Source organism: Crinia signifera, chromosome 5, assembly GCF_055691185.1.
Source record: "Crinia signifera chromosome 5, ASM5569118v1, whole genome shotgun sequence".
Classification (NCBI taxonomy): Eukaryota; Metazoa; Chordata; class Amphibia; order Anura; family Myobatrachidae; genus Crinia; species Crinia signifera.
Window position 1 is genome coordinate 30052683 of NC_139221.1, and position 1153433 is coordinate 31206115.

General features: G+C 46.2%; 10 protein-coding genes, 1 long non-coding RNA gene and 1 pseudogene across 64 annotated transcripts; 3 read left to right on the forward strand and 9 right to left on the reverse strand.

Annotated features, from left to right (window-relative positions):
- The first annotated feature begins 120808 nt into the window (after nucleotides 1-120808).
- LRP12 (LDL receptor related protein 12) lies at nucleotides 120809-173919 on the forward strand. Of its 2 annotated transcripts, none has more exons than XM_083186882.1 (8): nucleotides 120809-120859; nucleotides 127820-127900; nucleotides 153106-153162; nucleotides 158973-159108; nucleotides 160726-160928; nucleotides 162499-163591; nucleotides 165192-165324; nucleotides 166471-173919. In XM_083186882.1, the coding sequence occupies exons 2-8, from the start codon at nucleotides 127831-127833 to the stop codon at nucleotides 167344-167346; spliced, it is 2568 nt and encodes an 855-aa protein (XP_083043008.1). In that variant the 5' UTR covers nucleotides 120809-120859; nucleotides 127820-127830; the 3' UTR covers nucleotides 167347-173919. The 2 variants fall into 2 exon arrangements, with proteins under 2 accessions (XP_083043008.1, XP_083043007.1); XM_083186881.1 differs by lacking the exon at nucleotides 120809-120859 and adding an exon at nucleotides 120901-121227.
- An 11711-nt stretch (nucleotides 173920-185630) lies between these two features.
- DPYS (dihydropyrimidinase) lies at nucleotides 185631-262428 on the forward strand. 2 transcript variants are annotated; one of them, XM_083186884.1, is made up of 10 exons: nucleotides 185631-185954; nucleotides 222789-222947; nucleotides 223371-223550; nucleotides 225528-225717; nucleotides 229380-229536; nucleotides 232386-232527; nucleotides 233184-233326; nucleotides 255842-256049; nucleotides 256289-256372; nucleotides 261063-262428. In XM_083186884.1, exons 1-9 carry the CDS (start codon nucleotides 185700-185702, stop codon nucleotides 256349-256351), a joined length of 1497 nt encoding a protein of 498 aa, XP_083043010.1. In that variant the 5' UTR covers nucleotides 185631-185699; the 3' UTR covers nucleotides 256352-256372; nucleotides 261063-262428. The 2 variants fall into 2 exon arrangements, with proteins under 2 accessions (XP_083043010.1, XP_083043009.1); XM_083186883.1 differs by lacking the exon at nucleotides 185631-185954 and adding an exon at nucleotides 213845-214242.
- A 3415-nt stretch (nucleotides 262429-265843) lies between these two features.
- DCSTAMP (dendrocyte expressed seven transmembrane protein) lies at nucleotides 265844-277125 on the reverse strand. The gene is made up of 3 exons (XM_083186885.1): nucleotides 275776-277125; nucleotides 269174-269512; nucleotides 265844-266290 (listed from the first exon to the last, which is right to left on the reverse strand). Exons 1-3 carry the CDS (start codon nucleotides 276823-276825, stop codon nucleotides 266246-266248), a joined length of 1434 nt encoding a protein of 477 aa, XP_083043011.1. The 5' UTR covers nucleotides 276826-277125; the 3' UTR covers nucleotides 265844-266245.
- A 13899-nt stretch (nucleotides 277126-291024) lies between these two features.
- On the reverse strand, nucleotides 291025-849100 carry RIMS2 (regulating synaptic membrane exocytosis 2). Of its 50 annotated transcripts, none has more exons than XM_083186888.1 (41): nucleotides 848508-849100; nucleotides 792476-792508; nucleotides 791972-792058; nucleotides 751040-751250; nucleotides 739465-739476; nucleotides 678555-678868; nucleotides 586131-587044; nucleotides 537622-537830; nucleotides 530325-530444; nucleotides 520027-520126; nucleotides 514134-514257; nucleotides 512113-512159; nucleotides 510921-511033; nucleotides 502548-502595; nucleotides 491820-491950; nucleotides 489180-489351; nucleotides 482372-482525; nucleotides 478271-478297; nucleotides 476189-476257; nucleotides 474686-474839; nucleotides 472876-472989; nucleotides 467978-468043; nucleotides 466194-466301; nucleotides 459627-459692; nucleotides 455684-455746; nucleotides 445326-445505; nucleotides 442975-443084; nucleotides 438402-438434; nucleotides 429459-429506; nucleotides 412124-412213; nucleotides 406649-406681; nucleotides 400895-400930; nucleotides 393532-393638; nucleotides 380854-381026; nucleotides 378714-379001; nucleotides 357776-357993; nucleotides 300474-300615; nucleotides 299648-299760; nucleotides 298527-298628; nucleotides 296403-296542; nucleotides 291025-294420 (listed from the first exon to the last, which is right to left on the reverse strand). In XM_083186888.1, the coding sequence occupies exons 1-41, from the start codon at nucleotides 848669-848671 to the stop codon at nucleotides 294202-294204; spliced, it is 5652 nt and encodes a 1883-aa protein (XP_083043014.1). In that variant the 5' UTR covers nucleotides 848672-849100; the 3' UTR covers nucleotides 291025-294201. The 50 variants fall into 50 exon arrangements, with proteins under 50 accessions (XP_083043014.1, XP_083043012.1, XP_083043030.1 ...); XM_083186886.1 differs by having other exon boundaries at nucleotides 472876-472992; nucleotides 848508-849099; XM_083186904.1 differs by lacking the exon at nucleotides 537622-537830 and adding an exon at nucleotides 537985-538049 and having other exon boundaries at nucleotides 472876-472992; nucleotides 848508-849098.
- Nucleotides 727030-727165, reverse strand: LOC146006095 (U2 spliceosomal RNA; annotated as a pseudogene).
- A 29866-nt stretch (nucleotides 849101-878966) lies between the features above and the next one.
- Nucleotides 878967-899732, reverse strand: DCAF13 (DDB1 and CUL4 associated factor 13). Of its 2 annotated transcripts, none has more exons than XM_083186939.1 (11): nucleotides 899405-899732; nucleotides 896496-896695; nucleotides 895373-895480; nucleotides 893398-893487; nucleotides 891322-891477; nucleotides 891006-891083; nucleotides 889642-889724; nucleotides 887532-887696; nucleotides 887302-887437; nucleotides 879987-880150; nucleotides 878967-879303 (listed from the first exon to the last, which is right to left on the reverse strand). In XM_083186939.1, the coding sequence occupies exons 1-11, from the start codon at nucleotides 899472-899474 to the stop codon at nucleotides 879216-879218; spliced, it is 1338 nt and encodes a 445-aa protein (XP_083043065.1). In that variant the 5' UTR covers nucleotides 899475-899732; the 3' UTR covers nucleotides 878967-879215. The 2 variants fall into 2 exon arrangements, with proteins under 2 accessions (XP_083043065.1, XP_083043066.1); XM_083186940.1 differs by lacking the exon at nucleotides 899405-899732 and adding an exon at nucleotides 898979-899124 and having other exon boundaries at nucleotides 878968-879303.
- Nucleotides 899733-899823: 91 nt separating this feature from the next.
- On the forward strand, nucleotides 899824-909067 carry SLC25A32 (solute carrier family 25 member 32). The gene is made up of 7 exons (XM_083186941.1): nucleotides 899824-900083; nucleotides 901523-901673; nucleotides 902369-902454; nucleotides 903945-904105; nucleotides 904202-904315; nucleotides 906007-906152; nucleotides 908585-909067. The coding sequence occupies exons 1-7, from the start codon at nucleotides 899915-899917 to the stop codon at nucleotides 908721-908723; spliced, it is 966 nt and encodes a 321-aa protein (XP_083043067.1). The 5' UTR covers nucleotides 899824-899914; the 3' UTR covers nucleotides 908724-909067.
- Nucleotides 909068-913530: 4463 nt separating this feature from the next.
- On the reverse strand, nucleotides 913531-928786 carry LOC146079408 (sorting nexin-31-like). Its single transcript, XM_083186199.1, has 5 exons — nucleotides 928583-928786; nucleotides 917329-917412; nucleotides 916158-916235; nucleotides 916003-916053; nucleotides 913531-913716 (listed from the first exon to the last, which is right to left on the reverse strand). Exons 1-5 carry the CDS (start codon nucleotides 928775-928777, stop codon nucleotides 913639-913641), a joined length of 486 nt encoding a protein of 161 aa, XP_083042325.1. The 5' UTR covers nucleotides 928778-928786; the 3' UTR covers nucleotides 913531-913638.
- Nucleotides 928787-931342: 2556 nt separating this feature from the next.
- On the reverse strand, nucleotides 931343-949092 carry LOC146005681 (sorting nexin-31-like). Its single transcript, XM_083145106.1, has 9 exons — nucleotides 948962-949092; nucleotides 945413-945487; nucleotides 944132-944246; nucleotides 941678-941742; nucleotides 940797-940907; nucleotides 939762-939852; nucleotides 939485-939572; nucleotides 937662-937731; nucleotides 931343-931477 (listed from the first exon to the last, which is right to left on the reverse strand). The coding sequence occupies exons 1-9, from the start codon at nucleotides 949019-949021 to the stop codon at nucleotides 931343-931345; spliced, it is 810 nt and encodes a 269-aa protein (XP_083001232.1). The 5' UTR covers nucleotides 949022-949092.
- Nucleotides 949093-957136: 8044 nt separating this feature from the next.
- Nucleotides 957137-989999, reverse strand: CTHRC1 (collagen triple helix repeat containing 1). 2 transcript variants are annotated; one of them, XM_083186201.1, is made up of 4 exons: nucleotides 979941-980192; nucleotides 973585-973806; nucleotides 969326-969542; nucleotides 957137-957591 (listed from the first exon to the last, which is right to left on the reverse strand). In XM_083186201.1, the coding sequence occupies exons 1-4, from the start codon at nucleotides 980013-980015 to the stop codon at nucleotides 957449-957451; spliced, it is 657 nt and encodes a 218-aa protein (XP_083042327.1). In that variant the 5' UTR covers nucleotides 980016-980192; the 3' UTR covers nucleotides 957137-957448. The 2 variants fall into 2 exon arrangements, with proteins under 2 accessions (XP_083042327.1, XP_083042326.1); XM_083186200.1 differs by lacking the exon at nucleotides 979941-980192 and adding an exon at nucleotides 989775-989999 and having other exon boundaries at nucleotides 957139-957591.
- A 26560-nt stretch (nucleotides 990000-1016559) lies between these two features.
- Nucleotides 1016560-1072999, reverse strand: FZD6 (frizzled class receptor 6). The gene is made up of 7 exons (XM_083186942.1): nucleotides 1072814-1072999; nucleotides 1057822-1058190; nucleotides 1027989-1028185; nucleotides 1026846-1027851; nucleotides 1023768-1023916; nucleotides 1020340-1020780; nucleotides 1016560-1017265 (listed from the first exon to the last, which is right to left on the reverse strand). The coding sequence occupies exons 2-7, from the start codon at nucleotides 1058023-1058025 to the stop codon at nucleotides 1017142-1017144; spliced, it is 2121 nt and encodes a 706-aa protein (XP_083043068.1). The 5' UTR covers nucleotides 1058026-1058190; nucleotides 1072814-1072999; the 3' UTR covers nucleotides 1016560-1017141.
- Nucleotides 1073000-1123763: 50764 nt separating this feature from the next.
- Nucleotides 1123764-1149738, reverse strand: LOC146079411 (uncharacterized). The gene is made up of 3 exons (XR_014474516.1): nucleotides 1149557-1149738; nucleotides 1128831-1128936; nucleotides 1123764-1124008 (listed from the first exon to the last, which is right to left on the reverse strand). It is a non-coding gene; the product is annotated as an uncharacterized LOC146079411 (long non-coding RNA).
- Nucleotides 1149739-1153433: the final 3695 nt, after the last annotated feature.

Genomic DNA, 1153433 nt, shown 5'->3' on the forward strand with positions numbered 1-1153433 from the left:
AAAGTGAAGGATGTAGTTGTGCGCGTGCCGAAGGCGCGCTCCGGAAAATGGGGTGTGGCCACTCAACAGGGGACGTGTCCTTGAGTGTAGTGTACAACACCATATACAACTTCTACACATTATGCAACAAAATACTAGACCCCATTATACTTGCCCCTTACACATGATGCCAAATGGAATGAGCCAAAATTCACATAATGCCATATGGATTGTGTCAAAATTCACATCAAGCCACACGGATTGAGCCAAAATTCGCATAATGCCACATGGATTGAGCCAAAATTCAAATAGTGCCACATGGATTGTGTCAAAATTCACATAATGCCACACGGATTGAGCCAAAGTTTACATAATAACACACGGATTGAGCCAAAATTCACATAATGCCAAATGGATTGAGCCAAAATAAACATAATGCCATATGGATTCTGTCAAAATTCACATAATGCCACATGGATTGAGCCAAAATTTACATAATGCCACACGGATTGAGACAAAATTCACATAATGCCACACATATTGAGCCAAAATTCACATAATGCCACACGGATTGTGCCAAAATTCACATAATGCCACACGGATTGAGCCAAAATTCACATAATGCCACACGGATTGAGCCATAATTCACATAATGCCACACAGATTAAGCCAAAATTCACAATACGTTTCATAAACAGGAACATTTTCCACCAAAGGCGCGCATTAAACATTTACACCATAATGTCCATTACACGTTAAGTTACACGCCATTATGTCCATTATGTATTATGTCAAACACCATAATGCCTATTAAAAATTATGCTACATAAGTGCTGCTTATCTACATGCTCATTGCCAAGGGTTCCATGTTTATTGCCAGAGGTTCCATGCTCATTGCCATGTGGGATTACATGCTCATTGCCAAGGGGAATACATGCTTGCGGTAAATGGGGGACAGCCGCCAGGCAGAAGTGATGGCCACTGACAGTGGCAGAGCCTGGCTGTATTCAGAGCACTGCAGGTCCCGGCTATTTGAAATAATACCCCTTTCACACCAGAAAATGCATTCCCAGGTTGGCCCTTTTAAACCAGCCTAGTCCCTGCATTTTCTGGTGTGAGTGGGAGAGAAAACACCCCCCCCCCCCCCTCCTTTAACCAGTTATCTTATTTAACCGGCTATATCTTCGGAACCAACTGATCCATTTACATGAGACAAGTATCATATTGAAGAACTTTTGAGTGGGCTTTGAATGTTTTTGGTCCAGTGAAACTGGAACGTTTGGTTCCAGAGTAATCTGCCCTCAAAGAACAAGAACAGCCATGAAATTACATTTCAAAAATAAAAAAATTAGTTTACACGTAATATCTCTGGAACCGATTGACCGATATGGACCAGCCTGGTATCATATTGAAGGCCCAGCGATTTGGAATTGAATGAGATGCCAGGGGGCGAACTGGCAGCCGTCAGAACCGGGTGGGGGTCGGAATTGACGGGTCCCATATTATCCTATGGGGAAAAAATGTTACAGCTTTGCCAGGCGATATCTCTGGTTCCCGGGGGGCACGTGCCCGGGTGCCCCCCCCCCCCTGAATCCGCCACTGTATATATATATATATATCTTGACAAAGGTCCTAGAGGTGGACCGAAACGTCGACCGCACAAATGTCTGCCATGCTGCCTGATTAAAAAAAATTTTTACTGCAAGACTGGTGAGTGACTCCTGCTACATACTCGTGTATATATATATATATATATATATATATATATATAATGTATATATTGGATGATGACATGGCATACTTGCATACCGTCCCAGAATGGTTGGGAGGCTCCCGAAAAATGGGTCCCCATCCAGGCCCCCCGGAATGTTGGGCAAGTCTCCCACTGCTCCCTGTTAAAACGGAATTTGTGGGTCTGCAAAAACCACTATTGGTCAACACGGCACAGGTTAACACCTTTAAATAAGTCGACATAGTGAGGTCGACAGGGATAAAAGTTCGACACGCGTCTTAGGTCAACATGGGAAATGTCAACATGGAAAAGGTCACATGAGGTTGTCACGTTTCTTGTGTCTATACTGACTTACGTCGACATGGACACCGTATCAGTGTATTTTGTCCTCTCGCCTTCTAACCATGTCGGCTATAAAACTTTAAACATGCCACGAGTTTCTGTGCCAACATGAAGATGTCCATTACCCAGCCACACTGTATATGGCTACCACGCAGCCTGCAACATGGCAGTTAGATGCTGATTGGCTGGCACATTATCTCCACCTACTTTCCAAGGCTTAGTACATCATCCCCTATACGTCATTTTTTTTTGCCCAAAAAAGTATGGTAAGGTTTGAGGGCAATACCAAACTTCCAATGCCCTTATTGCTAACCAGCTGATTCTCTCTCAATGGATTCCATCATCTGAGAACCCAACTGTAAGAACAAGGCAACAGCCTTGTTCATAAAGTTGAATGAATAGAACTGAGCCGGGGTAAAGAAAGGGGGGTCGGTAGGGTTCATCAAGACACAATAAACCTTTCGAAGGTTTATGGCCAGACTAGACATCTGGCATTTCTGACTAATGCCAGGAGGACCAATGGCCTGTTGTGTCATTACAGCAGTTTGATGGAGTGGAGCAGCAGCCCCACCTAGAGGTGCTCTGCTCATCCTGCATGTTTAGATAGGGTTGTGCCAAGAGACAACAACCCCATGATTAATGGCACAGCCCCTTGATGCGCATCCACGCCACTGGTATGCCAATCCCCCTTTTCGGTGGGCAGAAACACTGCTAAAGTTAGCTTTCAGCCCCAGTTCATGCCTGTGAAGGCACCACCTCTTGTTTCTTTAGACAGAAGAGCATTGTTTTCATTTCTTTACTAAACAAAATCATTCCACGCAAAGGTTTCATTAGGTGTTTCGCCAAGACAGAACTAATTGCCGTTCGCGCTTATTGTAGTCATTATTTTCTGTTTTCTCACTTCTTCGCTAGGGCTTTCTTCTTTTGAACTTCTGTATGGAAGGCATTCAAGAGGGTTCGTTAGTTGTCGCTAAAGCAAAATGTGCCAGGGAATAGTGTCATCCTATATGTCATAATAAAACACGCAATAACATACATTTAATTTTCTCTTTTTTTACTGAAAACTTTTTATGGATGTTCCTTCCTTTAGGCTTCTTGGTTCCAGAATTATTAAAAACACAGACACACACAAGTAAAACCGGGGATTCTGACTTTATGTTAACAAGCATTGGGTTGGCCAACCATTATTGGGTAACATTCATTAAATCGATGTGCACAATAGGTTGACACAAGCAAAAGGTTGGCACTTTATTGGTCAGCATTTAATAAGGTCAATGTGAGTTTTTACAATTGTTTTTTTTCTTTCTTTTTTTTAATTTTTCATATTTTACCATCCACGTGGCCTACAATTGGGAATGGGCAAAGATGCCAAGCAAAGAGAGGCACCTTTGGGGTCCCCCCCCCCAAAAAAATAATATTAAAGAAATGCATGTTGACTATTTCTTGTGTCGACCCGCTCAGATGTTTCCCGGCTCTGTGCACCACTCCGGCCACTGCACCTCTGCACCTCTCCAGCCATTGCACCAACCGCACATAAGTAAACCTGTGGGGCGGTCAGTTCGGGGGAGGGTTATGCAATTTGTTTAAATTTATTGCATACATGTTAGGATGTACAATAGTACCGTCAGGCACTCATGTGTACACAGGGGAAACAATTAATGGTACTTGTGTATTATCACGGCGCCCACTACTCCATTTGCGTAGAGGGCTATTCAGGGTAGTGAAATCGCATTGCATCGCATTGCATGCCATATTGTATGGCACACGATGCGATGCGATTTTCCTATGTAATGTATTCACCGCTCTGTGTCAGTGAATCCTTTAAAAAGATAGGATGCGATAATACATGTTACATAATACACGTCTCCACGTCGCCACGCTTCGGGCTCAGTGGCTTGCTGCGCTCACCACACTATATAAAATCAACTCCACGCCGATGTGGATAGTGAGGGTATGAAAAGGTCGTTCGGACGCGTACCGCCGCCGCTCGCCACGCTTCGGGATCACGTCGATACTGGGGGGGGGGGCGGCATTAATAAATGACATTATATGTCATTTAATGCTATAGTACATTAAATGCCATTATAAGCATCAAAATCGCATTGCATCACATCGCATGCCACACCATAACGGCATGCAATGCGATGCGATTTCACTACGTTTGCGTACACAAGTACCCAATTAGTAAAAATGGTAATTTATTAAGACAAACCAGTTACTAAATATCAAACAACATTAATATTAATAATTGCATGCATGCAGATATCAAACAAACACAAAAAAATAAAAGATATATATATCCGTGTCTCTGCTCCCGCCACAGCAAGTGGTAATGGTAAAGATGTTGAAATCGATAGCCGCAGTTGTCATACATAACTTGCACTGATACCACTTCTACCTACTAACATCTACCCATGTGTCTTACAGCTTAAGGTGGTCAAATCCCCTAGGCGCCACATTGTCTTGCTTGTTTAAGTATCCTCTATTTGGAGTGCACTGGGGTAATTTATTCATGCACATGAGAGGACAACAATGGGTACAACCAGGCCATGAGGTTCAGAGGGGCTCTAAGGGTCAGGGGGTCCCAAATAAAGTAAAATAAAATTAGCAAGCGGCACAAATATTCCCATACCCCCGCTTGGCACTTACCCCATCATTTGGTCTGGTCCTGGCGGTCAGTGCTGCTTTGCTGTTCTGGCTCTTCCCTGTGTATCTCTGATGCCACCACCACGGGGGAGCATTCCAGCATAAAAAACCAACCTGTTGACACTGACAGTCAGTCACTGACAGCCGTGGGAGAAGCAGCCAGCAACCACACCTCTTCCTCACTACAGCCATCGGCACCACTGTCCACCTCCAGCCCCGTTCGGACACTGCACCCCTCACCCAGTAGACAATCAGCGGTGGACATGTGGGGGGTCTCCTTGCCCCAAAGCGGCCCCTCCCCCCCCGAACCCATACCCTCGCTCACCTGTCGCCATGCTCGGTGGGAGAGGTGCGTCAGCCGCCCCGCTGCTGCCGCCGCCCGTCCCTCTGCACCGTCTCCATGCTACTTCTGCTTTCCCGGGTTCCCAGAAAACGCCTGACTCCCCGCCCACATGACAGACCGGTGCACCAATCCGCGCAGCCTGGTACCCGGTGCCGACCAATCCCAGCGTGCCTGTCAGGGCCAAGGGGGGGTCGCAGGAAGCAGAGAATCGAGAGAATCTATCTGCTGCAGCCTGCACCCTGCGCTGATTTGAACTTCCGGAACGGCGTTCCTGGTGATGTAATTTTTCAACTGAACTTCAGGAACTGCGTTCCGGACCGTTCCCCCTGAAAAATAGCCCTGTATATAATAAAATAAACAATGAAAGTCTAGAATTAATTATATGATATTATACCGCCCGGGGGAGGGGTAACTGTCGGCCAGTGGAGTTAGGCTCTTGTGAGTAATTCTATATAGATGTTAGGATGGCACAATAAGATACAGTAATTATGGGCCAGCATTATTATTTTCAATGTTGATGCAGACACCATTGTTTAGCAACTTCTGAGTTTCCTCTCTGGCAATTTAATTCTATTTTATATACTATATACCCCTGCAGAACAGTGGGGTCCCTTGACGGGGGCTGCAGGCTTAAATGCATTGATCAATTCATGAACCAAATCTCCACTATTTATTATCAGTTAATTTAGTGTGTGCAGAGCCCATCCAATGTCTGTTTAAACAATGTGGTCACAAGCCATAGGGCACCCCAAAACTAGGAAAGGTGAGTGCCGATGTTAAGTGTATATATTATATACTATATATATATTATTTTAGCAGAAACATTCTGAATTTATTCTTAATTTAAATATAGTAAAGTTAGTTTAATAAGCCTTGTGCTCAAGTATAATAATATTTTTGCCATATAAGGGTGCACCACTTGTACCCATTACTATTCATTAAGCCAGAGGTTCCCAAACGTGGTCCTCAAGGCACCCCAACAGTCGAGTTATTAAGTATATCCATGCTTGGCCACAGGTGACTTAATTAGTCACTCAGTCAGTCTGATTTAACCATCTGTGCTGAGCCATGGATATACCTAAAACCTGGACCATTGGGGTGCCTTGAGGACCGTGTTTGGGAACCTCTACCTTAAGCAATGACCACTGTTTAGCAGCTTATAAATTCCCTCTCTAGCTTTGATCTTACAGTATTTTTTGATACACTGTATACAGTCCTTTATTACAAATAAAACATTGCTGCATTGATCATGAATTTAAATACTGCAAAATTAGTTTGATTGATTCATAATGCCTTATATGATCAAGTATATGTTTGCCATACAAGAGGCATCACTTGTACCCATTACTCTTCCTCATGCAATGATCATTATTTAAAAGTATCTAGCTTTGCTCTCTAGCTTTAACCTTATCAACTAGCTCTGCCTAAACTTGATATACTTCCAATACAATCTCTTGACATGAACAGGATAGGACATCAAGGGCAAATTCAGAACACGTTGACATCATTTTGTTCATTACTTTATAGCAATGCTTGTAATGTGTTTTTAACGGGAATAACATTTTTGTTTTAAGCAAACATCAATAAACAAAATGTACAGGAAAATTACACTGGTGTCAGTGGGGCCCGAACAACTTTAAGTGCATAGTGCACGAGAATCAGAATTTTTTCACGGCACCCCTAGGACCCAAAAAATATATATAAAGTAAGTAGATTGTGTTTATATGTACTTCTTAGGAACAGTTATGTGTTAAAGGGCAGAATTTTCTTCTGTTTGTACCCATATTTTATGATTGGCAGCCACCAGCACTGGTTTTGTCCATAAATAATTGATCGTAAATAATTTGAATTGGTTCCGGACCAATAACCCGTGGCAACCCTGCAAGTGTCCCAAGGCACCCCAGGGAGCCACGGCACACAGTTTGGGAACCACTGGCATAGTGTATACCTCAATATGAAATTAGTTTTATGGGGTATTTAACATAAAATGTGTCAGTGTTCCGATTGAAGCCATCTCAGTGAAGAGGTTTGTAGTGAAGTGATAACTACACTATTGGTTTATTCCGCTTGCTGCTCACATGTGCAGAACACATACTGTATGTCAGGGGTCCTCAAACTATTTTGCTCTGATGACCGCATCAGACAATAAAAATAATGACAGGACACCAGCAAGTTACTGCAGAAGGTCATCACATGACATGTGTAGTCAGCAGACAGCACATACATGGCAGCATTGTGGAGGCACAGAGTGATGGGCGGAGTCTAATATACCATAACCCATCACATCACACGTGTAGTCAGCAGACAGCACATACATGGCAGCATTGTGGAGGCACAGAGTGATGGGAGGAGTCTAAAATGACAGACAATTCAACAGATTATTCAGACTCCTTGAATAACTGACTGAGATGACAAAAATCATCAGCCAGATGGCCAGCAACATGGAGTCAAGACCCCATGCTGAGTAGGTCAGGACCCACTTAGGGGTCAGGACCCACAGTTTGAGAACCACTGTTGTATGTGATTACCTTGAGTGAAGGTGAATGGAGGCTGCTGGGGGAAGGATTAGAAGATCCCTCTCCAACAATACTCTTCCTTTAGTGTTAGAACAGCTGAGGCCATATGAAGATCAGGGTCTATCTAAGCTTTCTGGGCTTTGTAAATTGGCAGGATCACAGGTCCCTTTGAGAATAATAGGGACTGCGATCAGCTAGCAGCTGCACCCCTTGCACCCACAGTAGCCACACCACTGGAGCATACATCTATACAGACAGATCTGCATTAAGAGCCAAATGGGCCAGGGGCTTTAAATGTTCAAGGGACTATTGTATGTAGCAGAGGAGCTGTGACCGATGATGTGGGGACATGGGCAGTACCATGAGGGTGTTACATCCTCTAAATTATCAGCCACAATGTCTCCAAAAATATGTAAAAATATAAAAATTGCATCTCATTTTGGTGGGAAAATAGAAATACAATTTTTATACTTATGATTTATGGCCATTGACCATTTAACCAACTGGTGGCTGTCTTCATCATACTGGTATGATGATGGGGCGTATCTTTCTGTGGATGCCTGGAAAATAATCTACCCCATTTTTATCTTGGCCCTGTGTAATAGTGATGTGTCAAAAAGAAAAGCAGCAGTAGCAACTGCACTGACTCTGGAAGTCTCTGATTTTTGCTAAACAACTATGGGGGAGATGTATCAAGCTTTGGAAATTGGTAAAATGGAAAAGTTGGGCCAATGACCAGCATGGACGTGCGAGCGTGTAAGATGCTCATGCATCCCCATCTTGGTGAATGGCGCACCAAGACAGGACACTCTGGAGCACTGATTGGTTGAATAACCCTGGGTCCATCTGTATTTACATTGTTTACCATTAGAATTATGATGCCTATCTTGGACCTAAGAAATTTTCCATTGATGGAAAGAACTTCTGATCATATACAAAATGACGACCTAGACATGGGCTGAAAATAAGAAAAAGTAAAGCGGGTTTTGTTACCATTTTGTCCCAAAATAAAAAATAACTTTAAAAAGTCTGCAACTTTTTTTTTTTTGAGTGGCTGTTACAAGACAGAAGAGATAATCTTCCAGAGCTTATTTTATATGATCTAAAAACTTTCAAATTATTTTTTTTTCTTTTAAATTGTCATAAAATGCGCTTTCTTCCAGGCCTCATTATAACTTGTGCTCTAGAGACTCATTATCTACTTCGGTTATCGTAACATCATTAGGAGCTCAGATATTACGGAGTGAGGGGGGGGAAGAAGAGAGTACTGTTTTTACATGTTCCTTCGTAAAATTGGAGTAAGTACTTTTAACGTGAAATAATTTGATAAAATGGTGTTTCTGTCCCGCTTTGCAAATGCAAATTACAATAAGGGAATCTTAAAAAATATACTTTGTTGCATCACATTACTTAGTAATTAATTGTTGTTACAAGATAGGTGCATTTTATGCACAAAATCATATTTTGTTTAATGGAAACCTAACCTTAATTACTTTTTAGATAGCGTGCTCTGTTAATGGCCTCCTGCATTTAAATGAATGACTAACTTTAATTTATTAAACAATGGTTTATATCTTCTGTTTTATTATCTTGCCCAGGTTTTTACCTGTGGTTATTATAGGGTAATTCCATGGAACAGAAGCAAATGTTTAAAAATGTAGTGAAATAATCAAGATAATATATGTTGATGTAGACATATAATTACAACAAATGTATGAATCCCTGCAGGACTCCCCCCCATCATTTCATTATCCTCATTTTATTAGATTCATTTTATTCCTTATTTATTTATTTATTTTTTTACAGGATTGGAGTAACCAAATGAGATTGTACAAATGGGAAAAAACTTTTTATAATTGCAATACTTAACATGAAATAGATGACAAAATCCAAGACAAGTAGTTTTTGTGGTTCTCCAAAGAAAAGTCTGCAGCAATTCTATGTATTTATAGTTATAGAAGATGCCAGAACTTTTCTAAAGATTTGCTTCATTTATAACATAAATTGGCTTAAGCAAGGGCAGTATAATGGGAATGGGGGTGCTCAAGGTGTTGGGCAGTTAGGGGAGCAAAGAAGGTGGTGGTAGTAAGTAAGCACCCAAGCCTGGGATTTCCGGGAGCGGTCCAACAGTCGGGATTCCGACGGTCAGTATATCGACATTGAAATCCCAACTGTCGGTACTGTTATGATACCCAGGGAAAAACAAAACATGGTCTGGATGACAAGACTGTGGTTGGTGGATACCAGTCTGTACAGTGCCACTGTGACCAAGGAGGTAAGGCCACAGAGGCACCTGAGCCTACCCTGACTCTGTTACCACTCTCTGAAGTCATTTAGCACCTGCAGGTTATTGTCTTCAAATCAAAATTACCCCCTTTCCGGTGGTATTCAGGCTTACAAGGTACCAACAGAGACAGGGTTAAAGTAAGAGAAAACCTGACTTGCAAAACACAAGAGACAAAACCAGGCTCAAAATAATAACGAAAACCAGATATGAGCAGTTCTGGTTTGAATAACATTAAAAAAAACAAGATCTAGCGGCCAACCGCTAATATGCGACACTGTCGGGATAATGTAATATGATAACGTACAAACAAAAATGTGCAGCTTCTGCCGCAGAGCGCAATAAGAATGTAATAAAATAATAATACAAAAGAAAGGTGGCTTCTGCCGCCATGTGCAATGTATACCGGAGTATACAGCACGGGACCAGAATTCCGAAAGGTAGCAGGCTGGACAAACTGGAAAGCAAGCTGTTAGGCTGGAGCACGACCTCTCAAACTTGATGAAGGATAACACGATCTCACAGACTGGAAACAGGATACACAATTGCAGAGACTGGATTCAGAAGCCAGGGGCTGGTAACAAGGCTTCAGGAAGCCATTACCGGTGGGGATGGGCTCACAGGAAACTCCTTATATGTGAGAGTCCACCAACCACTGTAGCAAATGCCTAACTGCGTAAGTAAAGCAGCGAGCCTCAGTCTCTTATTATCCGAGCAGCTCCTGACCGGTGCTCTTACAGGGAGGCGAGCACATCCAAGCCCCTTGCGAGATCGGTGGCTCGCTGTGCTCGCCACAGGTTCTATTCTCCCTCTATGGGGGTTGTGAACCCCCACGATGGAGAATAACCCTTGTAAGTTGGGCATTTAACAGTTGGGATTCCAATATCGGTATACTGACCATCAGAATCCCAACTGTTGCGAGGTCATCTGGCACCCGGATTTCCAGGGAGGCAAAAAAAGTTGTTGTAGCAATGTTCACTTTTTATTAACAATGTATAGACCCCTGTAATGTTGGCACCACACTTACTGCTATCTACTGATCCAGTGAAAATGATCTGGACACTGACAAATAAACACACTTGCATCGATGATGAGGCTTCTTTAATAAAGCGGCACTTTAATAGAGGGGGGGGGGCTTGTGTGCAGACTCTTCTCCGCACTGCCGTAGACTCTGGCATTCTGCCACGGTGTTCTGTGCATGCACAAGTCTCCGGAAACATGCCCCCCCCCCCCCCACCATACAATGGAGACTAAATTTGGTACTGCACTTTCGATTTTCACTGTGAATGCAGCAGCAGGCATGGGACTCCGGAGAGGTAAAGAGGTAAGTATTACAACATGGGTGCGGTGTGGGTCCCCCCTGGGATCAGGAGCCTGTGTACACTGCACACATTGCACCCAATATGCTTCTTATCCCTAATAACTTTTTTGCTACATGTAAATCTCTTCTTGAACCTCCCAAACCATCCACTACAACAACCATCAAAGTGCAAGATATAGCTTCTTACTTAAAGGACAAGGTTAATAAAATACAACATAAAATGTAACTTTTTCTGGTTCAATAACCGGTTCAATACCTTGGCTGCACTTGCTCATCATTTGAAGCCACAGAGATAAAGTATCTAATCTCTTCTTATCTTCCTACACTACAACCTGCGCACGTTATCCTATATCCTTACATATCAGCCATTCCCTGTTTCTTGTGGTCATCCCAGCATTAACTATAATCCATAATCTGCCTCTGTCACACTCTTATTCAAATACAGAAACAATTCTGCACCAAACCCTCTCTCTCTGGTCACCATCCCATCTACAATATCCCTTGCGCCAAAATACATACAGAGGTCTACCAACACTCACCTTCAGCCTGAATTACAGGGCCCACTGCGGTCCAGCTTTCATGCTAACACTCCATTGAGAGTTCACTTATTTAGGTGATCAATGATTTATTCACCACTAAATCTAAGGGTGATTATTCACTTGTCATTTCTTTGGATTTTTCTGCAGCATTTGACTCGTAACCACTTTTTTCTCATACAAACACAATATTCTCACCGTCTTTAAGACACTGCTCTATCCTAGTTCTCACCCGACTCAACCAATCGTTTTACAGTGTAGGGGGGGGTTCAGTGAAGTAAAAGCTTACTCCTGTTGCCGGAAGATTCGTCCTATTTTACATTACATAGGGAAGACGTAAAAGAATTATGGATTATTTTAAATCTTAAAGATGTACTAAGTCTTGAAAAGTGATAAACAGAAGCATGGCGAGCGCATCGCTATGTTTCAGTGTCCATGTCGACAAAAAAAAAAGAAAAACCCCATGTTGACCTTTTGACAGTCGACATTCCCCATGTCGACCTAATGATTGTGTCAACCTAATGACCCTGTCGACCTAACCTATGTCAACCTTCAGTCATGTTGACATTCCTGCATGTCGACCTTGAGTCATGTCGACCTTAATGCATGTCGACGTAGTGGTGTCGAGTGTCGACCAAATGCTTGTTGTCGATCTACTTGCTGTCTCCTGTCTACCCAATGATCCATACCCTGTGTACCCAGCATCAGACCACTATGATTGTTGCCAAGTTCAGATTCATTTGACCTAAAATAGTTAACTACGTCACTTAAGGAATCACAGAAAAATCAGGTCCAGCAAACACAGACTTTGCACACATACTGTAAGCAAACAACACAGCATCAATGACAGATTTCCTCCCGAGAAGACACCAGTGGCGAAATCAGGGGGGGTGGGCACCCGGGCACGTGCCCCCCTGTCATTTTATTTTGTAGCTGAGGACCAGGGCTTTCCAACGAGCCCAGCCCTGTGTCTCTAGCCCCCCAGGAACCGGAGATATCACCTGGCAAAGCTGTAACGTTTTTTCCCCATAGGATAATATGGGACCCGTCGATTCCGACCCCCACCCGGTTCCGACGGCTACCAGTTCCCCCCCTGGCATTGCAGAAACGTGTGGTTGATCTCATTCAATTCCAAATCGCTGGGCGTTCAATATGATACCAGGCTGGTCCATATCGGTCAATCGGTTCCAGAGATATTGGGGCAGATGTATTAAGCCTTAACAAGAGATAAATGCAAGGGTGATGAGGAGAGATAAACGTCCAGCCAATCAGCTCCTTACTGACTTTTTTCAAACACAGCCTGTAACATGGCAGTTGGCAGCTGATTGGCTGGACGTTTTCTCTCCTTATCACCCTTGGATTTATCTCTTGTTAAAGCTTAATACATCTACCCCAATGGGTGTAAACCAATTTTTTTATTTTTGAAATGTAATTTCATGGCTGTTCATGTTGTTTGAGGGCAGATTACTCTGGAACCAAACGTTCCAGTTTCACTGGACCAAAATCATTCAAAGCCTACTCAAAAGTTCTTAAATATGATACTTGTCTCATGTAAATGGGTCAGTTGGTTCCGAAGATATAGCCGGTTGAATGAGATAACTGGTTAAAGGGGGGAGGGGTGGTTTTCTCTCCCCCTCACACCAGAAAATGCAGGGACTAGGCTGGTGTTAAAGGGGCCAACCTGGTAATGCCTTTTCTGGTGTGGGTATTATTTCAAATAGCCAGGACCTGTAGTGCTCTGAATACAGCCAGGCTCTGCCACTGTCAGTGGCTATCACTTCTGCCTGGCGGCTGTCCACCATTAACCACGAGCATGTATTTCCCCTTGGCAATGAGCATGTAATCCCACATGGCAACGAGCATGGAACTTCTGGCAATGAGCATGGAACCCTTGGCAATGAGCATGTAGATAAGCAGCACTTACGTAGCATCATTTTTAATAGGCATTATGGTGTTTGGCATAATACATAATGGACATAATGGCGTGTAACTTAACGTGTAATGGACATTATGGTGTAAATGTTTAATGCACGCCTTTGGTGGACAATGTCACTGTTTATGAAGCATATTGTGAATTTTGGCTCAATCCGTGTGGCATTATATGAATTTTGTCTCAATCTGTGTGGCATTACTGTATGTGAATTTTGGCTTAATTCGTGTGGCATTATGTGTCTTATGATGTAATGTGAATTTTGGCTCATTCCATTTGGCATCATGTGTAAGGGGCAAGTATAATGGGGTCTATTTTTTGTTGCATAATGTGTAGAAGTTGTATATGGTGTTGTACACTACACCCAAGGACACTACTGTTGAGGGGCCACACCCCCTATTCCGGAGTGTGCACAATTACATCCTTCACTTTTGTCGCCATGGTGGGCCTGCGTACTTTAAATGCCAGGGCCTATTTTTAATCCCATTCCCACCCTCTGTCTGACACTCTCTTAGCATGTACACTGGCACCACTAACACCACCCCTCCCCCACCTAAACCCTCTTTTATCATGGTGCCCCCCCTGTCATTTTATCCTGGATCTGCCCCTGGAAGACACTAAAATATAACAGGTTATCACGTGCACAGCGTCAATTGGGAATGAAGAATATTACATAGTGTATGTGGTTAGACCAGCACGAAATCCAGTGCTACAGACTGAAGATGTTTGCAAAGTCTGAATACTGATTGACATGCTCAGTATGATAGGAGAATCTGTCAGGTGAATTAACGCTCATTCCTCTGATCTGTACACATTCCGTCGTAGGGTACTTGGTAATAAGCTTCTTTTAAGATCCCTGAGTAAGCACTGATGATAGCATCTAGAGTATGTAGCACTCAGTCCTCTTAGAATACTGTCCTAATGCTTCTTTCCTTTCCTGTCAGTTTAATCATATCTTAATGCTTTGATAATGCATTCCTTTACATAGCTGCGAAATATTAATTTCACTATTTCAACTAACGTTTTCCGTATGTTAATTTCTGTTCCACTTCACAAGTGGGGACGTACGGCAGCAAAGGGCTTATTTTCTGTGTGTTCCCTAAATGATGTCATATGTAAATGTAACGGATCTTTTGAAAAGAATGTGTAAAAATAGAGCGTTGTTTGGTGTATGATACACGTTTTTTTTCCCTGTATTTTGCTTATGTTTTACTTTATTCATTTATTTGTATATTTAGTCTTCAAAGTCTTTCCCATGCCTTGAACACTTCAAGAGCTGGATGAAGACGTACAGTATGTGGTTTCCCTTCAGTTTCAATGCAACGTTAATTTGTCGAAACCAACTGTTTAATAAAGAGGACTCGGCAGGAATAATTAATTATATATCAAATTATTAAAATAGAAGCTGAACAATAAGGTTTGCTAATATTGTATTTTGTTCCGATCCATGGACCATGAAAATATTTGCAATTCAGCACCCCTAAAAGACATCATGGCTCTTATTCTGGTTCATTCGCAAAGCCAAATTCCTACTCAAATGGAGAAAACCATGTGCACTGCAGGTGAGAGAGTTAGATTTGGGTGGGGTTTTACTGCAAAGTGAGATCTACATTGCATCTACATCTACAGTATATTGCAGTGTAAAAATAAAGCAGTCAGTATTTACCCTGCACAGAAACAAAATAACTCGCCCAAATCTAAATCTCTCTGCACATGTTACATCTGCCTCCCCTGCATTGCACATGGTTTTGTCCATTTGAGAAGGAATTTGCCTTTGTGAGTGAACCAGAATAAGGGCCTATGACCCAGGGGCAAACGCAGGATTTTCAGAAGGGGGTTTCCAGAGGGGCAGAGCAAAGCACAGAGATGAACACTTAGGTGACCCAGTATATGCTGGGTCAGTTAAAGTATTATAGATAGACCAAGTGTATATAAATAATAATAATAATAATATATATATATATATATAAAAATATATATACATAACAGCAGCATAGACCCCTGGGCATAGCAATGTATTGGGGCCCCTACCTATCCTCCAGCGGTAGGGGTAGGGGGTGCTATGAGCGGAAGCTTTGATGTCCTGCGGGTGGTAGGGGGGTATTATATCAACCGCTCAGCATGTAGGGCTCAGTAATTTCCACTAATTACCCCTTTACTGCACAGATGGTGGGAGATGAGGTGGGAGAAGGGGGTATTGGGCTGAATGAAGGGGTCCCAATACATAACTTCCAGGGTGGTAGAGGATGTTTAATACGCAGAGGAGGGGTGTATAGTGGAGTGGGCTTATTATTCATAATTTTCTGGTGAGGACAGCTTGCTTGACTGCAGATATCTCCAGTTCCAGTAACTAGATTTATTAGCTTTTAATGGAATTAAAAACTAGATAATCCCACGTACCAAATAGTATTGGGGACTAGGGTATCAGATATCAGGAGGCAGAGCAATCTGCCAACGAGTATATAAAACTACATACCAGGTGTGTGGATCTGGAGCAGTAACTAGCTGCTGGAAGGCTGATATCTCTGGTTCTGGAAAGAGTAGAGACAAGCTACTAGTGTCCATCAAGGGGGGAGAGTCTCAGCTTTTGGAATATACCCTCAGACAAACTCTAAGTCAGGCAGAAACTGAAATATCTGACTGGGGAGAGCAATTAACAGGTTTGGATGGGGAACACTGCTTTGAAGTCAGATATCTCCGGTTCCCAAGGCCCGATTTTTAAAATTCTTGTACCCATGGAAAGAGGGGACCCTCAGCTTTTAGACTAGGGCCCTCAGATTCCTGGGGGGGTTTCTGGGTACTCGGAAACCCCCCCTGCGTGCGCTACTGTGACCAGAGACGTTAGTTCCTCCCAGTCGCCACGAGGCAAGATATAATTTAGTGCTCCTCTCCCCATAAAAAAGGTGTGACAATGGCAAATGGGTAAGAGTCAGACTCACAAGATTCAGCTGTTCCTATGGAGGGAATCTTGACAGGGGTCAGATAAGTTAACATCTTCCCACTGCACCCCCTAACCCTCCCTGCAGACTAAACCTTAAACTACCCGCTAGTGTCTAACCCCGTAACATGCCGTCAATGCCTAACCCGGCGACAGACTGACCCTAATCTTCCCTTCTAAGAACCTAACCCTAACTCTTCCTCCATGTAGCTTAACCCTAACCTCTTCCACCCTGCACCCTAACCATAACTACACCCCCAAAGTGCCTAAACCTAACTCCCTCCTTTCTCGGCCTAAAAGAGAGCAGAATTCTGCCCATCTCACAGTTTCTGAGGTGATCAGGATTGGGTCGTAGGCAGTGCTTAAAATGGTCCTGGTGAGGTAGTGGAACTCTCTTCCCCAGGGGTAACATGCTCCGTGCCAGGGGCAACATGCATAGTGTCAAGGGTAGCATGCACAGGGCCAGGGTTTAAATGCACTATGCTAGAAGTTAAATGCACAATGCCAGGGGTAAAAATTTTCCCCAAAAAATGTAACAGTGTAATGTGGGCTAGATGAAATGAGGGAGATTGCTAGACTAATGAGGGAGAGAGGGAGATTGCTGCTATGTCAGGGAGTCTCCTGCAGAATGCAGGAGGGGAGGTAACTATGATGTAACAGTGTAATGTGGGCTAGGTGACATTAGGGAGATTGCTAGTCTAATGAGGGAGAGAGGGAGATTGCTGCTATATCAGGGAGTCTCCTGCAGAATGCAGGAGGGGAGGTAACTATGATGTAACAGTGTAATGTGGGCTAGGTAACATGAGGGAGATTGCTAGACTAATGAGGGAGAGATGGAGATTGCTGCTATGTCAGGGAGTCTCCTGCAGAATGCAGGAGGGGAGGTAACTATGATGTAACAGTGTAATGTGGGCTAGGTGACATGAGGGAGATTGCTAGACTAATGAGGGAGAGAGGGAGATTGCTGCTATGTCAGGGAGTCTCCTGCAGAATGCAGATGGGGAGGTAACTATGATGTAACAGTGTAATGTGGGCTAGGTGACATGAGGGAGATTTCTAGACTAATGAGGGAGAGAGGGAGATTGCTGCTATATCAGGGAGTCTCCTGCAGAATGCAGGAGGGGAGGTAACTATGATGCTACGTGCCAGGAGTTAAATGTATGGCACCAGGACTTACAAGAACTGCACACTCATAGGTATAGAAGTCTCCATCTCTGTGGGCTCATGCTTGGGTTCATACCAGGGGTTGATAGTTGTTAAGGAGACAGCCGGGCAGTGCGGTGGAAACCCGGCTGTCTCAGTTCCTTTAGTCTGTGACACCGCTATGTCTGTCCCTGCCTGCAGCTTTTCTATAAAAGAGACAGCCAGGGAGAGTGATGTAAACCCGGCTGTCTTTCTTGTCTGTCCCCACCAGCAACTCTGCTGCATGGCACAGGTATATAAAATGTCACGGCCTGGCAGCCAATCAGGTAGCGGCAGTTCCGATTGGCTCGCGAGTCACAAGCTGCCTGATTGGCTACCGGGCCGTGAGCCGTCCCCGTCGCACCATTTTAAATAGCCCAACAAAATGATTTCCCAAGGGATATGTCAGGAGCACTGGTAGCACTATAACTATACACTGCTGCTGCCGCTTTTATCAAAGGTGTGTACTTTGAATTAGGCAATAAAGGGGGAGGGATAGCAACAACGGCCAAGGTCGTTAATGCTAATTAAAGAGGCGCAGCTGTGTTTAGTTGAAATTAATACATAGATAATTGCATTTCAATATATAGATTTATTAAAAAGCATTAATTTATAATAAACATATTTTTAGAAGTGCACTTCATAATAAAAGATAAAAAAGACAGACAAGACATACAACATTTAACACATACAAGCTGGCAATAATTATTAGTATGGAGGCTTAGAAATTGGCCCAGAATTCTTTAGGCATCACATTTTTATTTAAGGCTGTGATTTTATATATAACGGGGGAAATTTACTAAGAATATGAATACAAAAAATCATATTCTTAATACGAATCAATACGGCTGCATACAGCTGTTTCAACCGTATGCAAAGTCGTGTTCTGGAGGGGAATTTACAAAGCAGTCAAATACGACTGCTTTGTAACCCTCCGATGGTGTAAGGATTCGTATTAGCGGCCGTATATACGGCTGCTAATACAAATTCCTACAGGCAGTCTGCACGGATCAGTCAGATCCGTGCAGGCTGCAGCGTGTAAAAAATAAATAGAAAAACAAATAAATAATGTAACCAGCACCAGGCTGAAAGAGTCGGGCCGGTAATAAAAAATCAGGAAACCCGACAAATAGGGGTTCCCAGATTTTTTAAAACCAGCCCCAGGTTCCAGGGGCTGGTTCCCAAAATACGGTGGACAAAATGAATTGGGGTCCCCCCGTATCTTAAGAACCAGCCCCAGACCAAACCAGCCAGCAGGGTAATGCCACAGCCGGGGGGAGACTTGGTCAGACAGTCAGCCTGGCCAGGGGCCCTGGGGGAGTGGGCCCCCCCCCAATAAAGGGGTCCCCCACTCCAGGACTTACCTGACCAGGCTGAAGCCTGGTGCTGTCCTCGATGCCCCTGGGCAAATGTAAAAAAAAAGAATAAACTATTGTGTAATACCGTGGAACTATGAGTCCCAGCAATCCTCCCCCGCAAGCTGGGACTTGGAGAACCACAAGTCCCAGCATGCGGGTCATTAAAGGGCCCGCTGGCACTTGTAGTTCCACAGTATGAAAAATAGTCAAATAAATACTCACTGACACATGAAAAATAAAACTTTATTACATCCAAAGCCCACACATACTGATACTTACCTATCTTGATCCCATCGGTAGGTCCCGGGGTCCGGGGCTCCATGGTCCAGGATCCGGTGCCTTGGTTCCTGGGTTCGGGGCTGCAGAGTCCGGGGTCCGGGGCCTTGGTTCCGGGGCTGGTCCGGGGCTCCAGGGCTGAAGAGTCCGGGGTCCAGGATCCGAAGAAATCCATTTGGGGACCTGTGGAAGGAAATCCTACTCACCCAGGTCCTCTGGCGAAGATCCCGTCTTCTTCTCTCCGCCGTAGTCCAAGTCGCGCATCACCCTGCTCGGACTGAGGAGAGACGCAGAGAACATTCATCTTCCGCACCTCTCCTCCGAATGATTCTATTGGCTGCCTAGCGGCCAATCAGGAGACGACTTTCTCGGCTCCTGATTGGCCGCTAGGCGGCCAATAGAATCCTTTGGGCTACCGCATACATACTTTTTTCGCTTCTTACAGTTAAGAAGCGTTCTAGCGCAGCACTTTCCAGGTCAATCTCCATCATTCGGCGAATCCCCGATTAAATTAATATTGAGATCAAACAATAGCAACAAACTAGTGTCCAGACTATACCGTACCCTGGGCAAAAAGAAATACGAGGATGGGCTGAGCGCGCTGAGAGAGAAATTGGAGACAGATGTTGGGACCTTGAGGGACAAAGAATGGACAGTGGCAAAGACATTGGTAGCGAAAGCCACAAATGCCCTCCGTACCCAACAGATACAAATCTATATACTCCATAGAGCATATATATCAGCTACAACACTATCCAAGTTCGCTGGCAGAGCATCTCCTCCCGGGTACCCTCATACACCTACTGTGGGAATGTGGGGTAGTAGCAGAATTCTGGGGGAGAGTTACTCAAACCATTGTCGATACTGGCTTCTCGAAGGAAGTCTTCATTGGTGATGGCATGTGAGGGTACAGTGATGATATGCTGCTGGTGCAGTATTAGTTGTAACACACTGGCCACAGTTTTTGTGGCCACACCCATGAAACGCCAGGTGCCTACCCCTAAACGGCCCCTGCCTGTCAATCAGGCAGCGAGTGCCCTCCTTTTTGTCCCCATAATGACACATTTACAATATATTCACACCCAGTCCTTAAAAAACACGAAATTTCATTATGCGCACTAAAAATATATTAGCATATCTCTCTTTGGGTCAACACGTTTTTTTTCCCCCAGTTTAATGTGAATTACATGCATATAATCTGTTCTATACTATTCTATACTATTTCTGTGTATGTGTCTGTGCACTGTACAAGACGATCATTGTCTTAGCATAATTTATGTTAAGCTCACAAGACGAACATGCTTGGTAGAAGGTTTGTGGCCGCCTTTGAAGTCCTAGAAGGATTATTACAAAAGAAACAGCTTTGTCTGCATAAAGTAGGATTGGCGGAGGTTCACCTTTGATGTTTGGTTCATGAAAACCATTTACCTTAATGTCTAGAACATTAATATACACATCGAAGAGAAATGGGGCCAAGATGAAATCATGCTCGATCTCCGTCTTATTGAAGCAAAGTGTGACTCTGTCGTACTTACACCAATTACTTCCCGAGGGGCTTTGCAGAAGTTCTCCGCACAAAACACCTGTTATTCTCATTTTTTAAGGAAATTGATTGGACCAACCAATTACAAGTTGTATTTTCCCATTACAAAATGCAATGTGTTTATTAAATGCTGGAACCCAAGGATCGTTTGCAGAAATATTTAATGAAGTACAAGCGGTACAAACTGTATGGGGAGAGAGAGGATGGGGGGGGGGGTTCCAGTAGAAAAAAAACTGTTACACACATACATATAGACATAAACCATTTATTTTAGAAATTGTTACAGCAATAGCATGTAATATCTTTCAATCTACAATAATCCATCATATCACAATTTTACCTTTGTCGTTCACTTTGGAATTAATTCTGCTAGTAATTGTGATTAGTTTGGGACAATTATTTTTATAATTATTATTGTTATTATTATTTTTTTAACGAACATCAACCTATTTATGTTATAAGCACATTTTGTTGGCCAGTGGTATATGCAGCACTGTGCTGCCCCCATTAAAATAAATGACTGTATTCCTTTTGAATATCTTTCTTGGTGCATTTTGTTTATCAACTGTCAGCTGAAAAATGAACGCTGAGGTTCTTACGTGTGTCCAGTGTTTGATCAAAACTGCAATGTGTAATGCGGGCAGGCTTAAGGCCCGTACGCACTGGGCGACTTTGAGATGAAAGCGGGTCACTCACCGTATTAGCTGCTTTCAGGTCAAAAGCCGCCCTGGGCACAGATGAGTGGTGAGTGGCAGGGCCGGCGCTACCACTAGGCAGCCTTAGGCATTTGCCTAGGGCGCCGGCCACTGGAGGGCGGAAGTTGGAGCAGCTGTCCACCCTCCACCCCCTTCGCCGCCGCATCGCCCATCGCGCCCCTGTGCAGTGACTCGCCAGGCTGGGTGAGTCCGCAAGCAGAGCATCCCCCCCCCCCTTGTAGCAGCCGCCTGACACCCCCCTCCCCCGGCTACTGTGTAGCACAGTAGCCAGGTCCGACGTACGCCCGGCACCCCCCCCCCCCCCTTCTCCGAGGACCGGGTGAGCGCCGGGGCGCCCCCACGCCTGGGGCGCTCCGGTGCCTTGCACCGGCCCTGGTGAGTGGTAATGCGCACTCCTGCCTCATCGCCGGTCTCCGCCACTCATCTGCTGGTATTACCAGCAGATGAGTGACTGGGTGGACAACTTTCCATAGCATCCTGCTATGGAAAGTTGTCCTCACCCCCAAAAAATAGCTTGGACAGGTAGAAATTGTTCAGTGTGTATGCACTTAGTGGTTTTCAGCCCAGTGATTTTCCCAATCTGCTTACACGCTGGGAAAAAAATCGCCCAGTGTGTATGCGCCTTTACCATGATGATCAGGATCAAAATGTGATCAAGCTGCACATGTGATCTTCTCAATGAGATTAAGGGTAATAAAAATACTGGTGGGTATAAAACTGCCAGGGAATACAACTGACCTGTACACTGGAAAGGCCCATGATACAATTCCATTTTGCAGATGTAGCCAGCCTCAGTGTGCCCGCCAGTGAGACATATCCCTAGCGGGGCGTGGCCAGCAGACGGGGACATGCGAACGGGGGCTTGTGGCCTGCAGATGGGGACACATGAGCATCTCACATGCTTGCGCGTCCCATTGCCGAGAATGTGGCGCACAAATGTTTCATGCGCATCCCATTCTGGTGTACAGTGCGGGGCCGGAGCATGCTGGAGGGGGATGGCAGATGTTGATCAGATTGCTGGAAGTCGCTCTAACGAGAGCGAGGGGCCTCTGGGAGGCAAGCACACCACCATGTGCCGTGTATACAAAGTGCAGCACTAGCCACTGCACACCATGACACAGGACCGCCCAGGCCAGCACACTGCAGGGCTACACCCCCTCCCCAAATGGCATGCCCCCTCACGAGGCCACACCTCCCTGAGCACCCTCCAGCAAAAACACAAATCGGCACCACTGATGGGGAGTAAGTGCAACACACATACTTAATCCCCATAATCCCCCACACCCCTTAGTGGTATAAGGGGTGTGGCGGATTATGGGGATTAAGTATGTGTGTTATAAGGGGTGTGGGGGGTTTAAATTGGATTATGCAATATGCTACTGGGTCAGAGGAGGAACTAACAGCAGTGCAGCCGGTGCATTGCTTCAAGGCCCACCGCTAGGGCACATGGTTTTGTCCATCTAAGAAGGAATTTGTCAGAAAGAGTGAACCAAAATAACCCCCTAAATCCCGCCTTACACAAGTACAGTGATTTGTGCTTTCATTTCCACCAAGCAAATAGTTAAAAGTTCAACTATAAAAAGTAATCTTAATTGAAATAAAAAAAGCATTTTTTATTCACATCCCTCTACTATTACTCTATTATTGTCATTTGGATGGTGGGCACACCCGTTTTCCCCTAAAATATATATATTTTTTTGGTACTTGTTTCCTAGAACGGCCACAATCGTGAGTGATCGTGGCTCTTAATTAAGGGACACGATCCTCACGATGTGGCCGATTTTTTACAATTTTTTCCCTTTGAATGACAGAAATCGGGTCAATCGGTCGGTCGCGACCAATTAAAATCGGCCGCGATGCGACCGACCGATTCACCCGATTTTTCCATAGACTTCAATGTTAAAAAATCTTTTAACATTGAAATCGGGAGGATCGCGTCGGTCTTGTGCCATTATAATGGCACAAGATTAGATGGACTTGATTAAGTCCATCTCACATAGGGAAAAATGATAAAAAAGGTGAAATGGGCCAATATGACCCATTTCACATTTTTTATGTGCCCGCCATGACCCCACGCTAGACGTCAACCCGAAGCGTGGCGAGCGCAGCGAGCCCGCGAAGGGGCGGCGGTACGCGTCCTCCGACCTTTTCATTCCCCTACTATCCACGTCGGCGTGGAGTTGAGAATATATAGTGTGGCGAGCGCAGCGAGCCACCGAGCCCGAAGCGTGGCGAGCGCAGCGAGCCCCGCGAGGGGACGCGTATACCTGTGAAGTTATACGCGTCCCCTCGCGGGGCTCGCTGCGCTCGCCACGCTTCGGGCTCGGTGGCTCGCTGCGCTCGCCACACTATATATTCTCAACTCCACGCCGACGTGGTTAGTAGGGGAATGAAAAGGTCGGAGGACGCGCACCGCCGCCCCTCGCGGGCTCGCTGCGCTCGCCACGCTTCGGGTTGACGTCTATCGTGGGGTCTAGCCCACTTAGTAACATTTGGGGGGGCAATTGAAAAAAATCGGGTGAAAAAAAAAAAAAATCGGGTGAAAAATCGGTCGGTCGGATCGGTCGCATCGCATGCAACCAAATCGCATGCGATGCGATCGATCCGATTTTTTATCTTCCGACCACACCGATCTAAATCGTTGTGGCCGTGCTAGGAAACAAGTACCATTTTTTTACTTTACTAAATATAGATGCAGTGATATTTCTTCCGTCTGCGCCTTTACTATGCAGCCGCAAATTGGGGAGGATTCGGACCGGCTTGTACATGTCCGAATTCTGGGCTAATGCACATGTGCAAAACCCCCGCAGCGAGCGCCACCGGGAAAATTTTCATTCGCCAAGGCGCTTGCTGGCAGGATGGGCATGCAGCGTTTCATGGGTGTGCCCACAAAAACGGTGGGCGTGCACATAGAAACGATGGGCGGATCTCAGCTAACACAGGCGTGCCCCTGCCTGCTCGGGGCGGACAGATGATGTCACATGAAATCAGAGCCCGCCCGCCAATTCTCAGAAGACTGGGCAGCTGAAAGTCCTGGCTTACTTTTAGCTGCGATGGTGATAGTGCAAATGGCCATCGATAGTAGCATGCTATGTGAAGATTTTAACTATCGATGGCCATTCGCTTTATTTGACTGACTGGCCCGTGAGCCAGTTAGAACCTTGGGGCAGGGCTTTACGGGTGTCTGAGGAGGAGCTATTATCAGCGCCCCAGCCCCTCGGCTAAGTAAACAAAAAAAATATTCGGTTAATCTTTGCCAACGATGGAGGGAACCCATCTGGTTCTCCCCCATCAATGGCAAAACTATTCTACATCGGTCATAAGCCATTGATGATTTTAAATCAGCGATGACCAATGGCCATCCCTACCTAGTCATAATAAAAGGCAGGGATATACAAAGCAGCAAGGCAAAGTGCACCACAGCCTGAGGCTTATGGGGCACACACACGGGGCAACTTCAGCCCCATGTTAAGTGAGGTAGGTTAGCACAGATTACTCAGCGCACAACTAGTCAGATCACTTAGAAATAACCACTGGATCGCCCCGGGTGCACACCCCATTAGACGCAGTGTGATCAATGAGATTGTAATTTTTGATGTTCCCATATGCGCCAATGTGTTTGTATTTTCCTGTGGGGGCCTGTGTACGTCCGAATTTTCTATCAGTGTTGATGTGTTTTATTATTTTCCTGTTGGGGCATTTGTGCTTTTTTATGGTGGCGTATGTGCTTTATTATTTTTCAATCTGTGCCAATATGTGTCTTTTTACCTACAATGGGGTTAGTGATGCATTACAGTGTATGGTGTAATGTGTAAGGGGCACTACAGTGTATGGCGTAATGTGTAAGGCGCACTACAGTGTATGGCGTAATGTGTAAAGGGCACTACAGTGTATGGCGTAATGTGTAAGGGGCACTACAGTGTATAGCATAATGTGTAAGGGGCACTACAGTGTATGGCATAATGTGTAAGGGGCACTACAGTGTATGGCAATGTGTAAGGGGCCCTACAGTGTATGGCGTAATGTGTAAGGGGCACTACAGTGTATGGCTTAATGTGTAAGGGGCACTACAGTGTATTGCGTAATGTGTAAGGGGCACTACAGTGTATTGCGTAATGTGTAAGGGGCACTACAGTGTATTGCGTAATGTGTAAGGGGCACTACAGTGTATGGCGTAATGTGTAAGGGGCACTACAGTGTATGGCGTAATGTGTAAGAAGTACTACAGTGTATGGCGTAATGTGTAAGGGGCACTACAGTGTATGGCATAATGTGTAAGGGGCACTACAGTGTATGGCGTAACGTGTAAGGGGCACTACAGTGTATGGCGTAATGTGTAAGGGGCACTACAGTGTATGGCGTAATGTGTAAGGGGCACTACAGTGTATGGCTTAATGTGTAAGGGGCACTACAGTGTATTGCGTAATGTGTAAGGGGCACTACAGTGTATGGGGTAATGTGTAAGGTGCACTACAGTGTATGGCGTAATGTTTAAGGGGCACTACAGTGTATTGCGTAATGTGTAAGGGGCACTACAGTGTATGGCGTAATGTGTAAGGGGCACTACAGTGTATGGCGTAATGTGTAAGAAGTACTACAGTGTATGGCGTAATGTGTAAGGGGCACTACAGTGTATGGCATAATGTGCAAGGTGCACTACAGTGTATGGCGTAATGTGTAAGGGGCACTACAGTGTATGGCGTAATGTGTAAGGGGCACTACAGTGTATGGCGTAATGTGTAAGGGGCACTACAGTGTATGGCTTAATGTGTAAGGGGCACTACAGTGTATTGCGTAATGTGTAAGGGGCACTACAGTGTATGGCGTAATGTGTAAGGTGCACTACAGTGTATGGCGTAATGTGTAAGGGGCACTACAGTGTATTGCGTAATGTGTAAGGGGCACTACAGTGCATGGCGTAATGTGTAAGAAGTACTACAGTGTATGGCGTAATGTGTAAGAAGTACTACAGTGTATGGCGTAATGTGTAAGAAGTACTACAGTGTATGGCGTAATGTGTAAGGGGCATTACATTGTGTGGAGTAATATGTACTAGGCATTACGGTGTGTGGTGTAATGTGTAAGAGGTATTTGGGGGGGGGGGCACCACAAATTATTTTGGCAAGGGGGGGTCAAAATTTAGTGTTACGCCACTGTGTAGCTGTACACATACATTCGCACAGCAAGCACATTGGTTTGCCAGGCGGGATTGCACTGTAGCGGCGTGTGACGGCTTAACTGAACCCTGCCCGCTGCAAATTCATGCCCATGTGATCAGGTCTGAGCCAGACTCATTAAGTAACATCGTACAGGGTCAGTGACAATATGAAAAGTAAAACCCCCCAACAAACGCTAAGTGAGTATTCCATTTTTATAATATTTTCTTAATGACATAGTAAAGTTCCTTAAATATTAAGGTTCAAGTTCAAGTTACTGACCCATAAGAAGTCTATACTTCATCCTAGAATTTTTTACTTAAAAGTAACATTTTAGATATTTTTGTAGTCTTTATTATTCCCATTCAGATAATCACCCGGTCGTCATATACCCCAATTATTCCAAATATCTTATTCATCTCTATCCTGTAATATTTGCAGCACCCACTGAGGAACACTAAGAACTCTGTAAAAACAACATGTACAATATTGTGTTTTTGTTGACTCACGTTGTACGGTTGTGCCCATTAAACACCCGGGCATGAATTTACCAGCGAATTCTACATGTGCCTATCAGGGAAGAACAGAATTCATGTGCTACAGGGCAAGGCAAGGGATTGAGTCATATCACCGCAGAACACACAAGACAGCAATCTAACTTATATTATCAACTCATTTCAGTGCTTGGCACAATACCAGTAGCATTACCGCATGCAAACAATGTCATTATTACCAAACGTATCATGCACCATTTAATAAATGTCCCTGATTACAACCTCCGCCTCTCTTAATGAACACTGGGAGTTGTATTCCAGCAAAGTGGGGGTTGTACGGTATTACGGGAGTCAGAGCGAGGCAGAAAAACTTCCACTGTTTCAAACAAATCTTTCCCATGTGTGAGGACTTGTAGTATTAACTCTGTTGCAGAAAACTTGGCTACTTGGGAGTCCAACAAGATTTGGACACATAATATAAGATACACATATAACAACCAGCAGTAGCACAATAAATGCCAAGCCTTGTTGTTTTAGGCAGGGACAGATCAATATATATATTTTTTTAAGTTGCTGTCAGATCCTAAATATGTAGTGGCATTTTAATGGATAACAGTGATCTAATATATTGACTACATTGATAATGGCAGATATTGTTTGGCCTAAACCATAACCTATCCCTAGAGAGAGAGTGCACACTCAGAGACAACCACACTCTGGGCCTTATTCAGACTGGATCGCAATGCGCATTTTTTTCTATAATGGGCAAAAAAATGCTGCACTGCAGGCGAGGCAGATGCAGCAGGTGCAGAGAGAGTTAGATTTGGGTGGGGTGTGTTCAAACTGAAATCTAAATTGCAGTATAAGAATAAAGCAGCCAGTATTTGCCCTGCACAGAAACAAAATAACTCAGCCAAATGTAACTTTCTCTGCGCATGTTACATCTGCCCCACCTGCACTTTGTTGTACCCAGCACACCCCTCTCAGCACCCCTTACAACTACATAAACTATGCATATTCCTCCTAGATATACTTATGGATCCAACAATAGATAAGTTACAGTAGTTAAAAGTTACAATCTCGTAAAGAAATAAAAAACTAACCAATCAGCTTCTAGCTGTCATTTTTTTTTAACAATAGCTAGAAGCTGATTGGTCGGTACTTTACCTTTTTATCTCTATCTCTAAAATGTTAGTGCAGCAATTCTACTGTGTTGAACGACAAAAAGCCTTGTATGGGATCGGGTTATTACATGTAAATCAATTCAGATTAGGGATGCCAATCCCAGGGTATTTCTTCAATCCTGGGATTCCCGGGATCCTGGGTTTGGCCTCCTTAATTAAAAAAAAACAATCCCCCCAAAACTTGCCGCCCCGCGGGTGGGAGCGGTGTTGTGTTCGGGAGCAGCAGTGGGGGGTGCGGCCAGCAAGCTGCGCAGTGTGACCTCTGATTACATCACGCTGCGCAGAGCCGCACAGCCAGAGACTGGAGCAGCCGGGCAGCGTCTGAAAGGGTGCTTAGTTGCTGCCCGGCAGTAGACTGCACATGTGTAATCTAATCCTGTAATCCCGGAATTGGAGATGCCAATCCCGGGATCCCAATAATCCCGATCCCTGGATTGGCCACCCTACTTCAGATGAAAGGTGCAGGAGATTAAACATGCACAGATAATACAGTAGTAACATAAAAGCTCTGAAACAAAAGAAAAAGTTCCAACAACGCACTGGGGCCCATCCGTGAATGCCCGTGTAGTTTAATGCAAAGTTATGTCATTATTTCTAATTTTAGTATAACAAAGATGTAAATCCCCTGCACAAGCCACTGGCGATTTGTAAGTTCCTTATTTACTGCTTTTCATCAGGGCCGGCTCTACCATTAGGCAGCTGCCTAGGGTGCCAGGATCTGTGGGGGGGGCACCAAGTCTGTCTATCAAAAAATTCAAGGATGTCTATGAGGATCTTTGTTGTATTTAATGCAGGTGACGGCTGTGGAACTTCTAAGACCTCACCTCCATACTTTCCCTTGAGCCTCCTGGGGACTTTCCCACTTTCCCGGGGTGCTGGGTGGACCACCCCTTTTTTGTCTGCCTCCCTGCTATTCTGGAATGTTAGGCAAGTATGCCTTAAGGGTTTGGTATTGGTGGCGGTATGGGTAGGGGGGGGGGGGCGCAGTAGACTGAAGTTTCGCCTAGGGTGCTGGTTAATATTAATATTCGCTAAATGCATGTAACTTGCTTAGGCATTTAACAGTCGGGCATACCTTCTACTTATGCCCAGTTGTGTTGGGATGGCAGATGACTTCAGTACACCTTTTACGTATCCCTATACCTGCTGCAAGTTCCAGAGATGATGATTATAACTGTTGCATTTTTTGTACTTATAATATGTGCAACTCAAAATACAGCTTCAGAAACGGAATTACATGAATGCATTTTTCCATATACACCTATATATTCAAAACTGGCAAATAAAACGTATGCATTTGATGACTAGATCAAAGGTATACACAAATAAAATATTTACATTCATAAACAATAAATACGGGGATTACATTGACTCTACATAAATGCCCTGAAAAATATCTGAAAGTACATATGACATATAAAGATCCACGATTAAATACATGAGGGATTCTAATTTACAAAGAGAAGTCACAGTGAAGTTTATCAACTCAAGGTCCCCATCTAGTGGTCACAATTAAATATGGCACGCATATTAAAAAGTCATGGATAATTAGCAGTTTATAGCAAAATAAATTAATAAGAGTAATTGAAAGGTGAAATATTTAATATTAAAATAAATTAATGCAAGCTCTCAATGATAATAAGACCTATTCTCGTGCCTGAATGCCAAATAAAAAAAAAGTCTTGTTTCATAAAATGTAATTTTTCAAAATGCTTACAACAGAGATAAAATCCTAGGGGTACTGTATATTTACTAAAGGTCGATTTTAGGTGGGGGTTTTTTGGCCAATGGTAAATCTTAAAATTGATCTTAAATGATGTTGGGCTTCCAGGTCTAGAACACACATTTACGACATTTAAAAATGGTTTATTTTAATCAATTAGATATCAATCAACATCAACAAAAATCGACTTTTAGAAAATATAGCCCCTAAAATCTAACAACATGGTGATAATGTACAAAATATTAACAATACAATATTAAGTTCCAAAACGTGTGTCAGCGTGCACCACTCCAGCGTGCCAGATATTCCGTGCGTCATCAGACGTCACCCGTGATCCAGCTTGCTGAGAACACAGTGGGCCATCAGAAACGACCCTTAACCCAGCAACACTTTTGTGTACAGCTTACCCATCATCAGCGGCTTCCGGCTTGTACCGTACCGTCCGGAGTACAGTACCTGGACAAACATGGGACTAATAACAAATTCAAACTCAGAAATAAACACACATTAGGACTCCCTGTTACAGTAGAAAAGAATGTCCATATACCGTACTTGATATTCATGTCTAAGATATAATTATTGTCTCATATAAAGTTATGATTTAACAATATAAATGTTGAAACAGATCATGCATATATCTATTTTATCTTAGCATCTGCTTATCATATTATAACAAGGAACGAAGCAGATCCATCACCAACTGAGCATCATCTTGTCACACCAGGGGGCTGAGTCGACGAGACTGAGACCTCTGGTGGGGACCTGGACCGATACCTGAACCGGGGAGGTTGGAGAGGACCCTTGCGCATGGACTGCGCGACAGTGCACCCGGAGCCAATAAGTAGTCAGAGGTAAAATACAACCGAGTTTATTTAGCAGATGGTTGTAATATAACAGGCAGTAAAGTATGCAGGGATAATGACACAGTTCATGCAGATTGCAATACTTTACAGACAGATGAGAAATGGTATCGATGGTGGAACATCGGATCCGGATATCGGATGTGGAAACTGTGGGTCCGGAATGACGGACGGAAGGTCTGGAAGCTTGACTGTGGGTCCGGAATGACGGACGGAAGCTTGAGCTGGAGATCCGGAATATCGGACTACAGGTGATGTGGGAACATCGATGGTTGGTGATGATACTGGAGCATCGAAGGACCAGAGTCCCGGAGCTAGGCTTAGTCGCTGGGCTGTAGAGGCAGGATCACAGGCGATGGAATAACCTGGACTTCACAGGAGATGGAATAACCTGGAATACACTGCAGCATGGAAGACAACACCAGCAGAGAATACACTTGCACGGAGACAAGGACAGCTGACCATACACAGGAGACAACTGAAGCACTAGCAATGGTTCTGAGAGCTCCCAGCATACTTATCCCCACTGGGTGGCCAGGATTGGCCGAGGAAGTATGACAGGGAGATCAGAACCAACAGGATTGGACAGCACAGACATGTGACTGGAAAGAACATGGCAGCCCCCATGTCTGCTATGGCGGGAAAGTGTGTTTGTGCACACCATGCTGGATACTGGGAGCAATGGCGGCGGACAGGTGGATTGCCGTGCACTGGGGACTGTCACTGGGAGACAAGACGCCGGCAGAGATGACGTCTGGACTGCAAGCTGAACCTGCGGAGGCACTTAGCCGGTAAGAAAGTCTGTCTGACAGCTCGGATCGTGACAGCACCCCCCCCTTTAAGGGTGGCCCCAGGACACCTTTTAGGCATGCGGGGAAACTTGGAGTGGAACGCCCGGATGAGTCTGGGAGCATGGACATCGATGGCATTAGTCCATGATCGTTCTTCAGGGCCGTAGCCCTTCCAATCGATCAAATACTGCAGACGACCATATCGGATGCGAGAGTCCAAGATTTTACTGACCTCATATTCTGTTCCACGCTAGGTGCAAACCTTAGGAGCCTTGGGGAGCTTGGAATGAAAGCGATTCAGAACCAGCGGCTTGAGCAGCGAAATGTGGAATGTAGCTGGCACTTTCAAATAGGGCGGCAACTTGAGCTTGTAAGCTACAGGATTGACGACTCGCTCAACTGGAAAAGGACCAATATATCGGGGAGCGAACTTCATCGATGGCACTCTCAATCGGAGATTCTTGGTTGACAACCAGACACGATCTCCTGGACGGAGGGCTGGCACAGCTCTGCGTTTTCTGTCGGCAAATTTTTTGTACCTGCTTGAAGCCTTCAGGAGTGAAGAACGAATGAGCTTCCAGGATTTGACGAATTGCCGGATGGTCGTGTCGACCGCTGGAACAGAGGACACAGGTTGCAGAGTGAAGTCAGGAACTCGAGGATGAAACCCATAGTTGGCAAGAAATGGAGTGACATTTGATGAAGAATGATATTGGTTATTATGGCAGAACTCTGCCCATGGAAGGAGTTGAGCCCAGTCATCTTGGGAAGAAGAGACATATGTGCGGAGAAATGCTTCAAGGTCCTGATTCACCCTCTCCGTTTGGCCATTGGTTTGAGGGTGGTAGGCTGTGGAAAACTTTAGTTTGATTTGAAGCAGGGAGCACAGGCTTCGCCAGAATTTGACTACGAATTGGACTCCTCTATCGGAGATGATTTCAAGAAGCAGTCCATGAAGCTTGAATATCTCTTTGATGAAGAGCTGGGACAGCTTGGAAGCTGATGGAAGACCGGTGAGGGGAACAAAGTGAGCCATCTTGGTGAACCGGTCAACAATCACCCAGATGGTGGTGAACTTGTCAGACTCTGGAAGATCAGTTACAAAGTCCATAGAAATATGCGTCCAAGGACGATGTGGCACTGACAGTGGCATCAATTGCCCAGGAGGAGACTGACGACTGGTCTTGTGCTGAGCACATTTAGCACAAGAGGATACAAAGTCCTGTACATCCTGTTTGAGGGACGGCCACCAGTAGGACCTGGTGATAAACTCGTAAGTTTTCTGAATGCCTGCATGGCCAGCGAATTTTGAAGAATGCGCCCAACAAAGCAACTTCTTTCTTAGAGCTGGCTTTACAAATCTTTTCCCAGTAGGGGGCGTGAGATTAGAAACTCCCGTTGCGGAGAAGGCCACTGGATCAATAATGAAGTGTTGATGTGTGGACTTAGACTCACTATCTTGCTCCCATGAGCGGGAAAGGGCATCAGCTTTTCGGTTTTGTGTCCCTGGACAGAATGACAGCTTGAAACGAAACCTGGAAAAGAAAAGTGTCCATCTGGCTTGACGGGGGTTTAAACATTGAGCAGACTTGAGATACAGAAGATTCTTGTGGTCTGTGATAATTGTGATCTCATAGACAGCGCCCTCTAAAAGATATCTCCATTCTTCTAATGCCAACTTGATGGCGAGAAGCTCTTGGTCACCGATGGCATAATTACGCTCTGCAGGCAGGAACTTACGGGAGTAGAACCCACAGGGATGAAGACGTCCATCGGGCGCTTTCTGCGAGAGGACTGCCCCAACACCCACGGAGGAGGCATCAACCTCGAGAATAAAGGGCAAGGTGGTATCAGGTTGTCTTAAAACAGGAGCTGAAGTGAACCTCTGCTTCAACAGATGGAAGGCTTCGATGGCTTCTGCCGGCCACTTCGCTGGATTAGACCCCTTTTTCGTTAAGGCAGTGATGGGAGCCACAATAGAAGAGAAGTTACGAATGAATTTTCTGTAATAATTGGCAAAACCCAGGAAACGTTGAATACCTTTCAGCGAAGAGGGAATTGGCCAATCTTGAATGGCCTGCAGTTTTCCTGGGTCCATTTGAAGACCAGAACCAGAGACAATGTACCCTAGGAAGGGTATAGACTTCACCTCGAAGACACACTTCTCCAGTTTACAGTAGAGATGATTTGCTCGCAGCCGGGACAGGACCTCTTTGACCCAATAACGATGTTCTGTGATGTTATTGGCGTAGATTAAAATGTCATCGAGATATACAACTACATGTCGATACAGAATGTCCCGAAAAATCTCATTGACATAGTGCTGGAACACGGCTGGGGCATTGCTGAGCCCGAAGGGCATGACGAGGTACTCATAGTGGCCGTCTCTGGTATTAAACGCCGTCTTCCACTCGTCGCCCTCTCGTATGCGGATGAGATTATATGCACCCCTCAGGTCGAGTTTCGTGAAGATGGTTGCAACGCTGACACGGTCAAACAGCTCGGTAATGAGGGGTAACGGATATCGGTTCTTTACTGTGATGTCATTGAGGCCGCGATAATCAATGCAGGGACGTAGGCCTCCATCCTTCTTCTTTACGAAGAAGAATCCTGCGCCAGCAGGAGAAGTCGAAGGACGGATGAATCCCTTTGCCAGATTTTCCTTGATGTAATCGGTCATGGCTTGAGTCTCTGGAAGAGAGAGAGGATAGGTTCTACCTCTGGGTGGTTCTTTGCCTGGGATGAGGTCGATAGGGCAATCCCACGGTCTGTGAGGAGGTAGGACGTCAGCGCCAGACTTGCTGAATACATCTGAGTACTCTTGGTAGGGAAGAGGCGGAAGGTCTGCTGCATCGGCTGAAGAATGACGAGCTGGGAGTACCTTTTGGAGACAGGTACCGGAGCAGGAAGGATCCCAGGAAAGGATTTCAGATGTCTTCCAATCAAGACGAGGATTGTGAAGACGGAGCCAGGGTAAACCCAGAACCAGAGCATGAGTGGCTCGGGGTAAAACCAGGAAGGACAAAAGTTCAGTGTGCAGGACTCCCACTTTCACTGTAAGTGGCAAAGTTCTGCGGGAGACTGTCGCATCAGGAATCCTACTGCCATCCACAGCAGTAAGGAAGACAGTCTTGGGAAGACTTTCAGTGGGCAACCCCCACTTGCGGACCAGTTCTGCAGTAACAAAGTTGCCAGCGGCACCGGAATCAAGAAGTGCGGAGACAGTCTTGAAATGCTGACCAACTTGTAGGGAAACTGGAAGGATGCAATCAGTTGCTGATGGAGAAGACTTAATTACTCCTAGCCTACCCTTTCCTTGACGGGCTAGGAGGAGGAGTTTTCCTGACGCTTTGGGCATGCAGAAATTTGATGTGCAGGATCGGCACAATACAGACAGAGCTGTGCCAACCGACGACGTCGACGTTCTCCTGGAGACAAACGGAAACGGTTTATCTCCATTGGTTCTTCTTTGGAATGGACCGCAGGAGCAGTAGATAAAGAAGGCGGAGGAGTGGGCACTTTAACTGGAGCGCTCTTGTGACGTTCTACAGCCCTTTCTCGAAAGCGTAGGTCAACTTTGATACATAAAGATATAAGGTCACTTAGACCTGAAGGTAAGTCTCTGGTAGCGAGTTCATCCTTAATACGGTCGGATAGACCATGCCAGAAAGCTGCGTATAAGGCCCCATCACACCAGGAGAGTTCAGACGCCAGAATCTGGAACTGGACCAGATATTGCCCGACGGAGCGGGATCCCTGTCTGAGACGGAGGAGTTCAGTGGAGGCAGATGCTGATCGCCCAGGCTCATCGAAGATACGCCGGAATGTTGACACGAAGTCCTTGTAGTTGGACAGGATGGCATCAGATCTTTCCCATAAGGGAGACGCCCATTCTAACGCTGCTCCACACAGGAGGGAGATGATGTAGGCGATCTTGACCCTTTCAGTAGGGAAGTTGCTGGGTTGCAGCTCGAAGTGAATCTCACACTGATTGAGAAAACCTCGACAGGTCTTGGGGTTCCCATCATACTTGGTGGGGACAGACAGATGAAGGCGCGGTGCAGCAGCCATTACAGGAGGATGAACTGGACTTGGAAGTTCTCTGACAGGCTCAGGGCCACTGAGAGTGGTCTGTAGCTTATCCAGCCGGGAAGACAGATCTTGCAGACAATGAATCACTTGGCTCTGCGCAGCCTCTTGCTGATCCAAGCGAACAGCCAGTTGCTGTACAGGGCTGGGTGGAGATGCTTGGTTTGCGGCTGGATCCATTTGGCTAGTGCTTACTGTCACACCAGGGGGCTGAGTCGACGAGACTGAGACCTCTGGTGGGGACCTGGACCGGTACCTGAACCGGGGAGGTTGGAGAGGACCCTTGCGCATGGACTGCGCGACAGTGCACCCGGAGCCAATAAGTAGTCAGAGGTAAAATACAACCGAGTTTATTTAGCAGATGGTTGTAATATAACAGGCAGTAAAGTATGCAGGGATAATGACACAGTTCATGCAGATTGCAATACTTTACAGACAGATGAGAAATGGTATCGATGGTGGAACATCGGATCCGGATATCGGATGTGGAAACTGTGGGTCCGGAATGACGGACGGAAGGTCTGGAAGCTTGACTGTGGGTCCGGAATGACGGACGGAAGCTTGAGCTGGAGATCCGGAATATCGGACTACAGGTGATGTGGGAACATCGATGGTTGGTGATGATGCTGGAGCATCGAAGGACCAGAGTCCCGGAGCTAGGCTTAGTCGCTGGGCTGTAGAGGCAGGATCACAGGCGATGGAATAACCTGGACTTCACAGGAGATGGAATAACCTGGAATACACTGCAGCATGGAAGACAACACCAGCAGAGAATACACTTGCACGGAGACAAGGACAGCTGACCATACACAGGAGACAACTGAAGCACTAGCAATGGTTCTGAGAGCTCCCAGCATACTTATCCCCACTGGGTGGCCAGGATTGGCCGAGGAAGTATGACAGGGAGATCAGAACCAACAGGATTGGACAGCACAGACATGTGACTGGAAAGAACATGGCAGCCCCCATGTCTGCTATGGCGGGAAAGTGTGTTTGTGCACACCATGCTGGATACTGGGAGCAATGGCGGCGGACAGGTGGATTGCCGTGCACTGGGGACTGTCATTGGGAGACAAGACGCCGGCAGAGATGACGTCTGGACCGCAAGCTGAACCTGCGGAGGCACTTAGCCAGTAAAAAAGTCTGTCTGACAGCTCGGATCGTGACACATCTTCTACCGTAGCCAGGGCCCTCGCTACCCACTCAGCAGCTCCTGCAAAGCAGGGAGGCGCCTTGCTGAAAAGGCGCTGTCTCCTTCCCTGCTCTGCTAAAGCTGCCTTAGCCCTCACTGTCACTGCCTCCTGCACGCTGCCCGCAGCACCTGTCTGACAGCGGGCAGGCGGCAGTATAAACAGCTGCTCCCTGCACCGCAAGTACACACAGCCTACATGCCGCCTGCAGTGCCTGTCATTGCGTCAGCTGTCAATCAAATGATGAACAGGCAGCAGCGCCGCCTCCCCTTCCTTCCCTCTTCTCAGTGTGCTGTGCCAGTGCCATTGTCAGTCCTCAACACTCCGCCTCCTCTATCTCCTCCCCTTTTCTTCCATCTCCTCCTTCTCTCCCCTGCTTTCCCCCTCAGTCACGACAGGGGTGTAATGGCGTCCTCAGCCTCCTGCCTGCCTAGGCAGATAGAAGAGGAGGGACTGCACAAGAGTTAAACAACAAAAGAACAGGGAGTCTTTTATTATACATGTTTATAACAATTTTTTTAATAATTGTAGATTTTTTATATTAATTTAGACACTTTTTAAATAATGGGCTGGGTTATGTGCCTAAAGGTGGGCATACACGCTGCAATAGCAGCGTGCTATGCGATGTGCGCTAGCGTGGGCATCACACAGTACAAAAAGTACGTGCTTCACATACTTTTTGTACTGCTTTCGGATTGCATCGCACACACATTGCATGCATGCCATGCGATGCGATCTAGCCCATAACGTATGTGATTCTCACAGCATGTATGGGCACCTTTAGTGCCTGCAACATTTTGCGGACACAGCACTGAGATGGTGTATGCATACATGTACATGCACCCGAGATCCTCCATAGGATCGCATGTTGCATACGCCCCCACAATTGGGCTGCAGCTTGTTGCAATGGCAATGTGAAAGGGCGCAAAATTTATGGTTTGCAGGAAGGCGCCGGACACCCTAGCACCGGCCCTGACCGTAGCATTCATTACTGTATGATCATAATCGTTATTTATTTGTCAATGGGATCTTGTCACAATAACGCTTCAATATAGCATATCGCTATATAACCATATCCAAATACAAAACTCTAGTTTTTAGGAAAAGACTCACTAACTAATCATTGTCATTGTTAGTCTTATTCAAAGTACAGTTGCCATTTTGGTTTTCTAGAAAGCAAGTTAAACTACAATTTAAGTGTCCAGTCCCCGAATCCATTGTATTTTACATTGCAATAATAAGCGGCCACATTCCCCTCCGCACCTGAGTGGGGGGGGACATGGTCCACCAATTTATATCAAAGTTGAGCTAGGTAATGTCCCGACTGTTTAAAGTGCCGGGCAACGGGTTGGTCAACCTCCTTACCCAAATTTGCAAGGAGGATGTCATACTTATGTAGAGATGCTCTTTCCCAAAAGCTGTAGATGGTCTTGCCAACATAGGCCAGACCACAGGGGCATTTACTTCCTGAGTGAGGATGAGTGATGTAAGGGCCCATTTCTAGATGGTTACACGTTGTGCATCCAACACATTTATAACAGCCCGGTCTTTTACTTAAAAAGTGGCTCCGTGTTTTAGGGTTCACATTTGTCACATCATTTTTAACAAGCAGTTAGTCAAGATTTCAACATCTTTTCTGGCAATGTAGAAGCCTGGTCCATTGTAACGACTTCAGGTGAGGGTCATTTTGAATGATCGCCAAAATTGTTTGGCTACTCTCGAAATTGAAGGACTTGCCGTAGAATATTGTGTCACAAAAGGTAATATGTCCTCCTGTGTGTTGTTGTTTTTGTTTTGGATAAGACATTGTCTTCTCGGGATTGACACCGCTTTTATTTTTGATGCCTTCAAGTCCCGTTTTTCATAGTCCCGTTGGATCAATTGTATTATTGAGTCATCCATCTGGGACTGAAGCTAGATCCTCGTTGCTTGTAATCCTTTGTACCCTAAGAAACTGAGAAAATGGCAGACTACATTTCATTGCTACTGGGTGAAATAAGGAGGCATGTAAAAAAGTATTTTTATCAGTTGGTTTGTTGTAAATAGAAGTAAACAGGACACCTTCTTTTTGTGTAATACATACGTCCAGGTACTGTATCTCTGCATAGCTACAGGTATATGGAAATGTAATTGTCGAGTCTATCTTATTCACCTCACTCATTATACCCTCGGAATCTTCTTTGGATCCTGCCCAAAGTAACAATATATTGTCTATATAACGACAAAATAGTCCTATGCAGGGCCGGTGCTAAGGTACGGACGGTGTAATGGTTAGCATTACTGCCTCACAGCGCTGAGGTCATGGGTTCGATCCCCACCATGGCCCTAACTGTGCAGAGTTTGTATATTCTCCCTGTACTTGCGTGGGTTTCCTCCGGGTACTCCGGTTTCCTCCCACAATCCAAAAATATACTGGTAGGCTAATTGACTCCCAACAAAATTAAGCCTAGAATGTCTGTGTGTGCGTGTACATGTGGGGAATATAGATTGTAAGCTCCACTGGGGCAGGGACTGATGTGAATGTTCAAATATCCTCTGTAAAGTGCTGCGGAATATGTATGCGCTATATAAGAAACTGTTAATAAATAATAAATAAATAAATAAGGTGTTCGGCACCCCCTGCAAACTATAAATTTACACCCTCCCACACTCTACAAAGAGACAACGCATGCTAGAAAAAAGGGTGTATAATGCCCATAGTAGTATTGCCTTATACACATAATATGGCCAGTAGCAGCAGGGCTGTAACTAGATATTTTGTTGCCTTCTACCAGAAAAGTTATTGGTGCCCACACACACAAACAAAATAGGGACAGTGTGTGCCGAAGGCGTGTGCCAAAAATGTACACTTTAATGCCTATTACGCATTATGCCACGCAATGTAATGCTTATTGCACATTGGTCCACTGCTGTAATGCCCATTACACATTATGTCACACACTGTAACGCCCATTAGCCACATACAACGTAATGCCCATTGCACATTATGCACACACTGTAATGTCCATTACACATCATGCCACACATCATTATGCTTTTTAGACATTATAACACATCATAATGCCTATTCCATATTATTCCATATAAGTGCCACTTACCTACATGCTTGTTGCCAGGAGTTATCATTGCCAGGGGTTTCTTGCTTGATAATGTAGTCTTACTTTTTGCTGTGACTGTCCATAAGCTCTTATAGTCCTAATATATGGTTCAAAACGTCCAACGATATTTCTCAGGCAGTTATCTCCGTATAGAACATGCAAAATAAAAGTATAAACAAACAATGTGTAATTTTGTCTGGTACAGTCTTATAATAAGGGTGGTCCCCAGGGATGGAAAATCTTGTATATATTCTTTTCCTCCTTTTCCCACCAGTGCCTGTTCCAACCGATAGTTTTTATAGGTTCACCACGTGTCCCCCAGTCAATGATGTTCTTACATGTATGCTTACATGTAATCTACACCTTCTACCCACATCAAGGTTTCTTTCAGTGAAAGTTGTGCGTACTTGTATGCTTACTTTCACAATGCTTGACTACTCCTATCACGGTTTCTTTAGATGGACATCTCAGACACGGTACAGGTCCAACAAATATTTTATTGGTAAAAAAAAAAGAGTATTTTTCTCCTTTCTCTATAAAATATAACAATCCACAACAATGAAATAAAAAATGGAAAACCTGGACCACTCCACCTGATACTTTCACTGGGAGTTTCCCTGATGTTGTTTAGAGGCCTCGAGAAGCTCACCGGTTCCAGCAGTCAGGGGGTAGAACCAGGGTCCAAAGGTAAAAAAGAGGTAGCAACACCGCACCAACGCGTTTCGACTCTGAGGTCTTTATCAAGGTGGTGTTGTCTTAATGAACCCTCCCATTGGGGGTGGGAGTGGGGTGGGTATCAATACATAACATCTTTCTATACATCAAATCATCAATACATAACATCTTTCTATACATCAAATCATCAATACATAACATCTTTCTATACATCAAATCTTCAATACATAACATCTTTCTATACATCAAATCATCAATACATAACATCTTTCTATACATCAAATCATCAATACATAACATCTGTCTATACATCAAATCTGTTGTTTATACTTTTATTTTGCATGTTCTATACGGAGATAACTGCCTGAGAAATATCGTTGGACGTTTTGAACCATATATTAGGACTATAAGAGCTTATGGACAGTCACAGCAAAAAGTAAGACTACATTATCCTGTATCATACAGTTGGGCGCTTTATCCCATTCATTTCTTTTTCACTGTTCAAATTTTACTGGGAAGGTAACTCCCAGTGAGGTTAAGCGCAGCCCTCTTTTTGCGCCAAAGATTATATTGCTGTATATTTTGTACTGTTTCTTGCTTGATGCCAGGGGTTTCTTGCTACTTGCCACGGGGATTACATGCTCGTTCCAAGGGGGATTACATGTTCGTTGCCATGGGGGATTATATGTTTGTTGTCATGGGTATTACATGTTCATTGCCATGGGGGATAACATGCCTAGGGGGGATTACATGCTTGTTGCCCAGGGGGATTAAATGCTTGTTGCCCAGAGGTAGGTACCCAGCACTACCAGAGTCCACTCTTCCAGGTAGCGCTGGGCACCCTGACAGATGTGTATATGGGGGGGGGAGGGGGAGGAGAGTGTGAGAAAGTAAGAGGAACCTGTGTGGGTATGGAGTGAAGTAGATGGGGCATGTGAATAGAGAGAAATCAGCAGAATCGGCAGAAGAGAACCTGTGTAGGGAGGGGAAAAGGAAGGGGGGATGTTGTGGATAGGGGAGAGGGTGTATGAGGAGTAAGTAAAATAGAAAGGGGAACCTGTGGGGCTGGGGGGGTGTGAGCTGCGGGAGTGAGCGGGTGCCATGGATGGGGAGGGAGGGGTGAGGAGAGAGTGAGCACGGGAAGGCTATGTTGGGAGTGGGGGGGCACGTGGATGAGAGGGGGTGTATGAGGAGTAATTAAAATAGAAAGGGGAACCTGTGTGTGGAGGGGCTGGGGGGGGGTGTGAGCAGGGGGAGGGAGTGGGTGCCATGGGTGTGAGGAGAGAGTGAGCAGGGGAAGGTATCCTGTGGGGGAGGGGCAGAGGGGGCTGCAGATGGGAAAGGGGGATGTGTGCAGGAGAAGGGAACCTGTGTGGAGAGGGGGGATGGGAGGTGCCATGGATCAGGGAGGGGGTGCCGTGGATGTGGGAGGGGGATGTGAGAAGAGAGTGAGCAGGGGTAGAGCAGCCTGAGTGGGGTGGGGGGGCGGATGAGAGAGGGGGGATGTGAGCAGGAGAAGGGAATCTGTGTGGGGGGTGCCATGGATGGGGGCCAGGGGTGCTGTGGATTGGGGAAGGGGACAGGGTGGTGTGGATGGAGGAGGGGGGCACGGATGGGGAAGGGGAGAAAGTAAATTAAAGACCCTGTAAAATAAATAAAGTCTGCATATAGAGCTTACCCTGTTCTGAGGCTCTGCTGCGTGGTGCTGGACATGCTGAACTGATGAGGGGACCGGTGCCTGGAGGAGCTTCCTGTTGTACATCAGCAGCACAGGCTCCTCAAATCTGCTGAGACTCTGTAGCTGCTGGTGGCGCGCTGTGTGAAGCGCTTGGTAAGTGATGTGTTATTGTGGGCAGGGCCACCTCCTTCCTATAGGCTCATAGTGGCTATAATTGAAAGCCCCGACCCCGTTAACTTAATTCCGGAGTTGGACATGGGCAGTGCACTGTATATATACATGGGGGGCTGCATTTCAACGTGCGGGGCAGCGGGATAATTGGGTAAAAAGCAGGAGCTTGGGCAAGTCTGACACAGCAGAGTCACAGCGCAGGGAGAGCACCTACACAGCCTGGCACCTCCCTGTTTGCAGGCTCTGCTTAGCGGGTAGCACCGGACCTGGTCCTTTTTTCAGTTTTGGAATCTACAATAACAGCTTGCGCTCAACTTCAAATATATGTGAGTTTGCAAATGCAGGGGCAACATTGCTTCCCATGGCACATCCATGAGTTTGTTTATAATGTGCACGATCAAAGTTTTTAAAGTCTGTTCCAGCAGCAAAAGAAAAAAATAAATTTCGAGGCCCTTGTAATTCTCATTGTCGGTTAATAGTTGTTTGACAGCTGACAGGCCTTTCTCGTGCAGTATATTCGTATAGAGCAATACCACATCTATACAACTCAGCAGATAATTATTCTTAACTGGTTCCATACCTTCTAATTATTAATAATTCAGTGGTGGCCTTCAAAAATGTCTGTTGACTTGCCACCGCTGGTTGGTAACCAGTAATCCAAATATTTGTCCATGGTGTTAAATAAGGAGTCATGAGCAGAAATTATCGGACGACCCGGAGGGCACACCAGATCTTTGTGTACCTTGGGTAATGAGCATAAGAGAGGCATTATTGGGTATTCCACTAGTAATGATTCCATTGTTTTGATGATTCCTTTTTACTCCCTCTTGTAAAATGCCCGCTATTTCTTTTTTATATCTCGGTGTCGGGTCACATGCTAGTTTTTTTATATACTTTTGTATACAGAATTCACTTTTGTAGTTTTCTATATATAACGATGGCTCCACCTTTATCTGCCATCATTATGACTATTTTGACATTATCTTTCAAATTTTTCAAGGCCACCATTTCTTCTTTGGACATATTATTAATCGTCGTACTGTCAGTTTTAACTTCTTCTATAATTATATTTTTCAAAGACCAAGAATAGGTTTTTATGGCAGGATTGAGACTTAAGGGATCAAATGTTGATTTCTTCCTGAATGGGTGCCCCAATTTAGGAGTTTCCTTTGGATTATTCTGGTTTGAAAAATACTGTTCTAATTTTAGATTGCGTTGATCCCTAGAAACCTCCACCCTCCAATCCAATTCTTTAAATTTATTGATTGGCAAAAATGTTAGCCCCTTGTTAAGGACCTTTTTCTCCATCTCAATTATCACATGTGAAGAGAGATTGATGACAAGATCTAGCGGCGGTAAGTGGGCTTTGATTTCCCTTGTTGTTTGGCCTCCTCTTCACGTACGGGTTATTTTCCTTCTGCGCCAGGCATATCTTGAGTTGTCAAAACAAATATGTAATATATGTAATTAAATGCCCCTGTGGTCTGGCCTATGTCGACAAGACCATCTACTGCTTTAGGGAAAGAGCAGCTCAACATAGGTTTACCTTCCTTCTTGTAATTTTGTGTAAGGAGGTTGAACAACCCATTGCACTGCACTTTAAACAGTCGGAACATTCCCTAGCTCAACTTCGATATAAATTGGTTTACCATGTCCCCCCACTCAGGAGAGGAGGGGACCGTGGCCGTTTATTATTGTAACGTGAAATACAGTGGATTCAGAGATGGGACATTGTTGCCCCTCGAGGACTGAATTAAATTTGTAGTTTAACTTGCTTTCTATAAAACCTAGTAGTAGAATGGCGCCTATGTAATATGTTTTAAACAAAAAACAAAAAAGTTCATATGTAATGGTCCGAACTTCAGTGAAGTAAAGAGAAATGTTCATCCAACAGATATAATTATTTAATTCTACAATGAGTTGACAGGAAATACAGCAAAATGGAAATGTCCCAATGCATTTCGTCTAAAGAGAAATAGTAGCAAATCTACAAATGTAAACATTGTTTCATTACAAAATATTAGAACACAATACATACTTCACAACAGACCAATAATACTAAATATATAAAAAACTGGAAAAATTTATGAGGAAAGAACATAAAAAAAGATGGTGGTGGTGAGCTGAACATTGGCATTGAAGAAAGGGTGAGGGGTACTGTCATGCGCTTCAAACCAGGTGGTTCTGATTTGCTAAGAGGTAGTCCAATAAAGTCTTTCCATAAGAATATTTTTCTTCCAAAACACAACCCTGTGTAAAAGGTGGCCGCTATGTTCTCCATATAGGCGTTGTTGTCTAGTCTCAAAGAATAGGGTAGTGGTGCCGCACTCTGCCCCTATAGTCTTTTTTGCTGGTGTGATGTATATGAACAAATGATGACTGGAAACTCTGGTCTATTTTGAAGAATATTGTAACTTTACTGAGTAAAGTTACAATATTCTTCAAAATAGACCAGAGTTTCCAGTCATCATTTGTTCATATACATCACACCAGCAAAAAGGACTATAGGGGCAGAGCGCGGCACCACTACCCTCTTCTGCATCTATCAAAACTAGCCATGCCAGGTCAAACGGCTGGTGTCGCCGCTAGCACCGAACAAAGCACAGTGCGCAGGTTACCCCCAAGTATCTATAGTCTCAAAGAATGTTTACTAGGAAAAGAAGTGACAAACAGCACTCTCTAGTGTAATAGGTAAGTATCCACACTTTATGGATATTGGTAATGTGCGTACCGTATTTAAGTGGTTTCTGTGCTCATAAAATAAGTGGTTTTTGAATCCTTTATCCTCGTGGTTACCAGGATGCTACCCGGATATATAGATTAGGCCTCTTATGGCAACTTTCCACAAGTTCACAATAGTGGTCCAAATGCAAGTGCCACGTGGTGTCATAAAAAAGAAAACTCCAATTAAAATTAAATAGTGGAGTTTATTAAAGTGCATAAGTGAAAATAAAAATAGCTTACATGAATAAAGTGCTGCAGTAGAAACAGGCTGCTCTCAACGCGTTTCGTCACTCACGCCCTATTACATGGGCTGGACATCATCAGGAGGATTCAGTATTGAATCCCGGCGGTCGGGATCCCGGCGTTCAGAATCCCGACGCCGGAATCCCGACAGCCAAAATCCCGACAAGGGGGGGACGTGGATCGCCCCCCCTTGCGGGCTCGCTGCACTCGCCACGCAGCGGGCACGGTGCCTCGCTACGCTCGGCACACTAATTTATTCTCCCTCCAGGGGTGTCGTGGACACCCCAGGTGGGAGAATGTGTCGGGATTTCGGCGGTCGGGATTCCGGCATCGGGATTCTGAACGCCGGGATCCCGACCGCCGGGATTTTAACTGCATCCCCATCAGGAGGGTATAGTGACATATTCCAAAGATGGCTTATTTATAGTGTAGTCAATTAGATGGTCAAACCATGTATGGGACTTCCAGGTCCCGTAATTAGTATGCAATAGCGCATGCGCGAGATTCGTATAATCTCGCGTGTCTCCTAGTACTAAGACCAGGGAAAATGCGCATGCGCAAGATATTAAATAACCTGTCGCGTAAACATAGAGACCATTATCCGTCTTTAATTTCAATTGCGCATGCGCGATTTTCATACTATCGCGTAAGTACGGATGGAGCTTTAGTTACTGACAATGCTCATGTGCAAGATCGCGGGTAAAGACCTCGCGTACATAACACCATTTATTAGTGAACTTCAAGACTGCACACGTGTACATTTGTTTCTAACTCATATGTCCGTATGGGGAATTAAGACAGAGATTTTATATGTACGGGATTAGGGATCATACTGTAGTGTCACGATATTTCCTCTATATCCCTTATCATATAGTGGCCATCTTTTTGGAGTTTATGTGACCAGATATACAACTTAAATAGATTTGAATTATTATTCTGTAGGTCTTTATCTATTATTTTGACTACACTATAAATACACATATATAATATAAGAGTACATTACATGATTTAAATAATATTCTATGAAAGATGTAAAATATACAGACATTTAAATATTATGGGTACATATGAAATTATACTGCAATAATTTACACTTAAAACATTATAAATAAGATACAAAGTAAAAATAATCAAAAGAACATGTATACATGTAACAAGGTATATCATATATCATAGGGGGTTATTTTGGTTCACTCTTTCTGACAAATTCCTTCTTAGATGGACAAAACCATGTGCACTGCAGGTGGGGCAGATGTTACTTGTGCAGAGAGAATAATTTGGGTGGGGGTTTTACTTCAAAGTGAGATATATATTGCAGTGTAAAAATAAAGCAGCCAGTATTTACCCTGCACAGAAACAAAATAACTCACCCAAATCTAATTCTCTCTGCACAAGTTACATCTGCCCCCCTGCAGTGCACATGGTTTTGTCCATCTAAGAAGGATTTTGTCAAGAGTGAGCTAGAATGATGGGCCTCATACATCAGCAATCACAATTAATGGATTTCCAGATCCAGGGATTTTTTGGCCAGATAAATGGATTTTACAATCTATCTGACTTTGCCCACACATTACAGATTAATTTCAGTGATCGGCAGATTTTTCCATCTAAAGACTACATCTTCATATCTGGAAATTGCCCAATCAATTGCTGTTCATAATGTAAATAGATGAAGAAGACGAATTGGGAATGCCCACACATATAAAAAAGATCTGCAGATAATACCAGATTATTAAACATGTTTAAAAACCTGATTAAGCAATCGATTGACGATTTTGATTGGGATTGCCAAAAGGGGGAGCCCACACATCTAAAATTAATTGTGGCAATCATCTCCATATCTGAAAATTGTCACAATTAATTGCTGATGTATGGGGCCCTTCAGGCCCATAGTTTGGGCTTTACAGAAAGGACTAATTTAACCCAAGCGGGACCATGGTGTTTAAAGTGAAAATCCAAAACATCTCTTTCTCTGTGAAAGCAACTTTTCGAGATCACCCCTCTCGGACCTAATTTCACATATTCAAGTGCAAATGAGCAGGATTACAATTGTGAGCTTTTAAAAAATGTTTAGGTACAGAATGATTCCCTAATTTGCTCTTCATAGCTCTAATGTGCTCCTGGATTCTCAGTTTTACATTTATTTTGGTTTTTCCAATGTATTTAAGTTTACGTGAGCACTCTAATTGGTAAATAACCCAAGTAGTCATAGCATATATATATATATATATATATATATATATATATATATATAGATAGATAGATAGATAGATAGATAGATAGATAGATAGATAGATAGATACACATACATACATAAAGTGTTCCCGCTAGGCTGTTTTAGCGGGGCGCTGCGCCCTGCCCGATTTTTAAAGGGCAAAATGCGCCCTGCCTCTCTAGCAGCACCCCGCTAAAACAGCATAGGCCAGCCCTCTGAGATGTACTCGGCTTGAAAAGTGATAAAATGAATAGCGATAAAGCACCAATCAATCAACTATTACCTGCCACGTTACAGGCTGGGTTTGAAAAATGACAGGTAGGAGCTGTTTGTTTATCACTCTCCATCAGTAGCGTTCTTATTTGTTCAGCTCACTATTTAAAAACAAAAAAAGTTTTAAAAAAATGATGATTTTTCCGTTTATGGCAATAAATGATTGTAAAACAAATTATGCTTCATTATTACAGGTTGAGTATCCCGTATCCGTGTATCCATTATCCGAATTATTCCAAAAAACTTGGTTTTTGGAATAATTCGAATTTTTCTTTTTTACCCCCCTTACCCTCTTTTCATACTTACCAAGTCCCAGGGCGTCCACAGCAGGCCTCCGGCATCTTCTCCAGGGCCTCCAGCGGTCCCAGGAATGCATTGCGCGAGTGTGCGCGTGTGCCAGTGACGTCACCGATACATGCGCACACCCGCGCAATGCATTCCTGGGACCGCTGGAGACCCAGAGAAGATGCCGGAGGCCTGCTGCTGACGCCCGGGGACTGCGTGGATGCCGAGGGACCACCGGACACCATCAGGGGACAGCTAAGTAAGCCTAAAAAAAATTATTCTAAAAACCGAAAAAATCCCCTATACGGAATGCTTGTGGTCCCGAGCATTTCGGATAAGGGATACTCAACCTGTATCAAATTACCCCTTTTTTCAAAGCAAGCCGATGATCCGTCTAAAAGATCTGGGTCTTTTCACGAATTGATCACTTGATCCTAGCTCTTTTTAGTGACCCGTTTTTCCCCATCTCCATTTGGGAAATAGTCTAATTATTAAAAGCGTTAGTAAAATTGGTAATTTATAAAATGGCTATATGATTAATTTAAGGTTAATCTGTTAATGGTGTTATGTACATCAAAAAAAGCCCAAAACAGTACTTTGCTATAGTGAAGTGAACTTGTTATTAATGAAATGTGTGTCATGGCCAGAGGAGACACCTGTTCCTCTGTTCCTGATAAATAAAAGGGTACTTGTGTATTTTGGCGGCGCCCCCGATGTCCGTCGTACGATGAACGGATCGCATCGCATGCCATGCACCCGATGGCATGCGATGCGACGCGATTTTGCCCCCCTATACGATTAAAAATCGTATAAGCACCCTAAACGGTGCTTTTGAGCACCCTAATGGGTGCTTACAATGTTAAATGCACCCCCACGGCACCCCCCCCACTATAAACGTGAACCCGAAGCGTGGCGAGCGCAGCGCGCCCGCGAGGGGCGGCGGTACGCGTCCTACGGCCTTTTCATACCCCCACTATCCACGTCGGCGTGGAGTTGAGAATAGAATAGTGTGGCGAGCGCAGCGAGCCACCGAGCCCGAAGCGTGGCGAGCGGACGCGGATACCTTCACAGGTAAACGCGTCCCTTCGCGGGCTTCACAGGTATCCGCGTCCCCTCGCCACACTTCGGGCTCGGTGGCTCGCTGCGCTCGCCACACTATTCTATTCTCGACTCCACGCCGACGTGGATAGTGGGGGTATGAAAAGGTCATAGGACGCGTACCGCATTTCGGATAAGGGATACTCAACCTGTATCAAATTACCCCTTTTTTCAAAGCAAGCCGATGATCCGTCTAAAAGATCTGGGTCTTTTCACGAATTGATCACTTGATCCTAGCTCTTTTTAGTGACCCGTTTTTCCCCATCTCCATTTGGGAAATGTCCGTCGTACGATGAACGGATCGCATCGCATCGCATGCCATGCACCCGATGGCATGCGATGCGATGCGACGCGATTTTGCCCCCCTATACGATTAAAAATCGTATAAGCACCCTAAACGGTGCTTTTGAGCACCCTAATGGGTGCTTACAATGTTAAATGCACCCCCACGCCACCCCCCCACTATAAACGTGAACCCGAAGCGTGGCGAGCGCAGCGCGCCCGCGAGGGGCGGCGGTACGCGTCCTACGGCCTTTTCATACCCCCACTATCCACGTCAGCGTGGAGTTGAGAATAGAATAGTGTGGCGAGAGCAGCGAGCCACCGAGCCCGAAGCGTGGCGAGGGGCCGCGGATACCTTCACAGGTAAACGCGTCCCTTCGCGGGCTTCACAGGTATCCGCGTCCCCTCGCGGGGCGCGCTGCGCTCGCCACACTTCGGGCTCGGTGGCTCGCTGCGCTCGCCACACTATTCTATTCTCGACTCCACGCCGACGTGGATAGTGGGGGTATGAAAAGGTCATACCACGCGTACCGCCGCCCTCGCGGGCTCGCTGCGCTCGCCACGCTTCGGGTTCATGTTTATAGTGGGGGGGTGGCATGGGGGTGCATTTAACATTGTAAGCACCCATTAGGGTGCCTAACATTGTATAAGCACCCATTAGGGTGCTTATACAATGTTTAATCGCATCGCATCGTATGGCATTGTATGCCATGTACAATGGCATACAATTTCAAAATTGTATGCCATCGTGCACTATCGTACGATATCGCGTCGCATCGCATACCATCGTATGCGTTATGGTATGCGATGCGATGGGCGCCGCCAAAATACACAAGTACCAATAAAAGTGCCAATACAGGTTGGCTCAATAATCTGCGAATTTGCACGGCGGCAATTATCTTTACACTGTGCATGCGTACGGTTCGCAGTATACGATTGACATGAAGTAGGCGCACACGATGACTTGTGCTCAGAGTTTGATGGTGATTCTGTTATGATGGGTTTTGGACAAATTCACACAGCTGCAAATGGATGTGTAGGACAGCGATAACATTGATTCGCAAGGCGCGATATCACTCTAGCGTGGTGATGTCTTAATTGAATACTGTTTGTGCAAATTTGAGGCTGTGCGATCAGGCCTGAATGACCCCAATAGCCACTGAGTTGCAGCTAGCCAGTGGCTGATCTGACTGGGCAAAGGCCTCAGCGCTCCGCAGACGAACTGTCAGAACTGGCTTTATTTAATTCTTTATTGTAATCATTAATACTGCTTATGCGGTACACAGGGGTAGGGTGTTCCTGCAACCATTTTTTTTTTTTTAAATGACTCGAGAACCGGTTAAAAGGAATTCTAAAAATACATGTTGTGCTGGCTGCGATCTCCTGCTGCCTGTCTCAGCATTTTCCTAACCTCACCCTTTCTCCTAACTTCCTTTCTTTATCTCTTAGGGACATATAGCTGTAGATGATAGAGGTTTCCCACTGACTTGTGGCCTTCGTCTACTCCTCTCCATCCTTTCATGAGCAATAAAGAGTAAAGCAAACGAGCAGGACCTTCACTCCGGTGATTTTACACAGGAACGCCACGGGAAAATTGCAGCTCTGCAAACTGAACTTCAATTGACGCTTCCACCAAGAAGAATAATCTTTAAATGTTTCTGCAAGGAGTAGATTAGCTGTGACATTGGAGGAAGAGAATGTGAGTCATTAGCATTAATTGCCTATTAATTTACACTGATTACAGATCACCCTCAGATAGGAATGACTATCATACCAGAAAGGCCATCATATTTTGAAATGTATTGCTCGGGAAATTATTGCAAGGCCATATACACGGAATGGAATAGACAGCACATTTAATACTAAGAAAATTGGGATATTCTACATTTGGGGCTTATGTATGCAATTAGATTTTTATTTTCGTTAAAGAGCAAAAAAAGGGAGCAAACGGAAAAAACGACACGATTATTCTGGTTGATTTGCAAAGCTGCGAATCCACCAATCCATGCCTTGCGAATGGTGGTCCGGACACCACCCATTCGCAAGGGAGGTTCGCTCGCAGGGCCTGTGAATGGATGTTACACAGTATCCATTCGCAGCCTTGGGGGATCCTTCCACACCATTCGATGGTCCGCAACCATCGAATGATGGTGAAGGTGCACGCATATAAAAAAGTGACTCTCAAGTCACTTATATATGCTTGGACGCTCGGGAGGAAGTGGTTGGGCAGCTGACATCCGGTGATGGCAGCTGACCGCACCATTGGCCCATTAGCAAGAGAACACCCAGCATTCTCATGGGAATGCCCATGAAACGCTGGGCGTTCCCATATGCAAATGAACCGGCCCACCACCCCACGCCCCTCTTAGTAGATTGTGATTAGCTAAAAGTTCTTTAATCTAAGGGTCACGTGATGCGGCGCAAGACGCCTGAAGGGATCTCGCCACCCTTACCGCCTATACCGGCAATCAGCGGAGGGTGGAGGATCCCCCAGGCGTCCCAAACCACATTGGGACATTATTTTAACTCCAATAGGGAGAAGCTTTACAATTTACAATTTATTATCTACCCTTTGTACCTCCTATTTCCAGGTCACGTGACCCTTAGTTTAAAGACCTTCTTTCTTCTGTATTTTTACTATATGCCTCCAAAATTGTCCTCTAACGGTTTATACTGCCTCCTATACTGTTAGCTAATCACAATCTACTCATTTTAAGACGGTTCTCTTATTATAATTGAGTATATATTTGTTTGATATGTTCACCAATGCACAGGTGTACTAATTTAGCAATCAAACTGCTGCTATTTATACTGAGCATTGACTCTCAGTCAGGGCTGGCGCTACCATAAGGCAGCTTTAGGCAGCTGCCTGGAGCGCCGGCCACTGGAGGGCGCTCTTTGCTCAGTGGGCACTTCCAACAGCAGCCTCCTGCCCGACCTCACGCCCCCATAGAGTATAATTGGGGCTGGGGAAGGATGGGGCAGAGGCGCGGGCGCTCTGCACTTATTTCTAATCATTGTGCCGAACATCTGTCTAGCGCACCGCCTGCCCCCCCCCCCCCCCTCCTGCCGCTGTGGCCGCCGGTTACCAGTCTTCACTGCACTCTGCTTCCACTGCCCGGAAGTGTTTGTAAGGGGGGAGGGGGGCATGCGGCTTTTACCTAGGGTGCCAAGAAACCTAGCACCGGCCCTGCTCTCTAAGGATGGGACATCGAAAGAAAACATCGGTCAAATGATGTTTTTCAACATTGGTTGCAAAACATCATTTAGACCTAAACATTGGTACTGTGAACCCGATGTTAACCGATGTTTCGATATTTTTTTTAAATAAACTGGTTACCAAAGCATATAATACACTAATAAGCTTCTGAAATGATAAATAATCCCTCTATTAAGTTTTTCTTGTTGGGGTGGGTGCAGTTGCACTCTCAAATCCACCACTTAAGTATAAAAGATGCAACATTGCCAACATCAAACATATGAGCAACCCTAGTGTTGCTTAGAATAACCATCAGAACAAAGACGCTGGAGCCAGTGCAACTGCAAATTAATGTTTGAAACACGTCTGCATTTGACAAACCAGCCCCCACCCACCCCCCCTCAAATAGAAACTACTGTACCTGTCACTCAGTTTCTGCGTCAGCTGTAAGTCACTGCACATTTGCAGTGTGACTGACATTGCATTTCAAAGAAATAAACTGTGCAAATGTCTGCATCCACAACTGAATCAGGCCCTTTGTAAGGTGCTGTGATATGCTTGCTGCATAATAATAAATCAATTGGTAGATTGTAAGCTTGTGAGCAGGGCCCTCATACCTTTGACTGACTGTAAATACCCAGTTTGTTGTATCACTGTCTCCTATTGTAAAGCGCAAGTGAATATGCTGCGCTATATAGGAAACTATTAATAAATAAATAAATATGAAGGGAGTTCACCACAATGTCACTACTAGTGACTATCGTACTATACTGTTCATTCTAGCACCCACTATCTTTGAAAACCCATGCAGTTCCTCTTCCCTGCCTGGGGTGTCGCTGTCTGCTGTAGTGCTTCTAGCACAGTGTGGTCTGTATATCAGCACTGATATGCAAACCAGACCTGTGCTAGAAACACCACAGCAGACAGCGACAGTGACTCACTAACAGCACCAGTTGCAGTGAGGCAGGGGTGGGGCTGTCCTGTGTGCTGCTGCTGAATGGCTGGCCAGACTGTCTTTCACTGTCAGCTACCACCCACAGCAGCAGCACACAGCCACACACACATATGAAAGCCCAGCCAGCAGTGATATTGTCATGTTTGTTAATGTTTTTTTATCAGTCTCTTAAGTTTTTAATGAATATAAATCAAGGAGAGAGTGAGCTGGCTGCAAAGCATTGAAAGCAGCACACATTGACACACAAAAGAAAAAACATTGGAAGATTGAGAAAAACATTGGGGGAAAAATCTAGCGATGTAGATGAAACATTGGATCCTCAACATTGCAGGGTTAAACATCGAACATTGGAACCATAAATCCGATGTTACCGATGAAACATCATATGATTACCCATCCCTACTGCTCTCAGTCCACACTTGCTCCTGAGGAAGCCGGACACATAATATCCGGGGAAACGCTTTGAGCATATTTCCAAGACTTTTTACATTCTTCCATCCATTCAGTGTGACCAGTCCACTCTCCCACCGACGTCCTGTTTGCCTGATTTATCTGGACCGCATATTCTATGGGATACCTGCACTACTCCTAAATGGTTCCAGTATAAAGGAGAAAAACGCCAAATAGGGAGGCCTGAGTCCTTGAAAAAATAGGACAACCTTGGACATTGTCATCACCCACTTCTGGACATTCACAATATACCAGAAAATTTCAAACGGACGGTAATATTCATAACTCTTAATCATTTCAAATAAGCCATACAATATGGAGATCTCAATGCTATGCCTAATATTCCTGTGATATTTTACAATTGATTGCTAAATTTTTTATATCTTATTTTATATTTTATTATTGGGAGGGAGGGTAATTGGGAGGTAGGGGGAGGCAAGTGCGTGCGGACGGGCGTGCATGGGGGGGGTGCCTTTGTCCCCAACATTTCTAATGGCGGCCCTGCCACCAAGTGACTGCCCGCTTACTTACCACCCACGGGTTCATAGATACACATTGGGCCTTATTCTGGTTGGCTCGCAAAACAGCTCACTGCTTTGTGAGCCATGTAGCGCTGCCCGCCCCCGTTACACGCTGAATTTTCCCTCAGCACTGTAAATCCATAAACATCCATTTGCAAGCTTGTGTGTGGGCCCGGAATCATTTGATGGCAACAGCCGCCTCCGTTCGTATGGGGACGCCCAGCGTTTTCGTGTGTATGCCCAGGAATGCATGCAAATGCCCCTGCCTCCTGCACGCCCCTCCCCCCATGGTGCAAGTCTCTGAGGGCGCCCGCAGAGAAGACATGCGCTTATTTGCTTATGCACGTGAGAAGATCTTTACCATTGAACTCCCTGTACGACCGCACGAGAGAGTTCGTTAATCTGAATCACCCCCATTAAACGGCTGCATAGCTGACAACATCCAACTCCAGCATACCGGTAACTATCTTACAAATCAGGAGCATAGCGCTCGGCTCGGGACTATGTCCAGTGATCTGTGTGTGTATCTGTAATATTATTCACTTTATGTGTTTTAATTATTTATATTACCGTGTTCTCACTGCGAGTGGGAACTACATGGCTTTTACCCGGAATTAAAATGCCGGGGACTGCAGGGACGGACCCCCGTTCTCACTGCAAGGCAAATTCCTGGGTGAAGAAGTTCTACCCGGTAATTTGCCTTTTAACACGGGTTTTTATGCAGTGTCTGCATATCCGGATCTCAAACATGGGTAAAAAGAAGGGTTTTACCCGTGTATGAGATCCGGGTATGCAACCTGTTCACACTGCAAAAAATTCCGCGTTAAAAGGCAAATTTCCGGGTCGACATGCTAAACCCGGGAATTTGCCTGCAGTGAGAACGGGGTATATGTGTGATAACAATAATTATCATACTGATTAATTGCGCTCACTTATATATATCTATGACATGAAAAAAGGTCAACATGACACTTTTGGGTGTCTGTCGACATAGGTCAACACGGACGCCATATAAGTGTACCGCATCCCCCCGCATGGCTGGACTATTATATTCCCCCTCCATGTCCACTGGGATGGTAACGTATAAACAAGTACTTTTTTGTTTTATTTTTTTAAACGTGTAAACCCCATGTGGACCCTTTTCATGTCAACCTTTTGCGTGTGTCGACATGGCTTGTGCTGACCTTTAACCCTGTCGACCCAACGTATGTCAACTTTTTTTGTGTGCTGACCTATGGCGTATCGACCAATAGTGGTCGACGTAATGCTTGTGGACTTAGACAGTGTCGGCCTGGGGTACATTTCCAAAGATGGGAGTTCTGTTGAAGGTGGGATGTTGCCCATAGCAACCAATCAGATTCTAGTATCTTCTCTAGAAGGTGCTAAATAAATAAGCAGTAGAATCTGATTGGTTGCCATGGACAACATCCCATCTTAGTAAATTGACCCCATAGAGTGTAAGGGGATACAGGGATAACAATCCTGAAATACTAGCACAAGGTAAGACTGCCATAATGGGCCTGATTCAGGCTGGCTCGCTAGGCCGCATACATTCACTGCCTAGCGAGCACATTCACCCCGACCCCCCTGAATGGCCGCCCTCTCCCCGGCACCCGAATCCCTTAAGTAGCATGTGAGGGGATTTGTTCGCAAGTGGCCGCTAGAAGGAGAAATCATTTGATGGTCACTCGCCATCGGAGGATTCCTCCTACCTTCGGTCAGTCTACATTGACCATAAAATTCGTACCTGGCCGAATGGTTCCGAATCGGGCCCAATATGTATAGAAACATTATTTACTTAACTGCAGAAGACAAGTCTGTCAGTAGTAACCAATTTCCCAGAATCCAGCGCCACCTGCTGCCCATCAGCGGTAACTCACCCACCAGACAGATCTCAATAACTACTTTATCTCTCTGCATTCCTTACATAGCTTCTTCAGTCTGAACTGAATTGATTGATTCCCCCTGGTCTCAGAGATTAATACTAACTTTGGCCAGCAGGTGGCAGTCATACATAAGGATGGTGCAAACTAGAATGCACTGTATGTTCTTCATTATAGAATTGATGGACATCTAATAACACAACTTAAATGGTCATGTGTTGTATTTGATCTTATGGTTTATGGTCTATGAATAGGAATGCTTGTCTCCATTCAACCAAGAAACACATAAATAACATAAGTGCAGAATGGATCAATGATTTAGTATTGTTTGAAAGGGGCCAAATTTGGCTCCGTTTCAGATGGTGGTCTACGCATGCGCGATTGTGCAGCCCCCCTGTGCGAATGCCTTTGGTGATATTACCCTCGCCATGGCGAGTGCACGGGTAGGGAGGGGGCGGTATCAGGGAAACCCCAGAATTTTATTGGCCTCCCTATAAAAATGCCGGTGTTCCCCTGGGAACACAGGCGTGTCAGTGCTTTTTCAGGGGACAGTCAGCTGGCGTCACATGACTTCAGCTTGCGCCCCTTTTGGGCTAGGTGACATGAGGGAGATTGCTAGACTAATGAGGGAGAGAGGGAGATTGCTGCTATGTCAGGGAGTCTCCTGCAGAATGCAGGAGGGGAGGTAACTATGATGTAACAGTGTAATGTGGGCTAGGTGACATGAGGGAGATTGCTAGAATAATGAGGGAGAGAAGGAGATTGCTGCTATGTCAGGGAGTCTCCTGCAGAATGCAGGAGGGGAGGTAACTATGATATAACAGTGTAATGTGGGCTAGGTGACATGAGGGAGATTGCTAGAATAATGAGGGAGAGAGGGAGATTGCTGCTATTTCAGGGAGTCTCCAGCAGAATGCAGGAGGTGAGGTAACTATGATGTAACAGTGTAATGTGGGCTAGGTGACATGAGGGAGATTGGTAGACTAATGAGGGAGAGAGGGAGATTGCTGCTATGTCAGGGAGTCTCCTGCAGAATGCAGGAGGTGAGGTAACTATGATGTAACAGTGTAATGTGGGCTAGGTGACATGAGGGAGATTGCTAGACTAATAAGGGAGAGAGGGAGATTGCTGTTATGTCAGGGAGTCTCCTGCAGAATGCAGGAGGGGAGGTAACTATGATGTAACAGTGTAATGTGGGCTAGGTGACATGAGGGAGATTGCTAGAATAATGAGGGAGAGAAGGAGATTGCTGCTATGTCAGGGAGTCTCCTGCAGAATGCAGGAGGGGAGGTAACTATGATGTAACAGTGTAATGTGGGCTAGGTGACATGAGGGAGATTGCTAGACTAATGAGGGAGAGAGGGAGATTACTGCTATGTCAGGGAGTCTCCTGCAGAATGGAGGAGGGGCGGTAACTATGATGTAACAGTGTAATGTGGGCTAGGTGACATGAGGGAGATTGCTAGACTAATGAGGGAGAGAGGGAGATTGCTGCTATGTCAGGGAGTCTCCTGCAGAATGCAGGAGGTGAGGTAACAATGGTGTCACAGTGTAATGTGGGCTAAGTGACATGAGGGAGATTGCTAGACTAATGAGGGGGAAAGGGAGATTGCTGCTATGTCAGGGAGTCTCCTGCAGAATGGAGGAGGGGAGGTAACTATGATGTAACAGTGTAATGTGGGCTAGGTGACATGAGGGAGATTGCTAGACTAATGAGGGAGAGAGGGAGATTACTGCTATGTCAGGGAGTCTCCTGCAGAATGCAGGAGGTGAGGTAACAATGGTGTCACAGTGTAATGTGGGCTAAGTGACATGAGGGAGATTGCTAGACTAATGAGGGGGAAAGGGAGATTGCTGCTATGTCAGGGAGTCTCCTGCAGAATGGAGGAGGGGAGGTAACTATGATGTAACAGTGTAATGTGGGCTAGGTGACATGAGGGAGATTGCTAGACTAATGAGGGAGAGAGGGAGATTACTGCTATGTCAGGGAGTCTCCTGCAGAATGCAGGAGGTGAGGTAACAATGGTGTCACAGTGTAATGTGGGCTAAGTGACATGAGGGAGATTGCTAGACTAATGAGGGGGAAAGGGAGATTGCTGCTATGTCAGGGAGTCTCCTGCAGAATGGAGGAGGGGAGGTAACTATGATGTAACAGTGTAATGTGGGCTAGGTGACATGAGGGAGATTGCTAGACTAATGAGGGAGAGAGGGAGATTACTGCTATGTCAGGGAGTATCCTGCAGAATGGAGGAGGGGCGGTAACTATGCTTTTCAGCGATCTGCGGATTAAATAAAAAGTCAGTTCAGGGAGAGAAACGATTTGATGGTCGGCGACAATGGAATGAATTCTCTCCCCTTTGGCCACTCGGGAGAGGGTGTGTTCTCGTACACATCCCCTCGCCTGCTAGCAAAGGGATGTGGGCAGCACAGCCGGTGTGTGGGGGTTGGCCGTTCGTGAGGGCTGCACTCACCTGTTCGCTAGTGTATGCAGCCTAGCTAACAGGTCTGAATTAGACCCCACTCAGCAGGTGCACAGGTGCACTCATTACTCACTGACACACAGGCAAAGCTAATTATTTTGTTTGCAATTCTGTGTGTTTATACCTCTCATATTATAGAAAGTACTTGATAGCTGCTAGCTAGAAGATAATTGGTTGCTGATAGCAACTTTTCCACTCCTCCATTTGACTGTTTACAAAGTTTGATACATTTCTCCCTTAAGCTAGGTACACACTAGACCAAAGGTTCTCAAAGTCGGTCCTCAGGACCCCACACACTGCATGTTTTGCAGGTCTCCTCATAGAATCACAAGTGAAATAATTAGCTCCACCTGTGGCTCTTTTAAAATGTGTCAGCGAGTAATGCGTGCACCCGTCGGGTGACCTGGAAAACGTGAACTGGGTTTGGTCCTGAGTACCGAGTTTGAGAACCACTGCACTAGACAATGTGTAGTGATTGGATCTGGCATCGGTAAAATGCATGCATAGCCGATGTCAGCAGCGACAGAGCGGTGGCGGTGGAAAGGGACGGACTGGCTCACCGAATCGTCCCTGGCATTTGGCAGGGTTGCCTACCTGATACCCCTTTCACACTGCAGCTCTATCGGTAAATTGACATTTTTTTAGCCTTTTAAAACAGGTAGAGCTGCAGTGCGAAATCTCCAGGGTGCTTTAACCGATAACAAATACCAGTATTTGTTAAACGGTTAAAAAGCAGTCAAAAAACAGGGTTGGGGGTATGGGGGGAGGTCAGTCGCACTGGAACTATATATTCAATACTGTGATATGATGTTGGAGGACCCTCAAAAATGTTTATGTTGGTGGTTTCCACTCTGTTAATTTCACGAGGGTGTGCTACCACTGGACACAAGGAGAATTTAATCAAGGAAAAGGAAAGAAAATGTCTCTATGTGGTGCACTTCAAGATACAAATATAGTTAAAATATAACCTTTATTTCATTTTTATAAAAGACAACGGTGCGAAATATTGACAAACAGATAACAAACATAAGACACGGACAGTGTGATAAAAAAGGATAAATGTTTATCCTTGTTCAGTGTGGCCCAATTCCCCTGATGACCCCTTATGGGTGTATATGGGTGCTGCTGTGGCACTGCTGGCAGACAAATGGACACTTTAAATATATGAGTGCTCAACACTTCTGTTCCAAAGTCTGTCAACTGCTGATTGGTGTCCTATTAGCTTATCCGATACTGTCTCATATGTAGGGGATTGTCGCTCAGCCCTAATATAGAATACTGCTGCTCGAATCCCACCAGAATCTGGTGAGTCGGGATGTGATATTGGTATCACTCCCTGATCCTGCTGGGGGAGGATAGCACAAATCAGTCACTAGAGTGGTATAGTTACTGGTTATACAGATATAAATTGTACTTAAATATTGCCATTGCCACTCTTGCTATTAGTGTGTGTGGGGGCTGGGCGCCTGCCCGGTAAGTGAGAGTTGGCCAGAACTGCCACTTCTGTGCCAATCTCTCACTGCAGCCGGGAGGTATGTATAGAGGCAGTGGCTGAACAGAACGGAGCTTGTATAGACAGGCGGCGTGTAGATAGCACCGCCGTCTGTCTCCCGTCTGCTCCGAAGTAAGGCACAGAGCTACGTAGGCAGCGGCGTGTAGGTAGCAGCGCCGTCTGTCTCACGCCTGCTCTGTGATGTGGAAAGCGGCGGTGCAGACGTCTTACACCGCGGCTTCAGACGGGCGTGCGATCCCAGTGGAAACTGGCGTACGCTCGCCCTGACATCGGCAGCCAGGACACAGATCAGTAAATATAACAATATAAATGGGGATGGGAAGAGGGGAGTCAAACACACTGATTTTCTAGGTTAAAATACAGTGTCCTACCTGTTTCAGAGCCGTTTTGTGGCAGTGTGAACAGCTCTATTTCTATGGCTTGAAACGTGTCCCTTGGGGGTTAAACGGGTTGAATGTGTGAATGGTATTAAATGCTTTTTAAAACCGTTTTCACCTGCAATGTGAAAGGTCTTAAGGCTCAGACCCGTTTTAAAGTCCCATTTAAGAATACCGGGTCTTTACCAGTGTCGGATCTAGACTTCTCTTCTAGGGGGGGGGGGGTTACTGTTTAAACTTGACCCTCCCTTTCCCATTCATGACTCCTCCCATTGTAAGACTGTCCCCCCCTAATAATAATAATAATAATAATAAAACAATAACCAGCAGCAGGACAGTGCACACACAAGGGAGCTCCAGGCTGTGGCTGCTCCCGCTCATCAGGCGACTTCATCCTGAAACCGGGCACACAATGGGCACACACCTACCGTGTGCCCGCCGGGAAGTGCTGCAGACACAGCCCACCCCACACTGTCTGTGAGCAATCAGGGTGGCAAACCACCTAATTTACATCCCACCAGCCAATAGGACGGCAGGATGGTGAGAGAAAGCCACGCTATATCAGCTACTGGGTGAGAGAGGCGGCGTCATCATCTCCCCATCATCACTACAATCATTACTTAGTCGGTGCGGGTGCAGATGCAGGCAGCAGTGAGGAGTATACCCCTCGCCCCCTGCAGTGATTCCACCGCCTCATTCGCCCCCCCCTCAAATCCGCCCCTGGTCTTTACCCAATTCTGCAGCATCACCCTCTCCTCCAGGGAGAAAATGCTCTGTTCCTGGACTTCCCTGGTACTGTAGGATTGCCATCACCTGTGGTGACACCTTTCTTATCAATGACCTAGCTCCCCACAGGTGATGGCAATCATACATTACCAGGAACAGAGCATTTTCTCCCTGAAGAAGAGGGTCAGGTAGGCAACCCTGGCATTTGGGCATGAGTGCGCTGCCTATGCCTAAGTCTCTCCTGGACTCAATCGTTGCACAGAGAGAGTCACCGGACCTGTCGCAAGTCTGTGCGCCGATCGGGATGCGGAGCCTCCACATTGATGTAAAAAATTGGCCCGTCTGGCCATCACCCCACTGGCATTTGCCAGAAGTGACCTGAGTCCTTAACCATACCTCCTAACTGTCCTACATTGGGACAGGAACCCCCGCTGCTCTGCTCTGTGAGGTGTAGCTATTGATCACTGAAAAAAAACATCTCTTCAGTGCAGGGATGCGCAGTCGCTGGAGGAGTGCTGGCCACGCCCCCCACCCAAGGCCAAGCCGGCCTCTTAGCTCCTCCCCTTATCAGTGACAAAAGTTGGAAAGTATGCCTTAACACTTTAGAAAACTTCAGCAACATTCGCTGAAATACAACACAAACCTATTTTGAGTGTGCAGTATTTGGGCATTTCCATGTTGTCTTTTCTATTACCCATAAAATGCTGTAAAACCCAGAGTGAATCTCCCGACTAACCATAACGCGTTCTGTCATCATGATTATCTCTTCCGCCCTAATATGTTACAATAGACCCATTTCTGTACACTCCCATCTAGGGACCGGAGTCAACGAGTCATTTACAAGCTCATTTGTCAACTAATGTACTATTTTCATGAAAGTGTCATTTAAACCTCTTCAGACCATTTAGTGCCACCCGCGTCTGAGTTATGAATAGTATTCACGTGTGCGTCTCTCCAAAGTAATTACCCTGTTCTGTCTGCTATTAAATATTGTGTTAGGCAGCGACAAGTGAAGGAATCCATTTAGAATGCCAACGGGACAGAAAAATAGAATTACGCAGATACATAATTGTGTATAAATAAAAGAAAAACAGGTCACAGAAGAATTGTTTACACAATGTTCTGTTTGCTCCGTCATTCGGAGTTTGCCGTTACGCGACATGGATGATTTATTTGAGATTTGGAATTTAAAACAATACACTACCCAGTAGTAAGTAATGGTGTTGTTGGTGTGTTTAGGGGTGTGGCCAGCGATACTGTAGCATACTGTACAGTACTGCATTTATCATACAGTAAAGTACTTCTTGGACTATATTACTGTACTGCATTTGACTGGAGACCTGCACAATGGCGATTTTCAAAAGTGACATCCGGTGGACGTATGAAAGAATTACACTCATCAGCACCACCAAACACCACACTAGCCACGTTGCATAATGCTTCGCTACCAAGGATTAAAGTGAGGGGGAACGGAGTGGAACTGAGTTCCACCTCTACCACAGACTTGAACAGTAATTTGAAGCGGCTTCTTTTCTGGCACGGCGTATGTGATGTCATGCCATCACCGACACTGCAGTGTGGATGGAATTGTGCTCAGGCTGCCATAGGTAGGCTAGATGAGTGCGGCTTTATCTGTAATTTGCTGTGCATGTGGATCTGGTTCTGCTTTATAGATCTACAGTCTCTGGATGGGCAGTCAATAGTTCTACCCCAAAAAGTCCACATGCAAAGGTCAACAGGGTCAAAACTTTGACATACAACAGGTTGACTGGGTCAAAATGTTGACTTCCCTCAACCATTCTGGGCTGAGCTCCATGGAGATGGCTACATCCAATCAGAGCTGAGCTCAACCCTAATTGGTTGAGGGGAGTCCCAGTGACTGACGTCCCTCTTGGATTTCCCTCAGTATTGTAGAAGAGCATCTTGTGAGTATACAAACTCTACAAGTCCAGGGTTCACGTGGCTCGTTTTTTTTAACCCCCTAGACAAGAGGACCAACCAACGGAGACCCGGGGGGAGGTGTATGTATTTTTGCATGTGTGAATGTATTTATTAAATTAAATCTCTACTTTTCAGGGTGTCAATGTGTATTTATTTTAACATTGGTCATGCCGCCGGACTACAAGCTCCAGTGGGTTCTTTAATGCCGTAAATGCTGGGATTTGTGGTTCTCCATGTCCCTGCATGAGGGGGGGGGGTCTTGCTTGGACTTGTAGTTCGACAGCACATCCCAATGTTGTTGGTTTAAAAAAAAGAATTACAAAATAACTTCAACACTGGACGAGGGAAGCCTGGGGGGGTAGCCACTCTCTCAGGAACCGTCGAGGGCTGACCAGCTACAGCGATAATGCTTCGCCTGGGGATCTTGGCTAAAAAGTGTTCCCCAGGCTGTGTTATTACACAGCTAGCTGTTGGAGCCCTGTGCTGGTTCCAAAAAATGGGGGACCCCCATTTCTTTTGTCCCCAGCATTTTTGGAACAAGGACCAATCCTTTTTTTCTTTTTTTCACTTTTTACACTTTTTTTGGACAGAACCATGCACAGATCCCACTGACTTGAGCATGGATTTGGTGTACTCACCTGCAGGTCTATTTTTCTGTCGGTTTTTGGTAATGTTTAGGGTGCGATTTGAAAAATTATACCCTATTACATTTGCGATTTGGATGTTTTCAATGTGAAAATATCTGGATGCGATTTTCGAACTGCGATTTTTTAACCCCAAATCGTACATGTGAGATTTTCAGTAAACGTGCGGTTTTTGCAGTTTTTGACTTAAAAAAATTGCACATTCTTAAAAATTGTATCCATACAGTATCTAGTGTATAAAAAAGACCAATGTGTACATTAATGTCCAGTGTCATTGTAAGGTTCTTCTGCAGTTCCCCCAGACTCCTGCACGTGCCCCAGAGTGCAGAGTGTCAGATTGTAGAATGCATCTGGACCCCCCCCCCCCCCCCTCTAGAATTCCTGTTTGCCACTGGGACAGGTGTCAATTAGCTCACAGACAATGTAGACAGTCAATGTCAAAAGATCGACATACATTAGCTCAACAGTGACAAAAGGTTGACATATGTTTTTCAGGGTTTTTGGCGTCAATGTTGACACGTCAGCACGTGGACTCAAATTCCACATGGCTGGGAAAGCTTGAAACAAAAAAATGTAAAAACTGATGTTGACCTTTTAATGTGTTGTCCATTGTCACAACGACCTTCTGCTTGTGTCGATCTTTTGTCAATGTCGACCTTGTGCATGTTGATCTTTTGGTGTCAACCTATCTGGGGGGTACTAGGGGTACACTTGTCCCGGGCCCTACCGCACTGTAAAGGGGGGAGGGCCCGGCCGCTTTACCTGATTGAAACAGGGTGCCGCCAGCACTACCCGGAAGTGCGGATTCCGGGAGCGCTGGCGTTCAGTGCGCACCCCTCTGAAATGAGCAAGTAAGTAACCTTGCAGCGAGCATGCATTTCCCCATGGAAACGAGCAAGTAAGTCCCCTGGCAATGAGCATGTAACTCCCCCTGTCAACAAGCATTTAATCATGAAACCACTGGCAACAAGCAGGAACCCATGGTAAAGAGCATATAATCCCCTGGCAATGTAACCTCCTCCCGTGGCAAGGAGCATGTAACCCCAAGGCAACAAGATGTAACCCCTGGCAATGGGCATATAATCCCTGGCATCAACCATGAAATCCCTGGTAACAAGCATGTAACTCCTGACAAAGAGCATGTAGGTAAGTGGCAGTTATGTGGCATAAATTAATTGGCATTACGTGAGTGGCATAATATTTGAAAGGCTTTATGTTGTGTGGTATAATGTGCAATATGTGTTATGGTATGTGGCATAATATGAAATAGGCATTACGGCATGTTGTATAATATGTAACGGGCATTACGTTGTGAGATGCATTATGGTGTGTGGTGTAATATGTAATGGGCATTACTGTGTGGCTTAATATGTAATGGGCATTACGGTGTACTGTATAGTATGTAATGGGCATTACGGTGTACTGTATAATATGTAATGGGTATTACGTGTGGGATGCATTATAGTGTGTGGTGTAATATGTAATGGGCATTACGGTGTGGCTTAATATGTAATGGGCATTACGGTGTACTGTATAATATGTAATGGGCATTGCAGTGTGTGACAATGGGCCTTATTCTGGTTGGAGCGGCCGGGCCGTACGCGTACGTCCCGGGATTTTTTATGATCTGCGCATGCGTACATTCGCTAATGCGCAGGCGCGAACACTCCACAACGCTTACGGACGGGTCTCTACGTGCGAAAAAAACTATACGCGAGTGTACGGGCATAGGGGGCGGCATAGGGGCGTGAAGAGGGGAGCGGCCGAAATAATGAGGGAAAATGGGCGTAAATATGGGCGTACACGGGGGTGTGCACCAAAAATGAGCGGTGCTACTACCGCACGATCGACTAAGGCACCGTTCATTTCGGACACAAAACAGGCGGCCGCCAACCGCCATCTCAAACCACCCCTACAGATACAGCATGCCAGCGTGCGCCTGGGTTTGCTAATTTACGCTGATTACTACTCAAACACTAAAGGTGCGTACACACGGGGAGATATATTGCTAGCAATATATTGCTAGCAATATATTGCTGAGCAATATATTGCTTAGTGTTTCCTTTTCAACAAGCGACCAGAGATGGTCGCTGTTGAAAACGAACCTCTGCTCGGGGTGCCGCCGAGGTAATTAGCTGGTTGCAGGAGCAAGCTCCTGCGACCAGCGATTACAATGGGGCAGAAAACGGGAGCGCGCACTGGGGATTTATCGCCGGGGCACACTCCCAATCACTGGCAATATGGTCGCCTGCGACCATATTCCCAGCGATTATCGCCCCCGTGTGTACACAGCAATACACCTGAATGTAATAAGCAATGCTGCAGTCTATTAAGTCCAAACCATGATTTCACTACCTGCAAGCCACACACAGCACTCAAACACATTGGAAGCTTATCTTTCTATACTTCTCGACATTTAAAGGTTTGTTTAATTTAAGGTAAGAATCTTTGTAAGACCTGCTTATATATGCTAAGGTAGCTATTTGCTAAACAGTTAGACACATTCACTACGTGCTTTCATAGACTTTACACAGTAGCACACTCAATCTACACATGTCGACATGTGTCAACGTGTTCACTCTATTACAAACATAGATTTTGTATTTATGATACAATAACATAAACCACATCTAACACCTACAAAGGATGTTTCAGCAATGTTTTAAGCCCATGCCCACTATTTTGCACACAATCTTTGTCAGAGGCGTAACTAGATCTTTGCGGGCCCCATAGCAAAATTTTAAAAGGGGCCCCCCCAACCTTTATCACTACAAGAAAAAGAGAGAAAGGAGATAGTAAGAGAGAATAAAAAAGACAGTATCTTTGTCGAAAAAGATGGAATGAGAGAGAGACAGTGTTAGAGAGAGAAAAATACAGGAACAAGAGAGAGGGAGAAAGAGCGAGCAGCGGGTAAAGGTATAAATGGACAGATAGACGCGGAAGGCATGGACAGACCTATGGATGGACAGATAATCATATGGGGGCATAGATGGACAGACTGGATGGGCATAGACAGATTGAAAGACAAAATGGGCGGGCATAGACAGACAGACAGACTGATGGAAGGAGCATAGACGGATAGATGGGAGGGAGCATAGATGAACAGATTAGAGGGGGCATAGATGGACAGAAGGAGCATAGAAAGATGGACGGGGCAAAGACGTAGGAACAGGAGGGGGACTGACAAAAGAACCATAGACAGATATATGGACAGGAAAGGGCATAGAAAGACAGACAGATGGAAGGAGCATAGACAGATGGATGGAAGGGACATAGATGGGTGGGTGGATGGGAGGGGACATAAATGGGTGGAATGGCAGGATTGGGTACAGAAGGACAGATAAATAGACAGAGCACTTTAGTTTACACAAATCACCAGGCAGTTTCCGCAGAGACTCCATACAGCACTTATTATTGCAGCCTCACCAGCAGCCCTCGGCACAGGCCAGACACCCCCTCCTCCAGACTGGCCCACCTTGATGCAGCTTCTCCCCCTCTCCTTCTTCTCTGGCTCCACCGGCAGCAGCGTCTATCCATTCATCCGCCTTTGCCCTGCAGTGCAGCCTCCACTCCCCCGCTGCCGCAGGAGCTTCTCTCATCTCCGCTTCTCTGGCTCTCTAGTGGAGCAGCCTCTATATCTCCCCTCCTGCTTCAGCAACCGTCTCCACTCCGCACACTGTCAGGCGCCTGCTGTAACAGGGAAAGCAGGGGCGTGTGGCTGCCAGTCAGCCGCGCACCGCTGACGCTGCTTCCGGTTCTGAATTGTGGTGGATCCGTCCTCCTATGCTTTCGTCTTCCACCCTCCTCACCTGGCGTGCGGTAGCAATATAGAGGGTGCAGGGGATGTAGAGGGTGCAGGGGATTGCCTCGGGCCCCCCAAGCTGCCGGGCCCCATAGCAACTGCATCCCCTGCACCCTCTATAGTTACGCCACTGATCTTTGTATAGTACCCAAAATACAGAACTGTACCACTATCTGATCTGCTATGAATTGGATTTGACTACACTCTGGATGTAAGATGCCACCAATCACATTATTGCACTCACATCTCTCTAACAAAGGATTCCTACATCTGCTTATGACACTGTAAAATCATATATATTTAAACACTTATACATGTTTCTTCACAAGCAATTTTATCATGTTTGGCCGATTCACACATCTTTTTTTAGGGAGGACACATATGCATTCCTACACAAATGTACCTTTTGACCCTTGTTTGTCTGCCTCACCCACTCCATGAGGAAAGCATTGTTCTGGACCTGCTTTTACCTACTACTGTAGGAGCTACCTCACCTGCACACAAACTGCTTTCTCACCTATTAAGTTGCTCTGCACATGTGCTGACACAAACTAATTAGCAGGGAAAAGTTGGATAGGAAGATGGGAATGACCATGGAGAGGGTTACACATGGGAAACTTCGACCACACTTCAACAAATGTTAAAAAATACCCTGGTCAGTAAGTACACATAAATCTAGTATTTGTTTCACACAAGAAATTACACATACTGTACAACAATTTTGTTTTAATTGGTAAAATAAATTTATTTGCTGTTCAGCATCACAGCTTAGTAGACACTTTCATGTCATAAATCAAATAAACAAATAAAATAGACACAAAAATAAAAAAAACAGCCAGAACAAGAGGTTGCATATCTCCAAACATGTGTTACCCTGCAAATGCAATGGTGAAAGAAATGGGGACACCAGAATACGTACTGCAACAACCAGGGTGAATACTAAGCAAGATACACACAACCAAAAATTTATCCTGCATTTGTAGAGGTCAAAATAAGAACTTTAATGCCCATGGCACGAAAATGGATAGATGGCCAACTCAGGAAGTGGATGTCCAGTGCAATTTAAACATTTGGGGTCCAACCACAGAGGAAGTGAACCAGGTCTCATTATTTGGGCCCTTTTCTCCCCCTTTTAGATGGGGCCTTGGGGACAGGGGCCTTTGGCTCAGATGGCTTGCGGCGTCTTCCCCTAGTGGACACAGGAGGGTCAGCAGAGGTGGAAGGTTGGGGAGCAGCTTGGGGTGGGCCAGCAGATGGGGGATTGTCCCTTAGGGACCTGGCGGTGGTCAGCAGCTCCGCAAGAATTTCATTCTGGCGGCTGAGGTGTTGGCCAATGCTTTGCATGCCAGCCGCACGAGTGTCATTCATGCGGTTCAAGGCCTCACACTGCTGCCTGTTTGTGGCCTTCCACTCCGCCAGAAATTCCCCAACCTGCTGCTGACGGATCGCAGCATCCACCCCTTGCTGCTCGATCCTCTCTAGCATCACCATCACGCTCTCATCCCATGTCTCCTGGGGCTGGGGGTGTCGTCTTGGTGGAGGCTGGACCACTCGCTCCACCTGTGGCTCTGCAGAGGAAGATGCTGCCGGTACATCCTGGGTTTCTGCTTCTGCTAGGATAATAATTGAAAAAAATGTCACCATCACATACGCACTAAAAAATATCTTTCAAAATACAATGCATTACTGTGACTTACCATCAAAAGCAGCATCAAAGACCTCCGCCGGGAGCTCACTGTCCATATTGGAGATCCCCCTGACCTCGCCCACATCAATGACGTCCAAGGCGTCCTGCTCCAGGGGGGTATACTCCAAAGTATCGGGCATAGGACCTCTCCCGGTGGACATGCTGTGGTTGTACCGGTCAGTCATCTTCTTCTTCAGTGTACTTTTGAAGTCGGTCCACCTACAAGTTTAAAAATACAAATATCACCATGAGATATGTGCACCACTGTGCTAGTGAACATCATGACTACGTGACATTTCCTAGTGTGGGTGATCTTATGTTTTAAAGCCATATGTGTCCCACACACACATGAATGTCTCCATTAGGAGGCATTTCAGTGTCTCATCTCATTCATTAGGCCACTAAATGCACATACATAGATCACTATGCAGAAATGACATCATCCATGGCCAAATTAGTCACCTCCACCTGTTGTCAAACTACACATTCCACCATAGCTTGACAATGTGGTTATTATGGAGTAATTTAACTATGGGATGGCATACTGGGATGTGTAGTTTCTCACCAGCTACATGTGCACAGTTTGGTCATTCTTGTTTCAGTAGCATCATATGGAACATGTTACAACAACTCTTTCAAAAACACACTTTCTCTTGTCCCATCACATACTTCACATGAGCAGAACTGTGCCCATAACCTCACATCACACCAATGGTGCATGTTTCATATATCAATGTGGGTTATTAGACATGGTTGTGTTCACATGTGACATTGAAGTGTAGCACTATTTACAAACACACCTTTCTATTATTCTCAAAACATACATGTAACATATGTACACACATATGACATTATCAGGGGGACAAAGACCAGGGCTATTGTTCAGCAGGCTCCAGCAGGAACTGAGGCCCTTATTCTAGTTCACTCTTTCTGACCAAATATTTCTTAGATGGACAAAACCATGTGCACTGCAGGTGAGGCAGGTGTAAAACCCCACCCAAATCTGATTATCTCTGCACAAGTAACACCTGCCTCACCTGCAGTGCACATGGTTTTTTCCATCTAAGAAATATTTTGTCCGAGTGAACTAGAATAAGGGCCTCAGTTCCTGCTGGAGCCTGCTGAAAAATAGCCCTGACAAACACACTAACCTTTTCTTCACCACTAGCCAATCTCTGACCACTGGTGACACCTGGTTCCCTTCCTCTGTGATCTTGTCCCAAAGCTTTCTCCTTGCACTGGCACCCGGCTTCCTGGTTGGCAATTCTATCCATTTGCGTGCCCTGGGCACTAAGATTCTTAATTCTGCCTCTACAAATGCAGGGTTTCTCTTTCTGGTGGTAGCATCCTGCTCAGTCCTCACCCTCGATGTTGCAGCCTGTTTTCTGGTGGCCCCAGTTCTCTCACCATGCACCTGCTGGGTCACACCTGTTTGGAGAGATGCAACCTCTTGTTCTGGCTGGTTGCTTGGCCCTTGTGGAGCTGGTGGAGGTTGAACAGGGCCTGTTACTGAGGGGCCCGCTTGGTCTTGCAGGCTACTCCTCTCTTGGGCCCTCCTTCTCCGCTCCTGTTCCCTCTTGTTCAATGCTTCAAGCAGGGATTGTGCTGTAGCTCTCTGTAGAGCGTCCTCAGCTGCGGAATCGTCTGAACTAGACATGTTTGCAGCAATTGTGGCCTGCATCTGACTGAATATTTATATGTTAATCTCCCGCCATGAACAAGGGGGCGTATACTTTTCCCCGCAATCTAGTTGCTCATTTACGCCGATATTTCCCGCCGATAATTGCCGCTTAAATTACGCAGGTCTCAACGCACCTGATCAATCACCTGTATATGCACATACACAGGTTGTGGAGCATTGTGTGCTACATCGTGAAATGTGTGCACCTGTCATTCCAATGATGAGTGTTGTCAGCTGATATCTGTTGGAGTTCGTGTATGCTTTGTGAGTCACATTTCAAAACATCACGTTATAATGCTTTCCTTACATATGTAATGAGTATGAAATTGTCATACACCAACATGTTGCATTGTGCCCCTTTAAGCAGCGTATTTATAAGTAGACGGTTGCGTGTATTATTTTCCGCACACTGTATATACAGTACGTCTCTCCATGGAAAACGGTGTATTGTGCACCCCTTTTACCAGCGTATTTATAAGTAGACGGTTGCGTGTATTATTTTCCGCACACTGTATATACAGTACGTCTCTCCATGGAAAACGGTGTATTGTGCCCCCCTTTAAGCAGCGTATTTATAAGTAGACGGTTGCGTGTATTATTTTCCGCACACTGTATATACAGTACGTCTCTCCATGGAAAACGGTGTATTGTGCCCCCCTTTAAGCAGCGTATTTCTAAGTAGACGGTTGCGTGTATTATTTTTCGCACACTGTATATACAGTTCCTCTCTATACATTGAATGCATGCTGTTGGTTTTGGTCTGTGTATATCGGAACGGTCCGCGTAAGTTTCTATTCGCATCCAGTTTGTTAATGTAAGAAGGATTAATAAAGTTAATACCAAACAAACAATTTTTTAGACCAATCAGCAAGCACCAAAAGTGATATATGTACCTGCAATTATTAACTGCGCCATTGCCACTATGACTTCAACCAGGGCTAGGCCGTTTTCGACCCAGGAGCTGTTGGCCTTGGTTGAGGTCATGGACCGTCACCTGGGGCCCAGGGGCCCATATGTCTCAAATATGGACAAGCGGCGGGCGTATACTGCTGCCCGCCGCCTAATATACTCCACAACCGGCGTCCGCAGAAGCCTGGGGCAAGTTGAGCGGCGCTGGTCTGACCTGCGCCGGCGGCAGCCAGTGTTGCTTTGCACACTTCGCCGCCATATTGCCCGATGTAAGTTTTTATTACTAGTATGTCTGCGTTTTTTTGCAAATGTTTTCTGTACTTTTTATAAATATGTTCCTGAGTATGTGGGTGTATATGGGGTGTATATGGGTGTATAGGGGGTGTAATGGGTCAAGCTGGGGCCCACACAATTTCCCCATCCCCTTCCCCCACCCCCTCCCCAACCCCCACCCCCACCCCCTCCCCTACCCCCACCCACACCCCTACCCCCACCCACACCCCTACCCCTACCCCCTCCCCACCCCATTTCCAACCCCCCTACACCTCTCCACCACCCACCCCCAAACCTCTCCAATCCCCACTCACACCCACTAGCAGCATCCAAAGGCCAATCCCATCCACCTTGCTCCTGACCCCCCCAACCACCGCACACCCAACCAGCGGCGACCAGGATGGCTCAAGTAGCCAGAAGTAAATAATGTGTCTAATGTTTACCTACACATTTCTACACATAAACAATCACAACAACCACATATGTGTATCCAAAATCAACATTAGTTACAACATATCACTGCAGGGCGACCATGAGGTGTGGCCTGTCCTTCTCCAGGAACAAGGGTCCCCTTGGTGGTTTTTTGGAGTGTGGCCATGCCTCACCCCTTGAATAATTGACATAACAGTACATCCAATGAGATATCCGACATTAGTGGTGTTGTAGTTATGTGGCTCCAGGTGTTGGGTAACTCCAGTTCCCAGCATGATGTGCAACATAAATGTAGAGATTGTTTTGTTCATAGTGTGTGAGGCCATGCGGATGCATGCTTTACAAACATAGCTGTAGGCCTATAATTTGTACAGCAATGTCCTAAATTTAAAATAGTAAGGAGTGCTTAAGCCGCAACAATGTCATAACCCTTAAATAGCACAGCCTAATTGTGAGGTTAGAGGACAGTCCCCCAAAACCAAACTACCAATTGGGATACAGCATACATTCATCCAAGAAGGAGTAATTTAATTAATGTTATTTACTATGTAGAGTATGTGTGTGTTAACATATTATTTTTTAGTACTGTGTTTACAGCAGACCCATCTTCAATGTAGTTTAAAAATGTATGTGGCCTTCACACATAACTCACAACTTTTTATTATGTACAAATACAACAAACATTTGTGTATGTTATATATTAATTTTTGTTTTTTATCCCTTCACTACAGACACTGAACAGCACCAGGATGATGTTGGCGAAGTTATGCGGGAGATTTTTTTAACCCTGCTCTATTTAAATATTTTGTTTGCCCGATTGGAGGCCCTACTTTAATCCCCCCGCCCCCCTTCAGTTTTGTTACAATAAAAGTTTATGTACAGTTAGAAGTTGCCTGTGTTGTTAATCATAAATATGTTTCATGGTTTGTAAGGGCAGGTACATACAGATGTGTAATGTCAGTTATATTTGTAATTTGAGGTGAGGGGTAACCATTGATGTGTGAATTTGTGTGTTTTTGAGTTAAAGAACACATAGTGAAAATGCATGAATGTTTAATGTTGTTAGATTAAAACATCACACATAACATCAGGGTAGGTATACATGTTACACATTTTGGACAAACTAATTATGGACATAATTTAGTACATATACAGAAACACCAACATAACTTGATTTAAAAGTAACAGCAATATGGGGACACATAGATAGTGATTAAAATGCCACATTAGAACATAACAAATATACATGTAATGAGGGTTAAAATGTTGTTTTATTAGGGTCTTTATTAAGGTAGACAATTGAGTTAATAGAAAACAATAATTGAATAACAATTAGAATAATTAATTAATTGTCTGATTTGTAGTTGAAAGGCAAGATTTGCAGGTCCATATATGTGAAGGGTATGCCAGCTTACACGGACGTACGCTCACTCTCACGAGCGGTGACATAAGCTGAGTTTTCCATTTAAAACAATAGGGACCCGTCCGTGCAAGCTGGCGTACGCTCAGATCTCCGCAAGAAGGCGGTGGGAAGACGGACGAGAGACATCTGTAAATGGCGGCGTACGCTCAGTTGTACGCCAGTTGTCGGAGTGTAAGGGCTGGCCCGTCCGTGTACGTTGGCGTACGCTCATTTGTACGCCACTCACCTTCTACGTTGTTTCTGCCCGTACGTATGCGACTGATTTGTGGGTGGACTTAACCCCAACGGCCGCGTACTGCTAGCGTACGTTAATAGTGAACGTACGCACGTTTGGCCGCACCGATCAGAATAACCTCCAATGTGTAATCGGCATTACGTGTGCAATGTGTCTATGGGGCTCTACTACTACTACTATCATAATACTAATATGCGGCGTATCTTTAAAAAGTACATGGCAAGACTCGTGCCCCATCCCCCTCTGCTGTCATTTAGGTTTTTTGTTAAAAAATTTAAATTGATCGCGCCATCAGTGAGGTGCCCAAGCTATTGATTGTCTATCTAGACATTGTGTAGCCATCCAAATAACAGATAAAGGTGCAGTTTATGTTACTTTTATATAGGAACATATACTGATAATTCCACCAGAGGGAGTTCTTGCAATGTAGCTAGCTAGGTTTAGCACAAATGACAGGTGAGCTGTGTCTGCGGTCGATAGGTCGACAGTCAATAAGTCGACCACTGTTGGTTGATACATGAAAAAGTTGACATGCATTAGGATGACGTGGTCAAAAAGTGGACACAGGCAATATGTTAACATGGTAAAAATCGACATAAGTTTTTAATTTTTCTTTTAAAAAAAGGCAGTTTTTCATACATAACTATCCACGGGGACATAGAGGGAGAATATAAAAGTGTGCCGAGCGTAGCAAGCCATGCGAGGGGAACGTGGAAAACGCATGCCGACCTTTTCCATGTCGAACTATTACTTGTGTAGACCTTTTGACTAGTGGCGTAACTATAAATTTTGCTCCCCCCTGCCAAAATAGTATCTGGCGCCCCCCCCCCCCCCCCCCATAATGCTGCTTACACCATCATTTCACGTACACTGTATGCCACACACCGTAATGCCACTTACACTATACTCCACACACATAATGCCACTTACACTGTACACCACACACTGTAATGCCACTTACACTGTATGCCACACACTGTAATGCCACTTACACTGTACGCCACACACTGTAATGCCACTTACACTGTACGCCACACACTGTAATGCCACTTACACTGTATGCCACACACATAATGCCACTTACACTGTATGCCACACAACGTAATGCCACTTACATTGTACACCACACCGTAATACCATTTAAACTGTACGCCACACACCATAATGCCACTTACACTGTACGCCACACACCATAATGCCACTTACACTGTATACCACACACATAATGCCACTTACATTGTACACCACACACAATGCCACTTACACTGTATGCCACACACCGTAATGCCACTTACACTGTACGCCACACACATAATGCCACTTACACTGTACACCACACACATAATGCCACTTACACTGTACGCCACACACCGTAATGCCACTTACAATGTACGCCACACACATGCCACTTACACTACACACCTTACATGCACCTTACACTGTACGCTAGACATAAGGTAACACTTAATAGATGTCAGGCAGTAAGTCACCATGGGGAGAAGGAGCAGAACCCTCATAGGCGTGCGCAGCACATTTTATTAGGGGGTGCACCACCTATTGTGCATGTCTAACAACACCCATTGGGTGCGTCTAACACCACCAATCAGCTGTCTACCATCATCTATTGGCACTCACTACAATATAAAAGTCTCTCAGCCACAACATAATCTCCGGCCTATTTCAGTCAGTTTTTAATCTTCTTCTTACTCTCTGTAACAGTTCATGCAAATAAAGTCAAAAACATATATGGATGACACAGGTATGTAGTAATATGACAATGGTCTAGTACAAATAACAATGCAAAACACACATAATTGAATGATGGGTGCTTCTTTTAATAGAATACAGTTCTAAAAAGCAAAAGTCTTTGGTAAAAGGTATTGCTGGTTGCTAGCGACAGGGAGGTGTTTATAAGGGGGGGCACAGCATTAGGGGGTGCCTGTGCACCCCTAACACTCCATGTGCGCACGCCTATGAGAACCCTCCCCACATCCACACAGACCCTCCCCAGTGCTTTACCAATAAAAAAATTGTGCTTACCTGCATTCTTCAAATGTGTGGCGCTGTACATGGTCTTGTGTTGGTCTTGCAGAAAACAGCCATGACAGCCATGGAGGGGGGGAGGGGAGGCATGGGTACACATAAGGACATAGCAGAGCTGCAGAGGTACAGATGGGGAAAGCAACAGAGGAACACATGGGGGGTCAGAGGTAGAGATGGCAAAGGGACACACATGGGGTGGAAAGGACACACATGGGGTGGGCAGGAGCAAGGGCACACATATGATGGACAGGGGCACACATGGGGTGGGTAGGGGCACACATGGGGTGGGCAGGGGCACACATGGGGTGGGCAGGAGCAAGGGCACACATATGATGGACAGGGACACACATGGGGTGGGCAGGGGCACACATAGGGTGGGATGGACACACATTAGGTGGGCAGGAGCAAGGGCACACATATGATAGGCAGGGGCACACATGGGGTAGGCAGGAGCAAGGGCACACATATGATGGACAGGGACACACATGGGTGGGTAGGGGCACACATGGGGTGGGTAGGGGCACACATGGGATGGGCAGGGGCACACATGGGATGGGCAGGGGCACACATGGGGTGGACAGGGGCACACATGGGGTGGGCAGGGGCACACATGGGGTGGACAGGGACACACATGGGGTGGACAGGGACACACATGGGGTGGGCAGGAGCAAGCTGCACACATATGGCGAACAGGGGCATACATGGGATGGGTAGGGGCACACATGGGGTGGACAGGGACACACATGGGTGGGCAGGGGCACACATGGGGTGGGATGGACACACATGGGGTAGGCAGGAGCAAGGGCACACATATGATGGACTGTGGACAGGGACACACATGGGGTGGGTAGGGGCACACATGGGGTGGACAGGGACACACATGGGGTGGGCAGGGGCACACATGGGGTGGGCAGGGGCACACATGGGGTGGGCAGGGGCACACATGGGGTAGGATGGACACACATGGGGTGGGCCGGAGCAAGGGCACACATATGGTGGACAGGGGCACACATGGGGTGGGTAGGGGCACACATGGGGTGGGCAGGGCACAGCTAGGGGCAGTGGCACAGCTAGGGATAGAATCTAGACTTACAGTAAGCAGGGGAGGAAAGCAGCAGAACTGAGAAGCTGTAGCAGGAGATCTGGGGGCGGAGCAACACGTACAGGAAGCTTCTGAGCTGCTGCTGGGACTGGAGGTTTAAGTGCGTAAGTGTGAGACTCTAGAGTGGGGGAGGGAAGGTATACAACCTGCCAGAGAGGGGGCAACTCTGATTATAACAGCCTCGAGGTTACACTGCAGCAGTGGGGAGCCTGTGTGTGTTTACCTGAGGGGGAGAGGACCGGCCAGGGGGATCGCGCTGCAGAGCTTTCTTCTCCACTGCTGTAGCTTACTGCTGCCTGTCAGCTGTTTGACAAGAGCAGCAGGGACAGCGCTTGTCCAGGTCATTGCCTTCCTGCACTGCAGAGCGTGCTGAGCAGCCAGCGCCAGCTCTGTGTGCAGTCAGTGACCTTTCTTCAGTTCTCAGTGCGCCCAGCAGGCGCTGGCTCCTCCAAGCCATGGCGGGGGCTGCCACAGCATAGCTACGCCCCTGACTGCGATATTGGCAGACTATCCTTCAACCCAGGTGGGTGATTGCTAGTTTCAAATAACAAGGAGTTCCTATCGGTACTCTTTCGGAACAAAGTGCTGCCCAGTTGGTTATTGGTTTTAAAGATTGTGACATCCAAAAAGTTAATTGATTGTGGCTCAATTTGGCCCGTAAACCTAACAGTGGTGGGTAGATTGTTCAACTCATCAACCATCTCATCAAACTCCTGTGTGGTTCCGCTCCATAACAAAAAAATATCATCTATAAAACGTTTAAAGTAAATAATGTGTTTGCCATATGAAGGCAAAATGTGTGTCTGTTCTTACCCATGCATAAATGTATTTGCATAGGATGGAGCTATGTTGGAGCCCATCGCGGTCCCCGTCCGCTGTACATAGTACTGTCCGTCAAACATAAAGTGATTATGCGACAAAATGAGTTCCAGCAGTTCAATAATGAACTCAACGGGGGGATCGCGATGGGCTCCAACTGTTAAAAGCTCACGTACTGCCCTACATACACCACCATGGGGAATGATGGTGTACAAGGCACACACATCAAGGGTGGCCAAGTACACATCAGGTCCTATCTCAGGGATCTGGCCCAGTTTTTGTAAGAAGTCTCGAGTATCTTTAAGAAACGTGGGTATCAAAGGCATGAGTTTTTGTAAGAACCCATCAATGAACACCGCCAAAGGTTGCAACAAGGACCCTCTCCACGAGATGATGGGACACCCGGGGGGATTCTCGAGGGTCTTGTGCACCTCTGGCAGTGTATATATAGTGGGACAGATTGGAAAATCAACAGTAACGTATTTGGCCAGCCCCTCTGTAATCCACTAATTTTGCAGAGCTCTTAAGATGGTAACATCAATCCGCCTTTTAATGCGGGGTATGGGATTCGCCAGACAGTGTTCATAGCTGTCATGATCCGCTAACTGTCTGTGAATCTCCTGGTCGTATGCTGTCTTGTTTTGCAACACAATTGAGCCCCCTTTATCTGCTGAGTAGATTATCAGCTCTGGGTTGGCTCTCAGTGTAGTGATGGCTTGTCGTTGGGCCGGTGACAAATTGCTAAAATGCTTATCATGTTTAGAAGTGCAAACATCATTATGTACTAGTCGTTGGTAAGTACGTATGCTAGCATTTGTCGAGGGGGGATCGAACAGGCTAGGTCTAAGCAGAGATTTGGTGACTACAGGATCGCTGTTATTGGTTTTGTTGGAAAAGAATTCCCTCAGGCGCATTTTGCGGCCGAATTTATAATGGTCCACTTCAAAATAAAGCTATTGTGGCATGCCGAAGGCACGAATGACAATCCCAATGATAGAAGGGAAGTTTTGCCTGGTGTAAGGGTGTGATCCGACAAATTAAATATTAGGTTGGACCCTTCCTGCCTTTTTGTCTTGTGTCCACCCCTCCTCCGATGGGGCCTGAACCTCTTCCTCGGCCGCGTCCGGACGGCGGCACTGCAGCCTGACCTAAAAAACCACCACCTGTGTTTTGGGTACCAGAGTCTGAGTCTGAATGTGACAAACCAGAATCAAAATTCCGTCCTGGTCTATTGCGGAAGAACCTAGGGTTACGTGGCCCTCTCTTACCTCTAGATTCCCCAGTAAGCCAGCGATACACCTGATGATTGGTGTAATCGTTGGTGACGGTCTGTAATTTGTTGCGTTTAAATGCAATTCATTCATCACGGAAGGTATGTACCTTCCCAATTTTTCGAACCAATTTTCACTTTTGTCAGTGCGCAAGACAGGAATACTGTTTTTGTCAAATAATGTAATTTCTTCTCTAATTTTGACAAGCTCAGTACCCACTTCTTCGATTACGAGGAGGATGAGGTCCAGCGAACATTTATTCAGGACACCACACCATTTGCTACAAAATGTGGCATTAGTTCTGCCAATGGTGGGTACGTTAGAAACCCGGAACCCACGTGGGATCTTTTTGGTCCTGTGATATTCTGTTAAGAACTGTCCGTGTGCTGTCAATTCGACCTCCCTCTTGCGTAATTGAAGAATTTTGTGGAATAAATCAATGGGCTTTTCAGTGGGCAATTTACCAAAGTCTAAATGATCAAAGTACACCTTATCGGCGTCATCATCCGTAAGGGAAATTAGTGTATTTTCAGCAGCATAGAGCAACCCTTCATCAAATGCAATCGGCTGTCCCTGGGACATAACCAGACTTTGTTCTACACAAACACACTGAAATTGTGAGTCGGAACCAATATAAAGGCTATGATCGCACAAACAATCAAAAAAGTGTTTTAAAAAAACTGGTAAACAACTGTGGAACAGATCTAACTGTTCTCATAGATGTAAATAACAGAAAAAAATAGAAAAACTAGTAGGACTGGAAAACCATGTGGCCAATCCTATCCAGAAATATTAGTCCCACAATGGGTTCCAGGGTAAAAAACCAAACTGTGTGCTGTCAGGTCAAAGAGTCACGTATTATTCAAATAGTGATAGTGATGGGTGTCCAATCAGATAATCCGACCTATAATGGATCAGAGAACCATAAACATGTAGAGATAAGATCGCACTCCAACCAACAAAGAACATCTCCTAGGGTGTCATCCAGAACCAAAGTCCACGTATATATAAAAAAAAAAAAAAAGGACGCACTCTCCAGTATTTTAAATGCAATATATATATATATATATATATATATCATTAACTGAGGTGCTCAGGGAAAATTAACTATTTAACATCAACTGCACCAGGGAGCATAGACAGTCAGCGTGCTTGGATTACTATAAGTACATGGTCACCGTCCATAGGACATGAATCTCAGAATGCGTTCTAAGTAATCGAGTAATCTGGATGCTATTTCTGGAAAATATTACAAAAGTAACTGAAAGTGCACCAACGTATATAGCCATGCGCATAGACTAACTGGAAGTGCACCAACATATATGGCCATGCGCATAGACTAACTGGAAGTGCACCAACGTATATAGCCATGCGCATAGACTAACTGGAAGTGCACCAACGTATATAGCCATGCGCATAGACTAACTGGAAGTGGACCAACGTATATGGCCATGCGCATAGACTAACTGGAATTGGACCAACGTATATAGCCATGCGCATAGACTAACTGGAAGAGGACCAACGTATATGGCCATGCGCATAGACTAACTGGCATTGCACCAACGTATATAGCCATGCGCATAGACTAACTGGAAGTGCACCAACGTATATAGCCATGCGCATAGACTAACTGGAAGTGCACCAACGTATATAGCCATGCGCATAGACTAACTGGAAGTGCACCAACGTATATAGCCATGCGCATAGACTAACTGGAAGTGGACCAACGTATATGGCCATGTGCATAGACTAACTGGAAGTGCACCAATGTATATAGCCATGCGCATAGACTAACTGGAAGTGCACCAACATATATGGCCATGCGCATAGACTAACTGGAAGTGGACCAACATATATGGCCATGCGCATAGACTAACTGGAATTGCACCAACGTATATAGCCATGCGCATAGACTAACTGGAAGTGGACCAACGTATATGGCCATGCGCATAGACTAACTGGAATTGCACCAACCGTATATAGCCATGCGCATAGACTAACTGGAAGTACATCACCGTATATGGCCATGCGCATAGCCGAACTGGAAGTGCACCAACATATATGACCATGCGCATAGACTAACTGGAAGTGCACCAATGTATATGGCCATGCGCATAGACTAACTTTAAGTGCACCAACGTATATGGCCATGCGCATAGACTAACTGGAAGTGCACCAACGTATATGGCCATGCAAATAGACTAACTGGAAGTGCACCAACGTATATGGCCATGCACATAGACTAACTGGAAGTACACCAACGTATATGGCCATGCGCATAGACTAACAAGAAGTACATCACCGTATATGGCCATGCAAATAGACTAACTGGAAATGGACCAACGTATATGGCCATGCGCATAGACTAACTGGAAGTAGACCAATGTATATGGCCATGCGCATAGACTAACTGGAAGTGCACCAACGTATATGGCCATGCACATAGACTTTGCACAAGAGTTGGTATTTACGTTTTGCATGGGTTATTTAGCTAAAATAACTTTAAAGCATTAAAGTAAATTGTTTCTATATACACAACAGTAAATGCATAGCCTACTATTGAAGTTTGTTTAAGGGTCACCCTCAAGGTGGTAACTTAGCTGGTACATTACATTTACCTAGTAACAATGTTAGGGTAAGCTTTAGATTGTAGCAAGTATAGAATATTAGCATTCTTACATTTTTATGATTTATATCCTTCTGTGTCCTGTGTTATCGCTGTATTTTTGTGCTTACAAATGCAGAAAGAGTAGAAGCGTTCCTAATAAATAAATAGATTTTTTTAAATATATTTATTGTGAGATTTACTAAGTTGAGTTTGGGAAACCACCTGCCTCTCTGCTGTGGGCATGCAAAGTCGGGGAGAAGCCCCAGGAATCATACTGTACCAGTCAGTTCTCCAAAACACACGTACCCTACTAGGAGGGGGTTGCTACAATTATATAGCAGGGGACTGGCTGAATCACATCATCGGACCTCCTTAGACCTCCCACATGTGCTCTTCAAGTGGGTGGCGGAAGGGGGCTGCGCCGATATGAGAGACTTGCCCACCTTTCCGGGGTGCTGAGAGTGGCATCCAATTTTCAAGACCATCCCTGTCTTTCTGGGAGGGTAGGAAAGCATGCCAGGATGCTCATGAATTACATATGTTTTGTGGCTGGCTGACTTCAAGCTGGCATTGCACCTGTTTTAATCGGGTGCCGGACGGGTTCCCGACAGTCGGGATCCCGACAGTCGTTTACCCGACGTTGGGATCCCGACTGTCAAAATGCCGACAGCCGGGTGCCCGACGGCCACTCGCTATTTTCCCTCGTGGGGGTCCACGATCCCCATAGAGGGAGAATAGAATCGGTGTCGAGCGTAGCGAGCCACCGCGCCCACAGCGTGGCAAGCGCAGCGAGCCCGCAAGGGGATTTTTTGCGTTCGCCATGCTGTCTGACTCCAGGCAGTCGGGATCCCGATGTCGGGATAATGACTGTCGGGATCCCGACTGTCGGAGTCCTATACCACACCCGTTTTAATCAGCCACAGAACCTGTGTAATTCATGAGCATCTTGGTTTAACGGTATGGTAAGGTACTCCTATTTTATTACATATTCTGTGTTTTTCTGTAGAGTACATATATTAGTTGAATATTGAAGTATATCACTAGTACATATTGCATTACAGCATGCTGCGCACCGTGGTAAGCACTGCCCCCAGTCACTTTTTAAACTATAAGATGATTGGTTTCAATAAAATAAAGTCATGTGACATTGCATTGTGATGGCAATACATGCTGGAATAGATTGCATCCTTGATTGCTTTACCCACTTTGTGGAGCGTATGTAATTACATTGAACAGTTACTAAATGGAAGTATATGGGGAGGATGCACAGTACGGTGGGGAGATGGGTAAAGAAGTGGGATACGGTCATTATGTTTACATCAACTAGGTTGACAAGCATTGGATCGACACAACTAGGTCGACATGCAGCAAGGTCGACATGGGTCTAGGTAAACATAGGTCTAGGTCGACATGACATTAGGTCGACACAAGCATTAGGTCGACATGGGCTAGGTCGACAGTCAAAAGGTCGACATGGGGTTTTTCACTGTTTTTTGAGCCGACGTGCCAGCAGGCAGTATTTCATGCCCTACCATCCACTAGGGCGTGGTGGGAGAATAAAATAGTGTGCCGAGCGTAGCAAGGCACCGTGCCCAAAGCATAGCGAGCGAAGCGGTGCACTTCAAACTGTGTCCATGTCGACTGGTTGTCTATCACTCTCCATTTTATCACTTTTTGAAGCTTTATACATCTGGCCCTGTATATAGTCACACGCACTCCAATAGCGGTTTGCAAGTAGTGTGCGCATATAACCAGCGCTGATACCACGAGGAGGCCTGAAAGCTGCTGGGAAGGTCTCAGAACATACCTCGCCATGATACTTTCCTCAAAGGGTTACAATGGATTACCCCGGTTTCCCATGGTATTAGCCATTCCACCATTATCCCCAAATTAAGCTCATTAAATTGGGGATAATGGGCACTAATTTGCCTGATTAGGAGATGTATCTCTGTTATCTCCTACATTAGTGTTTTCTTAATAGCAGGGGTGCAAACAGGTGCCTAAACCGTGCTGATATGGCTGTTGGTGACTCTCCACTTCATACTGTAAATTGATGCCTTTGACAATCAGTTTGCATGACGGGGCTGTGCTCATTGGCTAAAATAAATTTTTTCCCCTGGAAATGAGACACATTTAATTCTCGTTTATTTACTCATAAGTGTAGGGGGCAACAAGCCATTGTGTCAGAAGAGTAGGGGGGCAACAAGCCATTGTGTCAGAAGAGTAGGGGGCAACAAGCCATTATGTCAGAAGAGTAGGGGGGCAACAAGCCATTGTGTCAGAAGAGTAGGGGGGCAACAAGCCATTATGTCAGAAGAGTAGGGGGGCAACAAGCCATTGTGTCAGAAGAGTAGGGAGCAACAAGCCATTATGTCAGAAGAGTAGGGGGGCAACAAGCCATTATGTCAGAAGAGTAGGGGGGCAACAAGCCATTGTGTCAGAAGAGTAGGGGGGCAACAAGCCATTATGTCAGAAGAGTAGGGGGGCAACAAGTCATTATGTCAGAAGAGTAGGGGGGCAACAAGCCATTGTGTCTGAAGAGTAGGGGGGCAACAAGTCATTATGTCAGAAGAGTAGGGGGGCAACAAGCCATTGTGTCAGAAGAGTAGGGGGGCAACAAGCCATTATGTCAGAAGAGTAGGGGGGCAACAAGCCATTGTGTCAGAAGAGTAGGGGGGCAACAAGCCATTATGTCAGAAGAGTAGGGGGGCAACAAGTCATTATGTCAGAAGAGTAGGGGGGCAACAAGCCATTGTGTCAGAAGAGTAAGGGGGCAACAAGCCATTATGTCAGAAGAGTAGGGGGGCAACAAGCCATTGTGTCAGAAGAGTAGGGGGCAACAAGCCATTGTGTCAGAAGAGTAAGGGGGCAACAAGCCATTGTGTCAGAAGAGTAGCGGGGGGCAACAAGTCATTATGTCAGAAGAGTAGGGGGGCAACAAGCCATTGTGTCAGAAGAGTAGGGGGGCAACAAGCCATTATGTCAGAAGAGTAGGGGGGCAACAAGCCATTATGTCAGAAGAGTAGGGAGGCAACAAGCCATTAAGTCAGAAGAGTAGGGGGCAACAAGTCATTATGTCAGAAGAGTAGGGGGGGGGGCCAAAAAAAACATTAAGTCAGAACAGTAGGGGGGCAACAAGCCATTAAGTCAGAACAGTAGGGGGGCAACAAACCATTAAGTCAGAACAGTAGGGGGCAACAAGTCATTAAGTCATGAGAATATGGGGGCAACAAGCCATTAAGTCAGAAGAGTAGGGGGGCAACAAGCCACTATGTCAGAAGAGTAGGGGGGCAACAAGTCATTATGTCCGAAGAGTAGGGGGTAACAAGCCACTATGTCAGAAGAGTAGGGGGGCAACAAGTCATTATGTCTGAAGAGAAGAGGGGCAACAAGCCATTATGTCAGAAGAGTAGGGGGGCAACAAGCCATTATGTCAGAAGAGTAGGGAGGCAACAAGCCATTAAGTCAGAAGAGTAGGGGGCAACAAGTCATTATGTCAGAAGAGTAGGGGGGGGGCAAAAAAAACATTAAGTCAGAACAGTAGGGGGGCAACAAGCCATTAAGTCAGAACAGTAGGGGGGCAACAAACCATTAAGTCAGAACAGTAGGGGGCAACAAGTCATTAAGTCATGAGAATATGGGGGCAACAAGCCATTAAGTCAGAAGAGTAGGGGGGCAACAAGCCACTATGTCAGAAGAGTAGGGGGGCAACAAGTCATTATGTCCGAAGAGTAGGGGGTAACAAGCCACTATGTCAGAAGAGTAGGGGGGCAACAAGTCATTATGTCTGAAGAGAAGAGGGGCAACAAGCCATTATGTCAGAAGAGTAGGGGGGCAACAAGTCATTATGTCAGAAGAGTAGGGGGCAACAAGTCATTATGTCAGAAGAGTAGGGGGCAACAAGTCATTATGTCAGAAGAGTAGGGGGCAACAACTCATTATGTCAGAAGAGTAGGGGGGCAACAAGTCATTATGTCAGAAGAGTAAGGGGGCAACAAGCCATTATGTCAGAAGAGTAGGGGGGCAACAAGCCATTATGTCAGAAGAGTAGGGGGCAACAAGTCATTAAGTCAGAAGAGTAGGGGGGCAACAAACCATTAAGTCAGAACAGTAGGGGGCAACAAGTCATTAAGTCATGAGAATATGGGGGCAACAAGCCATTAAGTCAGAAAAGTAGGGGGGCAACAAGCCACTATGTCAGAAGAGTAGGGGGGCAACAAGTCATTATGTCCGAAGAGTAGGGGGTAACAAGCCACTATGTCAGAAGAGTAGGGGGGCAACAAGTCATTATGTCCGAAGAGTAGGGGGGCAACAAGCCATTATGTCAGAAGAGTAGGGGGGCAACAAGCCATTATGTCAGAAGAGTAGGGGGGCAACAAGTCATTATGTCAGAAGAGTAGGGGGGCAACAAGTCATTATGTCAGAAGAGTAGGGGGGCAACAACTCATTATGTCAGAAGAGTAGGGGGGCAACAAGCCATTATGTCAGAAGAGTAGGGGGGCAACAAGTCATTATGTCAGAAGAGTAGGGGGGCAACAAGTCATTGTGTCAGAAGAGTAGGGGGGCAACAAGTCATTGTGTCAGAAGAGTAGGGGGGTAACAAGCCATTATGTCAGAAGAGAAGGGGTCAACAAGCCATTAAGTCAGAACAGTAGGGGGTAACAAGCCATTATGTCAGAAGAGTAGGGGGTAACAAGCCACTATGTCAGAAAAGTAGGGGGACAACAAGTCATTATGTCCGAAGAGTAGGGGGGCAACAAGCCATTATGTCAGAAGAGTAGGGGGGACATAAAGCAATTAAGTCAGAAGAGTAGGGGGGCAACAAGCCATGAAGTCAGAACAGTAGAGGGTAACAAGTCATTATGTCAGAAGTAGTTAAGGCCGAAAAAGTACATAGTAATGTATCTGTGTAACTATGTATGTATGTTTTTTGTTTGTATTCTTCAGCAGCCAGGTTCCGTGCTCACTCCGCTCGGCTCTCAGCGTCCTGACTCCTCCGTCTTACATGTGGGGGGTATGCAAACATACATTTGATGCATCCCACCTTATGTATGTTTGCATACCCCCCACTCTCCAGCCATTTTGGGTTCAGTGCCATCTGATGAACAAAGGTAAAGAGAGAATGGTCCCACTTGCTGTATGGTTGAGGCTGCGGCCCCTCAGGTTCTGTCGTGGCGCATGCATTGTGGGATGCATAGACAGACTGATTGCATCGTCCGCTAGGGCCTGCATGCTGTTCTCGCCTCCAAAAAAATCTGCCTTCATATTAGGCCTGCATTATTTCCAGGTCATACAGCACAGAACATGAGAATGAACATCTCAGCTGAGTTGCCACGCTGACTAGGACAGGTCAGGGATGGTCCCCAGAGAGTCTCAGCGTGGTCACACAATGCCGCTCCAGTTACTATGCTCTGCAGGATTCTAGTACAGTTACAGCAGAATGCACCCACAGTCACTAACAACAATATAGTGTTGTGTAAACAGCAATAACACTGCAGCCTCTCTGTACTAATCATTGTGCAATGCTCTGTGTCTGTATTCTCAGCTGGAGAAGGGTTTACTGTATCATAATAAAGAACTCACTGTTCCATGCCATGCACCACAACAAAATACAAACAAAACCCCAGGCTTCCCCTGACCTAGGGGCCCATTTATCATTCTATATTTGCGGCTAAATCCCCCAAAACACCGGTTTTCAGGGTTTAGCCGCAAATATTAAGTAACCCCCGAATGTATCAGGAGGGACCAAAGCAGGAATCTCCGATCCCTGCTGCAATCGCTACTGGACCGCCGCCGGCCGCATCCCCCATAGGTTTCAATGTATCAACATTGGGCAGCAGCGCATCGCATCCATGGGCTACCACCATTCTGAGATTGCAATCGCCTATGGGCGACACGCCTCACTGCTGCCAGGGCAGTTCGCTCAGCGGGGTCGGCGTGGGGTCAGCTCTAACAGACCCCCCCCCGGCGCCCAGCTCAGCACATTGCAGGGACGGGCTCCTTTATACAATGCGATCCTGGGCGGTAATATTCCACCCAGATTACATTGTAAATGCGATCCTTGATAAATGGGCCCCTCCCTGATTGACTGTGAAAAACTCCATGACCCCTTTTGATTGTCGACCTTCATGTTGACCTTCGTCTTTTTTCGACCTACTGACCATATACTCCCAGGTGCTCCCTTTAATTCACAGACAGCAGTGGTTCAGAAACAATGGACCTTATTCAGATCTGATCGCAGTACAAATTTGTTCTCAAAATGGGCAAAACCATGTGCACTGCAGGTGGGGCAGATGGCCACTTATATCACGTGGAACCAGGGCCGCCGACAGGGGGGTGCCCTGGGTACAGCTGCCCACAGCGGTGCCAAACCTCCCCCCGGGCACCCACACATCGCCTCCCGGTGCTGGCCCCAAAGCCAGGCACGCACAGTGCAGCCTGCAGCACACCAAGCCTAGGACACAGAGGGGCTCGGCGCTCTGCAGGCTGCACAGCACTGTGCAGTGTGCGCACTGACGTTCTGGAGTCCGGACCTGACCTGGCTGACGGTGGGCGCACGTGGCGGAGTGCGGATGGTAATGTAGGGCGCTGTGCCACTGGGGGCCCGGACTGTAGGTCAGTCCCGGGCCCCAACAATTCTAGTGGCGGCCCTGCATGGAACCACTGCCCAACTGCTTGGGGAATCGCTGGGCACGCCCCCAAATTGACGAAAGCAAGGTTTGTGAGGCTAGGTCACACCCACCTGATGCAGCCTATGGCTATGTTTCCTCTAAGCTTTTACTGTATCTTTCAAGTGCACCCTAAGATGGATTGGAAGCTTATAGGGTACTTGTGTACAATCACGGCTCCCACGATGTCCATCGCAAGTAAAAAAGAAATGCATCCAAATGCATTGAAATTAGTATCAAACATGTTCAATGGCCCCCAAATATCATTTTTGAGGCTGTACCACCCCCACTATCAACGCAAACCCGAAGCGTGGCAAGCGCAGCGAGCCCCCGAGGGGCAGCGGTACGCGTCCTACGACCTTTTCATACCCCCACTATCCACGTCGGCGTGGAGTTGAGAATAGAAAGTGTGGCGAGTGCAGGGAGCCACCGAGCCCGAGGCGTGGTGAGCGGACACGGATACCTTCACAGGTATACGCGTCCCCTCGTGGGCTTTACAGGTGTCTGCGTCTGCTCGCCACGCTTCGGGCTCGGTGGCTCGCTGCGCTCGCCACACTTTCTATTCTCAACTCCACGCCAACGTAAATAGTGGGGGTATGAAAAGGTCGTAGGATGCGTACCGCTGCGCTCGCCACGCTTCGGGTTCGCGTTGATAGTGGGGGTGGTACAGCCTCAAAAATGACATTTGGGGGCCATTGAACATGTTTGAAACGAATTTCAATGCATTTGGATGCATTTATGTTAAAAATCGCATGCGATGCAATCGCATGCGATTTAAAAAAAATGCTTAAAAACTGCCAAAATCGCATCCCATCGCATGCCATCTCATGCCACTACATTTGCCATGTGATGGCATGCGATGGGAGCCGTGAAAGTACACAAGTACCGCTTATAGTCTATCAAATGCAGAGGCTGCAAATGAGCATTAACAACGTTTACTGTGCATTTATTGAAATTTTTAACAACTGTACCTTACCCCCACTGTGGTATTTTACTGTAGATGTTACTCTAATACACTGGCGTGCCCTACCTTGGCATTGTTTATGGTATCGCAGGAAAACAAAACGTACTGTATACATCACAGATGCCGTTGCTCCTGCTCACAGCTGGGTATTTCTGTTTCCTTGCATGAGGAATGCTAATAGGTTTGCCGGTCTGAAGAAATCCAATTTGCTTATTCTTTAAAAGGGCAGTGAGTAGCCACTTCCTGACTTTGGCCTAGTTACCCATCCCCCACTAATAATACCTAATTGTCAATCTTTTGACATAAGGTTTGCAGCAGGATTTCTTGAAATTCCACTCTATACAGGTTGAGTATCCCTTATCCGAAATGCTCAGGACCACGGGCATTTTGGATTAGGGATTTTTCTGGATTTTGGAATATTTTTTTTCCATACTTACCTGGTCCCCTGGGGGTGCCGTATTGGTCCCCAACGTCCACGGTGTCCCACGGCAGCCTTTAGGATGCTCTTCAGCGGCGTCTCCGGTCCCAGGGGTGCATTGCGCGAGTGACAGCGACGCCCATTCACGCAATGCACCCCTGGGACTGGAGATTATTAATATTATAATTTTATTTATAAGGCGCCACAAGTGTTTCGCAGCGCCGTACAACGGAACAATACAGGGAGACAAACTAGAGGCTTGAGGCCAATGATGGAGATGAGTATGCGGACAAAGATGGTAACTGAGTGTTGGAGTATAGGAGAGCTGTGAGTGACATGTGAAGAGAAGAGGGCTTTGACAACAGGAGGGAAGAGGGCCCTACTCGGAGGAGCTTACAATCTAGTAGGAAGGGGAGACAGACAGATTACAAGAGGTGCAAGCGAGGGGGTGGTGGTTAGATAGCAGGATGTAAACAGGCAAGGGGTCGGAGAACCAGCTGGTTTATGCAGTGGAAGGGTACGCTTTGATGAATAGATGAGATGCAGCTGAAGAGGATTCTGAAGGCCACCGTGGACATCGGGGGATGAGGTAACTTTGAAAATAAAGGGACGGGGGGTAAGAAATCCACCCCCAAAAAAATATTCTGGTTCGGGTTTTTGGAATATTTCCATTTTTGGAATACGCGGATAATTGAGACCCGACTTGTACTTGTTTTCCTGACTCCCTATAGGTGACACGCATTGCTGCATTTAGCTTTTCACCAGTTCAAAAAGATGTTTAGAATATTCCCAGCACCTGTATAACTATGGGACTGATTCAGCCAAAGGGAAGAGAATTCATGAGTTCTCTCCCCTTTGCAGATAAAAGTCAGCGAAAACTGACTTTTATTGCATCCGGAGATGGACGAAAAAGGGACGGGAGCTGTTGTCATGTGAAGTGAACCGCCCGCCAAGACTGAGATGCATTCATGCTTACCCTCCCAGAAAAGCTGTGAAGTTCCTGAATATTGTGTGGATCTCCTGGCTGCCTGGAAGAGTGGACATCCTCGCAGAGCCACACACCACCTACCCACAGCCGCATACTTTTCAAGCAAAAATGGCTGGTTTGGGCAGCTGATGACAGGACTTGCGTTGAATTGCATCATGGTGGTGGGTAATTAAGTCACTGTGTAGTGAAGGGAGGGGATATAATTACACAATCGTGTCCTGAGGCCAACCCACTTTTCCTACTAAACCGACCTGGTTGCCAACACCCAGGTTTTCACAGAAAGTATGACAGGATCGGCACCGGAACCTTGTGCAGCTCAGCAGTGGCAATGCTGTCCCACTGGAGGCTTTAGCCCAGGCATGTTAGATCTGCAATATTTTGAACACTTTGGATCTGGCAAAAGCGAGGACTGGCAGACAATATGAAGGTGGGATTAAGTAAAAACTGGACCCGGACAATACCACAAAAAGCCGGGGGGTTTTCCCATCAGAGGTGTCTTGTCCAGGGGGATGCCTGTGATAGCTTTCACCAGGGACATGGGGAAGGGAAGATTACAGCCTCTCCATGTGGTCTGGACCGCAGGGCGAGGGGGTCGCCCCGGCGCCCACCGTCGCGCTGATACGGGGGGGGGGTGGATGATGCGGCCGCTGGGTGGGCGGGTGGGTTGTCGGCAGTAAAGTGACAGGGGGAGGGTGTAATGCATCGGCAGCCGACGAGGTTGCAGGAGGTGGCGGGGAGCCACTTAGCTGCTCATCCAATCCAGGAGGGTTCCCAGTTCCGGACTACCATAGTGGCCGGTGCCCTAGGCAAATGCCTAGAGCTGCCTAGTGGTGGCGCCAGCCCTGCTGGACCGTTGCAGTTTTTGCTACATCCCCACACCATAGAGGGAGGCAGGGGCGGATCCAGGATAAAATGACAGGGGGGGCACCATGATAAAAAAGGGTTTGGGTGGGGGAGGGGCGGTGTTAGTGGTGCCAGTGTACATGCTAAGAGAGCGGCAGGAGAGGGTGGGAATGAAATTAAAAATAGGCCCTGACATTTAAAGTACGCAGGCCCACCATGGCGACAAAAGTGAAGGATGTAGTTGTGCGCGCCACAGGCACGCTCCGGAAAAGGGTGTGTGGCCACTCAACAGGGTGCATGTCAACACCATATACAACTTCTACACATTATGCAACAAAATACTAGACCCCATTATACTTGCCCCTTACACATGATGCCAAATGGAATGAGCCAAAATTCAAATAATGCCACATGGATTGTGTCAAAATTCACATAATGCCGCATGGATTGAGCCAAAATTTACATAATAACACACACGGATTGAGCCAAAATTCACATAATGCCAAATGGATTGTGTCAAAATTCACATAATGCTACACGGATTGAGCCAAATGCATATAATACCATACGGATTGAGCCAAAATTCACATAATGCCACACGGATTGAGCCAAAATTCACATAATACCAAATGGATTGTGTCAAAATTCACATAATGCCACACGGATTGAGCCAAATGCATAAAATGCCATATGGATTGAGCCAAAATTCACATAATGCCACATGGATTGAGCCAAAATTCACATAATGCCACACGGATTGAGCCAAAATTCACATAATGCCACACGGATTGGGAAAAAATTCACATAATGCCACATGGATTGAGCCAGAATTCACATAATGCCACACAGATTAAGCCAAAATTCACAATACACTTCATAAACAGGGACATTGTCCACCAAAGGCTCGCATTAAACATTTACACCATAATGTCCATTACACGTTAAGTTACACACCATTATGTCCATTATGTGTTATGCCAAACACCATAATGCCTATTAAAAATTATGCTACATAAGTGCTGCTTCTCTACATGCTCATTGCCAAGGGTTCTATGCTCATTGCCAGAGGTTCCATGCTCGTTGCCATGTGGGATTACATGCTCATTGCCAAGGGGGAATACATGCTCATGGTAAATGGGGGACAGCCGCCGCCAGGCAGAAGTGATAGCCACTGACAATGGCAGAGCCTGGCTGTATTCAGAGCACTGCAGGTCCCGCTATTTGAAATAATACCCCTTTCACACCAGAAAATGCATTCCCAGGTTGGCCCCTTTTACACCAGCCTAGTCCCTGCATTTTCTGGTGTGAGGGGTAGAGAAAACCACCCCTCCCCCCTTTAACCAGTTATCTCATTTAACCGGCTATATCTTCGGAACCAACTGACCCATTTACATGAGACAAGTATTATATTGAAGAAATTTTGAGTGGGCTTTGAATGATTTTGGTCCAGTGAAACTGGAACGTTTGGTTCCAGAGTAATCTGCCCTCAAAGAACATGAACAGCCCTGAAATTACATTTCAAAAATAAAAAAATCGGTTTACACGCAATATCTCTGGAATTGATTGACCGATTTGGACCAGCCTGGTATCATATTGAAGGCCCAGCGATTTGGAATTGAAACTGGCAGCCGTCGGAACCGGGTGGGGGTCGGAATTGACGGGTCCCATATTATCCTATGGGGAAAAAATGTTACAGGTTTGCCAGGCGATATCTCCGGTTCCCGGGGGGCTAGAGACACGGGGCTGGGCTCTTTGGAAAGCCCTGGTCCTCAGCTACAAAATAAATGACAGGGGGGGCACGTGCCCGGGTGCCCCCCCCCCCCTGAATCCGCCACTGGAGGGAGGCTTTATTCTCTCCCTGGTGACAGGTGTCACAGACAGCCCCCCAGGATAGGACACCCCCCCCCCCCCCGGACCAGACACTACAAGCTCTGGAATGCAAAGTTTGTTTCTGGTCCGGCATTCCGGGGACTTGTCCGGGTCTGGTTTTTACTTAGTCCCACCTTCATATTGTCTGCCAGTCCTCGCTTCTGCAAGATCCAAAGTGTACAAAATATTGCAGATCTAGCATGCCTGGGCTAAAGCTTCCAATGGGACAGCATGGATGGTGCTGAGCTAGAGATGGTCATCGGTGCCGTTGCCATCTAAGGCAAAAGTGCACATAGCCATCGATAGTGTAAAACTATGCAATGGGTGACCATCGATAGTTTTACATATCGATGGTCTTCTATTATTTGTGAGTGATTGGCCTGTGGACCAATCAAAACACATGGGCGGGGCTTCGCGGGTGTCGGGGGCGGGGCTATGCTCCGTGTCCCGGCACTTTGAAAAAAGAAAAACATCGGTTTTGCTGTGTCATCGATGTAGGGAAACCATCTGGTTCTGCCCTATCGATGGCAAAAGTATTCGACATCGGCTATTAACCATCAATGATTTTGAATCATCGATGGTCGATGGCCATCCCTATGCTGAGCTGCAGGCGATATCTTGGATATCTTCCTCTTTCTATATTAGCACATTTTAGGAATACCTAATTCTGCCCTTAAACCTGCGGATTCCCTATAATTAAAGGACAGGTGTGTTATGATATGATAAACCGCTCGCTCGTCATTATACACACACACACACAAGTCAAACAAACTTCTCAAAGCACCAACCTGCAGCTTTTTATTACTTTAAAAAGTGAGTTTCAGTCAGTCTTCCTGCGATCATCAAGCGCAGAGCAATTTGTGATGCAAATCAGGATTTGCATTAGAGCTGAGAGTTTAGAGAGTCTCCGCCTGCAACACAGTTCCGAATCAGCGCTGTACCCCTGTCATTTACACTCTGCGTCTTGTCTCTCCGAGGATGAGCTGCAGAAACCTTTCCAGGACTTGATCTTCGCATCTGGCAGAGTAATGAGGAACTGTACCTGTATAAAAACATATTACCATAATGTTGCTGCCATCATCACTGTGTCTGTAGGGTGCAAACAGGTTTTATAGAGATCGATGCAAATACAGCAGCCACAAAAAGATGGCACCTGGTGAATAAAGGAGCATTTATAACTCTCTGTCCCTTTGCCTTTATTGTTTTGTAAGTTATCTCGCACCTGATAATTATTATTGTTTGACAACCATCTTTTTTGCATGATTGTGAGACATCATGATAAGGATTTGTGTTATTTACAGATAGCTAGTTCAGGGATAGATGTATGAAGCAGTGATAATGGAGGAGAAGTGAGCCAGAGGAGAAGTGGCCCATGACAACCAATCAGCACTGACGTAACATCTGTAATTGCATAATATAAAATTATACAGAGCAGCTGATTGGTTGCCATGGGCCACTTCTCCTCTGGCTCACTTCTCCTCTCTTATCTCTGCTGTATACATCTACCCCATAGCCAGGTAACACTTCCAGTCAGGGGCGTAACTACACATTCGTAGGCCCTATAGCAAAAGTTTGTAAGGGCCCCCTATTTAGCGACTGATGGGGATAAATGTAAGTAAAACATATTACTTAGACAGTAAAGGTGGGCCCCCTTCAGCTCTGGGCCCCATAGCAGCTGCACCCCTTGCACCTATGGTAGTTACGCCCTTGCTTCCAGTATCATTCTCAGGCATCCACAATATTCTGGGGCTGCGTTTTGTACCAGGGGTGGCTGCTAAATGCAGTGCAATCTTTCATTGTTGGACGCTGGAGGGTTTATTTTATTTAAGGTGGGTGTTCTATTTCACATGGGATGATGCTATGGGCAACCAATCAGAATCTACTCCTTATTTATTAGGCACCTTCTAGAAGATAATAGATAGAATCTCATTGGTTGCCCATAGAGACATCCCATGTGAAATACAACTCCCATTTTAGTAAATTTCCCTTCTGTTTTCATATGTTTTAATATAAACACGCACACATATTATATATATATATATATATATATATACATACAGTACATACACTATAAACACATGAAAAGCCTGCTGTGTTTGTCCCTCTGTACCTTACTCTGTTGGAACCGACAGGCTCAGCGCTGCCTCTGATTAAAAACCCTCCCATGACGAGGCAGCTGCTGCTGCTATCCTTCATGGGCTTGAGAAGAATATGATGAGCTCCACCAAGCAGAGCTCAGCGACAGTTTGCCGTGGGTGCACGCACCCATGACGGCGTGCGGGGGGGGCGGAGATGGGCAGGGGTCGCCGGGCTGCCCCATTACCATATAGGAACGTCCAGCGCTCCATGGGCGTTCCATGAGAATGCTGGGCGTTCTCATGGTAATGAGGCGGTGACGCTGGTATGGGGGGCTGGCAGCTGACATCACTGGATGTCAGCTGCCCGCCCATATCCATGCCAGCATGCACGCATATGTAAGTGACTTAAAAGTCACTTTTATATGCGTGCATGCACCACATCAAAATATGTGGGCGGTTACCCGCGGCATGCGAATGGATGTTTATGCAAAACATCCATTTGCAGCCTGTGCAGGCAAACACGCACTTCAAGGCGGGGGGGGCGGCTAGGTGTCCATTCGCCGGGTGGGGTTTGGTGAACTTGCAAGGCTGCGAATTCGCAGCCTTGCGAATTAACCAGAATAACCCCCATTGTGTACACAAATTGTGGCCAATACGCATGCACATTTCATTGATAATCGGCCTCCATTCGAATTTGCTGCCATACAAACATTTCTGAATTGTGCTTACCAGTAGTATACAGTTGCACAGCAGTAAAAAATCTTAGTGGTAGGAGGGTGTGAGTGTAATTGTAATTAATCTTTGTGCTATTTCTATGGTGGATGACAATATTTATATCAATAATTATAACTTCAGTCTCCGGTGATTGCAGATGGATTCCTAGCAGTGCGCTGATTAGTGGCCTAAAGCAGGGCTGATCAATATTCACTTGAAAGAAATGGCTTTTACTATTTGCAAAAACATTTGATAACCACAAGGAAAGAGAGGGGGCGAATGCAGCATTTCAGAATAGCATTATCCCCAGCGGAACAGAAAAAGTTTTGTTGGCAGAGGATATAGGGGTGCTTGTGGTGTTGTTAGACGGCACACAGATGCCAACTGCTGAGCTATCGACAAGATTTTATCGATGTAGTCGTTGATGTCCTTGCAGGCACTGAACTTTGTTCCCAATAGCATGCGCCTCAAATTTATTCTTCTCATCAGACCTTTATCTTCGTACGCACTTTGCTGGGTTGTCCACATGTCCCTAGCGGACGCTTTCCTACTAATTAAGGAATAGACATGCTGCTCCACAGCTAAACCTATCATTCCAATGGCTCTCTATCTTGTCTGGGTTTGGACTTCCTCCTGGCTGTACTGTGACCTTCCATAGTTTTTCCCTCATAAGATGCATTTCCATGGCGATCTTCCATGTGATGTAGTTCTCTGAGCCTTTTAGCTTAGCAAACTCATACTGTGCCCTCTGTTATACATCTTGTTAACTCCTGTATAAAAAATGTAACCTCAGAGTTATCTGTGTGTTCTTTTATATTCAGTTCTATTGCTTAATCTTCCAAGCATGCTGGGTCTGGGCCCATAATCTGGTGGCAGAGTATATAGCGGTGCTTGTGGTGTTGTTAGATGACACGCCTTTGGAGGCTAAACCAGGAATATAGGTTTATTATAGTGATCTGCACAATGGGTAACACAAGGTTAACTTGCAGGTATTGCAGTAGTAAATAGCATGTAATAACAGGCAGTTGTACACAGGTGTATGGTGCAGGTACTTATCGTTATCCTGTAGACGAATTTAAAGAATTATGGAGGTCTCTCTGGCAGTCTTGAAGCTGTGGTCTATGAGGCAGGGCAGCAGGGTTAGCGCTGTAAGAGCTATGTACAGGGGGACTCTATGGCGGTGATTGACAGCTCTCCAGTAGGTAGAAGTCCCGGGGCTCAGGACGCGCCATCCTGTCTCACACTACAGTGGGCGCACAGCACGGGACAGACTCCGTAAGGGCGTGGCTGACTGAAAAGGGCACGCTGGCACAGACTTTCCACCTGTCACATACACAGAGAAGGCGTGCTGGTAACAGACACACAGCGTGCGGGGACTGCCGAAAATTTAGGGTCGTAGCCTAATTAAAGGGGGCACGGCCTATACTCGCGGCTCTCCCATGAGGCCACGCCCCCGTTTTGATGCTATGGGGGCATGACCCAGAGGCTCTGTGGGTCAGAGCCTCTAGCCATGCACCCACCCCCTGGCTGCGGGAATAGACGTTGTGCGCATGCGCACAGCGTTTATTCCCCGCTGCTCAGCAGCCGACAGGGGGGACTCCCAACAGCCCCTCGCCACAGGACACTGCCGGCCACGGTACATTCCCGCGGAAATCGGGACTGTTGGGAGGTATGGATGTCAGCCGCCCGCCCAGAGCAGACGACGCCACACCTGCGTTCCCAGGGGGAACACCCAGCATTTTTTCTGGGGATGCCCATAAAACACTGGGTTTTCCCCTGCTCCAGCTTACTGTCTGCCACGCCCACCCCCTCTGGAATTGAACGGCCCAGCAAGTTGGAAACTCGCTGAAGCCCTTCACTCCCGGGGTTTGCACATACGTATAAACGCACATCTGCAAACCCCAAACATCGGGGAAGGGGATGAATTAGGCCCATTACAAGCCGGTCTGAATCCCCCCCCAAAGTGTGTTGGCCTGATAACACAGATATTGGACAGGGCACTCCTACAAAATGTAATGACACTCCATCATTTTGGGAAACACTTCCCGTCACCAACCCTTAATTGACTGATTGACAGGGTGTGGCTAAGGCTGTTTTCACACACTCCGGCTCCTGCCGGACGGTGAAATCCCGCACGGCCAGGGAGCCGTGCCACACACACTAATTGTGAATGGACACTATTGTGTCCATTCACACGGGACCGCCACGGCCCGGCCGCACGGTTGCAGCCGGATCCCGCCACTGGAAGGGACGGCTGCCGGGCTGTGGCCATCCCTTCCATGATAAACTAGTGTGTGAGGCATGGCTCCCTGGCCGTGCGGGATTTCACCGTCCGGCAGGAGCCGGAGTGTGTGAAACCAGCCTTAGGGAGCACTGTGTCCAACGAAGTAGTACCCATGCAGGACATTCTCAGAATATGTGCATATGCAGTACACAAAACAGCGGAGACGTCTACAATATTACAGGGTTGCCTACCCTCCTGGAATGGGCAGGAGGGTCCTGGAAATCGGTTCCCCCTCCTGGCCCCCAGAAAAGGAAGGCAAGCCCCACAGAATGCGGGCAGTCTCCCGCAAACACACACACCCCCCCCCCCCCCCCTCATATTGGAAGAGTTTAGTTGCGTAACATTCCAAGATGATTTATTCACAACCTTCTCGTATCTGCAGCCCACTGCTTTCATGTATTCACTCAGCTGTCAGGGAGCTACAACGCGTGACTCATACATTTCCATGAATTGGTGCCTTTGTGTCGCAGGCCTCGTGCAGCAATGTATGTATACGTGGTTATCAGATCACTGGCCACACTTGTAACCTTCCTGCAATATCAGCTTGGAGGCAGCATTCAGATATCAAAGCATCCAGAAGACGCGTTACTTCTTTTACCCACATTGGGATCACTTCCTAACAAAGATGCGCGTGTGGGAGCTATGGGCCGGATTCAGAGTTAATTTCAGAAGCAATGTAACATGTGCAGAGAGAGTAAAGCCTTGTTAACACGGTGACATATTGGCTAAGGGCTCATTTTGACTTAGCAATTTTGACTTAGCGGGCTATTCTGATTCACTTGGAAAGGCCCAATCACTGTCTAATGGACAAAACCATGTGCACTGCAGGTGGGGCAGATGTAACATGTGCAGAAAGTTAGATTTGGGTGTTTTATTGTTTCTGTGCAGGATAAATACTGGCTGCTTTATTTTTACACTGCAATACAGATTTTGGGGTACTTGTTTCCTAGCACGGCGCCCGTCGGGTCCCATCGCATACCTTAACTTAAGGTATGCGATGGGACCAACCGACCCGATTTTTGGGCTTTAAACACGTTTTTAACACACTTTGAAAATCGGTCGCTCCGCATGCCATTATAATGGCATGCGATGCGACCGACGCGGCCGACCCGATTTTTACATTGGAACCAATGTTATATGCCCCCCAGACCCGATTTTTAATTGTAAACCCACCCTGATGGTGAATTATGTGAAATGCCCCCCCATTGTTAACGCCACGCCATGATCAACGTCAACCCGAAGCGTGGCGAGCGGCGGTGGTACGCGTCCTCCGACCTTTTCATACCCCCACTATCCACGTCGGCTTGGAGACGATTTTATATAGTGTGGCGAGCGCAGCGAGCCACGAGCCCGAAGCGTGGCGAGCAGCCGCGTAATACGTCTGAAGTAATGCGTGCGCCCCCTCACGGGGCTCGCTGCGCTCGCCACACTATATAACATCAACTCCACGCCGACGTGGAGAGTGGGGGTATGAAAAGGTCGGAGGATGCGTACCGTCGCCGCTCGCCACGCTTCGGGTTGACGTTGATAGTGGCGTGGCGTTAACAGTGGCGTTAACATGCAATTTGGTTGCATGCGATGCGATCGACTTGATTTTTGCGACCCGATTTTATACAATTAAAATCGGTGGCGCCGTGCTAGGAAACAAGTACCGATTTCAGTTTGAAGTACACTCCCCACCCAAATCTAACTCTCTCTGCACATGTCATCAGCTTTCCGAGTGAATCAGAATAACCCCCTAACTAATGATAGTCCAATATCTAGTCAAATAGACAGTCTATCTATGCTAAGCAATCTATTCTAGACAATATTTACTTTTAGATTTGGGGGAGTTATTTTGTTTCTGTGCAGGGTAAATACTGGCTTCTTTATATTTACACTGCAATTTAGATTTCAGTTTGATCACACCTCACCCAAATCTAACTCTCTCCTCACGTTACATCTGCCCCTCCTGCAGCGCAGCATAGTTTTGTCCATTTGAGAAAGACTTGGCTTTTGTGATCAACTCAGAATCAGGATCTATACTTTGTGGGCCTGATGCTGGTAGACACGCTTAGCATCGATGTTTACCGTGCCACCTAACGCAGCCCGACGGGTGAGCAAATGCCTGCCCCCGCTGCCATGCGAATTTCCTCACTGCATTGTGAATTGCATCTGGGTCTGCGAACAGGGCGGGTGGCTGATATCATGCGACGTCAGCCGCCCTCCCCAGGCAGCTGCCCACCTGCATTCACATGGGGACGCCCAGCATTTTCCTGGGCGCACCCACTGTTTTTGTGGGAACGCCCAGGAAACGCTGGGGGAGACCCCCACCCATCGATTATCATAGTGAAATGGGTGCCTTCACCAACAGCAGGGGGACATGGATGCATGTGGAGTGATTTATCACGTGCTTCCATCCAGTGAATGGCTGTAAGAACACTGATTGGTTAACAACCCCAGCCATCTGGCTTCCGGTTCCGGCTCGCTACAGGACGCCCGCGTGAAAGCTGAGCTCCGTGGACGGCGGGACGGGCGGCACCCCTACCTTGCCGGATTGCGGTCCCCCTGCTTCTCACTTGAAGGCAGAACATTAAGGGAGTTGGGCGCAGTGTATGGAGAGGTTTCTCTCTCCCATGCCGAAGCGCCAGAGCCGTCGCACCGCAGTGAAGCAGCAGCCACAACAGCCCAAGATGGCGGCCACACCTCCGTCCCCTGCAGCAGGAGGATTGCGCTCTGAGGCACAGCACACGCTCGGACAGCCCTGCCAGCAACAGACAGCGCAGCTACAGGTACTGGGCACCTCAGACCCCCTTACCCACTCATTCCAGGGTACCCCTGAATGCTTATTGCGGGACATAACCAGAGAGGAGGATGATAGGGACACTGCAGCATACCAAAGCATGGTAAAAGCTATAAAAGCAACCATTGCGCCTATGTTTAAGGAACAGGCAGCAGCATTTCATGTGAGCTTTAATGACCTGAAGGGACACATTTCACAGCTCTCACAGAGGGTTTCCCATAATGAGTCACAAGTTGGAGTGGTTTTCCATGAGGTACAAGATTTGAAAGATCACAATGCCGCCCTCCAGAAAACTGTATATGCCCTCACCAACAAGGTGGATGACCTTGAAAATAGGTTGAGAAGATCTAACCTCAGGCTTGTGGGACTCCCAGAGACAGTGCGGGGCCCCGCTCTGCAACACTTTGTCCACAACACTCTGCCTACATTGTTGGGGGTAGAGAGTGATTTCACTGATATGGTCATAGAAAGAGCCCACAGATTGGGACCTGAAAAGGAGGGGGTAAATGTGAGACCCAGTCACAATTTTTAAATGCTTGAGCTACCTGCATAAGGAAATATTATGGACAGCGTCACGCAAGCAGAGATCACTACAGTGGGAAGGCCACAAGTTACACCTGTTTCAGGACTACTCTGCTGAGGTGACTAGGGCCAGAAAGGAGTTCACCAGCATTTGCTCTAAATTAATCGCAGAAAAGAAGAAATTCGCGCTGCTTTACCCAGCCAGGCTTAGAGTCTTTGAGGGGGACACTTTCAGAGACTTCTCTACAGCGGCCGATGCGAGAGCATATCTCAGGATGGAGTTTGCAGAAACTGCACAGTCGTGAGAACATTCATGTGATATATATGACTTGATGGATTCACGCTAAGGTTATCAGGCGGGACTGCAGGGGTATTTTAGGAGCATGCTCCTATCAATGATACTAGTTTAAGACAGCCGCAGAGAGATATTATTGCCGTTATGAGTGCGGAAAAGTTAACACTAATATATACAGTTATAGTAATGTTATAAGTAGAGACAGGATTATATGCATTTGCATATTTGCATATGCATTTGCATATTTTGCCCATTCTCACTGGTTATTGCATATTTTACCTAAAATCTAGTGATGGTGCATATTTTAGGCCCCACCCATGAGTCACAGCACTGCTTTGTCCTGTTGCTGCTGGGGCAATATGTGCGCAGAGTGGGGAACCTTGGATGTACGCTATGTCTGACACTGACTTTTATCAACATGGATTGGCAGCCTAGAGCAGTCAGGGCGGATGCCATTACGAAGCTCCGGAACCTTTGCCTGCCCCTCACCTGGGACTTTACACCAAGAGACAGACTTCTGCAGCAGAAGAGGCAGGCAGAAGTGTTGTGACAACACGCGGCGTGGAGAAAATGCCGTGTCACAGTGAGTATGCGGCGCAGGGAGGAAGCCTTCCCCTGCGTCGCCCTCACACGCTATGCTGACATTTGATCCATCTGCGCTGGAGATCAGGGTCCTTGTAGTTGATGCAAGAAGAGCTTTGGACGCTGCAGTATGTTGTAGCAACCAGCATACTGACATCTGCAGATGCTGGGGTTTATTTTAAGGTTTATTTGCAACTAATTTTATGCTGATTTTTAAATAAATAAGTTAAAAATTACTTTTTTTATTATTTAATGTAGCATATTTTAACACTTTTCATGCATATTTTAAGTATTTTTCATGCATATTTGCATGCATATTTCAAGCTTTTTTTGTTGCATATAATCCTGTCTCTAGTTATAAGGTTAATATTGGGGGGATTGTGATCTGTTTGATAATATATTGAAATTAGATAATAGGGGTGCCGGCCCTGCTACGCCGCCCGGGAAACTGGTTTAATCTAGGGGCGTAGAGGTAAAGGAAGTCAGGTAAATACCAAAACAGGGGTGTTGGTGAGGGAGGGGCTTCACTGGTGGGGCTCAATCCTCGCTGCAGGAATAGGGAATATATTGCTGTGTTATCTGAGAGTTGTCTCTCTCAAGGGGAAAGTTATTTTTGTTTGTATTGTTGGAGGGGAGGGGGGGAAGGCACAGGGACCTGTCCTTCCGGGTTCTATGTATATTTTGGGGGGAAGTTGGGGGGGGGGGAAAGGGGGGTGGGAATGGGGACTCGGTGCGTCAAGGTCTAGAAAGTATCACAGTGCTAATGTGTTATGGCTAATATAAAATTTTGCTCGTGGAACGTGGGAGGCATCAATTCCCCGATTAAGAGGAAAAAATTACTCTTATACCTTAGAAAACAAAAGGCGGACATAGCTCTACTTCAAGAGACTCATCTCACTGATAGTGAGCATGCTAAATTGGGAGCCTTGGGGTTTAAAGTTGAGGCATATGCCTCCTTTACCTCTAAAGCTAGAGGGGTAGTAGTCCTGTCACGCAAAACACTGGGAGTGGTAGTCAGCAACATCATCAAAGACCCGGAGGGCCGCTATGTTGTAGCAGAGATGACCATACACGGAGAACAATTTGTTCTGTGCAGTGTGTACGCGCCCAATGTCTACTAAAAAAAATTTTTTGCCCACTTATTGACAAAATTAATGCCATATGCAGATTCCCGACTAATAATAGGGGGGGATTTTAACATGGTAGCCCAACCGTCCTTAAATAAATCCTCTAAACCAAAAAGAAGCCCTGCAAAACCAGCGTTGGGGATAGGTGAAATTGCAACCCAGCTCCAGGTGGTAGATGGTTGGAGGTTGTTACATCCCACAGACAGGGAATATTGTTGTATTTCAGCGGCACATGGTACAATGTCACGCATTGACTACATACTCCTATCCACGGGTCTCTGTGGCCGCTTACTTGATACCGGTATGGAACCGATATGTCTGTCGGATCATGCTGTGATATGGGTACTAGTGGAGACAGCCCTAGATGTAGGGGGACATCGTCAGTGGCGGTTCCCTTCTTATCTGGCTTCCTCCAAAACTTTTAGAGATGCTTTAGAGGTCAAATGGATGGAGTATCAACATAACAACAGGGAACATGATATAGATCCGTTTTTAAAATGGCAGGCGGCTAAAGCGGTGCTTAGAGGGGAAATAATCTCATTTGTCAAGAAATATCGGAAAGAAAGATCGGAGGACATAGTCAAGGCCCAGGAACTATTAACATCAACATACGCTACCTATAGCTCATCCCCTAACTTGGTCCATAAACAGAAATATTCCCAGGCCAAGACTCAATTCGAGGCATTGCTAGAATCTCAAACACTGCGGTGCATAAACAACACAAACTTCCAATTTTATAAACATGGTAACAAAAATGGGAGACTATTGGCCAATTTAATGAGAGGCACTAGGCCATCAACATATATTAAATCCCTCAAAACCTCGGGAGGCGCAAGGGTACATAGGGGATCTGATATCACTGATACCCTTAGGGGATTTTACTCAAACCTGTATTCTCAGGGGGAAATCAATCGGGAGAATAAGGAAAATTTTTGGGCTTCTATTTCAGTTCCTAAAATTTCTAGTTCCGCAGCGGAGCGTATTGTAGCGCCTATAACAACAGAGGAAGTAACGCAAGCTATATCTAAGCTTAAACCCCTTAAAGCCCCAGGGCCAGATGGATAATCTGGGGAATTTTACAAGATACTGAAAGCAAGGGTGGGAGACTCTTTGGTGCAGGTGTTTAATGCTATACTGCAGGGCCAACCAACCCCATTGTATTTTAACTCAGCAGTAGTAAAGGTACTCCCGAAACCTGGTAGGGACCCAGAAGAGCCGAGCTCGTATAGGCCCATTTCACTGTTGAACACTGACTACAAATTGTTCACAAAAATACTGTCCGAAAGAATAAAACATATTTTGCCTACAGTCATCTCCGAGGACCAAACTGGATTTATAAGTGGTCGGCACTCGGTGGTAAATGTACGTAAATTGCTGACCGTGATCCAACAGTTGGGAAGGGAGGGGGGCTCAGGTGACCGGGTCGTTCTGTCTATGGATGCTGAGAAGGCGTTCGATCTGGTCACCTGGGACCATCTATATGAAACGATGAAGAGATTTGGATTTCCCCCAGCCTTCATCGGAACTATACAATCTCTATATATACAACCATACACGCAGGTGGCATGTAATGGTCACATATCCCCCCCGTTTCTGGTCCAAAGAGGGACGAGACAAGGGTGTCCACTGTCGCCGTTGCTATTTGCTCTGGCCTTGGAGCCCTTGGCAATAGCTCTACGAGAGAGTACACATTATAGGGGCATTACATTGGGAGCAATAGAATTGAAGGTCAGCCTCTTTGCTGATGACATGCTTCTTTTTGTATCAAAATTGACCGAATCCTTACCTGCCATCAGGAAACTGATAGAAGAGTTTGGTTCCTTTGCAGGATATAAGATAAATTTCCACAAGTCAGAGATTTTACAGGTGCTAGGGCCCCAGACAGATGAGCTTTGCGCGCAAAATACCCTTCCCTTCAAGCTTAGTACAGATAACATTAAATATCTGGGCATAAATATTCCAGGCAAAATCAGAGACTTATACAAAATTAACTTCTCTCCTATAATTGAAGATATCAGAAAATTGCTGGAGGGGTGGAAGGAACTGCCACTCTCATTGCTGGGAAGAGCTGCGGTGCTACAGGCCATAGTATTCCCCAAACTATCCTATTACATCCAAATGCTCCCAATCCGGGTATCTAGGCAAGATATAGGGAAGATAAATACGGCCTTTTTCTCGTTTTTGTGGCAGGGCAAGAAACCACGGATTTCTAGATCTAAAACATACCTCAAAAAGGCGGACGGGGGGTTAGGAATACCAAATGTGTTGGCCTTCAGCCAGGCAGTTTTTATGAGATATGCCCTGGACTGGCTCCAGGGAACTAGCTCCTATACTAATAGAATTCTGGAGGAGGAAAATGTCTCACCATATTCATTGGCGGGGTTGCTCCACGTTCCACGGGCAAAGTTGCCACAGCAGGTCCGGGAAAATATTATTGTTAGGGACACATACTCCGCATGGTTGGCAATCAACAAGTGCATGGGCAGAAACTTTCAAAACACGAAATATGACACCTTCTGGGGAAACCCCGGATTCACTCCTGGGATGACGGAGAAGGGGTATGAAAGATGGAAAAGACAAGGAATTTTGGCAGTTAAGGATGTGTTCGACCCGGGGGGACATTTGCTTTCTTTTCAAAAGCTTTCAGTTAAATACTCTCTGCCAAATAGGGACTTTTTTATGTATTTGCAAATCAGACATTTTATTCAGTCAAAAGGAAACCCAATGATAGACAAGGAAAGACAAGATGTAATGCAGCAAGTATTTGCTTTAAGTTCTACTGGGCCATTCCGAATTAAATATATGTATGGTGATATACTACCAGTCACACCTGAAGCAGTTTGGCAAGCAATGGGGCTTAAGTGGCAGGCAGACATTCCAGGAGTGGGCTCGGGAGATACATTACATAAACACATGGAAAAAACATTGAAGGTGTTGCAGTCGGCCATGCTGCAGGAGGTGCACATAAAGACGCTACATAGAGCGTATATCTCACAAGCCCAAAGAAAGCACTTTGTCCCGGGAGAACTGGGGATATGTCTTAAATGTAAAAGCTCAAACGCAACGTTCTTTCACCATTTGTGGGAATGCGGGAAAGTCAGAAAATTTTGGGACAAGGTGATGATGTATATAAATAATATATGTGGGTTACGCTTAGTTAAAGATCCATTGGCTATGTTATGTGCGAATTTCTCACAATGGAATCTTCACGGCAGGAAAACAGAATTGTTTCCATTTCTCACCTTAATAGTGACAGTTGCGAAGAAAGTAATCTTACGCAACTGGACTACCTCAGCATCCCCATTATTGCATGATGTTAAGTCTACTTTAACGCAACTGTTGTATTTTGATAGAAAAGCCACTCTGCCGATGGTGGAGGAAGGAGTCAAGAAATTTCATGCAAAGTGGGGGGTATACATAGCGTCAATGGAGGAAAATGAAAGGAAACATGTTATGAAGGTGTTTGAAGGCACAACCTGGTACCTGCTTAGATCACTAACAGTTAGTTGAGGCGCACCGAGTCCTAGTTGTGGGTGGGCAAGGGAGGGGGGGGGGGGGCAGTTCATGTTGTAGGGGTAGTTGACTGGTTGTTGAAATTTTTAAGGAATATATTGTATCAGACAGGTAATCAGGCGAATGTAGGTAGAGACGAGGAAATTAAAGGGTTACTCTTTTGAACACACCTATAAATGAGAAAGGGAGGTCAAATATTGAGAAGGGAAAGAGGTGCAATAGAAAAAGTGAGTTCTCAGGGATTGAAGAAAGGAAAGGCTATACACCTGACGCGAATACACCCATGGAAAGAAATACCATTTATGCACGGTTTTCATATGGTAATGTACTTTATTTGCTGATTGTTTTGATACAAGAGATTGATGTTTAGCTATGTATAACAACTATTACATGCAATACTTTAATAAAAACGTTTTGGAAAAAAAAAAAACAACCCCAGCCATCTACCAATCAACATTCTGACACTTTTTCACTGTCTGGCTGCAGACAGGGAGGCTGATAGACAGGGCCGGTGCTAGTGATTACAACGCCCCAGAGGTGGGTGGGGGGTGCCTCGCCGCTCACCCGATCTGCACCCGCCACTCACCCACCGGGTGGGGGGAGGCTGATGCGCCCACCGCCGCCGGGTCACTCCAGGGGGGGGGGACTCTCCTCAGCGGCGATTGACAGTGGTGGCTCAGGAAGCGTTGCTATGATGGTGCCAGGGGAGAAGCTTGTGCTGATAGTGAGACAGCGCAAGTTCAGTGTCCCCATGCGCTGTGTGTCTGATGGCACCATCATAGCAGAGCAGCGCTTCCTGAGCTCCTGCTGTCAATCACCGCCCGGGAGAGTTCCTGCACAGCGCCGCCGGGGATTTCTGGTCAGCACCACCGCTCGCCTGCTGTACGGTGGGAGTGGGGGTGGGGTAGGGGTGCGGGTGCTGCTGCAGCTCACCTCACCTGGCTCCAGGGTGCGAAAGGGGGGTACACAGTGACCTGCTCCGTCCCAAGTGCCGCCCTCCAGTGGCCGGCGCCCTAGGCAAATGCCTAAAGCTGCCAAGTGGTGGCCGGCCCTGCTGATAGAGAATACTGCCAGGCCACTGTGTCAGTCATCATCAGAGTAGTTGAACAGCATCCTCTACCTGCCTCTCAATAAGCTCCAGAGGCATCGGCCTGAGGCCATTACCCCAGCCCAGAATGCCTCTGCTCAAAGGCCCCTAGCATCAAGGGCTCCTGGGCAGCTGTGCAGTGACCAGATACCTTAAGATGGGCCTGGCCCTGTACCCACCTCTGCATCAGAAGTTATTCTTTTCTGTAACTTTGTCACTAATATTTGATAAGAAGATCTCATACTGGACAGGTTTTACTGTAGTACGATTAGTGCCTCATTCATATACAGTTGGAGCCGCTCTCTGTTTTGCTGCCATTTCGCTATAGCTGGTGGAGATCGGGACTGGGACATGTGTGCGTCCCATTGCCGAGAATGTAGCGCGTATGGCAGGCTCCATCCGTATGACTGCATTCAAACGCTATCATTATGGCAAGTTTGAAGCATTGGTATCAGGCCCCACACACCCCCGGCCAGCCTTCCCTTCACAGCAGTATCATTTCTGTGATATCGCTTAACCGCAGAAAGACAATATCATGTACACAGCTGCTAGAAGGTTCTCCTAAATCGCGTTCCAGCCTCCCAGAGGGCTTCCAGGTGTCCCTAGCAAACAGACAATCATACCAACATACTGGCCCAAATGTAATAGGGTGAGAGTTTCAGAAAGTGAGAGATTTTGGGAGAGTTTTCCCATTTTTTTTAAAGCAGCAATCAATTACATGGCAAAATCAACCTGGTTTTGCAGTGTAATTGATTGCTGCTTTAAAAAAAAATGGGAAAACTCTCCCAAAATCTCTCACTTTCTGAAACTCTCACCCTATTACATTTGGCCCGCTGTGTTTATTTTGTGCCAACTTATACTCCTTTTACACCTAAAAGCCGGGTCGCACCCAGGTTTTTTGAACTTGGCTCAAACCCGGAGACGGGGCCTGAGCCTGCGCTGGGAGAACACAGCAACTCCCAGCACCAGCTTTTCCATTGCAGTGAACGGTAGTGACCCAGGTTACCTGTTTACCTCTGATTGGTTGCTATGGCCAACATGTCTCTCTTCTAAAAACTCACAAATGAGTAAATTTACCGGTACTTGTGTATTATCAGGGCGCCCAAAAAATCGGCCGCAAATCGCATGCAAAAATCAGATGCGATTTTGCGGTCGATTTTCGGCCGATTTTTAGCGTTTTCCGGCCAATTTGCATGCTGTTCCATGATAGCACACTTTGCACACCCCCAATTTTCATTGTAGTGCATCACATCGCATGCAATATAGTGGCATGCGATGCAATTTTTAATTGTACAAGCACCCTGATGGGTGCTTACAATGGTAAATGCACCCCCATTGTCAATGCCACCCCCACTATCAATGCCAACCCGAAGCGTGGCGAGCGCAGCGAGCCCGCTAGGGGCGGCGGTACGCGTCCTCCAACCTTTTCATACCCCCACTATCCACATCGGCGTTGAGTTGACTTTAGATAGTGTGGCGAGCGCAGCAAGCCCCGCGAGGGGATGTGGAATACATGTAAAGTAATCCGCGTGCGCTCGCCACACTATCTAAAATCTACTACACGCCGACGTGGATAGTGGGGGTATGAAAAGGTCAGAAGACGCGTACCGCCGCCGCTCGCCGTGCTTCGGGTTGGCGTTGATAGTGGGGGTGTCCATTGACAATGGGGGTGCATTTAACATTGCGAATCGCATCGCATGCCACTTGCTGGCATGCAATGCGATGCGATATGTAATTGTACAATCAGGGCCATTTTCCTGAAAATTGCATCGCATACCATCGCATAGTACCTGGGGGTGTGCAAGGATGGAATAGCATGCAAATCGGCAGGAAATGGACGAAAATCGGCAAAAAAATCGGCAGCAAATCGGACGCTAAATCGCATAGCAGATCGAATCGGCCCAAAATCGGCCGATAAATCGGATGCGATTTACATTAAATCGGGCGCCCTGATAATACACAAGTACCAATGTACCCCTTAAGGCTTCCATACACTAGGGAAAATCACATGCAATCAATGAAAAGTGTCCAAATTGCATGGGATTGACAGGTCCGATGCGATATATCAATAGACCGCACATGCATATGGATCATAGCACACATGCGTAAGGCAGGGGTTCCCAAACTTTTTTGAATCACGGCGACCTAAAGCATCAAAATATTTTCAAGGCACCCCTAGGCCAAATGCTTAGCGAGAAATTCAGAAAAAAAATATTAAATGAAGTGCAGTGTGTTTATACAGATGTATGTCACAGTTATCTGGTGAGGGACAGGATTTGCTCCTGTTTGTCCACATATATTATGATTGGCAGCCACCAGCACTGGTTTTGCCTGGTACATTGACCATAAATAATATGAATTGATCTTGGTCCACCAACCCAAGGCACCCCTGCAAGTGTCCTGAGGCACCCCAGGGAGCCTAGGCACACAGTTTGGGAACCGCTGGGGTAAGGCCTTTCTGCGATAAAAATCACGGGTTTTTATTTATTTATTTTTTAATCACTGGCTGTACGCAATTTGATTGGCAGGAAGTTGGCGTTTGTGGGTGGGAGCCGGAGTGTCAGGGAAATTGCCCAGGCGTTTTAGGGGAAGGTATGTGACGTCAGCTCCGGCCCTGATCCGACTGTTTCTATCCCAGCTGCCAAGGAGCCGACTTTCTCGGCTCCTGATTGGCCAGAAATCATTCTGAGCAGAGACGCCGAGGAAGAAGGATCTCTGCATCTCTATTGTGCAGCGGAGGCGGAGCGGGTACCACTGCAGCCGGGAGCAGCGCGACTTCAACAGAAGATGCCGGGGTGGTCGCCACAGGAGCAGGTGAGTAGGATGACCACGCCCCCACTCCAGATGATCCGCCGGCCGCCACACCCCTTTCCCTCCTTATCAACAGCCCCTGCCTCACTGAACTGGCTGCCCTCTCAGCCGGAAAGTATGCAAGCTGGCTAACGTACATTGGAGGCCATGGTCAGACCCAAGCAACAGAACTGTACAAGGAAAAGACAATTATTAGCTGGTAGTACTGCTGATTCTCCTGTAATACAGGGCTATGGTATTAAAGGTTGACAGTGTCTAAGTCGACAGTCAATATGTCAACACCAAATGGTCAACATGGACAAGTATGAAAAAGTAAAAAAAAATGGGAAAGTAAGAGACTCACTCAACTTCCAGACTCAACACTCTGAATACAGACCTTGGAGATGACGTCTGTTTGGGTGTGGATCGTTTGGTCGACAAGCATTGAGTCGACAACACTAGGTCAACAGGCAGCAAGGTCGACATGGGTCAATGTCGAGAGGACATTAGGTCAACACAAACATTGGGTCAACATGGGCAAGGTCGACAGTCAAAAGTTCGACGTGGGCTTGTTTTATGACCCGAATGTCAACACTATCAACATGGACACAGTTTGAAGGGCACCGCTGCACTCGGCACACTATTATATTCTCCCTCCATGCCCTAGTGGATGGTAGGGCATGAAATACCACCTGTCGGCACATGTAGTCTCAAAAAACAGTCAAAAACCCCATGTCGACCTTGCTCATGTCGACCTAGTTGTTGTAGACCTAATGACCGTATACCGTCTGTTTGCGGAGTGTACATTAATAATGGTAACAATAGTAATGTTATTTATTTAGCACATTTCTACTGTAATGGAGCATACACACGGGGAGATATCACTTTCTCAAACCTCCCAACATGACCCTCTCCAGGAGGGACACAATGCTCTACTCCTGGTCTTCTCTCTTCATTTATGATTGCCATCACCTGTGTGAAAGCACCTTTCTTATCAATTAACCTGTTCAAAACAGGTGATGGCATTTATACAGTAAGAGGGAAGTCCAGGAGCAGAGCAATGTCCCTCCTGGAGAGGGTCATGTTGGAAGATATGCTTTCTATTCGACCCCTATTCAATCTGGGTCTTGGTTGGTTACAATGTTCACATTCGATTTGTAGCACAAATCTGCACTATATAGTCTTGCCTGACAAGACTATTTTTCTATTCGATTTACACTGCACGGGAGCGTGCATCAGGATCAAATCTGCATCGAATGTAGAAAAAACATTCGATGCCCATTCCATTTTGCTTCTATAAGCAAAATCGAATAGAAAAATAGTGGACATCTCACCGTGTGTACCCTCTATAACAGTATTGTTGGCATTGTCATAAAATAACAATACTGACACCAAGGTATATTGTGAAAACAAAACAGTTTTACGAAGTCACAGGGTCTGTTCTACATAAAAACCAAAGTTGTTTACACCACAACTAGGAGTAACAACCAAACTCCTTGGCTGATTAACATCACGCAGTCATCAGGTGGTTATAGACAAAGCATACAGTCTACAAACAAAGAATCACGCGGTGTAAAGATTTTCCCTTTTTGTGCCAACAGCACTACCAATAAACATTCCCAACACAGGGTCTTATTCTAGTTCACTCTTAAGGTGCTCACGTTTTCATCCCCCTAATGGTCGCTGGTTGGAGGAGCATGCTCCTCCAACCAGCGACTTCCCCTGCCTCTTCTCCCGGCAGTGTGACATTTTCATCAGTAACCATCTCTGTCCCTAAATGGCTGTGTAGCTGATACCTCCCAATATGACACTCTCCAGGAGGGACACAATGCTCTGTTACTGGACTTCCCTCTTAATGTATTGCCATCACCTGTTTCACACAGGTTAATTGATAAGAAAGGTGCTTCAACACAGGTAATGGCAATCATAAATTAAGGAAAAGCCCAGAAACAGGGCAATTTGTCCCTCAAGTAGAGGGTAATGTTGGTAGGTATGTTTTAGGGTCCTCAGCACCCAGAGCAAAGGACTGGTACAGTTGTGTATCATCTGCATGGCAGTGGTAGACCAGGCCATGATGTTGGATTAACGCCCATAGTGGCAGCATATAGTCAGAAGAAGAACAAAAATGGGGTGGCGCTGTAAATGGGATAAAGTCAATTTACCTACAGTCAAAGTTCGGACCACCATTGACCAACGGTCTCAATTCTGATTAATTCCAAATATCCATATTCATTATGCCAAAACGATTTTCTCTTTGAAAATTACATATATTTTTATTACAATGGCATAAGCACACCCCTGGGCTGTGGGTGGCGGGGACAGCCCCAGGCTTCAGCCCGGCCCTTTATTAGGGGGGGGGTCCCCATTCCCCCAGGGACCCTGCCTGAGCTGACCAGCCATGGTGCTCATGCTTTGGCCAGGGGACCTTATGTAAAAGAGTCCCCCGGCTGTGGCATGACAGTGCTGGCTGTTTCAGCCCGGTGCTGGTTTCTGAAACACAGGGGACCCCTACTCCTTTTGTCCCATGTATTTTGGGAACCAGGACCGGGCCAACAGATTGGTGTTGCTTATAGAAATACAGGGGGACCCAAGCTCCCCCCCCCCCCCCTGTATTTCTGTAACCAGGACAGATCCATGAGCCCAGGACTGGTTATAGCCAGGTGGGGGACCCCCCTCGGGCCCCACTCCCCCTCCAGTCCCCTATTGCAGGTGTGAGCACGGCTCCTGGGACAGAAGTGACGCCACACAGCTCCATTGCAAGAGCTACGGTCCCACTTTGATCTCACTGTGAACCAGCAGGTGCCTTTAGGGCTTGGAGCCCCATTGACTCTAGGAGTTGCGCCCCTGTTCCTGTCCTATACCCAACATACTATGGGGCCAATTCAGGACTGCTCCTAGCGATCTGAATTCGGCCCCAGCCCCGATGGTCAGGGTTTGCGCACGCACATTTTTGCACTTTTGCAAACCCCGGTACCAAAGGGCTTCAGCGAGTGACATACTCACCGGGCCATTCGTTGCGGGGAGGGAGGGCCCAGGGGGACAGAAACGTCCCTGAAGCAGGGGAATGCCCAGCGTTTATGGGCATCACCATGAAAACACAGGGGGGGGGGGGGCGATGCCTGCAGGGGGGGCTGAATAGTTTAGACTGACTTTTCTTTGGGAAGGAAAGACAAATCATCTGACGGTCAGCAACCATCGCATGATTTCTCTCCCCTTTGGCCGCATTCGGGGGGGGGGGGGTGCTTGGCCAGGTGGTGGGTGGCACTTCAGGGCTCGCTAAGCGAACAACCACTGCTTGGCAAGCCTTGCTGAATCAGGCCCTACCCATTCTACTCCCTGCCCTATGCCCCACCATACTACCTCTCTCTGTGCGCAGTACCCACCCATCTACCTGCCCTATGCCCCACCATACTACCTCTATCTGTGCGCAGTACCCACCCATCTACCTGCCCTATGCCCCACCATACTACCTCTCTCTGTGCGCAGTACCCACCCATCTACCTGCCCTATGCCCCACCATACTACCTCTATCTGTGCGCAGTACCCACCCATCTACCTGCCCTATGCCCCACCATATAACCTCTATCTGTGCGCAGCACCCACCCATCTACCTGCCCTATGCCCCACCATACTACCTCTCTCTGTGCGCAGCACCCACCCATCTACCTGCCCTATGCCCCACCATACTACCTCTATCTGTGCGCAGTACCCACCCATCTACCTGCCCTATGCCCCACCATACTACCTCTATCTGTGCGCAGTACCCACCCATCTACCTGCCCTATGCCCCACCATACTACCTCTATCTGTGCGCAGTACCCACCCATCTACCTGCCCTATGCCCCACCATATAACCTCTATCTGTGCGCAGTACCCACCCATCTACCTGCCCTATGCCCCACCATACTACCTCTATCTGTGCGCAGTACCCACCCATCTACCTGCCCTATGCCCCACCATACTACCTCTCTCTGTGCGCAGTACCCACCCATCTACCTGCCCTATGCCCCACCATACTACCTCTATCTGTGCGCAGTACCCACCCATCTACCTGCCCTATGCCCCACCATACTACCTCTATGTGTGCGCAGTACCCACCCATCTACCTGCCCTATGCCCCACCATACTACCTCTCTCTGTGCGCAGCACCCACCCATCTACCTGCCCTATGCCCCACCATACTACCTCTCTCTGTGCGCAGTACCCACCCATCTACCTGCCCTATGCCCCACCATATAACCTCTATCTGTGCGCAGTACCCACCCATCTACCTGCCCTATGCCCCACCATACTACCTCTATCTGTGCGCAGTACCCACCCATCTACCTGCCCTATGCCCCACCATACTACCTCTATCTGTGCGCAGTACCCACCCATCTACCTGCCCTATGCCCCACCATACTACCTCTCTCTGTGCGCAGTACCCACCCATCTACCTGCCCTATGCCCCACCATACTACCTCTCTCTGTGCGCAGTACCCACCCATCTACCTGCCCTATGCCCCACCATATAACCTCTATCTGTGCGCAGTACCCACCCATCTACCTGCCCTATGCCCCACCATACTACCTCTCTCTGTGCGCAGTACCCACCCATCTACCTGCCCTATGCCCCACCATACTACCTCTATCTGTGCGCAGTACCCACCCATCTACCTGCCCTATGCCCCACCATACTACCTCTATGTGTGCGCAGTACCCACCCATCTACCTGCCCTATGCCCCACCATACTACCTCTCTCTGTGCGCAGCACCCACCCATCTACCTGCCCTATGCCCCACCATACTACCTCTCTCTGTGCGCAGTACCCACCCATCTACCTGCCCTATGCCCCACCATATAACCTCTATCTGTGCGCAGTACCCACCCATCTACCTGCCCTATGCCCCACCATACTACCTCTATCTGTGCGCAGTACCCACCCATCTACCTGCCCTATGCCCCACCATACTACCTCTCTCTGTGCGCAGTACCCACCCATCTACCTGCCCTATGCCCCACCATACTACCTCTCTCTGTGCGCAGTACCCACCCATCTACCTGCCCTATGCCCCACCATACTACCTCTCTCTGTGCGCAGTACCCACCCATCTACCTGCCCTATGCCCCACCATACTACCTCTCTCTGTGCGCAGTACCCACCCATCTACCTGCCCTATGCCCCACCATACTACCTCTCTCTGTGCGCAGTACCCACCCATCTACCTGCCCTATGCCCCACCATACTACCTCTCTCTGTGCGCAGTACCCACCCATCTACCTGCCCTATGCCCCACCATACTACCTCTCTCTGTGCGCAGTACCCACCCATCTACCTGCCCTATGCCCCACCATACTACCTCTCTCTGTGCGCAGTACCCACCCATCTACCTGCCCTATGCCCCACCATACTACCTCTCTCTGTGCGCAGTACCCACCCATCTACCTGCCCTATGCCCCACCATACTACCTCTCTCTGTGCGCAGTACCCACCCATCTACCTGTCCTATGCCCCACCATACTACCTCTCTCTGTGCGCAGTATCCACCCATCTACCTGCCCTATGCCCCACCATATAACCTCTATCTGTGCGCAGTACCCACCCATCTACCTGCCCTATGCCCCACCATACTACCTCTCTCTGTGCGCAGTACCCACCCATCTACCTGCCCTATGCCCCACCATACTACCTCTATATGTGCGCAGTACCCACCCATCTACCTGCCCTATGCCCCACCATACTACCTCTATCTGTGCGCAGTACCCACCCATCTACCTGCCCTATGCCCCACCATACTACCTCTATCTGTGCGCAGTACCCACCCATCTACCTGCCCTATGCCCCACCATACTACCTCTATATGTGCGCAGTACCCACCCATCTACCTGCCCTATGCCCCACCATACTACCTCTCTCTGTGCGCAGTACCCACCCATATGCCTGCCCTACATCCCACCATACTACTCGCCCATCTACCTGCCCTACCACCTGTATGCGAACAAATTACCCACACTTCTGCCTGCCCTATACCCCGCCATCCTACCGCTATCTGAGCGCACTAAACCTGCCCTATACCCGCCATCCTACCTTTATCCGAGCACATTACTCCCATTTCTTCCTGCCATATTACCTCAATCCGATTGCACTACCTACACTTCTCCCTGCCCTATACCCCGCCATCCTACCTCTATCTAAGCGCACTACCCTCCCATCTCCCTGCACTACACCCTGCCATTCTACCCATCTCCCTGCCCTATTACCTCCATCCGAACGCACTTCCCTGCCCTACACCCCGCTATTCTACCTCTGTCTGAGCCCTATACCCCGCTGTACTACTTCTATCTGCACGCAGTACCCCGCTTTTTCAACCACCTTGAAAAAGCTGTTCTTGTACAGTGAAACGCGTTGGTATTTTCCAGGGACCTGTCTGAGACCTGCCACTTTTTTTTTCCTGCCCAATCATCTGGACTTGCACTTTGTTCCCTTCATTTGGGACAACTCTCACCCCAAGCACCTACGCACTTTAAGAGAGGACCCCCATACCAATGAAGTCCTGGCGGACCGGGACACCTCCAAAAAACCTATGGAGATTGTAGATTGGAGTACCATTTCCTAACAAGCACAGCCGCACTTTAGAGAGGATCCCCACAAGCCATTTCAGTCCTCCCAAAAGGACCGGGACACCTCCAGCAGCACACTAGGTTTATATCAATTGGACTCCTACTTCATCTCTCTCCAATCGTGCTGTATCTTTTGAGTGACCAGAGCAGGTTATACAATTTATTCTTCTTGGCAGGTCCATATATCATTCTGTTTTTAATCATAAATTGCCACATTGTATGTTTTTACTGCTGTTTTTTATTACATTTCATTATTAATAAATATGTATTGTACAATATATTATTTGTATCATTAAAAGAGCACTGCATAACCCCCCCTTTTTTGTGGAGCATGGGGCAGCCTGGGCCGCAGGCAGATTGCCAATGGACTCCCTCGGCAGCTCTTGGTCCGGTGTGAATGCCAGCAGATCATAGTACCAGAGCCTGGGCACATACACTTGGTCTGTACCGGCCCCTGATTTATTTGATGCTTCAATCTTGTTCAGCTCCTTTTTGAACACTGTCCTCATGTTGGCAATCCTTGCCCGCACCCATTCAATGTTTGCCGTGGGGTAGTAACCAGCTCCTCCAGCGCTGCAGCTCTCTTCTGCCTATTCGAATAATCTCTGGATTTACTATTCCAGAGACAATTCTGGTCTCTGTAGGCCACAATGAACTCTCGACATTCTTCTCAGCCATTTTCGAAATGCCTGTTCAAAAATAAAACATAATGGACATTACTTTCATGATACGCACAACAAATACATGAATAAAGCCTATGTCATAACAACAATAAACTGTGGTTGAGTACTCACCAAGGGAAAGAATGTGTATTCTGCTGTTTACGTTCACTTATTTCTGCTGAATGAAGACTCTTTTGTGTTGCACACGCGCAGAGAAAACATGTTGCAGGCGCGCAGAGAAAACTGTGTGATTGGTTTATAGAGCTCGAATGTCCGGCCCATGCACGTGTTCAGTTGCACAAACAACGAGCCATGTACTGCTTTCAGATTGCAAAACTGGCTTTTGACCCTGTATTTGAAAACGCTTATAGCAAACCACTATAAAGACGAGGTACGCGTCTAAAAATTAGTCAGCCGGCAAGGTGACTACACTTCTATATAGACGGGATACGCGTCTAAAAATTAGTCACCCGGATAGGTGACTAAACTTCTATATAGACGGGGTACGCGTATATCTATATAGATAGATAACAAATCATAGCAGATATACATATATATATTTAATATATACTCCATATTGAAATGCTATAAAGAATAATGGGAATGAAACCATATATATATTTAATTGATTATTTCTTTCAATATACATGGGGAGAGGTGAGCGCTTCTTGTGCTGTAGGAGAGATCATGCAGCTATGGAATGCCCACATGGCCAGCATATCGATCTTGCAATTATACTGCCAAAATTTTGTTCCGATATGGGCCCGTCCGGTCGGATGAATATTAAACAGCACTGAACCTTCGACCGACCAATAATGGACAGACAAGACCGTTCTTCGATCGTACAGAGGGAATCGGGACAGGGTACACACCTATACAATCGAATGGCCGTTCATCCCAGAACGGAAGAACGGCCCGATGATTGTATATATGTGTACCCTGCTTAACACTGGAGACTACCATATCTCCCAACATGACTCTCTCCAGGAGGGACACATTGCTCTTCTCCTGCACTTTCCTCATAATGTATGATTGCCATCACCTGTGTTGAACAGGTTAATTGCTAAGAAGGGTGTTTCAACACAGGTGATGGTAATCGTACATTTAAGAGGAAAGTGCAGGAGCAGAGCAATGCGTGTCCCTCCTGGAGAGGGTCATGTTGGGAGGTATGGACTACTGAGAGCAGCAGAGATTCCTGTCACCTCCCCTGTACTGCCTGCTGTAATGGTAACACAACCTGCCACTGTGTGCGCTACAATGCACCTCACTGCACTCCAGTCCTTTTACTCCCCGACTCCGACCCCTGCATCTCGACTCGCACTGTAGCTCTGACCCAGCAGCTGGCCAACCACAGCTCTCCTGTTATCCCCCACTGCACTGTGCGTACACGAGTCCCACGCAGGGATTGGTGCTTCATGCGCCGCTTGCCTATTGGAGGAGAGTGGACAGAGGGGCGGGGCCAAGCGCAGCAGGGAAGTCAGTGACTGCGGGCTCCCAGCAGCAGCATCCGGTCACCGGTGAACGGCGCCCCGCGCTCCTCCTCCTTCACCAGCACCGAGCGGTGGGTTCCCCCCTCCCCGGGACACGGCTGCCAGGTACGTGCCTCTGGGTGACCGCGCTGTCCGTCCACTGACAGGGCTCCCTCCCCCTGCTCTGACATATACACCTCCATTGTTCCCAGCCGTGCTCCACACAACCCTATTGTGCCTGTGCTCAGTCTACTCCCCTCCTCTCTGTGCCCAGTACTGCTGCCATCCCCGCTGTGCCCAGTGCTACTGCTACCCACTTTCTGCTCATTGCTAAAGCTGTGCCCGGTGCTACAGCTGTGCCCAGTACTGCTGCCATCCCCACTGTGCCCACTGCTACTCCCTTTGTGCCTATTGCTACAGCTGTGCCCAGTGCTGCTGGCATCCCCGCTGTGCCCAGTGCTGCTGGCATCCCCGCTGTGCCCAGTGCTGCTGGCATCCCCGCTGTGCCCAGTGCTACTGCCATCCCCACCGTTCACAGTACTGCTGCCATCCCTGCTGTGCCCATTATTACTGCCATCCTGGCTGTGCCCAGTGGGTAATTGTGTAGTTTCATGGTGCCAGCATGGCGCCGTGCGTCTGAGTCCCCTTGCGGACCGCCCAGTGCTTCCGCCATACATAGTGTTTCTGCTTTGCATAGTGCTACACCTATCCCCAGTGTTCCCACTTTGCCTAGTGCTGCTGCCATCCACAGTGTTCCCCACTATACCCAGTGCTACTCCCTTCCCAGCTGTGCCCACTGCTACTCCCGTCTCTATTGTTCCCCACTGTGCCCATTGCTTTTCTTCCCTGGTGTTCCCTGCTTTGCCCACTGCTGGACAGATACACAGTATACCCCTACTGCTGCACAGATTCCTAGTGTCCCCTCACTGTGTGCAGGTGATTGTCAGATCCCTATCTTTCCCCACTGTGCCTAAATTCTACACCAATTCCTGTTGGTCACCACTGTGCTAAGGCTTTTCTTTTGTACAGAGCCATAGTATACTCCACTGCTCCCAAATGTTCCTAACTGCACTCCACGGTTCACCTTTGCCCCACCACTGTACACTAATGCTACACTGATCCCCATTCTGCCAGCCATACATCTACAGATCGATTGTCAGATTGGGCTGGTTGGAACAAAATCCTGGTAATGGATGAGAGCAAATGACGGTTGACCATTTGCTTTAAAATGATGGAAAACTTCCAAACTGCCATTCAGATTCTACCAGGTTTTTGTTCCAACCAGCCCAATCTGACAATCGATCTGTAGATGTATGGGGCATTATGTCCCAATATTGCACAGAACTCTATTGTTCCCCAAAGCCACACAGATCCCTTTCATGTGCTCATCTGTACCAGTAATTCCACCCTATAAAAGTATAAATAGTGCAGTACTGTGTGTCTGGTGATTCCACGCTGTGTGGTGTTATACCCAGAGATGCTACCCTACATGTGACAACATAGTGTGCTCAGTGATGTCATGCTGTATATTATAATCTTCGTGATGAGTTAAGTGAGCCAAGACTTTTAAGATTATCTGTCCAACTAATTGGCTGGTTGGAAGCAAAAGGCCCCCATACACTAGCCGATTTTGGTCAGATTTAGGCCAGATCAGTCGGATCTGGCCTAAATCGGACGAAAATCGGCTAGTTTTGATGTCCCCTCAGATCCGATGCGGTCCCGTGCGCATCGGATCTGCGTCGGGTGGTCGGACCTGCTGCACGTCCGACCACCCGACTTGGGACCTAGTGGGGCGGTGCGGCGGTGGAGGGAGCAGGGGGGGCTGGGGACGCTGCGAGGGACACAGGCGGCATAGAGCCGGGCGGGGGGAGCCGGGAACTGTCAGCACTGAATAAAAAAAAAAAAAGCCCATACAATGAATGGGCGGCCTGTGATTGGCTGAGCGCTCTCTCAGCCAGTCAGCAATTGGCTGAGAGAGCGCTCAGCCAATCACAGGCTGCCTATTCATTGTATACAGTAGGCTTTTTTTTCTAGCACTGACAGCTCCCGGCTCTATGCCGCCTGTGTCCCCCGCAGCATCTGTGTCCCCGCAGCGTCCCCAGCCCCCCTGCTCCCCGGGTTTTTTACATGTGATAAATCGAGACGAGCAGCCGGGGAAGCTCAGGGGGAAGTCGGGGGCGACTTGTTCTAAGGACAAGTCGCCCTAGTGTATGGGGGCCTAAAGTCTGGTAATCTATGGGAGCATATGCTAAACAGCCAAATCATTCAGACAAATTGGTTACATCTGGTCACTTGCCCATTGATGCTAATCTGTATGTAGCGATTTTTCTTTTATATGGAATTGATCATGTTTACACATTCCTGTAGTCGTATGTGTAAAGTGCACAGTATCCATGAAGCTTCTATTGTACAATCTCCTAGCACCTATTGTAGAGCACTTTGTGTTCTGTAAAATCTCAATTTTTCCTTCATAATTTCATGCATTTAGTTGTTCTATTCTGTTGAAGAAAAAAATATGAGGCAGATCTCAGATTACTGTCCCATATCTCTGCTGTCTTGGGAGACTTGCCTATGCTTGCCTCAGTCGCTGCCTTTCCCCACAGCGTCCATTGTATCTCTTAAGGCTCCAATCCCCAACACTCCAGAGACTACGCTGACGGCAGAAATTTGACCACAACTACATCTAAAGCACTACTCACTTCCAGTTCTCCTAGATCTGTCTGTCGCTTATGAAACTTTTGCAGACTATCCTCTAATACTAATCTAGAATCTACCACTTTCAAACTGTTACACCCCTATTACACCACCGCAAAAACCTGGGTTTTTTGCTCGCGTAAAAGGGGGTTAATACGTGTCCCATTACACGGGACTTCTATCCAGGTCCTGACCAGGGTAGAACACAGGTGGAAACTGGCTAGAGGGCAGTGTAAACGGGTACGCTGGGTCATCCAACCTGGCTTCCGTTTGCAGCAATGGGGGAAGCCCTACTTCCGACCACAGCATCCTGTGGTCAACATGGAGGTTGGGTGGGGGGCGCACACAGTATACGCTGCTGTACTCCGCACACAGCAGCGGAGGCTGGGAGGAGGTGAATGGACGCCTGTGTGCGGGTGCACGTGGGCTGGGGCCAGCCCAGCAGCTTACCTTGGTGCTGGGCTTTCCCCCAGTGTGGACGATCGGCAGTTCCGGCAATTGGAGATGATGTCATCTCCAAGCACTGCCCCAGTTACACTGTGCGTAGGCACCGCAGTGTAAATGGTGCAAACCTGGATCCTACCTGGCTTGGATACGTGTTCCAAATAATAGGTCAGATCTGGGATTTGAGTGTAAAAGGGGTATTAGTAGGAGAAAAATCCTGTATTTGGTGCATGGATTGTGTGCCGGTGCCCACCATTCACAGACATATTGTTGGTACACACTAGCTGATGGTCCAGTGATATATCGAACAGTTTGTAAGCACCTTAAGACTCTATCCTATCCTCATCCAGTGCATTCCTCTCTGCAATCACGTTCGCGCCCCCACCTCTATCTTACCCACTTCAGACTGCAAATGTTGGGTCGCACCCGGGAATTGGAAACAGGTCTGTGCCGAGAGTGACCCGGAATTTGTAAGGTTGAAGCACCCTACAGCCGGGTTGCTGATGTCAGACTGGGCAGAGTGGCAGCGCGTCATCAGGGGAGGGTGGAGCAGGCAGCACTTGGAGCTGACTGTGTCTTCAAGTGCTGTCTCAGGATTAACCCATGTTCTAAAAATTCAAAAAGGTCCTTCCACATCGCACAGAGACCTGGGTTATATGTGCGATGTGAAAGGCTTATTTGTCGGATATGATAGGGCTCAGGCTTATTTCTGCTGCTCTTCTCTAGCACTCTCCTTCTATACCTCTATCGCCTCCTTTGTGACTTCTGTATTGCCTCTATGCATATGATTCCCAAATTTACCTTCCCTCTCTTTTCTCACTGTCCTTATAGTCCCACATTGCTGAATGTGTTTCTGCCAATTCAACTTTGATGTCCCGCATTCATTATTGCAGTTACCGTCAAGTGGTCTCCTAACCAGACTCATCCTTGCAGTCTAGCGGCTGAACTGACTTCCAGTTCATTGTGTTCCCTCTCCCAGTCATACCTTTTATATAGGTCAGGGGTTCTCTGCTCCAGTTCTCAAGTACCAGCAACAGGTTGTGTTGTGTGGATGCATTGACAAATGTTATAATGACTCTGTTATGCTGGGTCAGTAATTGTCCCACTTTCTGCCAACAACAGAAACCTTCAAATCTGTCATTTTCAAGGTCCCTTTGTATCTTAGGTCCATTTTTTGGGGGACTTTGACAACAGCATAAGCCAAAGATGGGAGTATCTCCCGCTGGGATCATTTCTGTCGATTCATACACAAGTCGTCTTGATCCAATCGACAACTTCAGACCCACTCATTCTCGCTGCCAGACTAGGCCTGTGGGGAATTGCAGCCTCAGTACCTGCATGACCTGCCCTTCAGCAGGCACGTGACTATAGAAGAGACTGCAGATGGAGATATGATCTCCATCTGCAGTCTCTTCTCTGCTCATGTGTCTGCAGCCATGACATGTCCTGCTTGCTGTGTCCATGTTCCTCGCTGACGCACACAACCTGGCCCCCACAGTACAGTCTTATTCCTCTGTCTCTTATACTCGTGTTCTCCTACTGATCACTTTCTGTTCTATGCTGCCCTGACAATTCCCCCTGCCTTGCTCCTGCTATGCCCCATCACTTAGCATTGCTACAGCTTCCTACTCATTCCACATCAATCACATCCTCCACCCTCTCCTAGCCAGACCATTATCCCCATCACCCACCATAATCGCCACAACGAACCCACACAGAGATCTAATTTCCTATGATATGCTCTGCACCCCTCACCCGAAATTCTTCCTCATTCATTCCCCTCCTACTACCTTATTCCTACAGCCCCCCCCCCCCCCTCTCCCCCCATTTGTGCTACAAACGGGCCTACATTCATAATTTCATCTCTGCAGTTCTAATGCTGTGTACACACAGGGGATATATATTGCTCAGTTTCTACTTTACATCAGCGACCAGAGATGGTCGCTGATGAAAAAGAAACTGCCGGGGGGAGCCCGGCAGTGGTAATCAGCTGGTCGCAGGAGCATGTTCCTGCGACCAGCAATCACCACAGGGGCAAAAACGGGAGCGCGCACCCGGCGATATATCGCCGGTGCACACTCCCATTGCGGGCAATATGGTCGCTCAGCGACCATATTTCCTGCGATTTTGCACAAAATCGCCCCTGTGTGTACGCACCTTTAAACGCTTTGGCCACGCCCCTTCATTTGATGACCACACCTTTTTAAATAACTGGCCACACCTCTTCACATGCATTTTTCCTGGGTATGCAGTCGACACCTAAAAATGCTCAACATACTTAAGGTTGACACAAGCAAAAGGTCGACATGAGTTTTTCATGATTTTTTTTTAAATCGACACATTGGGCGACGATTCAGGCAAACCTACTAAGCGATTTTGATCCCACTGTTCACTTCTAAACCTTGTAGTGGTACTATTGTGCCACACGGGTCAGTGCTGCCTGACCTAGACGCTGCTTATACATCGTTCATCACGGTGCTTATAGCAGCAGGTATGGAAGTACCCACGTAGCCTGCTAGACATTGTTCCAACGGATACAGATTCACATCTTGTAGCTCCTTGTGTGGAATAGCTCTTGGTTTGATTGACTAGCGCTTCAATTCAACATAATGATACTTAAAGTGCAGCTAAACTAAGTCAATTAAGTTACTTATTTTAGCACTACACATTGGAAGCATTTATTCAGACATGTAACGGTGGTGAATACATCTCATCCGCTGGTGTAAATCTGTCCTGCCTCACCTGACTGGGAGCTGTGGCGGTAATATCTCACAAGCTGTCCTCTATTATGTAGATGAGGGGGGCCTGCTGGTACTTGTAGTCTGCCTGTAAAGATAATACTCTAAAAGCCTAAACACATCTGAATACCTTAGACACCGCTCCCATGCAATCAGCCAATTAGTGAATGGAGAAAGCACTAATTGGCTAAGAGCGTGGGATTGGTTGTCTGCTCTCAGCCAATAAGGACTGTCCCATGCATGTCTTTCTTTCCATGGCCCTACTATTTTTCACAAGTACAATTTTTATAGGTTTGTACCCTTTTATCAGCACAAATGATATTGATAACTAAAATCGCATCAAAAGTGCGATTTGTACATGTGTGTACCCAGTTTTAAGGAACGAAGTCAGCACTCGGCAACATGCAGCAAGCAACTTCTGATTAATTTGCTTCTTAATGAGAGTAAACTTTAGAGAATGAGTAAGGCCATCCTCCTCTCCAACCTAGCGCAGTATTTCTCATGCAGCCCACACACGCACCGATTCCAGCGTGCGTTGTGGGCTTAACTAGCACACACAGCATCGCATCATATGCCTTGTGCATACGATGTGCATGCGATGCTGTGCTAGAAAAAGCTAGTACAAAAAGTATGTGCAGCACATACTTTTTGTACTGTACGATGAGGTGCCGCGGGAGCGCGCACCCCATCGTACAGCATCGCACCGCCGGCATCGGCGCGTGTGTGGGCTGCATTAGACGTTTCGATGAGATGGGAATACGACACGTTTTTTGTATGTTACAGCTTTCCTCTTTTAAGATTTTATGTTGAGATATTTGTTTTGACCACTTGTTCTCCGGCAGGCACATTTGTCATGGGACTGGCTGGGCGATGTCTACGAGGATGGGCGTCCTTGCTGCTGCTTCTCCAGCTCAGGATGACTGGTGAGTGGGGAAACTGCCTTGTCACTGCGTTATCTGTTCTGTGTGGAGATGCTGATACTGTGGAAGTGGACCTGACAGTGGGACGCCGGGTTATATATAGTTGTGGGATACGCCATGAAATCATTCATACTGTGGGAAAAGCAGTTATTTTTGGCTGCTTTTGAACATTCTTTTACTGTGATCATTCTTTTTAGAAGTCGTTATTTTTTTTTTTTTTCTCGGCCAACATGCTGTGCTGAACTTTCAGGCAATGGGTGAAGCATGCTGGAAGTTGTAGTTCTACAACATTGGACAAGCGACCCAATGATTTTTTGCTTGGAATGTAATTCTCCATAATGTACTGTATATAGGGGCAGTATATTACCTGGTGCCATTCAGGCCCCAGTCGGGGTAACAATGTAATCTCTCTAGAGCAGACGCCCTTATACATACGCAGGGTTGGTATATACACCAGGTAGTTAATGTGCTGTTAGTACACTGAAGCTCACAAAGGGAAGAAGCCTGTGCTGACTCCGATAGCACCTTTTGTTGGAGTGGAACCAAAGGTCCAAAGTGCTACCCAAAGTGGGATGTGTATGTGTCCAGACTCCTGCTATGCACACGGAGAGGCTTCTATAAATGCCTGTTCTGGCAAAGTACATTGAGACTGTGGGCAGCTATCAACTTCTCTTCTCATATACAGTCTGCACTTGTATATGAATCCAATCAAGAAGCTGAAAAACGACTCTATTTACCACTGTTAATTGTCTAGTGTGGGTTTCTGTGTGTGTGCGCAGGTCATTGGTGACAAAGGCTCTTATTCTGGTTTACTTGCAGAGGCAAATTCCTTCTCAAACGGACAAAACCATGTGCACTGCAGGTGGGGCAGATGTAACAGGTGCAAAGAGGATTAGTTTTGGGTGATTTATTTTGTTTCTGTGTAGAGAAAATATTGTCTGCTTTATATTTACACTGCAATATAGATCTCACTTTGAATTAAAAGCCCACCCAACTCTAACTCTCTCTGCACATGTTACTTCTGCCCCACCTGCGGTGCACATGGTTTTGTCCATTTGAGAAGGAATTTGCCTTTACGAGTGAACCAGAATAACCCTCATAGCCTCAATTGACTTCCAAATTCCAACGGCTGGAGGTAGGGAGTCGTGATCGGTGCACGGGACCGCGCATCATGGACAGTATTGATCTTTTTTTATCAATTTACAAAATGCGAACTATTATCACTTCAAGTTTTTGTATTATTAAAGTCCGCTGGATTCTATATCAAACATAGCTTTTATCCATGCCAATCTCATGCGGCCTTGGACTGCTCACACACCCAGCAGTGCATTTGGATGACCTCATAATGCACAAGCGCGACTGTGGCGCATCCATTCTAGGAAAGTCTCCGCTGAGGTTGCCATAAATAAACACCGCATGGTACCTGTATGAATTATGGTTCCAAAATATGTGGGTGTATATGTAATAGGTTTCCTCCATTTATCATTTTCACCATTGACCAAATTGTAAAACACATTAGTTTGGGTGTGGGACATAGGGTCGACATGCATCAATGTCGACGCACCTGAAGGTCGAGATGGGCTTATGTCGACATGGGGTTTCACTGTTTTGTGTGTTTGTTTTTTTTAACGCAAATGTCGACATGGACACTAAAAAAGTGTACCGCGTCCCCTTGCTTTGCTCACCATGCTTTGGGCTCGGTGTCTCAGACACTCGGCACACTATTTGGTACTTCCTCATCTTTGCAGCCACCGATGAAGCTAAGTTACTTAAGCATCATTGTCCCCTCTTGGTCTCTCTTTGCTTGCCACGTTTCGGGCTCGGTGGCTTGCTCCGCTTCGCTCCCACAACTTTACTAAAGGTAATACATGGTGGCGTGGACACAGGAGGGTGCCGTGGAAGTACCTTAAGTTGTCGGAGACAGGTGGCCGCATAGATGAGGAAGTACCCACTATTTTATTCTCCCACCATGCCCTAGTGGATGGTAGGGCATGAATTACTGGCCGTCGGCTCAAAAAAACCTGAAAAACCACATGTCGCTCTTTTGACCGTCAACCTTCAGGTGTGTACGGGGATGCCGGGATCTCTGTGCTGCGTGCGCTGCTTATACGCACAGCACTGATATAATCACTACATGGGTTACTGCAGCAATATGGTAACAGCCGCAGCAGCCCCGACAGTCCTGTGATGGGACAATACCATAACTAAGCCGGCTCTCTGCCGATTGGGGCTTGATGTGTTTATGCAGAGAATCCCCCCTTAAAAGTATTCGATCAGTGGGACATTACTGGAAACGCTGCACTTTCTGTTCCCATATCCATAGAAGGAATGTGTGTGTGTGCTGGCGAGCGTCTGACGTGTAATTATGTACATGTATTGCTGCTGGCTGGACTGTTTTGGACACATATAATGCGGGTTTCCCAGTAGACTTCATTCTCTGTGCACACATGACACTGTACAGCGAGGGGCTGTCTATGAATTTCCCATAACAGCGTCTGGAATGTATGATTTCACTTCCTTCCACAATTACAGAACGCTTGTACTGAACGTGACCTTTCCCCATGACTCTGCTTCTCCGGCATAAACCGCATTAGTAGAACTCCCATCACTTCTAAATATTAAACTAGGGACATCCCTGTGACCGTAGCTCGCTCAGTGTATTGGTGGCATGTGACGCAGATGGCGTTAACTAGAAATGTAGTCTCCTTTTATGGCTAGACTGCATGCAGACCAAACAGTGTAGCCCGGAACTCTCCCTGACTGGCCCCAGTAATTTAGCTGGGATGTTGGCCAGATGCGACAGACCCTAAAGTGTGAGCTGAAACCAGGGCTGTTTTCTGACTGATGTTCCGCGGCTGTATAAGACGGCGCCACACTCCTAAAAAGTGTCCGGCCAGAGACTCACGGTGCTGCCATAAAAGTAATAATACCCAGACGTCTAGCCGCCTTTGGTGTTCCCTAATCCTATAGGGTACAAATGCAGAAAGAAATGTATGTACTATTATTCCCAATGCCGGCCAGATGCATTAACAAACATTGGGGCAGATGTATTCAGCCTGATAAAGTGAAAGGTGATCACACACCAGCCAATCGGCAGCTGACTGACGTTTTCAAGCACAGCTGATTGGCCGGTGCATGATCTCCCCCCACTTTTTCACTTTACCAGGCTTAATATGTCTGCTCCTTAAGGAGGTCTACACACGGGGAGATTTGCTGAGTGATCTGTCAGGGCCAGGGTTCTTCGGTGAGAACGAAAATGCCCTGAAACTGCCCAGTGTGTAGACCCCATTACTTCTGCCATAATCTGCATTCTTGGCTAAACCTACAGAGATGAAGCCTAGCACTGTCCTTAGGAATAATTCTATCTGTTGTGGATGTTATGGATAATGTGACTAGTGTAATTATTACATTAATAATCCTTAGATTGCCCAGACACTTCAGGCCATTATAAATGCAGACTGTGTTTCCTGGCTAGACTGGCGCTCTGGTCTGCCCAGTGTTATCAGGTTGGGTAAAAAGAACAGTACCTTCCATGTGTCTCTTAGCATGATCCAGAATATCTACTGGACAGGATATGAAACTGTCATTGATGTATTTGCTGATTTCAAACAATTGGGCCCATTGTCCAGTATAGAAAAGGAGAACCCAACGCTTGCCTGTGTTTATGGGATAAGAATATCGCAGAGGCGGCTAATGATTACTCGCCTGGCAATATCGGCGTTCACTCTCTGCATCGCTGGACAGCCCTAGTTCTGGTATTCTAAAGAGGGCCATTTAGCTCTGCTGTTAGAAAGGCAATCTCCAGGAAACCGCTGTTCTGCGTTGGTTTATGTTAATAATGAGACATTTTATTATGTTGTTTGGCTCCCACTTCCCGCCTGTCCAACTTGTGATGTGTTCCAGCCATGTGTTGCAGGTCTGGACATTTTGCAAGGTTTCCCCAAACTGTGAAACCTCTATGCATTGTGGGCGGGATGTAACAAGCATTGGATCCGTGATGGTATTTTCTGAGTCTTGGCTGCTTTAGTACACCCTGCCCTGTGTGTGATGTCTAAGGCAGTATTAGAACTAGCACAGGCCTCCTATGGAGCAGTAGGTTACCCGACGCTCTCCCTGCATTGGCCTCCGTGTATTTCACGTCATACCCTCGGCTTTCGCTGCTTCGCTTCCTAATGGTGGCACTAGTATACAGATGTGTCTACGTATCTCAGAAATATACTGGCAGGTTAATTGCCACCCAAGGGGTACATTTCTACTTCTCGACAGCGATCTGGAATTTGTGCGCCCGAGCCTGCCGCCTAGTCACTGCTGTGAATGGCGGCGGGGGCAGCCGAAGGATAACCCCGGCGGTCCAGGGTGGGGAGTCCGCTGGCGGTGAGCGACAGGGGTTGCCGGCCCTAACTTCTCTGGTGGGTTTTTCTGCTGCAGGACAAACCTGCCCTGGTAGGTTTGTCCTGCTCCAGAAAAGCCCACCACTCAAGGGGTTAATAGAACTCTGATTTTCTATGTGAATGATGCTGCTTTCCCACTGCCTACACGGGTAAAGACCCGTTTTTTTTAAACGGGTCTTTAAACGGGTAAGAGCCATAAAGACTCTTTCCCACTGCAGCTTTTAAACGGTAAATTACCGTTTAAAAGCTGTTTTTGTCACATTCACACTTACCCGTTTAAAAACCCGTTTAAGCAGTGTAAAGATAGGGGGGGGGGGGGGAGAATTTAAAAAAAAAATTACGTCGCGCTGGGACAGGTGAGTAGGATTTCCTTCCACAGCTTCCCAAATGGATTTCTTCGGACTCCGGACCGCCGACGCCGTCGCCGACAGGGATGCCGACTGGATACAGACGCCGACACGGACCAGGACATCAGGACCAGGGCTACCTACGGGCTCAAGATAGGTAAGTATCAGTATGTATGTGTTATGTATGTATTAAACTTTTATTTTTCACGTGTGTCAGTGTGTTTATTTAACTCTTTCTTTTACTGTGGAACTACAAGACCCAGCGGGCCCTTTAATGCCCCGCAGGCTGGGACTTGTGGTTCTCCAAGTCCCAGCTTGCGGGGGAGGCTTGCTGGGACTCATAGTTCACCAGTAAAAGACAATGGTTTTTATTCTATTTTTTACACAATACCATCAGCCCGGTGACCACCGCTCCAGGGTCACCGGGGACAGCACCAGGCTTCAGCCTGGTCAGGTAAGTCCTGGAGGGGGGGGACCCCTTTATTGGGGGGGTCCCCACTCCCCCAGGGCCCCTGGCCAGGCTGACTGGTCGGTAGGGTTAATGCTTTGGCCGCGGGAACTTATATCATAAGTGTCCCCCGGCTGTGGCATTACCCTGCTGGCTGGTTGTGCCTGGGGCTGGTTCTTAAAATACGGGGGACCCCTAGTCATTTTGTCCCCCGTATTTTGGGAACCAGCCCCGGACCTGGAGCCTGGGGCTGGTTGTAAAAAATCAGGGAACCCCTATTTGTCGGGTTTCCTGATTTTTTATTACCAGCCCCGGCTCCTTCAGCCTGGTGCTGGTTTCGGCAGTGGGGGGGGACCCCATGCCGGTTTTTTTTTTAACGGGTAAAGGGCTACCCCTTTCCCACTGCCGAAAAAACGGCTATTACACGGTAAAAACACTGCTTTTTACACGGGTAACAAAAACCGGTATTTGTTACCCGTGTAAAGCAACCTGGAGCTTTCCCACTGCAGCTCTAGCCGTTTAAAAAGGCTAAAAAAACGGCATTTACACGTGTAAAGCCTGCAGTGGGAAAGGGGTATAAGACACAACATAGAGGAAAATGTATTCTAGCATGGGAATCGCTACCATGTATATCATTTTCACAGAAATGTTCGGTGTATGAAGGCACATCTGTACCTGGTTGTGAAACTACACATCCCAGCATGCCTTGCTATAGTATTGGCATTCCCTAATAGCAAAACTGTGGCAAAGCATGATGGGACTTGTAGTTTCACAACAGCAGGAGGGCCACAGTTTGGACTGGCCTGCATTAAATTGATGAACACATTGTTACCTCACTTAACATCTGGGTTATGAAACAATGTTACAGGGACAAGCAGTGAATGCATCTGCTTGATCCGAACATGTGTTGTGGTCTGGAAGTATCTCCTCCTGGGTCCTAGCGTCTGTCTCTTTACAGTGTCCTTAATTAACTGCAGCTGAGGGGATGTCGCAGTTACACTTGTATGTGAACACATTGATTATCTGAAGGAGTTATACAGAAGTCTCCCAGTATGTGTTTCCTCCCACAGCCTTGTGTGATACTGGCAGCACCTGAGCTTCTTGCACTTGATGTAAAGTTTGTGGTTTCTTTCATTAGCCTGGAGAAAGTAGTCTGTGTGTGTTATCCCCAATCTGCCCCCGGGGACACCACGTGAGGGCCTAGATGCTGCCTCCCGCTCCCTGTAAGACAAGCGGGGCCTGTGTCTGAGCACACAGACTAGGCTGTCTCGGTGTTGTCCCCTGTAACACGTAGCCCCTGATAAATGGACCTTTCTCTGGTCATTCTGAGTCTTTGAGGCTGCTCCCTGCCATAAGAGATTGATGGATTGGCCTTCAGTTATTTTGCTGTTCAGATGACGAGCAAATGGCAATTTATCTCCCGCACGCGTGACTCGGCCCTGTGATTCCTTTGTAATATTGTTTTTGTTGACCTATCAAACCTCATTCCTTAAACCGGTAGCAGGGCTTTGGTGAACGGAGCATTTTCTGATGGCAGAAACACAAGATGACCAGAACGCATCACACAACCATAGCACAATGACGGAAGGCCGCACACACTGAGTGCTGGCAGCAGGAACACTGATTGGAGAGTGCAATGTCATATCCAGTCCGCTTTGCAGCATCTGTTAACCCTTGGCGAGACGGCCGTGTGTAGGAGAAATGAGAGCAGCCCTTTCAGCATGTTGTAAGCTGGACCGAAATGCTAATTTGAGCTATTTAACATTTGCTGTGTATGGCAGCCGGCAGCCCACTTGTCTCCGTAGTACAACGTGTTCCTAAATGCAAAACTGCAGGTGAACACACTGTTTCAAAGCTGTCTGGTATTGTCTAACGGTGCTATATGCACCCAATGAAATAGTTATTGAATGTCATGTTAGTTCACACAAACCACCGCATAGTGGGCAGTATTCAATGGTTTTTGCTAGCAATGCTGACTGGTCGCCATCACAGCTCGCACGGTCAGTATTCAACTGACCCCCTCTGCACACGCCGTTTATACCTAGCTGGGTTTTTACAGCGACATGGAAACGGCGTGTGCGGTCGCCAAAACAGAGCGTCTCGCTGCTAAATGCAGCGGGCTCCCTGCATTGGCTGCTAACTGCGCCGTTTGGTGGAATCCTCATTGTCCCAGGAATATTGAATATGATGAGAGGCCGGCGAGGGTCGCTTGTTTTCGGAGATCCTTGCCGTTTAACCTGCATTGAATACAGCCCAGTGTAACCCACAAGGCAGCTGGTGGTGCTTATTTGAAGGAGGACCCGCTATATGACCCCCCCCCCAATATTCTTATCCCAATGTCCCAGTGTTGCTATCCTCCTCTCCAGGTGCTCTGTTCTGTGTATGCAGTGAAGGGGGCGGTTGAGACAAACTTCCATAGATTAATTTGTTTTATTATCGTTACATAGTGTAAAAGAAAGAAGCATGTCTGTCTGTCTGTCTGTCTGGACGCGCTAATCTCCGCTGGATCCATTTTTGTGCAGTTTTTCAGTATTATGTACAGCAGTTTCTCTAGGAAGGTTTAGGTAGATCAACCACCAGCCAATCCCGTATGGGCACCAAGCAATAACGATGTAAGCAAATCAAGTCCTAGACCAATCGGTGTGGCGGAGCCAGGCAGTGTGTGTGTGTGAGAACTCGGCAAGGGACAAGGCTGACGGGGGACGTCCGCACACCTGGTAACAGCGGGCCCAGTCGCACCTTCTCCGGCTTCTGCCAGTGCCCAGTCTCCAGGAAGGGAGGCACCGCTGCTGCTGGGATAGAGCCAGGAGAGGGGATATACCTCATTAGGTCGACACCACTAGGTCAACATGTCTGAAGGTCGACATAGGTTAGGTCAACTGGTCATTAGGTCGATACAAGCATCAGGTCGACATGGGGTTTTTCACCTTTTTTGAGCCGACAGCCGGTATTTCATGCCCTACCATGCACTAGGGCATGGTGGGAGAATATAATAGTGTGCTGAGCGTAGCGAGACACCGTGCCTGAAGCATAGCGAGTGAACGTGGTGCTACAGTTCAGGGTCCATGTCGACTGTGTTGAAATTTGGTACAAAAAAAAGTGAAAAACCCCATGTCGACCTAATGCTTGTGTCAACCTAATGACCTATGATCCATACGCCATGTGAGTAGGGGACGCGGCTGATTATGTATGTGTGTGTGTATATACGATACTAGTGACGACCCCCACCCCCCCCCCTTGTTTCGCACAGGTACAGAGCCATTCTTAGAAAAAATGTACCCTTGCAAAGCAGGGATGCGGTCATTTGGTCTACAGCATTATGGTCGACAGTCATTAGGTCGACATGGTTCTAGGTCGAAAGGGCGTGCGTTTGACATTGCCTAGGTCGACATGGGGTTTTTCACTGGTTTTTTTTTAGCTGACCTGTGCCGACAGGCGGTATTTCAGGCCCTACCATCCACCAGGGCGTGGTGGGAGAATAAAATAGTGTGCCGAGCGCAGCGAGGCACCGTGCCCGAAGCATCGCGAGCGAAGTGAGGGGATGCCGTGCACTTTAGACTGTGTCTGTCAACTGTGTTGACATTCAGGTCAAAAAAACGGTGAAAAACGCCATGTCAGTCATTTGACTGTCGACCTACACAATGTCAAACTAATGACCTGTCGAACGAATGACCTTTCGACCTTTTCCCATGTCGACCATAAGGCTGTAGACCAGGGGTTCCCAAAGTTTTTTAATCACGGCACCCAGAAGTATCAGAAATGGTTTGGCGGCACCCTTAGGCTAAAGGTTTCTTATTGAGAAAGTCAGAAACAAACATTAAGTTAAATAAATGATGTTTCTTTCTCATCCTTGGCATCAGTTATGTGGTAATGTACAGGATTCACTTCTGTTTCTCCACAATTTGACTATTATAATGGACATAAATAACTTTAATTGGTCCTGGACCACCAACTCAGGGCACCCTTGCAAGTCCCCCAAGGCACACAGTTTGGGAACCACTGCTGTAGACAAAATGAACCCAACCCGCAAAGCAGGGGTGGGTCACTAGTTCTTTATAAAGCACAGAAAGTTGTGGGCAGCCGGACGATAGTTGCACATAGGGATGCCAATCCCGGGGCATTTTTTCAATCCCGGGATCCGGGATTGAATAATGCTCAATCTCGGGATTGGCATCCCCACCAAAAATAAAAACATTTTTAGCATAGGACCCACCCCGGCCGACCCGCACATCTACTTACATTAGGGTGCGGGCGGGCGGCCGGGAGTGGGTTTGGAGGTGCACGGTGCCTCCCAGCAAGTGCACCTCCATAGAAGACAGCAGGCGGGCGGCGGAGAAGAGGCGGGCAGGTGGGCGGAGTCAGGCCGGCGTGCTGGCGGGCGGCGGAGAAGAGGCGGGTGGTGACGTGTGGCCTGCGCAGCGTGACCTCTACTGTCACGCTACGCAGGCCGCACGCCGGGTCAGGTTACGGGAACAGCCGGGCAGCTGCCCGGCATTAGACTGCGCATGCGCAGTCTAATCCCGAAATCCCGGGATTGGAGAATCCCGGACTTTTTTAAATCCCGGACTTTTTTAGGCCAAATCCCGGGATCCCGCCGATCCCGGGATTGGCCACACTAGTTGCGCAGTTGGCCTGGTACTGTGCCCTAAGACGCAGCTCGGATCGTAATGCATGCAAGAGCCGAAACACCCCTGTTATATTGGTGCCATCAGCGCTGCTTCCAGCTACTACAATCGGACCGGAATCAAGTCTTTGTACTGAATCAAAAAATTGTGCAAACCAATAAGGTGGGAACCCACAGCTGGTTTGTTCTTCCATTCAGCACCCACATCTATACGTGATATAATGTATATGTAACCTGTTGGAAATGATGTGACCGTGTTCTATATTTATAGCCCGTATTGTATCTGGGTGGGATTTTCATTGCCTGCGTCACCACGAGATCTTTTTGTCTCTCCAATTTTAGATTCATCTATGCTTCTTTGAAACAAACATCCTTTATATAAATGTATTTATCAGCAGTACATTATGTATGTTCCTCTGAACATCGTCGTGTTACCCACTTTGAATTGTGCTATAATGTAGGTGTTGCCGAAGGATTCTCTGTTCGTGGAAAACGTCTCGTTCCTGAGAGATGTCATTATAATTGTAGCTACTGGTTAGATCTGATGAGTCACACGGCCCTTGTCATCAGATCGTGAAGTGTGCGCTAATATGTAGCTATTGTGCTGCTCGATTTGTCTGCATGCGAAGACAATTGTGCAGCTTGTGTTATACAGTAGAGCAATGCGGTCTGCAGAGGACAGAATGCCCATCGTGACTCTATCACTGGCCATAATCAGAATACAATTCTATTATGGCATCAGCGACTATAATCTGAGCACAGTACAATGCTGGTCCTTCATACAGACCTAGCGCAGTGTGATCTTGGACGGCATCATAGTGCCATTGGATTGGATATTGCATTGTCCAGTAATATTTGAAGCTGCAATTAGCTTTGCTCGATTATAAAATGTTGTGTGCACAGGACATGGGATGATTTACTAAGATGGGAGTTCTGTTGAAGATGTTATGTTGCTATGGGCAACTATTCAGATTCTGGGTGAAATGTAATAGGATGAGAGATTCAGAAAGTGAGAGATTTGGTGAGAGTTTTTTTTTGAAAGCGCCAACCATTTACACTTACACTTTTTCTTGCCTTCCTTTTATTATTTTTTTGTGTGAAATAAAATATGGTGTGATGAAAATTAGTCTTCCAGTAATTCTCCGAGGTGTTGAGCAAAAATGTGCAAAAAAAAATTTTTAGGTTCAGGTTGTCAGCGGTCTGTAATGTAACTGCCGCTTCCCATCTGCCAGGATGCTGAATGCATCCATGTAACATTACTTACCTCTCTGGCGAGGCCAAGCATTGTTCTCCGCTCTGGTGCTGGCTGGCTACCGCTGCCGGAGGCAGGCCTTGTTGTCATGTGCGCGCGTGACTCCCACTCTGCTCATGTGCTTTACACTTCTCCCGCATAGGACTTGGCAGTTCCTGGAAGGCTTCACTGAAGGAGAGAAAGCTGCTGCTGCTGCTTGGAAACTTCTGCGGCTCCCGGCATATTAACTGCCACGGGCCGCCGGACGCTGCACCTCTCTTCTCTGCTAGTCAGAGAGGGAGGGTCACATGACTCTGGTTGTATGAGCCATCTAAAGACAAATTGCATGTGCTTAAAAGCACATGCAATCTGCTCCCAATCCCAACTGATCTGACGTGCAGCATGTCAGATCAGAGCTCCAATCTCCCAGGGCCGGGATTGTAGGATTGTGTGCACACAATTTGCATACAATCCATTTTACAATCCATTGAGATTGTATGTATGATTGGGTGCAATATCTTTCTGATGTATGGCCACCTTTAGTAATGGGCTCAATATTTGCAACCCAACCACTGATGGAAATGAAGAATCCACAGGGTTAAAAGCAGCCTGGCATTCACCCGACTTTTAGGGACAATTGGCAACCATGATGCACAGTAGTAAAATTAGCACATTACTTGGTGACACATTAAACTACAATGTGCCCCTATTGGCCATGCTGCTGCCCAAAGTCCTCTCCTCATATGTGTCCTCGTCACAGTCTACATAGCGGAGGAGGGGTATCGGAGAGGTGGGCGCTACAGGGCGGGGTTAGATAAATATTGCTAAAGCGCTTCCCATGTTCTGACTGTTTATTTATTTACAGTTCCTTATATAGCGCAGCAAATTCCATAAGCCGACATAGAGGTAGGAGGGCCCTGCTCGCAAGCTTACAATCTTCATGTAACTAAACTGGTATCAGAGCCGCATAATGCGCCATACTGGTTCACACTCATTCATACATCTGCCCCATTGTCTGCTGCTGCTCCCAGAGGCCTCAGTGGTTGTACCAAAGAGATGGGAATCACTCTGCCATATAAAGTAGTTCATTGTAGGGATGGCCATCATTGTCTTTGCCATCGATGGCAAAAGTGCAACTGGACATCGATAGTGTATAACTATTCAATGGATGACCATCGATGTTTTTGTATATCGATGGTCATCCATTTTCTGTGTATGTGTGGCCTGTGGGACAATCAAAATGTGGGGGCGGAGCTTCACGGGTGGTGGGGGCGGAGCAATGTTCAGTGTCCCGGCACTTTAGGGAAAAAGCAAAAACGAAACTATTCGTTTAAGCTTTACATCGACGGTGGGAAACCATCTGGTTCTCCCCCATCAATGGCAAAACTATTCGACATCGGCCTTAAACCATCGATGATTGCTAATCATCGATGGTCGATGGCCATCCCTAGTTCATTGGTCTCATAAATAACGCTTGCATATACTGTATGTACTGGGCTCCAGCTAATGGCCGTTTGTCACACTTTATGGCAAAGTCCGAGTCGTGGGGATCTTGCAGATTACAACATACTTGTCCAAGAATCAGGCACATAGATCCATCTGTCCGCTGATAGATCACATTTGCTGTGACTACGGAGAGACCAGGCAATCGCATGGTCCCATGTGGTTGTCGCAGACGTGTAGGCCGACTTCTGTCTGAATCGATGTTGGAACTGAATGCTATTATTGTTTGCATTAGTTCAGCGTAACACGTAAAGGATCTTTTTATATTGTTCTAAAGTTCCATAAACTTTATAATATAGATCTAGTGTCCATTTCTAGTTTCTAATCACATAATAGATCTGCTCTTCAGAAACGTCCCGTACAGAATGGGAAATGGATACAATTTTATGGATAGGGAATTCAGGAACTTTCACATCGTTTGGACCAGCATCGTGGATAGCATTACTGCCTCACAGGTTGTCTTGGGTTTGATTCCCACCATTTACGTCTGTGTGGGGTATTTCAAAAACATACTGTTGCGTTAATTGGAGTCTGACCCCAAAAATGTACCCTTTTGCCTGGAGTGGTTGCATCATGGCAATCTGGGCTCTCCCTGACACGGTCGCACCTGAGCCCAAAAGAATCTTACGGCCGCTGCTGCGGAAAGATCGACTAGCAGTCCTGCTCATTCAACCTCCCCACTCACAGTGATTCTTGGTTCAGCCTCCGGCTGATCTTGGCGGGCGATGTGTTTTCAGCCGGGGTTGGAAGGTCAACAGTCAAAAGGTTGAGGTTTTTTGAGCTATCCTGCGCCGACCGACAGTATTTCATGCTATAACGGCGTGGCGGGAGAATAAAATAGTGTGCCGAACGCAGAGAGGCAGCTGTACACTTTGACCGCATCCATGTCGACTGTGTCGGCATTCGGGTAAAAAAAAACACAAGCTCCTTTCTCCATTTAGAACGCCGGTGGTGTAAGAATTTGTAGAAAGTTGTTTTTGTTTTTTACGCCGCTCTATATCCACATGTTGTTTTACAACATTAATAACGATGTATTTACCCATTTTATTTGCCGTGACATTAAACTAAACCCCAGCGCTCATTTAGAAGCACATTTCCTCGTTTTCACGCTAGATTGCCTTTAAACTGAAACATTACGAGGCGTCGGAGTCCTGCTATTTATACCAGCCGCCCGCTGCCAACATTTACCGTAAGCCCGTTAGTGGCTGCTCTGGCCTGTCATTGTGTATACTTTACACATTGCATGTTAGGGGTAAATATTAGGTTATACAGAGAGAACAATCTGTGGTGTCGGCAGTATCCATGCACTTATATTATTGTGAGCTGTGTTAGGAGCAGAACTACCTTGTTTTGTCACTGGAACGGTCGTCCTAGATGCAGCAAGATGTGTAGTAACCGGCTCATGAATACATTTGTGTGCTGCCTTCTATTACGTGTAAATCAAGTGTTAAAAAATCATTGGGGCAGATGTATTAAGCCTTAACAATAAATAGATAAATGCAAGGGTGATAAAGACGTCCAGCCAATCACCTGCTAACTGCCATGTTACAGGCTGTGTTTGAAAAAAGTCAGTTGGGAGGTGATTGGCTGGATGTATATCTCTTTACCACCCTTGTATTTATCTCTTGTTAAGGCTTAATACATCTGCCCCACAATGTCCTATTACTTAGCATACGATCACTGCAGGTGGAGATTTTGGACTCCTTGTATTATTGTAGTTCAAATTTTTTTCTCTACCGTACCCCTTGATTAGGCTTTTCATTTATGAGTACCCCCTCCTCTCAATATAAAATATCTCCAGTACTTTAAGAGTGGGGTGGACGTGAGCGGTATGTGTGTCCTTCTACTAAGGAGTAGCGGAGGAGTAGTGTGCGGTCAGGAATCGGGCCCCTCTGTGTCTGGCCGCTGGCTGTGTAATGTCTCCGTTAGCGGAGGAGTAGTGTGCGGTCAGGAATCGGGTCCCTCTGTGTTTGGCCGCTGGCTGTGTACTGTCTCTGGTAGTGGAGGAGTAGTGTGTGGTCCGGAATCGGGTCCCTCTGTGTCTGGCCGCTGGCTGTGGACTGTCTCCGGTAGCGGAGGAGTAGTGTGCGGTCAGGAATCGGGTCCCTCTGTGTCTGGCCGCTGGCTGTGTACTGTCTCTGGTAGCGGAGGAGTAGTGTGTGTGGTCCGGAATCGGGTCCCTCTGTGTCTGGCCGCTGGCTGTGTACTGTCTCCAGTAGCGGAGGAGTAGTGTGCGGTCAGGAATCGGGTCCCTCTGTGTCTGGCCGCTGGCTGTGTACTGTCTCTGGTAGCGGAGGAGTAGTGTGTGTGGTCCGGAATCGGGTCCCTCTGTGTCTGGCCGCTGGCTGTGTACTGTCTCCGGTAGTGGAGGAGTAGTGTGCGGTCAGGAATCGGGTCCCTCTGTGTCTGGCCGCTGGCTGTGTACTGTCTCTGGTAGCGGAGGAGTAGTGTGTGTGGTCCGGAATCGGGTCCCTCTGTGTCTGGCCGCTGGCTGTGTACTGTCTCCGGTAGTGGAGGAGTAGTGTGCGGTCAGGAATCGGGTCCCTCTGTGTCTGGCTGCCGGCTGTGTACTGTCTCTGGTAGTGGAGGAGTAGTGTGCGGTCAGGAATCGGGTCCCTCTGTGTCTGGCCGCTGGCTGTGTACTGTCTCCGGTAGCGGAGGAGTAGTGTGTGGTCCGGAATCGGGTCCCTCTGTGTCTGGCCGCTGGCTGTGTACTGTCTCCGGTAGCGGAGGAGAAGTGTGCGGTCAGGATTCTGGACCCTCTGTGTCTGGCTGCTGGCTGTGTACTGTCTCCGGTAGCGGAGGAGTAGTGTGCGGTCAGGAATCGGGTCCCTCTGTGTCTGGCCGCTGGCTGTGTACTGTCTCCGGTAGCGGAGGAGTAGTGTGCGGTCAGGAATCGAGTCCCTCTGTGTCTGGCCGCTGGCTGTGTACTGTCTCCTAGCCTGTAGGATTAATGTTGCTGCTTCCTCCACCCGTATCAGCGCGGGAAAGATGGTCAGTGTCGGGTAGCTCCCTGTGGACTTGAAAAAAGCACAAGGAGATGCTGTAGATGGGACCGGAAGTGACGCAACGTGGTTCGTCTCCATGGCATTGGGAGACTACTTCTGCCATCATTACCAGTACTGTTTTCAAGTTCCCCCCAACTGATCTGCAGAGTACCCCAGCTTGGGAACCGCTGTTCTAGTTGAAGGTAAACCACCAGTCATAATAACCACCTACAATATCTGTCCTGGAGAATAGCAGAATTATGGAACAGTGCGGAAGACAGATAAATATGAGGAGCAAATACAGCCTGTATTATATATACAGGCCCCCTAAAAAAGCTATTTGTATGTTAATATCTAAACCTGTGACGTCAGGCTCACACTTATAGTCTATGCACACTCATGGCTTCCACTACATGAGAATATTCGGTACTTGTTTCCTAGCACGGCGCCCATCGCATCGCATACCATAAGACTAAATATGGTATGCGATATTGTACAATTAAAAATTGTATCGCATCGTATGCCATACAATGGCATACAAATTTTTATTGTACAACCACCCTGATGGGTCCTTACAATGGTAAATGCCCCCCCATTGTCAACGCCACCCCCAGGATCAATGCCAACCCGATGCGTGGCAAGCCCACGAGGGGCGGCGGTACACGTCCTCCGACCTTATCATACCCCCACTATCCACGTTGGCGTGGAGTTGATTATAGATAGTGTGGCGAGCGGAGGCGGAATACATGTAAAGTAATACGCGTCCCCTCGCGGGGCTTGCTGCGCTCGCCACACTACCTAAATTCAACTCCATGCCGACGTGGATAGTGGGGGTATGAAAAGGTCGGAGGACGCATACCGCCGCCCCTCGAGGGCTCGCCACGCTTCGGGTTGGCGTTGATAGTGGGGGTGCATTTAACATTGTAAGCACCCATTAGGGTGCTTATACAATGAAAAATCGCATTGCATGCATCGTATGCGGCTATATGGCATGCGATGCGATGCCATAAGATGGAAATCGGGGGCGCCGTGCTAGGAAACAAGTACTGAATATTCAGTATAATGCAGACTGTGCATTCATTAGGAGGCACTCCCTGGCTGTCTTTAATGGATTTGGGGGTGATTCAGGTTGGCTAGCACATTTGGTTTGCTAATGAACAAAACCCTGTGCACTGCAGTTGGGACTGATGTAACATGTGCAGAGAGAGTTAGATTTGGGTGGGGTGTGTACTTCAAACCTATATTTATATTGCAGTGTGAAAATAAAGCAGCCGGTATTTATCCTGCACAGAAACAAAAATAACTTGCCCAAATCTAAATCTCTCTGCACATGTTACATCTGCCCCACCGGCAGTGCACATGGTTTTGTCCATTAGCAAACCAAATGTGCTTTGCGAGCCAACCCAAATCACCCCATTGGTTCATTCTACAAATTGCTGTCTGTGGATATGTGTTACTATGGGACGTGTATGGAAACTGATTATCTATAAAAAGGTCCTGTAACCGTTAGCCACCGATTCGATGTTACCGGTTTCCACATGCCTTCAGAAAATGGGCTAAACAGGATTTCTCAATAGCTTTATATCTCTATAGGCCGTTCTTTCACAACTCGACGTCTGACTGGTGAGCTGGGTGCATCCAATAAGTCTGGAAAAATGTCCTCAGTGAATTTTGTTTTTGCTAGTTTTCCCTAGTTTTTGTTTTCGAAATATCCTATTAGGACACTGAAAACAAAACAAAAAATTATTGCAAAAACACCCAGTTTCATTATACACATCTGAGATATTTCATGCGATTTTGATAAAGCGCTGCAACAAATCACATGCCATTTTTTTTGTCCTCCAACACGATGTGTGGACCTGCACATAATATCTATCGCATTGCATGTGCAATCACATGTGGTTTTTAATGCAATGCAATCTGCGGTGGTGTAGCAGAGCGGGCGGCAGGAGGACTGGTGGTAGTCAGCAGGGGTGTGGGTTGTTAGGTCTACACCAACTAGGTCGACAAGCATTGGGTTGACACCTCTAGGTCGACAAGCAGAAAGGTTGACATGGGTCAAGGTTGACAGGACATTAGGTCGACTTGGGGGCTTCGCTCCCAATGTTTCAGGTCGCCCTAATGCTTGTGTCGACCTAGACACATGTCAACCTAGTTGGTGTAGACCTAATGACCGTATCAAGTCAGCAGAGCTGGTGGCAGGAAGCAGAAATAAAAAAAAATTGGAAGAAACTGGGCGCACTTAAGATGCGATTGGATACGATGGGAAATCACATTGCATCCGATCGCACAAGTGTATGGGCGCAACTAATATTACAGCCAATCCTTGGTTATATCCTTGCACACCTCTATGGGGAGAGCTGATTGTACTGGTTGCACATGGCGCGACCGCACTTAACATAAGTTCCGACCAACTTGCGGTAAAAATTTCCCACCATAATATGTTGCACAAAGACCTCCTGCAATAGCCTGGAAGATGCCACCACAGGCGAGGTTCGAGAGTCCACCCATAATTTAAAGTGGCAATAATTTAACAGGCAAAATAAACCTGCCTTTTTATACTAAACTAATAGCTAGAAAGCGAAACCAAACTGACAGAAAATACATTTTCAATATCGCTTCAAATTAGGCAGCTGCGGTATTTGCTTATGTTCGCACATTTTTGGCTGCATTTACATAGTCTACATCTCCGTGTTCGACCCATTGGGCACCCTCTGTCCCGACAACGTGTCAGGATGGAATCTGTAATTGTTGATTATTATAGGCAAAATCCGCAGACATTCAGATCATCGTCAGCAAGCATATGACAGGTTTATAAACAGTATTTGGGGCAACTAAAACAGTCAAAACCTACAGTATGCTGTGAAACTTTGTTCCCAATTAGTTCCGTTGTGTTCCGGATTAATTCCTGACCATGTCCGTTATCAGCAGCTGCCACCAGATGGAACAGGTGCTGGGCTGCGAGGAGGCAGCCATAGAAATCTAGCATCTAACGTCAATCACTTCTCCATAGAAAGCTTTCTAATTTGGATATAAAATATTTTTTTTTTTGTTTTGATTGATTCAATTTCTAAAAATTATTCAAAGCAGTTCAGTAAATCATTTTGAGGTTTTGTTGGTCCATACATCATATAACATTCTACACTTGATAGATTTTTTTTTTTTTTTCTTGTTATTTTTTTATCTTTTGCAAACTTAGACATTTTTTTTTCTTTCCAAAGCTGCGGAACTGGAAGCCTCGGGTTTTCCTCTCGGACAGCTGCCTGTCCATATGTGATGCATATTTTTAGTTCCTGCCTCAGTTTGCCAAGGGAAATCATTCGCATGCGCTCTTCATTTAGTACATATGTGTGAGATTCTGGTGCTCTCTGTCCCAGCACATAACTTACTGCAGGTTATGGTTCCATATAGACTATTGATCCATTTGATTTTGCTTATATAAGCAAAATTGAATCAAGCTGAAATTGAACGCATTCTATTTCAAATCAGTTCTGTGGCATCGAAATCGAATAGAAAAGTAGACCGTGCAGGCAAGACTATGGGGTTATTCTGGTTCACTTGCAAATTCACTCTCAGATGGACAAAACCATGCTGCACTGCATGTGGGGCAGATGTAACATGTGCAGAGAGAGTTACATTTGGGTGAGTTTTTTTGTTTCTGTGCAGGGTAAATACTGGCTGCTTTATATTTACACTGCAATACAGATATCAGTTTGAAGTACACACCCCACCCAAATCTAATTCTCTCTGCACAAGTTACATCTGTCCCACGTGCAGTGCACATGGTTTTGTCCATCTGAGAGTAAATTTGCCTTTGCGAGTGAACCAGAATAACCCCCTATATAGTCTAAATCGATGCCGTGCTATTCGATCCTGATTCAATCAGGATGCAATAGAAAGTACAGCGCACCGTGTGTGCACCCCTTAAGGTTTTATGAAGCCTACAGATGTAGAGATTTTGCTGAGCAATGCTAGAACGCTCAGCACACAGCGCTGCACAGCAATGTGTGAGTGCTGTGGGCTGAGCGATCTGTCAGGGCCAGTGTTCTCCGGTGAGAACACTGGCCCTGACTGGCGATATTACTAGATTTATCCAACGTGCTGGATATTAATCGCCGGGCGATAGAGACACACTATGGCCCCTAAACAAGGAGCGATGTAGGGGCATTTTGTAAGCGATCTAGTCAAATGAAGTCATATCGCTTAGACAATGCCCTGAAATCACCACGTGAGGGCCCCATTACAGTGTATTAAGGCCTCGATAAGGTATTTATTAGTAGTATAGTCATGTACTTATTTATGACATTAAGGTGCGTCAGACGGTCCTGCAGCGCTGTGTGTTTGCTGGACCATCCCGATTACTGGCTTCCGCTGTGGGTGGCCTCTTGTGCTATGATAAACCAGGACCACTGTAATGATCCCAGAGGTGCAGTGCATTATTCAGTGATCAATGTGATCTAAACACCTTTGCCACAAAACATTCTCTTGACCGATGGAGGCATCAGGGATGTCCTGTTTAGCTGTGTACCCCAAGATTCCTCCATTTTGCTGAAACTCGTGCTGTGCACCTGGGGTAGAGGAGGTTGGACCACAAGCTGTAATCTCTAAGAAAACACAGGTTAATATGTATATTATGATCAATAGGTAACATTATACTGCTGTACCCAGCCATTGAAAACCATTAGCCCATACCAGCTTTGAACACTGAGTCGACCACTAAAGGCCGACATGGGTGTAGGTCGACAAGGCTAAGGTTAACAGGTTTGGTAGGTCGACAGTCAAAAGGTAGACATGGGGTTTTTCACGTTTTTGTGCCGACAGGCGGTATTTCATGCCCTACAATCCACTGGGTCGTGGCGGGAGACTAGAATCGTGTGCTGAGCGCAGCGAGGTGCCGTGCCCGAAGCATGGTGAGCGCAAAGGTACCCTTTGTCCAGAATGTCGACATGAAAAACTAAGGTCAACCTTTTGAATGTTGACCTTGCCATTGTCAACCTAATGCTTGTGTCAACCTTCCAACCCTGTCGATCTTAGGCGTGTCGACCTATTTCATGTGTCGACTTAATATTGGTCGAACTAATGACCCATACCCAAATTGCTATGATCTCCAGTGAGAGATTTGGCTATCCAGAAAGCTTTGTTAGAAGAAATGTTTTCCCCCTCCTAACATTTCCTGCACTTGATAATGGTGTATGGAGTTGTGTTTTTTTTTATTTTTTCCTGAATCAGTAATGAAGTAGAGGTGATTAGATTATAATAACTAGAATGTTAAACCCGTGTTGTGTGCCCGTAGTGTTTCTAGTAGGTAAGCGTGCAGGGGCGTGTTTCTGCTCTGTTCATTCTACATCATATTAAATGTCGGAGCCTTTGATGCACCGGGTTAAAGAATAACCGCGCAGCACTATTCTCAGTAAGCCATTTGTAAGCTAGGTGTTTAAAAATTCAGCAGCCCTTCGGCAAACAAGCAGTAATGTTGTATTCCCTCTTACCTGGGCGATCCGCGCACGGAATTAAACACACTTTGAAGCCTGTGGTGGGCTCCATCGCTGCACTTTATCTGGGGTGTTTTCTGTATCTTATCTTCATTTTGTGGAAGGTAATACTGTATATGTTGCATGGTGCATTATTTAGGTGGCCGTGTAAATAATTCTCTCCATGTAAATGGGAACCTCTGATACAGCAGATGGGAAGGACCTGTAACTTAATAGCGGATGCGGAACTATTATTTAATGTGTCAACAGCCGCAAAGCCACGCATTGCATCCAGTTAATGCTGCCCCAGCCGCTACACTCTGGGGCACCTACTGTTTGGGAGACGCCTACGTTTCTGACTGCATTCTTGTTGTTCTTCAGCCTGGAGCCAGCCAAAGTTTAAACATAGGTTACTTACTTGTGAATTGGCAGAGTGCTGCGCAAAGGGGAAGGAGGGGTAATGTTTTGTTGCAGGTTTCTGTTCCTGTCCGCACACTGTGACCTATTAGACCATGAGCATAATATCAATAGTCTTATTGAGGAACTCTAGCACATGAAGCCATATTGGATATGGATTGTGTCTCCTTTCTCTCCGGAGGATCCACTAGTGTAGGGCCAACATTATACATAGGCAACCAGCCTCTTAATCAAAACCCGTGCAGTTCCTCTTCCCTGCCTGACGTGTCGCTCTCTGCATTTGCGTTCTAGCACAGGTGTGGTCTGCATCTCAGTGCTGAAATACAGACCACACTTTGGTAGAAGCACCACAGCAGAGAGCGACACCCCAGGCAGGGAAGAGGAACTGCAGGGGTTTTGAAAGAGGCAGGTTGCTAGAATGAACACTAGCTATGCAGTGTTAACCATATGTCACCCCCTTCGCATTTATGCATGGCTCCTGCACTGTATTATACCCTGCTTCCCACACCCATATACGTCTAGCAAAACAATGCAACTAACTGGAGTAAGGGTTTTCTTGAAACGAAAGGTAACCCCACGCCTGGTCTTTGCCTTTGTCATGTGACAGGTGCTTTCCACACCAGGCCATGTTTTTTGTTTGCCATATAATTCGATTTTTGCAGATCTTCTATGAAAGTGAAAATAAAAACAAACTATCACCTATAATAACCTCATTTCTATTGTGTTGTCGTATGCCTGAACTTGGCAACTTCTTTTGGGGTTCCTTCAAAGTCACATTCCCATCATTAGTGGGCGGATGGTTAATATTTATTAAGAGTTGTTACACGGCCTTGGTTTGTCTTATTCCTCCATTAGCGCTATGAATGATACCTGCGCTCCTTGTTTTTAGTCTTCCGTGGTAACTCGGATACCTTCCCCTTCCTGCATCATACCACAGCTTACCCCACCATTGCCCAAAATCCTTTCCCAAACTAATCAGCCATCTTATTCTATTTGTTCCACTACTAATCCATTTTTAATATTCTGAACATGTCCCCTAAGGGAGCAAAATTCTAGATTCCTTTAGGAACGTAGAGCAGCATTTTAAGCAGGTGACCAGCTATCTACAGCTTGTAGCTGGTGGCCCTCTAGGACCTGAAGAAGCCAGCAGTCCATGTTAGTAGGGAAAAAAGATGTGACTGCAACAAAGAGGCCCAGCTTTGCTCAGTAAATGAATCGCACATTGTAATAATTAATAATAAATTTATTTAAAAAGCATTCTTAAAAACTTTCAAGAATTAAAGTGCACTTCATGAAAAGACAATTATAGACAAACAAGACCCACAACATAGGACATATATAACTGCCAAATAATTTACTATAATATAGAAACTATTGAGGCTTTCTAGAGTGGCTCACAGATTCTAGAGTCATTGAATCGGTTAAACCAAGAGATGGCAAACTATGGGAAGATGACCTCAGCCTTAAGGCACCCACACATGATGCAATTTTGGCCCATTGTCACCTGATTGTGGCAGGTTGGGCCAAGAAAACAGATTAAATCGGCCCAAATCACATGTATTTAACATCAGATTCGATGTACAGTACTTTGAACATCTAATTGTGGTCGGAGGTCGGATCTGCTGTCCGTCCAACTCTGCAGCATGGAACGGGATTGCATGTTATTAGTCGCATGCAGAAGGACCACGTTACGTTTCACTGCCAGCTTAGACTGTTGCGAGTGGCTCAAGGGGTATCGGAAGGCCATACATTGCTGGGACTTCCTGCGGTAGGGAATGGCCACCTTCAGAAAGGGATAAAGTTACCGGTTCTTGTTACAAGCTCTGTCCACTTTATCGCTCTTCAAGGCTTAGTACATCTGCCCCTAAGGGACAGTTGTATCAAGCCTTATAATGAAGACAAATGGAGAAGTTGCCCATAGTTGCCCATAGATATCAGACTATCTCTACCGTTTTATAGAATGGACTACATAAATGATTGATTGGTTGATGTGCTTATGGCATCCTCCTCTTTTTAAGGTTTGACAAATGTCCCCCAAAGTGTGAAGTATTGTCCACTGGATAAAGCGGTATCCAGACAATATATACCTTTAGAACAGAGGTTCACAAACATGGTCCTCAGTGCCCTGACGGTCCTGGTTTTAAGTATGCTTAGCCACAGGTGACTTAATTAGTAGTACCTTAGTCAATTTGATTTAACCATCTGTGTTAAGCCATGGATATTCTTAAATCCTGGACTGTTGGGGTGCCTTGAAGACCGCGTTTGGGAACCGGCACAGTAGAACACTTTTTCATCCCAGTGGAATCATGGCGTTTTCTGGAATTGGTATAGAAGAACCCGCTGAGGTTTAGTCCGTCAACTATTTAGCCCTTGGTAGCGTCTTTCTGTGATCTATGACCTCATACTAGTACACCTCTTGTCTGACTTTCTCCACATCTGTGTATGTCTTGTGTTTTACGGTTGGTGAGAACGGTTAACAAAAATGTTTATAAAAAATAATTGATACGGCTTTATGAAAACAAAAAATCTGTCATGTAAAGGGGCTCTAAAGTCATTTATTGGCTCAGTAGAAACACTTCAAGGAGACTGCTAAGGAGATCATGTCTGAGCTGGATATTAATGAACAGGAAATAGCTGCTGTTCTCTCACCAGCACATTGGGTACAATGTAAAAATCGGGTCGGTCGCATCGCATGCCATTGTAATTGTACAGGAACGTCTAAAAACCCCGAAAATCTGGTCCCATCGCGTCTCATCGCATGCCTTAAGTAGTGGCATGCGATGAAAAAATCGGGCGCCCAGATAATACACAAGTACCTAAAAAAAATTGCACACTGCACATAAGCGTAAGGATTACGCTTATTAAACATTGTCGTACTCTGCTATGCACATTACATATTCTGTCGTAATGGCAATTACACATTATGGCACACACTGCAATGCCTCTTACCACACAATGCCTCTTACAGTGTGTGGTATAACACTGTAATACCCGTTACACATGATGGCACACACAATGAAAGATCTCAGCAGCTTGTCAGTGCACTGGGGGCAGCGTAAGGGCGCACAGTGCCACACACAAACAGGGCAGGGTGCATTTTGGGGTTTTCAAAACAAGCAAGGCGCGGCACCCTGCAAAAGAAGCTTATACCCCTTTCACACCAGAAAATGCAGGGACCCACCCAGTAATATGGCCCTGGAATCATGCCGGGCCATTCCCGGGTTGGCCCCTTTCACACCAGAAAAGTACCTGCATTTTCTGGTGTGGGAAGGAGGTGGGCAGTTGGCAGGATGGCGGTGGAGGCTGGCAGGAAGAGTGTAGAAAACTCACCCCGGTTGCTGGTCCTCCGTGCAGGCCAGGGATCCACACGGGCGGCGGGCGCAAATGACGGGACAGCTGGCGGATGAAGATGACGCAGCTCTCCGGTGGCCTCACTGCCTCCGCCTGTGTGGATCCCCAGCCAGACAGCACACAGAGGACCGGCAACCCGGGTAAGTATCCCCTACTCCATTCACACTGGCCAGGTCCCCGGGTTAAACCCGGGAACAACCCTGCTCCATAGCAGGGTTGAAATGCCAGCCTATTTTGCCGGGATTTTGGCCCCGGAACCTTTCACACCAGCGCTAGTCGCGGGTTGTTCCCGGGCCCAACCCGGGAAATTATGCAGGTGTGAAAGGGGTATTACAGGGAACTAATATATATATTTTTTCTTTTTTTCCTAGATATCTATATGCCCATAACTGTATATGTTTGACGAGACTGTAGCTAATTATCCCAATTTTATTCTAGAATATGGGACCAGTGCTGAGTATTCTGACAACATTCATCTTACAGGGCTCCCACTGGGTAAGTCATACAGTTATTTATCTGTTTTGTTTTTGCCCCTTACCAAGGTATATTTTATGCATCATTATAAGCGAGGGTCGCTCCCTGAGAATAGACGTTGGTTGGGGAGTTTATCGCTGCATATAAAGTAAGAAATTAAGCTGCTGAAGTCAGGAAATATTTAGAAAAGATTAAAATGACATCTGCCTGGCTCTGAGCAGATCTCACTTGACTAAATTGACTGCCTAATTTCCTTCCTACGTAAATCCTACATTAGTTGGCTGATGGGAATATATTCAGCCATTCAGTGAAATGGAAATCGTTCCTAGGCACTCGGGGATGGAAGTGAGGAGAGAAAACCCCGCTTACTTGGTTACTATTATAATATCTGATAAACTTACTACTTTAATGTGTTTTTTGAGGCTGCCTATTCTTCTTCTTTTCTGAGGAAAATTAACAGTTTTTTAGAATGTTTTATGTCTCGTCATTTATATCATGAATAATGCAGACCATCTATCATGGCACCGATTCCCCAATCTGATAATCTAAAATACTGGTTGGAAGGGCCGCAGACAGGGGGGTGCCAGGGGTACAGCTATCCCCAGCCTCTGGAGGGGCCTGGGCAGCTGCCCACAGTGCCTCGGCACCACCACCCCGCACAATGCATTCCCCCACCGGGCACCAGGCACGCACAATACACAGTGCAGCCTGCAGAGTGCCGAGTCTGGGATACAGAGGGGCTCGGCGCTCTGCAGGCTGCACTGTGCAGTCCTGACTCCCGGAGTGAGAAGATGCTGCGCTGCAGCTGGTAAGTAATAGCAATGGGGGGGTGCCGCCGCGAGGTGGAGGAGGAGGGGGGTGCCGCTGGGGGCCCGGGCCCCAACGTTACTAGTGGCGGCCCTGCCGGTTGGCAACCATCTGTGTGTTGCATTGCCTTAGGAGAATTAGATAATTCTGCATGTTAGAAATTCTTAATTTGCAGATCCTGAGAGCGGCAGTAACGTGTGTCTCAAATATAGCGGTTGATCCCGAGAGATACAGTTACTGAGCAGGGACAGGGGAATAATGTGTTAAAAGACACAACCCCTTATCTGCAACAGTCTCTATAAATGTCACAATTACTGCAGTTAATTTTCAGTTACGTTGGACAGATAGCAACATCCTTGATATATTAGCGCTGTCATACTAGCTACAATTTAACCCCATACAGGGGAAAGAACTACGTACGCTACGAGAGCCGGGGGAGCACTGAACGTGTAACCCGGCTATCATTTGAGAGCAGCAGTAACGTGTATCCCTAACGGAGCGGGTAATTCCGAGGGAGACAGTTACTGTGCAGGGACAGGGGAACAGTGTGTTATTTGACACAACCCCTTATCTGCGATAATCTAAACAAACTGTGTAATTACTGCAGAAAGTCCTCACTCACGCTGGACAGGCGGAATGAGTAGCTAATATAAAGTGGCATGTTTATACCTAATTTATCTCGCCCACACTGATGTGCTTATTATGTGAGTGATAAAGGAGTAATGAAAGCCCCAATATTGTAACCATACTACTAAGAATCCACTTACCCAAGGAATAATTTAAACATTGGATAGTGTGTATGGAACAGGGCAATTTCCTACTGTATTAAGCTGGCACAGCTGAAGCACAGGGAACATACTTATTTGTCCCCCGCTTCTGTACATGTATTGTCCCCTGAGAGGCACTCACTTAATTAAAGGAAAAAATTGAGATTCATATGTTCAAGATTAACAGACACACAAACTCCGACAATTTAGTCAGAATACGTGTACTGACATCTAGATTTGGAGGTTGCATGCTTAGCGTGCACAGTGTGTACCCTACACCACGGAGGAGTAAAAATCCTGAGAACGTGTGAGTGAGGAGATTAAACCTTGCAAAGGGATTATTGAACACTTGCAGGTCCGTTACAGGATACGCATTTAATATCAGATAGCTATCAAACGGCGGTGTGGATATATTTAAACCACCTACATTATTCACAGTATCTATGTGGAAAGCTACTTGTGGAGGGAACTATTGTTTGAAACCCGGCGGTAAAACCGCTATAATTACGGGTAGGAATTAGAGGTACTATAACGATCACTTAATACACTATATACAGACCGAATTAGACCATTAAAATCAATGTACTAGGCTGGCATAAATATATGTACGCAACTTTTATCCCAGCGGTAACCCGCTCATGACATGGGTGATAAATCCTTTTGGATGTGCTAAAACAATGCCAGACCTTTAAAATACCATTGAGTACCCCCACTTTTTTATTAAGGGATTCGGCGGATAAACCGCTTAAATACGGATACCGCATATCCAACATTGGACTCTTTCCACTAGTTATAACTGATACTGTGTATAAGGACATAGGACGCACACAGTAATATTACTGGATAGCTAAACCTGCCATCTATATCCTGTACGGAATACTGCATAGTGGTGTCTATTGAACGTATCCTCACATATGAATAAGGGGTACGTATCTCAGGAGGCACCACACTTATTTATATATTGAGGTGAACTTGAAAGGCTACTTTTCTTACTGGATCCTTAGGCGTTATTAATCTCCTCATTTCATTGAGAAGTTATATCCAGTGAACCCTTATAATTGATTTAAGGCACATATTACGTGCAAAAGGGAAAGTGACTTTTTACCAAAGGAAATAAGGCTACATTTTGAGATCTATGAAAAAACACTTTAAAGTTCAATATTAAAATCATAGACTCATACACACACACATTTGTATTTCTCTCTCTTTTAATTTTTTCACGTAGATTTTCATCTCTTTATTCACATTCTATCTTTTAATATTTCACCACAACAAGGATATCAGATCTCTTGTATATGAGACTTTTTTAGAAGATAAACATTAAAGGTTAATTTTTAAGAATATATTTTTTGGTCCTCAGTGCACCCACAGAAATACTTCTTTTTTTCTTGTGGGTGTTTATGTCTATATCAAAGTAGTGGGTAGCACCCCTCAGACCTAGTTTGGGTAAAATATTGGTTTTCACCCCATTGAGGAAATTTTCTGAGGGTAGAGGACTGTCTACCAATAGACTGGTGCGGGAATTTCTCTCTCTGTGTATTTCCTGGTCAGTTCTTAGCCGGCATTATGAAATTCAGCAAGTTAGGGTATCCCCAGTGTCAGGGCAAAAGGAGAATTGCCCCAATGATATATATAAAAATGCGTCCTCCTAAATCTAGCCTCCGTATGTCATGCAGTATGAGATGCCTGGTGCGAGTGAGTCACCAGGTCTCGTGCAACATTGCTAGCGTCCAAGGTTGAAAATGCATCTTGGTTGCTAGGACGCACCAAGAGACTGCGCTGATTAATTTTGATATTCACTATGTATCTCTTGTGTGACAGTTTGTATACGGAGCACAACAGAACTTGTATTGGAAAAAATCTGCAGCTGCTACATTGTAGCACTTTGTATGCAGTTTCAGAGACTCAGTCGCACACCGATAATACCAGTGCCAACTTATCAAATTACTCAGCAGAGTCTTCGTGTGCATCTATCAGCATTGTGTTCTGACTAAGACACAATTTTGGCAAACAAAATACATCTATAATGAACACATCTCACAGGACTTGGTGCGCCAAGAGGGGCTGCTGGAATTCAGCATTGGCGTATGAGGACACCTCTGTATGGGGCCTAAGTCATGCTTCATTCATTGGGCAATTCCAACCCAATAGGGTACATAATGGTTCCACCAGTAAAATGATTACCTCTGCATGGTCACTAGGAGCCAGGCACATCGCCGTAATGTTGATATGCTTGGTACGTTGACATATATATCTTCGACATTTATAATGTCAACAAAACATCTAGTGGTCACTTAACTAGTATGGCGACTCCGGCAAAGTTTTTTGGTTCCGGCAGTCAGCTGATGATAAATTATGGCAGATCCATCGGCACTTCTGTTGGTAAGTAATATCACTAATATCTGACTCCTAAACCTCCACCTAAAGGTGCCCATACACATTGCGATTTTGTGTGCTGTGCATTTTGTACTGTACAATGGAGCTGTGTGATTTTGCCTCTTCTATGCGATGTGTAATTTGTACTGTGCGATGCTAGCCTTTTTTTTTTTTTTTTTATTTACAGTCCCCTACTGGACATCGCATATACTACAAAAGTGATGCGATGTAGCACAAAAAGTACCGACTGCACATACTTTTTGTGCTATACAATATTGTACCTGTGGGGACTCGCATCGTATCCCTGCAGGTACACAGTGCGATTATAAGCACATGAGATGCGTTTTGAACTTTAAAAGTTCTAAACGCATGCGATAATCGCAATGTGTATGGTCACCTTAAAGCCTTACTTTAATGTCAACATTTTTTTATTATTTATTACGTTTTTATATAAAGTGCAGCAAAGTCCGTTGCGTTTTGAGTTTGGAAACCGTTGTAAAACAAACTGGGTAGTTGCAGACAGTCAAAGCGATATATGTGATATACCAGTAATGATGTGTCTAGTTCCTCAACCTGATTGGTTCTATACACCACATAGCTTCTTTCCTATATAACCTGTACGCTGCCTCTACGATGAAACATTTCTATTGTTTTTCTGCCAGTGGTTTATTCCTGACTTTATCGTGTAACGTTCATGTGCACAGATTGTTAGCTTCGTCCTAGGGATCAATAATGCAGCTGTTTATCTCCATGAACACGTGATTCACCAACTGGGGTTGGCTTCAGTGCCCGGGGAACAAAGCATTTTGTCCATCCTAGAATGGGTTATTTTGGGAGATGGGTTTGAAGTTCGGCGAAGAGGTTTTACAGTGCCACCTACTGACAATCAAAAGAATTGTACTTCAAATAGGTCATTAAAAGTTTATTGCATTCGTGTTAAATCGAAGTGCCTGCTTTAATTTTACAGTGGTTGCTGATTTATTTTAAATATATATATATATATATATATATATATATATATATATATATATATATATATATATATATATATATATATAATTACATTTGTCAATCAAGTTAAGAAAAAAAAATTGCATTTTTCAGTGTTCACAAATGGCTTAACATTTTACTACAGGGATACAAATCCTGTTGCAAGAATAGTAGAGACACAGTATAGGGGGGGATTAAGGGACAGTAGGGGGTATTCCGTCACATGTGCTACGACCTATCACGGATTTTGTTTCGCTTGGCATGGCTGCAGTGTCCAAAAAAACATAGGTGTCGCGTATCTCCCCCACAAGGGGTAAATAGGAAGCAATTCACCATAGAGAATTATAGAGGAATAACAATACGGTCCTACAAGAGATACACATAGCGGGATACCAGTGCATTAGTAATGGGGAGGTATAGCAGATGGATAAGCAGAAAGACGTAGTGGAGTGATAGTGGCGTGGGAGAGGAGTGGGACAATGGAGAGCGACCAATGGGAAGATTCCCTTAAGCACTGAAGCCACGCCTGATTTCTTATCTGGTATATAACCTGCCCAGTGTCAGCTTCTCCTGTCCCTTGCTGACCATCACATTGCAATGTTATTTGGAACAGAGACAGCGCAAATAATCCACCATATTATTCACCTTCATTTTCCCCAGAATGTGCAGATACATAATGACAGCTCTTTGTCTACAGCAGTGTGTGTGTGTGTGTGTGTGTGTGTGTGTGTTTATCCAGCTACAGACACAATAATAAAGGCATTGAGCATCTCTCTGATCACACAGTAGATCATTGTACTGTATTTCCCTGTTATGCCCAGAACATAATACAGAAATGCACAATGTAATTCCATTGGATCTTTATGTTCTGTCCTTTCCCTGTTATTGTAGCCTGCGGCGGGATTCCTGAGCAGATCCGGCAGCCCAGCGGCATCCTCACCAGTCCCGGGTGGCCTGACTATTACCCACCGAGAATTAACTGTAGTTGGTACATCCATGCCAACCCTGGTGAAGTAATCACAGTAAGGTGCGTATTGTCCTGTCACATAGGTCTACAAGTAACGAAGGGCCCGATTCAGCTCTGTCAGCAATGCAAGAAGCACACCACTGGGCAAAACCGTGCTGCGCTGCGGGGGGGATACAGATGTTACATGTGTAGAGAGAGTTAGATTTGGGTGAGTTATCCACAACAGCTGGAGGGCTCACAACATGCCCCGCAACTGTTTTAGCATGGCCAAATAGCAAAACTGTAGCAGGGCATGCTGGGATGTGTAGTTCAACAACAGCTGGAGGGCCCAAGGTTCCCCTTCCCTGCCCTTGCGGGTTTAGTCATACAAGTTTTGCTCACAAGTTAGTATGACTGAATAACACCATTTTGGGCCAAGTAAGCATCAGGCCTGTTTAATGGATCCCCGGCGTGTTCGCTTGCGGGACTGATTGTGCGGCTCTGCCCATATGTGTGCCGAGCCGTTCATATGGGGAGGGGAGGGAGGGGCATGCATTGGGCGCGCCCAACGTTTTATTGGCGTCCACATGGAAACGCTGGGCGTTCCCGCTCAGAACGCAAGCTGGCCAATGACTGCTGGGGGGCCGGCGGCTGACATCACAGGATGTCAGCTGCCTGCCCCGTCTTCGTCCAGGCGCTCGTAAATATAAGTCAGCCTAGAGAACAGGGAAACAATCTTTCGATGGTCGCCGACCATTGAGTTAAAAAAAAATTTTCCCCATGCGAATAGATGTGAGAGTGTACTCCTCTATTCACATGCAAATGCAGGCGTTGGCTCGAGGAAGGGGGGTGTAAGTTCGCTCGCCCGACGGCCGGTATCTGACCACTCAGTAAGCAGCAAATCAACGCTATTTACCAAACCAACATTAATCGGGGCCATGATATGAGTAACAGCAGTGGATAAAATAACAGAGCTATTCAGCATTGCTCAGGTGCGGATAAGGCTTAGCCAGAAATGTGCTGTACCGGTGCGGATAAGGCTGAGCCAGAGATGTGCTGTACCGGTGCGGATAAGGCTGAGCCAGAGATGTGCCGTACCGGTGCGGATAAAGCTGAGCCAGAGATGTGCCGTACCGGTGCGGATAAGGCTGAGCCAGAGATGTGCCGTACCGGTGCGGATAAGGCTGAGCCAGAGATGTGCTGTACCGTTGCGGATAAGGCTGAGCCAGAGATGTGATGTACCGGTGCGGATAAGGCTGAGCCAGAGATGTGCCGTACCGGTGCGGATAAGGCTGAGCCAGAGATGTGCCGTACCGGTGCGGATAAAGCTGAGCCAGAGATGTGCCGTACCCTTTATACCTAGAACCGCTTTTTAGTCTCTTGCACAAGAACAAACTTGGGCTCAAACATGAGGGACTTCTAGCGATGGAAGCTGAACGGGGACGGAGGGATCTGAAAGGATTCCTCTTCGATACCCGAAAGGATTCCTCTTCGATACCCATTACTCCTTTCCGTAGAGAAGGTCAAAGCATCTGAAGGTTCTCTCTGTCAATCTCCAAAAATGAAGCTTGACATAGGCAGATGGATGTTTGTGCTGTGAGTGCAGCCACGAGCTCCTACAATATAATACTGTGCTTGCGATGTTATTATCTATAAAGCAACATGATCTCTAACCACCTGCTTTCTGTCATTTTGAAGTTTCCAAGAATTTGATATCCAGGGATCGGCCACCTGCAGCTTCGATTGGTTATCCATCGGTCCGTCACAGAGCGCGGATGGAGTGAGAGCATGTGGCTCTACAATCCCAGCCCCATACACCTCTCTTCAAGACCACGTGTGGATCAAGTTCCACGCAGACGACCGTATTTCTAGGAAAGGATTTCGCCTGTCTTATAACGCGGGTAAGGCGTAGTAGAACGATGGAGCTGCACATTTTGTTGGTGACCAGACACATGTCTGCAAATAGCGAGATAACAAGCGAAGGATCAGCTACGCAGTCATTGTTCTGCGGATGTCCGTTTTCCGACTCGTAGATGTCTGCCGGTTCATTCCGCTGCTAGATTCTACATAGAAGTCGTATGCGCAAGACCAGTGATGGCTAACCTTGACACTCCAGCTGTGGTTGAACTACACATCCCAGCATGCCCTGCATCAGTTTTAGCATGGCCAAATATCAAAACTGTAGCAGAGCATGCTGGGATGTGTAGTTCAACAATGGCTGGAGTGTCAAGGTTAGCCATCTGTATGACAGAGCTGTCAGTCACACTTGCTCATGCATACTTGATCTAGGTACATATGGTTGTGTCCTGAAGTGTTGCTTATTCACATAGTCCTGTCTAGTTAGGTTAATAGTATATTTAAAGGCTATATATACCTAGTGTGTTTCAGCCCTTTATTTCTTATGTCATTTTTGGAAATTTAGGGGGTAATTCATTACCACTCACTAGTGTTCATTCTAGCACCCGCCATCTTTGAAAACCTATGCAGTTCCTCTTCCCTGCCTGGGGTGTCGCTGTCTGCTGTGGTTTTGCTAGCACAGGTCTGGTTTGCATATCAGTGCTGATATAAAGACCACACTGTGCTAGAAGCACTACAGCAGACAGCGGCACCCCAGGCAGGGAGGAGGAACTGCATAGGTTTTCAAAGCTGGCGGGTGCTAGAATGAACACTAGCTCGCCGTGCAGCCTAACGCACATTAAATGATTTCTCCCGCCTTCCCAAATAAGTCTGTATTGACTTTATTTACGAGTGCTAGGACGAAGACGGGGAGGGCGGCTGACTTCTATAAAGGCAGTTGCCCAACCCCCTTGCAGGCATTGGCCCATCCGCGTTTCCAGGGGAACACCCAGTGTTTTTGTGGGGAAGCCCATAAAACTCTGGACATTCCCCTTTTCTGGTCCCGTGTCCGGCCCTTCCTCCCCACAGTGAATGGCCGCCGAGTGAGTAACTCTCCAAAGCCGTTTGCACTTGGGCGGAAATGTGCAAACCCGGACCATCAGGTTTGCTGCCAAATTCTGTGAGCGGTCCTGAATTGGCCTCTTTGTGCCTATTTAAAGGACTACAATGAATACGGCATAAAAAGGCTCCTTATAGCGCTCATGGGGCAGATTCCGTTCTGCACAAGCCGTCACCTGCTGCACAGGCTATACAATGTTACCACACGGAAGCTGCACCCATCTGAATATGCCCCATGGCGTTTATATGTCCTTTAAAAGAAGGGCACATATAACATGGTGCGGTGTGTAACCCTGTTATCCGTGCACAGAAGCTTGCAGTGTGATGGCTCCGCTATTTTAAGCATAGAACGCATCCCTACATCTGTGGTTCTGTAAATGGGACACGGCAGTCATTTTAAGAAAGACTTTAAGAATCATAGATGTCTTCTCACACTGTCACCCTCTTGACTTGTGTCTTCAATTCCCTCTCATGAGTTTGAAAATTGAAAAATTCTTTTCTTTTTCCCCATTTAAGCAAAGAAAAAATGTGAGCGGAATCGGTTCCGATGCGACAATGGAAAATGCATATCTGAAGCATTAAAATGCAACCGGTTAGATGATTGTGGCGATGGTTCTGATGAAAAGTTATGCGCCAAGTCTAATCGCCCAACAGAGGCTTCATTTCAGCCCTGCGCTTCCAACCGCTTTCAGTGCTTGTCGCGTTTCACTAAAGCCTACACCTGCCTTCCCAACTCTTTGAAATGTGATGGAAACATCGATTGCTTGGACCTAGGGGATGAGATCGATTGCGATGTACCCTCATGCGGGCAGTCGCTTAAATACTTCTACGGAGCTTTTAGCTCGCCCAACTACCCCGACTTCTATCCACCTGGCAGCAACTGCACGTGGCTTATCGACACCGGAGATCGCCGCAAGGTCATTCTGCGTTTCACGGACTTTAAGTTGGATGGCACCGGCTACGGGGACTATGTGAAAATATACGATGGGCTAGAGGAAAACTCGCATAAACTGTTGCGGGTTCTAACAGCGTTTGACTCTCACGCTCCCCTTACAGTAGTCTCCTCCTCGGGGCAGATCCGGGTGCATTTTTGTGCCGATAAGGTCAATGCAGCCCGAGGATTTAATGCAACGTACCAAGTGGATGGATTCTGTCTCCCGTGGGAGATCCCCTGCGGCGGTAACTGGGGCTGTTACACGGAACAGCAGCGGTGCGATGGCTACTGGCACTGCCCCAATGGAAGAGATGAGCTGAATTGTAGCATGTGCCAAAAAGACGAGTTTCCTTGCTCCAGAAACGGGGTCTGCTACCCCCGTTCTGACCGGTGCAATTACCAGAATCATTGCCCCAATGGTTCCGATGAGAAGAATTGCTTCTTTTGCCAGCCAGGGAATTTCCACTGCAAAAATAACCGCTGCGTCTTCGAAAGCTGGGTATGCGATTCCCAAGATGACTGCGGGGATGGCAGCGATGAGGAGAACTGCCCTGTGATCGTGCCCACGCGTGTGATCACTGCGGCAGTTATCGGCAGCCTTATATGCGGGCTACTGCTGGTCATCGCATTGGGCTGTACCTGCAAGCTCTACTCACTGCGCATGTTTGAACGCAGGTAAGTGGAAAGGTTTTCTGGGTATGCTTAATTCTCGTTGTTCTACTGTGTGTTGGGGGGTTGTTCACATTCTAGTGTCTACCTCTTGTAAATCTCTGAATGCTTTGGGGGAAATTTACAAAATTTGTAAAAAATAGGTGTATTTGTATCCAGAAATACACTTATTTTGACATTTACTATCCCGAAAATACGTCTATTCGTATTGATGTGCTATCAATAAGAATACGTATTTTCGGGATAGTAAATGTCAAAAATAAGTGTATTTCTGGATACAAATACACCTATTTTTTACAAATTTCTTTTAGTAAATTTCCCCCTTTGTGTTTTGCTGCTTAAGTAAGCCATTTAAATGGTGTAAAGCTCTTGTTGGCGGATTCCAACGCTCTAATTTTTCATAAATTGTAATGTTATTTTTATCTTCCTAAGAGTCAGCATGGGTTCTAGAGAACAGCTCATTATACAGTCTAGGATAGTGGTTCTCAAAGGGTCTGCTGTGGCACTTTGGGGTGTCCTTGAAGTACGTAAAGGGGTGCCTCGGGTTTGTAGTAAAGGACCAATTTGAATTATTTCTGGTGACTGCAGTAGGTAAAAAACAATTCATAAAATATGTGGACAACAGAAGAAAATTTTATTATTCCAAGCCACATAATTAAACCTAAGGATGACAATTTTACTTGAATTAATGTTTTTGGTACTTATGTAGTATCTGGGCGCCCGATTTTAAAATCGGGTCGGAAAAATCGCATTGAATCGCATGCGATCCGATGCGATTTTCCATAGGATTCAATGTTAACATAGTCCTGTTCATTTCTCCACTATCCAAGTGGGCATAGAGTTGATTTTATATAGCGTGGCGAGCGCAGCGAGCCACCGTGCCCGAAGCGTGGCGAGCGGCCGCAAATTACTTAAAATGTTTTCCGCGTCCGCTCGCCACGCTTCGGGCTCGGTGGCTCGCTGCGCTCGCCACGCTTTATAAAATCAACTCTATGCCCACTTGGATAGTGGGGAAATGAACAGGACCTTGTTAACATTGAATCCTATGCAAAATCACATGCGATTCGATGCGATTTTGCCGAAAATCGCGTCGAATCGCATCGGATTGAATGCCTTAAGGTAAGGCATACAATCACAAAATCGGGCGCCCAGATCCTACATAAGTACCATCTTCTTCTTCTTTTTTTTTTTTTCTAAATTTCTCAATAAGAAACTTTTGGCCTTGAGGTGCCAAGAAAATCATTCTGATTAGGCTATTGTGATTCAATAATGTTTGGGAACCGTAGGTCTAGGGCAGGGCTGGACAACACCGGCCCTCCAGATGTTAGTGAACTACACATCCCAGCATGCCTTGCATCAGTTTCAGCATGGCCACATAGCAAAACTAATGCAAAGCATCCTGGGATGTGTAGTTCACTAACATCTGGAGGGCCGGTGTTGCCCAGCCCTGGTCTAGGGCATAGGGGATCACCTAGAAACTGTCATTATGGCACATAAATTGGACTGTAAGCTTGTCTACCACACGTTGGCTGTACAGCAAGCCCAGACACACAACGATCAGCACCTACAATGGCTTACGTATGTGTTTGATTTATCTTTCTTTAAGGTCCTTTGAGACACAGCTGTCACGTGTGGAGGCTGATTTATTGAGACGAGAAGCCCCCCCTTCTTATGGGCAGCTGATTGCCCAGGGTTTAATTCCACCCGTGGAGGACTTTCCCGTGTGCTCTCCAAACCAGGTAAAATGTTTTCCATATTTCATAACAAAGTTTTTTTTGTTTTTGTTTTTTTTTTGTGGGGGGGGGGGGGTGGTCGGAAATATATTGGCAATTATTTAGGAACGATGCACTATTCTGTATCCCCTGCGTGGGTGTGGTCCCGATAGCAGTCTTGTGGAAGTCCAGAGCAAATGTCTCCTGTCACTAAAACTGTAAGGCCCAGTGTTACCTGGATCTGATAGACACTTGCTACTAGTCTAATATTTCTAGCGGCTGATTCTGAGACAAACGCATCAATCAGGCATCTGCTGTGATTATCGGTCTGTGACGGCCAGTCATCCATCCACCAGCACCTTCTGCCCATATACTAGGTGCAAGTGAGATGGCCGGGAATGCTCTGAATAGGATGCAACTTGGCTCATCCCTCTGATCTCTTCCATGCGGACACACATTTGGCACCCAGAACCACCAATCTCACAGACTGAATAATATATCGGAGACCCTTCTGTGTATGTTTGCAACGCCGAATGCGCAGTTGGCTGAAACTCGGCAGATGTTTCCGAATTCAAAATAATGTGCGAAGCTGGCTCTTGGGGGTAGATTTCTTAAAATTTCTAATAAATATTAAAAGTAGTGGTGTTGCCCTTAGCAACTAGGGTTCTAACTATCCTTTCTATATGGTAGCCTAGAAAAGTATAGACCGAATCCGATTGGTTGCTATGGACAATGTCACGCCTTTTTTAATTTTTCAAAATTTAGTAAATCTAACACTTTAAGTACATGAACGGTCTGTAACATTAGAACCTCACAACACAAAGTCTAACGATTGAATCCACCCTGTATTGCTAGTGCTCCTGACACAGTCACTACCAGCTTACAACGTTCAGCCAATACGTCCATTCCTGCGTTACGTGAACCGTTAGATCAGGCATGTCCAACGTTGGCCCTCCAGATGTTATGAAACTACACATCCCAGCATGCTTTGCCACAGTTTTGCTATTAGAGAATGCTAAAACTATTGCAAAGCATGCTGGGATGTGTAGTTTCAAAACATCTGGAGGGCCAACGTTGGACATGCCTGCGTTAGATCTTTGAAGCGGTGGAAAGGAATAATGAATGACTGACATTGCTGTTTTCAGAAATCAGTTTTTTTGTTTTTTATTACAGGCCTCCGTTTTGGAAAACCTAAGAATAGCTGTTCGCTCTCAGTTGGGATTCACATCCATTAGGCTCCCGATAGCCGGCAGATCCAGCAACATCTGGAACAGAATTTACAACTTTGTGCGGTCCCGTAACTCTGGTTCCCTGGCCTTGGTGTCCACAGATGGGGACTGTCCTACAAACCAGGGGGCAAATAGAGATGGAGCTCACGGGAGCAATCATCGGGGACTCTTCTCTGTGGAGTCTGATGACATTGATGGGGAAAATGAGAGGAGAGATGCCCAAGGGGCAGTTGGCGGTGTCGCTGCCCCATTGCCTCAAAAGACTCCCCCAGTCTCTGCTGTGGAAGCCACAGTGAGCGGAAGTAGGAGCACGTTGACTCCAGCATCCAGCAGTAGCACAACGGATAACGTCCGGGAGAGACCGGCCCTGGAACAGACTGCTGTTAGCCCAGCACGCCAGCAGCTCAGCAGTGCTCTTAGTAGAATGACTCAAGGTTTGCGTTGGGTGCGAATCACGCTTGGGCGGTCAAGCTCTGCAGGTCAGAACCAAAGCCCTCTGAGGCAACTTGACAGCAGTGGAGGTGGAAGAGGAGGAGATGCTGTTGGTGGTGGTGATGATGATGACGACGATGTAGAGATGTTGATTCCAGCATTAGACATTGACCTCAATGACTGTACTAGACCATTACTTGATCTTACCTCCGATCAGGGGCCAGGACTTGCACAACATAGCGCATCACCTCCTGGCGCGAGGGCCTGTGGCCGCGACGGTCCCTGCGAGTGCTGTGGTATCGTGCACACCGCTCAGATCCCGGACACATGCTTGGAAGCTGTGCTCAAGAATGAAACTAGTGATGACGAGGCATTGCTGCTCTGCTAGACACGCAACACTGTGGATTCATGTTCTGGAGCAATATCTAGTCACTGTTTTGTACTTCACAGAAATAAACTTATGCTTGAAATATTCAGAAGGGCGACTACAGACCCAAGATTGGCTTTATGGCACTTTTGGTTCCTACCGTAAATGTGTTACCTTCAGAATTGTAGGAGGATGGGCCCAGGGGCTCTTCTAACGGTACAGAGTTAGGATCTAGTTTACGATGTAGGACCGTTCGTTGTGTTACACGCCTGGCTCTGTAAGCGAGTGTTACTTTACCAGGACACAGTTATTTATCTGGAAGGCTTTGCTTTGGATGCAACACAACAGCCTTCTTATACAAAAAATGTTGATCGCAGATCGGGGTCAGATCAGGATGTTTAAGTTGATGTTCTGTTTTTTATTTTTGGTTTTATATATATATATTTTATTGGAATGTAAAATATGTAAAAATGTTCTGTTTTAATTAATTTACTACTTGTATTTCATTTTTCTTTGCCTGAAAAGAGATCTTCATCGTTGGGGAATTATTGATTTTGAAATGGCTTTTTTGTTGTCTCTCGATGTTGATTAAACGTTAGAAAATTGTTGTCCAATATGTGCCGCACATAAATCTCCAAACCGTTTATAGTATGGGTGCCGCGGCTGCCTGGCATTGCACCGCATGCTAGAAACATAAAAAAAGTTCCTCCCCATATTCACTTAGTGGGAACGTCCCGGTTTTAAGAGGCACAACCACAAAGTATGTTTGTGTACATGCTGGGGCATCAGCATTGGGTATAATTTACGAACATCGCTCAAAACAAAAGCCCAAAACGATACCAGAATTTAGCTGACAATTGTAGTCAAACCATTTAAATCTAAAGCTCCTCCGTACACGGTTGACCTCTGACTCGGACCACCACCTGGCGATGGTGAACGGGGGTCTTGTGTGATACATCACATGCAAAAGGACCGCAGTCAATCCTGCCGGCTGGGAAAGGTCCCATGCGGCTCAAGGGGGATCAGGTGGCCATCTGAGAAGACGCAGTAGTGTATGGCCACCTTCACATCTTAGATTTGGTGCATGCTGTAATATTGGTGGCAATAACTGCAATCTTGGCTGATTCTGAGTTTGGAGCAAATAAAAATAACTTTGTATTTGGAACAAACCATGTTGCAGTGTAAGGTGAGCAAAAACATTCGCTGTTTTTGTGTGTAGGGTAAATGGTGATCTGGGGTATGCAGGCATCGCATGGACGGGCCTTGGCCGCCAACGTCAGGGTAGGTGGTCGGGCCTGGGTCGCCAACGTCATGGTTAGGGGTCGGGCCTTGGCTGCCAACGTCAGGGTTGGTGGTAGCGCCTGGGCCGCCAACGTCATGGTTGGAAGCCGGCCTTTAAAAATCAGTGCAGCACCCTGCTTAAACAGCTTAGCATGAACACTAGTAAACCCTGTGTTGTGCTTTTGTACCCCACCATTACTGAACAGCTTTATTTTTACATTGCAATTAATGTGAGTTTGGATGCGCCCCTCCCACATATAAATCTCTTTGCACCATTTTTACTCTGCCCCACCTGCAGTGCACCATTGCTTTTTACAGTTACTTGCCTTGCTTTGCTTTGCTCTGAACTCAGAATCCACCTTTTTGGCTCAATATTACAGGGTGTTTCCATTGCTGATGATTATATAGCCTTATAATGGTCACGTTGTATTTCTTCTGGTTGTTATTGGGTATGCCTATAACTCTAGTAGTCTAATGATGACTTACCTGTGTGTGGATGTGGGATCTGGATAATAGATCAACCGATGTATCAGTCGAAATTCCGTGAGTCAACACCAGATAGTCGACTAGTACAAAAGCTCGACCGATGAAAGGTTGACTAGTTCCGAGGTCGACTAGTTCCAAATGTCAAATAAGGTCGACGCACTATATTTTCCGTGTTTTACATTTGCTTAATTTACTGTGCGGTGCGGATCGACAGTGTCTAGTTTGACCATTCAAAAGTTTGACCACTAATGGTCGACAGGCACATGAAAAATGTTGACATATTAGGTCGACACACACGGTTGACATGGTAAAACGGCATGAGTTTTTCACGTTTTTTTGTGGGTCTATGTTGAAACAGGTTGACATAGACACTGTGTAGGTCCCCTCGCTGGTATCACCATGCATGGTGCCTCACTGCACTCTAAACTATTAAATTCTCACTCTACGCCCACTGGGATGGTAAAGTCGGTTTAAAAAAAACCTGGTACATATATGTTAGTTGGGCGCCCACTAAGCTATTTGCTTAGTTTTGCGTGTCCGCTCGCTACGCTTCGGGCTCGGTGGCTCGCTACGCTCACCACACTATATATAAAATCCACTCCATGCCGACATGGATAGTCGGTGTATGAACTTACTAACTATAGTGGGCGCCCAACTAACATATAAGTACCAAAAAAACTCATGTTGACCTTTTTCCATGTTGACCTTCTGCCTGTCCACCAATAGTGGTTGATCTTTTGACTGTCGACCTGATTACCTTACTAGTTACTATTGGCAATAGCAACTGGGGTGAGCGGAATGAACCCGTGAGGGTACACGTCTGTACTGCTAGTGGTCACATAATATAAACTAGACAAAATGTGGCCAAAGAACGTGTATCGTTTTGTGTTCGACCATTGTCCATTTGTCCTCGCAGACCTTATGCGTGTCAACAGTTTCTTGATGACCTAAGGACTCTCTACCTAGACGTTGTTGATATCCGGTCTGTGTGGACCCAAATTCCCTAATATTTACTGCACCATCATTTTCTAAATAAACTTCACAGTATTTTTGATTTATTTTTACCCCCTTTTCTTTTTTTATTTGCTTCTCGTCCGTCCCATGTTAGACTGTTTTTGCCGGGTTAACCTCACTCACACATTAAGGACACCATTTTGGGGGTAAGAGCAGTATTGATAAAATTGTCTTATACGTTTGCGAAGAACTAGTGACATCAAGTGTATAAAGTCCCTCCTCCCTAAGTGATGTCACTTGTTAGTGTACAGATTGCTGAAGATATGGGTGGAGTCCAAATAAAGGCGGACTCTCCTCTTTGTGGTCATTGATTTCACTCTGATTTGCCAAACCCCTGAGATATTGCAGCTTAGCTGACGCAAGATACTCAGTCTAGTTAAAGGGAATGTAAGAATTATGTCACTTGAATGCAGTAAGTAAAGTAAATTTACAGACCTTTCTGTGTGTAGCTTATAATGTGGCACTGCCCAGAGTCGTCCTGAACTGCAAAGTCCCATAGCACAGCAGATTTACTTTTGCTTGGACAAATTATTTAAGTGCGCATTCAGCAGACTATAGGCCAGGGGTGGCCAAACCGGTCCCCAAGGTCTACCAAAAGTTCATGTTTTTCAGGCAACCTGTGGATCTATAGTAGGAATGACTGCAGCAGGTTTGAAAATGTGACAGTTAGTAATGACTACAGCTGTGCACCAGCTAGGGAGTCTGGGAAATGTGACAGTTAGTAATGACTACAGCTGTGCAGCAGCTAAGTGATCTGGAAAATGTGGACCGTTGGTAGATCTCAAAGACCGGTTCGGCCACCTCTGCTATAGGCCAATGTCAATACAGAATAAAAGCTATTTTGTTTCTGGAATTAACCATATTGCTATGCGAGGGGAGCAATTAAATGTATATGTTTCTCTGTAGGGTAAATACTGGCTGCTTTTGCATGTAGCCCACAGATGGACAATTTATTTTTAAACTGCAGTTTAGATTTCAGTTTGAACACACCCCACCCAAATCTAATGGCCCCCATACATTGGGCAATATACATGCAATTTGGGTTCTTTTGCACCAATCAATCACAGGAAAAGAACCAGGATTGCAGGTGACTGACAGCGGGTCCGATGCAATGCCTGGTCGCGTGTACATCGCTCCGGACCCTCCGAGCTCGGATTGCTTCTGAGCAGGGGCGGCTTGATTTGTATGACATGCAATATATTGCATGCACAAGTATATATCCCATGCCATCCTGCTGACCCGGGTCCCGGGCAACTTCTCGGAGGGGAGAAATTGCTGCAGTGTATGGGGGGGCCTTTACTCTGAGCGTACATCTTCCCCACCTGCAGCGCAGCATGTTTTTGCCCATTTGCATTCTCCAATGTCTGTACTTTTACTTTGCCTTTCTTGATATTGGGACAGATGTTCTAAGCCTGGGGTAGCCAACCCTAGTCCTCGAGAGCTACCAACAGTGCATGTTTTGCAGGTCTCCTCACAGAATCACAAGTGAGCTAATTAGCTCCATCTGTGGATCTTTTAAAATGTGTCAGTGATTAATGAGTGCAGCTGTGCAGCAGCTAGGTTGTCTGGAAAATGTGAACTGTTGGTAGCTCTCGAGGGCTAGGGTTGCGCCCACTGTTCTAAGCCCTGGAGAGTGATTTAAAATACCAACCATTTAACTCTTAACAGCCATTTATCAAACACTGCCTGTAACATGGCAGTTAGGAACTGATTGGCTGGTACTTTATCGCTCTCCACTTTATCACTTTTCAAGGCTAAGTACATCTGGTCAGTGAAGTCTACAGACATTAATCATATGAATATTGGGTACTTATGTAATATCTGGATTCCCGTTTTTCTTATGAGACCGCGTCCCCTCGCGGGGCTCGCTGTGCTCGCCACGCTTCGGGCACGGTGGCTCGCTGCGCTCGCCACACTATATAAAGTCAACTCCATGCGTAGTTGGATAGTAGGGGTATGAAAAAATGGGGTGCATTTAACATGGGAGTCCAGATAATACATAAGTACCGAATATTGTTTGACCATTTCACCGACAAAATTGTGACCGTCACAAAAAAAGAATCTTTTCTTTTTCATTATTATAGTGTGATTCATTAATTGTCAATACGTACCCATATTTTAGCTTATAAAATTTATTAAAGGTTATGTTATAACTCATTCATTACCATTAGTCAAAGTGTGCCCCAAAAAACCTTGTTGTTCTCCCTTCCCTCTGGTCACTACGTGACCCCCCACCCTTTCATTAATCATATGAATACATTCTCCCTGTTACTTTGCCAGTGAAGAGATTGTGAAACCTTAACAAATTAACTTCATTTGACATAGACTCCTCTATATTTCTAGATGTCAGCCATTTTGAATCCTGACAACTGTATCATCATTTCAGGAATGTTTGGTCATAGACTGTGGCACTGTATTACAACATCAACATTTCAAAATCTATTCAATTCCAAAGTTTATTCAAACCATTATTAACAGCAACCCAAAATTAATGTATTCATTTAACCAAAGATAATATAACTTTTTAATTAATTTACTGAAAATCTATAAAAGAGAAAACCCTAATACTTTTGATAAGCAATGCCGATATCATACTTCTTTCCACTACCGTACCAATATTCATGAGTCCTGATCTAATATTCATAAGCAACGGAATGCTGGGAATCTATATCCTCCATATTCTAACAAACATTGTTAAAATGGTTCCAGAAAAAAAAAATATCCTTACTGACATTTAGCATTTAAGCAGATGAGTCAAGTTTTACTGGATCAGTTTGGGAGTGCCACACCCCAGGTGAATTCTGTTTTAGTTGGAGGGGGGGGGGGTTTGTTTTTGTTTTGTTTATATGGTTTAAAATTGTACCCTGTACATGGGTCGATCTATAAAAAGGTATATATTTTTTTGTTTTTAGTTCTTTCGTCCATTGCCGTTCCCTGTTGGAGTATACGTAGATGGTAAAGTGGTCTTGGCCTGTAGCATGGCGAGCAAAGCTGGCTATGCCAACGGATGTGGTACACTAATTGGGTGTACACGTAGACATTGACACCCCAAAAAAAATTATTAAAAACCCATGTCAACCTGCTTTGAAAGGAAAAAGAAATGTAACACTATGCATTTTTCTAGTACTTTTTATTGGACTTTAGTGGCTATTGTGTGCATGTGTTGTGTCTTTGGAAGCGAGAGTCATTTTATAGTTCCTGTATCGGTACACAAATGCAATTCTTCACTCTCTGTTGTTGTCTGGTAAGGAGCTGGTCTTGCTTGGTAAATAATGGGGCAAGTCGGAGAAGAGCTCATGGCGTCTTTCTGAAACTCGGTACCTACACAACTTCTGTGAATCAATGTGCGTGTATTGCTATATACATGCACTAAAAACACTATGCGCTTTCTTGGATATATTCAGGTGGTTAATGCTTTTGCTACGGACAGATTTGCTTCTACTAATACTATTATTTTATCTGGGTTCTTACTGGTTCATTGCTAATTCTAAGGAATTTTTCACATTTTCTGCTTTCTTTTCCTTCTATATTTTGTAATGTACAATTTGATGTCCTTTTATGAACCTGCGTTACATTGGAGAATCTACTGCTGTTTTTATTTATTATATATGTTTTTTTGCCTTGTTCTTTTAATTATGTATACTGAGCAATTAATATGAAAATTGTGTTTGTGTCTGTATGCTATTTATTAAATTTAAACACTTTGAAAGGCATTTTACAAGCATGTTGCAAGTCCTGTGCATATGTCCTGTGTAGTCAGTTAAACTGACCAAATGTTTTATGTATAAACATTAAATTTACTTTTTTTTTGTTTTTTGCAATTTATGTGTCTTTTTAGTTGTGTAGGTTCTTGCGGCTGTAGGACTAATGTTGCCGAAATGACCAAAATTGTTACAGCAAAAATAATCTACACTTGGAAGTAAAGCTGTTGGCTGATGACCAATCTGGCACTGACCTTAAAACAAAAAATACCTTGCTTTTACAAAGGGATCCAGCCGATGGTTGAACGCTAAAAGTGTAAACTAAAACATATGGCTGTTGGGACGGGATAATGGTAGACGATTCGTGATGCTGAGTGTAAAGGTGGCCATACATCTACAGATCGATTGTCAGATTGGGCCGGTTGGAACAAACACCTGGTAATATCTGAATGACAGTTTTTGGCAGTTTTCCAGCATTTCAAAGCAAATGGTCAACTGTCATTTGCTCTCATCCATTACCAGGATTTTTTTCCAACCAGCCCAATCTGACAATAGATCTGTAGATGTGTGGCCACCTTTAGGGTGTCTGTATTTGTACAGAAAGGATGGTTGGTATGATGGGCGAAATTTACCAAAGGAAATTTGTAAAAAAAATAGGTGTATTTGTATCCAGAAATACATGTATTTTTGACATTTACTATCCCGAAAATACGGCAATTCGTATTGATAGCACATCAATACGAATACGAATTGCCGTATTTTCGGGATAGTAAATGTGAAATATGAGTGTATTTCTGGATACAAATACACCTATTTTTTTACAAATTTCCTTTAGTAAGTTTCCCCCGATATGTCAACATTTCACTGTCAACATGTTGAACTATCACAATATCATTCATAGTAGACAACGGTGACTAACCTTCTCCTTGCTGCTTCTGTGGTCAAGTGACCATCACTTTCTGGTCAGACCTTAGATCCTCCGATGCTCCCATAAGTGTTATTAACCTAACCCTTCCTCTAGTGTCAAGGGTCGGGCTACACATACAGTAGTAGTCAAGCGTATCCCTTGCAACAAGACCCGCTTAGCAGGAAGGAGGCTGTGGAAAGCAGGATTCAAATATGTGTTCCTTTTTGATATCTGGTCATACTTCCATCCTGTCCAACCGCAGCATGCTGTGGCCCGGCCGCAGGAGAGGCTGTGTGCGCGCTGATCGGGACTCTCTAAAATGCTAGATGTGGTCCCAGCCTAACCCTCTGGCCTGCTGACTAAACGTAATTGCTGACATACGTCGATAACTGTTGACAGTAAATGTTATTACTGTACATCCCATAGAACAGACTAGTGTAAATAATGAAAATCAAAAAATTTTGTATAAAGTTCACCTATATCTTCAGCTGCCGGCTAAACGGCGGTTCTGCAAATGTGTTTTCCAGTGTGAGTTGGTAGGAGTTTGACATTTTTTTAAACACGCTCCGGTTATAGCACATAACAGATACATTGCTACCATAACACATTAATAAGGTCCGTATTGAAGAATTCATTTGTATAGTTATTAATAATTCTAAAAAGCAGAACAAAGAAAATGACAATAGTCACCTGCAAAAATCACAATGCTGACGCGCTCCTCTATGGGAAGAGGTGAAAGCTGCCCGGCATCTGCGTCACGGGTGAACTTTCATGGGACCGCCCATGAAACGCTGGGTATTCCCACGGCCCGCTCCCTACAACTCCACCCACGCAGACCCATGTGAATGGCCCGTCTATTGGAATGTAATGAACGATGCAGGTATTCTTACAGCAAGGAGGTTAAAATTCTCCTTGTAACCAAACAATGCATTTTTCTCCTTCATCCTCTGGGGACACTGAAGTACTACGCTGGGGATAGTGTGGTGTTATGGAGGAGTTGGCACTTTAAGAACTTGAAGTGTGGTGTGGCTCCTCCCCCTCTATCCCCCCCTCAGACTCCAGTCTTAGTTTAGTGCCTGGAGGAGTAGGATCCCTGGGCAAGAGGCTCCCGCAGGGGTCTCTGGTTGTCCGTTTTTTGTTTTCTCGGCTCTGTCTATTACAGCCAGACGGTCTTTGTGGCTTAAGTCTTGGCAGGCGGAGGCGGATATAAAAAAAGCAGTGGAAGCTCTTCCCTTTACGGGGGATGTTCTTTTTGGCCCAGAGCTGGATAGATTAATTGCTCAGGCGACAGGGGGTAAATCTACCTTCCTCCCTTCCTCAGCGCCTCCTCCGAAAAAACCTTACCAGGGTCCGGCTTTTCGCTCCTTTCGAGGGGCCCCGAAATTTAGAGGTAAGTCCAGAGGTTCCTTTACCTCGGGCCGTGGTAGAGGGTAGAGGCTTTGGTGCCGCCACCTCCGCCGCGAACCCTGGCTCCCGGCGTGCAGACGCCAAGCAGCCAGAAAAGCCCGCGGCATGACGCCCTCCCCTCCTACCTGGGGGATCCCAGAGTAGGAGCGCGGCTTCTGGATTTCCGGCAGGTCTGGGAAGAATCCTGCAAGGACAAGTGGGTTCTCTCAGTCGTGTCTCGGGGATACAAACTAGAGTTTGCCGGTTCTCCTCCTCAACAGTTTTTTACGATGGGTCTTCCGCATGCGGAAAAAGACTCCCAGTTACTACTCCAAGCAGTTCAGCGGTTGTTATCAGCCGGCGTGGTAATGCATGTCCCAACCGATCAACGCAAAGAGGGGTTTTATTCTCCTCTTTTCCTGGTTCCAAAACCAGACGGGTCGGTAAGGCCGATCTTAAATTTAAAGAAGCTGAACGAGTACATTATGTACCACAGATTCAAAATGGAGTCGCTTCGCTCGGTGGTGGCAGGTCTGGAACCGGGGGAATATTTGGCATTCTTGGACGTCAAGGATGCCTATCTACATATTCCCATTTACGACTTACACCAGAGGTTCCTTCGGTTCGCAATCAAGGACCAACATTTTCAATTTCGGGCTCTGCCCTTTGGCCTGTCATCGGCGCCTCGCCTTTTCACCAAGGTAATGGCAGTCATGGTTGCCTTTCTCCACACACTAGGAGTCAAGATTGTTCCGTATCTGGACGATTTGTTGATAAAAGCCGGATCCAGGAGTCAGCTGGAACAGGCTCTTCACGTGACTTGTCAGACCTTGATTCGGCATGGCTGGATTCTAAACTATGGCAAATCCCAGATGGTACCTTCCCAAAGGATTTTGTTTCTTGGACTGATTCTGGACACAGAAGTACAGCGGGTCTTCCTTCCCTTGGAGAAAATTGCCTCGATTCAGGACTTGGTGAAGCAGGTGCTTCGTCCTCGGAGGGTGTCGGTGCACCTTTGCATTCGGTTGCTTGGCAAGATGGTCGCCTCCTTCGAGGCTCTGCCTTTCGGCCGTTTCCACTCCAGGACTTTTCAACTCGATCTGTTGAGACAGTGGTCGGGTTCGCATGTCCACATGCACAGGACGGTAATTCTTTCACCCTGCAGTCGGCTGTCCCTTCACTGGTGGCTTCACACGGCCAATCTGTTGGAGGGGCGTCGGTTCGGAGTCTGGGAGTGGACTATCATCACGACGGATGCCAGCCTGAGGGGCTGGGGGGCGGTTGTGATGGGACGTCACTTTCAGGGCCGTTGGTCTCCGCAGGAATCAAGGCTGCCGATAAATATTCTGGAGATTCGGGCTATCCGTCCGCCTCTTCTCAAGGCGGACCTGTTCATCAGAGGGAAGCCGATCCGAATTCAGTCGGACATTGCCACGGCTGTGGCATATATCAACAGACAGGGTGGAACGCGCAGTCGGGCAGCTATGCAGGAGGTACGCCCGATCCTTCAATGGGCGGAGAGGAATTCTCTGGCCTTCTCGGCGGTGTTCATTCCAGGGGTGGACAATTGGGAAGCGGACTACTTAAGTCGCCAGGATGTGCACCCAGGGGAGTGGGCACTGCATCCGGAGGTGTTTGGCCAGATTGTCAATCGTTGGGGGTTACCTCAGATAGACATGATGGCATCCAAACGGAATTGCAAGGTGGCTCAGTATTGTTCCAGGTCACGAGATCCGGAGGCAGTGGCGACGGATGCTCTGACCGCAGAGTGGAATTACCATCTAATCTATGTGTTCCCTCCGTTACCCTTGATTCAGTTAGTACTCAAACGGATCAAGCGCGAGAAGGCAACGGTGATTTTCATAGCTCCAAATTGGCCTCGTCGGCCTTGGTTTGCCGATCTTCAGGGGCTCCTGATAGATCAACCCTGGCTACTGCCTCAAAGAGAGGATCTATTGCAACAGGGACCATTCGTCTACCAAGAATTAAGGCAGCTGCGTTTGACGGCGTGGCTGTTGAGGCCGAGCTGCTGAGTAGGCGTGGGGTACCTAAAGAGGTCATTCCCACAATGATGAGAGCCAGGAAGGAGGTTACTTCCCGGCATTATTACAGGATTTGGAAGGCTTATGTGTCGTGGTGTGAACGACACAAGTGCCCTACAGCTGTTTTTTCTTTGTCCCGATTGTTGAGGTTTCTGCAATCAGGGTTTGAGGCGGGCCTTCGTTTAGGGTCCCTTAAGGTCCAGGTGTCCGCCTTGTCGGTTTTCTTTCATAGGCGATTAGCCTTGATGCCGGAAATACAAACATTTTTGAATGGGGTTCTAAGGCTGCAGCCTCCGGTAAGACCTCCGGAAGAACCTTGGGATCTTCCTTTGGTGCTGGACTATCTCAAGTCGGAGGTGTTTGAGCCTTTAGAATCTATTGATTTACGTTTACTTACCTGGAAGACGGTGATCTTACTGGCTTTGGCATCGGCTAGACGAGTGTCTGACCTCAGTGCTCTCTCATGTCGTTCTCCGTATTTGGTGTTCCACTCAGATAGGGCGGAACTCCGGACTAGATTGGATTACTTGCCAAAGGTGGTGACGGCTTATCGTCTTAATCAGCCAATCGTGGTTCCGGCCTTGACAGGAGAGTTCGCTTCACTGGATGTGGTCAGAACTTTGCAGGTTTATGTGGACAGAACCAAGGATCTCAGGAAGTCGGATTCTCTGTTTGTCCTATACTGTTCCGCAAAACGTGGTTGGCCGGCTACCAAGCAAACTTTGGCCAGGTGGATTTGTCTAACCATTAAACAAGCTTATGTTCAGGCCTCCCGGCCTCCGCCTACTAGAGTTTCGGCTCATTCCACTCGTTCGGTGGGACCTTCTTGGGCGGCGGCCAGGGGGGTGTCTCTTTCTCAGGTATGTAGGGCAGCCACTTGGTCTGGGCCCAATACCTTTATTAAGTTTTATAGGTTTGACACCTTCGCGGCATCCTCTACTAGGTTTGGCCGCGCGGTGCTTCAGGATGCCCAGCGCCTTCCCGCCCGTGGGGATGGCTTTGGGACGTCCCCAGCGTAGTACTTCAGTGTCCCCAGAGGATGAAGGAGAAAATAGGAATTTGGTACTCACCGATAATTCCCTTTCTCCGAATCCGAAGGGGACACTGAGCGCCCTCCCGGCACTGGTCTTCTGGTAAGGGAGGGGTTTTTACAGGTCGCATGTGGCCAGGTTGTGTTGCATGCGATGGTCTGTATGTAAGTTCTTTTGACTTATTTTTGTTTCGGTGTCTTGTTTTCATTCTCTCTCTCTCTCTCTCTCTCTCTCTCTCTCTCTCTCTCTCTCTCTCTCTCTCTCTCTCTCTCTCTCTCTCTCTCTCTCTCTCTCTCTCTCTCTCTCTCTCTCTCTCTCTCTCTCTCTCTCTCTCTCTCTCTCTCTCTCTCTCTCTCTCTCTCTCTCTCTCTCGTTTCCTGGTCTCTTTTCTCCTCTCGGGCACAGTAACTAAGACTGGAGTCTGAGGGGGGGATAGAGGGGGAGGAGCCACACCACACTTCAAGTTCTTAAAGTGCCAACTCCTCCATAACACCACACTATCCCCAGCGTAGTACTTCAGTGTCCCCTTCGGATTCGGAGAAAGGGAATTATCGGTGAGTACCAAATTCCTATTATTTCATTCCCTGCATCAACAGACGGCACCCATCCACTGTGTCAAGTTCTCCCCTTGGAGATATCGCATATCGAATACAGACCTTCCCGGGATTGGATGTCATACACATGCAATTTCACCCAATTTCCAAATGACACAGTGGATGGAGGCCTTTGGAACGGTGCCCTGATCTTAGTATATATGCGCCATATGTTGTTCCATTACCAAATTTAGCAGCTGTACATACAATTACAGACCAGGCTAATAATAACATCCCGACATAACAGTATAACCCTGCAGATATTTCTCCGTACACAATCTATACTGCAAGCCATTAGTCCAGAACCCAGGACAGAGAGTCAGTGTGACATTTTCACTAATGCAATAATGACAACTGGGTCATTTTGACCCTTTTGGTTTGCAGCCCCCCAGAATGTATTGTGTGAGATGATGGCTCTTTGCATTCCTTCATGGCCACAAACATTCTGGTTTCCATTTGAGAAAGATCATTTCCATTGCAGAGCCCATTTCTCGCATTCCTTAATATCCTGAAATGGGTTTAACTCGTATTTACTGTTTGTTGTTGGGCTGTGTATCTGTTCCTGGGAATGCTGAGCGCCATGAATGGAGCCATGAAGGCTTTCCACTCGCTATCCGGATGGCAAGCTTGACTTTTTCTTTGTATTTAATGATGAGAGCAGATGAACAAAAGGGGGAATTTCATAAAATTTGTAATAGACTACAAAGCAGAAAGACACTATAAGTGTATACTCTGAGGCAGTAATGGCTAACCTTGACACTCCACCTGTTGTTGAACTACAGATCCCAGCATGCCCTGCATCAGTTTTAGCATGGCCAAATAGTAAAACTCTAGCAGGGCGTGCTGGGATGTGTAGTTCAATAACAGCTGGAGTGTCAAGGTTAGCCATCACTGCTCTAAGGGGGTGATTTAGAGGTGAACCCTAATGGCAGTGGCGGAACTTGTGGGTGATAGTACAAAAATGTAATTTGGGCCCCCTTTCTCCACCCCAAGCCAAGTTCACAATATGCAATATGGCAGTGGGTGACGGGGAGGCAGTGTGTGTGACAAGGAGAGGCAGTGTGTGTGACAAGGAGAGGCAGTGTGTGACAGGGGGAGGCAGGTGGTGATGGGCAGGCAGTGTGTGACGGGGAGGCAGTGTGTGATAGGAAAAAGAAAAAAACTGGGTGACAGTGAGAGGAGCAGCAGTGGGCCCCTTAATCATCAGGGGCCCTAGTCCACTGTACTTGCTGCAGCAATGGTGGTTCCACCTCTGGAAAATGGCACTGCTGTTGCTAATAGTAACAATCTGTATTCCTAATACCATACATGTGCTTAACATTTATGCCTACCTGTCTTGTCCCACTGCTGTTCCTGTGCATACCATAATCACATAGAACCATAGGGATTACAGAACCGTCAGACTCTATTGACGCATGACACACTGACCACTGCGCTACCACTCCAGAGGAACAGAGGGAGAATGCTGGACAGCTGACAACCAGACTGCAGCTGTCACTGATCACCGCTACGTCTCACTGCAAGCTGGGAATAGTAACATCAGACGGTAATAAAAATGGGGGGAAAGTGAAGAAAGAGGAGTGCACTACCTGTTTTGGGAGTTAGAACACAATGGATGACCATTGTACGGGTTAGGCATGATTGGTCTACAGCAGGGGTCCTCAAACTTTTTAAATAGCGGGCCAGTTCACTGTCCCTCAGACTGTTGGAGGGCCGGACTATAGTAAAAACAAAAACTATGAACAAATTCCTCTGCACGCTGCATATATCTCATTTTAAAGTGAAGAAACAAAACCGCAACATGCGCTAGAGAGGAAGCAGTTATATTGTCATTACAGCATAATACTAACTGTTACTATACCCGCGCACCAGACACAGCATCTATTCTCCCTGCAGCAGCCGTGACATGCGCAGCATGCACTGTACATCCCCCGCGCCTGTCTGTTGTGGTGGCTGCCGTTATTGCACAAGGCCGCGGGCCGTCAGTTCTCCGTCTTCTGCATCTCTCTTCCTTCCCCACACCACACACCCCAGCCTGGGAACTCACCTCATTATCGCCTCACACTCTGTCTCCGCCGCCTCAGCCTAGTGCCGGAAGTGTGCGTTGCTAACGCGAGTTTAGGTCGAACGTCACTTCCGGTCTGATTTTAACCCCGCGGGCCGCATAAACGTCCTCAGCGGGCCGCAGTTTGAGGACCCCTGGTCTACAGAGACCATGTCAATATTCACTTATGATCACCAGACAATATAATCCGGGTCTATGGAATATATGATGCACACATACAGTAGGGTCACCCCACATATGAAAGACCTGAGCCTCCTATTGCCTGGGGCTCTCCTGTGACCCTGTCTACTATCTCAGAATCTCTATTGTCTATGTGATCCCAGATTCAGGAGGCTGAGATAACGGTATCACAGCATTGTGCAGAGTGCTGGTACTGTATACAGTGTACTGTGTATCTATTGCATGTGTGCTAACCACATAAGGTTATACAATGCCGTCCCTGCTAATCTTCCAATTCAATGGATTATTTGTTGTCTACATTTGACTTCATATTTTAACTTTAAGTTAATCACAAAGACAAGGTGTTAATTAAGATTGAGTGAAAGTTAAGAGTTGTACAATAGGTAAATGAGGCCTTTCCGTCCAAAGCCACAAAAATGTAAAGGTGCCCACACACTAGAAAGATCTGCGATCGTAAGATGACAAAAGATTTCAGGCAAGCGCACATCTTTACCAAAGATTTTTCTTAAGATCCCATGTGCGTTCCTATGGATCTTTTGTTAAATCTTCTGATCTTTCGTGCAGCATCTAAGATCAGAAGATTCAGCTAAAGATCCACAGGAGCGCGCATCGGACCGAAATCGGCCGATTTTCGACCGATTATCGGAAAACATCTGCCGATATATCGGCTGATTTATCGGAAATCGGCCAATCGGCCCAAAAATCGTTCTAGTGTGTGGGTACCTTTAAGGCCCCCATACACTAGCCGATTTTGGTCAGATTTCGGCCAGATCAGTCGGATCTGGCCGAAATCGGACCAAAATCGGCTAGTTTTGATGTCCCCTCAGATCCGATGCGCAGTCCCGTGCGCATCGGATCTGCGTCGGGTGGTCGGACCTGCTGCACGTCCGACCACCCGACTTGGGACCTAGTGGGGCGGCGCGGCGGAGGAGGGAGCAGGGGGGGCGGGGGACACAGGCGGCATAGAGCCGGGAGCTGTCAGTACTGAATAAAAAAAAAAAGCCCATACAATGAATGGGCGGCCTGTGATTGGCTGAGCGCTCTCTCAGCCAGTCAGCAATTGGCTGAGAGAGCGCTCAGCCAATCACAGGCTGCCCATTCATTGTATAGGCTTTTTTTTTTTTCTAGCACTGACAGCTCCCGGCTCTATGCCGCCTGTGTCCCCCGCAGCGTCCCCAGCCCCCCTGCTCCCACCAGCAGCCCTGCTCTGGTGGGAGCAGCCGGGGAAGCTCAGGGGGAAGTCGGGGGCGACTTGTCCTAAGGACAAGTCGCCCTAGTGTATGGGGGCCTTTACTGTTCTGCTGACTTTGTAAAATGCCCCCAAGTAATCTCAGCAGGTCAGGATTTAAAGGTCTCTGGGGCGCATTTATCAAAATGGCATTTACAATGCGATCTGGGCGGAATATTACCGCCCAGGATCGCATTGTAAAATACGATCATACCGGTGGAATGTATGAAAGTTGAGGGCGCGGGGACAGGGCTCCGAAAGGAGCCCGTCCCTGCGAAGCCCTGACCCGGAAGCGCTGACCCCCGCCGACCCCTCTTACCTGCTCGGGCAGTGTGAGTTGTAGCTATAAGCTACAATGGGCTATCGCCATATCAGAATGGCGATAGCCCAGGGAAGCGATGTCGGGCTGCCCCATGTTGATACATCGGGCAGCTTCGCATCCCCCATAGAAACCTATGGGGGATGCGGCCGGCGGTGCTGCAGGGAGGATCGCAGCAGGGATCAGAGATCCCTGCTGCGGTCCCCCTTTAATACATTTGGGGGATACTAAATATTTGCGGTGAACCCTCGAAAACGGGTGTTTTCGGGGATTTAACCGCAAATATTGCTTGATAAATGCGCCCCTCTGTCTGTGAAAACAGATGAGATAATTGCTGACCCAGCAATATAGATTCAAGATGGGTACACAGACGATTTATCTGCATACCACCCCCTGCCTGCACACCACCCCCTGCCTGCACACCACCCCTGCCTGCACACCACCCCCTGCCTGCACACCACCTCCTGCCTGCACACCACCCCTGCCTGCATACCACCTAATGCCTGCACACCACCCCCTTCCTGCATACACCCATTGCCTGCACACCACCCCCTTCCTGCATACCACCCCCCTGCCTGCATACAACCTCCTTCCTGCATACCACCCCCTGCCTGCACACCACCTCCTGCCAGCATACCACCCCCTGCCTGCACACCACCTCCTGCCAGCATTCCACCCCCTGCCTGCACACCACCTCCTGTCTGCATACCCCCCTGCCTGCACACCACCCCCAACCTGCATACCACCTCCTGCCTGCACACCACCCCCTGCCTGCACACCACCTCCTGCCAGCATACCACCTCCTGCCAGCACACCAGCCCCTGCCTACATACCACCCCCTGCCTACATACCACCCCCTGTCTGCACACCACCCCCTGCCTGCATACCTCCCCTACCTGCATACCACCCCTGCCTGCATACCACCCCTGCCTGAACACCACCCCCTGCCTGCACACACCACCCCCTGCCTGCCTGCACACCACCCCCTGCCTGCATACCACCACCTGCCTGCATACCACCACCTGCCTGCATATCACCCCCTGCCTGCACACCACCCCCAGCCTGCACACCACCCCCAGCCTGCACACCACCCCCTGTCTGCATTCCACCTAGTAACTGCTTACCACCCCCTGCCTGAACACCACCCCCTGCCTGCACACCACCCCCAGCCTGCATACCACCTAGTAACTGCTTACCACCCCCTGCCTTCATTTGTAATTGTGGAAACTGTGATGTGACCGTAGATCAGGCTGGCAGTCAGAGGGGACATTGCGAGGCCAGTCCTTGACTTCACCTCACCCGAGAAGCAGGGGCGACATGCCCCCGTTTCACCAAACACCGGCTGCTTCCACGCCCTTCCCTCCCCATTAATGCCTCTACTTATCAATCAGGCTGAGGCATTCATTGTTTTGCGCTGGTGCTGGAGTACGGTCGGTTGGTGGATCCCCCGTACACACATCTCAATGTGTCAATATATTTATACCGTTGTTTACAGACATATCGCTGGTACACACTAGCCTATGGCCCAGCGATATATCATTATATATCGATATAACGACCAATATATCGGCCAGTGTGTACCCAGCAGAACAGTTCAGGCTTAAGCACAGGCTACTTAATTAGTGAATCATTCATTTTGATTTGTCAATCTCTGTTCCCTGCATGCACTGTAACAAGTAACAATGCAGGAAGTTACTGAATGTACATCAACATACAATACAGTGACTTTTATCGTCACGACAACCGTGTAATTTTTTATTGTCCAAGAAAAAGCTGTAAATCCTACACTTTGTACACTTTGTAGTAATGTTCCCAGTTTTGAGTAGAATAATCTAGTTAATCATACATTGCTCTGGGGACAGTGTCACAGAGGAGGGACTTGTGAATACCACCCTTACTATATCACATACCACAGCTTGCTTTAAATATCCCATACTGTACAGGGCCGGAGTCCAGCCACAAACGCACCAGGAGAGGGGATTGTGGACACAGCTGAGTTCACTGGAGTTATACAAGTTAAAAATTACTTTTTTACAAGACCGTTCCCTCGTTTGCACAAACCACACAAGAGAATCTACGTATCCGCACCCAGCGCCCAAAGGGATCTATTAGGGGGGTGAACTACAGTGACTTTGGCACCCATGGCACCTAACAGGATTTTGATCAAAGGTGGTAAAATAGTGAACAGTGATTCTTCCCAGTTCTCTGATGTTTATATAGAAGACGGGATAATAAAAGACATTGGAGAGAACCTGCGGCTGGATGATGTTGCTGACCTGGAGGTGATAGAGGCCGCTGGTAAACTGGTCATTCCTGGGGGAATCGATACCCACACGCACATGCAGTTGCCATTCATGGGCACCTGTACAGTGGATGATTTCTTCATAGGAACCAAGGTAATGGCTTGTTCTACGTAACTTACTGCTTTTTCCCCCCTTTGATTTGTAGAATGTAGTAAATACTGTATTGTAGCAAAAATATCTTGATTGTATGTTCCAAGATTCCTCTCTACCTGTTACTTACCTGGTTTAGGGGTGTGGTCAATCGCAGGGGGTGTGGCCAGCCACAACTTACTATTAGAGAGTGTATAGTCTGGGCCGTTTACGGAAGGCGGATCGACCGTTAATGGTTGAAGGTGTCTAGTTAGATGCCTAAACTTGGTCAACGGCGTCTAGATAGACAGTGACGCCAGATCGCACAAGTGAGGGATCAACGAGAACGTGGTCGACTTTAGCATGGTCAACATGAGTTTTTCGTGTTTTTTTTGGTGCCGGTCCACTTGGTTTCTACTTTACTATCCAAGTGGAGATAGAGTGGACATGGGAGGGCAGTAAGCCTTGCAAGGGGACACTGCGCACATGTACAGTGTCCACGGGACCCCGCTGACATTCGGCACCAAAAAAACTTGTGTCGACCTTGCTACTGTCGACCACGTTCCTGACGATATTTCACTTTCATTGATCTAGCGTCACTGTCTGTTGCGGTCGACCGCGTTTAGACGTCTAAATTGATGCCATCGATCCCCTTTCGCGGAACCTGTCTGGGGCCCTTGATAAATATATACAGTAAATACTGGTAGTGTATGCATCTTAATGCATACCTTCCAACTGTCCTGATTTTCGCAGGACAGTACCACTTTTTTGGATGGTCCCACATCCCACCCTATGATGGTAGTGTCCTGCAGTGGGGGTGGCAGTAGGGAGTCCCTGCCTGCTGCTGCTCTGGTTTACTCACTGTGTGAGAGGGTCTGGGGGCATGGCCAGCAGCTCTGAGAACTGGTCATACCCCCACAGTGTCAACAACGGCCTTCGTTCCATGCCCTCAATTTTCAGGCGCACACCAGCGGTGCATACAGGGGTCCCATCTGCAATGATCAAGAACTTGGGAGGTCTGATAATGTACATAGGGGGAGGGGCCCTAAACTGCACACCCTGGACATATGAGGTGCTACCTGCTGAGACCTGTAGTGCAGCAAGCAGGAGGAGGAGCTTGCAGGTGCACACCCTGGACATATGAGGTGCTACCTGCTGAGACCTGTAGTGCAGCAAGCAGGAGGAGGAGTTTGCAGGTGCACGGAAATATAAATGCTAGACCTTTTAATATCATTGCTATATTGCATTTCTGAGGTTCTTAGCATAATGATGGGCATTATAGGACATAATAGGACAAGTAGAAGAAAAAGGGATATAAAATATCCACAAAAGGCACTGGAGTATGAGTGTGCTTGGCTAATTAAGCAGCAATCTGAAAAAAGGGGGGGGAGTCAACCCCAATACAATAGCAGAGAGAAGAAAGTGGTCGACTGCGCTAGAAAGAGGGGGGGGGGGGTAATTGAACAATAATATTATTAAGCGGTCAGGTGTATGGTGAAAAAAATATTACAATTTATTAAAATTTAGACATGAATTAAAATAATAACAATAAAAACAAAAATGACACTGGTTTGTATAGTCACCCTTCGATTTGTAAATGTCCGGTCCAATGGGTTATTCTGATAAGCCCTGAAATTGTAATCCGTTTTGGAATTGAATGGGGATGTATCCACACCTTAGTATTTGTTCCTGGGTGGGGAATGTTTCCAGGAGGAGAAGTTGGTGTCTCAGAAAAGTGAGGGGCCAATTCACTTAATCTGGGAAATTAGGTTCTCAGAAATAGGTGGGTGGGTGTGCCAGATGAATTGGTGGCATCCACTGGTAGGGAGCGCTGGAAACCTTCACTATTGATGCCGGGCTGTGTTTAGGGGGTGGGGTACCGCCAGATGTAAATGAGCCTCGGATGGATGGAAGGAATAGAGTGCTTCTCCTACTGATGGTGAAGGTGGTGTCTTTGAAAGACAAGAGTCCCACTGAGAATGGAGTTCTCCTTGCTGGGATGGTGTGGAATCCAAATTGGGTTCAGGAACCGTTGGTGGCAAATCTGTAGGGTGGTTAGGGTCACTTGTGTGCACCTACGCGTTTCGCTGCCCTCAGCAGCTTTTTCAAGGAGCCTTGAGCCTTCACTATTCTATTCTCAACTCCACGCCGACGTGGATAGTGGGGGTATGAAAAGGTCGGAGGATGCGTACCGCCGCCCCTCGCGGGCTCGCTGCGCTCGCCACGCTTCGGGTTCACGTTGATCGTGGGGTGGCGTTAAAAATTGTGGGGGCCATTTAAGACTTCAGGGGGACTATTAGGGCTCTGTGGCCCATTTAACATTGTTTCCTATGTAAAAATCGCGGGCATTGAGGCATTTAACACTAAAATCGCGTCCAATCTCACTTTTAACATTGATCCCTATGGGAAAATCGCGGGCATCGCGTCGCACCCGTTTTTTATGTGCATACGATGGCCGCGATTTTTTACCCCCGACGCCCGCGATGCCAATCGCGGGCGCCGTTCTAGGTAAAGAGTACCGGGTAAATTATATGTGATAAGGCTTACCTAAGTAAGAGGTAATAATAAATGTGAAGGGTGCTACATATATACTAAACAAACTAAAGGGGTGATGGAAAGTTTTACAATATGATGCCATGGAGCAGCCCAGCAACAGCATCCCAAAGAGCCCCGCGCCCCAAACACAGTCGGATAATGTACTATATATAGATTCTATATGCATGCCTGGCTGTGTGTGTTACAGTGCTGTAGTGTACAAGGACCTGACGCAGCAGTGCAGTGCATCAGGCCCTTGTGTATAACACGCTTCCCTGCGTGATGTCCCTGGCCCCGCCTTCAAGTCCGCCCACCTCTTCAGTAGAGTCCCGCCTCCAAGTCCGTCCGCTTCTTCAGTAGAGTCAACTAGTTGCTGCACCATCTCGGCAGCGCGCAGTCTGTGTTGCCGCTGCGGCGCAGAGTTTCTTTCCCTGGTTATAGGCTCCTGTCAAGGTACACCCATCTTTAGTCTAGGGGAAAACATTGCATGGACTGTGACTATATCATCTTGTAATACTGACACTGATAGTTACCTGGATGTCACATTATCAATGGCTATAGCACATACAGCATGGCCGCCATTGGTGATGATGATACATGGTAATCATCATCATCAATGGCTGCCAGGCCATGTACCATACTAGCAGGATATATCATCAATTTCTGTGTATTACAACTATATGATTTCCTTCCTTTCAAATCAAGGGGTTAACGTCAGCGTATCTAAATATATTTTGGCGTAAAAGGTAAAAAAGTTGGGATAGAGGAAAAGCGGGACCATCTGCTGAAAACTGAAGCTCGGGTGAAAGTTCATCTCTCCGCAGGGCAATAACCCTAAGCACAAAGGCCAAAGTAACATTACAGTGGCTCAGGAACAGAAATGTGAGCATCCTAAAATGACCCAGCAGCAGCTTTCATCTTAGTCCATTGATTAATCAGTATTTGAATATTGTGGAACACAATCACCCGACCTAAGAACCTGGAACAAATCTGCCAGGAAGATTGTATCCTAACTATTTCCGACCACAGGTGGATTAAGGAGTCCGGCCACCCCTAGGCACAACATTATTAGCCCCCCTCCCCCCAATAAAAATAATAATATTTTTTTGTCTTTGTGCCCTCCCCCATACAATAGAATGTGCCTCCTTAAAGTATAGAGCAGCGGTTCCCAACCTTTTTTTCCTCTTCCGTATTCCTTGATTTGGTACTTATGAGTAGAGATGTGCACCGGACACTTTTTCGCGTTTTGGGTTTTGGGTTTTGGGTTCTGATTACCTTCAGGTTTTGGGTTCTAATGGGTTTTGCCAAAACACCCCCTAAAGGTTTTGGGTTTTGGGTTTTGGGTTTTGGGTTCTGATTTTTTTGAAAAAAGCATAAAAATGGTTAACATTGCATAATTTAGGTGTTTTTTTGCTCCTATGCTATTATTAACCCCATCAGCTTTCTTCTCCACTCATTTACAGTCTATTCTGAAGACCTCACACCTCACAATATTGTTTTTAGGCCAAAATGTTGCACCGAGGTAGCTGGATGACTATGATAAGCAAGACAAATGGGCGGCACAAACACGTGGCCCATCTAGGAGTGGCACTGCAGTGGCAGATAGAAAAACTAGGCCCCAAAGAGCACATTATTCAAAAGAAAAAAAGAGGTGCAAGATGGAATTGTCCAAGGGCCCTCCCACCCAAACTAGGCCCCAAAGAGCACATCATTCAAAAGACAAAAAAGAGGTGCAAGATGGAATTGTCCTACGGCACTCCCACCCAAACTAGGCCCCAAAGAGCACATTATTCAAAAGACAAAAAAGAGGTGCAAGATGGAAGTGTCCAAGGGCACTCCCACCCAAACTAGGCCCCAAAGAGCACATTATTCAAAAGACAAAAAAGAGGTGCAAGATGGAAGTGTCCAAGGGCACTCCCACCCAAACTAGGCCCCAAAGAGCACATTATTCAAAAGACAAAAAAGAGGTGCAAGATGGAATTGTCCTACGGCACTCCCACCCAAACTAGGCCCCAAAGAGCACATTATTCAAAAGATAAAAAAGAGGTGCAAGATGGAAGTGTCCAAGGGCACTCCCACCCAAACTAGGCCCCAAAGAGCACATTATTCAAAAGACAAAAAAGAGGTGCAAGATGGAATTGTCCTACGGCACTCCCACCCAAACTAGGCCCCAAAGAGCACATTATTCAAAAGACAAAAAAGAGGTGCAAGATGGAATTGTCCTACGGCACTCCCACCCAAACTAGGCCCCAAAGAGCACATTATTCAAAAGACAAAAAAGAGGTGCAAGATGGAAGTGTCCAAGGGCACTCCCACCCAAACTAGGCCCCAAAGAGCACATTATTCAAAAGACAAAAAAGAGGTGCAAGATGGAATTGTCCTACGGCACTCCCACCCAAACTAGGCCCCAAAGAGCACATTATTCAAAAGACAAAAAAGAGGTGCAAGATGGAATTGTCCTTGGGCCCTCCCACCCACCCTTATGTTGTATAAACAGGACACGCACACTTTAACAAACCAATCATTTCAGCCACAGGGTCTGCCACACGACTGTGGCTGAAATGATTGGTTCGTTTGGGCCCCCACATCACAAGCTGCCATTTAATATGTCCCTGCACAAACTGGCTCTACAGAGGCAAAAGGTCGTCCTCATCCTCATCCAGCGATTCCTCACCACCATCAGTATCTTGTTCTTCCTCACCCTCACAGAGTATTAATTCGTCCCCGCTGGAATCCACCACCACAGGTTCCTGTGTACTTTGTGGACGCTGGTCTTTCTCGTAGAATTGATAATTCATTTTTATGAACATCATCTTCTCCACATTTTTTGGAAGCAACCTCCTACGCTTATTGCTGACAAGGTTCCCAGCTGCACTAAAAACTCTTTCGGAGTACACACTGGAGGAAGGGCAACTGAGGTAATATAGAGCCAGTTTGTACAGGGGCTTCCAAATTTCCTTTTTTTTCTGCCAGTACTGGTAAGGACTCTCTGACATGCCTACTTGGGTGCTGTCACCCATATAATCCTCCACCATTCTGTCAATGGTGATAGCATCATAGGCAGTGGAAGTAGACATGTCAGAAATTGTTGGAAGGTCCTTCAGCCCAGACCAAATGTCCAAACTTGGTCCTTTATCACCACCAGCGGGGGGTTTAGGAAATCGCAGTTGTTTCCTTGCAGAACCAGTTGCTGGAGAAAATGAAGGAGAAGGTGCTGCTGAGTCACTTTCCACTTCAGAAGATGACAGTTTTCTAACCAGCAGTTCTTTGCACTTCTGCAGGCTTGTGTCCGCCGGAAAGAGTGACACCACGTAGGCTTTAAACCGAGGATCGAGCACGGTGGCCAAAATGTACTCCTCTGATTTCAAAATTTGTACCACCCTCGAATCCTGGCAAAGCGTATGAAGGACTTCATCCACAAGTCCCACATGCTTAGAGGACTCGCTCCGTCTCAGCTCCTCCTTCACTTTCTCCAACTGTTTCTGCAAAAGCCTGATGAGGGGAATGACCTGACTCAAGCTGGCAGTGTCTGAACTGACTTCACGTGTGGCAAGTTCGAAGGGTTGGAGAATCTTGCACAACACTGAAATCATTCTCCACTGTGCTTGAGTCAGGTGCATACCCCCTCCTTTGCCTATGTCATAGGTGGATGTATAGGCTTGAATGGCCCTTTGCTGCTCCTCCATCCTCTGAAGCATATAGAGGGTTGAGTTCCACCGCGTTACGACCTCTTGCTTCAGCTGATGGAGGGGCAGGTTCAACAGTGTTTGCTGCCGCTCCAGTCTTTGGCATGCAGCCGCCGAATGACGAAAGTGGCCACAAATTTTTCGGGCCACCGAAAGAGTCCCCTGCACAGCTCTGTTGTCTCTTAGAAAACTCTGGACCACCAAATTTATCGTGTGAGCAAAACAGGGCACATGCTGGAATTTGCCCTGCTTTAATGCCCGCACGATATTGCAGGCATTGTCTGACACCACAAATCCCCAGGAGAGTCTAAGAGGGGTAAGCCATTGCCCAATGATTACCCTCAGTTTCTGTAAGAGGTTATCGGCGGTGTGCCTCTTACGGAAAGCGGTTACACACAACGTAGCCTGCCTAGGAAGGAGCTGGCATTTCCCAGGTCCTACTACTGGTGCTGCTGCTGTTGTTGCTGCTGGACAAGGTGATTCATCTACCCAGTGGGCTGTCACGGTCATGTAATCCCTAGTCTGCCCTTTTCCACTTGTCCACATGTCCGTTGTTAAGTGGACAGTGGGTATGACCGCATTTTTCAGGGCACTGAGAACACTTTTATGCACTTTACTGTACAGCTTCGGTATCGCCTGTCTAGCGAAGTGGAATCTTGACGGTATTTTGTAACGGGGACACACTAAGTCCATCAATCGTCTAAATCCTACTCCAGCAGTTATGGACACCGGAAGCACATCTAATACAATCAGATCTGCTAAGGCCTCAGTTACCCGCTTTGCCATTGGATGACTGCTGTCATACTTCATCTTCATGGCAAAGGACTGTTGGACAGTCAATTGCTTAGTGAAATAAGTGTTCCGACTTCCCCTCCGGGATGATGAATGACTCCCAGCAGCAACAGCAGCAGCGGCAGCAGTAGGAGGCGTAGCAATGCAGGATCCTCCAGAAGAATCCCGGATAGGAGAGGAGTCAGTCAGGCAAGTAACATGGCCTATAGGACTACTCCCAATCCTCATTGAGGAAGAAATTGACGAGGAGGGACTTTGCGGTGTAGTTGGGCACGTGGACACAACAGGACAAAGGGATTTAGTTGTCCCTGGACTGTGTACATTCTTAGCCACAGTTTCTGAACTAAACAGCAACTTATGAACGCTCTTCAAGTGACGTAGAAGGGAGGATGTCCCTAGGTGGGAAACGTCCTTACCCCTGCTTATTTGAGCTTTGCATAAGCTACATATGGCAAAACAATTGTTGGACGGTTTGGGATAAAAATAATTCCAGACCGAAGAGGTGGATTTATTGGTCTTCTGTCCAGGCATGGTGATGCCCTTTGGGATCTCACGGACAACAACTGTCTTGCCCGGTGCCTCATTTAAGCAAACCGCATCAGCATCGTCCTCCTCGTCAATTTCTCCCTCAGCACCAGCTTCATCAATATCCTCCTCCTGGTGTACAACACTGACACCTTCATTATCGACATCTGCAACTGCACTGTCTGTGATCCTTCCAGCACATGCAGAGGGTGTGCTGCGAATGCTGAAAGGAGCATCCTCTTCCCGTACAGTGATGGGAAGGTCAGGCATCGCAACCACCAACACCCTTGGACTCTCCACTGGGATTTGTGATACCATGTCTTCTTTGGAAGGCAGAGTTGTTTGCTGGATTTTTGTTGGTGACACCTTAAATCTCTTAAATTTTAAAGTGGGAGAAGGAGGAGGAGGAGGAGGAGAAGGACTTTGATCATCTTGTGAAGCTGAGCCACTAGTCATGAACATAGGCCATGGCCGTAGCCGTTCCTTGCCACTCCGCGTTGTAAATGGCACACTGGCAACTTTAAGTTTCTCCTCCAATGATTTGCTTTTTCTTTTTAAGGGCCTTTTACTCAACTTTGGCTTTTTGGATTTTACATGCCCTCTACTTTGACACTGGGCATCGGCCTTGGCAGACGACGTCGATGGCATTTCATCGCCTATGTCATGATGACTAGTGGCATCAGCTTCAGAAGCACGACGAAGTGGCTCCTCATCTTTTCCTTTTTTTTTATCCTCCATATTTTGGATATCTAACGGTAGGCAGCGGTGTCAGCAAACTGGATACCGAGATATCAGCTGGTTGTTGTCACTATCCAGTGACAACAGCAGCAAGATACAAAAGTGGATATATATCAGTAACACAACAAGTGGCGTCAGCAAACCAGAGTTATGTACTGCGATATCTAACGGTAGGCAGCGGTGGCAGCAAACTGGATACCGAGATATCAGCTGGTTGTTGTCACTAGCCAGTGACAACAGCAGCAAGATACAATATTTATTTTGTGGATAGTTACACTGGTAGGTAACACAACAAGTGGCGTCAGCAAACCGGAGTTATTTACTGCGATATATGTAACGGCAGCGGTGGCAGCAAACTGGATACCCAGATATCAGCTGGTTGTTGTCACTAGCCAGTGACAACAGCAGCAAGATACAATATTTATTTTGTGGATACACTGGTAGGTAACACAACAAGTGGCGTCAGCAAACCGGAGTTATTTACTGCGATATATGTAACGGCAGCGGTGGCAGCAAACTGGATACCCAGATATCAGCTGGTTGTTGTCACTAGCCAGTGACAACAGCAGCAAGATACAAAAGTGGATACACTGGTAGGTAACACAACAAGTGGCGTCAGCAAACCGGAGTTATTTACTGCGATATATGTAACGGCAGCAGTGGCAGCAAACTGGATACCCAGATATCAGCTGGTTGTTGTCACTAGCCAGTGACAACAGCAGCAAGATACAATATTTATTTTGTGGATAGTTACACTGGTAGGTAACACAACAAGTGGCGTCAGCAAACCGGAGTTATTTACTGCGATATATGTAACGGCAGCAGTGGCAGCAAACTGGATACCCAGATATCAGCTGGTTGTTGTCACTAGCCAGTGACAACAGCAGCAAGATACAATATTTATTTTGTGGATACACTGGTAGGTAACACAACAAGTGGCGTCAGCAAACCGGAGTTATTTACTGCGATATATGTAACGGCAGCAGTGGCAGCAAACTGGATACCCAGATATCAGCTGGTTGTTGTCACTAGCCAGTGACAACAGCAGCAAGATACAATATTTATTTTGTGTATAGTTACACTGGTAGGTAACACAACAAGTGGCGTCAGCAAACCGGAGTTATTTACTGCGATATATGTAACGGCAGCGGTGGCAGCAAACTGGATACCCAGATATCAGCTGGTTGTTGTCACTAGCCAGTGACAACAGCAGCAAGATACAATATTTATTTTGTGGATACACTGGTAGGTAACACAACAAGTGGCGTCAGCAAACCGGAGTTATTTACTGCGATATATGTAACGGCAGCAGTGGCAGCAAACTGGATACCCAGATATCAGCTGGTTGTTGTCACTAGCCAGTGACAACAGCAGCAAGATACAAAAGTGGATACACTGGTAGGTAACACAACAAGTGGCGTCAGCAAACCGGAGTTATTTACTGCGATATATGTAACGGCAGCAGTGGCAGCAAACTGGATACCCAGATATCAGCTGGTTGTTGTCACTAGCCAGTGACAACAGCAGCAAGATACAATATTTATTTTGTGGATAGTTACACTGGTAGGTAACACAACAGGTGGCGTCAGCAAACCGGAGTTATTTACTGCGATATATGTAACGGCAGCGGTGGCAGCAAACTGGATACCCAGATATCAGCTGGTTGTTGTCACTAGCCAGTGACAACAGCAGCAAGATACAATATTTATTTTGTGGATAGTTACACTGGTAGGTAACACAACAGGTGGCGTCAGCAAACCGGAGTTATTTACTGCGATATATGTAACGGCAGCGGTGGCAGCAAACTGGATACCCAGATATCAGCTGGTTGTCACTAGCCAGTGACAACAGCAGCAAGATACAATATTTATTTTGTGGATAGTTACACTGGTAGGTAACACAACAAGTGGCGTAAGCAAACCGGAGTTATTTACTGCGATATATGTAACGGCAGCAGTGGCAGCAAACTGGATACCCAGATATCAGCTGGTTGTTGTCACTAGCCAGTGACAACAGCAGCAAGATACAATATTTATTTTGTGGATAGTTACACTGGTAGGTAACACAACAAGTGGCGTCAGCAAACCGGAGTTATTTACTGCGATATATGTAACGGCAGCAGTGGCAGCAAACTGGATACCCAGATATCAGCTGGTTGTCACTAGCCAGTGACAACAGCAGCAAGATACAATATTTATTTTGTGGATAGTTACACTGGTAGGTAACACAACAAGTGGCGTCAGCAAACCGGAGTTATTTACTGCGATATATGTAACGGCAGCGGTGGCAGCAAACTGGATACCCAGATATCAGCTGGTTGTTGTCACTAGCCAGTGACAACAGCAGCAAGATACAATATTTATTTTGTGGATAGTTACACTGGTAGGTAACACAACAGGTGGCGTCAGCAAACCGGAGTTATTTACTGCGATATATGTAACGGCAGCGGTGGCAGCAAACTGGATACCCAGATATCAGCTGGTTGTTGTCACTAGCCAGTGACAACAGCAGCAAGATACAATATTTATTTTGTGGATAGTTACACTGGTAGGTAACACAACAGGTGGCGTCAGCAAACCGGAGTTATTTACTGCGATATATGTAACGGCAGCGGTGGCAGCAAACTGGATACCCAGATATCAGCTGGTTGTTGTCACTAGCCAGTGACAACAGCAGCAAGATACAATATTTATTTTGTGGATAGTTACACTGGTAGGTAACACAACAAGTGGCGTCAGCAAACCGGAGTTATTTACTGCGATATATGTAACGGCAGCAGTGGCAGCAAACTGGATACCCAGATATCAGCTGGTTGTTGTCACTAGCCAGTGACAACAGCAGCAAGATACAATATTTATTTTGTGGATAGTTACACTGGTAGGTAACACAACAAGTGGCGTCAGCAAACCGGAGTTATTTACTGCGATATATGTAACGGCAGCAGTGGCAGCAAACTGGATACCCAGATATCAGCTGGTTGTCACTAGCCAGTGACAACAGCAGCAAGATACAATATTTATTTTGTGGATAGTTACACTGGTAGGTAACACAACAAGTGGCGTCAGCAAACCGGAGTTATTTACTGCGATATATGTAACGGCAGCGGTGGCAGCAAACTGGATACCCAGATATCAGCTGGTTGTCACTAGCCAGTGACAACAGCAGCAAGATACAATATTTATTTTGTGGATAGTTACACTGGTAGGTAACACAACAAGTGGCGTCAGCAAACCGGAGTTATTTACTGCGATATATGTAACGGCAGCGGTGGCAGCAAACTGGATACCCAGATATCAGCTGGTTGTCACTAGCCAGTGACAACAGCAGCAAGATACAATATTTATTTTGTGGATACACTGGTAGGTAACACAACAAGTGGCGTCAGCAAACCGGAGTTATTTACTGCGATATATGTAACGGCAGCGGTGGCAGCAAACTGGATACCCAGATATCAGCTGGTTGTTGTCACTAGCCAGTGACAACAGCAGCAAGATACAAAAGTGGATACACTGGTAGGTAACACAACAAGTGGCGTCAGCAAACCACAGTTAAAAATTTAATTACTGAGTCTGCGATATCTAACGGCAGCCAGTGGTGTCAGCAACAACAACAACTTAATTATTTTTTTTTATATTTTTATATATTTTTAATTTTTTTTTTATTTTTTTTTATATACTCTGAGAGGTAGGTACAAGGTAGTGGCACTGGCAACAACAGAGGTGACTGCCTGGTAGGTGTTTACAACCATATAACAGGTAGCCAGGCAGCACAAAAACCCTCTCTGGCAGCACAATAAAAATTATTAAACCCCCCTCTGTCTGTAGTATTCTGTAGCAGGCTAGCAGCAGCAGTGACACAATTAGAGATGAGCAGGCTATAGCAATATAGAAAGAAAACCCCCTCTGCGGCAGTACAATAAACCCCCCTCTGTCTGTAGTATTCTGTAGCAGCAGCAGTGACACAAATTACAGATGAGCAGGCTACAGCAATATAGAAAAAAAAATCACTCTCCAGCAGCACAATAAAAATGATTAAACCCCCTCTGTACTTGCAGCTCTTTAGCAGCAAGCAGCACAGTGACACACACAACGCTCCAGCAAACCCCCCTCACGGAGCAATAAATAAAACCCCCCTCTCTGGCAGCACTGCTGCCTGCTCTGCGTCGCCCCACAGAATGAAGATGGCGGCGGCGGGTCCCGGCTTTTATGTAATCCGGATCTCGCGAGAATCCGACGTCACCAATGTGACGTCGGGCCTCGATTTCGGCTCCGGGCCTGCGCGGGAGTCCGCGGACGTCCTGGATCCGGATTCGGATTCAGGACGTCCGTGCGGATCCGGATCTCGGAGATCCGGACCCGCTCATCACTACTTATGAGTGTAGTGGAACTGAACGATAGTTGTGTCCTTATATTAAGGAGTAGTGGAGGAGTAGTGTGCGGTCAGGAATCAGGTCCCTCTGTGTCTGGCCGCTGGCTGTGTACTGTCTCCGGTAGCGGAGGAGTAGTGTGTGGTCAGGAATCAGGACCCTCTGTGTCTGGCTTTTGGCTGTGTACTGTCTCCGGTAGCGGAGGAGTAGTGTGCGGTCAGGAATCGGGTCCCTCTGTGTCTGGCCGCTGGCTGTGTACTGTCTGCGGTAGCAGAGGAGTAGTGTGTGGTCAGGATTTGGAACCCTCTGTGTCTGGCCCCTGGCTGGGTACTGTCTCCGGTAGCGGAGGAGTAGTGCGCGGTCAGGAGTCAGGTCCCTCTGTGTCTGGCCGCTGGCTGTGTACTGTCTCCGGTAGCGGAGGAGTAGTGCGCGGTCAGGAATCGGGTCCCTTTGTGTCTGGCCGCTGGCTGTGTGCTATCTCCAGTAGCGGAGGAGTAGTGTGCGGTCAGGAATCAGGACCCTCTGTGTCTGGCCGCTGGCTGTGTGCTGTCTCTGGTAGTGGAGGAGTACTGTGCGGTCAGGAATCGGGTCCCTTTGTGTCTGGCCGCTGGCTGTGTGCTATCTCCAGTAGCGGAGGAGTAGTGTGCGGTCAGGAATCGGGCCCCTCTGTGTCTGGCCGCTGGCTGTGTACTGTCTCCTGTAGCAGAGGAGTAGTGTGCGGTCAGGAATCGGGACCCTCTGTGTCTGGCCGCTGGCTGTGTACTGTCTCCTGTAGCAGAGGAGTAGTGTGCGGTCAGGAATCGGGACCCTCTGTGTCTGGCCGCTGGCTGTGTACTGTCTCCTGTAGCAGAGGAGTAGTGTGCGGTCAGGAATCGGGTCCCTCTGTGTCTGGCCGCTGGCTGTGTACTGTCTCTGGTAGCGGAGGAGTAGTGTGCGGTCAGGAATCAGGACCCTCTGTGTCTGGCCACTGGCTGTGTACTGTCTCCTGTAGCGGAGGAGTAGTGTGCGGTCAGGAATCGGGACCCTCTGTGTCTGGCCGCTGGCTGTGTACTGTCTCCGGTAGCGGAGGAGTAGTGTGTGGTCAGGAATCGGGTCCCTCTGTGTTTGGCCGCTGGCTGTGTACTGTCTCCGGAAGCGGAGGAGTAGTGTGCGGTCAGGAATCGGGTCCCTCTGTGTCTGGCCGCTGGCTGTGTACTGTCTCTGGTAGCGGAGGAGTAGTGTGCGGTCAGGAATCAGGACCCTCTGTGTCTGGCCGCTGGCTGTGTACTGTCTCTGGTAGTGGAGGAGTAGTGTGCAGTCAGGAATCAGGTCCCTCTGTGTCTGGCCGCTGGTTGTGTACTGTCTCCAGGGTTCCTGCTAACGCCTGTTGGATTATTGCTGCTGCTTCCTCCACTGGTGCTAGCGTGGGGCAGATGAACGCTGATGTCTGAGGGCAGCGTGGGTAACTCCCAGTGGATTGCTGGTTTGGCAAAAGCACAAGGAAGCACTGATGACACTGCAGATGGAACCGGTAGTGACACAATGTGGTTCATCTCCATGGCAACAGGAGAATTCTTCAACTATTTTCGCCATTTCCAATATTAATTTCAAGCACCACCAACCGGTCTGCAGTGTACCCCCATATATAGGTATAGACAGGTATAGAGTATAATTTGCATCCCCCCTCTTCATAGTATAGAATATAATGAGCCTCCTCTCCTTTATTTGGAACTCCACACTGCCCTTAGATCCCATGCATTGACCCATTCCAGCTGTGCTTCTCCCCGCACCATACAGGGAAGGAAGTTTCCATGGCGCCCCCAGGCACGTGCCTCTCGTGTCTAGTGAGAAATCCGGCACTGTTTCCGACTGTCTGCTACATACTGTACTAACCCCAAAATACAAACTAGCTGTTATGTCGTCCAATCCGGCGGATCGGACCAACATATGCCACCCATTGTCTAGTGTGTACCTGCTATGTCACTGACCATGCACGCTCAGTGACTTCCTATGCTGGTCCTGCAGAGCCGATAGAAGACATTAATAGCAAGGGAAACCCGAAATACAACATGGCCGCCAGCGATCCATCGCTTGCCAATACGCACTTGCAGATGCTGGTTCCCTTGCCGGGGTCCTGTCGTCCACCATCTTGCTCGGTACACACATCACATAGTGTGTAGCCCACTTTAGGTGTACATGTATTTATTACCAGTGACCTAGGATGTCATTTACAGTGAATATTTAAAGTAAGTAGATAGAATCTGATTGGTTGCCCGTAGCAACATACCATATGAAATAGATCTCCCATTTTAGTAAATACAGTTCACCTGCTTGTGTTACATTTATTTATAGAAGGCAGCATGTGTTTTTAGCTCCCCGGCCAAGCCTCTAACTATGGGGGTTATTCAGACTTGATGGCTTGCGAATGTCGTTTGAAAATTACACTGATCGGCGATTAGCAGCAAATGCATTTGCAAAACGTTCACCATCTTATAATTTCCCAGTGTGTGCAGTCTGTGAGTTGCCCCGGGCTTATTCAGCGGCTGCGAGGCCGAAGCTGATGTCACATGACTTCCCCTCACACGCCTGGGCACAACTGAGTTCCCTGACACTCCCAGAAAATGGCAGTTTACCACCCGCAAACGCCGGCTTTCTGTCAAATAACTTGCGAGCGGTCATCGATAAAAGAATTATCGATAAATGCCGGCCTGCAAATTCTCAGCCGCGTGATTACCTCCGAATAACCTCCTCTGGATTCTATACGAAACCAATGCTGGTGGAACCGTCATTTCCCAGAGATGTTCCATACTGCCCATGTCCTCAGTCCGGTATACTTATACACTCCAATGGCGGCTCATCGCAACATGAAGAATTATCCGATTCTTTGATGACTGCATTAATTATACATGTGAGAATATTTATTATGTATTATACTATCATGAATTTTGCATTTTTATTTAATGATAAATTCAACTGATGTGTTTTGATTATATTTCATTAAATTATCCATTATTGAATGAATTAAATATTTATCAAATTGAATTCTGTGGAGAGACTTTACCCTGGAATTTCATATGGCACCAGGTAATTATGCTTTTTTGGTTCAACCCTATATACTGTATGACAATATTGTATTTTAACTGTACTTATAATATTTTATGGTGACATCTGTGAGTGTGTGTGTGTGTGTGTGTGTGTGTGTGTGTGTGTGTATATATATATATTTATTTATCAATGTTTAACGACGTTGCATGGGTGGTGTGGATGACACCGAAATACCGGATTCTCCTCAGGGACTGACTGGGAGCCGGGTGCTGCACTGTGACATTATCATGCAGTGCCCGACTCCTGTCACTGAGGAGAAGCTGGAAGTGGAAGTAGAGACCCTGGGCAACACAGCATCTCCAGGAGTGCCAAGCATTACCCCAGAGTGATAAAATGACCACAGCCCCTTGCTGAGAGAACAGGCCCAGGGCCCGATTAAAGGTTCCAGGTGCCAGAGACAGCTTGGGTGAGAGAGCTTGCACAGGTAGAAAGAGATAGAGGAGAGACAGTAGGGGAGAGAGAGAGAGAGAGAGAGAGAGAGGGGAGAGACAGCAGGGGAGAGAGAGATAGAGGAGAGACAACAGGGGGGAGAGAGAGAGCAGGCAGGGGTCGAGAGAGACAGAGGAGAGACAGCAGGGTTTAGAGAGTGGGCAGGGGGATAAAGAGATAGAGGAGAGACAGCAGTGGGAAGAGAGAGAGAGAGATGAGAGGGTATGGGAGAGAGAGGACAGGCAGAGGACAGAGAGAGGAGGCAGGGGTACAGAGACAGCAGGGTTGAGTGAGTGGGTGGGGGAGAGAGAGAGATAGAGGACAGAGCACAGGAGAGGGTGCGGGCAGGGGGAGAAAGAGAGATAGAGGACAGAGATAGAGCAGACAGGGTTAAAGAGAGATAGAGGAGAGAGCAGGGAAGGGAGAGATAGAGGAGAGAGCATGGGAGAGAGCACGGGCAGGGGGAGAGAGATATATAGGAGAGACAGCAGGGGAGAGAGCATGGGGAGGGAGAGAGATAGAGGAGAGAGCACGGGAGTGAGTGCGGGCAGGGGTAGAGAGAGATACAGGAGAGACAGCAGGGTAGAGAGAGATAGAGGCATACTTGCCTACTTTTGAAAACTAGTTTCAGGGAGATTATAGTTGGTAGTAGAATTTTGCACCACACCACATTGAGGGGTCGTGTCATGCTCCACCCAAAGGGCGTGTCTAGTTCCATATATGTAGAGATTGTGAAAAGAGATTGTGAACGTGGCACCTAGAAGCTATAGAGTGTACTGCTACATCTGAGAGGAATCTTTTATAATGACTTATATCCAAATGTAGGTGATCCCCAGAGCAGTTAGTAAGAGATACTATACTTGGTACAGTGCTGGGAAATGGCGCTAATGATTCAATGTAAATGTATCTATCTCTCATTCCTTATTTCCCCAAAAATATAACAGTGTAATGTTGGGTAGGTGAAATGAGGGAGACTGCTATACTAATGAGGGAGAGAGGGAGATTGCTGCTATTTCAGGGAGTCTCCTGATGGTAGGCAACTATGGATAGAGGAGAGACAGCAGGAGAGAGAGCACAGGCAGGGGGAGGGAGAGAGCATGGGCAGGGGGAGAGAGAGATTGACAGTGCCCCCCCCCCCCCCCCCTTCCAAGCTCAAGCAGCGCTGGGTCAGCTATTATTCTCACCTGCGGCCGGTGGTGGCTTCAGCAGTGGCTGCTTTCCTGTACGCTGGCCTTGGCTCTGGCAGCAAGGGATCCACTGTACATGGGAGCCTTCTCATTGGCACTGGTCTCATACAGTATATCATGGTCGTCAATGCCAGGTCTCATGTGTACTGGCATCTGCTCTGGCAGCAGCGTATTCCATGTGCCCTGGCGCAGGCAGTGGTATCCCATGTGCACCAGCACCTTTCTGGCGATGCTGAGGGGAGGAAGCACAGAACGGCGCAGCCGTTGCCCATGAGGCAATATTTAAATAACAAAAACTGTGAAAAAATGAAGAGGGTGCAGGAGATGGCCTGCTGGGCTCTGGGGACCCCAAGCCGCTACACCCCATAGCAGCTGCATCCCCTGAATCCTCTATAGCTACGCCACTGGTCATGGCATTGATTGGAAGCAGTGGTCTTCCTGCTCTGGTCTTGCTGGAATTTAGAATGGAATAGAGAACAGCCCCCACGCACTGGCGGAAATAGCGTAAGGCAGCCCCCGCTGCTGCTTGGGGGAGCGGGGGCTGCGTGGGCGCCGGGTGCTGGATAAGTGAGTGTGACAGACAGAGAGTCTGTCACACTACACTCAGTGGGAGCGGGGGCGCCGGGTGCCGGACAAGTGAGTGTCCGGCACACACACTACACAGTGGCCCTTATTCTGAATCGAGCGGTACGGCCCGCGTGCGGCCGTACCGCCGATGTTTTCAGTCTGCACATGCGCAGAGGTCAATCTGCGCATGTGCAGGCGAAATCGCCGCACATAACGTTTCTACGCCGCAAAGGGGGCGTATAGGGGCGTGAGGGGCTTCATACCCTCATTTCCCTATGCATACGCCCCGCGTTTCATGGGCGTTCCCATGCAAACGCGGGGCGTATGCATGGTAATGAGGCTATGACGCCAGTGATGGGGGCGGAAAGCTGACATCGCCGGATGTCAGCTCTCAGCCCCCAAACAAGCTTTCACACGGACGATTGTCCGTGTGGTCTCAGCTTGCGGGAGCTGGTGGGGCGTGCGGCCCTGCCTTCGATGGTCGCCGACCATCGAATGCAGGGGGCAGCTCCCACCATGGTGGAGGCGTACGCCCCACCATTTTCACGCGGATCGCCAGCCGTCCGTGTACGGACGGCCGTGGCGATCCGTATGGTGGGCGGGGATTGGTTTGTGCGGCCGGAGCACCGTATGCGGCTCCGGCCGCACAGATCTGAATAAGGGCCAGTATGCGGCCGCCCACCGCCGCCTGCCGCTGCCCGTGCGCTCGCTGATCACAAGCGAGTCGGCACGGGCGCGGCCATGACAGTGGATCTGTCATAAGAAAAAAATTTTTTTTTGACGGACGGGTGGGTTGCCCAATGGGAGGGAGGGAGTTCAGGAAAAATATCCAATGGGAGGGAGGGTGGGCAGCCGGGGGCGCGGCCTTGTAATGTCAGTCAGACTGAGGCAGGGGAAGCAGCAGTGTCTGCTGGTCCCTGCCTCAGCTGCTCCTATGCGTGTGACGTCACACGCTGGAGCCTGGTGATGCCGGAGGAGCCGGAAAGCCAGCAGGAGAGGGAGCGCTGAGAGAGCGCTTGTTAATAACAGAGGTGTGTGTGTTTTTTTTTTACACCAGTACTAGTTCAAAAAAAATCTATATATATAGATATCTATATATATATATATATATATATATATATATCTCTATATATATATATAATTATACTGTATAGGTGGGATCAGGCGGCATGGAGCATCGTAGTAAGGGGACGCACGCGCATCTCGTGCGCGCACGTTCCCTTCCGGGTGCTGGCGGCTGGCGAATCTACCGCCAGCCCCTGAAAGAATGACGGGCACTCCATCTGTATGTGTGTGTGTAGTATATGTATGTATGTATGTATGTCTATATATATATATATATATATATATATATATATATATATATATATATATAGCTGCTCTATATATATATATAGATGGAGTGCCCGTCATTCTTGCAGGGGCTGGTGGTAGATTTGCCAGCCGCCATCCCCCGCAAGGGAACGTGTGCGCAACAGATGCGCATGCGTCCCCTTACTACGGTGCTCCATGCCGCCTGATCCCACCTTTCCACTCCCCCCTAAACCTGCCCGACTCCGTGAAGCCGAGACGGGCAGGGTTCAAGTCCCCTGCCACCAGGAAAAAGGGACGTGCGTGCGTGTGGGACGCTCGCGCGTCCCAGTTAGATGGAGCGCCCGCTCGCTAGTGGGGGAGTTCTGACAAGTCCCAGCGTCTAATGGAAAAAAGAAGGACAGGATGAGCTGCCAGCCTGAAGTGCCCTGATCTACTTGAGTAAAATGTGACTGTACTGCGTCTGGTGTGGACATATGTACAGGCAGTGCTACTAGCGTCGGCAACTGGTGTGGACATATGTACAGGCAGTGCTACTAGTGTCAGCAACTGGTGTGGACATATGTACAGGCAGCGCTACTAGCGTTGGCAACTGGTGTGGGCATATGTACAGGCAGTGCTACTAGTGTCGGCAACTGGTGTGGACATATGTACAGGCAGCACTACTAGTGTCGGCAACTGGTGTGGGCATATGTACAGGCAGTGCTACTAGTGTCGGCAACTGGTGTGGACATATGTACAGGCAGCACTACTAGTGTCGGCAACTGGTGTGGGCATATGTATGGGCAACACTGCTACTGTTGGAACTGGTGTGGGTGTTACGTATTGGCAACACTACTATTGTCAACAACTGGTGTAGGTGTTATGTATAGGCAGCACTACTCATGTTGGCAACTGGCGTTGGCATATGTATAGGCATCGCTACTCGTGTCGGCAACTGGTGTGGGCATATGTATAGGCAGTGCTACTGCTGTCTGCAACTGGTGTGGACATATGTTTAGGCAGCAGTACTACTGTCTGCAACTTGTGTGGGCATATGTATAGGCAGCACTACTACTATCTGCAACTGGTGTGGGCATATGTATAGGCAGCGATACTAGTGTTGGCAACTGGTGTGGGCATTATATATAAGTTATGATACTACTACTATCGGCAACTGGTGTGATCAATATATACAGTATGAGTTGCGCTGCTACTGTCAGTAACTGTGTGCATTTTATATATATATATATATATATATATATATATATAAGCAGCGCTACTACTGTCGGTAATTCTGTGCATTATGTAGTCGTATGTAGGTGTACTCGGGGCATTGCGTGAAGCATAATGTGTGTCGTAATATATGGGCATTATGGTGTGTGGCATATTGTGTAATGAGCATTACGCTGTGTGGCATAATACATAAAGCATCACTCCTACATTTTGCCGCGCGCCTTCGGCGCGCACTATCCTGTTTTACTTGTGGTGGTGGGGCACTCACCAATTCCCTTTCTGGCACAAGGTACCAAATGGCTAGTTACGCCACTGGTTCTGTTGTGCTACTGTGTGGTGTAATTTGGAATGGGATTACTATTGTGTGACCATGCCCATTCCTTGTGAGATGACATCTCTCTCTTTCGGAGTGCACTGTATTTTTTATATGGGGGGGGGGGGGGGGTGCGCCACAAAATTTTATGGCAGGGGGGAGCAAAATTTATAGTTACGCCACTGCCCCCACGTGAGAGGTCTTGTTACCCCACTTATTGAACCACCCCATACTTGAGTCCTTTTGAAAACTAGTTTCAGGGAGATTATAGTAATAGAATTTTGCACAGCGCCCCATTGAGGGGTCGTGTCATGCTCCACCCAAAGGGCGTGTCTAGTTCCATATATGGAGACATTGTGTAAAGAGATTGTGAACGTGGCACCTAGAAGCATGGGTGTGCACTGCTACATCTGAGAGGAAGCTTTTAAAATGACATATCCAAATGTAGATGAGCCCCAAAGCAGTTAGTAAGAGCTACTATACTTGGTAAAGTGCTGGGGAATGGTGCTGATGATTTAATGTAAATGTATCTGTCTGTCATTCCTTATTTCCCCAAAAATGTAACAGTGTAATGTGGGCTAGGGGACATGAGGGAGATTGCTAGACTAATGAGGGAGAGAGGGAGATTGCTGCTATGTCAGGGAGTCTCCTGCAGAATGCAGGAGGGTAGGCAGCTATGAACCACCCTTGTATATTCTCACAAAGGTGCAGTGATTTTATCACCTTTCCTAAAATGTAATGATATCAGTGATATTCCCATCAAAGTTTACATTCTAAAATCCCTAATACACACATGCAAAGGTCCATTTTAGGATATTTTGTTGTGATAGAAAACTGCAAACATGGGGAGAATATACAAACTCTACAGAGATACAATAGGGTCAGAACTGAACCCATGACTCTTGCACTGCGAGGCAGCAATGTTTTCCACTGTGCCAACACTGCAGATGGTGAAAGCAGATAGTGTACTCATTTGGGTGTCTGATTTTTCTGAATGGTTATCAATCGCTGTGACATTTCCCAAATCCAGCCAGCACCTGTGTATCTGCACCCTGCACCTTTGGAAGGATCCCAAGGTCATTTAAGGGGATAAGCAGCAATCTGTTCATATGGGTCTCTCTCCTATTGTTGTGTGAAGTATTCACTTAGAACATTTAATCATCTCAATCTACTGTACATCTAATTTGCAGTGTAAATCACTGAGGTAAATAGATATATCACAGTAACATAGGGGGTTATTTTGGTTCACTCTTTCTGTCAAATTCCTTCTTATGCTGCTTTCAGACCGCAAAACTGGCTTTGACCCTGTATTTGAAAACGTTTCCAAAAACGGGTCTGCCAGGTAAAACCCCTTTCACACCGCATCTCTCAGGGTCAAAGCCTGTCTTCAGTGCCCCCCCACGGGTTAACACCCCCAATTACCACCAAAAACACCCCTTGCTTCTACTTTTGGTCGTTTTATTATCATAATGACATTGAACAATCAATGAGAGCACCTATCTCATTCACACATAATAGATAAGCAGTTAATGAGATTAATTTACATAATATTGTGCAAGGCTCCTCCCTGGGAGATAGATACTATTCTAACAAAGAGCAAGCTTCAGACACAGCATAACCCAAACCCTCCAAGTAGCGCCTAACATGCCCCCCACCCCAGCACAACCTAACCCTCCCCCATAGTTACAATAGGCCTGCCAACGTTCGGAATTTGGGCGTCAGCATTGTGAGTGATGTCAGAATCCTAGCGTGGGTCATCTGACCAGTGTCGAGATTCCCGCATTGGTATTCTGATTACTGGCATCCCGACTTCCCATATGCTATTCAGTTCATTTAGCCCCGGATTAAGGCTTGTCAGGGTTGGTAATCCCGGACTCGGGAGCCATTGTGTGATGCATGCAGAGTTGCTGCTGGACACCTGCTATTGCCAACTGCAAGGTCAGTGTGGGTGCCCCTGGGGTGCCCCACTTAATCCAGCCCATTTTACACCACAAGGGGACTCACGGCTAATTGAATTGTCTTCTATGTACGGCATGTATATTATTGCGTTAGCATACAAGGATTTTGTGCACAGATTCTGAATTCCTCAATCCTAGCGGTGTACTTTTTTGAGAACTATATTACAGGCTAAAGTACAAGTCGCACAACATAATTGTATTGAAACCTAAACATATGACAGAGTAGCTGCTTTGCGTAAGTACAGTATATGTAAACCAATTATTTCTCATCATTTATTTATATAGCACCACCATATTAGGCAGCATTGCCAACAGGTACAAAGGAAGGGACTTACAGGCTATTTTGCTGAAACAGATTTCTTCCTTCGGAATTACATTTTACATTCTCGTAGTAATTTCACCATGGCGGGAATCATTTTTCATTTCGGACTGCAAGAAGGCTCTGCTACCCCCGTGACCTCCAGACAGGAAGGGCCATTGGCTTGTGTGCTGACCTAGTAGCCCTGATAATGCAGACTCACAGGTGATAATGCCGGTGACTTCCAAAATCTGAGCAACAAATCCTCTGCCATTAGCGCTGACCATTGTAGTGTGTATAATACAGTGCCGATTGTGTACCCATAGTCACATCCTAGTCAGAGAAGATGAGGACACATCTTCCAATCAGGGATGCCTGAATAGCATTGTAGGCCCTGAGCAAAGCAACACACTGGGGCCCTACACACCCTACTCGGGAACCAATTTAAAAACAAAAGATAAAATGCTCCTCCTGCAGTCCAGTTGTGTCTCTCCACATGCTTCCAAACAGTGACTCAGCACTCTGATTGGTGGGCAGCTCCAGTCATGCACCAATCAGCAAACTGACAGCCATTGACTGTCTAGCTGCCGGTTGGGTGTCAGGCAGAGAGAATGCTGCATGCTGCTCTGATTGGGTGACCAACACAATCTCCTTCTTCAAGGCCTCTAGAATTGTGGGGCACTAGGCAGCTGTCCAGTTATATATTGAAATGACCCTGATATCACTGCCTGCAATGCTAGATGGACAGTAGCCTTCCGATCAGCACGCTGCCTGCCAGAGGTCTTACAAATAATCATCTGTTCATTATCTGGTATTGTGACCCCTGTACACATGAAAGGGAAGGTTTCTCCATACAATATTTACACTGCCATCAAATGCTAACAGCACGTAACCCCATCCAGACATGACAAAATACTACCCTGGTAAGCTATCTTATTATCATGGTATTTTATGCTTTAAACCAGGGTTGCCTACACTCCCGGAATGGCCGGGAAGCTCCTGAATATTGGGTCCCCCTCCCGGCCCCCTGGAAAGGTGGGCAACCCTCCCGGATACCGGCGGCACCCCCGAATCTCCCTGGCCGCAGTGGTAAATTACTGTGATTCGCAGCTTTTAGAGGGGAAGGCAGGGGTGTGGCTAATGATTCAAATTGCATCATTAAGCCCCACCCCCTGGAAGCCCTGCAAATTGTGGGATTTGCAGTTCTTGGTGCGGGGCTTGATGACGTCTACATCAGGCCCCGCCCCCGAAGTGCTGCTAACAGTCTCCTCTCCAGGCTTCTCCCAGAGAGGAGACTTTAAAAGTAGACAACCCTGCTTTAAACTAACGCAACTCCTGCAAATCATTGGAAGACCACAGTCCTCTGCAGAACTTTTTTCAGACTCCGCTCTTAGGGGTACATTTACTAAGATGGGATGTTTCCCATAGCAACCAATCACCTTCTAGATTATCTTCTAGATAGATCTGACTGGTTGCTATGAGCAACATCCCATCTATAGTAGAACTCCCATCTTAGTAAATTTACCCCTTTGTTCTATCCTAAAACTCTAGACCCAGATCAGAGCATAGAAGGACCCAACCCTTCAGGAGGTTCTCTTGGCCCATGTTTTGGTACTTTCCCTGCAATATAACATGGGGAAATTAAAAGCCAAGAAACGTATGGCCCCCCAATGGCCACATTAACTAGAGACCTGTCACATGCTGCCACCGTGCGACACGGCGGGCACAGTACTCCGTCCACTGGCACCTGGCATGTGTCTGCTAGGGGTCCCGGTTGGTCAGGCGGCAACAGGGCTGGGCGGCCGGGGACAGTGGTGGTGTGAGCAATCAGGAGGCACAGCAGTCTGACAGGTGATGGATGGTGCCGGAAGGCCGGCGCCGCCATCTTTGTTGTGGTCTAATACAGTGATTGGCCAGGTTAGGTCTTTTCCTCCCATTCTGACCAGATGGCCAATGACAGCCTCCCCCTTGCTATAAAGGGGATCTGCCTAGGCCATTCTGGGTCAGTACAATTTGATTCCTGTGCAGTTCGCATCTGGGAAGATCCTGACTTCTATAGTGTCTATGCACACTGAGCTCTCCAGTCAGTTGTCCCTGCTGGCCTCTGACCCCATTGCAGTTGTTACCGGTGTGCCGGGCTGTCCACCTGTCTCTCATTCTGGGCCCTCATTGGACCCTCACAGTACCCTCCGGTTCCAGGTGTTCTTCCAGTCTCTCCATCAAAATTCCATCATACCAAAGTCCTCAGAGTCCTCCCACCAGTTACCCTCTTTTTCTACGGATATTCCTAACCTCAAGCCTTCAACCTCCAACCCTGCTTGTCCAAAGACTGCCTCCTTGGTTATCTTCAAGATTTATGCAAAGACTTGCCCTTTGTTTCCCTAAGTTATCCATCAAAGAAGTATTTGATTCCAGTTGATGTTAAAATACCCCTTTTTGAGTTCCTTCAGTAAACCTACTCATTTCAAACCGTCACCCTCTGGTCAGTCATCCGTTCCTGAACACCACACTATACCATCAAATCCATCCCCTGTGACAGGACCATTTGCATTGTCCCAAATAGGAGAGTTAATAAGTTAAGGCCCCCATACATTAGTCCGACTTGTCCTAAGGACAAGTCGGACCTGATTTCACCCTGCAGCTCCCCGGGAGGGGGACACAGATTAGGCACTTGATGTGCCAAGGTTTGCATATGATAAATCGCATGGATTTATCATATGCGGTCCCCGGGGAGCTGCAGGAGGAGGGAGCCGTGCAGGGGGGTCATCGGCGGGCGGGGGATGCCGGCTAATAGAGAGCCAAGCAGGGGGAGGCTGCATAGGGAGCCGGGCAGGAGGAGGGTGACAGCGGGAGCAGCGCGGGAGCCGGGAGGAACACAGATAACATGAAAAAAAAAAAGCCCATACAGAACGACTAGCAAGCCATTGATTGGCTGAGACCTCTCTCAGCCAATCGCTGATTGGCTGAGGGAGGTCTCAGCCAATCAATGGCTTGCTAGTCATCTGTATGGGCTTTTTTTTTTCAAGTTAGTGTGTTCCTCCCGGCTCCCGCCGCTGCCCGGCAGCCAGCGTCATCCTCCCTGCCCGGCGTGCTGCTCCCGCTGTCACCCTCCTCCTGCCCGGCTCCCTATGCAGCCTCCCCCTGCTCGGCTCTCTATAGCCGGCATCCCCCGCCCACTGTCATCCCCCGCACGGCTCCGGGGCTGGGTTGCACATAAGATTTAGCAAATCTTATGTGCAGCCCGTCCGATCTCCCGACCCCGATCAGATGCGCACGGGACCGCGCATCGGATCGGACGGGGTGTCTGCAAGTGCGATTTGGGCCTATTTCACGGCCCGATTCATCCGAATCAGGTGAAATCGTGCCCAAATCGCAAAGTGTATGGGGGCCTTTAAACAGGGGGAAGATTTATCAAAGTTTGGAGAGAGCTAAATTGGTGAGAGAAAGAAAACCAATCAATCAGCTTATGTAAATTTACAGGCAATGGGGCAGATGTATTAAGCCTGGAGAAGAGATAAAGTGGAGATAAAGTGAAAGGAGATAACGCACCAGCCAATCAGCTGTGTTTGAAAATGACAGTTGGGAGTTGATTGGCTGATGAGTTATCACCTTCCTCTTTATCTGTACTTTATCTCTTCACCTGGCTTAATACATCTGCCCCAGTGTTTGAAAAATAACAGGAGTTGATGGTTGGTACTTTTTTTTTTTTGCATTTTTGACACATGAAAGGGAAACTTCCGGCATCAGTTAATTTTGGTTAATTTATGTTACTTGTCCTTCAAATTGACAACGGATAAGCCGAGATCTGTGAATTGGATACAACCAGGGCTATTTTTGTGCTGGTTCCAGCAGGAACTGAGGCCCTTTTTCTAGTTCACTCTTTCAGACAAAATATTTCTTAAGGTGCGTACACACGGGTGCAATTATGTATGAAATCGCTGGCAAAATGGTCGCTCAGCGACCATATTGCCAGTGATTTCATGTGCAGCCGGCGATAGATGGCTGGGAGCGCGCTCCCGCGGCTAGCCCTTCAGGGTCGCTGGTCGCAGGAGCATCGGCTTCCCCAAGCAATCGCCGGGCAGGAGGTCAGCGCCGGAGAAATCAGCGCTGTTCTCCCATGCCCTGCGACGCTGCTCCCTCCCTCCTCCCGTCACCTGCTGCTGCGCTCCGCCTCTGCCCCGAAGCAGTGTCTCCTTTTCATCGCTGATGAAAAGGAGACACTAGCAATATGATTGCTGGGGATATATTGCTAGCAATATATCCCCAGCAATCATATAGACCCGTGTTTACACAGCATTAGATGGACAAAACCATGTGCACTGCAGGTGAGGCAGGTGTAAAACCCCACCCAAATCTAATTATCTCTGCACAAGTAACACCTGCCTCACCTGCAGTGCACATGGTTTTGTCCATTTAAGAAATATTTTGTCTGAAAGAGTGAACTAGAATACGGGCCTCAGTTCCTGCTGGAGCCTGCACAAAAATAGCCCTGGATACAACAGTGTTTTTTTCCAGCAGGTCAGTTTTGTATCTGAGGCCATCGATAACCAACCTAAAATCAAATCTTAGCCCGGGGTGGTGTTCGTACTTCCTGCACAGATTTTACATTTCTGCACATGATCCATTTTTTTTCTATTGCTTTCTACAAGCTGAACCAGATACTTCCATGAATTCTAGAAGGATACGACATCTGTTATTAGTATATATATCTAAAAAACAGAACTGTTATGTAAGAAGAGCTTAGTTGTCCTCAGGAAACTCTTCAATTGGCTGAGTGACATTTCAATCTGAGAATTATTATCATTCCTTCTCTGTGGTCATGGTTTTGTGGTTGTGGTCTTGCCAAAACCAAAAAGTAGGAGTATCCTCCACCCCTGTTAATCAATGACAGGTCAGCCCATATAAAAGTCAACAGCACTGCCAATCTGAATGATACCGAATTCTGAGGCACATTGGAAAGCATTTTTTTTTTTTTTGAAGGAACATTTTTATGCTCGATCCTTAATCCTTGGTCTACGAGAGAAGATCGGTGGAGATCGCACCTGAGATAATGGCCTCGCACAGCAGAATTCTAATTAAAGGGGGCAAAATCGTTAACGACGACTGTTCCTTTTTTGCGGATGTCTTCATTGAAGACGGGCTGATCAAAGACATAGGACCTAACATACTCCCGGCAAGAGCCGAAGGCTTAAAAATATTAGACGCGACAGGCAAACTGGTGATCCCTGGAGGTATTGATACGCATACGCACTTTCAGTTTCCCTTCATGGGAACGCATACAATTGATGATTTCTATCAAGGAACAAAGGTAAAATATTATATTGTTATCTAATAAATATATTCCTTGCCATTGTACAGCGTAATAGGGCTGTTCCTATGTATACAGTGTCCAGGGCTAAATTTAAAAAATGAAATAATTAATTTAACCCTTTGAGCGCTAAGTGAATTGGACAATATAGGAGTGAAAATTGAAATGCAAACATTTTTACCTTATATAGGAAATATGATCATTTTGAATGCAGTTTTTTTTTTTTTATTTGAATTCAAATAATAAATGTGAGGGACGCCGGCATTTTTAGTGGATATTTTGCACATCTCTCAGAGATATTGACACTCAAAGGGTTAATGTCAGCGGTTTCATTTAAACTCCTGCACCGGATATGGGTCATTAGGTCTACAGCAGTTAGGTCAACAAGCATTGGGTTGACACCAATTAGAAAGGTTGACATGGGTCTAGATCAACATGGGTGTAGGTCGACATATCATTATGTCGACACAAGCATTAGGTAAACATGGGCAAGGTCGACAGTCAAAAGGTCAACATGGGGTTTTGCACTGTTTTTTTTTTACCCGAATGTCGACAAAGTAGACATGGAAACTGAACCGTTGCACCACATCCCCTCGCATGGCTCGCTGCACTCGCAATGCTTTGAGCACGGTGCATCGCTGCGCTCGGCACACTATTTTATTCTCCCACCACGTCCTAGTGGATGGTAGGGCATGAAATACCACCTGTCGGCACATGTCGGCTCAAAAAACTTTGAAAAACCCCATGTTGACCTTTTGACTGTCTTGCTTGTGTTGACCTAATGACATGTCGACCTACACCCATGTCGACCTATTGTCGACCTTTCTGCATGTCGACCTATTGGTGTCGACCCAATGCTTGTTGACCTAACGACCATATCCCCCTGCACCTACATATAGTAAATTACATTGTTGCAACTATGTAGCAATGTGTAAAGAGCTAAATCTAAATCTCTCAATCACTGCCGGAGTTTTGTAGAGAGATAAAGTTGTGCAGCTACGCAAAGCATCCAATCAGCTTGTGTGATTTATCTGGCTAAAATATGCTCCTCACATCTATGGGGGGGAATTCAAGTGTTTTGCGCACCAGTCTCCACTAGGTGGCGCTTCCTGGAGCTGTTTTGGACTTTACAAGCCCCAGTAGCAGCAGCTACGAACTTCCTCATATTTTTATACTTTGTTGTGAATTCATGGATCTTATGCCGCTGGAGGTTAATACAATTACCACCACTAGTTCATTGATGTAGAAGGCAGGCTTGATTTCATCTAATTAACTGAGCCCAGGTTATTTCGTTAAAATATAAATTAAGATTCCTAAACTTGGCAGAGGTCTCCCTTATGAAATGGGCCAAGCTGGAATCACCCTCCAACATGACTCATTCCATTAGGTACAAAATGCACTGTTCCTGGACTTCTTTCTTAATTGATAATTGCAGTCACCTATGTTGAACTAGTTCAGTGATAATTACGGTGTTCCAGTAGAGGTGAAGGCAGAGCATTTTGTACCGAGTGGAATGGGTCATGTTGGAGGGTATGGTATCGTGTTATTGTCATCCTTCTTTCTCCCAGACATATTTGCCAGATTAAGTGGAGCTACTGTAGCATCTCATTAACATAATTTAAACTTTAAGAAAATAAGAGACTTCATAGGGTTATTTACCACTGATGATAGGGAAGGGGCGTGGCATCAGCGGCGTAACTATAGCGCCGCAGAGCCGGCGGTAGCGGGGAGGCGCTGACAAAGTGTGGTCGATTTACTTGTCTGCGGTCCCGGCACTCCTCCTGGCTCATGCTGCTATTAAAAGCTGACCTTCAAAAATGTCTGCCCACATACAGCAGACAGTTTTTGAGGATGTTAGAGGAGGCGGAGGCATCCTCTAGCATCCTTACAAACAGTCTGGTATTAGGGGCAGCCATTTTGTGAGGGTCAGTTTTCAATATCAGCAGGAGCCAGGAGGGGAGTTCGTGGAGCACCGGGACCGCAGACAAGACCTCCGCATATGGAGGGGTAAGGCAGGGTTGGGGGAGGTTAATTTTACTTGGGGAGGGGGGGGGGGGGGGCTACTGGCATTTTTGGTGTGGGGGGGGGCAAATTTAGTAGATACGTCACTGCGTGGTGTGGATCATGGGAAGTTGAGCTTTTGTTCATGATGACCGCATACTTACCTACTTTTATTGTTGCCTCTGCGGGAGAAGCCCGAAGATGCAAAATGTTGGGATGTGGGGACGAGGCTGAGATCATCTACAACGATGGGCGGGGCCTAAATGAAGTGAAACTATGCTAGTTGCATCATTTAGCTGACCCGTGAATCACTGTGTTTGTGTCAGTGAGGAAGGGGGTGCGTAGGCTCCAGGGAGCAAGCGGAAGACTTGCCCACCTTTTCGGGGAGGGGGGACCCAATTTTTGGGAACCTCCTGGCCATTCCGGGAGGGTAGGCAAGTATGGTCGACATTGTGCCTGTCGACCTATTGACTGTCAATCTATTGGCTGTCGACCTATTTTCCGGATACCGGACATGCAAAATAAGTAAATGAATTTGCACCCTTGCATTGTAGCATGGTTTGTTCTAAGAGCCAGCTGGCCCCCAAGAGATGTACTGTTAAATGCAATCGGATGTAAAAAGTAAATATGCCTCATAGTACAAAATGATAATGCCATCCTGTGAGCGAAACTCTAAACATGCTGTGCAACCATATAGTGTAATATATTATTAATTATCCCTGTTATTGATGCAAAAATGCATCAATAATATAAGACATGAGGCCTCCAAACACCAGCCCGGTACTATCCCCCTGTTCTACTCCTCCTTGTGGCCCCTGCCAGCAGGATTTGTGCCCATGTATTAATAATGCGCTGAAATAAGCACATGAAGAGATTACACTGTACACAGCATTATTTAATATTTAATGGCTTGCATGTGTGTCATTTTAAATATTATTCGCAATGTTCTTAATGCCGTGGTGTCTTGGACATACTTGCCTACTTTTGAAAACTAGTTTCAGGGAGATTATAGTTGGTAGTATAATTTTGCACAGTGCCCTATTGAGGGGGCGTGTCATGCTCCACCCCAAGGGCGTGTCTAGTTCCATATATGGAGAGATTGTGAAAAGAGATTGCACCTAGAAGAGTGGGTGTGTACTGCTAAATCTTTAGAATAACTTATATCCAAATTTAGATGAGCCCCAAAGCAGTTAGTAAGAGCTACTATACTTGGTAAAGTGCTGGGAAATGGCGCTGATGATTCACTGTAACTGTATCTATCTCTCATTCCTTTTTTTCACCAAAAATATAACCGTGTAATGTGGGATAGGAGAAATGAGGGAGATTGCTAGACTAATGAGGGAGAGAGGGAGATTGCTGCTATTTGAGGGAGTCTCCTGCAGAATGCAGGAGGGTAGGAAACTATGGTCTTGGACAACATGGAAAATAATGGATTTAAACTAATGGGACAAATACAACAGCAATTAGTTGGCACAATTCCCTGTTCAGCTGATGCCAAGTCAGAGTCAGGTGATCAGCAAAATCCAACAAATTGGGCAACCTCGATTCGCCAATTCTGACCCAAATTGGATTTTTAGCATGTTGGATTTTTTGCAATCCCCTGAGAAATCACCGATCACTAGGGTCTGCTGATCTATGAATATGATTGGTACTGGAGAATTAGGGGTTCCCCCATTAGATGATTGGGCAGCATCATTTATTGCATGTGTACGCAAACTTCAAACTCTTAAATGCTGTTCCACAGATTGAAATCAGTCCAACCCTGCCACCTAGTGGTCTAATTCTAATTCATGTCATCCCTGCAGTATTAATTATTTTATTTATTTATTTATAAATACAAATGCTACTTTAAAAATAATATTCAGAAAATAAAACTAAATATATTATTACAATATGAAAGAAATACCTTGTATGGTATAACAAAAATAAAAAAAATACAATTCTAATTTGCTTGGACATATTAAGGGAATAAAATGTGAAAAAAGAGAAAACTGTTCTCGTTGGCCATGAAGAGGTTAATCCAATTCTTCCTTATTTTTTTCCCCTAAGCAATGTGTCGCTAATATGATAAAATGGGCAGAAATAATGATGGGGTCATTTTTAAACATTTCTATACTATTAAGAATTAAAATGAGCGATTGTGAGAAAAATAAAGAATCTTAAATTATCACAAAATTCTACAATTAAAGTTTTCAGGCCTCTATCAAATACCTGCATGTGAGCTAGAACTGTGGTTATCGGCAATGGAATGGGTCAGTGGGATTTCGAATAAATTAAGGTCGACATATATTGGGCCGTGGTCGACATGGCTACTGTCGACAGGGTCCAAAGGTCGGGAGAAGCATTGATCAACAATGGGAAGGTCAAAAGGTCAACATGGGTTCTTCACCTTTTTTTGTCCCTAATATAGACACTGTCGACATGGACACCGTCAAAATGCACCACATCTCTCGCATGGCTCGTTGTGCTCGGCACACAATTATTCTCTCCCTCCATGCCGATGGTAGGGCATGAAATACTACCTGCCGGCCAGGGCAACCGAGAAGGGGGGGGAGCGGGTACTAATTACCCGTGCCCAGGCTTGCTGGAGGGACCCTGGTCCGACCCCTCCCTTCCCCCTCCGCCTCTCCCAGGTAGCAACAACAGCACACACTTCTGCAGCATGTGCTACTGTCAGTGCTGCTGCCTCTGAGATTAGAGTTTTCGTTCACCCTCCTCTAAACATGTTGGGGGCATGGCCTAAGTGCGGGAGGTGGCCACACCTCCCACACTTAGGCCACTCCCCAAATTTTACCGGGGTCCGGGTCTGAAACCTTAGCCATGTCTACCTTTTTCGTGTCGACCTCAGCCCTGTCAATATTCCGTGGTCGACGCAATGTATGTGGACCTAAATAGCATCAACATAACAACTGTATAATCCTGCAATAAAGTGGGAAGTATTACTGTAGGTCCCCTCTCTATTACAAACAGGTGAAGCTCCTCTAATATCTTTACAAAAGTATATTTTGATTCAGATAATGTGCAGTTATTTCTGTTACAACATTTTTGCCTGTGGTCCTTTGTATGATTTAATAACCACCCCCCATTAGGAAGTCTACAAAGCTGTCACTCATTCACTGCCTGCTCAGTTACAAAAACAACTCCCCCCCCCAATCCAGGGACCTTTTTTTTTTTCTTTTATTAAAGGAGTGGTCTTTTTATTAGAGCCCTGCCCCCAATGCGATCTGATTGGTGAGTAGTTCTAGCTATTCACCAGTCACAGTGGGGGGACCTCCTATTCCTATGATTTATGAATTGGTACTAGGTAGTGCAATCCAGTAATTAGGTGACAGTGGTTGGTTAAGAATGTTACTTAAGTATTAACACTCGGTTATTATATCTATACTATACAGCTTAGAAATACATCAAATAGCGGGTTTATTGCTCTTTATTGATAGAATGTGGTAGTGTAATATGTGCCATTTGCTTAATTACAATGAATGTGTAAGTGTTCACCAATACATGATAGTTTCTGTAAAACTGATAAGAGCTATAAGGAATAGAAATCACTTTCAGCATCATTTTATTCTCTGTATGAATTATTGTACATAGATAGATAGATAGATTTCTTATGATAATTAATGTAAATTTCCCTGCTGTTGGTTCTATCACTGCACTAGGCTGTTACAATATAACGCAGCCTGCCATCTAGTGGTGGAAGGACTATTTACATCATTATTACATTTTGGGCCTTATTCAGATTGCATCGGTACTGCGCGCATTCGCACGCAGTACCGATGTTGTGCATCTGCGCAGGCGTGTTTCTGCGCATGTGCAGGCGCATGGTGCGTGCACCCACGGCGACCTTTCGGGTCGCCGGGTGCAAGCACCCATGGCAGCGAGGGGGGGGGGCGGAGATGGGCGGGGAGCGCCGGGCTGCCTCATTACCATATGGGAATGCCCAGTGTTCCATGGGTGTTCCCATGAGAACGCTGGGCGTTCTCATGGAAATGAGGCAGTGACGCGGGTGCGGGGGGGCGGGTGGTTGACATCACCGGATGTACGCTGCCCGCCCATATCACGCCAGCGTGCACGCATATATACGCAACTGAAAAGTCACTTATATGCGTGCACGCTAAACATCATTCGATGGTCGGTGACCATCGAATGATGTGGGCGGACACCCCAGCAAAGCGAATGGATGTTTATGCAAAACAGCCTTGCGAATCAACCTGAATAACCCCCTTTGTTTCCAAGGTGCCCCAGGGTTCGCACCACTGTACATCGCCTAAATCAGGCTTGTTAGCAAGGCTGCAATTTGTGCAAATTGGACAAAACCATGCTGCACTGCAGGTGGGGCAGATGTAACAAGTGCAGAGAGAAAAAAAAAACACAATATACTCGCACTATACAAGAAAAATCCTGAAAATGAAATATAACATAAGATAAACTCCTGCAGCGTCTCTATAAAAGGGATTGGCTCAGTCCCTTAATTGACAGACAGCAAAAAACGAGAAGCATATAAAGAATGTGCTGGAGATCATCTATAGAATAGTACTTAAATCACTGGGCAGTGTTTAGCAAGCAACAAAACATAATTTACATATACATCATTTTAAAATAATAATAAAATAAATGTAAATATATAGACTCAATTGATTAGTTGTGTTAGCAGCTTATTGCTGTAAAAAGGCCTCTTTTTTACATACATTATTAGTAGTGATTAGTGAAAAAAATGTAATGAAAAATTATTATAATACAATTAAAAAATAGATAAAAACAGACAAATCACAGTCTCTTACTTTTGGTCTGGCCAGACCAGTGGATTTCCACTATGGAGCCCAATTAAGCGGAAGTTCCCAGATGGGATCCGATACCGGAGTCCTGAATATGTCCTATAGGACCCGGGGGACGTTTATAATCCTTATGTCTCCCCAAAGATAAATGGCTGGGAGCTCCAGTGAAGGCTTTTTGTATCCAGAAAGGGTGGTATTGATAGATTACGCGTTTCTCCGACTCCTACTCGGTGTCAGTGGCTTCTTCAGATCGTGGTGTGTAGAGTGTGTTAAGGTGCCCATACACTTATCCGATTTGGGCCGAATTCACCTGGTCCCGACGGATCAGTCCAAGAAATCGGACCAAATCGGATGTGTTTGTCATCCCATCTGACCGGATACACAGGCCTGAGCGCATCGGGTCAGACATCTTGCATGTAAAATCTATGGGATCGGACCCATCAGCGGCACATGGGGGGTGCTTTTTAACACCCACGATGTGTTGGGTCCTATTCCGTAGGTGTGTGTCAGCAGTGAAGCACCGCTGACACACATCTATGTGCAGGTACGTCCAGGGTGAGTGGTAGGACAGCAGCGTTGATTGGCTCTTAACCAATCAATGGCCGGCCTGTCTTTAGAATTTTTTTTTTCAATCCTGCCGCTCAGAGCTTCCCAGACACTGCCTGTCCCGCCGCTGCCCAGCACCCACCGCTGCCGCCCCACTACTCACCAGGTTTGTTTTTTTAAATCTCCTGCCCCCACAGCTCCCCAGGAGTTTACATGGGATACATTGTGATACATTGTTTAAAATTGTGTCTGTGTAATGTAGTATTGCCTAATTGAAATAAACTATTGAGTGACTATATGCCATTCATCCAACTCTTACAGGCACCAATGAACACTGTCCACATGAAGTACTGTATATGTGGCAGGAATTCTAACCACAGATGCCTAGAGCTGACATAACCAGTGATAATAAAATAACCATCATACTCAATAATAGTGTAGCCTCCTGCATAACCTAGAACCGATGCTGCTCTCTCTACCTGCCGCCTTAAGTCCTGGCCATCCCTGCCATTCTCACTTTTTGCCTTCATAAGGTGCCGACATAAGGAGTCGCCAAGGAGACCTTGCCGACATCTTATGTCATCTGTCTGTCTCCCCCTCCCTCTAGACCACTGGCTCCAATTTGTGCAGATAGACAAACCATGATGTGCACCATACTTGACTATGAAAATCGGGTCTGGGAATTGGGATGGTGGGAAAGCCCCCCCCCCCCCCCCAATCCCCACAACTTCCCACAATCCTCCTTCAGCCGGGGTCCGGGACCTGATGCAAATCGTATCATTGAGGTCCCGCCCCTGCGGTGAAGTGCCTGTAATACCGGCATTTCATAGTGGGGCGTGGTCACGATGATGCAATCACAATAGCCATGCCCCCAAACATAGCTCACCATGTTAGCCCCGCCTCCACCCCTTTCTTGACATGTCCGCCGGCCCCGCCCCCTGTTTCTTCTAGCTGCAATACAGGGGGGATGTAACATGCGCAGAGAGAGTTACATTTGAGTTATTTTGTTTCTGTGCAGGGTAAATACTGGCTGCTTTATTCTTACACTGCAATTTAGATTTCAATTTGAACACACCCCACCCAAATCTAACTCTAAATGGCACCTTTTTTTTTTTACATACAATTTTTCATTTTTTAAATCAATTGTCCGGTACTGTGAGGAGGTCCTTAGCCGGGTTATCGTGTCGGTTCAATTCCATAACTGGATCACTTTGTCACTTTCAGGCGGCTGTTGCCGGGGGAACCACCATGATCATTGACTTTGCGATACCTAAGAAAGGATGTTCTCTGATTGAAGCTTTTGACACTTGGCGTGGCTGGGCGGACCCTAAGGTTTGCTGTGACTATGCCCTCCATGTGGCAGTCACCTGGTGGAGTGAGAAGGTAAGATGTCTCTTGAGTTGGCACCATTACACTGGTATTACAGCGAGATGTAAATGGGTAATGAGCCCCACGGTAACATTTACCTGACTGCAGATGCACTAAGCTTCAAAAGTGATAAAATGGAGAGTGATAAACAGCCAGCCAATCAGCTCCTACCTGACATGTCACAGACTGTGTTTGAAAAATGTCAGGCAGGAGCTGGTTGGTTGGTTGTCAGGCAGGAGCTGATTGGTTGGTTGCTTATGTACTTTGTTAGGCGCTGTGGACCCCTTGTGGCAACATATATATATATATATATATATATATATATATATATATATATATATATATATATATATATATATATATATATATATATATACTGGTTAATAATAAGTTGTGCTCTTTACAGATAACCGTTTTGACTCATGCATTTGTTCTCAGGTGAAGGATGAGATGGCGATCCTTGTGAAAGACAAAGGGGTCAATTCCTTTAAAGTCTTCATGGCTTACAAAGATGTGTACATGGTTAATGATTATGAGATGTACCAGGCCTTCACCTGCTGTAAGAATATTGGTGCTATTGCACAAGTGCACGCAGAGAACGGAGACCTAATCGCTGAGGTAAATATCATCCTTTCAAAGACCAGCTTGGAAAATGGAAATGTTTTACAGATCTCCTGCGCAATGGGGACCTCTAGTGCTGTCTCCAAGACCTGCTTTGTGCTTTTGTCAGTGATATACAGTACTGTAGCATGTAGCTGCTCACAGGGTTCTAAAGGGGTAATTCAGACCTGATTGCTGGGCTCTGAGAATTTCGAAACCCCAGCAATCAGGTAAACGCTGCTGCTCTGACCACACATTCCCCCAGCCCATGTACACGGCTGTGAATGTGTTCACCATTCAAGACCATTCAAATTTCACTCTCCATCGAATGGTTTCTTCTCTTGTCGTAGAGTGAGTAGGCCCTGAGGTGGCAGTAGGGAGAAAGAGACTGATGATGATGTCATCGATCTCTCCCTCCCAGTAGGTGGGGAATTTCTGTGCTACAGCCCCCAAATGCCCGCAGGGTGTCAATTGTACAATAGGTCCATCAGAGAATGTCCTCACCATCTTGGTGGATGAGGGGTGTCTGCCACTGGCCATGCTGTCGGACCCCTGGCGCCTTGTCCCGGCCACCAGCTGTGTTCTGGCACCTGTACAAGGTCATTGTCAGATGCCGGGCCTGGAAACAGTGTTATGCTTGCCCAAAAGCCTGGCTGCAACGGATGACCAGGCAGGGAGTGGCTTCCTATACCGGGTTGCCTACTTTCTGGGTGCCCCCTCCGGGAGAGGGCAGCCAGTTCATTGCGGCAAGGGGGGGGGGGGGGGCTGATAGGACAGGACAAAGGCAGGGTGGCTGGTGGATCATCCGGAGGGGGGGCATGGTCAGCACGATTGGGTCCATGATGTAGCCACGCCCCCGCCGTGCAATGCTGGTTTTTCAGGCATTGCACAGCAGCGGGGGGGGGGGGGGGGGGGCAGGGCTACAAAGACACAATTTTGCGTAATTTGTTCCCAAGGACCCCCCTGCCCGAGGGATTGTCGCGGGAGACTGACCACATTACAAGAGGCTTGCCCCCCTTTACAGGTGGCCGGGGTGGGGACCGGATTTCTGGGACCCTCCAGGCCATTCTGAGAGGATAGGCGACCCTGTTCCTACAGGATGAGAGCACTCTGCTAATCGCAGCCCAGACTGGCAGTCCCAGGGGAAAGGAACGCTTCCCGCTTGGACTACTGCCCTGTGTGTCTGTGACTGGTACAGACTGCAACTGGCTCACTGACACTGAGCCTCTTTTGGGCTAAGTGAATAAGGGTCACTACTGTGGGCTTTGTTTATAAGGGACACTACTATGGTGTAATGTGAATCAGCGGCACTATATGCAGTGTAATGTGAATAAGATACTACTATATGGTGTAGTTGAGTTGGTGGTACTATTGTGCAGCCAAGCCCATTATGATACCACACCATGTTTGTTTCTTAATAAATGGCTTGTTAGGGTATAGTTTGAAGGATCTGATATCTAGAATTATTTAGGTACGAATGTTCGAACTGGCTCCGGTGGGCTATAAGTAGGGATATTTAAATTTTAGCAACACTGTTGTTCACCAGCCGATACAGAGCCGGTTCAGGAGCCCAGTTCCTGATGATGTCATATTTAATTAGAGGTTCAGGAACTGAGTTCCTGCTGGTTCCTGCTAAAAAATAGCACTGACTATAATTGAAAGCTGCAATGTACAGATTTTAAACTAATGCAACCCATTGTACAGCAATACTAATTTTGATTTACAGTACTTATAGAGAACCCGGGGGCGGATGTATTAAGCCTGGTGAAGTGGAAGGTAATAACACACCAGCCAATCAGCTTGTGTAGTTTTTCAAACCCAGCCTGTAACATGACAGGTAGGAGCTGATTGGCTCATGCGTTATCACCGCCCACTTTATCAACAATTTATCACTTCACCAGGCTTAATACATCTGACCCTATGTTAGATACCAGTCCTGAGTCACAGCTGGCACTGCACAATAGATCAATAAATATCTGTGACTGTATTTTATAGGGTGCAAAGAAAATGCTGTCCCTGGGCATCACAGGGCCAGAAGGTCATGAGTTGTGCCGCCCAGAAGAAGTGGAGGCAGAAGCCACCCAGAGAGCTATCACTATCGCCAACTCCGTAAGCTGCCCTCTCTTTGTGGTTCACGTGATGAGCAAATCTGCGGCTAAGGTTATTGCTAATGCGCGGAGAGAAGGTAATGTCTTATGCCAGCTGCTTCCTATTCCTTCTATAAATGACCTGGTATAGCAGGGTTGCCTACTCTTAAAGTTTCCTCTCCAGGAGAAACCCGGAGAGGAGACTGTCAGCAGCACTTCGGGGGCGGGCCAATGTAGACATCATCAAGCCCCACCCCCAGTATGGTAAATCCTGCAATTTGCGGGTCTTCGTGGAGAGGGCAGGGCTAACTTGAGTAATTTGCGTCTTTAGCCCCGCCCCCTTCCCCCGAAAAGCGCAAATCATGGGAAATTAACGCTGCTCGGGGGAGATGCGTGTGGTGGAGGGGGCACCAGTATCCAGGAGGGCCAGGAATTAGTACAGCGCCTTCATTCACCGACTGCCTGGGGACAGGAATTAGTACAGCGCCTGCATTCAGCAACTGCCTGAGGCCAGGAATTAGTACACTGCCTGCATTCACCTACTGCTTGGGACCAGGAATTAGTACAGCACCTGCATTCACTGACTGCAAGGAATTAGTACACTGCCTGCATTCACCAACTGCCTGAGGCCAGGAGTTAGTACAGCGCCTTCATTCACTGACTGCCTAGGGCCAGGAATTAGTAAACTGCCTGCATTCACTGACTGTCTGGGGCAAGGAATTAGTATAGTGCTTGCGTTCACCAACTGCCTGAGGCCAGGAGTTAGCACAGTGCCTTCATTCACTGACTGCCTAGGGCCAGTAATTAGTACAGCGCCTTCATTCACTGACTGCCTAGGGCCAGGAATGAATACACTGCCTGCATTCACCAACTGCCTGGGACCAGGAATTAGTACAGCACCTGTATTCACTGACTGCCAGGAATTAGTACACTGCCTGCATTCACCAACTGCCTGGGACCAGAAATTAGTACAGCGCCTTCATTCACCTACTGCCTGGGGCCAGAAATGAATACACTGCCTGCATTCACATACAGTCTGGGGCCAGGAATTAGTACAGCGCCTGTATTCACACACTGTCTGGGGCCTGGAATTAGTACAGCGCCTGGATGAGGTGAACGCAAAGATCAGGCCTAGTAGTGATTCACATTGTAGTCAAGGTCCACAGAAAAAATTAGCAATCCAGAGGGAAGTCAAATGTCAAATCGAATAGGGCTCCACTGGCCCTAGTCCTCTACTACTGGTTTGCTGCAGTGATTGCACTGCACAGCCCACCCAGCAATGCACAGCCAACCCAGTTACCCAGCCTGAGGCATCTAGGGCAACTGAACAGCCAGGCAACGATGGAGGATCATAGGAGAGCACTACTGCATTACAGCATGAAAGCCCGGATCCCCCATCACCACCAGCATCATGTGAAAAATACAAACACTACGAAATACACACAAAAGATGCAATACAACACATTGTATGCAATGCACAAACCCACCTACTGTACATGCAGCTGTACAAGTGCATCAGAACTTCTGCTAACCTGCTTTCCTATGTTGCATTGCCCACACAGCGCTCAGGCTGCTGTCCAAGGTGCTGCAGGGAATATAGTAATACTCATTTGTGAAGCAGCCAAATGCCATGACACAAACTTCTGTACATCTACCTTGCATGCAGCCTTTATGGATGTGGCTATGTAAGACCATGTTGTAATCTTTTTTTATTACAACATTTGACGGTTATTTTAACAGTATATGTGTAGATCAACATCCGGTGGGTGTTACACACTGTAGTTGTTACGATAAGATATCTGTAACTTTATATAATTACCCAAGGTAAACTACAATCTAAAAATGTATAGTTATAATAGAGAGGATGTGTTTTCGGACTCATCCCTTCGCATGTTACCGGGAAGAGGTGGGTGGCGCTGGCGGTGGGTGTTCGACAGTGCGGCATTAAGTTGCTTGATAAACAGCGATCGTCCGCAGCTTAGCGACCATTAATGAATCAGTACCAGTGTGTTGGCCGCTACATTAGCAATGCAACTAAGCAATGCTAATCTTAATGAATAGCCCTCTGACACCAGTAGCATAACTATAAAGCAGATGCCCGCCCCTAAAGGGGGCGGGCCACACATGGTACCTGCTCTTCCAGCTGTGGGTTTGCTCATTATGGGCCAGATGTACCAAGATTCAAAAGTGATAAAATGGAGAGTGATAAACAGCCAGCCAATCAGCTCCTACCTGCCATGTCACAGATTGTGTTTGAATAATGTCAGACAGGAGCTGATTGGCTGGTTGTTTATCACTCTCCATTTTATCACTTTTCAAGTTTAGTACATCTGGCCATATTAGAGAATTCCCACCCCCCTCCCTCAGGCTATTGTTGTTCTGCACGTTGTCCTGCATGTTGTCAGGGGATACCCCCCTCCCTGTGGCTGCTGTCCCCAAAACAAAATGTCTGCCGTTTCCCTTAGTATCCTTAATAACTGTCTCCTCTTAAGAGGTGACCATTTTGGGAGGGACATTTACAATGGGGTGCAGACGGGACAGACCACAGAGAAGCATAATGCAGGTCCAGACAGTGGTTTCACAATAGCCCCTACAGATCCCGTGGTGGCTTGATGGCACTGAGTGACTTGCGGGCGCTGGGGGTCTGCAGAGACTCTTGCTACACCCATGTCTGGACCTGCAGAAACCTATCTGACGGTCTCTCATGCCTGCCCATTGAAAAAATGTCCTCCCCAAAATGGCCACCACCTCAGAGGAGACATATGGATGCTAGAGGAGGAGGCAGCCATTTTGGGAGATAAATTAGTATTGGGGCAGGAGCAACAGACCCGCCTCAGTGGCATCCAAAGGGGGGGTAATCCCTTGATAACGATCAGGAACCGAGGTGCTTGTGGGGGGATGGAGGAAGTGGGGGTATTGTCTAGTTATTTCACTGGCACACCAGTGATGCACCATGTGATGCCCGGTAATGCATCGTATGGCACATGTGCAGTCATGTGTTAAGGACACAGAGGCCGCATAGGGCAACTTTCTCCGCTATATTCGTCCGATTCAGAATTCAGCCCAGCATGTATTTGTCGTCCAGAACCCCAACCCTAGCCGATTCCCCAAATATTGTGATCATTACTGCAATGCGGGTGATGTCGTTTATAAATGCTTTAAATCTGGATCCTGATCGTTCTTCGCATACTTTCTCTTTCTCACTATGGCTCCTTTAAACTGAATTTAGACGTTTGCGAAAACGGGGCAAAGTAATTTTTATTAAGAAAAAAATATTGGCTTTATTAAAAATCATTTTTTATCTGTGTCTCTATTTGGACCTTCAAACAATACAGACACGGCGAGAGATGATCACATTTAAAAGTCAATTTCCGCACATACAACATATTACAATTACCGCACAGCAATCATCTGTTTATCATGAGGTGTAGAACCAGATCTCTCTCCATATTTTATACGGCGCAGGGTGATGCGGCTCTAGTCCCTGGCGTGTAGGAAAGCTTTATTAGCTGTAGGAGGTTCACTCATTGGGGAAACGTGTCAGATGAAGATTTATGGTCGGCCTGGAACAGAGCTGCATTTTCAGCATTAAGCAACTTACATTATTAGTTTTTTTTCTCTTCCTTTTGTCACCGCGGGACGAACTGCTGACATTTCTTTTCAAACGTAATTTTAATATTAGAAAAGGTGATGAGAGATACTGACCCATCTTAAATACGGCTGATGTTTAACTATTTCCATTTGTTTCCGTTTCACGCAGGTAAAGTGGTATTTGGGGAACCAATAGCGGCCGGTCTTGGTACCGATGGTACCCATTACTGGCACAAGGACTGGAGCCACGCGGCAGCTCACGTGATGGGGCCCCCTCTACGTCCTGATCCAACCACCCCAAAGTATCTCATGAATTTGCTGGCAAAGTGAGTTTGTAGTCAGAAGTAGATGCCACAATATTATCACCATTGTCTGCGAAGAGTGTCCATTACACAATACTCAATTCTCCTACAAATACATCCCCAAAATGGTCTAATGGTAAATGGACTAATTACATGTCGGGCTGAGGCATGAAGGGCCAACCTGGAGAATGCAGTGGTAGGGGGCCATGTTTAGGGGAGTAAGTAAAAAAATCATATTCGTATTCTTAATACGAATGGATACGACTGCATACGGTTTTAGCCGTATACAAATTCATATTCTGGAGGAAAATTTACTATCAGTCATATTTGTAATATCGGTACTTATGTATTATCTGGGCTCCCATGTTAATTGCACCCCATTTTTTAATACCCCTACTATCCAACTACGCATGGAGTTGATTTTATATAGTGTGGCGAGCGCAGCGAGCCACCGTGCCCGAAGCGTGGCGAGCGCAGCGAGCCCCGCAAGGGGCCGCGGTCTCATAAGAAAAACGGGAGCCCAGATATTACATAAGTACCGTAATATCCATTTGTATAGTAGCCGATATGAATTCATATTTTAAATACAAATTCGTATCGGCTTCAGTGTAAAAAATAAATAAATAATTTAAAAACACGGCGTGGGGTGGGAAGATGGGAACTACCAGCGGTATTAATACCGCTTCTAGTTCCCATCCGCCACAGGGACCCCCGCTACTGACAACATATCCGCTGTCGTGGCCCGTGCCGTGGGTGCTCCTCACATTACGTGGGTGTGTTATCTGGCACTGAGGGGGCAAATGTGTTATCTGACACTGCGGGGGGCATGTGTTATCTGGCACCATTAGGGCATATGTGTTATCTGGCACCGTGGGGGCAAATGTGTTATCTGGCATCATTAGGGCATATGTGTTATCTGGCACTGTAGGGGCAAATGTGTTATCTGCCACAGTGGGGGCAAATGTGTTATCTGCCACAGTGGGGGCAAATGTGTTATCTGGCATCATTAGGGCATATGTGTTATCTGCCACAGTGGGGGCAAATGTGTTATCTGGCACCGTGGGGGCATATGTGTTATCTGGCATCATTAGGGCATATGTGTTGTCTGCCACCGTGGGGGCAAATGTGTTATCTGGCATCATTAGGGCATATGTGTTATCTGGCACCGTGGGGGCATATGTGTTATCTGGCATCATTAGGGCATATGTGTTATCTGGCACCGTGGGGGCATATGTGTTATCTGGCACCGTGGGGGCATATGTGTTATCTGGCACCGTGGGGGCATATGTGTTATCTGGCACCGTGGGGGCATATGTGTTATCTGGCACCGTGGGGGCATATGTGTTATCTGGCACCGTGGGGGCATATGTGTTATCTGGCACCGTGGGGGCATATGTGTTATCTGGCACCGTGGGGGCATATGTGTTATCTGGCATCATTAGGGCATATGTGTTATCTGGCACCGTGGGGGCATATGTGTTGTCTGCCACCGTGGGGGCAAATGTGTTATCTGGCATCATTAGGGCATATGTGTTATCTGGCACCGTGGGGGCAAATGTGTTATCTGGCACCGTGGGGGCATATGTGTTATCTGGCATCATTAGGGCATATGTGTTGTCTGCCACCGTGGGGGCAAATGTGTTATCTGGCATCATTAGGGCATATGTGTTATCTGGCACCGTGGGGGCATATGTGTTATCTGGCATCATTAGGGCATATGTGTTGTCTGCCACCGTGGGGGCAAATGTGTTATCTGGCACCGTGGGGGCATATGTGTTATCTGGCATCATTAGGGCATATGTGTTGTCTGCCACCGTGGGGGCAAATGTGTTATCTGGCATCATTATGGCATATGTGTTATCTGGCACCGTGGGGGCATATGTGTTATCTGGCATCATTAGGGCATATGTGTTGTCTGCCACCGTGGGGGCATATGTGTTATCTGGCATCATTAGGGCATATGTGTTGTCTGCCACCGTGGGGGCAAATGTGTTATCTGGCATCATTAGGGCATATGTGTTATCTGGCACCGTGGGGGCATATGTGTTATCTGGCATCATTAGGGCATATGTGTTGTCTGCCACCGTGGGGGCATATGTGTTATCTGGCATCATTAGGGCATATGTGTTATCTGGCACCGTGGGGGCAAAAGTGTTATCTGGCACTGTGGGGGCAAATGTGTTATCTGGGACGAGGGGGCAATTTTGTGTATCTGGCACTGTCGGTGGTTATATATAAGGGGGAATAACAGCCCCTGGCACACACTGATATATGGTATTATTATTATTATTATTATTATTATTATTATATAGGGGAGAGGGGACCACACCGTTATATATGAAGGGTATAACACAGCTTAAATGTGGTATTGTTATTATTATATAGAGGAGAGTAAAACTGCGTATAAGACTCTATCTTTTTCTTTTGGCCCGCACAAGACTTAGACCTTGATTATTCGGCCCAGTTGGGATTTTGTGGACCTAGACTCATGTCGACCTAAATTCATGTCAACCTAATTACTGTCGACCAACATTGTGGTGACCTAATGATCCACATCCAGTACATCCGGCCCTGTGTGAGAATATAATAGTGTGCCCAAATCATGGCGTGCGCAGTGAGCCATGCAAGGGGACACAACACACTTATACGGTGTCCATGTCGACAAAGACACCAAAAACCATGAAAAACTTGTGTCGACCATGCCCATGCAACGTTCAGCTTTTGTCGACATTCTGCCAATGTCGACATGTGGCGTGTCGACCATTTTTATGTGTCGTCCTGGACACTGTTGACCATTGGTGGTGGTCTACCTGGACACTGTGGATCCACTATACCGTAACTGTTAACCACCTGTAATGTTCTCTCTCTCCCAGTGATGACCTCAGCGTTACAGGGACAGATAACTGCACATTTGACACCTGCCAGAAGGCGCTTGGAAAAGATGATTTCACCAAGATTCCCAATGGTCTGAACGGCGTGGAGGACAGAATGTCTGTTGTGTGGGAGAAAGGAGTGGTAAGGACCAAGTCATTGTTATTCGTAGCACTGGATTCCTCACATGGTTTATAACACAAGCGCAAACATCCTCTAAGTTATTTGTATAAACAGGGAGTTGTGATGTCATCATCTAGAATCTGTGAGTCCTGAGGTCATCACTTCACTGTTCATATGGAAAACTTTTTTGTTGCAGAATTTGTCTGGAAATTATGTTTTTATGAAACGTGGTACTAATTATAATAATGCTCAGACATCTATCCTCTGATTCACTTGGGTGACATTATGTAATAAGATTTTTTTATTATTATATAAAAATTATATACAATACAACTTCATAATTTATTTCAGTGCAACATTTCCTCCTTAACAGTTGCTGTAATTGGATGCAGTACAGTTTTTTGACCTGCAGATGTCACTGTTGCACTTGTCTGATCAACGCATATGTTGGACGCTGCATTTTTCTGCAGATATGTTGTTAACTTTTCATTGATGTACCACACAGATAGATCACTGGGGGTCTAATAGTGTGTACACGCCATTACACAAATAATTACGCAACCCCTTTAACATACACATACCAGGTTTTCTAGAACAATAGATTCTGTTTACATTTCTGCACAATCACAATATAAAAATCAGGGTCCTGGACATTTCTTTTGCTTTCTGCTTTACAGTACAGCGGGGACATGGATGAGAACAGATTTGTGGCTGTCACCAGTTCCAATGCAGCAAAGATTTTTAACATGTATCCGAAGAAGGGGAAAATCTCAGTTGGCTCTGATGCAGATGTTGTGATTTGGGATCCGGAAGCTACAAGGTAACACATGTCAGATTCTGTACATAGGCTTATGCTCCTTTATGGGAATCATGAAGTACAGAGTACAGAGATCCAGGGAAGAGACCCCTGGCAGGCATATCCAGAACGGATATGGATTATTGGATAGACAGAAACTAGGTCGACACCAGTATGTCAACATGCATGGAGGTCAACATGACCGAAGGTCAACATGGGATTAGGTCGACACAAGCATTAGGTCGACATGGGGACGGTCGACAGAGGAAATGTCGACATGCGGTTTTAATGGTGACACAGTCGACATGGACATTTTAAAAAGTGCAATGCGTCCCTTCGCCATGCTATGCTTGGCACACTGCTTTATTCTCCCACCACGCCCTAGTGGATGGTAGGGTATGAAATACCACCTGTCGGCTCAAAGAAAAAACCATTGTGACCTTTTGACTGTCAACCTTCCTAAATGTCGACCTAATGCTTGTATTGACCTAATGACCCTGTCGACATTCAGTCATGTCGACCTTCATGCATGTCGACCTAGTGGTGCCGACCTAATGCTTGTAGACCTAGTGACCGTATCCCTCCAGAACTGTGCGGTGGGCCCTATAATTATATTATGAGGGGGGGGCAAAATGCTTGCAGAAAGACAAATGTTCATTTTCTGCCCCATTGTAGTGTCCTAGTTCACATTATGCCATACAGAGCCCCTAGCTGAAATTATGCCACATTGTGGAGTCTTGGTTTATATTATGCCACATTATGCTTCTAGACCTAGTGACCGACTGTATCCCTCGAATTCAGATTATATGGCGCAGTGACATCTAGTGCCGGCGGCGTTCCAGGGCGGGTGGGGGGGACTTGACAGGGGGTGTAGGGTGATGCCCGGCGTGATGCTGCGGCAGGCCGCTGCATCATTTCCCGGGGGGGGGGGGGGGGGGGGGGGGAGTCAGAGGCCGTTGGTGCCACTCACCTCTCTGCTCCAGTCCCTGCTGCACACTGGTGCCCTCCAGTGGCCGGCGCCCTAGGCAAATGCCTAGAGAAGCCTGGTGGTGGAGCCGGCCCTGGTGACATCTGTTTCAAATTATGGTGCAATACCCTCAGTTCACACTATGCTACATTATAGTGTCTCTTGTCACATTATTCCAAATTGTATTGCCCCCATCTCACACTATGCCACTCAGTTCCCCAAGTTCACATTAAGCCACATAGTGCCCCAGTTCACAATGGTATACTCCTGCTTACTGCACTTCTCATCCTTAGCTGCTGAATCTGCTGTAGCCTGGTAGATGGGGTACACACTAGTATTGTAATAAGTAGGGGTTATTGGATTTGGGATAAAGTAATGTCACTCCCATAATCTAGTGCCAGGCCCCTAATATGTCACAGGCTCATTTGCAGGCGGCCGCGGCAGAGCTGTCATTTATACCAGAATGGTGTTATCAGTGTCAGGCTGCACACATAGACACTTCCTGTGCAGTGGTCTTCAGCAGCCTGTTGTAGTTCACTGTGAATTTGGTTTCATGTCTGGCGGTAGTAAGAAAACGGCAAAGTAAGATCTGTCCGAGTCTGCTATATGTTGTTAATGAATTAATTTAGCAGGTCGCCCTGCCTACAGTAACATCAGGGTATATGAGTACATCATAGAGGCTGGGGGAAGAAAAGGAAGCTCTAACGATATACCCCATCTGTATTGTGCAATGTGTGATGTGTTGCTGTTTTTTTTATTATTCTATATCTGACAATTTTCCCAGTGGAATCAGAGGAGACATACTGTACTGCATCAGATTATTCACAACCTCCAATGTTTACTGGCCCCAGACAGTGGCGCCGGAACGGGGGGGGCGAGGGGGCAGCTTGCCCCCCCCAAAATTATTACTGAGGCGCGGATTCTTGCTCGGCGGGCGGCTGATTAATCGCCGAGCAAGAAGAATCATATCAGCCGTCCGCCCTGAGTCCCGCCCGCCCACATTGATGGATGGATGGCTGGCTGGCTGCTGCTGCTGCGGGGAGATACTACACGCGCCCGCCAATCAGTGGCTGTGGTCTGTGGATCATGTGATGTGTGTGTCCACAGTGATTGGCGGGCGGTAGGGACTGGGAGGAAGCCTGATGGATCAGTGCATGGGCGGGACTGGAGCATCCTAAAACAGCCGCAGCAGCAGCCATCACGCTGTGCTGCAGCCCACAACTAAAACTGTGATAAGGTAAATGCTGCTCCTCTCGCCCTCCCTGCAGTGACTGACAGATCCAGGGGTTGTAATTTACCCCTGGAGTGGATTCACACCAAAATAGGTTTATGTGATTAGCTCTGATTATCATCATAATCAGAGATAATCACATTAACCTGTTTGGGGGTGACAGTGCCACTTTTTATGAGTAAATGACAACCCCTGGATTAATGCTGTGCATTAATTAGCCAGCCCTGGTGTCTCTGGCCACATGTATATGCCACTGCCCTGTGTATAATGCCCATGTGTATATGCCGCTGCCCTGTGTATAATGCCCACATGTATATGCCGCTGCCCTGTGTATATTGCCCACATGTATATGCCGCTGCCCTGTGTATAATGCCCACGAGTATATGCCGCTGCCCTGTGTATAATGCCCACATGTATATGCCGCTGCCCGTGTGTATAATGCCCACATGTATATGCCGCTGCCCGTGTGTATAATGCCCACATGTATATGCCGCTGCCCTGTGTATAATGCCCATGTGTATATGCCGCTGCCCTGTGTATAATGCCCACATGTATATGCCGCTGCCCTGTGTATATGCCGCTGCCCTGTGTATAATGCCCACATGTATATGCCGCTGCCCTGTGTATATGCCGCTGCCCTGTGTATAATGCCCACATGTATATGCCGCTGCCCTGTGTATAATGCCCATGAGTATATGCCGCTGCCCTGTGTATAATGCCCACATGTATATGCCGCTGCCCGTGTGTATAATGCCCACATGTATATGCCGCTGCCCGTGTGTATAATGCCCACATGTATATGCCGCTGCCCTGTGTATAATGCCCATGTGTATATGCCGCTGCCCTGTGTATAATGCCCACGTGTATATGCCGCTGCCCTGTGTATAATGCCCACGAGTATATGCCGCTGCCCTGTGTATAATGCCCACATGTATATGCCGCTGCCCGTGTGTATAATGCCCACATGTATATGCCGCTGCCCGTGTGTATAATGCCCACATGTATATGCCGCTGCCCTGTGTATAATGCCCACATGTATATGCCGCTGCCCTGTGTATAATGCCCATGTGTATATGCCGCTGCCCTGTGTATAATGCCCACGTGTATATGCCGCTGCCCGTGTGTATAATGCCCACGTGTATATGCCGCTGCCCGTGTGTATAATGCCCACGTGTATATGCCGCTGCCCTGTGTATAATGCCCACGTGTATATGCCGCTGCCCGTGTGTATAATGCCCACGTGTATATGCCGCTGCCCGTGTGTATAATGCCCACGTGTATATGCCGCTGCCCTGTGTATAATGCCCACGTGTATATGCCGCTGCCCGTGTGTATAATGCCCACATGTATATGCCGCTGCCCTGTGTATAATGCCCATGTGTATATGCCGCTGCCCTGTGTATAATGCCCACGTGTATATGCCGCTGCCCGTGTGTATAATGCCCACGTGTATATGCCGCTGCCCGTGTGTATAATGCCCACGTGTATATGCCGCTGCCCTGTGTATAATGCCCACATGTATATGCCGCTGCCCTGTGTATATGCCGCTGCCCTGTGTATAATGCCCACATGTATATGCCGCTGCCCTGTGTATATGCCGCTGCCCTGTGTATAATGCCCACATGTATATGCCGCTGCCCTGTGTATAATGCCCACGAGTATATGCCGCTGCCCTGTGTATAATGCCCACATGTATATGCCGCTGCCCGTGTGTATAATGCCCACATGTATATGCCGCTGCCCGTGTGTATAATGCCCACATGTATATGCCGCTGCCCTGTGTATAATGCCCACATGTATATGCCGCTGCCCTGTGTATAATGCCCATGTGTATATGCCGCTGCCCTGTGTATAATGCCCACGTGTATATGCCGCTGCCCGTGTGTATAATGCCCACGTGTATATGCCGCTGCCCGTGTGTATAATGCCCACGTGTATATGCCGCTGCCCTGTGTATAATGCCCACGTGTATATGCCGCTGCCCGTGTGTATAATGCCCACGTGTATATGCCGCTGCCCGTGTGTATAATGCCCACGTGTATATGCCGCTGCCCTGTGTATAATGCCCACGTGTATATGCCGCTGCCCGTGTGTATAATGCCCACGTGTATATGCCGCTGCCCGTGTGTATAATGCCCACATGTATATGCCGCTGCCCTGTGTATAATGCCCATGTGTATATGCCGCTGCCCTGTGTATAATGCCCACGTGTATATGCCGCTGCCCGTGTGTATAATGCCCACGTGTATATGCCGCTGCCCGTGTGTATAATGCCCACGTGTATATGCCGCTGCCCTGTGTATAATGCCCACATGTATATGCCGCTGCCCTGTGTATATGCCGCTGCCCTGTGTATAATGCCCACATGTATATGCCGCTGCCCTGTGTATATGCCGCTGCCCTGTGTATAATGCCCACATGTATATGCCGCTGCCCTGTGTATAATGCCCACGAGTATATGCCGCTGCCCTGTGTATAATGCCCACATGTATATGCCGCTGCCCGTGTGTATAATGCCCACGTGTATATGCCGCTGCCCTGTGTATAATGCCCACGTGTATATGCCGCTGCCCGTGTGTATAATGCCCACATGTATATGCCGCTGCCCTGTGTATAATGCCCACGTGTATATGCCGCTGCCCGTGTGTATAATGCCCACATGTATATGCCGCTGCCCTGTGTATAATGCCCACATGTATATGCCGCTGCCCGTGTGTATAATGCCCACATATATATGCCGCTGCCCTGTGTATAATGCCCACATGTATATGCCGCTGCCCGTGTGTATAATGCCCACATATATATGCCGCTGCCCTGTGTATAATGCCCACATGTATATGCCGCTGCCCGTGTGTATAATGCCCACATGTATATGCCGCTGCCCGTGTGTATAATGCCCACATATATATGCCGCTGCCCTGTGTATAATGCCCACATATATTTTTAAGTTGATAATTTTTATATGGCCCCCGACAGGTTTTCAAATTTTCCAAATGGCCCTCGGCAGAAAAAAGGTTCCCCACCCCTGCGCTAAAGTACCGTTGTCTGGTATGAGATATGAGGATCCTTTTTTAAAGTAGTAAAATATAACAAAAACAACATACATTTGGTTTAGCTGAAATTGTACCAACATGCAGAATAAATACAAGATGTCATTTATACCACAGTAAACATCTCACACACCCCCCCCCCCCTCAAAAAAATTGTGTTTTTTTTTTATTCCACCCAACGAAGAATAATTGTTGGTTCCTTAGTACATTTATAATGCATTAAATGGTACCACTACAAAATACAACTCGTCCTGCAAAACATCAAGCTCTCATACAGCTCATTCCTGGAAGGAAGAGAGAAACCAATAAAAAATTAAAATGGCCTCATCCTTAATGGGTTAATATACATACATATATATATATATATATATATATATATATATAAGTATTTCACAAAAAAAAAATTCTTCCCAACTCTGACATTACCTCCCATTTTTTTCAGTTTATAGGGACTCAATAAGGGACTCATTTGCTTTATAATGAGTGATTGTAAAAGAAAAAAACTTTCTGGGGCGCAGAATAAGAAAGCCAAGAAGCTCAGAGAGGAAGAAAATAGAAAACAGTCAAGTGCTTTGTTAAAGTTTTTAAAGTGTAAATCTACCGAGGAGCACAGCAGTGCCACCGTTACCGAGAAGCAGAGCAGTGCCACCGTTACTGAGGAGCACAGCAGTGCCACCGTTACCGAGGAGCACAGCAGTGCCACCGTTACCGAGGAGCACAGCAGTGCCACCGTTACCGAGGAGCACAGCAGTGCCACCGTTACTGAGGAGCACAGCAGTGCCACCGTTACTGAGGAGCACAGCAGTGCCACCGTTACTGAGGAGCACAGCAGTGCCACCGTTACTGAGGAGCACAGCAGTGCCACCGTTACTGAGGAACACGGTGAAAGTAATTGCAGTGCTTCCTATGAAGCTGAGTGTTTCTCTAGAGAAAAAGAACCAGACAGTAGTCTGTCTCACAAAAACGGTGAACAAAGCTCTATGGTGTTACGAGAAGACAAGCCTTTTCAGCCTGAAAAACATGAAGTTTTTTATGATAAACAATCCAAACGTTCTTTTTGTGTTGATTGGTACAAAAACTTCCAGTGGCTTCATTTTGATGAAAGGTGCAAAGGATTTGTTTGCTTTTTTTGCGTTCAAGCAATTGAAAAGAAACTGCTGCCTGACTCCTTTAGATTAGAGTCGGATTTAGTCAATGGCAGAGGCTTTCGCAATTGGAAAAAAGGAGTAGAAAAATTCAAATCACACAGCAATTCTCCCCTACACAAGACAAGTGTGGCTAAACTAAGTGCCCTTAGTGCTAAACCAATAACCTCATTGTTTTCTGAGGGACTAAAAGTTCAGCAGCAAAATAATAGAAGAGCTTTAATAGCTCTCCTGGAATCAGTAAAATATTTGGCAAGACAAGGTCTTTCTCTGAGAGGCCACTGTACTGACCGTGGCAATTTAAGCCAACTAAACAAATTAAGGCGTAATGATGTTCCTGAACTCAAAGTGTTTCTTGAAAGGAAAAAACATTTTACAAGCTCTGAAGTCCAAGATGAGATGTTGGAAATCATGGCCCATAAAATATTACGAGACATTGCAGCTGAAATTAAACATTGCGGAATTTATAGTTTAATTGTTGATGAAACATCAGATATCAATAACAAAGAACAAGTTTCTATTTGTCTCCGTGTTGTGGATGATCTTGAGCCTACAGAATTTTTTTTAGGCTTGTATGAGACTCGAATTACCACTGGTGAGGCCATATCTCATATAATCCTGGACAGTCTGAAAAGATTTAACATACCAGTAGCACAGCTGAGAGGTCAGTGCTACGATGGAGGTAGCAATATGAAAGGTTCCATTAAAGGTGCCCAAGCTAGAATACTCGAGGTGCAACCTTTAGCTCTGTATATTCACTGCAGTGCACATTCCCTTAATCTAGCCCTACAAGACACAGTTTCGGATATTCCTCTCCTGCAGAATTGTCTAAATGTTATTAATGATCTTGCTGTTTTCCTAAAAGATTCCCCTAAGCGAACAGCTATGTTTGAAAGAATAGCAGAGGATTTAGGAAGAGGACGTAAAGATGCCTCTGTCCCAAGACCACTTTGTCGTACACGATGGACCGTAAGAACCTCTGCAGTAAATGTTGTGCTTGCTTCATATTCAGTTATTTTACAGCTCATGGAAGATCTAAAGGATTCTAAAGATGCTTCCTCCAGCAAAGCCCATGGATTTTTCTTACAAATGGAAAAGGGGACTTTCTTTCTTTCTTTGCTTTTGTGCAGGCAGATTTTCACACTCACTGAAAAACTGAGTGTAGTTCTCCAGAAGGAAACTCAGACTGTATCAGGTGCAGCTGAATCCATATCTTTCACTTTGGAGGTACTCAAGAAGCTTAGATCTGATCAGGAGTTTGATCAAATCTGGAATGAGGCTAAGCAACAATCAGTAGAAATGGACCTGCTGCCACCAGACACATCATATCGCAAGAGAGGACAAAAGGGTTCTACAGAGCTATCGGCAGAAGATGCATATCATCTGCACCGCCGTATATATTATCAAGCCCTGGACACTGTAACAGGGGAAATTGAAAGTAGATTCCAACAGAAAGGATTTGAGACTATACAGGCGTTAGAGAGTTTGCTTCTTAAAAGTCCTACTGCATGGTGTGAAAATGTGAAAACTTTGGCTGGAACATATTTCATAGACCATCAAAGTTTGAAGAGTGAGGTGGAAATACTTCATGTTTCAGGATGCACTTTATCACCATTATCTGTGAAAGCATATTTGAAAAATTTGAAGATGGAAACTCGCAGACTTTTCCCTGAAACAGAGAAGCTGTTGAATCTATTATTTGTAGTGCCGGCAACATCTGCAACTGCAGAGCGATCATTTTCGATGCTACGGAGGGTGAAGACTTATTTGCGATCTACCATGCTACAAGAGCGACTGAACCATCTCTGTGTTCTACACGCTTACCCATTGCGAGTTGATAGTCTAAATATGAACTTTATTCTGAATGAATTTATTTCAAAAAATACATTCAGAGTGTCAGTCTTTGGCAAACCCTAATTACTAATGTTACAGAGTTGCATAAATATTTTTGTTAAGCATCATTTCCCTAATGTTAACTCTGCATTATGTTATTTTGTTACTAATAAAACTATAGTGTTTTTCTGTTACTCTATTACTATTGATGAAAACATATTTCATTAACTATCAGGGGGTAACATATAGCAATTTAGGGGGCGCCAAAATGAGATTATATCTTGCCCCCCCCAACCTAAAAACGTTCCAGCACCCCTGGCCCCAGATATACAGTATGTCCAGTTAGTTCACACATCAAGGAATTACAAAACAGCTGCATATGGTGCCTTATTCAGGTTCAGACCATACTTGCATACCTTCCTGAAAACCAGGTCGGCCTCCCAAACACCCCCCCCCCTCGGAAAGGTTTGCAAGTGACCGGAATTTTCTCCTGACTCCTGGACCTCCTGGCCACTACCCCGCATTGCCCTGCATTCGCAGCAGTTTGGTGAGGGGTGGGGCTAAAATGACACGATTTTCAGCACTTAACATCATTTTAGCCTTGCCCCATATACATTGAGCCATGAATCACGGCAGTTGGCTGCCGTGGGGGCGGGGCTTAATTACATCATCGTCCGCTCCACCCCCGAACTGCAGCTCAGTGTCTCCCGGAGAGGAGAACACAAAAGTAGGCAAGCATGGTTCAGACGCTGATTAAAAGGAAAATGTGACCGCAGTCTAAGGGCCAACGGGAGGTGGCAAAGGGGCAGCATTGCTAAGGCGGCATTGAGCAGCATGGGCGAGATAACGAAGATGTGTCTGGACTGTTAGCTGGGCAGCCTGCGGCGGCGGTGCGGAGTCACACACAGCTAGCTCGACCCAAAACATGTCAGCTTGGCAACCGACTACACAACTCGGCTGCACAGCAAGGGGGCTACCCTTACCACGCGCTTGCTTTGCTGTATAGCGAACTGCTCACATAATACCGATGCCCATGCCCTGTGCTGGGCGGCACCGGCATTTTAGCGCCAAGAGTTGTCGTTTTACAGTTACTTGCAAAACTACAACTCTTACAACTCATACTGAATTAGGCCCAAGGTTCTGTAACCCATAGCAACCAGATGTTACTGTTATTTGCTTAGCACTAAATAAATATTATGAGAATGGAATTGGCTGCTATGGACTACAAAACTTCTAGCTCGCGCACCAGTTTTAGAATCGCCCCATAGGCTATAACAGCATGTGCACAATACTTTGTTATGCTCAGCTAACATCAAGAATCCCATTCACGCCAGGACCTAATCCACTTACAGCACCGCGTAGAGTCAACAAAATGTCAGCACGGCATAAATTTAAGATTATTTAAGTGAAGAATATTCTGCAGATAAAATGACTCCGCTGCTGGAGCATCAATTAGACTATTAGAAAGAGCTCAATGTCAGCAAAGAATTCAGGACAGTATCAGTGCAGCCGTGCCAGGAGCCAGTGTCAGCAGTACGATTAGATCAGTCCCTAATGGTAAATATTATATAGTGCTGTCTTCAGAACTCTCTATACTGCAGGGAACATGTGCAAAATGAAGTATAAGATAACATTCAATATGGTATTATAAATGTACAAATGTGCCGCACAGCCATATGCCTTCTGTCCCAGGATCCCTGTGTGATATACTAGAGGATTACCATTACCGAGCCCCACAATCCACTGCATCTTCCTATGTCTGCTCTCCCGGACTGACAGATTTGATGCGCGGGTACCTGATTATTATTACTGGTGCCATAGCAACTGAAGGAGAGTCAGAGAAGCAGCCTGGTCTGCATTGAGGTATAATTCAATGCTCTTTAGCGAGCTGTGACAGGTAGCAGTGCTGGCTGCTCGCCGTCACAGCTCGCGGGCCAGTATTCAACTGCCCCCCCCTCTCTGCACCCGCAGTTTATACCTCGCTAGGTTTTTAGTGAGGTGGAAACGGCGTGTGCGGCAGCCAAAACGGCGAGGCTCGGGGCTAAATGCAGCGCGCTACCTGCATTAGTCGTCTGACAGAGAGGATTCTACCGGAACGTTGAATAAGGCGAGCGGCCGGCATGGGGGTTAAACGGTGAGGATGGCTTGTTTTCGTCGATCCTCCCCAAAACCAAGCCATCCTCGCCATAAAACCGCCCTCGCCGGCCGCATTGAATACACCCCATTATATATATGTCCACTAGATTCTAAATGGGTTCTCTTATAATGTCTCTGGGGGAGGGGAGGGGGGGGGGGGGGGATTTAGTGCAAAGTTTAGTAAATGCAAATGTTGTTTATGCGTCTGCGCTTGCGGCAGCTGTAACAATGATTCATGTGGAAAAGTATTTGCTCTGCACAGAAACAAAATAACACCCCAATCTAACTCTCTCTGCACCTGTTACATCTGCCCCACCTGCAGTGCACATGGTTTTGTCACTTAGAGAGAGAATTTGCTTTTTGCGAGTGAACCAGAATCAGGCCCTTCTGTGGCGTGGGTTCCCTCTCCCCGTGCATTAGCAGCCCCGGGCTCATTGAACCGGTCCTGGTTTCAGAAATACAGGGGACAAAGGGGGTTATTCTAATGCAATTGGTCCTCGCAAGTTCGCATGGGGGACCGATTGTCTGTGACTGCGCATGCGCATAGGTTTTTATGCATATATACAGCCGCTGTGGGGAGCGCGCACAGCGATCGCACACAGAAGTCCAGGCGTGGGGCGCGGAGGGGCGTGGGAAGGCGGGCCGGGGAATTTGCCTTTGGGAATGCCCAGTGTTTCATAGGCGTTCCCATGACAATGATGGGTGTTTCCATGGTAATTCCCCATAGAGGTGTCGTCGACCATTGAATGATTTCTCCCACACACACACAAGGCTTCGAATGGATGATTATGCAAATCATCCATTCGCATGCCTGCGGGGGTTCGGGGGGGGGGAGCGGGGGGCAGTCGGCCGTGCGGGCGGCATCTGGGGGACTCGCAAGGCTGTGAAATTTGCAGCCTTGCACGTTGACCAGAATAACCCCCAAAATGTGTTGGGAGGCCCTGTATTTAAGAAACCAGCACCAGGCCCGGTCCTAGTTCCTAAAATACAGGGGACAAAAAAACTCAGGGTCCCCCCATATTTTGGAATCAGTGCTGGGCTCCAACAGCCAGAGGTGTCATGCCACAGCCGGAGGACACTTTTAATACAAGGTCCCCCGGGCGTACCATTCGCACCGTGGCTGGTCAGTCCTGGACCGGGTCTGTGGGGGAGTCAGAACCCCCCATTAAAAGGGGTCCCCCATCCAGGGCTGAAGCCCAGGGCTGTCCCCGGTGTCCCAGCATGGGAGGCATTAATGTGCCCGTTTGGGTCTCATAGTCTACCTGTAAACTATGGTTGCCATGGGCAACCAATCAGATTCTATCAATTATCTTCAAGAAGGTGTTAAATAAATAAGAAGTAGTTTCTGATTGCTTGCTATGGGCAACATCCTATCTTCAATAGAACTCTCACCTTCGTAAATAAGCACCTTAGAATCAGTGTGATGTCTCAATATGCAACGATAATATCGATGTATCAGTAATTGTACGCCGTCAGACATAAATGATGCAACAGCAGCGGCCGTCCCAATGTGCGGGTTACCTTCTGCCCATACTAGCATAAAGTAGCAATTGCAAACGGCAAAAGGTAGTAACAGGAATCGCAAGAACAATCACCTCTGAATCAGGCACAATAATAATTCTAGAAATTGTATCAAATTCTTTGGAAAATGTATACTGAATGTCTGTTTCCCATTAATCACTGGCTCCCATTAGTCCCTCGCTTGTGGCATTGTACTGTACACCGTTCACGTGCACACTTGTTTATTCAGACACCTCGGCGGATTGGCACAGAAAGGTGCGATAATGGTCAGAGAAGTAAATATTTGCTCCTTCCAGTGAGTGGACACCAACATTTACCTGCAGTGTACACAGTAGCAATAATGACGCTTATTCCACACACAAAAACAAAAATATTTTCGTTTGACAGGAGCAAATATTTAGGAGCACCAAGCAGGGGGCGCCGATGGGTCGGCTGGGCCCTGGTGAAATTGAGTCGGTGGGGAGAGAGATGCAGGCTGCTCTCTCTCCCCACTGCCAAACTCCCTGCAACAGGGGGGGCGAGCCCCAGGTCCCTCCAGCAGACACGGGCCCGGGTAAACACCCTCCCCCTTCCCTCTCAACGCCACTGGCACCAAGGCCAGAATACCGAGCAGGTGTCTGCAGTCCTTTGGTACTATCAGTCCCTGGTATTTACTGCATCTCAGAAGGTGTCGTAACTCTGGCCCTCATTCAGGTTGGAAAGGATAAGCAATCCAAGTTTCAACCCACATTCCCTAATAATCATGAAATTGTGCTCGTACAGGAACTGTTCTGCACATTGGCAGGACTGGTCCTGCGATCGCATCGTTGTATTTCTTAAGCAAAGGCATTCATGGGGAGGGATAGGACAGGAGGCGGCCATAGACAGAGTACTCGGCCTGACCACATCTGAGAAACAGCAACCCCTGTCCCTGCCTGCAAACACCTTTTGCCTGTCAATCACGTAGAGACATTCACTATACAGGAGCTGTCTGCTCAGTTTCCTGATGGTGGCCAAGGATCGCAGAAGCTAAGATGCTGTGAGCAGTGTAGCATATACCATCCGACCTGAATCATTACTGCCAGGTGGAAACCTTGCCCATCCTAGCTGTTTCTCATAGATGGAGCACATAGGTGCTGAAACCGGGGGAGCAAAGGGGCAGCTTGACCATCCAAAGAGGCACCAAGGTACTGGGCTGAGGGAAGCATCTGCCATCTACAGTTAATACAGGTGTATCAAGCGGAGATCATACCCTTTTTAGGCTGCCTCACCTCCTCTCTTCCCATAGCCCTGGTCTGTCTGCCTCCAGGGCCCTCTGTCCCATTTATCCTCCCACCCCCTACCCTCACAGCACTCCATAACCAACTGGGTTCAGCTGAAAATGGATCCTGGAAAGTCTGCACCGTGACTTACAGAAATGCATGCTGGGGAAGGGTCGCATGTGGGCTCCGCTAGTCGCAAACATAATGTGGCCGCACGTCCGACCCATTTGTGAGGAAGCTGATGACGGGCCCATCTGTAGATCATACCACCCAGCTTTAGTCACTGCTGAATTGGGATCAGCAGCGCCTTCAACCTAAAAAGGGGGAGAAGTCTGTTGAGGGTGGCCTATGTGAGAGGAGGCATGGCCTAGTGCAGCGACCACCGATTTCATCAATTTGGGGGCATGCCCAGCGTCACCTGAGGTGTCGGGAAGCCCCCGGCTCCCCTGCAGTGTAGAGATGCCGATCACCGGGATCTCCGGCAACCCCCAACTGCCCCCCTCCCCTCACCTGAGGGACACTGTGAACCAATAGGAGGGACTGTGGGGCAATCTGCAATTAGTGGGAAGTTTTGCTGTAATACGGACAGTTGGGAGGTATAATTTAAATTGATGAATTATCATAATTAAAGTAATGTCTACCGTAATGCTCATACTGTCTTATGCGGTCCTGCATATACTGTACTTAAATGGGGGTGAAGGGAGCAGTTGTCAGAGGTCCAGCTGTGGTAGTAAGTTATGCTTTTCTATGGAACACGCTTGGGATTTCTCATGGAAACTATGCTGGTGTAGATTTTCCGTCAGACCTTGACCTCCAATGTAAGCGACTAAGCATCTTGTTGCCAGCCAGTTATACAAAACACTTGTGGCTTCCATACCCCCACACACATCCACACACACCCACGCAACCTTACCAGTGAGGGCAGCCAGTTATCTGATCCTGTGCTCCGAGGTGACTCCCAGTGCTGTAAAGTGAGATGCCCGCTTCACAGCATCACTTTACTTCACCGGGGGATACAGCAAAAGCACCTCAATCAAATGGCCAGCTGCCCTCACCGGATCACCGATCACCACTTCCTGAGTATAGTTAAGTATTACTTTATTTATTTATTTTGCTATTTAGTTTTTTACACAGTGATAAGCCTAGGTGTCCTACAGACACATGGATGATCAAAGGTGTTGGATCCGAGCACAGCCAGCAGACATGGAAGGCTGTTCAGGAGTTGGGGAACCAGAGAGAAGCCTAAATAATGCTATCTCAATATAGACTTATTATCACAGGGCTCCCTCTGGAATCTTTTTTTTTTTTTTTTTTTTTCAGTTCTGCAAGATTGCATTTTCCTTTACAAGTATAGGAAATGCAGTTTGATTACTAAAACCAAGTAAATAAAGGTTATGCAGTACTAAAGTAATGTGAAAATGGTGTGAAATGATTATTTTAGTAAAAATAATATTGATCAATATGCCTGTACAGCCTCAATGTAGGTTGGATATGTGAAGTCTGAGCTCTCTCATGTTAATATAATTTCCCAGAATTCTTTCTTGTCATTCAGGAAAGAATCTTCTTGTCTGTTCCCTGCTAGAAATAGACTCTTCGCTGTCACACTGTGCCGCTACAATAGTCCTACTGCCACACAGATGCCTGTCACTGCACATGTTTAAATATTGAAGTCGTCAACTCCATTGGCAGGGTAGTGTAATGAGCGGCATTGTCATGCAAAAACATCTATGCTAATCCCGAACAATGTCACATTAACTCCTAGATTAGTACATCAGAATCCTGCATAATTATTAGCATTTTCTTCAAAAGCCATATTAAAGAAGCGGAACAATGGGGAATGGCTTTTCACCTGCTTACATACAGGAGGAGAACATCCTGGCTGCATCTTAAATGGAGTGAGGTCGTTGTGAGGGTTCTCACGAGCTGGTTGTGATGGATTCGGCGTGACTGCTAAACAAGCAGAGCGTTATTGGCTGTGACAGATGGTCGGGAAGTTATTTCTGAACCTGGCTGTTGTGCAGTGTACCTACAAGCAACGCACTGCGCTCCTAATGGTCTGTTTTGGCTCGTGTGGCAGATCTCTCTGTTTGGACAATGGAACTCAGTGTGACAAGTCATTCTTTAATGGACTTTGCGTGGGCTTTGTTTTGCTGTTTTCTCCCGTGTTTTATAGGATTACAGTCATTTGTTTATATAAATTGTACATAAGATGAATGCGGGCAAGACATGTATAGGGCATGGGAGCAGGGCCGCTACTACCATTAGGAAAATGTAGGCAGGGCTGCCATCAGAAATTGCCCAGGACTGAGAAAATAGCAGCAGACGCCTGGCAGCCAGGTAAAAGAAGGAGGCTGGTGGTGTGTGGAGGGCTGCGGCGGCGGGCGTTCCACGGGCTGCCGTTGTTAAATGAAGGAGAGGGAAGTGCGGCTGGCTGCCGCAGTAGGTGACCCACCACCTGCCGCTGTTAGATGGTGGCGGTGACCATTGCCTGGGGGGGTCAAATGTGCAACAGGACACCATCTCCGCCAGAGCGGCAGGGCCCGGGACATTTGTACCCAAAGCACCCCCCTGATGTTGGCCCTGAATGTAGGCAGGGGCCCCTTGGACTTGCTTCACTCTCTATCTGCCGGTAAGGGCTGTTATGTTCATATGTTTGTAATTCCAATCATTAGGACAGAGAGAATCACTGCTGAACTCCTGTATTACATTGTTAGCTCTACACACACACACACAGTACACTGAACTACACCCACTTCCCAGCATTCCCCTGGTCCTAGGGACCGTCACTGAAGATTCAGGCTTACACATACAAGTAAGGGAGTGTCTGCAAACATAAAGCATTCTAATGCAATAACATCACATCCTCTTTTCTTTGAAGATAATCCCTTTATATCCTCAGTGTAACACTAAACTCCACACAGACATAGGCATTCATCCACACTCACCCCACTTATCTAAGAAATAAAGACGCGTACAACTGAATGGGCTTAAAGGGGACGGCTTATTTATTTTGAGCAGGGGCGGCCTATTTGAATCTAACTAAAATTTATGTCCCTGCTCTAACTAAGGTGGCGGGCAAAGAACGGCATGCAAAATAAATAACATTGCTGTAAAATAACAAAGTAATAAAAATAACAAACTCCGGATCTAAGGGCCAATTGCCCTTAATTGCCAAGGACCGGCCACCTGCCAGCGTCCAAGACAACGGCTCAATTATGAAGCGGACTTTTCAAAAGGGGCCAATTGCCCTTAAGGCCAGGGGATTGACCTTCTGCTTCTGCCCCTGACCTCGCAAATAGCACTAAGGCAGAGCTCACCACTCTGCCCGAGTCATCAAAAAATTGGGCCACCTGCCCTAAACTACAAATGTCCGCCAGAATTTACGCTATCCGAAGTAGATGATCGTTAAGGTCCAGATGTGGGCCCACCTGGGTCGGTGATGCCCAGATCCCGACATCAACCAGCATCTAAGTGTAAATACAGCTCTAATTTAATTACCGTTCTTTCCGCCAATCCAAAATAAGCCGACAACAACTAAACAAATAATGCAAACGACTTCTCAACCACTAATTCTGACTAATAATTGGGGCGGGCGGGAGGGCAACGATTCCTGAAGCAAGAGGCAGAATCTTCTGGAAGCAAGAACATCACCCCATCAATCTCCACCTCTGACCTCGACCAGCCTATCCTGAACCATCATTCAAATCAGCCAACCCGTCAATCAAGACAAGCCGAACCCTCAGGCCCAGATCAAGTGTGTGAGCTAAGGATTCCTGCCAATAGCCAGGTGAGTTTATGCTGTTTTCAGCCAGACAAGCTGGCTTCTACAGTCTTTCAACAACGTAATATAAAGAACATCATCTAAGACGTTTCAATGAGTCTCTCAGGTCTGCGTATTTCCCTTTTGGGTCTTTCATACACAGTCTGTGTTTCATCGACCATGTTGGACCTTTCTACAATCGTGGTTTGTTCACCATTATCAGGATCATCATACATGTCAGATGAAGAGTTTTTAATCATGTCGTCTTCATTATAGTTGGGTTGAGATCTTAAATCCACCTGATTTCTTCTTACTTCCGTTCCACGCTCTGTACGTATAATATAAGACCTTGGTGCTACTTGTGATTGCACTATACCTTTCTGCCTCCAAATGCCTTTCTCAAGATCTCAGAGACGGACTTGGTCACCCGATCTTAGATCAGATAAGCTGTTTGCTCTCCTATCATGGAACAGTTTCAGTTTCACCTGTTGGCGTTCCTTACTTTCATCATGTATCGGGAGATTTGCTCTAATCCTCCCTCCCATCAGCATTTGTGCAGGAGAAAGCCCATTCTGTAAAGGTGTACTGCGGTAGATTTAAATACTTTTGTAAAAATCTTCTTTACCTTCCTGAGCTCTTTTCATGAGACTCTTTACAGTTTTCAGTGGCGGAACTACCGTGGGTGCAGGGGGTGCAGCTGCTATGGGGCCCGGCGGCTGGGGGGGCCCGATGGACAGCTAGCACTCCCCTGCACTGTGCGAAGATTTTTTTTTTTTTAGGGAGCCGCGGCCGCCGCAACTGCCTGTGTGTGTGAAGCTGCTAGAATGATGCTGGAGGGAAAGAAGCTGAGCGGGGGGGGCGGGACACGAGTCCGGAAGAAGCAGGAGAGATTCTGTAGTAGCGCTGCTGCCTGCCTCTGACAGTGACACGCTGACGCAGGCAGTGGGGACTGACAGCGCAGGGCGGAAGAGAGAGGAATCCTGCCTGGCAGTGCAGTATGGTGGTCAGTGGCTGTGTTTAGAGACGCACAGCCGCTCACCACCTCTCCCAGCCTCACGCTGCCGCTGATCTCCCCACCGCTTACACCCTCTGCGGTCCCGGGCAAAACTCCCCTCCCCACTAGTGAAACAAACTTATAGTGAAAGCGCTGCGGCAATTTAAATCTGCCGCTGTCCATTAACTAATCACTGCTCACGGATCAGAAGGCTGATTGGCTGCTGATCCGTGAGCTGTGATTTACTTCAGGAGAGCGGCAAATTCAAAATGCTGCAGCGCTGCTTGAGGCTAGACAGTACTAGAGGGGGGGAGGGGGAGGAGGGGGAGGAGCAGCAGGAGCAGCAGTCTCCTGTTGTATCTGGGTCCACAATACTGCCTGAGACACCAGTCCCATGTGGCCACCTTTTGGTGGCCCTGCAGCAGCATGCACACTTGCCCACCCCCCATGCCCAGCAGTAAGGTGACGGTGCGCAGATCTCTCCTACTCCCGCACCTGTGATGCAGAGAGGAGCCGCGTGGAACCGAATAAGAAAGCATATTGGTAAGTTTGTAATTGTCGCGTAATGTGTATTGGGCTTTGCGGTGCATCATGTAATGTGTAATGGGCCTTGCGGGGTGTCGCGTAATGTGTATTGGGCTTTGTGGTATGTCGCGTAATGGGCTTTGCGGTGTGTGGCGTAATGTGTATTGGGCTTTGTGGTATGTCACGTAATGGGCTTTGCGGTGTGTGGCGTAATGTGTATTGGGCTTTGCGTTGTATCGCTTAATGTGCTTTGCGGTGTGTCGCGTAATGTGTAATGGGCTTTGCGGTGTGTCGCGTAATGTGTATTGGGCTTTGCGGTGTGTCGCGTAATGTGTATTGGGCTTTGCGGTGTGTCGCGTAATGTGTATTGGGCTTTGCGGTGCATCGTGTAATGGGCCTTGCGGTGTGTTGCGTAATGTGTATTGGGATTTGCGGTGTGACGCGTAATGTGTATTGGGGTGGGTTGTGTAATGGGCTTTGCGGTGGGTCGCGTAATGTTTAATGGCATCGCGGTGTGTCACATAATGTGTGAGGGGCATTACCCTAGGAGGCGAGGCCACACACCTTCTTATATAATGTGTGCATTCTTTATTTTTAAAGTATCTATTGGAGGGGCACATTGTTACTGTTCCCACTAATGATGGTCACAAATAGTGTGCTTTAGTAGAGACCTGAGTTAGGGGGGCCCCATTATAAATTTTGCTATGGGGCCCACAAAGTTCTAGTTACGCCTCTGACAGTTTTCACTGAACTCTCCACCACCCCATTGGACTTTGGACAGTAGGGACTTGACGTAGTATGGACAAATTCCAACTCATCAGCGAATTGTATAAATTCAGCACTAGAAAACTGAGGACCATTGTCGGTAAACACTTCCATAGGAACACCATGCCTTGCAAAGATTTACTTCATGCAATTGATTACGGCTTTACTTTTAGTTGTATGTAGTGTCTTCACCTCAGGGTAGTTAGAGTAATGATCAATTACAACGATGTACATTTTCCCATTACAATCAAACAAATCTGCGCCAACTTTCTGGTACGGTCTCTCTGGCACTGCATGAGGACTAAGCGGCTTGGCTTGTTTCTTCGGTCTGTACATAAGACATAACGCACATGTAGCAGTTGTCTGTGCTATGTCTTGGTTCATTCTTGGCCATCACATAACTTGACGTGTTCTCCGCTTACATTTTTCTTCCCCTAAGTGGCCTTCATGGATCTTGCACAGCATAGTTTTTCTTAGTTGTGCAGGTATGACAAATCCATTGCCCGACCCATCTTCTGCGATCTACGGAGAAGCTGACTTTTATTTTCGAATGATTTCTCTTGCTAGCGGCCACATGGCAGCGAAGGGGTTCAGACATCAGAGGGGGGTTCGTTCGGCATTAATGTTCTTGCTTAGCAGAGAACGACCACTGCTTAGCGAGTTTACCTGAATTAGGCCCTGTATATCAACCATCTGCTTCAATTAGTGCAAGTTTACAGCAGAAAGGCTGGAACCACAGGCCCCAGCATGCCTCACCCACCAGACAGCATGTTTCAGTTCAGTTTCTGCTCAGACCCGTCACGACCATTGGATGGCTGCACAGGATGAGACGTGTGTAGACAGTTAGGGGCTGTTTCCTTGTGTTAGTCCGTGTGCAGAAAACATTGCATTAACCTGGGGAGGCCTTTGGCCGGGGCTGCAGGAGCTGTGCGTCCTGCCAGCTCCATCAGTCAGCTCCCTCCTGAAGTGACAAAGTAGACTCTGGAACTTCCCGCTGGCATCTTCATCCAGCTCTCACCACGCAGCTTATAAATGAAAGAGTTTAACACCATTAGATGTGTCTGGAGTCGCTATAATCCCTTCATACTATTTGTGCAATCAGACAAGGTTAGAGGCAAAGTAAGGCGTGATATTTCAGAGCAGGAACGTCTCAGGACTAGAAGGTGAAGCAGCACGAGATGACCTAGATTCATCAAGCTGGGACAGTGTGTGCTCAGCCCCAAAGGTGATTTTGTGCCGGAAATATACATTTGCTGGAAAAGTCTGTGGATGGGACATGGGGTGTTGTTCTCATTTCTTCGGTCCCCGTGCGGAGGACCGATGTTTTGCGTTTCTCCGCAGATGCAGGGTGCGAGTGGGCACGGCAAACTACATGTTGGCCATCCCGCTTGCACCTAACAGTGTGGGTGGTGGGTGTGGGTCGGTGGTGGAGGGCAAAGCCAACGGGAATGCCCAGCGTTTCTTGGGCGTTCCCATGAAAATGCTGGGCGTTCCCATGAATTCGCCCGGTGACGCGGGCTTGCAGATCAGAGACCCCATAGGGCAGAGCTTGGTCCACACGCAACGCTGCGGATTTTGCAGCATTGCGTGCAGACCAGAATAAGGTCCATAGTTCATATTTGGACAGTATAATCAGTAAGTCAGGCATGGCCAAACTGTGGCCCTCCAGCTGTTGTGAAACTACACATCCCAGCATGCACTGCCATAGTTTTAGCATTCCCTAATAGCAAAACTGTGGCAAGGCATGATGGGAATTGTAGTGTCACACCAGCTGGAGGGCTATAGTTTGGCCAGGCCTGCAGTAAATCAAATTTGATCCCATTCATTAGATTCGCATGTACTGTGTATCCAATGTACACAAAATATCTGTATAGTGGTAAGTTATGGACTCTTAGGTTGACACCACTAGGTCAACATACTGCAAGGTCGACATGGGTCTAGGTCAACATGGAACAAGGTAGACAGGTCAATGGATCTACACAAGCATTAGGTCGACATGGTCTAGGTTGACAGTCAAAAGGTCGACATGGGGTTTTTCACAGTTTTTTTACCCGAATGCCGACACAGTCGACATGGACACAGGATTAAGTGCACCGCGTCCCCTCGCATGGCTTGCTGCACTCGCCATGCGTCAGGCACACTATTTTATTCTCCCACCACACTCTAGTGGATGGTAGGGCATGAAATACCGCCTCTCTGCACACCTGCAGTATGGGACCTGCGTAGTTGGATATAGATCGGCAGTAGTTGTGCGGAGGAGGTGAGGCGGTTATCGATAGTCGCAGGTTCACACTGGTTTTGAGGGAGTGCTGAGGCCAGGATCTCTTTTGGAAGAAGGAGAATTCCTGGCATCTTTGCATACCTCCCAACTTTGGTACCTCTGCCGGCGGGAAGCTGCTGCTGCGCGGCGGGGGCGTGGCCTAATTTGGGGGCATGGCCTATACTCGCGGCTCCCCGTGAGGCCACGCCCCCATTTTGCCGCTATGGGGGCATGACCCAGAGGCTCTGTGAGCCTCTAGCCATGCCCCCAGCCCCCTGGCTGCGGGAATAGACGCTGTGCGCATGCGCACAGCGTTTATTCCCCGCTGTTTAGCAGCTGACGGGGAGACTCCCAACAGCCCCCCCACACCGCGGGACACTGCCGCCCGCGGGTGGGACATCGGGACAGGCCCTGACAATCGGGACTGTCCCGATAAAATCGGGACTGTTGGGAGGTATGTCTTTGTAGGAACTGAGGTGGCTGGCTTTTGAGAAACACACAGTCACGGGACAGATGCAGGCGCTGCAGGAGCACACCCGAAAATATGGGGCACGGCTTTGTGGTCAGGGGCGAGACTTAAGGCTGTGGCACTCCCATGAGGCCACGCCCCCATTCCCACTGATGTCGGGGCATGGACAGCACTGTGTGAGCAGCTGGCCCTGTCCCCAGACCCTCTGTTTCTTTGAATAAACACTGTGCGCATTCAGAATTTGATGACAGGTAAGAGCGATAAGATAACAGCTGTCCTTTGTGATGTGGCTCCGGTGCTGGAGTCCCTCTTTCCACGTGTGCAGACTGATGGCACCAGCCGCGGAGCATGCTGGGAGGGATCTGTGACAGATCCTTTATACAGTGCCGCGGAGAGAAGCCCATGAGCTTTTGCTGTTGATTCCCTGCACAGCGGTTCCTGGCGAAGGAGCTTGGAGAGCCGTATCTACCTGACGATGTGGGGCTGAATGATAATGGATCTGTAGATCTCTTTCCTGTGAAACTAATTTTGTATTGTATGCTGTAAAAGTACAGCATATAGAGTTATTGGGAGAAAGGTGCTGTATAAATAAGATTATTATGACGATTATGCGCTAATTACATATATGCCTTTTGTGTTTAGGACCATTTCTGCTAAAACCCATCACCATGCTGTGAAATTCAATATATTTGAGGGCATGGTTTGCCACGGAGTCCCTCTGGTCACTATTGCTGGTGGAAAAGTGGTATATAAAAATGGAGTCTTTCAAACAGTGGCGGGCCACGGGAAATATATTCCACGCAAGCCATTTGCAGAATATGTCTACAGCCGGATATTAAAAAGAGATGAAGTAAGTAAACATAAAGATTCCTCATCTTATTATTGCTGCTACTATACACAGCCTATGAATCAGGCCCCATGTCTTTCCATCCTGTCTACCCACCCTGCCTCCCATACTCACCCCATGCCAGCCAGCCAGCCATCCCTGTTTAGGTCACTCTGGTCTCCCAGGCACTGCGGTTTATTTAGTGCTTTTCCTTTATATCCACAGAGCACACATGTTTATTTTCATTGCATTGCGTTTTTTAGGTATGTCAGCCCGTACCAGTACAAAGGGAGCCATACAAAGGAGAAGTGGTCAAGCTAAAGTAAATGTGGCAGCACCAGCAACAGGTAATGTTCAGCACTGTGCTCACATACAGCAAATAGGTGGCTGTATTGTATTCATATATGTCAACTGCATATGGATGATCCCCAGCTGGGCCCATCACACTGCACGATGCTGCCAAGACTCACGGTGACTTCAATACGCTGTGCTGTGAGAGCCGGCAGCCAGGGATAGCCATAGAAAGGTAGACAGCCCTATCTGCCAATCAGCAGCATTCCCTGACTCCCAGGGCAGCAGAGAGAACACGCATAAGAGACACATATATGACAGCTACAGAACAGCATGTTTGGAACAAAGAGACCTAAAGGCCCATACATACACAAAGATGTGTCAGTAACGACCCATCGTTAACTACCATCTTTCATTTTTACCCTTGAAGTGAAAATGAATGACCTCAGCATTGCAGGTGATCACTGGTGCACGACGGCTGACAAACGACCACAAACGATGCAGGACCTTTTCTATTAAAAAAACAAAGAATGTTAACGACCATAGCCAAATTGACCTGCATGCATTGACGATGGCTATGGTCTTTAACGACCCACGGGTACGCGCATCGTTGGTAGTCGTCCGTCTTTCACAGCATAAACAGTAGACGATGTTAAAAGATTCACCTCCTAAACGACCCTGAACGAAGTCGTTCTGGGTTGTTCAGGAGGTGATTTATAATGGGGTCGTTCATCATCATTAAGAAGACATCTTATGTAGGGTACACACCAGGACGACCTGCTCACGATGCACATCGTGAGCGGGTCGTCAGTGTCTCGTCCGACCCGCTCACGATGACGCGGGAGGGCACGACCCGCTCACGATGTGCACCGTAAGCGGGTCCGATCCGATGGCGACCCGCACCCGGTTGTATGGTCGTCATTGAGATCCTACCTGCAGCAGGTAGGATCTCAATAACGACCGACCGACCCGCGGGACCGCGCATCGGATCGGAATCGCTCCACACCAGCTCAGAAAAGGGCCCAATCAGCACACAATCTGCATCCAATTGATCGGAATCGGATCTAGATTGTGCTGATCGGGCCCTAGTCGTCCTGGTGTGTACCCAGCAATAGTGTGTGTACGGGCCTTAAGTCTTGTGTTTCTTACGTTTTTGTACACTGGAGATAATAGCAGTAATGTAAAGTAGAGATTTCCTTCAACTTGTCACATAAACGTAGCAATTGTCACTTTAGTTAATAAACTGAGATACTGTCATTAACAACATGGCTTCCCATATAGCCTCTGCTTGATGGTGCGGAATGTTCAATAAATTTTACTTCCAAAGATCAGTGTACATTTCTCATACATGCACTAACACACATCCACTACCACATTAACACACATCCACTACCACACTAACACACATTCACTACCACACATCCACTTACATACATCCACTAACATACATCCACTAACAGATCAGTGTACATTTATCATACATGCACTAACACACATCCACTAACACACATCCACTAACAGATCAGTGTACATTTATCATACATCCACTAACACACATCCACTACCACATTAACGCACATCCACTACCACACTAACACACATCCACTACCACACTACCACACATCCACTACCACACATCCACTACCACACATCCACTTACACACATCCACTAACATACATCCACTAACAGATCAGTGTACATTTATCATACATGCACTAACACACATCCACTACCACATTAACACACATCCACTACCACACTAACACATATTCACTACCACACTACCACTCATTCACTACCACGCATTCACTACCACACATTCACTACCACACATTCACTACCACACATTCACTAACATACATCCACTAACAGATCAGTGTACATTTATCATACATGCACTAACACACATCCACTAACACACATCCACTACCACACTAACACACATTCACTACCACACTAACACACATCCACTAACACACATCCACTACCACACTAACACACATCCACTACCACACTAACTCACTACCACACATCCACTACCACACATCCACTACCACACTAACACACATTCGCTAACACACATCCACTGCCACACATTTACTTACACACATCCACTTACACACATCCACACATCCACTAACACACACATCCACTAACATACATCCACTAACAGATCCGTGTACATTTATCATGCATGCACTAACACACATCCACTAACACACTAACACACATCCACTAACACACTAACACACATTCACTACCACACTAACACACATCCACTACCACACTAACTCACTACCACACTAACTCACTACCACACTAACACACATCCACTACCACACTAACTCACTACCACACTAACTCACTACCACACATCCACTACCACACATCCACTACCACACTTACACACATCCACTTACACACATCCACTTACACACATCCACTTACACACATTCACTAACAGACATTCACTAACAGACATTCACTAACAGACATTCACTAACAGACATTCACTAACAGACATTCACTAACAGACATCCACTACCACACTAACACACATTCACTGCCACACTAACACACATCCACTACCACACTAACACACATCCACTACCACACTAACACACATCCACTAACACACATCCACTAACACACATCCACTAACACACATCCACTAACACACATCCACTAACACACATCCACTAACACACATCCACTAACACACATCCACTAACACACATCCACTAACACACATCCACTAACACACATCCACTAACAGACATTCACTACCACACTAACACACATTCACTACCACACTAAAACACATTCACTAACACACATCCACTACCACACATCCACTACCACACATCCACTACCACACATCCACTACCACACATCCACTACCACACATCCACTACCACACATCCACTAACACACTAATACACATTCACTAACACACATCCACTAACACACTAATACACATTCACTAACACACTAATACACATTCACTAACACACTAATACACATTCACTAACACACATCCACTACCACACATTTACTAACCTACATCCACTAACAGATCAGTGTACATTTATCATGCATGCACTAACACACATCCACTATTATAACACACATCCACTATTATTTCACACATCCACCATAACATACATCCACTATTATATCACACATCCACCATATCATACATCCACTATTATATCACACATCCACCATAACATACATCCACTATTATATCACACATCCACCATAACATACATCCACTATTATAACACACATCCACTATTATATCACACATCCACCATAACATACATCCACTATTATATCACACATCCACCATAACATACATCCACTATTATATCACACATCCACCATAACATACATCCACTATTATATCACACATCCACCATAACATACATCCACTATTATATCACACATCCACCATAACATACATCCACTATTATATCACACATCCACCATAACATACATCCACCATAACATACATCCACTATTATATCACACATCCACCATAACATACATCCACTATTATATCACACATCCACCATAACATACATCCACTATTATATCACACATCCACCATAACACACATCCACTATTATATCACACATCCACCATAACATACATCCACCATAACATACATCCACTATTATATCACACATCCACCATAACATACATCCACCATATCATACATCCACTGTTATATCACACATCCACTATTATATCACACATCCACCATAACATACATCCACCATAACATACATCCACTATTATATCACACATCCACCATAACATACATCCACTATTATATCACACATCCACCATAACATACATCCACTATTATATCACACATCCACCATAACACACATCCACTATTATATCACACATCCACCATAACATACATCCACCATAACATACATCCACTATTATATCACACATCCACCATAACATACATCCACCATAACCTACATCCACTATTATATCACACATCCACCATAACATACATCCACTATTATATCACACATCCACTATTATATCACACATTCACCATAACATACATCCACTATTATATCACACATCCACCATAACATACATCCACCATAACATACATCCACTATTATATCACACATCCACCATAACATACATCCACTATTATATCACACATCCACTATTATATCACACATCCACCATAACATACATCCACTATTATATCACACATCCACCATAACACACATCCACTATTATATCACACATCCACCATAACATACATCCACCATAACATACATCCACTATTATATCACACATCCACCATAACATACATCCACCATATCATACATCCACTGTTATATCACACATCCACTATTATATCACACATCCACCATAACCTACATCCACTATTATATCACACATCCACCATAACATACATCCACTATTATATCACACATCCACTATTATATCACACATTCACCATAACATACATCCACTATTATATCACACATCCACCATAACATACATCCACTATTATATCACACATCCACTATTATAACATACATCCACTATTATATCAGACATCCACTATTATATCACACATCCACTATTATAGCACACGTCCACTCTTAACATAAATCCACTATTATAGCACATGTCCACTATTATAACACACATTAAAATACTTTATTATCTTTACAGTCTTTTCTTCTTTTTTTTTTTAATAGGACAACATATTAATGGTCAAAACGGAATCTGGAAAGCCGACATCAAGATACTCCAATATACAATATTTCTGTTTCTTATATATCATAATGTGTATAATATGTAGCAACGGTAAGCATTCATTGGACAATGGACTGGTATGCTGCTACTTCTAGTTCCCCAACTACAGACTGGAAGTCAGCATTCCTCTGCTATAGAGCATGTTACCTCCCATTATTCCCAGCATGCAGCGCTGTGTCAGTATTGTATAGTAACAGACTAGAGAGCCACTGCTAGATTTACATTAACGGTTCTCTCTCTCTCTCATATATGCTGGCGTTACTTAAATTCTTATTGCCACAGACAGTGGCACTAACAAATTATACTTATTAGGTTAAAAAAACCTGGTCTATATAATCTATATATATATATATAGTGTCCGTGAGTCTCCGAAACATTGCCATCTGCTGGCAGAGAGTGAAACTAAATCTCTTACTCACACACAAACACAGAAGGTAGCAGACTAGCTTTAGCTTTCGAAGCTTTGGCTTTAAGCGGGCTTACTAGCGTGTAATATATATATATATATATACATACACAGTATGTGGCTAAATACTCCCCCACCTCTGAGGTGAAGTACCATCAGTGACCACTAGAGGCCACTCTACAGACCAAATTGCTCTTTAACAGAAAGTGAAAGCAAAATCATCTGTTTCAAACTTGCTGTATATGGAGGGAGGAAGCTGTGAAGACAGAGATTGTCGGGAGGAGCAGATATGGGGCAGGATGTACTAAGGGGAAAATGCGGTAAAACCCCCGTTTTACCGCATTTTCCTATGTATTAAAACCCCGCCGCCACGATACCACATAGTAGGGTATCGACACCTTTGGGTGGCAATACCCTATAGAAGCCTATGGGCTTCTTTTCGCCACCCGCCGACTCCCCCTCTCCCTCTGGCTTACCTTAGTCCAGGTCCTCCAGTATCAGGACTAGTAGTCACTGCATTTATGCTTATAGATAAGGGGACATTTACCACAAATGATGTACGTATGAATGAGCGGAGAACACCATCAGGAAGCAATTATCTATATGCAAGTATTCTGCTTTCCCAACATAAAGCTCTCAGTAAACTTAAAACTAAAAAGCTGGTCGTTGTCATTGGTAACCTACATAACAAGTGCCTGGGACCAATCACAGCATGCACAACTGAGTAACAAAATCAGCTTTGTAGACTATACATATTTATGTTACACATTATTTACATTATCACAGGACTAATAAAACTATACTAATTGCTTGTGACCTAATTACTGGTTCTCTTATTTGTTTCTTTCTGTTAATAGTGACAATAAACCTGAATATGAATCTAATAAAAGTGCTTTAATTATGCTGCTTTCCCACTGCAGACCCGTTTAAGTTTACAGGTAATCTTAAATGGTATTTAGCATTCCCACTGCAGCAGATTACAGTTTCAAATGCCATTTAAGTACCATTCCCATTGCAGGTAAAACGTTTTAGCTCTTCAAAACGTTTTTACAGCACAAATGACACTACACAGGCAACAACCAATCAGTGGAATTGTTGCCTGTTAACAGTAAGGATGCATTCCCATAGCATCATTGGTGCCCAGTGGTGCTAAATAGATTGCTGGCATGTGCCAGCAATCTATATATTTCTGGCTTATGATTCTCATTGGTGCCCAGTGGTTCCAGAAATATATAGATTGCTGGCATGTGCCAGCAATCTATATATTACTGGCTTACGATTCTCATTGGTGCCCAGTGGATCCAGAAATATATAGATTGCTGGCATGTGCCAGCAATCTATATATTACTGGCTTAGGATTTTCATTGGTGCCCAGTGGATCCAGAAATATATAGATTGCTGGCATGTGCCAGCAATCTATATATTACTGGCTTAGGATTTTCATTGGTGCCCAGTGGATCCAGAAATATATAGATTGCTGGCATGTGCCAGCAATCTATATATTACTGGCTTAGGATTTTCATTGGTGCCCAGTGGTTCCAGAAATATATAGATTGCTGGCATGTGCCAGCAATCTATATATTACTGGCTTACAAAATCAGACATTGGTGGCCAGTGCTGCTCCGTGTGGAGCAGGACGGAGGGAGGCGGGGCATGTGGCTGGACCCGGCCAGCGTCGCTAACGGCATCCAGCCGCAGCAGCAGCCAGCCGGACACAGCGGGGCAGCGCGCCGTGGACAAGTGAGTATGACAGGAGAGGGGAGGGGGGGGCGGGGGGTGGCAGCGGGGCGTACCGCCGGGCTGAAAGTGGTTAATCTTTCAGCCCGGCAGCGTACACACACGGAGATGATTGCTGAAAAAAATCAGCAATCATCTCTACCGTTTAAAGATGCATTCCCATTGCATCTTAAACGGTAGATTACCGTGCAAAACCCTGCTCTGAAAACGGGTTGAAATACCGTTTAACTTTAAACGGTATTTCAACTCTGGCGCTTTCCCACTGCAGCCTTAAACGGTATTTTGCCCTCAAAAATCGGCAAAATACCGTTTTAAGGCTGCAGTGGGAAAGGGGCATCATAGAACTATTTTTCTTTTTGTTATTCATAATGTCTCATCCTACTTCACTTAAAAAATAAGGGCTAAAAATAAAAACATTGTAAAAAAGTTTTTAATACTGTACGCCAGCTGGCATAAGTAGTGGTGCTGAAGGGGGGTGATAAGCACGGCCAATCCCATTCAGCAGGTATTAGGGGGCACACACAGGGCGATTTGGGCTGTTTTCTAAGCGATCTGTGACGATCGCTTAGAAATGAGGCATTAGATCATGGCATGTGTATGCACTATAGCGAGGGCGGGCGAGGCATGGTCCCGCGCGTATTCGGTTATCTCCCCTGTCTGCATTATGTGGCCATTGTTAGTTTATCGTCCGCATACCTTCTGGTCTGTATTATTATTGCTACTCAGTTTAACAGTCAGTTTCAAGGTTCTTCCCGTCAGTGTTACAGATATGTAATCCCATATTCCCACCTCCAGCACCTAATTGCCATTTTGCATGATCTCATGTACTAGGGGCTTAGGGGGTTATTCACATTTGTTCGGTCCTCCGTGCATTCGCACGGAGGACCGATGTTGCGCGCCTGCACAGGCACATTTGCACATGTGCAGACGTTGGGTTTTGCACCCACGGCAAACTTTCAGTTCACCGGGTGCACGCATCCATGGCGGCGTGCGGGGGGGTGGGGCACCGGGCTGCTCCATTACCATATGGGAATGCCCAGCGTTCAATGGGCGTTCCCATGAGAACGCTAGGCATTCTCATGGTAATGAGGTGGCGACACACAGGTGCGGTGGGCTGGCAGCTGACATCACCAGAAGTCAGCTGCCCGCCCATATCCGTGCCAGAGTGGGCGCATATGTAAGTAACTTAAAAGTCACTTTTATTTGCGTGCACGCACCACATCTTTCGATGGTCGCCGACCATCGAAAGATGTGGGCGGTTACCCGAGGCATACTAATGGATGTTTGGGCAAAACATCCATTCTGAGCCTGTGCGGGCGAACCCGCACTATGAGGGGGGGGGCGGGGGGGGCGTTCATTCGACGGGTGGGGTTTGGTGGACTCCCAAGGCTACAAATTTGCAGCCTTGTAAATCAACCAGAATAACCCCCATAGTTAGTTCCCGTAAACAAACATACAAAATACAAGGATTAAGCAGCGCTGTAATAAAAGTTATTAATGAATTACCAAGTTATCGTGTTTTTGATATTTAATAGGTAAAGCAATTTAAAAAAACACACATTTTATAACTTCCACAACGTGATGATAGCATAAAACGTGCACTGGATTGTAAATGGTATTACCCCATGTGATCCGGGATCTGTATCCCAATTAGTCCGAGATGGTAAATCCTCACTCTGTATACGGCATCTGTAACCAAGTCGGTAGGACTCAAGTTCCAATGTTGAATTAGGGGTCCAGTTGTTGACATTAAGTGTTGGTTGAATGAGTAGGCCGGTAAATGGGTCCAGGTAGGTGGTATCCAAGGCACAGCTAACGCGTTTCGCTGCAAGGTTCTGGCAGCTTTGTCAAAGTTCAGAGAATGCATAACGGTTCTTGTGTAGTTTCACGACGCCAGCCGGGTTGTACGCTCGCCAAACTACCCGCAAGGGGACTCAGACGCACGGCGCCATGCTGGCACCGTGAAACTACACAAGTACCTGCATAACTCCTAACATTTGTAAGAAAAGCTCGGGACAGGCTACAGTTGCGCCCAAAATGGGAGTGGGGCCTTAAATGGGAGTGGGCAGATCACCAGGTGGAATGGGTAGGGCCTCATGACACAACTCCCCATTGTCATCATTTGGGGGGGTGCTCCCCTCCCTGCTCAGTTTATGTAATATAGTTTGGGGAAAACACCAGGGTTGCCTACCCTCCCGGAATGGCCGGAGGGTCCCGGAAATCGGGTCCCGGAAATCGGGTCCCCCTCCCAGCCCCCCGGAAAGGGGTGCAACCCTCCCGCATTGCCCTTCATCACCGGCGGACAACCCCACCCGGCGGGGGTTCCCAGGTTAAATGACGCGATCGCGGCTTTTTAGCCCCGCCCCCTGCCGTGCAATGCCTGAAATACAGGCAGAGCATGGCAGGGGGCGGGGCTAAAATGATGAGATCACTATGAACACGCCCCTTATAGGACAGCCAACCATGTGACTCCGCCCCCTTCCCCTCCCGGAGATGGCTCCGCCCCCCTGCTTTACTGAGCTGGCTGCCCTCTCCCGGAGAGAGCAGCCAAAAAGTCGGCAACTATGGAAAACACTGATATATTGTAAAGAAAGAAGGTAAAAGCCTTATTTTTTTGGTCAGGAAAAGATAAAATACCCCACTACAAATATAATAATAGAATATAACCAGTAGGAGGCAGAACTGAGCTTTTTCCGCACATGTTCTCCCAGCTCATAGTCAGACACCTGTCTCTTCTGCTGGCAGCTGCTCTCTGATCCAGTATACTTAGGGAACATTTATATCTACATCTATGCCAGTTTGCATAAGGTCTGTGCCAGCAGGTTGGCAGAGACCAGCCTCTGGTGTAATGTTTATCACTATAGTTTCATTTTCATTGACAGTGGTGAGCTTCAGGCTATACTAACAAGTGTCACCATAAATGATTTCCATGCGTCACTGAATGATAAATTCATGTCCTGCTAAGCATCCATTTCATTGACTCTAGACATAATGCTTCCTCGTGATAATTGGAAACCAGAAATCTGCCTGTAACAGAGAATACACCGAATTTAGTGAGTTGTACACCTACGAGGTGTGACATATTTCTTACACAGTGTTCAGCCTAGAGAAGCATTGTATAGGGAAAGTGTATTGTGACGTAGAGGGTGGTATCAGTATCTGATTGTGAATAGCTTGAAAATCAATAGCATGATGTCTTGAGCCGATATCAGGCACATTTTGTGCTGTGTACTAGGGACAAACGCAGAATTTGTAGGCAGCCCAGCACCCGCTGCTCATTGTCCTGTGCTGAGTGAAGGAGAGACAGCTGCAGCAGCTGCATCCAGGCACCGGAACGCCCCAGGCGAGTCGGGTGGGGGTGCCCCGGTGCCCGGGGGGTGGTACCTGGTAACTGTGTTATAAAGCTGGCCGCGTCAGCATTCCTGCAGTGCTGGAGCGGGCAGGGGTGTCCGTGCCGCGGGGGTGCCTGCGGCGCTGTCACTGTGTATAAATCTGGCGGCGGCGGCTGGGTCCCTGCTGTGAATAGAAAATAACTAGTGCTATGCGTGCGGCGGTGCGGGAAGCGCTTCTGATTTCGAAAACACTTGCCACACGTGTTGCGGCAAGTGTTTTCAAACCCAGAAGCGCTTCCCGCGCCGCCGCATAGCGCTAGTTATTTTCTATTCACTGCAGGGACCCCGCCGCCATCTTTATACACAGCCCCGCAGGTACCCCGCGGCACGGACACCCCTGCCCGCTCCAGCACCTGCCCGCTCCAGCACTGCAGGGACGCTGACGCCACCAGCTTTATGCACAGTGCGCTAACCCTCCATGCTGGGGTTGAGGGGCAAACTGCCGCCCTCCAGTGGCCGGCGCCCTAGGCAAATGCCTAGAGCTGCCTAGTGGTGGCGCCGGCCCTGGCTGCATCCTGTCATCTCTCTCAGGGCGAGATGTACTAAGCCTTGAAAAGTGATAAAATGGAGAGTGATAAACCACCAGCCAATCAGCTTCTATGTGTCATTTTTCAAACACAGCCTGTGACATAGCAGGTAGGAGCTGATTGGCTGGCGGTTTATAACTCTCCATTTCATCGCTTTTCATGCTTAGTACATCTGGCCCTCACTCTGGTTGATTTTTTTTTCCCACTGGGATGTGGCCACGCCTCCTCCAGAGGCCCCACCCAATGGCCACGCCCCTCTATTTTACCGGACCCAGCCAACCTGCCAGCATGCCTGCCCACACACTGCACCCATAAAAACATACCTACCGCGTCCCTTGTCGGATATTACTTCAGACGGAAATCACCGGGAAAATGGTGCGTCTGCCATTTTGATGGTGATTTACGCACATGCAGTAGAGATGTCTCCAGGAACAAGACGTGGACACCTTGTTACCTGAAGCATACACATTTGCCAATCTACTGCACTGCCAGAGGGGAGGGGCTACACAGCTCCACCCCCTCATAAATCTGCAATTTGTGGGCATAAAGGCCCATACACACTTGATGATTTTCAGCTGAAAATCGGTCAAAACAGCCGCTTTGAGCGATTTTTCGGCTGCAAATCGCCCAGTGTGTATGCCCCAGAGATTGCCGACTAGCGAAAGTGCATCATCTGCTGGTTTTACCAGCACATGTGGCGATGATGGATGGTTTTTCAAAATAAATATACATTTACTGGCAGTGGGCATATAAATATATAAACATTGGTGGGCAGTGTTGGCGGTAACGTATACATTACTGGTCTGTGCCAGCAATGCATAAATTAGCGCCAACACTGCCCACCAATGTATATTTTTGCGCAGGCCAGCAATGTATCCATTACCGCCATCACTGTCCACCAATGTTCATATATTTATACGCCCACTGCCACCAATGTATATATGGAACCCTTGGAATTCAAACCCAGCCCATTTATAATGAAAGATTTTCAGCAAAAGTCTTTCGCCTCCTGATAATCTCTTGATCTTTGGGGAAAATAACTCAGTGTGTACGCACTACTTTGGTGACAGATATATCTATCACAGATTTTGGCTTTTGAAATGAAAATCTTCAAGTGTGTATGGGCCTTAAAATGATACAAATCTCACAGAAAAACTCCATATTGGTTTGTCCACTTGTACCACAGGTCTTCAACCTGTGGCCCTCCAGATGTTGTAGAACTACATTTCCCAGCATGCCCTGACAGTTTTGGCATGCTCTTATAGGAAAAAATGTGGCAATGCATGTTGGAACATGTAGTTTCACAACATCTGGAGGGCCATAGGTTAAAGACCCATGTAGTAGACCATCCAATCCAACCACAGCAGCCTCGGGTTGGGGGGGAGTGGATAGTGGGCGTTCAAAAGCCCCCATGCATGTGCAGCGGCCTATAAATTTCTAATCATCTGTAAGACATTTCAGTCTATACTTTAGCAGATTTAAAACTTTATGAAGCGCTTTAGGTCAGATACAGTATTCATTTAAGATTGGAACAATAAATCACTAACATGTACACTCAAAATCAGATTTACTCAGATTTACTCAAGATCCTCACGGAAACAATCACGAAATTTGTAAAAATGCAATGGAACTGGGCGAAACAAACCCAAAAAATTATATACTCGTTGCCTTAACTAAAGAAAAATGATTATAAATAAATAGATAAGCTTAGGTGAACATTCCTCAATTCTGGCAAATAAACTGTAAATCAGGGATATTGCAGTAAAATATGGTGGTAATTATGGGACACAGGCTCGGACTGATTTATGACCCGGACTACTTCTTTAGGTGGGCGGGGCCTAGTGAAAACTCGCCGTCCAGTCAGTAGTAGATGACTGCCCAGTGGCGATAACAAAAGCATCTTGCAGGGGCCGGGTCAGTAATCCGCTAGGAGCCGTGGGCGGGCTGACGTAATATAAAAGTATTAACGTGGTAATGAGCTACACTCTTACCTGTGATATCATCTTTGTCAGTACTTGGCTTTTGGAGGTCGTTGTCACCCGCCACCTTTCCTCTAGTATTTTCTTATGAAGGTGTGTGACCCGCTCCAGCCCCCTATCTGGATAGAAGGTCCCTATCACCAACAATTTGACTTGTATCAGGAAGGCAGAGATTAATCCAAGAAATAGCAGGACACTGATTAATATGGCCAAGGGGATCCATGTGGATGTCAGCGAGAGTTCTGGTTTAGGGGTACACTGGGGTTCAAATAGATTGATCTCCAGGTTCTCGTGGAAATTAGATACAGTCTCTCCATATTTACCAAAGTTGATTAGGTCCACCTTCGTGTGCTAAAAAAAGAGAAACAAAAAAACGGCATGACACAAATATGAATAACAAATATATAGGGGGAGGTGCATCAAACCTTGGAGAGATAAAGTGGAGAGAGATACATCCAATTAGCCTCTAACTGCCACATTACAGGTTGTGTTTGAAAAATGGCAGTTAAAAGCTGATTGGTCAGTATTTTATCTCTCTCTGAGGTTTGAGACATTTCCCCTAAGATAAAATGGGTCGGATGCAGAAGCAGTTGTGTATTTTGCTGCAGTCAAGTCTGGGTCTTCATGCCGCTGCTTTCCAGGTGTACAGACTGGAGGCCAGATTCTCTTTTGAAGCTTAGAGAATCTGGCCCATAATGTGCAAGTACTGAGACACCCACTGTCAGAGTCTAGATATACTGAAATCAGTGGTGTTGAGGGGGAGGTACTTTTACCCAGACCTGGGTCTGCTGGAGAGACCCGTGTAAAAAGCACCCGAGAGACCCGGGAACCGACAGGCTACCATCACAGCACAGCCTCTCTCCCCAGCTCAGCACACACACTGCTCAGTGCCGTGTGCTGAGCTGGATAGAGAAAGACAGCTGCAGCGGCAGCCTGGCCTCTCTCTCCCTCTCGTTTATTTTTTTCATGGGGGGTGTGGCCACATCCCCCGCCCCCTCCATTTCCCGCACCATTGCACCAACCTTATCAGGTGTACTTGCTCTTTCTGAGTCTGGGTCCATTTCTGCTACCATGCATTAAAATAGGCAAACACAAACTCTTTACCCAATGGAAAAGATCCGCATTTATACTAGTGAAAGTAATAGGGGACTGTACTGTACTGTGATGTGTGTTCATCTGACTATCGCAAAGAAATAAATACGGAGTCATGAGTCCCTCAGGGGCGGAGGAACAACAACCAATCATAGCACCCTGTCCCTGTGATGCGTACAAGTAAATTGATTACATTAGCGATCATTCGCTGGTGTCCACTGCACTTCTGTGTATGTGTGGTCTGCAGCCCACCGTAGGCAAGAACAGAGTGCAGGGGAGGGATCCAATGGATCCCTTTCTTAGGGCTTTTTGCAATATAGCTCAAAGGCTATAATAGGATCATTGGATAGACAGCAACTAGGCCCACAAGCATTAGGTCACCCAGGGCCGGCAAATGGAGGGCGGTAGTGAGCCGCAGGCTAGCAGCAGGAGCAGAGGGGAGCCGGAGGAAGGACGTTGCATCCCAGTGAGTGATCAGCACGGCACCCCCCCAGGCAGCACGGCGGGCACAAGGCGGACCCCGCCCCCCCCCCCCCCCCCGAGCAGTGTGCTGGCACCATTGCAATCCCCATAACCCCCCCGGAGCAGCGCGGCAGCCCGGCGGCCACATCGAACAACCCCCACCCCACCTGGGGCGCTCCGGTGCCTAGCACCAGCCCTGTCAACACCACTTGGTCGACATGCATGAAGGTCGACATGACTGAAGCTCATCATGCAGGAAGGTTGATATGACTGGTCAACACGGGTTTGGTCAACAGGGGTATTAGGTCGACACAAGCATTAGGTCGACATGGGGAAGGTCAACGTGGGGGTTTTCAAAAGAAAAATCCTGAATTTCGACACAGTCGACATGGACACTGGAACGCAGCACCTCGCATGGCTCGCTATGCTCAGCACACTATTTTATTCACCCACCACACCCTAGTGCAGGGGTGGCCATCCGGTCAGAGGTAAAGAGCCGAAAAATATCAGTTGTCAAGCCAAAGAGCCAACGTCATGCGCGCGCCAAAAAGGGGCGTGATCAGGGGAGTGGTCAGGGGCGTGGTCATATGACACAAGGAGAGTGGCCACATGACAAAACTTTATGACCCCAGTGCCAGATATGCCCACCACAGTGCCAAACATCATATGCCCCCCACAGTGCCAAACATCACATGCCCCCCACAGTGCCAAACATCACATGCCCCCCACAGTGCCAAACATCACATGCCCCTCAAAGTGCCAAACATCACATGCCCCTCAAAGTGCCAAACATCACATGCCCCTCAAAGTGCCAAACATCATATGCCCCTCAAAGTGCCAAACATCATATGCCCCTCAAAGTGCCAAACATCATATGCCCCTCAAAGTGCCAAACATCACATGCCCCGCAAAGTGCCAAACATCATATGCCCCCCACAGTGCCAAACATCACATGCCCCTCAAAGTGCCAAACATATGCCCCCCCACAGTGCCAAACATCATATGACCCCACAGTTAGGAAGCTGGGCCCTCCAGCACAGGTGTTGCCCACAGTGCAACACCTATGCTGGAGGGCCCAGCTTCCTAACTAAAGGGCCCTCCTAGAGGGCCAGGAGGGCCCAACAAATAAATGAGCCACGGGCCAAGAGGGCCCGACTAATGCGCACACAGGCCAGAAGGGCCTGAATTTGCCCACGGGCCTAGTGCCCGACACCCGGTGGTCTAGGGTGGATGGAGGGTAGGAGGCCAAAGGCCCCTACCTGGTGTTGGGAGAGGCGGCTGGGGGGAGCTTCGTCAGCTCTTTTGCTTCCCACCCCCGCTGGCCTCTCCGGGAGCCATCTTCTTTTTTCTTGCAGAAGGCGCCGGAGATCTTCTGTCTTGATCCCGGCGTCTTCTGGCCTCTTCAGCGGCGCCGGAACTCTTCTCCCCGCCGCCGTCTTCTGCGCCATCCTCCGGCGGCTTCTCGCGTCTTCAGGAGCGCTCCTGCGCTCCGCCGGCGTGGAGAAGACTTTTCGCCCTCCCGCTGGCGTCTGATGTCAGACGCCGGGGGCAGGGCGGAAACGGCGCGGCGAGCGCTGATGGCTCGCCGCGGTCGTTTCCTATTGGCCGCCGATGCGGCGTTTTGAATTTGGCAGCCGAATTGGCGCCAAATTCAAAACCCCGCTTTGCAGACGGGAGGCTGGAGCCGCAGTTTACAGCTCGGCGAGCCGCGGGTTGGCCACCGCTGCCCTAGTGGATGGTAGGGCATGAAATACCACCTGTCGGCACATGTGGGCTCAAAAAACAGTGAAAAACCGCATGTCGACCTTTTGACTGTCGACCTTCCCCATGTCAACCTAATGCTTGTCGACCTAATGGCTCTGTCGACCTAACCCATGTTAACCTAGTGGTGTCCACCTAATGCTTGCTATTTGACCTTTGAACTGGGCTGGAGCCTCCACTGCTTATTTGAGTATCATTTATTGCTAATCATCTCATCATAATCTGTTACTAAATTTGTACATTTAATTTCCGTCAGCATTCCATCAAAAGAGGAAATACCATGTACAGTAATACAATTTCATGTAATGAAACCAGCAGAAGTTTTAAGATAATTCTACAGTCTGTTTGCCGGGTGCACGAACAATGGGGGTGGTGTGAAGAGTAGGGTTGTGCATCGGCCACTTTTCGAGTTTTGGGTTTTGAGTTCTGATTACCTTCAGGTTTTGGGTTCTAATAGGTTTTGCCAAAACACCCCCTCAAGGTTTTGGGTTCTGTTTAAAAAAAAAAGCATAAAAACCACAAAAATTGCATAATTTGGGGGGAATTTTTTTGCTCCTACGCTATTATTAACCTCAATAACATTAATTTCCACTCATTTTCAGTCTATTATGAACACCTCACATCTCACAATATTGTTTTTAGGCCAAAAGGTTGCACCAAGGTAGCTGGATGACTATGATAAGCGACACAAGTGTGCGGCACAAACACCGGACTGATTCGGCACACTTAATTGCACCCCTGGACTGATACTGCACACTTAGCATCACCCCTGGACTGATACAGCACACTTAGCAGCACCCCATGAATGATACAGAAGACTTGGCAGCAACCTATGAATTATATGACACACTTGGCTCACCCCAGGAATTATGCGTCACACATGCAGGCACCCCTGACCTGATACAGCACACATGGAATTATGTGGCACAGATGGCGGCACCCCTGGACTGATACGGCACACATGGCGGCAGACAAGGAATTATACGGCAGACATGGCAACATTCCTGCAGTAAAAAAAAAAGAGAGCAGCACATCTGGAATAATATGGCAGTCTTGGCTCACCCCTGGACTGATACAGCACATTTAATATCCCTTGCAGTAAAAATAAAAAATAAAACACCTTTTTGTCTTTTCATTAAAAAAAGGGGCAGCTACCCTGGACTGATACGGGAGACATGCGGGCACCCCTGGACTGATATGGGAGAAATGCGGGCACCCCTGGTCTGATATGGGACACATGCGGGCACCCCTGGACTGATATGGGACAAATGCGGGCACCCCTGGTCTGATTTGGGACACATGGGGGCACCACTGGAATTATACAGCACACATGCGGGCACCCCTGGACTGATACGGGACACTGGGCAGCACAGATGGACTGATATGGCACACTTAACACCGTTTGCAGGTTAAAAAGAAAAAACAACTTTTTAATTTCAACAAAAAAATGGGGGCAGCTCTCCTGGACTGATACGGGACACTGGACACCCCTGCAATTATACGCCACACATGACGGCAGCCCTGGACTGATACGGGACACTGGGCAGCACAGTTGGACTGATATGGCACACTTAACACCCTTTGCAGGTTAAAAAATGGGGGCAGCTCCCCTGGACTGATAGGGGACACTGGGCACAGCTGGACTAATTCGGGGCAGCCCTGTAGTAAAAAAAGCCATGTAGTAAAAAAAAAAAAGAAGCCCCTTAGATGCCCCCACAGTAGTCCCATATAACAGCCCCCTTTAGTAGTAGCCTTAGTAATGCCCCCTTAGTAGTTGTAACCTGAATAGTTTTCAATTTAGTATAGTTTCCCCCTCAGTAGTTCCCCCTTAGTAGATGTACAGTAGATGTACAAAAGTTCCTGCACCATTAGTTCCCCATTAGTAAATGTACCTTTATGTTCCCGATATATAGTTGTCCCCCTTAAACAGCCCCCATAAATGTATGCAGCTTCTATTTGTTGCTTTATTAGTTCCCAACTTAGAATGTCCCCTCACGGTGGTATTTTGTCTCCCATAGCTTTTTTTCCTCTGTGCACAAACAGCACGGACACATCAGTGCTGTCTGACTTCCATACACCGAATGAAGATGGCGCCGGAGCCGGGTCTTTTATAGAGATCCGTTCTTGTGAGAATCCGATACCGGAAGAAGATGATGGTGTGGCCTCGTTTTGGACTCGGGAAGATGGCGGGACCTGACGAACTCCTTGGATCCGGCCTCGGATAAGGTAAGTTTGGGGGGGGGATTCTCATGCTAATGAGGCCATGATGCGGGTGCGGGGGGCGGGCGTCTGGCATCACTGGATGTCAGCTGCCTGCCCATTTCCTCCCCAGAGTGCACACAGATGTAAGGTTGCTCAGAGCTCCGTGCACCTTCCACATCTTTTGATGGTCTGCGACCATTGAAAGATGTGGGAGGTTCCCCTTGACTTGCGAATGTATGTTACAGAGCTGAAAAGTAAGCAGGAGATATCTGTGATGGCAGTTAGGGGAAAATTTACTAAAGCTTTTAAAAATTAAAAGATGAGCTGTTGCTGATAACAACCAATCAAATTCTGTTTCTCATTCTCCTGGATGCAACAGAGAAAAGACAGAATGTGATTGGTTGCTATGGGCGACATTGTCTTTTTTATATTTAGAAGCTTTAGGAAATTTATCCCTTAATATATACAAAAGTATGTCAAATTTTACATTTTCGCCTACTTTTGTGTAAATTAAGTAATGATGACCCGTATATGACCATAATGAAACTAGAGTTAGTAAAGATGGCCGTACATTTATACGATATAGCCTTTTTTCACATGATTTTGACCCATCAGGCAGATAAATCATTGGAAAAGGGCCAAATTGTATGTGTTTTACCTCAGAATCCGATCCAAAGCGTGGTCTCAAGCGCACCGGATTGGAGCCAGAGATCGCCATGGCTGCCACAAGGATTTGTGCGATCATGTGGTAGCCAATGGCATCGCATTGGATATATCATATGCAAAATAATGTATCCCATGCGATCCAGCAACTGAGGAGCCTGGCGCTTAAGAGGAGGTGGTTGGAGGGCTATCACATGCAAGGTTTAAGCATTATTGATTGTAACTGTTGGGTACATCCACGCATTTTGTGGTGACCATCTGGAATACAGTTGAAAAAATGGCACCTCTGGGAAAAACGCTAAAAATATAAAATCACAATACCAACAATTCAAAAGTTAAAAAGCATCATACCATATAAACTACCACACTGCATAAAACTTATATTACTACACGCAGATATTTTCAACACTGATATTTCATTTTGGAGTACTTACAGTGAAAGACACACTTATTGGAACGAAGATTGGGTGCAAACTTTCCAGGTTGACGCTCATTGTATGAATCAGCCAGTAAAGCATAAAATCGAAAAATGAAATTAAACTCCAAATAAAAACATTAGAAAACACTGGAATCAAAAAAGTCATCATCTCCATCTTCTGTTTTCGTGAAGTTTTTAGGCTTGGAATTGTGATGTACGTATTCCGTTCTTTCTTATTCAGTGGTAGGACACCCAACGCGTTTTGCTGTTTTCTAATGGCATCATACTCCATAAATGTCTTTGTTATATATGTATTCTGAAATTTTGTATTGTTTTGATCCAGGAAATTCCTAAAAAACATCCAGGTTCCAATCAAAATGATGGAAATTCCAATTAGAAGGCAAGAAATGTGAGCGACGACAGTGATAAAATCTAATAGTAGAGAAATATCTGACGATACAGCTTGAATTTGTTGTTTGGTGTCATTGAGCAATGTTTTAAGTTTGTCATCCGAGATACGTACATTGCACTGAAAATTGTCAGACACTGAAAAGATGTCACCAATTAGGTTAAAAACTGTATTTTTTGCTTTTTGGTATATTGAACCGAGAGCTTTTACATAGAATTCAAAAGGCATGACTTTTAGCGAAACGCGTTTGGCATCCAGGTTGCAGACGATGCTGTCTGCCAATGTTTTAAAATTTCCTAATATATTTTTAACATTATTAAACAGGACAATGCTGGCCCCTGTGGCAATCAGGGCATTCCGACCCTCTCGCATTCCACAAGACAGGAGGAACAGAAGACTCATACAACGTACGGATTTGAAAAAAAAAGCCAGGATGGATATGGTAATGCCAAATACGATTACAATATTCAAACCAACCCTCCCAACGCCTATCTTAGACAAGAACAACACAAGAAGCAAACAAGTAGTGATTGTCAGTCCCAGCAACACGCATAGGCACACAAAGCCTAATCTATTCTTCCATGAATCTTTGGTACCAGAAACAAACAATTTCTGGCAAACAGAGAGCATTGTGGTAATGTTGGCGATTGTGATCATCTTGCTGAAGAGATAATGGATCACCAAAAAGGGTTCCTTTTTAATACTTTTTCTTTAGATAGATTAAGGATAATGAATAATTCTTATGAGTAATCAATTGTAATGGTCCAATAACATTCCAGGCATTGAAAAACCAGGCAACAAAGAGAGGGATAATTTTTTTTCTGGTACAAGCTGCCACAATCCTCCGACAATTTCTCTTTGAGTTCTTTGTACACAAACGCAACCCATGGAGCGGGGGGGCTCATGAGACTTCTACAGGAAAAGGCGTGTAAGCAAAGCTGCAAATTGTGACCACTAATGACTAATGAATCATTGGGAAATTTCCAAACATAACACGTCATTGTGTGTGCTAGAAGGAAGTTAGTTCGTTACACTCAGTAGCGTACTTATTAACATTATTTGACTAAAATAATGTGAAAGAGGGTGTTTTTATACCCCACTATTTTGGTATCACCTGAATGCTTCAAAGGAGCAGTTTTTATCAAAATAAAAATAAACTGTTCCAAACCCTTCCATTTTCATTCTTTTAGTGTCCACATCCCATTTACTGTGCTTATCCAAATGTACTAAAACACAATGTTAAAAAAAGTCTGCAGTGAGCCCTGCAATACGAATACGAATTGCCATATTTTCGGGATAGTAAATGTCAAAAATAAGTGTATTTCTGGATACAAATACACCTATTTTTTTTACAAATTTCCTTTAGTAAATTTCCCCCTAAATGTTGCCCTTCGGTCCAGTTATGTGGTGAGGAACATGATTCACTTCTGTTTATCCACATATTTTATAATTGGCAAGCACTGATTTTCCTTATTACATTGACCAAATATAATTTGAATTTGTCCTGAACCACCAACCCAGGGCACCCCTGCAAGTGCTGTGTGGAACCCCAGGGAGCCTAGGCGCACAGTTTGGGAACCACTGCACTAAGCCACACTTACCGTAATGCCTATTACATATAACACCACACACCGTAATGCCTGTTACATATTATGCCACATCGTAATGCTTATTACATATTATGCCACACACCATAATGCCTATTATATATTATGCCACACACAGTGATTCCACTGATACCACTTTGTCCCACACACAAAAATGTCTCTTACAAATTATGCATGGCTAGTGTTTCCGGATAATGCTACACATGAAGTGGCTTAATTATACATTCACCCCCCCTCCCCCCCCCCCATGGCATTTTAGTGGCACTTACACTTAATGCCTCCATTAGTGCCGTTTCCACACAAAATGCTCCCTGAATGCCGCTTACACATAATGCCCCCTGAATAAGCTACAAACTTGTTCCAGGGGCTTCATGCTCATTGCCACTAGTTCTGAACTCTTTGCCAGAGTTTCCATGCTCATTGCCAGGGGTTTCATGCTGCTTGCCTGGGGGGGTTTGCATGCTCCTTGCCAGGGCTTTCATGCTCCTTGCCAGGGGAGGGTTAAAAATGTCCATTGCCTTGTTGCCAGGGGAAGTTTAAAAGATCATTGCCTTGGGAGAGTTAAACAGTCATTACAAGGGGCAGTTACATGCTCGTTGCCAGGGGGATTACATGCTCATTGCCATTGGTGCGTTACATGGTCGTTGCCAGGGGAGGGTTAAATGCTTATTGCCAGTGAAGGGTTAAATGCTCGTTGCCAGAGGGGGTTACAAGCTCATTGTCACGGGCTACATGTGCACCAGCGCGTCCACAATCTGCAATTCCAGGTAGTACTGGGTGCTCTGCGCTCCCCTGACAGATGCTAGAGGTGCAGGAGGAACTAAAGGGTGAACTTTAATAGGATGAGAGATTCAGAAAGTGAGATATTTGGTAAGAAATCTAATTTTTTTTTTTAAAAGCGGCAATCATTTACACTGCAAAATCAAACTGGTTTAGCAGTGTAAATGATTGCCACTTTGAAAAAACTGGAGATTTCTTAAGAAATCTTTCACTTTCTGAATCTCTCATCAGGGCCGTAACTAGGGGGGGGCTGGGGGGGCACGCGCACCGGGCGCTGGAGGCAGGGGGCGCTGGAGGCAGGGGGACGCTGGTGTGACCAGCGGCAGCAGCGGGGAGCTAGCGCCGCAGCCGCTGCCACATCAAAGATGGCCGCCCGCCGCCGCCCCCTCGTCTCCCCGCTCCCCCGCTGGCTGCCCTGCTCCCGTCCCCTCACGTCTCCCCCGCTGTGTATGCGGGAGAGACGTGCTGCTGCGGTGCTGCATATGCTGCTGGACCGCTAGCCAATGGCCGCTCGCGGTCCAGCAGCCACCAGTTGATTGGCTGCTGGACCGCGAACGGCCATTGGCTAGCGGTCCAGCAGCGGGAGTTAGAAATGTTAAAATCATACAGCACAGCAGCAGCACGTCTCTCCCGCGAATACAGCGGGGGATACGTGAGGGGACGGGCAGGCAGGCACAGGCACACTGACAAGCCTGCCTGCCTGTCTGCCTCCCGCAGGCGGGGGAGGGGGGGGTTCTATCCCCCTTGGCAACGAGCACACTGGCATTCTATCCCCCTTGGCAACGAGCACACTGGCACAGATCAATCCCCCTCGGCAACGAGCACACTGGCACAGATCAATCCCCCTCGGCAACGAGCACAGAGGCACAGATCAATCCCCCTTGGCAACGAGCACACTGGCACAGATCAATCCCCCTCGGCAACGAGCACACTGGCACAGATCAATCCCCCTCGGCAACGAGCACAGAGGCACAGATCAATCCCCCTCGGCAACGAGCACACTGGCACATATCTATCCCCCTTGGCAACGAGCAGAGGCACAGATCTATCCCCCTCGGCAACGAGCACAGAGGCACAGATCTATCCCCCTCGGCAACAAGCAAATTCAGTCCACCTTGGCATAGGCATGAAGCCCCTGGCATTGAGCATATAGGTAAGTGGCACTTATGTGTCAAATGTGTATGGTGTGTTATACAGTATGTCATGGGCATTGCGTCGTGTTATATAGTATGACATGGGCATTGCTTAGTGTTATAAAGTATGACATGGGCATTACGGAGTATTTATTTGTAATGGGCATTGCGGTGTTATATAGTATGTCATGGGCATTGCGTAGTGTTATATAGTATGTAATGGGCATTGCAGTGTTGTATAGTATGTAATGGGCATTACGGTGTGGCTGGGGGCATGGCTAGAGGCTCACAGAGCCTCTGGGTCATGCCCCCATAGCGCCAAAATGGGGGCGTGGCCTCGCGGGGGAGCAGTGATTATAGGCCACGCCCCCAAATTAGGCCACGCCCCCGAAAATTTTGGCGCGCCTCCGGCGCGCAGCATCGCTAGGGTGGGGGGGGGGGGGCACCAAAAGACTGCCTTGCCCCGGGCGCCGGAAACCCTAGTTTCGGCCCTGCTCTCATCCTATTAAATTACCCCCCTATTGTCTGTCTCCTGTAAGGTGGGGGCCATCTTTGGAGGGGCACAGAGTCTTTATATGCTGACAGAGACTCTGCGCCCTGCAGTGCAGCTCTCCCCCCGCCAGCAGCTCTGGGCTTCTGTGTGCACCCAGTGGCAAACGCAGGATTTTCAGAAGGGGGTTTTCAGAGGGGCGGAGCAAAGCACAGAGATGGACACTTAGGTGACCCAGTATATGCCGGGTCAGTTAAAGTACTATAGATAGACCAAATGTATATAAATAATAATAATATACAAAAAATATATATATATATATATATATACATACATACATAGGCATCAACAGCAGTGTAGACCCCTGGGCATAGCAATGTATTGGGGCCTCTACCGATCCTCCAGCGGTAGGGGTGGGGGAAGATTTGATGTCCCACGGGTGGTAGGGGGTATTATATCAACCGCTCAGCATGTAGGGCCTGGCTCAGTAATTTCCACTAATTACCCCTTTACTGCACAGATGGTGGGAGATGGGGTGGGAGAAGGGGGCATTGGGCTGAATGAAGGGGCCCTGATACATAACTCCAGGGTGGTAGAGTATGTTAAATATGCAGAGATGGGGTGTATAGTGGAGTGGGCTTATTATTCATAATTTTCTGGTGGGAGCACAGCTTGCTTGACTGCAGATATCTCCAGTTCCCGGAATTGGATTTCTTAGATTTTAATTGGATTAAAAACTAGAGAATGCCACCTAACAAATGGTATTGGGGATCAGAGTTCAGGAGGCAGAGAAATCTGACAACGAGAATATAAAACTACATACCAGGTGTGTGGAGCTGGAGCAGTAACCAGCTTCTGGAAGGCTGATATCTCTGGTTATGGGAATAGTAGAGACAAGATACTAGTGTCCATCAGAGAGGGAGAGTCTCTGCTTTTGGAATATACCCTCAGAAAAACCCTAAATTAGACAGAATCAGAAATATCTGACTGGGAATAGCAATTAACAGGCTTGGATGGGGACCACTGCTTTGAAGTCAGATATCTCCGGTTCCCAAGGGCCGATTTTTAAAATTCTTGTACCCATGGAAAGAGGGGACCCTCAGCTTTCAGCCTAGGGCCCTTAGACTCCAGGGGGGGTTTCTGGGTACTCAGAAACCCCCCCTGCGTGCGCTACTGGCACCTGCGGAGGAGGGAGAAGAGGGGGTCGGTAAAGTTCACATAATGTCAGTGGCCTCCCAGAAAACGGACAATTACCCCCCACAAAAGCCGGCTTCCTGTCAATCACCTTCCGTACGGCTAGCGACAAAAAAAGGCACTGGATTTATCGCAGAATGGCCCCGCACGTGAGCCCTATGAACCGTATGTACACACAGTCGATCAATAATTGGCCAAGCTGCCGTACGCTCAGGTCTGAATAGCCCCCTAGATTCGAAACGCAAAGAATGTCTAGCCCAACCTCCAACACACACAAAACAGGGAATGATGGGTTAATGTGGTTAGGTTTAGGCTGAAATAACAACAGCAAAGAATTTGAAATAATGATGGTACGCTATGCGGGCAAATCACCGTAACAGCCGTTCCTCTGACATTCTCTATTCATATACACACAAACCGATGTATAGAACACGGAAGTGCCCATTATATGAGTTATCTTATTCCCTCGCCTACTCCATTGTCTGCAGTTATGTTGTCATGTGTTCACCTGTGTAATTTGTTTCCATAGCAAAACAGAAGTGATGCTCACAAATGTGTCAGTTGGGTTGTCAAGTGCCAGCAACAAGCTCCCGCATTGTCATTATCTTTGTATGATTGTTGTGTATTTTGCATATGATTTAGCAAAATACACATTAAATAAGGAAACGTTATATTTTCCTGCTTGCTGTTCCTCTCAACTAGACTCCTACCTGCGCAGTATAGAGGGGAGATTACACACAGGGACCTATTTTTTAATTCAGGCTTAATATTTGCCTAATAAGTGTAATGCTTGTTCAGATCCCTTACCTCAGGAGGCAAGTGGCATAAAGCGACAGTTACAGGGCCCGATCCCTTACCCCAGGAGGCATGAGGTATATAGCGACAGTTACAGGCCCGATCCCTTACCCCAGGAGGCATGTGGTATACAGAAAAAGATACGGGGGACGATCCCTTACCCCAGGAGGCAAGTGGTATATAGCGACAGTTACAGGGCCCGATCCCTTACCTCAGGATGCATGTGGTATATAGCGACAGTTACAGGCCCGATCCCTTACCCCAGGAGGCATGTGGTATATAGCGACAGTTACAGGGCCCGATCCCTTACCTCAGGATGCATGTGGTATATAGCGACAGTTACAGGCCCGATCCCTTACCCCAGGAGGCATGTGGTATATAGCGACAGTTACAGGGCCCGATCCCTTACCCCAGGAGGCATGTGGTATATAGCGACAGTTACAGGGCCCGATCCCTTACCCCAGGAGGCATGTGGTATATAGCGACAGTTACTGGGACCGATCCCTTACCCCAGGAGGCATGTGGCATACAGCGACAGTTACGGGGCCCAATCCCTTACCTCAGGAGGCATGTGGTATATAGCGACAGTTACAGGCCCGATCCCTTACCCAGGAGGCATGTGGTATACAGCGACAGTTACAGGACCCGATCCCTTACCTCAGGAGGCATGTGCTATACAGCGTCAGTTACAGGACCCGATCCCTTACCTCAGGAGGCATGTGGTATATAGCGACAGTTACAGGACCCGATCCCTTACCCCAGGAGGCATGTGGTATATAGTGACAGTTACAGGACCCGATCCCTTACCTCAGGAGGCATGTGGTATATAGCGACAGTTACAGGCCCGATCCCTTACCCCAGGAGGCATGTGGTATACAGAAAAAGATACGGGGGGCAATCCCTTACCCCAGGAGGCATGTGGTATATAGCGACAGTTACAGGGACCGATCCCTTACCCCAGGAGGCATGTGGTATATAGCGACAGTTACAGGGCCCGATCCCTTACCCCAGGAGGCATGTGGTATATAGCGACAGATACAGGGCCCGATCCCTTACCTCAGGAGGCACGTGGTATATAGCGACAGTTACAGGGACCGATCCCTTACCCCAGGAGGCATGTGGTATATAGTGACAGTTACAGGGCCCGATCCCTTACCCCAGGAGGCATGTGACATACAGCGACAGTTACAGGGCCCATTCCCATACCCCAGGGCCTTATCCAGGTGCGCACTGACAGCTGTGTTCCTTATATCACAGCTTACCCCAGCCCTACGGCAGGTACAATACTGATACCCGTACATGGGCTCCTGTGTCTGCTGCTGCGTCTTAAGACCTATTCACTATCCGTTATACACCTCTGTACACATTGGTCGCTTGCATCTGACATTGCCTGTTTGCACCCCTGAATTAGGCCCTAAATGTATGGGGGGGGGGGGGGTTATGCTTTTAGGTGCTGGGGAACCCTTGTGGTGACATATAAATAAACAACATTAACATATTTGTTTTACAAGAGTATAATTTCCATATGATAGGCTAATAGTGAGTGTGCTCATGGGGTTGGGGATTCCACAGTTAATGATCCCTAATGTAAAGAACTTTTCCCTTGCGCATGGTAAAATTGTCCTATGCCAGTGGTTCCCAAACTGTGTTCCTAGGCACCCTGAGGCGCCTCGGGACACTTGCAGGGGTGCCTTGGTTTGGTGGTCTAGGACAAATTCATATGTCACGATTCAAGGTCTGAGAAACACTTAACTACATTCCAGGTGTTTCTCTAGGCTTGCTCGCAGACTATCACCCAGGTCCGTGCTGCGGGGTTTCAGTGTCTGGCTGGTGCCGGGTGTGCGCGGTCAGCTTCTCCCGCGATATCATCTCAGCGGCCACTGCTGAACACAGTTTGTGGCCTTGTTGCTCACAAACCCAAAGTACTGGGCCGTCTCTCCAATACAGGCCTCAGGCCTTTCCACATGCACACCAAACATCACTTCAGTCTCCAACATGGGCACATCCATATTGGTTTGATTCACAGGAGCTCCTCGGCCAATCTTGGACTGGTCATTATGACATCACTCCGCTGCAACCAATCCGCTGCACTCTCTGTCTAAGCTGGGCCAAGCAAACAGTCAGTGCAATGATGTTCTTAGGGTTATAGTGTCTCCTATTGGGAAACGGTCATCTGTCAGATCAGACTTAGGTCGACAGTCATTAGGTCGACTGGCCCCAACGTCGACAGGGTTAAAGGTCGACAAGGGTCAAGGTCGACATGCCTTAATGTCGACATGGGTTTAGGTCGACAGTCATTAGGTCTACCGTCCACTAGGGCATGGTGGGAGAATAAAATAGTGTGCCCGAAGCATAGCGAGGGGCTGCGGTTCAACTTCAACTGTGTCCATGTCGACTGTGTTGACATTCGGGTCAAAAAAATTGTGAAAAACTCATGTCGACCTAATGATTGTCGACCTAAACCCATGTCGACCTTGGCCCTTGTCGACCTTAAGTCATGTCGACCTTGACCCATGTCGACCTTGGGACCAGTCGACCTTCCGGGGTCGACCTAATGACTGTAGACCTAAGTCTGTTCTGAGAGTCAACATCGATACACCAACATCGGTGCATACCATCATTTACAGTCATCATCGGTGGAACTCTCTAGTGTCTTTTGTTAGTGGTACCAGCTTGAGCTACATACCTGCAGTGCTCACATCATATCCTCCACCATCGGTGGTCTACATCAACTGAAGCCTAACATTGTGCTGGTTCTGGGTTGGTTACTGCATTCTGGTCGTTTTTGTTTCGGGAGCTGCTTAACCGAGTTGGTCAGACTCAAGGGTTAACTGGTTAAGGGTAAAGGTTAAGCGCTAACCTGGTACCTAGGGTGTGTGTGGTGTGTGGGTGCAGTAATTAACACACTGCTAGTATCTATATCAAGGTGTTTATTAGTTCGTAAACATAATACAATTATGGGGTACAAATAATGGAGGTGGTAAAGGGTAAGTGGGTGGTATGATGTTTGTGCTGAGCCCCGTGGGGGATCAGGGTGCCAGCAGGTCCCTTTCTACCATAAACCTGTGTGGGCTTATGTCTCATGCAGATTCCGTGGGTTGGGGTGCAGCGTGCCTCAGATAAGCCCTAAAGGGTATCAGGGTGTCAGCAGAACCCTTTCTACCATAAGCCCGTGGGCTTATGTCTTAAAGAGGTAGCTGTGAGTGTGGGGTGGGAGTGCTGGTACCCCTTGAGGGTGAGGGGTATGTCCGGTGCAGCTTTGCAGCTGGAAAGTCAATGTTATTGGTGAAGGTTGGTAAGGAGCGGCGTCCCGCAACCTTACCTCTTTTTCTCTGTGGTGTATTGCAGAGTTGCGCAGCGGTGTTAAAGTGCTGGCGGGGTCCGATCCTCCTGTTGGGATGAAGGTGGTCTGTACGCCCGGCTGGCTGCAAAGGAGACGCCGCTCTGAGTTGTTGAAGACGCGGCTCCCGCAGTCCCCTGAACCCGGACGCCGCTTCTGGGTGGGCGGGGTGACGTCACCGGTGGAACTGCGCGCTCGACTCTTAGAAGAGGAGACTTGTCAGCTGGCGTATGTGTAGATTCTGGATCTTTGTGCTGGTTGCTGGGTGTTCCAATGCATTTCAGCCCTTTAGGGCCTTTATCAAAGATGCAGAACTGTGGGCTGGGAGGTCTTTTATGTGTGAGGGGGCGGGTGTTAACCAGCGTGATTGGTCAAGAGCTGAGCTTTAAGTTATTATACTTACCTCAGTCCTCCAGTCTTCTAGTGACTACTTCAACACTCAGGCCTTCGGGTCTCCTACATTGCTTTCAGTGGTTAGCATCAGGGGCAGAACTCTGGGAGGCAATGGAGTCATCTGCCGCCGGGCTCCTGCACTCAAGGGGGCACCTCTCCTCCCCTTCAAGTTTGAATCAGTTAATTGAAAGCAGTTGATAGCGCTAATGTGGCTGACTGGGTTCTAACATAATTTTAGCAGGTGTCACACTCTGTATTGGATCCCAATGACCTGTCCTACTGGACACAGACACCTTACTGATTGAGCTATTTGAGGGGCACCATTGTTTTTCCAAAATGATTCAATCTCTTCACAAAGCTTTCCCTCCCTTTTATTAATGACTTTCAACCTTCTGGAGATGTCTTACTATGAGGTGCTCATAGTACAGATGTGGTGTTATTGTTACTTTAGCACATACTATATATTAAAACGCTGCTTCTTACCTCACCACTAGATGGCAGCGCCCCGAGGAGCAAATCAGCCACCCGAGCTGACATTACGGCTATAGGCAGTGCCTGATTAACCAATAAACTGATAAGGGTGCCATGACTGTGGTGTGCTCCTTGCAGGTGACAGCAGAGGAATAAAACTAAAGGTGCCATATACTGCTGCGATGTCTCGTAGCAGTGTACAGACACCTGATATCCTGCAGGCCGCCCAGGACCTTCCCTGGTGGCAGGGACGCATCAAAATTTGTTGTGACGGATCGCATGTGTCCCTGCTCCCCACCTGTCTTGCTTTCAGGAGGGAGGTCCAAGGTTGGGTGGTCATACGGCCATCAGGTCGGACCCCCGACACAGCTCCGATGCGTGGTCCCACTGACCCGATTTGACGGCCCAATTCGTCAGAATCGGCCCAAATCGGATGAGTGTATGGGGGCCTTAAGACCATGCTTGTTAGCTATCACTCATTCTGATGTACTGTTGGTGGTAAAGTTCCTAAGGTGGCTGCCATATGGCTGTGCCAATGTGACCCTGTGACTTACTGATGGAACCATTACTTTATGTACATTGGGCTACAGCGCCAGCTGAGAAGCCTAAAGCCAAAGTCTCCTTCACACGCCACAAGCATTAGATATTACATGCCATCTGTGTAACCTTCATAACATGTACATGGGCCGTATGGCTGGTAAGCAGTGGTGAGCTGGGCTGGGGGACAGGGTGACAGATGCCCCCTACACCATTCCCATGTTTAGCACTTTGGGCCGGCCACTGCTGCATTACTGTGTACTGTGAACATTACTGTGTGCTGGGGTATTACCGAAGGCAGTACAAGGCATTGTAGTAGAGGGTAGTGGAGTGGGTATAGACATGTGACCACTCCCCATGTCTATGTCTCTCCTCATTGGCCCTGCCGGCATTAGACACCCTTACAGACTTCCGGTCAGTGTGCGGCTGTTACTGATTATCGAGGTGCTCGCTGCGAGGGAGGTACATCTTCACCCTGCCCCCAGCACCTCACCTCTGTCTCCTGCCCTCAGCACCCCACATCTTCACCTTCCCCCGGCACCTCAACTCTGCCTCCTGCCGTCAGCACCCCACATCGTCACCTGCCCCTAGCACCTCACGTCTTCCTCCTGCCGTCAGCACCCACATCGTCACCTGCCCCTAACACCTCACCTCTGCCTCCTGCCCTTAGCACTCCTAATCTTCACCTGCCCCTAGCACCTCACCTCTGCCCTCCGCATCTTACATCTTCACCCTGCCTCTAGCACCCTCTGCTTCCTGCCCTCAGCACGACACATCTTCACCCTGCCTCTAGCACCTCACCTCTGCCCTCGACACCCCACATCTACACCTGCCCTAGCACCCCACCTCTGCCTCTTGCCCCAGCATCTCACCTTTGCTCCTTGCACCTCACCTCTGCCTCTTGCCCCAGCATCTCACCTCTGCATCCTGTCCCCAGCATCTCACCTCTGCATACTGTCCCCAGCATCTCACCTCTGCATCCTGTCCCCAGCACCTCACCTCTTGCTTACAGCACCCCACGTTAACCTCCTCTCCCCAACACCAAACCCCTAATTTTTGTTTTGCCCCACCAACATGTGTTTCTTGCCCCCAGCACCTCACCTCTGCCTCTTGCTGTGAGCACCTCACCTCTACCTCTTGCTTTGAGCACCTCACCTCTACCTCTTGCTCCCAGCACCTCTGCCTCTTACTGCCAGAACCTCACCTCTTTCCCATGTTACCAACACATCACCTCTGAATCCTGTCCCCAGTACCCCACCCCTTACTCTTGTCCATTGTTCCCCAATGATAAAAGTACTGGTCAGCTGACTGTGAATTAAGAATTCCCCTCATCGGTCTGTCATCTATTCCCTATCTATAATATCTCACTTCATATATCTCTTATTTTGTGTATTTCTATTTTTTTTTTAATTCATCCAAAATTGCTTCCAGAAGGTAATGTTTGGTAGCACGTTCCTTTCTCCCAATGAACATCCCCGCCGTGAAACTAGCTTTGAAGAGAATGTATTGCTGATGTTCTTGTAACTGTAGACAGGGCCAGACTGGGGGGCAGTCATAAGAGAGTGGGGACAGCGGGGCAAACACAGTGACCCAGCATTTGTATACTGGGTCACTACACTTATATATATATATGCTGCTGGACAGAGCAGGTGGAGTGATCCCGCCAATGGTAGGTTAGTGGTAGCAGGCTAGACCTCTTGTGTCAGTGTTTTTCGGTCACACGGGAAGTAGGTGGTACCTCTTCACTGCTCTTCTCTACTATTGATGCTCATTACACAAATAATATAGAGGCTAATCTACACTAGATGCAATTGCTTTAAGGATCGGCTGCCACTCATGGGCCAGTGCTTTGTGCATGCCCCCAGGCTAACATTTTAAAGACAGCCCCTGCAGGTAACTAGTAATTAATATTTCCCCTGGTATTTTATCCTTTAATCAATTTTTTTTAGCCATTTGCATTCTCCTGCTGGTTTCCAAAATCTAGCACCAATGCTATGTACTAGACTGTATGTGGAACAGTATTGACCACTTTTGCAAAATTCAAGAATATCACATTCATTTCACTACCAGGATCAGTTTAAAACTCACCTGCTCGTGAAAACTAATATTATTTGATAGGCAATACAGTCCTTTATGATACAATGCTGGCACTGTTAATTTGGGGTGGTGGGGGGTGGGAGTGTCAGCAGCACAGTCCCAATAACAACGACGGCCACTTACAGGCCATAGGATAGGCGCAATGGCCCTTATTATGGTTCACTCGCAAAGGCATATTCCTTCTCAAATGGACAAGACCATGTGCACTGCAGGTGGGGCAGATGTAACATGTGCAGAGAGATTTAGATTTGGGTGGGGTTTTACTTCAAAGTGAGATGTACAGTATATTGCAGTGTAAAAATAAAGCAGCCAGTATTTTCCCTGCACAGAAACAAAATAACTCACCCAAATCTACAGTAAATCTATCTGCACTTGTTACGTCTGCCCCCCCCCTGCAGTGCATATGTTTTTTTTCCATTTGAGAAGGAATTTGCCTTTGCGAGTGAACCAGAATAAGGGACAATATCCGATGGTGCGGCAAATGGTGATTATATGTAGATTCACGCCACCCTCCATGGTTGTCCTTTTACAAAAAAATAGCGGCAAAAGTCACTTTTGCTACCGCTATCTACATACCTAGTAAAATAGTAACACAGTAATTAACCCTAAAAAAAGACGTTAGTCCATCGAGTTCAACCTATCTGACTTGTGACTTGGGTAAGTCATATCTATAAAATTCCCTTAGTGGCCAACAATGCATCCAGTTTTGATTTAAATTCTTAACAGTAGTTGCTGTAACCACCCGCACCGGCAATGTGTTCCAGAATTTTACTGCTCTAATGATGAAGAATCCTCTTCTTAATTCAGTATGGAATTTCTTTCGCCCTTCTCTGTACCTGTTCCAATTCATTTATGTCCTTTTTAAGGTGTGGTGCCCAGAACTGAACACAGGATTCCAAGTGTGGTTTCACCAATGCCTTCCAAAGAGGCACTATCACATTGGCATCCCTTGGATCCATTCCCCTTTTACTGCATGCCAGTGTCCGGTTTGCTTTTGCTGCTGCACTTGAGCATTGTGCACTATCATCCAATTTTTCATCTATGATGACCCCCAAGTCCTTCTCTACAGCAGAATTCCCTATAATAACTCCATGTAGCCTATAAGTAGCTTGTTCATTTTTGTTCCCATAATGAATTACATTTTTTCAACGTTAAACTGCATTTTCCACCTTTCCCGTTTATTTAAGTAACTTTGTAGTGTTTCCACATTGTCTCCTGAGTTAATTTCCTTAATCAATTTTGTGTCATCCGCAAATATTTTAATATTACACACTATGGGGTTTATTCTAGTTCATTCTTTCTGACAAAATCCTTCTTAGATGGACAAAACCATGTGCACTGCAGGGGGGCAGATGTAACATGTGCAGAGAGAATTAGATTTGGGTGAGTTTTTTTGTTTCTGTGCAGGGAAAATACTGACTGCATGATTTTACACTGCAATATAGATCTCACTTTGAAGTAAAACCCCACCCAAATCTAATTCTCTCTGCACAAGTTACATCTGCCCCACCCGCAGTGCACATGTTTTTTTCCATCTAAGAAGGATTTTGTCAGAAAGAATGAACTAGAATAACCCCCTATGTCACTTCTAATGGGCCAGATTCTCTAAGCTTCACAAGTGATAAAATAGAGAGTGATAAACAACCAGCCAATCAGCTCCTGTCTGCCATGTCACAGACGGTGTTTGAAAAGTGGAAGACAGGAGCTGATTGGCTGGCTGTTTATCACTCTCTATTTTATCACTTTTGAAGCTTAGAGAATCCGGCCCAATATCATTAATGAATATATTAAACAAGGTGGGTCCCAATATTGAACCTTGCGGGACTCCACTTTGGACCTTACCCCAGCTGGAATGTATGCCATTTACCACCACTCTCTGTCCCCGATTGAAACACCCCAAAATGCAGTTGGCGCTCCCCTTTTTCCATGCATGAAATTTACATTTAACCGGTTCTTCATATCATTTTACACAAGTTATGAAAGCAATTACTGCACAAATAAAACATCATGCTCCAAATATGTAAAGAAAATGTTTTATATAAAGTGTTAAATACCACCACCGTAATTAATATGCTTTACATTAGTTGGTGCTCATTGCAAGGCTAATCCGCCATATTACCCAACTGTAAATTCCTCTTGCTGTTAAAACGTACTATGTACAAGACTGCAGTAGTCACTGGGATAGTGTGCATAACAGGACTACACCATGGGCACAGCTGCAGACATGTGAAATAAAAAAAAAATACATCAATTTTATTTCTTTTAAAATAAATACTGCATAATGATACTTATGTACAAATCTTATATACGGTCTTGTTCTCCCTATAAAAATTAGAAAGAAAAAAATGCATCTTGGGATTTTTTATTTTCAGAAAATAACATATTACACTGCATTTTCAATACCAGAAATTGTTTTTTATTATTAATGACATGATGATACTGTAGATGGTACTTTTATTTTTATATATATATAATATATATATATTATATATATGTATAATCTTTTTTTTTTAATTTTATTTTTGTTTAAATTATCATTTTGCTGGTTCACAACCATTTAAAATCGCTTTGATAAACAGTGTTATCAACTTCATAATTAATATAATATTTAGTAATCTATCTACTGCATGGAAAAACAATTATATAAATTAAAAAGAAAGGCAATTATGATCAATAGGGAAATGCTTTATTTTCCTTACTAGCCAATTTGTAAAGTTGGGTATTAAAATATACTGACGAATAATGTCTATTAAAAATATTTTTTTCATGAGCTATCATAATGAAATAATAAATTTTGTCAATGCTTTCTATATGTGCTCGCGGATGTGTATATTCATATAAACACAATTATATGCATAAACACATATAAATGTTTCGATACACCTTTGTGTATATATTTATATACGCAAACTCACATGTAAGGTATACGTTTGCATATAAACAACTTACAGGTGGTAAGAAAACTTTGGCTCCCAAACAATTGTGAAAGTATAAGTTACGACAAGCCACACCACCCTGGGCATGCTGGAACTTATAGTTCCATAAAAGCTGGAGAGTTACGGGCTACCCAAGACTGATTTTGGGAATCCAGAAGATAAGGAGAGAAAAAAAAGGCAATGTCGTATTTCACTTGTATGAAATAGTGAGACATATATTTATGCTTTAACTTTCAAGATGCAATACCTTCAACACACCCAAACACATATTTTTGGTTTGTACCTTAGGGGGATTGAAAGGGAACAAGCAGAGATGCCCACACGGCTCAACAGTTGCGCTCGGGAGCGCAAATATGGCAGCCAGAGCCCTGTGGGTAAGTTAGTGTTTTTTTTTTAAGAAAAACAAAAAGTTTAGAGACTGGTATCACTATTTTCGCTTAAACAATACAGTTCATTTAAAGGAAAGTGCCTTTAGAGGGGGCACGTGCTTAGGCCGAAGCGGCCAAAACACCAGGCGAACTGTCCACTGTAACAAAGCTCTTGAAAAGTTTGACCTCTGTAATGCTGAAAAATTAAACAGCAATTAAAAACGTCACCTGGTATGATAAAGATCTCTGACAAAGTGCAAAAAGGGCGCTCATTCTTTAAAAATAGTGGATACTATAACGCCTCATGATAGGAATTTCAGTTGAACCCTCAAGATAACATTGCTGGGTGCTGACAAAGAATTTAAGAGGTCTGAAAATAGCCACATTTATTGTTTTTTTTTCTCCATTAAGACTCAGTTTGATGGTGAAAAAAAAATTAGTTACTGTACCATGCACTGTACAAGATATTGCAAAAAAGTTCAAATATCTTCTATATCAAAGACATGCTGATTTACCGTAGGTTCTCTGAAGCCATGTTGCAAAATACTTTTTTCAACATGCTTGAAATAAAGAAACATTTGCTATGCAATGGGCTCCAGGAGGCTAGCCTCTCCTGAACTTGCCAGGTCAAACAATGTTTTTAGTTTTTTGTTAAAGAATTCAAGAATGCAGGGGAAAAAGTCTGCAAAACTTTTTCAAAAAATGGGGAGGGGGAGGAGCAGTCACAGCACACGGGGGAGTAAATGTGTGCGCCGCGGACAAACCTGAAAGAATGGATTCAGAAAAGAGGTCCAGGAAATACGTGGGAATGAAAGACACAATGCAAAAATAGTGACTAGTGAGAGAACAGATAATAGACATGTACAATTTGCACATAATGTTAAACTTTACAAGGCTTTTACCTTTTACATTTAAATAAATTGTATATGTTACATTTATTTCTTGTCACAAAGAGAATTTTAAATATTTGCTAGAAAGAATTTTTTTTATTTGTTGTTTTTGTATGCGTCTGCAAAAACACAGACCATGATTGGTTTTTAAGAACGATGAACGTGGTTTGTCTTTGTTTCACGCCGTTGCATTCTCTTCCCCTTTATTTTTTTAAAACCATGCACTAGTGAAATTTGTTTTCTTAAAAAGAATATAAATTGTTGAAAATGGCTGTTATCTTTTTGCTCATTTTTTATTTTTTGCAAGTTGCAGCCCAAAGAAAATATTTTTTTTGTGTTCACTTAGATCCGTGTCCATGCAAACTGAAATAAAAATTAAAATTGAATTTTACTTTTCTTAAGTACTGAATAACCACAGAAAAATCTTCCCCAGAGAAATAATCAAAGATTGGATTCCTTTTATGTTTTATGCTAAGCGAACTTTTTTTTCGGACGCTGGGCCTATGTGATTTCTCACAACGATCGCCCTTTATAACACTGGTGTTTTTTCTTCCACTGTCTTCCACTGTCTCGTACTTTACTGATTCGTTTACAAAGAGCTCTTTCTTGGGGGTTCCCAGTCCTTGGGGGCAAATACAAAAAGAAAACTTTGCAACAATATGATATGCCATTGAAGGTGACTTTTGTTGCATGAAATATTTCTTTTTTTTTATTGTCAGTAATCCATGGCTTCAGATTCAGCTAGAACTGAGCTTCACTGGTCTCCAAACCCGTTGGTTAGCTCCACTCCTTCACCTGAGAACCTTCTATAGCGCACAATGTGTGCGACTTCCACTGAGAATGCAGGATCGCTTGGTATCCCTAGAAACAGGCTCAGAAGACACAACATTAAGCATGCAGTGTTTACCAGGGTGCGCGACCTGTCATATTTTGTTTTGTTGTCATATTGTTTTGTTTATTTTTTGAAACGCTGGTTGCAGAGTCAACAGTTTTTCACAGGGGCTATGACCGAGCATATGAATGTCCTGTTGAACTGTCAAGAGATGACTGGGATGCTCTTCTGGTTAGAGGAGCTAACGTTGGGTCTACTAGAGAGGAAGGGGGGAAAAGTTTAAACCATCCAATCACCATGTTGGAAAGGTCCAGTTCGTCTAAAAGTATCTGTGCCACACCCATAAAAGACTTATGATCCATGCGTCCATAGTCTCCCCAAACAATTATCTGATGAAATAAAACAAGAGAGGAAATAGTATTAGGTTCACCGGTCAATGCTAAAGCAAACTCTAACATAATTCAATAGAATTGGTAAAAAAAAAAATGTACGCGACTAATTGGTTAACACTCACCGGGTTTCCATATTTATTTTTTTGCTAAATAATATGTAGTAAATACTTCACTTAAATAAGAACTGCAAATTCACAGAAAATATCCATATACTGCCATCCTGCATGAGTATTGCACGTGATAGTCCCCCATGATTCTGCAACAGTCAAATTCCCTTTACGCCTCTTGGGTTGAGACCACTGATAGCATGAAGTGGCAATAATGCAATCAGTGCACTTGATACAAGAGACACCCATGCAGAAGAGCCCACATCTTACGTAAGGAAGTGACCATACCTAGAAAGCCAAGGCATAAGTATCTGACCAATGCCAGTCAACCCACCAATACCATCTCCCATTATTTTGCCAATTGTTAAGTCATATTGGGGCAGATGTATTAAGTCTTAACAAGAGATTGATTCAAGGGTGATAAAGAGAGATAAACGTCCAGCCAATCACCTGCTAACTGCCATGTTACAGGCTGTGTTTGAAAAAAGTCAGTAAGGAGCTGATTGGCTGGACGTTTATCTCTCTTTATCACCCTTTCATTTATCTCTTGTTGAGGCTTAATACATCTGCCCCATTGTTATGCATGGCATCCGTTTAAATATACTTGGAAAGTTCAAGTCTGTCTTGGGCTGCTTGATAAGATAGACCTTAAAATATATTTTTCTGTTGGTTCACACCAAAATCATCCCTGTAACATCTATGGAAAGATAAATCCAGGCCAAATGTCTTGGGCTTTGGCCTTCAACTATAATGCTAGCTTAATGGAATGGCCGGATGATTCATTCATATCCCCAAACTGATTATAAGGTTTTTTTTTTTAAATAATTATAGCAAATTCTTCTTTTGCTAGTTATGGCGGAAACAGAAGAGAAGTTGTTGCCTTATTAATTATGTTTATTTGAAAAGAATCCAGCGGATTAGAAGACGCTATGTTAACTCATTACCATTCAATAACATTTCCCAATTAAGGAAGACCCATCTTAACACCCATCTATAAAGGAACACTTATCCTTCCCCTCTGCCAGCATGAGTGATGCACTTCCAGCAATGCACTGTTCTGTAAATGCCATAGTCTCAGTACTGCAGATTGTGGGCAATCAATCTCATAATTAACACAGATTGAGTTATTTATTTCAGACAGTACTGGTTTAGAATCTAACCATTCCAGTGGACATACAATGTCAGCTCATACGGGAGAACCCAGTTGCAATAGATAGCTGGAAGAAGCAGCCACAATTGCAGTTAGAAAAAGTCATGTACGTAATGTAGAGGCTTATTCGGAAAGATCTTCTGCATTAATGGAGATCTATCATAATATCAAACAAGGTTGCATTTGCAAAGATATTACATTAGCCCACTCTGGGGTCTATTCACAGAGCAGTGAGAAGAGTAAATAAGTGAGCCAGTGTCCATGGCAACCAATCATCTGCTATGTATAATTTTAATAGAATGCAGTTGATATATGTTACTTCAAAGCCGATTGATTGAAATGGGCAACTTCTCCACTGACTCACTTCAACACTCTTTTCTTTGCTTCATGATTAGACCAATATAGGTCAACCTTGTGCACTTTAAAAGGCATCCCCTGGTTATTAATGGAACATAGGAAACATTCATTTGTAAACAAAATAAAAGTGAACATAATAATTAACGTATTTATTATAATTGAACATATGTATTCTTCAGGTTTGGAATAGTGAATTACAAGCCTGTAGTAAAGCATCTCCCACTCTGCAAAAGAGAACAGCAGGGTGCCTCAATAAATACTGTGGGAGCCTTGTATGGGGGTTGTGAGGCCTTGGCGGGGCACCCATGGCAGTCCCACCACACTTTTATTACAATGCATTTTACTCATAGAAAAAAAACCTTTACCTGTAAAACTTTTCCTTGCGGTGATTCTTCAAAAGATAACAGTTGCTGGTATAAAGGCTCCAGCGTTTTTCTTGCTACCTTTGTTTTCTTTTTGGCTATGCAGGATCCATTTTCTATGAGATATACTTTTACATACGGAGCTACAGGGGGGAGAAAAATAGAAGGTTGAGTTAGGCACAGCAGGAACTATGGATTTATCTGCTTAATATATTGTATATAAATGAGCATCTTTATATTAAGAAACGAAGTAATACTATACATATTCAAATGTCATGCTGGATAACAATTTAAATAATTACATTATCATCATTTTAAATTTCCAGTTGGTGGTACAAAATAAATGATATGATATTGAGTGGTTAGCCTTACACATGTTAAACATACAGGAGGATGAATGGGGCGATTATCTTGGCAACAAATAACTAAGCCAATGAATTACAGATCATTATAATCAATTTGGAGAGGGTATTTCATTAGGTTGTTTTACAGCTGTCAGTTTGCATTCTTAATTTATAATGGTTAATTCTGGATCAATAAAAATTATAAATGTAGCCCTATAAGTCTGCAACAATTTCTTTTATGAGAATTTTATTGGGGTGTATGGTTTCTCTCCCTGGGACTCAAACTCCAACTCGGGCCTTGAGTCCCAGGGAGAGAAACCATACACCCCAACTACGTGTCTACAGGTGGACGGTAACCCAATTCATTGTTTGCATTTGCACTTTATATGGTCCTGACCCCAGGCATAATAGGAACGGACAGTCCCACATTGCGATTTGATCCCCTTCGAATAGCCCTTTGCATTTATACCAGCAATTCTTTGGTCTTATTATTGAATAAAATGTATTGTTTTTAAATTGTACAATCAGTCCAATCCTTACCATTAATTTTATGTTATTTTAACCCAATTTTATTCATTTTTTAGCCAGCGCTGCTACCCTTCTAATTTCCTTTATGACACAGAATTATTTTTAACGGTCTTCGTTTTTTGAAATGTGTCTTTCCTAAGAGTAACAATGATGTCATAAGGAATGGAATAAAGAATAGATACAATGTTCTGGCTATACCTATTAAAAATATATATATACTGTAGCTAAAATGTAATCTAGAGCAGTGGTTTCCAAACATGGTCGTCAAGAACCCCCAACAGCTCACGTTTTTGCAGGTCACCTGGCAGGTGCACAGGTGCACTCATTACTTACTAACACATTTTGAAAGATCCACAAGTAGTGCTAATGAGTTCTCTTGTGATTCTGTCAGGAGGGGTACTGAGGATCTAGAGCAGGGGTAGCCAACTCCAGTCCTCGAGAGCTACCATCAGTTTTCCAGGTCTCCTCACAGAATCACAAGTGAAGTATTTAGCTCTACCTGTGGATCTTTTAAAATGTGTTAGTCAGTAATGAGTTCAGCTGTATCCCTGCGAGGTGAGCTGGAAAACGTGAACTGTTGGTAGCTCTCGAGGACTGGAGTTGGCTACCCCTGATCGAGATGGTAAATTTACTTAACTTTGAGTTTTGGAATCCCCAGGCTTAATTCCCAGCGGGTTTGTATGGCGAAGGATGGCTTTTTTTCTCGCTGAAAACAAGCCATCCTCGCCGTCAAACCCACTTGCCATCCCTCGTTGTATTCAATGTAATGGAGAAATCCCTTAAACGGTGAGGTTCGCCGCAAATGCAGTGAGTCTGCTGCATTTTGTTGTGAGCCCCGCTATTTTAATGGCCACACTCGCCATATCCACCTCGTAAAAATGAATCAGCGAGGTGGAAACGGCGAGTGAAGGGGAGGGTGTCGAATACTCTCCACCGTATCTCTCTTTCAGGGTCATTGAATACCCCTCCAAGGTGTGAACGGGGGTTAAAGAAACCCTGTGTTTTGTGTCCAAGTTCCAAGCCAGGATAAAGGCAGGGTTTATGCCTAAAAGGGGGCTGATTGGTATCAGGATGCAACAAGAACTCTGCAACTGATTTCCATCAATCATTAAGGTCTCGGAATCGCCCTGATCTCACCCCGGGGAGAAATGCTCATGTAAATGGGGACAGTAATCCAAGTGTAAGTAATATATTTTAGCATGAAACAATGGAGGGATGGCTGAATTGAGATTTGGTGAACAAGTAAACCTCTCACCTGGCAGTGTCTTTGACCCTGGTTTTACAACAAGACCACGTGCACGTATAACTTCTACTTCCAATTGGCCTTTCTTGTCCACCATTCCAACCTGGATATCACCTACAGGATAGAAGCAAGAGACAGGAATGATTAAAATAGTATATTTACTGTTCAGCACTATACATTCACCCTTGTAAATAGAGAATATCATATATATATATATATATATATATATATATATATATATATATATATATATATATATATTTATCCAATGATCCCTGGCACTATGGTGTAGCCCATTCAGACAGGGCAATCCTGCTCCGAGTGCCCTTCCCATTATTATATAACCTCCTCCTTCCCCCACCACTGACACCAGGGGGGGAATTTACTAAAGGTGCCCCCATCCACTACTGCGATGTATGGGCCACCCGACCCCGAGCCCCCCGGGAAGGTCGCATGCTTTCCTTTCACATACGATATATCGCATGGGACCGCGTTCGCCCAGAATGTAGACATATAGACAGCAGAAAGGGTTGGAATGCTTTTTCTTACAATGTACTGTAACTGATACCTACTGTATACTGGAAATGTGCATTAATAGTTTGAATTACAATGTTTAGTAAAGTATTGATGAATAATTCCTTCTTCACAGAAACGCAATTCTGAATAATCTGCAAAATAATGGGCCCTTTTTTTAGGCCTAATTTTTTTTTCATGGCCCAAATTGCCAGTGCGGGTTATCAGTGACATCACAATGGGTTTGCTGGCCACACAAAAGTGCCGGCTCCGTCTCAGTGACAGGAGCCGGTTACTGCACAGTGACATTACATGCAGCACGCGGCTCCTGTCACAGTGCAGAAGCCGGCTCTGCAGACAAGGCAAACTCCCCCAGAGTTACGCAAACAGGGTTTGAGACACTTAGCCATGCCTCTTCAGCAAAGCCACACCCACCCACAAAGCCACACCCCTTTTAGCGGCCACTTCAATGGGTGAAGGAGGGGGTAAGTGATGCCACTGCTGGTTGTAATAGTTCTCAGCTCGATAAGGACCGTGTGACTTATTCATATAAAATCAGGGATGGATGATGAAACAGGTTGCATTGTGGCATTTATATTCTAAGAACAATGATAACATACCCATGGAAGGTGTTGCTAAGGTCTGTCGTCCAACTAATTGTGCAGGCCCGAGTCCATCCAGGAAATCACTGAACTGGCTGTCAGACCCCAACCGTACCCCAGGAAATATTAGGCTGTGGAGGAAAAACATGACATTTACTGTATTACAGGGTTTGGGGTTTGAGTTCAAGAAGATGGTTTAAAAATTCGACCTAACAATTCTAATAACAATAATGTGCTCCAATAAGGGCATCTTAGCGTACAGACACACTGACCAATTGTCCTGGGCTTCTCAATTCTAGGGGCCCTTTGAGCAAGTGTGGTAACATGGCTATATTCAATGCTGTCAGCAAGCCCCTGATGGTGAGCAGTGCCGATGGCTCGCCATCAGAGTATTTAACAACGTCCCCTTCACTCACTGTTTCCACCTCACTGGTTCTTTTCAGCAAGGTGGAGATGGCAAGTACGGCCATCCAAACGGTGAGGTTCGCCACAAAATGTAGCGGGAACACTGAATACGGCGTGGGGGGGTTGGACGGTGAGGATGGCTTTTTCTCACCAAAAAAAGTCATCCTCGCCGTACAAACCCCCCTCGCCGTCCGCACTGAATGTACCCCATTATCAGAGTGGCCAGGCTGCCTTCGCTACCTGCCTTGCAGCCTCCAGCCAGACAGTGAACAGCTGCCAGAATGCTGATTGGTAGATGACTGGATCTATCAACCAATCAGAGTGCTGACAGCCATTCACTGTATGGAAGCCATTGGAGACATGGTACAGACCTGCAGGAGGAGCATGCTATGATTTTTATACTGCCGGGTTCTCACATCTACCAGATCTTTAGACTTACTTTCCCTCCGAGCTGTAACTGTTCATACTTCCATCATTAGACTCCCGACTCGCCTGTCTAGTCATCCAATTCCTCATCTCTACTGCCAGTCCCGTTTCCGTGCTCCTCTGTATCGTGCTTTTCAACTTCTTGCCCCCAACTTCTGAAACAAAGAATAACATTAAGAAATAAATGTTTTACTTGCAGTGAGATCACAGCATTGCCTTACCCAATTGGTCTGCATCTTAGCATTTGCAGACTGTGCAGTAAATTTACTAAGATGGGAGTCCTATTGAAGATGGGATGTTGCCCATAGCAACCAATCAAAATCGATCTATTATCTTCTAGGAGGTGCTAAATAAACAGGAAGTAGAATGGGTACTTGTTTCCTAGCACGGCCACAATCGCGGGCATCAGGTGTAATTTTTAATGGTCTGCGACGCGACCGACGCGATGCCCCCGATTTTCCTATTGAAATGCATTGAAAACAGTCAAAATCGCGTCGGTCGCGTCGTATGCGGCTAAAAAAGGCTTAAATGGTCCAGACGCGATGCCCCCGATTTCCCATAGGAAACAATGTTAAATGCCTCAATTTACCCGCGATGCCCCCGATTTCCCATAGGAGACAATGTTAAATGCCTCAATTTCACCAAATTATCATAGTGAACAATGGTAAATGGGCCAGAAACCCCCAAAAACACCCCTGAACAGTGAAATGTCCCCCCAAAAGTAGTTTACGCCACCCCACGATCAACGCAAACCCAAAGCGCGGCGAGCGCAGCGAGCCCGCGAGGGGCGGCGGTACGCGTCCTTTGACCTTTTCATACCCCACTATCCACGTCGGCGTGGAGTTGAGAATAGAATAGTGTGGCGAGCGCAGCGAGCCACCGAGCCCGAAGCGTGGCGAGCCCCGCGAGGGGACGCAGATACCTTCACAGGTAAACGCGTCCCTTCGCGGGCTTCACAGGTATCCGCGTCCCCTCGCGGGGTTTGCTGCGCTCGCCACGCTTCGGGCTCGGTGGCTCGCTGCGCTCGCCACACTATTCTGTTCTCAACTCCACGCCGACGTGAATAGTGGGGGTATGAAAAGGCAAACTACTTTTGGGGGGACATTTCACTGTTCATGGGGTGTTTTGGGGGGTTTCTGGCCCATTTACCATTGTTCCCTATGATGATTTGGGTAAATTGAGCCATTTAACATTGTTTCCTATGGGAAATCGGGGGCATCGCGGGTAAATTGAGCCATTTAACATTGTTCCCTATGGGAAATCGCGGGCATCGCGTCGGTACCATCGCACCCGATTTTTTAGTACATGCGATGGCCGCGATTTTTACTCACGATGCCCACGATCATGATCGTTGTGGCCGTGCTAGGAAACAAGTACCGTAGAATGTGATTGGTTACTATAGGTTTCTTCACTAGAACTCCCATCTTAGTAAATGTATCCTGTGAATATTATTACATACATCATATTACAAGCGTGTTATACAGGGACAGATAAAATGGCTGCCATGGAAGTTTGTTTCTACAATTCCATATTTCAAAACAGAACAGAAAAGCTGATTTGTCGCTGATAACAATGGATCGGAAACAGCACGATGGTAGATGAACATATTATATAACCAGACTCATATCTACAGTAATCGCTCTGTACCAGAAGACGGAATAGGATTTGTGATGGACAGGAATCAATTATCATTTCATTTCAGGATATGTTTTAGGACACTGCTTCTGGTTACCCTCTGAGGTGAAGTACCACCAGTGGGTTACAATGTGTGTCTCAGCCTACATCTGCTATCCCCTATGCAGAATACATGGTCCCAATGTCTCAGATCCCACGCCCCACAATATGGTTAAGCAATTATTGAGGGATCTGCGGCCACTGCCGTCTGTCTGTACGCAGTTGTTTGAAACTGGGAACCTGCCGGTGGGCATCGTAATACATTTCCCGGCAGCTCCGGCATTAGCATCGTGACACACAGTTACTGCATACAAACTCACAGCTGTGAATGCATTAGCGTGTACCTCAGCCCAATGCCCCTATAACAAGAGACATGGAAACAGGTGTCCAGAAGGACATTTGTGCTCCAACAAAATGGCAGCTGCATTTCATGTTGGAAGGAAATGTTAACAAAATGGGGGAGGGGGATACATTACGCAAAAATATATGCAAAGCAGAATATGCCAGACACTGTGATTTGTACAGCAATACAGTAAGGATGTAGACCTGACGGATACACAGTGACAGCAACACCACAAGAGAGATACACAGGGACAGCAGCAGCACCACCTGAGAAATACAGTGACAGCAGCACCACCACCACCTGAGATATAGTGACAGCAGCAGCACCACCTGAGAGATATAGTGACAGCAGCACCACCACCTGAGAGATACAGTGACAGCAGCAGCACCACCTGAGAGATACAGTGACAGCAGCACCACCTCCTGAGAGATACAGTGACAGCAGCAGCACCACCTGAGAGATACACAGCGACAGCAGCGCCACCTGAGAGATATACAGTGACAGCAGTGCCACCTGAGAGATACACAGTGAGAGCAGCATCGCCTGAGAGATACACAGTGAGAGCAGCACCGCCTGAGAGATACACAGTGACAGCAGCACCGCCTGAGGGATACACAGTGAGAGCAGCACCACCTGAGAGATACACAGTGACAGCAGCACCGCCTGAGAGATACACAGTGACAGCAGCACCGCCTGAGAGATACACAGTGACAGCAGCACCGCCTGAGAGATACACAGTGACAGCAGCACCACCTGAGAGATACACAGTGACAGCAGCACCGCCTGAGAGATACACAGTGACAGCACCACCACCTGAGGGATACACAGACAGCAGCACCGCCTGAGAGATACACAGTGACAGCAGCACCGCCTGAGAGATACACAGTGACAGCAGCACCACCTGAGGGATACACAGACAGCAGCACTGCCTGAGAGATACACAGACAGCAGCACCGCCTGAGAGATACACAGTGACAGCAGCACCGCCTGAGGGATACACAGTGACAGCAGCACCGCCTGAGAGATACACAGTGACAGCAGCACCACCTGAGGGATACACAGACAGCAGCACCACCTGAGAGATACAGTGACAGCAGCACCACCTGAGAGATACACAGTGAGAGTAGCACCGCCTGAGAGATACACAGTGACAGCAGCACCGCCTGAGAGATACACAGTGACAGCAGCACCGCCTGAGATACACAGTGACAGCAGAACCGCCTGAGAGATACACCGTGACAGCAGCACCACCTGAGAGATACACTGTGACAGCAGCACCGCCTGAGAGATACACAGTGACAGCAGCACCACCTGAGAGATACACAGTGACAGCAGCACCGCCTGAGATACACAGTGACAGCAGCATCACCTGAGAGATACACAGTGAAAGCAGCACCGCCTGAGAGATACACAGCGACAGCAGCACCACCTGAGAGATACACAGTGACAGCAGCACCACCTGAGGGATACACAGACAGCAGCACCGCCTGAGAGATACACAGTGACAGCAGCATCACCTGAGAGATACACAGTGACAGCAGCACCGCCTGAGAGATACACAGTGAGAGCAGCATCGCCTGAGAGATACACAGTGACAGCAGCATCACCTGAGAGATACACAGACAGCAGCATCGCCTGAGAGATACAGTGACAGCAGAACCGCCTGAGAGATACACAGTGACAGCAGCACCGCCTGAGAGATACACTGTGACAGCAGCATCACCTAAGAGATACACAGTGACAGCAGCACCGCCTGAGAGATACAGTGACAGCAGCACCGCCTGAGAGATACACAGTGACAGCAGCACCACCTGAGGGATACACAGTGAGAGCAGCACCACCTGAGAGATACACAGTGACAGCAGCACCACCAGAGGGATACACAGACAGCAGCATCGCCTGAGAGATACACAGTGACAGCAGCATCACCTGAGAGATACACAGACAGCAGCACCACCTGAGAGATACAGTGACAGCAGCACCGCCTGAGAGATACACAGTGACAGCAGCACCACCTGAGGGATACACAGACAGCAGCACCACCTGAGAGATACAGTGACAGCAGCACCGCCTGAGAGATACACAGTGACAGCAGCACCGCCTGAGAGATACACAGTGAGAGCAGCACCACCTGAGAGATACACAGTGAGAGCAGCACCACCTGAGAGATACACAGTGACAGCAGCACCGCCTGAGAGATACACAGTGACAGCAGCACCACCTGAGGGATACACAGACAGCAGCACCACCTGAGAGATACAGTGACAGCAGCACCGCCTGAGAGATACACAGTGACAGCAGCACCACCTGAGAGATACACAGTGAGAGCAGCACCACCTGAGAGATACACAGTGACAGCAGCACCGCCTGAGGGATACACAGTGACAGCAGCACCGCCTGAGAGATACACAGACAGCAGCACCACCTGAGAGATACACAGTGACAGCAGCACCGCCTGAGAGATACACAGTGACAGCAGGTGTGATGACCTCAGGCATTAGCATTATTAGCCTATCACAGGAAGCTGGTAATAGCGCAATCACCGCGCAGGAAGACATACGGACACTCATATGAATGGGAGAAAGATGTGCAATTTACTTCCATAATGTTAATGGTATGAGACGCACAATGGCTCCGCGCTGCGGAACAGAACACTGCTGTCTGTAATCACACATTCTCGGTAATAAGATAATGACTCGGTGACCTTTAACGTTGAAATCATTACTCACAATTGTATTTGCCACTTTACAAGTTCAATCCTGCGGTAGAGTCTACACAGAACGACACAACTACAGAGCTGAAGGCCAGACACATGAGCGGAACTGTAGGACTTATCTCTGTAAGGGCGGGATTTATCAACACTTACCGCATCGCTGACATCCTGTTTCCGCATCCGCAGTGCCTTCTCTTATGTACTAATAAAGTTTTGCGTTCTAAAAAAAAAAAAACTCCGCCTGTCTAAACTATCGCAGAGCTTCCGACGCGGCTGACACTTGCATTGGGTCCAATGTAAGTTGAAGCGCTGTGGAATGTATTAACATTCGTTGCGCTCTGATCAGCCCTGTTTTTTTTCCGCCAAGTTTGAGTGGCGTTATAGCCGGTTTTGCCCGTGATCCCTGCCACCCAATACAGCAGCCGGCAGACCCAGCACTCATCTCTCACCCCAGCAATGCCCAGCTCCATTTCCAGGGGTTCCGGCATCAGACTCGGCAGGAGACAGTGGGGTCCAGCAGCTCCATGGCAGGTGGAGGGTGCTGGAGGAGAATCGCCGGGGATGAGGGAGCAGCGCCCGGTACACGGGATGGTGTAATGGCCGGACACCCCCGGATCTCCTCTCTGCACAGCGCGGGTCACATCTGCAAAGTTCTCTCTGAAGAGAACATTAAATTAAAAGCAGGAACACTTGCCCGTCCCCATTGCGCATGCGCATAATGATAAAAAAATCACGAAAAAATAACGCAGGCGAGCTCAGTTAACGCAGCCCATTGAAATTAAAAAAATAATAGTACATGATGTGGAAACTTACGGAAAACGGCTGCGAAACGGGCACGAAAAAAAAATAGGTAAGCAAACTTTACACTCACGAATATTGATACATCCCGGCCCCACTGACAATACAGCACTGTAATGTGCATTGCAATTAATGCGGTAAACCATATTTATATGTCATAACGTCGTACAAGGGGAGCAGCTAGTACAGTACAAGTAGACCTTATTGCTGCGGCCGGACGATTATCAATAGACTGCGCATGCAAACTAGTCTAAGACACTGGTGGAACTGCGCAGCAGAGAGAGCACTGGTCTCTATGCGGTGCCACCTACACCGGCGTCTCTAGGTACATCATTTGTGCAGCAAGCCTATATAGACAGCACAGAGACTAATGGGTCACGCCGTGTCCTTGGCAGGCGTCTCTTATTACTACATCCTTTTTGGAACGCAGTGAGAGTGCTCTTTCAGATATACCGATATAATTTATAGGTGCATTGGTCGTTTCAATTAAAATAAAATCTTAAAATTAAAATAAGTGGTGCAATGCGAAATAAAGTGTCTTTAGTCGCTGGAAGCCAAAAATTCTTAATGTGACAAACTGTATATTATGAGTTATAACAGAAAATCCTCCGCAGTAATCCTGCGCCAGTCTGATCCGCAGTCAGTGTGATAGTGACTGGGCAGTCAGGGTAAGTATGGGAAGACAGATCATGGGACGTAGGCCAGCAAGCTTACAGAGCAGCTCCCATGCCGCATCGTCACCGCCGCCCCCGACCGACAGTGCAGGTCGGGGAGGGCGTCTGCACAGAAGTCCTGCATGCGCAGGACACAAACATAGGTCCCCCCGTGCGAACGTGCGGGGTACTGAATGATTCAGAATCAACCCCATAGTGTACAATGACTAGAAGGTACCAGGGATGCAAGGCCGGAATTTAATGTAAACCTCAGATATTGCTCCTATTAATACATTTAGCAGGATGGGAAGTAGGAGCCATGGGGGCCTATAAACTACCTAATAGGATTCACAATATTCAGACGGTTGGTTGTACATTATTATCAGACTAACTAGTTAAAAGCCAGTCAAAATGGCGGCTTCTGCAAAGTACTTTTACTTTGAGCTGTGACAGTTTTTACTTTCAACTTTGAGCTGTGACAGTGTTAGCCAATAAGCTCTCCACCTTACCCACAGTCCCTATCTGCTCCTACCTCCAATTTCTGTCTTCATAGCCCCCTCTCTCCATACCCAGCAAGTTCGAAACAGATTAGTGTCCCTGCAAACATTCACTTTCTGTTATAACATATTTTAGCACACAAAGGAGTAATTTGTCCCGTAGAGTGGTCACTGGTGGTGCTTCACCTAATATATATCCAATAATCCATTCACCATAGGAAAAAAAAACGCCAGAATGAATATTTTTGTGTTATTTAAAAAATACAAAATGCTCGTTTAAGCCATGTCAATAATAGAATTTGCAACCTGAAGGCAATGTCCAACGTTTTGATCCCGGTGGGACCTTCGTCAAGGAACAGGCATCAGATGCTAATGTAGTCAGCAGCAAACAAAGTTTTTCGAAGCAAAGGCTTCGAAAGCTAGTCTGCTACCTTCGGTGTTTGTGCATGTGTGAGAAAAAGATGTAGTTCCACTCTCTACCAGCAGATGGCAGTGTTTCGGAGATTCATGGACACTAGACATATACAGGGTTCGTATAAAAAGTAAAGAGACCTATTTTTTCTGACGCGACTCCGTGCATGCTCCAGGTGGGTTCGATGGAGGGGGAAGTCAGCTTCAACACGCTCCGAGTCCCAGTCGCCTACGAGCTTCCGTGCGGTTTTAGTGGTCTCCTGTCCCTAGGCTTAGTTAAAACTTAAAAATACAACATTCTATTGAACAGCGCTACGCCATTACATTCTGTGTGGGATTCGGAAAATCGGCTATGGAGACGTTAGCCATGATCCAGAGAGTGTTCGGGAGTGAAAGCCTATCAAAAGCTGCTGTTTTACGACAATGCACCAAGCCACACCAGCTTCGTAGCCAACGAATACATGGCCCGGAATGGAATCGCAATGCTTCCCCAGCCCCCCTACAATCCCGATCTGGCCCCGGCTGACTTTTACCCCGAGTGAAGACGGCCCACAAACGGCACCGCCATGAGACCATAGCAGAGGTCAAAGCGTCTTAGACGCGCTGCTTGAAGGACGTTCCAGAAAAGTACTTCCAGGGCGCCTTCCAAGCGCGGACAAGTGCCTCTTTGGCAGAAGTGTGTCGACTCACAAGGGTTTTATTTCGAAGAATTTTAATTGTTTGTAGCGATATTTTTTCACTTATTTTTCATACAAACCCAGTATATAGATCACAGTGGCCACACCACGGGAGGTTTTGCAGCCACCTGTATTACCCAAAAGCAGAGGTTTGGGACAGAGATGAGTGAGATCATCTTTAGTGCTCAGAAAGCATTTGCCGTGTTCCACATACAGACACAATAATTGTCAGGTTTCTCCGCAGAAATGATAATTGCTGTCCCTGCTGCACTCACTAACAATAATCCCTGCAGAACCAGGAATACTCCTGGCGGAACAGTTCTGCAAAAAAGGGACCCAGAGACAGTGGTGCCGGAGATTTGCACCTCCGTGGATCCGTCTGTTCTGCAACCAAAAAACACATTTCCTTGCAAATTCGACCACTTTTTGGGCTTTATTCAGATCTGAGCTCAGTACATATTTGTTTGGAAAATGGGTAAAACCATGTGCACTGCAGGTGGGGCAGATGCTAACATGTATAGAGAGAGTTAGATTTGTGTGAGTTATTTTGTTTCTGTGCAGGGTAAATGCTGGCTGCATTATTTTTACTCTGCAATTTAGATTTCAGTTTCAACACAACCTACCCAAATGTAACTCTTTCTGCACATGTTACATCTGCCCCACCTGCAGTGCACATGGTTTTGTCCATTTTCCAAACAAATTTGTACTGCGATCAGATCTGAATAAAGCCCTTAGTTCACACAAATTCTATACAAAGAGCCTAATATCTATTTGAGGTAATAATCAAAGCACATCAAAATATGGAGATAACCAAATTTGATATACAGTATGAACATATACAAAAGTGACACCAAATACAATAGGAATAATACACAGCGTATTTATGAAAAAGACTCATTTGTTAGGAAAATGATTACTATATGGGGATAAGGTCATTAGGCCTACACCAACTAGGTCGACAAGTGTGTGTGTGTGTCTCACTGAAGTCCTAAATATTTTACAGAGCACCCAGGGGGCACACACAAAACTATCCATCCCGTAACATTTATCTATTCGATTTTCGGTTATATAATAGCTACAACCAGTCACATGACAGGAAGTAGTGCAGCTAAAGGCAGAAAATCTGATTGCCACCATCCTGACTAATGGATACGCCATGGTACAAACCTGACTGTGCTATACTGGACCCAGAGGACATCAGTAAGCCCTGGGGTATCCAAATTGCTCCCTCTCCCTGGCTATAACCTGTGCAGTAACAGCTGCAGTCTCCTAGTTGCCCCTCTCTTTGAGCAGTAACAGCTGCGGTCTCCTAGTTGCCCCTCACCCTGTGCAGTAACAGCTGTGGTCTCCTAGTTGCCCCTCTCTTTGAGCAGTAACAGCTGCGGTCTCCTAGTTGCCCCCTTTCCCTGGCTATACCCTGTGCAGTAACAGCTGCGGTCTCCTAGTTGCCCTCTCTCCCTGACTATAACCTGTGCAGTAACAGCTGCGGTCTCCTATTTGCCCCCTTTCCCTGGCTATACCCTGTGCAGTAACAGCTGTGGTCTCCTAGTTGCCCCCTTTCCCTGACTATAACTTGTGCAGTACCAGCTGTGATCTCCTAGTTGCCCCCTTTCCCTGACTATACCCTGTGCAGTAACAGCTGCGGTCTCCTAGTTGCCCCCTTTCCCTGACTATACCCTGTGCAGTACCAGCTGCGTTCTCCTAGTTGCCCCTCTCCATGGCTATACCCTGTGCAGTAACAGCTGCGGTCTCCTAGTTGCCCCCATTCCCTGGCTATACCCTGTGCAGTAACAGCTGTGGTCTCCTAGTTGCCCCCTTTCCCTGACTATACCCTGTGCAGTAACAGCTGCAGTCTCCTAGTTGCCCCCTTTCCCTGACTATACCCTGTGCAGTAACAGCTGCGGTCTCCTAGTTGCCCCTCTCCATGGCTATACCCTGTGCAGTAACAGCTGCGGTCTCCTAGTTGCCCCCATTCCCTGGCTATACCCTGTGCAGTAACAGCTGTGGTCTCCTAGTTGCCCCCTTTCCCTGACTATACCCTGTGCAGTAACAGCTGCAGTCTCCTAGTTGCCCCTCTCCATGGCTATACCCTGTGCAGTAACAGCTGCGGTCTCCTAGTTGCCCCCTTTCCCTGGCTATACCCTGTGCAGTACCAGCTGCGGTCTCCTAGTTGCCCCCTTTCCCTGGCTATACCCTGTGCAGTAACAGCTGCGGTCTCCTAGTTGCCCCCTTTCCCTGACTATACCCTGTGCAGTAACAGTTGCGGTCTCCTAGTTGCCCCCTTTCCCTGGCTATACCCTGTGCAGTAACAGCTGCGGTCTCCTAGTTGCCCCCTTTCCCTGACTATACCCTGTGCAGTAACAGCTGTGGTCTCCTAGTTGCCCCCTTTCCCTGACTATACCCTGTGCAGTAACAGCTGCGGTCTCCTAGTTGCCCCTCTCCATGGCTATACCCTGTGCAGTAACAGCTGCGGTCTCCTAGTTGCCCCCATTCCCTGGCTATACCCTGTGCAGTAACAGCTGTGGTCTCCTAGTTGCCCCCTTTCCCTGACTATACCCTGTGCAGTAACAGCTGCAGTCTCCTAGTTGCCCCTCTCCATGGCTATACCCTGTGCAGTAACAGCTGCGGTCTCCTAGTTGCCCCCATTCCCTGGCTATACCCTGTGCAGTAACAGCTGTGGTCTCCTAGTTGCCCCCTTTCCCTGACTATACCCTGTGCAGTAACAGCTGCAGTCTCCTAGTTGCCCCCTTTCCCTGACTATACCCTGTGCAGTAACAGCTGCGGTCTCCTAGTTGCCCCCTTTCCCTGACTATACCCTGTGCAGTAACAGCTGCGGTCTCCTAGTTGCCCCCTTTCCCTGACTATACCCTGTGCAGTAACAGATGGGGTCTCCTAGTTGCCCCCTTTCCCTGACTATACCCTGTGCAGTAACAGCTGCAGTCTCCTAGTTGCCCCTTTTCCCTGACTATACCCTGTGCAGTAACAGCTGCGGTCTCCTAGTTGCCCCCTTTCCCTGACTATACCCTGTGCAGTAACAGCTGCGGTCTCCTAGTTGCCTCCTTTCCCTGACTATACCCTGTGCAGTAACAGCTGCGGTCTCCTAGTTGCCCCTCTCCATGGCTATACCCTGTGCAGTAACAGCTGCGGTCTCCTAGTTGACCCCTTTCCCTGACTATACCCTGTGCAGTAACAGCTGCGGTCTTTTAGTTGCCCCTCTCCATGGCTATACCCTGTGCAGTAATAGCTGCGGTCTCCTAGTTGCCCCCTTTCCCTGACTATACCCTGTGCAGTAACAGCTGCGGTCTCCTAGTTGCCCCCTTTCCCTGACTATACCCTGTGCAGTAACAGCTGCAGTCTCCTAGTTGCCCCCTTTCCCTCCTGGCTATACCCTGTGCAGTAACAGTTGCGGTCTCCTAGTTGCCCCCTTTCCCTGACTATACCCTGTGCAGTAACCGCTGCAGTCTCCTAGTTGCCCCCTTTCCCTGACTATACCCTGTGCAGTAACAGCTGCGGTCTCCTAGTTGCCCCCTTTCCCTCCTGGCTATACCCTGTGCAGTAACAGCTGCGGTCTCCTAGTTGCCCCCTTTCCCTGACTATACCCTGTGCAGTAACAGCTGCGGTCTCCTAGTTGCCCCTCTCCATGGCTATACCCTGTGCAGTAATAGCTGCGGTCTCCTAGTTGCCCCCTTTCCCTGACTATACCCTGTGCAGTAACAGCTGCGGTCTCCTAGTTGCCCCTTTCCCTGACTATACCCTGTGCAGTAACAGCTGCAGTCTCCTAGTTGCCCCCTTTCCCTCCTGGCTATACCCTGTGCAGTAACAGCTGCGGTCTCCTAGTTGCCCCCTTTCCCTGACTATACCCTGTGCAGTTACAGCTGTGGTCTCCTAGTTGCCCCCTTTCCCTGACTATACCCTCTGCAGTAACAGCTGCGGTCTCCTAGTTGCCCCCTTTCCCTGACTATAACCTGTGCAGTAACAGCTGCGGTCTCCTAGTTGCCCCCTTTCCCTGACTATACCCTGTGCAGCAACAGCTGCGGTCTCCTAGTTGCCCCTCTCCATGGCTATAACCTGTGCAGCAACAGCTGCGGTCTCCTAGTTGCCCCTCTCCCTGTGCAGTAACAGCTGCGGTCTCCTAGTTGCCCCCTTTCCCTGACTATACCCTGTGCAGTAACAGCTGCGTTCTCCTAGTTGCCCCCTTTCCCTGACTATAATCGGTGCAGTAACAGCTGCGGTCTCCTAGTTGCCCCCTTTCCTTGACTATACCCTGTGCAGTAACAGCTGCGGTCTCCTAGTTGCCCCCTTTCCCTGACTATACCCTGTGCAGTAACAGCTGGGGTCTCCTAGTTGCCCCCTTTCCCTGACTATACCCTGTGCAGTAACAGCTGCAGTCTCCTAGTTGCCCCTTTTCCCTGACTATACCCTGTGCAGTAACAGCTGCGGTCTCCTAGTTGCCCCCTTTCCCTGACTATACCCTGTGCAGTAACAGCTGCGGTCTCCTAGTTGTCCCTCTCCATGGCTATACCCTGTGCAGTAACAGCTGCGGTCTCCTAGTTGCCCCCTTTCCCTGACTATACCCTGTGCAGTAACAGCTGCGGTCTCCTAGTTGCCCCCTTTCCCTGACTATACCCTGTGCAGTAACAGCTGCGGTCTCCTAGTTGCCCCCTTTCCCTGACTATACCCTGTGCAGTAACAGCTGCGGTCTCCTAGTTGCCCCCTTTCCCTCCTGGCTATACCCTGTGCAGTAACAGCTGCGGTCTCCTAGTTGCCCCCTTTCCCTGACTATACCCTGTGCAGTAACTGCTGCAGTCTCCTAGTTGCCCCTTTTCCCTGACTATACCCTGTGCAGTAACAGCTGCGGTCTCCTAGTTGCCCCCTTTCCCTGACTATACCCTGTGCAGTAACAGCTGCGGTCTCCTAGTTGCCCCTCTCCATGGCTATACCCTGTGCAGTAACAGCTGCGGTCTCCTAGTTGCCCCCTTTCCCTGACTATACCCTGTGCAGTAACAGCTGCGGTCTCCTAGTTGCCCCTCTCCATGGCTATACCCTGTGCAGTAATAGCTGCGGTCTCCTAGTTGCCCCCTTTCCCTGACTATACCCTGTGCAGTAACAGCTGCGGTCTCCTAGTTGCCCCCTTTCCCTGACTATACCCTGTGCAGTAACAGCTGCGGTCTCCTAGTGCCCCCTTTCCCTCCTGGCTATACCCTGTGCAGTAACAGCTGCGGTCTCCTAGTTGCCCCCTTTCCCTGACTATACCCTGTGCAGTAACAGCTGTGGTCTCCTAGTTGCCCCCTTTCCCTGACTATACCCTGTGCAGTAACAGCTGCGGTCTCCTAGTTGCCCCCTTTCCCTGACTATAACCTGTGCAGTAACAGCTGCGGTCTCCTAGTTGCCCCCTTTCCCTGACTATACCCTGTGCAGCAACAGCTGCGGTCTCCTAGTTGCCCCTCTCCATGGCTATAACCTGTACAGCAACAGCTGCGGTCTCCTAGTTGCCCCTCTCCCTGTGCAGTAACAGCTGTGGTCTCCTAGTTGCCCCCTTTCCCTGACTATAACCTGTGAAGTAACAGCTGTGATCACCTAGTTGCCCCCTTTCCCTGACTATACCCTGTGCAGTAACAGCTGCGGTCTCCTAGTTGCCCCCTTTCCCTGACTATACCCTGTGCAGTAACAGCTGCGGTCTCCTAGTTGCCCCCTTTTCCTGGCTATACCCTGTGCAGTAACAGCTGCGGTCTCCTAGTTGTCCCCTTTCCCTGGCTATACCCTGTGCAGTAACAGCTGCGGTCTCCTAGTTGCCCCCTTTCCCTGGCTATACCCTGTGCAGTACCAGCTGCGGTCTCCTAGTTGCCCCCTTTCCCTGACTATACCCTGTGCAGTAACAGCTGCGGTCTCCTAGTTGCCCCCTTTCCCTGACTATAACCTGTGCAGTAACAGCTGCGGTCTCCTAGTTGCCCCCTTTCCCTGACTATACCCTGTGCAGTAACAGCTGCGGTCTCCTAGTTGCCCCCTTTCCCTGACTATACCCTGTGCAGTAACAGCTGCGGTCTCCTAGTTGCCCCCTTTCCCTGACTATAACCTGTGCAGTAACAGCTGCGGTCTCCTAGTTGCCCCCTTTCCCTGACTATAACCTGTGCAGTAACAGCTGTGGTCTCCTAGTTGCCCCTCTCCATGGCTATAACCTGTGCAGCAACAGCTGCAGTCTCCTAGTTGCCCCTCTCCCTGTGCAGTAACAGCTGCGGTCTCCTAGTTGCCCCCTTTCCCTGGCTATACCCTGTGCAGTAACAGCTGCGGTCTCCTAGTTGCCCCCTTTCCCTGACTATAACCTGTGCAGTAACAGCTGTGATCACCTAGTTGCCCCCTTTCCCTGACTATACCCTGTGCAGTAACAGCTGTGGTCTCCTAGTTGCCCCCTTTCCCTGGCTATACCCTGTGCAGTAACAGCTGCGGTCTCCTAGTTGCCCCCTTTCCCTGACTATAACCTGTGCAGTAACAGCTGTGATCACCTAGTTGCCCCCTTTCCCTGACTATACCCTGTGCAGTAACAGCTGCGGTCTCCTAGTTGCCCCCTTTCCCTGACTATACCCTGTGCAGTAAAAGCTGCGGTCTCCTAGTTGCCCCCTTTCCCTGACTATAACCTGTGCAGTAACAGCTGCGGTCTCCTAGTTGCCCCCTTTCCCTGACTATACCCTGTGCAGTAACAGCTGCGGTCTCCTAGTTGCCCCCTTTCCCTGACTATACCCTGTGCAGTAACAGCTGCGGTCTCCTAGTTGCCCCCATTCCCTGGCTATACCCTGTGCAGTAACAGCTGCGGTCTCCTAGTTGCCCCCTTTCCCTGGCTATACCCTGTGCAGTAACAGCTGCGGTCTCCTAGTTGCCCCCTTTCCCTGACTATACCCTGTGCAGTAACAGCTGCGGTCTCCTAGTTGCCCCCTTTCCCTGACTATACCCTGTGCAGTAACAGCTGCGGTCTCCTAGTTGCCCCCTTTCCCTGGCTATACCCTGTGCAGTACCAGCTGCGGTCTCCTAGTTGCCCCCTTTCCCTGACTATACCCTGTGCAGTAACAGCTGCGGTCTCCTAGTTGCCCCCTTTCCCTGACTATAACCTGTGCAGTAACAGCTGTGGTCAACTAGTTGCCCCTCTCCATGGCTATAACCTGTGCAGCAACAGCTGCAGTCTCCTAGTTGCCCCTCTCCCTGTGCAGTAACAGCTGCGGTCTCCTAGTTGCCCCCTTTCCCTGGCTATACCCTGTGCAGTAACAGCTGTGGTCTCCTAGTTGCCCCCTTTCCCTGACTATAACCTGTGCAGTAACAGCTGTGATCACCTACTTGCCCCCTTTCCCTGACTATACCCTGTGCAGTAACAGCTGCAGTCTCCTAGTTGCCCCCTTTCCCTGGCTATACCCTGTGCAGTAATAGCTGCGGTCTCCTAGTTGCCCCTCTCCATGGCTATACCCTGTGCAGTAACAGCTGTGGTCTCCTAGTTGCCCCCTTTCCCTGACTATACCCTGTGCAGTAACAGCTGCGGTCTCCTAGTTGCCCCCTTTCCCTGACTATACCCTGTGCAGTAACAGCTGCGGTCTCCTAGTTGCCCCCTTTCCCTGACTATACCCTGTGCAGTAACAGCTGCGGTGTCCTAGTTGCCCCCTTTCCCTGACTATACCCTGTGCAGTAACAGCTGCGGTCTCCTAGTTGCCCCCGGGCCCCTTCCCTGACTATACCCTGTGCAGTAACAGCTGCGGTCTCCTAGTTGCCCCCTTTCCCTGTGCAGTAACAGCTGGGGTCCATGACATAACTATACATACTGTACATAACCAGATCCTCTCTCACCTTCATCCTCCTCCAGCGAGGTCATACACGGAAAGTAGCCGGCAAGTGCCTCGAAGGATGCGGAGAGACTGCTGCGGCTCTGGGAGCGCTGGATGCGGAGCCCCGCTGCTCTCTCCCGCTGCTCTCTGCCCATCTTGGCCGAGCCCCTGTACAATATCCGAGGCGTCTTGGCGGATAACCCCGATGCTCTTCACGTGAGAAGTCCGGGAACAGGTCCCCTTCCTCCCGGAGTCAAAGCACGTTTCTTCGCTGTGTCCTGGCGCGGTCATAGGCACAGGGCGCACCTATAGGTCTCTCCACTCACCCTACCAGGGGGCGCGCACTCACCCTGCCAGGGGGCACCGGTTGTGCTGTATCCGCACCCTGCCAGTGGGCAGCTATACTCTAGGGTAGTCCAAACACTCTGCCAGCGTGCAGCCCTCACAGACTGTGCTGCTTCTGGTGTCAGGCACTGTGTGACTCCTACAGATGCGACCCCGCTCTCCTTCACCAGTAACTGCTATGCTGAGTCTGTCTCAGAGCGCGCAGCTCCCTGTCCCTTCTCATCCAGCCTGGCACCAATGAGCATGCAGCACTGGAGATGTGAGCCAGGCAGCCAGCCACTGATGCAGCAGCTCCCTCTCCTCTGATTGCCTTCCTCCTGTTGGTCCTTGGCTCAGACAACAAGTGTCGGTGTGATGCTGGATGAATGCTTCCCAGTTACCAGGAGCCCGGCTGCCTGCTGACACATAGGCGGAGAGGGGACAGTGTGTGTGTGGATGCTGTGCACACAGCTGGAGCAGGTAAACAGCACTTTAGGGCGAGTGCTTGCTTTCTCCCACTCCACAGGCTGGCAGCTACAGTGACCGGGTGCACCTAGTGCTTATATAGTACAAGGCTGGTGACAGGTAACTGTACTGACAGAGCAAACACAAGAGACGGGTATATATCACATGTTAGGAGGAAACAAATCATGTTCTCCTGCTGGGAATACAATGGCCACTTACAGTAATGTAATAATGACACACCCACAGGGGTCACAGCAATTTGCATCCCCTGATCTCCCGTCACACCTGTGTCGCACATAAACCTGCTACAATAACAATACAAACCAGCGATCGGGAAGAATAGTGCGTTATAGCGACACAATACAGGCGCTAGGTATTTAGACAGCATTTCTCTTATACACATCTTCCTGTGCTGTCATATGGGGTATGGGTCATAGAGTCGACATTCATTAGGTTGACCACTGAAGGTCGACACGGCTTAGGACGACGCAAGAAATAGCTCAATATGGTTAAGATCGACAGGGTCAGAAGGTTGACACAAGCATTAAGTCGTCAATGGGAAGGGCGACAGTTAAAAGGTGGACATTCAGTTTTCACGTGTTTTTTGTCCCGAATGTCGACATAAGTCAACACGGACACCGTATCAGTGTACCGCTGCACTCGTCCTGCTTAGGGCACACTGTTATATTCTCCCTCCACGCCCTAGTGGATGGTAGGGTGTGGAATACCGTCTGTCGGCACATGTCGGCGGAAAAAAATAAAAAAATTAAAAAGTCACGTCGAACTTTTGACACCTTCCCATTGTCAACCTAATGTGTGTGTCGACCTTCACTCTGTTGACCTAATTTGTATGTCAACATAAGCCATGTCGACCTTTAGTGGTTGACTGAAGGTATGTTGACCGGTATAGTGTCGACCTAGCGACCGTATCCCTTCATATGCTCAGAGCACTCATGTCTGGAACAGTCCAGCGGAAAACGTACTACAGAGGTGATGTTTCCCATAGCAACTAATCAGATTCTGTATCAATTTTTAGGATGCAATGGTAGAAAAAACCTGATTGGTTGCTAGGGGCAACATCACCTCTTTTTTTTGTAATTGAGTAAATTTTTATTAAATTTGAATCGTAAAAAGATATAAAAAACATACATAAAGTATAGTTACTGTGTACAGATACTACAAATACCACAATACAGTACATCCATCCACGTCCAACATAGGAACAGGCGCAAGGCCGCATATAAACAGTACAGCATACTAGGATGTAGCTGTACAGTATGGGGGTTATTCTGGTGGATTCGCAGCCTTGCACCAGATGCCGCACACCGGTATGCCCGGCCCCCCTCACACGCGCTGCGATTGGATGTTTAACATCGAATGATGTGGAAGGCCCACTCACATCTAAGGTTACTCTCAGGTAACCTTACATATGCGCGGACATTAGGCAGGAAGTGTCGGCAACCACATCACAGGCTGATTACCATGGGAACACCGAGCGTTTTCATGGGAATAACCAAGAAAGGCTATGGACAGGACTATCTGCCGCCGCCCCCCGCCCACAGTCTTGGGTGCATGTGCCAAGCGAACAGTCTGTTCACCGTGGCCCGCACACACCCGATGTATCGCATATGCGCAGAAATGCGTCTGAGAATGCGCCCAACGTGTTCACACGGGGGGGAAACAGATTAGAATAAGGGCCCATGTGTGTATATCACACAGTAACACATTATCATTCAAACAATTGAACAAAATCATAGAACAGAACAATGGGACGCGATGCGTATGACTTGATTTAAAAGAACAAAGCGTCGGGCAGTAACAATACGTCAGAGCAATGTAAGAAGATATTACGTTTAGGAACAGATACAACATAAACGCGGGGCGGTGTCCACCTATCCCAAATCTGGTCACATTTCCATTCAGCTTTACGCATGATATACTGTACGTGTCGTGTTCATGGGTCATCACAGAATTACCTCACGTCTTCAATGACATGAAGTCTGACCCCACTGTCTCCATCCATGATCCAGCTATTATACCTTTGCCAAAGCGCACAGATAACATATACTGAGGTTTATATGTCCCCTACATCAGGGGTTAATATACAAAGGGCACAGATAACATATAGGACCAGATTCTCTAAGCTTCAAAAGTGACAAATGGAGAGTGATAAACAGTCAGCCAATCAGCTCCTACCTGCCATGTCACAGACTGTGGGCGAGATGTACTAAAGGGAAAATGCGGTAAAACCCCCGTTTTACAGCATTTTCCTATGTACTAAAACCCGTTCGCCACGTCACCGCAGGGCAGGGTATCGCCACCTTTGGGTGGCGATACCCTATAGAAGCCTATGGGCTTCTTTTCGCCACCCGCCGCGTCGCCGCAACCCCGCCGCCTCGCCGACCCCCCCTTTCCCCCCTCCCTTGGGCTTACCTTCTTGCAGGTCCTCCTGGACCCCGGAAGGTAAGCCCTTCCTCCCCCTAGCAACGCAGCCGGACGTCCTTCCGGCTGCAGGGGGAGGAGGAAGCGCCGGGGACAGCTTGCTTAGCTGTCCCCGGCGTGAAAGCTGCAGAAGCCGGCTGGGAGGTGACGGAGCCCCCCCGCAGACCACAGTACAGGTATCGCGGGGGGGCTCCGTCACCGCATCGCGATGCCAGCCGCATATGTTAGTACATATGCGGCGGCATCGCGGCGGGGGGGGCGCGAAGGGCGGCGATGTATTTTAATACATCCCGCCCTGTGTTTGAAAAAATGTCAGGCAGGAGCTGATTGGCTGGTTGTTTATCACTCTCCAATTTATCACTTTTGAAGCTTGGAGAATCTGGCCCATAGTCAGGTATATATGCCCCCTACATCAGGGGGTAATATACAAAGGGCACAAACCCTGGGCGTTAGTATGGAGATAGGAACACCATACCAGCTACGGCCTTGTTAGTATCACGCCAAGAGTTGCACCTCATGTCATTTTAGAAGCTTTAGCACCAGTCATTAAATCATAATTGCCTACTCTCCCTGAATGGTTGGGGGTCTCCCGAAATCGGGTCTCCCTCCCGGAAGGGTGGGCAAGCCTCTTGCATGTCCCTGGATGTCCCGCCTTCCCCCCAAAATTACTACCTCCATGGGTGAAAATCCCATGATTTGCGGCTCTTCTGGGAGGAGGTGGGACTAAAACTACACAAATGACATCATAGTCCCACTCCCTACCCAAAGAGCTGCAAATTGCGGGATTTACTATAATAGGATGGGGCTTGATGACGTCAAGCTCCAACCCCAACATAGAAGTCCCTCTGAGAGTCTCCTCTACGGGTTTCTCCAGGAGTCTCGTCTACGGGTTTCTCCAAGAGTGGAGAAATTAGAATTAGGTAATTATGGGTTAAAGTGGGTAGGGTAATGGGGTGGAACGGAGTTCCACCACCAGCAATGGTAGGTGGAATTAGTTTCATCTCCACCATGGCTCTACACAGTAATTCCAACAGAAAAACACCACCCACGTCAACAGAAAATGCCGCCACATCCAACATCCCTCCCAGGTTTTCCTCCACCTGCGGCTCACTCCTCCTGATACTCACGTAAGTTCAACAACCCCTCCTGGTCCACTTTAAACCCTGCCATACATTTATCAGCAGACATACTTATTGCAAGTATACAAAACACCTTTGCATTACACACAGGAAAATATACTGGGGTTAATGCCAGCCACCAAAGAGGGACTGACCAACCATTAAAGAGGACATGCCAAGAACAGGGCCTCTTTACAAAGGAGGGGATAGTGTTGGTCCTGACCAACCACTTTGATTGGCAGGAGGACAAATCTTGGTGTTTTTTCCATAGAAACAAACCAAGCACCCATCCATGATACTGGCCCCTAGAGGAGGGGATGGACCCATCGGGAATTACCATCTGTATGGCTGTAGGACAATCCAACCCTGCTTAATATATTTGTATTTATTTACAGTTTCTTATATTCAACATAATCCGTTGCCCTTTACAGTTGGAAACAGTGATAAAACAAACTGGGTAGTAACAAACCAACAGAGGTAGAAGGGCCCTGCTCGTTTATCTTTATTCAAATGATCTTTTCTGTTTTGATTTTGCTATGTAGCCCCTGATGCATATTTCCCCATTCCTTTCCTTTTTTAAAAATGCAATATATATATTAATGATAATATCAAGAAATCTGATATTATTATCTGGGCATCATGGACGGTGTAATGGTTAGCATTACTACCTCACAGCACTGAGGTCATGGGTTTGATTCCCACCATGGCCATAACTGTGTGGAGTTTGTATATTCTCCCCGTGTTTGCGTGGGTTTCCTCTGGGTATTCCGGTTTCCTCCCACAATCCAAACATATACTGGTAGGCTAATTGGCTCCCAACTTAATTAACCCTAGAATGTCTGTGTGTGCGTGTACATGTGGTAGGGAATATACTGTAGATTGTAAGCTCCACTGTAGCAGGGACTGATGTGAGTGTTCAAATATTCTGGGTAAAGCGCTGTGGAATATGTGTGCGCTATATAAGAAACTGTTATTATTAATAATAATAATAATATTCCTTTTTCAAAGTCACATTATTTTTACAGATAGTATAATACAAGTGTGACATCTGCAGGTGAACATAAGTTAATGCAGCACAATACTAAAATAAAAAAATCACAATTTCTGATACTCTCACTCCATAAACCTGGTCTGACCAACCCCAAACTCTACAGCTGTTGAGAAACCACACTCCCAGAATGCACTGCCACAGTTTTACTACTAGGGAATGCTTAACCTGTGGCAGTGCATGCTGGGATGTATAGTTTCACAACCCTTGCATAACCGGGGTTGGCCGCTTCTGCCTAAAAGTAACATTGTAAAACACTATTAAATATTTCAGTTCACAGCAATACTTGCACATGGCTGTATGATTACAGTAGAAAGTTATATTATCTTGTTATTTCATAAGTTAAAAAAAAAAATACCCCAAAATATAAAAAATGATATATTAGCACAAGTCACTGTTATTTAACGAAAGGACGGAACAATCTACAGTTCTGCATTAAGTATTTGCTGATGTGTATACACTGTACTATCTGATTTACAACACTGCAGCCCTGTTTGGTGCATCGACAGAAATGCAAGCCAAATGAACACATTAATACAGATTAATAACAGACGGACAAGCAGCATGATCAATACAGATGACGGCTTTGGTAGGGAAGGAGTTGGCTCACAAAGGATCAATGCGAAATGATTCTTGAAAATGTGAATGTAACCGACATTTTCAGCTAATAAACACACAGGGGCGAAAGCAAACAAGCTCAGTCTGTTGCAATTTCTAAGGAAGTGAGTTACGAATCCCTAAAAAAAAAAAAAACAGGTACAGTACACTTTGATATTTTAAGGGTGCCTAATACAGTACGTGCCTACCAATCGTATATCTCATGGAAAACACCTACAAATATCATCAAAGGAGAGTCCAGAAGAGTCCCAAACTTGGGGGCTCGCTTAAACGGTCAAGTTAGCCAGGCTCTTGATTTTGCGTTAACAGGGGACAAAAGGAACTCGGTGCCAGCCCCTCCCCCTGAGCACACAAAGTAATGGCTTGAGTATGATGTAATAACATCAATCAGAGAGGAGGGTCGGTGGGTCCTGAGGATACTCCAGTCTGGTGTACAGACTTCAGCGTGCCTGCCTGGAGAATTAGAATTCCTGTAACAGAAATCCTGGTTGCTCTGGGAGGCAATGGAGTCATCTGCTGCCGGGCTCCTGCTCCCAAAGGGGGCACCTCTCCTCTGCGAGTTTCAATCAGTTAATTGAAATCCATCGATATCGCTTCTTTGGCTGACTTCCCCTCCATAATTTCTGCAAGTGTCACACCCATGACCTGTTTTACTGCAGACAGATACCTTACTGATTGAGCTATTTGGAAGGCACCAATATTTATCTTGCATTTGCGCAACTGAGATGAACTTGCACTACTGGTTGCAGGATGACTGCAGCGATGGAGCCGCTCATAGAGCACCAGACACACACCTAGTTACAACCGGTACATCGGTCCACTCCCCAACTGCATCCAGTAGGTTGCATGACGTGATCCACATCGGAGTGTCCAACATGTAGACTGCAGTGTCCCATGATGGTGATGGTACCCGCACTGTTCTGCTGGGCATATGGCATCTATACAGTGGGTAGCCCAGCATCTTTCCATTTCCCCAGCGTTGTCTGCTGCTCTGCACCCAGGTAGAACATACAACCCCCACACAAATTGGTCATGACCGGAAGTTGAACTCATGACCTCAATACGGTGAGACGTTAATGCTAACCTCTGTGCTGTCTATCAGCAAAGCCCGTAAAAAGCGCATTGTTCAATTTCCGCCTGGAAAAAAAGAGACTATAATGTATTTAGGAAGCAGGGCCGGATTGGTCAAAGGGTTAACCGGGAAGAACCCAGGTGGCCATTGACTAGAAAGCATTAGACTAACCAAAATCGGACTGTATAAGCAGCGGCCGTAACAAGTAAACACTGAAAGAAAATGGCCACAGAGGAGGTTGGCGGAAAAGAGAAACACGTTTTGAATAGGGAGACAGATGTTACTGGTTCATAGAGAACGGGCAGGCTATGTTCTGGGTACTTGGTCAGCCCGCAGTACTCTCCCCCTTTTTGGTTGTGTTCGGCAGTTGGGGGATTATTTATAATTTCCACCAAGGTTCTTCCCCTTTGAAGTTTGCATTCTCCCCACACTCATATTGTATAAAATGAAGAGATTTGATGTAGGAACATGCAACCGCTAATTAAAAATCACCTCTTAATACATTACGTGGGCCCTGGATGCATTAGACCAAGTAATATACAAACCACACGTTAGATTATCGGCAAATCTTAATTAAAATATAATCATTCCTGAAGATGCTGTCTAGGTGGAGTTGTACAGCTAATGTCTCAGATGCCCTTGTAATAATTAAGTCTTCCACCTTAATAGTTGTCGGTGCAGCATGTATTCGACACGTGTATAAGTCAATCACAATTCTCTATTGTCAATTTCCCATAGGATAACTAGTAACATATTCCTGAGAAATCTGGGATAGTGTCAGACAGAGGACTGCTGAATATCTTGTTGTAGAGGAAAGATTAGAGTTAGGGGGCAATACAGGTATAAAGAGCTATGTAATACCCCTTTCACACCAGACAAATTTCCCGGGTTGGGACAATCGCTGGTGTGAAAGGTTCCCGGGCCAAAATCCCGGCAAAAATTGGTTGTTTCTGAGTTCAACCCGGGGACCTGGCCGGTATGAAAGGGGTAGGGGGTACTTACCCGCGATGCCGGTCCTCGGTGTGCTGTCAGGCCAGGGATCCACACAGGTGGCGGTCGCAAATGATAGGTCAGTGGCAGATGAAGATGACGCATCTCTCTGGCGCCCTCACTGCTGCCAGAGAGCTGCGTCATCTGCACCCACCATCTGACTTGTCTTCTGCGCCCGGTGCCTGTGTGGATCCCTGGCCCGCATCGAGGACCAGCAACCGGGGTGAGTGATCGCCGCCATCCTGCAGCCTGCCCGCCTCCTCCTCCACTCCTCCTGCCTGCCTCCTTCCCGCCCCCTTCACACACCAGAAAATGCAGGGACTAGCCCAGCGCGAAAGAGACCAACCCGGGAATGTCCCTGCATCATCATCATCCAGGGACAACATTCCCAGGAATGTCCCTGCATTTTCTGGTGTGAAAGGGGTATAAGTGAGTCACACAGTGCTAGGATACTAGATTTTGAGCAGGGAAAGCGCCTCTCCTGCCCAGCGTTTCCCCATGCTCTGCAGACTGTAGGTTTGTAGTAATATAAGCAGCACTGTCCACTGTGGCCAACAGCGCCACCACCAGGCGAGTGCAAGCTGTCACAACCACATAGCGCAGGTAAGGTAATGTTTGCCCTGGTAAATAACGTGCTACATTACTTTAATATACTGACTTCTGGACGCCATTCTGAAATATTTTCTAAATATTTTGCTTGATACATCTTTTTTTTTTCTTTATCTTTGTACTTTTCAGTCATACACTATTTATTTTAGCAGGAGTTGTATATTTGTGAAGCCCTTGGATATGACACAGTTGTTCTCTCTACATATAATTGTAAAAGTGGGCCTGATTCAGAACTATTCTCTAGAGTGCATATACTTGCAGCCGAAAGAATAGGTCAGCGAGGCTCGTCGCCCGCATCCCCTCGCTAGCATGTAAGGGGGTGTACGAGAACATATCCCCTTGCGTACGGATGAAGGGGAAGTCGCCGACCATCAAATTATTTCTTTCCACTTCGGTAATAAAAGTTAAGTCTAAACAGACTTTTAATTCCTCCGCAGATCGCCGAAAGGGGGGAGCCTGAGCAGTCACCGACCTACAAAACCCCGCTCCAGCCCCCTGTCCGTCCTCTCTGGCGGCAAATGGGAAACTCACAGAAGCTGTTTGCTCCCCGGGTTTATCTATGCGAATACGCAAGCCCCTCCCCCACCATCAGACAGGAGGCCAAATTCGGCCCCCTACAAGAGGGTATGAATCGGCCCCATTGTGCATCCTAGCCGAAAAAATGGGAACAAAAATGTAGTTCCAAATAAAAATACACAGATACATAATGCTTTTGATTTCCCAATTACTGTAGATTTATTGCTAGATTAGAATTACCTAATGGGTCTGTGCTAATTGCTCTGGAAACCTGGTTCTTGACGTGACACCTGGACCCATCACACTGAGCTATGTAGTACTGTAAGGTTACATCAGGCACCATGCCGCATGCTGTAATTGTCATTTTAAACCAAACCTTTTGCTGCTGTCGGTTGATAAATGTGCTTCATTTAAGTCTCTGTCCTGACATTCTTGAGGGGGTATTTTTAGAAGAGAACTCATTAGAATGACATCTGGAAGGATGCGATGAGGGTGTGATTCATGTTTAGCTGTAACTGAACAGAGTTTGAATAACATATTTTTGCACTGCACTGGTGAGGTGTCTCAGCCAAGAGAGGAGACCACGGTATTTTAGATAGCAGAAGTTCTAATAATAATTCCGACGCACAACCCTGACAACTGTCAGCTAGTGACACATACAGCATTTCCATACGGATAACTGTACTTTCTGTGCATGCACTCGGGCTTAGGACCCCCATACACTAGTAAGACGGAGTTGAGAGGTCGGACGGCTGCACAAAAGATAAATCTTATGTTCAGCCTTTAGCCGGATAGGGGACACTGGGAGCCGGCAGGGGGGATGAAGAGTGGCATGCAGGGGATTCCCAAGGGCAATGAGTGGACGCTGGTGGGGGGAGCCAGCCGGCGGTGTTTTCGGAGCCAGGAGCCGAGGTTTAAAAAAAAAAAAATGAATGGGAGGTTGCTGATTGGCTTACATCAGCCAATCAGTGGCCTCCCATTCATTTGTATGGGTATTTTTTTTTCTGCAGCTCATCTACCTGCTCCGCTGCCTGGCTCTCCGAGAACATCGCCATCCGGCTCCCCCTGCCCGCATCCCCTCACCACCTGTGTCAGTACCCCGCCTGCCACTCTTCATCACCCCATAATATATGGCAACGAGCATGTAATCCCACATGGCAACAACCATGTAATCCCACATGGCAATGAGCAGGTAATCACATACTGTATGGCAATGAGCATGGAACCCTTGGCAACAAGCAGGTAGATAAGCAGCACATGTAGCATGCTTTGTAATAGGCATTACAGTGTTTGGGATAATACGTTATAGACATTACAGTGTGTGGCTTAATGTGTAATGGGCATTACGGTGTAAATTTTTGAGGTACATAAAAAAATGTGTTCAATCCCATGTCGACCTTTTGACTGTCGACCTAACCCATGTTGACCTACAGTTATGTCGACCTTCCTGCATGTTGACCTAATGGTGTCCATCTAAGGCTTGTCGACCATCATGGTGTAGACCTAGTGACCGTATCACTTTTAATCATTAGAAGATATAACCCTCACGAAGCATATTGTAAATAGAAACATATTAAATCCTCGCAAAAATAAAAACTTCCAAAAATATACGAACCCCCTTCCCAACAACAAAATATATCCGTTATATATCCATTTTACAGTAGTCACTCTCCAGTAATGAACATTATCTTGTAGAGGAAAAATCATTTGGCAGCATATAATTATATTGAGAATGAAAATGACACAATTTAAAAACAATCTTGCTTAAAAATGATTCTCATAATCTCTCTGATATTGCCGACGCGCCCAGTAATTGTGGTGAGGCTGGCGATGGACGTAGGCAGAGGTTGCGAGGTGGGAAATGGCGCATAGATGGAACGCCCTGGGGCGGATTGTGACTCATGAACGGATAAAGACTGAAGAAGTTGTACGGAGCTAGTGATGGATGAGGAGAAGTCATGCTGGAATATTGGAAAATGTTAGCAAGAAGAGAGTGGACTGTGGACCTTCGCAGAGCGATGTAACCCCTACTAGCAATAAGGAAGTAATGTCCCATAACCAGCAACTGCCGGGTACTAGAACGGAGACACAAGACTAAATACAGGTTGAGCATTTTGGTTAAGGCAGGGGTTCCCAATCTTTTTGGAATCACGGCACCCTAGAGTATCAGAATTTTTCCATGAAACCCCTAGGCCCCCCAAAAATATATAAAATTAAGTAGCTTGTGTTTATACAGATGGAGGCCCTCTCATTGTGGCTGGGGTTCGAATTGCCAGCCGCCAACCTCTGCCATCTGCCACCGGAAGGGGGTTTGCACCCCGTTTCGACAGAGCTCCCCGTCGGTCCCAGCCGCCAACAGTCATTACCCCGATGTTGGAATCCCGACACACAGGTAGCGGCTATTCCCCCTCGTGGGGGTCGATGGCCCGCAAGGGGCTTCCTTGCGCTTGACCCGATGTCTGAGTCCCCGCAGTCGGGATTCCGACATCGGGCTAATGACTGTCGGAATCCCGACTGTCGGGGTGTTATAACACACCCCATTTAGTCATGTTTTTATAATAAAGCAATATTGTATTGTTATACTGTGTAACACCGGTTACAACTACGAAAAGTAACAAATACACAGTTTCTGTAATGATAACAGTAAAATACATACAGTATTAAACAAATAGCACTGGAATAAGCTGAAATACTTCCCAACTTCTCAATAATGAAAGTGGGACAGCTGTGGCCACACACCTAATCTGGACAAAGCTGTCACTATCACGGTGGCAGGAACCACAAACTGGGGCTGTCCCGCTTAAATCAATGAGTATTTGGTTTGGCGGAACCTGTCTGTAGCAAGAGCTGGTGGTACCATTGTATTCTGGATCATCTCCCTTATTGTAAAGAACCTAATAATGATAATTAAATTGTAACCTCTCTGTGCCAGTATTGTAGGAACTTTGCGATTTCTCTTCCATTAACACAAGTGAACTTGGTTGAACTCCTGCGCTATACAATACAGGATAGGAGGGGCACAGAGCTGTACATGGTAATAACATGCTGTAATATACAATGTATCATCATCTGAATACAGGGATCCTGTAATCATCCTGCATTGTCACGGATCCTTTTGGTCTAAAGCAGTGTCCTCAATGCGCAGAGCAGATGGTTAAATGAAAAGAACCCAGATACTAATTAAGGTAATAGCTAAATTCTAGTGGGCTAAAGGACCTTTCATGCCCAGGGGGAGGAGCAAGGCCGGGGGGCTTGCTCCTTCACTATTCACGCCACCACTGGTTGCCTTTAGTAACCAGGTGGCGAGCGACGCAGAGCGGAGCGTGCCCGAAGCGTGGCGAGCGAAGCGAGCCCGCGAGGGTCCGTTTGGGACCATTGTTCAGAGCTTGCTCCTCCTCTATCCGCCCCCTCTCCTTCCCTGTGACGTCAGGAGGTCCCTTAGCCTTAGTCCCTTCTCTGAAGCTGGAAATGCTGTTTCTGGATCCCAAGTCCTTGTTGCTATTGCCACCTATAGGTGGCGTAAGTGGTACAGTCACTTAAACTCCACACAGACATAGGCATTCATCCACACTCACGCTACTTATCTAAGAAATAAAGACGCGTACAACTGAATGGGCTTAAAGGGGACGGCTTATTTATTTTGAGCAGGGGCGGCCTATTTGAATCTAACTCAAATTTATGTCCCTGCTCTAACTAAGGTGGCGGGCAAAGAACGGCATGCAAGATAAATAACATTGCTGGAAAATAACAAAGTAATAAAAATAACAAACTCCGGATCTAAGGGTCTCCTGCCCTTAATTGCCAAGGACCGGCCACCTGCCAGCGTCCAAGACAACGGCACAATTTGTAAGCGGACTTTTCAAAAAGGGGGCCAATTGCCCTTAAGGTCAGGGGGTTGACCTTCTGCTTCTGCCCCTGACCTCGCAATATCACTAAGGCAGAGCTCACCACTCTGCCCGAGTCCTCAAAAGATTGGGCCACCTGCCCTAACTTACAAATGTCCGCAACAATTTACCCTATCCGAAGTAGATGATCGTTAAGGTCCAGATGTGGGCCCACCTGGATCGGTGATGCCCACATCTCGACATCAACCACCAGCTAAGTGTAGATACAGCTCTAATTTAAACTACCGTTCTTTCCGCCAAGACAAAAATAAGCCGACAACAACTAAACGAATAAATGCGCTCGACTTCTCAAAACGAATTCTAACCAACAATTGGGGCGGGAGGGAGGGCAACGTTTCCTGAAGCAAGAGGCAGAATCTTCTGGAAGCAAGAACATCACCCCATCAATCTCCACCTCTGACCTCAAGCAGCCTATCCTGGACCGTCATTCAAATCAGCCGGCCCGTCAATCAAGATAAGCCGAACCCCCCGGGCCCAGATCCAGTGTGTGAGCTAAGGATTCCTGCCAATAGCCAGGTGAGTTTATGCTGTTTTCAGCCAGACAAGCTGGCTTCTACAGTCTTAAACTCCACACAGACATAGGCATTCATCCACACTCACGCTACTTATCTAAGAAATAAAGACGCGTACAACTGAATGGGCTTAAAGGGGACGGCTTATTTATTTTGAGCAGGGGCGGCCTATTTGAATCTAACTCAAATTTATGTCCCTGCTCTAACTAAGGTGGCGGGCAAAGAACGGCATGCAAGATAAATAACATTGCTGGAAAATAACAAAGTAATAAAAATAACAAACTCCGGATCTAAGGGTCTCCTGCCCTTAATTGCCAAGGACCGGCCACCTGCCAGCGTCCAAGACAACGGCACAATTTGTAAGCGGACTTTTCAAAAAGGGGGCCAATTGCCCTTAAGGTCAGGGGGTTGACCTTCTGCTTCTGCCCCTGACCTCGCAATATCACTAAGGCAGAGCTCACCACTCTGCCCGAGTCCTCAAAAGATTGGGCCACCTGCCCTAACTTACAAATGTCCGCAACAATTTACCCTATCCGAAGTAGATGATCGTTAAGGTCCAGATGTGGGCCCACCTGGATCGGTGATGCCCACATCTCGACATCAACCACCAGCTAAGTGTAGATACAGCTCTAATTTAAACTACCGTTCTTTCCGCCATATCAGTTCAAACTTGAACTGACCCGCCACCAACCTAGTGACAAAATTCCCTCAACTAAACCTCTAAACTTCTCAATGCGTCTATCAAATTCTGAGAAAACAAGTCCATGCCGACTATAGAGAGATGCACCCCATCCGGCCTGTACAGGGTCTCGTTTCTAAAGGATATGGCCTCGTGCCTGACGACCACTCCGCCCTCCGATACTATCGCCCTGCCGACTACAGAATTTATCCGCCTCCGTACCAAATCGATGGCACCCGGATTGAGTGCATCTCTCCAAACCCTTCTAGGTATAATCTCTGACCAAAAGAAACGGCAAAATCGCCATTCTCTGATCAGATCCAGCAATAAATTCCTAATCTCAATACGTATATTGAGACCGGACTTATGCGTTAGGTCGTTGCCCCCCAGGTGAATGATGACAAAAAGTGGGTAACCAAATGACCCAACCGACTCATCCAAAAGACCCCTCAACGCGGACCACCTCATACCTCTACGCCCCAGCCAACGGATAAATCGCGTTTCCGGGAAACGTTCCGTATCCGTGGTTACCTGGGACAGGGACAACCAATACATAAGTGAATGCCCCACCATCCAAATCATATAGGTGTCCAAGCGTTGACCTGTAAGTCGAAATGATAGATACTGTTAGAAAATTGAAATGAAGGCCAACATCTGGCAAAATTTTAAAGGGGGGCCCGGGAGATTCCCTTAAAGGTGATTTTGGAGTTCTATATTAAATTGTTGATAACTAATAGGACTGTGATTTGGGTGATCTATTTAAGACTAATTGATTATTTGACCCACTTGAATTAAATATAATCATATCTGTTGTTTCACGTTCTATGGGAAAAAGGGGGGGGGGGGGGGGGTGGGTCACCCGATTTGACTTGAGGCAAAAAACACAAATCTTCCACCAGTTGGCTAGAGCCTAATTTAAGACTGGTGATAACACAAAAAATTCCTCAAGGCCCCCCAAACACTAAAGCGCGTTTGGGCGAGCGGCTACTCCTCAAATGGGCTCACTGGACTATGTCGGCCTGATGTATCGCTTAAATGCACCAGACCGCCATCTTCCAAGTGCTCGTATGTCGACCTGAGACCAACCCGCCACAGCGGCTGCCGAAGCGGCGCCGATACGGAAAGAGTGTGTCCCAAAGTCGGCTGGAGAAAGACCCTGATGCAATATACAGCGCCTGAAAACCGACCTAAACTGGGAGTTAGTAAGGGGGGACCCGTCGATGTGCATCAGCCAGGCCCCGGGCAATTGGGGCCGCAACTCCACGTAAGCCAGAGCCGCCGCCACCGGACAGATCCGGCGGTCGCCACTCCGACCCAAATGGACCCACTGACCCCTGCCTGCTACATCGGTCTTTTAGCGCTGTATCTTGCACCACAAACCGTCGTGGTGCACGTCGACATGGCAGAACAGCATAGGCGAGGGAGATGCCCTGGTTGCGGACACCAGTTCGCCTACTCTGAACGCCCCATGGAAAGCCATGGCAAAGGCCAGCCTGAAAAGTCGAACCCCGTAATCGTTAGAGCAAATTACTCTTAGGGACCTCGAAATTCGACGCAACAGGCCGGCATCAATCGGCCGTCGCCTGTCGGGCAAAACCGGCCTGGTTCTGGCCCATCCTTTTAGCATCCTGGAAGGATGAAAGACTTGGTGATGTCTCTCTTCCCACCAAGACGCAAAAGAATGATATGCCTGCCAGAGAGCGTCCCGTAAAACTTCTGGACTTACCCTCCAAGTACAGGCTCCATACGAAGGCAATAATAAGACGCTTAGAGCTCTTACCTGTGCCACCCTGTTCAAGCATGAACTCGCTCCAGCGCTCCCATGAGGCCAGATAAGCTATGAAAGTCGCCTGCGTTAACGACCGCAGGGCCAGCTCCTCTACCCCTCCAGAGGCACCTGCCATAAAAAAGATGGACACTGTTCACCATGTTTCTGTGCTAAAGGCGCAAGTTGCCTGAATCTTACCCATTCGAAACGGGACAATTCATCCGCTACTTCGTTAAGCACGCCTGGGACATGCTTGCCTCGCAACGTAATGTTGTTTGCCAAGCACATCATCACTATCCATGCTAAAATACCCAAAACTGGGAGAGAGGTTGACTTCAGTTGCGTAATGGATTGTACTACCCCTAGGTTATCCTACCAAAAGACAACCTCCCTGTTTCCCAATTCTGCGCCCCAAAGCTCTAAGGCGACCATTATTGGAAATATTTCCAATAATAGCATATTCCTTGTCATGCCGTCTCGTGCCCAAGATTCGGGCCAGGCATCTGCACACCAACGTCCCGCATAGAATGCGCCGAATCTGAAAGATCCTGCAGCATCTGTATATAATTCCAACTCCGCATTTGCAACGGCTGAAGCTTGCCATATGCATGTGCCGTTAAAAATATCCATAAACATTTCCCACACTTTCAAATCCCTCTTCATTTCTGAAGATAGACGTAGAAAATGGTGGGGTTTCCGAATCCCGACGAACGCTCGCTGAAGTTTTCTACAAAATATTTTGCCCATGAGTATAACTCTACATGCGAAATTAAACAGGCCCAATAGAGATTGGGCCTGTCTAAGTGTTAACTTAGCAGCCGCGATGGCATAAAGTATTTCGTCATGTAGGCGGCGTACCTTATCCAGAGGAAGTTTACACAGACCCAGCTCGGAATCAAATTTCAATTCCAAGGTACACCAAATTCGTAGTAGGTCCCTCGGTTTTTTTCCCCTGCCACGGGAACCCCGAAATCCCTAAATAAATCCAGCGCTGTTTCTAGTAACTTAAAGCACAGGTCAGAACTTGGAGGACCCACTAGAAGAAAGTCATCCAAATAATGAGTAATGCTGTCAGCTCCCGTCACTTCCTGTAGGCACCACTGCAAAAATGTGCTAAAGCGCTCAAAATAAGCACATGAAATGGAGCAACCCATGGGCAAGCATTTATCTATGTAAAAACCCCCATTCAATTTAAATCCCATGTACTGAAATGCGTTCTTATTTAAAGGTAATAATCTAAAAGCTGATTCAACATCCAATTTGCACATGAGGGCACCAGGACTCATCTTTCGAATAATGTCTATAGCGTCCTCAAATAAAAAATAATTAACAGTGCACAAATCGACATCGATGGCGTCATTGACAGACGACCCTCTAGGACAAGAAAGATGTTGAATCAGCCTGAATTTCCCTTTAACCTTCTTGGGAACCACCCCAATAGGGGACAAGATTAGTCCCTCCACTGGTGGTGTTGAAAATGGGCCTGCCATGCAACCTAGTTTTACCTCGGCTTTAACTTTTTTGTGATATTAAGTCAGGATATTCCATGTCGGAGCGTAAGTTTCCCCTAGTTCCCGCATTAATCGGAGCGGAAACAGGTAATTGGAAACCTTCTGAAAATCCGGACTGCAAAAATTTTGCTCCAGCCATGGTAACATCCTGGCCAATACTATTGGAGTTGGGGCTCTATACAACGACAGGTGCCGCTGGACCGTGGCTTTGTTTTGTCGTGGACTGAGTCCCACTTCCCCCCCCCAGTTGGTGGTTTTGTGCAATCCTTGATTGCGTGTGGACCTCCGCATCTGAGACAAAGGTGCCGAAAACGACACCGGTTTCCCAGGCTGCACTGCCCATTATTAAATGAGTAGCGCTTACCATGGCCAGGCTTAGTATTACCTCCCTTATTAATGTTATTGTAAGGCCTGCTCCCATACTGTCTTACCCACCCCTTATTCTCAGCAGCCCTAAGAGGTGTAGCTGATTCGGCAACTTCGACGTATAACTCGATGTCTTTCTTACCAAAATAAAACACCTCTCGGCCATGCTGCTTCCTCCTAAACTCTTCGTCATAGATCCGCCATTTGGGACCGACAGACGAAGTGTAGAGTTTATGAATGAGAAACTGGTATCTCACCAGTAAGTTGTTTAGACGCCCCTCGTGAAGAGGAGCTCTCTGACCCATCACCAGTCGACACAGCGTCACCCTCACTTGTCCAGTCAGGGTCATTTGTTGACTCACCCGTATCAGATGCCGCTGCTCTTCGTCTTGCTCCTCCATCGCTGCCACGGCTTTTTTGACGGCCTTTCCATAACTTCCTGCTCCGATCCCCGACCTGCCAATAGAGGTTCAGTAACAACCCCTATAACAGACGCATTGGCGGGTGATGGCCTCTGAACCGAGGAAACCCCTTGTTCGTCCCTAGCCGCAGCAATGCTTTGCGCTATGGCTCTGGCTATGATGTCAGACACCGAAGCCACTGTAGCCATAGGAGAAGCGCCCCCCTGCCCACCTGGACCGGCGGTCATCAGAGGAGCCACTGCAGACACCACTGCCGCACAAATTGATGTTAGCGCGGATGCGTCTAGCGACACTATACTCCCTGTTGTGTTTGTTCCCCTTACCGCGTCCGCATAAGTGCGGCCGGGTTGTAACCCCGCCGTTGGTGAAATTCTGCTAACCTCAGTCACCCTTTCGGCTGCCAGCCTTCTACGCTCGCGACGCCTGGCCCTGTCGTTATTGGGATTGCTCCCATTATCATGGCCTGTCTGTACAGGGGCCGCACGCTTGCCCTCGCTTCCCCTACTTGCCAGGCCGCCCCGTTTGTCATGTCCGGCCCCATTCGCCTGAACCTCAATCTCGCTGTCCCTATCAGACTCATTGCCAGATTCGGACCCAGAAGATAAGGATTTATCAGAATCCTCACTGGAATCCTGTCCCAAACCTTTTGCGGCCCTAAGCATGGCATATTCTGCATCAGTCAGCCTATGCCTAACAATGTTCCCTCTAATTTTATGAAGGCTGTGTGCGGCAAAAGATTTTGGCTGTGCAACTTTGTAAGGAAAGTTAAATTTTTGTGCGTCAATTATATATAACTGGAAAATGACGTCCAGCATTTTTGTTAACTTTACTTCAAAATGATATTAAACATTTAAACATTCAAAACACAGCAAATAATGTAGTTAATGGGTGAAACACACATTAATTGAGTCCACAAATGCAAAAAGGGACCACTGTTGCTTTGTGCGCTCTGTTGTAATGTCTGTGCGCACACTTGTCGAGTTGTGTGCGCGCGCACGTGCACACAGCTTAGAGGGAACACTGATGCCTAATATCATTGATAAAATGGCCCTCAGTTATGGTGTTCCTTCGCCTCCCACCAGATGGCGCTGCATTCCCAGCCAGCCTACCATCTGCTCCAGAGGCAACCTGACTCTCTTGTCCTCCTATCTGCCCACTGCTGTGTGCTGCATCATCCCTAGAACCCCCAGCCACTGGAGCCTGTCTCCTTCTACTCCTTTTATTATTTGCACTGCCCTGGTGGTCTAATGGCTGACCGCCCCCTTCACTTATTAACACTACCAGGCCAGGGCTGGGCTGTCCAGATCCAGCCCTGACCGAGATCTGCTCCTCATTATTTGGGGGTAGGCTGCTATGCCTAGCAGCCCGCCTCCCACTGCTGCGCGCCGGAGCACCACCAGGTTGTTTCCCGGCGGCTGCCCGGCGCGAACTACGTTTCCCACAATCCCTTGCGCGCTCCGGAGCGGGCCTAGCTATCCGCCCGCCGCCGGAGCCTCGCGCAGCAGGAGGTGCATCCGCACTCCTGCGCTGCACATACCCTGCTCTCCCCCTCTGCCGCCCGCCCGCTTGCACTACCCGGGCGGGCGAATCAGCTACTTGCGGCCTACCCCGCTGGCGTCCGCCCTCCCAAGCACCGCGGCCGGATGGCGCCATCCCCCTGCGTCTTCCTCACCGCCCACCCGCTTGAGTACTGCGGGCGGGCGGCGTAGACGCAGCCCGCGGCATCCCTGCAGGGGCGATAACTCGTGTATAATTCCTGGGGGCTGCAGCAGCCGCCTCAGCCCCCATTCTCCGCGACGGTGATGGGGATAAGCCCCTCTCCTCACCGCGCACTGGAGGCCTGTTCCTGGGCCTGACTAAACCAGCCCCAGCATATCTAGTGGGAGCCCCCACTGATCTCTTAGGCCTCGCTGACATGTAATAAGTTAAGAATAGAAAGAAAGATAATAGGGAAAAGAAATTAAGGGAAAAGAAATTAAGCTTTATTAAGTTGATAGTGTAAGAGAAGAAAGATTAGGAGAGAAAGAAAAAGGAGATATATAATCACAATGATAGTTGTAAATAAGAAATGTTGTACTCAACAGTCCTCTTCAACGTTTCCTGAAGCAAGAGGCAGAATCTTCTGGAAGCAAGAACATCACCCCATCAATCTCCACCTCTGACCTCAAGCAGCCTATCCTGGACCGTCATTCAAATCAGCCGGCCCGTCAATCAAGATAAGCCGAACCCCCCGGGCCCAGATCCAGTGTGTGAGCTAAGGATTCCTGCCAATAGCCAGGTGAGTTTATGCTGTTTTCAGCCAGACAAGCTGGCTTCTACAGTCTAACAGCAATAAGCTAAGCTTGCCCCTGGTGGTTACATACTGAAAGGAGGTCAGAACCCATTTAGCGAGTACTGTCAGGATCAAAGCGACACTTTGATCCTGACGACTATTTGGGGTTGACATTTTGACTATCTTTTCTGTAGATCTACTGAAACCATACCTCCCAACTTTCTATGAGGCCGACGAGGGACCTTTGCACGCGGCACAGCCCCGTGCCCTAAAAATTTTGGGCGCGTGGCTTTTGCAGCCAACTGCCAGCCCCCCCCACCACCCAACCACCACCACGGGACATTGCTGGCCCAGGGCAGGACGCAAGAACGTCCACAACAAACGGGACATTCCCGTAGAAAGGATTACAAATGTTCTATTTGTGGTTATTGTATCACATCACCGGAAAACGATAGACCATACCTACCGTCACGTTCTCTACATAAGTGTTTGTGCAAATTGCACCCATAATGCACCTCCATTGTCAGTTTAATCACAGACACTTTTTTTTATTTGCGTTTTATGCAGGACAAAACTTTGAGTAATAAGCACACACTCTCCCTGAATGACATCTGGCAGCGGAAACTATATATACAGATGGAGCAGAGTTTGTGGCAGCGAACAGCTTGTCACACTTCAACATTTTTTTTTATCTTGATTCCAATAAGTTTATTACAGCCAGAATAATCCCAGATCTGTCACAACATAGCACAGATTCTTCATTTCATTCTTAGCTGTCATACACTGCAACAAACGCCACACCATCTGTAGCAAGATGCAAAGGCAAATTTATCAAACCCGGATACAATAAAAAATGCATTAATAAAAATCAAAATTTCCTCTTTCATATATTAATAAAATACTTATATATTCTTAATGGCATTTACTCATTCTCCAGTATAGCATAAATACCAGAAAAACGCAATTATAGTGTATATGGTAACTACAATAGTAAGGCCTGGAGTTGTGGAAAGGCCGCCTAGTACCACCACTAGGTGTGAGCGTTCAGGGGGCGAAGTTCTTTTCACCTTGCTCTTTGATTCTCACTCTGGACCTGTGTGGAGTTTGTATGTTTTTTCCATGCTCGTGTGGGTCTTCCCTGCGTACTACGGTTTCCTCTCACAATTCAAAAAATACTGGTAAGATAAATGGCTTTAGACAATCATTAACCCTAGTGTCTGTAAATTTGATAGGGAATATAGACTGTAAACTCCTCTGGGGCGGGGACTAATTATTCTCTGTAAAGCCCTGCGGAATACGTGCACACTAAAAAATAACTGGTTATAAGTGAATAAATAATACAATATGCATTTACTATTTCCACAAAATAACTGTCATCTACCGACTAGAGCAGTGATTGTCAATCTTTTACTCACAACAAACAAGGTTTTAAAATAAGACTCCCCAGGGAAAAACATATTGGCCGCCACAGGAGAAAAAAAACGATTTGCCCCCATATGAAAAAAAAAACAATCACACTGGTATCCACAGGTAACAAAAATCAAATTCTTTGTACCTCACATGAAAACAAGATACCAGTGAATAACAGTTGAATTGGTGGTGGTGGCTGTAAACTGGGGTGGACATCTCTAGCGGTACACTTAGGCCCACTAGTGGGCCAGGGCACAGTGGTTGAAAAATGCTGGACTAGAGATATGACAACATATTACTACCAAAGCATAAATGTGCAATAACCTATGGCAACCAATCTACCTGTCAATTTGAACCCTTTGAGTGCCAGTGTAGCTGTGAGAGATGTGCAAATTATCCGCTAAAAAAAAAAGGGTTAAACTTGCACTGGATCAAACAATGTTAATTGCTTGCCAGTTGGTGGAGAATGCAGCACTGTGTACATGAACAGCAAGGATCCACAATTCGAAAACGTTAACTTCTTGTATGCTCATTTTGTTCCTAATACAATAATTCTTGGGTTATTCAAAGCAACAGCTAGAACACAAAGGGCGGCATTCAATCCGATGTTCCGACAGTCAAAATCCCGGACGTTTTTTTGTCGGATCCGACACTTCCTCGGCAGTCGGAATTCAATGTTCTGACTGTCGAGTGTCGAAAAGTCAATTGATGGAAATGGCCTCGGATTGTCGGAAACAGCCTCGGATTGTCGAAAACGGCCTCGGATTGTCGGAAAACAGCCGTGAATTCGACAATCCGTGGCTGTTTACATCAAAACAAGTTCGACTTTCAAAAACAGCCTTTAATGCTGTCGTTAACGGCAGCATAGAATAGTTGAGTGCCGCTTTTTCCCGTCGGGAAATATCATCACAGATTGAATATCCCCCAAAAACTTTCGCCACCAATAGTCACTTTAGTACAAGCACAATATAAGACAGTTAGGAGCTTGATGCTGAAATGTGAATAGATAGCACTGTACTGTAAAATGATAGAGTGGCGATATTGTAAACTATAACAGAATCATTATACCATATAAAAAACGTACAACATTAACATTCCTTAACCAGACGGGTATCTGACATGTCGGGCTATCTAGCTATTACCATTATGGACACATCCGTATTCACGCCAGAGGTCGCAGCTGCTGTACTTACTATGCATTGCAGCACATAAAGGAGGTCCGAATGATGGCTGGAGATCAATCTTTATGCCCATCGCAGAACAGTCATCTAAATAAAAGCTTTCTTGCTGCTATTATTTAAGCACTTTGAGTGGCGGTCTGAAACAGAGAGGACCACTGCAGTATAATAATGAAACACCGGCTTGGCATAATCAGGGCTCTGTATCAATAGAAGGGAAATTATCTTGGCAGCTACCAATTGACTGACTCCAATAATTCTCAAAGTTACTGCAATGTCACACAAGAAGAGGACATAATGGCTATAACTGAGGCTTATGATACTTCACAGGCAGGATTCATAAAATGCATTGATTGACATATGTGTGTGCATCTAGAACAGAGCTGCTTTTCCGATCTCACCGTAGAGTGGATGCAGCCGTGTGCCCTGATTCAACATGACATCACTGAAGCACCTTGTGCTGTTCTTGAAACTCAGCGCCGTCACACACAGATGTAGCGCCTCTCAGCCAGCCCAGGAGATTGGCAGATGTACACCTCGGGCATTCGCTTGCCCGGCGGGCAGCGTTAAGATGGCCCACTAAGCAGCAAATTTATGCAGCATGGGGAGTCAACCAGAATAAGGCCCCTGGTTCAAAACAGTTTCAATGGAATGAAGCTAGGCCTTTAGTCATCCGGGGCAAAGTCTCAGCTAGGCGCCCCCTTCAGTACATAATAGTCAGCCTCTTCCCATATGACCAGCATAATATCCACAAATCATCAGAGACTGACATATATCACAGAGAGCATTTGTGACCGCCATATAATAAAGGACCAACTTAGAAGGCAGAGAGCATTGCAGTGGCCACCATACAATACAGAGGGCATCAATGACCCAGGTATAATACAGAGAATGGGACTGACATATCATACAGAGCATTGCACTGACTGACATATAATACACAGACCATCAGTGACTGCTATATAATCCTACTTGCCTACTCTGTCGCAAATTGTGGGATTTTTGGGTAATCCCCCCACACCCATGGAATAGTGACTAGATCCCCCATAGCAAGGATGAGGATATTATACAGCTCCACATAGAGGGAGGATGCAAAATTGCCACATACCCACACCCAGTGTACAGGAGGCAGCAGTCAGTCAGACAGGTTCCAATGGAATCGGTACATCTGTCAGACCACACTTAGGTCTACAGTCATTAGGTCGACCCCACTAGGTCGACTGGCAGGAAGGTCGACCTGACTTAAGGTCGACGTGGGCCAAGGTCGACATGACTTAAGGTCGAATTTGCATAAAGGTCGACATGAGGATGGTCGACTGGTCATAAGGTCGACATGGGTTTTTCACTGTTTTTTTTTTACCCGAATGTCGACACAGTTGACATGGACACAATTGGCAATGAGAATCGGACCCTCGCATCGCTCGCAATGCATCGGGCACGGTGGCTCGCTTCGCTCGCCACAGCTTTAATAACCTCCTCCACGCCCTAGTGGATGGTAGGGCATGGAATACCGCCTGTCGGCACATGTCGGCTCAAAAAACAGTGAAAAACCCATGTCGACCTTATGACCAGTCGACCTTCCTCATGTCGACATTTATGCAAATTCGACCTGAAGTCATGTCGACCTTGGCCCATGTCGACCTTAAGTCAGGTCGACCTTCCTGCCAGTCGACCTAATGACTGTAGACCTAAGTTCATTCTAATAGATGACCGCTTCCCGTTCAAATGGGGGCTGCTGTAAGTGTGGATGAGGGAGGAGCTACCTGGAGAGAGCGAGGGGCCATACAGCCTATTGCTGCAGCACTTTGGACTGGAGGGGATAAATGTACGCTGCACTCCTTCCATGTTTATCCCTGCTCCCCGGGAATGTAGATGAGGCAGCTTCAACTCTGGATCCCTAGCTGGTACCCACGTATGTTCATAGAGGCTAATGAGTGGGCTAGTCTACACAAAGGCGTGCAAGGCTACACAGGGGCGTGCAAGGCTACATAAGGAAGTGTGAGGCTATACAGGGGCATTTGGGGCTATAGACATACAGTACTGTACATTAAATATTTGCATTTTGCTTTACTTAAATAAAGAATATGATTTTACCCACAGAGCAACCGTTACATATTCACTACGTGCTGCAGATTTTGTTCATACTATGTATCCCGCTTCATGTACCAGGAATAATAATGCACATAAAAATATTCGGGTTGGAAACTCTCGTTTAGAAGACATGGACTTTACAGATCTGCAAAATGTGGACCTGACTCTGTTCACAGGCTCTGTCTCCATGCAAATCAGATATGGTTTCCTTCCAGCCAGGAATTCATTTATTAATGCAGCAGTATGTGGGACATCTGCCTGTTATAATATATCAATCATATTAGATTGCCAACTACTAGCAGACGATGCCTTGCCAAGCTATTAGGACAATGTATGAAGCTTTCTTTTGTATCTAGCTATGGCTTTACATGGAATCTTGATCCCTGTATTTTTCTGTGCATTGTGTCTCCTTCACTAAGATGTGGGTGGGATAAGGGAGATCTATTTGCACTTCCAGGTGTGCAGGGGATTACATGGAAAATCGTGAGTCTCCCTGCAGCTTTGGGGAGGCAAGAATGGTATAATATGTATATAAAACATAAATGCAGTCTGTGTCTAGACTTTGGTGGGGGACGGCATCGGGAACCGGCGAGGAGGCGTCGGGGACCCGGGGAGAGCTCTGTTAGAAGGGGATGCGCGTGCGTCTCGTGTGCGCGCATCCCATTCCGGCGGCTGGTGGGGGCTGGTGGTTGGAGATCCGACCGCCAGCCCCTGCAAGGATAAAAGGCGCTCTATCTGTATGTGATCCTTTACAATACTGCAATAATCTGCAGTCGCAGAGGGAATTGATAAGCCAACAATTGGGAAACTGTAGGATGAATCGCATAAGCCATCCAACCTGAATTAGCCCCCATGTCCTTAATAGAGAAGGGCAACAACTGACTCCAGACTGCGCTCTTGTTCCATGCTGAGTAATGGCCCAGGAACGGCTCTTGCACTGTGTATACTTATTTTTGCATTATTTCCATTTGGGGATGTTTAAGACTGAGCATTAATAATTTTAATTATAATTTTTTTTTTTATGCTTTAGCTATTAAAATATGAAAACTTGATAGTTTTTTAAAAATAAATCCCCCCAAACAATAACTAACCACCGCCCCACAGTAAAACCCATTTTTGGGACTGAACCATGTGCAACAGAACACAACCTTTCAATACACTAACTATTACCATGATGGAGGCTCGAGGCACGGGACAACGGCAGTAGCACCTAGAGAACAGATACACAGTACTGTACATTGTTTTTGTATTTTGCATAATGGATGTAACTATTGGGCATACTTTAATACTGTACTGAAGTGATGCGTTTGAGCCTGGGTTATTGCTTATGCTTGTAATACGGTCAGATTCACAATACAATTGTATCATTTAACAGTGAAATGTCTAGAGCTACAGTAGGGGGTTAATGGTCTCATTACCTTTTATAGAGCAATTAGTTCAGTAAATTGTATTGTATCCTTATTAAAGTAAGTCCCGGCATCTCCAGCCACAAAAGTATGAGAACAGTAAAATAGGCCAAGTCAGGCCATGAATAATTAAGCCCCCCCCCCCCCATAAAACTGCTAATGGAACTCAAGCGCACTAAAGCATAAAGTATTAACTACGGCGTGTTAAATACTCGTGTCTTATAATTGTAACAAAAATTCAATATATCCCTAAAAATCCCGTCAGTAACTAAATATTTGAAATTCACAAATGAAAAAAAATAATAATAATAATAGAATAATTTGCATAGGATTACTTGCAAATTAACCATTTATTTTGGAAACCAATTTATAGTAATTTTCCAAGGAAACAAATGGCTCCAGCGCTCTTATGCTCCTTTCAGACCGCACTTATTACCCATTATATTGACGTTTTTTTACAGTTTTAAAACGGTAATATGTGCAGTCTGAAAGGTCCAAATTGAATTTACCGGTTTAAAAAAATGGTAGTATTTCAAAACAGTAAAAAAGCAGGGTCCTACCCGTTTCAGACCCTTTTTTTTTTTCAGTCTGAATAGTGTGAAATGGTATTTAGGACCCTGGCAGTAGTGAGCACTGAGATGGTCCCGCTCTGTGCATATCTAATGAGTGGGACCCAGCGCAGTGAATATTTAGTGAGCGGGTCCTCGCTCATTCCATATGCAGGGGGCGGGGACCCGCTCATTAAATATTCACTGCACTGTGTCCCGCTCATTAGATATGCATAGAGCTGGACCTCAATGGCAGTGCTCATTGCTTCGATGCTGCTTTCACACCGCAAAACCTGCTTAGACCCGGGTAATATGTGCGGTCTAAAAGGGGCATAACCTGCTTTAACCCATTTTAAGAAACGTTTTCAATACCGGGTCTAAGCAGGTTTTGCGGTGTGAAAGCAGCATCACTGGATGATTGGGATTGATAGGGTAATGTGGGAAGCATTCCACTATGTTTGCAGGCATAGTACTAAGTACTAAGCGGTTAGTGTGTCAAGCAGGGAAAATAGGGAAGTGGATTGTGAAGTTGCCTGTAGCAACCGTATGGATGTTGGGAGGTTATCCTCTGCAATCTGCATTATTCTTTTTTTTTAAAGAAGTGTTAAACATGACCACACCCACTGGGAAGTGTCCACACCCTCCAAGTGCATGAGTACAACCACAATGACAGGCACACACTCAATCCCATTTCTGGGGGTTATTCAGATCAGTGGCGTAGCTACGTTTTGGGCGCCTCCCCGCCGTTAGGGGGGGCGCCCATACCCACCCCCCGCCGCCGCCCCGTCGAGCACACCCCCCCCACCGCCTATGCTAACCCCCTCCCCCGCAGTCTTACCTATCGCGCTGGTCCCGGCGGCTCCGTCCGTTCATTTGCTGAGGACCACCACAAAATGGCCGCCCCCGTACAGCAGACAGTTTCAGAGAACTGTTTGCTATATGGGGGCGGCCATTTTGTTGTGGTCCTCATCAGAAGAACGGAGCCGCCGGGACCAGCAAGATACGTAAGTCTGCGGGGGATTGGGGGGGGGGGGGGAACTATAGCACCGCAGCCCCCGGCGCCCCCACATGCACAGCGCCCCCCGCGGTGGCGGGGGCTGCGGTGCTATAGTTACGCCCCTGATTCAGATCTGATCGCTGGTGTGCGAATTCACAAGTTGATTGATTATGGAAGCCTGTGCATGCATGTACGGATCGTAGGGCACATGTGCGAGATAAAACAGCGTAAAAAAATCAGCGATTACGCTATTTGCTATCCCCTTGGAAGTTGATTGACAGGAAGCCGCCGTATGTGAGTGTTGACCTGCCATTTTCTGGGAATGGCAGGAAAAACGGAGGCTTGCCCAGGTAATGTCAGCGCCAGCCTCGATCAGATGTGGAAGTGTCGAGGTTACGCACAAACTGCAAAAATGGGGTCCGCCCAGCATTTCATAGGGGTGTGTACAAAAACGTTGGGCAAACACCTGCGAACGCAAGCGGCTGACATCACATGACACCAGCTCCCGCCCCCATCTCCGTCCAGGATAAGTAACTATAGACTTACTATGATCTACGCAGGGAGGAAACATTATTTGATGGTGGTGAGCGACCTTTCCTCTGTGTGGCCACATGCTAGTGCGGGGATCTGCTCGGGGTGGGGGAGGGTGGGGATGTGGCATGCATGCGGCGGAGGGTGTTTACCTGCTCGATGGGCAGTGAATACACATTGCCTAGCCAGCAGGTCTGAATTGGACCCAATTAAAGCCAATGTCAAGCGTTTGAACCAATTACATTCAATCACATCAAAAAAATTCCCATTAAGGCAAAAAGTTCCAAACACGGTTATTCTGCCAAAGGCTATACTATACGTTTATAGAAGGCTCCTGATTCATGCTATACACTGGTAGCTATTTGTGATGTACAACTAGCGGCTGAGAATATGATAGAACGATGAGAGTGTGTAAACAAGCCATTGAAATGAGTTGTATTGCGTCCTGCCACGTCTTTGCTGCTGCCTCACCCACCGCACACCAGAGCCAGCTCAGTAGGCAGCACAAAGACGGCCCAAAAACAACCACTTTAGTGTATCGTACAGTGAGGGCTCATTGCTCTTTTACTAATGCAAGGTATTGTAGAGTAAAGAGAGAAAAGCATTGGTTTGCCAGCAAAACTGAAGGGACAGGTGTGAGACCGGGTTGATATTTATAAGCCCTTTCTCTTCAGCAGACATATATAGTTTGGCGAGGCAGGGGAACATCAGCATATTCATACGGATGCTGTAAGCTGCAGGTGTATTTATAGCGGATTCACAGCTGCTGCTCATTCTAACCAATTCCTTCATTCTGACAGTAATAGGAGAGAGACAGGACGGTTTGAAAGCGTGCCTCGGGGTACTGAGGTGCGGAGAACGTTATCTGCCATTCCGATGGGAGGAGGAGGAGCAACCAGATCATCTACCTTCATGAAAATTAGCAGGTAGAGAACGATTTGTGAAGATGAGCAATCTAAAATAAGAATATATGTAATGCACTAGCCCATAAGAAATATGCATCCTATGTAATAATGGCTTGGTGTCTGGGAAGAGTACAGTGACTCCTGTATACTGAATTGCACAAATTTGTTGTGCTTTGGAGAGAATATTTAGCCATTCACAACAATCTGGATTAGTGACAAGAGGTGTATCTAACATGGGCCCTTATTCTGATTGAGTCAGACGGCTGCTTGTGCGGTCGGACGGCCGATGTTTGGTGTTTGTGCATGTGCGAACGCGTCGCATGTCTAACCACGGAGTGAGGTCTGTGCAGAAAATGATCGTACGGAACCATTCCGAGCAGAGGATGGAGAGGGGCGTGAAGGGCTGTTTGGGCTCATTACCATATGCGTACGCCCCGCGTTTTATGGGAGTTCCCATGAAAACGCTGGGCGTACGTATGGTAATCCGGCCGTGGCGCACGTGTGGGGGGGACATATGACATAGCCGGATGCCAGTTGCCCACCCATATCCCTGCTTTCATACGGAAAAATGTCTAAGTGGTCTAGAGCACTCAGTGCTGCCTGACCGCTCGGTCCATCATTTGGTGGTCGGCGACCATCGGAGGATGGGGGAGGTTCCCACAGATGGAGGAGGTGTTCACATGAAACATCCACTCACGCTCCGTTCGCTCGGCGTCTTACCGCATTCGGACGGTGTGAGCGATCCGTACGGTAGGCGGGGCTAAGAACACTCGGTTCCTGTGCGAAATGCGCATCCGACCGAATCAACTAGAATAAGGGCCATGGTGTAGCTCATTTACTGAACACAGGACCAACCACCAGGACTGGCTCTGACTAAATAAATGCCCTAGGCAAAATTATGTGTCCCCAGCCATCAAATCTCCCCCACCTTCTGTCCCCAGCCATCAAGTCTCTCCACCTTGTGTGTATCCAGTCATCAAGTCTCTACCCTTTGTGTGTCTCCAGCAATCACATCTCTAAGACAGTGATTTTCAACCTTTTTACCTTGAACACTAAATAAGATTTTAAAATTGCCAAGGCAGACCATGAGATCCCCATAGGCCAAAACACATTGGCCCCCCACAGGAAAAAAAAACAAAAAACCTAGTGATAAAACAATCACACTGGTCCCCACAGGTAACAAAAATAATATACATTGGCCCTTTACATGAAAAGAAGACCAGTAAATAACAGTTGAACTGGTGGTGGCTGTAAACTGGTTTTGGCATCTCTAGATCTGGGGGGCACACTTGAGAACAGCTCAAGGCACACTAGTGTGCCACGACCCAGTGGATGACAAACATTGTTCTAAGAGAATTGATTTTTTTTCCATAAGAAGAATACAGTGTCCACCGCCGTGAATGGTTCGGACTAGTGAAAAAATAAATAAAAGCTACCCAATCTGTTCTTCTGCCTTTTCTCTATCAGACTAGGCTTAGAGGGCTAGGCTTGGTTATCAGTTTGGAAGGGAGTAGGGAACCTGCCTTTACAGAGTACTTTCTAGGAGACCCTGAAAGGGAGAACAAAGGGGCAAGTACAAGGGGCATGGAGACGCCCTCATTGCCCCACCTCCCAGAGCAGAATCTTGTGATTTACACCATCGCTAGAATGGATGGAACCAGGATGAGGCCATTTGAACTGCATTGTGTCATCAATTGCTCTACCGCTTTACTGGGAAAGTGGACAGAATCCAAGAGAGTGTTCTAATCTCCGGTTATACCCAGTCGCGCTAAGAGAGGGGGGAGGTACTAATTACCTGGGCCCAGTGGGCCCTGTTCCCTAGCAGCAGCTCTTCTCAACCCAGCAAATGCTACTGTTTGCTGGACTGCAGTGTGGCCAGGGAGGGGCTTAAAGTGATATTTCTTCTGTATTTTATTCTAAGCGTGCATGGTCACGCCTCCCTCAGTTAGGCCACACCCCCTGCAATGTACCTGGGCCCTGCCAGGCTCTCTAGTGCCCTAGTTAAACCAGGAGAAATCTGCAGGACTCAGAAATCTCCTGCATTCCAGGTGAGTAGTAAAGCGTGAGGTGCGGGAGGAGAAGACAGGGACTAGACTAGGCGTAAATAGGTTTTGTCCGTTAGAAGCTACCTAGATTTGTGGTGCAAAAGGAAAGGAATGGGTTAGTTTGCACAACATATGTTTGCAAATGCAGCTTAGTAACATAGGGATACATATGTCAGGGGAACCACTATGTGTATGCCCCTGAGATAACAAGGTAATCTGTGCAATTCTATAAACCACACATGCCTCTTACTAGAGAACCCTCCAGATCTCCTGCACAACACACTTCATCCTATTCAGCCCAGAAGTGGATGTGCCCAGCAATGAATTTCCCACCAGACTCTATTCTGTACGTGATTCATTTGGCTATTTGAAAGGAAACTACTGTATAAGGACCACCCATAATATGTAACAAAGTTGTGTACCTTTATTAGCAATTATATATATATATATATATATATATATATATATATATAATTCTGAGTCTGTATAATCAGCAACAAAATAGTTGCATATCACAGGAAAACCGACGTTTCGGGACTCTCTGGTCCTGTTTTCAAGGTGTGAGAACAAATAATAAGGGAAACAATTGACCTTATATCCCAGAGAGAAAAGAAGGGTGTGGTATATGGTCCCGATTGGCCGGACTCAGACAGTGGGGCGAGTGCAACAAAGCCCCTTGCGGGCTCAATGCGTCGCCACGCTGCGGGCACGGTGGCTCGCTACACTCACCACCTATTCGATTCTCCCTCTATGGGGGCCATGGATCCCCACGAGGGAGAATAGCCGGTGGCCGTCGGGACCCTGAGTGTCGGGGTTTTGACTGTCGGGATCCCGACGTTGGGTAAATGACTGTCGAGATCCAGACTGTCGTGACCCCATCCTGCACCCGTTCTCTCCATGATTGCATAGGGTACTCTATGTAGAGTAACAATCCAATAGGTTGCTCATTTGGATAAAAGGTTCAACCGATCTCTACCACTTGGATCCATAAACCTTAATGTTTTGGGATCGATTCCCCGGCAATTCTTACAATGTCTTGGGACACTATGGTAATCTCTTATTTTTATATTCTGGATATATTCTAATGTTCTAGGATACGGATCTTCAATACTCTTTTTCGTCTTCCCGACATATCTTTTACCATAACATTTTTACCGACATATCATTAGGTATGTTGCGTTACAAATATACCCCTTTACCATATATTCACTGATCATGGTTTTTTTTAAAAAAGGTTTGAATCCATATGGGCAGACTCTGCAGCCTAAAATAATTATCTTTTAAAAATAAAACGCACCAGTCATTTCTTTCATGATGTCCCGTTGCCATTGGTAACATACTGTACTACTGTAGGTGAAAGATAACTTTTCAGGGTTCTTGCTAATCTAAACACTATTTCAGGTTTCTAGGAAACAACAGTTGCTGAAATAGAATCCATCTGGATCACATACCAATATTTATTAAGTATATGGGCCAAATGTAATAGGGTGAGAGTTTCAGAAAGTGAGAGATTTTGGGAGAGTTTTCCCCTTTTATTTAAAGCAGCAATCAATTACACTGCAAAACCAGGTTGATTTTGCCAAGTAATTGATTGCTGCTTTAAAAAACATGGGAAAACTCTCCCAAAATCTCTCACTTTCTGAAACTCTCACCCTATTACATTTGGCCCTTTATCTCACAGTATTACTTGTGACGCTATATGAAATGACAAACGGACTTCTGAATGTATTTATATCAGGCATGTCCAAACTGTGGCCCTCCAGCTGTTGCGAAACTACACATCCCAGCATGCCTTGCAATAGTTTTAGCACTCCCTAATAGCAAAACTGCGGCAAAGGCATGATGGGAATTGTAGTTGCACAACAGCTGGAGGGCCATAGTTTGGACATGCCTACTTTATATTATATATACATACACATTTATACAGGTTGAGTCTCCCACATGCCAAAACAATTATTTTTGAGTGCGAATTAGTGACATTTCTGCTTTCTCATGGTTCATTGTACAGATATAGGCCCTCATTCTGGTTCGGGAACTCACTCGCACGTTCGCACAGGGACTTCGATGGTGAAACTCTTTGCATGCGAACATGTGCACCCAGGAAAATGCTGGGTGTAGCCCATGTGAACGCATGCGGGCACCTGGATTCTGGGGCGGGCGGCTGATGTCAGCAAAGACTCACTTAGATTTGCGAGCACCAGGGCCGGCGCCACCACTAGGCAGCTTTAGGGCGGTAGTGAGCTGGAGGGCGGTAGTGAGCTGGAGGGCGGTAGTGAGCTTTAGGGCGGTAGTGAGCTGGAGGGTGGTAGTGAGCTTTAGGGCGGTAGTGAGCTGGAGGGCGGTAGTGAGCTGGAGGGCGGTAGTGAGCAGCAGCAGCAGAGCTTCCGCCGGCGCCGAGGAGAGCAGCAAGAAAGCGGCTATCGTATTTATTTTGTGTTTAGACTTTGGTCCCATCCTCAAGAAATCTGATTATGATCTGTAATTTATTTTTCAAATAAAGCAACATCTTTAACCCCAAAGCCCTTCTGGCCCTGAGCATTGCAGGAATGGATGACGTAACCTACTTTACATGTGTGCATATGGTTAGTGTAATAGATGCAGCCCTTTTACATATACACATATGACTGTATTTCCATGTGCCGGAATCGGAATAATATGTATGTCAGTGCCCCACATATACAGTAGCTCTGCTTTAAGCAACGCAGCACCACCCACACACAGTATGTCACACACTTATTTGTTGAGGACATGTTTGAAATCATCTGGATCAGAACGTTGAGTGAGAAAGATTTCTTAGAACATTCTGCAGTTCCGCACGTGATCAGCTGATGGATAGAGTACAGTATGGTCTTGTTTTTACAGTGATAATGACAATATGGCAAGGCGTAAAACCACAGCGTGTCAACGTTTCACACCTAATAGGATATATCAGCTTGTGCAACGCAAGTGTCATTAAATTAAGGTGAGAGATAAAATGTCATAAAGTGGGGGATACCTGTGGTTCATGACGTTACAGCACATTCAATTCACCTTCTTTACTAAACAGTAAGGGCCAGATGTACAGTAATAGGGTGTCAGAATCAGAATGTGAGAGCTTTTCGGAGAGTTTTCTTATTGTTTTAAAGCGGCAATCATTTACATGGCAAAATCAACCTGGTTTGGCTGTGTAACTGATTGCCGCTTTAAAACAATGGGAAAACTATCCCAAAATGTCTCCCTTTCTGATTCGTACACCCTATTACATTTGGCCCTAAAAGATTAATTATGTGTATTGGATTCTTTGGCTGCATACACACTACAGTATATTTGCGGTTAGGTAGACCGTAGTTGAGCTCCTTTGTTTTCCTATTTTCCAACGGCAGTGCTAATTTCTGTCACTGGAAATCATTAACATAGACATATAATCAACGCAAAGCACCACTATTTATAGAGTGAACATATCGCATCTACTGTAGGCATAGTTACCTACCCTCCTGCATTCTGCAGGAGACTCCCTGAAATACCAGCAATCTCCCTCTCTCCCTCATTAGTCTAGCAATCTCCCTCATGTCAGCTAGCCCACATTACACTAATGCTGTGTACACACGGTCCGATTTCCTTTCCGATGTTGACGATATAGTCAACATCGGATCGGCATCGGATCAACATCGGATGCAGATCGCAAGGGTTTTAACCCTTGCGATCCCGATCCGATTCCGATGCGCGTTCACGTATCGGAAGCCAGAAAGTCTTGGCTGCCTTGTCTATATAGTGCAGATCTGCACTATATAGTCAAGATAGGATGCAAATCGGATGTGCCTTAAGATCCTATCCATGATCCTATCTGATCAGATCGTGGATAGGATCTTAAGGCACATCTAACGTGTGTACACACCATTACATTTATAAAAAAAAAAAGGAATGAGAGACAGATACATTTACATTGAATCATCAGCACCATTTCCCAGCACGTTACCAAGTATAGTAGCTCTTACTAACTGCTTTGGGGCTCATCTACATTTGGATATAAGTGGATATAAGTCACTAACGCTTCTAGGTGCCACGTTCACAATCTCTCCATATATGAAACTAGACACGCCCTTTGGGTGGAGCATGACACGCCCTTTGGGTGGAGCATGACAAGCCCCCTCAATGGGGCGCTGTGCAAAATTTCACTACCTACTATAATCTCCCTGAAACTCGTTTTCAAAATTAGGCAGGTATGACTGCAGGCGAAGGTTTTTAACATCTTTCACAGTGTACATTAGGGTATGATTCTGATAGTGGAAACAAATTACGTAAGGAGTCATTTTGGGCCTACAGTAATTCAGAGTGGGGCGGCAGTATGGCATTTCATGCAGATTCACGAATATGCGACTGCACAGGGTAAGTTCTGCACATGAGCATATCCGACCTTGCGTTGTGGCCTGCAGTTCCCATTTTTCGCTTTCTGATTGACAAGTGTTAAGGGGTTGAGCAAGGGGAGGCCTGCGTACTCAGAAATGTGGGGTGTCCAGGGTTTCTGGCCATGCAGAACCCCGCTTCCGTCGGTCAGCTCAGTAATACCCCTTTTACACCGCGTCGAAACTCCGGGTCTCCGGCGGGTCAGAGGCGGTGTAAATCTGTCACGCCGTGGGGGGGCGTCTATGTCGACATAGGTCACAATTTTGACTGTCAGCCAATAGTTGTCGGTATTTTGACCGTCGGTAAATTGACGGCATCCCTGCTTTCATGAGCCAATGCGTTTCCATCCATCTCTGAGCAAACCATTTTACACTGCAATTAGATTTGAAGTAGGGCTCGACCCTCCTGAATCTAAATCTCTGCACATAATACATACTTGCCAACCCTCCCGGAATGGCCAGGAGGCTCCCGCAAATCGGGTCCACCTCCCGGCCCCCCAGGAAGGTGGGCAAGTCTCCTGCATACCCCCGCAGTCCCCGTAACCAGTGGCGTAACAATAAATGATGCGCCTCCCCCCGCCGGGAACAGTTCGGCGCCCCCCTCCCCGGGAAGTCCCGTCCCCCCCCAGTAAAGACCCCCTCCTCCCTCCGCCCTGCCTTACTTCTCCGTGATGGCCTGCCGCCACATTCCACTGGCGCAGCAGATGCGGCGGCAGGTGGCAGCGTAGTAATAGCCCCGCAAAACTGGACGCCCACACTCTGCTGTCACGGGGTCTGCGGCGCTATTGTTATGCCACTGGCTGCAACCCCCTTCCCTGCAGGGGCTAAAATTATGCGAATCGTGTAATTTCAGTTCCTCCCCCAAACTGCAGACCAGCGAATTGCCACTTTTGGCTGCCATGGGGGTGGGGCTTGGTGACATTAGCTTCTCCCGGAGAGGAGTGACAAAATGTAGGCAAGTATGATATAATATATCTGCTCCAATAGCAGCGCAGCATAGCTGTGCCCGGGTGTAACCTCAGAATCATTGGCCAAGCGGGAGACATGGCCACCTTTCCGGAGTGCCGGGACCACCAGCCAATTTTCGGGAGGTTCCTGGCCAATCTGGATACCATCATTTGCAAAACAAAATGTTAATAGAAAACTAATGCTAAATAATAAATACTATATAACGCTTTACATCCGCCAACGCCAGAGGGTATAAAATGTACCAGGCACAAGACACCGCACTTGTTTTCTCCCACCCGACCAGACAATACCACCGTCTCTGTAGCAGCCTGAGTTTTATGTTCATGAAATTGGGACAAGGTTTCTGCTCCTTGAGCTTGTTGCATAATAACAACATTACTCCTGCCTTCTATAATAGGTACTTCAGACTAAGATCATCCATTTGGATTATGCAACAAACCTCAAGATCCCAATACCGCTAATGAGAGCGGGACTATGGGCTGGCACTGAAGTACCTTTCCCATATCAATGTTTAATGGGCACAGACTTCACGAATATAAAATATGAAATGTGTCTTCATTTCACACTAACAAGCACATGGCCGGTTTAAAGCAATTTAAGGTTTTCATTATACAAGATTCTTGGGTACTTGTTTCCTAGCACGGCGCCCGTCGAGTCTATCGCATACCATTACCTTAAGGTACTGTATGCGATGGGACCCGATCAGAGCTGATATCAGGCTTTTTAAACTTTTCTGTACAATGCTGTACAATTTTAACATCGCGTCGCATCGACTGCCATTACAATGGCAGGCGATGCAATGCGACAAGACCCGATTTAGCATTGTAAAGCCACCCTGATGGCTAATTAGTATGTTAAATGGACCCCCAGACCCGATTTTTAATTGTACACCCACCCTGATGGGTGATTAATATGTGAAATGCACCCCATTTTTTCCGACACCCCCACTATGAACGCCAAACCGAAGCGTGGCGAGCGCAGCGATCCCCCCGAGGGGACGCGTAATACATGTGAAGTCATCCGCGTCCGCTCGCCACGCTTCGGACACGGTGGCTCCCTGCGCTCACCACACTATATAAGATCAACTCCACGCCGACGTGGATAGTGGGGGAATGAAAAGGTCGGAGGACGCGTACCGCCGCCCCTCGCGGGCTCACTGCGCTCGCCACGCTTCGGGTTGGCGTTGATAGTGGGGGTGGCGTGAACAATGAGGGTGCATTTCACAGATTAATCACCCATCAGGGTGGGTGTACAATTAAAAATCGGGTATGATCGCATCGCATGGCATGCGATCGGGTCGCATGCGATGCGACCAGATCAGATAGACCCGATGCCATAAGATCATTATCGTGGGCACCGTGCTAGGAAACAAGTACCGATTCTTGTTTGAGATGATTAATAGAACGGAGACTGTGGGACTCATTCACTAACATACTGTAGGTGCAAAGTACTAAGGGGTTTACTTACTGAGGGAAATTCTATTGAAGGTGGGATGTCGCTATGGGCAACCAATCAGAATCTACTTATTTATTTATTTAACACCTTCTAGAAGATAATAGGTACAATCTCATTGGTTATATTAAAACAGGGAATGCTATTTATGTAAAGAGTTAATGTTTCTAACATTAATGTGTGTGATGACTTATACCCCTGTTACACCAAAATCCCGGATCCGACCCGGTATTTGGAACACGGTTCTAAGCCCAGCACCAAGGTAAGCTGCTGGGTTGTTCTCAGCCTCTGTGCACTACTCCCCTAATCCCCTTCCGTGAGGTGAATGGATGCCGCACACAGGCATCCATTCACCCCCACCCTGCCTCCGCTGCTGTCTGCAGAATACAGTAGACAGCAGCAGAGGCTGTGTGCGCCCCCCGCCCAACCTCCATGTTGACCGATGCTGTGGTCCGGAGGCTGGACCTCCCCATTGCTGTAAATGGGAGCCAGGACGGATGATCCGGCATACCTATTTACACTGCCCACTACCCAGGTCCTGCCTTTGTTCCACCCTGGTCAGGACCTGGGTAGAAGTTCTGTGTAAATGGATACGGGTTGACACCTTTTAGAACGCCGCTGACCCGGGTCCACGAAGTAAAATCCCAGGTTTTTGCGGCGGTGTAATGGGGTATTAGAAGCAGAAGACAGGTTTCACCCAGTCTAACCCTTTGAATCACCTGCAGCCTGGTTTCAGTTTAGCACGCCTCACTTCTAATGCGGCCTCGCTGCATGACCAGCTTATACACTGAGCAGTCACTGATCATCTCCCATCTCCTCAGTGAGCATATTATCTACAGTACAATACAAATGGCCATATATGGGGATGACTGCACCAGACTGAAATTACCACTTGGTACAATGGGTTATGAGCAATATTATACTGTATACTAGTTAAAAGCCTGTCAAAATGATGGCTTAAAGCCCCCATACACTATACAATTTAGGCACAATTTCACCCGATTCTAGCGACTCGACCAAGAGATCAGGTAAAATCGGGCCAAATCGCATATGTAAGACATTCGATCCGATGCACAGTCCCGTGTGCACCGGATCAGAGTCGGACAGGCTGCACATAAGATAAGTCGTATTTGCAGCGGCTGCCCATTCTTTGGAATGATTTTTTAAAATTCTTCTGACCCCGTCTGAAGCTCCCTGGGAGTTACATGCAAAAAATGGCACATCAAAGTGCCAAATTGTAAGTGAGACCACCCGGGGAGCTGCTGGGGGAACTCAGGGAAATTGGGTCCGACTTTGGGCAAGTCAGCCTAGTGTATGGGGGGCCTAAGTCCATATCTGCTGCTACCTGCAATCTCTGCCTTCACAGCTCCCTCTGTCCATATCCAGGAAGTTTGCAACATATCATTTTTGTTTCACTTTCTGTTTAAAAGTAATTTAGGGTGTTGCATTACCTCTAGAGGTCACTGGCGGTACTTCACCTAAAAAAAAGGTGAGGATTTATCCTTTTATATATAGTGATGACTATAGACAGGATTATATGCAACATAAAAAGCTGCAAATATGCATGAAAATTTTTAAAATATACTACATTTTTAACTTATTTATAAAAAAATCAGCATAGAAAAAGTTGCAAATAAACCTCAAAAATAGGCCCACAGCATCTGCAGATATCTAGTGCTGTACCCAGGATTTTTTTGTCTTCCTGGCTGCTACAGCAGACTGCAGCGTCCTAGGCTCTTCTGGCATCAACTACACGGACCCTCATCTCCAGCGCCGATGGATCAAATGTCAGCTTAGCATGTGAGGGAGCGGCGCAGTGGAAGGCTTCCTCCCTGCGCCGCACACTCACTGTGACACAGCATTTCCTCTGCGCTGCGTGATGTCAAAACCCTTCCACCCGCCTCCTCTGCTGCAGAAGTCTGTCTCTTGGTGTAAAGTCCCAGGCCAGGGGCAGGCAAAGGTTTAGGAGATTCGTAATGGCATCCGCCCCGACTGACTTTTATCAACATGGATTGGCAGCCTAGAGCAGTGTCAGACATAGCGTACATCCAAGGTTCCCCACACTGCGCACATATTGCCCCAGCCTGCACACTCTACCACTACCTGGCCAGCAGCAGCAGCAGTGCAAAGCAGTGCCGTGATTTGTATGTAGAATAGGCGGGGCCTAAAATATGCACCATCACTAGATTTTAGGTTAAATATGCAATAACCAGTGAGAATGGGCAAAATATGCAAATACATATGCAAATATGCAAATGCATATAATCCTGTCTCTAGTGATAACAGATATAGACAAAAGTCGACTAGTAATAACACTACAAATAACCACAGCAAATTCACAGCAATCGCAAACCTTATGCATTGCCTTAAAAAAATACAAAATATGTGAGTGCTTGTCAGGTGGTTGCGGAACAGCAACTCTTCTTAGACGGCAATATAAATGTTATAAGTCATGCTGTATTGTGCCCAAGTCCTATCATCATTGAGTACATACAGGTATGTGTACAGAGCTGGGGCAGTGCGGCAACAGAACCACAGGGAAGATCCCGGAGGGCCAACATGTCTACGAGGCCGACCTGCCACCAGGAAAGGATAGCAGACTAGTGGTGTGGGTGTGTTAGGGGGCAGAGGGTGGCATGTTGGTGTGGGGGTGTTTGAGGGGTAGAAGGTGGCAGGCTGGTGATGTGGGCATGTAAGGGGGTCCCATTTTGAAAAATTTTCCAGGGCCACTTTAAATTTCCAATCCATGACACCAGGGATGGCATTGTAAAGAATTAGCATAAACTGCAGGAAAAGACACAAGAATGGCTGTCACTGTGTCCAATTCCGAATATGTCCCTATGAGAGATCCCGCCCCTTTAATAGACTCCACCCCTTAACAGACCCCGCATCCACGAGATACTGCCAGATACTTCCCGAGCTGGTTTTACATCCCAATCCGCCCCCGGTACAGAGCACATATTAACCAAACAGGTCAATGACCTCGTCCACAACCATTGGTGCATTAACACAACCACCTGAAGGCACCACAGAATAACGCACTTTGTCCAATGCAAAAAAATATATAAAATAAAACATTTAAAAGGTTACATGTAATAAAGTCAGTCTCAACAATCAACCCTGCCCCCCGTGAAAGCACCACGGCACAAGCAGATACCCTCACACAATGAAGCAAGCAGTAACAAGCATATCCTACCTGTTTGGCTGAGCTGTGAGGTACTCCGGCTTTTCCGTGACAGGCCGACAATGGCCACCATTTTGGCGCCGATGCTGGAGCGTCTCTTCTTGTTGCCTGTTCCCCCGGAACCCACCGCTGTATCGGACTGGCTCCCGTCATTCTTCTCCAACGTGTACATGTCCCCTCCGATGCTGGTACTCTTGGTCATGTTCTTCCCGGAGGCGTCCATCTGTCTGCTTTGCATTTTGGATGTAAAAACACTGTCAGCCAATTGGCAGATAATGTTTGCACACAAGACAAGGGGTGAGAAGACAGAAAAGCAGAAGTTTTTAGTTGATAAAATATGGAAAAAGTAGGGACAAGTGACAGACAGGACACTAGAACTACAATCTACTTGGATTAAACATAATCAATTGCTACAAATATATATATCAGGCATATCTATGCAATTATATATATATATATAATATATATAATATATATATATATATATACTGTATAACACACACACACGTCAGAATCAGTATTTCTTCATATGTCCGATATCAGCATCTATTCGAACGAAGACGCAGGATCCATTTTGTAGTAAATCCATTTATTCTTAAAAACACTCAATGCGTTTCGTCTAGTGACTTTGTCAGGGGTATTGCAAAATAATGGTCATCAAAACAAAATCAGGATATCAGAGAATGTTCCTTAACGTTAGTGACGTATTCATAAAATCAAATCAGGTTAGTGAGGTAGATAAACTACCGTGACCAAAGCTGTAATGGTCACAGACAGGGTTCCCCTTCTTTAGAATGGGGCATCAGTCACAATATTAGAAGCAACCACAGTAAGAGATGTTGCCTTTAACACTCCAAACTGAGAATGCAAATGTTCTGACTGCCAAATGTTGCCACAATTGACAGCCGTTTCCAACAAGTCAGAATCGACTTAAAAAAAAAAAAGCTGAATCTAAAAGCCTTCAATGCTGTCGTGAATGGCATCACTGAATAGGCGAGTAATTGAATACATGATAATATATGAGACGGGCGAATACATTGTGACGTGGACTCAGCATTTGGTGTAAAGTTTGGTAAAAAGGAAGATCATGAGCGTTACAAAGAGAAAGTATTAAGCCTGGTAAAGAGATAAAGTGGTGAGAAAGTGGAAGGTGATAACGCACCAGCCCCTAACTGTCATTTTTAAAACAGAGCTGATTGGTTGGTGCATTATCATATACCAGTTTATCACTTTACCAGGCTTAATACATCTGCCCCAGAGTGAGAAGAGGGGGTGGGTAAGACGGAGCGAGGGAGAAAGAGAAGGATGGAGCTAGAGTTATAGACAAAGCAGGGATTGGGGGTGAAATAAGAAAGTGAGAGTGTGTAAGAAACAGAAATAGGGGGTGACAGAATGAGAGAGGGAAGGGAGGAGGGGGAGAGAGTGACAGAAAGAGAGGTTGTGGAGAGAGAGAGAGAGAAGGAGAGAGACACACAGATGGGGTGATTCAGGTTGGCTCGTGTTGTGCAAACTCGGTCTGGGAACCGATGTTGCATGTCTACGCATGCGTATGGGTGAAAATACTCATGTGCATACCCGCTGTGTGAACGGCTTCGGCGAGTTTCAAACTTTTGCACGCTAAGGGAAGGGGGCGGAGACACCCAGCTTCTATTTAGCGAGCAGGTCTGAATAAGGTCCAGAGAGAGGGAGAGAGAGAAAGAGGAGGAGGGGATGGAGAGAGAAGAGAGAAAGAAAATGAAGAAGGGAGGCTGGGGAGAAATGGGAAGGTGGTGGCAAAGCAGTTTAATATCACTCACTGTGTCTTTATTACAGCGGGAGAAGAGTTACAGGGAACGCCATGCAATCTTTATCAGCTGATGAAACGAGCCTTGTTCCATCTCGGCCAGAAAGCTGAGACCGTGTTAACAAGGCGATTGCCCTCTATCAGCCGCAAAGATGCACGTCTTAAAGAGAAAATCAATACAAATGGCGAGTGATGGCTTCCTGCTACAGACTGGTAACAGCACAGGCACTCATACATCACCTGGCATGCATGCACAATGGCCAGAGATAAGATACTGGCACATGCCCTGTTTTATAGCCTAATCCATGTGGAAATAAAGCAGATATAAAAGTTGTTGTATCCCTGTCTGTGCAGCAGAAGTCAGCCAGCTTCCAAGTACCAGCACTCCATCAGCAGGCTAACCCCCCGACTAAGACAGCGGCAATGCAGGGTAGATACTGTATACAGAATCCAACAGCTTTAAACCGCTGTTATTCTGTATTCAGCTGACTTATATTTGGATTAAGTATCATTTTTTTCTACAGTACTATGGAATGGCCTTTTGTCAGTAAGCTGTAACATTTCCGTAGGGTACAAACGCAGGGACAATCTCTGTGCTGATCTGGACAGCTGTGATGGGACCAATTGTCAGTTGCTGACGCCCTGCCTGAGCTGGAACAATGGGCCCGATTCAGATCTGTTTGCTGGGCTGCGAGTGTTAGCAATCAGGCAGGGCTGCCACCGGAAATCGTGGGGCCCAGGACTGCTAAAATAGGCATCCCCCCCCCATTGTCACAAAAAAAGTATTTTAGCCAGGCTCAAGCAGCGAGGGTGTGACAAATATTAAGTGACTACCTGAAAAACAAAATTGGTGAAATACTGTAAATAATGTTTTGTATTTGTTTTACGGGCTCACTTAATATTTGTAATAGCCTTGCTGCTTGAGCCTGCACACACATACAGAGAGCAGCAGCAGCAAGCTACCCTCTCCCCCTACCAGACCCTTGTGTGTTACCGTACCTTAAGCACAGGGGAAAGGCCACACACTGTTCCCTGCTGTACCACATATGGCAGTGCTGGCTCCTCACATGGCGCACATGGTGTGACATAATTAACGTTGCGCAGTGGGGGCTATAGACTGGACTAGTCACTAGTATACAGAGCTGAGCGCAGTCCTGTCACTAGTATATAGAGATGTGCGCAGTCCTGTCACTAGTATATAGAGCTGTGCGCAGTCCTGTCACTAGTATATAGAGCTGTGCGCAGTCCTGTCACTAGTATACAGAGCTGAGCACTGTCCTGTCACTAGTATATAGAGCTGAGCGCAGTCCAGTCACTAGTATACAGAGCTGAGCGCGGTCCTGTCACTAGTATATAGAGCTGAGCGCAGTCCAGTCACTTGTATATAGAGCTGTGCGTAGTCCTGTCACTAGTATATAGAGCTGAGCGAAGTCCACTCACTAGAATACAGAGCTGAGTGAGGTCCTGTCACTAGTATATAGAGCTGTGCGCGATCCTGTCACTAGTATACAGAGCTGAGCGGAGTCCTGTCACTAGTATATAGAGCTGTGCGCAGTCCTGTCACTAGTATATAGAGCTGAGCGCAGTCCTGTCACTAGAAAATAGAGCTGTGCGCAGTCCTGTCACTAGTATATAGAGCTGAGCCCAGTCCAGTCACTAGTATACAGAGCTGAGCGCGGTCCTGTCACTAGTATATAGAGCTGAGCGCAGTCCTGTCACTAGTATACAGAGCTGAGTGCGGTCCTGTCACTAGTATATAGAGCTGTGCGCGGTCCTGTCACTAGTATACAGAGCTGAGCGCAGTCCTGTCACTAGTATATAGAGCTGTGCGGAGTCCTGTCACTAGTATATAGAGCTGAGCGCAGTCCAGTCACTAGTATACAGAGCTGAGTGCGGTCCTGTCACTAGTATATAGTGCTGTGCGCAGTCCTGTCACTAGTATATAGTGCTAAGCACAGTCCAGTCTCTAGTATAAAGAACTGAGCGGCGTCCTGTCACTAGTATACAGAGCTGAGCACAGTCCAGTCACTAGTATACAGAGCTGAGCGCAGTCCAGTCACTAGTATACAGAGCTGTGCGCAGTCCAGTCACTAGTACACAGAGCTGTGCGCAGTCCAGTCACTAGTATATAGAGCTGAGCACAGTCCACTCACTAGTATACAGAGCTGTGCGCAGTCCTGTCACTAGTATAGACTGGACTAGTCACTAGTATACAGAGCTGAGCACAGTCCAGTCACTAGTATACAGAGCTGAGCCAGTCCAGTCACTAGTATACAGAGCTGAGCGCAGTCCTATCACTAGTACACAGAGCTGAGCGCAGTCCAGTCACTAGTATACAGAGCTGAGCGCAGTCCAGTCACAAGTATATAGAGCTGAGCGCAGTCCAGTCACTAGTATACAGAGCTGAGCGCAGTCCTATCACTAGTACACAGAGCTGAGCGCAGTCCTATCACTAGTACACAGTGCTGAGCGCAGTCCTATCACTAGTATACAGAGCTGAGCGCAGTCCTATCACTAGTACACAGAGATGAGCACAGTCCAGTCACTAGTATACAGAGCTGTGCGCAGTCCAGTCACTAAAATACAGAGCTGTGCGCAGTCCTGTCATTAGTACACAGAGCTGAGCGCAGTCCTGTCACTAGTATAGACTGGACTAGTCACTATTATACAGAGATGTGCGCAGTCCAGTCACTAGTATATAGAGCTGAGCACAGTCCAGTCACTAGTATATAGAGCTGAGCACAGTCCTGTCACTAGTATATAGAGCGGAGCACAGTTCTGTCACTAGTAGACAGAGCTGTGCGCAGTCCTGTCATTAGTACACAGAGCTGAGCGCAGTCCTGTCACTAGTATACAGAGCTGTGCGCAGTCCAGTCACTAGTATACAGAGCTGAGCACAGTCCAGTCACTAGTATACAGAGCTGAGCGCAGTCCTATCACTAGTACACAGAGCTGAGCGCAGTCCTGTCACTAGTATAGACTGGACTAGTCACTAGTATACAGAGCTGAGCGCAGTCCAGTCAGTAGTATACAGAGCTGTGCGCAGTCCTGTCACTAGTACACAGAGCTGAGCGCAGTCCAGTCACTAGTACACAGAGCTGAGTGCAGTCCAGTCACTAGTATATAGATCTGAGAGCAGTCCTGTCACTAGTATATAGAGCTGTACGCAGTCCAGTCACTAGTATACAGAGCTGAGTGCAGTCCAGTCACTAGTATATAGAGCTGAGCGCTGTCCTGTCACTAGTATATAGAGCTGTGCGCAGTCCTGTCACTAGTATATAGTGCTGAGCACAGTCCAGTCACTAGTATACAGAGCTGAGCGCAGTCCTGTCACTAGTATACAGAGCTGTGCGCAGTCCAGTCACTAGTATACAGAGCTGAGCGCAGTCCTATCACTAGTACACAGAGCTGAGTGCGGTCCTATCACTAGTACACAGAGCTGAGCGCAGTCCTGTCACTAGTATAGACTGGTCTAGTCACTAGTATACAGAGATGTGCGCAGTCCAGTCACTAGTATATAGAGCTGAGCACAGTCCTGTCACTAGTATACAGAGCTGTGCGCAGTCCTGTCATTAGTACACAGAGCTGAGCGCAGTCCTGTCACTAGTATACAGAGCTGTGCGCAGTCCAGTCACTAGTATACAGAGCTGAACGCAGTCCTGTCACTAGTATACAGAGCTGAGCGCAGTCCTATCACTAGTACACAGAGCTGAGCGCAGTCCTGTCACTAGTATAGACTGGACTAGTCACTAGTATACAGAGATGTGTGCAGTCCAGTCACTAGTATACAGAGCTGAGTGCGGTCCTGTCACTAGTATATAGAGCTGAGCGCAGTCCTGTCACTAGTATACAGAGCTGTGCACAGTCCTGTCATTAGTACACAGAGCTGAGCGCAGTCCTGTCACTAGTATACAGAGCTGTGCGCAGTCCAGTGACTAGTATACAGAGCAGAACGCAGTCCTGTCACTAGTATATAGAGCTGAGCACAGTCCAGTCACTAGTACAGAGCTGAGCGCAGTCCTGTCACTAGTATATAGAGCTGAGCACAGTCCTGTCACTAGTATATAGAGCTGAGCGCAGTCCTGTCATTAGTATACAGAGATGTGCGTAGTCCAGTCACTAGTATACAGAGCTGAGCGCAGTCCTGTCACTAGTATAAAGAGCTGAGCACAGTCCTGTCACTAGTATATAGAGCTGAGCGCAGTCCTGTCATTAGTATACAGAGCTGAGCGCAGTCCTGTCATTAGTATATAGAGCTGAGCGCAGTCCTGTCACTAGTATATAGAGCTGAGCACAGTCCAGTCACTAGTACAGAGCTGAGCGCAGTCCTGTCACTAGTATATAGAGCTGAGTGCAGTCCTGTCACTAGTATATAGAGCTGAGCGCAGTCCTGTCACTAGTATATAGAGCTGAGCGCAGTCCTGTCACTAGTATATAGAGCTGAGCACAGTCCAGTCACTAGTATACAGAGCTGAGCGCAGTCCTGTCACTAGTATACAGAGCTGAGCGCAGTCCTGTCACTAGTACAGAGCTGAGCGCAGTCCTGTCACTAGTATATAGAGCTGAGCACAGTCCTGTCACTAGTATATAGAGCTGAGCGCAGTCCTGTCATTAGTATACAGAGATGTGCGTAGTCCAGTCACTAGTATACAGAGCTGAGCGCAGTCCTGTCACTAGTATACAGAGCTGAGCACAGTCCTGTCACTAGTATATAGAGCTGTGCCCAGTCCTGTCATTAGTATACAGAGATGTGCATAGTCCAGTCACTAGTATACAGAGCTGAGCGCAGTCCTGTCATTAGTATATAGAGCTGAGCGCAGTCCTGTCATTAGTATACAGAGCTGAGCGCAGTCCTGTCACTAGTATATAGAGCTGAGCGCAGTCCTGTCACTAGTATATAGAGCTGAGCGCAGTCCTGTCACTAGTATATAGAGCTGAGCGCAGTCCTGTCATTAGTACACAGAGCTGAGCGCAGTCCTGTCACTAGTATATAGAGCTGAGCGCAGTCCTGTCACTAGTATATAGAGCTGAGCGCAGTCCTGTCACTAGTATATAGAGCTGAGCGCAGTCCTGTCATTAGTACACAGAGCTGAGCGCAGTCCTGTCACTAGTATACAGAGATGTGCGTAGTCCAGTCACTAGTATATAGAGCTGAGCGCAGTCCTGTCATTAGTATACAGAGCTGAGCGCAGTCCTGTCACTAGTATATAGAGCTGAGCGCAGTCCTGTCACTAGTATACAGAGCTGAGTGCGGTCCTGTCACTAGTATATAGAGCTGAGCGCAGTCCTGTCATTAGTATATAGAGCTGAGCGCAGTCCTGTCATTAGTACACAGAGCTGAGCGCAGTCCTGTCACTAGTATATAGAGCTGAGCACAGTCCAGTCACTAGTATATAGAGCTGAGCGCAGTCCTGTCATTAGTACACAGAGCTGAGCGCAGTCCTGTCACTAGTATACAGAGATGTGCGTAGTCCAGTCACTAGTATATAGAGCTGAGCGCAGTCCTGTCATTAGTACACAGAGCTGAGCGCAGTCCTGTCACTAGTATACAGAGATGTGCGTAGTCCAGTCACTAGTATACAGAGCTGAGCGCAGTCCTGTCACTAGTATATAGAGCTGAGCGCAGTCCTGTCACTAGTATATAGAGCTGAGCACAGTCCTGTCACTAGTATATAGAGCTGAGCACAGTCCTGTCACTAGTATATAGAGCTGAGCGCAGTCCTGTCATTAGTACACAGAGCTGAGCGCAGTCCTGTCACTAGGATGCAGAGATGTGCGTAGTCCAGTCACTAGTATACAGAGCTGAGCGTAGTCCAGTCACTAGTATACAGAGCTGAGCACAGTCCTGTCACTAGTATATAGAGCTGAGCACAGTCCTGTCACTAGTATATAGAGCTGAGCGCAGTCCTGCCATTAGTACACAGAGCTGAGCGCAGTCCTGTCACTAGTATACAGAGATGAGCGCAGTCCTGTCACTAGTATATAGAGCTGAGCACAGTCCAGTCACTAGTATAGACTGGACTAGTCACTAGTATACAGAGCTGAGAGGACTCTGGTAGTAGCATCAGGTATTACATCTGGCTTAAGGTGTGTACACACGGGGAGATATATTGCTCACTGTCTCCTTGGTCGCTGATGAAAAGGAACCTCTGCTGGGGGAGCCGCAGAGGTAATTAGCTGGTCGCAGGTGCAAGCTCCTGCGACCAGCGATTACAATGGGGCTGAAAACGGGAGCGCGCACCCGACGATTTATCCACTTCCATCACTGGCAATATGGTCACCTGCGACCATATTCCCAGCGATTATAGCCCCTATCGCCCCAGTGTGCAACTTTACTGTATGTGTCTACCTGTAAATTCAGCCACCTGTGTCTGATTCTAAATAAGTCCCTATTTCTGCAAGAAGGAAGTGAGTTCTGGACTTTCGGGACACCAGGAGAATGCCTGGGAATTTGAGTAAGTATGCAGATGGCAGATGTCTCATGTCCACGTCTGTCTTTCTCCACATGTGGCCTTCCAGCTTTTATGCAGCTCTAATTTCCACATGATGGGATTTCCCCAACAGCTGCATGGCCACGGGTTGTTTCCTCTAGTTCACAATTCATTAATGTTACATCAAATATGGAAATGTCTTGCTTATGTATTGATATAAAGAATGAGTGGGAACAAATATGTTCCTGCAACAGATCAGTTCAGTGGAAGTTCACACAATGCCTCAGGCTGAAAAATCAACATTGATTTCCTTGTAATATCCCAGTAGCACCTCCAATAAAAACTTACATAGCGGAATCCTATCTCTTTCTCGAAAAATAACTATTACATGAAATCGCCTATTAAAATCTCAGAAATGGCTCACATCCGATCCGATGTGCTGTCCTCTGCAGCGGGGAGCGGGGATTGCATGCGTTACATAGATACATAGAATTTGACGGCAGATAAGAACCATTTGGCCCATCTAGTCTGCCCCTTTTTTTTTACCCTTCAGGTAATCTCAACCCTTTTTAATCCTTATTTCTTTGTAAGGATATTCATATGCCTATTCCAAGCATGTTTAAATTGTTCTACTGTCTTAGCCTCTACCACTTCTGATGGGAGGCTATTCCACTTATCCACTACCCTTTCTGTGAAGTTATTACTTCTAACATTTCCCCTGAACCTACCTCCCTCCAGTTTCAGTGCATGTCCTCGTGTTCTATTACTTCTTTTCCTTTGCAGAAAATGTCCCTCCTGTACTATGTTAAAACCCTTGATATACTGTATTTGAAGATTTCTATCATGTCCCCCCTTTCCCTTCCCTGTTCCAAACTATACATGTTAAGATCTTTTAGTCTATCCAGGTAAGTTTTGTGATGTACAGTAGGCCACGCACCATTTTAGTTGCCCTTCTTTGTACACTCTCCAATGTATTTATATCCTTCTGAAGATACTGTATGGTCTCCAGAACTGGACACAGTATTCCAGATGAGGCCGTACCAATGACCTATAAAGTGGCATTATTACGTATTTTTTTCTGCTACTGATTCCTCTCCCTATGCAACCAAGCATCTGACTAGCCTTCCTCATTGCTTTGCTACATTGCTTTCCTGCCTTTAAGTCACTTGAAATAGTGACACCTAGATCTCTTTCCTCCTCAGTAGTTTCCATTATAGTACCCTTGATACTAAATTGGGCCTTTGGGTTTTTGAGTCCCAAGTGCATAATTTTTCCTTTTTTTAGCATTAAACCATAGTTGCCATGCTCTTGACCAATTCTCAACTTTACTTAGATCATCAGTCATTTGATTTACCCCTCCTGGTGTGTCTACTCTGTTGCATATCTTTGTGTCATCTGCAAAAAGCATACTTTCCCTTCAATACCATTTGCAATGTCATTAACAAAGATATTAAAGAGCACTGGTCCAAGTACAGATCCCTGGGGTACTCCACTGGTAACATGTCCCTCCATAGAATGCACTCCATTTACTACAACTGTCTGTTTCCTATCCTGCAATCAAGTTCTTATCCATTTAATTGTTTTATAATCCAATCCCACACTTTCAAGTTTATTTAGTAGCCTGCGATGTGGGACAGTGTCAAATGCCTTACTAAACTCTAGATATGCCACATCTACAGCCCCCACCTTTATCTAGTATTTTGATCACGGAGTCAAAAAAGTCAATGAGACTTGTTTGGCATGATCTCCCTGCAGTAAAACCATGCTGTTTTGGATCCTGTAAATTGTTTAATTTCAGATATTCCACTATTCTTTCTTTTAATAGTGTTTCCATTAATTTCCCTACTACTGATGTAAGGCTCACTGGCCTGTAGTAACTTGCTTCTTCTTTGCTTCCGCTTTTGTGCAGTGGAACTACATTTGCTCTTCTCCAGTCCTCTGGAACTGCACCTGTATCTAGTGACTGGTTGAATAAATCTGTTAATGGCGCTACTAACACATCTTTTAGTTCTTTTAGTATCCTTGGATGCACTCCGTCTGGCCCCATTGATTTATCCACTTTCAGTCTTGAAAGTTCTGTTAGGACTTTCTCCCTAGTAAATGTACTTCCATCTACCTTATTTTTATGAATGTCCTTGCAACTTAACTGTGGTCCCTTCCCTTCTCCTTCTATAGTGAATACGGAGCAAAAGTAATTATTTAGATCAGGCATGTCCAACCTGCAGCCTTACAGCTGTTGCAAAACTACACATTCCAGCATGCCTTGCCATTGTTTTAGCATTCCCTAATAGCAAAATTGTGGCAAGGCATGCTGGGATGTGTAGTTGGAGCTGGAGGGCCGCAGGTTGGACAAGCCTGATTTAGATGATCTGCAATTGCCTTGTCTCCCTCCACCAAATTCTCAGTGTCTGTCCGCAGTTTTATTATTCCTCCATTTGATTTTCTCCTTTCACTTATATACTTAAAAAAAGTTTTGCTTCCTTTATCTACTGACTGAGCCATTTTCTCCTCAGCTTGTGCCTTGGCATGCCTGATCACTTTCTTAGCCTCCTTGCGTCTGGCAAGATACACTTCTTTGTCATTATTATTTTGAGTCTGCTTGCATGTCCTAAAGGCCATCTTTTTTGCTTTTACACTAGTTGATACCTTTTTAGTAAACCACACTGGCTTCCTTTTCCTGGTACTTTTCCTAACCCTTTTGATACAAAGGTCCGTTGCCTTTAGTATTGCACTTTTAATTTTTTTCCACCTCTCCTGCACCCCTTTCAAGTTCGTCCAATCCGCTAATGAGTCGCTTAAACATCTCCCCATTTTTGCAAAGTCAGCCTTCCAAAAATCCAACACCTTAGTTTTTGAGTGACTGGAGTTGGACCCTGCCTTGATACTAAACCATACTGCTTGATGATCACTGGATCCCAGGTTCTCACCCACATACTGTATATGTCTGATATCCTGTCACCATTTGTGAGTATTAAATCTAATATTGAGTCTTTGCGAGTAGGCTCTCTCACCAATTGCTTGAGAGAGGCTCCCTGTAGGGAATTTAGAAATTTGCCACTTGTAGATGATCTTGCAAAATACTCCTCCCAATTTACATCAGGTAGATTAAAGTCTCCCATGATTATGACTTCTCCCTTTAAAGCCATTTTAGTGACATCAAGCAATAGGCTCCTGTCCAAATCCTGCCCCTGACCTGGTGGCCTATAGATGACCCCAGTATGAATAATGTCCTTCTCCCCCATTTCTATGATCACCCAAAGTGCCTCAGTTTTTTCTTCAATGTTTTGTATTAAAGTAGCATTTATGCTTTTCTTTACATAAATTGCTACCCCTCCTCCGATTCATCCCATTCTGTCCTGCCTAAATAAATTGTATCCTGGTATAGTTATGTCCCAGCCATGTTTCTCATTACACCATGTCTCTGTGATAGCCACAATGTCTAGGTCATCCCTTGTCATTACTGCAATTAGATCAGGAATTTTGTCTCCTAGGCTTCTAGCGTTTTGCACACATATAAAATTTTTGCCTGTGCATCTGTTATTCCTAGCCATGTTCAGACAGTACAAATTTGAAGTCTAAAGTTGAAATTACCTGTTTGATGATGTTGTTCAATGTCTGTTTTTTTACTGTTCAGAAAAGCGGCAGGTCACTAATTCTAAGAATATAGTGAGTCTGTTCAGGTCAGGCTACACCTGAACACTAATGGCCAAATGGTCAAAGGAGATAATTTGCACTGTGTTTGAGTAGACATCAGGCAGAATGCAACACTAAACTATGCTTCACTGAACAACTTCCCCAAACAAGTAATAACAATTACAATCAATTCATTACATCAGAACTTTTCAAATCATACAAGAGTTACGTCACAGGCAGAAGGATCACATGCGATCCTGCCACCAGGGAAGGTCCCAGGTGGCGCAAGGGGACAGGATGCCTATACACTGCTAAAAAACACACACACAAAAAAAGTTCCCTCCCTGCAATGCTGCTACATCCTTCTCAGCGGCGTAACTACACTTTGGGCGCCCCCCCGCCGTTAAAGGGAGGGCGCCCAGCCACTCACCCGCCCCTCCGCCCGTCGCGCGCAGCACGCCGCACCAACCCCCGCAGTCTTACCTGTGTTCTGTTAAGTACGCGCTGGTCCCGGCTCCCTTTTTCTGCTATGAGGACCACCACAAAATGTCCGCCCCCATACAGCAGACAGTTTCAGAGAACTGTTTGCTATATGGGGGCGGCCATTTTGTGGTGGTCCTCAGCAGAAGAAGGGAGCCGGGACCAGCGGTACTGAACACAGGTAAAGACTGGGGATGGGGGGGTTTGCGGGGGTTGGTGCGGCGGGCGGCGGGGTGTAACTATAGCACTGCAGCCCCCGGCGCCAGCACATGCATAGTGCCCCCCGCTATAGTTACGCCCCTGATCCTTCTCTAATATTTATCATAACTCCTACTGTATGTATTTTCTTATTTTAACAGTCACACCTGTGAAGTGTACTGGAGTATGACAGTTCCGACCGCACATTGCTGCCCTGGTCTGGAAAATTAGAAATCCAGTCAGTAACTTTTCTCCTCAGATTTCCAATTTCACTGAGAATGTGAACAATTGCCGCTTGAGGACAAGTGTGAGGTAAGCAAGTCCTGTTTCCATGGTAACCGGGGCTTAGGGGAACTGCACCAGCGCGCATCTGTCACTTTAAATCAATGGCAGCACCATCGTCTTTACATTATTATGACTACAACACTTAAGACTTTACTTAGACCTAATACACTTCGCAGTATGAATTCCTCAGTATGCTGCTGCAACAGTCTGTCATTATTAGGGTGGCACAGTGCAATTATAGTGCAATTACCGTGCAATCAGACATACTGTAGAATCCAGGTGCTTAGTACAATGTAACCCAGCAATATAGACTACAGTATAGCAGTGAAAATGTCTACGTTGACTAAGTTCTGTCTTCTCCACATAGGAGCTCTCTTAATTTACCTATAAATTAAATAAGTGACTTAGCCGGACTCAAACACAGGGGCACATGTGTATCTTATGGGTGTCCGACCCCTTTATTGTAAACCACACACTGATGGAAATGATTTCTGGGCACTACTGCTTGGCTGTGGTCATCCTGATCCCTCCCACAGATACGGTACTATATAAATAAATAGACACTTCTGGCTGGCTGTGGTCATCCTGATCCCTCCCACAGATACGGTACTATATAAATGAATAGACACTTCTGACTGGCTGTGGTCATCCTGATCCCTCCCACAGATATGGTACTATATAAATGAATAGACACTTCTGACTGGCTGTGGTCATCCTGATCCCTCCCACAGATACGGTACTATATAAATGAATAGACACTTCTGACTGGCTGTGGTCATCCTGATCCCTCCCACAGATACGGTACTATATAAATGAATAGACACTTCTGACTGGCTGTGGTCATCCTGATCCCTCCCACAGATATGATACTATATAAATGAATAGACACTTCTGATTGTATGTGGTCATCCTGATCCCTCCCACAGATACGGTACTATATAAATGAATAGACACTTCTGACTGGCTGTGGTCATCCTGATCCCTCCCACAGATACGGTACTATATAAATGAATAGACACTTCTGACTGGCTGTGGTCATCCTGATACCTCCCACAGATATGATACTATATAAATGAATAGACACTTCTGACTGGCTGTGGTCATCATGATCCCCTCCCACAGATATGATACTATATAAATGAATAGACACTTCTGACTGGCTGTGGTCATCCTGATCCCTCCCACAGTCTATTTGCATTATTTAATTTAGTGTTTCCCAAACTAATTTCCCACTAACACTGCATGTTTTACAGAACTCCTCATGGGTGAGTATTCATTACCGGCTGACACATTTTAAAAGATGTACAGGTGGTGCCAATTATTTATCTTATTATAAAGTGGATATCTCTAAAATATTCACTTTTAGGAGTACCAGATGACCAAGTTAGGGAAACACTGATTTAATAACTTGCTCAGCCCAGAGCAGCCGGCAAATCACTTCCTTCTGCTATCCAGGCAACAGAAGAGGGGTGATCCTAAAACAGGTGCCTCTGCCACATTTCTAGGGGTCCGGGAGGGGGATCCAATTTTTCGGAAGCCTACCGGCAATTCCAGGAGGTTAGGCAGCCCTGAAGGTATGGTAGGGTATGTGGAGTCAGGTATCTTTGTGAAGCTATGGGAAAACAGAGGCATGAGTGGTAGGATGGGCATGGAGGGGGCAGTGGAGGCCGGTATGTTTGTGGAGATATCGGATAACAGATGTATTAGGCTGGTTTCACACACTCCGGCTCCTGCCGGACGGTGAAATCCCGCACGGCCAGGGAGCCGTGCCGCACACACTAGTTTATCATAGAAGGGATGGCCACAGCCCGGCAGCCGTCCCTTCCAGTGGCGGGATCCGGCTGCAGCCGTGCGGCCGGGCCGTGGCCGTCTTGTGTGAATGGACACAATAGTGTCCATTCACAACTAATGTGTGCGGCACGGCTCCCTGGCCGTGCGCAATTTCACCGTCCGGCAGGAGCCGGAGTGTGTGAAACCGGCCTTAGGGGTAGGATAGTTATAAGGCGTGCAGGAGATATGTGAAGCAGAGCAGATATCAGTAGGCCCTCAGACAGGTAATGACTGTAGGTGTTATGTGTGTGTGTAATGGGGCGTACAGATGCTTTGATCCCTGGCAGCCCGGCAGGTGCCAGCATCGAAGAGGAGGGAGGAAGGGAAGGGCGGCGCGCCGGAGGGTGGGGGGCTGGTGCATAAAGCAGCATTACTCTCCCTTTTCGATCTTCCAGAAGTCTATTTATGCTTTTGATCCCGGTGCCGTGCATCAGGCTCAAACCTGCATCGAAACCGTGTAAATGATTGCCGCTTTTAAAAAAATGGAAAAACTCTCCCAAAATCTCTCACTTTCTGATTCTGACACCATATTACATTTGACTGCTATTCTCGATTTATAAAAGACCTTCGCTATTCCACTGTTGGAACATACTGAACATGGTTTCATATGTTGTCAGGTAAACCAGCAATGATGCAAACCATGAGTTGCAGAACCGGGTGCCAATAAAGCGACTGATCACATTGTCTTTGGAACCAATTAGAACCATCCTGAAAGCTGAATACAGAATGTAGCCGGGTGTTAAGGTGACACTGACACCCGTGTATAACAGCTGATAGCGTCCGGTTTCTTGTACCAAGATACTGTGATTCATGGCTAAAATCTGGGACAGATCTAAGTGGTACAGAATCTTATTTACATGCATTGTAAAAAACCACGGCACTTATCTGAATTGTTCCCTTCACAAAATGGGTCAACGTTTGACAGGGGAATTATTCCCACTCCAACGGAAATCTATTTCATGACAATATAATTAATAGTTCTGCATCAGAAGACAAGACATAACACGTTCCCAACAAGTGCAGCATGCAGGCATTGTTTGTTATATATGACCTACTGTGATTATTTTCACCATCGTGCAATTCATTAAGTATTTATCACCATCGCTAAGCTGAGAAAGTAGGGCAAGAAATGAGACCGAAGCGCAAAGTTCCTACAGCTATCAGGGATCAAAGAAGTTATGTAGTTTGCTAAATATCGCCTCCTGTTGGTTACATAAGTCTTTGAGGATAGACGTTATCATTAAGCAATTCACAATTACCAATATTATCTATCTCCAATCTCATTTATGGGCTGTTTGTCCCATCTGAACTACTGCACACAGAGCGGCTTGGAAGGTACACGGCAAGATTTGATACTAATGCTTCCCTACATGGGTGGATTTCGAGAGGAAGGGGTCAGTGTGCACATTTCGTGGGGATAATTTCCTCTCTGCGGCTTGGTAGACTCCGCAACAAATCTCTAATACCCCATTCACACCACAAAACAAATTACCAGGTTAAAGCTTTTCAACCCGGTAATTTGCCGGGAAACCCGGGTTTTTTGGTGGTGTGAAAGGGTCAAAACGGGTCTTAAATCTCGGCACTCTGACCCTGCTCTTGACCAGGGTTGGAGTGCCGGGATTTAAGACCCGTGTTGACCCTTTCACACCACCAAAAAACCCGGGTTTTGCGGCAAATTACCGGGTTGAAAAGCTTTAACCCGGTAATTTGCGGGTGGTGTGAATGGGCTCCGGCTGCACCCAGCAAAATTACCCGGCACTTACAAATGCCGGGTAATTGCCGGGTGACTGGTGTGAAAGGGGTATAAGGTGCACTAGCGGATCACTAGGAAAAAAAGATACCACTTCATTTTTTTCCAAGTGAGTTCAGATGTAGCAGTTGCGCATACTTGGGACTTTGGAAAGGTAAGTAATTAAACATGGGGGGAAGGATTTGGGATGTAATTCGTAGGAACACTGAAATAATGTAGATCAATTTAGGTATAGCGCTCTTTGAGTCAGATAAGAAAACATTTATAAGAATCTTTATCAAGGCACAACCGATGAGGACAGGAGATGACGTAAACCACTGTTGGGGATAATCAATCACGGCCGGATCGGCAAAATTGCTGCAAATCCACGTGTTTTTTTTCGAATTCGTGGCTGTTTTCGCCAATTTTTGCGGCCATTTTCACCCAATCCAATTTGCTCCCCCCCCAAAATGAAACTGCATTGGCAAAAATGGTCTCAAAAACAGGCAAAATGCCTGTGATTGAATACTAACCGGAGAATTATTGCCAATTTTTCACCTGGCCAGGAAATTCAGCCGGGATTGAAAACCCCCCTATGGCTCCCGATTACAACCGGCAGTTGATAACAGAGATTCATAAAAAATAATAAGACAAATCCAGAAGGAGGAGATAAATCTAATGAAAGGGCTGGATTTTATTAGCAGCGGCCAATTACAATGTATAATTTGCATATTATACAAATGAAGGCCATACAAGCTTGGGATCAGCCCGCAGACTGCACTTAATGCATATTTCTGTCCGAGCCTGGGGGGACCTCGAACAGAAATCAGAGTTCATTCCCCTTATTGTGGGTGCCAAGAGTGCTTTATCCCTTAGCTCTGAGTACTTATTACGGATTCTAGGGGTTAGCGTGCGTTAGTGGGCAGCTTACCACGTAAGGAAAATGGGCTGTAATTGAATAGCACAGGGTGTAAAGGCTCGATACTACCATCCTTTTTCCCACATGGTAAATCACCGCTGCTAATTGAATCCAGCCCCAAAAAACAATAAAGTGTAAACGGAAGAGTAGTGTATATAAAAAAGTGCAAAAACAATTCTTAATATCCAAGTTCTAGAACACAAAAACAGACAAACGAAAAGATCATAAAGTCTAAGGGTAGAAGCACGGGGACTTTTCTAGCTATGTTTCCAACACGTAAAACCATGGCTCTCTATTAAACACTATTGATCATTTGAAATAGAACCATTAATTTATGCTGTAGCTTCTGGTGGCCCATTATTTTATTTTCAGTCCTTGTTCATTCTTTTGGTTTCTTGTTTTAAGCTTCAGGTCCTGGATGTGTCATGTGGCCTATTCATCAAAACATCCTGTCAGCTGCTTAAATGCAATTTAGGTGCTGAATCAGAGGTGGATGCTGATAGCACAGCAACGCCATCATTGTACACAGCAGCTGTGCAGAATTCGCTTTCATCGCTGGGGGGGAAGCCGCTCAGTGCATACACACTGAGCTGCTTTCCCCCTGCCCAGCACTGACAGTTGAGGGGTAGATGGACGGATTGCTGTTTTTAGCGACTTTCAGCTCAAAGTCGCCCAGTGTATATGGGCCTTAAGTTCTACCTAATGGTAGGCTGAACAAATTTTACCTCCACCATGGCCCTGCACAGCAATTCCAAAAGAAAAGCACCACCCACGTCAATAGATAATGCGGCCACATCCGAAATCCCCCTTCCTATGAGCCTGGTGGCTCCATGGTCCTCTTCCACCTGCGAACCACCCCTCTTGGTACTCACATGAGTTCCACCACCTCTCCTGGACCAATTTAAATACTGCCGTTGACGCTTTGGGTCACCTTACTGTTCAGAGAGAGTGCTACAGTTTGTCATCTCTCATTTGCATAATTTACTACTGAATGTTGAGTCTCCCATATCCAAAATTCTGAAATACAGATTATTCCGCAAGAATAGCATTAGAGATAGCGACACCTCTGATTTCTGATGTATCAATGTACACAAACTTTCTTTAATACGCAGATCTGAAAAATATTCTATACTTTTACCTTGGGCATATGTGTGGCAGGTGCGTGGTTACGAAACATAAATGAATTCTGTGTTTAGATGTGAGTCTCATGCCTAAGATATCTCATTAAGCGATACAAAATTCCAAAATACGGAAAAACACAATATCCAAAACACATGAGCAGACTGTGGAACGAACATTTACCACAAACGGGACAAATAAGCCAGATCTCATTGTGGATTTCACGCCGAAGGAAATAATACTGAGGCTAAGCAAACTCAAAACAAATAAGTCACCAGGGAATTAAGGGATGAACTAGCTACCCCCCTACATTATATCTTTAGCAAGTCACTATCGTCAGGTATAGTACCAAAAGATTGGAGAATAGCAGAGGTAGTGCCAATATTCAAAAAAGGAAAAAAGGAAGATCCCGCTAATTACAGACCCGTTAGTTTAACATCAATTGTGGGTAAACTATTTGAAGGATTTTTAAGGGATGGTATCCAGGAATATTTAGATCATCACCGTCTACTCAGTACTAACCAACATGGGTTCGTGAAAAATCGTTCATGCCAAACTAATCTACTAGGGTTCTATGAAGAGGTTAGCAAAAACCTTGATAATGGAAATGCTGTAGATGTGATTTTCCTAGATTTCGCTAAAGCATTTGATACTGTCCCACACAAGAGATTGATTAATAAAATAGAGAACCTAGGATTGGGTGAAAATATCTGCAGATGGGTAGGGAATTGGCTATGTAATAGAGAACAAAGAGTGGTTGTGAATGGTGCCGTATCAGATATGATACCGGTACTAAGTGGAGTGCCCCAGGGTTCGGTTTTGGGGCCCATTTTGTTTAACATTTTTATTAACGATATTGGGATAGGGTTACTCAGCAATGTATCCATCTTTGCGGACGATACAAAACTTAGCAAAGTCATCAAATCACCAGAAGATGTCACCATGCTTCAAAATGATCTTGCAATTCTAGATGAGTGGGCAAAAAAATGGAAGATGAGGTTCAATGTAGATAAATGTAAGGTTATGCACCTTGGGAGACACAACCAGTGTGCAAGTTACAACCTTAGCGGAGAGGAACTGGGTAATTCCATACTTGAAAAGGATCTAGGAGTCCAAATAGACAGCAATCTAGGATGTAGTGCCCATTGTAATGTAGCTACAAAAAAGGCCAACAAAATTCTGGCATGTATTAAGAGGGGAATGGAAACTAGGGACTCAAGGGTAATTATGCCACTATATAAAGCATTGGTGAGACCTCACCTAGAGTACGGAGTACAGTTCTGGGCCCCACACTATAAAAAGGACATCATAGAATTAGAAAAAGTCCAAAGGCGAGCAACAAAGCTTATTAGGGGAATGGAGAATTTAAGCTACGGGGAGAGATTAAGCAATTTGGGACTATTTACATTAGAAAAGAGACGTTTAAGGGGGGACATGCTTAACATGTACAAGTATATCAAGGGCCAATATAAGGAACTGTCACACACCCTATTTTCTACTAGAAAGGAATCTAGGACGCGAGGGCATGAGTATAGATTAGAAGAAAAAATATTTCATTCAGCTAGTAGAAAGAATTTCTTTACGGTCAGAACAGTCAAACTCTGGAACTCTCTTCCCAGAGAGGTGGTAACGGCTGGCTCATTAAATGCGTTCAAGGTAAAGTTGGACAAACATTTACTGGAGAAAAACATCCATGGGTACAAATAAGAAATATAATTTGTCTGTAAAATACCAGAACCTACCAAATCAGCAATGTATATCTATACCAGGTTGAACTAGATGGACGCAAGTCTTTTTTCAGCCTTACCTACTATGTAACTATGTAACTATGTAACATCTGGATTTTGGATATGGGAGACTAAATCAGTAGTAGATTAAATAGAAAATAGTTATATACCACCTGCATGGTGGTACAATACTAGACAATATACAGACAGATTAGTTGTTTGGTGTACAGAAGTGTCAACAGAACCACATGTTGGCCTTGGTCACGTCAGTATTGTCTGACCATGGCGCGTTATCTGCCTTGAGCTGAAGGTTAGGAAGAAGAACCACACAGAAATATGTATTACGCCTGGAGAAGTGATAAAGTGGAAGGTGGCAACACACAAGCCAATCAGCTACTAACTCGTTTTTCAAACCGAGCCAGTAACTTGACAGTTGAGAGCTGATTGGCTGCTGCGTTATCACCTTCCACTTTATCACCTCACCAAGCTTAATACATCTGCCCCTGTGTTCCTCCCTTTGGATGCTAAATAGTTTATACTACAATTACCTGTCCTGATTGGCATAGCCAAACGCTCCTCCAAGTGAATGGGCAATAACAGCCTTACAAGACACACAGTGACATCTACGGGGCCGTTCCCACCTTCACATCTATGTATGCGGTTGCCTTGTCCATTATTAAGACATATGAAGACAAGCTAGATCAAATTGACTGGATACGTTCTTTATTATAATTACTAGATGTGAAGATGTGAGCTGACCCGGAGGGAAAGACGGGAATACGATCTAAGTAAGGCGTACTCTGAGAAGCATTTTACCTGATGTCATTTTCTGATAACCTTCTTGGCAGATCCTCCTTGTGAGGTTCCTCTGGTTCCTGCGTCTCCTCATTCTCCCCATGGAGACTGTCTTCCTCTATGGAACCCTTGCTTCCTGACTTGGTGGAGTTCTCATTGGCTGTCTGACCCTCTTCTGCCACTTTCTCACTATATCCCTCCTGTTGGGCTTCCCCCTCATCTTCCTCGGGGAAGCCCGTATCCTTGTGGTCCTCCCCCCTCTGCCAGCCCTCTTTCCTATTATTCCTCTCCTCTATCTCTCTCAATCTTCTAACCAGCCCGACGGTGAGGAAGAAAGAAGCATGCAAGCGGAAAGAAAAGACGATCGTTAACATCTCGAAGCACATGCAGGAAAAAAAAAAGTGTGAGGGGAAATCATGCAACGTTAGTATTTTAGGATAATTTTTCTAATGACTGTGAAATACATGCAAAGACACCAGAAACTAGACTCCTATGTTACTATACCCAACAGCGTTTTTACATGTACTGTATCCCCTTGCATTTTGAGTTTGGTTTACAGATTTTTTTAATCAAGAACTTTAAAAGTATAATATGCAAAAAATTTATTTTCTATTTATTTAAAAGGGTCAATCCAATTAGGTGCAGTTGGTTACTGTGAGCTGTTCAAAGGCTAGGACTCTCTAGGTTTAGGAACTGGTGGAAACAAAAATTTAGACCACCTGAAACCGGAGATATCCATGGCAGAAGGGGCCATGTGGAGTATTAAACCCGCTCCCTGCACATTCAACACCCCCGTAAACCCACCCCCCTCCCCTATTCCTTGGTTGTTTTGTCGAGATCTTTGAGAGCAGGTTTTTGGGAGTCACAGTCCTGGTTCACATCCACTTGGGAGGGGTTTAAATATAATAAATTTGTGGTCAGGAACATTGAAGTGTTCCAGTAGAGGGGTTTTAGAACTTGCAAATGGAGATCTGAAAGTTAAATCTGTACCCCCAAATGCTGGAAAAACTTCATGAAAAACTCTCACTATAATTTTTTCAACCATCCTGACCTCATGTCCCCTAACAACCATCTATATGGTCCTGCTACTGTATGTCAATTTTCACTTTTAGGGAGACCAGATGATCTCCCCACTTTTTCATGCACTTCTCCCAGGTTGCAATTTGAAGAAGTGTATGTCTAACTGGATCCCGTGTTTCTCTGGTGCAGGTATTTATCAGAGAGTCATGAAACAAACTCGCACCTAATTGGAATGACACCCAAGAGCTGTGCAAAGTATTTAGCCATGTATAGTATATCCAGTATTCACACTTTTAAAACAAGAGACCCTGTCTGACATCTGTTGCGATCAATAACTATGCGTCTCACTTCAGAATAAAGAAAAGTAGGACCCTTTATAAAGGCCGGGTATTGCAATATAACAACCTACAGTACCATATGCAGTTGATCATGTGCAGTACTCACTGGCATTGTGCTACATATTTGTAAAATGTTTTTTGTTCCAATCCACTGTATACTTAGATTCATCAGCTTAAGCTGGCCATACATCTACAGATTTATTGTCAGATCTGGCTGGTTAGAACAAAATCCTGGTAATGGATGAGAGCAAATGACAGTTGACCGTTTGCTTTGAAATGCTGGGAAACTGCCAAAAACTGTCACTCAGATATTACCAGGTTTTTGTTCCAACCAGCCAGATCTGACCATCAATCTGTAGATGTATGGCCACCTTTAGTATTATTAGTATTTTATTTACAACAGAGCTGCTCTCATCTGAGCCGGCAAATGGGGCGCACGCTCGTCGGAGACACTTACGTTCCCCATTCTCACCAATGGATGCGCGAGCGTATGAGATGATCGCTCGTTTGCAGGCATGCCAGTTGCCAGATACCAGCGGCTGGCGCTCTGGCGAAAACAATGAGAGCGGCTCCATCAAGGAAAGGCAACGTTATGGTGCGGGAACTAAGCAGTTATGTTCTGGACCGACAGAACACAGTACGTTCTGTACCAGTGGAATGAAGGTGCAGTGATGTTTCCATCACAACTGAATTGAATATGCCAGTGAGTACGAATCCACCACGATGATGTTCAACTTGAACACAGTCTTAATTAAATCTCTGGTTCTGGCCTACATAGATAACGGATAGAACATTCTGCTCACTTTATTTTCCGGTTCCCCCGCGGCCGCTCAGACTGCACAGACATGTAGCTGGTACTGCTGAAACGAGAGGCACTGCTTGTCCTGGACACGGCGGACACATCACTCACATCGCTGTCTGATGACTTGTTGGACACGTTGTCCGAACCTCTCTGCGGATCCCGGCCAGACCGGTACTGAAACACATGGAACACAGATCATTCAGTACTTCTCAGCCCTCTGTAGCTCACCGGCCTGTGAAATTGAAAGGCCTATCTAGATTAATTGTACTAAGGAATCTGTGCTAAGCAAGTGAACGGCTGTCCTGACAGACATTGATAGTATTAGTTATATCTCTGTGCGGAAGACTGAATGATAAATCCCATGTGCAATTACAAGCATGGGCGGGCTTGTGCTGCCTGCATTAGGTCTCACAGAAAGTAGCTGTTGGGCACAAAGTAAAACTGCCACATCTTAACCCTTTGAGTGCAAAAATCTCTGTGAGAAATGTTCAAAATATCCACTTAAAATGCCGGCGTCGCTCACATTTGTTATATAAATTCAAATAAAAATTTTTTTTGTGTCAAAAAAGATTATATTTCTTATACAAGGTAAACATTACAGGTCATTATCATGACTAAATATGTTTGCTTGGCAATTTTCACACCTATTTCCCAAATTCACTTGGCCCTCAAAGGGATTGCGTTCCATATTTATATCTATTAAGGTGCCCACACACGCACCGATCCCGACATGCGTTGTGGGCTTAACTAGCACACATAGCATCGCATCGTATGCCTTGTGCATACGATGTGCATGCGATGCGCTGCTATGCTAGAAAAAGCTAGTACAAAAAGTATGTGCAGCACATACTTTTTGTACTGTGCGATGAGGTGCCGCGGGAGCGCGCACCCCATCGTATAGCATCGCACCGCCGGGATCGGTGCGTGTGTGGGCACCTTTAGGTAGCTTGGTATTCATATATGTTGACTACCACTTTATGACACTAATATTCATATATGTATACATACTATATGTAGTATTACAGAGAAAGGACACTCGCAACTCAGAGACGTTGCGCTCTACAACCCTATTCTGCAAACATTCCGCCAATATATGAAGATCATTTTTACAGTATTCTTTTGTATTAATCAATATTGAAGGTTCTGTTCAAATGTGTGCATTCAATACACAGATTAAACACATTAATAAAAAAAAAATCAACAACAAAATCTTTATTACATAAACAATAAATAATAACACAGAATATAACTTTAGAAATATAAACATTTAGTAGAGATGTGACTCCCCCGACTCTTTTTCTTATCCTCTCTCTCCCTCCCTCCCCCTTTTACTCTTTCTTTCTCTTCAACCTCATCAGTTTTTATCAGCAATTCATTAGATTATCCTTAACATTACTCCTTGTAGTTTTTTGGGGATGTCCTCACTATTTTGTATTGTTCAGTACATTGATAGTTTTGTGTCTCATCTGACCTGGATTGACTGCCATCCTTGCATTAGGATCATTACCTTAACTCAGTACCAGACTAGGGTGATTTGTCTTTGCTCATTTAAAATGATATTATTTTGCAGCTTGACTGGCACATCGCCGTGGTAGGCTCCAGTATATCCTATCTATTGCAGGCTGTCCATATCCGGCACTTGATAAAATTCTGGGTAATTCTGTTTGGTTCAGCTACACTGAAATAATCACTCATGCTAAGAGCTAACCTGGACTGGAGTCAATGGGTAGTGATCTCAGTAGGACAAATGAATGAACTCTTTAAATCCTCTGAAATTAGGGCTTCCAAAAGTGTCTTTTGTATATATAATTATAGTTCAGCCAGGGCTGCCATCAGTAATTGTGTGGCCCGGGACCGATTAAAACAGGCAGGTCCACCCTTCCCTTTCTCGAACACATGAAATGCCTGGTGAGTCTGTGTCTGCAACACTGGCCGCACTACTCAACCTCTATATTGCTTCATGGGAAATGTAACTTTGTTTAGGACAAATCATACTTGAAAAAACTTCTGTCCTGGGCCCTCTTTCTGTCCTGGCCTGGGATTGAAGTCCCCGCAGACCCCCCTTGAAGGCTGCCCTGCCTAGAGCTATGCTGTGGAATTCAGCATGGCCCCCGCTCCCCCGCCATTGTTTGTTGCACCAAGCAAGTGTAAATGCACTACCCCACCGGGTCCCGTCCCTCATCCAAGTAGCCACCTTTTGCAGATATAACTACAGAGCACACCCGTGGCATTCATTCTAGAATGGAAATCAAATATTGAAAGTTCTTCCTAATACTTCTGCAGAAGCTCCCACAGATGTCTTGCACTTGTACATTGCGATGCTTTCATCGTCCTGTCCAGTTCATTCCAAACCCGCTTGATTGGGTTTAAGTGTAAGTTATTATCTTCCTTTAGGATGAATCAATAATTGGGCATAGAGCAGGGGGCAATGCGTGACACTGGTTGCCCTCCTGGATCAGTCAAAACCATTTGCCTACAGAACAGCAAGATCAACAGCAAGCTGAGACATTCCTTAGAGATTCTGGTCCATGTTGTCATGCATTTCAGAAGATCAGCTGTGCGGTGACTGTCCCGTTCCGCATCATACCAAAAATGCTTCATTGGACTGAGATCTGGTGACTATGGTGGCCTTTGTAGTAAGTGAATTCATTGATCTCGGAAACCGCTTCAGATGAGATGTGCTTTGTGAGGCGTGGTGTTATACTGCTCAAAGCACCCCTTATTGACAGAGAGGCTGTGACCAAAAATGGATCCACTTGGTCAACAAAAATATTTAAAACAATATCTGACACCAGCAATGGTTCCATGGTCGAAGTCACTTAGATCAAATTTTTTCCCCATTCTTTTGTACCATCTTAACAACTGAACCTCTTGCATATAATGTATGCATTGAGTATCAAATGGTGACTGTGTATATTTAACGCAAGGTTAATCAGCTGTAGAAAAATGGATTTTTGTAAGAACTTACCGTTCAAATCCCGTTCGGTCCTGGTGACACAGCTTCACATTGGGATGTAGGAGGGTCCGCAGGTGCCAGGCACCTATACCAAAGCTTTTAGAGAGGTAGGCTCCTCCCACTGCATCCCAGAATCCTCAGTTCAATTTTCAAAGCCACTGGAATACATTAACTCAGTACAACGCCTGAACATATTATATGCACAAACTTTAATTTTACCATCATAACATGACACATCATGAAAATTGGCAATACTTACTGAGCGTAAGGGAGGGATCGCTGTGTCACCAGGACCATATCAGAGAAAGGGATTTTTTTTTGTAAGTTCTTACAAAAATCCCTTTTTCGCTTTCAATGGTCCTGGTGACACAGCTTCACATTGGGACGTTCAAGAGACAGTCCTTTGGGAGGGTACACTCAGGTCGGCAGCTCTCATCACTGCTCGCCCGAATGATGCGTCCTCCGACGCGAACTCATGGAACCTGTAGAATTTGGCAAAAGTGTTTGGCAACAGATGACCAAGTGGCAGCCATGCATACTTGCTCAGCTTCAGCCCCATGGCGAACCACCCAAGAGGTAGCAACGGACCTGGTGGTATGTGCGTTTATTCTGGCCGATACAGGCCTACCAACCTTAGTACTGTATATGCAAAGGCAATAACTGATCTCAACCACCTAGCAATGGTCTGTTTTGAAGCGGGCCAGCCTATCTTGTGTACATCATACAAGACCAGTAAAGAATCCGTTTTCCTAAAAACTTTAACTCTGTCCACATAAATGCTCAAGGCGCGCACCACATCCAAATTCCTCAATTTGTCCCTTTTCTTGGAACCCTGAGGGGGTTGAAACACAGGAAGAACAATATCCTGATTTAAATAAAAAGCAGAAACCACTTTCGGCAAAAATTTGGGTACTGTTCTCAGAACAGCCTTATCATCATGAAAAATTAAGAAGGGAGGCTTACAAGACAATGCTCCCAACTCCGAAACCCTCTTTGCAGAGAAAACAGCCAACAAAAACACTAACTTCCAAGTAAGAAACTTGAGGTCAACCGACCTTAATGGTTCAAAAGGAGGCTTTTGAAGAATCTCCAACACCAGAGACCAATCCCATGGTGCCACCAGTTGTTTGTATGGTGGTTTTAATCTGGTAACTGCCTGAAGGAAGGTTTGCACCTCCGGAATCACCGCCACTCTTCTATGAAAGAAAATTGACAGAGCCGATATCTGGACTTTAAGAGACTGGAGACTCAGCCCTGAAGAAAATCCATCCTGAAGGAATTCAAGCAACTTAGATAGCCTAAATCTGTACGTATGAGACTTCTGGCGCTCACACCATCGAATATATGTCTTCCAGACCCTATAGTAGTTAGCCGAAGACACCGACTTCCTAGCCTTGATTATTGTATTCACAACCACCTCCGAAAATCCTTTGTTCTATAAAATGGCTGTTTCAATAGCTAAGCCGTCAAAGTTAGCCGAGCTAAAACCTGATGGAAAAACGGACCTTGACTTAGTAGGTCTGGCCTTAGAGGTAGACGCCACGACTCTACTGATAATCTCCAAACACTCGAATACCAAGACCTCCTCGGCCAATCTGGTGCTATCAGTATTACCGGAATCCCTTGGGATTTGATCCTCTTCAGAACCCTGGCAATCATTGGGAATGGTGGAAAAATGTATGCCAGTTTCCCTGACCAGGGCGCCATCATTGCATCCACTGCTGACGCCAGAGGATCCCTTGTCCTGGAAAAGAATCTGGGGACCTGACGGTTGAACCTGGATGCCATTAAATCCACCTCCGGGCGCCCCCACCGAGACACAATCTCCTGGAATATCTGTGAATTCAAAGCCCATTCCCCTTCTAGCAGTTCTTCCCTGCTCAAGAAGTCGGTCTCCACATTCCTCACACCTGGTATGAATATTGCTGATAAGGCTGGAACATTTTGCTCCGCCCACACCAGAATCCGCGACACCTCCCTCATAGCCAGCTTGCTGCGTGTGCCGCCCTGATGATTCAGATATGCCACAGCCGTGGCGTTGTCCGACTGAATCCTTATGGGGAGGCCCCTCAATCTGTCTTCCGCCAGGGATAAAGCCTTCCATACAGCACGAAGTTCTAGGATATTGATCGGGAGAGCTGACTCCACTGCAGTCCACAGACCCTGAAGCCTTAGGTCCAAGACTACCACTCCCCAGCCCCTGAGACTGGCATCGGTAGTAACTACCAGCCACTCCCAAGACTGAAGAGACCGACCCCACTGAAGGGAATGCACATCCGTCCACTATTTTAGAGAGGACCTGATTTCCAAAGTCAGTGTCAGTGTCACCCTTTCTGACTTTATGGTCTGCGTGTTCCCCGACCAGGATGTTAAGATGTTCCACTGAAAAGCCCGAGAATGGACCTCTGGGCCGGGACCAGTTGAGACTTCTGCAAATTCAACAGCCACCCGTGAGTTTGCAAAAACTGAATAGCCTCTGTTAGATGCTTTCATAAAGTCTCTGCTAATTCCGCTTAGAACAGCAGATCACCAAATAAGGTATTACTATGATACCCCGCAAACGGAGAACAGCCGCCATTACCGACATCATTTTTGTGAACACCCTCGGAGCCGTTGCGAGCCCAAAGGGAAGCGCCTGGAATTGGTAATGGCGGTCCCCAATTACAAAGCGCAGAAGAGCCTGATGCTCCAGGTGAATTGGGACATGTAAATATGCGTCCTGTATGTCCATGGACGCCAAAAATTTTCCCTGGTCTAGGCTGAGAAGCACAGACCGCAGAGACTCCATTTTGAAGTTATCCACCCACAAGTGGAGATTTAAAGACTTCAGATTCAGGATGGGTCTGAAGGTTCCGTCTGGCTTGGGCACTAAAAACAGAATGGAATAAAAACCTTTTTCTTCCATACCTCCCTCGGTACCGGGATCACCACTCCTTTTTCTAGAAGGGATTGAGCCGCCCCCAAAAGAGCAGTCCTGATCCGGGATTCCTTTGGAAGTGGTGTGGGTAAGAACCTTCTCGGAGGAAGACCCCTGAAAGGAATCTTGTATCCCTGAGAGACAATGTCCAACACCCAAGGATCCTGATCCAATAAGGCCCAAGCTTCCCGAAACCTTAAAAGCCGACCCCCCACTCTGCAGACAGATGGAGGAGTCCCCAGGCAGTCATGCCGAGGGCTTTCCCTCACCTTTGGTGCTCGGTTTCTTATGAGAGGAGCCAAAGCGAGACTTTGGGACTTTTCCTTTTCCCGACTGAAATTTACCCCTGTAAGATTGCCCTCGAAAGAACGCACCTCCGAAAGGACGAGAATTTAGAGGACTGTTTAGCTGAGGGGGCGGGAAGAAAGGTACTCCCCCCCCCGTGGCCTGCTTAATAATTTCCTCCAGCTCGGAACCAAAGAGCAGTTTACCCTTAAATGCTAAAGCCTCTAAGGCCTTCTTAGACTCATTTTCCGCTTCCCATGCTTTTAGCCACAGGACTCTTCTGGCATTAACCGAATAGCAGACACCTTAGAAGCCATTTTAAGAGCTTCTTCCTCAGCTTCTAATATCTATTCAGCCGCCGCCTTCAATTTTTCAGCGAGCAGCAAGACACCCTGATCTGCGTGCACCATTGTACACAAACTGCTTGCCCATACAATCATGGCTTTAGAAACCCAAGCAGACGCTACAAGAGGCCTGAGAGTAAATCCCACCCCCTCAAATATAGCTTTAAGGTTTCCTTCCAGCTTCTTATCCACGGGGTCTTTAAAAGCCGCACCCCCTTGGACCGGGAGCACTGTAGCTTTTGATAGTCTGGCTACTGAAGCATCCACCACAGGAACCTTCTCCCAGAGATTTGAATGCTCCTCAGGCATAGGATAAAGACTCAAAAACCTTTTAAGCATCTGGAGCCTCTTATCGGGCATTTTCCAAGCCCCTTCTAAAAGATCCTGCAAACCTTCATCTGCCGGGAAGGTAACAGCCTCTCTACGTTGCCTCTTAAACACCCCTTTAAAAGGAGTCTTGTCTTCATCTGATAAATTCAAGGCCTGCTTAACAGCAGCAATCAAATACTCCACCCCAGGGGTCGAGGAATCCTCATTATCATCACCCTGCTCCCAGGGAACATCAGAGGTACACTCTCCTTCCTCCCCTGAATCAACAGGTAACAGGGGGACTGAATAAGACTGTCTAGGAGTCCCATCAGTCATTGTCAAATCTATCCAGCAAGGCATTAAACCTGCTGATACCTTTTGCAGTATCCTGCATCACCTGCAGCAAGCCAGGATCTGCTTGAGTCAAAGGAAAAGAACCTGAGGACTGTTGAGAGGATGACATAGGTCTAGGGGATGGAACCACAACATCTCTCTGCTTGTCCAACAATTGCACTAAGGCATTCACTGATCTGCCCAGGGCACTAGCCCATGCAGGCTCTGTCTGCTCTACCCTATGGGGTCAGGGCCATCTTAACAGTAGTGTAGGCCCCTGGGCAAAGCAATGCACTGGGGCCCTTACCCATTCTCCCCTCCTAGGGGTGGGGGGTGCTATCAGCAGCAGCTTTGATGTCCCATGGGTGGCAGGGGCCGCTCTATCTTCCACTCAACATGTACGATCTGGAGCAGTAAACTTCTGCTAATTACTCCTTTACTGCACAGGTGGTGGGAGGGAGAACACTAACGTGTGGAAGGGGGCACTGAGCTAAATGAAGGGTCCCTTGTAAATTACTTCCAGGGAGGTAGGGGGTGTTTTATACGTAGTGGAGGGTTGCATAATGGAGTGGGCTTAATATTGGTCATTTTCCGGTGGAAGTGCAGCTTGTTTGACTGCAGATATCTCAATTATCTGGAAATAGATTTCTTAGCCTTCAATAGTATAAAAAACTAGAGTCCCACCTTTCAGGAGGTGCTGGGGACTTGGGGATCAGAGATCAGGAGCCAGAGCAATCCATTGACAAAAATATAAAACTGTACACCAGACGTTTGGAGCTGGAGCAGGGACCGGCTGCTGGAAGGCTGATATCTCTGGTTCTGGGCAAGATAGAGCCAAGCCGCTAGTGTCCACAGAAAGGGAGTCCCAGCTTTTGGCATATACTCAGAAAAACTCTAAAGGTGCCCATACACGTTCTGATGCGGCGGGTGCGATGTGTGCTTTGAGATGTGCGCTCCCGCGGCATCTCATCGCACAGTACAAAAAGTATGTGCTGCACATACTTTTTGTACTTGCTTTTCATCGCATTGCATGCACAAGGCATGCGATGCGTGCTATTTAAGCTCAAAACGCACGCCCGCGTCGGGATGTGTATGGGCACTTTAAGTCAGACAGAACCTGAGAAATCTGACTGGGAAGTGCAATTAACAGGTCGGATGTGGACTGCTGCTTTGAAGTTAATATCTCCATTTCCCCAGGGCCAATTTTCAAAATTCTGGTATCCCTGGAAAAAGGGGATTCTCAGCTATTAGTATAGGGCCCCTGGGCAAGTGCCCATTAAGCCCATATGAAAAGACGGCCCTGTCTGGGGTACATTTCCCATGGGTCTCGCAGCTGCGCAAGCAGGGCACAATCCCCCCTTGGCCATCTGTTCAGGGGAAATTTGGAGTGCACAAACACTGCACGCGCTCAATGCAAATGGAGCTCCCTCCCTCAAAGCTACAGACTGTTGCTCTGACATGATAAAGTAATTCACACAGTGCAAAATGACAGGCGCTATATACTGAATCAATGTATATCACAGCACTTATCTGTCTGAAGCTCCAGTAGTCTCCACCAGGAGTAGGGGGTAGCGATGCCCAGGAAAATCCACCACTCAGCAAGAAACAGTGCTTCAGCTCCGCAGTCAGCGTCTCCCAAAGCGGCACCAAGCAGAGTGAGGGAAGAGACCAACTATCCCTGCTACAGCGGGGTCTGTGGAGTTTTGGCACCAAACTACCCCCAGTAGCCGCTCCCACTGCTGGATCTCCTAATTCCCAGTGTCTCCCCTTCATCTGGGGACCACTTGGAATCGCCCGCAGGCCCTGTGACAAGCTGCTGTCTTTTTCAATAAAGAACTCAGCTTGTAAGCTCCGCATAAAATGGCCACCGCCATAACGGAGCGCCCATCCCCCATGACCCTAACCTTTGTGAAGCCGGATCAGGGACGCTCCGGAGCCCAGGCAGCCTCTTAATAGAAGCTGTCAGTGCCACACAGAGAGACCAGACAGTGTCTCCTCCTTGCGCAGGGAGCTGACAGGACGCGCTTCTGTCAGCTCCTGCTGCACTGTCAGTGTGAGGATTCAGTGAGAATCCTCACACTGTGCCTACCTAATAAGTGTAAAATGAATAAAATAAAAAAACACCTATCTATCTCTAATCTTCAGCTGTGCAGCAGCCTCTTCAGTATAGCACCCACTCCGGTGGGCACCTAAAACGAACTGAGGATTCTGGGATGCAGTGGGAGGAGCCTACCTCTCTAAAAGCTTTGGTATAGGTGCCTGGCTCCTGCGGACCCTCCTACATCCCAATGTGAAGCTGTGTCACCAGGACCATTGAAAGAGAAAGTAGATTATTATTTCATGGATAAAAACCGGAATCTACCTTTGCAAATGAGTAATGCTAATACCATGTCCTTTTATAGGGACTAAATGAACTACTATATACACAAACCACTTGGACCAAATTTAGGGAAATATGTACTTGTACAGTGAGCTAGATTTGTAATCAGGACCGGATTGAGCCTACGGTGTGCTGGGGCACTAAAAACCAAACCCAAGCGTATGTTAGTGCATACCTCCAAACAAGACCCATTCCAGGAGGGACAGAATGTTCTCTACCTGGACTTCCCTCTTTATATACAGTATGATTGGCGTCACCTGTGTTGAACTATTTCATTGATAAGAAATGTGTTTCACCACAGGTGACGGCAATCATAAATTTAGAGAGAGGTCCAGGTAGGCCCCTTTCACACTGCACCTCGGACCAGTTATATTGAAGGGTTGGTGATGTAATGAGGTGCTGTGTGAAAGCACCAAAGCTGGGTTACAAGAAGAGTTAAACCCAGATCACCCTCTGTATAATGGGTGACCCAGGTTTAATGTAAATGTTCTGGACACAGGATCACGATCTGAAAGGTGTAGTAGAGAGAATTTCATGTTGGGAGGTATGAGATTGTGCATATTAAATTTATACCAATGGTATCTTAGATTTAATCGAATACTTTAATAATACATTGGTACTCTTTAAAGGGCCACCTAATTGAGAGACAACTATTTTATACAGGTTTCTTGTAGTGGAACAAAGACAACTTAAAAATAAACATAGAAAAAAATAAAATCTACAGTTAGATATTTTGCCACAGGCAAGAATAGCAGCAACCTCTATAATACTGACACACTGGGCGCCTGGGACAGGACTTAGGAGGACTCTGTGTGCAGGGGCGGATTAAGCCTTTGAGGGGCCCCAGTCACTTTAGACAGGGGGGGGGGCTTCCCACCTCCCACTTGTCATTACTGGCTGCAAACTGCACAGGAGAATATTACACTATCAAAACACAGAGTAAAGGCAGTATAAACTTGGTCAATGGGTAACTGCAGGGGGGGAGATGAAAAGCCTGTGTTTGTCCCTATGTACATTACTCTGTAGGAGACCTCACAGGCTCAGCGCTGCCTCTGATTAAAAACCCTCCCATGATGAGGCCGCTGCTGCTGCTTTCTTCCATGGGCCTGAGAAGCACAAGCTTCTCAGCCTCTGACCTCTTGTGCAAAGTCTCGATGCTCAGCACCATTGATCATTGTCACATTGGCAGATAGGTGAAGCTGAAGCACTACCCCACTCCCATGCACAAATGTACTAGAGTGTGGATCATTATAACCACAAGCATAAGGTCGACCCCTAATGGTCAACAGCTAGAACGTCTACCCCTAAAGGTCAACATGCATTAGGTTGACCAGGTCAAAAGGTCGACAAGCAAAATGTCGACAAGGGGAAAAGGTAGACACAGGCTTTTCATGACACTGTCAACCTAATGACCGCCATTTACTAAGATGGGAGTTCTATTGAAGATGGGTAGTTGCCTATAGCAACCAACCAGATTCTATATATTATCTTCTAGAACACAGGTCTTCAACCTGTGGCCCTCCAGGTGTTGTGGAACTACATGTCCCAGCATGCCCTGAGGTTTTTTGGCATGCTGTTATAGGAATAAATGTGGCAATGCATGTTGGAACATGTAGTTTCACAACATCTGGAGGGCCACAGGTTGAAGAGCCATGTTCTAGAAGGTGCAAAATAAATAAGTAGAATCTGATTGGTTGATATGGGCAACATCCCATCTTCAGTAGAACTCCCATCTTTATCCCTATGACTTAGAGGAGCAGAAGCTGGGAACCCTGGGTCACTTACAGCTCGCCCTACCTCCCCCCATCTGGTCAGAAAGCTCCATCGATAGCTCAGGGAACCTAATATTGCGTAATGTCCTGCTCGCATTCTGGCTGCCTAGCTTTGCTGCTGCAGAAGAGGGACAGCAATTTATTGTGAGTGTGCTCTGTCTGGAGGCTCCCTGACAGAGGGGACTTGGGGTACAGTATCCCCTGCAGTGCAATCCATTTAACCACATAAAACCTCAGAAAGAAACCATTATATCACATGCGGCTGGATAATTGATGACATAATCCCTTTCTCTGCTGCTCCTCCCCTAAACAAGACAATCAACATCGGTGGTTCCCAACTCCGGTCCTCAAGTACCCCCAACAGTTCACATTTCCCAGTTCACCTGTGGATTTTTAAAATGTGACAGTTGGTAATACACAGTGCACCGGCTGGGTGACTTGGAAAACCTGACCTGGATGACACAGGTTGGGGAACCATTGATCTACATATAGAAATTGTTTCCTAGCACGGCGCCCACGATATTAAGTTGTATGACATCGCATCGCATGCCATATGCCCGCGTGCGATGCGATTTAAAGTTGTATAAGCCCCTATACTATTTTTAATTGTATAAGCACTCTAATGGGTGCTTACAATGTTAAATGCACCCCCACGCCACCCCCACTATCAACGTCAACCCGAAGCGAGCCCGCGAGGGGCGGTGGTACGCATCTTCCGACCTTTTCATACCCCCACTATCCACGTCGGCATGGAGTTGATTTAATATAGTGGCCGAAGCGTGGCGAGCGCAGCGAGCCCCGCGAGGGGACGCGTATTACTTTACATGTATTCCGCATGCGCTCGCCACGCTTCGGGCTCGGTGGCTCGCTGCGCTCGGCGCACTATTTTATTCTCCCACCACGCCCTAGGGGATAGTAGGACATGAAATACCGCCTGTCGGCACAAAAAAACTGTGAAAAACCCAATGTCAATCTTTTGACTGTCGATCTAGACACTGTTGACCTAATGCTTGTCGACCAAGATGCTGTAGACAAAATGACTGTATCCCATTCCCTGGAGGGTTACTGTAACCCTCCCCGTCGTGCCTAACCTTCTCCCACAGCCTAACCCTAACCCCCCAGAGTGCCTTGCCCTAACCCTTTCCCCTAGTGCCTAACCCTAAAACTATCCCTAATGCTCACATTGGGCATTTATTGGCATTGTTAGCGTCAGGATTGGTATCTGGGCTGTCGGGACCCTGACCACGTAGCCATATACCTGATGCACACATTTATACTGGTAGAAAAAGCTGAAGAAGTCTGTAACAATTCCTTCCGTTATCAGTGTCGTCCTTATTGCTGATTGAGCTATCAGGAGGGTTCCGTGAATACGCTTCTCATTACCTTGGAATGATAATCTTTTTCTAGCCTTGAGTCTGAGCCTGCCACTTGCTTGTACTTGTTGATCTTCATTTTTATCTGACGATTTCGCTCTTCAACATCCATGGAACCTGTTGAACAGCAGAATGCAGGGATTAAGATCATATCATGTTATGGTGCTAGAGCATAACAAGCAATTTCATCAGCAAGGTAATATACAAAAAATGTCTCTCTGTATTACACTGGCCTCATCCTCTACTCTCACAAGTACAGAGATGGTCTACTGTCTCTCTCTGGGTGTTGTAGAGCCACACCACGCGGCGTACCAGTCTCAACTTCCAAACAACTGGAAAGCATTGCAGTGATCAGCTGACCTTTCCCTTCCTTCATTCATCTGTGGCCCGCACACAGTGGAATCAGCAACTTTGTGATGTCACAAATTCCTAATGTACGGCCCCCAATTTCATGTATATTGGTTTGGCCCACAAACTGGCTCCCTACACTGCGTATAAACAACGTATACATTTTATATTAATCCTGTAAGTGAACACTACATGAATTTACTGTCACGTTGCACGTAATTCAACACGGTCATGCAGGAGTGTCAGAAGGCGCATTTGTTCAGGTGGAGAACACATTTCCTTCCGCCATGCAGAAGATGACCCCATCCAATGTTTCCACCTGTCGCATGTAAAATGTAGCCCCCATTTGTAGCTGCTGAGAAGCCTGTATCGCCAAGACACAACTAGCTGCAAAAGCAATGGAGACCAGCCATTCGGACACACGAAACGTGGTGATAGAAATCAGTGTTGTGGCATCCCCTGCCAGCCATGTTTTAGCGCCAAAGGATAGATGTTATAGAGTCTCGATAATGTAGCACCATCAGACTTGGTGCAAATTAATCTGACACCCATTATAAAGTATCAGTTTGTTTTTTTAAGCATTAATGTCAGTCATCTTTAATTTCCAAATAGCCTTTGTACAGTATATTGCTCTGTAGTGCTGCCTAGAAATTCCTTTGTATTGAGGTGTGATTCAGGTTGGTTGGTTTGCAAAAGCAAACTCCTTCTCTAAAGGACTGCAGGTGGGGCTGATGTAACATGTGCAAAGAGAGTAACATTTGGGTGAGGTCATTTGTTTCTGTGCAGGGTAAATACTGGCTGCTTTATATTTTCAGTTTGAACACACCCCACTCAAATGTAATGCTTTCTGCACATGTTACATCTGCCCCACCTGCAGTGCACATAGGGCCTTATTTTGGTTCATTCTTTCTTTCTTTCTTAGATGGGCAAAACCATGTGCACTGCAGGGGGGCAGGTGTTACTTGTGCAGAGAGAATTAGATTTGGGTGGGGTTTTACTTCAAAGTGAGATCTATATTGCAGTGTAAAAATAAAGCAGTCAGTATTTTCCCTGCACAGAAACAAAATAACTCACCCAAATCTAATTCTCTCTGCACATGTTACATCTGCCCCCCCTGCAGTGCACATGGTTTTGTCCATCTAAGAAGGATTTTGTCAGAAAGAATGAACCAAAATAAGGCCCATAGTTCTGTCATTAAAGAAGGAGTTTGCTTTTGCAAACTAACCTGAATCACCCCATTAGTGTATATACATCTTGTAATATATGGATCAGATTCTTCTAATAAAATGCACTGAAGGTATTAATCTTAAGGTATTAATCTTACACAGTGGTCAGCTGTCAACTGGCCTCTTCAGAGACGACAACGTTAACAGGACAAAACTAATCAATATCCAAAAACATTTTGGGAGATTGAAATAAAAGGGACATTTGAAAATGAATGAAATGATTCTTTAAACTATGTATCGGTTAAATCTCCCATATTCAAAATTCCAAAATACAGATTTTGTTTAGAGAGATGGAGATAATGATATCTTTGCTTGCTGATGGGTCAGCGTACAAAAAAATATTAAACATATTGTACATATCCAATTACTATTAGGCCGTGAGTGTAAGGTATATATGAAACTAAAAATTTATTTCACGTTTAGAGTTTGGTTCCATCAACAAATTATCTCATTTTGGGATGAAAATATTCCAAAATCTGGGAAAATCCTAAATACATATGGCTCCAACATTTTGGATAGGGGAGATCAATGGACAAATCAATTGAGGGCGAAAGGTGCGAACTGCCGTTGCCAAGGTGTTGGCAGCCCTTATCGCACCCCATACTCCTATTTGGTAGCAAACACTTTTAAGATAGATCCCCCTGACTGCAAGGTATTCAATCTGGGACACCAAATAGGGTTACATACATTTTTTTTTGGGGGGGGGGGGGGGGGGGGGGGGGATGGGGGGATTCTCTGAAATCTATTTTAAAGTTGGCAGCAAACCTTGCATGTGTCCTGTAACAATATTGCACTGATAATCAGGGTCCAAGTACAATGGCACATTGACCCGCTGGGTTCTGCAATGGTGGCACTGATGTGCTCTGGATTCTGGAACACTGGCCTCAATGATACTTTGGGACACAGAACAATGGCACATGGAGCTCCACAACATTGGCATACTGACTCTTATGATCCTCAAACACTGGCAACAATTAACTGGGGTTCTAGAACAATGGAAATAGACACTAAGGGGTCAATTCACAAAGATGGGAGTTCTATTGATACACCTGTTTCTGTGTGTTTGTGTTCTATTGAAGAAAGACAACCAATCAGATACTTCTTATTTATTTAGCACCTTGCATAAGATAATAGATAGAATCTGATTGGTTGCTATGGGCAACATCCCATCTTCAAAAGAACTCCCATATTAGTAAATGTACCCCTTAGGCAGGTATTCTATACTTTAATTCACCTTGTGCATTCGCTGCCAGCCCTCCCTCACCCCCTATTCAACGCCTCAGGGGCTTGCTGCCCCTGGCGGCGAATTTTAACCCCCTGGCGAATGCCGCTGGGGAGCTGGGAGACGGCTGCAGGCAGGGAGATGGAAGCCTCCCTGCCTGCGCCGGACACTGTGGGGGTGAAGGAGGGCTGCGGGGGACACAGGGAGAGCCCCCCAGAGCTGGCAGGGGGCTGTGTTAGGGAGCCGCTACACACTGGTCCCGATCTGTAATTATCGGGATCAGTGTGCAGTGAATATATGAATATAAATGAGCGGCTCCCGGCTCGGCCCCCTGCTGGTGAATGTGTAAAAAAAAATATATATATATTGTTTAAAAAAAAAAAAAAATTAAAATATATTCATGTGCTGCAAGCACATGAATAAAAATTGCATGCCCCTTCACAGAAAAAAAAAATCTGATTTTTTGACACCAAAATAAAAAACGCTTTATTTTCAAAGATCACATTCCAGTTCTCCAGAAAAAGATGACGAATGTAAAATGGAGAACCCGGGGGAAAATCACTGGAGAAAGCAGTTTTCCACTTCAGCATTGAATAAACTCTTGGCAAATTCCACTAAAAACCCCATTGAAAACCACTGGCGAATCGCGGAGAATCACAAACAGAGAATCGCCAGACATTCGCTCTTCATTTGCAGAGAATTGTGTCCATTGAATAGGGCGAATTGTTTTTTCTGTGAGTAAATTCCCTGTAAACCCGGTGAATTGCCTGATTCCCCAGAAAATATGGTGAATCAGAGGCATTGAATACTGGCCTTAGTGTCTATTTCCATTGTTCTAGAAACAGTGTCAGTATTCAGGGATCAAAACAGTCAGACCCGGAACATTGGTATACTGACACTTGGGGACCCGGACCATTGGTACAATGACACTTGGGGACCCAGAACATTAGCACACTGACACTTGTGGACCTGGAACATTTGCACACTGACACTTGGGGACCCGGAACATTAGCACTCTGACACTTGGGGACCCGGAACATTAGCACACTGACACTTGGGGACCCGGAACATTAGCACACTGACACTTGGGGACCCAGAACATTAGCACACTGACACTTGGGGACCCGGAACATTAGCACACTGACACTTGGGGACCTGGAACATTAGCACATTAGCGGCGGAACGCGTCCTCCAACCTTTTCATTCCCACACTATCCAAGTCGGTATGGACTTGATTTCATATAGTGTGGAGAGCGCAGCGAGACACCGAGCACGAAGCGTGGTGAGCGCACGCGGATTACTTTACATGTATTCCGCAGCCCCTTGGGGGGCGCGCTACGCTCGCCACGCTTCGGACTCGGTGGCTCCCTGTGCTCGCCACACTATATAAGATCAACTCCACGCCGACGTGGATAGTGGGGTAATGAAAACGTCGGGGTTCGCCACGCTCTGAGGTGCCCTGGATATTGGGGGGGGGGGGGGGGAAGCTAAAACATAATTGTATGTTATACATCATACTGTGGTATAGGTAATGTCAGAGCATCGCACCTTCGCAAAATCGCATCCGATTTTGCGAAGGTGCGATGCCATGCGATGCGAGAGCGCAGTGAATAAATTACATAGGAAAATCGCATCGCAAGTCCATTAAAATGGCCCATGCGATGCGATTTTCCTGCGCAGAATATCCCACTAGTGGGCGCCTTGATAATACACAAGTACTGGAGTTCCTCCCCATCTGATCCCCCTGTATATTGGAGTTCCCATCACAGCAATGAAGACCAGGCCTCCAGGAGAGTATAACGGGGAAGGGATGTGTGGAACTCTTTTGTGAGTAACTATTGGTGGGCTTTTGGTTCTCCATATGAAATTGTGTAAATACACCCTATTGGAGGAGCACTTGGTTTGCATATAAATAAGGGGGTGGAGAATGTATTGCAGGTTTGGATAATAAACTCTCTGGTGATGCTTAGCGGTTCATTTGCATTTAAAGTGCGAGTTATGTTTCTTAAGTTGTACTGTATTTGCGTTTGGGATACCTGGACCGATAATCCGTGTACTTTAGATCACTACAATGAACACTCCTTAACAACAGCAACAATGTCAGTGTATACGGCACCATAGGACCAAGCCCTCTTGGTTGTACAGCAAGACAACAATCACTTTTGTTGCACAGATGACGAACACAAAGCCTAGTGTGTGCGAAATCTGGCCCAAGAGGTCGACAGTTTCTAGGTTGATACAATATAATCTACATGCACACGGTCGACATTGACAAAAGATCAACAAAAACAAAATGTCGACATGTCAATGGCTGAAGCACGAAAATATTGACGTGAGGTTTTTTGGGACATTTTCATACTTTTCCCTTCTACGTGAACTTGGATTGGGAACGGTAGCATGGAAGCGTTGAAACGAGCCATGGGAGGGGACGCGGTATATTACTGTATTAACACGACACCTTGACAAAGCTGTGAGTGAAAACGCGTTGGTGTTGCTAGACCTGACTTTGGAGAAATAACATCCACCACCATTTGGAGGAGGTTGACCACCTGCTTATCATTGGATCGTGTCCTTCATATTTTACACCAGAGGCATTGTACCGTTCTCAAGCACCTGACCTATTGGACTGCCGTTTACAGGTCCCCCCGGGCTGGCTACACAACAACTTTTGCCAACGGGTTTGGAACCAGGAGACCATAGGATATTCAGGAATACCATCTAACGGACTCACTTTGCAATCGGACGTCAATCTCGATCCACGCAGGTTATATCAATCCCCCATTGGTGACTATTGATACTCCACAGGTCCCCCACACCTCAAATAGGTCCCCCATGTTTTAAACAATGTGTTGTTTATGTATGTTTAAATGTTATTAAATTGTTATTTTTAAATTGATGCATACATTTTTTAATTTGGTATAGCGCTGCTCCTTTTTTGCCTTTCTTCTGTATGTTTTGTTGGGGAACTGACCACCCCCGGTAGCAGCTGCTTATTAGAAAACTCACCCATATTAAGGCGCTCTAACAATTAACCCAGGTTAATTATTGTATTAATGTGTGTCAACCTTCTTCCTGTGTCGCTATTTTGTCTATGTCTTATGCACGGTGCGGCATGCCAGATAAACTCAAACTTTTTTTTTTAAAGCGGTAATCATGTAACCATGCTTTGTAAATGATTGCCGCTTTAAAAAAAAAAAAAAAAAAATCAGAGTTTGTCCGGCATCCCGCACCTCGGAGAACTCTGACTGTATTACATCACATCGTAGATGTTAGCTATCTACTTCAAGCAGAGTATCAGAGTGCAAGTAGCTTTGTGACACGTCTCTCTGTATCAAACACTGACTTTGAGACGGAGAAACGCGAGGTGAATAAATTCATTGGGTTCCGAGCACTAAGCTTTGGAGAGACACTAAGTGGATGGAGATAAAGAGCCAGATTCAGATTTATTCGGTATGACCCAAATTCGGACCAGCGAATGTTGTTGGGGGTCTGCCCATGCATATGGACGAAAATAAGCAGGTGCAGACCCGCTGTGCGAATCTCTTCGGTGAGTATCGCACTCGCCAAGCCTTTGCAAGGGCAGGGGGAGGGAAGGGGACGGAGATCTGACTGGTATACACCCAGCATTGACTTATCTGCGAGCGTGCGAAAAATCATTCAATTTTGAATGATTGTTCAGCGTTTACCTGCTCGCTAGGAAAATACGAATCAGGCCCAAAGTACCAACCAACCAACTCCTGTCATTTTTCAAATTCAGCCTGGAACATGGCAGTTCAGAGCTGATTAGGCTTAGTACATAGACCCCATCGGCTCTAATTTTATAGCTTCGCAGCAGCTATCTCGTGAAATATTACACTGTCCTAACAACAGTAATGTTTAAATAAAATTATTTTATGTGTTTTATATACCAGTTACCAGGCTATCAAAATGACAGTAATGCTCCAATGGGTGCTATACACTGGTCGCTGAGGTGCACAACACCCCCCCGTAAAGGTGAGGAGCAGCATTAGCCGTTTATCAGATAGGGTTCTCCAGCTGTGTGAATTATTATATGTATATTTTTGTGTTAATATGACATGTTTGGTGATTGACTGTGCACAGGATACTTTTGTTTATTTCTCTTACTTTCTTGAGCGCATCAGCTTTACCTAATTAGTATGTTTTACATACATTTATCACCATCTGTTGGTAATTGGGGGGCCCTTACAAACTTTTGCTATGGGGCCTACTGATATCTAGTCACGCCCATGCCTGCACGCTAGTGTATGTCCAGCTATTTCTGTTGGGTTCTTCTTGTTTGGATGTATGTTGGTAACTACTGATGAAAACCACAGCTCTGACTTCAAATGAAAGTGATTAGATCGATATCTGGTACATCAATCAATAAATGACACACAGACGCCTAGGGGTAAATATACTAAAACTTCTAAAAATAAAGAGGTCCAGGATTCAAAAAATGCAATGATAGACAGAATCGGATTGGTTGCTGTGGGCAACATGGACTGCGTTTAAGTTTTTAGTAAATTTCCCCCATAGTGTCTACAGCACACGACTGCACTTCTAACTAAAGTCTGTACCTTGGTCCCCATTCTCTTGCTCTGCCGTCCTGTCTTCTACAAGTAAAATATGGTAAATGTAATGAAATGAAGCAGTGACATGAGAACAAACACAAAAGCCATGAGAAATAAAACAAAGCACATATCTACACGAGACACACATAGCAGCGACAGAGAAGACACAGGGGGGTAGATGTATGAAGCAGCAGTGATAAGGGAGGGGAAGCAGTAATAAGGGAGGGGAAAAGTGAGCCAGAGGAGAAGTGGCCCATGGCAACCAATCAGCTGCTCTGTATAATTTTATACTATGCAAATTACAGATGTTACGTCAGTGCTGATTGGTTGCCATGGGCTACTTCTCCTCTGGCTCACTTCTCCTTTCTTATCACTGCTTCATACATCTACCCCAGGGACTGATGGATGTAGACGTCTGTTTCTGTGGTTTAAGCTTTATCATCACTGTAACTTCTGCAGTAACTCTTCAATATGGGGGGAGCGTTATCAAACCTTCTACAGGGAAACACTGAGTGTTGCCATGAGCTACACCTGCCTTTGTTATAGAAACCCCCATTCCTCCAATTTAGACCCCCCCCCACACACACACACACACACACACACACACACACACACACACACACATTTCCATGGCCGACCCCATAGCAGTGTTATCAGTTATGGGAATATAAAATAAAGATGGCATGAAATGAGTAAAACAGCAACTTGGTTCTTAAACAGATGTTGAAATCGTTGTGATGTATGGCAAGGCATATTTATGAACCATCAGGATCTAGACCTTATAATTCCTATTGCCGCTTTTGATAGCACACGATTGAAGATCACTCAAAAGTCTTTATCGTTCCCTAAACAAGCAAGGATGTGACAGTTTGTGGTTTGTGACAGGAACCTTATGTGCAAGGTGATAATGCACCAGCCAATCAGCTCCAATATGTAAATTGACAGTTATGAGCTGATTGGCTGGAGCATTATCACCTTTGCACATAGAACATTCTTTATGGGGATAGATATCGCTTCTCCGAGCTTCATACATTTCCCTGGGATACGGTCAGTTGGTCGACAGTTATTAGGGGACGCGGCACACTTAATCCTATATCCATGTCGACTGTGTCGGCATTCGGGTATAAAAAATGTGAAAAACCCCACGTCGACCTTTTGACTGTCAACCTAGACCATGTCAACATAATGATTGTGTCGACCTAACGACCTGTCGACGTTGTCCCATGTCCACCATGCAGTATGTCGACCTAATGACCATCTTTAGGTCAACCATATGATCCATACCCCTTTCACACTCGCAAAAATATCCCAGGTTTGATGCACATGAACGCGCATCAACACAGGATTTAGCGCAGTGTAATAGGGTCTACAAAGAATATCCCGGGATGAGCATTCCGGGATTTCTACCCAGGTCCTGACACGGGATCAACATGGGATGCTCAAAAACCTGGGATATTCTTGCGAGTGTGAAAGGGGTATTACCCACCCCAGTATCTATGTAAGCCATCCTATACTTTGCCTGTAATTGCTAGAGTATAAATACAGCAGCTGGGCGTTACCCAGAAAGACTTGTATGAGATACTGTAGGAAGTTAAACTTTTTCCCTTGGAAGAATTGCTGATTGCAGGAGTGAGAGGAAGAACTTCTGATCGTTCTACTTGCAGCCTCAATCGTTTCACAATCTGTAGCCAAGTATTCAATTCCTTTTTATACGCTGTAGTCAGAGCCGAATTTCCCATTAGGCACGTGAGGCACCGGCCTAGGGGCGGCACATGTTTGGGGGCGGCACTTGGATGCCTGTGTTAGTACTGTCAGCCCAAAATGTACCAATAACTGCAAAATATCCACTGTACTGTACTATATTCCATCTTAAATAGAGTGTAAATGGATAGGACATGCATATACTGCCCCTATAAACTGTCCTACTTAGTAAACATTATTGTTGGGCCTAGGGGCGCCCTCCTCCCTAAATCCGCCCCTGGCTGTAGTGTAGTTTTGTTTCCATATAATACTCCCCTGTACTCCTGAAACCTTACCCTATAACCTATTCCATGGTGAACACCCAGAACAACTATCTCTGACTTTTTTTTTTAAGTGGCAAAACCGTACCTTGTAAATGAATGCCGCTTAAAAAGATGTCACATATCCATGTCCGGCATCTCATACCTTTGTCAAACACGGACGCTATTAGTGTATATAGTGAAATATATATATATATATATATATATATATATATATATATATACACACACATACACACACACACACACACACACACACACACACACACTAGTAAGCCCGCGCAAAGCTAATGCTTCCAAAGCTAGCAGATGTAGTTTCACTCTCCGCCAACAGATGGCAATGTTTCGGAGACACACGGACATTAGACATATATGCAATATATTTAAACACACTATAGTAAGCTAGCTCGAAGCCAATGCTTCGAAAGCTAGTACAGATGGAGCCACTCTCTGTGTTGTCAACAGCTCACCATATCGCTAGAGCTGGCAGCAGCTGAGTCACGCAAGTTCTGCAGATGTAGTTTCACTTGCTGCCAACATGTGGCAGTGTTTTGGAGACACACGGACACTAGACATATATATTATGAATATGTCACTGATCACAGTCCAGACTGGAAATCATAGCATGATAGATTCATCTAGAACAAGGGGTAGCCAACTCCAGTCCTCGAGAGCTACCAACAGTTAACGTTTTCCAGGTCTCCTCACAGAATTACAAGTGAAGTAATTAGCTCCACCTGTGGATCAGTTTTAATGTGTCAGTGAGTAATGATTACACCTGTGCCCCTGCTGGGTGTACTGGAAAACATGAACTGTTTCGGGTCTTGAGGACAGTGTTTGAGAATCTATGTTCTAGATCAGGGGTGGCCAAACCTGTCCTCAAGATCTACCAACAGTTCATGTTTCTCAGGCAACCTGTGGGTCTATAGTAGGAATGAATGCAGCAGGTTTGAAAATGTGACAATTAGTAATGACTACAGCTGTGCACCAGCTAGGTGACCTGGGGAATGTGACAGTTAGCAATGACTACAGCTGTGCACCATCTAGGTGGTCTGGGAGATGTGACAGTTAGCAATGACTACAGCTGTGCACCATCTAGGTGGTCTGGGGAATGTGACAGTTAGTCATGGCTACAGCTGTGCACCAGCTAGGTGACCTGAGAGATGTGACAGTTAGTGATGACTACAGCTGTGCACCAGCTAAGTGATCTGGGAAATGTGACAGTTACTGTAGTAATGATTACAGCTGTGAACCAGCTAGGTGACCTGGGAAATGTGACAGTTAGCAATGACTACAGCTGTGCATCAGCTAGGTGACCTGGGAAATGTGACAGTTAGCATTGACTACAGCTGTGCATCAGCTAGGTGATTTGGGTCATGTGACAGTTAGTAATGACTACAGCTGTGCACCAGCTAGGTGACCTGGGAAATGTGACAGTTATCAATGACTACAGCTGTGCATCAGCTAGGTGACCTGGGAAATGTGACAGTTAGCAATGACTACAGCTGTGCATCAGGTAGGTGATTCGGGTCATGTGACAGTTAGTAATGACTATAGCTGTGCACCAGCTAGGTGACCTGGAAAATGTGACAGTTAGTCACAGCTACAGCTGTGCACCAGCCAGGTGATCTGGGGAATGTGACAGTTAGTAATGACTACAGCTGTGCACCAGCTAGGTGACCTGAGAATGTGACAGTTAGTAATGGCTACAGCTGTGCACCAGCTAGGTGACCTGGGAAATGTGACAGTTAGTACTGACTACACCTGTGCACCAGATAGGGCAAGGGTGGCCAAACCGGTCCTCGTGATCTACCAACGGTCCATGTTTTCTAGATCACCTAGCTGGTGCACAGCTGCAGTCATTACTAACTGTCACATTTTAAAACATGCCGCATTCATTCCTACTATAGATCCACAGGTTGCCTGGAAAACATGCACTGTTGGTACATCTTGAGGACAGGTTTGGCCACCCCTGAGCTAGGGGATCTGGAAAATGTGGACTGTTGGTAGATCTCAAGGATCGGTTTGGCCACCCCTGTTCTAGATTCATAGCAGCTTTAGGACATTTACCCCACAAAATGTATCCAATTGGTGTACACACGGTTCAATTTCATCTTTTTTCGTGTATAAGCGAAATTGAATTGCAATCAAAATTGAATTCGTTCAATTTGATCCTGATGCGCGGCCCGAGGCATCAAAATCAAATAGAAAAATAGACTGTGCAGGCAAGAGAAGACTATATAGTACAGATCGAACAAGTACATAATACCGTGAATCTGAATTTAACAGAAAGCGCATCGCACCGTGTGTATACCCCATAAATGTTTCATGCACAAATTTGCTACGTCATCAAGACCAAGATTATCATGAAGTTCCTCTGGATTACAGGATTAATATATTTTAGTACTTGGATAATATTCTGACATACACAGATACTGGCACTGCCAATGTCACATACAACACGTAGGGCCAGATGTACTAAGCTTGAAAAGTGATAAAATGGAGAGTGATAAACCACCAACCAATCAGCTCCTACCTGCCAGGTCACAGGCTGTGTTTGAAAAATAAAAGGAAGGAGCTGATTGGTTGATTGATAACATGAAGAGTGATAACCACTTTTCAAGGCTTAGTACAACCATAATGAGTTAACGCCATCCCACTCGTTTCCTGCCACTGTGAGCATTCCAACCCTGTTCTAGCACAACTCACTTTAAAAGTTGGAATACTTTTATGGACGTACAGTATTTTAGAGTGAATAAAAAAAAAACAATTGGTCAGACCTTTATTTAATATAGCAATTTAATAAACTGCTACTCTACTGACTGGTGCATCATAAGGAAGAGGCGTTTTCCCATCCAGCAATCTAGCCCCTGAGTTAATAACATTTAATTAGAGATATGCAGGTCCGGATATACTCGGATCTCAAAACAGGATTTTATTGGCTATCTGGCTGTCACATGTTTTGGCTCCAGATAGCCAATAAGATCCTGTTTTGAGATTCTGGTAAATCCGGAACTGCACATCTCTACATTTAATGCTATTAATTGAATGTTATAAAGGTACTTGTGTATTATAGCGGCGCCCATCGCATCGCATACCAAAAGGCATGCGATGCGATATCGCGCGATGTTGTACAATGTCATACAATTTTAAAATTGTATGACATTGTATATGGCATACAATGCCATACAATGCGATGCGATTAAAAATTGTATAAGCACCCTAATGGGTGCTTACAATGTTAAATGCACCCCCACGCCACCCCCCACTATAAACGTGAACCCGAAGCGTGGCGAGCGGCGGCGGTACGCATACTACGACCTTTTCATACCCCCACTATCCACGTCGGCGTGGAGGTGAGAATAGAAAGTGTGGCGAGCGTAGCGAGCCACCGAGCCCGAAGCGTGGGACGCGGATACCTGTGAAGCCCGCGAGGGGACGCGGATACCTGTGAAGGTATCCGCGTCCCCTCGCCACGCTTCGGGTCAGCGTTTCTATGGAAGCACCTACCGCTTTTGTGTGCACGCCCATGAAACGCTGGAACAGGGGTTTGAATCTCCGTCTACGGACGGCGTACACAATTCCAGCAGTTGCATGCGGCTGAGAATAAGCCTTTAATAGGACATCCCTTGGCATTGCTCATTAGGTTTTCCAAAGTATTTCTCAAGGTGAAAAGAAACATGCACAGAACAGACGAGATAACAATGACAAGAGAGAAACAAACAGTCGAGACACAGACCTGAGTTTCGTCTTCTTGGAGAGTCCAAGTCTTCTGTGGCCACACCGTGCAATGACAGACAGAGACAAAGGAGATGGGAGTGAGAGTGGGACTCAGGAGAGAGATACGGACACTGAAGGACAAGGACCTTACACAGGGTTAGAAACATAACAGTACAGCGCACAATCCGTAATGCCACAGATGACACAGAATGAACATAGAAACAAGGAGGACAGAAGAGAGAGAGAGAAACCTGGCACATGGGGGGGTTCAGCCAGAAGATCCAGGAGGAATAAAGAACCCTTTGATACATTTTGGAAAAGTTGAGCAATTAGTAGCTAAAGCAAATGAGAAGTAAATAAACAAATAACACTGTTACAGAAATGTACAGTCTTACATTACAATGTTATTAGTTAAATATATATATATACAGGCTATCCCATATAGGGATCAGCAGATCCATTTGCAAACCTACAATCCAAGGTGTTATAAGAGTATTGTGCAGGGGAGGTTCCAGAGGAGGGGCTGCAGCACACTTCAAAATTCAAATAGGGGATCCACACCAACTGCCACCAACCGCCATTCCAATCTGACTCACTGGCAATTGCTATCCTCCCCTATTTGACTTTTCAAACGTGCTGCAGCCCCTCCTCTGATGCCACCACTGGTATTGTGCCCCAAGATACGATACACAAAGTAGGAAGTAAACAAGCCAATGGGAAAGATTGTTGGGTTGATGAAGTCCCCACCAACGGATCCTGAGTCAGCACTTGAAGTTGAGATCATTTGTAAGCGCTGAGTAATGGGACAGCAATGCCATTCTTGCGTCAGCTTTCAGTACAGCATGTAACAGTCCTGCCCATGTGGCTCCCATTGCATATGGACAACGGGCCTGATTGATGTTTGTAAATATGCAATGCAAGGGGAGCAAATAAATTTTTTCTGTGCAGGATAAACACTAGTTGCTTTTGCATGTAGACCACAAATGTTAAACAGCTTTAATTTCACACTGTATTGTAGATGTGGTGACACCTGGGGCTGCCAAGAAAACCGCTGGCACATCTGCGGAAAGAGGCATGGCCTCATGGAAACTCTAGATGACATCACAGAAGGGGCGCGGCTAAGTGGGAAAAGCCCCCAATAATCTCACTCTGCCTTTTCCACTATATATTATATTAGACAAAATTAAACAGTGTGTTTCACCATTTAAATATTCATTAGCTTATACTTATTACAGTATACTCTCTCCAACTGGAATGTATCCTGCTGTACACTAGTCTGGTACAGAGGACATGGCACTCACTGACAGTAAGAACCTAGAGGAGAAGCAATGATATAGAAAAGAAATACATTGGGTACCCTTTAAAACCTTTCCAGAATGTAGCCCCATATTTGTGTTCCGTTGTTACCTTTATTTTGTATAGAACATAAAAGCATAAAAACCATGAAATCAAGTGTAAACAGCTACAATCAAAAAAACAAGAAACCTAAACACTTTTATCCAGAAAAACAAGAAACCTAAACACTTAACACAATAACCACTGACCTCATCACCCCACATCTAATACTCAATGTCCATTTCCACCACTAACCACACGGATGAAAACAAATATTGTGTTGTTGCGGACAGGAGAAATGTGCTGTAACTTCTAGCAACCAGATCCAGACGGACATGTTATATAGACAGAAATTGCACGAGAGTCTGCTGTGGGTTACAACATCCATTTTTACCGCCATCAGTCTTATTAAAAGGTCTCATTTTTCTGATACCGAGAAAAACACTATAATACAAATGGAACAAAAGTGGTCCTCCATCCGGTCATAGAGTTCTTACTGACAAGCAAGTTTCAAAAAGCCGGTCCTGATACAAAAGTAGAAATGTGTGCACTACCGTATGGACAGCAGCACTGCACAACCCTGTAGTCATGTGCCCTGCCACTGTGACAGTGGCCTACATGTCTGCATTTAACCAGTCAAACATGGGACAAAATAAGTTCAACCCCTAAATGTCCAAACCCTGCCCACCCCCCGTTCAACCAAGCCCACCCTAATACACGAAATCAGACCACTTTTTGCAAAAGCTCCTCTTGTTTTGCACTAAGCCCCATCCCCTATGACAGTGGTGGCCAACCTGTGGCTCTTGAGCCTCATGCGGCTCTCCCCCTTGTAAAGTGTGGCTCCTGCTCCCACTGCTGCCCACCGCCCACCGTCCGTCCCAGTCCCCCCTGCTGCTGGTTCCCTGAATCCCTTCTCCTTCTGAGGGGAGGAGAGGGCGCATCGCGCAACTCTCCTACCCCTTACTGTGCATCCTTGTGACTGGGCCGTCTGCCAATTAGAGCTTGCGGGCCAGCAGCCAATCAGGAGCCGGCCAGCAAGCTTTGATTGGTGGACGGCCCAGTCACAGGGAAGTGAGGGGGAAGGAGACGCGCGGTGTGCTGTGCTCTCCTCCCCTCGGTGACATCACAGGACTGCAGGGGGACGCCAGACTGTCCTCTCCCTGCCCGGCAGCAGCAGCAACAACAGTGAGTGCTGCTGCTGGGAAATTTGCACTGTGGGGGCATAGCAGTTTGTGACACTGTGGGGGCATAGCAGTTTGTGGCACTGTGGGGGCATAGCAGTTTGTGGCACTTCGGGGGCATACCAGCTTTTTGGCACTGTGGGGGCATACCAGCTTTCTGGCACCGTAGGGGCATACCTGGCACCGTGTGGGAGGCATATGTGTATCTGGCACTATTGGGGGGCATATGTATATATGGCACTGCACTATTGGAGGCATATTTGTATCACACCCACCCAAGGGGTCAAAATATACTACGCCCCTTTTTTTGGCGCATGCGCCTTCGGCGCGCGCATGATGTCGGCTATTTAGCTTGACTACCGATATTTTTCGGCTCTTTACCTCTGACCAGTTGGCCACCCCTGCCCTATGAGGTCCATAAATCTGTGCAGGTCCCCCAATAGCAGGACTACTAGGTATGCACTCGGAGACATAGCAGGTAACGTTACCATATATTAGTAACAGAAAACTTGGTAAAATCAGCTGCTGTCGAACTGTTTTGATTATCAAAGAATTGTTGCGTAGAATTTAGAGTAACCAATCACCTTCTTTGTGATAGATTCCCATGATCGCCAATATAGGTAACTGTAGCGACTGTCATGGGAAAATGATATATAGGGCATACAATCTGACCGATATCGTTCGCCATATCGGTCAATGACCATACCCGCCCCCCCCCCCCCCCCCCCGATCCATACAAGAACTCAATACCCCAGAGTGTCCCTAGTCTTTACATTGGTGGGTATTCTAAATAACAATTATTAGCCCAAAATCATATCAACCAATCAGATGCTTGCTTTTGTTTTCAAAACTACCACAGAGACTAAGGGGCAGATTTATTAAGCTTGGAGAAGAGATAACCTGGAGATAAAGCGGAGAAAAGGTAAAAGGAGATAAAGCACCAGCCAATCAACTCCCAACTGTCTTTTTCAAACACAGCTGATTGGCTGGTGCTTTATCTCCTTTTACCTTTTCTCCGCTTTATCTCCAGTTTATCTCTTCTCCAAGCTTAATAAATCTGCCCCTAAATCTTTAATCTTTGGTGCCCTTGTCATTTTCAGGACAAAAGGCAACCCATTATAGGATGGTGCCCTAATTACTAATTAAGTGATGTCCACATATTTTGAAAGATGATTTATTTCTGTATTGTTAATGTGGAGAAAAACTAGATGCCAATGTAAAAGTGCTGTACCAAAAAACTAATGCCGTATAATAAACTATAGCGGATGTACTAATGTTGGGAATCCCAACCAATCCGCTCCCAACTGTCACCTTTCAAACACAACCTGTAACATGGCCATTAGGAGCTAATTGGCTGGTTCCTTATCACTCTCCAAGGCTTAGAACATCTGTACCAAAATGATGAGACTAAAACTGACATTGTTTTGCTGAAATCTATCCTTTTCGTCATTTTGTCATCATTGACCTTATGTCAATGAAACATATAGATATTAATATTTATACTTATTATATTAATCCGCAACCGCACATCAATAAGTAACTTGGTACGTTAATTCAGAGATGTAGAGAAACCCATGTAGAGATGTAATATACCCCTGGTATATTTTTAATGATTTCAGATCTATGCTGTGCAGGATTTGTACTGTGCATGTGCAGACCTGTGGGTCCTATTCAGACCTGCTCGATGTGCTGTGAGTTTTCAGAGTTGCAGTGCCCCCTAAGCCCGTTTGGGTTGGCGACTGCTAGTGTTATAGAAAGCAGAGTGGTGGTGGTGGACGGTTGGCCTCCTTTTCTAGGCTTGCCAAGGCCAGCGGGTATAAACGGAGGGTTACTTAAATGCCGAATGTTCATGCAGAGGACCCAATGCTGGGTCTTTGAATTCATCAGCAGATCACAGAAGCCACCACAAGGCACCACCGGTGGCACTAGAATTAGTCCGAAGATGCCGTGTGAACCACATTCCCCCCTGAATCAAGGCCAAAGTCAGGTCAAAGCCAACCTTGACCAATTTGGTCTCCTAAGCAAGATGTTAGCTGGTGCTCCCCAGTTCACATGAATATGCCACAAAATAGATGCCCCCCCCATCCCCTTATTGGCAGCTGATGTTGTGCTGCTGGGAGAGGTCACTTGGTGTGCTGGCACCTTCTCCGTCCATCTCTTTAAAGACATGGTGGGGAGACCAATGGAGCAGCTGCCAGCAGACGTGACCTCTCTGGTGGAGTCAGCCACAGAAGCTATATCGATTCAAACTCACAGGTAAGGAGAGGTGCCCCTTTGGGAGCAGGAGCCCGTCGGCAGATGACTCCATTGCCTCTCAGAGTTCCGCCTCTGACTGTTGTGCAGAAGTCACATCTGCTGGCGAGTCCTCCTGTTAATGTGCGCTGGGTGATGCGATCGGTGCCCCCCTAGAGCAATAGCACCTTGGCATTTGTATATGTGCTTACGCACAGGGCCAGCTCCGAGTTGGACGTACTTAAATGCAAGCTAAATTCTCAGCATTTACACCAGAACCGTTGTATACGTGACCTTACGGTTTACAATCAATGCCATATTTATCCAATAGAATTATACACCTCACTGGTAGAACTCTATACAAAATCCAAGAACCGAATGCGTTTAAAAGTGTTCAAAGATAGCCTATCCAACTACACTAACAGGTTTGCCAAGAACTCCCTCGTTCTCAAAGTATATATACCGAAAAATCTACTAGCGCATTGTTTTTAACATTGGTCCCAAAGTTTGAAATTTGGAATTTTCTTTTTCTCCCTTCGAAAATTTGGAGCTATTTATTCTGAAAAGGGATGATACACAACACTGAGTTAAAGGTCTCACTGTCACCGACTAGACGCCTACACATTGCACACCAACGTGAGAAGAGCACATGAGGGAACACACTTATCACAAAAGCATGAGCTTCCCCTGAACGCTGTTTGCAAGCCTCATGCTTTTAAAGGTGGTTTTCCAAAACCCTGACAAACCTGGCTCAGAATGGGGTTTCTTTTTCGGCAACTGTTTGTCATCAGTTATTGCACCATTCACCTTTCTTTGCTGGTCTTCCCAAGTAACTTCTAGCATAAACCAAGAGAAATTAAAACTTGTCAGAAAAAAAGACAACAGAAACATAACACAAAGCCTCACAACATATTGGGGGGGAGCTACATTCGGAAAGGATAAAAACGAGGAGACGGAATAGGGGGAGGAGACAGGTGTTTTAGGGGAGTATTAAATTTTTTTTACATTTTAAAGTGTTTTATGGCAATCCTTGTACAATGTTGGTGAAATTGAATGTTGGGCTCTGATATCTCTCTTTAGAATGTTGTAGTATATAGAACATTTAGTAGGAAATAAAATAAAGGCATGTTAAAGGACCACTGCTATTCACTAATGCCTTAATTTATGTGTGTATATATATATATATATATATATATATATATATATATATATACACACACACACACCATATCTTAGCTCTCCGTTTGTAATCCAATATATTCAACACTGCGGTGCCTTCCAAAGACTTGAGTCCATGAATATATAATATATATATATATTTGTTGACGGGCAAAGAACATTATTCAATGGGTTTTGCGACCTGCGACAGCGAGCAGTGCCAACTGCTCGCTCTGCCACAGCTCGCACGGTCAGTATTCAACTGACCCCCCACCGTATCCACCCAACTGGGTTTTTACAGCGATATGGACCCCCCACCGTATCCACCCAACTGGGTTTTTACAGCGATATGGAAATGGCGTGTGCGTCCGTCAAACAGCGAGGCTCATGAACCTCAACCTTTGGGGGAATCCTGTCCCCCCGGAACGTTGAAGATGGTGAGAGGCCAGTGCGGGGGTCAAATGGCGAGGGTAGCGGCGATCCTCACCATTTAACCCCCTCGTTGGCCGCATTGAATATGGAAAAAGGTCAACACCGGAAAAAGCTTGAAATGCATTAGGTTGACTTGGTCAAAAGGTCGATCCAGCCAAAAGGTCAACATGAGTTTTGCATACTTTTGGGGGTGACCGTGTCCACGTAGACACTGTATTAATGTACCGTGTCCCATGGCATGGCTCGCTGCCCTTGAGATGGTACAGTATGAACACCTCAGTTTAAAAAAACCATGACTTATGTGGATCTTTTCCATGTACACTTATTGCACTTCGATCTTTTTAACGTGTGGACCAATAGCGATCAACCTTTTGACTGTCGATCCAATGACCGCATACTTGACTTCACATAAAAGAAAGTTCCCACTATGCTTATGGTTTCTAGGTGGACACTGACTGTTTCTGCCCGTAGTTACCAGAGTCCTGAACTTTGATATCTGCATTTATATGCGTAGTAAAAGTCATTGAAGGTATAATATCTTCTTAAATACACTTGAGATCCTGAATATATTGAATTACCGAACTGATTCACTTTGAGACCATCTGATGTATGATATCTGATAGTCTACAAGTGTTCGCATTATGTATCATCCCAGAGATTAACCCCTGAAGAAGTCTCTTGTAGACAAAACGCGTAGGGTAAAGATTGTAGGACCAGCTCTGAGAACTTGTTATTGGGAAAGCATGTCTCTAATTAATATATACTCAGAGGTGGAGCACCTTGCAGCATACTGCCAAATTGTGTATTGTAAGAATCATTATTTTCCTATGTGAATTGCGATTTTAATAAATTGTTTAAAAAAAGTATAATACATGTTTGAGCGTAAAAGGATGTCAGAATTGGATAATATTTTAGAGGCTTCTATCCAGATAAGTAAGAAGGTATACCCAGCATAGGTTTAAGAGTATTTGAGGAAGTTAACCTAAGTAAAAGTTAAAATATTCATTTAAAAGCCCTCCCATTGATTATTTAAACTATATATAGAACGTTTGACCTTTATTTCAGAACTATATATACAGATGGAGCCATCCTCATCTAGCCATCTCTGGATAGCCATGGTGAGCCATAGCTCACCAAGGCCTAGTGTTCTCAGCTACAATACAATACATAGAACATTACAGTAGGGGATTAGCATAGTAATCCTATTACTCACTTAATCCTATTAAAGGGCTAGTTGAGGATGGCTCCATCTGTGTGTGTATATATACAGTATATATCTATCTATATATATATATATATCTAGTAGAATTGAAGAACCGCACTCCACCAGGGCCGGCGCCACCACTAGGCAAATCTAGGCATTTGCCTAGGGCGCCGGCCACTGGAGGGCGGCATTTTGCCCCCCCGTGCCGCGGGGGTACCTGTCCTGTGGCGCTGTGTATTTAAAGCTGGCGGCGGAGGCAGCGAGGGGTCCCTGCAGTCAATAAATAACGAGCGCTATCCGCCGGGCTATGCGGAAGCGCTTCTGTTGTGAAAACACTGTCTGCACGCTGATTGGCTGAGATTCAGCCAATCAGCGTGCGCCGTGCGGCCAGTGTTTTCACAACAGAAGCGCTTCCGCATAGCCCGGCGGATAGCGCTCGTTGACTGCAGGGACCCCTCTCTGCCACCGCCGCCAGCTTTAAATACACAGCGCCGCAGGACAGGTACCCCCCCCTCCCCCGGCACCGGGGCGCCCCCACCCCGGCTCGCCTGGGGCGCTCCGGTGCCTTGCACCGGCCCTGCACTCCACTCCACTCATTTCTTGCGGACAATTTAGCGGTGCTCCGCTTTAGAGGAAACAAAGTCCCAAATATAGCAATTTTGGTTGAAGCAGGCACTCACCACAGGCAATAGGTTGTAGTTGAGAAAAGATTTATTTCATAAATGCAGTCGACGTTTCGGTCCTCAACAGGGACCTTTGTCAAGACAGGAACATGTCAATCCAAGGACCAGGAACACCAGACACTGCCTGGTGTTCCTGGTCCTTGGATTGACATGTTCCTGTCTTGACAAAGGTCTCTGTTGAGGACCGAAACGTCGACTGCATTCATGAAATAAATCTTTTCTCAACTACAACCTATTGCCTGTGGTGAGTGCCTGCTTCAACCAAAATTGCTATATATATATATATATATAGATATATATATATATCTATATATATATAGATATAGATATAATTCATCCAAATAAGACAGCACTACTCCTCCACAATGTAAACTGCCGGGGTGTCCAAATCCAGATGGAATACCAACCGATATTCCAGCAAACACAGTCCTTTGGGTAAAGTAAGATGCACTCACCGGTCTTCTCAGTTTTGCAAAAGGTATTTAATACATACCACAAAAGTTCACATGACAGTGGGTTATGGTCGACGTTTCGGTCTACTGGCGAGACCTTTTTCAAGACCTGCCTCTCCTGCCCTCCTCAGTGTGCAACTACCATAAAATAATGGACGCCTTATATGCCCAGAGACACACCCCCTACTTCCATATTCAGGAAATCTGATAACACCTCACACCAATCAAAAGAATTTGATTGGTGTGAGGTGTTATCAGATTTCCTGAATATGGAAGTAGGGGGTGTGTCTCTGGGCATATAAGGCGTCCATTATTTTATGGTAGTTGCACACTGAGGAGGGCAGGAGAGGCAGGTCTTGAAAAAGGTCTCGCCAGTAGACCGAAACGTCGACCATAACCCACTGTCATGTGAACTTTTGTGGTATGTATTAAATACCTTTTGCAAAACTGAGAAGACCGGTGAGTGCATCTTACTTTACCCAAAGGACTAGATATAGATATATATATACACACTGTACATTTTTGTTATGAAGCATCTCCACTTTATTATGTTGCTAACTTTGTTATATTACTTCCATTCAAAAAGGTTTGGGAGACAGATATTTAAAGTGAAAATCTCACGTTATCAGTCTTTAGTATTATTGATTCAGCTTGTAATACGGCAATGTCGATTAAAATTCCAACAAAAGTTATAATTTCCTGTCACTTCACCTTTAAGGACACGTAAGTGAGGCTATTAAGTAACGATTATAACAACGTATCTGTCCTGGCCCACTTAAAGGGGCTTTTTGTAATATAAAACCAATGATATCAGGTTTAGCATCCGAGCCATATCTAATGAAAGCCAATGTGGTTAATGGCTGCAGATTGTCCTTCTTGTGTCGTTTTACTACGTAGCCTGACACAGTAGTGTCCAGTTCAGATGAAATAATCGCACCATAGTCAGACTCAATGTTAATGAATGTGCCTCTATTCACACCACATCAATATGTACTATGCACCAATGACATGGTTGGAAGGTCGACTCAAGCATTAGGTTGACAGTGTCTAGTTCGACAGTCAAAAGGTCGATATGGGGTTTTTAACTTTTTTCTTTGAGCTAACATGTGCCAACAGGTGGTATTTCATGCCCTACCATCCACTACGGTGTAGGGAGAATAAAATATCTTGCCGGGCGCAAGACCATGTTGACATTCGGGACAAAAAAAAGTGAAAAACCCATGTCGACCTAATCTTTAGGTCGACAGCATGTCCTGTACTTTTTGTTGAAGTCCCATACAATGTACTAGGAAGGGCTGCACTGACCCTCTGGTACTTCTGGCAAATGTCACTAGGACCAATGTCCGGAATGGCTGATCTGGTCACGCTGAGTGCAGGACTGGCTGAGAGCAGGACTGGCTGAGTGCAGGACTGGCTGAGTGCAGGACTGGTTGAGTGCAGGACTGGCTGAGCGCAGGACTGGCTGAGTGCAGGACTGGCTGAGCGCAGGACTGGCTGAGTGCAGGACTGGCTGAGTGCAGGACTGGCTGAGCGCAGGACTGGTTGAGCGCAGGACTGGCTGAGTGCAGGACTGGCTGAGTGCAGGACTGGCTGAGTGCAGGACTGGCTGAGTGCAGGACTGGCTGAGCGCAGGACTGGCTGAGCAGCTGCCATCTATGCCACCTACGGTGTATTTTCTAAAGTGCATTGGTGTTATTAATCTGGTGTCATTGCATGAACCCATGCACTGTCTATCGGTTACACAAACCTCTGTGCTGGCTGGCCACACCCCCTCTGGAGACTGGCCACACCCCAACACATGGGCCCCTACAAATACATTAACCGGTGGGCCCTTCCCGACCCATCTAACACTGAATATAAGTGCAGAGAGCTATGTCGAGCATAAGGTTATGAAAGCTTTCAGCATCTTCTCTAAAGGTGCGTACACCATACCCTCCAACATCACCCATTCCATTAGGTACAAAATGCTCTGTTCCTGGACTTCCTGCCAGTGGCAGTTACAGATGTGAGCCTGCAGCACAGTCCAATATTCAAAAAGGGGAGCCACACCTACTGCCACCCCAAACATCACTGTCCTGGACTCACTGACAGTTGATGTGACCCCGTCTTTGAATATTGGACTGTGCTGGAGTTCAACCTCTGTAATTGCCACTGGCAGGGAAGTCCAGGAACAGAGCATTTTGTACCTAAAGGAATGGGTCATGTTGGAGGGTATGCGTACACACGGGGGCGATTTTGTGTAATATCGCGGGAAATATGGTCGCTAAGCGACCATATTGCCCACGATGGGAGTGTGCACCGGCGATATATCGCCGGGTGCGCGCTCCCATTTTTACCCCTGTAGTGATCGCTGGTCGCAGGAACATGCTCCTGCGACGAGCTGATTACCACTGCTGGGCTCCCCCGGCAGTTTCTTTTTCATCAGCGACCATCTCTGGTCGCTGATGAAAAGGAGAAACTGAGCAATATATCTCCCCCATGTGTACGGGGCTTTAGAACTTATGTTTAGTGGTTGTCAGGAATGTTTAATATCACACTGGTACTATTCACAAAGGCATGCTGGGAATTGTAGTTTCACAACAGGTGGAGAGACACAGGCTGTCCAGGCCCGATTTAGATGCTGCTTTCATTCTCATTCTATTATTAAGACCACCAAATGAGAGAAGGGCAGGGCCATCTTCATATATAGGCAAACTGGGCAGCTGCCCAGGGCCCCACAAATCTAGGGGCCTTCAAGCAGTAATGGGTAGTGGTCACACATTCAGAGCGGCCTGGCAGTATCCTCTACCTACCTCCCAGCCTGCAGCCATATAGTGGATGTCTGGCAGTATGCCGAATGGTGGATGGGAGGAGCTTATCCACCAATCAGAGTGGATAAGCTGTTCGGAGGCATGTGGAGAGACCGCAGGAGTAACATGTTATAATTGGTTCCTGTGAATGGGTGTGTGGGGCCCCAGTGAGCTGCTTTGGCCAGGGCCTGCAACATCCCTGGATAAGGGTGCTCATTGCAAATACCAATTAATGTTAACTCCAAAAAAAGTTTAAGAAAATCATCTTTTCCGTATCTCATGAAGTTCCCCGATCTAATGTTTGTTCCTGCAGCAATACGGTGGTTTTTAGGCTTCGGTTGAAACAAGGCAGTGGTTTTTAGGCTTCGGTTGAAACAAGGCAGCCATACGAAAGCATCAGGTAGTTATTCATGTATATGAGGAAATGTTCACGGTATGAATAAAACATAGTAGCATGGGTTCTGGGTAAACAAGGTCTCGCACTGAAGCTAATTGCGCTGCTTTATAAACTGCTCTGATGTAAGCACGTTTTCTCCCGGTACAGTGCTCAGTTAATGGCACTTTGGGCTGTCAAACTGTCAGCCATGAACTCAAAGGGGGAGCTACCGGAATGAGCTATAATAAATAATGACTTACATCTACCTACAGCTGTGTGACAATGTGGCTGCACGATAATCTGCTTAACGGTTCCGGTACTCTTTACTTAGTGCGGCGCCCGTCGCGGGCATCGCGGGTACATTAATGTATGGCCGCGACGCGACCGACGCGATGCCCGCGATTTCCCATTGAAACCAATGTTAAACAGGGAAATCGTGTCGGTCGCGTCGCGGCCGCACATAAATGCACCCGCGATGCCCGCGACGCGATGCTCACGATTTCCCATAGGGAACAATGTTAAAAGTCGCGATGGACCCGATTTTAGTGTTAAATGGCTCAATCAACCCGATTTGGCCATAGGAATCAATGTTAAATGGGCCACAGAGCCCATTAACCCTTAAATGTCCCCCCAAATTTTTAACGCCACCCCACGATCCACGCCAACCCGAAGCGTGGCGAGCGCAGCGAGCCCGCGAGGGGCGGCGGTACGCGTCCTCCGACCTTTTCATGCCCTACTATCCACGTCGGCGTGGTGTGAGAATATAATAGTGTGGCGAGCGCAGCGAGCCACCGAGCCCGAAGCGTGGCGAGCGCAGCGAGCCCCGCGAGGGGACGCGGATACCTTCACAGGTAGACGCGTCCCCTCGCGGGCTTCACAGGTGTCCGGGTCGCCACGGACACCTGTGAAGCCCGCGAGGGGACGCGTCTACCTGTGAAGGTATCCGCGTCCCCTCGCGGGGCTCGCTGCGCTCGCCACGCTTCGGGCTCGGTGGCTCGCTGCGCTCGCCACACTATTATATTCTCACACCACGCCGACGTGGATAGTAGGGCATGAAAAGGTCGGAGGACGCGTACCGCCGCCCCTCGCGGGCTCGCTGCGCTCGCCACGCTTCGGGTTGGCGTGGATCGTGGGGTGGCGTTAAAAATTTGGGGGGACATTTAACGGTTCATTGGCCCTATTTGGGCTGTGTGGCCCATTTTACATTGATTTATATGCCAAAATCGGGTCCATTGAGGCATTTAAGTGTCAAATCGCGGTCAATCAGGCTTTTTAACATTGTTTCCTATGGGAAAATCGCGGTGATCGCGGTCATCGCGGGCATCGCGATCATCCAATTTTACCCGCGATGCCCGCGATTCCCGCGATCACCGCGATTTTTACCCGCGATGACCACGATTTTGATCGGCGGCGCCGTTCTAAGTAAAGAGTACCACGGTTCCTACTGTACCGTTGAATTAAGGGTGGCTGCCAGTCTAAGTGCTGCGACATATAAAAGAGAATAAAAAAACATATTCATTAATGGGGTGATTCAGTTTGGTTTGCAAAAGCAAACTCCTTTAATGGACAATACCATGATGCACTGCAGGTGGGGCAGATGTAACTCTGTCTGATATGTTACATCCTTATCAAGTACAACAAGGACGTCTTCCTCATAGACAGCCTTACGTTTGTGACTGGCAGACTCGGTGGCAGAAGTGCAGATCCCCAGGCTAACAACAATATGAAGATCATATTTCAGGTGCTGTTATATTTTAGTTTTGCCCTAAAAATTGGGTCCTAGAACTCATTAGATTGGGCCATCCTGACTGATCTATCATCTTGTTCACTAATCTTGTGTTTATTTTTTAGATAACCAAATGTATAGGGTTTTTAATTCAGCGCTTAAGTTCCACGGACAACAAAAGACTCGCCAATTAAGAATCATGTCCAGCAACACAATTCTTTTTGGCGGTTGCATCTGACCACTTGGATGTCAGCTGGACAAGTCATGGGGGAAATTTACTAAGAATACGATGTTTTGTATTTGTATTCTTAATACGAATGATTACAAATGCATATGGCTGTTTTAGCCGTATGCAAATTCGTGTTCCGGAGGGTAATTTACAAAGCGGTCAAATACGAATGCTTTGTAAACCCCCGATGGCATATTCATTCATATGCATTTGTATATACAGCCACTAATACAAATTCGTATAGGCAGGTGTATTTTCCTGGCGTATTTGGCCAGCAATTAGCGGCCGTTTTACGCTAATTAGCGGCTGTATTTCAATACGGCCACTTAGAAAATTAGGAATCGCCATTCTTTTGAATGGTGATTCCTATTCATATTTCCCGATGGCGTAAACATTCGTATTTGTAAATACAAATACGAATGTGCCAAAAATTATGAATATGTGCATTTTTGGCATAGTAAATGTCAAAAATACAAATACGCCAAAAAAACTCGTATTTTGCTGTACGAATACGATTTTTTTATACGATTTTACCTTAGTAAATTTCCCCCATAATGTAAATAGTCCATGGAACAATGTGAAACATTTAGGGGGTATTCAATCCCCACCACTATTTTCGAAGGCCTATTTTCGAAGGCTGTCTTTCCCGAGAGCATTGAAGAGGCATCTTAGACGACTTTAAAAGCAGTCGGGCTCGTTTTGCGGGGAATGGCCGTGGATTGTGGAGCTCACGGCCGGATCTTGACGATCCACGGTCGTTTCTCGTGGCAACACCCCCTTTCCGACACTCAGCAGGCACGACATTGAATCCCGCCTGCCGAGATGCAGTCAAGAGGGCCGAGAACAGGACCAGGTCACGACAGTTGTAAACCGGGATTGAATACCGCTCTTGTACTTAACTAGTTACCAGCCCGTCAAAATGACAGAACATAACAGTAATGTCAGCCTGGGACGGAGAAACACTAGATTTATTCAGTTGCCGCCGACACACACAACGCTTGAATTCCCCCATAGAGGTGAGGAGCAGTGGTGGAGTTAGGTGCCACGGCGCCCGGAGCAAGGGCATGTTTTGCGCCCCCCCCAATATGTCATAGGTGAGGCTCCTGCGCAGTGAAAAGTTGGCACGGACAAACATTATACCACACACCGTAATGCCCATTGCACATTTTAGTGAACTTTGTAATTCCAATTACACATAAGCCCACACATGATGCCCATGACATACTATATAACACTCCGTAATGCCCATGACATACTATATAACACTCCGTTATGCCCATGACATACTATATAACACTCCTCAATGCCCATGACATACTATATAACACACCGCAATGTCCATGACATACTATATAACACTCCGCAATGCCCATGACATACTATATAACACACCGCAATGCCCATGACATACTATATAACACTCCGTAATGCCCATGACATACTATATAACACTCCGTTATGCCCATGACATACTATATAACACTCCTCAATGCCCATGACATACTATATAACACACCGCAATGTCCATGACATACTATATAACACTCCGCAATGCCCATGACATACTATATAACACACCGCAATGCCCATGACATACTATATAACACACCGCAATGCCCATGACATACTATATAACACTCCGCAATGCCCATGACATACTATATAACACTCCGCAATGCCCATGACATACTATATAACACTCCGCAATGCCCATGACATACTATATAACACTCCGCAATGCCCATGACATACTATATAACACACCGCAATGCCCATGACATACTAGATAACACTCCGCAATGCCCATGACATACTAGATAACACTCCTCAATGCCCATGACATACTATATAACACACCGCAATGTCCATGACATACTATATAACACTCCGCAATGCCCATGACATACTATATAACACACCGCAATGCCCATGACATACTATATAACACACCGCAATGCCCATGACATACTATATAACACACCGCAATGCCCATGACATACTATATAACACTCCGCAATGCCCATGACATACTATATAACACTCCGCAATGCCCATGACATACTATATAACACTCCGCAATGCCCATGACATACTATATAACACTCCGCAATGCCCATGACATACTATATAACACACCGCAATGCCCATGACATACTAGATAACACTCCGCAATGCCCATGACATACTAGATAACACTCCGCAATGCCCATGACATACTATATAACACACCGCAATGCCCATGACATACTATATAACACTCCGCAATGCCCATGACATACTATATAACACACCGCAATGCCCATGACATACTATATAACACACCGCAATGCCCATGACATACTATATAACACTCCGCAATGCCCATGACATACTATATAACACTCCGCAATGCCCATGACATACTATATAACACTCCGCAATGCCCATGACATACTAGATAACACTCCGCAATGCCCATGACATACTAGATAACACTCCGCAATGCCCATGACATACTATATAACACACCGCAATGCCCATGACATACTATATAACACTACGCAATGCCCATGACATACTATATAACACTACGCAATGCCCATGACATACTATATAACACACCGCAATGCCCATGACATACTAGATAACACTCCGCAATGCCCATGACATACTATATAACACTCCGCAATGCCCATGACATACTATATAACACACCTTAATGCCCATGACATACTATATAACACTACGCAATGCCCATGACATACTATATAACACACCACAATGCCCATGACATACTATATAACACACCATAATGCCCTTTACACATTTGACAAATAAGTGCAACTTACCTAAATGCTCAATGCCAGGGGCTTCATGCTCAATGCCAAGGGGCTTCATGCTCAATGCCAAGGGGGACTGAATTTGCTCATTGCCCAGGGGTGCAAAACTGTGCAGCGGCCCGCTCCCGGCCGCTGTGCAGCAAGGTGGTAGGGTCGGTGGGTGGGTGCAGCAGGCTGGGAGGGTTGGTTGGTGCCGCAGGGTGAGTGGGTGCAGCAGGGTGGGATGGTTGGTGGGTGCAGCAGGGTGGGTGGGTTTGTGCAGCAGGGTGGGGTGGGTGGGTTTGTGCAGCAGGGTGGGGTGGGTGGGTTTGTGCAGCAGGGTGGGTGGATGCAACAGGGTGGGAGGGTGCACCTTACCTCAACCCTCCCCCTGCTGTGCTGCGCTGCGTCTACCCCTGCCTCCCCCCCTGCTGCGCTGCGTCGCGTCAACCCCTCCCTCCCCTCCTCCTGGCTCCCCGCTGTGTCCGGGAGAGAGACACTGCTGCTGTGTAAAATTTATATCTCCCGCTGGACCGCTAGCCAATAGGCGCTCGCGGTCCAGCAGCCACCAGTTGATTGGCTTCTGGACCGCAAGCGCCCATTGGCTAGCGGTCCAGCGTGCGGGAGACGTGTTGTGATAGCAGCAGCAGCAGGGCACGTCTCTCGCGGGGGAGCGGGCAGGGCAACAGCGGAGGCGGGCGAGCGAGCTGGCGGTGCTGGCACAGCTCCGGCGCCAGGCTAGCATCCTGCGCCCGGAGCGTGTGCTCCGCCGGCTCCGGGCTCACTACGCCTCTGGTGAGGAGCAGTGTTAGCTTTTAATGTATAGCATAGGTTGCCTTTGTAGGACTGATCACCGCAGTAATAGTCCCTTTTCAGTGGTTTCCTGTTTTCTTCTAGCACCGAAACCTGTGACGTGCTCTATCGCCGTGGGATGTATTTTGGATATGAATATATCATGTTATATAAGATTTTTTTTTAGCAAGAACTAATTATCTGCAGTTCCGAGTTTATTGGCTTTCCATTATTGGGGAATAATGCCAACACAACACTGCTGGTTATCATACAATACTATGTACAAACTTTATTTTATCTGTATTTTGTTATTAGTCGCCACAGGTGTTTGTATTGCAGTACTGACAGTATCGTGTCACGATTTCTGCAAAAAACTATTAATCATTATATAATACGGAGGGAAATAAAAAATACACCAAGAATTAGGTCACCAGGCTGCTGCCGATTTTCCTTCTCAAACTGCTATAGTTGTTCTTCAGTGCTTCGCTGATCAACAGCTCTCTTGTGCCCTCTCCTGGTAGTTTAGGAGTAATGTTTTAAACATAAACTGGAGGTCTGTTCATTAAAAACTAGAGATGTGCAGGTTCTGATTTACTTGCAGGTGACAGTCAAGGAATAAAATTAAGGCCTCATTTATTGCATGCTTGTTAGCTATCACCCTTCCTGATATACTGTGGGGAAGGGGGGGGGGGGGTGTAAAGTTCTTAAAGTGACTGCCAGATGGCTGTGCCAATATAACTTACTGATGGAACCATTACTTTATGTACATTGTGCTACAGGCCACAAGCATTAGATCCTACATGCCAGTTGTATAACCTCCATTACATGCACATGGGCAGTATTACTGGCGAGTCCCTGAGCGCCCATACACATGTGGCATGCAGCATTACAAAGGGAGCTACATGTGTGTTAGCCTAGGGCACCCGGAACCTTTATTCAGACCCTGGTCTCAGGGGAGAATAACAATATGGACATCCCGGAGGCACGATCCACTTGCTGCCTCACTGCTTAGTGATGTTTCTAGAGCAGTGGTGTCAAACTCCTGACACTTCAGCTGTTGTGGAACTACACGTCCCAGCATTCACTGCCACAGTTTTAGCAATCCATTATATAAAATCGGTGGCAGGGCATGCTGGGATGTGTAGTTCCACAACAGCTGGAGGGCCATGATTTTGTCACCACTGTTCTAGAGCGTACTAAGGGCTGTATTCTCTTATGCTAGGTACACACCAGGACGACTAGGGCCCGATCAGCACAATCTAGATCCAATTCCGATCAATCGGATGTAGATTGTGTGCTGATTGGGCCCTTTTCTGACCTGGTGTGGAGCGATTCCGATCCGATGCGCGGTCCCGCGGGTCGGTCGGTCGTTATTGAGATCCTACCTGCTGCAGGTAGGATCTCAATGACGACCATAGAACCGGGTGCGGGTCGCCATCGGATCGGACCCGCTCACGGTGCACATCGTGAGCGGGTCGTGCCCTCCCGCGTCATCGTGAGCGGGTCGGACGAGACACTGACGACCCGCTCACGATGTGCATCGTGAGCGGGTCGTCCTGGTGTGTACCCCGCATAACACATTGGTTGGGCCCATAAAATATTATCTTGAGAGGGAGTTAAAACGACCACTTCACAACGAGTACACAACACACTATGAAACATACACAACATAGTGATAAAGGAGAAGAACTGAATACAATGACAAGCAACCTATGTCACACAACTGCTTTCTCAGACGGTCTTTATAAGATAGCCATAAAAACAATTATAATATTTGCAATGATTAATGATGGATGTGTAATTTTAACTGTGTTCTACCTTTACCTGGGCTGGTTATGGATGACGTGTAATGCACATTAGAGTACATTTATGTAATCTGGTGCACATGTGGTGTAACCCATAGCAACAGAGTCTGTTATTTTTTTAGCAGTTTGAAAAATGAAAGCAAACATCTCCAAAGAGTTACATGCTTTATTCCCACCAGGTTCCAGAAGTGTAGTCGACTATGTGTAATAATTGATACAAAAGTCATTGTTTTAATGACATCATGATTCATATTGGAAGCGCTACTCTAGGACAGATTTAGGGCTGTTGTATATTCTATGGGGTTTGAGGAGTTACCACAACCCATATGTTTCGTTCTCTGTTCTTTTTTTTTTTTCAACTAGCACATTCTGGTCTGTATCTCAGCACTGAGATGCAGACCAGAGTGTGCTAGAAGCAGCAGAGAAAGAGAGCGATATCCCAGTCAGGAATGAGGAAATTGGTGGTTATAAGGAGGTGGAGAAAAATTGGGACACCAACACTTTGTGGTCAATTTAATCCTCCACAAGTACTGGTATCTTATTGCAGGGTGTATCACAGTTACTGGGTGAACGGGCCTGCTGGCAGCAGAGGCATCCGTATCGTAATGCCCATGTAATCAGTGTAATGCTTTCATCGTATTGCTATACTTCACCATTAAAGTGGATGGAATGAGCTGAAGTTTAATACAGCATAAATCCACTAGCTACAGCACAACTTGCCTTTTCTCCCATTTACAGGTGGACTTTGCAGTGTCTCCTCATAATCTTTATGACATCAAAAATAGACAATGATTATTAATGTACATTGATATAATATGGTATACAAACACGCACATGGGAGCACATTAACAACATGCTACGCACAAAAGAAAGAAGGTTCACATCTATCCTGTGGCTAAAGGTAGACAGACAGCAGAGGGAAGAAAGTAATGGATTGTTGGTATAGGGATGCAGTAGGGAGGAGCCTGCTCCCAAAGACTTGAAGCATAGGTGCCTGGCTCCTGCGGACCCCTCCTACATCCCATCGTGAGCTGTGTCACCGGACTGGACGATAGAGAAATATATATATAGATGCCACAAATGAAATCACACATCAAAATATAGGTCAATCTTCAGCTGTCTGTAGAAGGAAAGTCCCTACGTCAGGGTTGACCAATCCGATCCTTAAGATCTACCAGGTCATGCAAGGGCGTAACTACAATAGGTGCAAGGGGTGCAGCTGCTATGAAGCCCAGAGCTAAAGGGGGCCCATCTTTACCGTCTAAGTAATACGGTATACATTTCACCATCAGTTGCTAAATAGAGGTCCCTTACAAACTTTTGCTATGGGACCTACGAATATCTAGTTACACCCCTGAGGTCATGCCTTCCAGACCTCCTAGCTGGTGCACAGGTGCATTCATTCCTAACCGACACATTCTACAGATCCAGAGTGGCCTGGAAAACATGACCTGTTGGTAGATCTTGTGGACCGGTGCCCTACATAATCTGGGAATAACTCGGAAATAGGGATCGTGTAGGCATCAGTAGGCATTAGGAAGTGACAGTCAATGACTTCTCACGGTATCAGATTTCTGTCAATTTCAGTGGAATGATATTAATGTTCAAATATTTCCCTTGTTGCCAGTGACAATTCTAAACGATCTTTTGGTTTCAAACTAAGGAATCAAAATTGGATTGACAGTGAAAGCTCTACTTATGGCTGTAGTCAGGGCTATTTTTCAGCAGGCTCCAGCAGGAACTGAGGCCCTTATTCTAGTTCACTCTTTCTGACAAAATCTTTCTTAAGCCCTGTACACATGCTTAGATTTGGCTGTCAGTCACTAAATGGAGGGATTCAATTGTTTTATGCAATGTTATAATGAACAATTCAGTTGCTCTGGGCCCCCAATAATTATTGCACTTGTCGCACCAAATTAGTCCATCTAAAGTCCTAGATAGGGCGCCTGAAGTCCTAGATAGGGCGCCTGAAGTCCTAGATAGGGCGCCTGAAGTCCTAGATAGGGCGCCTGAAGTCCTAGATAGGGCGCCTGAAGTCCTAGATAGGGAGCCTGAAGTCCTAAATAGGGCGCCTGAAGTCCTAGATAGGGAGCCTGAAGTCCTAGATAGGGAGCCTGAAGTCCTAGATAGGGCGTCTGAAGTCCTAGATAGGGAGCCTGAAGTCTGAGATAGGGCGCCTGAAGTCCGAGATAGGGCGCCTGAAGTCCGAGATAGGGCGCCTGAAGTCCGAGATAGGGCGCCTGAAGTCCGAGATAGGGAGCCTGAAGTCTGAGATAGGGCGCCTGAAGTCCTAGATAGGGCGCCTGAAGTCCTAGATAGGGCGCCTGAAGTCCTAGATAGGCCGCCTGAAGTCCTAGACAGGGAGCCTGAAGTCCTAGATAGGGAGCCTGAAGTCCTAGATAGGGCGCCTGAAGTCCTAGATATGGCGCCTGAAGTCCTAGATAGGACGCCTGAAGTCCTAGATAGGGAGCCTGAAGTCCTTGATAGGGAGCCTGAAGTCCTAGATAGGGCGCCTGAAGTCCTAGATAGGGCGCCTGAAGTCCTAGATAGGGCGCCTGAAGTCCTAGATAGGGCGCCTGAAGTCCTAGATAGGGCGCCTGAAGTCCTAGATAGGGCGCCTGAAGTCCTAGATAGGGAGCCTGAAGTCCTAGATAGGGAGCCTGAAGTCCTAGATAGGGCACCTGAAGTCCTAGATAGGGAGCCTGAAGTCCTAGATATGGCGCCTGAAGTCCTAGATAGGGAGCCTGAAGTCCTAGATAGGGCGCCTGAAGTCCTAGATAGGGAGCCTGAAGTCCTAGATAGGGAGCCTGAAGTACCATTTTGATGCCCACAACACAAACTTTTTGCACATTTCTGTTCACAGGTAAGTGTCCAGACGCAGTACTCACATCCAAATGAAGCGCCTACTGCAGGGGTTCTCAAACTCGCTCCTCAGGACCCCACACAGTTCACGTCACCCAGCAGGCGAACAGGTGCACTCATTACTCATTGACACATTTTAAAAGATCCACAGGTGGAGCTAATTATTTCACCTGTGATTCTGTGAGGAGACCTGCAAATCATGCACTGTATGGGGTCCTGAGGACCAAGGTTGAGAACCTGTGGCCCACTGTATTGAATTGTACCAAAGGTGCCCAGTAATTACAGCCACTGCCAAAACAATTGAATCACGCCCATAATGTCATCCTGCCCCCCGTTGGTCAGTAATAGGATTGCACCCTTCTATGAACAACATACAGTATGGCTGAGTCTGTGTGTGTGTGTGTGTGTGTGTGTGTGTGTGTACAGGGCATTTCTAATTGAGTACTCTACAAAGAAGGATGGTGGCCTGCACAGGTCACTCTTAACTTAGTTTTCAACCGTGTGGGTGAGATAAAGTGGAGAAAGGTAATGTACCACTACCAACCAGTCAGCTGCTAGTTGCCATTATACAGGCTGTGTTTGAAAAACGAGAGCTAGAAGCTGATTGGTTAGCACTGTATCTCTCTCTGTGGCGTTATACTGCATGTTGGAGTCTGCATTCCTGGTAGGGAAGGTAGCGACGGATGTGTATTTTAAACTGGGACTGATATGACATAAGGAACTACGACACATGGTCAGCGCTCTGAGCTCAGACCAACTCTAAGCTGAGACCAACCTGCCTCCACCTCTGAGCCCTGTTCTTCAACCTGATGGTAATCCTCGTCTTCATGGGCACATGCAAAGCAAGAGGAGAGGAGAAAACATGCACATGCAATTACATAATGTCCTCGCAAATGCCGGAACACAGACATAACATGAAGAGAGTATGACAAAGCACAACAGAGAGGCTGCCTTGTAGGGTTACGAAATACTATGGTGCCACGGATCTCAATGTGGGTTCCTGCCCCTGTGGTGATCGCTGGTCGCAGGAACATGCTCCTGCGACCAGCTGATTACCACTGCCGGGCCCCCCCCGGCAGTTTCTTTTTCATCAGCGACCATCTCTGGTCGCTGATGTAAAGTAGAAACTGAGCAATATATTGCTCAGCCATACAGTATATTGCTCAGCAATATATGGCTGAGCAATATATTTCCCCCGTGTGTACACAGCATTACTCTCACTGCATGGTAAATGGTAAATTGTATTGACATGGCAGAACAGTGGCTGCAGACGTATGCGCATCACAAAATGCAAGTTCTCTACCATTCTATTAGGCATTGCTGAATCTTACGTTAAAGTAATACGCAAGTAAATAAATCCAAACCGTAACTATTATCAGAATAAGACTTCTGAGGAACTCATACATACAATACATTGTATAGTGTACTCCAGGATTTTTTTAGGGCAGGGCACTTTTTTTCAATTGGGAGGCCACATTTTATATTAGAAATTTTACATTAGAAACAAAACTAGAAAAAAATACATAAAAAATTGCACATTGCACTAAGATTACGCCCATTAAACATGGTCATACTCTGCTATGCCCATTACATATTCAATTACACATTATGGCACACACTGTAATGCCTCTTACACATTATACCACACACCATATTGCCCATTACACATGATGGAATACACCGTAATACCCATTACGCATGATGGCACACACCGAAAGTTCTCAGCGGCATGTCAGCGCAGTGGGGGACAGTGTAAGGGCGTACAGTGCCACACACAAAAAAGGCATTTTCGGGTTTTAAAAACGGGCAGGGTGCGGCACCCTGCAAAAGAAGCTTAGATTGAACACTATATTGGAGGCCAATATTGGGTGTAAAGATGTTCAGAATGGCGCCCAGTCAATGCACAGGCATAAGCTTGTGCACCATTCGCTGACGTCATGGGGGGGGGGGGGGGGGGGGGAGGCAGAGCATCATGGGGAGTGGTGGGGAGGAGTCTGACGCTGCCTCCTCCCTATAGTGTGAACGGTGTCACCCATTCACACTGCCCAGCAACCTGGGTTCGATTCAGGTAAAACCCTTCATTTAACCCTGATTGGATTGCCGGGTTGCTGGACCTGGGATTTTTCAAAAAGGTCCTTTCACAGCGTATAGCGACCCGGGTGAGAGAGGGGTATGACAGTGATATGGCAGCATTACTCTGTGGGGTGGGGAGAACCTGGATGGAAAGTAGCTGGTTTGCAGTATAGAAGCCAGAGAAATCAGCAGCAATGCTGGCTGCAGTCACTTTGGGGGTTATTCTAGTTCATTCTTTCTGACAAAATCCTTCTTAGATGGACAAAACCATGTGCACTGCAGGGGGGCAGATGTAAAATGTGCAGAGAGAATTAGATTTGGGTGAGTTATTTTGTTTCTGTGAAGGGAAAATACTGGCTGCTTTATTTTTACACTGCAATATAGATCTCACTTTGAAGTAAAACCCCACCCAAATCTAATTATATCTGCACAAGTTACATCTGCCCCACCTGCAGTGCACATGGTTTTGCCCATCTAAGAAGGATTTTGTCAGAAAGAGTGAACTAAAATAAGGCCCTATGTGACAAGCAGGAGGGTAATAATTTGCATAGGAAAGGGAATAAGTATGCTTTTTTAATGATGGAAAAGGTGTGAAAATTATTAAGCTGACATAATGTACCTCACTAATTTCTCACTTTCAGAAGCATAATTTGATCCCTCTAGCAGTACATTGTGTTACAGGACTTATATTATTTTGCCCCAAGAACTATTTAAATGATAGCATAAGCTTTTCTTAAGTTAAGGTTCTGTATCCATATTAGTCCTATTGTATATTTAAAGACTAGTTAAAAGCCAGTCAAAATGACGGCTTCTGCAATGTACTTTCACTTTGAGCTGTGACAGTATTTAGCCCACAAACTCTCCACCTCACCCCAGTCCCTACCTGCGGCTACCTTCAATCTCTGTGTTCTCAGCTCCCTCTCTCCATATCCAGGAAGGTTAAAACAGAGCAGTGTCCCTGCAAAAACGGCTTTCACTTTCTGCTATGACATATTTTAGCACACAAAGGAGTAATTTGGCCCATTGAGTGGCCTCTAGTGGTCACTGGTGGTACTTCACCTCATAGAGGTGAGGATTAGTTATTAGATATATTGATCGATCGATAGATAAACAGCAGCTACAGCAGTGGTGTAAAAACTCATGGCCCTCCAGCTGTTGTGGAACTACATGTCCCAGCATTCCCTGCCACAGATTTTATATAATGGTTGCTAAAACTGTGGCAGGGCATGCTGGGACGTGTAGTTTTACAACAGCTGGCCATGAGTTTGACACCACTGAGCTACAGTATGTAGGGCCAGCCCCCTCTTCAGGCAAACCACATAGTCTACAGTGTTCTTCCCATTGTGAAATTTAAAGGTTACCATCAACATTCTCATATTAATTATAACAATGGCTAATAAGTCAAAGTACCTAGGAAAATCATGGGTTTTAGTCATCATGTTATAGGCCCTTGGTGGCTAATCTTGAACTACACATCCCAGCATGCTCTGCTTCAGTTTTGCTATTTGGCCATGCTAATTCTGATGCAGAGCATGCTGGGATGTGTAGTTCAACAACAGCTGGAGTGTCAAGGTTAGCCATCAAGGTTATAGGCCGACTTGGTCAAAATATCAACAAGGTTATAGGTGAAAGGTTGTGGCTAATGACTACTTATGTCAGAAGGCTGCGTGTAATGTTGTGCTGGCTGCTCTGTTGCCCATACACCTGAGGTGAGCACGGTTACAGTTTAATTTCTATACCAAGACTGCAAACTATTATGAATAATTTCAGCAATGGGCTTCCTGCAATGATTTCAGCTTTGCCACGCGCCACCTAGTGGTCATGACAAAAGCTGCATATACTAACCATTATTCAATACAAACCTGTATAATTATACAAGGGCACCATAGTAAAGCCCCTCTGTCTGTGTTGTACTGTAGGTGGAGGTACCCACCATCTGCATCCATATTGCACCACCCCTAATGTACGTAGGCGCAGTATGTCCACACAAACATGCCCACACGTACCAATCCAACTACAGCAAAAGCTGCATTCCCTGGCAGTGGTATGCCCATGTCTAGCCACCCCACCATTACCTACCAGGAACTCCAACCAAAAATGCATCAGTCAGCAGCCAAATTCATTCTTCCCAGCGGTAGCCACCAGGGCAGATGTGCAGTATGAGACACTGCGCCCACCTCTGACAGCCGGCCCCTAGGCCTGGTACACACTAGGAGGATATTGGGAAGATACCAGGAGACATGCAAGATTTGTCATTTCTATATGGAAAATCGTACCGATGTTGTTCTAGTGTGTAGCCGGCCGCAGTGCAGCCGCGTCTTCTCCAGGGAGGTAAAGACAAGCAGTTATTTTATTAATTGCATTACCAGTGGGCTTATGATTATCAACATATATATAAACAGGGCAACTCTTTTAAAAGGTGTCTCCTCGCTGGGGTTACTTTTATTCTGATGCTGTTGCGCATGATGCAGTTATGGAAGCTGCAGTACTAACGATGCCATTATGGAAGCTGCAGTACTAACGATGCACTACGGATGATGCAGCCATATCACTGGAATGGCTATTGGAACCTGAACACCATTTGACCTACAGACCAACAGTTTGCACAATGAGAATATAACTATGTTATAGATAGTACATACTATGTGGCCTTACACGGAATGTCGTGTAGCAGTGTACGGCCCCCAATAAACCGCGATTTGAAACAATTTGCTGTGATGGATTGGCATGCATCCCTGCCCGGTTCGCTGCCGGGAAGGAAGTGCCGGTCCCAGGTCGGGTGGTCGGACGGCCAGCAGGTCTCACCGCTGGGAGGGAGGTCCCAGGTCGGGTGGTCGGACGGCCAGCAGATCTCACCGCCATGAGGGAGGTCGGGTGGTCGGACGGCCAGCAGGTCTCACCACCGGGAGGGAGGTCCCAGGTCGGGTGGTCGGACGGCCAGCAAGGCTCGCCACCGGGAGGGAGGTCCCAGGTCGGGTGGTCCGACGGCCAGCAGATCTCACCGCCATGAGGGAGGTCGGGTGGTCGGACGGCCAGCAGGTCTCACCACCGGGAGGGAGGTCCCAGGTCGGGTGGTCGGACGGCCAGCAGGTCTCACCGCCATGAGGGAAGTCGGGTGGTCGGATGGCCAGCAGGTCTCACCACCGGGAGGGAGGTCCCAGGTCGGGTGGTCGGATGGCCAGCAGGTCTCACCACCGGGAGGGAGGTCCCAGGTCGGGTGGTCAGATGGCCAGCAGCTCATTTCGTCGGAATCAGACAAAATCATCTCAGTGTATGGGTGGCCTTTAGATGGCGTACAATGGGGTTTTTATAACAGGTGGTAAACTCAGCATTCAAGTGCCCATTCCCAAGAGCTAGAGTAGATTGCAGATCAGATTCTCCTGCATGTTTTGCCCACCAGTTGTTGGGTAAATGGATCGACACAGTAGGTTTGAGTTTGAATTTTGTGTATGCTTGTACTGAAATAACTATTCAGCAAAAAAAGGGTGTGCGAACCCTCAGTGCCCTCCTACTCAGGGACCAATTAAGTGTTTAATTAATAATATTTACACAGATTTTCCCATGTCTGGAGGTGAACGCGCTCTAATTGTTATTGTAAATACTGTATTACCAGCACAATGCTTCTATTCAGAAGTACAGATCAGGTACACATCAGAACAATGACCTTTATTCAGATCTGATCGCAGTACAAATTTGTTTGGCAAATGGGCAAAACCATGTGCACTGCAGGTGGGGCAGAAGTAACATGTGCAGAGAGAGTTAGATTTGTGTGAGTTATTGTTTCTGTGCAGGGTAAATACTGGCTGCATTATTTTTACACTGCAATTTAGATTTCGGTTTTTAACACACCCCACCCAAATTTAACACTCTCTGCACAGGTTACATCTGCCCCACCTGCAGTGCACATGGTTTTGCCCATTTGCCAAACAAATTTGTACTGCAATCAGGACCACTGTGTTGTTCATGTGACGAGACGGGCAATTGATATACAGTATCCTGCATTCAGTTGAATGGCGTCTTCAGCGGGGTCCTCCCTTCTGACATGGTCAACATATATCATTCAGATTCCCATTGATACATCGGCCAATATATCGCTTAAGTTATGCACTAGTGTACAGTACTTGTCCGTGAAATCAGGATATTCTTTTTTTTTTTTTAAAGACTCAGGATCTAAAGCCCCAGACTAGAGGATATAGTGACAGATATCGCCCAGAAAAGGGCTTTATTAGCAAAACCGTTCACTATATTGTCTAGTGCAGTGATGGCTAACCTTGACACTCCAGCTGTTGTTGAACTACACATCCCAGCATGCCCTGCTAGTTTTACTATTCAGCCATGATAAAACTGATGCAGGGCATGCTGGGATGTGTAGTTCAACAACAGCTAGAGTGTCAAGGTTAGCCATCGCTGGTCTAGTGTGTACACTCAATATAGCTAACGATGCACTCCTGTGCATCTAGTCCATGTGTAGACGCAGCCTAACAGATGAAATGGTGGTGGTTTGGTGCGGAGATTTCTCGCTTGGGGCACACAAGAACAGCTCAAAGTACACTAGTGTCCCACAGCACGGTGGTTGAAATCCGCTGGTGTAGCGGCACCAAAAACCCTGAGTGAGGGGTAGATGTATGAAGCATTGAAAAGGTAGGAGGAGTGAGCCAGAGGAGAAGTGGCCCATGGCAACCAATCAGCACTAAAGTAACATCTATAATTTGCATAATATAAAATTATACAGAGCAGCTGATTGGTTGCCATGGGCCACTATTCCTCTGGCTCACTTCTCCTCCATTATCACTGCTTCGTACACCCACTCAGGGTTTTATGTGCAGCTACAACACCATATTCCAACCACCATGCTGTAGCACACTAGTGTTCTTTGAGCCGTACCGAGCTAGAGATGTCCACACCAGTTTATAGCCACCACCACCACCATTTCAACTGTTAAGCCCCGTACACACTGGGCGTTTTCTCGTCTGAGCAGCTTTCAGCATGAAAGTTGCCTAGTGTGCACGAGGCAGCGATGAGCGGGGAGCACTGCTGCCCGCTCCCGCATCATCGCTGCCGGACGCTGCTCATCTGCTGGCATTACTGGACTGAGAGGAGGCATTCCATAGCATCCTGCTATGGAAAGCCGTTCACCCCCAGGGAAAATGGCTGGGCAGGGGGAAAAGGGCTTGGTGTGTATGTACTGAGCGGTTTTTAGCCCAGCGATATTCCCCATCATCGTGCAATATACACCTGTGCATAATCGCCCAGTGTGCACGGACCTTTAAGCCACATCTACACAATGCCTTTTGATAGGACGCAGTTGAACAGGATCCTGTTTTGCAGGATGCAGCAGGCTTTTGTATGTAAGTCTTGAGTAAGCATCCTGCTAAACAGCTCCTGTTCGACTGCATCCTGCTAAAAGGCAATGTGTAGACGCAGCATTATTCACTGGTCTCCCTCTGCTCCAGTCCTGTCTTGTCTCTGTATCCTGAGCATATGAGACCACTACAATGTTTTTGTTTTGTTTTTCCTGTGGGGGCCAATGTGTTTTTCCCAGGGTGGTCTGATAGTGTGCCTTGGCAATTTCAAAATCTTGTTTGTTTCACCACGAGTTGAAAATCCCTGCTCTACACCCTATGTGTGCCCAATGGTAGTGCACGCTAAAGCCGTTTCTCCTAGAGTCATTCAGTAAGTGACTTTCATATTAGAATATCAAGAAATGATAATGTCACATCAAACTAAAGGAGACAGAAACAGGTTCCTGAGTGTGGTCCATTGGGGCACATACTGTGCTGTAAATAATCTTCAAAGTTTAAAACAAAGAAACGTGAGATGAGTCGGTGGGATAGAACACGTCAGGCACTGTGCACTCTGCAAACAAAGCCAGAGGCGGCAGCACAGCACAAAGCCTAACACAGGAGAGACAAACACTATCTAATACACACACACATCCTCCACAACACAAGGCACGTCTGCAATTGATATCATGTAGATAGCAGATGATGATACTACTAGATGTAATTCTACTTTTACCCAGTTAAGACCTCTACACCTTGATTTATAAAAGAAGCATAGTAGCAACATTCACAGATGTAGGTATGTATGGGAAATAAGGCCCTCATGTCAAACATGTAGTGATTACAATCCTGAGATCACTGTGCCTGTCACTCGTCCGAATCAGGACGGTTCCATTTTAGGGCGACTGTAATGTAAGGGAGGGGGTGATATATTACACAAGACTTACTGGATGGGGTAGTCGCTACCAGTGTCGGACTGGGGCATTAAGTGCCCACCGGGGGAATGCAATGGTAGGAGCCAATACAGTATGTAGGGGGGTGGCCAATATCCAGAGGGGGTGTGGCCACCACCACTTTGGTTTGCATGGGCTCTGCCCCTTGATAAATATATATATATATATATATATATTGCTAGTGCAAGCATGATAATTAGCAATGCTCTGAATATAATAAACAATAGCCATGTGCAGTATAACGTGCCTAGAACCTGATCCCCACAGGAGGAGATGGGCCCATAGGCAGTGGGGCCCACTGGTAAGCTCCCCCTGTATTCCTGTGGGCTGGTCCAACACTGGCTGCTACTAATGCACAACCTCTGGCTTTTGCTTAGGCTGCCATAAGTTATTATAAGGGCAGATGTAGTAATCCTGGAGAAGGTGAAAACGCAGCTCCTAATTTGTCAAAACCAGCCTGTAACTTGACAGTTAGGAGCTGACTGGCTGCTGCATTAACACTTTCCCCTTTTTGATCCCTATTGAGAGTTTACATGGAAGCCTCTCAGGCAGATGTCACATCTCTGGGATGGGGATATTTACCCGCACTGTACATTTGTGAATGTTACAAGAAATCTTTTCTTCTATTGAATGAATTAGCATTTAGTGTATTGGGCCCCTGATTGCAAAAGCCAGGAAAGCTGAGTAAAGTATACGGCCTCGCACTCAGTCGGCAAGAATGGATGTCACTATAGGGATCGATGATCTCTATGGTAAATGGTTCCTCTGTGCTCAGTGAACAGCAGGAGACACAGAAACTAGTACATGCTGTATTCCTGGTGCTTCCTGCTCACAGTGGGTACAGACAGCACATTTACCATAGAGATCAATGATCGCTATAGCGACAGTCATCCTAGAGGAGGCCACTGCATCTGACTGTGCCGGAGGCAAACCGCTCTCGTCTAACCCAGTCTGCACACACCATTGGTGTCACAATACAGCACATAAAAAGAAATTGAAAGTGTCACTGTGCCTACCCATTGCGGAGGCAGCCATTTTGTGGTCTGAAACAATATGTAAGAAGAATGTAGGTCATGGAAGATATGACATACTGAAAACCAAGTCGCAAAGAACTAGTGATATTACTAATGCACTCAATTATAGGAATTACTTTGCTGCATAGTTATTAATGATCTACATTCTTCCGCATTTTTGTTATGCTCTCAAAATGGCTGCCTCCGTTGTGGTGCATTATAACAGGCTCACCACTCAGCCACAGAGCTACGCAATTAACTAGGATCTTACATTCACCTCCACGTCATCTGCTATCAAGAGCGCACACTTTGACATCAATTGCAGTTGGGTTTATTTTGCCCTATTGCCCCCTGAAAAGGGAGCTGAGTGAAAACAAACCCTCTACGGTGTACAGACCTTCAAAAGACTCTATTTCCTTGTCTCCATTTTCTAGGGAAAACAGAAAAGGGAACCAAAACACAAGGGTTAAAACAAGAGGTATTTTGCAAAATGCATAAAACACAATGGAACTAGCACATTTCAATGAATATGTACATGATGCACAAAGTAAACAAAATAATAACTACCATATGTATCACATGTATATATCTATATACTGTATGCATTGCATTAGTTTGCAGAAATTGTATTGATCTTTTTAATTCGGCACTTGGAAGAACCACTTCGGAAGGCATTCAAGAGAACAGGAACCCAGGCAGGAGTGGCTTCGGTATACATAATCTACTGAATTTTTAGGCTACAGATCTGATTGCGTGGTTCCTTTAATGGCCCAGGTTGAAGCCCGATTTAGAGGAAAAGCAAACAAGATTGGTTGCTAAGGGTTACTGTACAATTTATTGTACACAAGATTTCATTAAGGTGTCCTAACTCACCTCTAGCAGTGCCAACAGGTGATATGGGGACATTATTGGAGAAAGGGGACACAGTGATGGTACTCTGGTGGACCACCTGCATAGAAATGTTGAACAGCTTCTATTTGTCCCCTTTTATCATTTAAAGGACTCCGGCGTCTAGCCTTTGGTGACGTTCCTTGCCTCCCTGCCACAAGATTGTTGGGTGTTTGACTTTTTTTTGGTACAAGAGCTTTAATCAATGTCCCGCTACGGTTCTGAGTGAAGTCAAACTCATTTCAATAAACTTTATCAGGCAAATAACGAGAGACATCCTATTGTTCCGATAGTTTATGTTATGTGAGAGTATTATAATTCAGTTTGCGGAGTCACGCACAACCGCATCTGTTTTTACTGGAAAACATGAAAATATATTGCATTTCTAAATATCTCTTGCACATGTAGATATGGCTGCTGTATGGTATAAAGGAAACTGGGTTTCCAGATTTAATGCATAAAAAAATGTCTATTCTAAACATTTATTACAATATCTTTAACAATACCACCATCTGCTAAGGAAACGCAGATGTTTCGGGAGACGAGAGAAATTGATGAAGGGTAAATTGCACAGCAGGACTATATTAATTAATTTATACGGCGCAGTCTTGCGCACTACCCTGTAGCTACAGTATCACCTTCTGAATGCTATTGCTTTCTAAGTGAAACATTGCCCTCCACCAAACACAGCTGTTTTACCCCTGGCTCAGCTGCTTCTGCAATATAGAAAGGGTAATTACATTGTTTTCATAACCACCTTTAAATGACGGTGGAGCGTGAGTGAACGGGAGGGCCAATCACAATCTGCATTTCCTTCCTCGTGGATTGTGATTGGTCCTACCTCTCATACCATTCAGTGCATGGTTTGCATCCAAGTCCAAAATTCAGGAGGCCCTGTAACGACAGCTGGTTCTATCCAGCACCTTTGTGCCAATGTCATACTATATCACAAAAATAGTATATGGAATACATATACAAAGATACAGAAGTAAATATAATATAGACAAATATGATACATCTATATAAGAAACAGATGATATATGATAAGATAGATAGATAGATAGATAGATAGATAGAGCATTTTGGCAACACAATTTATCTTAACCACAAAAGATGCAGGAATCTATCATTGTGACTTCAATTGTTTGTCCCTTATTACAGCTGTGTGAGGAGAAATGTCAGACCGCAACACCCAGGCTACCGCCCACTCACGCCCACTACCGCCCACTCACGCTGCGGCTGTAGCCACACCCCTCAGTTATGATACAGTAACGTGGTTGCGAATTCTGTTGTCTTGTATTTGCTTCCTCTGAGTTTATCATTTACGCTGTAGTGCTGGGGGGTCAAAAATTATAACAGAGGTAAGGGGTGTGGCGTGAGCCTATACCTCTATATTACACAACTGATATCTCCAGTTCACAAGTACATTGGGTTAGAAACATGTGATGGTGAATGAAAATGGCAGAAAAGTTCTATTAAGCATACAATATATCTTGAAGAAGAAATATTGCTTTCCTATAGATCTGCTACGAATGCTAACCGGAGTGGAGACTACAATTGGCCTGTACATTGTGCTCAGGTAACACAACTCCGGTCACTACGTCCTGCCGGCTGTGGGTCGAGCAAATGTTGTTCCCTGATAATAAGGAACGGACACTGGGCAAACGGGGAGCTTCACAGGTGAAGGGACCTAATGTAAGTGAATCGCACACTCGGAACAATGCACATTTATACAGAAGAGCAATGATCCGTAGGACAACTCCAAAATGAATAGGGAGAGGGCCGGATTAAGGTTTGATGTGGCCCAGAGCACTTAAGGCAGGAGGACTTGGGGTAAAGGAGTGTGTATTGGAGTGATCCATTCCAGGAGGGACAGAATGCTCTGTATCTGGACTTCCCTCTTAATATATGATTGGCGTCACCTGTGTTGAACGGTTATATTTGTAATAAAGGAATTTCAACACAGGTGATTGCAAGCAGAAATGAAAAGGGAAACCAGGTAGAGAGGATTTTGTTCCTCCTGGAATGGGTCGTTAGGAGGTATGGATTATGTATATTAGATTAATCATTTAATAATGCTTGGGTACTGTTACTAGCTGCGCCTAAGTGAAAGACAATTCTTGTATAAAAATTTTGGAACAAATAACCATAAAATACACATAGAAAATAAAATGTACTGTATAATCTATCTTGTCCAGTAGCATCAAGAAAAGGGGGGGAGCCGGTACTTTTTATCCGAGTCTGCTGGCAGGGGCCGTGTCCTTGCAGGGGGCGGAGCAGTGGGGAGAGAGATGACAGGCTACCCAGGGCCGGCGCCACCACTAGGCAGCTTTAGGCATTTGCCTAGGGCGCCGGCCACTGGAGGGCGCAAGTTAGGAGCAGGAGGTCCCCCCCTGGATAGAGGTGAGTGGCAACCCCCCCCTCCCCCCACTGTCCCTGAGGCTACTGCCGCAGCACAGCCTCTCTCCCCAGCTCAGCATACACTGCTCATTGTGTTGGCAGCCTGGCAGCTCTCTCCTTCTGTGTGTGTGTGTGTGTGTGTGTGTGTGTGAAAAGAATCCTGCACAAATTACAGTTTTTTTGTAAATTTCTACAGGGGAGGGACCACGCCCCCTACCGGTGGCCACGCCTCCATTCAGTGGCAACGCCCATCCATTTTACCGGGACCCGGAAGACCTGTCGGCGCCCCTGATATTGTCACATGCATGGTACAGGAATCAGGAGAGCAACTGACGTCCCTATACTCTGACCGGGGGGCCCCCTGACAGAGGGGGGCTCAGGGTACATAATCCCCTGTAACCCGCCCCCCCCCCCCCCACCACCACCACCACCACCACCCTGTTATATAACAAACATAACTTGTTACTAGCAATATTTTAATGAGACATAAATATAATTTCTATACTGTTTTTACAATGAGCAGAGACAGGAACGCAGTCCCAGACTGGTAACAAGTTTCTCATAGTTATGACAAAATGCTCCTGTTGGCCACAGACAATAGACAAGTCATTCAGACTCAAAACTGATACCCCTGAGGCAGTGGCCTTGCCGGCTCCATGTAAACCAGCGCCACCTGTAGGTCAGAAGACATAACTGCATAGCAGCCTGCCTAGTCTCACAGCCAGGCCCCAAATCAAGAATCCTTGCAAATGCTTATTCCTCGAAATATCCCAACTTATTGACATAGAAGATATAGAATTTGCCTTATACCCAAAAAATAAAATTCTCACAATAGGTTTTTGTTTTCTTGGCTTAGTAAGTTCCTACCAACCAGGAGCACTTAAACGATAAGCAATGATATTAAATCAATGTTGTTATGGGAAGTTCAGCTGCAAAATTCTCACTGGACAGTATTGTAACGGATTCCTGGTGATTTTACAGCAAGATGGCCGTCTCATGAGAATCGACTAAGCTTAACCCTTGGAGTGCCTACAGCTCTGTAAGAGATGTGCAAAATATCGGCGTCACTCATATTTGTTAAATTCAAATAAAAAAAATGTTGCATAAAAAAAATATGACCGGTCATTATGATAAATAATTTTTTTTTGCAATTTTCACCCCAATTTTGACAAATTCACTTGGCACTCAAAGGGTTAAACAATGACACACCGCTGTGAAATCACTAACACCACCCCATCCCTATCTAACCTTTTGCTGAATTAGATCACACTTATTATTTATTTTTATACAGTTTCCTATACAGCGCAGCATATTCCGTTGCGCTTTACACACTGCAATGTTATAAAATACATATCAGCAGGTTCTACGCTGTTAACACCTAATGACTTAATAAACCACAAGATTCCAAAGCACTAAACTTAATAAATACCATAACAGTCATATTTCAATGTCAGAGTAACTTCTAACATACTACATTGCAGACAAGTCAAACATCTGCTACAACGATGGACGGTACCCAAATTAAAATGGTGTGTATAGACCACACTTGTGAGCATGCAAACGTGATCAAAGCTATAACACGCATGTTTCTATTGGTTAATGCCATCGATATCTGTTTTTTTTTTTCCTCTGGAACCATCAGAGATAAGCAAGTTTACTCCTTAGCAAAAAATGAGACTTACTTCGTTCCAGCGACCCCTTGGGTGGAAGCTGGGGCAACTGACGACCTCTACGTCCTGATAGTGGGGTGCCTGAGGGGCTGGTTTGAACAGAGCCAGTGCGAGGATGTGCCCTAAAAGACATATGTTTAAATAAAATGCAAACAGTTAAAATCTGTACTGCTCACTTTTACAGCAGCTACGTTCAAACTGATTTCCAGTCTAAGGAGAGGGATTAGGAGTTAGCTGGGTTTAAATGAAGTCATCTAAAAAAGACTCAGACAAATATGCATGCTTATACTATTTAAAGGTCTACATTTGTTGCTATCTGAAATCTGGTGACATTAACACAACTAAAAAGCATTGCACATGGCACAGCAGACACAGAAGAGAAAGAGGCCAATATTCACATCAGATTTCCACTGTATTGATACACTGAGACAATATAATCAGACAGGTTAATACTTCATTACAGTAAAGAAGCTGTTATGGCACATGATGAACAAACAAGTTCATTAAGATGGTGAAAAAAGTAGTGACACAGAGTAACCATTATAAATCACGTCAAGTATATATTTAACAGATGACTGCCTTATTCTGGGAGGTGCGCACATACTCCATAGGGCAATGAGTGGACTTCTGGCTATTGAAGAAACAGATCTATGAACTGCTGTGTTTAATAAAGTGTAAAAACTACAGATGGTAGTACATGAATATATTTATGTTAAAGAGTTTTCAAATTGTTAAATGTACCAATGGCAATATATTGAAGCCACCACAACCTCTTTTTATGTTATTATCCATCCTAAAATTTAAACCCAAACTTGAAAAATCATTATTATCATTTGAAGGCTTTATGGATGAAATGCAGCGCTTGTATTTACTTTCTGCAGCAAGATCAGCTCATAATGGTAATAAATGCGGATGTTCATGAATAGAGTACGGAATGGGTCATCGGGGGAATGGTGGCTTGCAAATTCAACTGATTATAATAACTGCACTTGTAGCTGCAGAAAGTAGATAGAGAAGTCATCACCAACAATTTCAAGTTCTAGATTTTATCCACAAGGCAACAGAAAAAAAAAATCTATAATCACGATGATCTTCAAATCACCTATGAAAACGGGAATTCGGAAATAAAAAAATAGGGAAATGTTTGCTATTAAATAAGCATTTACCCTCCGCTACATGACTAATAAGGTAATATGGTCTGTATATACTCTTTAAGAGTACTTATCGGTTGATTTGAAGAGACGTTCCCTGTTACTAGTAATTCCTCTACGGAAAGAGTTTTAGCATGTCCTGCTACCAGTGCATGCTGGGATGTGTAGTTCACAGCAGATGACAGTAGATTGAATACCCATGTACTAATGCTTCTCTTACAGAGCAAGTTATCAAGCAATTATTGCCCATCTGCAGCATTCTACATCCATAGAAACGTTCCACTCATTTTTGATAATAACCTATAAAAGGCTAACGCTGATCCTCACATCTATGGAGGGAATACAGTCTATGGAGGGTGCCACTAGATGGCGCCCAACTGGGAAATGAAAGTGTTGCTCCGTTCAGGTGCAGACATTACCGATATGTTGATCAGTCATTTTGAAGGTGTCGTTAACTAGTTTTTGCAATAAAATGACTATTTCAGTGACCAATAAACATTTTCTGGCTAGGCCCTAGATGAAAATGTGTCATGGAAGGCATTTTACCAACAAGTCTTTTTGAAAGATACAAAAAAATAAGTTTATATTTGTTGAAGCCTTTTTTTTTTAACCATAAGACAATCTCTAGTGATTTATAATAGGTTAATAAGTGCTGAAAATTATATCTTCCATGAGGAAAAAGAAAGCATGTCGTACAGGCTGGAACCACAAAACAGGAAAGGGTAAGGTTTTGTCCTTCAGGCTGTACCGATGCTTTCTTTTGTACAAGATACGAATTTCTGGACTTATTAGCGGCTACACTTAAGAGATAGAACCTCCAAATTGAAGAAAACAATTACATGGTGACATGAAGTAATTGGTTAAGCAATGTCAGATGAGGACAAACAAAGTTTTCATTCTGCTAGAGAACACATGATTGTTATGGGGTGTGCTCTATGAGTTCAAACCAGGATTCCTGAACAATGAAATAAAAATCACGAAACAAATGCGGTTTAATACGGTTAGTAAACAACGTACAATGGCACCCACACCATTATATCCAGCAGAGAATATAAGTAGTGTGTTAGCGGTCGGAACGTTAGTATCTACAGTTATAAAACGTGATCAGCCAAGAATGACAGAGACTGGAGCTACTGGGAAAATAAAATGGTGATTCTGTGGGGGGGAGGGGGGTAAGAGAAGAATTAGGCTCAGCCATTGTCGGTTTTTCACCTCGATAAGGCAGGTGAAGGAGGGGCAGATCTTCCAGTCATTAATGAAGGCATCGACCTCATGAGGTTTGAGTCAGGGCGCTCAGTGGATCGGGAGCGGCAGTTGGTCCGCTCAAGTACAGGCCGTTGTTCTGTGGACCTGGATCTCTGATATGGGTGTCTATCTGCCGCTTCACAATTCCTGTAATGTTAGTCAAAAAGCCACTCAGTTGACCTTCTGTTTATATATGTATATTTTTTTCACTTGACCCAACACTATAAAATTTGCACTCAAAAAAATCAAAAGAAACAAAAATAGAACAATTCTAACATTTTTAAAACACGTATAGTTATAGTACAGATGTAGCCATGCTCATCTATCCTCCTTATGGTGCACCGATCAATACAGTAGGCGCCTGACTAGTTGGCCAAAGGTTCTTACTTGCCTATAAATTCTATGCCTCATCGCATATTATGTCGCAGCATGGTGCCTTGTGGTTGAATGTGATGTATGGGGTTGCCGGCAAGTGTAATACTTATCTTCATCCACCAGATGTTGCTTTTGAAAATCGCCATTGTGCATGTGTGAGGTCTCCAAAGAAATACAGTACAGTTATAGGTGGTGATTGTGCATCCAGTTCCACACACTGGAGTGAACTCACTATGTGAAATGCTTTGTGAGCATCTCTTACGCAAAAAAAGGTTTCTTTACCACCTTCCGATCAGGCAGTTTAGGGATATAGCGTACAATAACAGTAGAAATCAAAGCATGGCCAGAGGTGACTACTGCAGCTTGTGACGGTATGGAAATAGTTCAGCAGGGTAGCTGAACATGATTACAAGTGAACTGAGATCAATGTGCGAAATGTTTTGTGAGCATCTCATTTGCAAATAATAATAATGTAATAAGTATTATTATTATTAGTAGTAGTATCAATAACAATAATAAAAACACATAATTAGTGATAGAAAAATAAGAAAGATTTGTAGCCACAAATGCTCCTTAATCCAGATTCAAACCCAGGGTGCTAGCAATGTAAAGTGTTGCCTCAACCACTATGCCACATAAACAAGCCCTAACTTTGAGCCTTTACAGACACTTTTCATGCCTTTACATTCACTTATAAGGCAGCTGGAAAATGATGTTCTGGGCTTGTAGTATTTAATAATGTAGTTTGTCCTGCAATATTATTGTATTAAAAAAGGACCTGTATTTACTGTAATGTGCCGCTTCTCAGACCTTGCTACAGTAACTTGTATTCTCCCACAGCTACTCAGCAATGTAAGGTAGTTTTCATTAGGGGACCATTCATCACCCAGGAGTGAAGCAGTGTAATTACACACTTTGGATCCTTTTACACCTTAATGTGAAATTCTTATGGCGGAACCAGGATACCTGTATGGCATGACTGCAGCAATGACGGGCATGGCTACATCTGTATGTAGAAAATACAAGTGCAGAAAATAAACCGTTATGATCATTTATTAACGATAATGCTGCTTCTCTATACTGTTGTTTAACCTGAAGACATGTACAATAAAAAAACATAAATTAATGAGGCTATAGCAATTCTACAGCAAAAAAATAACATACACTCTTATCACTGTGCATTTATTATAGATAACTTAATTACACTGTAATAACTGGACTCCCTCTACAAGTTATGAAAGGTATTACATTCCAAAAAATGGGCAACTGCAAAAACCTAAATAAGAAAATATATACAAATGTACACTACCAGTATTTAAATAACATTTTTTTATGTATTTATTTTTTACATAACACCAGAATATTCTACAATGCTGAAGGATATATGGTTGACCACTGGACACTGAACTTTTAAAGCAACAGCCTTAGTAAAAAAAGTGTGCTGAAATGGGGCCCCTCAGTGCTAAGGGGTCCACAGCTACCCGGACCAACTTGGACTGCTGCCCAACCATTTTGAGGAATGTCGGTCAGCTGACCCAGCCATTGCAGGGGGCAGGTTGTTCCCCACTGCCTGAGGACTTGCCCCTTACCTTAGGCTGACCTTGTTTGGGTGTATGTAGCAGCACCAGTGTGCCGACTGAACTGGACTGATAGGGGAGTCCTGCAGCCTATCAGTGCCATTGATCTCATTCATGAACTACCTCTAATTCAGAGTGGATGCCAAGCTGTTTTTGCTACTATTTATGTGCCGCGATGGTCCAGAGGTGACGGTCGCAGTGAGGATTTGGACATAGAGTGATTGAGAGGCAGTGAACATTTCTGGGAGGTAACACAAACGCAGCAAATGTGTCACATCCAGCGACTTGGTGGTTCTGGCCGTGGTGTGCTAGTGCTCAGTGGTGGTGATGATGGTAAATTTTCAGTTTGCGATTTTACGCACAAATGTTTTTATTACATCCGCACTAAAAACAGAACTTGTTATAACTATAAGGGTTATTCAGGCCTGATCGCTGGGTTGCGAATTTGCAGTCAAGGTGATAATCGAACGTCTCTGCATGCAGTACGCATACATTAGGCCATCTTGCGATAAAATTTAGTGTTTTTTTTTTAATTGCTGGTTGTGAGTTGACAGACAGGAAGATGGCATTTGTGGATGGTAAATGGCCGTTTTCTGGGGGTGTCAGGGATAACGTAGGTGTGCAAAGGTGTTTTCAGGGAACTCGTGTGACGTCAGCTCCGGCCTAGATCATCCTGTTTCTATCACACCGGCCTAGTAGGTCCCAGAACCGGCGCATGCGCAGTATCATCCTCGTGCTGCGCATATGCAGAACCCGGTTTTTATGGGCTGCCGCTCAGCAACCCATATAGAGGCATCCCGGAAGGAGGGAACACCTCCCAATGGGACTGCCTTGGGTGACTGGCAGGTCGGACTTCCAATGTTAAGTCTCTGCCAGTCACGGTGAAGTCAGAGCAGCCTCACCGACTGCATCTGGCTTCACTTAGGCAGAGAACAGTGGCGGATTTTACCTGGAGGGGCTGCAGACCCAGCACCACCACAGGTTAGCAGTGTAAAGATCTGGTAGTCAGTAACAGTATTGCATTACTATAGGTACCATACCAAGCCTCATCCTAACCTGATATACAGTATGCTGCTAGATGCCAGCTACTGTGATTTACCTTATTTGTGTAGTAAAATACTGCACAGACACAAGCAACTTTTGCCAGAGGTGCGGGATTCTGGAAGAACCAGGATGGTTTTTTTTAAAGCATCATACCTTTATAAGAAATGGTTTTGTAAATAACTGACACTTTAAAAAAAACCATGCCAGATCAGCCGGTATCCTGCGCCTTTGGCAAAGTCGGACCCTTTTACATATGCCCAGGGAACCTAGAAATTTGCAGATCTGCAAGTACTCTCCGGGGATTCCAGGTGCACAGGATTTCCTAATTTTGTATCCTATGGACCGGATTCTAGTTTGTTGGCAGAGAAAATAAAAAAAGCACACAACTGGGCAAAACCAAGTCGCACGGCAGGAGGGGCAGATGTAACATGTGGAGAGAGGTTAGATTTGGGTGGGGTGCGTTCAAACTGAAATTTCAGTGTAAAAATAATGCAGCCAGTATTTTCCCTGCAGAGAAACAAAAGAACTCCCTCAAATGGGGCCTACGCACGAATGTGATTTCAGGGCATTTTCTAAGCGATAGCTATTGCCCGGCGACATAGGCGTGCGCAGGGGGGGTGCCGGGGGTGCACAGGCACCTCCTAATGACAGGACCTTGCTGCACGATTGCAGCAAGGTCCTACATCACAGAATATAATTTTTTTTTCTGGGAGCCGGCTGCCTGTAGGGGGAGCTGAAGTGCGCAGACAGCTCCTCTCAGGCCTTACTGAAACAGTGCTGGACGAGTGGCCGGGTGAGGAGTGAGGAGAGGACTTCCTGGTGTTTGAATGTGCTGCAGGTAAGCTGGAACAGGGGGACTGTATGTTATATGAGGCTATTACTTTGTTTTAGAGGGGAAGGGGGAAGGTATATTGGTCTTTAATAATGCTGGCTGCTTTTTTGTTATGTCATAAAGGTGTGTGTTTATCAGCTTTTGGTATATGTATAATATGTGTGGGGGGGCTCTGTATGTATGTATGTATGTATATGTGTGTATACTATGGGCCTGATTCAGATGCACTCGGTACTGCGTGCACGCAGTACCGATGTTGCGTGTCTGCGCATGCGCAGGCATGTATCTGCGCATGTGCAGGCGCATGGTGCGTTCACCATGGCTGCATGGGGGGGGGGGCGGAGATGGGCGGGGGGCCCCATTACCATATGGGAACGCCCAGTGTTCCATGGGCGTTTCCATGAGAACGCTGTGTGTTCTCATGGTAATGAGGCAGTGACGCGGGTGTGTGGGGCGGGTAGCTGACATCACCGAATGTCAGCTGCCCGCCCAGATCCACGCCAGCGTGTACGCAAATGTAAGTACCTAAAAAGTCACTTATATATGCGTGCATGCTAAACATCATTCGATGGTCGTGACCATCGAATGATGTGGGCGGACACCCGAGCAATGCGAATGGATGTTTATGCAAAACATCCATTCGCTGCTGTGCGTGCTAAGCTGCACTTTGCTGGGGCGTCGGGGGGGCGGGCGTTCGCCGGGCGGGGTTTGATGGACTCGCAAGGCTGTGAATTCGCAGCCTTGCGAATCAACCTGAATAACCCCCTACGTGAGGGGGCGGGCATTTGCCCCTGGGTACTTGGGGTACAAGTGTGATGGGCATTATGTCTAATGGGCATTAGTGTGTTTCATTATATGTAATAATAGGCGATGATGGACACGCCCCTCCAATGGTGCACCCCCTAATAAAACGGGCTGCGCACGCCTATGCCCGGCGATTAATATCCAGCATGCTGGATATTGATCGGTCAGGGCCAGTGTTCAGTGTGCTCATCGGAGAACACTGGCCCTGACAGATCGCTCAGCACACATCGCTGACATATCGCTGTGTGCTGAGCGTTCTGAGCTAACTAACATCGTTTAGAATGCTCAGCAAATCTCCCCGTGTGTAGGCCCATAACTCTCTCTGCACATGTTACATCTGCCCCACCTGCAGTGCAGTATGGTTTTACGCTTCATTTTATGCTTCAAATGCAATAGTGAATTTGCACAGTGGAGGAAGCCATGCTGGGGGCGGTGTTCTTGAGAAATCAATGCAAACCATCACTGGTGGATTGGGAAACGGTATTGCTCTGAATGCTGAGGCAGCTCGCAGGCTGCCTCAGCTGTACGTGGATAAAAGGTCCGCCTTAATGTAGGGATCATCGAGCTTTAGCACAACAGTGAATTACATTCACCATGACATCTGGTTGGCTACAAATTTCCCGTACCCGAGGGAGTGACTTCACTAAGTGAATGGATATTTTATATAGATGTTTGAAGACAAGGTTTAAGTGTTAGAAATAACATTGTTATTTATTCGGACAGCATCTGACCTGTTAGAAAGCACAGAGAAAAATAGTAATAATAATAGTATTGGTGGAATTCAATTCCGGGTGAAGGATGCGGAGTGCCATTGCAGCGGCATTAATACGCCAGCATCAGAGCTGCTTCTCACACCCCATTTTGCCCTTCCAAATGCCCATTACCCTATGGGATAGCAAACACTTATGTGTGTGCCCCCCTGCCATAAGGTGCGATGATGCTGTACTGTTTTGGCCGGGCAAAGGCATTTGCCAGCATTCAACTCCTTGCATTGAATCAGCATATTTAATAATGCCGAAAAGCCGTTTAAGACACCCTGCCACCACAAAAAATAGTAAATAGTCTACATAGTATCCTGGTGAAGAGATAAAAGAGAAGGTGATAACGCACCACCCAATCAACTAATAACTGTCATTTTTCAAACATACTGTAGCTGATTGGCTGGTGCGTTACCACCTTGTACTTTATCTCTTTACCAGGCTTCTTACATCTGCCCCTCAGTTACATAAGTACACAGCTGTATCTTTAGATGCATTAAAGCTAACCACTAATAATTGACTAAAATGCATCACTTCTGATGTACAGTACAGTATGTAACTTTAACCCACTTGCTAAGAACATATGTGAACATGTAATACCACTTATTAGACCCATCAATACGAGACCTCTGCCACGTGAAAGCATACAACCATTTTGTAGAAGATATAACTATGGCATTATCTGCGGCGCTGACTTGCTGGAATTCCAGGGAAGGTGCGGAAAAAGATTTGTGACAAATTGGGCTTGAATGATACAAACCAGGATACGTTGAAATAGCATTTAATGTAAGTGGTATGGGATTGCGTGTCCTGTAGGTTGGGATGCATGTGCCCACTGGCAGCACCGTTGTTATATACACCTCCACATCAGTAAAGAATCTTTTAGGCCGACCATGGTTAGCCCTTAAACTGGGCACTCACTGGACGATATGCCATCTGATCCGGCAGATTGAACCAACATAGCGCTCATGTCGGCACAAATATTGTATAGTGTGTATGCCCACTGTGCAAGCTCCTGGGTTGCTAGAGACAATGGACAATGGATTCGCATATGAGCTCAATGTCTTCTAAATGCGCATGAACATTTCGGGTTGGGATCATTTGATCTACAGCATGATGGTAAACAGTCATTAGGTCGACATGGGAGAAGGTCGACATGGGTCTAGGTCGACATGGTTATAGGTTGAAAGGTCATTAGTTTGACAATGTCTAGGTCGACAGTCAAAAGGTTGACATGGGGGTTTTCACAGTTTTTTTAACCTGAATGTCAACACAGTCGACATGGACACAGTTTAAAATGCACCGCATCGCTCGCTGCGCTTGGCACACTATTTTATTCACCCACCACACCCTAGTGGATGGTAGGGCATAAAATATGTCGGCTCAAAAAACATTGAAAAACCCCATGTCAACCTTTCGACTGTCGACCTAGACACGAACTAATGACCTGTCGAACTAATGACCTGTTGAACTAATGAACTTTCGATCTTTTCCCATGTCGACCATTTCCCATGTCAACCTAGACCCATGTCGACCTAATGGTGTCGAAATGATGACTGTCGACCATCATGCTGTAGACCAAATGATCGCATCCCCACATTTCTGCGAATGGGGTGCACGTCCCCACATTTGTTCGCTGGGTGCACGCCCCCAACATTGCGGCCAGTGGGTGGATGGGGACATGGGGTGGCAGCCCGGGGAACTCGCCCATGGGAACACCCAGAATTTCATGGGCGTTCCCATGAACATGCTGGGTGTTCCCATGGAAATCACCCAGTGACGTCAGTGCCAGGGGCGGGTAGCTGACATCACCAAATGTCAGTTGCCCACTCACTTCCTTCAGAATGCCCTGAGCTCTGAGCAACCTTAGATGTGCGTGTGCGTTCCACATCATTCAATGGTCGGCGAATGATGTGGGTGTTCCCCCGCAGGCTGCGAATGGATGGCTGCCAGGCCACCATCCGCAAGCCTTGCAAATCATGTGCTGCCTATCAAACCTGACAATATTGCAAAGTTCCTGCAGTATGCTAATGAGGGACAGAACATATTCCGTCCATCATTACACTTGCTCCAATTTGTACACAATTTGACGGACATTTGTTCTGATGTCGGAACGCACGCACATAGCACCGGTGTGTACCCAGCTTTATTCCTTCTACATTGTTCCGTATTATAAGGATGATTCATCTTTTATCAAGAGAGTGATTTCCAGGAACATAGCCAAGGCCAGGGCCGGTGGCAGTCAGTGCATCTACACGGATGACAGCGAGATTGGGGCAGGTAGCAGACAATGCCTCTCCACGGAAATAGCCGAGGTCGGGTCAGGTCTCAGACAGTACATCTAAAGTGACGTAGCCAAGCTTGGGACAGGCAGACAGTACATCTCTAGAGATGTAGCCAAGGTCAGGGCAGGCAATGCATCTATAGCAGTGGTCAGGGAACAGGGGTAAATTACCCCAAATGGGGTAAAAATGAAATTCATGGGGGAAATGAATTTAATTCCATTGCATATAGAATACATATATAGATTCTGTATGCATGCCCGGCTGTGTGTGTTACAGTATTGTAGTGTATAAGGACCTCTGCAGTGCGTCAGGCCCTTGTGTATAACACGCTTCCCTGCGTGATGCCCCGGTCCCCTGGTTATAGGCTCCTGTCAAAATATACCCATCTCTAGTCTAGGGGAAAAAATTTGCACAGACTGTCAGTACATCTTGAAACACCGACACTAATAGTTGCCTGGATGTCACATTATCAATGGCTACACCACACACAGCCTGCCAGCCACTGATGATGATGATTACCATGTGTGGCTGTGTGTGGTACAAATTTTGTACCACACACAGCCATACATGGTAATCATCATCATCATCAATGGCTGCCAGGCTGTGTACCATACTAGCAGGATATATCATCAATTTCTGGGGGTAAAGTGTGTTCAAATCAAGGGAGTAATGTTGGCTTATCTAAATATATTTTGGGGTTAAAGGTAAAAAGGTTCCCTGATCCCTATAGGGATGCTACCGAGGTCAGGGCAGGCAGCAGATGTAGGGATGTACCAGACACCAGAGCTGAAGGCAGAGAGTGCATATCCACAGACACAACCAAGGTCGGGGCAGCTGATAGAGATCTCAAGGGACGTAGCAAATCTCTGTATAAATGCTGGGTGTTATTTAATTTTGGCCCTGTCTTTCTCTGAAAGGTTTGTCTTGCCTGACCAAATGCTGCATCCTTCCCCTGGATCTTCAAAAATGTTTTAAGTTCCCTTGTGTCTCACTTTCCAAAATCTAGGACATCTGTGACACGATTTGAAAAAAAAAACCCTCTCTCGCTTTACTTTTTTATACATCCTATAAACCTGTCCCAGCCTCACTGTACGCCAGCAACAAATGCATTTCTTCTCACCTCTCTCTTAGCTGTTTTTTTTCCTGTACTGCCTGCTCTCTGCAAACTGGTGCTTTCTGTTGTGAATCTTCTTCCCCTGTATCTCCATGCTTTCTCCGTAGCTTTCTGTCTCTTAACAATTCCCATGATTTGTCAGAAGAGTAGAATAGGGCTTAGAAAAAGCCAAACTAGCAATATAAGATGATATTGCAGTTTTGAGTTTATGAAAAAAGGGACTCAAGGACTTCAGCAGCTGGATAAGTAGCTGTGTGATGACTCCAGTAAGGCTTATGCCATAAGTGTGTAGGAGAGCTTTGTCCTGTTACTTGTGCCCATATTAAGACATCAACATTTCTATTTTTAAGAAGTAAGACATTTGGGAGGTGGAATTAGGCTTTATATAGTGAGATAATCTTTCAAGTTTAGACAGTGGTTTCCCGTCACAAATATCACAAGCTAATACTAGGCCTCATATGCTCTTTGACAATTTGAGCCCTATTTATCATGAACATTTTATGGCTTTGGCAGCAGGCACCTGTACACGGCAGATGACATGTACCAGGACCAGCGCATGTGCAGTATCAGCCTCGGTGCTGCGCAAGACCCTAGATTCTATGGGATGCAGCCGAAGCAGCCCATAAAGGCATCCATAAAAATGAAACATCTCCCAATGGGACTGTCTTGGTGACTGGCAGGTCGGACTTCCAATAGGAAGTCACTGCCAGTCACAGTGAAGACAGTGCAGTCTGACAATGCACTGTATGAAATAAACCAAATCCTACAAGAGGAGGTAGAGCCCCTAGGCAGTCGGGCCCACTGGGGGTTTCTCCTGTACCCCTGTGGGCCAGTCCAACCCTGGTCCTACAGCAACTCACCTACTTTTCTAGTGAAGTGGGCAGTATGGGAAGTGTGATGACACAATTCTCAGTGAAATGCATCATTCTGAAGCCAGCCCGTGAAGTAAAACTGCAAATTACAGCGTTATGTCATAGGGTTGGGTCCAGGATGACAGTGTTTGAGGTGTCACAGCCTTGACCCTTTCCACCTGGTCTTCCACGGAACTCCGGTGCACATTAAAAAAAGTAGATAAGTATATAGCAAACATCAGATACCTAACATTCTTCAGATGAACAGGACAGCGGCCCCAGTCATTATCATGGAGTAAAACAATAAAAAAGAATAATGTTATAGGCCTGAACATCATTCCGGCTATGCTGCACATACAGTAACAGCATGGTGATTGACATTTACAAGATCTACAGTATAGAATCAAACCAAACACACAATACATGCAGGGGGGGGGGGGGGGGGGGGAACGAGGAATAATCATCACAGCTGGTGCAGAGGTGAAAGGTAATGTTGCCCACAGCAACCAATAGGATTATATTTTGCTGGTTTGTGCAGAATACAAAATGAAAGGTAGCATTTGATTGGCTGGAAGAGGCATCACCACTTTTTACCTTTTCACCTGCTCACATCAATGTCTCCCATGACTAATGGGGTATACTGTATTTAGATCTACTGCTTTCCGTCATTCTACGCTGTACTTACCCCGGAGACTCAGCTGAACCATTCACTACATGATCTGCCCATGCACTTGCACCATTGTACAACCTTAACAAACGCAGCCAGAACGAAAAATAAAAAGTGTTACCAATGAAACAAAACATTGACATGGGACTAGCTGTCTATATACAGTGATATAGGAGGATGATGCAAAATAAACATTCCAAGCAGAGTGCTAGTTGGAAAACATTTTGAGGTAGTTAATTAACTGGATCTGCAAGTGGCAATTATTATGTTTTGCATGATCCTCATATGCTGATGTAAGTGAGATGCAACAGCACACACAAGTACAAAACGTACGCACTCAGATATACCTCCCTCTAGACTAACTCAGATTTCAGATCATATGCAGTTCCTATCTACAGATGGAGTGCCGCTCGCTCTTGCAGGGGATTGCGGAAGATTCGCCAGGCACCATCCCCCGCCAGCCGCCGTGCACGCACGAGATGCGCGCGCGTTGCCTTACAACGGGCCCCCCCGGGTCCCCGCCGCCTCGCCGAGGGTAGCCCCTGGTCCCCACCGCCTTGTTGCCCCCCCCCCCTAACCCTGTCCGTCTCCGCCAATGGGAAACTGAGCCGCGCGTGCGTGTGAGATGGGGCACCTCTCCGCCGGCGATCGCCAGCGGCCAGATTCTGGTGCTGGCGAAGCAATAGTGAGAGGCGCTCCATCTGTACATAAAATACATACATGTAAAGCTCTCAACATGCCATGTTTTCATATATTTTTTAGTTTATTACATTTTTTATAAGACTATTTAATGCTCCTGACATTTTATACAGATGGATCACAGTTTTTGTGGACAGGAAGGAAGAGCGTAGTTTGTGCTAAGCCACTCTCCTCCACCTATAGTATAATTACCAAAGGTTAGTTACATTGCCATGGTTGGATCGGCCCACCGTGACACAGGGGAAATCCCTGGTGCGCTCCAACCAATGTCTTCTAATGTCATGTTCATGTTCCACACACGCACCGATCCCGGCGGTGCGATGCTATGCGATGGGGTGCGCGCTCCCGCGGCACCTCATCGCACAGTACAAAAACTATGTGCTGCACATACTTTTTGTACTAGCTTTTTATCAAATAGCATCGCATGCACATCACATGCACAAGGCATACGATGCGATGCTATGTGTGCTAGTTAAGCACAGAACGCACGCCGGGATCGATGCGTCTGTGGGCACCTTAACATGCATGAGACCTTATTCCGGTCCATTTGCAGCAGGGCTGCATTCACACAGGGACCAATGTTGTTTTACTGCGCATGTGCACCCACTGCAAACAGACTGTTCGTTGGGTGCACGCACCCGGGGCAGTGGGCGTGGGGCAGCGAGTGGATCCATTAGCATATGGGAACTCCCAGCGTTTCATGGGCGCTCCCATGAGAACCAGAAAAATGAGGATGAGTATCCCAGAAAATGAATTGGCGCTCTGTGGTGGAGCTGCCCAGTAAGTGAGGAAATTGGCTGGAAGGTTTGCTAAAAGCAAGTAGATACTAGGTGCTTGTTTTCTATATGTTAATAAAGTTGATAGTAAAAGTAGACAATACAAGGGGTGAGATAAAGATTAAAGTATAATAAATAGAATGAAAATTCAAAAATAAAAATAAGAAAAATTTAAAAATAATAATAAATAGAAGTGCAAAAATGTTTACTACTCTTTTCAGAGATGTTAAGAGGGCATGAGTCCCAATTCAGAGGCTGATTGGCTACCTGAGTTCCGTTGAAGTGTGAACTTCGGGAGGCTGGATGCGGCGGCGTGCTGCCGATCAGCGGCTTCAGCACGTGGCGGGTGGCTTCTGGTGATATCACTCAGTTCTCCGGCTTCTGCCTTGCATTGGCATCGAGCAGGAGCGGGCACCATCCTCATGCTAACGAGGTCAACGGATCAACGGATGTCAGCTGCCCGCCCATTTCCTTCCCAGTGTGCACGCATATGTAAGGTTGCAACATCTTTTGATGTGGAAGGTGCACGCTGTGTAACATCCATTCGCATGCCCTGCGTGCGAATCGCGCTTGCGAATGGGTGGTGGAAGTGTCTTAGTTTTGCGGGCTCGTTCCAAATCATTCGATGGTCGCCGACCATAAAATGATTTGGTACCCGCACCCAAGTACAGACAGCTCAATTCAAAACATCCATTCGCAGCCGTGTGGACGAATTCGGGGAGGCGGTACGGCTGTGCGAGCGGCGTTTAATCCACACGCAGTGTTGCGTCGGATCAGAATAAGGTCCTATATGTGAAAGCACAAAGCAACCAATGTAATAAAAACACTTAGTCGCGGCTTCAAGGAAGTTCCCACAATTAGTATTTAGGAGAATGGAAATGTACCTACTGTACATTAGAGGCCAGCTCACGTCCAGCATCTGCATCTCTCTGGCTATAGGACTCTTAATAAGCTCCTGAATTTAATCTGTCATTACTTTTTCATCATCTGCTGAGCAATCATAATTAGGGAACTGACCTCTATATCCCACTATCAGGTTCCAAAAGGGTTTGTTGCCCTCTAAAATAGTGACTGCACAGATAGGTTACTATATACAGTACAGGGACTGATTCTGCTTAGCGAAGGTCTCCTGCGTGTTCGCATGGGGGACCGGTGGTGAAGCCCTGCACATGCGCATATTCACTTCTGCGCATGTGCAGCGCTTCTGTGCGGGTGCCTTCGGAGACTTGCATAGTCTCCGTGGTACTCGTGCAGGGGGATCATGATGGAGGCGGGCAGGGGGAGTTCTCATGCGCTGGGTGCACCCAAAAAAATGCTGCGGACACCTGCCTGTCGGGGACGTTGGACAGGATGTCAGCTGCCCGCCCAGGTGTCAGCGAACTACCGCTGCTTAGCGAGCCGTTTACCATTTTAAACCACGTGTGGCCACAAATATATTCAAAATCTAGCCACAAAAGCCTAAAAAATATAGCCACAAAAACAAGAATGACACCCACAATGAGCATCAACAGTGCTACAAAAATAACTCAAGACAACTTAAGTGATGCTTTCCAACTAACTGTTCTGCCTAATGCCCGCTATGTAGGCCGTGCAGACCCCCAATCACCCCCACCTATGTCTCCAGCTCTATAACGCTAAGAGAAACAACAATTTATATATCAGTACTCATATATACACTGTACTCCAGGTGAGTGTATATAAGAAAAGAGCAAAGTATAAAAATTTGGACCAACAGTACTATAATGAAAGTCCAAAAAAGAAATATTAGGGGAACGGTCTTTATATTGTGCTGAGGTTGGGAGTCTATTGAGTTTGCAGGTTCGTTCTAAAAGAGAACGGCCCACGTGTAATAGTCTGCGAGCAGCAGGAACTAGAGCGATACCGGCGATATACTGTAGCCGCAGCAATAATTAAAATTGCAAAACTAATTAGGCTATTATATCTTAACTGATATCTCAAATCAACTCTATAGAGCAGTGGTTCTCAAATTCGGTCCTCAGGACCCCACATAGTTCACGTTTTCCAGGTCACCAGACCGACTGACACATTTTAAAAGATCCACACGTGGAGCTAATTATTTCACTTGATTCTGTGAAGACACCAGCAAAACATGCACTGTGTGGGGTCCTGAGGACCGAATTTGAGAACCTGTGCTATAGAGGAATAGATTTGTGGCCACACGTGGTTTAAAATGGTAAACAGCACACAATATACACAATAAAACCTTGTGTTGACCTTTTTTTATGCCAACCATTTCCATGTCCACCTTTGACTGTGTCAACCTTTTCTGTCTGTTGACCATTTCAAGTGTTTACCTTGTACACGCCAAACTATTGACCTCGTCAACCTCTTGCATGTCAACCATATGTTCTATTTATGGTTGACCCAAAATGATCCACACCCTTCAAAGACGTACATCTATAATATCAAGCAATTTTCTACAGCAAGCCAGCTAGTAACTATTTCTACAGTGCTGGTGACAATACCTTTCCGGTGCAGGGGCAGCGTCAACACAGTGTGAATTAGGCACCCGCCTCTCCTGTCTAGTCCTCCTAAACACGGAACAGACAGCACAGTTCTTGTGAAAATGTTTAGATGCTCCCTAAATTCTTCAAGTCGTTCTACTTTAGTCATTCATTATGGAAGCTGTTCACGTGGCTGATGGAGAGGTGTCTATAACTGTGCTCTAAACATTTTGCAATCATTAGAAAAGCCACAATTACAAATCAGTTTGCTTAAACAAGCATAACAATGCAGAGGCATGCCTCCCAACATGACCCATTCCATGAGGGGCAAAAAGCTCTGTTCCGGGACTTCCTTGCCAGTGGCAGAGGTGGAGCTGTAGCACAGACCAAAATTTGGTACTTGTGTATTATAGCGGCGCCCATCGCATCGCATACCAAAAGACATGTGATGGTATGCGATGCGATATCGCGCGATATTGTACAATGTCATACAATTTTAAAATTGTATGACATTGTATATTGCATACAATGCCATACGATGCAATTCGATTAAAATGTTAAATGCACCCCCACGCCACCCCCCCACTATAAACGTGAACCCGAAGCGTGGCGAGCTCAGCGAGCCCGCGAGAGGCGGCGGTACGCGTCCTCCGACCTTTTCATACCCCCACTATCCACGTCGGCGTGGAGTTGAGAATACAAAGTGTGGCGAGCGCAGCGCGCCCCGCGAGGGGACGCGGATACCTGTGAAGCCCGCGAGGGGACACGGATACCTGTAAAGGTATCCGTGTCCCCTCGCTGCGCTCGCCACACTTTCTATTCTCAACTCCACGCTGACGTGGATAGTGGGGGTATGAAAAGGTCGGAGGACGCCTACCGCCGCCCCTCGCGGGCTCGCTGCGCTCGCCACGCTTCCGGTTCACGTTTATAGTGTGTGTGTGGGGGGGGGGGTGGCGTGGGGGTGCATTTAACCTTTAGGGTGCTTATACAATGTTTCATCGCATAGGGGGCAAAAATTGCGTAGCATGCCATCAGGTGCATGGCATGCGATGCGATGTGATAAAAACATCGCGCGATGAACATCGGGGGCGCCGCTATAATACACAAGTACCCAAAATTTAAATAGGGGAGCCCCGCCAACTGCCAGCGAGTCCCAGCCAACGATGTTGGCAGTGTTTGGGGAGGCAGTTAGTGTCTGCAAATGCCACTGGCAAAGAAGTCCATGAAAAGAGCATTTTGTCCCTCCTGAAATTGGTCATGTTGGGGGGCATGTATCCAGAGCCTGCTTCAGACATGGACGGAGGAGTTATCGCTGCTGCTAACATGGAAGCAGCAGCGACAGCTCTAATATGGTAATGCAGCAGGAAGCGTCACCATCGGCCGGCTATGTGATCGATGGGGTATCCCAAGCAGGCTGCTGCAGGTCTTAGTAAGAGGCTAGGGACCCTCCGCCTGCTCCACAACGCTGGCTACATGCCTCCACTTTGAGAATTGGAGGCTGTTGCGTCTCTTCCCAGGTATTGCAGATGTGCAGTGTGGGTCCAGCGCATGCAGAAAATACCCAACATCAGTGCCAACAACTATACGCAATACACCTGTTTGCAGGTAACCCACAGGTAATAGAGCCCATTGAGGTGCACATGTGTCTCTGCATCTGTTTGTAGTTATACAAACACGCCCCCTGGTGGATTACACCAGCAATCACATAAATCTACATGGACACAGTGACATTCCATGCAAGCCCCCGTCAGCATCAGCCCCCATGTTTCATTATTACCATGAAATCTATTAATCAGTGATGCCTTTCTAAAGCCAATCATTGCTACAGGAGGCATCACCAGCCAATCACATTTGAGTAAGATACTAGAATAATGCTAGGCAAGAGGCGACACTAAGACATACCGTACCTCCCAAATGTCCTAATGGTGAATAGTGAAAGAGCTTACATTATGGGAAGGGTTATTTTTGGGGGGACTTGAGAAGGACTTGCTTTGGGGGAGATTTGAGTGGGCCTTATGATGAATCGATCTGAGCAGGGCTTATTTTGCCACTCTTCGGAATGTATCAATGTTTTGAGGTACGGTATACCCCAGGACTACCTTGGATCCTGCACCATGCCCTCCTCCTTTATACCTCCTCTGTCCCAGCTCCTTACTATAATAAACTAGAGAATAAACCTAACCTCCATCCCCGGTGCAGCCACCACCCACATCACATGACCTCCTCTGCACAATGCAGGGAGCTTGGTCAGTGCCTGCAGCATATCTGGTATCAGAGGAGGAAGGACGTGCGGTCTGCGCCACGTGGTCTCTGCCCTTCCTCCAGCAGAGAGTGCTAGCGTCTAGGATCCTGCTTGTGAAATAATTCTGGAATGTACCACTAGTTGCAGCCTTTGGTCCCACTACACTGACACGTGCAAACAGACTTCCTCTAGCATACGGAACAGCCTTACTCCAAAACTGTGGTCTGATCTAGGAATCGCTGTTCTGGCAGTTGGCAGTGACTTCATTTATTAAAATATAAACAAGCCAGATGTTATCATTTTTAAACCAGGGAGGAGTTCCGGTACTGTAACTAGTGGGAGGTCTAGGGGGAGGCGGCTGTTACATTAAGTAACTGAACTGGAGGAAGCGATAACAATGAAACTTGCCATATGGCTTTCTTAAAGGATGGACATTAAGCTGCAGTTGGAGCTCTCTAATGTAGTACACATAGTATATAGGAGGAGTACGTGGTGCTAATGCAGCAAAATCACGCAGGAACATTGGCTGAGCCATCATGTGCCAAACGATGCTAAGTGTATTGATTGAGAGTAATGCTAGGTAGGTTTAAGATAATTGCATTCCTAAGTATGACTAACTGAAAGCGATGGTCCTTTTCTACAGAGGAGAAGAGAGCGTTAATTACAGCCGGCTAAGTCTTCCCAGTAATTACTGTTAAGTCTACTAAGATGGGGGTGGTAGCGGCAATTGGATTGTCTGCTCTTCGCATCCCATCATGTAAAACGCTAGACCCCTCCAGTCCTTTCAGGTATGGCTCTGCTCCTGTGTCTGGTGCCAGCAGCTTACTCTTCCCCGTATGAAGCACAGCGCAAGCACACTGCATAAAGAGAGGGGTTATGAAGAAATTCATAAGACCTCTGAATACACCTGTTGCCAGTTTGTGGTTTTCAGTATGTTTTGTAACTTGCTCATTAGACATAAACTCATGGTTTATATTGTTCTGTTATAATATTAATAATCTCTAGTGTACTTATGGCTCTGAATAACATATACGTCCTTATACAAGTAGCCTCAATGCGCCGTGCAATGTGAGATGCCCGGCGCGCCTGAGCTGCACATGTAACTCCGCTGGCTTATATTTTAACAAAAGTGTGTCTTAGATGCAACGCAATGTGACTACGATGCACAAGATGACTGTGCAGATTAACGTGATATATTGCAATTGTATAGGTACTTGTGTATTATCATGGCGCCCGTCGCGTCGCATACCACTAATTAAGGTATGCGATGGTATGCGATGGACCCGATTTGAGGCTTTTCCCGGGAAGAGTGTACAATTTTAATATCACGTTGCATCGCATGCCATTATAATGGCATGCGATGCGACGCGATTTCAATGTTAAATGCCCACCCAGACCCGATTTTTAATTGTATCCCCACCCTGATAAGTAATGATAATGTTAAATGCCCCCCCCCCCCCCCCATTGTTAACGCCACCCCACTATCAACGCCAACCGGAAGCGTGGTGAGCGCAGCGAGCCCGCGAGGGGCGGCGGTACGCGTTCTCCGACCTTTTCATACCCCCACTATCCACGTCGGCGTGGAGTTGATTTTATATAGTGTGGCGAGCGCAGCGAGCCCCGCGAGGGGACGCGCATTACTTCACAAGTATTACGCGTCCGCTCGCCACGCTTCGGGCTCGGTGGCTCACCACACTATATAAAATCAACTACACACCGACGTGGATAGTGGAGGTATGAAAAGGTCGGAGGACGCGTACCGCCGCCCCTCGCGGGTGTACAATGGAAAATCGCGTCTGGGTGCCTGTACAATTAAAAATCGGTTATATGGCATGGCATGCGATGTGATTTTGTGGTTGTACAATGCCCTGCGATGGAAATCGGGGGGCGCTGTGATAATACACAAGTACCATTGTATATTGTGTGTGACTAAAGGTGGCCATACACTGTTGTGACTTCTCGCAGCAGTGTAGAGCCAGCTGATCCCCCGTTAAGGATTGCAAGCAGGCCTTTCGCATTTGATACCAGCAAATGCAGCTGGGGCTGTCCAATCAGACAGATTCTACATGCAGCACTAGGGGCTTCAATGCACATGGGACCACGTATCGCGGGCAGGTCCAAACTATGGCCCTCCAGCTGTTGTGAAACTACAAGTCCCATCATGCCTTGCCACAGTTTTGCTATTAGGGAATGCTAAAACTATGGCATGCTGGGATGTGTAGTTTCACAACAGCTGGAGGGCCACAGTTTGGACATGCCTGGCATATCGGATCGGATCTAAAACACATGCGATTAGCCTGACTTCAGCCTTTGGAATTGGGTGAAATCGGGCCAAATCAGACAAGTGTATGGCCACCTAATGTCTTTATATAACAGAACAGAACTTGTATGTAGGACTAGCTGCAGCTGCTACATTGGGGGGTATTCAATGCCGTGGGCGAGTGTCGACAGCGAGCAGGGCCTCCTGCTCGCTGTCACCACTCACCCTGTCAGTATTCAACGCACCCCCCTCATACGCCAATTCCCCCTCGCTCCATTTTTGGAGCGAGGGGGAATTGGCGTATGCGGCTCCAGAAGCAGCGAGACTCGCGGCTAAATACAGGGGGTTTTCTGCATTAGCCGTGGGTTTCGCTTTTTGGGGGGAATTCTCGCCGTCCTGTGACAGAGAGGATTTCCCTGGAATGTTGAATAGAGCGAGCGGCCGGCACGGGGGTTAAACAGCGAGGATCGCTGGTTTTCAGCAATCCTCGCTGTTTAACCCCCTCGCCGGCCGCATTAAATACTACCCATTGTATCACTTTGTGTACAGATTGAGAGACTCATTTGCACAGTTCTAAAAGTTTCATATATCACATTATATATCACATTACTCAGCACAGTCTCCTCGTATGTCCCATTTGCATTGCGTTGCGTTGAAGACACTCGCAGAGTCTGACGGACCTGGCAGTGCTGGCAATAATGTACAAGAACACATCTGGGACATCACAAGTGTCATCTGCAATTACTTTCCGGATGTTTAAAGTCATCTTTAAATCAATGTCAGCATTAACAGCTATAGATGGATAATACCTGTACTGATTTTTTAAAACATCACAATCCAATAACTCACTACCTAAAACAAGCAAAAAAGCAAACAAACACTCAGAAGGATCTAGACTACCGTGAGCCTACGTACGTACATATATATCTATCTATAGATATATATATCTATATCTATATATATATATATTATATATATTTTATATATATATATCTTTATATATGTCCTGTGGATTCTTATAGCTCTTGAAATTGAGCTTAAGAAAATGAGGCGGCACTCCAAGGATTTAGGTAAAGTATAAAAAGGTTTTTATATGAACATGGTGATAATATAGGACATCTACAACGACGTTTCAAGGCCCACTGGCCTTTTCATCAGGATGCCGTCCAAAGTGCAATGTGTGCTGTGCAAAAACAAGTAACTGAGCTACAGCTCTCTTACCTGCCTATATGGCTTGTGCGTGTCCGTGCCTGACTGATTCCCCGGCGTCTGACGGAGCCGTGCTTCCGGGTGCATCAGCTACTCCCCCTTCGTGCGGTTGTTGCTTAGCAACCCAGGACGCTACTGGATCCGTTGCGCTTGAGGAAAAAGACAGCGTACGTTAGTGTGTACGTGAAGTGCTAAATCTGACCAACCTGTACTTGGTTGGATGAGTGAAAAAAAAAAACAAATCAACAAGTGAAATAAACTATGTGTTAGCTAAGCCATATGTGTAATAAAATTATTTTTGTGAAAAGAACCACAACTGCTGTTTCTGTCTCAAGCGCAACGGATCCAGTAGCGTCCTGGGTTGCTAAGCAACAACCGCACGAAGGGGGAGTAGCTGATGCACCCGGAAGCACGGCTCCGTCAGACGCCGGGGAATCAGTCAGGCACGGACACGCACAAGCCATATAGGCAGGTAAGAGAGCTGTAGCTCAGTTACTTGTTTTTGCACAGCACACATTGCACTTTGGACGGCATCCTGATGAAAAGGCCAGTGGGCCTTGAAACGTCGTTGTAGATGTCCTATATTATCACCATGTTCATATAAACACCTTTTTATACTTTACCTAAATCCTTGGAGTGCCGCCTCATTTTCTTAAGCTCAAATTCAAGAGCTATAAGAATCCACAGGACGTACCTACAAGCCATTGGGAAGGCACCAAGGTAAATTGACTAATCGTCCGGAGTGCCGAACGCACCAACCTACTATATCTATATATAGATATATAGATATATCTATATATATCTATGTATATATGCAGCCACATATATCAGTGCACACAGCATGGAGGTATTGCTCTATATTCCACACCATGTATACCTCTCACGATCATTGTAAGCACCCTCAGAATAAGTACGGCACATCTTACGGGAACGCAGCATTCGGATAGCATCTTCACAAAAGATAGGGTAAATGGGGTGATCCTTGCTGCCAAGAAACGGGCAGAGACAGTGAACTTGTTATCCATGCAGTTACATCATTTCAATGTCAAATAAATGTCAAACCACTGCAAAAGCAAAACAGAAAACACAAAATCTGGTACAATGTAATGTGGTGTATGGGAACCAACCCCCCCCCCCCCCCCATCGTACTCGTGGGGATCATAATGTGGCATAAAGTGCAGAAGATGCCTGTGCAGAATGGGTTCCATAATCAGATTAAGATATCTAGGTATCATATTGGTTTGGGCCCCCCTTTCAACCGTCTGTTTGGATGACAGTATTTTGGGCTACTGAGCAGCAGCAGCTCCTACCTCCTTGTAAGAGGGGGGCAGCTGCTGTCCATGCTACCTGGAGGAGAGGAGAGCTCTGACCAGCCTTGTCCTGGCACCTGTGCAATGGAACGGGAAGGCTGTGGGATATATGGTGTATGTGCAAAACACCGGCTTCTATGGACTGAATCGGCCGCAGCCAATAGAAGCCAGTTTGGGCTGCTAGAAAGTCAGGGAGTGGTGTCCCACAGGAAGCCAGCTATCTGCTTATTGCAGCTCGGTCTGGCAGTCCAAGAGGGAGTAAGCACTACCCAATGGTACTGGCCGTCCTGCAAGTGACTGTCAGGAGCCACTTCCAATAGGAAGTCACTGCAAGTCAAAGTGTAGACAGTGCTGTCACAGACTACAACTGGATCACTGTGGTGGAGTATTTAACAGAGTACCCATTGGGCCCTCGGTTGCCTAATGGATGATGTGGCTATGCTTAGTCCAGAATTGTCATTTGAAAAATTACAGGGCCCATGAAAAACCCAGTGTTTGGTCCTGTGACATTTCTCATTCTAATATAATTTTACATTTCCACCACTATCCTCGAAATGACTGTCCTACTACAACGGCAATAAGCACTTATATCAAGGATCAGGACTTGAGTGGCCAATCCCAGGAACGGGATTGGCGGGATCCTGGGTTTTGACCCCAAAATTGCAGGATTAGACTGCGAAGGCGCAGTCTAATGCCGGACAGTGTCTGAGCACCCACTCATATACTGCCAGACTCTGGGCAGCATGATGTGGTCAGAGGTCATGATGCGCAGGCCGCACGGCTGCTCAATCCGCCTCCCTTGCTTTCCTGCACACTGCCCGCCCGGCTCCCATCCATACCACCCACCTGGCTCCCGGCCACCCGCACCCGCCTGCCTTCTGGCAGCACCACCCATGTAAATAAATATGCGGAGCAGCAGGGGCATCCATGATTGGCTTCCCTAATCAGCACCTGAACATAGAACTACCAATTAACTTTCAAGTTCCACAAACTGTGGAGAACTGTAAAACAAAGCTTATAGAAGGTACGGGTGAGGTCACATGTATAGAAGGTACGGGTGATGTCACATGTATAGAAGGTACGGGTGATGTCACATGTATAGAAGGTACGGGTGAGGACACATGTCCTGAGAACCGGCATGTGCATGGAAGTATAGCCAAAGAGGACATTGTGTTCTCTACAGAGCTAGGGAGTGATTTCCACCCTTCGGTAGTAGGGGTCTGAGAGGGCTGTGTATTGTACTATACTAAACATGAAACAAAATAATAACTCCTATTGGAGCCAACAACAGAAAGCTACCTGACACACAGCAAGTGCAAAAGGCACCACACTCAGTTTAAGGAGTACAAACCTTGGTTCTCTTAGATGTTGGTCAAAGGACTGAGTGAATCTCGTGCGAGGTAGTGTGAGATAAGGACTGGAGCAGCAGCAGAAAACAAGAACAGTGAGATGGTGAATTGGCCGATACATACCGAAAAACACATTTATTATAAACCCTGCAGGAGCCTGGAGAACAGAGGGGGGAGGTACAATTATACTGCAAAACTAATTTCGTGGTGCTGCATTGGATCATATGAAGAGCTATAGGGACATATAGGCCTGTCATGCAACAGAATACCCATCATTGTCTTGCATGTACAGTATACTGTAGCTATAATTTATTTATAGAATAGTAACCTCACATTTAGGGCTTATCCTCTGCAAAATGTATAGGGCAAGCCTTGCTGGACAGGAGAATAGCTGTCATATGCTGGGCAGGAGAATAGCTGTCATATGCTGGGCAGGAGAATATCCGTCATATGCTGGGCAGGAGAATAGCCGTCATATGCTGGGTAGGAGAACAGCCATCATATGATGCTGGGCAAGAGAATAGCCGTAATATGCTGGGCAGGAGAATAGCCGTCATATGCTGGGCAGGAGAATAGTCATCACGTGCTGGGCAGGAGAATAGTCATCACGTGCTGGGCAGGAGAATAGCTGTCATATGCTGGGCAGGAGAATAGCTGTCATATGCTGGGCAGGAGAATAGCCGTCATATGATGCTGGGCAGGAGAATAGTTGTTATGTGATACTGGGCAGGAGAACAGCTGTCATATGCCGGAGAATAGCCGTCATACGCTGGGCAGGAGAATAGTCTTTATGTGCTGGGCAGAAGAACAGCCGTCATATGCTGGGCAGGAGAATAGCTGTCATATGCTGGGCAGGAGAATAGCCGTCATATGATGCTGGGCAGGAGAACCGCTGTCATATGCTGGGCAGGAGAATAGTCGTTATGTGATACTGGGCAGGAGAACAGCCATCATATGATGCTGGGCAAGAGAAGAGCCGTCACTTGCTGGCCAGGAGAATAGCCAGCATGTGCTGGGCAGGAGAATAGCCGTCATACGTTGGGCAGGAGAATAGCCGTAATATGCTGGGCAGGAGAACAGCTGTCATATGCTGGCCAGGATTATAGCTGTCACTTGCTAAGCAGAAGAATAGCTGTCATATCCTGGGCAGGAGAATAGCCGTCACTTGCTGGGCAGGAGAACAGCCGTCATATGTTGGGCAGGAGAATAGCTGTCATATGCTGGGCAGCAGAAGCTGTCATACCTTGGGTAAGAGAATAGCCGTCATATGCTGGGCAGGTGAATAGTCTTTGTGTGCTGGGCAGGAAAACAGCCATCTTACGCTGGGCAGGAGAAAAAATTTGTCACTTGCTGGGCAGGAGAAGAGCCGTCACTTGCTGGCCAGAAGAACAGCTGTCATATGATGGGCAGGAGAATAGCCGTCACTTGCTGGGCAGGAAAATAGCCGTCATATGCTGGGTAGGAGAATAGCTGTCATATGCTGGGTAGGAGAATAGCCGTAATATACTGGGCAGGAGAACAGCAATCAAATGCTGGGCAGGGTTATAGCTGTCACTTGCTACGCAGGAGAATAGCCGTCACTTGCTAAGCAGGAGAATAGCCGTCACTTGCTGGGCAGGAGAACAGCCGTCACTTGCTGGGCAGGAGAATAGCCGTCACTTGCTGGGCAGAAAAATAGCCGTCATATGCTGGGCAGGAAAATAGCCATCACTTGCTGGGCAGGAAAATAGCCGTCATATGCTGGGTAGGAGAATAGCTGTCATATGCTGGGTAGGAGAATAGCCGTAATATACTGGGCAGGAGAACAGCAATCATATGCTGGGCAGGGTTATAGCTGTCACTTGCTACGCAGGACAATAGCCGTCACTTGCTAAGCAGGAGAATAGCCGTCACTTGCTGGGCAGGAGAACAGCCGTCACTTGCTGGGCAGGAGAATAGCCGTCACTTGCTGGGCAGGAGAATAGCCATCATATGCTGGGCAGGAAAATAGCCGTCACTTACTGGGCAGGAGAATAGCCGTCATTTGCTGGGCAGGAGAATAGCCGTCACTTGCTGGGCAGGAGAGCAGCCGTCATATGCTGGCAAGGAGAATAGCCGTCATTTGCTGGCCAGGAGAATAGCCGTCATACTGAATGCTGGGAAGGCGACTAGCCATCACTTGCTACACAGAAGAATGTAACTTATGTCCTGGGCAGGAAAATAGCCGTTGTGTTGGGTTGGAGAACAGCAGTAATTTGCTGGGTGTAGTTATCGTAGTCATAAGCCTCATTTATAAAAGAAAAAACAGCTGTGGCATAGTGTTAGCATCTGCAGAGGAGTACCAGTTTCAACCAGATGACATAACAGTTGGGCCAAGTAAGGACATACTCTAAGTATTAGGCAGCAGTGTCCTCCTGGTGCTCTTAGTGTTTACTGTCTACAATAATCTTATTCAATCTAGGTCTACTGGTTGATCTTCTGACATAACCTCTGACTTCCCATGCCAGGGTCATAGATAAATGGGAGCTTTGAACACGCACAGGCTGCTGACTCTGAGGACCAATGAGTGCTTGCTCACGCCTAAATGACCACAGAATATTACGAAGAAAAAAAAGAGACTGCATGGTCAATTATCAAGTGTGTGATCTCCAGGCAAAATGGCTGGCAGAAGTTGGCGTTTGTGTGAAACAAGATGGTGAACCAGATAACTAGCCAATCAGATTTAACATTTCACAACTTAATACCTCCAATAAGATCTCATTATTTAGAACTATGATTTTTGTGCCAAGTACTGTACAACCATGGACCGATTTGGCTAGCCATATATGGTCGACAGGTACTAGCAGTCAACAGATAAAAGTTGCTAGTTGTTTATATAGTTGCACTGCCCACTGCCTCTCTATCCGCATAAAGAGGGAGCCTTCTTCAACTAGCCATCTCTGGATAGCCATGGTGAGCCATGGCTCACAAAGGACTATTGTTCTCAGCTGCAATACAATACAGTAGGGGATTAGCATAAGATTAAGTCTGACAGGTCTGGTTCACTTAATCCTATTATAGGGCTAGATGAGGATGGCTTTATCTGTATATCATCCTAAAACCATGGACCGAGAAAGGAAGCCATGCAGAGAGTGTATCCTCTGTCATGGTGCGCGTGCGCAGTCTGGGCGTATGTGCCTTATACTGACAGTCGCAGGGTGCGTCTGCTTTTGGACTAATGGCATAACATATACAGTAGAGGAATGAACAGTGATGTAAAGAAAAGTCTATGGAAGTGTGCCATCCAGTTTTAATATGGGATTTGTACATTTTTTCAAGTAAAAATGCTCCCAAAAATGCCACCGCATCACAACCCTCCAGCCGGCAGTCAAACTGCAATCTCATCCTTTTGAGATGCGACCACAGCTTTGAGCAAGATGGGATGTTTCTCATAGCAACCAATCAGATTCTATTATCTTGTAGAAGGTGCTAAATAAATAAAAAAGTTGAATCTGATTGGTTGCTATGGCAACATCCCATCTTCAGTAGAACTCCTAATAGAGGGAACATGTGAGGAAATCTGTATAGAAGCTCAGCGTGGTCTATCAGGAATAGCCCATGTTACATCACTTTGGTGGCGAGATCCCGGATATACTGGGCTGCCCCAGACACTTGAGCTTATAATGCCGGATACTTCTCAATGACCGGAGCCGGGAGCTGCAGGATAATATCACACTCCAGCACTCGTCTACTGTCACTGCGGAGAACCTGACATTTTGGTGTTATCCCTTCCGAGGATGACACAAGACCCACACCCCCTTGTGACGCCTTTTGGTTACCTATATACAGTGGAGGCAGCCATTGTGTGGGCTGCACTAATGCTCTACATGTGAATGAAGCTCTGCCAATCAATTCACAGTATGAGAGACATCACAGTAGCTAGTACAAAATGGCTGCCTCCTTGTTTGTAGGTAAAGGACAGGATTTATGTTTTGAAGTGACCATTTCAACTGATGACATTATATAACTGTTTGCATGTCACCCTCAGGTCAGATGAGGCTCTAGTACAGATCAGAGCTAGACTTCTAAACAAGACGAGTGTGGAATCCCGGCCAACAGTCGGGATTCTGATGGTCAGTATATCGACATTGGAATCCCGACCACCGGTACTCTGACAGGCGGATGGCTTGTGCAGTGTAAAATAAACAATTGCTACAGTGTGTCCAGACAGGCATTTTAGGTATTGACAAAATAGAGTCATGCTCACCACTTTTTGGACCTGAGCTCAGGTAAATCCCTGAGGGGGGGGGGGGGGGGGGGGGGGTCGAAGTGTAAAGTTTGACAGGATTGGTAAAGCGATTCATATCACTACGGCCTCACTCCCATGCAAGTCATGTCATTGCGCAGGAGGACGTGCGGCCATGAAACGTATCGTGTCAACAAGTCCCTGAGGGAGCTCTGCTCCACCAAGAGCCTGGCATATCTCCCAAACTTTAAGATTCTCCCAAACTTTAAGATTCTCCCAAACTTTAGGGGGAGTAAGCAAGCAAGTGCACCTATCACGTATAAGCTGTGGAGACGGCCATTGTGTATAGTCATAACAAAGCAGCCAGCGGTTCACGAGGAAAGTGTGACTGAGGCTCCTTATAAAAACTCATTTATGCGCTCACTTTTCCATGGTCAATGTACAGACTCCAGTCTTATGAACAATGTCTACAAAGTAATAGCCTCCATTGACTGAAAGCGAAGGCACGCTCTTTGTACTGAAACATACTTTTCTACAGTATACTGATGAACATACGGTCCATGGGGCACTACAATATAGGTAAAAATAAAAAACATCAAGGCATAGGCTGTATCAGATAGGTCAAGCTACTTGCTATCTAGACCTCACTACATTGGCATTTCCCCGTAAAAGGGTTCTGCTATGTTCTTTAGTTACCTTTCTCTCTCAGGGGAGTAGTGGTTATCTACGACACGATGTCTTTCCGTTCTGCCCATGAAATTGTGATGTGTAGGGCCAGATCTTGTCCCACTTGGTCCCTGTTCCATACTCCTACTGGAAGAATGAGAACTTGTTAATTCCAAAACAATGATCTGCATAGCTTTCTCATCCACCACACACACTTTCATATTGTACCTACAACGACTTCATACTGACGTCGTTGCCTGCAGATTGCTCAGGCGGCCATTTTGTGTGCTGCACCAATATGCATGAGGCAGCAGCCTAACAATTCATGAGGGGCTGGTGACATTATTGAGATGCTGGATGCCTCAGGGATGTCACTAGTTTGCAATGAATTGATCGGCTGAATACAGGCTTAAACGATCACAATAACCATCCTCCCAGAGTGCAGGCAAATGAGATTGTACAACAGAACGACACTTATACTCTGCTGCAGTGCCCACGGTCTTTGCTAACCTGCTCCAACTGTCTCCACCAACTTTGTATTCTTTTGCAAGCAGTAGCTCTAATCTATGCTCCGTAGCCTAAGCTTGACCCTCGATCCCCCTGCCTCGTTCGTTATATCCCATCCGGAACTACAAATGCGGAATGTAGCCACACTTACTCGAACATACTCGTGAGGGCAGTGGTGGAACTTGTGGGTGGTTGAGCCCAGGTGCACAAATCTAATTTGAGTCCGCCTCCTCAACCCCAACCCAAGTTCACAATGTGCAACATGACAGTGGGTGACAGGGAGAGGCAGAGGGCGACAGGAAGAGGCAGGGGAAGCAGTGTATTCCTTGGTCCTCAGGGGCATCAGTGCACTGCATCTGCTGTACCAATGGTAGTTCCGCCTCTGCCCGAGGGCGAGTTCAATGAGTCGATCATACAGTGTTAGGTTGGATACACACTATGCCAATCGATGTGCCAAATTATAGATTTGGGAAGCATATACACTTTCCAATCGGCTGCTCGATATGCCTGGGTGGGCACCATCAAATGAGGTCAGTCCCTGCAGCCAGCGTACAGGCAGTTGGTGAGTCATCCATAAACACACAGCAAGATATGTCAGTGAATGACATCGTTCACAGACACAGCGGGAGTACACACCTGCCGTCCCACTACCAATATATCGTACTAGTGTCTAATCAGCCATGGACCTTGGGTCCGAGGTGGGAAATGGTTGCTCAGCTTTGTAAGGTAAGGCTTGGTGGGAAGATATCTTTAGAATGCCAGGAACATACAAGAAAATGTTTGTTGGTAACAAATAATGATGGACAGAGCCATATTAAAAGAGAAGCGAGCCCATGACCAGTCTCTGTCCCATCCCCCTTTTCACTTACTGACACATGTACTAAGTTGGCTTTGGCCCTGGTCAGAAGTCTCTGGCACAGAGCCAATCTGTGGGAGCATGGTCATTATCTATTTTATTTCTGTGGCACCATTGGGCAGGTAAATATTAACTGTGGGTGCAGGGTGTGTGGCGTTGTCCTTCCTGCTGTACCAATGGGTCTGTATACACCACTCACCCTGCACCCATTAGTGACACACGTAAGGTGACGGACAATGAATGATTTTCATCCATGACGTACCTACAGTATGCACAAAAATGTATATAATATAAGAAAGAGGAGCACCATCCAGGTGCACAGTTAGTTTATAATGGCAATGCCGATGGTGAAAGAGCAATATGCTTTATACAGTAGATCTTTTTACGTAGATAGAACCAAACCATCAAAAATTCACATAAATAGGATAATAAATGCAAAAAAAAAAATATTTTTCTGGCTTAAACATCAGGGAATACCTTTGTGGAGGCGGAACACTAGGAGACCAGGATCTCGTCCTTCCTATACTATCTACATTAAGCGATCCTGTCCGGGAACAGTGATTCGATGACATGACTTGCTCTGGAACGGATAACGTTGAACTTTGCATATCGCGACCGTTGTGCCGTAAATCTGTAAGACAATAGAATGGAACGGATGGAAGTTGCAATGAATTTACAGCAAAGTATTTACCTAGTTCTTTGTAATCCTAAAAAAAAACATTGTTATGACCATATCAGATATGAGGCTGAGGCCAGAAACACAATATTTTGGAGTCGGAAAAAAAAAAGAATTTGATCTATTCTATGCGAAAAACGGATGATATTTCTGAGGGTTGGAAATATCTGGCTGGATTGAATAGCCCCCAATATGTTCTAAGGTTTGGTGCTTTATAGAGATTGGGGTTTTACATGTTATATACATTACGGGTATTACAGATGTATCTCAAAACACCATAACGCGCAAGACGCGGGCAGGGCCTGTGCAACTTTGGGTGTCTTATTTTGCTGAAAATGCATTTAGAACGCACAAGGATACTCTGCTGATTGCTCACTTGTATGATTTATGTGACTGAGTCTTTATACAGAGCAGAACAGAATGTGTATTGTGGAAACGCTGCGGCTGCTAATTTGTAGCCCATTGTGTACAGATTCCGAGACTCAGTCGCACCCAGATATACAAGTGTCACTTAACAAATGAATCAGCACAGTCTGTGCATTTGTGCATCCTATTCACACTGCATTGTGACTAAGATGCATTTTCAGTAAGTAATACGCAAATGCATACCTCCCAACTGTCCCACTTATCGCGGGAACGTCACAGGTTTTTTGGGACGGTCCCGCGTCCCTCCAGGGACCGACAGTGTCCCGCAGCGTGGGGGGGCAGTTGGGAGTCCCCCCCTTCACCCATAAATAGACGCTGTGTGCTTGCAGCTGGAGGGGCTGGGAAACTGCTGGGCACGACCCCACAGCAGCGTAAACGGGGCGTGGCCGGGCAGGTAGTATAGGCCACACCCCTTTCCCGTGCACACTGGGAAACAGACGTTGGGAGGTATGCAAATGCCCTGCGTTAGCGGAGTCTCACAGGACTTGGCGTGCCAAGAAGGGCTGTTTGGTGGAACTGATGGAGATGGAGCTCCTGTCATCCTGGCAGCTAGCTCCCGCCAGGTGGCGCGCGTGCACTAGACACTTGCGAGCACCGTGGAGACAGAGCTTCCCCCTGGTCCTCGTTGCCTCCCCCGCCGCCGGTCCCCATTGCCGCCCCGACCCCCCCCCCCTAACCCTGTCCGTCTTCCTGAAGTGGAGACGAGCAGGGACGCACTGTGCCGCCGTCGAAGACAGGGACACGCGTACGCGCGAGGTGCACACGCGTCCCAGTTTAAATGGAGTCCTTCTCTGCCGGCGCTCACCAGAGGGGACGAGAGGGGCTACATCTGTAAAGATGAAGGAGGACACATCTGTATATAGGTGTAAACTTCTTACCTGGCACGACCCCAACTCCATCATCGCAGTCATAATCAGACACCTCACTGTCACTTATTCTTTTGGATCCTGCAAAGAATTGTCAATGAGTTGCAGCTCTTCAAACGTCATTTCCTCTAATAGCAGGGAAACCAAGGATGTTCATAACACACACAGCTCAATGCTAATAACTACAACTGGAGGGTTTACTGGGGAAGGGACAGTCATATATACAGTATATAATATTAGTAGGGTTGCAGTGCACACCTGTTATCAGAGATAAACAAACAAAACCGAAACAAAACTCTGAGCAGAAACACTAATTCAAAGCAAAAGTGTTTTATACAATACTTAATACTTTAATACAGGCATGTCCAAACTGCGGCCCTCCAGCTGTTGTGAAACTACACATCCCAGCATGCCTTGCCATAGCTTTCGCATTCCCTAATAGCAAAACTGTGGCAAGGCATGATGGGACTTGTAGTTTCACAACAGCTGGAGGGCCATAGTTTGGACATGCCTGCTTTAATTTGTGTATGGTACAGACTATTATTTTATTAGAAGTAAGTACTGGTATTAGTATTGAATTTTTTATATTTTTTTAAATGTCAGTAAATGTGTGTCCAACATCGATTAATATCTATTTTAAATCGATAATTATCGACCAAAATCGACTTTTACTAAATAAACCCCAAATACTCAAAAAAGTCAGACAGTAACGCTGAATTTAAAATCATATTCATTAACTTTAGCTCAAACTACTACTTTCTCTGTTTTATCAATTTATAGATTTTATTAAATGTCTTAGAAAAATATAATATAGAAATACATTCAAATATATATATATTAAGTTGTTAAAGTTAAAAGTTCTTTATTCCAATATACAGCATAAGTTGTATTGTGCGTGATGAGTAATCATTAAAACTATTCCTACAATTATTTACCGTTGAGACCTGTTTAATTCACATTGCTTTTTTTTCTATTATGTAATACACTTTTAAAGACTTATATAATTAATTTAAGTAAAAACAAAATCACTGTTAAAGGGCATCTCAATCAGAAAGAAAAGTTGCTTTATATAAAACAGATCTTTGTTACATTCCCAAAAGAATATTTAAGATTATCTAGCTCTGGTCACATCCGATGAGCAGGATATGATCATTGGATCTTACTAGTCTACGGGGGAAATTTACTAAGATGGGATTTCTACTGTATTTCAAGATAGGATGTTGCTATTGGCAACCAATAAGATGCTACCTATTATCTTGTAGGAGGTGCTAAATAAATAAGAAGATTTTGATTGGTTGCCCATAGCGAAATCCCATCTGGGATAAAACTCCCATCTTAGCAAATTTCCCCCGACCTCTACATTCATATAGCATTGCATTTGTAGATTTAGGGGTAATTCAGACAGGTCTGTTTAGTTATAAGTAGGTGTACTTCTTTAGTTTATATATTGTAGTGCAGTGATTGAGTAGGAGACAACTGTGTTATTTTTAGTTCATTTATAATATTTGGAAATGCTTGTCTGAAATATCCCTGTTAAAGGATTCCAAAATGGAAATTTGCAGAGCACAGAAACTTGCAAGCAGCTAACGGACTAGTTTTTTTATGCTTAGAACCCCACTGTGGGCACTGTTGGGCCTTATTAAGGTCTGAAGCCAAGCAAATTGCAGCAACTTGTAGAAATTGCAATGAACGGGGGTTGGTGGCTAAATCAGGGAAAGTAAACGATCATGAGAACTAAACTTTAGGGAGAGCTGAATTATCAGGAAGAGCTAAACGATCAGGTAGTGCTGAACGATTAAGGAAAGCTGAATTATTGTTTACATTTTTTTTATTAAATGTCTTGGAAAAATTTTTATGAGCTCCTAGATTGTGTTTTAGGCCTAAAATACAAAGCAACATTATGATTTTCGTTGTAAATTCAGATAAGATGTGTATCAAGGTTCAAAGCAAGCAAGGATAACTACAGGCAAGTAGGTATTTGAACAATAACAGACATATGGACACGATGTGGTATAGCCTTGCCCCTCGCTGTGATTATACCACGCCGCGCATATGCTAGACATGCATTATGAATCTCTCGCATGCTGGAGTTACCTGAATTATATGAATATGGGCCTTTATCTGGAAAACAAATATCGATATGAACGGATTGCAAGGGGAGAATGTTATGAAATTAAATATGTAGCAGGGAGATTATATTACCAAATATTTACAATCATGTCAAATGTCTTTACAAATCACATTGTTTTTAATGATACCAAAGCATCTATATACATACTGTATAGATGATATTGCTAAAGCGTAAATTAATATTTTGCATACTTTCAGTATAGATCAGTTTAGAACTGAAGCTACAATGTTACATATCCCTGCTGCATACCGTAGCGTTCCTGAAAATGGTAAAATCAAAATAGTTACAACAATGGAAAAAGAACATGTCATATCCATGCAGACCAGGAACCAGGATCTAAGAGGGTTTTGTGCTATGTAGATCGTAAAGAACAATGTACAACATACATACGAGGCCTATGTGACGCCTGTTAGCCAGGCTGCAATGTTTGCAGACGGACAAAACCGGGTGCCGGATGACTGCCCGACAATCGGGATCCCGACAGTCAGTATAACGACATTGGAATCCTGACTGCCGGTGCTCCGACAGGGGGGGGATCCCGACTGACAGGGGATATTCTGCCTTGTGGGGGGTCCACAACCCCCATAGAGGGAGAATAGATCAAACCTGGAGCCGGTCCGACCTCTGACTCGTATGTAATATATTGCATGTGAAAGGAGAGCATACAATATATCGCATGTGATCCTGCCACCTGGGAAGGTCCTGGGAGGCTCAGGAGGGTCGGATGGTCCATATACTGCTGCGACACATCGCAGCAGTGTATTGGCTCCTTTAGCAGCCAAAATTAGCCCTGCACCCTTACCCTTAAATCTAACTCTCTCTGCACATGTTACACCTGCCCCACCTGCAGTGCAGTATATTTTTCTCCATCTGCAAAGATTGCAGCCCTTCTAAAAGGTCTGAACCAGGCTTATAGTTAAAGTGTAGAAAACATGAACAAATCTGTTGCAGGTGGCAGAATCCCCGTCCATATGGCTTCACCTGATGTTTGCATCCAATAACCCTACCAGGACTATGGCTACACCTGTTTGATCCATTAAAGCTCACAGATCAGTACAAGAACACAGCCAGTGATGGGAGCTTAGGAAATGAGAGGTAAAAGAGCAGCGAATGTGGATTATTAGTGGACGTGCTGTCAGTATACCCTGGGCTGGCAATTGTTCTACAGCTTGACGAGTAAAAACAGAACACTTTTTAGAAAACCGTAAGGATATACTGACAGTACTGTTACTATAGGGATCAGGGATCTAGGCTGTTACAGTCAAGCAATGATTGCAGCGTACTGCGGGGGTTATTCAGGTTGGTTTGAAAAGCCCATTTGGTGGGTGATTCGGGTTGGATTGCAAAGCACATTTGGTTTACTAATGGACAAAACCATGTGAACTGCAGGTGAGATAAATGTAACATGTGCAGAGAGTTAGATTTGGGTGAGGTGTGTTCAAACTGAAATCTAAATTGCAGTGTATAAATAAAGCAGTCAGTATTTACCCTGCACATACATAATGAAGCTAATGCAGAGTTTGCTTTTGCTAAAATGTCCAAACTGTGCACATATTGTTGTGTGTAATGCGGTCCAGCAGCACTGAGCTCTGGGATTACATTAAGTGTACATCACACACACTTACAGAAATGCTTTTAACCATTTGTTTTTGTTCATTATTTTTCAGTTTCTATAAAATTTTATAAAAAAAAACCCTCTAACACTGGGCTGGCCAAACCAGTCCTCAAGTTCAACCAACAGATCTACCAACAGTTCACCTAGCTGGTGCACAGGTGTACTGATTACTAACTGTCACATTTCCCAGGTCACCTAGCTGGTGCACAGCTGTAGTCATTACTATCTGTCACATTTTCCAGATCACCTAGCTGGTGCACAGCTGTAGTCATTACTAACTGTCACATTTCCCAGGTCACCTAGCTGGTGCACAGCTGTAGCCATTACTAACTGTCACATTTCCCAGGTCACCTAGCTGCTGCACAGATGTAGTCATTACTAACTGTCACATTTTCAAACACGGTGCATTCAATCCTAACGGACACATTCTACAGATCCACAGGTGGCCTGGAAAACATGAACTGTTGGTAGACTTTGAGGACCATCTGCTCTGAAACATTAGATCGACGCTCATATTGTGTCCAGACATACACACACACACACACACAATCTATATGCTTGGGCAACCCAGAAAGGGTAACGCTATACCAGCTGGTGCAGTTTTCGCTCTGCATTAGCCCCAGTGTATACAGACTTGATGCTAATGATACATGCAAAACAAAAAACTTGTATTTCACAGCATACAATGACAATCAAAGCACTGAGCACATTGATTGTGTGAAAAACAACGTTACAACAATAATGGATCCTAAAGTTACAAAACTGTTGACTGAATTTACGGAAATCGTGCGTGAAAGGTTTAGACCAGCAAAAGCGATTCTAACAGTGATGTCACTAGTGGATCTGGGCCGAACCGAGACCCACAAAGTGATTAAAAAACGGGTGGGGATGAAACCCATTTTCTGCTGGTGCGGGGAAAGGGTCTCCATATGCATTGGGTGTCAGAGGGTATAGGGACATCCCAGCTTTTTATTATGTATTCCGGGTCTGGAGAACGGACGTTAATAGCGTGGACAGACCTGTAACGGATGTTGTGATGTATAAGTGTAAATCTATTTGTACACAATAACCGATGCCAGATGTAGGGAGATATTCGCCATCTCAGCGGCTGTGTAACTGCTGCCACCAACGGCGAGGGGAGTTTACACCCCGCGGCCGGTAATGTACCCAAGCGCTGATTGGTCACAGAAGAACATCAGACTTGGCGGCTAAGAGCATGAACTAATACACAGCGGCTGGGAACGTGAAGGCCTCCCAAAGATCTGGTCTACTGGTAAGAAAACTCCTTCACTTTATTTATTTTAATATGACTTAAAGAATAACCAACATAGATCTACAATATCCCTTGTACATCATTAGTAAATAACTGTCAAACAAATGAAAACTGTTTTTATGTTATAACCTTGTTTGAATACAAAGAAAAGAGAAATATGATGAACTGCATAAAATAATTCCTGAACAAACGACAGAAATGTAATCTTCACCATGGAAATATTTGCATTATAAAAAGCTGAACCATTGTTTATGGTTTTGAATTACAGGGTGTTTAAACACTAATGGGGCCCACACAGGGCAATTTCTAAGAGATCTCTCTAGATCGCATAGAAAATGCCACTATATTGTTCCGTGTGCAGGGGCCGTAGTGATACGCGGCCGCGCTCGTCGCTAACCCCCGGCAATTGGGATCCAGCATGGTGGATAAATCTAGTTGATCACTGGTCAGGGCCAGTGTTCTCACCGGAGAACACTGGCCCTGACAGATCTCTCAGCACACAGCGCCGACACATCGCTTAACAGCGCTGTGTGATCTACATTACTCAGATGGCTCAGCACCATCTCCCAGTGTGTAGGCCCTTTACGATTAAGCAATTATTGCCGATTTGTACAGGCAGTGTACCCTTCCAGCCCTCCCACCTCAGTAACACTTACAGGGAGACAGAGGAGACTGTGGCACTCTGGGCCCTCTGCAGCCCAGCAACACAGCAATCTCCTCTCTCTCCCTGCACAATCTGCTACAGTACCGGGACCGTATCCCCATTTCTTGGTGCCCCTGCTGCTTACAAACCGCTCTCTGCAGCAGATCTCAGTCATTACTGGCTGAAGGTTTCATAGGTACCTTTAATTGTATTTTAATTGTACCTTTAATTGTGTTCCAAGTTTGTGCTTTGACTTTTGACCAGTTATGGCTAACCTTGACACTTCCGCTGTTGTTGAACTACACATTCCAGCATGCCCTGCATCAGTTTTGGCATGGCCAAATAGCAAAACAGTAGCCGGGCATGCTGGGATGTGTAGTTCAACAACAGCTGGAGCGTCAAGGTTAGCCATCACTGCTGTAGACCGTGATGGAAGTGGCTGCATGTAACAGGTGGGATAGAGTTCTTGTTGAATACTCATGCAGGTACAGTATCACACACAGACTGATCGGTAAGAAGGAGGAAAAACCTACTTTGCAATTTTCTGGTTGGGCTCTCTCCGGGCATTTGTCTCCGTTGCATAAATGGAGACGGGTGGGGGAGTGGCAATGAGGACACGTCATGCGTCTGTAGCTTGTACCAATGTGGTTCATCATCTAAAAGTGCAGTTTCTAATTCAATTAGAATCTGTCGGGATTAAACATACACAGTTAATATATAAAGACATTGTACGCTCGGCAGACTGATGGCTGAAGCAATATTCAGTCTAACAACTCGCTGAGGAACGGGGACGCCGCTGAGGCCGGAGACACAGAGTTACTGTGCAGAACTGCTGGCCAGAACCCAGTACATCACTCTGAGAGCTCTGTCAGCGGCACATAAATCCGAGGGGACACAATGAGCCAGAGAAATCAACAGTGTGTAATGCCAGGCAAGGGCCCCAAAGCCTTCCTGCAGCTCTCCCCTGCCTGCCCCTTGCACCAAAGCTGATGCTGCTATATGCGAATATATCAGGTTATTAATATCTTTTATTTAGACGGTACCACAAGGGGTTTGCAGCACCTTACATAAACAGGAACAGCATGAACAACAAGAAAACCAATGACTTACAGTACAGAACATTGCAGAGCATAGACAAGGGTTGGATACAGTACATTGCTGCATCAGGAGTCACAATGACCACATAGCAGAACCCAAAGGATAGGTGCCGCTGTAGAGAGGTGGAGATGGTGGTATCGGTGAGGGAAGGATAATCACATGAGGGCTCTGCTCCCACTGGCTGTGCAGAACTTCACAACATGTAGAAGTCTCAGTAGATGGAGCAGTATAGAATAGTGATGAATACTTGGAGAAACTTTATGGAAGAGGCTCCTCCCCTGAGGAGCTTCCAGTCTCATTGGGAGGGGAAAAGTAGGAGAACAAAGTTCTGGACTAGTCTATATAGCAACATACACCTCTGGAGGGGGGGGGGGGTCTAAGGGGGGTATCCACTCCCAGATGCTATTTCCGCTGGCGGAAATAGCAGCCGTCGCCTATTCAATGCTACATTGAAGGCAGTTTCTGACAAAACAGATCCTAATTTAAAACAAGTCGGATCTGTTTTGTTGGAAAGGCCCCAGAATGTCAAATTCACGGTTGTTTTTTTTACAATCCGCAGCCATTTTTGCCAATTTGAGGACTTTCCGACACATGACAGTTGGTACATTGAATACCGACTGTTGAGTTCCTTTCGGAAGGAAAGCAAAACATCTTGGATTCCTACTGTCGAGAAATTCTGACAGTCGGAATCCAGAATTGAGAGTTGCTAGAGGAGGGTTCTAAAGCTATGGAGCGAGGATGATAACTGGGTATTGGAAAGCAGCGAGTCACAGGTGTGTGCATACGTATCTGTTTGGGGAGTGAGTGAGGTTCGTAGACTGCAGGAATCGGAGGATGACAAATATAGATAGAAATTAACCTGTAATTCTAGGCATTTACTTCCCACTTTAGAGAGGAGTCCAGCTTTTGTGAAAGTGAGGGAGTTGGGGTTAGTATAGATTGTATAAGTTGGAAAAAAGACCAACACAAGGAATAGGTCAACGTGAGTTTTTACTTTTTTGGTGTCAATATTGACACCTAAGCACTTGGACCCTGCTGGCTTTACCACTCCAAAACGGGGGGTCCCTGTGGATGATACAGTATGAAAAATTCCAACATTTAAATGATCACCTATTGACTGGGAACCTAGACATTCATACCTCCCAAATTTCGAAGTCTTGAAAGCGGGGCGTTGTTCCTGCGCGCCGGAGGCGCGCTGAAATTTTCGGGTGCGTGGCCTAATTTAGGGGTGTGGCCTATACTCGCGTCTCTTCCGCGAGGCCACGCCCCCATTTTGCCGCTATGGGGGCATGACCCAGAGGCTCTGTGAGCCTCTAGCCATGCCCCCAGTCCCCTGGCTGCGGGAATAGACGCTGTGCGCATGCGCACAGCGTTTATTCCCCGATGCTTAGCAGCTGACAGGGGGGACTCCCAACAGCCCCCCCACACCGCGGGACACTGCCACCCGCGGGTGGGACATCGGGACAGGCCCTGACAATCGGGACTGTCCCGATAAAATCGGGACTGTTGGGAGGTATGGACATTGACTGCCAGCCATCTGGATACTGCGGGGTAGATGTATGAAGCAGTGATGAGGGATGAGGAAGGAGCCAGAGGAGAAGTGGCCCATGGCAACCAATCAGCACTAAAGTAACATCTATAATTTGCATAATATAAAATTATACACAGCAGCTGATTGGTTGCCATGGTCTCCACTGGCTCACTGCTCCTCCCTTATTACCGCTTCATACATCTACCCCTCAGCGAGTTGGAAATTACAAGACAACCACATACTGCAGAAACACATACAGCGTGGCAGGAAACAGTAGATGGTGGATATGGTTTGTATATGCGATCTACATTGCTCAGATCGCTCAGCAACATCTCCCCGTGTGTAATTAAGCAATTATTGCTGATTTGTACAAGCACTGTGTTACCCTTCCTTTAGGACAATTGTGTTCAGTCATTGGAACTTCTCCCTAGAATGTGAAATCTCACTCAGCATGGCCCAGATATATGCACGTTCTCTATGGCGAAAGCAGCTTGCTAAAACTTGGAAGATGTGGCATCTAATGTATGTGCAATTAGAAATCAGGCCTGGAAAGCACAAAATCAGGCCTGCAAGGTACAGAACCAGGCCCACAGTGCACAGAATCAGGCCCACAGTGCACAGAATCAGGCCCACAGTGCACAGAATCAGGCCCACAGTGCACAGAATCAGGCCCACAAGGTACAGAATCAGGGCACAAGGCACATTACCAGGCCACAAGGCACATTACCAGGCCACAAGACAAATTACCAGGCCACAAGACAAATTACCAGGCCACAAGACACATTACCAGGCCCCAATGCACAGAATAAGGCCATAATGCATAGGATCATCACCATTGCACAGAATCAGGCTACAATGCATAGAATCAGCCTCAAAACGCACAGGATTAGGCTAGAATGCATAGAATCAGAACCACAACACAAAGAATCAGGCACACAATTTATAGAATCAGACCCACACCGCAAATAATTAGGTGCACGAAGCATAGTATCTGACCACAAAGCATAGAATCCGGCCACAACATACGTAGAGAATTAAGCTAAAATACAAAAAAAATCAGAAGCAATGCAAAAAGTCTAGCCATAACGCAAATAATCTGTCCAACAATGCACAGAATCAGGCTCACAATGCACAGAATCAGGCCCACAATGCACAGAATCAGGCCCAAAATGCAGAGAATCAGGCCCACAATGCACAGAATCAGGCCCACAATGCACAGAATCAGGCCCACAATGCACATAATCAGGCCCACAATGCACAGAATCAGGCCCACAATGCACAGAATCAGGCCCACAATGCACAGAATCAGGCCCACAATGCACATAATCAGGCCCACAATGCACAGAATCAGGCCCACAATGCACAGAATCAGGCTCACAATTCATGGAATCAGGCTCACCATGCACAGAATCAGGCTCACCATGCACAGAATCAGGCTCACAATGCACAGAATCAGGCCCACAATGCACAGAATCAGGCCCACAATGCAGAGAATCAGGCTCACCATGCACAGAATCAGGCTCACCATGCACAGAATCAGGCTCACAATGCACAGAATCAGGCCCACAATGCACAGAATCAGGCCCACAATGAACATAATCAGGCCCACAATGCAAATAATCAGGTTCACAATTCATGGAATCAGGCTCAGAACGCAGAGAACGAGGCTCACAATGCATAGACCTTGTAACAGTTAGGGATATAGTTACTAAAGTGTGTGTTCTGAAAGGTGGAGATGCTGCCTATCGCAACCAATGATATCCTTATTTATCTAGCACCTTACAGAAGATAATAGCCAGAATCTCATTGGTTGCAATGAGCAGCATCCCCACACTTTAGTAAATATACCCATTACACTGCAACTTTTTTTTTTTTAAACCCAGCACAGAAAAACAAAGCTGTAACACACGCGCGCGCACACACACACACACACACACACACAAGCTGCTTATTTAGTAAAATAACAGAAATGAAAGTAGAACATATCCATCATACAGTACTCCAACAATTCACAACAAAACACTTCTAAAAGCTTCATAAGTTCACTAAATACCATAAGCGCTTGCAAATAACACAGTGACATTTCCAGCGCTCATTGCGCATTTTCAGTAATGCTAATAACATTGCCATTTACAAGGTTTCTGTGCAGCTTTCTGCTGAAAAGGCTAAGCGCTATATTGGAAAGAGTATTTTTAGCATCTTAAGACATTTGAGCACTCTGCAATTCGCCAACAAGTAAAAATAAGGGAACCTTTAGCACAGATTGCACATTAAGCAGCTTTACTGCATTTCCATAACTGTGGATAATCTCGGCCAGGCAGGCAGCCGTTCCCAGCGCACAGGTGACAACGTGGGAGGAAACACTTATACAGATGCATGCTTATACACCATTGCTGAAGTTGTGCCAATCAGGACCTCTCGGTGCACCAGGTCCTATGCGACTCAGGACAGATTCAGGATTGCTCGTTGCAAACCGAATTCAGGCACAGCCCGATAGTTACGGCTGACGTCACATGACATGAGCGCCCGCCCTGTCTTCGCCGAACAGCAGCGGAAATAAAATTATTGACAGAATCTGATTGGTTGCTACGGGCAACATCAAACTCTTTCATTTTTAGAAGGTTTATTAAATTGACCCCTCAGTCGCACACAAGTATATATCAAATTCATCATCACGGGTCACCTGAATCCTAGTTGTATTCCGTAGCAACTTCTGTGCATTTCAGCATTAAAGGTTCCCCAACACCAGCAGAGTCCGACGGGATCTAGCGTGTTGGGTGGGTTTTTTTTGGCAGGACTGGCCCTACAATGTATGAGAACCAGGGGTGGGGCCGCAGGGCAGTCCAAAATTAAAATTGGGGAGACACAACCAACTGTCAGCTGGCGTTGTTGGTCAGCGTTTGAAATGACAGTTGGTATAACTCCCCTACTTGAATGTTGGATTGTGCTGCAGCCCCGCCTCTGGAGCCGCCACTAATGAGGACACATCTGAATATGCTTTTACGTACTGTATATTGTTGTAGTTGCATCTGCAACTTTATGCTAATACTTTAGAATGTAAGCTCTCACGAGCAGGACCCTCTTCCCTCGTGTGCTTGTCCTTCTTTCACATCTTCAATGTCACCAATCCCTGCAGTTTTCTGCCACATGGATACACATTTCATTGTCGCCTGCTGATCCAGCTTTGGTTATATACCCTGTACTTGTCCTATACGTTCTTCAACTGTAAGTCACTGTTTCATATTTTGCTTATTTATGTTCCCTGTAAATGGGCGCTGCGGATCCCTTGTGGCACCAATAAATGAATAATAATATTATAAGCCTTCCTTTGCTTTACAAGTGTCGATACAATACCACCACCCATAAGACCGACCATTTTGCTGCTTCAGAATAGCCACCTCCCAGTCACCACCCAGAACACCTCCATCTCTTATACCGTGCATCCCAATGGTAACTGCCCCTACACATGTACCGTACAAGGGGCAATCACTCCGCTCTGTAATCATTGGCATTAAGCATCACCTATTCAGGCGCCCTGCATCGTATCTTGGGAATATTTCCAAATACAAATACAGATTTACTGAAAGAGAAACATACTGTAATTCCCGCACGTCTGGTTATTAGTACACAACTATGGTATCTTTGTGTGGCAGCCTCCGGTGAATTTCTGGTCTCCATCGGAGGCTGCCGTTTCCTAGATAGGGAGAAGAGATCGCTCGCTATGATGGAGATATAGGAGGGGTTATTTCTCCAGTTGAAGAACAGGGTATCTGGTTGATAGATCTACGTTGTCTAGATAGACAGTCAATAGGTCATTACCAAAAGGTTGACTGTCTACATAGGCACTGTGGGGTAAATTTACTAAGATGGGAGTTCTATGGAAGATGGGATGTTTCCCATAGCAACCAGATTCTATCTATTATCGTCTTCTTAAAGATTCTAAATAAATAAGAAGTAGAATCTGATTGGTTGGCTCTGGGGAACATCCCATCTTCAAAAGAAAGTCAAATTTAGCGTAGTGGATCTTTAAATCCGGAACCGATCTCTGTTTAGGAACAGGACAGATTCAGAAAGCATTGAGAGATATTGATTAATGTAAATATATGTCTTAAATGACATATACCTTCATATCATATGTATTTAATGACAGGCTTGTACTGAAATAGCAGTTGTTTTACCAGCTCGTCTGCCGATAACATACATAATTTATATAGAATGAACCCATCCCACCCACACAAACATAATATCTCCTTCCCATAGATTATCTGCTGACGCTCTTTCTCTAGACCGCTGGTGGTTTTTAATGCAGCAGTATGCATGGGGGGTTATACGGAAGGAGTGCTCTCTGGTGGAATATAGCAATTACAAACTCAAACTCCAGCAGCCCTTTAATTAACGCTACAAATAGCTATTTCCAAGCATGTTTACTACCAAGGTTGAGCTCGATTTTCTTTGTTAAATGTTCCAGGTGATCTCCTGAAAGACTCATTTACTTTAAGGGTGGTCTGGCTAGGGTTAGAACAGCTTTATTAAGTTGTTCTAATAAATGCGCAGAACAGTCATCGCAGCAACATTGGCTATGAGATACTGCAAATTCTAATTACAGGCGTTCCACATTTAGCTATGTGCGTTCCGTATTTTATATAAATGTGTTTTTCTAGAGCACCCCAGGCTGTTACCCAGCACTCGCACGCTATACCCTGACATAGTACCTCTCCTAAGAATTCACTTTCTTCCTCTCGAACTCTGGCCTGATCCCAAAGTGTAATCTCCAACATTCGTTCTCTAAACTCTCTCCGAGGAACCGGAGAGTAGATGAAGGTCTGGTTCCATTTGGGTTCCAACGTCTTCTTCACCGTCTTTGTTCTTCTTTTGTTCTTATCACTGTAAAGAAATATAAAATTAACGGTCAGATGTGTTTTATGTGCGTATCGTTAACGTTTATCGTGTGTACGCACCTATGGTTTATGTTGTGTATCAGGAGCTAAAAATGCACATTTAGTAACAGATGATTATTTTTATATCTATTGACTTCAGTAACGGTTTGATTTAGCCCTTGAAACACAACATCGATTAAAATTGACCTTTAGAAATAAAAATGGAGCCGTGTACATTGTTAGCGTTGGCTCGCCGTTCGCCAGGACTGGGACGCGCAAGCTTCTCACGCGGGCGCATCCATTGGTGTAAATGGGCCACGCACACGCGCGCCTCATTCACAACGTAACGCACTGAATGGAGCGCACTGAGCCGCACCGACGAGAGTGGATCCATCTGTAAATTGACGTGTACAAGCTGTGTTTAAAAATGACAGAAGCTGACTGGCAAAGTACTATGGGGTAATTCAGACCTGATCCCGTGGCCAAGAATGTGCAGGGCTACCTATCAGGTAGACAATCCCCCCCCCCCCCCCCCCCCCCCGTTACAGTGAAATCTCGCCTTGTGAATTAATGTGCACGCTGTGTGAAGACTTCGTAGCCCAGCGAACATGTTCTAAACCCTTCATTATAAGCTCCCCATTGAACGATTTTACTGGGCACTGGAGGCCCAGATACTTGCTCAGCGGCTGCAATGAAAGCAAGCACATCTGCCCTGTTGCTGAGGTCACTCCCTCCAAAACACTTAGGCACGCCTGGATTTTTCCCTACACTGCCAGCTTTTTTTGGGAGGGCTCCGCCTCCCAATCGGCACACAGAGAAAGCCGCTGGACATGCAGCGGATCCGGCGTCTCTCTCTCTGTGTGGCGCTGAGGTCCAGGAGAGAGAGGGGGGGATCACACGCCACTATTCCCCTCTCCTGCAAGCCGGGAGAGGCAGCGCAACGCATGTGCGTGCCAGGCATGTGCAAGCGCGCGACAAAGGTTGCGCGCGTGCACAAATGCCAGGGCCGATTCGGCAGCCCAGTCCGTCGCTGACTAAATGTATCCTGATGAGGCACTCGGACATGGACAACATAAATTTACTGAGCTGTACAGCACCCAGGCAGCCATTCAAAAGTAGTAGGACTTCATTGCTGGCCGATACGCGTGCGTGCTATCAGGTCTGAATCAGCACCTTTACCTTTCTCCACTTTATCTCCCTCCAAGACTTAGTACAACTGCCCCTAAATTTTGTTATTTGACCATATGACAGCAAAAAAAAAAGGTTTGCAAAAAATATGAATGTCTTTAACGGACATCTCCAGTTACTCTGATTTCAAAGCAGGATCTTATTGGCTATCAACTATCAACAACTGTCATGTGATTTGGGATAGCCAATAAGATCCTGCTTTGAAATCAGAGTAAATCAGAGTAAATCAGAGCCTGCACATCTCTAGTTTCCGTTAGTAAGGGGTCCTGTGTAGATAGGCGATATAAGGCGGTTTGACCTCTACGACTTCTAGGAGTACTATAGTGTTCACAAACCTCCCCCTTCTCCATCTTCTCTACCATGTCTTTATTACACCAAGAGACCTATTCATATCCTACACATTTCATTACAAATATATCGACATTTTATTTATTAGGAGATAGGAATCTTTGCATTCGCAGGGCCTGCCTGAGAATCCTCTAATGAAACAAGTGTAAATTTGTATTGGTTATCTGCAATTAAAAATACCTTAACGACCTTCAATGAGAGATATGAAACTAATTAAAAGTTAGCTGGTATTTCAGAATATCCCTTTCATTAGTCGAATGTTAATGAAATGCGATCTCCAAGCAACAAAACCAATAAACGTAACGTTCTGAGTCGTCCTCAGTGAGTTTACTTATTTATGCAAATCTGCAGCAGCCAATCACACATTTAGGGCTGGCACAAGCCAATCCTGCGTTCTGGGCTGACAGCTGATGTCACAGAGTGGGAGGAGAAAATCGGACGCAGTGTAAAGCAGAGTTGCCTCTGTATCCTGCAGGGCAGAGAGGGAAGCCTCAGATTGTCGAGGGAGCCCTACATAAAAGGGGGTGCTGCCCAGTCAGCCTAACTTGGAATAGGTGGATCAAATCTAAAGTACCTGCAGATTAACTGTTTTGGGTTACAGCACCCTTGCATTTTGTAACTGGTTGGGATGCATCAAGCCTTGGTGAGAAATCACGTAGAGCAGTTGCCCAGAGCAACCAATCATAGACAATGCTAGATAAAGGACAGAATCACTTAATTTGTGCAATCGTTACATAAAAGGGCTTATTTCTCCATATCATGTGAAATCATTATAATAGGTGTTCAATCAGCGAACATTCTAAAATAAAACAATTGTCGACAACTCATCGGTCGCACCAAGTCGTTGTACACACCTGGAGGTGAAACTGATGCACATCTAAAACAATACATTGATTCGGCCGATCACAAGACACACGTTCCACACTACCAATGACGTACCTTCGATCAGGAAGAAAATAAATTTTAACATAAGGATTTCTCGGTCTTCCATCCTCTCTTGATGGCAGGTCCTTCGCTCCTAATATAGTGACAATCAACTGATGTCCAACTTTGTCATACCAGAGTTTTATCTGTAGAGCAGAAGTAACAGATGTTTTGTAAAGTTCCATTGGTGACAGTTACACAATACCGGTCATGTGGCGCAGAAATGACGGTAACGATGATCTGAGCCAGCTACCTAGTGTAGTCTTGGACTTTTCTTATACAATAAAATGAATCCATTGAAAACCACCAATGGCTCCTTAGTAGGATTAAGTTAAAAGCAAAATAGGAACTAATTTAGCATCATGACAGTATGTTTTCATGGGATGTATCTGTGGATTTGGAAGTAAAATAAAGTTACGCCCTATGATTTTATAACAGATTTATAATAGTCTTGGAATGAAAGGCCACGAGATCGGACCACTAGGGGGCAAGTTGCGTTGCCCCTGCTGGGGTCCCCTTGCAGCTGCAACTCGCCCCCTAAGAGGATGGAACCCGATATATTGGGTGGCATTTAAATAGGTTCTTTAATCTTTATTTATTTTGGAGTTTTTGGAAAGTGTTGGAGAATCTGTTTTGGGATCTATAAGTTTAATAAAATCAATATTTATCAAACTATTACTCTCAAGTAGGAAGAACAACCTAGGACATGTACCGTCAAAGTGATTTCGATGTTCCTAAATAACTAGCGCCACGAGCATTCTCTCATACTATATGGGTCATGACAGACAAAATGCATATTTTATATGAAATCAGAAGTCATGACTGCAGAAGATCTGCGTGCGTTCGGATTATATTCAGCTGTGATAGAACACTGATTGTATAGTCACAGGACTGAGCTGGTGTATTTGTACCCAGCAGCCCCTGCCTGGACATCGCTGGCAATTATGTAATGACAGATTACTGAGCTGCACTGATGAGCAGCATTACCAAAGACTGGGCAGAGAAGTGCATGAGATAAACCGGCCCAGGGAGAACAGCACATCTACATTGTCGTGCTCACAATCCCTGTACAGGTGTATGGCTTTCTGGAACATAGTCTGGAACATCGACATTGTCGTGCTCACAGTCCCTGTACAGGTGTACGGCTTTCTGGAACATAGTCTGGAACATCGACATTGTCGTGCTCACAGTCCCTGTACAGGTGTACGGCTTTCTGGAACATAGTCTGGAACACTACATTGTTGTGCTCACAGTCCCTGTACAGGTGTATGGCTTTCTGGAGCATAGTCTGGAACATCTACATTGTTGTGCTCACAGACCCTGTACAGGTGTACGGCTTTCTGGAACATAGTCTGGAACATCTACATTGTCATGCTCACACTCCCTGTACAGGAGTATGGCTTTCTGGAACATAGTCTGGAACACTACATTGTTGTGCTCACAGTCCCTGTACAGGTGTATGGCTTTCTGGAGCATAGTCTGGAACATCTACATTGTTGTGCTCACAGACCCTGTACAGGTGTATGGCTTTCTGGAACATAGTCTGGAACATCTACATTGTCGTGCTCACAGTCCCTGTACAGGTGTACGGCTTTCTGGAACATAGTCTGGAACATCGACATTGTCGTGCTCACAGTCCCTGTACAGGTGTACGGCTTTCTGGAACATAGTCTGGAACATCTACATTGTCGTGCTCACAGACCCTGTACAGGTGTATGGCTTTCTGGAACATAGTCTGAAACATCTACATTGTCGTGCTCACAGACCCTGTACAGGTGTATGGCTTTCTGGAACATAGTCTAGAACATCTACATTGTCGTGCTCACAGACCCTGTACAGGTGTATGGCTTTCTGGAACATAGTCTGGAACATCTACATTGTCGTGCTCACAGTCCCTGTACAGGTGTACGGCTTTCTGGAACATAGTCTGGAACATCTACATTGTTGTGCTCACAGTCCCTGTACAGGTGTATGGCTTTCTGGAACATAGTCTGGAACATCTACATTGTTGTGCTCACAGACCCTGTACAGGTGTATGGCTTTCTGGAACATAGTCTGAAACATCTACATTGTCGTGCTCACAGTCCCTGTACAGGTGTATGGCTTTCTGGAACATAGTCTGGAACATAGACTGGAACATCTACATTGTTGTGCTCACAGACCCTGTACAGGTGTATGGCTTTCTGGAGCATTGTCTGGAACATCTACATTGTTGTGCTCACAGTCCCTGTACAGGTGTACGGCTTTCTAGAACATAGTCTGGAACATCTACATTGTTGTGCTCACAGACCCTGTACAGGTGTATGGCTTTCTGGAGCATAGTCTGGAACATCAACATTGTGGTGCTCACAGACCCTGTGTACAGGTGTATGGCTTTCTGGAGCATAGTCTGGAACATCTACATTGTTGTGCTCACAGACCCTGTACAGGTGTATGGCTTTCTGGAGCATAGTCTGGAACATCAACATTGTGGTGCTCACAGACCCTGTGTACAGGTGTATGGCTTTCTGGAGCATAGTCTGGAACATCTACATTGTTGTGCTCACAGACCCTGTACAGGTGTATGGCTTTCTGGAGCATAGTCTGGAACATCAACATTGTGGTGCTCACAGACCCTGTACAGGTGTATGGCTTTCTGGAGCATAGTCTGGAACATCTACATTGTGGTGCTCACAGACCCTGTACAGGTGTATGGCTTTCTGGAGCATAGTCTGGAACATATACATTGTTGTGCTCACAGACCCTGTACAGGTGTATGGCTTTCTGGAGCATAGTCTGGAACATCAACATTGTGGTGCTCACAGACCCTGTAAAGGTGTACGGCTTTCTGGAACATAGTCTGGAACTCGATAAACTGTTTTGTTTTCACTTGTGTTGTGCGCAGGAAAGTAAAATATGTTGTGAACCTTATATAGCCAGAGGCAGAAAGACAATGGGGGTCATTCTGATTGACTCGCAAATCTGCGAATTTCACAGCTTTGTAAGCCAACTAAACGCCGCCTGCTGGAACGCCCGCCGCTCACTCGCTGACGTTACCTGCAGGCATGTGAATGGATGTATAGCATAAACATCCATCCGCAGACTTGCGTGCAGGGCCGAAATCATTCGATGGTTGCCGAAAAATAATTCAATCGTTAGCGACCATCGAACGATATTTCCTATGTGCGGGCGCATACGAGCAGATGTGTAAGCATACACATCGGCTCACATGGAAGAGCGGGGATTCGGGGGGGGGGGGGGTGCTTTTGGCAGGGTGGCATTTACCTGCTTGCTAGGCTGTGAATATATAAAGTAATGTACAGTGTTAGCGAAAAAATAGATACAAACTTGAGAGGGCTCCGAATGAGACAGAATGTAAACTATTATGTGCAGGTTATTATCGTACATTTATAGCGCCACCTTTTGGCAAATGTATGAAATAAGCATTTTTATTCAACAAATGACTAGCGCATCATTCAAATGATCTAGTTCACATTCTGTCTCATTCAGAGCAGTAGAACGCACTTCAGAGCCCTCTTTTTTCCCGCTGACCCTGTACTTCTGCTTTCAGTATGGAAAGAGCGTGGTACAGACGGAGGTGGCGATTCTATTAAACAGTAAAAGATATAGGGGCCCATCTATCAATGATCGCCTGGGCGGAATATTACCGCCCGGGATCACATGGTAAAATGCAATCCTAATGTATCATCCCCCGCTCACAGGGACAGGGCTCCAAAAGGAGCCCGTCCCTGCGATGCACTCAGCTGGAAGCCAGGGGGCATGATAAATGGGCCCCTACAGGGAGATATCTATTAGGCCCAATAAGGCACTAGTGCTATTTAACAAGGGTGTTGACCCCACAGATGTTGCGCATAAAAGCAGTCCACAAACAGAAAAAGCCAGACTCATCTAGCCCTTTAATTAGACTAAGTGAACCAGAGCTGTTGGACTTAATCCTCTGCTAATCCCCTACTGTATTGTTCTATGTTTTGTATTGCAGCTGAGAACAATAGGCCTTGGTGAGCCATGGCTATCCAGAGAAGGTTAGCTGAAGAAGGCTCCATCTGTAGGTGTTGATGGAGGCTAAAAAAAAGGGATAAGGTCCTTTTGGCATTGTTTCCTTGCATGTATGTTTTTAATATATTCATGCAAATTTAAAAGTTTATACCTGCTGTGAAGGCTTTGGCATGGAGGCAGTGGGTAACAGGGAGGAGGCAGTAAGGGAAAGAGGGTGATGGGGAGGCAGAGGATGGCAGGAAGAGGCAAAGGGGGACTTGGGATAGGCAGTGGGTGGCAGGGAGAGGAAGACAGTGACAGTGGGAAAGATGGTTTCTGGTAGGAAGATGTAGAGGTTGACAAGAGAGAGACAGTGGGTGAAGGGGGATGGTGGAGAGAGGGTTGCAGTAATGGCCGATGCAAGGAGCACCAGACTGGTATTTTGTACATGCAGGGTCTTGCTATCACTATACTTCTACTGTGTCCGTGTGCCGTGATGACTTCCTTATGTTGTTTCTAAGTGTTTCTACCGGTACAGAACACTCTATGGTCATACACAGTACTGAGCGCTTTCGCTAATTACAAGTTAGGAAACAAGAAGAAGGGGAAAAAAATAAGTAAAATAGCCAAATCTCAAGCAGCAATGTGCATTAGTTACTAATTAAAGTTGAAATCTGTACAATTAGATAATAACGAGTGGGAAGATACAAGATATTGTGTTAATTACATTTTGTGGAATCTTCAGATTTTTTTTCAGCATTGGGAGATAATTGAGCACCCGCCTGCGAGAATGGTAATTATGACTGTAGTCGCCTGATCTGTCCAAAAATAAACAGCGCAGAACATTTCGGCCAGAAGGGCAGACTTTAAAGGGATGTTAGTATCTATAGTGTGTGTAGTTTATACTTAAACATGGATTTAAAGAAGACACAGTTATCATGTATATATATATATATATGTATGTAATGCAGGCATTCCCAACCACAGTCCTCAAGGCACACCAACAGTGCAGGTTTTAGTGATACCCAGGCTTCAGCACAGATGGTTTAATCAGAATCCCTCAGAACCTAATTAAGTCACCTGTGCTCAAGCCTGGATATCTACAAAACCTGCACTGTCGGTGTGCCTTGAGGACTGTGGTTGGGAATGCCTGATGTAATGTATATATTTGCATACCCTCCAACATGACCCATTGCATTCGGTACACAATGCTCTCTTCCTGGACTTCCCTGGTAATGTATGATTGTCATCACCTGTGTTGAAACACCCTTCTCGTCCATTTCCTAGCTCCCCACAGGTGCTGGCAATCATACATTGCCAGGGAAGTCCAGGAGCAGAGCATTGTGTACCGAATGCAATGGGTCATGTTGGAGGGTACAGGTATGTATTTGTATACGTAGAATTTGCAGGTTATGCAAAGATTAATCTCATCAAGCAATTTGGCCAATTTTGCAACCAAACTGGCCAGCGGATCTCATCAAACCAATGGTTGGCTGATGAAAACCAGAAAATTCAATTTTCCCATGAATATGAGCTTTGTGCGAGTGATCATTGGATGAACGCACAAACTAGGATATTTATAAGCACTATATGCGAGTTTTCACAGTATTACTGTATGCTTTTCCCTGTGTTTCACTACTTTGAAGATTGTCCCTGCAGATTGCTGTATTCACCAAGCAGTGAGCACAGTGAATTCCAAAAAGAACCTAGAACAATCCCTTAGGAACAAATGCACTTTAGTGGCACGAATATGCAAAGGGCATCTGAGTTGAAGGACTCGCTGTGTCGTTTTACATTTGGGGAAAGGCATTCTAGTGAACTTAATTCTTATTTCCACATACGTCACCGGGTGTGATTCCCTAACCCACCTGTACCACAGATCTGCCCAACCAGATCCACTGACTGGTTGACAACAATAATACCGATCTGCCTGGAAATGAAACAGGTTAGAAATGTCCGAATCCCAGTACTTGAGAATCGAGGAATCAGGATTTAATGTTTAATATTCCTGATTCCATGCACAGAAATGCGCAAATCCTGACCAACGGGGCTGAGTTAGCCTGAATCGGCCATTTTGTTTTCTACCTTGTACAGGTATATACATTTTCAGTGTTTCTTCTGTTTTCTCCACCGTGTGGCACTGCAGAGCACTGTGGCAACTTACAACTTACTACAATACAAGTCACAATATTAATGCTGACTGGTCACCATGATGTGAATTTTTATAGGCTTTTAGGGAGAATCCTCATGTAGTCTAGGGTCTAATAAAAATATAGTTAGAAGGCGAGTGCATGGGTGGTGGGGGAATTAAATACAGATCAGCACCTGTCAAATCCTGCCAATGAACAACGACTGGAATTGAGACACTGCAGAGTCACTCTGATTTAATACAGACATATTATGTTGTTATCATTAAAAAGGAGATTTATAACATTTGCCATACCTTAAAGAGTTAAACGGGGCGACGTATTAAAATAATGAATTTGTTATACACACCATGTATATTTTATAAATAACTTTTTGCTCGTTTCAAAAAAAAAAAAAAAGTTTCTTGCACAAAAAACTCAAATTTACTGTACACGGTTCATGCACACAGTCAGGCGGGTGAGAAAACGGGGTCTGATAAAGGCATGCAGTGCAGATTCTTAGCATTGGACTACACATACTGTAGGGGATATAGCAAAAACGAAAAAGGTTTTCCACAACAAAATGAAATAAGCTTATGAATGTGACAGGGTAAGACACTTTAAAAAAAAAAAAAAAACATCAGAATCGTTCAATAAACATTATACATTTGATCTCAAATATTTCAAAATAAAAGTAAATCTTTGAAAAGAATTGCATTACTTTCATACCTACCATTTTTTCTGCTCAAATATTTGAAATTTCCTGAGTCATAAACCATTACCTATTAGTCAGTTCAGTAGAATGTACACTATACCTTATTGATACTATACAATCTTATTTTAGACCATTGTTAGATATTACGGCTCATGTATCAATGAGTCATTAAAAAAAAACGCTGTGAAAGATAAAACTTGTTGCGTGTGATAAAAGATGCTTAAGCCCATTAGCCGTCTTGTGTTCAGCTGTGCACCGTTGTGAAAGATCAAACTTGTTGCGTGTGATAAATGGCGCTTCAGCCCATCAGCCGTCTTATGTTCAGCGCCTGACATGTGTTTACAAAAAATGACAGTTGGGAGCTGAGTGGCTAGAGCGGCATTGATTATATGCAACAAGTTTTATCATTCACAACTCATTAAGAAATGGGCAGCATTGATTTTCCTTACCCAACCGCCCGCTAGCCACGATACACTCTCTACAGACGGGGTGGCTAAACCTGTCCTCAAGATCTATCAACAGTTTATGTGTTTTGGGCATCCTGTAGATCTATAGTAGGAATGAATGCAGCAGGTTTGAAAATGTGACAGTTAGTAATGACTACAGATGTGCACCAGCTAGGTGACCTGGAAAATGTGACAGTTAGTAATGACTACAGCTGTGCACCAGCTAGGTGACCTTGGAAATGTGATAGTTACAGTAGGATCGACTACAGCTGTGCACCAGCTAGGTGACCTGAGAATGTGACAGTTAGTAATGGCTACAGCTGTGCACCAGCTAGGTGACCTGAGAATGTGCCAGTTAGTAACGACTACAGCTGTGCACCAGCTAGGTTACTTGAGCATGTGACAGTTACTGTAGTAATGACTACAGCTGTCACCAGCTAGGTGACCTGAGAAATGTGACAGTTAGTAATGACTACAGCTGTGCACCAGCTAGGGGACCTGGGAAATGTGACACTTAGTAATGGCTACAGCTGTGCAGCAGCTAGGTGACCTGGGAAATCTGACAGTTAGTAATGACTACAGCTGTGCACCAGCTAGGTGACCTGAGAATGTGACAGTCAGTAATGGCTACAGCTGTGCAGCAGCTAGGTGACCTGGGAAATGTGACAGTAACAACTACAGCTGTGCATCAGCTTGGTGACCTGGGAAATGTGACAGTTAGTAAAAACTACAGCTGTGCACCCGATAGATGACCTGAGAAATGTGACAGTTAGTAATGACTATAGCTGTGCACCAGCTAGGTGACCTGGGAAATGTGACAGTTAGTAATGACTACAGCTCTGCACCAGCTAGGTGACCTGGGAAATGTGACAGTTAGTAATGACTACAGCTGTGCACCAGTTAGGTTAGTGGACCGTTGGTAAATCTCGAGGATCGGTTTGGCCACCCCTACTTAAAGTTGCAATGTACATTATATTCAAAATGTATCGACCGCTTGGCAATAAAATGATGTATATTAGAACAGATCTTGGAAAGGAACAATAGCTTGAAAAGGAAACTTTCTGGCTTGATACATTTGTTGTAACAATATTTGCATTTTACCTCCTGTACTTATAGTATAAAATAATACTGTGATATAGACACACAATAAATCTGTACAAACCACATAACAATGACAATGAGAGAGCATGCAGTGGAATGGGTATAAACTACATAATAACAATATTTTCTAGTGAAGAGAGGCAATCACCTTGTACTTTATACATCTATAATCTACAGTATATAGTGCCAAAATATAGATTTGTTTTGCAATACCATTTTTTTAGATAACTGAATAGAACGTTCCCACCCATTTAAATATAAATATATATATAAATTTCTATCTGTATAAGGTACAAATACATTGCCAATCTTTTACTAAAGGAGCTGGTATATATTGGAAAATGCAATAAGAAGCATGTTGTGATCGTAGGTAGATAATTAAAGCTTTAAAGAGACTGTGGCTAATTGTCGTTAACACACAAAAATAAAATTGGACACAACTGGATTTATGAGCGATGCAAACGGTGTTGACCGTGTGAGACGGGGCATGCAAGACGTGATATTGGAAGGTAATACACATGGTCTATTTACTTGTATTCCTATAGGATTTATATACTGTAGGACGTTTGCTGGGAAGTTACCGCTGGGATCAAACGGTTATGGCCGTACGATATAGTGTGTGTGCGATGAAGACCAATCTCTATCAGCCCGAGAGAGATTGGTCTTCATCGCACACACACTAGATCGTGCCATAACCGTTTGATCCCAGCGGTAACTTCCCAGCAAACTTCCCGGTAAGCAACTTCCCGGTCGTTCGCTGCTTACCGAACGGTGTAACTCAACAAAGCTGTTTGTTGCTGGGGTCTGCACATGTACAAATATGTCCTGGCGCAGACCCCAAAATCGGAACGGGGCGGAATTCGCCCTGGTCCTACTGACCTTGAATTAGGCTCTTAATTAGGTCACGTGCTTAAGTACGGATATCCTTAAGACCCGGGCTGCCAGTATGCCTTGAGGACCGAGATAGGTTACAACAGTCAGGGCCGCCAATAGGGGGTTGCTGTGGGTACAGCTGTCCTGGGTTTTGGCCTCTGGAAGGGCCCGGGCAGCTCATTTTGCCCACCGGAACCCCCTGACTGTGCTCAGTGCGCTGAACAAAGCGGGTCCGCAGCGCAGGCTTATTCAACGCAGGACGCCAGAGGCCAATTAAAATGCTGCACCAATCAGATGGGCTGCCGGTACGTGAGCTCCGATTGGCTCACCAGCTGGTGCTGCATTTTAATTGGCCGCCGGCATCCTGAGTTGAAGAAGCCTCCGGGTTGCAGTTCAGCGGAAGAGGAGATGGGGGAGCAGGTGCCGGGTTACGATAAGTCAAGTGAGGAGGAGGGGGGGGCATCTGGACTGGAAATGAGTCCCGAGCCTCAAAATTCCTGATGGCAGCCCTGTATACAGTTGTCATGGAGCACTGTCCTAAATGACCTCTACAGTGAAGACCGTATAAAGTGTGTAATGTAGAAGAGGCTGTTATATCTTAGATTGAAGTGTTCAGACAATATGGTGTAGCTGGCATTGTAACGAGGAGCTACAAACTAATAATATACTAATGAGCAGGGGTTAAAGTGAGGGGGAACTGAGTTCCACCTCCACCACAGCCCTGAACAATAATTCCAACAGAAAAACCTGTCCCATCAGCTTCTTCTGCTGGCACGGCGAACATAATGTAAAGTTAAGATGAACAACTGTGGAATTATGTGTATAAGGGGAATTACTGTGTGACTTAATATGAATCAAGGGAACTACATGCAGTGTAATGTGTATACGATTGTGCTACCATGTATGGTGGATACATTATTCCTTTATGGGTGGTAGGGCACAATTCCCTAGCACTGTTCTCGGCTCTGCCTAATGGGGGGGGGGTTTCGGTGTTAGGGGAGCGGAGTTCCACCACCTCTCCAGGACCACTTTAAGCCCTGCTAATGAGCACTGTGCAGGGGTAAAACATTATTCGCCAACTACTGGTTGAATATTAAATACTATTTATCATTAGAAGGCACGTCATAATAAAACTCAAAAAGGAGTTTAAGTCAAATGTTGAAGGAACTAGTTAAATGATATGATTATTAATGATATAACCATTGGCTGGGTGGGTGTCCGGGGACCCGAACGAGGGGCGGTTTCCCTAACCCTGGAATAAGTGTTTGGGGAGCCACAGAATACAGGGAGGGTCGTCTCTTTAAAGTTTTCCTATTTGTTGTTATTGCCATGCATTATTTTATGGGGTTGTTCAAGAGTACGCACAGTGCTAGCAACACGCTTCAAAAGAATAGGGGAAAACGAACCAAATGTGCAGTTTTCCTCCAATGCATTTTCCAAACTAAAAAAAAAAAAAAAAAAAATGAACACACAGCTTTAGTTTGTGTCAGGCAGAAGAAGCCTTTACCTGGACCCTAGGAACAAAAGGCGCTGTTCTTCTATTAAGGCTTTGGCTCTGATAAGCAAAATCAAACGAAAAGGAAAAAAAAAAAAAAAGCAATAAAACAAAAACCAAAAAAAGACAACAAGCTGAAATTAAAAAATAATTTAAAATAAAACACAAGTATTGAAATCAACATCAACATAGTACACACCAAAAGCACAAATGTATAGCTTGTTACAAATGTTGGAACATATACAATATATGGTGAAAGGGTATGGATCATTAGGTCACCAAAATGTTGGTCGACAACATAAGGTCGACATGCATTTAGGTCAACATGAGTCTAGGTCGACAGGGTCATTAGGTAGACACTTAAAAGGTCGACATGGGGATTTTAACATTTTTTTTGTCCCAAATGTTGACACAGTGGACATGGACACTGAAACGTAGAACCGCGCACCCTCACATGGCTGGCTGCGTTCACCATGCTTTGGGCACAATGCCTCGCTGCGCTTGGCACACTATTTTATTCTCCCACCACGCCCTAGTGGATGGTAGGGCATGAAATACCGCCTGTCGGCACATCGGCTCAAATAAATTGTGAAAAACCACATGTTGACCTTTTGACTGACGACTTAACCCATGTCGAACCTAATGACCCTGTCGCCTAAATGACTGTTGACCAACATGCTGGTGATCTAATGACCGTATCCCATGGTGAAAGCACAATAAATATCAAGTGCTATAACTAGTACATACTGCACTAGTGATCACCTGTCACAGTATCAGTACTATGCACTACCGGTTATACTATTACACCCTAATTATCACCTGATATCACTACATACTGCACTAGTGATCACCTGTCACAGTATCAGTACTATTAATTATCACCTGATATCACTAAATACTGCACTAGTGATCACCTGTCACAGTATCAGTACTATGCACTACCGGTTATACTATTACACCCTAATTATCACCTGATATCACTACATACTGCACTAGTGATAACCTGTCACAGTATCAGTACTATGCACTACCGGTTATACAATTACACCCTAATTATCACCTGATATCACTAAATACTGCACTAGTGATCACCTGTCACAGTATCAGTACTATGCACTACCGGTTATACTATTACACCCTAATTATCACCTGATATCACTACATACTGCACTAGTGATCACCTGTCACAGTATCAGTACTATGCACTACCGGTTATACTATTACACCCTAATTATCACCTGATATCACTACATACTGCACTAGTGATCACCTGTCACAGTATCAGTACTAAGCACTACCGGTTATACTATTACACCCTAATTATCACCTGATATCACTACATACTGCACTAGTGATCACCTGTCACAGTATCAGTACTATGCACTACCAGTTATACTATTACACCCTAATAATCACCTGATATCACTACATACTGCACTAGTGATCACCTGTCACAGTATCAGTACTATGCACTACCAGTTATACTATTACACCCTAATTATCACCTGATATCACTACATACTGCACTAGTGATCACCTGTCACAGTATCAGTACTATGCACTACCGGTTATACTATTACACCCTAATTATCACCTGATATCACTACATACTGCACTAGTGATCACCTGTCACAGTATCAGTACTATGCACTACCAGTTATACTATTACACCCTAATAATCACCTGATATCACTACATACTGCACTAGTGATCACCTGTCACAGTATCAGTACTATGCACTACCGGTTATACTATTACACCCTAATTATCACCTGATATCACTACATACTGCACTAGTGATCACCTGTCACAGTATCAGTACTATGCACTACCGGTTATACTATTACACCCTAATAATCACCTGATATCACTACATACTGCACTAGTGATTACCTGTCACAGTATCAGTACTATGCACTACCGGTTATACTATTACACCCTAATTATCACCTGATATCACTACATACTGCACTAGTGATCACCTGTCACAGTATCAGTACTATGCACTACCAGTTATACTATTACACCCTAATAATCACCTGATATCACTACATACTGCACTAGTGATCACCTGTCACAGTATCAGTACTATGCACTACCGGTTATACTATTACACCCTAATTATCACCTGATATCACTACATACTGCACTAGTGATCACCTGTCACAGTATCAGTACTATGCACTACCGGTTATACTATTACACCCTAATTATCACCTGATATCACTACATACTGCACTAGTGATCACCTGTCACAGTATCAGTACTATGCACTACCGGTTATACTATTACACCCTAATTATCACCTGATATCACTACATACTGCACTAGTGATGACCTGTCACAGTATCAGTACTATGCACTACCGGTTATACTATTACACCCTAATTATCACCTGATATCACTACATACTGCACTAGTGATCACCTGTCACAGTATCAGTACTATGCACTACCGGTTATACTATTACACCCTAATTATCACCACATACTGCACTAGTGATAACCTGTCACAGTATCAGTACTATGCACTACCGGTTATACTATTACACCCTAATTATCACCTGATATCACTACATACTGCACTAGTGATCACCTGTCACAGTATCAGTACTATGCACTACCGGTTATACTATTACACCCTAATTATCACCTGATATCACTACATACTGCACTAGTGATCACCTGTCACAGTATCAGTACTATGCACTACCGGTTATACTAATACACCCTAATTATCACCTGATATCACTACATACTGCACTAGTGATCACCTGTCACAGTATCAGTACTATGCACTACCGGTTATACTATTACACCCTAATTATCACCTGATATCACTACATACTGCACTAGTGATCACCTGTCACAGTATCAGTACTATGCACTACCGGTTATACTATTACACCCTAATTATCACCTGATATCACTACATACTGCACTGGTGATAACTTGTCACAGTATCAGTACTATGCACTACTGGTTATACTATTACACCCTAATTATCACCTGATATCACTACATACTGCACTGGTGATCACCTGTCACAGTATCAGTACTATGCACTACCGGTTATACTATTACACCCTAATTTTCACCTGATATCACTACATACTGCACTAGTGATCACCTGTCACAGTATCAGTACTATGCAATACCGGTTATACTATTACACCCTAATTATAACCTGATATCACTACATACTGCACTAGTGATCACCTGTCACAGTATCAGTACTATGCACTACCGGTTATACTATTACACCCTAATTATCACCTGATATCACTACATACTGCACTAGTGATCACCTGTCACAGTATCAGTACTATGCACTACCGGCTATACTATTACACCCTAATTATCACCTGATATCACTACATACTGCACTAGTGATCACCTGTCACAGTATCAGTACTAAGCACTACCGGTTATACTATTACACCCTAATTATCACCTGATATCACTACATACTGCACTAGTGATCACCTGTCACAGTATCAGTACTATGCACTACCAGTTATACTATTACACCCTAATAATCACCTGATATCACTACATACTGCACTAGTGATCACCTGTCACAGTATCAGTACTATGCACTACCAGTTATACTATTACACCCTAATTATCACCTGATATCACTACATACTGCACTAGTGATCACCTGTCACAGTATCAGTACTATGCACTACCGGTTATACTATTACACCCTAATTATCACCTGATATCACTACATACTGCACTAGTGATCACCTGCCACAGTATCAGTACTATGCACTACCAGTTATACTATTACACCCTAATAATCACCTGATATCACTACATACTGCACTAGTGATTACCTGTCACAGTATCAGTACTATGCACTACCAGTTATACTATTACACCCTAATTATCACCTGATATCACTACATACTGCACTAGTGATCACCTGTCACAGTATCAGTACTATGCACTACCGGTTATACTATTACACCCTAATAATCACCTGATATCACTACATACTGCACTAGTGATCACCTGTCACAGTATCAGTACTATGCACTACCGGTTATACTATTACACCCTAATTATCACCTGATATCACTACATACTGCACTAGTGATCACCTGTCACAGTATCAGTACTATGCACTACCGGTTATACTATTACACCCTAATTATCACCTGATATCACTACATACTGCACTAGTGATCACCTGTCACAGTATCAGTACTATGCACTACCGGTTATACTATTACACCCTAATTATCACCTGATATCACTACATACTGCACTAGTGATGACCTGTCACAGTATCAGTACTATGCACTACCGGTTATACTATTACACCCTAATTATCACCTGATATCACTACATACTGCACTAGTGATCACCTGTCACAGTATCAGTACTATGCACTACCGGTTATACTATTACACCCTAATTATCACCACATACTGCACTAGTGATAACCTGTCACAGTATCAGTACTATGCACTACCGGTTATACTATTACACCCTAATTATCACCTGATATCACTACATACTGCACTAGTGATCACCTGTCACAGTATCAGTACTATGCACTACCGGTTATACTATTACACCCTAATTATCACCTGATATCACTACATACTGCACTAGTGATCACCTGTCACAGTATCAGTACTATGCACTACCGGTTATACTAATACACCCTAATTATCACCTGATATCACTACATACTGCACTAGTGATCACCTGTCACAGTATCAGTACTATGCACTACCGGTTATACTATTACACCCTAATTATCACCTGATATCACTACATACTGCACTAGTGATCACCTGTCACAGTATCAGTACTATGCACTACCGGTTATACTATTACACCCTAATTATCACCTGATATCACTACATACTGCACTGGTGATAACTTGTCACAGTATCAGTACTATGCACTACTGGTTATACTATTACACCCTAATTATCACCTGATATCACTACATACTGCACTGGTGATCACCTGTCACAGTATCAGTACTATGCACTACCGGTTATACTATTACACCCTAATTTTCACCTGATATCACTACATACTGCACTAGTGATCACCTGTCACAGTATCAGTACTATGCACTACCGGTTATACTATTACACCCTAATTATCACCTGATATCACTACATACTGCACTAGTGATCACCTGTCACAGTATCAGTACTATGCACTACCGGCTATACTATTACACCCTAATTATCACCTGATATCACTACATACAGTACTGCACTAGTGATAACCTGTCACAGTATCAGTACTATGCACTACCGGTTATACTATTACACCCTAATTATCACCTGATATCACTACATACTGCACTAGTGATCACCTGTCACAGTATCAGTACTATGCACTACCGGTTATACTATTACACCCTAATTATCACCTGATATCACTACATACTGCACTAGTGATCACCTGTTACAGTATCAGTACTATGCACTACCGGTTATACTATTACACCCTAATTATCACCTGATATCACTACATACTGCACTAGTGATAACCTGTCACAGTATCAGTACTATGCACTACCGGTTATACTATTACACCCTAATTATCACCTGATATCACTACATACTGCACTAATGATCACCTGTCACAGTATCAGTACTATGCACTACCGGTTATACTATTACACCCTAATTATCACCTGATATCACTACATACTGCACTAGTGATCACCTGTCACAGTATCAGTACTATGCACTACCGGTTATACTATTACACCCTAATTATCACCTGATATCACTACATACTGCACTAGTGATAACCTGTCACAGTATCAGTACTATGCACTACCGGTTATACTATTACACCCTAATTATCACCCGATATCACTACAAACTGCACTAGTGATAACCTGTCACAGTATCAGTACTATGCACTACCAGTTATACTATTACACCCTAATTATCACCTGATATTACTACATACTGCACTAGTAATCACCTGTTACCGTTACTGCTTACAGTATTACCTGTTATCACTATTACACACTACTTAACACCTGATATCACTACATATTGCACTACTAATCACCTGTTCTCGCTACTACACACTGCTTACAGTATTACCTTTTATCACTATTACACACTACTTATCACCTGTTATCACTATTACACACTACTTATCACCTGATATCACTACATTTTGCGCTACTAATCACCTGTTCTTGCTAATATTCACTACTTACAGTATTACCTGTCATCACAATTACAAAGCACTTATCACCTGATATCACTACAAATCACCTGTTACCACTACTACACATTACTAATCACCTGTTATCACTATTACACACTACTTATCACTTGTTATCACTACTACATACTACAATCACGTTATAACTATGACACACTACTTATCTGCTATCACTACTACATAACATTTGTTATCAATATTACACACTATCTATCAGCTAATACACAGTGACACTACTATATCTATGTACTACATACTGTACTACTTATCCCCTTTATCACTAATACACACTACTTTTGACTATTATATACTACTTATCACGTGCTATCACTACTACAAGCTATTAATCACCTATTATCACTAATACACACTATTAATCACCTGTTATCACTAATACACACTACTTTTCACCTCTTTTCACTATTAGACACTACTTATCATCTGCTATCACTACTACACACTATTAATCATCTATTATCACTAATACACACTATTAATCACCTGGTATCACTAATACACACTATTAATCACCTGTTATCACTAATATACACTATTAATCACCTATTATCACTAATGCACACTACTAATCACCTATTATCACTACTACACACTATTAATCACCTATTAACACTAATACACACTATTAATCACCTATTATCACTGATACACGCTATACATCACCTGTTATCACTACTACACACTATTAATCACCTATAATCACTAATATACACTATTAATCACCTATTATCACTAATACACACTATTAATCACCTATTATCACTAATACACACTATTAATCACCTGGTATCACTAATACACACTATTAATCACGTTATCATTAATACACACTATTTATCACTTATTATCACTAATACACACTACTAATCACCTATTATCACTAATACACACTATTAATCATCTATTATCACTAATACACACTATTAATCACCTGCTATCACTTATACACACTATTAATCACTTATCACTACTACACACTATTAATCACCTGTTATCACTAATACACACTAGTAATCACCTGTTATTGCTATTATACACTACTTTGTTTTCACCTGCTATCGCTACTGTAATTCCCACTACACACTATGCTTCATGATGTCGCTACTACACACTACTCATCAACTGTGCAAACAATTTTTGCCATTTCAGCATTAATCTAAAGATTTTAATTTAAATTTGAATTTGTATTTGTTAGCGGGCTTTTTAATTTTTTTTTAGAAATTAAAAAAAAAAGGAGTAAAGGAAATGAGGACTGATTAAGAAATTCCTCCCCTCCCCTCTGGTAAAATTCTCTTTAACTAGCATTACATTCAGGTGCAAATATGGACAATAGCTCAACAATGATTTATTACACAGTATACCCATAGCAGCTGGCATAAGTCTAACAGTTGGATTTTCCCCAGGATGGCAACAAAATTCATGTGGATCGGTGAGGTTTCCGACCGTCTGAACATTTCCCGACAGTCGGAGATTCAATAGCTTTTGTCGCATTGTGCCAATATTCTCAACTGTTGGAAATATTGGCACGCATTGAATACCCCCTTAGGAAGATGAACAGGAGATTGATTCCTTACAAAGGACTGGCCGAGGCTCCCATATGATCTTGTAACATCCTCTAACTCGCTGTACAATTCATCTGAGGCCTACCGTAATCAGAGTGGTAGGATGGAAGCCTAAATGTTCTGGTTAGATAGTGTAAATGATTAAACTATGTGGCTTGTGTATTACAGAAACAGATCTCTTGGACAGTGTGATAACACGTAAATCTGTAAATGATCAGATTTACAACAGTAGTAAGTAATGTATGTACTAAAGAGTAACTTGCACCCTACAAATTTATTTCAAGAACACAATGGCAGGGTGACGCGTAACAGTCAGTGGGTTCTAGGCTTGGTCTGTACCAGGTTTCTTCATATTAACTTATAATCTTTGCACACAGTGACCATCTCATAATGATTTCACACAAGATACTAGTCATGTGAGTGGTGAGTGTGCACTAACATTCTCATGGACAGCTATACTGTGAGAAGTAGAGTCCGGACTGCGCTAGTGTTTACCGCACGTAGGAGACTGTGATCTTAGCAGGCAAGACGGCAATGCGGAACACAAGAGACTGCAATAAGGAAACTAGAGTTGTACGTACTGAAAGTTGTCCAGACAGAAACTGGGGAACATCACGTAACATTCCAGGACTCATAGGGGATGTAACAGATATGGAGGGGCGATCCATTTTCTGTGATTCAAATGAACTAGAACCTTTTAACGACAAAAAAAAAATGAATACATTTTGAGAGCAGTTAAAAAAATAAACTACAGTTAATGAAACCAGGGGCTACATGTAATAGCTAAGGACAGGCATGTCCAAACTGTGGCCCTCCAGCTGTTATGAAACTACACATCCCAGCATGCCTTGACATAGTTTTAGCATTCCTTAATATGCAAAACTGTGGCAAGGCATGATGGGACTTGTAGTTTCACAACAGCTGGAGGGCCATAGTTTGGACATGCCTGGCTTAGGAGTTTCGGAGATGCAGGACCTTTGGAACTTGAATGCTATACCATAAATCCCCATAAATCATATACTGATATTTTTCAATTCAAAACACTATCACAAATTAACATTATGTGCCAGGGAATTGGGCGGGCAGCCGACATCCGGTTATGTCAGCTGTCCGCCCCCCACAAGTGCGCCACGAATACATTAGCATGCGTACGCCCAGCGTTTTCATGGCAACGCCCATGAAACGCAGGGCGTTCACATATGCTAATGAGCCTGCCCAGCACCCCGCGCCCCTCTCCTTCCTCCAGCTCGAAAGGCAGGGAGCGTGCACTCGGCGAACAAATTGACGTTGAGTTCGCATGTACGCAGCGTATACACATGCGCAGAAATGCTGCTGCGCATAACATCGGTCTGCAAAATTTCCGCAAAAATTGCAAATTCACGCAAGAGCGAGTCAACCAGAATAAGGGCCATAATGCGATGTGCCGTACATCAAGCCCCATATATACGAAATGTCTAATAACCACTTAAATTCAATGTACAATTAAGTTTTTAAGCAATGCTGCAATTCAAGTAGAACATTAGATTTTGTGTTTTAGCAACATAACTTTCATAAGTTACAAACCTCTCCCATGGAAGGCGGCCATTTTGTGGCCTAAACATTCATGTGAATGTAGCCGGCATTCGTCTCATAAATATTGGTTTGGTCCACAAAATGGCTGCTTCCCCCATCGTCGTAGCTGAAATGTGCACTTTAAGACTTAAACAAGCCAACTGTTCACTTATAGCCGAAGATAAACCATAGCGCAACAATAATATACACCATAGGACTTACTGGAATCCTGTGGGGCATGTGTGCTATCAGGTATCCTAGGTATATCTCTGAAATGAGAAGTTACAGACAACACAATTCATATTGTCATGATCAAACATCATCGTACAAGACCTCCCAATAACATAACTGGTAAAAGAAGATCGATTTCAATAGAGAAATAAGATAACGACAAGTTACCACAGAATCGCATACAGTAGAACAGAATCATGTATAGAATTAGTTTTGTCCCCCAGGTTTCCCTCACACACAACAAGACATTCACCGGAGAGGCGTTCATAGAGGAATGGGGATTCCAGGCTGTGGTAATAAATTATCTATTTGACAGCGTTAATAATCACAGTGGGTTTCATGTTTATCTTGCAATTTAACATAACATACCAGAGTTTGTAAAACTGAAAGGCACGCATTATGTTAAGCTATTAATTAAAATTAAAATAACAAATAATACATTACTATATGCATAGACAACAATTAATTTAATACGTGAAACATCTTTAAATATCGGTGAAGGGAATGGCTCGTCCAATCACAAGTCTTATGGAGCCCACACATGGTAAGATGTTTTAAACCATATTTTTAAAATATCTGGGTGGGTTTGATGACGATGCGATGCGGGTGCCTAACTGTTGTTCATCAAGGCTACTGATCCCTTTAGCGGGTGGAAAGATGAATAACCCAGCATGCAGGATCATGGCCACATCGTTCCGTGTGGGGGGAAGATGAACAATGTGGCCATGTCCCGGCACCGGCATCTCCCGTTCCACCCCAGGAGATTCAAATGAATAGGGCATCTGCTGATTGGCTCAGAGAGCTCTCTCAGCCAATCAGCTACTGCCCCTATTCAAATTCAAACCCTATTATCATTTACTCAATTGGTCTGTGTGTGGCCATGATCAGGGGTGTTCTGGATTTCAAGGAAAATTGGATAGATATTGTATTGGATCCGATATCTATCCGTGTGTGGGCACCTTAAAGCTGTCCATAAACCAACAGATTTAATGTCTAATCTGGCATGACCGTTTTTTTGTGTCAGTTTTACAGTATCTCAAAGCAAAAGGTCAACTGTCATTTGCGCCCACAAGTTACCAGATTTTGTTTCAACCAGCCAGATTGGACAATACATCTTAAGGTGTATAGCCGGCTTCAGTACTTTGTAGGTTATGATTGGTCTGAAGTTGAACACACACACACATGCACACTCATATACAAATATAATCAAAAGAGAGTGTGGCAATTCGGTTATTATTGGTGATGGGACACATCACGCATTGTGTTTCCTAATACCCCATTCATACCGCAAATGCCGGGGTCGCACCCAGAATTAGGACACAGGTCCATTCCAGGAGCGGCCCGTCATTTATTGCTGGGTCTTGGCGGAGGGCCGGGGCAGGGCAGAGGGACGTTGCGTCATCGAGGAGCGGGGGTGGAGGCAGCCCTTGTAGATGACACCGCTGCCTGCTCGATACTTCAAACGGGACATGGGTCGCTTACCTGTTCACACCGCACCACACCCTGGGAGCAACCCTGGTAACTACCAGGGTTGAAATTCCAGGGCATTGCTCCTGGGATTTTGGCCCGGGACCCATTCACACCAGCACTGCACCCGTGTCGTTGCTGGGGCCAACCCGGGAAAAAGGCTGTTGAGGATGGGGTATTACGGACACTCTGAGGGCCCGATGTACTAAGCCTTGAACGTGATAAAGTGAATAGTGATACAGGACCATCCAACCAATCAGCTCCTACAGATGCAGCCTTTCTTATTGTTGCTGATGCCCATATCTGGTGCGCATCCACTGCTGGAAACGTGGCGCAGGGTGGCACTTACCACACCAGGAGCCGCTTCGATGGCAGTGGCTTCATCTGTAGCTGTCCTTTTTCAAACACAGCCTGTAACATGGCAGTTAGGAGCTGGCTTTTAAACTTTATCACTCTCTATGTTATCGCTTTTCAAGGGTTAGTACATCTGGCTCTTAGGGAGATCATGTCATTCAGAATTTGTGTATACACAAAGAGACTCGTACCCTATCGGTCTGGAGACCACTAATTCTACTTGTGCCTCTGGTTTGGACTCCAGAATTATATTGTAAACTTCTTCAAATGTGGCGCCTTGCAAAATCCGACCATTCCATTCCAACACTTCATCACCTGCAGGAAAATAAAGTGTTAATATTACTAAAATAAACTGGAAGTGTGTTAGATATTATATTAGGTAAAAGAACCATATCTGGAAAACATGCACTGTTAAAGTTCATTGAGGACTGGAGCTGGGAAAAAACGGTATACATAGGTTCTAGGTCTGACTGGACACAGGGCCTTATCCAAAGTTGCAAACAAAACAAAAACACAAACGGGCAAAACCATGCTGCACTGCTGGTGGGGTGGATGTAACCGTAACATGTGCAGAGAGAGTTAGATTTGTGGGAGGTGTGTTCAAACTGAAATCTAAATTGTAGGGTATAAATATAGTCTTCTAACATTTGTGGGCTACATGCAAAAGCAGCCAGTATTTACCGTGCACAGAAAAATATGGTTTTGTCCAGTTGTGTGCTTTTTTTTTTTGCTTTACTTGAACTCTGAATGCGCCCGCAATACTGTACGTCAGGCATGGCCAAACTGTCCCTCCAGCTGTTGTGAAACTACACATCCCAGCATGCCTTGACATAGTTTTGATTTCCCTATTTGCAAAGGCAAGGCATGATGGGACCTGTAGTTTCACAACAGCTGGAGGGCCATAGATTGGCCAGGCCTGCTGTACGTTGTGAATTATATATCTGAACAATGTTTTACATCTTCGTGCAGCACAGCTGATGTTAAATATTTGTGAAAGGTGTTGTTCACAGAATATTGTGTGTACACACTAGAACAGGGGTGGCCATGCGGCTCTCCCTCTGTTAATGTGCGGCTCCTGCTCTTACTCAGCTGCCACCGTCTGTCCCTGTCCCCCATCCCTCCATTACCCGCTGCTGCGGGACAGGAAGAGGGAGCGCGCTGTCAGATCCACTGCAGCGTCCCTCCTGACCCTGACCCAGGGCCCAGACTGATAGGCGGCGCAGGAGCGCGGGGAGAGGTGACGTGCGGAGAGGTCACGTGTAGCGGCAGAGACAGGACCTCATGCAGGAGAGTGGCGGATCGGGTGCTGAGAGGGAGAGCTGAGGTGCCGCCAACCTCCCCAGTGTGAGCCGTTCCCGGAACCTCAAGTACCCGGCAGTGTAGGGAGCAGCAGGAGCAGCCGGGCGCCTACCTGACCCAGCAGTGCAGGTGCGTGACCCGCAGCAGACACCCGGCACCTGGCCCTGCAGGAGCTGCTGAAAGAAGTGTCCGGCGCCTACCCCCTGCGCTGGGACAGACAGCAGGCAGCAGAGAAGAGGATCCGGCCGCAGCCTTACTACCCGGTGATGATTGACAGCCTGAACCGGCAGACGGGGGAGCAGCACCCAGGACTGGGATTGCAGAGCGTGACTGGTAGGAGCCGGCAACTGACACGGGCTGTAAGGTAGATGCACCCTAGATAACCCGCCTGTCCATCACCCCCTTAACCCACCGATCTTGGCCCCGCACCCACCTAGGCCACACAGGGGCATCAGTAGGCCTTTAAGACCCCCCCTTCAGGGACACAGCCGCAGAACACACTGCACACACCCTGGGACACAGGAGATCAGCAGAACGGGGCCTTGTGTAACGGGCATTACGGCATGCAGAATAATGTTTAACGGGCATTATAAAGTACAAAATTATGTGTAACAGGCATTATGGCATTTTCTATAATGGGCATTACGGTGTGTGGTATAATGTGGCACCGTGGGGGCATACCCGGCACCGTGGGGGCATACCCAGCACCGTGGTGGGAGCAAATGTGTATCTGGCACTATTGGGGGCATATGTATATATGGCACTGCACTATTGGAGGCATATGTGTATCACACCCACCCAAGGGGTCCAAATAGATCATGCCCCTTCTTTTGGCTCACGCGTCTTCGGCGCGTGCATGTTGTTGGCTCTTTAGCTTGACTGCAGATATTTTTCGGCTCTGTACCTCTGACCGGTTGGCCACCCCTGCACTAGAAGATGGCCGCTGTAATAATGATCCATTGGCTGAATGAACAATATATTGAATAGAGTGAACTCAGCACACTAAGAAATACATGGGGGAGAGGTATCAAAACTTCTGTAGAGGCCAGGTGGGGAATTTGCCCTCAACTTCTAGCTATCATTTTATAGAATGTACATGATAAATGATGGGTAAAGTCTTTATATATCTCCCCAATATGTATCATCTGAGTGCAATCTGTCAGCCCTAAAGCTGTGACATTTATGTGTCCCTTACTATAGAGTTAGTACCCCTGCAATCTACAGGATAACATGATATATTGCAAGTATATTGCCGCTTAAATGAGCAGTAAAGCATTGCCAACACAGACCAAGAGGTGGCTTGTGGGAGCCAGCACCAAGCGGGTACATGTTCTAAGAAGATTCTATGTGGTCTGGCTGTCCGCATGGAACCTGCTGAATATATCCCTGCAAAAATGGCCGCAACCTAGGATGAGACAATTGCTAGTGGTCCTACTGGATAGCTTTACTGAAAAAGTGCCTGGAACCCTGGCGCGCCTGCACCAATAATACCCCTGGCAATGAGCGTGAAGTCCCTGGCAATGATCACCAAACCCCTGACAATGAGCATGAAACCCTTGGCAACGAACCCAAACCCCTGACAATGAGCATGAAACCCTTGGCAACGAACACAAACCCCTGACAATGAGCATGAAACCCCTGGCAACGAGCAACGGAAACCCTGGCAATGAGCAAGAAACCTTTGGCAATGATCACAAACCCCTGACCATGAGCATGAAACGGCAACGAGCATGAAACCCCTGGTAACAAGCATGAAACCCTAGTAACAAGCAAGAAACCCCTGGCAATGAGCAAGAAACCCCAGGCAACGAGCAAAAAAACCCTGGCAACGAGCAAAAAAACCATGGTAACAAGCATGAAACCCCGGGTAACAAGCATGAAACCCCGGGTAACAAGCATGAAACCCCGGGTAACAAGCATGAAACCCCTGGTAACAGGCAAGAAATCCCAGGCAACGAGCAAGAAACCCCAGGAAACGAGCAAGAAACCCCAGGCAATGACCAATAAATCGTTTTTGAAGCATTTAAGTGAAAATTTATAATTGGGGGGGGGGGGGGGGGACAGAACTTTTCTTTTGGCAGTTGGGCGCATAATTTCTAGTTATGCCACTGTAACCAACATCCTATTAAGATTCCCATTATGATGCCAACACACACACATTGTCACTCCTGATTAATGCAATAAGTACTGCATTAAAATCCCAGTGGGAACCCCCCCCCCTCCCCCAACGTGATACAATTTTAAAAGCCAGAATTGTTAAGCTGAGCATGAAGGTAAAACCGTGGTACAAACACCTAACACCTGCTGCACTCTGCTGATGTTTACCCCCAATTATCCGAGAGGGCTAATTAAAGGCAGATGAAATATGGAAATATATGGCTATATTTAGACACCTTGCTAAAAATGCTAATTAAATCATTATGGTATCTCTCAAACATACACAGACACAACAAATATTCCTCCGCAGAAAAGGTGAGAAGATTGGTGACTAACACATTACTGTAAGACTGGTAAAGCAAATTAGCGACATTAATCATTTCTACAGACTTAACTCCTCGGTGTTAGAGACTGACATGACTTTAGTAGAGGGCGATAAAGTGATTCATTCGTACTGACATACACACATCTCTAACCCACAGCTCTAAACACCAAGAACCTCCGGAGAGAATAGCAATGAAGTGAGGGGCTCATTGGCGTCCTGATGTCAAACAGAACAGAGCTGTATTATAATTGCTTCCGGAATAGTTGTATGACTTTCCCAGAATGTGATCATGGGGGTAATTCTGGTTCACTTCGTCTGGCAAATTCCTTCTTAGATGGACAAAACCATGTGTACTGCAGGTGGGGTAGATGTAACTTGTGCAGAGAGAGTTAGATTGGGGCGGGGTTTTACTTCAAAGTGAGATCTATATTGCAGTGTAAAAATAAAGCAGCCAGTATTCTCCTTGCACAGAAACAAAAAAACTCACCCAAATCTAACTCTCTCTGCACATGTTATATCAGCCCCACCTGCAGTGCACATGGTTTTGTCCATCTAAAGCCCTGTACACACACATGGATTTGCTTTTGATTCGATGTTAGATTCAATTTTGTATTAGATCTGGCATTAGATCTGTACTTTTGCTTTAGATATCAAATTCGATATCCAATTTGATATACATTCAAGGTATTCGATTGAATAGATCGAATTCGATATTTCCTTGGCTGCACAGTAGATTTTTCTGTTCGATTTTGGGAAAACGGGAGCACGCATCGAATCGAATCGAATGTACAGTATATCGAAAGTGACACAAAAACCATTCGATTTTCTTTAGGATTCGATTTTGCTTCCATAAGCAAAATCGAATTGAAAATCTGGAAAAATCGATGCATGTGTACAGGGCTTTAGAAGGAATTTGCCAGAAGGAGTGAACCAGAATACCCCCCATGTATTATAATGGATACAAGGAACTCTTGTGCTTATGTGGTTTTCCTAAAGTGGCTCCGGTTCCAACCCACAATCCAAAAACATAGTGGTAAGTTAATTGGCTTCTGATAAATAGTGTATAAAATAGGGGGTGGGTATTTTCTAGTGCACAAAACAATGCAGCCAGGAGGGGTACCCAGGAGTGTTTCTCAACGCTCCCAAAAATGTGTATGATATATAAGAAGAGAACCCTTCACCAGCGAACCAAATAATAGTATTTCACTTCTCCCAGGTTCTAGGTTTATGTGGGATATCCAACAGCCCAATTTTTCACATTGGTTCCACCAAAAAATGAGAAAAACATCCCATAGCGTGATACTGTATTTAATACATCATAAACAATAGACATATTTTCTAAACAATATATTCCTCTACAACAAAGTACAAAAAAGGGGTGTGCACAGAACACAGTTCCTCCGGTGCTTGGATTAGACAAAGCTGTAGAGGTGTAATTCCCGGATGCGTTGGAACTGTCTGCAAACAGTTCAAACAGGTTTCGTTTAAATAGCCCGGGCAACCTGCAGCATAGAGTCTTTCCCTGGCAAATGCATGTCCCACAGATGTCACCAGTCCACCAGAGGGTATCCGCCAAAGCGTTGCGACCGGCTTTAGGGTCTTTTTCAAGGCTATTGGCTCGAGCCTGTTTGCAGACAGTTCCATCTGGTAATTCCACCTCTACAGCTTTGTCTAATCCAAGCACCGGAGGAACCGTGTTCTGTGCACACCCCTTTTTTGTACTTTGTTGTAGAGGAATACAGTATATTGTTTAGAAAATGTCACTATTTTTTACGATGTATTACTGTAAATACAGTATCACGCTATGGGATGTTTTTCTCATTTTATGGCGGAACCAATGTGTGAAAAATTGGGATGTTGGATATTCCACATCAATATTACCTACCCCTGTGTGACATCTCTAAGGCCTATTTCACACACTCCGGCTCCTGCCGGGCGGCGAGAACCCGCACGGCCGAAAGCCGTGCCGTGCACAGTAGTTGTTAATGGACACTAATGTGTCCATTCACACGGGACGGCCATGGTTGCAGCCGTATCCCACCACTGGAAGGGACGGCTGCCAGGCTGTGGCCATCCTAAACTGCTGAGTGCTGCACGGCTTCCTGGCCGTGTGGGATTTGGCCCCCCGGCAGGAGCCGGAACATGTGAAATAGCCCTAAGTGAAGTGAAATACTATTATTTGGTTCTCTTCTTATATATTATACTTCTGATAAATAGAACAGACCCGGGTGGGTGTGTGCATTGTGTGTGTGTGCATGCGTGCATATCAGCAAAAGCTTAAAAATAAACAGAAAGATACTCACCCGGTCGTAGGCGTCCGACAGTATCCGCTAAGCTCCCTTTCTTCACTTTGGTGATATACGCGCAGAGGTGACCAGACTCTGACATTTTTCCTCCTACAACCTACAAATATTGGGAAACATAATAATGAATAATAGTGAATAATAGTGAATAACGTGTCTTCGTTCTGGGACAACTGCTCATATAGAACTATAAACAGATGACTTAAATATAAGGCTGATGATGTAAACTCTGCAGTCCTCAGTTTCCATTCGAATATCTCTGTTTTATTACCATGAGCAAAATCTAGAATAACGTAACTGTGCTGAACTCAATAAACTAAATAGACCACATATATATAATATTTTGGGCATAAACAAAAAAGTCAACTGCATGGGTTTTTCCATTTCCCACAGTGTTTTGGAACCAAGAAAGAATTGTCGTTCGTAAAAACAAAACAAAAAACTTCCAAATATAATTGGCAACCCCATTATTAGCATTTGGGGAAGCCTCCACTGGCATGAAAAACCGCAGTGGGCCGCGCTCTGCAACACGCAACATGGTTGGAGAAGACTTGTCGTGGATCTTGTAGAAAGTCTACTCGCAGAAAAATTCCAGTTCTGTGATAATCTTGGGTCATTGCTTGTGGACTGTCCTCATCAAGACACATTCAATTGTGTTTGAATAAGATGCGGACACATCTGTAATAACTTTATTTAAACTTTACTTAAATAAAACAAATAATTATTGAATTTGAAAACAGTACGCATCTACACTGTGTCCTGGTAATGTCAGGGCAGATCATAAAAATCAAATATGTCCCTTTTATATTTTGCCTAAAACACTGGAGACTTTCTAAAGGTAGAGGAATTGTATAGAAGGCCTGTATAGAAGGCCTGGGGAAAAGTCCAGCGTATATTTCTTTGTTATGTACAAACGCAGATATCTATACTGCATTACTGTAAACTAAAGAACTGAAACAAGTCCATTGGGCCTGATTTGGACTTGATCACAGTGTACATTTGTTCCATACTTGCCTACCTGACCCTCTCCTTCAGGGAGAAAATGCTCTGTTCCTGGACTTCCCTGGTAATGTATGATTGCCATCACCTGTGGTGACACCTTTCTTATCAATGACCTAGCTCCCCACAGGTGATGGCAATCATACATTACCAGGGAAGTCCAGGAACAGAGCAATTTCTCCCTGAAGGAGAGGGTCAGGTAGGAAAGTGTTGCTAAATTAGGCCTTCTGTCTTATGATCCAGCTGTGTTGATCAGTACAATAAAGCCTGCTCCATCTGCATATTCATTTAAAAATTAGCATCAATACAATTCGGGCATGATTCTGGTGATCTCTCAAAGCAGCGTTAGTTCGCTGCTACAGTATGCGGGCCTTGTAACGCCACCCGCCGGGCGTGCTATTGCCCGTCCCCCCTGCTACACGTTGAATGTCCCCGCAGAACTGCTCCCTGATCTCAGCCCATCTCTGGTGACTTAGATTAACGGCTACCTGCTCTGAGAACATGGCGGACAGCTGACGCCCGGTGACGTCAGCCGCCCACTCTCAGAAGGCCAGTGTCCGGCCAGTGCTCGGAAAACCCAGCATTTTCCTGGGTATGCCCAGTCCCCCTTCATGCCCTCTTTTGTTAGCGCCTCAGAGACTAGGCAAGTCTCCAAAGGTGCCCGCATAGAAGCCCCTTAAGTGAAAATGCACATAGCTTTACCAACGAGCGAACTTACGGATGAGTTCGCCAATCAGAATCACCCCCTTTGTGTCATCTTTAATTACAGCCCGTGTTCCAAGCTGCTACTCTCAAGGCCCCTCATTGCCATCGCTGCACTGTGTACTTTTGGATCCAACCAGCCGTCTTTATCTCCTCACCTTTTGGAGAATTGCACATTTGGGACAAATATACATCGCTCTCCACAGACATCGTGATTCCTTAAAGCGGAGAAAGTTCCACCTACCCCTCCCAACGGAGATCACAGCTTTTTCAGCAATCCTAAATGGATACAAGACTCCAAGGGGACAATCAGTGGTAAATATGTCTATCTCCAATTACAGTACGTCTTTTGAATCCAGTGGAAAGCCAATTCACCCCCCTCTTAAGAACTGCATTGTTCCAATTGGGACTTTATTAAGGCGGCACAATAGGAGCGGATCCTTACCAATATTATCCACACGGTGGCACATAGAATGGGCCGTATATGAGACTTTTTATATACTATTTTTTACTATTGTTTGTTTATTATGTTCATGTAATTTTTATTGTTATGTATGCACATGAAATGTTTTTTACATTGTAATTCCTCATTGGTAAGCGCTACTTCTTTTCCTTTATTCTTTGGCGGATAAAAGAAGCAGAATTACCGGGGTTGAAGGCAGTACGTTAGGGGCACAGTTGGTATGGGTTTGAATCATATTTAAAGGATTTAATGATTAAGGAAAGAGCATATTTCAGAGGGGAAACCATATTTAGAACAAGAGGTCGCGACCTGTAGCTGCAGTGTTAGAAGCCTCGGGATACTCCAGGATGCTCTACTTTCAGAGCAGGGCTGTTGGATACACGAGGCCCCTTCTCGGCAGACAAGTTGGAAGCGTATACAATGAAATCCTGGGAAGCTATTACGGAACAGAACCAAAGATCAAAAAGCATAAGGTGTGTGGCGTTGCAACAAAAATGAAAATTGGCAGAAGGCTTGTGCCAGGCGAAGCTTTTATGTCTTCAAACGCTATGTTTCAAGGTGCTAAATTATTTCTGAAGAGACTGACACATTCATTTGTGCCGCTCAGGACGGAGGACGTGTCTTTTTTAGAACATGTATTTTGTGCTGGAGAAATTCAGTGTGAAGAGAATCCCTGGAATGGTATCAGCGGAGTGCGAGCCAAGATCTAGGGGTGTTACACAATGAGGAGGCAGGGTGCTGAGCTGGAGAGGGCGCGAGTCCTGTGCATTATTGTATAATCTGCGTGTCATTATAAAGAACTATTATTAGCACACTGGGTGTTTATTCATGACGTGCCCCCAATACGCATTGCAAACCGCTTTGGTCTTGTTCCTGTGCTCGTAGATTCCCCCCTCTCCGTCCTCATACTCCAAGTAGAGGTACATCTAAGAGCAGGGGTGTAATTAGATATTTGAAGGCCCCATAGCAAAAGTTTGTATGTACCACCCAATGGCAAAAAAATGGGTACTCTTTACTTAGAAGGGCGCCCACGATTTTGATCGTGGGCATCGTTAGTAAAAAATCTCGGGCATCTCGGGCATTGAATGCACTAAAAAATCGGGTGCGATCAACCAACGAGATGCCTGAGATTTCCCATAGGGAACAATGTTAAATGTCTCAATTGACCCAATTTTCCTGTTCAATGCCTCAATTGACCCGATTTTTCCATAGGAAACAATGTTAAATGGGCCACAGAGGCCAAATAGGCACCCTGAAGTGTATAATGGCCACCCGAATTGTTAACGCCACCCCACGATCAACGTCAACCCGATGCGTGGCGAGCGCAGCGAACCCGCGAGGGGCGGCGGTACGCGTCCTACGACCTTATCATACCCCCACTATCCACGTCGGCGTGGAGTTGAGAATAGAAAGTGTGGCGAGCGCAGTGAGCCACCGAGCCCGAAGCGTGGCGAGCGTACGCGGACAGCTGTGAAGCCCGCGAGGGGACGCGGATACCTGTGAAGGTATCCGCGTCCGCTCGCCACGCTTCGGGCTCTGTGGCTCGCTGCGCTCGCCACACTTTCTATTCTCAACTCCACGCCGACGTGGATAGTGGGGGTATGAAAAGGTCGTAGGACGCGTACCGCCGCCCCTCGCGGGCTCGCTGCGCTCGCCACGCTTCGGGTTGACGTTGATCGTGGAGTGGCGTTAACAATTCGGGTGGCCATTATTCACTTCAGGGTGCCTATTTGGCCTCTGTGGCCCATGTAACATTGTTTCCTATGGAAAAATTGGGTCAATTGAGGCATTGAACAGGAAAATCGGGTCAATTGAGACATTTAACATTGTTCCCTATGGGAAATCTCGGGCATCTCGTCTGTCGCATCGCACCTGATTTTTTAGTGCATTCAATGCCCGAGATGGCCGCCCTTCTAAGTAAAGAGTACCAAAAAATGTATATAGCACATGTTAATTTGATAGGAAAGTAACCCCTCTAGCGGCTGCACCTATGGTGCTATGCTCCTGTGTATAACACATGTAACTGTGACAGGGAAGGTGGCTCCTCTCAGGCCAGGGCCCCATAGCGGCTGCACCCCCTGAACCTATGGTAGCTACACCCCTGTATATAACACATGTAACTGTGACAGGGAAGGTGGCCCCTCTCAGGCCTGGGCCCCATAGCGGCTGCACCCCCTGAACCTATGGTAGCTACACCCCTGTATAAAACACATGTAACTGTGACAGGGAAGGTGGCCCCTCTCAGCTCTGGACCCATAGCAGCTGTACCCCCTGAACCTATGGTAGCTACGCTCCTGTGTATAACACATGTAACTGTGACAGGGAAGGTGGCCCCTCTCAGCTCTGGGCCCCATAGCAGCTGCACCCCCTACACCTATGGTAGTTACACCCCTCTATATAACACATGTAACTGTGACAGGGAAGGTGGCCCCTCTCAGCTCTGGGCCCCATAGCAGCTGCACCCCCTGCACCTATGGTAGTTGCACCCCTCTATATAACACATGTAACTGTGACAGGGAAGGTGGCCCCTCTCAGGCCTGGGCCCCATAGCAGCTGCACCCTGTGCACCTATGGTAACTATACCCTGTATATAATACATGTAACTGTGACAGGGATGGTGGCCCCTCTCAGCTCTGGGCCCCATAGCAGCTGCACTCCCTGCACCTATGGTAGCTACACCCCTGTATATAACACATGTAACTGTGACAGGGAAGGTGGCCCCTCTCAGCTCTGGGCCCCATAGTAGCTGCACTTACTGCACCTATGGTAGCTACACCCTGTATATAACACATGTAACTGTGACAGGGAAGGTGGCCCCTCTCAGCTCTGGGCCCCATAGCAGCAGCACCCCCTGCACCTATGGTAGCTACACCCTGTATATAACACATGTAACTGTGACAGGGAAGGTGGCCCCTCTCAACTCTGGGCCCCATAGCAGCAGCACTCCCTGCACCTATGGTAGTTACACCCTGTATATAACACATGTAACTGTGACAGGGAAGCTGGCCCCTCTCAGCTCTGGGCCCCATAGCAGCTGCACCCTGTGCACCTATGGTAACTATACCCTGTATATAATACATGTAACTGTGACAGGGATGGTGGCCCCTCTCAACTCTGGGCCCCATAGCAGCAGCACCCCTGCACCTATGGTAGCTATACCCTGTATATAACACATGTAAGTGTGACAGGGATGGTGGCCCCTCTCAACTCTGGGCCCCATAGCAGCTGCACCCCCTGCACCTATGGTAGCTACATCCCTGTATATAACCATACCTCCCAACAACAAGAAAAGGGACTGTCACACGCCGTAGCCGTGTGCTGTGCCAAAAAGGGTGTGTGGTCTATGTAAATGAGCGGTGTGATATATGCAAATGATGCCTCGCCCAGTCGCGCCCCCTTTTTTACACTCTGCAGCGGCACTCTCTGCACCTGTAGTAGCTACACCCTTGTGTATAACAATCAGATGGGCGGCATTAAGCAGCGAACGACCGTTGATTAGCGAGCAGTGTAAAATCACCCCCTATGACCCGATCAAGTGTGTACCTAAAATGTGCAGTTAACACCCCTTCATCTCATTTTAAAAAATATCACTCAAGTGGAGATGTACTAAGCCTTGGAGAGTCATAAGGTATCAGCACGCCAGCTCCTAACTGCCATGATACAGGCTGCGTTTCAAAAATGAAAGGAGCTGATTGGCCTGTACACATTCATCCATTGTAGCACGGATGGCGCAACTAGTATGTCCAATTAATCATGTCCTCCTGCTTCTCTATTTGCTCCTCACGCCTACAATGAGTGGTGGGAATTGAGGCTTATAGCACTATTAAGAGTATACTGTACTGTGCCGCCACCTCCTTGCTTTGTGACATCGGCTGTATGAAAGCATTGGTGGTAACGCAATAAGATTGGGTTGAACAATGTATAAATTAGGAGGGGGTCCTTCCCATAGCTACTGGCTGTGGTGGCAGATGATCTACAGTATATTAAAAACCTATGGGTCTGTATCTGGAAATGATGGGCATATTTAATACTGTAGTTGACTAACTTCATGCCGGCGATGTAAAAGGGTAAATACAGAATAACACATACAGCTGTAACACACAGCAAACTAAACATATGTTAGTTTTGTGCTGTCTGGTTAGATAACGGTTTAATGTGCAGTTGTTTGTAGATGAAGATTACGCTTTAAGGTAGATCTAAAAATATCCTCGCTGTAGGACTTTACCTCATTTCTATGACTGCGCACAAAGAGTACTAGTGGCAGGGGTTCGGTATGACTTACCTACAATCAAAATCCTCACGGTCAAAATTCCGACAAGGTCAAAGTACTGACACGGTCAGAATACCGACATTTAAAGTGTCAACACGGTCAAGATACCAACATTTAAAATATAGACAGGTCAAAAAGTAGACACAACTTTTTCATATTTTTGGGGGTCTTATGTTGACATAGGTCGACATGAGTAGCACGTCCCCTCGCATGGCTCGCTGCGTCTGGCACAGTATTATATTCCCCCTCCATGTCCCCTGGGATGGTAAAATATGAAAGTCGGTTTCAATGAAAAAAAATTTCAATGAAAAAATTTCAATGAAAAACTCATGTCGACGTTTTGACCTGTCTACATCTTAAATGTCAGTATTTTGACCATGTCGTCATTTTAAATATCGGTATTTTGACCATGACTACATTTAAATTTTGACCGTTAATCAATGCTGTTGGTATTTTGACCGTTGGTTAATGGCTGTTGGTATTTTGACCGTTGGGAATTTGATTGTAGGTAGATTGACTGCATCCCACTGGCAGAAATGCTATTGTTTGTCATGTATTCCCTATAATCCCTTTTCTTCCTAAACGCGCCCCTGTCATTCCTTTTCATATGTGACTTTCCTCTTACAATACAATAGTTTGGGAAAAGTAAAAGACAGTTGGGGCTATGGAATGAGAACACTCATCCCAAGCACTGCAAGGGCACAAATAAGGCGACCGGGACAAATGACCTAAGCGTTCCATCTTATAGGGGTACTTGCTCGGTCGTCAGGACCCCACACAGTTCACATTTTCCAGGTCAACCCGACAGGTGCACTCATTACTGAATGACACATTTTAAAACATCCACCGGTGGAGCTAATTAATTTCACTGACCTGCAAAACATACACTGTGTGGGGTCCTGAGAACCGACTTTGAGAACCTGTGGTGTAAGGCAGTGGTTCTCAACCTCGGTCATCAAGGACCCCCCCAACAGTGCATGTTTTCCAGGCCACCTGGCAGGTGAACAGGTGCACTCATTAGTCACGGACACATTTTAAAAGATCACAGGTGGAGCTAATTATTTCCACTTTGATTGCGTGTGGAGACCTGGAAAACGTGCACAGTTGGGGGTCCTTGAGGACTGAGGTTTAGAACCATTGGTGTAAGGGATGAGAATGTTGTTGTGCTGGCTACCTGCTGCCTCAGTGACACATGAGTAGAGAGGCCGCTAGATATCTATGCCATAAGGAGCCCATACACGCTCCGTTCTGGGCGTCCGTTTTGTACTTTTAAAGTACACATCGTATCGCAGTGCATGCCTTGTGCATGCAATGTGATGCAATACGATGTAAAGCTAGTACAAAAAGTATGTGCAGCACATACTTTTTGTACTGTACGATGAGATGCGCTGGAGCGCGCATCTCAGTACAAAACGGACGGAGCAGGACCGGAGCGTGTATGGGCTCCTTTACTTATACATTCCACTATTTTAGGAACAAATAATAAAATGACATTATTCAGATGTGTGAAGCTGATGCACAGTATCAGACACGTTACGTTCTGTTCCAAGCTGCAGGAACCACTTTTCTGCTGACCTTGCTGCGTCTAAACAAAATTCTGTTTCTATTAAACATCTTTTTTTTTTTCAATTAAATATTCCACCAATTTGTATAAAGCCGATTATTATAGCTCAGAATGAACTGTGCTGTGATAATCTATAGTTACAGCATTTTTTTTTTTGGGGGGGGGGGGGGGGGGGGGGGGGGGAACTAAGCTTGACATCTGTAAAGCAGCCAAACTGCTACATTAGGACAGTCATACGGAACAGCAGATTTGTTACTATAACACATGTAAATATTGCACATTGTACATCTTATCGGTTGTACATAAAGGGGGGGGGGGGGTAGACGCAATGAATTTTAAATAGCTACAGTAGCTTTTATGAGACTGGGGCCTATGACAGGGATTATGCTGTTTGTAATCACCACTTGCCATGGTATTAAATATTGGTGATCAATAACATCTTGGCAAGGCAAGTGGCAAAGGGTTAATGTGCCGCTTCACTGGGTAAGTCTCTAGAGATGTGCAGCTGTGTGACTCAGCTCTTGATTGGTACAACTGAAAGCCCATGTTAAAAGAGAATGAAAAAACAAAAATCAGATACATAGGGTGAGATTTAATAGGATGAGAGATTCAGAAAGTGAGAGATTTGGTAAGAAATCTCCAAGTTTTTTTAAAACGGCAATCATTTACACTTCGTTTTGCAAGCTGGTTTTGCAGTGTAAAGGATTGCCGCTTTAAAAAAACTGGAGATTTCTTCCCAAATCTCTCACTTTCTGAATCTCTCATCCTATTAAATCTCACCCTAAATTTGCGAACTGAAATATATATGGGTGTAATATATGGTACTTCCTAATAAAATAATAATACATATAAAACTAAATCAAGGAAATACAATAATAGATCAACAACTAACCTAATCAGAAAAGGTGACCTGTAACGTGGCAAAAGGAGAACGCATATGAAGCCAAAATATGCAGTGTACAGCATAAATTTGGAGGCTTGGAAGTGATTACTGGTGATGGGATTATTACTATATTCAACCCAAAGGGGTATATTTACCAAGAACAAAGGCTGATACCTATAATAACCAATTACGGTACTTGTGTAGTTTCACGGTGGCAGTTACGCAGTCAGCGTAGTGTTCCTGCGGCCAGCGTAGTCAGCGTCCGGTCAAAATCATCGTAGTGTTCCCATGGCCAGCGTAGTCAGTCAGCGTTACGCAGTTATTGTAGTCCGTAGGCATTCTCTCACCACCTTAGTACATTGTGTCAGTTATGGCTGTCGACAAATTAACCATCTTTAACCTGCCGCAGACGGAGAAGGAGTCGGTGCCACCACTTGCTGCTAGAGACACAGACCTGTGTCAATGGGCATCCAATGAGACTGAATGTCAAGGAGTGGATGTGGTGCTGCCACATAAGATGCTGCGGCAAAAAGGTTAGTCTCCGTGCCGAACAGTGGCTTCAAGGACGCCACCTGACATTTATGACGCTTCATATTTTCTTGGGCGGAGGAGCTAACAAGTATAAAATTTTGTGAACGGCACCTCTTGATTTCTTAAAAAAACTGCCGTAAGTAACAATTACCTTATGCGGGAGGCCTGCACCCTGGATTTGATGTCACAGCCCCAACGCCAAATTGGCGATCCGGGCAAAATAGTGGAGGTGGACAAAAGTCTCTATGTCCAGTGAAAAAATCATGTTGGACGCCTCAGCAGTGGCTGAATGTTCTGTAACGCCTGTAGCCAGCCGTGACGCCAGCACTCTGATGACCGCCATCAACAAGCATATTGAACCGGATACCACTATATACTCTGATTGTTGGCGTGCATACAACACTCAACAGCTTGTGCAGGCAGGGTACCATCATGTACGTGTAAACCATCGGTACAATTTCGTGGACCCAGACACTGGAGTTCATACCCAAAACATCGAAAGGCTGTGGGGATCTTGCAAGTGGAGGAACAAGAGACACACGGGCAATATCTTGACTCGTACCTGCAGGAGTTTATTTGGCGCAAAACTCTTGGCGCAGAGAACGCTTTCCAGCGGATTTTATATGCCCTAAACTGTAGCTCACCTCCAAAACACAGCGTTGAAACAGATTATTATAACCCCGGCCAATGTAGTTTTGCTTCCATTATAAACATTTCCACCATTAAATAAAATAATACATAGCTGTGACACTCCTAGAACAGGGGTACAGTATACATTGTTCACTTCTGCATGACTTACAAAGGGAGAAACAGATGCCAAACTCGAGCTTGATATGCAAAATCTAACCGGAGTAACATCCCTGACCCCAGCACAAGAGCGACTCACCTTCAGTCCGAGCATTGCTCCGGAATCTCGCGGGACACTCCCATCTTTTAACCGCTTATTTAACAAGATACGGCCAATTAATCGGTCGCCATCTTTGGACGCTTGCCATGTAACAGGGTGCTGATTCATTAGAAAGGAAACATAAGAACAGATGTTAAATCAAAGCATAGTTCTTAGCAGATATAGGCAATGTGCAGCTCCCCCAGAGGTTGCCTCTCGTTGCGCCCCCTTGTGGCCGCTTGTGTCTGCAGCTGGTAAGCAGCAGATTGCCCAGATCTGTTCTTAAAGTAGTATACCAAAGGGAGTCAATTAAAGAATGTGACAAAGACATGACCCACGCACAGCAAATGCAGCCATTGTGTGGGCTGGACCAGTGGTCAGGCTACGGACTCACTATCACTAGTAACTAGTGATGTCCCTAGCCCACAGAAAGGCTGACGCAGTAGAAAAAGTCCCTGAACACCTACATTTCTGTTTGTGTGACGTAGTGAAGGTGGAGAAGCAAGACTAGGGTTACGGTATAGATGATAGACAATGTCTAGGTCACTAGGTCGGTGCCTTGGTAGACATGACCTAGGATTGACAACACAAGGTTTCGGTCAACATGCCCATAGTCAATATGAATAAAGTTGACATGAGTTTTTCACGGTTTTTGGTGTCTATGACGACCATATAAATATACCGCGTCCCCTCGCAAGGCTCGCTGCGCTTGGCATACTATTATATTCTCCCTCCACGCCCGCTTGGATTAAAAAAGTGAAAAAAAGAAACCACTTTAATAAAAAAAAGTGAAAAACTCATCAACCTTATTTATGTCGACCATGTCCATGTTGATCTCAAGCTTGTGTTGACCTTCTGTCAATATCGACATAGGTTATATCGACCATTGTTAGGTGTCGACCTAGTGACTGTCGACCAATAGTGGCCGTCTTAGTGACTGTCGACCCAGACATTGTCAACCCAGGGACCGCATACCTAAGACTAGATCTTAAAACAGAATATAAACAAAAAAGAATAATCGCAGTAATAACATGAAATAAACTAATATATATATATCTATATATATCTATATAGATATATATAGATATATATATATATATAATATAACAGCATGCAGGTGGGTGGCACTCCAAAACAAACGACTCAGTAGCCAATTCTGTTAAACCGACGTTTCAAATGTATTATGACATTTTTCATCAGGGTGTAGAAACCCTGATGAAAAATATCATGATACATTTGAAACGTCAGTTTACCAGAATTGGCTACTGAGTCGTTTGTTTTGGAGTGCCACCCACCTGCATGCTGTTGTATAGGAGTGAATAGTCATCTCCCGGGAAGGCACCCAGCCCTTCTGCGTTCAGCGGAGTGCCGGCCAAACCCACTTTGTATGTATGTATATATATATATATATATATATATATATATATATATATATATATATATATATATATATATATATATATATATATATATATATATATATGTTTTTATTCTGCTTCTTGTTTTCTCCTGGCTTACAGATAACCCCAGCAGTGTAGAATCTGTATGGAACTACTGCTTACCCCATGCAGTGTCGCTGGCATGTCGTAAATCCTAGTTGGGAAATTTGCATGCACTGCACTTAAACATGTGTCTGTCATACTTTGTATTCAAAATCAGATAAATGACGGAATACAAATCTTTAATTGACTCTCAGAAGATGATTTGTAGAACATGTCAAAACATGCAAATGAAGAGCTGTGATTACACAAAATATTGCAACAGCCAAGCTGATTTACAAAGCGAGGGCTGGCGTTGGTATATAGGGGACTCCTCTGGCATATTCTGGTTGATAATTCTTGCCACATGTTGGGTAAAGAGTGACCACAATCTATTCTCTGGTCCAGCAAAGTATTGAGTGGGCAATGTCCTTCTCCTCAAAACTGCCACCACCAACCCTTCTGCCACGTGTTCCTAACCCGATAAGGCACCTGGGAAATTTGGTCGTCTTTTGCTTGGCCAATGAATGGAATAGCAGAAACAAAAGCCATAAAGGATTTGCAGCGATTAGATGTTATATAATGGAATAAAAAAACAAAAGGCAGGATAATGACATAGCGGGGAAGCCATGGCTGATGTAATGACATAGCGGTGAAAGCCATGGCGATGTAATGACATAGCAGAGAAAGCCATGGCTGATGTAATGACATAGCAGAGAAAGCCAGGACCGATGTAATGACACAGCGTGAAAGCCAGGACCGATTTAATGACATAGCAGAGAAAGCCATGGCCAATGTAATGACATAGCGGTAAACACCATGGCCGGTGTAATGATATAGCGGAGAATGCCAGGGTCGATGTAATGATATAGCGTGGAAAGCCAGGGCCAATGTAATGACATAGCAGCGAAAGCCAGGGCCGATGTAATGACATAGTGGAAAAAGCCAGGGCTGATGTAATGACATAGCAGAGAAAGCCAGGGCTGATGGAATGATATAGCGAAGAAAGCCATGCCTAATATAATGACATAGCGGAGACAGCCAGGCCCGTTGTAATGACATTGCGAAGAAAGCCAGACTCGATGTAATGACATAGCAGAGAAAGCCATGGCCGATGTAATGCAATAGCGAAGAAAGTCAGAGCCAACATAATGGAATTGAATATGTTCTTGCCTAACAAGAGAACCGGTCATCAGAGGTGGAGCTTACAACAAAGAGGTGAAAGCCACCATAATGGAACAGTGGAGACCATAACCAAAGAACCATATGACTGAATGTGATGGTCATATCTGAACAGAGGAAATGAAGGGAGGGGGCCCTGCACTGAACATGGTAGAACAGTGACGATGGCAACCTTATCAAAAAAAGAAGTTATGGCTAACAACAAATATGATAGACTAGCAGTGTTATTATAGGTGATGTTGGTCCTGCGCAGTCTAAAGCCACAAATGAGATACATAACGACTATAAAATACACTAAGGACAAGTTGGACCCATTTTCCCCTATGCTTCCAGGGATGGCTCATGTACGATCTCACACTTGATGTGCCATTTCTGCAGGAGAATAAAAAAAAACACATTCAAATGGGATGAGAGACCTTTCGAAATTGATATGCCTGCGCAATCAACGGAAGAACGTTCGTACGCGATCATTGTTCGTAGCTCAACGGAAGAACGTTCGTACGCGATCATTGTTCGTAGCTCAACGGAAGAACGTTCGTACGCGATCATTGTTCGTAGCATACACACTGAACGATATTTTGACCAATATCATTCAGAAGGGCCAAAATGAATGATATTGATCAAACATTGTAGAGTGTGTATGCACCATAAGAAAGCTGTTACTGCACCTTAAAGTTACTAGGAACGGATCGTTTTTCGAATTTGCGCATTTTATTTCCCCACTACAAAAAAAGGACAATAAGTAATTAATAACAGCAACTGAGGTGCATGTGACAGAACGTGTCTTCTCCAGCACTGGCCTGGAGGCAACATGTGGCCAGACAGTAAGGGGGGTATTCAATCTTCGGGTCACGGCAGACGAGCTTGCTCGCCTGCCGTGACCCAGTCCCGTTCTCGGTCAGCTCGACCGAGAACATGCAGGCGGGATTCAATGTCCCGCCTGCAGCGGGACGAGAAGGGGGCGTGGCCGCGAGTTGCGGCCGGGAAGTGACGAGCTGCAGCCGGCAGCTCGTCACTTCCCAGCTGTTCTCGGCAGAACGAGCCCGACAGCTAGAGATGTCGGGCTCGTTCTGCCAGGAAACCCTGTTCAATGCTGTCGGGGAAGACAGCATTGAATAAGGCCCGTCGAGCATCTCCCCCACGGGAGATGCTCGACGGCGATTGAATATCCCCCTAAGAGTGCAGAAAGCAAGCTGAGGGTGGCGTTGATGAGTCAGCTATGGGTCAAAGCAGGCAGCCAGGAACAGGATAAAGCCTGGTAACATCGTAACTGAATTAGCAAAAGCACCTAGGTACAAATCGGAATATTAAAAAATTCAGTGCCTGAACTTAAAGAGGTCCAAAGGCCTAACTAAGGTGCAAATCAGGATAGGTCACACAAACATGCACCGTCCAACATGGCTGATCCCAAACAGACACAAAACTAGGAAGGACAGCCAAAATAATACTGATTGGATAAGGACCTAACAGAACTTCCCCAGGCTTGGAAAGGTGGATCGGAAAACTCTGGATTTTTTTTATTATAGAAAACCCTTCTATGCTAATTTCTCCTGGCAGAGGAAAGTTTCTTGGACACATAAAACCAGGGATTAAAATGCCTTTAAATGGATCAGATTACTGGCAAAGAACTCCAGCACCGACAGCGTCTGCCGCCAACATCAAAAGATGCTGATATCAGGGTGACAAATGCTGACCATAAACAAACTCTTGCTTGAGATTTTGTAGGGTCTACATTGCTTCTGTATGCCGTTTTGCTGGGTTAGTTCCATGTTTGGTTAAAGTTCTAAGGGATTTTACTTACTGTAGGTTGACAATCATCCACCTACATTTCTAAAACCAAACTATCCAACAATAGATTTTTAAAATATTGGGTATCCTACACGGTGTCCGTGCGTAAAAATGAGCCTCTGCAGTTTCAAACATATAATTCTCAATTAGTATACCAAGAATTACTTGGATAACACTAAATGAAAATAGTCATTAAGTTCTTGGAAAGAATAAAAAAGCCATGTATATCATTTGGATGGATGGCCAGAAAGTGACCTATGAAATATTTGAACTTTAAAATAATTAAAACAAATCAGGGCTGCAGACCACCATAAGTCAAATGGTTAATATTTCAAATGACTATCAATGATGATAAAAGCCAGATTTAATTGGGGATTTGGTTTCCCATATTTCAACAAATCGGTTAAAAAGAATAAAACAGTTTCTGTACTGTTGTTTTACTCAGGCCTACAGTATGTAGACATTACAAGGGTGGATATCTCCGTTTTTACCCACGAAACTCGGCATGGACTAGAGAAGCAGTCTACTAGACAATATTCACAGGCTATCTTGAAGACAATGTGGTAAGAGCATCATGGGCAAGTTAGGTGGAAGTAGGTGTTCATCATTACGGTCTTCTCCATCTAAGATTGTGCTAAATCTCGATGGCTATCTGCACGGCACCTTAAAGTTTGCCATAATGTATTTTATGCCTTCTCAATGTTGGTTTCAGGATTGGCAAAGTAATGTATACTCATCCAACATTGAATCTGCAGCACAAAAGCAAAACATAGCAAAATAATCCTCAAAAGATTACGTATGTTCTGTGGTGGTGGTGGTGGTGGTGCTGGTGGTGGTGGTCAACCTGATCATTGAACAGAAGTTCCAAAGGATTAAATATAGTTTGAGGACAATTCAGATTAAAGGGGTCACATATCAAACTTTCTATACAGTACCCTTTGCAACCAGATTCTACATAATATTTTATAGAATGTACTAGATAAATGATAGGTAGAAGCTGATTGGTTACTATGGGAAAATCCTCTATTTGACCTCTTTAGAAGGTTTGATACATGTCTAAACAGGAGATTCTCCTTACGTGTAGTGAAAGACCACTTTCCACATGTGTCTCTTATGTAACAGACAATGGTGGCCTTAACCAAAAATAGTTTGCCACTGTATTTAAAGTTTTTATATGCTAGCCGATCACTGAATATCATACTTCAGCGTGTAAATCAACATTTGGAGATAAAGGACAAGCTAGTGCAGGTTCAGGTGACTAACCACATTCTCTTGGAATATAGATCTTGGACAATATGGTATAAAGCTTGACGTTGGTCCACAAACTGAGCTAGACAAGTAGTCATTATAAGTGGTTATGTCGTTATAAAACACCAAGTATTGTCCAAAGCATGTGGCAAGATTGAAAAGGACAAAGAAGGTAGCAAAGGATAATTGACATGGAACAAAGCAGAGGTAAGCACCAGTGCCTCCATAAAAACCAACAGTGCCAAGGAAAGAGTGTAGACCCTATAGAAGGTGTCCAAATGATGCCAGGCCTTCACTTATATACAGTAGGCACCAAATATCAAGAGGCGCACACTGCATCAGGTTGCAAAGTTGACTAAGAGGGCTCACAGCGTCCAGAAACCAAGATGGCAACGGCCAGCTTAGGACCTAACAGAAAATTACTCTTCTCTGTTATATCAGATACTGTTATTTGTAAGAAGTAATTTACATGTTAACATATATAAATGTGAGTTACATTATTAGTTGCTTGTATACAGCTGAGGATTGGTGGTCTTTGAGGGTATGCATAGAACCTCTAAATACTGAGAAGTCTCATTCTTAATTGGAAACATATTTACTCATGGAATGAAGTCCCCAATTAATATATGATAATAGGAAAGGCCTAAACCATATTCACTATATTCAACAGTAAAACATATAACTGCAGTATATGGCGTCCATGAAGCTCTTTCTGCAATTGACTTTTAGTAAATAACTGCGAGGTAGAGCGTTACTTCCGATGCAGATTTATCATGTAGAGGAAACATATTGTGTGTAATCACAGCTGCTCCATCAGGGCAATACTTCACAAGTTCATGTTCCATGCAGGTTTCACGTACAGAGAGCATAATGAGAAGACGATGAGTGTCATGGATACGACAGCACTAAAAGCAAAAGAAACAAACTGGACGGTGAACAGCACACTACAACTCAAAAAAACAGCACAAAAACACTAGATGACCACAAATGAAAACAACGGACATGACACGAAAGTGAAAGGGAAAAAAGAAAAACAACTTTTCTGTACAAACAGACCCAATTCTTAGATATTTATTGGTTGTTTTTTTTTTTTTTGTATTTATTTTATTTATTTAGCTGTATTGGTTAATGTGGGGATAAAGCTAATAATCAGCCAATTCAACTGCATTCTCAACGGCGGCAATATAGTAAATGAAGAAGATATTGCATTCTGGAATATGCAGCGAGGTGAAAGGCGGGATTCTTCTGCGCCTGGCCACTTTATATTCTTGCCCTGCCGAAGCCGGCAATTCAAGAATTTTTTTAATTTTTTTTGACATTTTTTTTGTTTTGTTTTTCTTTTCTGCACCTTAAGAAATACTACAGTTTCTAGAAAACAGTTTGGAGCTCATTCAAAGACGGCAGGTGCAGCTCTCAGCTGCCGAACAGGGCCAAAAATGTGCAGAGTGGCTCTATGTTGGCAGGCGGCCGCGGCATGGAACTACAGTCTTCGAATAAGCCCCCTGTCTCGTCGTAAAAAAATGTTTTAATTAAATGAGTGACAGAGAGCAAACGAAGACCAAATGAGCAGATCAAAATGCAATCTTCCACAACGTCAGTACCTTCTCGCTATGGCTATGCTCCTCGTTTAGGGTGGTGCTACTACACGTGTCTACACCAGAGTCTTTAATCTGAGGCTCAGACCATTCCAAGTCCTCTTCCAATGAGTGGGCCCCAAAGTACACCATTTTCTTTTGTCTTTCAGACAAGGTGTTAGAATCCGACAAAACTGCCTGCTCACTAGTTTTTCTTTTTCCCCTTTGACTGTCCCCTACAAGTGTGGGATAAAAAAGGTATATATATATATATATATAGGTGTATAAATATATATATAAAATAAAGGAAAATAAAACATGCATAGGTATAAATAAAAACAAGGTGTGGATGGTAAAGGAAACTGAATGTTAGGGCCCCACATGTCTCACCAAAGACATTGGGGACGCCTCACTGCTGTGCCAAGAGGTGTGCTCCAGCCAATACTCCATGTCACCTGTGAGGGTCAGACAGAGAAGACAGTGCAGTAAAGGAAAGATGAGGAGAGAAGAGACACAGGCATAACATGGCAGTTTCTTTCTTACTGTGTCCTGTACTATTCCTACAAGTTTGCACTGAATTACTATTGCCACAATACCCTCTGAGTAACCAGCTACTGAAATACATCATCACATAAACCAAGGTAGGACAAAACAATGACTGACGAGGGAATACATGTAGAACTGGGCTGGCCAGACCGGTCCTCAAGATCTACTGACAGGCCACGTTTTCCAGACCACCTAGCTGGTGCACAGGTGCAGTGATTACTAACTGTCACATTTTCAAACATTCCTAACCGACACCTTCTAGAGATCCACTGGTGGTCTGGAAAGCAGGAACTGTTGGTCGATTTTGAATACCGGTTTGGCCAACCCTGATGTAGAACATAGTAAGAGCATCATAACAAAACCACCATTGAGCTCATGAGCAATATGAGCAGTTGGGCACTTTGGGATGAACCACTGCTGGCTCCAGTCTGGAGACTACACTTAGCGAGAACTCGGCAATGTCAATGACAACTAATCAGTCCCTTGTTGTGTTGCTTACCTGATGCTTTGAAAGGTTACATTAGACTGACACTTGCTCACATTAATACATGGTTGCTGGGAGCAATATATATTGATTTGTCAATAAAAACAATACATTACAGTGGGAAATATGAATCAGCAAAAAGGCAGGTTTAAGACTAAGATGTGCTAGGGAATGGGTGCAGGTAACACACGATGTATAGTCCATAGTTGGCATGCATACTCTTGACCATGGTGGCATCATCTGCTGGGCTTGTGCTTCTACTAGTTACTGTAGTTACAGACAGGGACATCACCAGTATGCAAATGCTGTACCGTTCATCACCCTACAACCGGCACCACAGCTGTATAATGCACCACTGCACAGCTATTGTAGTTACAAACAGAAACAACACCGGCATGGTAATGCTGTACCCAGTACCGGTCATCACCCTACAACCGGCACCACAGCTGTATAATGCTCCACTGCACAGCTACTGTAGTTACAGACAGGTACATCACCGGCATGGCAATGCTGCACCGGTCATCACCCTACAACTGGCACCACAGCTGTATAATGCTCCACTGCACAGCTATTGTAGTTACAAACAGAAACAACACCGGCATGGCAATGCTGTTCCCAGTACCGGTCATCACCCTACAACCGGCACCACAGCTGTATAATGCTCCACTGCACAGTACTGTAGTTACAGACAGGGACATCACCGGCATGGCAATGCTGCACCGGTCATCACCCTACAACCGGCACCACAGCTGTATAATGCTCCACTGCACAGCTATTGTAGTTACAAACAGGAACATCACCGGCATGGTAATGCTGTACCCAGTACCGGTCATCACCCTACAACCGGCACCACAGCTGTATAATGCTCCACTGCGCAGCTACTGTAGTTACAGACAGGGACATCACCGGCATTAAAAAGGTGTCGGTGGGTCCTCCGACTTGGACCGCCCTCCCGGCATTGGGGAACGGGGTCACATGCGATACATCGCATGTGAAAGGAATGCACGTGATACAAGCTCAAGGGGGGTGGGATGGCTATACACTGCTGCGATCAATCACAGTAGTGTATGGCCAGCTGTATGCGCAGCATGTATGATGTCAGGCTTCAATCCAATACGCACAGGATCACGCATCGGATTAGGGGCCTTATTCTGATCGATTCGCTCGGACGCGTGCACGGGCCAAAGCGAATGTACCAAACCCCGCCTAGCAAATGGATCACCTGCGCCGTCCATTCGCACACCGAATTCGGCTGCTCTGCATGCCAATGGATATTTTATGTCAACATCCATTTGCATGCCTGGGGGAACCTCCCCCATCATTTGATGGTCGTGTGGAAAGTGCTTGTCCATGCACGAGTATTCTAGACCACTCGTACATATAAGCAAAGAAAATCAAGGATATCGGCGGGCAGCAGACATCAGCTGTCCGCCTCCCGCATGCACGTCATGACCTCATTTCCATACGCACTTCCTTCGTTTTCATGGAAACGCCCAAGAAGCGCAGGGCGTGCGCATATGGTAATGACCCTGATCAGGCCACAATGCCCCTCTCAACCCCATGTGCGGAAGGCCAGGAGCGAGCACTCGGCGACCGGACTTCTCGCCGAGTTCTCACGCTCCCTGCATACAGACATGCGCAGAAATGGTTCTGCGCATGCGTATAAGCACAACATCGGTGCGCTGCCCAAATTCGCGTCTGAGCAAAGCGATCTGAATAAGTGTCTAGAACCAATGACATACAAATGCTATTTGGGCAGATTTCACCTGATTTTTTGGCTCGATCCGCTGGAATCGGACCCAAATCGCAGTGTATGGGGGGACTTTAGCGATCCGTGTGTAGGCCCCATAACCTTGGAAATCCTGTACTTGTACCTACTTACTGATGCTCTCTGTGTAAACGCAGCCTGTGACTGGGATCTATTTTAACACTGAAATATTTGTTTAATGTTAAAAAAATATATATATATATAGAAATAAACCCTATTTATGATGTTCTAATACCTGAGGGCAGAATGATCATTTACTGCGATATAATCATTTTGCTAATAATGTAAGTTAATGAATGCTTCCCTCTTCCAGTTCTGTCGATGTATAATTTCCCCAGCATAGTCAGCAGTTACACAGCGCTTCCCCGTGGGAGCCATCCCTAATACGCGCTGCACAATCTTGTTACTAAAAGCCTTACACATTCAACACAAAGTTCTTAGCAAAGCAACAAAGTGTAACAACAAAATAGGTGTTAGCTGCAGGAATACTGTATGAATCATTGATGTTACGGCATTACTGGGTATTTCCCTTACACTTACCCTGTAGTGCCGTCATTTCATGTCTTTTACATAAACATGTCTTATCATTTACATCCCATAATTACACCGATATTAATGTATGTAAACATTTATATCATTCTGCTATAAACTTAACCGATTGGTTCTTGGCAGCCTGGTGAAAGAAAGCGATCTTCTTACTAATATAAAACAAGGACTTCCAGAGATAGTAACATTAATAGTCTTTAATGAATATACCCCTTATCATGCTAATATCACAGTAATGCACATCGGCAGCTTCTAACCACTTGAATTCCCTGTTGGAAGGAATCACAAAGAAAATACAGCAACAAAAGTGGTTTGGCGCCTCTATAGGGTCACAATTCAGAGACCCTATAATGGTCCGTAAAATGTAACAAACACACAAGATAAAAAGTCCAATAATGTTTATTATCATTTGTAAATCTTTGTAAAATCACGATGATAGAAACATAGAATTTGACGGCAGATAAGAACCACTTGGCCCATCTAGTCTGCCCCTTTTTTAAACATGTTACCTCAAACCATATTTGATCCTTATTTTTTTGTAAGGATATCAATATGCCTATCCCAAGCATGTTTAAATTGTACTACTGTATTTGCCTCTACCACTTCTGATGGGAGGCTATTCCACTTATCGACTACTCTTTCTGTGAAGTAATTCTTCCTCAAATTTCCCCTGAATCTTCCTCCCTCTAGTTTCAGTGCATGTCCTCGTGTTCTGCTGCTCCTCTTCCTGTGAAAAATGTCTCCCACCTGTACCTTGTTAAAACCCTTGATATATTTGAAAGTTTCTATCATGTCCCCCCTTTCCCTTCTCTGCTCTAAAGTATACATATTAAGATCTTTTAGTCTTTCCTGGTACGTTTTGTGATGTAGGCCATGCACCATTTTAGTTGCCCTTCTTTGTACAGTCTCTAATGTATTTATATCCTTCTGGAGATATGGCCTCCAGAACTGAACACAATACTCTAGATGAGGTCGTACCAATGACCTATACAGTGGCATTATTACTTCTTTCTTTCTACTGCTGATACCTCTCCCTATGCAACCAAGCATCTGACTTGCCTTCTTCATTGCTTTGTTACATTGCCTACCTGCCTTTAAGTCCCCTGAAATAGTGACACCTAGATCCCTCTCTTCCTCAGTAGTTTCCATTATAGTGCCATTTATACTATATTTAGTCTTTGGATTTTTGCAACCCAAGTGCATGATTTTGCATTTTTTGGCATTAAACTGTAGTTGCCATGCTCTTGACCATTCCTCTAATCTACCTAGATCATCAATCATTTGTTTAACCCCTCCTGGTGTGTCTACCCTGTTGCATACCTTTGTGTCATCTGCAAAAAGGCACATTTTACCCTCAATTCCATTTGCAATATCACCATAAAGATATTAAAAAGCACTGGTCCAAGAACAGATCCCTGGGGTACTCCACTTGTAACCTTTCCTTCCTTTGACTGTACTCCGTTTACTACAACTCTCTGTTTTCTGTCCTGCAACCATGCTCTTATCCATTCAACTATCTTAGAATCCAATCCCAAGCTTTCAAGTTTATTTAACAGTCTGCGATGTGGGACAGTGTCAAAAGCCTTACTAAAGTCTAGATAAGCTACATCTACAGCCCCACCTTGATCTATTACTTTAGTCACCCAGTCAAAAAAGTCAATAAGATTTGTTTGACATGATCTTCCCCCAGTAAACCCATGCTGTTTTGGATCCTGTAAATTGCTGGTTTTAAGATATTCTACAACTCTTTCTTTTAAGAGTGTTTCCATCAATTTCCCTACTACTGATGTAAGGCTCACTGGTCGATAGTTGCTTACCTCTTCTTTGCTTCCACTTTTGTGCAGTGGGACTACATTCGCTGTTTTCCAGTCCTCTGGGATTACTCCAGTAGCTATTGACTGGTTGAATAATTCTGTTATTGGTTTTACCAGCTCCCCTTTGAGCTCTTTTAGTATCCTTGGATGTATCCCATCTGGCCCCATTGATTTACCCACTTTCAGTTTTGAGATTTCTGTGAGGACTTTCTCCTCTGTAAATGTACTTGTTTCTCCCTCAGTTTTCTGACTATACTTGCAACTTAATTGTGGCCCCTTCCCCTCTCTTTCAGCAGTGAATACTGAGCAGAAATAATTATTAATATTATCTGCTATTACATTGTCCCCCTCAAGAAAACTTCCACTCTCTGTCTTCAGTCTAATTATTCCACTTTTTGTTTTTCTCCTTTCACTTATTATACCTAAAAAAAGTTTCCCCCCCTTTACCCACTGATTGGGCCATTTTCTCTTCAGCCTGTGCTTTTGCACATCTGATTACATTACCTAGCCCACATTACACTGTTACAGTTTTGGGGAAAAAAGGAATGAGAGATAGATATATTTACATGGAATCATCAGCACCATTCCCCAGCACTATAACAAGTATAGTAGCTCTTACTAACTGCTTTGGGGCTCATCTACATTTGTATATAAATCATTTTACCAGATTCATCTCAGATGTAGCAGCACACACCCACGCTTCTAGGTGCCACATTCACGATTTCTCCATATATGAAACTAGACACGCCCTTTGGGTGGAGCCTCCTCAATGGGGCGCTGTGCAAAATTCTACTACCAACTATAATCTCCCTGAAACTAGTTTTCAAAATGGTACTTGTGTAGTTTCACGGCGCCGTGCTACTTCCGGGTTCTACGCTCGCCACAAACTATGTTAAAAAAAGTAACTTAACTCCATGCCAACATGGATAGTTCATACCTCCACTATCCATGTTGGCATGGAGTTGATTTTAAATAGCATGGCGAGCGTAGCGAGCCACCGATCCCGCAGCTGGCGCCGTGAAACTACACAAGTACCTTCAAAACTAGACAAGTATGTTACACAAATAGACACAAGGACACAAGTCAGACACCCAATGCATTTTCATCAGGGGCGTTAAGCGATGAAAGTACATGTGCTGTGATCTTAATACGATATAGAGCACAACTTCAAATCAGACAATTACCTTTAAATAAGGAACAATAGCAACATTCCAGCATGCTGAAATATAACATATCCAACAGAATGCACCAATTGCAAAAGTCTTCCACTTCCACTTTGCTGTCCCAGTGAGCACTACAGAATTGATGCATTTGGATACTTTTCACCATTAAATTTAGAGATGTGCAGGCTCTGATTTACTCTGATTTCAAAGCAGGATCTTATTGGCTATCAACTGTCAACAACTGTCATGTGATTTGGGATAGCCAAAGATCCTGCTTTGAAATCAGAGTTAATCAGAACCTGCTCATCTCTAATTAAAATATGACTCTGAGTTGCTTTGGTGAGTGCCCCGGTCTCTACTCTCTCTCTCGTAATATGTGTATATGGCCTACAAGCCACAGGGCACCCCAAAACTAGGAAAGGTGAGTGCCGATGTTTAGTGTATATTGTTTGTTAGATACATTTTTTAATTAGTCTTAAGGAGCCCATACACGGTCCGTTGTGTAGGGCTCCGTTCTGTACTATGCGATGCGCGCTCCCGCGCATCACATAGTACGGTACAAAAAGTATGTGCTGCACATACTTTTTGTACTAGGTACACATCGGAACGGATCGCAGTGCATGCACACTGCATGCACTAGGGATGCAATCCGATCCGATGTGTACTTTAAAAGTACAGAACGGACCGAAAAACGGACCGTGTATGTGGGGCATTATTGTGGTCACATTCTCTCATGCACCCTGATTTAACCTATAGTGCATAGCTTATGTTAACCAGTTCCCTAGATGATTAGTGACAGGTGTGTTGGTAACTGCTCACCTATAAAAGCACAGTCTGCTGTGAGCTTTAGACCAGATAGCATGCCTGGAATCAAACATTAATGTCATAGCTATGTGTATTGTAGCCATTCTGAGCAATAGTGTTAGGACCTGCAGAAAAGTTGGGTCCCGTGAAGGGGGCTGCAGGCTTAAATGGATTGAGCAATTTATGAACCAAATCTTCACTATTTATCAATATCAGTTAATTGAGTGAGTGCAGAGCCCCTACAATTTATATATATATATATATATATATATATATATATTTATATATACATATACATACATACATACATACATACAACAAAGAGGACAGAAGAGGGCGCTTCATGGTGCATTAAAAGAGATATTTTATTGGATCCCACAAGAACAATAATCCACAGTAAAAAGCAGTTGCTCGTACCGAATAAACAAACAGTGTGGGCTGATTACCACATGGCATAAATATAAGCACAACAAGGCAAGGCTGCTCACAAGTCCAATACCGGCATGTAGACCTCCAGGAAGCCGCGACTGACAGGCGCTGGATTGCGCTGCTGAAGCAAGGAAGCTTGGAGACACCGGCGTCTGATGTTACCGACAGATGACAGGAGAGCAACTGCTTTTTACTGTGGATCATTGTTCTTGTGGGATCCAATAAAATATCTCTTTTAATGCACCATGAAGCGCCCTCTTCTATCCTCTTTGTTGTAGATCTGTTTGTGCCTTTGGAACCCTAGGCATTCTTGTTTTCACGAGAGGAGGAGCTGCAGTTCATTCATTTGGACTTTGGTGGAATTCAGACCTTTGAACTTGTGTCTCTACCAGCTGGTCATAGTTTGTAATCAGCGCTCTGAAACAACGCTTTTGTTCTATATATAAATATATATATATATGTCAGCAAACTGCCCTAAATAAATCCTAGAGTGAACACTAAAATACATAACAGTAGTGTAGCGAAGGGTGGTGCAGAACACTCTACATGCTACCTTATGACCCTACCAACTGGCTTCTCTCCAATCTGTCCTCAATGCTGCAGCCAGGCTTATCTTCCTCTCCCGCCACTCTAATTCTGCCACTCTCCTTCAACAAAATCTGCACTGGCTTCCATTCCCCTACAGAATTCTCTTCAAACACCTCACACTCACATACAGGGCCATCTCTAATTCCATTGCTCCATATATCTCTAACCTCATCTCCATTCATACACCCTCCCGCCCTCTACAGTCAGCTGACGACTGTCGTCTCTCCACCCTGATCACTGCTTCCCATGCTAGAGTACAGGACTTTGCCCGTGCTGCACCCCTTCAGTGGAACGCACTCCCTCGCTCCATTAGACTCTCCCCGACCTTGCAAAGCTTCAAATGGGCACTGAAAACTCACCTATTCATCAAAGCATACCCTTCCACTGCATAAACCAGCTGGTTCTCCGACCCCTTGCCTGTTTACATCCTGCTATCTAACCACCACCCACTCGCTTGCACCTCTTGTAATCTGTCTGTCTCCCCTTCCTACTAGATTGTAAGCTCCTCCGAGCAGGGCCCTCTTCCCTCATGTTGTCAAAACCCACTTCTCTTCACATTTCACTCACAGCTCTCCTTTACTCCAACACTCAGTGACCATCGTCATACTCATCTCCATCATTGGACTCAAGCCTCTAGTTGTATGTTGATTGAGTCCTCACTACTTACATTTAAGCTGTAATGTGTATTGAACTGTGGCGCTCTTTATTTGTACGTTATTTTTATTATTTATTCAATGTTATGCCAAGCTTTGTCTCCCTGTATTGTTCCTTTGTACGGCGCTGCGAAACACTTGTGGCGCCTTATAAATAAAATAATAATAATAATACCAGGCCTTCCCGTTTCATGTCCCCTTTGGAGCTAAAATGCAGACACTCTGATTGGCTGCAGCATTCCCGTTACACACATGGCAGGTTTGCAGAACACTTCAGCTTAAATGAAAGGTATTTGGTAGACTATAAGTTTGGCGGTTTATCATTTCCTGTTCACTTGTATTGACCTCATTCAGTCAACTTAGCTAAAAACTAGACACCGCTGAACATTCCTTCCTGAGACTGAAAATTAAGACGTACAGTATTACAGGCTTAAATGGAATTCAGCATTTTGTTCTATGGAAGACCGAAGTTTTTGAAAATGTTCACGAATTAAAAGCTTCCCAGGTGAGACACACCTACGTATTTTACACTGCAGGTATTGCCTGATCAAGCAGACTTTATGTAAATGTACTTCACACCTTTGTAACCCCATAACTTACACTTTTTTCCTACTGCACCCAAAATACTTACACATTCATATCTATGCGGACTAAGACAGAATTCATGCGTGCGCCATCGGGGCTGGGACGGGAGTGGGAGCATATAGGCGCAGACAAATTACCGCAAGGGTGTGCTTATACAAAATACGTCACATGCTGACATCCAAGCAGACTCATAGGCGGCTGTATGTAGGCAAATTAAGGGTGTAGAACCCCTGGTGCAAACATCTGTACAACTTCACATCCCGTGCAATCATGCCAGTTAGTGGTTAGTAAGTCCATATAGCCAAGGAGTATAATGTGCAACAATCACACAATATAATTTTTAATTACTACTACTACCACCACTGAGCAGTCATATAGAGAGAGAGATTTGTATTCCACATTGCACCTCATACACAGTTCAGCATGCCTACTGCTTCTGGAACATGTAGTAACCCTGGTAAAGTTACAAAGTAGGGGTGATAAAGCATCAGCCAATCAGCTCCTACCTTTCAAGTTAAAGGCTGTGTTTGAAAATTGTCAGGAGATGATTGGCTATTGTGCGATCACATGCTGCTTTATCGCATCACCAGGCTTACTACATCTGGCAGAATGTGTTGTAATAGGGATACTAGAAAGAAGATGAGGGGAGATGAGGGACAGGTATAATGGGAGTAGGGGAATCCATCAGTGGCTTAGTAGGGTGGGTAAGTTTAGGTACCCAACGTGCTCATACACAGAGAAGATTTTCTCATATAAGGCAGAATGCAGATGAGATGTTTTAATTGATGAAGCTGTAACGAGAAGGGACTAACACCAGGCTATTAGCTGGCATACATGGGCCATGTAGAGATCAAGCTATTGCCACTGCATCTGTGTATGCAACAGCTGTGCTAAAATATGGAAAGGCAGCAGGAGTTATCGTTCGTCTACAGGTGGCCACTGCATGGTGTTGGGTTGGGTGCAGCCAGGCTGATAATTGGCTTTTTTTTTTTAAGTTAACTGGTACCCGATAATATCCCCCATCTGATAATGCAATCTTCAGATTGAACTAGTCTGTTGTAGCAGATCATGTGATGAAGTTCCAGCAGGGTTCCACCGGAAATGGGCAGTCATAGTGATCAAGCGTGCGCAGATACCCCAGCAGCACTCACAGCACATTGCAGAGATGGGCTTCTTTTTGAAGCCTTTGTACCTGCAGGTGCCCGGTGATATATCTACCCGCTATGATCGTATTGTCGAAGTTGAACAGCATTTAGACTGCATTAGAATATTTTGGCCGCCATTTGCTTTCGCATATTTACGTAAAGGGCGTACGGAGGAGAGCAGGAGAACATGTGACTGTTAGTTGAAGCCATAATGATACACATAGTTTATACTCACATCCGCAAATAATAAAATATAGTCATTTAGCTTAAAATTGCACTTCACATAGTTTAATGTTAAAAAGCGTTCTTTCCCCATTGCGTTTGGTGTCCGTATGATTAGCGCCTCACTCGCAGCGCTCCGGTGTTTGATTTGAGACAGCAGCATACGTCAGTTACAAGTTATGGACTATAGATATGAAACATATGTATTGCCACGAGGAACGGGGACATATGATGACCAGTTAGAAACAGTTGCACAGCGGGATCCCCAGGACATGATGAGGGAGAGGAGAGCGGAGAACATTGATATTGCAATGCGATCTGGGTGCAATATAGTTACCCAGGATTGCATTGTAAATCCGTAGGTGCTGTAATTGGCTAGTGCAGCGAAGAGCGGTGGCGAGAGCAGTTGGGTCCAAACGAGCACATTGTTAACAACCCGCGGAATCGTTACAGTGCACACATACTGATATCATTCACTTTAATGGGAGGGTAAGGGTTTGCAAAAGAGGTGAAAGAACTAGTAGAATTATATTACTCAACAATTTTTAAATTAAAATAGTGTCAATGAATCCAGGTACACATAAAGTAGCCCGAAATACACATAATACAGAATAAAAGGGGCTACAGCAGAATGCTGTGGCTGTAATTGAAACATCTCCGTTGATCGGTCGTCCTGGCCGTTTGGCGTGTATTCAGCTAGGAGATGCTGGCTTTACTGAAAGGAGGGGAAAAAAACATGTCTGCTGCAGCTTTTCTGAAACACTGGCATAAATTAAATTAACCAAAATATCTGGGGACCGGTTAATTTTATGCTTTACCAGCCATCTGCAAGCATTGCCAAGAGCCAAAGGGTTTCAGTGACAGAACCAGGAAAACATTTCAGCTGAACAGCATGTTCTGATATTTCACGGCAAAGGGAAGAAAGTGATATGAGGTTGTGTACTCGTTGTACAGATCTTCATCCAATAAGGATTAACAGATTCATTCCAGGACCAACAAGGACAACCAGAAGAGAAATCTATATTCCCCCATACACTCTGCGACTTCTCCTAGGTGAGAAGTCCCATCCAATTTCCCTTCAGCCGCCAGGGACCCTCCCATCGTATGCAATCCCCGCTCCCTGCAGCCGGAAGAGGGTCCGCCCCGGAGATCTTAAACCATACAGACGCACAGAAAGGGTTTTCTAGTGTGTATGCTCCGTGTCGTTAAAGTTGCACACTCCCGCGCATTGTTAACGACCCCCTCACTCATCCAAGCATGTCTGGACAAGGGAGCCCCCCGTCGCCCACCCTGCCATCGTTCACCTCCGATCAGGATTTGGTGAGTGTGTAAGCACTTGCCTCCGCCAGGTCCCTACCGCTAGTGTGTATGGGCTTTTACTTGCAGCACGTATGATCTTCGGGTCATTAGGTACCACCCCAACCAAGGGGAACCCCATTTGCGGTGAAGGGTGGAGCTGAACGACAGTAAGTGCTGCTGTCAGACCGGCCAACTGTAAAGCCGCCATAAAATTATCCGAGGTATTGCATGCGATATCTCTGTTACTGCCGCTGGACCGCATACGATGCATTGCATGTGGTCCTTTAGCATACGATGTATCGTATGCAGCCCTCAGCAAATGCGGTCGTATCCTCCCTGATCTGATTAATCTTACATGCAGCATTTGCGATCTCTGGAAACCGGTCCGATGCGCGCGGAACCGCACACTGGATCAAAATCTGACGTTACGCACATATGATTTGGGTGAAAAGGGCTCACATCATATAAGTCTATGGGCACCTTAAGATATGGTCACAGTATGATTGTAGCAGAGCGCGTGAGTAAGACACAAGCATATAGCACTGTGACAATTAAAAGCTGAAAAACTGGCACACAATGGGAACAGTCATATTCGTATCAGCATGCCGGCTATGGTAAGATCCTGTAACCCAACTGTGCTTCAGATTACGGCAAATGTCCAGCAAACATAGTGCACCCACATTTCCAACACACAGGCTGACTCCTACAGCCCACCATATACAAGTAATGTACACAGATTTTATAACAGCTTTATTGTAATATACAGACTCATTACGCAACCATACTACATAGCCTCATCATGGCACCATACTACATAGCCTCATCATGTCACCATACTACATAGCCTCATCATGTCACCATACTACATAGCCTCATCATGTCACCATACGACATAGCCTCATCATGTCACCATACTACATAGCCTCATCATGGCACCATACTACATAGCCTCATCATGGCACCATACTACATAGCCTCATCATGGCACCATACTACATAGCCTCATCATGTCACCGTACTACATAGCCTCATATGGTTACCATACTACATAGCTTCATCATGTCACCGTACTACATAGCCTCATCATGTCACCGTACTACATAGCCTCATCATGTCACCGTACTACATAGCCTCATCATGTCACCATACTACATAGCCTCATCATGTCACCATACTACATAGCCTCATCATGGCACCATACTACATAGCCTCATCATGTCACCATACTACATAGCCTCATCATGTCACCGTACTACATAGCCTCATATGGTTACCATACTACATAGCTTCATCATGTCACCGTACTACATAGCCTCATCATGTCACCGTACTACATAGCCTCATCATGTCACCGTACTACATAGCCTCATCATGTCACCGTACTACATAGCCTCATCATGTCACCGTACTACATAGCCTCATCATGTCACCGTACTACATAGCCTCATCATGTCACCATACTACATAGCCTCATCATGTCACCATACTACATAGCCTCATCATGGCACCGTACTACATAGCCTCATCATGTCACCGTACTACATAGACTCATCATGTCACCGTACTACATAGCCTCATCATGTCACCGTACTACATAGCCTCATCATGGCACCATACTACATAGCCTCATCATGTCACCGTACTACATAGCTCCATCATGTCACCGTACTACATAGCCTCATCATGTCACCGTACTACATAGCCTCATCATGTCACCGTACTACATAGCCTCATCATGTCACCATACTACATAGCCTCATCATGGCACCATACTACATAGCCTCATCATGGCACCATACTACTAGCCTCATCAGGTCACCATACTACATAGCCTCATCATGGCACCGTACTACATAGCCTCATCATGTCACCGTACTACATAGCCTCATCATGTCACCATACTACATAGCTTTATCAGGTCACCATACTACATAGCCTCATCATGTCACCGTACTACATAGCCTCATCATGTCACCGTACTACATAGCCTCATCATGTCTCCATACTACATAGCCTTATCATGTCACCATACTACATAGCCTCATCATGTCACCATACTACATAGCCTCATCATGCCACCATACTATATAGCCTCATCATGTCACCGTACTACATAGACTCATCATGTCACCGTACTACATAGCCTCATCATGTCACCATACTACATAGCCACATCATGTCACCATACTACATAGCCTCATCATGGCACCATACTACATAGCATCATCATGGCACCATACTACATAGCCTCATCATGTCACCGTACTACATAGCCTCATCATGGCACCGTACTACATAGCATCATCATGGCACCATACTACATAGCCTCATCATGTCACCGTACTACATAGCCTCATCATGTCACCGTACTACATAGCCTCATCATGTCACCATACTACATAGCCTCATCATGTCACCATACTACATAGCCTCATCATGTCACCATACTACATAGCCTCATCATGGCACCATACTACATAGCCTCATCATGTCACCGTACTACATAGCCTCATCATGTCACCATACTACATAGCCTCATCATGTCACCGTACTACATAGCCTCATCATGTCACCATACTACATAGCCTCATCATGTCACCATACTACATAGCCTCATCATGTCACCATACTACATAGCCTCATCATGTCACCGTACTACATAGCCTCATCATGTCACCATACTACATAGCCTCATCATGTCACCGTACTACATAGCCTCATCATGTCACCATACTACATAGCCTCATCATGTCACCATACTACATAGCCTCATCATGTCACCGTACCACATAGCCTCATCATGTCACCATACTACATAGCCTCATCATGTCACCGTACCACATAGCCTCATCATGTCACTGTACTACATAGCCTCATCATGTCACCATACTACATAGCCTCATCATGTCACTGTACTACATAGCCTCATCATGTCACCGTACTACATAGCCTCATCATGTCACCATACTACATAGCCTCATCATGGCACCATACTACATAGCCGCATCATGCCACCGTACTACATAGCCTCATCATGTCACCGTACTACATAGCCTCATCATGTCACCGTACTACATAGCCTCATCATGTCACCATACTACATAGCCTCATCATGTCACCGTACTACATAGCCTCATCATGGCACCGTACTACATAGCCTCATCATGTCACCGTACTACATAGCCTCATCATGTCACCGTACTACATAGCCTCATCATGTCACCGTACTACATAGCCTCATCATGTCACCGTACCACATAGCCTCATCATGTCACTGTACTACATAGCCTCATCATGTCACCGTACTACATAGCCTCATCATGTCACCGTACTACATAGCCTCATCATGTCACCGTACTACATAGCCTCATCATGGCACCATACTACATAGCCTCATCATGTCACCATACTACATAGCCTCATCATGTCACCATACTACATAGCCTCATCATGTCACCGTACTACATAGCCTCATCATGTCACCGTACTACATAGCCTCATCATGTCACCATACTACATAGCCTCATCATGTCACCGTACTACATAACCTCATCATGTCACCGTACTACATAGCCTCATCATGTCACCATACTACATAGCCTCATCATGTCACCGTACTACATAGCCTCATCATGTCACCGTACTACATAGCCTCATCATGTCACCATACTACATAGCCTCATCATGTCACCATACTACATAGCCTCATCATGTCACCGTACTACATAGCCTCATCATGTCACCGTACTACATAGCCTCATCATGTCACCATACTACATAGCCTCATCATGTCACCATACTACATAGCCTCATCAGGTCACCGTACTACGTAGCCTCATCATGTCACCATACTACATAGCCTCATCATGTCACCATACTACATAGCCTCATCATGTCACCATACTACATAGCCTCATCATGGCACCATACTACATAGCCTCATCATGCCACCATACTACATAGCCTCATCATGTCACCATACTACATAGCCTCATCATGTCACCATACTACATAGCCTCATCATGTCACCGTACTACATAGCCTCATCAGGTCACCATACTACATATCCTCATCAGGTCACCGTACTACTACTACTACTACTGTATACAGTGACCATCAAATAATTTCCCCCCCACACCCAAGGCTGTGAATGGATGATTATGCAAATAATCCATTCACAGCCCTACGGGGAGTGCAAGGGGGGCATTTAGTCCACACCCAACACTGTAAAATTCACAGCATTGCGTGTGGACCAGAATAAGGTCCATAGTCCACCAATGCCCGCACATACTTGCAGACTCTCCCAAGATTTCAAAGCTGTCCCCTACACCCCCCGGAAGAGAAAGCAGATCTCCCCTAACCCGCACACTTCCTTGTGAAGTGGGAAAGACAAGGGGATAATCACAGTTACGAGGCCATATAAAGAGGGCGGGGCTAAATGACAGACCGGCGAATACTGTATAGATACTATAAAGAACAGCATAAGCTGGTGGCACTTTATAAATATTGTATACCTATTATAAATATTCATAATGTTTAGCACTTTATGTTTTAAGAAGCATTAAGCACCTAAATTCATTTAAGAGAGACAAATATTCTAAAACAATTGGGCGATTTTTAGTAAAGCCGCAGATTACCAACAATTGCTAATCGTGATTTTCGGCAATCTTCGCATACGCGCATGAGCATGCCACAAACACAGGTCATGTTTTTCAGGTCACCTGTGGATTTGTGAAATGTGACACCGAGCATCTGCTGGGTGACCTGGGAAACCTGACCTGTGCGTGGTCCTGAGGACTGAGTTTGAGAACCACTGGATAATATATTTTCAGTGGGTTGGCATAGTGTAGTATCTTTGGTCGTATGGTCAAATCGCAGCTCAAGCAGCACCGTAGTGTAACTATTCCCGATGTGATTGTGGCTGTAGCTCACTATTACGTAGTGTTCCCGCTAGGCTGTTTTAGCGGTGCGCTGCGCCCTGCCCAATTTTTAAGGGGTAAAATGCGCCCTGCACCTCCAGCAGCACCCCGCTAAAAGAGCCTGCTGCCTGATTTGCTGGTGTGTCCGGCGAAGTTCCAGGCACCGCAATCTCGGCGGCGCTAGGCTTTCCCGGCAGCTCAGGGACTTCGGTGGGGCAAGGTCAGCCCCCTTGCACGATGGAGGCAGCCCAGGCACGCCCCCTTTAGTGATGCGGCGGCCGGGCACACCTCCTTTAGTGGCGCGACAGTCCGGACACGCCCCCTTTAGTGACGCTGCGGCCTGGGCACGCACCCTTTAGTGACGTCGGCGGCCCAGGACAGCCTAAAACGATGATGTCGGCGGGCCCGTTCCGCCCCCCATTGCGCTGCCCCCGTGCATCGGCGCCCTGCCCCAAAAAATTCCTAGAGGGAACACTATATTACGTCTGTAATTGCGCCTGCATTTCATTAATCCTGTGATTCCTGCGGCACACACCACCCATCGCTGCATGCTACAAAGTTACCGAAGCGTTCCCCATCTAAATGGGAAGTTCTATATATTTACAACACCATGGGTCTGATTCAGACCGTTACAATGATTATTGAATGACGGGCGCATGCGCAAGGTATGCTATGCGCGTGTACGGAGTCCCCTTGCAAACTAAGCCAGTGGTGGTTAGCCATCTCTGGCTGTTCGCAAGGTTATTGACAGCCAGGAGCTGTTTGTAGCTGGCATGTTAGTGTTTTCTGGGACTATGGCGGGGCAGTGTTTAACTGGCCCCGCTATTAGGCCACCACATCCTAATTTGGCCTAGTGTAAGGTTTTATGGTTAACTGGGATACTGTAAATCAGCTTAATGCGGACACTAAAGGTTGCCCTCCACTCACTTGGGCCTCTATTGTCCTAAAGTCAAGATCCTAAAAAGTGTATATAGAATTTATGGTACTTCTGTAGTTTCACGGCGCCGCCGCGCGCACACTCTGGCTCAGAAACTTGGCAGACTGCCAGAGGCTCTGATTAACCGTGCGCGTGCCGCTCTAGCTCAGACAGAGTGTGCTCGCGCCGCTGTAGCTGTACTGACAGCTATGTAAACAGCGTGGCGGCCGGGCAGCAGCAGCAGCGCGCTGCCCAGGCGCTGGCAGGTCACTGTGGTACTTGTAGTTCCACAGTGAAATAGGCAGCGCCTGGGCACCGCTGACAACAACGGGGGCAAGTGGACACACCCCGGGCACAACGCTGACGTGCCGGGGCTTGTAAAGTACTCACCCCGGCACACCGCTGTGTCCCCCATGTACACGTTAAATTCAATGGCTTGCAGCCTAGATCTAGGCGCTAATGCGCCTGGATTCACACTCCCTGCAAGCCGCAAAGGAGGAGGGGGGCGCCTGGATTTAGGCGCAAAATCCAGGCTCCCTGGGAGCCGCAAAGGTGGTTTAGCATCTTAATTTAGACGCGAAAGCGTCTGGATTTAGTTAGGTGTAGGGGTACATCTAAATTTAGACGCAAAAGCATCTAAATTTAGCTGGGTTTAGGGGTACACTATTAAAACCCGTCCACAGTGGCAGTAGTCGACGCAACAGCTGTCGACCGTGTAAATCCCACTATCCACGCCCACCCGAAGCGTGGCGAGCGGCGGCGGTACGCGTCCTACGACCTTTTCATACCCCCACTATCCACGTCGGCGTGGAGTTGAGAATAGATTAGTGTGGCGAGCGCAGCGAGCCACCGAGCCCGAAGCGTGGCGAGCGCAGCGAGCCCCGCGAGGGGACGCTGACACCTGTGAAGCCCGCGAGGGGACGCGGATACCTTCACAGCTATCCGCGTCCCCTCGCGGGCTTCACAGGTGTCAGCGTCCGCTCGCCACGCTTCGGGCTCGGTGGCTCGCTGCGCTCGCCACACTAATCTATTCTCAACTCCACGCCGACGTGGATAGTGGGGGTATGAAAAGGTCGTAGGACGCGTACCGCCGCCGCTCGCCACGCTTCGGGTGGGCGTGGATAGTGGGATTTACACGGTCGACAGCTGTTGCGTCGACTACTGCCACTGTGGACGGGTTTTAATAGTGTACCCCTAAACCCAGCTAAATTTAGATGCTTTTGCGTCTAAATTTAGATGTACCCCTACACCTAACTAAATCCAGACGCTTTCGCGTCTAAATTTAGATGCTAAACCACCTTTGCGGCTCCCAGGGAGCCTGGATTTTGCACCTAAATCCAGGCGCCCCCCTCCTCCTTTGCGGCTTGCAGGGAGTGTGAATCCAGGCGCATTAGCGCCTAGATCTAGGCTGCAAGCCATTGAATTTAACGTGTACATGGGGGACACAGCGGTGTGCCGGGGTGAGTACTTTACAAGCCCCGGCACGTCAGCGTTGTGCCCGGGGTGTGTCCACTTGCCCCCGTTGTTGTCAGCGGTGCCCAGGCGCTGCCTATTTCACTGTGGAACTACAAGTACCACAGTGACCTGCCAGCGCCTGGGCAGCGCGCTGCTGCTGCTGCCCGGTCGCCACGCTGTTTACGTAGCTGTCAGTACAGCTACAGCGGCGCGAGCACACTCTGTCTGAGCTAGAGCGGCACGCGCACGGTTAATCAGAGCCTCTGGCAGTCTGCCAAGTTTCTGAGCCAGAGTGTGCGCGCGGCGGCGCCGTGAAACTACAGAAGTACCGAATTTATTCCCTGAACATTCACCCATTGATTACATAAGCCCTGGCAGAACTCCATAAAGAACCTACGTTTTATTATTACTTACATTGGCATGGCTAATTTAATTAAGATTGTACTTTTCCTAAATCATTAGATCCCCTTCAGGATCTTCCAATCATACTCACACCCAGGACACTTTTTAGGGCTTTTACCATTCCTCCAGATTCCCATTCTTACTCAACGCAGAGTGGGAGATTTTGGATTACATTGGGAAACCCCCCTCTAAAAAATTCTGCAGTGTGTTATGGGGGATAAAATAACAAAATACCCAGTATTGCCAGTACTTTTCAGTACTTCAGGTCAGGGACTGGCTTTTTTTATGTAGAGAATGATGCTAATTCCCTCAAGGGAATTGGTATTGAATCCTGGCGGTCGGAATCACGGCGGTCAAAATTCCGACGCCGGAATCCCAACCGCCGAAATCCTGACAAGGACTAATTTATTCTCTCTCTATGTGTGTCATGGACACCCACAGAGGGACAAAGTGCCAGGATTTCGGCGGTCAGGATTCTGGCGTCTGGGTTTTGACCGCCGGGATTCCGACCGCCGGGAAAGAGATTGCATCCCCCCTCAAGAAGTCTTCCCTTCCTAGCATGTCTTCAGAATAACCCCTTATTAACGTCTTATTGGGCTATGTGGAAACATATTACAAAAATATATTCCCATTTTAATAGTCAACACAGGCCTAATTCAGACCTGTTTGCCGGGCTGCGTATGTTCACAGCCTAGCGAACTGGTAAACAGTGCACGAACGAACGCCCACCACACGAATCCTCGCATGCGATGTGTGCACCCATAAAACGCTGTGCATTCCCTGCTGCCGGCCCCCTTTCCTCCCATGCCTGGGCGAGTGTGATACCTGCCAAAGATGTTCGCACACGGGAACTGCACAATCGGAAACGAGGCCGAATTCGGCCTTGACCAATTAAACCTGAATCAGTGCCTTTATTTCTTCTATTGCTTCACAATCCCACATTTCAAAATGACCAAGGCCGCCTGCCCATTCATTGGTTGGGCTGCTCAGGGGCTTACTCATATATATTGCAAATTACAGGCATGGGTAACTCAAAAACCTTTGACAGTAACTGACACTCTTACCCCAGTATACCCTACATCCTCCCACCCATCTGTTTGCATTACACCAGGCCTTGCATTATGCTTAGCATGTGATAACCCAGTTTACTCCATCTGACTAGTCCGATGATCTCGATCAGGCTTTATCTCGGACAATTACAGCAATCATGGAATGCATTATGTGTGTAAACCGAGGATCGAGTTTTCCTATGCGACGGTGGGACGATCTTGCTGTCCAGATATTTTCCCTGATCTTCCTGTAGACATGATATTTACACCACTATCATATTCTGGCACCACAAGGCAGGCTGTATTCTATACAGTAATGCGGTACTTGTTTCCTAGCACAGCAACCATCGTATGTCATCGCATACCAATAATTAAGGTATGCGATGGGACCCAATTTTCGGGTCCTAAGACCCGCACTGTACAATTTTAATATTGCGTCACATTGCATGCCATTACAATGGCATGCAATGCTATGAGACCCGATTTTTAATTGTACAGGCACCCTGATGGGTGATTACTATGTTAAATGCACCCCCATTGTTAACGCCACCCCCACTATCAACGCCAACCCGAAACGAGCCCACGAGGGGCGGCGGTACACGTCCTCCGACCTTTTCATACCCCCACTATCCACGTCGGCGTGGAGTTGAATTTATATAGCGTGGCGAGCGCAGCGAGCCACCGAGCCTGAAGCGTGGCGAACGCAGCGAGCCACACGAGGGGACACAGAATACATGTGAAGTAATCCGCGTCCCCTAGCGGGGCGCACTGCACTCACCACGCTTCGCCAACGTGGATAGTGGGGGCATGAAAAGGTCGGAGGACGCGTACCGCCACCCCTCGCGCCCCCTTTTCGGGTTGGCATTGATAGTGGGGGTGGCGTTAACAATGGGGGTGCATTTAACATAGTAATAACCCATCAGGGTGCCTGTACAATAAAAAATCGGGTCGGGTCGCATGCGATGCGATGGATACGATGGCATAAGATCAAAATTGTGGGCGCCGTGCTAGGAAACAAGTACCAGTAATGCTTCTAAATGTATACCCTAAGGGGTACTTAACGCCTCATAAGAGATTTACGATGGGTTCACCAATCTCTGATTGCTACCTGTAATGGGGTCTAGAATCGACCACTGTTTTTGGCACCCCCCCCCACTCCAAATTTAAACTTTTTTACATCAAATATAAATGTTTGCATACGGTGGAACATGCCCCTTAGCTCCCAGAGTGGTCAATCTTTGGAGTCTTTGACCCTTTGCTTCGGTCTGCTAAGGGCAGACGAAATATCTTTACAGTTGAATTAGCAGCAGCCAAATAAAGTGCGCTTAAATATTGGATCAATCACAGACCTTCCCTCCGTCCTTTTCCGTGAAGATATATTTTGTTTTCACATGAAGTCGCCCTAATCCTCGCTGGGTAACGGACAGGGTACTGATCGCTACTTGAGACCTGGGAGGGTTTTATTTTGGCCTTAGCACTGTCTTTACTGACCAAAAATCATGATGGTTTGCCACGGAACCTCGTGCTATGAGAAGCGAATTCTAGATCCTCCGATTGTTTTAGGTACACGCAGTATCCGGGATGCTATAGACTTTCCGGTACTTATGTATTATCTGGGCTCCCATGTTAAATGCACCCCATTTTTTCATACCCCTACTATCCAACTACGCATGGAGTCGATTTTATATAGTGTGGCGAGCGCAGCGAGCCACCGTGCCCGAAGCGTGGCGAGCGCAGTGAGCCCCGCGAGGGGACGCGGTCTCATAAGAAAAACGGGAGCCCAGATATTACATAAGTACCGACTTTCCTTTTGCCCAGATATTTGTTTACTTCTTTGACTGTCACAATTTTTTGGTTTATTGCTTATGCTATTTGTCAAATGTACATGTTTTCCAGTCCTTGTTATGTACTCTTCTATTCCACTAAACTGATGTAAACACCAAAAAAAACAAATCCCCCCAATTACATAAGCTCTGTTATAGCAGCATGGCTCTGTTTTATCTATGTGTGAAGTTCATTTTTTTTTTTTTGAAATCCAAAAAATTCACGAAGATGTTTATAATACACCACATGTGCAGCATCTACTAGGATTAGAACTGACAACGTGACTGACTTCATTATTGTGTCTATGCTACTGTATTTGCCGATCAACTGTTGAACACAAATTAGCCTTTGTTTTGATCCCTCTTTAAGGCCAGGTGTATAAGACAGGAGTTATTAATGCTGCATTGCAGCTTTATTTAAATAAAGCTTTTTTTCTTTGAAAAAAAAAAAAGATAAAGACTAATTAATCTTTTCTACATTTTACATTTACTTTATTTTTTTTATTTTTCCTAGCGATTTAACGCCCACAGCATAAAGAAACACTGGCGGTACGCGGGATTGAAAAATTCCTGGGATTGGATTCCCTAATATAAAACTGGCCCCGGTAGCCCAAACCGCTAGCCCCGAACATATAATTTACTTATGTGGGGGGTGCGGCCAGGAGCAGCAGAGTAGCGGTGCGGCTGGCGATGCTCAGACGCTGCCCAGCATTAGACTGCGCATACACAGTATTTGTACTCATGGCAGCAGAGAGCCTGGCTGGGCCCAGCCTAATCATGAACACTAACTATAACACCAATGTGGCAAAGAAAAAAGTGATCTGATCAGATCAGATCACACTAAACACGGGTCGCCCAATATACACAGGGCCATAGGGGTTTTACTCTTCTTAAAACCTGGGTTGATTTGCCGGGTTGGTCAACCTGGGTTATTCAGTATGGTGCTTTCACATCGCACTTGGCAACAACCTGGCAATAAGGGGGTATAAACGGCCCTGCAATCCAGCAGGGTTCTCCCATAGGTCCATCGGTGCTTGCAATGGTTCCCACCAAATGCCTATTATTAAGCTATTTACCCTCAGTGTGGCTCAAGGGGTCAACAGTGTTAAGACTGAAATGCACTAGGTCGCCATAGACAAAATATCAACAGATGAAAAAAGTCGACATGAGTTTTTCAAATTTTTTGTGTCAATGACGACCTAGTGCAAGTCAACATTTTCATGTTTTATTCCATTTCATTTTCATCCATCTTCGCCCTTCGGAGACGGAGAGATTGCCACTCTTTGCGCTGCATCGTCTGATGTTCGCTCCCACCAGGAAACAAAACAAGGAAAAGGGAGGGGGTCGAATGTCCTGCAAGGGAGGCTTCCGTCAGAGTCGCTTATATACTGTAGAATCCCTATCTCAAACCTTTCCCTTCCTCTACTACAGCAGCAGTTCACTGATCTCACTCATACAGTACACAGTACTCAATGCTTGAGGGTTTAGCCCCCGCCAGGCCGATTGTCCTTCTGTCAGCCTGGGCACTTAGCGATGCAGAAGTAACAAATAATACGTTCACAGGAAAGCCGAACATGCCAGCCAATGATTAAATGGATGTGCGAGACGGCAAGGCTTCATTAAATTCCACCCGCAATTCTATCAGAACATGTGGAAACATTCGCACCTAACGAACGGAAAGAAAACACATAATACGCGTTGTCCTCGGCTGCCGAACGGTTAACGTCCAAGAGCTTTATTGCAACAAATCCTTTAATTCAGCACTTACAGTAATTCTGCAGAGCTGCACAAGTTTTGAAGAAGTACATGATTCTTGGCATACACAAGGAGAATCCCTAGAGTGGGTATAGATGCCAAGACTACAGTTACCGCGCTTCCATAACAAGCTAAACCTTCCTTTCGTCCAAATATTTTGACTAATACAAGACTGGATCTGCACACAAACATGACACAGGCAGCAGGCAACGCAACGATCGACAGCTCCCAACTGCAAATAGCATCAGTGTCAGCAAGACGGCTAAAGATGATGCTACTGCGCCACAATATTCTTATTCCGCCTCCAACATGCATTCAAGGCACATTTATACCTACAGTACAAAGCATTTACAGAAATGTACATGAACGGTGACGGCAGAATGTTGGGTTAATGCACATTTTTGTATTTTTTTACTTGGAGTAACAAAGAGTTATTTAACAGAATATACGTGGCAGCGTGCGAACGCATGGGTGCGCTCACACCTCCATTTGCATACGAGCACGCGGCTGAAAAGTAATTTGATGGTCGCCAACCATTGCATGATTTTTTTTTAGGCATTCACAAATAAAATCCGGTCTAGACTGACTTTTATTTGACTCGTAAACGGCCGAAGATGGGGCGGCAGCTTACGTCATGTGACATCAGAAGCCCGCCTCGTGAAGGCTTCGACCCACCTACAAATGTATATTCCACGATATGCATGCGCAGTGCCACCCCATCGGACCCCGCAGCCCCATTAAGTTAAATTAGGCCCAAAGTTCTTATAATATCAGCTAAATACTGTATTCCTCATTGTTTTGCCTAATTATCACGAAAAGCATGGAAGAAAAAAACACAGTAGGGATCCAGCAGTTGCCGTTACTCCGCCACAGTTCAAATTGAACTAGGGGAGCAGCACCAACTGCCACCCCAATCGCTGCCAAACATCGCTGCCCGGGACTCACTGGTGGTTGGTGTGGCTCGGCTATTAGAATTTTAGAATGTGCTGCGGAGCCACCTCTGCAACTGCCGCTGAACCCTACTGTTTTTTTTTTCTTTCCTCTCAAACACTTGCCTTCATTGGGTAAACTGCACCAGAAAAATAAGAGGAAGTTGCTAATTGGACGCTCTTGTTCAGTGCAAATGTTGCATTACCATAAGCATGAATTCCCTCCCAGCCATGGGAGTAAATTTGCCCATAGAAGGCCAGACTCAGACACTTGGGCCGAGAGGTCATTTATGTCGGTATTGGCACATTTGTTCACAGCTAAATTTGTCAAATGGTCGACAGTCATTAGGTCGACACCATAAGGGTGGCATGCATTTAGGTCGACATGAGTCTAGGTCGACATGCAGGAAGGTCTAAATGAGTCTAGGTCGATATGGGTTAGGTTGACAGGGTCATTAGGTCGACATGGGTTAGGTCGACAGACAAAAGGTCGACATTAAAAAAATTGCCCCGAATGTCGACACAGTGTGGACACTGAAAAGTAGCACCATGTCCTCTCGCTTCGGGCACGGTGTCAACCTAGACTCATGTTGACCTTCCTGCATGTCGACCTAGACTCATGTTGACCTTCCTGCATGTCGACCTAAATGCATGTCGACCAACTGATCCACACCCGTATGAGGACTTCACAAGCTGTTAGAGGGCTGTATCACTGGCATTTTTTACATTACAATTAACAAGATAACATTTGCTCAATGTTCTAGGGAAAAATGATTGAAAACTACCAGACTACCTGTTATACATGTTCTGGCATTAATCATCTCAGAATGATGACAACGAATCAAAAGAATAAAGAAATGTCCGTCTTCTTCTTTATAATGCATAATTATATTAAAATAATCATTAGTCATCTAATAAACAAGCCCTGGAGATTGAATCTAGCGATCAGCCTGTGGCTAGGCACTTTTTAGAGGCCCATCATACTATGCCTATGTTACGCTACATGACCATTGACCATATACTGTACCTGCCTCTACACGCAGAGGAAATCGGTCACTATACAACTGCTTCGTTGTGAGGCGCAGTGGATACAGCGTTTAAAGACCTTGTCTCCCAGAGCTCTGAGCGAGAATAGGGGACTGCACTGTTTTCTCTAGACAGTTAGGGGGGTATTCAATGTGCCGCCACTATTCCCGACGGGGGAAATAGCGGCAGCTCCCTATTCAATGCTGTCTTTAGCAACAGCATTGATGCGGGATCACGGCAGAATGGGCCCGACTTTAGAAGCTGACGGGCCCGTTCTGCCGATAACGGCTGTGGATTGTCGCGATCCCGGCTGCAGAGCGACAATCCACAGCCGTTTTTGCAGCCACGCCCCCCTTTGCGCCGATCGGCGAGCGGGACATTGAATTCTGTCTGTCGCTCAGCTGTCGATCAAAACACAAAGGGGCCAGGATCACGGCTGTCGGAAGGGATCCGACACCTCCCTTACTGGGATCCATACCCCCCTTACTGTATGGCTCTCAGAGTTGGTCAACTACTTTGCTAAGTGTCAATCTTACAAATTGAAATGCTAATGTTGCTTTTGCAAAAAAAAAAAAATCTGGATTATAATGCTTTATGATTATTAGACTTTATTGCTATTTTACGTTATGATTAGTTCACCTTTTTTTCCATGTTATCTAATTATTATTATTTTTTTATTTATTATTTTTTTTTTTCATATATATTCTTTCTGCTGTATTGTATTTTTGATGTACTATGGGTTTGTTTTGTAGCGGCTTATATGTACTAGTAGCTCAGGTTGTCTGCGCTTCTGGTCTGGAAGACAGTTTTTGTTGAGTGGGACTGAGCGTGGACACATGCGTGCTGACGCGCTATTGAGGCGCTGATGACATGTTAACGCTGCCGGGTGGCGACGGAATATGTTTGACACATAGTGGTATGTATAAATGTGGGTATCATTTGTAACTGTACTTTTGTGTCCTGAGGAAGAACCAATAAATAGGTTTGAAACGTTGACTATATTACTGCCTTACAGTATTTATTACAGTGAGTGCCGCCAACTGGTTGATTGCATACTCCCTGCTGGGATTTGGATGGCACACCATTTTCTTCTTAGAATATATTAAAATAAAATTTAAATATAAAGTAATGAAAAAGTAAAGGAGATCCATTCAGGGCCAGGAAAGCCCAAATGGGGCGTGGCCTCACATCGCGACCCCCTGAAATTCATCACCATGGCAGGGACGGATTATAATCTGGGCACAGGGGGGCAGTACCCCTGGGCCCCCCCTCTATCTGGGGGTCCCCTGTGGTTGGCATGTATTTTTTTTTGCCAATGTGACAATGATTAATGGTGCTGAGCATCAGGAGTCAAGGCACACTGTCTGCACAAGTGTGCAGTGCATTACTGGGAGTAACACTTTGCACAAGTGGTCAGAGGCTGAGCGGCTTGTGCTAAGCTCTGCTTGGTGGAGCTCATCATATGCTTATCAGGCCCATGAAGGATAGCAGCAGCAGCTGCCTTGTCATGGGAGGGCTTTTAATCAGAGGCAGCGCTGAGCCTGTCAGGGCTCCTACAGAGTAATGGAGTAAGGTACAGAGGGACAAACAGAGGCTTTTCATGTGGTAATATATATATATATATATATATATATATATATATATATATATATATATAGAATTTTTGAAAGGAGGGCACTTGTGCCTTGGAGTGAGCACAACCGGGATGAACTATTAAATGGAGTGCGGATTCCTATGCATATATATATATATATATATATATATATATATATATATATATATATATATAAAAAACAGTTGTGCAGGTGGCGCTAGTATTTTAAAACTCAAATGAGTCCAGCTGTAGATGCCTTTCTGAAAAGAGGCACACAGTTTCACCAAAGTCCACAGGTATAGACCGCAGCTCCCTCAATGGACAAAAATCCAAACATCCAGGGTCAGGAAGTATGAGATCTAGAAAATACAAAGAATAGAAGGGCGCTCCCTAACTCCCGGCTTCCAAGTCCGGCCAGCTCAACCCAGCGCCTGATTATTCCTGTGGATCGGATGTCAGTGGAGCGGCGGTTGGAGCAGTTTGCCGTGGTATTTGTTTTATATCGTGTGGTAACCAGCCCACAGTGTCTTTTATATCGGTACGAGTACCTGCTTTTATCTGTCTTGAAGGAGTGTTCTGTCTCCGAATTAAATATATCGTTTACATGCTCCATGGAGCGCCCCTCTATTCTTTGTATTATATATATATATATATATATATATATATATATGTTTATATTAATCCCCTTCCTCCTGCAGTTGACCATTGACCAAGTGTATACTACTTTTACTCTGTGTTTTGACAGTGTAATATTCTCCCATGCAATTTGCGGCCAGTAAGTAGGAGGGCCCCCCTTTCTAAAGGGCCCCAGGGCCCCCGAAGGCTTAATCCGGCTCTGACCATGGGACATGACCAGAATTCCCAGAGAGGCTGGGTTGCCCCAAGAGGCTTATCTAGCTACACTAACTCTCACCTATTAATAAAAAAAAAAAAATCTTTAAAACCATTTAAATAACTAAATAAAATAAATTAAAACAAATTATCTTATACATATCAAATCCAATAACTTGTAGGATGAACTATATTATCGCACACGTACGGGTAGGCAGTTGTGCTTTCTGCATTTCCAACTATGCGCTCCCTATATTTATGATCTGCTAAAGCAGCAATTTGGAAGCCTGCGTTGGATCCGCACAAGGTGTTGCAAATGTCACATCCTGTGTGTCAATGTAATGTCTTTTTGCCATTCTGGATGTAGATTTCCATTTTCCACAGCGCATTTATCACTGTTTGGAAAAATATGCAGAGTGAGGGGCCCTGAGAAATCTCCAACCAAACAGATAACTGTTACTTACTTGAAGGACTTTCATTAAAGTGTATCTGTCTCCATCAGCTGCAGAAATCTCCGCAGTACACTCAAGATAAATGAGGTGGCAAAAAGGAGAAAAAATTGACTAGAAGTAATGTTTCAAGGTGGAAGGTACAGTTTTTCTTTATTGCTCCGTCGCCCATTTAATATGAAACAATTCTCGCCGCGCATTAGAAGAAATATGATCTAAAAACTATATAAAGGTAAACAGTTCAGCATAAAAAATGCCAAGTAAGCACCGAAACAAGACCTTGGACGAAGCTGATAAAAACAGTCCAATTAAACAAAGCATACTGGCGTGCTTTTGTTCACAGCTTTGTCATAACGTGTATATATAGAAAACGGTCCCCAGATGCCCGGCTGACACATTCATAATCAGATCTGACAGATCTATGGTGTGTTTATGTAGATTCCGCGTAAAGCCATAAATCTTTGCAAGAAAAATAACCCCTATTAATCTGGGCTCCGCTCTATTTTAAACTAGCCAAGCTGACATTTTTTCTTTGTGGACCAATATCCATTTCCCCTTAGATTTCCATTCCCTCACTCACGCCGTCGTGGATCACAGTGTCCTCCAAATAAATCACGTTGACGCCGTACGGAGTGGAGCGTTTTATAAGGGATAGGAGAGTGACAGGAGAGGTGCCAGGTACATCGTTTTGTTACCTATGATTGGGCTGGGGTATATCAATAATGGCTTTGTCCATTTGCGGTGTCACGTCGCAGTGTATCACTGAAGGGAATAGGTTAATCCGCAAGGGCCTCATTCAGCATTAACCGCCAACTCTAAAAGGCCTAATTATTACATTAGTGATATTTATTGCTGTCTAGTACTGCATTCACATCACAATGATGGGTCAGACCTTGAGCTTGATCCCAGGTCCTGCCTACCGGTGAAACATCGGGAAAAATCAGCTAACTGTTGGACGGCAGGAACACATACGATACACCGATGTATCGTACGCGATGCCATTGACTGCCATAGAATCCGAGAAATCCTTGTTGCAGTCATGGCGATCCCCACATCCGATCCAATGAGCATTGGACTGCATCGGATCCAGAGATAAAACACATACCATATAGCACTTTATACATGATTTAGTGTCCTGATGGGTTGAAATCATGTGAAAAGGGCCATGTCGTATAAGTGCAGGGGTACCTTAAGTCGCAATGTGATGCAACACTACAGCTTAACGAGACTGCACGGATTCATTTGATTTGTATATCGGTGCATAGTTGAGTTTAAACAAACGTCAGCTTTCTAATATGAACATACACATGGTAATGTCATAATCCGTTCCCGGCATAAGACGTGGTCAGACGGTAACAGCAATCATGAGGATGGCAAACGTTCACCTTACACTGGCGATACACTGTCATTAGAACAGGTTCTCAAGGCGACTGTTAAGGTATCTACATTGTACTGCGGCTTGTCACAGCAGTGTATGGCCAGCTGATCCCCCTTGAGCCGCCCGCAGGCGGTCCTTTAACAAATACGACCCTGTTCCTCGCTGCCGGGAAGGGGTCCAAGTCGGAGGTCGAACATCCATTTTGAACACTTTTCACCCGATTTCTCAGCCCAATCAGTCGGAATCGGGTGAAAAGTGGCCAAATCAGACTAGTGTTAGAAGTAACGGATCAACTATTTTATTCATTTTTAGGGGCAGTATTTTCCCATCGATGCGATGCTGGAAATGATCATTTACGGTTACAGAATGACTGTTTAATGTGATATTAGTCTTAGCTGGCCTGTGATTAAAGCTACAGTGCAGCACGTAATGTGTTTGCGGGGTCCTCCAGCGCTAGAAGGGCTCATTACATGAAAATATACAGACGCCGACATTCTCCCTTTCTGAATGTTTATTTATTTACTTCTCATTGCGCTCACAGTAAAAAATGCTGCCCAATGACATTTAAAATGTCTTGAAGCAAAGTGCTGAGGAAATGAAGCGAAAATAATGTTTCACCCTTTGTAGTTTAAGAAATAATATTCGTTATTAGTAACCAGAAGAACTTGGTACATTTCTCAGAGAGGCAATTCCCGGGCCATTGAAATGTCTCACCACCAACTGAGCCCTCGCGCAGTCATCTGACGCCGGTGACAATGCACAGACCGCTGCTGCAGAAAGGAGCTTAAATACTTTTCCGCCTTCAATTCATATCAATGCATTGTCCTGTAGTCGTCCTTCTGCAACATTTGCCGAGGTGCAATACTGTATCCTACTGTCTCTGTGCAAACACCAGACAGGCAAATGAAGTGCAGTCTAAAGGAGGCCATTGTTTTATACAATATGACCCTTTGCTACACGATTTTGACACATTGAGCCAATATATCATGTGAAAACTGCTACATGGTACGTCATTTACTTATGAATCCAATTCGATGCTGGGTCCCGTGAGCATTGAATCGGATCTGGAGAATGTCGCCGCTGCACCTAGGATACATCGTATGCCTCGTCGGTGAATGGAAACGCATGTAATACATTGTATGCAAAATGACCGCATACATTGTGACGCATGCAATACCTCAGCCTGGTGTATGGGAGCTTTAAGGTGGCAATACAGAGAGGTGAAGGCTTGTGTGCAGCCTCTGTCCAGGTCCCATCCTCTCTAGCTGGCAGCATGGTGTAAAGCAGGGCTGGCAAACCTGTAGCTCTCCAGCTGTTACAAAACTACATATCCCAGCATGCCTTGCCATAGTTTTAGCATTCCCTAATAGCAAAACTGTGGCAAGGCATGCTGGGACTTGTAGTTTCACAAACAGCTGGAGAGCCACAGGTTGGCCAGGCATGATGTAGAGTCTGAGCACTACATTTAGATGTAGTTGTTCTTCCCACAGAACAACATAACAGTAATATCAGTGCCGGCGGCTGTGCGCGCTCCAACGGAGCAACACTTGAATTGCTTGGTCCGGTGTCATCTAGTGGCCGCCGGCGAGCAAAACACTTGAATTCCCCCCAAAGAGGGAAGGAGCGGCATTAACTTTTTATTATATAGGATATGGGCAGAAGGTAACTTGAGCAAATTGATGCCCACTGCGATCGCATCATTTGCATACGGCATTGCATGATTGCAGAAACCTTGCCAACATCGGGTCACATGAAGAGTTTCTGTATACTGCGCTGATCTCCCAGGCACCTCCAGTATGACCCCCAAAAGCTCAGACTCTAACGAGCATGCTCAGATCTCAGGAGACATTGTGCTGCCGCCATGTTTCCGGAGATTTCTCTACTGCGCATGTGCAAAATGCCGGTGCCGAGGAAGTCGCATCTGATGTCACAGACCCTGGACACATCACTCTTTCAAAACAGGGCCGGCACACCCAATTTTGAATAACTGTGTAAGTGGCTGCCACCCATCCACGCAAATGCCTGGGGGCTGTAAGTGACACCTTTAAGATCCGTTGATCTGCGCAGACCAACAAACATTGTATTTGTACGTAAACTATATGGTTTGCGCACCAATATAAATAAACGCCAATACCAGTGAGAAATACTACAGACAACATGTCGGGAGGAGATGGGAGAGAACCACCAGGAACCAATAAAGGTGAAGCTTACTGTCAGATGATTACTGTTTGGAGCGGTATAGGTCATAAGGTCGACCGTGTCTAGGTAAACAGTCAAAATGGCGACACATAAAAGGTCGACATGCTTTCGGTCGACATGTTGACAAAAACTGTAGACATTGGAAAGGTTGACATGGGAAAAGGTCGACATTTTTTCAAAAAGAAAATTGTGTCTATGTCAACATAGGTTGACACGGACATTGTATAAGTGTACCTCTGTACTCGCCATGCTTCGGGCACGGTGCCGGGCTGCGTTTGGAACACTATTATATTCTCCCTATATGCCCACTGACATGGTAAAGTATGAACAAGTTGGTTTAATAACAAAATCATGTCGACTTTTTCCCATGTCGACAGCCAGGTTTTTTAGTTTTTATTACTCTTGGAAATGACGCAGCTTTGCAGCAGTTTGTATCAATTTAGCTGAATCCAGAGGGAACAAATCCCAAAGACAGATTATGTCGTGACATGAGTGAAAGGCACAGAGGAAACCAAAATAACTTATAAAGCAATATATTTACCAAAAGGTATAAGGGGTGTATAATTGATGACCTCTTAATTTAGGGTAAAAAACCTCCCTTTTACTATTGTGGAAAAGATTAACCATAAACTCACAGCGATTCTTTAGGTGAAATCTGTAGGCGCTGTACCCCACTACCCTGCGTTATTATCGCCGGCATAAATATTGTGCTCAGACATCTCTGAGATTTTTGTCCTTCATCACCTACCAAGAAGGAAGGAATAAATATCTTCAACTTGATCAATTTATTACCCTATTACAGTGCACCTGTTTGGAGTCCTGGAGTTTGTAATTAAGTTGATTGTTTATTGGCATATGTCTAAAATCAAACGTTTTGTGCAATGTCGTGTGAAGAAATCATTGAACTCTGGACGACAATATTTTTATTGGACCCCGGTAATCCGCTATTACCAACACTGCTGGTTCTAGATTCTGCTATCTGCACTACTGCAAAAACATCTGCATTATCCCCAGGGCCGGATTAAGCCTTTTCTGGCGCCCGGGGCACTTTACTAGACAGGGGGGCCCCGTCCCACTTGTCATTACTGGCCGCAAACTGCATGGGAGAATATTACACTGTCAAAACACAGAGTAAAGGCAGTATAAACTTGGTCAATGGGTAACTGCAGGGGGGGGGGGGTTAATTCATATATATGTAGAAAAAAATACCACATGAAAAGCCTGTGTTTGTCCCTCTGTACATTACTCTGTAGGAGTCCTGATTAAAAATCCTCCCATGACAAGGCCGCCGCTGCTGCTGTCTTCCATGGGCGTGAGAAGCATATGATGAGCTCCACCAAGCAGAGCTCAGTCCATGCCTCTCAGCCTCTGACCTCTTGTGCAAAGTCTTATGGGACTTAGTCAACTCCCAGTAATGCACTGCACACTTGTGCAGTCAGTGTGCCTTGGCTCCCGATACTCCGCACCATTAATCATTGTCACATTGGCAGATAGGTGAAGCTGCAGCACTACCGCACTCCATGCACATAACCTTTAGCTGAAAAAAAAAATACATGCCAACCACAGGGGGCCCTAGATAGAGGGGGGGGGGGCAGGAGCACTGACCCCCTGTGCCCCCCCCCCCCTTTTAATCTGGCCCTGATAATCCCTCTGAGTGCTGTGAGAGATGTGCAAAATATCTGCTAAAACTGCCAGGGTCGTAGTCAAGGAATATGAACCACTTTAGTTATTGCCGGAAAATAATCCGAAGTCAGTTCATTGAAGTTTGGTTAAATATTGCCTCCAAAAAAACAAACAGTCGCTTTTAGCAGATATTTTGCACGTCTCACAGCAATGTTGGCACTTAAAGGGTTAACTGAAAATGTGTCATGATGTATCATTAACACAATAGAGAATAGTTATATAATGATTAATAACTGCAAAAGTGGCATTGTACCATATCAAATACGAGGGCACAAACACCCCACACATATTTCTTGCAGCTTTAACCCTTTCAGATCCAACGTCTAGTCAGGCTCAACAGCCCTAGTGCTAGTAGCAGATCCGGTGATAAGCCACTTTAAACTAAGAACATTAACATCGTTCAACATTCAGTGTAGGCCATTTTTGAATAATAAAAAAAAAAGACAATTAATTTAAACCACAGTTTGAATTGCAAAAAAAAAATTGGACTGCAAAGAGTTAAAAATAAAGGTTACTGTATTAAAAGGTGGAGATACAAGTCTGCTGGCGAGGGTGTGGCCAGTCTGGAAGTTTCTATATATATTTTGGTCCTGCCTCAATATTTCCTACTTTTGAGACGGGGCCTGATTCAGAGTTGATAGCTGATCTGTGAATCCGCTGATTGAGCGATTATCGAATGACTGGGCATTGTTACAGACCCCAGCGTAATCTCAAAGCCTCCGGAGCTTGACTGACAGGAAGCCGGCATTTGGGAGTGTCCGAAAAAAATGCAGGCGTGCCCAAACGTTTTAAAAGAGGTTCTGTGGTGTCAGCACCGGCCTTGGTCAGCCTGTCTCCGTCACAGATGACCGGTTGGGTCAGTCTTACGCACATTTGCACATAATGGAATATCGTTTGATGGTTTGGGGATTGCGTATAGATTACGGGTGGATAGCGATGTGCGATATTTTTACAATTAATTTGCAAACTAGGTGGCAGCTATCTACTCGTAGTCACCCACAAGATTAGCAATCAGGTCTGAATCGTGCCTAAAGTTAGACATGTCCTCTCCTCGATCCTCCCATGTCTGGTTCAGTAAAACCCATGGATTTTCCTCCTCTGCTTCTCTCCCCTAGATACAGATCCCCCTCTGCTATGCTAACCCCCCACATTTTTGCAGCGGACCACGTCTTGATTGCCAAATTCTAGAAACAGGCCAAGTCATTCAATGTTTCAGTGTTGTGGTCTTACTGTATATCTGCTACACTAAAACAGATCTCACCTCCCATTTATATGATAGAGATTCAGGCCACCAGTTTATACATGTAACCAGCTTCCCTCTAGATCAGGGGTTCTCTAACTCGGTCCTCAGGACCCCACACAGTTCACGTTTTTCAGGTCACCCGGCAGGTGCACTCATCACTAATTGACACATTTTAAAAGACCCACAGGTGGCGCTAATTCTTTCACTACTGATTCTGTGAGGGGACCTGCAGAACATGCACTGTGTGGGGTCCTGAGGACAGAGTTTGAGAACCTGTGCTCTAGAGAGCAGGTCTGGGTTTTTTAGCAAGCAGGTTACAAGCATAGTCAAGTGTCCCAAATATCAGGCCTACATGGGACAGACACCTCCAGCAACGTTATCTGCAAACTGAAGTGTTATACCAAGGCAGAGGACGCCATCAAAACCTATCAGTACATTGCCGACTTGGCCCATTCTGCTGGAGAACTCCCAAATTTGGAGTTATCCTGTCACCCAGAGAAGTGTGTAATCATCCCGCCATCGTCCGGTGAGATGAGCAAAGGAGATGACATGATGTGCAATGTTAATAGTATTTCCTATCACCGTACTCCTCCCCCTTTACCGCCTCCTTACCTGCTCAGCCGGAGAGCAGGGCAGGGAAGTAGGTAAGTACGTTTCACCTTTATCAACTAGAAGAACCAAATAAAATGATAATCTGTAGATAAGGGAGCAGCACTGGTAAAAGCCCGTTAAGGAAATTCCTGAATAAAATCATCTCTTATTCATCACGGCTAACAATAGTTTTCCAGCATTAGTTCCATCCATTGTAAAAGGAAGGCGTCCCTTCCCCCCACTCCACCTAAATGAGCCAGTGACGGGATCAGAGATGTGCACACGTGTACAAAGGGGCAGGCTCTGGAAGTGACAGTAGGCCTTAGGTGACGGAAGATTAGTGCAGTACAATGAGAGTGTTCCTGACTCTGCAAAACTGTTACACATATTAAATGACCGGCACATTACTTATTAATGTCATTCATAAGATCTTCAGAAGTCCTGGCTGGCTATGAGAAATTCCCACCTTGTCATCCACTGCCTGACTAAGCTCTGTACGTCCACCCAGATCCCCTATAGACAGGAATCTCTAAGGAGCAGGGTTCATCACCGCTGTGTGCTCTACAGAATTACATAATATCAGCACTGCAATTATGTAAATATATATATATTCAATGGACCCGGAACTCTGGGCTCTTCCTGCTGGGAAACCCCGTACAAGCCAAAGCGAATGAAGGTGGCACTCAGAGGGTGATAAAGCGGTGAACCAGTGAAATGGTTTAAGTCATTGCAACGTTTCGGGGATGTGACCTTCTTTGTGTACTGTATGTCCTGAAGAAGGAGAGAACATATCGGAAAGGTTGCAATAAACTTACACCATGTATGTAGTTCATCAGCCTCTGAATGCCACCTTCTTTTGTTTTGTCACATATATATCATCTATATATACGTGAATCTCCAAAACACTGCCATCTGCTGGCAGAGAGTGAAACTACATCTCTTTCTCACACACGCACAAACACAGAAGGCAGCAGACAAGCTTCCGAAGCTTTTGCTTTGAGCGGGCTTACTAGTGTATATGTCCCTGCAAACCTGACATAGGCACACGCCCTGTTGGAAATGTTGGGCTGTAAGTAGGGTGGCCAATCCCAGGATCAGTGGGATCCCTTGATTAGAGGCCAAAATCAGCGGGATCTGAATGCAGACTGCCGGGCCATGGCCGGAGACTCGGACTGACTGCACGGAACACAGCCGCAGACGCTGCCCGGCTGCCACAGTGCACAGCCTCTGACGCACGCTCCGCTTGTTACCCATACTGGGGGAGTCTATTACAGCATTAGAGACCAAGCACTACTCCAAAGATCGGAGGGGAGCAGGGTCTCTGTAATGCTGTCAGAGACCCACCCCCGTAATGATGTCAGAGACACCCCCCCCCCTTCCCCTGCATTAACAGCGATAAATATTTTAAGCGCTGTTAAAGTGCTGGCTCGTTAACGCAATATTAATGCGCTAACGTGCCCAGCACTAATTTAAACCTTAATAAAGACTACTTAAAATGAGCACTATGGAATGATCCCGCAATTACATCAGTGTTTTATTTAAGTCTGTACAGATCCCTCTCCACTGAAAAAAAGAACAGACCGTTGCACCTCTGCGAACAGAACAGACCGTTGCACCTCTGCGCCACTGACCCACAGAGAAAAAAGAAAGTTCTCTCTAGCAACAGAACATTTGTCATTTGTGGCTCGAATAAAAGTTTTTGTTCATCTGCAAAGCATTCTGGGGATTCCCCAGTGCGCTAATCCTGCTGACCGCAGTCACCGTATGCAAATTTCCACTGGTCTCCTTTGCCGTCTTGGAGGGGGATACGGCCGCTAGGTCGACAGTGCTTAGATGGCTATGGTAGACAGCAATAGGTCACTTTTTTCTTTCGCCGACTTGTGACGACGGGCAGCATTTCATAACCTACCATCCATTAGGGCATGGAGGGAGAATATAATAGCGTGCTGGGCGCAGCGAATCCCCGTGCCCGAAGCTGGGAGATGCGGTACACTGACACAGTGTCAATGTCAACAATCCTGACAAAAAATGAGAAAAACTCGAGTTGACCTTTTGACTGTTGACCTTACCATTATCGACTTAGTGATTGTGTCAACCCTCCAACCATGTTGACCAATTTCATGTGTCGACCTTTATTGGTCGATCTAATGTGTATGTCAACCTTCATTGTGTCGACGCTATGACCCATACACCTTGGAGGGACTAGTAGAGGGGAGCAGCACCTGAATCTCATCCATATAAAGTGACAACCCCATGTTTTCCATGTACAGTATGGGGCTTATTCTGGTTCTCTCGCACATGAAAATTCTCTCTCTAATGGACAAATCCATGTGCACTGCAGGTGGGGCAGATGTGACATGTGCATAGAGAGTTAGATTTGAGTGGGGTGTGTTACTTTAAACCGATATCTGTATTGCAGTGTAAAAATAAAGCAGCCAGTATTTACCCTGCACAGAAACAAAACAGCGCACCCAAATCTACATCTCCATGCACATGTTACATCTGCCCCACCTGCCGTGCAGCAGGGTTTTGTCGATTAGAGAGAGAATTTGCATTTGCAAGTGAACCAGAATCAGGCCGTATGTGTAAAGCAGGTCTTTTCCCTAGTCCGCACAGAATACAAATGGTGCTGTGGCAGCTGACGTCAATGAATTGTCTGTGTGACTCCCCTAACCGGAGAGAAAAATCCGCCTCGTGCATTCTGCCTCTGGAGGAAATAAAAATCAAATCTTGTATTCTTGACAGTGCAGTAATATTGTGTCACAGCAAAAAGGACCTTACAGGATTCCTGATCACACACACACACACAACATTGCTGTAATTGTATTGTATGAAGCACACTATCGATTGTGGGACCTGCATGAACCTCTATCATCTCATTTGCAAAGGACAAGTGTGGTAGAAAGCTACAGATGGAGACATTTATCCTATATTTCAGGAATGGATGTTTTGCAGTATGTGGTTAATAGCGACACTGGCTATAAGGCCAGCGAGATAATGGACAGGAGCTGGCGATCTAGGTTCAGCCAGACTGATCTATTATCCTCTCTGCAGTGAGAAGAGCGGCTCTGCAGTACTGCAGCAGTCACATCTATGCCCACGCTCTGGAGCTGAGTGGGCGGCTGAGCTGAGTGGGAGGAGGTAGCAGGGCTCTGGGAGAAATACATCAATATAAAGTGAGATTTTTAGTGTATCACAAAAGCTGCATTCCGGGGACGGCATTGCTTTACCGTGATCAATGACTGGAGTTACCCTATATCTATATATACATAGCTCATTTTTAATTGAAGCATTCCGTTATACAGGCAGCCCCCCCCCCCCCCCCCCCAAGCTGGTATAGCTTCTGCAGGGCCCTCACAGCAATTGTCTTAGTTTATGTGATATTGTCACCCATGTGCTTCCCTTATTGTACGCTGCCACTATATGATGGATTGTAAATAATAATCCAAACATGATTATGTGGTGATTTGTAACAGTCTTTCTATACAAGTCCAATCTGCTGGCACCCAGTGATCGCTGTGACAGGGCACCCCGTGAGTGCTGCGACAGGGCACCCAGTGAGCGCTGCGGCAGGGCACCCAGTGAGCGCTGCAACAGGGCAGCCAGTGAGTGCTGCGACGGGGCAACCCGTGAGTGCTGCGACGGGGCAACCCGTGAGTGCTGCGACGGGGCAACCCGTGAGTGCTGCGACGGGGCAACCCGTGAGTGCTGCGACAGGGCAACCCGTGAGTGCTGCGACAGGGCAACCCGTGAGTGCTGCGACAGGGCAACCCGTGAGTGCTGCGACAGGGCATCCAGTGAGCGCTATTATAAGTGATGTAATAAATGTCACATACTTCTGCCCATCACCTTGGTGACTACTACATTATTACACAACTAAATCCTATTCACCTGTGGAGAATGGCAGAATATTATTCCCAGTAATCACTGTGTGCACTGCAGTCTATAAATCTATCGAAATCGGTTATTTGCTCTTGTTGCCAAAACATAAAAAGGAACAAGAAGAGATTTGCAAAAAGCAGCCACATCAGAATGTCAGCCGCCATCAGGCACCATGACGTAACCAGCTCACTGTGGGGATCAGGGCAAAAACAATATTCCAATTTGTTGTGTAGGGTTAATAAAGAGAATGGTTTATGGAGGGGGATTCTTTGAGGTGCAACTGATCGTCCTAATCCTGTACTCATACCGTATCCCAACTTCTCCCATCTGGTAATCGGAAAAGGGGGGGGGGGGGGGGCATGGCCATTTAACAATGGGATGTGCCTCTCCAAACACCCATATCCTTGTACTGCCATATGCAGCTTCTGTGCAGAGTGTCACTGAACGGGGTGCAGCACCCAACCTTCCTGGCATCACAGCACTGGTCCACTGGAACCTTTGGAAGGACCTACTGGATCATGCTATCCTTCCTAGATGGGATTCTTCTTAAACAATTCAAGTGTGATGGAGTATTTCCTTCCCCTCTTCCACGGTAAAAGATGCTGCCTGAGGCCAAGATCTATATTTAACCTGAGTCAAAGCTTCGTTAGGTAGCTGTAACCACTAAATCCAAGAAACTACTAAAGGTTTGCATGTGATAAAATGCCTTTGGAAAGTTGCGTGCCCTTTAAGTAAAGCCGTTGGATGCGTTTACCAGTAACGGGCCGGCAGACTTAATTAAATGGCAGCAAGGATGGAGTTAATAGCACGGGCTAAGTAACCTTGAAATAGCATTCCTTCCTGCAGTCTGTCCTCAGTGGCCTAGGGAGTGGAACAGGTCAGTAGTGCACTCCACCGTGGAGATCAGTTTTTTAATTGTTATTTTTATCCCTGTTAAAGGTCCCTGCAAATGAGGAGAACTGCTGCTGCCTCTGTATACAGCCACCATGTAAGCAAATATGAAAGCAGAATAAGCAGGCTATGACATTTTACTTCTCCCTCCGGAGTCCGGATATTAATTCTGAAAGAAGTGACCCATAGACAAATGATCACACATTTATCCGCTATGTCAACCCAAACAGCGGGAAGTAACGCATGGTGCCAACAGAAGAACAGAAGAGTGTTTTACTAACAATGGGCCCGATTCAGACCGGCGTATACTCGCAGCCTAGTGAACGGGCCAGCGCCGACATGCAGAACGCCCCGACATGCAGAACGCCCCGCCCCCACTTGCCGCCAGCCTCCCCTCGCTAGCATAAATGAGTAAGTGTCCGAGAACATTTGGCCCCCATTGTATAGAGGTTCAAAATGTGCAGTGAAAGGCAGCAGCCAATCGGAAATCAGCTTTCATCTGCACAGAGCAAGTAACTATGAAAGCAAGTGTTTGATTAGTTGCAATTAATTAGTTGCAGTTTTCTATATAAATGCAATGTTTGGTAATGACAACTTATCTTTTATAGTCCTCCACTAAAATAACCCTGGCAATGGATATACTATAAATGTGGGGTAGTGTTCATTTTAGCAACCTGTATCTTTCAAAACCCGTGCATTTCCTCTTCCCTGCCTGGGGTGTTGGTCTCTACTGTGGCGTTTTCTAGCACAGTGTGGTCTGTATTTCAGCACTGAGTTGCAGACCAGACCCACAGCAGCGCGCGACACCCCAGGTACCCTGGTTGGGTATTGTTATACCTTCATATCCGGTCACTATCTGTTGTGGCTGGGTTTTCTCCCCTTCTCTCCCTGTACCACTGACCCCTCCACAACTTACCCCCCTTAGAACCATCTCCCTTTGATGGGGGAATGCGGGTAAAGATATATAAGCAATCTCCCCGACTCTTGCCCTGTCTCTCTTTCCGTTCTCTCTAAAGCCATTAACCCCTTCCAAGGCCGTTCTGCCTATCCCACACTCATTTGTCTGGAAAGACAGGTCTGTGTTCATCTCTATTATAATTTATTATATTCGGAATCATCCATTGTAGTTAGCTAACTGTAACTGCTTGTAACAAACTAGAGGACATTACAGGTTCACTGGTCAATAACCTGATTCAAATGTACATCTCGTATTACAAATTAGCAGGCAAATATTACATTTGCTTAATGGGGTATAGCACTTTAGCAGCCGGGTCCATTGTGGAAGGAAGAGATTATTAGAACTCGGAGGGAATCAGCACAAAAATAAACATGACTGGCCTTATAAATCATTTATCTCTGCCCTGTGACTAGCTTAGCGATAATGATCGGTTAATGACTAGAGATGTTCCTTACTCTAGAATTTAATGTTCAGCCATCGCCCCCTACCAAAATTGGACAGCCAAAAACGAGGGCGCAAGGCACACAGTGATATAGCCTAGGTAGCCACGGCTGTTGTTTTAAATGGATTAATTTGATGCAGGAAAATGGCAGCCTCTCTTGTGCAGAAATAACCAAACCCCTTTTAAAAAAAGGGGGGGGTGGTTCCGTCAATAGGAAAATTAAAATAAATGACTTTTATAATAGCCCTAAACATGATTTAATCTCAGTTCAGGAACTTTAGGTTATTCTGCTCTGAAAAAGCCTGCCTCCCCCACACACACATTTGAGTAGTCGATGCATTTCAATTGGCTCCTTGCTCAAACTGAAAAAAGCATTACCTATGCAAATGAATGGGAAAAGCTCAGCCAATCATGAGCAACGGCCAGTTGTGATTGGTTGAGCAGGTGCAGCTGATGGTAAGGGAATGAAATTCCACATGTTCAAGAAACCAATGGATGCCAAGGCTTGCTAGAACTTGTTGCGGAACTACATGTCCCGGCATGCCATGCCACAGATTTTATATAATGGATTGCTAAAACTGTGGCAGGGCATGCTGGGATGTGTAGTTCCACAGCAGCTGGAAGGCCATGAGTTTGACACCACTATTCTAAAGTGTCTAGACAGACGGTCAATAGGTCAACACCAAAAGCTTGACACAGACAAAATGTTGGCATGTAATAGGTCAATAATGTAAAAGGTCAACCTGGCATTAGTCAACACGTGAAAAGGTTGGCATGAAATTTTCACAGTTTTTTGGGAATATTCATAATTTACCGACTACATGACTACCATTGGGAGCGGTAAAGTGTGCCGAGTCAAGCTCACACGCTACACTAATTGGGGGTCCATGTCGACAGGTATTGACATAGGCAAAAATGTTAAACCTCATTTCGACTGTTTCAAGTGTCAACCTTTTCCATGTCAACATTTTGCTTGTGATGGAGAAAAGGTTTGTTCACCTAGATGAACAGTACAGGCGCTTATGGGATGGGGTGCAGAGCTAGCTGCTCACACCTCGGGGGGGAGGGTCAGTCCCCTATTAGAAAATCAAGAAGAAACAGGAAAAGAGGGTGGTGGAGCGCTAAACCTAATAATAACACACTTTGATCAATTGGGTAATTACATTAAAATAAACATGAATTTAATATATGACGTATATATTCACAATAATACAAAATTAGTAAAAATATGCACATAAAATAAAATAGCTACGGACAATGAAGGTTTGAATATTACCACTTGTTCCTAGTAATGATCCCTTTTTAATGATATGGCCAGATCTCACATTTTGTAATCCAAGTGACTGGTATTGTGGGTGTCCATATACCTGCAGAAGTCCCAAGTTGAAATTCCTGAGGATGTTTATCAGGTAACCTGTAAATACAGGTGGTGTCTCCACGTTTTGAGCAGGTGGTGGTGTCCCTTGATGGTAGAGTCCAGTATTGGAAACAAATGTGTTTTTTTGTGGGGTCCAGAGAATGTCCGGTAGGGATCTGGTTCAAGTGGATAGAGGATAAGGTGTCCAATGTCCAGTAGCAAGCCGCAACTGACGCGTTTCGTTGTTATCTAACAACTTTTTCAAAGGTCTGTCACTCTCATTAGATAACAACGAAACGCGTCAGTTGTTGCTTGCTACTGGACATTGGACACCTTATCCTCTATCCACTTGAACCAGATCCCTACCGGACATTCTCTGGACCCCACAAAAAAACACATTTGTTTCCAATACTGGACTCTACCATCAAGGGACACCACCACCTGCTCAAAACTTGGAGACACCACCTGTATTTACAGGTTACCTGATAAACATCCTCAGGAATTACAACTTTGGACTTCTGCAGGTATATGGACACCCACAATACCAGTCACTTGGATTACAAAATGGGAGATCTGGCCATATCATTATAAAGGGATCATTACTAGGAACAAGTGGTAATATTCAAACCTTCATTGTCCGTAGCTATTTTATTTTTGTGCATACTTTTACTAATTTTATATTATTGTGAATATATACGTCATATATTAAATTCATGTTTATTTTAATGTAATTACCCAATTGATCAAAGTGTGTTATTATTAGGTTTAGCCCTCCACCACCCTCTTTTCCTATTTCATTTTCCTTGTGATGCTCTTTTGATTATGTTTGCATGTCCTAGCGAACATGTAGGCGCCACCCGCCACCTGGTGTTAAAGTGAGGGGGGAACAGGGTGGAACTGAGGAGTAGATTTAACAAGCTCGGTGAAGTGATAAAGTGTCTGGTTTTTATCACTGGCCAATCAGCTCCTACCTGTGAAGTTACAGGCTTGGTTTGAAAAATGACAGGTAGGAGCGGATTGGCCGGGGATAAAAATTAAACACTTTATCACTTTGCCGAGCTTAATAAATCTACCCCCCGAATTCCACCACCTCTAATGGTGAGGTGGAATATTTTTACCTCCACATTGGCCCTGCACAGTAATACTCCCAGAAAACCATTCTAGTTTGCAGTGGGATGCCAAAAACCCTACCACTGGCCCTGTCTCTGCCTAATGGGGGGAGGGGAGGGGGTGTTATTAGGTGGCATAGAGAAAAGAGTTCCCCCACCTCTGCATGACCACTTTAAACCCTGCCCGCTTCCCCGCTGAACACACACCCCCCCCCCTACGCCCCCAAGCAAGCGGCCAAAGGGGAGAGAAATTATTTTTTTTCCCGTCCATGGAGTTCCAAAGCCAATGATCATTGTAGCAGCCAAACCGTAAATACTCCTGTTACGACTAATAAACGGCCATTGATGCCTTTGGTTTTGAAGTAACATAGTAGATTAACTCCTAGGTGCAAAAGTCCTTTTTCTTTGGGAGAGGGGGTGCTTCTACTGATAACCCTGAAAAACTATCACAGTGCAGAAACCTGGTTAAACTACTATTAACTATTTAATTAAAAGTTTAAAAATCATACTCGAAAGGTACACAATCGTAATCGTTGCGGTCTGCTGATGTACACCGCTTCATACTTATATTTCAATGTCCACTTTTAAGAAATCCAATTTAATACGCACATTCATTTCTTCTGATAAGGATAGTTACACAGTATGTCCATGCTTACAGCATACGGCACCACGTGAGTTCCCAATATATGGCATTGTGCCAGAGAATACTCACTGTAACCTGACATTAATACATATTACACAAATAACTCCAGCTAGACATCTTGAACCTGGTTCTGTTGATAATCTCTTACATTTATTACAATTACTGTACTTGTACACCGATACTGTACAATCAATCTCTAATGGTGTAAAGCAGGGGTGGCCATACCGGGTGTGGTATGACGCTTAAACAGTCGGGATTCTGATGGTCGATGCAAAGCTGGTCATACCAGTCCTTGAGATCTAGCAACGAGTGCAGGATGACTGCGCGACAGGGGTGATCCTGATGGTCAGTATCCCAACGTCGGAACTCCGACTGACTGTGCTCCAACAGGGGGAATCCCGACTGACAGGGGCTATTCTCCCTTGTGGGGGTCCATGACCCCCATAGAGCCAACGAACCAGCAGCATGGCCAGCTTCTTTGTGCTCGCCCCCCCCTTGTCGGAGCACCGGCAGTTGAGATTCCAGCATCGGGATGCTGACCGTCGGGATCCCCCTGTCAGACCTCCATACCACCCATAGCAACAGTACAGGCTTTTCAGGCCACCTGCCTGTATTTTACTCTAAATTGTAGCCCAGGGACTTATACAAAATAAGTGGGTCCCCAGCAACACGCTCTGCTGAAGTCCTCTCCCTCACCCCAGTGCCGCTGCAGCTGGGGTGAGGGAAAGAACTTCAGCCACGACCGGCGCAGGGGACACCAGCTGCTGCTGCAGTTCTCTCCCCAACGCGGGGAAACCTGCAGCATTGCCGTAGAGAGTGACAAACACGGCGGTGCCGGTGCCAGGGAGATCTGCAGTGGCGGCTGGGGAGAGGGAGAACTTTTTTTCCCAGTGTTTTAAAAAGAATGCATATTACAGCCATTCAACACATTTTAAATCACTCAAATTTTTTTATTATGGCCTCTAATATACTTATTTTGCCATTTTTGGGGGTACAGATTGATCTCCTCATTTTCACCTGCACTTTTGGCTGGTTAACACATCCCAGATCACCCGGTTTCACCATTTTCAAATAGGAAAGGTCGAAAAACGGGAGTGCGCATAAGCGTCTTTTTCTGGCAATAAGTGCGTTATATTTACCCGCGATCAAATATCGCAGTATCGCTGCTAATAGGATATCCCCCCTAAGCCCCTTCAAGTACTGTCCAAAAGTTACAAAATATACTGTAGTATAAAACCCAGCCTGAAGTAAATATGTATTTCAAGGTCTTTTCTAATATGAAATTTATACTGAACACCTTCCAGTGTAAAATGTAACACAATTACGATTATTGCTTTGGTTTATTGCAGTGGTCTGTTGAGTGTCCCTCTTCTGTTTCTCTCTATTGCCGTCTGTACAGAACAGAAATTGGTTAATAATGCACTCTAGCCGCTGAAACACAATCTATCCAGAACTGTAATATCTGCAGCGCCTTACAGATTAACGTTAATGACGGTGATGTTCTCCCTAGCAGTGGCCTCTGCTGTGGGGACAGAGAGGTATTGGCACATCAGATACACACTCCACAATAACTTGGGTACCCAACACTGAATATCAGTATGCTACAAATACAATTTAACCCTTTGAGATGACTCTGAGAGATGATCAAAATATCCGCTAAAAATGCCAGCGTCTCTCTCACATTTGTTATATAAATTCAAATAAAAAAATGTTGCGTTAAAAAAAAAAAAGATGATATTTCCTATATAAAGGTAAACATTAAAGCTCATTGCGATGAATAAGAATGTTGGCTTGGTAATTTTCACACATATTTTGACAAATCCACGTGGAACTCAAAGGGTTAAGACAAAGGAATAACAATAGATTTTAGCGCAAATACAGGTACCTGCAACAAGCTTTAACGTCAGCGTTTTATAAACAACAACAATTGCAGGCAGTTGTTATATTAATACCGAGTTTTACTATTAATGAGAAGATTATTATAAAGGAGTTATCCTAGGATAAAAAAAAAAACATTAAGCTGAAATGTAAACACATAAAAAAAAAGTTCAAGTTAAAAGTTAATCATCGTTTTCACAACCATGATACAGTATAAATAATACAGGTGGAGCACAGATCTTTTGGGAAAACACTGATGTGGCACACCAGGGTTGCCTACTAGACCATTTGCATATAACCCCACCACGGTACCACAGAGACAATGGAGCTGGTGGCTCACTACTTGAACCAGTGCTTCCCCACTAGTCTTCATTCTAGCACCCGCTACCTTTGAAAACCCATGCAGTTCCTCTTCCCTGCCTGGGGTGTCGCTGTCATCTGTAGTGCTTTTAGCACAGTGTGGTCTGTATATCAGCACTGATATGCAAACCAGACCTGTGCTAGAAACACCACAGCAGACAGCGACACCCCAGGCAGGGAAGAGGAACTGCATAGGTTTTCAAAGATAGTGGGTGCTAGAATGAACAATATTCCCCACAACTTGAACATCTCTGGATTGCCCCATTTTCCATCTGTCTTCTGGGGGAAAAAAAACATTATTTCTCAACACAACATCATACAAATGATTTAAGATCCTGACAATACTCAGAGGTATACAGGCAATATTGTGGCTTTGATACCCAGCTATCAATATCATTGTCAAGAAAAGACAATCAGTGCAGAATTACCCCTATGTCAGTAGACCTTTCTGATCTTTTGAACTCAGTAAATCCTGCCGCTAGCTAGTACTGCCGCCAATCTATACGCTGGTCTCAGTCCATGTACATTACACATTTGCATCGTGAATATGATAAAAATCCAACATTGAACTTCTCGGAAAACATTAGATACAGACACATACTGTAAAACAACATTTTAAAGACTTTGGAACACAGCGGTTTAGGGTTAGACAGGAATACTCAGGAAGTGTGGACAAAGTGATGAACAAACGGGATCTATGGGAATCCCATGCATGATAAGAGTCTTACCTTTTTCACTCACACTTTCACTTTCAATCTCAACATCGTCGCAACTTGTGTACTCCGGCGTAGAAGCCAACTCTTCTTCCGAGCTACTCAAAGATATTTGACGCGTTTTACCCCCTTTTTTTGTTTTATGAGGCTTGGGCGGTGGTGGTCTGACGGATTCAGACTGGTCTGAACTGAGCGAATCGTTCCTTAGCATAGTTTCCATTTTTTCCCTTTTGGTTTTCCGCACCGCAGAACTTGGATCCAGGTGGTGCTGCTTCCGTAAAGAATCTGTACGCCTCAAATCGGGCCTGTCATTAGGGATGGGACTCCTTCTAGGCGTTGGAGGGCTGTGATTTGAGTTCCTTTGCCGGTTAGGGCTTGGCCCCTGCACATCTCTAGTTCTTTCTATAGAATATGAGCGCTGGCTTTCCATGGCCGCTCTACGCTCGGAAGCAGACCTCTGCCTTGACGGCCGGTCTAGCCTCAACATGGACATACGAGACTCTTCTAACTCGGTATGAGCTAAAGATACGTCGCTATGTCTTCTTTCATGACGAGCCCTGGATACCTCTGCATGAATTCGCATCTGCTCCTCGTACGGTTGGGGTTTAACTGGATATCTAGCCAAATTAGGATCGCTTCTGTATCTTGCCTGATACTCCTCCTCTCTTCTCTGCCGCTCATACTCATCCCGGTCCTGAATGTCCTCCTCATCTACTGAATACTCGTTAGACCGCCGCCGACTTCTCCGGTAATCGGCATGCTCGGGATCATCGTAGAGCTGAGGCCCACGCGGCGATCGCCTTTCAGAGTAATCCGATGGTGATCTAGGCATTGCGCTGTCTGATGTAACATACTGCGAATGTTCTCCTATATCTTCCCTTGAATCGTACCTTCGATTCTGGTCTCTAGATATCGAGGGGCTTCTTTTCCTGTAACAAAGCATAAAAAAAAGTTAATCAATGGTAAATAAATCAAATAAATTATATATATATATATAAAAAATTATATACATGTATTCAATGTTCCCACTAAGTTTTGAGAGATGGAAATGAATGAATAATTAATATAATGAGAGCTTTACTCTGAAGGGCTGCATTGAAAATCTGCTGTTCGTTGCAACTCTGGACAATTTAATATACCACAATGAATTGGGCAGATAATGACTCATTAGCTGAAGCGGCAGTTGTAGCATCAATAGCTGGGAAACCGTTACCTGCGTATTTTGTGACGTGACTTTTATACTGAGGTCAATAGATGGCCAGCGACAATAATGCCGGTTACAATGCCCTCTAACTTCCAACAGTGATATATGATCTGTATAAATCGTCCTGTACAGCAGTTACCATCTACTGACGATAAATTGGTGTTTTTTTAAGCTATAATCGATTTAGAATTTTTCTGGGATCCCAAAACACACAGATTGTACAAATGACGTACCAAAAAAAATGAAAAATCATTCTGGAATAGAGGTACTCTAGAAAGCCTTTGGCTGGCCAGGTGTCAAGCTGGGAATGCTGAAAATTTAGTTCAACAGCACTTGAAGAGCTACAGTCTTGCAGGGCATTCTGGAAAGCACGCTACAGTCTGGCAGGGCATTCTGGAGAGCAGGCTACAGTATGGCTGGGCATTCTGGAGAACAGGCTACAGTATGGCTGGGCATTCTAAAGAGAGCAGGCTACAGTCTGTCAGGGCATTCTGGAGAGCAGGCTACAGTCTTGCAGGGCATTCTAGAGATCAGGCTACAGTCTGGCAGGGCATTCTGGAGAGCACGCTACAGACTGGCAGTGCATTCTGGAGAGCATGCTACAGTCTGGCAGGGCATTCTGGAGAGCACGTTACAGTCTGGCTGGGCATTCTGGAGAGCAGGCTACAGTCTGGCTGAGCATTCTTGAGAGCAGGCTACAATCTAGCAGGGCATTCTGGAGAGCAGGGTACAATCTGGCAGGGCATTCTGGAGAGCAGGGTACAATCTGGCAGGGCATTCTGGAGAGCAGGGTACAATCTGGCAGTGCATTCTGGAGAGCACGCTATAGTCTGGCAGGGCATTCTGGAGAGCACGTTACAGTCTGGCTGGGCATTCTGGAGAGCAGGCTACAGTCTGGCTGAGCATTCTTGAGAGCAGGGTACAATCTGGCTGAGCATTCTGGAGAGCAGGGTACAATCTGGCAGGGCATTCTGGAGAGCAGGGTACAATCTGGCAGGGCATTCTGGAGAGCAGGGTACAATCTGGCAGGGCATTCTGGAGAGCAGGGTACAATCTGGCAGGGCATTCTGGAGAGCACGCTACAGCCTGGCAGGGCATTCTGGAGCGCACACTACAATCTGGCTTTATACTCCACATCATAACCTCTTCAGGGCCGCCAACAGGGGGGTGCCGAGGGTACAGCTGTCCCGGGCATGGCCTCTGGAAGGGCACTGGCAGCTCATTTTGCCCATGGCACCAACCCCCCCACCTGCACACTGCCTCCCACTCGGCGGCTCCCCAGCCAGCCAGGCACGCACACCACCCATGGCAGCCCGCAGAGCGCCAAGTCCAGTACACAGAGGGGGAGCACCGATCAGCATCATCCGGGTGCTCCCCTCTATGTCCCAGGCTCAGCACTCTGCAAGGTGCGTTCTTGACCGAGGAGACTCCGAGTGGGACATAGGGGATGCAGGAGGGTGATGCCGCACTGCAGCCACCACCACTGGGTGAGCAATTGGGAGGGGGGGGGGGGGGGCAGACTGAAAATCAGTACCAGGCCCCAAACCTCTTTACTGATCATCACTAAAACGTCTGCCATCTTTATTACATCACGTTGATATGTATTATTGAGAGCTTGCATTATATAAAATAGTGGGAAATAGGCGAATTAGGTCGACACTGAACTTTAGACACATTCCCAGGAACCAAAAATTCCAGTGACAAATTTTTGAAAGAAAAGTTGGGACTATCCCTGAAAATTTAGGACAAACGTCTTCTAATGCACCTATTCAGCCACCTGCACATTTATATAATCATCTTTAATGGTGAGACTCTGCTCGATACAAGCTTATTGACTGAAATGTGCTGTAGCATGCAGTAATCCATCACCGCGCCGGAGTATTACAGGGAAGTGCAATAATGACTCTCAAAAGAATTTTTATCATTTGTCACGTTGGTAGTGAAATGGAACACAGCTACTATGACACACTCCGTCCTTAATCATCTTCTCAGAGTAATAATATCCTCGCTATTACAAGACTATAGTAGTTAGGGTTATTCTTTTTTAAATCTTCAGAACTCCTGAAGGCCAGATACACTTTAAGGGTTTGGTTAAATACACAATAAAACAATACATAGACGCCCAATCGGAGGCAATACTTATGACAAGACCTATATGACGGGAGGATATAAGGAGTAGTTACTAATTGAGGGTGGCGTGTTGGCTCAAATGATTTAATAATTTAATAGAGAGGAAAGGCAGCAAGAATTAATTTTACTGGGCCTGGAAACACGGGGGGGGGGGGGGGGAGCTCAGTTTCTATTGGTTTGTATCTCGCTATGGATAGCAGTTAAAAACGTGTTGTTTTCAGGTCCTCTGTGCTGCCTGCTTTGTCGTACCTTGTATCATATAGAGAAATATAACATGCCTTATGATCGGGCCATGTGAAGGCTTTGACAAAGGACGATAGTTTGGCATTTGTACCATGGGCATAGGTAGGGGGAAAACAGTGGTGGCACATATGGGGCCTGGTGATGATAAGAGGCCTGGACATGGTGGTTCAACCGCTATGTCCGTATGGAAACTCTGCTTACTCTTCTGAATAAGGGCTACATTGTACATAGGCCAGCCCCAGAAGAGCATACCTCAGAACTCTTAAGCTGGTATACCGGGGCAAAATAAGCTCCGCCCTGGTTCATACTGAACTAACCAAACCAGAAACACCCACATTTAGCCTTTCATTGTCTATCAGTCAGGACAGTTAGCAGCTATTGAAGAGTACAGATGTGGATGGACACATATCACCTACCTACCATATATATATATATATATATATATATACATACATATACATACATACATACATACATACATACACACTAGTTATCAGCCTATCAAAATGACAAGATATAACAGTAATGACAGGACTTGCTCCGACCGGAGCAACAATTGAATTGCTGAGGCGAGCACCATCTAGCCCATTGAATTCCCACCACAGTGGAGCAGTGCTAGCCTTTAATTTTATAGGAGAGATATATATATATATATATCTAGCCATCCTCATCTAGCCCTTTAAATGTATTGTATTGCATCTGAGTACAATAGGTCTTGGATAGCCATGGCTATCCAGAGATGGCTAGATTAGGATGGCTCCATCTGTATATGTGTATGGGCAGTACGGATGGTGTAATGGTTAGCATTACTGCCTCACAGCGCTGAGGTCATGCGTTCAATACCCAGCATGGCTCTAACGGTGAGGAGTTTGTATATTCTCCCCGTGCTTGCGTGGGTTTAACCCCGGTACTCTGGATTCCTCCCATAATCCAAAAATATACTGGTAGGCTAATTGGCTCCAAAAAAAACAAATATTAACCGTAGAATGTCTGTGTGTGTACATGTGGTAGGGAATATAGATTGTAAGCTCCACTGGGGCAGGGACTGATGTGAATATTCTCTGTAAAGTGCTGCGGAAAATGTGTGCACTATATAAGAAACTGTTAATTAATAAAGAAATATATATATATATATCATGTAATTTAAAATTATATATACTCTGTCATTTGTGATCCCTTGAAGAATAGTCAGGCCTGACCCACGCCAACATTTGTCCATATAGAACATATAATATACTGCACAATAATTCAGCGACACAGCGTAACAATATATTCTGCACGTCACCTTTTCAAATGAATCAAAGTAAAAAGTGTCATAAATTGTTTCTCTTGTAACTCTTCTACAATCATTCACAGACAATGTTCTTTCCATAAGCTCAAATAAAAAACCCTGAAGATGTGCAAAGTGAGGCAGGAACAGACGCCGCTGCCCTGCCTGTCAGGGATAATTGATTAGTGGGAAGGGACAGGGATCTATGTAACAAGAGGCCAGACTGATTTAGAGTTCGCTAATATTATATTTCTCTATGGATCTTGGCTGGATGGAATTTTGGACATCGTGTGTGTGTGTGTGTGTGTGTGTGTGTGTGTGTGTGTGTGTGTGTGTGTGTGTGTGAACCGTTTGTTCTTTTACCAACATAGAAAGGTGTCTAAAAGGTAAAAAAGGTGACAGTGAGGTCGCAATGTGCATCCGCCAAGGTATCTTAGTGATGCTACTATTTCACTCAGGGACTGTTTGGGGGAGGTAACAGTGAGTGGCACCAAAAAATGCAGGATGCCCATCTGTGGGCATCTAAATATAGTTCCATACCTCCAACTGCAACTGTCCCAATTTCAGGGGACAGTCACATTTGTTTGTGACTTTCCGCGTGCCACCATGGACAGCAGTGTCCCGCAGTGGGGGGACAGTTAAGAGTTCTCGAAACTCGCTGCGCTACTTAGCAGAGCAGTGGTGCTCTAGATGCTGTGCCATGCGCCCTCATAATTCTGTCAGAGTAAGGGGGCTTCTGGGAGCATCATCCCCATGAAGTCCTGTTAACTAGAACACGTTCCTTATTAGGAGCGGCAAACAGGAGTCCTGCTGTGCATCTTTTTAAAGTTGGGAGGTATGCAGTTCCAGACAACATGGAATGAATGAATGAATGCACTTGCATTTAACAATTGAAACCATATGTACTGTGGCGATGTTTTTGCCTGGTCTGTTTATTTAACATATATGTTTGTGTGTGTGTTTAATTTTGGGCATTTCCAGTAACTGACACTGATTTGAACGGACATCAAGGTTAGCTTGGTGGCAGCAATAGCAATAATGAACGATGCAATACAAAGTATTCCACACGTATAGTATGACCTAAAGATCTGTAGAAGAATGCGGTCAACGAAGACAGGTTCTTCTTCATGGGATTTCCAAGCAGAGTAATTGCAATGGGAAGGCCAGATTCGTTCTTGGCTATAGTTTGATAGGTGATCCTTCAGGCTCTCCATTAATTTCGAGTCATTATTCAGTAGTGTCAGCAATGTTTCTGTGAAACACCAACACGCATTCTACTCCACCAGCGATTCTCCCAGTTCTAAGGGTTACTGAAGCATGAGAGTGAGTCTGCACATTTTCGCCCACCTCGCTGCGGCCTTTAGCACATCAGCACTGTACGGCCTGGCAGGGAGAGGAATATCGGGGAGTTACTGTCATTTAGCACCTGCACTGGTGCAACAGTGATCAGGATGGCCATCTACGCCAACTTATCTTGTTGGGAATTCTGATGGGCATTGCCGTCAGGGTAAAGATTGCCAAAGCAGACACTAAAAGAAGGAGTTGATATATTCATAAATATCAGTGTTTGTGGAGTACGGTGCTGAAATATTGAAATTAAATCTCCGCCTGTTGAGTCTGATTGGCAGTCTTTCAGAAATGGAATGAGAGGAATTTATGGAACAGGAGAGCATCCATCGCCCACAATGCATCTGCCCCAGTGATTCAATTATAGTGCACACAGCCTAGGAGTCAACAGAGGACCAATGAGAAACTGACAATTACGGAAGCCATATAGCCCTGTGGCAAATGTGCATTTGGCTAATACCGCCATCTTTTAAAACCCATGCAGTTCCTCTTCCCTGCCTTGGGTGTCGCTGTCTGCTGTAGTGCTTCTAGCAGTGTGGTCTGTATATCAGCACTGATATGCAAATCAGACTTGTGCTACAAATCACCACAGCAGACAGCGACACCCCAGGCAGGGAACAGGAACTGCATGGGTTTTAAAAGATGGCGGGTGCTAGAATGAACACTATATAAACAAGCCGAATGTGTCAGGGGTTGCAGTTCTGGTGCACACAGTCACATGTGCAGTTTCTGCAGCTTGGTACAAGCGCACTGTGCAGTATTCCCCTAGGCCATGCCATATCCCCTGACCACACGCGTCTTCCCCCTTTAGGTTGTAGACTCTTATGGGTTTCATAAGATTTAAAAATACTTACAGGGTTTTCAATCCCGGGTGAATTTTTCACCAGGTGAAATGTGGTCAGTTTTTGCCTGTTTTTTGGGTCCAATTCGACTCGCCCTATTCCATCCCAGTGCTGATTTTTCACCTTGGCGAAAAATCCAGCCGCGAAAACCACGTGGATCGGCAAAATTGCCGCAAATTCACGTGGTTTCGTTGAATTTGCGGCCGTTTTCATCTATCCCGATTCGCCACAAAAAATGTGAAATGGCATTGGCGAAAATTAACTGAAAATGCCTGTGATTGAATACTTATCAGCAAAATATTTTGCCTGGCCAGGAAATTCGGCCGTGACTGAATACCCCCCAAAATTGCCGACATTGTGGTGTTGACATTGTTTGCCTGGTAATTAACAATAACAATGAAACAAATCAAATAAAGCAACACAAAAAGCAATTACTCTTTGGATCTGTTATGTGTTCCCCTGTCCTTCTGTCTAACACATACACACCTACAGTATGTATAGAAGGCAGGAGCTGGGAGTGGTTAGGCTTCCGCTCCTCTGTAACATTCTGCGACAATCACACATGCGGGATACCAACTTGTGCATCTGAATAACTGCAGTAATAAAACCATTCTCCTATCACAAAGCCATATGTTTTATTTACCGACTTCTACAGCATAAAATATGTTTAGGAGTCAGAGGAAAAGGAAAATGTTATTTCGTAAAACACACTGAACATCAAATATGCATTGATAGGAGTTAAATAGATCTTAGGGCCCAATTCAGGCTTGATGGCTGTATGCTGCACATTAGTGGCCGAGAGATTTGCTCTGAATTACCCCTTAGTTTGCTTATTTCAGTGCAGCAGTGCATCCAGTACCTGCCAGCACGGTGGGGCAGTGCACAGAGAGCCCGACTGTCCCAATGAAAACAGTTGGGAGTTGTGGCATATGTGGTTAGGGGGGGGGGGGGCAGATGTAACATGTGCAGAGAGAGCTAGATTTGGGTGAGTTATTTTGTTTCTGTGCAGAGTAAATACTGGCTGCTTTATTTTTACACTGCAGTATAGATCTTAGTTTGAAGTAAAACCCCACCCAAATCGAATTCTCTCTGCACAAGTTACATCTGCCCCACCTGCAGTGCACATGGTTTTGTCCATTTGAGAAGGAATTTGCCTTTGCGAGTGAACCAGAATAAGGGCCATAGTCTTGGTATTAACAAGTGATAAACCTCAATGTGCATGAAAAATGGTGCTCCAAACAATCAGCTCCTGTCATGTGCTCAGCTCCTGTCATGTGCTCAGCTCCTAACTGCCATGGTTTTTGACAGATGACAGTTGGGGGCTGATTGGCTGAAGCACTATTTATCATTCGCAATGAGATTTAGCATTTCAATTTTTTTTTTACCCTCATTGATAAATAGGGAATACATTAGTGAGCTGAATGGCATCAGCCTGACATAACTACTGTTCCAATACAACGTGCAGCTCATGTGCAATTGTATCATAACGTGCTCCTATGACCTAAAATCATATCAACACAATAGCTTACTTTATTTTCTACTCTTTGGGAGAAGCCCGTACAGCCAGTGACAGGTAATGAAGGCGGGCCAGACGATTTGCGTGTGAGTCTTCAGCATGTTCCAGGAGAATAAGTGTGCCGTCAACTCATTAGGAATTGGTGAAGATTGAGACACAAGGCCTCAGTGGTCATTTCTATTGAAATAACTAATTAGTAGGCATAGCAGAGCCAACAAAATGGCTGCCTTCATTTTCTGTTGATGATGGATACACTTTAACAAGACTGCAAGCTCTCACGAGCAGGTTCCTCTTCCTCATGGGTTTAGTACGCCGTCATCTATTCCCTAGTGCCTACAATGGCACCTAACCCTTGGCTTCTGCCAACCAGCTGCTTATTTGAGCATTATGACTGTTGTGTGTGTGTGTCCCGTTGCTAAAGGGGGCACGATCAAGAATTGGTGCCCTGTGTCCCATAATATTCGCACTGGTGGCGAGTTGCAGACTTTCTCCTCCTCCCAGTTGTACCCAATAATTTATACAAACAACTTCCGGTGGACTGTAGACTACTCTAAAGAAGACTGCGTATAACGAGTACAGATGCAGCACTTTCTACATCCCCAGGAAAATCATTGGTATTGTTCTAACCCAACATGGCTGCCTACACTATCCTTACATAAGTTTGCTTCAAAATATTGCTTACAGAAAATACACAATTGTGGGACATGGCCCAGTCACCCAGCATGAACCAATTTAGAGCTTTTGCACCTCAGACATAGATGACCAGTATTCAAATATTGGACGCAAGAGCAGAAAATTAAACAATACAAACATCTAAACACTGGCAGTAATAAAGAGGAGTAAAGAGGTAATTATAGAAAGTATTAGGGACCAAATAAAGTATTTTAAATACCACAAAGGATTGTATTACATTCGGGCAGTTTGGTTTAATGACTTTACAGAGTCTTTAGTATACCCCTTTTCTTGGTTAATTGAAGGTTATTTAAACAAAAAAAAACACTTAAAAGTAAGTCTTAAAGGTTGCTCACTTTTAATTAACATGTCTTTGAGCTGTGGAAGCCGGAGGGGCCTTTACAAAGCTGCAATGGGCACGTCATAGTACACTATAGCTACACAAATACAAGATATTACCATTTCACACAGTGTTACAAGACTGATTACAGAACTTTGCTAAGGGATATATGGCATTATCAGACTGACTGAGGTACTTTTAAATCATCTGTGCCTAAGTAACCTGGACTGTTGGGGTTCTTTGAGCACAGTGTTTGGGGACCAATAGCCTTTGGGTGAGATATATAAACACTAAAATGTGGTCAAGCCTTCGAAAAATGTAGTTTTTAGACGTTTGCTGCAATCCCCATATACATAAAAGTGATCGTACTGCTGGGGGCCGCCGACACTGCAGCCCCCATAGAATGCCGACAGATGCAAATGCCCAGTAGGACTCCTGGGTTATCCCCCCCGAAGTCCTTACAACACAACGACAGCTTTACCGTTTGTGTCTTATACTCGTACATAAAGCCGTGTACACACGGTGAGATTTGGAATAAAATTTTGACTATATAGTCAAAATTGTTGAGCTACTGTAGTTAGCCAAAATTGCACCGTATTTCCCCTGCCTCCGATAGCAATGTGCGGCCCTGCGTCATCGCTATCAGCCAGCAAAATAGTCTACTTTGACTATGCCACACAGTGTATTTGGCCATAGGCCAATCAGCCATAGTCAAAATTGCCCATGGCCTTAGTTAAAATCGGCATAGTCCAAATCGAATCTGCCAGCTGCCTCATCGCACCGTGTGTACATCCCTTAACAAATTCCATTATGTATGCGATACGAATTGTATGCAGTGTGCGTTGGTTGATACTTCTCTCTCTTTGGAGTAAATTAATGAGTGATGCTGATGTAGCAATGAGTTACAAAATGGTTGATCTATGCTGTATGAAATTAATATTTCCGTTGCACTAATAAACATCCACTTTCCAGCCTAGCACCGAAAGGGTTAAACATTAGGGGGGTAGATTCTGAATTGCAAATGGGAAAGCAGACAGATATCGTGTGTGCACACAGCCGGGTTTAGAGTTACGCTGAATGACGGAGTTTATTGAATGACTACAGTCTCTATGAAATGGGTGGTAATTGGGTAGTGGCCATGTGTTTGCAAGGAATAGGCATATTTGGTAAGAGTGTCATAGGCTGCTCATCCATGCCCAATGTCCAGGAAGATAGGACTATTCAATTCCTGACAGATCTTTTGCACCAAGCTTGGGGCCTAACGTTGCGATCTGCTGCATCTGCAATTGAATAGGCTTCTACTTTTAGATGTACAGATTTTCGTTACACTTTTGTGGGTTTCCATATTAGCATATGTTAGCATTAGTCAAACCTGTTCCATAGGCATACGGAAGAGCAACCACATATGTGTCCAGCTCGAGAACTTGGAGTCTGACTTATCACTAGACCTAGGGGGACCCCAAAGGATCAGTTATCCCCCCCCCCCCCCACCCCCTCCTTCATAAGTAAGGTGCTACTTCTCTCTTCGTGAGTCCTATAGACAGCATCTGCTTTAGCAGAGGGCATCAGTGAGGAGAGACGGAGCCAGTTGGGTCATCAGATGTGATTTAGCATGTTGCTAAAAAAGAAGATGACCATTGAGTCCAGGAGTAGAGAGAGTCTATGACAACGAGACTGGGTGCAAGGTGAGCGCCAGGCCCTGAAGCCAGACCGGGCCAATAGCAGCTGCACCCAGAGGTGGAACTAGAATGCTCTCTTGGGCAGGGGAGGGGGGGGGGACGACGACACAATATTTAAGAATGAATCCTGACTCCTCCTCTTTTCCTTCCCTGGCAAATAGTTTCTAGTCTTAACTCTTCCTCTGTTTACTTGGCGGTCACATGGGTTATTTAAATGTGTGTGTGTGTGTATATATATATATATATATATACATATACATACATACACACACAGTATATGTTATATGTTTTGGCGTTCACTCTCTGTACTTACACAGTGGTAAATGCATCCGTAAGGCGGGATGCAGAGAGAATTACTTAAGAGTGGACTGTTATTGGGGGGGGTCGCCCCAATCGCCTCCCCCCTAGATCCGCCACTGGCTGCATCTTGTGCACCTACTGCAGTCCTGTTTATACTAGATTTTGACTTGTGTATATAGGGTAGTGGAATGTTTCAGTGTATACAGTATAGAGGCACGTACTGTAGGTCATTTCCAACAACCAGGAAACCAGTTCTGAATATGTATTTTAGCGACAGAACAACGAAAGAATATATACAGATAACGATCTATATTTCTCTGAGCGGAGATTTTATTCACCAGACTTCTGTAAAAATGCACATACGCAGCGCGTGCTAATCTGTGATCCTTACCCTACTGTAGTTTAGGGAAGGATCGATTTGTCATACACCGTCCTGTATTTCACATATGCCGTGATAATAATAATAATAATAATAAAAATTTAATTCTGAGCAGTGCACCAGTCAGACATCATTCTGCAAAAATACAGAATAGAAGCAGCCTCATTTGAAAGTGAAAGTACTGATTAATTCAGATCGAGGGAGCGTAAGCTTTTCAGCTGTGCAATTATATAATACTTCCCCATTTGTACGTTTCATTTCAAGACAGCCAAAGAGTTCCCCGTGCAGCGACGCAACATTTTCATATCAAAGACAATAATAATATAAAAAAAAAGATTAATCTAGCAGGAAGACGTTTGCAGATTAAATCCTAGGATTAGTGCATTTCTATATGAAGCAAAAAAAAATACCACAGCCAGCCGGCCTGCTCCCCCCCCCCCCCCCCCCCATCTTTACCTTTCAATCAGTCGCTGCACATCTGGGTACGAAGAAACACTATTTTCATGTGAATGCATCAATGGCTGAGCTTGCTGGTACTTTCATTTAATCCTTCTATCCTTGGTGAAAGCCATACAGGCAGCCTGTTAATCAGTAGCTGCAACCTCCCTAATTATGACTATATTATTGTCTCCTTTGGCTGCATAATTATCTGTCAGGCTGGATGCTGGATCAGGGGACAGGATGATGCCGGAGTCTAGTGCGGCTTGTTCAGCCGGAACGTCCCTGTGTGTTGCTGACCCAACAGGGATACGGGGAAAGCAGAAAAGAGGTGGGTCACAGTTTAATACTGTTACCATGTGCTGTATATAGCTGGAGGTCAAGTAAGAATTTACCCTTTAAGGAGGATTAAGGTACTTAGCTGATTAGTGCTTGGACGGTAGTGCCTGCAAAATGCGTGCTGTAACCCTTGGCAATCTGACAATATTATAAAAAAATATATATATATATATTTATAAATACTTATTAAGGGCGATTGTATATAGATATGCAGATGCTTAGGTAAATTATATGAGGAATATAGGCTGGACGACTCCTCCTCCCTGGTTATACAGTGCTGCAGCAGTCAATCTGTGCATGAACGCAAATACTAAATCAAATGTACTGACATGCACTGCATTTACTAGGCCTACGCCATATTGTGTCAGGGCTCCAGACCTGCAATACAGCCTCATCATTTTTTTATTGGGTAAGCGGATGGAAAAATGCCAGTAATAGGAAGCCAAAAGAGGACATTTATTTTTATTATATTAAAATATTATACTGAAGCCCACATTATACACATTTAAGTGATAACAATTTTACTTGGTTCAGTTCCTTCAGGCTACTATTAATGTTTAGAAATTCAGTGTCATGTGACTACCGTGGCAACCAAAGTCACAAGGCACATCATGTAAAGAGCAAAGGCTTTGGAATGTTCAGAGCTCTGTCTACTTTGTACACTGTAAAAATAATAACCATCCTCCAATGGCATGCTACAGCCTTTGAGTCTGTGCGTGTGAATGGCAGCGCCCAAACATGTCTGCCTTCCAGAGAGATTTTGAAAAGGAAATGATCGCTTGTAGGAGGACAGCTGAGAAATACATGACTGAAACAGAAAAAGGCATTTAACTTGCTATTAAAAGAAACAAAAGGCTATGTGGGACATTTCAATTTGTCATCTAAATATTTAGCCATGCAAAGAATACACCATTCGTATAATACTCATGCAGAAAATCAATAATTCTAGAAAACTCTGGTCAAGTATTGTCAACTATATCAAAGGAAACCGAATTAACTCAATTTTTATCGGCGCTACCGATATAACACATAATTCCCGTTTTCTATTTGTTTATGAAACAATATACACTGTATAAGTAAACACAAGATGTATGGAATTCATAAAGCAAGATATGTGAAATAAAATGCATTGGCGGAAGTTATTCATATCTATGCAAGCAAAGCGTATCTGGCAATCTTAAATAGCAACTTATAAGAGATTCTCATTTCTGATGTATCTAGAAAATGCATCTCTGTACCTATGGAACTAATTAAACCAGGGGTGGTCCAACTGGTCCTCAAGATCTACTAACGCTTCACGTTTTCCAAATCACCTAGCTGGGGTACAGCTGTAGTCATTACTAACTGTCACATTCCCCAGGTCACCTAGCTGGTGCACATCTGTAGTAATTACTAACTGCCACATTTCCCAGGTCACCTAGCTGGTGCACAGCTGTAGTCATTACTAACTGCCACATTTCCCAGGTCACCTAGCTGGTGCACAGCTAAAGTCATTACTAACTGTCACATTCCCCAGGTCTCCTAGCTGCTGCACAGCTGTATTCATTACTAACTGTCACATTTCCCAGGTCACCTAGCTGGTGCACATCTGTAGTCATTACGAACGGTCACATTTCCCAGGTCACCTAGCTGGTATACAGCTGTAGTCATTACTAACGGTCACATTTCCCAGGTCACCTGGCTGGTGCACATCTGTAGTCATTACTAACGGTCACATTTCCCAGGTCACCTAGCTGGTGCACAACTGTAGTCATTACTAACTGTCACATTTCCCAGGTCACCTAGCTGGTGCACAGCTGTAGTCATTACTAACGGTCCCATTTCCCAGGTCACCTAGCTGGTGCACATCTGTAGTCATTACTAACGGTCACATTTCCCAGGTCACCTAGCTGGTGCACAACTGTAGTCATTACTAACTGTCACATTTCCCAGATCACCTAGCTGGAGCACAGCTGTAGTCATTACTAACGGTCACATTTCCCAGGTCACCTAGCTGGTGCACAGCTGTAGTCATTACTAACGGTCACATTTTCAGACATAATGCATTCATTCCTTCTATAGATCCACAGGTTGTCTGATATACATGAACTGTTGGTAGATCTTGAGGACCGGTTTGGTCACCCCTGAATTAAAGCTTCACAAATGCAACTGAAACAGTGCCCCTAGTGGTGAATTTAGTGAAATAAAAGAATACCGGTCTGTCTCGGTCAACTACATTGAATATGTAGTAGGATAAGGTTACTAAAGGTTCTAAAAATAATAAAAGGTGACGTGGCCATTATCAAATAGCTTCTGCCTATCATTTTCTAGGACATAATAAAGAATTGATAGACACAATTTGTGTTGCTATGGGCGTGCTTCAGCAATAAGAGGTTCCGGACAAATAAAGTTGTATTTGAACTGCACAGACAATGACATATAAATGTCTTTGCATCTACAGGTGAGCGCGTATGTATAACAAAGTGCACTACAGAGGCGACTTTGCCGTTTACAAGGAGCGTCTCAAAAATCAATCCAGTTCCGAGCTGATTTTTCCACCTCAGCCGCCCACTTTTCTTATTCCGTAATGTTCTAGCTTCACGAAGCAAGAAAAAAAATCGCATCCATCTTCAAAATATTGCACCATATCAAAAGTGCCTAAAGCAGATAATTAATTATAAAGTAACTTGTAGATCGTATTACCCGACATACAATTTGGTGTCAGGGAGACAAAATGTATCTGCTTATCTTAAACTGTGTGGGCTGTAAATACGATCTCCTTCCCGCAAATGGGAGACGTGCAGGTTTGAGTCACTGTATAAATGGGGATTAATTGAGAATGTATACAAGGTTTGGTGCAATGTGATCTGATCCAAGGTGTTTCTGATGCCCTGGCCAGAAGATGTCCTGCGGTAAGAGACGAGTTTTCCATACTGCAGACTTGATTAACATCATTATTTATGTTATCGACTTTTATTTATATAGTGCCAGCAAAATGCACAGCACTTAACAAGTAATAAAACAATACCGGGTATTAATACAAAGTGATGAGAAGACCCTGCTTGCCAAAATACAATCTAGGGTATAAGTGCCATATACTGTATTACTACCTCACGGCACTGAGGTCACAGGTTCGATTCCCACCTAACTCCTGTGTATATGCTCCCCGTGCTTGCCTGGGTTTCTCCTGGGCCCTCCAGTTTTCTCCCACAATCCATAAATACAGTGTCCTGGTAGGTTAATTGGCTCCAAACAAAATAAACCCTATAATGAACATATGTGTGTGGATATGTTGTAGTGCAAGGGTGGTCAAACCGGTCCTCTAGATCTACCAAAGGTCCATGTTTTCCAAATCACCTAGCTGGTGCACAGCTGTAGTCATTACTATCTGTCACTTCTACCAGGTCACCTAGCTGGTGCACAGCTGTAGTCATTACTAACTGTCACATCTCCCAGGTCACCTAGCTGGTGCACAGCTGTAGTCATTACTAACTCTCACATCTCCCAGGTCACCTAGCTGGTGCACAGCTGTAGTCATTACTAACAGTCACATCTCCCAGGTCACCTAGCTGGTGCACAGCTGTAGTCATTACTAACTGTCACATTTCCCAGGTCACCTAGCTGGTGCACAGCTGTAGTCATTACTATCTGTCACTTCTACCAGGTCACCTAGCTGGTGCACAGCTGTAGTCATTACTAACTGTCACATCTCCCAGGTCACCTAGCTGGTGCACAGCTGTAGTCATTACTAACTCTCACATCTCCCAGGTCACCTAGCTGGTGCACAGCTGTAGTCATTACTAACTGTCACATTTCCCAGGTCACCTAGCTGGTGCACAGCTGTAGTCATTACTAACGGTCACATTTCCCAGGTCACCTAGCTGGTGCACAGCTGTAGTCATTACTAACGGTCACATTCCCCAGGTCACCTAGCTGGTGCACAGCTGTAGTCATTACTAACTGTCACATTCCCCAGGTCACCTAGCTGGTGCACAGCTGTAGTCATTACTAACGGTCACATTCCCCAGGTCACCTAGCTGCTGCACAGCTGTAGTCATTACTAACTGCCACATCTCCCAGGTCACCTAGCTGGTGCACAGCTGTAGTCATTACTAACGGTCACATTCCCCAGGTCACCTAGCTGGTGCACAGCTGTAGTCATTACTAACTGTCACATTTCCCAGGTCACCTAGCTGGTGCACAGCTGTAGTCATTACTAACTGTCACATTTCCCAGGTCACCTAGCTGGTGCACAGGTGTTGTCATTACTAACTGTCACATTTCCCAGGTCACCTAGCTGGTGCACAGCTGTAGTCATTACTATCTGTCACTTCTACCAGGTTACCTAGCTGGTGCACAGGTGTAGTCATTACTAACAGTCACATCTCCCAGGACACCTAGCTGGTGCACAGGTGTAGTCATTACTAACTGTCACATCTGCCAGGTCACCTAGCTGGAGCACAGCTATATTTATTACTAACGGTCACATCTCCCAGGTCACCTAGCTGGTGCACAGGTGTAGTCATTACTAACTGTCACATTTCCCAGGTCACCTAGCTGGTGCACAGCTGTAGTCATTACTAACGGTCACATTCCCCAGGTCACCTAGCTGGTGCACAGCTGTAGTCATTACTAACTGTCACATTCCCCAGGTCACCTAGCTGGTGCACAGCTGTAGTCATTACTAACGGTCACATTCCCCAGGTCACCTAGCTGCTGCACAGATGTAGTCATTACTAACTGCCACATCTCCCAGGTCACCTAGCTGGTGCACAGCTGTAGTCATTACTAACTGTCACATTCCCCAGGTCACCTAGCTGGTGCACAGCTGTAGTCATTACTAACTGTCACATTTCCCAGGTCACCTAGCTGGAGCACAGCTGTAGTCATTACTAACTGTCACATTTCCCAGGTCACCTAGCTGGTGCACAGGTGTTGTCATTACTAACTGTCACATTTCCCAGGTCACCTAGCTGGTGCACAGCTGTAGTCATTACTATCTGTCACTTCTACCAGGTTACCTAGCTGGTGCACAGGTGTAGTCATTACTAACAGTCACATCTCCCAGGACACCTAGCTGGTGCACAGGTGTAGTCATTACTAACTGTCACATCTGCCAGGTCACCTAGCTGGAGCACAGCTATATTTATTACTAACGGTCACATCTCCCAGGTCACCTAGCTGGTGCACAGGTGTAGTCATTACTAACTGTCACATCTGCCAGGTCACCTAGCTGGTGCATAGCTGTAGTCATTACTAACTCTCACATCTCCCAGGTCACCTAGCTGGTGCACAGCTGTAGTCATTACTAAACGGTCACATTCCCCAGGTCACCTAGCTGGTGCACAGCTGTAGTCATTACTAACGGTCACATTCCCCAGGTCACCTAGCTGGTGCACAGCTGTAGTCATTACTAACTGTCACATTTCCCAGGTCACCTAGCTGGTGCACAGCTGTAGTCATTACTAACGGTCACATTTCCCAGGTCACCTAGCTGGTGCACAGCTGTAGTCATTACTAACGGTCACATTTCCCAGGTCACCTAGCTGGTGCACAGCTGTAGTCATTACTAACGGTCACATTCCCCAGGTCACCTAGCTGCTGCACAGCTGTAGTCATTACTAACTGTCACATTCCCCAGGTCACCTAGCTGGTGCACAGCTGTAGTCATTACTAACTGTCACATTTCCCAGGTCACCTAGCTGGTGCACAGCTGTAGTCATTACTAACTGTCACATTTCCCAGGTCACCTAGCTGGTGCACAGCTGTAGTCATTACTAACTGTCACATTTCCCAGGTCACCTAGCTGGTGCACAGCTGTAGTCATTACTAACGGTCACATTCCCCAGGTCACCTAGCTGCTGCACAGCTGTAGTCATTACTAACAGTCACATCTCCCAGGACACCTAGCTGGTGCACAGGTGTAGTCATTACTAACTGTCACATCTGCCAGGTCACCTAGCTGGAGCACAGCTATATTTATAACTAACGGTCACATCTCCCAGGTCACCTAGCTGGTGCACAGGTGTAGTCATTACTAACTGTCACTTCTACCAAGTCACCTAGCTGGTGCACAGGTGTAGTCATTACTAACTGTCACATCTGCCAGGTCACCTAGCTGGTGCATAGCTGTAGTCATTACTAACTCTCACATCTCCCAGGTCACCTAGCTGGTGCACAGCTGTAGTCATTACTAAACGGTCACATTCCCCAGGTCACCTAGCTGCTGCACAGCTGTAGTTATTACTAACTGTCACATTCCCCAGGTCACCTAGCTGGTGCACATCTGTAGTCATTACTAACTGTCACATTTCCCAGGTCACCTAGCTGGTGCACAGCTGTAGTCATTACTAACTGTCACATTTCCCAGGTCACCTAGCTGGTGCACAGCTGTAGTCATTACTAACTGTCACATTTTCAAACAAGCTGCATTCATTCCTACCATTGATCCACAGGTTGCCTGAGAAACATGAATCTTGAGGACAGGTTTGGCCACCCCTGTGGTAGAGACTATAGGGCCTAATTCAATAGAAGCTTTGGCACATGCGCGAAGCTGAAAGTGCGATTGTATCCCCGGAAACTCAAACACAGAGGCAATCACAAGGTAGCAGACTAGCTTTCAAAGCATTTGCTTTAAGTGGGCATACTAATAGTAAATATCGCATGTTGAACATAATAACAGGGTTCAGGAGTTTCAGAAGTTTGTCAAAAGAGGTGTTTTCATGGAACACTTGAAAGTTTGGAAGGTAAGAAAAGGTTTTTCCTTTTTTCGGGAGTCTGTAATCCATTTTGTGCATGAAATCTGTTTCGCTCACCTGAGGTGTAAAAGTGATTGAGGGCCTCCGGCAGCAAAAAATGGATTAAGTCAAAAATAATATTTTATATGTCCGAAAATGTGGACTATCCCCTTCTTTGTTAAACATCTCCTCTTAGTCAGGAGCCCGGCGAAGATCAGATATTATATAGTCACCAACAGTTGAGCACGGAACAAATATTAGGCTGTGCACCCAGGGACGTCTAGGGAGGTACACTCTGTGCTCAGGGGTATATCTAACACTGTTTTCATGTCATTAATGCCCTATCAGGTAGGAACAATAATTGAGTACTGTAAAATCAGCTGTGCATAAGATCATTTAAGCTTAGCTACCCTCAAATGTGTACGGGGTGTTTGTCGTTTTATGTTATATGCAAAAATAATCTCAATAAAAATTATTGAACTAACTAAAAAAAAAACATTTAAGCTGTCAGGAAAAAGAATTGTGGATTGTTTCATTAGTCCGTCAGGGGGGTTTATTAAAGTGTACACGTCCATTTTTGACACTGTAAAAACAGGACTTTGTTTACGCACTTTTACTTCAAGGAAATTAATCCCCCCCCCCCCATTTTTTTACCACACTTCATTCTAAAACGCATAGGATTTGGGATAAGTTCCCAGACCTTTGTACTCTTACGATTGTGGGTGCAAAAAAATGCAAGTAACTGGGAATATTTTTGAAGGACTTTATTGGGTCGTGAAATCAAATCCCGATAAGTGCGGACATTGAGACTCATTGAATTCCCCCCCTCCAAAGGGTTATCCGGTCCCCAGGCCGACAATGTGTAGGTTGACCACCATTGGTCGATAGTGAGTAGGTCGATACCTAAGCATGGCCAACATTGAGAGAATGTCGACACACACATTAAGTCAGCAATGGGAGGGTCCACAGTCAAAAGGTTGCCATGAGTTTTTCATGTTTTTTTTTAAAGCCAACCTTGGGTCTGTTGACCATTCTTAAGTGTCGACCCACTCACTGTCGACCAATGGTGGTCGACCTAGGCATTGTAGATCTTCTATACCATAACCCTCCAAAGGGGGTATCCAATTAGATGCTATAATATTTTTGGAAGAGAAAAGACCGGCCTATTACTGTGACGCTCATTATTGGGCTATCCAATGATAGCGATTTTCCAGGATGAAAAATGAAGCATTTTTGTGCGATAACACATGGCGTCCGATATCAGGGATCGTTTTCCCCAGATTATGCTTTGGGTGCCTGAGGAACCCAACGGGTAATCCCTGATAAGTGCTGGCTATTGGGGCTAATTGGTTAGCCCTGGCAAATTACCACTGCTAATAAGATACCGGCCAAAGGGCCTTATTTATCAAGCTGCGCCAAAAATTTATGGAAATCGCCAACCGTCAATTTCCGTACTCCTGCCAACAGGGCAGCTCGTGTGTGCGAGACCGTAAACTGTGTTCGTATTAAGGTAAATGCGACCGCAGTCTAAGTGCCGTAGGGGGGGGGGGGGGCGGGGGCGGTTATGGCATTGGGAGGGCGGCGATGCAGCATTAGAAGGGCGCAATCCAGACAACTGTGGCATATCCGGACCTTTTGAGGGGCAAACAGTGGTACATGCGTGGCATCACACACAGTCACTGGGACCCAAAACATGGTGGCCCTGTGTCTGTCTTCGCAGCTAGGCTGTTAGGGAGCTACCTACAGTAGTTTCCTAGTTCTTTTACAGTAGTTTACATTTATATGATTCCGTTTCTTACTCCCTTTAATGGTACTGCCATAAAACGTATATGTTCTTAACCCCAAAATTCATAGAATGTTAACGGAATTTTATTTGGATACAAAGTTGATAATGTACCGCCCATAGTGAACGTTCTTCAAAATAATACAGGGTTTTTTTTTTGGAACATCTCAGTGCATTATCCTGCACATGTATAATTAAACACTATATAATGTATTATAAATTATACATTGCAGACCCTGCCTATCTGGCAGGTAACAGTTTCTTCTTTTAGGATAAAATCACAAACTCAGCATACTTACTGCACAAGAGTTAGCAAACATTTCCCCGATAATCTATGTCATCGGGAAAGCTATAGCAATTTATTAGAGGGTATGTGTATTACCAACAAACCATTTGCGCTGAGATAGAGTATTACAATGACATCACACATTCAGCCATTCTAGGCCTAGGAAACGCCATACTGTACAATGAAACAATGGTGATGATTCATCTCTCTTACCATTAATTGTTCCATACTAGGAAGCGGTTCACTTCTCTTGTCTTCAAGTTATCTACAGTATATTCAGGGGTAAATTTACTAAAGTATGAGTTTTTACTAGTGAGTACTTGAGGATCGAGGTTGGGAACTACTGGTGTAGTTGAATGGTTATAGGCGCTGAAAGGTTATATGTAGTGAAAGTTGGACTGTAGTGGGACTGGAATACAGCCTAGTACTGACATGTCCACATAGATCTATCATCCAAGTCGCGTTATACATAGATGTGAGCTATATGTGACCCTGTAGCACTGGGTATCTTTTTTTTCATTAAACAGCAAAATATTTGCACATTGGAGTAAACAGGATGCACAAGCAACTTCTGCTGATTAAAATGATATGCAGCATGTGTATATTCAGTGTGAGTGGCTGCCGCTGTATCTGCATAAGAACTGGAACGTTACAGTGTTTTCCTGCACTTTGATAATAAGTGTAGATGTGTCAACAGACACACACTGAACATGCCACATGACATTTTAATCAGCAGAAGCTGCTTGTGCGTCCTACTTGCTTTGGTATGCAAATAAGACCCTACTTAATAGAAAAGTTGCAAGAAATACACCTGGCGCTACAGAGCCACGCCATGGCATAGCGCTACTAGAAGGGCTGTTTAACAACTAGATGTACAGCAAATCTGTAGACAAGCCCCCCTCAATTATACAGACAAGCCACAATGCCCCCCAATGTTGGGAGGCAAGACTCAGGCTCCATGGATAGGACAGCGCTGGTCTCTTCTTCGAGAGTTTGTTTGTTGAGGGGGGACAGGGGATAACTCCTTAAATAAACACACTCTACTTCCCTCTTCTATCCCCCTACCCCCTTTTCCATCCCCTCATTACTCACTGCCTCCCTGTTACAATAGCGGTCACTTAATTTCACTGACCACACATTTGTGGCGGCCATTCTGTGGTAACTTGCTGGGGTCCTGTAATAATATTTATTGTCTGACGGAGTCCCAGAGCAAATAGTTTGAGAACCCCTGCCCTAGAACCTTGATGGCTAACCTTGACACTCCAGCTGTTGCTGAACTACACATCCCAGCATGCTCTGCTTCAGTTTTGCTCTTTGGCCATGCTAAATCTGATGCAGAGCATCTTGGGATGTGTATTTCAACAACAGCTGGAGTGTCAAGGTTAGCCATCAAGGCTCTAGAACATGTTCTAAAAGGTGGTAATGTTCTAGAACGAAAAGTTCTGACAGTATGACAAATTTTAGATAGCCTATGCCTTTTCTGCTCCCTGTGACATCACTGGAAAATGGTCTATAATCCAGCAGCCTGTATAAAACACATTTTAATTACAGGCAGATCACTGCAGAAAATTCAGGATGCTAGTTAAATTCTAGCTATACTAACACTAGATATATTAATAGTCTATTGCGGTGGTTCCCAACCTTGGGTATAATTGGGGGTACACTGCGGACCATTGGAGGTACTTGAAATGAATACTGTTACTGGCGGAATGGTCTCGTGTTGCCTTGGAGATGAACCACGTTGCGTCACTTCAAGTTCTGTCTGCAGCGTCACCAGCAGCTCCTTGTGCTTTTGCCCAAAGTGCAATCCACTGGGAGCTTCCCATGCTGCCCTACATCAGCGTTCATCTGGAGGATATTTTTAATTCAGAGGGTGAAAAGTGAGGCAGTAATGCTAAGTCAGCCAGATAAATTATACTCCATGGGGTAATGGTTAGCATTACTGACTCACAGCACTGGGGTCATTGGTTTGATTCCCACCATGGCCCTAACTGTGCAGAGTTCTCCCGGTGCTTGCATGGGATTCCTCCGGGTACTCCGGTTTCCTCCCACAATCCAAAAATATACTGGTAGGTTAATTGGCTCCCAACAACATTAACCCTAGGATGAATGTGTGTGCGTGTACATGTGGTAGGCAATATAGATTGTAAACTGCCTGGGGCAGGGACTGATGTGAATGTTCCACTATACTCTGTAAGGCGCTGGGGAATATGTGTGCGATATATAAGAAAGGACTTCACCTCTTTTTATTTTTAGGAGACTACGTAAATTTACCCCCAAAAATCAGAAAGGCGATAAACCAGTGAAGTGAGGGTGGAAAGAAAGTTTATTAAAATAAAATGAAATTATTTGAAAAAATGGGGCAAAAGTAGAAGGCGATAACGCACAAGCCAATTAGCTATATTTGAAAAAGGATAGTTAGGAGCTGATTGGCTGGTGCATTATCACCTTCAACTTTATCTCTTCGCCAGGCTTAATACATCTGCCCCGTAATTAGTTATGGGTGGGACAGGACTGCATGTAACTAATGCTTATAGGTGAATATTAAGTATTGTATAATAAAGTAAAGTTACTTTTTACTTTCCCAAACTTTGTATTTGTTCTGTCTTTTCAATTATAAGGAGGAGATTAAAGATTTTATGACAGGTCCTGTATACGCTACCATATCCATCTTTCTGACACAAATATTTTGCGGGTCCAGTGAGAGGAATAATAAAAAGCATTAAAATGGTGCAGTTCTTTAGAAGTTTATTCCAAACTTTTTCCTTTTTTTTTTTTAAATTTAATACTGGTCGAAAATGAGTAACCCAGAACATATGCCGGCTGTGGAAAAATCAGCGGAGCAATAGAGACCATCGGAGCTGTTTAGCTGTCAATCAAATGTTTACTTTCTATTGTTTCCCTAAAGAAGGATTCTTGGTAAATGGGATGTTTCCCCCTTGACCAAAATGCCGGTAAGGTCCGTTAAAGAAATATCTCCTGCAATGTGATGGTGGTATACACTTGTTCATTTACCAGTATTGCAAATCAATTGTGTACATGTGTGTTAGTCATACTTGCCTACCCCCTCCCCGGATTGGCCGGGAGGCTCCCGAAAATCGGGTCTGCCTCCTGGCAACCCCCCACCCCTGGAAAAGTTAGCATTACACAGCGGGGGGCATGACCACAATTATGCCATAGCAATGGCCACACCCACGTATACACTTATTTGAATAGCCCCACCCCTGGCTCTGTCCCCTTTCACAGCCCACCCCCGCTCCCTACCTCCTGGAGCTGGCTGCTGTCTCCTGGAGAGGGCAGCCTCAAAGTCGGCAACCCAGGTGTTATTAGTGTCGCCAACATATTGCACAACATATGATCAAAGGAGGAGCTGGGAAAAACGGTGTCTACTGTTGTATATCCTCCACACCTCCCAAAATTCGAGGATAAGAAGTGTCTCAGCGAAATACGAACAGTTGGGAGGTAGCCCCGCTAATGCGGACAGATTCCCCGTTCTGCTAATGGCGATCAGCAGACATCAATGATCAGTGATCTGTTGTGGAATCGGCAATAAACAGCATATTAAAAATCCTGGAAATCCTGACCCCAATCATTTTTTCGGTGGAATCGGTGAAATCTGGGATTGTTAGATCGCCCTAATAATAATTCTATGTATATAGCGCTTTTCTCCATCAGTGCTCAAAGCTGTTTTACAGACATAAAAAACATAATATTTTACAAAGGATTTTGTGGTCTATGTAATAGGGTGTGGATGGAAAGGTTCACAGTGTCCAGGTCGACAGTCAACAGGTCAACAACAAAATGTTGACATTGTGAAAAGGTCGACAGTCAATATGTCATCAACACAGTGGACATGCAGTAGGTCAGTACTGACAAAATGTCGACATGGTAAAGGCCGGCACATGAAAAGATCAACACGTGTTTTTAGCGTCAATGTCGACAAGGACCCCCAAATAGTACAGCGCGTACCCTCACATGGCGAGCATTTACCATTCTTCATAGTAGTCTTCGTGGATCATAAAGAACGAAAAAGTCCAAAAAACAAAGAAAAATTTGTGAAAAACTCTTGTTGACCTTTTGCTTAGGTCAACATTTTGACAATGTTGACCTAGAAACTGTAGATCTATCAACTGGAAGCAAATAAAATAAGCCTTGAAAAGAGATAACATGGATGGAAATAAAATATCAGCCAATAACTGCCATGATACAGACTGTGTTTGAATAAATGAGAGGAGCGGATTGGTTGAGACAAAAAAAAAATGTTCTTATTGGGACCTGCATAGGCTCCCCCTACTGTATAATCAGGCGGCTTATCTTGAATCATGAAGTTGCGGTATATATGTCAATCCGGAAGAATGGAGCAGCAAGACGAATACTACATACTGTATCTGCATATGTACTGTAAGTTGCTGCTCAAGTTACTTGCAACCTTTCAGCGTTACTATAGGTTAAGTAGCAACCAATTTGAGATCTACAAGATATTTGTTTGACAACAGTAAACATAGACTGGACTGTGAGAATCATTATCCCTTGAATTGGATTTTGTGATTTACATAAAATATAGAAAACTGTATTGGTTATCGGTATACTGTTTATTATAATGATACAATAAATCCCCTTTCACATCGGTATATTGCCGTTTTTTTTCCATTTTAAAACGTTTAAGGCTGCAATGTGAAAGTGGCAGAGTTGATTTACCGGTTAAAGTTAACCGGTATTTCAACACGGTTAAAAAGCAGAGTCCTACACGTTTTAAAGCTGTTTTTTGGGCAGTTTGAACAGCTCTATTTCAATGGCTTGAAACGTGCCCCTTGGGGGTTAAACGGGTTGAATGTTTGAATGGTATTAAATGATTTTTAAAACGGTTTTCACCTGCAATGTGAAAGGTCTCAAGGCTCAGACCCGTTTTAAAGTCCCATTTAAGAATACCGGGTCTTTACCCATTTCTGCAATGTGAAAGCAGTATAATTGTCTCTAATCTATCTTTTTGTGCTACTCCATAAAGGAAATACTGCAGATATTGTTTACAAAGACAATGTGTGATCAATGCCCACAATATAAAATATATATCACAATATTAGATGCCACTACTGTCTTTGTAAAATGAGTTCCGCTAAGCAATAACAGACGTCCACACAAGCAAAGCCGCGGGCAAACACTAGTGATAATTTCACATCCCAATTGTCCCAGAATATTCTGCTACATACGGTATGCAGAGTCAGAGACGCATTACTCTTATACCCACCTTGGGCAAGAGGTCTGATAGCTGCAGGATCTACAAGAAAGGTCACACTGACATTGAACTTTGGGCCGCGGGCAATGCTACAGGAACGTCAGTTTCCCGGACCCGCACACATTCAGTAGCTGCTTATCCTGTGTTAAATACATGTAAGTTCTCCAATGTAATCAGTCCTATCACATGCAGCAAAGACAATTTGTGTACACTGCCTATCCAATCAATAGAATCAGGTGGCGTTACTCTGGCTCGAGGCACTTCATACGGTCATAACATAGGGGGTTATTCAGACCTGATCGCCACTCTGCTAAATCGCAGAGCCCTGCAATCAGGTACTGTATATGCTGCCAACAGAGTGAAATCCCGCCTCATGCAAGCCTGTGAATTGCTTAGGACGGCTTGCGAAAATTAGCTCGATCGGCGATTCGCTGCAAATCCAGGCGCAAGCCGACCATTGAATGATTTTACCAGGACTTACTCGGCGGTTGCAATAGAAACAGACTGATCGGGGCAGGAGCTGATGTCACGCGACTTCCACTCAAACGCTTAAGCAAGCCTGCGTTTTCCATGACACTCCCAGAAAACAGGCGGTTACCAACAAAACGCCGACTTTGTGTTAATTAACATTTATACGGCCAGTGATAAAAAATGAGTAAGATTTTATTGCAGGATGGCCTCATGAATGTGTGTGTTGCGATCCATACCCACGCGCAGTCTAGCCACAATCGCCTGGCCTGCAAATTCGCAGCAGTGTGTTCAGGTCTGCATAACCCCCATAGCTACCTCTGTTGTAGCAGACATGCATAATACACCTTATCCACTGCCTCAATAAAATAAGGAAGGACCCTGGTAGCCTGTGGTGTAAACGGAGCATCCAGGGTCATCGGACCCAGGTCACGACAAAAGTGACCACATTATCGGTTGTGAATGGGATCTATTGCGACTCTAACACGGGTTAGACCCATGTTCGAAAACCCTGGTTGTACCCAGTATTTTGGCGTGGGATTTATGGGTGATAACCTCAACATCAGGCTCAGCTAAAGAGTGACATGTTATATTGCTGGGATTATTTTTTTAATTGTTTGAAAGGCTGCCCCCCCCCCCCCCCCCCATTCCCTAACCAAGCTCATCCCTTCCCAGATCACCAAACCTGTATCTGCTACTCGCCAAGACATCTAATAACCTGACTCCCCACCAGGAGTTGCCATTTGGAAAAAAAAATACTTTGGCATTTGTGCCGTTGTGAACACACAACGTATTGCTGTTTCCACACATGCGCTAAATATCTGACTGAGGTTGATGATTTAGAAAATGACTCCAGCGTAATAATCAGCACATTGTTACAATTCCTGCATCTGTTTCTACAGATTATGATTCATTTATTACTGTTTTTCTCTTAAACAACATAATGTGAAGAATCTTCCCAAGCTTGGTCCTCTTAGGAACCAGGACCGCTGTAGCACAAACCCTTGGACACTCAAGTAACGTACTTGAGATTCCAACGTAAAACCAGTTTTGAAATGAACATCAATACATACAATACAATAACTGGTTTATCTCCCAGTCTTTCCCTACTCCTTCCTACATCATTCTGCTTCCCATCGCTTTATCTCCTTTTCACTTGGTCTTCCAGGGAATTGTTAAGGCAATTGACTTTCGTGACATCTCTCAGAATTCAATTGTGTCTCTACAAACATCAGCTCAAGAACTTGATATTCCTCAAACACTTTTATTTGCCTATTAACAATGTTGCACTGTGTAAACTGCTGCCTGCGGAACATTCGGTCCTTCTGGGATGCGGACTACATTTATCACTCTTATTCTGTAGCTTCTGCATGGAGAGCTTGTCATGCCAGCAGCTTTTGTAGATAGTATGTCTCAATTATTCTTAGAGGAGCTTTGACAGTCCCAATTCAGCAATGGCCGATAACCCAGATTACTTTCTGGCCTTGATAACTGCAGCATAGCATAACTATGGAGCAGGGTAACAAACATATTACATTACTCTCTATTATAACATTAATGCATTGTAAAGCCATGCACCCAAATATATATTTTAAAGTAGGCATTGATTTCTCTCATCCAATTGTTGCTCCTTGGCTCAAATTATTTTATAAACCATCGGGATTAAAACTATTAAGGGGGGTATTTCCACATCCCATTTCAAATAGACTCTCATCTTCTTAAATTCCCCCCTGAGAGCTGGGTACATTTATACCAGTGTTGTTCTGTGTTTTGATCTTTGGACTTTGCCTTCTAATGATTCCCATGGACCGTCGTACCACGTGCTACAGAATTTCCCCTTGAAATGTATCCAATAAAACCAATGGTACAATAGAATTTCCCATTATTTATAGTGTTTGCCATTATCACTAAATAAAAAGAGGGCGACTGCCTCTAAAGAGGTTCAGGTTAACGTACATAGGGGCTAAAGCCTAATAATTGTGACCATACAGTCAGGGGTCACGTTCAATGGACCTGGCTGAAGTGAAGATTAGTGTTCCTTGCTTCCTCCCTCGTTGCTATCAATGCGGACAGGCGGCTGGTGTCACAGAACAATGGGAGGCACAGTAGATATGTCATATACCAGAAATCTAGGTAATGATGAAATGTGTCTTCTCATAAGACAGACATTTATATGGAACAATTGCTACTAAGAACATTCATTTAAAAAAAAATTCAAGAGCAAACCAACCCATGTTGTTTTCTGTGTGGCTTTTGGATGGACCCTGTTGCATATATCTATAGCAGTGGTTCTCAAACTGTGGGTCCTGACCCCAAAGTGGGTCCCCACATTCTCAGCAAGGGGTCGCAACTCCATGTTGCTGACCATCAGGCTGATTACTTTTCTAATCTCAGTCAGTGATTCAAGGAGTCTGAAAAGTCTGTTGAGTTGTCTGTTATTTAGACTCCTCCCATCGCTCTGTGCCTTCACAATGCTGCCATGTATGTGCTGTATGCTGACTACACGTGTGATGTGATGGGTTATGGTATATTAGACTCCTCCCATCACTCTGTGCCTTCACAATGCTGCCATGTATGTGCTGTCTGCTGACTACACGTGTGATATGATGGGTTATGGTATATTAGACTCCTCCCATCACTCTGTGCCTCCACAATGCTGCCATGTCTGTGCTGTCTGCTGACTACACATGTGATGGGTTATGGTATATTAGACTCCTCCCATCACTTAGTGCCCCCACAATGCTGCCATGTATGTCCTGTCTGCTGACTACAAATGTGATGGGTTATGGTATATTAGACTCCTCCCATCACTCTGTGCCCCCACAATGCTGCCATGTATGTGCTGCCTGCTGACTACACGTGTGATGTGATGGGTTATGGTATATTAGACTCCTCCCATAACTCTGTGCCTCCACAATGCTGTCATGTATGTCCTGTCTGCTGACTACACATGTGATGTGATGGGCTATGGTATATTAGACTCCTCCCATCACTCTGTGCCTCCACAATGCTGCCATGTGCTGCCTGCTGACTACACATGTGATGTGATGGGTTATGGTATATTAGACTCCTCCCATCACTCTGTGCCTCCACAATGCTGCCATGTATGTGCCGTCTGCTGACTATACATGTGATGTGATGGGTTATGGTATATTAGACTCCTCCCATCACTCTGTGCCTCCACAATGCTGCCATGCATGTGCTGTCTGCTGACTACACATGTGATGTGATGGGTTATGGTATATCAGACTCCTCCCATCACTCTGTGCCTCCACAATGCTGCCATGTATGTGCGGTCTGCTGACTACACGTGTGATGTGATGGGTTATGGTATATTAGACTCCTCCCATCACACTGTGCCTCCACAATGCTGCCATGTATGTGCTGTCTGCTGACTACACATGTGATGTGATGACCTTCTGCAGTAACTTGCTGGGGTCCTGTAATTATTTTTATTGTCTTATGGGGTCCCAGAGCAAAATAGTTTGATGACCCCTGATCTATAGCATGTAAAGAAGGCATCTCATATGTGCCCATCATTAGAATAACTAGCCTCATAACTTCAAAAGGAATAAATGATAATAAGTGTAATAATAATAATGAGGGTTGACGTACATCATACACCTAGCGCATAATCCAGCCACCGGAGAAGTATTGTACATAAAATGTTCTGAGAATCACAATCTGACTAAACAGGATTTCTAATTACACTTGAATAGGCCGGAAAGCGAAAACATTTTCTTTTGCAGAACAGAAAACCCCTGATCTATGGCAGTGACAGCCTGGATGTCTCAATCAGCATTCATCACTCTGTTAGCAGAGCACAGAGCGGTATTTCTGTACAATTCCGTAGCGCTTGGCTCACCATGCACCAATTATGTACAATAAGCATTTCCTTCCTCCTGTTATTTTTCCAGATTTCTGCATTCAAAAAAAAAAAATGTCTTGATTCATAGAAAACGAGCAGCGTTGCATTTTCCAGCACTGGTTCTGTACGGAGAGATATTTCTACAAAGGTCAGATTTCTTCTATCTCTATTGTGATGACAAGAACGTACAGCCGATGACCTAAGGTATAGGGTATATTCACATTTTGCAAAGGGATTGTACTATATTTATTTATTATTTATTAACAGTTTCTTATATAGCGCACACATATTCCGTAGCGCTTCACAGAGTATAGTTGAACACAGAGGCGTAACTATAGCACCGCAGCCCCCGCGGCCGCGGGGGGGGGGCGCTGTGCATGTGTGGGCGCCGGGGGGCTGTAGTGCTATAGTTAGCCCCCTCCCTACCGCCCATCTGCCGCCCGCCAATCTGCCGCCCACAGCCTTACCTGACTTCCCTGGTCCCGTCCCGGCTCCCTTGCTGGCTTCATTCTTCTGCTAGTGAGACGGACCACAATAAAATGTCCGCCCCATATATCAGACAGTTCTCTGAAACTGTCTGCTGTATGGGGGCGGACATTTTGTGTTGGTCCGTCTCACTAGCAGAAGAATGAAGCCAGCAAGGGAGCCGGGACAGGACCAGCAAGACAGGTAAGGCCAATTAACGGCGGGGGGGGGGGGGGGGGCGCCCAATTCATAGTTACGCTACTGGTTGAACAGTCACAACAGTCCCTGCCCCAGTGGAGCTTACAATCTATATTCCCTACCACATGTACACGCACACACAGAAATTCTAGGGGTAATTTTGTTGGGGGCCAATTAACCTACCAGTATATTTTTTGATTGTGGGAGGAAACATGAGTACCCGGAGGAAACCCATGCAAGAACGGGGAGAATATACAAACTCCGCACAGTTAGAGCCATGGTGGGGATCGAACCCATGACCTCAGCGCTGTGAGGCAGTAATGCTAACCACTACACCGTCCGTGCTGCTATATCTTATTTCCCTTTAAAAGAAATGTATAATCAATATTTGATGTACTTATTACAGTCATATTATACGTTATGCAATAAAATCCTTAATACAGTTTGCTTATTACCATCGCCAAATTCTGGATACGCCACGCAGATACAACCAACTGCCCTTCCCTCTCCTCTATGTTGGCCAAGAAATACTGTATCTGGTGGGAAACAGCAGCAGAAGATAGCGATTGCCATCGATGGTTTCCACCATAGGTAAGAAGCCATTCTTGATTGAAACATCGATATCCTGTTTAGGCATATGTTTGGACAGCACATGTACATAGCAGGGCCTGAATTCATCATTGGGATCAGCCACCAATGTTTACCGCCCGTGACAGCCCATGGACTGTTAAACTGCTGATCATCTCCATCAGACGGTGGACCATCAATGGTTGCTAACCGTTGGAAGTCCATGGCTAACCATAGTTGAAGAATGAAGAATTCGGGTCCTGTATCGGCTAGCATGCCTTTGCTAAACCGGTATCGTAGAAGGGAAGTAGGACTCTCAGTGGGGGAGATGTACTAAGCCTTGAAAAGTGATCAAATGGAGAGTGATAAACCAACAGCCAATCAGCTCCTGCTGATTTGGACAGGAAGAGGTGGTTTGAAGGGGCGGTAAAGGGAAGCAAAAGGCAGACATGATATGACAATTTTGGAGGGCTTGTCTCCACGAGCAACTATGACCTCATACGCACTAGTGTTGTCGCTCCCGCGGCCAATTTATGCAGCTGCAAATATACTCAGAGTGTCAGTGTTTTTTGCGGTTGTGACGGAGCACGCAGTTGCAGAACATGTCTACGATGGCTTTGTTGAGTGTCTGACATATTTGCACTGCCTCAAAGTTCTGTCACTAAGACAGATCGCTGCTGCGTCAGCATTCCGTCTGCATCCGAAATCGGGCCGATGGTGATTATCCCGCAGCAACACAATACAGTAGGCTAGTTCATCTCTTTGAAATAATGTACCATCTAAAGACAGCTCAATCATTGCAGACCCACTGGGGATCATTTCTGAATCTGGGAAAGCAGAGCAGAAGTGCCCGCCAGTGGGCTGGCATCTGCCCCGTGTTGTGCTGATGTACAGAAATGTAACTGGATGAGGGGAACAACAGAGGAAGGACTTTCCTGCACCGAGTAATAATGAACCAGAACGTGCCAAACTATCAGCCTGAGGCCTGATTCAGACCTGATTGCAGGGCTGAGGATTTACAGGCCAGGTGGTTATCGACAGATTGCGCACACTTACGGGTCATAGTACAGTACAGCTTGTAGTGGAGGAGAGCGGGGTCCGTCCGAACAGCAGCGGTGGCTGGGAGCTTGTAGCGGCATTTTGCCGGGCAGCGGGGCTGGATGCGGCTGCTGAATATTTTTAAATGACTGGCTGGACACTGATTGGCTGAGTGAATTCTCTCAGCCAATCAGCAGCCTCCCATCTGATTGGCTGAGAGAATTCTCTCAGCCAATCAGTGTCCAGCCAGTCATTTAAAAATAGTCAGCAGCCGCATCCCACCCCGCCACCCAGCAAAATGCCACTACATGCTCTCAGCTGCCGCCGCTGCCCGCCACTAGGAGTTGCCTGCCGCACAGGGAGGGAGGTCCCAAGTCAGGTGGTCAGATGGCCAGCAGGTCCGACCACCGGCTCAGGTCCGATGGGCATGGGACCGCATATCGGACCTGAGAAGACATCAAACTGAGAGGATTTCATCTGAATCAGCCCAGAGCGGCTCAGGTTATTGGCACCTTAAGTCCTTGGCTACACATAGATCACACACACTGGGAAAATCACAATCCCGCTACTCTACGAGCTAAGCCATTTGCAGGCTTGTAAAGGGTTGCGATTTCACTCTGGCGGGTGGAGTATACCTCAAATGGGCAAAACCATTTTGCATTGCAGGTGGGGTGGATGTAATTTGTGCAGAGAGATAGTTTTGGGTGAGTTATTTTGTTTCTGCGCAGGGTAACTACTGGCCGCTTTATTTCCACACTGCAATTTAGATTTCAGTTTAAGTACACCTCAGCCAAATCTAACTGTCTCTGCTCATGTTACTGCACCTGCAGTGCGCATGGTTTTGCCCATTTGGGAAACATTTTGCTTTCAACTCTGAAACAGGCCCTATGTGTACAACCTCCCAAAACAGAATTTACAGAACACCAAATGGAAGATTTCGGTAGGTGCTCCTGGTTCTGCTGGGGCTGCAGAGACCGGAACAGATAGCAGAAGGCAACGACAGATCCTTAGACAATACTTGTGATGTGCTGCGCTCCATTCATCCCCATTGCATAAGCAGGCACAGATCATTTAACACAAAGGAAATATAAATTTGTCACACTTGAAATAAAGATAGAAACTATGCCCCATTGGTATCATGAGTTATTAAATATACACATGAGAGATACAGAAGTAAAGGAGAACTCTGTAAGATTTAGGTGCTGATCAGCACTGTGTATTACATTCTAGTACAGACAGACATCATGAGGATGATTCAGACCCGATGATTCAGGGCCAGCGCCACCGCTAGGCAGCTTTAGGCATTTGCCTAGGGCACTGGCCACTGGAGGGCAGTACTGAGCTGCTGGAGGAGCAGCAGCAGGAAAGGTCCCACCGGCGCTGAGGAGAGCAGGAGGAAGGAATATGAACGCACCTGCCAACTTGCCAAGTTATTCAGGTGAGTGATCCCCCCCCCCCTCTACCCCAGGCTGGTCATCAGACTCAGCCCGCTGCGGCAATTATTGGGTAGCTAGCAGCGTCAGCAACCCCCTCCCGTATCAAACGCCTCCCCCCCCCCCCCCCCACGAGTCTGCGGTAATCTTCGGCGGGCGGCTGCAGCACCACCACCCAGCTAGTCGGCGACAATGGTGCCCCCCCCCGAGCAGGTGAGCGGCGGGCGCCTGGCGTGCGGCCATACCTGGCACCGGTCCTGCTCACTGTCTGTTCTATACAAGTTCAGGGGCCATGGCAAGGCCAAATATAGTTACATGCTGGTGTTCCAACATTTCATTGCAATAGGCGCACAACTGCAATGCTTAGCCCTATGACAGCGTCATTATTTGAAATTAAAACTGTATGAAAATTTATATATATATATATATATATATATATAAATAATAGTGGAAGACTGCGTCACTCGGGACTTGTAAGCTGTTTTGATAAAAGCCTAAGGGCTGAAACGTCAACTTATCCACCTTGCGGCTACGAGTTGTTTGTTATCCAGCAAGTCCCGAGTGACGCAGTCTTCCACTATTTTATACATGGGGCAGCATCGTTTGTACCTTTACTGAAGGTACCGGGCAAAAGTCTATTTCTGGAGTTGAGTGCCAGCATCTTAGCATATATATATATATATATATATATATATATATATATATATATATATATATATATATATATATATATATATATATATATATAATATTATTATTATTAACAGTTTCTTATACAGCGCAGCATATTCCGTTGCACTTTACAATAGGAGACAGTGATACAACAAACTGGGTATTTACAGACAGCAAAGGCATGAGGGCCCTGCTCGCAAGCTTACAATCTATAGGGAAATATACATGACCCATTTCCACTATTTAGTAAATGCTTACTATTAGGGTTGTTTTCCCATCACCTATTGAGTTAAAACGAAATACAGCAGGCGGCTTGCAAAACTCATTACCACCCTACAACTCCAAATCGCCGCTGTACAGGCAGCATGTAACAGCTGAATCTGCAAATGTGTTGCTCCAGCAATTTTTCCAGTAGCCTTGATTATGACGATATCAATACAGACTGCAGATTTAGGAGCTGTGGTGGCTTAGGATGGAATAATAGCTTAGTTCACAAATATTTCATGACATTATTACAGAGAATACAACCCTTGGCACATCACGTGACTGCTAGAAACATTTATTTTCTTTAAATATAATGTAAATGTGCAAAAAAAAAAAAAAAAGCCTATTTCAGGTGCAGGACCTCATCGGATTAATTTGTCAAATTTGTTTTCAAAATAATCAATACAGCTGCTGGCGCATGTTTGCAAATGACATGGGACTAAATAAAAGCAGCAATTCCACTGAACATGTATTTTTCATGTAGCATAGTATTTTCATTTTAGTTCTGCAACCGGTGACATGGACAATTCGTGTGAAGCTAGGAGGAAGTCACAGCGAAACAAAGCTCAGACAGGCATTCCAAAGCCACTCTGCTTATTACACCGTGAGCTATATGACTGAATGCTGGTGCCGGGCCAGCAACGGGAAATCTGTTTCCTTTTAAAACACTGAGACAAACAGCAGGAAGGTACGTTCACGTGGGCTGTGCCCCCCCATCAGAGAAGATATCGCAGCATTTGCATCCAATGCAACCAGTGGCGGATTAAGGCAGGGGCGATAGGGGCAGTCGCTCCGGGGCCCCCACACATCAGGGGACCCTCACACTCACGGCGCCGCTGCCAAATGATGCCAGGCAGCATCTGAGGTAGTGCTCAGACGCTGCCCAGGAGTTCCCGATCCCCGGCGCGCAGTCTGAAGCGGGTATAGGCAGTCCGACCTGACCGTCACGCTGCGCAGACCGCACCGCCCATATCCGCTCCAGAGTGATCCCTCAGACCTCACCAGTCCTGTTGCAGCTGCGGCCGCCCGCCCTCCGGGCTGCTCTGCTGCTGCCGGAACCACCCGCCCGCTCCTGTCTGCCCTGCTCCCATTGATATCTGCCCTGCTCTCGGCCGCACTCCCACCCTCCCATGTAAGTAAATGAATGTGTGGGGCGGCCGGGACATCCTCGGCGTAATCTGGGGGGGGGGGGCATTGCCGGCGTGATCTGGGGGGGGCGAGGGGCATCGTCGGCGTGATCTGTGGGGGGCCCCCAAAATCCGGCCCTGGATGCAACCAATGGTAAAATGGTCATTGAGATTGCCCAGGCAGCGATTACTGTATGTAATGGTCACAACCATCATAAGGAAACAATATAAATCTTATAATTATAACATTTTGGGATCAATCAAGCACCCGCCGGATGGAATCTTCCTTACGTATGTTACATAACAAGGGCTCTGACTTTTAGCAGCTGTCTGTTAATGAAGCGATAAATCCCAGTGGATGGAATGAGGCAGAAGGAAGACTGTACTCCTGAATGGAGGGTGAGAACACAGAGAAAGATACTGCGAAGACGTTTCCCTGAGCACCTCCTCGGCCGCGGTGAGGTCTGTTCCGGAATGGGTTATAACGGCCGGGTGCTATAATACCACCAAGGGAATCGTGCCAGGTATTACACAGGACATCAATTATATGTATGTATTCAGCCTAGCGAGCTGGTAAAAGCTGCCCGGTCGAACGTCCACTACCCATCCCACCCCGCGCCACCCCAATCTGCTCACCAGCTTGCGAGCGGATGGGTTTGCATACACATGCGGCTGGATGGGAGAAAAATCATCTCATGGTCGCTCACCACCTAATTATCTTTCCCCTTCACTAATAAAAGTCAGTCAGATGTCATGTGACATCAGCTGCCTGCCCCAAGCAGCCAGACACGCCTGTGCTCGCAAAGCGTTTCTATGGGCACGTCCACCGTTTTTGTGGATACGTCCATGAAACTTTAGGGCAGGGACCGGCAACTGGCGGACCGCGATTCCATCTCCAGACCGCAAAGGGTAGAAAAGCGGACTGCTGGTATTGTCTCATTTGCAGAATGCCGCCCTGTACAATTGCTTATCGCTAGAGCCCGCAATTTCCGGGCTTGCCGGAAGTGTGGCTCATACGGTCCATGGCCCAGAAGCCGTATTCGCGTGCGTTCCAGGGTCCAGATTGCAGCGCATTCTGGCGTCCATTGTATCTTAGTTAGTAGGGTATATAACCCGGGACTGGGAGTCTGTTGCTGAGACTCCCAGCACCCGGCGGTTTTGATCTGCTGTCCCTTCATCTTGGATTGAAGAAACTACACTCGCCCTACTTTTCTCCTCTGAGAATAAAGACGCCGACCCTCAGATATGTGTGTGTGTGTGTGTGTGTGTGTGTGTGTATGTATATGTATGGAGCGAATGGCCCTGCAAGTGTGAAACTCACCGATGGCATTTGTTCCGGGGGTGTGCACATATTCGTGCATGCACAAACCCCAAACATAGAACGGGGGAGCGAGTTCATCCCGCACCGAGCTGGTCAGAATCGCTTCCATAGTAACCAGGCTTGTCTGAGGGCCTGAGTTGGCCTGAGGCGTATTAGCTCACAGAGAAAATCTAGGTAGACAATAGGTCGACAGAAAAATGTTGACATGCATTAGGGTCAACAACGTCGAAAGGTCTACAAACAAAAATGGTCGACATGGAAATGGTAAATACATGAAAAGGCCGCCGTAAGTTCCTGAGGTTTTTTCGGGTGTTGATGTTGACACCTGAGCACACAGACCCCCAGTTAAGGTAGCGCTTCGCTCACCCATGCTAAAGTCCGGCGGCCTCGCTTCACTACCACTCAGTGCACTCTACGGCCCCAGGCGGAGGACACGGGAATGGTAAGACGTACAAAGATCCAAAAGGCGGTGGAAAATAACCTGTCAACCTTTTTCTGTGTCCAACACTGACGTGTCAACTTTTTTGTGTGTCAACCTTTTGCCAATGTCTACCAAGAGTGACCACGCTGACCTATTTCATGTGTTGACCAGATAACCCTCCCGTGGCCCTCATCTCTCTCTGGTGGCCTCGTCTTCGCCGGTAGTCATTTCCGAGCCGGTATGTCTGGTCACTTCCCCCTCTAGCACCAGGAGATGTCCCGGCAGCCATGACAATACTGTAGGCTCTGTTTAATTAACATCATTTAAATTTTAAATAACTGGTGGCATGGTATCAGCGATGGGCGCACTGATCGGAAGTCAGCACATGGTGCTCTTTTTAGTGGATAAATTATTAATATTTAAAACCTTATAGAAGATTGTAAAATCCATATTTAGGAAACCTGTGTGAGATATATATTTAAGCTTTTGTAATTGTACATTATTAAGGCTGAATACAAAGGGTGGTATAGCTGTATACTACACTGTGCCAAGGAGGAGCTATAACCGCTTATTAACAATAATAATGATGATGATATTTATATAGCACTTTTCTCCCAGTAGGACTCCAAGTCCTTTACCATTGTCTTTACAGCTCAAAATACACAACAAGCTTAACATTAGGAATCAGTGAAATGCTTGAGTAAATAAGTATGTCTTTAGTCTATTATTAAAGGATTCTACAGAGGGGGCTTCTCGCACTGTGCGAGGAAGAGAGTTCCATAGAGTTGGAGCAACAAAGTTGAAAGCTCGACCCCCAGATGAATTCAGGGAGATTCTGGGTACTGTTAGACGTCCTTCTTCAGTGCATCGTAGTAATCGAGTAGGACAGTAAGGAGTCAGCAGCTGCTGCAGGTACCTTGGGCCCTGGTCATGCAGTGCCTTGAAAGTGAGTAAGCCAATCTTGAAAACGATTCACCATTTTACAGGTAGCCAGTGAAGGGCGTAGAGAATGGGAGTTATGTGGCAGGAGCGGGGCTGGTTAGTTAATAGTCTGGCGGCTGCATTCTGCATCTTACTGCTCACTGATTGGCTGCAGCCATGCACTATGCAAATATCATCCTGATGCACTGAGTTGATTGGGTGACGATAATTGCATATTGATGGGCACACAGTAGAGTGACGGGGGTTTGTTCCAACATGAAAACGAATCCTGGTCAGGATTATACCACAGCGAGATGTTAATCAACGTCAGGACAATCACTACCCCGCCCCTTCATTAGCATGTATTAGGTCACTAGCGATGATGCTGGGTTTGATGTGTAAGCACATCACACCTAATGTTGTTGCATGGGACCGCGGGCCCACCCATATCACCAGACACACTGTGCGATACAGGTGACCTGCTCCGTGTGTGCCAATAGTTTCATGCTATTCTTGGAAAATACAATGAAAGGAAATGTTAGAGGGGGGAAAAGCAAAAAAATAAATAATTACAGACCAAGGGCCTGATTCTGAATCACTCCATCCCCGGCGTGTTAGCACCGCCGACCGATGTTTTAGCATATGCGCATGTGCAGCTGCCTGCCCCGTTCTGGGACCGGGCGCAACTAGTCTAATACCCCTTTCACACCAGCCTAAATTCCCGTGTTGAGTCCGGGAACAACCCGGTACTAGCGCTGGTGTGAAAGGTTCCGGGAACAAATTACCGGGCTAATTTGCCGGCAATCCAACCCTGCTAGGTAGCAGGGTTGTTCCCGGGTTCAACCCGGGGACCTGGCTGGTGTGAATGGGGTAGGGTATATTTACCCGGGTTGCCGGTCCTCGGTGTCTTGTCTGACTGGGAATTGACGCAGGTGGCGGCGCAAATGATGGGACAGGCGGTGGATGATGATGACGCAGCTCTCCGGCGGCAGTGAGGGCGCCAGAGAGCTGCGTCATCTTCATCCGCCGCCTGTCCTGTCATTTGCGCCGCCACCTGTGTGGATCCCTGGCCTGCACAGAGGACCAGCAACCGGGGTGAGTATTCTCACCACCTCCTGCCCACCTCCGACGCCATCCCGCCGACTGGCCGCCCCCTTCTTACACCAGAGAAAGCAGAAACTTTTCTGGTGTGAATGGGTCCTGCTTGTCCCGGGAACTGAATTCCTGGGTTTTTCCCTGCATTTCTGGTGTGAAAGGGGTATTAGTCAGCCCAAAAAGGGTACAAATCATCCGATAGTTGGTGACCATCAAATGATTTTGGCCCCGCATGCAACCATGCGTATGGATGTTTCTGAAAGAACAGCCATTCGCAAAGCGGCGGGGATGTGCGGACCGGGGCAGGCATTCGAGCGGGCGGCGTTAGTTGGCGTACATTACACGACTTAGCGAGTCATCCAGAATCACCCCAAAATCTCTACTTTCTTCTTTTCTCCCTGTATTTACCCAGAACTCCCCCCCCCCCCCCTTGTCTTTTAATTGTCCCCGTTCTGTCTGCTTTAAAATTTAAATGCCATGAATGTCTTTCTAGCTTGGTCCGTTCTAAACTAATGTGAAACAAATCTCCTAAGTGTTCGGACTTGGCAACGTCAGACGATGCATCTATTCCACAAACTTTGCACTCTTTTCAAATTGTATAAGCACTGATCTGAAAGGGCTTCACAGAGAATAATCGCTTAGAACTTATTACAATTGATTTTGGAATCAATCATTATTAAAATGCTCCAGAAAATGGCTTGAAAAAAAATAAAATGATTACAAAACAGCACTCTACTAATCCCTTAGGATTTATAATAATCATTAGACAACACATCAGCATTAGGGGGGGGTCAGCAATGAAAGAGGTGCGAATAAAAATGGTGCTTTCTGTAGGATGACTACTCCACATGTACAGTATGTGATCTTCAGCAGACAGCAAGCTGAACACATGGACGTACAAGCCAACAGTATGTTCCAGAGCAGTTACTACACACTGTGCAGTTCAGGACCATAAAAGCTTTGCAGAGGCTCTGTGGGTGCACCGTCCCCCATCCCATTGCCCGTGCTTTTGGCTTGCAGGGTGTACGGAACTGAACTCTGCAGCCAGTAACACGGCAGAAGTGCCCCTACAGCAGGACAGACTCTGGGGACAGCTGTAAATTCCAGACCCTGCCCCCAAAGGAGGCGGGGCCAGCACAGGGTGACGGGAGCACTTGTTACATTGCCGAGCATTGACATTAGTTCTCTGTAATCTGGATAGCTTAGAAGTATTGTAAGTCTTCTGTTGTGCTTGGATGACATACCTTTGCAATGTACTGTATTTCCCCAGGTTATGGGTATTTTTGATCTACAACAGCGGTGGCCAACCCGCGGCTCGCGAGCTGCATGCGGCTCGCCGCGCTGTAAAGTGCGGCTCCAGCCTCCCATCCCGTCTGCAAAGCGGGGTTTTGAATTTGTCGCCAATTCGGCTGCCAAATTCAAAACGCCACATCGGCGGCCAATAGGAAACGGCTGCGGCGAGCAAATCAGCGCTCGCCGCGCCGTTTCCGCCCTACCCCCGGCGTCTGACATCAGACGCCAGCGGGAGGGCGAAAAGTCTTCTCCACGCCGGCGGAGCGCAGGAGCGCTCCTGAAGACACGAGAAGCCGCCGGAGGATGGCGCAGAAGACGGCCGCGGGGAGAAGAGTTCCGGCGCCGCTGAAGAGGCCAGAAGACGCCGGGATCAAGACAGAAGATCTCCGGCGCCTTCTGCAAGAAAAAAGAAGATGGCTCCCGGAGAGGCCAGCGGGGGTGGGAAGCAAAAGAGCTGACAAAGCTCCCCCCAGCGGCCTCTCCCAACACCAGGTAGGAGCCTTTGGGCTCCTACCCTCCATCAACCCTAGACCACCGGGTGTCGGGCACTAGGCCCGTGGGCAAATTCAGGCCCTTCTGGCCTGTGTGCGCATTAGTCGGGCCCTCTTGGCCCGTGGCTCATTTGTTTGTTGGGCCCTCCTGGCCCTCTAGGTGGGCCCTTTAGTTAGGAAGCTGGGCCCTCCAGCATAGGTGTTGCACTGTGGGCAACACCTGTGCTGGAGGGCCCAGCTTCCTAACTGTGGGGGCATATGATGTTTGGCACTGTGGGGGGCATATGATGTTTGGCACTGTGGGGGGCATATGTTTGGCACTTTGAGGGGCATGTGATGTTTGGCACTGTGGGGGGCATATGATGTTTGGCACTGTGGGGGGCATATGTTTGGCACTTTGAGGGGCATGTGATGTTTGGCACTGTGGGGGGCATATGATGTTTGGCACTGTTGGGGGCATATGATGTTTGGCACTGTGGGGGGCATATGATGTTTGGCACTGTGGGGGGCATATGATGTTTGGCACTGTGGGGGACATATGATGTTTGGCACTGTGGGGGGCATATGATGTTTGGCACTGTGGGGGGCATATGATGTTTGGCACTGTGGGGGGCATATGTTTGGCACTTTGAGGGGCATGTGATGTTTGGCACTTTGAGGGGCATGTGATGTTTGGCACTGTGGGGGGCATGTGATGTTTGGCACTGTGGGGGGCATGTGATGTTTGGCACTGTGGGGGGCATGTGATGTTTGGCACTGTGGGGGGCATATGATGTTTGGCACTGTGGTGGGCATATCTGGCACTGGGGGCATAAAGTTTTGTCATGTGGCCACTCTCCTTGTGTCATATGACCACGCCCCTGACCACTCCCCCGATCACGCCCCTTTTTGGCGCGCGCATGATGTTGGCTCTTTGGCTTGACGACTGATATTTTTCGGCTCTTTACCTCTGACCGGTTGGCCACCCCTGATCTACAATGTCTAAGTCAACAGTCAATAGGTCGCCATGGAGAGGTTGACGTGAAAAGAGTTGACGGGGGGGTTTTCATGTTTTTTTGGGTGTCTATGTCGACATAGATCGGTATGGATCTGCCTCCACACCGCAGTGGATGGTAGGGCATAAAATACTAAAAAATAAATCATGTCAACCGTTTTCATGTGGGCCTTTTGACCCTGTTGGCCTATTGATCCCTATTAAAAGATAAAATCTACCCTTAGAAGTCCAGTATGTATTAAAACATACAGTTCTAGTGGGTTTTGAATCAGCCATGCCCAACCTTGGCCCACCAGCTGTAGTGAAACTACAAGTGCCATCATGCCTTGCCACAGTTTTGCCATAAGGGAATGCTAAAACTATTGCAAGGCATGCTGGGATTTGTGGTTTTGCAACAGCTGGAGGGCCAAGGTTGGACATGCCTGGTTTAAATGCTCTTACCAGGTCTATAATAGTGGAGTGAATCGGTGTGCTGACCTTATGTTACAAACAGGGGCATAGAGAATGGCAATGAAACAGTCTAATACAGTAGCGGCCAGTGCCAACGACTTTGCGGTTCCTATGAATGTATACCATAGGCTATATTCCAATTAGTCCGGCCCACAAATACCAGCCTATACCTTTCCCTTAGTGGGTACAGTATAATGCAAGTCTGGTGCAATCATGGTGTTTGGATGACAGGACAGGAGCTTTTTAAGTCATTAAGCAGTATTGTATGTGAAATGAGATTTACACCGGATTAAATCCCAAATCCATTGATTTAGAAATAAGGATACTTTTAAGCTAATGGTATATTGATTTTATAGGATAGTAAATTATTTGATGTAAACGAACAGAATGCTTCTGTCTATTCGCTCTAATGCTACTGACTGTATCGGACTCCTCACTCTATGTGGGAGTCACTGGTACTTGGCAAGCGATGTTGGCAAGCACAGGTGGGTGAGCGTTATAAAGTGGCTAATAGATACTTCTAGAACAAACAACAATATTCTACAAGTTTTGCCCCCGCAAATCGGTTCCTTATGTCTGCCTAGGGTGTACATGTTCATGCATATCTTGCAGTAAAAGAGCGTGTTACCGTTTAAATCAGTTTGGGATTTTATTACGCACTTTAAAAGACAATTAAACCCCCAACTTGAAATGTTTACATTTAAAGCACAAAATTAAAATGCGCGATTAAGTTTTACCATGACTTCCACTGCAGCTTTGTTAAAAATAATCAAGCAATTACTGTAGGTACTTTTTTTCTGATTCAATCTGCTGATGCTAAAGTAAACTTATGTTACCTAGGAGACTACCAAGGCAAACACACAAGCTTTCACTGTCACTGTCAATATACATATTGGAGCTGGTTGACTGCTGCATTTTCACCTTGTACATAACATTCTTTATGGGGTACCACTTCTCCACGCTTCACACATGTCATATATTCATAGTTGCCTGCCCTCGTGCATTCCTCAGTAGACTCCCTGAAATAGCAGCAATCTCCCTCTCTCCCTCATTAGTCTAGCAATCTCCCTCATGTCACCTAGCACACATTACACTGTTACATCATAGTTACCTCCCCTCCTGCATTCTGCAGGAGACTCCCTGAAATAGCAGCAATCTCCCTCTCTCCCTCATTAGTCTAGCAATCTCCCTCAGGTCACCTAGCACACATTACACTGTTACATCATAGTTACCTCCCCTCCTGCATTCTGCAGGAGACTCCCTGAAATAGCAGCAATCTCCCTCTCTCCCTCATTAGTCTAGCAATCTCCCTCATGTCACCTAGCACACATTACACTGTTACATCATAGTTACCTCCCCTCCTGCATTCTGCAGGAGACTCCCTGAAATAGCAGCAATCTCCCTCTCTCCCTCATTAGTCTAGCAATCTCCCTCATGTCACCTAGCACACATTACACTGTTACATCATAGTTACCTTCCCTCCTGCATTCTGCAGGAGACTCCCTGACATAGCAGCAATCTCCCTCATTAGTCTAGCAATCTCCCTCATGTCACCTAGCCCACATTACACTGTTACATCATAGTTACCTCCCCTCCTGCATTCTGCAGGAGAGTCCCTGAAATAGCAGCAATCTCCCTCTCTCCCTCATTAGTCTAGCAATCTCCCTCATTTCACCTAGCCCACATTACACTGTTACATCATAGTTACCTCCCCTCCTGCATTCTGCAGGAGACTACCTGACATAGCAGCAATCTCCCTCTCTCCCTCATTAGTCTAGCAATCTCCCTCATTTCACCTAGCCCACATTAATTGGTTACATTTTTGGGGGGAGAAAGGAATGAGACACAGATACATTTACATTGAATCCTCAGCACCATTTCCCAGCACTTTACCAAGTACAGTATCTCTTACTAACTGCTTTGGGGATCATCTACATTTGGATATAAGTCATTATAAAAGATTCCTCTCAGATGTAGCAGTACACACCCACACTTCTAGGTGCCACGTTCACAATCTCTCCATATATGGAACTAGACACGCCCTTTGGGTGGAGCATGACACGCCCCCTCAATGGGGCACTGTGCAGAATTCTACTACCAACTATAATCTCCCTGAAACCAGCTTTCAAAAGTAGGCAAGTATGCATATATTGCACCGCTTTTGCCAGCACTAGACAACAAATAGATTACAGCACCTCTTTCTAATTATTGGACACCTATCGAACTTACTGTGTAAAAAAAAATAAGTTTAATTGTGGCCACACGTCAGCTTCTGGCATGGGGTATGATTGTAGTTCCTGTAAGCCAGGCATTTCCAATGTCTAGAGCTTAATAAGATCTTATTATAAATTCTATACAGATTAAGCTCCCAGAACTGCAGAACCATAATCACATCAGACAGGAAAGCATTCTCATTTTATGGAATATTATATCAACAATAATGCAACATGATTAGTTGCAAATGCTTATGCAGCAGATACCAGAGAAGCTGCTATATATTTTCTTTTCTTTTACTAGAACTCAGGATACAGATATTACCATCTGCATTATTAGGGTATTTATAACGTTAAAGATGTCAGCTCATACGTCATGGTAGACCGGTAGAGTTCTGCCAAAGTTCTGCGGCGCAGCACATGTTGGAGATATGAGGGATGCAAATTGACAGTAGACAAATTCTCACAAATACCAGTGTTTAGGGTTAGCGAGTTGTACAGATCAGCATAATACACTTTTATCATCCATCGGGGGAAGGGCTCTGAAACGCTTAGTAAAAGATCATGCTTTGTGTGTTTAATAAGTAATATTCCCAGTAAATAATGCGTAGTGCTAGATTTAACCCTGTACGGAACAAACAGCAGTACCGTGCAGTCATGCGGAACATTCACTGAAATTGTACTCCAGGCGTTGTGGGGTCAGGAATGAAAAGAACATGAGAGCAGGGTTGAGTACTAATATAATGGCCATATTACTGTGCACAGTATGGCTGCTTCATTCCAGTAAAGGCTGCCATGGATCTGGCAGGTGTGCTACTGAGTGCTAATAATGAGCATGATACTGCTGTACAGTACTGGGTATCACTACTACTGATAGTATGTTACAGAGCTCTACTGCTGTACAGTACTGGGCATCACTACTACTGATAGAATGTTACAGAGCGCTACTGCTGTACAGTACTGGGCATCACTACTACTGATAGTATGTTACAGAGCACTACTGCTGTACGGTACTGGGCATCACTACTACTGATAGAATGTTACAGAGCGCTACTGCTGTACAGTACTGGGCATCACTACTACTGATAGTATGTTACAGAGCACTACTGCTGTACAGTACTGGGCATCACTACTACTGATAGAATGTTACAGAGCGCTACTGCTGTACAGTACTGGGCATCACTACTACTGATAGTATGTTACAGAGCGCTACTGCTGTACAGTACTGGGCATCATAGGCGTGCGCAGCACATTTTATTAGGGGGTGCACTGTCAAAGCGGTGTGCCTAGTACCACCTATTGGGCATGTCTAACACCGCCATTGGGTCTGTCTAACACCGCCAATCAGGTGTGCACTCACTACAATATAAAACGTCTCTCAGCCACACCATAATCTCTTCTAAATACTCTGTGTAACAGTACATGCAAATAAAGTCAAAATCATATCTGGATGACACAGATATGTAGTGGTATGGGTGACGCAGGTATGTGGTGATATGACAATGGTGTAATACAATTAATGATGCAAAACACACATAATTGATTGATGGGCTCTTATTTTAATGGAATACAGGTCTAAAAAGCAAAAGTCTTTGGTAAAAGGTATTGCTGGTATTATTAGCAGCAATAAGTGTGGGTGGGGGCACAGCATTAGGGGGTGCCTGTGCACCCTTAACACTCAATGTGCGCACGCCTATGCTGGGCATCACTACTACTGATAGTATGTTACAGAGCGCTACTGCTGTACAGTACTGGGTATCACTGCTACTGATAGAATGTTACAGAGCGCTACTGCTGTACAGTACCGGGTATCATTACTACTGATAGTATGTTACAGAGCATTACTGCTGTACAGTATTGGGCATCACTACTACTGATAGAATGTTACAGAGCGCTATTGCTGTACAATACCGGGCATCACTACTACTGATAGTATGTTACAGAGCACTACTGCTGTACGGTACTGGGCATCACTACTACTGATAGTATGTTACAGAGCACTAGTGCTGTACGGTAATGGGCATCACTACTACTGACAGTATGTTGCTGAGCGCTACTGCTGTACAGTACTGGGTATCACTACTACTGACAGTATGTTACAGAGCGCTACTGCTGTACAGTACTGGGCCTCACTACTACTGATAGTATGTTACTGAGCGCTACTGCTGTACAGTACTGGGTATCACTACTACTGATAGTATGTTACAGAGCACTACTGCTGTACAGTATGGGCCTCACTACTACTGATAGTTTGTTACACAGCACTACTGCTGTACAGTATTGGGTAGCCTTACTACTGTTAGTATGTTACTGAGCACTACTGCTGTACAGTACTGGGTATCACTACTACTGATAGTATGTTACAGAGCACTACTGCTGTACAGTACTGGGCATCACTACTACTGACAGTATGTTACTGAGCACTACTGCTGTACAGTACTGGGTATCACTACTACTGACAGTATGTTACAGAGCACTACTGCTGTACAGTACTGGGTATCACTACTACTGATAGTATGTTACTGAGCAATATTGCTGTACAGTACTGGGTATCACTACTACTGATAGTATGTTACAGAGCACTAGTGCTATACAGTACTGGGTATCACTACTACTGACAGTATGTTACAGAGCACTAGTGCTGTACAGTACTGGGCATCACTACTACTGATAGTATGTTACAGAGCACTACTGCTGTACAGTACTGGGTAGCACTACTACGGATATAATGTTACTGAGGACAACTGCTGTACAGTACTGGCCATCGCAGTTCAATCACGGCATGTGTTCAGTGCAACTCAGGCTTGCAGACTGTGTCTGAATGAGGCCCTCAGTCATAACACAATCTTGAAAGACAAAATCATCATATTAACTATTTCAGCCAATAAAATGTGTTCTAAAAACTGTTAAATATTAAAGTAAAGTAAAAACAAAATGGCTGCACAGACACAAAAGCCATACATAAAATGTTTCCCTACATCTCGGAGAGACTGTATAGTACAATCCCTTGTGCAAACCAGAACATTTGTTTTCGACACCATATGCCAGGAGAAGAACACAAAAACAGCCCAGCCTTTTTCCTTAATCAATGAATTCCAATTACAATATACTGCTCAGACAGCCAGATAGATTACGTACGTTTCCAGTGTCCGCCTTATCTACTGAATACAGGGAAAAAATCATTAGCAGTAGATAATGGTAATTGTCAAACGGTGGAAACAAAGAGTTAAGTGAGATTCTGCAAATCTGTCTGGGAATTGGGAAATTACAATAATCAGGGTAAAGCGTTATTAGCGCATAAACACTTCCTGGTTCTCTGCTCGGAATTCCCAGAAATCACGCTCTGTTTGCTTGTTTGTCTTCTCCTCACAGATATCTACCACCCACTTCAGGACTATACCCCAGACTACAGAATCTCTCTCTAATATAGAACACGGAAGAAGATGAAAGCGACCAAAGACCGATTTACACGTATAGATATGCACAGTAAAATGTCAGGGCGATATTTTTTCCTAATAAGTGCGGCAGAGAGATCTTGCACAAAAGTCTTCTGCCCTGTGAGCAACTTTGGGCAAATTTGCCATTTGGCTGGGCGAAGGATGGAAAATGGGGAGCCGTTGCTGGCATTATGGGCAGTACGGATGGTGTAATGGTTAGCATTACTGCCTAACAGTGCTGAGGTCATGGGTTCCATTCCCACCATGGCTCTAATGTAGGGTACACACCAGGACGACCCGCTCACGATGCACATCGTGAGCGGGTCGTCAGTGGCTCGTCCGACCTGCTCACGGTGACGCGGGGGGGCACGACCCGCTCACGATGTGCACCGTGAGCGGGTCCGATCCGATGGCGACCCGCACCCTGCAGCAGGAAGGATCTCAATAACGATCGACCGACCCGCGAGACCGCGCATCGGATCGGTATCGGTCCACACCAGGACAGAAAAGGGCCCAATCAGCACACAATCTACATCCAATTGTTCGGAATTGGATCTAGATTGAGGGGATCGGGCCCTAGTCGTCCTGGTGTGTACCCAGCATAACTATGCAGAGTTTGTATATTCTCTCCGGGTACTCCGGTTTCCTCCCACAATCCAAAAATATAATGGTAGGCTAATTTGCTCCCAACAAAATTAACCCTAGAATGTCTGTGTGTGCGTGTACATGTGGTAGGGAATATAGATTGTAAGCTCCACTGGGGCAGGGACTGATGTGAGTGTTCAAATATTCTCTGTAAAGCGCTGCGGAATCTGTTAATAAATAATAATACATTTATGCATTGGGCTTTATTATTTATTTATTATTTTATAAGAATACATAGAGACACTCATTAACCCTTGAGTGCCAACATCTGAGTGAGATGGTCAAAATCGACACTAAAAAAGGCCAGCATCGCTCACATTTATTATATAAATTCAAATAAAAAAAAATGTTGTGTATAAAAAAATATATACTTCCTATATACAGTAAACATTACAGGTCATTATGCAAATGTGTGCTGCAAAAAAAAAAGGCATTTACGGGTTTACTGCGAGTTATACACTTCAGTTTAAAATGCGTGAAGAGTACTATTATTATGTTCCATTTATAAGGCGCCACCAGTGGTTTGCAGCGCCGTACATGTGGCACACATTACAACAATACAGGGTACACAGAATTAAACATTACAGTAACTGAAAAACTAAAACAGGACACAGGTTACAACCAGCAGCACAATTCTTAGTACACAATCCAGCTGAGATGTAGGGAAGCAGAGGAGTTGTCTGCGCACTACCAGAGGCAGGTAGTCGTTGGAAGAGATGAACTATTATATTTGAGAACAGGAGGGCAAAGGACCCTGCTCTAAGGAGCTTACAATCTAGTAAAAGGGAGTATTATGATGTAGCTGCATATTCTATACACCACGTGTAACCAGGAAGTTAATAATGATGATGATGATGATGATGATTTGAAACATAGAATTTGAAACAAAGCGTTAGGCCAGTGGTTCCCAAACTGTGCGCCTAGGCTCCCTGGGGTGCCTCGGAGCACTTGCAGGGGTGCCTCAGGTTGGTGGTCCAGAACCAATTCAAATTACTTATGGCCAATGAAACAGGCAAAATCAGTGCTTGGGGCTTCCAATTATAAAATATGTGGGGAAACAGAAGTGAATCGTGTTCCTCACCACATAACTGGACCTAAGGATGATATTTAAGCACAACTTATTTCATTGAATTTGTTTTTTTTTTTATTCTTGGTAACAAACTTTGGCCTAGGGGTGCCCTGAAAAATATTCTGATACTCTAGGGTGCCGTGATTCTAAATAGTTTGGGAACCCCTGCGTTAGGCTATAGAAGGGTTGGCTGCAGGAGACTTGGGCTAGGGTAAGGGTACGGGAGGAGAGGGTGGCTCCAGGAGACTAGGGCTAAGCTACATTGGCGGAGCGGTAGGCTATAGAAGGGTTGGCTCCAGGAGACTTGGGCTAGGGTACAGGAGGAGAGGGTTGGCCCAAGGAAAAGAGGGCTAGGGTTTGTCTACAGTAGGGGAGCGGTAGGCTATAGAAGGGTTGGCTCCAGGAGACTTGGGCTAGGGTTAGGGTACAGGAGGAGAGGTTTGGCTCAAGAGAGAGGGCTAGGGTTAGGATACAGGAGGGGAGCGTTAGGCTACAGAGGGTTGGCTCCAGGAGACTTGGGCTAGGGTTAGGGTACGGGAGAAGAGGGTGGCTCCAGGAGACTAGGGCTAGGGTTAGGGTAAGGGAGGAGAGGGTGGCTCCAGGAGACTAGGGCTAGGCTACAGTAGGGGAGTGGTAGGCTATAGAAGGGATGGCTCCAGGAGACTAGGGCTAGGGTTAGGGTACAGAAGGAGAGGGTGGCTCAAGGAGAAGAGGGCTAGGGTTAGGCCAGGGGAGGGGAGCGTTAGGCTACATAAGGGTTGGCTCCAGGAGACTTGGGCTAGGGTTAGGGTACGGGAGTAGAGGTTTGGCTCAAGAGAGAGGGCTAGGGTTCGGCTACAGGAGGGGAGCGTTAGGCTACAGAGGGTTGGCTCCAGGAGACTAGGGCTAGGGTTAGGGTACAGGAGGAGAGGGTGATTCAAGGTGAAGAGGACTAGGGTTAGGCCACGGGAGGCGAGTGTTAGGCTACAGAAGGGTTGGCTATTTGGTGGACCTGAAGCCTGAATCGAGGCTTAGAGTTCCATTGCAATGTGCACACCGGTCAGCATGCTCCCATTTGTGGATACAGCGCTGAGGCCGGCCCAGCATATCATTATGTTATCAGTAGCTACAGTCCTGTTATCTGTCTCATGATAGTAATAACAGGGTCTATTAAAAAGGAAAAAAGGTACTTGTGTAGTTTCACGGCGCCAGCATGGTGCCGTGCTACTTCCGGGTTCTACGCTCGCCGCAAACTATGTAAAATAAAGTAACTTAACTCCATGCCAACATGGATAGTTCATACCTCCACTATCCATGTTGGCATGGAGTTGATTTTAAATAGCGTGGCGAGCATAGCGAGCCACCGAGCCCACAGCGTGGGCGAGCGAAGCGAGCCCCGCAAGGGGACTCAGACGCACGGCGCCATGCTGGTGCCGTGAAACTACACAAGTACTTGAAAAAATAAATATATATATATTTTTTTTTACTGATATTTATGTGAAATATTTGACTATTATATTTTTGATGAAGGAAGCCCAAGTCAGCCCACTGAGCGAAGCCCGTCCCACGTGCGTAGATGCATCACGTGTAGGGGTACAAACACCACCATAGGCCACTATCACGTGTGGTACTGTATAAATCAGTCAGCTGCTCTTGCAAACAAAAAAAACAACACTTTTTCCACAATTAAATGACGGTGATAATAGATTGTCTATCGCTGCCATAAGCGTCGATAAGAAAATCTATGTTATCGCCACATAATGATAAATATCTGATAAGTTCTCATTATAATTGCTCCTTGGCATAAACACAATGGAACACGCAGTGTAATCTAGAAGATGCTTTAGAGATGCGATGTTCCAAGTTTTATCATTTTTATCACCCATTACTTGATTACAAATGGATTTGAGTGATTACATTTGTATCGTTGTTTATGAGCAATTGCCATTTTTACTTCCACATAACTCAACTGTAAAATCATGTAATTCGGAGAATGCAGAATAAAACACTGATGATATGTTATTTGTTTGACATGACATATATATACAAACATACAGTATACATATAATATATACACACAGGCGCTAATATTCTCTACGAGCAAAATGTAAATGAATGGATTACTCCAAATCATTTACAACATCAAAAACAGCCAAAACAAAATCAATACGTGAATTATGGAAAAATACGGGCAAAAGTCATGTCTTCTGGTGACCGCAGATAAATAGCATCCCTCGGGCCTCGCACAACGCCAGGCTCATCGTGTGAAATACTGTGCCGTAAGGCGGCACAGGGGCAGTCTAGCATGCAGGCCATAAATGAGCTCCGTAGTACTGTAGCTGCAAGCCAAGCCATAAAACCGGATTCCTACGGTAAACTCTGGTATTTTTTTTTTCTGTGCGATAAATGACCTTTTAACATCCATGTAATATGCAAAAAATGCATATGTTCGTTATCCTGGGTAAAACGGGCTTTTTATGGGTCTCCCTTCCCATGTCCCTGTTTCCACTGCCCTGTTTTCCCGGGTTGACACCGTTTTCACTGAAACGGGAATCCCAGGAAAGCAGGGAGGGCAGGCAGGGGACAGGTGGCATCGTGCACGTACCGGCGGAAGCCAGGCAGAGAGCTTAGGCCAGCGTGCGGGCAGCCGGGGAGCCTGCGGGGACCAGCGTGTGTTGGCGGCCGGGCAGCGTGCGGGGACCGGCTTGTGGGTGGCCAGGAAGCTTGAGGGGACCAGCAGCAGGAGGCGCCTGCCAGCTTCCCTGCCCAGGTCAAAAAACACAAGTAAGAGCTCGAATCCTGGGTAAAAATCCCTGGTCACTAGACCCAGGATTCTCACCTTGTCACCATTTCCACTGACAAAAACCCGGTTTGGTGCGCATTCAGGTGCAAAAAAAACCCAGGATTTTTAGGTCGGTAGAAAAGGGGTACAAGATGGGAGTTTTATTGAAGATGGGATGTTGTTATGGGAAACCAATCAGATTCTGAGGTTTATTTATCAACCTCGGTCCTCAGGACCCCACACACAGTTCATGTTTTCCCGGTCACCTGTGGCTTTTTTTAAATGTGACAGTTGGTGATACAGAGGGCAGCTGCTGGTGACCTGGAAAACGTGCACTGTGTGTGGGGTCCTGAGGACCGGGGTTGAGAACCACTGTTCTAGAAGGTGCTAAATAAATAAGTAGATTCTGGTTGGTTGCTATGGGCAACCTCCCATCTTTTAGAGACCTCCCATCTTAGTGACTAAACCCCTCGATGTTTTGAATGACACAGGATGGTCCTGTCCATGGATGACAATCACAGGCAAGCAGATTAAAAACATGTAAGAAGTGTTTCGGGGGTTTGGCAGAACATGGAGGAAGGAGACGAGGACCCAACATCCACTTTTCACCTTCATCAGAGGGCTGCCCAGTGTTTAAGCAATTCTGCCCCTAGTAGCGCTAGCGGGCGGCGGAGGTCAGCGGTGGCGGCAGAAGTGTTTAAACACTGGGCAGCCCTCTGATTGGCTGAGCTATCTCAGCCGATCAGAGGTCTGCCCAATGTTTTAAACACTTCTGCCGCCACCGCTGACCTCCGCCGCCCGCTAGCGCTACAGCTACAATGCCGCCCTCTGCCCAGTGTCTCCCAGCAGCCCCTCCGGCCCCCTCTCCCCATCCCCAAGCCGATAAAGCGATCCCTCTCCCCCCCACCAGTGGAGTGTTTTTAACCACATGCGATTGCTCCTGTAATTCAATAAATATTACGTGCAGCACGTGCCTGCGCATCAAGTCGTATGGTACCCATTTTGTGCATACAATCATTTGATTTATCGCCCAAATGTGGTCGAAATCGAATGATTGCATGCAATATCTCCCACGTGTATGGGCAGCATTAATGTATATACACTGGGTTTCATTTTTGATCAGATCATGTTATCCGACCAGAAAGTTTTTGGGGAGCGGAAGGAAACCAGAAAACAAAGAGGATACCCACTCAAACACTAGACCAAAGACCAAACAAACGACATAAACAGAGCTGTAATCCTCACTGTCCTCAGACAGCGAGGGTTCCCCCGCAACACTGAATATGGTGAGCGGCCGGCACGGGGGTTAAACGGCGAGGGCTTAACCCCCTCGCCGGCCGCATTGAATACTGCCCACACTGGCATACAACATCAATACTGGTTTCCCCATACAGATAACACTCCTATAAACTGCAAGGCAGCAGCAACTGTGCATGGGTCATAGTGTCAAAACTATAAAAGGTCGACATACATTAGATCGACCACTAACGGTTGACAGGGCTTAGGTAGACACGTGAAAACAGTCAACACGGCTAAGCATCACAAGCATTAGGTCTACAATGGGAAGGTCAGGAGTTAAAAGGTTGACATGAGTTTGTCCCGAATTTTGCCGTAAGTCGACACGGAAATTGTATCAGTGTACCACGTGCCCTCGCCATGCTTCGGGCACGGTGCCTCACTGCCCTCGGCACACCTGATTCTCAGCATTGTCCCTGTAGATTGTAAGCTCTGAAGTCCATTGCCTTTGCTGCCCCCTGTATCACATGTGCAACTCCTTTGCCAATGTTGCATGAACTTGCTCGGTTTTTATCCTGCAGGATATGTCATTATGGCTGCCGGTCAGCGGCCATGTTTGTGTGGCATTTCCAATCAACAATTACAATGATGATGATGGGCGTAACAATAACAGAGGAACAATGAAGTATGCAGGAAGAAAATCCTGAAGGAAGTCAACAATTAACCCTTCGTTGCAAATGTACTACATACCCATATCCATATCCCCATGGTACATAATACCATTACATGGTGCATCAAATTTGCTACAGAGCGTTTTTTTTTTTTTTCAATGTAAAAAAAATCATGCAACGAAGGGTTAAAAATCCGTTGCTTTGTAATGACCGTGGTGACAAGACGTCAATGAAGCTTCCCTGAGAGATAAATTCCTACTGTTCATTTATCTTGATTTACAAGTGTTCATTTATCATGTTAGCGGAATTATGAGGTACAGAGACCTTACAACATCCAGGGGAAGAGACTGAGGAGAGGATGCAGCATTCTTCACGTTAATGACAGACTTCACTTTAAATTCTTGAATTTGCATCTGGTCATTTTTTTTTTAAATCGTTGTTCCAAATATTCTATCATAGCACGCTGCAGGTCCCGAGGGTGTTCTCTTAGGTGGTCTGCAAGATCCATGCTGTTTTCTAACGAACAGAACGGTCAGTATACCACGAGTACCACCACCGCCCGTCCCACCTCAGTCACATGATGTACAGAACACAAACTACCAGATTAAGGGTTCTATGGTGTGTCCTGATTCAGCTTTGTTCAGCAAAAAAGCACTTCTGGGCAAAACCATGTTGCCCAGGTGGAGCTGAAGTAACATGTGCAGAAAGATTTACATTTTGGTGGGTTATATTTTTTTCTGTGCAGGGTAAATACTGGCTGCTTCTTACACTGCCATTTACATTTGAATTCGAAAACACCTAACCCAAATCTAACTCTCTCTGCGCATGGCATTATGTAAGCTTACCATGAAGAAATATCACTCTCCCCCCCCCCCCCCCCCCTTTCCCTTGACAAGTGATAACACAGTATCTCTGCTGGTCCCTCGCGTTATCCGCATGTGCCGGCTACACACACAATATGCACTAAAAAAAAAAAGACCATTCCACCCGGCCTACTTTCCTCCTCCTGGGACAGCCCTGTTTTGCATTAAGCTGTCCTGACAAGAGAAATTAAACATGGCAGCATTTTATTTGCAAGAATCTGCGGATTTTAAGACAAAACAATTTCACTTTTGCTAAACAGACTCCTAAATCTCTATCTTCACTGGTAAAATGAATTCCCCCGATGTCAGGTGAACGATGCAAAAGGAGCGAGGAGGGGCTGCTGAAACTGCCAGCATGCACTGCGTTTCGCATTGGCAGTTTTATGACTTGGAGGGGGGGGGGGGGGAGCGGAGACAGAATAGAACTATTAGCTGGCTGTACATGAAACCAGCAAGAGGCTGGCTAAGGCAGTTATAATTGGCAACTATACCCTGAAAAGTAAAAGGTGGTAAGTGGGAGGGAAATTGGAAATTATGAGTTATGGGAACGACACCGAATTCCCACAAAGGATAAGAATAAATATACAAACCAGTTATATAAGTTATTATATGTGGCTTACGTTTAAACTTCGCATAGATAGACCACAGCTCCTATAGGATTTATGTATTTCCTAGAGCAAGCAACATCTAGACCAGGCATGTCCAAACTATGGCCCTCCAGCTGTTGTGAAACTACGCGTCCCATCATGCCTTGCCACAGTTTTGCCATTAGGCTCAGCTAAAACTATGCAAGGCATGCTGGGATGTGTAGTTTCACAACAAATGGAGGGCCATAGTTTGGACATGTCTGATCTAGACCAATCACATTCGGCCTATCATTTCTCTATTGCATCTGAGAGAATTATACACATCATCTGATTGGTTGCTTTGGGCAACTTCACCTCTTTTCATTTTAAGAAGCCTCAGTAAATTTACCTCATAGGTCAAAGTTTATTTTCTCATAATAAAGTTATTCCTTAAAACCAAAAACCCATTGAAGAAGGAAGTTTCCAATGAACTGTGAAGTATTCACACAGGGGTTCATTTACTAAGATGGGCGTTTTATTGAAGATGAGATGTTGCTATTGGCAACCAATCAGAATCGACTTCTTATTTAGTTAGCACCTTCTAGAATATAATAGATCAAATCTGATTGGTTGCCAATAACATCCCATCTTCAATAGAACTCCCATCTTAGTAAATAAACACCATAGAATGAATGAAGTCTTTGGGGGGAGATTTATTGAGCAAATATTATAAGGTAAATCCTTGAATAATACCTCCTCTGCCACCACAGAACAGGGCGGACTTGTCTTTAGCTTTCCGGATTATTCCTTAATGCAGGTGTAGACTCCTGTGGTATTTATTCCTACTACATTAAACTTATTTATACCAAAGGGGTCATTATATAATTCAAGGTACTGTAAATGGCAATGACCCTAGCGTGCAGCTAGCATTGCCTACAGTACAACATGCTGCACAGATAGGCTTAGGCAGATTGCCCTGAGCATCTCTCTCATGTGGTAAACACAGCGGCTTCACAACCCCAAAAACGCTCTATGTGGTGGGCATTTGCACGCCGCTGTGGTTGGCAGATGACCCTATAGTAGCTGTAACAGCCTTATTTTATCAACATGTCTCACCTGTGAGGTAAATCTATTTTTTTTCCATTCTATCTGTACACACAAGATCATACTATATTAATTGTTAATTTTTATTTAATACAGTCCTTCTTTTGTGCTGCATGTTACTGGACAGCCATTTTCATGTTAGAATAACTTTGTGGTATAAGCACATTTAAAAAAAAATAATCAAATTTTTAAAGCAAAAACAAGTAAAGGAACGAGAAGAGATTTTTCTGCTGGAAAACACCAACTGTAACAGGAAGAGGTGCTAGCGCTTCTGAGCAAGACCACAAATGGTAATAAGGCTACTACTGTACATCACTGTTGTGGAGATAGACTCCCCATAATGTACATATATATAAATCCATGTAGATTGCTTCACAATACAAACTGAGGATTCGGTAACCGTTTTCTACACATGACCCCCATAGAGCAGTGGTTTGCAATCATTTTCCACCTTTCCTACCCCCCCCCGGCAGACATTTTTTATTATCTGCTCCCCTAGTATTTGCAAAGCAAACATTCGTAATGGTTGTAATTGCTGCTGTAAATGCAAATAAATGTGCTAGAAACAAAAAAAACGAATAAATTATACTATATTTCTCACATATTGCAATGGATGATAACATGTAAAATTGTAGTCCGCGTATGCTTTCTGGCTTAGAGGTACAGGCATAGACTTTCTCATTTCGGCAGGGTCCTGTGGTGATGCGTGCAAGAGATCCCTAGGACACGGCTTTTTCCTATGCCTCTATTTATCACCAGCCCGCCATTACTGACAATGTTTAAAGTACCCTTGAACATCGCAATGGGTACCCCTGGGGGTACTGGTACCATAGGTTGAAAAAGAAGGACTTAAGAGGAAACCAATGTATGTGTCTATCTACTGTATCTAGATAGATACGATAGATAGATAGATAGATAGATAGATAGATAGATAGATAGATAGATAGACAGACACTTCCCATATATACAATTCACTACTTTACATAAAAGTAACTCTACTGCAGAAGAGCTGGGCACATACTACACATTTATTTCCTTTTGCATAGATGTATGAGAAATCAACTAAAAGCAAAATGCATCTTTCAGAATAAGTGACTGTAAGTGGAAGTGAATGACCAGTAATCCCATTTAACACCACCATTATCACCAGAGCCATGTTAGACCGGAGTGCGTACTAAAAGCAGAGATAATACAGCTACGGCCAGCAGCATCCTAGCAGCACACAAGAAGCACAGCAGCCCCTGATGCAAGTAATCCTTGGCTGCTGCCTATTAATGGGGATTGGTCAGGGGGGGGGAGTGAGCCTTCCATACAGATAATCAATCATTCTGAGACAGTAGGAAAGTATTATCTCTCTGATGGAATGCACCAAACTTAGTCTATTCCATACATCCTGCAGGTCAATAGCAACATCCTCTGTGCCCACACAGACTAGGCAACCCAAGGAGGATGCATTGGTGTGATTGCCTGCAGCAACTGGCACAGAGTGGGCATGTGTTATTGGGAGATGAGGGGAGAGGAAACCCAGCAGGTGTCCTCCCTCCCTCCCTGGCACAATGTAACCACTAGCTATAGGGTGGCACAGAGTGGGCATGTATCAGGGGTGATGAGGAAAGAGGGCATCCAGCAGGTGTAATGTAACCAGCTAGCTATAGGGTGGCATAGAGTGGGCATGTATCAGGGGTGATGAGGGGAGAGGGCATCCAGAAGGTGTAATGTAACCAGCTAGCTATAGGGTGGCATGTGCCAAAGGTGGTTAGGGGAGAGGGCACCCGGCAGGTGTTCTCCCTCCCTGGCACAATGTACCCAGCTAGCTATATGGTGGCAGAGTGGGCATTTGCCAGGGGTGATGAGGGCATCAGCAGGTGTAATGTAACAAGCTATCTATAGGGTGGCACAGAGTGGGCATGTGTCAGGGGTGATGAGGGGAGAGGGCATCCAAAAGGTGTTCTCCCTTCCTGGCACACTGTAACCAGCTATCTATAGGGTGGCATAGAGTGAGCTTGTGCCAGGGGTGATGAGGGAAAAGGGTACCCAGCAGGTGTTCTCCCTCCCTGGTACAATGTAACCAGCTAGCTATAGGATGGCATGTGCCAGGAGTGATGAGGGGAGAGGGCACACAGCAATTAGCTATAGGGTGGCACAGTGCTGCTTGCCCATGGCTTGGTGCATTGGTTGCCACTCACCTGCTGGAGCTGTCCAAGGTCTGCCCGAACAGGTCGCCCTGTAGGATGTTCGGGGGGGTGGGGAGAGCCTCATGGAAATGGGAGAGGACGGTGTTGCAGAACTGGCGTAATGTATCAAACTGCATCTTCCTCCCCGAGCCGCTCGCCACCTGTCTAGCGCAATGTTGCAGATGGCACCCCGGGCGGACATGCCCGTCAAGTCCCGTACGCTTGCTGGAGCCGGGGAACGCTGTGCAGGGGCTTGCAGGTGCCGGCCAGCAATGGTCCGCTCATTCTTCTCCGGTGGGAAGCGGCAGCCGGCTAAACGGGCATCCCCGGCGGCGGCAGGAGGGGTGAGAGGCTGCGCTGCGATGCCTCCTCTAAGCCTCATACACAGCAGGCAGTGGGGGCAGGAATTGCAGCACATCTGGCTGCCAGCAGCACGGGCTCTGCATCCTCCTGCTCCTACACTACTACATACAGCGGCAGCAGCAGCCTGCCCGGGTACCAGGGGCTGCACCGTCCCCCAGCACTCACTGCAGCCAATGGCGTGCGCCCGGCAGTCACTGCAGCCAATAGTGTGGGTCCAGCGATCGCTGCAGCCAATAGTGTGACCCCAGCAGTCGCTGCAGCCAATGGCGTGCTCCTATAGGGGGAGGGGGAGGGACCTGCTGTAGGACTTCCACATAAACTGTGAATATGTATATATTAAATAAATAAATAAATAAATAAATATATATATATATATATTTATTTATATTGATAGCTAGAGATCTCACATCAGACTGCCTGGCCTCCCAGATAGCAATGTCACAAAGTGCAATGGCCTGCCTGCCTGCCTGCCTGTCTGTCTGTCTATCAATCATAACTTTAAATCTTTCTATCCATTTTTATATTTAAATCTATAAATCTTTCTAAAGCCCCATACATGTTACCCAACAGTGGCCGATACAGTTAACCATATCGGCCGCGGTTTGCCGATATTGTCGGTATACATCCGGTATACATCCAACGGTATTGGCCACTGATACCGTTCAGTGACGTCACCGGAACCTGCCGAAAATGCGGGTCGTTTGAATATATATTGCCAAATTGACTTGCATGTTCTGTAGATATCAATCATCGTTAATGACGCGTGGGATCGTGTATCGGTAATGATATTGAGTGTACACACTAGAAGATAATGTGAAAGACATCTAGTGTATATGGGGCTTACCTTTCTATCTATCTATCTATCTATTGGGACTAAGTAAAGACCAGACCCGGACAATACTCCGGAACGCCGGACTGGAGATCAAACTCTGCATTCCGGAGAAGGGAAGATAACAGCCATCCGGTTTTTGCTACATGCCCGGACCATTAAGGGAGGCTTTATTCTCTCCCTCCTCCTCTCCCTGGTGACAGCTGTCACAGGCAGCCCCCCACCCCCAGACAGGACACTACAAGCTCCGGAATGCAGATGTCCGGCCCGGCATTCCAGGCTCTTGTGCGGGTCCAGTTTTTACCCATACCCCTATCTATCTACAGTATCCATTGTATATTTAAATCTATCTCTATCTACAGTATCTACTCATTATTTAATTCTATCTAAAGTGTCTATCAAATATTTAAATCTATATAATTATCTATATCTATTGTGTATTTGAAATATATCTATATCTAGCTACAGCATCTCTCAATGTATAATTAAATTGATAAATATCTATTTACAGTATCTATCAAATATGTAAATCTATTATAAATCTATGTATCTATCCATATTTAAATCTATCTACAGAATCTATTGTATATTTAAATCGGTGTACTTCCTATCTACAGTATCTGTTGGATATTTAAATCTATTGTTTATTTATCTACAGTTTCTACCTATCCAGATCTATAGATACACATATCAATCCTATAGAAAGAGAGATGCATATATTAATCAATCAGTCTATCATCTCTGTATACCCATAGCCGGCTCAACACCCCCCCCCCCCCCCACCACCCCCCACCTCTCTCTCTCTCTCTCTCTCTCTTCTCTCTCAATCCTAGCAGGCTAATGATGGTGCACAGTCAGCATTAAGGCATTGTGGCAATAAAGGGGTTAAGAGAAGGCATGAGTACCCCTGCCTCTCCAGCTGCGCTTGGATTGGCACTCTGCAACTGTCTCATTCAGATTCTAGGCAATCCTAGCAGGGAGGGCAGACTCAGCAATTACTGTGACAATATTAGATCTCCGGTTTTGGTTATGATTAGATTACCAAATGCTGGCTGTTGTAATAATAGTAACCATTGCTGTAGCCAATAGAGTTGTCTCTCGCTGCACACAGGAATCCCAGTATCACTGCTTTATATATGCAGATTACAGCTGCACATGGCGGGGGGGGGGGGGTGACATTCCCATTCCTGATCTACTAATGCTCCATAGCTGTAGGCAGGGAGCAGGAGGACCCAGCATTCTCCCTGGTGTGTAACCGGCTATATAGCTTGCGCAGGATAATGGGAGATTCAGCAAATTACGCTTTTAATGTCTTCTTCCCCCCTGTTCGACGAAAATGAGAAGCATTCCTCCCACTTCCCAACCTTATTCTTTCATGGCACTGCAATCTACTAAAAGGACAATAATCTATTTTAGGAACACATGCTGGAAAAGAAGGGAAAGGAGTCCGTCACTGTAGCCCAGTCAGATGCAATTCTCTGCAGCGACGTGACACAGCCTGCAGTATTTCTGCAATGTTTAATAGCTACCAGCAGCTGTAATCATCGTCATCAAACTCATTTATTTTCCACGCTGCCTGCGAAAGAGTTCATCACTGTGGTGAAATCGGCCAATGGAAACTTCCCTGTCTATCAGCCAGAACTCACATTGTCCCCGAGTCCTCGCAGGTTGTGCTTAACGGCCCCCCTGTCTGACCCCTCACAGGAGCGTGAAAACCAAAACGGCAGACAGCGGGGTATATGGTCTTATTAGTAAAAATAAATTTCTGAGCTATTGTGCCATCGCTATGCGACCCCAATTGTTAGTTTGTTATCACTGTGGGACCCCAACTGTCAGTGCACCTTCATTATGGGACCGCAACTACCAGTGTGCAATGGTGGTGGGACCCCAATTGTCAGTATAACATTGTTGTGGGGGCCCAATTGTCAGTGTGTCATCATTGCGGGACCCCAATTGTCAGTGTGTCATCATCATGGGACCCCAATTGTCAGTGTGTCATCATTGCGGGGCCCCAATTGTCAGTGTGTCATCATTGTGGGACCCCAATTGTCAGTGTGTCATCATTGTGGGGCCCCAATTGTCAGTGTGTAATCATTGTGGGACCCCAATTGTCAGTGTGTCATCATTGCGGGGCCCCAATTGTCAGTGTGTCATCATTGTGGGGCCCCAATTGTCAGTGTGTAATCATTGTGGGACCCCAATTGTCAGTGTGTCATCATTGTGGGACCCCAATTGTCAGTGTGCCAAGTGACAGTACTACTTGCACAGTAGCTAACACCCCCCCCCCCCCCCCTAAATATGACACAGGCGTGGGGGGTGGTTGCTTCTCCGAATCTTGGTGACTTAACCTTTACAACCAGCCTGCTGTCTTAGAGTGCTGTGCCATCCTCTGCCCTAACCGTCTCTCTCTCTCTGACGTCCCAGCAGGCTCAGCATGGCCACATCTCCTCCCAGTAATGCATCAGCAAGGACAGAGGGACAGAGGCCGCTAGGTAAGAAGATGGGACAGCAGCACCCAGTGGCAGAAGACTGGTAAGAAAGGTAAAACCGCCCACAGGGATCCAGAAGTAAGCACTCAACCAAACTGAGGAGGGTGGAAGGTGTACCGTGTAGGGTGAGGCTAGCAGTGAGGGAACCGGGTCTGTGTCATGATAAGCAGGTGTGTGTGTGTGTGTGTGTGTAATGGAGCAATGCTGTATTGTATTGTGGTTAGCACACAAGCAGGCTTTCTACGCTGTACATACAGCTTGACAAGTCCATTCTAATATCTGTAATCTCCCTCAACTGCTGTCTGTCTATGCTCTCTCTTTGCAACAACACAACCTTACCTCCCAACTGTCCCGCTTATCGCGGGAATGTCCCGTTTTTATGGGACGTTCCCACTTCCCTCCCATGGCCGGCAGTGTCCCGCGGTGGGAGGGCAGTTGGGAGCCCCCCCTGTCGTCCGTGAATAGATGCTGTGCGCATGCGCACAGCGTCTATTCTTGTAGGTAGAGGGGCTGGCCAGACTCTTACAGAGCTGCTGGGCATGCCCCCACAGTGGCGAAAATGGGGGTGTGGTCTCATGGCAGTGACGTGAGTATAAACCATGCCCCTTTTTGTCAGGCCACGCCCCCAAATAATCGCCCTGTCCCACCCCAGTATCCTCAAATGCTGGGAGGTATGACACAACCCCTTATAAATAATCCGTAACCGGTGCGTTGGAGGGGAGAGCACGTTGAGACCCAATAGCTAGACCGCCAACACTACCATTCTTTTCCAGCAATCAAAGCTAACACAAAATAAATTAAAAGGCAAGCGGGAATGTGACAAAAGACCTCCCCTACCCACAGACACAACCGATTGGCTAAACAACTGTCCATATCACAAAACAACTCCTGACAATAGTTCCACCCTCAACAGAGAGAATACAGTATATTCAGACACAGACTAGGGGCCGGATATAAGGAAGACCGAACTTGATCTTTTTTGTACCGTCCGAACTTGGACATTTTATTAAACCCTTTGAGTGCCAGCGATGCTGTGAGAGATGTGCCCAATATCCGCTAAAAATGCTGGGGTTGAAGTCAAGGAATATGAATCACTTTAGTTATTGCCGGCAAATGATCTGAAGTCAATTCACTTAAGTTTTGTTAAACATTGCGCCCAAAAAAGTCGCTGTGATCAGTGCTGGCATTTGTAACGGATACAGGTGGAACCTTCTTCAGCTAGCCTTCTCTGGATAGCCATGGTGAGCCAAGGCCTATTGCTCTCAACTGCAATACATAGAACAATACAGTAGGGGATTAGCAGAGGATTAAGTCCGACAGCTTTGGCTCACTTAATCCTATTAAAGGGCTAGACGAGGATGGTTCTATCTGTATTTTGCACATCTATCACAGCAACATTGATACTCAAAGTGTTAAAGGGGCAATCACTCACAGCACAAAACCATGCTAGTACATGATTGCCCCTTTAAAAAAAAAAACCTGTAGAGTTCCTCCAGCATCCCCAAAGGCCGCCCAACTTGAACATCCGGCCCCTAGGTGTTTAACCCAAGACATGCATATAAATGACATTCTATTCTTCAATCTTCAATCTAGTTGGGACTGTACATCCCGCACTGGAGTTGGACACCAGGGTGCATTTTCGGAGTCATGGATCCATGGCTTCTGGAAATAATCCAACCATGAATAAATGATTTGTATCCGTGTTGTGTACACAAAGGACTCAGCTGATCGTTGTGCAGAATTCAGGCTCTGGACCTTTCAACGAAACCGCAAGAAATCCAGCTTAAATAAACCGAAGACACTGCACGAACAGCGGTATATAAACATGACGCTGGCCGTGGTATCGTGGTATATTGTCAGTTTGCCTCTCTCCCACGCAGGCATCACAATATGTTCTACTCACCTGGACAGAGACACTGAACCTCACACAAACACTGAGTACATCTGCCAGCGGTACATAGCAGTAAATGTGAGATCATGCACTGAATTTAACTAATATGGGAAATTAACCAGAAGTATTTAGACTAAAGCAGCTTTTTGTTTTGAAGTCAATCATGTAGGACAAGTGAATGAAACCACCACTTACTGTATATAAGATAAATAATATATTACCAATTAGCGATGCCAGGAACACCCATTAAATAATACATGTTGAGAATTATTTTTGTGCACAATTTGGCTTACATACACCTTGGAGTTCTTATAAATAAAGAACATGCCAACGTGCTGGGCAGCGAGCTGGTTGCAGCATGCCAGTACATAATCTGTCGCCCTCATAGCGATCTCTCTATTGTATCTCTAACCGCGCTACGGTAATTTGCAGGAAAAATCCAGTCCGCCACTTGTGACAGGTGTCAGCGCCGGACCAGGGACAATCTGTGCAGACCTCTTAGGAAAACAATCTGTCAATCAGGATTCTCTTCTAAGACAAAATATGTACTAGCGTCAGACAGACAGACACCCCAAGGAGCTGCAGCATGACACTTCCTTATGTTATTATTAGTAATATGTATCCCACGTATTCTTGATAAAAAGGGCATTTTGGATCATCTAGTCTAATTTTACTATTATATACACTGTGACTGATTGCTATTAAGATTTGCTCAGTGGTGGAATCTCCGCCCAGTATAATCCACCACCTCCTAGTGAGTCACTTGCATTTTGTGTGCACCATCTGCAAATCACACACAGGTAAGGAAGTCCTAGGGCAGTGCCAGGGGCAGGTTGGCAGCCTAGAACACAATTAACAGATAGCAGGGAACTCCCTCTTTCTGACAAATTCCTTCTTAGATGGACAAAACCATGTGCACTGCAGGGGGGAGGGGGGGGGCAGATGTTATTTGTGCAGTGAGAGTTAGATTGTGGCAGGGTTTTACTTCAAAGTGAGATCTATATTGCAGTGTAAAAATAAAGCAGTCAGTATTTACCCTGTACAGAAACAATATAACTCACCCAAATCGAATTCTCTCTGCACATGTTGCATCTGCCCCACCTGCAGTGCACATGGTTTTGTCCATCTAAGAAAGAATTTGTCAGAAAGAGTGAACCAAAATAACCCCCTGAGTTCCACCACATGTAATAGAGGGAACTAGTTCCATCATCACCATAGCCCTGCATGCCGTCACCACTGCTGGAAGGGCACAGGGCATGGAACTGCTGGAGGGACACAGGCGGTGAGCTTATGGAGTGACAGAGGCAGGTATATGTAAAAAGCGGACCATTGAATGATGTGGGTGGATCCCTGGGGGCATACTTGGCACTGTGGGGGCATATGTGTGGCACTGTGGGGTTATATCTGGCACTGGGGGTATATATGTGGGGGCATATCTGGCACTGGGGGCATATAAGTAATGGGCATCAGTTGTGCGGCAGCAGTGCAATGGGCATAATGTGTAATGAGCATTATGTCATGGGTCATATGTTTTGGGTGTGTGACGATTAACAGGCATTACTGTGTAAATTTTGGCCACGTGCCTTCGGCGTGCAATATCCCTGTTTGTAGTTTATCTGGCTCCTGCACTTTGATCCTGGCCCCTACATCTTGTGTGCAGGATGCAATGCACAAGTCCAAACAGAAATGTCATTGTGTTCTAAAGTTTTGTCATGTAGCCACTCCCCCTCATGTCATATGACCACGCCCCTAACCACGCAGCACAGTACCACTATATCATTTTTTCTACTTGCACCACTGAACACACCCCACCCAAATCTAATACTACTCTGGGCATTGTGTACAAGTGACACTACTATGTGGCATACATGTATAAGCAGTACTATTGTGTAGCGTAACATGAATAAGGGGCAGAACTGAGTGATTTTGTGAATAAGGGGCACCACTGTGTGTCATAACGTGAATAAGGGGCTCTACTGTGTGCTGTAATATGAATAAGGGGCACTACAATCGGTGTAATGTGAAAATGAATGTGCTACTGTGTGGCGTTATTTGAACAGGGGGTACTATTGTGTAACCACAACCCTGCCTTTACACAGTATGGGAGGTAGGGCACAAATTCATCATTTGCAGGGGGTGCCAGAAACCATTTCACTGGACTATTGTTTTGGTGCTACCTACAAGGGATAAAGGAAGACAATGTACCTTCTTCAAACTGAAGCATTTACATTAGGAACCACCAATCCAGGATTTGCAATACCCCTACCAGGCCACATTAGTGTGTTTTCTCATAGCCCCTACGCCTACCACCACTGAAATCCTCACGGCAGCCCATCTGCATAGGATGGATAGCAGAGGGTAACATCCTTAGAATATGTAACTGAATAGGAAATATACAATATAAGAATAAAATGAAGCACAAGACGGCTTTAGCCAGTGTCTCCCCACAGGGACACACAATGAAACTGACAGATGCTGTCATCATTCATAGCAAAGTCTTATATATGTTTCTCCTGGAATACTGCTCAGTTTATCCTCATTAGTACAGTGTGGATCTGTCATTATTGCATGTCACGTTTGGGTGAACAGTCCTATAAGACCATAGATGAATCGTCCCTTAACCCACGGCTCCTGCCTAGGGCAGAGGTCCTCTAACTATTTAGCTCTGGGACCCCATCAAACAATAAAAATAATTACAGGACCCCAGTAAGTTACTGCAGAAGGTCATCACATCACATGTGTAGTCAGCAGACAGCACATACATGGCAGCATTGTGGAGGCACAGAGTGATGGGAGGAGTCTAATATACCATAACCCATCACATCACATGTGTAGTCAGCAGACAGCACATACATGGCAGCATTGTGGAGGCAAAATATGATGGGAGGAGTCTAATATACCATAACTCATCACATGTGTAGTAAGCAGACAGCACATACATGGCAGTACTGTGGAGGCAAAATATGATGGGAGGAGTCTATTATACCATAACCCATCAGATCACATGTGTAGTCAGCAGACAGCACATACATGGCAGCATTGTGGAGGCACAGAGTGATGGGAGGAGTCTAATATACCATAACCCATCACATCACATGTGTAGTCAGCAGACAGCACATACATGGCAGCACTGTGGAGGCAAAATATGATGGGAGGAGTCTAATATACCATAACCCATCACATCACATGTGTAGACAGCAGACAGCACATACATGGCAGCATTGTGGGGGCACAGAGTGATGGGAGGAGTCTAATATACCATAACCCATCACATCACATGTGTAGTCAGCAGACAGCACATACATGGCAGCATTGTGGGGGCACAGAGTGATGGGAGGAGTCTAATATACCATAACCCATCACATCACACCACACGTGTAGTCAGCAGACAGCACATACATGGTAGCATTGTGGGGGCACAGAGTGATGGGAGGAGTCTAATATACCATAACCCATCACATTACACGTGTAGTCAGCAGACAGCACATACATGGCAGCATTGTGGAGGCACAGAGTGATGGGAGGAATCTAATATACCATAACCCATCACATCACATGTGTAGTCAGCAGACAGCACATACATGGCAGCATTGTGGAGGCACAGAGTGATGGGAGGAATCTAATATACCATAACGCATCACATCACATGTGTAGTCAGCAGACAGCACATACATGGCAGCATTGTGGGGGCACAGAGTGATGGGAGGAGTCTAATATACCATAACCCATCACATCACACCAAACGTGTAGTCAGCAGACAGCACATACATGGTAGCATTGTGGCAGGGTTGCCGACCCTCCCGCATTTAGCGGGAGTATCCCGTTTTTTGCTCCTTCCTCCCGGTCTCCCGGTAATGTGAGGTATCCTCCCGGTTTTTTAGCCCGTCTGGCAAAAAAAAAAAAAAAAGTGACTGCGCATGCGCTAATTACAAATTCCCGAGGCAGACGCCGCTGCTGTCCGGCCGGGGATCTGTCAGCAGTGGCTACACTGCCTACAGCGGCAGCGCAGCAGAGGGCAGCCATCGGAGCAGGAGCAGCAGAGGGAGCGGCACAAGCAGCAGAAGGCAGCGCCGCAGATAAGATGGTAAGATAGCGGCTAGCTGCCTCGTGCCTCCCTCCTGCTTCTCTCCCTCTGCTCCCATTTTTTCTTTAATAGGGTTCCTTCTTTTAAACAGTGCTACGGTACCATCTAAAAATGTAATTTAGATAGCTCCGCCCATGGCCACGCCCCATTTTTGTGCCGTAAATGGGGCAGGTCCATGGGCGGAGCTATCCAAATTACATTTGAGAGCTCCCACGCCCCCTAATTAGCTGCCCTCTCCCTGGTCTCCCGCAAAGGGGAGATGAAAAGTAGGCAAGTATGCATTGTGGGGGCACAGAGTGATGGGAGGAGTCTAATATACCATAACCCATCACATTACACGTGTAGTCAGCAGACAGCACATACATGGCAGCATTGTGGAGGCACAGAGTGATGGGAGGAGTCTAATATACCATAACCCATCACATCACATGTGTAGTCAGCAGACAGCACATACATGGCAGCATTGTGGAGGCACAGAGTGATGGGAGGAATCTAATATACCATAACCCATCACATCACATGTGTAGTCAGCAGACAGCACATACATGGCAGCATTGTGGGGGCACAGAGTGATGGGAGGAGTCTAATATACCATAACCCATCACATCACACCACACGTGTAGTCAGCAGACAGCACATACATGGTAGCATTGTGGGGGCACAGAGTGATGGGAGGAGTCTAATATACCATAACCCATCACATTACACGTGTAGTCAGCAGACAGCACATACATGGCAGCATTGTGGAGGCACAGAGTGATGGGAGGAGTCTAATATACAATAACCCATCACACCACACGTGTAGTCAGCAGACAGCACATACATGGCAGCATTGTGGAGGCACAGAGTGATGGGAGGAGTCTAATATACCATAACCCATCACATCACATGTGTAGTCAGCAGACAGCACATACATGGCAGCATTGTGGAGGCACAGAGTGATGGGAGGAGTCTAATATACCATAACCCATCACATCACACATGTAGTCAGCAGACAGCACATACATGGCAGCATTGTGGGGGCACAGAGTGATGGGAGGAATCTAATATACCAGAACCCAGAAAAAAGCCCCTAGTAGCGAAAGGGTTAAATGATGATATCACAAGGCGGAAATGTCGGATTTCTTGGGCAACCCGCTAGTTTAACTTCTACTTCTATCCTTTGCCATTAATAGTAACCATTATCTGGAAATGTTAATGCGCAGTTCTATGCTGAAGTTACTGAAGGCAAATAAAGGTAATTTAAATGCTCTGTTTCAGGTCTGTTTTATAAAGCGTGACATGTAAATGGGTGAGAGAAGTGAAGAAAAGAAGGCTGCTGTAGAGAGACAATCAGTGCCTAGAGGTGAGCATTTCACTGAATTATGGCAACATGCACTCAGCAACTTTTCCAATGATTTACATTTCACCTCTTTGCATGTGCAGTGTAGTGTGTACTCCTCATCTCTGACACTGGCTCAACTGGACTGGCCAATGACTAATTGTTAGAGCCACAATGCATCATCTAACAACTCTATGGCCATTAGATAAAAACACCTTTGGACATAAAGAGATAGATATCTAGCGATAAAATTTGCCATAACCTAATGCCACAGTAAGTATAACTGATGCAGCCTAGTTTTTTATGTCATATACATAATTGACCAATGCAACTATTTCAGATATTGGGGCAGATGTATTAAGCCTTAACAAGAGATAAATGCAAGGGTGATAAGGAGAGGTAAATGTCCAGCCAATCAGCTCCTTAATAACTTTTTTCAAACACAGACTGTAACATGGCAGTTAGCAGGTGATTGGCTGGATGTTTATCTCTCCTTATCACACCGGCATTTATCTCTTATTAAAGCTTAATACTTCTGCCCCATTATTCCTAATAGCGGGTACACATGGTGCAATTTTGCTTACGATTCTATCCCAATTTGAATCGGGATCGAGTCGAATGGTACTGTACGCAAAATGCATTTGATTTGACTATATAGTACAGATCTGTATATAGAGCATACACACGGTGAGATACGCACTATTTTTCTATTCGATTCTGCTTATAGAAGCAAAATCAAATAGAAAATTGAATGGGCATCGAATGGTTTTTCTACATTTGATGCAGATTTGATCCCAATGTGCGCTCTTGTGTAGTGTAAATTGAATAGAAATATAGTCTTGGCAGCCACGACTATATAGTGCAAATATAATATAGATAGTGCAAATCTGCAGCATTCGATTCAATGTCCTGCCTGAAGCCAGTGTTGATCTAATAGCAAATCAAATGGGAAATCAAATAGAAAATAGTGGAAATCGAAAAGGAGTAGAAAAAACTTCAGAGCAGGTGGAACAGTCCATACTGTATCTAATAGCAATCAGATCAAAAACTGAACTGAACCGTGTGTACGCACCTTATAGTCTTGGCTGCCAGGAATATTTTTCGATTCGATTTACACTACACGGGAGCGCGCATTGGGATCAAATCTGCATCGGATGTACAAAAAGCATTCGATTTTCTATTCGATTTTCCTTCTAGAAGCAAAATCGAATAGAAAAATAGTGCGTATCTCACCGTGTGTGCCCTCTGTTAAAGATACATTTCACTACAATGGTTAAAATCCTTCCATGTTGTCACAGAACGGCAGAGAATGTCACACACACACTGTCACACACTGTCAAATCAATGTTGTACAAAATCCTGAGAAGACGAATAATTGGAGCAATGTAACAAGCCTTGCACTAATGGGGCCTACAAACGTAGCAACGGGAGCTTTGTGCTGAGTGATCAAGCATCGCTCAGCACAGATCGCTCAGCACAGATCGGTCAATAGAGAGAACTTGGGCGAAGACTAGATAGTTCAAGCATGCTTGAACTATCTAGCCCAGCAATAGCGCCACACATTATATTCGCTATGGGGCACACACACACACACACACAGATTGATCGATCTGTTCAGATCACTTAAAAAATTGTCAAAAATCGCTACATGTATGTATGTATGCTCCAATAGGCTGCAAACCTTTGGACTACATTTAGGACATTTATTGTAGATACTGTTCAGAAACAATGATACAATTTGATTTAGCAAGAAGTAGGAACAGAGTTGTGGCTGACCAATGAGGGGGCTGGTGCTTTGTTTCATTAAGCCCCACCCCCATTGCATCATAATCCTCCAAATCTCAGGCCTAAGAAGAAGGGACGCTCAAATAATAACGTCACATTGGACAAACCCCTTCCCCATTTATCCGCAGTTCACGACATTACACTCGCCATCCTGCTGCTTTCACTAGGAACCTTGATCTCGCACAAAAGTGTCTGTTCGTAAGGTAGTGAGCACTTTAAAGGAATTTGGCGGTCGGCTTGAAGGCGATAAGGGTGCAAGATGCTGTGTCGTATCTGGCGTTTAAACGCTGTGGCAACAGCAATTTGCACCCTTCGTCTGACGGAATTCCCCCTCACTCCCACAGGATAGACTTTAACTATATAACCACATTTTGCATACAGAGACTGATCCTTCACATATTGCTTATATTTATTAGTCCTTATGTCACTGCTAACACTAATGCATGGCCTCAATTCTCCCAGCCTAACTGGTATCCGGACTATTGTTAGACAGCACTTACATAGACAGCCATTACATCGACACCATTAGTTTGACAGCTCAATAGGTCGACATGGTTTTAGGTCGACATACCATTAGGTTGACATGTCATTAGGTCGACAGCTCATTAGGTCGACAGCTCATTAGGTCGACATGTTTTTAGGTCGACACTGCCATTAGGTCGACAGTGTCTATGTCGACAGTCAAAAGGTCGACATGGTTTTTTTTCACTGTTTTTTGAGCCGACATGTGCCGACAGGCGGTATTTCATGCCCTACTATCCACTAGGGCGTGGTGGGAGAATAAAATAGTGTGCCCGAAGCATCGTGTCCATGTCGACTGTGTCGACATTTCGGCCAAAAACCAGTGAAAAAACCCATGTCGACATTTTGACTGTCGACATAGACACTGTCAACCTAATGACAGTGTCGACCTAAAAACATGTCGACCCAATGAGCTGTCGACCTAATGAGCTGTCGACCTAATGACATGTCGACCTAATGGTATGTCGACCTAAAACCATGTCGACCTATTGAGCTGTCGAACTAATGGTGTCGATGTAATGGCTGTCTATGTAAGTGCTGTCTAATATCCGTCCCACATCCGCCTAACTAGTATTCTCTTCTGCTAATTGACCTTCACACATCACAGCTCCAAAGAGTATCCACAATTCTGCTCTAGGAAACATTCCGCTTCCTCTCAGACTGGTCTCTACTAATCCACATTATCCGCTCTATACGCCTAGTTCAAAGATACCGGTTCTGCATTTATGGGGACCCATCCTCTTCCTGGCCTCCTGGGGATTATTATTAGTTACACCATAAACTGACCCCTTCTCTACCTGGCCCCCTGGTGATTATTATTAGTTACACCATAAACTGACCCCTTCTCTACCTGGCCCCCTGGTGATTATTATTAGTTACACCATAAAGTGACCCCTTCTCTACCTGGCCCCCTGGGGATTATTATTAATTACACCCAGTTGCGACCCGTACCTTTTCGGTGGGGGGGCTGCCTCTGGTTGCAGCTGGGGTACCGTGATACAAGCACCTCCCCCCCCCTGTCGTTGTCGCTGCCGCCAGTCCCTATAGAGGGCCCAGCGCCTGTGCTATGATGACATGCGCCGGGACTGGTGCATGCGCAGTACAAACCTCTGTACTGCGCATGCTCTCAGCTTCTATGGCTGCTTCGGCAACAGCCCATAGAAGGAATACAAATGACAGGCACCGGGACCAGTGCGTTCGAAGTACTGATATAGGTATTGCGCATGTGCAATCGCCGATTTTGCACGACAGCCCGCAGAAAGGTGTCCCGGAGGGAGGGAACACCTCCCAATGGGATTGCCTTGGTGACTGGCAGGTCGGACTTCCAATAGGAAGTCACTGCCAGTCACAGTGAAGCCAGTTCAGTCTCACAGACTGCATCTGGCTTCACTACAGTGGCGGATTTTACCTGGGTGGGGGGGCTGCAGCCCTGCAGCCCATAGGTAAAAACCGCCACTGGTTACACCGTAAACTAAAAGCATGAACATGTGCCTAGATGGGGTAAGTGGTCAAAATGTTGTAATTAACAAAGTCAACTAAAAATGCCGACAATGACAGTGTCTACATGATCCCTAATGCTTACCCTAATGGAAATTTCGACATTACAACAATGTCAACATTTCCAATAGGGTTTCCATTAGGGTAAGTATTACACTAGAAACAGATTGTCAACATTGCAGCAACAGCATTAGTGTCGTCATGCTAAATGTCGTCATGACATAGTTAATGATAGTATAACCATGTCAACAGTCTCACATTGAACAAGATAACATCAACATTGTCAATGGGGTGTATTCAATGCCGCAGCGAGCGGCCAGCGAGGGGGTTAAACAGCGAGGATTGCAGAAAACCAGCGATCCTCGCTGTTTAACCCCCGCGCCGGCCGCTCGCTCTATTCAACGCTCCGGGGAAATCCTTTCCGTCACAGGACGGCGAGAATTCCCCAAAGCAGCGCTGTATTTAGCCGCGAGTCTCGCTGGTTCAGGAGCCGCATACGCCGATTCCCCAACGCTCAAAAAATGGAGCGAGGGGAAATTGGCGTATGAGGGGGCTGCGTTGAATACTGTCAGGGTGAGTGGTGACAGCGAGCAGGAAGCTCTGCTCACTGTCATCACTCGCCCACAGCATTGAATACCTGCCAATGTCAGCAAAGTAGGCAACACCTGTAGATGGGATGAAATAGCAATATCGAAAAACAAACATGAAAACACTTCGACCTTCCCATTGTTGACCTCATGATTGTGTCTAACTTCCAACCCTGTCGACCTAAGCAATGTCAACCCAATGCATGTCGACATAGTGACCATATCCTGGACATTCTACAGTACTTTCCCTGTCCCTACATTTACATCGGATTCTGTAAATTCTAAACATATCCTTACTCCACCAGTGCCAGAAGCCACAGCACAGGCCAGGCCCTGGAAGAGAGGATTCTGGGAAGGTGGTAAGTGCAGAGTTTAGCCCTGTATTCGGTTGCAGAAGTGAGCAGCCCCTTTGAGTTGCAGATTGACAAGTGATGACATGTGATTGTGCAGAACAGGAAGACATTTATACTGTACTCTGCTTTCAGTCACATCGGAATTGCTTTCTTTATTTTGTTGTCTAGAGCTCTGGGTAATGGTGTGCCGTTGATTATAGGACTGTGCACACTTTGCATTAGTGGGTGTCCAGTTTATCATAGTGCTGGTATTTCTACACTGCTGCATTTGCAGTTTAATGTTAGTTCCTCAGTGTCAGCCTTTCATTGTGGCAGCATTTTATTTTCTCTTCGTCTCAGTTCTGTCTTTTCAACATCCAGTGTTCACAAGCAGCCAGGCAGGAGAGAACAAAACGCCAGCAGCTGTGACAGGCTGTAAGCAGGATTGCTGCAATCCACCGAGTCTTATCTGCCAACGCTGCAATCATCACGGTATTTAAGTGCAAATTCTACACTAAACCACGTCAACCAATTTTCCTTTATTTGTTTAGTGCAAGTTACACAATGACAGCAAATGTCTTGATTGGCTGCGTCGGTTTCTTGACAATTTTACACATGAATATGAACCAGGCAGTGGAGGAATGACCATTGGTGCAGATGGCACATTGCACTGGGGCCCCTGATAATTATGAGGTCCACTGTTGCCACCCACTACTGAGTTATATTTTTGCACATGGGCTAACCACTCAAGTTCTGACACTTGAACCAAGATTTCCCATTTGGCCTGTAATGACTACAGCTGTGCACCAGCTAGGTGATTTGGAAAACGTGGACCTTTGGTAGATCTCGAGAACCGGTTTGCCTTTGAGGTGTAGCCTCAAAGGCCCAAGTGGAAGCCTGTCTTCAAACCAGTTCCATTCACAATAAGGGAAGGACCGGGCCCACACATATTGTGATACAGGTTCAGACTGGCCCGGCGGGTAACCGGGGATTCACCGGCAGACCCCGGTGATTTACGACCCTGCCCACTTTTTTAATAGTGGATGACTGACCCAGCGTCGGCAGGATGCTCTTGTTATCATTGCCGGGCAGTCATCAGTTATGGGCCGACCCAGCGGCCCCGGTTTCAGGCTGGGAGCGAGAAGAGAAGCCGTGTGGGCCGGCTGATGTCATGACATCTGCCGCATCATGACATTACACACCGGGGACCCGTCCCCACATCATGACATCTCATGCCGGATCCACCCGCATCGTGACATCCCATTCGGTATGCCTGCACCCTCCCAGTCCGCCACAGCTCGGATAACACGGCTGATATTGCCCATTTCATCAGATATGGCGACTCTACGATGGCTTGACCACAATCTTCAGTTGTTAATTATTCTGTAAGTGAATAAGTGCCTGAATATCGGCTATCGGCCTGAGTGGCCGGCCATCTTACCAATGATACTAGCCAATCCTGGCATAGAGCTGGAAGCAGTGCGAGAGATTATGCCCCTACAGCCACTGGGTAACGCATCAATATATAAGTTTCTGGTCTTGCTGGGCAGTACAGATGGTGAAATGGTTAGCATTACTGCCTCACAGTACTGAGGTCATGGGTTCTATTCCCATCATGGTTCTAACTGTGCAGAGTTTGTATATTCTCCCCGTGCTTGCGTGGGTTTCCTCCGGGTACTCCGTTTTCCTCCCACAATCCAAAAATATACTGGTAGGCTAATTGGCTCCAAAACAAAATGAACCCTAGAATGTCTGTGTGTGCGTGTACATGTGGTAGGGAATATACATTGTAAGCTCCACTGGGACAGGGACTGATGTGAATGTTCAAATATTCTCTGTACAGCGCTGCGAAATATGTGTGCGCTATATAAGAAACTGTTAATAAATAATAAATAAATAATGCTGGAAGGTGTAGTTCAACAGCAGCTGGAGTGTCACAAATTACCTAGCCCAGCAAAGCAGAGTGTTTGTGTGACGAATAAACGGTTATACATTTTTTTATTTTTTTTTAAGACAACAATGTATTGTTTTAGCAAATAGACTCGCACCACAACAAGCAACAAACAAACAAACAAATAAAACAACTGGAAATGACATAAAAGCAGCGTGCTCGTGTGCAGTAGGAATGGTCTCAGTGACGTTCCGGTATCAGGGTGTGTGTGTTGTGTTCCACACTCTCTGGTGCTGCCTACACAGCACAAAGGGCCTAGAGTCAATGACCATATTGTTCTCTCCGTTTGTGAGGCCGGACTCCTCTGTTATGAGCTGCTGGGGTTCTACATATGCACATAAGTACCTTTGAGCGCTATCTGACCTATTTAATTTTTCTCTTGTCCAATACATTTGGGCTGATTTGGGCATAACAAAATACTTCAAACTGGAAGTACTGTACGAACCTTAATTCAGCTTCTTGTTACTAGTGGGGCAGCTAATAAACCTATACAGGTGCAGTATGTGGACTTTGTCTACCTGCAAGTCCAACTAGACATTGGACCTTGTTCAAACCTGATCGCAAGGGAAATTTCTTCTCAAAATGGGCAAAACCATGCTTTCTAAGGCCCCCTCGTCGTCTCCGCGGACCCGCAAATTCCGGTAATTGAATCAGAGGGGGATGGGTAAGGGGGCTCTGGGCAGCAAGCGGGAGACTTGCCCACCTTCTGATTTTCGGGAGGCAGGGCCGGTGCAAGGCACCGGAGCGCCCCAGGCAGGGGGGCACCCCGGCGCTCACCTGCTCCCCAGGGGGGGGGAGGGGGGTGATGCGGCCGCCGCCGCCACTTCGTTTCACCGGGGTTGAGACGTGCAGGTGGCAGGAGATACGGCGGGAGATGCGGAGAGAGAGGGAGCAGTGTCTCGCTCCACAGGGGGGGGGGGGGAGAGGGAGCAGCGTCTCGCTCCACGGGGGGGTTGAGATGCAGCGGCTCTCCATGGGGGGCGGCGGCGGAAGATATGGTGATGGCCGCAGCAGTTCTCCTTGGCGGGGGGCGGCGAGGTGCGACGCTCCATGGAGGGGGGGAGATGCTCGCCTTGAGCTTGATTCAGGGGCTGCTCCCAAGTGGCCGCCCTCCAGTGGCCGGCGCCCTAGGCAATTGCCTAAGGCTGCCTAGTGGTGGCACCGGCCCTGTCGGGAGGGTAGGCAAGCCTGAATCAGATACTACAGTATCGGCTTCTCCCGGAGTGGCAACAATAAAAGTAGGCAAGTATGATCTGATTAGTTGCCCACAGCAACATTCCATCTGAAATAAAACTCCTATCTTAGTAAATCCCCCCCTGTGAGTTATACCACACACTGCTGCCACTCAGTGCTGTTGTTTACATAATAAATATGTTGATTCACACACCTTGGAAGGGGCAAAGTCAATTGGTGCATGGGTATCCTTGTAGACGGGTACTGGACGGGCACCCGACGTTGGGATCCCGACTATCAAAACACAGACAGCCGGGTTCCCGACGGCCACCTGCTATTTTCCCTCGTGGGGTTCCACAACCCCCATAGAGGAAGAATAGAATATGTGGCTCGCTTAGCGAGCCACCGTGCCCGCAGCATGGCGAGTGCAGCGAGCCCGCAAGGGGCTTAGTTGCCCTCACCATGCTGTCTGGGTCCGGCCAGTCGAGATCCCGACGTTGGGCTAATGACTGTCGGACCCCTGTACCACACCCATTGTAGACATGGTTAGGAGGTGTGGGTGGGGCGTCTCCGGCCAGGGTTAAGGCAAATAGTGAGTATTTTGGCCTGGTTTTGTGTTTCCTTTTTATTTGATATATCAGGAGGTTGTGAGGCTGCATAAGGGAGGCTCGTGGCTAACAGGAGAATTCAAAGATCCCGCCAGGCCTTGCATAAAGCATTTCCCATTTGGGACTGCTTGCCGGCCTGAACCATGACCTCTGTTTGCTGGAGGTGTGCAGTGAAATCTACTGTATTTCTAATAACTAATATGTTCCAACATTATTGAAGGTGAGGCAGCACATACAAACTTCACACGGATAAGGACCTGCTTGGGACCAAAACCACCACCCCAGGACTGAGAACTGTAGCAGAACGATGCCCAATATTTAAAAAAAAAAAATTCTTCCCAGTAATATGACCGGAGTTTTTGCGCAGATCCAACAAAAATCGACAGACATTCAAAGCTAATTTAAGTGTGTTAGATAATTGTGTGATTATGTAACTGGTCTCCGGGCTCTCACCAGAATCCTATGTCCACTAACAGTAAATCAATGTGTACACATTTAATGGCCTCCGCTGAGGATGCTCGTCAGAGCCCTATGGGTGACCATTTATCACAAAGTTGCTTCATTAACTCAGTGAAGGCAGCAATGCCGTCGACGTCAGGACCAAAGCAAAGTCGACGCGAGATACTATAATGTACTACACAGTGTTAGAATTCTAATCATCCTTAAAAGATTAGGGAGTTTAATCTTCCTCATACGACTTAATTTCGACACTGATCTTATTCCTTAGTTCTGGGATATTAACAAAAAAGCCGGACAACGTAGAACGCAACATTTTTTATTAGCCAGTCTGATTGGTTCTCCTCGCCTCCGTTTATGTCTTTCATTAACGGTGTAATTCATACTTGCCTACTTTTGAAAACGAGTTTGAGGGAGATTATAGTTGGTGGTACAGTTTTGTATGGCGCCCTTGAGGGGGCATGTCATGCTCCACCCAAAGGGCGTGTCTAGCTCCATATATGGACAGATTGTGAAAAGAGATTGTCAAAGAGGCATCTGGATCGTGGGTGTGACCTGCTATATCTGAGTGGAATCTTTTAAAATTCAATGTAAATCTATCTCTCATTCCCTTTTTCCCCAAAAATGTAACAGTGTAATGTGGGGTAGGTGAAATTAGGGAGATTGTTAGACTAATGAGGGAGAGAGGGAGATTGCTGCTATTTCAGGGAGTCTCCTGCAGAATGCAGGAGGGTAGTCAGCTATGGTGTAATTATCCTGGGTTACTGCATACACCACCGTATGAGGCGCAGTAACAGCATCTATACAGCAGGGGGACTGATTAACACCTTGTTATACAGTTCCCATGAAGACCTTTGTTTGGCCAATAAATCCTTTAAGGTAATTGTCTTATATGTATAACCATATGTTTAAACCGGGGTACAAAATAATCTCATACGGAGACATTAGAACATGTATAAATCATTTCACAAAATATATAGGATGCTGCCAACAGATTATTGTAAAGGATATAAATACTCAAATATATATATACACCACAGTAACATACAGTATTTGTAACATTTCCCTTTGGTTTAGAAGAATAATTCTTGGTCTTTCAAAAAAGGATCTTTTATCGATGTATAATTTGTCATTGTCTTTAATCAATTTTGGACAATTGACATTATATTTCATCTACTTTACGATGATATACAACAGCAAAGAAATTAATGTTGTGCAAGCCGAAAAATCAAGGAGGTCCTGATCAATTTGATCGATTTTAATCGATGTTGGGCTTCCGGGATGAAACCACATATTTACTAAACAGATGATTTTCTTTCTTTTTAGATTCATTTTTTAAATGTTAGTAAATGTGTATTTTAGTCCTGGAAGCCCAAAATTGATTATCTTTCTTAAATCAATCAAAGAGATTAACCCTTTAGGTTTACAGATGGAGAAGTTTTTATTCACGCCAACAGTGCGCTGTGTCCCCTGTCTCGGTATTGGCCGAGACAGGGCAAGCAAGCGTCTCACACGCTCAAGGGTTCCATTGCTGTGAATGTGGTGCCCAAGTGCCCCATTCTCGACAAATGGTGCGCCAAGATGGGGTGACATGGCTGTCAGGATGAGTTAAAATGGCTCCATCTGTAGGTGCTGCCAGGAGAATTGTAGTTTGGAACTAGGGAATTTAGGGTTAAGATGCAGGGAAAAGGGATAGTCACTAGGGGGGAAGGTGGATGTGGTATGACTGCCTGACAATCAGGATACCGACAGTCAGTATACCGACATCAGAATCCCAACTGCCGATGCTCCGACAGGGGGGGACGAGTGCAAAGAAGCCCCTTGCGGGCTTGTTGGCTCGCTTTGCTTGCCACAGGTTCTATTCTCCCTCTATGGGGGTCGTGGACCCACACATAGTTGGGATCCCCCTGTCGAAGCACCGGCAGTCGGGATTCTGACTTCAGTATACTGACTGTCAGGCAGTCATCCGGCACCCGGGGAGAAGTGTAGGGATAGGGATTAGGGTTAGGGGGATAGCAATCACTGCCAGGACCTGGAAGACACTGCTGAAGATGCTGCTGCTACTGGGACCAGGTAAGTGACTGTTGGGCCACCAGGGAAGTTATGTAAACATGCTATCTCTGTCAGCATGAAGAATAACAACATGGTTATTGTCAACATGCCGGCAAAAATGGTCATTTAGACAATTTATGCAAATGCTTTTTTGTCCATTTTCCAGCTTTTGGGAGCAATGGTTGAAATTTGTTCACAGACATTACCAGATTTTCATTCCAACCAGCCACATTGGAAAGATAATCCTATAGTGTGTAACCAGCTTAAGTGGGCCAATAGCAATCACATACTGAAGGCATCACTTACAATGGACTCATGACCGTGATCGCTGTGCCCATATTGCCTATAGATTGTTAAAACAAATAATGATCAGTGGCATGTTCTCTAATAGACTACGGAATGCTCTAAATCAGGGGTTCTCACACTATTTTGCTCTGGGACCCTGTCAGACAAAATACATTTTTACAGAACCCCAGCAAGTTACTGCAAAATGGCCGCCACCTGTGTGGTAGAATTGCAGAAGCTTAAAATGGTGCTAGGAGTCTGAAGTAACAGACAATACAACAGATTTTTCAAACTCCTCGGAAGACAGAGTCGCCACCTACTTTGGGGTCAGGACCCACAGTTTGAGAACCGCTGCAGTAAATTACATGGGCTTCTTCCATCCCGGCTCTGATTGGTTTTACAAAGCCTATTAGGATTTATAAGCCGGGATCGGTAGGTGGCGTGTCATGTACAAACACAACCACGAGCCACACAACACACCAACTTGTCGTGCCACAACGGCCAACTTATCGCTGCTACCACTACCTTGGGGCAGCAGTGACCCCGAACCAAGTTCTTACTGTGCCTGAAATCAATATTTTATTTTTGACACAGCTACGTTCTAATCGCCTGCGACAAAGTTCTATGTTTTTTCTTTCAGCGAATGCTCATTAGAGTGCAGGGATCAGTCAGACCCAAAGCATTAAATTAACACTAAGCCGATGACATTTATGGCAGCGATGTCTATCGCCAACACACGGAGATCACGGAAAGTTCTACGCAGTCATTCTCCGGCTCCCTTAATCCAAAAACATAAAGATCCCAGTGTTCCTCTCTTCCGTACAGAGATAGCACAGAAAGGAATAATAACTAAAAAGAAAGCATTTTTCTATGGCAGTGTTATTAATTAATGACAGTGACCTTTCTGCATGGTTTAGATTAGCTGACACACAATTACTAGCTGCAGTCAATGGCTGGGTGACATTTACACTCGTTACTGATACACGTGCAGAGGAGAGGGGATGAGGGGGGAAATATCACCACTTACAGGAAGGACCGGCACAGAGAACGGCCATTGTGCACATAAACATCGACGTACGGCTGTCTCCCGAGATGATGGGCATTACAAGCAGAGGGGAGGCCTCAAAAAGACTCTTCCTAAATTTGGGCTTTTGGGGTGGATATGTGTGGCGTTTGCACAGATTGTGGCAAATCTTGGTTGGAATAGGGGCTGTTTAGTTTTGTCCCAGTGGTACATGTGCGAATAATGGGAGATATAAGATTGGTGTGGGTAATATTGTATAGATGGGAACAGGGCAGTAGAGAGCTTGGCCGGGCCCAGGTATTCCTCTGAGGGGCTTGGCCTATACAGGGAGGCGTGGCCACGCACCCATAACATAAAATACAGAAAGAATAGGATTCTTAGTGCCTTCCTGGCCTCCGGCTTCCAGGTAATGGTATGAGAACCAGGGCTCCCCATTAGACCTCAGGACCATCTTAAGGTATGGGCTTAATGGGCAGCTGTCCAAGGGCCCGACAAGACGGATGTCACAAAGCCCTACCCCCATTCCATACAAACTCCACAGTTTGCAGATCTGTTTAAAGGAGGTGAGGATACAATTATATGTTTCGCCTCATTGTAGCCCCGCCCCTTCCCAAAGATGATGCGGATTACAGAATTGGTTTCAGGGGCTCTGGGAGCTGCGGGGGCAGCGAGAGACTTGCCCACCTTCTCAGGAGAAGGAGCCTACCCTCCTGGCCATTCTCGGAGGGTAGGCAACCATGGTGTTTCGCTCCTCTACCATTACCAATCGGAGTAAAACTATTTTTTTTTTAAAACCCCCCAAAAACTATGAGCGACCTTTTCATGTTTCGACCAGTGGCGACTCCAGTCCATGATTTCAAGTTTCGACCAGCTGCAGCACAGTCCAAAATTCAAATAGGGGAGCAACACCCACTGCCAGTGAGTCAGTTCGGAACGGCAGTTGGTGGCAGTTGCTGTGCCTCCACTATTTGAATTTTGAACTGTGCTGCAGCCCCTCCTCTGGAGCCTCCCCTTTTGCATGTGTTTACCATATGGTGTTGACCTATCGACTTTTGACCTAGACAGCCCTCCGGATACCACAGCGGCTTCTTCTGGAACTTACTCCTGTCTAAAACGCACCAATAAGTCATTTGTTCCCTCCAGCGAGCCCACAAAGCAGATACACATATACCGCACTGTACCGGAATCACACAATAATGCATCAAATGGTCCCATGCAATTACTTATTATGGTAAATTGTGTCTTTGGATGATTTCATGTGGAAGTGAAGATGTCATTATGCACGGGAAAGATAAATAGAGCGTTTCCATCAGCAGAATCTATTATAATAGCAGTAACTTATAGTGTGGCTGCACTCTGAGGAGCCCTCGTTGTGGGGCGGGCCCTGTCAGCATAGTTGTGCAAATGCTTTATCCTTCCTTGTTTTCTGCAGGTCCCAGGTTTTGCCCATTCTGTATTTAATAAGGCAGCTCCTTCTTCTCCTTCTGTTGGGTAAGACCCCTTACTCAGGGGTAATTTACTAGGATGGGATTTATATTGAATATGGTATGTTGCCCATAGAAACCAATCAGATTTTACTTCTACAAGATCATAGATAGAATCTGATTGGTTGCTATGGGCAACATCGAATCTTCAATTGAACTTCCTTCTTAGTAAATTTAACCCTTTAGAGCAGAGCCGACTGTAGGCATAGGTGAACTAGGCAAATACCTAGGGCATTTGGAAAGCCAAGGGACATCGCTTCCAAGCCTAAGGCCGATTTACCTTGATAGCCGGCAGTGGCGGGTCCGGAATAGTTACAATGTGTAAAAGGGAAAGGAGTACTACTGTGTGGCGAAACATGAATAAGGGACAACTACATGTCATATGATGTGAATAAGGAACATTACTGTGTTACATAACATGAATAAGGAACACTACATGCCATGTAATGTGAATAAGGGATACTACTGTGTGGTGTAACATGAATAACGACACCAGGGGGGGGGGGGGGGAATTTACTAAGATGTGTATTCTACTTCACATGTGATGTTGCTATGGGCAACCAATCAGAATATACTTATTTATTTAGCACCCTCTAGAAGATAGTAGACAGGATCTGATTGGTTGCCCATAGCAACATTACATGTGCAATAGAATACACATCTTAGTAAATTTCCCCCTACATGTTATGTAATGGGAATAAGAGACACCATTGTGACATAAAGTGAATAAGGGACACTATCATGTGATGCAATGTGAATAAGGTTGCACTACAGGATGACGTAATTTGATTTGGGACTATTGTGCGACCATGCCCCTTCCCAAAAATACCTCACCCCTTTCTGGGGCATACCCTTTTGCCTCATGCTGTCCCTATTAAACATATGGGGTTATTGCTAGCACAGGAAACCAAAAATGTCTACTTACACCTTTGTGAATAAAGATTGATATGGATGAGGGGTGATGGGGTGTTTGTGGCTTCTGCTGTGACCTGCGCTGCTGGGGGTATTGAGTGCTGTGCTGGGAAAGTGGTGCTGGACCAGAGGCAAAACTGGTGGCGGTGTTAAGGGGGCACCAGACAAAATCTTGCCTAGGTCATCAAATCAGTTAAGGACGGCTCTGCCTCCGAGCACAGTAAGAAGTTTTATTTAGGCACCAAACATTTCGCAATGTCCCCTGTGAATGGCTTCCATAGGCTGTGCAACTCTTACCAACACCTCTAGTCCTGTCTCCCTGATTGAACCACATGTGCAATGTGATACATTCTGGGGCTTGGACCCTGTAGGCATCGCCATTTGTTGATCGCATTGCTTAATAGAAGTCTATGGAGCCCAATCGGATCTCTCCCAGTGCCTCTATGGTGCGTGTGTCATCCAACAAATGCGTGGAAGGACTCTGGCTCATAAACTTGAGAGTCCTTGTATCGCAGAAGGACAGCTCTTATCCGGGGAGCCGGTTGTAATTTTTTCCAGCATGCAGCGTCATTAAACGCCGCTATGCTCGCAATGAGCGGCAGTATTCATAACATGCTACATGCGATGCTTAATGCACCCCACAACATTTTAGCTAAGTCCTGACACAAATTAGCCTTTATAGAAGGCAATAACTTTAAATGTTCTAATGATATATTCAATGTGGAGAGAAAACGTACAGTAATTTGCATGGTATTACATCTTGGCAGACTCTGTCTTTTCGTGTGACTTAGCTAGGTACACACTGTGCAATACACAGCGTGCCAATATGTTAATTCTGATTATTGCGCAGTCATGCTCATACAGTTGCAGTTGGATTTGCTATCACTGCTGCTTGCTTGGACATCATCGGAAGGATTACAGCACCCACGATGCTGCACGGGCCGTCGGTCATAGAGGAAAGCCCTAAGAAATTCCTGACCTCTATGTGGCGCCGCGCCTCCATTTTTCTCAAACGGTGGACATTTTTACCACCCCCTCGCCATTTGTCGATGCCACCACAAATGCAGCGTGTACACGATCGGTCCGACAAACTGCATGTAGAAAAAATTTACCTCATGATATTGAGGGAAGTGTATTGTTTACATAAGAACAAAACAATAACTGTTTAGGGCGGGATGTATTAAAATACATCACCGCCGGACTGCAGCAATGCTAGCACATATGTATTAACATTGCAGTGCGACGACGGAGGCCCCCCACCCCGCAATACCTGTGGTGTGCGGGGGCAAGGGGGGGGGGGTGGTGGTGGTGGTGTCTCTGCCTCCTACTCCCCTCACGACGGAAAGTCTAAGCAGGCTGTCCCCGGCACCTTCTCCTCCCCCCTGCAGTCGCTAGGACGTCCGGCTGCGTTACTAGGGAGAGGAAGAGTTTACCTTCCCGGGTCCAAGAGGACCTGGAGGAAAGTAAGCCAGGGGGAGGGGGGGGGGCTAGTGTCTGTGGTAGGGATCAACAGAGGCGGCAGGTTGCGGTGGGCGGCTATAGAAGCCCATAGGTGGTGATACCCTGCCCGGCGAAAACAGGGCGGCCGGGTGTTAGTACATTTGAAAATGCGATAAAACCCCCAAAAACGGGGGTTTTACCACATTTTTCGCTAAGTACATCCCGCCCTTAGTCACATTGGGCCAGATGTACTAAGCTTGAAAAGTGATAAAATGGAGAGTGATAAACCACCAGCCAATCAGCTCCTAACTGTCATGTCACAGGTTGAGTTTGAAAAATGACAGGTACAGTAGGAGGTTGGTGGTTTACCACTCTCCATTGTATCACTTTTCAAGGCTTAGTACATCTCACCCATTTTGTATACAGGAAATCAGATGCTCTATAGACATGTGCAATTTGCCCTTTAATATCGCTCAACATAAAGAAATAAAACTCCCCTCCCCTGTACCCCCCTCATGTGTAGCAGTCAGCTAAAATCCAGCAAACACTGAGACTTCTACTATAATTATAAAAAACGGTTTACCTAGCAACATACAGTATATATTGACGTGTTTCTTGTACACCTCTAATGCGGACTCATGACACATTAATTAGGTATTGAGCATCTACCAGTATTTCAAATGTCAAATGATTATTTGAATGTTAAGTTCTAGCATCCTGCATCCTTACTCATTATAAAATGCTTAAAATACCAATAAAAAATGAAAACAGGATTTCAGATAATGGATATATACAGAGCGATGGCTGAGCCTTTTAATTATATTATCTGACATAAATTTTTTTTTTCAGCCCACAATATAACCGAATTTATCTAATGCTGACTGTGTACTATACATTATACCAGGCTGTACTGTGGCTATCCAACGGTTGTGAAACTACAAGTCACAGCATGCTCTGCCACTGTTTTGCTATTAGGGACAGGGGAGCCGAGAGAGGGGGGGAGCAGGTACTAATTACCCGGGCCCAGGCTTGCTGAAGGGGCCCCGCAGCGGCCCTGGTTCGACCCCTCCCTTCCCCCTCCGTCCCTCCCGGGTATCACCAGTAGCACACACTTCTACAGCATGTGCTGTTCTGACAGCAGGCTCAACATGAGTGTCTCACTGACAGCGTGAGAGGTCATGCTGAGCCTGCTGTCAGCTCAGCACATGCTGTAGGTGTGTGCTGTGTCTGAGATTACAGTTTTTAGAGTTTTCTTTTACCCACCGCTAAACATTTTGGGGGTGTGGCCTAAGTGTGGGAGGTGCCCACACCACCCACACTTAGGCCACACCCCCAAAATATCACTGGGGCCCGGCATTCCTCTCGGCTGCCCTGATTAGGGAAGACTAAAACTGTAGCAGAGCATGCTGGGACGTGCAGTTTCACAACAGCTGTGCCTGCATTATACAATGTACACAAAACACTTGGATGCAAGTCGGTTTTGTCAACTTATATATATGTGGGTACCACGGAGCCCATCGCATCGCAGACCATAAGATTTCCCCCGATGTCATACAATGTTAAAATTGTATAGTATTCTATATGGCATACAATGCCATACAATGCGATTTTAAATTGTATAAGCACCCTAATGTTAAATGCACCCCCACTATGAACGTGAACCCGAAGCGTGGTGAGAGCAGAGAGCCCGCGTGGGGCAGCAGTACGCGTCCTCCGACCTTTTCATACCCCCACTATCCACGTCGGCGTGGAGTTGATTTTATATAGTGTGGCGAGCGCAGCGAGCCCCACGAGGGGACGGGGAATACATGTAAAGCAATACGCGTCCGCTCGCCACGCTTCGGGCTCGCCACACTATATAAAATCAACTCCACGCCGACGTGGATAGTGGGGGTATGTAAAGGTCGGAGGACGCGTACCGCCGCCCCTCGCGGGCTCTCTGCGCTTGCCACGCTTCGGGTTGGTGTTCATACTGGGGGTGGCGTGGGGGTGCATTTAACATTGTAAGCACCCATTAGGGTGCTTAAAAGCACCCATTAGGGTGCTTATACAATTTAAAATCATATAGGGCGCTTATACAATTTTAAATCGCATCGGTGTGCATCCGGTGTATGGCATGTGATGCGATTAAAAGTCGTGCAACTTAATATCGGGGGCGCCGTGATAATACACAAGTACCTATATGTGTTTTATCGCACTGTGCACTCCTCGAAGGAGACTCCATCGCATTTCAATTGGTGGAATTGGCTGGTAATGGGACCTTCGCACACAAGATACGTTTATCAATGGCGTGGTGGGAGAGTTGTGGGCTATGCAGAACTGTATGTTTGTGAAATACACCTCTTTTTCAGCAGGGATATAGCTGGTGCATAGATGCGTATAATGCTGTGCATTTAGTTTGTTGCATGCAAGGAGATAATACAGATGTGTCTTTGTACTTCCAACATTTGGTGCCTTATAGAATGTGACACTCCAAGGCGAATAGTGAATAGACTTTTTACATTTTCACATATCTGCCATTGTGACAATGTTTAATAGGGCTGAGCATCGGGAGCCATGGCACACTGATTGCACAAGTGTGCAGGGCATTACTGGGAGTTGACTAAGTCCCATGAGTCTTTGCACAAGAGGTCAAAAGCTGAGAGGCTTGTGCTGAGCTCTGCTTGGTGGAGCTTATCATATGCTTCTCAGGCCCATGGAGGACAGCAGCAGCAGCGGCCTCATCATGGGAGGGTTTTTAATTAGAGGCAGAGCTGAACCTATCAGAGCTCATACAGAGTAAGGTACAGAGGGACAAATGCTTTTCATGTGGTATTTTATATATATTTATGTTTATATTAATCCCCCCCCCCCCCCGCATTACCCATTTACCAAGTTTATACTGCCTTTACTATGTGCTTTGACAGTGTAATATTATCCCGTGCAGTTTGCACCCAATAATGACAAGTGGGAGGGGGCCCCCTGTCTAAAGTGATCCCTGGGCCCCCCAAAGGCTTAATTCAGCCCTGGCTGCACACAGATATAAGTATAAAACACCAAACACGTTTTATACATACGCAGACTTGGTCACATACAGATGTACTAGTAAGTCTCATTGGTCAGTGTGTGCTGGCAATATAGTTTTGTTGCTTCTAGATGTTTTATTTATGCTAATTGTATATGTAAATTTTGAGCAAAAGAGACACTCTGCCAATTCTGCCAAGTGGCACAGGGGCTATTTGGTGTGACCTGAACAACAGTGTATGAGGACTCTGTATTTGGGTTTAACTTACATTGAATGCTACATTGTCCCCTATAGTGTTTAACCAACCAATTCAATGCTTGCTTTTTTGTGTTACGGGTTACAGACAGCAGTATTTCCCAAACACCGTCATCGTGTCCCCTAGCCATCCAGGTTTTAAGGATAACCACGCTTAATGGAATGCAGTCAATCTACCTACAGATGGTCAAAATACTGACCACCATTGACCAATGGTCAAAGGGCCTTATTCTGGTTCATTCTTTGAGGACGCTCGTTCGGACGGGGACCAATGTTTTGAGTCTGCGCGTGCATAGCAGCATTTCTGCACATGTGCATATGGTGGGAGCAGGCGATTAATCTGTTCACCGATTGCACGCTCCCTGCCTTTCAATATCAGGGCATTTCTTTGTTCATGTGTACAAGTGGTCTGGACATATGTGTGTGACTTTCCCATCATTTGATGGTCGGCGACCATCGAAAGATGGGGGAGGTTCCCACTGGCATGCAAATGGTTGTTTTAAAAACGGCGTGCGAATGAAGGCGGGCGTACCACCATTCACCGAGCGTGTTCTGGATGACGTGGTACTCTCATATATTGTCCATGTGAAATGGTGTCGACATAGACACCAACTTTTTTTCACAAATCATGTCTACTTTTTGACCTCTTGACATTTGAAATATCTATATTCTGACCATGTCGGCATTTTAACTGTTAGTATTTTGACCATGTTGGTATTTTGACTGTAGGTAAATCATACTGAACCCTGCCTAAGTATATCATAGGTGATGTCATTAGCTCCTGAATTTGGCAATATGGAATTAGGAGGCAGATATACTAAGCCTTGGAGGGTAATAAGTAGAAAGAGATAAAGTACCCACCAGTCAGCTCCTAACTGACATTTTTTAATCACAGCCTTTAACACGGTAGTTAGGAGCTGGATGTCTGGTACTTTGAGGGCTATTCAGACCTGCACGGTCAAGTCTGAATTCACCCCCCCCCCAGCCGAAGGTGGGGGTTTGGGTGCGCAAACCCCTGGAGCAAACGCCTTTGGTTGAGTTTCAAACTCGCCGGGGTCCTTGCTCAATGATAGGCAGGCAAGGGGCGAACGCAGGGGACCGGCCAGAGTTTTAAGGCCGTGCCCACAAAAAATGGTGGGCGCGCCCATAGAAACACTGGGCATAACCCTGCAAATGCAGGCGTGCCCATGCATCCTCGGGGGTGGGCAGGCTGGCGTCACATGACGTCAGCACCTGCACCCAGTTCGGTGGGAAGCGTCCATCGGAAAAGTATACTATTCAGAGTGAAGGCTGAAAAAAGAAAATCATTCGATGGTATCGACCATCGAACGATTTCTCTTCCTTGCGACCGCATACAAGCAGATGTGTAAGTATACACATCCGCTTGCATGCTAGCATGGTCAATATACGCAGCCTAGCGAGTTGGTCTGAATCAGGCCCTTTATCGCCTTCACTTTATCTCTCTGCAAGGCTTAGTATATATATCCCCCTAAGTTATTTTAAAAAATCATCATCAGAAGATACCGTAGGATGAGCAAAGAGATCATTATTACCTGTCGGATGGTAGATCACTGGCAGTTGAGTGTTTTACTCCAGAGCCGTTCTTAACGGAGTCTTGCCGTACGATCCCCTGGGTCCTGCCCTTGTCTGAGGCGGCTGGTGTTATTAAGTCCCCTGAGGGTCCCTGGTATTGGGAATTCTCTTGTAGCTTCGCCTTTTTCTCCTGAGGTGCTTCTTCGTTCTGGAGCCCAGGCTGGGCCTCTTCGCCGGCCTTCTGTGCTGTGTTTGACCCACTGCTGTAGAACCAGGCTCCTGATTTGGTGAGGATTTCTTGTTGTTTACGGCACAAATTACATACCCACATTACCTGCATGCCGGGGAGAGAAGAACGGAACGTTAATCAGGGAAATGTTAGTTTTCATCTAATATTGCAGCAGGTTCCTGCAGGTCTGCTTGTGTCATGCAAGAGAACATCACCAATCATTGTGCTCAGCAGGCTTGCAATGAAATGAGTTTGCATTATAAGAGGGAACAGGCGGAGATCACTCTCCGGGTATATTGCTCCATTTTGCTGCAGAAATCACATATTGAATGTCAGACACATATTTACTCATTTAACATTATACTGAGTAATAACTTCTAGCCACAGTAAAGCCCTTTAAAAGGTACAAAAAACAATAATCGGGTGTACCACCTTGAGATGACTTTATCTTGACTAAGTTTCTTAAGGTGGCCATAAACTTGTGCGTTCTGCCCTTGGAGAAGTTGCCCCGCGATCCCCCATTGAGCCCAGGCGGCAGGAATAAATGCGATATGTTGTATGCGGTCCTTTCGCATACACTATATCCAGTGGCGGCTCTTACCTCTGTGGAGGAGGGGGCTGCCGCGATGCTGCCCCCTTCTCCGTTGCCGGTCCCCACCACCGGCACCCGCTGGTCCCCGCCGCTGCCACCACTGAAGCCTGCTGCCGGTCCCGACCCCCGTTGAGGTCGCGTGACTGACACATGCACAGTAGCTTCATGCACTGACCCCCAGCCTCTCTGGGCTGCTTCAGCAGAAGTCCATAGAAGCATATACACGGTCCCAGGTCTGGTGCATGTGCAGCATCGTCCTCAGTACTGCTCATGTGCAGAACCAATTTTTATGGTCTGCTTCTGCAGCAGCCCATGGAGGCATCTCATAGGGAGGGAGCATCTCATAATGGGACTGCCTTGGGTGACTGGCAGGTCGGGCTTCCAATCGAAAGTCACTGTCAGTCACAGTGAAGCCAGAGCAGACTCATAGGCTTGGATGCGATCCAACAGATTGCCTCTACTTCTGGTAGGACTTGCAGGCTCCGGTGCGATGCGCACGGGACCGCGCGTCGCACCTCATGTCAAATGCATGAAATGTGAACACGCAGCAATCGTATAAAAAGTGACCAAGTTGCAACACAGTCGCACTAGTGTATGGCCAGCTTAACTCACTGCTGTAGTACATAGCAAGGTCCCATTAATGGTTATAGGTAATCTAGGCTGCTGCCTGTGGTCCGGTTGCCTCTGGGGACCCATCCATCCACCTGACATTTCTATGATTTTTTTGTTTGGGGTATTTAGAGTTAGTGGCCTGTTGAGACCCTCACTTCTAATCTGAGTGGTCAAACATATAAGTTTCCGAATACAGACCACCTATCTCATGAACCTAAATAGCATTGATTACTCTTCGCCGATTTCTCCCCTATCTAATCCGAGCGACAGTAGTCACTTTCTTATCCCCTGTAATGACCTTTGCTACTGTACATGCTATATGTAATGTAAAGCTGGGCACACACTAGGCAATATATGTACCCACGATATATGTGAACAGCATCGTTCACAGGCATATCGCATTGGCTGCGCAGCACAGCCGATGTCCGATAAATAAGCAGATATATGGAGCCTCTGGCTGTGTGTATGGATGGTCCGCCAACTGCCTGTACCCTTATGCAGGGAACTGATGTTACAGCTGGACTGGTAAATTTAAATACCCACCAGCTGGGCATCCCGACTGACACTTTGAGCGGCTAATCGGCAAGTGTGTACACTTACATGGATCAGCCGTTTGGTTGGCGCAACAGCGGGACCACCGACATGTTGGCCAGGTGTGCACCCAGCGTAAGGCTTCATCATACCTCGCTGAGTAGTTAAGGAACCAGAACAATACTTCTGTTGAATATTATTGTAACCCCTAAACTACTATGGGCCTGATGCAGGTTAACCCCGCCCCGTCGAGCCCCCCCCCCCCCCCCCCCCCGCGCACGGCTGCAAACGCATTTGATAATCGCTCAGGCTGCGGATTCGCAGCACAGCGAAGGGGTCTGAATGAGGCCCAATGTCACACGCAGGCAATGTAACATGTTGTATTTCAATCAACCGTCTTTACCAGAAAATGTAAATGGAGGATGTCTTAATTATGAATAATGTATCGTTTTTGTATTTTAATGTTTCCCTATATAGAGCAATAAACTGCTTTAATTGTAATAGGCAATTAAAAATAATCTTTAATTATTTAACATTACAAACCAAAGAGTTTTTAAATATTTAGCCTCTTAAAATAGTTTTTCTTTTAATGTGGATATAAAAGCATTTCTTATAATTATAACTATAAAATGTATAAATAGGTCTGGCTAAGAAATAGTCTGCTAAACTCCAAATGTATGAGACGGAACTGCAATATCCTTTATAGCTACAGTATGTGCAGGCGACATTCAGACGTATTTTATAACATTTATTACCATAAATAAGAAGTATACAGCAACACAAACTAAGGGGTATGGGTAAAAGCCGGACCAGGACAACACCCCCGGACCACCGGACTGGACATAAAATTCTGCAGTCCGGAGCTTGTAGCGTCCGGTCTGGGGGTGTCCTGCCTGGGGGGGGGCTGCCTGTGACGCCTGTCGCCAGGGAGTGGAGGAGGGGGATAATAAAGCCTCCCTGTAAGGTCTGGGCATGTAGCAAAAACCGGACGGGCCGGACAGAGGCGTAGCTACCGTAAGGCAGCCACCGCGGCTGCTTGGGGGAGGAAGCGCCAGCGGGGCGCCCCCGGTGCCTGGGCACTCTGGTCAGACCCCCCCTTACCCCTCCACATGCCGTCGCCACCGCATTCAGTCCGGCACCGCAGATAGCCTCCGGGCTCCGTCTCCTGCAGTAATGAAAAATGACACAACAAAATGGCTGCCCCCTAATAGCAGACAGTTTTTAAGGATGCTAGAGGAGGCCGCCGCCTCCTCTAACATCCCTAAAAAAACTGTCTGCTGTACGGGGGCAGCCATTTTGTCGTGTCATTTTTCATTACTGCAGGAGACGGAGCCCGGAGGCTATCTGCGGTGCCGGACTGAATGCGGGGCCGGCAGCGGCATGCGGAGGGGTAAGGTAATTTTTTGGCGGGGGGGCGCCACAATATTAGTTACGCCTCTGGGGCCGGACCACATGGGGAGGCTGTAATCTCCCCTCCCCCATGTCCCTGATGATAGCTATCACAGGGAACCCCCCAGACAAGAAACCCCCCCCGGACAGGACACCCCGCGGTCCGGACACTACAAGCTCCGGGCTGCAGATTTTGATGTCCGGTCCGGCGGTCCGGGGTTTAGTCCAGGTCCGGTTTTTACATAGTCCCCAAACTAAGTGGTTTCCTGAAGGGATAGGGATTTATTAAAAATGGATTTTTGACATTGTGACCATGTTGACATTTCATTGGTATCGACAGGCTGAACAAGTCTGCCAATATTATGAGTGTCGACATAACCGTCGACACACTGGTCATGATTCAGCCCAGCGAGCAGGTAGCCGCCGCACCGCCTAGCGCACGCCCCCCCAACACTCCCCCCCCCGCCCCTATGTACGACTGCGAATGCGTTGACAACACATGACAATAAATAAAGCACAGGGACAGACACTTAACTTGGCTGGAGTTGACCTACTGTAAGTGAAGAATGTTTTTGTTTTTTCATGAACAACTTAACGTGGCCCTTTTGTGTGTCAAGAAAAAAAAAATCTTTTTGCTTTGAAGTCGGTAGGAAAAACAACTAATGTTGTCTTCAAGGTAATATTATAAAACCTGGGTTAAAAAAAGCCTATCACTAAATACTAAATTATTATACATTTTATTTATAAGGCGCCACAAGTGGTTGGCAGCGCCGTATATAGAGCACACATTAGAACAATACAGGGTGCACAGAACTAAACAGAACAGTAACTGAAACTAAAGCAGAGCTCAGGTAACAATTAGAAGCCCAATTCTTAGTGTACAATACAGCCGAGATGTAGGGAAGCAGAGGAGTTGTCAAGTGAGAAGCGATATGGGTATAGATGGTGGCTGAGCAAGAGAGCTGTATCTGATGTCTGAGAGAAGAGGGCTGTGAGAACAGAAGGGAAGAGGACCATGCTCCAAGGAGCTTACAGCCTAGATCAGGCATGTCCAAACTATGGCCCTCCAGCTGTTGTAAAACTACACATCCCAGCATGCTTTGCCATAGTTTTAGCATTCCCTAATAGGAAAACTGTGGCAAAGCATTATGGGACTTGTAGTTTCACAACAGCTGGAAGGCCATAGTTTGGACATGCCTGGTCTAGATGGAGAGGGAGACAGACAGGAGAAATAAGGTGCATGTAAGGAGACCTGAAGGCAAGAAGTGAGCATGGCAGGGATGGTCAGGATATGAGACAGCATGTAGGAAGAGCGGCCTCGGAGACATAGGTACCGATTTATGTTTTTGCTGGTGGGTGCTCAAGCCAAAAATATAGGGGAGTGGCTTAATGGGGAAGGGGCGTGACCACAAAATAATACCAATTCATATTATGCAGCACAGTTATCTCCAATATTCAAATTATGGCAGCAGTGGCAAATACATAAATGCCCCCACATTGCAGGTACATAAATGCCCCCCACATTGCAGGTACATAAATGCCCCCCATAGTGCCAAATACATAAATGCCCCCACATTGCAGGTACATAAATGCCCCCCATAGTGCCAAATAGATAAATGCCCCCATTGGTCAAGTACATAAATGCCCCCACAGTGCAGGTACATAAATGTCCCCCGCAGTGCCAAGTACATAAATGCCCCCACAGTGCAGGTACATAAATGCCCCCACAGTGTCAAATACATAAATGCCCCCACAGTGCAGGTACATAAATGCCCCCACAGTGCAGGTACATAAATGCCCCCACAGTACCTGTGCCAGCATCAAGGGAGGGGGAGTGCGGTGGGCCATTGCTGAGCTACTTAGTCAGTGCGTGCTGTGTGGCGCCGGCGTCTGATGTCAGAGGCTGGCCCGCCCCACGTCCATGTATCACTCCGCGGACGGAATACACTCTTCCAGCCATCCCAACATACTGCTTCCAAGGCAGCGGGTTCGGTGATGCAAGTGCTGCAGCCGCAAATTAGCAAGTTAATACGGTGGCCCAGCAGCGGGACTCAGGTCCGTGGAAGCTCATCAATTTCCATGGGTGCTCGGGCACTTGAGCACCCACGGAATGGGCGCCTATGCTCGGAGGGTACACTTTGATGAACTGGTGGGTTTTCAGCGCACATTTGAAGCTTTGCATGGTCGGGCAAAGTGTAATAAAGCAAGGGAGCTCATTCCAGTGAAGGGGCAGCACGAGGCGACCGTTACTGGCTGACTGGAAAAGGCAGGAGGAAATGTGTAGCTGGGACAGGTCACTGGTACATGTATATCAAGGTTGCCTACTTCTACAGGCTTCTGCCAGAGATGAGACTGTCAGCAGAGTTGCGGGGGGCGGGGCCTGATATCGGCATCATCAAGCCCCAGCCCTGCAAATACCGGGATTTGCGGGTCTCTGATTTGGGGGCGGGCTAAAAGAATGTAATTTTAGCTCCGCCCCTCCCGAAAAGCGTTGAATCGCTGTATTTAAACACTAAGTTGCGCTATTTAAATACCGGGACCCTGGGTGAATGTGCTGGAACCTCAGAATCCGGGAGGTTTGCCCACCTTTCCGGGGGGCCGGGATGGGGACCCGATTTTCGGGACCCTCCCGGCCAATCCGGGAGGGTAGGCAACCCTGATGTTTATACTATGTGGGGCTGGGGTGAGTCGCTGGTACATGTATATACTATGTGAGGCTGGGGTGGGTCGCTGGTACATGTATATACTATGTGAAGCTGGGGTGGGTCGGGTGTGGTATAACACACTGACAGTCGGGATTCCGACAGTCATTAGCCCGACATCGGAATCCCGACTGAACAGCGGGGGGAGTACAATAAAGCCCCTTGCGGGTTTACTGCGCTTGCCATGCTGCGGGCGCGGTGGTGAGCTGCGCTTGCCACCTATTTTATTCTCCCTCTATGTGGGTCGTGGATCCCCACGAGGGAGCAGTCGGGATTCCGACGTCGGAGTAATGACTGTCGGAATCCCGACTGTCGGTGACTCATCCAGCACCCGGGTGAATCACTGGTACATGGATATACTATGTGAGGCTGGGGTGGGTCGCTGGTACATGTATATACTATGTTTGTTGTATCACTGTTGTATCACTGTCTCCTATTGTATAGCGCAACGGAATATGCTGCGCTATATAAGAAACAATAAAGAAAATAAATATATAAAGTTTGCACTGCAAACTTAGTGAGCCAATGTCTTCTACACAATTAGTGCCCAGGTGCCCTCAGTTATTCCCAATGTGCCCAAATTTCAGTAAGACTGACGACTATTGGGCAGAAATGTATTTTTTTTATATGTTGCTGACATCACCAAGATAACCTCCTACACAAACATCAACACCAATTTCTCTGTACTTCCTACGCAGCATTCAGAGCAGTAAATTAGTTTAGAAAGCACTTTGCATATTTCACAATGAGACTGATCTTTTCCTGCAAGACTCTGACAAAGAAAGAAACGCTCCGTTCAGTGGGAATTCAATGACAGCTGCCAAAGGCTGACAGTTAGATGAAGGATGTGAAGCTTATAGTGAGCGTTAATCACTCGTGCTCTTTCTATCCTCCCATTATAGACTGACAATAGATAAGCATACAATTAGAATGACTTCATAGAAAGAAAGGCTACATATCAAAATGCAGATGTAATAAAACAGCAATAAGACAAAAATTTTATTAAATGGAAAGTAAAAAAAATAAAAAATAAATAGGGGGGGGGGGGGATGTTTTTGTTTGGCTGGATTAGGGAAAGATCTCCTGTGGTCATAGCACAGGATGCAACTTGCGGTTATCGGCGGTCAGAAACATTCTATTGAATATGGGATGTTGCCCATAGCAACCAATCGGACTCTGTCTTATTCTAAAAGATGCTACACAAATAAGAAGTAGCATCTAGAGCAGTGTTTTTCAACCACTGTGCCGTGGCACACTAGTGTGCCTTCAGTTGTTCTCAAGTGTGCCCCCAGATCTAGAGATGCCCAAACCAGTTTACAGCCACCACCAGTTCAACTGTTATTTACTGTTCTCTTCTTTTCATGTAAAGGGCCAATGTATTTTATTTTGTTACCAGTGTGATTGTTTTTTATATGGGGGCCAATAGGTTTGTTTTTTTCCTGTGGGGGGCAATTTGTTTTGCACTGTGGGGATCTCATGGTGTGCCTTGGCAATTTTAAAATCATATTTAGTATGCCGCAAGGTAAAAAGGTTGAAAATCACTGATCTAGAGGGTAGGGTCTTGCATTGGAGCGCAAGGAAAGACTGATATTAGGGGGAATGCTCTAACATCCGCGCCCCCTTACCGCCGCACATCGCCCACATAATTATTGCATATGCTGTAACATATGCGATAATTATGGCAAAGGACAGCTCTTGCGTTAGGAGCTGTCCTTTGCGGTGAGAGACAGCGGGTCCCGCGGCTCTCCCCTTACCCGGCGTCCTTTGCGGTGAGAGACAGCGGGTCCCGCGGCTCTCCCCACCCCAAAATGCCCCCCCCCCAATTTGTGATTTGAATCATTATTGCCCCACCCACTCACAAAGAGCCCAATTGCTGGTATTTGACCAGTGGAGGAGGTGTGTGTACAGATGGGGATGCTCTCAGATGGCGCCGCTCTCAGCGTTGCCGCCAGACCGCAGGTTGCTGCAGGTTTCTGGCACACTGATAGCCGGGGACGCGACATGGACGTGCAAGCATCTCACGCACTCGTGCACCATTGCCGAAAATTGGGCACGCGAGCATCTCGATGTGCATGCGGCCCATTCTGGCACAGGGTGTGGCGCGATGGGAGGTGCTCTGATGAGATCGTCTCCATCTGTATGAGGCTTGCCGGGTGCCGGGGTGGACACCTGATTTTCAGAAGCTTCCTGGTTGTTCTGGGAGGATGGGCAAGTATTATACAAATTTACAGCTGAGAACGCTTTCGTGAATCAGGCCCTTAGGCATGGCAAGGCCGCCTCGTGCACCCGGATCCCTCCATGTAACGTACCTGCAAAATGTTGCACGCGCATCGCTAAAGTGCGAGCGCTTCGCTACACAGCAAAGCGCTTGCACAGTACGGCTTGCCCCATGGCTGCGCTGCAAAATCCAGATACAGGCCGGACATGTTTTGGGTCACAGATGCAGCATGTGACCTGTGTCAGGGCCGGAATGGCATCTGGCACTTATGGCAAATGCCAGAAGGGCATACTTGCCCACTTTCAAAAACGAGTTTCAGGGAGATTATAGTTGGTAATAAGAGATTTGCAAAGCGCCCCATTAAGGGGGCGTGTCATGCACCACCCAAAGGGCGTGTCTAGTTCCATATATGGAGAGACTGTGAAAAGAGATTGTGAACGTGGCACCTAGAAGCGTGGGTGTGCACTGCTACATCTGAGGGGAATTTTTTAAATGACTTTTATCCAAATTTAGATGATCCGCAAAGCAGTTAGTAAGAGATACTATACTTGGTAAAGTGCTGGGAAATGGTGCAGATGATTCAATGTAACTGTATCTATCTCTCATTCCTTTTTTCCCAAAAAATATAACAGTGTAATGTGGGCTAGGTGAAATGAGGGAGATTGCTAGACTAATGAGGGAGAGAGGGAGATTGCTGCTATTTCAGGGAGTCTCCTGCAGAATGCAGGAGGGTAGGCAACTATGCAGAAGGGCCGATGGCTTGATGGGCCGTCCCTGACACCTATAGAAGTGTGGACTAGCCGAGCAGGTCTGCCTCCCGGCACTCTACATAGCCGCCCAGCATACAGAGAGCTGGCGACCTGAGAGGAGGCAACACCCCTGTGACTCATCACCACGCTCCCTCATTGTACGCACACAATAAAATGTCTGATTTAGAGCCCCAATCCTTCACTGCCTAACGGCAAGGCGTTCTTTCCTTTACACCCTATGAAAAAGGTGTTTTGTTTTTTTATATACATTTTGAGCTTGCTATCTAGATGCAAATTCCATCCAACTCAGCATTAGCCCAAAGTATCCAACACTTTATGTAGAACCGGCCAGGATTGCTTGCTGCACTATCGATAATTATAGCGATATAATCAGATAGAGGAAAAGCAGGTGTAACATGCAGCAGTGAATTTACAAAGTCTCAGTGCATAAAGACCTTTGGAATATTACATTGGGCTTTAAGAATCACTAAGATGCCTATGGGAATCCTGATAGTATGTTTGGGCTGCCAAATGTCCACGCCAAAAGAACACGACTTTGCTGCGGGAACCTTATCAGATTTAATTTCTCAGTGCAGATTGGGAATCTAAGAATAAAACACAGCGCTGCATCCTTCAGTTTCATTGTGTTTTTTTGGTTCTAGCTATTTATTAAAGTGACATGGAACTATGCTGTAAAACATTTCCATCTTGGAATCCATCTTGGCGACCATTGAAAGATTACTTCTGAACTCTCAAATATAAGTCAGTGGAGACCGACTTACATTTGCGGGCACCGGTTTGAAGACAGGGCAAGCGGCTGACATCATGTGACGTCAACCGCCTGCCCCCAGCACTCTTCGCATTTGCGTAGGAACGCCCAGCGTTTTCATGGGGACACCCACAGGGGCGGATAGGCCCACCGGGAAACCGGGCCATTTCCGGGGCTGGCGGTGAAGCGGCCGCAGCACTTTGCCAAAATAAAAAATGGCCACGGGAGGGCTGCTGCGCATGCGTGCACAGCACCTCCCAGGCTCCCAGCTCCCCGCCGGCCGCCCAGCTGGGCCCAGAGCAGAGGAGTGGCGCCGTTAATTGACAGCCCCACCAAAGTACAGACACCGGGAGGAAGCCGCTCCAGGTGAGCCGCCCCCCCTTCAACCCAGCCCCCTGGGAGCGCATCACTACCGCCGCCAACCACCCCCCCGGACGCTCATCACTATCGAAGCCACATTTCCCCCTCCCCGCGCTCCCGAGCCGGTTTTGGGTCCCAATTCGCCCCTGGACACCCATAAAAACGCCCCTGTCCGCCCCGTCCCACCTACATCCCTCTCATGCACAAACCCCAACAATTGGGTCAGGGGCGGATTTGGGTTCACTGCAAGTGAACCAGAATCGGTCGCCTGATGTGTAATTTAAAAACATGTCAGCCGTAGTTAAATCCACAGTATCGGACGCATCTACGCTAGAACTACGCTGGGCTGGCAATATTGTTACAAGCAGATAACGGTGCGTCACCGGCAGCCTGCATAAATTAGGCCGTCGTGTCATTTGTAGGATATTTTTGCAATCCAACTGCTTTTGAAACTTGCATTCCGCTAAGAATGTAATTACACCGAGGTAGAGTTTCGCTGTTTGCTGTGATTCCACAGAGAGCGACTACCTCTTGCCAAAATAATTGGCATCTGAATAGGAAGTAATTAGATTATTAAATAATTAGCACTGGGAAGGCATTGTGAGCCAGATCATCTCAATCACTGTTCAGCTATCCGGACAGCTTGTGTTGCAGCGCTGCATTATGGTGTCCGTGCACAGTCATGGCTTTGGACGCAGCTTTTAATGAGCCGACATCAGCTGAAAACAGATTCGATGGCTACGGTCGTCTCTTCTTTTGACCAGCGATGATAGGAAAATGTAAGCTCATGAAACAAGGGAACAATGTGATGATCATATTTCAGGAACTGTGTACTTGCCGGGTATGGTATAAATTACCGACTGTCAGGAGCCCGACAGGGGGGCAAGCGCATTCAAGACCCTTGTGGACTGGCTGAGCTTGCCACGCTGTGGGCTTGTAACCTATTCTATTCTCCCGTTATGGGGGGTATGGACCCCCACGAAGGAAAGTAGCCCATTTAAGTTGGGATTCCAATGTTAGAGAAACGACCATCGGAATCCCAACTGTCAGTCATTCATCCGGCACCCAAAAATGACCAGGAGGCTAACGGAAATCAGACGGCCCTGGAAATGGGGTAAAGTTCCTGCATACCTCCAGACCCCCAGTAAAGCCACAATGACGTGATTGGGTTGCCCCCCATCCTGTAGGCCACATACCCAATACACACGACTAGGCATTCCCCACCCACAAGAAGCAGATTTCATTTTAGGTGGTGTTCTTGTGGTCTCTTCCAACATGGGAACACCTTGCATGGAACGGACGGCTCGAACTTACACAGGTCCTAAGAAGAACTCAGTAGGAACCAGACACCTACTGGTATATTTTTTTAAGTGTTAGTTTATAGAAGTGGAGTTGTTACTAATAGCAACTAAGAGATTCTACGTATTATTTATTTAAGTTTTCCCCCAGCACATCAAGAAGTATCAGCAATAAGACCTGAACATTACACGTCAACTGGAAGATCTTAGCTGCATGTATTTACAAAGATATGGCTAAACCACCAGGCTTCCGCAAGGTTTCTCTTGCACTGGTGGTCCCTATATGATAACAACAAATTATATAGGTAATATAATGAGTTACTGTTATTCTGTAAGATAAAAGCACATATAAAAAGATGTCTAAATTGAGATCCAACTCACCTCACGTCACCCTTATATCTTCCACATGGCACTACAAGAGTCTATACACTCTCCCACTCTGTGGGAGGTACTCAGGTACACGTGTGGTATGATGGATGGACAGAGAAGAAAGGCACGGCAGAGAGACTTTTGACAAACCACTCTAGGTCCTAGTGCCCGCCTGCAATGGGAAGCTGAATGCGCCTCCAAGAATCTGTGCTGTCAATCCTTTCACCCTACTCAATGTCCTTCCCTGATACCTGGTGCCTGGAGATTAATGCTTCCATTGCCTCCAGCAGTTACGCCATTGGGAAATGCCACCTTTAACAATGACCAAAACACATATGGCAATGGTCCTTCCAGCAGTGACCTAATCACATGTGGAAATGCCACCTTCAGCAGTGACCCTTCAGTTATTATAATGGTGTCCCTGTACTTACTGTAAAAGCTATGAACTAGGACTAATCTGTACTTGGTTGGAACCATTTGAATTTCCCTCTAAGCACAGATGCAAAGATTCGGTTTGTTATCACCAATTAGACTGAACGGAATACACAAATATATATTTACTCTCTACAGTGGTGTAAGTTTGTCCCAGTTGCCCGGAGGCAAGATAATTATTGGTGTCCCCCCCACACAAACACACCACTTTATTTAATATATGTATGCATGTGTGTATGTTATGTATATTATTTTTAAAATAAAGAGAGTGAGGTCCTGCTAGGAGGGGGAGTCAGCCACACTAGCGATATAGACAGCTTTAAAAAAACTGATTCAAAAGCAGGGGAGGAGAAGTGCCCCCTTGGGCACAGGAGCCCGGTGGCAGATGACTCCATTGCCTCCCACAGTTATACCTTTGACGCTCTAAACAGTCATAATGTACTGCAATAATAATCACAGTATAATATAGAATTTTAAAAAATACCTCTTTTTCCTATCAACAACACGTCAATAATAAATAGCTTATTAGGAACAATATAAATAAGAAGGTGCTAACAAACTAGCAATGGTAGACATGTACTTAAAATTTGCATTGATTGTATAGCCTCTAGAGGCAAGCGTAGCTGTTTTGTTATTAATAGATCCCTTATCCTTTATTAAGTGCCGCGGTACTGTAAGCCATCTACAATGTTCTAAAGGGCACTTCTAAAATGCAATCCATTCATTTTGTTCCTTTCATATTAAAGTGCAAATTACCTGTACCGAGTAAGATTGCAGCTTAAATTAGTCACAGAGAAAGAACGCTAAAATGATCAAAATTATATAGGTAAATGTGCCACATCATAAAAACGAAGTAGATTATAAGATAAGACCAACGTTATAAGCATATACAGGAATTCCGGGTTACAGTATGTCCCAACTCGGGGCACTAGGCATCACAAAACAAGGTCTCCTTCTCAGGGCCACCATCAAGGGGGACTTCCAGGGCTCCAGTCCCTGGCCCAGGCAAGCTCATTACAGCTGGCGCTTGTAGCATTTTGAAATTCGCAAGTCAGTTGGAGCTTGCAGAAATGCAGCCAATCCGGAGCTAAAACTTGGGCCCCACCATTTCTGATGATCAGCCCTGCTCCTTCTCAGTCCTCTTCATAATAGTTGCTGACAACTACTTACAATGTGATGAAACATAGGGTATAAATAACAATAGCTACCTCTAGGGTAGGGAGGGCCCTGCTTGTGTGAGAGTATAAACTAGTGGGAACAGGGCTGCCGCTAGGAATTTTGGGTCCTGGGACTGATTTTTAGTCTGCCTTCCCTCACTTACCACCCACGGCATCGGGTCCCAACCCCCTTCCGCTGTGCTGCCTCCTGCTCAGTGCACTGTGGCTGAACAAAGCCCTGCTCCTACGGAGTGCAGGCTTCTTTGCCTCCGGATGCTGGCAGCCAATTAAAATGTGGCACGGCTGGTGAGCCAATCAGAGCTTGCATACTGTTAGCCAATCTGAGCAGCTTCTGGCAGTACGCAAGCTCTGATTGGCTGCCGGCGTCTAGAGGTGAAGAAGCCTGCAGGACTTTGCAGGGCTTCGCTCAGCACACTGAGGGCACAGGCAGCACAGTGGAGGCAGCGGCAGGGATTCCGTTGTGCAAAATTAGTTGCCTGGGCCCTTTCCTCTCTCTCAAAGAGGCCGTGCCCGGGACAACTGTACCCACAGCACCCCCCTAATGGTGGGCCTGAGTGGGAATACAGAACAGTTTGTTATGTGTTTTATATATCGCCATTTTAAGATGTAATAATTAAAAGTAAATTTTTATTAAAACCACCTCTCTTTACCAGTGCGCCACACTAATGACAGCCTTCTCTTTCTCAAAAAAAGGAATACAGAACAGTGCAGATGGTATCTGGTCAGAGGTACCCGGGAGATATTACAGCCTCTCTCTATGATCTGGAACGGTCCGGACCATAGAGGGAGGCTGAATCTCTCCCTACCTGCTTCCCTATTGTATAAATCCCTCCAGAGAGAACACCCCCCAGAAAGAGACAGATGGGGAAGCATTCTATTACCTTCACGGTGGATAACATTGCTGCAGGAATCCAGTTTGTTCCGGCGCGACGGGGACAGTTATTAACCAATCCCCAGTGCAAGTTCTCAAAAGATACAGAATTTCAAACAAATGTATCCTGACTTCCAGTGGGGGATGGAGAAAAGGCACTTGGCATGGCGTGGACAGGAGGAGGACGGTAGAGGATGGAGGGGTAGACGGAGAGTGCAGAGGAGTGGTAAGTGTCCCCGGCGCTGGGCACAGATGTGGAGACATCACATCCCAGCCAGCAGGATCCCAAGCTGTTACACAGCCACTATACCCAGCTTCTTCAACAGACGACGATGTGCAGATGACGATCGCGGCCTACAGAGGAGGATCCCGGCCTGCGCATCGGTGGCGATGCTTGGCCTGTAGGCACGGCTGAAGCCCTTCAGTGGACTATGAGAGCCGTCCTTCGCCACCTGATGTCCCAGCTCCGGGTAAACCCAGCAGCGTTCCCCCTTTCCCAGGAGCACCCCCAAGGAGGAGGTATGGCTCCAGAATTGGGGGCAGCGCTGGTGGACCTCAGCCCAGAGAGGCCTCACGACTCACCCCCACACACACCCATGCTGGCTCTCAACCCAGCCATGACTCCAGCCCTCGCTCCACAGCAGGACAACCTCAGGATCCATCCTTGCTGGCTGACTCCTGTGGCGTGCTAAAGGGTCCACTGCTAAAGTCTCCACTGTCGTGTCCTTTATCTGCACACCACAGTGGGGGGTAGAGGTGAATGCCATGAGCAAATTACTGCTTCTTAGCGAGCCAACCACTTACAAAAAATGCCCGCACCCGCTGATCGAATCCCTTCTCTAACATGCGAAGCGGTGTGTACATGAACACATTCCCTCACATGCGGCCGCACGGTGAAAAAAATCATTTGATGGTCGCTCACAATCAAAAGATTTTTCACCGGTTCTCTAATAAAAGTCAGTATACTGTATATAGACTGCCTTTTATTATGGCCGCAGATCGGCGAATTCGGGACAGGCTCTGACGCCATGTGACGTCAGCCGTCCAACCCAAGAAGGCATAGCCGCGCCTCCGTCTGGGAAGGTCTAAAGCTGCTCCTACAGTACAGATTGATTGTCAGATCTGGCTGGTTGGAACAACAACCTGGTAATATCTGAATGACAGTTTGGCAGTTTTCCAGCATTTCAAAGCAAATGGTCAACTGTCATTTGCTCTCATCCATTACCAGGTTTTTGTTCCGACCAGCCAGATCTGACAATAAATCTGTAGATGTATGGCCAGCTTTAGCCTGTACAGCCACAGAACAGCCATAAGAACAGCCGCGGTTCTCTAAGGCTCCTGGGGTGCACGTTCTATATGAAACAAGTTCATACGTCTGACTTCTGACTTTAAGGTTCTGCTTCTTTTCCTGCATAAGCCCTGAGCTTCTATGATCCTGGATTTAAATCTTACCAACTAAATATAATTTTTTTTCCATATATATCAGTGAGGCTAATCTGAATAAACCTCTGTGAAGTTAAAATCATTTCGTTATCCTACTGTTTGCAACTTTCTTTCATTTAAATATTGACGTTTCACTGACTACATCCATGGAAGAAAAAGAATCTGTATTATTCCTAAAGTCAGTCTGCCCTCTTGTGGCTGTTTGGACATTTTAGACTTTCCCAAAAATTTTCTGCAGTCATGGTAATACAAATTGTGGGCCTCATTTAGAGCTGTACGCAGCGACGGACTGGGCCGCCGAATCGGCCCTGACATTTGTGCACGCGGGTGACCTTTGTCGCGCTCAAGCGCGCAAACACACATGCACCGCGCATTTGCACGCTGCCCCTCCCAGTCTTTCCTGGACCTTAGCGGCGCACAGAGAGAGCAGCCGGTCCCGCCGCGAGACCAGCGGCTCTCTCTGTGCGCCAATCGGGAGGCGGAGCCTCCACCTTGCATGAAAAAATCGTCCCCTCTGGCATTTGCCAGAAGTGGCAGATGGCCAGCCGGTCCTGGCTTGTACGATAATGCAGTCGAGGCTGACAATGAGTATACTGTGGCTGTGTGAGATTATGGAAATTTGCATGAAACTATGAATCAGGTCCTGCGTAACAGAGATGGCGGACCTATGGCCCTTCATCAACTGGTTCTACAACCAAGAGTTCATGGTTGTGGTTTTGTGGTTCATGTGGTTTTCTGCCACATGAACCCTTGGTAGCAACAGGGCCGGCGCCACCACTAGGCAGCCTTAGGAGGGCGGCCACTTGGAGCAGCCCCCCCCCCCCTAAATCAGGTGAGCAGCTCCCTCTCTCCCTCACCAGCCCCCCTCCCCCCATGCAGCAACGTTGCGGCCATCGCCGCATCTCAACACATACACACACTCACACTCCCCGGAGCGAGACCTCTCTCACCAGCCCCCCTCCACATGCAGCGATGCTGCGGTCATCTACCGCCGCCGCCCGCTCGCCCACATCCCCCCTCCCACGTAGCAAGACGCTGCTCCTTCACTCTCCCCCCCCCCCACCACCACCGCCGTGGAGTGTAGCGGTGCCGGCGGCCGCTTCACCCCCCCTTCCGTGGAGCGAGTGAGCGCCGGAACGCCCCCCATTGAGCCACACCCCGAGCGTAGCCTAAAGCGCCACCTGAATTTACTGTGCGCATACAGTAATTAATAAAGACTTCAGGGTTTCTGCATCAGGTGTTAATGATCTGACAGCCCAGAGGTACGCTATAAATTGGATCAATATGGTATTCAAAAAATATATACGTGGTTTTATTTGCTTAATCTTATGTGGATATTAAAGCCACTTGATGGGTATAAAATATTTACACAATATTAATCCATATAGACATAATTGAGCAAAATACAAAAAAAAGATTTAAAAATAAAAATATACTAAAAGGGTACATATAATAAAATACAAAATTGGGTAAAACTTATGTCATGGATTCCCTTGGTGCTTGTGGATGCTGGATTTTAAAGTCCTGAGGCTAGATTGTTGTGGGGTCCATATACCTTGCCGGATGAAGGAGCGCTGGAGGAACGATTGAGGACACCCACAATCCATCGGGTTTACCATCTTCCTCCAGCGCTCCTCCATCCGGCAAGGTATATGGACCCCACAACAATCTAGCCTCAGGACGTTAAAATCCAGAATCCACAAGCACCTCCATAAAAGGACACTACCAAGGGAATCCATGCCATAAGTATTACCCAATTTTGTATTTTATTATATGTACCCTTTTAGGGGACGCGGATACCTGTGAAGCCCGCGAGGGGACACGGATACCTGTGAAGTATCCGCGTCCCCTCGCGGGGCTCGCTGCGCTCGCCACACTTTCTATTCTCAACTCCACGCCGACGTGGATAGTGGGGGTATGAAAAAGTCGGAGGACGCGTACCGCTGCGCTCGCCACGCTTCGGGTTGACGTCAATACTGTGTTTCTGTGCAGATGTCACAAGGGGAGGGCTTTGAAGGGTAAATAAATACAGTAGTGTTACAGATGGGCCATCCTATGGGCCAACCATAAAAGCGGGAACGAAATCGAAACGCATCGCATCGTTCAATATCGTGTATGTGCATTTGTGGTATCCGATGCGATGCGATCCGATTTTTATACGGAGAATAGCATGGTGCGCAATTAACGTAGCGGGCGCCCAGATAGGAAACAAGTACCAAATATATACGTGGTTTTATTTGCTTAATCTTATATGGATATTAAAGCCACTTGATAGGTATAAAATATTGACACAATATTAATCCATATAGACATAATTGAGCAAAATACAAAAAAGATTTAAAAATAAAAAATACTAAAAGGGTACATATAATAAAATACAAAATTGTGTAATACTTATGGCATGGATTCCCTTGGTGCTTGTGGATGCTGGATTTTAACGTCCTGAGGCTAGATTGTTGTGGGGTCCATATACCTTGCCGGATGGAGGAGCGCTGGAGGAAGATGGTAAACCCGATGGATTGTGGGTGTCCTCAATCGTTCCTCCAGCGCTTCTCCATCCGGCAAGGTATATGGACCCCACAACAATCTAGCCTCAGGACGTTAAAATCCAGCATCCACAAGCACCAAGGGAATCCATGACATAAGTTTTAGCCAATTTTGTATTTTATTATATGTACCCTTTTAGTATATTTTTATTTTTAAATCTTTTTTTGTATTTTGCTCAATTATGTCTATATGGATTAATATTGTGTAAATATTTTATACCTATCAAGTGGCTTTAATATCCATATAAGATTAAGCAAATAAAACCACGTATATATTTGGTACTTGTTTCCTATCTGGGCGCCCGCTACGTTAATTGCGCACCATGCTATTCTCCGTATAAAAATCGGATCGCATCGCATCGGATACCACAAATGCACATACACAATATTGAACGATGCGATGCGATCCGATTTCGTTCCCGCTTTTATGGTTGGCCCATAGGATGGCCCATCTGTAACACTACTGTATTTATTTACCCTTCAAAGCCCTCCCCTTGTGACATCTGCACAGAAACACAGTATTGACGTCAACCCGAAGCGTGGCGAGCGCAGCGAGCCCCGCGAGGGGCGGCGGTACGCGTCCTCCGACTTTTTCATACCCCCACTATCCACGTCGGCGTGGAGTTGAGAATAGAAAGTGTGGCGAGCGCAGCGAGCCACCGAGCCCGAAGCGTGACGAGCGCAGCAAGCCCCGCGAGGGGACGCGGATACTTCACAGGTATCCGTGTCCCTTCGCGGGCTTCACAGGTATCGGCGTCCGCTCGCCACGCTTCGGGCTCGGTGGCTCGCTGCGCTCGCCACACTTTCTTTTCTCAACTCCACGCCGACGTGGATAGTGGGGGTATGAAAAAGTCGGAGGACGCGTACCGCTGCGCTCGCCACGCTTCGGGTTGACGTCAATACTTGGGTGGCGTTAACAATGGAGGCGCATTTTAAACCATCAGGGGGGGTTTCCTATACAAATCGTGGGTTTGCGGGGTTATTACATTGAAATCAATGTAAAATCGGGTCTCAGGGACCATTTAACATTGATTCCAATGTAAAAATCTGGTTGATCGCGTCACCGCATACGATGCGATTCGATTTAAAATGAAATCGGATCGGATCGGATAGCATCGTCATACGATGCGATTTGATTTAAAATGAAATCGGATCGGATCGGATAGCATCGTATGCCATGGTACATCATCGAGTACCGAATCCGATGCGATCCGATTTCATTACGGTGCCGTACGTAGAAAACCTGGGCGCCCAGATAGGAAACAAGTACCATATATTTTTTGAATACCATATTGATCCAATTTCTAGCGCTCCACCTTTTCCCTTTTTCTCTATACCTTATTTAGGGGTGTGACACCCTCTAGCAGGAGCTGCTTGGCACAACACCCTATAAGGCAGGGCTGGGTAACACCAGCCCTCCAGATGTTAATGAACTACACATCCCAGGATGCTTCGTATTAGTTTTGCTATGTGGCCATGCTGAAACTGATGCAAGGCATGCTGGGATGTGTAGTTCATAAACATCTGGAGGGCCGGTGTTGCCCAGCCCTGCTATAAGGAGTTTGTATACTCTTAGCCGCAAGGCTATTAGTTCACCTTGTAAGGCCAGAGGTACATTAGCTGTAATGGTCTAGCGCAGTGGTGTCAAACTCATGGCCCTCCAGCTGTTGTGGAGCTACACATCCCAGCATGCCCTGCCACAGATTTTATATAATGGATTGCTAAAACTGTGGCAGGGCATGCTGGGACATGTAGTTCCACAACAGCTCGAGGGCCATGAGTTTGACACCACTGGTCTAGCGGATAAGGCCACATCTTTCTATGCACTGCTCCTAGGGTGCAGTGCAAATCCCACTTAAGAACTGTGTCAACGTCCTCTGTCCATTATAATGCTTAGGCTTCAGCTTTCTGGGCCTACTAGGCCTCAGTTCTCATCAGAGCCTAACCTGAAGTACTGCTGTGACAGGTTCCAATCACCTGACCATGGTCCATCCAATCCTAAGCCAAACTGAGACTCTCTGAATCACCTCACTTGGCTCCGCCTCTCATAGCCACCCAGGGGTATAAGTTGAAGTCCTGACTATAGCAAAAAGCCAATACAAAGTCATAGCTCAGTTCCACTGAGCCAAAGCTACATGGAGCTCCTGAACTACTTTCAAAGGATGGACACACAGACCCCTCTGTGGCTTGCTCAGCGGCGTAACTATCAATTCGGCGCCCCCCCGCCGATAATAAAACACGCCCCCCACCATCACCACTCCGGACGCCCATGCCCCCCCCCCCCCATCCCCCGCATACTTACCTGTATTCGGTGCGCTGGTCCCGGCTCCCATCCTGGCTTCATTCTGATAAGAAACACGGACCATCACAAAATGGCCACCCCCATACAGCAGACAGTTTCAGAGAACATGCTGCTATATGGGGGCGGACATTTTATGATAGCCCGTCGCAATAGCAGAATGAAGCCAGGGGAGCCGGGACACCGCAGCAAATATAGGTAACGCTGCGGGGGATGGGACATTACAATAGCACCGCAGCCCCCGCCACCCGCACTTACCCAGCGCCTCCCCGCGACCGCGGGGGCTGCGGTGCTGTAGTTACGCTACTGGGCTTGCTCCCCTAAGCGGCAGCTGGGGCTGCCTTACAGTAGTTATGCCACTGAGAGCAAGTATTTCCAGATCCTACACACATTGAGATTTTCTGAGCATTCTGAACGATGCTAGATCGGTCAGTAAGATCATTCAGCACACAGTGATGTGTCAGCGCTGTGTGCTGCGCAATAGGTCAGGGCCAGTGTTCTACATTGAGAACACTGCCCCTGACCCATTAATATCCAGCATACTGGATTGTAATTGCTGATTCTCTAGGCCTAATTAAGAGACTAAATAGCATACAGTAATTATTGTACAATATGGTGGTAGGCTGAGACTATAGGCCAAATGGGAGCCCAACCCTATGGAGCTAAGCTCAGCATGCTGTTCACAGGTAAAGTGGAAGCAAAGGCGGCTGGTGAATGGTTGTGATGCTTCACATATCCATCAAAGCACTGTACTGTACTGTATTTTGCTATAGTGGAGAGGTCACCACCCAGCTATGAAGCAGTGTAAGTACATGCTTTCATAGTTTGCCATAAGTGTGCCATGACGGGATATTTCTCGTGGCAGGACAAGGAACTAGGGATGCCAATCCCAGGACTGTGATTGGTGGGATCCCGGGATTTAAGGCATTTTTGGCCGGTATTTGAATCCACGGATTGGAGGCTCCATTCCGAAATGTGCATGCGCATTTGATCCCCTTCTCTTGTGTAGCACTGAGCAGGTCGGGGAGGAGGCAGGTAAATCAGAGCCGGGCAGACGCGGAGTCGTGGGAAACAGTGTGTGGCTGCGCAGCGTGACCTCTAACATCACGATGCGCTGCCTGGCAAAAAGGTTGTGAAGTTGTGCAGCATGATGTTAGAGGTCACACTGCTCAGCCACACACTATTTCCTACACCGCCGCATTTGCCCGGACACCGAGTTACTCGCCACCTCCCTGGCCCGCTGAGCTTCCCACCATACAGGGCCCAACTGCCAGCTGTCACCCTGCTCTGTTTCTCCCACCTTTCATGTGGCCAGAGAGATAATGGATACATCATTGAGCATATCAGGAAGCCAATCCCAGGAACCCCGGGATTGACAGTTTTTCAATCCCGAATGCCGGGATTGAAAAAATGGCCTCCCTACCAGGAACCAAGGACGGTGGGCCAACAGGATATATAAACGTGGTTATATCTGTACCTCCCAACAGGACGCATTCCAGAAGAGACAAAATTCTATCAGGACTTCCCTCTTAATAAATGTTGTGAGGTATAATATTATAAGAAACTGTAAATAAAAAAATAATGGGAGAATTCTTTTTTTTTGTTTTGTTTCCGGCGGCCACTAGATGGCACCCAAGACAACAATTCAAGTGTCGACCTAATGACCCATACTCTGCTTCTGTCTATTACACTGATCAAAAATAATGTTACAGTACTGTATTTGGTACTGGACATAGCACCCAGTTTGGGAAACACTGCTGTAATCTATAAAATGGCACATGCGTGTGTTGCTTCATGTTAAAACATAACAGCATAACCAATAAATGTTAAATTGCATAATTCCAATTAATATTTCTATTTGTGTTTTTTAGTCCAAAATAAGGTACAAAGTGCAACAGGATATGCTGGCACTACTGTGTAACAGGGCCCGATTTATCACCATTCACATCATCAGATGCTTATGTGCTGTGATAACATCGGCCCAACTCACAATGTGATTATTGACTACATCCCATGGATATATAAATTATCAGTACTTATATGTTAGTTGGGCGCCCACTAAGCAATTTGCTTAGTGGGCTATTCTGCGTAGTTTTTCATTACCCCACTATCCACGTGGAGTTGATTTTATACAGTGTGGCGAGCGCAGCGAGCCACCGAGCCCGAAGCGTGGCGAGCCCCGCGAGGGGCCGCGTAATACATGTAAAGTAATCCGCGTCCGCTCGGCACGCTTAGGGCTCGGTGGCTCGCTACAATCGTCACACTATAGAAAATCAACTCCATGCCGACATGGATAGTGGGGTTATGAAAAGGTTGGAGGACGCGTTCCGCTGCGCTCGCCACGTTTCGGGGTGGCGTGGATAGTGTGTGGGGGGGGGTGCGTAAAAGCTATTTTTAGGACATACAATCATATTATTGTATACCTCATGTAATGGCATTGCACATACGATAAAAACACATGCGATTTTGCGGGATATGCGATATTGGGGTGTAAAAAAAAATGTACATGAAAAAATCGCATCGCATGCCCTTAAAATGGCCCAAGCGATGCGATTTCCCTACGTTACCGTCCGTATGCTAATTAGGCGCCCAACTAATATAAGTACCCAATTATCACATACAGGGGTGGAGTGCGATAAACTTATGTCCCTGTGTTTGGTCTAAGCAGCACTATCGAAGTAGTCTTCTGAAAAATAACCAGATGTTTTCCATGCACCTCCATCGCTTCTATTGAGAACCCCGGCACTGCCCTCGCCGCAACCCCCCCACCGCTGAATCCTGAAGTGCTAACAGTCTTCCAGCGCTGGTGCTTTGCAGCGTCACTTTACTGCACTGGGTGCCACCGCGGCAGGCCCTCATTTGAGCACTGATCAGCAGACCATGGGGTGGTATGAATTGTTTTTTAAATTTTTCTTTACACAGTGATCAGCTGAAGCTGACGTTATTACAAGGTTTGCTGTGGTATATCTTCACATTTTTTTTTTTAGGTAATTTGCCCAAATAAGTATGGGAAATCTACTTACTAAAAATTTTTTTTTTTTTTGCAATTTTCACATTATTTTAGTAATAATACTCTTAATAAAATGGCCTCTAAGTAACTGTTGGTAATTATTTATTATTTATTTTATTTATTAACAGTTTCTTATATAGTGCATACTGCATACATATTCCGCAGCGCTTTACATAGAATAACATTCACAACATTTTTATGTATTGTTAGGTGGTGTGGAATCCTTGTGGCGCCATGTAAATAAACAATGATAATAATAATAATAATAATAATAATAATAATAATAATAAAGGGTGACATTTAATTTAATAAGAGATTCAGAAAGTGAGAGATTTGGTAAGAAATCTCCAGGTTTTTTTTGTTTTTAAAGCGGCAATCATTTATCCTGTAAAATCTGGTTTTGCAGTGTAAATGTTGCCGCTTTAAAAAAAAAACCTGGAGATTTCTTATCAAATCTCTCACTTTCTGAATTTCTGATCCTATTACATTTCACCCAAAATGTGTAATTTCAATATACAGTAATGCAAACATGTAAGTATCATTTGCATCACTCTAGCTCCCTCTAGTGGAATATATATATTTTTCCAGTAAACTTTTTTACTTTTGCACACTTCAGATAAATTATATTTTACCGTGAATGATAAAAAAAATTCCAGGAAAACAATCATTGCTATTCAAGGATTTACTATATAAAGCAATTTCTAAAATTTTGAAACAAACGTATTATTTATTAAAAATGTATTAACATATGAACAGAATCTGGAGAGCTAGAACCCAATTTGTTTTATTTTATTTCTATATTAAAAGAATTGTAAAAGGACATAAACCATTAATCCCAGCAGGTGCACCATGCCTAAAGAAAAACCCTGACTTATGTATATAAAATACGTATTTACCCAGTGTTTTGTAAAGTATTTACATAACATGTAATTTGGCTCTTTTTATATGATTTTGCTGTAAAAAGCATTGTACATTATTCATTATGTGCAGTGGTAATGGGATTGTATTAAATAGTATATTTGGGATCCAATATTAACACACCTGGCCATTGGATAGAAAGCCGCACATTTGATCAAAAGAGGACACTGGCCTCAATGCGTTTGCTTGCAGTGATAACCAGTGGCTGTACGTGTGCCACTAGTGGTGAGATCACAGGAGGACACTGCCCTCAATGCGTTTGCTTGCAGTGATAACCAGTGCCTTCATGTGTGGCGCTGGTGGTGAGATCACAGGAGGACGCTGCCCTCAGTGCATTTGCTTGCAGTGATAACCAGTGGCTGCATGTGTGGCGCTGGTGGTGAGATCACAGGAGGACACTGCACTCAGTGCGTTTGCTTGCAGTGATAACCAGTGCCTTCATGTGTGGCGCTGGTGGTGAGATCACAGGAGGACGCTGCCCTCAGTGCGTTTGCTTGCAGTGATAACCAGTGGCTGCACGTGTGGCGCTGGTAGTGAGATCACAGGAGGACACTGCCCTCAGTGCATTTGCTTGCAGTGATAACCAGTGCCTTCATGTGTGGCGCTGGTAGTGAGATCACAGGAGGACGCTGCTCTCAGTGCATTTGCTTGCAGTGATAACCAGTGCCTTCATGTGTGGCGCTGGTGGTGAGATCACAGGAGGACGCTGCCCTCAGTGCGTTTTCTTGCAGTGATAACCAGTGCCTTCATGTGTGGCGCTGATGGTGAGATCACAGGAGGACGCTGCCCTCAGTGCATTTGCTTGCAGTGATAACCAGTGCCTTCATGTGTGGCCCTGGTGGTGAGATCACAGGAGGACACTGCACTTAGTGCATTTGCTTGCAGTGATAACCAGTGCCTTCATGTGTGACGCTGGTGGTGAGATAACAGGAGGACAATGTACTCAGTGCGTTTGCTTGCAGTGATAACCAGTGCCTTCATGTGTGGCGCTGGTGGTGAGATCACAGGAGGACACTGCCCTCAGTGCGTTTGCTTGCAGTGATAACCAGTGGCTGCACGTGTTGCGCTGGTAGTGAGATCACAGGAGGACGCTGCCCTCAGTGCATTTGCTTGCAGTGATAACCAGTGCCTTCATGTGTGGCGCTGGTAGTGAGATCACGGGAGGACGCTGCTCTCAGTGCATTTGCTTGCAGTGATAACCAGTGCCTTCATGTGTGGCGCTGGTGGTGAGATCACAGGAGGACACTGCACTCAGTGCGTTTGCTTGCAGTGATAACCAGTGCCTTCATGTGTGGCGCTGGTGGTGAGATCACAGGAGGACGCTGCTCTCAGTGCATTTGCTTGCAGTGATAACCAGTGCTTTCATGTGTGGCGCTGGTGGTGAGATCACAGGAGGACGCTGCCCTCAGTGCGTTTGCTTGCAGTGATAACCAGTGCCTTCATGTGTGGCGCTGGTAGTGAGATCACGGGAGGACGCTGCTCTCAGTGCATTTGCTTGCAGTGATAACCAGTGCTTTCATGTGTGGCGCTGGTGGTGAGATCACAGGAGGACACTGCCCTCAGTGCATTTGCTTGCAGTGATAACCAGTGCCTTCATGTGTGGCGCTGGTGGTGAGATCAAAGGAGGACACTGCACTCAGTGCGTTTGCTTGCAGTGATAACCAGTGCCTTCATGTGTGGCGCTGGTAGTGAGATCACAGGAGGACGCTGCTCTCAGTGCATTTTCTTGCAGTGATAACCAGTGCTTTCATGTGTGGCGCTGGTGGTGAGATCACAGGAGGACGCTGCCCTCAGTGCGTTTGCTTGCAGTGATAACCAGTGCCTTCATGTGTGGCGCTGGTGGTGAGATCACAGGAGGAAGCTGCCCTCAGTGCATTTGCTTGCAGTGATAACCAGTGCCTTCATGTGTGGCGCTGGTGGTGAGATCACAGGAGGACACTGTACTCAGTGCGTTTGCTTGCAGTGATAACCAGTGCCTTCATGTGTGGCGCTGGTGGTGAGATCACAGGAGGACACTGCCCTCAGTGCGTTTGCTTGCAGTGATAACCAGTGCCTTCATGTGTGGCGCTGGTGGTGAGATCACAGGAGGACGCTGCACTCAGTGCGTTTGCTTGCAGTGATAACCAGTGCCTTCATGTGTGGCACTGGTGGTGAGATCACAGGAGGACACTGTACTCAGTGCATTTGCTTGCAGTGATAACCAGTGCCTTCATGTGTGGTGCTGGTAGTGAGATCACAGGAGGACGCTGCTCTCAGTGCATTTGCTTGCAGTGATAACCAGTGACTGCACGTGTTGCGCTGGTAGTGAGATCACAGGAGGACGCTGCCCTCAGTGCATTTGCTTGCAGTGATAACCAGTGCCTTCATGTGTGGCGCTGGTAGTGAGATCACGGGAGGACGCTGCTCTCAGTGAATTTGCTTGCAGTGATAACCAGTGCCTTCATGTGTGGCGCTGGTGGTGAGATCACAGGAGGACACTGCACTCAGTGCGTTTGCTTGCAGTGATAACCAGTGCCTTAATGTGTGGCGCTGGTGGTGAGATCACAGGAGGACACTGCCCTTAGTGCGTTTGCTTGCAGTGATAACCAGTGGCTGCACGTGTTGCGCTGGTATTGAGATCACAGGAGGACGCTGCCCTCAGTGCGTTTTGCTTGCAGTGATAACCAGTGGCTGCACGTGTGGCACTGGTAGTGAGATCACAGGAGGACGCTGCCCTCAGTGCATTTGCTTGCAGTGATAACCAGTGCCTTCATGTGTGGCGCTGGTAGTGAGATCACAGGAGGACGCTGCTCTCAGTGCTTTTGCTTGCAGTGATAACCAGTGCCTTCATGTGTGGCGCTGGTGGTGAGATCACAGGAGGACATTGCCCTCAGTGCATTTGCTTGCAGTGATAACCAGTGGCTGCATGTGTGGCGCTGGTGGTGAGATCACAGGAGGACGCTGCCCTCAGTGCGTTTGCTAGCAGTGATAACCAGTGGCTGCACGTGTTGCGCTGGTAGTGAGAACACAGGAGGACGCTGCCCTCAGTGCGTTTGCTTGCAGTGATAACCAGTGGCCGCATGTGTGGCGCTGGTAGTGAGATCACAGGAGGACATTGCCCTCAGTGTGTTTGCTTGCAGTGATAACCAGTGCCTTAATGTGTGGCGCTGGTGGTGAGATCACAGGAGGACACTGCCCTCAGTGCGTTTGCTTGCAGTGATAACCAGTGGCTGCACGTGTTGCGCTGGTATTGAGATCACAGGAGGACGCTGCCCTCAGTGCGTTTTGCTTGCAGTGATAACCAGTGGCTGCACGTGTGGCACTGGTAGTGAGATCACAGGAGGACGCTGCCCTCAGTGCATTTGCTTGCAGTGATAACCAGTGCCTTCATGTGTGGCGCTGGTAGTGAGATCACAGGAGGACGCTGCTCTCAGTGCTTTTGCTTGCAGTGATAACCAGTGCCTTCATGTGTGGCGCTGGTGGTGAGATCACAGGAGGACATTGCCCTCAGTGCATTTGCTTGCAGTGATAACCAGTGGCTGCATGTGTGGCGCTGGTGGTGAGATCACAGGAGGACGCTGCCCTCAGTGCGTTTGCTAGCAGTGATAACCAGTGGCTGCACGTGTTGCGCTGGTAGTGAGATCACAGGAGGACGCTGCCCTCAGTGCGTTTGCTTGCAGTGATAACCAGTGGCCGCATGTGTGGCGCTGGTAGTGAGATCACAGGAGGACATTGCCCTCAGTGCGTTTGCTTGCAGTGATAACCAGTGCCTTCATGTGTGGCGCTGGTGGTGAGATCACAGGAGGACACTGCCCTCAGTGCGTTTGCTTGCAGTGATAACCAGTGGCTGCATGTGTGGCGCTGGTGGTGAGATCACAGGAGGACACTGCCCTCAGTGCGTTTGCTTGCAGTGATAACCAGTGCCTTCATGTGTGGCGCTGGTGGTGAGATCACAGGAGGACACTGCCCTCAGTGCGTTTGCTTGCAGTGATAACCAGTGGCTGCATGTGTGGCGCTGGTGGTGAGATCACAGGAGGACGCTGCCCTCAGTGCATTTGCTTGCAGTGATAACCAGTGCCTTCATGTGTGGCGCTGGTGGTGAGATCACAGGAGGACACTACCCTCAGTGCATTTGCTTGCAGTGATAACCAGTGGCTGCACGTGTGGTGCTGGTAGTGAGATCACAGGAGGACGCTGCCCTCAGTGCATTTGCTTGCAGTGATAACCAGTGCCTTCATGTGTGGCGCTGGTAGTGAGATCACGGGAGGACGCTGCTCTCAGTGCATTTGCTTGCAGTGATAACCAGTGCCTTCATGTGTGGCGCTGGTGGTGAGATCACAGGAGGACACTGCACTCAGTGCGTTTGCTTGCAGTGATAACCAGTGCCTTCATGTGTGGCGCTGGTGGTGAGATCACAGGAGGACACTGCCCTCAGTGCGTTTGCTTGCAGTGATAACCAGTGGCTGCATGTGTGGCGCTGGTGGTGAGATCACAGGAGGACGCTGCCCTCAGTGCATTTGCTTGCAGTGATAACCAGTGCCTTCATGTGTGGCGCTGGTGGTGAGATCACAGGAGGACGCTGCCCTCAGTGCATTTGCTTGCAGTGATAACCAGTGCCTTCATGTGTGTCGCTGGTGGTGAGATCACAGGAGGACGCTGCCCTCAGTGCATTTCCTTGCAGTGATAACCAGTGGCTGCACGTGTGGCGCTGGTGGTGAGCTCACAGGAGGACACTGCCCTCATTGCAAAAATGATATACGTGCAAGGAGCTGGCTATGAAAAATGAAATACATCATAGAGAGGCGCTAAGTATTCGCAGCAATGCCTACTGTATATAACATCTTCCTTCATCAGCAGCATTAGCCTGTCACCTAGCTAATTATCATTGCCACATCTCCCAGAGAAACCCCAGCCTATGATAAATAGCAGCCAGTCAAAACGCATGCAGTCAGGCATCCAGTGTCCAGCATGCTGGCGGTCAGAAGCCTGACAGATCCATATGGTAAATATTGGGGTAAGGCACTAGGGTAAGGGTACATGAGAAGTTGGTCAGGGTTAGGCCGCGGAAAGAGATAGTTAGGGTATGGAAAGGGACAGTTAGGGTTAGGCTGTGTGAAGGGACAGTTAGGGTTAGGCTGTGTGAAGGGACAGTTAGGGTTAGGCTGTGTGAAGGGACAGTTAGGGTTAGGCTGTGTGAAGGGACAGTTAGGGTTAGGCTGCAGGAAGGGACAGTTAGGGTTAGGCTGCAGGAAGGGATAGTTAGGGTTAGGCTGTGTGAAGGGAGAGTTAGGGTTAGGCTGTGTGAAGGGACAGTTAGGGTTAGGCTGTGTGAAGGGACAGTTAGGGTTAGGCTGTGTGAAGGGACAGTTAGGGTTAGGCTGCAGGAAGGGACAGTTAGGGTTAGGCTGTGTGAAGGGACAGTTAGGGTTAGGCTGCAGGAAGGGACAGTTAGGGTTAGGCTGTGTGAAGGGACAGTTAGGGTTAGGCTGCAGGAAGGGACAGTTAGGGTTAGGCTGTGTGAAGGGACAGTAAGGGTTAGGCTGTGTGAAGGGACAGTTAGGGTTAGGCTGTGTGAAGGGATAGTTAGGGTTAGGCTGTGTGAAGGGAGAGTTAGGGTTAGGCTGTGTGAAGGGACAGTTAGGGTTAGGCTGCAGGAAGGGACAGTTAGGGTTAGGCTGTGTGAAGGGACAGTTAGGGTTAGGCTGCAGGAAGGGACAGTTAGGGTTAGGCTGTGTGAAGGGACAGTAAGGGTTAGGCTGTGTGAAGGGACAGTTAGGGTTAGGCTGTGTGAAGGGACAGTTAGGGTTAGGCTGTGTGAAGGGACAGTTAGGGTTAGGCTGTGTGAAGGGACAGTTAGGGTTAGGTTGCAGGAAGGGACAGTTAGGGTTAGGCTGCAGGAAGGGACAGTTAGGGTTAAGCTGTGTGAAGGGACAGTTAGGGTTAGGGTGCTGGAAAGGACAGTTAGGATTCAGGCTGCAGGAAGGGACAGTTAGGGTCAGGCTACGGGAAGGGGTGGTTAGGGTTAGGCTGTGGGAAGGGATGGTTAGGGTTAGGCTGTGGGAAGGGATGGTTAGGGTTAGGCTGTGGGAAGGGGTGGTTAGGGTTAGGCTGTGGGAAGGGGTGGTTAGGGTTAGGCTGTGGGAAGGGGTGGTTAGGGTTAGGCTGTGGGAAGGGATGGTTAGGGTTAGGCTGTGGGAAGGGATGGTTAGGGTTAGGCTGTGGGAAGGGATGGTTAGGGTTAGGCTGTGGAAAGGGGTGGTTAGGGCCAGGCTACGGGAAGGGACGGTTAGGGTTAGGCTGTGGGAAGGGAAGGTTAGGGTCAGGCTACAGGAAGGGACGGTTAGGGTTAGGCCAGTAAGCCGAAGCTTACTCAGATTGGCCATCAGAACTGGTCAGCCAGGTCCCAGAAGTTGACTCTGAGCTTGGCATGCCTACAATACTGGGATCAACAAGTAAACACCGCCTCCACTCAATCGCTGCTGTTAGTGATGTCATGAAATCTGTTATGCATGTGGCCAGACATTCAATAATCGAAATTGTACCTTGTAGACCCCAAGGAAGACAGAAAAGATATGCTGTAAAATAAATCCCTGCCGGAGCAGTAGTGCATTAGGTTGGAGGGTGCGCTATGGCATCAGCACGCTTCCGTCACTATGGGGACCAGTAGCACAAATTGTGTAGCCATTCCGTACAGATGCACATACATCGAAACGTGTTGTAAGGCTCAACACACCATTCCAAACATGCCTTAGTCCACTGGGCACTGGCTACCACCATCAGCACAAGCTACTGATATTACCCCATCCACAGTGACTCTCGTTCACTACACACTGATGTGAGCGGTTACACACCACTACACTGATAGACTACACACCACTACACTGATACACTACACACCACTACACTGATGACTGGAGCAGGAGCAAACGCCACAGAAGAGGACAATCCGGTCTACTGAACATAATACAGAAACCATAGCTACCATCACAACTGGGGGCCCAGTACAAATTCTACGGGTCTCATGGACAGTTGGGGAAAATGGTGTTAAGTGGCAGAGCATTACTGGGCATATTCCATATTGGTTCCTACAGGGAGGATAAAAGCCCTAACTAAGATGGCCACGGAACCTACTATTGCATATGTGTGGTGCCATCTTCACACTAGGTTAGAGTACTACAGCGAGGGACGGACGTCTTTTAAGGGCCCTACACACGGAGAGATTTGTGCCAGAGATTCATAATGGGAGATTCAGCATAAGAGATTTCAAATCTCTCACAGAAAGGGTTTATGTGACTTCAGGGGAATAAAAAAGTCTTCAAATTTAAATAATGGGTTGGAATAAAGCCGGGGGGGGGGGGGGGGGGGGGGGGGGTGTCATCTTCATTTGTTTATAATAGAAAAATAAATAAATAATGTAAAAAAATGTTGTGGGGTTCCCCCCACGAGCATGACCGGCCCCAGGCTCTCTGAGTTTCTCAGGTCCCCTATATTCAAGAAACCAGCACTGGCTCTTGGGCTCGTCCTGGTTCCCAAAATACAGGGGACAAATGGAGTAGGGTTAACCAGCATCAGGGTAATGCCACAGCCGGGGGACACTTACTATATAAGGTCCCGCGGCCAAAGCATTACCTCTGTGGCTGGTCAGCCCAGTCCAGGTCCCTGGGGGAGTGGGAACCACCCCAATAAATGGGTCCCCCTCCAGGGTGCCACTGGCCCGGGCCGAAGCAGTGTGCGCCAGGCTGATCATTAAAATCATTAGTGGCCTTATAAATAAACGTTGGTGGCATAATGACCCCCCTCACCCCAAACAGGGGTTGCATCTTCAGTCGCTCAGAAGGCCTACTTATCCCCACGCCACACATGCCGGAGATGTGCAGGAGCTTCTGAGCAACTGCACTGGATTTACCGGCGGGTCCGTTCTGAAGCTTGGGCGGGGCTGCGCATGTAAATCGCTGTGTGGGCTACACACATAGCGATTTACATGCGTTTTCAGGCATTTTCTCAGTGATTTATTAAAATCGCTCGGAAAATGCCTGCAAGTTGCCCAGTGTGTAGAGAGACCCAGCCATTGCCGTATCCACTCTGCCTGACAGCTGCTGTACAGAGAAACCCTGCCATTGCCTTACAGGAACAGCTGCCCAGATACAGTCACCGGCTGGTGACCTGTATCCTCTGCACAAGCTCTTCTCCATGCTACTATGTATGCATGAACAGGCAGTACTGCTGCTCTCAGTGGCGTAAGTTCATCCCAGTTGCCCGGAGGCAAGGTAAGTACTGGTGTGCCCCCCCCCCAATAGCTCATTCAGTAAGGTGTCTGTCTCCAGTAAGGTCATGGGTCTAATAAAGGGTGTGACACTTGCAAAAATGATGTTAGAAGGGTGAGTAAAGGCCCCCATACACTATGCGATATGGGAACGATTTCACCCGATATGGATGAATCGGGCAGTGAAATCCGCCCAAATCGCACTTGTAGACATCCCCTCCAATCTGATGCGCGGTCCCGTGCGCATCGGATCGGGGTCGGGAGGTCGGACGGGCTGCACATAAGATTTGCCAAATCATATGTGCAGCCCAGCCAGGGAGCCGTGCAGGGGGACAGCAGCGGGCGGGGGATGCCGGCTATAGAGAGCCAAGCAGGGGGAGGCTGCATATGGCGCCGGGCTGGAGAAAGCTGTGTTGCGGTGGGGTGACAGCGGGAGGCGAGCAGGGAGAACTTGATGACATGACGCTGGCTGCCGGGCAGCGCCGCAGCGGCGGGAGCCGGGAGAAACAGATAACTTAAAAAAAAAAAAAAACGCCCATAGAGATGACTAGCAAGCCATTGATTGGCTGAGACCTCTCTCAGCCAATCAGCGATTGGCTGAGAGAGCTCTCAGCCAATCAATGGCTTGCTAGTTATCTCTATGGGCGTTTTTATTCCCCAAGTTATCTGTTCCTCCCGGCTAATGCCGCTGCGGCGCTGCCCGGCATGTCATCAAGTTCTCCCTGCTCGCCTCCCGCTGTCACCCTACCGCAACAGCTTCCTCCTGCCCGGGTCCCTATGTAGCCTCTCCCTGCTCGGCTCTCAATTAGCCGGCATCCCGCTGCCATCCCCCGCACGGCTCCCTCCTCCTGCAGCTCCCCGGGGACTGCATATGATAAATCTATGCGATTTATCATATGCAAACCTTGGCACATCAAGTGCCTAATCGTGCTTCCCCCTCCCGGGGAGCTGCAGGGGAAATCAGGTCCGACTTGTCCCTTTCAATGTAAAAGGTTCAAAAACGGTAATTAACCAGTAATATACCGTTTACTACATGCAGTGGGAAAGGGGTTAAACCTGCTTTGACCCGTTTAAAGAACGTTTAAAAAAACAGGTCAAAGCAGGTTTGGCAGTGTGAAAGCAGCATAAGAAACAGGTCACTCATGGGATCATGGGCATTCTGTATGGCGTGCCTGTCTGTCATGTGGGAATGCAACAGCACCACCTGCAGGGGCGGATTGGCCATTATATTCACCGCCGGGAGGTTTCCCGTTCCCGGGAGGCTGACGTCTGTGAGGTCAAAATTATTTTGCTCAGCTGCAGCCCGCCCCGTGACGGTCCCCGGGTGGAGGCCCCGCCCCCTCCAAATGCTCATATGCATTGGCCTCCTCTGTATGTGTTATTCAAAAGTCCCGGTGTAGCCCCACCTCCTCCTGCCCTCTGCATAGATAGAGCAGGCTCGTGTGGCCTCACCTCCTCTGACTGCACAGCACATAAGACTGTATGTGCAGTCAGAGGAGGCGGGGCCACATGGGCCTGCCCTGCACTAAGCAGCTTCCAACAGCGAGGCACTCACTCGATGCTCGGCGCAGTGGTGGTGGTGAAGTGGACTCGGTGAGTGTAATTAAGGAGAGGAGGAGGCAGAGCCATACGGGCTCACTCTATGCAGCCAGTGGGAGTAGGCGGAGCCACACAGGGACTTTGGATAACATATACAGAGGAGGCGAGGCATACAGAAATGTGACTATGACATAGAGCAGGGCTGGGCAACACCAGCCCTCCAGATGTTGATGAACTACACATCCCAGCATGCCTTGTTTCAGCATGGCCACATAGCAAAACGAATGCAAAGCATCCTGGGATGTGTAGTTCATTAACATCTGGAGGGCCGGTGTTGCCCAGCCCTGACATAGAGCGTCCCCATGCACCGGGACTCGGCCGCCTCACCTCCTCCTCTGTATGTTATTCAAAGTCCCTGTGTGTGGAGAAAGTTTGGCCCCGCCTCCTCCCCATAATTACACTCCCTGAGTCCCCTTGCCTGCCGCGTAACAGCGCCGCTGCGCAGTTCATTGTTACTAGATGCTGCCGAGTCCCTCCTTCTCATCTCCTCCTCTCCTGTATGTCCATTGTAATGTGTGACGGGGCGTTATGACGTCACCACGCACATTACTTACTATGCAAACAACAAACTCCAACTTGCCACTGAGCGACTTACGTCTCTGCACACAAGTATACCATCTACAGCAGCCCCAAGTACATTACCACAACAGATTATGTTTGATGGATGTCATTAATCATGCACAGGTGAGTTAATCTGCATTGCGGAGTCAGTCACTATCTCACCTGCCATCCCCCCCCCCCCCCCCCCCATCTGCAATAGTAGTCACATAAACTGAACCATAAATACCAGCAAAGATGCAGCGCTAAGATAGGCAGAAATAAGTCATTTTATTGTACAGTAGATCTTTGGATTTACAGGAAGAAAAATTCCCACAGACAAACCTGTGATTGTTTCAGGAAATTGGAGATATTTAGGACTTTACTGCTAGATTTAAGTAGAAACAGGGGCGTAACGAGATATTAATAGGCCCCATAGCAAAAGATTTTTAAGGGCCCCCTATTTAGCAACTGATGGTGATAGATGTATGTAAAACATATTACTTAGGCAGTAAAGATGGGCCCCCCTCAGCTCTGGGCCCCATAGCAGCTGCACCCCTTGCACCTATGGTAGTTACGCCCTTGACAGGGGCGTAACGAGATATTAATAGGCCCCATAGCAAAAGATTTTTAAGGGCCCCCTATTTAGCAACTGATGGTGATAGATGTATGTAAAACATATTACTTAGGCAGTAAAGATGGGCCCCCCTCAGCTCTGGGCCCCATAGCAGCTGCACCCCTTGCACCTATGGTAGTTACGCCCTTGAGTAGAAACATATTTGTCCATTATGAACTCTGTGATTTAAATGCAATTCTGTATTATGAATATGAAATCCAGGGGATGTCACAAAGGTCCCGTTAAATGCATTTAATAAAAAAATCCACCCACCCCTGGGGGTACTCTGCAGACTAGTTGGGGGTACTTGAAAATAATATTGGTAATGGTGAAAGAAGAAGTCCCCCGATGGCAGAAAAAGTCTCCCATTGCCATGGAGACCAGCACGTCACGTTACGCCACTCCCAGTTCTGTCATCAGCATTTCACTGGGAGCTACCCACGCTGCCCTCAAGCATCAGCGATAATCTGCCCCGAGCTGACACGGGTGGAGGAAGCAGCAGCATTAATCCTACAGGTGTTAGCCGGAACCCCGGAGACAGTACACAGCCAGCGGCCAGACACAGAGGGTCCCGATTCCTGACCGCACACTACTCCTCCGCTACCGGAGACAGTACACATCCAGCGGACAGACACAGAGGGGCCTGATTCCTGACCGCACACTACTGCTCCACTACCGGAGACAGTACACAGCCATCGGCCAGACACAGAGGGGCCCGATTCCTGACCGCACACTACTCCTCCGCTACCGGAGACAGTACACAGCCATCGGCCAGACACAGAGGGGCCCGATTCCTGACCGCACACTACTCCTCCGCTACCGGAGACAGTACACATCCAGCGGACAGACACAGAGGGGCCTGATTCCTGACCGCACACTACTGCTCCACTACCGGAGACAGTACACAGCCATCGGCCAGACACAGAGGGGCCCGATTCCTGACCGCACACTACTCCTCCGCTACCGGAGACAGTACACAGCCAGCGGCCAGACACAGAGGGGCCCGATTCCTGACCACACACTACTCCTCCGCTACCGGAGACAGTACACAGCCAGCGGCCAGACACAGAGGGGCCCCATTCCTGACCGCACACTACTCCTCCGCTACCAGAGACAGTACACAGCCAGCGGCCAGACACAGAGGGTCCCGATTCCTGACCGCACACTACTCCTCCGCTACCAGAGACAGTACACAGCCAGCGCCCAGACACAGAGGGTCCCGATTCCTGACCGCACACTACTCCTCCACTATCGGAGACAGTACACAGCCAGCGACCAGACACAGAGGGTCCCGATTCCTGACTGCACATTACTCCTCCGCTACCGGAGACAGTACACAGCCAGCGCCCAGACACAGAGGGTCCCGATTCCTGACCGCACACTACTCCTCCACTATCGGAGACAGTACACAGCCAGCGGCCAGACACAGCGGGTCCCGATTCCTGACCGCACACTACTCCTCCTCTACCAGAGACAGTACACAGCCAGCGGCCAGACACAGAGGGACCCGATTCCTGACCGCACACTACTCCTCCGCTACTCCTTAATATAAGGACACACATAGCACTCAATTCCACTCCACTCATAAGTTCTGTGGATATTTTGAATTGAGACAAGGGAGTACTCATCTATGAAAAGCCTAATCAAGGGGTATGGGAGAGAAAAAAAGATTGGGAACCGCTGATCTAGACATTAACCAACACACCAAAAGGTAGGCGACCCTGTGGTTTAGGGCAAGGCAGAGTAACGTGACTTCTTCACTTAATATGAGAGGAAAGTTCATAACACGTTAGCAGTGCCACACACGTATATATAGCTGGCCTTGGAGGTTCCAAGAACTAAGTATGAATACGCAGACATAGCTCAGTCACTGCATCAGGAACAGAACATATGTTGTATTGCTGTATTATTCACACATGGCTGAAAGACTAGATTGCATTTTCCATTCACATAAACAGCTCTGTAATGTACTAACAAACAGTGAGTCAAAGGAACATATTTACTGAAACGAAGGTGAGGTCAGTGTATCAGGATCCCATGACGTTAATATCTGAAGTTCTATTTTATTCAAACAATGGATGATTTATTCTTATGGAACATCACCTCCATTTATCACCAGCCATAAACACAATGGACACAAGTCCGCACACTGAGATCTGTGCTGTAAAATCATTCAGTGGTAAAATTGAAGTCCTTAATAAGCACTAGAAAAGGGATTACATAGAACAGAATGGGCTTGAAAGTACGGTATAAACGAAGTACTGAGGTCATTTACAAACCCTGTCAATCCAAACCAGTGCTATGATCAGGGTTGCCTACCCTCCCGGAATGGCCGGAAGGGTCCCGAAAATCGGGTCACCCTCCCAGTCCCCCGGAAAGGTGGGAAATCCTCCTGGATTCTGGGGGACCCCCGCTCCCCCCTGACCGTGGTGTTTAAATAACCTTATCTGCCAATCTCCGGGTAGGGGGCGGGGCTAAAGTGTCATCATTGCGCCATTTAGCCCCGCCCTCTCCATGGAGCTAGACAAATCGGGTAATTTTCCTTTGTGTGGGCGTGGCTTAATGATGTCACGCTTAAGCCACGCCCCTGAACTCCTGCTGAAAGTCTCCTCTCCGGGTTTCTCCCGGAGAAGAGCTTTCAAAAGTCGGCAACCCTGGCTAAGATACATCTCTCAAAAAGATTGTCGATCATTCTCCACTTTATAACTTTTTGAAGCTTGCTACATCTGGCACATACCCTCCAACATCTGAGGGGAAGAATTTGGTACTCAATCGGAAAGGGGGCGTGGCAAAGCCTCCTTTCCTATACTTTCAGTGGTAAAGTTGGAGGGTGAATATTATTGAATCAGTAAGTGCAGCCACCTTACTTGCTGCAGTGCTTGCCTCACTGTCTCATCTGATGATCCAATCCCCCCCGTCATGCGCTGGGCACCACACCCCACACACTGCTCAGCCTCAGGCAGCTTCGTGCCCAGAAGGATGTCACTGCTGACAGTACTTTCCCCTGAGTGCGCAGGGTCTGCGGTGCCAGTGCGCGACGTCATGACATTATGACGCATCACACACTGGCCCGGCATGGGACCACCCACAATGCACTCTTGGGAACGGTTGCTGGGCAGGGGAGAACGGCGCACCAGTGGCTGACACCGAGCCTGGATCCAGGAGGAGGATTCGGGACAAATTATGGAGAGCACAGCATTGATTGACAGGAGCCAGGGGGAGTGTCGGGCCAATAAATCGGTACATTAGGTACAGTCTTTATTTGCCCGTACAGACCTAAATCGGTACTGTTGGAGGGGATACTGGCCTCATCTGTTTTACTTGTGAAACAAACTTCATACCGACAGTCACCTTCTACAGCAGAAAAACTCCCGTGAGTAAGGCATAGCACAATGTCGTGTTATCAGGGTAGAACTGCAACCTGGATAGTTCAGAGGAAGACCACGGTAGAGGAAACTCTGAGAGATATGGCAACAGAAAACTCTTTTTAGTCGTGGCACAGATCATAAAGACCCAAGTCACACATAAGCCACTGACCTAAGTTGCAAGTCCATGGAATAAACCTGGTCAATTGCAGGGTTGCAGACTTAGGACTAATCAACCCAGGTCTGACCCTTTCAGTCATAAGCAGGGCCAGGGTAGACCCACTGTGCCCATGGCTGGATTAAGGACGTAATGGGCCTGGAGCTGAAAATGTTTAATTATGAGGAGGGGAGGCCAATGTCATATAGAACCGATAGACTATAAACCCCAATGTCTCCCTAAATATTCAAATTGTATAATTGCGATCTAGCACATCCCACAAGTAGTTTCTAGTAGACTCTGCTGTGTATACAGTTTGCAGGAGGTACACGCAGTGTTAAGTCAGATCACTGACATTCTGTACCAAGCTAAGTGAGAGTCACCGCTTATCATTAACCTAAATCTAGACACAATGCCAGTGCAGGTAGAATTCCCCAACCTACAGCATTGGCTAAAGTATCACTGTGCTTAAATACTAAGGGGGAGATGCTCTAAAGCGAAAATGCGGTACAAACCCCGTTATCAGGGCTTGTACCGCATTTTCGCATGCACTAAAGCTCCTCCACTGGGGCAGCTCCGTCACGGACCCCTCCAAGTATGCCCCGTGGCCATGCGCAGAGGGACTGCCGGGTCTCAGACCCAGAACGGCGCTGCATCGCAAAGGACAGCTCTTATCGCAAGAGCTGTCCCTTGAGTCACTAATCATGTATGTTAGTACATATGCGATTAGTAAAAATGCAGTAGCTGGCGGAGAGGGGTGGAAAGGGCGGCGGATGTTAGAACATCCCACCCTAAGTCTGTATATTACATTGGGCAGTTATTACGGGAATACCCCTTACATCTAAACCAGGCATGTCCAACGTTGGCCTTCCAGATGTTGTGAAACTACACATCCCAGCATGCTTTGCCACAGTTTTGCTATTAGAGAATGCTAAAACTATTGCAAAGCATGCTGGGATGTGTAGTTTCAAAACATCTGGAGGGCCAACGTTGGACATGCCTGATCTAAACTAAATATTACAGTGCTAAGTTCATGTCAAAGAACAAACGCTACATGAAGGCATGGGGAAGCCAATATATTAAAAGTTATTTGGGGAAGGACAGTTTCCAGGCCTTATGATAATACATCTCAAAATGCTTCATTACTTTCAATTACTACTATATACTTCTATTAATGAGAATATTCTTGGAAGAAAAAAACTGTTCTTTGTTCTCCAATGACAATGAGTCTTTTATAATAACAATGGTCAAACGTGTATAAGTGTGTTTGTGTGTGTGTGCGCGCGTGTGTGTGTGGTGCGTTAATTATATTATGCAAAAATAACTGTCAGTGCGTTTTAGGCAACCTGGGTTGTTCTCCATCACTGACCCACACAGTTCTGGTATATATGGTAGACAATTTCTAGGTTGACAATCACAAGGTAGTCCACTAATGGTCAACAGTGAGCAGGTCACCACCTAAAAATGGTTGAAATACTCTAGGTAGACCGTGACTGAAGGTTGACACACACAAAAGGTTGACATGAACATGGTTGGAACATGAAAAAGTTGACACAATTTTTTCATGTTTTGGTTGTCTATGTCGACGATAAGTGTACTACGTTCCCTCGCATGGCCGCAGCACACTATTATATTTCCCCTCCATGTCCAATGGGATGGTAAAGTATCAATAATTCGTGAAAAAAAAATCATGAAGAAACTTGAGTTGACCTTTTCATGTTTCGAACATGTTCATGTCTACCTTTTTGTTTGTGTTGACCTTCTGTCGACCTACAGCATGTTGACCATTTTTAGGTGTCTACCTACTCACTGTCGACCATGAGTGGACGACTTAGTGATTGTTGACATTGTCGACCAGATACCGACCTATACATTCACCATTCGCAGCTTTATGTGCCCATAATTCATTATGCACAGACTATAAAATCATACAGGTATACCAGGTACAGTGAAACCTGACGTAGATATACCAGGGGTGGTATATCTACCACCCCTGTAAAAGTCAGCCCCTTATATCAAATCAAGCAGATTTAGAGTGCTAGCTTTTTAGACGACTAATAAACAAACTAAACAGTCTAATTTCTTTATACCTCTCACTTTAATCTGCTTGGTAACTGGCAAACGGTACCTCTGTTCCCTTTATCAGTGCCTGGTTTGTCTGTCCCCAACATTTCAGTACAAACAGATGAGACCTAGTTATGACAACGTACAGTACATGTCATCTGCAAAACAACCAATAAAAGTACTAGAACATCTTTGTACATATGTAATATAAGACATCTATACTGTATGATCATAGACAGAAAACTGCATAACACATCACCAAATGCAGTGGCTTGGCAAAAAACGTTAAATGAAAACGATAGCATAGGAAGTCCTTTGTAAATATGAAATAAAGTGCAGCGGAAATATTTGCTCTACCTGGAGTCCAGAATTTCCTTGCAGCCCCCTCCATGGTAACGGTACCAGAAGCCACGTTGCAGGAAAGTTCTTCTCTACAGGGAATTGACCCAAAACATCCACAGAGTGAATTAACCTTTCATATAAAAAGTTTCAGCTGATTTTGTTGTTTTTTTCTTTTTAAATGTAATATATTAACAAAAATATATCTCTATTTCCTGTTTATTCCCACAAGTGCTTCCAAAGCACAGATCTGCGCTGGCTGTCGTATTCCTAGCACTTTCCCACTGGTGACGGAGCAGGTGCCTACCAGAAAGAAAACCCATTAATGCTTTCTACTTCACCCGCAATGTCTTCATTATTTATATATGCCGGCACTGGTTTCCAGCAACTGAAGTTGAATCTAGCTGATTAAATATTGATATCATCCCCCCGCTGTGCCATAATGCCTAAATGTACTCAAAGAACCTTAACTGGACTGATACACACCTGTCACCGGAACAGGGGATTTGCAAAGATTGACTAGTGTATGACCCATCATTTAACATAACACTAATTAACAAGATCAATAAATGCCACTGACATTGCAGGTCAGAGAAGTTCTCTATCGCTGTGAAACGGAACTATATATAGACACACAAGAAAGATGGACAGGACGTTCTATTTGCAAACTGGAGATAGATAAATTGCTAGAATTCTTACATATAAAAACGACTTTTTAAGTTGGGTACACTCTAGACCAGGGCTGGGCAACACCGGCCCTCCAGATGTTGATGAACTACACATCCCAGGATGCTTTGCATTAGTTTTGCTATGTGGCCATGCTGAAACTGATGCAAGGCATGCTGGGATGTGTAGTTCATCAACATCTGGAGGGCCGGTGTTGCCCAGCCCTGCTCTAGACGATATTTGAAACAATTATGCAGATTATGACAGGTCGGAATGACAAAATCTTTATATCTTCTAGTGTGCATGCACTATGTCGCTGACAATGCACGCTCCTATGTCAGTGACATATTTCTTCATATGTATATATGCAAGATGACAGAGGACATTGCAAGAGCCAGTCAATGCTTTTAGCATTAACTAATAGCAAAACTGTGGCAAGGCATGATGGGACTTGTAGTTTCACAACAGCTGGAGGACCATAGTTTGGACATGCCTGGAGTAGTGTGTACCAAGCATTAGAAATGTCTGTGTTGACAGCCATGATCATATTTTCCTTCTTCTAATTGAGGAACATAGCTGGAAGGAAGCACTTGATTCTGTCAGCAGATCTGCCTAGATAAATCCCAACTGTCCCTATGTTCGCGGAACAGTCCTGCGAAAATCGCGATAGCGTCTAATCAGGAAAACAGGGGGGGGGGGGGGGTATGGACAGCAGCGCAGAGTGCTGGCCATGCCCCTACAGCAGACAAAATATGGTGCGGCCTCACAGGAGTGTTGCAAGCATAGACCACACCCCTGGTTGTGAGGATATGCCCCCAAATTTTGGGCATGCATTTGTGGTGTATGCAGATGTTCTTCTTCAGTGAGGTCTGAACTTGGGAGGCGGACAACTCTGGAAATATCCAGAAAGAGACAAGCCTGAGGATACATCCAGAAAGAGACAAGTTTGATGAAACATACAAAAAAGTGACAAGTCTCCGTAAACATACAAAAAGATACAAGTCTGTAGGAACATCCAGAAAGAGACAAGTCTGAGGGGACATCCAGAAAGAGACAAGTCTGAGGGAACATCTAGAAAGAGACAAGTCTAAGGGAACATCCAGAAAGAGACAAGTCTAAGGGAACATCCAGAAAGAGACAAGTCTGAGGGACCATCCAGAAAGGGGAAGGTCTGAGGAAACATCCAGAAAGAGACAAGTCTGAGGGAACATCCAGAAAGAGACAAGTCTGAGGAAACATCCAGAAAGGGGAAGGTCTGAGGAAACATCCAGAAAGAGACAAGTCTGAGGGAACATCCAGAAAGAGACAAGTCTGAGGGAACATCCAGAAAGGGGAAGGTCTGAGGAAACATCCAGAAAGAGACAAGTCTGAGGGACCATCCAGAAAAAGACAAGACTGAAAGAACATCCAGAAAGAGACAACTCTGAGTGAACATACAGAAAGAGACACGTCTGAGGGAACATCCAGAAAGAGACACATCTGAGGGAACATTCAGAAAAAGACCCCTTTGAGGGAACATACAGAAAGGATGGCAAAAAGTTGCATATGCACCTGTTTGATGGAACCTGAATCATGCTTTCTCTGGAGGTGTGCACAGAAATGAGCGTTAACTGCAGCCTGGGGCCGAAGGTGCCCTGACTGTGAATCTGTAATTAATAAGGGATCAGCCCGCTGCTAATTGAACCTGCGCCTCAGTATACTATATAGACGGCTAATCATGCACTGACATTCATCAAATATGAGTTAATTATACAGATCATACAATAATAAATACTGAGAGTTCCAGATTACCCATAATAAGTGGAAATAACCAAAGTACAGTATATGAACAGAATACCATCACTTGCTACTAAATTCCAATTTAGAGAATGATTTATTAGGATGCGATGCCTGTTACACCAGCATCCCCCCCCCCAAATAACGAATCAATAGAACCTTTTCACTAACTAGAGAATTAATTTCCAATTAAATCTATACAACTTTAAACAAATAAATAATTAAACCTGAAAACCTTTTTACTTTTTGCCTTTTCAATAGGTAAGTTCATTTACATCAATTAGTTTTTCCGGCTAAGCAGAGCGTGGAGTCTGAGCCGCCAAAATACGCTGAGAAGGAATTTCTTTAACTATCAGGAGACTGGATCACTAGAGATCAGTGATAAAATACATTATAACTAATGAACAACTTTTGCTTCAATGAATCTATCATGCTTTATTAGTTATCCATCAGACTCATCATTACCGACTGCATCCAGCATTAGAGCCCCAAATCAATGATTTCCTGTAATAATTCTGCATATCAATCTAGGAAGAGGGAAAGCCGGGATATCATTTTACTGCCTGTAAGTAGGGATGGGTGCGAGGAAGAGTTCTACTCCAAACTAGGGTAAGAGATACGCTCAGGGGCAATTCAACTTACTGTAACCCAACAACCCCCCCCCGCCCCTTGCCCCCCACAGCCTAACTCAGTCACAGCCTAGTGCAAATTTATGATGTGCGAGTGGAAACATGCAATGTTATGTCTGTTATGTGGCACCATTACCAATGTTCCAATCTGAGAATTTAGGGGTCAAGTCGGCCCTAGGTAAAATACTATTGGAAGTCTCCCCCTCAGACAACACAGTTCCAGCACCACCATCCCCCGCACCCCTGTAATGACGCCATTGGTGTGACCATACTTAGAAGGATGCCCTGCTGAAACTGAGCTCAGGTGCGCGTTTGGAGCTGTCGGACAGTCCAGATGGGACTATGCAGTCAAAGCCCAGTGCGCCTGGAGCAGGAGTTCTTCCCTGCAGGAGGATAGGAGAACCCTATAAACTCTGGGATGTATTAATATACATCGCTGCCCCTCGCCGCCCAGCCGCTGCGATGCTGCCGCATATGTACTCCCTCAGTGTCTCCAGCGTCTCCTCCTCCCCCCTGCCGGATGTCCTCCCGGCTGTGACACCTGCTGGGGGAGGAGGAGATCGATGGAGGACGGGAGGGGGGGTCGCGCGGACAGCGGGCAGCGATAGAAGCCCATAGGTTTCTATACGGTATCGCCACCCAGAGGTGGCGATACCCTGCCCGGCAGAGACAGGACGGATGGGTAATGGTACATAGGAAAATGCGGTAAAACCCCTGTTTTACTGCATTTTTCCTTTAGTACATCCCGCCCACTGTATTTAAAAATTTGCACAAGCCATATCTGTGAACTGATTGTACACAGATATAGCGCATTGGTTGTGCATCACAGCCGATACCCAATATACAGATGGAGCTCGCCAGATTGCCCCCACTTGGGGCATAGGTGCCGATTTATGTTTTTGCTCGTGGGTGCTCAAGCCAAAAATATAGAGGAGTGGCTTCATGGGGAAGGGGTGTGGCCACAAAATAATACCAATTTATATTATGAAGCACAGTTGTCTCCAATATTCCAATTACGGCAACAGAGTTCCACATACATAAATGCCCCCACAGTGCAGGTACATAAATGCCCCCACAGTGCAGGTACATAAATGCCCCCACAGTGCAGGTACATAAATGCCCCCACAATGCAGGTGCATAAATGCCCCCACAGTGCAGGTACATAAATTTCCCCCATAGTGCAGGTACATAAATGCCCCCACAGTGCAGGTACATAAATTCCCCCACGGTGCAGATACTCCGCAGACAGAATACACTCTTCCCGGCATACTGTTTCCCAGGTGGCGGTTCCGGCGATGTGGGTGCTGCAGCCGCAAATTAGCAAGTTTATATGGAGGCCCAGCAGCGGGACTTGGGCCCGTGGGTGCTCATCAATTTCTGTGGGTGCTCAGGCCCTGGAGCACCCACAGAATCGGCACCTATGGCTTGGGGAGATGGAGCTCCATCTGACTGGGTTAAGGTTTCCATACATCAGAAAGATATTGTACCCAATCATACAATCTCAATTGATTGTAAAATGGATTGTATGCAGATTGTGTGCACATCATGTGTACACAATCATACAATCACACAATCTCCGGACCCCGGGAGATTGGAGGATTGATCCTCTGATCTGACATGCTGCACGTCAGATCAGTTGGGATTGGGAGCAGATTGGATGTGCTTTTAAGCAAATGCAATTTGTCTTTAGATGGCTCATACAATCAAAGCCATGTGACACTCCCTCCCTGACTAGCAGAGAAGAGATGAGTTTGAAAAAACTCAGGAGCCCGAGGTGTGCTCCCTACCACCAGTGCTGTGCCTAAACACGTGCAAAGGGGGCCGTGCGATCGAAGTGGGTCCATCTCCCGAAGGAGACGGGCCCCGTTTTTCTCCTAACCCCTCTCAACCATAAGGTCGAAGAGGGGAAAATATCGAACGGTGGGTCCTCTTCGCCGAAGCTTAGAAAGACCCTCATTCCTCAACCCCCAGAAGGGTTAGGACGGTGGGTCCTCCGTACCCGAAGGTTTGGAGACACCCTCAGTAGACTTCCCTCCGCCTTGCGGCTCGGGGTCGTCCTCGGGGGGCACGAAGCTCTCCCCAAAAGGCGAGAGCTTTGGCACATTGGGGAAATGGAAGGCCCGAAAGGGTCGACCACACTACCTAAAAAACGTGACACACTACAGAAAACGTGTAAAAGTGCACGAACGTGAAGAGAGGGAAAATAAATAAAGGTACTCTTTACCTAGAACGGCGCCCACGATTGAAATCGCGGGCATCGCGGGTAAAATCGCGGTAATCGCGGGCATCGCGGGTAAATCGCGGGTACATCAAAATCGGGTACCCGCGATTACCGCGATTTTCCCATAGGGAACAATGTTAAAAAGGCAGATTGACCGCGATTTTAGCGTTAAATGCCTCAATGCCCGCGATTTTTACATAGGAAACAATGTTAAATGGGCCACAGAGCCCTAATAGTCCCCCTGAAGTCTTAAATGGCCCCCAAAATTTTTAACGCCACCCCACGATCAACGCGAACCCGAAGCGTGGCGAGCGCAGCGAGCCCGCGAGGGGCGGCGGTACGCGTCCTACGACCTTTTCATGCCCTACTATCCACGTCGGCGTGGAGTTGAGAATAGAATAGTGTGGCGAGCGCAGCGAGCCACCGAGCCCGAAGCGTGGCGAGCGCAGCGAGCCCCGCGAGGGGACGCGGATACCTTCACAGTTATACGCGTCCCCTCGCGGGCTTCACAGGTGTCCGCGTGGCCACGGACACCTGTGAAGCCCGCGAGGGGACGCGTTTACCTGTGAAGGTATCCGCGTCCGCTCGCCACACTTCGGGCTCGGTGGCTCGCTGCGCTCGCCACACTATTCTATTCTCAACTCCACGCCGACGTGGATAGTAGGGCATGAAAAGGTCGGAGGACGCGTACCGCCGCCCCTCGCGGGCTCGCTGCGCTCGCCACGCTTCGGGTTGGCGTGGATGGTGTGGTGGCGTAAAAAATTTTGGGGGACATTTAAGGGTTAATGGGCTCTGTGGCCCATTTAACATTGATTTCTATGGCCAAATCGGGTGGATTGAGGCATTTAACACTAAAATCGGGTCCATCGCGGCTTTTAACATTGCTTCCTATGGGAAATCGGGAGCATCGCGTCGCGGGCATCGCGGGTACATTTATGGCCGGCCGCGACGCGACCGACGCGATTTTTCAGGTTTAACATGGTTTTCAATGGGAAAATCGCGGGCATCGCGTCGGTTGCGTCGCGGGCAGGCATAAATGTACCCGCGATGCCCGCGACGGGCGCCGTTCTAGGTAAAGAGTACCTAAATAAATAATAAAGGAAGACCCCAGCCAGAAGGCCGGGGTGGGGGTGTGAAAAATTGTCCTACCCCATCCAAAAGGACGAGGTAAGGACGTGCAGCCTAACCTAAGGGGAAGTGCGCAGTGCAAGTGCTTTCTTGTGCAAGGTGATTTTTGGGATCACCCGTGCAGGTTCAGCACCCCCGAGTTTCTCCGGGGGCACAGTGCAGCCTCGGGCCCTAGGCAGCCGACCGATCAGCGTCCGACCAAGTGTTTCTCTGCTCCCATCGTAGGGCACTTTCCAGCCCCTGGCATGGGAATGGGTACTCCACTGGGTTTTTCGACTGACTCCCTCTTAGGGGCTGCGACCCCCTCGGAAGAGCAATCTACTCAGTCTCAGTGTTTCTCCGATCCCAAGGTTAAGGTACTAAGCTGGGCCTTTCGCGGTCTCCCCATCAGAGGCTACGAACCTCTGGAACAGGAGCCATCTACTCAGTCCCAGCCTTTCTCCGCTCCCTGGGAATGGATACTAGACTGAGCCTTTCGCTGTCTCATCCTTTGGGGGCTACGAACCCCGTCAAGAGAGTCAAACTACTAGGCCCAGTGTTTCTCCCCCTCTCTTACCAGTGGATTTATGGAAACAACACCTCCTACCAAAGGCAGAGGTGAAGGTACTCAGCCAGACTTTTCACCACTCCCAGGCAAAAAAGAGGGGTCCCACACCCTCCGCCCATCAGAGCAGCTACTCAGTCCAGCCTTTCTCTATTCTCTACCAAAGGCCAGTCCATACCCACTGATAAGAACAGATACTACACTTGATCTTAGCCAAAAGGCAGAGAAGCGGTAACAGGGGGGTACCCCGATTTCCCGTTTTAGGGGCCAACTTTTTATTTCTATCTTTCTGGAGCTATAAATGGACACAGGACTCTCTTACTCCTCGTTCTATGCAACTCAGTAAGACGAGTGTGCAGCAGAGGTACAGTGTACCACAGAGGTTCCAATACTTGTAATTCAACCTACAATACTTTTGATACTATCCCTTTACCTATATGCAAGGAGGGTCAAGGCAGATATACCTGGACTGCCTATCCTGCAATGCCACCAAGCAACAGGGGGACTCCCAGGAGATCAGTCTAAAAGGATCATCCTTCTACACTATCCCTCTGGGACCATACATGGGCACAGGGCTCGCTCTCCCCTCGCCCTTTACATTAAGCAAGACGAGTGGGCAGCAGAAGTTCTGTGGGCATAGAAATCCCAACCTTTTTAAATAAAACAAAAACAGCGGAGATATCATGGTGACCTATGATTAAATCCTTAACACTATCCGATAAGTGAAAGAAACCAACACTGGTACACGACCTGGTGTAAGGAAATATGATGGTCACATATTTTTCAGAAATCTTCTGATTACAATGAGCTTGAATATCTACACTTAACCCAGCCGGTTATAGAAAAATATTCGCAATTAAGGCATATATACAGGAAGTATTTACATTCCTTTGCTTTTCTTTCCTTTTCCCCTTTCCCCTTTCCCCCTTTGTCGGCAACAATGTGTGGGACCACAGACAATTAATAAACTAACTTAATATGTTTTTGCAGTAAGGCATACTATTCTGAGGGAGTCTGGCGTGCACCCCACCTGATGCTGCTTTCCCACTGCAGACCCGTTTTAGTTTACAGGTAATCTTAAATGGTATTTAGCATTCCCACTGCAGCAGATTACAGTTTCAAATGCCATTTAAGTACCATTCCCATTGCAGGTAAAACGTTTTAGCTCTTCAAAACGTTTAGTGCCTGTGACAATGGGTCAGGTCTGTCTTTCCTTGTTGATATATATATATATATATATATATATATATATATATATATATAGAGATCTATATATATATATATATATAGATCTATATATATATATATCTATATATATAGATCTATAGATCTATGTCTATATATATATATATATATATATATATATATATATATATATCTATATATATCTATATATATATAGATCTATATAGATATATATATATATATATCTATATAGATCTATATATATATAGATAGATATATATCTATCAACAAGGATAGACAGGCAGCTTGGAGGGGGCAGAGGGGGGAAGCTGTCCCCGGGTGCTGTGGGGGTAGAGGGGGGAAGCTGTCCCCATGTGCTGCGGCAGGAGGGGGGTCCCTGCTGCTGCTGAGGGGAGAGGGGGTACCTGTCAGCCTGACACGGCGCTGCCGCTGCTGTATCTCCCCCCCGGCGGCCGGTCCTTGCGGCGTATGTACAGTCAGTGTCTGCGGTCCCTCTGGCGCAGGGGAAATAAGTACTATTTCCCCTGCGCCAGAGGGACCGCCGACACTGACTGTACATCCGCCGCAAGGACCGGCCGCCGGGGGGGAGATACAGCAGCGGCAGCGGCCGCGGGGGGGGAAGAAACAGCAGCGGCAGCGGCCGCCGGGGGGGAGATACAGCAGCGGCAGCCGGGGGGGGAGATACAGCAGCGGCAGCAGCCGCCGGGGGGGGAGATACAGCAGCGGCAGCGGCCGCCGGGGGGGAGATACAGCAGCGGCAGCGCCGTGTCAGGCTGACAGGTACCCCCTCTCCCCTCAGCAGCAGCAGGGACCCCCCTCCTCCCGCAGCACCTGGGCACATCTTGCCCAGCGCTGCACGCTGTGGACCCGCTGCGGGCTGAAAGTGGTTAATCTTTTAGCCCGGCAGCGTACACACACGGAGATGATTGCTGAAAAAAATCAGCAATCATCTCTACCGTTTAAAGATGCATTCCCATTGCATCTTAAACGGTAGATTACCGTGCAAAACCCTGCTCTGAAAACGGGTTGAAATACCGTTTAACTTTAAACGGTATTTCAACTCTGGCGCTTTCCCACTGCAGCCTTAAACGGTATTTTGCCCTCAAAAATCGGCAAAATACCGTTTTAAGGCTGCAGTGGGAAAGGGGCATGAGTTTCTTTTCTCTTGTTTGTTGTTAAATGTAATCAGGTATAACTCGGGGGTGCACCACTGTCCGTCACACAAAAAACACATACGGGGTGATTGACCCACATGTGAAAAAGTGACCAACAAGGAGCAAGTCTCCAAAGGCCAGTTTTGACTCCTCTCATATATGATATAATAAATACACTAAGGGCGGTATTCAATGTCCTGAATCGTTGGTCACAGTGATTCAGATTTAACATTCGCCTGCCAATCGCCGTTTTTTTGCTGTGAATCGCCATGCATGGGGATTCGTGGGGAGTCGCCGAGTCACCCTATTCAACGTGGCTGAGAATCGCCGCCCCTAACGGCGATTCTCAGCCAAACCGGCGTTTCCCTATACAGCCTCATTAATGTAGTCAGTTGGTTAAAAAATTGCAGAAAAATGCCAGAAAAATGCAAATTACCCTGGACAAACGCTTCCCATACAGCAGACGGCAAACGCTGGGTAATCTGCTCAATGGCCAAACGAAGGAGTGAGGTGGGGAGGAGAATCATGGGTAAGTGAGGTGCACCATGGGTAAGAGCAGTGCTTTGTGGGTGAAAAAAAAAATACCTGAAAAAATTAAATATATATTTGTATAGCACTTCTACGACCGTGACATCACACAAGGGCAGCAAATAATAATACATTAGACTTGCATAGTTAAATAGAACCCTTAAAACCAATTATTTCACATGTTCCTATAAAAGTTCACCAGAAAAAGATGACGAGGGACACTCGGTGAGGAACGGCGATATGAAACAAGAAAAAGGAATCGCCACCTTCTCATTGAATACACTTTTGGCGATTCCCCTCAACTACCGTCGATTCCCCATGAAAAATCCTAGAGACAAAAAACGGCGATTTGTAGAGAATAACATTTGGCGATTGGTGCTTCATTCACCGGTCGTCATCGGCGATTACAGCTCATTGAATAGGGTGATTCGCATTTGGAGCTCCAAAAATCACCGTCAGACACGAAACAAACACAGAATCGCCATAAAACTTGGCGATTCTGGCTCATTGAATACCGCCCTAAGTGTCTACACTAGTGCGAGTCCCCAATCTTTTTGTTTTTCTACAACTGTATGTTTATAAGCACAGACCATAAACAAGCAGCTAGAACCCGGCCAGTTTTACGCTCCCATTTATACGTTGGCAGGAATTCAGTGACTATGTGAAACTTTTGAAGATGAGACTATTAAAAGGAGTTTGTTCAAAATCTATTTCTGGCATCACTTGCAGCGGGTCATCTAAGGTAAAAGTCTTCTAAATCCCATACAGCAATCTCTGCAATGTACAACTTACTGTCTACCTCACAAAGGCCCTTATTCTGGTTGGTGCGGTAATATCTGCGTGCGTTCGTGCTGCCGATGTTTTGTGTCTGCGCATGTGCAGAGGCGTCTCTGCGCATGTGCGAGCCGGACGCACGGCAACATTGCGCATGAAATGTGTACACTACGAACAGGGGGTGGAGAGGGGTGTGAAGGGCTGTTTGGGCACATTACCATATGTTTACACCCCGCGTTTCATGTGCGTTCCCATGAAAACGCTGGGCGTACGTATGGTAATGCGGCCGTGACGCACGTGTAGGGGGCAGACATATGACATTGCCGGATGTCAGCTGCCCGCCCAGATCCCTGCTTTTGCACGGAGAAATGCCCGTGTGGTCTGAGGTTGCGGGAGCTGGCGGACCACTCGGCCCTGCATTCGATGTTCTGCGACCATCGAATGATGGGGGAGGTTCCCTGAGATGGAGGGGGTGTATTCATGAGAAATACACGTGCGGTCCGCTCGGACAGCTTCTTACCGCGTACGGACGGAGTTGGCGATCCGTATGGAAGGCGGGGTTTAGGACGCACGGTGCTGGCCGCATATTCGGATCCGGCCGCACCGATCAGAATAAGGGCCAAAGAGGGTGTCCACAAATATAAAATACACGTGTGGATGAGTCAGAATGACACTTCCGCCACGCCAAATAAATCAGAATCTACTTGATTGGACTTTTCTTCCACCACCCTTGCAGATTCTCCTATGGTGACTTTCCGAGTTACCTTTCATCTAGAAATTAATCTCTGGTGCCGATGAAATATATTCTTAAAAATACAAAATGACAGGTCATTTAAAAATTTAAATGGAGATCCATGACAGACTTTAACAGCCATTGGCTAATGTAAGCAGTTATCGGGGACGTGTTTATTATTAATAGGGGGCTGAGGGGAAGCAGACAGTAAGCCTCTATGGAAGAAGAATGATATGAGGGTAATGGTCTTGACACTGTCTAAACTAGGCATACTTCAGGATCCAGGGCTGCCGCTAGGAATTTTGGGGCCCGGGACTGACTTTTAGTCCAGGCCTCCCCTCACTTACCGGCTCCGGGTCCCAACCCCCTTTCTCTGTGTTGCCTCCTTCTCAGTGCGCTGTGGCTTATCAAAGCCCTGATCCCGGAGAGCAGGCTCCTTTGTCTCCAGATGGAGCCAGCCATTTAAAATGTGTCACAGCAGGTAAGCCAATCAGAGCTCGCATACTGTTGCCGGCGAAACTCAAGCTCTGATTGGCTTCCGGCGTCTGTAGGTGAAGAAGCATCCGGGACTCTGCAGGGCTTCATTCAGTGCACTGAGAGCGCAGGCAGCACAGCGGAGGGGGGTGCGGTGGGCAAAATGAGTTGCCCAGGCCCCTCCCTCTCTCTCAGAGAGGCCGGGCACGGGGCAGCTGTACCCACAGGACCCCCCTATTGGCGGTCCTGTCAGGATACATCACCTTTCTAGACGTTTGCCCCAGGTGCTAGTTTTGATACCCATACATGCATGCCATTAAGGGGGAGACAGAATCAAATCACTGCTTTGCCCCGGGTGAAGAAATACCTAGTTTACCTATAGATTGTAAGCTTGCGAGCAAGGCCCTCCTACCTCTATGTTGGTTTGTTTCTACCCCGTTGGTTTTACCACGGTTTACAATTGTAAAGCGCAACAGAATATGGTGTGCTATACAAGAACTGTATATAAATAAATAAAAAGTTTCAGCCCTGGATGAAGGCAGGGAAAATGGGGGAAAAGGGGTGCAAGGGAGAGATATAGGGTTAGAGGGAATAAAATACCTATTGGCATTTATCTTGGAACAATTAAAGACAATTTAAATTAAACTCTGCACCGGTCCCTATATATCCTTACAGAGTTACTCGGCCTTAGTTGGCCTTTCCTTTAAAGCGGACCCTTTTCCCCATGCTCTCCACTTTTAATACAGATCTTATGCCATTAATTTAATACCATGATGACCAATTATATTTCCCATGTCATATGTTCAGTAATGCAAGAATGAGATGTTCTAATTACTAACTCACTGATATTCCCCAATGCCAATATTCCTAGCCCCGTTCCCAGGTGAATGACAAATATATTACCAATTCCCTCATTTATCATCCATTACCGGGATCTCTAAAATCAATTTACAGGAGATAGAGGTGATATATGAGTTTCCTTTCCATAATAATTATTAGAGAACAGGACATAAATCCTAAGGAGTCATAGAAAAACACCAGCCAATAACATATCGGGGGCGGAGCCTATTTTGTCTGGTGGTGTCAATGTTGCGGGTACAGCTGAAACATATAATGGAGAAGTGTTGCGCGCATTCAGGTAAGGATAATTAAGCTGAATTTAATTCTGGGGGAGCCAATGTAGTGATGTACAGAGTGGTGCGGAGGATGTAGCGCATCAAGAGAAGAAGGTTAGTCTTGTCTCAGCTTTCAGTACAGATTGAATTGGGGATTCAATGGTAACATTTTACCATACTATTCCAGTGCATGGTCTATTATGGAACTTTCATTTACTGTTGCTGCTAGGATAGACCCTGCTATATTAGATTTTAGGTTATATGGTGCAAAGGTTTCACCCCCTCTGTTACCCCTATACACAATATATGTTCCCTGGTTGGAAAAGTTTGTATCTAGGGCAGCGGTTAAAGTGAGGAGGAAGAGGATGGAACTGAGTTCCACCACCTTTAAGGGTAGGGGGAACTAAGTTCCACCTCTACCACAGCCCTGAACAGTAATTCCGACATAAAAGCCTGTCCCCAGCAGCTTCTTCTTCTGGCACGGCGTATGTGATGTCATGCCAACACTGCCGCTGAAGTGAAGAAGGGCCACTCAGAGGAGCATGCTTACTGAAGACAGGGTGAGAGGGGGCTGGAGGGACTCAGAGGTGGGGAAGCTGCTGGAGGGACAGAGGGGAGGGAGCTGCTGAGGGACATGGACAGTGAGCTGCTGGAATGACAGAGACAGATGTGTATGAGTAGCACAACTGTGGACATTATGTGTATAAGGGGCACTACTGTGTGATTTAATATGAATCAAGGGCACTACATGCAGTGAAATGTGTATATGGTTGTGCTACTGTGTGTTGTAATTTTAATTGGTGTTACTATTGTGTGACCATTATACCTTTATGGGAGGTAGGATGCAAATTCCCTGGCACTGGTCTAGGCTCTGCCTAATGGGGGGGGGGGGGGGGGGGGGGGTGTTAGAGGAGAGTAATTCCACCACCTCTCCACAAAAAAAACTAGAGGAGTGGCTACATGATAGGGGCGTTGCCTCATTATGCCACACACTGTAATGCTTCTTACACATTATGCCCCACACCATAATACCCATTAAATATTATGTCTCACACGCATAATACCCTCTGCAGTGCTGCTTGCATGCATAATGCCCCCTGCAGTGCAACTTATACATAATGCCCTCTGTAGTGCCTCAGACATAATGCCCCCTGCGGTGCCACTTTAACCTAATACCCCTGTAGTGCCTCAGACATAATACCCCTGTAGTGCCTCAGACATAATACCCCCTGCAGTGCCTCAGACATAATATCCCCTGCAGTGCCACTTTTACATAATGCCCCCTGCACTGCCACTTATACATAATGCCCCCCTGTAGTGCCTCAGACATAATGCCCCCTGTAGTGCCTCAGACATAATGCCCCCCTGTAGTGCCTCAGACATAATGCCCCCTGTAGTGCCTCAGACATAATGTCCCCTGCAGTTTTCCACCAACACTCACTGCGCCAGGCCTGCTGGTCACTGAAGAGAGGAGAGCAGTTCCCAGGCTTCTTCTTCCCCTCCAGGTGCCATTTCAAACATGGCACCAGCTTGTGAACCATTTCGAGCTTGCGGTGTGGCAGCCAATCACTGTGGCTGATGGTACAAGAGCTCTGATTGGCTCACGAGCCAGCATCACATTTGAAGTGAGTTAGAAGCAGCCAGTGCTCGTCTGAAACTGCGGCGTGGCAGCAGGGGATATGGGGTGGTACAGTGTACCAGCAACATTGCCATTCCACATTACTTGCAGCACTGCCGGACGGTAATAAAAAATAATAAACTATGTTTTTGGTGAATGGGTGGTCCAGTGCTTAGGACCAACCAGTGCGTTGTCTTAGGCCCTGACCCCTACATAGGGAAACAACCATGAATCAGGGGTCTGCAGTGAGGCGGAGCTAAATGGAGCGATCCCATATTTTAACCCCACCCCCTGCCCATGGTTCCTGTGATTACCGGTGTGTAGCATATACTATACCAGTGAGGGCAATGCTGCCCACTACACTAGGAAGCAGGCAGCATGAGGGAGAGCTGCATACTGTTGAGACTGCGCAGACTACCGCAGAAATGTGAAGCCTGCGGCAGCTTCTATGAGGGTGTTATATACACAAACACACACACACACATTTCAACAATAAGGGAATTTTTTCACAATAAGCCGTGGTAGTGAAATCGTACTTATCGCCAAAAGGGGCTTCTGCTAGTAGTATGCCACACAGTGGCAGCATTGCTTCGTGAGCGAGTAGTCAAACCTATGATTTGTTTTCATGTAAACTCATTCAGACTCCACAGTTATTAGTGGAGGGCCCTAGGGACCCGTATAGAGCTGATGGCAGTAAGTTGTGTAGTGTTATTAACACAGAACAGTAACTTGCTACAGAAAGACACTTTCGCTGTACACAGGGCCGGTGCAAGGCATCTAGGCGCCCTAGGCAAACCTACAGGATACCGCCCCCCCCCCACCCTACCAACTTCTCACATACACAATTGACTTTTAACATTTTTATTAGCTATATTTTTAGATTGACAACCTAAATTATAGCAACAATAAATACCATATAACAGTAACATCAATAACATACTATTGGTGTGGGGCAGCATGGTAATGCTCATGCTGCCCACCGATGGTGCAAATCACCATCGATGGGCAGCATGAACATAATCATGCTGCCCGACACCAATGCCCCTTCATTTTTTTTAACGTCACATACTATTGTTGTGGGGCAGCATGGTAATGCTCATGCCGCCCACCGATGGTGCAAATCACCATCGATGGGCAGCATGAACATAATCATGCTGCCCGACACCAATGCCCCCTTCATTTTTTTTAACGTCACATACTATTGGTGTGGGGCAGCATGATAATGCTCATGCTGCCCACCGATGGTGCAAATCACCATCGATGGGCAGCATGAACATAATCATGCTGCCCGACACCAATGCCCCTTCATTTTTTTTAACGTCACATACTATTGGTGTGGGGCAGCATGGTAATGCTCATGCTGCCCACCGATGGTGCAAATCACCATCGATGGGCAGCATGAACATAATCATGCTGCCCGACACCAATGCCCCCTTCATTTTTTTTAACGTCACATACTATTGGTGTGGGGCAGCATGGTAATGCTCATGCTGCCCACCGATGGTGCAAATCACCATCGATGGGCAGCATGAACATAATCATGCTGCCCGACACCAATGCCCCTTCATTTTTTTTAACGTCACATACTATTGTTGTGGGGCAGCATGGTAATGCTCATGCCGCCCACCGATGGTGCAAATCACCATCGATGGGCAGCATGAACATAATCATGCTGCCCGACACCAATGCCCCCTTCATTTTTTTTAACGTCACATACTATTGGTGTGGGGCAGCATGGTAATGCTCATGCTGCCCACCGATGGTGCAAATCACCATCGATGGGCAGCATGAACATAATCATGCTGCCCGACACCAATGCCCCTTCATTTTTTTTAACGTCACATACTATTGGTGTGGGGCAGCATGGTAATGCTCATGCTGCCCACCGATGGTGCAAATCTCCATCGATGGGCAGCATGAACATAATCATGCTGCCCGACACCAATGCCCCTTCATTTTTTTTAACGTCACATACTATTGTTGTGGGGCAGCATGGTAATGCTCATGCCGCCCACCGATGGTGCAAATCACCATCGATGGGCAGCATGAACATAATCATGCTGCCCAACACCAATGCCCTCTACAACAGACAGGACATCACAATCTGCAGTCCGGAGCTTGTAGGGTCCGGTCCGGGGGGTGTCCTGTCCGGGGGGTGTCTTGTACAGGGGTTCCCTGTGATAGCTATCACCAGGGACATGGGGAAGGGGTGATTACAGCCTCCCTGTGTGGTCCGGATGGTGGCAGCAGAGGCAGACCAGTTAATTATCATTTTACAAGGTGCGCAGCGCAGCGCTCCCTATGTCAATGAGGGGGGGGAGGGGGGTCACCTCCTATAGGATGGTGCGTGGCAGTAATTTTTTTTTTTAACAAGGTGTCGCTTCCTCCCTCTATGGGGGGGGGGGGGGGGGTGGGGTGTCATCTCCTATAAGGAGATGACCCCCCCCCCTTATAGATGGAGGAAGCGACACCTTGTTAAAAAAAAAAATACTGCCACGCACCATCCTATAGGAGGTGACCCCCCTCCCCCCCCTCATTGACATAGGGAGCGCTGCGCTGCGCAACTTGTAAAACGATAATTAACTGGTCTGCCTCTGCTGCCACCGTCCAGATGACTGGCAGTGGGTGGCAGATTGTGTGCACAGTGAACAAGAGTAGCTGGGTAGGAGGGGGCGGGCGGCGGCGGCGGTTCCTCCACCCGATTTGCAGGCCTGCTGCTGAGCCTGTGTCGGTCACTCACAGCGCAGCACGGGCACGGCACCGGGTGGGGGGGAAACAGTGAATTCACCGTTTGCCAGCGGGGGCAGGGGCAGGAGCTGCCGCCGCCCGCCGCCGAATTTCCCGCTGGCTGCTCCTGGCGCCGCGGCCTGATGACAGGGCCGGGCGACAGCGACTGACTGACTACTGTCTGTCAGCGCTGGCGCCTGGCGGTAGACAGTAGCCATGTACACGGGCGGGGGGGACGGGGGGACGGGGGTCCGAATTATACTTACAACAAGCTCAGCTGAGCTGCAGTTGTGTTGTAGCCTCTCTGCCTCGTCGCTGTCTTGTTGTTCCTCCTCCGACTATCTCCCATGCGGTAGCGAGGCGTCGTCGACGTGCGTAGCAGCTTCCTCCTGCTGCTGCTGGCCAGGCCAGCTCACTACCGCCCTCCAGTGGCCGGCGCCCTAGGCAAATGCCTAACCTTGCCTAGTGGTGGCGCCGGCCCTGGCTGTACACAATAGAACTTTAATCAGACATTTTCCAGGTCTAACCTCATGGTCTCTGCAATGTCAGCAGCAGCCAATCAAATCCATACCTGGCCCTTCAACTCTAATTCCCTTATTGTCATCTCACTTATTAAGTGTAAATGATATTATTCCATTGCGGTTACACTGTTTCAGCCTGATTATTTAATTAAATAAGCTGGGGGTGGTAGGTTATGTGACAGGTGTACACCTGTTTGTTCTTATCCCACAATGTACAGTATACCAACCGTGCACCTGGCTAGCCTTCACCTAATACCAGGAAAGGGAAATGACCCGAATCATGCCCTCTACCAAAAGCAGTACTATAGCCAAGGGCGTAACTAGGTGCAGTAAGTACAGCTGCTATGGGGCCCAGAGATGACAGGGGCCACCTTCCCTGTCATAGTTACATGTGTTATACCGGGGTGAAACTACCATAGGTACAGAGAGTACAGCTGCTATGGGGCCCAGAGCCACTAGGCAGGTCTAGGCACTAGTCTAGGGTGCCGGCCACTGGAGGGCGGTACTTAGCTGCCGAGGAGAGGTACCATAGAAAGCAGGGAGCAGGTGAGTCAGTGAGCTTACCTCTCCCCGTCCCCCCATCCCGCCCATGAATAAAGGCTGCCCCCCCCCCCCCTGGACACGGTATTGCCTGCACCCCCCACCCCCCCCAGTGTCGCGGTATAGTCAGCACCACCCCAGCATCCCCAACCCCTGGAGCGCAGGTAGTGCCGCTTTGAAACCCCCCGAGGGGACTGGGGGTGGGGGTGGGGGATTTGCCTGGGGCGGGCGGGGCACTTGCACTAGCCCTGTAGCTACCATAGGTTCAGGGATTGCAGCTACTATGGGTCCCAGAGCTGGCCACCTTCCCTGTCACAGTAACATGTGTGTGTGTAGCTACCATAGGTGCAGGGAGTACAGCTACTATGGCTGAGAGGGGGCACTTTCCCTGTCACAGCGACATGTGCTATACACAGGGGTGTAACTACCATAGTTGCAGGGAGTGCAGCTAACATGGGGCCCAGAGCTGAGAAGGGCCACCTTCCTTGTCACAGTTACATGTGTTATATACAGGGGTGTAACTACCATAGGTGCAGGGAGTGCAGCTGCTATGGGGCCCAGAGATGAGAGGGGCCACCTTCCCTGTCACAGTAACATGTGCTATATACATTTTTTACCATTGGATGGTACAAAAGGTACCCCTTTCAAACTTTTGCTACGGGGTCTACAAATATACTGACTATAGCTTCTGTCCAGGTATTGCTTCCCATCCCCATCAGTAACCAGGTGTATTGCCTGTAACATTTAATAATCCCACCTATCACACTTCATATTTACATGTGGGAGTCTTTGCCACGTTTAATGCCAACAGAGCAAGCGCAACACACAAATCTCTTCACAAAACCACAGCAACTGTAAACCGACCGCTAAGTAATGGCATTAACATGTCACAAATCAGCTTTGATAACTATTCAATGACACATTTATAAACAATTGTCATGGTGGGAGAACGTCGGACTACATAGGAGACATTTGAGGAAAAAACGACTTATACAAAACATACATGCTGGAAATATGAATAAACAGAAATACATTATCATGCATGTACGTAAACCATGCATCACAAACTAACTGCAAAATAATATGTGTGAGCAAATGAATAGGTTTTGATGTGTGGAAAAGAGATAAAAAAATATTCTAACCACTTTATCCTCCTGCAGCAACATCCGGGAGACAGAGAGAGAGTGCAGAGATGAAGAGAAGACAAAAAGGAAAGAACACATGGTTATTTCAGTAAGAAAAGGTTATACCGGTAACAAAGGGTTATATCGGCAAGACAGGATTATATTAGTAAACAGAATTATATTGGTAACACCAGCATGCTTGCCTATGCTCCAGGAATTTACGGTAGACTCCCGAATATTAGGGAGTACTACAAATATCCCTGAAGAGTAAAGCCACCCTCCTGCATCCTGTCTTGAGTGAAGTGGATAATGAGGTGCAGTGATGACATCACTGTTTTAAATACGACCGTTACTGTAGGAGTTGCCTTATCACCTTCCACTTTATCACTTCACCAGGCTTAATACATATTCCCCATAGTGCATCACGTCAATCCTGACCTCCCAATCTGAGTGTTTGAAGCCTGTCAGGGGGGCGGGACGGACAGACGTCATCGAGCCCCGCCCCCATGGCAGTCAAACGACGTAATTCGCAGGTCCGCGGATTGAGGCAGGGGCTAAAATGCTGTGAAATTACTCGATTCGCGCCATTTTAGCCCCGCCCCTCGTCGCTGACCCACGAAAACCAGTAATTTTATGCAGCATTGAAGGGGGGTGCGTTGGCTGCCTGGAAAATGCGGGAGGATTGCCCACATTCCCGGGATTGCCCACATTCCCTTGTTCCATTCACTCATGTAGACTGGCTGTAGATGACCCTATGGGGTATATTTACTAAGACGCGTCTTTTTTGGCAGTTTTGGCCATGGCATTTAAAAGGGCGAAGTTATTAAATTCAAAATCAGGAGTGTTTTGCAGTTTATGTAATTGGCCTTTGAAATCGCCCCACCAACTCCACCCAAAAATGTTGGCTTTGAAAATCCACCTCAGTAAATATACTTCTATGACTTAACACGGACAGTGCATTAAGACTGAGGGAGAGAAGGAACCAATAAAAACAATAACAATAATTGTAACTCCACAACGGTAGGAGCCAATGGCTGTGATACCCGCATAGTTAATGACTTCCGGTTCACCTGCGGATCCATACAATGAATGTGACAGGTGGCCATACACCTGTGCAAAAGCTGGGGGACTAGAAAACATGGCCTGCGGTCCGGTCCCAAGGACCGAGATTGATAACTACTGCTATAGACATTAAAGGCCTGATTCAGACCTGACCGTTGGGCTGCGAATGCACTCAAAGCCGTGAACACAGGGGGAAATCCATTTGTAATTACTCAGCATCTAATGGACTCCCCCCCTGTTCGCAGCCGCCGGGAAAGGGATACGGGATTCCGACTGTTGGAACGTCCCGACAGCCAGAATCCCAAGCTGTTTCCACCCAGCTTGACTGAATCTCGAAAGCTAGAATACAATGTTCCGGCTGCCGAGTGTCGGAAAGTGGGCGTGTTGGCGAAAATGGCAGCAAATTATTGAGAATCGGACGTAAATTGGACAACCCGCGGCCGTTTCCGACTAAATAGATCTGACTGGTTTTAAAGTCAGATCTGTTTTGTCGGAATCCACCTTCAGGGCTGTCAGAAACGGCAGCATTGAATAGGCGGTCAAGATTGAATACCCCCCCTAAGTCTCTAGACTTACTCGGCATTGGCACTGCGAACAATGTGGTGAGAAGGAGACCGTTACTGATGTCAGCGGCCTTCCCTCCCAACTGCTGGGCAACGACTGCAATTTCCGGGGCTCTCCCCAAAAAAACGCTGGCGCTCCGCTTCCCCCCCCTTCCCCCAAATGCCTGGCGTCTGTCAATCAATTTGCGAACTGGCAAGACATCGTTGGCTGTGGTTGCAAGGAAGGCTTTGCGAATGTTCGATAATCGATAGGGCTGCCAGTTCGCAGCTGAGCAAATGGGTCAAAGCCGGGCCCTTGGCTTAACTATTTAGTACCAGTTATCAGCAGAGTATTGTAAGCTGGCTGAGTGTCTCCACTGAGAACAAGGCTGTTACAAGCAGTGAATATTAGCCACCAGTAATGCGGATACGTGTGACATGCTTGCTAACAAGTAGCTGATATTAAGTTTGCTCTGGATAACATTTACATAGCAGATGCCAGACACGCTGCAATCTAAGTGCCAAGAACAGGCCTGCGCACGTCATACAGAGCTGTTAATTTGTTGAACCTTGTGATTTGGGAGATATTTAATATAGCTGCTAATTAAATTACATCCCAAACTACGTATTATGTACAGTAAATCCTCATTAAGGCATTATTCACTGGAATATATTTAGCATATTGTTATTTCTTTGTCATCCCCCGTTCATCATTTCTCATCAGACGAAGTGGAACTGGCTCTACAACCGGGAACCAGGTGATGTGATCTATGGTAAAGTTTGTCTTTTGGCCAGTCTGTAACTGGGTGATTTCATGGCCACTTGGGGACAGATGTACTAACCTTTAAAAGTGATCAAATGGAGAGAGATAAAGTACCGGCCAATCAGCTCCTAACTGCCATGTCACAGTCTGTGTTTGGAAAATTAAACTGACTGGCTGATTATTTATCACTCTCCATTTTATCACTTTTCAAGGCTTAGTAAATCTGCCCCTTAGTCCCTTACAGAAAATTAGCTCTGTAATGGCCACACACACTATAGCAACTGTTATTTGTACTTTTATTCATATTTGTAGTCAGGGCTGCCGCTAGGAATTTTGGGGCCTGAGACTGATTTTTAGCCCGGGCCCCCCATCACTTACCGCCCAGCTCCCCCCTTCATTTACCACCCCCCGGCTCTGGGTCCCAACCCTCTTCCGCTGTTCTGCCTCCTGCTCAGTGTGCTGTGGCTGAACGAAGCCCTGCTCCCAGAGTACAGGCTTCTTTGCCTCCGGATACCAGCAGCCAATTAAAATGTGGCACGGCTGGTGAGCTCGCATACTGTTAGCCAATCTGATTGGCTGCCGGCATCTGGAGTTAAAGAAGCGTCCAGGACTCTGCAGGGCTTCGTTCAGCTCACTGAGAGCTCAGGCAGCACAGCAGAGGCAGGGGGGGGGGGGGGGGGGGTTTGCCAGGCCCGAGATACAGCACCCCCTCTTGGCAGACCTGTTTGTAGTCCTTATTGCTATCCTGTTTACTTTCCAGTAGCCGCTCTGAGGGAAAAGCATGGTAGCATAAAAATAACCCCACCGCCCGGTACCGACTCGCTTCACAGGGGTTCTGCTCATCTTCTGTTTGTGGGTATTTTATCACTCTCCACGTTTTCACCATAATGTCTCTTCACTTTATCAGTTCAAGTCCACCAGAGGTGCGGCATGCCGGCTGAAGTCAGACATTTTCCTGTGGCAATCACTTACAAAGCATGATTATTACCTTAAAAATTATTACCTTTTTTTAACCGTATGAGTGACAACGTCGCTATGAGAGGTGTGCAAAATATCTGCTAAAAATGCCAGCGCCGCTCACAGCAACTGTGTTTTTTTTTTTTTTGGGAGGGTGCAATATTTAACTAAACTTCAATTAATCGACTTCAGATAATTTCCCGGCAGTAATTAAGAGGTTCCTATTCCTCGACTACGTGGCAGTATTAGCAGATAGTTTTCACATCTCACAGCAACGTTGGCACTGAAAGGGTTAAAAAACATCCATAGTCGGCCAGCATCCCACACCTCTAGTGAACTCTGACCCTATTACATCCTGCCGCAAGACTTAGTACATAGTACTTGCCCTATGTGTCATTACAATATGGTACATATATATGGAATATACTGTATTTTCCTTAATGCCCTGGGAGTTAGTTTTATCGGTAATTAGGAGCACTTTGCCTAAAATATACTAAATAAAAAGTAAATATGGCTAAACAGTTTAGTAATGTTCTTTGCAATGACTGCAATCACCAAACAGCAGCCACCATTTTCCTGTAGCCATTATACAGTAACTCTCAGGAATTCTTAGGATATAAGGATGCTTAATAGAAAAGGGCTAAATATAGTGGGTGTTATTCCCTGACAGTAGCCTTCTCTCCCCATCTGGAACAGCTGCTCATGTTTCCTACGCTTTTAATTAACCCAAAATCATTTCGTACATTTTCCAACACAAATATTCAAAATGAGCAAAAATCTAACCCTCGCTCAGTGACCAGAACACTGGAATAGTGATCCTTCTATCATGTTACCAAATATTTTTGTCCCAGGTTCTTGTCTTAAGCTGTGTACACACGGAGCAATATGATCGCTGGCAATATATTGCTCAGTGTCCCGTTTTCATCTGCGACTAGAGATGGTCACTGATGAAAATGACACACTGCCGGGAGAAGAGGCAGGGGAAGTCGCTGGTCAGAGGAGCAAGCTCCTCCCACCAGCGATCATTAGGGGGCTGGAAACGGGAGCGCGCGGTGCACACGCCAAGTGCTGTCAATATGGTCGCTCAGTGACCATATTGCCAGCGATTTTTGCCTGTGTGTAGTTGTACACACCTTAACACATTTTAGAAACTGGAAAACTTCCATGAGAGTGTTTCTTTTTGGTTAAAGTTCAGTAAAGAACCATTTCAGGTGTTTGGCCTTACAGAGGGCTAATCAGGGCTTGCGGCTGTGGAAGGCCCTGATAGTGCTGCTGGACTGATCAGTGTGAGCAGACTGCCTGGGGAGGCTGCAGAATCTCTGTGAGAGGAACAAGCTTTCTGATGCAAGTAAGCCATCCAGTAGTGACTGGAAAACTTGGTGTTTTGTTTAGAGACAGTTAGAAATATCCTGTGTTTAGTGCCAGACAGGCAAGGTATCTTCTTTTGATGTTTATTATATTTTCTGATGAATAAAACTGGTTGCGGCCAGTTGCACCCCAAAGACTGGACTTGTATGATCTCTCAGCTGCTTCTTGCTGCCTTCTACCTCAGGAAAAGGCATCCAGTTCCCCTACAGTGTTACAATATATATATATGAGGAAAACTGGCGTGAGTCCAGTTGAAACAGACTGTCGGGTCTGTTTGATGTTGTATACGATGTTTGCCATGCTGTAAGCATCTTTCAAATACATTTTTCTTTTCTTACTACAAAAACGAGTGCTGGTCTGTCTTCTTCCCTCCTGCGAAGTTGGGTAAGTGCTAACTCTATATATATATATATATATATATATATATATATATAAAAAAAATCTTGTATTCCCAGTATTTTTAGATTAAATACATAGCTATATTAAGGATCCTTCTATCATGTTACCAAATTTTTTTATTAAAGAAAATTTAAATTATTAAGTCTTGTCTTATGTATGTAAATATTTAATATTTCTGATTGGTACCTGTGTATACCATTAAGATCAATAAACTCAATAGCGCCCGAATAATGGTGGAGTCTCTATTCCCAATCGTAGTCAAGTGTATAATAAATTAAGCCAAAGTTTAAAAAACCTGAACAAAACCCCAAAACAAACCGATATGTCAACCATATGTGTGTGTTGACAATTGTAATGTTGACCCCTTCAATCTGTTGACCTATTTTACGGTCAACATTTTGTACTTTTACATGTCAACTTGTCAAAATGTTTGACCTATTGACCTATCCACTGTATATAGATGTCCATAACGTCTCTTGGACCCACTTTAGGAAGTATTTTTTAAAAGAGAATATTTGGGTATAAATTAGACCAATCCTGAGACTTCTTACATTATCACTGGTGCTGGGCCAGATTAAGCCTTGTGGTGCCTGGTGAACGTAAGACAGAGGGCCCCTGGTGTAAGGTGGGGATGTTTTTATTAGATTGTTTTTATCTCCCAACATGACCCATTCCAGAAGTGACAGAATGCTCTCTATCTCCACTTCACTTTTAATATATTATTGGCATCACAATCTGGGTTCCCTGGGTTCAGCTCTCTCCACCCGCTTATGTTTCTTCTGGTCCAGAAGCTCGTTCGGTAGCTCATGAAACATGATACTTGTGTTGCTCTGCCTGCACTACATACTGTCCTGCTCACATTCTGACTGCCTGGTTCTGCTGCTGCATAAGAGGGACAGCTAGTCTTGTCAGTGTACTCTGGCCAGGGGGGAGGGATAACTACAGTATGCCCTGCAACCCCCCTTAATCTGGTTATGCACTGGTGTATGTGGTTCTTTGTTTATCGTGAACAGATATACACCCCCTTTCCACACTCTTATTTAACTCTGCCCATGATCCTTTGCTCTGAACTGTACAAGACAGGAAAATATTAGGGAGTGAATACAGGATGAGACATTGGCATTGACCTATTTATTGCATTCTGTTCCATGTTCTCAGTATTGGGGGTAATTACGGCAACCTCACAGCTAACTAAGGGGACCAGGAAATTCTTAGCAATAATGTCGGCAGTTACTAGATTGTGTATATTACAAGTGTGTGTCCTAGATAAACGTCCAACAGTACCTTCACCTAAACAGAAACGAACGTGGACTGGGTGGAAACTTATTTGCAATAACCCCTTCAGTGGCAATCCTAAGAATTTTCCAGGCTGTGCCTCAGTGCCCAGTCTGGTAAGCCTGGGAAATTCTCGGGATTGCCATTGTTTAGAGCCGGACAGTGCTGCTGAGTTCAATCGCTGAACTCAGGCAGCTTCGGCGCTGCCCGGCTCCCTCTGCCACGCCTCCTCCTCCCTTCTCCTCCCCTCTTCCCTCCGGCTTTTCTATTGATGTCTCCAGCGCTGGTTTATGACAAGCCAGCTGCTGGGAGCAGGGGCGTGGAGGGGCGCAGGGCCGGGAAGTGGCTGATTGACAGTTCAGCGGCGCTGCCCGGTCCCCGGGGAGGGAGTGGTGGGGTTTTTTAGGGAGCGCTCTCCATAAAAAAACTCGCCCAGTGGGGAGCGCTCCCTAAAAAAAAAAAACACCACTGAAGGGGTTAAACAATATGCACCAAACTATTATATCAGCTGAAGGAGAATCGGAAAATGATGATTCACAATTAGTTCTTGGTGCGAAACCAGGTTACAGCTTAACAAATACTCTGGCATAAGTTACGTTCAAATAAAAGAAATTTGACATACGGGCGTAGACTAGAGGGTCAACAGTAATTAGGAGGAGCCCAAAAGATTGACAAGCACCAGGAGCGCATGCTCATTCGCGCATCTGCCAACCATGAACATCGGGGATAATCTATAATTGGGAACTCATGCATTGTTAGAGTACTTTAGTAGTCATTGCATACGGCTGTGGCCGGATAGGCTGTGGCCAGAGTTTATCTGTGGGCCTAGCTTGAAGTGGGCCGTTATTAAAGTGGGAAAACTGATTCATAACTACAGCGTTATTCCAGCGTTACACCGAAGTGAAACTGAAGGACAAAACAACAACTGAGAAAACCAAAGTCTGCTTTGAGTGAGTTAAATTCATTCACACAACATACTACTCCTGGCTGCTTAATCTGGCAATTCAACCATAATATCATCATTTTACATCTGCAAACAACTTTTACTATCACTGTTAAAGCTTGTACTTGCACTGTCAGTTTTGAAAACGACCAGCTGCACCTCTAATGACCTCACCTCTCCTGCTCTTCCATTGATAGTAGGTGTCCCCCAACATTTTATTCTTGGCCCTCTTCTTCTCTTTCTCTATACGTCCTCTCTGGGTGAGCTTATGTGCTCACTCGACTTCCACTATCACATCTATGCTGATAACACTGAAATCTACCTCTCCTCTCCTGATCTCTCTACCTCTATCCTCACTCATATCTCCAACTGTCTCTCTGCTGTCTACTCTTGGATGACCCAGCCCTTTTTTAGACTTAAAATATCAAAGACTAAGCTGACCTCTTCCATACCTCCCAACTTTCTGTGCGCCGGACCCGGGACACAGCTGTGGCCTAATTTAGGGGGCGTGGCCTATACCGCGGCTCTCCCGCGAGGCCACGCCCCCATTTTGCCGCTATGGGGGCATGACCCAGAGGCTCTGTGAGCCTCTAGCCATGCCCCCAGCCCCCTGGCTGCGGGAATAGACTCTGTGCCTCCCAACAGCCCCCCCTCACCGCGGGACACTGCCGCCCGCAGGTGGGACAGGCCCTAATAAATCGGGACTGTCCCGCTGAAATAGGGACTGTTGGGAGGTATGCTCTTCCGACCCTCCTGCATAAAACCTGACCATCTCTCATCCTAACCTACTGTTTATGCCCACTTCTCCCCCTTCTGTGTCACCCCTGTCTGTCTAACCCTCCCCTTTAGAATGTAAGCTCTCACGAGCAGGGCCCTCTCTCCTCATGTGCCTTTCTTAGAATATATAAACCACTGCCACCCTGATGATTGCTTCAGTGTCCTGTCCCCTGGTGCAACTATCCATATTAACCATATACATGTCCTAAACTGTCTTGTACTGTAATTTGTTATGTGTTTTTGATTATAACTATTCTCTGTAAAGCACTGCGGAATCTGTGTGCGCTATATAAGAAACTGTTAATAAATAAATAATAATACACAATGCTGGGTTTTTGGGATTTCAATTTGCAAATACAGTAAGGATCTAATCGCAATCCGCTCACAGTTTGACTGACAGGAAGCCGGTGTTTCTGGGTGGTAACCGTCCGTGTTCGGGGAGTGTCAGGAATAACGCAGGCATGCCCAGGAGTTTTCATGGAGGTTGTGTGACATCAGCGCTGGGCACAATCAGCATCATTCCCAGAGTTGTGGAAGGGTCAGAGTTACTCACATTTGCACAGACTGGGAAAATTGTTTGATGGTGGGTGAAATGTGTATGGATTGGTAGAGAATAGTGAATAGCAATCCATTCGCAATTCTCATGAAGATTTGCAAGGGGGCGGTTTCCTTTCCGTTGGGTGGCAGCTATCCAATCACAGTCATCTGCAACTTTTGGGTAGTGATCATGCCAACAGTTTCCTGTTATATTTTGCACATTTGTGTTGTGACGTCCAATCGCACATTCATTTAAATAAAACATCAAAATATAAAAATAAAAAAAAATGGCTAGAGACAAGGTCCCAGACCGGAGGAGAGCATACGTACGTGACTAGGCACAGTCACAGCCACCCAATTATATGCTGTTCTCTCACTAGATCACATCCAATTACTTGATACTTTCTGATGTCTCCAGGCCAATCACTGTCAAATGCTGACATCCGATGTTCACGCTGGCCGAGTCTAACACCTTTTAACACTATTGGGTCAACATTTGTTAGTTTTAAAATACATAAGGGGAATGCATCTATACCCTTTACTATGTGCATCAGCTCACTCCAGTTTTGTATTTATTTTTGGTATTGGGATGATTGCTGAATCAGGACACTGGCGGCCTCAGGCACAAATCACAATAGATAATGCTACTGTGAGGACTAAGGGTTTGAGATTTTCCTGAGAATTTAGCACTGGCAATAAAGATGTGCCTGGGATTAGGGGTGCCAGGGCAATGATGTTTACATCGTGGCTATCAAATCCACAGTGAGAGCAGAAGAACAAAGAAGGTACCTTCGCAGGGGTGGAACTCCCAGAGACAATGGACGCACCTGTCTCTGGGCTCCTAGCCCTGAATGGGCACCTGCATGCACAGCACTGTTAATTGGCCCTGTAAGCTCCTGCAATAGGGGACCTCTTAGCCTACACAATATTAAAGGGCACCATATGCCAACTTGCAACTGGCATGAACTTACGCCCCGTACCTACATACAGAGAAATTGAACACACCAAAATGCAGCTATGTGTACACCCTATTTCCAGAAAAACACACGGTACTCCCAAACCCTGACTGTCAATCAGGCAGAGGCGTTTGCTGTATAAATAACTGGTAATAAATAAATATACAAATGTTGATCTGGTACTGGGTAGGAGCAAATGTAAATGTAATTTGTAATTCAGTCATTTGCTTCCAAAATCTGTAAAACCGACAAATGCCCTTATTCTGGTTCACTCGCAAAGGCAAATTTCTTCGCAAATGGACAAAACCATGCTGCACTGCAGGGGGGGCAGATGTAACTTGATTTGGGTGAGTTATGTTGTTTCTGTGCAGGGAAAATACTGACTGCTTTATTTTTACACTGCAATATAGATCTCACTTTGATGTAAACGCCCCCCCCAATCTAATAGAGGGCACACACGGTGAGATACGCACTATTTTTCTATTCAAATTTCCTTTAGAAGAAAAATCGAATAGACAATCAAACGGTTTTTCTATATTCGGTACTTGTTTCCTAGTTGGAAAAAATCGGGTCGATCGCATCGCAACCCAATGTTAAATGCCCCCCAGACCCCCTTTTTAATTGTATACCCACCCTAATGGTAAATTATATGTCAAATGCCCCCCCATTGTTAACAACACCCCACGATGAACAGGAACCCGAAGCGTGGCGAGCGCAGCGAGCCTGCGTGGGGCGGCGGTACGCGTCCTCCGACCTTTTCATACCGCCACTATCCACGTCGGCGTGGAGTTGATTTTATATAGCGTGGCGAGTGCAGCGAGCCACCGAGCCCGAAGTGTGGCGAGCGGACGCGCATTACTTCACAGGTATTACATAATGCGATGGGACCCGATGGGCGCCGTGCTAGGAAACAAGTACCCTACATTCGATGTAGATTCGATCCCAATGCACGCTCCCGTGTAGTCTAAATCGAATTGAAAAATAGTCTTGGCAGCCAAGACTATATAGTGGAAATGTAATGTAGATAGTGCAAATCTAATGTATTCACTGCAGCAATCAATTCGATGTCCATCTCCTGCCTGAAGCCAGTGTTGATGCAAATCGAATGCACATGGGAATAGAAAAGGAGTAGAAAAAACTTCAGAGCAGGTGGAATAGTCCATATCTAATAGAAATCGACTCGAAAATGGAATTGAACCGTGTGTAAGTACCTTAATTCTCTCTGCACATGTTACATCTGCCCCCCCCCCCCCTCCCCCTGCAGTGCACATGGTTTTGTCCATTTGAGAAGGAATTTGCCATTGGGAGTAAACCAGAATAAGGGCCAAAAACTGTCGTTCAGACAAAGTCATGTAGCTATCTCTGTTTGATTTAAACGATTTGACTGTTGTTTTTCCTGCCGCTAGGAATCCGGGGACTGATTTTCAGTGCTGGCCCCGGGCCCCCCTCCCCCCCATCAATTGCTCACCCGGTGAGGGTGGTGGTGGCAGCGGCGCGGCATCACCCTCCTGCTTCCCCTTGGCGTCTCCTCGGTCCCGCTTGGCATCTCCTCGGTCATGACTCGTGAGCGTATCTTGCACAGTGCAGCCTGCAGAGCACCGAGCCTGGGACACAGAGGGGAGCGCCCGGATGATGATGATCGGCACTCCCCCTCTGTGTTCTGGGCTCGGCGCTCTGCAGGCTGCCATGTGTGGTGTGTATGCCTGGCTGGCTGGGGAGCCGCCAAAAGGGAGGCAGTGTGCAGACGAAGAGGGGGTGGCGCCGTGGGCAAAATGAGCTGCCCGGGCCCTTCCAGAGGCCGGGGCCCTGGACAGCTGTACCCACTGCACCCCCCTGTTGGCGGCCCTGAGTCCAAACATCCAACTACAGTAGTTGGATGGAAATTGGTCTAGTGTATGGCCAGCATTAGACGCCTAAGAAATGATCAAATTGCATGCATCTACATTTGTTGGCTGAAGCCCTTGTATATCTCTATAAATCTACCCTCCAAGTTTCCTATAAACATTTGTCATACCTTGTTTGAGCGCAATGACACTCTCCCTCCGCAACGTGCGCAGAATTTAGTTTGGCAATATGAACAGTTATGGCCGCAGCCATCTGCAAATTTTGTTTTGTGGCAGATCCCGCAAGTGGGCGCTTCCCCTTTTTGCTCCTGCTGCTGCTGCGCCTCCTCGCCCATCTTCTTCACTTGCTCCTTGTACGATTCAAACTGCTGGTGCAATTTCCTGCGGAGGACAAGACAGAGACATACTTAGTACAGGAATCTCCTCTGCTGATCTAAAATGCTATATTTATTTTATTTATTTATTTACAGTTTCTTATATAGCGCAGCAGATTCCGTTGCGCTTTACAATAGTAGACAGTGATAAAACAAACTGGGTAACAACAGACAGACTTGGAGGTTGGAAGGCCCTGCTGCAAGCTTACAATCTATAGGGACATAGGAGGGAAACACAAGGACAGGCACCAGTAATACATAGCAGTCCCACCAAGTTACAAGTCCAGAAGGGAAGCTATATAATACATAAGTGCCTCAGAGGGTTTTGCGTGTAGAACTTAAATATGATAGGCTTGCCTGAAGAGGTGAGTTTTCAGGGAACACTTGAAAGTTTGGACTATAGCACTATCATATGTGGAACACAGGGCCTTATTCTAGTTCACTCTTAGAGGCAAATTCCTTCTTAGCTGGAGAAAACCATGTGCACTGCAGGGGGGCAGAGATATTTAGCATTGGGTGAGTTATTTTGTTTCTGTGCAGGGTAAATACGGGCTGCTTTATTTTTACACTGCAATATAGATCTCACTTTGAAGAAAAACCCCACCTAAATCTAATTCTCTCTGCACATGTTACATCTGCCCCACCTGCAGTGCACATGGTTTTGTCCAGCTAAGAAGGAATTTGCCCCTAAGAGTGAACTAGAATAAGACCCACAGTGTAGATAGCTGTTAAGCCAGTATTGTCTTGGTGTCATTGGTACCAGAAGACAATGTTTAACAGCATAGGTTTTCAAACTCGGTCCTCAAGACCCCAAACAGCTCATGTTTCCAGGTCACCGAGCAGGTGTACAGGTGCACTGATTACTCACTGACACATTTTATAAGATCCACAGGTGGAGCTAATTATTTCACTTGTGATACTGTGAGGAAACCTTCGAAAACATTAACTGTTTGGCGTCCTGAGGACTGAGTTTTAGAACCTATGATTAGAGCATAGGTTCTCAAACTTGGTCTTAAGGACCCCAAACAGTTCTTGATTTTTCAGTGAGTAATGCATACTTACACCCTCCCGGAAGTTGAGGGAGACTCACAATTCTTCAGGTACAATAGTCAACTAAACAGGCGGTCAAGGACAGGAAGATATGGCCGTTGTGGAGGGGGCGTGGCGAAACGGAACAAATTGCATCATTTAGCCACGCCTCTCTCTGCGGACCCACAAATCACAGATATTTCCTTGTGTTGGGGTGAGGCCTAATTATTTTACAGTCTGATTGTGCCCGACCATCAAATGATTTTGGGCACCCACACAAGGCTGCGAATGAATGCATATACAAATCATCAATTTTGCAGCGCTGTGGGGAAAATATGCGAATAGCGGGGGGAGGGGGGCAGGCGAGAGGCGGGCGGTGATACAACGCTCACAAAGCAGCGAAATAACGCTGCTTTGCGAGGCAACCAGAATGAGGGCCCAAATGTGCTTTGTGAGCAACCCTGAATCATCTGCTAAGTGTCTCCCAAGATTCGGTTCTTGGTCCTCTTCTTCTCTCTCTCTCTATATGTCCTCATTCGCTCACTGGACTTCCAATATCACATCTATTCTGGTAATACTCATATCTACCTCTCCGTTCCTGACGTCTCTCCCGCGTATTCCCAACGGTCTCTTTGCTATCTATTCTTGGATGACCCAGAGCTTTCTTCGACATAAAATGTTTAAGACTGCGCTGATCATCTTCCCACCCTCCCGCATAAAACCTGACCATCTATCATCCTAACCTACTGTTTATGCTCACTGCTACCCCTTCTGTGTCACTCCGGTCTGTCGGACCCTCCCCTATAGAATGTAAGCTCTCACAAGCCCCTGACCCTGATAATTGCTTCAGTGTCCTGTCCCCTAATGCAAATATCCCTATTTACCATGTACTTGTCCTTAATTGTCTTTTACTGTAACTCGTTTTTTTTTTTTTTGCGTACTTATGTATTGTTAGGCGCTGCAGAAGCCTTGTGGCGCCATATAAATAAACAGTAATAATAAATTTAAAAAAATAAAGTATATAACTAGCTGTAATCAGAAAATGACATTAACAAAGAAGGGCTAACACAAGAAAGGACAAGTGATGACTCCATACCTACAGTACATTTTTAGACGGCTAGCATATGTGCTTGTTATGTAGTTACCCGCAGCTCATTAAGCCTGGAGAATGTCTCATCAGTGCGACATTCTTCTCCATCGCTGACTTTAAACCTCCTCCTTCTTTCCCTTCCTGACTCAATGCCCAAAGACTGCGCGCTAAATAATCTATCACTTTTCTCCCCAGGAAAAAGGTCACAATTAATATGTGGCTTCCTACAAGGTGTTTGATGTATAATTGACATCTATGGGCTGCTTAAAATCCCTTTCTTGCAAGGTAATATAAACCAAAATGAAACTTCTAAAGCAGATGGGATTTTATTGTAGGAATTGCTCCTCTATGGTCCCTGCAAAGCTGCAATATGTAGTCCTAACATTTTACCCCCGTTCCCTCTACTCTCAAGAGCCACAGTGGCTGCACCATGCGGTAGTTCTTTCCAGAGCTGAATGATTCACCGCACCCAATGGTCCCAGGGGTACTCATGGGAGGAACAATCGAAAGCCAAAATTACATTGTTAATCCGCACCCAGTGCTCCGGGAAAGGGAAGAAGGATGTGTAAAGTGTGTGTTGGGTGACTGTGTGTAAGGTGTGTGTTGGGTGACTGTGTGTAAGGTGTGTGTTGGGTGACTGTGTGTAAGGTGTGTGTTGGGTGACTGTGTGTAAGGTGTGTGTTGGGTGACTGTGTGTAAGGTGTAAGGGTGACTGTGTGTAAGGTGCGTGTTGGGTGACTGTGTGTGAGGAGTGTGTTGGGTGACTGTGTGTGAGGAGTGTGTTGGATGACTGTGTGTGAGGTGTGTGTTGGATGACTGTGTGTAAGGGGTGTATTGGATGACTGTGTGTAAGGGGTGTATTGGATGACTGTGTGTAAGGGGTGTGTTGGGTGACTGTGTGTAATGTGTGTGTTGGGTGACTGTGTGTAAGGTGCGTGTTGGGTGACTGTGTGTAAGGTGTGTGTTGGGTGACTGTGTGTAAGGTGTGTGTTGGGTGACTGTGTGTAAGGGGCGTGTTGGGTGACTGTGTGTAAGGTGTGTATTGGGTGACTGTGTGTAAGGTGTGTATTGGGTGACTGTGTGTAAGGGGTGTATTGGGTGACTGTGTGTAAGGTGTGTATTGGTTGACTGTGTGTAATGTGTGTGTTGGGTGACTGTGTGAGGTGTGTATTGGGTGACTGTGTGTGAGGTGTGTATTGGGTGACTGTGTGTGAGGTGTGTATTGGATGACTGTGTGTAAGGTGTGTGTTGGATGACTGTGTGTAAGGGGTGTGTTGGGTGACTGTGTGTAAGGTGTGTATTGGGTGACTGTGTGTAAGGTGCGTGTTGGGTGACTGTGTGTAAGGGGCGTGTTGGGTGACTGTGTGTAAGGTGTGTATTGGGTGACTGTGTGTAAGGTGTGTATTGGGTGACTGTGTGTAAGGTGTGTATTAGGTGACTGTGTGTAAGGGGTGTATTGGATGACTGTGTGTAAGGTGTGTATTGGGTGACTGTGTATAAGGTGTGTATTGGTTGACTGTGTGTAAGGTGTGTATTGGATGACTGTGTGTAAGGTGTGTATTAGGTGACTGTGTGTAAGGGGTGTATTGGATGACTGTGTGTAAGGGGTGTGTTGGGTGACTGTGTGTAAGGAGCGTATTAGGTGACTGTGTGTAAGGTGTGTATTGGGTGACTGTGTGTAAGGTGTGTATTGGATGACTGTGTAGGGAATGTATTGGATGACTGTGAGTAGGGAATGTATTGGATGACTGTGTGTTGGGATATGTATTGGATGACTGTGTGTAGGGAATGTATTGGATGACTGTGTGTAGGGAATGCATTGGATGACTGTGTAGGGAATGTATTGGATGACTGTGTGTAGGGAATGCATTGGATGACTGTGTGTAGGGAATGTATTGGATGACTGTGTAGGGAATGTATTGGATGACTGTGTGTAGGGAATGTATTGGATGACTGTGTGTAGGGAATGTATTGGATGACTGTGTGTAGGGAATGTATTGGATGACTGTGTGTAGGGAATGTATTGGGATGACTGTGTAGGGAATGTATTGGGATGACTGTGTAGGGAATGTATTGGATGACTGTGTGTAGGGAATGTATTGGATGACTGTGTGTAGGGAATGTATTGGATGACTGTGTAGGGAATGTATTGGATGACTGTGTGTAGGGAATGCATTGGATGACTGTGTGTAGGGAATGCATTGGATGACTGTGTAGGGAATGTATTGGATGACTGTGTGTAGGGAATGCATTGGATGACTGTGTGTAGGGAATGCATTGGATGACTGTGTAGGGAATGTATTGGATGACTGTGTGTAGGGAATGTATTGGATGACTGTGTGTAAGGAATGTATTGGATGACTGTGTGTAGGGAATGCATTGGATGACTGTGTAGGGAATGTATTGGATGACTGTGTGTAGGGAATGTATTGGATGACTGTGTGTAGGGAATGTATTGGATGACTGTGTGTTGGGATATGTATTGGATGACTGTGTGTAGGGAATGTATTGGATGACTGTGTGTAGGGAATGCATTGGATGACTGTGTGTAGGGAATGTATTGGATGACTGTGTGTAAGGTGTGTATTGGGTGACTGTGTGTAAGGTGTGTATTGGATGACTGTGTAGGGAATGTATTGGATGACTGTGAGTAGGGAATGCATTGGATGACTGTGTAGGGAATGTATTGGATGACTGTGTGTTGGGATATGTATTGGATGACTGTGTGTAGGGAATGTATTGGATGACTGTGTGTAGGGAATGTATTGGATGACTGTGTGTTGGGATATGTATTGGATGACTGTGTGTAGGGAATGTATTGGATGACTGTGTGTAGGGAATGTATTGGATGACTGTGTGTAGGGAATGCATTGGATGACTGTGTGTAGGGAATGTATTGGATGACTGTGTGTGGGGAATGTATTGGATGACTGTGTAGGGAATGTATTGGATGACTGTGTAGGGAATGTATTGGATGACTGTGTGTGTGGAATGTATTTAAATGACTGTGTAGGGAATGTATTGGATGACTGTGTGTAGGGAATGCATTGGATGACTGTGTAGGGAATGTATTGGATGACTGTGTGTAGGGAATGCATTGGATGACTGTGTGTAGGGAATGTATTGGATGACTGTGTAGGGAATGTATTGGATGACTGTGTGTAGGGAATGTATTGGATGACTGTGTGTGGGGAATGTATTGGATGACTGTGTGTGGGGAATGTATTGGATGACTGTGTGTAGGGAATGTATTGGATGACTGTGTGTAGGGAATGTATTGGATGACTGTGTAGGGAATGTATTGGATGACTGTGTGTAGGGAATGTATTGGATGACTGTGTGTAGGGAATGTATTGGATGACTGTGTGTAGGGAATGTATTGGATGACTGTGTAGGGATTGTATTGGATGACTGTGTGTAGGGAATGCATTGGGTGACTGTGTGTAGGGAATGCATTGGATGACTGTGTAGGGAATGTATTGTATGACTGTGTGTAGGGAATGTATTGGATGACTGTGTGTAGGGAATGTATTGGATGACTGTGTGTAGGGAATGCATTGGATGACTGTGTAGGGAATGTATTGGATGACTGTGTGTAGGGAATGCATTGGATGACTGTGTAGGGAATGTATTGGATGACTGTGTGTAGGGAATGTATTGGATGACTGTGTAGGGAATGTATTGGATGACTGTGTGTAGGGAATGTATTTGGATGACTGTGTGTAGGGAATGTATTTGGATGACTGTGTGTAGGGAATGTATTGGATGACTGTGTAGGGAATGCATTGGGTGACTGTGTGTAGGGAATGTATTGTATGACTGTGTGTAGGGAATGTATTGGATGACTGTGTGTAGGGAATGTATTGGATGACTGTGTGTAGGGAATGCATTGGATGACTGTCTAGGGAATGTATTGGATGACTGTGTGTAGGGAATGCATTGGATGACTGTGTGTAGGGAATGTATTGGATGACTGTGTGTAGGGAATGTATTGGATGACTGTGTGTAGGGAATGCATTGGATGACTGTGTAGGGAATGTATTGGATGACTGTGTGTAGGGAATGCATTGGATGACTGTGTAGGGAATGTATTGGATGACTGTGTGTAGGGAATGTATTGGATGACTGTGTAGGGAATGTATTGGATGACTGTGTGTAGGGAATGTATTGGATGACTGTGTGTAGGGAATGCATTGGATGACTGTGTGTAGGGAATGTATTGGATGACTGTGTAGGGAATGTATTGGATGACTGTGTAGGGAATGTATTGGATTACTGTGTGTAGGGAATGTATTGGATGACTGTGTGTAGGGAATGCATTGGATGACTGTGTAGGGAATGTATTGGATGACTGTGTGTAGGGAATGCATTGGATGACTGTGTAGGGAATGTATTGGATAACTGTGTGTAGGGAGGCTGCAGGTTTCTTTTAGATGGGTAATTACCAAAGAAGTAATATAGGACTGTTCATACTGTAGGCAGACAAACATAGGGCTGTAATATTATGGTTGTGTAATTGCAAGCAGATGCAAGCCGGCACTGAGACGCATATTTACCTGCCAGTATCCAAATCCAGCACCAGCATCTGATCTCTTATGCGAATACAGATGGAGCGCTCTTCATTCTTGCAGGGGCTGGCGGTAGATTCACCAGCCGCCAGCCCCCAGAAGGGGACGCGCGTGCGTCCCCTTACTACGGAGCTCCCCGCCGGTCCCCACCGCTTCGCCGCCGGTCCCAGACGCCCTATCCCACCTCGCGTCTCCCGCTGCCAGGAAACCAGTCAGATGGAGCGCCGGCCCACCAGCGGGGCAATCTGGCAATCTTAAAAAAGTTTCTTGTGTTTATGACCTGGTTATGTACATGTTTATCAGTGCATAAAAGGTCCCCATAAACAGGTCCTACTTGTCCCTCATTGCCCCTTTAACTCTCCTGGAGGGTTGCACGCGATTTGGCACTTGACAAGACATTTTTACATGCGATAAATCTAGGAGCTGCCGGTGGGGAGGGGATTTGAAAACTCCCATTGAAATGAATGGGGGCCGCTGATTGGCTGAGAGAGCTCTCTCAGCCAATCAGTGGCCCCCATTTGTTTGAATGGGAGTTTTCAAACTGCTGTCTGCCGCAGTGCCGCTATGCACTAACACAGCAGCAGGGAAAGGAAAGGGAGGGCTCTCGGAAGCGCAGAGCAGGGAGGACGGAAGCGATACATCGCTAAAAAGCACCCACCATATGTCACCGATGCATCCGATCCAACAGATTGTATGTGCTGCACATGTGATCTGTAGGCTCGTTGTCATCAGTGACCATCGCTAAGCAATTTGGTCGCTAAGCTTTAGTTAAAATCGTGTGTACGGAGCTTTAGGGCCGCATTCAGTTAGCCTTCAAGCAGTACCCTAGGCTATTCAATTGGTAAGCCCACAGACTGGACTTAACGCAAAAGTGTTACCTCAAAGCTCAGGACACTTATCCTGGAATCTATGGGTTAACACATATAAGCTACAGATTTACCTCAAGAGGAAAAGGGGTTATAACTGAATAACTCTGGTCCGGATGTGAGTCCAAGACTACGACCCCATTTCCTCGAAAAATAGGTATGGAGCCTAATTGATTTTGGCACTAAATACTGGTGGCAACAATAATAAAAGTAAATGTTCCTCCACACTTTACTCAAGATTGCTTGACTGGCTCACAGGAAGCATGTCCGCTATCCAGGTTACCCTGTGCCAGTACCACCCCTGCTGGCATTACCTCTTATGCTCAACAAGTCAGGTGGCAAACAGCGCCTGAGGTCTTATCCAACAAAATAACCGCAATAGACCCTTATCCCTCTCGTTCTTTATTTTTCTTATTAAAAAGGAAAGCAACGAGGTTACGAAACAGCAGCATCACAACAGTAAAAGGATACAACGGCCTAAATAATGTAAAGTCTTCATAAATGTTGTACACCATGCAGACTGAACTTCTCCTAATCTCAAAATAATGATGTCACCGGGTATTCAGTTACGGGGCTAAGTAAGAATGACACATGTTTAAAAGCACAGTACAATCATCGCTGCCTGTTTTATGTGTAAAATTTAAATTAAAATAAAAAAAATAACAGCACACATCTGTATGTGAACTGAAGCACACTACTATTTTTCAACTGGATAGCTTTATTGTTCAACCTCCCGACACTTTATATTTGTATAAGTCCAGGCGGCGTGTTTTACTTCGGTGGCTCATGCAATTAAAGTAATTTGAGTGACTAGGTGTAATCATATTTCGATGTACTTAACAGCCAGCTTGGGAAGTAGCTATTTTTAGCTGACTGTATTAAAAGCACTACACTACATTAAAAAAAAAAGGTTACGGGCAGGATGCATAATAAAAATAGCAGTAATACTAGTTATTGACTACTAAATAATGAATATAAATAAACAAAAACTTAAAGGACCACTAAACCGCAAGACTTAAACTTTCTGATGAGCCTCGGAAGTAGAAAAAAAAAATCATAGTTTAGCTTTATTGCTATAATTAACCCCTTCACTGGTAATCCCAAGAATTTTCCGGGCTATGCCTTAATGCCCAGGCTGGCAAGGCCGGAAAATCCTTTTTGTATATAATTCTGACTTGGAGATTAGTCCCTATTGGGATTTTCACCTGGGACAAAAATGCAGAAATCTCCAATTGGTCCGATTGTGAACTCCCATTTTAATAACAAAATAGATCTAATTTGGTATAATTTGCATTATTCACAGAATTTGAACTGTGATTGAACCTCATTTTGCTGTCTCCTACATACACTAAAACCAGCGGACTATTAGGTATGTAAACTTCAAAGTGCCATATTTTCTGTATCTATAAATACAGTTCCAATATCTAGCATATTTGATATCCAATTTCAGATATTGTGGACCTGTTTGGTTGGATCAGGCTAACCATACCGAACGGAGCTAGCTGACAGCCACTTTTTATGGGATGAACTCCCCATTAATCTAAAACTACACTTATCTGTGCCCTAAGAAATTGCTTGGAGAAGGCTGTCGATACATCTCGTACCCTTTGACCCCATATGGGGAATATTTGGTACGTTATTAATTTCCCCTTAATTCATATTATTATATCTAAAAATGTCAACTGTTTAAAGGCCATATTCATCACGTAACTCTCCCGTAGATACAAGGAGTGTTCTCCATTGAGGGGAAGGTTATTACAGCCTTTTTATCACTGAGGAAACAACACGCCAATGCATGCGTTTTTTTGGGTATGTGATCTATTCTTTACAAATATTTGTCATAAAAATTTTTTTAAGATCATATGAAATATAAGCATATAAAATATGAATTGTTTAAAAGCCATATTCATTATGTGGTTCTCCTTTAGATATTTGGAGTTTGCCCCACTGAGGGGAAGGTTATTACGACCTGCGAAATATTGAAGAAATAACACGCCGGTATAAGCGTTATAATTTCATATCTTGGTATGTGCCATATTCTAACTTCCTTCTGTATATTATGGTCTCAATCTTGACCCCTCCTTAAAGCTTGACCCCTCCATAAAGCTTTTCATCCATGTAATATGTTGTTTTATATTATTTTATAAATTATCCTATTATCTTATTTTTTATGCTCATCCTCTCTGTTTTAACATTATTATATATTGTTTATGGACAAATATGTCTGAATGTTCATAATATGTTTTTAAACAAACAAATTATTTGTAAAAGAACATTGTGTTCTGTATTTATACAAAATTTGTGTATCTTTTGTGTACGATATGGAAATATCAGTGTGTAATATTCCATTATTATCTCTACCACCTACAGTTAAACCCCTGATGAAGTCTTTTTTAAGACGAAACGCGTCGGGTAACTGATATTATATTTCCGAAAAGGACACAATCTCCAGATGTGATTCTCGAAACTTTAATAAAAGCACTCTGGTGTTATGATTATATATTGTACTGTATTGCATTTGACTGTAATTGGTGGAAATTCCAGTTGGTGGTTAAAGCGCTCTCTATACCCTGTTTTTTCCATTTCTATCATTGCCTCCCACTAACAGGGGGGGTCTTAGAGTAGCTGCTCACACCATAAGGGCGCACGTGGGGTCATTCTTTGGATATATATATATATATATATACTAGGTGATTCATCGCGCCCTACGGGCGCTCTTCACACCGTCGTAAGGGGCTGCGCCCCCTTAATTTGTGAACATTTGTATATGAGAAAGATGGTTAGAATTGTATGAAAGATGGCCTGTATTGCAACTTGAGTTATAGGTGAAATGTGTTAAATAGAGAGCATATGATGTGGAAGGGGGTGTGTATTGTTTTGTTTAATTAAAAAGCGGTTACAGAGTAAGATGTACATTGATAGTGTGGATGGTACAGTGACATTTGTGGGTGTGGGGGGGGGGCTGTGTGTGCATGTTGTTTAGGTGTGTGTGTGTGTGTGTGTGTGCAATAGTATAGTAGGGTGTTTTTGAGTCAGCGGCTCCCCACTGGCGGAGGTCACGACACAGGAAAACAGGAGGCTGGGTAGTGATAGGGGTGTGTGGACATAAGGGGGACTAAAGAGGAGGGTGGGAGATACTGTGCAGCTTCTGCCAGTGGGTGAGGGTCCAGTGTGGCAGTACAGGAGTACAGGATGGTGGCCCTGAGTCAGTGTCTCCTCCTACTGGGTGGGAGTTAGGGTACATGAGAGCAGGAGGCTGGGCTATGAGGCATGATAGGGGCATGTGGCCAAAAGAGCGTCAGCGACTCCCCAGTGGTGGAAGTTATGGTTCAGGAGAGCAGGAAGCTGGGTAGTGATAGGGGTGTGTGAGTATACGGGGGACTAAAGAGGGGCTCAGGGGTGCCGTGAATTGTGGGAGGGGCCTGAGGGGGTGCCGTGAATCAAGGGAGGGAGGGGGCGCAGGTGTCCGCGAATCGCGGGAGAGGGCGGGGGTCCGCAAAGCGTGGGAGGGGGCGTGAATTGCGGGAGGGGGGGGGTGTGCGGGGGGTGACGTGAATCGTGGGAGGGGTCGTGAATCGTGGGGGGGTGAGCCGTGAATTGCGGGAGGGGGGGGCACGGGGCGCGATAAATCACCTAGTTGGTTATATATTCTTGTAGAAGGATGGTAGGATGTTGCTGTCATTCAGAATGCATTTACATAAACAGTAATAGTAGCAGTAAAAGATCTGACTTAAAACACCTACAGTAAAACAGAACAGGTGTTATATATTATACAAAGAATTGGTTGATGATGTGTAGGTTGACGTGCACATAGTTGTCACTGTAAAAAATTGCTACAAGAAAAAATCAACACAGAAAGGTCAACACATGTAAATGTTGACATAAGTGTGGCACTTCATTGGTCTTCATGTCGACACATGAGAATGAATATGAAAACATTCAAAAAAGATAAATAAATCTTCAAAAACTCATGTCAACCTTTTTCATTGTCGACCATAGCCGTGTCAGTGTTTTGCATGTGCCATTTAATCCTGGGGTTGCCGTGAATCGCGAGCGGGAGTGGGGGGGGGAGGGAGGAGGTGAGGTGTGTCTGCGAATCACGGGAGGAGGGGTCGTGGGTGGATGCCGTGAATTGCGGGAGGGGGGGTGTGGGTGCCGCGAATCGTGGGAGGGGGGGACGCGGGGGGTTGCAGAGAATCGTGGGAGGGTGGGTCGCAGGGGCGGGGGGTTGCCGCAATGACAGGGGGGGAATCGTGGTAGGGGGGGTCGCGGGGGGTGGGGGGTACCGCGAGGAAGGGGGGGCCTGGGGGGTTGGCACAAATCGTGGGAGGGGGGGTCGCGGGGTGCCACGAATCGCAGGAGGGGGTGTGTCACGGGGTGGGGCCGCAAATCGCAAGTCGCCGCGAATTGGAGGGGTGTGCTGTGAATCGTGGGAGGGGGGTCGCCGGGGGGTGCCGCGAATCACCACAAGAAAAAATCAACACAGAAAGGTCAACACATGTAAATGTTGACATAAGTGTGGCACTTCATTGGTGTCCATGTCGACACATGAGAATGAATATGAAAACATTGAAAAAGTGAAAAATAAATCTTCAAAAACTCATGTCAACCTTTTTCATTGTCGACCATAGCCATGTCAGTGTTTTGCATGTGCCATTTAATCGTGGGGTTGCCGTGAATGGGGGGGGGGGGGGGGAGGGACACATTGCTCTGTTTCTGGACTTTCTACTTAATTTATGGATTACCATCACCTGTGCTTAAACACCTTTCTTATCAATTACCCTGTTTAAAATAGGTGATGACAATCATAAATTAAGATGGAAGTCCACAAACAGAGCATTCTGTCCCTCCTGGAGAGGGTCATGTTGGGAGGTATGGAGGTGTGGGGCGCTCACCTGGTGTGTCTGGTGAGTAGCTGTGTCTTTGCTGTGTAACATGGAGAGGCAGAGGGTGTCTGGCACTGTGGGCTCACTGGGCTGGTTCTCTGTCGTGTGAGTCAGTCATGTGAGTCAGAGGCTCCACCCAGCGTTACAGCTTCAGACACACTTTGAGTGACAGATGTAGCCAAATATATAAGATATATGGCATGTGTGTTGTGTCTTTTGTTCGAGTGCCGCCGTCCCACAGATCTCTGGATTGGGAGCCTATTTCATGGAGCCCTAAACAGGAGGAAGGCACCGGAGCCTGTGTACCTTTATTTTCACTGAGTGCCATAACTGCAGACTTTGTGTATATATATATATATATATATATATATATATATATATGACGAGCAAATAAAGAGCTCGAAACGTTGCTTTCAATTCTAGACCTCCATGTCAGTCTTTCACCGGGTTGCATAAGACCCTTTGAGGTCTTATATATAATACAAGTGTGATGTGACTTCATCAGAACAGAGTAATACATCTTCCAAGAGAAATTAAGAGCTTCCACAGATTCCTGGGAGAAAAAAGATAACTCTTCCTGCTTAGCTGTGTCATATCACCAAAACGTTCTAGATACTTGATATTTTTAGCGGTGTGTAAGCACACCAATATAGAGTCAAACCTATGTGAATTAAAAACAAGGATTCCTTCCCTGTGTATCTAGAAAAAAACGAAGAGAGCCGGCAAATGAATAAAGAGATTTTCCTCCAAAAAATGGCAAAAACTTTTCTCTCTATGAGACCTCTATCTCCAACAGGGAAGGGCAGGGATGCTTCGAAAGCTAGTCTCCTGCCCTCTCTGTTTGTTCATGTGTGAGAAAGAGATGTAGTTTCGGATACTGCGTATATATCGATAGATATATTTTATATATAATATTATCCGCAAGGTATCATTTAAGCAGTGACGGAGTTACACGAGGTGTTCCCCGGCATTGCCCGTTGTACAATAATGTTGTCTTTAATATTGTCGATTATTTGAGATGGAGACACATTGATTTTCTGCTGATCCGACCTGTGACACTGATTGCTGTTGTTTTCCCTGGCAGTGCGGTTCCGTTGCATGCAGTGCAGAGAAATCAATACTCAGGAAATGGGATTCGGCAGATATCTGATTTGGTCCGCAAAACCTATATTTTATGCATAAAAAATGTATACGACTATCCACAACCATTTTTAAACATGAAATATAGGTTTCAGAAATAATTATTTAGATGTAACTTCATGCACAGAACACAATGTGCAGTATGCTATTACTATTATTGGAAAATATATAACAAGAAAAATGGCCTCCTGTTAGTAGGGACATTCTGAATTCCTTGCAAGGAGCATCCCTCCAGCTATTGGTGAGGGAGCCCACTCGTAAGGACACAATAATAGACTTAATACTTACAAATGGGGACAGAATATCTGATGTAAAAGTGGGTGAAAACCTGGGATCCAGCGACCAGTATGGTTCAGAATAAAGACCGACTCATCACACACAAAAACAAAGGTGTTAGATTTTAGGAAGGCTGATTTTGTAGAGATGGGGAAACTCTGCAAGTGATTCTTTGGCAGAGTGGAGGACCTTGGACGAAGTGAGAAAAATTAAAAAGCACAATACTAAAAGCAACAGAACTTTGTGTTAAAAGAGTTAGGACAAACACAAGGAAAAGGAAGCCAGTGTGGTTTGCGAAAGAAGTAACAAGTATTGTGAAAGTTGCCCTTTAAGAAATATAAGCAGACGCAGAATAATGAAGACAAAGAAGTGTATCTGGTTAGACATAAGGAGGCTAAGAAGGTAATCAGATGTGTAAAAGCACAGGCTGAGGAGAAAATGGCCCAGTCAGTGGGGAAAGTGGTGGAAACTTTTTTTCAGGTATATAAGTGAAAGGAGAAAAGCAAAAAGTGGAGTAATAAGACTAAAGACAGAGAGAGGAAGTCTTCTTGAGGGAGACAATGTAATAGCAGATCATATTAATAATTATTTCTGATCAATGCTGAAAGAGATGAGGAAGGGGCCACCGTTGAGTTGTAAGTATATTCAGAAAAAATAGGGAGAAAATAAACCAGTATGTTTATAGAGGAGAAAGTACTAAGAGAACTCTCAAAAAAGTGGATAAATCAATGGGGCCAGATGGAATACATCCAAGAATACTAAAAGAGCTTAAAGGGGATCTGGTAAAACCATTAACAGAATTACTCAACCAGACACTAGCTACTAGTGTAATCCCAGAGGACTGGAAAATAGCAAATGTAGTCCCACTGCACGAAAGTGGAAGCAAGGAAGACGTAAGCAACTACCGACCAGTGAACCTTAACAGTAGTAGGGAAATTGATGGAAACAAAGAGTTGTAGAATATCTCAAAACCAGCATTTTACAGGATCCTAAACAGAATGGGTTTAACTAGGGGAGATCATGTCAAACAAATCTTATTGACTTTTTTTGACTGGGGGACTAAAGTAATAGATTAAGGGGGGGGGCATAGATGTAGCTTATCTAGACTTTAGTAAGGCTTTTGACAGTGTCCCACATCGCAGACTGTTAAATAAACTTGAAAGTTTGGGATTGGATTCTAAGATGGTTGAATGGATAATATCTTGATTGCAGTACAGAAAACAGAAAGTTGTAGTAAATGGAGTACAGTCAAAGGAGGGAAAGGTTACGTGGAGTACCCCAGGGATCTGTACTTGGACCAGTGCTTTTAATATCTTTATTTTTACTTTGCAAATGGAATTGAGGGTAAAATATGCCTTTTTGCAGATGACACAAATGGTATGCAACACGGTCATAGGCAATTGCAAGGGGGATTTCCGGTTGCACGGAAACCCCCTCCTCTTATCAAGTGTCTCAAATTATGACAATAGAAGTATAAATATGATTACTAGAGCTGCTGCCACATCATGCAGTGTAAGGGACAGGGCAGAGCTGCTGCACATGACCGGTGGTAGCAGCTTTTTCTACCAAATTTGCTGTGTTTGTGGATCTGAGTCCTCAATCAGTGCACTGGACCAGAGAGCAGCTACCAGGAAGAAGAGACAGGAGCCTTACCATGAGGTGGGAGAATATGTGCTTAGAAAGTGCAGTACTGGTTCCATTATGTTTGTGTATTTATTATGGTACGTTTAACCTTTTACTGACCACCTATTTATGTTATTTATATGTTTGATACAGTCCATACTATAGACCATTTCTAGTGTTAGGTAGTATTACTGTATTCCATACAGTATCCAGTGTATAAAAAGACCAATATTTACATTAATGTCCAGGGTCTTTACTTGGTTCTGCAGAGTGTGAGATTGTGGACTGCATTAGGAAACCCCTCTCTAGAAATCCTGCATTTACCACTGAAGGTAGACACACCAGGAAGGGTAAAACAAATGATGTATTATCCAGGTATATTAGATGAATGGTCAAAAGCATGGCAACTACAGTTAAATACCAAAAAACGCAAAATCATGCACTTGGGTCTCAAAAATCCAAAGACTAAATATATTATAAATGGCACTATAATGGAAACTACTGAGGAGGAAAGGGATCTACAGTATGTGTCACTAATTCAGGTGACTTAAAGGCAGGTAGGCAATGTAACAAAGCAATGAAGAAGGCAAGTCAGATGCTTGGTTGCATAGGGAGAGGTATCAGCAGTAGAAAGAAATAAGTAATTATGCCACTGTATAGAGTACTGTGTTCAGTTCTGGAGGCCATATCTCCAGAAGGATATAAATACATTGACTGAATAAAGAAGGGCAACTAAAATGGTGCATGGCCTACATCACAACACTTCTTTACCCGCAAAAGCTAAAAGATCTTAACATGTATAGTTTGGATCAGAGAAGGGAAAGGGGGGACATGATAGAAACTTTCAAATATATCAAGGGTTTTAACAAGGTACAGGTGGGAGACATTCTTCACAGGAAGAGGAGCAACAGAACACGAGGACATGCACTGAAACTAGAGGGAGGAAGATTCAGGGGAAATGTGAGGAAGAAATACTTCACAGAAAGAGTAGTGGATAAGTGGAATAGCCTCCCATCAGAGGTGGTAGAGGCAAATACAGTAGTACAATTTAAACATTCTTGGGATAGGCATAGTGATATCCTTACAAAAATGACAAATATGGTTTGAGATAACATGTTTAAAAAACGGGCAGACTAGATGGGCCAAGTGCTTCTGATCTGCCGTCACATTCTAAGTCTCTATTATACAGCTCCTTAAAGGGAAAGCAAATCCAGCATTTGACTTTAATATACTGTATAATAAAAGCTTAATATAACGGAGTTGAATACTATACATGAAGAATCAAGTGTTTATGCTTTTTACTTCTCTAGAACATATTGATTTATACATGGAAGTGGGGCCAACGAGGTCACAGCAGCTTAACAGACTGCAGTATTTAGCTTTCTGACCAATATCAAATCCTATTATGAAATGTTGAAAAAAGATGTGAAAGGGGACTTCAGTTGTCTGTATGGGGGTGGTGTGGTAATACGTATACTAATATAAATGATCAGTGAATAAGAACTCTGTGCTTATGCTGCAGCACCTGATATACATAGGCATAAACTGCTGTAAAGTGCCAAATTCCTGAATTTACAACTAATTATGGGTGAGTTAGGGAAAGCAAGTTTGTATCATGAAACTTGCATATATTACACAAAGGGCCTGATTCAGACCCTCTTGCTAAGCAGCGTTCTTTCACTGCTTAGCGAATGGGTAAATGCTGCCTGGTGGGTGAGTGAACACAACCCCCCACCCCCGTGGGAATGTCCACGCCTGCATGCGTATGTGGCCGAATCATTGGATGGTCGCTGACTATTAAAATTTTTTTTTTACCTTTGCGCAAATAAAAGTAATTGTAGACTGACTTTTATTTGACTCAGACAAGGCTGAATTCGGGGGCAGGCGCTGATGTCATGTGATTTCATCCATCCGCCCTGTGGAGGCTCCGCCATGCCTGTGATCTCACGAAGACACCCAGCAGTTCTCTGGAAGCACCCAGCATTTTTGTGGGCACGGCCAGGAAACACTGGGCGTTCCCATGGGACAGCCCCCTGCCCGTCCTACACTGCCCAGAAGGCGTTCGCACAGCGGGTCAGCACATAAGTATTTTCACCGATACATATGAAGAGCATACACCCCAATACATGTATAGTTAGTTGTCACTTTCCTAAATATTTCCCAATGAATATCACAGTAATTGGCTTGAACAGATCCGAAAATATTTTGAGCGCAGACAACATTTATGCTCCAAAAATAAGCCCTCAGCTTGGGCAGAGGGAACGTAATGATTTTCACAAAGGCTAGCAAAGAGTCTAAGGAACAATAAAGAATTTCTTGAACATTTATATTCAAACGCCACATAGATTTGGAGCATACCCCATTTAGTTAAACAGCAAAGCAAAGCTTTATTCGTACATAGAAGCACAGACGAGGGCACAATAATGCAAAAAGCAAGCAACACACACAAATATGTAATGATAGCAAGTAGCCAATGCAGTCTCCAACACACATGCTCAGTGTTGTGTATTACACATCAGCTGTTTCCGTGTGCTTTGCGTGTACTAGTCTTCTCTCTTATATTTGCGTGGGAGCACCTGCTGTTCATATATGGCTGACTTACCTGTGTACAGTAGGTATTGGCCCAGCTATGCAAGAGAAATGTTGGATAATCGCCCTTATGACATTTCTTTTAATGGCATAGGTACTTATGATGACATTTCCTTTGATGGTATAGATATTTATGACATTTTATTTAATGGTATAGATAGGTATGAAAACATTTCCTTTGATGGTATAGATACAGATGAATCTGGCCTTGTTGTGGCTGGCGATCCGCCAGCAGCATGCTGCTGGTGGATCGCCAGCAACACGGCGCCTCTATCTCCCCCACGCACGCGCCTCTATCTCCCCCACGCACGCGCGTCTCAGTATCCGGGCGGCGAGGCGGACGCAATACTGTCCGCCTCCCGCTCGAGGGGGCTGGGGGGGACCCGAGGCACTGCGGGGGGGGGGGGGGGGGTGCGGTCCGCGCGGTGTGGGCACCGGGCGACCGAGGGCAGCACCGTCGGAAGGGGACGCGCGCGCGCGTCCCCTTCCGGCATACAGATGGCGGCGGGGCAGGGGATGGCGATGGCAACGCCATCTCCATCACCTGCAAAGATGAATCCCGCTACATCTGTACTTATGACATTTCCTTACAGGATATAGACAACTATGATATTTTTTTTATAGGGTATAGATACATGGGGCTATTTGGGGGTCATTCAGGACCGCTCAATAAGCAGCGGCTGTTTGCTGCTAGCGAGCAACTTAACACCACCCGGCCCCACCATCACGAATTTGAATCAGGCCCTTGGTACCAACTGGTAGACCACCATCATCTGCTGCCTGGATTTTCAGTATGTCCCAAATGACATGTACATTTTATCGTGATGAAGCTAATCAGAATAATTGGGATTTTTGTTCCCGAAACCATACAATGACTTGAGGGAAATTTTGTGGGGGTATTCAATCCCGAATCCGACTGTCGGGACAATTCCGACAGTCGGATTTACGTCCGTTTTCGACCAGTCGCAATCTTCCTACTGTCAAGTGTCGGAATGGGTTTTGTTGGAAACGGAATTCAAAAATAAGCGTCCGGTTCCGACAATTCCGATTCGACGTTAAAAAAAGCTGAATCAAAAAGCCTTCAATGCTGTCGGAAATGGCAGCATTAAATAGGCGAATGCTGATATTTCTGCCGGAGGAAGTAGCAGAACAGACTGAATAACCCCTTAGTGTACTGCCGGTCATCCACAAGCCAGAAAAGCTGAGTATTTTAAGGGGGCTCTAGCAAGTCTTCTAAAGAAGATGAGTGTGAGGGTTGCCCATAGCAACCAATTTCATATTACAAATTTTCTTTGGCCTGTATGATAGGTTTGTAAAGGAACAATCAGTTGTCATCAGATTATTAGCAGACATCATTCTACAGTACAATACTATGTCTGCGTACCTTACTTAGCATTATAGGTTACGTACAGTACAATAGTATGTCTGCGTACCTTACTTAGCATTATAGGTTACATACAGTACAATAGTATGTCTGCGTACCTTACTTAGCATTATAGGTTACGTACAGTACAATACTATGTCTGCGTACCTTACATAGCATTATAGGTTACATACAGTACAATAGTATGTCTGCGTACCTTACTTAGCATTATAAGTTTCGTACAGTACAATAGTATGTCTGCGTACCTTACTTAGCATTATAGGTTACATACAGTACAATAGTATGTCTGCGTACCTTACTTACCATTATAGGTTACATACAGTACAATAGTATGTCTGCGTACCTTACTTACCATTATAGGTTACGTACAGTACAATAGTATGTCTGCGTACCTTACTTAGCATTATAGGTTACGTACAGTACAATAGTATGTCTGCGTACCTTACTTAGCATTATAGGTTACGTACAGTGCAATAGTATGTCTGCGTACCTTACTTAGCATTATAGGTTACGTACAGTGCAATAGTATGTCTGCGTACCTTACTTAGCATTATAGGTTACGTACAGTGCAATAGTATGTCTGCGTACCTTACTTACCATTATTGGTTACCTACAGTACAATAGTATGTCTGCGTACCATACTTACCATTATTGTTTACATACAGTACAATAGTATGTCTGCGTACCTTACTTACCATTATTAGTTACATACAGTACAATAGTATGTCTGTGTACCTTACTTAGCATTATAGGTTACATACAGTACAATACTATGTCTGCGTACCTTACTTACCATTATAGGTTACATACAGTGCAATAGTATGTCTGCGTACCATACTTACCATTATTGGTTACATACAGTACAATAGTATGTCTGCGTACCTTACTTACCATTATTGGTTACATACAGTACAATAGTATGTCTGCGTACCTTACTTAGCATTATAGGTTACATACAGTACAATAGTATGTCTGCGTACCTTACTTAGCATTATTGGTTACGTACAGTACAATAGTATGTCTGCATACCTTACTTAGCATTATAGGTTACATACAGTATAATAGTATGTCTGCGTACCTTACTTACCATTATAGATTATATACAGTGCAATAGTATGTCTGCGTACCTTACTTACCATTATAGGTTACATACAGTACAATAGTATGTCTGCGTACCTTACTTACCATTATAGGTTACGTACAGTACAATAGTATGTCTGCGTACCTTACTTAGCATTATAGGTTACGTACAGTACAATAGTATGTCTGCGTACCTTACTTAGCATTATAGGTTACGTACAGTGCAATAGTATGTCTGCGTACCTTACTTAGCATTATAGGTTACGTACAGTGCAATAGTATGTCTGCGTACCTTACTTACCATTATTGGTTACGTACAGTACAATAGTATGTCTGCGTACCATACTTACCATTATTGGTTACGTACAGTACAATAGTATGTCTGCGTACCTTACTTACCATTATTGGTTACGTACAGTACAATAGTATGTCTGCGTACCATACTTACCATTATTGGTTACGTACAGTACAATAGTATGTCTGCGTACCTTACTTACCATTATTGGTTACATACAGTACAATAGTATGTCTGTGTACCTTACTTAGCATTATAGGTTACATACAGTACAATACTATGTCTGCGTACCTTACTTACCATTATAGGTTACATACAGTGCAATAGTATGTCTGCGTACCATACTTACCATTATTGGTTACATACAGTACAATAGTATGTCTGCGTACCTTACTTACCATTATTGGTTACATACAGTACAATAGTATGTCTGCGTACCTTACTTAGCATTATAGGTTACGTACAGTACAATAGTATGTCTGCGTACCTTACTTAGCATTATTGGTTACGTACAGTACAATACTATGTCTGCGTACCTTACTTACCATTATAGGTTACATACAGTACAATAGTATGTCTGCGTACCTTACTTAGCATTATAGGTTACGTACAGTACAATAGTATGTCTGCGTACCTTACTTAGCATTATAGGTTACATACAGTACAATAGTATGTCTGCGTACCTTACTTAGCATTATTGGTTACATACAGTACAATACTATGTCTGCGTACCTTACTTAGCATTATAGGTTACATACAGTACAATAGTATGTCTGCGTACCATACTTAGCATTATAGGTTACATACAGTACAATAGTATGTCTGCATACCTTACTTAGCATTATTGGTTACATACAGTACAATAGTATGTCTGCATACCTTACTTAGCATTATTGGTTACATACAGTACAATAGTATGTCTGCGTACCTTACTTACCATTATTGGTTACAATAATGGTAAGTAAGGTACGCAGACATACTATTGTACTGTATGTAACCTATAATGCTAAGGGCCGCATTTATCAACTAATATTTGTGGTTAAATCCCCGAAAACGGTTAACCGCAAATATTAAGTATCCCCCTAATGTATCACAGGGGACCGCAGCAGGGATCTCCGATCACTGCTGCGATCCCCCCCTGCAGCGCCGCCGGCCGCATCCCCCATAGGTTTCTATGGGGGATGCGAAGCTGCCCGATGTATCAACATTGGGCAGCCCGGCATCGCACCCCTGGGCTATCGCCATTCTGATATGGCGATAGCCCATTGTAACCTATGGCTACATATCTCACTGCCCGAGCGGCAGTGCGGTAAGCGGGGTCGCGGGGGGGTCAGCGCATAACCGCGCATGCGCAGACCCCCTGGCTTATGGCTCTAGGCATCGCAGGGACAGGCTCCTTTCGGAGCCCTGTCCCTGCGCCCGGCAGGTGATAAATTCAGGTGATATGATCGCATTTTACAATGCGATCCTGGGCGGTAATATTCCGCCCAGATCGCATTGTAAATGCGATCAATGATGAATGGGGGCCTAAGTAAGGTACGCAGACATACTATTGTACTGCACGTAACCTATAATGCTAAGTAAGGTACGCAGACATACTATTGCACTGTACGTAACCTATAATGCTAAGTAAGGTACGCAGACATACTATTGTACTGTACGTAATTTATAATGCTAAGTAAGGTACGCAGACATACTATTGTACTGTACGTAACCAATAATGGTAAGTAAGGTACGCAGACATACTATTGTACTGTACGTAATTTATAATGCTAAGTAAGGTACGCAGACATACTATTGTACTGTATGTAACCAATAATGGTAAGTAAGGTACGCAGACATACTATTGTACTGTACGTAACCAATAATGGTAAGTAAGGTACGCAGACATACTATTGTACTGTATGTAACCTATAATGGTAAGTAAGGTACGCAGACATACTATTGTACTGTATGTAACCTATAATGGTAAGTAAGGTACGCAGACATACTATTGTACTGTATGTAACCTATAATGGTAAGTAAGGTACGCAGACATACTATTGTACTGTATGTAACCTATAATGGTAAGTAAGGTACGCAGACATACTATTGTACTGTATGTAACCTATAATGGTAAGTAAGGTACGCAGACATACTATTGTACTGTATGTAACCTATAATGGTAAGTAAGGTACGCAGACATACTATTGTACTGTATGTAACCTATAATGGTAAGTAAGGTACGCAGACATACTATTGTACTGTATGTAACCTATAATGGTAAGTAAGGTACGCATACATACTATTGTACTGTATGTAACCAATAATGGTAAGTAAGGTACGCAGACATACTATTGTACTGTACGTAACCTATAATGCTAAGTAAGGTACGCAGACATACTATTGTACTGTACGTAACCTATAATGCTAAGTAAGGTATGCAGACATACTATTGTACTGTATGTAACCAATAATGGTAAGTAAGGTACGCAGACATACTATTGCACTGTACGTAACCTATAATGGTAAGTAAGGTACGCAGACATACTATTGTACTGTACGTAATCTATAATGCTAAGTAAGGTACGCAGACATACTATTGTACTGTATGTAATCTATAATGCTAAGTAAGGTATGCAGACATACTATTGTACTGTATGTAACCAATAATGGTAAGTAAGGTACGCAGACATACTATTGTACTGTACGTAACCAATAATGGTAAGTAAGGTACGCAGACATACTATTGCACTGTACGTAACCTATAATGCTAAGTAAGGTATGCAGACATACTATTGTACTGTATGTAACCAATAATGGTAAGTAAGGTACGCAGACATACTATTGTACTGTACGTAACCAATAATGGTAAGTAAGGTACGCAGACATACTATTGTACTGTATGTAACCTATAATGCTAAGTAAGGTACGCAGACATACTATTGTACTGTATGTAACCAATAATGGTAAGTAAGGTACGCAGACATACTATTGTACTGTACGTAACCAATAATGGTAAGTAAGGTAAGCAGACATACTATTGTACTGTACGTAACCTATAATGGTATGTAAGGTACGCAAACATACTATTATACTGTATGTAACCTATAATGCTAAGTAAGGTACGCAGACATACTATTGTACTGTACGTAACCAATAATGGTAAGTAAGGTACGCAGACATACTATTGCACTGTACGTAACCTATAATGCTAAGTAAGGTATGCAGACATACTATTGTACTGTATGTAACCAATAATGGTAAGTAAGGTACGCAGACATACTATTGTACTGTACGTAACCAATAATGGTAAGTAAGGTACGCAGACATACTATTGTACTGTATGTAACCTATAATGCTAAGTAAGGTACGCAGACATACTATTGTACTGTACGTAACCTAGAATGCTAAGTAAGGTATGCAGACATACTATTGTACTGTATGTAACCAATAATGGTAAGTAAGGTACGCAGACATACTATTGTACTGTACGTAACCAATAATGGTAAGTAAGGTACGCAGACATACTATTGCACTGTACGTAACCTATAATGCTAAGTAAGGTATGCAGACATACTATTGTACTGTATGTAACCAATAAAGGTAAGTAAGGTACGCAGACATACTATTGTACTGTACGTAACCAATAATGGTAAGTAAGGTACGCAGACATACTATTGTACTGTATGTAACCTATAATGCTAAGTAAGGTACGCAGACATACTATTGTACTGTATGTAACCAATAATGGTAAGTAAGGTACGCAGACATACTATTGTACTGTACGTAACCAATAATGGTAAGTAAGGTAAGCAGACATACTATTGTACTGTACGTAACCTATAATGGTATGTAAGGTACGCAAACATACTATTATACTGTATGTAACCTATAATGCTAAGTAAGGTACGCAGACATACTATTGCACTGTACGTAACCTATAATGGTAAGTAAGGTACGCAGACATACTATTGTGCTGTATGTAATCTATAATGGTAAGTATGGTACGCAGACATACTATTGCACTGTATGTAACCTATAATGGTAAGTAAGGTACGCAGACATACTATTGTACTGTATGTAATCTATAATGCTAAGTAAGGTACGCAGACATACTATTGTACCGTATGTAACCAATAATGGTAAGTAAGGTACGCAGACATACTATTATACTGTATGTAACCTATAATGCTAAGTAAGGTACGCAGACATACTATTGTACTGTACGTAACCTATAATGCTAAGTAAGGTACGCAGACATACTATTGCACTGTACGTAACCTATAATGCTAAGTAAGGTACGCAGACATACTATTGCACTGTACGTAACCTATAATGGTAAGTAAGGTACGCAGACATACTATTGTACTGTATGTAACCAATAATGGTAAGTAAGGTACGCAGACATACTATTGTACTGTATGTAACCAATAATGCTAAGTAAGGTACGCAGACATACTATTGTACTGTATGTAACCAATAATGGTAAGTAAGGTACGCAGACATACTATTGTACTGTATGTAACCTATAATGCTAAGTAAGGTACGCAGACATACTATTGCACTGTACGTAACCTATAATGCTAAGTAAGGTACGCAGACATACTATTGCACTGTACGTAACCTATAATGCTAAGTAAGGTACGCAGACATACTATTGCACTGTACGTAACCTATAATGGTAAGTAAGGTACGCAGACATACTATTGTACTGTATGTAACCTATAATGCTAAGTAAGGTACGCAGACATACTATTGTACTGTATGTAACCAATAATGGTAAGTAAGGTACGCAGACATACTATTGTACTGTATGTAACCAATAATGGTAAGTATGGTACGCAGACATACTATTGTACTGTGTGTAACCTATAATGCTAAGTAAGGTACGCAGACATACTATTGCACTGTACGTAACCTATAATGCTAAGTAAGGTACGCAGACATACTATTGCACTGTACGTAACCTATAATGGTAAGTAAGGTACGCAGACATACTATTGTACCGTATGTAACCTATAATGGTAAGTAAGGTACGCAGACATACTATTGTACTGTATGTAACCTATAATGCTAAGTAAGGTACGCAGACATACTATTGTACTGTATGTAACCAATAATGGTAAGTAAGGTACGCAGACATACTATTGTACTGTATGTAACCTATAATGCTAAGTAAGGTACGCAGACATACTATTGCACTGTACGTAACCTATAATGCTAAGTAAGGTACGCAGACATACTATTGCACTGTACGTAACCTATAATGCTAAGTAAGGTACGCAGACATACTATTGCACTGTACGTAACCTATAATGGTAAGTAAGGTACGCAGACATACTATTGTACTGTATGTAACCTATAATGCTAAGTAAGGTACGCAGACATACTATTGTACTGTATGTAACCAATAATGGTAAGTAAGGTACGCAGACATACTATTGTACTGTATGTAACCAATAATGGTAAGTATGGTACGCAGACATACTATTGTACTGTGTGTAACCTATAATGCTAAGTAAGGTACGCAGACATACTATTGCACTGTACGTAACCTATAATGCTAAGTAAGGTACGCAGACAAACTATTGCACTGTACGTAACCTATAATGCTAAGTAAGGTATGCAGACATACTATTGTACTGTATGTAACCAATAATGGTAAGTAAGGTACGCAGACATACTATTGTACTGTATGTAACCAATAATGGTAAGTAAGGTACGCAGACATACTATTGCACTGTACGTAACCTATAATGCTAAGTAAGGTATGCAGACATACTATTGTACTGTATGTAACCAATAATGGTAAGTAAGGTACGCAGACATACTATTGTACTGTACGTAACCTATAATGCTAAGTAAGGTACGCAGACATACTATTGCACTGTACGTAACCTATAATGCTAAGTAAGGTACGCAGAGATACTATTGCACTGTACGTAACCTATAATGGTAAGTAAGGTACGCAGACATACTATTGTACCGTATGTAACCTATAATGGTAAGTAAGGTACGCAGACATACTATTGTACTGTATGTAACCTATAATGCTAAGTAAGGTACGCAGACATACTATTGTACTGTATGTAACCTATAATGCTAAGTAAGGTAGGCAGACATACTATTGTACTGTATGTAACCTATAATGCTAAGTAAGGTACGCAGACATACTATTGCACTGTACGTAACCTATAATGCTAAGTAAGGTACGCAGACATACTATTGTACTGTACGTAACCTATAATGCTAAGTAAGGTACGCAGACATACTATTGCACTGTATGTAACCTATAATGGTAAGTAAGGTACCCAGACATACTATTGCACTGTATGTAACCTATAATGGTAAGTAAGGTATGCAGACATACTATTGTACTGTATGTAATCTATAATGCTAAGTAAGGTACGCAAACATACTATTGTACTGTATGTAACCTATAATGGTAAGTAAGGTACGCAGAGATACTATTGTACTGTATGTAACCTATAATGGTAAGTAAGGTACGCAGACATACTATTGCACTGTATGTAACCTATAATGGTAAGTAAGGTACGCAGACATACTATTGTACTGTATGTAATCTATAATGCTAAGTAAGGTACGCAGACATACTATTGTACTGTATGTAACCTATAATGCTATGTAAGGTACGCAGAGATACTATTGTACTGTATGTAACCTATAATGGTAAGTAAGGTACGCATACATACTATTGTACTGTATGTAACCTATAATGGTAAGTAAGGTACGCAGAGATACTATTGTACTGTATGTAACTATAATGGTAAGTAAGGTACGCATACATACTATTGTACTGTATGTAACCAATAATGGTAAGTAAGGTACGCAGACATACTATTGTACTGTACTATAATGGTAAGTAAGGTACGCAGACATACTATTGTACTGTATGTAACCAATAATGGTAAGTAAGGTACGCATACATACTATTGTACTGTATGTAACCAATAATGGTAAGTAAGGTACGCAGACATACTATTGTACTGTACTATAATGGTAAGTAAGGTACGCAGACATACTATTGCACTGTATGTAACCTATAATGCTAAGTAAGGTATGCAGACATACTATTGTACTGTACGTAACCTATAATGCTAAGTAAGGTACGCAGACATACTATTGTACTGTATGTAACCAATAATGGTAAGTAAGGTACGCAGACATACTATTGTACTGTATGTAACCAATAATGGTAAGTAAGGTACGCATACATACTATTGTACTGTATGTAACCAATAATGGTAAGTAAGGTACGCAGACATACTATTGTACTGTATGTAACCTATCATGGTAAGTAAGGTACAAAGACATACTATTGTACTGTACATAACCTATAATGGTAAGTAAGGTACGCAGACATACTATTGTACTGTATGTAATTTATAATGGTAAGTAAGGTACGCAGACATACTATTATACTGTATGTAACCTATAATGCTAAGTAAGGTACGCAGACATACTATTGTACTGTATGTAATCTATAATGGTAAGTAAGGTACGCAGACATACTATTGTACTGTACGTAACCTATAATGCTAAGTAAGGTACGCAGACATACTATTGTACCGTATGTAACCTATAATGCTAAGTAAGGTACGCAGACATACTATTGCACCGTATGTAATCTATAATGCTAAGTAAGGTACGCAGACATACTATTGTACTGTATGTAATCTATAATGGTAAGTAAGGTACGCAGACATACTATTATACTGTATGTAACCTATAATGCTAAGTAAGGTACGCAGACATACTATTGTGCTGTATGTAATCTATAATGGTAAGTAAGGTACGCAGACATACTATTGCACTGTACGTAACCTATAATGGTAAGTAAGGTACGCAGACATACTATTGTACTGTACGTAATCTATAATGGTAAGTAAGGTACGCAGACATACTATTGTACTGTACGTAACCTATAATGGTAAGTAAGGTACGCAGAGATACTATTGTACTGTATGTAATCTATAATGGTAAGTAAGGTATGCAGAGATACTATTGTACTGTATGTAATCTATAATGGTAAGTAAGGTACGCAGACATACTATTGTACTGTATGTAACCTATAATGGTAAGTAAGGTACGCAGAGATACTATTGTACTGTATGTAATCTATAATGGTAAGTAAGGTACGCAGAGATACTATTGTACTGTATGTAATCTATAATGGTAAGTAAGGTACGCAGACATACTATTGTACTGTATGTAACCTATAATGGTAAGTAAGGTACGCAGACATACTATTGTACTGTATGTAACCTATAATGCTAAGTAAGGTACGCAGACATACTATTGTACCGTATGTAACCTATAATGCTAAGTAAGGTACGCAGACATACTATTGTACTGTATGTAATCTATAATGGTAAGTAAGGTACGCAGACATACTATTGTACTGTATGTAACCTATAATGCTAAGTAAGGTACGCAGACATACTATTGTGCTGTATGTAATCTATAATGGTAAGTAAGGTACGCAGACATACTATTGTACTGTATGTAACCTATAATGGTAAGTAAGGTACGCAGAGATACTATTGTACTGTATGTAATCTATAATGGTAAGTAAGGTACGCAGACATACTATTGTACTGTATGTAATCTATAATGGTAAGTAAGGTACGCAGACATACTATTGTACTGTATGTAATCTATAATGGTAAGTAAGGTACGCATACATACTATTGTACCGTATGTAACCTATAATGGTAAGTAAGGTACGCACACATACTATTGTACTGTATGTAACCTATAATGCTAAGTAAGGTACGCAGACATACTTTTGTACTGTATGTAACCTATAATGGTAAGTAAGGTACCCAGACATACTATTGTACTGTATGTAACCTATAATGGTAAGTAAGGTACGCACACATACTATTGTACTGTATGTAACCTATAATGCTAAGTAAGGTACGCAGACATACTATTGTACTGTATGTAACCAATAATGGTAAGTAAGGTACGCAGACATACTATTGCACTGTACGTAACCTATAATGCTAAGTAAGGTACGCAGACATACTATTGTGCTGTATGTAATCTATAATGGTAAGTAAGGTACGCAGACATACTATTGTACTGTATGTAACCTATAATGGTAAGTAAGGTACGCAGACATACTATTGTACTGTATGTAACCTATAATGGTAAGTAAGGTACGCAGACATACTATTGTACTATAATGGTAAGTAAGGTACCCAGACATACTATTGTACTGTATGTAACCTATAATGCTAAGTAAGGTACGCAGACATACTTTTGTACTGTATGTAATCTATAATGGTAAGTATGGTACGCAGACATACTATTGTACTGTAGGGTGTGGATCAGTTAGTCACCAGCAAGTTGTTAGACAGTCATTAGGTCGACATGTGTCGAAGTCAACATGCTAGGTCGACATGACCTTATGGTGTCAACCTAATGACTGTCTAACAATGACCGCATCCCGTACTGCATGTAGCCTATAATGCTAAGTAAGGTACGCAGACAAAATGTCCACGTTCATGACGTGGACAAAGTTATGCCGGCATCAAAATGTTGACATCTTGTATATGTTGTCAAGGATAGAATGTCGACATATGTCAATATTAGCATTAGGTTTAGGGGTTAATGTTGAAGGTTAGGAATAGACTTACCTTTAAATTACATTGTCAACATTCTGAACTTGTCATCATTTAATCAGTGCCGACATGCTGAATGTTGACATAATGAACGTGAATGTCAACGTGATGAATATCGGCCTTATATACCAAACTCTTATATAAAATCTGTGCTTGGGGTTGTATAGAAGGTGAAAAGTTCATCTCTAAACATAAATAGGAATAGATTAAACAGGTTGAATCCCAATCATCTGGCATTGTACAGATCTTGCCTTCACTTATGGACATGCCAGATTGGACGATCACTGACACTAGGGCGATATAGTCATATAGTCATTGATGGTTGCATACTATGTGATGCATGTCCAATGGTTTTACCTATCGACGGCCATCACTTCTCCCTTGGGCCAATCAGAATCCTGGGGCGTGGCGCTTCATGGGTGTCAGGGGTGGAGCTATGCTCCATGTCCCGGCACCTGGGGGGGGGACACACCTATTCAGTTATGCTGAGCTATCGATGGAGGGAAACTCTCTGATTCTCACCCATCGATGCCAAAATTATTCTACATCGGTCATAAACCATCGATGATTACAAATCATCTATGGTCGATAGCGATCCCTAGCCCTCACTATATGGCTGATATGTGACACATTTAGGGTCTGATTGGTAGAAACAAGTTTTTTGTGGAGCAGGTCAGCGCAATTTAAATTGAAAAGGGTGCAGCCAACTCAGACAGAAAAGGGAGGTACACCACCTTCCGAAACAAATACAATGAAACACAGGATATGTCTAAGTATAGCGCAACCCTTTCTCAATAAGATGTAATCTGAATAATTTTTTCAGAAATTTATTGTGACATTTGCATGAATAAAAAAACAGACATAAAAAAGGGGAAGGCATTCAGTGTATACTTCCAATAATTGTCATGCACAGACAAATGTTAGGGTCCAACACAAGTAAGAGGGTCAAGATCTCACCAAAAAGATGGATTGCGGTGGGCTATGCTCCTGTTGGAGAATCTGCGGCACCACCGCAGTTGGCTTAATCGAGTCCTCCAAAGTTCAAAGTGCTTGTGCTTAAAGTGTCCGGTGCTTCCAAAGTGCAGTGTGAATATTGCACAGGGATGAAGCAATAAGTATCCAAAACGAAGCAGCAACGCGTTTCGGAGATCCGTTTCGGAGATCCTCTGTCTCCTTTGTCAAGCTGTGTGTCCACACAGCTTGACAAAGGAGACAGAGGATCTCCGAAACGCGTTGCTGCTTCGTTTTTTGGATACTTATTGCTTCATCCCTGTGCAATATTCACGCTGCACTTTGAAAGCACCGGACACTTTAAGCACAAGCACTTTGAACTTTGGAGGACTCGATTAAGCCAACTGCGGTGGTGCCGCAGATTCTCCAACAGGAGCATAGCCCACCGCAATCCATCTTTTTGGTGAGATCTTGACCCTCTTACTTGTGTTGGACCCTAACATTTGTCTGTGCATGACAATTATTGGAAGTATACACTGAATGCCTTCCCCTTTTTTATGTCTGTTTTTTTATTCATGCAAATGTCACAATAAATTTCTGAAAAAATTATTCAGATTACATCTTATTGAGAAAGGGTTGCGCTATACTTAGACATATCCTGTGTTTCATTACATTTAGGGTCTGATTCAGCATTTTTTTAGAAAAGCAAAAAAAAGCACGCAACTGGGGAAAAACAATGCTGCACTGCAGGTGGGGCAGATGTAACATTGCAGAGAGAGGTAGATTTGGGTGAGGTGAAACTGAAATATAAACTGCAGTGCAAATAAAAAAGTTGCCTAACATTTGTGGGATACTTGCAAGAGCAGCGAGTATTTACCCTGCACAGAAACAATATAAATGTGGTTGACCCCCCCCCCCCCCCCCCCTGCATAGCAACATGGTTTGTTCCAGACACAAAATTACTTTTTCGCTTGAAAGAATCAGGCACTTATTGTGTTTATTAAAGAAAGAAAAGAAACAGCGGACTCTAATTAGCGCGCACACATCAGACTATGGTGTTTGTTTGCTTCCCAGCTGTTTCTGATGCTCCGTCTATCCCAAGTGTCGCCCGTGGATAGTGGTAGACGGGGAACAGCTGTAAGATGCACCCTAGCTGCCACTTGCAGTCGCTTGCACAGACAGTCGCAGCTCTCAGTCGTCAGAACAAAGAACAGGAAACTCGTAGTACTGAATGAACCTGCTTTTACCTACTATGAACAGATGGCCAGACCGTGTTTATATTGTTAGACTGTGTATAGGCCCTATTATAACAACACTAACAGATGGTAATACCTTTTTATAAATGACAAAAAGACACATAAGCCATTAGCTGGAGACACCTCTCACAGCATTCCCTGCTGAGCTGTTGGACAGCTTTTAAGAGGTTCAAACTGTGGTGTTTATTAACTGCATCCGCATGCCCTAAAGCAGGCTGTCCAGGCCATGTGCTGCCCGCTACCAATATACCCGTGTTCCCTACAGCAGAACTCTAGCGGATAACTTTACGTAGAACAATGGGCCTAGTTCAGACCCAACTCTAAAGGCCCCCATACACTAGGGCGACTTGTCCTTAGGACAAGTCGCCCCCGACTTCCCCCTGAGCTTCCCCGGCTGCTCCCCGGGGGAGCTTGATTAGATTGGCACTTGATGTGCCATTTTTTTACATGTGATAAATCGAGACGATTTATCACATGTAAAAAACCCGGGGAGCAGGGGGGGGGGGGGGGGCTACAGAGCAGGGCTGCTGGTGGGAGCAGGGGGGCTGGGGACACTGCGGGGGACACAGGCGGCATAGAGCCGGGCAGAGGGAGCCGGGAGCTAGCAGTGCTAGAAAAAAAAGCCTATACAATGAATGGGCAGCCTGTGATTGGCTGAGCGCTCTCTCAGCCAATTGCTGGCTGGCTGAGAGAGCGCTCAGCCAATCACAGGCCGCCCATTGTATGGGCTTTTTTTTTAATTCAGTACTGACAGCTGAGCTCCCGGCTCCCCCTGCCCGGCTCTATGCCGCCTGTGCCCCCCGCAGCGTCCCCAGCCCCCCCTGCTCCCTCCACCGCCGCGCCGCCCCACTAGGTCCCAAGTCGGGTGGTCGACGTGCAGCAGGTCCGACCACCCGATGCAGATCCGATGCGCATGGGACCGCGCATCGGATCTGAGGGGACATCAAAACTAGCCGATTTTGGTCCGATTTCGGCCAGATCCGACTGATCTGGCTGAAATCTGACCAAAATCGGCTAGTGTATGGGGGCCTCTACTCTCCCTGCACATGTTACATCTGCCCCACCTGCAGTGCAGCCTGGTTTTACCCATTTTGTGAGCAAATTTGTCCTACGATCAGGTCTGAATTAGGCCCAATATCTGCACAATTAGAACCTTTTTAAAGTTTGAACATGTGATTATTGTGTCCTAAAAGGGATCTTCTGTCATTTAGCAAGTAATGTGATATAGATGGAGATCAATCTACAAGACGTTTTACCCCTCCAATAAAATGGAAAAAAATATATATATATCTTGACCGAGAAAATAAAAAAATTAAAATTGACGTATACTGTAATTGGAACTTTAAGGTATAATTTAGGCGAATTGTGTGTGACATCATATGTGCCATAGTGACAGCGTTGAAAAACTGGCAACGGCTCCCATAACCCCCATAAATCTCTTCCTGAATCTCACATTTTCATTCGCAGCCTCCTAGGGTTCCAGGTTAATATATGCAATTTAGGGGCTACCGTAATTGTGGCTGATGGGCCTCACACAGTCCTTCGATTTTTTTCGAATCTGCACACAAGTGAACACCAGAGTGCGCATGCGCTACTCTTGAAACTGTGGTCGCATTGCGCAAGATGTGACTGCAGTTGCGGGTGCGTAATTTGAAACGTTTGTGGGAAGGGCCGTGGTGGCTTTGTGACGTCACATGTGCTGCTACAACCCAAAACATGGCCGCCCTATGCCTGGCTTCGCAGCAAAGGGACTAACGATAATATGCGATCGCTTCGCTGTATAGCAAAAGCGCTCGCATCACAGCGATACAAAACTACAACCCTTACTGAATCAGGACCCATGTGTGCACTGCATTGGCGGTGTTGCTGCAAACTGGATTCACCCCAATTTGTTCGACTTAATTCAATAGGAAAGCTGGATATCGTGACTAATCAATAATGGCTGCCGGGTGTGCTGACAAGAAGTTACCGGAAAGGGATCAGGTTTATTACTGTAATTAGGTTCTCTATATGCCCAATAATCTCTATATTCAGGTAATGTATTTCTGGAGGTGTTAGGGTGGTCCTATAGAGAGGTCTATCTTTGTATCAATGAATGATTCGTCTGCACTTATGAGCTGATTATGTTCTAGGATGCAATAGAGAATCTGATTGGTCGCTACGGGCAACATCAATTAATTTAATTTGTAGAAACTTTAGTAAATGTACCCCTAAAAGTGGGCATCTCAGGCCTGGCACATACAGATAGCCGTCAGGTGCAGCAGCTGCAGCGCACACAGCCAATGGGGCTTCTGTATTCAGTTTCTGCATCACCCCATTGGCTGACCTGTAGCGTATAGGGATTACAGGACCATATAGTGAGTGCGCCAGTTTTTGTGGCACATTTTGTGTTTGATTTCACTGCGCACGCTCACAAAATGAATGTACGCAACTTAGATGGGAGTTCTAGATGGGATGTTGGCCATAGCAACCAATCAGAACCTACTTATTTATTGAGCATCTTCTAGGAGATAATAGGCAGAATCTTCTTGGTTCCCCATAGCATAACATCCCACCTTCAATAGAACTCGCGTCTTAGTAAACAAACCCCATAGCAACCAATTACAACATGAGAGGCTGAATGGGGTGTGAAGCGACATTCCCACTTAGGTACAGTTAAGCAAAGGGCGTTGATACAAATGTGTGGCGGAACTATTGTATCTGCTGCTACAGGGAGGCTGTAAGTCACCTCGAATTAAAGCCTTCTGTATCAGCATTTTTGAATTATTTCAGATTTTCAGGTCTAGGGAACCGAACGGCTCAGTTTACCTTAACTTTAGCTTTTTTAACTTAGTCAGTGATAAGAGCGGGAGGGCATTAGAATTGTGGGGCAGATTAAGCCTGGTATAGTGATCAAGTGGAAGGTGATAACGCAGCAGCCAATAAGCCCCTAAAATGTCAGTTAGGAGCTGATTGGCTGCTGTGTTATCACCCTGGGTTCCCATCCTTTAAATGTGTCTCTGAGGCTCTACACATGCTCACGAGTCCCCCTCAACAAGGCAGCGGGGAGGGAGTGGGGGCTGCGGGGGGCTGTCAGTAGTGGTGGTCCCTATATTCATACAAAGGTATCTTTATTCTTGATTTCCAAATGACAGGACAATCTCCATCCAAACAAGATTTGCAGATTTTTTTTTTTTTTTTTAAACAAGGACTTCATGAAAAAGTGGGTACAACAACCTCAACCTCCATACCCGGAATGTTGAGACACGAGGAGGATATATCCTGAAGATGTCACCAGGAAGAGTGGAGGTCACAAAGTTTTAAAAGTCCAGTTAAAAGCACCAACGTATTTAATAGAATAGAAAAGAGTGTCCATAAAGGTGCACCTAAAGAATTCTACTAATAAAATGTAACTTTTATTTCTACGTTTAAAAATAGCGAAATAAAACCAAACAAGACATACATGAATAGACATACATAATTAAAATTAAAAAATGATCACCCGGTGGGACCACAATACCCAGATTCCCTCTGTTTATTGATGGCTGGTTGAGATTGCGTGATAAATCTCCTGGTGTATATCCACAATATTTATGACAGGGCTGTGTTAATTTCTGCCTGTTAGGAGGGTGTCCCTGGGTTCAGTTGGGTGCCCAAATCGTGCACTGATAGCACACGGATCAATTAATTGTTGGTAATCCAACAGGATCTATTTAGCAATTGGTATACAACATAAATACACAAGGGCTGCTGTGACAGATATGACCAGTGAAGTCTAAACAGGCGCTAATGTAGCAAATATGTCTGGTCCTGTATACTGTCAAGGGATATCCGTAGGGTTGCAGTGTGTAGCGGCTCACGCTGGACACGGGTATGAGATTACGGTTCCAGCCTGGCCATCACCTGTCCGAGCTGTCACCGACCCCTATTGTAGTAATACATTTTACCTAATTACTAATTACATAACCAACACACACGTTATGTAATTAGTTAAAATGTATTACTCCATGTTTTATGAGTAGCCGGTTTGATGTGGGTATAAAGACCCCCATGGTCTTGCCACATTTTATTTCACCCTGAGGAAGAACTACATGTTTGAAACGCAGTGGACTTTTAGAACTTTGGGACCATCACTTCCTGGTGACATCTTCAGGATATATCCTCCTCGTGTCTCAACATTCCGGGTGCAGAGATTGAGGGTGGATATTCAGTGCTGTACCCACAGTCCTTGTTTTTACTAAATTAAAATCTGCAAATCTTGTTCGGATGGAGATTGTCCTGTCATTTGGAAATCAAGAATAAAGAATCCTTTGTATGAGTATAGGGATCACCACTGGATTTGTGTCTTTGTGGGGCATGAAACCGTGATAAAGATACCTTTATGTGAACATCTTCAAGTGAGACTAGGTGAGCCTCAGAAGGTTTTGCATACAGAAGTTTAAGGAAATTGTCTCGCCTAACATAAGGATTCTTCTTTCTATGTTTGGAGACAAGGAGCAACATCTCTCCCTCTAAAAAGGAGTGTTGAACTTATCCTGGGAACAGCGCAGTGGAGTTTAATTTCTCTTGTGTCGATATTGTATTGGGTTTGGTATCCCATATATTTCTCCCCGCTGCAGTTCCTATATGAGCGCAGGTGGTTTGGTATTATTATATTCAAGATTGGATTACTCACTTTCAAGGCCCTACATGACCAAGCCCCAAGGTACCTGCAGCAGCTGCTGATTCCTACTCGATTACTACGATGCACTGAAGAAGGACTAATAACAGTACCCAGAATCTCCCTGAATTCATCTGGTGGTCGAGCTTTCAGCTTTGTTGCTGCTCCAACTCTATGGAACTCTCTTCCTCGCACAGTGCGAGAAGCCCCCACTGTAGAATACTTTAAAAAAAAAAATAGACTAAAAACTTATCTATTTACTCAAGCATTTCACTGACATCCACTGTTAAGCTTGTTTTGTATATTGAGCTGTAAAGACAATGGTAAAGCACTTTGAGTCCTATTGGGAGAAAAGTGCTATATAAATATCATCATCATTATTATTATTTATTATTACATGGGTGCACTATGTAACATGGCTGCCCCCACTGTATGTAGTAGATGGGTGCACTATGTAACATGGCTGCCCCCACTGTATGTAGTAGATAAGTACACTATGTAACATGGCTGCCCCCACTGTATGTAGTTGATGAATACACTATGTAAAATGGCTGCCCTTGTATATAGTAGATGTGTACACTATTTAACATGGCTGCATCCACTGTATGTAGTAGATGAGTGCACTATGTAACATGGCTGACCCCACTGTATGTAGTAGATGGGTGCACTATGTAACATGGCTGCCCCCACTGTATGTAGTAGATGGGTGCACTATATAACATGGCTGCCCCCACTGTATATAGTAGATGGGTGCACTATGTAACATGGCTGCCCCCACTGTATGTAGTAGATGGGTGCACTATATAACATGGCTGCCCCCACTGTATGTAGTAGATGGGTGCACTATGTAACATAGCTGCCCCCACTGTATGTAGTAGATGGGTGCACTATGTAACATGGCTGCCCCCACTGTATGTAGTAGATGGGTGCACTATGTAACATAGCTGCCCCCACTGTATGTAGTAGATGGGTGCACTATGTAACATGGCTGCCCCCACTGTATGTAGTAGATGGGTGCACTATGTAACATGGCTGCCCCCACTGTATGTAGTAGATGGGTGCACTATGTAACATGGCTGCCCCCACTGTATGTAGTAGATGGGTGCACTATGTAACATGGCTGCCCCCACTGTATGTAGTAGATGGGTGCACTATGTAACATGGCTGCCCCCACTGTATGTAGTAGATGGGTGCACTATGTAACATGGCTGCCCCCACTGTATGTAGTAGATGGGTGCACTATGTAACATGGCTGCCCCCACTGTATGTAGTAGATGGGTGCATTATGTAACATGGCTGTCCCCACTGTATATAGTAGATGGGTGCACTATGTAACATGGCTGCCCCCACTGTATATAGTAGATGGGTGCACTATGTAACATAGCTGCCCCCACTGTATGTAGTAGATGGGTGCACTATGTAACATAGCTGCCCCCACTGTATGTAGCAGATGGGTGCACTATGTAACATGGCTGCCCCCACTGTATTTAGTAGATGGGTGCACTATATAACATGGCTGCCCCCACTGTATGTAGTAGATGGGTGCACTATATAACATGGCTGCCCCCACGGTATGTAGTAGATGGGTGCACTATGTAACATGGCTGCCCCCACTGTATGTAGTAGATGGGTGCACTATATAACATGGCTGCCCCCACGGTATGTAGTAGATGGGTGCACTATGTAACATGGCTGCCCCCACGGTATATAGTAGATGGGTGCACTATGTAACATGGCTGCCCCCACTGTATGTAGTAGATGGGTGCACTATATAACATGGCTGCCCCCACCGTATGTAGTATATGGGTGCACTATGTAACATGGCTGCCCCCATCGTATGTAGTATATGGGTGCACTATGTAACATGGCTGCCCCCACTGTATGTAGTATATGGGTGCACTATGTAACATGGCTGCCTCCAGTGTATGTAGTAGATGGGTGCACTATGTAACATGGCTGCCTCCAGTGTATGTAGTAGATGGGTGCACTATGTAACATGGCTGCCCCCACTGTATGTAGTAGATGGGTGCACTATATAACATGGCTGCCCCCACTGTATGTAGTATATGGGTGCACTATGTAACATGGCTGCCCCCACTGTATGTAGTAGATGGGTGCACTATGTAACATGGCTGCTCCCACTGTATGTAGTAGATGGGTGCACTATGTAACATGGCTGCTCCCACTGTATGTAGTAGATGGGTGCACTATATAACATGGCTGCCCCCACCGTATGTAGTATATGGGTGCACTATGTAACATGGCTGCCCCCACCGTATGTAGTATATGGGTGCACTATGTAACATGGCTGCCCCCACTGTATGTAGTAGATGGGTGCACTATGTAACATGGCTGCCCCCACTGTATGTAGTAGATGGGTGCACTATGTAACATGGCTGCCCCCACTGTATGTAGTAGATGGGTGCACTATATAACATGGCTGCCCCCACTGTATGTAGTAGATGGGTGCACTATGTAACATGGCTGCCCCCACTGTATGTAGTAGATGGGTGCACTATGTAACATGGCTGCCCCCACTGTATGTAGTAGATGGGTGCACTATATAACATGGCTGCCCCCACTGTATGTAGTAGATGGGTGCACTATATAACATGGCTGCCCCCACTGTATATAGTAGATGGGTGCACTATGTAACATAGCTTCCCTCAATGTATGTAGTAGATGGGGGCACTATGTAACATGGCTGCCCCCACTGTATGTAGTAGATGGGTGCACTATGTAACATGGCTGCCCCCACTGTATGTAGTAGATGGGTGCACTATGTAACATGGCTGCCCCCACTGTATGTAGTAGATGGGTGCACTATGTAACATAGCTGCCCCCACTGTATGTAGTAGATGGGTGCACTATATAACATGGCTGCCCCCACTGTATGTAGTAGATGGGTGCACTATGTAACATGGCTGCCCCCACTGTATGTAGTAGATGGGTGCACTATGTAACATGGCTGCCCCCACTGTATGTAGTAGATGGGTGCACTATGTAAGATAGAGCGATAGACCAAAGCCCTGCTTTCTGTACGTTTTTTGGTCTTATGTTTTAGGGGCTGAGTACCCCTAATAGCAGCCGCACATTGGATGTCGCTGCGAATCAGCGCTCAGTCACTGCTCTTTTGTTTTTTTGCACTATGTAAGATGGCTGCCCCCACTGAATGAATCAGGATGACTAGTTTGGCATTTTTGCTGCCACCTTCTAACCACAATTAGTGTGGCGCAGTCCGCGTGGCCTTACGTGTCTTTTTTGTTCTTCAAGCATTTGTGAATCCAAAATAAAAGGAGAAAAGAGCAACACAATCCTAGTCAGGTGAAAGGATCTACAGGCACCTTACACACAGGGGACTAACCTATAGTATGCACAGAGTCTACACAGCATGGACGTAATCTATGCAAAGCAGCTTACTTACTTATCAGTCTCCTTCTCATTGTGCTGCTTTGGCTGTGGCTGTAGAACGTTATTAACCAGTTCAGTGATCCCACTAAAGGGAAACCACCTGTTTGAATAAGCAAATAATGCAACTTTACAACCATAAGAACAAGCGACAAGACCCAACATGTTGCTTTCCCCCATCACTACAGACAGGCAGAAAAAGCTTGCAGCCAGTGAGAGAATTGCAGCTGCAGCGCTCAGCCAGCAAAAGAGGAATAAAGAAACATATATAGGTCTATATACAGAGAAAGTAGTCCACAAGCAGGCAGGAAGAGAACTACATCCAACTAATGTGGATGGGGTAAGACAGCTTGCATGGAGCCGTCTTACAAGCCAATCAGAAAGCACATGACACACTGGATGCAGCCTATTAGGGATCTGCGCCACCTAAAACACCAGAAAAAAGTTGCAAAAAAAAGCGAAACACAGCAAAACAAGTCAAACATAGGAATCCTACTGCACCATGAAGGTGGATACTTACTGTGACACTTGGGGTTTTTGTTCTTCTTTCACCCTAGAAAGATAAGTTTGCACAGCTCAGTGCCACATACACCAGGAGGACACAGTGGCATCAATATTCCAGAGTGGAAACAAATGAGAATGCAGAAAAGTAAAACAAAAGTAGCAAATAACAATAGCAAAAATAAAGAAATAGATAAAGAAAGACATAAATAAATGAATAAATAAATAAATGAATAAAGCATTTTTATTTTGATGTGTATTGGGTTACTTTCTCTACAGGGAAGAGCCTCAACTGTAATGCAACCGGTGTCGTAATTAGGTCGACAGTAAATTAGGTCGATAATGAAAATGGTCAATACAGGGTCAATGCAGCATGACACCCCCCCCCCCCCCACCACCGGCTCTGTCGTGTGCGGCATCGCCACGCGTGTATGCACTTGCTGACCATGGTCCCCCGCCGCCGCCGGCAATATCGTCAAACTTTTAATGTGTCGACCATTTTCAGGTTGACATTTTGCTTCTGTCAACCTTTTGTCAGTGTCAACCTAAAGCATGAGGGCCTTTTTTTATGGGTCGACCTATTGACCTTTGACCGATCAACCGTATCCAAATGTAACTTAAAGGAAGGTTATAAGGGGAGTAATCAATTGGCGGTGAAGAGGGTGAATTGGCCATTGCTGCAATGTTTAAATGCTGGCCCCGGCAGGTCGGTTCTCACCCCTTATGATGTAGCAAACAATTTGAGTGAGATGCCACCATCGTAAAGTGGGGCAGGTGGCATGGGACTTCAGCTTACGCTACTGTTGCCGGTGCCTCTGCACTATGGTAACCGGTCCTGGCTGGCTCTACCATTAGGCAGCTGCCTAGGGGCTACACAATGTGGGAGGCGCCCCTGAGTCTATCACAAAAGGAAGCTTGCATCCTTGCTGGACTTAATATGAATAGCAGGTGTTGAACTTCTAAAGGAGCATATACTCACTAGACCAGGGCTGGGCAATTGCGGCCCTCCAGATGTTGAGGAACTACACATCCCGGCATGCCTTGCATCAGTTTCAGCATGGCCACATAGCAAAACTAATGCAAAGCATCTTGGGATGTGTAGTTCCTCAACATCTGGAGGGCCGCAATTGCCCAGCCCTGCACTAGACCATATATAAAATGATATGCACAATATGACCATTGTTCACAATATTTGTGTGCATATAGTGTACTGCATACACACTACATTGTTAATGATTTGCACTCCTGTGAGTTGATAGCGATGTCCTCGTTCCCCCAACACACACACTTGCAGGCTACTCCCTGGGTCCTGTCATTCCCAATATCATGCTGGGTGTGTATCATCTAATGCAGTCATGTTTAACCTACGGCCCTCCAGCTGTTGTGAAAATACACATCCCAGCATGCCTTGCCACAATTTTATCATTTCCTAATAGCAAAACTGGCAGCTTGGCGGGCCCCTGGATGGCAGAGACCTGGCAGCTTGGCGGAGACCCTGGACGGCAGAGACAGGGGCAGCCTCTCTCCTAAGACCAGGTGACCTCTTTATGTTGAGCTTATCTCGTACATCCAGCTTTCAGATTACATTTAATATATAAAATATCCAGCCCATTGTTTAAAAAAAAAGTGGCCGTATTTCCAGTTGCGCGCCATTTTCCCATATGTAAACAAATTCTTTTCCCTGGTACCTAGTCATTGCTATGATTGCAGGAAGTTCTGTCTCTAAGTCTATAAGCCTAGAAGTCAAACAGCAAAGCATAACTGGGCGGTGATATTTAGAGTTACAGGAAGCAGAGAAGTTCCCATTGTGCCTGAGAGTCAGTGTAGGACTGGTCACATGGGGAAGACACTGAAACACACACTGAAAAGGGGTGGAGCTAAAATCGCCACAATTCACGTAATCTAGTCCCACCCATCCATACGGCATTGCAAGTCCTTGCATTATCTCCCATCCCACCCACCCACTTCCCAAGGAAGTGGGTGGGATGTGAGAGATCCAATTACCTTTCCAGTGGTGCAGTAACTTCCAAAAGACTAGACAAATATTGCTTACACATGTGTGCGGACATCATCTTACAAGGCTAATATTAAAAACAACATGTACAATAAGCTGACGGATGGAAACTCTACGGCAGAATTTACACCAAAAGTCACATTGCATTATCAGATTTGTTTGTTAGAACACCTAAGCCTACTTAGCTACTTCTACAGTGGTCCAGACTAGAGTGCAAGTGTGATAGGTGTGGTCTGTCTGCAGCCTATGACAAAACAATGCCATCCCAACCCCGCCCACTTTGCTTTGCATTCTGGGAGAGCAGGCATGCAATATTTATCCTCCAATAAAATATCTGCTTATATGCTATTACAGATAGGTGTCTTCATGCGGTTAAATCTATTGTTTCAACTTATGGCTGTGAAGGTTATAGGGACATCCTAGTAGCACTTAACGGTATCAGGTGGTCCGCAAATGCTTTAAACGCATTGTGTATCTAATTTTATTTGTATTAAGTTGGTGCGTGGAGAATTTGAGTCTCCAATTCACTGCCAAATCAAACTATAGATATTAATACAGAGAAAATAATTTAAATAAATATAAATTTTTCCCTGCGGTTTTAGGATAGCTGAGTAAATAGGATAAACAATGCTTCATAAATAATACACCGACGTTCTGATTCCTTACCTGCACCCTTGTCTTTGTCAGCCAAACAAACAGGTTTTGTAGAGTTTATTTGCTAAAGTATAGCTGCTACCACCCATCTATTTGAAGCTGACAATGTCATACAAGATGGACATATACCGTCCACTTTAGATGACAAAGGCTCCGGAATAATCCACAACATCGACTCATATTACAGCCTTTGATTTCTCAGCTTCCAAAATTAGCTTCATGCTCTGATTCTATATTTAAAAGCAGCGAAGTGAAAGTAGGGATTGATTGCCGTTATCTGGTCTAGCCAAATTTGGCAGAGCTGAAGTTTAAATTTGGAAGTATATTTATATAGTGTGAAAGCACTGTGATTCCAGCTGTGAGTGGCAAACACACAGAATCTAGCGCAGGGAGACAACCCATTCCTCTCCATCTGTTGTACAAGTATTGGACGCAGTGCTCCGGCCTGGTCTGGAGAGCAAGGGGATGAGTTCATTATGGCAACTAGTAGCCCCGAATAACAATAATTGCCCTTATGGCTCCTACACATAAAGCAATTTCAGGGCATTTTCTCATTAGATCGCTTAGAAAATGCCCCAACATTGCTCCGTGTGTAGGGGTCATAGCGATAGTGATGCGCGGTGGCCCAGGGGATTAATATCCCGCATGCTGGATAAATCTAGTTAATCGCCGGTCAGGCCCAGTGTTCTCACCGGAGAGCACTGGACCTAAGGGCTTTTTCACACGCTCTGGCTCCTGCCGGGCGGCGAAACCCCGCACGGCCAAATGCCTGCCGCACACAGTAGTTGTTAATGGACACGATTGTGTCCATTCACACAGGACGGCCACGGCCTGGCCGCCCAGTTGCAGCCGGATTCCACCACTGGAAGGGACGGCTTCCGGGCTGTGGCCATCCCCACCATTGTAAACTGCTGTGTGCGGCCCGGCTTCCTGGCCGTGCGGGGTATCGCCGCCCCGCAGGAGCCGGAGCGTGTGAAATAGCCCTAACAGATCGCTCAGCACAAATTCAGCAAATCTCCCCATGTGTAGGCCCCTTTACAGCCTAATTAGTTTCTTAGCGGTCTAGTTAGCAAAATGAACAGTACATATTTTTCAGCAGAGGATCCGGCTATACTGTATCTACCATCACTTTAAAGAGAAATGCAAAAGAAATCGAAGCGTTAATCGAGCTCATTGTGCAAGAGAACATTCACGCAGGCACAGACTGTAAGAAACATATATTAGATGCACTTGTGTGTGTATATATACACGAGGAGTGGGGGGGTGGTCAGAAAGATTGCGTCTTTGTGGCCACGCCCCCCGCTGTGTAATGCCGGTATTTCAACAGTATTACAGGTCGGGTCTCCCTTATCCGTGTATTCTAAAGATTCCGGAAACCGTGGTTTTTCTGAATATTTTGGGTGTTTTTTCCCCCCCAGACCTTTTTTTTTTTTCCATAATTACCTCGACCCCCCGATGTCCATGGCGGCCTCTGGGATCCTCTTCAGCGGCATCTCCGGTCTCAGGGGTGCATTGCGCGAACGCACTGATGACACGCTGATAACGTGCACTCGCGCAATGCACCCATGGGACCAGAGATGCCACTGAATAGGATCCTGAAGGCCGCAGTGGACGTCGGGGGACCACCATCGGGGGACCACCAGGGGACTAGGTAAGTATGAAAAAAAATATATTTCCAAAATCTGAAAAAATCCCTTATCCAAAAAATGCTCGGAGCATTTAGGATAAGGGACACTCAACCTGCACTCGGACATAGGCAACCTATGTTTCATATGGTAATAATATTGAGATTATATAAATAGAAATCACGGGTGAAATGTAATAGGGTGAGAGAATCAGAAAGTGAGAGATTTGGTAAGAAATCTCAGTACTTGTGTATTATCAGGGCACCCGGCTAATTGATAATACAGGAGGCAGCAGGGTGGTGTGGTTTATACTTACACTCCTCCGGCCCGGGCACCGCGTTGATCCCCGCTGACTCCCCGCCATCCACGGTGACTCCCCGGCAGTCGTATTCAGTCCCCCTGCTCCGGCACTCGCAGCGGACGCTGTACGTAATTCAGCGTAGTGCCGCTGGCGGCGCATCACATGGTTTCCCTGCTCCCCCAGCGGCACTAAGTTAATTGCGTACAGCGACGTGGCGAGTGCCGGAGCAGGGGGGCTGAATGCGACTACTGGGGAGTCACCGTGGATCACGGGGAGTGTCGCGGTGCCCGGGCCGGAGAAGGGTAAGTATAGACCAGCCATTTTACCCCCACTATCCACGCCGGCGTGGAGTTGATTTTATAAAGTGTGGCGAGCCCGAAGCGTGGCGAGGGGACGCGTATCCGCCACGCTTCGGGCTCGGTGGCTCGCTGCGCTCGCCACACTTTATAAAATCAACTCCACGCCGACGTGGATACTGGGGGTATGATGTGGATAGTGGGGGTAAAATGGCTGGTCTATACTTTTTAGGGCTCCAGAGCCACTTACGTAGTTTACGTAGCCAGCATAGTGCTGTATTGGTATTCTCAATACACCACTACGTAAACTACGTAATGGGCGCCCTTGATAATACACAAGTACCAAAATCTCCAGTTCTTTTAAAGCGGCAATCAAACTGGTTTTGAAGTATAAATAATTGCTGCTTTAAAAAAACTAGAGATTTCTAAGGCCTGTAGATCTTCAGTGGTTGACCCAACGTATGTTGACCTTAATTTGGTCGACCCAATGACCGAAACCCACTGAATCCCCAATGCTGTCAAAGATACTAATCTCCAAAATACAGGCTAAAAATGTAACAACTAAAATCTGAGACTATAAAAATCGGGTTGTTACTATCCAATAAAAGTAGAATCCCGTAAAAAAATTAGACATCTTCTAGTGTGTATGGGGCTTTAGTAAATATACTCCTAGATATGAACAATATGTCATATAAAAGTACGGTAATTGTTTCCTAGCACGGCGCCCATCGGCATACGATGGTATGCGATGCGATACGATGTTAGCCGATGTTATACAATTTTAAATTATATGCCATCGAATTGTATGCCATTGTATGGCATATACAATGGTACACGATTTTAAATTGTATAAGCACCCTAATGGGTGTTTTCAATGTTAAATGTGCCCCCTATAAGATAAAAAATTGTATAAGCACCGTAATAGGTGCTTACAATGTTAAAAGCACCCCCACTCCACCGGTACTTTCAACCCGAAGCGTGGCGAGCGCAGCGGTACGCGTCCTCCGACCACTATCCACGTCGGTGTGGAGTTGATTTTATATAGTGTGGCGAGTGCAGCGAGCCACTGAGCCCGAAGCGTGGCGAGCGCAGCGAGCCCGTGAGGGGACGCGGAATACATGTGAAGTGATACGCGTCCGCTCGCCACACTTCGGGCTCGGTGGCTTGCTGCGCTCGCAACACTATATATTTAATCAACTCAACGCCGATGTGGATAGTGGGGATATGAAAAGGTCGGAGGACGCGTACCGCCGCCACGCTTCGGGTTGACGTCGAAACTGGGGGTGGCGTGGGGGTGCATTTAACATTTTAAGCACCCATTAGGGTGCTTATACAATTAAAAATCGTATAGGGGCTTATGCCACTTGCCCAGCCCTAATATGAAGTTTGGAACAACAGCGGCGTGCGAGGTTTATGCCCCTCAGCACAAGCAGACTATTTTCCTCTCCCTGAATTGCTTATTAAGAGAACCCGCTTCATAGATTTGGCCTATTCAGCTCACGAAGCAGGACTGGGAAGCAGGAGTTCCAGCTTCCTGTTTCCAGCTAATTACATCTCTTTCCATTCATGCCTAATTGCAGTTGTCATTCATTTAAAGCCTCGGCACCATCCACATTTCCTTTTTTTAACAAGCGCACTTTAAATACACTATTTATAAGTAAAAGCATAGACAGAAAGCTGCGCAACACGATCTGCAGCAGAACGTTTAACCGATGAATTGCGCAGAATTTCTGGGTGAGTCCATATTTATCGTAGTATTAAATAACATGAAACTTTACAACATCCCAACAGAGAGAGAGAGAGAGAGAGAGAGAGAGAGAGAGAGGGGGGAGCTGGGGAAGGAGTTATCCCAGACAATAATATACCAAGGAGGTGATTCAGACCAGATCGTTGCGGGCAGAATTCTGTCCCCCCGACCGATGGTGGGAATATGAGCATGTGCAAACCCCCTCAGCGAGTTTCTCACTCGCCGGGCATTCGCTCCAAAGTGGGAGGAATGAGGGCGGGGAGAGAGGGCCGAAGGCGGTGACGACGCTGGACCATGGGACCGCCCAGCATTTTATGGGCGTCCCCATGAAAACGCTGGGCATTCCCATGGGTATGCGGGTGGGCCGATGCCTGCCAGGGGCGGGTGGCGGATGTCACAGGACGTCAGCCGGCCGCCCCATCTTCGTCCCGGTGTGCAGGGGAACTCATTAGATTTTTTCCTGCCAGCGGCTCATCCAAGATGTAGCGGCTCATCTCGTGTATTTGGACAGGCGGCGCCTCAGGCACTCAGTAAGCCGCTTACCAACCCAACCTGAATGAGGGCCCATCGTGCTGTGTGTACGGGTGATCCGCTGACCACCTGCACAGCCTCGCTGGGAGTCGACAGTGATTGACAACTCAGTGGGCGGGCATATGCATATGGAAGACGGATCGGGTAGGGTGTATGGAGAACACGCTGCCCCCGTCTGTAGCTACATCAATGGACCTGCAGATATATATACCAGTGTGTACCCAGCTTAAGTCGGCCCCTTCCGCAACTCTGCAACAAATACAGGCTGATCGGGGCTGGCGTGGACGTCACAGACCGTCCCTTAACACGACTGCGTTTTTCCTTACACTCCCAGAACACTGATGGTTCCACCCCAAACGCCAGCTTCCTGTCAGTCAATCTCCATCCGCTTTTGCGTTTACGATCCATAAGCTTCTTCTGCCACTATTCGGGTTTGCGCTTGCGTGATGTGGGCGGTAAGCCTGCACAGTCATTAGATAATTGATCAAATTGTGAATTCGCTCATCAATGTCAACTCTGAATTAGGACCTACATCTGCCCCAAAAACGCCTCTCCTTTAAACAGGTAACCCTGTCAGTTTTCAAACAAAGGAATATCTATAACAAATATGAAAATGATATTAGTGACCCCTCTGAGTTACTGAAATGGAAATCAGAAAATACGACTTCTTTTGAAATGTAACATTAAACTAGCAAAATGACAAATGTTTATACGAGCAGAATGCAACAATTAACTAGACAATGTTTTTTAATGCGGTAATTCTAGGGTGTGAGTCTAGGATGTGATATATTAGGTCACAGGTTCTCAAATTCGGTCCCCACAGAATCATAAGTGAAATAATTAGCTCCATCTGTGGCTCTTTCAAAATGTGTCAATGAGTAATGAATGCACCGGTGCACCTGCCAGGTGACCTGGGAAACGTGAACTGTGCGGGGTCCTGAGGACAGAGTTTGAGAACCCCTGTATTAGGTTGACAATGTCCAGGTCGACACCAAAAGGTCAAAATGGTGGACAGTGACAAAAGGTTGAGCAAAAAGTGGAGAAGCAGAAAATGGAGAAGCAAAAAGTGGACCAGCAAAAAGTGGACCAGCAAAATGTGGACAAGCAAGCTGACACGGAAAAGGTCAACATTTTTTGTGTGTCAATGTTGACACCTAACCACATGTACGACCAATTGCAGAGTACCTAGATGGTAAAGTATGAAAGTGTCCAAAAATAGGTTTCCTGGGGAGCCTGATACTTGTTGGCGGTGTAATGAAGACATGGGCTCCCCAGTTACACATCTGGTGGGACTGCCGACTACTTTGCTCTTTTTGGGATCATGTGATTTCTATTTCCAAGTAGATAGTTGGTATTGGGGTTCCTTCTGTTCCGTCATTCTAGCTCCTCAATCTACCTGGCCCCTGGCAGCTTATAAATTTTTTTTAATTGAAATTGCTTATTATTGTATCAAAAGTGGTCATCCCAGTTGGCGGTCTACTTCCCCTCTCACTATGCAGGAATGGTTCCCCTGAATTGCTATGTATATGTATATGGAAGATTTGCGGGTGGCCCCGGAGAGGAATAAGTTCACAGCTACGTGGTGTCCGTGGTTGGAATTCAAGTCCTCTCGACTGTCTCTACTGAACACTGCCTGAGCTTGGATTCGTGTCACGTACCTTTATGTTTGTATTGTGGGGTTCCACACTCTTCCCCACTATACTCTCTCTCCTCAATTTACTTCGGCCCTCCCCTTTTCTTTGTGCGCTTTGTTTTTTTCGGCTTTTGTTTGTTCTTATTCAGCTTTGATTTATGTTGAGCAAGAATTCATGGATATTGTTGGTATGTTTTGCATGAATTTACATAATCCACCTATGTTGCATATAATCTTTATTTATTTAGTTGTGTGCAAAAACGTCCTCAAAATGTGAAAGTTCCCCAAAAACTCATGGTGTCCTTTTAATGTGTTGACTATAGCCAAGTCGATATTTTGCTTGTGTCGACATTTTGACCATGTCAACCATATGCATGTCGAACATATGGTGCTGACTTATTGACTGTTGACCTACAAACATTCAACCTACCCTCCGGAAAGCCTCAGTCTAACCCCAATTGCAGCCTTACCCTAACATCGGCTGTTGACATTCACAATGTCGGCATTTTACGTTGACATAAAACAGTGTAAATGGTGACATGCTGAATGTATACCTATTTTTGCATGGCCATTACACAAACATTATACGGTCACACAGAGGAAGGTCGACTTTTATTAGGTCGACCACTGAAGATTGACAGGCCTTAGGTCAACATCCTCAAAAGGTCGACATGGCTTTAGGTCAACAGGGTCATTAGGTTGACACAACTATTAGGTCGACATGGCAAATGTCAACAGTCAAAAGGTCGACGTGGGGTTTTCACTTTTTGCCCTACCATGCACTAGGGTGTGGAGAGAGAATAAAATAGTGTCACAGAGCATGGTGAGTGCAGCAATCCATGCGAGTGGATGCAGGCACCGATACAGTGCCCATGGCAACAGCGTCGACATTTGGGACAAAAAACATGAAAAACCCATGACAACCTTCTGACTGTGAAACATCCCCAGGTTGACCTAATGACCCTGTAGACCTAAATCCATGTTGACCTTTTGGAGGTGTCAACCTTCAGTGGTCGACCTAATGAATGTTGTCCTTCCTGTGGTGGACCCAATGATCCCAACCCACACAAACTATTCAGGACCAGTGGAGATCAGAGTATCAGCTGTATTCCGCGGTCCCCTGTAGCTGACCTGTGGCAGGAAGGTGCGAGTTGCTCCCACTTAGTCGGTAATTTTGCATATACATAAAAAGCTCAGGATCATCTGCATTCAGAGTATATAGGGGCTGGTTTGGAATCGAATGCTGCAGCTTCCACATTGCACCCGGCTCAAAATCTGGTCCTCAATGTGTCACAATTCTATGAATAGGCAATCACTATGTGATACGGTCATTGGGTCTACAGAATGTTGGTCGAAAAGCATTGGGTTGACACCGTTAGGTCAACATGGGGATAGGTCGACATGGTTCTAGGTCGACATGGGTCTAGGTCGCCGCAAGCATTAGGTCAACAGTGTCTAAGTCGACAGTCAAAAGGTCGATATGGGGGTTTTCAATGCTTTTTGAGCCGACAGGCGGTATTTCAGGCCCACTTACAAAGACCTCACCCATTCCACTCCCATCTACATCTCTGTCTTCCTTTACACTCCCACCTGCTTTTTTTGCTCCACAAATGCACGCCGCCACCTGATGACTTCCTTCCGTTCCTGCTTCTAAGATTTTGGCCTGCTCCTTTCCTCTGGAACTCCCTACCTCTCCCTATCAGACTCTCCACCTCTCTACAAAACTCGAATGGGCTCTTAAAACCCCCACTTCTTCATGAAACCCAGCCAACTCTCATCCTCACCCTCTGTTCTATGCTCTCTGTGTCACCCCTGTTACTCTGTTTCTCCCCTTTAGAATGTCAGCTCTGACGGGCAGGGCCCTCGTCCTTCATGTGCTTTATACTATCTTCTACTCCATACTCCTTACAGTGGCACCTAACCCTCAGTTTCTGCCCCCCTGATGCTAATTTAAGTGCTGTGTGTACTGGTGCAACAATGTTTATATATCATGGGCGGGATGCAATGAAGGATGCTGGCGGAACCCAGGGCAATCATTTACAAGGCATGGATTTGCTGAACTCGGGCAGTTTTAAATCCCGTCCCTTGTCTTACATTATCTTGTACTGTAAGTCGCTGTTTTCTCTTTTGATAATTTATTTACGTAGTTTGTTGGGCGCTGCTGAACCCTTGTGGCGCTATATATATATATATATATCAATATACTTGGACAGCTTTTTGCAGCCCTGTGTACAGGGTCAGGGGACCTATTTAAAAGACACTACTTCACTTCTGCTTATGTTGGATACATTGGGCACGGTGCCAGAGGGGTGCCTGTTGTGTACTGTGGACGTCGCAAGCCTCTATATGTGTATTCCTCACGAGGGGGGGCTCGCGGCGGTCAGGACACTAATTACAGGTAACCCCCTGTACCATGGCCCTGACATTGAATTATTTTTACAACTGTTGGGGTTAACCCTCAAACGTAATTATTTTATGTCCAACAACAAGTATTATCTACAGCAGAGGGGGTGTGCGATGGGGTCCTCCGTGGCCCCATCGCTCGCCAATAGTTACATGTTTGTGGTTGAAAGGGAGCTGTTTCTATCCGACCCGGGGATCAGTGGGCATCTTGTGCTGTACACCAGGTACATAGATGACCTGCTGATCCTTTGGTCGGGCCCACAGCAGCTTCTGGAGCAGGTCATCTCAACACACAACAGCTCAGAGTCCCCCATTAAATTAACATTCAGCATCAGTCCTGAATGCATCCAATTTTTGGATGTTTCCATCAGTAACCACAATGGCACATTGTCAACTGCACTTTTTTGCAAACCCACTGACCGTAATAATTTACTTTTATGTTCCAGCCACCATCCGGCCCCTCTTAAGGCCGGTCTGCCACATTCACAGATGTTGCGGGTACGCCGCATAGTCAGTAATGAGGATGAGTTAGAGGTTTCTTTATCCCAGATGGTTGATAAATTCAAAGCCCGGGGTTATCCTTTGGAGGACCTATTAAAATCAAAAACCAGGGTTCTGGCTTTATCTAGAGCTCAAGCCCTTGCCCCTACACCCCGTAAGGAACAGAACAAATTCATCTGGGTGAATTCGTACCATCCAAAAAGTTATGATATCAACCGAATGGCCAAGGCCCATTGGCCTATCATCCGCACAGATCCCTCATTACGTTCTTTAAACAATTCCAAACTTATGTGTGCCTACACTAGAGGCAGGAATCTAAAAGATTATCTTGTGAAGAACGATGTGGTAGACAGTCCCAACATTGTACCATCATCTTTTTTGGGAACTCCAAAGATGGGGTGTTTTAAATGCAGTGGGTGCATTACGTGTGGTTTTATGACTGCAGGGGAAGTTTTCCATCACCCCTTCTCGGGCAAAGCATTCAAGATTCGGCAGAGGGTAACATGCACGTCGTGTTACGTTGTGTATCTCATCAGTTGCCCATGTGGTCGACATTATGTCGGCAAGACCATCCGGGCGTTTAAAGAGCGGGCGGCCGCCCATAGATCGGCAATTAAAAAAGCCATCCTCACAGGTACAAGTGAACAGCCGGTGGCCCGGCATTTTGTGAATGCCCGACACACCCTGGCATCACTTCGGTACCGCATTATCGAACAGATCCCCATCCCAAAACGAGGGGGAGATCGGGGGTTGAGTTTATGTAGAGCCGAAAGCCGTTGGATATTCCGGCTGGATACGTTGGCTCCAAGGGGGTTAAACGAACATGCTGGTTTATCTTATTTCCTATAAAGCTATAATTGTTCTTTGTAATTTATAGGGGTGTCATTGCAATTTGTAAGAGTTAATATCCCGCATCAGGACGAGAGACCACACTGTGTTAGAGCCATAATATATTATAACCTGTGGGGACGATTGCAAGGTTCCCACAGGCCTTTTTTGCGGTGTCGACTTTATATGTCGACTACCATACATGAGCGCCAGATTTTTAACTTTTTACTCTTTTATTGGTGTTATTGTTCATTATGATCTGCACTTGCACTTTATTACATGTATTTATTTATATACATTGTACTTTCTTACGCACTTTCATTAATTACTTTGTCTCTTATTTTTACAGCTTTTGTTTAGAAGTGATAGGAGGGTTCTGTAAGCCCTTGCCGGCTCATCGGGCGGGCTTTCCGTGACAGGTTACGTTTACCACGCCGGGATGCACGCCCGGGGGGCGGGGAACGGTCCGGCCCAGCATAAAGGTTGTTTTTTTGCACTGTTTGAATTGTCTCTTGCACCTTGATAAAAAATCCGGAAAGGATTTAAAACGTTGGTTAAACAAGGTCTCCTGCCTGTTTATTACTCACCTCTATTCCGAGTGCCGCCGTCCACCACAATCTATATATATATATATATAGAAGTATAGAATAACAAGCAGCGGCACTCAGTCGGGATTTTCAAAAGTATATTCAAGTGGTCACAACATGTCCAACGTTTCGGGGTTTAAACGCCCCTTTGTCAAGGTGTGGTGATACATATATATATATGAACGATGATAAAAATAATAGTCATAATGGTAATAGTAAATTGATGGCAAAATGCAATCATCTCATTATTCTTGTCACAAACTACAACGCAATTTGAAGGATCCAAAAAGATGCACAATACAAGCACATGCACAGTCTCACGAGTATACAACATACACTTTATGTAAAGTGTATTATATGTAAACCAATCAAAATCCTATGTGTCAAAGTCCTACTTTTTCTAGTTCTGTAGCTCAAATCAATATGTATTATTCAATTGTGACTGTAACTCTGCCAGTGATTTAGCTCTCGTTTGCACTGGTACAGCGGGATCTTTAGCTTACTCTTATTACGCTGTTGTATACATTTCAGCTTATGCCACCAGCTCCTATGTGGTGTCATTGGGTGCGGGTGAAAAGGTCAGTGGTATACTGTACCTCATCCATTATACCTGCCTACCACTTGCTTCAGTTACACTCTGGAGATTGCATGCGATGGGATGTGTACGCTTACGCACATGAAGGAAAGATCATTTCATGGTCGCCGAATATGTCAGTCTAAAGGCATGTCCAAACTGTGGCCCTCCAGCTGTTTTGAAACTACATGTCCCAGCATGCCTTGCCATACTATTAGCATTCCCTAACAGCAAAACTGTGGCAAGGCATGATGGGACGTGTAGTTTCACAACAGCTGGAGGGCCTAGTTTGGATATGCATGGTCTAAACTGACTTTTATTTCAGGCGGAGATGGCAGAAAAGGGGGCGGGAATCAACCCACCTGCGTTCCCAGGGGAACCTGCAGCGTTTATATGGGGAGGGCCATAAAACACTTAACCTGCCCCAAACCCCCTCCCTATATTGCCCGTGTGAACGCCACGAAGAGTGTGATACTCGCCGAGTTTATTCGTGCAGACGGTCCGCACACGCGCAGACCCGCACAATCAGAAACAGGGCCAAATTCAGCCACATCAGATTGAACCTGAATCAGGCTCTTTTTTATACTCACAAAATGATGAAAATATTTAATTGAATAATCTTTAGGCAGTGCGTATAAGGTGCATATAAAGCAAAGGCATTTTGGGTTTATACTTGGGACCAGGGACGGATTGGCAAATAAAAGTGGCCCGGGAAAATTTCTAGAAGTGGCTTCACATGAACGGCACCAAATCAAAAGTGGGCGGATCCGACACCAAAATATGCGGGATTGATACATCACTGCACCTGTGTGGATGCTGTTGGTTTCAATATGCCCCTAGACCTTGTAGCTGCTGTGACAAACCACAAACCTCCACATTTCAAATAATACCCCCCTCCCCCCACACACCCCAAATCCTGCATCAAGCAGACCGACAAATAACTAATTACCATAATCCCCCGATTATTACAGATCTACCCAGTGGCGGCTCTTACCTCTGTGGAGGAGGGGATCTGCCGCTGGCCACGATGAGGCCCCCCCCTCCGCTGCTGCTGAGGCCCCCCTCCTCCGCTGCTGAGGCTGCGAAGTCCCGGAATCGGAAGTGGGGACCAGCAGGTACCGGCGCATGCACTGGTCGCAGCCTCTATGGGCTGCTTCGGCAGCAGTCCATAGTATCATATTCACGGTCCCGGGTCCGGCACATGCGCAGTATTGTCCTCGGTTCTGCACATGCGCAGAAACCGTTTTTATGGGCTGCAGCCGCAGCAGCCCATAGAGGCGTTCCAGTGAATCCAGTGCAGAGACTGCAGGTAAAAACCGCCAATGGATATACCCACCCATCCTCCAGTGGTGCCCAGAAACAACCCAGACATTGTTACACCCCAGATAGCACCCACTTCTGTCCCTTTAACCCCTTGAGTGGTATGCCCAGAGATTTTCCAGGCTCAGCTGTGCTGCTGCAGCGGGCTGTCCCGGAAAATCTCTGGGCATACCACTAATATACAATAGGTGTGCGCCAGTGGTGTCCAGGTGTGCACCACTGGTGCAGCACCTCTAGTGCCCACCCCCCACCACAAATCTTGTCCCCCCCCCCCCGTCCACCCTATCAACTTTGCTCCGGCGATCAGTTCGCCGGAGCTCCCCTGACCCGCCCGCCAGCCAGCCGCCCGCCACTCATTTTACATTGATGTCGGTTTCAGGCTCGGGTATGGTCGGCGCGGCTCGGGGGGGGGGGACTCGGGAGCGCTCAGGCACCCGAGTCCTCCCGAGCCGCCGCGATCATCCCCCAGCCTGCCGCCGACGTCACTGCTGAATGTGACAGGCGTGCGGCTAAGGCAGCAGCGGCAGCTCCGGCATACTAACGCCGGAGCAGAGGTGAGGGTGGGGGGCTTACAAATTCCTGAGGTGGGTTTTGCTGGGGCAGGATAAACCTGCCCTGGTAGGTTTGTCCTGCACCAGCAAAACCCACCACTCAAGGGGTTAACAGATGACACAATGGATATAGATATTCCCATGCCTTAGTAGAAAATTTGCAGTATCAGGTTCTCTACTCTTTGAACTGGGGAATGTTGTTTATGTGGGAGACAGGAGGGGGAGGCGGTCACTGCTCTGGGCAGGGCCAGATTTAAAAAATATAGTTACTGGCTGATAGGCGGCCTCACAGGTTTGCCAGTCTACTGGGAATCTTCCAGATAAGACCGTATTCTATGGAGAAATCTGAAATCTAAAAAACTTCTAGTTCCAAGAATTTTGGATATCGGAGACTTTACCTGTGCAATTACTGTGGATACATGAAATATAATTTTTCAAAGTATATATGTAGAATAATGGCAGAGTTTTCAACAGGCAATTTCAGGCCGCAGCCCTTTTTAACTTATCAGGGTTCATTCAAATCAGGGTTGCCTCACGGTTTTTGGGGGGCAGCCACCCTTGAAGAGTGAGCACCACTGCTGCCCCCAATGGGGAGAAGAGTAACAGGCCTCCTTTGTCCGTGAAGAGGGGGTGTGGCCTAGTCAGTGGCAAACGCAGGATTTTCAGAAGGGGGTTTCCAGAGGGGCGGAGCAAAGCACGGAGTTGGACACTTAGGTGACCCAGTATATGCCGGGTCAGTTAAAGTATTATAGATAGACCAAATGCATATAAATAATAATAATATATAAAAAGAATATACATATCTCTTATATATTTAGCCAGATCTGTCACTCATCCCCTGTGTGGGTAACAGTCCTGCCCAGCGGGATACACAAGCCCGCCCCCCCTAGGGAAAAGACCAGTGTTCTATGTGTAGAACATTTTCATGTGTATAACGTTCCACCCCCTTGACATCACCTCTCCCCGCCCAGCCAGGTCTACAGTACACGCCCACCATCCACCATTACTCCACAGCCACCATCCACCATTACTCCCGCACCCCCCCTCTGCCATCACACCCCCCCCCCCCCGTGCGCGATTTGCGGGACCCCCGCGACCCCCCCTCCCGCGATTCGGGGGACCCCCGTGACCCCCCCCCGCGATTCGCGGGACCCCCGTGACCCCCCTCTCGCGATTCGCGGGACCCCCGCGACCCCCCACCCCTGATTCGTGGGACCCCCGCGACCCCCTCCCCCGATTCACGGGACCCCCGCGACCACCCCTCCCGCGATTCACGGGACACCCGCGACCCCCCCCTCCCGCGATTCGCAGACCACACTTAGGTCAACAGTCATTAGGTCGACCACTTTGGGTCGACAGGGGTATAGGTCGACAAGGGGTCAAGGTCAGACCCCTGGGCATAGCAATGTATTGGGGCCCCTACCGATCCTCCAGCGGTAGGGGAGGGGGAAGCTTTGATGTCCCGCGGGTGGTAGGGGGTATTATATCAACCGCTCAGCATGTAGGGCCTGGATCAGTAATTTCCACTAATTACCCCTTTACTGCACAGATGGTGGGAGATGGGGTGGGAGAAGAGGGCATTGGGCTGAATGAAGGGGCCCTGATACATAACTTCCAGGGTGGTAGAGGATGTTTAATATGCAGAGGAGGGGTGTATAGTGGAGTGGGCTTATTATTCATAATTTTCTGGTGGGGGACAGCTTGCTTGACTGCAGATATCTCCAGTTCCCATAAATAGATTTCTTAGATTTTAATGGAATTAAAAACTAGAGAATTCCACCTACCAAATGGTACTGGGGACTAGGGGATCAGAGTTCAGGAGGCAGAGCAATCCGCCAAAGAGTATATAAAACTACATACCAGGTGTGTGGAGCTGGAGCAGTAACCAGCTGCTCGAAGGCTGATATCTCTGGTTCTGGGAAGAGTAGAGACAAGCTTCTAGTGTCCCTCAAAGGGGGAGAGTCCCAGCTTTTGGAATATACCCTCAGAAAAACTCTAAGTTAGACAAAACCTGAAATATCTGACTGGGAAGAGCAATTAACAGTCTTGGCTGGGGACCATTGCTTTGAAGTCAGATATCTCCGGTTCCCAAGGGCCGATTTTTAAAATTCTTGTACTCCGGGAAAGAGGGGACCCTCAGCTTTCAGCCCTTAGACTTCTAAGGGGGTTTCTGGGTACTCAGAATCCCCCCTGCATGCGCTACTGCTAGTGACTTGATTCTATGTTAATCCCGGCATTTGGACCCCGTCTCCAAACTCCTCCCAGAGAAAACGATTTAAAAGTAGCTAAGGTAGGATTTAAGTGCTCCTCCCACATTCCAAAAGCATAGTAGTAGGTAAACGGCGGCTTCTGACAAAATTCACCCTTGTGGGGTTGGGCACTATAGAGAAATACATAAAAAAATAAATAAAGTAATAGAGTATAAACTCCACTGGGACAGTGCTGCTAAATATATAGATACTATATAAACAACCATTAATATATAATGAAATAGAAAACATCCTGAAGTTTAATATTAGCCATACATTAAGCTAAAACCGTACTTGCTGAGACGTCCTGGAGGCTCCCGAGTCTGGGTGGCTCTCCAGGACCGCCCAAAAGAACAATAAATTCTGGAGGACACCCAGAAGAAGAATACATTCTGGAGGCATCTCGATCTGAATTGCATTATTGTAGCCCGCCCCAAATTTACAGTGCTGAGAGTAGCTGAATTGCATTGCAGGGGGTGTGCCCACAATCATGCTGTCACTCTTACCAGCCCCACCCATGGCAGTCACCATGTTTGAGCTATGACATAATCTGATTAGTTGCTAAGGACAACATCCCCTCTTTTCATTTTTAGAAGCTTTAGTAAGTTTACAGCTCAGAACTACCCCTAATGATAAAGGAATTCTGCAGGTTCCCATGTAAACAGAATAAGAACAATTGCATTAAGGACATTAACTACACTGGGGCAAATTTAGTAATTAGAGTGTACATTCTGGGCCCAATTCAGGTTTGATCGGAACGGGGCAAATTCGGCCCAGTTCTGATGGAGTGGTCGGCAACCTAGCAAGTGGGTATGAATCAGTCCCCCTTTCCTGATAGTGATAATCCATAGATCTACAGGGCAAGTCCAGCCACCCTGCAATACACAAGCACCAGAGCAGCCTGCGAGTTATATAAAGATATCAAACACATGCACGTGGTCCAGATAATAGCAACCAGACAGGTGCTGCATGGCAGATGTCACTTTGTTCTGTACTAAACAATTGGTTGCTGGGTAACAAAGAAAACCAACAATTCTTTAGCTTACTGGCAGCACCGTGGCACTGTTAGGCTGGCCAGCATAGTAGCTTTCCTTAAAGGGGAACTGTTAACCTAGATGAGCTGTGGGCAAGAGTAAGTACACCTATTTCCTAATTAGCCTCTAGGTACGGCCTTCGGATCATGGTGAGAGGAGTTAATACTCTGCAAAGCCTATTAAACAGCCTTCTTGGGGCAATGAGCAAATCTATCATTAAAGATTGGTGTCAACACTGCCCTCTAGAGGTCACATGGCTGCCAGCAGCAGACTGTACAAATAACATTGGTTTCTTTATACTAAACTACAGTAGGTCATACTGACGGCTCAGTCCCTATCTGCTCCTACCTCCCAATCTCTCTGTCTTCACAGCTTCCGCTCTCCATATTTAGCAAGTTTGAGATTTAGCATTTTGCTTTCACTTTCTGTTAAGGAGTCATTTGGCCCGTTGAGTGACCTCTAGTGGTCACTGGTGGTACTTCACCTTAGAGGTGAGGAGTGTTTAGCCTATGATATATATAGATAAATGATATATGATATATGATATATATAGATAAATGATAGATATGATATATATAGATATATATGAAAGCACACCTTATGGTCTGACACAGATACCCTGCATGCACATTGGCAACGCTATCTCTACATCAGTAGCGGAAACAATAGTATTAAACCGTCGTAGCGGTAATTATATATTCATACAGACTCAGCAGGCACACATGTACTGTAGCCCGTTTCTGTAGCCGCAATATTCTTGACGGGGTAATTAATAGCAGTGTTCTCATGAATTGCACAGTAGCTACTGTTACAAGTGTAGAATAATTACTTCGGAAGGCAACAGTGTCCTTTAGCAACAATAATAGTTGCGAATACATATAAACCCACACATTCAGTGACTATATACCCCTGACCATACAAGTACTCACTGGTACAATACCACTGATAGCTATCACCAAACTATCAGAGCAAACCTGATTAAAACAACAGTTTACAGATTTTAATCTTCTTATTTTCTTTTCTTATCTATATTCATTACTTTATTTTAATACTTCGCTATCAATATCCCTGCCACAGGGACTCGTTATACCAGGTCACCAGACAATTAATAAAATTGACCAAATGGAATAATAAATGATGGCCTTTTACCTTTAATTGCATACCAATAAAGAACATGTACTAATTTTTTATGTCCCATGGGACAATGTGGATGAGGAGTGCATCCCAGTGAAAACTGATTTCTTTCCTTCTTTTTCTGAACAACTGTACAAATAACATTGGTTTCTTTATACTAAACTACAGTAGGTCATACTGACGGCTCAGTCCCTATCTGCTCCTACCTCCCAATCTCTGTCTTCACAGCTTCCGCTCTCCATATTTAGCAAGTTTGAGATTTAGCATTTTGCTTTCACTTTCTGTTAAGGAGTCATTTGGCCCGTTGAGTGACCTCTAGTGGTCACTGGTGGTACTTCACCTCAGAGGTGAGGAGTGTTTAGCCTATGATATATATAGATAAATGGCTTTGTGTGATTCTACCTGTGATTCTATTTGGTTATTTTATGCATGTTATACTATTGGTTGTTATTGCATGTTATATTAGCCAGATGCTGTTGTAGACAGGGTCTATATATGTATTCGGGAAGCCCAAATGTCTTGGTTTCATGGGGTGGGCAGCTGGATTGCCACTGGGAAGTCGGCCACTGTAACTGAGGGCCTTATTCTGGACAAGAATATTCTCAGTGGCGCATGTGCAGGGTCTTTTCTGCGCATGTGCATACGCCAGGCATTCCCATGGGAATTCCGGGCGCTCTTATGCAAATGCCCGGATTACGCAGGTGCGGGGGGCGGCCAGTTGGCATCACCGGATGCCAGCAGCCCGCCCACTTCCTCCCGAGCGTCCACGCATATGTAAGTATGTTCAGAGTCACGTGCACTACGAATGACTGTGTAATATCCTTTTGCAGGACCTGCGAGGGAATCGCCCTTGCGAATGGGTGATGGCCAGGCCACCATTCGCAAGGCGGGGGTTTGGTGGACTCGCAAGGCTGTGAATTTGCAGCCTTGCGAATCAACCAGAATCACCCCCTGAGTTTCCGGGACCACCAGAGAAGCTTAAAATGCTTCTTTGCAGACTGGTGGTCCCCGGCAGCCAGTATCAGTGCCCAGGTATGCCCCCTACCAAACATCTACCAGTCAAGAGCTTGCAGCAGCCCTATTTTGACATTACCCAGCACAACACACAGCTGTGGAGAAGAAACAAGGTACAAGAAGAGGATTGGGACTCCCAGAGGTGAGGAATTAAGGCTGGAGGTGCGGCAGGACTGTGAGTACAAGCACAATACTCTGCACAAAGGGCCTGATTCACTTGCAAAAGAAAATTCTCTCTCTAATGGACAAAACCATGCTGCACTGCAGGTAGGGCAGATGTAATATGTGCAGAGAGTGTTAGATTTGGGTGAGTTACTTTGTTTCTGTGCAGGGTAAATACTGTCTGCTTTATTTTTACACTACAATATAGATATCAGTTTGAAGTACAAACCCCCTTCTAAATCTAACTCTCTCTGCACATGTTACATCTGCCCCACCTGCAGCGCACATGGTTTTGTCCATTAGAGAGCGAATTTGTGAAACAGAATCAGGTTGAAAGTATGATGGCCTGACAAGGAAGCGGCTGAGGCTGGAAACAAAATAACTCACCCAAATCCAACTCTCTTTGCACATGTTACATCTACCCCCACCTGCAGTGCAGCATGGTTGTTTTTTTCCATCTTGCTAACAGGTCTGAATCAGGCCCTTTCATGCAGAAAATGATTACAAATATTGTAAACATTACCATCAGGCTGTGTATAAGGTGTGTATAAAATTAAAATGTATTATGTGTTTTAGACTTGGGTCTAGTGGTGGCTCCTACCTTACCATAGGAGGGGAACTGCCGCTGGCCATGCTGCCGGGTCTCCGCTAACTTTGCACCCTCCGCCAGCCGGTGCAGGCACCTGTACAATGCAGCTGACAGGCACTGGGCCCAGCACATGCACCATATCGGCTATGGTACTGTATGGGCTGCAGAGGTAAGGCTTCATAGCAGGGCCGCCGGTAGTGGGGAGCTGTGGGTACAGCTGTCCCAGGCCCCGGCAGCTAATTTTTCCCATCGCAATCCCCTACCACTGTACTGCCTGCGCTGCGCTCGGTGCACTGAACAAAGGGTACTTGTTTCCTAGCACGGCGCCACTGATTTTGATTGCATCCATCGGGTCGGAAAAATCGCGTCCATCGCATGCCAACCAAATCGCATGCGATGCGATCAACGCGATCGACCCGATTTTTACATTGGAATCAATGTCAAATGGTCCCTGAGACCCGATTTTACATTGATTTCAATGTAAAAAGCCCCAAAACCCCCCATTTTAATACCAATCCCCCCCTCATGTTTGAAATGCCCCCCCATTGTTAACGCCACCCCGCTATTGACGCCAACCCAAAGCGTGGCGAGCGCAGCGAGCCCGCGAGGGGTGGCGGTACACGTTCTCCGACCTTTTTATACCCCCACTATCCACGTCGGCGTGGAGTTGATTCTAGATAGTGTGGCAAGCGCAGCGAGCCACTGAGTCCAAAGCGTGACATGTGCAGCGAGCCCCGCGAGGGGACGCGCATAACTTCACAGGTATATGCGCCCTCTCGTGGGTCTCGCTGCGCTCGCCACGCTTCGTGCTCGTTGTCTTGCCACACTTTATAAAATCAACTCCACACCGACGTGGATAGTAGGGGTATGAAAAGGTCGGAGGACGCGTACCGCCGCCTCTCGCGGGCTTGCTGCGCTCGCCACGCTTCGGGTTGGCGTCAATAGCGGGGTGGCGTTAATAATGACGGGAGCATTAAACATACTTTACAACTATATTCAATGTGAAATTTGCCAAATTGGCCCATTTCACATTGTCACCTATGTAAAATGGGGTTGATCGCGTTGATCGCATCGCGGGCCATTATAATGGCCCACGACCGACGCGATCAACCCGATTTTCACTTTAAAAATAATTTAACATTGAAGTCTATGGAAAAATTGCGTTGATCGCGTCAGTCGCATCGCGGCCCTGTATTAAGGGCCGCGATGGACACGATCAACGCGATTTTCTCTTTCACCGGCAAACTAGCTGGTGATTGACAGAAAATCGGGTCCATCGCGTTGATTGTATGCCTTAAGTACCTTAAAGTTAAGGCATACAATCAACGAGATGGGCGCCGTGCTAGGAAACAAGTACCGAACAAAGCATAGGCTTCTTCGATGCAGGACGCCAGCGGCCAATTAAAATGCTGCACCGGCTTTTGAGACAATCAGACCTTGTGTACCGTTAGCCAATCAGAGCAGCTGCCAGAACACAAGCTCTGATTGAATCACCAGCTGGTTCTGCATTTTAATTGGCCGCAGGCGAACTGCATTGAAGAAGCCTGCGCTTCAGGACCTGCTGGGGGATGAGGGAGCAGGAGTCGGGCAGTAAGTGAAGGGGGGGTGGAGATGAGGGCAGGGGGAGATGAGGGGAGGGAGAGATGGGGGGGGGGGGGTGATGGGGATGGGCCCGGACTGGAAATCAGTTGGGGGGGGGGGGGGTGGAGATGAGGGCAGGGGAAATCAGTCCCAGGCCCCAAAATTCCTAGTGGCAGCCCTGCTTCATAGGGAAAGTGGCTTCATAGAGAAACCAGCTCACTGCCTATTGCTACCTGGACTGGCAGTCTTGGAGGGAGGGAACATTACCCAATGGGACTGCCTTACTGCAGGTGACTGGCAGGTAAGTCTTCCACTAAAAAGTCACTGCCAGGCACAGTGAGTCAGTGCAGTCTCAAGCTCAAGAAAATAATGCACGTGGGAGGATATAGTAAAACATACAGTATCACTCCAAAAAAACTTTTTACCTTTTACTTTATCCTCTAGTGTGTATGGAGGTTTACTCGGTGGCTGCGACAGAAACAGTCTCATCAGGGCCGGAGCTGACTTTACACGACTTCCCCTAAAACGCCTGGAAACACCTGCATTTTCCCTGACACTCCCAGTTACCACCCACAAACGCCGGCTTCCTGTCAATCAACTTCCAAACAGCCAGCGATAAAAAAAAAAGTAGCGTGATTTTATCGCAGGATGGCCTCCTGTATGCGTACTAGGGGCCGAACGCAAGCGCAGTCTATCGACAATCACCCTGCCTGCGTATTTGAAGCCGTGTGATTAAGCCTGAATTACCCCCACATGAAGTAAAACTACAGCCTTATACCAGCTGTCTTAGCCTAGGCAGTCGGCGTAACCCTTTCCCCCCAGAAATCGAATGTATCGCTGTCACAGGGTATCTCCTATCACTATTTCAATATAACAGATGGCCAAAAAAAGTAATAGCAGACGCTACAGTATGACCAGGGTCACCGCTGCTTAACATTAAACATTTATACGGCACAAGGTTAACGCACAAATATACAAAATGTGAAGAAGTTATGTTTGGTTAGCGGACGAATCCTTTATAAAAAGAATGCCAGCGTAAGTGTTACGTAGATAAGGTTCCTGACAGAGCCGGTGTGTCACCAGAACAATAAAGGTAACAGGAATCGAATGTTAGACCCTAACAAAAGTCCACTGATGTGTGAGTTTGTAAGAGATGTTCGTTGTACTTCATTGTACTTCATTAAATTGCTAATATCAGTTTCACAACACTAGCTGCCCTTTTTTTCTAATACTAAGTGTCTCGGAAATCTGAGACGCGTCTGTCGCTGGTTAGTTATTTTTTTAAATAATAACGCCACGTGTAAATATTGGTCACCACTGGTGACTATTTTGACAGATTGCTTAAAGAGAAATCATCCTAATAAAAATGGGACGGTGACTTTTTTATGTTTCGCACATTAAAAGATATGGCGTTGCCTGTTATAAATTATAAATAAGTAACAATAATACTTCAACGCGCTGTTTTTCCCTCTGTTTTTATTGATTTGAAAAAAAAAAACTGTTTGTAAAGTCTGTGGTGTTTTTAATAGAACTTCTAGCTGTCAACTAGGTATACGGTATTGCAAACAGCTGTATGGAAACGTCATTTTAAATAAGTACACCTATACACCTTTCGGGTAAAATATATACTGTAAGTATTAGAGATGAGCTGGTCCGGATCTCCGGGATCCGACAGATCAGAATATCGCGATCCGAGTCTGGATCCGAGCCGGCTCGGGAGTTCCCGCCTAAATTCCGGACCAAAAATGAGGCAAAACGTCGGATTCTCGCGGGATCTGAATTCTATATAAGACGCACGCGCGCCCCGCCATCTTTACTCCAGCATAGGAGAGGGGAGAGGGTGGTTGTGCTCTGGGCTGTGTGCTGTGTTATAATAATAATATATTATTTTGCTGCTGCTCACTCGATTAGGGTCTGCAGGGGCTGCTGTACACAAGTCCAGTGTACAGGGGCTGCAGTGGCCAGTGTACAAGGGGCTGTACAGGGGCTGTGTTCAGTGTGACAGGGCTTGTGTTCAGTGTGACAGGGCTTGTGTCCAGTGTGACATGGTCTGTGTCCAGTGTACAGGGTTTGTGTCCAGTGTACAGGGGCTGTGTCCAGTGTACAGGGGCTGTGTCCAGTGTACAGGGGCTGTGTCCAGTGTACAGGGGCTGTGTCCAGTGTACAGGGACTGTGTCCAGTGTACAGGGACTGTGTCCAGTGTACAGGGGCTGTGTCCAGTGTACAGGGGCTGTGTCCAGTGTACAGGAGCTGTGTACAGGAGCTGTGTCCAGTGTCCAGGGGCAGTGTCCAGAGTGACGACTGTGTCCAGTGTGCAGGAGCTGTGTCCCGGGGCGGTGTCCAGGGTAACGGGCTGTGTCCATTGTCCAGGGGCTGTGTCCAGGGTGACGGGCTGTGTCCAGTGTCCAGGGGCAAGGTCCAGGGGCAGTGTCCAGTGTGACGGCTGTGTCCAGTGTACAGGAGCTGTGTCCAGGGGGGTGTCCAGAGGCTGTGTCCATTGTCCAAAGGCTGTGTCCAGGGGCTGTGTCCAGGGTGACGGGCTGTGTCCGTTGTCCAGGGGCTGTGTCCAGGGTGACGGGCTGTGTCCAGTGTCCAGGGGCAGTGCCAAGTGTGATGGCTGTGTCCAGTGTACAGGAGCTGTGTCCAGAGGCTGTGTCCAGTGTGACGGCTGTGTCCAGTGTACAGGAGCTGTGTCCAGAGGCTGTGTCCATTGTCCAGGGGCTGTGTCCAGTGTGACGGCTGTGTCCAGTGTACAGGAGCTGTGTCCAGAGGCTGTGTCCATTGTCCAGGGGCTGTGTCCAGTGTGACGGCTGTGTCCAGTGTACAGGAGCTGTGTCCAGAGGCTGTGTCCATTGTCCAGGGGCTGTGTCCAGGGTGACGGGCTGTGTCCAGGGGCAGTGTCCAGTGTCCAAGGGGCTGTGTCCAGTGTGACAGGCTGTGTCCAGTGTAAAGTAAGAAAAATAAATAAAAGTAATAAATAAAAAACACATTTTTGGAGGATGATGGAGGAGGAAATAGTGGGAGATCAGCAACCTGATAGAAGTGCTGAAGCTGCTACCACAAGTCATGACAAGGCCGATACCTCTTTGTATTTTTTGCTCTTTGGAGCATTTCACTTTTTTAGGGATAGTTTATTAAACTGCCACCCTGTCTGCCCCTGCAGTGCCGCTCTGCTTCCAAGATGTGCCAGGTTGGAAGTGTAAGGTCCACATGTATGTGATGCCCACTGCTGTCGCTTAGCTTAGTCATCCAGCTACCTTGGTATACCCTTTTGGCCCAACTACAGTAAATTAAAACTATTTTGTAAGCTGTGAAGTGATCAAAATTGACTAGAAATGAGTGGAAACTAATGTTATTGAGGTTAATAATACATTAGGGCAAAAACAGGCCCACATTCTGTTATTTTAGCCATTTTTAGCATTTTTTCATAAAAATCCAGATCCAAAACCAAAACCCACAAGGGTGGTTTTGCCAAAACCAATCCAGATCCCAAACACGAAGGGAGATCCAGATCCAAAACCAAAACCCGAAAAAGTGGCCACTGCACATCTCTAGTAAGTATACCTACTATGATATATCCGTTAGCTACAGGATGTTAGTGTAACCCAGTGGTTCCCAAACTGTGTGCCGTGGCTCCCTGGGGTGCCTCGGGACACATGAAGGGGTGCCGCGGCTTGGTGGTCTAGGACCAATTCAAATTATTAATGGTTAATTATTTATGAGCAAAACCAGTGCTGGTGGCTGCCAATCATAGAATGTGTAGAAACAGAAGCAAATCCTGCCCTTTACCACATAACTGCCCCTAAGAATCGCATATAAACCCAATCTAGTTAATTTTTTTGGGACCTATGGGTGCCGTGAAAAAAATTCTGATTCTCTAGGGTGCCGTGAATCAAAAAAGATTGGGAACCCCTGGTGTAACCATTACAGGATGTTAGTATAACTATTAGATATAGGATGTTAGTGTAACCATTATATGATGTTAGTATAACATAGATATGGGATGTTAGTGTAACCATTACAGGATGTTAGTATAACTGTTAGATATAGGATGTTAGTGTAACCATTATATGATGTTAGTATAGCATAGATATGGGATGTTAGTGTAACCATTATAGGATGTTAGTATAAACGGTTAAATATGGGATGTTAGTGTAACCATTATAGGATGTTAGTATAACTGTTAGATATGGGATGTTAGTGTAACCATTATAGGATGTTAGTATAACTGTTAGATATGGGATGTTAGTGTAACCATTATAGGATGTTAGTATAAATGTTAGATATGGGATGTTAGTGTAACCATTATAGGATGTTAGTATAAATGTTAGATATGGGATGTTAGTGTAACTATTATAGGATGTTAATATAACTGTTAGATATGGGATGTTAGTGTAACCATTATAGGATGTTAGTATAACTGTTAGATATGGGATGTTAGTGTAACCATTATAGGATGTTAGTATAACATAGATATGGGATGTTAGTGTAACCATTATAGGATGTTAGTATAACTGTTAGATATGGGATGTTAGTGTAACCATTATAGGATGTTAGTATAACTGTTAGATATGGGATGTTAGTGTAACCATTATAGGATGTTAGTATAACATAGATATGGGATGTTAGTGTAACCATTATAGGATGTTAGTATAAATGTTAGATATGGGATGTTAGTGTAACTATTATAGGATGTTAATATAACTGTTAGATATGGGATGTTAGTGTAACCATTATAGGATGTTAGTATACCACAGATATAGGGTGTTAGTGTAACTTAAGCTGAGAACACATTAGCCGATTATCGCTAACAATATGTACGTCAACATTATTTTTGTGCATATCAGCTAATGTGTACACACTATGGGGGGATTCAATCCTAGGTCACGACTGTCGATCTATCCTGACAGCCGTGACACTGCTGGCCCGGGGTGAGATGTAGCAACGTCCCAAAAAACCATGTCGTTCCTGCGAAAACCAGGACAGTTGGGAGGTATGTGACAGGTTAGCACAATTTACTTCAAATAATAAAGTAAGAAACTTGCCTAGGAGTGGCATGAAGAGATTGCTGATACTTTAGGGCAAAGCGATCCAGGAAAGTTTGGGAAATGGTATAAACATTAAACATGTTAGCATGTAGTTACATAGACATGTTCAAGCTATTTTTTTTTTCAGTACCTAATTAACCAACCAGTATGTCCTAGGAGTGTAGGAGGAACTTGGAGTAATCAGAATAAACCTATGTAAACAATGGGGGAAAATACAAACTACACACAAATGAGCCATGACTGTGAACAGAACTCAGTGCTGGGATGGAAACCACTGTGCCAAACATGCGACCATAAATTGGAAATTGAATGTTGGGATCCCGACTGTTGGCCAGTCATCTGGGACCCCTCAGAAGGGCCCTTCTGCGGGATATCATTAACAAAACCCCCCACCCCCTGTCATCTCTACATGCAGGCTCAGTGTTGTCTATATTGTAAACGATGCATGAACACACCGGGGGTCCCAGTGACGTCAATGGCTGATATCGGTCAGTGTGTATGCACTGTATGGTTTGCCTGTGGCACCTGTTGTGCCGTTAATTGCCTAGTGTCCAAACTACGGCCGTCCAACTGTTGTGAAACTACACATCCCAGCATTCCTTGCCATAGTTTTAGAATTCCGTAATATCAAAACTGTGGCAAGGCATGATGGGACTTGTAGTTTCACAACAGCTGGAGGGCCATAGTTTGGACATGCCTGGCCTAGTGTGTACGGGACTGTACAGTAGTTGCTGGTGTAACGGTTGGCTATATATATATATATATATATATATATATATACACACACACATATACATATATATATATATATATATATATATATATACACACATATATGTAGGACAGGGTTGCCGACTTTATCATTCTCCTCTCCGGGAGAAGCCCGGAGAAGAGAGTGCCAGCAGCCGTCCAGGGGGCGGGGCTTAAGTGTGATGTCACTAATTGACGCGATTGTGTCATTTTAGCTCCGCCCCCTCCTCTGAGACCCGAGGATTGCGGCATTTTAATGGTCTTTTTCAAGGTGGCCACCTTGAAAAAGACCATCCAGGTCGAAACGCGTTGGGTGCGGTGTTGTTATTTGGCATCCAGACTCTGAGAGAAAAACTTGGACCACCCATACTGGTGAGCATCGCGGGCTTTGTTATTCCATCTTCGCCCAGTTAAGGTGTCCTCGTTATATCTCTAGTCTGTGTGCATACCTATTTGGACTGGTTGTATTTGCACTTGGTTTTATGAATAAAGTTACCCTTTTTATCAACCCTGATGTCTGGAGAATCCTTGCTTAAAGAAACCTTGATAGGAGGAGTCATACGTTTTTTCAAGTAAGCATACAAGTAAGCACGACGAGTTTTAAAGAAACCCTGATGTGTTTATTCTCATTTGTTCACATGTAAGCATACATGTACGCATATCTGATCCTATGGTGACACGTGGTGAACCAATAATCAATAACCTGAACAGACACATTAAGGGAAGAGGAAAAAAGGAGGGAAGAAAACCAAGGGTGTATATCCCGGGACCCCCATGAACTTTTAGCACTGTAAAAATTGGACTTTACATTGTTTGTTTGTTTTACCTTTTTTACATATACATCCATTATGGAGAAAAATGTATGAAAAGTTTTGGACCCTCTGAGGATATATACGTTGAAAAGTAAGCGTTATATTATCCACTCTCCGTGTGTTCCTAACTGTTGGGCGCTTAGACCTTCTATTTTTGTTTTATATTTGCTTGTCTACACCAGGAAGGTAACTTCTGGTTGGTTTAAGCTGCCCTCACCAGCGCCAAAGATTGTATATTTGTTTTTGGACAACACTGGATGTCAACTGCCCGCCGTGTTCCCCTCCAGGACACACGAAACTTGAGAGTGTCTTAGTTTTGTGTGTACCTTCCACCCTCATTCGATGTTCGGCGACAATCAAATGATGTGGGTTTGGCCCCGTAGGCTGCGAATGGATGTTTATGCAAAACATCCATTAGCAGGCGTGTGGGCAAATTCACCCTGCAAAGGGGGGTGGTGGCATGTGCGAGCGGTGGGCGGGCTAAAAAAAGACACGCAGTGCTGCATGTCAAGCAGAATAACCTCCACAGCTTGGTCAGGCCTGGCTTAGTTAGTCTAGTCCACTGATGACAAATCAATGTTAAAAATACATATAATAAAAAAAAGTTAAATTAAATATTCGTAACATGTATTTCAATGCTTTTCATTGCAGGGAATGTGATATGTTCAGCAGCTTTCCGAACCCTTGCAACATCCAGTAAGGGCCCTAGTGGCGATACACACTGTATAGTACTCCAGGCTTCTGCGCGGGGTAAATACGTGTGTAGTAAACAATTGAGGATGCATTCATTCCATTATTCCGACTTTGATATGTTCAGCTTTGTGCTGACGCTCTCCATTCATGCAATCACCGCCCACTGCCTCTCTCATTAATTATGGGAACAATGAGTTCCTCCATTCAGAGCACACCGTCACTGACAGAGTGACTCATATACAATGCCATCACAACTGCAAGCAATGCAGACAGCAATCCACTCTGGTAACCGGGTGGTGACTACACAGTACTACTGCATAGGTGAATCTTGTGACTAGGTTTGTCTTGGAATTGTTCAGTCACTGATACAGTATCTGCCATCAAAAGACCAGAACAAGTTGCACCTTGTGTACTGCATCCAATTCACCTACTGCAGGCATGTCCAAACTATGGCCCTCCAGCTGTTGTGAAACTACACGTTCCATCATGCCTTGCCACAGTTTTGCTATTAGGGAATGCTAAAACTATGGCAAGGCATGCTGGGATGTGTAGTTTCACAACAGCTGGAGGGCCACAGTTTGGACATTCATGCCCTACTGTATATGAACCAGGATGGCTGCAGCCTACTAGGAAGCATTAAATGACATCAATATCCATGTCTCTGGTTAGCAGTATGTACTGTATGACTGGACAAATGGAGCAATGGGCAGTAAGTGTTAGCAGGAACAGAACACAACAATGGCCGCAGATGGACTCGTCAAGTGGACACATTTTCATCTGTCAGTTGCAGGAAAATAGAAGTCATTTAAACATGGATGCTCGTCTGATGAACTTACGCACAAATGTATCATTACGCCCTGTGCTCTGTATGAAACACTTTTACTTATAGCTCATGGCCCCTGTCTAGATCAGGGCTGGCCATATCGGTCCTGGTGATCTACCAACAGGTCATGTTTTATAGACCCCTTAGATCAGGCATGTCCAAACTGTGGCCCTCCAGCTGTTGGGAAACTACACATCCCAGCATGCCTTGACATAGTTTTAACATTCCGTAATAGCAAAACTGTGGCAAGGCATGATGGGACTTGTAGTTTCACAACAGCTGGAGGGCCATAGTTTGGACATGCCTGCCTTAGATGGTGCACAGGTACAGTCATTACTAACGGTCACATTTTCATGTCCTGCTTTCATCCCTAACCGATACATACTACAGATCCACAAGTGGCCTGGAAAACATGACCTGTTGGTAGATCTGGAAGCTGCGGTTTGGTCACCCCTGTTCTAGATACTACAAATACAACAAGACCTTGCCAATGTATTACCTATAAACATACTGTACATAGGCATACTATACAGATCACCTGGCAGGAAGTGACTACAGATCACCTGACCAGTGTGTGCGAGCATATGCAGATTTCCGACTTCTTCGCACTCACACCGGTCTAAAGCTTATTACGTCCCAATGGGTGGATCAGGGTGGCACCCCAGCATGATGCCGTAAGCCCCATTACATAGTATATTCCCGCAGATGTGAACACATGTATACTTTGAGGGTGACTAAAATACACCTGGAACCAGGTTTGGGGGTAAATAACAGATGATGATGATGACTGCCAGATCTGCTTGTGATTGGCTACTCGTGAACCCTACGCTGACAGTGATTGGTGCTTTCTTTTGCTGTATCAGAATATGCTTCTGTGGGCGGGGTTTGAATTTGTTTTTAGTTTTCCTTGTGACAACAAGTTGGAAGGGAGGAAGGGCGGTGGGGTGGTCTCTGCGGTATGCAGTCAGGGGATAGGCCATATCTAGGTCGGAAGTCACCAGGTCAACCATTAATGGTCGACAGTGAGTAGGTTGACACCTAAAAAGATCAACATATCTTAGGTCTACACTACCAAAAGGTCGACACAAGCTTATGGTCAACATTGATTTTTTTTTTTCGTTTTAAAGGTGGTTTTTCATACTTTATTATCCAAGCGGCCATCGCATGGGAATATAATAGTGCCTGAAGCATGGTGAGGCACCATGCACGAAGCATGGCGAGCGAGGCGAGAGGCCACGGTATATACTGTATATATACTGTGTCCATGTTGACGTACGATTACATACACACCAAAAAATCATGAAAAACTCATGTTGACCTTTTGACTGTCGACCTTGCCTATGTCGACCATAAGCTTGCGTCAACCTTTTGGCAGTGCCGGCTAAGGTATGTCGACCCTTTTCATGTGTTGACCTAGCCAATGTCGACCATTAGTGGTCGACCTAGACATTGTCTATCAGGTGCACCCAGTGGCGGTTTTTACCTATGGGATGCAGGGCTGCAGCCCCTCAGGTAAAATCCGCCACTGTAATGAAGCCAGATGCACTTTGCAGGGGCTGGCGATTCTATCACCAGCCCCCGCCAGCGGCCAGCTACACAAGATGCTTGCGTGCCCGTGGCAACGGAGACTGCCGCGGGTCCCCGCTGCCACCCCCACCGTCGCCGCCGGTCCCCCTGGCCGCCTCGACCCCCCCCAAACTGGGCAGCGTCTCCCTGAAACGAAGGCGGGCAGGGAGACACTGCCCAACCACCGTGAGACAGCTCCATCTGTATGTACTGTGCATTCACCAGTCATCATAATAGTACAGGCGCCGGGAACACTCTGTGTGGCGGCAGTGGCGTAGCTACGTTTTGGGCGCCCCCCCGACGTTAGGGGGGGGGGCACCCATACCCACCCCCCTCCGCCGCACCGTCGAGCACCCCCCCCCCGTCGCCCCGCCGCCTATGCTAACCCCCTCCCCCTCCCCCGCAGTCTTACCTATCGCGCTGGTCCCGGCGGCTCTGTCCGTTCATCTGCTGAGGACCACCACAAAATGGCCGCCCCGTACAGCAGACAGATTCAGAGAACTGTTTGCTATATGGGGGCGGCCATTTTGTTGTGGTCCTCATCAGAAGAACGGAGCCGCCGGGACCAGCAAGATACGTAAGTCTGCGGGGGATTGGGGGGGGGGTAACTATAGCACCGCAGCCCCCGGCGCCCCCACATGCACAGCGCCCCCCCGCGGTGGCGGGGGCTGCGGTGCTATAGTTACACCCCTGTGTGGCGGGGACCAAGAGGAGGAGCAGCAGCGGCGGCAGCAGCAGGGGGTAGGGGGTGCCTGCAACATGGCCAGCGGCAGCCCCCATCCTGTAAAAAGCAACAAGCCGCCACTGTGTATACCGTAACTGTCTCTGCTGTATGTGAGAGATTTTAGCTGCTAAGACAATTCTAAATAGCAAAGGTAGAACTGCTAGAACCCAGTATCTGTACAAATGTAAGTTTATTTTGCATGCATTGTATCTCATTCTGCATCAGCTCCTTTGTCCTTAAACCACCTTTATATCTATATATAAAAATCGATGTGTGTGTATTTGTGTATGTTCCCTATAGACTCCAAAATGGCCTGACCGATTTCGATTAAATTTTCAGGCAATCTTCAGATTAGCCCAGCGGGTGATCCTGTGAAGTTTGGAAGCGATCGGATCGACAGAATTTTTTTTTTTGCCAATTAATTGATTAATGAGATTTCGTTACCGCCAAACTTCTGTCAAATGCAACTGAATATTCAAGCCGTTGTCGACACGTATTCCCAAATCTAACAACCAACTACAAAAATACGGATTGGCTGTGCGAACGTGCAATGTTGGCACCAAAAAATGATGATGTCAACAAGCTCAATGAGCAAATTCAATTGAAAATGCCCGACAAAACAGTCAAATACAAATCGATCAACACAGTAATGGACGAAGAACAAGCCGTCAGTTATCCAATTTAATTTTTTAATTAATTGGAACCACCCGGAATGCCACCGCACGTATCAACATTGAAGGTTGGATCACCGGTGATGCTTATTCGCAACTTAAACGCACCAAAGTTGTGCAACGGAACCAGATTGACCATCGGCACTGTACCTATAGATATCTGCTAAAACTACGTCACATGACCGCCCCCATCCACCAGAAGTCATCTGGCTATAGATAATTAGTGCTTCCCATGCAAAGCTGGGGTGGGTCGCTAGTTATCTTATAGAATTTGAATGACATTTTAAGCCACCGAGTAAAAATAAAATAATTGAGCCCAATTCGCACCTAAGAATGGTCAAGAAAGGAAAGTGGGGGTAAACATCACCATACCATACATACACCGCTGGTGATCACTCTCCCTGCACAACCACCCTTGTAGATGGTGTGGCCATACCCCGTGCAGAAGCATGGCTCATGATGATCGATGTTGGGGAAAGCGCACCCACTATCTTCTTTACCGCCACCAAGGAAAAGAAATACGGATGGGAGGGTGGGGATTCACAAGAAAAGAGGACGATCACCCTAGCACGTGATCACTTCTATCCTGCCTACTCCTCCCTAAACATTCTGATTGGCTCAACCCCTATCTCATTTACATACCCCCTGATCTACTAGCTAAAGTTTCAGCATGCCAGAACCCTTCAGTGGTTTATGTCTCATCACTGCTTATTCAGCATTCGGATTTTCTTTTTGCTAACATTGGTCAAATCGTTTCTGTAATTGGTTTAGAGTAAATGTTCACAACCAACAAAAAGGACAGGCCATTCTTTTTGCATGTTGGAGAAGTCACATGACATGTCAGGCAGCGCTCACCACCAGCAGCGCTTGGCTCAGATGCTGCCTGGCAAACAGACTTTGCGGCTGCACACGCCTGCCCCTTCAGAAGCGCTTCAGTCCCTTCAGCCGTGATTGGCCGTTTTAGTACTGCTGCATAGCAGTTCCAAGCATGGCGTGAAGTCTGAAGGGTGAATACCGGGTATGATTGAGAATTTTTCAATCCCGGGATTGAAAAAATGGCCCATGATAGGCCTCCCTAGACAGAACACAACAGTGGAGTAACAGTGGTTAGGTCATTTCATAGCTGAATATGGGTGTGTCACCGGAGTAGACGAAGGGTTTACTTTAAGTTTTGCTAATTAAAAAAGATTCCTGTATTGGACCTGCAGGTAAGGTATCATATGACTTCGGACAGCCGTACACCACAGCACATCAAGGGGACTCACAAGGTGAAAATACAGTACTTAGTAGTCCGTTAGACAGAAAGGGAAGATGGGACACAGACTGCTTGACGTGAATGGACTGACAGGACGGGAAAAAGTGATAAATAACAGCTCTAAACTTTCGCTTCTAGGTGTAAATTATTCTAAAGATATTCAACCTTTTTACCTAATGAATATTCCAATGTGGACGACTGAAGGGACTTCCTGAGACAACAGATATAGATTTAGCGATAGGAGCGAAGCCACGTACAACGCAGGTTCCGTAATGATCCTTAGATGAAAACCTAAGCAGTCAACAAAAATTCCCAAGATAATACTTCAGAAGCCAAAGACGGGAGGGTTCCTCTCATTTTCAGCCCCTTGGAGACTCTTTCTTGGTTAATGTCTTAAGTGTAAACTCAACTAACACATTACTAATTTTTTTTGATTCATGGGAAACATTTAAATGACAGAAACACTAGCCAATCACATTCATTAGCCTCATCTCCACATCTCTCATAACTGGGTAGTAATGGTGCTTCGGCATGTCGATAGGTGTTCTGAGGGCATCTGGTGGGGTTCTAGGTAGCCTTGCATGCTATGCAGAGGTCAATACTGCTGGGTTATGGTGTTTGGGACCTTACATTGTAGATTATTAGGGGCAGTCTTACAAGCAAAGCATGGGCTGGGGACAGCTTATCGGCCAAAAGCTGGATGACCACCCCACAAGCAGGAGCTATGAGACAGCCCCACAGGCAGCAGCTATTAGACAGCCCCACTGGTAGCAGCTATGAGACAGATCTTGGGCAGGAGCTGCGAGACAGCCCAATGGGAAGGAGCACCGTTATGTTCAGTTCGGTTTCTACATTGAACCAGTTGAGTGGTTGAATGTGATATCTGTCTTGAACATAACCGAGCTCAATCAAACCTATTACCTGATAGACTATAAAAGAAAATCCGTGGAATTTTCATACCATTCCGAGATATTATACTCGGATGGTTCATGCATCTCTGAGAACCAGGTTATTAGTCCCCGCAAGCAGTGCTATGCCTAAGGAGAGCTTTGCAATGTACATATACAATATTAAGAAGGGACTCACTAGGACTAGTGACATTGCTGATGCCTACAATGCGTTGGTTTAGCAGAGGAGACAACTGCCGGGTCTGTGTAGGCATCAAGGAAAGCTTCAGCCAACATCTAACATGCTTCTAAAGGGGCATACACACGGAGCGATTTTGTGCTATTTTCTAAGCAATCTGACTAGATTGCTTAGAAAGGAAGCACACATCTCTCTGTGTGTATGTTCCAAGAGATTAAATATATCTTGCTAACTAAGTCAGTGCATGCAGTCAAAATCTAGTCATATTGCTTAGCAAATGACTGCAAATCTCTCTGTGTGTACAGAATGAGAGATACTGATCGCAATCTCTCATTCTGATCCACTACACGGCCTTTTTTTTTTTTGCTTAAGCAAAATTGATTAGCACAAATCTCTGCGAGTGTATATGCTCTCCATGGGAGATCTTGACACCGGCAAAATTGCTTAGCTCTACATGTGTATGCCTCTTTAAGTCATAAAATGACACACATATATACTGTATACTCTCTACTCTAAAGAGGCCATTACACCAACGCTACAAAGCATTCTGCATCTATTCATTTATTTCTAATGTACTGTATAAATCTATCCATTCAGATACACTTCTATATAAGCATAATGACAATATATTATGTAAAAATACATTATGTAAAATTTGCTAAATTTGGGTCTAATTCAGATGGTCTCGATAAGCAGCGAAATTCGCTACATGCCGAGCACTGAAACATCGCCCACTGCCCCACTTCCTGTTCCAATCAAACAAAGTGATATATTCCAAACAGCTTTATTAAAAAGTCCATAAAATTCAGCGTTCACATCAAACCTTTTTTTTCTCAATATATTGTTAATGAAGCACCACATGCAACAAAGACAAATTAAAAAGATACAATCAAATTTGCATGTGATATAGGCGATGTCACATCAAACTTTTCACACAGAAGATGTTCCACTCCTTTCAGAGTAGTGGAAAGTAAAACCTGATGCGTTTCGTTTAAACCCACACACACACACACATATACACACATACAGTAAGCTTATAACAAGTAGTCTGAGTCACCTGAGTCTGAGTCAGCCTGACACCTCTCCAAAATCATGTACACACGGCACGATTTGGCCAGGTGATTTTGACTAGATAGTCAAAATCGCCTAGAAGATTAGGCAGAATCGCCCCAGGTGTACACTGGCACGGCCCTGTGGCATCGCTACCGCCCGGCCAAATAGACTGCAGGCAAGGCCATTTTAATTAGCCACCACACACACAGTGTATTTAGCTGTCAGCAGGTGTAGAGACTGGAACTCCCTGCTGGCTGACACCTCCAACCCCCCCCCCCCCCTCCCATACACACACACACACACACACACACACATGAACCAGGGTATGCAGGTGTGTACAACATTGTTATTACTTGAGGCGGCATTTGTGTTCCATAGGCATTTTAGCATTTTAGGGTGGGACCTGGGACATTTAAGGGGCCGCATCAGTCGGCGTAGAGACAAGTCTGTTCATACCACTGCCGGCCAATAGTGATGGGGAGCTGAGAACCGCCCCGGCGTCTTTTAAATGATCATCAGAAGCATAAGAAGATTTTCTATCACTGCAGTATGCGGCAATAGAAAATAATCTTCATTTTGTTACATAGACTTCTTAATAGTTGTAATAAATATTCTCAGCACTTATCTCCTGTTTGCAGAAAACACTTTCATTTGGCATTTCACTGTAATGTTTTCACTACTGAGATTTTAATTGCCTACAATATTAATCACATGGTTGGGTGGGGTTATTTTGTGACTTTTTGGTGAAAATGGTAAATGTGCAGAATGTATATGTAACATGGTTAGCATATCAGACACTGGGCAGAGATTTACGCCAATTAGATTCTAGCTCTCGTTTCTCTTTTGCATCCTAGGCAGAATCTGATTGGATGCTAACATTAGCCCCACCTGCAGTGCAGCCAGTAGCGTAACTTCGTCCCAGTTGCCCGGAAGCGAGATAAATATTGGTGATCACATACACGGGGATTCAAATAAAGACTTTGATCTATATTTTATAAAGCAGGCCACAGCATACCAGATTCATTCCATAGGTAAGCATAGTTACAGGCAGCAGCATACAGGTAATCCAGCATAGAAGAGAGTCTTGCAAACGCTCCGGTGGTCCCTAACATAGCCCACACTCCGGCCTATCGCTTGGGCATCTAATCCACCATCAGGAGCATTTACCCTCTGCCCTGGAAACACTTATATCAGGAGATGACAGGTGCTGCCGATTACCCAACCTTGCTTTTGCTACTGCTCCAAAACCTGGTCTGGATCCTCCACATTACTCTCATGTGGAGATACAGTATGCTGTCTCAGCTACTATATATACTGTATATATATATATATATATATATATATATATATATATATATAAATAAACACACACATACAGGATTCTGAACTGATTCAAACTCATCTATGTGGCTGCACCGCCCCGTATATAGGCCTTTGAGTGCAGGTATATATAGTGCAGCCTTGGTCCAAAAGATCTTTGTGCATGCCCAACTCTGAGCAGCCCGCAAATCCATCTACACGTCCACGGCAAATGTATTTTAAGTGCAGACGTCCTGATGCGCACAGCTCCTCCCATTCAGCCTCAAGTGGAGAGAACGGCTGCCTTTCATGCTACTCTAGATAACCCGCAGAACCAAAGAGCAACCTCTGGGAGGGGGCAGCCAGGTCAGACAGTGGTTGACAATGTAGGGATCTTGTCATATTGTGTAAGGGGCATTATGGTGTGTGGCATCATATGTAAGGGGCATTATGGTGTGTGGCATAAGGTGTAAGGGGCCCTACAGTGTTTGGTATAATGTGAAATGGGCAATATGGTGTGTGGCATAAGGTGTAAGGGGCATTACAGTGTTTGGTATAATGTGAAATGGGCAATATGGTGTGTGGCATAATGTGTAAGGGGCATTATGGTGTGTGGCATAAGGTGTAAGGGGCATTACAGTGTTTGGTATAATGTGTAAGGGGCATTATGGTGTGTGGCATAAGGTGTAAGGGGCATTACAGTGTATGGCATAATGTGTAAGGGGCATTACACTGTGTGGCATAATGTGTAAGGAGCATTATGGTGTGTGGCATAATGTGTAAGGGGCAATACAATGTGTGGCAAAGTGTGTAAGGGGCATTACGGTGTGTGGCATAAGGTGTAAGGGGCATTACAGTGTTTGGTATAATGTGAAATGGGCAATATGGTGTGTGGCATTATGTGTAAGGGGCATTATGGTGTGTGGCATAAGGTGTAAGGGGCATTACAGTGTTTGGTATAATGTGTAAGGGGCATTATGGTGTGTGGCATAAGGTGTAAGGGGAATTACAGTGTATGGCATCATGTGTAAGGGGCATTACACTGTGTGGCATAATGTGTAAGGAGTATTATGGTGTGTGGCATAATGTGTAAGGGGCAATACAATGTGTGGCAAAATGTGTAAGGGGCATTACGGTGTGTGGCATAAGGTGTAAGGGGCATTACAGTGTGTGGCATAATGCCTAAGGGTCATTACAAATAGTGTAAGGGACATGAATCAGGAACAATAACATACAGTAGCAGTATGGAGTGTTTTTGGGTGGGGGGCCCTAAGCCAGTATCTTGACTAGTGCCCCATGAGGTCTAAATCCAGCTCTGCTAAGAAGCATATTATGTGCCGGTTGGATGAAAAATCACCAATCAGTAGGAGAGCATTCACAGAAGGCACTTCACTAGTGTGACTGTGAGGACCTTCATCCTCATCCGGTATTTACACCTGTTCCTGACCCCACAACAAAGACACAATCATATATACTGAAACTCATGTTATCTATTACAAGGGTAATACTGTTTCATCAAATGATAATATATTGGGGGACACATACAGCATTAATGAACACAGTATAGGAAGAGTATACAATGATCAGCCGGTTTCCGGGTCATTGTATACAAGACCCCTCTGTACGGGATGCAGTTTAAATCCCGGCGGTCGGGATCCCGACCGCCGAAATCCCGACAGTTTGTCCCTCCGTGGGTGTCCACGACACCCCTGGAGGGAGAATAAATTAGCGTGGCGAGCGTAGCGAGGCACCGGGCCCGCTGCGTGGCGAGCGCAGCGAGCCCGCAAGGGGGGGCGATCCACGTCCCCCCCTTGTCGGGATTCCAGCATCGGGATTTTGAACGCCGGGATCCCGACCGCCGGGATTTCATACTGAATCCCTCTGTACATGTCTGGGAATACAGACTATAGTGCAAGCTGCAAATAGCCGCACCAAGAATTGGCTGCGCAGATGTTATTATACTGTACTTAAGGTGTGGACAAGCTCTCAGCTGGCACAAGGCCACAGGCTATAGTTCTACTAGTTTTGCAACTGGATAAGCTGCAGCTGACAGTGGTCTGGTGTTTCCCAGCCTTATCAGCCTGTGTACACAGTGAGGGCGCTGTCTTCTGGATGCTTGGCTCATGCTATCTACGCTGCTTCTATTTTCCATGCTACAGTATATACGCTGCTTCTATTTTCCATGCTACAGTATATACGCTGCTTCTATTTTCCATGCTATATACGCTGCTTTTATTTTCTATGCTGTAAACAAGAATGGCAGTTCCTGTGTGAGACGTGGTGCTAAAAATGTATTGCTATATGCACCCCTTACCAGCTATAGTGCGCAGTGGGAGCAGCTGTCAGTGTAACAATACGCATGAGTATGTCTGATTTCACTGGAAGACGATGGGCGAGATGCAGGAATGGCTCAAATGCGGCCAATCCATTGAAAATGCTGTTCTTGGAGGTTTGGCCGCGGTCCGCATATACACAAAGCCCAGAATGCGATACATTCCGAGGCTAGGCCGCGGTCGGCAACACAGACTGTATACGCACAATGACATGTGTTGCACACACACGTCATACACAGTCACGACATACAAGAAACACGATGCCTACAATCTGCATACAATCCCTCAAGATTGTACGCTTGTGTGTAATGTCTTTCAGGGGTATGGGGGCCTTACTCTTCTCTTGTGGCAAGTATACAGCCACCGCCAAACTCTCGTGGTCATTGTACAGCACACTGACAATTTGTCATGGTTATTGTACAGGAGACCAGCAATCCCTCATAGCCAGTATAGAGCGCACCTCCAATCTCTCGTGGTCATTGTACAGCAGAACACCGAACTCTAGTAGCCAAAGTTTTGTGTAGCTCTAATATCGGAAACAGATAACTAACCGCTTCCTGGTGGCCACGGGGTAGGGTGCATGGCCTCCTACCCCCTAGTGACGCCACTGGCCAAACACCAATATCTTTGGTGGTACTTGCATAATCGCCCACCAGGGTGAAATTGACTAAGATGATGGGAAATACACTTCACAGGTCATGTTGCTATGGGAAACCAATCACATCCTGTCTACTATCTTCTAGAGGGCGGTAAATAAATAAGAAGTAGCTTCTGATTGGTTGCCCATAGCAGCATGACCTGTGAAGTGTATTTCACATCTTAGTAAATTTCACCCATAATCTCTAGTGAGTATTGTGTGCGTGTATCAGACCGGTAATCTCTGGTAACTAGTTTGTGTCAGGCAGATAATGTCAGGTGACACTCTATAATCAGTGGTAATTAAACAGTCCTATTAATGTCTGGCAATCATAGAATAATCTCGGATACTATAGTGGACTTCTGATCTTTCCTGAACAATATATAGTAGACTTCTGATCCCACCATGATGTACTCTCCATCCACTGACCACTATCCTACAGCGGAATGTCCAAAGAGCTGCAGGATACTGGACAGCTCCTAGTGCGGATTTGATCATAATGTTTGATCCTTTCACTATCAATATCATAAGAAGCGTCCTTATCTCCTTACTTATATGAATATGTTCTCTTTTATAATGTGTACTGTACATTCTGATTAAGCCCACTGCTCATATTAACTACTATTAACTATATTAACTACTGATATGTACAATATCATTCGGTCATTGTACTGTACATTATGTGTAGAAGGGCTCTACTATATACTACTGCTACTGTACTGTATACTTCTGGTCTTGGCATTCTGCTGTATAATATTGGCAATGTCTCTATACTGTATACTACTGGCCTAGGGAGTATACTGTATACCTCTGGCTTTTGACTGTATATTACTGGCTTTGGCACTGTGCTGTACACTATTGGCATTCTCTCTACATACATACATACATACATACATATATATATATATATATATATATGTATATGTAACTACTCCTCACCTCTATGAGGTGAAGTACCGCCAATGACAACTAGAGGACACTCCACAGATCAAATGTCTCCTTTGTGCATTAAACTAACAGAAAGTGCAAGCAATATTTGCAGGGACACTGATCTGTTTCAAACTTTTTGGATATGGAGAGAGGGAGTTGTGAAGACAGATTGGAGGTAGGAGCAGATAGGGACTGGGGGCGGGGTGGAGAGTCTGTTCGCTAAAAACGATCTGCTAAAAATGTCAGCGTCTCTCATATTTGTTATATAAATTCAAATAAAAACTTTGTAAAAAAAATAAAAAAAAAGATTATATATATGGTAAATAATACAGGTCACTATGATAAATAAAAATGTTTGCTTGGCACTCAAAGGGTTAAGCCTGGTAAAGTGGTGATAAAGTGGAAGGTGGTAACGCAACAGCCAATCGGCTGTGTTTGAAAAATGACAGTTAGGAATTTATTGGCTGGTGCGTTATTACCTTACTGGCCCCATCATTGCCAAATATGTCTTACCCCTTAAATGCATACTACTGTTTTAATAGCCCTTTACCAGTCATTAGTATATATAAATATAAATAGATCTCCTGATCCACTTCTCAGTGTCAGTGGTGCATAATATCTGACTCATCCTATCATAGCCATGGGTAAAACAAGGACTGGAACAAACAATGGAACTGGATCTTTCAAAGACGCAGTAGATTCAAAAGCAGGTAAAAAATTATAAACCAAAGTTTCGGGTCTGACACGCCCCTTTGTCAAGGTGTAGGGTGGAACAACATGATACAGAAAGGGCTTACCTTAAATAGGGTGCATGTTACATGTATATATACACAACGACGACCTGCCACTAACATTAGTGGGTGTCTCGGTGCACTCTGTAAATTACTCTGTTATTGGGTTTCCTGAGGAAAGCAGCTATTTCTGCAGAGCAGGACCCCACCCACATGGTGCCGACTATACTGGCTGCAGCATGTCATTTTTATTGCAGTTGTATTTACAGCACAGGGAATACAGGGACTAGGGGGCTGGTCAATACGAACAGCACTTAGATTTATATGACCACATGGATACAGGTATACTATATGTATTCTCAGCATATATATACCTGTTATCATATTATATGGCACCACAAGAGGTTCTCAATAGATTCCTTAGTACAAAAAACTGAAACAAAACTAGAAATCCGTGCAAGAATGCATAATGTTATAAAGGATTTGGTGCTACTACTAAACGGAGGGAGGGTGCGATGATTTTAGAATTAGCGAAGGAAAAGTGGGATGGGTACTAAATACAGGCAGCCGGGATCCCGGGAGTGAGATCCTGGGGGCCAGAACACAGACACAATGGTAAGTAATTTTACCCTACCTTTATTCAGATTGCTAAACCCTAATTGGACCTAAACATGCCCAATCTACATACAATCTGCATCCAATCGGTCAGAATTGGATCCAGATTGATGGAATTGAGCCCTAATTGTTCTGGTGTGTACCCCCCCTAACCCAAACCCCCCCTCCCACTGCCTAACCCTAACATCCCCTCCCGCTGCCTAACCCTAACCAACCCTCCCACTGGAGTCAAACCTCCATCCCCCTGCCTAACCCTAACCTCCCCTCCCACTGCCATCTTTTCCATTGGGCTTAATGAGCAGTTGCCCAGGGGCCCAAGAATTGCAGGGGCCCACCCCAATGGGAAAGACGGCACTGCCCCGGGCAGCAGCATCAAGGCAGCGGGGATCCGAGCAGCGGCGGCTGGGAGTTTGTAGCGCTATTTGCCGGGCGGCGGGGCGGGAAGCGTTGCTGAATTTGAAAACAAATTGAAAAGACTGGCCAGATGCTGATTGGCTAAATTCTCTCAGCCAATCAGCGTCCAGCCAGTCTTTTCAAAATAGCGCTACAAGCTCACAGCCACCACTGCCCAGATCCCCACTGGCTGGACCCGCTGCTGCACATAGGTGGGGGGGTGTGTGGGGGGGCCCAGTGAATTATTTTGCCCTGAGGCACGTGCTGATGTTAAGACGGCCATGCACACACACACTGTACGGACCCAAGTGCAGGCCTGCGTACCGATGTGTACGGGTACATAACCGATCGCTAGCGCCGGCACAGAGGAGAAATCCTTTGATGATTAATTACCATTCAAGGATTTTTCCTCCTCTGGCACGCCCACAAAACACCGGGGGTGCGCATGTGCAGACCCACACCATCAACAGAGGAACTGAATCGGCCCCAATATACTGAGAGCAGTGCTTTTTCTGCAGCAGCACAGCATAGTTGTAGGGGCCGGTTTATAGAGCGCAAATAGAAGACAGGCTAATGTAAAAAGTACGGCTTGCCAAATAGTCCCATATACTGTAGTTAATGCACTGTCTATTAGTGGTATCATTACACTTTACATTTCAAAATTGGATCAGCTGCTTTCACAAAGGCACTCAGAAGGGACGGCAGACTACGACAGCACTTCCAGACAAGCCAATCGGCTCCGCCAGCCAATACAAGGGCAGACATTACAACGCACCACGTGATAGAATATAGAAATGTTTTACCATTAGTCGTTATCGTTATAGAAGGATGCATGTGTAACGTATCGGTGCTTGTCTGATCTGAGAATGTGTGTGCACATTGTTATTACACACACACACACACACACACACACACATCAGAATAACATAGGCACGGCCTAGCGCCCCACATATTCCACTCATGGTACCAGGTGGTTGCCATGCCGGTTGTAGCCAATGTTTCCGCTGTCAATATTTGGAAGGTGCCCGAGTAATGTTATAAAGAGCTCTTTCTAGAACAACACAACATGTACTAGGAAGAGAAGGTATATAATAACAAGTAGCAAAACACTATCAAGGATATACAGTAAATTATAAAACCTTGGTGGACATAAAGCCAGGTCCATAAATATTGGGAAATCGACACAACTCTCATATTTTGGGCTCTATACACCACCACAATAGATTTGGAATGACCCAAACAAGAGGTGCTTAAACTGCAGACTTTCAGCTTTAGTTTGAGGGTATTTACATCCAAATCAGGTGAACGGTGTAGGAATTGCAACGGTTTCTATTTGTGCCTCCCACTTTTTAAGGGTCCAAAGTAATGGGACAAACTAAACAATCCTAAATCAAACTTTCACTTTTTAATACTTTGTTAAAAATCCTTTGCAGTCAATTACAGCTGAAGTCTGGAACACCTAGACATCACCAGACGCTGGGTTTCATCCCTGGTGATGCTCTGCCAGGCCTCTACTGCAAATGTCTTCAGTTCCTGCTTGTTCTTGGGGCATTTTCCCTTCAGTTTCGTCTTCATCAAGTGAAATGCGCAATAGGATTCAGGTCAGGTGATTGACTTGGCCATTGCATAACATTCCACTCTGGTTGCTTTTGCAGTATGCCTCACGTCATTGTCCACCTCCACTGTGAAGAGCCGTCCAATGAGTTCTGAAGCATTTGACTGAATACAAGCAGATGATATTGCCCGAAAGCCCTTCAGAATTCATCCTGCTGCTTTTATCAGCAGTCACATTATCAATAAATACAAGGAAACCAGTTCCATTGGCAGCCATACATGCCCACGCCATGACACTAGCACCACCAAGCTTCACTGATGAGGTGGTATGTTATAAATCATGAGCAGTTACTTTCCTTCTCCATACTCTTCTCTTTCCATCACTCTGGTAAAGGCCCGAAACACGTTGATCTGTGGAGGACATACTGTTAAGTCAACTCAGCATTTTTTTCAAGGTTCCCTAATCCAGTTACGGAGACTATGTTCATCTCCACCTGTCAGGAGGTCTTGTATATACTTTTAATATATGTTTTATGCTGTTTTTTTTACTTTCACCCAAGAATTTTTTTTTTCCCGGAGAATTGATCTCCATCGGTGTTATTCCTGGACCCCTTGATTGGAGGCTGTGTAAAGATACCTTTCTACACACATAAGGCTTGATCCCTAGGTGAGTCATGTATATAAGGGGATTATATCTGGGAAGTGTCACCATACTTGTACAGTGCGACACCGGTGGTAGAGTCCATTGACATAGAAGACCAAAAAAACTCCTATACGTATAAAGGGCATATTTAAAAGTTCAGTGTGTGGAATATTCCCATTGGGGAACCACGGTCATTGGATCCAGTCATTGGAGTTTGTCTGGAGAGGATTATACTCACCATCTAGAAAAGAAACCCCTATGTGAACATAGGGTTCTGACCGAAGGTCAGTTATTACTGTCAGGTTTTAACGACAAGACAGAAGAGAGAGGATATACATGAGAATATCCCTATGTGTAAACTGAGGATTCTATTTGTATGTTGTATATGGAGGCACAGCGCTATTGACACTCCTCTTTGACATTTGTAACGTATTGGGAATTGGTAGATCCTTGGAGTAGTCAGAAGCCACAGTAGCAGTGGCGCAATCAGTGTCCTACACTCTTGTCTTTTTGGTTCTCTTGATTGTTGACTTTGATCCATACTGTATGCATCTACCTCCTGGAGATTGTTCTTGATCAGGCCAACTGTTGTGAAGGGGCTTTTCTTCACCAGGGAAGTAATTCTTCTGTCCTCCACCACAGTTGTTTTCCATGGTCTTCCGGGTCTTTTGGTGTTGCTGAGCTCTCCGGTGTGTTCTTTCTTTTTATGAATGTTCAAACAGTTGAACTGACCACACCTAATGTTGTTGCTATCTCTCAGATGGGTTTATTTTGATTTTTCAGCCTAATGATGGCTTGCATCACTGATAGTGACAGCTCTATTGGATCTCATATTGAGAGTCGACAGCAACAGATTCCAAATGCAAATGTCACACCTGGAATCAACTCCAGACCTTTTACCTGCTTAATTGATGATGAAATAGCAAGGGACTAGCCCACACCTGTCCATGAAATAGCTTTTGAGTCGATTGGTGCATTACTTTTGACCCCTTAAAAAGTGTGAGGCACATATAGAAACCGTTGTAATTCCGACACCGTTCACCTGATTTGCATATAAATATCCTCAAATTAAATATCAAAGTCTTCATTTAAAGCACATTTTGTCTGGTTTATTTCAAATCCATCTTGGTGGTGTATAAAGCCCAAAATATGAGAAATAATACAACTATTAGGTGGAATATGGTGATATGTTAAAAATGATATGGATGGGCATTATCATAAAATGCAAAAAAATTAATGAAACATTATTGGTTATATAATTGAGAAAATTATTTTGTTCCTAGGCTTATCAACCCAAATAGAGAGGTTTCATTATCCATTAAGAGAATACTATTTAGTTACTCATTCTGGGCCACGGCAGACATAAGAGGGCTTTCCTCACTGCCAACTGATCTGAGATGGGGATGGCCAAATTGTGGCCCATTGCCTGACACCAGGTAGGTAATATTCTGGACTCCAGCAGACATAAGAGGGTTTTCCTCACTGCCAACGGGTCTGAGATGGGAATGGCCAGATTGCAGACCATCGCCTGACCCCAGGCAGGTCATTTTCTGATTTAAAGTTATAGATCTCCACCCAAAAGCACATTTCAACCTTGGGGTACAAAATGTAATTAATGTATTAGTGTATAGTCTATAAAAAGAATAACGTTTCAAAAAATTACATTTAATGTTGATGTTTTATCATGATAATATCATTTTTTTTGAGGAGCCACACCAACTGCCACCCAAATATGACCCATATAATAGGATACAGTATGCATGCCTAAATCTAAACCACCACCACGGCCTAACACTAGGACACCCCAGCATACGTACAGCTGAGGGGACTGCAGCAATGGCATCTCAACTGATGCCGGGATTCCAGTTCCAGTGTTGTGGCTTCTGGAAAGGATTTTGGCACCGGTATTTCGACCACCAGCATTGTAACCACTTCCCATATAATATGTTTGTCTCCCTACTATATTATTATTATTATTATTAATAATAATAACCCTTGATACTTTTGCAGTATGGATGAAATATCGCAGATTTCTAGAGGCATTCAATCTGTGCCGATCCAACATTGGAAACTCACCTACTCAATGCTGCCATTGGCGGCAATTATCTGTTTTGTTGGAAACGGATTGTCAAATTCACGCCCATTTTCCGACAATCTGCAACCGTTTCCGACAATTTACAGACAAACGCTGTCGGAAACGGCCGGGATTCCAACTGTCGGGATTGAATACCCTCCAACGTAGAGTTCCAACGGGACAATCCATGTGTATTTGTAGACCGTGAATAAGGAAGTGACAAGTAATAAGCTATTCTCATGTTACTCTCATTGTAACATTCCTACACAGCATTAAATGTCCACCAGCCCAAATCCTCTTAACAGATTCCCGTACATCAAGTTCATTGACTATCTCTCTGGCCGACAAGTCCGGCAACGTAATATTCACCACAGATATAAATACATCATCTATTTCTGTTAGACGTCTGTTTGCTCTTTATTGTCCCATTGTCTGAATTAGACGTGTTCCCATCTTCAGTTTCCTATTGGTTTGCACTTGTCCTGTTTTTAGATGTAGCAGAAGGTGTTTTTGTTCTAGAAAGTGGCACAAGTGGAATAGTGGTAAAAGGTCTGTCCGACGCAGAGAAATTTTTTTTATAACGTTTTATAATGAGGCGAGGACAGAAAACGAATCAATCTTCGAGTATAAATGCAAAAACAAACCAGAAAAAGTAATATATATACAGTAGTAGTAGTAGTAAGAGGACATGTACAAATCAATAAATTACAGGAATTAGATGGAAATATCATTTAAAGTAGAATGTTCATGCAAACGCACACACCATCTTGTAGTATACGTTAATAAAGCAATGCTTCCTCTCTCAAAATGCTCTAATAGAGGAGATAAGCCCTTTCCCTGACAAAGACGGGTGTTCTCAAAAGGCTAACTTAGGATATAGTCTCCGGCCAGGACACTATTTGCAAGGTTTCTAGTTCAAAGCGTGGGAAAAGCCTATTTAGAAGAGGAAGCAGAGGTATAATCGTCTTACTGCAACAGCATTAATAGTCCACAGCAAAAAAAAAAGATTTTTTATTATATCCCTTTTCCACTGACATAGAAAAAAATCCTGGGTTTTTGCACATGAATGCGCACCTACCCTGGATTTTTGTCAGTGGAAATGGTGAAATCCTGTGTAAAGTGACCCAGGGTTTTTACCCTGGACACAAGCAGTAGCGGGTCAGCAGTGGAAACAACTCTTACCTGGGATGTTGAACCGGTTCCAGTTGTCTGGCCGCCGGGGAGAAGAGAGTGGAGACCCACCAAAATCCCAGGTCAAAATTCCTGTGTATGACCCAGGATTTGGGTGGGATTGGTATTAGATAAGTTTATAGATATTTTTAGTGGTTTAGATAATTTTTTAAATTTTTTCCAAAATGAAGTGCAGGACTGTCTGACAAAGCGATAATACTCCCCTTACTTTTACCACCACGTATCAGCCAAAATCGTTCAGCAGCTCCAGTGGCGTTTGATGAGTTCACTATTAGTTATAAAGTAGCAAATTCTTTATTACCGCTGCATCCTTATAACTAGGCCGGAAAGTGAAGGGGGAGGAAGATGCAGGGTAAATTGAACAAACTGACCATCAGGCGGATGACTTGTCTGTTATACATGTGTGGGGCCCATTCTGTGGTAACTTGCTAGGGATCCTTGGTGATATGGGCGATATTTAATTATTATTATTTATTATTATTATTATTTATGAACAGTTTCTTATATAGTGCACAGTGGCGTAACTATGAAAATTGCACCCCCCCCCCTGCCGAATTTCGGCAGCGCCCCCCCAGTAAATATAACAAACCCCCCCCCGCCGCCGCCCATGCCTTAACCTTCGTTGTGCTGCGGCTGAGACCCACAGATTTTGTCTGCGGTCCCGGCTCCCCTCCTGCCCTGGCTTCTGCTGGTATGAAAACGGACCATCACAAAATGTCCCCACCCATACAGCAGACAGTTTTGTGAATGGTCTGCTCTATGGGGGCGGACATTTTATGATGGTCCATTTTCATTCCAGCACTGCAGAAGCCAGGGCAGGAGGGGAGCCAGGACCGCTGCGCAGACAGGTAAATCTGCGGGGCCCAGCCGCAGCACAGCGGCATTACAATAGCCCCGCATACCCCCGGCGCCTGCACTTACACAGCGCCTCCCCACGACCGGATCTGCGCGCCTATTGTTACACCACTGATCGCGCATACATATTCCGCAGCGCTCCATACGACATACGTCAATCTTATTCATGTCGACCATGTCCACGTTGAGCTTGTGTCAACCTTTGTCAATGTTGACAGAGTATATTAACCCTTAGGTTTCGACGTAGGCGCTATCTACCTTATCTATACCGTAACTGTTCTCCTAATCTTGCCTACTTCAGCAGGAAGTGGGTGGCATATGGTAACACTATACTCATCCAGGAGTTGACGTCACACCCCCTACCTGAAACCGCTTGGGTAGGCCTGAGTTTTCCCTGACACTCCCAGAAGACGGACGGATTAACACCCCCAAATGCCGGCTTCCTGTCAATCAACTTGTGAATGGCTTGCGATTTAAAAAAAACGCTGGATTTTATCACTGAATGGCCTCATGCGTGCGTACTGTTATTCGTACGCAAGCACAGTCTATCGATAATCTAAGTACCCCCCGCCACAATTCGTACACAATATAGCGCATGTCTGTGCAGTGTTAGAAAACGAAAAAAGTCACATTTGCCAAGTAAAAGGCAATGAGAACCAGATGCAAAAAACAAAATGAAAGTAATCATTAAGCACAAACAAATGCAAACATCTGTTGTATTTCTCTTCAAAAGATCAAATGGGAAAATGATTCCGTTCAGCAGAACAATTCCAAATATCATTCTGCAGATTGATTTCAGCAGCCAATAATAACAGTACCACTGACAGGTGATCAGACATAATCGGCCAATCAGAGGTGGCAGCATCAGACCGCATTTTGTGCCAGCCTCACAAATGACCCGCAGCTTGATTAGTGCGTCACTTCTATGGTCAGCCTGGAAACACCGGTGAAAATGCGTTCTTTCTGACCTCTGCCCCCTGCCACCACTGCTTAGATGGCCCCTCCCACATCGGTACCACCTGTATGTGCGCACATTGCACATCTATGTACAATTCTACTGATTATGGACCCATTCAGACCTGCTCGCTGGGATGCGTGTGTTCACAGCCCAGCGAGCAGGTTAACGCAGCGCTTGAAATCGCGCCCCTTCCTCCACCAGCCGGGGATGCAGTCGTTAGGTCTACAAGCCTTAGGTCGACAGTCATTCGGCCTTAGGCCGACAGTAACTAGGTCGACACATGAGATCGGTCGACATGCATTCGGTCAACATGGTCATTAGGCCAACACAAGCATTAGGTCAACAGCATGAGGTCAACAGGAGTGTTTCATGTAGACCTTTTTTTATGTCAACTTAATGCTTGTCGACCTAATGACTTTCAACCTAAGTTCTGTCGACCCCCAGGGCTGCAAACGGATATGTACAGGTGCACAGGCAGGGGTACGCCTGTGTTCGCTGGGGCCTGCCCACTGTTTTTGTGGGCACGCCCACTGTTTTTGTGGGCACGCCCATGAAATGCCGGGGATCCACCCTGGAACGCCCCCGCCCCTCAGTCTCCCGTGGTATGGCCAGCGAAGGCTACCCTTCGTATGGTCCATCCTCAAGGAGACCCCGCACCTGCGCACAGCGCACCGTGCCCCTGCGCGGTTTATTGATGTCCGGGCGGCTGCGAATTCGCAGTCCTCCAAACGGGTCTGAATCAGTCCGAATATGATACTGATGTTGCAGCATAAGAAGCAATAAGCATGGTAGCAGAATATAAATCTCAACATCATATCCCTAATCAGTTTTTGTACATTAATTTAAATACTGCACAGTGGAGGTGTAAATTCATAGCCATGGATGCAGCCTATGGTGGCCAAACATTACCGAAAGGATTACATCACTAATACAACTCTATTGTTGCTTGAATCAACTACAGTCTCTCTATCACTCACAGCCGCCTTGTATTCAAAGCACTTGAGTTTCCTTCCCAGCAAACCCTCCCTGAAAACATCTCAGACAACAACCTGCCACCTTCGTCTCTGCAACACCAACAGCGCAGACACTGGAACCAGGAAGTGGAGACAAACACAGACCAACTTTGATGTGCTTGCATAGAGTATAATGTCAGCATTAATTTAATGTATAGACGTCAGTTTTGCTGCTGCTTTTTGACCGAGAAACGGTTTAAATGATCAAAGCTCATTCAAGAGGAAGCATTTGACTGTAAGCCTCTGTGTATAGTTTGTATGTACCCATAAGCTACTATGTGTAGTTTGTATGTACCCATCTTAATTTTCTATGCGTACACACTCAAAGGAGTGATGTGACTGAAAACAGCACTCTAGAACATGATGGCGCTATATAAATAAATCGCTGAGTGCATCATGCTATTAGGTATTGCTGGGGTGGTTGTCAGACAAGGCCTCTTGGTGGATGGATTAAGGACGCTCACCAGCTGTTTATCTATTCTACAGCCAAACATTTCATATGAATGAGGCGAAACTATTACTAGTTTCACCAAAAGTTACACAAAATAGTTTCAAAGACGTAAACAGCAGCTGTGACTTCCACCTTGTCCACTAATGCAGTGATACTCAAACTCGGTCCTCAGGACCCCACACAGCTCCCATTTTCCAGGTCACCCGACAGGTGCACTCATTACTGAATGACACAGTTTTAAAATATCCGCAGGTTGAGGTAATAATTTCACTTGACTCTGTGAGGAGACCTGCAAAACATGCACTGTGTGGGGTCCTGAGGTGCGACTTTGAGAACCTGTGTCCTAATGTGATTAGGAAAGGGAATAGGATTTACTGCCAATGTAGTGGTGCAGCCTCTTTGGTCCTGGGTATGGGATGAGGAACACTGGGAAGAGTGGGCACAGAAGCAAAAGAGGCTGGCCAATACAAGCAGAGACTATGAAGAAGGTACAGGCCTCACCATTTCCTCCCGCAAATGCCTAGCAATATCGTGTCCAGCCCATAAATGGGATGTGAAAACCAGAGCGATCGATTCTCTAACACTATACAATGTAGTAGAATACTTTAAGATCCAAGTATATAAGTTAAACATTTGCAACATGTGTTTTATTTCCACCAGAAGCATGAAAATAATGAACCAATATCTGGGAAATGATGTTATTGCAGTGAGGATTATAATGTTATTCTGAAGAGTAATTATCATTTTTGCTACAGCATGACCCAACTTTCTGCTGCCAACTCCTCTCATACACTGGATCAGGGTGGATAATGTGAGATGTAACTGAAGACATATATGCAGCTTCTATTACCCGTGAGAGACTGATACCCTCTAGCAAAATATATATATATATATTATCAAATACTAACCGTTGTAAACTATAACTCACTAGTTCTGTTATGTGAAATATTTTAACCAAATGATGTGTCCAATACACACACACACACACAGGCTGAGCAAAAGGAACCAATTTTAAACTGCATATGGTAATAGTAATGTTGGGGTACATTTGTCATCTCAAAAAGATTGTACTACCAAAAATGATATCAATATTATCCCCTGAAAGGTCAAAACACATTATTGTATGACACAACAAGGATATCAGAATATTGTATCTTACACCAAAATGTTATTGATGTAAGTGGCTTAGTTCCCTGTCCCAAACAAAACTAATCCACCTACTGATGTGTTCATTTTGTTCTCCTATCTTGCAGTTTAATTAATCTATCACGTCAATGTCCCACGTCAAACACCCATACCCTGAAATGACTAATCCACGAAGCCATCCCATTACCAGTACAGTATCTCCGACCACCCTCATATATATATATATATTATATATACACAAACAGACACACACAAGCCATTTGTATTAGCTGGCAGGGGATGCACTCTGACACCAGCTCACAATAGTCACAGAGATGGCAGCGAAACAGCAGCTGGAATGAGCAGCAGCCTCAGATCAGCACCCTGCTAGTGGACAGCAACCTAGTTCTGAACTTGCTGTGCACACAGCCGTGTATCCAAGACTGTTCCTCTAACCATCTCTCTCGCTCTCTCTGTCCATACAAAACCATTTGCCTGCACTCCTAGCATGCAGCATCCTTCTGTATCCTAATCTCAGAGTTCAAGCAATACAGGGGGAGGGGAGGGGGAGGAAGGAGTTGAGATGTGTTTATGGAGAAAGATGGCAGCTGTTATAACCCACCCAAAAGCCTGTTTAAAGTAGGCCCCGGGACTAGATCTGAATAATATTGCAGCTTTTGCACTGAGATTGCAAACCAGGGTGGGAGGATTGCTTCCCTGTTCCATCGCGGCACCCCAAAGGCACACTGCATTGCTGCTTCAGAGGGAGCACGGAGCAGGGATCTGCAGGCATGTAGCAAAAAAAAAAAAAAAATTGCATTGCTGGTCTTGCACCTGGATGCAGCCATGATGGATTCCAGAAGCCAGCCATTGCATGTTCTAGGTGCCTATCTATTCCTCCTTATAGCGTGGAAAGGATAAACAAACACTTGTATCCACATAAGCAACAACAGATAAAGAGAAGGACAAAACATATAAAGAAAAAAACAGCCTCTATCTGATCTCAGGTCCTCTACGTCTCACCCCAATACACCAGGTACCCATTAACCCTTAAGCAGCCGGATCACTTAAAGGCTGCTCAAGATGTTGACGTGTATTTATGGCATACAGGCACATAAATAGTATTGTGAATGAAACACACACATTTGCAACAACAACAACAAAAAACACCACCATCTGGTGAATATCAGGCCTTCCTATTGATTCATGGAAGTAAGGAATGGAGGGGGGGGGGGGTGTCTTTGCCAGTGCTTACAGATATTTTTAACCCTTTCTCCACGACACGGTGTGTAAGACAATTCTACTTGAACGTGAGCAGACACCAGTGCACACTCAGACTAGGGTCTTGCTATGTAGGTGAGGGTGAGCTGGTGCAGACAGCACTCATTAGAGAGGAGTGCAGGAGGAGCCTGTACAGGTTTAGATAGTAGACAAGCTTACTTGAGTACGGACTGCTCCTTCTCCTCTTCTTTCTTCTGCCGGTCCATGACTGCAAGGATGGTCTTCCTCTCATCCTCCGTAAGATGGCTAAGGTCTGGCATCTCGGGCAAGAGTGGCTGTGCAGGAGGGAGAGGGGCACCCCTGGGCCCGACGGGAGCAGACATGTTGGTGGATAAGCAACACACCGATTGGAAATACTGGATCTCAAGCAAGTTGATGGCAAGACATAGAACATAAATTACACAGATCTGCGGCGAGCCTTTAAATCACGGATCCGTAGTGACAGGGCGGACATCGAGGTACGAAGAGAGAGCCGGGCTCAGTGAATTAGACGGAGGAGGGTAAATTGGTCACAAACATAATGCTGCAAACGAAGGAGCATTAATGCAAAGCAATAGATCCAAAAGGGATGGCTGTTCTTGGAGGGACATTCCAGCTTTGTGCTATCGAATGCCCCCGTGGATATTCCCCCCTCCCCCCTGCACCCCACAGACGGTGCAAGGTGTCCCTGCTCGTGAGCTGAGGGGGCTGGAGAGAGCTGCTCGGTGACAGCAGCAGCAGCAGCTGGAGACAGATGGGGGAGGAGGCAGGGATGCTGGTAGTGGACGGAGCTGAGCATGCGTTTGTCACAGCTAGGTGGAAGGGGAGGAGGTGAACTAATATATATATCCTCTTCCGGAGACTAAAGAACAGGAGGGTTGAGTGAGTCACAGATGACCAGATGGCTCCTACTAGAGATAGGCAGATGTATGCACACTGGAACTAGCTTATCGCACCCAGCGCAGAGGAAAAATAGATGTATATTTCAATTAAAAAAAATGATGAGGTCAGAAATGGAAAATACATGTGTTTATTTACAGGACAATTCTGTGCATTGCGAACCTACTGTCATTTCATCGTGAGAAATAAGGGGCACATGTACTAAGATGGGAGGTGGATTGAAGATGGGATGTTGCCCGTAGCAACCAATTAGATTGTGAGTGACTGACTGAAAAAAAAAAAAAAAAGGCAGAATGACATCCAATCAGAGATCACGTTCACCTGTCGATGGCGAGTCTGACTAAAGGATACACATACCGGCTGCTGTGGAACTACAAGTGCAATAATGCCCTGTCAGCGCTGAGCCTGCATTGTGGGATTTTTTTGTTTTATATGAAGAGGAGCTATAGGGCCAGATGATCTAAGCTTCAAAAGTGATAAAATGGAGAGTGATAAACAGCCAGCCAATCAGCTCCTACCTGTCATGTCACAGACTGTGTTTGAAAAATGTCAGACAGGAGCTGATTGGCTGGCTGTTTATCACTCTCCATTTTATCACTTTTGAAGCTTGGAGAATCTGGCCCATAGCCAGAAGAGGCATAAATGACTTTAATTAAACATGAGCAGGACAGTATAGTATATAGGCAGATCCGTATACATCACAGGATTCGCAAAGTTTGCAGCATATACCTATAGCTGGTGCTAAAAATTAGTTCCGGGTGACAGGTGTCAGCGTCTTGGTCGACAGCCAATACAGTAGGTCGATACTGATAACATTTCGGCACATGCAGAGGCCGACGTGTCACTGGCTGGCATGCAAATATCGACACACGCAAAAGGTTGACATGGCAATGGTGTTTAGACTTTTTCATGCTTGACAATCCACATGGACTACAATGGGGGCACGGTCAGTTGGTCGACCTAAAGATGGTTGACAGTCATTAGGTCGACATACTGGCAGGTCAACATGGGGTCTAGGTCGACATGGAACAAGGTCGACAGGTCGTTAGGTTGACACAAGCATTAGGTCGACATGGTCTAGGTCGACAGTCACAAGGCCGACATGGGGTTTTTCAACGGTTTTTGAGCCGACATGTGCCGACAGGCGGTATTTCATACCTACCATCCACTAGGGCCTGATGGGAGAATAAAATAGTGTGCCCGAAGCATGGTGAGAGCAGCGAGCCATGCGAAGGGGACTCGGTGCACTTAAAACTGTGTCCATGTTCCCTGTGTCGACATTTGGGTAAAAAAAAAAACAGTGAAAAACCCCATGTCGACCTTTTGACTGTCGACCTAATGCTTGTGTCAACCTAATGACCTGATCATCTTGTGCTATGCTGACATTCCAGTATGTTGACCTAGTCGTGTCGACCTAATGACTGTCGACCCTCTTTAGGTCGACCATACAATCCATACCCCAACGATTTGGAACGGTAAAGTGTGCTGAGCACAGCGCCACACGTTACACTAATTGGGGGGTCCCGCGTCGACAGATGTCGACATTGACACTAAAACCGGTAAAAAAACTCTTGTCAACCTTTTCATGCGGTGGCCATTGCCATGTCAACCTTTTGCTTGGGTTGACCTTTTGCATGTCAACATTTTCCCAATTCTCGACCCTCTGCCTGTCGACCATTGATGGGCAACCTATTGACTCTCTACATAGACACTGTTGCACAACCTTAAAAATAAAGTATAGGTCATTAAGTCGATCCTATTAAGGTCGACATGCATTGGCTTGGCCACTGAAGGTCGACACCTTAAATAGGTCAATATGGGTAAGGTAGACAGGGTTGGAAGGTTGACGCAAGCATTAGGTCGACAATGGGAATGTCGACAGTCAAATGTTGACATGAGTTGTACACGATCTACCTGTACATAATAATATACGGTAATATATTCATCTGACATACAGGAGCGCTGACAACACATTGCATTGGGGAGACAGGTTAGCACATATAAACACACATGCAGTATTGTATGTAATATGTGCGCTGGCTGCCAGACACTGCTAAGTTAGCACGGATTTAAAAGAAGAAAAAGCTGCCGTCAGCGCCAGCTGCTGTGTGCGCCTAAACAGCTGGCGCTGACATTATTATATTTCCATGTCGCAAAAACACCTGAATTCTCACCATAGAGGACAGGAGCGGCTTTATCCTTTTATTTTACCGGCTGTGTGTATGTATTGCTATAGCAAATAACGGTACTTGTGTATTATAGCGGCGCCCATCGCATCGCATACCATAAGGCATGCGATGGTATGCGATGCGACGCGATATCGCACGATATTGTACAATGTCATACAATTTTAAAATTGTATGACATTGTGTATGGCATACAATGCCATACAATGCGATGCGATTAAAAATTGTATAAGCACCCTAATGGGTGTTTACAATGTGAAATGCACCCCCACGCCACCCCCCCACTATAAACGTGAACCCGAAGCGTGACGAGCGCAGCGAGCCCGCGAGGAACGGCGGTACGCGTCCTCCGACCTTTTTATACCCCCACTGTCCACGTCGGCGTGGAGATGAGAATAGAAAGCGTGGCGAGCGCAGTGAGCCCCGCGAGGGGACGCGGATACCTTCACAGGTATCGGCGTCCCCTCGCGGGCTTCACAGGTATCTGCGTCCGCTCGGTGGCTCGCTGCGCTTGCCACACTTTCTATTCTCAACTACATGCCGACGTGGATAGTGGGGGTATGAAAAGGTCGGAGGACGCGTACCGCTGCGCTCGCCACGCTTCGGGTTCGCGTTTATAGTGGGGGGGTGGCGTGGGGGTGCATTTCACATTGTAAGCACCCCTTTAGGGTGCTTATATAATGTTTCATCGCATAGGGGGCAAAAATCGCGTCGCATCACATGCCATCGGGTGCATGGTATGCGATGCGATAAAAACATTGCGCGATGTACATCGGGGGCGCCGCTATAATACACAAGTACCCAAATAACTTTAACCCATTGAGTGCCGACGTTGCTGTGAGCAATCCTCAAAATCCTCCGCTAAAAATGCCAGCGTTGCTCTCAGCGACTGCTCTTTCAGTATGAATACAGAGAAATACCTCCAAGTCAATTCACTGAGGAATAGTTAAATAATGCACCCAAGAAAAGGTGAGCAGCGCTGGCATTTTTAACGAATGTTTTTGAGGATCTCGCAACGTTGGCACCTAAAGGGTTAATAAAAAATATATATAGGTTTGCTTGGCAATTTTCACCCCTATTTTGACAAATTCCCTTGGCGCTCAAAGGGTTAAACATCCCTCAGACACGTTACTTTCATTTCCAATTATGAAACTCCTGAAATTGCATTGTGGGCACAGGATTACCACCTCTGTCATTTAAAAGAAGACTAGAAACACTATTAACCCCCTCCTCCCTCTATCCCCAAATAAACTCTATGCATTGTTCTCTAGCAACTCTTATTTTTACTATGAGGCACTTTGCACCTCATGCCTCAGTAACGTGGTGCCTCTTTGCCTCAGTAATGTAACAAGCTACTAATTAATTCATAGGCTTTATATAATTTTTGCCTACAACTCCACTGCGTTGCAGATGCCATGACCACGAGTCTACAACAAGACACACAAAGCACACACCATGCTCCCTGGCTGCAATGCTACTTGTCCTGTGTATCATATGTGTTGTATACGGCTGACCTGGCAGGCTGATGACGTCCTGACTCCTGCAGAGCCTCCTGTGCCAGTATTCTCACCTGTGTCAGTAACGTTACACCTGCCCCACAGCGTGTAGTGTAGTTAGTAACTCCCCCTCCTCCTGCTGATGCCCTGCAGCTCCTACAGCCACAGGTCTGTGCTGCTGTGTGGGAATAGCGACACCAGGGGCAGCACTGAGCACATGCAAAACAAGCATTTACCCTGTGTAACCCATAACCACAGGTTCTATGAAATACCCACAGAGGTGCATGAGGCATAAAATGGAGGTCATATATCAGCATCATGCAGAATAATAAATTGTTTGGGTACTTGTTTCCTAGAACGGCCACACCGATTTTGATCAGGTCGGAAAAATCACGTCGGTCGCATCGCATGCGCCCAAATCGCATGCGATGCGACCAAAGCGATGGACCCGATTTTTACATTGAATCAAATGTGAATAGGGTCCCTGGGACCCTATTTTACATTGGATTCAATGTAAAATTGTCCCCAGACCCCAAATAGCCCCATTGTGAACTGCACCCCACGATTGACGCCAACCCGAAGCGTGGCGAGCGCAGCGAGCCCGCGAGGGGCGGCGGTACGCGTCCTCCGACCTTTTCATACCCCCACTATCCACGTCGGCGTGGAGTTGAGAATATAAAGTGTGGCGAGCGCAGCGAGCCACCGAGCCCGAAGCGTGGCGAGCGCACGCGCATTACTTCACAGGTATACGCGTCCCCTCGCGGCGCTCGCCACACTTTATATTCTCAACTCCACGCCGACGTGGATAGTAGGGGTATGAAAAGGTCGGAGGACGCATACCACCACCCCTCGCGGGTTCGCGTCAATCGTGGGGTGCCGCTCACAATGGGGGGGGGGGGGCTTTAATTTATAGGCATGACGGGGCATATACAATGAGAAATGGGCCATATTGGGCCATTGTTAGCTATGTAAAATGTGCTTAATCGCGTCCATCGCATCTTGTGCCATTATAAGAACGCGATTACAATGTTAAAAATATTTTAACATTGAACCCTATGGCAAAATCGGGTCCATCGCGTCGGTCGCGTGCCATGTTAATGCACGCGACCGACGCGATGGACCAGATTTTGTCTTTGCCGGCAAAATGGACCTGATTTCAAAGGAAATCGGGTCCATCGCGTTAATCGTGTACCTTAAGTTAAGGTACACGATTACTCCCGATTGTGGCCGTGCTAGGAAACAAGTACCATTGTTTGCAAATATTCCTGGTTGTCAAAACACTTTCGGCATGTGTCTCTCAACAAATATAGGGGGGATGCACTAACATCCGCTGCCCCACTTCACCGCACATCGCCTGCTACTGTACCAATAATAGGGCGGAATGTATTAATATACATCGCCGCCCTTCGCCGGCTGTCCGCCGCGATGCCAGCGCATATGTACTATCATATGCGGCTGGCATCGCAGTGCGGTAACGGAGACCCCCCGCGATACCTGTACTGTGGTCTGCGGGGGGGTCTCCATCTCCTCCCTGCCGCCTCCTGCTGCCTACATGCCGGGGACAGCTAAGCAGGCTGTCCCCGGCGCCTCCCCCTGCAGCCAGAAGGACGTCCGGCTGCGTTGCTAGGGGGAGGAAGGGCTTACCTTCCTTGGGCCCAGGAGAACCTGCAAGAAGGTAAGCCCAAGGGAGGGGGAAAGGGGGGGTCGGCGAGACGGTGGGGTTGTGGCGAGGCGACGGGCGGCGAAAAGAAGCCCATAGGCTTCTATAGGGTATCGTCACCTTTGGGTGGCGATACCCTGCCCGGCGAAATCCGTGCGGCTGGGTAATAGTACGGGCATTTTACCGCATTTTCCCTTTAGTACATCCCGCCCATAATCTGGAAGGGGAAGTACGGTGCTAGGGAGGAGGAGGTCTCCTGCTGTGCTGCCCGGTCCTCAGGTGAGGGGGAGTGGCGCGGCCAGTGCGGGGTTGCGAAGAGAAGCCCGTTGCGGGTTTTAGCTCATAAAAAAATGCGGTAAAAGTCCCATTCCATTAGGTACAAAATGCTCTGTTCCTGGACTTCCCTGCCAGTGGCAGTTACAGAGGTGGGGCTGCAGCACAGTCCAATATTCAAAGAAGGGTCCAGTGAGTCCAGGACAGTGATGTTTGCAGGGGCTGGCTGGCAACTTTCAGCCTGGGGGGCAACACAAGCAAGTGGACCCACCACCATCACCATCGTTTCACCACCCTATCCTCTCCCCTCTATGTAGTATGCAGCAATTATTAAACAATCATTCCCCTACACACACACACCCCCGAAACAGGGACAGTGCGCGCCGGAGGTGCGCTGCAAAACTTTACACTGTAATGCCTATTACACCTAATGCCACACACCGTAATGCCCATTCCACATAAAGCCAACACCGCAATGCCCATTAAACATAATGCCAATTAAACAATGCCCATTACACATAATGCCAACACTGATATGCCCATTAAACATATTGCCGCACACCGTAATGCCAATGAAACAATGCCCATTACACATAATGCCAACACCACAATGCCCATTACACATAATGCCAACACCACAATGCCCATTACACATAATGCCAACAACTTAATGCCCATTACATATAATGCCACACACCGTAATGCCCATTCCACATAAGGACAACACTGCAATGCCCAATAAGCATAATGCCAATTAAACAATGCCCATTACACATATTGCCGCACACCGTAATGCCAATTAAACAATGCCCATTACACATAATGCCAACACCGCAATGCCCATTACACATATTGCCACACACCGTTATGCCCATTACACATAATGCCAACAACGTAATGCCCATTCCACATAATGCCAACACCGCAATGCCCGTTACACAAATTGCCACACATCGTAATGCCCATTACACATAATGCCACACACCGTAATGCCCAATAAACATATTTGCCTGCTTTAACCCATGGAGTGGCACTGTTTGTTCATTACCGATAGATAGATAGATAGATAGATAGATAGATAGATAGATAGATAGACAGACAGACAAACACACACACACATACATACATATATACACACACACATATATACACATACACACCATGTAAAAGTCTAGGCAGAACAATGGGGGTTATTCTAGTCCATTCTTTCTGACAAAATCCTTCTTAGATGGACAAAACCATGTGCACTGCGGGTGGGGCAGATGTAACTTTTGCAGAGAGAATTAGATTTGGGTGGGGTATTTCTTCAAAGTGAGATCTATATTGCAGTGTAAAATCATGCAGTCAGTATTTTCCCTGCACAGAAACAAAATAACTCACCCAAATCTGATTCTCTCTGCACATGTTACATCTGCCCCCCTGCAGTGCACATGGTTTTGTCCATCTAAGAAGGATTTTGTCAGAAAGAATGAACTAGAATAAACCCCAATGTACTTACAGTACAGGCAGTTTTTCCTAGCAGGGTCAGCTCGAGCTCAGCCTCCATGAGCTCCTCCAGGGCCCCCTCACTACATGCAGCATCCATGATCCGGTCCCAGGCAGGAACAGTTCCTGGTACTTCATTCAGACCTGGTGCAGGGCCACCCATGCTCCTGCCGGCGGCCTCCGCAGGTAAACTGTACCTGCTCCCCCTCTCAGCAGCCCTGGATGCTCCTCGTCATGGGGTTCCTTTTAAACAGCGCGCCAGTGCTACCAGAAGCCGCACTTCCGGGTAGCGCTGGCCGCGCTGTCAGACAGACACTCTCTGACGGACACTAGAGGTATAGCAATACCTCTAGTGTCTGTCTCCTCCAAGGCGGCGGCCATTTTTGGAGGGGCCGTCGCCATATAAGGAGGACAGTGTGTGGCAGCAGGACCCGGAGACGGCTGCGGCAGCAGGGCTGTGCAACTTCAAGATGCACACAGCCGGCCCAAGCCCAGCCACTACATTCCGGCCCGGGGGGCATGTGGCACCCGGCCCCCCGGCCCAGCCCGCCCCTGGATGTTTGGGGTGGCAGTAGGTGTGGCTCCCCTTTTTGAATATTGGACTGTGCCGCAGGCTCACATCTGTAACTGCCACTGGCAGGGAAGTCCAGGAACAGAGCATTTTGTACCTAATGAAATGGTTCATGTTGGAGGGTATGCGATAGAAGCCGATCTCTTGAATAAAATAATAATAATAGTTTTATTTATGTAGAGCACGTTCTCCAACATGGCCTAATACCCTGTGTATATGCTGCGCACAGGGTTGGATCTGGACTTTTCTTTTTTTTTTTTTGGTGGGGAGGGGGGAGGGTTTAACAATTAATCCTGACTCAAAGCTCAGCAGTGATCACAGCCACACAATGCTAGAGGGGATGGGGGGGGGGGGGGGGTAATCGCCCCGTTAGCCCCCTTGATCCGCCCATGGCTGCACATGCACAACAGACTTTTCGGTACTTATGTAGTAACTGGGCTGCCGATTTTGAAATCGGGTCCATCGCATCGCATCGCACCCGACCAGATCGCATGCGATGCGATGCGATGCGATGGACCCGATTTTTCCATAGGATTCAATGTTAAAATGGACTGAGTCCATTTTAACATGGAATTCAATGGGAAAAAGGGGTCCTTTTCATACCCCTACTATCCAAGTGGGCATGGAGTTGGATATAAACCTGTGGCGAGCGTAGCGAGCCACCGAGCCCGAAGCGTGGCGAGCGTAGCGAGCCCCGCGAGGGGACACAGAATACCGTCCCCTCGCGGGGCTCGCTTCGCTCGCCACGCTTCGGGCTCGGTGGCTCGCTACGCTCGCCACAGGTTTATATCCAACTCCATGCCCACTTGGATAGTAGGGGTATGAAAAGGACCCCTTTTTCCCATTGAATTCCATGTTAAAATGGACTCAGTCCATTTTAACATTGAATCCTATGGAAAAATCGGGTCATCGCATCGCATCGCATCGCATCGTATGCGATGCGATGCGATATCGCATCGCATCGCATCTGATTGTATGCCTTAACTTAAGGCATACAATCAAAAAATCGGCAGCCCAGATACTACATAAGTACCGACTTTTCCATTGGACACCCCCCACCTCCTCCCGCCAGGAGGGCTGCTGAGCCAGCCCTGGTTCCCAAAATACGGGGAACAATATGAGTGACGGTACCTCATATTTTAGGGACCAGAACCAGGCTCCACTAGCAGGGGGTGTAATGCCATAGCCAGACCGGGAGTTCCTCAGGAGGTAGGGACCACCCCAAAAGAAGGGGTCCCCACTCTCCAGGGCACCCCAGGCCTGGGATAAAGCCCAGGAATATTCCCTGCACTCCTGTAACACCAATATAACACCATTCCTGCAGCACCACAATAACACCAATCCTGTAACACCACCATAACACCACTCTTGTAACATCTCTACTGCAGCACTACAATAACATCACTCCTGTAACACCACCATAACACCATTCCAATAACACCACCATAACACCATTCCTATAACACCACTATAACACCATTCCTGCAGCACCACAATAACATCACTCCTGTAACACCACCATAACATCATTCCTATAACACCACTATAACACCATTCCATTAACACTATTATTCTATAACACCACTCCTGTAATACTGCTATAACAACATTATTACTGAAATACCACTATAACACCACTCCTGTAACCCCACTATAACACCACTCCTGTAACCCCACTATAACACCACTCCTGTAACACCACTATAAAGCCACTTCTTTTAACACTGCTATAATACCACTATAAAACCAATCCTGTAACACCACCACTCCAAAATCACTATAACACCATTTTTGTAATACCACCATAACGCCATTCCTGTAACACCACCATAGCATTACTCCTGTAACATAGCTATAACACCACTACTGCAACACCACTATAAAACCACTTCTGTAACGCCAGTAACACCCTTCCTGTAACACCACTATAAAGCCATTCCTGTAACATCACTGTAACACCACTTCTGTAACACCACTATAAGACCACTTCTGTAACACCACTATAAGACCAATTCTGTAACACCACTACTGCGACACCACTATAACACCACTTTTTTAACTCCTATATAATGCCATTCCTGTAACACCACTATAACACTACTCCTGCAACATCACTGTAACACCACTCCTGTAACACCACTATAACACCAATCCCGTAACACCACCACTGCAACATCACATAACACCACTTCTGTAACCCCTATACAGATTGAGCCTTCTTCATCCTTGCCCGGCGCCCGCCAGATCCCCATCTCTGGCGAGTGCTGACGATAGGGACTGGGACGCATCTTACACGCACGCGCGTCTCAGTCTGGCATCGTCAGCGCATCGGGACCCTGCCCGTCTCCGCTTCAGGGGGGGGGGGTCGGGGCTGCAAGGGGGACCGGCGGTGACGGCGGGGGAGGCCCCTGGCGCGCGCGCATGATAGAATGATAGAATAGCCAGCCCCTGCAAGGATGAGCCAGGCTACATCTGTATAACGCCATTCCTGTAACACAACTAAAACACTACTCCTGCAACATCACTGTAACACCCCTCCTGTAACACCACTATAACACTATTTCTGTAACACCACTATAACGCCACTCCTGTAACACCCCTATAACACTATTCATGTAACACTGCTATAAGACGATTCCTGTAACACCACTATAACAACACTCCTGTAACATCATTATAACACCATTACTGTAACACCGCTATGCTATAATACTATTCCTGTAACACCACTATAACACCATTATTGTAACACAAGTATAACACCACTCCTGTTACACTACTATAACAACATCATCACTCCAGTAACACTGCTATAACATCATTAATGTAACACCACTATAACATCACTCCTGTAACACTACTTTTATACCAATATAACACCAATCCTGTAACATCACTGTAACACCACTCCTGTAACCCCACTTCTGTAACAAAACTATAACACCACTCTTGTAACACTACTATAACACCATTAATGTAACACCACTATAACACCACTCCTGTAACACCATTATTGTGGTGTTATATCAGAGTTACAGGAGTGGTGTTGTTATAGTAATGTAGTGTTATAATATAATAACAACACCACTCCTGTAACACTGATATAACACCACTCCTGTAGCACTGATATAACACCATTCCTGTAACGCCACTATAATGCCCCTCCTGTTACAATACTGTTATAAAATCACTCCTGTAACACTACTATAACACCATTCCTGTAACACCACTCGAACACCATTTATCTAACACCACTATAACTCCACTCTTGTTACACTACTATAACAACACCACTCCTGTAACACCGCTATACACCATTCCTGTAACACCACTCCTAACCACAGCTGTAACACCACTATATTTGTTGGTGTAGCACGTTTATTGATTTTTTCTTTTTTTTTTTTAAATTCAGTCTTTCTTTATTTCAATTTTTACAAAATCTTACAAACAAACATCACAGTATTATTCATTATGCAGTCGCCTGTCATATAAAAACCCATTTGAAATTTATCACAGCTTGCATGTAATTCTTACATATAAAAACATCATTTACCCTCTTAAATTCAAAGTTGTATTGGGGTCCCGATTTTTCCCATTGCGTATTTTTCTATTTGTTCTTCTGACCCTTCTCTTTCTTACATTTAAAGCATTTCATCCATTCTTTCCGACCCACCCTCCCTCCCTTACCCTTGTTCTGTACCCCCTAGCCCCCCCGACTTAAACTTGTTCTATCCATTTTTTGTGATTCTTCCTATATATTATTTATCCTAATCATTTTCGCGTGTCTATCTATATGTATTTAGGTTACCCCCTTTATTTTGTACCAATGTCGATCCTATTTTATCTTTTTATGTTCTGCATTTTACCCAACCCTATAGTGTTTTGATAGTATCCATGGTGCCCATGTTCTTTCAAACTCTCGTAAGTGCCCACTTCTCCTAATGTGCAAATGTTTTTCGTGTTCTACCGTGTTATTCACTGCTCTAATCCATACTTTTAAGCCCCTATCCCGCTGGAGCTTAAAATCCCCAATATACACTCTCTTACTTCAGGGTTTTGGTGAGTTCCTCTGATATCCCCTATGGTATGGCCGACTTGTCTCCAGAACTCTTGGACCACCCTACATTCCCAGACCATATGTATGTAAGTCCCTAATTGCTGTTTGCATTTCGGGCATATTTCATCACAGTTTGGGTCATACTTTTTTTTTCCTTACTGGGGTGACATATGTGCGGTGAAGTATGTATATCTGTATTTGCTGGCATCTTATGGATTCAGTTGCCCTCAGGGGGGACGATAGCGCTCTCTTCCATTCCCTATCGTTTAAATTACCCACATCCATCTCCCAGTCTTGTCTGAGCTTAGTTATTTGGGGGTTCTTCATCTCTTGTATTAATAATTTATATATTTCTGAAACCTTCAACTTTTTTACTCTATCCAACATTACCTTTGCTGGGGAGCTGTCTAATTTTATTCTCTCCTTCCCAAAACTCACCTCGAGGCTACCCCTTAATTGTAGGTATCGGAAGTAGTAGCCTCTGGGTAACCTATATTCTAATTCTAGCTGATTATAGATTTTAAACTTCCCATCCTGAACCAATTGGCCCAGCTTCTCTATTCCCACTTTGGACCAGGATAGTCTAGCCTCTTCCTCCCCAATATCATCTCTCTCCTTTCTATTTCCCTTCGTTTGTGTTTTAACCCATACTGCAGTTTCTGGATCTACGCCCCTATGATCCATAATTTTATTTGTATAACACCATACATTTACCGCTTGTTTAACTATGGGATTTTTTATTTTTTTTGTTCTCTTTATGCAACTAGTGATTATTACTTGTCTAGCTGTTATTTTCCCGAAGCACTGGGTCACCATTTCTTTGACCTGATCATTTTCCCTACCTGTTATCCAATCTTGTATGTGTGTAAGCTGTGCTGCTATATAATATAGATAGAAATGGGGAAGTCCCAAACCACCACGTTTATTGATAATAGAGAATGTTTTTGTAGCAAATAAAAAAACTGGCTACAAATGTATGCAGAATTGGGATATAAGAGTCCGTCGATTGCCTGGCGTAAAACAGGCGCATAAACAATTGTAATGCCACTTTGCAAATATTCCCAATTGCATTGTTTTTTTTGATAGTTGCTGTGCCAGTTATGGCACAGTTACTTATGTCCAATGCTGTATGTGCCCATAATACCTGCAGCACTAGATAGCTAATAGGACTGTGCTCATATCATACACTGCAAACTTCTTTTTTCCAGGCTTTTGACATTGATTATTTTCTTGGAAAGGAATGTAATAAAACACTCGGCTGCGTAGCAGGAGTCATAGAAAGCAGCAGACAAGTAGGGGAAACCAATCTATTAATTGTTTGTGCAAACTGATATATCAATTGTAAGGAAGGAATGGAACGCACAGTAACCTTTTCTTAGGGAAACCTATCTTTGTGTATTAGCATGGGGAAGAGTACACTCTAATACAATTGTCACAACAGTGTCCTCGTAGTTTTTTGTAATATGGGCCTATTTATTAAGCACTGCATATACAATACGATCTGGGCGGAATATTACCGCCCCATGTGCGCAGGGACAGAGCTCCAAAAGGAGCCCATCCCAGCGATGCGCTTGTAATAGTCTGCCCCGGTGCTGGGACAGCATCCATGCTCCCAGCACCGGAGCACCAGCGGCAGGCAGGGGAGATGGAGCTGTGTCCCCAGCGGGACGCAGCTACAGCTAGCGCTGGGATCAAAGAACTGATCCCGGCGCTGACATTCCAGGCGGGCGAGAGGCGGCTGTTTGTAATTGGCGCCTTTTTGGCCGCCAATGAAAGCCGCCGCCCCCTGGCATTTGAACAATGGCACCATTTCGGGCCAATCACGGCTCCAGAATCGTCAGCCAATAGAAATCGGCTGTGCGGAGCCAATCAGTGCTCGCGCGCCGTACACGGCCCCGCCCCCGGCGTCTGATGTCAGACGCAGCCGGGGAGAGGCAGAAGGCAGTCCAATGGTGGAGAGGGTGCGCAGGAGCACACCTGAAGAAAGAAGATGCCGCAGAGAGGAGGAGACCACGGCGATGGAGACAAGAGTTCCGGCGGCTGCGGAAGAGGCCAGAAGACGCCGGGATCAAGAAAGAAGATCTCCGGCGCATTCTGGAGGAAGAGGAGAAGCGGCGCCGCCGCTGGCCAGGACAGGCCAGTGGCAGAAGAAAAGAAAGATGATGGCCAGACAAGGAGAGTCCGTCGGGGGTGGAAAGCACTAAAGCTGATGAAGGTCCCCCCCACGGCCTCTCCCAACAGCAGGTAGGTGGCCCCGGCCATCTAGAGAGGCTCTAGTTAGGAAGGGAGTAGTGACATCTGAAAGGTAGGCAGAGGTTTGAAGGGATTGTTTGTGTTAGAATCTTGTACCGTTTGTATATTGTGTCCGTACAGAGCAAAGTTGTATAGGAAGTTATAGTTGTGTTGCACCACACACACTTAGTCAGTTCTAAGGCTTTGTGTTTTAGTTAAAGTAGTCATGCCACATTTAGGTTGTGTTAGGCTCTGCACGTGTCTGGTGTTGTTGACTCCTTACAGGGACGTTAAGAAGAAGGAACAAGAAAGGCAACGGTGAGTGTCATCTTGTCTGTCCATCTGTGTGTGTGTTCCTGTCTGCCTCCCCTTCCCTTGAGTACCGGCTTAGGGGCTGTACACGGACGTGTGAGTTCCCTATCTAAACACCTGGGTGGGCGAGCACCTATAGGTGAAACTGGGTGGCTGAGGCTCCGGCCAATGATGACCATTCACCCAGCCGGTAAAGGTCGCGGCCACCCATAACCACCTCCACTTTCAACTCTCTGTGAGTTGACGGTGAAGCCTTGTTAACCACCCTTTTGATCCTGACAGTACGGCGAGGAACACCGGGAGAGGAATACATCGGGAAGAAGGTCCATCGTGTCCGGGTGCCAGAGTTTCCAGGACCATGATTTGGCACGGCCTGAAGGTGAGAGGGTGCGGCGCCAGGTAAGTGGTCTGACGACACCTGCGCGGCAGCAGGCACCACACCGCACCGCCCCTACACCCCTCTCACGCGCTCAGCCGGGCACTGGGGGGGTCTACATATGCGCGGTCAGCTCTGACACACCGCTGACCCTGCTGGGGCATTGCGGTCTGTAGCCCATAAGATAAAATGGGCTACCGCTATCTCAGCGTGGCGGTAGCCCAGGGACCCGAAACGATGCTGCCTGATGTTGATACATCAGGCAGCTTCGCATCCTCCAAAGTAACCTATGGGGGATGCGGCCAGCGGTGCTGCAGGAGGGATCGCAGCAGGGATTCCTGCTACGGTCCCTCCTGATACATTTGGGGGATACTTAATATTTGCGCCAGTTTTTGGGGATTCAGCCACAGATATTAAATGATAAAAGACCCATAATCCCTTTAACCCAGCAATGCCAACATCCTTTGGTCTACACTAGGCAACACTACATGACGTATAATAGACACATTGTTGGGTTCCCTGTCATGGCAGCCCAGACGCTAACTGAAAAATATTGTGAAAACATCAGAAGAATGGAAGAGAGATATACAGAATCGCCAGGGGTTAGTGTGTAGAACGGAAATACAGACAGGATCGTGTTTATGTTCCCCATAAACAGACACGATCCTGTCTCTATTGTTTTAATTATTATTCGTTCTTCCATTTTTAACCGCCGGAGGCTGCACCCCCGAACTAAATGAAATTTCTGATTATAGGATACTAGGGGCCTATCTTCTCTCCAATTCAACACAATACAAATTAGTCCTGGTGCGGTAGCCCCCTCTATAAAGTGTGAGCGTGCAGGTGGGGTTTCTACCGAGTTCCACCACCTGTAATGATAATGAGGTGAAGATAGTTCCACCTCCACCTTGGTCCGGCACAGTAATTCTAACACAAAAACGTTCTAATTAGCAGAGAGGTGCCCTGGCTCTGACTAATGGGGGGGAGGAGTTAAGTGAGAATTGAGTTCCACCACCTCTCCAGAACCACTTTAAGCCCTATGATATAATGTACATCAGAAGACCTCCTGGAACGAAGAAAATGTTCCGCTAAGGTCAGCAGCAGAAGACCAAATTAGAAGTGTAGTGGAGGCACTGAAGTCAGCAAAGATCCCTTGCAAAGAGAGCTGACGCTTACTTTCCATTGCCCAGATGAAGCCTGCATCTGTCAAGATGACAAGGCCCAGCTGTGGAGTCATGATTCTGGCACATGGACTGTGGCAGAGTGGCCTCATATTAAATACTTACCCCCAAGACCGCCGGCGCCATCAGAAATTGTGGGGCCCAGGACTGACAAAATAGGCTCCCCCTTCTTGAACCCCCTCATGCCTGGTGAGACCTTCGGTGTCCATAGCACTGGCCGCACTACTCAACCTCTACATTGCTTTAAGGGAAATGTACACTTTGTTTATGACAGATTATACTTGATGGACTCCAGTCCTGGGCCCCGCAGAACCCCCCTGATGGCTGCCCTGCTTACCCATGGTGTGTCCTTCTATGCCCACAAAGTCATCAGAGCACATAAGACCTTATGCTGCCCATACACGCTGCGATCCCGGCGTGCGTTCTGGGCTACAATAGCATCCATCACATCGCAGTGCATGCCTTGTGCATGTCTTGTGCATGCAATGCGATGCGATGTGATGAATATCAAGTACAAAAAGTATATGCAGCACATACTTTTTGTATTGTGTGATGTGCACGGGAGCGTGCACCTCAAAGGACACATCGGACCCGTCGGGATCGCAGCGTGTATGGGCTGCTTTAGTTTTGCACTTCTCTTAGTAGCCACCAGGATTAGGCATAATATTAGGTCCTGCTTATAGTGTGGGAATTTGGCACAGTGGTTCTCTGCCCTTATGAGGGATATGTATAATAAGGTAAAAGGCCCGGGGCAGTAGATACTTGAAGCAGAGTTGCCTACCCTCCCGGAATGGCCGGGAGGTTCCTGAAAATCGGGTCCCCCACGCGGCCCCCGTAAAGTTGGGGGACCCGATACCAGCAGCAACCCCATATCTCCCTGGCAGCAGTGGTAAATTACCCCCGATTTGATGGGTTTTGGGAGGGGCGGGGCTAAATATGCAAATTGTGCCATTTAGCCCCTCCTCCTCGAAAACCCGCAAATTGCAGGATTTTCTGTACTGGAGGGCGGGGCTTGATGATGTCTACAACAGGCGCCACCCCCAAAGTGCTGCTGATAGTCTCCTCTCCGGGCTTCTCCCAGAGAGGAGGCTTTTAAAGTGGGCAACCCCATACTTGCCGACTTTTTCATACTCCTTTCCGGGAGAAGCCCGGAGAGGAGTGAAATGGGGCGGGTAGAGGCTTCGTTTTGGGGGCGGGGCACGGGTGATCATCAAGCCCCACCCCCATGACGGGCTGAAGCCTCAATTTGCAGGTCCGTGGGTGGGGGGAGGGGCTAAAAATGACACGAAATGCCGTGAATTGCGTCATTTAGCCCCACCCCCTCCCCGCGGACCCGCGAAAGTCACAGTTTTTAGACCGCGGGGACAGGGGGAGCCGGGGAGCCGGGGCTGTAGGGAAATGCGGGAGACTTGCCCCCCTTCCCGGGGGACTGGGAGGGGGACCCGATTTGCGGGACCCTCCCGGCCATTCCGGGAGGGTAGGCAAGTATGGGCAACCCTGACTTGAAGGCATCCATCCATGCCGCATATTAGGGCACTAGGCCGCAACCCCTCTGATATTGGCAATAAGGCCCTGAGTCAGGAGTCTGCAGCTTCTAAGGAGGATGTCCAGCCCACACAGTACGTAATCCCCCTGGGGTAGGAATAGAGGCACCCATGGGGAGAGAAGCTGCACCCACATTTGTACCAGTACAGTAGACATTAACCTTGCTACACTTTGACAACATTTCAGTTGGCCGCCTTTAGGAGACAGACCTCATCACTGTACGCCGTGTGCTACTTTGGATGCAGCACTTGCATGGCTGATGCTGGCAGGAGGCGTCAATCTCCCAGAGACACCTCCTGCTGCAACACTAAAACCACATGGGAATCAGGCCCGGAGTGCTCAGTATGGCAGGACAGCCTGACAGGCAGTAGGCAACGAGGAGGAGTGTTAGGGGTGATTCAGGTTGGTTTGCAAAGGCATATTTGGGGGCCAATTCTGGATCACACGCAGTGATTGGAATTTGGCCCCGATGGTCGGGGTTTGCGCATGTGCAAACCCCGACTGCGAACGGCCGTGGCGAGTTACTCAGTCACCGGGTCGTTCGCAGCTGGGAGGGACAGGGGGCGGACTGTGTCATTGATGGCGCTGGCCCTTGGGAATGGGCAGCATTTTATGGGCATTCCCTTGGGTGCGCGGGCAGGCTGCTGCCTGCCTGGGGTAGGCAGCTGACCTAACAGGACGTCAGCCGCGCTAGCCCCGTCTTCGTCCCAGCACCCACAAATAACAGTCAGTTGAGACTGACTTTTATTTGCGAAGGCACCATAACTCTCTCCTGGAGCGAGGGGAAATGGTGGCGGGGGGGGGGCTAGTATTCAGCTGGTGCGATCTCCGCAGCTTACCGAGCCAACCAGATTCAGGCCTTCGGTTTGCTAATGGGCAAAACCATGCTGCACTGCAGGTGGGGCAGATGCAACATTCAGAGAGAGTTAGATTTTGGTGAGTTATTTTGTTTCTGTGCAGGGTAAATACTGACTGCTTTATTCTAATTTTTTTCCCATCAATAAATTGTTATTGAAACAGTAATTTTATATGGGGTACAGAAAAGAAAAAGGGGGGAACTTTTTTTTGGGAGGGGGAGGGGATGAGGGAGTAGGGGGTATCAAGTTACAATTGAAATACAATTAATGTCGCTATGCAAAGCGAATGTCACAGGTGCGTCAGACAACACATGGTGTTTAGCACATCAAATTACAGTATAGTTACCAAGATAGATGAGAATAGGGAAGATACATAGGTGCACATAGTCAGAAGGCTATAAAGCTTTAGTTTATCCATCTAGTCATATAGGTGTACATATCATTGTTGAACCTCAGGTGGTTCATTTAGGTTGAACTGGCGCGGATCTGTGAGAGAGGTGGATGGAAAATATTTGGCACCCTCACCCTCTGTCACTTTTGAGTGCCAGGGGAGCCAGCGTATATGGGGAGAGGTGGGTGTAGATGAAAACGTGATATAGTTGGCTTCCATAAGGAAATGGTGATTTAGCAGAGATGGAGGGGTAGGCTGTTTTCATTGTTGGGCTAGGTTGGCTCGGGCAGCAATAAGGATATGGCCCAAGAAAAATCACTTTTCGAGAGGGACAGATTGTGGGTAAATATGGAACAACGCAAGGGATGGGTCGGGTATAATATCTGTTTCGAGAACAGTAAAGATAAGAGTAAAGACCTCGGACCAGTAATGCAGGATTTTAGGGCAAGACCAGAAAACATGGTAGATATCACCTACGTTTCAGCACAATCTCCAGCATTGATTGGTGCATGAAGGCCAGAAGGTATGAAGACGGTCAGGGGTCAGGTACAGTCTGTCAATCAATTTGATATGCATCTCTGTGTGGTTAAGGCAGCGAGACATTGTGTAGGAAGAAAGAAAGATCTGGCGCCATTGTGTAGGAGTAAATGTTCTGCCCAGGTCTACCATAAAGGGTCTGGCAAGGAGTGTCTGAGATGTAATGTCCGGTGGGGCGTGGGTAGGAAAGTGGGATTTCCACCAATGTGCAATATGGAGGTAGTGGAAATATTCAGATGGGTGGTTGGAGAAATGGCATTGTAGGAAGGAGAAGGGAAGTAAAGAATCCCCGTCAAGTATTTCTCCTAGGGAGGAAATACCCAGGGTTTTCCAGGAATTAAGGTTGAGATTCGGAATTAGTTTTGCTACGGTAGTGATGGAGATGGAAGACATGGTGCATGCCGGGGTAGGTAGAGTAGCTAGAAGTTGGTCCCAGGCATGTAGGGATGCCTTAGTGGACAGGAGCAGGGATATTTGAGCCGGTCTGAGATGTCTAGGGATTCTAAGCATGTCAGCCAGGGGGATGTAGGGAGTCGAGGCTTGATCAATGGTTACCCAGCCTGTAGATGGGTTGGATTCAGCAAAGAATTTAAGAGGAGCCAGGAGGCACGCGTTATGGTAGTGGAATAGGTCTGGGAGGTCCAGACCGCCAAATGCTTTGGGCAAAGTCATTTTGGAGCGGGCCATAGTTGGGGGCTTGGACGACCAGATGTATTTTGTTATCATGGAGGTACAAAGCTGTAAAGATTTCTTAGGGAAAGTGTAGGGGACAGTGCGGAACAAGTACATCAGTTTAGGGAGTAGAGACATTTTGAAAGCCACCATACGGCTCATCCATCATGAGCAGGGGAGCCGAGAGAGGGGGGGAGCAGGTACTAATTACCCGGGCCCAGGCTTGCTGGAGGGGCCCTGCAGGGGCCCTGGTCCGACCCCTTCCTTCCCCCTCTGTCCCTCCCGGGTAGCAACAGTAGCACACACTTCTACAGCATGTGCTGTTCTGACAGCAGGCTCAGCATGAGTGTCTCACTGACGGCGTGAGAGGTCATGCTGAGCCTGCTGTCAGCACATGCTGTAGGTGTGTGCTGCCTCTGAGATTACAGTTTTTAGAGTTTTCTTTCACCCTCCTCCAAACATTTTGGGGGCGTGGCCTAAGTGTGGGAGGTGCCCACACCACACACACTTAGGCTACACCCCCAAAATTTTACCGGGGCCCGGCATTCCTCTCGGCTGCCCTGATCATGAGATATCATATGCCAGCCAGGATTTAGATGTATTGGTCAGAGCTGTGAGAAGGGGAGTGAGGTTAGCGGAGAAGACATTAGATGTGAGAGGGGGGATATGGATGCCCAGATATTTTATTGATTCTGACTGCTAGAGGTACTTCTAAAGTGATCGTAGGTGGGGTAAGGATCTGGAAAGGTTGATCGGGAGAGCATCAGTTTTAGTGGTATTTAATTTATAGTAAGAGGCTGCGCTATATGCGGCTAATGTAGTATGGAGAAAATGGAGCGTTCTAGAGGGGTTGGTCACGAAGAGCAATACATCGTCGGCGAAGAGACTTAGCTTATGGTGATGTGGGCCTATCTGTAAACCTGGGAAATTAGTGTCTTTGCATATAGTAATAGCTAGGGGTTCGTTGGAGAGAACAAAAATCAGGAGGGAGAGGGGGCAGCCCTGCCTAGTACCGTTTGAGAGTTCGAATGAGTCAGAAAGAAAAACGTTGCTGAACACCCGAGCCGATGGTGAACTATAGAGCGTCATGATCGATGTGAGAATGCGATCTCTGAAGCCAAAGCGTGAGAGCACATCTCGCATATATTGCCAATTCAACCTATCAAACGCTTTTTCTGCGTCGAGGGATAGGAGAAGAAGGTCTTGGTCTCTGGAGAGGGAGTCTATTAGGTTGAATACTCTCCTCGTATTGTCAGAGGCCTGTCTTCAGGGCACAAATCCTGTCTGGTCCGAGTGCACCAGCAACGGGAGGAACTGGTTGATACGAACAGCCATCAGTTTGGCAAATAGTTTAATATCACAGTTTAACAGCGCTATAGGGTGATCGTTTTGGCAAAGGGCGGGGTCTTTTCCGGGTTAAGGTATGGTTACAATGCGTGCCTATAATAACTCTGGGGGGGGTAGAGCCTAGGGAGGATAACTCATTAAAATGGTCTTTCAGATAGGGAGTTAAGAGGTCACAGAATGTGATGTAGAAATCAGTAATGAACCCGTCTGGGCCTGGGGCCTTGTTTTGGGGAAGGGATTTAATGGCTGATTGGATTTCCATATGGGACCATGGAGCGTTAAGTGAATCTAGTTGTTCCGGGGTTAGAGATGGGATCTGAATCAAGTCTAGGAATATGGTCTCATTAGAGGGTTGCGCTGACGAGGGGTCAGAGGATAAGTTGTATACACTAGTTGGGAACAGTATTGTACAAATTTGTTTGCAATATCTTTGGGATTTAAGAGTTTTTCTTTCGCGGGAGTGATAATGTGCTTAATCCTGTTTCTGGCCTCTTGGGCTCATAATTTTCAAGTGAGCATTCTGCCTGATCTATTGCTCAGTAGGTAGAATTTATTTTGCATTTTGTTTAAGGCTGACTGGGTGCGGGCCAGGAGGAGTTTTTGAAGTTGGCTGTGTACGCCTGAAATCTCTTTTTTTCAGGGATCTAGAAGGGGCAGTTTTGTTTCTGGATTCAAGAGCGATTAAGTTGGTCTCTAGGTCTATTTGGGTCTTAAGAGCTCTGCGTTTAGGATTGGCGCCTGCCTGTATCGCGGCCCCTCTTGTAACCGCCTTGAAGGTACACCAATGGTTGGTAATAGATGTATCCTGTGGGGAGTTATTAGTTATATAGGAGTTAATAGAATCTGTCACAATCCTGCCAGAACTCTGTGCATTTGTCCTGTCATACCAGCCTGCTGCAGCAAGACTATCATATAATCTGAACCTGTGCTAGTAATGAGCACCTGGGTGAGCCTGAATCAGCCATTGACTCTATAATTACCTGCTAAATGGAATCATGCAAGTTCCCTGTTAGCTTCACCCACAGACTGTTTCAGGTGTTGTCATTGCTAATCACCTGGCTGCCCAATCAGGGCTGCTCTGAGGGGATATCCTCTCAGCTCTGCATGAACCCATTGCTTGTGCATCGTCGCTTCAAGCTCCATGCTGAAGGAGCTCTCCCTGAATGGGTTCCCTGGTTCTAACCACCCTGGCTGCAGCTCCTGTGACTCCTAGTGTCTGCATCCAGCTATCCTGCACTGCTGGTATCCCCAGCTTCCAGCTATCCGGCACTGCTGGTATCCCCAGCTTCCAGCTATCCTGTACTGCTGGTATCCCCAGCTTCCAGCTATCCTGTACTGCTGGTATCCCCAGCTTCCATCTATCCTGCACTGCTGGTATCCCCAGCTTCCAGCTATCCGGCACTGCTGGCATCCCCAGCTTCCAGCTATCCGGTACTGCTGGCATCCCCAGCTTCCAGCTATCCTGTACTGCTGGTATCCCCAGCTTCCAGCTATCCTGCACTGCTGGTATCCCCAGCTTCCAGCTATCCGGCACTGCTGGTATCCCCAGCCTCCAGCTATCCTGCACTGCTGGTATCCCCAGCTTCCAGCTATCCTGCACTGCTGGTATCCCCAGCTTCCAGCTATCCTGCACTGCTGGTATCCCCAGCTTCCAGCTATCCTGCACTGCTGGTATCCCCAGCTTCCAGCTATCCTGCACTGCTGGTATCCCCAGCTTCCAGCTATCCTGCACTGCTGGTATCCCCAGCTTCCAGCTATCCTGCACTGCTGGTATCCCCAGCTTCCAGCTATCCGGTACTGCTGGTATCCCCAGCCTCCAGCTATCCTGCACTGCTGGTATCCTCAGCTTCCAGCTATCCTGTACTGTTGGTATCCCCAGCTTCCAGCTATCCTGTACTGCTGGTATCCCCAGCTTCCAGCTATCCAGCACTGCTGGTATCCCCAGCTTCCAGCTATCCTGCACTGCTGGTATCCCCAGCTTCCAGCTATCCTGCACTGCTGGTATCCCCAGCTTCCAGCTATCCTGCACTGCTGGTATCCCCAGCTTCCAGCTATCCTGCACTGCTGGTATCCCCAGCTTCCAGCTATCCTGCACTGCTGGTATCCCCATCTTCCAGCTATCCTGTACTGCTGGTATCCCCAGCTTCCAGCTATCCTGTACTGCTGGTATCCCTAGCTTCCAGCTATCCGGTACTGCTGGCATCCCCAGCTTGCAGCTATCCTGCACCTGTGCTCCGTCCGCATCCTGCACCTGTGCTCCGTCCGCATCCTGCACCTGTGCTCCGTCCGCATCCTGCACCTGTGCTCCGTCCGCATCCTGCACCTGTGCTCCGTCCGCAGCCTCATTCATCTTATACACACGCCTTCAGTCTCCATTTCCATTGGTAGTCAGCTAACCACCAAGGTCACTCCCGGGTCCCAATCCCCAGTCGTGACAGAATGCACAAGCCCATGGACCTAGCTAGTGACTTTAAAGTGGTTATGCAAAATCTGAAAGCAATACCAATGGAAACCTACCACCACTACACACCAGCGACCATTAGGGGCTGAAAACGGGAGCGCGCACCCGGCGATTTATCACTGATGCACTCTCCAATCGCTGGCAATATGGTCGCTCAGCGATTTTAGATTTTATGCCCAGGTGTACGCACCTTTACACTAACCTCATTGCACCTCCAGCAGCCTAACTCTAACCTCCTCCACCAGCAGCCTAACGCTAACCTCCTCCACCAGCAGCCTAACTCTAACCTAACCCCTCCAGCAGCCTAACCCTAACCTAACCCCTCCAGCTGCCTAACTCTAACCTAACCCCTCCAGTCTCCTAACTCGAACCTCCCCCTCCAGCAGCCTAACTCTAACCTCCTCCTTTAGCAGCCTATTACTAACCTCCCCCTCCAGCAGCCTAACTCTAACCTCCTCCTCCAGCAGCCTAATACTAACCTCCTCCTCCAGCAGCCTAATACTAACCTCCCCCTCCAGCAGCCTAACTCTAACCTCCTCCACCAGCAGCCTAACCTTAACCTAATCCCTTCAGTAGCCTAAAACTGTGTACACACGGAACAATATGATCGCTGGCAATAACGCAGCCTAATGCTAACATCCTCCACCAGTAGCCTAACTCTAACCTCCCCCTCCAGCAGCCTAACCCTAACCTCCTCCACCACCAGCCTAACTCTAACCTCCCCCTCCAGCAGCCTAACCCAAACCTCCTCCACCACCAGCCTAACTCTAACCCCCCTCTCCAGCAGCCTAACCCAAACCTCCTCCTCCACAGCCTAACTCTAACCTCCCCCTCCAGCAACCTAACCCTAATCTAACCCCTCCAGCCGTCTAACTCTAACCTCCTCCACCAGCAGCCTAACCCTAACCTCATTGCACCTCCAGCAGCCTATCTGTAACCTCCTCCACCAGCAGCCTAACTAACCTCCCGCTCCAGCAGCCTAAATATAACCTAATCCATCAGTAGCCTAACCCTAACCTTCCCCACCAGCAGCCTAACCCTAACCTCCCCCTCCAGCAGCTTAACCTTACCTTCCCCTCCAGCAGTCTGACCCTAACCTCACCCTCCAGCAGCCTAACCCTAACCTTACCCTCCAGCAGCCTAACCCTAACCTTACCCTCCAGCAGCCTAACCCTAACCTTACCCTCCAGCACTCTGACCCTAACTTGCCCCTACAGCAGCCTAACCCTAACCTCCCCCTTTAGCAGTCTGTCCCTAACCGGCCACTCCAGCAGCCTAACCCTAACCTCCCACTCCAGCAGCCTAACCCTAACCTCATTGCACCTCCAGTAGCCTAAACCTAACCCCCCCTCCATCAACCTAATCCTGCTATCCCCCATAGGACTCATAGACAGCCGCCTCCCCCATAGGACTCATAGGCAGCGCATCCCCATAGGACTCATAGGCAGCGCATCCCCCATAGGACTCATAGGCAGCCGCATCCCCCATAGGACTCATAGGCAGCCGCATCCCCCATAGGATTAATAGGCAGCCGCATCCCCCATAGGACTCATATACATCCGCATCCCCCATAGGACTCATTGACAGCCGCATCCCCCATAGGATTCATAGACAGCCGCATCCCCCATAGGATTCATAGACAGCCGCATCCCCCATAGGACTCATAGGCATCCGCATCCCCCATAGGACTCATAGGCAGCCGCATCCCCCATAGGACTCATAGGCAGCCGCATCCCCCATAGGTTTGTGATGCTGCTTGATGTATTAATCAGGGGCATAACTAGAATGTTTTGGGCCCCAAAGCCAAATTCTGAAAATCCCCCCCACACACAAACACACACACATTGTAACCACAATTCCCTTTAGGCTGGGTACACACTGGCTGATTTACTGGTAGCGATATGGATGATATCAATACCATTGCAGCTATTGCATGAATATCGTCCAGTGTGTACGGTCAATATTGTTATCAATGCGCTATGCCGTAGGTCGTTATCGACCCCCCCATGTTGTCTGTACATGCAGCTTAATATGACAATAATGGTGACGTCACTGACCAATATTGTGAACAATATTGGTCAGTGTGTATGCAATCGCTTCAGTGTGTACACAGCAATAAGGTAGCAAGAGAGAGTGAGGGTAGGTAATGACAAAGAGGATGTTAGGGGGAGACAGAGTTAGAAACAGGAGAGGTACAGTAGAGAAAGGGGGGGGACAGCATCAGAGAGAGGGGGAGGAGACAGTGCAAGAGATTGGGGGAGGAGACATCGTCAGAGAGAGGAGGGAGGAGACAGTGCCAGAAAGATGGGGAGGAGAGAGTTTTAGAGAGAGGGGGAGGACACAGTGTCAGAGAGAGTGGGAGGAGACAGTGCCAGAGATTGCCCGTCCACTCCTTGGGACTACGAACGCTCGGCCAGAGAACCGTATGAGCGCGGTAGCGTACATGTATTGGCACGCCACTCCCCTTTGTGTGTGGTTCTGAACGCGCGCCACTGTTGGCCATGTAGGCGTAGCTTCCGTTTGCATGTGCGATTCATTCGCTCAGATACATGCAAATGTGTATTCGAACAAGTCAACCAGAAAAACCCCCTTAGAGCAGAAGGAGCTGTGGGCCCTACATACAGCTTGGGCCCCATAGCAGCTGAACCCCCTGCACCCTCGTTAGTTATGCCCCTGGTATGAATAACAGGCAGCATTGCATAAGGTCCCGGGGCTACATTCTGAGATGGCGATAGCCCATTGTAACCTATGGGCTACACACCACACTGCCAGCAAAGCATGCGCAGACCCCTTGCATCCAGTGAAGCAGAACACAGCGACAAGCTCCTTTCGGATCGCATATTGCAATGTGATCCTGGGTGGTAGATCCTGGCCAGATCGCATTGCATATGCCATCCTATGGTAAATGGGCCCCATATAGTTACTTGATATTTTGTTATAGTTTTAGGTGTGAATTCCCTTTCAGACGTCTGTATTCATTTCTGCCATTGCAATGCTGAATAATGCAGTTTGTAGTTTTGGATACAAAGCTTATAGTCACTTCCTCCCACTATTTCAAAGACTTCTGTGTTTTTTTTTTTTTATTTCTTTGCCCTAATTAATCCAACTGCCCCCTGTTGTCATGTTCCCTTTCTTCCTACTGATTCTATGCAACCAGCTATGTCCCAGAAGCCTTTGCTGCCACTTCTTATTCATTATACTGATTAAAGGAGAATTGTAGGGAATCAAATTAATGGCATAGAACAGTCAAATATGAAAAGTTAGGTGTTCATTGCAGTGCTGGGGGATAAAGTGCAGCGCTTCACTGACAAACTGTTTTAATCAAAGACCTAATTACGTTTCCAATGTTGTTTCATATTTACAGTAGGCCAGCAAATATTTCTCAGTTTGCATTAGTTTCCTTATGAATGGCCATATGTCACTGAAACATCCAGGGAGTCCTCCTCTCCCCCTGCATGTAGAGCAGCTTAGAAATAGCGGGTGAAGCTTTACGCTGGGTACACACAAGTCAACTGATCTCCAGAAGGATCTACAGATGGATCAGGCTGCGTGTTTTCTATACACACGGACATCAAATCTTGGCCAGTGAGCTGTCAATCACCGGCGGGTTGTTCAGCGGCTGTACGGGTGGTTGGCAGGGGTTGGGATTATTTGGTCTACAAGAAGTTGGTCGACAAACATAGGGTCGACACCATTAGGTCGACATGGGTCTAGGTCGCAATGGCTTTAGGTCGATACAAGCATTAGGTCGACATGGTCTAGGTCGACAGTCAAAAGGTCGGCATAGGGGTTTTTCACTGTTTTTTTTACCTGAATGTTGACACAGGTTAAAGTGCACCGCGTCCACTCGCTATGCTTCGCGCACACTATTTTATTCTCCTACTACGCCCTAGTGGATGGTAGGGCATAAAATACCACCTGCCGGCACATGTTGTGTCGACGTGGAGACAGAAACGTAGCTCCGCATCCCCTCACATGGCTCGGCACACTATTTTATTCTCCCGCCACGCCCTAGTGGATGGTAGGGCATGAAATACCGCCTGTCGGCACAGATCGGCTGAAAAAACAGTCGTGTCAACATAATGACCTGTCGACCTAAAGCCATGTCGACATTGACCTATGTCCCCCCATGCTTGTCGACCATCATGCTGTAGATCAAATGACCGTATCACGTTGGCAGATCAACACAACCACCTGTACACGCAGAACAATACAGAATTGTGTTGCACAGCCAAAGTGATGTTTCTGTGAAGGACGCCATGCACAGATATATCGATGGGCACATTAGCTGATGGTCAGTTGATATATCGGCTGTTCAATTGTACGCACCTTTAGACTGCAGGTTTTAGCAGTTATTGCTTCTTACAAAAATTGTGCAAGGGTCCAACCCCGCTTGTCATAACTGGGGTTTGGGAGACTACAGTGAATGTTTGAATGAGTTATTGGTTTGTTTCAAGATGGAAGCCAACTGGATCATGATATAGGGTCTTAGACAATGGGTATAAGGACATCTAGGGACAGATGTATTCAGACTCATCAAGAGTTAAAGTGAAGGGTGAAAAAGGACCAGCCAATCAGCTCCTAGCTGCCATGTTACAGCCTGCGTTTGAGAAATGACAGTCAGGAGCTGATTGGCTGGACATTCTTCATCTCTTGTTAAGGCCTAATACATCTGATGTCTAGTTATCTTATTAAAACCTACAAGCATTAAAGTAGATCCCATTGTATAGATGAGGCCTGAATTTCCACTGTATATCCATATCTCCCAACTGTCCCGATTACAGCCGGACAGTCAAGTTATTTGGAGACTGTTCCGCTATCCCTCCCACAGCTGGAAATATCCTGCGTGTGGGGGGTGAGGGGGAGCCGAAGATCACTGCTGCTCTTCAGTGCAGAGAGGGAGGGAGTCAGGGGCTGTAAATGACGATAAAAGGAGGTCGCGGTGCGAGACCACCCCTCCCTCTACCAAAGACCACACCCATTACCTATTAGTCCCGCCCCCTTTTGCGTGTCCAACTGGGCTACCCTGGGCCAACGGTTTGGTCTCAGGATCAAAACTGTACATAAAGTATTAATCATCAATGATATATTCTCACAGACAGAGTTTGAGTGACCACCCATCACACCTGACCTGCACGCTGCGGCACTGGCACCAAGTCACCCAACCTGTCTCTTGCTGAATCTTGCTCAGGCCAAGCTTTTCATGGAGTACCAAGCGGATGGAACCCGATGAGATGCCTACCTCCTTCTCTAAAGGGGTGTACACACGGTGCAAATTTGTGCTATTTTCTAAGCAATCTGACTAGATTGATTAGAAAGTAAGCACAGATCTCTCTGTGTGTATGCTCCGAGAGATTAAATATCTCTTGCTAGTCAGTGCATGCAGTCACAATCTAGTCAGATTGCTTAGCAAATGACTGCAAATCTGTCTGTGTGTACAGAATGAGAGATACTGATCGCAATCTCTCATTCTGAACCACTACCCGGTCTTTTTTTGCTTAAGCAAAATTGCTAAGCACAAATCTCTGCGTGTGTATGTGCTCTCCATGGGAGATCTTGACACCAGAAAAATTGCTTAGCAAAATTGTTTAGCACAGATCTCTACGTGTGTATGTCTCTTAACTGGGCCATGTTCACCATGGTGTCTACCTCAACTATGGTCCGAACGGCAACAACATTATCCTCTCTGAGGAGGACCACAGCGATGCTATTCCAAGGACCATCTCAGACGCTGAAATTCTGCAAACTACTGAAACATTTGCAGTCGGTCAAAACTCACCTGCCGTTGGAAGACCACACTTGTAGTTAAATAAAGATCATGACTCTCCAGAGGCCTCTGTTGTGCTCCATGAAGAGTTTGTGAAGTAAACATGCTGACGGTGTGCTAGTTATATACGGTTCCGTGCCTGAACATTGCTCTACCTATGCTGAGGGGACAGCAAACGGAGCCGATTGGGACGATTTCACGGCCCGATTAATCGGAATCGGACTAAATCGGTTCAGTGTATGGGCACCTTTAGACATACATTAGAACATCTACAACTGGAGACACCAGAGCCCACTGTAACGTAACACAATCACGGTACACATTTTTAGTTTACTTTTTTATTTTTATTTCAAGGAGGCGTTCTTAAGAACCATAAAAACTTATACAAACACTTTACATAATATTGTGGATAAGACGCTGGGGTCATCTTCACCATCAACATTTTTAGTCTCTCATGGATACAATAAATAGATATCATTGTCTTCCACTCCAGATCTCATGATAGATGGAACGAAAAAAAACAAAAAAGGGCAACTGTACAACCTATGCACATGACGCACCTGTGCGCCCGTATAAAACTTTTTAGTCCACCACAGCGATAACAGATTTCTTCTTCTCCGGCACGATTGGCACTGCGCCCTTTTTGCTGTGCTTGCGGCGATTCAACTCCCTGGAAAGGAGATTGTTAGTTAGAATGAGAGAAGACACATAGGGTTGCATACATTGGTCTATGCATAATTATCACCCAAAAAATTATGTTTGAAATCCACTACTAGAGCTCAATTAAATAAGCACGTTTTTAGTTTGCAGTTTGAATCAAAGGACAAAGACTAGAGGAAAAGATCAGAAGTCAGAGAAAAATTCTGCTTGGTGGATTCCTTTAGTCTTCTTGGGAGTATTGTAACTATTCAGTGTGTTAGAAACACGCAGACTACTTACTATTATTACAAATACATTTTTTAGGATTACTGGCTCAGTCTACAAAATGGCAGCCACTGCTAAGTGGAGAAAATGGCTACGCTGATGGATTCTACAAATCAAGCGCTTCATTAAAATTATTGTAATGTAATTGACAAATCAATACCTTCATTTTTTTGTAAAGGTTTTTTATAGGGGGATGGTTCTAAAGAATTGCTTTAATGCCAAGCTGATGGCAAAATCTAAAGTTTCAGGTTAAATAAATAAATAAAAAAAAAAGCATTATCTATAAAATGAAAACATTACTACATGTGGACTCTCAGTAGTAGTAAGGTTTATGGGAAAATAGCTGTTATTTTAAAAACAAAATCAGGCCACAAATGGCCAGTGTGACTGAACACCTGTAACATTGCTGTGGTTTCTAGAGATACATACTTCTTGCGTCGAGCATCCCTCATCTCGCGCTGTTCCTTTATCTGGCTGTGGATGGCTTTGGGGAGGTGTCTGTGTTGTGCAATTCTCTTGACCTGCGGATGATGCTTGAATTTCTCCTTTAATTTTTGGTTGTAGTTTTGTGCTGCCCGCTCTCGTGGTGATAACTAAAAGAAGAAAGCAAAAATACAAGTGATACACAAAGATACACACATGTATAGGCAAGTTACTGATCCAGACAGCAATCTTACAAAGAAATTGACTTTCTAAAACCAGAGAGCCATGCAGGGGGACGCAATACACTTAGACGGAACCCACGTTGACTGTCCTGGACAAAAAAAGTGAAACAATCCCGTCGACCTTTTAACTGTTGACCCAATGCTTGTATCGACTTATTTCAGGTGTCGACCTACAGCGGTCAAACCAATGACCCAAACGGGCATACAGCACTATCTAGTATCGGTGTCAATTATCACTTCCATCAGCAATGCAATCCTATTGGCCAGTGGATAATTACATGGCACCAGCATACAACATAGCTGGTGGGTACCATTGGTCACAATAGCTATGCTGGGTTCAATATGGGTACTGGGAAAATGCAGGGGTAAGTGGGCTCTGTTAGCGATTATATTACCCGCCTGGGGTTCTTGATCATGGCCCGGTGCCGGAGTCTCACAGGAGCGTGGCATGTCTCCTACTTCCAAGTTCCACCTAACTTTAATGAATCACCTTCTGAAAGTTCAACAAATCATTAGCACAAAGACTTTATTTGTCCTGGTGATTGGAAGCGCTTTGTCTTGTCCCTCAGCCGGATAGCGCCATCAGTCTCATTTACAACCGAGTGAATGAGAACCTGATAAATGGCTTATCCTATGTGTGTAATAATGAGAAGATCAGAATACACTGTATTTATTTCCGCCCCGTAAGACAACTGAAAAATGTGCGTTTCCCCAAAAGGTTTAGCGACTGCTCTTCTTTATTGCTCCGTACATACATTAAAAGTGAACTTGTCACTGTAAATCAAAACGGTTTGCGCCAGCGCAACATAGATCACATCATGCTAGCTACTTACTATGCTTATATTATGCTTTCTACTCCCCAGGGCTGTACGTTACATACGGAGCTAGAATAAGACGCTTGTCTCTGGCAGGAGAGAGATTATTTTCTTTAAATCATAAAGAGAAAATAGAACCAGAAGATCATTCATCCAATACTGGGCTGGCTAATGTTTTTCCCCGTGGTGAAGTCGCAATGACGTCGTCATTTAGTCTCTGGCCACAATTATATTTAAGCAACCATTTTAGAAATCCACTTAGAGGGGAGATTTACGAAGGCATCGGCACTGAAAGTTTCCGAATTGGCAACAGGACTAAATCGGAATCGGCAATAGAACTAAATGTTAAACCAGGATTGTTTAAATCCAAACTGCACCTTGGTAAATCTGCCTGTAGGAACGTGGAATCAATTCTTGAAGTTTGTCAGAAATTTGTGGGTTTTTGATTGTCCACCAGCCTATTAAATAATGACTGCAAGTTCTTAATGAGATTAAAACATACTTACCTATCCTCCCGAAATGGCCCGTCAGGCTCCCGGAAATAGGCCCCCCCCCCCATGCCCCCGGAAGGGTAGGCAAGCCTCCCGCATTTATTTAGTGAGGCACCCGCACCCCCTCCCTCTGTCAGTCATATACTTGCATTCACGGCTCTTTGGGGGTGGAGGGGGGGAATTAAAGTCTGAGGAGTTTCCTGAACATGGACCCAAGATTTAGATGTTTTGTTCCCCGAACCACTTGGTTATCACTTTTGTCTTAAGGCAAGGTGCTCCATCATGCTGGAAAAGGCAATGTTTCTCACCCCCCCATTCCCCCCCCCCCCCCCCCCACCGAAATCAAATTAAGAGATGGTCCTAATGCAGTGGTGTCAAACTCCAGCGTTGTTGAACTTCACATCCCAGCATTCCCTGCCACAGTTTTAGCAATCCATTATATAAAATCTGTGGCAGGGCATGCTGGGACGTGTAATTCCACAACCGCAGGAGGGCCATGAGTTTGACTCAACTGTCCTAAAGCTTGCTAGACAGTTTTGGGTACCCTTAAGCCTTCTTCACAACTATTGAACCGCTCTCCTCAAAGTTCTTGATGATCCAATAAATGGTTGATTGAGGTGCAATCTTACTAGCAGCAATATCCTTGTCCGTGAAGCCCTTTTTGTGCAAAGCAGTGACAACAGCAGGAGTTTCCTTGCAGGTGACCATGGTCAACAGAACAATAATGATTTCAAGCACCACCCTCCTTTTACAGCTTTTCCGCATGACAAGAGGGCTCTCCAGCCTTGTCCTGGTCAACGCTCGTGTTAATGAGAGAATTACGGACAGGTCAGCTGGTCCTTTTGTGACAGGACTGAATTCACTGTCATGGTAAAGAGGGACTTTGCAATTAATTGCATTTCATCACGGTTCATGACTTTCTGCAGTATAGGCAGATTACCATCGTAGAAACAGAGGCAGCAAACTTTGTGAAAACCAATACTTGAGTCATTCGCTAAATTTTTGGTCATGGCTGTTCTGCTACACCAGGCATAGGCAGCTACATTTTTTTTTTTCTTTTAATAATTCAAATTAACATTAACACAAAGATCTGCATAAAAAAAAAAAAAAAAAATCCTAAACATTAAATAATAAAAAATGATTTGGCTGCTGCAGTTTTTGGCCATGTGTCAGTTTATTGGCCGGATGCTTGGAGTCCTATCACTCTGCAAGTGGCCAGATTTATCAGTATGTCTGGTGCTTCAAGGGATGACTCTGCTGCTTACTGGTCGCCATTCAGATAATGAGACGAGTTGTAACATTTATTCCTAATTTATTACTGGACCACACAAAACATTACTGCAGTGATTGGTTAGATTATTTATAGGAATCGGGAAGGAGGGGGTGGGGGCTATCCATCTACTCTTACATTAGCCCTCTAGGACAGTGATCGCGAGCATTGCAGCCCCCTTTGTGTAATGTCATTTTGCCCGTTTCCCTGAGCCAGCCTAAACAGGAGCTTACAATATTTTTTTTTTCCCATTGTGCAGCAAATTGTCAACAGCCTCCAAGTGAGAGGGCTTTTATTCTAATTAAAAGCAATGATTTTCTTTAATTTAATTGAGAAAGAGTAAAGTGCTGGTGCTGATTTAGTACAAACTAAACAGTTTTGTAGACCAAAACCTCTGTGCGGAGAGACGGCACATTTAACCGTTTCATCACCCCAAGCGAGTAGAGCTATGCTTTACCAGGAAGGGGCATTTCTCTGTGGTTCTGTTATATTTACAGACCGGAGAGATAGAATTAGGCTGCAGGAGGGGAGGTTATGGTTAGACGGTAGGAGGTATGTATCCGCTATATTCTTACGGCCGGACCTAGAAGACAAATGCTGGAGCCGCTCCAACCACTTGTCCATAAGTAACATTCTAGTTATGTCAACGTGATAAATGTTAACAAAATATACACCTGCGTAGGGATTCCCTTTTTTTTTTTAACCAGACACGTATTAGCCCTAGCTGTCTATCCAGTCCTTACATCCTTTGTGAATTAAGAATTTGGCACACCAAAACCAAGTGTGCATTATCCACACCAACTTCATACAGGAATGTTTCCACTTTAAAGACTAATGGGGTTTATCAAAATGTGCATATTTCACGTGCGGTGTTTGGGTGGTAATTGGCAAGCGGGGGCCTGTGCAATGAAGGAATTTTGTTTCAACTAGGGATGGCCATCGACCATCGATGATTGGAAATCATCAATGGTTCATGGCCGATGTCGAATACTTTTGCCATCAATGGGGAAGAACCGGATGGTTTCCATCCATCAATGGAATAGCAAAACGATGTTTGGCTGGGTTTTTTCCCAAAAGTGGCGGGACACCGAGCATAGCTCCGCCCCCGACACCCGTGAAGGCCCGCCCCCTGTATTTTGATTGGCCCACAGGCCAATCAATCAAATACAATGGATGACCATCGAAATGTAAAAATATCGATGGTCATCCATTGCATAGTTAAGCACTATCGATGGCCAGTTGCAGAATTTGCTGGGTTAGTACCTCATAGGCCGTATGACATACACCCGCCACAAGGGAGTTTATATGTAGCGCGTTCGGTGAGCCCTTACACAGCGCCATTGTTTATCTATAGGCCGCCACCTCTGCAGGGTACCCTAGTCCGTCATCACTGGGTTCAGCCGAGCAGGGCAGATGGCATTTCCTGCCATTTAAATGCAATGGAGGCGGTCATCCTCAGAGTACCACACATGAGATACGGTCCCTAGGTTCAACACAGTGAAGGTTGACATAAATGATGTCAACCACTACAGGTCGACAGGTCAGATGGCTGACATGAGTTTGTCACGTTATTTTGTGCCGAAAGGCGGTATTTCATACCCTACCATCCACTAGGGCGTGGAGAGAGAATATAAGTGTGTGCCGTATTACGTCCAAATTTGGGACAAATTCATGTCAACCTTTTCACTGTCTACCTTCCCATTGTTGACTTAATGCTTGTGTCAACCTTCTGACCCCGTGAAAGTTACAACTTCTAAATAAAAGGTTGAAATGAACCGATCATTTCTGTACTGCACCTTTACAGAGCGCACCCCAGGCAAAAGCTCAGATGCTTTATTCTGTAAATAAAGCCCCGTAGGGGGGGCAGCGACTGCTTTATACCAATGCGAGGACACATTATGAGACGACCGTTAATATTACCAACAACATCCTGTTATGAAGCTAAATGCCCTGACTGATGGAGCCTGTGATGTAAGGAGGTCACCGTCAACATTAAAGCTGTATTCTCCCCTGAACTGTAAGTGAAGACAATAAACCCCCCATCCAGGACCCCTGCAGATGGCTTCAGTCATTAAATGGCTACAAAGTAGCACGTTCTCCGGGATTTGCATTGGACTCATGCTAGGAGAAAAACAAATTAGGATTCAATTAATTCTGTTTCCTGGTAAAGTGTTGAGCAATGACCTGAACAGTACAATTTACGGGAGGCTCACTGTCACCTGGTGGAAAGCTGGATAGCGCCCCCATGTGGTCAGAAGGGCGATCCGTTCCTTAGAACAATCTTTAAAGAACATTCAATAAAACACTGTATTCATTGCTTAGATGGTACAATTGCTTTCGTGGGCTGTCGAGCTTGGAGCAGACCCCTGGTAAAACGGCTTTACATGGGGTTATGGCTACTGAAAGTCAACAGATAAAAGGGAGTGTAGCCATTGTCTCAGTGTCATAAAAGCTTTCACACTGTTCAGTCTTCATGCACCAGCATTTACAGCTTTATTGGCCCGTTTCCCCCTTTCCCTGCTGTTTGACCGCTCGTCTAATAAATAAAAAGCAGCGGAACCCTAATACTCCTCCTATTCCGGATCCACCACAGTGCAGGGAATGCTGACCTCGGACCATGCAGGAACTGCACATATAAGGAAGAAAACTGAGCTGCGATGCACGAGATGTAGAGGCAAACTGCGGAACGCCGGGAAATGCTGTCTTCTATTACATGTGCTCCTCAAATACTAAGCCGCTTTAAGTATACACTCAGAGAACAGCCATGACAAGGAGATCCGGATGACTCACAGACATTGTCTATGTAGAAAGTCAACAGGTCGACATCGGGAAAAGGTCAAAACGGTTTTCCACAAAAGTTTCCGTTTTTTTTTTTTTTTTTTTTAAGGGACTCTAAGGGATATGATCCAGGATTCCGATTGTCGGAACGTCCCAACAGTCAGCATCCCGGTCTGTTTTCACTTCTCGCGATCATCCGACAGCCAGAATTCAAGGCTCCAGCTGTCGGAATGCCGGAGGATTGGTGAAAACGTGGCAGTTTTTTGTCGAAAAATCCACGGCCGTTTCAGACAATGCAGACTTCTCCATAGGGAGGCGGTTCTGTAGCAGAAAAATCCCGGCTGTGATTGAATACCTTAACTGCAGATATTTCCATTGTCCCAAATATTGGTGGAATTAATTGGGGTTCCATGTTGACAAAAAAAAATAAAACCCATGAACAAATCATGTTGACATTTTCATGCATTGACATATTTCGCGTCAACCTTTTGTCAATGTTAAACTATTTACTGTCAAACATTTGGTTTCGACATATTGACTGCACTCCAGATTTGTACCCATTTTTTAAACTGCTGTAATGTCAACTCTGGAGGGTAAATACACTGGGCGATTTTCACAGGAGGTGAACCACTTCCCATAATACGAGACTATGGAAAGAGGTTCACTCGGCTGGTGAAAAAGCCCGACGGCGGGCGAAGATGCGGGAGTGCACACCAGCGATCATCGCTGGACCATACACACTGGGGTCATTTAAACCAAAAGTAGCTAAAAACCCCACAAGTGAGCGGCTTTCAGCTCAAAACCAAGCAGTGTGTATGGGCCTTAAAAGATACACTTTGCCCATCTAGTCTGCACCTTTTTTAAACATGTCACCTCAGACCATATGTGACCCTTATTGCTTTGTAAGGATATCAGTACGCCTATCCCAAGCATGTTTACATTGTACTACTGTATTTGCCTCTACAACCTCTGATGAGATGCTATTCCACTTATCTACTACTCTTTCTGTGAAGTAATACTTCCTCACATTTCCCCTGAATCTTCCTCCCTCTAGTGTCAGTGCATGTCCTCATGTTCTGCTGCTCCTCTTCCTGTGAAGAATGTCTCCCACCTGTACCTTCCTCCCTCTAGTGTCAGTGCATGTCCTCGTGTTCGGCTGCTCCTCTTCCTGTGAAGAAGGTCTCCCACCTGTACCTTCCTCCCTCTAGTGTCAGTGCATGTCCTCGTGTTCTGTTGCTCCTCTTCCTGTGAAGAATGTCTCCCAGCTCCCTCCTGTACCTTGTTAAAGCCCTTGATAGAGTTGAAAGTTTCTATCATGTCCCCCCTTTCCCTTCTCTGCCCTGTTTGTGTATATTATATAATAATTTTCTATTTTTTGACTGTCCTTATTGCAGGACTGCAGCTTGTTGAGTTTGACCTCGTCTTTCCTTTACATCAGCTTACGGCTTTCCCGATCATGCAGTGTCTTATGTATGATTCCAGCCTTCAGTTCTGACACCTCACTCTGCAATCACAGATGGAACAAGCCATCTTGCATCAACGCTTGGGATAGGGGCTGCCAGGCAGTCTAGGTGCTGCGGCCTGACTTCAGGATTTAGTGCAGTGCAGTATGAGTCACCCAGCGGCTCTATTACTAAGCACTAGGATCTGGCTGTAGGTGCACTGCAGGGACTCTGCAGCTGCAATTAACGTATTGCTTTGTTGGACACTACAAGCAAATCTTACCAGGCCAAGTTTCTCAGAAGCGTTGGCTTTCCATATCCGGATGTTCATTTCGTCTGAGCCGCACAGGATGTACTTGCTGTCGGCCGACCACCTGACGCAGGTGACGTGCTGCATCCTCTTGGTGTGATAAACTTCCCTGTTAGGGGAAAGCAGAGCTTAGAGTCAGACGACTGCGGGAGGGGGAATGAGAATTGTGATCGGATCTATCACCAGCCTGGTGAAGGTCTCACCTGCTGTGTCCACTTTCCACTGGGAAGATACGGACAGATTTATCAAAGCTAGCAGCCACAAACTCCTTTCCGGTGGGGGAGTAATCCACATCCAGGACAGCGGAAACGTGGTCCATGTGCACCCTTACAGGGGCATCCATGTAGCGCATGTCATAGGTGTACAATCTGCAGGGAGAGAGAGAACGCACTGTGTTATGTAGTATGGCCGCCAACCCGGGAAGTGGAGCTTTCTTAGCTCCACCGGCAGCCTGCCTGGTACATCCCCCTGAATGCTCTGGGCGGCTCGGCAGTGGTGCAGCTGGCGACAGGGGGATATGGTCATTAGGTAGACATGCTTTGTGTCGACCACTGAAGGTCAACAGGCCATAGGACGACACCTGAAATAGTTTGACATGGCTGTGGTCGACAGGATCGGTAGGTCAACACAAGCTCGACAATGGGAAGGTCGACGTGATTTTTTCACGTTTCTTTAGCCGACATAAGGTATTTCATGCCTTTCCACCCACTATGGCGTGGTGGCAGAATAAAATAGAGCGCAAGGGGACGCGGAATACTTAGACGGTGTCCGTGTCGACATTCAGGACAAAAAATGTGACCTTTTGACTGTCGACCTAATGCTTGTATCTGCCTTCTTACCCTGTCAACCTTAGCCATGTCGACTAATGGCCTGTTGACTTTTAGCGGCCGACTGAATGCATGTTGACCTAAATTGCGTCGTCCCAATGACCCATTCCAGGTACCCTGCAACCCAATCAGGCACCGTGAGGCACTGAAGGTCCCGTTACCCAGAGCAACAGCGCCCCCCCCCCCCACACACACACACACTAGATAAGGCCCCGCATTAACAAACGCTATTAACCACGATTGCCAAATACAACCTACGTTCATAAGGAAGATTTAGCAAACCTTCTAAAGAGGGTAAGTGGAAACATAGCAGCCAATCAGAGCCTAGCCATTTATCTAGTAAACTCTATAAAAAATAAATCGATAGAAGCTGGTTGCTATGGACAACCCCTCCACTTGACCACTTTAGGTCAAGCCTACCCTGTAATTCTTTTTTTGCTCCTGCAACTCTACAAATACAGGGAAGGGGAACCCGGGACCGCCCACTCTAATTCCAAATAGGAGAGGTGCTATCATGCTGAGACGTGTAGTTCCACTTAAGCCCCATACACATAGGGCGATTTCAGCCATCACTGCCAGGGATATGGCCTTGCTTGCACAGTCTATTTATGCCAGACAATTTTGACTAAGCAGGAGAAAAACTGGGAGATCTAGTCAAAATCTCCTACCAAAATCTTACCATGTGTACACCCCTTAAAGGTCCATACACACTGGGCGACTATGCCCAGAGTGTATGGACAGCGATGAGAGCATTCATCAGCAAGCTCCTGCAACCAGCGATTAGAACGGGGCTGAAAACGGGAGCACGCACCCGTCGATTTATCGCCAGGGCACACTCCCATCACTGGCAATATGGTCGCCTGCGACCATATTTCCAGCGATTTCAGCCCCTATCGCCCCCGTGTGTACACAGCATTAGAGTGCTACATAGCGGCAAGGTATTAATTAAAATACTAAATAACTTTGTATTAGTAAACGAGGGGTAGATTTATTATAGCGGTGCTTAACGCAACACTATAACACTTCCTACTTCGCATTATTAGCGAGGTGAAGCAGGAGGGGAGACCGACAAGATGTATCTGGTGATGGCTCCCCCTGCTGGCAGCACATCAGATTACACTGACACGCTGTGTCCTTCCCCCTGGCCGGCTGGACTGGGCATCTCGTTACTCACGCAGCTCAGAGCTAGCAGCAGGGACCGTGATGTCCCTGCTGTGGGCATAGGGCATTGCCGCCTGCAGCTGTTGAAGTCGATAGCTGCAGACCGTTCATACATTAGGTAGGAGGCAGGTTCCCAATATAAAATATTGTCCCTGCGCTAAGCATCCTGCCCCACACCGCCGCACATTAAATACTCACACAGCGGGTGTCGCAGATCAGAGGAAGCGCTATCCCCTGCCATAACGCACAGGGATAGCGCATATTCCCCTGCCAGCCACTTAGTAAATCTACCCCTGAGATTGTAAACGTGTCCGTCGATACTCACTTGTAGTTCTCATTAGCAGCTGTGAATACGAAAGCTTCCATAGGGTTCCAGCTAATCGCATTTGTTCTCATTTCCAGAATAATCTGTAATAATAGAAAATAAAATTAAACAATAGCATAAAATGACCTAAACATTTCACTATAGCGGTAGTTATGCTTTATATTGCAGTACATCGTCTGTTATGAAAAACGTTAACAGGTTTGTACCATCAGCAGCTGGTGACATGGTGACATACAGCCCAGTTACAGTATGGGGGGGGGGGGGGGGGGGAGGTTATTTGCATCTGTATGAGAACAGAATCAGGCTTCCATCGCATACAGCCCCAAAGCAGCTAACCAACTTCAGAATCCTTCACCATTATCAAAAGAAATTGAAAGAGGTTATTTAGTTGGGTCCTCCAGTCCTTTGGGTGATGTGAATTTCTGCCTCTGATCCAAGGCAAGACAACTGCGGTTCAGAAATGGCTCGAGGGAAAATACCGTACTTCCTGCTGCCACTGTTAGGGAGACCATGGGACTCCTACGGATCGGAGGACCGCAGGTAAGGAGCTTTGGCTGGAGTCTCCTTATGCATTCTCCCAACCCTCTACTTAGCGGATTGTGTGTATATCTAGGTTAGTTTTCTTTAAACCTCTTTTGGTTGCATGACATTCCAGGTGGGACATCTATTTTATTACAGTAATACACTGACTAGCACTATTCTGTAGCCCCCCCCCCCCCACACTTATCTTTTGCTCCAGTTTTTGCTCTAGTGTTTGCTTGTTTTATGTGACTTTATATGCATGTTAAAGTTGATCTGATGTATGCATTTATGATTCATAAACAGCGAGTTTAGATTTTTAGATTACAGATCCATTTAAATATGTTATTTGTTTGAAGTCAGGCTCTGATTTGGTAAGCGCATACTTCAAGACATATTATACCAGGCCACAACTTCAGAAACCAAAATTTGAACATGCAATGACTGAACGGTATATTACTTGTGAGGACCTATCAGGACAATATCCTACATATGTAGGAGGAGCTTCCAGTCTATTAGTGGAAAGTCAGATCAAAAAAATATTAACGCTACATATCCCAGCATAACCTACCACAGATTTAGCATGCCCTTTTAGCAAAATATGTGGCAGGTGATGCTGGTATGTGTAGTCCCACAACAGCTGAAGGACTGCATTCTGAATATCCTTGGGCCATTTTATGCTGCTTGTTTATTCATTGCGTGACATCCTACAACGACTGTGCTCTGCCTCCTGCAATCCAGCACAGCACCTCCTATGCAGAGATCCGCTCCTTCCTGCGCACAGCAGCCTGGGAGATGGCAGAGTGGCCCGGATACTACAAATACACAGAGAATGCATTACTTACCTTTTTTAATGGTGTAGGTTTCCGCATATCATATAAGACAATGCTTCTGTCTGCAGCGCAGCTTCCGAGAATCTGTGTCTAAAAAAAACAAAATGAAATACTATAAATTTCCTGTCTATATATTACATGATATACTACATAGACTAAGTTAATGGGAGTGCTATTGAACCATCAGATGTTGCCCATAGCAACAAATCAGATTCCACTTATTTATTTAGCACGTTCTAAAAGACAATATCCCATTTTCAGTAGCACTCCCATCTTAGTAACCCCCAGGCACTCTGACTGTCAATGAACGCTATCACAGCTGTGTTACCTCAATGGGGTTAAACCGGACACTGGAAATACTGTCTACTCCCCAGGAATAGGAGCGCACGGGACTGGTCCGCTGTTCATCCCAGATATCCACATGCTGCCCACATGTGGCAAAAATGGGGTCCCTCCAGTGATGATCCACCCACGTGTACACAGTCTGCAGACAAAAAAAATGGGACAACATTAGGACACAATTGGGATAGCATGGAATATATACCACAATGCAGTCATCCTGACCTCAATTGTACCTGGAAAGCAGCGTGTTTGAGAGTACACTAGTCATTCTTATAAAGCAGAATACGGTTTACCCAAAAAGAAATGATCTTTTTATAAAAGATATATATATATATCCACTGAATGGAGTGATATTTTTTTTTTTAGATGTAGAATTTATTCTTAAAATTTAGCTAAGAGGTCGGGATTCATTTGAAGAGATCCGCTCTTCTACATTCAGGGCTGCTTCTATAAAATCTGTCCCGGAACGTACTGGTGTGCGGGGTCTGATACAGTAATGTCACATTATTTACAGGTAAATGCAGAATGATTCTAATAATCATTTACATAACCTCACAATATTACGCAGTGCTTTACGGAGTTATTTCATCATACTTTACCTCAGCAGGACTAAGTCTATGCAAGCGAATCAAATGTTTAATGGGTGCTCATATTTGTATTTCCCACCATCTCTTTGGATGGGGTGGTGTGCAGTTGTTTGGGCGCCCATTGTCTTTACGCACATGGTCGAGCCTAAAAGAGCCGGATTAGTCAAACTAAAACCGGCCGAAGTGCTGCCCTTGGTGCAAAAAGTCCCATTTTAGCACCCAGACAGGACACTTTCCTATATTCCCAGCTTGTGGGACCGCAAACAGAAATGTCCACACCAGCAGTGATCACGCTCTAACATTAGTACAATTGAATAGTTGCCATTGTACGCCATCTAGTGGCCGGTGCCTGAAAAACAACTGAATTGCCCACAAAGTACGGGCAGTACGGATGGTGTAATAGTTAGCATTACTGCCTCACAGCACTGAGGTCATGGATTAGATTCCCACCATGGCCCTAACTGTGTGCACTTTGTATATTCTCCACGTGCTTGCATGGGTTTACTCCGGGTACTCCAATAATATATTTGGCTCCTAACAAAAATTACCCCTAGAATGTCTGTGTGTGCGTGTACATGTGGTAGGGAATATAGATTGTAAGCTCCACTGGGGCAGGGACTGATGTGAGTGTTCAAATATTATCTGTAAAGCGCTGCGGAATATGTGTGCGCTATTTAAGAAACTTAATAAAATAATAAATCAATTTAGAGGTGAACGCAATGGCCATATCGAATGCATGTGTCAAGAGGCAAATGCACATCTGTTCCGATGGTTGCCGCTTGGAGACTGAGATTGAATTTGGAGACCGTGAACGATTTTCAGATGTGTTGCTAACCGTAGATGCGACTAAAACAGAACCACTGACAGCAAAGGCCTTGCTTAGATGGAGCAACTGTACCAGCAATGGGTCTAATGCAATTTGTGATGCTGCAACCAATGGCGAATCTTATTACACACCAAGGCAGATTAGCGCCTCAGTAGGAAGGTCATCAGTCGCAGCATTAGAATGAAGATTTCTATGTATCAATGCCTATTACCCTATAGATTGTAAGCTTGCGAGCGGGGCCCTTTTGTCTGTCTATAAATACCCAGTTTGTAGTATCACTGTCTCATTTTGTAAAGCGCAAAGGAATATGCTGCGCTATATAAGAAACTGTTAATAAATAAAGATGTAAAAACCGATGTGGCGGAAGACCTTACTTATACACACCCACTAAAGGTCCATTTGTTGGAAGCCAATTAACCAATACATATGTTTTTAGTGTGTGGTAGGAACTTGGAGCACCTGGGGGAAACTCAGGCAAACAAAAAGTCAACATACAAACTCCACACAGAAAACCCTGGATCGAATAGCGCACGAGCCTTTATCTATGATGTAGTGAAGCGTTACGCTTCTTTGTATTAAAAAAAAAAAAAAAAGACGAACACAAAGTACAAGAAAGAAAAAAAAACTTCAATAAAATTTCCCAACCCACCTTGCCCAGGATTGTATGTATTGGCTCCTCTTTCTCTCCGTACCCGGGGCTTTCCATCTTCCACTGTTTCACCGTCTTATCATCTCCAACCTAGGACCAAAGAACAAACCAATAAATACATATATGTTTATTTGATAAATATAGATATCAAAGTGATCTTCATGCATGCCCAGAATTTAGGGAGCAGTAACAATACCAGAGATAAATTCCTGCTCTTATGCTTACAAGGTAACTCAGCTCAAAAATCATTTTGCCTAATTAAAGTTATACCAAACACCCAAAATACGTATTCTACACAATACAGCCAATCGGAAGACTCCTGCATATCAGGAATATTGGATAGTGTTCAAGCCTTTTTTTTTTTTAAACAAACACAACAACAACAAAAATGGGTACTTGTTTCCTAGCACGGCGCCCAATTTCTGTACGTACGGTACTGAAATCGCATCGCATGCCGCGTTATAGTGACATGCGATGCGATTTCAGTACCACTCCCGTTCCTGATCACTGACTCCCGCTCCCTGGCTCACTGTGAATCCCGCCCCCTGTCACATCCTCACAGAAATCGTTCTGAGGTGATTTTCTGAGAGGAGTGGAAGTGTGTTTGTGAGCTGGTGTTTATTGTTGGAGAATTTTTATATTTTGTGAAATGGCTGCTTCGCTGAATTTGTTCTCATTGCCTCGGACGGAGGAGAAGGCGGCAATTGATTTTTTTTAGCGCCATCATCTACTACCGGTGGCGGTAAATTGCGCAAATGGACACATTATGCGTCTAAGTGTGAAGGAAGGTATGTGGCGGTGCCATGTCAAGGTTTGCCGCCTAAAGGTGAGCCTGCGAGGGGCAGTGGAACGCGTCCTCTGACCTTTTCATACCCCCACTATCCACATCGGCGTGGAGTCGATATGATATAGTGTGGCGAGCGCATTGAGCCGGAAGCGTGGCGAGTATTACTTTACATGTATTCTGCGTCCGCTCACCACGCTTCAGGCTCGGCGGCTCGCTGCGCTCGCCACATTATATCAAAACAACTCCACGCCGACGTGGATAGTGGGGGGTATGAAAAGGTCGGAGGATGCGTTCTGCCACTGCTCGCCATGCTTCGGGGTGACGCAAAACAATGCCAGAGGTGCTTACAATTGTAAGCACCCATCACATGTAATACTATGCACAAATCACATCTCATTGCATCACATGTCATAGTAAGCACCAATCACATCTGATGGCATGGGTGCTTTTACAATGAAATATCCCATCGCATTTGGTGCCATGCGATCCTATGCGATATTTCATTGTATAAGCACTCCTGTGCACTTAATATGGACATCGCATCGCACTATACACGCTACGCAATGCGATTTTCCTACGCAGAATAGCCCACTAAGCTATTTGCTTAGTGGGCGCCTTGCTAGGAAACAAAGTACCCAAAAATGAATAAACCGATCATTTGACTTTTAAAACAGAAGCAAACTCCCAAAGCTTCAAAGGGTTTGGATGGATCTAAAAACAAATGGCCCCACAAAAGCTGTGTAAATACAAGCTCGAACTCTGACTAAGGGGGGTATTCAATGTGCCGCCACTATTCCCGATGGGGGAAATAGTGGCGGCTCCCTATTCAATGTGGTCTTTAGCGACAGCATTGATGCGGGATCATGGCAGAACGGGCCCGACTTTAGAAGCGGTCAGGCCCGTTCTGCCGATAACAGCCGTGGATTGTCGCGTTCCTGGCTGCAGATCGACAATCCACAGCTGTTTTCGCGGCCATGCCCCCTTTGCACCGATTGGCAGGCGGGACATTAAATCCCGCCTGTTGTTCAAACCACAAACGGGCCAGCATTGCGGATGACGGGAGGGATCGACAGCCGCGATCCTGGAATGCACATTTTCACTAGTTGTCAGGGGTGTTTGTAAACTGCACATTAAATGTGGGAAACCTGTAATAATTTGGGGTATACTGAAACCTTCAGGGGTACATACCGTAAAAAAGGAGGTGCCGCAGAAGCGAACACAAAGCCCTCGGACAAAGCCTTCATGTGCCTGTACTGTTCGGGTGCACTTATGTGTGGCCAGATTCCAAACCTTTACCTGTGGTAAAAGAAATATATTAATATACAGATAAGTGTACGCAAAACATAATGAAAACCACATTGTCTTTAACTCTCTCAGGCATGTCCAGAGTCAGGCCCGGGGGCCAATTGCGGCCCGTGCCGTCATTTCAAGCGGCCCGCAGCCTCCAGCTGGAAGCGGGCAGAGCATCAGATGTGGGAAGCACAGCACAGGACACTAAAAGGTGGGGCCCCGGCGAGTGCGCCTTTATTTTGCTGTCTGCTGCCTTGAGGAGGTGCCGGCCGCCACAGTCAGATGTGTTTGGCGTCTTTCGTGTGAGTATGCACTCCACAATCACAGTGACAGCAGTGTTTGGGGAGGGGGCAGCAAGGGGGAAGCTTGCTCCCGTAACATGCAGAGTGGAGGAGGGCAGCAGCGGGAGCCCAAGCATCTCCTGTCCTTGCAGTGCCTGCTTTGCCTCTCCTTCCTCTTTCTCACACAAGGGGCTGGGAAACATACAGAGAAGGGAGGGGGCAGAGTGGGGGACATACAGTGAAGGAGGGACAGGCTGGGGGACATACAGTGAATGGAGGGAGTGAAGGCCATTCAGAAAAGGGGGAGCAAGCTGGGGGACAGAGTGAATGGGTGCAGAGTGGGGAACATACAGTGAAGGAGGGGCAAGCTGGGGGACATAGAGTGAATTGGGGCAGAGTGGGGGACCATTCTGATGTGATTAATGATTCAAAGAATGTCAGGCTGAATGGTCGGCTCCCACATATTTACACTTCACCAAATCTGGCCCTCGTCGCAAGAAGGTTTGGACACCCCTGCTCTTAGTGTTGGACTGAATAAGTTACAACGCAGAAGCGTTGGCTTTATAGACTTCAAATTAAGACAAAAAATCTAAACGTAAAAAAGAGCTATATAAAAGCTAAAACAATAATATTATTATTCTAAGCAGGATGGAATTGCATATGCATTGTCTTTATCCCCACTAGCCCAAAATGTAAAATAGCAAAAGGAAACCTTTCAGAATAAATGCGGAGCCCCTTACCTCTCCATCACAGGCCCCTGACAGCACTGTGGATAGGCTCCTCGGATGTTTAGCCATACAGTTGATTCCATCTCTGTGTCCCTCCAATGCTGCCACAAATGGCTTGGCAAACACGCGCTCAAGCTTGGTGCTATTTAGTGCCCTGACATACTCACGAGGTACTTCAAACGGGTGGAGCGAGGGATCATAGTTTCGAGGAACTAAAATGGGAAAACAATGACAGTATAATGAGATGAGGAGACACTGTGTGCAATGTAACATCACATAAATCATTGTATGCTGCTAATAGTAATGTACTCAGGGTAACAGCTACTAACAAAAGTCATTATTTAAGTAGGCAAATGTCATAAGACCACCAATACATCTAAGCACTCCCAGGGCCGGTGCAAGGCATCTAGGCGCCCTAGGCAAACCTACAGGATACCGCCCCCCCCCCCCACCCTACCAACTTCTCACATACACAATTGACTTTTAACATTTTTATTAGCTATATTTTTAGATTGACAACCTAAATTATAGCAACAATAAATACCATATAACAGTAACATCAATAACATACTATTGGTGTGGGGCAGCATGGTAATGCTCATGCTGCCCACCGATGGTGCAAATCACCATCGATGGGCAGCATGAACATAATCATGCTGCCCGACACCAATGCCCCTTCATTTTTTTTAACGTCACATACTATTGTTGTGGGGCAGCATGGTAATGCTCATGCCGCCCACCGATGGTGCAAATCACCATCGATGGGCAGCATGAACATAATCATGCTGCCCGACACCAATGCCCCCTTCATTTTTTTTAACGTCACATACTATTGGTGTGGGGCAGCATGATAATGCTCATGCTGCCCACCGATGGTGCAAATCACCATCGATGGGCAGCATGAACATAATCATGCTGCCCGACACCAATGCCCCTTCATTTTTTTTAACGTCACATACTATTGGTGTGGGGCAGCATGGTAATGCTCATGCTGCCCACCGATGGTGCAAATCACCATCGATGGGCAGCATGAACATAATCATGCTGCCCGACACCAATGCCCCCTTCATTTTTTTTAACGTCACATACTATTGGTGTGGGGCAGCATGGTAATGCTCATGCTGCCCACCGATGGTGCAAATCACCATCGATGGGCAGCATGAACATAATCATGCTGCCCGACACCAATGCCCCTTCATTTTTTTTAACGTCACATACTATTGTTGTGGGGCAGCATGGTAATGCTCATGCCGCCCACCGATGGTGCAAATCACCATCGATGGGCAGCATGAACATAATCATGCTGCCCGACACCAATGCCCCTTCATTTTTTTTAACGTCACATACTATTGGTGTGGGGCAGCATGGTAATGCTCATGCTGCCCACCGATGGTGCAAATCTCCATCGATGGGCAGCATGAACATAATCATGCTGCCCGACACCAATGCCCCTTCATTTTTTTTAACGTCACATACTATTGTTGTGGGGCAGCATGGTAATGCTCATGCCGCCCACCGATGGTGCAAATCACCATCGATGGGCAGCATGAACATAATCATGCTGCCCAACACCAATGCCCTCTACAACAGACAGGACATCACAATCTGCAGTCCGGAGCTTGTAGGGTCCGGTCCGGGGGGTGTCCTGTCCGGGGGGTGTCTTGTACAGGGGTTCCCTGTGATAGCTATCACCAGGGACATGGGGAAGGGGTGATTACAGCCTCCCTGTGTGGTCCGGATGGTGGCAGCAGAGGCAGACCAGTTAATTATCATTTTACAAGGTGCGCAGCGCAGCGCTCCCTATGTCAATGAGGGGGGGGAGGGGGGTCACCTCCTATAGGATGGTGCGTGGCAGTAATTTTTTTTTTTAACAAGGTGTCGCTTCCTCCCTCTATGGGGGGGGGGGGGGGGGGGGGGGGGGTGGGGTGTCATCTCCTATAAGGAGATGACCCCCCCCCCTTATAGATGGAGGAAGCGACACCTTGTTAAAAAAAAAATTACTGCCACGCACCATCCTATAGGAGGTGACCCCCCTCCCCCCCCTCATTGACATAGGGAGCGCTGCGCTGCGCAACTTGTAAAACGATAATTAACTGGTCTGCCTCTGCTGCCACCGTCCAGATGACTGGCAGTGGGTGGCAGATTGTGTGCACAGTGAACAAGAGTAGCTGGGTAGGAGGGGGCGGGCGGCGGCGGCGGTTCCTCCACCCGATTTGCAGGCCTGCTGCTGAGCCTGTGTCGGTCACTCACAGCGCAGCACGGGCACGGCACCGGGTGGGGGGGAAACAGTGAATTCACCGTTTGCCAGCGGGGGCAGGGGCAGGAGCTGCCGCCGCCCGCCGCCGAATTTCCCGCTGGCTGCTCCTGGCGCCGCGGCCTGATGACAGGGCCGGGCGACAGCGACTGACTAACTACTGTCTGTCAGCGCTGGCGCCTGGCGGTAGACAGTAGCCATGTACACGGGCGGGGGGGACGGGGGTCCGAATTATACTTACAACAAGCTCAGCTGAGCTGCAGTTGTGTTGTAGCCTCTCTGCCTCGTCGCTGTCTTGTTGTTCCTCCTCCGACTATCTCCCATGCGGTAGCGAGGCGTCGTCGACGTGCGTAGCAGCTTCCTCCTGCTGCTGCTGGCCAGGCCAGCTCACTACCGCCCTCCAGTGGCCGGCGCCCTAGGCAAATGCCTAACCTTGCCTAGTGGTGGCGCCGGCCCTGAGCACTCCAGATCCCCCGAGCACCCCCGCCCTATGAGTTATGACCCCTTAGGGTAGCCCATGTGCCCCTGACCTTTGACTCCTTAGGACAGCCACCACATTCTGATCCCTCAGGGTAGCCCATGTGTCCCTGTCCACTGACCCCTCATTCCTCCCAACATGACCCATTCCAGGAGGGACACAATAGGACATCCCAGGTCATGCACTCACCTTTTTGGAGATCCTTTTTAGTTTCCCGCACATAATCGTCGGGATTCCTACACAAAACCTTCACTTTCATAGCGATAAACACCACCAGCTCCTCTATCTCCTCCTGCTTTCTCACCACATGGGCCGGAACTGAGGGAACAGCAGCAACGTCACCAGAACTGCGCCGGAGCCGTCACACATCGGCCGCCATCTTTACTCCGGTATGCCCACACTAGTACCGTCATGCCCGCAGTCTATACGTCCCACCCCTGTACTGCGTTGACTGCTACGCAAGTGCAGGCGACGCCATCTGCTGCGTGCTGCGCCGATTTCCAGAAGGGTCGGGAAGGTGGGGGTGCAGCGCCTGACGCAGGAATCAGTGGTCGCCATCTTTAGTAGGGGCAAAGAGTCCGGGGCGGGGCTGACATTGGAGGGTGGCTGCTGCTTCCTCCTGTATCTCATGATGCAACGTGTGTGCGGTGCTGCAGCTGCAGGTGTCAGACGTTCGCCCGGTCGGTGCGCCCGCACTGCATGGCTGTCCCGTCTGGGCCGGAGGCCGCGCTCCCATCCTCCCCGGCCGCTCCCTGGTCCCAGCTCCTTAGGCACGTCCAGTACGAAAACCTGGTGGCCGGCCTGAGCGGGGGCGTCGTGTCCACACTGGTTCTGCACCCGCTGGACCTGGTCAAAATCCGCTTCGCAGGTATTCGTGTATTATGCATCAGATAGTAACTACTTTCCAGCAACTACCCTCTCTGGCTCCGTGGGGTCCAGCAGTCCAAGGTTTCGTGTCTTCATTGACCCGTCCTCAGTCTGAGGTGTGTGGATTATTAGGTCGACAGTGAAAAGGTTGACACAAGCAAAAGATCACTATGGTGATAGTTGACGCAGGAAAAGGTCAACATGCGTTTCACGTGTTTATGGCGCCTGTCAACATGAGTCTGCATGGACCCCCCAATTAGTGTAATGTGTGCCATTGTAAGATGCCATGCTTGGCACACTTTACTGTTTACATCTGTTTACATGTAGAACACATGGATTGTAAGATATGAACAAGTCAGTTAAAAGGAAAATAAAATGTGAAAAACTCATGTTGACCTTTGACCAATTGCATGTCGACCTAATGACTGTTGACCTCTCAACCAGAACCACCTCAGGGAACTAAAGTACAGTGTGCAAAGGCTTACTGTCTATATATAGCTAGGTGTGGTATGACGGCCCAACAGTCGGGATTCCGAAGGGTCAGTATACTGTCATCAAAATCCCGACTGCCGGTACTCTGACAGGGGGCCAAGCGCAGAGAAGCCCCACGGGATCGTCACACTTCTGTCTCACCACATATTCTATTCTCCCGCTATGGGGGTCATGGGCACCCACGAGGCATTATAGCCCCTGTCAGTCAGGATCCCGACTGTTTATTTATTACCAGTTATTTATATAATAATAATGTTATTTATATGGCACTTTTATCCTAATAGGACTCAAAGTGCTTGCATTAGCCTTTTACAGCTCAAAATACAAAACAAACGTAACAACTTAACAATATTATAGCGAACACATGTTCTGCAGTGCGGTCCAGAGAATAGTTGAACATTCACATCAGTCCCTGCCCCAATGGAGCTTACAATCTATATTCCCTACCACACGTACATGTACACACAGACATTCTAGGGTTAATTTTGTTAGGAGACAATTAACCTACCAGTATATTTTTGGATTGTGGGAGGAAACCGGAGTACCCGGAGGAAACCCCCGCAAGTACGGGGAGAATATACAAACTCCACACAGTTTCATGTTGGGAATCAAACCCACGACCTCAGTGCTGTGAGGCAGTAATGCTGACCATTACACCATTCGTGCTACTCCAAGTGACTGTGGGCATTTAAACAAACACGTCGGTAGATGTAGCAGCGTATGCCCTAGTGAGTATGACCATTTCTGATTGGCTGATTGACCACCTTGTTGTGTTTGTTATAAAGCTCACTCACACTTTTTGCTAGCCATTGTTTTTACTTTGTGTAACTGAAGCTGTTTTCATCCGTATCTCAGCGGTTACACAATCCATTCCTGATGTCATGGTTGTGATTTGTATGTCTGCATACAGGACTTTATTATATCTGTGTACTTATTATGTCTTTGCAGTGAGCGATGGATTGGATCTCCGACCTAAGTACAATGGCATATTGCACTGCATGTCCACCGTGTGGAAACAGGAAGGACTACGCGGCCTCTATCAGGGCGTTACCCCTAATATATGGGGAGCTGGGGCCTCCTGGGGACTTTACTTCTTCTTGTAAGTGTTTACTGTGTCCCCGTATTAGATGCTTAAATTAAAGATGTTCTGTCTGACGGAGATATACACCTAAGGTCCATACACGCTGGGTGACTTTGCCCAGCGTGTATGGACAGTGATGACTGCTTTCATCCCTGGTGGGGGGTGGGGGGGGGGAGGGGGAGGGGAGGGGAGGGGAGGGGATGGGAGGGGGGAGAGCCCTTCAGTGCATACACAATGAGCTGCTTTCCCCCTGCCCAGTGCTGAGATACAGACCAGAGTGTGCTAGAAACGACAGAGCAGAGTGTAACACCCCAGGGAAAGCAGTACTGCATGGTTTGTTTCAGGTGCTGGGTGCTAAAATGAAGACTACTGTGTATAGTAATAGGGTTTATATTTCTATAACCTCATCTGCACTTTGTTTTCTAAAGTAATGCATCATATTATCCTGACATGAGTGAGTGACTCTTTTTATATTAATGAGTTTACACCCTGGGTTCCAGTATAGTTCTCTTACCTGTGTGATGTTATCATAGATGCAATTGTGATTAATTAAATTCAGGTGTTCACTGCTAGTTAAAACACTTCTTATCTACGGCGGTACTGTATATTGCATTATTACCCACAGATTCGGTCTTTATTTACCTATCATATTATTTTTCTTTATTACTTTATCTGTGTGTTTTTATCTATTTATGTTGTTTTTCACCTTCCAGTTACAATGCTATCAAAGCGTACAAGAAGGAAGGTAGGGCGGAGAACCTTACAGCCACTGAGCATCTCCTCTCTGCTGCTGGTGCCGGTGAGTCAGGCTGTAGGTCCTTGTGGGACTAGTGACTTAAAGGAATGTGAGATGGAAGCTACAGTATCTATACACAGTACTATAATGTCTGCCCTGCTCACCAAATTTCCGTACTATGTACTGGCTTTCGAGCGTGATAAAGTACCAGTCAATTAGCTCTTAGCTAGGTGCTGATTGGCTGGTATTGTAACTCTGTCCAAGTAATCTATCTGCAAGGTTTGGTACATAGCCCTGAAATAGTGCAGTTTGTGGCACTGGACTTGTCTTAACCAATGTCAAACATGAATGTAAGATAATTGTACTGACTGACAATGTATTAATTTCCATCTCAAATGCAAATTTATGCTCTGATGAAATGACTCATACTCTATGCTACAGCTGTCACCACTGTGCCATATTTATGTGGGGAACTGACTGGTGCTCGTGTGGGAGTGATTGAGGCATTGTTGGTATTTAGCACCTGTTTAGGAGCGTTATACCCCTTTTACACCAAAATCCCTGGTCGGACCCTGGTCTTTGAACACAGGAGTTTCCAGGGTTGGACCCAGCTTCATACCCCATTTACTGTGACCCAGGTCGGCGCCGTTTACACTGAACCTGGGTCAGCACTGCTTTTCCCTATGGATGACATTAAAAATGTCCATTTTAGGACTGATAAACTGCCAGACAACCTTCCCTCAATGATTTAAAATAAAAATTAAAAGACATGACTAGTTAACATTGAAAAATGTTGGTTTGTTTATTTTGTAAAATATTTTTCAAAAAGTTTTATTCAGTGCTCAAGCACACATAGCGGTATAAATGTGCAGTATCACCCATGTGCTCTCCCCAGCCCCTTCCCCTGCAGCAGCAGATGGAATCTCCCATGTGCTCCCCCCAGTCCGTCCCCGTCCCCCCCCCCCCCCACCCAAAAAATAAATAAATAAATAATAATATAAATGATACTGCATCCAATTATGATTTCTGTGTGCACTGCCCATATCCTTCCTGGCTGCTGTCTTTTGCCACTGCAGCGCACTGTGGAAAGGCGTCCAGCACTTCTGGTATCCTTTCAGCACTACCCGGATGTCCCAACCTGGGTTGGGACCATTTACACCGCCCACGACCCAGGTCCAACCAGTGTTCAACCCTGGTCAGGACCTGGGTAGGAGACCTGTGTTACTGGACCTGGGTTGACCCCTTTTACACCAACATTGACCTGGGTCCAACCTGGGTTTTTCCTTGGTGTAAAAGGGGTATAAGTCTGAAACGGGTTCTCCAACACACACATGGGGCTGTCAGTAACTTCATTCACGGTTTGCAATATTCCAAAACATAAGTGATGGTCCTTGATTACATGTGCTCCTGTCCCCAGTCTCAAATATTCCAAGGACACCTCTGTACACAGGGAAATGATGTCCGATCAATGCTGGGTGAAAAAGTGATGTTACTGGGGATTGTGTTCTGTTGATGATTTATGTACTATTATTTTTCTCTATCCCCTTACACAGGTGCCTTAACCTTGTGTCTTACAAACCCAATATGGGTTACAAAGACTCGTCTCGTCCTTCAGTATGACGCTGGCACTGACCCTTCCAAACGTCAGTACCGGGGCATGTTCCATGCTTTGGCGAAGATCTACAGGCAAGAAGGAATCCCGGGGTTATACAAGGTAACGTCTCCTTGCGTGATATCTAGCGATGTGCGGTATGTACAGATTGTGTGTTTGCCATTTATGATCTACAGCTGCCATATTTTGTGTCTGCAGGGTTTCGTGCCAGGCCTATTGGGAACATCTCACGGGGCCCTTCAGTTCATGGCGTATGAGGACTTAAAAATGAAATATAACAAGCACCTTAATAAGCCCAGTGATGCTAAGTTGGTAAAACCAAGTCTTTACATACCTTTAGACCAGGGCTGGGCAACACTGGCCCTCCTGATGTTAGTGAACTACACATCCCAGGATGCTTTGCATTAGTTTTGCTATGTGGCCATTCTGAAACTGATGCAAGGCATACTGGGATATGTAGTTCATCAACATCAGGAGGGCCGGTGTTGCCCAGCCCTGCTTTAGACTTACACATACATATGTTTTCATTTTTATACAATGTTACTATTACCCTAAGAGTTACATTTGCTAGAGCTTCTAAAATGGAAAATGGAGGTGTTGTCCTTAGCAGCCAATCAGATTTAGCGATCATTTATTTAGAACATGCAGTTAAATGATAGTTTCGATCGCGGCTTCCATAAATTTATTTGTATATTTAACCATAACTGCTTTAAGCACAGATTCCTCCTTCCTCATCAAGCCTCTGTATGTAATTGGTCACGGGACACGAGGCGCATGCCAACTCCCATGTGACTTTTGGCCACGCCTGCAGTCGCTAACTGACTAACACACAAGCAGACCTTGCTGATTACAATGATAATGCTCCGTGTTTATATTCTGTGTGTGAGTGCACATGTATCTGCATACAAAATGCTACGTTAGTGTGTTTTAGGAAAACAGCTACTGATGCTGTAACATAGAATTTCCTACGCAGATGCAGTTGCGCACACAATATACACATATCACTTTAATCATGTCTTGCTACATAAATACAACGCACACTTTTGTGGAAAAAAAGATTCTCAGTGTTGGTAAATGTTGCTCAGGACTAGGCGTGACCAGAGGGGTTATATGCTGTAATTGTAGCAATGATGAGGGAGGACACGTCTGTAGTTTTTATTTTATTTATTTAATGTGTCCTTTGGAAGCTCAAAGACTTGTGAGAACATAAAACAAGCACAACTATATAAAACCATAACTTTTTTTTTTGGTTATATTATAGTGTAAGGGTGCGTACACACGGGGGCGATTTTGTATAATAACGTGGGAAATATGGTCGCTGAGTGACCATATTGCCCGCGATGGGAGTGTGCACCGGCAATATATCGACGGGTGCGCTCTCCCGTTTTTACCCCTGTAGTGATCGCTGGTTGCAGGAACATGCCACTGCCGCGACCAGCTGATTACCACTGCCAGGCTTCTTTTTCATCAGCGACCATCTCTGGTCGCTGATGAACAGGAGAAACTGAGCAATATATATCCCCGTGTGTACGGGGCTTAAGGCCGGGTACACATATGCACAACTGGCAATTGTGCTGATGGTCCGGGAGATTTCTTCTTGCCCCAGACCACAGCAAATTGCCGGTGCACGTTACCAGACTTATCATTCTGCCCATCATTTCGCTTCACCAGGTCGGTTGCAACATTCTCTGGTTGGCCGTGCCATGGAAGCATGCAATAGGCTGTACACTATTTGTTCCGATATGTTTAATTGTGACCCGGCTTAATAATTTATAGTTAAACCGATATAGTTAAGCTGTATTTTCCATTGTAGAAAAACTTTTATTTCATTAATATTCATTTAAGTTCAACTTCTTATATTCATTTGTGTCACCCGTTTGTGAGGCAGAAATGCGCATCTTTGAAAGGTCACCTATTTAGGCTTCATCATTATTTTGGCTAAAGTACAATTTCCAAAAAGGCTGTGTACAAATGCCCAGTAATTTTTTGTTTTCTTTATTCAGAACACTCTGGAATACATCACCGTGGCAGCGATGTCAAAGATATTTGCCGTGGCGGCTACTTATCCGTATCAAGTAGTGCGCGCTCGTCTGCAGGACCAACACAATCGCTACGCCGGGGTGGTCGATGTCATCAGCAGGACTTGGCGGTGAGTAGACATGTCATATATCTGATAGTCTGGTGATTACACGTGCATTAGTGAGATATTACCCTGGTCCATCAAGTTATGAAACCTTCGGGCCCGATTTTGTATCTCTGCAAATTGTAGTTAATTACTAACCGTATAACAGAGCTAAGTAAATAATTAGGCTGATCCAAGCTAATTGTTAATTTATTTTCATGGCTTACTGAACAGGTAAGAGTTGTGCCCGGTAAGCCCCAATATGTATCCTTGTTCCAGATAATATATATGAAGTGATAAAAGATAACAGAAGTGTTTGAGCAAATCTTGCCTTCTTATGGTGGGTACACACTGGCAGTTATATTGGCTGATCAATTGATGATATATCGTTAAGTGATTGGCCAGTATGTACCAGAGATATGTTTGGGAACGACATAGTTATTGTCGGCTGTGCAACACTGCACATATATAAGCGTATATACACTGACCGCCGGTAGGGTGCAGGATGACTGCCCGACAGGGGGGATCCTGACTGTCAGAATTTCGACTGCTGGTGCTCTGACAGGAGGATCCTGACTGACAGGCTATTCTCCCTTGTGGGGGTCCACGCCTCCCATAGAGGGAGATTAGAACCTGTGGCAAACCCGCAATGGGCTTCTTTGCTCTCGCCCCCTGTCGGAGCACCGGCAGTAGGGATTCCCCCTGTCAGACGCCATACCACATGCTGGTAGCCCCGCACCAGAAACTGGCAATGATTGACAACTTAAGTGGGCGTGTGTAGGTAAATGCTCCTGCCCAGTTGTGATGATCGAGTTTATGGAGAGCATCTATTCAGATCTAGTATCTGCAGATATATCTATTAGGTGATGTGTAAGGCTGTGTACCCACTATCAATGGAACGTCCAATTACCTGGCTCTGCTAAAAAAACAAATGTACTCTCCTCTCCCCATACAAGCAGCACATTGGCTTTCTGCTCACCTGGACTTTGAGGAACATGAGCAGATCTTGTGCTCTAAACTAAATTCGGTACTTGTTTCCTATCTGGGCGCCCAGGTTTTCTACGTACGGCACCGTAATGAAATCGGATCGCATCGCATCGTACACATACACGATATTGAACGATGCGATGCGATTCGATTTCCCATAGGAAACAATGTTAAATGGCTCAATTTAGCCAAATTCTCATAGGAACAATAGTAAATGGGCCAAAAACACCCCTGAACATTGAAATGTCCCCCCAAAAGTAGTTGACGCCACCCCGCCATCAACGTGAACCCGAAGCGTGGCGAGCGCAGCGGTACGCGTCCTCCGACCTTTTCATGCCCTACTATCCACGTCGGCGTGGAGTGAGAATAGAATAGTGTGGCGAGCGCAGCGAGCCACCGAGCCCGAAGCGTGGCGAGCGCACGCGGATACCTTCACAGTTATACGCGTCCCCTCGCGGGCTTCCCAGGTGTCCATGGCGACGCAAACACCTGGGAAGCCCGCGAAGGGACGCGTTTACCTGTGAAGGTATCCTTGTCCCCTCGCTGCGCTCGCCACACTATTCTATTCTCACTCCACGCCGACGTGGATAGTAGGGCATGAAAAGGTCGGAGGACGCGTACCGCCGCCCCTCGCGGGCTCGCTGCGCTCGCCACGCTTCGGGTTCACGTTGATGGCGGGGTGGCGTCAACTACTTTTGGGGGGACATTTCAATGTTCAGGGGTGTTTTTGGCCCATTTACTATTGTTCCTATGAGAATTTGGCTAAATTGAGCCATTTAACATTGTTTCCTATGGGAAATCGCATCGCATCGTTCAATATCGTGTATGTGTACGATGCGATGCGATCCGATTTCTCTACGGAGAATAGCATGGTGCGCAATTAACTTAGTGGGCGCCCAGATAGGAAACAAGTACCCTAAATTCTAAACCTGGGTAGCCAACTCCAGTCCTCAGGAGCTACAGACAGTGCATGTTTTCCAGGTCTCCGCACACAATCACAAGTGAAGCATTTAGCGCCACCTGTGGATCTTTTAAAATGTGTCAGTGAGTAATGAGTGCCCCTGTGCAGCAGCTAGGTTATCTGGAAAATGTGAACTCTTGGTAGCTCTCGAGGACTGGAGTTGGCTACCACTGGTCTAAACTCTAGGGATTGACATCAGAAGTCGGGTTTCTGACATCCAATCGTACTTTGGGTTGGCTGCTACAGTCAGTTATTCAGCCACTGGTTGGAAATTCGACAATCATCTAAAATCCTTTAATGGATTGGGAACATCTATGATTGCAAATCATAACCATTGGTTACCGATTTCCAAAGCTGAAAGAACTACTGACCTGGTGGCCTTTCCTTGCGTCGGCATGCAGAATGACAACATTGCAAAGTGATTTTCTCTGCTCGGTTAGTCTTTCTCTCGTAATGGAATATTTGATATTGATTAGAACTTACTCTTCTGCTTTTTACTTTCTTCATAAAGGAAAGAGGGTGTCCACGGTTTCTACAAAGGAATTGTTCCCAATGTGATCCGAGTGACTCCCGCCTGCTGTATCACCTTTGTAGTATATGAGAACGTCTCCCACTTCCTGCTGGGCCTGCGGAAACCAGGAAATAAGTAGCCTATACTGCCCTCTCTTGGACTGTTGGTGGAAATGTTTTTGGATGAGCAAGCAGTGATTTGCAGAGACAATGCACGGGAACGGCCAATGTGCTGCCTGGAACTTATGCAGGGTTTTTGTGTCTCTATACCTGTGTGAGAGCAGGCGGTTGTTTTAATTTATTACATTTGTATGTATATTGCTTCTACAGTTGTATGTGCAAGCAATTTTTTTTTGGTTACAAACTGGGATCTGACATCTACATTTTAATGTTTTTCATTTCTAGTTGTATTTATATTACAGCTTCTACATTTCAGACTTACAAGCAAAAACAGTGGAAGTAAATAATAAAATTAAAAAATATTCTTTTAATGATTATATGCATAACAAACCACAACAAGCACGTCTGTAATGGAAGGCTGGTGACACTAGCACTGGTCCTGTTCACATGGATAATTACTTTAACAAAACAACCAGTATGGGCACCCAATCACCATTGAGGGTTTGGTGGTCTTCTCCTTCGCTGTTGGCTGCATAAGTGATGGTTGTGCCTTAGATTTTAGTTTAACATGGTTCTGGACTAGTCATTATTCTTACTGAATACTCCTTTACTGTACCCAGCCAGGTGGCAAGCGACTTTCCGTCCCCAGCACACTGATAATGTGGCTCGAAGTGGAGACAGGCAGGGAAGCCTTCTGTCCCCCGCTCCCTACCGCCTTACGGATGGGGACATGTAAGTGAGTGAGCTGTCCCGCACATCACCATCCTCCGCCAGTGCTTCCCAGCCATGGGGATCTGGTGAGCGCTCAGCAAGGCTGAGGGCGGCTACATCTGTGTGTTCAAATTTGGTTTCAAATTAGAGTGTTAAGGTGCATCTGACCCTTTAAATTTTAAACAGGCACTCATATTTCTACAGAAGCGGTGACCACTTGTTTCAAAAGAGGATGAGCTGGACATTCAAGCGGGTGTAGGGGAATCCCCACCCTCTGCCTGCCAGGCCGCTAACACTGCTGGATCTGGTATAACTGGATACTCACTATCAAATATTATTGGTTGGAACAAAAAATTGGTATTGTATGGGAGCTGATGGCAATTGACCCTTTATACAAATACTGGAAAAGAGATTTTAAAAAAAGTGGCTGTTCAGACAAATTAACCCATTTTGGGAGCACATGGTTGCTTGTCCATTGTTCCCATACAGTACCTTATTTTTACTCAAAGAAAAAAAAAAATTGACAGATACTCTATTTATCCAGCAGAATATATAAGTTCCCGCACACTGATATCCTGCAATCTCCTGGCGTAACACAGCAACATTTATTATTTATTTACAGTTTCTTTGATTGCACAGCATATTCTGTTACAATTGTGATTACAGACAGACAGAGTTAGGAGGGCCCTGCTCGCAAACTTACAATCTATAGGGAAATGGTACCTATCCTTATGTATCCTTGCTATCTATAGTACAGTAGTCCCAGGCGATTACAAAGAACAGTCCTGATGGGATGCAATTAGAATGAAAGCTTTTTAAGGTTATGTGGGCAGTTCAGGAATTTGAAAGGCTTGCCTGAAGAGATGAGTTTTCAGGGAACGCTTGAAAGTTTGGAGGGGGATGCAGTGTAAGTCCCGGCGGTCGGGATTCCGGCGTTCAAAATCCCGACACTTTCTCCCTCCGGGGGTGACCACAACATCCCCGGAGGGAGAAAAAATTAGTGCAGCGAGCCCACAAGGGGGGGCGATCCACGTTCCCCCCCCCCCCCCAGTCGGGATTTCGAACGCCGGGATTTAATACTGAATCCTTTGGAGGCTAGTGGAGAGTCTTATTGTGCGTGGAAGGGCATTCCTTAGGATGGGAGCAGCCCGATGAAAGTCCTGTAATAGTGAATGGGAGCTAGTGATCCGTGCAGAAGAGACACGCAGATCTTGTGCAGAGCGGAGTGGTCGAGATGGGAGATATTTTGTGATAAAGTAAAGAGATATATGCTGGTGCAGTATGGTTAATGGTTTTATATTAGTTACAGTAAAATGGAGGGACTATTACTGCGGATCAGCAGACGATGAGCGTCTTGCAAGGAAGATCAGCCTAGCAGCAGCATTTAGAATGGATTGCAGTGGCGAGAGTCTGTTCTTGGGAAGCCAGTTAGGAGACTATTGCAATAATCAATGCGGATATAATGAGTGCATGGATAAGAGATTTGGTAGTGTCTTGTGTGAGATAGGGTCGTATTTTGGATATGCTTTTTAGATGCATGTAACATGATTTGGAGACAGATTGAATGTGGGGAACAAAGGACAGTTCAGAGTCGAGGTTGACCCCTAGGCAGCAAGCTTGTGGGGTAGGGTGGATAATTCTGAACAAGCGATAGGTGAAATAATAATTGCGCACATACAAAAGAGATGGGAAGTATAGTTACGTATTCTTGTATGGTAACTCGAGATGAAAACTGAGATGTAGTACAATCCCTACTCCTCCAATATTTCTCATACAAAAAAAGAATATACATAGTGTAATACTATTTAAAATGTTCTTAAGTCTTATATCAGGAACTCCAAATAGGATGAGATCCGTCCAGTATGGGTCTTCGTGATAATAAATTCTTATGGGGTCACCCTTTGTGCTGAATCAACTATAAGGTGCTTACAGCAAGCTTACATTCACAGTATTTCATAAAGCATATAAAGGTATCTTTTAAAATTGATGCTCACGTGATCTTACTTCTTCTAAACGATATGTCCACCCATAAAGGTTTCTTTTCTCCACATCAAGGAAATGGCACCAAAGCAGATTGAATAATCCAAATAAAAGTTTTATTGATGTAACAATAAAAATGGAAGGCTCTTCTTACAGATGGAAAACAGTAAGTGAGTGACAAAAAAAGGGCCCGGGGAGCAACGAGGGCGCCACTAGTGGCTCACCACAGACACAGTCACAACACAAGTGAAGGGTACCTTCCACAGAGATTCAAATAAAAAACACCAACGCGTTTCAACACTGAAGTCTTCCTCAAGGTACATCAATCCTCTGATTCCCAGTGTACTAAAGCAGCACAGTCATGAGCCCCGTATACACAGTGCGATTCTAGCAAGAATCGCTGGGGATATGGTCACCGAGCAACCGTATCCCCATGTGTACGTGACTAGTGTCACCGGGAGTGTGTTCCCGTGACCAGCCCTGCACTGGTCACTTGAGCAAGCTCCTGCGAGCAGCGGATTCCCGGCGATCAGCTGTTTCCCCCCCCGCGGCTTCCCCTGGCAGTGTCTCCTTTTCATCAGTGACAATCTCTGTTCGCTGATGAAAATGTGACACTGAGTAATATGTTGCTGAGCAATCATATGCGTCCTCCCCCGCCGCAGGTCTCCGAAGAGAGGGTGGGCTGAAATGGCATAAGCGTGTCATTTTAGCCCCACCCCATCCATGGAGATCTGCGAATCGGGTTATTTCCCATCCTGGGACAGGGCTTGATGACATCACACTCAAGCCCCGCCTTCAAAGTGCTGCTGAAAGTCTCCTCTCCGGGCTTCTTCCAGAGAGGAGACTAGAAAAAGTAGGCAGCCCTGGTGTATATATACTGTATACACCAGTGGTCGCCAGCCCGTCGCTCGCGAGCTACCGGTAGCTCGCGGCAGCGAATCTGGTGGCTCAACCACTCTGCTGCCCGCCCGGCCGCCTGTCTCTCCCTGCCGCGGCCGCCTGCGCTAACGCTATGAGCCGGAGGGGAGGAGAGCGCATTGCGCGTCTCTCCTACCCCTCACTGAGCATCCCTGTCACTTGGCCGCCTATCCGCCAATCAGAGCTCGCGGGCCGGCAGCCAATCAGGAGCCGGCCCGCAAGCTTTGATTGACGCCGACGGACGGCCCAGTCATAAGGAAGTGAAGGGAAGGAGAGACGTACGTTGTGCTGTGCTCTCCCTCCCCGAGAAGAGGAGAAGCTGCGGCAGCGGAGACACTGACACTGCAGGACGACATCGGACACAATGGTGAGTGTGCTGTGTGTGAGTGTGCTTTGTGTGAGTGTGTGTGCATACCACTTGCTGGAACTGTGGGGGCATACTACTTGTTGGCACTGGGGGCATACTGTATTACTTGCTGGCACTGGGGGCATACTACTTGTTGGCACTGTGCGGGCATACTAGTTGGCACTGTGGGGGCATACTACTTGTTGGCACTGTGGGGGCATACTACTTGTTGGCACTGTGGGGGCATACTACTTGTTGGCACTGTGGGGGCATACTACTTGTTGGCACTGTGGGGGCATACTGTACTACTTGCTGGCACTGTGGGGGCATACTACTTGTTGGCAATGTGGGGGGCATACTACTTGCTGGCAATGTGGGGGCATACTACTTGCTGGCACTGTGGGGGCATATCCGGCACGGCACCATAGGGGCACAGATGGCACCGTGGGGGTATTCCTTTTTCTGGCACTGTGGGGGCATACCTGGCACCGTGGAGCATATGTGTATCTGGCACTATTGGGGGCAAATGTGTATCTGGCACTATTTGGGCATATGTGTATATGGCATTGCACTATTGGGGGCATATGTGTATCAACCCATTTTCACCCTATGTGGCTACACCAATTTTTGGCACGCACAGTTATGTATGCGGCATAGTGTGTCAGGGCCATTACAGTGTGTGGCATAATGGGTAAAGGGCATTATTTGGTTATTAGGCAGATTTTTTAATTATTTTAGTAGCTCTTCGGGTGGTTCAGTTTGCCGCGAGTAGCTCGCACCCCGAAAAAGGTTGGAGACCACTGGTATACACACACAACCCCCCCCGTAATACATTTAGTGAAACCATTATAACACTTGTTAAGTTATGAGAAAATAGATTTTATTCATTTAAACAGTCTTTACAATAATATTCAATGCATAATAATGATATTGGTGAACATAATTAAGCAATAACAGGTAACAATAATATTAAAACAATGTTATAGGCTGTAGTCCGTTGCCTCAAACACATCACTTTGCTTTACGTAGGATAAAAAGGAATCCTTGGAGGTTGCAGTCTGTAAAGAAAATTTGAAATAAGTCAAAATATATCTCATCAAGCATAAATCTAACATTCTAAACACTTACTGAACCAAGGCACTATCTGTAAGTACGTCTCTTTTACAGTTAAATATGAGTTTCTAAGCAGCAGAGAAAAAAAATGACAGTGGTGGGCAAATATATATTCCATAAAAAATAAACCAACAATATCCCAATAAAATAATGGCCCTTATTCTGGTTCACTCGCAAAGGCAAATTATTTTAAAATGGACAAAACCATGTGCACTGCATGTGCTGCAGATGTAACGTGCAGAGAGAGTAAAGGGGCATACACAGCAAATTTGTGCTATTTTCTAAGCAATCTGACTAGATTGCTTAGAAAGTAAGCACAGATCTCTTCGTGTGTATGCTCCTGGGTGGAGTTTCACCTGATGAGAAAAGGACATCTATATTGCAGTGTAAAAATAAAGCACTCAGTATTTTCCTGCACAGAAATAAAATAACTCCCCCAAATCTAATTCTCTGCCCCACCTGCAGTGCACATGGTTTTGTCCATTTGAGAAGGAATTAGCCTTTGCGAGTGAACCAGAATTATGGCCAATGTCTCTGCACGGGATTGGTACGAAATCCCGGCAAGGGATTCCGGATTCCCCCCCCCCCCATTTCGGGCCCGGTCCATAACAACCAATAATTGGTTGTTATGGACAAGCTTTAGTAAATTCACCACTTAGTTACAGGAAAATACAAATTCCAAACACTTTTCAGAGTTAAAACCCATGATCGTGTAGACAAATACACAGTATACATTATTTATCCATCATTTCAACATGCAATAGGGAAGATTCAGTTTGAAGTGAGACCTTGACAGAGCCCCTGCATAAAACAGTTCAAATCTGTGATGTATGGTTGGTGTAATGGTCAGCATTACTGCCTCACAGCACTGAGATCTTTGGTGGGTTTCCTCACACAACCTGAAACGTGACTTATACAGTAGGTTAATTGTCTCCTAACAAAAATTAAGCCTAGAGTGCATTTGCGTGTACATGTGGTATGCAGTGCCGTCACCAGGTGTGGCAGAGGAGAGTGTTGGTGCACGGAAGGCACACACTTGTGAAGGGGGCGTGTACTAATGTCAATATGGGCATCTGCTATGCATTATAATCTTATTGCCATCCATGGCCTAGATGAGATTGGGGCATTGGGTAGGGTTGCCACCTCAGGCATCTTCGATTCCTGGAGATTCCTCCCCCCTTACCTACATGCGTGTCGAAGGTGCGCGCGCTCCTGGAAAAGTGGGCATGGCTTCATAAAACAGGCGTGGCCTCTTTGGAAAAGTGGGTATGGCCTCTAATACAGACAATGGCGTAACTACCATAGGTGCAGGGGGTGCAGCTGCTATGGGGCCCAGATGCTATGGTGCCTGTGAAAGTATCATGTGCTGTATACATTTTTCAGCATTAGGTGATAAATAGGGGCCCTTACAAACTTTTGCAATGGGGCCCACATTTATCTAGTTACGCCACTGAATACAGACATGTATTGAAGTCCCTATTGTTACATTTAATAACACATTTCCGCTACTGACAACTCCTACAGAGATACCTCACACATCCTCCCCTCACCCTGACACCAATGACAACAACTTCACAGCAACCTCCCCCACCCCCTCACTTCTCTAACATGCATATCTGCACCAAACACTGACCGTCCACACACACAAATCCCCCCCTCCACACTGGCCTCACCATTTCCTCAGCTGACAGCACAGCCGGCTCTGCCCTGGGACTGATACACAGTAGCAGCAGGCTTATTTCTCCTCGGAGGCTCAGTTTGGGAGGAAGCGCTGCTGCAGCATTATAAGCTTTTGGCTGCACAGTGCTCCTCCGTCCTCTCCTCTACCGCAGCCCAGTTTAAATATTTCTGGAGGTAGAGGGAGCTGTCGGTTGGGCAGCAACTCGCAAGTGCTGGAGACGCACTGTGCATGCCCTGTGGCCTTTCTGGCGCCCGGAGCTCATGCTCCGCCGGAACCCCCCCACCACCACCACGCCCCTAACAGTGTGCACACTCAGTTGGGAGGCTGTGGAGGTTTTCAAAGTCACCCAGATTCCGGGAGAATCCTGAAATCCGGGACACTGCCAAAATGTCCTGGAGGGTTGTCACCAATTCAGGGAGAAACCAGGAAATCCTGGAGAGGTGGCAACCCTAGCATTGGGGGGAAGAAGACCATCAAGAAAAGGACAGGACACCTCAATGCTGAAAGGAGGGGGAGGGAAACCATAAAAAAACAGATTTAGTGAACATACCCGCTTCTGCTTTCTGGTGAATGTATTAGCAAATATCTGTTTCTCAGGTTGCTAGAAAGAAAAGCATTGAAATGGTTATTTTAGTTCTACATCATGGTGGCCAGACCTAGCTTTTGTTTTGCCATAACCGGTACAGACAGTAGCTCGTTACTCACAATCTCCAGCTCCTCCTTCATAAAAGACACCGGTTGTTCTCTCAGAATCTTTTCTATACAGCTACTGAGCAGGAACGCCTGGAAGAGACCAGAAATGTTGGGAATTTATGGGTAACACAGACGCCCACCCCAATGCGCCCGAGTCAATATGGTTCCCCGACATTCCTGCTAGTCAATAAATAGGGAGGCAGGCATATTTAAAAACTCGGTGAGGGCAAATTTGCTACACCAGCCAATGTTTGGGCATTGGGGGGGGGGGGGGGGGGGGGAGAGTTTCACACTCGCCAATAGTGGGCGGGCAGGGGAACCGCCACCGTTTTGTTGGGAGTTTTTTAATTTGATATTATTGTGTGGCCACACCCCTTCAAAGCAAGACCACACCCCTTTCCAAAATGTCTAGTTATAGCTATGTGGATAAGGATTGCTATGGATGAATGGTGACAGATGTTGCTAGCTACTGCTGGGTAATGGGTGCTGTGCTGTGCTGGGAGAGGGGGTTTTGGATTATGGCTGATCAAAATTGTCTGTGCTGTTAGGGGGCATCAGCTAAACTCTTGCCTTGGGCATTAAGTTGGATAGGGCCGGCTTTGCCCACAGCACGAGATGTATCATAACTTGCATAATTAATGCAATGATGAATATGGCTTGACAACTTTTTCTCTTTGTCGTCATGTAATAAAATCTTCTTCGCTACAACAGACAATGGGCCAGATACTCTAAGCTTCAAAAGTGATCAAATGGAGAATGATAAACAGCCAGCCAATCAGCTCCTACCTGCCATGTCACAGACTGTGTTTGAAAAATGTCAGACAGGAGCTGATTGGCTGGCTGGTTATCACTCTCCATTTTATCACTTTTGAAGCTTAGAGAATCTGGCCCAATGGGGCAGATGTACTAAGCCTGGTAATGTGATAAAGTGGAAGGTGATAATGCACCAGTCAATAAGCTCCTAGTTGTCAAGTTACAGGCTGGATTTGAAAAGTTATAGTTAGGAGCTCATTGGCTGGTGCATTAATCACCTACCACTGAATCAACGGTTTATCACTTTGCGGGGTTCATACATCTGCCTCAAGGATAGAAGTATATGTGCTAGGCTTTTCTCCATACCCCACAGTGTGTATGTGTATACTATCCCATGCCCCGCCCCAGCTAATCACCCCTGGCAACCAACCTGTTCTGTCCATAATGTGATTGATTTCGGCGAATGCTCTTGCATGTACTCCAATCTGATTTCTAGTTCTCTGTTTTCTGTTTGCTGAAATAAAACAATCATCTGATTTGGGAACAGATATCAGATATTACATAGTCTGTTCCTCCAGAACAGAGAACACCTGCCTAACCCAAACAGAGGTCCGCTGTAGGCACATGGATATTAAGATGAGGTATAATATACAAAGTGCAGTGAATGCAGTACGTCAGACAATGCAGAGTAACCAGGTATATGCGGTAGTAGTGCCAGCCATACATAGTGCAGTGTGTAATACATCAGACATATACAGTGATCACAGTAACCCGGTATATGCAGCAGTAGTGCCTGCCATACATAGTGCAGTGTGTAATACATCAGACATATACAGTGATCACAGTAACCCAGTATATGCAGCAGTAGTGCCAGCCATACATAGTGTAATACATCAGACATATACAGTGATCACAGTAACCCGGTATATGCAGCAGTAGTGCCAGTCATACATAGTGCAGTGTATGTAATACATCAGACATATACAGTGATCACAGTAACCCAGTATATGCAGCAGTAGTGCCAGCCATACATAGCGCAGTGTGTGTAATACATCAGACATATACAGTGATCGCAGTAACCCGGTATATGCGGCAGTAGTGCCAGCCATACATAGTGCAGTGTGTGTAATACATCAGACATATACGTGATCACAGTAACCCGGTATATGCGGCAGTAGTGCCAGCCATACATAGTGCAGGGTGTGTAATACATCAGACATATACAGTGATCACAGTAACCTGGTATATGCGGCAGTAGTGCGAGCCATACATAGTGCAGTGTGTGTAATACATCAGACATATACAGTGATCACAGTAACCCGGTATATGCGGTAGTAGTGCCAGACATACATAGTGCAGTGTGTGTAATACATCAGAAATATACAGCGATCACAGTAACCCGGTATATGTGGCAGTAGTGCCAGCCATACATAGTGCAGTGTGTGTAATACATCAGACATATACAGTGATCACAGTAACCCGGTATATGCGGCAGTAGTGCCAGCCATACATAGTGCAGTGTGTGTAATACATCAGACATATACAGCTACCACAGTAACCCGGTATATGTGACAGTAGTGCCAGCCATACACAGTGCAGTGTGTGTAATACATCAGACATATACAGTGATCACAGTAACCCGGTATATGCAGCAGTAGTGCCAGCCATACATAGTGCAGTGTGTGTAATACATCAGACATATACAGTGATCACAGTAACCCGGTATATGTGGCAGTAGTGCCAGCCATACATAGTGCAGTGTGTGTAATACATCAGACATATACAGTAACCAGGTATATGCGGCAGTAGTGCCAGCCATACATAGTGCAGTGTGTGTAATACATCAGACATATACAGTGATCACGGTAACCCGGTATATGCGGCAGTAGTGCCAGCCATACATAGTGCAGTGTGTAATACATCAGCCATATACAGTGATCACAGTAACCCGGTATATGGGCGGCAGTAGTGCCAGCCATACATAGTGCAGTGTGTAATACATCAGCCATATACAGTGATCACAGTAACCCGGTATATGCGGCAGTAGTGCCAGTCATACATAGCGCAGTATGTGTGATACATCAGACATATACAGTGATCACAGTAACCCGGTATATGCGGCAGTAGTGCCAGCCATACATAGTGCAGTGTGTGTAATACATCAGACATATACAGGGATCACAGTAACCCGGTATATGCAGCAGTAGTGCCAGCCATACACAGTGCAGTGTGTGTAATACATCAGACATATACAGTGATCACAGTAACCCGGTATATGGGCGGCAGTAGTGCCAGCCATACATAGTGCAGTGTGTGTAATACATCAGACATATACAGTGATCACAGTAACCCGGTATATGCGGCAGTAGTGCCAGCCATACATAGTGCAGTGCGTGTAATACATCAGACATATACAGAGCAGTGCGTGTAATACATCAGACATATACAGTGCAGTGCGTGTAATACATCAGACATATACAGTGATCACAGTAACCCGGTATATGCGGCAGTAGTGCCAGCCATACATAGTGCATTGTGTGTGATACATCAGACATATACAGTGATCACAGTAATCCGGTATATGCAGCAGTAGTGCCAGCCATACATAGTGCCATGTGTGTAATACATCAGACATATACAGTGATCACAGTAACCTGGTATATGCGGCAGTAGTGCCAGCCATACATAGTGCAGTGTGTGTAATACATCAGACATATACAGTGATCGCAGTAACCCGGTATATGTGGCAGTAGTGCCAGCCATACATAGTGCAGTGTGTGTAATACATCTGACATATACAGTGATCACAGTAACCCGGTATATGGGCGGCAGTAGTGACAGCCATGCATAGTGCATTGTGTGTGATACATCAGACATATACAGTGATCACAGTAATCCGGTATATGCAGCAGTAGTGCCAGCCATACATAGTGCCGTGTGTGTAATACATCAGACATATACAGTGATCACAGTAACCTGGTATATGCGGCAGTAGTGCCAGCCATACATAGTGCAGTGTGTGTAATACATCAGACATATACAGTGATCACAGTTACCCGGTATATGTGGCAGTAGTGCCAGCCATACATACTGCAGTGCGTGTAATACATCAGACATATACAGTGATCACAGTAACCCGGTATATGTGGCAGTAGTGCCAGCCATACATAGTGCAGTGTATGTAATACATCAGACATATACAGTGATCACAGTAACCCAGTATATGCAGCAGTAGTGCCAGCCATACATAGTGCAGTGTATGTAATACATCAGACATATACAGTGATCACAGTAACCCGGTATATGCGGCAGTAGTGCCAGCCATACATAGTGCAGTGTGTGTAATACATCAGACATATACAGTGATCACAGTAACCTAGTAAATGCAGCAGTAGTGCCAGCCATACATAGTGCAGTGTGTGTAATACATCAGACATATACAGTGATCACAGTAACCCGGTATATGCGGCAGTAGTGCCAGCCATACATAGTGCAGTGTGTGTAATACATCAGACATATACAGTGATCACAGTAACCCGGTATATGCAGCAGTAGTGCCAGCCATACATACTGCTGTGGTGTAATACATCAGACATATACAGTGATCACAGTAACCCGGTATATGCAGCAGTAGTGCCAGCCATACATACTGCTGTGTGTGTAATACATCAGACATATACAGTGATCACAGTAACCCGGTATATGCAGCAGTAGTGCCAGCCATACATACTGCTGTGTGTGTAATACATCAGACATATACAGTGATCACAGTAACCCGGTATATACGGTAGTAGTGCAGTGTATGTAATACATCAGACATATACAGTGATCACAGTAACCCGGTATATGCGGCAGTAGTGCCAGCCATACATAGTGCAGTGTGTGTGTAATACATCAGACATATACAGTGATCACAGTAACCCGGTATATGTGGCAGTAGTGCCAGCCATACATAGTGCAGTGTGTGTAATACATCAGACATATACAGTGATCACAGTTACCCGGTATATGTGGCAGTAGTGCCAGCCATACATACTGCAGTGCGTGTAATACATCAGACATATACAGTGATCACAGTAACCCGGTATATGCGGCAGTAGTGCCAGCCATACATAGTGCAGTGTGTGTAATACATCAGACATATACAGTGATCACAGTAACCCGGTATATGCGGCAGTAGTGCCAGCCATACATACTGCAGTGCGTGTAATACATCAGACATATACAGTGCAGTGCGTGTAATACATCAGACATATACAGTGATCACAGTAACCCGGTATATGCGGCAGTAGTGCCAGCCATACATAGTGCATTGTGTGTGATACATCAGACATATACAGTGATCACAGTAATCCGGTATATGCAGCAGTAGTGCCAGCCATACATAGTGCCGTGTGTGTAATACATCAGACATATACAGTGATCACAGTAACCTGGTATATGCGGCAGTAGTGCCAGCCATACATAGTGCAGTGTGTGTAATACATCAGACATATACAGTGATCGCAGTAACCCGGTATATGTGGCCGTAGTGCCAGCCATACATAGTGCAGTGTGTGTAACAGTGGCGTAAGTTCGTCCATGACGCCCGGAGGCAAGATACAAGTTGGTGCCCCCCCTACATAGAGAGAGAGAGAGGGGTAATGTACTGTACAAAGAGAGAGGGGGTAAGAGGGAAGGTAAGGCAGAGAGAGAGAGAGGGGATGAGGGTGGTGAGAGGTACCTTCCAGCTACATTTCCTTGGGCTGGCTGAGCTGCTGCTGGAGCGTCTCCTGATGGGGGGTTCTTGTTTCTGGGTTCACCCTCCACTCCACTGCAGGGCCTGCTAAGAGGCTACAGCCTGGCCCTTTCTTGCGGGCTGCCGCAGACGAGCTGCAGACGAGAGCGGAGGGGGCCGGCGGCTGGGAAGATCGCGCAGCTTGGACGCCTGTCGGGAAGGTGCGGTGGGGATGCTTCTCTAGGGGTGGGAGTCTGGACTGACACCCGGCCGCTGTGACGAGCTGCAGGGGAGAGAGCGGAGGGGGCCGGCGGCTGGGAAGATCGCGCAGCTTGGACGCCTGTCGGGAAGGTGCGGTGGGGATGCTTTTCTAGGGGTGGGAGTCTGGACTGACACCCGGCCGCTGTGACTCGCTCCAGGACATCACTTCAGGAACTCAGGGACGGATCTATATTTCCTCTGTATCCGTCCCTGAGTGGCACCCGCCGCATTGGCTGCTGACACCGGCTCCTCGTCACTGTGTTGGCTGGCTGCTCAGACCGCTGTCACTCAGTGAGTACAACAGCAGCCAACCAAGTGACAGGGAGCACTGGGGGAGGGGGGGGGGGTGTGAGAGCGCCGCTGCATGCATTAAGGGTACTGCCGGGCAGTACCTCAAATGAGCGGGGCACCGGGGGCAATGGAGCCAGTGCCCCCTTTAAGGCTGGCGCCCGGCGGCAGATGACTCCATTGCCTCCGGGAGTTCCGCCACTGGTGTGTAATACATCAGACATATACAGTGATCACAGTAATCCGGTATATGCAGCAGTAGTGCCAGCCATACATAGTGCCGTGTGTGTAATACATCAGACATATACAGTGATCACAGTAACCTGGTATATGCGGCAGTAGTGCCAGCCATACATAGTGCAGTGTGTGTAATACATCAGACATATACAGTGATCGCAGTAACCCGGTATTTGTGGCAGTAGTGCCAGCCATACATAGTGCAGTGTGTGTAATACATCAGACAGATACAGTGATCACAGTAACCCGGTATATGCAGCAGTAGTGCCAGCCATACATAGTGCAGTGTGTGTAATACATCAGACATATACAGTGATCGCAGTAACCCGGTATATGTGGCAGTAGTGCCAGCCATACATAGTGCAGTGTGTGTAATACATCAGACATATACAGTGATCGCAGTAACCCGGTATATGGGCGGCAGTAGTGACAGCCATGCATAGTGCAGTGTATGTAATACATCAGACATATACAGTGATCACAGTAACCCGGTATATGCGGCAGTAGTGCCAGCCATACATAGTGCATTGCGTGTAATACATCAGACATATACAGTGATCACAGTAACCCGGTATATGCGGCAGTAGTGCCAGCCATACATAGTGCAGTGTGTGTAATACATCAGACATATACAGTGATCACAGTAACCCGGTATATGGGCGGCAGTAGTGCCAGCCATACATAGTGCAGTGTATGTAATACATCAGACATATACAGTGATCACAGTAACCCGGTATATGCGGTAGTAGTGCCAGCCATACATAGTGCAGTGTGTAATACATCAGACATATACAGTGATCACAGTAACCCGGTATATACGGTAGTAGTGCCAGCCATACATAGTGCAGTGTGTGTAATACATCAGACATATACAGTGATCACAGTAACCCGGTATATGCGGTAGTAGTGCCAGCCATACACAGTGCAGTGTGTAATACATCAGCCATATACAGTGATCACAGTAACCTGGTATATGCGGCAGTAGTGCCAGCCATACACAGTGCAGTGTGTAATACATCAGCCATATACAGTGATCACAGTAACCTGGTATATGCGGCAGTAGTGCCAGCCATACATAGTGCAGTGTGTGTAATACATCAGACATATACAGTCACAGTAACCCAGTATATGTGGCAGTAGTGCCAGCCATACATAGTGCAGTGTGTGTAATACATCAGACATATACAGTCGTCACAGTAACCCAGTATATGTGGCAGTAGTGCCTACCATACATAGTACAGTGCGTGTAATACATCAGACATATACAGTGATCACAGTAACCCGGTATATGTGGCAGTAGTGCCAGCCATACATAGTGCAGTGAGTGTAATACATCAGACATATACAGTGATCACAGTAACCCGGTATATGCGGCAGTAGTGCCAGCCATACATAGCGCAGTGCGTGTAATACATCAGACATATACAGTGATCACAGTAACCCGGTATATGCGGCAGTAGTGCCAGCCATACATAGTGCAATGTGTGTAATACATCAGACATATACAGTGATCACAGTAACCCGGTATATGCGGCAGTAGTGCCAGCCATACATAGTGCAGTGTGTGTAATACATCAGACATATACAGTGATCACAGTAACCCGGTAAATGCAGCAGTAGTGCCAGCCATACATACTGCTGTGTGTGTAATACATCAGACATATACAGTGATCACAGTAACCCAGTATATGCAGCAGTAGTGCCAGCCATACATACTGCTGTGTGTGTAATACATCAGACATATACAGTGATCACAGTAACCCGGTATATGCAGCAGTAGTGCCAGCCATACATACTGCTGTGTGTGTAATACATCAGACATATACAGTGATCACAGTAACCCGGTATATACGGTAGTAGTGCAGTGTATGTAATACATCAGACATATACAGTGATCACAGTAACCCGGTATATGTGGCAGTAGTGCCAGCCATACATAGTGCAGTGTGTGTAATACATCAGACATATACAGTGATCACAGTAACCCGGTATATGCGGCAGTAGTGCCAGCCATACATAGTGCAGTGCGTGTAATACATCAGACATATACAGTGATCACAGTAACCCGGTATATGCAGCAGTAGTGCCAGCCATACATAGTGCAGTGTGTGTAATACATCAGACATATACAGTGATCACAGTAACCCGGTATATGCGGTAGTAGTGCCAGCCATACATAGTGCAGTGTGTGTAATACATCAGACATATACAGTGATCACAGTAACCCGGTATATGCGGCAGTAGTGCCAGCCATACATAGTGCAGTGTGTGTGTAATACATCAGACATATACAGTGATCACAGTAACCTAGTAAATGCAGCAGTAGTGCCAGCCATACATAGTGCAGTGTGTGTAATACATCAGCCATATACAGTGATCACAGTAACCCGGTATATGCGGCAGTAGTGCCAGCCATACATACTGCAGTGCGTGTAATACATCAGACATATACAGTGCAGTGCGTGTAATACATCAGACATATACAGTGATCACAGTAACCCGGTATATGCAGCAGTAGTGCCAGCCATACATAGTGCATTGTGTGTGATACATCAGACATATACAGTGATCACAGTAATCCGGTATATGCAGCAGTAGTGCCAGCCATACATAGTGCCGTGTGTGTAATACATCAGACATATACAGTGATCACAGTAACCTGGTATATGCGGCAGTAGTGCCAGCCATACATAGTGCAGTGTGTGTAATACATCAGACATATACAGTGATCGCAGTAACCCGGTATATGTGGCAGTAGTGCCAGCCATACATAGTGCAGTGTGTGTAATACATCAGACATATACAGTGATCACAGTAACCCGGTATATACGGTAGTAGTGCCAGCCATACATAGTGCAGTGTGTGTGTGTGTGTGTGTGTGTGTGTGTGTGTGTGTGTGTGTGTGTGTGTGTGAGATACATCAGACATATACAGTGACCACAGTAACCCGGTATATGCGGCAGTAGTGCCAGCCATACATAGTGCAGTGTGTGTAATACATCAGACATATACAGTGATCACAGTAACCCGGTATATACGGTAGTAGTGCCAGCCATACATAGGCCCTTATTCTAATCGGCTCGGTACGGCCCGCGTGCGGCCGTACCGCCGATGTTTTTGTTCTGCACATGCGCAGAGGTCATTCTGCGCATGTGCAGCCCCCTTCGCCGCAGACGGATTTCGTCCGCCGCAAAGGGGGCGTATAGGGGCGTGAGGGGCTTCAGCCCCTCATTTCCCTATGTGTACGCCCCGCGTTTCATGGGCGTTCCCATGCAAACGCGGGGCGTATGCATGGTAATGAGGGCATGACGCCCTCATTACCATGACATGGGGGCGGAAAGCTGACGTCGCCGGATGTCAGCTTTCAGCCCCCTTTCAAGCTCCCACACGGACGATTGTCCGTGTGGTCTGAGCTTGCGGGAGCTGCCGCGGCGTGCGGGCCTGCCTTCGATGGTCGTCGACCATCGAAGGCAGGGGGCAGCTCCCACCATGGTGGAGGCGTAGCCTCCACCATTTTTGTGCGGATCGCCAGCCGTCCGTGTATGGACGGCCGTGGCGATCCGTCGGGTGGGCGGCCCTTGGTTTGTGCGGTCGGAGCCCCGTGTGCGGCTCTGACCGCACCAACCAGAATAAGGGCCATAGTGCAGTGTGTGTGTGTGTGTGATACATCAGACATATACAGTGACCACAGTAACCTGGTATATGCGGCAGTAGTGCCAGCCATACATAGTGCAGTGCGTGTAATACATCAGACATATACAGTGATCACAGTAACCTGGTATATGTGACAGTAGTGCCAGCCATACATAGTGCAGTGCGTGTAATACATCAGACATATACAGTGATCACAGTAACCCAGTATATGCAGCAGTAGTGCCAGCCATACATAGTGCAGTGTGTGTAATACATCAGACATATACAGCGATCACATGAACCCGGTATATGGGCGGCAGTAGTGACAGCCATGCATAGTGCAGTGTGTGTAATACATCAGACATATACAGTGATCACAGTAACCCGGTATATGCGGCAGTAGTGCCAGCCATACATAGTGCAGTGTGTGTAATACGTCAGACATATACAGTGATCACAGTAACCCGGTATATGCGGCAGTAGTGCCAGCCATACATAGTGCAGTGTGTAATACGTCAGACATATACAGTGATCACAGTAACCCGGTATATGCAGTAGTAGTACCAGCCATAAATAGTGCAGTGTGTGTGATACATCAGACATATACAGTGATCACAGTAACCCGGTATATGCGGCAGTAGTGCCAGCCATACATAGTGCCGTGTGTGTAATACATCAGGCATATACAGTGATCACAGTAACCTGGTATATGCGGCAGTAGTGCCAGCCATACATAGTGCAGTGTGTGTAATACATCAGACATATACAGTGATCACAGTAACCCGGTATATACGGTAGTAGTGCCAGCCATACATAGTGCAGTGTGTGTGTGTGTGAGATACATCAGACATATACAGTGACCACAGTAACCTGGTATATGCGGCAGTAGTGCCAGCCATACATAGTGCAGTGCGTGTAATACATCAGACATATACAGTGATCACAGTAACCCGGTATATGGGCGGCTGTAGTGACAGCCATGCATAGTGCAGTGAGTGTAATACATCAGACATATACAGTGATCACAGTAACCCGGTATATGGGCGGCAGTAGTGCCAGCCATACATAGTGCAGTGCGTGTAATACATCAGACATATACAGTGATCACAGTAACCCGGTAAATGCGGCAGTAGTGCCAGCCATACATAGTGCAGTGTGTGTAATACATCAGACATATACAGTGATCACAGTAACCCAGTACATGCGGCAGTAGTGCCAGCCATACATAGTGCAGTGTGTAATACATCAGACATATACAGTGATCACAGTAACCCGGTATATGCGGCAGTAGTGCCAGCCATACATAGTGCAGTGCGTGTAATACATCAGACATATACAGTGATCACAGTAACCCGGTATGGTACTTGTTTCCTAGAACGGCCACAATCGTGAGTGATCGTGGCTCTTAATTAAGGGACACGATCCTCACGATGTGGCCGATTTTTAACAATTTTTTCACTTTGATTGACAGAAATCGGGTCAATCGGTCGGTCGCGACCAATTAAAATCGGCCGCGATGCGACCGACCGATTGACCCGATTTTTCCATAGACTTCAATGTTAAAAAATCTTTTAACATTGAAATCGGTCGGTCTTGTGCCATTATAATGGCACAAGATGAGATGGACTTGATTAAGTCCATCTCACATAGGGAAAAATGATAAAAAAGGTGAAATGGGCCAATATGACCCATTTCACATTTTTTATGTGCCCGCCATGACCCCACGATAGACGTGAACCCGAAGCGTGGCGAGCGCAGCGAGCCCGCGAGGGGCGGCGGTGCGCGTCCTCCGACCTTTTCATTCCCCTACTATCCACTAGGGCGTGGAGTGAGAATATAATAGTGTGGCGAGCGCAGCGAGCCACCGAGCCCGAAGCGTGGCGAGCGCAGCGAGCCCCGCGAGGGGACGCGTATACCTGTGAAGTTAGATGCGTCCCCTCGCGGGGCTCGCTGCGCTCGCCACGCTTCGGGCTCGGTGGCTCGCTGCGCTCGCCACACTATTATATTCTCACTCCACGCCCTAGTGGATAGTAGGGGAATGAAAAGGTCGGAGGACGCGCACCGCCGCCCCTCGCGGGCTCGCTGCGCTCGCCACGCTTCGGGTTCACGTCTATCGTGGGGTCTAGCACACTTATTAACATTTGGGGGGGCAATTGAAACAAATCTGGTGAAAAAAAAAAAAAAATCGGGTGAAAAATCGGTCGATCGGATCGGTCGCATCGTATGCGACCAAATCGCATGCGATGCGATCGATCCGATTTTTTATCTTACGACCACAACGATCTAAATCGTTGTGGCCGTTCTAGGAAACAAGTACCCCCGGTATATGCAGTAGTAGTGCCAGCCATACATAGTGCAGTGCGTGTAATACATCAGACATACAGTATACAGTGATCACAGTAACCCGGTATATGCGGCTGTTCCGGTGTGTGTCACACCTCCCTTGGAGCTGATCCTAATGGAAGGTGTGATACATACACTGGATAATCCTTATATACTGCACATGGCCACACTGTGTTCTCAGTACAACACACAGCAGATCACTTACTGTGAGCATGGTGACGTGCCAGCTGCTGATCTTACTGATGGGGAGATGGAGCACTTCAGTTTGGCTGCTGGGTGTCTGAAAGCTGCAGTATAATCCATTGCTCCCCACAGACACAGTAACTGTGGTGTAAGTCTCCAGGTAGTTTGTGGTACAAGGGTCCAACCGCAGGTGACCGTAGCGCTCCACTTGCTGCATCAACTCCAAAAACTGAAACACCAAATGACAACATGCTCAGCGCGCTGGGGTGGATTCCGGGTCGCATAGAACGGAACTCTGTGCACAGATTGTCATCGCTGTACGCATATAGCGCATGTGCACAATTTATTGACACCAGTTATTTATATAGCGCACACATATTCCGCAGCGCTGTACAGAGAATATTTTGAACATTCATATCAGTCCCTGCCCCAGTGAAGCTTACAATCTATGTTCCCTATCACATGTACAGGCATGCGGTAAGAGCCTTCCTTTGCAATGATAGGACTTCTGGGTTTAGTTCTCTGCATCTCGCCCGTAGTCATGTCATGGGTGTGTACATAAAACTCTGTGCGGTCCTGAAGTGAGTGTATGAGGATGTGAAGCCCAATTCTGGGGTCTGTTGGGTTTCTTGCACCTAGCATGGGATACTAATGCTGGGTGTTGTGGGGCAACTGGAGTAAAATCCTGGGTTGACCATAGAGTATCTTCCAATGCATTTACGGGTTTTAATTTAAACCGTACAAGGTTACGTCTGTTATATGAATGCATATACTTGGGGCAGTACGGATGGTGTAATGGTTAGCATTATTGCCTCACAGCACTGAGGTCATGGGTTCGATTCCCACCATGGCCCAAACTGTGCAGAGTTTGTATACTTGTGTGGATTCCCTCCTACAATCCAAAAATATACTGGTAGGTTAGTTGGCTTAAAAAATAAAAATTTCCCTAGAATGTCTGTGTGTGTGTGTGTACACATGTGGTAGGGAATATAGATTGTAAGCTCCACTGGCGCAGGGAATGATGTGAATGTTCAAATATTCTCTGTAAAGCACTGCAGAATATGTGTGCGCTATGTAAATAACTGGTAATGAATAAATAAATAAACAAATAAAAGAATAACCGGTACTTGTGTAGTTTCACGGTGCCGCCGCTGCGCGCACAGTCTGTCTCTGAAACTTGAGAGGCTCTGTTTAACTGTGCACGTGCCGTTCTAGCTCTGTCTGACTGTGCGCGTGCCGCTCTAGCTGTAAACTACATACTGTCAGCTACGTTATCAGCGTAGCGCCGGGCAGCAGCAGCGCGCTGACAGGTCACTGTGGAACTACAAGTACAAGGAACTACAAATAGGCAGCCCTGCGCACCGCTGACAACGGGGGCACGTAAAAGTGGACACCCTGGGCACACCGCTGACGTGCCGGGGCTTCTAAACTACACACCCCGGCACACCGCTACCAAAGGGGGAGTCCCCCATGCAGACGCTAAATTTAGACGCAAAGCGTCTGAAAACCGGACTACCTGCAAGCTGCTAAGAAGGGGGAGTCAGGATTCAGACTATAAAGCGTCTGAAACCCGACTACCTGCTAGCCGCTACGAAGGGGTCGTGTCCCCCATGCAGACGCTAAAACTTAGACGCTTAGCCAACTAGCCGCTTAGAAGCCGGGGTTTCTAGACTTAGACGCTAAAGCCTCTGAATTTAGTTGGGACTAGGGGTACATCTAAATTAGGCGCTAAAGCATCTAAATTTAGCTGGGTCTAGGGGTACACTATTGAAACCTGTCCACAGTGGCACTAGTCGACGCAACAGCTGTCCACCTTGTAAATTCCACTATCCACACCAACCCGAAGCGCGGCGAGCGCCGGCGGTACGCGTCCTACGACCTTTTCATACCCCCACTATCCACGTCGGTGTGGAGTTGAGAATAGAAAGTGTGGCGAGCCACCGAGCCCGAAGCGTGGCGAGGGGACATGTGAAGCCCGCCACGCTTCGGGTTGGCGTGGATAGTGGAATTTACAAGGTCGACAGCTGTTGCGTCGACTAGTGCAACTGTGGACAGGTTTAAGAGTGTTTTGCACAGTGCATATGGATTCAGACGCTAAAGCGTCTAAATTGTAGCATCTGCATTTCGGACACCCCCTTTGATAGCGGTGTGCTGAGTTTAGACGGAATTAGACGCTACGCTGATAGCGTAGCGCTGCGCTGAGAACAGCTAGAGCGGCACGCGCACACGCTACGCTGGTAACGTAGCTCTGAGAACAGCTAGAGCGGCACGCGCCCAGAGTCTGGCAGGCTGCCAAGTTTCAAATAGACTGTGCGCGCAGCGGCGCCGTGAAACTACACAAGTACCGAATAAACTTCCAAATCTGCTGACTAAAGCTGGCCATACATCTACAGGTCAATTGTCAGATCTGGCCGGTTGGAACAAAAACCTGCTAATGTCTGAATGACAGTTTTTGGCAGTTTTCCAGCAATTCAAAGCAAATGGTCAACTGTCATTTGCTCTCATCCATTACCAGGTTTTTGTTCCAACCAGCCCAATCTGCCAATCGATCTGTAGATGTATGGCCAGCTTAAGCCTCTGTATGACACACTGCATTCAAAGTAGGTATAATTTATTAAGCCGTCATAAGAATATTATTGTTATGTTTATTTTTAATTTTATTTCTAAAACTTTCTTTAATAGGACTCAAGGCCTAATTAATGTAGATGACAAATCTGAATGAGCCTCTGTACTGTAGGTCGGTCTATAATCAAAGTGCTATAGTTCATCACACCGTCATAGCTTAATTAGCGTATATGACATATCTGAACAGCACATTCGTTACCTGGACTTTATTATGTATTTTCATGAAACTCTGAAGTTTCGCTGTCTGTTCTTCGGACGGTCTGCACCATTTCATTTCAAGTTCCTGAAGAGCCTTTAAAGAAAAAGGATTGGATGATAATAATATTAATACTTTCTCTTTCCTCCACTAGGTGACACTGGAGAGTTACAGTGGGGAATAGAAGGCGACCACAGGGAGCTTGGGCACTTTTAGAATAAATTAATAGTGACTAACTCCTCCCCTTCTACTTCCTCTCCTAGGCAGTTTTAGCATGTGCCCTGCGGGAGCTGGGTGCGTTCAAGGCTCACTCCTGAGCTTTATAATTTTTTCTTTTATAATGATGCTACTATCAGCAAGAGGACAGGCAGGTAGCTCCCTGTCCCTACCTGCCTGCGACGCGGGCGCTGTCGGCAGGTCCGGTCGCAGCTGCATGCAGCTCGCCTCCGGTACCTGGCTGCAGGATCCACTGATCCTGAGGTCCCGTCGCCGCTGCTTGCAGCGCGCCTCGAGGACCACTCAGCATGCCGCATCCGACAGTATACGGCAGGGGTAAGTATAACACTAATCCCCGCTAGCGGGGATTCAGTGTAAAAAGCCGCGGCAGCGCACTATTTAAACTCAGCGCCATTCCTGAGGAGCGAGAGCGCGGCATGCTGGGTACTTCCGCTTCCTCCTTCTTTGTAGGAGCGGCAGCCATTGAAGCAGCAGCGTGATCCGCGGCTCCCTCGAGGCGGCTGAGAAGTGCAGGTGTCCCTGGTTCAGTGAGTCACAGCGGGACATAGGAGGTCAGGGCAGCTTGGACTGTGTCCAAAAAGGTCCCTTAGCCGGCGCAAGTTATATTTATATACAGTGCGCGTATCGGCCTCGTGGCAGACTCTGCCTCTTTCCTATACCTCCTCTCCTGTCCGGTATTTCCATCTCTCTCTACCTTCTGTGTAAGATTGCTGAGTGTATGATGGCTGGTAAAAAGATTGCGTGCAAGAAGTGCAGCAATAAATTCGCGCCACAAACGGAGGGCGCCATTTTATGTCCCTCATGTACTGCATCCCCAGCCCCCACCCCAACTACATCGGGGCAGGAACCTCCTGTATGGGCTTCACAACTGTCTACAGTAATTTCTCAGCTAGCGTCTGAGTTATCTTCTGCCAGACAGGACAGGGATGCAGCCAGGGATCAGCAGGCAGAGTTAACCTCTGCTGTGGAGTGTTTGTCTAGAGCATTAAATGCAGACACATCTTCACCCCCTCCCCCTAGACTGGCTTCTGCTAGTAGGTTGTTTCCTCAGGTCCCTCTGTTAGATGATACAGATGATGACATGCCAGCTCTAGAGGAGGGTGAATTTCAGGACCCTGATGCTCAGCCTGATGCTGAGCCTGATGCTCCGCTTATACAGGACACTGATGTCCCCTCTCAAGGTTTAGAGGACTTAATACAAGCAGTCAGGTTAACCCTCAATGTAACAGAAGAGGTGAGACCTGCTGCGCGTCCCTCAGTGTTTGCTAAAAGGCAAAAACAGTCTGCATATTTTCCAGCCTCAGAGGAGCTGGATGAACACTTGCAAAAAGCATGGTTACACCCAGACAAGAAGTTTCAGGTTTCTCAGAGATTTTTCACTGCCTATCCTTTTCCTAAGGATGCTAGAAAGTCTTGTGAAACGCCACCTGCTGTTGATTCTTCGGTATCACGCTTGTCCAAAAAGACAGTGTTACCCATCCCAGGTGCCTCTACCCTTAAAGATGTGTCTGATAGGCGGTTAGAGAGTGCTCTGAAAAATATTTATACAGCCGCTGGTCTGTTACAATGGCCGGCACAGGTGGGTTGCTGGGTCAATAGAGCCATGGAGGTATGGGCATCCCAGGTGGCCTCCTCTGTAGACCCAGGGGCAAGTGATATGCTGCTCCTAGTGGATCACATACGTGAGGCTGCTGGTTACTTAGTGGAAGCATCTTCAGACGTTTGTATGCTCGCTGCCCGTATTTCAGCTCTTTCAGTTTCTGCTCGCCGTACTCTTTGGTTGAGACAGTGGAATGCAGACGCCGACTCCAAGAAGGCGGTGGAAGCATTGCCTTTTGCTGGGGAGGCCCTCTTTGGTCCAGAGCTGGACAAAATGATTTCGCAGGCTACAGGGGGCAAGTCTCAGTTCCTGCCCACTGCAGCCCCTCCCCCTCGTAGATTTCCTACTACTGGAGGGCAGTCCTTTCGGTCCTTTCGCCCCACCCCCAGATTCAGGGGTAGGTCTAGAGGAGCGGCTACCAGCTCCAGAGGCTTCCGTGGAAGAGGCAGAGGATCAGCCAATGCTCCAATACTGGATGCAAAGGTTACCTCAAAGCCCTCAGCATGACTCTCCCAGCTCCTGTCCAGATCACAGGGTGGGAGGCCGGCTTCTCTTTTACCATCAGGTATGGGCCGGTTCATGCAAGGATGCATGGGTAAGGGACCTGGTAGCAGTAGGCTACAAGATAGATTTCTTGTTGCCTCCTCCTCAACGGTTCTTTCCCACAGGTTTGCCAGTTTCTCAGGAAAAAGGCAGGGCCTTACAGGCCGCCATCCAAAAGCTCAGGGATCAGGGGGTGGTGATCCCGGTCCCGGAACCAGAAAGGGCAAGGGGATTTTATTCCAGTCTTTTTCTGGTTCCCAAGCCGGACGGCTCAGTAAGACCCATCTTGAACCTAAAACAGCTCAACCCTTTCTTACGGTTCACTCGCTTCAAGATGGAGTCTCTCCAGTCTGTCATTGCAGGCCTGGAACCAGGGGAGTTTCTTGTATCCATCGATATCAAGGATGCATACCTGCACATCCCCATCTGGCCCCCTCACCAGGCATTCTTGCGGTTCGCAGTACAGAACTATCACCTACAGTTCCGAGCCCTCCCATTCGGCCTCTCCTCTGCGCCTCGGGTATTTACCAAGGTGATGGCCGTCATGATGGAAATACTCAGGGCTCTGGGAGTTACAATTGTCCCTTATTTGGACGACCTTCTGCTGAAGGCTCCGTCCAAGGAGGTTCTGCTGCACAACATCCAACTAACACGTCGGACCCTGGAGTCCCATGGCTGGATGCTCAATATCCAGAAGTCACAGCTGACCCCATCGCAGAGGATCCTGTTCCTAGGGATGATTCTGGACACTGTCCAGAGGAAGGTGTTCCTCCCCATGGACAAGATCTTATCCTTGCAGGACGCAGTGCGACTGGTGCTGCAACATCGAACAGTCACAGTTCTTCTTTGCACGAGACTGCTGGGAAGGATGGTGGCCACGTTCGAGGCCGTGCAGTACGGGCGGTTTCACTCTCGGCCCTTCCACCTGTGTCTACTCCGCCAGTGGACAGGCTCACACCTGTTTCTACACCAGAGGATTTCTCTCTCCCATCAGGCTCGAGCTTCACTGGCGTGGTGGCTCAACTCCAGCAACCTGCAGGAGGGGAGGAGGTTCGCCATTCACAATTGGACACTCCTCACCACGGATGCCAGCCTCAGGGGCTGGGGAGCGGTCACGCTGGGCCTCCACTTCCAGGGACTGTGGACTCCGGAGGAAGCACAGATGTCCATCAATGTGCTGGAACTGCGAGCGGTGTATTATGCCATGCTCCAGGCAGAAGTGATTCTCCGGAACAAGGACATCAGGGTGCAGTCCGACAATGCCACGGCAGTAGCTTACATCAACAAGCAAGGAGGCACCCGCAGCCGTGCAGCAATGAGAGAGGTAAAGAGGATTCTGTGCTGGGTGCAGGAGCACGCAGGGGCCGTGTCCGCCATTTTCATACCAGGCGTGGAGAATTGGGAGGCGGACTATCTCAGCCGGCGGGACGTACACCACGGAGAGTGGTGTCTAAACCCTCTGGTCTTCCAGACCCTGACCCGTCGGTGGGGGTGTCCGCAGATAGACATGATGGCCTCCAGACACAACCATCAATTGCTCCGGTACTGCGCCCGGACAAGAGATCCACAGGCGGAGGCCGTGGACGCTCTCACGGCTCCCTGGACGGATCAGTTCCTGTACATCTTTCCTCCAGTGCCTCTAATCCCTCGGGTTCTGCAGAGAATCCGACGGGAGTCAGTGACGGTGCTGTTCATAGCCCCGGACTGGCCTCGCCGGTCGTGGTACACGGCACTAACAGGCCTGTTAGTAGACGAGCCATGGCCTCTGCCTCTCTGCGAAGACCTGCTAACACAGGGGCCGTTCGCCTGTCCCAACTTACAGCAGCTTCATTTGACGGCATGGCTGTTGAGAGGTCCATCCTGAGGAAGGCCGGGATCCCGCAGGCGGTGATTCCAACCATGATAGGAGCCAGAAAGCAGGTTACCTCGGTGCATTACCACCGCATCTGGAGGGCTTATGTGGCCTGGTGTGAATCCAGGAGGGTTTCACCAGTGTCTTTCAAGCTGGCAAGATTACTACTTTTCTTGCAAAAGGGTTTGGCCTCAGGACTCCGGCTGGCGTCCTTGAAGGTTCAAGTATCCGCCCTCTCCATTTTTTTCCAGAAGAAGCTGGCTCTTCTTCCTCAGGTACAGACTTTCTTCCAGGGGGTGTTGCGGCTGCAACCTCCCTTCAGACCTCCCACTGCTCCATGGGACCTGGATGTGGTACTGGCCTTTCTCCAGTCCTCTGTATTTGAGCCCATGGAGGAAGTGGAACTTAAATACGTCACCTGGAAGACTGTCATATTATTGGCCTTGGCTTCAGCTAGAAGGGTGTCGGAGCTCAGTGCTCTTTCTTGTAAAGCACCCTTCTTACAGTTCCATGAGGACAGAGCGGAGCTGCGCACCTCCAGTGTTTTTCTCCCTAAGGTGGTTTCGGCATTCCACATTAACCAACCTATTGTGGTGCCGGCCTTTCGGGAGGACTCACAGGAGTCTAGGGCGCTGGACGTGGTCCGGGCCTTGCGTATTTACGTGGCCAGAACAGAGTCTGTACGTAAGTCGGACGCCTTATTTGTCCTCTATGACTCCTTGCGTCCTGGCTGGCCAGCCTCCAAACAGGTCCTGGCCAGGTGGATTAGATTGACAATTCGTCAAGCTTATGTGGCCTCCTCTAGGGTGCCACCTTCTTCAATTTCCGCCCATTCTACAAGGTCGGTGGGTACCTCCTGGGCGGCTGCCCGTGGAGTTTCTATACAAGATCTTTGTAGAGCGGCTACGTGGTCTGGTCAGAGGACCTTTGTCCGCTTTTACAAGTTTGACACTTTTGCGGCAGCCGCTTCGCGGTTTGGCCGTTCTGTGTTAAGGGGTTCTCAGCGTCATCCCACCCGTGTTGGGAGCTCTGGGACGTCCCCACTGTAACTCTCCAGTGTCACCTAGTGGAGGAAAGAGAAAAGGGGATTTTGTACTTACTGTTAAATCCTTTTCTCAGACTCCATAGGTGACACTGGACGCCCACCCGACGCTGCCTTTCGGTTTACTGTTGGTTTTCAGGTTATCAATTACCTGAGGTTAAAGAGACTAATATACTCGGTCTGAGTTCTAAGTTTTATAAGGTTTATGGATGTGTTCATTCTGTTATGAATGTTATTCTTCAATCTATATGTTCACTCTATGTGAGTGTGTGTGTGACTTGTTATGTTTGACCTCCTCTCGGAAGTGGGTTGTTTTTCCTTTCTTCCAGCTCCCTCCGGGCACATACTTAACTGCCTAGGAGAGGAAGTAGAAGGGGAGGAGTTAGTCACTATTAATTTATTCTAAAAGTGCCCAAGCTCCCTGTGGTCGCCTTCTATTCCCCACTGTAACTCTCCAGTGTCACCTATGGAGTCTGAGAAAAGGATTTAACAGTAAGTACAAAATCCCCTTTTTCTCCCAGTAGGACTCGACGTGCTTTCCATTGGCCTTTACAGCACAAAATACCAAATCAGTTTAAACAGAAAAGAGAACCATTTCTCTATTCTAGGAATGAAGCCTAGTTCACACCTCTTTGCTAGGCTGCGTAAACTTTTATACATAGGTGGTCAATGTATGTATTTGTATTTTATTTGGCCATATTTATTTATATGGGCGTTCTGGTGGTGGTGAGAGTGAGGGTGTGTTTTCCAATATTAGCCCAACATTTTGATGTTCTACGTGGTAGAGAATGTGGCCACATAGAATCGCTCCTTCAAATATAATGGTTTTTGTCCAATGATCTCCCTGTCCAATGATCTCCCCCCCTCCCTCCCTCCCGTAAAAGCAGTAACTGCGCCAGTTCCCCGCTCACTGCTGCCGGGTCTCCCGCTTACCAGCAACTCCAGTGCACTGTGCATGGACGCTCACACTGCAAAACAGACTGAGATCAATTGTACTGTATATTACCTGTGCATATAGCAGGTCCACAGTCGCTGGGCAGCCCATTAATATCACATCAGAGGAGGGATTCATATACCTAGGGGACATAAATGAACTCTATTTACCGTAGTGTTCCCGCTAGGCTGTTTTAGCCTGTGCTGCCTGGCACCCGGGGAGCCCACCTCCCCCCCACAAACGTTCTGGGGCAGGCAGGGAGACTTCCATCTCCCTGCCTGCCACCGTCCTCAGGCTCCCTGCGGCGTAGAAAATGGTTTGGACCACCTATTTAACAATTGGTCAAACAAAGCTTCGGTAGATATACTCAATAACAGGTGGATAACAGTGTTGGAGGTAACATTTTTCTGTCCACAATATAAAAATTAGCCTCTCAAATTAAGACAAACTGTGAATCACAAGTTCTGGCACTGGCTGTCTGAGAACTTGTGATTCACAGTTTGACTCACTTTGAGACTCCCATAAAATCAGATGGATACTCTCCATGCACCTCAATCCTCCTTACCAGTCACTGCATAAAAACCCGCAGCGCATTTCGAAACACTTCGGAATCCTTGCATTCCAATTGCAGTTTACACACCCTGACTGTCGGAAAACATGTAGATCAGTGAATCCACGTTTTCTGCTGAAGAAAACGGCCGCTAATTCGACAATTTTGTGGAAGTTATTAGCTATGCAGCTTCGATTTTATCATTTGCGTAGGCTAGTCCCAGCCGAAAATGGTCCTCATCACATTTAAAAAAAAAAAAATATATATATATATATAGAGAGATCATGGTGTTTTCCCTTAAATTCTGCTTCAACTAGGACTTAAATTGGTACTTGTTTCCTATCTGGGCGCCCATCGCGGGCATCGCGTGTACATCGCATGCCATTATAATGACATGCGATGCGACCGACGCGATTACCGCGATTTTACATAGGGAACAATGTTAAATGTCCCAATTGACCCGCGATGACCACGATTTACCATAGGAAACAATGTTAAATGGATCAATTTCCCCAAATTATCATAGGGAACAATGGGAAATGGGGCAAAAACACCCCTGAACATAAAAATGTCCCCCCAAAAGTAGTTGACGCCACCCCGCCATCAACGTGAACCCGAAGCGTGGCGAGCGCAGCTAGGGCGTGGAGTGAGAATAGAATAGTGTGGCGAGCGCAGCGAGCCACCAAGCCCGAAGCGTGGCGAGCGCAGCGAGCCCCGCGAGGGGACGGATACCTTCACAGTTATACGCGTCCCCTCGCGGGCTTCCCAGGTGTCCATGACGACGCGGACACCTGGGAAGCCCGCGAAGGGACGCGTTTACCTGTGAAGGTAGCTGCGCTCGCCACGCTTCGGGCTCGGTGGCTCGCTGCGCTCGCCACACTATTCTATTCTCACTCCACACCCTAGTGGATAGTAGGGCATGAAAAGGTCGGAGGACGCGTACCGCCGCACCTCGCGGCCTCGCTGCGCTCGCCACGCTTCGGGTTCACGTTGATGGCGGGGTGGCGTCAACTACTTTTGGGGGGACATTTCAATGTTCAGGGGTGTTTTTGGCCCATTTACTATTGTTCCTATGCTGATTTGGGTAAATTGATCCATTTAACATTGTTTCCTATGGTAAATCGTGGTCATCGCGGGTAAATTGAGGCATTTAACATTGTTCTCTATGGGAAAATCGCGGGCATCGCGTCTGGCCCATCGCACCCGATTTTTTATCGGCCGCGATGGCCCCGATTTTACCCCCGATGCCCGCGATTAAAATCGTGGGCGCCCAGATAGGAAACAAGTACCCTTAAATTGATGTATTGGATTTACAATATGCACATTAATCTCCTGCTGCACTTACCTCTTCCGTATACCAGGCCGAAACCGGTCATCATCAATGTTCCTAATAGTTATAAATGGAATTTCAAAGTTTGCAATCGGCTTCATCACTGCAGAGAGAAATGTGTGTAATATACAGTATAACGGCCGTATTTATAATAAGAAGGGACTTAAATTGGCAGAAGCTCTGTGTTGGCTCCATTGTATTATCTGCGACACAGCAGAGAACCTGCTGCATTGTTACTTAGCAACGTTTGTGCTCTGCATTGTTGGTGACATCACGTAGCGACAGAAGATACCTGTGAAGTCACCGTTACTTGCTTTGCGTGTAATGAAGAGACAGAAATATTCCATAAGGCCCCGGGACACATGCAAGATATACAATGCAGCCTGAAAAAGGGAATAAAGTGTAATCAGGCATATAGACTTTTTAATTCAACATATTAAAGTGCTAGGTCATCGTTTCGTTATCTGGGCAGGTTTTCTAGGCAACTGGAAACCCCCACTGAGTTTGCCTAATGATATTATCATCAACTTCCATTGGATTATGAATCAGGCATGGGGTGGGCTTGGAATAACACACAATGGGACAATGGGCCAACTGTCCAATAACATTGTTTAAATAGCATAAGATCCGTAACTAATACTTACTATGTGGGTGTGGTATGGGACTCAGACAGTCGGGATCCCGACAGTCATTATCCCGACGTCGGGATCCCGACTGCCCGGAGTCAGACAGCATGGCGAGCGCAAAAAAGCCCCTTGCGGGCTCGCTGCGCTCGCCACGCTGCGGGCACGGTGGCTCGCCACGCGAGCCACCTATTCTATTCTCCCTCTATGGGGGTCATGGACCCCCACGAGGGAAAATAGCGGGTGTCCGTCGGGCACCCGGCTGTCGGCATTTTGACAGTTGGGATCCCGACTGTCGGGACAGACTTTCACCAAAATATGGCAGCATGCGATGAGTTAGCAGAGTAGTTTTAGCATTCATTAAAGGGTAAGACAGTTGAATTACATAATGTATCAAGATTTTTTTCTTTTTATTATTTCTAGTGGACTTACCCCGCCCCAGCACTCCTTGTCCTGCCCACACTCCCATGGGATGCCCAATGTCTCATGGAGACGCCCATGAAATGCTTGGCATTCCCATGGGCACGACCCGTGGGAAGTCACCGAGTCCGTTCGTTAAGAAAATCATTATGCAAAAAAAAAAAAACGCTCCACCGTGCGAACGCGCGAGGGAGCAACTGATACAGAATGTCCCCCCTGGGTTCCAGCTATTGCACAACACAAACATGGAAGGTTGCCCAAGGTAAAGATGGCGTCCTGGTTACCTCCAGCACTATGTCCGCGGTGTCAGACGTCTGAGCATCAAGTTTCACCTGTCTGCCATCTGGCAAATCAATTTTGAAGAACAATTTTCTTGTGGACACCTTAAATGTTTCCTAAAATACATTTAGATTCCCAAGTCAGTTTACATGTGACCAACTTTTAGCCTTTTATATTCAAATAAACACTTATAAGCAGTGGTGGCTCCTGCCTTTAGACGTAAGGGGGGCTGTAATTTCCTGGGTACTGCTCGTTGCAAACAAACAGTCATTAATTATATGCAGGGTATTAGTTATTAGCGCTGTACTAGTGTTTGTGTGCATGTACTATAAATACATGATGTAATCATATGCACACATACACAGGTACAGAGCAAAATACACACTTTAAATAAATGTAATAACCCACGCAAGTATGGGGACTACATGCTGAACTCCTCCCCACAGTGCCGGTATATGATGGCTCAAAAAAAAACAAAAAAAACAGTGAAAACCCCCATGTCAACCTTTTGACTGTGGACCTAGACACTGATGACCTAATGACCTGTTGACCTAGACCCATGTCGACCTAGACCAATGTCAACCCAATGCTTGTCGACCAACTTGCTGTAGACCCAATGACCGTATCCCAACTAGAGGGGGCGGTGCAGAGACTACAAATGGGCCTCCTCCTTTAAATACACAAAAGATAAGAGTGTACGCATTGAAATGCCTGGCTTCAACCCGTGTTCATCATCCTGAGTCATACAGTAACTGGTTAAAGCCATGGTTGATGTCTGAAAGGGGTATTAGAACATATGTGTGTAAGGCAAATTAATAATTAGCAGTGTGCGAATATCCAAATTGGCATTTTATTTAAATTATAAATATACACTGGAGCCACCTACCAACTGTAATTTCTTAAAAAATGCGATGAACACGTCGCTGCCTGAAACCACAGGATCCGAAACAACTAAAAAAAAAATATCACAATTCAGTTTGCAATTAAAAATCTTACATAAAAAGAAAATCAGCAGATCCAACGGTGAGACACCGTTCTAGAACAAGAACATTAACATTGTTCAACATTCAAATTACCATTTTTTTTATTTTTTATTAAAAAGCCATGCGATGGGACGTGGTATACTTTGCGGGGTCCATGTCACCCTTTCGGATAAAAAAAAAAAAAAAAGGGAATGTGAACATATAGGATGTTGCCCATAGTAACCAGATTCTGCTACTAGTTATTTAGCACCTTCTAGAAGATAATAGATAGAATGTGATTGGTTGCTATGGGCAACAGCCCATCTTAGTAAATTTACCCTGGATCTGTATTCAGTATCCATACATACATAGGGGCAGATTTATTAAGCTCGGTGAAGTGATAAAGTGTCTGGTTTTTATCACTGGCCAATCAGCTCCTACCTGTGAAGTTACAGGCTTGGTTTGAAACATGACAGGTAAGAGCTGATTGGCCGATGATAAAACCCAGACACTGGGGGAGATTCTCTAAGCTAAAAATGCGGTAAAACCCAGTTATCTGGGTTTTTACCGCATTTTGGGATGCTGTAAGCATCCCTCGCCGGGTTACCGCAGCGGAGGGCAGCGCTAGAAAAATCTGGCGATGCCCCATAGAAGCCTATGGGCTTCTAACGCATCCCACTGCCGCCCCGCAACGACCCCCCGCCGCCGCACACGGACCCCCGCATCGCCCCCTCACCTGTGTCCGGGCAGCACAGAGCTGTGCTGCCCGGACCTGTGACCTCCCCCCTGCACCGATCCTCTTTCGGGTGCAGGGAGGAGGAGAGCCTGGGACCCAGCGACTGTCACCGCAAAGGATAGCTCTTAACGCAAGAGCTGTCCTTTGCCTTAATTATCGCATATGTTAGAACATATGCGATAATTATAATTGCGATGGGCGGCGAAGGGGGGCGGAGATTCTTAGAGAACTATCACTTCACCGAGCTTAATAAATCTACCCCTTAAAGACATACATACACATCAACACCTGGTCCTACTCTATCAGAACTTGCAGGAGACTTTGATTACTTGGGTATAGGGTGGCCAATCCCGGGATCGGCGGGATCCTGGGATTTGGCCCCCAAAACGCCGGGATTTCAATCCCGGGATTTCGGGATTAGACTGCGCTTGCGCGCAGTCTAATGCCGGGCAGCGTCTGAGCATCGCTCAAGCGCTGCCCGACTTCTCCCGGCAGCACTGTGTGCAGCGTGACCTCTCAGCGTGAGATGAGGTCACGCTGCGCAGGCAGAGGTCGCGCCCGGCATTGTAATGCCGCGCCACCCGCCCAGCCAGCGCGCCCTCCCGTCCAGCCAGCGTGCCCGCCCTGCCAGCGTGCCCAGCCGCCTGCCCGCCCAGCCAGCGTGACCAGCCAGTGTGCCAAGCCCAAGCGCCCAGCCAGCCAGCACGCCCACCCGCTCACCCAGCATGCCAGCGGCATGGACGACCCGTCCCCCCACCAGGCAACCATCAAATGTAAGTAATTACATTGTAATTACTGACTGGGGCAGTAATTGTGGGGCAGTTTTTTTATTAGAAAAAAAACAATCCCGGGATTGAGCATTTTTCAATCCCGAATCCCGGGATTGAAAAAATGCCCCGGGATTGGCTTCCCTACTTGGGTAGTCCCCTGCTCCAGCGGAAGAGTAAAAGGGGCCTACACGCAGGGAGATTTTGCTGAGCGATCTGTCAGGGCCAGTGTTGGCCCTAACTGGTGATTAACTAGATTCTTCCAACACGCTGGATATTTATCACTGGGCGATAGCGACGCATGGAGTTATATGGCCCAAATGATGTGCTTCTATCTATAATAGTTACATTATTTGGCCCCAACTCCTATTCATATTAGTGCGATTAGTGGCATTTTACCCAGGAGTGGGCAAGGCCCTATGATGCAAACTGTCTGCCCCCAGAGCCGGATGTAACAAGCAGTGGCTGTGCACCCGCCACACATCGTGCCAATGCTCACCGTATACTGTATGTACTAACATATTGGATGAGCAGCTCTCCCAGTAATAGCTGCCCTTTGGGATACCCGCCACTGCTTGGACGTTCCTCATCAGTGATTTACATGCTACGGCAAGAAAACCAAAACAATGGTTACAGTAACTGCAATGGAGATCCCAATGCAGAATGCGGTCTACTCCACATTGCACACGTGCTCTGGCTCCCTCTGGTGTCTGTAAGTGGAAGTAATATAAAATGAACGCACACGCAACTACGTCTTACTGGTCCCCAGCGCGGGCTGTTATTGGAGCATTATTATTTATTAGTAGACAATATTGTACAATAAGTAGGTCTCTAAGACTTTGATATCTACACACATAATAAATACAGCACATTACCTTTTTGCAGATACTTCTCCAGCATTAACCTTCTTTCTTCAGCCATGGGCTTGGTCATTGCCAGGAAATATTTTGGTGGGAATTTTGGCAGTCTGCCGCCAAATACTCTGTGCAACTACAATGGGACATAAAGCACAATTTGGGGGACTATACAAATAAATATACAGTGGTCACAGTGAGCTGGTCAGACGACCCAGGGCGTCAGTGCTATTAGTCTCATAGACGCCGCTAAATAAGCGACAAGTAGGAGTTGGGATGTTTTTGTGACGTGAAGAAACAAAGTGATTCCGACCCACGCAGTGCGGTCTGCATTCACTACCCTGGCCGATGTTTAGGGTTTATCTGCTCGATAGGCAGCCAATATACCCAGCCTAGTGAGCAGGTCTGAATCAGGCCCATGGGACAGACATTATGGAAGTGTGCATCTACATTGCGCACTCTGACGATCCCTGTTAGATCTAGGGATGGCCATCGACCATTGATGATTCAAAATCATCGATGGTTCATGGCCAATGTCGAATACTTTTGCCATCGATGGGGGAGTACCAGATAGTTTCCCTCCATCGATGGAATAGCAAAACGATGTTTTGCTGTTTTTTTTTTCTTCCAAAGTGCCGGGACACTGAGCATAGCTCCACCCCCGACACCCACGAAGCCCCGCCCCCGTGTTTTGATTGGCCCAGAGGCCAATCAATCAAACACAATGGATGACCAGCGACATGTAAAAATACCGATGGTCATCCATTGCATAGTTAAGCACTATCGATGGCCAGTTGCCAAATTGCCATCGATGTCAACCATCGATGGCAATGGCAACGATGGCCATCCCTAGTTAGATCGCAGGGTGCATCAGTGTTGTGCTGATGCGCTGCGTCTCTCCCTATGGCCAGCTCCAGTGGGCGTGTGCAAGATCGCACATGTGACCCAAGCTCTCAGCCAGAGATGACTTGGTGCGGGCAACAACATCTGCAGGTGTCAGAATCGTCAGCACTACTGACCCTTCACATAGAAGGGTACATTTTCCAAGATGGGAGTTTTTTTGAAGATGGAATGTTGCCCATAGCAACCAACATGGATGATCAGTAGGTGACAGGGAGGTACTGATGTATTATACCCACACTTATGCCGGCAGAACATTTCAAATCCACAAGGGGCCGTGATCAGTGTCTCTTATTTACTGTATATGAGTCCTACTGCAATGCACTGTCCAGCTGCTGAGTGTGAACCTCCAGGTTAATTAAGTATAGCCAGAAAACACTTTTTTTTTACCAATGTACCAACCTGTTCATCCCAAAAATGTAGGTCTTTGTAGCGGACTTTGAAAAGGATGAAGCCATCTAGATACACTGAGTACAGCTGAAAGGACACAAAACATACAGAAAGTTAATACCTGCGCAATGCCCCATCTAGTAACATAAAGAGAGGCAGCAACCAGATTTGATTTGTTAATTTTTTATTTTTAACGCGTAGTGCACATCTGGGAGGGATCAGTGTGGTAGCAACATAGGGGGCGTGGCCGGCAGGGAGGTGGGCTGTCCAGGGGAGTGGCATCATAAATGCATGACCATGACCCCACCCCCCACTATACAGTGCCAAAAAAGCAGGCATTGTACAGCAGGGGTGGCAGTAGCGCACACAGGGGGGATTTAGGAGCACCCAGAAACCCCCTTACAGAAGAGAGAGCAGGTATGATATTAAATAGGAGTTACTTGGGCCCAATTGCTGTACGTAGGATCTCAGGGTCGGACCCCTCCCAACTGCAGGGAACGAGGATTGCATGCGATACGTCACATGCAGAAGGTCTCGGGTGGCTCAACGTGGAGGTCACATAGTGTATGGGGGCCTTAACAGTGCAGGTTTTCAAGGTTTCCTCAGGATTAGCTCCACCTGTAGATCTATTGTGGCGGTGAGTTAACACTCACCTTTGTGAAAGCTACAGCCAGTAGTGAAACTTGTTAGGCTGCTATTGCCCCACCTCCAGGACCATTGGATTTGGACACTGCTGAGCCAACCACCACCCATTTGGATACCACCTTTCTCTTCCACCGCAAACTAGAGAGGATTCTCCAACACACTCAGGGATCCCCTGCTCCTGAATCTCCTCCAGTGGCCTACTTTCCATCTACCGCCACCCTCAGAGAGGACGCTTGATCTCAGCACCAACTGGGTCGTAATCTTGAACATTCCCCCAGAGGCTTATTTCCAGGTGCCATTATTATCATCTGCCAGTGGGACACGGATACCTATTTTTCCTCAAGCGGGCAACCAATTTATGGTAATGTACCCCTTACCTCACCATCATCTGATTACCGTCTTCTCCAACATATTATTATTAGTTGCTCTAGTATCCGTACCTGCAGGTGTGGCACTTTTTTGATTGTTTAATTAATACATTTTATTTATTTTTCTTGTATAGTGTCCAAAGTCAGGCCCGGGGGCCAATTGCGGCCCATGCTGTCATTTCAAGCGGCCCACAGCCTCCAGCTGGAAGCGGGCAGAGCATCAGATGTGGGAAGCACAGCACAGGACACTAAAGGTGGGGCCATGGCGAGCGCGCTTTTACCTTGCTGTCTGCAGCAGTGAGGAGGTGCCGGCCGCCACAGTCAGATGTGTTTGGCGTCCTACCCCTGTTGCTGTAATCGTATATTACCCTACTCCTCAATCACAGTGACAGCAGTGTTTGGGGAGGGGGGCAGCAAGGGGGAAGTTTGCTCCCATAACCTGCAGAGTGGAGGAGGGCAGCAGCGGGAGCCCAAGCATCTCCTGTCCTTGCAGTGCCTGCTTTGCCTCTCCGTCCTCTGGATCCCACAAGGGCTGGGAAACATACAGAAAAGGGAGGGGGCAGAGTGGGGGACATACAGTGAAGTAGGTTCAGGCTGGGGGACATACAGTGAATGGAGGCAGTGATGGCCATTCAGAGAAGGGGGAGCAGGGGCAGGCTGGGGGACATACACTGAAGGAGGGTGAGGCTTGGGGACATACAATGAATGGAGGCACTGATGGACATTAAGAGAAGGGGGCAGGCTGGGGGACAGAGTGAATGGATGCAGAGTGGGGAACATACAGTGAATGGGGGACATACAGTGAAGGAGGGCAGGCTGGGGGAAATACAGTGAAGGGGCAGGCTGGGGGACAAAGAGTGAATGGGGGCAAAGTGGGGGACCATTCTGATGCGATTAATGATTCAAAGAATGTCAGGCTGAATGGTCGGCCCCCACACATTTACACTTTAACAAATCTGGCCCTCGTCGCAGAAAGTTTGGACACCCCTGGTCTAAGTAATATGTTTTACATACATCAATTGCTAAATAGGGGGCCCTTACAAACCTTTGGGGCCTACGAATATCTAGTTACGCCCGTGCGCATAGGGTCATGCCGCTGGCTGCATTTCCATACTATTACAACAGCAACTACCCCCCACTCATAATTGAATTGACCACACTGTTTAGGTGGAACAATTAAGGACATGCAGCAAATAAACTGAACAAAAGAATGGTCAGCTGAAAATCTCAGAGGAAAGGTGTAAAGTTGCAGGTGTCCCTAATGGGGCGATTTCAGCCCATTTTCTAAGCCGCGTGTCCTCAGGACCCCACACAGTGCATGTCTTGCAGGTGTCCTCAGAGAATCACAAGTGAAATAATTAGCTCCATCTGTGGATCTTTTAAAATGTGTCCACCTGCCGGGTGACTGAAAAACGGAATTCTGTGGGGTCCTGAGGACCGAGTTTGAGAACCCCTGCTCTAAGCGATCTGACTAGATTGTTGAGAAAATGACCCACATTGCTCCGTGTGTAGGGGCAATATCTATGCGCGGCCCCGCATGTAGGGGTTACCAACTCATCCCTTTAATCCGGGACACATATTAATTACACAGGTTCTGTGGCTGGCTTTCACCTGGTTTTAAACTGCCACAGAACCTGTGTAATTAATATGCGTCCCGGATTAAAGGGATGAGTTGGTCACCCAACCCGCATGACCCGGTCGTCGGGCGATTAATATCCAGCATGCTGGATATATCTAGTTAGATCACCGGTCATGGCCAGTGTTCTCACCGGAGAAGACTGGCCCTGACAGATCGCTCAGGACACAGCGCTGACACATTGCTGTGCAGTGCGGGTGTGCTTAGCGATTTTGACATCTTCCGGACATGCAGGTCAATCTGCCAATATTGCTCATGCCATTTGCACCCAGTGTGGATGCACAATATCTTTCATGATCAGCTCAAGGGAAACTGTTCACCAATATCTTTTGTCTTTCATATATTCTAGTGTGTATGGGCCTCAAATTAGCCAATTTGTCTGTAGGACCAATTTATGTCTGTTTTCCATGTTTAGGAGCAAATGGTCATTTGGCCCCCAAAATTTTCCAGATTTTCATTCCAACCAGCCAGATTGGAAATATAATCTTCTAATGTGTATGGGCCTTTACATTTAAATAGATCCTTTTTTTTTTTTTTTTTATTGATCTGAAATCGGTCAACGTTACCATCTAGTAAAGATATTTATTAGTGTCTGCACCTTACGTCCTCTGGCAAATCCTTGTATCCCAAGTTATACTTTAAATACATTATAAGCCATAGGGGGCAGCGAATGGAGTGGAAAAAATAAAATATTTGTGGTGACAAATGTATAAAGTATTACAGTACATTGCAATAAGCTTAGACACACTGACTACTTGCCTGCAAATTCCATCACACTCATGTTGTATAATAAACTCCGAAACACACACACGGGACAACATGTAATAAGAAATAACACATACAAACATGTTTGGTCTATATAACATAACAACATATTATAATCCCAAATGTGTAGACATAAAATTACTTAACCACATAACTTCCCCCAAGATTGTCCACACGCTCTTCTGTGATAGGGATGCAGATATCCATAACTCCAGTTACAGGTAAGTGGGTGTCAGGTGCAGGTACTGTAGCTCTGCTGCTGCCTGACCTCGCCTGGGGGTGTGCCCTATCTGCTGCCTGATTTCACCTGAGGGGGGCGTGTCCTATCTGCAGGCTGACACACCTGGGCCATCACCTAGTACCTAGCAGGAAGGACATGCTGCAGGTACACATGGGAGTCCTATAATATCATGTAGGCAGGGCCGGTGCAAGCCTCCCCCCCGCCCCAGGCAAATCCGCCGCCCGCGGGGTGCGGATGATACTGCGCTACAGGGGGGGGGGGGGCGTGTGGGCGATACTGCGGCGGGCGCCCGCACCCTCCGTGTCCAGGGCGGGATGGGGGGGAGAAGGAAGCTCACTGTCTCACCTGCTCCCCGCTCCCTGCTTTCTATGGTACCTCTCCTCGGTGGCTCAGTACCGCCCTCCAGTGGCCGGTGCCCTAGGCAAATGCCTAGACCTGCCTAGTGGTGGCGCTGGCCCTGCATGTAGGTCCACAGTTAGTAAAGCAGATACCAGATAGAATGAACATATTCTTGTATAAATAATAAACTCCCTCATTGATTTTAAATTTTAGTTCTCATTTATAAAGCACCAACCAAACAGCTCCTGTTATTTTTCGAACACAGCCTATAACAGGCCGCTGTAAACGCAGCCTAGCGAACAGTTCTGAATCAGGCCCTTTATCTTACGCCACTCACCCCAAAGTCTGATACATACGCTATGTTCTAGAACTCCGATATAACATGAATACAGAATGATCAGGTTGTCAGTGCCTAGGTCGACAGCCAAAAGGTCAACCAATATTGGTCAACAGGCAGAAGGTCAACACATATGGTGAAACGGTCGACATGGTGAAACGGTCGGCATGGAAGATGTCGACATAGGAAAGGTGGACATGAGTTTTTCATGATTTCTGGGTGTCTATGTTGACATAGGTCGACATGTCGCATGCTCTGGGCATGGTGCCTCACTGCACCCCACACCTATTATGATCTAATGTTATGGTAAAGTATCAACAAGTTGGTTTCAAACAAAATCATGAAAAACACATGTCAACATTTTCCACGTCAACCTTTTTTATGTGTTGCCCTTCTGCCTGTCGACTTTTTGACTGTCGACCTAATGAGCAGATACTGCTTGGACTGCACATCCTAATAAGAGAGGAATGCCCTCCTGCGCTGTCTCCTGTCCCCTTGTTAGGGCAACGACCAAAGTATGATGACATCACAGCGCATGTGCGACCTGACACACGTCACTGCGCTGTGCGATGAGACCTTATACCACTATGGGGCTGATTCCCGTTTGTTTCTGTCTGAATTCGGCCCCGTTACCGATGATTGGTGGTTTGCAAATATGCGCATGGCCAAACCCCAGGAGCGAATGGCGATTGGCCTTTCGATTTGGGAAGGGAGGGGCCGGGGGTGGCAGCAGGGTAACACACCGTTAAAGGTCCTGCAAATACATATTTTCTATGAGATTGACATGTGATAGATACAGACATCAATTCAATTATTGACTGTTATTTAATTATTAAGCCTGAGGTTTTTTTTTTAATACGAATGTTGTATATTATAGTCATTTATTTTTTTCCAGCACTTGCTCCATTCTATACAAATGCGCTTGGGTCTGTTTGGGGTTTATTGCATCATTTTGCTACGTCCGTATGCATGTTGGTTGAGACCACCTCCTAGGGGGTTTTCCCACTGTATATGGACATACTCTGCACTGTCCAAATTCATTAGGGGCACCTCCATACAGCCAATAAGCCAGAAATCTGACCTTTAAATTCTACAATACTATTTCCTAATGCCCTCCATGTATGCAATTAAGGATAGAATATTGCTGTTATACCGGGTACACACTGGCCCTTATTCATCTGATCACAGTACAAATTTGTTTGGAAAATGGGCAAAACCATGTGCACTGCAGGTGGGGCAGATGTAACATGTGCAGAGAGAGTTAAATTTGGGTGGGGTGTTGAAACTGAAATCTACATTGCAGTGTAAAAATAATGCAGCCAGTATTTACCCTGCACAGAAACAAAATAACTCACACAAATCTAACTCTCTCTGCACATGTTACATCTGCCCCACCTGCAGTGCTCATGGTTTTGCCCAGGGCTATTTTTTAGCAGGCTCCAGCAGGAACTGAGACCCTTATTCTAGTTCACTCTTTCTGACAAAATATTTCTTAAGGAGCCCATACACGCTCCGTTTTCGCAGGCTCCGTTTTGTACTATACGATGCACGCTCCCGCGCATCACATAGTACGGTACAAAAAGTATGTGCTGCACATACTTTTGTACTAGGTAAACATCGTATCGGATCGCAGTGCATGCACACTGCATGCACAAGCGATGCGATCCGATACGATGTGTGCTGTTTCAGCACAGAACGGATCCGTTAAACGGACCGTGTATGGGGGGCTTTAGATGGACAAAACCATGTGCACTGCAGGTGAGGCAGGTGTAAAACCCCACCCAAATCTAATTATCTCTGCACAAGTAACACCTGCCTCACCTGCAGTGCACATGGTTTTGTCCATCTAAGAAATATTTTGTCAGAAAGAGTGAACTAGAATAAGGGCCTCAGTTCCTGCTTGAGCATACTGAAAAATAGCCCTGGTTTTGCCCATTTTGAGAACACATTTGTACTTTGATCAGGTCTGAATAAAGGCCACTGTAGCGATGTCAGGCAGATTTGCCATTTCTTAATGATAAATCACCTACATAGCTCAGTGTGTACCCTCATTCAGACCTGAACATACAATTCGCAGATGGGTTATATTCCACCATGCTGTAGTTGTGTGGAGTTTGTTTGTATATTCTCCCTGAGCTTGTGAGTGGATATTGGCAGACAGACAATTTCTATTTTATCCACCAGGTGGCAGTAAAAGCTCTCAGAATACTTCACAGCAATTCAGTTTATTTCAGCTTCAGTCAAACTGAATTTATTGTGACTGAATTAAAGAGATTGAGGGGTATCTAATTACCCACGGTAATTGTCTTGATGTTGTGGTATCCAATGAGCCCCAATATGCCAGCAGGGGCCACAGCTTATCGTGACAGGCAGGCAATGCCGAATCCTCAAAAGCAGACCCATTTTTGAGTTTAGCAGGGCTGCAGTCAGCAAACACTGAACCTGTGTGTTTTTGTGTAAAAATGTATTTTATATATTTTTTTTACAGGCGATCTAAATTGGATAGCCCAGAATAAAAAATGTTTTAATCTAAATGACCAAAGCAGTTCCATTCCAAAATGGTAAAAAGCAGGATTCTATCAGTAGGTTCATACCCTCCAACAATCCCAACGGAAAAATCTGTACAGGCCAGGGGGTGTGTCCATAGATAGAGGGTGTGGCCATTTGTAAAGGGGCGTGGTCCGTGAGCCCGGCCTCTGTGTTCGACACTGTCTAAGTGGATTACTATTGGTTTACAATGACTAGGTCGACACCTAATAAACATGAAAACCAATCAGATTCTGTATATTATCTTCGAGAATAAGAAATAGATTCTAATTGGTTGCCGGACCATAGCAACATCTGAAATTAGAACTCGGATGAACCCCTACGTCTTTTCAGTGTATTTCTGTACATATAACAGAATGCTGTTGAATTGTGGTGAACTGTAGGAGAGGGTCGTAGCAGGAGAAGGTAGATCCAACCCGGAGCTGGCCTCTAAGAAAGAGAGGGTGCGTGCGTTACGGGGGTCTTTGCCCTGATCACCCCCTGTGCCCAGATCTGTATGAAGCATTATCATATGGGGTGTTCACCAGTGTTTGTGGCATGACCAATGTATGACAAGGATTTTATTGGAAAGCAGAAACAGTATTTAGGAACTAGTACTGCCAAAACCATTGCTAAAGTGCACTTGATTCGAAAATCAGGTCCCCCTCCCGGACCCCCCCAGGAAGATGGGCAAGTCTCCCACATCGCCCCCTTCCCCGATACAAGTACTGGATTTTGCGGGTACGTGGCAAGGAGTGGGGCTAAAATTACGCGATTAACGTAATTTCCTATAATTTTAGCGCAGATCGTGACTTGACGGTTTTGACTGGTATGGGGGCGGGGCTTGGTAACATCAGCTTCGTCCCGCCCTTTGACATGTAGTGTTTGGTCTTCTCTCCGGGCTTCTCCCGGAGAGAAAAAAAAGTAGGCAAGTATGAAGATGTGACGTTGCCCATAGCAACCAATTCGATTTTCGCAAATAGATTTGCTAGCCGTGCACATCTATTTGCAGGGCGTGATTTCACTTGGCGGTGCAGCGCTTACCTGATCTCTGACTGCTGGAAATGAGTAATCCTGCGATCAGGTCTGAATCAGGCCCTTAATGTCTAGCCCCCCCCCCTTCCCCTTTGCAGGCTAACCCAAACCCCCCAGCCTAACTCTTGCTAGTGCCTAAACCTGACCTCCCCCCCCAGTCTAATGCTAAACTGCCCCACATTCTTACATTTGGCAGTTATGATTCTGGCATCAGCGTCATCATCGATGTTGGAATTCTGGCGCCGCAAGTCATTATACCAATGTTGGTATTTTCGGATGTTACCGGCATCCCCTTCAGCTGCCATGTGTCCCTGCACCCTCATTGCAAGCAGGCCTCCAGGAATTTGGCACATCTATAACATTGTACATACAGTATGTTCTGCATTATCTGCATAGTCTACAACCAGGGCTTAAAGTGGTCATGCAGAGGTGGGGGAACTCAGTTCCCCCTCACTTTCACCCCTGTCTACAACATATATTTCACACATCTAAAACATGGAGTCCATAGTCATCTTGTTTTCCCCTTTATTTACTTAATGCCCTCGTTATACTTAATTTGATTCCCTTTTTTTGTTTTATCTTTCTTTTTCTAGCTCTTGACAGCTGAATATGGGCCAGATTCTCTAAGCCTTGAAAGTGATCAATTTGAGAGTGATAAATAGCCAGCCAATCAGCTCTTGTCTGACATCTTTAAAACACAGTCTGTGACATGGCAGGTAGGAGCTGATTGGCTGGATGTTTATCACTCTCCATTTTATCACTTTTGAAGCTTAGCCTTGGACTGGCCCCTCTCAGCTCAGGGCCCCATAGCATCTGCACTTCCTACACCTATGGTAGCTCTGCTCCTGTATATAACACATGATTTAACTGTGACAGGGAAGGTGGCCCCTCTCAGCTGTGGGCCCTATAGCAGCTGCATTCCCTGCACTTATGGTAATTACACCCTTGCGTATAACACATGTAACTGTGACAGGGAAGTTTGCCAATGCTGTGAGAGCTGCTGACCATGCCCACAGCCCCTTTCTCCTGTGAATAGAGACTCTCAGGATTATTCAAGTTCATTCGGTCCTCCGTGAATTTGCACGGGGGACCAAATGGGTTTGGTGGATTTGCAAGGCTGCGAATTCACAGCCTTGCAAATTAACCAGAATAACCTCCCCTGTGCGCATGCGGGACAGTTGGGAGGTATGCATGTAGCTGTGGCAGGGAAGGTCTATATTTCATTCATACTTGCCTACTTTTGAAAACTAGTTTCAGTGAGAATATAATTGGTAATATCATTTTGCACAGTGCCCCATTGAGGGGGCGTGTCATGCTCCTCCCAAAGGGCGTGTCTAGTTCCATATATGGAGAGATTGTGAAAAGAGAATGTGAACGTGGCACCTAGAAGTGTGGGGGTGTACTGCTACATCTGAGAGGAATCTTGTAAAATGACTTATATCCAAATGTAGATGAGCCCCAAAGCCGTTAGTAAGCGCTACTATACTTGGTAAAGTGCTGGGGAATGGTGCTGATGATTCAGTGTAAATGTCTCTCATTCCTTTCTCCCCAAAAATGTAACAGTGTAATGTGGGCTAGGTGACATGTGGGAGATTGCTAGACTAATGAGGGAGAGATGGAGATTGCTGTTATTTCAGGGAGTCTCCTGCAGAATGCAGGAGGGGAGGTAACTATGATGTAACAGTGTAATGTGGGCTAGGTGACATGAGGGAGATTGCTGGACTAATGAGGGAGAGAGGGAGATTGCTGTTATTTCAGGGAGTCTCCTGCAGAATGCAGGAGGGAAGGCAGCTATCATTTCATTCATGCCATGTCCTTTCCACTTATTGCAATTGCCACTGTCATTTTCTATTTATTACCACTGGTTTTTCCTTTTCACCCGGCCAGTTGCTCACAGAAATAATTTCTCATTTGAGTACAGTCAGCAATTCTCCAATCCTTGCTTTGGTGCAGATAGCCTCTGTGGCTGCCTGCATATTAAACCACACTGACGGACGATACAGACACAACTGATGCTATCAGAAAACTTCTCTCCCCAGGTTCTAGAGTTACCCATATAGTCTCAGTCCTATGTTCTGTACCCGGCGTAGTGCTGCTTTAAGCTCCTTCTTTGCAGATAAGTAAGAGAAGTCCCAGTCCCTGTTCCCAGCTCCGTGTTCTGCAAGCAGGTTATAACCATGATCAGCTGTGCCCCAGGCATGGTTATCATTGTACAAAGACGCATTATGATTAATAGTCATGTGCCCGCATACCTGTGTGCGACCAATTCCTGTATGCAAAGTCAGACTGGTGCATGGATGACCCAGAGGGTAATGCAGTGGTAGGGGCCCATGTGGATAGTCTCCAGTGGGGGTGTGGCCAGCCACCACAGAGGTTTAGCTAACTGTTAGACAATGCATGGTCTGGGCCCTTGATAAATGTAAGTACTGCTATTGGATGCATGATAATGTACCAAATTAATAACATCAATGCACGTTAGAATAAGGTAACATATGTATAATGTACAATTTAAGTGCACACCCAGGAGCCTAGACCCTAGAGAAGGAGGTGGGCCCCAGGCCATTTCTCCCTGTGCCACTGTGGCCCAGACCAACCCTGCCTGTACGATTAGAGTACACTGTGTGCAGCTTCACTGAGCCTGCGTGTGGACTACTACCGTGTTTCCCCGATAATAAGACCTACCCCGAAAATAAGCCCTACCCTTGATTTTGGTCACTGGTCCTAAATAAGCCCGACCCCGAAAATAAGCCCTAGTAAAATTTCATTATCTGGCGTTCAGACAATAGATTCTACACCTGCTAAACCCCCCTGATCCCCCACTCACCACCCCTAACCCCCCTCACCTCCGTTGTGTAGGTAAAAGCACAGGCTTCTTCTGAAGCCGCTTCTATTCCCATGGATGCATTGCGGTGCGGTACGTCACCTCGCACATAACGCGGTTGCAGAACGGAGCTGTGTCACAGCAAAGAAGAGCTGGACATTATTGAGACTTAAAGGAGTACTGGGGTATGTTTACCTTTTATCACGGAGGAGTGGGGACATGTTTATTACTGTAAGGAGGACTGGGGGCATGTTTACCGGTATAATGGAGGACTGGGGGCATGTTTGCCGATATAATGGAGGACTGGGGGCATGTTTATTAAGGAGTACTGGGGTATGTTTACCTGTATCAAGAAGGACTGGGGGCATGTTTCTTGACATTTGCTGTCAATGTTCATTAAAATAAGCCCTACCCCTAAAATAAGCCCTATGGTGTTTTTTGTTCAAGAAAAAAAAATAAGACAGTGTCTTATTATCGGGGAAACACGGTACCTGAAGAGATGTCCGGCATATTTTTTTAAATACACCTGGATTCCTGCTTCTGGCCAACTCTTCTGTTATGTCATGATGTCACTTGTTCTGCATAACCTCCATGTTTCTGACATGATCAACACAGATCAGTAGCTTCTTAGTAGTGGCTTTTTTTTCATTGAGGCTCCATGGTAGTCTCATACATCTTTACTGATAGCGTAAGACCGAGTACATTGTGGTAAAGATACTGTATAACGATGATCCTACAAATCTAATACCATTATGACCCAACACCATTACGATCCAACACTGTCAAGATCCAACACCCTCATAATCCAACACCATCACAACCCAACACCATCACGACCCAACATCATCATGACCAACTCAAGCCCACACCATTATGACACAATCATGACCAAATGACATCAAGACCCAATAACATCATGACACAGCATCATCATGAATGACAGCAAAGGCGGTGTCTGGCAGTACATGATGAAATTCCCATTCAACAATTCACTAATTTCTAGATTGTTTCTTTTTAGTTTTATTTAAAAAAAAAACATTTGGATATAAAAAAAACAAAGTACAACTAAGGAGTATGGAGATTGCCTTCTAATGAATGACATTGGAGCCGATTATCTAAAATTGTCCTGCAATTTGTCGAAAGTCAGCTCAAAAAAGCGTCTTATTGACCGATAGAACATAAAGTGTTGTCACATTCTAAATGACTAAAAAGCACCTGGTCATTTTATTTATACAGTACGTATAATTCCATATTTTTCTAATTTCCCTTCCGTTACAGAGGTTTCGTTCGCTGCACCTATAAAATAATAATGTGCAATTTTAGTGTTGAGAATGTTTATTTTGGTAGCTCTTCAATGATGATCCTGGAGACGGAGTTCCACCCAGTAGAAGCATCTCCTCTGGGGTAGTCAGTGCAGGTGCCCACCCAGACAGCTACGTCCACCAGTCCAGAACTGATTCCTTCACACAAGCCCTCCACTGTAAGCAAAACACAAATATTTCACAGCAAAAGTTCGTAGCCATACATGAACATAACAATATTTGTCTTTATAGATTGGGAACACATTAAAATGTTTACCAACCAAATTTCACTTCAATCATCTGCCCACGATGAACTGTGGAGAACTTGCTTAAAGTGTTCCTATCAGTTTTGAAAAATCTAAAATAACCTCAACCACCAATGATTTTAAAATATTAACCCCTTCCTGACAGAGCCAGTTTTTGCGTTCCTGACAGAGCCCTTTTTTTCAAATCTGACATGTCTCACTTAAGTGGGGATAACTTTTTTTTGCTTTTACTTATCCCAGTGATTTTGAGATTGTTTTTTCGTGACACATTGTACTTCAAATTAGTGGTAAATTTGGGTCGATACAGTCTGTGTTTTTTTGTGAAAAATACCAAAATGTCGTGAAAAAATGGAAAATTTAGCAATTTGCAAAATGTTAAATTTTCTGCTTGTGAGACAAATAATCATACCACTCAAAATAGTTTATAACTAACATAGACCATATGTCTACTTTATGTTTCCATCATTATTTCAACTTCCTTTTAATTTTTTTGGACACTAGGAGGCTTACAATATGAATAGCAAATTCTCAAATTTTCAAGAAAATTTCAAACACTGATTTTTTTAGGGACCAGTTCAGTTCTGATGTGACTTTGAGGGACTTGTATGTGAGACACCCCCATAAATGATACCATTTCAAAAACTGCACCCCTCACAGTATTCAAAACAGCATTTTGGAAGTTTGTTAACCCTTTAGGTGTTTCACAGGAATTAAAACAAAGTGTAGGTGAAATTTCAAAATTTCATTTTTTTTGCAGATTTGCAATTTTAATACATTTTTCTAAGGAACACAGTACATTTTACTAGAGAAATGTGACTAAAAATTGATTCCCCCAATTCTTTTGTTTTCATAAATATCCTATATGTGGCCCTAGTGTGCACGTTGACCAAACCACAGGCTTCATAATAGAAGGAGCACCTACTTGATTTTGGAGCCTCCTTTTTATGAGATTATTTTTTAGGCACCATGTAGGTTTCTAGGCACCATAAGATGCTAAAATTTAGGAACCCCCCCACAAGTGACCCCATTTTGCAAACTACACCCCTCAGGGAATTTATCTAGGGGTATAGTGTACATTTCAAACCCCCAGGGGTTTCACCAATTGTGGTACAACTGGGCAGTGAAAATGAAAAATTAAATTTTTTACACAAAAATGCAGTTCTGGCTCAAAATTTTTCATTTTCAGAAGGTATGAAGGAGAAAAAGCACCCCAAAATCTGTGCCCCAATTTCTCCCGAGTACGGCAATGCCTCACATGTGACCAAAAAATACCATTTGGGTGCATGGCAGGACTCAGAAAGGAAGGAGTGATTTTTGGATTTTGCAGCTCAGATTCTGGTGGAATGTTGGTGGGTGCTATGTTGCATTAGCAAGACCCCCCAAGCACCAATACAGTGGAACCCCCCCACAAGTGACCCCATTTTGCAAACTACACCCCTCAGGGAATTCATCTAGGGGTATAGTGTACATTTCAAACCCCCAGGGGTTTCACCAATTTTGATACAACTGGGCAGTGAAAATGAAAAATTACATTTTTTTACACAAAAATGCAGTTCTGGCTCAAAATTTTTCATTTTCACAAGGAATGAAGGAGACAAAGCACCCCAAAATCTGTGCCCCAATTTCTCCCGAGTATGGCAATGCCTCATATGTGACCAAAAAATACCAGTTGGGTGCATGGCAGGACTCAGAAGGGAAGGAGTGATTTTTGGTGGTGGAATGTTGGTGGGTGCTATGTCGCATTAGCAAGACCCCCAAAGCACCAATACAGTGGAACCCCCCCACAAGTGACCCCATTTTGCAAACTACACCCCTCAGGGAATTCATCTAGGGGTATAGTGTACATTTCAAACCCCCAGGGGTTTCACCAATTTTGATACAACTGGGCAGTGAAAATGAAAAATTACATTTTTTTACACAAAAATGCAGTTCTGGCTCAAAATTTTTCATTTTCAGAAGGTATGAAGGAGAAAAAGCACCCCAAAATCTGTGCCCCAATTTCTCCCGAGTACGGCAATGCCTCACATGTGACCAAAAAATACCATTTGGGCGCATGGCAGGACTCAGAAGGGAAGGAGTGATTTTTGGATTTTGCAGCTCAGATTCTGGTGGAATTTTGGTGGGTGCTATGTCGCATTAGCAAGACCCCCCAAGCACCAATACAGTGGAACCCCCCCACAAGTGACCCCATTTTGCAAACTACACCCCTCAGGGAATTCATCTAGGGGTATAGTGTACATTTCAAACCCCCAGGGGTTTCACCAATTTTGATACAACTGGGCTGTGCAAATGCAAAATTAAATTTTTTACACAAAAATGCAGTTCTGGCTCAAAATTTTTCATTTTCACAAGGAATGAAGGAGACAAAGCACCCCAAAATCTGTGCCCCAATTTCTCCCGAGTACGGCAATGCCTCACATGTGACCAAAAAATACCATTTGGGTGCATGGCAGGACTCAGAAAGGAAGGAGTGATTTTTGGATTTTGCAGCTCAGATTCTGGTGGAATGTTGGTGGGTGCTATGTTGCATTAGCAAGACCCCCCAAGCACCAATACAGTGGAACCCCCCCCACAAGTGACCCCATTTTGCAAACTACACCCCTCAGGGAATTCATCTAGGGGTATAGTGTACATTTCAAACCCCCAGGGGTTTCACCAATTTTGATACAACTGGGCAGTGAAAATGAAAAATTACATTTTTTTACACAAAAATGCAGTTTTGGCTCAAAATTTTTCATTTTCAGAAGGTATGAAGGAGAAAAAGCACCCCAAAATCTGTGCCCCAATTTCTCCCGAGTACGGCAATGCCTCACATGTGACCAAAAAATACCATTTGGGCGCATGGCAGGACTCAGAAGGGAAGGAGTGATTTTTGGATTTTGCAGCTCAGATTCTGGTGGAATTTTGGTGGGTGCTATGTCGCATTAGCAAGACCCCCCAAGCACCAATACAGTGGAACCCCCCCACAAGTGACCCCATTTTGCAAACTACACCCCTCAGGGAATTCATCTAGGGGTATAGTGTACATTTCAAACCCCCAGGGGTTTCACCAATTTTGATACAACTGGGCTGTGCAAATGCAAAATTACATTTTTTACACAAAAATGCAGTTCTGGCTCAAAATTTTTCATTTTCACAAGGAATGAAGGAGACAAAGCACCCCAAAATCTGTGCCCCAATTTCTCCCGAGTACGGCAATGCCTCACATGTGACCAAAAAATACCATTTGGGTGCATGGCAGGACTCAGAAAGGAAGGAGTGATTTTTGGATTTTGCAGCTCAGATTCTGGTGGAATGTTGGTGGGTGCTATGTTGCATTAGCAAGACCCCCCAAGCACCAATACAGTGGAACCCCCCCCACAAGTGACCCCATTTTGCAAACTACACCCCTCAGGGAATTCATCTAGGGGTATAGTGTACATTTCAAACCCCCAGGGGTTTCACCAATTTTGATACAACTGGGCAGTGAAAATGAAAAATTACATTTTTTTACACAAAAATGCAGTTCTGGCTCAAAATTTTTCATTTTCACAAGGAATGAAGGAGACAAAGCACCCCAAAATCTGTGCCCCAATTTCTCCCGAGTATGGCAATGCCTCATATGTGACCAAAAAATACCAGTTGGGTGCATGGCAGGACTCAGAAGGGAAGGAGTGATTTTTGGTGGTGGAATGTTGGTGGGTGCTATGTCGCATTAGCAAGACCCCCAAAGCACCAATACAGTGGAACCCCCCCACAAGTGACCCCATTTTGCAAACTACACCCCTCAGGGAATTCATCTAGGGGTATAGTGTACATTTCAAACCCCCAGGGGTTTCACCAATTTTGATACAACTGGGCAGTGAAAATGAAAAATTACATTTTTTTACACAAAAATGCAGTTCTGGCTCAAAATTTTTCATTTTCAGAAGGTATGAAGGAGAAAAAGCACCCCAAAATCTGTGCCCCAATTTCTCCCGAGTACGGCAATGCCTCACATGTGACCAAAAAATACCATTTGGGCGCATGGCAGTACTCAGAAGGGAAGGAGTGATTTTTGGATTTTGCAGCTCAGATTCTGGTGGAATTTTGGTGGGTGCTATGTCGCATTAGCAAGACCCCCCAAGCACCAATACAGTGGAACCCCCCCACAAGTGACCCCATTTTGCAAACTACACCCCTCAGGGAATTCATCTAGGGGTATAGTGTACATTTCAAATCCCCAGGGGTTTCACCAATTTTGATACAACTGGGCTGTGCAAATGCAAAATTACATTTTTTACACAAAAATGCAGTTCTGGCTCAAAATCTTTCATTTTCACAAGGAATGAAGGAGACAAAGCACCCCAAAATCTGTGCCCCAATTTCTCCCGAGTACGGCAATGCCTCACATGTGACCAAAAAATACCATTTGGGTGCATGGCAGGACTCAGAAAGGAAGGAGTGATTTTTGGATTTTGCAGCTCAGATTCTGGTGGAATGTTGGTGGGTGCTATGTTGCATTAGCAAGACCCCCCAAGCACCAATACAGTGGAACCCCCCCACAAGTGACCCCATTTTGCAAACTACACCCCTCAGGGAATTCATCTAGGGGTATAGTGTACATTTCAAACCCCCAGGGGTTTCACCAATTTTGATACAACTGGGCAGTGAAAATGAAAAATTACATTTTTTTACACAAAAATGCAGTTCTGGCTCAAAATTTTTCATTTTCAGAAGGTATGAAGGAGAAAAAGCACCCCAAAATCTGTGCCCCAATTTCTCCCGAGTACGGCAATGCCTCACATGTGACCAAAAAATACCATTTGGGTGCATGGCAGGACTCAGAAAGGAAGGAGTGATTTTTGGATTTTGCAGCTCAGATTCTGGTGGAATGTTGGTGGGTGCTATGTTGCATTAGCAAGACCCCCCAAGCACCAATACAGTGGAACCCCCCCACAAGTGACCCCATTTTGCAAACTACACCCCTCAGGGAATTCATCTAGGGGTATAGTGTACATTTCAAACCCCCAGGGGTTTCACCAATTTTGATACAACTGGGTAGTGAAAATGAAAAATTACATTTTTTTACACAAAAATGCAGTTCTGGCTCAAAATTTTTCATTTTCAGAAGGTATGAAGGAGAAAAAGCACCCCAAAATCTGTGCCCCAATTTCTCCCGAGTATGGCAATGCCTCATATGTGACCAAAAAATACCAGTTGGGTGCATGGCAGGACTCAGAAGGGAAGGAGTGATTTTTGGTGGTGGAATGTTGGTGGGTGCTATGTCGCATTAGCAAGACCCCCAAAGCACCAATACAGTGGAACCCCCCCCCACAAGTGACCCCATTTTGCAAACTACACCCCTCAGGGAATTCATCTAGGGGTATAGTGTACATTTCAAACCCCCAGGGGTTTCACCAATTTTGATACAACTGGGCAGTGAAAATGAAAAATTACATTTTTTTACACAAAAATGCAGTTCTGGCTCAAAATTTTTCATTTTCAGAAGGTATGAAGGAGAAAAAGCACCCCAAAATCTGTGCCCCAATTTCTCCCGAGTACGGCAATGCCTCATGTGTGACCAAAAAGTGGCAGGACTCAGAAGGGAAGGAGTGATATTTGGATTTTGCAGCACAAATTCTGGTGGAATGTTGGTGGGTGCTATGTCGCATTAGCAAGACCCCCAAAGCACCAATACAGTGGAACCCCCCCACAAGTGACCCCATTTTGCAAACTACACCCCTCAGGGAATTCATCTAGGGGTATAGTGTACATTTCAAACCCCCAGGGGTTTCACCAATTTTGATACAACTGGTGAGTGAAAATGAAAAATTACATTTTTTTACACAAAAATGCAGTTCTGGCTCAAAATTTTTCATTTTCAGAAGGTATGAAGGAGAAAAAGCACCCCAAAATCTGTGCCCCAATTTCTCCCGAGTACGGCAATGCCTCATGTGTGACCAAAAAGTGGCAGGACTCAGAAGAGAAGGAGTGATATTTGGATTTTGCAGCACAAATTCTGGTGGAATGTTGGTGGGTGCTATGTCGCATTAGCAAGACCCCCAAAGCACCAATACAGTGGAACCCCCCCCCACAAGTGACCCCATTTTGCAAACTACACCCCTCAGGGAATTCATCTAGGGGTATAGTGTACATTTCAAACCCCCAGGGGTTTCACCAATTTTGATACAACTGGGCAGTGAAAATGAAAAATTACATTTTTTTACACAAAAATGCAGTTCTGGCTCAAAATTTTTCATTTTCAGAAGGTATGAAGGAGAAAAAGCACCCCAAAATCTGTGCCCCAATTTCTCCCGAGTACGGCAATGCCTCACATGTGACCAAAAAATACCAGTTGGGTGCATGGCAGGACTCAGAAGGGAAGGAGTGATTTTTGGATTTTGCGGCTCAGATTCTGGTGGAATGAATGGTGGGTGCTATGTGGCATTAGCAAGACCCCCGAAGCACGGTGAAATGATGAACCTAAAAATCCATAGATGTGTGGTATATTTTAAAACACTCCTTTATACATAGGCCGGGTTTGTCGGGGCAAGTGTCACACTGGAAAATAGTTTGCTTTCTTATTCCCTTTTTATAGCAAACTTTGCACCTTTTTTGTGTCCTGCCCTTTTTTCCAGTGGAGGGGATTTCATCAGGAAAATGCTGCCCTGGTACAATACGGGGGCCAGTACTAGAAGTACTGGGGCCCTCTGCCTGCTGGTTCCCAAATACTAGGCCCTTTATGACTTCCTCTTGAAAGTGCATAAATGTCCCCCTCTGGCCGGTAGAACGGAATAGCACGTAAGCGTTATACAGTGCCATCTGGATGATATACACGGCCAGCTTCTTGTACCAGATTTTTGTTTTCCGCAGGGCACTGTACGGCTTCAGTACCTGATCTGAAAGATCCACTCCGCCCATGTACCTATTGTAATCCAGGATACAATTAGGTTTGGAGGTGTGGGTACTGGTACCTCGTACAGGGACGGAGGTGGTACTGTCTCCGTGAATTGTTGTCAGTATAAGGACATCCCTCTTGTCCTTATATTTGACCAACAACATATTTTCGGTGCATATTCCCCTGCTTTCACCCCTTCTCATTACTTGGGCAATGTGCGTTTTTGGGAGGCCTCTTTGGTTCTTGCGCACAGTACCGCAAGCTGCTGTACCTCTTGAACCAAGGGCCTTAAACAGGGGGATGCTGGTGTAAAAGTTATCCACATAGAGGTGATAACCTTTATCCAGGAAGGGGTGCACTAAATCCCAGACAATTTTTCCACTAACACCTACGAGGGAGGGGGGGCATTCTGGCGGTTCAATTCTTGAATCCTTCCCTTCATATACCCTAAACCTGTGGGTGTACCCTGAGGTGCTTTAACACAGCTTATACATTTTTATGCCATACCTTGCCCTCTTACTGGGAAGGTACTGGCGGAATTTAACCCTTCCTTTAAAATGTATAAGGGACTCGTCTATGCAAATGAATTTATCTGGGATGTACATCTCTTCAAATTTGGCACTGAAATGATCAATGACCGGCCTGACTTTGAATAGCCGGTCAAAGGTGGGATCATCTCTGGGTGGGCACTGTGCATTATCGTTGTAATGCAAAAATTTAAGGATCGTCTCAAATCGAGCCACGGGGCATGGCCATACGGTAAAATGGGGTGCTGTACAGAACATCTGTACTCCAATATTGCCTAATTTCTGGCTTTTTTACTATGCCCATATGAAACACCAGACCCCAAAACGTCATCATCTCTACTGCATCTACAGGGGTCCACCTAGAAAATGATGACGTGGGGTTTTGAGCAATAAACTGCTGGGCATATAAATTAGTTTGGTCCACAATTAAATTTATAAAATCATCAGAGAAAAATAATTTGAAAAAGTTAATTTCTCTGAGACCTGTGGAATCAAATTGGATTCCTGGCATGGCCAAAAACTCAGGAACCTGGGGCTCAAAATTGTCTGGTGGTGGGGTCCATACGAGATCAATTATTGGGGGGGGGTCTCAGCTGCTCTACGGGGGCGTCTTTGAGGGGGTCCCTCATCACTAGAGGAGGAAGAGGAGCTTAAGATGAATCCTTCAAATTCCCCGCTTGCCTCACTGGCTGTGTCAGAATCAGAGGCAAGCATGGCATATGCCTCCTCCGCTGAATACATTCTTCTGGATGACTGGGATGACATTTGGGATGACATTTGGGATGACATTTGGGATGACATTTTTATTTTTGTGTTACTGGTAGTGAAATGTTTCAACACGTGTATAGTGTAGGGGGGGGGGGGGGGGTACAAACTTTATTTCAACCCGGGGGGTATGTAGTGTGTAGTGTGTATGTAGTGCAGAAAAAAAAAAATACTTTATACAGGAATTTGAACCCAATTAAAAAAAAAAAAAATTGAAGGGGTTAAAAAAAAAAAAAAAAAAAGCTCCTGCGCCAAAAATTGAGCACAGATGTTGGTCAGTAACGTCCGTCACTGAACAGCGCTCAAAGGCAACAGGAATTTGATAAAAAAAAAAAAAAAATAGATCAACCCTGTGCCGAAAAAGCTGATCAGTGATGTACGTCACTGATCAGCGCACAGTGGCCACAGGACACCCACAAAATCACAGTGTGTGTAAAAAAAAAAATTAAAAAAAGACCCACAGCAGCCTCAAAAAAAAAAAAGGTGATCAGTGATGCAACACTGATTACCAGTGAGGGGCAGCAGGTGCACAACCTTTGGTGCAACTGACAGTGCAACTGGCAGCAACTGACAGGTATATATATATTAAAAAAAAAACCCTGCGCCCCCAAAAAGTTGCTGATCAGCACAGATATACTGATCAGCACAAAAGGGGGGGTAGCAGACACAAAATATACACTCTCTATCACTCTCTGTCACTATCTCTCTCTATCTCTCTCTATCTCTCACTATCTATCACTATCTATCACTATCTATCACTATCTATCACTATCTATCACTCTAGGACACTGCAGCAGCAGCACTGACAGTTAAATGTATAAAAAAAAACCTGCACCCCCAAAAAGGGGGGGTAGCAGACACAAAATATACACTCTCTATCACTCTCTGTCACTATCTCTCTCTATCTCTCACTATCTATCACTATCTATCACTATCTATCACTCTATGACACTGCAGCAGCAGCACTGACAGTTATATATATAAAAAAAAAACCTGCACCCCCAAAAAGGGGGGGTAGCAGACACAAATCTCTCTATCTCTCACTATATATCACTATCTATCACTATCTATCACTCTATGACACTGCAGCAGCAGCACTGACAGTTATTTATATATAAAAAAAACCTGCACCCCCAAAAAGGGGGGGTAGCAGACACAAAATATAGCTCTCTCTGTCACTATCTCTCTATCTCTCTCTATCTCTCTATCTCTCTATCACACTGCAGCAGCAGCAGGAAGTCCCAAGAAGTCAGATCCAGGAAGCGTCCAGCACGCTACAAGCAGTGATCAGGTAATCAGGTAAGGTATTTGCAAGGATCAGGTAAGTATTAGCAAGGATCAGGTCAGTATCACGGCAGATAGGCACGGTGACCGCTCTGCACGCTATTCCAGACCGGAATGGCGTCTGCAGCGCAGTCACCGGTAGTCTAAATGTCGCGCCTTGGCTGTGATTGGTCCGTGGGTCCCACGGACCAATCACAGCCTTGGGGGCAGGTGGGGTGAGGGTGGGGTGAGGTGTCATCGTCACCGATGACCCCCTCATGCCCGGCGGTGATTGACACCTGTGTTACCGAGCGTCTGATTCGCTGGTAACACAGGAAAACGCTGTGAATGGCTGTTCACACTGAACAGCCAATCACAGCGATCGCCGACGGGGGGGGCGACATCGCAGCCCCCCCTGGGCATGCAGGGACATGTCTGCTGTCAGGGACAGCAGACATCGTCCCTCTGTCACTGCGTCTCGAGACGCAGTGACAGTTTAAAGTCATGACGTACATTTATGCCATGTGTCGGGAAGTACATCCCGGCCATGACGTAAATGTACGTCAAATGTCGGGAAGGGGTTAATAGTTTAGGCCAATGGTGAATACTTTTGCCATCGATGGTAGAGAATCAGGTGTTTTGCTGCTATCGATGGATCATATCCACCCAATGTTTTTTTTCTTCCTGTAACGTGCCTGGACACAGAGTACAGCTCCACCCCCTGAAAATGCAGAGCCTGCCCACATGTCCTGATTGGCCTTTGGGACAGTCAGTGAAAGAACAGGGATGACCATCAGTGGATGAAATCATCAATGGTCTTCTATTTTATTGGTTGCAACCCTCAAATGGCCACTTACCATTTAAACCTCAATGTAACAATCAACAAGGTGGGAAAGGGTGCCCAGAAGGTAGCATCTATCACACATCCTTCTTTATGGCCCTGATGCCTTCAACATTATTTCAGGTAGTATTTTTAGACCGGGTCATGATGATGTCACATAAAGTTTACATATGTCCTGATTTTTATGACTTCTGTGAAAAGACTCGTTATTGTACGAAAGGTGTTTGACTTGATGTGGATGTAGATTGGGGGCATGGTCCAGTGTCCGATTGGGAACTAAAATCTTGTAGATGTGTCCTGACATGGGCAGCATCAGAGGTATCACATGCCATGTAACCATGGCAGCATCACTTGGGGCCAAATGTAATAGGGTGTAAGAATCAGAAAGTGAGAGATTTTAGGAACGTTTGCCCATTTTTTTTAAAGTGGCAATCATTTACATTCTTAAAATAAACCTGGTTTTGTCATGTGAATGATTGCCGCTTTAAAAAAAAAAAAGGGGGGGGAAATCTCTCCAAAAATCTCTCACTTTCTATTACATTTGGCCCCTGATGTCAGAGTTGCTGTACTGCAGATAAGGAATAACAGAATGAATGGGGACAATGCAGTGTAACCTATACATGTTGGCCTACTGGAACTGTGGGCCCTCTGTCCAATCTGCCTACCAAACCTCATGCCTGACAAACCTGTCTAGAATGGGGCAGAGTGACGGAGACCCCAAATGCTCGGGGGGAATGTTAATGTGTAATTGTGTCTGACAAGTCTGCATTAATGCAAGATAACTTTTTAATTGCTCTCCTGTTCATTTCATTTTAAATTCAGGCTGAAGCATAAGTATTATATATGTGTATATATCAGGGTTGCCTACCCTCCCAGAATGGCCGTGAGGCTCCCAAAAATCAGGTCCCCCTCCCAGCCCTTCCCAAAGGTGGGCAACCTCCTCGGACACCGGCAGCCCCCACCCTCACATCTCCCCTGTGGCAGTGTTAATTTCCTAAGATGCAAATTGTTTCATTTAGCCCCGCCCTCTCCTCAAAGACCCGCAAATTGCGGGATTTGCAGTACTGAATGGCGGGACTGCTGAGCGATCTGAGCAATGTAGAAAGATTGCACAGTGACCTGTCAGTGTAGTCCGGTGAGAACACTGGCCGTAACAAGCGATTATGGATTTATCTGGCATGCTGGATATTAATCGCTGGACAATAACGACAAGCAGGGCCACACATCGCCATCACTATGGCCCCTACACACGGAGCGATGTAGGGGCATTTCCTGAGTGATCTAGTGAGATCACTAAGAAAATGCTCTGAAATTGCCCCACAGGCATTGATCATTTCAGTCTTAAGAATCACAGGATAAATGGCTTGACGTGTAACCATCCTCATTCTACCTGTAGAAGTGCGGTGGATGTTTATTGTAGAGTTGAACTCCGCGCTGCCTTGGTCCAGATATATAATGGCCTCTATAGGGAGTGGGCCGGCGCACTCTGCCCCATTGAAGGTGAAGTACCAGCGCTGACAGCAGGCTTGCTTACACTTCAGGCGCAGAGAACCGCTGAACACGACTCTCAGAGCGCTGTGGGAACGCATCTTGGTGAACGTACATTCCTTGGGAGAAAAAGAAAGAATAATACATCCTCAGAATGGCCGGCCGGGGGTGTGTGTGTGTGGGGGGGTGTTTAACATTCTTATTCTCACAGAGGGCCAGATGCACGAAGCTTCAAAAGTGATAAAATGGAGTGATAACCAGCCAGCCAATGAGCTCCTGCCTGACATTTTTCAAACCCAGCCTGTAACATGGCAGGTAGGAGCTGATTGGCTGGCTGTTTATCACTCTCCATTTTATCATTTTTGAAGCTTAGAGCATCTGGCCCTTAATGATCTAGAGACAGACAATGTAACACAAAATGATTTTCTTGAGCAATATCTCTGCAGAGCAACATAGGATCATGAGATTAGAACAAACATATGAAATATTGGCCTGTGGATCTCAGAAAGTGCTCATTGCATCAGTAGTCATGCTACGCCATAACTAAATGCAATATGCATGCAAAATGTGATACATGAGAGATCCTGCCTCTTGCCTTCAGGATACAGTAACTGGTACTTATAATCCAGCAGACCAAACTCAGATAAACTGTCCATATGTTGCGGACCTGGGGCCTGATTCAAACCTGATCGCTAGGCTGCTCATTTTCTGTGTGTGCTTTTTCATGTGGGGTCTGATGGTGTGCCTTGGCAATTTCGATATCTTGTTTGGTGAGCCACAATTTAGAAAAGGTCAGGACAGGCCAGCAGTCTCCTCATCGTTGTTCAGAGAATGGGTTTCCAGATGTTTTCGCCTGCTACAGGCATATCATGGAACTTCATAGCTGTGCCTAAACTGGCATCCCTGTGGGGATTTATTTATTTTCAGTGGAAATATCTGGCCTGAACACGTGCCTACCTCAGGAAATGGTTTATTATGATGAGAATCCATATTTTTTACCTCATAGTGGGCCAGATGCACTAAGCTTCAAAAGTGATCAAATGGAGAGTGATAAACAGCCAGCCAATCAGCTCCTGCCTGACATGCTACAGACTGTGTTTGAAAAATGTCAGGCAGCAACTGATTGGTTGGTTGTTTATCACTCTCCATTTGATCACTTTTGAAGCTTAGTGCATCTGGCCCAGTCTGAGGTATAGGTTAAAAAAACTGAGGGGCAGTTGTATTAAGCCTTGGAGATAGATAAAGTGGAGAGAGATAAAGTACCAGCCAATCAGCTTCTTACATATTCCAAACACAGCCTGTAACATGGCAGTTGGCAGCTGATAGGATGGTGCTTTTGTTCAGGATGTAATGGGAAACGATTTTGGTCCGCATTTGTGAAATGTTCTATTTTTTTCCGCAATAGCCGGACATTTTGCAAAGTCAGCCACTGTTACAGAGTCCGAGTCCCTGAAAAGTCAGATGTTTTCGGCTCTGAATAAGAGCATCCAGAAAATGTTGGGACCAGATATTTTGCCCATTTTAAACATGCAGCTTTTTTTTATTGGGGATGGGGGGGGGGGAGGGGGGGAGTTGAGTTGTACTTGGCAATGTTGTATATCAACAAGTGCACGAATACTGCACATTTGCAAGAAATAAACATTTTTAAAATGATTTCTAACCTTAAAAATAAAAAAAATAGGTACATGTGTATTATCACGGCGCCAGGCTACGCTACATTGTCAGCATAGCCCAACCGATGCCTAGTATAGTCAGCGTAGTGACTTTGCGACAGCCCTGCATAGTCATTGTAGTGTCCCCGTCAGGCAGCTAGTCACCATACTGTCCCCGGGAGCTGCAGCTCTGTCCCCGGCTTCCCTGGCAAGCCTAGTGAGCGCCTGTCACACAGCGCCGGTAACCACCAGATCCCCTGCGCTGGCGGACACTAGCGGAGAGGGGATCATGCGGGCACTGGCACAGAGGTGCTCCATCTGTCTGAGATGCAGAGCATCTCAGACGCTTGTGCGTCTCAGTAAGTATTGCGGCAGGGTATGGCAACCCTGCCCATGTCTGCTTCAGGGAGACGGACAGGGTTAGGGGTTCGGTAGCCGGGGGAGCGGTGCAATAAAGGATGCATTTGCCAGTGATCCATATTACATACTGGCAAATGTCTACATTTCAACCCCCCACTATCGACGCCAGCCCAAAACTTGTTCATACCCCCACTATCCACGTCGGTGTGGAGTTGCTGTTATAAAGTGTGGCGAGTGTAGCGAGCCACCGAGCCCGAAGCGTGGCGAGTGGACACGGATTACTTGACGTGTATTCCGCCTCCGCTCGCCACACTTTATAAAATCAACTTCACACCGACGCGGATAGTGAGGTTATGAACAAGTCGAGAGGACATCTACCGCGCCAAGCTTCGGGCTGGCGTGGATAGTGGGGGGTTTTCAGGAACACATTCACACCTGTCATGTCAGGCAGGTTAAAATGGTCAGTGGTTCCCACACAATGTAATAAGCGCTGACTGACTACACTAACTACGTAAGCTCCGGCTAGCCGCAAACAGGCGGGAACAGATACTGGCAGGGAGGCCTGACTGACTACACTAACTACTTAAGCGAGCCGCGGGAACACTACACTGATTCTGACAGGAATGCTGACTACGCTGGCCATGGGAACACTACACTGATTCTGACAGGGACGCTGACTACGCTGGCCATGGGAACACTACACTGATTCTGACAGGAACGCTGACTACGCTGGCCATGTGAACACTACACTGATTCTGACAGGAACGCTGACTACGCTGGCCATGGGAACACTACACTGATTCTGACAGGAACGCTGACTACGCTGGCCATGGGAACACTACACTGATTCTGACAGGGACGCAGACTACGCTGGCCATGGGAACACTACACTGATTCTGACAGGGACGCTGACTACGCTGGCCATGGGAACACTACACTGATTCTGACAGGGACGCTATGCTAACTATGTAATGGGCGCCGTGCTATTACTCAAGTACCAAAAAATATACTTTGATCTCTCAAAAAAGGTACTGTACATTGCTAGGTGAATAGAATGCCCAAGCAGCTTCTGCTGATTAAAATAATATGCAGCATGCCTATATTCTGTGTGTAATTGCAACATCATCTGCATACAGAATGTTATGCTAAAGTGTTTTCCTGCTGAACACTGTAACATCATTTCATATGCAGATACAGCCAAGGCATGCCTATATTCTTTGTGTAATTGTGGCTCCCATTACATAGAATTATTCTACTATACGAGTATTATATCCATTTGTATTTGATTGCAAATTAGCATGGGGCGTTTTCTCTTTCTGTCCGAGGGGCGGCTATATTCTCGCAGTCAACTGCAACTAAGTGATCAGATGAGCGATCCATGGTGAATTAGGCCTATACTGTACAATTATCTGTCCAGACTGTAGATGTATGACAAATTGGCCAGATAATTGTATAAAGTATGGCCAGCATTACAGAGATTGCTTTATCCAAACAATACTAATGACATAGTATTATTAATAATTATATATGTATTATATACATACAATTATTAGACAGATCGCAACCGATTTTTTTTTATTGATTTTTTTATCGCAGTAAAATGTTAGCAGTGCCTTCATTGCGCTATTATGGGGTGTGAAATGGATTCAGCCTTACGACCAGATAAGATGATATTGGATTAGATATTGTCTAATTTGGTCACTGAATCAAACTTTATTTAAAATCCAATTTTTGTTAAATCTGTATTAAATGACATCAAATAAATGTATATTTTATGGCAACAAAACCTGTTTTATGTTCATTGAGCACTTCTCAACAGGAAACAGTATCGTATAATTATATAAAATGATTTACTGAATGCGCTATACTACAGTATGTGCGGGGCCTGGAACAGCTGTTTCTAATTATAGGTAAATGTTTGGCCATATGTGCGCTATTTGTAGATGAGGCAATTGTTTGGTGAGTTATTAGGCGCTGATTTATTAACATTATTTTTGCCAAAGTAATGTGAAAAGGGGCGTTTCCCTGACAGGTGGTAGTAACCCTAGAAAAGGGGTGTTTCCCTGACAGGCGGTGGTAACCTTAGAAAAGGGGTGTTTCCCTGACAGGCGGTGGTAACCCTAGCTGAAGATGTAGGGGAAATGCTTACCGCGATTTTCCCCAGGTCTATGCCATAGTTGAGAGCACTCCAGGCGCACTGCTTGAAGTTCGGTGTCCAAGACTCTTCTATGCTCTCCCTCATGCATTCTCCTTTTTCACCCTTCCCACCATCACGTCCAGGAATTCCAGGTGTCCCCGGGATTCCATTTACTCCCGGAGTTCCGTCTCGGCCAGGAAGACCCATACTGCCTTGCGTGCATAAGCCATTGTACTGCGGAAATACAGAGAATGGTGACATATGCGTAGCCATATATTTTCATATTGAACATGCTCATGTTATAACTCAACCATCGCCTATTAAATCCTATGGGGTAAGTTTACTAAAGCTTATAAAAATGAAAAGAGGTGATGTTGCCCATAGCAACCAATCAGATTCTATCATTTTCTAGGATGCAATAGAGAAATAATAGATAACTAGTAACTATGCTAACCACTAGAATTGGGGATCTTAATACTACACTAGCCACCAGAATTGGGGATCTGATCACTATGCTAACCACCAGAATTGGGGATCTGATCACTATGCTAGTTACCAGAATTGGGGATCGGATCACTATGCTAACCACCAGAATTGAGGATCTGATCACTATTCTAGTTACCAGAATTGGGGATCGGATCACTATGCTAACCACCACAATTGGGGATCTGATCACTATGCTAACCACTAGAATTGGGGATCTTAATACTACACTAGACACCAAAATTGGGGATCTGATCAGTATGCTTAACCACCAGAATTGGGGATCTGATCACTATGCTAATTACCAGAATTGGGGATCGGATCACTATGCTAACCACCAGAATTGGGGATCGGATCACTATGCTAACCACCAGAATTGGGGATCAGATCACTATGCTAACCACCAGAATTGGGGATCGGATCACTATGCTAACCACCAGAATTGGGGATCTGATCACTATGCTAATTACCAGAATTGGGGATCGGATCACTATGCTAACCACCAGAATTGGGGATCTTATCACTATGCTAACCACCAGAATTGGGGATCTGATCACTATGCTAACCACCAGAATTGGGGATCTGATCACTATGCTAATCACCAGAATTGGGGATCGGATCACTATGCTAACCACCACAATTGGGGATCTGATCACTATGCTAACCACCAGAATTGGGGATCTGATCACTATGCTAACCACCAGAATTGGGGATCTGATCACTATGCTAACCGCCAGAATTGGGGATCGGATCACTATGCTAACCACCAGAATTGGGGATCTGATCACTATGCTAATTACCAGAATTGGGGATCGGATCACTATGCTAACCACCAGAATTGGGGATCTGATCACTATGCTAACCACCAGAATTGGGGATCTGATCACTATGCTAACCACCAGAATTGGGGATCTGATCACTATGCTAATCACCAGAATTGGGGATCTTAATACTACACTAGCCACCAGAATTGGGGATTGGATCACTATGCTAACCACCACAATTGGTGTATTTTATCAACACACCCTGTACGTTACCTTGTAATTTTTTTGTTTTGTTTGCTATGTACGGCGCTGCGGACACTTTGTGGCGCCTTTTAAATAAACGTACTACTACTACTACTATGCTAACCACCAGAATTGGGGATCTGATCACTAACCACCAGAATTGGGGAACTGATCACTATGCTAACCACCAGAATTGGGGATCTGATCACTATGCTAACCACCACAATTGGGGATCTGATCACTATGTTAACCACCACAATTGGGGATCTTAATACTACACTAGCCATCAGAATTGGGGATCTGATCACTATGTTAACCACCAGATTTGGGGATATGAGTACTATGGTAACCACTAGAATTGGGGATTTCATAACTACACTAACCACCAGAATTGGTGGTCAGCTTACTACACTAGTCTCCAGATTTGGGGATATGATCAGTATGGTAACCACAAGAATTGGGGATTTCATAACTACACTAACCACCAGAATTGGTGGTCAGCTTACAACACTAGTCTCCAGATTTAGGAATATGATCACTATGGTAACCACTAGAATTGGGGATTTCATAACTACACTAACCACCAGAATTGGTGGTCAGCTTACAACACTAGTCTCCAGATTTAGGAATATGATCACTATGGTAACCACTAGAATTGGGGATTTCATAACTACACTAACCACCAGAATTGGTGGTCAGCTTACTACACTAGTCACCAGAATTTGCGGTCCGATCACTGAACTAGTCCCCAGATTTGGCAGTCTGCTTGCTACATAAGCCACTAGAATTGGGCATTAATAATCACTATTTGGCATCTATTTTATACACTAGTCAGTATGATTGGAGGGGTCACCTTACTATACTAGTAATCAGAGTTTGGGGGTATTCTTTAATACTGTCTACCCTTTCCACTAGAATAGTTTATAATAGTCTATAAAGAATGGCATTTGGTCTGTTTTCTACACAAGATGTGTGCTGTGTTTTGTAGACTAGCCACTAAATACCAGGTATACATTTAGGCATATAGCCGCAATTGTTTTCATTGTACGTATACTTTTGAAATAGACCCTCAAAATAAATTTTGGGTACTTGTTTCCTATCTGGGGGCCCAGGTTTTCTACGTACGGCACCGTAATGAAATCGGATCGCATCGGATTTGGTACTCGATGATGTACGATGGTATACGATGCGATGCGATCCGATTCGATTTCCCATAGGAAACAATGTGAAATGGCTCAATTTAGCCAAATTATCATAGGAACAATAGTAAATGGGCCAAAAACACCCCTGAACATTGAAATGTCCCCCCAAAAGTAGTTGACGCCACCCCGCCATCAACGTGAACCCGAAGCGTGGCGAGCGCAGCGAGCCCGCGAGGGGCGGCGGTACGCGTCCTCCGACCTTTTCATGCCCTACTATCCACTAGGGCGTGGAGTGAGAATAGAATAGTGTGGCGAGCGCAGCGAGCCACCGAGCCCGAAGCGTGGCGAGCGCAGCGAGCCCCGCGAGGGGACGCGGATACCTTCACAGTTATACGCGTCCCCTTGCGGGCTTCCCAGGTGTCCATGGCGACGCGGACACCTGGGAAGCCCGCGAAGGGACGCGTTTACCTGTGAAGGTATCCGCGTTCTCTCGCGGGGCTCGCTGCGCTCGCCACGCTTCGGGCTCGGTGGCTCGCTGCGCTCGCCACACTATTCTATTCTCACTCCACGCCCTAGTGGATAGTAGGGCATGAAAAGGTCGGAGGACGCGTACCGCCGCCCCTCGCGGGCTCGCTGCGCTCGCCACGCTTCGGGTTCACGTTGATGGCGGGGTGGCGTCAACTACTTTTGGGGGGACATTCCACTGCTCTGTGTGTTTTTTTGGGGTTTCTGGCCCATTTACCATTCTTCCCTATGCTGATTTGGGTAAATTGATCCATTTAACATTGTTTCCTATGGGAAATCGAATCGGATCGCATCGCATCGTTCAATATCGTGTATGTGTATTTGTGGTATCCGATGCGATGCGATCCGATTTTTATACGGAGAATAGCATGGTGCGCAATTAACTTAGCGGGCGCCCAGATAGGAAACAAGTACCAAATTTTGCTACAAAATCTGGTTCCACCTCCATATGCTTCAACCATGTGTGTCTGCCCTACTCTTATAGACTGTATGTCCTGACAAGCAGGTTTCTCATTCCCCCATTAACTATTCCTTTTCTTATCTACCCTATCAACTACTTCCCCATGATATTCTGTGGGCCCCATAATGGCTATCTATAAAGGTGGCCATACACTGGTGTGACTTCTCGCAGCAGTACATGGCCATCCGATCCCCCTTCAGCTGCCTGGGACCTTCCCGAACGGCATGCAGTGCTTTGACATGTGATCTAGCCGCTGCTGGGAGGCGGTCTGAGTAGGAGGTCAGACGTGCAGCAAGTCCGCCCTCCCATCCGCACAGGGTCACGCATCGGATTGGATGCAAACACCCCCGATTTGGCCATTTTCACCCGACTTCTCGGCCCGACCCGTTGGAATCGGGTGAAAAGTGGCCAAATCGGACTAGCGTATGGGGTCTTAAAAGTACTAAAACAACCTTAACATTGCCGCAGTTCCACTGCGTGCCTTGTTATCGGTACTCTTTCCCGTTTATTGGAATTCTGTATAAATGAATGAATAAAATAAATGTTCTCAATGCTCGTAGGAGGCCCACAATATGCAAAGTGTGATGTTATAATCAGTCTGTCCTCACAGAGCTCCCAGGTCTATACAAACGGTTCCAACCAAAACACAGACCCTGAACACTGAGGTCATTGTGACCCCATTTCCCTTACTAGTCACGCTTTCTAGCGATTGATGGAAACTGTTGATTCTACCCTGAAAGCAGGAGGTAGGCGGAAATACCTGGGGTTGTAAATTCCAGCCTGAGCTGGAAAATGTGAGTCAGAATTGATGAAGAGAGCAGTTATGTCTGTTAGAGGGGAGAGCAGGAGCTGGAGCCGTACTCTCAGTCGAGATGTGTAAGTGTAACTCTATACACTAGCTCCTGCCAGAGAGACCTTTCATTTACTGTAAGCGCTCTATAGCCGGATAAATATGTCTGCTGAGATCGCCTGCAGACATCTCTTCTACTTGGCCAAGTCCTTTCACTGCGTACAATCAGCCAGACTTTGCAGAAGTCCTTGGTAAACGATGAAAGGAGTCACTAGCCAAGAAGAGGCTGAGACACAGCACACTGATTATTATCCTTTATTTATACGGCGCCACAAGGGATCCGCAGCGCCCAATTACAGCGTACACAGACAATTAGGCAAAACAGTGACTTACATTTGTATAAAATAGAGGACAAGTACAGGGTACATAACCATAGCTTCATCAGCAGAGGACATTGGAATAAGTATCCAGGTGGCAGAAAACACAGGATTTGGTTCCATCAAAGATGGTTAAGTCAGAGAAGGAAAAGCACATGAGAGAAGAGGGCCTTGCTCGTGTGAGCTTGCATTCTAAAGGGGAGGGGCAGACAAACAGGTGTGGCACAGATGGGGTAGACCATAAGCATGTAACAGAGCATTTAGGTTGAGATTTGGCTGGGTTTGGTGAAGAAGTGGGTCTTGAGAGCCCGTTTGGATATTTGTAGGGAGGAGGAGAGTCTGAGGGAGAGAGGTAGAGAATTCCAGAGGTAGGGAGCAGCACGTGAAAAGTCTTAGAGGTAGGAGTGGGAGGAAGTTCAGTTGGCAGGAGAGGCGGCATGCATTAGCAGAGCGGATTAAGGGCAAACGTTATTTTACAGTTTTATTTTCGAACATTTTGTATAAGACCAGACTGTGAATCGAACATGACATATCGGGTCATTCCTCGAAAGATCTCATTTTTGGAGATACCACCAATAACGGATGATCTTCCTAATGTACTATGCAGGTATTTGAGCAGCCGCAGCCCTTATAGTTTTACCAAGTGTAATTACCAAGCTCCAGAATGTGAAGCATTATAGTATATACACAACTGACAATGGCCAAATGAGTGCTTATTACCAAACAATTAAATTGTATTATTATTACATTAAATAAAAATGTAATAATAATAATAATAAAAAAATTATAACTCATGCTGAATTAAGCCCATTATCTTTTTCATCTATCTTGCAATTAGATGTATGGCCACTAGAGGGTGCTGCATTTACTGAAAAGAAAAAGTAACATCAAACAAACTATAAATAAATATATAAAGCAAGCTTATCAACTACACGGACACCACTGCATACCTCCCAACTGTCCCGCTAAATGCGGGAACGTCCCGGTTTTTGGGGACGTTCCCGCGTCTCTCCCGGGGCCGCCATTGTCCCGCGGTGGGGTGGGGGGCAGTTGGAAGTCCACCCCAGTCTGAAGAGAATAGACGCTGTGCAGTGCGTCGAAAAACGGGGGCGCAGCCTCAGGACGCATCATCCCGCGAGGCCATGCCCTTTTTTGCAGACCACGCCCTCTTTTAGGGCACGGCACGGCTAAGCCGCGCGTGTGTCTCGACCTTCACAGATGAAAAGTTGGGAGGTATGGGTCAGCCCTGGATGGGGTACCTAGGGGAATGGGGACCCCCAATAAAGGGTACCCCCAAAGCTTCACCTGTCCGGGGCTGTCCCCGCCACCCCTGGGCTGTGGGTGGCAGGCTGATTGTTTTGGTGTAAAAAAAAGAATAAAAAAAAAATACATTGGTTTTTACAGTAGAACTACAAGTCCCAGAAGGCCTCCCCCTGCATGCTGGAACTTGGAGACCCACAAGTTTCAGCATACGGTGCATTAATGGGCCCGCTTAGACTTGTAGTTCTTCTGTGAAAACAATGCAATAAAAACAAAAAACCACAGAAAAGCATAAATTTAAAACACACTAACACACATACTTACCATATCCACATTCCTCTGACGGAACGGCTCCTCCTTCATACGAAAGTCCCAGGGATTTCCACTGACCTCCGTCATGGGGACTCCGCTCGGCTCTGACTGGCTCTAAGCGTTTCCATTGAGATGCCTACAGCCAATCAGGCCTGAGCTTATCCCTGATTAATCATTGTCAGACCTTGAATCTTGCTCCTTTCCACCCAATAGGGGGTCAGGCAACGTCACGTCAATATTTACAATTTAAGATGTCTCACAGTAGACAGTTATTATTTTTGCTAGATGAGGCGGTGGCCATTTTGGGAGGGACATTTTCAATAGTGGCAGACGTTCCAGACTGCGAATGAGGCCAGAGGGAAAGCGGGGAACCCCTGACAACGAGCAGGTACCCGGGGCTAAGGGGGTGCCGGAGCCTGAAAGTTTTACCAGTGGCAGGACACATTGATAATAGGTACACCACTGACTTTAAAGACATTTATGACATGTACAAGGCAAAATCATGTGTATAGTGTGTGCCTACACAGATCCACAAATCTTAATAAATGGACTTATGTCCAACTGATAATTAGGGCATATATATATATATATTAATCTTGCACATAAATCATACTTGCTTACTTTTGAAAACTAGTTTCAGGGAGATTATAGTTGGTAGTAGAATTTTGCACTGCGCCCCATTGAGTGGGCGGGTCATGCTTCCCCCAAAGGGGTGTGTCTAGTTCCATATATGGAGAGATTGTAGAACGTGGCACCTAAAATCTTTTAAAGCAACTTATATCCAAATGTAGATAAGCCCCAAAGCAGTTAGTAAGAGCTACTAAAAGTCACTGATACGTGTCAGGGATTGTTGGCTCCATATAAATGGGCACAAGACATGCATGTAGCCATAGGGATTATTGTATTTTATCACCATTGCTGGGACATGGTGCTGATGATTCAATGTAAATGTATCTATCTCTCAATCCTTGTTTCCCTAAAAATGTAACAGCTACACAATGTGGGCTAGGTGAAATGAGGGAGATTGCTAGACTAATGAGGGAGAGAGGGAGATTGCTGCTATTTCAGGGAGTCTCCTGCAGAATGCAGGAGGGTAGGTAACTATGACTTAAATACTTCACAAACATTAGTAATACACAATTTGGGAATCAGCCAGAGGTGTTGGTGCAGCTGGTCGGTGAGCAGAGAATTACAACGCACGGTGTCAGGATTAAATATTAATCCCAAATTGTCTGAAATATTTAGAGGGTGTAGCTCCTTAGCAGGTCTCTGAGCACTTGTTGTGCAGTGTACCATGAAACGAGATGAGGCGCTCAGTTAAATGACTTAGCATTTTACTGTCAAAATATCCTTTGTTAGATAGGTTATACTATGTCTTTAAGGATTAGCCTCACTTTACCGGTGCCAGTCACTCTGAGCGATGGGGGAAGTAGTTCTGTGCTGCAGTTCAGTTAGCAGAATTGGCTTGTATGTCATCACCGGCTGAATCACCGGCCTGGAATGTGGCGGCTGGGAAGTGAAGAAGGAATAAACGTAATCTCCAACTTTGTTTTCCCAACAAAGTAAGTGACCATTTTGTGATGAGAGAGGTCCTTCTAGTCCTCCTATTGAGCCACTTCACATAGTTCAACAGCACAAGACACTTGTGTCAATCGATGAATGGACAGCGGCCTGCGGTTCTAAGCCCCCTGGTCCTTTCCCATGAATGTGGATGGGGTCAGTAGCACCCCTGCGTCTATCATGGAAGATGTAACCTTTTGCACCAAGGCAGATTTCTATGTTTTATGTAGAGATGTGCAGGCTCTGATTTATTCTGATTTACTCTGATTTCAAAGCAGGATCTTATTGGCTATCAACTGTCAACAACTGTCATGTGATTTGGGATAGTCAATAAGATCCTGCTTTGAAATCAGAGTAAATCGGAGCCTGCACATCTCTAGTTTTATGTTGTTTTAGAGAGCCTCCCAGAATGGCCAGGAGGCTCCCTAAAATCAGGTGGCCCTCCCCTGGAAATGTGGGTAAGTTCGTCGCATCCCCATGGACCCCCACAACACCCTGTGGATGCCCACATACAGAGCACAAGTGGGCGGACATGGGGGATCCTATAATGAAATTCATTCTGAATCGCATCATCACCGCCCCCGCTATATATAGGTTTCGGGCGGCTCAAGGGGGTTCGGACGGCCATACAATGCTGCGACTTTTCACAGTAGTGTGAGTCCATCTTAAGACATTAAGGGGCCAAATCATCAAACATTGGGGCAGATGTATTGGCGAAGAGATAAAGTGAAGATAAAATTAAAGGAGATAACGCACCAGCCAATCAATGGCCTACTGTAATTTTTCAAACACAGCTGATTGGCTGGTGCGTTATCTCCTTTCACTTTATCTCCACTAGGCTTAATACATCTGCCCCAATGTTTGTGCACTGGCGTATATCTGTAATGGGTGCAAGGTGTGTGCTTCGCACAGGCCCCTGGATTCAGGGGGGCCCGCACCGCACAACCTGCACCCAGTTAATCATATTCATCTCTCATTTGGCTTCAGCAGTGCAGCAGCAAAAATCACTGGGAAAATGACTGCCATGTGCGATTCCCTGTACTTTGCGCATGTGCAATAGAACTGTCCTCAGGAAGACGCCATGTTTGTGCAGACCTGCATGTGTGCAGAAGACTCTGGCACATTGCCAGAGGCTAATGCACTGCCGTAGAGGAGAGCATTAGAGCCCCCTCCTCTCTTACAGCGTTCCTGTGTTTGCAGCCAATATAGATTGATCAGATCGCACAGCACACAGCGTTGCACAGCGCTGTGTCAGCTCTGTGTGCTGAGCAATCTGTTAGGGCTAATGTTCTCCAGTGAGAACACTTACCCTGACACTGGCGAATATAGATTTATCCACCATATTGGATATTAAACGCCGGTCGATATTGACGCGCAGCTGTACATCACTAACGTCCCTACATCTGGTCAGATCGCTTAGAAAATGCCCTGAAATCATCCCATGTTTAGGCCCCATTAGACATAAAGAAGCGAAAAACTATTTACTAAGATGGGAGTTCTATTGAAGATGCCATGTTGCTATCGGCAACCAATCAGATTCTATCTGTTATCTTCTAGAAGGTGCTAAATAAATAAGTAGATTCTGATTGGTTGCTATGGGCACCATTGCATCTACAATAGAACTCCCATTCTGAGGTTGCCGTGTTCAAATGAGACATTATGAACGTTTAAAATTTTTTGAATGTCGACTTTTCATACCCCACCACAGCATACCACCGCACAAATTGGGGGCCCGTGTCGACAGGTGTCGTCAGTGATCTAAAAAAACGTGAAAACTCATGTTGACCTTTTCATGTGTCTACCTTTTTCCTGTCCACCTTTTGCTTGTGTCGACCATTTTTACATCTCGGCCTTCTTCCATGCTGACTTTTTACCCCACGTCGACCTTGTCCCTGTCAACCTTTTGGGGTGGACCTATTGACTTTCAACCTAGACACTGTAGATCCTATGATCCCCACCCACATTATTTAAACATCCGCACCCCCCCTTCCTGAGACCCGGCACCGCAAACACCGTTCCCCCCTCCCCTTGACTGGTCGCCCTGCTACCACACAATCCAGGCTATAGCCACCCGCCGAGTATCGGTCGACCCAATTAAGGCCATAGGTCGACACCTTAAAAAAGTCGAAATGGCTTAATTCAACAGGGACAAAAAGTCCACACAATCTATAGGTCGACATAGAAAAGGTCAGAGTTTAAAAAAAAAAAAATTGTGTCTACAGTATGTCGACTTAGTGATTCATCAATTAATTCTCCATTATGGGCACTTGTAGACGAATGAAAAGCCTGCTTACTTCTTTATGCTAATGCAAGAATTCGCCCACATCTGCGCATCTGCTTGTGGTCTGTAATATACAAATCAGTGTGTTTCATTTTTGTATAGAAATGAATGGGAACATAATATGCATAATATTTTGCAATAAGTTTTACCATTTTTAAAATAGACTGTGGAACAAACCACTAATTCAGGGTTTAGGACAATGGCACCGAACATTAAGCTATACACAGCAATCATAGGCAGCGGGAGAGCAGGAGTAAGATTCAGAGACGTCAGCAGTTGGATGAAACTTTGAAAACCCGACAAAAGTCTGTGTGGTGAGAATTTCATTACCTTCAATGTAATGTGTACAGCCCATAAGTGCCATGCCAAAAGCCCCAAAAACCTGACTCATTCACACAAAAACATAAAAAGGTGAGGGGTAGTGCAACAAAAGTGCAGATGCATGTGCACCCTGATTGGCAATAAGTCTCCAGTGTCAACTAGAGGCCCGGCAGTCTGAGGAAAAGAATCCATATGTACATATGGATTACTAGGTGATTCATCGCGCCCTACGGGCGCTCTTCACACCGTCATAAGGGGCTGCGCCCCCTTAATTTGTGAACATTTGTATATGAGAAAGATGGTTAGAATTGTATGTAAGATGCCTGTATTGCAACTTGAGTTATAGGTGAACTGTGTTAAATAGAGAGCATATGATTTGGAACGGGGTGTGTATTGTTTTGTTTAATTAAAAAGCGGTTACAGAGAAAGATGTACATTGATAGTGTGGATGGTACAGTGACATTTGTCGGTGTGGGGGGGGGCTGTGTGTGCATGTTGTTTAGGTGTGTGTGTGTGCAATAGTATAGTAGAGTGTTTCTGAGTCAGCGGCTCCCCACTGGCGGAGGTCACGACACAGGAAAACAGGAGGCTGGGTAGTGATAGGGGTGTGTGGGCATTAGGGGGACTAAAGAGGAGGGTGGGAGACACAGTGCAGCTTCTGCCAGTGGGTGAGGGTCCAGCGTGGCAGTACAGGAGTACAGAATGGTGGCCCTTAGTCAGTGTCTCCTCCTACTGGGTGGGAGTTCGGATGCATGAGAGCAGGAGGCTGGGCTATGAGGCATGATAGGGGCATGTGGGCAAAACAGCGTCAGCGACTCCCCAGTGGTGGAAGTTACGGTTCAGGAGAGCAGGAAGCTGGGTAGTGATAGGGGTGTGTGAGTATACGGGGGACTAAAGAGGGGCTTAGGGGTGCCGTGAATTGCGGGAGGGGCGCGGGGGTGCCGTGAATCAAGGGAGGGAGGTGGCGCAGGTGTCGGCGAATCGCGGGAGAGGGCGGGGGTCCGCAAAGCGTGGGAGGGGGCGTGAATTGCGCGAGGGGGGGTTGCGAATCGCGGGAGGGGGGTGCGCGGGGGGTCCGAGAATTGCAGGAGGGGGGGGGCACGGGGCGCGATGAATCACCTAGTTGGTTATATATTCTAGTAGAAGGATGGTAGGATGTTGCTGTCATTCAGAATGCATTTACATAAACAGTAATAGTAGCAGTAAAAGATCTGACTTAAAACACCTCTAGTAAAACAGAACAGGTGTTATATATTATACAAAGAACTGGTTGATGATGTGTAGGTTGACGTGCACATAGTTCATAGTTTTCACTAGAAAAAAAATGCTACACGAAAAAATCAACACAGAAAGTTCAACACATGTAAATGTTGACATAAGTGTGGCACTTCATCGGTGTCCATGTCGACACATGAGAATGAATATGAAAACATTGAAAAAAAGAAAAATAAATCTTCAAAAACTCATGTCAACCTTTTTCATTGTCGACCATAGCCGTGCATGTGCCATTTAATCCTGGGGTTGCCGTGAATCACGCGTGGGGGAGGAGGGAGGAGGTGAGGGGTGTCCGCGAATCACGGGACGAGGGGTCGTGGGTGGATGCCGTGAATTGCGGGAGGGGTGGTCGCGGGGGGGCATGTGGGTGCCGCGAATCGTGGGAGGGGGGGTGCGGGGGGTTGCAGTGAATCGCGGGAGGGTGGGTCGCGGGGGCGGGGGGTTGCCGCAATGACAGGAGGGGGGTTCAGGGGTGGGGAATCGCGGTTGGGGGGGTCGTGGGGGGCACCGTGAACCTCGCGAGGGGGGCCCAGGGGGTTGGCGCGAATCGCGAGTGGGGGGGTCGCGGGGTGCCACGAATCGTAGGAGGGGGGGGTGTCACGGGGTGGGGCCGCGAATCGCTGGAGTCACCGGGGGTGCCGCGAATTGCGGGGGGTGTGCTGCAAATCGCGGGAGGGGGGTTGCGGGGGGGTGCTGCAAATCACCACAAGAAAGGTCAACACATGTAATTGTTGACATAAGTGTGGCACTTCATTGGTGTCCATGTCGACACATGAGAATGAATATGAAAACATTGAAAAAGTGAAAAATAAATCTTGTCAACCTTTTTCATTGTCGACCATAGCCATGTCAGTGTTTTGCATGTGCCATTTAATCGTGGGGATGCCGTGAATTGCGGGAGGGGGGGTCACGGGGGGGGGGGGTTGCCGCGAATAGTGTGAGGGGTGGGGCGCGGGGTGTTGCAGTGAATCGCGGGAGGGTGGGTCACGGGGCCGGGTGGTTTCCGCAATGACAGGAGGGGGGGTCAAGGGTGGGGAATCGCGGTTGGGGGGGTCGTGGGGGGGCACCGTGAGCCTCGCGAGGGGGGGCCCAGGGGGTTGGCGCGAATCGCGGGGGAGGGGGGCGCGGGGTGCCGCGAATCACAGGAGGGGGTGTCACGGGGTGGGGACGCGAATCGCGGGAGTCACCGGGGGTGACGCGAATTGCGGGGGGTGTGCTGCAAATCGCGGGAGGGGGGTTTCGGGGGGTGCCGCGAATCGCCACAAGAAAGGCCAACACATGTAAATGTTGACATAAGTGTGGCACTTCATTGGTGTCCATGTCGACACATGAGAATGAATATGAAAACATTGAAAAAGTGAAAAATAAATCTTGTCAACCTTTTTCATTGTCGACCATAGCCATGTCAGTGTTTTGCATGTGCCATTTAATCGTGGGGATGCCGTGAATGGGGGGGGGGGGGGGGAGGGAGGGAGGTGCATACCCAACATGAACCTCTCCAGGAGGGACACATTTCTCTGTTTCTGGACTTTCTTCTTAATTTATGGATTACCATCACCTGTGCTTAAACACCTTTCTTATCAATTACCCTGTTTAAAACAGGTGATGACAATCCTAAATTAAGATGGAAGTCCACAAACAGAGCATTCTGTCCCTCCTGGAGAGGGTCATGTTGGGAGGTATGTGGGGCGCTCACCTGGTGTGTCTGGTGAGTAGCTGTGTCTTTGCTGGGTAACATGGGGAGGCAGAGGGTGTCTGGCACTGTGCATACCTCCCAACATGACCTATGCCAGGAGGGACACAATGCTCTGCCATTGGACTTTCTTCCTAATGTATGATTACCTCCATCTGTGTTGAACAGGTTAATTGATAGGAAAGGTGCTTCAACACAGGTGATGGCAATCATACATTAAAAGGAAAGTGCAGGAGCAGAGCATTGTGTCCCGCCTATGACTGTTGGCTCACTGGGCTCCACCCAGCGTTACAGCTTCAGACACACTTTGAGTGACAGATGTAGCCAAATATATAAGAGATTTTCAGTGCATTGGCCTTGGGACTTGGCATTTTTTTTATTTATAACCCTTGGGATGCCTACATGGAACCAAGCGAGACCCGGAAGTCCAGTGCCGGCACCGCATCGCAAGGGACAACTCTTATCGCAAGAGCTGTCCCTTGCGTTAATAACAGCATATGTTACAGCATATGCCGTTATTAATAATGCGATGTCCGACGAAGGGGGGCGGCGAATTTTACAACATCCCGCCCTACATGTGAGTTACTGGTGAGTTACATGTGAGTTACTGGTCTATTCCAATGGTGCTTCCCTAGTCTGGACTTCCCACCTCACCCCGTTAGGCTATCCCCAAGTCTCTGAAATCGCACTTCCAAGTGACATTGCTGCAGCTCCTCTTAATTACATTGGGGGTTATTCTGATTCACTCAGAAAAGCACAATCACTCTCTGTCCTCTTTTACAATTTCCTCTCCCCACACTAATAACCCCTACAGTTACTGTATTCCTAAATTACCCCTCACTCATCCCACTACTAGTACCTCACTGTGGGTGGGATGCACGAACGCAAAAATCCATCACGGATCCCTCCCAGCGTGCCCTGCGGCCGGTGCCGGGGTCTGTGCATGCGCAGATGGACTTCCGGGTCACATGCCCGGCGGCCTGCACCGTCACTCCGCGAGGGACTCCTGGGTCTCAGACTCGGAAGTCCAGCACGAGAGCCGCATCACAATGGACAGCGGAAGAGCTGTCCGTTGCGTTAATAATCGCATATGTTAGTGCACATGCGATTATAATGGATGGGGCAGTCGGCGAATGCTGGCGATGGGGGGCCGCAGATGTAAGAGCATCCCATCTGTTTCTCTTTTACATCCACATGATTGTAAGCTCCTCACTCTTTTTCTTTGATTTATATTACCTCTTACATACAGTGTAATGCCTTCAATACTGTATGATGATGATGATAATAATATTCTATAAACGTGTGTGAGGAGACAGAGATTGCTGGGAGATGGGCCAGAACTACTGATAGAGACACTGGTATCATTGTAAGCACATACAGTACTAGCAGGATCACATCTGTATCTGGTTAGGGCACTTCCACCATCCACGTGGACGTATCACACACATATATCCGCTTCATGTATGAGAATCACGCAGTAAGTGTGCACCGGGCCATGCAGTGAGTCAGTGACACTTATCAGTGTGTAATATATTGTGTCTCTTCCCAACCGCACACTGGAGAGCTGATTGATAAATATCCCCATCCAGTACATTACGGTAACTTACACTATGATGTACAGTACATTCTGGGAAAGAGATGGATACACCTTATATTGCACATTTATTTATACGGCCTCAGCATATTGTGCTTTATAATAGCTGACAAAAAGTCATAGAGCAAGACTGGGGGGTAACAGACAGGGCAAGATTTACTAAGCTCCAAAAAGCGATAAAATGGAGAGTGACAAAGTACCAGCCAATCATAACTGTCCTTTTTCAAACACCCCCCACATGGCAGTTAGGAGCTGATTAGCTGATTTTATCACTATTACTTATTGATGCTTAGCACATCTGGCCCCGAGAGGTAAGTAATACCCCTTTTACACCAAAATCCCTGGTCGGACCCTGGTCTTTGAACATGGGAGTTTCCAGGGTTGGACCCAGCTTCCTACCCCACAGCACTGTGACCCAGGTCTGCACCGTTTACACTGAACCTGGGTCAGCACTGCTTTTCCCTATGGATGACATTAAAAATGTCCATTTAAGGATAAACTGCCATCCAACTTTCCCTCAATGATTTAAAATAAAAATTAAAAGACATGACAAGTTAGCACTGAAAAATGTTGTTTTTTATTTTATTTAGTAAAACATTTTTCAAAAAGTTTTATTCAGTGCTCAAGCGCACATAGCAGTATAAAGGTGCAGCATCACCCATGTGCTCTCCCCAGCCCCTTCCACTGCAGCAGCAGACCGAATCTCCCATGTGCTCCCCCCCCCCCAAAAAAAGATATAATAATAATAATAATAATAATAATAATATAAATTATACTGCATCCAATTATCCAATTATGATTTCTGTCTGCACTGCCCGTATCCTTCCTGGCTGCTGTCTTTTGCCACTGCAGCGCACTGTGGAAAGGCGTCCAGCACTTCTGGTATCCTTTCAGCACTACCCAGATGTCCCAACCTGGGTTGGTACCATTTACACCGCCCACGACCCAGGTACAACCAGTGTTCAACCCTGGTCAGGACCTGGGTAGGAGACCAGTGTTACTGGACCTGGGTTGACCCCTTTTACACCAACGCTGACCTGGGTCCGACCTGGGTTATTTCTTGGTGTAAAATTGGTATTACAGGACCCGGCTTTTAGAGGATGATTAGAAGATAGAACTCACCCTGTCTATGATGTCCAGATCTTTCTGCCGCAGTGATCTCTGCTTCACCTTCTGGTTGTCAGGATCGGACTGGGAGCGATGGAGAAGACAGGATGCGGCCAGCAGCAGGGGGATCCATAGTGAGCGCATCTCAGGTGGGAGCTGTGAGAAGTCTGTAGCTCGCGGTATAACTGCACAGCAGTGAATGAGGGTCTGCTGCCTCTGAATCACACACACAGTGTCTGCTAGAACTGAGGCCTGTGTGTTATTATTACATCTATGGCTGGCCAGCCTCAAGGGGGTTAGAGGAATTCTCAATTCCTGAATCTTAACCCCTCACCACAGCACACGTGCCGCAGCTGAGCGGCTACAGACCTCGCATTGTCATTGGGAACACTGGGGGATGTACTGATGTTGACTTTAAAATCCCTGGGTATTTGTACATGGGCAACAATGGCAGCATTAAGTGATGGAGGGGTCATAGAGGCAGCATATACATTTTATTTAATGTTTCTTTTGGTACTGCCTCGTCTTTGCGGCCACCGCTTACGCCAGTTACGTTAGCCGCTTTAAGAATAGCATCATCGTTCCCTTCGAGGGCTCGCTTCACTCGCCACGCTTCAGGCTCGGTGGCTCGCTCCGCTCCACTTTGCTCGCCACAACTTTACTAAAGGTAATAGATGATGACATGGACCCAGGGTGGTGCGCCATACGCTACATAAGTTCCGTAGCGTAAGCGGTGGCCGCAAAGATGAGGAAGTATCATTCTCTTTAGTATTGTCATCACAAAGCTTTATTAAAACAGGTGTGGTGACGATCTATTTAGAAATTGAGAAACATTCAGAATATCGACAGCAGAATGTCGATATTGTGAATGTTGACAGTCGGCATAATATTTTTAGCAGTTTTTAACCTTAAACATCTAGGTCTGGTTACATCTAGGTCTTAATAGGCTGTATAAATATAAGATTCCCTCACTGACCTTGGCTACAGGAGAACGATCCATCACACCCCAGTTCCAGGAACCCAGTGCCAGGGCAGGGAGGCACTGAGCCCTGTGCGGCACCACCCCCTGAATATGATGTAATGCCGAAGGATCAAGAACTTTCTCGCCTATCATCCTGGAAAGGCCGAGAGGCTCCCAAAAATCGTGTGGTGCACCTGGCACCCCAGAAAAGTGGGCAAGGATCCTGCTTTGCCTGGAACTCCCCCCCCCCCCCGGACCACAGCAACTCCCCCCTCAGGCACCCACAACAGAGTACAAATGGATGGTCCGAGGAAGACCCAATTTGTGCTGAATAGCGTCTTTGTAGTCCCATACCCCACTATACAGTGCCTGGTTTTAGGCACACAATGGCATGACCTTCTCGCCTGGCTACACCCCCTATTTGTCTGCCACGCTGCTCCCAGAGGAGGGGGAGGAAGCAATTTCGGATTGTCCAAAGGAAGCTCTGTTACAGTGCTCTTGGCACCCTGCAAGTCAAATGAAGGGACCTTAGGGCAGCGATAGTGCCACCCTTAGGACCCTGTAGCCTGAGCTATAGCACCACTCACACAGCCCTAGTTATGCCCTGTCTCCGCCCCCTCGGAAGGGTGGGCGGAGACAAGGCCCACACATTCCCCCACACCTTCCTACCCTGCTGGTAGTTTCCCACTATTTGCCCCGCTCCCTCCATGTACACCTGCGAATCGTAGAATTTATTTATTTTTTGCAAAGGGGCGGGGATTGATGATGTAGGGCTCCGTCCCCGCCCTCCAAACGGCAGCTGAAAGTCTCCTCTCCGGGCTTCTCAGGAAACAATAAATGTCGGCAAGTATGATCTAAACATTCTGGATTCGGGATTCTGTCAATTGGTATTTAGTCCGTCGGCAAATTAACTACATACCAAAATACAGGGCCAGATGCACTAAGCTTCAAAAGTGATAAAATGGAGAATGATAAACTACCAGCCAATCAGCTCCTGCCTGACATTTTTCAAACAGTCTGTGACATGGCAGGTAGGAGCTGATTGGCTGGCTGTTAATCACTCTCGGTTTTATCACTTTTGAAGCTTAGTGCATCTGACCCACACTCTGTAATTAAACAGTTAAATGTTTTTTTATATTCCATAGTTGTCAGTATCCGGCCTGTCCTGCAAAGCAGCTGCTCCCTATGTATCGTGCAAAGATTTATAGTCAGGACAATCTGTAGGTTTACAGTCCTCTGCCTTTCATCAGGAGCCCCTCAGATGTGTATTCCCATATAGCTCCAGCAGTATAATAATCTGCTGCAGGTTTAGTGCATGGATGGGATGACTATATTCATACTCAGCATGTGTTCAACATTGAAATAAACTGTCAATTTTATCATTATAAACAGCTGAGAATTTTATTTGTATTGGGCCAAATGTAATAGGGTGTGCGAATCAGAAAGTAAGAGATTTTGGGCGGGATGTATTAATATACATCGCCGCCCTTCACCGCCTGTCTGCCGCGATGCCAGCGCATATGTACTAACATATGCGGCTGGCATTGCGGTGCGATGACGGAGGCCCCCCACCATACCTGTAATGTCTCCGTCACCTCCTGGGCGCCTCCTTCTCCACTCATGCCGGGGACAGCTAAGCAGGCTGTCCCCAGCGCCTCCCCCCGGAAGGACCTCCTTGCATCAGGAGGACCTGATGCAAGGTAAGCCAGAGGGAGAGGGGTTGGCGGAGGAGGCGGGTGGCAATAGAAGCCCATAGGCTTCTATAGGGCATCGCCACCCAAAGGTGGTGATACCCTGCCCTGCGTTAACGTGGCGTCTGGGTTTTAGTACATATGAAAATGCTGTAGAACGGGGGTTTTACCGCAGTTTCGGCTTAGTACATCTTGCCCTTTGGGAGAGCTTTCCCGTTTTTTTAAAGCGGCAATAATTTACATGGCAAAACCAGGTTGTTTTTGCCATGTAAATGATTGCCAATTTAAAAAAATGGGAAAACTCTCCCAAAATCTCTCACTTTCTGATTCGCACACAGTACTTTTTAGCAAGCAGTGGGCCTCATTCAGAGGTGTATGCAGTGCCCAGGGCAGACGCAGTGGGGCCATTTATTGCAGTTTCTCTATCCATACACATAGGAAGCCATTTCTATAAAATAAGCTTCATCGGCCACAGTACTGATGAAAGTTTAGAAGGTATGAGCGATTGTGGTGCTGAGGATTCACCAATTGCGTATTGAGGCCAGAAGTACTGTGGGCGGGATCTCCTAACATCCGCAGCCCTCTAACGCCTCCTTTCACCTTGTTAATAATCGCATATGCTCTTGTGATATGAGCTGTCCCTTACGATGCGGCCGCAGGGCATGCTGGGAGGGATCCGTGCTTTTGCTGGCAATCCCCACCGCAGCGCTGACACTGCAGAGGGGCAACAAAGAATACAGAAACGCGTTAAAATCCCCGATAACAGGGTTTTTACTGCATTTCTGGTTTAGAGCATCCCGCCCTGTTCAAGGACACATCTATATGTTAAAATGAGCTCAGAAAGATATTCTTACTATTAATTGCAAATTACTTGTGTATTAAGTGTAATATTATATATACAGGTTGAGTATCCCCTATCCGAAATGCTCGGGACCGCGAGCATTTCGGATAGGGGAATTTTCCGTTTTTTAGAATATTTTTTTGCAGCCATACTTACCTGTCCCCTGATGGTCCCCGGGCGTCCCTCGGCGTCCGCGCAGTCCACAGCAGGCCTCCGGCATCTTCTCCTGGTCTCCAGCGGTCCCAGGAATGCATTGCGCGAGTGTGCGCGCGCACCGGTGACGTCACCGGCGCGCGCGCACACTCGCGCAATGCATTCCTGGGACCGCTGGAGACCCTGGAGAAGATGCCGGAGGCCTGCTGTGGATGCCCGGGGACTTGGTAAGTATGAAAAGAGGGTTAGGGGGTTAAAAAAAAAAAATTCAAATGATTCCAAAAACCACAGTTTTTGGAATAATTCGGATAAGGGATGTCCGGATACCGGATACTCAACCTGTATATATATTACATATTGTAGTGAAAACTTATAGGTGATTACATAGAAACAGCATTTGACAGCAGATAAGATCCATCTCTACCACTCTCTTTTTTATTTATTTAGTTATAATCTCAATAAATGCCATTATATTACATAATATGAACTGGAGCACTGTAATCTGCAATAATATGAACTGGGGACACTGTGGGCCAGATGCACTAAGCTTCAAACATAATAAAATGGAGAGTGATAAACAGCCAGCCAATCAGCTCCTACCTGCCATGTCACAGACTGTGTTTGAAAAAAGTCAGGCAGGAGCTGATTGGCCGATTGTTTATCACTCTCCATTTTATCACTATTGAAGCTTAGTGCATTAACTAGAGCACTATTATTGTGTGTAATTATAACTACTGGTTGGGAGAGGTGTCTCTCTAGGACGATTGGGACAGGGGTCCCTTCAATATGTTGCTATTTGGCCCAGGATGATTCTCATACAGTATGTCAGTACATACATGCCAACTTTTGAAAATTCCTCTTCGGGAGAAGCCCGGAGAGGAGTGAAGGGGGGGCTGGACGAGGCTTCGTTTTGGGGCCGGGGCTTAGGTCACTAAGCCCCGCCCCACGACCGGCAGCCTCATTGATTTGTGGGTCTGTGGATGGGGGAGGGGCTATATACCTTCCCCGCGGTATAAATTTCATAATTTTGTGGGTCCGCGGGGAGGGGGCGGGGCTAAATGGCTCATCATTTAGCCCCGCCCCCTCCCCGCGGACCCGCAAAATTCTGAAATTTATACCACGGGGAAGGTGGGAATAGAAGCTGTGGCTACAATGCAGGAGACTTGCCCACCTTCCCCGGGGGGCCGGGAGGGGGACACGATTTGCGGGACCCTCCCGGCCATTCCGTGAGGGTAGGCAAGTATGTGTCAGTATTACATGTGTTAATAGGCTGCAGCATGAGGCATGTGAACGCTGTAATATATCCATAGCCAGCAATAGCAACACCAGACAGAGTGACATCATTGTTGCATCTGCCTCATGAAGATCAGATTTTTCACATAGTAAATGAAGCATTATAGTAAACTGCACAAATACCTTCTAAAGCAGATGTGGCCAAACCGGTCCTCGAGATTTACCAACAGCTCCTGTTCCAGCCCACCGGTGTATCTGTAGAATGTGTGGGTTAGGAATGAATGCAGCATTTTTGAAAATGTGACAGTTAGTAATGATTACACCCAGGTCCGGATTAGGGGCCTTATAAGCCTGGAGCTGAAATTGTTCAAGGACCGATTATTAAAAGCAGAGGAGGTGATGCCAATACTATGTAGGCATGTAGAATCCATACACAGGGGGAGGGCAAACCGGTCCTTGAAATCTACCAACGGTCCACATTTTCCAAATCACCTAGCTGGTGCACAGCTGTAGTCATTACTAACTGTCCCATTTCCCAGGTCACCTAGCTGGTGCACAGCTGTAGTAATTACTAATGGTCACATTTCCCAGGTCACCTAGCTGGTGCACAGCTGTAGTCATTACTAACTGTCCCATTTCCCAGGTCACCTAGCTGCTGCACAGCTGTAGTCATTACTAATGGTCACATTTCCCAGGTCACCTAGCTGGTGCATGGCTGCAGTCATTACTAACTGTCACATTTCCCACCTAGCTGGTGCACAGCTGTAGTCATTACTAAGAGTCACATTCCCCAAGTCACCTAGCTGGTGCACAGCTGTAGTCATTACTAACGGTCACATTTCCCAGGTCACCAAGCTGGTGCACAGCTGTAGTCATTAATAATAAGACCTGCACACAGGGAGATGTGCTGAGCGTTCTGAGCGATGCTAGATCGCTAACAACACTCAGCAAGATTGCTCAGGATACAGCGCTGTGTGCTGAGCGATCTGGCCCTTTGGCCCGATTAGTCATGGACCAAATTTTGCCTTATCCCCGATTTTCAGCTGTTAGGCTGCGATTACACGCAGCCTAACGAGTATGCCTGAAACAGGCCCTTAATTTGGACCTCAGTTATGTTGCTATAAAGAACGGAATGAGTGAGATCGGCATGTAGTGGGTTAAACATCCGAGGCTGTGATGACCTTAGTGAAGCATGTGACTTGTCATCCAATAAGGATGCAGGTATGTCAGAGTTAGCTGTGGATATGAGTTGCAGGAAGAGGAGGAGTCTCACTCTTTTTCCTGAGTTTCCCGCCCTCCTTCCCCTTATTTTGGCTGTGGATGGGTGTTTCTTTGCGTTGGCTGTTTGGCTGGAATGAACGGCAGGTTAATTGATTTAAGGTTTTCGTTAAATTATGTGTCGGTGTATATAGTTGTTTTTTGGTGCGCTCACCTTCGTGGACTATAAGCCATCGCCGGATCACCCGGTCGGGAACAGCGACACCATCCGGACTGGTGGGCAGTCAATGTAGACGGCAGAGCGGATACCGCTTGTTGTTAGGATATTTGTTGATAGTTATCGGTGGAGCTTAAATAATCAGCCGTTCTTTCTTGGCCACCATTAATTAATTACAATCAATTAAATTAGTTTAAAATTGTTTACCAAATACAACACTTTCTGCCAAACCTAGAGCTGCCCATACACCTACAGATTTATCTTCAGATCTTGCTGGTTGGAACAAAAACCTGGTTATGGATGAGAGCAAATGACAGTTGACCATTTGCTTGGAAATGCTGGAAAACTAACAAACTGTCATTCAGATATTACCAGGTGTTTGTTTCAACCAGCCAGATCTGAAGATAAATCTGTAGGTGTATGGTCACCTTAAAGGTGCGTAAACACGTACAGATTTTCTGTCTGATCTATCTAGTGGGAACAAAAACCTGGAAATGTATGGGAGCATATGCCAATCAAAAATTTCCACCCAAATGCAGGAAAACAGAAAAAAAATATATGCTTTGATAAATTTGTTATATCAGAGTGATTTAAACAATGGCACTTGTTTCCTAGCACGGCGCCCACGATTTTTTGATTGTATTGATCGGGTCGGAAAAATCGCATCGATTGCATCGCATGCCAACCAAATCGCATGCGATGCGACCGGAATCAATGTAAAATGGTCCCTGAGACCCGATTTTACGAGGGGCGGCGGTACGCGTCCTCCGACCTTTTCATACTCCCACTATCTACGTCGGCGTGGAGTTGATTTTATATAGTGTGGGGAGTGCAGCGAGCCACGAGCCCGAAGCGTGGCGTGCGGACGCGCATAACTTCACAGGTATACGCGTCCCCTCGCGGGTCTCGCCACACTATATAAAACAACTCCACGCCGACGTGGATAGTGGGGGTATGAAAAGGTCGGAGGACGCGTACCGACGCCGCTCGCCACGCTTCGGTTTGGCGTCAATAGTGGGGTGGCGTTAACAATGGGGGGCATTAACCATACTTTCTAACCATATACAATGAGAAATTGCCCATATTGGCCCATTTCCCATTGTTCCCTATGTAAATCGGGTTGATCAACCCGATTTTAACTTTAAAAATAATTATTCTCTATGGGAAAATCGCGTTGATTGCGTCGGTCGCATCACGGCCCATGGACCGCGATGGACCCGATCAACGCAATTTTCTAATTTAACATTATTCTCTATGGGAAAATCACGTTGATCGCGTCGGTCGCATCGCGCCCATTAAATCGGGTCCATCGTGTCGATCGCATGCCTTAAGTACCTTAAACTTAAGGCATGCGATCAACCCGACGGGCGCCGTGCTAGGGAACAAGTACCTAAACAATTTGTCTGACTGATCACTGTCTGTTTTCAAGTGTTTGGGAACATTTTTTTGATTGTCAGCTGTTCCCATATACTTCCAGGTTTGACCAGATAGATCAGACAGAAAATCTGTACGTGTGTACGCACCTTAAGTCTCCGAGTCGTTATTTCAGGTTTAAGTTAAGTGTTTATTATCATGCAAACACAAGGTCGCACATCAGTTGCTGGGATGTTTAAACCATCTGTGCTGAAACCAGGGAATTGCTAAACCCTGCATTGCTAGTGTGCCTCGAGGACCGAGGTTGGGAACGTCTGGTTAAGGTTAAATTGGCTGAGGGCTGCTTAAGCCAGAAGCCACATAAGAGCCCTGACTTAGGTCACAGAAAGTTCAGCAGAGAGAAAAAACTTAGGCTAGTCTGTTCTGCCTGGATACAAGCTGGTGATCAGGCAGGGACCTATCAGGAGGTTAGTGGGAGTAGCCAGAAGTAGGTTATATAAGCCAGGTGATCATGTGACCTCTTCCTGCTTTTACCATTTTGGAGCCCTCCCTCCCACCCTATTATCAGGCTCAGCGGGGTGATGGTTCATCCTTATGAGCGGTGGTTTTTGCAGAAGTGTTTTGCAAAAAAAATTTATTTTTGTGGCTTTCCAGCCAGTATGGCGGGAAGTCACTACCAGCCAGCGGTCAAAAGGGGGCACAAGCGGTCATCGTGGGGCACCACCCCTTTCGTAGGACGGCGGGTGGTCCTTCCCATGCGGGTGGACAGGGGGCGTTCCCCTGCGGGACCGTCCGCTAAGGGCTCAGCCAGGTTAGGGGGTGGTGAGACCCTCACGGTGCAGGTTGTGCCATTAGGAGGCGGTGGTGAACCCCTCCTGCAGTTCTGTTTACGTATTTCAAGTTGACTGGGCTGGCGTGTTGGTAGCGGCTTAGTCTTTGCCATCCTCCAACCTTTAGTTTAAAGTTAGGGACTCGATATCCAAATTCAAATCCCAAATTTACTAGTTTAGCTTACAAGGTCTTCAATAAATATTCCTCTGACCTTTTTAAACTTAACTCTTGGTGTCAGTGTGGTTATTTCTTGTCTGTGTGAGTTATTTTGGTCGTCTCATTTATTATAGATAAGGGTTTTTATTAATAAATAATGTAAAGGTATTTAAGTCATGGGCTACTTAAGAACCTTTAAATTTTTATTATTTTATTTATTACCTGTCACTTAAACAGCGCTCACATATTCCTCAATGCTTTACAGCAATTATTTGGCCATTCACATAACAGTGGAGCTTAACACGCACATATAACATATTAGCTTTCATCTTTGTCAGAAGCCAATTAACCTACCAGTACATTTTTGGAGTCTGCAACGAAACTGGAGTCCTCAGAAGAAACCTATACAAGCACAGGGAGACTATACAAACTCCCCACATCGGAGGCAGAGCAACTTGAGTCTGACTCATCTGTTAAAGTTGTCTGTTCTATGTTATTGCTGAAGCAGGCATCAGAGAGGAGGAGTGTGGTACATGACATCCAGAGACCCCACAGTAGTGAGTCACAGTCTCAGAAGGAGTTTATAGTACAAAGCCCCCAAAAAACGGTGTTCCACAATTTCACTATTTGCCGATACACACCTGCTCTGAAATATGGTAGCGTACAGTGAGCAACTGATTTATTTTCTCAGTATAAACCTCAAAGTGAGATATATTATCTTGGTGACGTCTAAGTCTCCTTTTTAGTTCCACTTAAACACCGGTTTATCAAAGTGTCCTCTGTTCCAAGCACCACTTAGGCCATCTTACACCCACCGAAGCCATTTCTTAAAACCCCCGCCTTAAAATTGTTCCGCTGTTTACTTTGTACGCTCAATATAGCACAGATACATTCTCACAGTCATTTCACAACAATGACAGGGCAGTTCTATGAAAGAAACCAGGCTGAAAGAAACTCTGCAGTGACCTTAAAAACCATCCATCCTTTTACACAGGTAACTATGTGCACAGGGAAACAATGTCGCACAGCCCAGGGCTCGTCATTTTCCTTTCACACAGAGTAACAATAAATCACTTCAGGATAAAAGGCCTGTTCTCCGTGTCCTCTTCCTGCATACCAGGGAGTGTGGGGCAGTCACAAGCACTGTGTCATGGGTTATTGCCTGGTATTATAGTACACACTCATCTTACACCAACAGGAAGACACCACTTTCTTCTAGATCTATGCTAGTTTCTGCAAGGGCTTCAGATAGTTTATTTAAACAGAATGACATTTTAGGGTGTTAGAAAGTGCAGGCCTGCGGTTCTTTACAGCTCCCGATTTTCAGTGGTCGTCTTGAGGGTACATTTCAGTGGTGGAACTTGTGGGTGATGAGCCCAGGTGCAAAAATATAATTTAAGCCCCTTCCTCCACCCCAACCCCAAGTTCACAATATTCAACATAGCAGTGGGTGACAGGGAGAGGCAGATAGTGACAGAGAGAGGCAGGGGGAGGAAGAGAGAGGCAGATATTGACAGAGAGAGGAAAGGGGAGGCAGATGGTGACAGAGAGAGGCAGATAATGACAGAGAGAGGAAGGGGGAGGAAGAGAGAGGCAGATAGTGACAGAGAGAGGCAGGGGGAGGAAGAGAGAGGCAGATAGTGACAGAGAGAGGAAGGGGGAGGCAGAGAGAGGCAGATGGTGACAGAGAGAGGCAGGTGGTGACAGAGAGAGGCAGGGGGAAGCAGAGTGTGACAGGAAGAAGGTAACGGGCAGTAGTGTGCCCCTTCGTCCTCCAGGTCCCCGGTGCACTGCACCTGCTGCACCACTGGTAGTTCCGCCTCTGGTACGTTTACTAAAAGGTCAATTCTCATTGCTCTTATATGGATGATAAGTGATCTTAATCGATGTTGCAAATTTACTGACATTGAAAAACGTTATGAAAAACAATATTTAAGTAAATGTGCGTTTCAGCATACATTGGGGCAGATGTATGAAGGTGCGTTACGGGGGAGAAGGGGTATCAGCGCATGTTATGTGCACTGATACAGCTTCTCCCCCATGTATGAAGCAGCCGGTGTGCGGTAAATGACAGGGGCGCCCCTGCCCATATCGGCGCTGCTATCTAAATGATAGCAGGCCGATATGCATGGCAAATCTATAAACCCTGCTGCTGGCTCTGAGCTGTGCTGGAGATCCTGCACATGCCCAGTCCAGCCAGCCGGGGGAAGGAGACAGCACGTCCAGGAGAGGACATCGCCGGAGGGGGGACCTTGCACTCCTCAGCTTCTGCACACACAATGTTAATACATCTCGTCTATGCCCCTTCCTGCTTCGCCTCATTAATGATTTTAGTGGCAAGCGATGCCTCATTGATTGATATTTAAATGTTTTTAAAAAGAAAAGGATGACTATGGACCTGGACTCCCAGGTCTTGGTGATGTCCTTGGGATTTTGGTGCCTATTTTATTGTTGTTTTTTTAGCAGTGGCCCACTCTATATAACTATATCGTTCCTATTGTGATGCATATTCGTTACTAGATGTACGATTGTTCTTATGCTTAAGGGGGAGATGTAGCAAGCTTTGGATAGAGATAAAGTGGAGAAGCTGGCCAAAACAACCAATCAGCTTCTGTGATTGGTTGCTATAAGCAACTCCTCCATTGAATCTCTTGCCAAGGATTCATACCGCAGAGGGGCGGTTCACGGGAGACGGGTTATTTGTGCGACGTGAAAGGGGTAACAGTGTGTCCCACGAAATTAGAACACGTCATATAATGTGACTATCTTGATATCCTGATATTTTGTATTGTACAAGTTTAAAGCCCCCATACACTTTGAGCTGAAAGCCGCTCAATTTACTGGTTTGCTCGAAATCCGCCCAGTGTGCACAGGGCAGAAATGAGCAGTGAGAGTTGATGCGTGCTCCAGATACATCGCTGGCCCGGCCGCTATGTATTACCAGCAGATGAGCGACGGGGTGGATGGTATTCCCTAGCGTCCTGCTATGGAAAGCCGTCCACCCCATAGAAAAATCGCTAAAACAGGCGAAAGTTGTTCAGTGTGTATGCACTGAGCCTTTTCAAGCCCAGCAATTCTCTCCATCATTGGTCGGCATACACGGTGGGCCTTTACTCTGTTCAGCAAGGCATATATTACACTGAACCTATGTATCAATAATAAGCCCGCTCGAAACAAAGGCTTCAATTGCTAGGAAGGTGGCTAATGTACAGAAAGAGATGTAGTTTCACTTGCTGCTAACAGATGGCAGTGTTTCGGTGACACACAGACACTTTGGGACTTGCTTTCCAAGGATGGATACATCTCTCCTTGCAACCAATCAGCACTGAAGTAACATCTATAATTTGCATACTATACAGAGCTGCTGATTGGCAATGTAGAAAGAAAAATAGTTGGATCACCCTTGGGCGCAGCTGCTACTAGGTTTCAAACACTTGATGAGGAGACACCACTCCTCCAACAACACATCTACTACACAATTTTCAAGTGGAGACCCTATAGCGCTCTAAACACAAAAAAAAAATTATACACAGTACTTCCCTTTTTGGATCTTATGGGACAGATGGATGGAACAGAAGATCCTGGTAATCAGTTTTTCATTGTTGGTTATTCATGAAAACAGGGTGGTCACTGTGACTGCCAGGTAAAGGAAGAAATGGCGAAGTATAGAATTCTACAACCTGGGGGGTCTTCCGGATAGTCCGCCAGGCAGAGTCTTCAACCAAGGTCCCAAACTGGATAGCAGCAGTCAAACAGCAATCACCTTCCTCTGATCACACAACGCGTTTCGATCCGCTCTGGGATCTTTTTCAAGTGTTTTCATTTTATTCACTTTGTATGTTATGTACTTCTGGATGTGGAAGACAGTAAAGTTTTTATGATCCATATACCGAGTGGTCCTAAAGATACCTTGATGTGAACGTCACAGCCTTTTATTCAGTGAGTTGGGGTACGCATCCCGTTGGCTATACCGTCTCATTCACCTCATTTAAAAGATACCTTTATGTGCGAATACTACATCCACATAGTGTGAGTTGGGGTACGCTAATAAAAGATACCTTGATGTGTTTAACCACCACATCTTTGATGTGAGTTTTGGTACGCTCATCTGCACATTCCATTTATCGGTGGAGGAAAAACAGCTGCACAGAATCCCATCAATCTGCACGGGTGCATCAACCCATTTATTGTATGGACAGTTTATTAATCACATGATCCCTCGGTTTCCATTGTTTTGCATGAATAACCAACAATGAAAAACTGATTACCAGGATCTTCTGTTCCATCCATCTGTCCCATAAGATCCAAAAAGGGAAGTACTGTGTATAATTTTTTTTTTTTTTGTGTTCAGAGCGCTATAGGGTCTCCACTTGAAAATTTTGTGTAAGAGCTGCTGATTGGTTGCCATGGGCACCTTCTCCACTGGCTCATTTATCCTCCTGCTTCATACATATACCCCATAACCTTTAGAAGCTAGGTGCAGCATTGCGTGCTTGGCAGTCATTTGGTGCCTATGGAATACACAGTACTGTGCTATACATACAGGAGCTAGGTGCAGCATTGCGTGCTTGGCAGTCATTTGGTGCCTATGGAATACACAGTACTGTGCTATACATACAGGAGCTAGGTGCAGCATTGCGTGCTTGGCAGTCATTTGGTGCCTATGGAATACACAGTACTGTGCTATACATACAGGAGCTAGGTGCAGCATTGCGTGCTTGGCAGTCATTTGGTGCCTATGGAATACACAGTACTGTGCTATACATACAGGAGCTAGGTGCAGCATTGCGTGCTTGGCAGTCATTTTGAATATGATATAGAAGGGAACTGAACTCAAATCTATCTTGTGGACAGACCTTTAAGCCCTGTGAATGCATTGGCGCTCAGTGTACACATCTCAGTATGCAGCTGAATGGGTGTAACTGGGTGACAGCAGGGAGTCTGTCTATGAGATTAATGTAGTGACGGTATATATATATATATATAAATAATATATATATATATATAATATATATATATATATATATTGGTTTGCAATGCCCGGCACTCAAAGTAATAACGGCAGCTTGGAAAGGTGCACTGTTTCCCTTCTGGGATAAATATAGAAACAACTTGCACAGGCACTCTTTCAATAACAACTGATCCAATAAATGAAGGACACCCACAACGGTAGGTACTGTCAACGTTTCGAGTTCTTAGACTCTTTATCAAGACATAAAGAAAATGAACATGGGACTTACATTTATAGTAGTGATCACAGAGACAATAACCAGTGCAGTCAGCAGCTCCCAGCGTGTGCGCCCCACGGGACTCCTATGACGTCATACAGGCGCCGGTGCGCTTGGCTGGCCCGTCAGACCGGAGAGGGGGGGGGGGGGGCGTGATTCCAGGGGAGAATGCCAAAACAAATAATCATATAAGCACCTAAAAAACAAACAGTGCAAAATGAGTGGTAATGCAAAAGTTAAAACAAACACACATATCCACGTAATAGTGTCATGTATCAAAATATAACAATTCATCAAATAACAACAAATAATAATGTTGACGCTAAGAAAGCGGATGATAAAGTTTAAACATGTTGTAATGGAAACGCCTGAGGATGCGTCACTGGAGAGCGGGTGCTGTGACAGACGCATTAAGTCAAATACTGTTGACTATAAATCGTTACTCCACAACAAGTGGGCAGACTACTAATTCTGTAGTCAGATGGATAAGGAATGGACATAGCAGCGAAACATTGCTGTTATGTAGTGGTGGATGGTGATGAAGACATGTAGTCGACGTACGGCATGTCGTCATTTTACAAAAAACAGGTAAAGGAGAGCTGTTCGTTCAGGCCGAGCGGGTGCACTGTCTGTAGACGGTGTATCCATTTGGCTTCGCATTTTAATAGCATCTTATTCCTATCACCACCTCTTTTATTAGCTGGTATACAGTCAATCATTTTATACCTGATTGATGGTAGAGTGTGCTTGGAGTCTCTGAAATGTCTCGCAACCGGCTGTTCAGAACCTTTGCCATCCAATGCAGCCCTGATTGCCGATCTATGGTTGGCAATTCGTTCCTTGAATTGTGTGGCGGTCTTGCCTACATAGAATAAGCCGCACGGGCATCTTATGTAGTAGACAACGTACCTACTACTACAGGTTAAGGGATATCTGATTTTGAGCTTTTCTCCTGTCCGGGGGTGGAAGAAATTTTCACCTGTTTCAAGATTGGCGCACGTAGTGCAGCCTAGACACTTGTAGTTACCATTTTTCCTACTGAGGAAGTGTGTCTGTGGGCTAGGGTTAAAATCACCGATGTCGTTGTGAACAACAAAATCTTTGAGATTTTTCCCTCTCCTAAATGATGGCAGAAACTGGCTGTCTTTCAGACTTGGCAAGGTTTTATTAGAGGCGATAATTGGCCAGACTCTTCTAGCTGATTTAACTAGGGATTGGCTGTGTGTGGTGTACTTTTGAGTCCACACAATCTTGTTGTCCAATTTTTTGTCCGTGGAGGAATTAAGGACAGTGTTTCTGTCGAGGTTAAGGACTTTGATTTTGGTGTTCTGTAACAGCTTGTGCGGGTACCCTCTTTTAAGGAAATTGATGATCATTGCATCAATTTCAAGCTCAGCATCTTCAATTCTGCTACTGATTCTAAGTGCCCTCAAGAACTGCGAATACGGGAGACCCCATTTTAGAGATGGGGGATGGTGGCTGGACCAGTGCAGTACTGTATTGCGGTCCGTGGGTTTTTTATACAAGGTAGTGATAATGGCATTATCATGAGCGATGTTGACACATACATCTAGGAAGTTGGTAGTAATGGGGCTGCAATTATAGGTGAATTTAATAGATTGGTCACTCTCATTTGCTTGGCACATGAATGCATGGAATTTTTTCTGCACTTGCTAACCAAATAAGGAAGATATCATCTATGTAACGATAGAAGACATAGATCGCAGATGATATCTCAGGGTTGCTAAAGAAAATGTCATTTTCTACTTCATGCATCAATATGTTGGCTAAACTCGGAGCCACACAAGAACCCATAGCTACCCCCGAGCACTGTAAGAAAAAATGGTTATCAAATAAAAAGTAATTTCGAGATAATGCAAGATCAAGGAGTTCAATAAAAAACAAAGCATCAGGTCCATTGTATAGATTACTGGACAGTACCGCTCTTTTGCATTAATTCATTATACCTCAACACACAACCACTTATCATCTATTACCATTGCTGTTTATAAATTCAAACTATAGTCTATGAAATACTAAAGTTACATTCGCTTGGGAATCATCTATAGGGAATTTATAAACTTAAGGTATACACAATGTGTCAATATTTTAATTCTTTATTTTCCCATGTTTAGTTGTTATTAATTATGTCTAGTATAACAGGAATTATGGGGCTTGTAGTTTCCAGTGGTTGGCGATCTGCCCACTGTGTCACATGACCTCTATATCATCGAATGGGGCTCCATCTAGCATCTCTAGCCCTTATCATAGCTTGTTTATTTTCTTGACCACCAGTATATGTCATATCATGTGATCACTGCGTCATTGAACGGGGCTACGCTCGCTGTAGCAGCCCGCATAACATCGCTGCTTGAGGTGTGGGTCACGTGATGCGCGACCCTGGCTACATGGGTAATGTAGTCTTTCAACAGGAGTCGCAGTCACAGCCTACCCTCACACAAATCAGGAAGTCTCCCTCACCACCAATCCGATGAGCTATGCGCTCAGCTGCAGCACCAAGGCAGCTCCTCCAATGCCGTCCATTGAGATGCGGTCACGTGACACGCGACCCTGACTACATGGGTAATGTAGTTTCCTAAACAGGAATCGCGGTCACGTGACTCATTTGTGAACCAGGAAACCCTCCCTGCCGCTACTAGCCGCTACTAGCGATTAGCAGCGACCACGCACAAACCGGAAGTAATCCCATTTCTTTGTTGCACAGTGTGATTTATCGATGCTTTAAATAAATATTATTATTTTTTTTTTTTAAAGAAATTTTTATTGGGTTTTTTCATGTCAAAAATACAGAGCAGTCAAAACCAATAATAAATTTAACATGGTGTAAACAGATTGAGTGCGTTTTGGTTTTTGAAGAGAAGTCCATATATCAACTCAAGAGAGCTATAGAGAAGCTACAGCGAAGGACAAATGGACTATGAGGGTGTATGCATAGTGGGGGGAGAGGAGTAGGAGGAAGGAAAGGGGGGTAAGGGGGGGGGGGCGGGGTCGGGATGGCAGGCAGTTTTAGATGAGGGGTTGGGGTGATATACAAGCAGTAGTCAGATATGCGTCAAAGGGGCCTCGGATTGAAAAAAGGAGGTCCACGGGGACCAAGCTTTTATGAAGGAGGGAGTGGAGTCGTTTAAAAATGCTGTGATTTTCTCAATTTTGTATGTGGACCAGATAGCATTGACCAAGATAGGTTTGGAGGGTGGGAGGGGGCTTTTCCAGTTTTTGGCTATTAGACATTTAGCTGTATTTAGGATATGGTTAATTAGCTTTTGAGAAGCAGGTTGGATGTGTGGGATTGGTCTCATCAACAGGGAGAAAGAAGGTGAGGAGGGCATCTGGATGTTGAGAATCTCTTTGATTAGTTCATGGGTTTCTAGCCAAAAGGGCTGGATAATTGGGCAGCTCCACCATATATGTAGATGATTGCCTTCTTGAGCACACGATCTCCAACATTGAGAGGGAGTAGAGGGGTAAATGGAGTGGAGCTTGGTCGGTACCAAGTACCAACGGTAGTAAATTTTATATGCGTTTTCTTTTATACGTGTTGATATAGAGCTTTTTGCAATGGCTAATCTGATATCAGACCAGTTTTTTGCGCTGAGTTCCTCTCCCATATCTGATTCCCATGCAACTTCATGTTTCTCTTTCTGCGGCTGATTGAAAGTGTTAAGGATCTGGTAGATGGTTGATATCAATTTTTTCGTGATTTGGGGTTGTCTGCATAAAGATTCAAGGGGGGATCTTTTGAGGGATGGAGAGGCCTGAGGAATAGATTTGTAAAAGTGGCGGATTTGCAAATATTGGTAGAAGCTAGAGTTTGGAATCGAGTATTTGGATCTAAGGGATTCGAATTCAGGGAATAGTGGCGTGGGGGCGATGTCAATGGGAAAAATAATGTTATGACTCGTCCAGGCTTTAAACTCGTCTTTGTTGGTCCCCGGAGGGAAAGCAGGGTTATTCCATAGTGGAGTGAGTGAAGGGTGGTGTGATCGCAGTTTGTATAGTTTAGTGGAAAGGTCCCATATCTTAAGTGAATGGCGGGTAGTTGGGAGAAGGGATGACATCTTGGGACGGGCCGATGACGGGATCCATAGAAGAGAGTAAAGAGAGTAGTGTGCGATGGAGGATGCCTCAATGAGGGTCCAAATTCTTTGTGAAGGGGGGGCGTGCCAGAGTATTACAGGGGCAATATGTACGGCTCTATAATATTTGGTGAGGTCGGGGAGACCGAGACCTCCTGTAGTGTGATGTTTTTGTAAGAGGCGAAGTTTGACTCTGGGTTTTTTGCCCGCCCAGACGAAGGTGCTAATGTCTCTTTGGAGGTGTTTCAGAATTGTAGTAGGGATATGAATGGGGAGAGTTTGCCAGAGGTATAGCAGGCGTGGTAAGATCATCATCTTGATCGCCGCCATCCGGCCCACCCAGGAAATAAATTGTGGGCTCCAGGTGGCAAGGTCAGATCTGATGGTTGCCAACATTCTAGGAACGTTCGCCGCGTATAGGTCTGTGTATGATTTGGTTAGATAGGTTCCCAGGTATTTGATTTTGTGCGTTTGCCATCGGAGCGGAAATTTAGATTGGAGGGAGGCAAGGTCGGGTGGAGCAATGTTGATATCAAGGGCCTCTGATTTCGATGTGTTAATTTTATAGTTGGAGAATGAGCTGTATGATTGGATTTCGGAGAAGAGAGATGTCAGTGAAGGAAGTGGATTAGTAAGGGTGAGTATGACGTCATCGGCGTAGAGGGCTATTTTGTGTTTTGCGGAGCCTATGTCGATGCCATAAATATTTGGATTGATGCGTATACGGGAGGCCAGGGGTTCCATGATTAGCGCAAAAAGGAGGGGGGAAAGTGGACAGCCCTGGCGTGTGCCGTTTTTAATTTCGAACTGGGGTGATTTAAGGCCGTTAACTAGTACCGAGGCTGATGGGTTGTTGTAAAGAGCTAAGATACCGTTTAGAAAAGGACCAGTGAATCCCATGTGTGTCAGGGTGCTATGAATAAAAGGCCACGCCACCCTGTCGAAAGCCTTTTCGGCGTCAAGGGCCACAACCAGGGCTGGTTCTGCCCGCTTATTGGCCACGTGTATAAGATCGATAAGGCGTCTAGTATTGTCAGGTGCTTGGCGGTTGGGTATGAAACCCACTTGATCTGGGTGGGCTAGTGTAGGGAGGTGGGGAGCAAGGCGGTTAGCGAGAACTTTGGCATATAACTTTAGATTGGAGTTGAGCAGGGAAATGGGACGATAGTTTCCCATCTCTGTGGGGTCTCTGTCGGGTTTGGGGATAACTATTATGTTAGCCCTGGTTGTGGCTGAGTCTATGGAATGGCCTTGAAGAAGCGAATAGGAGAGTGAGCATTGGGGCGAGGGGTTGGGCCATTTTTTTATAGTAGAGGTTTGAAAACCCGTCGGGCCCAGGAGCTGCTGAACGTCGCAGGGTTTTAATGGTAGCGAGGATTTCGTCGGAGGTGATCGGGGTATTTAAAGCTTCTATTTGGGACGGGGTCAGTTTAGGGAGTTGACATGATGAGAGGTAATTGTCTAGGGCTTCTGAGTTGGTTGCAATAGTGGGTTCAGAGGATGCAAGGTTGTAGAGGTTTTCATAGAAGGTGCGGAATTGAGCGGCCATGGTATTGGAGTTATACGTGACAGTGCCATCTATACATTTTAGGGATATAATCCTGTTTTTGGTACGTTTGGCCCTAAGTTGGTTAGCTAATAGTGCATCTGCTTTGTTGGATTTTTCGTAGAATTTCTGCTTTGCCCATAGTAGTGCTTGAGTGGCTTTGGATGAGAGGAGTTGGTTTAATTGGCCTTTTGTCGTTAGGAGTTCCATATATTTGTGATGAGTTGGGTGAAGTTGGTGGTCTTGTGTGAGGGATGTAAGGGTGTTTTCTAGCTCTTGAATGCGTTCGCGTGTAGCTTTATTGTGTGCACTTGTCAGGCTTATTAAATAAATATTATTTTATCTTTTTCTTAACCAGTTAAATGTTACATGCTTGTAAGGTCTGCCTCCTATCTCAACACATTGTTATTACACACCTATCTTATAATTGGATGATCTAGTTCTAATTGATTGGTCATGTGACCACAATATGGAAGGTATATATACCCAGTTTTGATACCATGAGCACTATTCCTTTGATAAAGCTGGCAGGACCGGCGAAACGCGTCAGGAAGTGCTCCTAACCCCATTTGCCACCCCTATTTGTGAATTGGAGTCCGAACCAGCCCAGTGGAAGATACAGCTTCCCTCGACATTAATACATCATCGAGACGTTTATCCACTCCAGGATCATTGCCTCATTTCTTCAAATGAAAAGGTCACCAAACAACTGTCCTCCCAACATCTCCAGTGGTACGGTTATTTGTGCCAACTTGGGCCGACCACCAGGATACAAGGACATTTGGATATTTTCCACCTACCAATTCATCCATCGCAATTTCTGACCGGAGTGGTAACTATCCATCTCTTTTACTACTCTGGGCATACTAGGACCGGACTCTTCACATTACTCTCTTTATTGTGGTATTGGGGTACCCTACGCCTTGCAATTGTGTTTTATATTAATACACACTCAGGTGTGCTGTTTTTTAATTCTATGTTGTGTTACATTTTTCTAAGTAAAACATTTCCTTATGTAAAGATCATCCAATTTATTGTTTCAATTTCCCTAGCGCTGCTATCTCTCTTTTTTTTCCCTTAGTGCACCCGCTCGGCCTGAACGAACAGCTCTCCTTTACCTGTTTTTTTGTAAAATGCCGACATTCCCGTACGTCGACTACATGTCTTCATCACCATCCACCACTACATAACAGCGATGTTTCGCTGCTATGTCCATTCCTTATCCATCTGACTACAGAATTAGTAGTCTGCCCACTTGTTGTGGAGTAACGATTTATAGTCAACAGTATTTGACTTAATGCGTCTGTCACAGCACCCGCTCTCCAGTGACGCATCCTCAGGCGTTTCCATTACAACATGTTTAAACTTTATCATCCGCTTTCTTAGCGTCAACATTATTATTTGTTGTTATTTGATGAATTGTTATATTTTGATACATGACACTATTACGTGGATATGTGTGTTTGTTTTAATGTGGATATGTGTGTTCATTTTCTTTATGTCTTGATAAAGAGTCTAAGAACTCGAAACGTTGACAGTACCTACCGTTGTGGGTGTCCTTCATTTATTGGATCAGTTGTTATTGAAAGAGTGCCTGTGCAAGTTGTTTCTATATATATATATATATATATATATATATATATATATATATATATATACACACATACACACACATTTGCATTACCACTCATTTTGCACTGTTTGTTTTTTAGGTGCTTATATGATTATTTGTTTTGGCATTCTCCCCTGGAATCACGCCCCCCCCCCCCCCCTCTCCGGTCTGACGGGCCAGCCAAGCGCACCGGCGCCTGTATGACGTCATAGGAGTCCCATGGGGCGCACACGCTGGGAGCTGCTGACTGCACTGGTTATTGTCTCTGTGATCACTACTATAAATGTAAGTCCCATGTTCATTTTCTTTATGTCTTGATAAAGAGTCTAAGAACTCGAAACGTTGACAGTACCTACCGTTGTGGGTGTCCTTCATTTATTGGATCAGTTGTTATTGAAAGAGTGCCTGTGCAAGTTGTTTCTATATTTATCCCAGAAGGGAAACAGTGCACCTTTCCAAGCTGCCGTTATTACTTTGAGTGCCGGGCATTGCAAACCAATATATATATATATATATATTATATATATATATATATATTATTTATATATATATATATTTACCGTCACTACATTAATCTCATAGACAGACGCCCTGCTGTCACCCAGTTACACCCATTCAGCTGCATACTGAGATGTGTACACTGAGCGCCAATGCATTCACAGGGCTTAAAGGTCTGTCCACAAGATAGATTTGAGTTCAGTTCCCTTCTATATCATATTCAAAATGACTGCCAAGCACGCAATGCTGCACCTAGCTCCTGTATGTATAGCACAGTACTGTGTATTCCATAGGCACCAAATGACTGCCAAGCACGCAATGCTGCACCTAGCTCCTGTATGTATAGCACAGTACTGTGTATTCCATAGGCACCAAATGACTGCCAAGCACGCAATGCTGCACCTAGCTCCTGTATGTATAGCACAGTACTGTGTATTCCATAGGCACCAAATGACTGCCAAGCACGCAATGCTGCACCTAGCTCCTGTATGTATAGCACAGTACTGTGTATTCCATAGGCACCAAATGACTGCCAAGCACGCAATGCTGCACCTAGCTTCTAAAGGTTATGGGGTATATGTATGAAGCAGGAGGATAAATGAGCCAGTGGAGAAGGTGCCCATGGCAACCAATCAGCAGCTCTTACACAAAATTATATATATATAATACATACATACACACACACACACACACACACACACAACTATGGATTATGTAGATACATATGTGTGTGTATTCAGACACCTCTGTACCTAGTACAGAGCTGGCACAGAATGGCACTGATGACAACCAGTATGCCAGTGCAGGCTGATGGAAGGACAAGTCACAGCATGCACTCAGTGACAAACCAAATAGGGGGAAGAGGCGCATGTCACACCTAGAGGCGCATGCCACATCTACATGGATTTTTTATATTTGCTGCCAGCAAGTAGTTTCTGCAAGCTAGTGTCTACACCTAACAGTGGCATGTGCCCATTTCTCACCAGCGGCACAACACAAATCCCCGGTATTCTAGACGTTGCTTGTCATTTTGCGGCATGTTCCTCTTTTCTACAGATCCCATCAATTATATAAAACTATGGGTGGGCAACGTTTGAGATTTTGTGGTCATTAGCATAAAGTGAAAAGATCAACATGCTGCGCGGTGGTAACATGTATACTCTGCTGCTGTCCCTTCTCATGTCCTGGCCATCCCTGCTATTCTCACTTTCTGCCTTCACTCCTCCCTGCCTACGCTGCACCTTATATCACCTGTATGTCTCCGCCTCCCTAAATCGCAGTGGCCAGGGTACTCGGTCCTCATTACCCCACACAGTGCATGTTTTGCTGGTAACCCAGCAGGTGCACAGGTGTACAGGTGTACTAATTACTCACATACACATTTTATAAGGTCCACAGGTGGAGTTAATTATTTCACTTGTGATTCTGTGAGGAGACCTGCAAAACATGCACTGCGTGGGGTAATGAGGACCGAGTTCCCTGACCACTGCTATATCGTCTAGGCTGGGGGTAGCCAACTCCAGTCCTTGAGAGCTACCAACATTTAAGGTTTTCCAGGTCTCCTCACAGAATCACAAGTGAAGTAATTAGCTCCACCTGTGGATCTTTTAAAATGTGTTATTCAGTAATGTATGCACCTGTGAGGTGAGCTGGGAAACATGTACTGTTGGTAGCTTTGGAGGACTGGAGTTGGCTATCCCTAGTCTAGACCAGGCTTTCCCAACCACGGTCCTCAAGGCACACCAACAGTGCAGGTTTTGTAGATATCCAGGCTTGAGCACAGGTGACTTAATTAGTATCTGAGGGATTCTGATTAAACCATCTGTGCTGAAGCCTGGATATCTCTAAAACCTGCACTGTTGGTGTGCCTTGAGGACCGTGGTTGGAAAAGCCTGGTCTAGACTGTAGGCTTCTTGGAGCAGGGCCCTCTTCCCTCCTGTTCTCACAGCCCTCCTCTTGCACTTCAATTACAGCTCTCTCTTGCTCAGCCACCATCTATACCCGCATCTCTTCTCATTTGTGTTCATTCATCTCTACCAATGACAACCAACACCTGGTAGTAAAAAGACACTTCCTCTGCGCCCTACATCTCAACTGTATTGTGTACTAAGAATTGTGCTGCTGTATTGTTCTAATGTGTGCCCTATGTATGGTGCTGCTAACCACTTGTGGCACCTTATAAATAAAATAACAACTCCTAGTCTCCGCATGTTAACTTTTATTTTAAAAACATCCCAGAAAAGGGAAAACTATTATTTAGATTCTATGGGTTAAGAGCAGCAAATTGGGGCAATTCCCCGTTCTCCCAATGTCCAGTGGTCGGAGGAGATATAACAGGTTGAAAATCCTCGATTCACTCCAAAAATGATCAGCATTGGCGCTTTAGGGGTATTTAACATGCTGAACTTGACAGATTCCCTGGCAGATCCCCGATCATCAATTTCCACCAATCAGCCTCCATGAATTGTCCGCATTACACTTTAGTCTGGTGTACCAGGATAGTAATTATCTTTCCCTCGTGGCTGACCTGTACTCAGGAGCCCAAGATGTATCACGTATAATAGCTGTAATGGCTGACATCATGTAATGCATTCATGTGCAATATTCTGTGCTAGATTTCCTTCTTACGGATAGCAATGAAGATAATGATGTTAAGATCAGAGATCTGTTCCAGGGATGGGCAGGTGGCAGATCTCCAGGTTGGCGTATGGCAGCTGCTTGGCAGTGTATACTGGAAACTGTATTTCGATGCATCTGACGGGCGGACTCAACGCCTGAGGATGCACTCGCGCCTGCCAGTGATGTGATTGCACAGAGGCGAGGCTACTACAGAGCGCAGCCACACCTAGGGGTTAAAGGTTATCATACTTTACATAAACAAAAGGCTCCTTATCTGCTGCACTCCCAGCACAATGATCCCAGAATACACAACAGGCAGCTCCATTCCTCCTTTGTTTGGGTTGTTCAGTTTCCATGCAGTCTGGATGCTATTTTCATCCCTCTGCCATGAGATTATAGAAGAACAAAAGGCAGGCGCATAAGCAGTAACTCATTACGTTCCCTCGCCAAGGCCAAAATACAAGTTATCATAGTCCCAAGCTTGTGTAAACCTCCGAAAACTAAACGTTCGATCAGTAGATTGCAGTGTAAAGGATGTGTGGGTCCTTGAGTCGACCACTGAAGATTGACACCTGAAATAGGTTGACAGTTTTGGAAGGTTCACAACCAAATGGTCAACATTTTTTTGCTTCAAACGTCGACATAGTAGACATGGACGCCGTCAAAGTGTACCACAGCGCTTGCCATGCCTCACCCAACTATTCTATTCTACCTCCACGCACTAGTGGGTATTCGGGCATGAAAATGGCCTTAGGTTGACACTTGAAATAGGTTGACATGGCTGAGGTCAAGATGGGTTTTTCATGTTATTTTTGTGCAGCCAGATATTTTTTTGTTTCTTTTTAGGAGCCAAATAACCTACCAGTATATTTTTGGATTGTGGGAAGAAACCGGAGTACCCGGAGGAAACCCACGCAAGCACGGGGAGAATATACAAACTTCGCACAGTTAGAGCCATGGTGGGAATCGAACCCATGACCTCAGTGCTGTGAGGCAGTAATGCTAACCACTACACCATCCGCACTGCCCGTACCTTAGTGGGATTGACCTTGTGACCGTATCCCAGATGTAAAGTGTCCTACTATTCATGCATGGATTCTAACTGAATTGCCCACTGGCACGGTACGAGACTGGGAAGGGTAACGGCCAGATTAATGGAAATTGACCTCAATGTTCATCTCTCTTTATACTGCGCTGAGCGCTGGAAAGTAGATGTGAACTAGAACCTGTTTGTAGTCATTAGTGTAGAAAGTGTCCGGTTTTATCTCCCTTACATTTGAATTACATTCCCACATCCTCGTCGTGCAAATTCACCCTTTCTGATCTAACTAGAGACATAACGTAATGGATGTGCTTCACGTGAATGTTTAAATACACTGTGGGGGTTATTCTGGTTCACTCGCAAAGGCAAATTGACTCTCAGATGGACAAAACCATGCTGCATCTGCACTACACGTGCAGATAGAATTAGATTTGGGCGGGGTGCGTACTTCTAACTGATATCTATACTGCAGTGTAAAAATAAAGCAGCCAGTATTTACCCTGCACAGAAACAAAATACCTCACCTTTTTAGTGCTTCCAACATGGCTGCCTCATCTGGCACACTTGTGGATAGGATGAAAAATAAATGGACCTGAAGGTCTTGTTGGGTTAACCTATTCCACCCATGGTAATCCTAAGCAGTTTCCCCAAGATGGATGCCTCACCTGGTACCTCGTTAGGGTGGAATACACAACCCATGGAAGTTATTACCCAAAACGCCCGCACCAATCCTGCATTATGCTTACTGTGCTCTCAAGGATTTCTGTAAGGTCTGTGTGACTGTCTATTGCTGTACTATCCAAATCCTGTGTATTCTGTGCATTGTTTTGATGTCTTTAAAGCACCTTGATTCCTGTTGAAGAAAGTGTGCTTGATAAATAAAACATACTTAATAACTGGGGTGTAATGAGATGATCTTGTATGGATAAGTGAGGGTATATGAAAACAACTAAAAACTCTCAAACCCCAGCACCAACACCTCTTGCTGCATATGTAATAGAGAAGGAGACATCCGAGAACTCAACCTGGATTGTTATAAATAGGGGCACTGGGCAGCTGCAGGTAAGGGGAGGAGATAAGGCCCCCATACACGCTGCGATAGCAGCATGCGATGCGGCTCCCGCGGGCTTCGCACAGTACGAAAAGTAGGTGCTGCATATAGTTTTTGTACTGCCCGCGGATCGCATCACATCATACTCTAAAAAAAATAAAAAATACACAACATTTTTTTTAGGCAAAAAAAAATCAATATAAAATCAGACTAAACAACGATATTTGTTTTGGGAAGGTGTAAAGACAAGAAATGCATATTATCCAAAACCAGTACAGCAAGTGCTGTGATTTATGTGCTGCTTTTCAGCAAAGGTTAGTCCATAAAATGTCTGGTTTTACCGCCTGTAAGCGACGGAAGTCATAAAAAAAAGGAAAAAAACAAATAGAAAGCAAAACACACAAACCCCACCGTTGTTTAATCACAACACAATTTCTTTAGAAAATTAGGATTTTTATTTTAAATAACTCCAGTGTAAAAACTACTAGCCGGAAACGAGCAGGACATAAAGCAGGCGTCGGCCGGACATTTTATGCTAGTGGAAGGTGCGAGAACCTCAGATGGGTATATTGTATATGCCATTGTTACTATGGCAATACTGGTTACCGAGCAAGCTGTCTACATACAGTATACAATACAGTACTGCCGTGTTACTAAAGCACTTACCTAGCCTTCTGAAACGTTTGCTAAACACACACGGATAAAAATAAGATTTCAAATTCTACATTACAAAATGTATCAGAATACAAAATAGGGTGTACGATTCATGTTGCCTAGGCACAAGGGAGAACGTCCCTTTGCTGAGTAACCCCGTACTCAGCCTATCAATGTCATTCGGCCCTCTTGCTGCATTTTCAAAATGGCTGCCGCCGTTGCGGGTAATCCTCTGGCTAACATGAAGACGCTCTCAGTAGTATCCAACTCTGTGTACTAAGTGCAAAATGTTAACAGTTCTATGGATTGTTGATGTACGCTAGGAAGGCTACCGGCTGCTGTAACGGAAATTCCGGTTTCTCACGCCATTTGTGTGTTGTTGAGCAATGCGGGTACGCTGGTGAGGCTTGCATTCAGGGTGGAGTGTGGAGATCCTCTGTCTGGATATGGGGCCGTTTCAGTGAATTCATTTTCAATGCGTGAACTATAGTGTATTGAAACAAGAGAGGAATAAAATGAAAAAAAGGGGAAGAGGGAATATAAAATAAAAAAAAATTACAATTGTTTTTTTAAATGTATAAGTTTTTCAAGTAACAACCATTCAGCTCCTATAGCAACTGTGACTTACTATAGGAGCTGATTGGTTGGTAAATCGGATAGGTTGCTATGGGCACCACAGTCACTTTTCCTTTGTAGGAGCCTTAACCCTGTGAGTGCCAACATTGCTGTGACTCAATGGGTTAATAAATCTACACCGAAGTCTTTAAAAGAACTCAGCAAATCTATATGCCAAACTATCCCCATACCAGGGGGGTAAATGGCTGGGGAGGCACTGGCTAGTACCAGAATCAGATTTACACATAGAGAAGGGAGATGAGGCACCACCTCACCGATCATAGAGGCCCATTTATAATTGGATCACAATCGCAATGCGATCTGGGTGGGATCTACCGCCCAGAATCGAATTGCAATATGCAAACCTCTCGGACAAAATGTATGTTCCTGCGTTAATGGGCTACCGCCATCTCAGAATGGCGTTAGCTCTGGAACCTGATGCAATGCTGCACGATATTGATACATCGGGCAGCATCGCACCCCCCATAGAAATCTATGGGGGAAGCGGCTGCTGGCGGTGAAGGAGGAATCTTCAATTCCTCCTGTGGTCCCTCCGTGATACATCCGGGGAATACTTAATAATTGCGGCTAATTTGGGGAATGAGCCACAAATATTATATAAAAAATGTGCCCCATAGACTTTTTACTCCACAGTTTTGACCATGGGTCCTCAAACTGCGGCCCTCCAGATGTTGAGAAACTACAAATCCCAGCATGCCTTGCCACAGTTTTGCTATAGGGAGTGTTAAAACTGTGGCAAGGCATGCTGGGATTTGTAGTTTCTCAACATCTGGAGGGCCGCAGTTTGAGGACCCATGGTTTTGACTATAAAAATGATTAGAATAATGCAAAGAAGATATTTATGATGTATTAATTGTATTAAATGTATTAAGGATTTATGATGTATTAATTGTATTTGTGTGAAAGGGAAATCTCTGCCTCACCTCACCGCACATCACTGCCCCATAACCATTCTCATTAACAACAGCTTAACCTCCGGTATGACGTACAAGTATAGACATTTACTGATGATCATCATTTTAAGTGCTAGGTAAATGTGCCATACATGTAGACATTGGGGCGGATTCAAATGTTTTAATCGAGCCCAATCTCTTGTCTAAAGAGATGGGAGATAACATAGTACAGGAGGGAAATTTTCTTCAAAAGGAAAAGTATTAATAGAACACGGGAACATGAACTGAAACCGGAGGGAGGTAGGTTCAGGGGAAATGTTAGAAAAAATTACTTCACAGAAAGGGTAGTGGATAAGTGGAATAGCCTCCAATCAGAAGTGGTAGAGGCTAAAGGCCCCCATACACTAGCCGATTTTGGTCAGATTTCAGCCGATTTTGGTCAGATTTCAGCCAGATCAGTCGGATCTGGCCGAAATCGGACCAAAATCGGCTAGTTTTGATGTCCCCTCGGATCCGATGCGCGGTCCCGTCCTGCTGCACGTCCGACCACCCGACTTGGGACCTAGTGGGGCGGCGCGGCGGTGGAGGGAGCAGGGGGGGCTGGGGACGCTGCGGGGGACACAGGCGGCATAGAGCCGGGCAGGGGGAGCCGGCCGGGAGCTGTCAGTAATGAATAAAAAAAAAAAAAGCCCATACAATGAATGGGCGGCCTGTGATTGGCTGAGCGCTCTCTCAGCCAGTCAGCAATTGGCTGAGAGAGCGCTCAGCAGCCAATCACAGGCTGCCCATTCATTGTATGGGCTTTTTTTTTTTATTCATTACTGACAGCTCCCGGCCGGCTCCCCCTGCCCGGCTTTATGCCGCCTGTGTCCCCCGCAGCGTCCCCAGCCCCCCCTGCTCCCTCTACCGCCTCGCCGCACAGACGCTGTCCCCCGCAGCGTCCCCAGCAGCGGGGGACACAGACGTGTCCCCCGCAGCGTCCCCAGCCCCCCCTGCTCCCTCTACCGCCTCGCAGCACAGACGCTGTCCCCCGCAGCGTCCCCAGCCCCCCTGCTCCCACCTCTGTAGCCCCCCCCTGCTCCCCGGGTTTTTTACATGTGATAAATCGAGACGATTTATCACATGTAAAAAATGGCACATCAAGTGCCAATCTAATCAAGCTCCCCCGGGGAGCAGCCGGGGAAGCTCAGGGGGAAGTCGGGGGCGACTTGTCCTAAGGACAAGTCGCCCTAGTGTATGGGGGCCTTTAGACAGTAGAACAATTTAAACATGCTTGGGATAGGCATATGAATATCCTTACAAAGAAATAAGGATTAAAAAGGGTTGAGATTACCTGAAGGATAAAATAGAGGCAGACTAGATGGGCCAAATGGTTCTTATCTGCCGTCAAATTCTATGTTTCTATGTATAGTGGGGTGAAAATCAAGTGCCCGTTTTAAACACGCTGTTCGCGCCCATTAAGGTTGGCTTCGGGCGTGCATAGTGGCTAAACCTGACCAAACTAATGGACGTTCCGTTTGTGCACCTAAACCGGTGACTTTTCCAGCACTTCAGCTCACCACCCCCCTGGGGGTGCGAGCTGAAATGATGGCACTGGCAGCCATACACGCCCCCACAGAGAGCTACATTTAAATAGCTCCATTGGGTGCCCTCTAGTGGCTGCTGGCGCAAAAAAAAAACCACTTAAATCTGGCCTATTGAATTTAGATCGGGGTAGTCAACTCCAGTCTTCGAGAGCTACCAACAGGTCACGTTTCCCAGAACACCTACCTGGAGCACAGGTGTAATTATTATTTACTGATACATTTTAGATTATCCACAGGTGAAGCTAATTACTTCAGTACGGAGACCTGAAAAACGTCAACTGTTGGTAGCTCTTGAGGACTGGAGTTGGCCACCCCAGATTTACATAGACATTTTAATATTTAACCAGATGTAACGGAATCTATATAAAAAAAATGAGCTTGAGCGAGAAAAATCTAAGTGAAAAATAAAGGTTACACTGATGAGACCAGATTTGGGTTCTTACCTTCCCTCAATCACTCTCTGTATGCTACCAGTGATGCCATTGCCTCTGCTCAGCCCAGGCTTAGTATCCTGGTCTCCTTGTTGTGTGGAGACCTCAAAGTTCTCTAGTAATGTCTGCGCAGTAGCTTCAGCGGTGAGATCCATCCTTCTCTTCTGGATACTACTCCCAGACTCTTGGTCTTCCTTTGGCGATAGGTCCCTAGTACTTTGAATGTCCACAGCAGTCTCGTTGTCTAGGTGATCGCGGCTGCTGATGGACATTACAGATGCCACGTGGTTTGCTTTAGCACCAGTGCTGGTTCCCATGGACTTGGAGAGAACTTTAAGCTTGTGGGAGCTGGAGCGATGATGCTTCTTGTTGTGCTTGGTCTTGTTGTTCGAGTTGTGTTTGATGAAAAACTCACAGGACTCCTGCAGGACTCTTCTGCTCTCGGTGACCGGGCTGGAACACAGGAAGTCTCAGTTTAGAAAACCGGAGAATGGGCTCAAACGGGGCAACTCATTTTCAGGACAAATATAGGTTCGGAATGGCTGAGTAAATCAATTTTTTTTTAACCAAATCTAACAAATAGGCCAGTCATTTTCCACTTACACTTAAATGTGGGAGGATTGAATTTGAACGTGGCATATCGAGCCCTATTATTAACAAAAAGGTCCTCTAAAGAGATGGTCGTGTTATCAAAATGTGAAAACGTCCTTTAAGCAGAACTGGCCTGATTCTACGTTGCCCTGTAAGGTCAAAGTGCCCTCACCTAGTGACATTTATAGCAGAATGCACTTGTGCTGCCGTAAACATACACATCTTCAGGTACGTCCATGAGATACAGATGTATCCTGGCCTTTCTGTCCTTCAAATAGATATTTCTGATTGATAATGGGCATATATTTACCGTATTAAGTCATGCCTACGCAGAGGGGACGACTAGACCAGTCACAACTCTTGTACATAGCGTGGGGGTAAGTATAAGTGCAGGTAGTGTAAAGGTGCATACACACTGAACAATTTTTTTGACCAACTTGATTGAAAGACATTTCCATTGAACCTAGTGTCCTGGACGAAAGATGTTGACGAAAGATATTGACGAAGACAAACGACGAATGATGATGCGCATATCCGCCAGTTGTCCATCAAGATTGTTTGTCAACTGTGCATGCAGCTCAATTTGGATATCTTTCAAAAAGAGCCTATAAACTGTAGCTAGATCTTTCGTCTTTCATTAATATCTTTCGTCAACATCTTTCGTCCAGTACACTGGGTTCAATGGAAATGTCTTTCAATAAAATTGGTCAAAAAAATTGTACAGTGTGTAACACAGATGGTGCCTAGAATTTTAGCATGGTTTTATGAGGACCAGACTCCATGGGGCTGAATCTGATGTAGCTGTATACGTTTGTATCTACTGCCTATCACAAATGCCGCTAGAAAACCCTTCTCTGGCGTACACACGTAAGACCACACTTGCAAGGCGTCACACGCTCACTCTCAACGCCGGAAGGTGCTGAAAATACCGATTGGTGCAACTTAAGAGGCACCATCAGACCTTTCATGAGTCTTACGGCAGTTACATCACCAACGTGCCCATAAGGCTGGGGCCACACTTTAACGGGTCCTGTTGAACAGTACCCACTGGGCAGGAGGGTGGCTTTTGTGAGCCACACTTAGCATTTTGGCTGGACCCTGAAAAACAGGATCAAGTCACCCGTCAACTCCTAGAAATGCCCAAAACACATTTTTGAGACCCTGCAACCTCCCATACTCATCGATCACAATTCCAAGTGTGTGCATGCTATCTGTGTAACCTGACGCATACAAAATGTACAATGACAATATATAAAAATGCGATGCAGTATCCCATTGGCATTAAAACAAACTGTTTTTTTTACATACGACCCTCCCAGTGTTTTGGGGCTATCTAATTGCAGTCAAAAGCAAAAAAAAAAAATTGCACGTCTTGTAAGAATTCTGCTGTGACCCCCAGGTGAAAGGATTAGGTTTCAGGAGAACATGCAGAAGTGTCAGATAATACAGAATGTGTGCAGATTAGTCAGGCTGGGTGCACACCACTACATGAGGTTGGTAATTCCTGCTGTAGGCGGACATGTTCCCCGCTGGCACTAGCTGGTAACTGGAGACGAGAACACATACCGCAGAGGACAGGAAATTCTAGGTGTCCCTTATACAAAACCCTATTCAAGACGGCTGACTTCTACCGAGCCAGTCACCAACCGCAGATCTGCAAGTCTGCAAACCAGAGCTGGAAGCCCAACAAACAACTAGCCAGGAAAGAGCTGGAGAGACTAGCAGGACTTGTGCCACGCAGACCGCACCATCTGCCATTCAGTCCTCTCCGGAACTACGCAGAATGAGAACAAATAAATAATAATGCTGCTGCGGGGAAGAGCTGCAGGACATTAAACGTCTAGAGCTGTGTACACACGGGGGCGACAGGGGCTGAAATTGCTGGAAATATGGTCGCAGGCAACCATATTGCCAGTGATTGAAGTGCGCACCAGCGATAAATCGCCGGGTGCGCGCTCCCGTTTTTAGCCCCCTTATGATCGACACAATTATACTATTAGAAGAGGGGGGGGGGTTTGAGGGCTTAGTACTCCAAGGGCCCTGTAATTTGCATGCAATGCATCCCGCTACTCCTAGTAAGCATGGTATTTATTAAAAAATTAAGTCAATCCCAAAGGACAGCTTTTAGTGGTAAGATCTATTCTTTGCTATATATATATATATATATATATATATATATATATATATATATATATATATATATATATTTTTTTTTTTTTTTTTTTTTGATAATACAAACCAAAAAAAGCAGAGACAAAGAAAAAAAAATTATTGCACTACGTGTGAAATGTGTGTTAAGTACACAAGGGGAATGGTGGTATAAAATAAACCCTAGCTTTATTGCTTCTCGTGTAGGAGCACAACCACACTCTATGAACAGGGCGCTTCCCAACTACAGCCAGCAAACCACGGGTAAATAGACACGGTGGCCTGAGAAGAAGCCAGATGTTGGTGGTGATGGATTTGGAGATGAGGAACATGGTGCTGAGAAAAGCTTTCTAACATCTCCAACCCAATAGACGAGCTCCCGGCAATGGGCCAGTCATCCAGCAGCTACATGTCAATGTATAAGCAGGTCTGGATTGGGCGAGACCAGGCCACCAAGTAGCTGGAGTCTATAAACATTACAAACAGCACTGACCAACAATGTGAAGCTTGTGTGAAACACCACCGCAAGAAGGTATAATCTAATCATAAAGCAGAGAATAAGAGCTGGGGTCACCATAGAGTGAAGCAGGGGACAGAACTAACAAATGACAAAGCAGGAAGGATCTGGGGGCCACTGGGGGCAAACTATTATATTCCACAAATATATAACCCGCAGTGTGATGATGAAGAACTGGTCTTACTCTTGTTTTTTACTCCGGTTGAAAAAGTTTGCCCACTCCGAGCAAGTCTTCTTGCTTCCGACCCAGAAGATGGCGGAGATCCCGACAATGAGAGTCATCACGTATTTGGTTAGAAACAGCCCCAGGTTTGGTCGGGACAAACTCTTTAGCTGTAAAGAAAGTTCCGCAACACTGGATTATTTAAGTATAAAGAGAAGTATACACATACGATACTTATGGTAATTACAAACCCCAGCCAACCACAACGTCTTCTCCATTCTTCGTCGCAATAGATGTCTTTGCTATCAATTATATTTCATATATTGCCTTGGAGGCGCTAGGTAAGTTTGGGCTCCGCAGGGTCTGCGAAAACTATTGGGGCTGCCACATCTGTCGCCCTCCCCCTCCTCACCACTGCCGCCCAGTCCTCTGCTGCCCGCTGGGACCAGCAGATCCTCCTGTCTGCAGTCCTGGCGCTCCTCCTGTTAGATTGTCACTTGCAAAATGGCTACCCCCTCACAGCAGACGCTTATTAAGGATGCTGGAGGAGGTGGTGACCTCCTCTTGCATCCTACATAACGGTCTGCTTTAAGGAGGTGGCCGGAGGCGGTGACCTCCTCTTATATCCTACATAACGGTCTGCTTTAAGGAGGCGGCCATTTTGCAAGTGACATTGTAACAGGAGGAGTGCCAGGAAAGATAGGAGGATCTGCTGATCCCAGCGGGCAGCAATGGACCGGGAGGCAGAGGTGATAAGGGGGCACACAAATTTTAGTTTCGGGGGGGGGGGGGGGGGGGGGGGGGGGGGTGCCCAAATCAAAGTTACGCCACTGGTCCTTAGTACATCTGGCCCTAAACCCTATACTGGATATAATGTGCCATTATGTAAAGGCGATTCTGCATTAAATGTACGTATTATAAAAGTTTCTAAAACGTAAAAAAAACCATAGAAAACAAATATTGAGAAACAGCTTAAAATAAATGACTGTATGATCCGTTTATAGTACGGTCACATATACTGTCGGGTGGCTGTTTTCAGTCCACACCTGGGAATCAAAACCCTGCTACTGGTTCACGGCTACAGGAGAGATAGGGAGCAGCAAAGGGTCGGAGATATAAATCACCTCAAAAGACAACAAATGCGATGTGTGAAAATCAAACCGAGTAATAACCAATTAAACTGATGTCCCTGCAGCAAGATCTTGTCAGGGATACGCACTGGATTTATAGCTACTGATTTACCGTGTACAAATATACTTTATGAGGTGTCTTGTTTAAAGCTTGCAGCCTGGAAACACAGCAGAGTCCCATTTCAATGGACAATAAATATTAGGTTGTAAAACACTGCGCTACTGTATTGCAGATTCCTCCGTATGATAACATCTATGCAGGAACACAAAGGCCAATCAGCTGCACTGCAACCACCAATCAGCAAATCGCTTTCATCCGTCTAATGCAGAACGAAAGCAAGTTCCATTGGGCGAACATTTGAGTAAGGTTAATACATAATCCTGATCTAATCCACAGGGGGAAGTGGACACAGGACGCAAACATTAGGACACTCTCACATTTCTGGCATTGCTGTATGTCTGCAACACCCACAGTGGGTTTGGGTCATTGGTTCGACCAATGAAGGTCAACAGGGATGGAATGAAAGGGATAGGGCATGAAATACCGACTGTCGGCACATGTCGACTAAAAACAAACTGTGAAAAACTCATGTCAAACTTTTTCGCTGTCGACCTTACCATTGTCGACCTAATGCTTGTGTTGACATTCCAACCCTGTCGACCTACTTCAGATATCGACCTAAACCTGGTCGACCCAATGCATGTCGACCTAAAAAGGGTCAACATACTGACCGTAAGCCCCCCCCCCCCAAGTGAGGAGTCTAGAAGCATAGCTATACCACTGTATGTAAAGATAGAGCGAGAGATGTATAAAGCTTTGGGGGCAGATGTACTAAACCTTGGAGAAGGATAAAGTACAAAGACAAATGACCAATTGGCTCCTAATGGTCATTTTTGAAAGTCTATAACATGGTAGTTAGGGGCCGATTGGCTACTACTTTATATCTCTCGACTTTATCACTCTCCGGGGCTTAGTACAACTCCCCTCGAGTTGGAAGGAGATACAGTGAAGTTGCCTAAAGCAGCCAGCTTCGAACGGTCACATCATAGACTGTAAAGGCCCCCATACACTAGCCGATTTTGGTCAGATTTCAGCCAGATCAGTCGGATCTGGCAGAAATCGGACCAAAATCGGCTAGTTTTGATGTCCCCTCAGATCCGATACACGGTCCCATGCGCATCGGATCTGCGTCGGGTGGTCGGACCTGCTGCACGTCCGACCACCCGACTTGGGACCTAGTGGGGCGGCGCGGCGGTGGAGGGAGCAGGGGGGGGCTGGGGACGCTGCGGGGGACACAGGCGGCATAGAGCCGGGCAGGGGGAGCCGGGAGCTGTCAGCACTGAATAAAAAAAAAAAGCCCATACAATGAATGGGCGGCCTGTGATTGGCTGAGCGCTCTCTCAGCCAGTCAGCAATTGGCTGAGAGAGCGCTCAGCCAATCACAGGCTGCCCATTCATTGTATACAGTAGGCTTTTTTTTCTAGCACTGACAGCTCCCGGCTCCCTCTGCCCGGCTCTATGCCGTCTGTGTCCCCCGCAGCGTGCCCAGCCCCCCTGCTCCCACCAGCAGCCAACCCCCCGGGTTTTTTACATGTGATAAATCGAGACGATTTATCACATGTAAAAAATGGCACATCAAGTGCCAATCTAATCAAGCTCCCCCGGGGAGCAGCCGGGGAAGCTCAGGGGGAAGTCGCCCTAGTGATATACGACAGAAGCTGATTGTAAATCTAGTGTGATGTGAACATTTTAGTTGACAGTTGCTTTGGACAACTTCTATTTTTAGCTCTATACAAAGATTGATACGTACCCCCCCCCCCCCCCCAGAATCATAACTTCATTATGATCTAACAATATCTACATGAAGAAATCAGTTTTCAAAAAAGTTTCAAAAATTTTACCGATGACAAAGTAAAAAAAAAAAAAAAAAAAAAAATTAAAAAATGACTGAGAAGTAGAAATATTCACCTGATATGGGCATGGAATGTGGAATTCCTGGCAATGGTCTGCGACCCACGTCATTTCCCACGTAGATCTCCACAACTGCTCATAGACATAACACCCCAATAATATCCCCAGGGGAACAAGGTAAGTGCCGCTGAAAACTCCAATACGGATCATAAACTTTTTTAACTTCTCTTGGTTCCTCTCGTCGTGCTGTATAACTTGACGGACATTGTTTAAAGATATAATCCCGGCCAGGAGTAAAGAAAGTCCGATGAAAACGCTAAAACATAGAGGTAACAGCACAAAATACGTGGAGACATTTTGGTCGTAGAGTCCAACAAAACAGACTCCGCTGATGTTGTCTCCTTCCACTTTGTTCATGGCCAAAAGTATGACCGTGAGAACTCCTGGGATGCCCCAAGCCACGGCGTGAAACCACATGGACTTCTGCTCGATGGCCTCAGAGCTCCACTTCTGACCTGCGGCCAAGTACCATGTTATGGTGAGCATGACCCACCAGATGGTCCCGGCCATGGTGCAGAAATATAGGAGCATGAAGATGACCGTACAGGCTTTGTGTTTCGAGCCGAGAACCACAGTGTCTTCTGCAAAGTCTTCATCCGCCTCATTGCAGGAGATAGAGTTCCCCATTAGAAACCCAATGAAGTATATGAGCGATACAATGCTGTAACAGACCGAATAGAAGATGATTGGCCTCTCGGGGTATCTGAACCTTTTCACGTCAATCAGAAATGTCAAGAAGGTAAAGAGCGTGGCGCAAAGACAGATGATCGAAATGATGCCAATAAAGTTTTTGGCAAAATCCAAGTCTTCTTTTTGAAAGTACATGTTCGGGCAAGGTGGTGCACAGTGATTTATCCCCAGAAACTTATAACCTGTCCCTTGGGAGGTTTTCAGATGGCGGGGACACCAAAATCCATAGTCTCTTTGCACTTTCTCAGCTGGTTTGTGCGTGCCTTGTTGGTGATTGTTTTCCGAGTTCTTTGAGGCGGCACAGTCTTCCAGCCTGAGGAAGAGAAAATCAGTGAAATTTACAAAAAAAATTATAAACATGAATATTGAAGTTCCAGTACTCACAAGGAAATAAAATAATGGAGACAAGCATTACGTATAGCTTGTAAAGGCAGCAAAACTGTCACCCACCTGTCACACTCCAGTTCAGCAGGCCAGGTAATGCCGAACGTGTCAATCAGGCGCTTGCAGTCGGAGTAAACGGTCTCACACAGGTCCCGGCAGGGTAGCGCCACGTGCTTCGGTTCCGTGCAGGCTGGAACAAATGCCATGCAGAGAAAGTTGTGCACTTCTGGGGAGCAGCGGAGTTTCAGGAGAGGAATAAAGGGCTGCAGAGACACAAGAGAATAATTGCGCATTAGGGTCAAGGGATCCCACATCTGGGTGACAAGTCGGCCAACATCATCTCACGTAAATGGCCAATCACTGGGCCAACCCCAAGATCTGCTAAAACTATGGCTTATGAAGACGTAGATTGAATAGATGACTGAATGGAAGGTTTGCTTGGAGTAAAGCAGGCCATCTATCTACAGATCGATTGTCAGATTGGGCTGGTTGGAACAAATACTGGTAATGGATGAGAGCAAATGACAGTTTACCATTTGCTTTGAAATGCTGGAAAACTGCCAAAAACGGTCACTGAGATTTTACTAGATCACCCCTTTAGTGACGGCGGTGTCCGGGCCCGCCCCTTTTGTGCCGTCGGCTGCCCGGGACCGCCCACAACTGTGACGTCATTGGGCCTGGTCCGCCCCCTTGCAGCGGCGCCCTGCCCGCACAAAATCCTAGTGAACACTAGTATTCCTGTGTATATTACGTTAAAGCAATGATTATAAAGTGCTCACAACTCTATAAATGGCTTAAAAAATAAGCAACATAACATTACTATAACATCTCGCAGAGGGCGACTATGGAAAATGGCGGATCCATTACTCAGCCCCATTGTGTGCTGTGATTTGATCCTATGCACTGACAGTTTTAGTGCTGGTGTGTTCCAGGCTCACATAAATGTGGCAAAGGAGGAACATAGACAACGGCACTCTGTATATCACAAGGGTTGCAAAATGGAGTGGCAAAATGGAGAGTGATAAACCACCAACCAATCAGCTCCTACCTGTCATTGCCTGTGCATGTAACATGGCAGGTAGGAGCTGATTGGCCGGTGGTTTATTACTCTACTTTTTATCACTTTTCAAGCTTATTACATCTGGCTACATCTGTCATGACAAACTGCAATCGTTCCACAAAACATTGCAGCTCCGCCTCGTTCACTCGGACCGCAAAGTCCGCAACGCGTTTCGTGACACTGCAGAACACAACTGGTTCTATGGGATGCAGTGACAGAGTTCTGCATTTAGTTCCATGCACGCAATGGAGCAAACTCACATGCAATTCTGAATGGGCCCCCAAAGTGATTAAACCAGCCTGTATGTGTACATTTGGCATAGGAACAGTCCTGTGTAAATGGAACGTAGAAGCGGAAGTATCAAAAATGTGAGTCTTTCGTGATGCAAAAGGAAATAAAGACGTTTACAGCAAAAATGTTTTACTAGTTTCACCAAACAGGTATTATGACTGCTGGCAACAAGCACACGTGGTATTGTATGTCTGTACACAAACACACATGCTCATGGTAAACAGATAACAGAGTCCCTGGTGGACACAGAAAACGGTCTTCATGAGTTTTTCACGCTTTTTTTCCCCTCAATTTTTTTGTACTTGAACAAGCATGGTGCGCAAACTTGGCACACTCATTTGGGGTGCATGTACTCAGGTGTCGACACGGACACAAAACAACTCATGTTGACCTTTTCAGTGCACCAACCTAGACAGTAATCAACATGCTATAACACACCCATTTTTAGAAGCATTTTTTTTTTTTACGGTTGAAGTCCATTGGCCTTACTGACAGATGAAAGTATGCCATCCAACAGTCAGTAAATATTATAACAACTGGCAGACATTAATTTATCAGAATAGTGTTGGAAGACGGAGCATCTGTGATCTTATATCAGACCCTCCAACATAATCCGACTCACCTGGTACAAAATGTCTTCCCAGACATCTCATTTGCATAAAGTCAAGGGTCATGACCTGCCATACCAAAGGCGAAACCGCTTCCGATAAGAGGTGGGTCTTGGTAGCAGTAGGCCCGCCCTTGGATGGTCTAGCACCGCTAGTCACATTTTTGGGGGTATGTCCAGCGCTCTCCAAGCTGCCGGGAAAGCCCGGACTCCCCTCCCCGCTGCGTTAAGATTCAGTGATCAATGGCTGCTTTGCATAGCAGAGTATGTATGGACATCAGAAGCCCACCATCAAATGATGGCTGGGCATCTGCCACTGAACCTTTCGATGCGATGTTGACTGACCATCGAATCAAAAGAATTCCTTTGGGAAAAAAAAAAAATCATAGGATTTGTGCACACACACACACACACACACACACACAAAAGCTGCGTGGGCGGCTGGGGGCAGGACTATCACAACGCCATCAAATGTTTACCATTCGATGGCGCCAAACAAAACTACTACCATCAGAACAAAAACATTGGTGGTTAAGAATTATCGAAATGCGATGTCCATCCCTAGAGCAGCGGTGATCACTGGCTCCCTCAACTGTCGCCCCCCAACCCCGGGACACTACAACCCGCCGGTGGGACTGTTTTGCTGTAATTAGGGACAGTTAGGAGGTACGTCTTTTGGTATATAGATCACAGGTAAGTGCATTATTAATGTGACTACTGTGAAGGATTTGAAAATATAAATGAATTAATTCAATGTAGGGCATTGACTTATTATGGTAAACTAGGTGATTCATCGCGGCCTACGGGCGCTCTTCGCCCCCTTAATTTGTGAACATTTGTATATGAGAAATATGGTTAGAATTGTATGAAAGATGGCCTGTATTGCAACTTGAGTTATAGGTGAAATGTGTTAAATAGAGAGCATATGATGTGGAAGGGGGTGTGTATTGTTTTGTTTAATTAAAAAGCGGTTACAGAGTAAGATGTACATTGGGATCCGATATGTAATGCCGGCGGTCGGAATCCCGACACTGGAATCCCGACCACCGAAATCCCGACATGGGGGGGACGTGGACGCAGCGGGCCCGGTGCCTCGCTACGCTCGGCACGCTATTTTATTCTCCCTCTATGGGTGTCGTGGACACCCACGGAGGGAGAAAGTTTCGGGATTTCGGCGGTCGGGATTCCAGTGTTGGGATTCCGACCGCCGGCAAATTGACTGCATCCCGTACATTGATAGTGTGGATGGTATAGTGACATTTGTGGGTGGGGGGGGGGGGGCTGTGTGTGCATGTTGTTTAGGTGTGTGTGTGTGTGTGTGCAATAGTGTAGTAGGGTGTTTTTAAGTCAGCGGCTCCCTACTGGCGGAGGTCACGACACAGAAAAACAGGAGGCTGGGTAGTGATAGGGGTGTGTGGGCATAAGGGGGACTAAAGAGGAGGGTGGGAGATACTGTGCAGCTTCTGCCAGTGGATGAGGGTCCAGCGTGGCAGCACAGGAGTACAGGATGGTGGCCCTGAGTCAGTTTCTCCTCCTACTGGGTGGAAGTTAGGGTGCATGAGAGCAGGAGGCTGGGCTATGAGGCATGATAGGGGCATGTGGGCAAAACAGCGTCAGCGACTCCCCAGTGGTGGAAGTTACGGTTCAGGAGAGCAGGAAGCTGGGTAGTGATAGGGGTGTGTGAGTATACAGGGGACTAAAGAGGGGCTTAGGGGTGCCGTGAATTGCGGGAGGGGCGCGGGGGGTGCCGTGAATCAAGGGAGGGAGGGGCACAGGTGTCCGCAAATCGCGCGAGAGTCCGCAAAGCGTGGGAGGGTGCGTGAATTGCGCGAGGGGGGTTGCGAATTGCGGGAGGGGAGGTGACGTGAATCGTGGGAGGGGGCGTGAATCGCGGGAGGGGGGGGGACGGGGGGGTCCGCGAACCGCGGGAGGGGGGGCCCGGGGGGTTGGCGCGAATCGTGGGAGGGGGGGTCGCGGGGTGCCGCGAATCGCAGGAGGGGGGTGTCACGGGGTGGGGCCGCGAATCGCGGGGGGTGCCGCGAATCGCGGGAGGGGGGTCGCGGGTGCCGGGAATCGCCACAAGAAAAAAATCAACACAGAAAGGTCAACACATGTAAATGTTGACATAAGTGTGGCACTTCATTGATGTCCATGTCGACACATGAGAATGAATATGAAAACATTCAAAAAGTGAAAAATAAATCTTCAAAAACTCATGTCAACCTTTTTCATTGTCGACCATAGCCGTGTCAGTGTTTTGCATGTGCCTTTTAATCGTGGGTTTGCCGTGAATTGGGGGGGGGGGGGGGAGGGGGAGTTGGGGGGTTTCTGCGAATTGCGGGGGGGGGTGTGGTGTCACGGGGTGCCGCGAATTGCGGGAGGGGGGGTCGTGGGTGACGCAAATCGCCACAAGAAAAAGTCAACACAGAAAGGTCAACACATTAAATGTTGACATAAGTGTGGCACTTCATTGGTGACCATGTCGACACATGAGAATGAATATGAAAACAATCTTAAAATGAAAAATAAATCTTCAAAAACTCATGTCAACCTATTTCATCATCGACCATAGCCGTGTCAGTGTTTTACATGTGCCATTTGATCCTGGGGTTGCTGTGAATCGCGGCGGCTGGGGGGGGGTGTGTGTGCCATGAATTGCGGGAGGGGGGGTCGCAGCGAATCGCGGGAGGGAGGGGGTGCGGGGCCGGGGGGGTTTGCCGCGAACCACGGGAGGGGGGGTCAGGGGGGGTGCCGGGAATCGCGGGGGGATGGGCACGGGGGTTGGGGTGCCCCGAATCGCCGGAGGGGGGGTCGTGGGGGCTGGGGTTGCCGCAAATCGGCACGGGGGGGGGGGGGTGTGGTGGGGTTCGCGGAGGAGCGCGCGGATCATTGGAGGGGCCCCGCGAATCGCGGAAGGGGTGGTTGCGCGGGGGGCTGGGGGCAGCGAATCAATCGCGGGAGAGGGGGTGTGTGCCGCGAATCGCGCGGGGGGGCGCGAATCACGGGAGGGGGGCGCTCACCTGGTGTGTCTTGTGAGTAGCTGTGTCTTTGCTGGGTAACATGGGGAGGCAGAGGGTGTCTCACTGGGCTGGTTCTCTGTCATGTGAGTCAGTCATGTGAGTCAGAGGCTCCACCCAGCGTTAGAGAGTCAGACACACTTTGAGTGACAGATGTAGCCAAATATATAAGAGATTAGTTATATTTAATGAGCACCTGACACTGTAGCACAAACAATAAATATACTCGTAACCTTGTACACATAGAATTACCGCAACAGCAATCTGGGAATTTATGAAGCGCACTTTAAATGTGCGCAGTAACTCATTCACGTGTACTACAGGCGTATGAATACACCTGGGCTAACCCCCTCCACCTTAGCTATGCATCTGAAAGGGTTGATGCAGGGGCAAATGCAGGTTTTCCAGAAATGGGCGGAGCCAAGCATGTGGGTGGAGACTGATATCGCAAACGCAGGTCAGACCCGGGATTGCAAACCCGGGTCAGATTCGGGCCGGCATTTTAAGATGCATCCTCAAAAAAATGGGCGACCCGGGTTTAACCCTTCTTATAACGCATTTCAAAATGCTGTGTTGGTCGACCCGGGTCATTTGGTGTAGTGCGCACCTCGACATGTCACCAACCGGGTCTGAACTATGTTATTTGTGAAATGTGAGAGGTATTAGGTGTCCCAGTATATTAAAACTAGTGTGTGTGTGTGTGTGTGTGTAATAATTATTCCAAAGCACAAAACAAGCATCAGCACCCAGAGTCTTAATCGAATATGTAATAAAAATAGTCAAAGTCCAAAGTTTGGGGACACATTGAAATGCCATTATATATTTAATACATATTGAATTAAGAATAATTACAATAAGGACAAGAATAACTAAATAAAAATAAAAATTATATATATATATATACTAGGTGATTCATCGCGCCCTACGGGCGCTCTTCACACCGTCGTAAGGGGCTGCGCCCCCTTAATTTGTGAACGTTTGTATTGTGAGAAATATGGTTAGAATTGTATGAAAGATGGCCTGTATTGCAACTTGAGTTATAAATGAAATGTGTTACATAGAGACCATATGATGTGGAAGGGGGTGTGTATTGTTTTGTTTAATTAAAAAGCGGTTACAGAGTAAGATGTACATTGATAGTGTGGATGGTACAGTGACATTTGTGGGGGGGGGGGGGGGGCTGTGTGTGCATGTTGTTTAGGTGTGTGTGTGCAATAGTATAGTAGGGTGTTTCTGAGTCAGCGGCTCCCCACTGGCGGAGGTCACGACACAGGAAAACAGGAGGCTGGGTAGTGATAGGGGTGTGTGGGAATAAGGGGGACTAAAGAGGAGGGTGGGAGATACTGTGCAGCTTCTGCCAGTGAGTGAGGGTCCAGCGTGGCAGTACAGGATGGTGGCCCTGAGTCAGTGTCTCCTCCTACTGGGTGGGAGTTAGGGTGCATGAGAGCAGGAGGCTGGGCTATGAGGCATGATAGGGGCATGTGGGCAAAACAGTGTCAGCGACTCCCCAGTGATGGAAGTTACGGTTCAGGAGAGCAGGAAGCTGGGTAGTGATAGGGGTGTGTGAGTATACGGGGGACTAAAGAGGGGCTTAGGGGTGCCGTGAATTGCGGGAGGGGCACGGGGGTGTGCCGTGAATCAAGGGAGGGAGGGGGCGCAGGTGTCCGCAAATCACGGGAGAGGGCGTGGGTCCGCCAGGCGCGCGAGGGGGGGTGCGCGGGGGTGACGTGAATCGTGGGAGGGGGGCGCGATTTGCGGGAGGGGGGGCACGGGGCGCGATGAATTAACCTAGTTGGTTATATATTCTTGTAGAAGGATGGTAGGATGTTGCTGTCATTCAAAATGCATTTACATAAACAGTAATAGTAGCAGTAAAAGATCTGACTTAAAGTACCTACAGTAAAACAGAACAGGTGTTATATATTATACAAAGAATTGGTTGATGATGTCTAGGTTGACGTGCACATAGTTGTCACTGGAAAAAAATTGCCACAAGAAAAAATCAACACAGAAAGGTCAACACATGTAAATGTTGACATAAGTGTGACACCTCATTGGTGTCCATGTCGACACATGAGAATGAATATGAAAACATTCAAAAAAAAAGAAAAATAAATCTTCAAAAACTCATGTCAACCTTTTTCTTTGTCGACCATAGCTGTGTCAGTGTTTTGCCTGTGCCATTTAATCCTGGGGTTGCCGTGAATCACGCGCGTGGGGGGGGGGGGAGGAGGTGAGGGGTGTCCGCGAATCACGGGAGGAGGGGTCGTGGGTGGATGCCGTGAATTGTGGGAGGGGGGGTCGCGGGGGGGTGTGGGTGCCGTGGTTCGTGGGAGGGGTGGGGCGCGGGGGGTTGCAGTGAATCGTGGGAGGGTGGGTCGCGGGGGCGGGGGGTTGCCGCAATGACAGGAGGGGGGGCGGGGGGGGGGGAATTGCGGTAGGGGGGTACCGCGAACCGTGGGAGGGGGGGCCTGGGGGGTTTGGCGAGAATCGTGGGAGGGGGGTCGCAGGGTGCGGCGAATCGCAGGAGGGGGGGTGTGTCACGGGGGGTACCGCGAACCGCGGGAGGGGGGCCTGGGGGGTTGGCACGAATCGTGGGAGGGGGGGTCGCAGGGTGCGGCGAATTGCAGGAGGGGGGGGGGGGAGTGTCACGGTGTGGGTCCGCGAATCGCGGGAGTCGCTGGGGGTGCTGCGAATTGTGGGGGGTGTGCTGCGAATCGCGGGAGGGTGCCGCAAATCGCCACAAGAAAAAATCAACACAGAAAGGTCAACACATGTAAATGTTGACATAAGTGTGGCACTTCATCTGTGTCCATGTCGACACATGAGAATGAATATGAAAACATTTAAAAAAAGAAAAATAAATCTTCAAAAACTCATGTCAACCTTTTTCATTGTCGACCATAGCCGTGCCAGTGTTTTGCATGTGCCATCTAATCCTGGGGTTGCCGTGAATCACGCGCGGGGGTGGGGGGGGAGGGAGGAGGTGAGGGGTGTCCACGAATCACGGGAGGAGGGGTCGTGGGTGGATGCCATGAATTGCGGGAGGGGGGGTCGCGGGGGGGGGTGTGGGTGCCGCGAATCGTGGGATGGGGGGGGGTGCGGGGGGTTGCAGTGAATCGCGGGAGGGTGGGTCGCGGGGGCGGGGGGTTGCCACAATGACAGGAGGGGGGGTCAGGGGTGTAGAATCGCGGTAGGGGGGGTCGTGGGGGGCACCGTGAACCACGGGAGGGGGGGCCCGGGGGGTTGGCGCGAATCGTGGGAGGGGGGGTCGCGGGGTGCCGCGAATTGCAGGAGGGGGGGGGGGTGTCACAAAAATCAACACAGAAAGGTCAACACATGTAAATGTTGACATAAGTGTGGCACTTCATTGGTGTCCATGTCGACACATGAGAATGAATATGAAAACATTGAAAAAGTGAAAAATAAATCTTGTCAACCTTTTTCATTGTCGACCATAGCCATGTCAGTGTTTTGCATGTGCCATTTAATCGTGGGGATGCCGTGAATGGGGGGGGAGGGAGGTGCATACCCAACATGACCCTCTCCAGGAGGGACACATTGCTCTGTTTCTGGACTTTCTTCTTAATTTATGGATTACCATCACCTGTGCTTAAACACCTTTCTTATCAATTACCCTGTTTAAAATGACAGGTGATGACAATCATAAATTAAGATGGAAGTCCACAAACAGAGCATTCTGTCCCTCCTGGAGAGGGTCATGTTGGGAGGTATGTGGGGCGCTCACCTGGTGTGTCTGGTGAGTAGCTGTGTCTTTGCTGGGTAACATGGAGAGGCAGAGGGTGTATGCCACTGTCTGTGGGCTCACTGGGCTGGTTCTCTGTCATGTGAGTCAGTCATGTGAGTCAGAGGCTCCAGCCAGCGTTACAGCTCCAGACACACTTTGAGTGACAGATGTAGCCAAATATATAAGAGATATATATATATATATATAGAGAGAGAGAGAGAGAAAAGGGGGTTTTCAGGGTGCGCTGAGACCTTAAATTATTTAGACAGTGTTTTTAGAATAAAAACAATTTAATAAACATTTGCTCACAGAGCATAGCAGTATAAAACAAAGGTCGGATCAATACAGTTACAATGTATAGAATGATGGTATATCAATTTTGACAGTGGTCGAAATACGCCCAATAGGCCCAACGCGTTTCGTCGTGAACACGACTTCCTCAGGGGCACAATACAACAGTAGGCAACGGTGGTCACACAGTCTATGGTTTGAGGTTGGAAACCTTCTAGATAGAGAAAATTCACGAAATGGGATGTCCTTAGATGATTTAAAACATAATGTCCACCAGCTGTTAAGGATGGGTAAACAAATAGAGAAACTACTCAAAGTTTATCGACAATAATGGCCACCTTCAAGTGTAGGTAGATAAGGTGAAATTTGTAACTCAATGATCAGATGTATACTGCTCAGCTCCAAAAGTGAGAGTGCACTCTCACTTTTGGAGCTGAGCAGTATACATCTGATCATTGAGTTACAAATTTCACCTTATCTACCTACACTTGAAGGTGAAACGAAACGCGTTGGGCCTATTGGGCGTATTTCGACCACTGTCAAAATTGATATACCATCATTCTATACATTGTAACTGTATTGATCCGACCTTTGTTTTATACTGCTATGCTCTGTGAGCAAATGTTTATTAAATTGTTCTTATTCTAAAAACACTGTCTAAATAATTTAAGGTCTCAGCGCACCCTGAAAACCCCCTTTTCTCCTCATTTCTATACTGGGTCCCATCTAACAGGGGACCCCTTCAGGGTTGCTGCTTAGCTAACTTCATTGAGCGCATTGTGTGGCCCCTTCTTTTCGATATATATATATATATATATATATATATATATATATACATATATATATATCACTTACAAGTGCCACCAGGAAGACAGCAGGCTGCAGATGCTGATAACTGAAACTCTCATTGGTAGTTTTGGTTGGTGGAGGGACAACCACGCAGATCAAAAAGGAACAGCAGCTAGGCTAGGGGAACAGAGCAGGAAGTCTTGCAGCATAACCCGTGGGACTTCAGAAAGGGGGCGGCGCCTAATGGCAAGGGGCAGGGCTTAAATTATGGGTTGCAAAATGTGTAATAAATGAAATATGATCTGTCAGGGGGGGTTTCTGGGTACTCAGAACTCCCCCCCCCCTGCGTGCGCCACTGTAATGAGCAGCCTAACGACTGAAGACATTCTTATACATACAGGCCCATAAAGGAAGAAATCCAGTATGAAGCTGGCACGGTCTGCGTTTCCTCATGTGCTTTTCGTCTTATATTAGATGTGAGGAGGACGGAGAGCGTTACCGAAGTCTCACAGACGGGCCTTTATGCCAGCTGGAATCTGACTCGCGTGCTCAGTACACACAGTTCTTTCACTGGGGAGAATTCTGCGCAGTTCCTGGGGCTCCGAAAGCGGAGATGCTCTCGCTTTATAAAACCAAAGGGTCTGTACACACACTATAGTACAGTAGTATGTAAGGGTCTTGTGCAAGCTGCATGCAGCTGATGTGGTGATAAGTGTAATACAAATCATACAAGCTGAGGTCGCATGTAATGTATGCACGTTCTTTAACCAGGTATGCGCAACAGAGTCTACACAATGAAGGTCCACATACATTAGGTAGACCACTAAAAAGGTCAACACCGCTTAGCTTGACACATTAAATAGGTTGACATGTCCAAGGTCGACACAAGCATTCGGTCGGAAATGGGAAGGTCAACATTAGTTTTTCACTTTTTTGCCTCGAATTTTGACGTAAGTCGACATGGACACTGTATCAGCGTACCGCTGTGCACGCCATGCTCCAGGCACTATTACATAGTTACATAGTAGGTAAGGCTGAAAAAAGACTTGCGTCCATCTAGTTCAACCTGGTATAGATATCCATTGCTGATTTGGTAGGATCTGGTATTTAACAGACAAATTATATTTCTTATTTGTACCCATGGATGTTTTTCTCCAGTAAATGTTTGTCCAACTTTGCCTTGAACGCATTTAATGAGCCAGCCGTTACCACCTCTCTGGGAAGAGAGTTCCAGAGTTTGACTGTTCTGACCGTAAAGAAATTCTTTCTACTAGCTGAATGAAATCTTTTTTCTTCTAATCTATACTCATGCCCTCGCGTCCTAGATTCCTTTCTAGTAGAAAAGAGGGTACGTGACAGATCCTTATATTGGCCCTTGATATACTTGTACATGTTGAGCATGTCCCCCCTTAAACGTCTCTTTTCTAATGTAAATAGTCCCAAATTGCTTAATCTCTCCCCGTAGCTTAAATTCTCCATTCCCCTAATAAGCTTTGTTGCTCGCCTTTGGACTTTTTCTAATTCTATTGTATTGTCCCTCCACACCCTAGGGCACCCTGTCGAGCCACGTCAACATATTTCATGTTTCGACATAAGGTCGATATACATTATGTCGACAGGGTTTAATAGTGTCAACATATACATTATATATATATATATATATACATACAAACACAGGGGGCCCAGCACTCACTACAACAAACTAACTCACCTTAACATTCAAATAATCAATAAATAAATAATGGGGTTTTAGTTCATGAATTGATCAATGCATTTAAGCTTGCAGCCCATCGCCAAGGGACCCCATTTCACTGCAAGTCCTACACTAACTGGTTTTCTTGGGAAAACCAGTTAGTGTAGGACTTGCAGTGAAATGGGGTCCCTTGGCGATGGGCTGCAAGCTTAAATGCATTGATCAATTCATGAACTAAAACCCCATTATTTATTTATTGATTATTTGAATGTTAAGGTGAGTTAGTTTGTTGTAGTGAGTGCTGGGCCCCCTGTGTTTGTATTACTAGTGTGTGGTCACAGGCCACCGCACCCCACCCTGGGATGTGGGTGCTGTTTGCACCCCATTCCTTGGAATGGCGAGTGTGTTGGTACTTCTGTATCTATATATTTGGGTTGATTTTTAATTAACCTCTGTTACTGTGATCATAGCTTTCTCATGCACCCTTGATAAGCTCATTTACCTGAAACCTGTGACAGCTGCCCCTTTAATACTAATTCAGGTGCTGTGTTTGGGATTGTCTCACCTTATAAAAGCCATGTTACTTGGCAGTTGAGCATTAACCCAGAGAAAAAACACATGTTCATTTTAGCTATGATGTGTAAGCAGGTGCCAGGTTCCCAAGAAAACCAGTTAGTGTAGGACTTGCAGTGAAATGGGGTCCCTTGGCGATGGGCTGCAAGCTTAAATGCATTGATCAATTCATGAACTAAAACCCCATTATTTATTTATTGATTATTTGAATGTTAAGGTGAGTTAGTTTGTTGTAGGGAGTGCTGGGCCCCCTGTGTTTGTATTTACTAGTGTGTGGTCACAGGCCACCGCACCCCACCCTGGGATGTGGGTGCTGTTTGCACCCCATTCCTTGGAATGGTGAGTGTGTTGGTACTTCTGTATCATATATATATATATATATATATATATATATATATATATATATATATATATATATATATATATATATATATATATATATATATATATATATATATATAGTGTTCATTCTAGCACTCGCCATCTTTGGAAACCCATGCAGTTCCTCTTCTCTGCCTGGGGTGTCACTGTCTGCTGTAGTGCTTCTAGCAGAGGGTGGTCTGTATATCAGCACTGATATGCAAACCAGACCTGTGCTAGAAACACCAGAGCAGACAGTGACACCCTAGGTAGGGAACAGGAACTGCATGGGTTTTCAAAGATGGCGGGTGCTAGAATGGATTCAGTATTAAATCCCGGCGTTCAGAATCCCGATCGCCGAAATCCCGCCGCATTCGCCACGCAGTGGGCCCGGTGCCTCGCTACGCTCGGCACACTAATTTATTCTCCCTCCGGACACCCCCCGGAGGGAGTAAGTGTCGGGATTTTGGCGATCGGGATTCCAGTGTCGGGATTCTGAATGCCGGGATCCCGACCGCCGGGATTTACACTGCATCCCGCTAGAATGAATACTAGACATACACACAAACACACACACACAAACTTGCCAAAAATAAACAAAGACCAATACCAATGCTGATAGAATATAAAAAGAACATGCTCGGATTTAGCAGACACCACTACATGAATCCGCCCCCTGTTGGGAGACTTGCTGCGGCAGTGAAGGGGTTACAGTTACTCGGTGAGTGCCTGGCATTCTGGTCTCATTCACAAGACTGTTTGTCATACAGGGAGTGGAAGAGAATCGGATTACCAGCGACAGAGGGCAAACACGCAGGCTCATGTCAACACCGTCATTGTCTTAAAAAACAAAAGCTTTTTTAAGTGATATTTAAAAATGCCTTCATTTGACACCCCAAAAGCTGCGTGAGCTTACGGCAGACAGATTTTTTGCAAACCCCAGAGGGATTTAGAGAAGGCGACGTGGATTTGTAGAATGACAGCCAGAAAATGGATGAAAATTGTTAAAAATGGGTGCCGGATGATGCTCTCAGAGGGAGAATAGAACTTGTGGCGAGAGCAGCGTCGGAATCCCAAGTGTCAGAGCGTCATACCCCACCCGTTAGGAATGTACTTAGCGTTACCATTTATTATACTCCACCAAAGTCCCGGGTATGACCTGATTTAGAACATGGGTACAAGCTGAGTCAGATGCGGACCTCACCCCATTCTCACTGCGGTGCCGTTTACACTGCACATGGAAGTCCAGCACATCAGGTTACCCATTTACACTGCCCTTTAACCCGGGTGCAACCTGTACCCAGCGCTGCAAGTTTCCTGGATAACTGGACTTGCGGTTTGTTTTTTTCTGGGACCCTTTTACACGGAACAAAAACCTGGAGTGCTGCGCGTTCATGTGCAAATACCTGGGTGTGTTCAAGGCAGTGTAAAAGGATTATATGTGGCATTACTGGTACAGGAGGTGTGGAACTTTAGGTAGCACAGTAATTAGGTCAATACAATCAAATTGGTGCCAATGTTGAAATCTGTAGACAGGGACACAGTATACATGTGCTTGTGAGCCATATACTGTAGCTCAGAAAGGGGCTTCTAAGCGACAGGGCTCACAATGTCGTCTAGTGTGTACACTCAATATGGTTAACGATACGCGCACCGCCGCATATAAATCGATGCCTTCTGGACACGTAGGTCATTTGGCTATATAGTATGGTTGACTCAACTATATCGGCCGCGGCCAGTGTCGGTTAGTGTGTTTGGGGCTTTGGGACACCGACACAGAAAAAGTTCTTACTTCACGATCCAAGTGTGCGGTATGCACACTTGGATCGTGAAGTAAGAACTTTTTCTGTGTCGGTCTATTGACTGTCAATCTAATTACTGTTGACAACTTGACCGGGCCCCGGTACAGAAGGGCACTTCCAACTAATAAAGTCCTCCATCCCTCAGCCACTATTACAGCTATCCGAGGTATTTAATCTGTGCTGATAAGATCGGCACTCACTTATTCAATGCTGCCGTTAACAACAGCATTGATGGGTGTCAGATCCAACTTTTTTTTTTTTTTTTAAATCGGATGTTTTGTTGGAAACGGTCACGGACTGTCGAATTCACGTCCATTTTCCGACAATCCGTGGCCGTTTCGGACAATTTACGGAATTTGACAAGTTCCGACTGTCGCGTTAGTGTAGGATCAGACGAAAAACGGCCGGAATTCCAACTGTTGGGACGTTCAGACAGTCGGAAATCGAATTGAATATTCTATTTTTTTTCTTTTACAGATTAGCAGATTTAAGATTGCTGCTATTGTCCAATCGGTCTGATTAGTCCATAATTGTATGATCAGGCCAATAATCACATTGTTTATGCAAGAGAGTGTCTGCCGATAAACAACTTCAAGTCAGCCGCGAGGCTGGTATATCTCCTTCCCGGCCTCCCGATCCTGCTCAAGACATACAAAGTAAGAAAGTAGATTATAGAGTGTGCCCGGCTTTACTTCTGATTAGCAGCCATAGTGACTTTACCTGTGCCCTGGCTCAGGTCCCCACCCCTCAGGATCAGTCAGTCACTTTCAACCGCTAATAGCAGCCTCTTTCCGGTAATCTGCCTGTGGAAATCTAGATGAGTGGATAATCCGAGGCTCGCTCGCACAAACACACAGGGCGGGATGTATTAAAATACATCGCCGCCCTTCGCCCCCCCCCCCCCCCGGCCGCGATGCCGCCGCATATGTACTAACATATGCGGCTGGCATCGCGATGCGGTGACGGAGGCCCCCCGCGATACCTGTACTGTGGTCTGCGGGGGGTCTCCGTCACCTCCCAGCCGGCTTCTGCTGCGTTCACGCCGGGGACAGCTAAACAGGCTGTCCCCGGCGCTTCCTCCTCCCCCTGCAGCCGGAAGGACATCCGGCTGCGTTGATAGGGGGAGGAAGGGCTTACCTTCCGGGGTCCAGGAGGACCTGCAAGAAGGTAAGCCCAAGGGAGGGGGAGTCGGCGAGGCGGCGGGCGGCGAAAAGAAGCCCATAGGCTTCTATAGGGTATCGCCACCCAAAGGTGGCGATACCCTTCAATGTGGTATCATTTTTGATACATTGGAAAATGCGGTAAAACCGGGGTTTTACCGCATTTTCCATTTGATACATCTCGCCCACAATGAGGTAAATCTACTAAATTCTATTGAAGCTGGGATGTTGCCCATAGCAACCATTCAGAATCCACTTATTATTTATTTAGCACCTTCCAGAAGATAATAGATGAAATTAGACTGGTTGCTATGGGAAACATCCCATCCTTAATAGAACTCCCATTTTAGTAGATTAACTATTCTTTTGATGCTTCTCATGACGTCTGGCCCCTACACATGGGGTGTTTTCTAAGCGATCTCACTAGACGCTCCTACGTCGCTCCGTGTGTACAGGCCATAGCGATGCACCAGAGAACACTGACCCTGACAGACCGCTCAGCACACAGCACTGACATCACTGTGTGCTGAGTGTTCTGAGTAATCTAGCATCGCACAGAACGCTCAGCAAATCTCCCCGTGTGTAGGCCCCATTAGAAATGATGAACCACATCATGTCCATGGCAGAAGGCAAATGAATGTACTTAATAATAGGACCCATGTGGTGTATTGAAATAGAAAAGCAGGGACACAAAAATCCAATTCTAAAATTGGAAAGAGAAAGAGAGGGAGCTTTGGAACTAGAAGCTTGTGGGAGATCTGTGGGTGGTAGGAGAATACTTCAATTAATAACATCAGGATCCTTCAAAGAAAATGATCCCGTTCATGTGTGGTATTTTATAATTCTATATCATACGTCAGGTCGCTGGTTATCATGCCCAGTGTTGCAGGGTGAATCCCTCATGTCTGGTCCAACTGACCTCCCCCATCTCTCACTCGTCTCTGTCCCTCTATCTCTCTGCCCCATCTCCCTTCTCTCTTCTCCGTCCAGAATGCCCGTTTCAGTCATCTCTGCCCCAGTATTTCTCATCTCTCACTACAAAGTACAATACACTCATATTTTGTTCCAGTTAAGCCAGAATTAAAAAAGCAAACCCCATTCTCCCCTAACAAACAAAAATGAACCAAACAAACAGTTACGCACAGGAAGAAACCAAATACAGTTCTATTACGCCGAAACACATCATAAAATTATACCGAAGGCTATGTTCCAGTTAGCAAGTCATAACAGTATGTATGAAAGCCTAACGAGGCATCTTCGATACATAAAATGTCATTTCAAACCCTGGCTTTGTACATTTTAGCACATATCAAATGATATGGCCGGGAGCAAGCCCGATAGTTTGCAAGCTCTCACAATTCCCACATCACAGGAGTGCGAGTCTTTCTTGGGAACATAACTGAATATAAAGAAATTAATTTCAAAAACTGAAGCTGCGTAGTGTAATTCACACCAGAACGCTACCTGCAGCAACAGTGCTGGTGATAAAAAGCACAATCGCCGGGCTATTCAGTTACTCACAGAACCTGTCAAACATGTACACACAGAATATTACAGGTGCTTTAAGTCTCAAGCATCAAGTGTGTTCGCAAAAACAAGGGGAGACATGTCATCTACGGCAACTGCAAAAGGTACAGGTAAATAAAACCAGGTCTATATGCAGAAAGCAAGTATGAGCGTCTGTAGATGGGGCAGCGAGAGATCAGGACACTGGGCATCTATAAATAAGGCAGTGATAGATCAGGACACTGGGCATCTGTAGATGGGGCAGTGATAGATCGGGGCACTGGGCATCTGTAGATGAGGCAGTGATAGATCGGGCACTGGGCATCTGTAGATGAGGCAGCGAGAGATCGGGCACTGGGCATCTGTAGATGAGGCAGCGAGAGATCGGGGCACTGGGCATCTATAAATGGGGAAGTAGAGATCAGGAGATTGGGCATCTGTAGATGAGGCAGTGAGAGATCAGGACACTGGGAATCTGTGGATGGGGAAGTAGAGATCGGGGCACTGGGCATCTGTAGATGAGGTAGCGAGAGATCAGGACACTGGGCATCTGTAGATGAGGCAGCGAGAAATTAGGACACTGGGCATCTGTAGATGAGGCAGTGAGAGATCAGGGCACTGGGCATCTGTAGATGAGGCAGCGAGAGATCGGGCACTGGGCATCTGTAGATGGGGCAGCGAGAGACCGGGACACTGGGCATCTGTAGATGGGGCATTGAGAGATCGGGGCACTGGGCATCTGTAGATGGGGCAGCGAGAGATTGGGGCACTGGGCATCTGTAGATGGGGCAGCAAGAGATTGGGGCACTGGGCATCTGTAGATGGGGCAGCGAGAGATCGGGGTACTAGGCATCTGTAGATGGGGCAGCGAGAGATCGGGGCACTGGGCATCTGTAGATGGGGCAGCTGGAGACCAGGACATTAGGCCCAGCAAGATTGATCTTGCACTTTATTAACAGACAGTATGCAGCGTTGTGTGTATGTGTATTTGAACCTATTTGGGGCAGAATCACACAAGACACTACCAAATCTCTTATCCATGCACTCATTATATCCCGCATTGATTATTGCAATAGTCTCCTAACTGTTCTTCCCAAGAACAGACTCTCACCACTGCAATCCATTTTAAATGCTGCTGCTAGGCTGATCTTCCTAGCAAGACGCTCATCGTCTGCTGATCCGCTCTGCCAGTCCCTCCATTGGTTGCCTGTATTTTACCGTATTCAAAATAAATTACTTCTACTCACATATAAAGATATTAACCATACTGCACCAGCATATATCTCTGCACTTATCACAAAATATCTCCCATCTCGACCACTCCGCTCTGCACAAGATCTGCGTCTCTCTTCTGCACGGATCAATAGCTCCCATTCACTATTACAGGACTTTCATCTAGCTGCTCCCATCCTATGGAATGCCCTTCCACGCACAATAAGACTCTCCACTAGCCTCCAAACTTTCAAGTGTTCCCAGAAAACACCTCTTCAGGCAAGCCTATCATATTTATGTACCACCCACATAATCCTCTGAGGCACTTATGTATTATATAGCTTCCCTTCTGGACTTGTAACTTGGTGGGACTGCTATGCTATTACTGGTGCCTGTCCTTGTGTTTCCCTCCTGTGTCCCTATAGATTGTAAGCTTGCAGCAGGGCCCTTCTACCTCCAAGTCTGTCTGTTGTTACCCAGTTTGTTTTATCACTGACTACTACTGTAAAGCGCAACGGAATCTGCTGCGCTATATAAGAAACTGTAAATAAATAATAAATTATCTCCACCAGGAATAAATCTGCAGCAAGCTTGCCCTGATAATAGTGTCTAAAACCAAGTAAGTGTATGGATAGAAATCAACCAGCCTATGACACTAGTGTTGTGCAGCAGCAATGCTAACCACTGTGCTGTCATGCTATTCCTTATTAACATTAAAATACTAATCAACTTTTACCTTCATGCCTACCAGCCCCTAGTGCACCCCTCTAGCCACCCTTCCCACCTAAAAGCATGTAGTGTGCCCCTCTATCCACTCACCAGCCTGCAGTGAGCCCCTCTAATCACCCTTTCCCACTACCAGCCTGTAATGCACCCCTCTAGCCACCCTTCCCAGCTACAAGCCCGTAGCATGCCCCTCTATCCACCCATTCCACCTACCAGCCTGTAGTGAGCCCCTATACCCACCCCCTTCTCACCTAAGAGCTTGTAGTGATCCCCTCTACCCGCCTACCAGCCTGTAGTGATCCCCTCTACCCACCTCCTTCTCACCTAAGAGCTTGTAGTGATCCCCTCTACCCGCCTACCAGCCTGTAGTGATCCCCTCTACCCACCTCCTCACCTAAGAGCTTGTAGTGTTCCCCTCTACCTGCCTACCAGCCTGTAGTGAGCCCCTCTATCCCACCCTTTCCACATACCAATCCATAGTATGCCCATCTACCCAGCTTTTCCAGCCCATAGTGTGGCCCTCCACCCACCTCCTTCCTGCCTATCAGCCTGTAGTAAGCCATCTACCCACCCTTCCCATCTACATGCCCATGGTGCGCCCCTCTACCCAACCTTTCCACCTACCAGCCCGTAGTGCGCTACTCTACCCACCCTTCCCATCTACATGCCCATGGTGCGCCCCTCTACCCAACCTTTCCACCTACCAGCCCGTAGTGCGCTACTCTACCCACCCTTCCCGTCTACATGCCCATGGTGCGCCCCTCTACCCAACCTTTCCACCTACCAGCCCGTAGTGCGCTACTCTACCCACCCTTCCCATCTACATGCCCATGGTGCGCCCCTCTACCCAACCTTTCCACCTACCAGCCCGTAGTGCGCTACTCTACCCACCCTTCCCGTCTACATGCCCATGGTGCGCTCCTCTACCCAACCTTTCCACCTACCAGCCCGTAGTGCGCTACTCTACCCACCCTTCCCGTCTACATGCCCATGGTGCGCCCCTCTACCCAACCTTTCCACCTACCAGCCCGTAGTGCGCTACTCTACCCACCCTTCCCGTCTACATGCCCATGGTGCGCCCCTCTGCCCAACCTTTCCACCTACCAGCCCGTAGTGCGCTACTCTACCCACCCTTCCCGTCTACATGCCCATGGTGCGCCCCTCTACCCAACCTTTCCACCTACCAGCCCGTAGTGCGCTACTCTACCCACCCTTCCCGTCTACATGCCCATGGTGCGCCCCTCTACCCAACCTTTCCACCTACCAGCCCGTAGTGCGCTACTCTACCCACCCTTCCCATCTACATGCCCATGGTGCGCCCCTCTACCCAACCTTTCCACCTACTAGCCCGTAGTGCGCTACTCTACCCACCCTTCCCGTCTACATGCCCATAGTGCGCCCCTCTACCCAAACTTTCCACCTACCAGCCTGTAGTACGACCCTTTTTCCACTCCAAACTTCCTGGATATGAAGAGAGAGAGCCGTGAAGACAGAGATCGGAGGTACGGTAGGAGCAGATGGGGACTGAGCCGTCATTGTGACAGGCTTTTATCTAGTATAGGTATAAGATGTGAAAATGAGTGAGAAAAAAAAAATCTGCTGCGTGAATGAAAATACTGTAAAATAAAAGCAGTGTAATTGTAAGAGTGTATTATATAACTGAATAATGTAACATTAAAAACTCTCCAGGGAAACAAAGCAATACTAAACATACAGATCAATACGTGGTAGCACATAATTAAGTTGAACAAACACTGTACATTCCTTACAGCCCTCAGAGCAGCGGGCGTACAGCAAATCCATTCCCTGCCGCTTCCTGTAACGCTCATGCCAAAGCTGAACAATGAGAGCAGTGGATCTTTAACCAAGTTGTGTAGAATTTGACAGGGCTACTTCAGTGGTCAGCACAGCTGTTTGCAGGCACAGGTTTTGTTTTTTGGGTTTTGTTTTTTAACCAAAGGGCAGCCATTTTGAAACAAATGCGTATTTCACAAACCGTGGGCCTGGAATCCACAGTAGCCTCTGTGAATCTAACACAGTTAGCAACAGGATGCAGACACAGGGGGGAATCTGGTAAGAAATCTCCAAGGTTTTTTAAAGCGGCAATCATTTAAGGCCCCCATACACTGTGCGATTTGGGCCCAATTTCACCCGATTCGGATGGATCGGGCAGTGAAATCGGCCCAAATCGTATGTGCAGACATGTCATCTGACCCGATGCGCGGTCCCGTGCGCATCGGGTCGGAGTCGGGAGGTCGGATGGGCTGCACATAAGATTTGGTAAATCTTATGTGCAGCCTGGAGGCGGGCAGGGGACGCAACGTATGGGGAGCTGATGCAAGGAGCCGGGCAGGGGGAGGCGCACTGACCTGGGCGGTGATCGTCGCAAGCAGGGAGCCGGTGGTCCGGGGCGGTGAACGCAGTGATGGGCACCCTGTAGCGTGGGGGAAGCCGGACAGCAGCGGGCGCGCATAAAAAAATGAATGGACAGTCAGTGATTGGCTGAGAGCTCTCTGTCAGAGAGCGCTCAGCCAATCACTGGCTGGCCATTCATTTCTGTGTGTTTTTTCTATGTGCGCCCGCTGCTGCCCGGCTTCTCCTACGCTACCCGGCAATCTGGTCCCCTCGCCGCTCAGTGAGTAAACTGCCTCTGCGTCCCCTGCCTGGCTCTGCGCTTGCAGCCCCCCCCCCCCCTGGGGAGTTGTCAGTAGATTAGGTCCGATGTATGGGGGGCCTTTACACTGCAAAATCAAAATGGTTTAGTTTAACGGTGTTAAATTTCACCCACTATGTTGTTATTTAGGGGGGGCATTCAATCCTGGGTCACGACTGTGGATCCGTCCCGACAGCCATGACACTGGCCCATTTTTGTTTTGTTAGCCTGCTTATCGCCAGACGGGATTCAATGTCCCACCTGCCGGTCGGCGAAATGGGGGCGTATCTGCATAAACGCCCGTGGATTGTCATGATCGTGACACGGCTGTTATCGACAAAACAGGCCCGACAGCTTTTAAAATGTCCTATTTATTACAAGTTATTTATATAGCGCACACATCTTCCACAGCGCTGTACAGAGAACATTTTAACATTCACTTCATTCCCTGCCCCAGTGGAGCTTACAATCTATATTCCTTACTACATGTACACGCGCACACATTCACTTCAAATTCAATTTTTTTGGGAGCCAATTACCCTACCAGTATATTTTTTGGATTGTGGGAGGAAACCGGAGTACCCGGAGTAAACCCAAGCAAGCACGGGGAGAATATACAAACTCTGCACAGTTTGGGCTATGGTGGGATTCGAACCCATAACCTCAGCACTGTGAGGCAGTAATGCTAACCACTACACCAGTGTTTTTCAACCACTGTGCCGTGGCACACTAGTGTGCCTTGAGCTGTTCTCAAGTGTGCCCCTAGATCTAGAGATGCCCAAACCAGTTTACAGCCACCACCAGTTCAAGTGTTATTTACTGGTCTCTTCTTTTCATTTAAAGGGCCAATGTATTTAATTGTGTTACCTGTGGGGACCAGTGTGATTGTTTTTTATATGGGGGCCAATAGGTTTGTTTTTTTCCTGTAGGGGTCAATGTGTTTTGCCCTGTGGGGATCTCATGGTGTGCCTTGGCAATTTTAAAATCTTATTTAGTGTGCCGCAAAGTAAAAAGGTTGAAAATCACTGCACTACACCATCCGTGCTGCCCCACAATCCTATGGTTTGCATATATTAGCAGTGACCTCCCACAGTTCTAGACCATACCCAGACGAGACTACAAGCCCTGATATTATCTATTTGCCAACCAACAACATTCAGCGTAATGTTGTGTAAGTGACAAATTCCTGTCACACTAGAGCTGAACGACTCTTCAGTGCTGCAGGGGACAAGTAACAAGATCACCCAGGAAATTGCGCTGCTCAATTAAAATACAAAAAAATGGGTTATACCGGTTTGTATAGTCTATCTCTGCCGGAAAAGCTGTTAATGCACATAATAAACACTTTCCCCCAAAAATAAAGAGATAAAACAATGTACACATTAACAAAAAAAAAACAACTAGGTTCAAGTTACCCGCCACAGAGATACAGGGACACAATGTATTATTCAGCCAGTCTCCCTGACAAGTGACACAGTATCTGAGCGTTTGATGAAACCTGCAAGCTAGCTGTGGGACGGCCATTGTTTTCTATGGCACTTTGCCAGGCGGGGAGCGCTGTTTAGTCTTGCAGGCAACAGAACAAAGCTCCTGTCTGCATAGCCAAACATTCCTAACAAGGCGTGCTTTATAGCATGCCAGCACTTCTCCGAGAGACGAGAATAATGGAAATTCCAAGCGCTCGCTGGATTCAGTCAATGAGAATAGGAAGAACAATCTTACCCCCCACCCGTAAGAGAAAGCCCCTGCAGCACAGTTACAGAGGTGCTATCTTACAGTGTAAATGTATTTATTTATTACCAGTTTCTTATATAGCGCACACATATTCCGCAGCGCTGTATAGAGAATATTTGAACATTCACATCAGTCCCTGCTCCAGTGGAGCTTACAGTCTATATTCCCTACCACATGTACACGTGCACAAAGACATTCTAGGGTTAATTTTGTTGGGAGCCAATTAGCCTACCAGTATATCTTTGGATTGTGGGAGGAAACCGGAGTACCCGGAGGAAACCCACCCAAGTACGGGGAGAATATACAAACTCTGCACAGTTATGGCCATGGTGGGAATCCCATGACCTCAGTGCTGTGAGGCATAGTTACATAGTTACATAGTAGGTAAGGCTGAAAAAAGACTTGCGTCCATCTAGTTCAACCTGGTATAGATATCCATTGCTGATTTGGTAGGTTCTGATATTTTACAGACAGATTATATTTCTTATTTGTACCCATGGATGTTTTTCTCCAGTAAATGTTTGTCCAACTTTGCCTTGAACGCATTTAATGAGCCAGCCGTTACCACCTCTCTGGGAAGAGAGTTCCAGAGTTTGACTGTTCTGACCGTAAAGAAATTCTTTCTACTAGCTGAATTAAATCTTTTTTCGGTACTTATGTATTATCTGGGCTCCCATGTTAAATAAACCCCATTTTTTCATACCCCTACTATCCAACTACGCATGGAGTTTATTTTATATAGTGTGGCGAGCGCAGCGAGCCACCGTGCCCGAAGCGTGGCGAGCCCCGCGAGGGGACGCGGTCTCATAACAAAAACGGGAGCCCAGATATTACATAAGTACCCTTTTTTCTTCTAATCTATACTCATGCCCTCGTGTCCTAGATTCCTTTCTAGTAGAAAAGAGGGTGTGTGACAGTTCCTTATATTGGCCCTTGATATACTTGTACACGTTGAGCATGTCCCCCCTTAAACGTCTCTTTTCTAATGTAAATAGTCCCAAATTGCTTAATCTCTCCCCGTAGCTTAAATTCTCCATTCCCCTAATAAGCTTTGTTGCTCGCCTTTGGACTTTTTCTAATTCTATGATGTCCTTTTTGTAGTGCGGGGCCCAGAACTGCACTCCGTACTCGAGGTGAGGTCTCACCAATGCTTTATACAGTGGCATAATTACCCTTGAGTCCCTAGTTTCCATTCCCCTCTTAATACATGCCAGAATTTTGTTGGCCTTTTTTGTAGCTACATTACAATGGGCACTACATCCCAGTTTGCTGTCTATTTGGACTCCTAGATCCTTTTCAAGTTCGGAATTACCCAGTTCCTATCCGCTAAGGTTGTAACTTGCACACTGGTTGTGTCTCCCAAGGTGCATAACCTTACATTTATCTACATTGAACCTCATCTTCCATTTTTTTGCCCACTCATCTAGAATTGCAAGATCATTTTGAAGCATGGTGACATCTTCTGATGATTTGATGACTTTGCTAAGTTTTGTATCGTCCGCAAAGATGGATACATTGCTGAGTAACCCTATCCCAATATCGTTAATAAAAATGTTAAACAAAATGGGCCCCAAAACCGAACCCTGGGGCACTCCACTTAGTACCATCATATCTGATACGGCACTATTCACAACCACTCTTTGTTCTCTATTACATAGCCAATTCCCTACCCATCTGCAGATATTTTCACCCAATCCTAGGTTCCCCATTTTATTAATCAATCTCTTGTGTGGGACAGTATCAAATGCTTTAGCGAAATCTAGGAAAATCACATCTACAGTATTTCCATTATCGCGGTTTTTGCTAACCTCTTCATAGAACCCGAGTAGATTAGTTTGGCATGAACGATTTTTCACGAACCCATGTTGGTTAGTACTGAGTAGATGGTGATGATCTAAATATTCCTGGATACCATCCCTTAAAAATCCTTCAAATAGTTTACCCACAATTGATGTTAAACTAACGGGTCTGTAATTAGCGGGATCTTCCTTTTTTCCTTTTTTGAATATTGGCACTACCTCTGCTAGGGATGCAGTTAAGATCCCGGCGGTCGGGATCCCGGCGTTCAGAATCCTGACGCCGGAATCCCGACCTCCGAAATCCCGACACTTTCTCCCTTCGGGGGTGTCCACGACACCCCTGGAGGGAGAATAAATTAGTGTGCCGAGCGTAGCGAGGCACCGGGCCCGCTGCGTGGCGAGCGCAGCGAGCCCGCAAGGGGGGGTGATCCACGTCCCCCCCTTGTCGGGATTTCGGCGGTCGGGATTCCGGCGTCGGGATTCTGAACGCCGGGATCCCGACCGCCGGGATTCAATACTGAATCCCCTCTGCTATTCTCCAATCTTTTGGTACTATACCTGACGATAGTGACTTGCTAAAGATATAATGTAGGGGGTAGCTAGTTCATCCCTTAATTCCATTAATACCCTCGGATGAATCCCATTTGGCCCTGGTGATTTATTTGTTTTGAGTTTGCTTAGCCTCAGTATTATTTCCTTCGGCGTGAAATCCACAATGAGATCTGGCTTATTTGTCCCGTTTGTGGTAAATGTTTGTTCCACAGTCTGCTCTCCCTTAGTAAATACTGATGAGAAGAACTCATTTAACAGTTTTGCTTTTCCCTTGTCCTCAGTAACACTTTTTCCACTAGTATCAGTTAGTGGGCCTATGTTTTCCTTAATTAAATGTTTACTATTTATGTATTTAAAAAAACTTCTTTGGGTTGGTTTTGCTTTCAGTGGCTATGCACTCTTCATATAATATTTTAGCTGCTTTGATTACCCCTTTACAAGTTTTGTTTGATTCTTTGTATTTTGCGAACGCCTCCTCATTCAAGTTATTTTTATAGAATTTAAAGGCTCTGGTTTTATTGTTGATAGCTGACCTTACTTCTTTGTCTAACCATGGTGGCTTTTTTTTGTTGAACTTACCTTTAGTTACTTTAGGAATGTATTCAATAGTTAGTGAATCAAGCACCTTTTTTAGAGTATCCCACATTTCCTCTGCATTTTTTCCCTCCATAACCGTTTCCCACCCAATTCCTGGGCAGTAATGCTAATCATTACACCATCCATACTGCCGTAAATTCCTCTTATGTGATGTGACCTGCATGAAAACAGGGGGCATACAAAAAACACAAACAAATTCAAACTAACACTTTCCATCAGCTCCCTGTATCTTATCCCAAAGGTGCTGCAGGCGGGGAGAATTATCCGGTGAGACAAGAAGACTTATAAAATCGGTCGACTTCTTTCAATTTATGGAGCAGATAAGGGGGTATGGGTCATCCCAATTTAGGTCAACATGAATTGGGTCCGACCACTGAATGTCGACAGAACTTCGTTAGACACAAGCATTAGGCCAACAGTCAAAAGTTTTTCTGCGTTTTTTTTGTCCCAATGTTGAAACCGTCAAATTGTACCGCACCCATTGTCAACCGGATGCTTGTGACCTATTTCATGTGATTGGTTGCTATGGGTAATCTCCTATCTTCAATAGAACTCCCAGCTTAGTAAATTTACCCCTAATAGTGTTAAGCCCTGTACCAAAAACAATTAAATAGTGTTGGAACAATTACAAAAACAAACAAAAATAAAACAAACAAAACAAACATAAAAAGGACAATTAAACAAAAATAGAAGACAAGAGTATCCATGTAACTCAATGTAACTGTGTGTGGATGGAACAGTATACAGTTTCTAGGTAGACCGTCAACAGGATAGACACAAAAAAGGTCAACATGCACTTGTCAACACATGGACAGGTCAACATGAGTTGTTCCAGGTTTGTGTATTCAGTTGGACATGGACCCCCAATTAGTGTAGTGCATACCCTTGCATGGCCCACTTTACCACTCCCAATCATAGTCCATGCGGATCGTAAAGCATTAACCCCCCCCAGACACCGTAGATCCATCAACCAACCTAAACCTTGCTTATGCAACTAAATCAGACTTGCCTCATTCATTTCAATTCATTATGTGAAGATCTAGGTCCTATAATTGGGGACAAGAACCCTATTAGTCGCTGCAGTCCCTGACACAGAACCGCAAGGTTGGTAAGGAAGAGTAACAACACATGAATCAATGTGAAAGTACAATGTATAACACACAGGCGCTCGGCTCTTGAATGTCATATAGATTATTCGATTCGAAAAACTATTATAATGAATGTTTCAATGTTCTACCATAAATATCGAGCAGCTACTGTACATAAAAGCTCTTAAGGAGGTGGATTTTACATGTAATGTAAACTACAAGCTTCTCCATTTGTAAAGCCCCATGGACACACACACTACCCGATCCCAGTAGGCAGGTACGCCGGCATTGGCACTTGCCGATCGCGGGGATGTCAGGGAGCGACGGCAAGAGGAGTAACAGTCATGTTGCAGCTGCAGCATAACTGTTGACAACAAAGACTCCATCGTCCAAACATGTTCAGACCAGGGAGGGGTTCATTAATGATGCGTGAGAGTGCACGCATATGGAGTGTACACACTAGGAGATATTGTGAACAATATCGCGTAGTGTGTATGGGGTTTAAGATTCTCCTCTATACAGACATCAGCGGCCAAATGTAACAGCCTCCGAGTTGGGCGAGTGTGGGAGATGACGGATGAACTTGGAGGTTTTTTAAAGGGGCAATCAATTACAAGGCATGGTTTTTGCCTTGTAAATGATTGCCCCTTTAAAAAAAAAAAAAAAAACCCTCAGAGTTCAGCCGGCATCCCGCCCTGCCACCGAACTTGCAGGCTATCACTTTTGGCCGCCGGTATCCAGATAACTGGAATGCAATTATAAACCAGTCACTGTGTACAAATCAATAGGCCTCTGAACCAGATCCAAATGCTGCCCCCGATTCTGTGGTCAGTTGGGGACAAAATCGACGAGCAGAGTCCAAGTGTTGCACTGCAGGAGGCTGTTGTATTTCCAGTCCGGCCAGTGTGCTGCCTCTACGATGAGGGAGATTGTGAACTTTACAACCGATCAGTGGGTTATTTAAAAACGCGTTTCACTCTTAGCAGTGAACTTTATCAAATCCTCATTGATACATTTATTTTAACAGCCTTTTAGAACCTTTCGAATCAAATCAAAATCCGGAGATATTCACCAACCGGTCGCCATTGTGTTTATAATAATGAAAATGTCTCAGGCACAGAGTTTTTCCTGAACAGTAAATTGGTAAACAGAGATAAAAAAACCAAAAAACTTGAATGATGCAAAACGTATTAATACGTATCTACTAGATCTAATTGTGCTTGAGAATTACAAATCTGACTTTAAGACTCATAACTCATAGACAACTGCCGCTGTCAGTTTGGGTATGTGCCCAGAAGGGCACATTTAATTAGATGCCTGAGGCAGCAGAATCCAGTAGCTCCGCACTGGGGATAGGCAATGAAAACCGATAATTCGTCAACCATCAATGTTTTGGTCCAATGGTGATAGCGTCTCAATTAGACTCGGTGAGGACGATGGTGACAACCACTGACCGATTCGTCCAGATTGCTATTATCTGATCTATGGTGACGTCACTGCCTTTACAGTGTTCTTAGGTCTAAGGCATATTAGCCCTAGTGCTAGATCAGAGGTTCTCAAACTAAAGCTGGCCATACACCTATCAAATCTGGCTGGTTGGAACAAAAACCTGGTTATGGATGAGAGCAAATGACAGTTGACCATTTGCTTGGAAATGCTGGAAAACTGACAAACTGTCATTCAGAAATTACCAGGTTTTTGTTCCAACCAGCCCGATCTGACAATAAATCTGTAGGTGTATGGCCACCTTAAGTCCCCAAGACCCCACACGGTTCATGTTTACAGGACACCTGTGGATTTTTAAAATGTGACAGTTGGTGATACACAGCGCAAATACTATTGACCTGGGAAACGTGACTCGTGTGGGGTCCTGTTGCCCGAGTTTGAGAACCCCTGTGCTAGATATATCTGCCCACTGCACATGAACATTCCATCAATTGGAAAACTAGTCGATGTTTAAACCAGGGATGTTCACGTGCCATCGACAGATGGTGACAAGTTGGGAACTTGGGCACTGCACTTACACAGAAGAGGACGCAGAGCTGCATTCGGGGACAAGCTCGGACATTGCCGGTGAAGTCAAGAATAATAAAAAAAAAAAAACACTCATCCGCTCTTCACCCACGATAGAGCACATTGCTCTTTTATGGTACTTCCGATGCCTTGATAGAGCTACATTTGAACTAGACCAAATACCCAACTCTTATTCATACAACCATCTGATACTGATGACCTTTGGACATGACCAAGGGTTGGATGATGGGCGGTTTATTATTACCATAATGAGAGGAATTCAATTGTTGTATGGGTGTCCGTAAGTAATGGCCGCACAATGGTAGCTATCCAATTGCTTGACAATTGGGCGCAACAGTGTGATTTCTGCTCACAGTCTCCTGAGGTGGTGAGCAGAATTCTGAGAAAAGTCGTCTGTCTGGCCGCTAACCAGGACTTTCCATACGTTTAACCACGCTACGCTTCTAAACCGACGCGTTTCAGCATGACAAGCACAATGAACAAACGCAGTCCTGCAAGATAGGCAAAACAAATGAATAGCTGTGTCGGGCACCCACTACATAGCACCACTCAAAAAACAATTGAATTCTCGCCAACAAAATGCACAATTTTGCAACAAAGTCCTTACCTCCATTCGTGCAGCCGCAGTAGATTGATCGTAGTGCTCCAGTAGGTTAGGAAAAAATGTCATGTTATAAAGCATGCCCGTACACCTGGGCACCGTGATGGGTTCACAAGTGAACAAACTGTGACTTCCCACAAGCGGCAGCACTAAAACGCCTAGAAGGGCAATCCCAAAAAAGCACATGTTGCTGGCTTCCGGAGCTTGCATCAACTATAGAAGGCTAAGTCCAGGCAGTCTGGTGTTTCATTGGGTGTATGAAAGATGCAGCGTTAGGAGAGGAAGAATGGAGGGGTAGTTCTGCAGCGGACATTCCCAGAATGGACCTCGATGACAAGCAGCGGAACACCAATGGATCTAGGTTTAGCCGGCATCCTGTTAAAAGAAATAAAAAAAAGATATATGTAAAGGCAGCAGAGAACTTTGCATTAAAGTATTTACATGTGCCCGCCCAGTCGCGATGTCAATCACTGCTGACTTGTGCAGCCAATGTACAGGCGGTTGGCAGATCGCCAATACACACAGTGTGATGTACCGATATAGCCTTAGATAGCGGCGGTATACAAAAAAACTGTCCTGCGGCAGAAAACATTTAGATCAGATGCCTCACTGATGGCACAAACAACCCCAAATACAGAGCTGATGTCATGAAGAAATAACTTGAATATACAGAAGAACGAGAAGCCCTGAAAGTGATGATGCGGCCCCTAAAGAGCAATGATCATGGAGTCTGTCTGGGTTCACATGAAGAGACAGGAGCATTGGAGTAAGCTACGAAGAAGAAATAATCCTGGGTTGAACCCAGGTTGCTGGGCAGTGCGAACGGGTAACCTGGGTCAAGCGACCTGGGTCCCCTTTCCATTATGATGATGAGCCGCTGCTCCACCCTGCCCAGTTCCTAACGTCAGCTTATTGCCTGATCACTGTGGCACCTATCACCGTAAATGTCGGGTCGAGTGTGACCCAGCATTTACGATGTGAAAGGGGTATTAGATAGATCTCTTCTGTTCATTCATTTTGCATTTTGTGTATTGCTTAAATAAACGATTAACACTTCTGTTTTTGAAAGCGTTCTTAAGGTGTCCATACACTTGTCTGATTTGGGACGATTTCGCCAGATCCAGATGGATATGGCCGAGTAATCGGCACTAAATCAGATGTGTTTAACACCTCATCCGACCCAATGCAGTCCCGTGCGCATCGGCTCGGACTTTACAGATTGAACCCTGCTACAGGTTCAAATCTGTCGGATCGGATCCATCAGCGGCACATCAAGGGTGCCCACGATGTGTTGGTCCGATCTGAAGGTGCAGCAGCGGGGAACGGGCAGCGGCGGATGGGAGATAGTGTCCAGGCAGTGGGGGGTCCTTGCTGCACTGGGCACTAAGCTGGGAACTAAGTAGCGTTATTTGCCAGGCAGCGGCAGATTCAGCCAATCAGCGTTCGGCCAGTGAAAAGGTTTTCTAATTCAGAAAAGCTTCCCCACGCCGCCACCCGGCAAATAGAGATACTTAGTTCCCAGCCACCGCACGGACTCTGCTGCCTGCCGCACGGACCCCTGCCCACGCCCAACCGCTGCCAGCTCCCCGGGGAAATACATGCAATAAATCGCATCCAATTTATTGCATGTATAATTTGGCGCATCAAGTTGCCAGGGGTCTTTCAAGGGCAAACTGGTCCAACTTGCCCTTAGTGTATGGGGGCTACACCTGCCTAAAACTTTTGCACATTACTGTATTTCAGTATCTATTATGGTGGACTTTCTTTGCTGACTTTCCTGTGCACCTTTATAGGGTGAGAGGAACAATTTGCTAAGATACCTGCTGTAAGGCACCTTCGCCTGACTGTTTCGGAGACTGGTCACAACGTATTTTGGGCTAAGTAACTTTGTGGCATCTTCAGGAGCTGAATCTCCCCATACAAACTCTCTGAGAGCTAGTAACAGGCTCGGACAGCATTGATCTGCAGAACACCTTAGCACACAGATTGCCGTCTTCATTATGTGTAGGTGACAGATACACCCGGAGCCAAACACTGTATCTGATTTTAGCATCAATGCCTTTGGGAGGAAAGATGCTAAAGTCAGATAAAATAGGAGGAATTACAAATGGGCGAACAAAGTTTAAATGGTTTCAGTTCCCACCATGTTAATTTCCCATTTGCTATATGCACAAAAGAAGTAAAAAAACAAAAAAAAAAAAAAAAAACAAAAAAAACAGTACCTAGAATCCTGTAGATCTCATGCTTTAGGCCACCAAACTTTCCTGCATATATAGTACAAACAGTCATTTATGGGGGTATTCAATCTGAAATTCTGATTGTAGGGAACATCACAACAGTCAGAATCTGTCAGTTTTTTCTGGCTTCTGACACAAATTCGACTGTTGGTATTCAATGTACCGACAGTGGAGTGTAAAAGTCCGGAAATCTGCGACAATGGGCGCGAATTGTTGGAAAACCGCAGTGAATTTGAAAATCCGACTGGGAGAGACCTTGCTGATGCAGTAGAAGTACCTTGTGTCTTGTTGCTGTTTGCTCAGTCTTGCCATGGTGTACCACCTAGCCATTGAAAAATGGGAGTTTGACAAAACGGATCAGACTTTGGAAAAAAAAATGTCGGATCTGACTGCCTTCAATGTTGTTCGTAACGGCAGCATTGAATAGGGGACACCGCTGGGCACAATAGTGGGCGTATGCCCTTTATCTGTTCTCAAGGTCAGGTCAGCAGAGCAGACAGTTCGTTAAAGCCTTTCATATGCATATGCTAGTGTTAATTATCTGTATACACACATAACACTTGCCCCAAGGACTAATGATACAATCTGTAAAGAAAGCCAACATCAGATATTAATGTCTCTGCTTTGGTATGACCTGCCCTGGTTCTTATTGTGGAGACGGTTACAGATTAACAGTGTTTGGAGAAGAACTTGTTCCACTTGTCACAGACAGCAGTCCTTTAACCGCCAGCTTCACCCTGCAGCAGCAAGAGGCTCCAGCAGCCTGGATTCTGGCCCTTATTCTGATCGGTGCGGGCCGATCAGAATATGCGGCCACGACCGTGCAGGCGAATCCCCGCCTTCCATACGGATCGCCACCTGCCGTCCGTACGCGGATATGTGGCGATCCGCATGAAATTGGACGGGGATACGCCTCCTCCGTCTTGGGAGCAGCCCCTGCATTCGATGGTCGCCGAACATCGAATGCAGGGCCGCACGCTCCACCAGGTCCCGCAACACAAGACCACACGGACACTTGTCCGTGTGAAATCATGTATGGGGGCGGGCAGCTGACATCCGGCGATGTCAGATGCCCGCCCCGTACCCACGCGTCACGGCCTCATTACCATGCATACGCCCCGCGTTTGCATGGGAACGCCCATGAAACGCGGGGCGTATGCATAGGGTAATGAGGCTAAGTAGCCCCTCACGCCCCCTGTGCGGCGTATAAAGAATCCGTGCGGCGAAATCGCCTGCACATGCGCAGAGTGACCTCTGCACATGCGCAGACGATCAACATCGGCGGTCCGTCCGCATGCGGGAATTTCCGCACCGATCAGAATAAGGGCCTCTGTCGTGAACATGGAAATACGGCAACTGGTAACGTCATGTCCAGAGACAGTTCTGCACTGAACCGCTGCTAGCAATGAGCTTTTATCTGCAGAGGCTGTTGCCGAGTTGAACTTAGGGGACTGTAAGTGTAGGAGGTGATTCTGGTTGTCTCGGTGAGCTATAAGGATCACAGCTTACCAAGCACCGCCCCCCTCCGATGATTCCACTCTTTAAACAGGTGAAGGGATGTGTAACAAAAACACATCCCTTCGCAATTCTCCGCAGCAGGAGAAATCAGTCGATGGTTGCCGACCATCGAAAGATTTTTGCCTGCCTTCGCATATAAAATTAGTGGAAACTGACTTTTATTTGCGGCCCATGGGACGAAGACGGAGTGAGCCGACGATTTCCTGTGATGTCAGCTGCCCGCCTCTGGCAGGCGTCAGCCCGCCCTCGTACCCATATGGACGCCTATAAAACACTCCTATGGGTGATCCTTTTCACTACCGCCGTCCACCCCTGGATTGCCCGATCCTTGTGAACGGCTAGGCAACTATGCAAGTCGCCGAAACCTTTCGCAAAGGGGACTTGCACACGCGCATAATAGATAATGCGTAGAGTCCCAAACATCGGAACAGGGCCAAAGTCGTCCCCGTCCGATTAACCATTGAAACCATTCGATAATTCAAACTACTTTGCATGCGTACGGATCGGTGCGCGTATGTGAGAGCCAAAATAGCCACAGAAATTGCGAAAATATCTAATTGCAGTCCCTTCATATTGGACAGGAAATCAGACAGTCTCACATTTGCACAGACAGGTGAGTGAATTGCATATACGTGTGCGACAGGATAGCGGATTGCAAAATTTCCGCAATTCACTTGCAGATTTGCACTGTACGGGTTTAAGTACTGACTACTGGATTTCATTTTGAGAGGTATTTTACATTGATTCAAACTCAATAGCAGTACGGACGGTGTAATGGTTAGCATTACTACCTCACAGCACTGAGGTCATGGGTTCCATTCCCACCATGGCCCTAACTGTGCGGAGTTTGTATATTCTCCCTGTGCTTGCGTGGGTTTACTCCGGGTGCTCCGGTTTCCTCCCACAATCCAAACGGGATGCGGTCATCTATTAGAATGAACTTAGGTCTACAGTCATTAGGTCGACCCCACTAGGTCGACTGGCAGGAAGGTCGACCTGACTTAAGGTCGACATGGGCCAAGGTCGACATGACTTAAGGTCGAATTTGCATAAAGGTCGACATGAGGAAGGTCGACTGGTCATAAGGTTGACATGGGTTTTTCACTGTTTTTTGACCCGACAGGCGGTATTTCATGCCCTACCATCCACTAGGGCGTGGTGGGAGAATAAAATAGTGTGCCGAGCGCAGCGAGGCACCGTGCCCGAAGCATTGCGAGCGAAGCGAGTGATGTGAGGGTCCGATTCTCATTGCTAACTGTGTCCATGTCGACATTCGGATCAAAAAACAGTGAAAAACCCATGTCGACCTTATGACCAGTCGACCTTCCTCATGTCGACCTTTATGCAAATTCGACCTTAAGTCATGTCGACCTTGGCCCATGTCGACCTTAAGTCAGGTCGACCTTCCTGCCAGTCGACCTAGTGGGGTAGACCTAATGACTGTAGACCTAAATGCAGTCTGACGAATGATCCCATTCCAATCCAAACATATGCTGGTAGGCTAATTGGCTTCCAACAAAAAAATTAACCCTGGTGCCCATTGAACTTTATAGTTCTTACTGTGCAATAACACTGCTTTCAGACCGCAAAAATGGCTTTGACTAGGTATTTTAAAACATTTCTAAAAACGGATCTGCCAGCTAAAACCCCTTTTACACCGCATGTCTTTAAAAAGGTATTTCAATGCAGTTTTTGTTCCTTCACAACACTGAACCCGTTTTAACCCACAGAAAACAGTGGATGAAAAAAAAACGGGTCTGAAACGGGTCTGACCCTGCTTTATTACCGTTTAGAAATACCAGTTTTATAGAACCGGTAAATTCACTCTGCACCTTTCAGACTGCACAAATTACCGTTTTAAAACGGTAAAAAACGGCAAAATAACGGGTAAAAAGTGCGGTCTGAAATGGGCATATAACTTCTTAATCAGAGGTCTGGAAATTTGGTAAACTCCTTTTCCAATCTATCATCCTAGCTGTAGAACAGGTGTGCTGGTGTATTGATTACTGACTGGTACATTTTAAAAGATCCACAGTGAATTCTGTCACTCGAGATACGGATGAGATCTGTAAAACATGCACTGGTAGAGCATTCCGAAGAGGACTGGAGCTGGGGAACAATGCCTTATACTGGTTGTTCTCAACTCTTCCAACCATCAAGCACCCCCCCCCCCCCACACACACACACTCCCGATGCATGATTAAAGAGATCCGTAAACATGACCTGTTGTTGGAATTGAACTTGAGAACCCCTGCCTTACGTCATCCAAGGACATGGTCTAAAAAAATGGTCAAGTTCCTCAATAGATTCTTCTAATAGCCTTATTGTTAGCCCTATAGATTGGCACAAGTAGGGATACCAATCCCGGGCATTTTTTTTCAATCACAGGATTTCAGGATTGAAAAATGACTAATCCCGGGATCAGCTTCTCTAATATAAAAAAACCCACCCTGCATATTTACTTACATGTGCAATGCGGCCGGGAGCTATGTGGTGTGGCCGGGAGCCAGGTGGGTGGGCGATGGAGCCGGGTGGATGGTCGGGCAATGGAGCCGGGAGCCACGATGCTGCTGGAAGCCAAGTGGGCGGGCAGTTATCCTGGAGCCGGACAGGGAGCAATAGAATCGGTGAGAGGGCAGCATGCCAGTGACGAGGCGGCTGTGCGGCCTGCGCAGCATAACCTCTGACCTCGTCACGCTGCCGGGGAAGGGAGAAGCCGGTCAGTGTCTGAGCGGGTGCTCAGACACTGCCCGGCATTAGACTGCCCATGCACAATCCCGAAATTGAAATCAAGGCATTTCGGGGGCCAAATCCCAGGATCCCAACGATACCGGGATTGGCCACCCTAGGCACAAGTAGAGTGACCATTATTATGGGACAAATCTTTAATGTCATGACACATTCCAACTGGAACAAGATGGCTTTAGAAGCAGGCCTTTGCTTTTAGAAGCAGGCCTTTGCTTTTCCAACCAAGTAGTGAAGATAAGACATAAGGCCAGAAAATCTAACCAGATCTGCAGGGGGCTAACAGAACCACAAGCAGCCACCTCAGAAAGACAGTTGTTCTACAGAGAAGACAGGATATCAAAAGAAGCTGAGAAGTCCTAAATAAAAGAGGACAAAAACCTCAGAGAGCCAGCACTGGTCACTGCCGCTCCTGTAAAATAAGTCACTCTCTTATCTAGGGAGACATCCAGATCTAGATAGGTGGTGGATTAAAAGTGGGGTACTTGTGTATTTTGGCGGCGCCCATCGCATCGCATACCATAACACATACGATGGTATGCGATGCGACGCGATATCGTACGATAGTGCACGATGGCATACAATTTTGAAATTGTATGCCATTGTACATGGCATACGATGCCATAGGATGCGATGCGATTAAACATTGTATAAGCACCCTAATGGGTGCTTATACTATGTTAAGCACCCAAATGGGTGCTTACAATGTTAAATGCACCCCCACGCCACCCCCCACTATAAATGTGAACCCGAAGCGTGGCGAGCGCAGCGAGCCCGCGAGGGGCGGCGGTACGCGTCCTACGACCTTTTCATACCCCCACTATCCACGTCGGCGTGGAGTTGAGAATAGAATAGTGTGGCGAGCGCAGCGAGCCACCGAGCCCGAAGCGTGGCGAGCGCACGCGGATACCTTCACAGGTAAACGCGTCCCCTCGCGGGCTTCACAGGTGTCCGCGTCGCCACGGACACCTGTGAAGCCCGCGAGGGGACTCGTATAACTGTGAAGGTATCCGCGTCCGCTCGCCACACTATTCTATTCTCAACTCCACGCCGACGTGGATAGTGGGGGTATGAAAAGGTCGTAGGACGCGTACCGCTGCGCTCGCCACGCTTCGGGTTCACGTTTATAGTGGGGGGTGGCGTGGGGGTGCATTTAACATTGTTAGCACCCATTTGGGTGCTCAAAAGCACCCTTTAGGGTGCTTATACGATTTTTGGTCGTATAGGGGGTCAAAATCGCGTCGCATTGCATCGCATGCCATCGGGTGCATGGCATACGATGCGATGCGATCTGTTCGTCGTACGACGGACATCGGGGGCGCCGCCAAAATACACAAGTACCAAAAGTGGTTTCTCAGGTCTACTATTGATACCCCAGGCATCCTGATCACAAAAGTCCTGACAATTGTTGATGCACATTCCCCAGCACTAGAGCAGGGATATACAGAGAAAGCAGATCCGTCCATAGGAGTCAGCTTTGGGGGTGTAGAAGCAACAACCAAGATTTGTGCTTCTGTACCAATAGCCATATCTGTATCTGAGCCAAGTTTTGTTTACCATGCAGAAACTAGATGCTACGATGCCAGTCCGGAACATGGGAGCGCTGTACCAACTGATATGGCACAACCGTTTCTAGAAGACGACCCATACATATTAGACTTCCAGCAATGTCGCCCCCACAATCCTATCCTATCCAATCCTGTGTTTTCCTCTTCAGAATGTACTTATACATATTATATTCTAAAGCATCTACAAGAAAGCAGAAGTAGCAATTCTTAGCTTAATGTGTGCATCACAATGGGACCAGGAAGAGAACAATGAGGTCAGACAGTTGGTAGCCATTTATAATGATCTTCATGCACGCTATCCACGTATCAGGTCAATGTTGGCGGATTTTCCCAATAATGATACGGTGTGCAGACAGCTTAAGTGCTAATAGATATTGCTGCTATTCATTACTAAATGTAAGTAAACATACTTATCCTAAATGCAACAAACAAGGTGCAGTAATGTCTTCTAGTCAGGTCCACCCAACTCTCTAGGGAAGGCTTTGTCATAAGCACCCATCCAGAAAATCTCAGGAGTGTTGGTAGAGCCTCAGCTGTGCTCATCCATGCTAGTACTCCAGGGAAGTGTACAAAGGCATTTCCCTGCTAGCACTGCTTCCGGTACGCTTGATCCCATAGCAATCATTCACAATACAAAATCATTGATTTCCATATTGTGCAGAAAAACCCTTAGCACATGTGACATAAAACCTTGCTCAGTGCCCAGCCTTTAAAGTCATTGCCAACGCTTGATATAAATGCCAACCATAGCGGTCACTGACTGGTGGGAATGCTTCAGAGGGGGCGGAGACCCATCAATTAGTTGATGGAGACTCACTATCAAATGCAGCACAAGAGAATGTGAGTCATAGGTCACTCTCCCGCAGCACAGAACCACAAGAGAAGATGAGTCACGGGTCACTCTCCCACAGCACAGGACCACAAGATAAGGTGAGTCACAGGTCACTCTCCCGCAGCACAGGACCACAAGAGAAGGTGAGTCACAGGTCACTCTCCCGCAGCACAGGACCACAAGAGAAGGCGAGTCACAGGTCACTCTCCCGCAGCACAGGACCACAAGAGAAGGTGAGTCACAGGTCACTCTCCCGCAGCACAGGACCACAAGAGAAGGTGAGTCACAGGTTATTCTCCCGCAGCACAGGACCACAAGAGAAGGTGAGTCACAGGTTACTCTCCCGCAGCACAGGACCACAAGAGAAGGCGGGTAGGGGAGTCACAGATCACGCTCCTGCCTCACAGGACCACAAGAGAAGGCGGGTAGGGGAGTCACAGGTCACTCTCCCGCAGCACAGGACCACAAGAGATGGCGGGTAGGGGAGTCACAGGTCACTCTCCCGCAGCACAGGACCACAAGAGATGGCGGGTAGGGGAGTCACAGGTCACTCTCCCGCAGCACAGGACCACAAGAGATGGCGGGTAGGGGAGTCACAGGTCACTCTCCCGCAGCACAGGACCACAAGAGATGGCGGGTAAGGGATTCACAGGTCACGCTCCCACCTCACAGGACCACAAGAGATGGCGGGTAGGGTAGTCACAGGTCACTCTCCCACAGCACATGACAAGAGAAGGCGGGTAGGGGAGTCACAGGTCACTCTCCCGCAGCACATGACCACAAGAGAAGGCGTGTAGGAGAAGATATACTTAGCCTTGAAAAGTGAAGAGAAATCACGTGGCCTACCCTGGCAACCACTGCTCACGTGGCCTACCCTGGTACCGCCCACAAAAAATTAAAAAATCCACACACAAACTGGAGGGTTATTGGATTTGTATGAAATTTAAACTTTTTTATCACTAAATATATTCTATAAACTAAGTGCCGCAAAACATATAACGACATGAGTTCCTGTGGACAGTATTCTCCAATCTTTGCCTTGATATACACGCAGGCACCACGTTTGCTTTTTGCTTACCAGAATGTGTTACTTCCCCCAAAGGCACAGAATAGGGAGAGGTCTGTCAGCTGTATTACTTCTGACAACTTGATATAACCCCCCCCCCCCTTCCCCCGCCTCCCCAACTTTGAGCCACAGTTTCGAATGATCTTTTACCGGGACTCAGGGCAGACTGTGAAAGACATGTCAATGCAATGCGAGCCAGAATACAGATAATCGCTTGCGAGGAGCTAAAAAGCCCATGCAGAAGAAAAAGAGATATATATATATAAAAAAATCAGTATAAAAAGATACAGACCTCCCTAGTATATGCATGTGCAGATATTAAAGATCAGGGGTGAAATTTAATAGGATGAGAGATTCTGAAAGTGAGAGATTTGGTAAGGAATCTCCAAGTTTTTTTAAAAGCGGCAATCACTTACACGGCAAAACCAGTCTGATTTTACAGTGTAAATGATTGCCGCTTTAAAAAAAAACTGGAGAATTCTAACCAAATATCTCACTTCAGAAGTTGATTTAAATGACCCTAAAATACAGCAACAGCTAGAGAGCCCTTAATCTCGCCACCTGTGCGTCAGCTTGCAGTCACTCTAAACCAGTAGTTCCCAAACTGGGCGCCTAGGGACCCTAGGGTGCCTTAAGACACTTGCAGGGGTGCTTCAGGTCAGTGCTAAGGGACTAACACAAATCATTTATGGTCAAGGGATAGGGCAAAAAGCTGTGGGGCCATCAGAATTGTGGGGCCTGGGGCTGGCAAGCAGGGCCCCTCTATCACCCCGTCCCCCCAAATAATGATTTCCAGCAGCTCTGGTGCCTCCCTAAGTGATTTATTGGCCAGCAATTTCCACATCTTTGCTTAGCATACACACTGTATGCACCTTCAGACTATTTGTGCCTTGACAAAAAAATAAAAAATGCTGACACAAGTTTGGGAACCACAGTACACCTCCACACCTGTGAAAACACACAAAAAAAATAACAAACCACCCTGGCTGACCTCAATACAAATATTTGCATTATAGTTTTTGTTCTACAAAAACAAACAGATATGAGAAAATCAACCTGTGTAAAAAGCTACCTGACATGATCACTAATACATACAGAAACTTCCCTCAACGGCCTACAAAAAAAAAAAAAAAAAAACACAATAAAATGTGAAGTAATTTATAAGGCAACTTGTTTGAAGGACAGGCGAAATTTTTTCCAATTCTCAAATGTTATGTTTCTCATTTAATGGACGCTTATAGGCCTTTAACCCCTTCATTGGTATGGCTGGAAATTTTTGGGCCGAGAGCGGGCTCTCCCGAGAAATTTACAGGCATGCCACAGTAAAGAAAGGGTGCGCGAGTGGTGCCTCCAGCGGTGAACCACCTGACGCTGATTCCTCCACCCCCTCCGTTGCCGCTTGGGGAGGATCAGGGCCAATAAGGGAGGTTAGGCTGCGCTCGGCCGTTCGTGCGCTCCCGAGCCCCCTCAATTATTTCTGTAACTTAGAAACCAGCATGGTGTCACGTATGTACATGACGCACTCATTAGACACCCCCCCCCCCCCCCCCCCCAAGCATTACACCAGGTTGAGGGCTGTCATTTAGGGAAAAAATATAAAAAAGTACAATTAAACAATTGGCTAAACAAACTGCAGAGTAACTCCCTGCTTTGTAGGATTATCCCGCTAGTAACATATAAACATGTAATTAAAAAAGAAGAAAAAAATTCTGGGGTGGGAAATAAAACAAAAGGTTTTGAATGGAAATAATTAAACTGATCCTGTGTTGTGTCTCCGCTCAGAAGCTGGCCCAGGCAAGATAGAGAAATTCCCGAGCAACTTCAAGCATAGAATGCAAGGCTTTTAGTCAGGGGGTGTGTGCAATGTCATTGCACAGAGCGCAGAACTCTGAGGGTGTCACCATAGTGGTCCCCCTGTCCCTGCATCTAACTAGCAGTGTGCCTGAAACATCACTCATCACCCAGACACGGTGCTGCAACCAGGGCTGTGGAGTCGGTAGATAAATGTTCCGACTCCTCGTATTTCTGACCCCGACTCCTTGACTCCGACTCCTCTGTATTAATATGCGAATGTATTTGATACATTCCTTGCACCACACTTAAAAACCTAGGATAGACAGTTTCTTCCAGGACCATGTACACATGTCTACCCTCATACAGACAAGCAGGCATGCAGGTTTTAAAATAAATATGAACACTAACAGTTGAATCCAAGAAGCTGTTCCATCAAGTCCTTCTAAGCTCTTCTAGCTATAGAGAAGAATCTTCACTCAATAGGAAAGGTTCAGAAGTGTGGAGCATGAGTTCCGCATGCTTTGTGACGACAACAAAAATCAACGAGCCACAATCTCCGCTGGTTTGCTTGCTCGTCACCGTTCAATTCATGGACACAAGGAACGATTTCTTTACCGAATCGTTACTGGCGACGAAAAATGGTGCCTGTACATCAATATGAACCAGCGTAAGGAATGGCTTAGCCAAGGTAAACAAACGACCCTGCGCATGAAACAAGATCTTCATCCGCGTAAAAAGATGTTGTGCGTGTGGTGGGAGAGCTTGGTTGAATGAATTTTTCGAGTCTACACCAGGTGATTTCTACCAACGAGGTATTGAAAACCTTATTGAACGTTGGAAATAAGTTGTAAATTACAAGGGAGAATACATTTATAAGTATTGGTGCTCCGAATTGTGCGTTGTGTGCCATATAGTGAAGCACATGAAAAGCATGCTTTTTCACGGTCACGTAACGTGTTCGTTTTGCGGTTACGTGAGGCACTGCATGCATTGGTCTTTATTCTTACAGTAGAGAAGTCATTAATTATAATTTTCGGAGTCGGAGCATTGTATGCCGACTCCGACTCCAGGTACTCGAAATTTCCTCAGACTCTGACTCCTCAGCCCTGGCTGCAACACTGCTGGATCATCCACCATGCAAACTGCATCCTGGAGGATGCGCGGGCAGTTCTGAATGCCCGCCCCTTCCACATGACATCATGCGCTAGGAGGGCACTAGTAAGCCCTGTTACAGTTCTGGTTTCAGTATGTTTTGTAGGCAGTCGTTATGCTGGCACCTGAATGTCAAAACCGAATATTTCCGTCACTCTGGGTTCCAGTTGTGGGCTGCCCCCGGCCCCTACACTGTGACAGGAGCCAAGTGCTGCTGCTAATGTTACAATGCAGCATCTGACTCCTGTCAGTGACCAGGAGCCTACACTTTGCTACCACCCTGCTGGTAAAATTGTGAGTGTAAGGCTGCTTTCACACACTCCAGCTCCTGCCGGACGGTGAAATCCTGCATGGCCAGGGAGCCGTGCCGCACACATTAGTTGTGAATGGACACTATTGTGTCCATTCACACGGGACGGCCACGGCCCGGCCGCACGGTTGCAGCCGGGCCCCGCCACTGGAAGGGACGGCTGCCGGGTTGTGGCCATCCCCTCCATGATAATCTACTGTGTGGTTTTCGCCGTCCAGCAGGAGCCGGCGTGTGTGAAACCAGCCTAATGGTACAGGATTAGAAGCTTAAGCCCCAATACACCAGAAGCGATACTGCTTAGTTTGGCACTTCTGAGCCATATCAGTGTAATATTGTTTAAGCCCCACACACACTAGATGACTATTTAAAAGATATTACTCATGTTGTCCTTCTGTGTTATATATCTTTAAAATTAAAATAAAAACAAAAAACACTTAGTATGTATGTTCAATATCGTTAACAATGCACACGCTTGTGCATCATTTAAGACCCCCGTCACCTGTGCTGCAAGCTCAACGTTGACTATTTCGTTCACCAATATCGTTCAGATTGCACGCACAATATCGGATATTGGCGGTATGGTGCATTACTGTGTACACTCAATAATGCGCGCTCCTGCAAGTCGATAACGCCTCTCCCCCACACTCAATATTGTTCAGTGTTCGAGTTTTGTAAATTGTTGCCGATATCATTCATGGAGCTTAAGAATCATGGGCTTGGTAAATAACAGAATACACTTTGAACGCAACGCCTAAAAGACAGCAACCTGAGCGCAACGCAGAAAAGACAGCAACAGACAACAAACAGCACGCAACGTGGAAAAGACAGCAAGCTGAACGCAACGCCACGCAGACAGCAAGCTGAACGCAACGCCACGCAGACAGCAAGCTGAACGCAACGCCACGCAGACAGCAAGCTGAACGCAACGCCACGCAGACAGCAAGCTGAACGCAACGCCACGCAGACAGCAACCAGAACGCAATGCCGCAGACTGCAACCAGAACGCAATGCCGCAGACTGCAACCAGAACGCAATGCCGCAGACTGCAACCAGAACGCAATGCCGCAGACTGCAACCAGAACGCAATGCCGCAGACTGCAACCAGAACGCAATGCCGCAGACTGCAACCAGAACGCAATGCCGCAGACTGCAACCAGAACGCAATGCCGCAGACTGCAACCAGAACGCAATGCCGCAGACTGCAACCAGAACGCAATGCCGCAGACTGCAACCAGAACGCAATGCCGCAGACTGCAACCAGAACGCAATGCCGCAGACTGCAACCAGAACGCAAAGCCGCAGACAGCAACCAGAACGCAAAGCCGCAGACAGCAACCAGAACGCAATGCCGCAGACAGCAACCAGAACGCAATGCCGCAGACAGCAACCAGAACGCAATGCCGCAGACAGCAACCAGAACGCAATGCCGCAGACAGCAACCAGAACGCAATGCCGCAGACAGCAACCAGAACGCAATGCCGAAAAGACAGCAACCTGAACACAATGTCGAACATAGCAACAACCAGTGTGCATACCCCAACTACCACCTGTTTGCAGGATGAAACAATGTAAAAAGTTTCCCCCAACAGTCCCCTGTCTACCATTATGTCCCTCTATACAGTATATCCCGACCTTTATTCCCTGGGCTGCCTCCTATTGTCCCCTGCAGAGAGGAACCTCCACCTCCCCCAGCCTGTCAGTCAGTGCCTCCTCCTCCCCACTGCCAGGAGCAGCACAGCCAGGATCAGAGCACAGACACCCGGGACAAGCCCTTACCTGTGCACGCACGAGCTGGGCAGCCAAAGTCAGGGTACACAGGAACCCTCCTTCTCCTCCTCTATGCCGGGCGATCACCCCCCGACCTCAGCCGACCAGCGACCGACTCCCACGCTGCTTGGTTCAGGTTGCGATCCCTCTGTCAGTGCTGCTGCACTGCTCTGTCTGTCTCACACTCTGCACTGCAGCAGTTCCTGAAGTTCCCCTGTTGTTAACCCGCGTCTGATTGGCTGCCCCAGCCCCCTCTCTGTTTGGCTATTGCACTTTCACTACTGATTGGTGCTAAAATTGCCTAATCGGTTTATGGGACGATGAAGTTCGATTATATTGATTTATCGATCTGCTGTCAGCCAGACACTTTGCATTGTATGTTTGCTATGAATGAATTAAGCTGGGTTCAGTGCTGAAGTAACAATAATGCATACATAAATAGCACTATATAATGAGGATATATAATAGGATGCAGTCAAAATCACGATGGTCAAAATCCCGACAGTCAAAATACCAACAACCATTGACCGACGGTCAAAATCCCAACAAGGTCAAAATTCTGACATTTAAAATCCCGACATGGTCAAAATCCCGACAAGGTCAAAATACCGACATATAGAATGTAGACAGGTGAAAAAGTCAACATGACTTTCGGTCGACAGGTCGCGAGGTCGACATGGGTTTTTTTCACAGTTTTTTTACCCGAATGTTGACACAGTCGACTTGGAAGTCAACCGCTTTGCTTGTAATGCTTCGGGCACACTATTTTATTCTCCCACCACGCCCTAGTGGATGGTAGGGCATGAAATACCGCCTGTCGGCACATGTTGGGTCAAAAAACAGTGAAAAAACCAATGTCGACCTCGCGACCTGTCGACCGAAAGTCATGTTGACTTTTTCACCTGTCTACATTCTATATGTCGGTATTTTGACCTTGTCGGGATTTTGACCATGTCGGGATTTTAAATGTCAGAATTTTGACCTTGCAGTCAAAATCACGATGGTCAAAATCCCGACAGTCAAAATACCAACAACCATTGACCGACGGTCAAAATCCCAACAAGGTCAAAATCCCGACAAGGTCAAAATACCGACATATAGAATGTAGACAGGTGAAAAAGTCAACATGACTTTCGGTCGACAGGTCGCGAGGTCGACATTGGTTTTTTCACTGTTTTTTGACCCAACATGTGACGACAGGCGGTATTTCATGCCCTACCATCCACTAGGGCGTGGTGGTAGAATAAAATAGTGTGCCCGAAGCATTACAAGCAAAGCGGTTGACTTCCAAGTCGACTGTGTCAACATTCGGGTAAAAAAACAGTGAAAAAAACCCATGTCGACCTCGCGACCTGTCGACCGAAAGTCATGTTGACTGTTTCACCAGTCTACATTCTATATGTCGGTATTTTGACCTTGTCGGGATTTTAAATGTCGGTATTTTGACCTTGTCTGTATTTTGACCTTGTCGGAATTTTAAATATCGGTATTTTGACCATGTCGGGATTTTGACCTTGTCGGGATTTTAAATATCGGTATTTTGACCATGTCGGGATTTTGACCGTCGGGATTTCATACCGAATCCTATGTTATAAGTGTTAATAATTACATAATGGAATATATCTTTTCATTAATCATTATTGGGAACTGTGATTTATTTTCCATGTATGCAGAAACATATTATTGTTCTAATTCCATATATGGATAATAATTATTTGTGGATCATTGTTATTGTACCATATATAGATAATAATCATCTCTGATGTGGTAACTCGGGCACACGTCACATGCTCCCGCCGCAGCGACAGGGTGGCTGAGGTGACCCGGCACAGCCCTGGTCTATTTGCCAGTAACTATTAATGTAAGACACTTTCCTGTGGATCGCACCCTTTTGATCTGATTCAGTACCGCACATAGGAACTTATTCAGGTCCTTTGGCTCAGACCCCTCCGATGTTTGGCATATGCACATGCGCAGGTTCATTTCTGCGCATCTGCATCCGCCTGGTGCGTGCGTCCACGGCGAACAGGGTGTTCGCTGGTCGCACGCACCCAAATGGGCGGGCGGGGGCTAAGAGGGCCGTGGGGTGGTGGGCCGGCTCATTAGCATATGGGAATGCCCAGCATTTCATGGGCGTTCCCATGAGAACGATGGGTGTTCTCATGCTAATGGAACGATGATGCGGGGAGCGGGCAACTGACTTCACCGGATTTTTTCTATACCAGCGACGGAGGCAGCACCATGGAAATCGCTGGGAAAATGGCCGCCGTGCCATTTTTCAGGAGAATCTGAATGTTCCGATTCAACAAAATTATGGTCACTTGCAGTAGTGATGCGACTCTGGTAGGGCAGCAACACAGCATTGGGAGGGCGGGGCAGGCCGCAATGGCTGTGTGACATCACACGCAGCTGCTGTATCCCAAAACATGGCGGCCCTGCATCTGCCTTTGCTTCTAGGCTACGCAGGCAGGGGGCTACCATAGTTATGCCAGTTCTTTGCTGTTTATTGTAGTGTTCACCTATTAGCGATGGTATTACAAAATTTGCTGGATTTCCCCCCCCCCCGCATGATGGTAACGGCAGATGTAGTTTGGCAATTTCTCTAAAGCGGGTGCATACGCAACGTTCCACACTGAATATGCATATGAGGCCGCGTACATTCGCATCTTTGCCAATTTGCTGGGATAGCACAGATGTCAACATGCGACTAATACGATGTATCAGGTGAATTCCGCGCTTAAGCAGGGGCAGCGCAGCCGGATAGATGCAGCCATCCCTGAATATGGGCACACATCTGTGCAAGGGCGTAAATGCCATAGGTGCAGGGGGTGCAGCTGCTATGGGGCCCAGAGCTGAGATGGGCCCACTTTGCATGTCAAAGTATCATGTAATGTATACATTTTTCAGCATTAGGCGATAAATAGGGGCCCTTACCAAACTTTTGCTATGGGGCCCACATGTATCTAGTTACGCCCCTGCATCTGTGGCTAAAATGCAAGTTCCCAAAGCTACCGCAGATGCTTTAGTTGTGCGCTGGCGCTTTGTTGTTCATTTGCATGGAACCAAAAGAGTCAAAGAGTACTCACCACATCATTCAATGTTCGGCTCTAGGTGTCGCCCCACCTGCTCTAGGTGTCGCCCTATAGGCTTCGAATGGATGTTTATGCGAAGGTGGGCGGGCATCAATGCGAGCGGCGGGCAGGCTTAAAATGACACGCATCGCTGCGAACTTTCGTAGCGCTGCGTGTCAACCAGAATAAGGTCCAAAGTCCCAGACAATCAGCTCCTCACTGTCATTTTCCAAGCCCAGCCTCTAACATGACAAGCAGGAGCTGGTAATTTATCACTCTTCAAGGCTTAGTGCTCAGACCGCAACGTCAATGTGGGGGTTATTCAAACCTGATTGCAAAGCTGCTTTTTTAAAATTATTATTAGCAAATGGCTAAAACCATGCTGTGCTGCAGGTGGGGCAGATGTAACATGTGCAGAGAGTTAGATTTGGGTAGGGTGTGTTTAAACTGAAATCTAAAATGCAGTTTAAAAATAAAGCAGCCAGTATTTACCCTGCACGGAAACAAAATAACTCACCCAGAGCAGTGGGGAATAGATGCTGTGCGCACAGGTATCTATTCACTGAGACAGAGAGGCTGGGGGCATGGCCAGCAGCTGTAACAGCGCTGGCCATTCCCCCACAGCGGTGAAAATGGGGGCGTGGCCTCACTGGAGTATTATGGCAATAGGCCATGCCTCCAGCTCATGTCCCTCCTCTGCTGACACCAATGTTGGGAGGTATGGTGTCGAATTGAGGCTGGATGTATGGGGATGTATCTATACACACATTTCTGAATAGATTAGATTTGTAAGCAGTAGTATTTAAATGCAGATTATAAAAAGAAGCTAATAAGGATTTAATTAAGTAAGTAGTTAAAAGACGTTAAACGTCGGGAATGTTTTAACGACATAATTATGTCCCTGGAAATCTGGCACCTCTGACCAGCAGTCACACCCTGGTCCAGCATTGTCATTAGCTCCTTCCCATGTATCTCTGCAGGCAATCTTGGATTGGACAGATTACAGATCCTATTTGCTATGGGTCACCAAGAGAGCATGAGTCCAGGTAATGATAACTTTAAAGAAGACACACAAATCATGTCACCTTGAGGGACATGGATCACTTATGGATAAAGGTGTGAGTTCTACACCAACATCGGTAAAAGATGCGAATAAAACTATATCTACCAATCAGTAACTGTCTGTTATCTGTCCTGTAAAACCATAGCAAACAATAATCAATTAGCTTTCTATCTGTTCAGTGCATGTTAAGGGGTGTACACAAGGTGCGATTGCACTGAGCTAGGGATGGCCATCGACCATCGATGAATCAAAATCATCGATGGTTTATGGGCAATGTAGAATAGTTTTCCCATTGATGGGAATGAACCAGATTTTTGCAATTTATTGATGTCAAAGCATAAAGAATAGGTATTTTCTTACCCAAGTGATAAGGACACCCATAAAGCTCCACCCCCAGGTTCTGATTGGCCCACAGGCCAGTCAGTTAAAAAAAAAGGATTTACCATGGGTAGTTAAAAACGATCAATGGTGATATATGCTACCATAGATGGCTGTTCCAATGCTTTAATAACCCCCCTCCCCCCCATATATACAGGGGTGGGTTGGCAAATAGACACCCATAAAATAAGATGTGTTGCAGTTTTCCAGGCGTAGAGGGCAGTGGATGGCTGGGAAGTACATGCTCAGTTAACAGTGCACCTGTTTAACCTCCAGGCTGCCAGGAAGTGACCCAACCTTGAAATGGTTGTTCCACAGGAAAAGCCATATTGTTTCATTATTTCCCAGGCAAATTCCCACACATATATATATCCCTATGCGGAAACAGCGCTTGGTCCTGTGTACAAGTGTACATCTGCTGTGTGAGTCAGACAGCTGGGAGCGCTCACACACACCAGCACTGTTGTGTTTCTTTCCCGCTGCAAACACAGTGAATTGCAGGGTGTTTCGTAAAAACGAGATATTGGGGGTCAACTATAAAGATTACTCATAGGTGCAAATGTGCACTAAAACAAGGCGACCAATAATGCATTTACTTGGTATTTGTTCAGTATCCAGGTGATGAGAATGGCGGCGTTCACTAAACCAACAATGGAATTGCCACTACCACCAGGAGGCGTTGGAATTCCAACAACTAGGATGCCAGCCCTGGAATACCAACTGCCGTGATACCGAACTTAATATATGCTGGGGTGATTAGGGTCAGGCTATGGGGTTAGGTTTAGGCACTAAAGGGGGGGGCTCTGGGCCCCATAGCAGCTGCACCCCTTGCACCTATGCTAGTTACACCCTTGGCTATGAGATAACCTCCCAACCGTCCTGATTACAGCAGGAAAGTCCTGTTTTTTGTCCCACTGTCACACCCAAGGGCCGCAGTGTGCTGTGAGTGGGTGGAAGGTTAGGGGAACATACACATGGCATATATACAATGTGGGGAAGAGAGCCTAGGAAGCACCGGGCACCATAGGTGCCAAATTATGTTTTTGCTGGTGGGTGCTCAAGCCAAAAATATGAGTGGCTTCATTGGAAAGGGGTGTGGCCACAAAATAATAACAATTTATATTATGGTGCACAGTTGTCTCCAATATTCAAATTACAGCAACAGAGTTCCACATACATAGATGCCCCCACAGTGCAGGTACATAGATGCCCCCACAGTGCAGGTACATAGATGCCCCCACAGTGCAGGTACATAGATGCCCCCACAGTGCAGGTACATAGATGCCCCCACAGTGCAGGTACATAGATGCCCCCACAGTGCAGGTACATAGATGCCCCCACAGTGCAGGTACATAGATGCCCCCACAGTGCAGGTACATAAATGCCCCAACAGTGAAGGTACATAAATGCCCCCACAGTGCAGGTACATAAATGCCCCCACAGTGCAGGTACATAAATGCCCCCACAGTGCAGGTACATAAATGCCCCCACAGTGCAGGTACATAAATGCCCCCACAGTGCAGGTACATAGATGCCCCCACAGTGCAGGTACATAGATGCCCCCACAGTGCAGGTACATAAATGCCCCCCACAGTGCAGGTACATAGATGCTCCACAGTGCAGGTACATAAATGCCCCCACAGTGCAGGTACATAGATGCCCCCACAGTGCAGGTACATAGATGCCCCCACAGTGCAGGTACATAAATGCCCCAACAGTGAAGGTACATAAATGCCCCCACAGTGCAGGTACATAAATGCCCCCACAGTGCAGGTACATAAATGCCCCCACAGTGCAGGTACATAGATGCTCCACAGTGCAGGTACATAAATGCCCCCACAGTGCAGGTACATAGATGCCCCCACAGTGCAGGTACATAAATGCCCCAACAGTGAAGGTACATAAATGCCCCCACAGTGCAGGTACATAAATGCCCCCACAGTGCAGGTACATAAATGCCCCCACAGTGCAGGTACATAGATGCTCCACAGTGCAGGTACATACATGCCCCCACAGTGCAGGTACATACATGCCCCCACAGTGCAGGTACATAGATGCCCCCACAATGCAGGTACATAGATGCCCCCACAGTGCAGGTACATAAATGCCCCCACAGTGCAGGTACATAGATGCCCCCACAGTGCTGGTACATAAATGCCCCCACAGTGCAGGTACATAAATGCCCCCACAGTGCAGGTACATAAATGCCCCCACAGTGCAGGTACATAAATGCCCCAACAGTGAAGGTACTCCACGGACAGAATACACTCTTCCCGGCATACTGTTTCCCAGGTGGTGGGTCCGGCAATGTGGGTGCGGCAGCCGCAAATTAGCAAGTTAATATGGCAGCCCAGCAGCGGGACCCGGGCCTGTGGGTGCTCATCAATTTCCGTGGGTGCTTGGGCCCTTGAGCACCCACAGAATCAGCACCTATGCCGGGCACACCCCCCAGAGTGACAAGTATGAGGGGGGAAGGGGGCAGGTCGGGCATGAGGCCCCCTTATAACAGAATCTAGTTGTTGGGAGGTAGAGTGCACCCGAAAAGTATTCACGGCGCTTCGCTTTTTTTTTTTACCCCATTTTTGTATGTTACAGCTTATTCCAACATTTAATAAATTAAAATTTTCCCTCAAAATTCTACACATAGGGGGTATTCTGGTTGGCTCACTAAGCTTCGAACAACGCAGCTTACCGAGCACCAGAGACGCCGTCCTACCGAACACACACCCCCCCGCCATGCCAAATCCCCTCGCTGAATCCCCTCGAGGGGATATGTGACAAAGGCACATCTCCTCACATGTCTCCGCTGCAGGAGAAATCATTCGATGGTCCCTGACCATCGGATGATTTCTTCTAGCTTCGCAAAAAAAAACCTGTGGGAGCTAAACTAACATAGGGGGGGATGCTCTAACATCCGCGCCCCCTTACCGCCCCCTATCGCCGGCTACCGCCAGGGCTATTTTTGTGCAGGCTCCAGCAGGAACTGAGGCCCTTATTCTAGTTCACTCTTTCAGACAAAATATTTCTTAGATGGACAAAACCATGTGCACTGCAGGTGAGGCAGGTGTAAAACCCCACCCAAATCTAATTATCTCTGCACAAGTAACACCTGTCTCACCTGAAGTGCACATGGTTTTGTCCATCTAAGAAATATTTTGTCTGAAAGAGTGAACTAGAATAAGGGCCACAGTTCCTGCTGGAGCCTGCACAAAAATAGCCCTGGCTACCGCATACATAATTATCGCATATTCTGTAACATATGCGATAATTATGGCAAAGGACAGCTCTTGCGTTAAGAGCTGTCCGTTGCGGTGAGTCAGCGGGTCCCATCGGGAACCGGCGGCTCCCCCCTCCCTCCCTTACCCGGCACTGTGCTGCTCTCCTCCTCCCTGCACCCGGAAGAGGATCATAGTGCAGGGAGGAGGAGGTCACAGGTCCGGGCAGCACAGCTTTGTGCTGCCCGGACACAGGTGAGGGGGGGTCGGTGCGGGGTGGCGGTGGGGGTCGGTGCGGGGTGGTGGTGGGTCGGTGCGGGGCGGCGGGGGTCGCGTTAGAAGCCCATAGGCTTCTATGGGGCATCGCCAGATTTTTCTGGCGGTTCCCCCCACCGCGGTAACCCGGCGGGGGATGCTTAGAGCATCCCAAAATGTGGTAAAAACTCCGATAATGAGGTTTTTACCGCATTTTTAGTTTGGAGAATCTCCCCCTAAGTCAGTGGGAACTAAAGATAGGTAGACAGCGCTCTCAATGATATACCCAACCAAGTGAATCAATAAAATGTTTTAATACACAATTATAAAATAAAAATAGGGGGATAAATTGATAATAAGCTATTTCAGGAACATGTGCAATTCAAATGGTTGGACCTGATAAGTGTGAATATACCTGCACTGAAGCAAGGCAGCAGTCCCAATCTGGTGGAGTCCAAACGGCAGTAAGTTCCGGGTGTCGTTGGAGGGATCGGTCCTTATGACGGATGATGGACCAATCCTAAACCTCACGATAATACGACCAATTGTCTCCCGATAATTTGAGCGAAGGATATCCAATTTGTGGGACCAGGTGGTCAGAACAATCAGCAGGTAACGGTCCAAAGGTGGCACTAGTCCTTGGTATAACCTACGCGTTTCGCTAGTCAGATTGCCTAGTGAAAAGCATTGGATTTACCCAAGACTAGTGCTACCTTCCCCATTAGCTTTTAAGTTACTTTCCTAGTACTATGACATTGCAAGCAGGTAATTAGGAGGTCAGTTGCTACATTTTAATGACTGAAATAAATATAAAAAGCAACATATATATGATAAACAATGAAACAGCTGCAGTAGTTTTTAGTTCTTTTATATCTTACAGATACTAGTATCTACAACTAGACAGTGGCTTCAGTATTGTTCCTAGTGGTAGGTTCAGGGGGGACGACGACATTATTTTCTGTTTTGTTCACAACCTATTGTGTTTCAAAGAACATTCTTTGTAAGTTCTACTCAGTCATTTGTTACTAGTAATGTCATTTCCTGTCTGTCTCCAGGTACCAGAACAGTTTCTGTTCTGAAGATCTACAAAACAGCACAATGTTCTAGACAGATTTGTTATAGAGTGGACAAAAGGATTTCTGAGACTTTTCCATTGCCCCGCTGTGCAGTGCAGATGTATTGCATGCAATAAAACAGTGACCAGCAGGGGGCTACACTTCACAATACACTACACAGTGCATTATATTGCCCCGTAGTTACAATCAGTGGACCAGTCAAACTCAAATCACAACTACTTTACGAGGGAATTTAACAATTACTTGAAAGAGTATAAAAATGACTCTTAATACCAGCTACTTCGGGTAATGAATTAGAATTACATTTTATTTATAAGGATTAGCAATAGAAATATTTATTTATTTACAATTTCTTATATAGCGCAGCAGATTCCGTTGCGCTTTACAATAGAAATATGTGTGTACCAGGTAATACTGATATACATTACTGTATGAATTCTCCCCCAGTCACAGGGGACTATTCCGTGGATATCTGTCGAAGTTCTTTAGCTTTTTCCAGTCTTTCTCCATTTTATTCCATTTTATTCATTAAAATATACTAGTTCCAACCTGAGCTTTTGATAATGGGGGTTATTCAGACCAGGTTGATGCTCTGTTAAACTGCAGAGCCCTGTGGTATACACCGCCCAGCCAGACTGAAATCCCACCCCATGTCAGCCATCAAGTTGCTTAGCACCGCTTGCGAAAATTAGCCGGATCCACAAGTGGCTGCAAATCCATTCTCAAGCCGCTCACCATCAAATGGTTTTTCATCGTAGCAATTGCTCCCCGACAGTAATCTGGCATTGAATATCGGGAGTGTAACCACAATAACATGATAACGTATCCACACCCTCTCACCGCCCATCCGTTGCGAGGCCACACCCCATGTTTCTCCAAACAGGCTGCTGCCTCATTCAGCCAAAAGGGGGGAGAATTATCCTCCACTCTAGCCAGCCGCTGGAACATTGTGCATGCCAGAGGGAGCTGCCTGCATTGTCCTATGGATGGGCATTGTGGTGTGTGTTATTACTGTATGATAATGACAGACTTTTTATTTTTGTACAAAAATTTAAACTTTTTTTGTAAGTGTTCCTTTCCCTCCCTTCTTATATGTGTGTCATCTCACTGATTCATATGTCATCCTCTCCCTGTCACCCACCGATAGTTACTCTCCCCATCACCCACTGCCAGTCACTCTCCATGTTCCCCACTGCCAAACACTCTCCCCATCACCCACTGCCAGTCACTCTCCCCATCACCCACTGCCAGTCACTCTCCCAGGCACCCACCGTCAGTCACTCTCCCCATACTCCACTGTCAGTCACTCCCCCCTTCACCCACAGCCAGTCACTCTACCCATCACCCACTGTCAGTCACTCTCCCTGTCACCCACTGCCAGTCACTCTCCATATTGCCGACTGCCTGACACTCTCCCCATCAGCCACTGCCAGATACTCTCCCTGTCACCCACTGCCAGTCACTCTCCCCAACTCCCACTAACAGTCACTCTCTCCAATACCCACTGCCTGCCACTCTCCATGTCCCCCACTGCCAGTTACTCTCCATGTCCCCCACTGCCAGTCACTCTCCATGTCCCCTACTGCCATTCACTCTCCCCATCACACACTGCCAGTCACTCTCTCCATAACCCACTGATAGTCACTCTCCCTGTCCCCCATTTCCAGTCACTCTCCATGTCCCCCACTACCAGTCACTCTCCATGTCCCCCACTGCCAGTCACTCTCCATGTACTCTACTGCCATTCCCTCTCCCCATCACCCACTGCCAGTCACTCTCCCTGTACTCTACTGAAAGTCACCCTCCATGTCCCCCACTGCCAGTCACTCTCCCTGTCACCCACTAAAAGGATTGAATTCCCGAGTCACTCTCCCTGTACTCCACTGAAAGTCACTCTCCATGACCCCCACTGCCACCAGTCACTCTCCCCCCGACATCCACTGCCAGTCACTATCCCCGACATCAACTACCAGTAACTCTCCCTTCACCCTACTGCCAGTTCTGTGAAACCAGGTCCCTTGTAGCGGACCCACACCCCTTTTCTGGGAGCATGCTTGTCTTTAGCTCACTCAAATGTACCTATCCCCAATATTGCCAATATCTTCTGGATCCACCCTTGCACTGCACCGATTATAGATTTGTCAGTGTTATTAAGGCTTATTATGCAGAATACGTAAATGCCCTACAAATTGGCAATACGTGGTGTACATGTTTTTCAGTTGTTGAGGTTGGCGGTTGCATCTCTACTTCTGGAGAACTGTTTGTAATCAAAAATATCATCGACCATGTTCATCACAATCTGCACCCTTGCAAATCCTCTCCCCATAGTTCAGTGCCTGCATGTGCTGAGCTCTGGTCACCTGATGCTGCTCCCCTGCTCTGTGACCCCTGTCATGTGATCTGTGAAGTAAACTGAGACACTGGCTAGGACTTCACAGCATCTCAGTGCACTTTACAGATCACATGGCTGGAGTCACAGAGCACAGTGATCAGATAACAGGGTGGCTCACCAATCGCAAGGCACTGTGTGCAGCTATGCTTTTTTTCTGCAACAAACACATGGCTGATCACAGTCATGGACTGCAGGCAGGAAATGCTGAGCTAGAGTAGCTGAAATGGTGGGAAGAGCTAATAACGCCATCTGAAGATGTCTTTATTGTCGCAGGGGTCCTTCCAGTTTTTCATAATTAGATTTTAGACTTAAGCTGTTCAACTCTAATTCCAAGTATTTTAGTTAAACTAATATGTATACATATGCCTGCATATCCCTTGTTCTTGATTGTTATGTCACATGCATACCCATGACTCCACATTCTTGACCACACCCAAAAGACCTTCTGATTAACTTCAATCATATTCACCACATTCACCAATGCAGAATATGTCATATTCAATTTTCCCTATTTATAATTGCATGGGATAAGGATTCTTCTGCTTGCACTCAAAGGGGTACATTTACCAAGATGGGAGTTATATTGAAGTAGGGATGTAGAATCAAATTCTACTTATTTATTTAGCACCTTCTAGAAGATAATAGATACAATCTGATTGGTTGCTATGGGCAACATTCTATCTTTAATAAAACTCACATCTTTGTAGGGATGCCAATCCTGGGCCATTTTTTCGATATCGGGATTCGGGATTAAAAAATAAAAACTCCCACTGGCTCCTGCAGATACCTTACCTGAGTTGCATCAAAAACCAGCACATCGATCAGGGGCGATTACGACTGGTTGAAGACCTTTTTGGAGAACCGACGCGTGTGGATCAGGTGGGTGGGCGGGCTGGAGACTGGGTGTGTTGATGAGGCAGGTGGGTGGGCAGTAGACTCAGTGGGCAGACGTGGTTGGTAGGTTGCGCAGCGTGAGCTCTGTTGTCATGCTGTGCACACCCGAGGGGCAGCTGGGCAGCATCTGAGCCGTCTAATACTCAGCGCTGCCCAGCATTAGAAAAAAAAACACATTTGTGCAATCCCAAAATCTAGGGATTAGATGTGCCAATCCCGGAATTGAAATCCTAGGATTGGAATCTCAGGATTGAAATCCCGAGATTAGAATCCCGGTGATTGGCCACCCTACATGTTAGTAAATTTTCCACACAGTGGGGCAGATGTATTAAGCCTTAACAAGAGATAAATGCAAGGGTGATAAGGAGAGATAAACGCCCAGCCAATCAGCTCCTTACTGACTTTTTCAAACACAGCCTGTAACATGGCAGTTAGCAGGTGATTGGCTGGACGTTTATCTCTCTTATCACCCTTGGATTTATCTCTTGTTAAAGCTTAATACATCTGCCCTAATGTTCTCCGTAAAGGCCTATAGAAATGAGTTCGGGTTATTGTAGGATAAAATAATGTAAGAAAATATAGAATTGCCAGCAAACAATTGAGGTTTCCCTACTTCATTTCCAGCAATGTGACCATTGGGGATCATTGGGTGGAACATAATTAGGAGGACCCCACATGGTCAACAGGTCAATATGTCAACATCAAACAAGTAGACGACTGAAAAGGTCAACAGGTATAAAGCGTCAATACAGTCAAAAGTTCAACATGAAAATAGTCAAAGAAGAAAAGGTCAACACAAGTTTATTTTGTTTTTGGACGGCCATTTAACATTTTCAATAACATATGACCATTATTACTGTGTCCCTTTTGATATTTTAAATTAACGTGGTTCCTTCAGAAACTGGAGCTTTAAATGTACACTACCACCTAGGACCAAGATTGTCTAAGATGCTGGTAAGCATGATAAATGTACTCATCGGCCTACCATGGGCCAGGGCTGCCATCAGAAATTGTGTGGCCATGACTAACAGACTAGGCAGAGTCCCTTCCTTCTTCTTGAAGCCCAACATGCCACCTGAGGCCTCTGATGTATTCAGCTGTACTGCTCAACCTCTACATTGCTTCAAGAGAAACGTGAACATTGTTTATGACAAATTATACTTGATAGAGTCCAGTCCCTGGGCCTGGCCCCTTATTGTCCAGGCCCTGAACCAGAGCCTTGGTAGTTAATCCTTGATAGCAGCGCTGCCAGGGGCAGCTACGCGTTTGGTTGATCAATTTCATGGATTAATGTATCAAGCAGTGAAAAGAGCAGAGAAGTATTCCAGTGGAGAAGTTGCCCATATCAAATAATTAATTATTTTATTCCAATTATTAATAATTCCACCTGTCATTTTACATACAATATTTGATAAATGCTACCTAGAAGCTAATTGATTACTACGGACAACTTCACCACTGGTCCTTTCCTCCACTTTTTTAAATGCTTGGTACATCAACCTTTAGATGGCATCAGAGTGGAAGGGGATGTGAGTTGTAGGACCATTCACAAACCTCTCTTGATTGTAGCTGGTACTTGGCTTCCCTGCTAACCCACCCTGTTCTTGGATAGGACTGTAAGAGGAATCCTAGATAGATATATTTATTTATTTAACAGTTTCTTATATAGCGCACACATATCCCTGCCCCGGTGGAGCTTACAATGTAATTTCCCTACCACATGTGCACACATTCACTCTTGGTTTAATATTGTTGGAAGTAAATTAACCTACCAGTATATTTATGGATTGTGGGAGGAAACCGGAGTACCCGGAGGAAACCCACTCAAGCACGGGGAGAATATACAAACTCCACACAGTTAGGGCCATGATGGGAATCGAACCCTTGACCTCAATGCTGTGAGGTTGTTTATCACTCTCCATTGTATCACTTTTAAAGCTGGAGTGTATCTGGCCCACAGTGTGATACTTACACAAGGGAGAATATTTTGTAGGCAAGCTCAGCTTTCACTTTCCTGTCACCAGGAGTGTGATGTATCATCCCCCAGTCATTGGGAATCAGCTATCCGTAGCATAGCTAATCAATACTATACATGCTGCCTCATTCTCACTGTCAGACACTGTGTGTGAAATATTTGATCCTCCTATAGCCAGAACATTTAGTTATTGCACCGTGACCTCTGCAACTACAAACAGGGTAAATTACCCGGCGCAGGCTCCCATTATATTCTTTCTACTTGCAGAACTTGTTATTAGGCAAAATAAATAACAGGCTGCGGCATCTTATGTCAGTCATTCAGTCACCATTCATCCTGATGGCAAATGAAAGGGGAATAGAATCTGTGTCTGTATACAGCATTCCCATGAAAACGCTGGGCATTCCCATGGAAATTCAGCGATGACACAGGTGCGGGGGGCAGGCAGCTGACATCAGCCCGCTTCCCGCACAGAGCGCCCGCAGGTCTGACACACCACAGAGGTGTCTCAGATCTGCGGCACTGGAGAAATCATCCGATGGTCGGCTTCATTGAATGATTTCTCCTCTGGGGGGGGGGGGGGGGGGGAATTCTTAGCTGGCAGTGGAGTGAACTACTCCATCCCGATTGTGGTTACCTTCTTGTTGGAAATTAGAAATTGCTTCGAGATTATCCACTTGCGAGGTCCGCTTTATCCCGTAGATACGGATCCATTGTTTCTTCCAAAGAGTACTGTTACCCCAGGGAATCTGTTCCCTCTACCGTTTATCGATTTTAAATACATTGTTTGATATAAGGAATTCCTTCTATGCTATATACCTCGCATATGGCATTGCCCCTGATGAAGTTTTGTTAACGAAACGCGTTGGGTTTTTTAAATAAAGAATTGCATTTTGAACGAAGTCTACGTTTCATTGTTGAACATCCGAATTCCACTTCAGAGGATACATTATTGTGATATCATGCCTATTATATATATGCGCTAGGTGGTACTGTTAGAGCGCACTCCAGACAACCCCCCCCCCCCTTTCCATATCTATCTATCGATGCTGAATGTATAGTCATTGTTCTATTACCTAAGGACATCTTATATGATCTGAGATTTATAAACCTCTAGGACTTTGGATGTGGGGAAGTCTGTCAGTGGGCATTCTGGGGACTGGGGCATCATTGGTACAGGTGGTCCAGGTCTTTTTCCTGCAGGCATTAGATGTTGGCAGGGCGTCCTTTAATTTTAAACAGTTCACATTCAGAGACTCTGGGCAAACCATCCAGACACAATAGTATTAACCAGTGTTTTCTGGTTCACACCAAGTAGTGCATTACCTAAGTGATGTCCATTTACTGCAGATGCCACATACATGGGGGGAAAGAGCATGTCCATAATGAGTATGAGTAATGTAATTAGACCAATTGGCCATTATTCTGCTCCAGTCACTATTCCGTAAAGTGTTCTTTCCCTGTTAGTAGTCTCTCCCTGTCAGTGGTCAGCTCTCCCTGTCATTGGTCTCTTTCTGTCAGTGGTGTCTCCATGACAGTGGTCTCTTCCTGTCAGTGGTCTCTCCCTGTCAATGGTCTCTTTCTGTCAGTATTGTCTCCATAACAGTGGTCTCTCCCTGTCAGTGGTCTATCCCTGTTATTGGTCTCTCCCTGTCATTGGTCTCTCCCTGTCAGTGGTGTCTCCATGACAGTGCCTTCTTCCCTGACAGTGTTGTCTCTCTAACAATATTTCCCTGACTGTGGTACCTCCTTGACAGTAATGTCTCCCTGACAGACTCAGTAGTACCTTCCCTGACAATAATATCTTCCCATACATTGATGTCTCCCTGTCAGTGGTTTCTACCCTGATAATAGTGTCTCCCTGACAATAGTATCTTTCCTGACAGTTGTGTCTCCCTGACAATAGTGTCCTTCCCTGACAATAGTGTCTTCCCTGAGAGTTGTGTCTCCCTGACAATAGTGTCTTCCCTGACAGTAGTGTCTTCCCTGACAGTGGTGTCTCCCTGACAATAGTGTCTTCCCTGACAGTTGTGTCTCCCTGACAATAGTGTCTTCCCTGACAGTAGTGTCTTCCCTGACAGTGGTGTCTCCCTGACAATAGTGTCTTCCCTGACAATCAGTGCCGTCTTTCCCATTGGGCACGATGGGCAGTTGCCCGGGGGCCCTAGGGAATCCGCTCACCCTCGCTGGGGGATCCGGGCAGGGGGATCAGGGCGGTGGCGGTAGCTAGAAGCCTGATTCGGCGAAGCTCTATTTGCCGGCGGGGCGGGAAGCGCTGTTGCATTTGAATAGAGTGGCCGGACGCTGATTGGCTGAATTCAGAAAATCAGCATCCTGCCAGTCTTTGAAAAGGCAACAGCGCTTCCCACCCCGCCGGCAAATAGCGCTTCACCTCCTAGCTAGCAGTGAATTTAATTTCGGGGGTCCGTGTGCCGGGGTTCTGATCACCCTCACTGGGTGATCCGGCAGGGGGATCAGGGCATCGGTGGCGGTAGCTAGGAGCCCGAAGCGGCGAAGCGCTATTTGCCGGCAGGGGGGGCGAGAAGCGCTGCTGCATTTAAAATGACTGGCTGAATGCTGATTGGCTGAAATCAGCCAATCAGCATCTGGCCAGTCTTTTCAAATTCAACAGCGCTTCCCGCCCCCGCCGACAAATAGTGCTTTGCCGCTTCGGGCTCCTAGCTACCGCCACCGCCGCCCTGATCCCCTTCCCCAGCGAGGATGGTCGGATCCCCGCCACCCGGCCACCATCTTTCCCATTAGCGCTATTTGCCGGTGGGGCGGGAAGCGCTGCTGCATTTGAAAAGACTGGCCGAACGCTGATTGGCTGAATTCAGCCAATCAGCGTCTGGCCAGTCTTTTCAAATGCAACAGCGCTTCCCGCCCCGCCAGTTAATAGCACTTTGCCACTTCAGGGCAGGCTCCTAGCTACCGCCGCTGCCCTGATCCCGCTGCCCGGATCCCCCAGCGAAGATGATCGGATCCCCGGCCGCCGGAAGCTGACTGGCTGACGCACGGAGCCAGAGAGGTGAGGGTTGGGGAGGTGACTGTGGGCTCCTGGGCAAACTAATTTGGGGGGGAGGGGGGGGGGGGGTCCAGTGAACTAGGTTGCCCAGGGGCCCTTCCTAATGTTAAGACGGCCCTGCTGACAATAGTGTCTTCCCTGACAGTGGTGTCTTCCTAAGAATAGTTTCTTCCCTGACAATATTGTCTTCCCTAACAGTAGTATCTTCCCTGACAATAGTACCTTCCGTGACAGTGGTGTCTCCCTGATAATAGTAATTCCCTGACAGTGATGCCTCCCTGACATTGGTGTCTCCCTGACAGTTATGCCTCCCTGACAATAGTATCTTCCCTGACAGTAGTGTCTCCCTGACAGCAGTATCTTCCCTAACAGTGGTGTCCTGTATCAGAGCTACAGTACATGGTAGATGCTACGAGAGTCTCACAGTCCTTCTGTTTTCTCTTGTGAGTTAAGCCCTGAGGTGAACATTACAAATGCTTTTTTTGCAGGCAAGGCTGACACCATTGTTCTCTTGAAAGGTGCGTTTTGTGTAGTCACTAAGGGCCTTATTTTGGTTCATTCTTTCTGACAAAATCCTTCTTAGCTGGACAAAACCATGTGCACTGCAGGTGGGGCAGATGTAACATGTGCAGAGAGAATTAGATTTGGGTGGGGTTTTACTTCAAAGTGAGATCTATATTGCAGTGTAAAAATAAAGCAGTCAGTATTTACCCTGCACAGAAACAAAATTACTCACCCAAATCTAATTCTCTCTGCACATGTTACATCTGCCCCCCCCCCTGCAGTGCACATGGTTTTGTCTATCTAAGAAGGATTTTGTCAGAAAGAATGAACCAAAATAAGGCCCTAAGTGCACACTAAGACATAATTACAGAAAGGATTATCATAGTCAAGAAATTCCCAACCAAAGATTGGTTTAAACCTATTTTAATAACAGCTCAGTAGATAACACTATGTCTTGGAGACACATTGTCATACCTCCCAACTTTTGAAGGAGGTGGGTCGGGACGCTCGCGCGGCGAAGCCGCGCGTGCTCCCGAAAAGGGGGCGTGGCCTCGAGGAAAGGGGGCGTGGTCTCACAGGATGAAGCGAACTCCGGCCACGCCCCCGTTTTCGCCGCTCGTCGGCTGCTTAATAGACGCTGTGCGCATGCAGGCTGGGGGGCTCCCAACCGTCTCGGGAAGCCGGGACTGCGGTAAGCAGTACCGGGACGACGGGACATCGGGCGTAAATCGTGAATGTCCCGCCGAATCCGGGACGGTTGGGAGGTATGACATTGTTTTTGTTTAAGACAATTTAAATGCTACTCTCCTATATGATCAGTGATATCAGCAATTAGAGTTTAGCAAAACAAAATGACATACAGTCATAGCTGGCACCACCACTAGGCAGCATTAGGCATTTGTCTAGAGTGCCGGCCACTGCAGGGCAGAAGTCAGGAGCAGGAGTCCCCTCATCCTGGATGGAGGTGAGTGGCAACTCTCCCCCCCCCCCCCCTCAATATCCCCCCGTGATGTTAGTCCTAGTTAATGCTTTGCTCACCTAGGCAGTGAATCGGATCTGTGTTGTGTTCGGAGAACAATTCTCTAAACACAGAGGCTGTTGTCTAAGTTACACCAATGTGAGTATCTGAGCAACTCATGCGAGGGTAGTTGTGTAATGTGCAGCCAAATGATTTTACGCCGGCAGCCCCGTCCTAGGTGCATGACACTTTTCCTATGCATGACTCAGAGCCTTTGATGCATGCACACAACACTCCAATGACTCTCCCACAAGTAAGGCGGTTACACACTGTAGTATTGTCACTGTCCATTTCCCCTCTGAAAACCCTATTTCACAAAAAGACAGATCCAAGGAAGATGCATTTAATTCAGACTAGGATGGACTTAATCAAAATCAGCCCCATGGACGAGTGTACATATGTCTTGGGGCATATAACTAATATAAGGTTAAATATGTATTTATTGCAGTTGATCTCTTAATTCTGCATGGGTTGCATGCTGAAAAAAAAGTTAAAGACTGGGGTGGTTGTACCATTAGGCAGCTGCCTATGGTTCCGGGATCTGGGTGGCACATGTTAATGAATGTCTCAGAGACATCCTTGTTATATTCAATGGCTGTAGAATTTATAAGATACAACCTCCACACTCTCACCCAAGGGCCTGGGAAGTGGGTATTAATGGTGGTGGGAGAGTAGATCTAACTAGGGTGTAGAGAAGTCAACACCAGCCCTGGAACTTACAGATAAAAGTGAGACTGACTGTGGTCATGAATGTATATGGATGATGTGATAAGTAGACACGTGCGTAGCTGCCTATCCATAGTGTGTACAGGGGGTGCCATTGCTATGGAACCCAGAGATTTATGGGTCCTGGTTGCATACCTCCCAACTTTTGAAGTTGGGAGGTCGGGACGTTCGCTCGGCGAAGCCGCGTGCGCTCCCGAAAAGGGGGCGCGGCCTCGAGAAAAGGGGGCGTGGCCTCATGGGGTGACAAGAACTCTGGCCACACCCCCGTTTCCCCCGCTCGTCGGTGCTGAATAGACACTGTGCGCATGCGCACAGCGTCTATTCTCGGCAAGCTGGGGGGCTCCCAACTGTCCCCCCCACCGCGGGACAATGGCGGCCCCAGGCGGGACGCGGGAACGTCCCCGAATATCGGGACGTTCCCGCGGTAAGCGTGACAGTTGGGAGGTATGTGGTTGACTTGCACCCAGTTATATAGTTGTGTACAAATACAAACAAGAGCACTGAGGTGCGGCATAGAATGCACTAGGGCTCTACTTTGTGGTATAAGATGTACTAGGGCACCAATATGTGGCATAACACTGTGGAAGTCTAGGTACACACACGCCATTTTGTGATAGTATGGCCGCCATTTTGGTTCGCAGAGTTGCGCAAATAAAGTTTCCATACCCGAGTATGCGTGACAATGTGGACCGGAAGAGTAGACATACTATCACATATAAATTCATAATAACACACTTACACGAAATGAAATATAGTTAAAAGGTTTAGAACGCCACACATAGCTTAGTTAGCCCTGCACACACCTGTCTATATCGTGTTTAGTACCGTCCCGTTCAGCTCATTATGCGAAGTATTCCGGTCATTGCGAATATTTCGCAATGTACACTGCCCGATAGTTATGGACATATTCCATATTCCAGAGACAGTTTCTGTTGAAAGTAGTTAACAAAGGAAACTAGATAAAACCGGTTCTTATCCTTGCTGACGCCGAAACCACTGAACAAAGGACTCTTAAAGTTCACTCCCCTGCACCTGGTCAGACCAGGTACAGCGTCTAACCTCCAATCACAGTGGACCGGACATATGATCTCTGACCAATGAGAATGGCCTTTGACCTCCCCTTTCTGACCCTATAAGATAGGCGACCCGGAGCAGGCTCGGTCACTTCGGCACAACTAACTTCCCTGGACCTTCCTACCGGACTATCGCTCATTCCTGAACGATAGTGAGCTCGGACCGGACGGCGCTTCGCATACTAGAGTGAGACGGGTAACGGTTGCATTTCACGGTATTTATCCTTGTAGTATTGTTGGCTGGTTGTGTTTTGTGTTATTGCCTTCTTTCCCCTTAGCAGAGTTTGTTAGTTATTCATTGTTAGTATATTGTATCACTTGTTATACCTGTTTATTCTTATTTCTGTAACCCCCTTTTGTCCATTAGGGACTTTAATACAACCTTTTATATGGAGTTCTAACCTCCTTACTTCTATTCAGTGGTCGTGTCTGGTTATTCGCATAATAGCGATAAGGTACATTGCGGACTCTGTCCTTTAAAGTATATTCGCAGAAGTAGAGACAAAGTCCTGCGAAGGGATCTCTTATCAAGGTATTAGTTCTTAAGTGTATAACATACAATTAAAAGGTACGCTACGCTGCGCTACGTTTTGTTCGCACGTAGCTAGGTATAAAGGGTAAGCAGGTTACGGACACATTACGTAACCTGAGCTTTTCACATATTGTATCTCTGGTAATAATCAAATCGTCATTAACAATTGAGGGCTCGTCCGTCCGCTCCACAGTCCAGAACTCAGTACCAGGCGTGCGGATCGACCTATACCAGCAAAAGGGTGGAAGTATTTATTTGTTTCCATTGCTGGATAGGCCGAGTCCACGGCGGTGCGGGGTTCGGGAAGTGCTAGCGCTGAACCCGGAGTACAATAGGTGAAAGCCACCACGTGTTTTAAAGCATACCATACCTAAGTGTTTAGTAAACTGTACTTCTGCCTGCCACAAGTAGTTTAACGGGGTATAGTGTCTTGGGCTGCTTGTTTATTATAGTATATGTACCACGTGCGATAAGGTTCGCACACGTGGAATCTGTGTTTATTATAGTACATAGAGGATCCCCCCTGTGCAAAACTATAATTATTCATTGTTAGTTACCGCAAAAACAGGGACTACGCCACGTGGCGACAAGTCCTGGGCCTTTTGCAGTAACGTAAAGCGTCTATTGTGTATCACGCAAGGTGCGCGCGCACGTGCCCACATCGGGAAAGTTTCGCATCTTTGTACGTGGTTTACGGATTAAGTACGGGATTTATTTCGCATCTTGATACGTAACTCTCGGACAGAGTTAAGGGATTTATTCCACATTTAGGCGCAATTACTGCGTATAGCGAAACCCGAGCGCAACCGTGCAAACACACTATAGAACACGTGGGTGGCCGATTCATCGGCGGCCTGTGAACAAGCGCACGTACACACGTGGCTGTTCATTGGTACTGCACACGCAGCACACATAGGAAGAAGTGAACAGTATTTAAACCACTAGCTTTATTTAAACAGTATAGTAATATACTGCAAATGAGGCGGTGATTAATAAAAGAAAATAAGTTTTTCTTTTTGTTCATTTTTTTTTTCATAAACAAGCAACTCAAGCATTATTTTAATAGATTCCTATAGCTTATTATAAGGGATTTATACCTGCATAAGAATCTAGTGAAAAGCTACCGGCCTGGGAAAATTTTCTGTACAGAAATATTTCAAAAATAAGCATAAGACCTAGGTGTAACTAGCGCCCAGTGTGAAAAATAACTGAGGCGAACGGGTGTGTGACGGCACGACTCAGCGCAGTGTAGTCCAGTGTAGGACAGTCCAGTTAGGACCCGGGTTCACGTGACGACGTGCCCATAGGAACTGCCCCTTCAGTGGAATTAATTCCGCTAGGAGGGTACAAGAAGATATATCGGAACGCACTTGTTTCCGATTAGCTACTTTAGAAATCCGATTTTTGGGGGTATAGGAAAGCAAGTTTGTTATACCCTGGAAAAATTGTGCCGCATCAAGCAAGTTGGCTAGAAGTTCGCTGCTAGTTGAAAGACTTGGTGATTGAGTAACATTACCTCGCATTGTGGGCTCTTCGCTTGATTGCGTTGAAGTGTCGCTGTGTGGAGAAGTGAGTGGTTGGGGAGCTCTCAGATAAGTAATAACCCACCGATTATCTATTAAGCTGTGAACGTTTATTCCTGTAACTATGGGTAATAACGGGTCACGCTGTGATAACGTGCAGGATAGGGAGGAAGCAAGCCGGCCAAGAGGATCGGCTGCTTTTATTATGTGCAGGAAGCACGGTGAACTCGCAGTTGTTTACCAAAATAAATGGAGAAAAATGACACAAGGCAGCAAGCTAGAATTTCCCAGTGTTGGTAGCTTCGATCCAGAAATCTTATCGGCAGTAAAAGATGAAATATGCCTACTCTCCAGTCGTAAGGAGAGAGTGAAGCATATAAATATTCTTAAATTGTGGCAGAAGGAAGGACAGGAACAATGGGGAACCAGAGGTCTGGCAATACCTGATGCAATCAGCCACAATAAAAATGCAAATGCAACCGCTGCCACACTAGAATCAGCTCCCCCACCCCCATATGTGCCGAAGGGGTTAATGTCTCATAAGAAAGACCTAAGTAATCATGTACCTGTTACTAACTTGTACCCTGTTTTATCCCCTTACAAGGAAACCCGAGAGGAAAACGAGCAGCTGTTGGCACTGGCCGTCTCTCATGCAATTAATATGATTGAGGGAAAAGCTCAACCCGCTGTTGAGGCCCCAGCACAGGAGGAGGAGACGGCTGATGCCAACAGCATAGCATTGGACTCAGGTAATGATGCACCACACAGCACAGACACAAATGACTCCCAAGCAGGTCCCAGTAATGCGGATGTGGTACAAACATACCCTGTACGCACACTGGAGGTTCCCTATGGTAAGGCAGACAGAGAGGGTGTGATACCTACCAGAAAGATGACCATGCTGAACCCATGGACACGGTTAGAGCTGCGGTCCATCATTACAGATTTCCCTGATCCTAGGAAAAATCTGGCTCTGTGCCGGAAATTTGTAAGGGATCTGGGAAACTCTGATGAGCCCACCAACAAGGATTGGAGAATCATGTTGAGGGCCTGTCTCCCCACTCACATTGACATCCCGAAATTCATTCAGGATAGTGGATTGAAAGTGGACAAGGAGATAAATGATGAGATCAACCAGGAAAATATACGCCTGATTAACGTACAGTTAGGAGTGTATTTTCCTGCAGCAGTGGAATATAGCAAGATATTCACTATCAAACAACAAGATGGTGAAGTAGCTAGCGAATATTTCAACCGGGGTTTGATGGCGGTATCAAAGTACACTGGTGTCTCCGAGCCTAAGGACGACCCCCACCTGAGGGAGCTGATTGTCTCTGTGCTGGTGGAAGGGCTTAGCGAAAACCTGAGAACCAGAGTCCAAACTTCTTTCCCAAATTGGCGGGGAATGACAGTGGATGCCCTACGGGAATCTGCTGTGGACCACGACCGCAACATTAAAAAGCGCAAGGAACTGCAAACTGAGAAACTGATGATGGTTAGCATCCAAGCCCTTACTAATGCCCCAAACAAAGTTGCATACCAACAACGAAACACCAGGGACACAGGCAGAAAGCCCATTATTTGCTACAACTGCAATAAGGAGGGACATATGGCAGCACAATGTAGGTCAGGAAACCCAAGGAGTTACCAAACACATAGGCGAGAATGGGAATCTCACAAAGGTGAGACACGGATATGCCCAGCCCCTAGACAATGGGAGGAGACAGACAGGTCACGCAACATGCCTCCTCCCCATCTGATGGCTGACACTGTGCTAAGGGCAACCCAGGTCAGATCATAGGAAACAGGTCATACCTGTATCCTACAGCCAGTTAGACTAACACAACACCTTGGAGAGGAACCTCAGGTGAAGGTTGATATAGCTGGAGTAAGACAAACCTTTTTGGTTGATACAGGGGCGGCCAGATCTGTTCTCAACACTCCTCTTCACTTGGGTTTCACTAACCAATCAGTAGCGGCAATTGGGGTAACAGGAAAAATACAACATTACCCACTGACGAAACCAGCGGAGGTTACAATCGGGCCTCTGCATACCAAGCACTCTTTTCTGTTGGCTGCAGCGGCCCCGACTAACCTCCTGGGTAGAGATTTACTTTGCAAAATGGGATGTGTCATCTATTGCACCCCCGATGGGGTATTTCTGGACACTCCTAGAAATCTTACACAAGAAGTGCAAGATATGCTGGATAGTCCTCAGAGGCTAATGTTGTGTTCCACTGTTGTAGAATCAAATCCATCTAGGGTAGCTGAAATTACAGCACAAATACCGAGTTCCCTTTGGACTAAAGATGGACAGGATGCTGGGCTGATGGCAAATGTAGCTCCAGTAGAAATCCGCTTAAAAGAAGGCAGGATAGCCCCAAAAATACCGCAATACCCTTTAAAACCTGAAGTTGAGCTAGGAATATTTCCAGTGATCCAACGATTGCTCCAACAGGAAATCCTAGTTAGAACTTCCAGCACGGCCAATAGTCCCATTTTTCCTGTGAAAAAGAGCGGGGGGAGGGGCTACAGACTAGTGCAGGATTTGAGAGGGGTAAACAAGGTAGTTGAGAGCCAATTCCCCGTAGTGCCAAACCCAGCTGTCATCCTCATGCAAATCCCACCTCACTGTACCCATTTCACAGTCATTGACTTGTGTTCAGCATTTTTCTCCGTCCCTTTGCATCCTGACAGCCAGTATCTGTTCGCCTTTACTTACAGAGGAGTACAGTATACCTGGACACGACTCCCCCAAGGGTTCATAGACAGCCCCAGCATCTTCTCCCAGGCCTTGCATGATTGTCTGCAATCCTTTCAACCCATGAGCGGTTCGATACTGATACAATATGTCGACGACTTATTGTTGTGTTCTGAGTCACTGGAGTCATCAGTGGATGACACTAGACAGCTACTGATGCATCTCTCAGAGACAGGACATAAAGTATCAAAGGATAAGCTGCAATTATGCCAGACCAGGGTTAAGTATCTGGGTCACTGCCTTACCCAAGGGCTGAGACACCTCACCGACGACAGAATCCAAGCGATTCAGAACATGGTACTGCCACAGACCCAACATCAGATCCGTACGTTCTTAGGCATGTGTGGATACTGTCGCAATTGGATCCCAGGATTCTCTATTCTGGCATTACCACTGCAAGAGATGGTTTCCTCAACTAAGCCTGATCGGGTCTCTCATACTGAGGAATCTGAGCTGGCTTTCGAGGAACTAAAGGTGAGCCTAACAAAGGCCCCAGCACTGGGAATGCCAGATTATGGGAAACCCTTTGAACTGTACGGAACTGAATCAGGTGGGTGTGCGGCAGGAGTGCTTGTACAAAAACATGGTGATGCCAACCGACCAATAGCGTACTACAGTGGCCAGCTGGACACAGTAGCACGCTCACTCCCAACTTGCTTACGAAGTGTGGCTGCAATAGCACAACTAGTAAGTAAGAGTGAGGACGTAGTGCTGGGACACGATTTAACTGTTCATGCTCCCCATGCTGTCTCTGCTCTCCTAAATTCTGCCCAAACACGTCATGTGTCCTCAGCACGGTTCACTAAGTGGGAACTGGCGCTGATGGCCCCAGTAAATATTACCATCAAAAGATGCAACACACTAAACCCAGCCACATTTCTTCCTCATGTGCCCTCCAAGGCACAAAGGGTGGAGGGTGATGGAAATGTTGCTGAATATGGTAAAGCAGAGCTTAGTGAGAGTGAGGACAAACATGATTGCATGACCTACCTGAATCAGACCTTCACAGCACGTCCTGACATAAGCGACAGCCCATTAAGTGAGGTAGACATAACCTTATTCACAGATGGTAGCTGTCATAGACAGACGGAGACAGGAGAGCTTTGCACAGGCTACGCGGTAGTAGATGGAGAAGGTATTGTGGAAGCTGAACCCTTAGGACCACCTCACTCAGCGCAAGTAGCGGAACTGGTGGCACTGACCAGAGCATGTGAACTGGCTAAAGGGAAATCAGTGAACATATATACCGACTCCAGATATGCTTTCGGAGTAGTCCATGATTTTGGAGCCCTATGGCGCCTCCGAAATTTCATGACGGCGGCTGGCACACCAGTGGCGCATGCGACGTACATTAGGAGACTTCTGGGAGCTATCCAGCTTCCAGACAGAGTGGCTGTTATCAAGTGCAAAGCTCACACATCAGAGAAAGACCCGGTGTCACTTGGTAACAGCCGCGCTGATGAGGCGGCGAAAAGGGCCGCATGCCCTGTAAATATTTTCACCCATCCCACCAACCTTTGTACACTGAACATGGTATCCACATCCAAACTGATAGACATGCAGAATTTGTGTTCCCCACAGGAAAGAGCAGTATGGAAGTCGAAGGGATGTGGCCAAGAGTCCACCGGACTTTGGAGAGATGGACAGGGGAAACCAGTGGCCCCCAGAGCATACCTTCCTAGTCTAGCCGAGGCGGCCCATGGGCTGACACATCTTGGGAAGGAAGGTATGTGCAAGCTGGTAAAGGCCTACTGGTGTGCACCAGGGTTCGCTTCTCAAGCAGGTAGAGTGGCAATGTCATGCCTCACCTGTTTGAGGAAGAACGTTGGAAAAGCCATCCCAACAGAGCCATCCCACATCCCTCCTACAGAAGGCCCTTTCCAGGTAATACAAATCGACTTCATACAGTTACCACCCTGTAGAAATTTGAAATATGTATTGGTTTGTGTTGACATGTTTTCCAGCTGGGTGGAGGCTTTTCCCGCTGCCTCCAACACTGCTACCTTTACAGCAAAGAAAATATGTCAGGAGTTTGTCTGTAGATATGGTATCCCAAAGGTCATTGAGAGTGACAGAGGCACTCATTTCACAGGAGAGGTCTTCCAAATCATGTGTAAACTCCTGGGGATTAATAGTAAACTTCATACTCCATATCGTCCCCAAGCGAGCGCCAAAGTTGAGAGAATGAATGGTACTATTAAGAACAAATTGGGTAAAGTTATGGCTGAAACAGGGTTGTTATGGCCAGAGGCACTGCCTATTGTGTTGTATAGCATTAGGACCACTCCCAGGACTCCGCTCAACCTGTCCCCCTTCGAGATACTGTTTGGTCGGCAGCCACACATCATGATAGACCCACAGGATGATCTAAAATGTAATAATGAGCTAACTGTACAGTATATCCTAAAGCTAAACAAACAGCTAAGGGAGCAACAAAAGCAGCTGAATTTTCTGAACCCTGATATGCCTACCGAGAATTGTCATAATCTTAAACCAGGAGACTTTGTTATGATCCGAAATTTCTTACGCTCAGGTTGTTTGATAGACCGTTGGGAAGGACCGTACCAAGTTTTGTTGACCAGCACTACATCGATTAAAGTCGCAGAGAGAGAGACTTGGATACATTCGTCCCACTGCAAGAAAGCCAGTAACCCAGAATCCCAGTGTGCAGAGAGCGAGAGAGAAGAAGTGTCGCTAGAAGCATTGTTTCGGGAACACTGAGAAGCAGCCAAGGTCGAGCAACCTGAGCGAACAAAGGTCTAAGAGCAGAACAAAATAAAAGTCTCCTGGGTAGAGATGATGGAAGGACTCCAAGCAAAAGGTTCACAGTTATGCATATATGTCTTTGTTTACTTTCTGTGTTCTTTCTTTCATCCAAAAATACTTGGTGGCTGCCACATTCTAGAGCGATCGGAACGGAGTCCTGACAGTGTAATAATGGACCCAGATATGGGTGAGGTAGAATCCCTAAACCAGCTTGACACTTTGCCCATGACAGGAGAAGGTAAAAGGTATGAGGAAAACGTAGTTCAAGGGCTATGTGATGATTTATTGTCTGGTGAGTACTGTGTCTGTAGGTATTGTCAACCTAAAATGGAAGAAGGATGCATCCAGCGATGTCAGTCGACCAGTAAGGCAACTACCGGCCAACATCCTTTGAGTGATTACCACTCATTAGTGGGTAAGGTTTTAAACCAAACAGAATGCTGGGTGTGTTCTCAAGTATTACATAAAAGGAGTAGTGTAGGCCTAGTCCCATACCCGCTTAATATTTCAGAGATAAGCGTATTAAATAAGGGGAGGCCATTGGATAAGAGATACCTGTATACCAGGTCCCCTAGTCTTAGATTACACCCATACCAAGTGGATAAATCCCTGGTATGTATGAACTTCTCAAGTTCCAGAACAATTGGTACTTGGGAAGTGACATGGCAAAACCAGACAATAACTTACTCCCAGCGTCCAGATGGAGAGCCCATAGATAAAGAATTATTGTTAAAAATCCGAACCAGTGGAAGACACTATAAATATGTTTACACGGTGAAGAAAAGTAAAATGATGGCCGGCAGAGTATCAGCCGGCTACTGTAATATGACCCTACAGCCAGAAACATGTGAGGAACGAGTCAGGGAGCAGGGGACGGGGATGTTCTTATGGATAATGTGTGACAAGATAATGAAATACTCTGTCCCTTATTTTCTCCCTGACGATGTTTATTATATTTGTGGTAGAAGGGCGTACAAATGGCTCTCCATGAACTACGTTGGTATTTGTTATCTAGGCAGAGTGTTACCGGAAGTGATGACCCTCACACACGATGAGATGATGAACGTACACAGAGGTATTTCTCCTCCTTACACTCATACCCATTATGACCAAATCCATAAAAGGGATTTAACAATAAGAAAAGAACCCCTAGCTTCTGAAATGATACACGAGTCGTTCGGTATCCAATTCCTCATTGCATTAGATATCACCCATACCGCCAGAGGAGTTATCAATTTTAAGTATATACAAGCATTAGCAAGCTTGATAGATAACATCACTGAGATTTATGATGACACCTTTAGATACACTGGGAAGGAGTTACAAGCGTATAAAAGAGAGCTAGTTCAACATCGAATGGTGCTGAACTATCTGACAGCGATGACAGGAGGATATTGTGTCACCCTCTCTACACAGTTTGGGGTGAAATGTTGTACATACATCACCAACAATACTGAAGACCCAGAAGAAATCATCGATCACCGGATGGATGAGATTCTTCAGCTTAAATGGGAATTTAGAAGGGAACATAATATCAGCCTGGCAGAAATAGGTAACAAAGTTAGCGAATGGACCTCCTGGTTGAATCCAATGCACTGGTTCTCTGGTTTAGGAGAATGGGCGCAGGGGATCATAGCTAGCATAGGAAAACTCCTTCTCTGTATCGGTGGTGCCATCATAGTCTTTGTGCTATTGTTTAAATGTTTAAAGGTGGTGACCCGGGGAAAGGCAAAACGTACCGAAATCATGAGTGTAAGAACGAGAGATACAGGGGAAGACCAGGGTTTGGTATATGACCCTAAAATCGAAACCACCTCCCTTTAAAGAAACCATATTTGTGAACGTGTATATGTTGTAACCGCCCCTGTTTTTATTTTTATCCCAAAATTGTACATTATCCTTCGTGACCCTGAGTAGATTGTTCGATAAATGCGGCCCATCGTTTATCCATGATCCTGGATCGGCCGAGAGCAGATGGTTTACTCCCCTTATATGTTTATTTCATGTATCCCAATTTCTCTGTTTGGATTATGAATTTCTGTATTGTCGTGTGAAATGTTTTGTAATGTAACAGTTTTATATTTACTGTTAAAGGGTGGACTGTGGAAGTCTAGGTACACACACGCCATTTTGTGATAGTATGGCCGCCATTTTGGTTCGCAGAGTTGCGCAAATAAAGTTTCCATACCCGAGTATGCGTGACAATGTGGACCGGAAGAGTAGACATACTATCACATATAAATTCATAATAACACACTTACACGAAATGAAATATAGTTAAAAGGTTTAGAACGCCACACATAGCTTAGTTAGCCCTGCACACACCTGTCTATATCGTGTTTAGTACCGTCCCGTTCAGCTCATTATGCGAAGTATTCCGGTCATTGCGAATATTTCGCAATGTACACTGCCCGATAGTTATGGACATATTCCATATTCCAGAGACAGTTTCTGTTGAAAGTAGTTAACAAAGGAAACTAGATAAAACCGGTTCTTATCCTTGCTGACGCCGAAACCACTGAACAAAGGACTCTTAAAGTTCACTCCCCTGCACCTGGTCAGACCAGGTACAGCGTCTAACCTCCAATCACAGTGGACCGGACATATGATCTCTGACCAATGAGAATGGCCTTTGACCTCCCCTTTCTGACCCTATAAGATAGGCGACCCGGAGCAGGCTCGGTCACTTCGGCACAACTAACTTCCCTGGACCTTCCTACCGGACTATCGCTCATTCCTGAACGATAGTGAGCTCGGACCGGACGGCGCTTCGCATACTAGAGTGAGACGGGTAACGGTTGCATTTCACGGTATTTATCCTTGTAGTATTGTTGGCTGGTTGTGTTTTGTGTTATTGCCTTCTTTCCCCTTAGCAGAGTTTGTTAGTTATTCATTGTTAGTATATTGTATCACTTGTTATACCTGTTTATTCTTATTTCTGTAACCCCCTTTTGTCCATTAGGGACTTTAATACAACCTTTTATATGGAGTTCTAACCTCCTTACTTCTATTCAGTGGTCGTGTCTGGTTATTCGCATAATAGCGATAAGGTACATTGCGGACTCTGTCCTTTAAAGTATATTCGCAGAAGTAGAGACAAAGTCCTGCGAAGGGATCTCTTATCAAGGTATTAGTTCTTAAGTGTATAACATACAATTAAAAGGTACGCTACGCTGCGCTACGTTTTGTTCGCACGTAGCTAGGTATAAAGGGTAAGCAGGTTACGGACACATTACGTAACCTGAGCTTTTCACATATTGTATCTCTGGTAATAATCAAATCGTCATTAACAACACATACTAGGGTACTACTATGTGGCCTAAGATGTACTAGGACACTACTATGTGGCATAAGATGTACTAGGGCACCAATATGTGGCATAACACATACTAGGGTACTACTATGTGGCATAAGATGTCATACCCTCCAACATGACCCATTCCATTAGGTACACAATGCTCTGTTCCTGGACTTCCCTGGCAGTGGCAGTTACAGAAGTTGGACTCCAGCACAGTCCAAAATTCAAAGAGAGGGGTCACATCAACTGCCAGTGAGTCCAGGACAGTGATGTTTGAAGTGGCATTAGGTATGGCTCCCCTTTTTGAATAATGGACTGCGCTGCAGCCCCAACTCTGCAGCTGCCACTGGCAGGGAAGTCCAGAAACACAGCATTTTGTACCTAATGGAATGGGCTATGTTGGAGGGTATGAGATGTACTGGGGCACCAATATGTGGCATAACATGTACTAGTGCACTACTATGTGGCATAAGATGCACTAGGGCACCAATATGTGGCATAACATGTACTAGTGCACTACCATGTGGCATAAGATGTACTAGGGCACCGATATGGGGCATAACATGTACTAGTGCACTACCATTTGGCATAAGATGTACTAGGGCACCGATATGGGGCATAACATCTACTAGGGCACTACCATGTGGCTTAAGATGTACTAGGGCACCAATATGGGGCATAACATGTACTAGGGCACTACCATGTGGCATAAGATGTACTAGGGCACCAATATGTGGCATAAGATGTACTAGGGCACCAATATGTGGCATAAGATGTATTAGGGCACTAATATGGAGCATCATTTGTACTAGGGCACTAATATGGAGCATAATTTGTACTAGGGCACTACTACGTGTCTTAAAATGAACAACAGCTGCCGGGAGGGGTATCTCTCTAAAAGCATTGAGGCTGCGGCCCCTTCTAAAAGCTGATACAGGACCGGCAAAGTCCTAGCTACGCCCCTGTAGGTAGAAATGCCTTTGTTTTACATGTTTGAGTACAGAGAAGTCATACATCATACTTTACAGGAAAACTATCCTCTAGCCCTTGACATAGCAAAGATCAGATAACTGAATTCCAGGAATGTGTGTCAGGCAGTCAAAACATTTTGACCTGCCTCAAAATAGAAACTGCACTGACATATTTTATCACTATGAAAAACTCTTTGTTTTCGTAGCGGCTCACCTTGAGACCCATTTAGCATTTTCCTGTCTCTTATACTGGTTTATACTCTGACGGATAAAACCTTGCAGCAACCTTGTACATTATGGGGCCGATTCAGGATCGCTCGTTGCAATCCAAATTTGGCACCAGCCCCTATGGTCAGGTTTTACGCATTTCTGTGCATGCGCAAACCCTGGCGGAGAACGGCTTTGGCAATTTACACTCTCGCCGGTCCTTTCACTTGGGGAGGGTGGACCGGGGGCGTGAAGGGGACGGCAGGAAGGGAATGCCCAGTGTTTTATGGGTGTACCCACTAAAACACTGGGCATTCCTCTGGGTTCCGATGACTGATCGAGGCTCATGCCTGCTCGGGGTGGGCGGGGCTAATGTCACATGACATCAGCCCCGCCCCCTTTCCAACAGAAATGAAAGTAAATTTAGACTGATTTTTATTACCGAAGGGGAGACAAGTCATTCGATGGTCGGCAACCAGCGTCCGGGGGTGTTTATGGGCTTGTTAGGCAATGGCCGACTGCTGCTTAGTGAACCAACCTGAATTAGGCCCTATATACAGATTTACTCCATACACACATTATAATAACACCATTGCTCTACATATTATATAATGTTCCCACACAGGGCCTTATTCAGATCTGAGCTCAGTACAAATGTGTTCTGAAAATGGGCAAAACCATCTGCACTGCAGGTGGGGCAGATGTAACATGTGCAGAGAGAGTTAAATTTGTGTGAGTTATTTTGTTTCTGTGCAGGGTAAATACTGGCTGCATTATTTTTATACTGCAATTTAGATTTCAGTTTCAGCACCCCCCCAAAACTTAACTCTCGCTGCACATGTTACATCTGCCCCACCTGCAGTGCACATGGTTTTGCCCATTTTCCGAACACATTTGTACTGAGCTCAGATCTGACAGGCCAGACCTCATTAAGCAATCATTAGATGTTTGTGGCTAAGTTTGTGCCACTTTCAATACCCCGGGTCCGGCAATCCGACCCAGGGGAAAAGCAGTGTTTTATGCGGTTCGGAACCGAGTTGCTGGGCAGTTGTTGCAACCCTGGTCCCTGTTGACTGCTATGGAGGAAGCAGCAGCGTCAGTGTTGCTGCTTCCTCCCCCGCCCTACACGATGCGCCACTGCTCTGCCCCTCGCCTGACGTCAGCACCTGGCAATATACCAGGTGCTGACAGGGCACGATTTATCACAAATACTGGATCACTCCCAGGCTGGAAGCGGGTACAAATCCCGGGGACAACCTGGCATTTGCGATGTGAAAGAGGTATAATACATAGTATAGACCCAGAGGAGATGTAGACTAGGCAGACCTTTATTATTATTATTTATTTACAGTGTCTTATATAGCGCAGCAGATTCCGTTACAGTTTCTTATATAGCGCAGCAGATTCCGTTACAGTTTCTTATATAGCGCAGCAGATTCCGTTGCGCTTTACAATAGTAGACAGTGATAAAACAAACTGGGTAACAACAGACAGACTTGGAGGTAGGAGGGCCCTGTTGCAAGCTTACATTCTATAGGGACATAGGAGGGAAACACAAGGACAGGCACCAGTAATAGCATAGCAGTTACAAGTCCGGAAGGGAAGCTATATAATACATAAGCGCCTCAGAGGTTTATGTGGGTGGTGCATAAATATGATAGGCTTGCCTGAAGAGGTGAGTTTTCAGGGAACGCTTGAAAGTTTGGAGGCTAGAGGAGAGTCTCATTGTGCGTGGAAGGGCATTCCATAGGATGGGAGCAGCCGATGAAAGTCCTGTAATAGTGAATGGGAGCTAGTGATCCGTGCAGAAGAGAGACGCAGATCTTGTGCAGAGCAGAGTGGTCGAGATGGGAGATATTTTGTGATAAGTAAAGAGATATATGCTGGTGCAGTGTGGTCAGTGACAGTCCCATTCTTTGATGACACGTGGACAATTTAGATTCACTATAGACTGAGTTAGGCACTAAGAAGGGGGGTTAGAGTTAGACAGCTGGGTAAGAGGGTTAAGGTTAAACACATACGGAGACCAATAGGGTTAGGCTTTGTGTATGTGTGTGTGTGTGTAGGGGGGTGGGGTGTTAAGGGATTGTAAGGCAATGGCAAATTATTGAAGATTTTAAAGACTTTAAGTATCAAGCTTCAAAAAGTCATAAAGTGGAGAGTGATAAACAACCAGCCAATCAGCTCCTACCTGTCATTATTCAAACCCAGCCTGTGACATGGCAGGTAGGAGCTGATTGGCTGGCTGTTTATCACTCTCCATTTTATGACACTTTGAAGCTTGATACATTTGGCCCTAATTCTGGGGCTAATCCAGCGCTTACATTTCTCTGTGTATTTAGCATTTTACTGAATTGTTTGTTCTAACAGAAATGAAGCTGGTGCTTAGATCTTTACCCCCCCTCCCCCCCCCATTCCTTAATTAACAACGACACCTTCGGTAACCTTTCCTTACTCCAACTATTAGAACACAGGAGATCAGTCAATTTGTCAGTCACTATAAAAAAAGTAATTAGAAACTGCTTGAAGCCAGGGAGCTTTTATGTTTCCTTGTCTTTGTGTCCTGTACATGCACAGTTCTAACCAGGACAAAGATAGGAAAGCGAACGGATAAGTTAAGCCGGGTACACAGTACACTCGACATTTTCTACAAAATAACATCCTTTCTTTATGACAAATGCTTAATATTGTTCGGTGGCCCTTATTCAGATCTGATCGCAGTACAAATTTGTTCCCAAAATGGGCAAAACCATGTGCACTGCAGGTGGGGCAGATGTAACATGTATAGAGAGAGTTAGATTTGTGTGAGTTATTTTGTTTCTGTGCAGGGTAAATACTGGCTGCATTATTTTTACACTGCAATTTAGATTTCAGTTTCAACACACAGCACCCAAATGTAACAGGTGTCAGGTAAGTGCAGGTGTCTGACAGGAGCGCGCTGGGGTGTCCGTCCGTGCTGCAGGGGTACCTGCGGCACTGTGTATAAAGCTGGCGGTGGTGGCATCCCTGCAGTGATGAAGAAATACAATTAATTATGTAATTAATGTAATTAGAGCTATCCGCCGGGCTATGCGGCGGCGCAGGAAGCGCTTCTGATTTTGAAAACACTGGCCACACGCTGATTGGCTGAATCTCAGCCAATCAGCGTGAGGCCAGTGTTTTCAAACCCAACAGCGCTTCCCGCGCCGCCGCATAGTGCTAGTTATTTCCTATTCACTGCAGGGACCCCGCCACCAGCTTTATACACAGCGCCGCAGGTACCTCCGCGGCACGGACACCCCTGCCCGCTCCAGCAACTACACTCACCTCCATGCGGGGGGGCGAGGGGCGAACTGCCGCCCTCCTAGAGCTGCCTAGTGGTGGCGCCGGCCCTGACTATAGATTCTATAGACTGTAAGCTTGCGAGCAGGGCGTCCTACCTTTATGTCGGTTTGTATCTACCCAGTTTGTTTAATCACTGTTGTTTCCAGTTGTAAAGCGCAACGGAATCTGCTGCGCTATATGACACTGTAAATAAATAATGAATAATAGAGCTAGGGATGCGTGCTCCCGCAGGTCACTAGTGACATCCTCTGTACATGCAGCGCCATCTGAGGATATCGTCAATGACAGTATACTCCTCAATGTGGCCACCAACCATATATTTAGCAAGATTGCACAGTGTGTGTGTGTGTGTGTGTGTGTATGCACGCACTTTGGGCCGGATTCAGACCTGATTGTGCGAATTCGCAATGCATACATTTCAGATCCATTGGAATCTGCAGAGACCATGCTCCTCCACAGCGCCAGCTCCCCTAAGCCACTACTTGGGCTGCAGTGCCATTGTTACACCACTATTCTCAGCCCACTACCCACTCTTTTTTTAAGGAAACCCCCTTCCTACAGCCCACTGCCTGCTCCCTTATAGCTGCCTTCCCCATACTCTTGGGAGGTGGATCTGGTCTTCAGCACACCTGCTTCATTAGCCTTGACCATGTGCCAGGACACTGGTAATGAGTCACTATTAGCTCGCCTCAGCTGATTGGTTGGGGCTTGCACCCTAGACATGAACCTTAGTGTTAAGGACCTACAAGATGAGGTCATCTGGATGCTGGTTGGTCAGCCCATAATCTTGCTTTTTGATCTTAGATTGCAGAGTTCATTATAATTATTCTGATTAGATGTGCATCTGCATTCTTCTTCTTACTGTATGGAATTAGTGTCAGCATCACAGCACATTTCATTATGTTTGCAATTCTGATATGTAGTCCAATGTCCCCCTTCAAATATACCAACATTTTCAGAATGTCATCCGGCGAAATGTTGACACGGTCATAATGTTAACATTGGGTCTAGGCTGCTGGCGGGAGGGATAAAGTTGTGCTAATAAGCACAATGGTGGTGGAGATTAGGGATTGGGGAAATATACTTATGAGAATGCAGCAGGTCCACACTTCTCACCCAAAATTGAGGGTCACCTGACCACTGGAAGATGCTGCTGGAGCCCCTAGGACAGTGGTTCCCAACCTGGGGTACTTATATCTCTGGGGGTACTTTGCAGACCAGTTGGGGGTAGTTGAAAATAAGGTACTTGTTTCCTAGCACGGCCACAATCGCGGGCATCGGGTGTCATTTTTAGTGGTCTGTGACGCGACCGATGCGATGCCCCCGATTTTCCCATTGAAATGCATTGAAAAAAGTCAATATTGCGTCGGTCGCGTCGTATGCGGCTAAAAAAGGCTTAAATGGTCCAGACGCGATGCCCCCGATTTCCCCATAGGGAACAATGTTAAATGCCTCAATTTACCCGCGATGCCCCCGATTTCCCATAGGAATCAATGTTAAATGGCTCAATTTACCCAAATCATCATAGGAAACAATGGTAAATGGGCCAGAAAACCCAAAAAACACCCCTGAACCGTGAAAAGTCCCCCCAAAAGTAGTTGATGCCACCCCACGATCAACGCGAACCCGAAGCGTGGCGAGCGCAGCGAGCCCGTGAGGGGCAGCGGTACGCGTCTCCGACCTTTTCATACCCCCACTATCCACGTCGGTGTGGAGTTGAGAATAGAATAGTGTGGCGAGCCACCGAGCCCGAAGCGTGGCGAGCGCAGCGAGCCCCACGAGGGGACGCGGATACCTTCACAGGTAAACGCGTCCCTTCGCGGGCTTCACAGGTATCCGCGTCCCCTCGCGGGGTTCGCTGCGCTCGCCACGCTTCGGGCTCGGTGGCTCGCTGCGCTCGCCACACTATTCTATTCTCAACTCCACGCCGACGTGGATAGTGGGGGTATGAAAAGGTCGGAGGACGCGTACCACCGCCCCTCGCGGGCTCGCTGCGCTCACCACGCTTCGGGTTCGCGTTGATCGTGGGGTGGCGTAAAGTACTTTTGGGGGGACATTTCACTGTTCAGTGGTGTTTTTTGGGTTTTCTGGCCCATTTACCATTGTTCCCTATGATGATTTGGGTAAATTGAGCCATTTAACATTGATTCCTATGGGAAATCGGGGGCATCGCGGGTAAATACCATCGCACCCGATTTTTTAGTGCATGCGATGGCCGCGATGCCCCCGATTTTTCCTCACGATGCCCACGATCACGATCGTTGTGGCCATGCTAGGAAACAAGTACCGAAAATAATATTGGTAATGGCGGAAAAAGAAGAAGTCGAAGTCTTCCAATGTTGGAAGATGTCTCCCATTGCCTTGGAGAAGAACCATGTTGCATCACTTCCAGTTCCACCTGCAGCATCATCAGTGTCTCCTTGTGCTTTTGCCCGACCAGCATTCTCCTGGTAGCTACCCGCGCTGCCCTCAGATATGATTGATTACTGCATCTACCTCCTGCTGACACGGGTGGAGGAAGCAGTGGCATTAATCCTACAGGTGTTATTGGGAACCCCAGTGACAGTACAGTCAGCGGACAGATTACTGACCGCACACTACTCTTCCGCTACTCCTTAATATAAGGACACACATGATGACACACACATACCACTCCCACATTCAATCCATTCCTGAGTACTGTGGATATTTGAAATTGAGAAGAGGGGCACTCATAAACGAAAACCCTAATCAAGGGGTACAGGAGAGAAAAAAGATTGGGAACCACTGCCGTAGGAGAAGGTAAGTCACCACTAGCCCTCCTCGACAAAATTTCAAAAACTAACATGCCCAAATTTCATTTCATGATGAATGTCCACATCCCCATATCGACCCAATGAGGGGAATTCAGCCAGCAGAGCTATTCAATTGTAGTCCAGGTGTGATTGGCTGCCAGCAGGTGGCGAGCTGAAGTGCGTTAAAAGAGCCCCGTTTCAGCTCAAACAGGACTTTGCGCTCATTAGTGGCCAATCCTGACCATGACAGCACGCTATCCAACATCAATTGAATATGGCCCCACAATCTCCTGTCAGTTTAAACAGGAAATCGGGTGGTTATAATTGAATTCCCTCGAAAGAATGTAGACATTATGGCTGTCCACATTTCCTACCCAATCCTTTTTGTTTCTTTTTTTAGATGAACAATGTATATAGACTTTAATAGCTACTGTCTTACTGACTTTACTGACCTTCCATCAGTTACTCATTAAGTGCAGAGCTTACTAATTTACTTTCTTATGGGGGGGGATCTTAGAATGCACACCCAAGATACATGAGGTGCTATCATGCTGGGACTTGTAGTTCTGCAAAGAAAAATACATGGTGCAGATGCACACTCCATATTATTATTCAATAATAGAGGCTCATGGTATATTAATTAGCCAATAAATATTTGCCCACCAACCAGCTTCACGGTGGTAAGCTACAAGTGTATTAATAAGAAAGTAGCAGAAGCTAGAGGTTAAAAAGTGAAGTGCTAGAAAGTATAATATATTAGTGGAAAATAAATAGTGCTAAATAAATGTTAGGGTGTGCTACCCCGAAAGCAACTCAGCCACACCAACCCTAGGGGAGCCGCGCCCCAAATCCATCCCCAAGACTAGCAATTGAAGTCAATTTGAGGTCTTCCCTCCAGTTTGCAGTCTGTGGCTACCAGGGACCAAGCTGATGAAATAATATTCAGATCAGGTGGGTGGGGTGCTACTCTTGAAGTTGAAGGAGTCCCAACTACAGGCGTACACAATATTAGCTTATGGGGGGGATCTCAGAATGCACACCCAAGATACATGAGCTATCATGCTGGGACTTGTAGTTCTGCAAAGAAAAATGCATGGTGCAGATGCACACTCCATATTATTATTCAATAATTGGTATATTAATTGGCCAAGAAATATTTGCCCACCAACCAGCTTAACGGTGGCCTCATTTCTGGTGGGTCCCTAATACTAAGTTTGAATCTGGGGCACGGAACCCCGAAAAGGTTGGCATAGGCCAGTCACCCCAGGGCAGCACACAAGTGAAAAACTAAGCTACAAGTGTATTAATAAGAAAGTAGCAGAAGCTAGAGGTTAAAAAAAATGTACTTTCTTGCCATATTTCATGCAGCAGGAAAACTATATTCCTTGGGCTACATGGTGGAAATGTCTCCTCTTATGATCACTAGAGTGTGTGCTGCAGGACCACAGTTGAAGGAACTGTGGGCTAAACCTTTAGGCTAATCAGATAATACTTCTTCTGTCCTAAGCTTGAAAGTAAAAGCTACAAGTCAGGAAGGTGAAGGTCTAATTGCTGATCCATTCTGTCACTACGAGTCAAAGTGAACTCATCTTCGGATGATCAAAGACTGACAATCATAGTGGATGACGCAGCCTTGGTACATCCAAATGGTTCTTGCCGAAGGGGAATATTCTTTGTTAATTTTACACAATTAAAGAGTGCAGCTAAGTATACTCAGTAACTCTCCAGTAACCTGCTATGCTAACTGGATGTTCATTGCTAAGGTTGTTATCTATGTTAACATAAATGTTAAAGTTTACATTTCTTTACTATGTTTCCCCTCAGTGTCTGCACACAGACATACTGGGGGAAAGTTACTAAAGGAAATGTGTAAAAAATAGGTGTAAAAATAGGTGTATTTGTATCCAGAAATACACTTATTTTTGAAATTTTCTATCCCGAAAATTAGGCAATTCGTATTGATAGCACATCAATACGAATTGCCGTATTTTCGGGATAGAAAGGGGGAAATTTACTAAAGAAAATTTGTAAAAAAAATAGGTGTATTTGTATCCAGAAATACACTTATTTTTTACATTTACTATCCCGAAAATATGGCAATTCGTAGTCGTATTGATGTGCTATCAATACGAATACGAATTGCCATATTTTCGGGATAGTAAATGTCAAAAATAAGTGTATTTCTGGATACAAATACACCTATTTTTTACACATTTCCTTTAGTAAATTTCCCCCAAAATGTCAAAAATAAGTGTATTTCTGGATACAAATACACCTATTTTTACACCTATTTTTTACACATTTCCTTTAGTAACTTTCCCCCACTACGTCATGTTAAGTTAAGCACATTGGTGCCAGCGTTAGTTTGAGTCTCTTCTGATTGGCGCACACCAGCCTTGGGGCCAGATGTATCAAGGTTCAAAAAGTATTACAATGGAGAGTGATAAACGGCCAGCCAATCAGCTCCTTCCTGCCATGCTACAGGATGGGTTTGAAAAATATCAGGTAGCTGTTTGGCTGGTTGTTTATCACTCTTCACTTTCTATCACTTTTTGAAGCTTGATACATCTGGCCCTTAGAGGGCAGGACAGAGGCTCACATGAGAAAGAGGGCGGGAGTTCACACGGGGAGAGTCATAGCTAAAGGAGGGCAAACATGGGTAATGGAACAGAGGCATGCAGGAGCAGCAGACCCACAGATAGGTAAATGGGGCAGAGGCACTGATGGGGATAATCCTGGTGCCCCTGCCCGATGGCCCAAAAATAAATAGTTCTGGCTAGGTGTCCATTATGTTCTGCTTGCACCCACAACACAATTGAATGGCCCCAAAGCATGTTGATGAATGATGATGATGACACCCAATTAGATGTAACTTGTGTATCAATTAAGCAAACAACATTCCTGTAGGGCCACGGTGATGTTCCAAAAAATCTGGATTACCATGATTACCTAAAATAATAGGTTGGATGTAATTGGCCAGTGTGGCTGAACTTGCTTATGTTTAATGAGGAACGATGAGGTCTGGATGGGACTTTGAATGAAAACATTATTAGGAAATAGCAGCAGTGGGCTGGAGAACATACTCCAGCAATGATCTACCTATGGTATAAGCAGCCAGATTCATGAGCAATGTTCCAATGAGAACTCCACACCTGACCATGCATGCTTGTGAGGTCACTGGTGCAGGAGCCACCGAGCAGTGGAGGCAGTCGAGTAGATCCTTCAATATGTTCTAGACAAGGATGAGCGGGGAATAAACATGCAGAGACAACCTGAACAACTGTACAGCCTTGAGAGCTTGTGTCCAACAGTAAAGGGTTCTTGTGGTTCAGTATTAAGAATTCAATATAAAATACTTCATATAAAGGCCCCATACACTTATGCGATTTGGGTTGATTTCATGCATTTCCTACGGATAGGGCCGAGACATTGTGTGAAATCGGCCCAAATTGAATGTGCTTCACATCGCATCCGAACCGATGCATGGGCGATGTCAAATGTCAGGCCTGCCTGCTTATCCGACCTAAGACTCTGACCCCTCCCGGTGGCGAATGGTGTCGTATGGGATGCATCACATGCAGAAGGACCATTGCATGCGATCCTGGGCTCAAGGGGGGTGATATAGTGCTTCGCCTTCTAGAAGTAGTGTATGGCCACCTTAAGGCTATCAACCAACTTACCCAAATGTAGTTCTCTTAGCATATCTGAAATATCTCTCTGCTTAACCTCTCCTGCCTCTCTTCTCCATGCGCATTACTTTCTCCCATTCACGGTTACAGGGCTTCACTCAGAACTACCCACGAAACCTCCATAAGCCGATCTTCCAAATTACCTCCCATTTACACAGTTGCATGTGTTCTCTTTATATATATGCACATCACACTGACCCAAGTTAGTATTGGATCATGTAACCCATCAAGGACCAAACAGTCTTGCAATTTGGCTGGACCTATATGTAGCATTTATCCTCATCTAGCTGCTATTTCCCTATAGCGTGTATGCTTGTGAGCATGATCTTCTCATTAGCAGATGTTTAGAAATTGATACAGTACAGTAGGAGCGTAGCAGGTATGAGCAAGGAGTGTAATCCACATGTTGACTCCAAAGTAGTAGGTTTTATTCAAGATAACTGGATTCAGGTGATAGAAGATAAAAAGCAGGTAACATGATAAGGTTTCTCTCTTAGGTTAATAACTTTACAACTACACAGAATTGTGACACTCCAATAACTCAGTGACGGTCTTGAGCACATGTGGACCTCTTTATAGGCCAAGGAAACACATGCAGCTGCAGTCTTATCAGCCTGGACGTTAAGCCATGTGATGTTGTTGTGATTGATGAGTCATGCACAATAGCACATACATGTTATTCGTTTCTCACTGGTGAGTCATGCACAGTAACACTGAGTTAAGAGACTGCTTGTAGCATTTAAGTGACCTGTCTGTCTGCCTTTTAGTTTGTTTTTTTACTAGTGTATTCTGAATTGTAAAGAAAATGCTAATAATAATGTGTAAGATACACGGGAGGAAATTTACTATGGGCAACCAATAATATCCTGTCTACTATCTTATAGAGGGTGCTAAATAAATAAGTAGATTCTAATTGGTTGCCCATAGCAATATCACATGTGAAGTACAATACACGTCTTAGTAAATTTCCCCCACAGGTTTATTAGGCCTGGTGAAGTGATAAAGTAGCCGGTACTATGACTGGCCAATCAGATCCGAACTGTCAAGTGACAGGCTGGGTTTAAAAAATAACAGTTTGGAGCAGATTTGGCTGCTGCGTAATCACCAGACACTTTATCACTTCTCCAGGCTTAATAAATCTGCCCCACAGTGTTTGTAAGCAAGCTGAGTGGCCTAAAAGATACCTTGATGCGAGTACTACAGCATTTGCCCCAGTGAGTTGGGGTACGCACCCCCTTGACAGAATTTCTATTTCGTTTGGTTAAAAGATACCTTAATGTGAGGATACCATACTTCTTAATTGTGAGTTGGGTACGCACCAAAGATTAAAAGATACCTTGATGTGTGGAACCAGCCACATTTTTATGTGAGTCTTGGTACGCATTACCATTCTTACAGATTATATCTGTCTGTCCCCTTTTTTGTCGGGTGGAAGAAAGAATACTTCACAGCCTCCATCTATCCGCACGGGTGTAGAATAAATTATATAGTGTGGAATATTGATGTCTGTACTCTCCATTTCTTTACATGGACTATAAAAATCTATGAGAGTTGAACCACAAGGACGATTAATTCCACACACCTGTCTGTAAAGAAGTATCCACGCCAACAAAGGGAAGTACCATCTTTCATGTTTAAGCGCTAGAGGGTTTCCACTTATAAAATTGTACTGTGTATCCTTGTTGTGAGGGGTGGTGACTCCTCAATAAGTGTTTTGAGACCCACAAGCAGCTGCGCCCGAGGGTGATCCAAATTACTTCTCCTTTGTAGGTGCTGGTCTTCTGACTGGTACCTGCCACAGTGAATTTCCTCTTTGCTCCTGGCACTCCCTCTTCTGCTTGTGCTGGGCCTATCAGCATCTCCTCTCTGCTCCTGGTAGCTCTTATAGGCAGCTGAGTCTCCCATAGACTTTGGCTTTCTCCTGACCTGATACTACCTGCCCCTTGTACAGCACTTACTGCCTGGTTCTGAACTGTTTCTGATGACCTCTCTTCTATATGTTTCACTGCACCCAGATCCCCATCTGCCTTCAGTTCCTTGAGAGTCCACCAGCCCTGTACATTAAGAACCCAGTGACAGGGTAGCAGTACAGTCCCAGACATAGCGAAATTCAAACCCCCTTCCGGGGATTCCTGGTGAAAACCAACAATGACAAAGACTTTGCAGCTCGGCTCTGGTTGCGTTGTGAGGCATCTTGGGTAATGGCCAAGCCATTCAGCAAACAAATTTCAGGGACCATTGTATGGGTATCCAGCTATGACTGGTGAGCAGCCATCATGCATTATACCTTCTAAAGAAGAGAAATGAAGGCATTACTCATTACAACCAATCACCTTCTACCTATCATTTTATAGAATGTATTTCAGATTATTGCAAGAATCTGATTGGCTGCTAAGGGCAACTTGGCCACCTGCCTTCTTTAGACGAAATGAAGTATCTCCCCCTTTCCAGCATCATTCTGGAAGCCATCTAGTCAGCATGCAGCATGTGGTGCATAAGACTGGCCAGCGGCGATATTTGTAGGCCTCATAGTAAAAGCTTGTAAGGTCCCCCTATGTACTGCCTAATAGTGAACAATGTATATAGCATTGTTGTAGCATTTAGCCCCATAGCAGCTGCGCTCCCTGGTGCGATCCAGACCTTTTCGCACAGGTTCAAATTTGTCCCCTCTTCCGATGGTGGGTGTCTGCGTATAGTCTTGCTCTTTGGCAAGATTTTCCTTTTCTGAGGCATTCGCAACAAAGATCAAAAAAGAACTTTAACGTAGAAATGATCTTCCCAATCAAGTATCATCTACCCCAGGCATTCCCAATCACAGTCCTCAAGGCACACCAACAGTGCAGTTTTTAGTGATATCCAGGCTTAAGCACAGGTGACTTAATTAGTACCTGCGTAATTCTGATTAAACTATCTGTGCTGAAGCCTGGATATCACTAAAACCTAAACTGTTGGTGTGCCTTGAGGACCGTGGTTGGGAAAGCCTGATCTACCCCAATAGGAAGCGCGGGCTCCTTCTTTTCTTTTCGTTCCTAGGTGGGCCCACAAAAATGGTGGGAGCGCCCATAGAAACACTGGGCGTGCACAAGCCAACGCAGGCGTTCCCCTGCCTGCTCGGTGCTGTCCGATGACATCAGCTCCCACCCCAATTTCGCATCTCTACACGCAGCCGCCAAGTGACTCCAAGGTTACTTGACGAATGCGAGCAGCGGGCATAGGAGAATAAATCGTTCCATGGTAATTAACCATCGAATGAGTTCTCCTCCCTGCGGGCGGTACCCGTACACATCCGTTCGCAGCTCTGCACATGGGCTCGGCAGGAGGGGGGGGGGGGTGTGCATTTGGCGGGGTGGAGTTAACCTGCTCGTTGGGCTACTGAATCAGGCACCCTGCACCTATGCTAGTTACACCCTTGGCACTGGCCAATCAGAATATGGGATTTTGCTATTTACTGTCTTATCAGCAATTTTAGAAATAAATGAATAAATGCCGGAGCTTGTAACCTCCTCATAACCTACAACCCAGGGTCATGTTCAGCTGCTTATTAAGATTAATAGAAGTCATTGCCTTTTACTTTCCATTACATTCCCATAGAGTCATTTATCACAAGACAGATTGCCCATAACACTGAAACTTCCACCCCAGGCAGCTTAGAAACGCAGCTTCAACTTCCTAGTAAAAGTGGAGCGCCATGTGTTCTAGTTTTGATGGGTTTTTATTTCCAGTCTGCCATTCGCTTTTGCAGAATTCTATTCTGAAATCTCAGATGTCTCAGGTCATAATGGGTGAAAATGCAGTATAAACCCAGTTATCAAGTTTTTACCGCTTTTACGTATGCACTCATGCTCCTCCGCCGGGGTACCGCTGTGGAAGGAATCGCCAGTGTTTGATGGCGATACCCTATAGAAACTTACAGGCTTCTCTACGCAGCGCTGTGTAAGGGATCCATCATGTATTCCTCCCAGCATGCCACGCGGTGGGTACCGTCACTCTGCCCATGGAAGACCAGGGGCGGCGCTGCATTGCTAAGGACAGCTGTAATTGCAAGAGCTGTCCTTTGCGTGACTATGTTAGTGCATATGCATATGTCAGTTTTACAGGTGATCAGGTAGCTAGAGTAGCTAGTCTTGGGGATGGATTTGGGGCGCGGCTCCCCTTGGGTTGGTAATTTTTAACCTCTAGGTTCTGCTACTTTTGTATTAATACACTTATAGCTTAGTTTTTGGAGTGACTGGCCTATGCCGGCCTTTTTAGGGATCCACCAGAAATGAGGTCACCGTGAAGCTGGTTGGTGGCCAAATATTTCTTGGCCAATGAATATACCAAGAACCTCTATTATTGATTAATAATATGGAGTGTGCATCTGCACCATGTGTTTTTCTTTGCAAGTCCCAGCATGATAGCACCTCATGTATATAGGGTGTGCCTTCTAAGATCCCCCCCATGACTAATTATAGTACTGTAGTTGTGCTGTGGGCTGTAGCATAGAAGGGGATACGGTCATTGGTCACCAGCATGATGGTCAACAAGCATTTAGGTCACCATGACTTAAAGTTGACATGCAGGAAGGTCGACAGGGTCATTTAGTCGACATGGTCATTAGGTCGACATGGGTAAGGTCGACATGGTTTTTTTTTATCAAAATGTGCCGACAGGTGGTATTTCATTCCCAACCATCCACTAGGGCATGGTGGGAGAATAAAATAGAGTGTCGAGTGTAGCGAGGTACCATGCCTGAAGCATGGAGAGCGCAGCAAGCCATGCGAGGGGACGCGGTGCTATGTTTCGGTGTCCATGTCAACAAGACATGTGCCAACAGGTGGTATTTCATGTCCAACCACCCACTTGGGCATGGTCAGCAAATACAATAATGTGCCTGAAGCATGGTGAGCGTAGTGAGTCATGTGAGGGGGCGCGCGGTTCTATGTTATAGTGTTTATGTTGACTGTGTTGACATTCCGGTAAAAAAAAAACACATGTCGACTTTTTCAATGTCGACCTTACCCATGTCGACCTAATGACCCGGTAGACCTACTGCTTTATGATCACCGGGGGGGGGGCTTCAATTATAGTTATGCCGCTGCCATGCAGATTACGGCGGCCAATCCTGGAATTGGTGGGATTTGGCCACAAAATGGTTGGGATTTCAATCCTGGGATTGGAGTTTCAATACTGGGATTTGGGATTAGACTCAGCCTAATGCCAGGCAGCAGCAGAACACTCACCCATAGTCTTATACCTTCTCTTAACACCCAAAATGTTTAGGGGCCCATTTACTAAGGATCACATATACTGTACAATGTGATCTGGGACAGATATTACCTGTGGTATGCAGTAAGAAGCAGACGCAGGGACAGGGGCCCCTAATGTAGCCTCTCCCTGCTACCAGATCAGTAGCGCACGCAGGGGGGGTTTCTGAGTACCCAGAAACCCCCCCAGGAGTCTAAGGGCCCTAGGCTGAAAGCTGAGGGTCCCCTCTTTCCATGGGTACAAGAATTTTAAAAATCGGCCCTTGGGAACCGGAGATATCTGACTTCAAAGCAGTGGTCCCCATCCAAGCCTGTTAATTGCTCTTCCCAGTCAGATATTTCAGGTTCTGTCTGATTAATGCCCCTTTCAGACCGCACTTTTAAAACGGTAAATTGCCGTTTTTTTACCGTTTTAAAACGGTAATGTGTGCGGTCTGAAAGGTCCAGTCCCACTTAACCGGTTAGAAAATGCAGGGTCCTACCCGTTTCTGAACCGGTATTTTAGCGCAAAAATCGGCTCAGAAACGGTATTTAGGACCCAGCCAATGAGCTGGGTCCTAAATTCAGCACAGTGAATACTTAATGAGCGCTCATTAAGTATTCACAGCACTGGAGCCCCCCCCGCGCGCGTGTCGACGCCCCCCCGCGCGTGTCGACGGCCCCCCGCGTGTCGACCCCCCCGCGCGTGTCGGCGCCCCCCCGTGTCGACTTACCCCGTGCCGGTATCTCCGTTGTGGTTCCCGGCACTGCAGCTCAGTATGCTCGGAAAGCACTTATGAAAAAAGTGTCTTTCAGAAAATGGCTGCCCCCCATACGGAAGACAGTTTTTTTAAACAGGGTTTCCTATGGGGCAGCCATTTTCTGGAAGACACTTTTTTCATAAGTGCTTTCCGAGCATACTGAGCTGCAGTCCACAACGGAGGTACCGGCACGGGGTAAGTCGACACGGGGGGGGGGGGGGGGGGGCGCCGACACGCGGGGTGGGGGGGCGTCGACATGCGCGGGGGGCGTCGACATGCGCGGGGGGCGTCGACATGCGCGGGGGGCGTCGACATGCTCTCGGTCGACACGCGAGGGGGGGGGGGAGCTGCACGGAGGGGAGGGCTGAAGGCTGCACTGGCTTTGACCCTGTATTTGGAAAGTTTCCAAAAACGGGTCTGCCAGTGTCAAAAAATCGGCACTTAAACGGTAATATACCGTTTAAGTGCTGCGGTGTGAAAGGGGTTTTATCTGGCAGACCCGTTTTTGGAAACGTTTCCAAATACAGGGTCAAAGCCAGTTATGCGGTCTGAAAGCAGCATAAGAGTTTTTCTGAGGGTATATTCCAAAAGCTGAGATTCTCCCCCTTTGATGGACACTAGTAGCTTGTCTCTACTCTTCCCAAAACCAGAGATATCAGCCTTCCAGCAGCTGGTTACTGCTCCAGCTCCACACACCTGGTATGTCATTTTATATACTCGTTGGCAGATTGCTCTGCCTACTGAACTCTGATCCCCTAGTCACCAATATCATTTGGTAGGTGGGATTCTTTAGTTTTTAATTCCTGGAAACTGGAGATATCTGCAGTCAAGCAAGCTGTCCTCCCACCAGAAAATTATGAATAATAAGCCCACTCCACTATACACCCCTCATTAAACATCCTCTACCACCCTGGAAGTTATGTATCAGGGCCCCTTCATTCAGCCCAATGCCCCCTTCTCCCAACCCATCTCCCACCATCTGTGCAGTAAAGGTGTAATTAATGGAAATTACTGATCCAGGCCCTACATGCTGAGCGGTTGATATAATACCCCCTACCACCTGGGGGACATCAAAGCTTCCCCCACCCCTACCGCTGGAGGATCGGTAGGTGCCCCAATACATTGCTATGCCCAGGGGTCTACACTGCTGTTGACGCCCCTGAATGTATGTATATATATATATATATATATAATTATTATTATTTATATACATTTGGTCTATCTATAATACTTTAACTGACCCGGCATATACTGGGTCACCTAAGTGTCCATCTCCGTGCTTTGCTCCGCCCCTCTGGAAACCCCCTTCTGAAAATCCTGCGTTTGCCACTGCAGCTGTGCCGGGGGATCTGCGCATGTGCTGTTAGCGTTGATCCCCGGCTGAACCCACTGACCACATTGCACCGCCGGCGATGCGGAAAGTAGCCCATAGGGTACAATGGGTTTCCACCATCTCGGAATGGTGGTAGCTGCAGGACCCCCGATGCTATGCTGGTACATCTGGCATCATCGTACTCAGGGCTTAAAGTGGTCCTGCAGAGGTGGTGGAACTCATTTCCACTTAGCACCAGGAGGGGCAGACCGCAGGTGGAAGAAAACCATAGAGGCACCAGGACCTGAGGAGGGGGGAGTGGCCCCAGCTCGTCAATGATGCTAGTGCCACCTAAATCATTTGATGTGGGTGGTGGGGCATGCTTTTCTGTTGGGATTACTATGCAGGGCCCTGGTGGAGCTACAGTAGGTCTACCTACAATTACAGGCAGTGGAACTCTGGGTTTGCCCCGTTCCTCCCCACTTTAACCCCTGATCGCACTGTGGCTGCAGGAGGGACAGGAGGTATCACAGCAGGTATCGAAGGTTCCTCCTGCGGCCACTCCATCATACATTTCGAAGGTACTTAATATTTGCCGCTAACCCCTGAAAAACTGGTGTTTTTGAGGAATTAGCTGCAAAATTAAATAATAAATAGGCCCCTAAGAGAGAGTATCAAATTCGTTACTAAAAGACAAAGTGTAATTGCATTTATAGACATGTCCGTGCATCTAGGCAGAGCTATCTGGATCCTAACAATCATAAATCATGGCTTACAGTGAAGCTCACCCTTCAGCACGCTAAAGGTTGGCTTGCCAGAACAGGTCAAACTTTTAAAAACAGATTTATAATAATTTCTAATGCCAGATGGGACCATCGTCTCCTCATCTAACTTATGACGGTCATTTGTTTTCATGACATGTTCTTTTACTCGAAAATGGTCGTAACCTCTTAAACCAAGGTAACGTAGTTATCAGCCATGTGTCATGTCATTCGCCATTAATGGTAATCATTCTTATCCTCATTAGCTGTTCTGTTAATGCCCCTCCTGACCTCTAGTAGACCAGGTTTATGCTTGTCTGTAAGTACACTATCTGCATTACTTGTTTACTGACGGTTTCATTTCATAGAAATGGGAAACTAGATTATGAATTTCATTTATGTCAGCACTTTAATTATACCCTACATTCTAGCTTATTATTATTTTTGAAGCTTCGTAATGAATTGTAAATAATGAATCAGTGAACTGAGATTTGTGCACAACCCCCAACTCGGTACTCCTGCGCGGAAAAAGGGGTGTGGCTTTGCAGGAATGGCCTCTTGATGGCCAATGATTTGTGAGCTGCTGGCCACGCCCCCAGATCATCTGTCTACGGGTATAGATGCTCCACGCAGCTCTGTTAAAGACAAGACGAGAAAAAAGTGTGTCACGGTGTGGTGCACCTTTAATGACTCTCACACATAAAAATGAACTTTTATTGTTATAATGTAAAACTAGCGAAATATAAAAACACACAAGACAAGACAACATGAATATGGTGTGTTTAAAAACGGTGGCACTGTTGACAGGTAATTCCCGTCGACACCTGTTATATTACGTCAAATGGATTAATATCCTATATATTAGTGTTCAAATCGGGTTACATTTCCAGTATAGGGGTGTGTATCAACTGCGTGAAATATCGTCACATGTAGTAGGCTTAATGTGACCTGTTATTTGGTCAAATGAGTCATAACAATTGTATCGTTCTCTATATCTTATATTTATGGTAAGTATGTTGTGTCGACCTGTGTCGATGGTTCTGTGTAGGTATTCTTTTTACACATGTGGATTCTTATAAACCAAGGGCAGTTTGAGTAGCCTGTATTCCACAGGTCAGCCCAACTGTCTTATCACCAGTTAGAGATCGTCACACTGAGTTATGCTACAACAGTGTGGTTTCACTACAGATTCTAAGTGCAATGGTATGGTATTACCTAAGTACGGCCACAAATAATTGGAAATGCACACAGTGCTGGCAAATAGGTTATGCTATGTAGCGATATCCTATACAGCAGTGTTCTGGGTACTTGTGAGTTATCCGGGCGTCCGATTTTTTGATTGTATGCCTTAAGTTAAGGCATACAATCAGATGCGATGCAATGCGATATCGCATCGCATCGCATGCGACCATCGGATGCGATGACCCGATTTTTCCATAGGAATCAATGTTAAAATGATTCCTATGGAAAAAGGGGTCCTTTTCATACCCCTACTATCCAAGTGGGCATGGAGTTGGATATAAACCTGTGGCGAGCGTAGCGAGCCACCGAGCCCGAAGCGTGGCGAGCGAAGCGAGCCCCGCGAGGGGACGGTATTCCGTGTCCCCTCGCGGGGCTCGCTACGCTCGCCACGCTTCGGGCTCGGTGGCTCGCTACGCTCGCCACAGGTTTATATCCAACTCCATGCCCACTTGGATAGTAGGGGTATGAAAAGGACCCTTTTTCCCATTGAATTCCATGTTAAAATGGACTCAGTCCATTTTAACATTGATTCCTATGGAAAAATCGGGTCATCGCATCGCATCGCATCGCATCCGATGGTCGCATGCGATGCGATGCGATGTCCCGATCCGACCCGATTTAAAAATCGGACACCCGGATAACTCACAAGTACCGTGTTCTGTTTTACCATAAATTGTCTTTACGATAGACAATGCTAATAGTAGGTTATACTCTATGGTAGTGTCATGTATCACACTGATTTATTCCACCAATGAGTTTTTGATACAATGTATGAGATCAAAATATGATACTTTAATAATAAGCCTGGGAGGCCATATATTGGATATTAGTTGGAGATGACAACCTGTGTGTCGACCGTTGTGTCAACACTTGTGTGCTGGGTTTTCACTTGAACAGTTTCTGTAGATACAAGGCATATGACCATCACTATCCGCATAGATCAGCGCTGGTTAGTATGTTTCTATCTCAGAACTTGTAATTAGTAACAGATTGTATTGATAGGGCTGTATCGGCTGTATGAAATAGCTGGAATTGCTATATGTTACTATATGAATAAAAGCCGAGCAGTCTTATAAAGTGGTCAATCCCTAGTGTGCACACTGCACAGGTTTTTATAGACCAGTAACAGCAGACAGAGTCATTGTGTATGTACTCTGTCCACACGTGGTTCAGCATGATAAATTCAATCGTGGCGTACCCAGGCTGTGTTAGACCAATATTGGTGGATGGTCACACAGTATAACAGCGCACCCCCCTGGTTATGATACTTGTTGAAAAAAGTTTACAGATCAAAATACATTTGTAAATGCTGAGAGTGAGTGAGCGTCACCGCTAGCCGGCGTACGCTTCGCTATTAGCTTTTTCAAGGCTCTGCTAAGCTCTCCCAACTCCCCCCTCACCGTGGGACACTGCGGGCCAGTCCAAAAAATGGGACTGTCCAAATAAATTGGGATAGTTGGGAGGTATGGTATAAGTACTTTCTTCAAATGGCGGCATGTCACTGCCATTGCAGGGGAAAAACTATTCCAGGATCTCCTCAGCGGAAAGAGATTTCCTAGCCGCTTGGGTCATGCGGCCAGCCGGTGGTGTCTGAGATGATCCGACTCTGCACCCTAGGACCACCTGCCTCTCCCTGTTACCCAATGCCGTATTGCATATTATAAACTTGGGTTGGGATGGAGGAGGGGACCAAATTATATTTTTGTACATGGGCTCACCGCCCACAAGTTCCACCAATGGACGACGTGACATCTGCTGCATTACCCCCAGTTGCCAACTTGATCAGTGCATGGGGGAGTGGCCAGAGGCAAGATGCACTGTATGGGGGCGTGGTGACATGATCATGTCAAAGTGGCTCCACCCCCCCACAGCATTATATAGTGGGGGGTAAAGCTACGATGATGCAATTCAGCGAGAATTGCATCATCGGGTCCCGCTTGGTCTGCCCAATTACATACTCTCCAACTGTACCTTTTTGGCAGGTACAGTAGCTTTTTTATGGCTTGTACCTTTTTGTTGGGCCTCCAACTGCCCATAATAAGTATAGGGCCATGTCCCCTTTACATGTGGCCATGCCCCTTTTTAAATTTGTACCGGTTTTCGCTCTTCAGATGTTGGAGGGTATGCAATTGTACATGTAACTTCCCCTTCTGTGTTACCCCTATCTGTCTAACCCTCCCATTTAGAATGTAAGCTCTCACGAGCAGGGCCCTCTCTCCTCTTGTGCCTTTCTTAGAATATATAAACCTCTGCCACCCTGATGATTGCTTCAGTGTCCTGTCCCCTGATGTAAATATCCATATTTACCATGTACTTGTCCTAAACTGTCTTGTACTGTTATTCGTTATCTGTTTTTGCTCATTTGTGTATTGTTAGGCGCTGCGGAACCTTTGTGGCGCCATAGAAATAAATGATAATAATAATAATAAAATGTAAGTTGTGACCAAAGGGTACCTGAGGAATGTGGGGGACTTGCCCACCTTTGCGTACATACAAACTGGGATACAGCTTACAATCATAGGACTGTAGGGACACAGCTTACAATCACAGGACTGTAGGCACACATCTTACAATCATAGGACTGCAGGGACACAGCTTACAGTCACAGGACTGTAGTGACACAGTTTACAACCATAGGACTGTAGGGACACAGCTTACAATCATAGGACTGTAGTGACACAGTTTACAATCATAGGACTGTAGGGACACAGCTTACAATCACAGGACTGTAGGGACACAGCTTATAATCACAGGACTGTAGGGGCACAGCTTACAATCATAGGACTGTAGTGACACAGTTTACAATCATAGGACTGTAGGGACACAGCTTACAATCACAGGACTGTAGGGACACAGCTTATAATCACAGGACTGTAGGGACACAGCTTACAATCATAGGACTGTAGGGACACAGCTTACAATCACAGGACTAAGGGAGGGACACAGCTTACAATCACAGGACTGCAGGGACACAGCTTACAATCACAGGACTGTAGGGACACAGCTTACAATCACAGGACTGTAGGGAGGGACACAGCTTACAATCACAGGACTATAGGGAGGGAACAGGACTATAGGGAGGGACACAGCTTACAATCACAGGACTGTAGAGAGGGACAAAGCTTACAATCACAGGACTGTAGGGAGGGACACAGCTTACAATCACAGGACTATAGGGAGGGACACAGCTTACAATCACAGGACTGTAGGGAGGGACACAGCTTACAATCACAGGACTGTAGGGAGGGTCACAGCTTACAATCACAGGACTGTAGGGAGGGACAAAGCTTACAATCACAGGACTGTAGGGAGGGACACAGCTTACAATCACAGGACTGTAGGGAGGGACACAGCTTACAATCACAGGACTGAAGGGAGGGACACAGCTTACAATCACAGGACTGTAGGGAGGGACACAGCTTACAATCACAGGACTGTAGGGACACAGCTTACAATCACAGGACTGTAGGGAGGGACACAGCTTACAATCACAGGACTGTAGGGAGGGACACAGCTTACAATCACAGGACTGTAGGGAGGGACACAGCTTACAATCACAGGACTGAAGGGAGGGACACAGCTTACAATCACAGGACTGAAGGGAGGGACACAGCTTACAATCACAGGACTGTAGGGAGGGACACAGCTTACAATCACAGGACTGAAGGGAGGGACACAGCTTACAATCACAGGACTGTAGGGAGGGACACAGCTTACAATCACAGGACTGAAGGGAGGGACACAGCTTACAATCACAGGACTGTAGGGAGGGACACAGCTTACAATCACAGGACTGTAGGTTGATCCTCCAAAATAAGGACTGTCATGCTGACAGCGGTACAGTTGGGGGTCGTGCAATTTTGAAAGACATTTATTATAGCCAATCAGATTCTGTCTATCATTTCATTGCTTTCTAGGAAATAATAGACACAATTGTATTGGTTGCTATGGGCAACATCACCTCTCTATTTTTAGAAGTTTTTGGAAATTTACCCCTAAACAATATGTGCTTGTGAACATCTGTAGAATCTTCTAGCCACAATTCTTGGAACAAGAATTATAGGAGTAGAACAGTTGTTCTGTGTAATAGTAACGCCATATACACAATTGCTAAACCATAAAATTATTTGTAAAAATCAAAAATATAAGCAATCTAGTGTATTATTCTTTCAAAAGTACATCACATTCTAGAACAGAACATTCTGAGACACAAACCTTTTTGCTGGGTAACTGCATTTTTTATTTCGGTTCACGACTTTTCCATCTTTCATGTAAACGAGGACCTCTTGTGGCAGGAGTGGAAACATTCACATGTTAGAAACTGTAAAGGCATCAAAACTAGTTTTTAGAAAACCAGAAACTAGAGTTAAACTAGGTGATTCATGTCGCCCTACGGGCACTCTTCACACCGGCGTAAGGGGCTGCGCCCCCTTAATTTGTGAACGTTTGTATTGTGAGACATATGGTTAGAATTGTATGAAAGATGCCCTGTATTCAGGGTTGCAGACCCTCCCGCATTTTGCGGGAGTATCCCGCTTTTTGATTCTTTCTCCCGGTCTCCCGGGAATCTACTGGATCCTCCCGGATTTTAGCCTTCCTGGCAAAAAAGTCAGTGACTGCCATGCGCAAGTCAAAAAGCGCAGCTCCGACGGTAACCTCTGTGCGCCGCGGCTGTCCTATTAAATGACAGCTGGGGACCGGATGTGGTCACCATCATAGCGGCAAGCCGGCAGCAGCAGCATAGCATGGGGCAGCAGCGGGATCATCACCAGCGCACAAGCGAGCAGCAGAGGAGAGGAGGCTACAGGACTCAGGAGCAGCAGAGTGCAGGCCGGCAGCGCCGCAGATGACAGTAAGATAGCGGCTGGCTGCTTCGGCACTTCCCTCCTGCTTATCTCCCACTGCTCCCCGCTGCGCTGTTTACTTTAATGAGAAGAATAAGGCTGTATCTCAAACCCCCGCCCCCCTCAATACAGACACCAAAGTTGCCGCTGCTTCATAAAAATTGTTCCCCTCCCCACTGCCTTATAACATTTTTATGAAGCTGTAATGAGGGTGCAGGAGGAGAGGAACAATTATTTTTATAAAGCAGCAGCAGCGTGGAGGGAGGGAGAGAGGGAGGAAACAAGAAGGATTCCAAGTTGGAAAAATGTAAACAGCGCTAACTTTCTAAAGTACCATCTGAAATGTACTTTGGATAGCTCCGCCCATGGCCCCGCCCCATTTACATGCCGTAAATGGGGTGGGGCCATGGGCGGAGCTATCCAAATTACAATTGAGTGCTCCCACGCCCCCACTCTCCCGCAAAGCCCAGCTAAGAAGACGGCAAGTATGCCTGTATTGCAGTTATAGGTGAAATGTGTTAAATAGAGAGCATATGATGTGGAAGGGGGTGTGTATTGTTTTTTTTTTTATTAAAAAGCGGATACAGAGTAAGATGTACATTGATAGTGTGGATGGTACAGTGACATTTGTGGGTGGGGGGGGGGCTGTGTGTGCATGTTGTTTAGGTGTGTGTGTGTGTGCAATAGTATAGTAGGGTGTTTCTGAGTCAGCGTCTCCCCACTGGCGGAGGTCACGACACAGGAAAACAGGAGGCTGGGTAGTGATAGGGGTGTGTGGGCATAAGGGGGACTTAAGAGGAGGGTGAGGGACACTGTGCAGCTTCTGCCAGTGGGTGAGGGTCCAGCGTGGCAGCACAGAAGTACAGGACGGTGGCCCTGAGTCAGTGTCTCCTCCTACTGGGTGGGAGTTAGGGTGCATGAGAGCAGGAGGCTGGGTGGTAAAGCATGATAGGGGAATGTGGGCAACACAGGGTGAGCGGCTTCCCACTGGCGGAAGTTACGGGGCAGGAGAACAGGAGGCAGGGCAGTGATAGAGCTGTGTGGGCATGAGGGGTAGTAAAGGTTTTTAAGCTGTTGCAGAGTAGGGATGGGCATTGGTGCAGACGCTATCAATGGTTTGCATTGATGGCAATTTTGCACCATGCCATCGATAGTAGTAACATATTACTTGGATAACCATCGATTGTTGTAGCTATCGATGGTCATCCAATATATCTGACTGAATAGGCCGTGGGTCAATCAGAACTTGGTGGCGGGACTTCCTGGTGTGGGGGGCGGAGCTATGCTCCGTGTCCCGGCACCTTAAAAAAATTTGAAACTTGGTGTATGAGAGCAAGAGGCTGTATAATAGTGGTATGTGGGCAAGACATTGATAAAAGTTGTGGCACTTGTGAAGAGGACCGTGGGGACACTTCTGGCAGTGGGGGGCCTTGAATCACTGGAAGAGGGGGTCTGCAAATTGCGGGAGGGGGTTGTGGGGGTCAGTGAATTGCGAGAGGGGGGGTTGTGGGGGTCCGTGATTCGTGGGAGGGGCGCGTGGGGTGATGTGAATAGAGGGAGGGGGCGTGGGGATCCGCGGGGGTCATGAATCGCGGGAGGGGGAGGTCGTGGGGGGCCGCGAATCGCGGGAGGGCGGGTGCGGGGGGTGCCGTGAATAGTGGGAGGGGTGTGTGAATCGCGGGGGAGTGTCACGGGGGGTCGCGAATCGCGGGAGGGGGCGCCAGAGGTACTGTGGGGTTCCGTGAAGCATAGGAGGGGGACCGCAAATCGCAGGAGGGGTTGCGAGGGGTGCCATGAATCACTGGAGGGGGTCTGCAAATTCCGGGGGGGAGCGCAGCGAAGCACGGGAGGGGGGGCGCGGTGAATCGCGGGAGGGGGCTTGGGTCCGCAAATCACGGAAGGGGGGGGGCGCCGTGAATCGCAGGAGGGTGGGTCGCGGGGGTCCCACAAATAGCGGGAGGGGGGGTCGCGGGTGTCCTGTGAATCGCGGGAGGGGGGGCCGCGGGGGTCCCGCAATTGGGGGGAGGGTGGGAGGGGGGGTGTCGTGAATCGTGGGAGGGGTGTGTGAATCGCGGGGGGGGGGGCACGCCGGAGATGCTGTGGGGTTCCGTGAATCGCGGGAGGGGGTCCGCAAATCGCAGGAGGGGTTGCGAGGGGTGCCGTGAATCGCGTGAGGGGGTGCGCAAATTCCGGGGGGGGGAGGCGCGAATCGCGGGAGGGGGTGCGCGGGGGCTAAAATCGAGGGGGGCGCAAATCACAGGAGGGGGGTGCTGTGAATAGCGGGGAGGGGGCGGGGGTTTGCAAATCGCAGGAGGGGGCGCAGCGAATCGCGGGTGGGGGCGCGGTGGTGCTGTAAATCGCGGGGGTTTCATGAATCGCGGGAGGTGGGGTCGCATGGGGCCGCAAATCCTTGGAAGGGGGTCCGCAGGGGGGTGCCGTGTATAGCGGGAGGGGGGTCCGCAAATCACGGGAGGGGGGGTGCCGTGAATCGCTGGAGGGGGGGTTGCGGGGGTCCCGCGAATAGGGGGGTCGCAGGGGTTCCATGAACCGCGGGAGGGGGGGTTGCAGGGTCCCGCGAATCGCGCGGGGGGGAAATCTCGGGGGTCCCGCGGATCGCGGAAGGGGGTGGTCGTGGGGGTCACACGAATCGCGGGGGTCCTGCGAATCGCGGGAGGGGGTGTCGCGGGGTTCCTGCGAATTGCGTGAGGGGGGGTCACTGGGGGGGGGGGGTCGCTGGCAGAGGGGGGGTGCGGGAGTAATGGTGGATGGTGGCTGTGGAGTGTGGAGTAATGGTGGATGGTGGGTGTGTACTGTAGCCCTGGCTGGGTGGGGGGAGTCGATGTCAAGGGGGTGGGATGTGTAGAACGTTATACACATACAACACTTTTCCCTGGAGGGGGCGGATTTGTGTATCCTGCTGGGCAGGATCGTTACCTACACAGGGGATGAGTGACAGATCTGGCTAAATATATAACAGATAAAGTCTTCGGTTAGGTCTTGCCAGCGTAAATAAAGTTATATTCTAATTTTCTCGAAGAATGGTTTGAAATTGGTTATTAGCCATGACAAAATGCTTCAGTGAAGTGTCACAAAACAGGGACTTAGGGGCTCATTTATCATTATCTGTATCTCAGGGTTGCCGACCCTCCCGGAATTACCGGGAGTCTCCTGAAAATCGGGTCCCCCTCCCGGCCCCCCGGAAGGGTGGGCAACCCTCCTGGAATCAGGGGGACCCCCACTGAGCCCCCTGATCGCGGCATTTAAATGCTGCAATCCGCGGTCTCAGAGGGGGCGGAGCTAAAATGACACACTCGTGTCATTTTAGCCCTGCCTCCTACATGGAGATCAGTGATTTTGAATATTTCCCGTAATGGGGCGGGGCTTAATGATGTCAGAGTAAAGCCCCACCCCCGAACGGGTAATGAAAGTCGGCAACCCTGCTGTATCTGAGGAAGCAGATGTGCAGTGGTAACATCGGCCCAACTCACAATGCAATAATTAACTACATCTCACTGATGTATCAATTATCGCACGCTGGTACAGAGCTTGCAATAATGCTCCGGCTTTGTGATGGGTCTCCGCTACTATACTTGGTGAAGTGCTGGGAAATGGTGCTGATGATTCAATGTAAATGTATCTATCTCTCATTCCTTTTTTCCCCAAAGTGTAATGTGGGCTAAGTGACATGAGGGAGATTGCTAGACTAATGAGGGAGAGAGGGAGATTGCTGCTATGTCAGGGAGTCTCCTGCAGAATGCAGGATGGGAGGTAACTATGAACTAATGGTAAAGGTCTATCACGGCAAGGAGTTAACAAACGTAATGCAGTCTTTTGCAGGGCCATCTTTAGGTCTATGGGGGCCCCGGACAACAATCACCATATACAGTAATGGTGGTTATAAAAATAAATGATAATTTATCTTTCATCATTGTGATTGTGTTCAGTTCCTTAAGAAAAAAAGATATAGCATGTTTTTAAAAAAACTAATGGAAAAGTATATAGTGCCGTTGTTTATGAATAATTCACAATAACTGATATGTTCAGCACCACACAGCTCAAAGCCCGCAGCCAGCCAGTCACACACTGATGGCACCGCTGAGGAAGGAGCCGAGTGAAATGACGCTGCCTCACTCTCAGCTCCTGGATATCCCCCAAAATCCCAGCATCCATCTTGGTGACTGTGAAATCCCACATGAGGCTCACAGTGACTTCAGCAGCACCACGGCGGACGGCGCTGGCAGCGGCTGTGTAGTGAGGAAATCGGAGACACAGCTAAATCATGCTGTGTTGCGATTTCAGTACCAGCGCTTTGCGCAATTCAGGGGGAAAGTGTTTGGGTCCTAATGTGTGGTGGTCCCGTTATGACCACCCCTGTCTCCCCTCCTTGGATCCGACAATGGTTTTTTGCTGCTGCAAAAAAAGCGGCATGTGCCCAGTAAGCACCTGCCTCCCATCTGAAGGGGCCAGGGTGCAATGCATTATGGGAGAGAGAATGAGGGCGTCATGTCATTAAAATAACAAGCAGTGTTGGGATTTCACTATGAGAACAAGCCATATGCATCATGAAATCCAGGGGCCGAACTCTGGGAGGCAATGGAGTCATTTGCCGCCGGGCTCATGCTCTCAAGGGGGCACCTCTCTTTTAAAACAATTAATTCAAATCCATTGATATTGCTTCTGTGGCTGATTCCCCCTCCTAGCAGGACCATAGAGGTTACATTCTCTTTATTTTAAACATAATACACATAACATACATAGACACATGCAAAAATATATTAATATAAGGTGGTATGTGTGTGTTTGTGGGGAAGGGGGGGCACCAATATTTATCTTGCCTCCGGGCAACTGGAATGAACTTACGCCACTAATGAAATCTATAACACGTAATACTACAGAGGCAGAAACATACTGTACATTGAAATAACTTTATGTCTAATGTGGAACTGTGTGTAATTGTTGTAGTTAATACAATCTCGTACGGCACCATAATAAGGAAACATAATTATCTGCTACATGAATATCTCTATTTAATTGACATTGCTGTAAAATAATTAAGATGATTATCAGCTTTTTATGGAGTCAGATTAAAGCTGTAAATTCCTAAATCAGAATTTTTTATCTTTTGCGATAACAATAATTGGCAAGAGTAGAAGCGGAAATGTTCATCGAGGAAATGTTTTTCATGTTGATAAGGTTTTAATCTTTTCAGGTGACGTAATTAGGACTTGCTCTGTATTTATGTTCTTTCTTGCTGCATTTATAGTTTAACCCATATTAAGTTTGTATAAGTCGGACACAACTGATTGGAACTTCAATCCCCAGATGTATGAATGAGAAGGGTTGACCCCAGGAAGGTCGACATTCATTACGTCGACCCCTGAAGGTCAACAGGCATTAGGTCGACACGCGTTTGGGTTGACAGGGTCATTAGGTCGACACAAGCATTAGGTCGACATGGGGAAGGTCGACTGTTAAAATGTCGACATGTGGTTTTCACTTTCTTTTTGTTCCTGAATGTCGACACAGTTGACATGGACATCATATTAGTGCACCGCGTCCTCGCGCATGGCTCGCTGCGCTCAGCGCACTATTTTATTTTCCCTCCACGCCCTAGTGGATGGTAGGGCATGAAATACTGCACATGACAAAACCCAAATCGACCTTTTGACTGTTGACCCAATGACCCAGTCCACCTAAAAGCCAAGTCTACATATCTCCCAACTTTTAGGAGGGACGCTTGTACGTTTTCGGCACTGTGGCAGCATGAATAGACTTCCAACTGTTCCCCCACCCCCGTTGGCCCCAGGCGGGACTAGGGAATGTCCCCAAAAACAGGACATTCCCGGAGAAAGCGAGACAGTTGGGAGGTATGTGTCGACCTATTGAGGGTGTCGACCTTCTGTGGTCCACCTAGTGACCGTATACGGAATGAGAAACCCCAGATATGTCAGAGATTGTTTTGCCCAGAGTTGATTCTTGAGTCCACGTAGAGTTCTTTAAGTAAAGAGCCTATTTATGATAAGTGGCGGTTGGGCCCCCAAAGGGTAACATTCCTTATCGCCACATATCTTGGTATGTGCAATGCTATGTGGAGGGTCAATACAGCTAGTAATACCAATACAGCTGCACCAATAAGCTAGCCAACCAATCAAAATTGCTGTACAGCATGGTTGCAGGGTACATGATTGCACCTATACAATTTATTTACCTCAGAAAAAGGGGGGGATTGTTACTATGCACAGGCTAATACAATTTCATTCAGCCAGAATTTTTGGAAAAATAAGGGTATATCCTATTAATTTATGGAGACCCTAACCATGTTATACAGGATTATTTTATAAACTAAATAACATGTCTGGCGGTGCTCCCATAGAGTTTCAATTAAATATTCAAAAAGAAAAGAGAAAAGAAACTCTTTTTTTGCTGGGGCACTACTTACTAAATCTATACAATGTTTAAAATATTTTATTCAATTTTGATAAAAAAACATACATCACATATAACTAAGACAAACATACAGTGCGAGATTAGTTTGTGCTACTAATATATACGTTTTATCTATGTGTGTAGCACAAAAATCAAGTAGAATGAACCGTGCTAGGTGAAAAATTGTACATTAGAATTCAAGAAGATATGGGTAAGAAAATTGTATTACCACTTTAATAAGTTAGAGATGTCCCTGTGATCTGGTAAGTCTGAAATTGGATATTTACCTCACAAGAGTCCGGCACTTCAAAATTCACCGACAAAATAGCACTGGCGATATGTTATACAGTACGTTATTGTCTTTTAATTCCTTTCTAAGCTTTTGTCTTCTACAAGTAACCTATGAATGAGGGACGTATAGAAACCGTACCTTTAAATAAAGCACTAATATGTAGAGAGATGCCAACTAATCAGCTTAGGCTGTGTTTGAAAAATGACAGTGGCTGATTCGTTGGTACTTTATCCCTCCCCACTTTATCTCTCCCCAAGCTTTGACCAATCCCCCCCCCCCCCCCAATAGGGGAATGTGCGGTGTGTCACACTATTGCTGGTTTCAGTATGATGAGACAGCTGTACCTGATGTCAGTTGCTAGGGAACAATGCACGGATGAGCCCCCTCCTGTTGCGAGCCAGCATGATGGAAATAGCTGGCAGGCATGAGACAGCAGAAATACTGTATAAAAGGATATTGGAATGTGTATACTCAACCCAGAGGAGCATTGCTCATTATTTTATGTGTAGCTTGGAAATTCGGCAATCTTTATATTATTTTTTGAAATGGAGATCTGCTTCCATACATGCGATATAGCCTTTAGTGCAGAAATTGGTTTTCTATGCTGATGAGGATAAGGCTGGGTAAACACTATACAATGCGTACACAGAATGACATCAGCAGAGGTGGGACCCGGAGGCATATACACTTGCAGATGTGGGCAGTGGCGGAACGTGGGCGTACGCCATGCTGCATTTGCCTAACGACATCCTCTGTTGGCCCCGCACGTAGGTCTGACTGAAGATGTCACTGAAGGTGGCCCTCCAGCTGTTGTGAAACTACACATCCCAGCATGCCTTGCAATAGTTTTAGCATTCCCTAAGAGCAAAACTGTGGCAAGGCATGATGGGACTTAAAGTTTCACAATAGCTGGAGGGCCATAGTTTGGCTTGGTGCTTAAAAGTTCTGGAAATGTAAGTTTTATGGAGGTGTCATAGCTGCTGCCTTGGTGTAGCAAGCTGAAATTAGGTTGGCGCGCTCATTGGCAGAAACAATTGAATAGCATCCAGCCAGCTTACATGAGTGTGGGGAGGAGTGAAAGCAATTGAATACCAACCTATATAGATATAGGACACTACACCCCCTAACAGGACCACTGGACAGGATCATATTATTAACTTGTCTTTACTTTATTATAAGGTACCCACGGCTTCCACAATTTCCAACAGTAATAAGCTATGGAAATTACAGAAATACATAACATAAATATAAGCAGCATATACAGCATAGGGCATGACGAAGGGATAGGAGAAACAGAGCAGTGGCGCATTCAGGGGGGGGGGGGGGGTCTGCATAGCAGGAAACCCCTCAACCAATGGCTGGCTAGAATCCCACTCAGAGAGTATGTGTGGATGCACTGCGGAGGGGTTACCAAGCACCCTCTGGGTATTTTGGGGGATTCTTTCTTTCTGTTTGTTTCATGTTCCTTTTCTGTTTACCTTTTCGTCTGTATTGTGTATAGGGCCATACAACTACAGCCCCGATTGCCAATTCTGCAGATCTGATCGGTAATCCTATTCGCCGATCAATACTTATTTATAATCGGTGATCCGTGGCAGATCGTACGCGAACACATCCCCTCCGCCTGGCTGAAAATTCATTTCATGGTCACTCAACATCGAATGATTTTTTGGGGTTTCGCAGATAAAAGTCAGTCTGAACTGACGTCAGCCATCTGCCCCGAGCAGGGGACCCCACTCCCGTGTTCCCAGGGGAATGGCCGGAGTTTTCATGGGGACGCCCATAAAACGCTGGGAGTTCCCCATATTTTTTTTTTTATTACCAGTTTCTTATATAGCGCACACATATTCCGCAGCGCTGTACAGAGAATATTTGAACATTCACATCAATCCCTGCCCCAGAGGAGCTTACAATCTATATACCATACCACATGTACTCACAGACATTCTAGGGTCATTTTGTAAAGAGCCAATTAGCCTACCAGTATATTTTTGGATTGTGGGAGGAAACCGGAGTGCCCGGAAGAAACCCACGCAAGCACGGGGAGAATATACAAACTCCGCACAGTTAGAGCCATGGTGGGAATGGAACCTATGACCTCAGATGCCACCCCTGGTGCCAAATACAGCAGGGTTGCCGACTTTGTTATTCTCCTCTCCGGGAGAAGCCCGGAGAGGAGAGTTTCAGCAGCCGCTCAGGGGGTGGGGCTTAAGCGTGACATCACTAAGCCCCGCCCCCACGCTGCTAAACCAGTAAATTTACGGATCTCCGTGGAGGGGGCGGGGCTAAAATGACGCGATTGTGTCATTTTAGCCCCGCCCCCTCCTCTGAGACCCGAGGATTGCGGCATTTTAATGCCGCGATCCGGGGGACAGCGGGGGTGCCCCCTAAATCCGGGAGGGTTGCCCACCCTGAATCCGGGAGGGTTGCCCACCCTTCCGGGGGCCGGGAGGGGGGACCCGATTTTCGGGAGACTCCCGGAAATTCCGGGAGGGTCGGCAACCCTGAAACACAGGCATGCGCAGACCCCCCCACCATTGGCCTCTACGTCCAAGTTTGGCAGACAGCTCGCACTGCCGCTGAACTCGGGTGGCATTAAATCTCGTCCTATGTCTCTGCTATCAGCAATTTGGCAATTCAGAGCAGCATAGATCAAACCAAATGAATGCTGTGAATATTTTTGGTTGATTACCGCTAAGCCCTGTTAGTACATCTGCTTCAGTCTTTATGTAATCTCCTTCAGAGAGGGAATACATCAGTTGCCATGTCTGCCAGTTAAGCTCTTGGTGAGAGGAGAGTGCTCTTCAGTGCTTCCATTCAGAATACAAGCTGAAGCTGAAAGGAATGCTGTCGCTTTGTCATACAACATACTTCAATGCTGCAGAGAAATCTGACAAAGAATGCACCTGCCCATAATGCACTTCTGCTGAGACGCAGCCATCCTCTAGCCAGGGACTGTTTTCTCTGAGACCCAGAGGCCTATTCATTACATTGATAGAATGCTAGCCTGAAACTCCCGGATGGCACACTCTGTGCAGGGCACAGAGCGTGGGAAAGTCATACTTTATCGCCTCAGCTATCAGTAGACATCAACCTCAAAATATACTCTACTTGGAAATAAATAATTCATGTCTTCCGTGTTCTGTAGTGTTTTCACCGTAGAACATGATATGGGTTTTCTCTGTTGCTGAATTTGTAATGGTTTACCATGATTAAGGTATATACAGCGGTGGCTCTACCTGTAACTGGGGGGGGGGGGGGGGGATGCTGCCACTGGGTGCGCTGGCTGGGTCCCCATTGGTCCCTGCTGCCAGGGTCCCGGCATCTGTATAATACATTTGTCAGGCACTGGGCCTGGCACATGCGCAAAAGCCTGGCTTCTATGGACTGTGTCGGCTTCAGTCCATAGAAGCCTGCTACGGTTTCATGGCAAGCCAGAGAGCGACTTCCTACAGGAACCCTGCCTATCGCAGACCGGACTGGCAGTCCCGGAGGGAGGAAACACCTGTCATACCTCCCAACTGTCCCGTGGGACACTGCTGGCCCCAGGTGGGCAGCAGGAACGTCCCCAAAAACCAGGACGTTCCCGCGGCCTGCCCGGGGCCAGCAGTGTCCCATGGCGGGGGAGTCTATTGGGGGTCCCAGCTGCCACCCGATTGTCAGCGGGGAATAGACGATGTGCGCATGCACACAGCGTTTATTCCCCGCAGGCAGAGGGGCAGCAGCAGCAAAAGACAGGGGCGTGGCCTCGCACGATTGAGGCAATTTGAAGGCCACGCCCCCTCACCACAAGGTCGCGTACCCAAAGGTCCACGTCATGCAAAGGTCCCACTGGACCACCATTGAAAGTTGGGAGGTATGGCCAAACCTGTCCTCAAGATCTACCAACAGTTCATGTTTTTCAGGCAACCTGTGGATCTATAGTAGGAAGAAACAGTGGTGTAGCTAGGTGCCACTGCGCCCGGAGCAAGGGCATGTTTCGCGCCCCCTCCCCCCCAATTTGTAGTAGGTGAGACTCCTGCTCAGTGAAAAGTGGGCAGGGACCAACATTTTACCACACACCGTAATGCCCATTGCACATTTTAGTGAACTTTGTAATTCCAATTACAAATAAGCCCACACATGATGCCCATTGCATACTATATAACACTCCGCAATGCCCATGACATACTATATAACACTCCGCAATGCCCATGACATACTATATAACACACCGTAATGCCCATGACATACTATATAACACTCCGCAATGCCCATGACATACTATATAACACTCCGCAATGCCCATGACATACTATATAACGCTCCGCAATGCCCATGACATACTATATAACACTCCGCAATGCCCATGACATACTATATAACACTCTGCAATGCCCATGACATACTATATAACGCTCCGCAATGCCCATGACATACTATATAACGCTCTGCAATGCCCATGACATACTATATAACACTCCGCAATGCCCATGACATACTATATAACACTCTGCAATGCCCATGACATACTATATAACACTCCGCAATGCCCATGACATACTATATAACACTCCGCAATGCCCATGACATACTATATAACACTCCGCAATGCCCATGACATACTATATAACACTCCGCAATGCCCATGACATACTATATAACACTCCGCAATACCCATGACATACTATATAACACACCGCAATGCCCATGACATACTATATAACACACCGCAATGCCCATGACATACTATATAACACTCCGCAATGCCCATGACATACTATATAACACACCGCAATGCCCATGACATACTATATAACACTCCGCAATGCCCATGACATACTATATAACACTCCGCAATGCCCATGACATACTATATAACACTCCGCAATGCCCATGACATACTATATAACGCTCCGCAATGCCCATGACATACTATATAACGCTCCGCAATGCCCATGACATACTATATAACGCTCGGCAATGCCCATGACATACTAAATAACACTCCGCAATGCCCATGACATACTATATAACACTCCGCAATGCCCATGACATACTATATAACACTCCGCAATGCCCATCACATACTATATAACACTCCGCAATGCCCATGACATACTATATAACACTCCGCAATGCCCATGACATACTATATAACACTCCGCAATGCCCATGACATACTATATAACACTCCGCAATGCCCATGACATACTATATAACACTCCGCAATGCCCATGACATACTATATAACACTCCGCAATGCCCATGACATACTATATAACACTCCGCAATGCCCATGACATACTATATAACACACCGTAATGCCCATGACATACTATATAACACACCGCAATGCCCATGACATACTATATAACACACCGCAATGCCCATGACATACTATATAACACACTGTAATGCCCATTACATACTATATAACACACCGTAATGCCCATGACATACTATATAACACACCGCAATGCCCATGACATACTATATAACACACGGCAATGCCCATGACATACTATATAACACCGTAATGCCCATGACATACTATATAACACTCCGCAATGCCCATTACATACTATATAACACACCGTAATGCACATGACATACTATATAACACTCTGCAATGCCCATGACATACTATATAACGCTCCGCAATGCCCATGACATACTATATAACACACGGCAATGCCCATGACATACTATATAACACCGTAATGCCCATGACATACTATATAACACTCCGCAATGCCCATTACATACTATATAACACCGTAATGCCCATGACATACTATATAACACTCCGCAATGCCCATGACATACTATATAACACTCCGCAATGCCCATGACATACTATATAACACTCCGCAATGCCCATGACATACTATATAACACTCTGCAATGCCCATGACATACTATATAACACTCTGAAATGCCCATGACATACTATATAACGCTCCGCAATGCCCATGACATACTATATAACGCTCCGCAATGCCCATGACATACTATATAACACACAGTAATGCCCATAACATACTATATAACACTCCGCAATGCCCATGACATACTATATAACACTCTGCAATGCCCATGACATACTATATAACACTCTGAAATGCCCATGACATACTATATAACGCTCCGCAATGCCCATGACATACTATATAACGCTCCGCAATGCCCATGACATACTATATAACACACAGTAATGCCCATAACATACTATATAACACTCCGCAATGCCCATGACATACTATATAACACTCTGCAATGCCCATGACATACTATATAACACTCTGCAATGCCCATGACATACTATATAACACTCCGCAATGCCCATGACATACTATATAACGCTCCGCAATGCCCATGACATACTATATAACGCTCCGCAATGCCCATGACATACTATATAACGCTCCGCAATGCCCATGACATACTATATAACACACAGTAATGCCCATTACATACTATATAACACACCGCAATGCCCATGACATGCTATATAACACTCCGCAATGCCCATGACATACTATATAACACTCCGCAATGCCCATGACATACTATATAACACACCGTAATGCCCATGACATACTATATAACACACCGCAATGCCCATGACATACTATATAACACACCGCAATGCCCATGACATACTATATAACACACCGCAATGCCCATGACATACTATATAACACACCATAATGCCCATAACATACTATATAACACTCCGCAATGCCCGTGACATACTATATAACACTCCGCAATGCCCGTGACATACTATATAACACTCCGCAATGCCCATCACATACTATATAACACTCCGCAATGCCCATCACATACTATATAACACTCTGCAATGCCCATGACATACCATATAACACTCCGCAATGCCCATGACATACCATATAACACTCCGCAATGCCCATGACATACTATATAACACTCCGCAATGCCCATTACATACAACACACCATAATGCCATTTACACATTTGACACATAAGTGCCACTTACCTACATGCTCAATGCCAGGGGCTTCATGCTCAATGCCAAGGGGCTTCATGCTCGATGCCAAGGGGGCAGTAGGGTGCAGCAGGGTGGGCGGGTGCAGTAGGATGCAGCAGGGTGGGTTGGTGGGTGCAGTAGAATGCAGCAGGGTGGGTGCAATAGGATGCAGCAGGGTGGGTGGGTGCAGTAGGGTGGGTTTGTGGGTGCAGCAGGGTGGGTGTGTTATGTGGTTAGGAGGGTAAGTGCAGTAGTGTGCAGGAGGGTGGGTGCAGCAGGGTGGATTGCAGTAGTGCGCCGCAGGGTGGGCGGGTGCAGAAGGGTGGGTGCAGAAGGGTGGGTGCAGCAGGGTGGGAGTACACCATACTTAGACAGCCAGCCGCCCCCCCTGCCTGTGCTGACAGAGACAGTCGATGCACTGCAGCATGTGTGCTGTGCACCCCTCCCCTCCCCAGTGCCAGTGTGCACCGCCCGCCCGCTCACGGCTCTCCCCGCTGCGCTGTGTCCGGGAGAGAGATGCGGCTATGTAAAATTCATATCTCCCACTGGACCGCTAGCCATTAGGCACTCGCGGTCCAGCAGCCATTGGCTGCTGGACCGCAAGCGCCCATTGGCTAGCGGTCCAGCGGGACCCGTGAATTTTACATAGCAGCAGCAGTGTGCAGCACGTCTCTCTCACCGGACTAGAGATGGGCAAAACGGCTCTCAGTGAAAAGATACGGATCTTTTAGACGACTCCTCGACTCACTTTTAAAGAAAGGGGGAATATACATGACCGAGTAAAAACACTGATCGATTGCTGGGTGCAGAATCGCCATCGATGGCAACCATCGATGGCATTTGCACCGATGGCCATCCCTGGCAGCAGCAGCTAATCTTTCTATCACTTGTCGTCACAGCACTGTACTCAGTCTACAGAGGTAGTACATCTCAGCTGCCACAGGTGGCAGCACTGAGATCAGGAAAATGCATTGCAAACTGAAACGGATCACCTTTTTGGGATCGGCGGCTCATTCGTTCTTGGGTGGAATCCGTTCAGAAGATCCGGTTCGTTCGCGAACGACCCATCTCTACACCGGACGGAGAGGGGGAGCTAGCTGGCGGGCGAGTGGGGGAGCTGGCTGGCGAGCGAGAGGGCGAGCTGGCGGTGCCACAGTACAGCTCCGGCGCCATGCAATCTTCCTGCGCCCGGAGCGTGTGCTCCGCCCTCGCTACGCCTCTGGGAAGAAAGCCCTTTCTGAGCAAAATCGTGATCAATATCGCCTAGTGTGTATGGTGCTTATGTCATTTGCTCACCTATTATCCTGGCTTATATACCACTATCAGCACAACAGCAGGGAGGCCTTATCTACCATTGCTTGTTGTGTGTCACTTATACCCCTTTTACACCAAAAACCCTGGTCCGACCCTGGTCTATGAACGCTGGAGTTTCCAGGGTCTGACCCTGCTTTATACTGCATTTACACAGCACTTCGACCTGGGTCGGACCTGGGTCTGCACCATTTACACTGAACCTGGGTCAGCCCTGCCTTTCCTTGTTGATATATATATATATATATATATATAGATATCTATAGATAGATATCTATATATATATAGATATCTATATATATATATATATCTATATCTATATATATATATCTATATAGATATATCTATATAGATATATCTATATAGATATAAATATATCTATATAGATGGGATGCGGTCATTTGGTCTACTGCATTATGGTAGACAGTCATTAGGTCGAATCCATTAGGTCGACATGCTAAAAGGTCGACATGACTCTAGGTCGACATGGGAAAAGGTCGACATGATTCTAGTTCGAAAGGTCATTAGTTCGACAGGTCATTAGTTCGACAAGGTCATTAGTTCGACATTGTCTATGTCGACATTCACAAGGTCGACATGGAGTTTTTCACTGTTTTTTGAGCCAACATGTGCCGACAGGCGGTATTTCATGCCCTACCATCCACTAGGGCGTGGTGGGAGAATAAAATAGTGTGCCGAGCGTAGCGAGGCACCGTGCCCGACGCATTGCGAGCGCAGCGAGCGATGCGAGGGGATGCAGTGCACTTTAAACTGTGTCCATGTCGACTGTGTTGACATTCAGGTAAAAAAAACAGTGAAAAACCCCATGTCGACCTTGTGAATGTCGACATAGACAATGTCGAACTAATGACCTTGTCGAACTAATGACCTGTCGACCTAATGACCTTTCGCCCTAGAATCATGTCGACCTTTTCCCATGTCGACCTAGAATCATGTCGACCTTTTAGCATGTCGACCTAATGGATTCGACCTAATGACTTTCTACCATAATGCAATAGACCAAATGATCCCAACCCAGATCTATATAGATCTATCTATATAGCTTGGAGTGGGTAGAGGGGGGAAGCTGTCCCCGGGTGCTGTGAGGGTAGAGGGGGAAAGCTGTCCCTGGGTGCTTTGGGGGTAGGGGGGGGGAAGCTGTCCCCGGGTGCTGTGAGGTAGAGGGGGGTCCCTGCGGCTGCTGAGGGGAGAGGGGGTACCTGTCAGCCTGACACTATGATTGCCAGAGCTGCCGCTGCTGTATCTCCCCCCGGTGGCCGGTCCTTGCGGCGGATGGACAGTCAGTGTCGGCTGTCCCCTGCGCCAGAGGGACCGCCGACACTGACTGTCCATCCGCCGCAAGGACCGGCCGCCGGGGGGAGATACAGCAGTGGCAGCGCCGTGTCAGGCTGGCCGCTGACAGGTACCACATCTCTCCTCAGTAGCCGCAGGGACCCCCCTCCTCCCGCAGCACCTGGGGACAGCTTCCCCAGCGCTGCACGCTGTGGACCCGCTGCGGGTGCCGGGACCCGCAGCAGGACCATTTACACCGCCATTTACACGGGTCCCATCCGGGTAAATGGACCCGTGTAAATGGACACGGATACCCCCCATTTACACCGCCAAAGATCCGGGTCTGACCCGCCGCTGACCCGGATTTTTCGGCGGTGTAAAAGGGGTATTAGAGAGATAACAACCACAGCTTTATTAGGTAGGGAGAGACATTTATCTCAACAATAAAAAAAGCAAAAGCATAGATTGATTTACATTCAATCATTAATACTAGTTACAAAAAAATCTTGTTATTATATCATTTTATTATTTATCTTTTATTCTAACATTGGGCCTGATTCAGACCTGACTGTACAGCAGACGATTATCGATACACGGCACATGCGTGCCCGGGAGTGTTTGTGATATCAGCTCCAGGCCACATACGCCTTTTTCCATCGCATGGCCGAATAAGTCTAGGGCCACAATCCTGTGATGAGTTGTGGACAGTGTAGAGATCATTTGATGGTGAGCCTGTGACGATGGGTTTTGGACAGTTTTGTACAGCTGGGAATGGACGTGCAGCCGTACACATCCAAACACACAGCATACTTGCCCACCCTGCTGCATTTAACAGGAGGCTACAGATTTTTGCCTGAGCCTCCTGCTGCCCCCTTAAAAAAAAACCATTACCTCCTGATTTTTGGGACTCATTCTGTGAAATCCAGACTGCCCATAGACACACACACGCACATTTTTAACACACAATTAAGCTACCAAACACAGAGAAAACGTACAAACTCCACAGAGTGTCTTCGCTGGCAACTCAAGTCATAACAGGGGGGGGGGGGGGGGGGCAGATGTAACATGTGCAGAGAGAGTTAGATTTGGGTTATTTTGTTTCTGTGCAGGGTAAATACTGGCTGCTTTATTTTTACACAACAATATAGATCTCACTTTGAAGTAAAACCCCACCCAAATCTAACTCTCTCTGCACATGTCACATCTGCCCCACCTGCAGTGCACATGTTTTTTTCTATATATCTATATATATATATATAGATCTATATAGATCTATATAGATCTATCTATATAGCTTGGAGTGGGTAGAGGGGGGAAGCTGTCCCCGGGTGCTGTGAGGGTAGAGGGGGAAAGCTGTCCCCGGGTGCTTTGGGGGTAGGGGGGGGGAAGCTGTCCCCGGGTGCTGTGAGGAGGAGGGGGGTCCCTGCGGCTGCTGAGGGGAGAGGGGGTACCTGTCAGCCTGACACTATGATTGCCAGCCAGGGCCGGTGCTAGGTTCTCTGGCTCCCTCCTGCAAACTGTATATTTGCGCCCTCCCATATTTAATGGCACACACAAATAAAGGGTGTGGTATTATAAGGAAGGGGCACAGCCACACAATAGTACTGCTAGTTAAATTACACCATACAGTAGCACAATCCACATTACACCGTACCTGGTGTCCCTTTATACACAAAGCCCACAGTAGTGCCCCTTATACATAATGCCCACAAAAGTATTATACACAATGCTCACAGAAGTAATGCCCCTTTAACATAATGCTGGTGCCACTTAAAACACCTACAGTAGTAATGTCCCTTATACATAACTCACATAGTAGCATTACTTAAAAACTCAATGCACACAATAGTAGTGCCCCTTATACATAACGCTCACAGTAGATCCCATTACATATGAAATCCACAGTAGGAATGCACCTTATCCACATCATGCCCACAGTAGTAGAGACGTAAGGTGGGTAGAGAGCAAAGGAGTAATAGGAAAGGGGAGGCACGAGAAGGGGAAATGTTAGAAAAACAGTGATTTGTGAGGGGAGCAAGGGAAAAGTGGGTGCTGAGGGAAAATGGTGGAATATGAATGGAGTATAGAAATGATAGATGGGGTACAAGGAAAAGAGATAGGAGGAAAAAGATGGAACAAGGTTATGGGGAGCCAGATGCTGGGCAGAGAGAGGGTAGGACAGTGAGATGTCGAGCAGTGTGGAGGGTACCGAAGCTAGGCTGAGAGAGGGGTACAGACATATGCGTGCGCAGATCATATTATATGGGTGTGTACAGCCGGCATAGAGAGACTCATGGCTATAGGGAGGGCATAGAGAGACATAGGGAGGGCATAGTGAGATGCAGGGCGCTGTGTAGGACATAGTGAGATGCAGGGTGCTGTGTAGGACATAGTGAGATGCAGGGCACTGTGTAGGACATAGTGAGATGCAGGGCGCCGTGTAGGACATAGTGAGATGCAGGGCGCCGTGTAGGACATAGTGAGATGCAGGGCGCCGTGTAGGACATAGTGAGATGCAGGGTGGTGTGTAGGACATAGTGAGATGCAGGGCACTAGGGAGAGCATAGAGTGACACAGGGCAGATGTGACGAGAGAGAATGAAAAATTAAAAATGGTTTATTAATTTATCATTGCTTTGTTGTCAATAATAATTAATGGCAACACACTGATAATAAATTAATAAACCATTTTTATTTTTTTCATTCTATCTCACCTCACCTGTTGATCTGTTGCACCATTTAGTTCAATCCACATTTAATTTACTACTAGGGGTCTATCAGCGAGAGACACCCCAAACTAAAGGCAGCACAGTCAATATCACTCATATCACCTATTAAAATAGAACATTCAAGGAAGAACATACAAATAGGGAGTGCACAAACACATACATCCAGGCAAGTCATGCCCAGCCACCATGCACCCCATCCATGCCGCATTTATTTTATTTTCATGTTATATGGAGGCCTCCACCTTCCTGCCTCTGCTGCTGAGGCCTCCTCATCCTCTGCCTTCGTGCCACTGCACATTGCTAAGCAGCAGCCACCTCTACAGAGCTACCTATGAGGTGGCCAGGACTTAAGTAACATGTCACGGAAGCCCCAACCCTGCACATGATGTGTGACAGGGTCGGCTGGCGGTGTGTGGATTAGGGTGTGCCTGTGCACACCTCACACACCCAGTGTGCATGCATATGGGGACAGATGTGGGGAGAGAGGTGGGGTAGATGCTGGGGGGTCAGATTCTGGGCAGAGGGGCAGATGGTGGGGACACAGGAACAGATGCTGAGCAGAGAGGGATAGGGGTAATGATGATGGGCAGGAAAAGGGTGGGACAGATGATAGGCAGAGGGAGGGGGACAGATGATGGGCAGAGAGAGGGGAGAGGAGCTGGGCAGATAGAGGGGGGCAGACGATGGGCAGGGAGAGGGGGGGATAGATAGTGGGCAGGGAGCAGAAGGCACATGCTGGGTAGGGAGATGTTGGGATAGATGATAGGCAGGGAGAGGGGGCAAATACTGGGCAGGGACAAATGGTGGGCAGGAGAGGGGGACAGGACAGTTGCTGGGCAGTGAGAGGAAGGCAGATACTGGGTAGGGAGGGGTGGGGCAGATGATGGGCAGGGAGAGAGGGCAAATACAGGGCAGGGAGAGATGGTGGGCAGGAGGGGACAGGACAGATACTGGGCAGGAAGGAGGTGGGACAGATGATGGGGAGAGAGAGAAGCTGCTGCAGGGAGAGGCAGGAGCTTGTACAGAGACAGAGAAGGCAGAGGGTGTACTCACAGAGGACGTCATTCTGTTACATCTTGTGGTTCAGCCAGGGATCAAAGGAGCATGTTATAGGCTCCTCCAATCAGTGGCTCTTATCATCAGCATGTGCCGAGCTCCTCCAATCCCTGCTCGGCACATGCTGTCCTGTGAGATGAGTGAGGAAGGTCTGAACTGAAGTCGGCACCGCAGTTAGGAAGCTTAAGGGACTTCCCCCGCTGCTGCTCTGTGCTCCGTGCCCAGCATCTGATGTAAGTGCTCGCTCTGCTGCCAGCCCTGCTGCCTGTCATACACTGACAGCAGCAGCACCACACAGTGGCAGAGTCGCAGAGCAGGGAGAGTGCGCCTATACAGCCCAGCGCCTCCCTGCTTTGCAGGCTTTGCTGAGCGGCACGCGCCGGCCCTGTTGCCAGCGCTGCCGCTGCTGTATCTCCCCCCGGTGGCCGGTCCTTGCGGCGGATGGACAGTCAGTGTCGGCTGTCCCCTGCGCCAGAGGGACCGCCGACACTGACTGTCCATCCGCCGCAAGGACCGGCCGCCGGGGGGAGATACAGCAGTGGCAGCGCCGTGTCAGGCTGGTCGCTGACAGGTACCACATCTCTCCTCAGTAGCCGCAGGGACCCCCCTCCTCCCGCAGCACCTGGGGACAGCTTCCCCAGCGCTGCACGCTGTGGACCCGCTGCGGGTGCCGGGACCCGCAGCGGGACCATTTACACCGCCATTTACACGGGTCCCATCCGGGTAAATGGACCCGTGTAAATGGACACGGATACCCCCCATTTACACCGCCGAAGATCCGGGTCTGACCCGCCGCTGACCCGGATTTTTCGGCGGTGTAAAAGGGGTATTAGAGAGATAACAACCACAGCTTTATTAGGTAGGGAGAGACATTTATCTCAACAATAAAAAAAGCAAAAGCATAGATTGATTTACATTCAATCATTAATACTAGTTACAAAAAAATCTTGTTATTATATCATTTTATTATTTATCTTTTATTCTAACATTGGGCCTGATTCAGACCTGACTGTACAGCAGACGATTATCGATACACGGCACATGCGTGCCCGGGAGTGTTTGTGATATCAGCTCCAGGCCACATACGCCTTTTTCCATCGCATGGCCGAATAAGTCTAGGGCCACAATCCTGTGATGAGTTGTGGACAGTGTAGAGATCATTTGATGGTGAGCCTGTGACGATGGGTTTTGGACAGTTTTGTACAGCTGGGAATGGACGTGTAGCCGCACACATCCAAACACACAGCAAACTTGCCCACCCTGCTGCATTTAACAGGAGGCTCCAGATTTTTGCCTGAGCCTCCTGCTGCCCCCTTAAAAACCCCCCATTACCTCCTGATTTTTGGGACTCATTCTGTGAAATCCAGACTGCCCATAGACACACACACGCACATTTTACACACACTTAAGCTACCAAACACAGAGAGAACGTACAAACTCCACAGAGTGTCTTCGCTGGCAACTCAAGTCATAACAGGTGGTGGGGGGGGGAGCAGATGTAATATGTGCAGAGAGAGTTAGATTTGGGTTATTTTGTTTCTGTGCAGGGTAAATACTGGCTGCTTTATTTTTACACTGCAATATAGATCTCACTTTGAAGGAAAAACCCCACCCAAATCTAACTCTCTCTGCACATGTCACATCTGCCCCCCTGCAGTGCATATGTTTTTGTTCATTTGAGAAGGAATTTTCCTTTGCGAGTGAACCAGAATAAGGGTCAGTGTCCGTTCTGTTAGCTAGCAGCTTAAAAGTGTATGTGTACTGCAGGTAGCTGCAATAAACAAGAATGTATGAGAGAAACAGTATGTTCACTTTGATGTTTGTTATCTCCTCAGCACAGTGCTTACGATGTATGTGTCAGATCAATAATAATCAACTAAATGAAAGACAGAACATCTATTTATTCCTCCTGACTTCCAAACAGTTTTTTTTATATCTATTGGTGTCCGCCATATTGTCCTAAAAATCCTTGGCCGTCTTTCAGCCGGGCCAGTTATCTTGTGAGCATGATTGCCTGTGATCTCATTATTTATTTGATATTTGATATCGGCCGGCGGCAGGAAGAAGAATCCTTTGATTTTCTTTTTTAAAGGGTTCGGTACAGAAAGGTTTGTATTTACTAGGACTTAGTTAGTACTTTTATTCAGCATTTGTATCTGTATTTCATTGTATTTAGCGTGACAAACGTGCAAAACATCACTCCCCTGTGCATCGCTCCCCTGTGCATCTCTCCACGCACGTTTGCACAGGGGAGCGATGTTTTGTGACTGGGCATGATTATAAACATTTATGCACATGTGCAGCCGCATTGTGGGAGTGGCCACAGCGAATTGATTATTCACCGGCTGCTCGCATACAGTAGTACAGGTGTGTGTGTGTGTGTGGGGGGGGGGGGGGCATGGGTCCTTTCCTGGGCGTTCCCTTGAAAACACTAGCAATGGCAAACGCAGGATTTTCAGAAGGGGGTTTCCAGAGGGGCGGAGCAAAGCACGGAGATGGACACTTAGGTGACCCAGTATATGCTTGGTCAGGTAAAGTATTATGGATAGACCAAATGTATATAAATAATAATAATAAAATATATATATATATATATATATATACATACAGGGGCATTAACATCAGTGTAGACCCCTGGGCATAGCAATGTATTGGGGCCCCTTCCGATCCTCCAGCGGTAGGGGTGGGGGAAGCTTTGATGTCCCGCGGGTGGTAGGGGGCATACTTGCCTACTTTTGAAAACTAATTTCAGGGAGATTTGAGCTGTTAAAAGAACGCAACGTGTCGCTGAGAGGGTGTGTCATGCTCCGCCCAGAGGGCGTGTCTAACTTCACCTATGGGCACACCTATGGCCACTATGGTTTTCGTGCAGTGGCAGAAGAAAACTCTGGACCACTTTGGGCCTGATTCAGTTACGGATGTTGCTTCCTTGTCACACTGCACTAAACATGTGAAAGACAACTTCTGCCTCTTTTGCTGCCTATACATATATAAGCATGCATTACACACATCTACCCCACAACCCTCCCCTCATATTGCAGTCAGTACACACCACTATATTACATTACACACTTTCCCCCATATTGCACCCAGTACATACACGCTATTACATTACACCAGGGCTTGGCAAATGTTTAAAAATGTAGGAGCCAGGATGAAAGTGTGGGAACTAAACAAGGAAAAGACTGTGATAGTGCGCGCCGAAGGCGCTCAAAAAATTACACCGCAATGCCTATTATACATGCTACACACCCATTACATTTTATACCACTTGCTTGATGCCAGGGGTAACATGCTCTTTGCCAGGGGTTGCATACTCTTTGCAAGGGGTAACATGCTCTTTGCCAGGGGTTGCATACTCTTTGCCAGGGGTAACATGCTATTTGCCAAGAGGGATTACCCCTCTTCCCTCTCTCTCCCTCCCCTCCGTTACAATGTGCGGTAATGACAAAAGCCGGGCAGAGTAGGGGACAATCCACCTGGCTCCGGCTGTATTAGATCAGGTCCGCGTCGTGGCTATTTCAAAACTTTAGGGCCAATTGGAGCTTGTGGTCCGACAGCCAGTCAGGAGCCGCCACTGTAGCTCCTGCTTGGCTCCCGAAGTGCGAGCTCTGATTGGTTGCAAGCCATCTCCACACTGCGGACTTGATCTGACACAGCCGGAGCCATCCCCCCCCCCCCCCCCAAAAAAAAAATCATATTAAAGCCATTAAAACCTCTGTTTTAAATTACACACAGCCAACTCCTAAATAACACACACACCTTTTATACAGCCCACCCTTTGCCCCAGGAGATACAGATCTCACCTGGCTGTGTTCTCCCTCCTGTGGAAGTGCAGGGACCCGGCAGTGTAGTGGAGCAGGCAGCTGAGCTC

What these genes read in the sequence shown, in the direction of transcription:
- LRP12 (XM_083186882.1), top strand. Translation starts at nt 127,831, where the DNA reads ATGGGACTGGCTGGGCGATGTCTACGAGGATGGGCGTCCTTGCTGCTG. An exon ending in TCTTACAGGGCTCCCACTGG is followed by an intron (nt 153,163 to 158,972) that starts GTAAGTCATACA and finishes CTGTTATTGTAG; the next exon opens with CCTGCGGCGGGATTCCTGAG. An exon ending in CTGCGCATGTTTGAACGCAG is followed by an intron (nt 163,592 to 165,191) that starts GTAAGTGGAAAG and finishes TCTTTCTTTAAG; the next exon opens with GTCCTTTGAGACACAGCTGT.
- DPYS (XM_083186883.1), top strand. Translation starts at nt 213,985, where the DNA reads ATGGCCTCGCACAGCAGAATTCTAATTAAAGGGGGCAAAATCGTTAAC. An exon ending in ATTTCTATCAAGGAACAAAG is followed by an intron (nt 214,243 to 222,788) that starts GTAAAATATTAT and finishes TGTCACTTTCAG; the next exon opens with GCGGCTGTTGCCGGGGGAAC. An exon ending in TTGTGTGGGAGAAAGGAGTG is followed by an intron (nt 232,528 to 233,183) that starts GTAAGGACCAAG and finishes TCTGCTTTACAG; the next exon opens with TACAGCGGGGACATGGATGA.
- DCSTAMP (XM_083186885.1), bottom strand. Translation starts at nt 276,825, where the DNA reads ATGATCACAATCGCCAACATTACCACAATGCTCTCTGTTTGCCAGAAA. An exon ending in CAATAAGTGTGTCTTTCACT is followed by an intron (nt 269,513 to 275,775) that starts GTAAGTACTCCA and finishes CTCTTTTTTTAG; the next exon opens with CACACGAAGGTGGACCTAAT. An exon ending in TGACAAAGATGATATCACAG is followed by an intron (nt 266,291 to 269,173) that starts GTAAGAGTGTAG and finishes TCTCTGTTACAG; the next exon opens with GCAGATTTCTGGTTTCCAAT.
- RIMS2 (XM_083186886.1), bottom strand. Translation starts at nt 848,671, where the DNA reads ATGTCTGCTCCCGTCGGGCCCAGGGGTGCCCCTCTCCCTCCTGCACAG. An exon ending in GAGCAATGCTCGGACTGAAG is followed by an intron (nt 520,127 to 530,324) that starts GTGAGTCGCTCT and finishes CAATATTTGTAG; the next exon opens with GTTGTAGGAGGAAAAATGTC. An exon ending in TATTTTCTTCCTGATCGAAG is followed by an intron (nt 489,352 to 491,819) that starts GTACGTCATTGG and finishes ATTTCTTTACAG; the next exon opens with TGATAAGAACAAAAGAAGAA.
- DCAF13 (XM_083186939.1), bottom strand. Translation starts at nt 899,474, where the DNA reads ATGAAAGTGAAGGTTTTGTGTAGGAATCCCGACGATTATGTGCGGGAA. An exon ending in AACCTACACCATTAAAAAAG is followed by an intron (nt 889,725 to 891,005) that starts GTAAGTAATGCA and finishes CTATTATTACAG; the next exon opens with ATTATTCTGGAAATGAGAAC. An exon ending in GTGGAAAGTGGACACAGCAG is followed by an intron (nt 887,438 to 887,531) that starts GTGAGACCTTCA and finishes TTCCCCTAACAG; the next exon opens with GGAAGTTTATCACACCAAGA.
- SLC25A32 (XM_083186941.1), top strand. Translation starts at nt 899,915, where the DNA reads ATGGCTGTCCCGTCTGGGCCGGAGGCCGCGCTCCCATCCTCCCCGGCC. An exon ending in GGTCAAAATCCGCTTCGCAG is followed by an intron (nt 900,084 to 901,522) that starts GTATTCGTGTAT and finishes ATGTCTTTGCAG; the next exon opens with TGAGCGATGGATTGGATCTC. An exon ending in GAATCCCGGGGTTATACAAG is followed by an intron (nt 904,106 to 904,201) that starts GTAACGTCTCCT and finishes TTGTGTCTGCAG; the next exon opens with GGTTTCGTGCCAGGCCTATT.
- LOC146079408 (XM_083186199.1), bottom strand. Translation starts at nt 928,777, where the DNA reads ATGCAGCAAGTGGAGCGCTACGGTCACCTGCGGTTGGACCCTTGTACC. An exon ending in TGAAGGAGGAGCTGGAGATT is followed by an intron (nt 916,054 to 916,157) that starts GTGAGTAACGAG and finishes TTTTCTTTCTAG; the next exon opens with CAACCTGAGAAACAGATATT. An exon ending in TCACCAGAAAGCAGAAGCGG is followed by an intron (nt 913,717 to 916,002) that starts GTATGTTCACTA and finishes TTTTCTTTACAG; the next exon opens with ACTGCAACCTCCAAGGATTC.
- LOC146005681 (XM_083145106.1), bottom strand. Translation starts at nt 949,021, where the DNA reads ATGGATATCTGCATCCCTATCACAGAAGAGCGTGTGGACAATCTTGGG. An exon ending in ATCTTGGGGGAAGTTATGTG is followed by an intron (nt 945,488 to 948,961) that starts GTTAAGTAATTT and finishes GTGTCCTTTCAG; the next exon opens with CTGTACTCAGTGTATCTAGA. An exon ending in CGGCCTGGTATACGGAAGAG is followed by an intron (nt 937,732 to 939,484) that starts GTAAGTGCAGCA and finishes TATGTCCCCTAG; the next exon opens with GTATATGAATCCCTCCTCTG.
- CTHRC1 (XM_083186200.1), bottom strand. Translation starts at nt 989,903, where the DNA reads ATGCGCTCACTATGGATCCCCCTGCTGCTGGCCGCATCCTGTCTTCTC. An exon ending in ATCTGGACATCATAGACAGG is followed by an intron (nt 973,807 to 989,774) that starts GTGAGTTCTATC and finishes GTATTTCCGCAG; the next exon opens with TACAATGGCTTATGCACGCA. An exon ending in TAGACCTGGGGAAAATCGCG is followed by an intron (nt 969,543 to 973,584) that starts GTAAGCATTTCC and finishes TTTTCTCCCAAG; the next exon opens with GAATGTACGTTCACCAAGAT.
- FZD6 (XM_083186942.1), bottom strand. Translation starts at nt 1,058,025, where the DNA reads ATGCAAGCTCCGGAAGCCAGCAACATGTGCTTTTTTGGGATTGCCCTT. An exon ending in GCTGAACTGGAGTGTGACAG is followed by an intron (nt 1,027,852 to 1,027,988) that starts GTGGGTGACAGT and finishes TCTCTTCCTCAG; the next exon opens with GCTGGAAGACTGTGCCGCCT. An exon ending in ACATTCCATGCCCATATCAG is followed by an intron (nt 1,023,917 to 1,026,845) that starts GTGAATATTTCT and finishes CTTTCTTTACAG; the next exon opens with CTAAAGAGTTTGTCCCGACC.